The sequence below is a fragment of the Simochromis diagramma genome, unplaced genomic scaffold (genome assembly GCF_900408965.1).
Source record: "Simochromis diagramma unplaced genomic scaffold, fSimDia1.1 OVJJ01000361.1, whole genome shotgun sequence".
Taxonomy (NCBI): domain Eukaryota; kingdom Metazoa; phylum Chordata; class Actinopteri; order Cichliformes; family Cichlidae; genus Simochromis; species Simochromis diagramma.
The window spans coordinates 5439463-6473632 of record NW_024386860.1 but is presented as its reverse complement, the minus strand read 5'-3'; the positions used below and the strand labels follow the sequence as shown (position 1 = coordinate 6473632).

The window sequence follows — 1034170 nt, the reverse complement described above, 5'->3', positions numbered from 1 at the left end:
ATTGAAGCCTTATCAGTGGAAGGGCAGCTGTCAAGAAGACAATTTTAATGAAGGTAAACAGGGCAACAGGTCTTATAGAGTGATGAATCCAAACTGAAACTTTTGGTTCTAATTGAGAGACTGTAGACACTCTAAACAGAGTGTCTACAGCCATCTGTAAAACACAGTGGAGGCTGTGTCATGTTTCAGGACTGCATTTCAACTACTGGTGTTTGGGATCTGGGAAATTACGAATCCAGAAAAGTATAGCCATTCAATATCATCTAGAAAACATCTCAATTGACACTACTTTAATTTTTAGTATGACAGTGATTTCAAACATACTGCCAGTGCATTGAAAGCATAAGCAAAAAAACAAACAAACCAAAAAACGCACACAATGGAACGCTATCAGTCAGAGATTGGCCTCCCCAGAGCCCAGGCCTCAACATTATTGAAACAGTGTGGGATCATCTTGACAAAGAGTAGAATAAAAGGCAGGCAACATCCAAAGAAGAGATCTGAATGAACTTAAAGAAGAGGGAAACTAATCCAAAAAGGCTTCTCAATTACAGGGAGTTCTGGCTGTGCTGAAGAATAAAGGTGGTCATACCTTTTTACATGCATATTAATTATCAAGCTTATTAGAATTCTTGTTTCCAAATTTCCATTTATGTCTGCATGTTTTTACACAAAACATAGAGAAGTTAGGGATGGCTCACAACGTTTGCACAGTGCTCTAAAACTATTCTCTTCCTGACCATTAAAATCAAGTTGCATAGGTCCTTCAAACATTTGTGCCCATGACAAAATATTTTCCATCTGCAGGAGTGGAAACTTCGGCCCCATTGGGGAACTAAGTTGAGCCTCTTAAGTGCATATTTTTAAAGACCTGTTATGCAGACTTGGATCAACTTTCTGGTTGCAACTTATAAAAGTATGTAGTCACTGAAAGGAACAGTGTAGGGCAGAAAAACAAAATATGGGCTTACCTTGGCCCAGTCTCCCGTAGCCTGAACCTTTCTCTCTGGCCTACAAGGAGTAATCCAAATGTGAATTCTTGCAAATCAAATTTCCTCATATTGTTCCTCCTCATCTCTCTCTCTCTTTTTGCACTGGGGTTCTGCTGAACTCCCTTAGATATGTCTCCCTGCCATTTTCTGTGCCCGATGTCCCAAACTTGGGTTTGACATAGTATGCTCTCTTGTGTGTTTATTCCCTTGTTTTCTGCATGGTGGGAACTTCTCAAATTTTTCTAAATGTATAAATAAACACGAAGAGGAGACGCAAATCCCTGGGAGGATTGTGTTAGGGAGGGCATCCAGAGTAAAACCCATACCAAATCAAATATGTGCAGATTTCAAGCTTTTATAAATACACATTTAGAGAAAGAAAAGTTCCACATGAACAAATGCAAGCATCAGATGTTTTTTATTTCTTTTAGTATAAAGTATTAGACATATATTACTAGTAGTAGTTTTTTTCTATGTATTAAGCATTGTCTGTATTAGTATTGTAACACAATAGTTTGTGAAACTAGACCTGATTTATTAGGAATCGATCACAAAGCTCATGAAACATCCTTTTATATTCTAAATATCTAAATTTGCTAGCCAGCAATGCTTTACAGCTACTTTTATCCTCAGTCAAGAGTTACGTAGCATGCATGCGCGTCAAGACTCTGCATTTTATTAAATCTCCCTGTCCCCTCCACCTGCCGCATGCTGCGGTGCACTGAATTTTCTGCTCAACCTTAGTTCAGCACAGTCACTGGCCAGCACCCAGCACCATGAATTATAGATGAAGAACATTTTGCAGAGATGCTGCTTCAGTGCACGTAGCCCACAGCCAGACCCCTGAGTGTGTGTGGGGGAGTTGATGGGGTGTGGGTGAGGCAGAGATATAAAAAAAAGTTTGGATAAGTGGACAGGCTGGAGGGAGGTTTATTTATTTATTTGTTTTTTTAAGACAGAAAGTGAGAAGAAGCAGTGGGGCGCAGATAGTGTTTCTCCAAGGGCAGGGAAACGCTGACTGCACATTTCAAGATGCCACCCCTTGCAGTCGATATAGAACCCGGCAGGGCACCGATAGCGAAACAGCATCTTTTAATGCACCTTCCAGATCAGGCAGATATCAGAGAGCCACCTTGCAAAAATAAACACACACTGTCTCCCTTCCAGGCAAAACAACTGCCAATATGAAACACAATATCTCACTGACTTGCCGCCCCTCTCGTTGTTTCCAAAGACACTGGCAGACAGAAATAGACTCCTCTGTGTCTGCTGCCATAAATCGCTGCTGCCAACCACCCAGCCAGCCAGCCAGCAAGCCCTCCTGGCAGCTCCAGTCATCTGCCTCTCTCCCACCCCTCCATTTCTTCCCTTACTTTTAATGGAGCCATATTTTCTCGAGTCAGGCTGTGGCTGCTGATCTGTGCTTGTTAATACGTTTCCTCTTGTTAATTTTCTGCTTGGATGTACGTCCTCGTTGCTCTAATAGTCTGACTGTATCTCACTGTTGTTCTCGTTGTACTGGCATGTGTGTTTTCCCTCTCTCGCTCCTTTGCTCTCCCTCCCCATATTGATGTGTTTGTGCTGTATGTCATTAATTTTGTTTCTCTCCTTCTAACTCCATCTTTCGCTCTTATTTCAATTTCACAGAGGTCTTTTTGTTCCTGCTCTGTCCTATACACAGAAAACTGGAATGTACCAAAACCACACTAAAGACACCAACAACAACTGCCAAAAAAGCCTTCTCTGTGGTCAAAAGGTAAGCTTCGAGTTCTATGGTTTCCACCTGCTGCTGTGTTTGGAACAGTTGAGAGCAGATACATTACCTCTTGAACGTTCTTTATTTTTAGCTTCCTGTTTTTTTAAACTGTTTGCAGTAGGATTCCTGTTCTCTTTGTATTTTATCTGCAAGGTTATGTCTCCTTTGTGTGTGTGTGTGTTACAGGAAAAGCTCATCCAGGCTATTAAAAGAATCAAGCATGAGGTAGATGAGTGCAGAGAAGCAGAAAGAGAGACATACATAGAATCAGTGGAAGTAGAGGTACCATCCCCGCCTTATTCATTATCTTTTATCTCTTTTTACACACAATTATTTCAGTTTATTGCAGACTAATTGAGTGTGCTGAAGCCAGCATTGGTTAAACACAGAAACCCTTCAGTTTGACCTACACACTACATTTTTTTCTTTCCATTTCCCCTGATTTATCTTTCAGAACAGGTTTGATGACCTAGAAAGGGAAATCAGAGCAGAGTTTCAGAACCTCCACCGCTTCCTGGATGAGGAGGAGTGGAGGGACCTGGAGCGACTGAGGAGGGAGAGACAGAAGCAACTGAAACAGCTGAAGGAGAGAGAGAAGAAGATAGCGGGGCAAGGGCGAGACCTGGAAAAAGCCATCGCAGTGCTCAACAACAAGCTGACTGAGGAGGACAGTCCTAAGCTGATCAAAGTGAGGAAGAGTGTCACTGAATAAGAAGACACGACGTGTGATTGTTAATTAAACTTGGGCTTTTATGAACTTGACTCTAATTATACTCTGCAAAGCTGTGGTGTGTTGATAGGCAGGGTTTATGTGTGTGGTGAGGAGCAGCAGCAATACAGTGCTTTATCTAGAGCCACTGTTTTCCACCCTGCTCCTTTGACACACTCGCCTTAGAGTAAAAATAACTTTCTATAATTGTTCATCCTCTTTAAACACTTTCACAGTTAGAGCATGCTTGTTTACAAAGGGCCACCCTTACACAACACCACTTTACTGGCACTTATTTGATCAATAAGTATTACATTAGATTCGATTGATTTGATTAAAAAGCAGTTTCTCATTTAGAAAACAAAAGCCCAAACAGCAGACCCGTGTCCAAATGCAAAGCTTTCTATGAGAAAAGTGCTCTGTTATGTTGTTTTAACTAATCAAGGCTGAATTCTTTTCTTGTAGGAAATTCAAGATCTCATTAAAAGGTACGTTTTCTCAATAGCGTGACTTTAGTAAATAATCTGAATCTTGACATTGCCTCTTAACTCATTTATCCTGTGTGTATGGACGTTTAGGATCTGTGAGACTGTCTTAGAGATGGACCTCCTACCATTTAGTCCTTCCCTCTGTGTCCTAACAGATCTCAGGTCAGCTTTGTTCTCCCAGCGGAGGTGGACACAGAGGTTCGCTCTGGCCAGTTTGTCGGTCCCATCCAGTACAGAATATGGAAACACATGAAAAGCTGCCTCTACCCAAGTATTTCCATACAGCATCATTCATTCGATGCAATACACATGTGAATAAGCAGCATCAGTCACTGTCCTCAATCTGTTTCTGTTTCTAGATATTACATCAGTGACCTTTGACCCTGAAACAGCACACCCGAATCTGACTCTCTCCCAGTCCTGCACTTCAGTTTGGTTCTATGAGGATAAAGACACAAAAGACTTCCAGGCCAACCCGCGGCAGTTTCACTATTACTACTGCTTGCTGGGCCGTGAGGGCTTCACCACAGGGCGACACTACTGGGAGATCGAGGTTGGGAGCAAGACGGCGTGGAGGCTGGGTGTGGCAAGAGAAGACGTCCCAAGAGGGGAGATGTCTGCCACAGGCACCTCCAATGGCCTGTGGACCTTGGCACTGAAGAGCGGCTCTATCCTAGCCTGCACTGACCCAGACCCGATAAAGATCAAGGTGTCGCTCTGCCTCGTCCGCATTGGCGTGTTCTTGGACTGTGAAAAGGAGGAGGTGACTTTTTATAATGCCCTTACCATGGCACCAATCTACACCTTCTCCATGGGCACTGTGGAGGTTCCTCTGTTTCCCTTCTACAACCCATGTGACACAGATTATGGAAAGAATACGGCACCACTGAACATCTTTATCCCTTCCCTATAAGAAGCTGTTCAGCTGGAACCGAACATTAAGACATTTGCAGAATTAATTCCCAATGATTTCATCATGATTTTTCATTTTTAAAGCACCTCTCCAACTGGATTACTTAACATCTTACTCAAAAGTATAATAGCTAGATTAGTCAAAAATAAAATTAATAGTGTCTCTCATTTTAAGAAGAAGAAAGTCCCTCTCATTGATTATGCACTTATTTCCTGGTAAAAGAGGGTATAAATGGAAAAATTCAGTTTATGAAATAAACACAGGTCACTGCTTCTGTAACTTTCCTTCACTCTTTAAGGTTGTCATTTGCAGCCAACCTGGAGCTTCAGGATCCACAGCAGGTGTAAGCAGAGCTGTGATGTTCTTACCTTTGGCCTACATATAAATAGCTCTGTGTCCTGTGTCCTGGGGCAGCTATGGAAGCTCAAAACGCACCAGAGGGGATTAATGTGGTCAGAAAGTGACACGTGTTCCCCACAACAAATCACGGCTGGCATTGTGTGAGATCTCCGCTTGGTGGGATAGCCCTGAGACGGCACTGTCCTTCTGAAAGGTTGTTAATCGCAGAGAAAGAAAAACTAAGACAGCAAGGCAGCAGATGTCATAATCTTTTGTTTATTCTTAGTATTCCTTTAGACATGAAATAAAGATATTGTCTTTACAAAACATCTGTGTGAAGTGTTGTGCAAAAAGGGAGTACAGAGAGAGAGAGAGAGACCATGTGAGACATCACACCACAACCAGGCCAGGAGCAGGAATTAGAGAGGATCAGAGCTGAGACAACTCACATAGTGCAAGGAGTACCAGTGGTCTTAAAAGTGGTGGTGTTTTTTTTTCTTCTCTAATCAGAGGTGGGTATGAAACCACAATCCCTCTGGCACCAATTAGCTGTAATAACTCTTCCTTCCACTCACCGTCTGCCTCTCTCACACTCATAGTCACTCTAAGTGGCTTTCTATTGCAATCACTGACAGCACACAGTAGTGGCGTTGTGTGGAAATGCAGTTTTAGCCACCTCTCATTAACCACTCACAACAACATAACCCAAACCCACACAAAGCTTTGTCATTCATCTGCTGCTATCATGAACTCACTCACAAACTCCAAACTAACCCATAGACACTGTAAATGGAAACACGCTTTGCTTGTATGCTGCCTACAATTAAATCAGACTCTTTTCATCTCTTTTAGAGCCCAACCAACAAAAGAGTTTAAAGACCGGAAGCAATACTTGGTGATTTAAAAATGCTTTTTTCTTTCAGACATCAATCATAAACAGATTTCCCCAACATTTGTCCATTTGTCATGTGTGGCTATATATATATATATATATATATATATATATATATATATATATATATATATATATATATATATATCTTGAGTTGGATCAGCTTTTTTTGCGTTCTAAACGTTGATCCTTCAATGTGCTATTTACCAGAAGGCTACCAGATGCTGACAGCTGGTTGCAAAAAGGCATAAGGTCCTATAGAAGTCTATAGGAAAACAGCTTTCTGGGTTGACCTCTGTAAACACTTTCCTGCTGATTTTATGACTCAGTCACAGATTTTGAGTAATACTGAAGAAAAATCTTTCTGGTGATATGTCGGTCAGGCTCTAATCACTTTGATCACACACATTTCTTTCACATTAACACATCTTAGGTTAGCCGGCAATTTTTGCTTTGTTCATTCAGGTGTGCAAACTGCATATTCTGGATCAGTGAACATTCTCCTCACTAAAAAGGTGCCATTAGGATGCGGCTAACGACAGAGCACAGGCCAACTATCCAATATACATTTTAGGCACTAAAACAAAGACAAAGAGTCACTTGAATATCTCAGAGTTACAATACGTTTTTACAATATTCTTGTGGCTTCCATCACATTCACACTCATGATTTAAAACACTGCACTTTTTGTTTTTTTCTCTTCACACTGCAAGACGACTGAAGCAGGCACATGGATACTTTGCTCACAACAAATGGAGAAGCACACATAAGAGTTTCCTTTCTGTACAAACTCCCTGTGCATAGATTCAGCACACACTCGCTCATATATCACACGCACACTTATAGATACGTGCATCATAGGCATACGGACTTTAAAACGCACACAAAGATGGCGACATTAAAAACACCACTCCTGTATTCGCGCACACTGACACAACGTCTGGACGATAGAAGCGGAACGTGTCGTGGGCATGCTGCAGTCAATGCTGTAAATGACACTGGTTAAACATTATTAATATGTAAATAGTGTGAGAGATACGGTGTGCTGACAGCAGCGGATAATAACTGGTCTAAAATGGGCTAATACAGTCTCGATGGGAATTTACAATATTTGGAAGTTGATTTAGTTCAATACATTAGTGAATATTAGTATATATAGTATGTGTGTGTATATTTATATAATTATATATATATATATTTATATATTAGATTTAAGTTTGTAGAGAAATTTAAATGATTTTCTTTTTTAATATTAAGTATGACACATTAAAAACATTCAGCCTCATGGTGGGGAGGGGGTTACACTTGCATACACATGCAGTATTTACAAGGCTGGAGTCCATGTTTGCGTTTTACATGTGTGTGTTTGTATCTGTGTGTATTTATATGAAGAGCTTTGTTAGTACTGCCAAATAGCGTTGTGGTTCCCACACAGATCCAGGCTGGAGAGCAGGCGTATACGTCTTTGTACACATATTACATTAAAAGACCTTTGTCCATGTGTAATACATCTGACTTATTGACGCTGTTAACCCATCTAATGCTGAGGCACCTTGAGTTTATTTTTGTATTTTTGTATTTTGTATTTTTTGTAATTTTAGTTTATTTATTCTGTTGCTCTTGGTATCAAATCTGACATCTAAATCGAGCTCATTTTATGGCTTTTTCAGATGCTGACAAAACACCTCATATTCATTTACTCATAAGAAAACTCTTTTAGTAAGGAAAGCTATAAAGAAAGGCCAGCTGACTGTATACGGATCTACTTTTAGTTTCCCTACATTCCTCTGACCATTTGATCCAACATGCTTTTTTTGATGTACACACTGTCAGTGTGTACATCAAACACTGACAGTCACTGGTTTGCCACTGGTCAGTTAAAACATGAAGTAGGGACGTGCACATTAAAACGAACCTGCACACCTCCTCTTTACCATAAGTACCAAAAGAGTTTCAGCTGAAATTGCATTGACTGGACGTCCTGAATACCAGGTCAGCTCAACACAGACAGTGTCATGGATTTGGTGAAGGCTTCATACTGCTGGTTTTTGAAGCCAGTGAGGCATAAATATTTAGTTTCTGCCAAGTTTTACAGCATTTATGTAAGCGAGCAAAAACGAAAGCAAGCAAATGAAAGCAGAATGAGGGAGAAGAAGAAAGGGCCGTGAGGATAAAGAAAGGAAGGAGAAGTGAAAGACCTCCACTGAGGCTAAAATCCCCTCTACATAATGCATGATTACCTCCGAATTAGTCTCGCAGTTTTCATTTGTGACGACATGGGGTGAAATACAAAAAATGCTGAGGAATTTGTTTTTTCAAAAGTCCCTGGATCCAGATTTGGATGACATTCAATAACTGATCACTTCTACGACGGACCAAGCCCAGCTCTTTTAAAACTGTCACATGAATCCACTAATACCTTTTGTAAATTAATCAGTCAACCAAATCAGTCATATAGCCTCCTTGGTGGTCGTAGTAACAAAAAAAGAAGAATGAACAGGGGCAAAGAAGAAAAGAAGGTGGTGATAACGGCAGAAAAAGAGCAAAAGAATCATGCTCTAACTATGTGAACTTACCACACACTTTGATTTTATATTTCATACTGCAGGCACGGGGTGGTCCCTTTAAGCTGCTGGAAGTTTTAGCTGTTGTGAGTTTCCCATTAAATTGTAAGAGTGCTGGGATTTTTATGGAGCTATGGGGAAATCCAGATCAAAGACAATAAAGTGGATGATCCGGACTTGAGGGATCAGCCCGCAAAACACAATTTAATCGTCTGAAATTTCCACTGGGAGTGTGAATCTCAATCTCAAAGACTAGAAATAATGTGGTTAGTATTTTTAGTATAAGTGTGTGTGCGTGTGTGGTTAATGTGATAATGCACTGCGGATGTTTCTAGAGGACTGGCTCAAGTGAATGAAATCCAAAATTGAGCTATGTATAAAACTTCACCAGCAGTGTGATCTGATGGGCTTTTTAGTTCATTTAGATGATATCGGTGCCATCACATATTTTAGGAGGCTTAAGATGACACCAGCTGAAAGATTTTATCTGCTTCATCCATGTGCTGTTCATGTGCTGCTAGAGGAACAAGCGTCGAAATGGGAAATGATGGTTAGTTAGGGTCAAATAAGCTGTTGTAGTGAGTTGTTTCAATGAAATGTCGTAAACCTTGCAGGATACTTTAGAAAAAGACCTCATGTGGAGTAAACATTTTAGTTGTAAACTCTGCAAAGGATTGAACTTGCAGTTTGGCAGTTTAACTTTAAAAATGAACAGAAAAACAAGGCTGCGAGGCGTGTACAACTAAAATGTTTAACAATCAAAAGCCATGTTATGTGAATTGTTTCTGAGCCAGAAAGTCTCAGAGGTTTAAGTGTTAGTTACAGATAAGTGAGATTATCAAGGTAATACTGTGTTCAGGCATTAGACATGTTAAATCGAGGTCCTCGCCCCAGCTGCAGTGGTTTCCTCATCATTTGGTAAGGGGTGTTCGATTGTCTACAGTAGTGGTGAGCGGTGGACAAGATCTGTGGGGCTTCCTTTGTGTTTTTGCACTTCTCAGGTGGTAGTAGTTGAATCCTCAGCTACGGTGCCATCTTTGCCTGCCTCCAATATGGCACCACTAGCTTTCAGCTCCACTTCAGGGGTTTTAGGAGCGACTGCTTTTGGAGCTGAGCCTTTGATAATATCGGCGTGATCCGGGCTCAGTTTGGAATCCGGTCCAGGTTCGGGCGTGCCGTTGGTAATTGGTTCTGGTGTGGTTGGCTTGGGGTGCTCAGGGGTGGGAGTAAGGGCACTCTTACTATCAGGTGTTGGAGTGGTGGCTTTGGGAACAGCTGGTTTAGGCTCTGGGCTTGGGCTGGGCGCAGGTTTTTTATCGGCTTGGGGTTCTGGGCTTGGGGCTGGACTAGGTTTAACAGCTGCTCCTTTGGGCACATCCAACTTTTCCTCCGCAGGTTTATCAGGAGTTTTCTTGGTCTCCAGGGCTGGGGTCACTTTAGTTTCAGGTACAGGACTGGGCTTAATTTCCACAGCTGGTGGAGCACTTGGCTTGGATTCGGCAGCAGGCGGAGGACTTGGTTTGGTTTCAGGAGCAATAGAAATGCTTACAGCCTCAGAGTCAGGGATTTGATCAGGGGCCTCAGTGTCAGTGTCCAGGGGGAGAGCAGTGTTAAAGCCAACGCCGGAGTCACTGGTCTCTAGATTACCAACTCCAACTTCTTTAGAGGAAACCTCGAGACCCTGAGGGTAGGAAGACAAGGTCAAGCAAGTTTGTTTGTGTCTATTAACAACAAATTGATTCAAAGTTGCATTCGATATAAAAAGGGGACATAAAAAGGCACATATACAAAAGATTTAAAACCACAAAGTAAACTGGAAGATAATAATAAGCTAAAATCGAATAAAATAGGAGAGTACATGTCACAGCGAAGCTACAGTGCAATGCAAGGTTTTAACAAATGTAACTTAAGGTAAGGTGTAAAATGCAGTGGCAAAGAAATGTTTTCAGCCTTGATTTAAAAGAACAGAGTTTGGGCAGACCTCAGGTTTTCTGGGAGATAGTTCGAGAGATGTGGCGCATAAAAACAGCAAAGCTCAAAGATGCTTTGACATGTTTGGCTGTTTGTTTGCTTGACCTATCCCAAAAGACCTGAGGAGTCAGAACGACTCATGACACAGCAGCACATCAGAAAAGTATTTTGGCCCTGAATCATTCAAGCCTTTGAAAATCATAGTGATAGTGTAAAATCCATTCTTCGTCAGATAGGAAGCCACTGCAAAAATCGGAGACCTGGACTGACGTGATCCGCTTTCTCGATCTTAGTGGGGACTCTAGCAGTAGCGTTCTGAATAAGCTGCGACTCTCTGTAAACGCTTAGAACAGCATAAGAGTTGAGACATCATTAGAAACCTCAGTGACTCAGTTTTAAGTGGGAAATAACACATTTCCTTACTTTAATATCCACCTCAGTGCTCTGTGACTTCTCCGTGTTGTCAGCCTGGGAATGCTTGGATTCCTCACTCATTTTGGTGATGTTCTTGACCACCTTTGAAGACGTACACAGAGCAGAACTTGTCATTATATCCGAGCACACTCTATCCTTATGCTCTTCATCACATCGTCAGTAGTGTATTTTTTTCTCCAACCTGTCTGAAGGCCTCTCCTTCCTCCTCTTTTCCAGCGTTCTGGGCAATCTTCTCCAGGGCGGCAGCCCTCTTGGCCCTTTTCTTCACTTTGATCAGACAGGACAGCAGGCAGACCAGCAGAAGGAAAGCCAGCAGGCCCAGCAGGGCTATGATGGCCACATACAGTGTCTCCAGCTTATAGGCTACAAGGACACACGGCAGAAAAGAGATATTAATATTTCAACCGACTTCTCATTGATGTGTTGAAATTCTATTGCATACAGAAAACAAATTCCAGAAGTTTTCAGCCCTCATTACTTCACAGGTACAGGAGACGGCCACATGACATTTTAAGGGCTGAATTGCACATTTAATTTTAAAAAGCTTAAATGGCTTAAATTCACAATCTAAGCAAAAATGAGCAAAAATGTATTGCCTATGGTGTAGAATAGACTTATTGTTCTCCGATAATTCACTGGAGAAAAGTTTTAAAAGATTATATTTTGGGTAAACTTTAAAGGGTCATACCATCATGTGGAAGAGGTGGCTGGTCAAAACAGGGTAAGGCATATGAAATGTCTAATTTCTACATTTTTTAAGCATTTTTACTTTTATTAAACACTTGTAAAATTAAGATCACATCCACGGTTAACCATTTATGCTCCCTTTCACACCTATGGTCGACCTAGAATTACTAACTGACATAACAGTCATCCAAAGACAGTCTTCACAGTCTTCTAATTTAAAGTCATGTTAGAAATGTTATCATTGAGGGCTTTAAAATTCAGGAAAATAAGGCGAATCAAAAAACACCAAATTTGAATTTACACATTTTGAACTTGAATTTTGAAGCTAACATTTTGCATGACTTTAAACAAATCAGCTCCCTTTGTAGGGTTCAGCTAGGGGGATTTTTCAGATCCAGTGCATTTTAGATGGAATGACCTTTTACCAGCATAAACAGCAATGCAACCCAGTCTATTAGTGTTTTCCCCACTCCTTGCTTACGTTTCATTTCCAAGAAGACAGTAGACACAGTGAAATTCTGTAGGTCCTTAATCGTGAACAGGCCTTCATCTTTATCATTGACGTCATCCAGAATGACCAGTGAGCCCTCCAGAGACAGACGGTTCTCGAAACCCAGCTCTGTTTGGGCCTACCGTGAAAAAACAAACATTTTTACACTTGGCATCAAATACAGAAATCCTGATTAGAGCAATAAACATTAAACATGAATGACTGATGAGAAATGGAATACAAACCTATTCATACTGACTGATACAAGGATTTAGCTCTTAAGTAACATAAACAACACACACAGTCTGTTAGAAGCATTTATCAGCTATAAAACAGCCTGAACTTCAGCACAGGCACTTAGAAAAGCTGCAATTACTCAGCAGGTTGCAAATAATGAGAAGAAGAATATGGGCAAATGTCATAAACAACAAGGCACACATAATTACAATAGCAGTTATAAAATTTGCTTTTACAATATGTTTGAAAAATGAATGCTTTTTAATGCTTTTGTGCATAATAATATGTATATATTTTTATATTATACACCACAATATAGGGTATTTGTAAATGACTGCTAGTGTGTAGATACAATACCTGTGGATAAAAAATAATCAGCCGCAGCTTTTAATCTTTGAATTCAGGTGTATAAAATCAAGGACCGACTCGCGCAGTCTGCCTTTACATATAGAGTGAATATAAATCCCATTAATCATGTTGTATTAATACCTATGTATTAGCTCAGTTTTAATTATTAAAGTTAAAGCCAACCTGTTAACATTATTAAATTAAAGTGGATGTTTATGCTCATTTCATGCTCTGCTCCATATTTTTTGGTATGAATCTTACTTCAAAATAATCCTTATTTATCTGATACTCAAAGGGCAGCCACTTAGACTTAGACACTTAAAATCAGCATCCACATTTGTAACAGTATATGGCAGAAAACAAGGAACAGAAATGACGTACAAAAATGAAAGAGTCATAGCTGGACTATAGTGGAGGAAAAAGGCTCTAATTACAGGTGTAAATTCTCCTTTGTCCAGCAGCAGGCGCAGTGTGGAGTCACTCTTGGGGCTGTAGTAGAGGTACACCAAGGAGCTGTTGAGTATCAGGTTGATCTTCAGTTTGTTACCGCGTTGCAGTTTCACAAACTCTTTGTGCTCTGAGACACAAAGAGGCAGAAAAGAAGGAGGGACATTTGATAAATAAATCACAAGTCTGTTTACAGCTCCATGGATCATCTGAAATGCATCAGCCCGCAGGAGCCCATTAATGTTTCCGTCTTTAAAAAGCCATTATGGCAGCAGGGGAAGAGGGGGGGGTTAGAAGCTCATTTAAAGCAAGCCAAGTGTAGGAGAAGAACATAGGCATGAGGTGTCTTCATATGTGCTCTCACCTTTGACATTGAGACAGACTTTCCGTTCAATACCACCTTTGTCATCCCTGACAGTGTAGCTACCCTCATCTGCATCTGTAACACCGCTGAGGGTGACATAAGGACCACCGGTGCTGATGCGACCCTGATAGCGCTCCGGTGATGTCCCTGCAGCAGTCAGCACCACCAAACCTGGTCTGCAGGAGGGAAAGTCAAAGAGGAGGAGCTTTTTCTCAACCTTTCCTGTTACCTCTGTCTCACTGAATGTACATCAATGTTGCAAAATGTCATTACATATTCTCTTGGGTTAAAATATCACCTACCTAAATGTCTCCCTGGCCTCTGTAGCTCTGGGTCTGTATTCAAGGGTGATGGGAGGATTCACCCCCGACAAATGAATACTGAATTTGTCTCCATATTTGACCATCTGCTCAACGGAGCAATCTAGAAGATAAAAGCGGAGAAAAAAACACTTGATTAAGTGGACAGAAAACTGTCTGAAATTTTCACAGAGATGAGCAGAGACAGAGTGACAGTTTATTTGACAAGGGAGTAAAAAAGAACAGGAAGGATGATGTGACAGATGCTGCAAAAAGAGGACAAAGGATCCAAAAATATCAGAGTTACAGGAATGAAGGGGAAGTAATACAAACCAAATAAAGTGAAAGACAGTAAAGACGAGATAACGACAGGACACCAGCAGGCGGGGAAGGAGAGCGGAGTGGGTTGGTGGTAAAAGAGCTGCATAATTACTGCAGGGCAGCTTCACTCTCTACACACAAACACACACATACCTCTTCATCACTTGATTTCACATTTACTCTCAACATATGGTACACAGCGCTGCGCTACGGTCGCTTTTATCAATATTGGGTTTGAGCCCACCACTCCTGCTCCCAGCCCAAAATGCCTTCTTCACATTTGTGTGCAAGTCTAATCTCTACAGAGTCAACATTGCTGCAACTTGTAATTCTCACAGGACAAACAGGATGTGCTAACAGTAGGTTTATTAAGCTGCTGAAATTATTATTGAAAGCACAAGTAGTAGCAACAGCGAGATATACCTAGTATCAAAAATCTGTATTAAAGGTATTTAGTGGGGATAAGGAGGCGTGTCTGTCTGTGTTTTGGAAATATTAACAAATTGTATGTGACTAATCGCCTTTGACGATGTTCAGATGCTGTTTTAGAGCACTAGTAAAAACATGCAGTAATTGTTTTCTGCGTGACTTTATCGGTCTCTCACATCATCGTGGAGGAATTTGGCCCACTATTCTTTACAGTGTTGCTTCAGAGCATTGAGGTTTGTTGGCATTCATTTATGCACCGCAGTACTTTAATAACATTGAGGTCAGGACATTGACCGGGCCATTGCAACAGCTTGATTCTTTTCTTTTTCAGCCATTCTGTTGCAGATTTGCAGCTGTGCTTGGGATCGTCGACCTGTTGCTTGACCCAAGCTTCACCTAAGCTTTAGCTATCAAACAGATTGACTTTAGGGAACTTTGGTATACAGAGGAGTTCATGGTCAGCTCAATGACTGCAAGGTGCCCAGGTCCTCTACCAGCAACATAAACCCAAATCATCATCCCTCCACCACCGTGCTTGAAAGTTGGCACGAGGTGTGTTTTGATTAGATGCCACTGCAAACCAAAGCCATGCTGCCGTGTTCTTTGTAGAGATAAAAGGCTTTCCCCTGGCAACCCTTCCAAACAAGCCATAATTGTTCAGTCTCTTTCAATTGTACTTCATGAAGTTTAACATTTAACATGCTAACTAACCGAGGCCTGTACAATCTGAGATGTAGCTCTTGGGTTTTTTGGAGTGTCTCCGACCTTGGAGTGAACTTGTTGAAGCTTGCTCTCTTGAGAAAATTGGCAACTTTTAACTCCGGATCCGAGCTGGCCGAGTGAGATCTCGAGGGAGAACAAAGGGAAGCGGAGGCGGCCTAGAGGGAAGCGAGCCGGCGTCAGGAACAGGCTGAGAGCTCGTGCACACCGCACACCTCTGCCTAGCATCCTGCTCGCCAACGTCCAGTCACTGGAGAACAAGCTTGACGACCTCAGGGCCAGGATAAAGTTCCAGAGAGACATTCGGGACTGCAATCTCCTCTGCTTCACCGAGACATGGCTGAACCCAGCGGTGCCGGACCACGCCATCCAGCCGGCCGAGTTCTTCTCGGTTCACCGCATGGACAGGACACGGGACTCGGGGAAGTCAAGGGGAGGCGGCGTGTGTTTAATGGTGAACAACAACTGGTGCAACAGTGCGAACGTTGTTCCTCTCACACGCTCCTGCACACCAAATCTGGAACTACTGTCCATCATGTGTCGTCCTTTTTATCTACCTCGGGAATTTACATCGGTCATTGTAAGTGCCGTTTATATTCCACCACAAGCGGACACGGTCACCGCCTTATGCGAGCTGCATGAGGCACTCACACAGCACCAGACACAACACCGGGACGCTGCGCTTATTGTGACGGGGGACTTTAATAGCGCCAACCTCAAACGCGCAGCGCCGAACTTTTATCAACACATCACCTGCCCCACCAGAGGTGAAAGGACACTGGACCACTGCTACACTACGGTCAAGGACGGCTACAAGGCACAATCCCGCCCCCCGTTTGGCAAATCTGATCACGCCGCCATTTTCCTCATGCCAAAATACAAACAAAGGCTGAAACAGGAAGTTCCGGTTCAGAGGAAGGTCGCGCGCTGGACGGACCAATCGGTGGCCGCGTTACAGGACGCACTCGATGACGCAGACTGGGACATGTTCAGGAACAGCTCCGACGATGACGTCAACGTGTTTACGGAAGCGGTTGTGGGATTCATCGGGAAACTAGCGGATGATACCGTGGAGACAAAGACTATCACAACGTTTCCCAACCAGAAGCCGTGGGTGGATAAAACCATCCGCGACGCTCTGAGATCCCGCACCGCTGCCTACAACACGGGACTCATGACGGGGGACATGGACCCGTACAAAGCCGCGTCATATAACGTGCGGAGGGCGGTGAAAGAGGCGAAGCAGCGCTACGGGAGGAAACTAGAGTCACAACTCCAACAGAGTGACTCTAGGAGCCTGTGGCGGGGACTAAGGACAATAACGGACTATAAAGCACCAACAACCGGTATGACGAACGCGGCCGTGACTCTGGCAGACGAGCTGAACACTTTCTATGCTCGCTTCGAGGCTGCAGCTAAGGTCTCCAACAATGCTAGTGTTAGCGGCGCTAACGGCTGCAGACAGGAAGATACTGCCAGCACCGGAAACGTGCTCGTCATCTCCGAGCATGAAGTAAGGAGAGCCTTCAAGAGAGTGAACACCAGGAAAGCAGCAGGACCAGACGGCATCCCAGGTCGTATCCTAAGAGACTGCGCATACCAGCTAGCTCCTGTGTTCACTGAGATATTCAACATCTCTTTATCTCAGTCGGTGATCCCCACATGCTTCAAAGAGTCCATCATTGTTCCTGTCCCGAAGAAACCCCACCCTGCTTCTCTCAATGACTATCGCCCTGTAGCCCTCACCTCAGTAGTGATGAAGTGCTTTGAACGCCTGGTCAGAGACTTCATCATTTCTTCACTACCAGACACACTGGACCCACTACAGTTCGCTTACCGTCCAAATCGTTCCACAGACGATGCCATCTCTCATCTCCTCCACACATCACTCACTCACTTGGACACTAGAAGGGGGAATTATGTTAAAATGCTCTTCATAGACTACAGCTCTGCATTTAACACCATAATTCCCTCCACACTCACCACCAAGCTGGAGCATCTGGGACTCAGCTCATCTATGTGTCAGTGGATCTCCAACTTCCTAACTGGCAGACCACAGGCAGTAAGGATGGGCGGACATGTCTCAGCCTCCACCACTCTCAGCACTGGAGCACCCCAGGGGTGTGTTCTGAGCCCCCTGCTGTACTCTTTGTACACATATGACTGTGTGGCCACTACCAGCTCCACCACCATCATCAAGTTTGCTGACGACACCGTCGTGGTGGGCCTGATCTCTGATAACAACGAGACGGCCTACCTGAAGGAGATTAGGAATCTGGAGAACTGGTGCCAGAGGAACAACCTCCTTCTAAACGTCAGTAAGACAAAGGAGCTGATAGTGGACTTCAGCACTAAGCAGGAGAGGAACTACCAGACCCCCGTCATCAACGAGTGCCCAGTGGAGAGAGTGGACAGCTTCAAATACCTCGGAGTTCACATCACGCAGGACCTGTCATGGTCCTGTCACATCAACACCGTGGTGAAAAAGGCCCGACAGCGTCTCTACCACCTCAGACGCTTGAGAGACTTCCAACTGCCCTCCAAGGTGCTCAGGAACTTTTACTCGTGCACCATAGAGAGCATCCTGGCGGGAAACATCTTAACCTGGTTCGGGAACAGCACCATGCAGGACAGACGAGCTCTACAGAGGGTTGTGCGGTCAGCTGAGCGCACCATCCGTTCCGAGCTCCCTGACCTGCACTCAATCTACAGCAGGCGGTGCTGGACCAAGGCCAGGAAGATCGTGAAGGACCTCAGCCATCCCAACAACAGACTGTTCTCTCTGTTGAGGTCAGGAAAGCGATTCCGCTCCCTGAAGACCAACACAGAGAGACTGAGGAGGAGCTTCTTCCCGCAGGCGATACGGTCTCTCAATCACACCACCACACAGTACTGACCCACACATATGGTTCTTACACACACACTGGACTTTCTGGACTTTGTTTTTGCACAACACTGGTCACTATATTCTTCATTTCCGGTTAATACTTGTACAGCTGCTGTTATTGTGTATATATTTATTTATATTTAGATTTCTTCATACATTCTTATATAGTTCTATATTGTGTATTGTGTATTTTGTTGTACAGTTATTTTATTTTCAACTTTAATTTATATATTTTATCTTATTCTTCCCAGTTAAATTTACCCTTCATTCTAATTTGTGTTGTACAGTTATTTCATTTTTAACCTTAATTTATATTTTATTCCTTCCTAGTTAAATTTACCCTTTTTAATTTTTCTTTTTAATTTTTTCATATTTATTTCCTATCTTATTCATAGCCTTTCCTTTTTTTGTTTTCTTTGGGTCACGAGCAGTTGTCCAAGCATTTCACTGCATATCGTACTGTGTATGACTGTGTACGTGACAAATAAAATTTGAATTTGAATTTGAATTTGAACTGGCTTGACTTTTTTCCACTTGTGAATAATCTTTCTCACTAATAAACCTCAGAATGCTTGTCTGATGTCTTTCCTCCATGGCAGTGTGTTAATCACCTGGATGCTGCAGACCTGCAAACTTCTGCCTTCGTAGAAGCGTTCACACTTACTGATGATCAGTTAATCAAGTGCATGTGATTAGTAGCAGCTTGGTGTTACTCACCGTCTTAATTCCTAATCAAGTATCAATTATGTTATTATATCAATTGTGACAATCAATTATGTGATTATTACTGTATTTGTAAAAATACAGTAAAAAATAGTATTTAATTTAGGTGTGATTTTGTGGGTTTTTAGGAATTCTGTCACCATGTTTAATGTGTGTCTTTTTATTCTGTACCTCGGACTGTAAGCGACATGCGTTTGACATCGTCTGGCTTCTCTAGATTCTTCACGGTGTACACGCCCTCATCTCCCTCACCCACAGCTTCTATAAGGAGATGGGTGTTGCTGCGGTCGAGTTTAGGCCGACTGTGGACCACTTTGCCTTCCCTCATCAGGTGCACATCCTTTGACCGAGGAGCAGACTTGTTATGAAACGTGACCTCCACATTTTGGGAGGGTAGTAGGATGTGGAAATCCTCTCCGTGGAATAAGGTGTAAGATTCCTCATCAGCTGGTTTTTATGGTGGATAAAGCAAAGAAACAAACAAACATTAGAGTAAAAGCTCACAATATATATATGAGACAAATCAAAAAGTATCTCTCAGACACACGTTTTACCTTTTAAGGGGGCAGAAAGAGCTGCAAACAAAGACAAAAGAGCATTAGAGTTAAACTGATATGAATAATATTTTACAACCTTTTCATCAGTTAAACTTAAATAAAAACTTCTAATTCCTCTTATAGCATAAAATGTACTAATATAACATCTAATTGCATGTCTTGTCAAAACAAACCATGCTGACAATGGCCTTACCCGTGGTGACCAGAAGGCTAAGCACGATCACTCTGAATGTCCCCATGATAGTCGATTCTTTAGCGTCTGGAAAGAAAAGGGAAGATTAATTATCTTCAGATTAAATCACAATAAAAGCCAAAGGTACTTATTTTCCTTCATACTTGAACATAGTTTATATTTAAGTAGGAAAATTACTTGGATATCATGAAAACCCATTAAGTTCAGTGCCTCAAACAGGAAACATCTAAAAACAGAAAATCAACAAGACAATGATGATTTTTACGAGACCCTGTGGAGGTTTACAGCACTGCTCAGTTGATATTGATGGTTTGAATGGCTGGCTTTCATGCCGACACATCAGAAGCAACACAACAGGGGGCTGCAGCAAAAATAACCATCCTATGGTGTTTGAAAGCCCAGGAGGACCAGGAGGAAACACCTGCAGTGACCACAGCTTGACAGTGCAGCGTTTAGTAGCACACTAGCTATATACTTTAAAAAGATCATGATAAATTGAAATGTGTACATCTTTGACCTCATAATATATGTATGACCTTGTTTAATTATTTATGTAAAAGAACGTCTTTTGAACCTCTACGCAATACCTCTAAGGCTGAAAGTGCCTTTCCTCTCTTTTATCTTATTCTGTACAGGTAAAGACTTAAATTAGAAAAGATCTAACCGTCCAAAAAAACTGTCTGCGAAGAAGAGACTGTATGCAGGGGCTTTTGGAGTCCCTTCATTTTCTTGGTTCTAATTACAGGTTTTACACAAAATTGGTGCTTGAAATGCAACTTTTGCTGACAAAATAGGATATAATAGCACACAGTTCTGTATAAAAAAGTCTTGAGCCACCCTTTTTTTCAGATCTCAAGTTATTTCATTGGTTTTAGTTAGGCTACTTAACACGTATCCTATGACTCAACCCAAGGATAAAAAAGGCCTAACTCAAGGGATTAGCCAGTGTTGTGTCTCAACATTACAATGTAATAAAGATAATAATAAATGATAGCTATAATAAATAATTTGTTCCCATTTCTTTAATTTTAATCCATAAAACAGCTTATTGCAGCATGACAATGATCCCTAACTCACTGCCAATGCACTAAAAGTATACCTGGGTAGATATCAGTCATTGATTGGCCTCCCCAGAGCCTGGATCTCAATCTCACTGAAGCAATGTGAGGTCGCTGTGACGGAAAACAGCACAGAAGGCAGCCAACATCCAAAGAAAAGCTTTTAATGTCCTTCAATAATCTGGAGAACCCTTCCACAAGACTACTTAAAGAAATTATAAGAAAGTTTGCCTAAGAGAGTTCAGGCTGTATTATACACTGAATTTCACTTTCAAGCCTTTTGCAATTCTACTGAAGTACTAAATGACAATTTATGTTTCAATAAATTATTGCCCTTTTTTGTATTTTTGAAGCAAACCATAGAGCACTGAGGGGTTGTTCGAGATTTCTGCTCAGTACTGTACATAAGCTTTAAATCTGGGTTTTAGGTTTATGTTTTAAAGCTTTTCTTAAACCTGCAAAAAGAAAGACGCTGCACTGCAACTTCAAGAAAAACGCTGCACTGCAAAAAGAAAAACGCTGCAAAAAGAAAGACGCTGCACTGCAACTTCAAGAAAAACGCTGCACTGCAAAAAGAAAAACGCTGCAAAAGCACACAAAGCACAACGGAAATAGGAAAAAAGACAACGGAAATGTTCCTGGGGAGACAATAACCCGACGGACCAGTTGCACGAACCAAAACAAGCTGTCTTTTTTTTTTTTTTTTTTTACCAAAACAAGCTGTCTGTCACTACCCGATCCGTACCGGAAACCCGATCGGTCACCCGCATGCGCAGGGGTTTTCTTCTTCTTCTGTTCGTTTAATGGCAGTTTACTCCCCAGTGTACGAGGATACCGCCACCTGCTGACTGAGCTAGTGAACCCTATTGTAAACTGAATTAGCGTCATCACAAACGTGTGTTACATTTGATTTAGTGATAATCGAGTGTGTTTATGCTTGTCTGTGTGGAGAGGATTGTTGGAATAGTGATGATGATGTCCGCTATCACTGTCAATTGCCAGTAAACACTTCATCTGGCTGATGAACCTTCACGTGACATATTATAAAGTCTGTATTATTAACTCTGTCATTAGGCACCATTCTTCTTATTTGACGGTGCTGTTGTTCAATCGGGGAACGCTCTCTGTTGAGGAGAAAAGAAAAACTTTGTTGCGGTTACGGATTATCCATTGTTTAAATGTCCCGGTAGTCAAAAAGGCTGTTGAGAAATGCTAGGAGCTAAATGGGTGCTAACCGTGTCATTCAAATATATTGAATGTCGCAATGTTGGCAAAGAGAGGAAGTGACGTAAGATTTGCGCATGCGGGGTACCGTGCAACTGGTCCGTCGGGTTATTGTCTCCCCAGGAACATTTCCGTTGTCTTTTTTCCTATTTCCGTTGTGCTTTGTGTGCTTTTGCAGCGCTTTTCTTTTTGCAGCGTTTTTCTTTTTGCAGTGCAGCGTTTTTCTTGAAGTTGCAGTGCAGCGTCTTTCTTTTTGCAGCGTTTTCCTTTTTGCAGCATTTTTCTTTTTGCAAGTGTTTTCTGAAGTTGCAGTCCGTTTGGCCTCTCAGGGCCACCGTAGGTAGTCTGACCTGAAGAGAGGCTCTTTCTTGTTAGGAATATGTAAATATTTATGAGGCCCAGATGTCTTTGGGTCAGTTTCAAGAGCTGCTCATTAATAACATCCCCGAATGTCTGAATGTGACCACAGTATAAAGGTGATCTGGGTAACAGTTCGACTGGTTTTCCCATAGGAATTTAAAAAAAAAAAAAAGGTCTCTGTTGTGGAAGAATTCAGCTGAAACACTGAAGGGATTATTGTGATGTGAAGTGCCTTCTGCTACACAGAGGCAGCACATCAAGACAGTTTGTGCAAAAGAGATTTTTGCTGCAGTTTCATTTACAAAGCCCAGGAGGGGCCTGGGAGGGAACACCTGCAGTGCTCACAGTCACACTTAGCAGCAGATAATAAACATGCAGTAAGGATTAAAGTGTCGTTTTGTAACACTGCAGACATCACAAGACATCCCGTTCCTGCTGGAAGTGATGAAGCACGCAGCCATCTTCACACAGTCTATTAGGCTGATCGTGTATTTCCGGTATGCCGGCCATCTAACTGGCTTTGGAGAATATATTTCTTCAAAGCCAAATACTAAAAAGGCTCTCGTTGTTCCTTATTATTTAATTACAGTAATTAGCATTTCACAGTGTATTAATCTGACAACCAGAACTGCTGTTACCCAGAAGGCCTCATGCAACCCTCTGCAGTGTGTCTGCCACATTCTCACACAGCACTCTGGGCAGAAAGCCTAAAAGCCCACTGATTTTATTGTATCTGAAATAAAATATGGAACAGAGCTGCGTCACACAGAACACTGTCTCATGGCAAATGAATAAGTGGTGTCCATTCATCACTAAAACTCAAATTACACTGTAATTGTATAACAACAGTCCCCATCTTTGTTTTTTTCTGCTTGAACCCTTTGTTTGAAGCTGCTGCATCATGCACTGACTGTGACATCTAACTAAAAGAAACCAGACTGACCCTTGAAGAAGTCAGTATTTAATTAATCCAGCAATCCGAGACGTAGGATTGGTTGGCTGTGAAGAGAACGAAAGGGGAACCGTTTGTCCATCTGTTTGCCTCAGCAGTTGGTCTCAGGGAGTCGCAACGGACAATCAGGATATGTGAACCAAAAAAATAAAAAATCTTGTTGTTTTTTTTTAGCGTTTGAAGCGAAACATGAGAAGACGAGGCCTGCTTCACTGAGCATGAACATGCATGCACATGACAACACGGCCATTAAGCTATAATATAATCTTATTTATACACTGCCCTGTGGGATGCCAACATAGGCACAGACTAGCATGCCATCTGCCACCCTTGCCTGACTTTCTCTCTCCTTTCCCCAAGCTTCATTCAGTCTTCGTTCCACCTCACTGGCCTCTCCGCTCAGTCTCCTTCTGTTTTTTCTTCTGTTTTCTCACTTCTGTCACAATTTTCGCATCTACAGATATTACCTTCTACCACCGTGACCTTGTTCAACTCACCCTGTCCTCTTCAGCTGCCTTCTTTAACTTTCTGTGCTTCTGTTTGACAGCTTGGTGTCATTTCTCAGTGTCTCTCCGTTACATTTTGTGTTCTCACTATGACTTTTCTCAACCCGAATCCCATGCCTCCTGTCTCAGGGCAGCTGTTTCATTTGCCACTTTCTCTGAATTTTCTCTGGCTCTCTCTCACTCTCTCTCTTATCGTGTCTCTTTTATCCTCTCCTCCTCCTTATCTTATATAATCCAAGCCAATGCATCCCACTCTGAAATCAAAGCCCGTGCCTGTTCCTTCAAACGCCAAACTCCCCGCTTACGGAGACACAGTCAGATCTTTGTCCATGGCCTTTAAAGAGGCGGAAATGCCTTCAGTGACTGCAAATGTGGGGCAACTACAAAGCAAACTCTGTCTTTAACCTCCATCATTTCTCCTTCATTTTCACTTAACTCGTTTTTGTTGCACGGGGAACACGGGGTCACGTCCCCCTCGTGCTGAGTAGGCAAGCTAGCTTAAGCTCAAGTGAGCTCAAGCAGGTTTACACAGAAGTACGTACTGCACCATGCCTTCACAGAGCTTGGCATTTATAAATCATGAGGCATCAAAGAAAGAAAGAAAGAAAGAAGTATTGTTGCATCAAGAGACACGTGTGGGAGTGAATGAAAATGGTGCATTTGATTGCATCATACGTCAAAAACGAGCTTGGAGGTTTCCCCTTCACCAAAAGAAAGAATGGTGAAACATCACTGCAGATCTCCTCTTGTTGAAAAAGAAAACAAAACAAATTCAAAGATCTCGTCCAAGTGAAATCAGAGAGTATCATTTTTGTACCATTTAGTAGAGGAAGCCTGTAGCAGCTGACAACCTATTTTCTTACAAAGCTCGCTGCAGTGAACTAAAGGATGAGACAGGTTTCCACCATATTGCTTGCACCTGTCAGATTCATTAAAATCAATGGACATGAGGGAGGAGCGGGGAGGTGGAGGAGGAGGGAGCTGGTGGAGCTATGTGCAGCATTGACAAACATGGTAGGAGAGGTGATGAAAGAAAAGATGTGAGATATATTCATGCTTAAGATGAAATAATTGTGCAGTGATAGAAAAAAAATGACTGGTTGGATTTGTTGGGTGTTGATGCTGTGCAGCAATGGCCACAGTTTATGAGCAGGACTGCAGGCAGAGGCAAGGCAGAGACAGCCTGTAGGCCAAGGCTTCCTCTGAGAAATGAAGCTATAAACCAAGCTTTTAAGTCTTAACAGAACATTTACCCAATAGACCAAACAACTAGTACCATGAGACACTAAAATAAATATATCTATATAATTTCCATATAATGATTATATTACCAGCAATAATGAAATCAATCAAGTATGTATTTGTGTTAAACCTGCTTAGATGAGCCTGCGTGTTGTTAAAAACGAACATTTCCCATCCACAATTTACATTTCTGAAATTTTTTTGAATTTTAATTTAAACAAGATGAGTAATATATATATATATATATATATATATATATATATATATATATATATATATATATATATATATATATTGAAAACAATAAATATCCACAAAGCCCGAGCTCCACGCCGGGACCGTTTAACAGGTAACATATTTTCACACCTCTCCTCGTTCCCAGTAAAGCGTGCAGTTGGTGATAAACCCCGCAGCTCGGAGTCTTATCAGCCACCTCAGAGCCGGGACAGCGCATCAGGCAAAAAACTGCAGAATTTAACCCGTCACGTACCGGCCACGTTTAAGGCACACATCCGTACATGTATGTGAAGAAAAACGGCGCTCTGCAGCGCACTTACCTTTGAGTGGCCGGCTGGAGCTGTGGTGCATTCACGGAGCAGACTGTCGGGATGCTTTCAGAGGTGAAAATCTGTGCGGACGTCGCCTGATTTCTCCCTCGTCGTCTCCCTCCCTTGCAACCTCGCCCCCCTCAAGAGCAGCACTTCACGACTCGGGCTCAACATTTGGAAGATGTTCAGAATATGTCGGGCTCTGCTCCCTCTCGGAGCCACTCGACTCGTGTCGGGAAACACCGGACACCCTTCGTCCGCGAGATACCTATGGTCATCTGACAGCTAGGGGGGGTATTTAACGAGGTACCAGCCAGGTGATACACGAGGATACCGATAGAGCACAAAGCTGCTTATTGCACAGCATTGTCCACTACACATTCCTGTACATATACTTATCCACTTTAATGTCATTATTAATGTTTTTACTGCATTTAGTAAGCTTTTAAAAAAAAAAAAAAACCAATTATGGTTTTACTTTGTTATATATCGTTGATATGTTTATATGGACTTAATTTTTTAATAGGCTATATTAGCTTTAATTTGAGACATGCTTTTACCTTATTAAAGTATTTGTTGTTTACCTACTTTATCTACCTACTGTTTTTACCACATATTTTTTATAGAAACACAAAAAATTGTCCATCATTTCCTCAAACTATTGCTTTGTTTGCTTTTTTGCCAAGAAGATGCCAGAAAACGGAGAGCCACTTATGCCATTTGGGCATCTCCATCTCACCCTATTCCAGGTATCCTCTTCTTCCCCACCAAACCTCTGCATGTTCTCCTTACATCCACTCATCTCTTGGTGGTCTTCCTCTTATATTCCTGCCTGTTGGCAGCTCCGTCTTTAAAATCCTTTATCCACTTCACCTTTCCACCTCTCTCCGTTTCATGGTCATGTTTTGCTTCTACTGATTTCTGTACCTCTTCTTTCTGCAGCATACCTCCACTTCGCCGGGCTTTCCTCCACATCATCTCTCTGTAGTTAAAACCCTTCCACTCATCACCCTTGTTCTTTAAAATCAGTATCAGTACACATCTCCATTCCTCAGACATCCTCTCACTCTCCCAGGGCGTGTCAAAAATATGGTCAAAAAGTTGACTGCCCTCTCTCCTGAACATCTCCACTCCTGAACACCTCCACAGGTGGACCAACCACCTTTCCACTCTTCATAGCTGCCCTTACGTCTTCCTCACTAATCCTCTGCTCGTCCCAATTTATCTACCCCCTTCTTCATTTATGACGTCCTCAGTAGTCTAAAATTACAATCAAATCTACTGAAAAACAAAAAGGTTTAACTTGAAAGTCAATTTTTGGATTTAGAAGCTTCAGTCTGTGAAATTTTAAACTCGGCACAGTGTGGTTACAGCTGGAAAATATTTAATGTTTTTCATTTATAATGGAGACATTTCATTATTTGATACGAAGACAGACTTCAAGTTAAGGCATTAGCATGCTAACAGTTCTAAAAATGACAAGCTACCATCTTTAAAACACCAGTGACACAGCAGTGACAGTGGGTCAGTAATCAACCTTTGTACATTACACAAAAAAATACACATCCACATATAAAGCAAACAGACATCGATGGCGAGAACAAACACCACAAAGGCGTCGATGCAGAAGGTACATCCGCAGTCTGTCTTGTTCTCTCTGGAGGAACAGGATGGGATAAGGCCTTAATGGAGTAGATGGTGGTGGTTAATGGAGACAGAAAAAAACACCCAGAAAGACACGTGGGTAGCTTCGTCATTATCTCCATTTAAAAAGGCACTATGAACTTCTTATGTAGGCCGGAAACGAGCTTTTTTCCTCTGACTACAAGGCTGTTGGATACCATAACAGACACCATCTCCACATCTATTCTCCCATCCACCATGATTTACACAAACTCCCTCTTCAAGGTTGGTTACCTGCCAAACAGGCTGATTGAGCTGAAGCAGTTAGCACACATGGAGGGTACCAGCAGTTTAGCAGTGTTAATTTCCTGCTCTGCTTGTTTCTACATAAAAAAAGAAGGGTTTGAAGTAGAGGGGAGGTAGCTTTAACAGTTTCAATGTGTTTGTGTGTACAAGGCAAAAGAAAAAGACTGCACAAACAAGCTTAGAAAGAAAGTTTTCACCATTCTTCCAAAATGTCTTAAGTTAACTACTTTTCTGTTTGTTTCTCAGTTCATTCTCTTGGAAAGTTAAAAATTAGCTTTAAATATTTGATGATGGACAGTCAAATAATTCACATTCTTCCAGCACTGACGTCTGTAAATGACGCATTTACATCAGTGGACAATCGACAATACATTCAATACAGTCTTTCACAGTCCAATAGCTAACAGGTGTTTTACCGGTCTACAGTTTTAAAGTGTATCCAGAAATGACGGACAAACCTCACAGCTAAAGATTTCATACACAGACAGTCACTGTATTTTTGCTCCGGGAGTACTAAGTCTTCTTCCTGCCCCTTCCTCTGCCACCTGCAGGTTGTACATTTGCTGTGGAAGGCGAGAGTGTGTGGGACTGAAAATCGAGTTTCTGCTGCAGGATCCCTGTGAGGATGAACTCAGCGGTGACGACAGGGAGAGATGCAGACAGAGCCGGGCGACACAGAGACCAGTCCTCGTCGCAGGAAACCACTACAGTGTGAGGCTAAGAGCCAGAGAGGGAGACGGGGGTGACAGAAAATAGAAGAGGAATTAAAATGTAGGTAATAAACATCATAAGCAAAGACTTATTTCATGTAACGTTTTGGCCGGAGAAGGGCTCTCAGCTTAACTGGCACCTTATTAGAAGAGGGCATCTTTGGTAGAAAGGTAGCCCCACTGGAGGAAATGATGTCCTTCATGTGAACTGGCTCTGGCTTAACCGATCTAGTAACATGGACCTCGTATCCCTGAGAGACAGAAAGAAGGCAAAGCATTTTGCTCTACTTTTATTTGGAATACATCCAATGGTCTATTTGCTTTTTGTCCTAGGACAGCTGGGATAGGCTCCACCGCAACCCTGAATCCGATAAGCGGAAGAAAAGAGATGGATGAGTGAATCTATTTTTATTTAATCTCTTCAAGAAATTTAGTAAAAGCCTCCTGGGATTGAAATTTGATATTATATGTCTAATTTTAGCTGGTATTATGTTGTAACAAGGTATGCCTTTACAAGCTTCTATGAAATAGTGCAAGCTGAGAAACATAATACATGCAATATAATCAGTATATTTACAGCAAATATCAAATTACTTTCCCCTAAGCCATAGAATGATGATAAACAATCCACAGGCTGCTGTTTTGAAGATTTGAACATTGCTAACAATAAAGAGGCTCAAAACAATGCTCGAAGGGAAGTATTAAACCAGATTTAGACTGAGGATGACTCAAACGTTTATGGGCTCCCATCACGAAAACATCATGCACCACCCCCGTGCCGTCTGCTAGTGGAAATACTGTTAATGGCACACTGTCAACCTCTCACTCTAAGGAAAAATGAGTGAGTACCTTTAAGAGAGGCTGGCTGCTGGCAATCCTTAGAGACTCGTGCAAGGAGAAATTAAACTTCTTCTCTTGCTCAGGATCCTTAACAATAAAAGAGGAGGGAGACAGGAAGCTCCCAGCTTTGCCACTCTAAAACAGACAAGAAGGGTGACTATTATCATAATATACATCTGCAATAAATTAAGAGAGAACTTTCTGACTGCAGTTTTTCAAACATACCTTTTCCAGCCAGTCTGTAGTGACGATTGGAATGCCTTTGGCCAGTGCACAAAGGAATTTGACAGTCCTGCGCACTTTGTCAGTCACAAGGCAGTTCATGTCTCCCACACCTTTAGCCATGCTGCCGCCTAAGCGCGCCAACACTTTCTCCCCTGCTTCATCCATCACCCCCGTAAACAGAACCTGTGAAAGCAAAAGCCTCAAGTCAACTTAATCTGCCATGCAGGCAAAATAGAGGTGTGAAATTAGGCATTTCTCTCAAAGTAAAGCACTGTCATGCATTTTACAGTCATGCCCCAGAGTCTATTGAAATTTCAGAACAAGCTGCAGGAGGTAAGCGGAACAATGATTTCGTGAGCTCAAAACACCTGCTCTCATCTGCACGAACAAACCAAAAATAACTTTAACCCTGCACAAATTGATTACGCAGTTCTAAGTGTGAATGCAACGCTTAGTGAAATCCTTTTACTTTCAATGATTTGGATGAGTAGATACTGCTGTTATAATAGACCACTGTGCACAGAGGTTAGATGGAGGAGGCTTTGTGTTTAGTTTATTATAATGTGTCCAAATATCCAAAAGTTTTGAGCAGGAGCGGTGACTTCTGAAAGCTTCATCGATAATATGATGCTAACAAAACCACAACATGAATTTTACAATTCTATTAGGACACTGAGTAAAATGTTTATAAGGCTAAAGCCTGATGAATTGCCAAAAGATTAAAACACAATATTAAACTGTAATTGTAAACATACATGTGCACTCATTTTAAATGTAATGCCAGCAGCATGTTTCAGGAAAAACTGGGAAAAAACTGGAAGAGCATGTAATGCTAGCCCCACGTGGTGGACTTTCCATAAATAATACGTTTCACTGGCTACAGCTCAGTAATATGACTGAGAGCATTGTCGAGATGCTAAGATAGTTTAGAATAGTGTTTCTTAATATGATGTTTAGTATATAAGAATACAAATATAGGATTTGCCACTATGATTCCCATGTCTTAGGCTAGGTTTGATCAGCCTAGCTACCACCGTATGAGCGTCTCTTTCCTAAACACAAAATGCGTGTTTTGCTAACACAACCACAGAGACCTTGTATGCCTGGCCTTCAGTTTGTAGTCGACCACTTGCTGCTGGGGATGCAGAGGAGGAGCGAGGACTCTTTGCCACGGGAGAGAAATTTGCAGGAGCTTGCCGCTTCCGGGATGCGTTGCTGGTTGGAGTCTGGGGCTGTTATAGGGGAGAGGGTAGGTAAAGACAGGGAAAACAAAACAGGTTGAAGACAGCGAAGGGCAAAGTATGGAACATGCAAAGAAGATGGTACAACATCTTGCACCAGAAAGCAAACACCATAAAATGTAAGTGGAGGAAGTGACTGGATGACCACTAAACCACTTAATTCATTAGCAGTGATGCGGAGCAGGTTAGACTGCTCTAGAGAAAGTGGAGGAAACAGAGAGAGTAACTCATGTTGATGGTAGTTCATCAATATTGAAAAGGCTGACTCAGAGAGGAAAATGCACCATGGCCTTGAGCCAAGGTAAAAGCCTTCCTTCACAACAGAACTTCTCGACACTAATTATTTACTACTCAGCTTTCCATTTCATCTGATTTACCCTTCAATGTTAATGCATTTTTGTTTCAATCAAAACCGCATCTTTATGGTTTCCATTTGGCCGCGTATGTTTAAAAGTGAAGCAATAGTCACCTCTGATGCCTCCAAATTTGCATCTTGATTTGTGGCGGTTAAAGATGTCCCACTTTCTTCCAGCTCCTCTTTCTTCTTTCTCGAGACCGCTGATTGTCGACCTCTGACTTTTTTCTCCACAGTCTCACCCTCCATCTTTTCTCTCTCCTCCTCCTCCACCTCTGAGAGACACTCTTTTGCGCTCTTCTTTGCCTGAGCGGTGGATGCTCTACCTCTTTTCTTCCCTTGTAAACTAACAGGAATCTCATCGTTTGTTTTGCCTTTTCCTTCTTCCTCGTCTGTTTCTGCCGTTTTTGAAGATCTTTCTTTCCTTTTGCTGCAGCTGAGATCTGCTCCAATATTTGCCTCCAAGTCTCTCGTTGCTTTTCTTTTATCTTTAGCCTCATCATCATCACTGACCGCAGGAGCAACTGGTTTCTCCACAGTTTTACTCTTCACTGCTCTCTGACCTCTGCCCCTGACATTTCTTTTAGGTAGTGATTCCTCGCTGGTGCATGCTTCCTCTTGCTTCGACTGGTCTTCCTCATCTGTAGCTGCACTGGCTTGTTGTCGCCCTCTAGTGGTTGTAGCCGGCTGAGAGTCCTCTTTACCATTTTTATGGAGAGCCTCATTGGAGGACTCCTCAGCTTTCTTGCCCTTTCTTCCCCTGGCAGGGCTTAAATTCTGATCACTTTGACTCTGACTAACAGAAGGGATAGAGTCTGGATCATGTTCTGTTTTCCTCGCTCTTCCTCGCTGCCTGCCTCCTCTTCCTCTGTTATGAGAGCTCACGCTGCAGCTTGAAACCTCAGGTGCTAGTGAGTTGGACGAGTCAGGCTCGTGCTCTACGGCCCCTGCAGCCACAGTGGTCCTTCGATTGCTGCTTCTGGCGACGGGTTTCTGGGGTGTCTCACTGGTCTTCCTCGTCCCTCGCCCTCTCCCTCGGCCTCTGCCCTTGCTTTCCTGGGCGTGGACACTTGAAGCAGACCTCTCCGAGCTGACCGAGTTGGAGGAGTTTGAGCGTGATCTGGTTCTCCTTGCTGGGAAATCGTCATTGGTTGATACAGTTGAGTCTTGGTCTGGCTCTGCTGTGCTCTGTGAAGCAATAGTTCTTCTGGTTGTTCTTCGGCCTCTTGAAGGCGTTTTGGATTTGTCTTGTTCCTCTTTCTTTTCTTCCAGTTCTTTCAACTGTTTTTCTTGGGCTTCTTTTTCTTTCTCCACTTTCTCTCTCTCCTCCATTTCCCTTTCTTCTCTCTCGAGTTTTGCTTGCAGTTGTTGCTCCCGCTCAAGCCTCTCTTCTTGTTCTCTCTTTGCAGTTTCTTTTTCTTGTTCCTTTCGTTCCCTTTCTAATCTCTCTTTTTCTTCTCTTTCTAACCTCTCCCGTTCTTCTCTTTCAATCCTTTCAGACTCTATTTTCTGTTGTTCTTCCTTCTCCTTGATTTCTCTCTCTGCTCTCGCTGCATCTTCAGCCTGCAATCTTTCTTGTTCTTTATTTACTCTTCTTTCTGTTTCTAACTTCTCTTCCATGAGTTGCCTTTCTATCTCATCCTGATGCTTCTCTCTTTCATCAGTCGTCCTCCTTTCTTTATCATTTTCTTCTCTTTCTTGTCTAAGATCTGCACCATCTTCCTCCTCTCTAGATTTCCCATCTTGTTGCTTTATCAGGCTCTTATTCACAGCCTGCTTGTTTCTTTCTCTTACCGGTGTTTCATCCTCTTCCTCACCATCATGTTTCTGCTGCTTCGTTATCTTTCTCCCTCTAGCCCGTTTTACCATTTCCTTATTGTTGTCACCATCAGACAAAGGTTTTCCACTCCTTCCTCTAGTCTGCCTCTTGGATGGTCCAGGACACGCCACCTGATCTTCCTCTTCTCTCGGTTTTGCTCTTGTCACTCTTAAATTTGGAACACAAGCTCCACTGGTTCCAGCATCAGATTCTTCTGAAGACGATAATCCGGTTTTTGATGTCAAGGGTCGAGTTTCAACATGGGTCATTTTAGAATTATCGACTGGCTGTGTCTTTTCTTCAAGCTTTATCTGCTTTGCTTTTCTTTTCCGTGGACCTGGAATTGAGTCCTTATCATCACATTTACCTGTCACTACTGCCGGGGTTTCAACATCAGCACTAGTGAGGGGCTGCGTCTGCTCCTCTTCAAGCTGAAGTGGCTTTGCTTTTCTTTTCCGAGTGCATGCAATCACGTCCTCTTCATCACTTTGCTGGCCTTCATTTGTACTCAAGGGCTGAGTTTCCAGAGCAGAGACTTCAGAACTAGCAAGGGTTTGCGTCTCTTCTTCAGGCTGCAGCTGCTTTGCTTTTCTTTTTCGTGGGCCTGGCATTGAGTCTTCATCATCATCATCACATGTAGCCACGGGCTGGGTTTCAGCAGTGGAGAGCTCAGAGTCTGCGACAGGTTGCGTCTCCTCTTCTTCGAGATGAAGCTGCTTTGCTTTCCTTTTTCTCGGGCCTGGCATTGAGTCTTCATCATCATCTTCACATGTAGCCATGGGCTGGGTTTCAGAAACCGGCAACTCTGAACAAGTGAGATCTTGTGTCTGCGCTTCTTCAAGTGGCAGTGGCTTTGCTGTTCTGTTTCGCTGAGCTGGAAATGAGCCTTCATCATCACTTGCTTCACTGTCACTTGTACACACGGGCTGAGTTTCAGTTACAGACTGAGTGTTGCTGAGGCCCTTCTCCTGAGGCTGAGCTGCCTTTGCACCATCCTCCTTGAGGGATCTCAGCTGAATTTGTTGAACAGAGCAAACTGGATTTTCAGCTGCCAGATCCTCCTCTCCTGCAATAGGCAACATTGGTTGGGTTTCTGCTATGGCAAGAGTAGAAGAGGCAGTAAAGTCTGAAGGCTGTGTCTCACAAGCATCATCATCTGCATCATCCTCAGCGTGACTGTACGGCTCTGCCACATATGCCTGTGTTGCTTCTAAGGCCACATCTACTTGATATTGCTCAGGCTCTTTATCTTCTACATAGTCCTGTGTGGCCTCCAGGTTCGCGTCATTTTCTGCAGAGGATCTGTCTGCAGCTGACATGGCTGCATATGCTTGGGTATCTTCCAGGTTCACACCCCTCTCCACAGAAACAAAAGCTTGGGTGTTCTCCATAGCTAAAGCTTGGTCTGGACACTGCAGGTGGCTGCTGTCAGACAGTCCCAGTTGGAAAGACTCTTCTTTGGTAGATTGGTCTTTTTTTTTGTCACAAGAAGACTCAAACACAAAAGCTTGGGTTGGTTCCTCACTGCTCACACGGTCACGGCTCTGAAATGTAAAGGACTGCGTCTCAGCCACAGCAAAATCCTCCTCCTCCTGGATGTCTGAGCAGGACGACAATACTACAGGTCTTACTGCAGGCACTGCCGCTCCTGTTGGCCAAGAGAAAAAAAAATGAACTAATGTTTTTGAAACAGACTCGTTTGACATTATTAAAAGTCATTTACTCACGCCTTAATGAACCTGAAGAGGGACTGACGAAGGCTTGAGTTGCCATGTCTTCCACTTCTTCATCTGAAATCCAAAGTAAAAGTCAATTTAAATTTGATGCTTTCTCATCGCAACACAACAAACACTTTACACGATTGGATCGAAGAAGTTAACACAGAATCTCAAGTCCACTCACTTAAAAACAGATCGATTTCTTCATTTCAAACCTCTCTCTCCTGCAGGCGCCGTCTTTATTTTGAGCACCAACAATACACTTCACATATTTTGTATTATTTTCTTTTAGATTGTATTTTTTGCAATTACTGCATTACAAGTCATTGTGATATCCTGTAAAGAGACCACTGTAACATCACAGACTAGTTCTATCTTCAGAGTGAGCCTCACCTAAAACTGTGCCACTGATGTATGTCATATATAATCAGTTACTGAATTTTAGAAAGTATTTAGAAAGGTAATGCAATAAAACAAACGAGTAGATATTTGCAGTCTAAATGAATTCTGAAGATTGATCGATTACCTGACATCTGCACAGGAGTGGAGCAGTTCTGCAGAAGGGGAGCCAGCAACCCAAGTGTAGTTTCCCTGTGCAGCCCGGGCACCTGGTCCTCACCTTCTTCTCCAATATCTGACTTCTTATCTTCTGTATCGCTGTCGACTCTGACATCAGCTGGTTTAGCCTCATTCCCAGCAGGGGGCACGCTAGATTCATCCACATCTGTATCTGCATCAGAATCTGCCAGAGAAGCCTTTAAAGTTGGGCCAGGAGAAGCTGACAAGGTTGTGACACCAACAGGTATAGCCAGAAGAGATGCATCTTCCACATCTGTGTCGCTGTCAGAGAGAATCTCCAAATCAGCATCTGCAACTGCAGTGGGGCGTGAATCTGCAACAGCAGCGACCACTGAGGGTTTACTGGTGGCAGGGACAGGGAGAGCCTCGTCATCCGTGTCACTCTCTACCTGCAGGTTGTCAGGAGCCACAGGAGCAGATTTAAGAGCTGTAAGCTTTATATCTGATTTATTAGGCGTTTCATCTGTTGTATTTTTTGCTTCGTCCTCATCTACATCAGTGTCACTGTCTTCTGGCTGCACTGAAAAAGCAGAGTCTGCTGTTTGCGCACTCTGACATACTGTCGGTCCTGCTTTTGTGGCAGCGTCTGACACGACCGCATCATCGTCCACATCAGTGTCACTGTCCATGGTGACGCCTTCAGGTGGAATAACTGAAACAGCATGAGGAGTTTTGGCGTTCTCATCAGAAGAAGGCAGAGCTTTGGGAGCTTTACCTGAAGCATCATCATCCTCATCGATATCTGTGTCACTGTCCATGTGAAACTGGGCCGTCTTTGGAGGTTGATCAACTTGTTGGTTTGTATTCAAGGTCACAGGCCCCGCTGATGCCACTTCTTCGTCCTCTCCCTCCACATCAGTGTCACTGTCCATGTTAAATGCAGGGATTGCGTCTGTAGAGACTGCTGGTGTTGACAATTCACCGTCTCCTGTAAGACTGGCATTGCTTTCCTTTTCCACTGGCATATGCCAACCCCCTTTCAGAGACTTTGTCCCCGCTTGCACTGCTCTTTCTTCCTCCTCTTCACTGTCCTCCACAAGTGCGACCACTTTTTTTTTCTCCAACTGCTGTCGCGCCGCATCTACATCTGTCTCCTGTGTGGTGAAGCTGTCATGTCTGTTTGGTTTATTTTTAGAGGAAGACGAGACTGTCATGGGGCTTTCATTGTCACTGTAGAACAGGGAAAAACAAATTAACAGGTCTTACAATGAACAAGTCAAACATATGTATTAATGGGGTATGGCTAAGCCAGTAGTATAATCACAGTTACAAAAAGAATACCAATAAATAGCTTATTTTTATGGGTATACCTTTCAGGGACAACTTTGTTTGGGGGACTCAAGAATGACGAGCTGATGGGGGTGGATTTATGGGAGTCAGAATCAGACACTACAAAGAGAATAAAAGTGAACTTGTAAACACCAGGTCCAAAAAGCATAGCTTCAATAGTTATAAATATTTACATAATCTACAAACCTAGAGTCCTTCGTCTTCTTTCTCCTCTTACTCCTGTTTCGCTGTCTGAGTCTGAGTCAGATTCTGGGACCAAGGTCCCCTGTGGCTGATGGGGAGTTTGCTCAAAGGTCAGGCAGCTGGCTCTGACAGGAGTCTCTGTCCCTCCATTGACACATTTCTTGCTGTCTGCGCTTGTGTCATCTCCCTTTTCTCCCGAGGCATCTGGCAACTTGGTCTTTACCCCTGAATTTTGTCTCAGAGGAGAGCTTGCGTCCCCCTGAGAAGAGTCTACGCCACATATGACAAACTGACACGGGATGTCCGCCACCACCAAACTGTCACCTTCACTGAGGGCATAGCGTACATTAGGAGTCAGCTTTAAGCGGCCCTTGCGGGTCCCATTCATGCTCCCTAAGTCCCAAACCAAAGCTTCCATGTCCACTTCACTGCGACAGGCACGTCTCCGGTACACACAAAGGCAGATAGTAGCATGCTGTTTGGACACTGAGGATGCGGGCAAGGGCACAGTGCATGAGTTGGGGTCACGGCCAAGCACATTATCACCCAAAAAGAGGGGAAACTCTGTGTGAAAGAGAGCATCATCATTAACAATATACTTAGATATATAGTCAGAAAGGTGAAGTCATTTCTCTGGTTCAGATCTCTTTATTTATTCCTTCATTCCATTTTAGTGTCTTTATTCGAGTGTCAGTGTGTCACTGCAGCTTGTTTAAAATGCTGCAGCTCAGCTTTTTACTGGCAAATACTATTGAAACCGCATATTCCCAAACTGGCTTCCCTATTTGTTGCCTATTTGTGTAGTTTAATTTACTTTATTTGTTTATAAAACATCAATTTAATTGAGAGAGACAGAACATTAACCAAAATCTAGGAAAAAAAACATTACAAGTTTTGATTTGGATGTCATTGAGTGAAGTAAGTATTTGATCCTCTTGAATCCAACAAGAATTCTTGCACCTGCAGATTGGCTGTGTACAACATTACAATAAATCAGAAGAATGCATTTTTTACACTCCAACCGCTCCACCAACATGGGCAAGACCAAAGAGCTGTCAAAGAATGTCCTGGACAAGATTTTAGCAAAAAGCTTGGTGAGAAAGTGACAACTGCTGGGCCAAAACTACATGGGAGGAGGTTGTTAATGATCTGAAAGCAGCCAAGAACACCACTGATAACATACTACACTGTAATGGATTGAAATCTTGCCTTCCCTGTTCAAGAAGGCACATGTACAGGCTCGTCTTAAGTTTGCCCGTGAACAGCTAAATGATTCAGAGAAGGTGTGGGATAAAGTGCTGTGGTCAGATAAAACCAAAATTCAGCTCTTTGGCAGTGAAATTTGGAAGTGAAATGCAGAGTATGACCCAAAGAACACCATCTCCACAGTCAAGCATGGAGGTGGAAAAATTATGCTTTGGGGCTGTTTTAATGCTGAGGGTACCAGACAACTTTACCGAATTAATGGGTCAATGCACTGGACCATGTTGATCCTGGCAAAGGATCAACAAGAGTTTCATCACTAACTATTAAGGAGGATCAAATATTATGTAATGTGTTTATATTCTGTACCTCTTTATTAAAATGAAACTAGCATACTAATTAGAGACTGTTCATTTCATTGTAACTGAGCAAAGTTGCAAATTCTCCAAAGGATCAGATGTTTCCCCCTCTGTATGCAAGATTTACACATTTCCCACATGTGGGACTAATAAAGGCCATCTTATCTTAAGTAGTACCAGACTGTGCAGATCACGTGTAAAAACAACATCAGTTAGCCACTCACCTGCTTCAGGTATGTGTTTATTTTTCAAGATGCACAGTTTAGCCAACGGTCGTCCCCTCTTATTTTCGATCTCCTCTTCATTATCTTCCTCATCTGACTCCAAGATTGAGTCACTGATCATCTGAGTAGCATCCATTCCTGGCAAAGCGCAAGACAGGAAGAGTGCTGCACATAAACACGGGTAACATAATGCATAAACTGTAATGTTAACGCATAATTAAGGTAACATTAGTTTTAACAAGGCTTTAAAACAAAGATCGAATAGCCTAATTAGAAACCTGTGCAGCTAACGTTAGCCTGCATGGCTAATTGACTCCCGCCCACCATAGCGTTAAGTTAAAGTTCATCGGTACTTATTGACTCGCTAACTGTACCTGTGCCGTTGTATTCCTGCAAACACCCAATGTGTAGTGATCTAAACAGCGTTAAACAACGCGGAGACAACTTTTATCAAATGTGTATGGACAAGTCTCCTCTAAAATTGCATCCCTGTAATACCACTTCCGGTCAATATGAAGACAAAATCTGCTAACCGCTAGTTTGTGTGATTCAACCATCGACATCACAGATTTTATGTGTCTGCAACCCAGCTGTCAAATCGATTATTACTAGCAACGAGGCATATGTAAGAAAACCATTTTCTGCTCCTACTTTCAGGAGAATTATAATCGCAACTTTCGAGTTTAATTACTTTGAAATCTATGAAGGAAGTAATGTGATTTGTACGGGTGACTTGACTGAAAAATGTTTAACTGACGTCCGGTGTTAGCCTGCAGTGAAGGTGCATTAAGTTTAAACCTAAGAAAAAGATCGTACTCGGACACCCACCTTCGCACGCCATGCCTTGTCCCGTGTAGATAAACAAAAAATGTCATGAGCGTCCTGGAAGTGATTAACCACGCCCACAATAGGCGTTTAACGATGAAAACGATTGGCCAATATAAGTATCACTCAAGCTATAATATGTTGCCATTGGACACTAACTTCTCACTCAATGTCTGTGATTGGCCCACATGTCCTCTGGACTTCAGCGTTCATACATTAATTTTGGCGCCCTGCACCATTTTAACCACGCAGACTGGATGATACCATTATGGGCTAATGTGGGTTTAGTCCATACCAATATGGGCTAAACCAAGGGTGTCAAATATACCGCCGTGGTGCCGCACAGGGACCAATTTGCTTTACTGGATATCATTTAAAATGATGTAAACTCGTTAATTACTCAGTGTTTATAATAAAATAATATCAGGATCGTGTTAGTGATGCAATGCCAGTATTACTATTCAAAAGTAAATGTTTTTACATTAAAAATCTGAGCGATGAATATTGTTTATTTAGCAAAACTCCACGGGTAAAAGTTTTCTGCCTTTATGAATTGGAATATGTCCATGTAATGACAGCTGATCCACTGAATGCAAAAAACTAAGGGCGTGTATGGAGGCAGCATCTCTACCAGTTATACACATTTTGAGAGATGTCAAAATGTCAAGTGCTTGTATCCCATGTACTAACATAACATACCTTAATCATAACATACCTTCATACCGTGTACATTATAACATACCATAATAGACCAATTTCTGTAATATACTTACATATCTATATTATTGCTAATATATATTTGTAATATATCTATATCATGGCTAAAGCACTTCTGGATGGATGCAAACTGCATTTTGTTGCCTTGCACCTGTGACATGTGCAGTGACAATAAAGTTGAATTCTATTCTATTCTACTAAAATAAGTTTAACACCTCTGATCTAAACTGTCTCCATAAGATATATAATGATATAGAAATCACATATCCTTATAAAAATAATATAAGGTCTTTCCCTCTTCATGACACTAGTTTTGAATGTTTTGCAAAAGTTAAAATTTGCATGATACAAGAGTTAAAATAAGCATTTGGTGCTGCTTTATTGAGGCTTTGTCCCAAGTAGGGTCTAACTAAATTCAGTTATATAAGTTTTGTGCTTATGTTTTATATTCATAGAGAAATTATCACATCAAAACCCAGGTGCATGAGTAGGAGAATTAGTGGCCCAGCAGCACAGTTTTGCTTTGGGATCCAACTCTTGCTGCATGCCTTGGCCACGAAAATCCACTAAAGTGCTTATGTGACCTTAAGTCACAGAGCTGGATGATGTGCACTGTAGGGGTGGGGTATAATATTGATAGCAATAAACTGCATTCCTTCCTGTGTTGTAGATTTATTATATATTACTTATAGAAAAACAAATTATAAATAGAAGGATGGCTGGTGGCATTCTTATGGAAGGGAAACAGCGAGAAAAAGGTGATGTAATCAGTGACCAGTCTTACTGAGTGGTGTATCCAAATTTGAATTTTTTTTTAAGAAGGAAGTCAAGAGGTACAACAGTGAGTGTCTAAAGGCATCTTTAAAACACTGGAGGCTCTGCCCTGGTTTGAGGCTGCATTTTATCCAGTGGTGCCAATGCAGTAAAAACATACCTGGATAGAAAAACACACAATGTAGGTGTGGGATCATCTTCACAGAGAGCAGAATAAAAGGTAGCCAACATCCAAAGGCAAGCTTTGAATGTGCTTCGAGAAGCCTGAAAAATATTCCTGAAGATTTTTTAAAGCCTTCCTAAGACAGTTCAGGTTAGAACTGTAAAAACATTTTTTCCACAATTACTGTATTTCCTTGTGTGTTGTCATGTTCCAATAAATCACTCTACCCATTTCACATTTCCTTAGCATGATATAAAGAAATGGGTGTGGCTCAAGAAATTTACACATTATTGTACACCTCAATGCAATGAAGAAATCTGTAATTCCTGCTTTCTGTGTTTTAAATGTTTTTCCTTCAGTTACATCAATATCTTGATGTATTGTAATTGTATTTCCAGGGAAAAAAGAAGTCCTCTTGTCAAAACCTTTACTGTACTGTAGCAGCTCCTTTAGTCAGAGACTGAAACACCCTCGCTGCAGGAAGGAGCGCTTTCGCAGATCATTCATCCCAACAGCAGTTAGACTCTATAACTCCTCAATCACGATGTCATAAGTCACTGGACACTGTGAACATCCACGGTCACCACTTCATGCATAATGGACCTTCCATGACCTTCCAAGCTATATAGTTTATGTCTTCCATATTTCCAACTATATCCATAATCACATACTGTGTATGCTACCATTGTATATAGTGTATTATCTTACTTTTTTTCATTGATTGTACTTAATTGTATTTTTGTATTTCCTTCATATATCTGTACTTGAGCTGAGGTGACGCAAAAATTTCCCCGTTGTGGGATCAATAAAGTCTTATCTTATCTTAAATCCCCAAAATGAAATAGCTCTTATGAGTTCCCTACAAAATGTAAACATCTCAAATAACACATGTATATAATTAGTAGGTTACTCAACCAGCAAATGCCCTCCTACTTTCTCTGGTGTTATGTTATTGTCATCTAAAAACTGCCAGGGGTGCAATCTCTTCAACGCCAGATAGTTGTGGGAATGTGGGTTGGTGCAGAATGTTGCAAATGGATGTGGGCCCTTAGCCATCATAATGCTTATGGAGCAGAAATAAACCCTTTCATTACATCACATTAGATTTTCCAGTAACTCGCAGCTCTATCTAGCCTACTGTATACTGCACAGAGAGGGGCTGGATCTTACTTTCTGACTGGCTAAACTGATGAGAATCATGTATGTGCGAAGAGGAATGAGAGGCAAATGAGTTCTCAGTCGACAACTTTATTTGCACTCAATGACAAGGTAAAACTAACAGACACTAAAATTTTATTCTAGCAGTGATCTTGACACTATGTTGGTTTCTTGGTTACTTGTGGTTGTTCCGTTTTGATTATTTTCTGTTTTGGCGATGATTTCTTGACCTTCACATCTTGACCTTTAAGCATCCTCTTCAGCTTCCTCCTCAAATTCACCCTCTTCCTCCGCAGTGGCATCCTGGTACTGCTGGTACTCGGACACCAGGTCATTCATGTTGCTCTCCGCTTCAGTGAACTCCATCTCATCCATACCTTCCCCTGTGTACCAGTGCAAGAAGGCCTTACGGCGGAACATGGCTGTGAACTGCTCGGAGATGCGCTTGAACAGCTCCTGGATAGCAGTGCTGTTGCCGATGAAAGTGACGGCCATCTTGAGGCCACGGGGTGGAATATCGCAAACTGCGGTCTTGACATTGTTGGGGATCCATTCAACGAAGTAGCTGCTGTTCTTGTTCTGCACATTGAGCATCTGCTCATCGACCTCCTTCATGGACATACGGCCACGGAACACGGCGGCAACTGTCAGGTAGCGGCCGTGGCGTGGGTCGCACGCGGCCATCATATTCTTGGCATCAAACACCTGCTGGGTGAGCTCGGGAACTGTGAGGGCGCGGTACTGCTGGCTGCCCCTGCTGGTCAGAGGAGCGAAGCCAGGCATGAAGAAGTGCAAACGAGGGAAAGGCACCATGTTGACGGCCAGTTTGCGCAGATCTGCATTGAGCTGGCCAGGGAAGCGGAGGCAGGTGGTGACCCCGCTCATAGTGGCGGACACCAGATGGTTAAGGTCTCCGTAGGTGGGTGTGGTTAGTTTCAGGGTGCGGAAGCAAATGTCATACAGAGCCTCGTTATCGATGCAGTAGGTTTCATCTGTGTTCTCTACAAGCTGGTGGACCGACAGGGTGGCGTTGTAAGGCTCGACCACAGTGTCTGACACCTGAGAACACAGAACTTCTATTTAGTTTCAAGATCTTAGGAGAAACCTCGGGCCAAAGAAACTATAATTAAAACCAAAAATCTATCATGTGCTATCACAAGGAGATGTTACCTTGGGGGAAGGCACCACACTGAAGGTGTTCATAATACGGTCTGGGTACTCTTCGCGGATCTTGCTGATGAGCAGGGTTCCCATACCAGATCCAGTTCCTCCACCAAGTGAGTGGGTGAGCTGGAAACCCTGCAGGCAGTCACAGCTCTCTGATTCTTTGCGGACCACATCCAGGACTGAGTCCACCAGCTCAGCTCCCTCTGTGTAGTGACCCTTGGCCCAGTTGTTTCCAGCACCACTCTGACCTGAAGGAAAAGGAGTGGCATTCAAGTGAGTAACATTTTTCCTTAAATCAAAAAGGAGCATGAGATATGTCTTTAAGGCACCCACCGAACACGAAATTGTCAGGTCTGAAGATCTGACCAAAGGGTCCAGACCTCACAGAGTCCATGGTGCCAGGCTCCAAGTCCACCAGAATGGCCCGAGGCACGTATTTACCTCCTCCACACGAAAGAGAAGAAGAGGAGAGCAAGACAGAGAGAGAAGTAGAAAGAAAAGGGGGCAAAAAAACACCAGCTCAATAATACAGGAAGGACCTTTGGATATAGGTGAAAAGGTGTAGTAACAGTACAGTAGAGATGAGAATGCAAGAAGAGATGTAGTGTCATACTTTGGAATTAAATTGTCAAGTTAAAAATGAATCCATATATAATATACCCTCACTTATTAACATGAGTTAGGAAGACAGCTAACCTGTGGCCTCATTATAGTAAACACTGATCCTGTCCAGCTGCAGGTCACTGTCTCCATGGTAAGTTCCCGTGGGATCGATGCCATGCTCATCGCTGATCACTTCCCAGAACTGCAGACACAAAATGGAAGATATCACATGACAGTTACTTGCAACGAAAGTACACATCTACCCATTAGATGTGTGGTTCATGGGATCGGGGGGTGGGGGTGAAAATGAGGAAAACAGCAGTGGGTTTGCATTTTTGTTTTCTGATGGAAATGACAGGATTTTTCCATTTTTCAGCGAGTCATATCTGAACCCATTCCCAACAACGCTGCTTTTGAGATTTCCGTAAGTGTCGAGTGATGACTTAGCAGAATGCGGTTCTTTCATATGTAAAATGCAAAGGAGGGAGGAACAAAGGCGCTACAGATCCGTCTGCGGGCCAACCTGCAAATAAAATCCATTTGCAAGCAGTCAGACGACACTGAAGATACTGACTCCCTTCAGATCTGAATTCATGTCTTGTTCACTGTTTAAAGACTACATTCAGATCTTTTACAGTGTTTATGTATTAAATCTCGTCAGTGTGTACTACTCTACCATATTTACTGATATCGTCCAACTCAGACATTTCTTTTCAACACAGCCGGTGATTTCCTGCTAACAGCGCAATACGAGGATTTGGAATAATCTGGATAAGCTGGCTGTATAGCAGAGCACTGCTTAAGAGATTGGGAGTCAGCTGTGGACCAAGTATCATGACATCTAAATAAGGCCATGTAAGGCAAAAATGATTAAGTGACCTTAATATGGGGAAGATAAGATCAACACAGCAGAACAAAGAAACACAAAATCAAAAACAAGAATAAAGAAAAATAATGCTAGGACAGCTACAGTGACAGGAGAGTAGATAAAGACTGAAAATAACCACAGTGAAAGAATGAGGACAATAAGCAGAAAAGCAATGCCACACCCTGACCTAATTCACCACAGTGTAGCCCTTCAGCAGTTCTGTCAATCATACCCACTGGACATCTGAGTCAATGAGTCCTTGGGGGGTGGAATCCAGAATATCCTCACTTCCAGGCTACAAGCAGCTATCTTTACATCATATATCATTAACACAAAGGAAATAATGGAGCAGTGGGCTTAAATAAGGAGGTGCTTATAAATTGAATTTAGTAACTTAATTCTTTTTTTTTTTTTTTACTGCAACTGATTTTGGTGCAACTGCAATAAATACTAAATAGAATTACATATAATGGGCACAATTTGTATTTATTTCCTAAAATTAGTCTACCAAGACATTGCCAGCAACTGCACATTAAGTCAATTGAGAACCCAGTGACTTCACCCACTGTGCATCAGCTGTTTCCTCCATTCCTCCCCCACCCTTCTCCTAATTTGGTTAGGGGAGGAAAGACATTGATTGCAAAGAAGGCCCTGTTTTACAGAACATCTGTCAGCAGCGCATCATGACAGTAATGATGCATCCTGCAAAATATGGGCCATTGTTAGTGTAGTCTTTAAACTACAGTCCATCTAAATAGCAGGGCGAGATTACTGTTCTACTTAAACATATGCTGTCTGTGGCAAATGATCAGCTGTAGAACAAAAGGAGATAGTAAAACAGGGATAATAATGGGCCACTCATTATCTAACCTATTGTAGCTGACTGCAATTGTTACTATAAAAAAAATGGGTGGGTGATGAACTGAGCCTATGCAGACTTTGACTCCCTCCCCCTTTTTTGTTGGAATATAGAATTAAAATGCAGCAAAAACGTATAAAATTTGATTTTTAAAAAAGCAGTTACGTGAATCTTGATTATAAGTATTTAGATCGTGTCTTTGTTAATATGCAGCTTTTAAAAAAAATAAATAAAGGGAGAATTTTTTTTCTTGACCAATTATCCATGCCACACCCTTCCACAGCTCTTCTGCTTTCCAAGCACCCCAAACTGCAGTCTTCCTTTAAAGCTTGCCAAATCAATAATCTAATCAGTATGGACTATTGATCCATCAGTCTTTAGCGGGGGGCATAAGTAGGCCTCTCAAGCCCAGCTCCCCACTCATTGTCTGGAATACCAGTCATATCTGGCTGTGCAAGACAAAGAAACCCGAGTGCGGGGAGATCTGACAAGTAAAGAATAGACTGGTTTTTTCCCTCTCTCCCCTTTTCTGTCTCTTTTCCTGAGACAGTGTCTTGAGGTCAGCTGAATCTGAAGTGCCGGGGACGCAGACACGCCCGGCGTTGTGTGAACAAAAACCAGTCGAGACACAAGAGCCCCCCGTTATACCGTTACTTCAATACGAGCGGCTGCGCTCTGCTGCTCCACACCCACCCACCAGTTACCGCAGTGCACAATATTTAGTAAAAAAAAAAAATAGACGTACACAAAAGTGATCACTTGACATTTACAGTTATATTTATATGCTAAAAGATATATGGTGCATGAAAAGAAAAGGGTATCCTTTGTCTTCACTGAGAATTCTTTTCCAGACAAGCCGAATGATTAAACTATGTCCTGATTATTAAACGTGAATTATGACAAGAAAAACACAGAATTTATTTTAAGAACATAAATTCTTTGCATTTTATTTTCTTACCTTGGCACCAATCTGGTTACCGCACTGGCCGGCCTGGATGTGCACGATTTCCCTCATTATGGATGCAAAAGTTTTACAATGGGTAGCAAAAAAAGGCAGCTGTTTAGTGAGCACGAGGAGCCGACCGCAGACTGGTGTGAATGTGCCGGACAATGGATTTATATCGCTGGAGCGTTTCCAGAGCTAGGCTAGGGTTGGGCGTGGCCAGACACCGCTGCCGCAGACGGGGATTGGCTGAGCGGAGTAGCACGGAGGAGGAGGAGGAGGAGCCTCACAGCTGCAGATCTGGGAGTGGAAATTAGATATATGGATTGACCAGAATGTTACCAGCTGGTGTCTGGAAAAAAATGCCAGAAAGATACATTACAGTTGTTTTAGCTACCAGAGGATGACCACAACCCATTACTGTATCTGCTTCTGCAGAGGAAACAGATGAAGTGGGGACAAGATGGGGTCAGCCTGTTCATCAGGACTAGCTGCTGAAACAACAGCATGTTGAAGCCTTTCTCTAGCTTCATGTTCAAACGAGCTGCAATACCTTACATATAGTTTACATATGTGTGTATTGCTGTACTTATTAGCCACCACAAGACAATGTGAAAATGCAAGGGTAGGAATTATTGTGTAGGAGGGGTGTGTGCCAGGCCTCTGATCCAAGCTCTCAGCAGATGATCTCAGGAAAACAGGAGCAAATCTATATATGTTTGGCAATGGATCGCAGAAAATAAACTAAACACTGTTTCTAAAGAATGATAATGTGTATAGGCTATGAAATAGTCTTGACAGATCTTTAGAAAATGGCACACTTTATTGATATTTTTACTCCATTGCATTGGTTCTATTCTTTATTTTCTTCCTTGTTCAAGACAGAAAGGACACTTTCAGCACATATGGGTAAATGACTAAGCATAATTGTTACTAGCTGTGAATGCATCTGCAATCAAATTTAGCTTCACTTTAGATTAATAGTTACTTAGCCCTGCAATGAATCTGTAAAAATGCTAAAATATATGTTTTTACAGTGTAGGGTGTATCCTGCCTTTCACCCTGCAGCTGGGATATTCTACAGCCCCATGCATCCCTGACTTGCACAAGCAATTAAGAAAATAGATGTGTGATGGTCGTACCAACAACCACACACTTGAAAAAATGTGGTAATATTCATTCAGACTCCATGTGGAGATACTCCTGAGGTGGGAGTGTAAAACCTTATATCTTACATTCTAACATTTAAGTTAATTAAGCAGTCGTTAAAGTTGTAATACCAAAAGTGAGTTCGATTCATTTGCTTAATCTATTCTTATTACACATTATGACACTACACTGATTGCACTGAATACTGTACCAGTAACCATTATATACATAATAAATTGTATTATTTTTCTCTATTTTTTGAGTTACCTGCAGGCTGCTTTCATCCTTCTTTGTTTGAGTAAAAGAGGAGGCTGAGGGTGGAGCTGGATTAAATACAGAGACTAATCAAAGGGAGTGAACTGCCTGTTGTGACCGCATGGTTTCGTTATATTAAATGTAGTTATTGTGGCGTTTGCCTTTGAATGTAACCCTTGTGGTGTCCTTGGATCAAAAATGGTCCCTATAGGTGAATGGCAAACAAGCACATGGGAATCCCGGGGACACCACAAACTTTCGCTCCGTTGTTAAGCAGTAGCTTTGAGTAGACGTCTGTTTCATGGATGTACCTCTTTCTCAGAGTAACTTATTTTCTTTATTATGTGTTTTTGATATTATTTTTGTATTTTGGGGGTATATTAAAACACATATTTTGAAAATTATACCTGTGCCTGTACATCCTTTGACTGCTTGGACACTTACAGGAAAGATATTTCATGAAGATATTATAGGAAAAGTTTCACTGCACAAGAGCCTGAAAAATGTGTTTTTTAATTTAATATCTGTATCACAAAGTGATCAAACAAGTATTTAGGTCTCTTACTTGGCTAAAAGTAATAATTCTGCTTACATAATAGTACAAAACAATGACTAAAAGTACTCATGCACAATGCCCCCTTTCAGAATCATATACATTTTCTAATCAGATCATTCATCATTACTGATTTATTAATATGTAGATCACCATTATATTGTCACGAGGCGGGGTAGTTTGTCCATAATAATATGCCCCAATGGCAAAATATATATTTTAAAAGCTGCAAACTAATAAGTAACTAAAACTTTAACATAAATGTATGCAGTATAGTAGCATTTTATAATACAGCCTATGACTAAGAGCACAATTCTGCTGTAATTACATCAATTCTTATTATGTTTAATATGTAAATATATTTACCTACCAATACTTAAGGGTCGGCACACTAGAATAAGGGGGTAACAAATCAGGTTTTTACAGGAAACAAAAACAAAACAATAAATGTACATTCTGCATATGTAATTTTAAGTAGCACGCAATTTGACTGTAATATTAATATTTCCTGATCTCACATTTTAAATACGTTTTTGGGGTGTGAGCTATGGAGTAGTTTAACTTTGCCGTTTTACATCTTAACATCTCATTGTTTTACCTCTTTATTTAATATCCATTATGTACCTGACAGATCTTCTATTATTCAATTGCCCTTTTACTTTAGCAATAATAATCTGATGAGGACTAAAAATAAATAAATACCATCAAAGTTTGCAGGTTTATGTGACATTATAATGATGGAGCCACTCCATAATATGGCCTGCGGCCTGAAAAAGTACAGTGTACATAGAATATAAGACGGGGAAATATTTTTTGTGCTTCCACAAAATTACCAAGAAAGTAGTACTTAAAATTGTTTATGCGGTAGTCATTATTAATTACAGTATAATCTGTGTTTCATTTTCTGTAAAATACCCAGAATTTAGGCACTACTTACAATTACTTACAGACTACTTACATTTACCAACACATTACTTTAATTTACTTAGAGACTACTTATATTTAGTTACAGTGTCATTATTTCTTTGTTTGCTCTAAAACCTGACTCGTTAAGCCCTTCTTCTAGTGTGCCTACCTTTAAGGATTTGCAGGTAAATATAATTACATAAAATACATTGAATTTCCATTTAATTAGAGTACAATTAAGCCCTTAGTCAAAGGCCATATTATAAAGTGTTACCCTGTCTACAAAGTACAACATTTTTATCCAAACTATAACAGAGCAGAAGTAAAAAGCTTATATGCAGTAAAAGTACTTTAAAACTGTACTTCAGTAAAATCCATGAATAAAGTTAATAAGTTGGTCTAGTCACATTTATACTGTCATTCAATGGCTCTGGACACTTTGACACTAACAGTACTCTTGTCCAATCATATTTCAGGTATGACAGTGCCACCCATATATTCCTGCCTCTGGAAACACCTCTGAAGCCCACATTTTATAAAATGCATCAATATAGAGTCTACTTAACAGATGCCTTTGTTGGTATTTGAAAATTTAGGATTGGGTATTTTGTCACATCTTAATTCAAGCAATGGTAAACACTGCCCACTAGTGGAAGTAATGGGATTAACAGACACACAATTTATCAACAAGTGCAAATGTGCTTAGATAAACATTTACAGGGGCAACAGCTTGCACATGCCAGCTGCTCTTGTAGGAATAGTCTGAATTCAGAATACACAGTATTGCCTGTTACACAGATTACATGGCTAAGAATTCTTCATCTTCTTTTTAAACCATAGACTGTATGTTTATAAGTAGTGGCAAAAGTATTTGCCACTTTGATAGCCATGGAATATTCATGGTAGTTAATATTTGCATTTAAGAGACAAACTAAAGATTATGAACAAGTTATGGGTTTTTGCAGGTTATTCCTCACATGATGCTCTCCGTATATTATATTGTATACAAAAATGCACTTGCAATATTGCAAAAATTAAGGTGTATTTGGCAAATGAGCAAATGAGAAACACTAAATGTAGCTGGACTATTAACTTGTTTTAATTTTTATCATCTTTAAAATAGTTTCGATTTTGTTGCCCACCTTTGGATAAAAGAATCTCTATCAGTGTGGCTTTATTGTGCAAATTGTTACTCTCATATCTGAATACTGTACATAACACATACCAGTGTACAGTTATTCCAAGTTATTATTTTTTAATTAGCTGCAAATGAGTGAATGTCCCCGTGTTCCAAGTAAATATTTTGACCTGTCCAGGTATGTTGTTAATCAACTTAAGATAAAATATACTTTTTAAAAAATAAAAAATGTTAGAAAAATCATGTGTTACAGCAGCCAAAATGGTGAAAAACATAGACTAGATTAAGTACAGTACTGTGAAAAAGTCTTTAGCTACCCCTCATTTCTTTTCTTTTCTTTTTACCATCAACCTATCATTGAAGAATCAAAAAGGCTACTAACTCAAGGAATGAACCAGTGTTGTGTCGACACATACAGACAACCTTAGGCACTTTGTTACTAGCAGCCTGTTGCAAAAACATATCATTTGTTCACTTTTCTTCGGTCAAATCTATGAAATGTGCCAAAGATAACACAGTTTTATGGGCATAAAATAATATTTTTACACCAAAAACCCGAATCTCAAAAAGCTAATAGCTGAAATCTTGGCATATCTCGGCATGGTGTGCAGTGTGTTCTTTGAAAAAGTGACAGAACTGGTCAATTGGATGGCAAAAAAAAAAAAAAGAAGTAGTAGGCCTAAAAACAATACAGAACAGATGAACAATATTTTAAAATCATGTTCTTTAGAAATAGGAGAATTATATTGGCAGCCTAACATGGGACCAGACAGATCCAGACCTTCAGCCAATCGTTTACTCTTTGCTGACGTCTGGACAGAAATGGTCTCAGTGGAAGGATGGCTGTCAAGAACGGGAAATGGAGAAAAAAGGATGAGGTAAAAATGCCAAATTACACAAGAACTGGACTGGAAATCAGGGCAACGGGTCTTTTAGAATTTGAATCCAGATTTGAAACTTTGGTTCAGATTTTCGTTAGTGTGTGCAGAGTAGGTCAGGAAAGAGGTACAACAGAGAGTGTGAAACATGGTGGAGGCTCTGTCATGGTTTGGAGCTGCACTGCAGTCAGTGGTTTTGGAGATCCTGACAAAATTGATCGAATTATGAACAAAGAAAAGTACCATTGGATTTTGACCCACCATGCAATACACAGCTCAGACACTTCTGATTGGCAGCAGCTTCATTTTTTACCATAACAATGATCCCGAACTTGCTGCCAATGCAATAAACACATAGCTAGACAGAAAAACATTAACCATTTAATAAGATTAGTCATGGATGTGTCTCCCCAGAGCTCCGACCTCAATAATACTGAAGCAGTGGGAGATCATCCACAGCCAACATCCAAAGAAGAGCTTTGAAGCCTGGAGAACTATTCCTGAAGACTACTTAAAGAAATTACAAGATATTTGCATAAGAGAGTTCAAGCTGTGAAGAACAAAAGGTAATCATACCAAATTTTGACTTGAAACAGGTTAAATTTTACAATTACAATGTTTTCCCTGCAAACCTTATTGGCATGTATTTTTACACGTTTCAGTAAATCCTTGCACCTATTTTCTATTTCCCAAGCAAAACATGTAGAAACGTACCGTAGAATAACTCATCAAAGTAAAAAAAGAGCCATTCATCCCTTTTTATAACCACTGTTTCAGAGTGGTGTGGCCTATCCCTTTGAGAAAATAGGGATCACCTTGGAGTGGTTACCAGTCTATAACAGAGAGAGACAGAAAAATAGAATAGAAAATAGAAATAAATAAATAATACAATAAAACACAACGTAAAAAAAGCTTAATTTAATACCTTGACATAGTTATTAAAATTTTGGGTTTTCTCAATTGTACGTTTTTGGGTTTTTTTTTTTATTTCATTTTGATGTTTTGTTTCTATTTCAGTTTAGTTTCAGTCAGTTTCCACATAGGATTTTCCTGTTGTTGTTTTTTTGTTGTTGTTTTTTAAAACAATTGTTTGAAAATGTTGAATTTTAGTCTAGTTTTTATAAGTCTCAGTCTTGGTTTCAGTCTTTTTAATTATTATTATATGAAAGACATACACTACCAGTCAAAAGTTTGGACACACCTTCTCATTTAATACTTTTTCTTTATTTTTTCCTACTTTCTACATTGTACATGCATGCTGAAGACATCAAATATATGAAGCAAGATATATGGAATTATATCAAAGAAAAACTTGATAAATAACTCTAAATATGTTTTAGATTTTAAATTCCTCAAAGTAGCCATCCTTTGCTTTGTTGGCAGCGCTGAAAACCCTTGGTCTTCTCTCAGTGAGTTTCATGATGTAGTCACATGACACGGTTTCACTTCACAGGTGTGCCTTGTCATTTGTGGAATTTCTTGCCTTCTTAATGGGGTAGGGACCATCAGTTATGTTGTGCAGAAATCAAGTTGGTACACAGCTGACACAATTCATATTATGTAGGGAACCAATCAGCTCAGTAAAGAGAAACGACATCATTACATCATTACTTTAAGAAATGAAGGTCAGTCAGTCCAGAGAATTGCAAAAACTTTGAATGTGTCCCCAAGTGCAGTCACAAAAACCATCAAGCATCCGAGTCACCAGCCTCAGAAATCACAAGTTAGCAGCGCCTCAGATTAGAGCCTGGATGAATGCCACACAGAGTTCCAGTAGCAGACACATCTCTACATCCACTGTTCAGAGGAGACTGTGCAGATCAGGCCTTTATAGTCAAATAGCTGCTAAGAAATCACTACTAAGGAAAAGCAACAAGCAGAAGAGATTTGTTTGGGCCAAGAAACACAAGGAATGGACATTAGACCAGTGGAAATCTGTGCTTTGGACTGATCAGTCCAAATTTGAGATCTTTGGTTCCACCCACTGTGTCTTTGTGGGATGCAGAAAAGGTGAAATGATGGCCTCTACATGCATGGCTCCCACCATGAAGCATGTAGGAGGAGGTGTGATTGTTTGTGGGGGTGTAGCATCCTGTAGCAACATGACATCCCATTCGGTTTGCATTTAGTTAGACCATCATTTATTTTTCAACAGGAAAATGACCCTAAACACAGCTCCAGGCTGTGTAAGAGCTATTTGACCAAGAAGAAGAGTGATGGAGTCCTGCGCCAGATGGTCTGGCCTCTACAGTCACTAAAATCCACGTAAATCCATTCGAGATGGTTTGGGATGAAGTGAAGGCAAAAAGGCCGAAAAGTGCTCAGCATCTCTAGGAGTTCCTAGAGATGCTGTTGGAACTCCTAGAGGACTGTTGGAAAACCATTTCAGGTGACAACCTCATGAAACTCATCGAGAGAATGCCAAGAGTGTGCAAAGCAGCATTCAAAGCAAAGGGTGGCTATTTTGAAGATCTAAAATATAAAACATGTTTAGAGTTATTTCACACTTTTTGTTTACTACATAATTCCATATGTATTCATTCATAGTTTTGATGCATTCAGTGAAAATCTAGAATGTAAATAGTCCTGAAAATAAAGAGAAACTGGTCATCACAGGTATTACTGTGAAAAAACAACTTTTTAAAGGTGGGTGACTCACCAGCATGTAGACATCCAATGTCTGAATAAACATGTTCATCATTGCCTCATCAGGCAAGTTGTAATGTTTTTAACCAAAATTACAAATACTAAAACTAAGAATATTTATTCTGTTTTTAGATTTTTCAAAAGTTGTTTCTTTATTTCTAGTTTTAGTTTTTACTTTAAGTTAACTATTATAACCTTGTATCATGATATCATAAATTCTTTGCTAGATAGATAAATAGATATGGTGGAGGTGCAGTTGTCGCTCTAAGCCGCCAGATGACAACAGACACACTTACGTCACTGTCAGCGTGAGGATGGGCGTGGTCGCAGAGCACTTCCCACTCATCAGACATTTTTCTGATTGCAGTGTACGGGCAGCAACACTCTCACCGTCGCAACAGTAACAGTTTATTTTACTATTATCATTATTTTTATATAAAAAAGGTTTTCTTTTGATCTGACCGGATAACGGTAAGTTAACCGGAGTGCTCGTTTTAACGTGTTAAATCGCGGTGCTGTAGCGTAAACACTGGGCAGTTTTTTTTAACCCCCACGTTATCGACCCAGACTCGATTAAATAGCGAGATAGCGAATTTTAATACGCAGGTTAGGTCGCTTTCTTTAAAGTTTTTAATTTTACATCCAACACCCGTGTTTGGTTGCCATTATCGGTACTTTTTTGTGCTTTACGGTTGCTCCAGCTATTACATTTCACACGGAACTCGGACTTTCAGATTAGGGCTGTCGGGAGTGGGAGGAGCCCCGAGGGTCGCTGGGAAAACATGGAAACCTAATTAGGTTTAAATGGTTTAAACCGACATGAATAAAATATAGTTGGCAGCATAGGACTCATTGCCTTTAAATTAGCAATAAGACGCTGTAATAAAAATGATTTAATCTATATTTTGTGTGTTGTACTGGTGGATACATCCACCTGTCTCTTTATACATGTCATACATTTATTTTCTACTTTGAACATTTTTACAGGGAAAATCAAGTCCATTGGGTTTTTTTCTCACAAGTTTTTTGTGTGTCTCAAATTTAGGATTCAAGATGTTTTACACATGTGGACCCAATGAAGCAATGGTGGTGTCTGGTAATGGATTAATTATTGTTTCTGTGAACAACACATGAGAATATTCTCACCATAGCATCTGCAAGCTTTATTGTTGTTTAGAAACTTGCAGCTCAGAAGATCAGTGTAATAAACAAAAGACAGAGTAATCCTGGAATTGGATTGTTAGAGTGAAGTGTTGTGTACAAGTGTCACATGTGTCTTGTGATAAGGCCAAGACTTGCTGACAGTTTAGAGTAAGCTAGGAATTTTCCAATGGCGCAAGCTGTTGTGGATGAATTGCATGAGTCGCACTGTCATGAAAGGTTGCAAGTTCAGCTGTGCTCTCTTGAATCAGTTCCTGAATGAGTGACTCTTATTGGATGGATTTGTTAATGTTTGTTTTCCCCTCTTTTGTCAGGCTGCGGCCGTTCTCCACCTCTAATGATTGCTGGAGGAAGAGTGTTTGTCTTGCCGTGTATTCAACAAATCCAGAGGTCATTCCCATTTTAATTTTAATTTCCCTTGTGTAGTTTTTATAGCTACAACATTGCTGTGCAGTTCATCGTAGTGTGAAATAAAGACAGAGACCGCAAATAGGGAAGCTTGCCATTATCAGGGAAGCAATCTTAGTTTCTCCAATGTTACTGTTACCCTTGCTCTCAGTTTTTGAATCTCATCAGTTCCACCCTTCCTTTTGGTCTTTTTTTGTTTGTTTGTTTTTGGTCTAATCAGGATCACACTCAACACCCTGACTCTAAATGTGAAGAGTGACAAAGTCTACACCCGCCATGGTGTCCCTATCTCTGTCACCGGCATTGCGCAGGTATGCTTTGAGAACTTTTTTCAGAATTTGAAGTTACAACAGATTGGGAATAATTAGATGTCACATGGCACAAAACTGCCTTTAAAATCAACTCTCACAGTTTCAAGTGAATCTCATTATGATTAAAACAGAATTAATAAAGAAAGGTACAAGGCGAGGTACAGTTTAATTCACTTTTAGCAGTATATTAATAGTTATTTAAATCAACAGAGTAACTAGTTTAAGAACTTTTAGCTGATTGTGTGTGTGTGTGTGTGTGTGTGTGTGTGTGTGTGTGTGTGTCACTTATGGGGACAAAATGCCCGTCCCCACAAGTTTGGAAGGAAGTTTTTGAGGCTGAAAATGTGTTTTTTGTGTCAGGGTTACAATTAGGTCATGGTTAGGTTTAGGCTAGGGGTATGAGTTAGGCATTTATTTTTGATGGTTAGGGTAAGCAGCAAGGGAAAGCATTATGTCAATCAGATGTCCTCACTAAGATATAAAAGGTGTGTGTGTTTGTGTGCACGCGTGTGTGGTCAGACTCCAGAAAAGCTGCTATGTCCTCCTCCTGAGCTCTCAACTTCCTGCTCTAATATTTTTCCTTCCTCTGCCTCATGCTCTGAAAGCAAAAAGTCTGACTCCACTTCTACAATTCTGAGTAGAATCCTCTCTGCCACACTCAGCCCTCTGCTTCCTGAAGTATCAGCATGGGTTGAAAACACATTTTTAAGTCCCACTGATTAAAAGTTTATTTTGAAATGGTTGAAATTTTGAAATGGTTGAAATTACGGTACTTTTTTTTGAAATCCTGGTAAATTAAACTCAAGAATCTCATATTGAAGAAACAATTTCATCCTTAGCAATAGAAAAACAATATCTGCAAAACATGTATCACATCCTCACCTACTGCCATAAAATGTGGAAGCTGTAGAACAGGCCGTGTTGTCTATGACATCACTAGAAAGGATTTCGTTTTTACAGTACAGTAGGACTCATAAATTTGTAGGACTGCATAGTTTATGCTTGACATGTCACATGAACTCCACAGAAGACAAGAATGATTTGCTGGGTCTTAGGTTATAAAGGTTATAAACTGTTTTCTTCATGGTGAAATAAACATCTGTCTGTCTGTAGCACGGGCCACACAGGAAGCATTATGGAGGATTCATAGCAGTGTCTTAATGAGATCACATTAAACTGTGTTTTGTTTTTTTTGTTTTTTTCCCAGGTGAAGATCCAGGGCCAGAACAAGGAGATGTTGGCAGCTGCCTGTCAGATGTTCATGGGAAAGTCTGAGGCTGAGATCGCTCAGATTGCATTGGAGACACTAGAGGGACACCAGAGAGCCATCATTGCCCACCTCACTGTAGAGGTTGGTTCATTGAGGCCCTAAAATGCATTTTGCAGAACTTTTATGCACAAAATTATAATGTTTATTACTCAGTACTAGCACAGGGCATGCCTTTTTTTTCTTTTATTTATTTATTTATTTATTTATTTTTTACAGTATGTAATTTGACGTGTGCAAATCTTTATGTGTGTGTGCAGGAGATCTACCAGGATCGTAAGAAGTTTTCTGAGCAGGTCTTTAAAGTAGCCTCCTCTGACCTGGTCAACATGGGGATTGGTGTCGTCAGCTACACGCTGAAAGATGTTCATGATGATCAGGTATGCCAAGTCTGTTTGAGTACTTCTTCTTCCAACACTGGTGACAAGACTCTGACTGTAAAAACATTACAAAATACGCTGGAAGGGCATGGGGGATATGCTAAACCTTTCCAGCTGGCCATTGTCAGTTCCTCAGTGGGTGATTGAATGTGCATGTATAGGAAAAATAGGATTTTGTTTTAAATATGGCAAGCTGAAATAAAGCAAGCTTTGCGTGGAAAACCTGTAACGTGTGTTGGGGTCAACAGACAGCTTATCTACCATGAGATCTTGAATATTCTGTCAGAGCATTATATTTGGTGCAACAGGAAACGATGTATTGTTGAGTGATAATATGCGGGATCTGTGACAGACCACTAAAAATAAGCAAATTCATGCAAAAAATTGCCTCCCCAAAAAAGCCAAATGCTGATGGACTTGTGATAAATTCATTAGAAATATGTAGGTTTTCAAAGCGTTTAGTCTTTGATGATTTCCTCTGTTACTGTAATGCTCTTAAGTGATTGATATTGACTTACCCGACTCTCAGCCTGGAGCCATCCCAGTAGACATAAATGAGGCCTAAGTGCTTCTGTGGTAACGACATTACTCGTTTGTCTGATGTACTACTTTGCTTTTCAATGCCTGAATAAGGCTCTCTGGTAGTCGGTTGTCACTTTCTCTCCTTCTTTCTGTCTCTCCTACAGGACTACCTCCACTCGCTGGGTAAAGCCAGAACTGCTCAGGTGCAGAAGGATGCCAGGATTGGAGAGGCTCAATACAAACGAGATGCTGTCATTAAGGTAAATAATCGTCAATGTCATTCTGCCTGTTCAGTTCAGTTCATTTCAATTCAGTTTTATCTAGATTGGGCCACAACAACACAACAATAGTTGCCTCAAGGCACTTTATATTGTAAAGTGAAAACCCTACAATTCTACAAAGAAAACAGAGGAAACCCCAACAATCATATGACCCCCTATGAGCAAGCGCTTTGGTGACAGTGGGAAGGAAAAACTCCCTTTTAACAGGAAGAAGCCTCCAATAGAACTAAGCTCAGGGAGCGGCCATCTGCAAGGACCAGTTAGGGAGAGGGGAGAAAGACGGCACAATGACATGTACTGACAAGATGATGCTGATGAGCAGTACCAAATTTGTCTTTCTCTCCTGTACTGTTCATTTTCAGGAGGCACACGCAATGCAGGAGAAGGTGTCTGCTCAGTACAAGAATGAGATTGAAATGGCGAAAGCCCAGCGAGACTATGAGCTGAAGAAAGCAGCTTATGACATTGAGGTCAATGCCAAGAAGGCCGAGTCAGAAATGGCCTATCAGCTTCAGGTACGCTCATCATAATGCCTGGCCAAGTCCAAAATGTTGTGTTTTTATTGATGGTAAACTGGGAATTGTTGGAATTTCCATTTCAGGTGGCCAAGACCAAGCAGCGCATCGAAGAGGAGAAGATGCAGATTCAAGTGGTGGAGCGTACGCAGCAGATTACTCTGCAGGAGCAGGAGATCACACGCAAGGAGAAGGAGCTGGAGGCCAAGGTTAAGAAACCTGCAGAAGCTGAGAAATACCGACTGGAGAAGTTGGCAGAGGCCCAGCGGTGAGCACTAAATCATAATATTGCTTCTGTATAGTTTGAACTGAACAACAAAAAACTCATTCTTTTTTTTCCTTTCTACTGCAGTCTGCAGCTCATCATGGAAGCTGAGGCTGAGGCAGAGTCCATCAGAGTGAGAACCGCCCCTTTTCTGTCACAGTTTTTTTCCTACTGTTAATTTTCTCGTCACCTTACCTTCTGTGACTTTGCATCATATAATGTGGCATTATTTTCTCTCCTGCTTCATGTGACTACTGCCATCGTCACTCTTATCACAGTCTTTTCTGCTCTGTGTGTTGTCATGCAGATAAAGGGTGAGGCAGAAGCTTTTGCCGTGGAGGCTAAGGGCCGTGCTGAGGCCGAGCAGATGAACAAGAAGGCAGAGGCCTTCAAGCAGTACAAAGAAGGAGCCATGGTGGACATGCTGCTGGAGAAACTGCCTCTGGTCAGTTTGACTCTGATGGATGAAAATATCATGAATATTGTTTTTTATATTGGCCTTTCAACCCATTTTCATCAGCGCTAGTCCTTAATGTTGATTTTATTTTACTTCTCTTTGCATATAAAATTTGCAAAAAAAAATTTTCCCTTTTCTTTTTTTTTTTTACATTTTAAAATATTTTTTAACCAAATTTCAGTAATCACAACTCAACTGTTATTCATAAAAGGTATATTAATTATATACCTTTATATCCCAAAGCTTGATACATTGTTGCTTTAAACCTTTGAGATTTCTTTGAAATTGTGATTCTCTGCTCAGTTTTCAGAAGAATTAGCTGACTCGCATGCTTCTTAGCTCACGGATGGCACACTTTGAAGGTGCAAGCATATCACGCTCCTTCAGTGTACTAATTCTGATCCTTCTTGTTCTGCAGATGGCAGAGGAAATCAGCAAGCCACTGTCAGCGACACAGAAGATTACCATGGTGTCCAGCGGTGGCGCAGATGTAGGAGCCTCCAAACTTGCTGGAGAAGTGCTGGACATCATGACTAAGCTGCCGAATGCTGTAGAGAAACTCACTGGAGTCGACATCTCCCAGGTGCAGTTTGCATGAAAGGCAAACAGGCTTTGTAACAGACTTCAAAACAAGTACACATGTTATTTCATTCGTATTTGTGTTTTTGACCTCGCAGGCTGCAGGGAAAACCACCCGGGCGCATTGAGAAGAGTAATCAGGAGAGGTGTCAACAATATTTAGACAAAGAGCTCCACATCTCCTCGTACCTGTAACGACTGTACTGACTTGTAAACACTGTAAACCTTTCTCATTGTCTGTGTGAATGCATGCTTTTCACTCATGTCCTTTCCCCAGTCTAAACAAGGCTAGGTTTTTCTTCCCCTGTTGTGTGGTTTTTCTTTTCATGTCCCTGAGCTGTGCTGCTGTGCTTCATGCTGCAGGTCACATTGCAACCAGCCTCACGTGATACAGCGACTGCACAACTTCTGTCTTTGGCTGACAAAAGCCTCAGCTAATACGTAGAAGCCCAGTTTTTAGGGACTAGGTCAATGAACTATTATGTTTGTTTGTTTGTTTGTTTTTACTTTTTAATATGAAAATGTAGGAAAAGCTTATAGCCTTATTCTATTTTCTTTCTGTGCCTTTCAATTAATCAAATAATGCAAAACATACACTTTCAGGGAGCCCAACTGAGTATGCTGCTACACTTCTGCCACTGCTACACACCCCTTTATTAAATCTGATCATTCACCTGGAGGCTCTGAGCACGAGAGAAGGAGGTTCTGACAAAGTCAGACCCTAAAAAACAAACGTTAGCGCAATGTACATTCTACATTTAGACCACTGACTGAAATCTTGCTGAGAGCGTTTATCAAATCACCTCAGAGTTTTGTGTGTTGAAATGTTGTTAATATTTTTATGTACTAATCACAAAAGACTGAATGTCTCTTCTTTGTCTACTAGTTCATTGCAAAAAGACATAAGTGAGTCTCTTTGTAGTAATGGATTACATTGTTGGCAACAATGTTATCGGCTGGAACTGCAAGTGGGAGGAGTTTCTTTGTGTCTTGAAAGGAGGAGGGAGGAAGTGGGTGGTTGGAACAACTTATGGTTTGGTTAGGTTTCCTGTTAAAGCCAATGAAAGTATGTTGAACCTTTTGTTTTCTTCTTCACTGTAACTGCCTTTTTATACAGCTGTCATAAGTAAAGAAGGACCATCACGAAGTACTACTGCTTTGTTATGCGCGCTGCCTTGAGTTTAGTCGCCTTGTCTTTTCCTGCGTTAAAGTAGTGCAATTTTTTTTCCTAGTTTTTTTGTTTTTTGTTTTTTTAGAATCACTCCGCATTTTGCAACCAAGTGCCTGGTTAAACTCCTCAGGCATCAGTTTAAGACTAGTTAAACTCATCAGGGAACAGTTCCTCATATCAAACTGGTCTTAACCCAGTTTGTCACTTTTGAGGACGAAAGCCAGAATCCGCCTGTCTCCTTTGGTGCTTCCTAGTGACTAATACTTTCTTCTTTTTTTTTTTTTTAATGTTGCATTTTCAGCCTTTGTTGATATAGTGTGAAAGTTGGCTGCTTGTATCAAATATTAAACATCATCTATGTTAGACTTATAATAAAATATATTTCAATCGATGAAACTTTTGATTTTTTTTTGACAGATGGATTGGATTTATATAGCGCTTTTCAAGGCACCCAAAGCGCTTTACAATGCCACTATTCATTCACTCTCACATTCACACACTGGTGGAGGCAAGCTACGGTTGTAGCCACAGCTGCCCTGGGGCAGACTGACAGAAGCGAGGCTGCCATATCGCGCCATCGGCCCCTCTGGCCAACACCAGTAGGCGGTAGGGTAAAGTGTCTTGCCCAAGGACACAACGACCAGGACAGATGTAATTAATAACAAGCACACACTGATTTTGAAAAGATTAACTTTATTAAAACATCTACAAAAATAGACAACACAGTGAATTACAATAGCATCAACGTAGCAAGCGTTCTACACAAACACAGAAGACCCCCAGTTGGGACAGAGTTTATATATTAAATGAAATTGTAATTCTGTCCTTAAAATATGTACATACTGTGATTTTTCAGCTTCAGACAGAACGGGACAAAAATCAGACAACAAGGAGAGCCTAAGTACGTATAGTATATATAAAAAAATATGGGTTTAGTTAAACTACAGTGTATCAAAAAGGACTCGTATGGCACAACCATTCACCACCGGTGAATTTGTTACTTCATGATGTTGATCAGGACTGATTTACAGTGCTGCTCTGTCGGTTAGGTAGATGCACTGACTCTACCGCAGTCAGACTGGGTCATTCAATATAAAGTCAGCCAAATCTATATAGCTATATATATATATAAAAAGTTTCCACCTGACCCCTCTGAATCAATATATTTTTGGTACAATAATTCTATTTAACAAAGGCATGCAAAATATTACATTCATACCATAAATATTTTAAGAGTTGGTTAAAACTCAGTGCTTATTTTATTTGTTCTTTTTTTCTAATTTTTTTTAGCCACTTAAGTAAAAGAGACAGATGAAATGGGTGAAAAACATATTTTAGTTGTGATGTAAATATTAAATTGTTATTAATAAACCCCCACCGTCACAACCTGGAGCCAATACCTTGTATTTACTTAGCAAACTTTTTCTATAACTAATTTTAAGATGAACCTTGTGCAGAGTTTGCGTGTTCTCTCCCCTCTCTGGTTTTCTCCGGCAGTTCAAAGACGAGCGTGGGTTTGGGTAAGCCTGAATTGACAATAGGTGCGAATTTGAGCACGAATGGTTGTCTCTCTATTAGCCCTGCAACAGACTGGCAATCCGTCCAGGGTACATGAGTTGCCTGCTCAGTCAAGTTGACTATAGCGGCGCTGGATCAATCATAGCTCCAAAGCAAAACTACACTCATATAATCTGTATGCTATAGAGAAACAGAAATAATGACAAGCAGCCTGGATGCCTGGGTCTGATTTGCTCACAGGAGGAAAAAAAAAAAAAAAAAAAAAAAAAAAAAAAAAAAGTGCATTCTGGGTAATGTTTCAAGGCTCATATAAGCATGTGGATATAACAGATGAAAGTTTTCCTTTTTTCTTTGCTGTTGCTTCATTGTCTGTTCAGCTTGTGGCAGTTTTGTTTTGGCGCAGGACAACATGTTCCTTTCACTCGATCCAAGTTTTTTACCTCAGATTTTGACAGTTGGAATCAATTTTTTTCAGGTTTGACAGCGTTTTGTAACTATTCCCTGCACTTTTAACATTTCCACGTCTCGAAAATGCTAAAATGATAATTTAAATTAAAAAGTGTAACATCTGAACCCTCGCCTATGTACTTTGAGTTCCTATTATTTGGAAAATATTCATAGTATGAAGTATGTACAGTATAAGCATGCATGCCACATTTTTTGTACAAAAATATCTGCTGGTTCTGATGGGCTCAGGTGGGAGGCACTGATTACTTTCCATGGAATGACCCGCTTAATATCGGATAAGACACATAATATCCTTCTGAACAACGATTACAGTGATACATTTGGATGAATGGAAACAGATTACTGGACGACTAAACATGTCAGCACATTAAAAAAAAAAAAAAATGAACAGAAGGTTGTCACATATTTCAAATTGAAGTAACTGAGGATGCCATTCCATTTAAAAAATAAAATATTTTACATCTAATGGTTTGGCGACGCTGTGTTGGAGAGGATTTAAAAAAAAAAAGCATGTTTGACCTGCTTCTGTGATTCGCTTCGATCTCACTTTGGGGAAAGAAAAAAAAAAAAAAAAGCATTAGAATCCACATCAAAGAGGAATCATCACAGAGACGAGTTTCATCACAGCCGGGGATTCGTGAAGGGTTTAAAGTGCAGCTGGTTTTTGGAATTTAAAAAAAAAAAAAAAAAAAGTCTTTCCTTTTTGATGAGTCACAGCCAAAACACCCGAGCAGGCGCATCTGAAGTCCCGTCCACCGCCTGGCTGGTGTTCCATCTGCTTGGAAAAGCTGTTCCAGTTTGTGGGAGCAGCAAAGGTGTAGCAGAGTCTCCTCTTCTGCACCTTTTTCTCAGGTTTGAGAAGTTCATACAACCTGTTTTGTTTTTTCTTTTTAAACTGTGGCTCAAAGATGAAGTTCAAATATTTATTTTTGGGGTTTTTGACTACGACGTTGGTGTTGACTTGATCACATTGCAGAAATAGGGCTGCTGTTGTCTGGTCCACATCATTTCACATTAGTCCACTAAAACTGACAACTCTGGACGTGGGTCGCTACGTACGGATAAGGAGCTGAGATAAAAATGAAATCCATCACTGAGGTTCTAGCTCAGCCATGTCTATGTGCAGTAATTTATACATACTATAAGTACTGACACAATACCTGTCTGTGTGTGTGTGTTTCTTCTCTAGACATGAGGCATTTTCTTAAAACTTTGCGGGTCATGTGACCCACACCTGTCATCCTGTGTGGAGATGCTGAAAAAAAACACAATCATTAAACTTCATAACTGCTCCTGATTTCCTACGTTTACAGAGTGTTTCCTGTAACTGAGCTCCTTAACTCTACAGCACATAATCACCAGTCACAGAAACCCTCCATGAAGAAATTAGATCCTATGCAGACCGCACCCACCACCAGTACCACCACCACCCGCGAGAAATGTAGCTTAAACTATGTTAAGAGGAAGTTAGCTTTGTCTTTGGGGTCTGATGTGAAATTAAAACCGAACCAGCGGTCTCTCAGCCCCATCCACCCAAAAAGTACAAAATATAAAAGCGAGCAACCCGGTCTCCCTTTTCGTCTGCCCCATACGTGTAGCCACCACCACGTCTTCCCACTGTGGGAAGTATGCATGAACGCACAAGCCTTTTCTTCTTATTCTGCTCCTCTGCTTTACTTTACACCATGTTCATGGCGTCCTCCGTAAGAAAGGAGTGGATGTAAGCAAAAGATGGGCGGACCTTGCAGTCTCTGTTCCAGCAGCTCAACATGAGCTCGTAGAGACCCTGAGGACACACGGCCGGCCTGCTCAGATACACCTGTGGGAGAGAGGGAGAGGGAGAGGGAGAAAGGTGCAGGAAGAGATTAGAGATCAGAGGCATTGCGCTTTGTTATATAGTATATCGTTTCCACACGTGACAAAAATCCCCTGTTTTAAACATATGCAAAAGTTATGAGTTTTCTCTTATTTTGATTTAATCTGGAGTGCAATTTGTATTTTTAGCCTGTGAATTTTTTTTTTTACTTGTTTAGTAATTATGTGAATCATAAAAGTGTAGTCTAACTTCACCAGTGCATGCAGTTTTACCCTTTTAAACTCAAGGAAAAGATTTGGCCCAATGAATGACCACTAGGGGGCGCCAGATATCGGACGAGTTTATACTTTCAAATCACTTTATACAAAAATTAAATAAGCTAAAGTGGAAATATGTGGAAGAATTCAAGAAAAGAGACGGAACTGATAAAGTCTTGTATGATTAATCAAATATTGAAAAACATAATAGAACAACAAAAATCAGCACACAGCAGACTCACATCTTTATATTTTTCTAAATGTGCAGGCGGAGGCAGAACGGTTACTGGCGAAACTTTATATATTATAAAAAAATCCAACAAAAGCACAAAGTGAGCACTATTTAACCAATCCCCTCTCTTGGGTAACCCCTGTTCCTCTTTTCTGAACTGAGTGGTTTCTGTCACGTTTCAGAACAAAGTGACGGAAGTTAGTGAGGCGAAGAGGGTCATCAAAGCAAGTCTTTATGGGAGTTAAGGGAGTGAAGAACTGTATGAAGAACAAACAGGATATCTGATGAATATTCTCATACAACTATGATACTGAATCTTTTTTCGGTACTTCTGAAACAAATAAAAATAAACAAACAAACATCCCACCGTTATTTAATAAATCACTGGATCATAAAAGGATCCAAGCTGAATTTCAGTTCTGTAAAAGCCAGCACTGTAGCATCAGCAAACGCATGTTTTGTTTATTTAAAATCCTCCATCAATCCTTTCATTATCTTATCCACTTATCCAAAGTCAGGTTGTGATGGCAGTATCCTAAGCAGGGTATTCCAGGCAACCTTCTCCCCAGCCTCACTTTCCAGTTCCTCCTGGGAGATCTGAAGGCATCCACAGGTCAGGCAAGATATGTAATCTCTCCAGCAGGTTCTGGGTTTACCCCAAGGTCTCTTCCCAGTTGGGCATTCGTGAAAAACCTCTAAAGGGAGGCGCCCAGGAGGCTTCTTAACCAGATGCCTGAACCACCTCAAGTAGCTCCTTTTGACATGCAGAGCAGATCTACGCTGAGATCCCTCCAGATGTCTGAGCTCCTACCTCTGAGGCTTAGTCCAGCCAGCCCGTGCAGCTTCCTCTGCAGGGTGGCCGTGATTGCAACCTTACATGAAATCGGTCATTTGATGCAGTTTGTTTGTGGGTTTTTTTTGTTTTTTTTTTTTCCTTCTTTCTCTTCAGGTCTGCTCAAATCACGATTAAGTTCACAGTTCGAAAGTGATATTTCAGCATATACTAAACAGTAAAAACATGTTAAAGAGGTGGTTTCACCAGCTGGGATGGTGAATGGGACAAACAGTTAAGAAAATGGATGGATGCTGTTTTAGTTCGTTTTAGTGTGTTTGCGTTTGAGATGTACCTGTCTGCCCTGGTCTCTGAAGAACTCGCCAGCATTGTCGATGACTTGTTCATCCGTGAGGGTGGAATACGGCTGCTCCTGACAAACGCTCAGCATCTCCCACAGAGTGACTCCGAACGCCCACACGTCGCTCGCCGTGGTGAACTTACCCTGTGATCAGACACCAACACACACCGACGCAGTCACCTTCGTTATCATAAACTCCATTACTGTAAAAGTAATCACATTGTACCATCTATGCTCAGCTTGTGGATCTGTTCTTTAAAATTTACTGACGGGATATTTGAGACATTTCACAGTTGGCTGGGAATTTCCTGTTTCTATTTTGGCTAAACTTTATGCTCTGTTACTGGGGTTTCCCCAAGGTGGACAGCGAAGCACTGTTCTGCGTGTAAGGGAGGTGGACCTACACGCACATCTGTACGGCTACCTTTCTGTGATCATTCATTGCCTCGAAAAACCCGGCCTGTTATCATCATTAAGTTAATTTAACCCTAAAAAGCCAGAAAATTCGAATTTCTTGAATTTATATTGAACGCTCTGATGAATAAATTAAATATCAGTTTCCATATATGAGTTTTAATGTATCTCACTGTAGCACTGCATGTGTTTGATTGTATAAATTCAGGGGGAAAAAAACCCCATGTACACTGATGATGTCGAGGCCTCAAAAATTCCTGAATCTAATATGATTCACTTGCTGCCACACGACTACATGTGTATGATGCATATAGGAAACATTAGGAAACTGAAGCCCCATAACTGCAAGTCAAACTGTGAACCACTGCAGTCAAATGTGGTCTAAGAAACTGTATAAAAAGAACAGTCATCTCCACGTTTGTTAATTAATCCAATATAAAGACAACATTCCTGTGCTCTCACCATGAGTATGCACTCCCAGGCCATCCAGCGTATTGGCAGCACGGCCCTGCCCTGGATCCTGTAGTAGTCTCCAGCGTACAAGTTCCTGCTCATGCCGAAGTCTGCGATCTTGATGTGACGCTCTCCGCCTTGGTCCTCTCCGCTCTCGCCCCTCTCACCCCCAACCAGACAGTTACGTGTGGCCAGATCTCGGTGCACGAAGTTAAGCGAGGAGAGGAACTTCATTCCTGACGCAATCTGGCTGGCCATGGAAATGAGCGCTGGGTAACTGGAGGGAGGAAATTACAGATGGAAGAAAATAAAAACTGTTGCTTTGTGTGCGTCTGTGTGTGTTTTTAAGTATGTGTGTACATTTGTTCGCATGTCCTACCTGATGGTTGGCGTATTGTGTGAAGGCCCAGTTTTGTCCAGAAGCACTCGTTGGGACAAATACTGGTTCAAGTCTCCACACTCCATGTATTCGGTGACCATGCAGAGCGGATCACTGCTCACACACACTCCCAGCAGCCTGATTATGTTCGGGTCCTTCAAGCGAGACAGGATCTTCACCTCTTTCAGGAAGTCGTTCCTGTCGAGGTGAGAAGAAGAAGTTACATCAGAGATAAAAAAGAGAAACAATTCCTTCTCAGGCTTACTGTAAAAAACAAAAAAAGCATCCTAAAATATTTATCAAACAACATGTTTAATGTTAACTCTGGGTAAAGTGAGGAGGTTGCCGACCCCCCCGTGGTCAATAATCAACACCCCCAGCCTGCAGCTCCTTGTGGCTTTCCACACTTTTCACTTCATTGATTTGTTTTTGCTGCTCAATATGTTTGCGTAGCTCTGGCTCTCACTAACCTCAAATATAAATCTGTGGGAAGATGTTCCCTGAACATAAGCTCACACGTGCTGATTTAATCTGCTCAGAGCAAAACTCCGGGAGAGCCGGAGTAAAGAAGCAGCAGGTGAAGGGAGTCAAACACCTACAAGTCTATAGACACCCAGAAACCTCATCTAGTTTGTGCACATATGGCCAAAAAAAACCTACAATTAGTTCCAAGACAGAAACATGTCATTAGAGGTCACAGACAGGGAGAGATGTCTGCACAGTGATAGGCATCAAATAAGCAGTTGAATTCTCTTAATTAACTTTTGATCCACAGAGATCAGAGAGAGAAGCAGGCATTTATTGTAGAGGCAGTAATCAGCTCGCTGTCACCAGCGAGTGGCTTGTGAGTGATTTGTACATGAAAACAACAAGGTTTGCTTTACAAAAATGGCAACAAACTTCTACTAAAGGTTAGCACTTCAAATAAAACAGAGAACCTGAGAATATCCAATGATTTGTTTTCAAATGACCACTAAATACTCCTTGATAATTAAGAAACTTATTAGGTTCAAGGACCTCAGGAGGAAGCGTGAAAGACAAGTTAGGGTGGGATAACAGAAAGAACAATTGTGAATCACACTGAAGCCAGAGTCCAGGCTGAGGCACATATGATGCTACAGACCTGGCGTTCTTGGAGGCGTCTGGGCGCAGTATCTTCACAGCTACCAGAAGGGGGCGACCTTTTCTCACATTGAAGGGGAACTCCAGTGTAGGAAGGTCCTGAGGGCTCTCGATTTCACACAGGTGTACCTTTCACCCAAAAAATGAAAAAGGCAGACACTGTTAAAGCACACTCACCCTTCTACCCACTGGAGTTACTTTTCATCTCATTTCTCACCTCTCCAAACTGCCCCTCCCCGAGCTTCTCCTTGAAGATGAGACACTGGCGCGGCAGCTCTGGAAGCGGGGCGGCATCAGCCCCGGGGCTTGAAGAGGCCAAGGCCGGAACAGCGTAGGTGTTGTTGCCACTGACACCCTGCAAGCTCACGATGTCTGCCTCGGCATAGTGGGGGACGCTGGGGGGCATCGGGGGAGACACGGGTGGAGAGAGAGAAGGGTAAGGAGGGGACCCGGGGTAGGGAGGAGGCTCATCCTGTGCTGGGGGGAAACCTTTCTCCATGTCAAAGTCCAGACCACAAGCTGAAGAGAGGAGGAAGACGCAGAGAGGCTGGATGAGACTGAGAAACTACTGTGAGAGAAGAAATGTGTAATTAAATACATTTTAAAAACAGAGCTGTCTCTAAACAGTTTGGGAATTATTGTTGTGAAGGGATGGATTGGATCATTTGAGACTTGTTCAATAACGTTCTACATCTACTAGAAGAGTAAAACAGGCAAACTGAGTGAAATCACACACAAAAGGTGTTTTGACCTCACAAATTCAGCGTTGTAAATGAGCAAATGATAGGCCCGCACAGCTCTGCAGTCATTCATCTGCCTGGACGCCGAGCTAAAGGAAGAATAACTCAGAAACTGTCATCCAACAGAAATTCCAGCGCACACCGGGGATCTCTAGATCGTCTTAATTTATTAAGAGTCATCAGCAACCACAAATTTGTGAGCTCGTTTCTCACTGCGGTTGTGTCTGGTATGCTCATTCACACAATGCAGTGATGGCAGGGGAGACTTTTGCTTAAGCGGACACACTGAATCACCCCCATAAGAAATAAATCACGGAGGTCTGTGACGTGAAAGGCATGAAGGTGCTGTCAAAATCAGTGACACGCTCCTGACTGAAGGCTAAACTTTCTTACTTAAAAAAACCCCAAAACCCTTTCATGTATCTGCTTAGATTTAAACCTAATTAAAATGTGCTGCTGCGCTTACTAATAGAATTTAAACAGCTCTGAAATATTTAATTTAACAAGGGGTAACTTTACATTCAACACAAACTCCTCTCATGAGGTTTCAACAGTTCATAAAAGTCAAACACTTGCGGGGAGTGTGGCCTTTGAATACTAAGTTGTTATATATTTGTTAAAATAATAATGGGAACGATAAGAGACTTTTTAGTCCGCTTCAAGCTGAGCATCCATGGCCCCATGAATATTAATTATGTTTTAAACAACTGCTTAAATTCAGCAGTTTGGACTTTATAATAATTAATGACAATTAAGAAAAAATTAAAATAAGCCACGTTGCAGTTCTGTACGGCTGTGATTGATTGCAAACAGCAGCATGCTAACAGGCTCACAGCGGCAGGACTAACATGTTAATTTTAAACAGGTAGCAAAACACGACGTGCACACGAGACTGGTCAAGATTAGTTTTACCGATTTTTGGCCATGAACCAAATTATTAGACAAATTAAAATTGTGACCAGATGACGTGAAGTGAAGGCATCACCGCATTTAGCCGTCGGGGCTAGTTTTATTGCGGTCCGTCCAATAATTAATGATTCAATCAAACCCACAAATGTGGAAGTCAATGGTGGGAACTGTGCAAGAGTCCAGGAACTACTGCAGACGTGGCGCCAGGATTACGATCCAGGACTGAGCCTTGTAATTAATTATTAATTCAGTGTTTTTAATAATGCTGCTTCTATTTATTAAAAACAGATAGACGTACAAGTTAAGAAAACAATACTGTGGTTTTTATTCTGCTGTGGATTGTGAAGACCAATGTAGGCTGTCCATTTAATTAAGCACCAAGTAGAGAAACAGAAAGACAGAAACTAGTGGGTGAGCTCCAAGGTAGAAAAATGCACATTCAAACTTTGCTTTTGTGAACAGTGATTTCTAATTAAATTTAGAAATGTCATTTGAAATTTTGAAAATAATAATTCACATTTTCTCTAATTTTGTCTCTAATACCACTTAGTACACAGCAACAAAAATTGTGACCTTCTCAGAAGTAAGACGCTTAGAATTATTAGTCTGATAAAGTTTGTCACAATACTTCTTGTGATTTATGTCTTGTATACATTTGTCCTCTGATGTATTTTCTTTTTCTGTAAAATGAAGTTAAAAATGCAAGCTCACTAACAACAGTGAGCATAAATATTTGCAAACCAGCAAACAACACCGCTTGATCAATCACATGACGGTGACTCACTGCATTCAGCCATGCAGAGATGGTCAAGAGACCTGCTGAAGTTCAAACCGAGCATCATAATGAGGAAGAAATGTGATTTAACTGACGTTGAATGTGACACGGATGCTGGTGGCTGGTCTGAGTAATACAGAAGCTGCTGATCTGCTGGGATTTTCACACACAACCATTTCTGGTTTACAGAGAATGAGCTCGAAGAGAGAAAATATCCAGTGACTCCTTTTTGAAGTCAGAGGTAAGAGGAGACTGGCCAGACTGCTTCAAGCTGATAGGAAGGCAAGAATAACTCAAATAACCACTCGTTATAAGCGAGGAGCATCTCTGAATGAAGAATGAAGAGAGAAGAGCATCTCTGAATGCACAACATTTTAAACCTTGAAGCAGATGGGCTATAGCAAGAAGACCACACTGGGTGCCAGTAGGGCACTTCTGAAGGCATAAAAGGGTGCAAACCTAATAAATTGGTCAGTAACTTAATTTCTCTTCATAAATAAAAGCTTTGAGTTGCTCAGTCACTCAGTGAAAGGTACACACTACAGGGGGGGACCGTCCAGTTGATCATTACAGCCATGCTGCTTAGTGCATCTAGCAGCAGCATGACTGCTAGTGTGACAGCTATGCTTTCAGCTTGGCTCAGCTCGCTGCAAGCTATATTAAAAGAAAAAAAAAAAAAAGTCTGTTAGTCAGTGAACACTTTTAGAATTACTCAAGAGCCAAACCATCCCTTCAAACAAGCAATGAGTAATGTGAGTGGTGAGTGAATGAGAAATGAGTGGAGAGGTCAGACACATGCAAAATACACTAATTCTATGTAGGAAGAAATGTTTGTGTCTCGACTGCGACAGCACATCTGCCGTCTCGACTCAGGTAGTCACAGATGGATAGGTAGGTAATGAAGCAGGGGCCCCTCTTGACTGTTGGCCCAGTCTGAGGTCTCTTACCCTGGGGCACATTGAGGCTCTTTTCCCGAACCTGTGTGGAGCTGGGGACGACTAATGCTCTCGAGCCTTTTCTGTGATCTGGTAGGAGCAGGTAATGGGCTGGGTTGTTTAACAGCAAGGCTGGGAGTGCACACATATACACACACACACACACACACAAGAGGATGCACGGGGCAAGGTGGGGTATACACAGGCACCACAAAGTGGATCGTACAACGCACAGAAAGTGGCACAAAGTACAAACACAGCAAAACAAAATACCAATGATTAGCATGACAATGTTAGCATATCCATCATAATAAAAAAGGGATGAGGTGGGGTTGCGCTGGCACATGGAGCACAGAACAAAAGTGCATTGCAAAAACAGGCAAGTTAACGTAACTCAGGCAACAATCAAACATAACAAGAACCAGTGGATAAAATAATGTTTCTGTTACTCGTGTTATTTCAAATTCACACAGGCGCCTAGTAAAGATGGCATGCCGACCTCCTGCGGTACAATGCAAGCAAAGGAATGCCTTTTATTTCTTTACTCGTCTTTTCCCCCCCCTCCCTTGTTGCTTTTCTTCCCTTTTCCCAGAACAATAGCTCTTTTGTGCCCCCTCTGTGCTGTGCATCTTCATGGAGGCCCTCTCCCTGGCAGGGTGTTTAGTTTGATTTACTTTAGCATGGTGGAACGTGTTGTAAAACTATTGTTTTCTTGACATTCATGCCACATTTTTTCCCCCCCGTCTCCAAATGTGTTTGCTTTCTGATATGATCAACAAAGCAATCCGTATAAACCACATACATTATTGTAGAAATTTACACACTGTACACGTGGAAGAGTGCATCGTTTCCAAGCCAGCTGCAAGTGGCTGATCAATCTTTGTCACCACATGTTTAGCATCAATCAAAACTAAGAGTGATTTCTTTGGATTGAGCAGCTACAACAGAAATCTTTAACCCCTCAATGAATCAAACATTTCCATCCATATCCTACATAACTGAGTAGGTACCTGTGCTGTCTCTGTGATCTCGGGGCCGGAGCAGGGCGCTGGGCTCCTGATACTCCCCTTCTGCCTCTCTGTCATGGTCACGGTCATCCGGAAAAGTGTGGATGCGCTGGTAGCGACTCGAGTAGCTGTGGGTGTTGTTGATGACCACGTTGTCTGAGGGGACCGAAAGGTGAACCCGCAGCTCATCGCTGGACAGACTGCCTTGGGCCTGGGGAGGGCAGAGTATTCAGGCAATATAAATGCACCATCTGAGTCTCCGGAGCAGATGTGTGATCAAACCGTGAAAACGGGCACTGATCGTTACACAATTAGCAATAAATGTAAAATGATTCCCACTACACATCCAGATGGAAATGCAGAGTGTCTCTGCCAAAAGACTGGCAGTTGTTATCTAAGGATGCCATCAATCACTTAAAATTGGGTAAAAGGAACAGCTCAGGCTAATCACATTTCTCGCTTAGAGCCATTTATTCAGCAGAAAGTAGTTCCCCTTGAATCTGTTAACAGCAAAATTACAGTTTACCATTTTCAGTTCTCTAGAAAATTATCGTAATTTTTGAGGTTTAAGGCTTTCTGCAAAAGTAAACAAACATGTTTTAGCTGGAACGAGCGTGGGAAAAAACAAAAGTTTCAAAAGTTTGGCTAATAAAATCAGGACTATGTTTAAAAAGAAAAAGCCCACACTGCTCATTATGAGTATATAATGAGTTGGCTTTTCTGTAGAGCTGCTCATATGAAGTATTACTATACTCATGCACTAAAAGTATCCCACAGTGCACACATACTTTAAAATGGGCTGGATGTGGTGACCCTAAACCCTCCCTTACTTATACTGCAACACACCTGGGTTACTGGGGGCTTCCCATGATGCACTGAGTGTTTCCTTTTCACTTTCTGCACGTTTATACACCACTCTGCATTTAATCATTAGTCATTATTAACCTCTGTATCTCTTCCACGGTGTACCTTTGTCCTGTATCATCGTCATGTTGGAAAGTTTAACTGACTATACAGTAACCTACATAAAATTCCCAAAACAGGGAGTAGGGGAATTGTGAACGAATGACTGACTTTGGATACAACCCAAGATCGGATGAATATAAACCACTTGGGATAAATAAGAAAATGTTTCATGAGCTGATCCTCCATGAGCGCCAGTTTAAAAAGGAATGCCATGTGACCCGAGTCTGGACCCACCTTTCCCAGTAACTTTTTCCAGTACTGCCTCCAAAGAATGACAACTATCACAGCCAGGAGCAGAAGGATTATGCCCACCAGGCAGCCAATCAGAATGGCTGTATTGCTGCTGTCGTCTTTAGCCACGGGAAGCCCCGCCCTTGGAGTAACAGCAGAAAACGCCGGCCCTGGAGAAGGCAAATAGAGGATGAAATGTTAGCATGTTTCCTTGATTTCCTAAAAGTTGCATGCGGGTCTGACGTCATGTCTATCGATCACCATGCAACACCGGGGTCTTCGTGTGTGGGTGTTTGTGAGAGACCGCACGCTGGTCTGAGTTAATGCTCTGGTCAGACTGCGAGGATTTGCTCTTTCGGCACAGTCACGCTCTCACTGAGGTCACACGCCAACGCGGTTTCATCAGGCTTACAAAGCATCTGATAGGGATTGCCTGTGTGAGAATGCATTTAGTATGCCCGCTCATACCAGAGAGCTTCTCAGAGCCCGCTGCTGTGAGAACAGTATGTCAACACTGTTTGGCTTTATGCAGCGCTTTAAAGTCAACTATTAATCAGAATCAAGCAGCTATTTCTTCTCCTTTGAAGGTCAAATGTGGCGTGTAATTTGAAAGATGAATGAAAGAGTTTCCTCGGTACAGTTTAGTGTAAACTTTTGCCCATAAACAAACCCTTACAGGCAACAGAGAAACTCATGCAATATGGTGCATAATGCATTTCCGTGGATGTGCGCACATAAATGCGTATCATCAACAAACACACACCTGCGCCCACGCTAATGCGCGCATATTTACCACCAATTGATACATTACAATGTCAGAGCAGAAGACGGCCCCTTTCTGTCTGTCACTTCAACACCATGCGGGTAATAAATAAACCCAAACAAAGCCCTTCAACCGCAGCCAGTAACGAGGACAAAGCAGCATACACGCCACAGAAAACCATTTCCAGCTTTCTAAAAAGCCTGTTATTGTTTAGCTGTGGAGACTAGAGCCAGTTCCCGAAAAACATGCAGTTTGTGAGACCACAGGAAGCCCAGTTGTTATTCATACATAAATAAATTTTACTATAGCTCGGTTAGTGTTTTCTCCTCCAGCTGTATATCTTCAAACCCAGGGGACAGAGCCCGGTGCCAAAGACTGCCCCTGTAATCCTTCTCCCATTATACTTCATACTCTCTACCGAGCAATGGGACAGTTTTAAGATGTTGGAGGAGGGCCAGAGTGGATGGAGCTAGCTTCCCCACCCCTCTGATCATCCCCTCTCTTCTCTTTTTTTCCTCTCACCTGAAAGCGTCCAGTTACCAGTGGTGTCCATCATGACAGCGGTGGTGGTGGTGGTGAGGGGTTCTGGAGGAGCGAGGGATGGACAAAGGAGGAAGGCATGAGAAGAAAAGTGATGGAGACTCAGAAGAGAGTGATGAGCAGAGGAAAAAAAGTCCTGGAAAGCAGAATTCTGCCTTTTTTCTTTTACTCCGATACAGCAATCTTTAAAGTTATTAAAAAAAACCATAATGAAACATTTGACCTCTAATTTTAAGCCTGATTTCTCCTTTAAATACAACACACTGTGTTAGATAAGGATCGGGCACAGAGGTTCAGGCAAAGAAATTTCAGAGCTCGTGATGACGACAGAGGCTAGTCAAACACGTGCCTCCTTTGGCGCTGCATGCCTCTGGATCTGCTTCATACGCATGACACAGATGCACTGCCGACATGCTTACACTCATCGCAACTGGAAAATAAGAGATAGAGAGATCAGGGGAATTAGAGATGTGGTAGAGCGCAGCATGGACCACGGAGGGGTAAATGAAAGAGCACGGCAGGTGATAAAAGGAGACAACAGAGAAGGAATGGTAAGTGGAAAGAGTGAGAGGGGAGATAAATGTCGGGGTGATGAGCAGAGGGATAGAGGGGAAGCGCAGGACTCACCAGTAGGCCCGGTAGTGGAATTGAAGGCACCGCGGCTCGATGTGGGAGCAGAGGAGGTGACATTAACAGGAGGAGGAGGAGGAGATGATTTGGTGCCAGGAATCTTGGGAATATTTGGAGGAAATAAATCAGTGTCTGTGACATCCTCCTCAAACGGCTCTGAATAACCAAAAAGAGACAGAGGGGAGGGGGAGAAGTCAATTTAATGAAAATAAATCATGTTTTATGTGTTTAGAGGGTTTTATGTGACGCAGCACACCTTCTGGTAGCCCTCAGCTGTGAGGAAACAGTGACTGTGGTCACAGCTGGTTGTTATTCCAGAGAAAGCCAATTCATTTCATTGGATTTAATTACCTTGTTTTTGACTGGGAACTGATCCTTTCCTTATCGATTAGCATGACTGATTGTGTTAGCTCACTAACCCTCAGCAGGTAATCAAATAACATACTCTGTTTTGTTTGCACAACACAGCCAGCATCTCGGTCTTGTAGCTCACGTATGACTAAATGTTAATGCAGGAGTCGACCGGGGAGCTGGAAGGAGTTCGGTTTGTGAAAGTTGACAGCAGAGGAGCTCTGAGCATACTCTCAGCTGCTGAATGCAGAATGTTTATATGGACCCCCTAATGTGAGAGATAGACTGTAGACATACGTGATTAGAGGGTGTAAGGAACATCTGACTCTGAAATTACCTCTAAGCCAGCAATGCTAGCCCGGTGGATAGTTGAGTAACAGGTTATCAACCAGGCCGACAGCTTTGTGATGCCAGATGTGAGCCAGCTCTAACTAACACAGCATACAGCTGCATTTGACGGTAGTTTTGTGAATAAAGTCCGTTACAGACCTCGTGCGACCTTTCTGTGTGTGTCAGACGCTTGAACCAAACCTCATTCGGTCATTTATCACCAGTCTGGCTCGAGTCCAGCAGCAAGAAGTGTCAGGCCACTGCTGGGTCCACTGATCTGAGCCACCTGAGTTTGGTGAGATAACTCGGCTGATTCTTATCCTACTACACCTGACAGTGTTTTTAACTAGAAAAGACAGCTTAATTAGTCACAGTAATCTGAAGCTGAGAGCAGAGGAGTCCTCTATCCGACTTTGACTCAGATAGGCATGAAACTCATCTTTCTCTGTTCGCCTTCATGCTGCGCCTGATTGTTGGAACCTAGACACAGATAATGAAGACAACAGATGGAGGGAAAATAGTCACTTTTTTTAAAAATAGTGTTTTAGATCAGGTAGAAAAGAATGAACACTAATTATGTTCACAGATGGGCTGCTTTAGGTTTTTAAAATTCTGAATAGGAAAGTACTGATAATGTCTCAGAATAGCATGATTTTTCTGTTCATGTCCAAAAGAGGACTCTCAAATGCTGATCATGTTGATCAGTTAAAAGGCTGAAAGCTTCACTCTAAAAGCCACAGCAGCTCCACTTTACTTAAATTTTACACTGAACACCTGAGGAAAGCTGATTGCTGTAGCATGGATGAAAATCCAATCTCTCACAGGTCGGTATTTTTTGGCTTTTTGTTTTGGTGCCATCTATATTTAGCCTTTCCCTAGACAAAACCAAATCTCAGCTTGACTTCCACGATAGTGCAAGTTGCTAGGATATGTGTGACGTAAGCGCCTAGCGTCTATAGAAGCAATAATCGCCTGCCAGAGTGGCTAAACTACACATCTCACAGATGAAAAAAATGGACAAACTCAATTCTGTTTCCTACCAGAGAGGAAAGATATCTCGCTGATGAGCAGCCAACGGTCGGCAAAGTAGAATTTGCAGCGGAGGATCTGAGCCGGCCGGCCGCCCAGTGGGAGAGAGATGGGTCGTGACGAGGGGTCTTTTAGATCCTCGAGGGGCACAGGCAAGGTGAGGGCAGGAGAGGACCATGGCTGGAGGATGCCAGGCTTAAAAAGGCACTCCACTTTGCTGAAAACTCTCACACCCTGTGTGTGACGGTTATTACTGTGCACCTACAGGAAGGAGAAAATTGTGTGAGTGCAGAGAAGCAAAAAAAGAAAGAAAAAGTTGCAATCAGTTACAAAATCTTTTCACTACCTGTACATCGGAAATAGCTCATGGAAAGATCTGGAAAACCTTTAGACCTTTGTCATTCATTATCCGCGGAAAGGCAGGAAGAGATTAAATTAACACACAAAATTAATGACACATTCTCCTTCTGTTGAGGCATAATTGCTTTGGCACGACTTAGAGCAGAGCCGGGCTGCAAATTAACAAAATTAGAACACAGGAGGAGAGAAGAAGGGTAGAAGAAAAGAAAGTGTATGACAGAAGACAAGAGAATAGAGGATATATCTTCTCTGTTTTACAAGCAGGGAAAGGCCAAAGACGGAAGAATCCATAAAAGCTGAATTAATATACGAGGAGTCGTTGTGGCTGCAAGCGGAAAGAGGAGCTTGACAAGAAGAGACGAGGATGTGAGGGAAGATGGAGGTTGGTCAATTGAGGTCAAAAGTATAGATCTAAGAGACTGAAAATTAAGAACGAGATAGAAAAAAAAAAATCCCCTCTTAGAGAGCAGAGGCTGTTCTGACAGGTTAGCTGTAAACCTTACACACTGAAAGGCCAGCTGCTCTAACCTAATCCACGTGTTAAGTCTCTCTCACACACACACGGCGTGCAAGTGTTTCTGTTTGGAAAGGGGACAAAACGGGGTGTGTGGGTATGCACTGGAAGTTGGTGGTAGAGGTAGAGCTCTGATAAGTCAACAGAAATAAGGAAATTTACTACTCCTTCAGGGAATGCAGCTGCAAAGCTTAATGTAAGACACACGCTAAGAAATCAAGGGATATATTTGTCTACGTCCACATGCACGGGCAAAAATGTTGGACAAAAAGGCCCAAAGAACAGAACAGAAACTTTAGAAAATGTGTAAGAAGTGCAGGTTATGGCTGACAAAATGTCAAAGGGTAGATTTCTCTTATTAAACACAGTTTGAGGAACTGCGGTCTTCAGAGACGAGTCAAGCCAGAATCAGGTTCAGGTTCCCTCTCCTTGTTTATTTGACCTGTGTGTCTGACATATCCGCTCGGGCAGGCTAGTGTAACGCTGCGTGTCAGTTGAGGTTAGTGTATGAAAACCACTGGGGAAAAGGCAAGAAAAACAGGATAAGCGTAGGAAAAACACCACGAATACCGCTGGGAGAGATTTTTAAAAGGTAACGGAGGTAAACTGTGGAAAAACACGTGGAAAAAGAAAATAAAGATTCAAAAAAAATGTTCAGTCACTGTCAGGAGATTTCAGAGTAATTACTTGTGCCCTTTTTAAGGCATGCAGGCTGTTCAATCCACAGAGATGTATATGGTGCTTCTCACCCAAACCGACATTCCAGTCCGCGTCCAATGAGACAACACAGTTATAATTCAAACTGGGTTGCTTCACACCATTATCCCCATCATTGCTCCACAAACTAACCCCAAAAGCCGCACAGACGCACAAACAGACTGTGATGCAATTTGGTGGCTCCCAGAGAGACGAGCACTGATGCACTGTCCCATCATAAACAATGGCGCATTCAAACTAATTAAATAGCTGCAGAGCTATTCCAGTAAAAATGTTGCTTCCTGACGCTGCCGATAAAGGAACTTAGTGCTGTTTAAAAAGAGAGACACACAGACACATAACGGTGCTGATGGAGTTCGTTTTAGGGCCCGAGCTGCTTGGAGACAAAGGAATTTCTAAGCAGTTTCATCAGATGGAGAAATGGGACATGATTGTTTTGGGCTAATGAGATAATTAATCAACCAAAACAATGTATTAATTACAAATACTTCTTTGTCAAGTCAATGGCCTGTTCATAACACAGGAAGACAGGAAGACAGACACAGAGCAGTTAACAAAAGTTAACATTTTTGTGCCTTCGAGAAGCTGGACACATCGAGGTGCTTCAAACGTTCAGACTGTAGCCCATAAAAAAGAAAGTTTGATTCGACTGCTGTCTGGTTTTCTCAACTTAAGATGTTTTGGAGGGTTTTTTTGGCAGACAGTTAGAAAAAAAGATCTTCATTTTAAGCTGAAAAGGATGATATGCATCAAAGACGCCCCATTTACTGAGCTGTGCTTTGAAATGTATCACACAGACAAAGAGACTCCTGTTGGATGGAAACTGTGGAGGGTTTAACTGCCAAAAAAATAAATATTAACTACATAAATACATTTATATGATCTTAAATGCACCAATCAATTTAACTGTTATATATAGAGAGAAATCTCAGTTTTAATAAGCTCCTGTGTTCCTTTCCCTACTGGTACTGATTGCCCTGTTTATACATGTGTGATTTTTCCTTTGTATTTCCCTCATATTTATTCCCCAAAATGTATTTGTTTTTGTGTTCGTTCTTTATGCATTTCTGCTTATAAAGGGGGGATTATTCAAAGTGTAACTGCACCAGCCAGAACAAAGCTATTCGTTTTCTACCAGCGGGAATACACGCAAAAAAATAATAATACAGAAATAAATCCATAAATAAATGAGTATTTCTTAAATTAATATTAATACATGGACGTGTGAATAAACAGGGGAGAGCAGGAGGAAGTAAATGGAAACCATTTATGCCACATTTTCTTTAATAAGTCAAGGTCTATGTTCAATTTTAAAACTGTAAAAATGTAGATTTTAATGATATTTACCGACTCTTTCTTTCATTTACTATGGCAGTTTCACATCTCCATGAACAAAGTCCTGCCATGTCCTCTTAACCATTCACCCAAAACAAAAACACAGGAAATGCACTGAAATGTGACCTGATATGAGATTATCTAAACACATAAAAAACTGGTTTGCGATAAAATGAGTGACGATTTCTAAAGATGATCATTCTTACAAGGTGGATCTCCTCCAAGGCACAGACCATTGACTATCGCTTTTAGCCGCAACGGCATCTCTGATTTACACCATCTGCAGAGGTAACAACGCCCTGCACAGATTTATACACGCACTACTGCACACAGGCACAACTTCAAGTGCCTACCTGCATGTGGTGGAAGACTCGTGGTTTCTCAAAGTGGAACTCAATATCCACGCTGCCTTGCCCGAGGGATTCCCGGCTCCAGCCCAGGTAGTCATACCCAGGCCACACCCTCAACTCCTTAGTCTTTGTAAAGTCGTCTCCTCCCAGGACACCGTCACACAGCTGACCAAGCCCTCCAAACTGTATCCTGCACACAAACAAGCAACAGGTAGCTGTAGCTAAAGAGGTAGTGCAAAGTGTTGAAGTGTCCTCGGGCACTTATTGCATTGCTACTGAACCCCAAATTGGCTTTTGTGCGCACCAGAGGTTAAAAGAAAAAAAGAGAGAGAGAAAAAGGTGTATAAAGGCACAGAATAAAGCACCAATTGTGTGTCTGAGTGGCTTTTAGAGCTCAGTAAGAAAAGAAAGTGCTTTGTAAGGACCCGTACATTTACCATTTAAAGCAGAAATAAAGCTGTGTGCACGAGGATGCACACACACTAACACAAGTTCAAACACAAACCTCAACCCCACTTCATTTTCCCCTACAAACACACACCTCAGCAAACAGCAAACACTAAGCAACAGAACTGGATCCCCAAACAGTTCCCCCCACTGCCGACCATATGAGCCCTCGCCCGTGCGTTTTGCTACGGGAGCGTCTGGATTACATCAAAAGTGCTACATCACTGGCTAACAAAACATTTCAGCCCCATTAAGCGCACAGCCCACGCAAGGGTGGACACCACCCCCATTTCCCCCCCTCCATGGCTCCCTACCAAAAACCTCACGGCCAGGAAACATGCCTCAAATCCCCGAACAACTAAAGAAAATAATGTCATTCCCTTTCGATTAGGCCGACTGGATAAACCTCATGAGAGGATTTGGCTTCAGAGCTAGCAGATGTGATAAGCACAGTTTTTGTTACTCCATTGATGAAGCCACAAATATCATCATGATAGCGCTTCACCCCACATTCCTGGGTGTCACTAATGTGGTGTGAATTGTTGTCATGATCATATTTCACATTTGCCGCTGCAGTGCCGTGATTTATAAACGAGGCCATGCCTGCACATTTCCATTAAAGCGAAATCCAGGCGTTTATGGAAATCCAGCATACTCGTGCATAAAAATGAAAATGGAAAAGATGCTCGGAGCAGATGTACGTCTTACCCTTGTTCCGTGCTCCCATCATAGGTGGAGTCGTTGAGATACACAGACATGCCGGGCAGCTGCATGACATGACCCACTGGAGCTGTGTAAGCCTTCAACCCATCTGAAACACGGCAAGACGGGAAGAAATATTAGTCGAGAGGTCCTTGAAACAAGACGTTTAAAACATTTTTTTCCCCGTTTTCATTGTGAGTAGTTCAACATGTACAGAGCCAACAGAAATCCCAGCTGCAGGGAAGAACTGCTACAGCTGGATTTCAAGCAGTAAAACAAACTAAAAGGCCGGCTTCTCGGGCCTGCTTGGCCCAGTCACCATCCACCAGCGGAACTCGAGCCTCCTTGCCTCTAATGTACACCTAATCAGCCCACTCCCTGAGAACAGAGGTGACGTCAGTAACGCTGACTCCAGCCCGGTGCTTTGCTACCCAAAATAAACAATTCTTCACATAACATATGTGCAGCACGCCCTGATTGCACATAAACATGTGTCTTTAGATGTGAGTATTTGCAGGTACCGGTGTGCGAGTGCTTGAGAGCCAAGCAGGTCCAAAGTTAAAGCTAAGGAATAATAATGGGGTGACATTGTGCTGCCTCTCTAAAATCTGATATGGAATGAAATAAAAAGGTCAAATATGTGCAATTTGACCTTTTATTTCATTCCATATCAGACTTTAGAGAGGCAGCATCACATTGTGTAGATTCTGCATAATCTCCAGCCCGTAGGAAAAACGAAAAGGGAAAAGAGCCGAGAGCCACATTCAAGCATATTTCAGAGGGATGGTGTCCCTGAAGACACAGACCGGGAACTGGTCTTTTAGTGCCAGTGGCAGTTGTGATTTACCGACAACCCAGTGAGCGTCTGAGGGAGGTGGGTGGGGCAGGATAGGAGACATAAATACTCAGTGAGTCAGTGTTGTGCTTCAGCAAACATGGAGACCAACACCATTCATCAATATGGGGCTTCTTTTATTTGGCCAAATCCCACAAAGGCTGTAAATTTGAATGCCTCAATTCGATGTATGGAATGCATGGAAAAAAAACAACCCACACACTTGTGATCATTACCATCTGATACAGGATCAAATCTGGGACGACAGCCAGCTAAGCCATCTTCACCATATGAAATATTTTATCTAAACTGGAGGGCACGCATCGCCTAGCACAGACAAAACGAGTGTTCGTAAAATCAGGGGACGTTGTGCAACGTTGTCCATCAACTCCACGCTCAAACACACTCACCGTTCCAAAGGCAGCCATAGAGCTCCACCCGAAGACAAACGCTCATAACCCGGTCGGCGAGGGGGTAGAATCGCACCATGCGAGCCACAATGGGAGGTCCGAGGTCTTTCAGCACAACATCATAGGTGTTCTCATTACCAGACACCACCTAGGGGAGAGCAGTTCAAATATTCAATCACACAGCATGTTGTTCGCCTCTGCTAATAACTGTAAGGTTGAATAAATCCACACCTTAAGGCGCCCAGATTTTATTCAGAGTGCATTTTCTGAATTTGTTAATCCAAGAGGAGCTGAAATGAACCCACTGAACTTTTTCTTTAATACTTAAAGGTGCAAAGAATGATTGATTTGAGAGGTTAGAGCCACAGGCTGTTTTTAGATTAAACACATTAACGCAAAAAAATTACTTCGGTTTGCAGTTTCTCAATATTTGTTGTGTGTCAATATAAGGTCCAGAATAATAAATGCAAGTGAGAGCCAAACAGTGTAACCCTTCCTTAAACATTTTGTTGTCGGAGTTTGTAATTCCCAAGCTGCCATGTAAGAGTGGTACAAAACACAGAGTGCGATGTATCACCAAATCAAATATTCAACAGATGCAATAATAGAGGCTTTAAAATAATATAAACTCTGCACATGCATTCGTTGCATTGTTCAGCCGGAAGCTTGGCTTAGTTCCAAACTGCTCAACTTCACAATGAATAATAAGTAACTCAAATGCAAATGAATTATACAGATAGCTGTGATTAACACTTCATTTATACTCAACAGCCCCAGGATATTAAGTCGTATCCTATCAATAATGGAGTCGCCCTCAGCAGTATGTTTCTTGTGTTGACACCCCACTTGCTCATTTAATGACATTCAAACTGTTATTTCGCTCCATTTGTTTACCAGGCGTGACAGAAACAGAGAGATCCAGTTCATTTGTAATCAAGGCGAGGACGTGAGAAAAATCCCACTTACATCTTGGCCCCAGCGGTCCTTCCAGGTGATCCATTTCTCTCCATCTCGGGAATAGCGGAGCCGGTAACTGCGTGCAAACTCCTGACCGTGCCCATCAGCGTGGCGACCTTGAGTGCCGACCAGAGCCAGGAAGTGGAGTCTGCGCAGGTCAATCTACAGATGACAGATGATCATAACGTATGTCACTCAGAAAGCTGGAAATGCCAACAAGATTTAAAAGTACTGGGATGCTTCCAAACTCACCTACATTTACTCATATTGTTCAATTTCAATATATTTTAGGACTTATTTTCATATGCTTACGATAGTCTAAAAATTGTGTGCTCAGAATGCAAAGAGCTAATTTGGGAGGATATCGATGACCTTGATGTAGAGAAAAGATGATTAGCGCGGTCTAGACTGACAAATATGTGTTCTTGTAGGATTACAGTTAAGAGCTTCTTCACCACTGCAATTTCAATGATTTTTAAAGATAGAAAGGAGAACTCATGAAGAGCATAAAGAGATCTTATCTGTCTTTCAGTATCTACTAAAAGCTGGGAGTGACACACGCATGCATTAGGAGAAGAAAAAGGAAAACAGCGACCCTGCTTCTGCCCAGAGGTAACAAACATAACGACTGGTAAAATAAAATCCTATCTTTGTTGCACTTTTTGCACAACTGTAACAAACATCCATCCTCCCGATTTCTTAACCTTTGGAGTCTATCCTAGCTGTGATGGGTGAGATGCTGTGTACAGCCCGGACGGATCACCAGTCCATCACAGGGACTAACACAGAGAGAAAGGCAACCTTCGCATTCACATTCATTCATGTTTGTAGCTGTGGGAGGAAACCAGAGTTCCTGGAAGAAGAAAAAAAACGCACATGCACAAGGAGAAAACGCAGACTCCACATTTTTTAAATGTTTAAATAGTATATTTGCACTTTATTATTATGCCCAATGAAACCTTATAGCTTCTGCAAAACCACCTCAAAGTAAAAATCTGTCTGAATTATTGAACAGATTTTTATAATGGTTACAAATGCACTCACACCTTGTTAATCATTAAATATCAATCAATACCTTTCACGAAACCAGCAGCCGTACTGTGCACCTGCAAAATCAGAGCAGAAAAAGATGAGCATCCCACCTGAAGGTACTCTGATCCGCTGGGGAACACGGATCCTAATGGACACCACGCTCCGTCCCCCTCTCCAGTACTCAACCTGAGAAAGAGACGGAGATAGAGAGAGATGATAATGTCAGATAACAGTAAAGGAAAACAAACTGCAAGTTGTTTAAAGCGGAAACACAAATCGGAAGTTCACGGAATCCCAGTCCCACACGCAAACACTCGCACGCAGATACAAACATGACTACCGACAGACTGCATCAAAACCCCGAGTGCCGGCAGTGTGCAGAGGTACAAGTGAGAATTCAGCGCAAACAGTCCAGTCCTCCACCAGCACAAATTGGATTTTACAGCAGCCAAACATTCACATATAAATATGACAACACTCTCTGAAAAAGATGGAAAGATGCATAAAAACTGGAAATGGCTAAAGACAGAGAGACTGAGAAAACCTGCAGAGCCCTGTTATTACTGTATATTGATTTTTAGTTGATGTTGAATTTGTTTTTAATTTCACTTTAGGGTCCAGAGTGAATTTCCTGCTTTCAGTGTTTAAAAATGTTGGTTTCAGTTTTTCTATATAGTTTTTATATGCATATATATTTATGTATTTTGCATTAGAGTTTGTTTATTTGTCTAGAATGTGGTTTCAGTTTTCAAAAGTCTAGTTTTTATCTTGAAATGTTTTGTGCACTCTGTTTAGTTAACCAACCTCATGGAAAAAGCAGAGAACACAAGCGGCTCATGAAGAGAGGAAACGAGATGAAAGGAGCAGAGTGAAAATTACCGGCTCCTCCACATTCTTCAAACCTCACAACAAGATCTGTGCGGTGTCGAGCGTCAGGACCAATCTTTGCTCGCAGGCCTGCCACGACCACACACGCACCAAAGGTTTTCACTCAGCCCAAACCCTAACCCTGAGAAGAAAAGTTCATAGCAGCACCGCGGAGCAGCCGCACGACGACCACAAATTTGGCTGTGTGCGACTCCGACTCGTACCGAGGAGCTTTGGAACAGACGCCAGGCCACAACCGCGCTCTGACCACCGTGGGGCTTCTCTCAAAATGAAAGCTGCTGCTCAGACCACCAAAACAAATCACTGGATCAACTCGGTCGCACTGACAGCCATGCTTGGACTTTAATCACTCCCGTTCTCCCCTCAGCGGGTGAGATCATGCTGCTGGGAACCACAAGATGATATCAACACATTAGGGCTCCACCAAGTGTCCTCTAATGGAGAGAGGATGAGGAGGGAGAGCTAGCGTGCACCAGCCAGCATGGATAACATTACAGAACGGCGCTCTGCCAAGTAACTCATTTTTCTCCCGTCTCACTGTGTGTCTGTCTTTTGATTCCTCCCTAAATACCAGCCAACTCTTCATTCGTCTCCCATTGTTCACAGCTCACTCATTCCCTCCATCATTTCCTCTCTCACTCCAACCAATAAGCTGGTATTCCACTGGCCAAGAGTAATCACCTACCAGCTCTGCATCTCTCCCTCCACACACCACCCTCCCTCAAAAACCCTGCTTTCAGATTAATTTCCCCCCTACCTTTCAGCACGCCATCGCAGCGATCCACCTCACACTTATTTTATTTTTATTTATTTATTTTTTTTTAAACTTCATGTCCGCTGCTCTCTCTGTTTTCTCTCTTTTTGGATCTCCCTGATGTGCCTTAAAAAGAGGCTGCACTAATAATCATTTCCACATGGTTAGACGCTCTGCCAAGAGACCCAACCCAGCAAGCTGATGGAGGCAAGTGAACCCAAACACACACATGCACGATCCCACAGATTACATGTGGCGGTAACATGTTGCAGACCTTACAGCCAGACAGATAAGGTGGTGATCTAATTACCAAGTAGGTTTTAAGAAGACACACACAAACTATCATCTTCCACCTTAATCTAATAAACCTGCTAAAAATTACTTTAGCACGGTGCCAACAGACTGAAAATAAGACAGCACATCAGCCTGGCATGAGCACTGGAATATCTCATTCCTGTGGAAGAGAGATCGCTTCAATTTTGCTCAGCAAGTTTAAATACAACAGCAGCTCTTTTACAGAGTATGACAAGTGGCCAGCGTGACATCTTGACTCCTGAAAGAGATGATAACGCAGCCTGATAATTGGGCCCAATTACCATTTTGCTGCACTTAAAGACTGTATACGATTCGCTGAACAAATCAGAAATGTGGGCGGCAATTCAGACGGGCGCTACCAGGCTATTAAATCCGCCCTATCAAGTAGAAACCAGCTGAGATCCCAGTCGGTGCTGCTATTCAAAGAGGTGATTATGTTTTCTTTATAAGAAGCTTTCTCCCGTGGCTGGCTTGGAAAGAAAAAGCAGCCCAATTTTAGAAGCACCACACCTGTGGTTTTGCGTGCGTCAATCCATTACACCTCACATCAACCCTAATCATTCTGCTCTCAAACCATCCTTTAGCATTTTTTCCCTACTTCTCCAGGCGTCTAATTGTTCTTTTTGATCTCATTACGGTGTGAAAATCAAATCGCACGCTCTGAGAAGTTATTCGAGTTACGTAATCCGTCACAGCGAACATCAAGTCCGTATTCATTTTGTCACTGTTACACTTTCACTGCATGGTGACGTCTGCTGTCTGAGCTGTATTATCTCACCACATCAAAGCGGTGACAGCCAGGAATAATAGGAAAAGAACTTCTGAATTTAATTACTGTACAGCACACATCCAAAATAAGTCGAGTCGCTGCTGCAGTCCTAAAAAAAACCTTGTAAATCTGCCATTTTTTACTTTCTAATAGTAACAGAGTATAGCACTTGGACAAAAATCAAGCAATTTATCATCCCCTGAAACCTTCACTTAGTTGCTCTGATGCAGATGTGAACCCAACAGTGTGTGTGTGTTGGTGCACGGTGACATCACTGCTGTTGAAAACTGTTTTTCAGCCGTCGTAACCAGAAACCGCTCTTAACCCTGCGTTATAACTTTCCACGTAACCCGGCATGCACCTTTTTAGAGAAACTTAACTCCTCTTGGGTCGATGCAGCCCTCACTGAGTCTGACTGACATTGGAGGTTACGGCGTGGGGTTAGAGCGGTTTCCGGTTACATCATCAAGTCACGAAGTGGATTTCTTGCTGAAGCAGAATTCAAGCGTAACTCTTCAAAAACTCTTCTTTAAAAACGGGATGGCAACCTGCTTGCAACTTGGAAAAGTCTGTAGATGTCTGGTGACTGCAGGTGGTTGTGGCGACCAGCTTTCAATCACAAGGCAGTTGCATGGTGGGAGGCAACCTGTCTCCAAACAATTGCAGTCAGAACGTCAGAAAGACTGGCAAAGGTTTGAAAGTAACTTACATCTAATTCATAAATGCAAACATATTCAACACACTGTAATCAATCCAAGTCAGAAACTCATCTGCAACATGTCTCTTACTGTTACTCAGTGCAACTGGTTGTATACTGGTTACGATGCACATTTTGCATTTTCTTTGAGGTTCTGGCTCGACTCTGAATCTAAACAGGTATTGTGAATTTCTGTCTCTGTAGATTGTAACAGATTTGATCACCTTCAGCAGCACATTGAGTTCATCTTATTGCTGTTTTATTGCTCTCTTAGCTGACTGCGGCCATCTTCAGAGTAACCATTTAAAAAGGCAAAGAGATCACTTTTGTTGTGACTGTAGCATAAGCGGAAGAAGAACTACAGATTTTAGACAAAAGTTTGTGTTTGTGGAAATGTGCTTAGGTATTTGAGAGTAACCTTTGAACTCCAGGTACAACAGACACACAGACACACACTTCCCACCTTCCATGTTTGGCCTCTGTGGAGTCTGACCAGGCGCTGGAGGCAGTGATGTCAGAATCTGGGATGGTGCCATCCTCCATCCCCAGGGCGTAACGACACTGAGCTGTAAGGGAAGGGTTGAGGGAGATAGAGACAGAGAAGGAGAGGAAGACACAGGCCGGATAAAGATATGAGAAAAATTCTCCTCCGTGTGGAGCACATGTCCAGGGGAAACTTAATATTTCCATTAGAGCATGAGTGGTCATCATTGGTCACGGAGCATAATGTTGTTATGTCATTTCTGGGAAAACTTCCGGACTTTATGCTTCATAACTCACACAGACAGTGAGTGGAAGGGGAAAAATGTAACGCTCCTACCTTTGCTTTTATTTGCTTTAATGTCCGTTGGTACTGTTCATGCAATGCGTAATGTCACTGTCACTTATTCCGGTAATACGTCTCTGACTAGTCACAAGTGACTTCATTAGACGGACTGCCAGTAATACCCGTATGCACCTCCAAGTTTATGCTCACAGCTTATGAGGCCACCCGCTGTGAAATACTGTGACCTGTCATCTCTGAGAATACACCTTTCCCATTTCTTCAGTCCCTTTTGTCTTTCCATGCAGCTCTCCAGCTCGCACAAAGCCACCTCCTTAGGGCTCCAGTGATCCCGTTTCTGTTGGGCATTTGCAGAGAGAGAACTAAAGCGAGAAAGAAACTAAGGGCGATGGAATGAACACAGACAGGTCTCAGATATCTGCACCGGCTCTGCTCCAGCGGCAGCATTATCAACCGATCCAGATAGCGCGGTCCCAGGCAGGGATTACCCAACGATGGCGCTATCTGAGGACGAGGTGAGGGGGTGAGAGGCTGCGGGAGTGTTGGGCAGTGATAAAGTGGAAAGGGGTTACTGACAGCGATATGCAGGGTTGGCTGAGGGTGACATAAAGAGGCGGGGGTTGGGTGGGCGTCTAACTCAGTTTCTGTCATTGACTCAGTGAACAGGAATGTCGGGCCGCATGACAAACCCTAAAACCTCCCAACGGACGCAACACACACACACACACACACACACACACACACACACACACACACACACACACACACACACACACAATTCATCCAAACCCTGAGGACAGGTGCCCATTTCATTACATCATCATCATTATACCACATCGCCAGTCAACAGCCCGCCATCTGCAGTCTTTTCACCTCTCGCTCTCTCGTCTCTGCCCCGCTGTGTCCTCTGGCTTCACTTTCTCTGTCTGTCATCTTACATTAAACTTTAGCGCATGCACCAAACCTTGCTGCTCACACTGCCAAGCTTGATTTAATCATTTCAACAAGACAAAATGCGAGCGTCTCTATTGCACTACACAGCCTGTTAATTTATCTAGATTCACGGATATGATTAAGTAATAAATCAAACAGTCATTTAACAGGCGATTACTCCTCCCAAAACATTTTTTTTTAGTTGGAGCTGTAAATAATAACCTTTTCCCAATACCAGTCACTCCTCTTCAGTTTTTACTACATCATTTTTTTCTGTCAGTTAAATAATAAAAAGAGAAGCACAACCAGAACGAGCTTAATCTTATGTGTCAGAGACCATCAGAGAAGTCTTTCTTGAAAACTGTTTGGAAAAGAATCTTTACTTTCAGAGAACAATGTTTGCCCTGATCGTGGTCTATCGCCGTCTACCAGCAGCTAAACTTCAACGAGAGCTCAAGAAACGTAAGATCAAGAAGAAAAGGATATATTTATAAAAATATGTACATAAAAGATGGAAGAAACACTGGCAACAGGGGGACGGAGACTCCTCTGTTCATTGTAAAGCGCTTTGAGGGGTCCCGAAAAAGCGCTATATAAATGCAATCCATTATTATCATTATTATTATTATCATTATGAAAAAAGACTGTTAGTGAATATTTTCAGATGATCTTAATAGCTTGTTTTAAGTCTTTTGGTCTTAAATAAAACAATGTGTTTGTTTTGTGAGTTACACACCCACGAGGAGTAAATTGACCATATAAAGCATATGTCCGTCAGATATCACAAATCAGCGAGTAACGCCCTGGTGATTCAGGCCATCCTTTATATACAGTCTATGGGAAAAACAATCCATTGTCTAATGGGATTTGAAAGCTAAAAAGCAGTCAGTGTAGGAGATGCAGACACAAATGACTAAAATCAAATATTCAGTTTATCAAAAACACCATCAGGCCTTTCAAGGACTCACACTGGCTGTGTTACTGTTAGCCATTACCTGTTCAATTCTATTTTGGGTCTCTGGTACTCCACTGGTAAGATGTGCACTTTATTTCAAAGCCTGCACCAAAAAACTAAACGAAGCAATTGCCACAAACTTTACTCTCTTTACCCTTCTCTGTTTTAGTTGAAGTTGTTTGTTACAATTTCTTAATTTTTGAGGATGTTGGAGATATTCTCAGTTTTTCAGGTGTCTGGTAATCATGCAATTAAAGCATTGGACAAACAAAATCTGGGAACTCATTGGCTAGTCATCTCACCTGATTTTTACTTTCAGTGAAGACAGCAGATATCTGGGCCAAGATTTCCTTTCGCCTGCACCGGTTATTTTTTTATGAACACAGATACTTAACAAAAAAACTAAAAAACTATGTGGACTGTTTACCTGCATCCAATCAGGTCCACCACAGATTTAAATCTTCTGGCATCAAAAGACTGTCCAGGACAGAACAGCACAGCTAGAGTATGTTTTGCTATCCAGAGCAATGCTAATCAAGATACCGCCCATGCAAATATCATGTTTAATAATTCCGACTACTTGTTTCAGTTGTACTTTGGGTACACTTTAGGCAACTTCATGCAGAAACTCATAAATCTACTCAAATGTTTGCTGGGGTTTTTTGTTTTATATCATCTTAAATATTGCTTAAATGTCACATGCTGGCAGCAGGGAGATAATTTCAAGAATAATTAATGAATTAAACAAATACTAAATGTATAATTAAGACAGTAATGACAGTTACAGATTTGCTCTTATTCACAGACCAGCTGCTACGGTCCAAAGTTTGGCCGCCCTGCAGACACTCTCCTCTGGTTACACCTGGCTGGCACACATTCACTAACTCCTCATGCATTCCCTTCTCCGACATTTTGATTGACACTTTCACGAACTGCTTGTGCATTAGCGGTCTTGCGGTCTTGACAAGCTGGCGGTTGGGGTGGGGTGGGGCGGGGGGGTTGCCTAGCTATCTTATTCTCCCGTTTCAAACAACTGGCTGGCAGACAGGGAGAGGACACAGGATAGCCTGTTGATAGTGGATGGAGAATGAGGCTGACTGATCTGAGAATGTGAGGAGAATTTCAGAGCAGCGGGGAAGGCGTTTGCTGTGCCCAAGGAGAGGAAGAGGGTAACAGGTTTGAAAATGCAATCATGTCTGAGTTTGGGGGACAAAGTAGGACAAAGGAAAACAAATTCAAACTGAGGACACGATGTTTTCTGCTCTACACGTGTATAGATGACATCCCACCTGGATCAAAGTGCCACTCATGCTCCTCTGCAGACGACACCAGCACTGCCAGGATGGTGACCACAGCGACAGGGAACACTCGCAGGGTTGTCAAAGCCATGAGAGCAGCAACACACCTGGTTACCTGTCGGGAGTCAGACTGACGACCAAAGGCATACCTGTCGCAGAGAAAAAGGAATTTAGAACCACATCTCCTATAAAAACTTTTTTTAAAAAGCCCATTAAAAACACCAGGCAGCACCATCAGACCACAAATCATTTCACTTCATATACATACATATACATTCACATGCACACATACAGCCCTACCCCCAGACTGCAAAGCTCACAGACCCGCCTTCGCCACCGATAACTCAACCCTCGGTCAAATCCTCTTATTCCAAAGCACGTCGCGTGTCTCACAATCATTTGTTTCTCAACAATTTCAATGCCAAATGCAGAAATGAGCCAAAAGCCCCAGAGGAGCGAGCACAAAGCCGTATAACAAAGGCCACTTTCACAGGCTAATTTGTTTTTCTCTCTGGCACCAGAATGCCACGATACAATAATACTAAGCTGCCTGTATGAAGGCTACAAACGAAACAGCCTGGTATCCAAGGATGGTATAATTAGCCGTCAACCATCTACTCCAAGAGAATTTCATTCCTTCTGTATTTGAAATGCCATTCATATCTCCAAATTACTGGTTTCAAACCTACTTTACGAGATGGAGCACATTTGGAGCAGCCAGTTACAGACGCTTGTTTGTAATAAATAACAAACAGATGAAACTTTAAGGCTGAAGAAATGAGAGCCAACAAGAAAGGGAACAGGACAGATGTCAGTGTTTGGAGTTAATGAGGACACAAACCCAGCCTGTGATAGGTTAGTACTGAGTAAATTACTTGCTTATTACAGACGTTGTTTTATTCTACCGAGAGAGAGAAAGGCTCTAAAGATCATTAAACATTAAAACAGCTGCACTCAGTGGCCAGTTTATTAGGTACACCTCTCAAAATTTAAAAAGCAAAAAAACTCCAAAGCTGTAATCAATCTTTTCCTTATGAAAGTTAGCATGTTTATTTTTTGTCTAAACTGTTTTACAGAGGTGTGGATGTTACTTTATGGTCATTCTGGAGTCTTTAGTCCGTGGTGCTGAACTGCACTGTCATGTATGGAGCTTCCAAAACGGCAATAAAGTTCAATAAATACCTCCCTAGTTTCAGCAAAAGCAGTACATTATACCCGTCATCAAGGCAGGATTTACTGCAGGTCTCCTGTGTTAACAGTTGGGCTATATTTATACAGTTTTAGCTAGTGACTAATAAACTGGTACCAGAGCATATCATGCAAGTGTAGATTTTGGACGGAAATACAAGACACAGGAGACGGCAAAACAAACAGAATAGGAGCTTTTTATTTTGTAAATGGCTGATTGTAGAGTCCCAGAATTCCAGACGTTAAACAAAACAGGAAACCACAAAAGGAGCACAGGAAGCACGAGGAGTGAGAGGTAAGCAGACAGATGAAAGACAGTAACACTGTATATGCACAGAGGGCCAATATACAGGTGGGAACACATCTCAGTGAAACAAATACTAACAAGAGCAGGGCTGCTGACCACCAAGGAGGAAAAGAACAACCTGTTAAAAGGTAGTTTTTCCTTCCCACTTTTGCTGGCTCAAAGGGGATAGTGTGATTGTTGGAGTCTTTTTAATGTAACATTGTAGGCTCTGCCTTACAAAATAATGTGCCTTAAGGCAACAGTTATATATGTATATACATACATATACGGTCATTCTGGAGTCGTGTTCATCTTGTTCACCACCAAACAAAAGTGTTTGACTTCATGATCATTATGACTACATGCTCATTAGTAAACATGGCAAAAATAAAGCATGATCATGTCTGATCTGATGTCTAATGGTGATACAAAGGCTTAAACCTTCCTAACGTGGGAGTCGACCAGTAGGACCACTCCCTCACTCTTAATGACCAATAAGATAACGACACTGAGCAGGATATAAATGCTACGCACCACCCGTGGTAAAGTGATCTGAAGGTGCCAAATGGATCAACACAGAGAATCTGATGTTAAAGGCTTCACTAAGTGGTTTGAACTGAATATTGTTCAGTAAATGAAAAGTGAGAATTTGGTGAAATTGTGGGTGGTGTGCATGAAGGTTATGCTGTGAAAATGGAAAAGTGCACATAAAACAACAAATCCGACATTGACCTTCTGCAACGTTTCTGTGAAGCCCCATTAGGTGATCAGTGTGTGCGTGTTTGATTAAATCCCGACCAACACTGTAGGAGTAGGAGCGATCCTCGTGAAATTTGGATCCATGTTGAAGACCAGAAAAAACGAACCCTCAAAGCAACACAAAGCTAAGAATGACCAACAATAAACACCAAGACGAAGACAGAGGAACACCAAAGGCAGGAAAAACTAGAAGCCCAAAGAAACCAATCAAGCATGTGACTCTTACAGAAATTAAAAAAAAAACAAAAACAAAAACAAAAAAAAACGAAGAAAACTTCCGATGGGGAAGCAAGAAGGAAGAAAGAAGCCTGATAATTGGAAGTCTGAAGTGGGAGTGACAGCTGGGTGAAACAGAGGGGCCAGGCTGTCTTCCCTGCAGACCCTTTACATTTCAGCTTCATCTCTGAGTAGACTGGGACAGGCCAACAGCTGACACACAGCTGTAGTGACAGAGGATCAGAGGGAGGGGAAGAGAGAGGCAGGCAGAGGGAATGTATGGAAACAGAGGGAATAGTACAGTCTGCTCCAGCACAACGGGATGGAGGGGCAAGAGCAGCGATGACACGGTTACATGAATGTGAGTATTTGGGAGGTGGTGCAGAAATGGTGACTTATGGCCTCGTAGTGCGTGTACGTATGGGTGTGTGGGGACTGAGCCGGTGCAGCTGTCCTGAATGGCAGTCACAACGCAACCGATACACTGTGCACGTGTTCACGTCGAGGAGAGAAAATGAAAGAGTGCCATCTTTTCTCCCTCTTCATCTGAATGCACATATGACTGATGACACAATGCAGAAATATGGGGCTTACTGGACAAGGCTCAGCGTGCAAAAAACACTCAAGAGTTGAAACTGATGAGTGGGGCCACAAATCCAAGGCAATCACTATAACAACCACGGTGATATCAACAAACATCATCCTGAACAGCGTCTCATTACCGTTTTGGTCAGCAAGGCAACGAGCTCTCATCCAACACACCACCGAGAGACAAAGACATTAAAGAAAACCTGAAGAGCAACTGTTCCAGCGAGAAGGAACAAAAGTGGCCACAGCCATCTGAGAACATTGTTGTTAGGAAAAGTCAAGTGGTGTTGAACAGCTGTGGTTAGCGCTCAGAGAGAATGAGAAGGGCCCGCTGTGTTCTGGAGGAGGCAGCGCAGTGTGCAGTCCAATCTACGCTCACATTTTGTCTCTGCTAATCCACGAGCAGGACTGTGAATACTTATGAGCAGCTGCTGTTTCTGTCCCGCACAGCAAAAACCCCCCAAAAAAAACATGTATGAGACAGATGAGAGCAGGGACGAACACGCGGGAGAACTTTTTTAAAGTTAGCAGCCATTGCATCATTAAAGCTAGCGTGCCAGTCTCTATAATTAGATTGCTTCAGCGAAAGCTGGCGAGACTTCCTTGGCTCTGGATAGCGTCTTTTCTCCGGAACTCCTCGCCTTGGGCCCAAATTTTAGCCTTCATTATTCTTTCCAGTTGGCCAATAAAGCCCCCCCAAAAATAAATAAATAAATAAATAAATAAATCAGAAATTGATGTAAAAGTTTGCTTTGTTTTTTTCCTGCACATTATTTTTCATGTTTTAATACTTGAATTGCAAACTCTGCATGGTTCACATCACCGGCCGCTGACTATTATTAAAGTGTATCTTGACTTGTAGGCTCTTTTTTTGTTGCAGCCATTAGTATCAGTTTGTGTCAGTATAGTAGAAAAAATAAAGCTGCACAGGCTTGAAACCTAAGAGGTAATCAATCACAGTTGATACGTCATCCATTTTTCCTGTCAAGGGTTCTGCCGAACAGCAACCTTAGCAAATTTCATTTCATGCCTTTCATACTGGCCATGTTTGCTTACTATTTGCTTATCTTTCAAGTTTCTGGAGCAGAATGCATCAACTTATCAACTTGATGAATATGATCATTTACACTTGCCAAAACACTGCTGCTCAAAATGTTTGGGGTCGCTTAGAAATGTCTTTATTTTTGAAGCACACTTCCCCCCTTTTCTATTTTAACTGATGATAAATGTTCCAAATTACAATCAGTGATTGATGGCGCCATTAATTATGAGTCATTCGTTATTTTTATTGGAGTATATCCGTAGGTGTAAAGTCCCGTGTTCCACTGAAACAAATTTCAGTACCTACTGCAGCTTTCGGATGTTAAAAGGCCGATTCATCGTTTCACGAGTGTGTATGCACAGCTGAAAACTGTTCTGCTGATTACACAAGGAATACATTTGGCTACCTGAGTGTCTGGATCATTAGCCTTTATGGGTTCGATTATAGTTTTAAATTGACCTGAAAAAAGGAGCTTTCTTCTCAAATTTGTCAGAGTATTTTTGCTCTAAAAGAAAGGATACTTCTTTATTGAGAAAATTGTCACAAATAAAAGAAAAAAAATTAAGATTTTATATGATGGTGTGTACCACTCAGGCCATAGATGAGCACAAACTGGCCCTAACCAGAATAGAAAGAAGTAGGACGCCACAGTGCAATTCTGAGCAAAAGGACAAGTGCATTAGAGAAAAAGACACCTCACAGGTCCTTAATTGGCGGTTTTATGAAAGGTTACAGCAAAACAGCAGTTTTAACGTCAACAGTGGAGAGGCGACTCCAGGATGCTGCGCTTCCAGAAAAGATTTTGAAGAGAGAAAAAAAACAAAAAAAACAAAAAAACGCACACGTCTTCCACTGGCTGTTCTCCCTCCTCAGACTAATTTTCACCTTTTGTTGGCTGGTCTCAGATATGAGGCTTTTTCCCTTCTTTGTGAATCTTTCACAGAAGGCAAGCATCCTGGAGTCACCTTGCAGATACCATTTAAAGTGCCAGTTTGGAACCTGCGAGGCGTATGTTTCTCAGACTTCAGTCGCTGGTGTATTTTTTTTGTCTTGCTTAGTTATAATTAAAGCCAGACTGTGCTGTTCTATAGAGAGAATAATTCACTGCTGAATAAAATATGCAGCACACTTTTTATGTCTTTGAGCAATAACACGCTGATGAAATTCATAAGAAATATTTATTTTTTGCCATTTTGAGACTGTGATCGAATCTTTGAAGGCTCTGGACACTCAAATAGCTAAATTAGAATAAGCTCTGAGAATTTTAAAAACACAGACTTGCTTTAGGTAACACACGGGAGTGATGTTTCTAAAAAAGGTGCACTGAACGCCTGTGTAGATGTTCCTTGATTCATTTATGATCCGTGACTGATTAATAATTACAACATTTTCAATTAATTTAACAGTTGATGTGAGCGTTATTATTATTTTATGTTTCTTTACATTTCACATTTAATTAACATCAATAAAATGATCACAATGGTAGTGCGCTTTGCAGCAGTGGTATTCGTTACACACTCAGATACGTTGTTAGGGCAACCACTCACATGGCAGCAACCCAGGGCATTTAGACATGCAGGAATGGTCAAGATGACCTGCTGATGTTCAAACTGAGCATCAGAATGACGAAGAAAGGTGATTTGAATGTGGCATGGTTGCTGATGCAAGATGGGCTGCCTGAGTATTTCAGAAACTGCTTGATCTACTCTGATTTTCCTACATAACAATCTCTAGGGTTTACAGAGAACAGTCTGGAAGATAGAAAATGTTTAGTAAGCGATGGTTCTCTGGGTGAGAGGAGGAGAATGGTTAAACTGAATTGAGTTCACATCAAGGCGGCAGTAACCACTTGTTACAACCCAGGTAGGCAGAAAAGCATCTCTGAATTCACAACATGACCAACTTTGAAGCTTAGGGGCTCTGGCAGCAGAAGACCACACTCCATGCCACAGAAACAGATGTTACAATCCAAAATAAAGCTTGACTATATAAGACTGGAAAAAGCCTGGTCTGAAGATTCTTGATTTCTGATGGAAAAATTCAGAATTTGGTGTAAACAAGATGAAAACATGGGTTCATCCCATCTTGTCTCAACAGTTTAGGCTGCTGGGAGATATTTTTTTGGGCACATTTCGAGCCGTTTAACACTTTAGTAACAATTGAGCATCATTTAAACACCACGATCTACTTGAGTATTGTTGCAGACCATGAAAAGACAGTGTCTCCCCCCTCTGATGGCTGCTTCCAGGAAGATAAGACACCATATCCCAAGCTGCAATCATCTCAAACTGGTTTGTCTGTAAAATGGCCTTCACAGTCACCTGATCTCAATCCTGTAGAGCACCTTTGGGATGTGTTGGAATGGGAGGTTCACATCATGGACGTGCAGCCAGTAAATCAGGAGCAACTGTGTGAGGCTATCATTTCAATATAGACAAAAATCTCTGAGGAAGTACATTGTTGAATCTGTACCACAGAGAATTAAGGCAGTTCTGACCCCAGCGTTGCACATCGGACAGTTTATTTCTCACCGTCTTGTATTTTGTTCGTCTAAATCACCAAGAACTTGGCTTTGTAAGAATATGAACGTCAGTCAGTTGGTGAAACATTTTGGTCAAAATCAACCTCATAATGGTGGAAAGAGAAAATACAAAAGTTCTTCATCATCATCATCTCTGGGCACCGCTAAAGTCTGTTTAAAATATAACAATGATTTATCCATCTGATTTTGCTGAGTGTACAGGAGACAGAACAGAGGTAATGAACCAGGAGCTGCATCACCAGCATGGCTACTAACTCTTATTTTGACAAGCTTTGATAAAATGTCTAAAAGTGTGAGGTTTTTGGGGAAAGTTTAGCAATAATGTAGTGCAATGCATATAATTTGCAACATCAAAAAGGCTTCGAATGTCGCTTATTCAATGTCGTTCTTGTTCTATACACAGATCTCGACATGTGAAGTCTCCAGTCTCTGCCAGATAAAGTAACACTCTGCCAGTTAGACATGACTAATGGCCACTGGGGAGACACGGAGTAGTGAGCTCTTTGTTTTGGGTTTCTGTTCGTGTGTGCGTCCATGTGTGAGAGAGGAAGCTGGGTGTACGCACTGCTACGCTCAGAGTCCCGGAGAGAATGAAGCATGAATTTATCTTCAGTCTTCACAACACTTTAAAGGGTGATACTGTGGAGACTGTGCCAGTGACACAAACAAGGTCATCTGATGGCTTCCTTGAATACAGCCTTGCTTTTGTGTGACTCAGGACTGGTGTGAGTAAAGTGCTGATCCCTGTGGGGCCACCATTTTCTTATTTTCACTGAGGATTCACTCCAAGGGCAGGCTTGAGCTGCTTGGCTATAGCAATATGTCCATGGGGATCTGTTTTACTGAAAACATTACCTACAGCTTACTGTGTTAAATATTACAACTTTACTCAGCACAATATTTGCTCGAGTGGGTGAAACCACACAGCTTTTCACCCTTACTGAGGCTGCAAACTAATTTGATATTTAAACTGAGAAAACACAGCACAACTGTGACATTTGCCATCAAATATATGACTGGGAGCTTCAGGTGAAGAGTGGTATTATGCCCTGATCTTCATCATGGATTTGGGCCATGCACTAGGCATCCAGTTGAAAATCTGTGTGTCACAAAATTCACCCTTACAAGGAAGTGCCAGTCATGTCTGTGGAATCTGATTTTGCTGAGTGTACAGGAAGAAGCAAAAGGAAAGTGCGGATAACTCACTTGGAAACGGAAACGGCAAGACAGTGGAGTCAGAAAAACAAATTAAATCTGCATCAGTAAGAAACGGAGACCATAAACCATGTGAACAATTGCTGAGGAAGGTGGTGAGTCATGAAGATAGGGAATTGTTAAAGATGAAACCTGCTTCCAGAAACATTTGAATTGTGCATAACACCAGATGACTCATTACGACAGCTCAGCTTCCACCCCCTATAAAAAAAGAAGCCCAATTTAAAAAAAAAAAAAAAAAAAAAAATCTCCTTACTAAGACAGAAACGGGAGGCACAGGAGTCGAGGCTCAAGGATAGAGCAAAAACAAGCAAAAAAAAAAAAAAAGAAAAGAAAAAGAGAACATAATAAGGTTGGGTTCATTAGCATGCGACTACACAAAGCTGACATCAGTCATAGCAACAGAATGAAACCTCCACCGGCTCCCTTTTCAGGTCCACTTGGCTCATCGGTCCATAGCAGCTGCAGCATTGCTCATCCTCATGGTGGACAGAGACAAATGCTGACTGATTACCGCAGATTGCCTTCGTCAATAGCAGCCACACAAACCTAGCTGTAAGCGCAGGGGACAAAATGTCACAACAAAACAGTTTTTAACGCATGCACTGCAGCTCTAAACCTTCCTGAAAACAGCTGAATATGAGAACTCAAATGTCTCAAATCAAACTTTTACGTGGGTTTAATCTGCCAGCTGCCAAGTACAAAGTCAGTGTGATGTCCGATTGTGAGAACAGAGCAGGAAAATGTGTGGTGAATTTAAAGCAAGCTAGCGGGCATCATCCGTCCTGCCTACTACCTCTACCTAAGAGTTCCCTCACCCACACCAAAGGGAGTATTTTCAGTGTTAAGAATGCATCGAAGTGGACAGTTTCCTGCTGTGTGCTGCATCTGAGTGACCGCTTCAGTCAATGTCCCAGCTTTACTCTCCTGGCTTTGTCTCCTGAGTTTATTTGAGAAAATGTCTCAAGTTTAAAACCAGGAACACATTTTCTTCGGACTCTTGGTTTGTTGACACGTGACACATATTCCAGCCAAAAGATGCATATGTAAATAAGCTTGTACTGTGCAAAAGTCTCGAGACTCCTCATTTCTTTACATGTTACTAGGAAAACGGTTAATAGGCGCAACGATTTATCGAAACATGTGCAAACACAAACTTAAATACATAATAAAAGGCAAACTTTAAGTAGTTTTCAGGAATAGTTCTCCAGGCTTCTTGAAGGACACTCAAAGCTCTTCTTTGGATGTTGGCTGGAGTTTGTTCTTTTCTCTATCAAAATGCTTTGATGACTGCTTTGATAATGATGAGGTTGAAACTCTGGGGAGGCCAGTTCTTCATATAAGCTTTCACTGCATTGACAGGGTGTTTGGGATAATTTTCATAGTGAAAAATAAAGCTGTTGCCAATGAGATGCTTTCTAGATGGTACTGAATTGTGGATCAAACTCTGATCGTAGCTTTTTGCATTCCTAGATCTCCAACAAAGCTCATCAGTCACCAGAACCACCGGCTGAAATGCGGCCCAAAACCACGACAGAGCCTCGATTGTCTTTTACAGGCTGTAGGCACTCGCTGTTGTACCTCTCTCCTACCTCAGCTTTTTCTCCGCGTTTCTCTTAGTTAAGAGTAACTTCTTGACACCCATCCTTCTATTGATTCCATATCTGATGAGGCTTCAGTGAACAGTAGATGAACCAGCTGGAGGGCCAGATGAATCTCTCAGGTCCCATGTCTTTGCTGGATTTTGCCTTATGTCTTAAGGACATGACTTTCAAATACTGTTAATCTGCTGTAGATAATATTTTTAGACCTTCCATGTCCTCTTTTGTCCTCCACTTGTCCAGTTTCCAAGTTCTCGGCCAATAGTTCTCTGCGAATCACCTTTTTGGTGCAAAAATACTATTTTATGTCAAACTGTTATCTTTTTTTTAATATTTTTTGTGGATTCAACTAAAGAAATGGAGAAAAAAATAATATACAATTTTGCAACAGGCTGCTAGAAAAAAAGTGCCTAAAGACACACTTTAAAATTCTTTGCCAAGTTGTCTGTTATGCGTAGACACAACAGTGGTTCATCCCTTTAGTTCGGTGTGTTTATGAAGGAATGACTCATAGGTCAGCATTAAGTGGCTTAACTAAAAATATTCCTCTGAAAACAGTCAGGTACAAAGACTGCAGAAAGGCTGAATATGTCAAAGAAAATCTTTGAACAACTTTCAGAAATCCTGAAGTAGTACTGCTCAAGACCGCTTTAAACTTTACAAGAAAATCTGGCTCCTTGGAAACAAAATATAAAGCAATGAGGGGTAGCAAGACTTTTACACAGAAATGTATTTTACTTTAAATTGGGGGGGGAAAAAAAAAAAAAAAAAAAAAAAAAAAAAAAGTCGAGTCTTCTGGCTGTTTTTCCATGTTAATGGCTTCCGGTAGAGCTAGACCCTAACCCTATGTTTGTTTGTCAACCCACTACAAGAAACTGTAGCTCTTTGCTGTGCGTCTTCCGCTGCTCTTTCCTGCTGAACTGTCAGATAAAGGCAAAAAAGCACCCCTAGTACAAACAGAGATAACAAATCTTAAACATACATACATCAAAAACACTGTCAAACACAAAAATCCAGTACTTTTTCCAACACTGTTTCCTTGTCAGTCCTGCTTACTTGAGAAAAGACTCCAATTAACACACATTAATGAACAGATAACGCTCTTTTTCCAAGTTCCCTTTATTCTGAGCCCCTTCTGAAGTTTCAATGCTTTGAGGGCAATGCTTGCCTTTACATTATTTGCATTTTTCCTTGTACTTGTCTAGACTTTAATCCAAATGAAAGCTTGTGAAATATTGAAAAAAAAGGAACTTTGCAGGTTTGTCTTTTGTGAGTCGTCACAGAAATCAGTAATTGAAACAACATGCAGAGCAGGTAGTCCCAAGACTTGTCTTCATGACTACAGTCCTACAATAAAACCATAATATTTACCTTGGACCGTTCTTGTTATTTTTATTAAAGTTCCTATAATTGCACTCCAACATTATGGTATCTGCAAAGGCAATCAAAAGGAAATGAGCCTGATCAGATACAGCAACAACACACAGTAGAGAAGGAGGTAAACTGCCTGTTCGGTAAGCTCGACACAACAAGAGAGAGTCAAACCAAATCAGAAGATGTTCTCAAAGCTGAAATAAGACAAAGAACAGAGCATAACAAAGTCGCACACAAAAAGAAAATGAAGGTTTTGTTAACACCTCTGGCAGTCAACATGATCTACACGGAGTCGGCTGTTTATTATCGTGAGACTCAGAGCGAAGTCTTCTTTCTCAGTTTACAAAGGAAAAACATGTGTTCAGCTTTGTCTGCATTTCTTCTAGGAAAGTGGTTGTGACCGACAGAAACTGGAATACTATTATGCTTCTCGGGGCTCGAAGCCTCGTACTTGTCGGCACATGTAGTTAGACTGTCCTCAGCTCCTTTTCTGCTCTGTTTAATCCATCTGGAATGAGATGAGATCCACTTCACTTTCTAGTGCGTCTCACTTGAAAGCGAAGCAAGCTCATGTGCTGCCTGAAGATTAACCATCACTGCTACTCCGAGGGAAGATTAGTTCTGAGTTTGACCTTAGCTGAAGCATGGCTGTAAGACTCGTGAGGAGTATCCAGCAGGCATGAGGGACCATTAGCATGTTAATACGATGACCTCGCAGCTGAGTGCATGTGAACCTCTGGTTCTAGTTTGACACCGAAGGTCCTTTAGGGCTGCAGTGTGATGGAGAGCCACAGCCCAATTCTCTGAATTCAATTTGCACAGTCTCACTACCACCTGTCAGAGAACAAGTGAGAAGCAGAGGGGAGGACAGGGTGAAAGGAGAGGCATGTGACGGGACAGTGAGAAAAACAGCCGCAGACTGAAGCAGACAGACAGACAGAAGAACGCCATGAAGGAAAATTCCCACCAGTAATCGAACGAAGAGACTGGCAGAGCAAGCGTGGGACAAAAGCAACTCTTTGCCGCAGGAGGTTGAGAATTATTCATCCGCTGAGAAGCCATTGAAAAGGAGAGAGAGGGAACAAGAGAAGGGATGAAAGGAGTGAGGGAGAGGTGAACTCAAGAGTAGCAGAGAGAAAATGACAGAAAGGAAGAAAAAAAAAGATCAGGGCGAACGGGAATGAGCTCAGCTAGACTCAACATTTTGAGTCAATGTGAGAAAATTAACTGGCCTAACTGAGCAATGCGGCAGTCTTCAATTCCAGTGAATAAGAGCTGAGGACAACGTAGAGGTCTTCAGATGTTGCAGCACAAAATAAAAAAAAAAAAAAAATATGCACACAAAAACGCATTAGGATCCGAAAATATGGTGGCCTGGTTAATATAAAGCCTGGGCTTTTGCTCACACACGCACGCGCACGCACGCGCACGCACACGCACGCACACACACGCACACACACGCACACACACGCACACACACACGCACACACCTCTGTTAAAAGCCTCAGGCACAGGTTGATACCTCTATCAAACTCTCAGTCCTCCTCCTCCCTCTCAGCAGTGAAAAACAGCCTCAAAAGAACTAAATTACACATCACACAACAGTTTCCTGATGCTAATGCGCCCCTACAAACCCCTCGGCGGAAACGGCAGACACGTCCAACCCACTCAGCGTGGCTGTCATTGCAACTCAAATTCATCATACGCAAAGAAGACATATTGAAAAAGAAAGTAACCTTTGATGTTTAACACAATTTTCTTCCCATGTTCCAACAAGGTTTCAAAACACTTACTTTGCCATTAGTAATTATTAGTGGCGCTTTGTGCCACAAGAGGCACTGTGGGTGCTAAAAAACACCAACCGCAATATGACGATTTGAAAAGTGGGGAGAAAAAAAAAAAAAAAAAAAACTAAAAAGAAAGAAAGCAAGAGGCAGAGAAGGGAGCACACTGGCTTTTAAGTTGGTTTCCATCTTTTATGAGGTTCTTTTCCAGCAGCGATAACTTCAGCTTCCACAAGTTGGCAAAGTGTGTAGTTGTTTTTAAATCACAGGATTCACCATCGTCCACTTCTAATTAGACCATCCTAATCATCCAATTCACAAATGACCTTGGCTAATTTTGCAGATTAAACACAGTCTTAAGGTTTTTGGAGAGTATAAGGTTTACACAAAAGAAAAGTTGTATAAAATATAGTGCTGTGTGATCTGATACCAAGTAAATCCAGGGCCAGTATTGCCAGTACATATACTTTGAACTTATAGAGGCAGCTTATGCAGGGAAAGCAGTGTGTACTCATGATTAATCATCATCAGTTTGTAAATTCTTAATGACCTCAAGACACTGTGAGGAGGACAGCACCGTGCTGTCGCCTCACAGTAAGAAGGTCCTGGATTCAAATCCACCAGCCTGGGTCCTTCGGTGTTTGTCCCCAAGCCTGTGCATGGTCTCCCACAGTGCACGTTAAATTAACTGGTGATCCTAAATTGGGTGTGACTGTGAGTGTGAATGGTTCTCGGTCTCAGTGTGACCCCGAATTGGACGAGGTGAAGGAAACTGATAGACAGAGGTGTGGATTTAGGAAAAATGAGACATTTCTTCATGAGGTGACAACAGCTGCTGGTGGCAAAACTTATTCAGATCACCAGCTAGACTCTCAAGGGTTTAATTACATTGTAAATAGTGGCGATACCAGGCTGTGACTGACGATACACCTGAAACTGAAGCAAGGTTGAAAGGGCCTTAAATCTGTGTTCTTTCTGATGCCCAGCAGGGGGCGACTCCCCTGGTTGCAAAGCGACGTTGAGCTGAATAAAAGTAAATGGAAAAACCATCCTCGGCTCCCAGGATCTGTGACCTCAGTAAACACCCTCCTAATGCAGCTATGGCCTCAATAACTTAAGTTTTTAAAAAAAATAATAAATCATGTTAATTGCAGAAATATAGTCCCCACTAAATTCAAAAAGAAGGGAAAAGTAAGGTATACTTTACAGTGTGACTGCAGTGTCCCTTGCTTCCACTCATTGCATAAACACTGAGAAGGCATCCTCCAAAATATTTAGCTCCAGGTTATTTTTTTCCTTTAGTCCATTCAACTAAAAACAGCACACATTTGGGTATAAAAAGATTCCCTGCTGCTTAAATTGCACATCAAAATTTCACAATGTTATAGGAGTGCAATGGCTAATAAATGAAGCTCTCTTTTAATAAGAGTTTTTTATTATTTCATAAAGTCATAAAACATGTACTAGAGTTGAGAAATTATATATTAGGGAGATATGGCAGTACCTTCAAGCTTGTAGATTTCTGTACTTTACCACAGGCTGTCACACACTCGTACATTATCACCTTCAAAAATAGGCCACCTGTAATTTTGGAAGTCATGCAGAGGCATTTCTGCAGTTTTCCGAGCTTATATCAGGGACCAAGTAAATGTCTTAGATACTTTGATAAGATACCCTGTGAGATTCTTTGAAGAAAACTTAACCCAAGGGTACTTGCATCCAAGAAGCAACACCGCTATCTAACAAGGGCACCCTTCACTGAAAGAGCAAACAGATAAATAAGGAGACTCACAGGGACGATAGGAGAAGAGAGAGGCTGAGGGTAAGATGTATGAGCAGAGGAGGAAGATAAATAAAATGTCTAGTGCTGCTTCAAAGGGAATGGGGAGATACAGAAGATGAAGAAGAAAAATCTGTGTTCCATGTTACATGTAGGGAAAGAGACAGATTGCCAGAATGATCAATTAGAGGATCAAAAGTGTGCTCGATGCCAAACGAAGGATGGTGGGGAGGGACACTGGGAGGGGGAGGGCAGTCTGATCTGAGAAAAGGTAGGACTTCAGGGATGGAGATTCGCGAAGAGGAAACCAAATAGATTTGAAAACTCGCTGACAACTAAAGCCCACGAACAGCCCAGATCCCGCTTTGAAGTGTCACCACCCATTACACGATTAATTTGTTTGTCTGACAGTCTGGTTGAGCTCGCTCTGCATGTGACCATACATACACAGATGCAATTGAAAAGTCCAGCTGTCTAGACTTGAAGGGAAATTGGTTTGGGAAAACAGGCTGGACGCTGGAGTCCCGCGTTCAATCGGTTTCATTTCCCATTACAGGGGGGATTGTCGAGAGGGAAGGCAAGTAACCATGTCGTGTCTTTGGACTTAAATGAATTCTTCCACTTGCCTTCCTGTTCAGTCTGTCTGAGCCAATTATGACCAAAGACAGACTTTCTGTTTAATGCATGATCTCTGTGAGAGGTGTCACATAAAAGACAGTTCTTCATTGCCATTGTGCCCTTTCATGTTGTTAAGTAGCCCCTTTAGCAAGAGACAGACCAGGCAACTGTGCCAAACGTGCAGTTCAGTCACTGTTCAAGCTGCGACTCCTTTGAGGTTCAAATTTGTATCCACCTGCTTTTAACCCAAAACAATGACCCAGATAGAGGATAACAGACTGGAGTCAATGATCAACCAGACCATACATACCAGTGTTCCCATGGCAGAAACTACACCTTCTATGTTTGCAGAAAAGCCTGCACTGGCACGCAGCAGCGTGTTTTCAATCATAAAACAACACCACTGCAAAACCACTCTTCATTTTTTTTTTTTCTTGTCTTGCACATAAAAAAAAACCTTTCCCAGACTTTTGTTGCTGAGTCTTAGACACAAATCAAATAAGAGCCATTCCTTCGAACAATGTTAGACAAATTACTTTGCTGCGTGCATACTTCTCCACAAATCATATTATGCAATTAATGCTGCTTTGTCACGAGCCTGCCAAGAGGAAGACAAATCAATAAAAAGCTGTTCCAAGTCTGTGTGTGAACACTTATACTCACATAAGTGGGCCATCCAACTATTTCAAATATCTTGTGTCTTCTTTGCTCAACTGCACAGCTGATAAAAACGAACTACTCCAAGTCAATGGCTCTCTCGGGACATTGTGGAAGAATCAGCGGCCAGATGCCTACTAGACTGAAATCCAGCAAACATGTGCATCAACACTCAGGGATCCTCCTCACTTTATGCCCCTGCCTTAGAGGCAGAGAGGGAGGGACGGAGAAAGGGAAAATGGCATTTTATTGCATTTCTATCTCTATAGCACAAGCACCCCCACCCACTCCTCCCCACCCAGCAGTTTATAACAATGGTGCACCTCCTCTACGCTGGACTGCCTTCTCAGTCTGTTAGCCAACAAACTACCCACATCAGCCATTTTCATGCAGTCAGATAGGTGACTGCCCACTGCACTTCACACCCACTGAAGCCCATTGTTTGACTCCTCCAGTAGGTCACCGGCCCCCAGAAAGGCATGCACAAACACACAGGAGCAAGACAACACCACAAACACACGCAATCAAACCCACATTTTCCCTTCTCTTTGTTCTCTGTTATACAGAAATTAACAGAGACAAGATGCTGAAATATACATAATTCTGCACCATCCTGTTGTCAGACAATATGAGAATCACTCGTAACACCACATGACTGATCAGCTATCACCGCCCCCTTTCTTCTGCTTCATGCAAACACAAAATGTACATCCTGTTCAAAGTCCAAACTTTCCTGCAGCTCGTCCCCAGAGTCTGAAATGTTTCCTTTATCAACACAGATCCCAGTTCCAGGCAACTTTACACTGATTTCTGACTTGGTTCTGGTGACTGATTAGCTCCCCACTGGAGAACCAGAGACCAGGGGTGAGTGAAACCAGAGCTGCCGGTCCCACTAAGGGTCCCCATGTGTTGCTATAAGGTCACAGGGTCAACAGTCTGTGTGATGACCATCAGCTGGATGTCACTAGGTCCTTTTAAATGCTACACGTTTGACTCAGTGAGTCATTACGCCCGCTGCAGTCAGTTTTAAAGCTTCCACATGCCAGCTCAGATTACTTTTCTTTAACTTTTTATTTATTTATTTAAATGTTGTAAATGAGGTGGACTCTGAATAATGACACTCAAGGACTTTCAAAAGAGGAATGACTGTACAACTTAATCAAACCCGTGTAACTGTTTGAGAGTTAGTGGCAATGAGTCGGAGGTCGGAGAACGAGAAAAATCCACACTGAATATAAAAGGCGTGAAAGCAGTGAGGACTCTGAATAACGTTTTCTCCGGTGCCAAGCACCCACTTTTGAACACGATGTTGCAATAAGTCTAGACCATGATGTACGATGTCAGAATATCTCAGCTACGCAGTCGGCAGCATAAATACCACAATGTATCTGCCACACAAACGCGCAGAGTCCGGGGCGCAACGTTACACTTTATATGCGCTTCCAAAGAGTCCGTGGCCAGCGTCCAGAGCTGCAGCGCTCCCGGATCACAACGAGACATATAGACGCCAAGCCAGCGAGTGAGAGACGCACAGACACACACACGGACAGCTGGAAATACCCACAGCAATATTATTACAGCTTATTGTGGAGCTAAGCGCACGGAGAAGAAACGCGCAGAGCAGGTTGGGAGTACTTACCTAAAAGACAGGCAGAAGTGTGCTGTGACAGCGGTCCAAACTTTGGGATGAACTCTGTGGTGAATTGTGCTCAATACAACACGCGTCCACCGAATAATCCAAACTGACCTCCGAGAGCAGCAGCTGAGTTTAGTGAACGACCTCCACCAAAACTCAGAAAACAGCGCAATACTCCGTACGGGCTGCGCGCACCGGCTGATTTCACACCCCCAGGCTGACTTTCACTTGAGAGGAATATTTTTCAGCCTGTGGTTAATGGAGGGGGGATAATAAGATAAAGGAGGGAAAACACGCAAAGTGTCTCTGCTTCTCGGACCTTCTCTGATTCTGCGTCCTCTCTCAGCCGCTCCTCCACAGTCCGGGCTCAGCAGCCGGGCCAGCAGGCGCCACCAGGTGCTCATTTACATAACTGCACCGGCTGTGTCCAATCACAGCCGCGAGCAAGGTGTCTGATTAAATATTCCAGCAGGCAACTCGACCAATCAGCGCCTCCCGTGGGAGGGCGCTGTGGCCTCGACGACGCTGTAAAATGAAATCCAAAGTGAAGTCTTCGGGGCCAGTGGGAGTTTCAGCGTTACAGCAACACAGAGATCTGGGGGATATTAGCTTACCCACGATACAGCTGCACGCAAGACAGTTTCACCTTGTTAACCCTTTGCTTGTCAGAACAGGCTTTCCTGCTGCTATGAAACTGATTTTGTTTTAAAGAAAATAAACTTGTAAACTCTTTAAATAATCTGTTCTTCCTCTTCACAGATGGTCAGGCCCATTTAATGTAGACCCAGGACTCTGCCTCGGTATTTACCTCTCTATTACAGAGTATTGGTGGTGTAACTGTATACCATTACTGGCTCTGGGCTATAATGACTCAGAATGAAGGGTTTGCAGTAAAACACAGCACTGAACTTGAATCAGGACATTTGTTGATGTGGGACCTTGAGGCAAAGCAGGAGGGAAGAGTGAATTCATGTCTGAAAAAGGGCCACATGTGTGCCCATTTATGCTTAATAACATCAAAAAACTGAACAAGTCCGACTCAGAGAGGCTGAAACAAAGGTTGTAAAGCAGCTACAGTATGTGCTGGTACTTGCCCAAGAGTGAGAGCAGGGAAACTTTAGCTGGTGCTCAATCAGCAGGCACAGACAATAAAGGTCATTTAATAGACTCCAAGCTCCACCTTGGATAAACAGATAAAGGGAACATGGATTCTCTGCTGTCTAATGTTCCCTTGCACTTGTAGTTTAAACTTGCAAATGAGCTTTTAGTCTTGAAGAAGCTGTAAAGGCTGCGTAGATTCATACCATACAGTAAAAAAAAAAATTAACTCAAATACTCAAAACACAGAGAGAGAATATCTCTCCAAGCTAAAAATAATAATAATAATAAAAAATAAGCGTAAAACAGCAGTTCCTCAAACAGCCAGTTGAAGCTGGGTAAATATTGGACCCTTTTATATTGATCTGGTACCAAGTAAAGACATTACCGATACTTTTAACATATAAATGCAGCTTATATATTATGAGATGAATCATCATCGATTTGAAATTCTGAACACATTTTGAAGACAACTGTGATTTTTATTTTCCACAATAATTAGTTAACACAACAAAACACACCTCTCAGCTTTTTGTGTATTTTGAAACTTGGTTTATAGGAGAGCTGTAAATGTTAATGTGCCTGTCTCTAAAGCACTTTGGGTCAGCTTCTGTTGTTCAAAGTGTAGAGACTGTAGAGACTGCACAGTAAGTAGGAGAAAGTTTTTAAAAAATGTACAAAAAGTGCGGTATATTTGTGCTTAAAAAGGCTATATTTATAGGCTATCAATAAAATAGACCTGAGAGTCAACACAAAAAGGTTCAGACATTTGTCACAGAACACGTTTGAGGTATAGTTTTTCATAAAAAAATAAAATAAAATTATTGGGCTCCATTTTGAACTTACAGAATAGAAACCAAGTATTGAACTTTATGTGCTAGTATCGATCCGATGCCAATGCCAGTGTCGCTATCGATGCTATCAATATTTGGATTCATATGCATCTCTACTGTACATTAGTCGAATGCTGATTGGTTGACAAGTCTGGTGGAAGTGACAGCGGAGTTGACCAGGAATGGGAGAAGCGTGAAAAAATAAACATTAAACATCTTCTCTGGGAGCTATTAGCACATGTTTTTGATACTGCCCCCATCTGACAGTAGCCGCTCTCTGCAGGTAGAGGTCTGCCAGCGTGCTAGCATTGCTGAACCATAATTTCTCAGTCTTTAAATCTGACGTCATTAGCCGTTCCCAGGTCCAAACTCTGCTTTAGGTCCCAAAGTCAAACGAACACTGTGGCATCACTGAGAGTTACAAACTGTCTAAATTCTTTCAGCTGTTCAGCTCACAGCACGACAACACAACAGCAGAGATAGCACAGACGTTAAGGCGGCGAGGCGTGATTGCGGGTGGCGCTCAGGTGCGTCCGCCTCCCCTGCAGCGGCACTGCAGACCACACCCCTCCACGCACATTAACCAGGTAAAATACATATTTAGGCAGAATTTTGCAAATATCTATTTTTCTTTTTTAGCAGCATAGTGCTTTTTTCCAATTGTTTTTTAAAAGTCAGGTCAAGGCTCCAAAAGCCCAAAGGAGATACAAGGGTGGCAGCTCACAACAGTTTTTGTTTGCTACATGGATCATTTTAGTTCAGCTGGGTGTCTTTCCTTTTGTTATATTTCTTTAAGAGTTCAAAATGTGTTAATTACATAAATAAAATGTAATTTTCTCTGTAGCACTTCATGGATTTCATAAGCAACACACCTTAGTTGTTCACACAAAGCATAAAGGTAAAAAAAACAATATATACAGTGTTATCTTCATTTTAGATGTCAAAAAGTATTTGCAGCTCCCAGTGTTTTCTTTTGCATGGAAACCGGGTCCAAATGGCTCTTTGGGTGTTAAAGGTTGCTGGCCCCTGGGATAGACTCATGTTAAAATGGCGAATGCTACAGCCAGGATGAACATGTTTACAGCCCAGTACCAAAAGTTTTTTATTCTCTCTGGATAATCTCCCTTTAGTTTTATTTTATAAATCAACCACTTTGATGTTATTAAAGGTTCAGATCAGAGGTTTGGCAACTTTGGATTACTTTTTAATGCTAGCACAGTTAGCTGCATGTGGTAGCTTCTGCTAAGCTAAATCTTTGCTAATTTATAGTGGTGCTGCAATTATCTGACAAATAAAATGGCTTGCTGTGCAGTTAATTGTACCGACAGCCTGTAAAAGAAGTTCGTGCTTCTGTCTGGGTGAGGGGAAATTCTAGTATTTTATTATCCTGGTACTTAGTCATAATTAGCAGGTATAGTATGTGTGTCTGTACAGCTTGATAAACAAGCTCGTTAGTGTTAGCTTGTAATTTAACAGTCCACGCTTTTGTTCCAGTAATAATAGTAAGAAGAAGAAAAAGAAGTACCGTCATCATCCCTCCTGGCTTAAAAAACCACAATACTTACAGCCAATGTTACAAATGAGCAAACTGAACTCTTTCTAGCTCCATGATGTGAATCTCCTATTTCATCACATCCCAAAGGGTCTCTGTTGGACTGAGATCTAGTGATTGTAGATTGTGATGTTTAAATGAAATGAACCAAAGTGGAAGCCAAGAATGTTTTTCATTTTTTCTATGTTGTTCAATTTTGATGACCTTCTGCAACTTGCAGCCTCGGTTTCCTGTTTGTAGGTAGGTTACAGGAGTGGGACAGAGTGTGGTCTTCTTCTGCTGCTGTAGCCCTTCTGCTTCAAACTGTTGTGTATTGAGATATGTTCTTCTGCAATAGCTTGACTGTAACCAGCTGTTGCCTTCCTACAAGCTGCTTCCCTTTCTCCTCTGACCTTTAGCGTCAACAAGTCATTTTCGCCCACAGAATTGCTGCTCAATGGTTGTTTTCTCTTTTTCAGACAATTCTCTGTAAACTAGAGATGTTTGTGTGGGAAGATCCTGGTAGATCATCAGGTTCTGAAATACTACCAGCCTGTCTGGCCCCAAAAAACTATACCACATGTAAAGTCACTCAAATCGCCTTTCTTCCCCATTCTGTTGCTCGGTTTGAACTTTAGCGAGTCATCTTGACCACCTTTGCAGACTGATGGATTATTTGCACTAACAAGCAGGTGTACCTAATGAAGTGGTCAGTGAGTGTCTATATGATTAGATGCAGGGATTAAGATACAAATAAATGACATGAGCCTAACGTGTATGCTCACAGCCGTAAATACTTTCTAATTTCTCACTCGGTTTTCTGAACATTGCTTAATCTTGAACTTTCCTGTCTCTGCTTCATTCTTGCCACCTTTACCACCCCGTCTACCCCTCCATCCTTCCCCCTTCACCCTCACCTCCTCCCTCTCTGCTTCTGCCTCAGACTTTAGACCGGCTTTCATCTGGCCTCATTCTCTCTGCATATCATTAACATTCTCTCATCGCTTTTCAATTGAAAGCTAAAACCAAACTAAGACTCTCCTCTTTCTCTGTGTTTAACGTTGAAACTTTCCACTCGCAGTTCTGTAAAGACATATCGCTAATCTTCTAAGCAGTGGTTTCTGTTAGCACAGCCACTTTATAGACTTTGTTTTTCAGTAAAGTTAAGCAAATCAAAAGGCTTGTATACTTAATCTGAAATTAAAGGGACGACAGAGGGATCACTGCGTGTATTTCTGGGTTGTTTTGCTAACCGAGTTGTAGATATTACCCGGCTGAAGAGTGCAGCAACTTCCAGCTCGCTCCCCAGAGCTGTTCACATTTCTTTTCAACCCTTTCTGTTGTGCACATCGTCCAACTGCCTCTGCTTTGTTCGTCGTCCAGGCAACTGCAAATCCCCTGGCAGAAATTATGACCTTTTTCAGCATTATTTCCTTTCTGCCCCGTGCCGCCTCTCGTTGACTCTTTTCGTGTCTCACTTCTTCTTTCACTGCTCCTTTTTATATATTTTTTTCGTTCCCTCACTTATGCTCACTTCTTCCAAAGAGTTTTAGTTTGTTGTTACTAAAACGCCTCCCCCTTTCCCCCTTCCCCTCCCCCTTCGCTACTTGCTGTGAGTGAAAAGCAGTAGAGCATAAAAAGCAGGTCTGATCCTGTGAGGAATTCTCTTAGTAAGGGAGAGAGATGAACGAGGGAGGGGGGGGGAAGAAAGGGAACAGGAGTTTGAGCTGTATCACAGTTATGAGTCAGCAAGGACAAGAAAGCGCTTCGTGCTAAAGATAAAGAAAGTGGAAAAGAATGAGTTACCCAAAACAACAGTGGTCTGTCAAGCAGAAGAAAGGGTTTTCAGCTGAAAGAAAGCTGTGTTCAAAGTTAAAAGTCTTCACTTTTTTACGAAAGGTGATTGCATTCAGTAGAAAATTACCATTTTCACCCAAAGCTTCTATTCAGCAGCAGTGACAGATGATCTATTGCCCGTCATTGTAAATATGCAGCTTGAATTTATCACCTCTCTGACATCACTTTGGTCCAAAAAACACAAACATCTGAATTAGAAATGGAAGCATTCAATTCAGAGGCATTTCATGGGAGAACACACACACTAACTCACAAACACACTCACTCGGGCAGCCTGTCCACCCCCTGTTGTGGTCTGACAGCTGTGCAGTGCTGCAGGATTCAGACAACACAGATCAGTTGCAGAATGCGAAGCTTGCAGTATGTTGGGAACCAGCGCTGAACCACATACCAAACATTCTGCCCTCTCAAACATCTCCACCAGTGTGTTTTTCACTGGGAATATTCAAAACCGATAAATGTCTCCAATTTACAAGGGTCAACAAATCCTCCAGGAAGTTAATTTTACAACAGCATACCTCCTTTCTTCACATGCATACGTGACCTCGGGCCTTTGTTTGGCTTGAACACACGTGTGTGGATGTGTGAGAGTGTGCACGCACCCCTACTTTCCCTTGATGTCTGCTTAGTGTGTCTTATCTGTGCTCAGTCAGTATCGGTGTCGCAGGCCTGCGGCAGGTTGTGTTTGATTGGCCCCTGAAGAGGATCTGCGAGCGTTGGAGGTCACCGGGTTAGCATGCGCTCCAGGGGGAGGTTCCCGGGCGAAGGGTAAAGGTGGGCGTTGCATGTCCCGAAGGTCTCTTCTTAGGTGTCTGGTAATGGTGTAATGGAGGTTCCACAGAGATCTCATTTGTTCATTGTTGATTTCCTGCTTTCAGACTCAAGGTTGTTAATGTATTTTGTTAACGTGGCGACTTTACAGTCATGTTCTGAGCTCTGGGAGGGTGTAGCTAACACAGCGGTGCTTTTGGCTAAACGCACGTTAATATGCATTAGTTACAATTCCTAATTAGCGCAAAGCGGAGAGCTGAAGCTGAAGGGAAAATCATAATCTCACATGATTCGGGTCTCATTGTTATGGTGATAATTCATTCAAAATCACAAATGTCAACATAATGGTGGCACAGAAGGAAAGGTCAGGGGGTCACCAAAGTGAGTTAGGGGTCTTTAATGGCATTTCATGGCAATCCATCCAATTTTCAGGCTGGTCCTTAAACGCACGCTGCTAGAATGACTAAAACCGTATCATTACATCGTCAGATACACCTACAGCTTTTAATCCTTTCTTTCACGCTTGAATTTTCTGTCTTCCTTTTTGAAGAATTCGAGTCGTGCTTCTGAAAGGGAAACGCAGCTTACACATTTTTTAAAAGTGCTTTTCATAGGTTCATTTCATGGCTTGCAGCAGTTTCTCTCAAAGACATGCGAGAATCTGCCGGATAAATCCGACCCTGCCTGAGGTGTCCCTGTGATCACGCAGCTGGATGTGTGTGAAATGCGATGAACTCGGTGTTGTCGGGGGAATGAGGGGAGAGAGAGAGAGGTGAGGCAGGATTGGGTTTGGAGGAGTTGGCATTGTCAAGTGTCGGATCAGGCATGTTCCAGATGACCCCTCATGCGGTCAGAGCCTCTGGAGATCCTCTCAGCTGTAGCCGTGCACTTGTGCCTCCTCTTCCTCATATCTGGAGGCGGTAGAGGTGGAGGGAGGGGGTGCAGACGCTTTTTTGGTGTCATGTTTCCTCCTCTTTAGAAAGCCCCTGCTATTCATCTGTACACACATGCACATACATCTGACAGTGTGGAGGGCTGCAGCCTCTGCTATGGCATTTGGGAGGCTCTTCCACAACTGTTGCCCTCTGTTCAGAGTGCCACTACAGCTCCTGTATTATTTTACTTCCCTTTTCCTCCCTCCTCTCCTCACCTGTCTGGGCCAGCTGAGCCTGAATGCCTCCTTTTCTTCTCCAGTCTCTTTGTGCTGCTTTCAATAACATTTCGGGAGTTGTTTATCCATGTGAGAGTCGTCTTTGTCTGCCCTCCACCCTACTGTCATTACCAATTACATGTTTAGCCCATCCACACCCCTTGTCTGTTGCTCAGACAGCAGTTTAACTTGACTGATCACCGCCTCAAAATATCAGTGCCATGTTCTCAGAGCCTTTATGAAGAGACATATAATTACAGCTATCCTTTAATTATTTTAATCAATATTCAAATTGGCCAAAGCCCAAGGGAGAAACAAAGCTCAGCTAAATCACTGCAGTCATTCTGAACACTAAGTTTGATGATCTGCCTTCCCCGTCTCCACGCCTGGATCTCAAAATTTCCCGCCCTGTTTTAAATCAGGCAGGCTGTTGCTGGCTGCTTCCAGTGAGAGTGACTGTTGTGGCTGACTGGAAGGCCCCAGAGACGGGGATGACGGGGAGGAGGTGAGGGGGGAGGACTCAGAGGGGTGCGAATGAGTGACATTGCAATGCAGTGAGAGGTGGCGCTAAAAATACCTATTGACACATGGGCTCCGACTCACAAACAGGGTCAGAGACAAACATGCCAGCCAGTAACCAAAGAGGTGTCATTCATGCATCACCGGGCAGAAACACTCATACGTACACATTAAACCGCAAACTCACACACTGAATAATTAAACCGATAATGCTGCTGCCACTACTTACAGTAAAACTGGACTATTCCACAATGAATCACTCCGAGTTTGCACTGGCAGCGTTTTGTGTTTTGGAGCGCTCTGAATCAAACAGAGAGCAGCCTCTTTCCACACTCGAGCACAGGTCCTCAGAACAAACAAACCCAGCTGCCATATTGTGACCCTCTACAGGAGGAAGATGGGAAAGCTGCTCTGTACACAGCGTGTTGAAGGCTTGCTGTGGCAAATATTGTTTTTGCGTTTACCCCATGCTGACATGCTGCTGGGACAGTTTGCAGAGCGTTCATCACCTGAAGAAAAGAAACGCTTGCAGCTTGATTTCTTCTCTGTGTGCAGTTAACGGAGACCTTACTGTACAACATGTTTTATGTGGTGTGAGTTCCTCTACAGCAGTTGTGTAGATTTTTTGTGAGTTCATCCACAAGGACATAAGGGGAAATTGACAAATGGATGTCAGATAGTCAATTTTACACCTTTTCTGAGGCCTTGGTGTGTGTATCATTGGGGGAAGATGCACTCAGATCATTTTTTAACTTCATAAAAATCACCAGTAAAATAATCCTGTTATAAGGTTTTTATTTTTTTATAGAGTTTATTGGCAAGTACATTGTACTTAAATTATCAAAGTAAAAGTACTCATCCTGCAGACTAACAGCCCCTGTTGTTGTTACAGGGAGACTGATTTCACCCTCTTTCTATTCTGACGGTTAGTTTAGGAGAGAAAATCTGAGTTTGTGAGATGACTAATGGGAGCTGGAAAGACAAATTTGTAGTTATTTCTTGTATCATTTATTCATTTTTCATATCTAAGATTGTGCTTTTGATTGGATAATTTTACCTCTCTGGGCTCTGAGCAGCTACTCCAAATGCAGAGACGTTCAACCAAAGACTCTCTGCAAAGTCAACAAGAAGTCACTTTGAAATCCATTGTGTTGCAAGATGGTGCTTCATGTCTTACAGACTCGGTTAAAGTCAGAAAATGTGGGAAAGCACAAAGAATGATATTTTGTAGGATAAACTGGGCACATCTACATCAAAGATACTAAAATTGACCGTGCAGACAGCGCTGGAGTGTGTGTACTTCACACAGTTGTTGGTTATGGCAATAGGAGGCGATGATAGGGGAAGCGGCGGAGGACATCCAATCTTCAGTGTTAAGGTCTCGCCACCCCGCACAGCGCTGCTGCAGCACCAGGATGCCGACTGGGGGACAACTGCCAGAGCTGTAAATCAGTGTGTGTGATAGAAAATGAGAAAGCATATGTGTGTGTGTGTCACTACCAGTGTGGTTTCTGTATGTGAGAGAATAGTGTCGCTCTCTGATTTGTTACACAACTTCACTGAAAAGCGTAGGAAAAGGAAATTGCCTGTTGCAGGGAAAACACCAGGAAAAAGGTAGTTCTGATCTTTTCGCACTCTGATAACGCTCACAGACAGGAAATGTGTTTATAAAGGACATAACACCCACGTAATTGTGTCCTGACTTTTCTGAAGACTGAAGAAACTGAACACGGCTGGAATATCATATCGCCTGTAGACAGGCAGCTCGGTGCACCTGACTATTAACCGTAGCAAAAGGCTCTTGATGTTAATGCTGGCTTTGATAGCCCTCTAGTGACCGCAGAGGTGTACCTGCCAGCTGAGATAAAGAACTGTAATTCACCATAATGAGACTCTTTGCAGTTTGGTTGTTTCTACAGAGCCAAGTGGGGCATTTTTCCCCCCGTCTTCAACGCTAACACACTTGTGGTTCTTGTTGCTTTTTCATCATGCAAAGCTTTTTACAACTCCCCGTCCGCCCTCTATCTCACCTGTATGCGTGTATGTGTGTCTACACAGCCCAGGGGAGAGTATAAAACCAGACTAATGAATTTTTCTGCTCTGCTTATGCTCTAGCTCTCACGCGCAGCCATTTCATTATTCCCTGGTCTCGCCCAAATGTTAGCCTGGGTCACACGGGGAGCACGAGTGGGGCAAATAAGTTGAGCAGAGAGGGGGAGAAGAATCCCCACAACAACCTGATCACGTCATGAGAAAGCTTTCCAAACCAGAAAAAAAAAAAAAAACAGGAAGAAAGATCAAATTCAAACCACATGGGCATGATTGGCGTGACCGATGTTGGCAGCAAACACATTCAGCACAGCAGAATTTAATTAACACTTTTGAAATTTATGGCGACATGCACCAGTAAATCTGGGGTCTTTGTCTGGCTGTAATTACTGCCATACAGGTTTGAGGGCCACAACATAGTTAGAGCTCTGACTGGGGAAATTAAGGAGCTGCAAATCGGAAACAATTCCAGATGATTCCTCTACTTCCCCCCTCTGAGTTTATCTAGTCAGCAAATAGCTTCTCTTAGCACCATACAAGTTGGCACTGAATCCAAATTATGCTGAAATGAGGGGATTTCCACCCACTTCCAACCAGTAAATAATGATTATGGCGCTTCTCGGCGGTGATTATCATTGTACTGTCTCAGCTTGCTCGTGAATGGTGCCCATTGGGTCATGATAAACATAATGAGATAATAGCTGCAGCCAGATTTACTCCGTCAGGAGGATTGGATGGGCGTCGAGAGTGATTTTGATTTGACAAACACTGTCAGTCCCACAAGGATGGTGACGAACGGCGCTCGAGCAGAGCATAAATCTCAAGGAAAGGTTTGAGATTTTTATCAGATGACTATGGATATCATTTTATTAGGAGCTGGCACGGATGATAATCTGTTCCACATGCTTCACAGATAATAGAAGTTTTGCTGTGGTCAACGCGTGGAGCTGCAGCGTTTTTTTCCACGCAAACATATCCCGCTTTATTAAACGTTGTCATGTAAGACACACAGTGGAGTGAAATTGAAAAATGGATATACTTTGATAAACAAACAGCATTATGATGAAAGCAGACAACACGTTCCTCGGCAGCATCTTTTCACCACGCTGCTGATCCTCTTCCTCGCTCTCAAGGGACCAGACCATACTCATAAAAATACTCATACTTCTTTTTTTCTTTTTATAATGAAATGTGTGATTTATTCCAGCAAAGCAAATGGTTATACTTTGACGATAATAGCAAGCAGTGCAACTATCTATTTTCCCACCTCCTACGCAGGTTAATGCAACACTGGAGTCTATCCAATCATGCACAAACCAAAACACATCTCATCCTCACTGACCCTGGAGAACAAGTTATTACCAACTCGGGCTCTTCAGATTTGCAGAACTTTATTTAAAATTCTACTCTGGGCCAGAGAGTTCTCAAAAATCTAAAATGTGTATGGATAATATGGAAAATAATGCCAATACACACATTTTGCATTTTCCTGCAGAAGATATAAACGATATACACTCAACAGCCACTTCATTCGTCATTTGTAATTAATCGATATTTGGATTACATCATTAATGCAAATACCAAATCAACCAATCACATGGCAGTAACTCCATGCATTCAGGCATGTAGACATGGTCAAGACGAACTGCTCAAGTTCAGACTTGCCAACACAATCGGGAAGAAATGTGGTTTAAGGGACTTTGAATGCATCACGGTAGTTTATGACAGTTGAGCTGGTCAGAGTATTTCAGAAACTGCTCATATACCAGGATTTCCCCACAGAACCATCTCTATAGTTTACAAAGAACAGTATGAAAAAAGAAAAAAGACTTCAGAGGAGAAGGGCCAGACTGCTTTGAGCTGATAGGATGACAACAGTAACTCAAATTACTGACTTGTTTCACCCACGGTCTGCAGAAGAGCATCTCTGAACACACAACACACGAAATCTTGAAACGGATGGCCTGCAGCAGCAGAAGAACACACAGGGTCCCACCGAGGCAAAAATTCACACAAAATTTCCCATCTTCTGTTGTCAACAACACTGGACAACAGAAGAATGGAAGAATGTTGCCTTTTCCAATGAGTTTCCATTGTCTGCTGTAACATTTGGATAGTAGGATCTGCAGAATCTGCCATAAACAACATGAAAGCATGGGCCATTCAAACCTTGCATCAATAGTGCAGCCTGCTGCTGGTGTAATCCTGTGGGTAGGGTGACCAGATGACTCTCTTTATGTTGGGACTACACAGCATCTTTATTCTTTATTCCCACATCTTGAGAGAAAGTCCCACACTGTGACTGCTTCTGCAGGATGTGCACTTCTAAAGTCTGTTTTTTCCTCAATATCCATGCTGGAAAGTTTTGATTTCTTTATTTTTTGTAGTTCAAAGAAGCCTAATGCCACACTCATGGGGGGAAGTTACAAGTCACCAAAAAGTCACAAGCTTTGCTTGGTGAATATGACGGAAAACGCAGTAGACAATATATTCTCAGAAATACAGCTTTTAATTTTTCAAGTTTGCACAGGGGAAATTATGGTGCGAAGTATTTGTGTGTCATAATTAGATATGGATATGGACACATCCAAACTGTAATCAGACAGAAGAGCAGCTGAAATAACTGTGAAAGAAAAGAATAAGGGAGTATGTGAGGACTGTCACAAGGGACCATAAGATCAAACTTAAGCTTCCTTTTATCCTTACATGTAGTTAGCAGACACTTGAAATATGATATATCTGGCCCGGACATGCCAAATGATCATCTAGTAACATGAACAATTAAGTTTAATATGAAAATGTCAAAACCACCTCTCACCATTGTCCCACACTGCCCCCACCTCCCCACACACACTTCAGCACCAACTCACTTAGACATCACAGCACACCTGAGTATTGTTGCAGACCATGTCCATGCCTTCATAAGCACAGTGAACTCATATTCTGATGATTGCTTCCAGCAGGATAACATACTATCACAAAGTTCAAATCATCTCAGACTGGTTGAGTTTATCATCTCCACAGTCACCAGATCTCAATCCAACACAGCACGGCTGCTGAAACGGGATATTGGCATCATAAACGAGTAGCTGTAGTATCTGCACCAACTGTGTGATGCTGTCGTGTAAGTTTGGACCCTAATCTCCGAGGAATGGTTCCAGCAGCTCAGTAAATCTGTTCCTTGAAGAACTGAAGCAGTTCTGGAGTAAAAGGTGGATTCAACCTGATACTAGCAAGGTGTGCCTAATAAAGTGGCCAGTGAGCATATGTTATGCATACGATTATTTTAAAACCTCTTGTTGGACATGTGCAAATGCAGTGTGAACTAACACTAACCACCTATCATATTACAGTATGAAATAGATGGCTACAACTACAATTACTATGTTTAAGGTTTGATTAAAGCATCTCCACTGACATTCAGACATTTCACAGGGGTTCAACCTCAACAACAACTTTAATAACGCTGTAATGATTTTGTGGTTCGATAACTTTAACTTCATTTCACGGTATCTGCTTTAAATATTGGCCATCTGGAAATTTACCAATTAAGTAGTTTAGGAGGACTTTAATTAGATCTGTGCAACACGCAGCTGATCGTTATCGTCACGGAATCTCATCATCGTAATTATCTCCCTCGGGTACTCATAAAAGAAAGTCCCCCAACTAATTACGAGACAACTATAAAGCACCCAGATCGCCATGATAAGTCACATGTATCTATGTCTATTATGCATTCAGGAAGTATACCAACAGCAATTAGTCTGACAATGCTCAAGCATGTCTGAGCTGTCCACTTTGATCGCAAACCTCCTGGAAGATTGTGTCAAACCATTCAAAGGAAAAGCTTAATTATGTGCATCTGAAATTAGGAGGATGTGGTGGACGGGGGACTTCGTAGAAAGACTGTCCTTTACAGCTCTGGGTACAAGCAAATATCATAAACACATCATTAAACAATGCACTAAAAAAAAAAAAAGAAAGAGAGTTTCTGAAGGTTATCTTCTTTTATTGCAGACAGCAGTCCAGTCATCATCATTAGGCATACCAGCAATGAAATGAGGAATGCAGCAAATAGCCTGAACACACCTTGAGCCTTTACACTCACACTACACTCTCCAGACGCTGTCAGTTTCAATATTTCCATGGAAAAAAAAAACTCCCACATCAAAACAACTAAAACTCTGCTGTGTTTCTAACAGCATGGTAGTGTTTAGCATCTACTTTCATTGTACCAATAGTAGAAATGACAGCGTGTCATTGCTGCAGTGTGATGTATTACACAGTAACACAACACCGTGCCGTGGGATTCCCTCGGTGAACATATGAATGATGTACAACAGCACACGATAATACAGCACTCAGGATTGGAGCGGGGCCATCGCACATTACAGAGAAATGTCCACTTTAAAATTTTGGAGAAGAGAAGAAGCATAATGTTATATTTAATGGAGGACAGGTGGACGCTGTAATGGCCAGTATCTCCTTCTGTGTTTTAAAGGAATAGCTTTGATCATTTTTTATCGCTTGTTTTTTTTAATAACAGTGTTTTGAGTTTTCATATAAAGGTGTCAGCAGTGCACAGAGAGGGACCAGCCAGCGAGGAGACGTCAAAAGCTTAAAAAAATCAGACTTCCACTATCTTCAAAGGCCATTATATCTCAGTTTTTTCCATCGGAAAATATTTTAAAATAAAAGAGTTTATATTAATTTATCAAATAACGCCTCATGAGGACTACAGACTGGTCGGCAACCCCCCCGGGGATCTCAGGGCACTAAGAAAAATGCATAATCCTAACAGCTGGTTAGTATTTATTGCAGGTCGTGGCGATGATACACCACAAGCATCCGTGCGAGGTTGCTTTGGTTACTAGCAGATGGATCTTCGATCTGTAGTACAACTGTGAAAAGTGCAGTGCAAACCAGAAACCTGAACATTTGCTTTCAAAATAAACACAACTTTTAAACTTCGAGGCAAACTCTGTCTGGTACGCACTGGATTGTTTTTTTTCCATTATAGCTGAGTGACTTGTTTGCCAGTGTTCGCAGACAAGTTGGTGTCTTCCATGCAACCTGCTGGAAATCAAAGTGATCATAAGGAGGCTTTCAGTACAGCACCACATACTTCTTTGCAACCATTTTGATGCTAATAACTGCCAGCAGCGGTTGCTGAATACAAAATTTTCTCTAGGATCACTGGTGATCAGGGGGTCACTGATCAGTCTCTAGGCCTGCATCAACGGGGCTTTAAGAGTGACAGCCACCAAACATCTGCAACCACTTGCAGAATACACATTCTTCTGCAACTGAGGACTAAGGTATCATACACTCACTTTGTTAAATATATTCTAAGCCAAATAAAACACTTTTAATCTTGTTTCTTTTAGTTTTATAAAATACTGAAATGTAACAATTAATTGCAGTTTTAATAGGATTTTATTGATGAGGGAGAGTTTCTCTGCTCACAAAACCTCATGGTGGCAGGAATCCACTGCCCAAGAACAACCAAGAAAGAAAAAGAAGATTACAAATTGCAGCTTTTAGAACAGATTAAACAAACTTCTGGCCAATTATGGTCTGATTTTACAAGCATTCGACAGAGTCACGCTAGTCCCAGTCTTGCTAATCAGCCGCTAGCTGTAGCTTTATTTAACAAAGGGCTCAATCTTCAAACATACCTTTTGGCAAAAAAAGTAAAAATCAAAAAAATGTTAAACAATCCCTTCAATTATTGTTAAGCAGTCTCAGTTGGATAAAATTCACTGTGCTGGCATCAGCATATAAACATGCTGAATAAGCGCAGCCGAATCCTGGACGAAATACTGACAATCCCCATCAACATCTATGGAAAACAGTTGTAGTAGTTAAAACACTACAGGTTTAATTCCTGAAACAGCCTCATCCAGCAATACAGGAGTGTAAACACCCACCCCTACCCCCAAAAAACCCACATCACTCTCTGACGCAGAATAATGTAAATTCAGATCAGATAAATTATCTCTGACTCATAATAGCAGTAACTGTGCGTGAAATGTTTACTTTATTAGTTCTAGTTATACAGCCTAACATTTCCCACGTCCCCTCCCACACCCTCTACTCAAAGTTGAGACACGCTGTGGTCAATGAAGAAGATTTAGAGTTGTGTTCTTTAATCTCCAGCTGCTCTGAGAGCCAAATGGCTGCTTCAGTGAATGACATCATATCAACAGTGCATTTGATTTGTTTCATCATACTTTTCCAAACTTTGGCATCTCAGCTGTGAGGTCACTCATTTATGAAGAGATTGATCATTCCAGGCTGAGGGAAGTTACTTCTTTTTGTCTCTGAGAACTACATGCAATGTGTGAAGCTCAAGTCAAACCAAACCCATTCCTAAAAGCTCCACTTTAAAAAACAAAGGCTTCAAGGAAGAAGAAGCAGAGCAGAGCATGGAATATGCTTTATATGAATGGATTAGAATCGAGCATGTTAATGTACAGAGAAGGTAATGACACGAGGAGGCGGAGGTGCAACAAAAAAAACGAGGAGGAATGCAGGTCTATGGGAAACAAGGAACGAAGAGTGGACTGGGGCAGATGGGTAGAAGTCAGAGCAGAGGAACAGGTTATTTCTTCCTTGCGTCTCCTTCTGTTATCACTCGCACTCATTTTCCCGAAGGACGTTGTACATGTTGACCGTAAAACCAGATGGCTTATCGTCGCTTCGTCTCGGGTGCCCGAACCCCTCATCTTCATCGTCCCCATCTCCGTCCTCGTCATCGTCCGCATCCCTGTCTCTCTCTTCCTCTGGCTCGGTGCTGGACTCGCCATCCTCCTCATCGTCCCTCTCTGCGGTTCCTTCTTCCTCTGTTGCTCTTCCTTGAAGAGCCATAATCTCTGGCAAGTCTGGGTGATTTTCCCAGTGCTCTGCAGACCATAAATAATCCCCAAAATAAATTAATTCCACCCACCTGGCATTTTAACTTTTCGAATAGTCTCAGAGTTGAAATGAAGAGACACAGAGGGCCTTCTCTTACCTCTCAAGCAGCTGTACCCGGGCGGTCTGAGGCAGAGGCACAATCTGCCATCAATCGCCAACCTAAGGAGGCTATTGGCTGCACGGTACACGTCGTTGCGAGCTGCTTTCGCTGTCTTGTAGCCTCTTCTCTCCGCCCAAGCTGAAAGAAGAAAGCATTTGCATGACATAAATTGGTGACAGTCTATCAAATGAAGGTATAATTAAAAGAGCACAGTCTATATTTATTTTCCTACTGGTAATAATGTCTGTGTATCCAAAATATCACGTCTGCCTATTCCTGTGCACAACTGGGCTCTCTTGTTGTACTGATAATATTAGAAACACCACAAAACTGGCTGACTCGTTCTTTCATTATCTTGAATGAGGCTGTTGTAGTTTATTTTGAGTGCTTTACTAAAACACCACCCTGCTACTGTACATGGTTGTTAGAGCACCGAATCCACAGCTGAGAACAGCCCAACTAATACTGCCTGAGTGACATGGACATCTAGCTGTCTGAGTAAATAACAAAGCCCGTTTAAAGGCCAGAGTTTATATTTGTGATGTACATTTTTAGTCTAAACAATGTGCCTGGGGCTGAGTGCCACAGACAGCTAGGGCACGTCAGTATTTGTTTTCTAATTGTTTTATTGACTCATTTTTATTTTCGTGACGTTGAGCAGCACTTTAGTCAGCATTTGTTGTGATTAAATGTGCTACATAAAAAATTGACTTTGTTCAATTCGACTTGATAAATGGACCAGTGCATTGTTGGCGGATTTTTACTACAGGGCTGTGTTGACAAGAGAGAGCAAATAATGGCAGTGGCCCTGCAGCAGGGGATTGGCTCTCCTTTGAATTGTACTGATTTTGTTATTTTAGAATCAATAAAGATCTGTGACTTGCATTAAAGGAAGCTTGCCATTTATCCTCTCAATATTTTAGTGTATTGAAGTTTCCAAACTATCAACGACCACAACAACTCAGATGCTGTGACGCTAACTATCACCTTACCCTCGCACACATCCCAGGCGGTCCAGCTGGGCTCCTCAGACTCCTGGTTTCTTTCATTTTCCTGCAGACTGGGATGTTTGAGCTTCAGTATGGAAAGGAAGGGGGTCCTCTCACACAGATAACCCACTGAGCTGTAAGGTTCTTGTAGCTGAGACACTGGGTAGATGCCTGCCAGAATCTATAGAAAATTCATTTAAAGATAAAAACAAGAGGAAGAAATTCACGAACAAAATAAAGACAGGTCAGAAATTACCTTTGGTAACAGCAAGATAGCAACTAAGAGCTGTTTAAAAATTAAAGCGACAATCACACAAAATACTCCTGGAGAGCGTGCAACTCAATACAATTATGTTTCTACCGCATCTAATCGGGCAAGTAAAGTGAAAGTCACATCTACTCTGGAGTACACAACAGTGAACTTGTACCTGTAACTGTTTATTGACACGGGAGGGGAAGACCAGCCCGGGGCAGTCACAGAGCTTGACTGTCGGAGTGAGGTAGTAGGTCTGGAAGTATTTGGTGTGACCTGGGGTTCGAGACACGCTTACCACCTTCCTTCCCACCAGGCTGTTTATAACTGAAGATTTACCAACATTGGGAAAACCTGGAAAATGAAAGAGGTTACAAAGGCACTCATATGTAACAGTATTCAAGCTCTATAAATTCTTTTTAAGAGTCACTGTTTGTGAATTTATATTCAGATGTCAATAACTACATTCAGTCAGGAACACTAGATTCAAAAAAGGAAGTTTGTAAAAACTTCTTAATGTTTAATGAGAGTGAGCTGCATGTTTTAAGTGCATGACGCAATGTCTTTTATTAAAAGATAGAAACACCAACTGTGCGGTCACTTGGCACATCAACACCATAAGAAGCAGATCGAGCAGGTGTTTTTTGTTGTTGTTTTTTTTTTTTTTTTTCCAATTAACTTTGCGAAGAGACAAATTAGATAAGCTCCAATATGCACACTTTGATTTAACAATATACACACAAACACACACACACACACAAACACACACCCACATACAGAATCTGTTACAAGAAGCAGAGGAATAAAAACACTGTGCCTATAACAGGCAAATATGAACTCAAATGACCTGCTGGGCGCTCGGTTGAGCGCAATGAAATGCATCATGGGAGGTTGCTGCAGAGCCAATATTTTCCCTGACAACTTTTCTTGTTGTATTTTATTCTGAAGGCTGAACCCTCCCCCTCTTCTGCCACACTAGACACTGAAATTACCACCATCATTTCAGCCACAGTTTTGCAGTCGGCCAATATTTCTACCAACATTTCTCACTTTGCTGAGAGGAATTCACACAAGTAACTTCTTCTGCATGAGGGAGCACCTACAGCTATGACCTTGTGACGCTCACAAACACGTCCAAAGATCTAGATGGAGAATTCTAGTATGTTTAATTTAAGTTAATGTTACGAGCAAGACTGACCATTAACAATAACAACGTGAGAAGGTACTGTGGGGGAAATCATTATTTGACACCCTATTTTATGGATATTTGCTTAAAGAAAAGAAATAAACTGTCTAATTTTTCTAGTATTTTCATTTTGACGAAGATAAAAATATCAACCAAATCCAGTAAAAACAGATAACATAAAAGTTATAAATTGATTTGCACGTCACTGAGTGAAATACATATTTGATCCCCAAGCAAAACATTAGTTAGTACTTGGCTGGAACTCTTGTTGATAATCAGAGCCGTAAGACGTTTCTTGTAGTTGGTCACTGAGTTTAGACACATCTCAGGAGGAATAGTAGCCCACTGCTCTTTACAGAAAGTACAGTTTTCTTGGCTGCTGCTTGGAAAATGAAGCTTCAGCTTCCTCACAGATTTTCTACAGGACTGAGGTCTGGAGACAAACTAGGTCACTTTACAAGCTAAACTATTAGCCTAAGCCGGCTGCATATTGAGATTGGCCGATCTACTAATGGTACACTCGATTATAATCAAGATACACATAACAGACATACCATGACTTCCTTTATATGGCCTTCAGGCTAAACCTATTTGTCCTCTAGTTTTTAATCTGAAAATCGAACTATATTGTTGTGGACTGGTAAGACAATGTTCCTTCCTAATCAGATAAAAGTGAAATAATACTGTGAAATATTCTAATTTCTTACCAAAAAAGCAATATCTGGAGAAAATACTAAGATATACTTTCCAAGTTTCTTAACAAGAACCCGTTTTGCTATAATTAAAAAGAAAATGTTCATTGATTCTGGCCAAAGATTGTTGTTCTCTGAGAAAATGATTACCTATGCAGCCCAATGTAAGAACACCATCTTTGTAGAGCTCCTGTGATGGACTGCTCATCTCCAAAGCACTATCACTTTGATGCTCCACCAAGACAGACTCTGCTCCTTCATCTGTCCGTTCTCCGTCCAGCCGCTCAGAAACGGCATCTCTCTGAATCTTCTGCTCCCAGCTGGAGAGGTCAACTGACAAAACAACAAAGCAACAAAAAACAAAAAGATGATCAATAACATTTTGAATGAAAAGCTGATTAAATTCATCGTGTGTATAGCTTAATGTATTAATTATTATTATAAAAGAAGAACAGTGAAATGACTTTTTCTCCTACCTCTCCCTGATGTGATCTCCTGGCAAGACTTTAGGATATCTAAAGGACCTCCAGCCTGACTCCAGTCAGCCTTTCTCCTCATCCTCTTCTTCTGGAGGACTGTGAGTCAGAACAGAACAGAAAAGTACAACAGTTATTGCAGTCACTACAGGGGCTGGACAGACACACAGCAGGTTATTCTGATTACACTGTGCTGAAATAAGTTCAATAAGTGACAGGTTTGTCTGTCTGACTTTATTTTTCATGTATTTCTTCTCCCTCTAACCCCCTCCCCCCCATCGGCTCTCCCTCTCCTCACCTGTGCTGTATGGCTGGCCACGGTGTGAGGTGAAGCAAACTATTTCCAGGTGGGGGAACTGGGAGGCCATGTAGTGTTTCCAAGCGATTACCAGTGGTGGAGGACACAGGTCGGCTTTGTTCAATACCAGGACCACATGCTTCTGTAGCTCTCCAGTGATGTAGTGATACAAGTCTGGAGGGAACTGCAGCACCTGGGTGGTATACAGGTCAAGTCAAGAGCAATAGAAACATTCATAGGTAGTTTGACAAAACAATGATGGAGCTCACACTTAACCAAATCCAACAGAAAATAGGTACACCTTATGTACATCAAAAACCTTTGGTTCACCTTTGGTTTTTAGGCGAGAAGAGGGCACTGAGAGAAGTTGTTGGAACAATGACCTCACTGACCTGGAGGCAAAATACTGAGCTAAAGACCTGCAGTGTATCGCAGAGCTAATCCATGGAGGGCTTTGAAAACAAATAATTAATGAAAACCTTTACAGGTAGCTAGTGCCGCTGAGCTGAACCAGTGTGGATCTGCTCTGTTTTCTTTGTTGATAGTTAAAAGTAGCTGCATGCTGAACCATCTGCAAATGAGAGTGAGTGGAACCAGGTAATCCCATATACAGGGAGTTGCAGTAGTCCACTCAAGAGGTGATAAAGGCATTCCATAACAACTACTGCCTTTTGAAAAAATAACCCATTAGATTGAATCATTATAAATAGAAACAAGTATAAGTGTACCGTTTTTAAATTTGCATTAAAAGGGAAATGTAACCATGCCAGAAGCACGGAACTAGGTTTTATTTTTAATGTGAATTCAGATGTTTATAAAGTGTTTATAAACATTCTTAGAGTAACGCTAAAAAACTAGTTCATGTGTTTGTTACTTCTAGGCTGGATTGATCAAACCCCATCATACTACCTTGGCCCAATAAAGCACTATGATCTAATACCATTTTTTCCATTAGTACCAACTCAGGTCAGGTTGACTCGACTTGACATGTTTTTCAAGGTTTTCCATTAGATGATAGTACCTGGTACAGGGTACATTTTTAGTACTTTCTCCACTGGGGTTCCAAGCAATCTGAGGCAATCTGAAAATGTGACATCAACAGACTGCATGCATGACCCATGAGAGTTTCCTCCTTTCAAAAACTGCTGTTTTTGAAACCCAGCAACGAGAGAAACAGCTACATGGAAACAACACTGTGGTCCCTGAGTCTGACATAAAGCCACAGACCGAGCAGCAGGTATAACACCACCTTAACTTCCACCTTCATTGTAGCGTTTGTGTCGCATACAAATGACGTCACAGGACAGTCGGCTCCATTGCTATAACGGTCCCACACACATTAGGTGGTATTCAGTTGAAATGGAAAATGAGCCGAGTAGAGTCGTATTGCCTCAAGTCCCGTTGAGCTGATCTGAGTAGGTACTGATGCAAAAAGAGCTTAAGAGTGCAGGCTTACTTGTGATACCTTGAGTTTCTCACCCCTCTCCTGTGGAACCAGCTTCCAGTTTTGGTTTGGGAGTCAGACAAAACTCTACTTTTAAGATTTCTTCTTTGACAAAGCTCATAGTTAAGTTTGGATCAGGTGACCTTGAACAATCAGATCTGCTGCTATAAGCTCAGGCGTCCCGTGATGCACCTCACCTCTCCTCATTTATGGGCCACTACTGACGCCATTAACTTTTGTTTTCTATTTCCAGTAGATTTGTGTTTTATCTTCTCAGTGCTCCTTGTTCTGATGGAGATCTCTTCATTTTAAAAGGGAGTTCTTCATCCCTACTGCTACCAAGTTCTTGGTAGGAGATCATCTGATTAGTGAGATTTTCTCTCTCCAATATGGAAATATATTTTCCTTAAAATATAAAGCACCTTGGAAAGGACGTTGCTGTGAACTGGTGTTAAATAAATAAAACTGAATTGACTTGAATCTTCAGGAGCAGATCACACAGACACACACTGAACACAGCAGTAACTGAATTCAGCTCACTTCATCAGCAAGGTCACAGCATCTATACAATTTAATGAGATGCTGATAAAATGTTCCAGTGAAATTTCTGATAAACTGAAGAGACGAATGAAGGGTCAAATTTATTCACATATAAAATACGGTCATTTATTTTCTTCTCAAATAATCAGCAGACAGTTTTGGTGCAACTCATGAAACTCAATTTTACATCTAAAAAGTGGGTAAAATGACAATATGAGGTTGATGCCAAAGCAGCATGAGATAATTTTCTAATTTATATCTTTTCTTGTCGTCTGCCAGCGTGCACCTACAGGTAGTAATAGCTGTATAGAAATCTTGCTATCTACTCAGCGCCCTCTGTTCCCATTCGAGGCTCTCTCTAACAAAACCTGCTTTCAGGATAAAATGCATCAGGTAAACAAACAGATAAATAATAACTTTTGACTGTGTCTCCATCTAGTGGTTACCAACTCTACCTACCGGATGCCTGATGTCAACAATGAGAAGAATCACATCCGACATCTCCAAGACTCTCCAAAGCTGCCTCCACGTCTAAAAGAAAGAAAGCAAATGGGGGGAAAAAGAATGAGGTTTAATACTGTAAATAAAACAAATTCACTAGTTCCTTTTTTACTCAACTTGAGGATGTGTTAGAAACTACTCGAACATTTTCCAAGTGACTACACACAAATACAAAAACCCAAAGACAAAGTCAGAGTGGTTGCTTGTAACGGTGTACATAAAGAGAGTTATTTAACAAATAGAAAGCTCTGCTCTGACCTGCGCAGATGGATACCGAGTTTCAAGCTGATTAGCTGCTTGACCCACAACTGTTCAGCAGGTTCAGCTGCAGTGGGCAGCTGTTTTCAGAGAAAAAGCTCTAAATAACACAATGCACCAGACCTCCACAGCTGACAAACAGCAGACCAATGTAATAATTAACTAGCTGGTGAACATGGTGGAGCATTTAGCAGCTCAAGAGCCAGATGTTTAGTTAATTTGCAGAGACTTCATTTGGGAACCAAGAACAGGGACTGAATATTGGACCTAAATTTCCCAGGTGGCCTAAACATTCACTCTCCAATTGAATGATGCTTCACAACTGCCACATGTGTAAATGCAAAACTATTTTCTTAAAGTTCTTATCAACTTGTTTTACTGCTTTCAGAGAGCCAGAAGAGTACAAAAAAAACAAACAAGTTTCAGGTTTATTACCTGTCATTTTAACATGTCAGTGTTAGTGACCTGTATTTAACAGCATTTAATCTCTATCACAATAATGACAGAGGAGGGTGCATACTTATGAGAGGAAGGAGTATAAAAATAATCACCATGTGACACATGTGGTCATTGCACAGTCAAAACCACACAAAGCAGCTTTATGCTTTTCCCCTGAAATAAGAGTGAAGGGCAGTAAAACCAGCTACAGTGCTTAAAAAGGCAACATTAACTTAATCAACTTCCACTATGGAAACTGGAATAACCAACACCATTTAAACCAAAAAATGAGTCCCAGAGCTTAAAACTTAGATTTCAAATAGTGCTTCCTACACCGTCATATTCTTTACACTGCAGTACTGTATATTTTACAAACTGAGAAGCTGGTTTCACATGCAAACACCACACAGAAAGGCCTCAGGGAGGTTTGAACCTCTGAGGTGATTGCGCTAACCACTTTACCGTATACCGTCCAAAGACCACCCTCAGTGTTTATATTTGTCGAAATGACAGACAGCTTTCTGATGTTTCTATTAATATTAAAAAAATAAGTTGCAGGTTTAAGATAACATCATTTAAAATCTAATGTAATCAACCTATTCGGGAAAAACAACATGTTCAATCAGCGTTTTAATCTAAATTATATTTTTCTATTATCCTGACTTCCATTTAAAAAAACAAAACAAAAATAAACAGACAATTTCAGACTACTGAGGATCACCTATTACACCAGCCCTGCTTCTGCTGTGATATGGCTCCAGAACCCCCACTATGAAATTAAATGATCTGCAGGGCTTGTGGTTTTGAACAATATTGTTATCGGTTTCATACTTGGAGCAAAACTGAACAATAACACAGCATGCAAGGAAGATATGATGGTGCTTCTACCAGTGGGAAATATCAGACAATACAAAGCTATGTTCTATAACTCTTTGTAATCCCTACATCATCCTGAGCTAAGAAATGATATAATGAGTCTGTGGTAAGTCCTGGAGCCACATGCTGGATAACAGCTTGAACATTTATGCCTTTAAGACAAATATGGCACAGCAGGTCTGCTGGGTAATCATCAGCTTACCTAAAAATGTGTTAACAAGCAGCAATACTTCATACTTCATCTGTTCTCAAAGAGTCAGAAATGATTCAAGAACACAGACTTTTTTCAGAAGTGTTCTGCCCCCCAAAAAGCAGTTACCACATTACTAAAATGGCTCCATGACTGCAAAATGAAGACCGATATTGAGAAAAGACACGCATGAAAGCACAGTGGCACAGCAGAGAATTTCATTAAATTAGTCACTAGCCCTGGTTCAGTGTGAAAATGACGAGGTTTAACAACAGTGGTGTGGCGTGTGATGATTCATCTGAAAAAGTGGAGGGTGTTTTGACTTGTTGGATTCTGGACAAAGGTCGTTAGACTGAACACAAGCATTACATTTATATAAACTAAAGCCCCGTGAAGATAGAATCATAATTATTTAGGCTTAATATTATATTTAAGCTTATGTATATGTTCAATAAGACAGATCTGTGTTCACTCATCTGCCTGCAATCCTGTGTCACTGGGATACCAGCTATTCTTCTGCTTAGCGGTGCTGTCAAACTTAATTATGTTGTTATCACTCAGGTCCAACCATGTTCATGCCCACCTTCTACAAACCAGCCTCAGTTCTGTGTGCTTAAATCTCCTCTGTCATTCTGCCTTTTCAGATTCTGATTCATACTGTTTTGTAGCTTCGTCTGAGTCTAATGGCCAAATAATTTCTAATTCAAACTCAGTACTTTAATGAATTCAATTCATGTCTTTTGAAGGATCACTCCTTAATTAAATTAAATTAGTTAACCTCAATAGTCATTAACTTAATGACCATCATTTATTTAGCTTTAAGACTTATGAAAATTAATTAATAACTAAATTATGAAAATAAATTAATTAATTAAAATGTGATGGTGGTGTTGAACACAGATTCACGGGGAGGTGGGGCCTCACAAGGGCATCTGTTAGTCCCAAAAGCCATAATCCTTCCACAGTTTCACCTACAGAGATATTTACTTCTTTTAGATAGATCCTGGTAACTAAATTAATTAGCTCTCTTTTAATTGCCTTGGCTCCAGCTACAGTAAAAAGTGCATGAGTTTGAGCTTTTACGTAGGGGTGAAAGTGCACAAAGTTGTTTTCTATGCCCATTATTTTGCTTTCATAATCATCAGAAGCCATAATAATTGAGATTAACATCTGATTAAGTGCTCAGCGACAATAAAAGCAACTTCATAGTACAAAGGTTCTCCTAAAAATCAGCACTTCAGCCTGAGTTAGTTTAGGCAGCAAATGCACTCCTGGAACTTTTAAAACAGAATTTGACCTGCAAAACTCACCACAAATGCTGGTGAAAAAACCACCCATAACCATCAAAACTTTTTACAGTTCATTATTGTGCAGTGGCACTTCTACAGTAAAAACAAACTCCTTTACTTAGTTACCTCCAGATTGTGCTCAAAGTGGCTGAGAGAGCCAGGTGGGTTTCTGGAGTGCAAGTCATCCAGGTAGTCTCTGTACGATTTCTCCTCTTTCCTCAGCAGGCTCTCCCGTGTCATCTCATAATTCCAGGACGGCCGTCGTGGGAAACCAAGGCCTGGCAGTGAATAATCAAGTGTTAGTGTGTCAAGCAGTGACCCACTCCATTAGCCTACTCTGCTCATGTTTGGTTTATTTTAGGATGAAGAAAGAATTAACACCAAAATGAATCAGACCTTTCTCTGAGGGGTAGATGTCATTGATGTCAACCTCAAGTTCTTTGTCTGAGACTTGTTGCAGCACCTTTTCCCTGGCCAGCTTCTTCCTCTTCTCCACTTCCTCTTTACCCTCTTTCTCAAAGTGCAGTCGGAACCTAAAAAATGAGTAAACCCCCTGTTGAGCCTTTGTATGACTGTCTGCTGTTATGACAAATTAATGATGAAAGCCCGCATCCAGTGAAAAATGTGCCTTCTTCTTTTTCCTACATTTGAAAGGTTGAACCACATTATTTACAAATACGTTATATGAGCATTGATTTATACTGGGGAAAAAAAACAGGTCAACTATGTAACGTCCTACAGACCTAATTTATTTTAACCTAATTTAGGATTAGAAGATCACTCCCTACTTGTTTCCTTTTTCCCTTCTCTCTTGTGGTATCTTCACTTTCTAATTTGTTGTATATTTACTGTTGGATATTTATAATAATTTAAAAAATTAAACAAAGAAAAAGACTGTATAGACAAAAGTATTGGGCACACCTCTTAATTTTGAATTAAGGTGTTTTCAGTACAGGCAAATTGATCACCAAACCATGTAGTCCATCTTTACGAACATTTTTAAGAGAATATGTTGTTATAAAGGGCTCAACGAATTCGAGCATAGTACCATTAAAGGATCCCACCATTAAAACAAGTCAGTCTGGGAAATTTCTTCCCTCCTAGATATTCCACAATCAACTGTAGGTGGTATTATTGCAAAGTGAAAGGGTTTAGGAACCACGGCAACTAAGCCACAAAGTGGCAGACAAAGTAAAGTAACAGAATGGGCTCGCTTAGTGCTGAGTGCGTAAAAGTCACCGACGTTCTGCTGACCCATTAACTGCAGTGTTCAAAACCTCTGGCATAAATGTGTATGAGGGGCTTCGTGACATGGGCTTCCATGACTGAACAGCTTCTGCTGAGTGTCAGTGGCTTTTAAATACTTTTGATGTGTGTACGTAAAGGCAACAAATTCAACAATCTGAATTTTCTCTTTGTTTACTGACCATTTGACCTGGAAACCGATCCCGATTGAGTAATCAGCATAAAAAGGGGGTGTTAAAGCTTCAATTCTACAGTGAATATTAAGAATAGACTTGAAGCATGAGACAGTTTGTGTCCAGCAGTTAAAATTGTGAAATTAAAAACCCTTCTTATTGTTGTATTCTTCTAAGTGTTGTAGAATTTTTATTTTTATAACTGGAATGAGTTAATTACATTTTGACTGCAAATCATGTCCAACACAAATTACATTATTTTTGCAAAATTCAACACATGTGAATTTATCTTATTTTCTGCATGATCTTCTAAACCTCCAATAAGTTATCAAAATGTGCTTCTTACTTAAGCATCTTTTTTATGTGCGACTGCAAGCACAGGCTGTTGGATTTCGCTCAGTTTTACAGAACAAGAATCTGAAATCATTTACAGTGCTGTACTCTTACAACTCACCTGTTAGGGTCATATCGTCCTTCTCTGTTGAAGGGCTGCTGATTTATTCTTCTAATATCAGTGGTCTCGCTGTCTGAGGTATCTGACTGCCGCTCTCCTCCTCGCTCCACACTGGCATTGCGACTGCTTGGCCCAGAGCCTGTGTCACCTGGAAGATCACAAACCAATACCAAGAAATTTTCTTTTAACTTATCTGCTGCTTAAATACTGTGCTTATTAACAGGTTTCTTGGTTCATTTTGGTGGAAATGTTAAATGCTTCCAGGCATAAATTAATTTGAACATGATAATGTTTATGAAATTCACATCCAACTATCCTAACCTCTTGATTATTTAATGGAGGGTACAATAAATCCATAATGTCGTCCTGCACTGCAGAATTCATTGACTACCCTGTGTGGATGACCTGACCTTGGTAGAAAAGACTTTCAGTGCATGTCTTAAAGGGTTTATTGGTTACAGTAAGCACTTGAGTATAAACATTGCTATGAAAACAAATACTTTTCTTGTTAATCACGCTTTAAGTGGACTCAGCAACACCTAAAGGAAAGGCAGGATTTTTCAGAAAGTGCCTAGTTGGAACATGCCTAGTTTTGACAAGTTATGTCACATTTTATGGCGTCCTTGATGGAAACCAAATCACGTTACTTGTCACGCCGACTTATTATTACTTGAAACATAGACAGCACATGGAAAATCTTAAACCCAGCATGCTATTAGTGGTAATAAATTGACCTATTGATAGCACCACGGTCCAAGACCTCTGTTAAAGTGGCTCTGTCTCTAGTAGTTTCTATGGTTAAACAAAAAACACACGACTTTGCATTATTTAACACATTTAACGCAAGTCTGTGCGCTAATTTTCACGTACTTGCCCACTCCGAAGGGAAAGTTATACCACACTGCTCCTTATGACTGCTAGCTGAAACGAGCACTGGCTTCGGTTTACGGGCTAAATGAGTGATTTGATAATAAAACTTAAGAACCCCCGACAACATGCAGACACAAAGAGTCATTGCAGTTAAACTCAGCTATGGAGCACGGACCGTTAGCAAACTGCTAAGCCTAGCATGCTAACGGCAAAATACTGTTACCTCTCTTTCTCTCCCGTTTGACTTGTAGCTGTTTCTTCTTTTGTTTGTTGCTAAATGGCTTTTTCCGGGGCATAGTTTAAAAAAACAAACAAAACGATTAATATATTTATATATAAAGAAAGCTATGCAGTATGTTTTGCTGCGTAAAGCTTCTCACACAGCTTTCTTATTGGCGTTATTTACATGGATGAAGTTTCTCGACTCGTACACTTTTCAGTGACGCCATATCCACTGCAGACTGCGGAGAATGACGGAAGAAACCAATTTTAGGTGTTGGAAAACCGATCATTTTGTGCATTTGTGGGGCTTTATTTAAATCTCATTTTACGATTACACTTCAAACGATTAAACATCTTTACTTTGTGTATCATTACGTAGAAATATAATCTGAAAATATCCGAGAAATTGATCACGACACCCCTGTGCTCTATGGTACAGTCCACTTTTGTAAACACCTCGCAAATTTGCACATTCCAGCAAATATACCTGATCCACGGGCATGATTGTCATAAAATAAACAACATAAATGTGTTTATTTATTTTTAAGAAAAATAAAGACTATGTGAAAGGAATTGGGGGGAAAAGGATAAAAAGTTAAAGTTCCCCCATAAAGCAATTACAGCACATATGAAAATAATTAAAAAGGTAATAAAGTAGAAAAAAATTAAAAAGAAGTAATCACTTAGAGGGTTTTATTTTTATTATAAGCAGAAAAAAATCTCATGAGTCATTATGTCTATGAATAAGTGTTATAAATGTTGTTACTATGGAAGTATAATAGCAGAAGCACATTTGGATAACACTACTTTGAGGACATACATACAAAGCAGTACAACTGGATTACACGAACAGGCTCATCACTCTCTCTCAAAGGTTATGTGAAGGCCTGCAAATCGATTTAAATACATTATGTGTTTTACCATAACCTTTAAGCACACAATCATACTTTATAAACTGGTAGGATATAACTTTATATATGTGATTGCTATTTTTTTCTTTCCAGAAAAAAAGGATCACAAGCATCCGTTGTTATAACTTCGCAGAGTTAATAACGTTGATGTAAAAACTGAAATTTTCTGTATGAAAGTATAAAAAAATACTTTCATAGTCAACTACTAATTTCAATAAAAGGAAGTCAATAACTTGAGATGGCCACAGTTGTATCTGTAGGGAAGAGCAGGAGGTGTTAATAGTAAAGTGAAGTATCTCTTAGATGCTTCCTATTATAAAACCATCACTGTGATGGACTGAAACATACTTTATTGCAGCCTTCACATGCACGTCAGACTGGACAGCTAAGCAAACAAATCAAACAAGGCAAGAAAGAAAAAAAAAAAAGAGATAAAACTTAAAAAAATAAAACTAAAATTATAGTCTTCAGTTTATTGTGTCATGGTATCGTTTCTCCTGTCTGCCTCAAAAAAATCATTCAGGCACAGTCATTTGTTCCAAAGTTTCTGCATCATCTTAGTATTGCTTTAATTTTTCCACTCTTCATCCTCCATCTCTTGTTATTATGAATAAATTTTAGCTTGCCAACCTCCCACTCTCTCTCCTTTCATCTTCTCTAAGAGTTGAGATGCTCCACTTGGATGGTGGATGCTGACACAGTGAGACAGAGGTCCTTGTGGGTACTAATGTCCGCCACACTGACTGACTTGTACTGGATGTCGTTGGCAGACACCGTCTTGTATTGATGGAGGTCAAACGGACAGGAGATGGATTCTGTCTGAGGGTAGTTGCTCTGGCTCTGTCCTTGCTGGCCCCTGCCCGCCGCTCCACTCCCAGCTCCTCCAGGTCGGCTCGATGCTCCATCTGCACTCTCTACCCGGCTCTGAGCTCCAGCCTGGCCCTGGGCCTGGCTTTGGTTCTGTTGTGCCGGCTGTGCTGCCATGACTGCTGATGCAGTCAACTGCTCTGGGTTGTGTTTCTCCATGTGTTTCACCAGATACGTCTCCTGAGATGAAGGGAGGATAGGTAGAGGGGAAACAGTGGAGACATGACTACACGGTGTAAAGTAGCTGCCAGGTGTCTGATGCCAGTGAGGCGATTCATAGTGTTGCATGTAGTAATGCTCTTCAGAAATGGACATTTGTCTTACTGAAGTGTAAGTGCGGTTGCAGAGACCACACGAGTAGATCCGGGCATGTTTGACAGTGTGTGTGGACATGTGCACCTCCAGGCTCGCTGCATCTATGTATCCTTTATTGCAGTTCGGGCACTTGTAAGGCTTGTCTTTGTTGTGTTGACGCCGGTGAGACTAGGGGAAAAAAATGTTATTGGTGGGAAAAAAAGGCATAACAATACAGTGAAATGTTTTGAGAGTTAGTTAATACCCAAACACTCCATGCATAAGAACAGAACCAAACTCATTCACACCTGTAAATTTGAGAGTTGCGTGAAGGATTTCTCACAGCCTGGGTGACTGCACTTGTATGGCCGATCTCCGGTATGAATCCTGAATAAAACACAAAAACACACACATGTACAAACACAGGCGCCTATCACTTTCAGGGTGACCTAACCTGACCGCAAGGAGATGAGAAACCCTAGACCAGTGGGTGATTTACCTGCTGTGCTGCTGAAGGTGACTCAGCTGTCTGAAGGACTTTTCGCAGTAGGAACAGGTGTAGGGTTTCACTCCGGTGTGGATGCGGATATGTTGGGCCAGGTAACTAGAGTTGGCAAATGACTTGGTACAATGGGGACACTTGTGGGGCTTTGCATCTGTGTGGTTCCTGATGAGAGCAGATAAGATGGTAAAAGAGAGAAATGAAAACAGGACTGTAAGGATAAACTGAAGACAAAAAAAGCCTCATTTTAAGATAATCCTCTTAATTTATCATTTCAGGGAAAAACATCTCACACAAGGAAATTAAAGCTTGCGGCGATGAAGCACAGAGCAATGAAACATTTGGAAATTCTGAAGAAAACACCCCAACAAAATACGCCATACTGATTACGGCCAGCAGTAATTCCAAAATTCACACAAACATCCAACAACATTAACAATTTTATCTGTCTGGACCAACTCGATTAGATGCTTAAGATTTAAACATAATTTATATTAAAGGGGACCCATTATGTTATGTAATTTTTAGCTAATACTGAATTTAACATGAGTAGCTTTTCAAGCCTTACAGGTCTGATGCAGCCCCTTGATGCAGCCCCTCAGCTGTCTGAAACAAGTCGTTTTATCTCCTTCTCTCTCCCCTTCAGTCAATTTTCTCCATCAGACAGGAGGTCTGAACAGCAGGTGGGTGGGGAATCTATGCTCCTAGCCAGAGCTGTGTCCCTGAGGTGACCACTTTATGGATATTGACTCTCACTGATATCGTACAGAGCCAAGAGTTGAACAAAGTATCTACAACTAAGAGAACAGTCTAAAATGAAGTCTGTGTTTTTGCCTCATAGAAATTACCTTACACTCACTTGTTTAATATGAAAATCCAGCATTTTAATGGTACACATATGCCGGAAAATAAAAAAAGCACAACAGGTCCCCTTTAAAACAATAAAATAATAAATACACGTTTTATAAATGTATCAGTTTATCATGCTTCCCAAAATGATGGAAAATTGATACGAGCACAGCCCCCCAAAAAGGATAAAACAAACAGGATAACAGAGCATGAAAGCAAAGCATGGCAGAACATCACTATTGAGTGGAGAAGGTGAGAAAAGCACTGACAAAGATATGAACCATCAAATCAATAACACAAAGGGCTGTACAATGGTAAAGAGCAACAATACTGTCAACTTTATTTTTTAGAAGTTTACTTTGAAAGATTTGAAATAGGTATGTGTGTGTCTATGGAAGAAGCAGTGTCGGAAGACATGACAGCACATGCAGACAGAAGAACAGAAGGTGCAGTGCAAAAAGGAGCAAGACCTGCACAAACACAGCAAAGACAGAAACAAAGGCAGGGGGAAAAAAAACAAAAGAAAAAAATTTACGGCCAAAGGCCAGACTTCAAAGGTGTCATCTGAATTTTAATATGCTGAAAAGGTCACTGGATGGAACTGGCAACATGCGAGCCAACATCCACAAGGCAACGTAATATGGTCTGCACTTCACTGTCTTCACCAGGATGGAGAAGAACATAGGAGGGGTCTTAGCAGGACAAGTTAAGAGAACAGGGTATATGGTATGGGTGGGTAATGGGGTTGGGGGGTCTGTAGTACCGTGAGTGCTGCTGTAAGTGACTGAGCTGCCTGAAAGATTTCTGGCAGTAGGAGCAGGTGTAAGGCTTGGCCCCACTGTGGATGCGGATGTGCTGGGCCAGGTAGCTGGAGTTGGCGAATGACTTGGCGCAGTGAGGACACTTGTGAGGTTTGGCCTCTGTGTGCGACTTGGAGTGGATCTGCATGTCAGACTTACTGAAGAAGGTCGCCGCACACATCCGGCACCTACAGGCGTAGAGACAGAGAAATGGAAGGACGGGATGGAAGTACAAGGAGGAGGAAGAAGAGGGAGATGTACAAGAGGAGGAGAAAAAAAAGAGAGAAGATGGGACAGAAGAAGATTAGGAGACAGGGTAATGGAGCAATGACCCACAGAGAGAAATAAGATATCACAGAAAATGAAAAGAAAAAAAAAGAAAAAAAATCAATGAAGACAAAGGCGGGTTAAATCAAATAAAGACGACACAACCAGACAACACGGTGAAATGTCAAGGGAGAAATCAGTGAAAACTGAGGAGGAAAGGTACACAGGTACTATAAAAAAGAGGAAGAGAAGGACACAGAAGTGAGATCACAGCTCAAAGAGCATGCTATATAAGGACAAAGGGGAGAGTAGAAGACAGGTTTGTGTCCAGTGTGTGCAGACGGAGAGAGCATCTACAAAGCATGTATTTGTTTTCTCAAATACATTTTTAGTAAAGAATTAAGCATCCATCACAAAGCCGGTGTGTTCAGCCACAACATGCAGTGAAGAGTGTTTGTCTGAGGAGTCGGCGTGTCAGACGCTAATATCCAGCACTGCCAAGGTCATCTACAAAAGCTGAAAATCTCAATGCTAATTTCCAGAAGTGAACAGAGAAACAGATGTATGCATATTTCACAACCAGAGCAAGAACAAATGGAGATGAGCAGCATGTATTTAAAAACATTAAATAAATAAATAAATACCTGTATGTTTTCGTGCTATCTTTCGAGGCATGGTCTTCGTCTTCATTTGAGAGATCATATGGATCTCTAGCATGATGCTGCAAAGTTGTCACCTATTGATAATAAAATTAAAATTGATTTAATGAGAAGTTCGTTGCATCACGCTTCCTTTTTCACATCTGTAGCTGTTCTCTTACCTGGCCACCTGGCGTCAGATGAGCCAGTATTACAGTTTCATTTCCCGGCATGCCCAGAGGACCAACCCGAGACACTGTGGTCTTCTTCTTTCTCCCTCGTTTGGAGGGCGCTGGCATCACAACCACATGTGGATTCCCGTCCACTTCTTTTTTGTCTATGAGAAGATCGACAGTCACAGGTTAAGATGATGGAACAAGTTTGTAATAATTCCATCCCATATTTAAATACCATCTACATAATGGTCTGTAGGTGCATTGACATCAAACTGAAAACCAGAAGATGCTGAAGGAAGTCTAATGTGTTTCAGTATAATTGACATGTGAATACATTTGGACAGCATCAGACACATGATCAAAATTGATGTGCTTCTTTTATAAATATGGGCACTTTTCATACTGAAAATCTGTATTTATGTTTGTTTTCTAAAAGCAAAGACACCAATAATTTATTAACAGTTTCAAACAGCATCTATTGTACTGGAAGACATAAATTTACTTAAAAAGACAGAACCATAAGTCACTGACACAGGCTTGGTAATAAAATAATCTGGTTTTGTTACTCATCAGATCACTCTGTGCTTTGTGGACAAGGACACAGATGTGTTCATAGCTCAGAGATGTAATTAACGAACAGCCTGAACAAAGTCTAACTTAGCACTGCAAGAAAGACTCTCAGTCAGGTTTGATCATGTTCCAGGTAATCAAGTCATCATTAAATGCTTCAGACATTTTTGTCTCCTGAGTTTTTAGTGTAAGAATTTTCTTTTATAGTCTCAATAACTCCATAAGAAAACATATGAATGCCCCCCAAAAGCCCAAAATATTTCACAGATGAGGGATTCAGTCAGTGATTAGTCATATTAAACCTGGTTTATGCTCATTATAGTAGCCCTCATGAAAGTGCTAAAAGCACAAACCATGTTAAGTGTTGTTTCAGTTTGTCGTGCACCTGACAACTTTTGTAACCCAGTGTGCACAGCATTGCTGAGAAGCTATGAAGACACAAGAATAAGAATCCTTTATTGTCATTACGTGTTCACACAACGAAACTTCGTTTGGTAGCTCAGAAGAGAATGGGCCTTTAGCGCACCCATCGACATACATATATATACTGTACATACATATATACGACTGTGCTGGTCTCAATGATATATACTGAAGCTCAAACATTCTCAGATTACAAAGAAGGAGATGCAGCAACACCTTCAAAATGAGACTTTCTGGAGAAATCTCTATGAATTCTTAGCTTCTTCTTTCTAATTCTTCTACTCATGTACTAGCACTGATAAAGAGTTGCTGCACCTATTATCTAGGAGGGGACTTCAGCGAGTTCAGTGCGCACTGAAGCGCCAGTAAGTAACGGCCATGGCGCTGCACCGGCGTCACAGTCGGCACATACCAAAACCAATAAGGTGACCATAAACCAGGCTTTACACGATACCATGAGTTCTGAATCGTAGTAAATCTATAACACTGTTTGATCCACCCATATAAGTTTTAATCATTTACATAGTAACAATATTGTACTTCTAAGAAACAAGTTAGCCAGTGTGTGTGTATAATAACATGCTGTTCACCTGAAGAATGGAGCGCTGAAACAATCATGGTTGTTGCTGGATGGCCAGACACAAACGACTGAGAGGAGGTTGGAGAGACTAGAGTTCCCTGAGGAGTCGTGATCACCAGACCAGCTGCAGAGAAAGAGACAAGAGCAGAGATGAGAAATTGTCTAAGATGAGCAGTGTCACTGAGGTTGAGGAATTCAATTTACAGCTTCAAGAACATGTTGCCAAAGGCATTTTTTTTTAACTATAATCTACATCTCCAAGTGTAACAATAGCACTACAAAGCAGAATGTTTGTAATATAGCGCTAAAGTTGTCTCAGTTGAAGAAAACCTTGAATTAAAATTCTTAGTTGTTCATTTTACTCCCATTTTCTCTATTTACAAAGTTTGTTCCCATAACCTAAATAATTTAACACACTGCTGTTACATTATACTTCAAAAACTGAAGGTATGGGATCTAAATACAGCCTTAATATTTGGTGTTTCAGTGTTTTTAACTCAATCCCCAAATATGTCAACTCTTTCAACCTCAAAACTGAGAAAGAGACGCTTAAAGGTTTCTAAACACAGAAACAAGCCCACCTGCTGTCATGATGCCTGTGGAGGGGACAGGCAACACTGTGATGTTCTGGGTGCTGTGCGGAGGGTGGAGGTGCGCCGCACTACCAGCCTGGCCTCCTCCATCTGTCTTGGCCCCAGGCGTGGGGATGGTGAGAAGAGTCGTCTGGTAGTGAGATGCAGGGGAAGCAGAGAAGGAAGCGCTTTTTTCCTGTTGCTCTTTTACTTTGTTTAGGAACATGGCATTCTCAATCTGTCAGGAGAAAGGAGATTTTTCTTTGACGGAAACATTCTCTCCCCGTCATCAACTGATTGAACAGTAAATTATTTTGTAGCCTAACCTGTCCGGGCATAGTCGGGACTGGGGACCAGAAATATGATGAATTAAAATGAGAGTCTTCCATCATTTCTGCAACGACACAAAAGCAGCAAGATTTAAAAACTTTCCATCACAACTGGCCAACACTAGAATGTATTATTATTTATTAAAATGAGCTAAATGTATCTTATATAAAACATAAAGTCTAACTTTAGAGTTGATTTGGAAGCTGACGTTTGTAATAATGGTACATGCATTGTGCCATATTACATTTAGTCTAACCTCATTAAAACACTCAAAGTAGGAGGGAGGACCCATCGATAAAACCATTTTAACAGAAAATTAATTTTTTTAGCTTTACGATTCACTGGATAGCTTATTAATAAAAAAAAAAGCATTGGTTTGAGTTAGGTGTACCTAATGAAGTGGCAGTGGAGCCTGTTTCCCTCACAGCTGCTTGTGTACATTAGGACTAAAAAAAAAAAGAGAAGACATTTCTACTAGAGTAATTAAAAATTGTAGTGAAAATGCTCATGCAGTGTGTTTCTATGTCTAATGAGAAAGACCTTAATGAAATGTTTCCCACACCAAAGAGCATGTACTACATTATTCTCCTGCAGATCAATGACAAGACAAATACCAGATCAATGCATTACTGTTTTAAGGGCTCACCCACTACAAGGATTTCCTGTTAGGAGGCCTCTGGGCCTCCTAACAAAAAGTAGTAATGGTTTGTCAACCCTCTCAGTTCATTTGTGCACCTTATTCCTAAAATATGACATGGCTTCCTGAGTGCTGACTGCGCACTGCAGAGCACCAATTAATTTGAGAACATACACCTTGTTAGCAAAACCAAGAGAAATAATGAAAACCATAAATCTGAATCTTGACATTCTTCGAGATGGGGATCAGGTAATAAGGTTGGACCTAAAGAGCCTCGCCATATCAGTCGCTTCACCGTAGGGGCGGGTGTAAAGCAGACAAAGTGTGTTGACGCAGCACATGTTGTTGTGACATGTTTTAGAATAAAAAGCAAAGACTGTTTCACTTCTAACCTCAGTGTACCAACAAGCCAAACCAGGACATTGAAACTAAAGTAGAGAAATGAAATTCATGTAATTCTGGCTGCTAAAAGCAAAACAAAACAATCCTCCAAAAATCAATAGGAGGCGAAATTATTTTAAAGAAACTCACAGCAAATGACTGCAAAGAGTCTGAGGGGTTGTTTAACGGCACGATGCAGGTTATAACACTGTGGTGACATTTTTTGTTTGTTTGTTTGTTTTATTCTCACCTGTAACCAGGTTTGATTCACTTATCCTGTGTGAAGCACTGTGGTTACTTTAACTATGCTGATATGGCCCCAGGGTCAAAATCAGCCCTGAATGAGGCCAATGTGAAGTTTATAACTTACACTTCTGCTTTTTTTCCTTTGTGATACGAAATATTTAGACTGTAAGAAAACCTGGTTGACAGGGTGTTTTCCAGTTCAAGAAAAAAAAAAATACAGTTAAGAGCTTTGTATATTACTGAGTATAAATACATGCACTCCCACTGTTTGTTTTCTTTTGGCTCTGGCAAAAACTTTTGTGGGCACTAAATGAAAGACCCAGTTAATCAAATTACTAGACACTAACTCCCCAGTGTGAGGGTGGAGGTTTTTTTTAAAGGGTCCCTGAAGGTGTGGGTCTCTTGGGGAAGCACTAGGCTCATTCCTGTGACATGTTATTGCTACAGATACAGTTTAAAAAGGAAAAGTAGAAAGGGGGAGAAAGATTCTGTTTTGCTTAATTAATGAGATAATTATGTCGCAGAAGAAAATGTGCTGTTGCTCAGACTAAAAATCCCAAAAGAGTCTCTGTTGATTTAAAAGTTTCACTTCATAAGCATTAATGTTTAATTAAGCTTCATTTAATACAATTTTCTTTAGGTTCAGGTCTGAACCAGTGCGAGATACTGCTGTCTATGAGTAATATAGATGGTACTGTAATACACTGTTTATCAGCTTGATATTACATTGTTTCTCCAGGATCTTTAACATATAAGACAACCCATGAACATGTGGGTATCACCCAATTTTTCTAACTTAAAAGAAAACAAAATTGTACCGCATCACTGTTTTCATGAAGTTTAATATTACAGAGGCTATACTGGGGGGATTTTAAGAGATGTCAATAATTCAGAAAGTACTTTTTTTTGTCAGATTAATGTAATAGATTTTTGAGATAGTTGGTACATTTATATGATAAGAAAAGCAAAACTAGCATGTTGGTCTCATGGATGAGTCGTTAGAGATATTTCAATTAGATTTTACTTTTGTCTTAATTGTTTGTTGTCTTATTGTTCATTAATTTCCATTAAGTTTGCTGGTTACATTTTAGTTTCTTTTGTTGGAAAATGTTTAGTAATGTTTTGATCTTTTTATCTATTAGATTACAAGGGATGTTTGTACAAGGGAGATTTTAGAAGCTCGGATCAATAAAAACACTCGACTAAACGTGTGCACAGATATCCCCCATACTGAATGTGTTCACAATTAAAACGTATCAGAAAAGACTAAAAGTGAAGACTTGTAACTTATATTTCCTATTGCACTCAGATTATTAAGGAATATATGAAATACTGTTTAGTTTAGTTTTTCTTTTTTGTTTTGTTGAGAATTTGTGTTACTTTTTATTATTTCCGTGTAACTAACATGCATTGTCACACCCACTTTTAGTTTTTAGTTTGGTTGCCTATTACAGCCTTGTCTGGGTTCAAGTGTTTGGCTCCATACAGCTGTGATTCCATAACTGCAGCTCTGATTAAGCGTCCAGATGTGTTAAAAAGCACTATTAAATAATATGAGGTTAAACTTTCCTGCCCGCTTTCCTATATGTCAGTATTTAGCGGCATTAAAAGGGATCCACATCCAGCTACTTAGCTTTAAGTTTGCTATGCGGAATAAAGTAGACCTAAAAGAACTACAAAAACATGAACTTTCATAAAACGCCACATATCGGAACAATGTAAGGCGCATATCTACAGCAGGTCTCCATTTGGCCTCCGTGCATCCTGCAGTTATTCAGGCCCGACGTGCTGATTAACATACATTTAGCAGACACACAGTGTGAGCCTGTGCTGCCTTCCCGCTCGGGAAAAAATAAACGCAAAGCAATGAAAAAAACCAAAAGCATAAAAAAAACTGAAGCGAAGAAAAAAAAAATAGACCATCCTCACAGACTTCCGGCTGTGGGGACGGGTGGAGAGGCGGCAGCAGAGTCGACCGAATCTATCAAAATTTACTACCGACTGCGTGGAGAAGAGTGGCGTTTACCGGAGCTGACGACTCCGCTTTCCTCCGCGAAGCTCCAGCAGGCCGGGATAGTTTGGACACAGTTTCCAAATCTGTCCAAATTCCAGTGAATCAGTGAAGTTTCCCCCCCTCCTCCTCTTTTTTTTCTCTCGCTCTCTTTTTTTTTCGTTTTTTTTCCCTCCGGTGAGCCAGTCGCTTCGTCTGAGCTTCACTTCCTCCTGATAAGGTCGTCAGACAAAAGAAGCGTGTGCAGTGACGTCACTTCCGCTTTCTGTCAGGCAGTTAATTTAAAAAATCTAAAAAGTCCGCGATCAGCTGGTCGTGTTTTTTTGAGTTGTAGTAGTGGTAGCAGTAAAATAAACAAATAAATAATTATTTCACTGTATCGCATGCCAGCTTTTACTTACCAAGTGAATAAGTCCCCAGTGGTGCGTTTACTTGTGGTCAGAAATATAAATTAAGTCAGTACTGTCAGGGGTGTCCAACACTCGGCCCGCGGGCCAGAACCAGTCTGCCCAATTAATGTTTTTGGGGTTTTTTGTGAGGCACTAGACTCAAATGACTTTATTTCATTATTAAACAATATACACACATGATTACTTTACTTTGTCACTCTTCCTGGGGACCAGAACTGGTGTCGTGCAAAAAGGGATCTCCTGACAAAAAGTAATTTCTGGTATTTAAACTGTTGTAAATGAGTTGTTGGCCTATAATCTGTCAAACATATCTCTCATGAATGATATCAACTCCTTTTGAGCCATACGGAACATGAGAGATGACAAAGAGACATTCATTTATCCTTTGTGTATCCAGGTAAGAGTCGCTGACATAAAAAAAGGCAATTTTCAGGAGAGATCTGGCCAAGACAGCAGCAAACATTTAAATAGCTATATTATCACTGTCCATAACACCAAAAATTTTTGTTCCCAAAAGGTTATTTTTAAAGATAATATTCCCTAAAATTATTCTTCCAAATTATTACCTTTCTGAAATATTTATCAATAACATTGCTATAACATTGCTAGTGGCACTTTTCATTAATTTCTGTCTCTCTTTCAAAGTGTGTATTTTGTTCACTCCCAATCGATCGAGGCAGACGGGTGCACCTCCTTGAGCCTGGTCATGCTATAGATTTCTTCCTGTTAAAAGAGAGTTTTTCCTTCCCACTTTCACAAAGTGCGTGTTTAAAGGGCATCATCTGATTGTTGAGGTTTTCTCTGTATTATTTTAGGGTCTCTATCCAACAATATAAAGCCCCCTGAGATGACTGCTGATATGATTTGAAGATACATAAATAAAACGGAATTGAATTGAAATGTTACCAGAGGGATGTTTCATTAGTAAAATGTTTATAAACATGTTTTTAAAATGAACCAACTGAGTTTTTTTGGGAAGAGGTCTGGTACACCTGGATGCTCTCTCAGTATTAAGAGAGCTTTAAAGAAATCTGTGGTCATTCAAGCAATTGTGACAGCTCAGTTTTGATAAACGGTTATTGGAGGAATCTCATGGAAGCACTGATTTATCAGGGTTTTTTTTAAAATTATTTTTTAGATAATAACACAAATTTTCAACTGAGCTCTGAAACAAAAAGAAGAAGAAAAGAAAATACAGCAGTTGAAACAAGCTTCCATAAATCTCTTCAAGAGGGTGAACCGGCACTGTGTGTATTTACACTTTGATTCACTTTTTTAGATCATTTGTTCAGTTTTACCAGTGCATACAGCAACGTTTACAGTGACCCCTTTATGAGTTGTGTTAATTTCACGACACAGTCCAAAATACATTAATTCAAAAATAAAGAAAATATAGACCACATATATATCTTTTGATGATTCCTAGGTTTTTGAAGACAGAATTTTAACAGTAATAATAATAATTATTATTATTATTATAATTCTATATATACATATAAACTCAAAACTGTTACTCCCCAGTGGCACTGGTGAGAAACCCCACAAAGCTCCCTGAGGCTCCTGTACCTTTAAAAGTACAGACTGCCTGTGTATTGCAGGGCTAACAGAGATGGAAAGATGGTGATTCACTCTCCCATTCAAGGCCAATTTAGAATTACTAATTAACCTGGAGAGAACCCACATAGGTTACAGACTGATCATGCAAGCGCCAAGATCCCAGCAGACCAGCAGGTTTGAGCTTCTTGCCGTGAAGCAAGAAGCGCAAACCTATAACCATGTGCACTACTGTGTAGCTACTTTTGGCTACGCCTTTATCCACAAAGGATGTCCACAGCAGGTAGCTCCACGTGTTTTATTTGGCAGATTATTTTTTACACTGAATGCCTTTCCATACAAAAACTCAAAGATATTTGTGTCTCTGTGTCTCCTGGATTGAAACCAGGAATGTTTCACTCATTAGACGAATATGTAAGCAACGATACTATGGAGCTGTCTGTGTATATACAATATATATAATATCACAGGTCAGGGCTCATTAACTAAGGACCATGAATGCAATCACCAGATGAAATCTAACCAGCACTTTCCAAGAGTTTAAGACTGAACGGCTATAATCTGTTGTCCCAACGCATCCTTAAAATATCACGGGGAAATGTCTTCGGGAAATATACAAAATCTGTCACTTCAAGCCTCTGTAACATCCTGAAAACAGCTTAAAATATTGCATTGACATTTGATTTTTAAAATTTACTGTTACCATGCAACACTGGGTACACAGCAAAATCTCCAGTGTTAAATTAACACTAGAGAGTGTCTATATGGGTCCACACCTCTGAGTGTTAAATACAACACTGTTGAGTGTTAAATTAACACTTTTGACAGTGTTATATGTTTAAAAGTAACCTAGTCAGTTTTGAAGATTAACAATGGCTAACACTGAGCAGTGCTGATTTTCTAACACTGGAAAATAACTCAAAATGTTAGAAATATTCCAGTGTTAGGAAATCAGCACTGCTCAGTGTTAGCTATTGTTAATCTTCAAAACTGACTAGGTTACTTTTAAACATATAACACTGTCAAAAGTGTTAATTTAACACTCAACAGTGTTGTATTTAACACTCAGAGGTGTGGACCCATATAGACACTCTCTAGTGTTAATTTAACACTGGAGATTTTGCTGTGTAAGATTCCCTATAAATAAAATTATACCCCAGTTAGCAATGAACGATGCCAAATGTTCTTCTCTAAAACATTCCAACAGGCATAATTACAACCTGTAGCTGGAAAAATAGTCAGCAAAGTTCAAAGAGCATTTGGTTCAGTAGTAAATAATTGTGTAAGTAATTCTTAATCATGCAGACAGGAACATGTTATCTCAGAGAAAATTAGTATATTGCATACCGGTTTTATAATTTGATTAGTTAGGCTTATAAATAAATTCAAATGTTTAGCGGAGCTAAAATAACATTCATAAATGTCTTGTTTTGTCCAATTAATATTTCCATAAAATCTGACCGATACTGCTCTTTTTGGCAATTTTAATGATTAAACAGGCTTCACTGCGTTTCAGACAATAAATAGAGCAAGAAATAGAAACACTCACAGTATTTACTTGAAAAAAGCCTTATCCAGTCGTGGCCAAAAGTTTTGAGAATGACACAAATATTAGTTTTCACAAAGTTTGCTGCTTGAGTGTTTTTAGATCTCTGGCATGTTGTCAATCAACTTCTGGGCCAAATCCTAACAGATGGCAACCCATTCTTTCATAAGAATCAATGCTTGCATAATCAATGCTTGGAGTTTGTCAGAATTAGTGGGTTTTTGTTTGTCCACCTGCCTCTTGAGGATTGGCCACAAGTTCCCAATTGGACTGAGGTCTGGGGAATTCCCTGGCCATGGACCCAAGATGATTTGTTCCCCGAGCTACTTAGGTATCACTTTGGCCTTATGGCATGGTGATCCATCATGCTGGAAAAGGCATTGTTCTTCATCAAACTGTTCTTGGATGGTTGGAAGAAGTTGCTTTCAGAGGATGTTTGGCTGTTTTTTGGCAAAATTGTGAGTGAGCCCACTGCCTTGGATGAGAAGCAGCCCCACAAATGAATGGTCTCAGGATGCTTTACTGTTGGCATGAGGCAGGACTGATGGTAGTGCTCACCTTTTCTTCTCTGGACAGTCCTTTTTCCAGATGCCCCAAACAATCAGAAAAGGGCTTCATTAGAGAAAATGACTTTACCCCAGTCCTCAGCAGTCCACTCGCTGTACTTTTTGCAGAATATCAATTCGTCCCTGATGGCTTTTTCTGAGAAAAGTGGCTTCTTTGCTTCCCTTCTTGACACCAGGCCGTCTTCCAAAAGTCTTCGCCTCACTGTGCGTGCAGATGGACTCCTACTATTCCTGAGCAAGCTCTGCACTGGTGGCACTCTGATACCGCAGCTGAATCATCTTTAGGAGACCATCCTGGCGCTTGCTGGACTTTCTTGGGGGCCCTGAAGCCTTCTTCACAATAATTGAACCTCTTTCCTTGAAGTTCTTGATGATCTGATAAATGGTTGATTTAGGTGCAGTCTTAGTAGCAACAACATCCTTGCCTGTGAAGCCCTTTTTATGCAACGCAATGATGGCTACATGTGTTTCCTTGCAGGTAATTATGTTTAATAGGAAGAACAACGATTTCAAGCATCACCCTCCTTTTAATGCATCCAGTCTGCTATTCTAACTCAGTCAGCATAACATAATGATCTCCAGCCTTGTGCTCGTCAACATTCTCACCGGAGTTGATGAGAAATTTTTTGAAATGATCTCAGCAGGTCCTTTTATGGCATGAAATGCTGAATGATGAAATGCAGCGGAAATTGAATTTTTGAGATTAAGTTCATTTTCATGGCAAAGAAGGATTTTGCAGTTCATCTGATCACTCTTCATAACATTCTAGAGTATATGGAAATTGCTATTATAAAAACTGAAGCAGCAAACTTTGTGAAAACCAGTATTTGTGTCATTCTCAAAATCTATGGCAACGACTGTACTGTTAGACTTTGGTGAATATTAGAACTTTTAATGAGTATGTGTTAGCTGTTGCTCTCTAAAATAGAAATAAATAAAACTGTTTTTAGAAACAGCCTTTAATTTTTAGTTCAAATTATTTTTCATTAAAGTCCCAGCGTTATGGCTTTAAAAGTTAACTTCCAAACTAACTTGTTGTCTTTTTCTAAATACCCATTTGTTCACTTAATGTTTCCCCCTTAATTTAGGTCCATGCAGCAGGGGTCCAAATTGGACTAGACATACCATCTTACTTGGTCCAACTTGGACAGGCCCAGTGGCCCATAATGGTTATGGGCTACTGGGCCTCTGGATTACTAATTTGCCCCACTGGCCCCTATTTCTGTTTTAGGTCTGTGGGATTTGGAGGCAAAAAAGAACCAGGAAGACTATAATTTGCCAGCTTCTGCAGGCCAACCAATGCCACCTGTTATCATTGTGCTCATTAAGACATTGCAGCTCACTGTAATAATACGAGAACAGTAAAGATCCTGACAATGTTTCAAGAACTTCCATAGCTTTTGGATAAATGCATAAAAATCTTCAAAATTTAATGATTTTAAAAAAGTGAATATCTGGTAACATTTGCAAACAATATGATGCTCACTGAAAACATTTTTTACCTTCTTCCCTACCTTTATAGTCATCTTGTAAAATTGATATTGGATCACAAGGAGGACCACAAATGAAGGCTTTTTACACAACAGAATGAAAATGGAAAAGTGTTTTAACAAAGTGAACACCATAGAACAAAGGTGTCAAAGTCATTTTAGTGCGTGGGCCACATAAAGTTGCCATGGTTGTTTGAACTTAAGCAGGTTGAACCACTAAACCATTTTCAAAATAATCAGTTTTTCTTTGAATGTAAAAAAGTAAAAATGTTTTTCCTGTTTAGTATCTATAAAACTAATAAATTTGTGTATACACCAGCTGGAATTGTGATTGTGATATCTATCTATCTATCTATCTATATATATATATATATATATATATGCTCCATTCCGTAGTCTGTATCCGTAGCCAGTCTTGTTAATGACCTCACTGAGGGGGTTCAGGGGGCCTGAACCCCCTCAGTGAGACCAACTTGTGCACTGCCTGGATTGATTACAAGAAGGCCTATGACTCAATGCCCCACACCTGGATTCTGGAATGCCTAAAACTATACAAGTTCAACAAGACCCTAAGAGCCTTCATCAGGACCTCAATGGGGATGTGGCGTACAACACTAGAAGCCAACTTAAAGCCCATAGCACATGTCACCATCAAGTGCGGGATCTACCAAAGAGATGCTCTGTCCCCACTGCTGTTCTGCATAGGCCTGAACCCCCTCAGTGAGATCATTGAAAAGACTGGCTACAGATACCGACTACAGAATGGAGCAGTTGTCAGCCATGTCCTGTACATGGATGACATCAAACTGTATGTCAAGAATGAACGAGACATCGATTCACTGATCCACACCACCAGGATATACAGCAATGATATCGGAATGTCATTTGGACTGGGGAAATGTAGTCGGATAATAACAAAGAGAGGGAAGGTAGTCAGAACTGAGGGGATCAAACTACCAGAAGGCAACAATGCGGAACACTGAGGACAGCTACAAGTACCTGGGGATCCCGCAGGCAAATAGGAATCATGAAGAGGTCGCTAGAAGGAAGCTCCTGACCATGCATGGAGAGTTTCACCCCAAGTCCAGCACCCTGAGGCTGTATGCTAAGCGGAAGGAAGGAGGCCGGGGACTGGTGAGTGTCAGCACCACGGTCCAGGATGAGACAACAAACATCCACGAATACATCACGAAGATGGCCCCAACTGACCGAGTGCTCAGTGAATACCTTGGGCAGCAGAAACCCAAGAATGAGGAGGAAGAGGAGGCACCATCATGGAAGGACAGGCCCCTGCACGTTATGTACCAAAAGCAGATAGTGGAGGTGGCTGATATCTTGAAATCCTATCAGTGGCTGGACAAAGCTGGACTGAAAGACAGGACAGAGGCACTAATCATGGCAGCACAGGAACAATCTCTGAGCACAAGATCCATAGAGGCTGGGGTCTATCACACCAGGCAAGACCCCAGGTGCAGGCTGTGTAAAGATGCCCCTGAGACAATCCAGCACATAACAGCAGGGTGTAAGATGCTATATATATCTATATATCTATATAGATATATATATATCTATATATCTATATAGATATATATATAAAACACTTCACTGAGGGGGTTCAGGCCCCCTGAACCCCCTCAGTGAGATCATTAACAAGACTGGCTACGGATACAGACTACGGAATGGAGCAGTTGTCAGCCACCTCCTGTACATGGATGACATCAAGCTGTATGCCAAGAGTGAACGAGACATCGATTCACTGATCCACACTACCAGGCTATACAGCAATGACATTGGAATGTCGTTTGGACTGGAGAAGTGTAGTCGGATGGTAACAAAGAGAGGGAAGGTAGTCAGAACTGAGGGGATTGAACTACCAGAAGGCAACATTGCAGACATAGAGGACTGTTACGGCCCTAGCAGGGCCTCTCTCTCTCCTGAGGGTGTCTGTGTGGGCGTGTCCCACTACCTCCTACCTGAGATGCCACCTTTCCCTCCTGTACAGCTGACTCCCATCAGCAATTAAAGGTATTTAAGCCCAGAGAAGGGTGAGTTCTGGGCCAGAGTGCCATTTTGTGTGGGCCCAGCTAGTGAGCTGAGTGTCTTGTGGTGTTTCCAGCTAGTGAGCTGTGTTTGTGGTTTCCACCTGGTGAGCTGTGTATTCCTTTTGACTTTTTGCTTTATTTGACCAACGTCTGAGTTTTGTTTGTGTTTCTTTGTTTGTTCTTTGTTTCTTATTTAACTGTTTTGCCTCCCTGACTCCTTTTTCTGACCCGGTCACTTTTGTTGCTTCCCCCTTAACGCCTAGACCCCCCCAGGGGAACGTAACAAGGACAGTTACAAGTACCTGGGGATCCCGCAGGCAAATGGGAACCATGAAGAGGCCGCTAGAAAAGCTGCAACCACCAAGTACCTGCAGAGGGTCAGGCAAGTCCTGAGGAGTCAGCTGAATGGTAAGAACAAGATCCGGGCCATCAACACCTACGCCCTGCCCGTGATCAGGTACCGTGCTGGGGTAATAGGCTGGCCAAAGGAGGAGATAGAAGCCACTGACATAAAGACAAGAAAGCTCCTTACCATGCATGGAGGGTTTCACCCCAAGTCCAGCACCCTGAGGCTGTACGCTAAGCGGAAGGAAGGGGGCCGGGGACTGGTGAGTGTCAGCACCACAGTCCAGGATGAGACAACGAACATCCAAGAATACATTGGGAAGATGGCCCCAACTGACCGAGTGCTCAGTGAATACCTCAGGCAGCAGAAACCCAAGAAAGAGGAGGGAGACGAGGAACCATCATGGAAGGACAGGCCCCTACACGGTATGTACCACCGGCAGATAGAGGAGGTGGCTGATATCCAGAAATCCTACCAGTGGCTGGACAAAGCTGGACTGAAAGACAGCACAGAGGCACTAATCATGGCAGCACAAGAACAAGCTCTGAGTACAAGATCCATAGAGGCTGGGGTCTATCACACCAGGCAAGACCCCAGGTGCAGGCTGTGTAAAGATGCCCCAGAGACAATCCAGCACATAACAGCAGGGTGCAAGATGCTAGCAGGCAAGGCATACATGGAACGCCATAACCAAGTGGCCGGCATAGTGTACAGGAACATCTGTGCCGAGTATAACCTGGAAGTCCCGAGGTCAAAATGGGAGATGCCCCCAAGGGTGGTGGAGAATGACTGTCATGGAACGGACATATTATAGTTGTTTAAGAAGTGTTACTACCACCTAGTGGTAACTAAGCAGAATGTCTTTTTTGTAGAGGAAGTGGTATACAGGAAGTAGTGTGCTCTTTAGCTGCTGCAGTGACAGCATTTGTAATCTGATGGCAATCTCTGCAATCCTGGTGTTAAAGTCCACAATATCGGCTTCATCCGTAAGTTCCTATACATTTAATGTGTATTAGTGAGTTTTGACACTGTTTTGAGTTAAATCATATGGAGGCAGGTAGATGCTTGTATTTTGTCAGCAGATGTTTTATCTGTGGTCGTGTGTTTTTCACTAGAGCAATGTTATTCTCCCAGTGTAATGGAACATGTCTTCATTGTGTATTTTGTATTCCTTTTCTTTGTACAGTTTTACAAAAAAGAGAGAGAGAGAATTTATTTTCATCATTAAATCCTGCCAAACACAACAAGCGGCCTGTTTCTTGGAGGATGAAGTGCTGGGAATAAAGATTGTTAAGCTAGCTGTATAGCTGAAATTACGTTGCCTGCAACAAACTTTAGTGAGGACAGCATAGTAAAAGGATGACCACTCAACGTGGAAGTTAAGAAGAGTGAAGGATTGTCAGTCTGCATCACACTGCAATGGAGGCCACAAGCGCCTCAGCACAAGCTTTAAAGGAAGATAGAGCTGAAGGCTCACGAGATGAAGTTGAATCGGGGTCTATTTATTCACGCCACAGCTCAAAGAGGTCACGCTCTTCACGCTCATCAACAAGCTCCAGAGTAAGCTATGAAGCAGCCAGGGCGCGAGCCAAAGCAGAGGCGGCGAAAACCAGACTAGCATTCACGGAAAAGGAAGGCGAACTGAGAGTCGAAAAGGCCAGACTAGAAGCCAAGATAGATTATATTAGTCTACAGAAAGAAGCTGAGGCTGCCCAAGCTGAAGCCGAGGTGTTGGAGGCAGCTGCAGGAGACGTGAATGAATCCAACAACAAAGAATTTGACTTTCTGCCCTTGCCAGAGAGTGCATTGAAAAGGACTGATCACTATGTTACACAGCACACAAAAGATCAATTCCCACAAGAACCCAAAGTAGAGAATGATTCGACTTTACCGCCAACATCCACTCCATTTCCAAGCTACAATCAGAATGCACAGCCCCAGCTCATCGACAACAGAGCCAGCTTCCCTCAAAATAATGCTCAGCCACTCCATATGAACTTACCACAGCAAGAAGATGAGCGCTATCAGCACAGGGTACTGCCCGACAATCGACCACATCTAAACAGCTCCCACAATAATGACTCATCTACAGATCTTGCCAAGTTCCTTGCTAAATCCCAGCTGGTTTCTTCAGGCCTAACAAAGTTTGATGACTTACCCGAACACTATGAAGCCTGGAGAGAAACGTTCATCAACACAATCGAAAGTCTGAGTCTATCAGCAAGTGAAGAAATGGATCTGCTTATCAAATGGCTGGGTAAAGAATCTGGTGAGCATGCAATCAGAATACGGTCTGTGAATATCAGACAGCCTAATGTGGGACTTAGAATGATCTGGGAAAGACTAAATAAAAAATATGGTGCTCCAGAGGTGATAGAAAGAGCTCTCTTTTGTAAACTTGAGAGTTTTCCCAAGATCCACAACAGAGAGAGTCAAAAACTACAAGAACTGGCTGACTTGCTTACTGAACTTGATGTTGCTAAACGAGAGGGTTACCTGCCAGGTCTAGCCTATCTTGATACTTCAAGAGGTGTGCAGCCAATTGTGGAAAAGCTCCCTTTATATCTCCAAGACAAGTGGCTGTCACACGGGTGCAAATACAAAAGAGATCATCATGCTGCCTTTCCTCCTTTCTCCTACTTCAAAGAATTCATCTGCAGAGAGGCTGAAGAGAGAAATGATCCCAGTTTTAACTATCCAGATCTTTTCACTAATTCTTACAGAAAAGAAAAGTCAAATCAAGTGAGACCTGTCTCCGTGCACAAGACGAACATATTCATGGCTTCAGAGCCCAAAATAGGAAATCCAGAGAAGCTATGCCCCATGCACCACAAGCCTCATTCTCTTCAAAAATGCAGAGGTTTTCGAAAATTGCTCTTGGAAGAGAGGAAAAGGTTCTTAAAAGAAAACAATATATGTTTTCGCTGCTGCGCCTCTACGACTCATCAAGCCAAATCTTGTGAGGCCACCGTAAAATGCGAGGAATGTGACAGCGATAAACACATTTCCGCTCTGCACCCCGGACCAGCTTCACGCTCAGATGCAGTTCCTACTTCCTCGACAGAGAATGGCGGGGAGAGGTCGGACACAGAGGCACAGAGTGTCACATCCAGATGTACCCAGGTATGTGGGGATGGGTTTCAAGGGAAATCCTGCTCAAAGATCTGTCTGGTGAATGTGTATCCAAATGGCCACCAAGAGCAATGGCAGAAGATGTATGTCATTTTAGATGACCAAAGTAATGTTTCACTGGCCAGATCTGAGTTTTTTGACATGTTTGGTCTCAAGGGAGCAACCATGCCATACACACTGAAAACCTGTGCAGGCGTCATAGAAGCATCTGGGAGAAGAGCCCACAGTTTTATGATAGAATCGTTGGATGGGAAAGTTACCATGCCTTTACCTGCACTTATAGAGTGTAATGATATCCCAAACAACAGGTCAGAGATACCCACACCCGAAGCTGCATGTCACCACCATCATCTTAAAAGAGTGGCAGATAAGATTCCACCACTTGACCCAGATGCAGACATTCTTCTTCTTTTGGGAAGAGACATTATCAGAGCGCATAAGGTTCGAGACCAGTATAATGGTCCACTAAACGCCCCATATGCACAACGCTTAGACCTAGGGTGGGTCATAGTTGGAGAGGTGTGCATAGGAGGTGCACACAACACGACTACAGTGAGTGCTATGAAAACCTGCATCCTGGAAAATGGCAGACCAAGTCACTTTGCCACGTGTGAGAATAAGATAAAGGTGAAAGAAAATCCTAATGGCAAAGATGAGAAAAAGAGAACCCCACCCAATAGAGACATCCAAAATGCATTGACAGTGACTAATCTTGGGGAAACAGTCTTCAATGCCACAGAAGATGACAACCAGCTAGCACACTCCATTGAGGATTCAGTCTTCCTACAGATCATGGAAGAGGAATTCTTCCAGGATGAGACAAAAAGCTGGGTTGCCCCTCTTCCTTTTCGGCACCCGCGTAAGCGTCTGCCAAATAACAGATGTTACGCTCATCACCGTCTGATGTCACTGCGGAAGACTTTAGATAAGAAGCCCGAAATGAAAATGCATTTCACAGACTTCATGCAAAATATGTTAGACAAGGGACATGCTGAACTTGCACCACCACTCCAGGAGGGGGCAGAATGCTGGTATTTGCCCACGTTTGGTGTTTACCATCCCAAAAAACCAAGCAAGATTAGAGTGGTATTTGATTCCAGTGCTCAGTATGATGGAATCTCGCTAAACGAGGTGCTGCTGTCTGGACCAGATCTTAACAACACTCTCATCGGTGTCCTCCTCAGATTCAGGAAAGAGCCTGTAGCCATAACTGCAGATATTCAGCAGATGTTTTACTGTTTCGTTGTTCGTGAGGACTGCAGGGATTTCCTTAGGTTCCTGTGGTATCAGGATAACGATCTGAGTAAGGATGTGGTGGATTATCGCATGCGTGTTCATGTTTTCGGAAACAGTCCATCACCTGCAGTGGCAATCTTTGGCCTCAGGAAAGCAGCAGAGCACCAAGAAGTTGAATATGGCAGTGATGCGAGGCACTTCGTAGAAAGAGACTTCTATGTAGATGACTGCCTCCGGTCTTTTGCTACAACAGCAGAGGCCATTGATGTTCTGCGTCGAACACAGCAGATGTTGGCAGCATCTAACATCACTCTGCACAAAATAGCTTCAAATCGAGCAGAAGTATTGAACGCATTTCCTGCAGATCAAAGAGCAGACAATGTAAAAGACCTTAACCTCTTTGTGGATGACTTACCAGTCCAACGCAGTCTTGGAGTCAGCTGGAACATAATGACTGACACTTTTGGATTCAGTATTCCTGAGAATGAAAAGCCATTTACACGCCATGGTGTCCTGTCAACAGTAAATAGTCTGTTTGATCCTTTGGGGTTCATAGTTCCTGTTGCAGTGACAGGGAGACTGATTCTAAGAGAGCTAACAACTGAGAATGCAGACTGGGACGTAGAACTCCCTGAGGCTAAAAAAGAAAGTTGGAGAAGATGGAATGAATCATTGTCAGCACTAAAAAACCTGGATGTTCCACGAACATATGCCTCTTTCTCTGTTTCCAAAGCACAGCACGCTGAATTATTGGTCTTCTGTGATGCCTCTGTCAAAGCAATATCTGCAGTTGCTTATCTTAAGACAACGAATGAACAAGGTCTCCAAGAGGTGGGCTTTGTTTTCGGGAAATCCAAGCTCGCTCCCAACCCAGGCCTCACAATCCCAAGACTGGAGTTGTGTGCTGCTGTCATGGCCGTTGAGATAGCCGATCTAGTAATGAGGGAGCTTGATCTAGATCTCAAGACAGTGAAATTCTACACTGACAGCAGAGTTGTATTGGGATACATACACAACGAGACTAGGAGGTTCTATGTGTATGTGAACAATAGAGTGCAGCGCATCCGGCAGTCAACACGACCTGATCAGTGGAACTACATTCCTTCAGAACTAAATCCGGCTGATCATGGGTCACGTTCTGTTCCAGCCGCCGAGCTTGCCGACACCACGTGGCTAACAGGACCAGCATTCCTAATGAAACAACCAAAGGTAGCTGCCAGTGGCGATAAAGGATCAACATTTGACCTTGTGAACCCAGATGCTGATGCTGAGGTACGTCCTGAGGTAATCTCGCTCGCCACACAAGTTAGTAGAGACAAACTTGGCTCAAAACGCTTCCAGCGTTTTTCTACCTGGACCACACTCAGTAAGACTGTGGCACGTCTGTGTCATATTGCTCAGTGTTTCTCTCACTCCTCAAAGAATCAAAGGTGTGTTGGATGGCATATGTGCAAAAGTGGCCTGTCAGTCATTGACATTGTAAGAGCAGAACAGATCATCATAAAATGTGTGCAAGAAGAAATGTATTCAGAAGAACTGAAATGCATCAAAATGAAACATGACCTTCCGAAAACCAGCACTCTGTACAAACTCCGACCCATTCTCGACAGCGAAGGTATGTTAAGAATAGGTGGACGCATTGGTCGAGGACAACTTGAAAGTGGTGAAGTCCATCCGCTAATAATACCAAGCCGCAGCCATGTAGCAAGCTTGCTTGTTTGTCATCATCACCAGGCTGTAAAGCACCAGGGCAGGCATTTCACTGAAGGTGCAATTCGCAACAGTGGTCTGTGGATTGTTGGAGGGAAACGTCTCATCAGCAGTATTATTCACAAGTGTGTTACATGCAGGAAACTAAGAGGAAGAACCGAGCAGCAACAAATGTCAGACCTACCCACAGAGCGCCTTCAGGCTGACCCTCCATTTTCCTATGTTGGCCTTGATGTTTTTGGACCATGGGAAGTGGTGATACGCCGTACCAGAGGTGGTCAAGCTCACGACAAAAGGTGGGCTGTCCTTTTCACATGTATGTCCACTCGAGCCATACATATTGAGGTTATTGAAACAATGACGTCCTCAAGCTTTATAAATGCGCTCCGAAGGTTTTTCTCCATCAGGGGTCATGCCAAACAGCTTCGCTCGGACTGTGGGACCAATTTCACTGGAGCGTTCAAAGAGCTGAAGATGGATCCTGGCAATAAGAGCGTAGAGGATTACCTTCTTCAACAAAAATGCACTTGGGTTTTCAACCCACCTCACTCCTCTCATATGGGCGGCGCTTGGGAGCGCATGATTGGAGTGGCAAGAAGGATTTTAGATTCTATGCTTCTTCAGGTTGGACATGTAAAACTCACTCATGAGGTCTTAACCACTTTTATGGCTGAAGTGAGTGCCATTGTCAATGCAAGGCCGTTAATACCAGTTTCTACTGATCCTGAGGCGCCTTTCATTCTAACACCTTCCATATTGCTGACCCAGAAGGGGGGTGTTCCCTCTCCTACTGTAAGTGAGTTTTCAAGAGGGGATCTGCTCAAAAATCAGTGGAAAAGAGTTCGGGCCTTGGCAGATACCTTCTGGGCTAGGTGGCGCCGTGAATATTTGAGCACATTACAGAGTCGGCACAAATGGCAATCTCAGAAACCTAATCTCAAAGAAGGAGATATTGTTCTGCTCAAGGACGATCAAACCAAGAGGAATCAGTGGCCTATGGGAATTATTGTCAAGGTTGTTCCCAGCAGAGATGGACTTGTTAGGAAAGTTGAAGTTAAGGTGATACGGAACCAGGCAGCGAAGGTCTTCTCTAGACCAGTTTCTCAAGTAGTCTTGTTGTTTTCACCACAGGAAAATGACTCATCAGCAAGCTGGAGGATTGAGACTGTGGCATAAAGTGGCATATCTTTAATATGCCAGGCGGGGAGTGTCATGGAACGGACATATTATAGTTGTTTAAGAAGTGTTACTACCACCTAGTGGTAACTAAGCAGAATGTCTTTTTTGTAGAGGAAGTGGTATACAGGAAGTAGTGTGCTCTTTAGCTGCTGCAGTGACAGCATTTGTAATCTGATGGCAATCTCTGCAATCCTGGTGTTAAAGTCCACAATATCGGCTTCATCCGTAAGTTCCTATACATTTAATGTGTATTAGTGAGTTTTGACACTGTTTTGAGTTAAATCATATGGAGGCAGGTAGATGCTTGTATTTTGTCAGCAGATGTTTTATCTGTGGTCGTGTGTTTTTCACTAGAGCAATGTTATTCTCCCAGTGTAATGGAACATGTCTTCATTGTGTATTTTGTATTCCTTTTCTTTGTACAGTTTTACAAAAAAGAGAGAGAGAGAATTTATTTTCATCATTAAATCCTGCCAAACACAACAAGCGGCCTGTTTCTTGGAGGATGAAGTGCTGGGAATAAAGATTGTTAAGCTAGCTGTATAGCTGAAATTACGTTGCCTGCAACAAACTTTAGTGAGGACAGCATAGTAAAAGGATGACCACTCAACGTGGAAGTTAAGAAGAGTGAAGGATTGTCAGTCTGCATCACACTGCAATGGAGGCCACAAGCGCCTCAGCACAAGCTTTAAAGGAAGATAGAGCTGAAGGCTCACGAGATGAAGTTGAATCGGGGTCTATTTATTCACGCCACAGCTCAAAGAGGTCACGCTCTTCACGCTCATCAACAAGCTCCAGAGTAAGCTATGAAGCAGCCAGGGCGCGAGCCAAAGCAGAGGCGGCGAAAACCAGACTAGCATTCACGGAAAAGGAAGGCGAACTGAGAGTCGAAAAGGCCAGACTAGAAGCCAAGATAGATTATATTAGTCTACAGAAAGAAGCTGAGGCTGCCCAAGCTGAAGCCGAGGTGTTGGAGGCAGCTGCAGGAGACGTGAATGAATCCAACAACAAAGAATTTGACTTTCTGCCCTTGCCAGAGAGTGCATTGAAAAGGACTGATCACTATGTTACACAGCACACAAAAGATCAATTCCCACAAGAACCCAAAGTAGAGAATGATTCGACTTTACCGCCAACATCCACTCCATTTCCAAGCTACAATCAGAATGCACAGCCCCAGCTCATCGACAACAGAGCCAGCTTCCCTCAAAATAATGCTCAGCCACTCCATATGAACTTACCACAGCAAGAAGATGAGCGCTATCAGCACAGGGTACTGCCCGACAATCGACCACATCTAAACAGCTCCCACAATAATGACTCATCTACAGATCTTGCCAAGTTCCTTGCTAAATCCCAGCTGGTTTCTTCAGGCCTAACAAAGTTTGATGACTTACCCGAACACTATGAAGCCTGGAGAGAAACGTTCATCAACACAATCGAAAGTCTGAGTCTATCAGCAAGTGAAGAAATGGATCTGCTTATCAAATGGCTGGGTAAAGAATCTGGTGAGCATGCAATCAGAATACGGTCTGTGAATATCAGACAGCCTAATGTGGGACTTAGAATGATCTGGGAAAGACTAAATAAAAAATATGGTGCTCCAGAGGTGATAGAAAGAGCTCTCTTTTGTAAACTTGAGAGTTTTCCCAAGATCCACAACAGAGAGAGTCAAAAACTACAAGAACTGGCTGACTTGCTTACTGAACTTGATGTTGCTAAACGAGAGGGTTACCTGCCAGGTCTAGCCTATCTTGATACTTCAAGAGGTGTGCAGCCAATTGTGGAAAAGCTCCCTTTATATCTCCAAGACAAGTGGCTGTCACACGGGTGCAAATACAAAAGAGATCATCATGCTGCCTTTCCTCCTTTCTCCTACTTCAAAGAATTCATCTGCAGAGAGGCTGAAGAGAGAAATGATCCCAGTTTTAACTATCCAGATCTTTTCACTAATTCTTACAGAAAAGAAAAGTCAAATCAAGTGAGACCTGTCTCCGTGCACAAGACGAACATATTCATGGCTTCAGAGCCCAAAATAGGAAATCCAGAGAAGCTATGCCCCATGCACCACAAGCCTCATTCTCTTCAAAAATGCAGAGGTTTTCGAAAATTGCTCTTGGAAGAGAGGAAAAGGTTCTTAAAAGAAAACAATATATGTTTTCGCTGCTGCGCCTCTACGACTCATCAAGCCAAATCTTGTGAGGCCACCGTAAAATGCGAGGAATGTGACAGCGATAAACACATTTCCGCTCTGCACCCCGGACCAGCTTCACGCTCAGATGCAGTTCCTACTTCCTCGACAGAGAATGGCGGGGAGAGGTCGGACACAGAGGCACAGAGTGTCACATCCAGATGTACCCAGGTATGTGGGGATGGGTTTCAAGGGAAATCCTGCTCAAAGATCTGTCTGGTGAATGTGTATCCAAATGGCCACCAAGAGCAATGGCAGAAGATGTATGTCATTTTAGATGACCAAAGTAATGTTTCACTGGCCAGATCTGAGTTTTTTGACATGTTTGGTCTCAAGGGAGCAACCATGCCATACACACTGAAAACCTGTGCAGGCGTCATAGAAGCATCTGGGAGAAGAGCCCACAGTTTTATGATAGAATCGTTGGATGGGAAAGTTACCATGCCTTTACCTGCACTTATAGAGTGTAATGATATCCCAAACAACAGGTCAGAGATACCCACACCCGAAGCTGCATGTCACCACCATCATCTTAAAAGAGTGGCAGATAAGATTCCACCACTTGACCCAGATGCAGACATTCTTCTTCTTTTGGGAAGAGACATTATCAGAGCGCATAAGGTTCGAGACCAGTATAATGGTCCACTAAACGCCCCATATGCACAACGCTTAGACCTAGGGTGGGTCATAGTTGGAGAGGTGTGCATAGGAGGTGCACACAACACGACTACAGTGAGTGCTATGAAAACCTGCATCCTGGAAAATGGCAGACCAAGTCACTTTGCCACGTGTGAGAATAAGATAAAGGTGAAAGAAAATCCTAATGGCAAAGATGAGAAAAAGAGAACCCCACCCAATAGAGACATCCAAAATGCATTGACAGTGACTAATCTTGGGGAAACAGTCTTCAATGCCACAGAAGATGACAACCAGCTAGCACACTCCATTGAGGATTCAGTCTTCCTACAGATCATGGAAGAGGAATTCTTCCAGGATGAGACAAAAAGCTGGGTTGCCCCTCTTCCTTTTCGGCACCCGCGTAAGCGTCTGCCAAATAACAGATGTTACGCTCATCACCGTCTGATGTCACTGCGGAAGACTTTAGATAAGAAGCCCGAAATGAAAATGCATTTCACAGACTTCATGCAAAATATGTTAGACAAGGGACATGCTGAACTTGCACCACCACTCCAGGAGGGGGCAGAATGCTGGTATTTGCCCACGTTTGGTGTTTACCATCCCAAAAAACCAAGCAAGATTAGAGTGGTATTTGATTCCAGTGCTCAGTATGATGGAATCTCGCTAAACGAGGTGCTGCTGTCTGGACCAGATCTTAACAACACTCTCATCGGTGTCCTCCTCAGATTCAGGAAAGAGCCTGTAGCCATAACTGCAGATATTCAGCAGATGTTTTACTGTTTCGTTGTTCGTGAGGACTGCAGGGATTTCCTTAGGTTCCTGTGGTATCAGGATAACGATCTGAGTAAGGATGTGGTGGATTATCGCATGCGTGTTCATGTTTTCGGAAACAGTCCATCACCTGCAGTGGCAATCTTTGGCCTCAGGAAAGCAGCAGAGCACCAAGAAGTTGAATATGGCAGTGATGCGAGGCACTTCGTAGAAAGAGACTTCTATGTAGATGACTGCCTCCGGTCTTTTGCTACAACAGCAGAGGCCATTGATGTTCTGCGTCGAACACAGCAGATGTTGGCAGCATCTAACATCACTCTGCACAAAATAGCTTCAAATCGAGCAGAAGTATTGAACGCATTTCCTGCAGATCAAAGAGCAGACAATGTAAAAGACCTTAACCTCTTTGTGGATGACTTACCAGTCCAACGCAGTCTTGGAGTCAGCTGGAACATAATGACTGACACTTTTGGATTCAGTATTCCTGAGAATGAAAAGCCATTTACACGCCATGGTGTCCTGTCAACAGTAAATAGTCTGTTTGATCCTTTGGGGTTCATAGTTCCTGTTGCAGTGACAGGGAGACTGATTCTAAGAGAGCTAACAACTGAGAATGCAGACTGGGACGTAGAACTCCCTGAGGCTAAAAAAGAAAGTTGGAGAAGATGGAATGAATCATTGTCAGCACTAAAAAACCTGGATGTTCCACGAACATATGCCTCTTTCTCTGTTTCCAAAGCACAGCACGCTGAATTATTGGTCTTCTGTGATGCCTCTGTCAAAGCAATATCTGCAGTTGCTTATCTTAAGACAACGAATGAACAAGGTCTCCAAGAGGTGGGCTTTGTTTTCGGGAAATCCAAGCTCGCTCCCAACCCAGGCCTCACAATCCCAAGACTGGAGTTGTGTGCTGCTGTCATGGCCGTTGAGATAGCCGATCTAGTAATGAGGGAGCTTGATCTAGATCTCAAGACAGTGAAATTCTACACTGACAGCAGAGTTGTATTGGGATACATACACAACGAGACTAGGAGGTTCTATGTGTATGTGAACAATAGAGTGCAGCGCATCCGGCAGTCAACACGACCTGATCAGTGGAACTACATTCCTTCAGAACTAAATCCGGCTGATCATGGGTCACGTTCTGTTCCAGCCGCCGAGCTTGCCGACACCACGTGGCTAACAGGACCAGCATTCCTAATGAAACAACCAAAGGTAGCTGCCAGTGGCGATAAAGGATCAACATTTGACCTTGTGAACCCAGATGCTGATGCTGAGGTACGTCCTGAGGTAATCTCGCTCGCCACACAAGTTAGTAGAGACAAACTTGGCTCAAAACGCTTCCAGCGTTTTTCTACCTGGACCACACTCAGTAAGACTGTGGCACGTCTGTGTCATATTGCTCAGTGTTTCTCTCACTCCTCAAAGAATCAAAGGTGTGTTGGATGGCATATGTGCAAAAGTGGCCTGTCAGTCATTGACATTGTAAGAGCAGAACAGATCATCATAAAATGTGTGCAAGAAGAAATGTATTCAGAAGAACTGAAATGCATCAAAATGAAACATGACCTTCCGAAAACCAGCACTCTGTACAAACTCCGACCCATTCTCGACAGCGAAGGTATGTTAAGAATAGGTGGACGCATTGGTCGAGGACAACTTGAAAGTGGTGAAGTCCATCCGCTAATAATACCAAGCCGCAGCCATGTAGCAAGCTTGCTTGTTTGTCATCATCACCAGGCTGTAAAGCACCAGGGCAGGCATTTCACTGAAGGTGCAATTCGCAACAGTGGTCTGTGGATTGTTGGAGGGAAACGTCTCATCAGCAGTATTATTCACAAGTGTGTTACATGCAGGAAACTAAGAGGAAGAACCGAGCAGCAACAAATGTCAGACCTACCCACAGAGCGCCTTCAGGCTGACCCTCCATTTTCCTATGTTGGCCTTGATGTTTTTGGACCATGGGAAGTGGTGATACGCCGTACCAGAGGTGGTCAAGCTCACGACAAAAGGTGGGCTGTCCTTTTCACATGTATGTCCACTCGAGCCATACATATTGAGGTTATTGAAACAATGACGTCCTCAAGCTTTATAAATGCGCTCCGAAGGTTTTTCTCCATCAGGGGTCATGCCAAACAGCTTCGCTCGGACTGTGGGACCAATTTCACTGGAGCGTTCAAAGAGCTGAAGATGGATCCTGGCAATAAGAGCGTAGAGGATTACCTTCTTCAACAAAAATGCACTTGGGTTTTCAACCCACCTCACTCCTCTCATATGGGCGGCGCTTGGGAGCGCATGATTGGAGTGGCAAGAAGGATTTTAGATTCTATGCTTCTTCAGGTTGGACATGTAAAACTCACTCATGAGGTCTTAACCACTTTTATGGCTGAAGTGAGTGCCATTGTCAATGCAAGGCCGTTAATACCAGTTTCTACTGATCCTGAGGCGCCTTTCATTCTAACACCTTCCATATTGCTGACCCAGAAGGGGGGTGTTCCCTCTCCTACTGTAAGTGAGTTTTCAAGAGGGGATCTGCTCAAAAATCAGTGGAAAAGAGTTCGGGCCTTGGCAGATACCTTCTGGGCTAGGTGGCGCCGTGAATATTTGAGCACATTACAGAGTCGGCACAAATGGCAATCTCAGAAACCTAATCTCAAAGAAGGAGATATTGTTCTGCTCAAGGACGATCAAACCAAGAGGAATCAGTGGCCTATGGGAATTATTGTCAAGGTTGTTCCCAGCAGAGATGGACTTGTTAGGAAAGTTGAAGTTAAGGTGATACGGAACCAGGCAGCGAAGGTCTTCTCTAGACCAGTTTCTCAAGTAGTCTTGTTGTTTTCACCACAGGAAAATGACTCATCAGCAAGCTGGAGGATTGAGACTGTGGCATAAAGTGGCATATCTTTAATATGCCAGGCGGGGAGTGTCATGGAACGGACATATTATAGTTGTTTAAGAAGTGTTACTACCACCTAGTGGTAACTAAGCAGAATGTCTTTTTTGTAGAGGAAGTGGTATACAGGAAGTAGTGTGCTCTTTAGCTGCTGCAGTGACAGCATTTGTAATCTGATGGCAATCTCTGCAATCCTGGTGTTAAAGTCCACAATATCGGCTTCATCCGTAAGTTCCTATACATTTAATGTGTATTAGTGAGTTTTGACACTGTTTTGAGTTAAATCATATGGAGGCAGGTAGATGCTTGTATTTTGTCAGCAGATGTTTTATCTGTGGTCGTGTGTTTTTCACTAGAGCAATGTTATTCTCCCAGTGTAATGGAACATGTCTTCATTGTGTATTTTGTATTCCTTTTCTTTGTACAGTTTTACAAAAAAGAGAGAGAGAGAATTTATTTTCATCATTAAATCCTGCCAAACACAACAAGCGGCCTGTTTCTTGGAGGATGAAGTGCTGGGAATAAAGATTGTTAAGCTAGCTGTATAGCTGAAATTACGTTGCCTGCAACAAACTTTAGTGAGGACAGCATAATGACCAAGCTAAGATCCTGTGGGACTTCCAGATACAGACGGACAAAATGGTGGTGGCTAACCAACCGGACATAGTGGTGGTAGACAAACAGAAGAAGACGGCCGTAGTGATCGATGTAGCGGTTCCAAATGACAGCAACATCAGGAAGAAGGAACACGAGAAGCTGGAGAAATACCAAGGGCTCAGAGAAGAGCTCGAGAGGATGTGGAGGGTGAAGGTAATGGTGGTCCCCGTGGTAATTGGAGCACTAGGTGCGGTGACTCCCAAGCTAGGCGAGTGGCTCCAGCAGATCCCGGGAACAACATCGGAGATCTCTGTCCAGAAGAGCGCAGTCCTGGGAACAGCTAAGATACTGCGCAGGACCCTCAAGCTCCCAGGCCTCTGGTAGAGGACCCAAGCTTGAAGGATAAACCGCCCGCAGGGGCGTGCTGGGTGTTATATATATATATATATATATATATATATATATATATATATATATATATATAAGAAACAAATTAATTGCCCAGGATGAAACAGACAGACCTGCCAGTTCTCTGACAAATGCCAATGAAGATGCATGGTGCTGGTCTGTGAGCACAGGTGAAATATGCACATGAGTAGTCTGCTGGAGGTCATTCTGTAGGGCTCTGTAGGGCTCTCCTGTCCCTTCAATAAGGAGTCGTACAGACTTCGGTAATGCCACTCTTGATAGTCTACACTTGAGTATGAGGAGGTGGAGTACCTCTGCAACCTGAATGGCCTGCAGATAGTGTCTCATGCATTAATGACAAGCACACTAGGAAAAAGCAAATTAGAAAAAAAAGAAAGAAAAATAGTACACAAACTGAATGCAATGATCTATGGACACCACATGCAAAATGAGTCTGTCGTGAGCCGTGCTGTGCTGTGCTGTAGTGTGCTGGAGCAGCAGAATGTGGGAAGTGGATAACAACAGAGTGAATAAACTGATTCGCGAGGCCAATAATGTTGTGTGTGTGGAGCCTGATTCTCCGACAGAGGTGTCAGAAAGGAGGATACTGTCTAAGCTATTGTCAATATTGCACAATCCGTCACGCTGTCTTCATCTTGTGCTGGAGCGTGTTCAGGAAATACTCATTCAGCCACATGCACTACAGAATTCTACAGGACATCATTCCTACCTCTGGCCATCTTTACAACTTTCCTTATCATAAATGGACTATTTTCACTAGCAATGTCCTGTCTATACTCTGCATAGTATCATTTTAACTTTGGAATATTAAAATTAATATTGCACTTATTTTTACTTATTTTTTATAGAGAGTTAACTTTTTTAATCTTTCATATTTATATTTAAAGTGACCACCTGTAACAAAACAATTTCCCACTGGGATTAATAAAGCATTTGGATAAAATGCATACCCTTTTGGGGGGGAGTGCTGTTTGTTGTTGCCTCTCCACTATTCATGTTGTCACTTTCTTTGCACGAAAGCAGGTTAAATGATCCACAGTGGTTAGTGCTTCCTAAGTGGACACATTGTATCTCTGAATAATGAAGTTTAACCGACTTTGTGTTTCCTTAAATTTTTTATTTATTCATTTATTTTTTAACGAGTGTCTTTCACTCGTCGGACGCTCAGAAATACAAGCTATGGGGAGTACATTTGAATGCAGCACAGTTTTACAGCTCTGTCCTCCGGTTGTCATGGTGACCTTCAGGGCCTGGATTTTGAAGAAGAGCCTCACACAGTTATATCATTTCGTGTATGCGAAACCGTACATACGCATTACAGTGTTTTTAAGTAAGGACATGGTGTACTTTTATTATTTATTAACGGGATTTAGCGCCTCTTTCTGAACGGGCCACATGGTGGCGCTGTAAGGACAGTAATACACCTCTAACACATCGTCAACATCCGGCGACACGTCTCTGAGCCGCCCTGCTAAGCCTCTCGATGCATCTTTATTTATTTAAACCGCTTCAGACTCTTTATTTAAAGGAAATGCTGTTTGTTTGACGCTCTCTTCCAACTTGAAAGCCAGTTTTAAAGTGTAGCTAACCGGGTTAGACAACGCCAATGGGGGAGGTGAGGAAGCTGCAGAAGAAGTTGAGACAGATTGAAAATCTGGAAATAAAAATCAATCTCACCCCAGAGGAAAGATTCAAGGTACAGAAACACTTCATTCGCCTTTCCCTCTTCATTACATCTCCGTGTAGCCTGTGTGTAAATCCTGAATAAATTTCCCTCAGGTGAAGCACGAGGTTATACCTGCAAGAGCAGCACAGACACACATTTAGCCTAAATTAAAAACATCAGATAGATATCGACCTGCTAGACAGTCACTACAACAAAGCTGTCTATTCAATAGACCACACAGTCAATGTAAGCATTAGAGGTTTGCCACGCAGTACAAGTCAGCTGCAAAAAGGTGTGAAGTAAGGCTTCTTAAAACTAACAGTGTTGGCATCGTAAAGCCATGATTAACATGCATTAATAATAACCGTGCAATGAATAATTTGACAGTTTTCGCCCCAGGAACAGCAGAAGATCACAGGTTGAGCCGAATGCATCTGGAAAATATAATAATCAGAAACTTCAGGAGAACCTCTGCGTGTTAAAGACCAGAATGTGAATGCAATAAGAGAGTGGCCGAGCCCCACAGCAGTGATTTCCGTGTACTGAGCTGCCCCTGGTTCTGGCAGCAGGACTGTAAATGCATGCATGCATGGCGTGACACACATTTCCAGCTGAAAGGCATTTGGCAGCGTTTTTCCCAAACATTTTGTGCATAAACAATGCAAGCCAAAATTTCAATTTCAAGACACACCTGCATTCATAGTTGTGGAAAATAGCCTGCACATCATCTGAAATAGGGTCGTTTTTCTTTTAATTATATATTCTTAGATGAAGGCACTTTTAAAAGCACGTGTAAAGGATCTGGACGGAGCTTTAAACCTTAAGTTTAGCTGGTTCCGTCAGTTTGAGAACCTTCATTCAATGAAAAACAACCAGTGCTTCCCACCTGACCCCTCAGAGCCAGCTCATTTGATTTGTGCAATAACTTTAGTCTATTTAATGAATCCATGAAAGTTGTTATCTTCTTACTATATAAGCATTTTATGAGTTGCAGGGCCTCAGGTGGGCTGAAATTTGGAGCTTTTTCTCTCTCTCTCTCTATAACTGTATATATAATAACATATATAAAACTCCAGGTGTCAAAGTCTAAAGACAAACTTTGTACATCATAGTTTCAATTGCATGGCACCAGTTTAATCTCTGTGACATGGAGTAACACAAACAAGCAATGGCATCCTTCATGTTTGATTTGTTTTCTCATCATTCACTGGAGAAAACGTCAAACGTTGCATGCTGGGTAAACTTTCAAGGGTCATATCCACATTTGAGATAGATGGCCAGTCAAAGCACGTGAAAGCTGTAATATTTACCTGCGTTTAGATACCAGGTTCATCTCCATCATCTCGCTGTGATTCCCTCTGTGCCAAAGGCATTTTCTAATACAGTCACATTTCAGCACTTACGAATGCAGCGTTTGGCTGTGAAATGAAGAAGCAACATTGGTACTGACATGTTCTGTATAATCAGATTCTGTATAATTTCTTGGCTTAAACCTGACCTTTATGGTGTAACTATGCATATTTCCAGCTGTAGTTAGGGTAAAAAGTCTTTGTTACCTTACATAATAGAAGTTTATGCATACCTGTCCATTTAAGAAACAGAAATGGATGTTAAACTAAAATAAATGAGCCCCACTTATGTAAAATACTGGTTATAATATTGTGCTGCCAGAATTATGTATATGCAGTAAAACCCTCAGTTTGGAAAGATATCACAAAGAGGATCCTGAATATATCTATTCTGAAAATGAAGTAGGACCTGGATCACAGAGGATGATCTGAGATGAGCCAGCAGATTAGGACACTACAAGTATCACAGCAACTGGATGCTTCCCGCTGGAGTTTTTTGACATTTTTGTTTTTAATTCAATTTTGTTTCAAAGAGTGATTTAGCTTGTATCAGTTTAGTTCTTTTTTTAGTTTCACTGTTAGCATAATGACCTTGCTTCCCTCTAAAGTTTCATAAAGTGAGTGAAAGGGACACGCCATCTTATGCAAGAAGAAAAATGACACAAGATTAACAGGGATTGAGGCAACGAAATGCAGCAGGAACAACCACTGACATATTTGACGGTATCATTGAGCAAACCCAAATGATAAAGTCTAAAAAAATCAGCTGATTATGAGGAAGTCAGTCGGGAGCATTTACACTTTACGTCATAAAAAAACGAATCAAAACATAAAGGTAATATGAAACGGTGACAATAACAAACATATTGTGCAAATTAAATCAGTTCTTATTTACAAAAACAGATCGTCTCTCTATTGCAATGTGATGAAGCGACTGAAAAACATAAAAGAGTAGCAACATTTTCTTTGCAGTGTTGTTAAAATGCAGTTATATTCAGAGTTTTTAGTATTGCATCCTTTGCTTCACAATGTAGTGGTTTACACACTCGCCTAACAAGTGAAAGATCCTCAGTTTGATCCCAGGAGGAGAAACCAATCCCCTGAGGGTTACGTCAGCAAAAGCAGCCAGCATAAAAAAAACATCTGCAAAGCCACCTGCCGTGGCGACCCCTTGTGAATAAGGAAGCAGCTGAAAGTGGCTTTATTGTGTCCTTTACTTAATGTGATGAAAGTTTAGATTAAAAAAACCAATACAGGGAAGATGATATCGACTTTATGTGCAGGAAAAGATCAAAACGGGTACAATTTCAAATCAATTATAGTGCAAATTTAGGAGTAAATGCACCTGCTGCTTCTGCAGTCTTTTAAAAAATAGCTTAAAAATCCCCATACTAACCAGTTCAAACATCTCAGCTTGTTCCATAGGAGAAACCAGGAAGAGGAGCAGGTGCGTCTGACTTTATTTAGACTCTGCAAGCAAACATTCGTGGTTTAAACACATGTGTATTTAAACCAATCAGAGGAAGGAACCAGGCCAAGGAGAGATTCATTTATAACAGCCTGCTTTAGTCTTTGGACATATACAGCTGGCTTCTTATCACTTTAGAGAACAGTGTTATGTGCAGTTTTCACAGCTAGTAATAAAAGGTAAGGCACAATGGTTTAGAGTATCCAACGTAGTGGGATTCTTTCATAAAGAGCAGATCACAATAATCCAATAAAGGTGAAAAATGAAGTGTTACTTTGCCGTGTGGGAGAAGAAACTTAATTTTGATGTGCTTTCCTTCAGCATTACCATTTATTTCTCTACTTCGCTACATTTTAGAGCAGCGGTGTCAAACTCATTTAAGTTCATAGGCCACTAGGAACCGAGTTTGATCTCAGGTGGGTCCTACCGGTGAAAACACTTCATAGTAATCGTGTAATAAAAGCAGACTTTTAAATTCTCCTTTTTTCTTATACAATGTGAAGATCGACTTTCTGAATGTGTTTAACAAGCCTCCCATTCACAAAACAGATGAAGTGCAACCTGAGATGTTTTAGAAAAATAAGTGCAGTTTTTCCACGTTCTGTTATTACAAAGAAACTTGTAACTTTGTGATCATGGATCTTCATTCCAAAACCTACTTGCCACAGGGAATGTCTTTGTTTATATGAAGCCTGTAAAAATGAGAAGAATGGCTCATGTCATGATCTTAGAGGTCTGAATCATTAACCTCTTTCAAAACAATTTTTATCCAACAAAATACAATCTTTTTCTTTTTCTTCTTTTGGCTGTTCCCTTTAGGAGTTGCCACAGTCGATCATCTTCCTCCCACCTATCCTTAGTATCCGCTTCTCTCACATCAGCCCTCTGCATGTCCTCCTTCACTACACACAGCTCCACATTCAGCATCCTTTGTCCAGTATCTCCACTATCCCTCCCCTGCACAACTCCAAACCATCTCTGCCTTGATACTTATTTGAGCTGTCATTCTGATCTAATCCACTCCTAATGAAAATCTTCAGCTCTGCTACCTCTAGCCTGCCCTCCTGTCCATTCTAGGTATTTATATATATGTGCATGCCACAATAGGTGGTCCAGTTGTGGCCTGCAGAGGCTGCATGTTTGATACCCCTGTTTTAGAGTGAAACGTTGTGCCTTTTCTTTAAATAATTCATCTGACAGATCTATTTGCTGGTTCCATTTTTAATTAGAAAAGTAGACGGCAGTCTTAACTAGTCTTACCTAGATTAAAGTGGCTCTTCCACAGCTGATGATCAAATATTACGATTACACAGCAACACTTTATTGTTCTGTTTTAAGAATACATTTCCCACAATGCAATAGCGTGTTAGATGCACTGCGCCTTGGAGATTTTTAAATGCCTGAACCCGTGTCTTAAAAATCTGTATTCCGCAATCTCCTGCTGGTAAAAACCACGATGATTTCGAAGCTCCGCCGAGAGCCACGAAAGATACAAACACTGATTTTCACAGGCAGAGTAAAACGCTGACAAATAAATTGAGAAATAAAAACTAGGGGAGTGCTCCTTTAACCGAGGAACCAGCCACCTAATCTAAAATTGACACGCTTGATTCACTCATTCATGCATATTTCAAAGCTCACAATCTAACAGGAGTATGCTGTATGTTGCGGGCTGCAGTCTAATAAATCGAGACAGGCCGGGTATGTTGGTTGTGCATATAAACAACTTGTGGATTTAGCAGCTTGGTTTACAACCAATCTCGTGCCTCTTCCCTTCTCAGATCTCCAGGAAGGCGGAGCTTCGTTCCAGATTGGCTGAGCTTCAGCTGCAGCTTTCTGGCCCGCAGCAAACTCTTGGGATTGTGGGAGACGGAAAAAAGGAGAAGATGAAAAGACAAGTGTAAGGAAGTGAGGGAGAGGTACCAGCCACGGGTGGGGGGGCAGATGAAGAGAAACATAATTCTTCAAAAGCAACAACATTCACTTTGAAGCCTTTGATCTGTTTTGTATGTCTATCCAAACACATTGCAGGTCAAATACTGTCATGCTTTAGGAAATTTGGAACTTTCTCCTGCTCGTCATGTGTAAACATCATTCAGGGATGTCGTTGTCCTTATTGGAGCCCCTAAGGAGGGAAATCCGCATGTCTGTGGACATTAACATAAAACTGAATGAAGTACGCTGATTTTCTCCTGGCAGGCAGACTACAGACTACTACTCTTACAGGAGTATTATTTTAGTTTGTATGACACTTGGAGATCCTCCGCAGGTATCCTCACTGTCACCAAGCTGTGACTGTGTGCAGTTTGCATCTCGATTATATATTCAGCACCTGCTTTCTGCACTGGCACAGGGAGGATGTCCCTGAGGCCCTTCCATCACAGACGCCTCCAGCCTCCAAGATCCTTAAGGGAGAAGAGGAGTCCAGAGCTCAAGCAGCGCCAGCCCCGGCTGCCAGGCAGAGGAAGGCGGAGATGGGCAGAGAGCGGGAAAGGACAGCGGCGGCCGAGGTGTCAGATAACTGTCGGGACGTGTCAGGCGACTGCGCGGGCTCTGACGAGGAGCGGCTACTACGTCAGGAAGGTGGGATAATTAAGAAAAGTGGCTGGAGAGATTGCCGTTACGATTTGTCACTGGCAGTTAAAAGCACAAAGCGGTGCCCTAATTTGTGATTAACATCTAAAATCAGATTATTCTTCTTTGCCCCGAAGGAGTCCTAACAAGCTCACGAGGCTGCCAGTTTTAAAACCAACTGGCTGCATATGCTTCCCTGAAGACAGGGCCCACGTTTTGCATCCTTGGAGCTAATTTAGCCCCACGCTTTGCAGTGGCAGACTAATCCATATTGAAGAAGTGTGTAGATTAACGAGCCAGGGTGCTGATGAGTCAACACTGCTAATTGCACAAATCATTTCTTTTACAGAAGCTGAATTTACATCCCTCAAAGCGTCGTGGGAGAAGGCGAAGTTTCGCTTGAGGCTGTTGCAGGGTCACAGTGACATAGTCACCTGCGTGGTTGCTGTTGACAACCTGGTGGTTTCTGGGAGGTAAAGCAGGAAAAGAAGACTCGATTTGCATAATGGATATGCAAAGTGAACATTTCACCTAATTTATCACTTAATAGGCTCTTGCTCTCTCCCTCGCTGTCTGACATATATTTGGTTTTCTTCCTCCGCCTGATCACTCGGCGCAAATCTCTTGCGGTTTATGTGGAACGCCTTTTAACTTTGCTTGTTTTCTCCCCCCTCTCTCTTTCTTTCCTCCTGGGCCCTCCCTTTTTCTTCCCGTCCGTCATTCTCACTCTTAAGTCGAGATACGACAGTGAAGGTGTGGCACGTTCCCACTGCAACAGAGCACAAGAACTTAGGAGGTCACACCGGCGGGGTCACCTGTCTGGCAGCACCTCCCCCTGAGTATTGCAAGAGGCTGGGTGAGGAAACACACACGCACACACACATCCTAACATGTGGGCCGAGCAGAGCTGAGTAATGCCTCTGTCCTGCGGTTTGGTAATTATAGGAGCAGTTCATCAGATCAGCCCAGAGAGAGGTAACCACAGTGGACACTTTAGAGAGTTCACTGTCTGTCTGAAGCAGGCAGCCTTCCATCATTTGCACTCCAACACATCTCCGGCTCTCCTCCTACATCCCCTCCCCACCTGCTTCCCCAACTTAAAATACCAAGTCTAGAAGTGAACTGATGACGCAGCTCAGTCGAACCATAGTCTCTCTTACTAATTACATGGTTCCTTTTTAGTCATTTTCAGTCTTTGTCTTGCGGTCTCCTCTTTTTTAATTTGCGCATCATCACTTATTTACAGCTTTTTGCCAGCGTAATCTCTTTTCTCTTTCCGTCTCCCCTCCTCTGTCCCCATTCTGCTCTTTGTTTGGTCTGCGCGTACCCCCTCGACAGCCTGGTCCCTGTCTTTGTCCGACAAAGAGAGGTTTATCTTGAGTGGCTCAGTGGACTGCTATGTGAAGATCTGGGCCCTGAGTATTGGTAGGCTTAACCACACAAACACACACACACACACAGCGACATAGAGTGACATACATATATAGGTAGATGGAGCCTGAGGGTTGTGTGTGGGAAATGTGTGCATCGTAATCAATGTTTGCCTGTGTGACTGATGGCCTGCGCCCTGTCAGTTAAATTAGATTTTTACTGTTTCCTTCAGGGCAGTGTGTTAAGTCTATCTACACATTCAACGCTGTGACCGCGCTCTGCTTTGTGCCGGAGGAGGATGGCTACATCATCACTGGATCAGGTGTGTTTTCCTGAGGACAGTATGTGTTGGTGACATATCTATTTTTGTGCATGTATGTGCCCATTTTTTGTTGTTGTTGTTGTTTATGGGACTAATATGCATGCAGAGTCTGACAATGTGGCATCATCTGCCAGTGAGTTAGGGAGAGCAGCTCAGAGTTATCGAGCTGAATCACAGTGATGGAGGCACACAGTTTAGGCAGCCAGGCTCAGGTGGGTCAACCGTAACCCACAATAATGACTGCCAGTCGCCTGTCAGCGCGTATTAACCTCACACTCTGTCACCCCGCAGACGGGGGGAAAGTTCAAGCCTGGAGCTGGGACACTTTCCAAAACTGCCAGTCAGTCAATGCTCACCAGGAAGCCGTCACCTCCATCCAGGTGGGTGGGTCACTCACCTGCTGACCATCACGCTCTCTTCACACGGAGGATGCTCAAGCTGTTTTCATTTTCAGCCTATTTTTAACTTGAAGAGTTTTTTCGTTTCCCTTCTGTGGCTGTCTAACGTAGTTTTTCAAACTCTTGATTAGTAATTTGTGAAAAAGCCTCTTCCCCGGAAATCAAATGGCTATATTTCTTCACATCATCCTCACGCAAGCTTTCCTTGTTTATTGCTTTCAAATGGAAATCAAAGATATTTGTTAAGATGTAAGCTGTGGAGCTCGTCCAATTTTAGAGCATACTGTATATATTTTGAGCGAAAAAAGGCTTTTTTATGAATATTGAAACCCAGAGCTGGATATGCACATTTTTTTTTTTTCAATTTGCAATCATCATAATATGCCTGAAGCATTAAAGCGTAGCACATCATTGTCATCCTCTGTGTTGTTTATCATGCAAAACGCAAAATCCATTTATAACCAGCAGCAGAAGCACAGAGACATTTTAAAACTGTTCACACACTTCTCTTGCATTTGCACTAACATGCATACACTCACTCTAAGACACGTGTACACAGACACACACACAGGGTAAAGACTTAAATCACCATGACAACTGTGTCTCTTGTGCCCTCCGCAGTCTCAGGGTCCACTGGTGTTCAGCGGCTCGGCTGAGGGAGGGTTGTCTGTGTGGGAGAACCGGGGTTCGGATAGAGACCCCCTGAGGCTGCTTCACCACTGGAACAGCCAGGTGACAGGCTGCGGAGGGGAGGCGTGCGGGCGTCTAACCCTCAGCCCGCGGGGAGACAGAGTGTTCCTGGCTTATGGTCGAGCCTGGCTCAAAATCCTGCACTGGAGGACCGGTAGGCTGTGTGTGTGTCAGAGAGGAAGATCCAAAAAGGAAGGCAGATTTAGTGAAATCTGCATAATCCTTCCACCTAACATCTGTCCAATTATCACAGGAACGATGACCAGACTGACCAATCACAGCAGTATCACCGGAGTAACAGATTGTATTCACCAGACGGGAGGCCTCCTAATTGGATCCTGCTACGATCTGGCGAATGGAGAGAGCAGGCTAAATTGTGAGTCCCACATCTCTCTTTTTTTACCATTGCAGGTGCTGTTGCAAAGCCCGCACTGCTTTGGTATCATCAGAGAACCAGACCATTTTTTGGCACCTTTGAAAACCAATAATTATGCAGTGTTGCTAACAGAAGCTGGGATAATTACCGTGGGAAGGAGATCATTGTGGACAGAGTCTGGGGGCTGCATCCCGCAGCAATTCCAGCTTTGAGGCCAGCAGATTGGTGATGGTGTGTTTCTGCCAGCTATTTTTTAGGGGAGGCGAAATATGCGGAACTGGTTCTAGACTGGGGACCAGTGCTGAATTGCTGGAAAACGAGCAAACCAATTTAAATTTACCGAGAATGTAAAAACGCAGTTTTACACACTTTATGTTCCTCCGTTGACTTCCGGTCCTATCGTGTCTCTCTCCTCTCTCTAGTGTTCTCTCTGCCTCAGTGTCGGTACCTGGCCTCTCTGACCTGGCCTGACGCTCCCAGAATCATCTGCTTTGCAGCATGGACCACTGGGAGCGGAGACCACCGATGGGTCACCGGAGGTCAAGACCTCATCGTTTGGGAGCAGCTCCCGAGTTCCGGGAGGCAAAGGTGGGAGCGATACTTGTCAACACCACTGGCTTAAAAAGATTATAGATCCAAGCTGCTCAATTATCTTCCTTATTTGAATATTCATTGTTTGTTCTGAGGTCAGCTGCACTTTTAATTCTAAAGCTATAATTGGATTTAATGTGCTAATGGGTTTAATTGATTTTGACACACACATTTATCTTGATATCATGCTTTTGGTTCAGGGGGTGTTAAATCTAAGACGAACATAAGGGGCTAGAACCAGCCTGCCACAGGGCCCAATCTGGTCCACTGGACAGGTTTGCAAAGAAAAGTCATGAATGCTTCCAATTTTTTGACGAAATCTCGGTGCAGTGGTACCAGCTTGACTGTACCGGGAGTAAAAATCTGTGAAAAGTTGAAAGTATTTCCACGACACACCGAGTTTGAGGACTCATTAATCAGAACATACTTCGGTTGTTCAGTTGTGATTTACTCCACATATGAAGGTTTGGTGCCTTTGTAGATCAGCTGTGTAAATTATAATGCACATCTAATGAGAGTAGATTGAGTGAACATGCAAAATTGAGACGTATTTCTACAGCAGCACCTTTTTCCTCAGACATCTCAGGCTGTTTTTCATCTGTTTTCTAAATGCGAGTGTTGCCAGAGCGTGATCTATAGGTTGCTATGCAGTAGTTTTACTGTTTGGTCCACTTGAGATGAAATCGGGCTCTTCTGTGAACTATAACGAGTTCAAAGCGCCTGCTTTATTTAATTGCGGGTGTAAATGTTACAGGGGTGATGTCACGGCAAGGATAGACAGTCTAATGGATTCCTGTTTACTGGAGTCAGAGGGAGACACTGAAGATGATGAGGAGACTGATGGTACACACACACACGCTGCAATTTCACACACATTCACATCTTCATTTGCTGCCTCACACGTTTAATGAGCAACCGTGGAATTGCCGAAATGAATACGGTCGTGTTAATTTTAGGTGATGCTTGTCGTGAAAAATCGTTATGACCCCCTCGTCTAATTTAGATTACGAGGATAACGACGAAGGCGGCGATGAAGGAAAAGACAGCCGGTCCGCCGCCGCGGAGGAGGACGCAGGGTCCGGCTCGTGGCTCCGCTGCGCTCTCCAGTGAGCGCCGCTTTCTCGTGCCGAGAACACCACGGCCTGCAGCCATGAAGAGGAAATGAGAGGGTGGGAGCGAAGTGACAGTGAGGGAGGGTGCAGGGGTGTGAAGTGTGACAGACCGAGTATCAGTGTTGGAAGGAGAAAGTGAGCGAGTGTGCGTGTGAGCGCGATAAGCAGATTGTTTTCTGTGTAAATATTATTTTCACATACAATAAAGCTGTCACACTGTGACTCTCACCAACAAATTTGCATCTCTTTTTTGCTCTTTTTGTATTTCCGTCTGACCCCGTCTCCTCTGGAAACACCAGTTCTTTAGCCTCCTCTGCCAGCGTAAATGAATGTAAATTAAATTTTATTCCCGTCATTCCTTTCTCTCGCGCCTCTTCCTCTTTACTGTCTGTATTTCTGTCTCTTTTTTTCTCTCTGGGGTGTCCTTGCTGTCTTTGTAAACACAATTGGAGAGGTTTCTTCTTTTTTTTTTTAACCTCCGCCTCCAAAATGAGCTTATTAATGTCGTCCTCGGTATCATTTCTGTTTGGCTCGTCAAATTCATTTCTTTTTCCTCTGTGTCCGTTTAATTGAACCCATTTAAAAAAAAACACATAATTAGCATTTAAATCTCTTTCCTACAGTCTCTTGCCCTCCCCACGTCGCTCTCTCTCCCCTCTCTTACTCCACCAGACTCTGCATGTCTCAGTCGCTAAGGCAACCGATGCTTTTTTTTCCCCTCCCTCCCTCACTCTCTCTCTCTCCCTGTATCTCCCCCTTTCTCTCTGTCTCCCTCTCTCATTCCCTCTCTCCACAGCCAGAGGTAGGCATGATAACTGATATGTGTCGGAGCGCGTGTGTTCGTGTGTCTCTGAGTGACATTTCTGTGGCATTTATGCAGTAGTTGTTGATAGGAAGTTATCTCTCTCTGCTCAAAGTGACTTATAGAGTGCTCGCTCCATGCATGACGACTCTAATGATGATTAATGTGCCGTGCTCAGGTGTGTGTGCGCTGTGGATGTGTGTGACAGGGCAGAGCAGACGGCCGGTGTGTACTTCTGGATGTTTTTTTTTTTACCATGCAGATGTGTGTGAACATGTGGCGGACAGTTGAGCTTTAGATTGTGATGCCCCGGGGAGTCCGCGTGTGTGCTTCTTTCAAAATGTGACAGAGTTGGCTTTTTGCCAGCACTCTTGCTGCTGTCTGTGTTTACATGGATTTTATGTGGCAAAACACAAGAAGAAGAAGAAGAAAGGAGGCGACAAAAAGCAGGACCCTCCCCCCTTTCTGGCTTTTATTCCTCTCTTGCCCCTCTGTTTTATCTTACAGAGAGAGATGATCGGAGAAGAGGAGTCTCAGTGAACAGAGTGAAGCGATGGAGAGATGGTAAGATGGATAGTTTCTGAGGTGGAGAGATGTGTGGGACGCAGATGCATAAAATGTCATTCTGAGTGATGGCCGGCTTGAGAATCAATGTCTAAGCTGTTGAGGTCGTGCAGGGCGGCCGCGGACAATGCATTTTCTCAGAGAACTGTCCTGTCACTCCACCCTCTCTCATCCTTTCTCCTTCACCTTTCCTTCCAGCTCCATCTCTCCTGTCGCACGACTGACTGGCCTCATCTCTCTCCTCCTGGTTGCTTTGGTGACACAGCCCTCCACCTGTAACCGTGACGACAGAGAGGCCGAGGAGCAGGTGGACGCCCTGTCGGTCCAGCTGTCCGTCACCGCCCAAGTCACGCCCACCCCTCTGTGGGCGGTGGTCTGGGGTCCCACGCAGCAGCTGGAGGACGAGACCTACCACTTCCTCTCCAGCCAGGAAACCGATCACCTGTACCTGCACGGGAACCAGCAAGAGGCCAGCACCGCCACGCCTGAGAACTGGCTTTACCCTGACGAAAGCATGCAGCCACCACTGGAGCCCAAGAAGGGAGTGGAGGATGGTGGGACTGAGGCAGAGGAGACAGAGCCTGAGGAAGGTGGGCATCAAGAGATGAAGGATTTCTAAATAAAGGTGTCCATGAGTTGCAGTGAGCGAACACACTCACATGCCAGGAGTCCTCTAGGGAATTAGCTGTCATGAGGGTGAAGGCTGACACCCAGCTGTGTGCACCCGGCTGTGTCTGCGGCGGGGATTGCCTAATAAAGTTCTCATCACTCACAGGGAAGAATTAGCCGCTGTCATAACTGCAAAACACAGAGGAGACGTCATCGGATGGGTGTGATAGTTGGAGGCTAGAGTCTTGCACGTCCAATTTGATGTTTCAGCTGGCTACACTGTTTTCTTCTTTTGTTCTGGATACAGCTAAACAATCTGAGATGAATAACTTCGTGAGTGTGTGTGTAAATGTGTGTGTTACAGTGGACCCACAGTTCTATGTCACCGTGACCATCTCCTCGCTGCTCATCCTGACAGCAGTCATCATTACAGCCAAACTCTGGTAGGAACCAAAATTCTCTCCTCCACCGTGTCGTGTGTGTGTTTGTGTCCATGACCACATAAATATGAGGTGGGCATTGCTGAGTAAGGATGAGGCGACTTTCCTCGTGTAAGCCTGACACGCAGCAGGGTGGTGTTACTGGATTCTTCTGGTTAAAATACCTCAGGGCCTTTTTTTTTTTTTTATAATGGTAAGAAATAGAAACTGGGTATTTTCCAAAAACTGAAATTGCACGCTTCAGTGGAAGCATATGAATGTAGCAGCATCTTGGACACTTTAATGTTGAGAGAGGTGTATGAGCTGCTAATTATCATCTTGTTTTTGTTCTTTATTTTAAAATCATGGTTCTTTCCATTAAAGCAGGGATGTGTTGAGGCCAGCTGAATGTTTGATTAGAACAGTCCCAACATGGGGATTTGTAACCCCACCAAGGAGTTGAAAGAAAAACCTGAGGCGTAATGAGATGATTAAAAACAAAATATTCTGCTACAGAAAAAAAATTGTTTTCTGTCTTCAGACTTTTATCTCATTAATTACTAGATAATTGCACTTCATTAATATTTTAATAATTGTAAGTGGACTAATCTCGATTTGATGACCTGGTTGTTATCCAAAGACAGTGAGGAGAGGGTGCAGAAAGGCAAAATCGTAATCTTGGCTTAATCTTCACTGTAGGTTATACCTGACTCAGAAACTTGTCAGGACAGGTCATAAGTGTTAACAGAGTAAAGCATATGTAAAAGAAAACGAGGCCATAAACTGTGATGTCACCGGTGGGTTAACAAAGTCTTCACTTGTGCTGAGTCCTTGAGATGTCGCTCTCTTGTTTTTTTAACCAGTAAGCAAGTATGCGTGCTAATAGGTAACACTGTGTTAATCACATGCTAGCCATGGGCTGAATCACAGCCTGCTTTATTGATTATTTTACTCCGAATGGGAGCATGATTTGCTAAGTAAAATTCATAATCTTCTCTTAAATTAATAAGACCCAAAACAAACTCGTTAGGATAGACTTTACATAGGAAGTGGACATACCTTTGAAGCCATGATGTCACCCATTGTTTGGTGGAAGCTTCAAATTTAGCATTTTGGCTGCTGACCATGTTGGTTTGTGGAGCCTGTATTTGCTGTATTTGGGCAAGTGGACGGAGTAATTGGCTAAGGCTAACGAACTCGGGTTAGCAAGCTGAGCAAGTAGCATCCATAAACTGTATGTGAGCAACACAAAGACACAGACATCTGCTAATTAGTCTTAATTAACAGACTGATTAAAATACTGCTGTGAATTTCACTCATTAAAACTGAAGCACAGACTTGCACCGTCGCTGGAAGTTCCTGACGGTGCTCCACCAGAAACTTCCTTGTGATTACTTTGCCTGCTAGCATGTTACCACAGTCACCCACAGTTGACATGAATAACGCCGGCTTGTCTGCGGTCTCTGCATTTACTCTCTGAGCAGTAATTGCGAAAAAATGTGATGGAGTTCACAAACAGAAAACATTCACCTTCATTGTAAAAGTTATGCCTTACTGCTCCACCCAACACATTTTAAACAAACAACTTCTTCTCTAAAGGCAGAATATCATTATTTCTGGTTTGCATCATTTACAGGCAACCTGCTGTTTTCCATGCAGACTGAGGGTACCACAGTAACCTGCTAACAACCAAAGCAACTACAAGAAGTTTTTGGTGTAGCACTGTGTATCTCTATTTCAACCAGTTTTATGCTAGCGACTGCTAGCAACCTCCAGCTACTGCATAATACACATTTTTTCTTTCAGGGCCTGTGCTAACACACTGATATCTAGGCTTGTGTGACTCGAGCTTAAAGGCAGCTATTGACTGAAGCTACCTGTGTTGCCACAGCTTTTAAGCCTTAAAAACATCAAAACAATTGATTTATAAAACATGTCATTGCTGTACAGTTGTTATAAAGGTTAAATAATCCATAGATGCCAAAACTGTATTTAATACTAGGCTGCAAATATGCCTTTTAATGGTGTATGTTGGCCATTTAAACATAGAAGTCAGTGGGGACTGACTCACTTTTGTAGCCAGCCTCAAGTGGCCAGTAGAGGAACTGCAGTTTATGGACTGGTTTCATTTTCAGCTCTGAGGTGAGCATCATTACCACTTTATCTTAGACTCCTGTACAGCCAGGCTTCCTCTTGGACCCGGATGAGTCTCCCTCTGCTGGAAATAAATTAAAAATGCAGGTTTATGGCACCATCTATGGAACTTGTTTCCATCACTGAGTTTTCTTTCTTTCTCTTTTTTTGCCAGGCAGAGTTCATTTTGACTTAACTTTGGATTTTTAACTCAAACTTTTGAGTAAGTCAAAATTTTGACATATGGGTGTTTTTCATTGGCATAAACAAGCTTTAATAACCACCTAATTGTCTTTAATTTTGAGACCTATAAGTCAAATCCATCATAGAAAACCCAGATGCCTCATGTTTTATAGACAGTTTAGGAGAGTGCTGAATTTGCTTTTTTATGTAGTAGTATTTAGACTTTTGTTGTTGTTTTTTTAAATAAAGCGAGTAAGCAAGAGACACCATTTCCCCCCACATGTGTGTAATGGGACAGATGCATGGGGTTTAGATGAGTGGGGTTTTTTTTTGAAGAGGAGACTTTAATGGCTGCAGATGTGTTCGCCCGCACACGCTGGCCTGCCCGTCTTGTCTGTGCGCCTGTCGCCGATTATGTTACGGGCCTAAATGAGAGCTGAGTAATTGCTCACTAATGACTTTATTAACAGCACTTGTGTTCCCAAAAGTCACGATTGGCACAGATGTATCATTTAGAGCCATTAAAGTTGCAGTGATTAAGCATTAACTATAACCAGTGATCTCTTGTCTTATAGTTTTGGGTGTTCACGTGGCGTCCCTGAGCGTATAGACGCAGAGTGGGCGGTGTGTGTGTGCATGTGTTATGTTTTCAGGCCGGGGAGGCAGGTAGGAGGTGATCCGTACACACATGGCCATTATCTCTCCGCGATGTAGTGAAGCACTTCTTCGCCTTGCTGATCAAACCAATAACGGCTCATTTATTTGACCGCTGGGACCCCTCTCTTCCCACTCTCACACTCCCTCCCCCCCTTCTCGCACTCCTCCTCCTCTTCCTTACTGTAATCTCATCTGCACATCTTACCTGAATTTCTGTTGTATCACTTTTTTTTTTTCATTGCCTGCATCGGTATGATTTGTTCTCCCTCATATCCCCTTTTCACGCTCTCTCTTAATCTCAATTTTGCTCCCACACTCGTACATTATCTACCCCTCATTCCCCATCTACCCCTCCCCTCCTCGTTTCTCCTTCCCCTTCGGCTCCCACTGGATTTTTTTTCTCTTCCTTTCGTTGAATACCTGTCGTCCCCCCCCCCCCCCCCCCACACACACACACACACACACACACACTTCTTTTAGGTTCCTCGCTTTGTTCCAGTTATCGTCAGTGCCTTGCTCTAAAGCTGCCTGTCTCTGCACAGCCGGTACTTCTCTTATCTCCCCCACCAGTCTCCTATCTCTCCCAGCACCGCCAGTCCGGCTGCAGATCCACAGATAATCCTCCAGCTTGCCGTGAGCTGATACATGATAAGCCCCCCTTTCTCTCTGTTCCTGAGACTGGCCTTCGCTCTTGTTTCGATAACTTACTTCACCTGGCGCTGGCAAAAAAACAAAAAACAAAAAACCCCTACACTGCTTAGTGAATCCCAAGTGGTATTAGAATAGCGAGAACTGCAGGGATTCAGTCTGGAGACATGGCAGCAGCTCCTCTCTATAGACTGGCTCGTACTTCAGTGTCATAAATGTGTAAATAACACCATGTGTTAGAGGGAGAAAGTGCCGCGGAAGGAACGGGAAGGGGGTACAGATGGACCGAAATGATAGCCTATAGTGGAAATTGGCCACAGTCCAGTTCATTATGATTATAGAAGAGCGGCATATGTGCTCAGTGATTTTCCCAGCCCTAAAATCGTCAGTGTGGCTAATGTCATCAAGTGTGTGACGGTGTGTGTTTGTGTGTGCGCGTACAGTGAGAGAAGGAGTCAGCCAGGAAAGAACAGGTGTTACTGAGGGACGATGAGGGTGCACGAGGGCTTTTATGGCGGTGAGAACAGCTTTGTTGTGCATCTAAGTGTTCCAAAGAGCCCGAACCTGTGCCTCTCAACTGCGTCTTCACCAGAACTCCCCTCTCCTTACAGGAGTAATGGCACGACACCTCAGTCACGCGCCACTGCTCCGTCCGTTTCTTCGCCTTGTTGCATCCTTCCCACCTCCAACCTTCTGACTCCCTCCCTCTCTCCCACATCTCACAGTGAAGTCTCCTTCCCCATTTCTCGCTCTGCCTCCCCCCCCTCCCCTCCCCTCTCCCCTCTCCGACAGTGTTTTAATGAGTCCGATGAGTGCACTAATTCTCTCTCACAGTGGCAGGATAATGTGTTCGCTGATGCTAAATGGATCGGCTGTTCCTGATGTTCTCTGACTTTGTTTCTCCCTCTGTGTCTTTCATTCTGATCGCTCTCCTTATCGTTCCTCTCCGCGCCTCTCTTCATTTCAATCTCTCTGTCGTTTCCTCGTATCCGTCTCGCCCTCTCTAACCGTCTCTTACTGTAATATCTGTCTCAAACTCAAACTAACTTTATTGCATCTGTTTATGCCCCGTTTCTCTTCTCGTTTGTCTTATCTCTCTTCGTCCTCGCACTTGTGTCCCACTCCATGCCGACTGCTTGCCTCTTTAACTCTTCATCCCTTGCAAATCTTGTCCCCCTACTCCCCTCCTCTTCCTCCACCACCACCGCTTTCTTCCTCCATCTATCTATCTGACTATCCTTTCTCTCCCAGTTACGATCGCAGCTGTTCCCAGCATCCGCCCCCGCTTTCCCGTGGCGTAGCACCCCCCCTCTCCCTCGCTCTCCCTCGCTCCCTCGCTTCGGAGGACAGCCGGCAGACGCTGCACAGCACCTCCTCCTCCTTCACCGACAGGGAGAGGTAATGAGTCGCCTCACCAGCTCTACACGGCCCGAGTGTGTGCGCGTGCGTGCGTGTTTGTGTCAGTCTCTAAGCCGTATGTGCGTGTGCGAGTCTCCGTGCAACCCCTGGATTGAAGTTTTCTTCCGTGTCTGTGTGTGAAGCACCCGTATTACCTTTTCGCATGCACTGTAAGGACGTACCTGGAGTGTAATTGGACGGTGGTGCTATTCTCTGTGGAGTATTCAGGCCTGAAGTGTTGGCGCTGCTCTAAGATGTATCAGTGTTTAAACTCCCTCACCGGATGAGTCATCCTGGGCCTATCAAAAAAGGCGCCCAACCACCCTCCATGAAATGATGCTTATATTCGAGAGTATTTAAAGTTAATCTCAATCAGGATAATTATAGAGCTACACTCCAGTGCTCCCCCTCTCACTTCCTCCCCTCCCATCAGCTTCACCTCCACCTTCCTCTCCTCCTTCCTCGCTGCTCTTCCGTTTCTTCCTCCCCCCCGCCACCCTCTCCGTCCCCCTGCGACGCAGCGTTCCTTTTGCATGTACACAACTTTTCCAGCTTCAGGCTTTTGTGCTCCACTTCTCCTCTCTTCTTCTGCCTTTTCCTTCCATCGCCGGGCCTCCCCAGCTTCTTCCTTTCCTTCTATCCCTCTCACTCTTCTCCTCTGTGTCTCTTGCTGTGTCAGGATCCCTGTTGTGAACCTCTGAGGTGACTGTTTTTCCATATGGTAAACATTTCTACGGGGCCTGAGGAGGAGCATCAACAAGACCGGAGGGTGCGCCCGCAGCACCGTTTTTATTTTCTCTAAACTGTGAAATGAATTCAGGGATCCCAGGTATCCAGCCATCACAAAACACTCCTGCTTCCCTGAGGTCTAAAAAAACAAAAAACAAAAAAAAGGAACATCTGAACTCATCTCCCTCCTTTCCTCCGTCCGTCCGTCCTTCCTTCCTTCCTTCTGGCTTGGTGTAAATTTCTGTTAATGTGGATCTGCGTCACTGTGACATGTTCTCCGTTTTCCAGCCTTTATTTGGCCCCGAGCTCTGCTAAGCTTCGACCCGCCACGACTAATTCACAAACAAGCAGTTTAAACAACCATGAAGCATCCCATTATCCCCGAAATGCCCTACCTGTGCTTCCACAACTGTTCCCACCGATCCAGCCCCACATGTGAAGCTGTTTAGTATTAATGGCAATCCCGGCAGAGTCTTCTTTTTACATAACATGACACTCAAATTTGGCTCAGATTAACAGGCTTGTAGATGGTTAAAAAGCCATTCTGAGCACCTCCACACACTGAACGGGGCATTTCACAAAGCTGTTTGGCACGGCTGTAGCCAGCAGCCAATGTGTTTAACATGTCACGCTCCAAAAACTGCTGTTTATTCCCCGCTTTGGGCGCCCGAAATGCAAATAGTGTGGCTATATCCCTCTGCACTATGCAGAGGAGCCTGTTTTTGTTTCAGTTTTTCCTCATGATTTGTTCTCTTAATTATCTGGCCGACGTTCACCTTTTCTCGGCGAACCTTTTTTCTGCCGGACGCTGCACAGGTACTTCAAATATTCAGGACATGAATGGAAGCGAGGAACCGTTCCTGCTGAAAATCGATGTTTCCCAAAGGTTTGGATGGTACACTACAAAGACAGATTGATGTATCAGTGAACTGCACATGTGATCAAAGGACTGATGTTACCACAACAAGATGTTTTTCTTCTTTTTTTCCCCCCTCTTCTTTTCACCCGACAGCCAAGTATCTCAATCTGGAAAACAAAACCACCATCGTTCCCTCTCACATTATTATCATCATTTTTTTAGCTGTCTTGGGTAGAACACAAAGGAAAGTAGAACATCAAGGAGCATCGTTTCTGTATCTCCTGTGAATCTGCATGTATACACCTGTGAGTTGCTTTGAATCTATTATTTATAAAATGTCTATTTTACCTATCAGTGAGTGATGTCTTTTAGACCCTTTCAAAGCCAAATGTCACTTTGTGTCTGGCAACTTTTCTAAGCAGCTTTGAGGCATGACCCCCTCCTCCCCTCCCCCTACCAGTTACACACAAACACACACAGATTCCCACTACACACATAGTGCTGGTGGCATCATGCGTAGCTCGTGCAATCCTCCAGATATCCAGTCTTGTGATTTTTAGTAGCATTCCTGTAGAAATGTGGTCTTTCTGTACCATGGAAGTTCAATAAAGACTCAATACTGGCGTTTTAGCTCTGCCTATCTGTTTATTTCTGTGTATGTTGAATAAATTCCCCCTGGAGCAGTGCGATCGGCAATGCTTTACGGGAAGGATAAAGCTTACACCGTGCATTTTAATAGCTACCCCTGTATCCTAATCTTTTTCTCCCTGAAGTGAACATTTAGTCCACTGCCTTGCATTGATTTGAAACCACAAGCTTGGCATTGAAAAGTCTTGAATATGCCAGCCACGGTTGGCTGTTTTTACACCATTGAGGAGCAGATGAAAGGAGGTGAAGAATAAGGCGCTTGCTTTTGTCTGAAACTTCTTCCTTATCTCCTCACCTCATACGGATTTCTCGCGCTTTACAAAGATTAACGGGGTGCTAAGCAAGAATTTCCTCTGTGTAGTTTCTCAAACAAATGTCAATAAAATCAAGGCGGGCACAAGTAGAGAAATGCCACTGGAGTGTATTGAGATTCTGCGGCAGCATTGCCGCACAGCGTTTCCATCTCCTCTGGGCATTTTACTGATCAATCAAAGTAATTGATTGGCTCGGTTCCACGTGGAAGTTTTAATGGTGGTCTAGTTATGAGACGTACCGGCAGGCGTTGCGGCAATTTAGGAACCATGATGGGTAAACAACAAACATTAATGCATAAGTTAAAAAAAATAACAGGTGTGAACTCGTGCATGCGGTGTCTTGGTCACATGATCACACCTATAATAAAGCACGCAGCTGACACCGTCGACTCATCTTTCACTCGCAAACACCTCCAAAGGTGTGCAGCTGTTAGATTTCACAGATCCAATCTAGTAAAAAAATTGAACCGATGAAACTGAATCACACTGACTGAAATTAACACCACTATTTATAAAGGTGAGGAGAAAAGTGGCAGGAAGGAGGGAACGGAGAAAAACGGGAGGTTAAATGAAAAGGGCCTCACAATTTCCGCCTGCTGCCCTTTCTCCATTGCTGATGGTCAGCTAATTGCAACCATTACTGTCACACGGGACGACGAGCGGAGAATTTAGAGGAAACAGAATCAAAAGAGTGAGAGAAGGACAGAGCGGTGAAGATGAAGGCAATTTTGACTGCGTGATGGAGGTACAAGAAAGGGTGGCAGGCAATTTCAACAGGCAATTTTGACATTGAAATAGAAGCTCTGGGCAAAACATTCTCATATGAAATATGGATGCTCTTAGAGTTTCTGTGTGTGTGTGTGTCTGTGTAGCCATGCTGGTAGTGCACAGGGGAAGCCTCAGCTCTATAATACATTAGTCTCTTTGGGGACATGCCCTAATTAATGGCTTGACCTCCTAACGGGTAGCCCCCTTCTGCGAGTTAACATTTAGCAGCGCACCCTCCGGAGTTAGACTCTGAAGTGCATTTAATAAAAGAAGTGACAGTGACATTAATGAGACAGTCGAGACAAGTACAGGGCTTCGTTTTATTTTCCAACAATTTATATTCAGATTTCTTTTCCTTTTTTTTTTACACGTCTCACCTCAGAAGCGAGCGAGAGAGACAAATAATACAAAGCAACATAGAATTAAACTAAACCAAGAGAACAATTTAGACCAAAAAAAATGCACACACACAAACACACACACTCGCGCATGCACACACACACGCATACACAAACAAACAGGCGTCAAATACACTGATCCTGTTTCTGGTCAAAGGCAACTGACTCCTGCTGCAGACTGCTCTGTCTCCGTGTATTTACACAAACAGTCCGCCCGTTAACGACTGCAGGAGAGGATGTCACGCCTGCTTTATCCATCAGCTCCGTGTGTGGTTCTCAATCCGTCAGGGTGAGATTTGGTTAGAAGAAAAAGTTCCCGTGAAGCTCCCTGGTTGTTCTGTGGTAAATGAACTGTGATCACATTTTATTTATTTATTTAAATGTTTGTTTTTGTCAACACCGTGTGTGCCCGTTGATTAGTGAGTGTCCATCAGTGCCGCTGTCCCTTCGTCCTCAGTTGGACTTGGACCAGATCTTGCCGCTGCCTCGCAGCCTGGACAGAAAACAAATACAAAACTCAGCTGGTGTTTTTTTTTTTTTATTTAAATAATTTGATGACTTACATGTTTACTTTCTGCTTGCTCTACTGAAGCAACAAATTACTGATGCAACCTGGGTGCAAAAGTGTCTTTATGCTAAAATTCCCAACACCAGTATTTACAGTTTTGTTTTTTTCGCAGTGGCACTGATCACAGTGGATTTTCTTCTCCTGCATATTTCGGCAAAGAGCAGATTTCTAATAATAACAGCTGCAGTATCAGTCCCATCCTTTAAATAGCTTCATAAAGAAATGGTGTCAAAACTCGTTTTCATTTGAGGATTGAGGTTAAGCTATCATTAATTTGGATTTTAAAACACTGAGTGGATCTTCATTTGAATGATGTGTGGTGCTGAGTGATGGAAATTACAGGGCTCTATGCTTCGTCAAAATGTGACAGGCAGCCAGAAAATAATCACTGCTCTCTGTTTGACAAGAACAACATAAACAGCAGCCAAGCAAAGCATCTCGGCCGGTCACTGGAGGGGGGAAATGGTTCTTTCAGGAAGGAAACACGCGGGGCGTTTGTATATCCACTGACATTTTACAATCCAGGACAGATGTGAAATTAGCCACTGGTAATTAGGCCGGATGGAAGCAGAACAGAAAGAGAGTTCCTGATAGCGGGGTTATGGTACCGCTGCAAAACACTAATGTGCATCTGATAATAAAGCTACTTCATGCAGACACACGCTCAGGCACAGACAAGCCACTTACAGCAGCAGCTGGCTTTTTACTGTTTATTAGAAAAATGGAAACACGGTGGTTCTCGGCTGAATTAACTTTTGCTCTCTACAAGAAACCCGGACTAATGGCTTTAATTTAGTGTTTGAAGTAGTCTTTATAGTTTCATGCTTATAAGTAGGGATATACGTATTTATGAAGCACCTTTCAAAAATCACAGTTACAAAGTGCTTCAAAGAACAAAAGGAGGTGCAGCGATAAAACAAACCTAATGGAAAAAACCTCCATATGAAGCTTTTTGTTCCAATTTTGTGACTTGTAAAAATGAATTTCTTATTTGGATGGGGGAGGGAAGAACCTCAACAACAGAAACTTCATTTAAAAGCGTACCAACCAATTTGAATAAAATGCGTTCAATCTGTAAAATATTTAGCCATGAAAACAATAAATGCAATTTCTATGCAAACTCCTGGTGGGTGCTTTTGTATAACAAAATAAATAAATATGAAAGCAGCTCACTCAAAATACTCTGCTGCCCGCTACGTGCAACCACTACAAACACAGCGGGACGCCACTCACCCTTTCACCTTTGAGCTCTTTTTGCCTGGTTGTCTCGGTTCCTGAGAGGAAGCGGGGTCTCGTGGCTCGGCGGGTTGGTCTGCGTCCTGATTGGAGGCGGCTCCAGCTGGAGCGGGGCCTGACGACGGAGACGCGGTGCTGGCCTTTAACGTCTTCTGTAGATTTGAGACCTGGTGGAGAAGTGAAGAGAGAGGGTAAAAACGGAAAATTAAAGGGACGAGCGTGGGTGTCCTCTTGTGTTAGTGACACCAGGAGGCCGTGTCAAAAATATTTAGAACAACTGGTAACGTAAAACTCTTGTGTCTGGGCTGCTGTTGGTCCTTCAGCCTGCTGTGGAGAAGACAGCAGTCATAACAGACAAAGAACTTCTTTGTAGTGAAGTGAAACTGAGTTAAAAATGATTAAGACGGTCCACTGCGGCTGCTGTCTGTGTGTCTCGTGCTGATTGTTTGGTCTTTGATATTTTTCCCATCTTCTTTCCCATTGCGCTGAACTCTGCTGTCCTGTTCAAGCCAAACTTTCAACCAATCAGCATTCTACCTACATACAGCGTCACTGCTACATGTCTTTGTCGCCTGCACACCCAGAATGAAGAAAAGGATCTACACAAGTGGACAAGCACACGTCAGGGAGCAGATCTTGTTTTTTTTGTGCATGTAAAAAGTTACAAAAACCAAACTCCACTCTAATTATCCTTTTATGGTCGCGTGCTGAATTTTGTAGGCTGGTGTACTGGCCGTGTTGGACACCAGAGTGTATGAACGTTTCTTTCTTTAGCGCCATTTCAATGATATAACAGTACAGGAGCTCAGAGATGGTCTGATTACAGAGTAGGAGATGCTGCAACAGCTTGAAAGCTTGCTTCCTACTTTAACTTCTTCTATTCCCATAACAGCACCGATGCTGAGAACATGCAAGTGACGACTGCAGTGTGTCAGGTGCACCTGAACCAAGAAGTGTCAACGATCACAGGACTGTGGTGACATCACAGTTGACGCACAAAAAACAAATGCTTAATAACAGGTTTTTCTTCCTCAGAAAACGTGTCGCTGAAAAGTCGACACGTTTTCTACATCACTGTAGATAAGAATGAACAACTGCCTCGGTCCCACATTAGTCTAAAGGGCCATATACAAATGGATGTGATGGTGAGAGGCAATGGTCAGTGAGTTCTTAGGCCTGACCAGGAGGTATCCCACCCCTCTCCTACGACAACCTATGACAGGCTCCAGTTCCCCCGACTCTTCAAGTGGGACAGGTGGAGAGAACCAAATTCAGAGACTTGTAGAGATGACTGCCGAAATGACCGCGACACAAGATGCTCATTTATCCTGAACCAGAACCTGTAACATCCACTAGCAACCAGCTGTAAACAATAGGATTCAGAGCGATTCAGCTGATAAATCAATCACTTTAAATTCGGGGAGAGGTTATCTGTGTCTTCTAAGGTAATGAAGAGCCCGTGGATGACTTCTGGAGGGAACAGCCTGCATTTAGAAGCTTTAAAGTAGATTTTGTATCACAGGAAACTTATAAAAGCTTTTATGTTCCACTGATTGTAATAAGTTACCTTTAAATATCCACTCCTTGCCATCTTTTCACTTCTTCAAACATGCTTTGCTTTGTCGCCTCAAACCAGATTACTTATGCTTTCAGTAATTCAATCAGTTTTCTTCATCTCTTCTTTTAGTGGAGTGATTTATTGGATGATTTGTTTTCTATAAGGTTGCAATTTGTTTTCTTGTTTCTTCTTTTCTTTGTTGTGCTATTTTTATTATGTTTCTTCTTCTGCACTTAAATATAAAATGTTACATCTCGAGCAGTTTAACCGCATGTAATAATTGCCAGCACAGTGCACGGCAAATGTGGCTAACACTGCAGTGTTGTTTACTTCTTCTGTTACTCTCTCTGCTTCCATAAACTGTATTTTAAAAGAGCCGAGTTCCCAATAAAGCAGTTCTCATTTACATACCTCTATTTTTCTCTTGTCAGACAACAGGACAAGCATGAAATAGTGACACAAACACGTCCCATTATACTGATGTTAAGCAGCCTTAACTGACAAGCCATTATCCGAGCTGCTGCACTGCTAAATCCTGATTTTATAACGACAATGATGTAACAAAACCACAATTCAGAAAAGTTAACGGCAATGTATAAGCTGCGATATTGTCCATATTTACATGTTAATCTCTCAGAGGAATGCGTTTAGTTAATCTTATGAAAACGCTGTTAACTTAAGCAGTCCGAGTCCACTCATGTGAACTGCAGGTAGAAGCAAGTTAAATTTAGGATGTTTTAAGACCTTTTCAAGAGAAAAAAAGAGACCAAGCATGGAAAGAGAATACACATTCATTCATTTTTGGCACGTTATCCATGGTTGTCTGTCTCTATGTGTTGACCCTGTGACAGACATCCTGTGGCGACCTGTCCAGGTCGTTCCTCGCCTCTTGCCCCGTGACAGCTGGGATAGGCTCCAGCGCCCCCCGTAACCCTGATGGTGTCAACGGGAATAGAGATTATTCCCACATACAGGGTGTATGAGAAAGAATTATCGTGATTTATTTATCGTATTGACGCATGCTGTGAGTCCAGAGGGGCAACACATCGAACACTTGTGAGCATTGTTTATATTTTGTATGTAAAACTTTTATTAAACTAATTTTCCTATTGTTTCATGAACTGTTTTCTATAGATATAAGAACAGCCTCCTATAAAGTAGCCACATCTAAATATGCAGCAGTGGCAGAAACAGTGGTGTTGTCTTATCCATACTAAAGTCAACACTTTCAAAGGTCATCTTATAGTTAAAATACACTAAGAACACTTTCACTTTAAGAACACTTTGAGGGCTTGATGCAGCTTAACTCTTTGTGAGCAAACGAACGCTTGTAAAAGGGTACGTCTGTGCCAAGAGAGCGGCTCGCTGGCACGACGAAAGCGAGGAAATGTTGATTTGGTAAGTAATTCCTAATTGGGGAGACTGGCCAGGTTTCAGAGTATGGACAGATGTGAAAGGGGAGTGGCAAATGTCGCCCAGCGGGTCAACAGAAGGTCAAAAATTCAATCCCGGGCTCTTCCATTTCACCTGTTGAAGTGTCCTTGGACAAGACACTGAAGCCCAGACTGCCACATACAGTCAGATGATGTGTTTTATGATTAGAAAGCTCTCAAAGCCTCTGCTGCTTGAATGTAGTTTTAATGTAAAAGGGATTTGAGTGCTCAGATGGAGTAAAGAAGTACTATGTTACTTTTGGTCCATTTACATATGGCACACGTACAGTTTGTTTAGTGAACATGTAAAACTATTCTAGTTACCCCCAATGAGTCTGCAAATATCTGTAAGTCTACATTAAAACAACAGTGAGGTACCTACATGAATACAAAAACATGTTTGTGTAGCTGCATCTGTTCCTGTTCACACTGCCCATGAATGCCTTTGAAAGTCCCCTCTCACTTTTCCATGCAAATTTGCAGTGAAAAGTTTACGTGAGGCTTCGGCCCCTTTTCCACAGACAGGACTTTAACCTTGCTGAGCTGCTCTCTTGCACGGAGAGGGAGTTTTGTACTAAGACAGCTTTAACCTTGGAAGATGCCCACTTGATTTGTCAAGCTCGAGCTAGTTGGAGCAATCACACATCATCAGTGAATTTACTGTCTAAATCTGGCATGAATACTAATAATAGAGGGGTGTGTCAGTGCCTGTGTGACTGACAGCATCTAGCAGGCTGCCTGAGTGTTGATGAAGGGAACATGAGAAAAGTAAACAAACTTGCACCGTGGCTTCATGTCAGTCAATTTAATGCAAATCTCGAAAAAATGTAAAATAAAAATGCATTCATTATCTTTTCTATTTTTTAACCCCACCAAGCAATTCACAGAGCTGCGCTAACAGAGAATAAAAATGTTTAGTTTAACATCAGCTGGACATTTAAGGGACTGCAGGTTTTTACTGACACAAAGTGCATTAGAAAAGAAATCACTTTAAATGGCCGTTATGAAATTGTTAATCGCATTCCCACTGATTACAGACTGATTACAGAAACGAGGTTGCAAATAACGATGCAGTCAGGGTGAAACTAGAATACCACAAATGGCTGGCAGGGAAAAAAGGGGAGATAGTAGCCAAGCGGAAAAGAGACAGAACTGAAGACTGAAGGGAGGAAGGACTTACTTCTGTTTCCACTTGGACTTTGACCTTTAGCTGGCTCTCTCTGTATTGGTTTGCCCTCGAGACTTGCTCCTCAATACCACACAGAACTGCCTCACAACCTGCACACCTGAGAGAGAACAAAAGCACAGAGTAAGAAAAACAGATAATTGAGACATAAATCTAAAGTGTGTCCACAGACACTTAGAGGTGATACTGACCACTCCTGCAGCGTGTTGATTATGTTTGGCAGCTCATTAGGGCCGAGGTCGCGACCCACGCTGCAGTCTACCTCCACCTGCTGGTTCCTCTGATCCAGTTTCCCCTGGATGATGTCGCAGTAAACAGCTTCAATCAGCAGGTCCTCGAGTTCCCGCACGTTCTTCAAATCGAGCTGTTGCAGGAGCAGCGAGTATGGCAGGCACTGAGGGGAAAATAAAGAGAAGAGGAAAGTGTAGGTAAGCAGGCAGCTAATTTGATTTCACTTCAGTGCTCTGATGGAAAATGACTAAAAAAATGTTACAGTGAAAACGCTCATTTGTGTAAATGTCACTGCCAGAGGAAGATGAAAGGAGCTCAAAACTTTACAATCCTTCACTGGGCAATTAGTGAGTTCAAACCCACATGTAGGGAGAGCGGTGACACATTAAGGAGAAAAACAAGGGGGCAGGAGTGAAAAGAGGGATGTTAACGGACACAGAGATTAAGTTAGAGGAGGAAGAAAAAAAAAAAAGACAGCACTGGTGAGAATAATGAATCTATTATTTATCAGGAGCAGAGAAAAGAAAAGGGCACAAGGAGAGGTGCAGGACAGTGGAGAGATGCTGTAACAAACCACATAAGATGAATACTTTATCGTGGACATGGAGTGCTGGCACTGAAATTTCAAATGACACGAAGGGTACAAGTTGTGCTGGTAACTTTTCTTGAGAAATTAAGAAGCTCGTCTGTTGTTTTCCTCCAAATTTAGCTGATATATTTACAGCCACAAGCTTAGGATCACAGCCAACCTCACACGAGTGTTAAAAAGAAAAAGAGAAAAAAAAAATCTGATTATGAGCCCGAGGAAAATAGCAAAGCCATCTAAAGGCAGAATTGCCCACATATCATTTATATCAGGGCTTGCTTTATGACGCCTGCAGCAAATTTATTTTCTAAGATTGAGACAAAGAAAACAAAAATCAATACAACACCACAGCTCATCTGCACTTTTATGTAAAACCTGGACGAGAGAATAATGGACCTGTACCTTGAGGTTGGAAGCCAAGCTGATGATTGACAGATGACGGAGTTTGTTTCTCTGTGCCGGGGTCAGCTCGGGAAGTGAGGCTGCTCTCTCTACAGCAGCAGACGAGAATAATAATACACAAAAAAACAAATAGAAACACAATGGGAAACATTTACCAGAACAGTGTGTAAGTGTTACTTTACAGAAGGTCAAACAGCCACACATAACAGAGGCAAAACTTATTACTCTGAAGTGTAATGTTACACAGCGAGGTGCAGGTGAGTGTGGAGCTGTTTAAGCAGTCAGAGAACAGAGTCGGGAGGAAGTCCATTTCCTGCAACTGTGCCTCCTGCTGACTCGCTACCCTGGTGACAGGACTCACGCCCCCTGAGATAGCAGCTCTGACAGCTCCTCTAAGGGATCCACTACACAGCTCTATGAAAGTAAATGTGCTCCCTGACGGCAAGTCTCAAAAGGGAAAGAACAATAAAGTAGGCTACAATCTTTTTTTCCAGGCTATTGGTTGATCTTCAGTACATAATTAGTCATAATTAGGATTCCACTTCTACTTGAAGCTTCCTGGTGTGTTACGCAGAAAGCAATTTAAGTTGGAAAAGATTTGTTTACAGTCTGTTTGTGACACAGACAGTCATCAGTCTAAATAGGCTGAGGTACTCCACCAATTTTTATCCATGAACCACCTGCCTGCAGCATTTCAGGTGAGGGTGTTTAAAGCCTCTGTGTCAAGGTGCCTGCCTTGAAGCAAAGAAATACGGCTCATAATAAGAGTTGCAGGGCCACCCTATTACTTATTTACATTGTGCTGCCGCTGCAATACCTTTGTAGTCGCAGTAGGTTCCATAGGCAAAGAGGTTCAGGAGCTGGTACACCGGTGCATGAGGACCATTCTCCAGCTGTGGTTTGGAGAGAAGATGAAAGAGAAAATGATGTGGCAGAATATTGTAAGTAATGAGACTCTCTACATAAGAGCTATGCAATGGCATTTTATCCATGGACAGAGCAGAGGTGTTTCTGTGAGTCAGTAAAAAAGAAAGAAACACAACAAAAGACCTGACTGGTATACTCAAATGTGTTAGGACTATTCTGCATTCGTACCAGGCTCCAAAATCCATCTCTGGTGATCTGTGGGTCATTCCATCTCAGTTTATAATAAAAAAAAAAAAGAAGTTCCCACATGACAGTTTCACAGTTTTGCCTGAAAAGATTCCAGGTAAAGATGCACTATTTAGCAGGAATTATGCTGAATTTCAGCTCCCTATTGACATTAATTTTTGCAGAAAAAATACTTTAAGTTATGAAAGGTTTTAGATGTTTTATAGCATAATTTTTGAGTGGCAACTTTAAAATTCTAGAAAATTACTTGAGCTGTGTCCTTCAAATATTTCAGGGTAAATATCTGGTGCTGTCTCTCTGACTCTCAGGAGTGTAGCTCAGGTTAACAAAGAATGATGGATGTTTGAAGCATCATAAATATTTGGATGCCTAATCTCTTTCAATTTGGAGTCCTGAAGAAACTGCAAGTTAACGTAGGGATAAGTAAGGGCTTATATTTTCTTTATAGCTTCTCATATACAAGACATAAAATATTCTTTAAATCAGTCCAGATCAGCTGAATGGTTTCACTGATATTCAAGCTTGAATATGGAAAACAAAAACACATTTTCATTCAACTTCACTGTGATATTTCCCAGCTATGACCCAATGTACCAAATCTAAATTACCTTTTTTTGAAAGAGGACATTTCTGCTAATAACATATCAAAATTTGCGACAGTGTTTTCTCTCACTGTCCCAGTATGAATTTTGAAATACTCATATTTATGCATGGCAGTTGAGGATTATAATAAATTCAAATATTTCTAAAATTTACTGGATCTAAGACAAAGGGCCTAAATTTCACCCGCTGCCTTTCATTTTTAATAGCCGAGATAAAATTTGAGAGATTGTCCTTATCAGATTATTGGCTACAGAGATACTGGGGCTTCAAAAGTGCATTTTAACATTCTTATTTAAGTATTTCCAAGATATAATTTTCAATCACTTGATCATAAAGTCTCAGTAATTCAGCTAATGACATTTTTTTTTCAAAGAAATTATAAATACTACACCAACAGCATTTAATTCATTTGAAGAAATATAATATAACACCACATGCATTCACATGCATGAATTCTGTTACCTGTATAGCTTGCATCATCAGCGTTAATGAAACAAGTTATCTTCAATAGCAGAATGTAACTAAAAGTTGAATTCCTTCATGGAAGTCTCAGCCTTTTTATGTCATCCTCCTTAATTACATATCTGCATCCAGTGTACCAGGAACTCCTGCCTGTAATCATGTGCTTATGGTACTGAGCACACATCCTCTCTTCTTGGCTAGAAAAAAAAACTTCCTGCTGGGCCCTGAAGGTGCATAAATTAAATTAAAACATGTTGCTCGGCTTCTGAAACAATCTTTGGCTCCCGTACATAAATTTAAGAGTGTCAAAAAAAAAAAGAAAAGAAAACACCTCATACTGAGAAAATGAGACAGAACACCATCACAAATTTTGATATATTATTAAAAGAAACCTTCTCTTTCTAAAAAAGGTAATTTGGATTTTGGTAGATGGAGGCATACCTGGGGAATGTCACACTGAAGTTGGATGAAAATGTGTTTTTTTCCCCCTCCACCTATACTGAAGCTTGAACATCAGTGAAACCATTCACCCGATCTTTTAAAGAATATTATATGCCTTGTGTATGAGAAGTTATAAACAAATTATCAGCCCTCTACTCTCCCCTTCCAGAATTTGTAGTTTCTACAAGCCTTCAAATCTGCTGTCAGAGATTAGACATCCAAGTATTTATGACACTTCAAGCTGCCATCATTCTATGTTAATTTAAGCTACACCCCCGACAGTCCATATTAATATCGTCATGGTACCAGATATTTCCTCTGAAAAATCTAGCTCAAGTAATTTTCTAGATAAATGAACTTTAAAATATCCCCTCAAAAAAAGATGCCAGAAAAACGTCTGACAGCAGGGACCTGAAATTTAGCATAATTCCTATTAAGAGACTATCTTTGCCCTGGCAAATCTGAGATGGTCAGGTGGGAGGCATATGATGAACTGACACAGAATGACCCCCGTCTAATATTTCCTGGTCCTTAACATTTAAATAGTAATCACATCCATTTCCTCACCAGGGTTTTTTCTTGGCTCAGAGTTGGCCTTAGGCGGGTGACTACACACAGCATGATAAGGAAGATCGCCTGGTACAGTTACCTTATACCTTATGTGGCCATTTAATAAACAAACGTGTCAATTATATTTTAATTAATAAAAACCTGGCTAAAACATGCATGTTAAACAGTCGGGTACTAACATAGTGCTTTTCTACTAAATCTGATCACTCTTTGCTACTCCAAGCCTCATCCACCTGAAACACACACATTCATACAAGTGCTTTCATCGTTCACACACTTACACTCTGATGGATGAGGGCAACTCTGCAGTCAGTTTCTTGCCCAAGGATACTTTGACAGGCAGGTTAAGGGAGACAGGGATCGAACCACTAGCAATTAGCAGACAACCTGCTCTACCTCCTGATGCACAGCTTCCCCATGGTTTAAAAAAATTTTTTTTAATATAACTTTAAAAAAAAAAAAAAAAAAAAAAAAAGAAAGAGGGCAGGTGAAATTCTTCTTTGCTAATGTCCAGCTGCTCTATTGCAGAAATCCTATTCCATTTTAAACCATTTTCCCTGTCCTTATAAATAACTGGAGGCCATCTATTAAATTTAACAGAAATTATAGGGGGGAAAGGAATGACCGCAGTGGCCCTTCGTCTGACTTCTGTAATTGCCTACGTCGATTTGAGTGTTGTGCATGTCTGGAAAGTAGCTAAGAGGAAAGGAAAATATTCACTGCTGTTAAAAATACAAATATTGTCTGATGAAAAGAGAACACTTGTCTTTGTCCTGCCAGAGGAAAATCACAATAGAACTGAATAAACTCACACAGGATGTTTGGAATAGATTATTGTGTAAATAGATGCACAGTTAGAAAACAGTGAGGGAAAAAAACACAGAGGTAAATATTTGTGTAGGCTGTTGTATTGTTGCTCTTCTGTCTAAACTGACTCCAAACCGACATTTTTAATTTCCTGTGGTATTTATCACTTTGTCTGAACTGTTCAGAAATCTCAACTTTAGCTTTTTTCTCTTGTCTTTTTATTGCAATCTGTTAGTTAAAATGTCCTCTGCTATATTTCTTTAGGACTGCTTGTCTTTATTTTTTTTCACCTTGGTATGGTTCATTATTAAATAAGGACAAATGCAATTTATCTGTTTAGCTCCTAAAAAAGGGTGTCTCAAATCCTTAGCAAATATTCCCGCTGGTCTGGCTTTTTCTCCTTTTCACGGCTTAACTTAAGTAATGGATGAATGTTTCTGCTAAATCACACTCTCCTTTAAAAGCAGCATTTCGCTTCAAAAACAGGGTATTAGCTGTGTGTATGTAACGTGTTATCCTGCACTTTATGGTGCCTTCAGGAGCTCGATGCTTATTATGTGTTGTTGTGTTGATCGGAGGGTGAGTTCTGATTTCAGTCACTGGAACATAACTGTGGTGTTTTTCCACTTGCACGGATGGCAAATGTGATTCAGTTTGTAAACACTTGCAATCATACTACACACAAGCTGTGCAGCCACTGGTTTGGCTGATCAGCTTCTTCTTGTATTCATTAAAGGACATTTTTGTAATTTCCCTCTGCAGTTTTTAACTTAAAATTTCACCACCAGGGGGCAGCATTAAGACAGGAAGGTCTGCCATTTACCTGGCCAAAACTGTAAATAAGACTGTGCTTAATAATTTTTCTGGTTAAGTGATTAAGCTTAAAGGTTATAGTGACTTACTGCATAATCTTGTGGGACCAGCTTGGCTCTAGTTCATCTTCAGTTTATATATCTTCAGGAAATTGACTTGTTAAGTCTGACATCATTATCACTTCAGGATCCAAAAGCTCCTTCAGGTCCAAAAAGCAAACAAGCACTGAGGCACCACTGAGTTAAAAATGGTGCAAATTCTTTCAGCTCCAATAAAATTATCAGTGTGGTTGTTCTCTGTGGTGTTGTTGGTAGCTTTAGTTAGTTTTGGAAGAATTTATTGATGGTGTATTTAAACACAAGACTTAACTAATAATGATTTTCATTCATGCCAGGACTGACAATATCCCAAAGGGCAGAGTATGTGGATAAAGCGTGAGGAAAGAGCATTTACCTCTCTGACATTAGGCAGCTCCAAGATGTCAGAGAAAACATAGAGGCCTGGGGTCTCCAGCAGAGAGCTGACAGCCTGGGCCAGTGCTGAGCCTGACAGAGACAGGAGCTGCTCCACCTCCATCTGATGCCGGGAGGACACAGGTACCAGAAACACAGTTAGCAGGTTAGACGAGACAAGGATACTACAGAGACAAGGATGAGCTGCAGAGCAATCACGATAAGAATCAAATAGATATCCTCTCTTATTGCCTTAGCTCTGCCACTTTATTAAAGCCCTCTGGGGACATCATATCAAAATCTTTGAAAAACACAAGAACAAGAACCACAATGGTCTATTAATGAAGCCTCAGACCCCACAGCATCTGCGTGCAATGCCATGCCCTTGTCAAACCTTCCAGCCACTCATCACTTGTTGAAAATATATCTATATAAATGAACAATACTCACTCTAATTTAATGTCCAACAGCCAAGGGCTCTTGACCAAAGCACTTAACCCTCAAACTGCCTGGAGAGCTCCTCAGATACTGAAAGAGCAGCTTAACTGGGCAGTACCAAAGCAGGCAACAAGTGAAACGAATGTGAAGCAGGGCATGTATATTCATCAGCCCACTCCCTCAATAGAAATACGATGCAAATGCACTTTGGGCTGAAGGCAGCACCAGAATAATTACCTAAGTACTGACATGAATCTATCTGCGCCTCAAGCAGACACTTAAAATCTGGAAAGAAAACAAACAACCTAATAAACATCCAGGACCATACCCCGATCTAACCCGTCATATTTAATGTTTTCTTTACATTCTCTAGTTATAAAAATCTAAATGTATGCCAGTTTGATCCCACTTCCTCCTGATTCAAATGAGCCTCAACTGAGCAAATGATGGGATATTTTAAGATCTTAATCCCAGTAGACACATCCTGGGACACAAGGGAAGTTGGTATTACAGATGCATGATTAAATTATTGCAGTTGCATCATACTGGCATCATTACCTTAGGCCACTTCCTAAAATTTATGCAACAGTGTCTGGATACCCATTGTGGTGCTAATACTACTCTGCCTGCTTCTGCTGATGGCACCAATATAGTATCTTATCCCCATAAATTGGACACATTTAGATGCACATTTTCTGTATGTCGCCCCATCGCATCATCATTGAGGAGGTCCAAAGTGCACATTCCCAGATGAGCTGAAAAGGTGAGTGGACATGCGATTTAATCAAACAAGTTAACCTACACCGTGCTTTAGAAACACCGCCCCTCGTACTTTCAGGGCTTTCTAAAAGTCAAATCAAGCTCGAAGTGTGAGGTTGAACGGGATCCATCTGTATACCTCAACTGAATTTAAAAGATGGCCAAAACTGGCTGCATATCAGTGAGAGGTGGCATGAAGAATTTGTTGATCTGCTCAATATGAGAGATGCAGCTGTCCAGACACAAGATACTGTGATATAATAAACATGAATAAAACAGAAAAAACCCCACTGTCATTCATGAATAAATTTAAACGGACAGACAGCTGCAAATTAAGATACGTGGTTTTAACAAAGACCTTAGGTAATGCCTGTATTATTCTTTTTAACAACTTATCCTTAATTTTGCCTATTCATTTACTTTAATTGTGTATTAATGTTAATACAATGTCCCTGTCCTACCATATTCAGGCATTACAAGTCCTACTCAAAACATTCAGTTCTTTAGCTATTGTTATTGCTGAGAGGAGCTCTATATTTGGACAGCTAGAAAATCAAAGTGACTAAGACAGTTTATTAAATAATAAAAAGTCTATACTGCAAGCAGAAGAAATACAAAATTGAATTTTGGAGCTGCAAGCTTCCATTGTTTTCTAATACACCAAACTCACTAAACAGCTCCCTGTGCTATAGACTTTGCATCTCAACCAAGACACATGCTGAAGGTCACTGCAAACCACTGCTAAGGCTTGAGTTTTTGTTTTGACACTTCACATAGTCAGCTTCTTATTAAATGCTGAGGCAAACTGAGCCATAAAAACACAGAGGTTACAGCCTGTGCAAATACTATAAACCTAAAACAAAGAACAGAAACTTAAATCATTTTAAAGCTACTTAAAGGAAAATAACTGATGAGATGTTTGGTTCTAGATTAACTAAAACCATATGGACAGAGGGGTTTGTGTCCTCTTTACCTTTCTGCAGGCAACTTTGGGAGCTGCATATGTTTTATGTTTGACTGCTGTCTAGACCAGGGTCACTGCATATAAACACATTGATTTGTGTCATTTTAACAGCATTTTCGAGCCCTCATAATCTCTTAAGTACAGGAGGAGCTGTAGCATGAAATTTTCTGGGCTGAAAAACAAATTTAACATCGAGTGAAGAACTGCAACCAAATTAACTTTACACCCACTCCAAGTGTCACCATCTAAGGCTAAAATCAATTTTTTGTTAAGCACAGTTTTTTCTGTAACCAACTTTGAGGATCATCATGGGATATATCACTGTTCAAATAACTAAACTGCATCGATGTAATGTCTATCACATAGAATAACAGAAACAAACACTGGTACCCAGAAAGAAACTTCAGGAAGTGCATTTTGGATAAACTCAAGGGTTATACCACTGTGTAAGGTATCTGGCTGGTGAAAACAAGCTATGAAAGCTATATACCTACATTTTGGTACCAAATTTTCACCCACTGAGGGCTTGAAAAAAAAGACTTTTTCATAGTGTGAAGGTAAATTTAGCATATGTTCTTAGAATATTGAATGGTCATTAATAAAAAAGAATCTGTTTATTCGGAGAGGCTCAGGTGGGAGACACTCACTGAATTTATCGTTGAATGACCCACCAACCTGATTAGCATGTTTGCTGTTTCTCAATGCTAATGTTTTCTTTCTACCCTTTCCCCAACCAGTAAAGACAGATGGCAGCCCTCACTGAACCAGTCTGGTTCTCTCTGAGGTTTCTTCCTGCTAATAAGACCGGTTTTCCACCCCCTACTGTGCTTGCTCGAATGAAAATTGTTGTGCTTTACTTTAAACTACCATATTTTCCTCACTATAAGGCACACTTAAAATCCTTTAATTTTCTCAAAAATTGACAGTGCACCTTATGTATGAATTCTGGTTGTGCTTCCTGACCTTGAACTGATTTTATGTGGTACACAGCGCTCAAAAATCTGTCAAAAAATGTTTTAGTATGACTTAAGCTACGAAGCCGCACAGCTTGATGGATTGTTGGAGCATTATGGCTACCATAGTCAGGAGCCTCGCGGAGTAATCTGGGTACAAAACTCTGTCCGCATCAGGTCCCAAAGTCAGACGAACACGGAGTTAGAAGTTATCAGGAAGTTAGCTCGCTAGTTTCCACCTAAACAAGATATACCATGTTCTGACAGAGAGATTTCTGAAAAAATTAAAATGTACAGCTCTGCTATCACTTCCAACATAAGTGAAGACTGAAAACTAAACAGCAGTGACGTTTGTAGCATTACTGAAGTTGGGCTAGATGGTATATAATGATGTGCTAAATGATCGCTAGCGGCACAGCTATGCTAGCATAACATAAACAGTAAAGCTGGAGGATGAATGCTAACGCTTGTTTCGCTTAATGCGCCTTATAATCCGGTGCGCCTATGTAAGAAAACAGACCCGTTCATCGACAGTGCACCTTATAATCCAGTGCGTCTTATGGTCCGAAAAATATGGTAGTCACTATTCTGAAATCCCCTGAGATTACTTGTGTTATAATTTTGTAGCATTTTAAGTATCATCTACGTATCAAAACTGTGAGAGTTAAAACACTAGTAGACTATTTAGAAGTAAGGCCATAACTATTAGTCTGTCAATTGGCTTCATTTGTTCGGAATATGAAAATTAAAGATTAACCAACTGTGGAATTATGGGCCCATATTGGTGGTAATTATCATTATTATCTCATTTTGAATTTGATAGTAGCAACACATCTCAAAAAAGTTCTTCTTTTTCATAGTGTTCCAAATGTTTTCAGTCAGCAAAAGAGCTGGATTGCAGGCAGTCCAGTTCAGCACCCGGACCCGGAAGTAACGCTGTTTTCATAGCAGCGGTATGCAGTTTCACATTGTCTTACTGATTTATGGAAGGACTTTTTTGAAGAAAAAAAAAAAAAGCAGATAATCCCTCTCCTCTTTAGTCAAGAGGATACAGTGTCCACATTTTGCAAAAAGAATTTCAAATTTCAATTCATATGACCTCAGAACAGTTTTCTATTTGCCTCAGTCCCTTTTCAATGAGCTGTGACCCAGAGAAGATGAGGTTTCTGGATCATGTTCACATATGGATTATTATATGCATAATAGAGCTTTAATCTGCATTTGTGGATGTGATGTTGAAGTGTGTTAAAAGACAGTAATATCAACAAGTGTTCCTGAACCCCTGCAGTGATTTTCAGAATAACATAATCCTGTCTGTTTTTAATGCAGTGTTGCTTGAGGGGCTAAATTGCAATGCCATCCAATAGTGATTGTCGACATTGTCCCTTGGGCACTTTGAATCATTTAATATTGTTGTGGACTGCAGATGATGAGATACTCAAAGTCTTAACAACTTTATTATTGAGGTACATTACTCCAAAACTATGCTCCAATTTGTAGATGCAGTTTTTGTTTTTTGGCAACAGATCATGTTACTGACATTTTGCCAATTAATCCAATTAGTTACAAAATATTCCTCCATCTGTTTCTTCTTCATACCGCTTACTTTTTAAACCTTTAATTGCTCCCAAACCAAATTTATTGAAACATGTTTCTGACATGAAATTCAAAATGAGCGAATATTTTTCATAAAACAGTGTCTCCATGTGAATAAAATCTGGGTTTGTGAGATTTTAAAATCATTTCATTCTGTTTTTAGTCACATTTTACACAATGTTGGAATTGAGTTTGTGCTTGCCAACACACTGATATTCCCTTAATAAGGCTAATACTAGCGCTTACTAATATTCACTTCATGTTTATCAGTGTACCCTTGAGAAACTGTCGTTCACACTCTACCAGAGATAAGGGTGACACCTTCAAATAGCTTGTTTAGTCAAACGAGCAGTGTACCACACAAATTATATTTAAAGTGTTATAAATACCTCTGGGAACTAAACCATTTTTGTCATGTTTGTTTTATGGATATATTTAAATTGACTGTTCTGCATGAAAAAGGAGTACAAATACATTTTAGCACTAATTGACATTCATAAATAAGAGCCTTCTTTGCTGACAGTTTTCTTTCAAAGTCACAAATAAATCTGCAACTTTTCAGGTCATTAATACAATACTGTTTGAATCAACTTGTGTGCATAAAGTTTGCATTTAAATATGAAACTACTTCAAGCAAAGTTCCTTCACCACTTGGAAGCCACGTTGAAACCTATCCGTGCGTATATTTCCAAGCATTATCTATAATTATTTGTAATTATTTGTTTCCTTGCTTGAAGTTTTACTTCTATCACCATGTTAATTTTGTTACATTCTTTGTTAAAATTAAATTAATATCCGTCTTTCAAGTCTAAAGCAGCAAACAGAAACGTCTCTGTCATTCTGTACTGATTCAAGATCTCAATTTTAAACTTGTTAATATTAAATAACAATAACAACAACAACAACAATAATAATAATAATGATCTATTTATTCAAACAAAAATCAACCAAAACATAAAGTGGCGCTTACAGAGACTTAAAGGGTCATGTGTTGTCCTGAAGTAAGTAGTTAAATTTAGGGTGCACTGATATTAAGCTTATATGCTTACCCGGGGCGAAACATCAAATCAGCTGTCAGATAAAGTGCTAAAGATACACATTATAACTGTAGTTTTGGGTAGCTGCCCGACTTTAAGCTCACTGTTTACGTAAACATTACCTATTATTCAAGCTCAATGTGTCATGCTAGCTCGGCTGCTAGCGACTAACTAGCCGCCGACAGGCTTCATCTAACCGCTGACTTCAGGCCTCAGTCCATTTTAAGGCTTCATATTGACTTCAAACATGCCACCATCGTATTCAGATAGCCAATAAACTACATATGCATTGAAATATTAAAACAAAAATGGTAAAACGCGGATTAGCGTGTTAAAATTTACCTTGTTGTGTTGGTTTCTGGCAGACAGCTTTCCTTTCGAGCGCTCAGTTCCGCTACAACAAAGTGACGTAATCCGTGATTGGACAGCCGCTCAAAGCAGGCGGGACAAAGGCAGCTGTCAATCACGATTTGTTGCAGCGGATTAGAGAGGAGAGCACCACTTAGCGGCGACTGGGTATACTCCACGCAAATGTTAGCGGACTGTACCGAGTGTCAATGTTCTCATGAACAGCAGTCAGTGATGAAATGCTTCTTCCTGATAAACACAAAGCCAAATAAAACAGTTAGCATGCTTTCAACTTAGGAACATAAATATGAAAAAAAGGCCTCAACTGTTTATTATCTTCAATAACCTTTACTAATATTTATTTTCTCTTTAATATTACTCTACATCTCCCAAAGTCTATGTATGTATTTCAGAGGGAAACTCAAGACAAGCATGCTATCTTTATCTTCTTATTTTGGCTGCTCCCTTTAGGGATCGCTACAGTGGATCATCTGCTAGCTCCTAGCATCCTCCTCTGTTACACCAATCCTCTGAATAGAATAGAATAGAATAGAATAGAATAGAATAGAATTCAACTTTATTGTCATTGCACATGCACAGGTACAGGGCAACGAAATGCAGTTTGCATCCATCCAGAAGTGCTTTAGTGATATAGATATATTACAATAAATATTAGCAATAATATAGATATGTAAATATATTACAGAAATGGGTCTATTATGGAATGTTATAATGTATACGGTATGAAGTATGTTGTGAATATTCTATAACTATAGTTATGTACAGGCTGTAGTGAGTACAAGCTATGTACAGGCTATGAACAGGATATAAATATGAAAAACTATACAGAATATGAAATAAATAACTTTACAGAATCTGAGATATACAGCTATACAGAAATGGGAACTTAATGATGGTGTTGGAACCATCAGCAGGTCTGCAGTCGTGGGTGAAGAGGGAGTAGAGGAAAGGGCTCATCACACAGCCTTGTGGTACACCGGTGTTCATTGTGATTGTAGATGAACAGTGGTTATCCAGCCGGACATGTTGGGGGCGGTTGGTCAGGAAGTCCAGTAACCATTTGCAGATGAGGGAACTGTTGCCCAGGTCTGTCAGTTTCCTGATGAGTTGTGAGGGGTGGATTGTATTGAATGCTGAACTGAAGTCTATAAACAGCATTCTGGCGTATGTATTGTTGTTGTCCAGGTGTGAGAGGACAGAGTGCAGTGCGATGGAGACTGCATCCTCTGTGCTCCTGTTCTGGCGGTATGCGAATTGGTGGGGGTCCAGGGTGGGGGGGAGACAGGATTTGAAGTGTGCTAGGACCAGTCGCTCTAAGCACTTAGTGATGATGGGGGTGAGTGCTACTGGGCGGTAGTCATTGAGGCAAGATGGGTTGGAGTTTTTGGGTATCGGAACGATGTCCTCCTTAAACAACATCTGAACCTACGCTCTGGTTTGGTTCTTTCCTTTAACATATTTCCTTAGGAATTAATACAGTATTCTGATTCTGAATCCTCCTGCCTGGAAGCTTGATATTCAACATTTTCTCAGTGATATATCCACACTCCCTCCTCTGCAAATAAACCAAACCATCTCAGCTCTCTTATGTACCCTCTGTTGCTTTGAATGGTTGGCCACAGGTATTTAAATCTTTACTATCTCTACTCCTTTTATGATCCCTCACACACACGTATTCTGTCTTGCTTCTGCTGACTTACATTCCTCTTCTCTTCAGACTATGCCTCCATCACTTTACCTCCTACCTACTCTAAGTACAAGCCACAATGTTGTCTGCAAGGAGCATCCACCATAGAGACTGCCTGACCTCACCTGTGAACCTGTCCATAATCATTGGAAACAACAAAATGTTCCCCATACCCTTCACCACATGCCTTTAAATTACATAACTGATCAGTAGATATAACTGTATTTAAGTATTCATGGCCCCAAAAGGTTGATTCTGTTCATCTGGACGTAGCGTGACGAAACGTTTCTCCAATTGAAAACACTACGTCCAGATGAACAGAATCCACCATTTAGGATTTACTTACTCGTGCCTTTTTAAATTGCACAAGTTTTCCAGTATATGTTGTTAGGGCTTGTATCTATTTAAAAGTTATATTGTTTGTTTATTAAAAGGTGCTCTACTAGGGGGCTTGTATATGACATTCTTGCAACTCATAATACTCCAATTCTTGTGTAATAGTCGAAAAATGTATCAAAAATAAACAAAGAATGTAAAGTCTGTAAGAGATCCGCAAACTCATATCTACACGAAGGCATCAACATTTAACAAGAGGTCAGTAATTTAGCTTTAAACAATAAAAAAAAAGGTTTGTAAACTGTTATATCTTTTTTATTTGTTCATTTGTCTGTAAGCAGCATGGAATAGACAGAAAGCAAAAGGGTAGATGATAAAATATAGTTTATTGATTTACAAGTGTACATACATACAAATATAGAATACTCCAGACAAGCAACATGGTTCATACTAAGAAATTATACTGTAGCTGACAGCAGATATGAAGGGCCAGTTCAGCAGAGCAACACACACACACACACACACACACACACACACACACACACACACACACACACACACACACACACACACACACACACACACACACACACACCATATCCACCAGATGTTTCAGATGTAAGTCGAAACACTTGACCACGTTTACACAAAGAATTGCCGAGATATTATCTCATTTCCTGTTTTGCAGCCATTTTCGACTGAAATTCAATTGAAATCCTCAGTTTTAAAAAAACGCAACTTCTGTGTACGCACAAAACTCGATCAACAGAATCAAATCACCTCACTAACGTTTTTTTTTTTTCACAGGGTTTTACGGGCTGTCATGGGTTTTGTGTGATAAGGTAAGGTGGATTTCTAAGATAAGGTCAAAATAGGACATCCGCTGCTTGGCACCCAACAAACCCTACAGTGCTGTTTCTAAAGCATTTTGCAGCCCTCAACAGCAGACAGATTAAAAAAATGTGACACAGTGACAACATTCATGCTCATTTCCCAGCAGACCGTGCAACTCTGAAACTACACGAGTTCATTGTAAAGTCAAAAATTGCCACCTGATGTCATGGTCTCACATTTTAAAAAAAATATTCACGTCCTTGTGTAGAATCAGTGCACCGCTAAGCAAAGGATCTCTTTCAGCGAACAGCTTAATCTCCAACAAGCTTTCTCAACATAATGTGCAGCTTTTCAGCAACCGTGAGCTTACAAAAAAACAACCAAAAACAAAAAAGCAAAACTGTGCTTATTTTAGTGCCGACATCTATTTTCAGTAATCCCGAACATGCCCCCATTCATTTTCACGTCTTGCATATCCAGCCTTCGCAGGTCTGCATCATTTTTAGTGGTGTAGGGATTCAGTTGAGCTGAATGGCATCCATCTGGCAGATTCGTTTATGAATGTGATCACAAGGAACATCAAACCATGTCTTGGAGTGGCTGTCTAAGGTGGCACAGTCCTCTCCGTGTTCCCCTCCTGTGTGGTGGTTATCTGGCTCTGAGCTCGCTTGATCCCAGTATCTGTGACAGAGAGAGAGAGCAGAAAGTGTGATAGATTGGTGAGCTATAAATAACAACTAAACATGTCTGACAAATGATATAAACAAGTTCACCTTGGCCAGCAACCTGATTTATTGATGATGAAATGTTCGATATACCTGAGGCTTTGATATAAGTGTGGGCAGAGTTTGCCATTTGAATTTATATAGGTTGTTCCTGGACAGATTGATTGGTGTCATAATCGAAAATAAAAGTTTAAAAAAGAAAATAAATGCATGCATTAAATTTTGTTACTTGTGTTCGAGCGTCGTGTTGTCCACCCATTTCCACTCTCCTTCAGTCTCTATGTCAGACAGGCCGATCCAGTAGTGGTAATAAAATCCACCAATTCTCTTAGCTTCCTTTTCCAGAGCATCCTGGAGAAAATGAACACACATACATAACTCAGAGTCCTTTCTTACACCTAAAATCTAAACTCAACCTTAACCGTAACTTAGAAGCTGTGTTCCTTGAAAACTGTTGATGTAAAATTTATGTTGCAAAACGTACACCCGTCGAAAGCTCAAAATACATTCTCTTAATATTGCACTATTGGGGAATGATCTCCAGTTAATGCAGTAAACCAAACCCACATAGCTAGAAGCACAACAGCAAATCTAACAGCATATAAGACTAACAGTGTCTCTGTTGTGTCTGGCAAACCATCAGTCATGATGCAAGAATGCCAGGAAATGGAACCTGAAGGTGATAAATGGACTTTAGCCATCATAAATCTTATTATTTACATCCATGCCTTTCTTTTTTGTGACATGTCCCAGAGTCTTTCTTGACAAATTAACTCAGTTTACACTGTGATGTGGTGCAACAAAGCCAAAACGATAGTCGAACATGGTCTGTTCGGATCACCTGTGTATGTTTATTTTCTTAAATTAGCATTGTAACTAGGCGTTAACTTCTGGGGCTCCACTCAGCCAGTCGCCCCTTGAGGCTGACGCCCTAAAAAAGTCAAATCAGTGAACATCAGCAAAGAAATGAGCATTTTAAAAACCTGATATAAAAAGGTTTTTGGCCTATTTAACCAATTCCCCTTTCACAATAACTGGACAAGAGGAGATTTTTCTCTCTTCTTTTCTTTTTTTGTAACTTAGTCACTCAGCTAGTTGGCTAATGTGGTCTTATCTGGTTCCAAAAGACCAAGATGGTGGTCACATGAAATCACACACTAAGTAAATATTACTTACACTGTGGAGTTTAAACAATTGACTGCATTATTTGTGTGTAGCTTAGTTACTGTTTTTTAACAAATTATGTTGAATGTGGGCTGAGTTTTATTTTTTTGCTCCTATTGCAGCATCCTGGTATTGTGCATGACTCAGCTAAATGCCACACTGACCATGTTAACTGTGACACTTGAATAGAAGGAAGGCATCATTAATGTTATCACCGAAAAATCCAGTGGTCCTCTTAACTTCAGCAGATAAAATAACCTTGCCTCGCAAAGATATATGAGTGTCATCGCTCCTTCCACCCACATCCACTCCTTCGCCAACAGCATGCTGTAACCCACACAATTAGGGGAATGAGCAACACCTGTGCTGGTCAGCAGGGTTCAACACACTCACACACACAAGCACACGCACACAAAACGCATTAACTTGCATACATGCTGTTCTATGGTGTGCAGTATGGTGAGATGGCTGCCCATTTCTTCACAGCTGTCTCTGCTCTTCACCCAGTCCAGCCTGTCATTGCTGAAATAGTAACACTGATTCCCGATGTGAAGCCAACCTTCAGGACACTCCCTGCACTGCTTAACTGTTAATGAGAAAGAGCAAGATAAAGGGATGAGGGGAAAGGGAAATCAAAGACAGCAGGAAATGAAGACTGTGTTCATTTGTTTGAACGACTTCCTGCCACCTGTCTTTGAACAGCCCTGTCCCAGGGCAGTGTAGTCTTCACACAGCTGGATGTAACGCCTCTGCATCGATTTCAAACCCAGAGCTGAAGAGGTGGAAGACTCCAGTGGGGCTGTTGGCACCGGCCTACTAATCACTGAGAGAGATAGATAGATAGATAGATAGATAGATAGATAGATAGATAGATAGATAGATAGATAGATAGATAGATAGATAGATAGATAGATAGATAGATAGATAGATCCAGTTATTACATGTAATGAAAAAAGTCTCACCAAAGAAGAACAGGAATTTACGCTCACTGGCCACAATAGGTATACGTGTTCAGCTAATTGCTAATTTAAACATCGAATCAGCCAATCATGTGGCAGCAACTCACTCACTGCATTTAGGCAATGTGACATGGTCAAGAAAACTTGCTGAAGTTTAAACTGAAAATCAGAATGGGGAAGAAATATGTGCATGATTTAAATTACTGCAGTGACCTTTTGACTTTGGTTGTTAAGTCAAAAGATCATGGCGCCTTATCCCGCTTTCAGCAGCGCCATGTCACAAAGCTCAAATCATCACAAGCTGGTTTCTTAAACATAACAATGATTTTCCTGGACTCAAATGGCCTCTGTAGTGCTCCACACAGAGCACTGCTGAGATGTTGCACATCAATGTTGATGTGACGCTATCATGTCAATATGGGTCAAAATCTCTGATGAATGTTTCCAGCACATCCAGAGTTAGGGCAGCCGTGAAGACAAAAGGGTGTCCGACCCAGCAGTGGCAAGGTGTACCTAAATTTCTGATGAGTGTATGTACCAAATTTTATGGCAATTCATGTGATACTTGGTAAGATCAGTCTGGAAAAAAGTGATGGACCGATCAGCAAAGCAATCCACAGCAAATGTGATCGTTTGGTGGAGCATCCGCTGGCATGCTTTGCTAACAGCTATCAGAGTGCTCGCACACTAATGTTTGGAAATTAGCAGGTTGATAGGAACATTATGAGGAAAATCTAATTGTTGACTCAGTGATGATATTGATGAAAAGAACACGGATGCATGTGCAAAATTATATGAGACAGTGAAGACATTTCAATCAACACAGCCAATATCTCGGGGTCGATCACCCGATAAATCCATCCAGTATTCTCGTGTTGGACCCGCATAAGACTGAATATAAACAAATGCAGTTTTTATACTGTTGTGGTTTCTCATTTGCCAATAAACCGCTCCCTCTTGAAGCATATAAGCCTTCTCTTTACAGTCTGTGACTCTGTATGGTTTCATTGCTGCCCTGGCTGGAATGATCGTGTTTACATGAGATCCCTTGCGGCCAGAAGAAATTATCATTTGCAATCTGGTTTCATTGCCACATATTTTTCCATTTGTGTGTCTGCTCTCTTTTATGTTGCCACTTCCCATTTGAGTACTGAAACGTTTAAAAAATATATTCATCTAATGACATAAATAGAGATAATGGTTACTATAGTTACCTCACTGTCATTAAGAAGTACCATAAGAAGTGGTGACATCCTTCAGGCCCAATCAACATGTTACCCTGAAGAAGTGTCGCAACTGGTCATGTGTCAGGGAAGTGAAAGCCAAGGTGCTTGCAACAGCTGAACTGATTCAAAGTTATTTTCAGCATGTTTATCTTGATTTACTGTAAGCTGAACTGTGGTTAGTAAATCACATCAGAGTTAATATGTGCTAGAAAAACGAGTTGGACCTTTTAACACTAATGACAGGTGATCCTTTCCTGGAAAGCCCTCTCAAAACACAGGTGCAGGTGCTGCTGTGGTAAAATGTGGCTTGCATGACGTCACAAAAAACTTTTCTACAAATGCATATGCTGCAGATGTTTGTGAAATGAAATGTGTTAACTTTTCATACGGCAGTTGTGATTTAATCTGCAGCTACTGTATATACCATTACATTACATTTAATTTGTTTTACTTAGGCAGACTTGCTCTACAGAGTCATGAAGTGGAATTAAAGCACTCTCTCTTTCGAAAGTCTTAAAATATGTTAGAGATCCTGTTGTCATAGGAAGTATTTCTTTTTATTTCCTCCTCTTGCTGCAAGACATCCCAGTCATCATTTTCAGATCTGAAAATTGTACTCGATAGCTTGGGAGTGTGCGGCTGAACGAGTGTGTATGTGCATGCGTGGCAATAGATCAAGCACGTACGGCCCCAGTGGTGTTTGTTTTAAATGAAAGAGTGTCCTCACAAGCACATTATCAGGCTGAGCTGCCAGAGACTCTTGGCCCTGCAGGAGAAATATTTCACAATTATGGACTTTTGTGCTTTTTCTATTACATGACCCTCACTGGACTGGAGAGAGTGCTTTATCTTTTTTATTGCCAATTCTAGGTGTCCAAAAGCCCACTGAGCTGAAATAAAGAGAGAATAATCAGCGTGGGATAGAAACCCAAAGACACAGACATAGACAGGCAGATGTAGAGCACAGTGCAAAAGTTTTAGGCACTTCAAATGTTTTTTTCGGGGTCATTTTCTGTCAACCAATACCTGAGGGAGACATCAGGTTGGTACTAAATTCAGACTGCAGCACAAAAATGACTCCAAACATAGAGCCAGAGTCATAAATGACTATCTTTAATGACAGCAAGAGCAATGAGTTTCCCCCCTAAAGAGGCCTGATCCCAACATGGTGGAGTCAGTCTGGGATTTCATGAAGAGACAGAAGATACTGAAAATAAATCCTCTGATGAACTGAGGGATGAGCTCCAACATATACATCCTAAATACTTCGAAGCTGTGTACATATGCAGGGGAACTGATGGTAGTTGCTTGCAGCAAATATTGATTTTTTTTCCCTCTTTCCTACACTCTTTATGAAGAAAAACTGATAAATATGGACTTTTAGTTACTAAGCTTTTTATTTTAAGTACCAAAGTCTTTTGCACTGGACCCAAAGTACAGCACACACAGGAGGGGGCACGAGGTTCTGAGACAGTATTTATACTTACAGAGCACAGCGAGTACAATGTTGCCACAGATGGAGGCCAAAAAGCCAATAAGTATCAGGAGAGAAGTCTTACTCCTCAAACACTTGACGCCTTGCTTCAGTCCCTGGGAGCCTGATTAGACACAAAACAGTCCACAGCATGCAAGCTGTCAATTCACCACTTTAATTCCTCTGGTGTAGCAGCGAGAGCAGACTTTAAAGGAAATTGTGGGGCAGAACCGTTTGACCAGAGTTTAGCTTCATTATATTTTCAAATCCCCAAAGATAGCAAGCCAGTGGATACTCTCTGCCTCATGCTGTCACATATGTACACTAACACTAAAATACAGAGTTTCAGATACTTCACTCAAGTAACATGTAACAGTTGTGCATCAATTTCATCCTTAGAGATTACAGTCATGGCCACAAGTTTTGGCAGGGTGCTTTGACGACCCAGTTTTTATGGTGGTGGCTCTCAGCATTCCTGTATTATTATGATCAGAAGCAAATATGTTAATTACAAAGAGCTTCTGGATTTGTCCTGGCAGCTGATATTAAACACACTGCAGAAGATACAAAGAAGACAAATCAACATTCCCCATGAAATGTATGAAATGTGTTTGATTGTTTCTTTGCTAGATCATAAACACACGCACACACACACACACACACACACACACACACACACACACACACACACACACACACACACACACACACACACACACACACACACACACACACAACAGTTTAAATAAAGCTGAAGCAGCAGATTGTATGCAACAAGAAATTTGTACCACTGCCAACATTTTTGGCTGTGATTCTATAAGACAGTTGGACTTAAAGCATAATCTGCAGCCACTTCCTTTATGAGACAATCTGTTTGTAAAAAACATTCATCTGCAAAGTAGGATTGTAGACCAACTCTGTTTAATATAAAGAGGAAATTAAAGTTTAAATGAATTTAATGAGAGTAATTTGAGCTAAGATAAGAAGGAATAACCTAGCAACATGAGCTGAAGATGCACAATCCACACAGAAAGGCAGCACCAAGCTTTGAACCCTGGATCCTGCTGTTTGAAGCATGGAGTCCCTGAGCTGCCAGGAAAGCATAGACACGAGCATTCAAGTGAAATTTAGATAAGTTAAAACTGCAGCACTAAATTAAAGATAGTTCAAGTTCTTTCCAACATCACATGGACTTCTGCTCATGATAGCTGTGAAAGTAAGCTCGCCTAAAAAAACTGATTCCAACTGTGTTTCTTAATATTTCATTGTTTTTACTACTACATTCAAAGGATACGTGTTTAAATAGTCTTAACCTCCTGAGATCCTTCGACCTCATGTGGGGACATCACATTTATGGCTGTTCTGCACCTTAAATTTCAATGTGCTCAGTTTTTTCATGCTTTGTTAAGCAATGTTAAATTTATTGTCTTATGCTGCAAAATAAGAAAAAAATAAAATAAAATAAAATAAACTCACTATCCCCTTGTGAGAAAATACTATTTAAAAAAACAAGGCATAAGAAAACTTTGTAGCAAAGTAACAAGTTTATAATCTGGGGTAAAGCTCCATTATTAGACTAGACTATCAGGAGCAGCTAATCACACATAGCTCGGGCCTCAGGAGGTTAAAACAGCAAAATCTAAAATAAGGTAACACTAGCTACACAATAACTTTACCACACAGCAGCTGTAATGAGCAACTTATATGAATTCATTTATAACAAAAACTCTGCTATAATATATAAAAAAGCAGCATTAATAAAGTCAAGTGAAATACAGGCGGTAAGTACTTTGTATCCATATTTTATTCTGCATCCAGTATAAAACATGGGTACAAAATAGTAGTCTAGTGCCATGTAAATCATAGCTGAGTTTAGCAATTAAGTAAATGTACTCAAGTCCACCTCTGGCTCTCACGCATCTGTTTGTTCACACAAATTACCGTCGCTGTGTTGTGGGATGAGCCTGTTCGCTCCCGGTCTGGGCTCCTCTGTGAACTCGTGCAGGCTGCTGTAGTTTTCTCTCTGCTCCATGTCTGTAGTTTCCTTCTCAACCCTCTTCCCCACTTTGTCCTTCTATATGCTACCTCTTCAGGTCCCTAAAGGTTTTGGTATCTTTTGTCTGGAGAAACAATATTTCTCCTTAAAATCAAATTTGTCCCTGCTGGTTGAATTATTGAGGCACGTCCCCCTGAATCAAAGAACGTTGCAGTGTTAAATATATTTGCTCAGAGAACTGCACAACACTACTCTGTGCCCTCCACGAGATAACTCGAGCTTTTCTGTGTCATCTGTTTTGTAAAAAAGGAGAATTTGTTAAGCCAAACAGGGAGGCTCTTTCCTCACATTTTTGGCACCGTGTGCTTCTCATTGGTGGGACATCTTGCCATCAAGCCCCATCTTGCGCAATCCCAGAAGTTTCCTCGGCTCTGTTTGGATTGAGCCACCGATTCTGGAAATTCGTTACGGATGAGTCAGAATGGGGGAACGTGTTCTTTAACAGGATCCGAAAAAATACAGTGTGTACTTGAACTCCTCCTGACATTAATTAAAGCAACAAGAACTAGAACTGGAGCTGTGACAAGGTTGTGATGGGAAAGCAGGCGAGAACAGCGTGTTTTAAAAAAGAAGAGCCAAGCTGTGGCTCAGCGAGAAAAGTACAGGAAGTCAGAAGAGAAGAATTTCTGGTCATGTGCAACCACAAATTTCAGCACAGCAGTCACTGAATAAGACACAAACATGAAACACCCCTCCTCTCTGCTTTAATTAGTTTGGTTTGAATAACAAAAACCTCATGAAGCACAAGAGCTGACAATGTCTGTGGGAATAAGGTGCCAGGAAAAAAAATAACTTGGACATGTACCAGAAAAAATATTGACAGTGTGCTGGAAGAACAGAGTGGGCATCTGGTGTGTGTGTGGTGAAGAGGTGATATTGTTACAGCTGTTCTGCTTATGAAGAGAATTCAAATAACCTTAAGCACACACGCACATGTTTACCAGCACACACACACTTGCAGTGCTGGTAAATGCTGAGTCATAGTCAGTCCTCCATTTTTGCCAGTTTTAAAAAAGTTGGGGACAGAAAGAGAACTTTGCTCATGTTTTTGGTAAATAATACTGAACCTACATGCCAGCTCCCCATCATCAAATGTTTGTTTGTGCAATCCAACATGGCAGGTTATTACTAGTTTGGCTACAAGAGATTGCACCATCTGAGTTTACATGGTTTGATAGCCATGAAGAGTCCAATCTGTCTGGAAGATTTGTGCAATCTGTACTTTTCCCTTCTCTTTGATACACAAACTGCTATATAAAAGATCAAAAGGGCAAAGAGAGGACACCAAAGACTGCGATATCCTGCAAGCTGACAGCTGACATGCATCTTATCCAAAAGAAAGGTAAGAAGCCCCGATGCAGCTCCAGATATTCGTATGTCCGGATCTGTTTGCATGTGTGCTAATGCTGAGTCTGCTGTCTGTCATCAGCCACCCTGGGCATTAAAGGCCTCGCCATCCTCTGCGCTGTGCTCGGCCTGTTCGCTAATGCTGAATCTGCTCAGGATGCAAACAACACAGAGGGAGAGCTGACCTTTCTAAAGCTGAAACTAGAGTCTTTGAAGGACCGCTTCAGACACATGTGCAGCCAGTACTCCGACCTGGCACACAACTGTTCTGCTCCAGGTACCAAATGTTCAGCAAATGAATGATAATTCAGTGCTTGTTTCTTGTTCTGGACCTTTCTATAAAAGTTTAACTTGTATATTTGTCTGTCCCCGTGTCACCCTACAGCGATCAACTGCACAGAGTGTCCTGACAGGTGGGTTCACGTAGGGGATCACTGCTTTTTCCTCAGCAACGATAACGACGGTTGGCTTAACAGTACGCTCAAATGTAAGGATATTGGCGGACATCTCGCCATCTTGACCACCAAAGAAGAGCATGTGAGAGTTTCTTTGTACTTTAAATGTTTCAAATGTATTTTTTTGGAATTCACAAGTACTAAAGAATTTGACTGAACATATTTTTAGGACGCTCTTGAAAAAGAAGCCAGGACGATTGGGACATTTAACCCATTCTACTGGCTTGGGCTGAGTGACATTGAGAACGAAGGAGACTGGAAATGGGTGGACAACTCAACGCTTCAAGTTTCGTAAGTATGAATTGATTGATTCAAATTTCAATGGTCTTCTCAGGATGGTATCATCATACAAAAAGTGGGTGATCTAACAAAAAATAAATAAAGTAAAAAAATAAAGTAAAAAGCATTTCTGATGGTTGTTAACAGATGCAGTTTACAAATGATCATCAGTTAGACAAATAGTTCTTACTGTGGATTGTGTGATGTTGAAGCTTGTGGACATTTAAAAATATGTAAAAGCTATTAGTTTAAAAATGTCCATCTGATGCTTTGTTAAAACAGGTTAAATCAGCTGCTATAGCTTTCGTGTCAAAAACCCTAAACAGTTACGGGGTTTCACTTATGAGTTTTTCCTCACTGTAACTCGAGTGCGATGTCTGCACCTACTGTGAAGACCACACAGGCTTTGTCTCATGGATGCAGGAACTTGCATTCTCTCAAATGGCCAGCAGGGGGCACCTCATATAGATGCAGAAAGAAGTCAGACTGTATGGAAGTCAATAAAGAAATCACTCATGGACACTTTCCTGATGCCTTACTGTTTCAATTGATAGTTATTTTAACACAAAATTATGCATTTTGTAATATAACATCAGATTGTAGTCAAAAATTGAGGATTAAGCCTGTGTCAAACCAGAGTGTGGTTTAGCTCAGGCCTAGTTACTGATTGATACGCTGCTGCCTTAAGAGCTGCAGTGCTCCTTGGGTCGCTCATCGTCATTGCTAAACTCAAGGTTTCATGGCAGGACTTTGCAAACCAGTGGGTGACACCATGCTGGCTGTGTCCATTTTTTATATACAGTCTATGGCTGGTAGAGAAGCAGTTGGGAAACAGTAAAAAATAAAAAATTGCGTGATTGTTGTTTATGTCAGTTAAATGACTCCTTTGGCCACTTCTAGATAGATGCACAGATCACATTAGAGTCTGTTTGGTAGTGCAGATTGTGCAAAAAATGAAGATAAAACGATTGCTGAAAATATGAATTATTAATTTTCAGTTTATAAAACAAAATGAAAATGCTGATGCTAATTCTGACCATTTTGCTCTTTAATCATATTTACTTAGTTAAACAATTTTAAACAAATATTTATATTATTATGACAAATGACAAACACGACATTTCTCTACAATCCTAAAGCAAACATGTATAAATGAACACGCTAGTCTGAATAATCATCGAGTAACCTATCGTTGGTTTAACGACAAACATTGTTGCATGGAGCTGCAGCACCTGCCTGCCTACACACTGAATGCTTTAGAGACTTAAAATGAAGGCCTGGGTGTTTCTGTAACGTTGCCATCATCTTTTATTTAGGTTTCATATGCTGTAAAGGAAACATACAGTTTGACACCTACACAGAGTTTTGGTTCATGCATGTTCACTAAAGACTTAACAATAAATGTACTTCTTTTGAGAAAACGGTGATCGAGGCAGAGTTGAGGATCAGCTTCGATTAAAATCAACCCAGATGGGTTCACAGAGCTCGCCAAGACCTTAAAGAGCATTTTCAGCCTGTTAATCGGGCTTTTGTACACAGCAAAGAGTTCTTGGCACCAAGTACATAATTACTGGTTTAAGTAATGTGGGGTGTTTTTATTTTTATAGGTTACATATTACTAATAATGCTGAATAGGTTGCTAAAGTCTCTGGACTAGCCTATGGTGTATGTGAAATGAATTCCCTCCAACAGACGGTGTTTAGATTTATAGATGTTTTAATATAATTGCATGTCTCATTACGTCATGACATTTTTCCATGAGAAAACTGCTCGAAGAAGAAAACTACCACTGTTTTCATGAGAACATCACCATATTAGACATGATGAAAAGTACAAAGCACAAACATTTATTAAATAACCTTTACGGCAGTTCCCTGAAAACCTGATGGTTGCGCTGGAGGACAAGTCAATTTGATCTTTTTTTTTTTTTTTTTTAAGTTTTTTGCAAAACTTCACAGCAATTCATCAACTAGTATGTAGGTGTAGGCATGTTTTGCATCAGTTCCTCCATCCTTCAAACTAACTATAGTCACAACTAGAAATGTGCACAAGCACAAGGAACCATCCTGTAAATAAACAGGTCCTTTAGCTGGTGATGGCTCTTGAAGAATAAAGAATTACTTAAAAGTAATGCATCTTCCAAGACAACTGTTAAAACAGTGCACAAACTTAGCAGGTGAAATGCCACTTCAGCAGAATATTAATGAAAGTAATGTTAATCTTCTTCCATCTGCGTTGTAAAGATTTTGGAACACACTGAAGTCTGAGCCGGATAACAACGCGTCCGCTGGGGAAGCTGGAGAGGACTGTGCGGTGGTGGACACCCAGAATCAGAACTGGTACGACGTTCCCTGCTCCTTCCAGTATCGACGAATCTGTCAGATGGATGCCATCCCGCTAAATTAGCCCAAGAGGACCTCTACAGGAACATCACTCAGAAAGATTTTGATGCTTTATTGAAAACATCTACTAATGTTTTTACACATTACAGTTTTCATCTTTCCATTTTTAGCAATAAACTTTACACAAATAATATGCTGCACATGTAAATTTACAGAAGCACCTACACATCTGAAAGCATTACAGACCTCCTCAAAAAATATACATAAGGAAATTTAGTCTACAGATAGACTCAAAGTGTAAATGATTTAAAGTCACAGACGGTAATAATCATACACAAAATACATAAAATCAGTCCAGATTGCCTGATATGTTTGATCCTCAATCCAACAAAACTCTTTTGTACTTTCCAGTATGGCAAAATGAGAGATGTAAATCCAGGTAATCAGGTAAATCAGAACATATCAGATCAGAAATTCAGCGTGTTCCCATTTCTTCTTAAAGATCCGGTCTGTGAGCTTTCACGTTCTGTAAAATCCTTTTGGTTTGGGGCTGAAAAAGAAAAAGTCCCAGGTTTCTGTTTGAGTTATGGAAACTGACGCAGAACTACAAAAGCCAAATCATAAATGCTTATTTAAGTAATGTTCGTACTTCAAAAAATATCTCATGGCTCAAAGTGTCATTCAGATTTTAGTGCTGATAAGTGTGCATGCTTATAAATGTGGCTTTGGAGCCATTTTACCAGTTCAGGAAATGGTTAGTACGTACTTTTTGCACTGGCAGAGTTGATGCCTGAGGAGTCTCGTTTTCTGCTAATGTGAGTGACAAAGAGGCAGACACAGAGGGGTAACTCTTAAAGCTGAACTAATAACTCAGTGTGATTGAAAAGAAAGGAATATGAATGGCTGAACTGTACTTTTCTGCGTCGGTAGTGGATGAAAGCGAGCACGAGGAGGAGGAGAAGGATGACTGCTGCGCTGCAAATGATCACCAGCATCCACACACTCAGTCTGGGTTCTGTACACAACAGAGACAGACAGTCATCAAACAGTATACAGTATAGAAAGAACACATCATGTAAAAGAAGTTTCTGTCTTAAAATTTTGTGGTCACAAGGTCAGGCCCATGTCACACTTCCTGCTCGTCTCACTTCCCGTGCTCACCGATCTTAAGCAGTATCTCATCTGACGTCAGCTTGTTGCCGCCCTGCCACAGCTCACACCCCCACTTTCCGTTATCTTCTTTGCCCACTTCCGAGACAGTAATATGGGTGGGGTAAGAGGCGTAAAATGACGATGTTTTAGGTGAAGTCCAATTTAACTTCATATCATTGGGCAGCTGGTCACCAGTGCTGCAGGACAGATTGACCTGCTGACCGTAGATTAGCTCTGCTTTTGGGTGGGCGATGACTGGAGACGAAGCAGAAGAGAAAGAACAAAGAAATAAAATGAAAAACATGCATTTTATAAAATAAATTGCTTCAAAGAAGTTGTCTGTAACGGCATTTTCCTGAAATCAGACTAAAACTTTGGCCACGAAAGCAGCGATGATGTCTAAACAAGACATTTTGATTTCTTTCCCAAATAAAAGCTTGTAAAAAACAAAAGGTTTGGCTTCAAACCTCCACATGTGAATGCTGTAGAAATTCAACATCTCACATCAATATTTAAATATAGCTTTTATCATTTGAATATAATGTGAGTTGTGGGTTTGCTTGAGAACAGTCCAGAGAAATTGTGTTATAGGAGCAATTTCCTGTGAGTAAATACATCAGATCTGTATTTGTTTCTGGTTCTACTTTAAAAAACATTCAGCCGCAACTGAGAAATCATAGTTTACTTCATAAATTCTCATAACACACGGTCCAATTAAGATTCACTGTGTTAGCACGCTGTTCTGGCAGAGGGGATGCTTAATACAGCCAATTAAAACAAGAGGAGCTTGTGAATTAGAAACATGTCACACTGTGGACACTTGCAAATAAATTCAGTAGCAGAGAAATGAAAATACTGGCCGAGCAGGAAGGCAGCAAGAGCGGTCACAAAGAAAAAATAACCCTAAATATAACGGAGGTGAGTGCAACACAGAGCTGGTCTTGTCAAAAAAATGTGACTTACTTTCCAACACCACTACGTCTACTGTGGTCTCCAGAGTCTTGCCATTTTTAAATTTCATTGAGCACGTGTAGCGTCCTCTTTCTTCTACTGTTGCCTTTGATTTGGTCAAAGACAGATTTCCGTTTTTAATGTTATATACAGGAGACAGTCCTTTGTCTTTACCCTTCTTCCAGGTAAGTTTTTCCAGATCGAGGGAGAAGAGCTGCTCTGGATTGTCAGAAAGGTTGCCTGAGGAGAGTTTAGGAGCAAAGTGCCACTGAACTTCCTCAATCTCCTTTTTTTTCACTTGTTCCCAGCTAACAGGAGAAGTTAAAGAACAAGGGATGGTGAGAGGCGAGTCTGTGGATGTATACTGATGTGAAGGCACAGGGGCGAGGTCTAAAAAGGAGGAGAAACTGTTAGAAACCTGATCTTAAAGATGAGGATACACAACTGCGAAACAAATGCAAACACACAGAAACTCACCCACAACTGTAACAGAAACTGGGAACTTCTTTTCATTGGCATTTCTTTTCACTACGCAGTCCCACTGGCCGTTGTGTTCACTTCTGGCTTCAATGTTGACTGCTCCTTTGTTTCCTTCTCTGTTTCCCTGGGGACTGAGCCAGTAAATCTCAGCTGTATTTTGAGGAACACTTCCCAGACTGCAGGTCAGACTCAGATACTCGCCAGACAACAGAGGAGAGGCTGATTTCTCAATCACTAGCACAGAAAACAAGCAGAATAAAGGAAACAGAATAGAAGTGATATATTTTACATTTTAAAATAAACTTTTTTCACATACGTAGTTTAAAAAAACAGATTGTCATGTCCAATGAATTCATAAAGGCCATGTTAAGAAGTTAATAAGTTAAACTGTTCTTACATCAAACATCTCAGGACACAAATTAAAAACATGCGCTATATTTGAACAACTTGTGTAAGACTGTTGAATATGATGCAGATATGTAAATACAGTGGTTTAAACTTTAATAACCATTAATTAAACTTACACACTAATCATGTGACCTTATCTTTGCTCTTACCCTTGACTTGAATGACTTTAAATACAGTGATCGAGTCACTGATTTTACAGACAAAAGTCCCAAAGAGGTCTTCCTGCAAAGCCTTTATGACCAGCGAGGCACCAGTTAAGGACAACCTGTTTTTCCACTTCTCATCTACAAGGCAGAAAGTTATTGTTAAAAATATTTTTTTATTTACCTGTATTTCCCTGCTCAGTAACAATAAATAAATAATATATACATAAATATATGGTTTACCATTACTGAATCCCTTTCCGCCTAAGGGGTTAAGCCAGGCAAGTTGATGACCATCCTGTTTTTCAAAATACCAGTACACATAAGAGTTTGCTGGATAGGATGTTGGCTCCAAGGTAATATCCTGTCCCTCCTTAGCATAAATCTCTTTCTGAGCACCTACAAGGATGAGAAGGATGTTATGTGTTAATACGGAATATCAAACAGTCCAGTTTCCAAATGAAAATAAATGAGTCTACAGTCAGGGCGTCTTACCGGTAGTTGACACAATCACAGCGATAAGAAGAAGGGACTGAATGAAGTTCTTCATCCTTGTTATATGTCTGAAAAATATAATAAAAATACAGTTTATAGATTTTTATAGTAACTATAAGCTTTATTTTTATAGCTTCTTTCAAATGTTAACTTTTTTGATTAAGACTTCAAGCCTGATTATTTGCTACTTTCTTAAAAGAGCAGAACAATATTCAAGAAATGTATTACTTTCTTTACATCAGAAAGCCCGAGGTATAATTGTTATATATTATATGATCACAAATGTATGTAGTTCTTTGAAACAGATACAACACAGAAGAAAACCATAAAGAAAATCTCCATGGAATTAAATTCCACATCAGCCTGCTTCTTAAGTTTATATGGCAAATCCAATTTACTGTTCAATTGTCTGAGATTTGCTGCCTGAACTCAATATGATCCTTTAAAAAAATGCATTGACCGATTGATTTGAGGGTGTTTAGTAGTGATGTTGTACTTCACTGCATACGAATCAATAAATAAATAACTCTCTATGTAACCTGTAAATGAAACTTGAAGGTCTTTCAGAGCTGTTGAACAGGTCCGCAATACATCGTAAATATGTCGTACTATATTTAATCATTTAGTGACAAACAAGAAGAAAAGTAGATGTTGAAAAATAAGCATTTCAGTAAAAATGAGTCTTTAGTTTAGTTGTAGCGTCCTGTGTATATTGAAGTCTGCTGCAAAGTGAAATCATTCAACAGGAAGCAAAGGGGGGTTTGTGGTGGTCTCAGATTTTGAGAGATTTGAGAAGATAAAAGACAAGTAGTTCAGAGAGCTGAGAGTAGGCGGCCTGTGGTGGGCTTTGGATGAAAAGAAGCAGACAAATGTTGGAGGGAAGAGGCTCAGAGCGTAAGCTGGCTTGTGGTGGGACTTGATTTAGTGAAGGGTGCAGATTCTTATCCCAGTCCTCCCTTCTTCTGCCTCTCACACCCCCTCTCTTCCTCCTGTGTTCCACGAAAGACGGATCTCTCCACGCTTAAAAAGACCACAGCACCGGCAGCACACCTAGACTGTGGTTTAAGGTAGATGTTTCTCTCCTTTTTTTTTCTGTTTCACCCCTTATCTCTGTTTTTCTTCTCTTTGCCTGTACGCTGTGTTATGGTTGTGCACAGAAACTCTAAAGGTATGTTTGTGTAAAAAGATAAATAAATTAATATTGAAAAAATGTTAAAAGAGGGCATTTATGTGCCCTCCCAACAAACACACTCTTGAAGGGGAAGCAGCTTTAAAGTAAGATTATGAATATTTCTTTAATGTATAAGCCGATGTTCATTAAAGACTTTTTATTTTGAATGAGCAGATTGAGCGAATCAGATTTATTTGTGCAACACTACACAACTTCCAGAGATCTTAGGAACTATTTGACTTTTAAATGATAAGACTTGAGTTCTGTATCAGATTTTTCCTTTTTGGATTAAACACTTTAGATCAAAACATAAATCGATCAAAAATAATAAATTATTTTGATTGAAGAAAAATGGCAATGCTGTGATGACACGATTCTCTATGAGACGTGGATAAAGCTGTGGGCTCTTTATTCGTGAAACAGACGAAGATCAGAGAATTGTTCATCAAAATATTCTTCAATAGTGAGGTAAAACAGAACTTTACGCCTAAATACATGTTTTTTTTTTATCGGCGACCGAATGTGTTTTAAATCTAAATTTAATGCGCTATTATATATAATATGTGGAGACACACAATAACTGCTTGTGTCCAGTTATTTTGAGTTATTGTTTAAGGTTTAACTGCTAATAGATATTTAAACTCACGGTAAAATTAAAGGTTTGCGGAGTCTCTAGTTTGGGCCAGCCCAGGCGCCGGCTCTACATGTCTCTGTGCAGTAAAGTGCCCCCAAATACCTTTAATAATATTACAGGTTTTCACTAGTTTCACCATTGGAGGGAAAATCAGCTCCACGTATGATGCACAATGTCCTTATGGGCTAAATGTGCATAAATGTGTTGGGATAAATATAAAAGTCACCAAGTCCTCCTTTATCCTACTAATAGCCTCATTATTCACATGAAAATAATAAAAAATAAATAATTCTCGTAACAGCTTTAGAGTGCAATCATCTCTCTAGGGGCCTCACTCTTAAAATCTTGAATTAAAAAAGCTAATTGTTAGCGCTCATAGATGAGCCAGCTACCAGAAGAAGAAAATCAACAGGAAATATTAAAATCTGGGGTGTTTTTGTTGTTGAGGAAGAATGTCTCAGAGAATTTATGCCCCAATATAATCTATTTCACTCGACTGAAACTGCATAGTGTTTAATATGAATTGTATCAGAGTTTGTAAGAAAAAATAATGAGGGAAGATCGGTGATGGAGTGAAACTGATGACAAACTGACGTTCAAAGTCATCGCACCTGTGGAAGTATAACCCAGAAACCAGCATGATCATATCTGCAGTCAGGAGGGTGCTACAACAACAAACACAGAGACGGGGGGAGGGGAGGATGAGGGTCAGACACAGCAGAGAGATGAAGGAGGGGAGCTGAATGAACAGAGAAACCAGATTAACAGCAGCATTTCATTTAATTTCATTCATCTCATTTTTTTTTATCTTCATTTGTCTTATTTATTCTTTTTTTTTTGGCCAGACTTTAAATTAATTTGACAAAAAGTTTCCTTTATTTTTTTCACCATCACCTCAAACATATTTTATTTATGAAGCTTAAGAAAAAATTAAAGTGTTAGATTGTTTGTTTTTCAGAAAAATCAGGAATAGTTGTGTGTCATAAAGCGTGAATTTGTGAGTAACTTAAAAAATAACTGTGGTACACAACTATCGCTAATGCTACGTCAACATATTTAGTTCAAGCTAAAATAATCCACCGGTGTAAATGTTTATATCCTATTTTATTGTAAATGTATAATTTGAAAATTACACATACATCTTTTGCTCAGCGGTCATCTGTTTTGTACGGGTCAGTTGCTCAGCGCTTAAACGATTATATGTTTTAGTTAAATGTAAGAAAAAAGAAATACAAGAAACTGGATTAGCATTTTAACATTTTTAATAATACGATCTGAAATTACATTTTCAGGCAACGTTTAATGTGTGTGTTTTTAAAATCCTCCAAAAAGTTTATTATTTAGTTTTTTCTTTCAGTTTTTTCATATCTGGAGAGGATCGTCACTGCACTGTCGATTTATAAAACTTACCTTGGAGCTCTAATTGCATAAAACTCAGCGTGATATTCTGGCTCCACTGGGCCTGTTGAGGCTTTACATGTTTATATTTCAAACTTATTATTTAAAAAAAATGTGATACTGATAATTCTAGTATAAATTAACTTTACAACGTGTGCCGTGGTTCTGAATTATGTGTGTATTAGGTTAAAACCTGAAAAATTACACAATACTTACAGCGGCTGCTCAGTGCAGAGTGTCCCTCTGTGCTCAGTGATCCGGAGTCAGTCGGAAGTGTTGTATATTTATCAAACGAGCCCTCTTTTTAAATGCCGTTGCACCTCCCTCAGCACTGATTGGCCTGGAAGACACACACACAGATGCTGATCAGACCCAAAGTCAGAAAAATGACCTTTGATTGGTTGTTAAACTCTACTCAAGATCAGTTTTCGAAACTTTTCTACCCCCTTAAACTGTTTACCGTTGGGTACTGTTTAGAGTAAACAAAATATCTAAGATTCATATACACAAAACACTGAAACGCATCGCTTTGGCAGTGTAATCATGTCGTCATTTAATCAGTAAAATTAAATGTTTTTTTGAGTCTCTGTTTTTACTTTTAATCTGTCCAGTGGCTATAATAACAAATAGAGAACAAATCTTAATGGGGTAAAATGTCTTAGCTCATTAAGTATGAGATGCTGTTTATGTCATAAACTCTGTGAAGGGTCTCTCCGGACTCATTATCTATCCTTAGCACGTTCTAAGCGGCACATGAGCCGCTTACAGACTAATTTATTGTAATTTTCCACTGGTCTTATAATTGTACCAATTTAGATACATAATTAGTGTATCAGAATTCAAGCATGAACTGCTGAACCAATCTTCACAAAAACAGTTGACTGATGCAAATTAAAAATGCGACATTTCCTGGAGAGAAAGTCGGATAAAGTGCAGAACGGGATGAGAAAAGCAAAAAGTTTAGGGATGTTTTTTTTCCTGGGAGAGCGGCATATATGAGATTAATTTATATATGACGGAATAACAGACTTCATGGACTTAAAACCTTCAAGTCTATCGACGACGGTGCAGTGCAGCGTCTCTTCTGTAAGGTCTCGCTCTCACTTCCATGACCAGTGCTTTTCAGAACCTCTTCGCACTTTAAAATTGCCCTTATCGTTCATTTTTTTCCATCTTTGACATGTTTAGATTTCTTCCAGAAAGCAAACAAATATTGCTGTCTGAACACGGCGAGCGAATCATCAATCAACCAATAATCACGGCCTAAGTTTTAAAGTTCAGAACAAGATGAATGGATGTTAAAGTAGAATAAAGTCAACAAACACAATTACTTTGTGAAATTTATAAGTCCACCCAGCCGCGCGTGTAAAGGTGCTGAAATCACAATCGTACAAACATACCCGCCAGAATAAATGTTCACAATATGTCTTCTTCAGTTGTTGCTGAGTAGCTTAAATGTTACTCATTTTTCGATGTATATAATCTGTTTGTGCTTGTTACGGAGCTCCGCCGAAGCTACAGCATCGAGGAAAACATTCATCAAAATAAAAACCACTGTGTCATGTTATTTGGCGGTAACTAGCAGTAAATTGAAATTTCCTTTCAATCTAAGATTCGATGAACTAATTTTAATAAAACAAACTGTACTGAAATGTAAAGATTTGTCGAGTAAAGAAAATCTTCCCTTTGTGCGTTTGACAAGAAAAGACCCGCCAAACGGTCAGCGCGGGTGAAAGCGATCAATAGTTTTTTATTGAATGTTTCTGTCTTACATAATTCCCGTTTCTTTATGTCTTACCAGCAAATTTGTATTAAACAGAAAAACTGATCGAACTTCATCAGAACAATACTGGGTTTGCGAGTTTTAACTTCAAATGACCGCGTGGACTCATTTATGACGTTAGCGGTGTAGAAATATTTGTCTTTAATCTTTAATCATGAAAACATTTCCTACCATGAATTCATCGGTCTACTTCACTCATATTTTTTCATAGATTACAGGAATTGGAACAATGGTGTGTCAGGGATAATGGAAAGTTGTGTGGGGTCATGTATGATGATGGAAATGTTTCTGGTTTGTTTTATTTAAATGTTTTTACTTGGAATCGCTGCATTACAATGTTTTACAGTGAGCTCAGCTAACAGACTCAGAGAACCAAATCTGCAAAAGTCGAGCACATACTCGGTGCCCGATGACGATGAAATATAGCTAAAGCGTTTGAGTTGGGTAACTTCGGCATCAAAATGATTTAAAACCGTTACTGATTACATTAGAATAAACACAAATAGAGCCATGTAAATTAGGTTTTGTTGTATAAAGTATAAAGGGGTCACTTTAGTTGCTAAAATATCTGGGACCCTTTGTTAACAGACAAACACGTGAATAAAAGGTTGACCAGACTGAGGTCTATGACGGCCAACATTAGTCTGTAAATGTAACTGTGCTAAATGTAATTATCAGCAAACTACTTTGTTCATTTAAAAAAAGGCACGCAGCATCAATCCAGTTCATTTTAGCAGAGTGTGATCAAATTCATGGTAGAGGCGATATTCTTCTTTTCTTTGACATGAAGGCAATCGGTCGTCATCAGTCAATCTGCCATGCCACTAAAATTCATTTATACGTATAGCTTGCAGAGTTCGGGCAGTCCGGGAGAAATATAACAACACCTTTCCCTCAATCTCCCTTCTTGACCTGAAAAGTGATATAAAGAGTCCCACAGATGACTCTTGTTGGGGATCGGTATCATAATTTTGAGCTTAAGATTTCAGATTCTCTGCACATTTCACTTTTCTCTCTGTATGGCACTCTGATTACTCATTGCTTTATTACTTAATAATAGTAACTGTCCACCTGTGAGGGAGCTGATCATCTGCTTGTTCTTATTTGCACTCCTAAAATGCAGCCGAGTCACATCTGCGCTCGACTCAACAACATCTGTAGATTTCTGTGTTTTCTCACTGTTGTCAGCTTCTCAGAAGTTGTACACACGAGCTGTATGGGTGAGTACAGTATTGCCTTACAGCTACGGCAGCTGTGCTGATGTGCTAGATAAAACATTAAACTGCAAACTAATTACAAAAATCTGAGCATCTTTGATGTCCTCAGAAAACATGAGAGATCCTGTGACTGGAAGATTACATTAAATTGAATCAAAACTGCTTAAAATTTGGGCACAATACCAGTGAAGTAGTACACTTTGAAGGGCAGACCTGAGAGGCTCAGCAGCATGTTTGACACAGATGCACTGACTCTGTAAAGGGTTATCGTTTGGCTGTTTATTCTGCTGAAATAGAAGCTAATCGCTTATTTTTCATTCAAGAAATCAGATGATCTCTTCCATCACGGCTAATGAAGGCTACGGGGATCAGACTGGTGCTGCAGAAACACGCTGCTGAGGTGGTTTAGATACAGGAACCACAACAAGGACAAAACAAACATCTCACACACGTCTCATGTGTCTCTCTGAGGTTTCTCTGCCTGCCTCTGTACTGCCTTCATGAAGGGCTCACACCTGCTTCTGTTCCTTCTGAGCTCGAAATGAAACAAGCTTTTGTTCACTCGTAAAACAAAACCTTCACGTCTGTGCTGCCTCAGCCAAACGTTTGCTTACAGGCCTAAATGAAATGAGCTTTTAAACGGAGCTCCTTTCAGATTACTCGGATATAAAAGCGGCTGCAAAGCCCGCGATCAGCGCGACACCCCTTTCTTTCCTCGGTGGATGCATATTTGTTTATGAGCTGTGATTTTGATGGAAAACACCTTGAAAGTGAGGACTCCCTCATTAGTCACACACACCTAACGAGGGGGTGTGCACCACACTGTGTCATTACTGAAAAAGAAAAAGACAAAGTGTGGGCCACAAGCAAGAAAGATGGGTGATTCACTTTTTTCATATGCCTCTCATGCTTCCTCAGCCTCCAATCTCTCCTACAGAGGGTTTCCCTCGGCAATCGATCTCTATTTCCTGTCTCTGACTTGCGCTGGTTTTATTGTATTTGATAAAATTACAGGTTAGACTTATGGCGTGCGATTTAGCCAAAGACGGGAGGATGTGCTGAAGGTGCTGGGTGTGTGCTGGAAGTTTAAGAGTCTGTGGCTGTTTTTGTGTTTCATAAATAAACAAAATGTCAGTGGAAAAGATGTTAAGAATCAGAAACAAGTGACATTCTCCCTCAGTGCCTGAAAACATTTAGTCTGTTTCATCATGAGGGGAACTTCATTCAAGCTTCTTTGAAACCTCAAACTTGTGAAACAGTCGCAAAGACAGAAAAGTTTACTGTCTCTCCCACTCATCGCTAAAACCTCCATCATCAGTATCTGTAAGTTATTTTTGGTTTGTGGGCCACTGGATGATCGTTTTTATCAAAAGGAAAATGTAGATTTTGCCACAGTTCATGTAGATTTTCTAATTCATATGGACTGCACACGACTGCTACTATAAATCTGTGATTAAGATGATGAGGTTAATGATGACGTTTGTTTGCAGTGGAAACACTGCTGTATATTTCCACAGCGCCTACAGACGTGTGTGCAGCATATGCGCTGAGCGTAGCTGAAGCACGTTACTGCATTCCTGTAAGTAATCGAGATAATATGATTATTCGCTTATTGTAATAAATGAATAAACAAAATGGAAACAAAAAACATTTGATGTCAGTTTTAGAGCATTTCTCAAAACAATGACACAGACAAAATTCAGTTTTCAGTCAGTAATGTTTTTCTGTACATCCTACAGTTTATATCCGGAAATTATGGAAATGTTTTGCAATTTTTTTTTCCATCAACATGCATTCAAATAAGAACTAAATGTCTACTCCTGCATTTTAATTGCATAAACGTTAGGCACAAAAACACTATTCCACTACTCACATGTTGCCACTCATTGTACAGACGGCCACATTCAAAGTGTCAGGAAGAGTTCAGTGATGTTCCTTTGCTACATCTGCCCAATAGCTAAAAAACACACTAAGCTGCCATTAGATTAAATAATCAAATCATTTTAAAAATGCATTTGTGCAGTTTTTTTGTTCGCTGCAGGCTCGGCCCCGCGGCGTTGATTTTGAGGAGCCTGCTTCCTAATGCCGCTTCAGAGGCAACAGGAGAGGCAGATTTTTTAATGGGCAAAAATCATCTTCAAAGTTAAAGGTAAACTAAAAGAAATAGAAATAGAAAAAGTGTTTATATTGCCTTTGATAATGATGATCATGACCTGCGGTACGAGTCCAAAGTTTGCAGACTGATGTTTCAAAAGTATCTGTGACAAATTTAATAAAACATCTGATGCGCAAATACACACAATAAAACACAGCCAATATGAAGCCAGTGTGGCTTTTGGAAGATGTGAATGTAAACATCATTAATTCAGAAGTGAGAAATGTAAAGATGCATTTGTCGTTAAGTTTTCCACTCGCTGGGCTGCTGCTGATTTTTCGCAAACAGTTATTTAGTAGCAAACTACAAGCAAAACACACACATACTTGGTAAAAGACACAGTTTCCCGGTTCTATAAGGTAAAAGAGGCTTAACTTACTCAGCTGATGTCGTTCTGTACAAAGTCTTGTTACAAAATGTGGAGAAATAAAGAGATAATTCACTGTGACCGAGTGGGTCATCTCTCATATTATTATCTACTAATTTCTACCTCACAAAACAATGTTTACTCAGTTCACTCTAAATATCTTACGACTGTATAAGGAAAACGTCAAAGAGTCAATCTCCTGAACATGAAACATAAACATTTCGCTCTAAGCACTTTCTATTTCTTTTCCATGTGGGTAGTCAAATTAAGTGACACTCTTTTTAGCACGAAATCCCCCCCCCTTCATGTCTGCTGCACTCATTAAATGTTAGAAAACACTGACAGAGAAACACAAAAAGGGAAAGACTTAATGGTACCTGCGTTATTTGTCACACACTTTAGGACGTCTTTTAAGAATGAAGACAATCTCTTACATTAGAGCTGTATTAGACAGCCAGTACAGGTGTACAGTGAAAGAGTTTCTATTAATGTGAACCTACTGAAACAGGAAAACCAGAAAACATTTGTTACACAAACAGAGCTGAAGAGCATTTAAAAAGCCGGCCATAATTTAACCATAATGCTTCATTTCCTGATTCACTGCATGTTACCCTTTGCCTACTAACAACACTTTCACTTCTTTAGTTTTAAAAGCCAACAACACACAGCAAGACGAAGAGGAGCAGCTGAGACGCCACCTATGAGAGGACAACTTTAACAAACAAGAAAACAAATGATTTTAGCCTGCGACCGGTCACTGACCGATCAACCTCTGCAGGTTGCTTTAACAGCGATTCCAGTCATGAAAAGCTGCTCTGACACTAAAACCTGCGTGGAAGTGAAACACGAGGGGAGTTTACTGCAGGGAAATCACCCAGCACACGATCATTTCAAAAATAATCAGGAAATTCAGTTTTTAAAAAAGGAGTGCACCTGCAGTGGGGTTACAGCTGGCTGCTGTGTGCTGCCTCTCCCTGCTCTGAAAGCTCACACATCATCCTGCTTACTATTGCAACTGTTTTGTTTTGGGTTTTTTTTGGTGTTTTTTGCAACAATCTGCTGCTGTTTGGCATTTAACAAATATGTAATGATGGTGGCTACATTGCCACTTGTGTCAGGGTCATTACGTATGCACGTACGTTTGCAAAAAAACCCTCTCCGAATACTTCAATCTAACAAACTGGAATTGAAAATAAGGACAGTTTACAGAGTTTTGCGCTGTAGTTTGTGCCAATTCCTTTGTACAAAAAATATTAACAGGAAGCTACTGTAAACTGTAAAAAGTACGTTATATATAATTCCTTTTTCTTTGGTGTTCAGAGTATTAATTCAGAAATGTTATGGTGGTTATTTTAAGCTATTACGTGTTGAGGCTTTACCACCATCAACGGGACTCCTGTAGGGTTCAGTTGTGCTCACTTTCGGGGTAGATGCTCTGAAGTTAAATACCAAAGCATTCCCCTAACCATGTTGTGGAAGAAAAAGGGGAACTTCTACAGAGCCGATATCTTGTCATAGTATGACAAAACCAAGAAACTAAACTCGGGGTGCCCGAGCGAGGAGATGCTGCCACAGTCATGTGGAAAAGATAAAAACACCCTCTTTGATCTCTAAAGTTTTAATGTATCACACATAATAAGAGAGATCTGGTTCTTAGCAGTACTTAACATTATTTAAATACAACCTCCAATGAACAGCAACATGTGACATGACATATTGTGTCATTATTTATTTAGTAAACGTTAAAAGTTAAGAAGAAGTTTATGAATAATTAAACACATCCGTTTCTTATATAGCACTTTTCTACTCAAGGACTCAAAGCGCTTATACATTTTGCCCCATTCACCCATTCACAGACAAGCGCTTGTTTCTACTTCTACAAGCCTGTTAACTTACTGGCATACAAATTGGAGCAGGGAGGGAATCAAAAGGGATCCAACTTCCAAAAAGTAGATGACCTGCTCTATCTCCTGAGCTACAGCCAACATAGCAAAATTGGTATGGCTCGGATCTGGACCACACAATGTGCTTGCACATGGCTCACATACCGCAAAGAATGACGGCCTGTGCTGCCCCAGAACAGTTTCAGCTCTGGCCCCAGATGTCAGCCTAATGTGTACCTTAATCAAGCCGTGTAATAACAACATGTGCCGGAACATAATAGTGCAAAAGTAACATGAGGAAACTCTGTTCAGACAGTGAATGGACTGATTCTTATATAGCGCTCCTCTACTCTCCCAGATTACTCAACGTGCTCTATACAACATGACACATTCACCCAATCACACACTTTCTCTTAACTGAGTGCTTCCTAACTACATTCATACACATTCACACTCTTGATATGCAGACTGGAGGAAACAGGGATCGAACCACTAACCTTCTGATCTACCTCCTGAGCTACAGCCACCCTGTGATAAACATGAGTAAACCGTCACTAGGTTTTGGATAAAGTGTACACTCACAAACCTGGCAAACCTGCATTTGAAACGTTGGCTACCATAGCAGTATAGTATTGCAACATGGCATTTGGGTCTTCTAACTAAAATAGGAAAACAGGAACATAAATTATGTCATCATTGGCAGACCTGGCCCACATCTGGTTGACATACACCCTGCCATGACACCAGTCAGTCAGAAGTGCCAGCTTGATGCCGGATCCGGGCCAGACCTCTTTTCTATGATCCTGGGCCACATAACCAAAAACATAATCGAGCCAGATGTGGCATGCCATCACATAGTCAGTGCCATCTACGCCAAGCCTGACCCATATATGGATGACATACCACTTACCATGCCAGAAGTCAGCCAGCAGTGACGGCTTGATACCAGATCCGGGCCAGACCTGCTTGCTATGTGGGAGCCACCACTTAATTCCTTCATCATAGGAATTAAGTGGTAAGTAGCAGCCTGGTGCTGATAATCAAATGCACTTCATCAATTAATCATGTTAACTGTTTTAACAGGTTACAGGTCTGGAGCATTCAGGTTTGTGTTAACAACAAGAAAGATATCAACGGTCTGGTAATCTAACTAACTGCTATATGTAAATGCTATAAATGCTTTAAGGCCATTTCCTAACATTGTGAAGTTTATTATTCTACACCGAGAAAGATTGTTCATCAGTGGAAAACATTTAAGACAGCTGCTAATCTTCAGTGGACGTCCCAGCAAATTCACACCAAGGTCAGACTGAGCAATGCTCAGAGAAAGTGCCGAAAACCCAAGAGCTACATCTCAGACTCTACAGGCCTCAGTTTATTAGATGTAAAAGTTCATAACAATACATTCAGAAAAAGACTGAACAAGTACATCCTGTTCGGAAGAGTTGCCAGAAGAAACACTGTCTAAAAAGAACATGGCAGCATGGCTTTGCATCTGAACAAACCACACGACTGCTTTTAGACAGATCGAGCTAAAATGGAGAAGTTTGGCCATAACGCTCAGAAAAATGAACCACAGCTTATCAGCACAAACACCTCAACTGTCAAGCACAGTCAGGAGTAATGATTTATGTTTGTTCTGCTGTCACTGTCCTGAGCTGACAGTTAACATTATACGAAACACTTTTAGAAATGTGAAGCAATCTGTCTGACGGCTAAGTCACGCAACAGAACAACGATCGCAAGCGCAGCAGCAAATCAAAAGTCAAAAATCGAGATGTTGCAATGGCCCAGGAAAAATCCAGCTCTCAACCGGACTGAAATGATGTGTTGGGAACTGAAGAGAGTTGTGCACAAATGAATGCCTACAAACCTCAATGAACTAAAGTAAAAATGCAAAGAAAAGTGGGCCAACATGATGTGAGACACTGATAAAGTCATACAGAAAATGATTATTGTTAAAGGTTGTTCTGCAAGCTCCTGAATCTTCTATTTCACACGGTTTCTGCTTTTTCATCTAGTTTTTGTTAACTAAACAATGAAAGAGTTTAATCACATGTTCTTGTTTTTTTAATCTTTAAGGGTCGTGCGACCCAGTGTCGCACGACATCACATATTTGTGATCGCTTATAGCATCCCAAATATGTGATGCTATAAGCGACCTTATAGCATCACATATTTGTGTTTTATAGTTTACTGCAGAGAAGTTTTGGAAGTAGACTGTTACTCTGATACTAACAGATGCAACACTACCTTACAACAACCTCACAGGTATGCGGCCATACAGCTGCTGTTATGGTATGCACATTTCTTTAACTCTACTGGCCTGATAGGAGGACAGGATGTGGTTGCCGTGTTGCCTGCAGATCCCTGCTGAGGATCAGATGATATTTTATTATGTCCTGATACATAAAAGTTCAGAATGGGAAAACGGTCCACTTCCTTTTTTCACATAAGCGTAATTTTACAGTAATATGCTGTTTATGGAGGTTACACAAACAATAAATACATGTATCGCAACAATGTCCTTTAACAGTGACATTTCTAACCTGCTGATATCAAGAAGTAAAAAATTTGATTTGCTGACCTGAATTTGGCTCCTGATGGTTTGTAGCGATGGAATGACAAGACAAATGGAAATAGCAGAAGGAGGGACACACCCTGGTTCAGAAATTGCAGTTTCACTTTGTATGACTGCATGTTTGTGTCTATGAGTGTGCACATTTGGGTAATACAGTGAAAAAGAGAACTGACTAATGCAGTCCCATGAAAAGGGAATCCTAATGTCTCATATGAGAACACCTCCAGTGTAGACAGGTTATATTTTCATAACAGGGTAAGGGAAACACATCTCAGTAATCGCCTACAGAGAACATCAAAATACATACAGTGTGTGCCTCTAGGAGACTTTTTGCTCACTGCTAAAGTCCAAGAAGAAGAAACAAGTACATTTAATGACTCTTCACGATGATATGCAACAAAAAGAGTAAATCAGCAGCACTTTAGTTAGTCAGTAATAAACAATAAATGGCTTTGAACTGCTCTGAACAGCTTTATGGGTGTTCCTGGATAAACAGAGATAAACAATTCAGTCCTTTGAATTGTAGGAATAGCATCCGGAGCATGAAGCTGAAACAACCAAGAACCCGGGGACATGTGATCGACATTTACAGGCCAAATCAGCCAACCAACCTCAATCCTACTGAGCAAACTGAAAACAGACTACCCTCGAAACGAGAAAGGCAAGAAGACAGTTCAGCAAGTAAGAAGTGCCTGCTGACACCTGTGAGGTGCAGCATTCAGCTGTACGTTAACATTTTGGTGTAAAAAAACAAAACAAACAGTCAACACTTTAAGCTCAAGGTAGCGCTTCTGTTTCAGACTGTGCTGCAGCGCTGTGCTGGTTGGCCACTGATGGACTTTATCCGACATGTATGTTACCAAATTTCATTTGTGTCACAAAACATTTAGTTTTAGAGCAAACTGGAACATAAAATGTGCACACGCAGCAGAAGTAACATCATAAAGATATGTGAAAACCAGCAAGTGTCTTAGTTAGAAGTTGGGCCGCAACGTGCCGCCTGAACAGCTTGGGTGCACTTTTCTACAATATTTGCGTTAAATCTTTGAGACTCTGCTGGGGGGGATGCTCGCCACTCTTTTCCAAGATATTCTCTCATTTGATGGCGAGAGCAGTTCAGTACATCAGCCTAAAATCATTCATACCGGGTTAAAATCTCGTGTCTCGGGAGGCCGTAGCACATCGTTTTATATTCAAACCGTTCAGTGACCCCTCGCGCCCTCTGGACGGGGGCATTTCCATCCTGGAACAGACCGCTCCCTTCAGGATAGAAGTGCTCCATGAAAGGATAAAGTGCAAATCAACTTTTTGGTTGCTTGATTTCTAGTGACGCTTTGCTCTCGAGGGACAAGCCCCTCAAAGTAAAAAGGGGCCACTGCATCGCATTGCTTCGCTGGCAGGGTCGGGGGTTTTCAGGATTTTCCTTTAATTTGTTACCACTTTGTAATATCATTTTTAAAATTGTGAGTTATATGACTCCTTTTAAGCTCTGGCAGTAGATAAAACATGGAGAAGCTGAAAGGAGGCGATCTATTAAAGCGCTCGCGCAGAAGGAGCCAGGTTTATTTATTTTTTAGTATTTTACGCCAGATCTTTGTGCGTCTGCAGCCACTTTGCCATGTTTGCTAGATCTAATTTTAATGGTGCTTATCATGAGTAAAATTTAAAACACTATGAGCCACGGATTAGTGAAATCTAGACTGTTATCCTGATATAATGCTCAGAGATAAGAAAACAAGCACTATCTAATCTCAAGTGAGATATCTCCAACACTAAATTATTGCCCATTTTTGTAATATTAATCAAAAAGTTTGAGCCAGTTTAATCCTACACTTATTATATTTTATATTCGAGTGAGAGTACAGCGCTTGGTAAATTTCATTTCATTCATCTATTTATTTTTTCATTTATTTTATATTGGCAGTTTTCATAGGAAGCATTTTCAGTTTCAGGGTCCTCCTAAAACAAAACCAGCAGGACCCCGAGGCCACGCAAGCTCACTGCTTCACGACTCTTTGGGACCATTCAATAAAACAAGGCCGTCATTGATGCAACCATCGTACGCGCCACCTGTCTTTAACGAGAGGTCAAAACTTTTATTTTCTGAAGGTAACCTAGTTTGGATACCTGTGTAATGCCTCTGAGTTTAGAGTTTAAAGCAAATATGAGATTTTACCACTTAGTGTGATCTAAAGTTTAATTTCCTCAGTATAACAGCTGAACTATGCTCAGTGTTACAGTTTACAAGGAGATTTGCGTTAAACAAGCAAATTTTTCATTATATTACAATCATTTGTTGCCCACCACACGTAGCATTTGAACTAACCCTGCTATAAGTAAATTTTTTGGCATCGTCTGGCGTATTTCTGAAGATAGTACGCACGCTGGAAGCTTCTCAGAGTTACTTGTTTGTTAAAGAAAACTCAGCAGATGAGGTGCGATCCACACTCAGCTGTAAATGGCCTTTACGAGGGAACGCTACAGGTCTTATTTACCTGAACTAAATAAAAGCAGTACATTACTGTCGACACTATCAGTGCCAAAAATATAAAAATAAGATAAGCTGTGAGATTTTTTTCGACTTTTTAAGGCTGTTTTAAGGCAGAAGTTTTAACTTGTGAAAACATTTTTAATGTTATATACATAACATAAGAGAAATACTTTGCTACAGTGTGTTTTAGTAATTTATAAATGCCGTAAAAGAAACACTTTACCAAATGTGTTAAAAATATTTGAAGGTATTTGAAGCTTTTTGATTAACGTTGCTATTTACCTACAAAATTAAGCGTTCTGCATGGCACAAGGCCCTCAGCAAAGCTAGCACTATCATATTTTAGAGGAACAACACACACACTAAACTTAACATTCAAGCAAACCTGCCTGATTTTAAACTGTTAAGGATATTGTAACTTTCTTTACATTTTTTCAAAAAAATTAAAATTAGTTTATGTCCTGATTGCGTAAGATCAGGACAAATTTAGCATCTTATTGCAAAATCAACAACGTGTTGCTGGCGCTGCTGTTATTGCATAAATTTTGATCTTTACGTTTAAAGAGATTGCAGAGCAGAAAATTCTATTTTAGGCATTTCTGATGTGACATTTTGAAATCCTCCTCAGGGTTGTCATTAGGTTTAAGCACATCAGAGAGACTAATGAAGGCTGAAAGACGTCCCATAGAGGGTAAAATCTACAGATCAGGTCCGGCTCATTTGAGAATTGCTTAAGTCTGATGATAAAACAACCATAAATCTTTCAGTGTTGACGAATTTAATTCAATTCATGTGTTGACAGTCAGACACACTGAACGCTGGCTACGAACTGTGGATCGTCACTTTCTTCTAATGATATAAATATATATGAAATATGGAAATATGTGCCAGTTTTTCAGGCAACAAACACAAACACGAGCAGATCAAATTCAAGACAAATCAGTCAAAAAACCTTTAAAAGCGGCCTCTGTTGGGACCACATTTGAATCTTGACCCTACGTGCCCCTTTACGTCTATCAGAGTGGATCTTTCGCAGCGTCTCTGACATTTGTCAGCATGTAGTTATGATTCGAGCCCTTGACATGTTGTTATCCTGATTAAAGTATCATCTCCCTTGAAGAAAAGCTTTTAAAACCTGCTACTATCACGTAAAACACTAAAGTATACATACAAAGTATTACAGAGTACTTACATGGGATCTTCTCAGTACAGCTATGAGTTCAGCTTTGACACTTGGTAGGCTGTGTGCACTGCAGGTGCCTCTTTCAAACACACACACACACACAGGAAGTCAGCGTTCACTATGATCTCATCCCCTCTGTTATGCACTTAATACATTTTACAGACTAGATTACAAATTCAGGCACAAGCCTGGAGGACACTTTTAGAGGTTTGATAAGCTCAACTTAGTGCACAAAACGGGCTTTTCTTAACTTATATAAAAGATTGAAAATACTTCACTTGTGCATATTTATGAGCATGTATGTATGTATGCCACGGGTGGTCGTGTTATTGAGGTAAACAGGTGTTTTCTGTTTATTCCATATCATGAAGTGCTGCTCTGGTGTCAACAGCTGCATGGTATTGCACCAGTTTTAGGGAATTCGTGAGCTTTGAAACCAGTGTAGGCATGGTCTAAAGCAGAGAAGTGCAAAAGAACAAGGGTGTAAAATTCTTAAACTATAGTATTTTAATTATTTTGTTACTTAACACTGAGGATTTGCAGCGAACTGCGTATGTGCAGTCTGACGGTGTTATGTGACCCTGTGATTGTGACATGCAGATAGAAATAAATGAGCAAATGTTGTCGTCAAGTAAAAGTTTATTGAATGGAAAAAATAAACATTTGATTTTAAAGCAATACAAGAAGAAAAGAAATATCTTACATATGAGCAGAAAAACACAAGAAAGACATTCTCTTTAATCAGCTCGATAAATGCGTTACATTTAAAATGACGTATAAATGTTGAGGCAAAACGAGTGCAGATCTTTAGTTACAATTGTGCTTAAAAGGCAGACAGGCCAAAAAAACAAAAAAGCCAACACACAAAAAAATAAAATAAAAAAGAAGCAACAACGCTTGGAGGAAGATTGACAATCTGACAAAGAAAACAGCCGAGGATGTCACGGCTCACTGACTGGAGACATGCAGGTGAGCGCGGGGAGTCAGGTGACAGGATTTGGGAGGAGAGTCCAAGGACATCCGGTGGGTGGATGGAGAGGGGTGGAGGTGGGGTGGAGGGGTGAAATGTTTAGGACAAACAGTGTTCAGACGGGAATTATACTTGCAGAAAGAACGCCTACACAAAAAGTTCCTACATCATTACATTGAATTTTTATTTGCATTAAAAGCCTAATTTACATTCACGCCGTGTCCGCACTGGGGTTCTCCATCACTCACTCCTTATCTCCATCTATTCCTCCTTGCCCCTCCTCTCTTTCACTCTTTATTCTCCTGCATCTCCCCTCCTTTCAATCTGCCTTTCATGTCACTCCATTAGGCGGGGTGCAGAGGGAGGGCTGATGGCTTCTCTCTCCGGCGTCCTTGCTTCGGTTTTGCTGCAGCTGTTGGGCTGTGATAAAGAGAGCAAAGAGGAGAAGTTTTCACACTAATTACAACATAATAATGGAGCACTCGGTAAAAGCCACTGTGAAAATGAAGGTCAAACAGTCATTCGTATAAAGTGAATAGAGTCTATTAGAAAGCATCTGTAAAGTGAAGAGAGATCGCTGAAGTGGGGGTAAAAGGGGATTTTTTTTATGAGACTGGAGTAAAATAAGAACATTTACTGGTCACACTGGCAGTATTTCTTATGCCTGGGTCGTTGTTGGCCCTTCATCTTCAGAAATCTCTTCTATAAAAAACAAGAGAAGAAAAAAAAATGCATTTTTTGTTTGCTACAGAGAGCCATTCTTCTTTGTTTCATCTGCAGTCATCACAGCACCACATAAAGATGTGATGAATGGATCTCCTCACTTACCTTCCTTCTTTTGACTCTCACGCACAAGACTATGACACAAACCATCAGGAGAATCGCAACCAGGCAGCCAACACCAATGGCAACCCACACCCACCAGGCGAGCCCCAACAGCCTCGGTGAAGCATCATCGTTACCGCCTGAAAGCCAAACAGATTATTGAAGCATTAAAAGTGTCAGATACACATTCAGTGAAGGATCTCTGTGAGCAGAAGTCGTGATAAACTGTACACACAGTTTGGGTTGCAGGTTTTCTCACTCTTGCCATTCGGTTTGGGTGGCGACTTTGTTGTAGTTGGAGGCTCTGAAGAACAAAAACACACATCTTTATGTTTCTTTGACCACATATGCACACAAAGGTCTTCATTCCTAGTGCCTGTGTATTACCTTGTACTGTGATGGTCAGACTCTGACTAAACTGTATTGCTGCCACAGGTGACGATACACTCCCAGGCCCCGTTATGTGAGCTTGTTACAGGTTTCAGTTGAACTGGTGATGAATCTGTGGGTGACTTTGTATTTGGACTCTGCCACTTCACTTCACAACTTTGGGGCTGACCTTTCACCTCACACTGAAGCGTTGCCTCATCGTTCAGCTTGAGAACAGCAGAGGGATGAACAGAGACGGAAACTGAGAAGGAGAACAGACGGACAACAACAGATACAGTGAGAATCACAAAGAGAAAAGGAGACCATGCTGAACAAAGTGCTTCATCCAAACTCGCTACACACGTGACAAAGCTTTATAACATGAGAGGAAAAACAATGACAGTTTTTAACAAGTATTAAAGGAAATGTGATAACGCTTTCACACATTGAAACATTTTTAGTGAAATTAAAATATCATAGATAACCATTTAACTGTAGAGGGATTGTAATAAGTAGTGACCCAGCTGGTGACTGTTTATTACATCACAAGCTGATGTTTGTGTCTTTTTCCTTTACTAGAAATTAGTTTGTGTAATTGTATTTGTTTTTTGTCACCAACTGTTGTAATTTGCTTACACAGGCATCACTGTGATATAGAAACACAGCATAAGCTTTTTTGTTTAAGCAGCAATCTAGCTAAAGTGAATTTTTAAGTAAATTATGTTTACAGGGTTAATAAGATAACTATATTGTAATAGTTAGTTATGGATGTAATTCTAGAGCCCTGAGTATGTGTGTATGTGTGTTCCAATGCTTCCCACTCATCTGACGGACTGGGCCACACTTAAACTGTGGTGGTCCTGCCCACCCCGTGGCTCATCTCCTGTTCAGAAAGTTTCAGTGGTTGTCCCACGTTGGGATTAGAGAACATCACACAGGGAAAGCTGCCTGTACAACAGAGTTTGTTAAAGATGCTGAAGGCTGACTGGGAGAGGATTAAGTTATATTAAGGGAAATGTAGTACTCTGAGCTTGATTTTTCAATAGTATAATCTGGATTTTGGTCTCTGCTGCTCTGACTTGTCTAATGTGAGTGCAAAACATAGTGTGTAAGAAATACATTGTATATATTTGTTGTATATCCTTTTACCTGTTATAGTAACAGAACCATCAATCACATTAAACAAATTTCCCCTCATTTCACAGCAGTGATGTTTTCATTAATCTGATTATCAGTGTAACGTGGAAAGATCCTGAAAATGAAACCATAACTGTCCTAATATGTTAAACCCATCATTGTTTCAGTATATGTGAACATTTATTTGTAAATGTGTATTTTCCAGGGTCTGCTGTTTACCTGACAACACAGAAAGGGAATGTTTGTGATCTGTCCCATCTGCCAAACATGTGAACTGTCCAGCATCTGTTTCTTTCAGACTGGAGATTTCCAGATTGTTCTGTCTCACGATTGACCTGTGCACAACATCAGCAGGTCCTAACATAGAAAATAAAAATATGTCCTTATATAATTTAATCATCATATACTGATGTTAACTATTAAGTATTCTGAGATAATCAAGTACCTTTGCGAGACAAGCCTCTCTGATCAACAGTAAACACAACGTCAGTTCCATGAAGCCACTTCAGAGACTGTCTGTAGCTGCTGACCCCACACTTCAATGTGACCTTCCCCCCGACTTTTGCAAAGAAATCTTCACCTGCAGCAGAGAGTGCACCCAGCACTGAAAAGACGATGATCACAGTTAACAAATACCCATCTTTTAGTAATGCTTATTCAAAAGAGGATGCAAGAAACGTCTCTGCATGGAGATAAAATCATTCATATTCTCTTTATGTCGTCGTAAACTTGTACACTGACATTAAAGAACCTGAGATGAGTAAAACACCACTTCAACCAAATTTATACATGATTTTTCAATTGGATTAAACATGTCACACACAGTATTTTAAAGTATTATTTACAATATTGTCTTCACAAGTATATTCACTCACCAAACACAAACAACACAATCACCTTCATTCTGAAAGTCGACCTGAGGATTTAAAATAAAACACAAATGAACATTACTGTTAACACGACATCATAACAAGAAAACTAATTAAAAGTGAACACTTTCATTTCACACACAGCCACAGAGAGATTCTTCTTCACATGAACACTTTACAGAGAAACCACCAAGCCCTCGCTCTGTTTCCGTCCTCTCTCTGTGTCGTATGTTAAAAATGATAAAACTCAGTGTTGGACTTAAAAAGTGAAAAAGAGTCTCACTGAGAAAGTCAAACATTTCTTGTGGCTCTTTAATTTAATCTAACCAACAGCTCATGTGAAGGTGTTTCCTGTAAATCTGCTGTAACTTTATCTGACTGCTCATCAGAAATGAGAAGTTTTTAAGAAGAAAAATATAAATTTGTCTCCACTGAACTGACGTATATATTAATGTATATATTAATTCTCCTATAAAAAAGATCAACTGAGATCATTATGTGTCCAATTAACTAGCCTCAAAATGAATTTTAACACTTGCTGCCTCCACATAAGGTGCTTTAATCACGCCAAAAATAAAAAAGTTAAAGCTCAGTTTTAAACTTAACTCTGTGAGCCTCATTTGAAAAATTAAATCTCAGTGACTGAACCACAGAATTAAACTCACAGGTTAACGAATCTTTAAGCCTATTAAATTAACATGATCGTACACATCAAAGGCTCAGAAACAAACTTCAGCACATTTTTTCTTCAGGTTTGTTTAAAAGACTTTAACTTCGACTCCGTACGTAAAACAATTTCTGAAACATTTGAAACATTTAATCTATATTTGCTCTTAAACTGGTGCCTCTGCAGTAACTTTGAACTCCATTACGGAGCAAACAGAAAGTTTCCGGGATAGTCGAGTTAACTCCTTTGTATTTATTCTGAAACATAAAACCCAACTTTAAAATGTGAGTTGAGCTCTTACCTTAATTTTGAGCAGATTTTGTGTCTTTTAGTTCAGTTATTGAAGGCAAAAATTCTCTCTTCATCCTCTCCGTGCTTCACTTCACTGAAAACAAGAGCTCAAGGATGCAAAAGTGTAGAAGGCGGAAGACATCTGAAGAGAGAGCTGCACTCTGGAAAGTTGTAGGCCACTGCAAACCCCAGATCTTTGTGGGTTTGCTACTCATGTCTGCGCTTTCCTGCAATCTAGGCCTGGCATTTTCTACTCAGTGCAGTTCTTATAAAAAGCTGAAGAAAGTTCTGCACAGTGACTTAAAAAAAGCTCAGCTGAACACGCTCAGTCAGATTATACTCATCGATCCACAATGATTCCTGTAACAGAGAAGTGAAAATAACTTGGAAATAAACAGAGAAGTCATAATAGGAAGAATAGAAAGAACACAGAGTTTGAAAAAACAACCAATATTTATTCATCACAGCAGAAGTAACAAAGTATTTGTTTTCAAAATAAAAGAAACTGAAGGTAAACGAGCTGATTTACTGTTTTTTTTTCTCTTTTTTGACAGACATTAGTTCTTTTTCATTAAATGACATTTTCTCTCATTGTGGATGTTAAAGTCTTTCTTTGTCTTATTTCCTCACACTAACAGGCAGAGGAGGAGGTGGCGTCAGACTGAAGTGATGACACCAAACTCCAATCGTCCAATAAAAGCAGAGAGGACCCGAAGCAGCCATGGGTCTTGTTGGTTTTCTGAAAATATTTGTGAGTTAAACTTGAACAGATGTCTGACAAAATCTCAGGTGGTTCTCAGTTTTACTCAGCAAGGCCCAGGAAACAAACTGAACCTGCTCTCTGAACAGACCTGAGGTTTGTAATCAGAGGATTTAAAGACAAATATCACCTCATTCAGCCTGCAGTAGAGGGAGAGCTATCATAGGTCTCTGTGGTGCACACCTTCACCTGATTGTTGACGATCACCCATCTGTGAGACACAGTGAGAAAACACACAAAGGCCTGTTTAACAGCACCTGCTGCCTCCAAATGTACAGCTCAGGTACAGATGTCATAATAAAAGTTAAAGCAGGACTCATTAGTAGAAACTGGTCCATTTTCTTCCATTTAGACACGACACAAACATTTTTCCTCCAGGTATGTTGGTGATAGATGGATATAAATCCTTCAAACCTTCACTTCTCTGACAAATTAACACGTCAGACTGTGCACATCAGCAGCCGTGAAATGAGTTTTGTCAGAGCAGATGTGGAGTATGGTGCCCCCTGCTGAAGAAGCTCAAAGGTTACCTCATTTTATTTTAATGCAATTCTTTCCTGATATTTGAGCAAGCACATATATAAAAAGCAGTTTGGACGTCTGTAAGGAAGTCATCTATTTTTTTTCCTGTAGGAGAAAATGTTTTTGTTTTCTTTTGCAATGATTTCACTAAAGTTGCTTTTAAATTTTCAGTAAAACTATGCAATGTCCCTTCAACCAGGGCTGATTTGTTAATAACAAATATGAACATGGAAAAATGGCTGATCCCCTGTTTTTCTGTCAGGTGCTCCTTTCAGGGTATTTACAGCAGATCATCTCCATCTCCAAGGATTTTTTTTTTAAACCGAATAAATGTTCACAACCTCATGTCTTTGTAATCACTATACTGATATTGTTTCTCCTATGACCTCCAAAGACGATTTGTAGATTTTATCAAATTGCTCCAAGTTTCCACATTCGTCTTTTTCACCAGTGAACAATTGCTCGTTATTTTACATAATGTAAAAAATGATTTTAATGTAAATCCTGTACTTTTAAACTTGCTGTGTTTCCCATAAAAGCAGACACTGTGTCTGATATTTGCAATAACGTTGCTGTCACTAGCTCCACTGCAAATATTCAAGGAGTTAGGAACTCACATAAAATGGCACACAGAGGGCAGTAGTCAGGCACCTAAAATGCTCAAAATATACAAGTTATTAATGATATTTGTCTCTACACCAGAATAAAAATAAATACAAGGCAAGGCAAGGCAAGGCAAATTTATTTGTATAGCACAATTCAACAACAAGGTGATTCAAAGTGCTTTACAGAGACATTAGAAACAAAAACAAATAAAAAGTATGATTTAAAATTGATTAAAACAAGCAAACAAACAAACTAACTAAACACACACATTTCACACCTGTTCGCGCGATCTGAACCCTTATCGTAAGGGGAGCTACCAGTCCTTCTGTGGACGAGCTACTTTCTATTTTAAATTCCCTGAATTTAAAATACTCTCTAGACCCAGTCTAGACCCAGCTGGGGAGCTACCCAGAGCTCTAACCCACTTAACAAACAAACAAAACAAAACAGTATGTAAAATCAAAACAGATAAAATCAGAACAGTAGATAAAAATCAGTAGTTAATGTAAGTTTTGAAATTTAAGCTTAACTAATTAACAAACAAACAAAACAAACAAAAATACAGGATGTAAAGAATGAAAATCCAGTTAAAATTTTAGCACTGCAATAAACACTCGTTCTCCACCATCCCTGGGGCGTCTCCCATTTTGACCTTGAGACTTCCTGGCTGTATTCGGCACAGATGTTTCTCTATACTATGCCGTCCTCTTGGTTATGGCGTTCCATGTATGCACTTCCTTCTAGCATCTTGCACGCTGCTGTTATGTGCTGGATTGTCTCAGGGACATCTTTACGCATCCTGCACCTGGGGTCTTGCCTGGTGTGATAGACCCCAGCCTCTATGGATGTTGTGCTCAGAGCTTGTTCCTGTGATGCCATGATTAGTGCCTCGGTCCTGTCCTTCAGTCCAGCTTTGTCCAGCCACTGGTAGGATTTCTGGATATCAGGCACCTCCTCTATCTGCTGGTGGTACATGCCGTGAAGGGCCTGTCCTTCCATGATGGTTCCTCCTCTTCTTTGGGGCCATCCTCCTGATGTATTCATGGATGTTCGTTGCCTCATCCTGGATTGTGGTGCAGACACTTACTAGTCCACGGCCTCCTTCCTTCCGTTTAGCGTACAGCCTCAGGGTGCTAGACTTGGGGTGAAACCCTCCATGCATTGTCAGGAGCTTCCTTGTCTTCCTTGTCAGTGCTCCTGAGGAGGACTTGCCTGACCCTCTGCAGGTATAGTGGTTGTGCCCCTCTCCTCCCTGTGCAGCAAGCAGCAGCAGGGCGCCCTTACTCCCTGCAAATGGGCTATGGAAAACCAATCGGTGCCTATGATACTCCCAAAATGTGCTGGCATGATGTCAGGGCAGCATGTGTGTGAGCAACTTTTTTTGCCAATGCCCATGATGTGACCCCACCACAATGCTGCCCTGGGCAACAGCAGCCCATGTCACCCATAACAAAAACTGCCACTGGTTAACACATAGTATTAATAAAAAGATCAGGCCTTGATTCACAAATTTTTGGCATGTGTCAACAATGCTTCATCTGGTGGCAGAGTGTTGCCAACATTTTGGACAATTAATTATAAATTTTAACTACTAAATTGAACAGGAAGTAAATCTGGGACTGACTAGTGACAACATCGATGATTAGTCCCACACATCCTGAGTTCCAAGTAATAAACAAATAAAACACTCGAATTTCACTCACCTGAACTGAAGCACAGACTTTTGGGTTGGTTACCAGTTATGAGAATATTAGTCACACAGTCCATTAAAACTTCCCCAAAAGGCACCAGCTGGTCATATCAATTGACAGGTGAGCCTTATTTATCTGATTTTCATCTAATATTCAGCCCTACCCTCCATGAGAAAACCTTCTGATTGGCTGCCGCTGACAAATACAAGAGAAGAAAGGCAAAAGGGTGGGGCTTATGAGCTCAAAGATAAAGATATATAGCTGAGAAATTAACAACACCATTAACATTATCCACTCTTTTTGACATCATATAGGAAAAAAGTAGAAAAAAATATCAGAAACAAAAATTGAAAAAGCACACAGCCTGACAGAAAAACATTTATTTATCACAGCAGAAGTAACAAAGCGTTTATTTTTGAAATAAAAAACAAGACAAAACAAGAATCTTCAAATCTCACCAAACCAAAGAAAAACAAGTTGTGTTGGTGCTTTTTTGTTGTAACACACTTTTGTTGTTATTCTGTTGTTGTTTTTTTGTTTGTTTGGATATTTTGCTATTTCCTCAGACTAGCAGGTGCAGGAGGAGGCTGATTGCTGAAATGGTGACACCAAGCTGTAATCGTCCAATAAAAGAAGAGGAAGCAGTGACAAATTATGGCAGTGGAAATAAACAGACAGGATGTGAGGAGGCTCAGAAATGTTGCTCTTGTTTGGGACTTAATATTATACTCAAAGTATTCACTCAAGCATCCAAATCATTAAATTCAGATGTTTTGGTCACTTCCATTTCTAAATTTCCACATTACTAAAAATTCCACGGTCAGCTGTTAGTGGCATTATACCAAAGTGGAATAACAGAACCCCAGCCATGAAGATGTAGGACACATAAAATCACAGAGCAGAGTCAATCACTACAGACCTCCAACCTTCATGTGACCTTCAGATCAGCATAAAGCACACTATGACTGGACTCTAGAGCAGTGGAGACATGTTCTCTGGAGTGACGAATCAAGATTCCCCATCTGGACAATGCAATGGACGGTTGCCGGGGGAACGCTACTTGTCTGATTGCTTTGTGCTAAGTGTAAAGTTTGGTGGAGGGGGGATTATTGTGTGAGGCTTTTGTTCAGGGGTTGGGCTCAGTTGGTTAGTTCTAATAAAATGAAGTCTTAATGCTTCAGCATACCAAGACATTTTGGACAATTTCATTCTTCCAACTTTGTGTGAACAGTTTGGGGATGGTCTCTTCCTGTTCCTGTTGGAACAACGTGACTGGCCTGCACAGAGTCGCGACCTCAACCTGCCAGAACGCCTTTGGGATGAATTAGAGCAGAGACTGTGAGCCAGGACTTCTAGTCCAACATCAGTGTCTGACCTCACAAATGTGCTTCTGGAAGAACGGTCAAAAAATTCCTATAAACACTCCTAAACCTTTGGAAAGCCTTCCCATAAGAGTTTAAGCTGCCACGGTTGGACCTACATCATATTAAACCTCAAGGATTGAGAATGAGATGCCACTCAAGTTCATATGTGTATGAAGTTAGACGAGTGAACACTTTTGGCAATAAAGTGTCATTTGCAAGTAAAGTGTGAACAGATGTTTCACAGATTTTAGGTACTTTTCAGTTTTGCTCAGCGAGGTCCAGGAAACAAACCGAACATTTCATCTGTACATCTGCACCAATTTACTGAAGAGTGTAATACTCAATCTGAGACAGTCATTTAGACTTAAGCCATTTTTTGTTTCATCGTCAACGATCAACTCTACACATAAATATTTGATAAACGCCTTTCCTCACATGCCCTCCTTCTTCTCATACACTTACACAAGACAATGACACAAACTATCAGGAAGATCCCAAACTGACAGCAGACTCCGATTGCAATCCACATCCAACAGGAGAGTCCCAGTGGGCAATCGTTGGCAGTACCTGAATGAAACACAGATCATTGGACAAAGTGAGAATGACAAGAATGAGTTACACATTCAGCAAAGGATCACTTTGATCCAATTTGCAGACACTTTGCAAAAGCTGGACGCACATGTTGTACATGTTGTCTTCTGAACAGTCGTTACAAATAATGTGATGTTCTTACGGGTGGTTGGTGGAGTTGTTGTAGTTGGAGGCTCTGAAGAACAAAAACACACATCTTTATGTTTCTTTGCACCACATATGCACACAAAGGTCTTCATTCCTAGTACCTGTGTATTACCTTCAACTGTGATGGTCAGACTCTGACTAAACTTATTGCTGCCACAGGTGACGATACACTGCCAGGCCCCGTTATGTGAGCTTGTTACAGGTTTCAGTTGAACTGTTGATGGATTTGTGGGAGAATCTGTATTTGGACTCTGCCACTTCACTTCACAACCATGGTGCTGACCTTTCACCTCACACTGGAGCGTTGCCTCATCGTTCAGCTTAAGAACAGCAGAGGGTTTGACAGAGACCAAAACTGAGAAGGAGAAAAGATGGACAATAACAGATACAGTGAGAATCACAAAGAGAAAGGGAGACCATGCTGAACAAAGTGCTTCATCCAAACTCGCTACACACATGACAAAGCTTTATAACATGAGAGGAAAAGAATGAGAGCATATTACACTAAGTATTAAAGGAAAAGTGGTAACTCTTTCACACATTGGAACATTTTTGGTGATATGTAAATATCATAGACAGTGTTGGGACTAACGCGTTATTAAGTAACGCGTTACAGTAACTACGTTATTATTGTGGTAACGAGCACAGTAACTAGTTATTATGCCAAAATCAGGAACGCGTTAGTCGTTACTGGGATTTAGATAGGGTCGTTACTCGTTACTTTGTCTGGTGGCTATCGCGGAGCTTCCACAGATTCAGTAACATTAGCAAGTGGTGGAGGCCAGCAGGTGGATGAAGGAAAGGGGACGCAGAAGGAAAAGAGACCCGAGGCGGCTGCCGGTCCAAGTGTGAACTGAACTTCAGGTAAGAAGTTATGACCTGCAGTCTCTCTGGGTCAGCTATAAACCAAGTTTAGGTGGAGTTTATTTTCGTTATTTTGACTTTTTCCGTACTGCGTGCTAGCTAGCATGACAGAGTTTCTATACAGCTGGGTGGGTGCTATGAAGTTAATGATGTTGAAACTTTATTTTGTTCATAAGTTATTAGAGTTGCCAACCATCCCGTCTGGTATTCAGAGAAAATATTACGCGTTTCTTATTGAGGTGAAAAGGAACAGTTTGTCCCCGACTTCAGCTACAATGAAAAAGGCACAAAGCTGGAGTTATTCTGTGTCTTTGCTGCACACCTGCCTCTTCTTCTTTCATTCTCCCCCCTCCCTCTCCCGTTTCTACTTCAATCATGAAACTGATCAATGATCAGCTGATCGGCTTTTCTCTCGTGTTTGTTTATCGCCCACTTTGCGCCAGAAAGAGGAAACCAGCGGATGTCGCGCTAAACAACAGCAGCACGTTTATGCTTGGTCAGCTGTTGTTAGAATTTATTTAATATTAATTTCTAGTATCAGCTGATGTTTGCTGGAGCCACAGCTGCAAATAAGCTGCTGGTCATGATATCGTTTGGTTATCTGGTGAGAGGGAAACATGAAGATGATACCAGGAGATGTCCTTACTGAATCATCAGAGCTGAACAGGTGATAGAGAAACAGGTTTACCTTTTAGGTGACATGAATGAGTTGAAGGGAAGTTATGAACTGTTTCTGAGAGACAAATAACACCAGGATCCTTTTTTAGGTAGCTGACAGCTGGTAACTGTGCAGGTGCGGATCTAGCAAAGTTTTGCCAGGGGGGCCAGGTAGGGCATTAACAGGGAAAAGGGGGCACAAAGAAATACTTTTCTTTCTTATTCTCATTTAAAATGTCTAGCTTTTAAAAAATAATTATCTGAATCTTACAACAAACGATTGATAGATTGATGCATATATACCATCAAAACAGTGTACATCACTGTCACAACAGCGTTTGTTTTCATTCAAAGGCTTTATGATTTTTCCTATAATGGTGGAAAAATGCCCGGGCTGATTTTTTGTCCCAGTCCAGCCCTGTATGCAGCTCATCTGCAGTCTGGTGTTACCTACATCTTCCTATTCAGAAGGCAGAATTTCAGAGTTCTGAGTACAATCAAAGCACCACGACTGCAGTTTTTGTGTTGGATGTAAAAGGCGCACGTGATGCTGTGACGTAGGCTAGAATCATGGCAGCAGTCAATGACGGTCCAGGCGTGGGATTTCTCTCGTGGAAATATGCACATTATCTTTTCCTTTCTATTGGTAGGTGGCACAGTGCACTTGTGGCAAGTAAGCAAGCTAGAAGACTGGCAAAGTTATGGAAGCAACACATTAACAAGAGAATTCTGAGTAAAACCAAAGTTACTTTCCCTAGTAACTAGTTACTTTGAAAGTAACGAGTAACTTGAAGTAACTGAGTTACTTTTGATAGAAGTAACTAGTAATGTAACTAAGTTACTATTTTAAAGTAACTTACCCAACACTGATCATAGATAACCATTTAACTGTAGAGGGATTTTAATAAGTAGTGACCCAGCTAGTGACAGAAAAGATCCGGCCTGGACTGTTTATTACGTCACAAGCTGATGTTTGTGTCTTTTTCCTTTACTACAAATTAGTGTAGACCAAATTGTATTTTTTTTTTGTCCCTAACTGTCATAATTTGCTTACACAGGCATCAGTGTGATATAGAAACACAGCATAAGCTTTTTTGTTTAAGCAGCCGTTCACTAAAAAAAAACAAAACAAAAAGAACTTAAGACTGTGGTGGTCCTGCCCACCCCGTGTCTCCTCTCCTGTTCAGAAAGTTTTAGTGGTGTCCCACGTTGGGATTAGAGACATCAAACAGGGAAAGCTGCCTGTACAACAGAGTTTGTTAAAGATGCTGAAGGCTGACTGGGAGAGGATCAAGTTGAATTAATGGAAATGTAGTACTCTGAGCTTGACTTTTCAATAGTATAATCTGGATTTTGGTCTCTGCTGCTTTGAATTGTCTAATTTGAGTGCAAAACATAGTGTGTAAGAAATACATTGTATATCTTTGTTGTATATCCTTTTACCTGTTATAGTAACAGAACCATCAGTCACATTAAACAAATTTCCCCTCATTTCACAGCAGTGTCATTTTTATTAACCTGATTATCAGTGTAACATGAAAGGATCCAGAAAACAAAACCATAACTGTCCTAATATGTTAAACCCATCACTGTTCCAATAAATATGAGCATTTATTTGTAAATGTATATTTTCCAGGGTCTGCTGTTTACCTGAGAACACAGAAAGTGAATGTTCATGACGTGTCCCATCTGCCAAACATGTGAACCGTCCAGCATCTGTTTCTCTCACACTGGAGATTTCCAGATTCGTCTGTCTCACGACTGACCTCTGTGCAAGATCAGCAGCGCCTAACACAGAAAATAAAAATATGTTCTAATATAATGTAATCATCATATACTGATGTTTACTGTTAAGCATTCTGAGATCCTAAAGTACCTTTGCGAGTGAAGCCTATATGATAAACAGTAAAAAGAAGGTCAGCTCCATGATGCCACTGCAGAGAGCGTGTGTAGCTGCTGACCCCACACTTCAATGTGACTTTCTCCCCGACTTTTGCAATGAGATCTTCACCTGCAGCAGAGAGTGCACCCAGCACTGAAAAGAAGACAATCACAGTAATTATATACACATCTTGTATTAATGTGTATTTAAAGGAGGATATAAGAAACGTCTCTACATGGAGACAAAACCAGTCATATTCTCTTTATGTCGTCGTAAACTTGTGCAGTGACATTAAATAACCTGAGATGATTAAAACACCACTACAGCCATATTTATAGATGATTTTTCAGTTTGATTAAACATGAGGTCACACACCATCCACAACATGTGCAGTATTTTAAAGGATTATTCACAATATTGTCTTCACAAGTATATTCACTCACCAAACACAAACAACACAATCACCTTCATTCTGAAAGTCGACCTGAGGATTTAAAATAAAACACAAATGAACATTACTGTTAACACGACATCATAACAAGAAAACTAATTAAAAGTGAACACTTTCATTTCACACACAGCCACAGAGAGATTCTTCTTCACATGAACACTTTACAGAGAAACCACCAAGCCCTCGCTCTGTTTCCGTCCTCTCTCTGTGTCGTATGTTAAAAATGATCAAACCAGGTGTTGGACTTAAAAAGTGAAAAAGAGTCTCACTGAGAAAGTCAAACATTTCTTGTGGCTCTTTAATTTAATCTAACCAACAGCTCATGTGAAGGTGTTTCCTGTAAATCTGCTGTAACTTTATCTGACTGCTCATCAGACATTAGAAGTTTTTAAGAAGAAAAATAGAAATTTCTTTCCACTGAACTGACTTATTAATAAATTCTCCTAAAAAACAGCTTAACTGAGATCATTATACTTCCAATTAAATTGCATCAAAATTAATATTAAACAAGAATTTGCTGTCTCCACATAAGGTGCTTCGCTGATGGCAAAAAGAAAAATGTTAAAGCTCAGTTTCAAACTTATCATTTAAAAAACTTCAATCTCAGTGACTGAACCACAGAACTAAACTCACAGCTTAAAGCATCTTTAAGCCTATTAAATTAACATGATCATACACATCAAAGGCTCAGAAACAAACTTCAGCACATTTTTCTTCGGTTTTGTTTAAAAGCTTTTAACTTCGACTCCGTACAAACAACAATTTCTGAAACACTTAAAACATTTAATCTATATTTGCTCTTAAACTGGTGCCTCTGCAGTAACTTTGAACTCCATTACGGAGCAAACAGAAAGTTTCAGGGATAAATGAGTTAAATTATATGAATTTATTTTGAAGTATAAAAGCCAATTTTAAAATGTGAGTTGAGCTCTTACCTTAATTTTGAGCAGATTTTGTGTCTTTTAGTTCAGTTATTGAAGGCAAAAGTCCTTCTTCATCCTCTCCGTGCTTCACTTCACTGAAAACAAGAGCTCAAGGATGCAAAAGTGTAGAAGGCGGAAGACATCTGAAGAGAGAGCTGCACTCTGGAAAGTTGTAGGCCACTGCAAACCCCAGATCTTTGTGGGTTTGCTACTCATGTCTGCGCTTTCCTGCAATCTAGGCCTGGCATTTTCTACTCAGTGCAGTTCTTATAAAAAGCTGAAGAAAGTTCTGCACAGTGACTTAAAAAAAGCTCAGCTGAACACGCTCAGTCAGATTATACTCATGGATCCACAATGATTCCTGTAACAGAGAAGTGAAAATAACTTGGAACTAAACAGAGAAGTCATAATAGGAAGAATAGAAAGAACACAGAGTTTGAAAAAACAACCAATATTTATTCATCACAGCAGAAGTAACAAAGTATTTGTTTTCAAAATAAAAGAAACTGAAGGTAAACGAGCTGATTTGCTGTTTTTTTTCTCTTTTTTGACAGACATTAGTTCTTTTTCATTAAATGACATTTTCTCTCATTGTGGATGTTAAAGTCTTTCTTTGTCTTATTTCCTCACACTAACAGGCAGAGGAGGAGGTGGCGTCAGACTGAAGTGATGACACCAAACTCCAATCGTCCAATAAAAGCAGAGAGGACCTGAAGCAGCCGTGGGTCTTGTTGGTTTTCTGAAAATATTTGTGAGTTAAACTTGAACAGATGTCTGATCGATCTCAGGTGGTTCTCAGTTTTACTCAGCAAGGCGCAGGAAACAAACTGAACCTGCTCTCTGACCAGACCTGAGGTTTGTAATCAGAGGATTTAAAGACAAATATCACCTCATTCAGAGGTAGAGCTATCATAGGTCTCTGTGGTGCACACCTTCACCTGATTGTTGAAGATCACCCATCTGTGAGACACAAAGATAAAACACACAAAGGCCTGTTTAACAGCACCTGCTGCCTCCAAATGTACAGCTCAGGTACAGATGTCATAATAAAAGTTAAAGCAGGACTCATTAGTAGAAACTGGTCCATTTTCTTCTATTTAGACACAACACAAACATTTTTCCTCCAGGTATGTTGGTGATAGATGGATATAAATCCTTCAAACCTTCACTTCTTTGACAGATTAACACGTCAGACTGTGCACATCAGCAGCCATGAAATGAGTTTTGTCAGAGCAGATGTGGAGTATGGTGCCCCCTGCTGAAGAAGCTCAAAGGTTACCTCATTTTATTTTAATGCAATTCTTTCCCGATATTTGCCCTGAACTACTAAATAACTTAAAAACTGTCCGTTTGGACGTTTGTAAGGAATTCATCTATTTTGTTTGTTTCTGCTGGAAGAAATGTTTTTACTTTTGCTATTATTTGACTAAACTTGCTTCCAAAAATTTTATTAAAAACTATGAAATATCCCTTCAACCAGGGCTGATTTGTCAATAATAAATATGAACATTGAAAAATAGCCGGTCCCTTCTTTTTCTGTCAGCTGCTCCCTTCAGGGGTCTTTACAGCAGATCATCTCCATCCTCCAAGGAGGTTTTTAACAGAAGAAATGTTTAAGACTTCATGCCTTTGTAATCACTATACTGATTTGGTCTCTCCTTTGACTTCTTTGAGCACAGATTTGATCACATGGCTCCACCCAGTTTCCACATTCCTCTTTTTGACCAGGGAACAGGTGCTTGTTATTTTTGTCATTATGTAAGAACTGATTTAAATATAAATCCTGCACTTTCAAACGTGGCCTGTTTCCCATAAAAGCAGACATTGTGTCTGATATTTGCGATAATGTTGCGGTCACTAGCTCCATTGCAGAGTTTTAAGGACTTAAGAACTCACATAAAATGGCACATAGAGGGCAGTAGTGGGCCACCTAAAATAATCCAAACGTACAAGTTATTAAAGCTGGCATGACACTTGTCTCCACATCAGAATACATTTTTTACGTTAGACTCCAGGAAATAAAAAATTATGATTTTGACTAAATGCTGCTATTGTAAACTTGATTTGTTACTGCATCAATTCAGATTCTGTCTTAATACAAATGTAGTTTCATCTTTAAATGGTTTAAGACATTTAAATGTTAGAGTTGTTACCTTCAAGTAGGGGCCAGGTCTTCTATCGGTAGGCCTGAGTGATTGTTTGCCAAAAAGTAATTGTTTGTATTATATCTGCTTTAGATAACTTGTTGGCCTATAATATGTGAAACATATGTCAACTGTGTCCCTGATTAATTATATCAAGTCATCTTGAGCCACAAACGACATTCCTATCACAAGGTAGAAGCTGCAATCAGTGTTTTTGCAGTGGCTTATATATAAGGTAAAAAATCTTGTTGACATTAAAAATGTCTTTTTAAAAAAAGTAATCTGGCCAAGTGGACAGCAGGAATTGCAACAAATATAACAATAGTCCTGTAAACATATTTTAAGTTGCCAAAAAGGACATAGATACAATAACATGGAGCCATAAAGATACTTGAAAAACAGTAATTATTCAATTTTACATATAATGTTTGTAAATCCTGTTCACTAACGTTTGGGGCGATCGTGGTTCAGAGGGTTGGAAAGCTCATCTTGTAACCAGAAGGTTGCCCGTTTGATCCCCAGCTCTGTCTGTCTTGGTCGTTGTGTCCTTGGGCAAGACACTTCATCTACCGCCTACTGGTGATGGCCAGAGGGGCCGATGGTGCGATATGGCTGCCTTGCTTCTGTCAGTCTGCCCCAAGACAGCTGTGGCTACAACTGTAGCTGCCTCCACCAGTGTGTGAACGTGACAGTGAATGGATAGTGGAAATGTAATGTAAAGCGCTTTGAGGGTCTCGAAAAGCGCTATATAAATGCAATCTATTATTATTATAAAGTGTATTTACCAATATAAGTAAAGACATTACACATAAGAAACACGTGAAAACAAATCAGTTTTGGACAGAGGATCACTTTTTGGCACAACACTGAACACCCAGGGGGCGACAGCCTTAGCGGTCTCCTTTCGATGTGGAGGAGCAGCGGCTCTAATCTGAACCATAATCACTGAACTCCTCATCCTATCGCCAAGGGAGAGCCCATCCACCTTTCAGAGAAAGCTTATTTCCTGTCGTTAACACAGGGCTTGATTCACAGATTTTTGGCATTTCTTAACAATGCGCCATCTAGTGGCAGAGTGTTGCCAACATTTAGGACAAAGTAAGTTACTGGCAATGGGCATCATTTTTAAATGTTAACAGTCCCACATTTACGACTAGTGACAATGACGATGATTAGTCCCACACATCCCAAGTTCCAAGTAATAAACAAATAAAAGACTTGATTTCACTCACCTGAGATGAAGCACAGATCTCAGGGCTGATTATTAGTTATCAGAATATTAGTCACATAATCCATTAAAACTTCCCCAAAAGGCACCAGCTGACCACTTAGATTGACAAGTGAGGCTTATTTAGCTTTCATCTAATTTTTCATCTAATATTCAGCCCTACCCTCTGTGAGAAAACCCTTATCTGATTGGTTGCCCCTCACAAATACAAGATAAGAAAGGCAGGAGGGTGGGGCTTATGTCCTCAAAGCTAAAGCTATATACCTGAAAAATTAACAACATTAACATTATCCACGTCCTTTGACATCATGTAGAAGAAGAAGTAGAAAAAAAAATATCAGAAACAAAAATTTTAAAAGCACATAACTTGACAGAAAAACATTTATTTATCACAGCAGAAGTAACAAAGCTTTTCTTTATGCAATAAAAAACAAGACAAAACAAGAATCATCAAATTATCACAATGTCAAGCTGTAATTGTCCAATAAAAGAAGAGGAAGCAGTGATAAATGATGGCAGCGGAAATCAACAGTCAGGGTTAAGAAAGAGTGAAGAGACTTGGGGAAGTTGCTCTAATGTTTGGGACTTGGCATTATACTAACAATATTCACTCAAGCATCCAAATCAGTAAATCAGGTGTTCTGGTCACTTCCATTTCTGAAGTTTCCTCGCTAAATATTCCACGGTCAGCTGTTAGTGGTATGACACCAAAGTGGTATAACAGCAGCACACCCATGATGATGTAGGACACATAAAATCACAGAGCAGAGTCAATCGCTACAGACCTCCAACCTTCATGTGACCTTCAGATCAGCATAAAGCACACTACGACTGGACTCTAGAGCAGTGGAGACATGTTCTCTGGAGTGACGAATCAAGATTCTCCATCTGGACAATGCAATGGACGGTTGCCAGGGGAACGCTTCTTGTCTGATTGCGCTGTGCTAAGTGTAAAGTTTGGTGGAGGGGGATTATTGTGAGGGATTGTTCTCCATTAGTTGGGCTCAGCTGGTTAGTTCCAGTAAAAGGAACTCTTAATGCTTCAGCATACCAAGACATTTTGGACAATTTCATTCTTCTTTGGGGATGGTCTCTTCCCGTTCCTGTTGGAACAACATGACTGGCCTGCACAGAGTCCCGACCTCCACCCGACAGAACAACTTTGGGATGAATTAGAGCAGAGACTGTGAGCCAGGCCTTCTAGTGCAACATCATTGTCTGACCTCACAAATGTGCTTCTAGACAGGTGTCCAGGTGTACAGAAGCACCAAAAACACCTATAAACACTCCTAAACCTTTGGAAAGCCTTCCTGTAAGAGTTTCAGCTGCCACAGTTGGTCGTACATCATATTAATCCCTATGGATTAAAAATGGGATGTCACTCAAGTTCATATGCGTGTCAAGGTAGACGAGTGAATACTTCTGGCAATAAAGTGTAATCTGTGTGTAAAGCCAGAACTGATGTCTGAGAGATCTTAGTTGGTTCTTAGTTTCACCCAGGAAGGCCCAGAAAACAAACCGACACCTCATCTGTACATCTGCACCAATTTACTGAAGAGTGTAATACTCAATCTGAGACAGTCATTTAGAATTTTGCGAGCTGTGAAGTGTGCCAGAACTTTTGTAAGAACTTGGTGGAGTGAAATCAGGACTCTGATCACTTACACAATCAATGAAGAACTTTAAGAAGAAGTTCACCATAATCTGTAAACACAGTGGTGCAGGAGGCGTTTAACCCATTTTCTTTTGGTTTCTTTTATCGTAAGCTATCAACTCTACACATAAATATTTGATGAACGCCTTTCCTCACATACCCTCCTTCTTCTCATACACTTACACAAGACAATGACACAAACTATCAGGAGCATCCCAAACTGGCAGCACAGCCCAATCACAAACCACATCCAACAGGAGAGTCCCAGTGGGCAATCGTTGGCAACACCTGAATGCAACACAGATCATTGGAGAAAGTGAGAACGACAAGAATGAGTTACACATTCAACAAAGGATCACTTTGATCAAATTTGCAGACATTTAGCAAAAGCTGGACGCACATGTTGTACATGTTGTACCCTGAACACTCGTTACAAACAATGTGACGTTCTTCAGGGTGGATGGTGGAGTTGTAGTTGGAGGCTCTGAAGAACAAAAACACACACCTTTATGTTTCTATTGACTACATATGTGGACATGGGTCTTCATTCCTAGTAACTGTGTATTACCTTGTACTGTGATGGCCAGACGCTCACTAAATGTATTCCTGCCACAGGTGATGATACACAGCCAGGGCCCGTTATGTGAGGTTTTTACAGGTTTGAGTTGAACTGTTGATGTATTTGTGAGTGAATATGTATTTGGACTTCTCCACTTCACTTCACAACCATGGTGCTGACCTTTCACCTCACACCTGAGCGTTGCCTCATCGTTTAGCTCGAGAACATCAGAGGGTTTGACGGAGACCAAAACTGAGAAGGAAACAGACAGATAACAACAGATACAGTGAGAATCACAAAGAGAAAGGGAGACCAACAAGGTGCTTCATCCAAACTCATTACACACATGACAAAGCTTTATAACATGAGATGAAATACAATGAGAGCATATTACACTAAGAATTAAAGTAAAAGTGGTAACTCTTTCACACATGGAACATTTTTGGTGAAATGAAACACAAATAAACATTTAACTGTAGAGGGATGGTAATAAGTAGTGACCCAGCTGGTGAGAGAAACGAGCAGTCCTGGACTGTTTGGTTTGGTTTGGTTTTTTTGGTCACTGTTATAATTTGCTTACACGGCATGACTGTCATATAGAAACACAAAGAAAGCTTTTTATTCAATTATCTGACAAAAAGAAATAAAAAACGAAGGAATAAAGCTAAAGTAGTTTTTTAAAGAAAATTCTGTTTATATAGTTAATAGTATAAAAAATATAGAATTATTAATTAATAGTTGTGTCTTATGTAATATTTAATAGCTATGGATGTAATTCTAGAGCCCAGCATATGTCCGTGGCCCCTCCGATGCTTCCCCTTCTCCTGATGGACTCCAGTAATGGCAGGGTGGCCACACTTGACACTGTGGTGGTCCTGCCCACCACCAGGTTGACTAGGAGGGGATTAAGTTGGATTTTGGGAAATGTAGTCTCCAAATTTCAAAACATATACAAGACATGCTGTGCAAGAAATTCATTTTGTATATTTGCTGTATATCCTTTACCTGTTATAGTAAAAGAACCATCAGCCACATAAAATAATTTCCCCTCATTTTTCAGCAGTGATGTTTTTATTAATCTGATTATCAACGTAATGTGCAGGGAAAATTAAAACAAAACCATATTTGTCCTAATATGTTAAACGCTGCACTGTTCGGTTATATTTGAACATTTATTTGTAAATGTATATTTTTCAGGGTCTGCTGTTTACCTGAGAACATAGAAAGTGAATGGTTATGACGTGTCCAATCTGCCGAACATGTGAACCGTCCAGCATCTGTTTCTGTCACACTGGAGATTTCCAGATTTGTCAGTCTCACGACTGACCTCTGTGCAAGTTCAGCAGTGCCTAACACAGAAAATAAAAATATGTTCTATTATAATGTTACCATCAAATACTTTACTGTTAAGTGTTCTGAGATAATCAAGTACCTTTGCGAGTGAAGCCTCTCTGATCAACACTATGAAGAAGGTCATTTCCATGATACCACCGCAGAGAGCGTATGTAGCTGCTGACCCCACAGTTCAATGTGACTTTACCCCCGACTTTTGCAAAGAAATCTTCACCTGCTGCAGAGAGTGCACCCAGCACTGAGAAGAAGACAATCACAGTAAATAAATACTTGTCTTTTAACAATGCTTATTTAAAGGAGGATATAAGAAACGTCTCTACATGGAGACAAACAAGTCATATTTTCTTCATTTTGTTGTAAACTTGTAGAGTGACATTAAACCACCTGGGATCAGTAAAACACCACAACAACCATACTTTTCAAGTATGACTTTTCAAGTAGATTAAACATGAGGTCACACACCATCTACAACATGTATGTGCAGTATTTTAAAGGATTATTCACAATATTGTCTTCACAAGTATATTCACTCACCAAACACAAACAACACAATCACCTTCATTCTGAAAGTCGACCTGAGGGTTTAAAATAAAACACAAATGATCATTACTGTTAACACTAAATCATAAAAAGAAAACTAATTAAAAGTGAACACTTTCTTTTTATACACAGCCACAGAGAGATAAACAGTTTACAGAGAAACCACCAAGCCCTCGCTCGATTTCCATCCTCTCTCTGTGTCGTATGTTAAAAATAAGAAATCCTTCTGAAACATAAAACCCAATTTTAAAATGTAAGTTGAGCTCTTACCTTAATTTTGAGCAGATTCTGTGTCTTTTAGTTCATTTAGTGACGGCAAAAATCTTTCTTCATCCTCTCCGTGCTTCACTTCACTGAAAACAAGAGCTCAAGAATGCAAAAAGTGTAGAAAGCGGAAGACATCTGAAGACAGAGCTGCAAAGTTGTTAGCCACTGCAAACCCCAGATCTTTGTGGGTTTGCTACTGATGTCTGCATTTTCCTGCAATCTAGGCCTGGCATTTTCTACTTAGTGCTGTTCTTACAAAAAGCTGAAGAAAGTTCTGCAGAGTGTCTTAAAACAGGCTCAACTGCACACACTCAGTTAGACTACTCTCATGGATCAATTGTCACAATGATTTCTGCAAAAGAGAAGTGAAAATAACTTGGAAATAAACAAGGAAGTCATAATAGAAAGAAAAGAAAGAACACAGAGTTTGAAAAAAGACTAATATTTATTCATCACAGCAGAAATAAGAAAGTATTTGTTTTCAAAATAAAAGAAACGGAAGGTAAACGAGCTGATTTGGTGTTTTTTCTGTTTTTTCCCCGACAGTCATTAGTTGCAATTTTTTTTATTTAATGACATTTTCTCTTATTGTGGATGCTAAATTCTTTCTTTGTCTTATTTCCTCACACTAGAGGAGGTGTCGTCAGACTGAAGTGATGACACCAAACTCCAATCGTCCAATAAAGGCAGAGAGGACCCGAAGCAGCCGTGGGTCTTGTTGGTTTTCTGAAATAATTTGTGAGTTAAACTTGAACAGATGTCTGATCGATCTCAGGTGGTTCTCAGTTTTACTCAGCAAGGCCCAGGAAAACAAACCGAACCTGCTCTCTGAACAGACCTGAGGTTCGTAATCATGCCCTGAACTAATAAATAACTCAAACAATGACCAGAGAGCAGCAAGCACATATATAATAAGCAGTTTGTAAGTTTGTAAGCAAATCATCTATTTTGTTTTCTGTAGGATAAAATGCTTTTATTTTTCTTTTGCTATTGTTTGAATAAAGTTCTATCCAAAATTTGATTAAAACTATGAAATATCCCTTAAGAATGAAAATCCAGGTAAATGTTTAGCACTGAAACAAAGAACATGTTGCATTTACTTAATTTAATAGTGGACATTGGTTGTACATAGACGTTCTAACAATTGAGGTAAATTGATGACGTTATTCATATTCAATAAACTGGTGCATTTTGTGCTGATAAAATGTCATTGTAATGTGTTTTATTGTGGCGGGGCATGGTTGCTAGTGCGGCTGTCACACCTGGGCCACATCAGCTGGTCACGCCTCCCCTGCACATTATAGGGAACTGGGTCCTGAACATGGGTTGTTTTTGGTGATGTGTTCGGCTGCGAGCTGAGAAGCTGCTGCTGTGGTATAAAGTTACAGCAACCATAAAGATAAATGAAAAACAGGTAATTTTCTGAGTTTATCCTTTGTAAATCCTGTTTACTAAAGTCTGTTTACTAAAATAAGTAATGCCATTACACATAAAAAACAAATGGAAATAAATCAGTTTTGGGCAGACGATCCCTTTTGGCACAACACCAAACACTTCACGCGGGAGGCGAAAGCCTTAGCGGTCTCCTTTCGATGTGAAGGAGTAGAGGCTCTACTCTGAACCCATCCATAATCACTGAACTCCTCACCCTGTCGCTAAGAGAGGGCCCATCCACCTTTCATAGAAAGCTCATTTCCTGCAGTTAACAAAAAGATCAGGCCTTCATTCACAAATTTTTGGCATTTCTCAACAATGCGTCATTTGGTTGCAGACTGTTGCCAACATTTTGGACAATTAATAATACATTTTAACAATTAAATTAAATGACAAGTAAATCTGGGACTGATTAGTGACAACATCGATGATTAGTTGCACACATCCCGAGTTCCAAATAATAAACAAATTTCACTCACCTGAACTGAAGCACAAACCTAATATTTATCAGAATATTAGTTACACAATCCATTAAAACGTCCACAAAAGTCATTAGCTGACCACTTTAATTGACAAGTGAACATTATTTATCTTATTTTCATCTGAAGCCCTACCCTCCGTAAGAAAATCCTTTTCTACAGTGGCCATGAGAGGCCAAATGGATTGCAACTTTAAAAAAAACCCCACCAGCAATAAGAAAAACACTGCAAAAACACACAAAACACAACTGAAATAGGAAAAAAGAAAACAGAAATTAGAAAAAACAAAAACAGAAATAGGAAAAAACAAATTTCCAAAAGCACAAGGGAAGTGTCTCTGGGGAGAAAATAACCCTACAGACTAGTTGCAGGAACCAAAATATGCTAAGAAGTGCGCTGGGAGACACTTAAAAGAAATGCATATCTATCTATCAGTTTTGTGAGGAAAGAAAAGATGAGAGGTACAGTGGGGCAAAAAAGTATTTAGTCAGCCACCGATTGTGCAAGTTCCCCCACTTAAAATGATGACAGAGGTCAGTAATTTGCACCAGAGGTACACTTCAACTGTGAGAGACAGAATGTGGAAAAAAAATCCATGAATCCACATGGTAGGATTTGTAAAGAATTTATTCGTAAATTAGGGTGGAAAATAAGTATTTGGTCACCTCAAACAAGGAAAATCTCTGGCTCTCACAGACCTGTAACGTCTTCTGTAAGAAGCTTTTCTGTCCCCCACTCGTTACCTGTATGAATGGCACCTGTTTGAACTCATCATCTGTATAAAAGACACCTGTCCACAGCCTCAAACAGTCAGACTCCAAACTCCGCCATGGCCAAGACCAAAGAGCTTTCGAAGGACACCAGGAAAAGTATTGTAGACCTGCACCAGACTGGGAAGAGTGAATCTACAATAGGCAAGCAGCTTGGTGTGAAAAAATCAACTGTGGGAGCAATCATCAGAAAATGGAAGACATACAAGACCACTGATAATCTCCCTCGATCTGGGGCTCCACGCAAGATCTCATCCCGTGGGGTCAAAATGATCATGAGAACGGTGAGCAAAGATCCCAGAACCACACGGGGGGACCTGGTGAATGACCTGCAGAGAGCTGGGACCAAAGTAACAAAGGTCACCATCAGTAACACACTACAACGGCAGGGAATCAAATCCCGCAGTGCCAGACGTGTTCCGCTGCTGAAGCCAGTGCATGTCCAGGCCCGTCTGAAGTTTGCCAGAGAGCACATGGATGATACAGCAGAGGATTGGGAGAATGTCATGTGGTCAGATGAAACCAAAGTAGAACTTTTTGGTATAAACTCAACTCGTCGTGTTTGGAGGAAGAAGAATACTGAGTTGCATCCCAAGAACACCATACCTACTGTGAAGCATGGGGGTGGAAACATCATGCTATGGGGCTGTTTTTCTGCCAAGGGGACAGGACGACTGATCCGTGTTAAGGACAGAATGAATGGGGCCATGTATCGTGAGATTTTGAGCCAAAACCTCCTTCCATCAGTGAGAACTTTGAAGATGAAACGAGGCTGGGTCTTCCAACATGACAATGATCCAAAACACACCGCCCGGGCAACAAAGGAGTGGCTCCGTAAGAAGCATTTGAAAGTCCTGGAGTGGCCTAGCCAGTCTCCAGACCTCAACCCCATAGAAAATCTGTGGCGGGAGTTGAAAGTCCGTGTTGCTCGGCGACAGCCCCAAAACATCACTGCTCCCGAGAAGATCTGCATGGAGGAATGGGCCAAAATACCAGCTACTGTGTGTGCAAACCTGGTAAAGACCTATAGTAAACGTTTGACCTCTGTTATTGCCAACAAAGGTTATGTTACAAAGTATTGAGTTGTATTTTTGTTATTGACCAAATACTTATTTTCCACCCTGATTTACGAATAAATTCTTTACAAATCCTACCATGTGGATTCATGGATTTTTTTTTTTTTTTCACATTCTGTCTCTCACAGTTGAAGTGTACCTCTGGTGCAAATTACTGACCTCTGTCATCATTTTAAGTGGGGGAACTTGCACAATCGGTGGCTGACTAAATACTTTTTTGCCCCACTGTAAGTGTGTTAGCCTAACTATTAGCCTAAAAATCTGTCATCAGTATTATATGAATCATGAGACTAAAACACACTTACATAGCATATTTTGGTTCCTGCAACTGGTCCGTAGGGTTATTGTCTCCCCAGAAACACTTCCCTTGTGCTTGGGAAATCAGTTTTTTCATATTTCTGTTTTCGTTTTTTCTATTTTTGTTTTCTTTTTTCCTATTTCCATTTTCCATCCATCCATCTTCTTCCGCTTTATCCGGGGCCGGGTCGCGGGGGAAGCAGCCTAAGCAGAGAAGCCCAGACCTCCCTCTCCCCAGCCACCTCCTCCAGCTTATCCGGGGGAACACCAAAGCGTTCCCAGGCCAGCCGAGAGATATAATCTCTCCAGCGTGTCCTGGGTCTGCCCCGGGGCCTCCTCCCGGTGGGACATGCCTGAAACACCTCACCCAGGAGGCGCCCAGGAGGCATCCTTGTCAGATGCCCGAACCACCTCAGCTGGCTCCTTTTGATGTGGAGGAGCAGCAGCTCTACTCTGAGCCCCTCCCGGATGGCTGAACTTCTCACCCTATCTGTAAGGGAGAGGCCAGCCACCCTTCGGAGGAAGCCCATTTCCGCCGCTTGTATCCGCGATCTCGTTCTTTCGGTCACTACCCACAGCTCATGGCCATGGGTGAGGGTAAGGACATAGATTGACCGGTAAATTGAGAGCTTTGCTTTTACACTCAGCTCCCTCTTCACCACAACGGACCGGTGCAGCGTCCGCACCACTGTGGCTGCAGCACCAATCCGTCTGTCGATCTCCGGCTCCCTTCTCCCATCACTCGCGAACAAGACCCCAAGATACTTGAACTCCTCCACTTGGAGCAGGAACTCATCCCCAACCTGGAGTGGGCACTCCACCCTTTTCCAGCTGAGAACCATGGACTCAGATTTGGAGGTGCTGATCCTCATTCCCACTGCTTCACACTCAGCTGTGAACCGTTCCAGTGCGAGCTGGAGGCCCTCACCCGATGAAGCCAACAGAACCACATCATCCGCGAAAAGCAGAGACAAGATTCTGAGGCCATCGAAGTAAAAGCCCTCCGCCACTTGGCTGCACCTAGAAATCCTGTCCATAAAAATGATGAACAGAATCCCATCACCCACCGGGAACGAGTCCGACTTATTGCCGGCAATGCGAACCAAGCTCTTGCAACGCTTGTATAGGGATCGAATGGCCCATAACAATGGGCCAGACATTCCATTTCCATTTTTGTTTTTCCTATTTCTGTTGTGTTTTGTGTGCTTTTGCAGCATTTTTCTTATTGCTGATGTTTTCTTATGTTGCAGTCCGTTTGGCCTCTCGGGGCCACAGTACTTTCTGATTGGCTGCCCCTCACAAATACAAGATTTGAAAGGCAGGAGGGCAGGGCTTATGTGCTCAAAACTAAAGATATATACCTGAGAAATTAACAACATGATCAACGTTATCCACTCCCTTTGACATCATATAGAAGAAAAAGTGGGAAAAAAATCTGAAACAAAAAGCTAAAAAAGCACACAGCCTGACAGAAAAACATTTATTTATCAAGTAACAAAGCTTTTCTTTTTGAAATAAAAAACAAGACATAGACAGAATCATTAATCACCAAGGCTGAAGTGAACCAAGCTGTAATCATCCAATAAAAGAAGAGAAACCAGTGACAAATGATGGCAACGGAAATCAACAGTCAGAGTTAACAAAGAGTGAGAAGATTCAGGAAAGTTACTCTAATGTTTGGGACTTGTTATTATACTAAAAATATTCACTCAAGCATCCAAATCGTTAAATTCAGATGTTTTGGTCACTTCTATCTCTAAATTTCCACATGACTAAATATTCCACAGTCAGCTGTTAGTGTTATGGTACCAAAGTGGAATGACAGCACCACACCCATGAAGTGGAAGCCCACATAAAATCACAGAGCAGAGTCAATTACCACAGACCTCCAACCTTCATGTGACCTTCAGATCAGCATAAAGCACACGACGACTGGACTCTAGAGCAGTGGAGACATGTTCTCTGGAGTGACAAATCAAGATTCTCCATCTGGACTATCCAATTGACAGTTGCCAGGGGAACGCTACTTGTCCGCCTGCGTTGTGCCAAATGTAAAGTTTGGTGGAGGATTATTGTGAGGGGCTGTTGTTCAGGAGTTGGGGTTTAACGGCTTATTTCCAGTAAAATGAAGTCTTAATGCTTCAGCATACCAAGACATTTTGGACAATTTCATTCTTCCAACTTTGTGGGAACAGTTTGGCGATGGTCTCTTCCTGTTCCTGTTGGAACAACGTGACTGGCCTGCACAGAGTCGCAGCCTCAACCTGACAGAACACCTTTGAGATGAATTAGAGTGGAGACTGCAAGCAAGGTCCAACATCAGTGTCTGACCTCACAAATGTGCTTCTGGGAGAATGGTCAACTCCTATAAACACTCCCAAACCTATGGAAAGCCTTCCCATAAGAGTTTAAGATGCCACAGTTGGTCCTACATCATATTAAACCCTAAGGATTAAGAATGAGATGCCACTCAAGTTTATATGTGTATGAAGGTAGACTAGTGAGTCATTTGCAAGTAAAGCCTGACCAGATGTCTGACTTCAGGTAGATTTCAGGTAGTTCTTAGTTTTACTCAGCGAGGTCCAGGAAATAAACCAAATATTTCATCTGTACATCTGCACCAATTTTCTGAAGAGTGTAATACTCAAACTGAGACAGTCATTTAGACTTAACTCATTTTTTGTTTCATCATCAACGATCAACTCTACACATAAATATTTGATGAACGCCTTTCCTCACATACCCTCCTTCTTCTCATACACTTAAACAAGACAATGACACAAACTATCAGGAGAACAAACTGACAGCACACCCCCATTGCAATCCACATCCAACAGGAGAGTCCCAGTGGGCAATCGTTGGCAACACCTGAATGCAACACAGATCATTGGAGAAAGTGAGAACGACAAGAATGAGTTACACATTCAACAAAGGATCACTTTGATCCAATTTTCAGACATTTTTCAAAATCTGGACGCACATGTTGTACATGTTGTCTTCTAAACACTCGTTACAAATGTGACGTTCTTCGGGGTGGATGGTGGAGTTGTTGTAGTTGGAGGCTCTGAAGAACAAAAACACGCATCTTTATGCTTCGTTGACCACATATGTAAACATGGGTCTTCATTTCTAGTAACTGTGTATTACCTTGTACTTTGATGGCCAGACGCTCAATAAACGTATTCCTGCCACAGGTGACGAAACACAGCCAGGGACCATTATGTGAGGTTTTTACAGGTTTGAGTTGAACTGTTGATGTATTTGAGGGTAAATATGTATTTAGACGCCTCCACTCTACTTCACAACCATGGTGCTGACCTATAACCTCACACTGGAGCGTTGCCTCACCGTTCAGCTTGAGAACAGCAGAGGGTTTGACGGAGACCAAAACTGGGAAGGAGAACAGATGGACAACAACAGATACAGTGAGAATCACAAAGAGAAAGGGAGACCAACAAGGTGCTTCATCCAAACTCATTACACACGTGACAAAGCTTTATAACATGAGAGGAAAAACAGTGAGAGCATCTTACACTAAGTATTAAAGGGAAAGTGGTAACTCTTTCACACATGGGAACATTTTTGGTGATATGAAAATATCATAAATAAACATTTTACTGTAGAGCAATTGTAATAAGTAGTTATTCAGCTGGTAAGACAAAAGAGCAGGCCTTGATTACTTTGTATTATTTGTTTGATGTCGCAGTTTGGAATCAGAGAGGACAAAGTTTTAGCAGGAAGGATGTCTGTAGCACAGAGTTTGTTAAAGCATCACAGCAGTGATGTTTTTATTAATCTGATTATCAGTGTAACGTGGAAGGATCCTTAAAACAAAAACATAACAGGCCTAATATGTTAAACCCATCACTGATCCATTAAATGTGAACATTTATTTGTAAAGAAAATTTGCAATTTTCCAGGGTCTGCTTTTTACCTGAGAACAGAGAAAGTGAATGTTCATGACGTGTCCCATCTGCCAAACATTTGAACTCTCCGGCATCTGTTTCTCTCACACTGGAGATTTCCAGATTGTTCTGTCTCACGACTGACCTCCGTGCAAGTTCAACAAGTCCTAACACAGAAAATAGAAATAGGCTCTAATATAATTAGTCATCATATACTGATGTTTACTGTTAAGTATTCTGAGATTCTCAAGTACCTTTGCGAGTGAAGCCTCTCTGATCAACATTAAACACAACGTCAGTTCCATGATGCCACTGCAGAGTGTGTCTGTAGCTGCTGACCCCACAGTTCAATGTGACCTTCCCCCCGACTTTTGCAAAGAAATCTTCACCTGCAGCAGAGAGTGCACCCAGCACTGAAAAGAAGACAATCACAGTTAATAAATACTCTGCTTTTATTAATGTGTATTTAAAGGAGGATACAAGAAATGTCTCTGCATGGAGACAAAACAAGTCATATTCTCTTTATGTTAGAGAACCTGAGTAAAACACCACTACAACCATATTTATACATGATTTTTCAATTAGATCAAACATGAGATCACACACCATCTACAACATGTCATGGTCCTGGGTCGGTGACCCAGCGCTTTAAGTTTATTATTATCATTTTCTAGTTTATTATTATGGTGATTATTTTTGTTTGAGTTCTCTTCGGTCTGCCTCTGAGTCTGCGTCTGTATCTCTGTCTGTCTATGGTGTCACCCCGTCTGTTTGTGAATCTGTCTGTTCAGTTCAGCGTCTTGTCTGGTTCCCTGTGTCTGAGTTTCCTGTTTTATTGTGAAGGTCTGTGTCTTATGTGAGTGTGCTCAGGTTACATTTCCCCTGTCTCGTCAGCTGTGATTTCTCCCAGGTGTGTTCCCCTCCTGTCTCTCATCCCTTGATTACTACCGTCTGTGTATTTAAGCCCTGTGTTTCTCTGTGTCAGTGTTGCGTTGTACCCTCAACTAGCTGTGTGTTCTGCTTCTATGTGCCTAGTGTTTAGTCTCCTGCTCCAGTTTTCTTTTCCAGTGTTTCAGTCCTTGGTTCCTCTGTTCAGACTTTTGTTTGTCTTTTGGTGAGTTTAGTTTGTACGAGGTTTTTCCCAGCAATAAAGCTGCGCTTTAAGTTTCACTTCCGTGTCTGAGTTCTGCATTTTGGGTCCACCACTCCTGCTTGCCTGCCTGCCACACAACGATTCATGACACAACATGTGTGTGCAGTATTTTAAAGGATTATTCACAATATTGTCTTCACAAGTATATTCACTCACCAAACACAAACAACACAATCACCTTCATTCTGAAAGTCGACCTGAGGATTTAAAATAAAACACAAATGAACATTACTTTTAACACGACATCATAACACCAATTAAACGTGAACACTTTCATTTCACACACAGCCACAGAGAGATTCTTCTTCACATGAACACTTTACAGAGAAACCACCAAGCCCTCGCTCTGTTTCCGTCCTCTCTCTGTGTCGTATGTTAAAAACAATAAAACTCAGTGTTGGACTTAAAAAGTGAAAAAGAGTGTAACTGAGAAAGTCAAACATTTCTTGTGGCTCTTTAATTTAATCTCACCAACAGCTCATGTGAAGGTGTTTCCTGTAAATCTGCTGTAACTTTACCTGACTGCTCATCAGAAATGAGAAGTTTTAATTAGAAAAATAAAAATTTATTTCCTCTGGACCGACTTAAATAAATTCTCCTAAAAAAACAGCTCAACTGAGATCATTATATGTCCAATTAAATAGCGTTAAAATGAATATTAACACTTATTAAGAATTTGCTGCCACCAAAAAGGTGCTTTTATTGGAGTTTCAAACTTAAATCTGTGAGTCCCAATTGACAAATTAAATCAGTTTTAACTTCGACTCCGTACAAACAACAATTTCTGAAACACTTAAAACATTTTCATCTGTATTTGCTCTTAAACTGGTCCCTCTGCAGTAACTTTGAACTCCATTACGGAGCAAACAGAAAGTTTCTAGGATGGTCATGTTAAATCCTTTGTATTTATTTTGAAATATAAAACCAAATTTTAAAATGTAGGTTGAGCTCTTACCTTAATTTTGAACAGATTCTGTGTCTTTTAGTTCAGTTATTGAAGCTAAAATCTTTTTTCTTCCTCTGTGCTTCACTTCACTGAAAATAAGATCTAAAGGATGCAAAAGTGTAGAAGGTGGAAGACATCTGAAGACAGAGTTGCACTCTGCAAAGTTGTAGGCCACTGCAAACCCCAGATCTTTGTAGGTTTGCTACTCAGGTCTGCATTTTCCTGCAATCTAGGCCTGGCATTTTCTACTCAGTGCAGTTCTTACAAAAAGCTGAAGAAAGTTCTGCACAGTGACTTAAAAAAGGCTCAGCTGCACACACTCAGTAGGATTACGCTCATGGATCACAATGTCACAATGTGATCAAAATGATTCCTGTAACAGAGAAGTGAAAATAACTTGGAACTAAACAGGGAAGTCATAATAGGAAGAACAGAAAGAACACAGAGTTTTATGTAACTTTATCTGACTGCTCATCAGAAATGAGAAGTCTTTAAGAAGAAAAATAGAAATTTGTCTCTACTGAACTGACTCCATCATGGAAATTTGTTTATACACAGTTTCACTAATTTTCCTTAATTGAGATGTGAGTAGCAAACCCCAGATCTTTGTGGGTTTGCTACTCATGTCTGTAAGTCATAACAGGAAAAATAGAAAGAATGGTAAATGGTAAATGGACTGGTTCTTATATAGCGCTATTCTACTCTGTCTGAGCACTCAAAGCGCTTTATACGACTAAGAACATAAGAGTTTGAAAAAAGACCAATATTTATTCATCACAGCAGAAGTAAGAAAGTAATAGTTTTCAATATAAAAGAAAATGAAGGTAAATGAGCTGATTTAAAGAGTTAAACTCAGTTTTATTCTTTTGTGTTGTGTTTGTGTTCAAATATTGTGTTCAGCATTTCGTCACTGATCTTCCCCTCTTGTCTTACCAGGTTTAGGAGAGTGGAGCGACTGTGAAATCAAGTGTTGCAGTTGTTTGTCTGTCACAGGAACACAAGCATGGAGCAGGACTCGGGAACCACGTTATTGAAACTGTTGCACATTGCTCACTAATTGCCACTATAAATAAACACACTGTCTCGGACTGGAAGGTCCTGCGTTTGGGTCCCGTTCTTGCCATGCACCCTGACAAACTCAGTTACAGATGTCATAATAAAAGTTAAAGCGGGAATCATTAGTAGAAACTCATCAATTTTCTTATTCAAACATGAAACAAACCTTTTTCTTTCAGCTATGTTGGTGATAGACGGATATAAATCCTTCAAACTTTCACTTTTTTGACAGATTTACACATCAGCAGCTATGATATTGATCTCTGTTCAGAGCAGATGTGGAGTATGGTGCCCCCTGCTGAAGCACCTCAGAAGTTACCTCATTTTATTTTAATGCATTTATCATCTGTCCTACATTATAAGTAAAGGAAGGAGGAAGCATGTATAATAAACTTGTAGGTTTCTTATTAACTAATCTATTTTGTTTTATACCATGCATTAAATAAATATATTATGTAAAAGTTTTTGAGTAAAGACTACTACTGTAAACCTGATTTCACCTCAGCATCAATTAAGGTTATGTATTTCTAATTTAATCTTTCATAAAAATGTAAATGGTTTAGGGCCGTGCGATTTACTAGTAAAATTGCCTCGTATGCTGCATTTTGGTCCTCATCCCTCTCTTGCACTGCATTTCTCTTGGATGGATGTCGCCACGATAACTTAATGGTTGTGAAATCCATCTTCTGAAGCCTCATTAGCCTCCCCCAGGTGTTGACAAAGGCAAACATCATCATTTTTAGACCACATTCAGGGTGGTCAGTTGGTTCTCTGCTTACTTGGTTAAAAAGCTGCATCCAAAAACCTGTACAGTATGACGCACATAAGACACATACTTACTGATATGTTTGAGCTCTATATGCTCAAAGTAATAACTAATTACTTAATTAGTTATTAAAGAACTTACTTAAAGAAGTCCAGACGCTTTTCTTTGCAAGCTCCTTTGACAACTAATAAAACACTTGAATTTCACTCACCTGAACTGAAGCACGAACCTCTGGGATGGTTATTAGATATCAGAATATTACTCACACAATCCATTAAAACGTCTCCAAAACGCACCAACTGACCACTTAGATTGACAGGTGAGCCTTATTTGTGTAATACTATCTAATATTTAGTTAATATTTATCTACTAGATAGCTTTACCCACCTTGAGAAAACTTTCTTCTGATTGGCTGCCCCTCACAAATACAAGATTAGAATGGCAGGAGAGTGGGGCTTATGTGCTCAACCCTAAAAGCTATTTAGCTGACCAATTAACATGAAGATTATCCACTGTTTTTGACAACATATAGAGCAAAAACTAGAAAAAAAATATCAGAAACAAAAATTGAAAGAGCACACAGCTTGACAGAAAGACATTTATTTATCACAACAGAAGTAACAAAGTTTTTTTTTTAAGTAAAATAAAAAAAACATGAATCATTGAAAAATCACAATCTCCAAACCAAAGGAAAACAAGTTGTTTTGGTGCTTTCTTTTCTTTCTGTAAAACACATTAGTTGTTATCTCCTCACTCTAACAGGTCGAGGAGGGGACTGAAGGTGACTACTGATGGCAGTGGAAACCAACAGTCAGAGTTAGCACAAAGAGTGAAGCTACAACAAAGTCGTTCTAATGTTTGACATCAGTAGAACAAGGTGTTCTAATGACTTCTCTGGCCACAGGTGTATAAAATAAGCCACGTAGGCATTCAGACCTCTTCTACAAACTTTTGTTAAACAACGAGTCGCTTTCAGGAGCTCATTGAATTCCAGTGTGGTGCCATGATAGGATGCCATCTTGCAACAAATCCAGTTGTGAAATGTTGTTGTTACTAAATATTCCACAATCAGCTGTTAGTGGCATTATAACAAAGTGGAAGCGATCGGGAATGACAGCAATGCAGCTATAAAGTGATAGGTTGTGTAAAATCACAGGGTAGGGTCAGCGGATGCCGAGCTTCATAGTGTGCAGAGTCTCCAACTTTCTGCAGTCAATCGCAACAGACCTCCAAACTTCAGGTCTTACGATTAGCTCAAGAACAGTGCACAGGGAGCTTCATGGGATGGGTTTTACACAACCAAGCAGCTGCATCGAAGCCTCACATCAACAAAGACAATGCAAAACATCACATGCAGTGGTTTAAAGCATGCCACCGCTGGACTCTTGAGCAGTGGATAGATGATTTGTTGAGTGACAAATCATACTTCTCCATCTGGCAATCCAGTGGATGAGTCTGGTTTAAAGGTTGCCAGGGAAACGGTACTTGTCTGACTGCATTGGACTTACTGTAAAGTTTGGTGTAGAGGGGATTATTGTGTGGGATTGTTGTTCTGGAGTAGAGCTTGGTCGCTCCAGTAAGAGGAATTGTTACTGCTTCAGCATACCAAGACATTTTGGAGAACTCCATGCTGCCAACTTTGTGTGAACAGTTTGAGGATGGCCTCTTCCTGTTCCTCTACAAGACAGCACAAAGCAAGGTCTATAAAGACATGGATGAGTGACTGTGGTGAGGAAGAACTTTTGAACAGAACATCTTTAGGATGAATTAGAGCAGAGACTGCAAACCAGGCCTTCTCATCTCAGTGTTTGATCTCACAACTGTGCTTCTGGAAGAACAGTCAAGAATTCCCATAAACACACTCCAAAACTTTGTGGAAAGCCTTCCTAGAAGAATTATAGCTGTTATAACTGAAAAAGTTGAGCCTACATTATATTAAATCCTGTGGATTAAAAATGGGGTGTCACTCAAGTTCATGTGCGTTTGGAGGCAGACGAATAAATACTTTTGGCAATAAAGTGTAATTTGGGAGAAAAGCCTGAACAGATGTCTGAGAGATTTCAGGTGGTTCTCGGTTTTACTCAGCAAAGCCCAGGAAACAAAACAAATACTTCATCTGTACATCTACTGATTTACTGAAGAGTGTAATAGATAATCCGAGACACTCAGACTTTTGCCAGTTGTGAAATGTCCAGGACTTTGTAAGAGCTTGGTGTAGTGAAACTATGAATCTGATCAGTTACACATTCAGCGAAGAGGTTAGACCAACATAATCTGTAACCACAGCTATCAACACTACACATAAATACTTGATGAACGCCTTTCCTCACATACCATCCTTCTACTCATGCACTTACACAAGACTGTGACACAAACTATCAGGAACATCCCAAACTGGCAGCACACCCCCATTGCAATCCACATCCAACAGGAGAGTCCCAGTGGGCAATCGTCGGCAGTACCTGAATGCAACACAGAGAAAGAGAACGTGAGAATGACAAGAATGAGTTACACATTCAGCAAAGGATCACTTTGATCAAATTTGCAGACATTTTCAAAAGCTGGACGCACATGTTGTACATGTTGTACATGTTGTACATGTTGTCTTCTGAACACTCGTTACAAATAATGTGATGTTCTTTCGGGTGGATGGCGGAGTTGTTGAAGTTGGAGGCTCTGAAGAACAAAAACACAAATCTTTATGTTTCTTTTGACCACATATGTACACATGGGCCTTCATTCCATGCACCCGTGTATTACCCTTTATGGTAATACTCTTACTCAGTTGTTTGCCATCACAGGTGATGATACACTCCCAGGTCCCATTATGTGAGCTTGTTACAGATTTGAGTTGAACTGTTGATGGCCATTCAGGTGAATCAGCATTTGGGCTCTTCCACTTCACTTCACAACCTTTTAGCAGATGTTTCACCTCACAGTGGAGCGTTGCCTCATCACACAGTTTGAGAACAGCAGAGGGAGTCACAGAGACCGAAACTGAGAAGGACGGAGGTGAGGATACAGTGAGAATCAGAAAGAGAAAGGGGAGTCATTAGACACATGGCACAGCTTTATAACATGAGAGAAAGAGTTAAGAAAAAACAAAACGGCATATTACACTGCATGTTAATAGACAAGTAACCATTTCACACACTTGTCAGAATGTTATGGATATAAAACCACCAAAAATTTAACAGTGGCAGGATCACAGGAAGTAGTTGGTGAAGATAGGATCAGGCTTGGACTATTCATTACATCAGAAACTGATTCTTATTTTTGCATTTCAAACAATTGAAGGCCAGACTGTAAAGTTTGTTGCTTATACAGACAAGACTGCCACATAGAAACACACTATAGGTTTTTCTCTAAGCAGCAGTTTACTGAAAACAAATACAAGAGAAAATAAGGACACTTTTATGTTAAAGCTCATACATTATAGTTACAGAACCATTAGTCACATTGAAAAAATTCCCCTCATTTCACAGGAGTGATGTTTTTATTAAACCCATCACTGCTCCATTAAATGTGAACATTTATTTGTAAATGTATATTTTCCAGGGTCTGCTGTTTACCTGAGAACACAACAAGTGAATGGTATCGAGGTGTCCAATCTGCCGAACATTCGAACTCTCCAGCATCTGTTTCTCTCACACTGGAGATTTCCAGATTCGTCTGTCTCACAACTGACCTCTGTGCAAGTTCAGCAGTGCCTAACACAGAAAATAAAAATATGTTCTTATATAATGTAATCGTCATATACTGATGTTAACTATTTCAAGATAATCAAGTACCTTTGCGAGGGAAGCCTCTCTGATCAACACTATGAAGAAAGTCATATCTATTATACCACTTCAGAGAGCGTATGTAGCTGTTGACTCCACAGTTCAATGTGACTTTATCCCCAACATTTGCAAAGAAAACTTCCCCTGCTGCAGAGAGTGCACCCAGCACTGAGAAGAAGGCAAATAAATTAAATAAATACTCATCTTGTATTAATGAGTATTTAAAGGAGGATATAACAAATGTCTTTACATGGAGACAAAACCAGTAATATTCTCTGTATGTCGTCATAAACTTGTAGTGACATTAAAGAACCTGAGATCAGATTATAAATTATTTTTTAATTAGATTAAACATGAGGTCACACCATCTACAACATGTGTGTGCAGTATTTTAAAGTATTATTCACAATATTGTCTTCACAAGTATATTCACTCACCAAACACAAACAACACAATCACCTTCATTCTGAAAGTCGACCTGAGGGTTTAAAATAAAACACAAATGAACATTACTGTTAACACGACATCATAACAAGAACACCAATTAAACGTGAACACTTTCATTTCACACACAGCCACAGAGAGATTCTTCTTCACATGAACACTTTACAGAGAAACCACCAAGCCCTCGCTCTGTTTCCGTCCTCTCTCTGTGTCGTATGTTAAAAACAATAAAACTCAGCGTTGGACTTAAAAAGTGAAAAACAGTCAAACATTTCTTGTGGCTCTTTAATTTAATCTAACCAACAGCTCATGTGAAGGTGTTTCCTGTAAATCTGCTGTAACTTTACCTGACTGCTCATCAGAAATGAGACGTTTTTAATTAGAAAAATAAAAATTTATTTCCTCTGGACCGACTTAAATAAATTCTCCTAAAAAAACAGCTCAACTGAGATCATTATACGTCCAATTAAATAGCGTCAAAATGAATATTAACACTTATTAAGAATTTGCTGCCACCAAAAAAAGGTGCTTTTATTGGAGTTTCAAACTTAAATCTGTGAGTCCCAATTGACAAATTAAATCAGTTTTAACTTCGACTCCGTACAAACAACAATTTCTGAAACACTTAAAACATTTAATCTGTATTTGCTCTTAAACTGGTCCCTCTGCACTAACTTTGAACTCCATTACGGAGCAAACAGAAAGTTTCTAGGATGGTCATGTTAAATCCTTTGTATTTATTTTGAAATATAAAACCAAATTTTAAAATGTAGGTTGAGCTCTTACCTTAAATTTGAACAGATTCTGTGTCTTTTAGTTCAGTTTTTGAAGCTAAAATCTTTTTTCTTCCTCTCTGTGCTTCACTTCACTGAAAATAAGATCTCAAGGATGCAAAAGTGTAGAAGGCGGAAGACCACTGCAAACCCCAGATCTTTGTAGGTTTGCTACTCAGGTCTGGATTTTCCTGCAATCTAGGCCTGGCATTTTCTACTCAGTGCAGTTCTTACAAAAAGCTGAAGAAAGTTCTGTCTTAAAACAGGCTCAACTGCACACACTCAGTTAGACTACTCTCATGGATCAATTGTCACAATGTGATCACAATGTGATCACAATGATTCCTGTTACAAAGAAGTGAAAATAACTTGGAACTAAACAGGGAAGTCATAATAGGAAGAACAGAAAGAACACAGAGTTTTATGTAACTTTATCTGGCTGCTCATCAGAAATGAGAAGTCTTCAAGAAGAAAAATAGAAATTTGTCTCCACTGAACTGACTCCATCATGGAAATTTCTTTAAACACAGTTTTACAAATTTTCCTTAATTGAGTTTTTTTTTTTTATCCAATTAATTTGTGTCATATTGAACACTTAACATTTAAGTTTGGTTTTTTTTTTGCTTAAAACTAAGTTAATCAATTACTCCAAACAACACACTGAGACCAAAACCTAAATTATTGATTCTCAGTTCTGTCATTAATATTGTTGTATTTAATCTCAATAAATACATTCACATCTCAAAATGAGTGAATTTATGTCTTTAACATCATAAATTAATGTTATTCTACACATCAAGCCTTGGAAACAGAGTTTGACATATTTTTTTCTTATTATTTGTTTAAATGGTTTTAACTTGGACTCTTTTATGCAGCTCGTTCTGAAACACTACTCATCTGTATTTGCTCTTAAACTGGTGCCTCTGCCAGTAAGCTTGAAAAGAAAGGATAGCCACATTAAATCCATTTTACAAGATAAAACAAAAAGAAACAAATGAAACTAAATTTGAAAATGAAGCTTGAGCTCTTACCTTAATTTTGAGCAGATTTTGTGTCTTTTAGTTCAGCAAAAATCTTTCTTCATCCTCTCGTGCTTCACTTCAACAAAAACAAAGATCTCAAGGATGCAAAAGTGCAGAACCCAGAAGGCCTTTGAAGAGAGAGCTGCACTCTGGAAATTTGCAGGTTGACGCAAACCATAGATCTTTGTGGGTTTGCTACTCACGCCTGCACTTTCTGCAATTGAAGCATTGCATTTTCAAAACAGTGCAGCTCTTTAAAAAAACTGAATGAAGTTCTGAACAGTCACGTTAAAGCTTATTTACAAAACGCTCAACTGGAGACGTGCGCTCAGATTATTCTCACAGAAAAGTGATGCCAATTTATCACAATTATTTTTATAACCAGGACAGTAAAATTAGATGGAGAAAAACATGTCAAGAAAAACACAAAACACTGGTTTACAGAAAGACATTTTTTTTATTTATCACAACAGAAGTAACAAAGTATTTCTTTTTTTGTTTTCAAGATAAAAATCTTCAGAAAACACAAAAAACAAGCTGACTTTTTGCTCTATTTTCTTTTTGTAACACATTTATTTTTATTATTTTAAAATTCCCTCCATCTATTAGATTCTAAAACCTATTTATAAAAATGTGTAAAGTGAAATGTGAGAGACTCATTTCCTTTCTCTCTGAACTTTGTATAACAGAAGAAATAAGAAAAAGAAAAAGAAAAAAGTACACTTCAGGGAAAATATACAACAATTAAACCTATGTACAATAGTATGAAAGCACGAGGAGCATTAAAGTGAAAGTGAAAGTAAGAAGACCTCAGCAGGAGTTAATTTTAAGTGTTTTTATCAGTTTGGCTGAATAGCTTCACACTGCAGTAATAAAAAAAATATTCACCTCTTCTGCCATCTGTACACAGTTTTTCTCACTTTGCTGAAAGGTTTTGCTATTTATTGTGTGAAATGGGTAATGTAATGTTTGTCTTGCATATACGTGTAATACTGCAAGTGCTAATTTTAGAACAAGAAAAAAACACTCTTCTCTGAAACAAGAAAAATAAAAAGGTTTTCCCTGCACTTATTTTATATTTTATTTAGTTTTTAAATTTGAATATTGAATATGACACATGAAGCCAAAAGATGAATTGTTTGGGAAAAATAAAACTGTTGCCAGTCAGAAGTTTTATTTGAAAACCTAATGGCACTTTTGTGTGTTAATAATTCCATCAATCTTGACAAGATCTCCAACATCTCTGTTTAAAAACTGCCAGGTACTAAAACCGCAAAAAATAGAATATGTCCAAATAAAAACTTTGAAAGATATACTTTTATTTCAACAGGCACTGATTGTATTCCTGCTCTATTTATACCTGTAAACACTTTCACAAATAAGTTCAAAAAATCTGGAAGTGCTATCATTTAGATTTATATTCAGGGTGATGACCTGAGCTTTGCTCCAAATGCTAAACTTTTGTCATTTTGTGTGGAACACAAAGGGCTGTTAGAGCAACACTAAAAAACAAAAAAATATTTAAGACAAGAAATTAAAAAGACCTCAACAGAAGTGAAAAAGCCAGATTAGAAAGACTGGTATATGTAACAACCCCAGCACTGCAAAATGTCACCAGCTTACGTAATAAATGTTTTTAGCACCTACAAGCTGGCAGACATCACAGCTAACACTATGACTCATGTTCCAGCCACAAATGTTTTTGAGTGTGGTTCTTATCACTTGTTTCTCATGACTTTTTAAATACTATAAATACAGTTGATTTTAAATCACTGAATCAAGAAAACATCAAACAACATTACAAACAGAACAAAAAAGGCCAGAAGTGTAAGACTGTAAAACTGAACATGAAAAGATTACAGCTTAGATGTATTTCCCTCAGATGTTGCGTTTACCTGTCTCAGATACACATCATTGAAAAGTGAAATTAAAAAAAAAACCTCAGGAAATGCTCACAATATTCTTTTTTCTTATCTGACTTCATTTACACTTACATATGTCCACATCAAACAGGTGGCTTCATCACCATCTAACCAATCCACTGACAGCAGAATTCACATTCAAACTGTAATATTCAAAAAATATGAAGAGTTTCAAAACACAAAACAAGCTGAAAGAAACACAGCTTCAACACCCAAAGGAGCAGTGTGTGTGTGTGTGTGTGTGTGTGTGTGTGTGTAGGAAAGGTACTCTATAAACCCGGTCATATGATAACACTGTTCAGGGCCATGACATATAAACACAGCTGTGTACACCATTACATTATTATGATGCTTGATTTTATACACCTGTGGCCGCGGAAGTGATTAGAACACCTGACTTCAATTATTTGCAACATGCTTCCTGTCCTCTCCTCTTTTATAGGACAGCCACAGCTTAGTGTAACTAGAGCCGTTCACTAAGTTATCTCAGTGACTTCACCTTGACCTGTTATGTTAAAGTGAAAAAATAGAAGGAAAACAAATGATAGATTAACAAATGTGTATTACCAAATAAACAAACAAACAAAAACACCCAAAACTGAAGAACTAAAACGACTTGTTTTCTTTTGTTCTGGTGAGGGGGGTATCTGGGTGTTTTATTTTTGAACAGAAGTACTTTGTTTGCTGTGGCAAATAAATAAATGTCTGTCAATTTCAAATAAATAAAGCGTGATCTGTCCTTTTGGTCCCTCTAACTTCTCTTTTTATTTTCACTTCCTGATTACAGGAATAATTGTGGTGAATTGGCAGTTTGCAGCTGACAATAATCTGAGAAAACATTTACAGTTTAGCTTTTTGGGCGTGTTTACAGTGGCCTATAACTTACCAAAGAACGGGTTTCTCTTCAGACGTTCTCCGCCTTCTTAAAATTGAACATTAAAAGCTTTAATGTGATGATCCTGGAAAAAACTTCCGCCTTTGTCATTCAAATTTTCTGACAGAGGCACTGATTTCAGAGAAAATATATATTTGAATAGCTGAAGTATTTCCGAAATAGTCACGTTATCATCTGTGATTTGAAAACGATCACAGTGATTGCAGTAAGTTTCAGGCACAAATGTCTTCCTTTGTTGTAACTGTAGCTTGTTTCTCTTCTTGCAGGACCTGTTACGGGACAACACTTACATTTAAGCCACTACCATCCCATTACTGTATCTGTGAATATAACACTAGAGGTCAAGGGTCAGTATTTTCACGGAGGCTTAAAACTATGAGACTACGGACTATTAACCAGTAAAGCTGTCTCGTATCATATATGCATGTCCCATGTCACATGCACACACAGTTATCTACGTCATGTGGCAGCTACGTTTACTGAGTTTTCTTCATAACCTAAATCAAAATATGTGAGATCCTTATTGACGCACTAAATCAGCTTACAATCTCATTCTAAAGCATCTCTACTGCAGAGACAACCTATGCAAAGGAAATGAATATGGGTCAATTTGTAGTCCTATGAAGTTGTGGCGTACGCTACGTGTAAACTTTGAGAATTTTAAAACTATTTATTCACATCCAGGCTTTCAGCAAAAATACAAAGTGTTTCAGTAATTTTACAGATTCAGTTGTCAGACAGCTTGTACCGACAAAATAAATCAACATTGTCAAGTAATTGTTTTGTGTTACGCTGGCAGAGAGAGGCCTGCTCACGTGTGACTAGAGTCTCTAAACTTTGTCAGATACCCGAAGTGGAATTTTAAAACTAAAACAAAGTAGAACATGAGAAGAGACGCTAACAAATAATTGGCTCACAATAGTCTCCACAGTGTGTGTGTGTGTGTGTGTGTGTGTGTGTGTATACCTATCAGTGGGTGGGGTGAAGTATATAAACCACATTTCTGTGATCTGTTCTGCTTCACTCTGAAGCTAAACTTCAGCGTCACATCACTGAATCACTAAACAAGCTGAGCAGGAAGTCGTCCTGAAGCCAGTAAGGTTGATGTTTACACTTATCCATATTATCTTTAGTTGAGAAGTTGAGTAGTTGGAGAGGCCAAGTCAAAATCTTAAGATCTAGAAGCTTTTTCTGTCGTTATCCTTTGTGCTTGCACAGTTTCTACATTAACAGCACAAAAGCTGCTCAAATGGAAACTCGATGGAAATGCGGTTACTAGTGACGTGTAACTTGATCTCATACTCATTCCCTTTTTTTTTTTACTACAGAGATGTTTTTTGCTACTAAACATCTAAACTATACAATTATAGCTATAATTACACAAGAGGGTTTAATTTAATGTGCTGTTGATTAAATATTTATGGATCAATCGAGTGTGATCTGGTTGGAGTAGAATCACTCTGGCGTTATTTTTTCATTTTTAAAAAATACAGAATTATTCACGTAGGTTTGTCTCCATAAACAACTTGTGAAGGAAAATTCTGTCTTGGCTGGAGAAATCAAGTTTTTGCTTTAGAGTTTAATTTGTTTCCTCAGTATCTCCTGCCTGATGCGCTTGTGTCGACTCCCCTGTGTTAAGTTCATTTACGTGTCTACATTTTCACATTTGATTAAGATTCTCACTTCCTGTTTTATTTTGGTAGTTGGTAGTTAGTGTCTTGTGTTTACTTTTATTTCCCCACCTGGGTCTTTGTCTGGTCTGTCTGTACCTGTGTCCTGTTTCCCCCCCGGCCATGTCCATTTCCCCAGATTGCGTTTCTGCTTGTATGTTGTTCTGTCTTCAACTCAGTCTTTTGTCTCAGTTTCTTTTATAATTTCCTGTGTGTCTGAGCTGGTCAGGTTTGGATTTGGGCTATTCTTGCAGTGTTTTTCTTGGCTTTATCCAGTGTTTTCGAACTTGGGTCCAGAACTCTGCATGCATGACAAATTCAGCTGTTTTCTTTTTTGTTTTTAGTTAAACAGATTTGGCTTATTCTCTTTTAATTTCTTATGAATATCATTTGGTTAATATTCCACAGTCTCACTGTTGCACAACCTGCTATTCCACACAACAGGTTCTTTCCTGAAAAGGAATGAAGGATCTTTCACAGCAGTTCCACACAGAAAGTCAGCAAGCGATGAATTTTTCCGATTTTATCATATGGACTAACTTCATGTTCTGCCTTCCTTTGACCTTACTGGTCATCTGTTGGTTGTGTTGCTTGGTACGTAAACAGTCACACTTACTACTTTCTTTTTCTTTCTCACACTTGTTAAAACACTCAGTTCTGCATTGATTATTAATTATATTGTACACTTTTGTAACACTCAGTTTTTCATCTTTTAAAAAATGTTTTTATAAGTCTAAATTATTTTTTGTAAATACTTGCTTGATGCTTAATACAATAACAGCAGAGAAAGCAAAATCAAATCAACCTCCTTGTTCATGCATCATCTGATGTAAACATTTCTATGTTTAATTCTGCAATTTGTGTTTATTACTGCAGTAATTTGACTTTAACGAATCTCTCCTGCAGGTACAAAAGGAGCATGTGATCTATTTCACTAACCTGCTCATTGCCAATCTCGTCCACATCAGCATAATGTTCAACTGGCAGTTGAAGCAAGGATCTGTAATTGAACAAGCTGACATTATTTTCATAGCTGGTTTGACGGCTAGTTGGTATTTCAAGACATACATTGCTATTGAAAGGTGAATGTCTGTCTCTGTGTGTTCTTCCCTGACATTGTATTCTCTATCCTCATACAGAATAACATACTATTGTGATATCTCTCTTGTGTTGCAGGTGTTTTGTTATCACCTGCCCAAAGTTGAAGTGCAGCAGACAAACTAAGGGGTCCATGCTGGTTTCTCTCTTGATTTGGATCCTTTGTATTGCAACTGTAGTTCCTACTGTAGTCTTCAAGAAGTTTCTTATCCTCTATATTTTTGCCCTCCTTCCAGCTCTCCTGTTCATCCTGTTTTTAGTATGGACCTTTCACGCCTTGGCTGCTGACACCTTAGTGACCACTGATGAAAAACAAAGAATTGTACGAATTTTCCTTTTGTTCTTCTTTAATTATTTTCTGATGATCCTTCCCGGTGTCATCTGTTCTCTTGGAGTATTTTTGAATAACGACTGCTTTAAAGTTATCGCTGATAAACTTTTGACTTTGTTGCTTCTCGGCCCGTTTCTGGATTTGATTCTGGTTTGTTTCATGCGTATAAGATGCAGATTCGACAGCACTGCAGCAGACGTAGCTGAACATCGGCAGCCAGGTTGGGTGATGTCGCAAATACTAAGGGACAGAGAAAATAGGATACAAACTGTGTGAAAGATGTGGATAAAATATGCAAACAAAAACATTTACAAATATTGCTGTAAAGGAGACAACTGACAGGGAGTTTTACTTGATGTATATAAGAAGTGTGTTCTCAGCTAACGTTTCTTTGGTTGTCGACCACCTGAAACCCAGTTACTAGAAGTTACTCTTCACAGGAAGCATCTTAATGATGATTTATGAAGGAATTTTTAAAAATTAAAAATTAAAAATTAAAAAAAAATTGCATTTCTTGTCTGATGGAGTGATGCATAACAATGTAAAGCTAAAACCATGAACCACTGTTTGACTTATTGTGCTGTATTTTTTCTACACAGACTGTTGTTCAGATCATAACTTTATGCATGACAGCTTTTACTGTCATAGACTGTGGATTTTTTCAGTTCATTTTTGAGCCGTTAATATTTGGTATTGTTGAGTTTTGATTACTATTTGACTGGGTTTCCTTATTTTATTTTAAGATTATTCTAGCATTCTGAGTTCTGTTTTAGAGTTATAATTTTGAAATATGTAGCCTTATAATTTGGTATTTGAGTCTTTGTTTTACTTGACTTTAGTAAAAAACTTCTGTGTTTCTCTGTTTTTCTGATTCTTTTTTGTTTGTTTAGTTACTTCATGTTTTATTTTGTGAGTTCTTTGTCTCTTGTGCCTTGTCTTTAGTTTGACTTCCCTGTGACTTGTTCTCTAGATTGAGTTCAGCTATGTCTTGGTACATTTATGTTTCCATTCTCCCTGACTGTCTTTTTCGTGTATTTAAAGTTAAAGTGTTCTCCTGCTTTGGGTTTATTATCATCTTCACATAATCTTTTCCTGTTTAATCTGGTCATCTGGGTGACAAGGCCCGCTGGAGATTGTAAAAAGAAAGGAAAAAAACTGCAAAACCCCCCAACAAACAAAGTATCTTATTTTTTCTGAAAAACTCGTAACTCTGTCAAGGGGAAACCTGCGATTAGATAAGATTAGAACATGATTTTGTGTCATTTAAATGCTCCATAAGGATATTGTACTAGGTTATTCAGTTTAGTGCACGTTAAACTGGTTGGTTTCCAGTGTTGTTGTGCAGTTTACAGAGCCGTCTGTGGTGTTCATGGTAAAACGCAGATCAAGGGCAGATCCAACTATTTTGATGTTTGTGAAGTTTTGCCACAAGAGTCAGGGGTGTTGTAACTGTAGTTTTGAGAAAAGAAAATCTGTCTTCTCTGAAAAACTGTATTTGAGTGTTAGCCACTTGACTTTGAATTACTGTGTGCTGCATTTTTAGATTTTGAATGTCAACTTCTTTCTATATTTCCTCTGTCTGAGTCTGTCATATGTGTTACTTTCAGTGAAACCTTTTATCTTCTCCTCCATTTTTGTCTTCTGATTTCAAATCTACAGAAGAACAATGTTGAAATGGATTTGCCACCAGCTGCTTTACCAACACACAGATTCTTTACTGAAGAAAGTAGTGAACTATTAAATAAATGCATCAGACAGAAAGCTGACTTGATGATTTATTAATTATGAGCAAAATTTATATGTGCCTCACTTGTTACAGTTACACAGCTAGCTTAAACATTATATTTTACAGGACTGCATCCTCCAAGGAACAGACAGACTGTGGTGTTTTACATAATTGTATTTTTTTTTTAAATACCTTTCCGTGCAGAATTTGAAATTTCAGTGTGCTTGTGTGTGTTTCCTCAGCTGTTTCGGTTTCATCCCACAGTCCAAGTTTACTTAAATTGAACACAAAATAATGTTATGCACGATAATCTTTTAAGACTTTTCCATGCTAAATGATTTTTATATCATATATTCATGAAGTCTTTCGCACACAAAAATGTAACATTTATATAAAATAAATAAATAAATCAAATTTGTGTCAGCTTGTGTGCACTTGCATGGAAAGTCAAGGGAAAACAGCAATGCTGGTGGTTCATGTGGTGAATGAAGCCAGAATGAAGCCTACACCACCACCCTCACACATCTCCATCCACAAGTTACTCATAGACTCACTTTATTATGACACTTGTTTCAGTGATAAGCCACAAAACTATAAGTTTTGTATAACTATAAGATTCAAGTTCCAATTCAATTTTCAAAATTCATTTTTCTCAGTAACCATTTCTCCATCACATTTGCTCAAGCTGATTTATCATCAGTGGTTTATTGTGTTTTACTTTCTATAAAACTGCAAACACTAAAAATTCACTAAAGCACATTTTCCACAGTGACACACCCGTGATGCACAATGCTAACCGCAATAGGCAGCGGTGAATGTAATTGTGGTGGTTAACCATTATCAGTTCCAACCACACTGTTCTGATTGACAGTTAAATAGAATATGATGTATAAACGGAAATGGAACAATCCAGTCTCCTTGTAATAGAGTGATGCACTGAAACATCTGTATACAGTAAAGATTCAAGATTATGATGGCCGAAGAGGAGCTGCTGAGATTGGATTGTTCATTTTGTTGTACAGCCCGCAGCACATGATTTACTCCCATCTCACCCTCAGCATCCTCCCCTGTCCCAACAACTGTGTCTTGAAACCACTGGATCTGAGCTGCCCCTCTGATGTATTTATTGATAATCTTCTCCATTCTGGTCACTCCCAATAAAAATCTTAACAACTTAGGCTCCGCCTTTCCTTCCCTTACACTCTTGCTGCTGTCTTTCTGTCACAAATTATCCCTCACTCTTGCCTTCAGCTGCTCCACCCTGCCCTTACTCTCTTCTTCACCTCTTTTGTCCATTGTTCATTACTTTGGATGGTTGAGCCGAAGTTTTTAAATTAATCTAACATATGTGTAAATTTAGCCTAGTCTGGAAATTAATCATCACACTCATTGATTAAACTGCATAACTTCAGTCATAATCAAAATGTTTTCCAAATTCCTTATAAAAACTTTAATAAATAAATCCTTTTAACAGAAGTTTAGTTTACAAATGATATCCTAGGGTTATTTATTGCATCGTTTATTGCTTATCATCTGGGAAAACTATAGATCAGAGTGTTTGATGCGAATATAATGATGCTACCAAATTTCCCACATAAACGCTGATGGTGTCCTGTGCAGTGACTGTTTGTGGCTTCTAGAGAGTGAGCTTTCAGACTGATCAGTATTATTTCTCCCTAAAGTATTTTATTTGATGTAAAGTTTCCATGTAGATTTGTTACATAGGTACACTGTAAAATATTAAGTTTATTGAAATCTGGTGAAATGAAAATTTACTGGATTTTTTAATAAATGTTTTTATACATTCATACAATGACCCTAAACAATGTTTTATAAACTAAAACCCCAGAGCCTGTTTAATCCAAAATACAGATACAATATTAAATGTTAGTTTCCCATGCATGATTTATGTTTTCTGTTATGCATTAAGTAAACCAACTTCCTGCCCCTCACCTCACCACATAAAGCTCCTGAGATGCAGATGCATGTTCTTCAAAGTGCAAAGTAAATGAATGTATGCAGTTGTGCAGAAACACTTTCTTGCTTCACATTTAGGCTGTTGTCTCAACGGTGTCTATTTATTACTTTATAAATTATCTGCAGTCAGGCAGCAGATTGATTTATTTCTGCACCAGAAATAAATCAATCAAGTTTAGGGAACATTTTCCAGAGAAATGAACTGGAACTATTTTATTTAAAACTAGACCTAAGGAGAACCATACTGGGCCATACCCTCCATAGTGTGTGCGTGCCACTGTGTATATAAAGGGCCACAATTTCGAGGTTCATAGTATACTAGCTGGGCCAGTCTCCCAGGTAAGGTAGATGTTTATACTTATCCAGCTTCACTTGAGGAGTAGAATAGCTTTAACAAAACTGAAGGCAGAATTACAGCAAACACAATAATTAAGAAGTTCTTATTTTTTCCTTGTGTACTTGTGATGGAAATACTTATATTAGTGATGCATTAACTGTGCCTGATCTCATCCTCAGATTGTCTGACAGATGTTTCTTCTTGTTTAAAAGCTTCTAGCTTAAGACTCCTTACATGGATCTATTCATGAAAGACGTTAAATATTCAGTCTGTTCTGAAACTGGTGGCTCGGCCAGTAATTTGGACTGTTTTAGAACAGAAATAAAGTGTTTTCAGGATAGTCACATTAAATTTAATATTACCTCTATTAAAATGTAGGTTGTGCCCTTAATTTTGAGTAGATTTTGCCTCAAACTTAATATAGTTACGTAGAATAAGAAAAAAACTTAGGAAATTCATAATGAACACATAAGAACACAGTTTGACATAAAAACAATTATTTATTAATCACAGCAGGAAGTAAGAAAGCAAAACTGAGCACACAATGGCAAAGGTGGTCTTTAGGGCTATCCTTCGAGCTGCACAGTGAAGCTGTTGTTGTTGATGTTGTAGGAGGCGGCTCTGGAAAGGAAAACACACGTTTGTTTTTCTTTTGATCACAGTGGAATACAGGAGTCTTCATTTCCAGTATTTGTGTATTACCTTGGACTTTGATGGTCAGATGCTCACTAAGCTGATTGCTGCCACAGGTGATGATACACTGCCAGGTCCCATTATGTGAGCTTGTTACAGGTTTGAGTTGAGCTGTTGGTGACCACTCGGGTGAATCTACATTTGGGCTCCTCCACTTCACTTCACAACCTTCAATGACACCTTTCACGTCACACTGGAGCGTTGCCTCGCTGCCCAGCAGGAGATCAGCAGAGGGAGTGACAGAGACCGACACTGTCAGCAGGAGGTGAGGACACAGTGAGAAGCATAAAGAGAGAGAGGAGGCAATGATGAACAAGGGACTTGATCCAAATTCATTATACACATGAAAAACCTTCATAACATCAGAAAAAGACGATAGTTTACTACAACCAAGTGGAAAAATGGTAACCTTTATTTCTGCACTGTATAACACTGTAGGCCAGATTGTACAAGCTTTTTAAACTAAGTTAATTTAAACATCTGCCATCCCCATCCCTGCCCACCTCGAGTCCCTGAACAGAGGTGATGATGTTCGTATGGAGTACAAACATTTAACAGGAAATTATGTGTTTGTGATGGATGTTGGATTATGGGAAATGTAGGACTCTATGGTTTCAAGACTTGAACTTTCAGTACTGTAAACTGGATTTTGCTCTCTGCTACTTTGAATTTTCCCCTAAAATTTATGGTAAAATTGCTAGAATGTTCCTGTGTGTGTGTGTGTGTGTGTGTGTGTGTGTGTGTGTGTGTGTGTGTGTGTGTGTATACACTTGTAAAAAGTAGATTTTAAATTGATGTATATTATTTTCCATTATAACTGACCTACAAGAGTAAATCGCACAACTGTTTACCTGAGAACACAACAAGTGAATGTTCATGACGTGTCCAATCTGCCGAACATGTGAACCGTCCAGCATCTGTTTCTCTCACACTGGAGATTTCCAGATTCGTCTGTCTCACGACTGACCTCTGCACAAGTTCAGCAACGCCTAACACAGAAAATAAAAATATGTTCTAATATAATGTAATCATCATATACTGATGTTTACTGTTAAGCATTCCAAGATACTCAAAGACTTTTGCGAGGGAAGCCTCTCTGATCAACACTATGAAGAAGGTCATTTCCACGATGCCACTGCAGAGAGCGTGTGTAGCTTCTGACCCCACACTTCAATGTGACCTTTCCCCCCGACTTTTGCAACAAAAACTTCACCTGCAGCAGAGAGTGCACCCAGCACTGAAAAGAAGACAAATGGAGTCAACAAACACTCTGCTTAGTTACATCAAAAATGCTCAAAAAATTAAGGGAACACTTGACAATCCCAGTATAACGAAGTCAGTTAAACTTTAATCTGTCCCGTTTGAAAGCAAAAACCATTTTGAAGCCATTTCACCAGCTTTGGTCCAAATCAAAACGACATGAGAAACACCAGAAAGGCAACAAGGCAACTTCCAAAACAGGAACGATTTAAAAGGTGATGGCCACCGAAGTGACCACTGCCCTCTTCTTTCCCATTGTGACTCATTATTCTGTAGCTTCAATTTTCCTTCACGCCCTTCTCACTGCTGAGACATCACTTTCAGTCTGTTCAGGCCTTCACAGTATTTTTCCAGAAGTATCTTTACTCACCAAACACAAACCACACCGGCATCTTCATTCTGAGGGTTTAAAAAATGTTTTACTGTTGAGATTAAACTATGAAACAAATTAAACATGAACATGTCACTTCATACATGGCCACAGAGTTTCTACCAAGAAACCACCACACCCTCTGATCTACTTCCATCCTGTGTCACTTATTAAAAATATTAATCTTGTAAAAAAAAAAAACCTCTTTGTGGCTTTTAGTTTGTCTGAAACAATATTTAAACTGTTTCCTATAAAACTGCTTCAACTTCGTACGTTCAGCAGAAAGGAGCAGCTTTTAAAAGAAAGTTAAAATTGAGTAAAGTGAGAGTCAAATTCTCATAAAATAAAATCGCATTTACATCAAAGAAAGCCAAAACTCATCTAGAGCTATACATGAAACTAGTTTGGGTCATTTGAAGATATTTTGTGTTTACTCCCCATAACTGACAAAAACATAGATTTACAACTTAAGTCTTTTACCCTCAAATATTAAACCATCTATATGCACCAGGGTCGAAAATGAGAGTTAATTGGGGTTAATTAAATAAAAGGTTGAGCACTTACCTTAATTCTGAGCACGTTCTGTGTCTTTTAGCAGTTAATGAATCCTCTCTGTGCTTCACTTCAACAACATGAGCACAAAGACAAATACTAAAGAGGTTTGAGAGCATCTGAAGAGAAACCCATTCTTTGGTAGTGGTGGGTGCAGTTTAAGTCACTCTAAACCCAAGTTATAAATGCTTAAACTGCACATTTGTCACCACAAAACAGCAGTTCATCATACTTTTGTCTGTAATCAGGATGTGAAAATAAAAAAGAAGCTGCATAATGCAAAAGGACAGACCACACTTTATTTGACAGAAAGACAATTATTTATTTGCCACAGCAGAAGTAACAAAGCATTTCTGTTCAAAAATAAAAACAAAATAAAACAAGAATCACCCAGATATCACCCTCACCAAACTGAAGGAAAACAAGCTGATTTGGTGCTTTTCCTTTTTGTAACACACATTTGTTTTTATTCTTTTTTTATTCACTGACATTTTCTCTTATTGTGGGTGTTTAACTCTTTTGTCCTCACTAACAGGTAGAGGAGTGATGACACCAAGCTGCAATCATCCAATGAAAGAAGAGGGGACCGGAGGCGGCAGTGACTACTGATGGCAGTGGAAATCAATAGTCGGGGTTAACAAAACAAGTGAAGGGACTCAAAGTCGCTAATGTTTGGGACTTGTTCCCTGAAGCAGGTTTTCTGAAATCATTTGCGAGTTAAACTTGAACAGATGGCTGACCGATCATCAAGGCCCAGGAAACAAACCAAACCTGCTCTCTGAACAGACCTGTGGTTTGTAATCAGAGGATTTCAAGAAAAATATCAGCCCAACATCTCATCTGTACATCTGCACCAATTAATTGAGTGTGTAATACGCAATCTGAGAGACTTATTTACACTTTTGTCAGTTGTGAAGCGTGCCAGGACTTTTGCAAGAGCTTGGTGGAGTGCAACTATGAATTTTGTCATGGGTGTTTGTTAGCGTTCACGTATCTTCTCGTTCCCCTAAAGTGTAACGCTGCTCTGCTTCATTCAGCCACCCTGCGGTAGAAGTAGAGATATCCCAGGTCTTTGGGAGGCTTCTCTGAAGCGCACACCTTCTGATCATTGAAGATCACCCATCTGTGAGACACAAAGAGAAAATGCAGTTTACAAAGGCCTGTTTAACAGCACCTGCTGCCTCCAAATGAACAACTCAGGTACAGATGTCATAATAACACATTAAAGCAGGACTCAGTAGAAATTGATCCATTTTCATTATTCAGACATGAAACAAACATTTTCCCTTTAGTTATGTTGGTGACAGATGGATATAAATCCTTCAAACCTTCACTTCTTTGACAGATTAACACATCACACTGTGCACATCAGCAGCCATGAAATGAGTTTCGTCAGAGTAGATGTGGAGTATGGTGCCCCCTGCTGAAGCTACTTTATCATTTCAATGCAATTCTTTACAGATGTTTAGCCTGCACTAGAAAATAAATTAAATTCAGGGACCAGGAAGCACATTTAATAAAAAGTTTTTCAGGAATTTCTTTGTGCAAGTGGGGACATGAATGCAGTAAATCACAGTTATTTTGTTGCGGTATTTTTATTGTTATGACAGGTGATTTTAAATTTCCAACCAAAACTGTGAAATATTCCTTAAACAACAAGAAGTCTTGTAAAAGCCAATAAGAACATGAAAGACTGGCTAAGCTAATCTGAAAAAGTATGAAATTACATTTTAAGGAACTGGAACTGGTCGTGTTTGAGCAAAAGTTCTGAATACGCAGCAGAAAGAGACTCATGAGAAATGTTAGGAACCACGGTCTCGAACCTCAATGTGTCTAAAATACTTACTGCTGGTCCTTCTTGATGTGGGCAACGTAATGGCCACACATGGTGCTCGTCCCCATGTGACTGATGAATGCAAACAACTCATATTCTGGACAAACAAGAGAAAAAGAGATTGACGGTAACACATTAAAGCACTTTATTAACATAGTCTAAACTAACGTGAGCAGACGATCTGATTATAAAGATTATTTCTCCTCTTTCCGTCTCCTCCTATGGACTTACTTCCTGGTCCGTCTCTGACGCGGGGTCCAGGTGGAGGATCCCTGCCACCCTCGCTCTCTGCAGCTGAGCGCCCTCCTTCAGACACATCCATGGACTCCAGGTCATCCAGGTGAGAGAAGATCCAGTCTACTGCCCGGTCCAGGACGTTACTCTGTGTGACAAACACCAGTCAAGAGTCAAATACTTTCTAAGCTTAAAGCTGAGTCTCTGTTGATCACAAATACTTCCAAGAGTCTAACTGTTAGAGAGCAAAGACAGCTGATGAAAGACCATTAGAGGACAGGAGCAGCACAAAGATTTCTTAACACGCTGTTCGTATTTGCTCTGGGGAGAAGTAGCTGCTGTGTTTGGCTGCACTCCGAGTCATCAACCATCTCCTGAAGCTCAAATGTGTGCCAAACACCTTTAGGTAGGCTAAGCTATATCAGGTAATGTCAGAACTACGTCACCATTTACAAGAATCTTTCAGGAGTCCCTGAAGAGGGAGGAAGATCGATCCAACCAAGTGCTCACAATCAAGGTGTGTCAGTGAACTTCAAACAATACCCTATGTCCCACCCCAAGACAGATGGATCATGTAATGTCAAGCTACAGCTTTCATGCTGCATGTAGGCAGCTTTGGTCTGGTGTTTTTATATACTACAGATGTTACTTACTACTGCACTTGTTGCAGCCCTGAGTTCATCCTCCCTCTCTCTGTAATCTAACTTTCTTCTCATTGATTAAAAAGGAGTCAGCAGAAACTGTGTGCCTGAGATGCTATTAAGAAAATCCCCTCTTTTAAGGCTCAAGCCCTTTAAGAGAGAAAAAAAAAAAAAAAACTCTGACCGTTGCTCGAAGTGCTTTGGTTGCCTGGTCTCGGCTGAAGCCCATAGAGACGATGGTCGCCAGGTGCTCCTCAGACAGGCTCTCTGTGGGTGTGGTTCCAGGTCCAGAGCTGCAGCCAGGCAACACCAAGGGGGCAGAAAAGTCTGCAGCCAATCAGAAGTAAAAGAAGATGTGAAAAGCAACAGTCATGGTGAGATGGTTTGATTTTTGGCAAATCACTGTTGGTCTACACACCTGGATCATCCATGTGGCTCATGATCCAGTTCATGGCAGCATCAATTCCAGTGTTCCCCGTGTAATACACCGCTTTCCTGCAGGCCTCTAGTGGGAATCCCATTTCACATAACTGGGACACAGTGGAGTCATCGAGGACTGGAGCTAAGAGAGAGTTGAAAACAGCTGAATTACTTGGATGTCGTTTTTGTACAACGGCACAAGATTTACAAAAGGAAAAAAAAAAAATATGAAAATGAAATGTTGTAACTTATATTAATGTAAACTTAAACTGATGCTCAGAAAGAAACAGAACCAAAACCTTGTTTTGAACCAAAAAAATGTTTTTTTAAAAAGGCAACTGAAGGACACGTGAGAACAGAAAAGGCAGGAAAAAAAAAAAGAACAGAAGGAAACAAAGGTGGGCGAATGAGAGTGAGAGGGAGGAGGGAAAGAGCAGAAATGACAGACTGACACAGCAGTGGGGAGTAGAGCGAGTCGTCCTCCTCGTTGCCATGGGAACCCAGGATACCTTTAACCTCCACATCTGGTGTCATGAGTGGGGGCGGGGCCACCTCTGGCAGAAGCTCCTCCCCTGGCTGCTGGCCAGTTGCACGTAGCCCGCTCAGGTCCAGAGTATCAGGAACATCGATGCTCACGTCTGCATTAGAGAAAAGTCACACTATTACAAACCACCTGAAGTGACTCATCATCAAGTACAATTCAAAAAGTCAACTTCCTGTCAATGGCTAATAATGTGTGGGTTTTTTTTTTTTTAAACAATATATTTTGATTTTATTGCAGTTTGCAATGTTGTGGTGGTTGTTCCCTAGTGAGAAATCTCAGTTTCAGTAATCAAAATATTTTAAGCATTTTTTTGCAAAATTTTAAATGTTACACATCTACAATTTTTAAATATTTTGTTTTACACAGAAGCATGGAAGCAGCAAGTATTTGAAAAAAATAACAAACAGACAACCACTCCCCCACAAAAAAACAAACAAAAAAACAAAACAAACAACACTGCACTCCCTCATCCTCAGAGTGGCGATAGAGTTCCCATTCACAAGTGATGAGGGGTCAGTAGTAATGTAGGCACTGTCTCGTACTACTGTTATGAGTTATGGGTTTTGTGTAAAGATCAAATGATGAGTTTTGTCTGCAGGGTTAGGAGCTCAGACATCCAGAAGGATCTCCTTCGTGTTTAAAGGAACCAGCTGAGTTAGTTTCACGTCGAGCTGGGAGGAGACCCCGTAGTAGACCAAGAGCTAACTGGAAGCATTATATATCATATGGCCTACGAACACTTCCAGATCACTAAAGAAGAACTGGAAAGTGTTGCTGGGAAGAAGGACATCTGGAATACCCTGGTTAGCCTGCCACTACTATAACATGACTTCACATAGGAGGGATGAACAGATGTATGGACGGCCTTTGAAATCTCAACAATGTAGCATTGCTCTCTTGTTTTATTTTGCAGCACCAGCGTAGGCTTATTACATTTAATGTTGTTTTTTTTTTAAATAAACAGCCTATTTTTGTAGGATCTCCATCACCTATTTTTCTAATAATGCCTGACTGAAGCAGGTGACACTCAGTTAGGCTAAAAAAATAAAAATAAAAAAAGGTAAAATACTTTTCAAACACCTACTTTCACAAAGAGTTCATACCCCTAATCCCTTACTTGAGTTTTATGCTTTGTTAAGCCAATTAACTCAAAGACAGCCTGGATACGACAAACTTGATTCATAGTAAACCCCTCTGGCGTGCATTTTTGTACACAGAAATTTATAAAGAAGAAAAAAACAAAAAAAACAAACCAAAACATGTTTTCAAAACAAAAAATGTAACCATATCTTTGCTCACCCAGTTTTTTAGGCACCCAGTCAAGACCAAAAGTGAATTTCTTAATCTGGATAACCAGGTGGTCGGGGAAAGAGGCAAAGCGGGTCGTTCTGATAAATGAGAGAAAGGCTGTCATTACTAAAGATCTTTTAAAATCTGTTCCAGTTCACTACTTCCATTATGAGGGCGTCTCTCTTCATACTTGGTAGCAGTAGTTTTTGCTTGAACAGCCGAGCTCCAGAAGTCCGTGAGGATCTCTGGTTCGCTGAGAGCCGCCATGCACGCTGTGAAGGGGATTTGTGCACGCACTGTCGGAGCTGATGAGTCCCCCTCCTCACGGCGGCGCTCAGCCTCCTGAAGCTCTTCTGTTATTTAAAAAATAAAATAAAATAAAATAATAATAATAATAATAACGGGTTTCTCTTTAATGAAATGCTCAAGTCTAAATACCTGGAAAGAACTAAATGTTAACGTTGCAGAGATTGTCCTCATCCGCTGCTCACCTGTGTTGGTAGCCTGGTCCATGGGCACGGGCAGCTGGACGATGTAATCCACCCGCTGTGTGTATTTGGCCTTCTGTGTCTGCTGACACACAATCCGCTCCTCCACCAGAAACCTGAAGGCTTCAGACGGGTTGGACCCAGAGCGGCAGTTTCTCTGTAGGATGAAGAAAATGGACATTTAAAACAAAATAATAAGGAAAAAATGTAAAAGTAAAAGACTTTAGCTCAGTGCTTTGAGCGGGCGACCACATGCCACACGGCTGAGAGCGGCCGGCCTGTGTTCGAGTTCGACCCGCGGCCCTTCGCCACATGTCTTCCCCCTTCTCTTTGCCCCCACTTTCCTGTCCTCTCTTCATTGTGTCTATCCAATAATGTTGAAAAAGGCCAAAAAGCAAACAAACAAATAAGAAAATACAATGAGAGTCATACTTTACCTCCACCATGTTTATGAAGTGCAATAAAAACTCCTGAGCATCCTGTTGTCGATTGGTGGAGAACTCCGGGTGGCCCCGCCCGACAAGTGCTTTGAACATTTGCGGTGCTATTCCGATTTGGTCTCCCTGAAAGCAAAGCCGGAGAAGAAGGATTTCTCAGTTGTGGGAGTCATCATTGGTTGTACTATAGTCTCACTCACTTCTGAGCGATAATCCCAGCATAAGGGACGGATATTTTTTTTTAAACCTAGTTTTTTGGATCCAGTATGACTGATTCCTTCTGCTTACCCTGGGTTCAGCTGCACCATTTTCCTCTCCTGGGTCTGGTACTGGTTTGGAATAGTCTCCTGACAGCAGACCATATCCAAGCTTGGCTCTGTAATAAACAAACAAAGCTGACAAGATGCACATCCAACGGGATGCCAGAGCCTCATGCAGAAGGTGGATTTAAATATAGACCAAGATGTATTTTTTACATTTTTATTTCAAATAACAATCTGGAAAATCTAATCATGGAGCTGATATTATTATCTGTGTTGAAAGGTCGCTGCGCAGCTACTGAAAAGCAGAGATTGTTTACAATAAAATAGATATGAGTTTAATGAAAACAAGAAAATTAGGTAGCAAGTAGACTTAATCTTATTATATCAAACTGTTGATAAAGAGTCAAGTTACATGAGCTGCGTCGACCTTCTGTTTTCACAATAATGGATTTTTCTTTTTTTTCTGAAGCGAGGCTCTTTAGTTGATTTTCTGCTGTGCTATCGAAATAACAGCAAACAGGTGTCGATGCAAGTCTGTCTAAAAATAGCGCCTTTCAAAAGAGAAAGGCAGTATTTACACGTTAAAAGACAATTATCACACTTGAAAATGCAGCTGCCAGAAAAGCACACAATAATTGGGTTCGTGGCTGACAGCTGGCACACTGTAAATGTGCCTGTGTATATTTATGCAGATGGCTTATTTGATTCTACTGTGTGTGACACCAATATCAGAAAGCCATATGTGTGTATGTAAATACATGTGCATGAAAACTAAGGTAGCACGAAAACATGTCTAACATTTTAAAAAGAGTCGCTTTCCCTCTCCTGCAGTACAAATGAGGACATTTAATAATTACACAAAAGCTTGTAGTTTAAAATGAGGAAACTCACACTTGGGTTTTGAAGTCCTGGGTTGGGTCGCTCGGTGCTTCATCAATTATCTTGTCGATATTAGACACGTACCTGCGAGGCACGGACAGAAAAGCTTGAAGGAAATTCTTTGGATTCATCTTAAATGTTAATGCAAAGTATCAGACAAATTTTCACCTTTTAGGTGAATATTGACTAAGAAGCAATATTTTTATTTCAGTTTGCTATAAGAAATAACATGCTGGACACAGCTGGATGGTGACTGTTTCAAAAAAAAAAAAAAAAAAAAAAAAAAAAAAAAAGGAGGTTACTGACTTGCTCTGGAAGTCTGGGATGGTGAAGAGCACTTGCATGACAGAATTGAGGTAGCAGCTGTTTCCCAGGTTCTTCATGCCAGTCAGGCCGGGGCCAAACAAGGGGCGCAGGGTGGTCCCCGACTCCTGGATCACCTCCCACTCTCCCACACGCTGATTCACAGCAATCTCCAGCTCTGTCATTGTCCTCTCAGTCTGAAAGCAGAAAAGTCAATGCAGTAAGTATGGTGGCTGCAATCACACTACCTGGACTGGACTGTATCTGGCTTCCGGACTTTTCAGGACAGAGCTCAGTTAATCTGAGTGGTTTAGAAAAGTGTAGGGACTGCACTGTTTGTGAATGAAACATCGGTTTACACCATGTGGAGAAACGCTTCTGTGGCCTAAATACTGAACTGTTAGCTGAGGAATACATTCATATTACTTGCCAAGGCCAGCAGCACCTGCTGTTGCTGTATGAATTCAGTTTGAATCACTACACCGACTGCTCCATCAGTTAACACAGAGGCCATCCAAACGACTATGAATTTCATTTCATTATTTATTTAAAAAGGGACAATGCAATTTAAGTTAGTTCTAATGCGAAGCAAGAAACTGATGTGCTACACAGAGTTTAGAGCTGTTGCTAATTTTCACTCAAATTAAAAATTTTAAATACAAGACTCTATGCAGTCCAATTAAGAACTAAGCATACCCTTACTGCTTCCATAGTAATTAAGAGGGTTTAATCGATTAACTGATTACCAGTAACAGTAACAGATTCTCATTGACCACCTCTATAAAATTAGAGGATTTGACAATTTGTAGGCAGTCACCTCAAGGTCAGGCCACATAATGCTCAGAGACCCCAAAAACTCAAATGCTACATCTCAGATTGTACAGACCTCAGTGTGTTAAACATTAAATTTCATTAAATTTCATTGATTTCATGATTAGAAAATCTATGGCTTGTTTTTAAAGGTTTCCAGGAGAAAACAAAAAAAATCTTGCTTAAAAAACACAGCACCGTGGCTTAGGTTTGCAAAGTTGCATCTGAACTAGTCACAAGAGTTCTGAAACAATTTCCTTTGGATAGATCAGACCAAAGAGGACATGCTTGACTGTAATACGCAGCACCACATACTGAGAAAACCAAACAGCACAAACATCTCGTTCCAACTGTCAAGCTCAGTAAAGGGTTGATGATTTGTATTTGTTTAGCAGCCATACAACCCGGGCCCCTCACAATCATCAAGTCAACCATGACCTTCTCTGTTACCGAAGTATTCTAGCCAGATATGAGGCAATCTGACCAACAAGTCAAGTTTGGCTGAAATTGGGTATTGCAACAGAACAATGACACAGTTCAATATTGTTTGGTTTATGATGCAGAACTTTAACCTAAGATGGTTTCTTCATAAGAAAGACAATTGTGTAATCCAAACTTATATTTAGATATTTATTCATTGATGCTCCCCAAAATTTAATTTTGATTGTTTGCATGTTTATTTTTTGCCTCATTGAGCCAGTTTATCTTATTCCACTTTAAGCATGTTATAGCATATCTTTAATATTTGTGCTGCCATAACTTCTCAACTTAAGATAAACAAAGTATCTTATCTTACAAGTAAAGGGAAGATATGCTGCGTAAGAAAGCAAAATGCTTTGCAAGAACCTTAATATAAAAGCTTAAAGAAAAGTTTTTATATTAAGAAAACTGATAAACGAGATTAGGCAGTATGACTCATTAATGACACCAGGCAGGCAGACAAGACACTATAATATACAACTAACTGCTGTATTCTGTCTTCTGCTTTACTATCCCACAATTCTTTCACCTCCTCGGCTGTGCAGCATCATTAGGTGTGTACAGAAAAACATCAGTGAGAAAAGAAATAACATTAGAGTACACAGTGAGAGGTACAGACATCTTAGACAAGACAGCTGTGTAGACTGCACTCTGCATAAGAGGGGAAGCAGGTGGCCAAGAAATAAAAGACAGCAGGGATTCAAAGAGGAAACAGGTGTTGCAGGGAAAAAAAGGGAAGCAGATCGATATGATAAGCAGTAATAATTATATTAAAGCACTATTATATTAAGAACAACATAATATGTAGTTAACGAAAAACAAAAGCAGTAATAAATGAAAACCAGATCAGAAGGGGGTGAGATATTCAATAAGAGAAGTATCTTTTTTAAGTATTTTCAGCTCAGTAGCAGTGCGACTTTTTTAGACCTTAATTTTTGCAACACCATACAATCAATGGCTATCTAACAGACAAAAGTAGACACCACCATTATTTGGATGTCTGCAAACAGAAAGGGGGAAAAAAAAAAAAAAGTCCCATATCCCTGTCTAAATTTACAACACTCCAATCATAAAGCAGCAGACTGATCAATACTTCTATCTACACGACCTTGATCTAATGCATAACATTAAAAACCAGGAAGAAATATGACAGCTCTCAACTTGCATTGGTCGATAAGTGAACAAATCCAAAATAAAATCAGCAGAAAAATAAAACTTACTTTCTCCATGGTCATCATGTCAATACCAAAGTGAGCCAGGTGCTCTGGTAACTTGGAATCGAGCACCATGTCGTCCTCATCATAGGAATACACATCTGGAAAAACAAAACAGCACAGGGACAGAGCTTCAGACACATGCATAAGCTCTGTAAAAAAAAATTTTAATTAACACAAACCAATTACTATCAAATAGTTTTTTCGCTTACCAGCGCCATCAGGAGTGATGGTACCGAGTTTGACAGCAAGTGGGTAACCGGTCTCCTGGTAGTGGAGCAGAGCATGGTTGTTGCCTCCTGAGCCATCAAAGTACCTGCGGCCACACAGAACTTTGCCATCCGTCAGGTTCATCCAAATGTTCTCCTGGAGGTCACACACCTCACACCGCCAGCCACTACGACAGACAGAAGAGAAAGCCTCCAATAAACACACTTTCTGATATAAAGATAACAGGCCTTTATAGAGCTTAAATGACAACATTCTCTCTTTTACGATGTATTACTGAAAAGGGAACAGGATCAATACTGAATCAGTGGATTCTAAATGTAGAAAGGCAGTATCTAAAATGGATACACCTGTGGCAACTCCATAAGATTTGTACATATAGACAGCCAGTAGGGGAGGGCGGTAAAAATGCTATGAATTTGGCCAACGGTAGCAATTTTGACTATACCGCTCTACTGCGATAGCGCATGTTGATAATGTCATCAAGCTGCGCCTGTTTTGGTCAAAAGCATCGCAGCGGCTGCAAGCATGGAGCTTAAAGGTGGGGAGGAGGAGGAGGTGATCATAAAGGGGACTGGTGTGACGTCGGTCATATGGACCGTGTTTGGGTTTAAGCAGCCGGATGTTAAGCAGAAAAATATCATCTGCAAATTATGCCGGGTACAGTAACAGCGAAGAACATTTTGGAATATGAGGAAAGCCAAAAACTGCGCTCTCCACAAACGCCCAGTCAGTCAAGTGGAAAGACAAAAGACGGCCCTACACACCAACAGACTGATCTTTTCCAAAGGCACATTTGCAATTTATCTTAAACAACTATAATTTTAGAATTTAGTGTTTTACTGATATTTTACTTGTATTTTTTTATTCAAAGATTTTTTTCACATTTACCTTCATTTTTATTTGTCATTTAAGATTTTTGTGTTACATTGTTTGGAAAAGGATCGGTTATATCTTAAAAATTATTTGAAATTTTTTGTAATTAATAAGAAAACAAAAAAACTTTTGCACAATAAATGTTCTTAAAATGACATTCTATACTGTTCAGTCATTTGGACATATCAATATTAAACAGATGAAAAGAATATCGCAATATATAATTACCGCACAGGATTCAAATTATACCACAATATGGATTTTAGGCCATATCGCCCAGTCCCTAACAGCCAGCACATCTTTTATCAAATTTGAAGAGAATATGTGAGCTGCTGCACGGCAAGTTTATTAAATAATAGAACTTTGGCCTCACCTGGGAGGGATTTTGACTCCATTGTCTAGCTGTTTAAGGTCAGCGGCATGCTTCGACTCCTGTCTCACCTCTCCATCCCACTGCTGAACTTGTAAGGTATGAGACACCGAGTCAGCTGCCATGATACCCGCCATAGACAGGGACACCTAGGTGGACAGCAGGGGGACAAATTTCAAGAAAATCTAATTTGAAGTCCACTTGCTCTTAAGCACAGAAATTTTTCTTTAAAGAAAAAGAAAATCCCAAACAGACTGGAAGGAGGCAAAAGGTTAGATGATGATAAAGAGATGATATAGCAGCACTATGCATCCTCTGCATACAAACAAACAGGCAAGTATCATGAAACAACACCAGAAATTATTCCACCATGGTAACAAATACAGCTCAAAACAATAAACCAAACATTACTCAAAGAATACACATCTTACCACCTACAATCTAAGTGATTTGATAAAACTTCAAATACTTGATAACTGACAATAGAAAAAGCATGAACTCTGGAAAATGTTGGCAGTCAGGTCTGGACATTGTCTGAAGTGAGGCAGGCAACTTGAGATAATCCACTCTGGTCGTGTTCTCACTACTGGAAATACTCTTGTGAGGTTTAGGCGAGACAGCTGCCTAGGCAGAGCATGTGGAGGGCAGGACACATCATGCCCACTGTCACTGTGAATTCTCTGGACAATTATTTGCACTATTTACACATAGGAGCATCCAGAGATCTCACACTTTGCACTAGGGGGCTGGCGTGTTCAAAAACTGCTTATCATTAAATCTGACTGTGTCACAGTTGAGTGCTCACATCCAACTCAATTGGGAAACAAGAGAAAATGCCTCGTTTTTCAACCATAAATCATAATCTACACCTATATGCATGTCACCCAAGTTCTAGTATTAAAGGACTGCTGAAAAGGTTCACTTGTTTGCCAAGATAATGTAAGGCTGTGTGATTATGGTAAAAATCATAATGATTATTTTGGTCAAAATCTTGGTGCAGTATTATTTAACAAAATTATAGCAACATTTTTAAAAGATTATGGATTTATTCAACTTTCAAAAACAAATCAGTGGATTTCCTTTCATTTTAACTATAATTTGATGAGGAAAAAAATACATGTGAACATAAATAACAAAGAAAGGGGATGGGTTTCCTATTTCATGCCACACTGTGAAACAGGATGTGGCATTATAATTATTTTGCATCAGGTATCTTGTTTGATAACTGAGCATATAGTAAGGAGATTTTCAACATTTGAAATTAATAAAGCACATCTTATCTTACCATTTACTGCCATACAGACAACCTGGGGAAAACCTGAACAGACTAGAAAACAAACAAGACCTCTCACCCGCTCTCTTACGACATCAGGCATGGTGGCCAGGTCCTCGGATGTCACCTCCTGCCTGTCTGGCAAAATCACCACTTTTACGTCCTCCTCATATTGCTCCTGCTCTACATCAAACCCTCCTTCAATACCTGAAAAGAACAAAAACAACAAGGGTGGAAGCATGTCTCTAGGGAAAAAGTGATACCCATACAGTTAGCCTTTTTTCTTTAAATACATGCATGCTTATGCACTCACCTATAGCCAGTCTGGTGGGCTTTTTCTTAGGTGGGTGTCCAGAGCCAGAGTTACCATCATCTTCCTTCTGTTGGCATTGAGAGTAGGTGAGTGGACATGTAAAAGGATGGTGCTGATAGAGACAAATGTAATTTAGATCACCGTATTTTAACCATAAAGTGCCCCACCTTGGCCTTACGAGTCCGGGTGATGTGCAAATAAGCCTTCTGACCAGTACGAGCATGGTGCCTCTCAACATACTGACTCCCCAAACCCAGGAAACTATTCATGCACACATACAGGCCTCCTTCACTCTCCTGTAAAGGAAGCACAGACAGTGTTTAATGCTTACTGTCCTCTCTGTTTATCTCGCACCACTTGCAGTAGACTTGCAAATTAAAATTGGATGCGATCTATAAGTCTTAAGCATGTCACAGCATCAGTTGCTACAGTGAAAGTAACTAGCACTCCTGTCAATTTGCTAGCCTTTGCTGTTAAGCAATGCTCGTTTATTTTAAAGTCCACAGAAAAATAGTGTCTGTTAAGTGTGACACACTCTGAGCAAAGTTAAATTTACATAATCAATGGTCCTGCAACAGTTGTGACTGACTTAGTTTGACAGCTTACTCAGTTAAACCCACACAGCTAGCTAACAAGCTATAGCCGCTAAGTTTCCATTACATTGCATTATTAGCTTAGCTTGAGGCTAACCTGCTAGTTAGTTGAAATGGGGAAAACGTAGAAAAACAGAGCATTAAAGTGAGACAGCACTGGCAAAACGTTACGTTAGTGTGAATCACGAAAGAGGAAGGGAATACAACACAGCAACACTGTCTATAGGCTGAAGTTTTGATTTACAAAAGGAAAAATGGCTCACCGGTGAGGAAAATGACAAGGCGCATTCGTCTTTGTGGACGCGGTCCCCGGGTTTCGGGACCCGAATTGTGGACAAAACCGACATCAAAAGCTCACCAACGTCCGCCATGACGAAGCTCGCTAGTTCCACCTTACAGTGGGACACCTGCTCTGAGTTTGGACACCCAGCCTCTTGATACCCTGGCTCGGAAGAGCGTCTGTTGTCTGGCCCGTGTTGTGCTGCCTGTGTTTGCCTGAATGAATCATGAGACGCTGCCTTGTGTTGAGGGAAGGCCGTAAAGAAGTCCCGCACACAGAGTGGCTGCTGCTCATTACCGTAATCCACAGGATATAGGTACGCGTTCTCATTTTTGTAATGCAAAAACGACTATTTTATACTTGGTATTTCCACTGCCGAGTCGCCTTATGAAAATGTGAATGTGCGTTAGTGCTCTATTAATTATAAGAAATGATTACTTTCTTCAAAATATAACCAACAACTATTAGTTTCACTTCAAACTACCAAAGTTGTTTTACATCTGTATTTACGGTAACGTCGGTTGCGTACTTCGGGTTCCTCTCGGGTGAGGTACAAATACTGTAGCTTCAGACATAACAAGTTCAATCAAGTCAAAACTCATCAATACCGCAAATCCAATTTGACAAACTCAAGCAAACCCAACGGGAGTCGTTAATAAACGCGCAGTGTTGTATTATATGTATTAAATTCATTAAAAAGTACATCAAAATTCAAAAAAAGCCCCCACTTTCTTAACAGGGAGGAAACTTTGTGGGTAGCTCTCCCCTTGGAGTCCCTCCTCTGCTCCCACCTTCGCCTCCTCTGCTGGGATTGCCTGTCGGACCATGGCGCTTCAATCGGGACGTTTGGCTGTATACGTGGCGTTTAATTGTGTTATTCTCGCACTGTTTAGTTTTACCTCAACGGCTTGGGCAGGAGGCAGCCCCAATGTTATGTCACTTCTGCAGCCGTATGATTTTCTGTATTACAGCGGGGTCCGCGCATATTTTAGTGGGGAGTGGGGCAAAGCTGCAGAGCTGCTGGAGAAATCCATCGTGACCAGGGAATCACTGTTCAGGGTCCGCAGGCAGTGTTATGATGACTGTATGGCAGCAGGGACAGAGGCTCTGAAGAAACTGGGTAAGCTGGGCGGTAATATAAATTATATCAGATCAGTTACTGGTAATATGATGATCTGTCTGAACAATGCTCCTGAATGGTGCTGTAGAAGCTCATTAACAGTCAGTAACATGCTAATTACATTAAACTGCATTAATAAATTAGCTATATAACACTGGTGTAGACCAGTTTTGTCCCTGCTGACTAATATTGGCATATCAGCAAAAAAATTGGCCAATAAAGATAATCTGTGACACAGTTTTGGGCGACTTGGATGTTTCAAAACTGTGTAATGAAGAGTTAAAGCTAGTTTGCTTCAATGGAACAAAAAACACAGACTAAGTGTCGGTGTCTGAATCAGCTGTCAGCCAGTCTTTTAATTTTATACCCTGGTATTAATGTCATCAGTGCATCATGCAACATATTAGAACAGATTTTGTGAAATTCAATTATTCTTTTAGCTTCTCACAACTGACATAATTACACTTGCTAGATCACAAACACACCCTCAGGGATGAACCTGAAGGGCTATGTCAGGAGGGGCATCTGCTGTGAGAAATAAGGGAGCAGTCACTAGTACCTTCTTCCATACAACCTGCTGAATGTTTTCAAACCTGCCAACTTTAAGGAAAGGCCTGAAACGACTGACCTACTCAGTGAATACGTAAAGTAGAGCATTCATGGATTCATGCAGACGAAATAGTGATGTGTACCTATGCTCTGAAGAGAAGAGGAGTAGAGGTAGTAAAGGTAGATGAGTTTAAATACCTGGGGTATCCAAAGCGACAAACAGTACACAAGGGAGAGGTGAAGAAGGGAATGCAGGCAGGGTGGAGTGGGTGGAGACGAGTTAGAGAGGCATGGTTGAGATGGTTTGGACATACGCACAGGCGACATAGTGGCTATATATATTGGCGGCAGCTGCAAGGTAAGAAAAAAAGAGGAAGGCCACAGCAGAGGTTCATTGTGGTGAAGGAGGCCATGCAGATGGTGGATAATAGGGAAAGAGTGAGGTGGAGGTAGGGGATTCATTGTGGTCAGCCCTAAAGGGAACGGCCAAAAGAAGAAAAAGATTGGACCTATCATGTAGCCAGACAGATAGCTTTGAGTCTGTGTTAATTACTAGTTGGAAACTAGATTTTATGAAGTTACTGGCAGCTTCACTCTCACTTCTCGGTGTCTAAATGCGTAGCTAAAGAACAATGTGACCTCAAGAGCTCAAAGAATGTGTAAGATAAGCTTTTTTGTGTTTTGTTGTGGATTGTTTGCAGTTCTAGAACTCAAAATTTATAAAATATAGGCCACAGGCTGGGACCTTATCATTTTTTCAATGGTGTGTGTGTTGTTAGACTCTGAACACGGGACTATGTGGGACCTCTGGGCCCTGGACTGGGTGCAGCAAAAAGCTGAGTGTTTGAGGTTCTGCATTGGACGCTCTGTCACACATGTTGGACAGCTTCCTGTTTCTGCTGATATAGAATACGAGTTTGGCACTCGCAACCCTTATAACTTTCTGCAAGTCACCTACTACAAGGTAAGCCATTCTTTACACAGCCGTAAGGAGCTGCTGCATAATAAAGCTCCTAAATTGTCATTACTTCTACCAGTACTGTGTTCCAAATTGTCATTTAGAGGAAAGCACCTGTCAGTATTGTCTGCAGCCATAATTATAGTTCAGCTCACAGCTGCATAAATAATCACAGCAACACCCTTATTGGTCTGTAACAAACTTCATTCAGTCTCTCATTTTCCTCCACATCAGCTGGAAAAGTTGCAGAGGGCGGCATCGGCAGCTCATACCTACTTCGTGGCCAACCCCTCTCACCTGGAGATGAGAAACAACATCGAGAAGTACAGACGGATGGAAGGCGTGACCGAGGAAGATTTTCAGGACAGAGAGAGTCACAATGAGAAACACTGGGTGAGGAGGGAAGAGTAATAGGGGCATACAGTGTAAGTGGGAAGAAACTGGGTTGCACTGCTTAGAAAAAATCAGTCAAATCTGAATAAATTTACTGTCTTACCCATTCAGAATCAGCTGATCCTTCAGCATTTTGGAGCCCTCATACCTTCATAAGCACAGAGGAGAGACACATGACATTTCTATGTCTTAAAAAGACATTTAAAAAAACTGAAGGCTGTCTTACATCCACTCTAAATGTTGCAATTTAAAGCAAAAATGTTGTGATTACCTTAAAAAATTATCTTAATTCAACAGAAATTCTAAAAAGCTGCTTCATTGTCATAAAATCTGTAGGCGAAGATAAAGAACACTTATCTAAAGAGGCTTAATGGTTAGGTTAACAGTGTTTGTCAGCACTAGTCAAACATATTGCCTTACCTGCAACCTTCTTTCACAGCCGCTAGTGTTGCTATTGTCCAACTTTAAGCAGATAGCACGAAAGACCAAACTACTTATCTTTTTGAAGCACTTTAAGTCCTCTGGAATGAACCAATAGTTCTCAGTTTTAGTTTCTAAAAAGCATAAAAGCTTTGATTCACTAGTTAAGCAGTGGAAGAGTTTTTGCCCTTGCTAACTAGTTAATGATAGCCGATATGCAGACAGGTTTAAAGGCTTTGAACAAACATATCAGACTTTTCTTTAACTGATTGATCCTAACTAAGCCATAGCTAGTCCTCTAATAGTCCCCACTCTGATGTAAGTTCACAACTCAACTGCTAATGAAGTGCGTTCAAACAGAATGATTTTAGAGACGTCACTGTGGAGAGTCAGACGTGGCCTGAGGGACTGAATTTCTCTGTCTCACTCTCACCTTCACTTGTCTGTTTTCTAGCCGTGCAATCCAGATGTGAGGTGTCTGCCTCTCATTTTCACTATTCAGCCACACGTGTTATATCACGATTAGGCATAAATGCTGCCTGTAATGACACATATCTCAAAAGTAAAAATGTACTTCATCATCAAACGCTAGCCTTTAGCTTTGGGTAACACTTAACAATAAGGATTGTAATAATCAGTGTGTAAACCACCTATAATTCAATAGCATCTCATCGTTATTGGTTAGTGTGTGTTTTATAAACGGTTAATCTTTTTCTCCTCCAGTAAATGTTTGTTAATGCTGCTGTAAGGATTACTTAGAGGAGCACTGAGAGTACTTTTGCACAGCAATTTTAAAATAGTAATATTTAAAAGTGTTATATTTCTTAAACACTATGATACAAAACAATACACAACTCATTAGGTTTTGTTTTTTTTTAATTAGCAAGCAAATGGTAACTGTGTTATTTCACTGTGTTAATCTCTGTCTCTGTGTCACTGACTTCAGGTCCTGTATGATGCTGCACTGCAGCTCGAGGCTAACTCTGAATGGAAGCAAGCAGCAGAGAAATGGAAAGCTTGTGTGAATGAAACCCTGCGGCAGACAGAGGAGTGCAGGGTGCAGTGTGAAGTCGCTTCCCAACGGCTGCCTGAGGACAGGGGAGTTGACAGCGTTGACGGCGTGTTTGAAAAGGCAGCAGGTAAGAAGCAGGCAGAAGTTTTGAGCCAGACAGAAAGAGAACAGAAAGAGCCAAATGTCACCAGTTTTTGTTTTCTGTCCAGCCCTGTCCCTCTCCCTGCTCTCATGCCGACAGTCATGCGTGACTCAAGTGGCCACACGACCTGGAAGGATTTCTGCTCAGGAGGACTTCCTGCCAACACAGCTTGAGCATCTGCACATCGCACAGTTTAAAGGTCTGATTTTTTAGGTCAATGTGAAGGTCACACACGTGATTTTATTATTCATCTTAAGACTGATGCACTACTTTGCATTACTTTGCATCCTCGATTCCCGGCAGCTGGTGACATAAGCGGGGCGTTGCAGATGCTTCGCTCTCTCCTGCTGTTTTACCCCTCTGACAAGGACTCCTTAGACAACCTGCAGCTCTACCATGAGACACTAGGGGGAGACACAGAGTCACAGAGCACACAGCCTGCTCAGGTACCATTCAAACCACTCAAGGTTCATTATATTAAAATGACCACAGTGGTGTAAAAACGTAAAAAGTCATAAATCCAATAAAGTAATCCAAGTAATTTAAATGAGAAATAAATTTTTTCTCTTCTCTTGTTCAGTTATTTCAAGCATTAAGTTTCAAATTCATCTTTAAAGTCATGTTTAAGCACAGGTTTGTGTGTTTTTTGTCACACAGGAGATTGTCAGATACATCAACCACTCCTTGCAGGAGAAGAAGCTGTTGTATTTTGGTATGGAGAACCTCGACTTCACTTTCACAGATCCAGTAAGTACTGATGCCAAATGTGCAGTGCAGTGACAAGAGAGCCAGCTATAAAGCATTTCTTTGCTGAGATTCTTCATCACCCTCTGTGCAGGATCTTTGGACTCCAGAAGAAGTTGTACCTGAATCATTGAGGGAGATCTGGAGGTAAAAAAGAAATCAAAGGTGAATCTGTCACTAGTGGAAACTAATGAAACAGAAAACTCCATCTGTATCTTTTGTGTTTTACTGTTAGAGCTGAAAAAGAGAAAATGAATGAGAAAATGAAAGTGGGCGAGCAGCAAGAGGAAGTGGATGACAGTGGGTTTTTTGCAGGTGAGAGACTGTATTTTCCCTATGCTATGTGTCTTCAGCCTTTTCTACCTAGGGCATCATGGGAGGAGCTCCTCGTCACCTTAATTGAACTTCAGCTAGCTTAAAACAAGGAAACACGAGTGTATCCATGACAGATATGCCTGTTTATCTGGCATGTAACCATTAACATCCATCTATCCATTAACAAGTGAAATAATGAACAACATCCACACGTACCTACAGGCTTTGTAGGGTTGTGAGTAAGGATCAACAGATTATAACAGCTCACACATCTTATGTATGTGAAAATAGAGGATCATTTAAATGTAGTGTGTCACTGTTTCTTGGCATCTCTGTTAAAGATGACACACTAGAAGACATTCTACTCTTTATATTACACTGCTTAGACTTTTCTAAAATATAAAACAGGGAAGGAGTCACTTATAGTCAAGTGGAGATTAACCTGTCTGCTGCTATGGCCATCAGGGAAAGTCACCAAAAAGTCACAAGCTTTGTGGGTTTTGTTCAATATTGTGGAAACTATTACAAAGAAATTGAAGCGGCAGTTTATACCGAGAAACAGAGTTTTGTCTTATTTGCTTGAATAATTTATCAATTTCACACAGAGGAAAACGAGGCGTGAAGTGACACAGTTTCTATGGATCTACTGAAACCTGAAGACCAAACAGACCAGCGCCTGAAATAAAAGTAAAATCAAAAAGAATACATTCAGTTTGTTGGGATCTGGTCGCCCCATTACACACTGTTGTTATAGAAGCAAAGATTTTCCATTTGGCAGCTTCTGCGACTTCATATCACCAAAAACACAGTCGTATCACCATCTTCTGCTTAAAATAAGAAGTGACCCACTTACTGTCTTATACTTTCTTATTTGTCCTCTCTGCAGGAGGTCCGGTGCCTCGGGTCGGCGTGACTATCACAATGGACGACGAGATGCTGAATGGCACCAATCGAGTCGTCCTGGATGGAGTCATGACGGAGAAGGAGTGTGACAGGATACTGCAGTTAGCATCAGTAAGTTCAATCAGTTTTTTTAACGCATGCATGTGAAAACCCCTAACTTACACATTTACATGGTCTCTCATAGGTGGCAGGATCTCTTGGAGATGGTTATCGAGGACGGCGGTCTCCACACACTCCTCATGAGACGTTTGAAGGTCTGACTGTCCTCAGGGCGGTGAAGGTGGGTGGAAATGATGTAACTGAAGCAGGTCTACGAGATGCTCTCAGCAGCATCTCGTGACCCTCACTGCTGCTTCTTCCTCAGTTGGCTCAGGAAGGCCTGGTGAACCAATCAGATGCCAAGCTGTTACATGAGCTGGGTGAGAGAGTGCGAACCGTGCTGCACTCCTACTTCAGGAGCCCCTCAGGACTTTTCATCACTTTCACACACCTGGTCTGTCGCACTGCTGTCACAGGTAAAACCAACAGTACTCAATACTAGGATAATTGGAACAGGTTCTCTAATGTGTAACCAAATCATCCACTCTATTCTTACTTCATTACTTAAAGTTAAATGTGTTATTTTGTTCTTGTTCTGTTTTTTCTTTTTAAATCAGAGGATCAGAAGGGCAGGCTGGACCTCTCTCACCCCGTCCACGTTGACAACTGTCTCCTCGAGCCGGAAACCAAGCAGTGTTGGAAGGAACCACCAGCTTTCACACACAGAGACCTCAGGTACTGAAAAAACATCTCTACGTGGATTAATAATAAATTTGGGCTCACACTTTCTCCATAAATAATTTTAGAAGATGTTCTCAAGCCATTTTATTCCAGCAAATATCCACGAACAGAATGCTTTAATACGCCTTTACTGGTAAAATGTCACTTAGATATCATCAGCTTATAACAGTGAGAGAATGGTACATGTCATCGTTGCCAGAAGAAAGCTGTCACAAACTGAACAAAGATCTCTGTGATCCAGAGACTTGTGTCTGCTCAGAATAGTTTTCTGAGAAACACCTTTAGCTGCTTGAGGAATGTGACATTTTCAAACCATTATATAGAAGATGTGAACATCGACGTTGTTTCTCCATTTCACAGCCATAAGCTACATTTGGGAGTGTTACAATATGACTGTATTAGAAAATGAAGTCAACTTTTTGAAGCTTTCCTTAGCAAATAATCAAAGGAAAGCTAAAACATAGCATGCTTGTATCTGCAACTAATTTTGCTGTTTAAACAATGATGTATCCCGAGATACTGGTGCTCAAAAACTGATTACAGAAAAATATCTTGCTGTGTCTGAAGAGGACAGGTGGGAACATTTCTTAGATGTTGCTGATTTTATAGGGAATTACCTAAAAAGCATTAGTTTGCACTGCAAGTCTTAAACAGTGTTTCAGGGGAACAATTGTGGCAAATATCAAAACAACCAGAGCACCTGTCGTCACTGATAAATAGATTTGTTCTGTTGTTATGGGGAAATAATGACACCTTGGAGCTACATGAACCGATGGAGGTGGAGGGAGAGCAGAGAAAACACTGCTCTACAACACAATTACTCCATAAATAAATGCAACTGAAAACTGAACGTGACACTTAAAGTTGGTGTTTTTAGTTTTTATTATATGCCAACAGGTCAGTCTAAGGAAAAAAACGTTAATAATTGGAGACTGAAATGGCTTAGTTACATTTTGAGCTGAATTCTTGGCAAAAAAAAAGGCCCAAATGGTTGTAGGTGGTAGTGTTTCAATGTTTCTGCTTTGACCAAAGGAAGGAAATATGTAATTGTTGCAAGTTCTGTCTGTCTGTCTGTTTGTTTGTTAGCACTTTAGTGTCCACAGTTTTCAAGATATCATTTTCAGATTTTATGAGATGGTTATGAGGTGGATGGAGGTGGGCTGTCTGAGTGCTCCTGTTATGAAATGTAACTGTCAGTTTTAACATTTTGTGACATTATTGAATTGAATTTTAGTCAGTGGCAAATCACAACAACCGTCACCTCAAGATGCTTTATATTGAAAGTTAAAGATCCTACAACAAAACAGAGAAACCCCAACAAGATGACCCCCTAGGAGCAAGCACTTGGTGACAGTAGGAAGGAAAAACTCCCTTTTAACAGGAAGAAACCTTCAGAAGAACCAGCCTGTTACAGATTAATTGTTTCTATTTCACATTTTAAAACTTTAACCCTGGATTTGACCTTCCTTGTGGCAGGAAATCTGCAGTGCTGCAAAGTAAAGTTACATTTCTTTTTATTTCAGGGGTAATGAATTTATTTTATTTTTTTGGACAATTTTCTTATCTAAATGTTATATTATTTTTGCATGATTGATTAAACTGACATTTCTCCATGGCACAGAATCTCACCTAGACGCAACATCTTCACCTGCCTGTTTCTTCATCGTATAGTAAACGATGAAGAAATATAAAGTGGCCAATAAATGGATGAAGACATGAGAAGTTTTAGTGAGAAATTAAAACGGTCCACATAGGTGTGAAATTTAAAAATAAATAAATGGGATTAAAATGTAAAGTTTAAATGGAATTAGCAGGACTACATAACAGTGTAATAACAAACTGTAATAATCAAATGACTGTGTGTGGATTTATGCTCAGATTTCAGCCTAATTCTTACACGGCAGGTTACTTTTACGACTGAATGACAAACATCTCTCTGTCTCACAGCGCCATCCTCTACCTGAATGACAACTTTGATGGCGGAGAGTTGTTCTTCACTAACAGAGATGCCAAGACAGTAACGGTAAGTCATTCTAATCTTTTTAAGTCTTTAATTAATATATTTGTTGGAGCTGGTAAACTTGTCTTCTGTGCCTTCAGGCTCGAGTGAAACCCAGCTGTGGTCGACTGGTGGGCTTCTCCTCGGGTCCGGTAAATCCTCACGGTGTTACCGCGGTGACCAGAGGCCGGCGGTGCGCCCTGGCCCTCTGGTTCACAAAGGAGAAGCTCTACAGGGACAGGGTGAGCTTTATGACAGCACAGAGCTGCCATGACCTCCTTCTCCTCCTCCTCAGGTCTGGCCGGTCACCTGCAGGCGTGTGGTTGATGATGTCATGATACCGGTGTTGGATAACATGAGCAGCTGGGGCACAATGCAAATCTTGTGGCTGTTTGCATGTTTTCCTATTTACTGTGCCTGGTCTGTGGTGATGCCATGACATTGTCTTTTAGGTTTATCATAAATGCAATCATTTTTCATGCCCCAGACAATTTATAAACCAAAACATGTTTAGTTCTTTTAATAAGCTGTGATTTTCTGCAGCGAGGGAGTGCATCCTCATCAGTGATAATAACAGAGATGTAAGGAGCTGCGCTGAAGAGCTGCTGTCGAGCCAAAGAGACTATCGAAACGACTCAGTTTACATAACTTTTAGCATCACGTAGATAAAAGAAAATCTAAATTTACATGTAGAAACACACTTTGCTTAGATGAACAGGGGGTTTTCAGCTCCAGCCTTACATTTTCTGCTTGGCTACATTTTCATTAAAGTTTTGGTTATGCAAGCAAAGTTTCATTAACTTAGTTTATCCCGCATTGGTCATTGTTTGCCCTGTGGGCTCGTGTCGAGCAAATGAAGCTCACTCTAACAGAGGAGAATCTCTTTTACAGAAAAATTGTCCCGAAAGTGCAAGAAGAGAAGTTGAAATTATTCCAACAAAGATGAATGTTCCTCCCAAACTTTAGTTTTATGTCACTGTGACTGCAGGAAGTCAATATTTGAGCTGTATTTTGGATCTCTCCCTCAGGAGCGAGAGGAGGCAGAGGCCGTGTGGGCTGCAGATGGACACAGTGTGGTGAAAACGGACGAAGGAGAAGGAGGGAGGTGCCACCTCTAGCCGTAACGCTCGGAGCCAAGTGACAAAGGAGAAGAAGCGAGAGAGAGGCAGGGTGACGGGGGGCAAGGATGAGCTGTGAGGGCCAGAATGAGCCCACACTCCATCATTTACCCACACGTTCACCCTCTTCATGTTGCTGCCTGGTGGTGTACAGTTCGCATCTGTGTATATACTGTATTTATACTGTATATGATGAGGGTATATGAGAGAAATAATGTCCTGTCGTCCCTCTAATGTCAATCACTGCCCTAAAAACCAAAGAGAATAAAAAAAGTCGTAAATGTGACTCTGTACAGGTGTATCGTGGGTATTGTATGCCAAATGCATGCAAGTGCTGAACAGAGAGCGCATTAGATGATGTGAAAACAGGTCTGTGTAATCTATTAGGTGATTACTGCACACCCTCTTTAACACCCTGCTGATAAAAACAATTAAAAATAAACAAAAAGAAGGTTAAAGTTTATTTAGTCTGTTAGACAAAGATAGGATGATAAGATAGGAACCACACAACAGCAGGAACCTGTGAACACAGTGACGCTGTCCAGAAACTATCGTTTGAGGCAGTAAAAGAGGGAGAAAAGGACCAGAGACAGACAGCGAGAGGTGTGGAGGGAGGGGAAAAAAAGATAGAAATAGAGAGATTACCGTTAATCCCTCATAAATGAGTGCATTTGTTTATGAAGCTTAAAAACATCTCCCATTTAGAATATGGAATAGTAATCCGGGAGAGATGATTTAATCATTCACATCCAGCGCAGTGACACTCGACCACCTTCTCCCATCTTATCCTCCCCATTACAACCAGAGCCTCCACTCAGCCCCCCTCCTCTGCTTTCATCTTGTGCATTAGGTGCCGACTTAAGTACCATTCATGGCCCATATTAACACTCTTACTCCCCCCTGTGTTATAATCCCCTGCTGCTGGAATTGGGTCGGTGGGCCCTTTTTAATGCAGCCTTGGGTTTAACCTCTTCCCTCCCTCTCACATTGAGACCACGTAGCGCCCAAAACACCTCCGCATTAATCTTCACTTAAGTAGTAGTTAGTCACTAAAAAGCATTTTATGCATAATGCATTTTAATGCTTTTTAAAGGCACATTAAAGATCACAGCTGTCTAATGATACCTGCGTATACAAACGAGAAATTTACACATCAAATTTCTATGTTTTTAAATGAGCAGCAGAAATTATGTAAGGCTCAGCCGCATAGTTATAAAACTGGTGTTATTATAATTAAGTGCTGTGTGTAGTGAGTAGCTGACAGGATACTCATCTCCTATATCACATTTCCTACTATTTGTGATTATGACCCTAACCTCCTATTGGTTGCCTGATGATGATGTCTGGCCTTGGTGCCTTACGTAATTTTGAAGAGTAGAGTAAACAGGAATAATAAGATTCCAGTTTTTATTTTACATTCCTGTTTATAGGGGTAGCCTGTATCAAAAGTTAAAAGAACAGCAGCAGAGATGCAACATTTCAACACACCAACTGCTTACATACAGTTAGAACAAGAAACTGTACTCTGTTTACAGCAGCTTACTGTTACTGTTGAACCCTTCAGGGTAGGTGCACCATCAGCCACAGTCTAAGGTGAAAAGTCTTCGCAGTCATTTGAGTTTGCTTGGAAAGTGGAAGGAGATTTTTTCTCCTCGACTCCCCTGCAGACGGCTCAGAAAATCAACTTTGAGTTGAACCCAGAACCTTGTTGCTGTGAGACGACCTCGTCTGCTAATCTCTGCATCAAAACACTGCCAGTTTACACATGAATACTGAAAGAAACTTGTCAGAAAAACGAATGCTCGTCATTTTAATGTAAACAGTAAAACCTTGAAATATCAGTCAAATTATACCCACACCTGATTGACAGATTTTTTTGTCTAAGCACAAAGCGCCTGCTGAGAGTGCACAGATATTGCTTGGGAACATATGCAAGGTGAATATACACCCACTCACTTGCTATTTCATTTTCAAGTTCATCTTGCTAGTATCGGGTTGGATCCTCTTTCACCTTTAGAGCCGTCTTAATTCTTCACGGCACAGATTCAACAAGATGCTGAAAACATTCCTCAGATATTTTTCACCATATTCACATAATAGCATCACACGATTGCTACAGATTTGTTAGCTGCAAATCCATGATGCAAATCTCCTGTTCCACCACATCCCAAAGGTGCTCTATGGGACTGAGATCTGGTGATTGTGGAGGCTATTTGAGTACAAGTGAACTCATTGTCAAGAAACCAGTTTGTGATGATTTGAGCAAAATGGCACATTATAAAGGGAAGGATATGGTCAGGAACAGTTCACAGGTTGGCTGTGGTGTTTCAGTGATCCACACCTGGTAATAAAGTCCCCCCCCCACACACACACACTGTTACACCACCAGCAGCCTGAGCAGCTGTTACAAGGCAGAATGAAACAATGCTTTCGTGTTGTGTCAAATTTTGACCCCACCACTCAAACACCACAGCAGAAATTGGGACTCATCAAACCAAGCAATGCTTTTTTAATTTCCCGTTGTCTAATTTTGGTGATCCTATGTGAATTGTAGTCTCGGTTTTCTGTTCTTAGCCAGCAGAAGTGACTGATGATCTACTTTGTAGCACCAACAACTTATGCCGTGCTCAAAGTCATTTAAATCAGCTTTCTGCTCCATTTTGATACTGGGTTTGAACTTCAGTAAGGGTCGTCTAGACCATAATGAGTTATAAAAACATCAGCAGTCTAACAACATGTTTGTGTCTGACACATTTGTCATTTAATCCACTCACTCCTCCCACAGATCAAATGTTCAGAGATCTCTTTCAGCGTGTGCAAAGTAAACAAAACAAACTCTCCTCTTCTTGTTTTTATTGTGCTGTGCAGGGACCGAGTGCAGAATGACATATATTTAAATTTTCATCTCACTCGGGGAGGGATGCTCACCTTTTCTGCTTTCAGTTCAGTCGGTTTAACATCAGTAGTAAATGTAATAAAATCATAGAAGATTATAAGACTTTACAAACCACTTTGAGAGTTTTCCTTGTAGTAGAGCGCGGCATTGTTAGTCTTTAAACAGTAACCCATAATCGGACACTCCTTCTGTCTTTATCCCGCCCTGTTTCTGTGCCTCTGCTAACAAATCCCTTGTTTTGCTCTTTGTTTTTTCTCTCTGTTTCACTCGCCGTTTCACAGCCTGTGCTTCCCTGACTCCTTTTCTCCAAATCAAGGGTCAGCACCACTGCCGTTACCACAATCCAGCGAGCAAAGGTCAACGCTTTTCAACTGCAGAGCTCAATTTAGCCACGCTGAATCACAGAATGAAGCCAGGAAGCACACAGCAAAGGCTTTTCTGCTCCAAACACAGATATGTTCACAAATGTGCAAACAAGGGATTCGTATTGTCTGATGGCGTTCAACTGTCCGAATCCGTGTCAACAAGGGTTTGCCTGGAAAGTAGTAATGTGATATCTGGGCTACTTGTTCCATATTGGAACAAGTAGGATTTAATTTCTTCATGGGCAGGATTTTATGTTATATTTTCTAATTATTCTTTGCAACTAAGTGAAGTGTGTTTTAGAGAAAGAGCATTAAACAAGGTCTTAGACGGGGATGTTTTGCATATTGTCACTGTGTACTTGTAAACACCCCTAAGCAAATTTGTTTTAGGACTAGTTTAGGATTTGAATGTGTTCTTCTTGTTCAGAGGACACTCGGTATTTGACACAAATTTCAAGGAGAAGTTACAGACACTGCAGTACAATAGCTCTGCCATACATTTTTCATGAACATACTTCAGCTACAGAAAGTAACTCTCAATAAAGTGACTCTCCTGATCCATGCGAAAACCTCAGTGGGAGAAAGGAATGGGAGCTCCCTTTAATAATGCAGTTGGGATTCAGCACCTGATTCGGTGACTTTCTCCCAGGCCTTTTGGGTCAAATGCAGTCTGTTCTCGTCGATCCGGCTCTCTGCCTAACAATGCAATGTCATGATCATGAGTGCAAGCTGCGTTGTTTCGTAACTAACACAGGTGATTTACTCTGTTAGATAATGTGCAAAAGCTGTGGAGTGGCACATCAACAGACGAGTGACAACAGAAACCTCTAAATTTAGATGTGTGGGCAGAACTCGAGCAAACCGAAGGGATATTGTGGCTCTTTATCTCTACCTTTAGATGACAAAGAACATAGGAGACAGCTATAGTGGCGCACGCTCTACACACTGTCAGGAAATGCCCATGGTTGTTGGTCTGCTTGTGTGTAAGAATCATCCATTCCCCTTAATCCTGCAGTTATTCTTGCTTTATCATTGTAGCCAGTCTGATCCCTACACTGCCAATCTCCCCCTCTGCCCATACACTTTCTAATATTAGCTTCACCTCAGGTTTACAAAACACAAACCCTCCTGTCAGTCATAGATCTTTTGAAAACTATCTCAGCACCATAAAAAGCCATGTTCCCAGGTCCTCTATTTATCCTCTTCTCCCTCCCCTCCACGATTTCCATCTCTTAGTCTTTTGACTTGGATTCACCCCGGCTCATGTCTTGTGACCCTACAGACATGCTCTGCACCTTGTTTGGTTTCACCCACTGTTTCTTCTCCCTTTCTGTCTATTTCACCATCACCCCCCCCTCCCCCTTACTCTTCCATCCCAGGGTTTATCCCCTCATTGCTGATCTCCCTTCATCCCTCCAATCCTCATTTGTTCCTCATAGGAGCAGTGAGGCAAGTGAGGAATACCGCACTGTCCGCGATACCAAAAGCGAATGAGTGGAGGAAAGAGTAGGAACAGACAGGCTGAACTTATGACAGCAACCTGAGGGAGGCCGCCGCAGGAAGAGGGATTGAAGATCTACCAGAACACCTCGATAGCAGTCTCCGATTGGTAAGTGGATGGTCATGTGTTCCTTTCAGCAGACATTGATGTTTTCAGTTTTGTGGATATGCTGCGGTGTCATGCTTCATGGGCATCAAGGGTCATACAAAACGGACCTGAACACATTTCCGGCTGATATCTTTTAAAAATGTGTCCATATTTCTGACGTTTTTAAATGTGGTTGTTTTGAGTGTTGTGATTCCTACACTTCAGAAAAGAAGTGTAAGAGTTCTTCTCAAGCTGGAAACCTGCTGATTTTCAAAACAGTCTGATTAAATATCGAGTATGGAGATGTCACATTTATACTGATACACACCCGATGTCTTTAGCTGCGTTTCATCTTTTGCTTACAGCACATGCAGATGAGGGATTTGCACGGGATCAGCATACAATAGTGATTTAATTGTATGCTCTGATAATCTGAATAAAAAACAAACTCCTTTCGTGGTCTGACTCTTAATGCAATCGGACATAATCTGCATGACAGAGCTGCGTAAAGTTATTCCAGTTATTATTTTCCGTGTAAACTTAAGAATCAAAGCATCGGCTGTTTGAAGTTTTAAGAGTTGAAGAAGTGGTCGATGGCATTTATGCAACGTGAAAAAAATGATCTGTTACAGTGTGCCTTTTAAAAGAAGTCATATACACTGTTGGTGGAGAAGGGAGAGGTGCTTTGGCTGAAGTCAGGAAGACATTTTCACTGTGATGCGAACTGAGTGTTATGGTTTAATTAAAGCCAATGAAAAACATCTTAATAGTGACATAAATGTTATTTCACATAAACTAATAATTCGCTGCCATTTAACAACTTCTTAACATCCCCTTCAAGAATATAAGAGGGAAACTGTTTGAGGAGCTCTCTGATTCAAAGTCGAATCACTGGCCATACTGATGGGCCCTGCCCCACCTTTCACCAGCTCTCCCTCTGCCCACCTCCTCCATCTGCCCCCTACCTCATTCTCATGCCCCTATCTGCCGCCCCATCCCTTTCTCCATCTCTTATCCAGATGCAAAGAGCAGTCAGTAATCGGATGAGAGCAGATTTGATTCAAAAGGCATCCCTTAAAATCTCAGCCAGTAGGATTTAAAACTCACTCTCCTGCCTCACCTCTTACCCTTCACCCCCCCCCCCCCCCCCCCTTATTTCAACCCCCTGCCTCCCCTCCCTCTGCCTCCACTTCTCCCTCTGTTTGTGTTAATGCACTCCACCATCCCACCACCCTAGCAGTCATTTAATCACATGGAACAATGGCAGGGTCCCAGGAACACAATGGCAAAAGGGTAATAGCACGACTAAAACACTCAAGCGTCATTAAAACGCTCATTACTGGAGCAATTTCCACATCTGGAGCAAAGGCTTTAAAATCCCCCTTGGTTCAGAAACTTCAGGGACGACGTATCAGTAAGCAGTTTAAGAAAGCTACACCCAAAGTGTAGCTGCTGCGGCTGGTGTGTGTTTTTGGAGGCCATCATCCATTTACTTTAGCTTTACACATAAAGCCCAGTGGCAAACAATTAAATCAAATCTCTTTCTTTTACAGAGTCACTCCCTCCTTTCCCTTCCTCTCCTTTTCACTTCAAACAAATTAGAGGCAAATCCACTTGGTCATGTGTTTTGACAGGGACACTCATTCAAATAGTAGAGGGGAGAGAAAGCGAGAGATTGCTGCAGGGACGCAAACGGTAAAATCAGCGCAAGTATTCCCTCCTGTCACTTTTTAAGGTAAGATAAAGGAAATGGCATCATGAAAACTGACTGCTTTAGAAAGAAAAAGAAGTAACTTTTAATATTTGTACAAGAAACTGAAAAGGGTGTGTTTTCTTTTTAAAGTTTGCTTATATTGTGGTGCTTCACCTGAGAAATTAACGCCGTGCTTTTCCATCTGAACTTCTCTGTGTCACTTTCTGACTTTCTGGCTGCCTCTTCAGTTGTGCGTTGATTACATTTGTCACACTTTATGAGTCTGACCATTAGGCGATTGGTTGTACCGCTAAACATTGCTCATTTAATCATCACATTAGCAAATTTAATAGCCATCAGCAGCAGATGAGAGCTCAGCTGGAGTGTTAAATGGCACAAATTCCTCTACAAGTGTTGTGAATTTGCCGTGAAGCTGAGAGGCAGCGAGTGAGAGCTGATACGCATCATTACAGGACATACTGGTTTGTGTGTACATTGAGGGTGAGGATCTTTGCTCTCACATCGTCTGAAGAGCAAACTTTAACCGGGTGAATATTCATACGGTTTGCCTGTGCCTGCGTGTCTGAGTGTAGGTGTGTCTTGTGGGTTTCTCTGTATGTTCCTGCGAAGTTAGAAAAAGTTTGCAAAGCAGATGGGGGTGGTTTGACTTGCAAAGCAGCACTTACCTGGAGACCTGCAGTAGGGAGGTTAACAGGTAAATGCAGGTAAAATTCTGGGATGGAGGGATAGTGCGGGTGACTTGGCAAAGATTTTGTGATTTCTTGGTGACTGAGTTTTGTTCATGCTGCTTCCCCGGAACTCTCCTTCTTATTCCCAGGACTACGGCCTCTTCTAACATCTTCTCTACAGCCCACTATTGATTGATCACCATGGGTGAAATGGAGCAACTTCGAAAGGAGGCAGATAGTCTCAAAGACCAGATTACCGTAAGTTGGCCACAATATATCATCTGCGGTAGATCCAGCATAATACACATACTGTTCTGTCTGACGTGTGTTCACATATTATTCCTGACGGCACTTTGTGTGTGTGTGTGTGTGTGTGTGTGTGTGTGTGTGTGTGTGTGCTCTGCAGGCAGCTCGCAAGGCGGTGCAGGATACCACACTGCAGGAGGCAGTAGCTGGGATCACAGTGATGGGGCGTGTCCAGATGAAGACCAGGAAAACACTAAGGGGTCATCTTGCCAAGATCTATGCAATGCACTGGTCCACTGATTCAAAGTAATTACCCAACATGCTGCACAAATTGAAAGAACACCTGCTTTTTTGTTTGTGTTGCAGCCAAGATCTGATAGTTTTCTAATAATTTTCTAAATAATTGTGAGGAAAGTGAGCAAAGTCCAGATATGCAGAAGGGAGATGGTAAATTAGATTTGCTTTAAACTGAGTAAATTGATAGGGGGGAGCATATTCTTAATGTTACAGCCTCTGCTTCACATGTTTTGGGGTTTTTTTGCTGATTTTAATCCACATTTCTGCCCCAGGCTGTGTGTCAGTGCCTCGCAGGATGGAAAACTCATAGTGTGGGACACCATCACGACCAACAAGGTAGGAGAGGCCAAAGGGCAGGTCTATTACAATTCCAGTAATAGGAATTTTTGTTTCCAGCTATACCTAAACCCAAAGTAAACGTGGTTGTAAACCTTGCAGGGTGTATTCACTCTCAAACACACCAAAATACACAATGTACTTCTCACTGTGCCTTGAGCATCTCTCGCTCAAACATTAAGACTTAAGTACATACCTTTAAAAGTTACAGGATCTAAATTTCCATCATGAGACAACTAAATACACGACAGTAAATTCAGAGGCTGAAAACAAGCTCTCCTGTCCTCTGTGTACACCCAGGTGAATGCCATCCCCCTCAAGTCATCGTGGGTGATGACCTGTGCCTATGCACCTTCTGGAAACCTTGTGGCGTGTGGCGGTCTGGACAACATGTGCTCCATCTACAACCTGAAAGGCAAGGATGGGAATGTCAAGGTCATGAGAGAGCTGGCAGCGCACACAGGTAGGAAGGTGACAAGAAACAGAAATTAAACGCTCCTTTGTGATGAGTCCTGCGGTGCCCCATGTGGTATTTCTGTGGTTGTACAGGTTACCTGTCCTGCTGTCGTTTCCTCAGCGACACTGAGATCATCACCAGCTCAGGCGACTGCACTTGGTAAGAATATAGTTCGATTTATAGCTGAACAAAAGAAAGCTTGAATTGATTCTTTTGCACTTTAAATTGAATTAAACTTGCCTTTCTAGCGTACTATGGGACATTGAGACGGGGACCCAGAAGACTGTGTTTGCCGGACACCAGGGAGACTGCATGTCCCTCGGCGTGTCCCCAGACTTCAAGTTTTTCATCTCAGGGGCTTGTGACTTCACAGCTAAGCTGTGGGACATCAGGGAGGGCACCTGCAGACAGACCTTTGGAGGTCACGAGAGTGACATCAACGCCATTGGGGTGAGAACAAAGGAGAAAAAAAAAGATTTCCTTTTCCATTGTGTGCAAAGCTCTCAGCGCGTCCTGTCCAAGGAGGCACGCTTTCTAACCACTTCTATTTCCTCCAGTTCTTCCCCAACGGTAATGCAGTGATAACAGGATCAGATGACGCCACCTGCAAGATGTACGACATGCGAGCTGACCAGGAGCTCATCACCTACCAGGACAGCAGCATCATGTGCGGGGTGACCTCTCTGGCCCCCTCCCTGTCTGGACGCCTGATACTCGCTGGCTACGACGACTTCAACGTCAACATCTGGGACTCGCTCAAAGCCGAGAGAGTCGGTGAGGAACCGAGTTATTCGACTTTTTTTTCTCCATCTTTTTTCTGCTATATTCCTTTCACTTAGTTTCCAGAGTGAGTTTGCTCTCTTCTTTCTGTCATTGTGGTTTCAATACAGTAATATAATGCAACACAAACATATACATATACACCCCAGGGACAATAAATATTTGCACCAACTCCTCTTAATGCTGCTGGACAAATCTGACCAAACAAGAAAGACTAAAACTACATTTTCCGTCTATTATTAGTTTTACAAGCACACAATATTCTTTTAGTTAAATTTCCTTGTAAAGTTTAGTTTTGCACATAAGTGAACTAAAAGAAAAAACAGGGAGATAAATCTGAATTGGAAGTTTATTTCAAAATGTTTGACCCTTTGTCTCATTTATTTCCCTGCTTGCTGCTGTTCAGGTGTGCTGGCTGGTCACGACAACAGAGTGAGCTGCATCGGAGTATCCACGGATGGCATGGCGTGCTGCACGGGATCCTGGGACAGCTTCCTCAAGATCTGGAATTGAGGCTGTTCATTGCAAAGAGAGCACTTAGTGAAGTGAAGAAAATATAAAGAAATTGAGGTCTGTGGGAGGGGATGAGGAGTCACATGGGGTGAGAAGAGGGTATGTCAAATTGTGCCAAGTCCTATCTAACGGTGGAGCGGGGTTGTAATGTGAAGATTTTCTCTCCTCTCCATCACGTTGCACTCCAAACTTTCTTCTCACGTTATGGGGGAATTCTGGGTTCGGGGGTCTGAGCAAATGTCATTCCCATCAGTAGTTAATTGTACTGTGGTTCACATGGATGCACATTAATTACAGCAATTTGAGAACAGTTGCCAAATGGAAACGGTAGCACACAGGATGAGATAGAATTGAATACGTCCAGCTGAAGCATATGTTGTGTTGGGTAACTTACTAACATGCTGTGATTTCTATCATAGCATAAGTTAAATCATATAAATAATATGAGCTTTATTGTTTCAGACTGTTGTTTGTTGTTAGTTTTGGTAGATTCTCTAGATGCTTACATTTACTTCCTGTTCATTTTCTTAACTTTAGTTAAAATGGAGTTCTAGCTTGCAGAGATGTCTGCATTAGCGTGTGTTTTTGTATGTGATCGATGGACAATATTTACCAGGATTTCGGGTCTCATCACTCGGCCTAACCCCTCGGTAGCTAGACCTGAAAAGTCCTTTGGGTAAACTGCTGAACTGACAGATGGGATAATAAAATGATTTTCATGCTTCGCTAAGCACTTACATAAAAAGATGACCCATTTGTCTCAGGACAGGACTCTTTGTATGAGTGGTACATGGATGGTAATGGCTGCTGTGCTTATGAGTAGTACATCTGAATGTGTATATAAGTGCTTACTTTTCCTCTGCATGCAAACCTTTAAACTTGAAGGACAGGTTGTGTATATAAAAATGAAAAAAAACCCAATCTAACTCTAATTTAAACGGGCTCTTTTCCAGAGTGGATACACACTGTACAAAGTGAAGCAGCACTATCTAATAAACATCTGCATTACACAAGTCTAAATGTTTATTTCTGGCATTCAAATCCTTCTAGATACGAGTGAAGCATGTGAAATGTCAGCCACACTTCTGTTTTCTTTGATTTCACTGTAGAGAAAATGTGAGCATTTATTTGTAGCGTGACTTGAGTTGTCTAGACAAAAGCATAAGAATGTAGTTTCTCTTAAGGATAAACAGGCTCTTTGTGCATTTAACAAGCTCAGATGTGAAGCCTTGCAGGCTTTTTACACACAGCTGCATGCTAAACAAACCCTGATTGATTTTATAAATGAGCAGATCTTTAAAAATCTGCTCTTCATCTATCTCACATATTGCGTCCAGCTAATTTAAAAACACCAACTAACCTAACATATATGTCTTTGGACTGTGGGAGGAAGCCAGGAGAACCCAGAGGAAGCACACACAGACGCAGGAAGAGCAAGCAACCCCCACATAGAGATGCACCAGTTGGAGCTCAAACCAGGGACCCTCTTACTGTGAGGTGAAAGTGCAAACTGCTTCAATCAGCCTCACTCCCATCCACACTGTAAAACCTTCACCTTGACCAACCTCTTTTATCCCCATATTATCAATTAAAATTAATCATAAAAAAATGAGGATGATATAGCCTCAGGTAAAAATGCTAGAATAAAGATCACCTGTCAGACAGATGCAGGGTTGTTGCCTCAGCTCACCCCTTTTTGGAATATTCACAGAGGCCTTGACTCATAGGAACTAATAGCTAAGGAGAACCATATAATGGCATTACTCACAGATGATCTTATCATCCAGATTTAACTCCGCCCATACTCATGTACATGTGAATATCTCCAAAACACAAGTTCTCTATCAAGTTATAATACATTAATTATAATACAGAGATTCAAAAGGGAATTTCACCAGAAGATGATGGAGTGATTGAAGGTACACATCATACAAATATACCCCTGGACAAACTGTGTAGAAGTGTGCAGTCACAGCAGTTCATGTACAAAACTACGAGCATACCAATGGACTTTAATAATGTTGACACTAAACACTTTAGAGGACATATTTGGTTGTGATATTTTCAAGGATCCCAGTGACGCTTTTGGGACTGATACCTAGTGGAACGATTCAATATGGCGATATTCCTCCCTTTTGAATATTGCATGTAAAAAGACCATAAATAGGAGCTGCTCCTCCAAGAACAGATCATCGGCTGGCCACATGATCTGCCTGCAAGTCAAACATTTAGAGTATAGAAAGACTGTTTACTACTGTGCCGTTTATTTATTTTCTGTTACTCTTTCCACACCCTTCTCTCTTCTGTGGTGTCCTTGTGACAAAAAAATAAAAATGAATAAAATGAATAAATGTAAACTTAAAAAAAAAAAAAAAAAAAAAAAAAGGCTACATCTAATTAATGCTAAAATGTCTGTTTTTCCTAAGATTTTATTAGGTACACCTGCTATAGTGCTCGCTAGTGCAAATGTCAAACAGCCAATCACATGACAGCAACTCAGCAGACATCAAGGTAACCTGCTGAATGAACTGGTAGCTACATAGTGCTTTTTCTTCACTCAAAGCATGCCTTGGGTATAGAAAAGACACTTTACACTCACACTCTGATAGGCGAGGGCAATGAAGTGTTCACCATTGCCCAAGGACGCTTTGTCAGTTCAATGAGATGTGAGTTATGCAATCTTTGCAAACTGGAGAAATATTCAATTTCAAGTGTTATTTCTGAATATAATTTAGGTGTTGACGAAGATTAAATGCGCACAAAAACGAACAAGAAAACTCTCCAAATAACAGATAAGAGTTAATCAGTAAAAATTTAAAGCTCTAGTAGGTTTGCAAATTTTATTTACACAACAACAAGCAGTTAAATATATACAGGACAACAAATAGTTTGTGGAAGCTATACACATAAAAGCACATTTTAAAAAACAGTGCGTGCAGTGCCTCATCGGTTCTCCTTATCCAGACACACAGCCAGCACTCGGCGGTCCATCTGTCCAGCCCTCTGCTTGTCAGGAGTGGACGTCTTCAGCTTCATCTGGGAAGAAATCAAAATGTGAATTTCCTGTGTTTTTTGAACAAGTAAAAACACAGATGTTGCTTTCATGAGCCCATATGTGGGTAAATTACAGCTACAAATACCTGAGCGCGCTGGTCTCTGGGCGAGTTGGTCTTCTTGAGGATCTGCAGCGGAGAGCGGCCTTCAGTACCTGAAGAAAAAGAAAGTTTAAAAAAAAAAAGGAAAAGCAGAACAGTCTCACCATAAACAATCAAAAGGTGACAAACTTCCTACACACCTTTCTGCTTCAGTTTTCCAGACTGTCCTTTGTTTTCGTTGGCTACGTTCTTAACGGCCACACGGACGGCGAGAGGAGACGAGCCTCCTTTTCCACCGAGCCCCTGCACTCCTCTTGCTCTGAGCCCAGACGGACGAAAGCCATTTCCCAGCCACTGCGGTTTGAAAACAGTCTGGCTGGGGCTCTTTGAGTCAAAGGTGGGGCAGCGGATGCCGGTGCAAGCCTGTGGCTGCTCAGGACCACGAACACATGGTGGACCGGATGGAAGCAAATTAGCTTCTTTACCGAGCTCTTTAGTTTCTTCCTTCTCTGGCTGTGCAAGGGAATCATCAGCATCAGTGTTGGAGGGGGCAGGTTCAACAGGAGAGTCTGCTTCAATGGTAGCAGAAGGAAGGGCGTAAGCGTGATCCACACCATCCCCAAGTGGCTCCACCTCTGTGCCAGGTTCTGGGGGTGAAATATTTTCATGATGGACCTCTGCAAAGGCTCGGGGGGAGGGAGCACCCTCGTGGCAGGTTATCAGGCTCATGCTCAGTCTCTTGTGAAGAGGAGACTCTCTTGCTTCCTCAGCCTCCTCCAGGCTAATATCTGCTTCAGTTTCTATCTCCACCTCCACCTCCACCTGAGGCTCTTCAGGAAGCACAAAAGGACTCAATTTCTCTACGCTCTGGAGAGGGGGCTGGACAAGTGGCACCAGTAAGTTAGCACGCTCATTAAGGTTGCTGGACGGCTGTGGGCTCAGGAGGGGCTCAGTCGATGCCAGCTCTTCACTTATAAAGTCCTCCTCTTTCTTTGATGCGCCACTGAAGCCTTTCTGATGGCCTTCAGGGAGTTTCCCTTCAACCTCACTGTGGAAAATCATACCCAGGCGACGAGCAAAGGACCCGACTGTTGCTGGAAAGATGAATGAAAGGAAGTCATTTTTTTAGATTTTTTTAAATTTATTTATTTATTTTTAAATAAAGTGAGAAAAGTCTAGCTGAAAGTTATTACGTTTATATATTACTTACCTCTCATAACTTCTCTCACAGGGGTGCGGGTAATGCCAATGGTAGGTGAACGTGGATCACCGAACACCACAGGGCACTCGCTTTTCATCTCAGCAGACGTTTTGGACACAAGCTGCCCAACCTTGCAAAAATATTCAATTATTTTATGTTTGATTGCCCCACAGTTTACAAAAGTAGTGTAGAGAATAAAGCAGGGTCAATAATTATCAGTGCCTCCCACCTATTCCCCATCAGAGGGTAATTTTTTTTCTGATGTTGTGACATGCAGGTTTAGCAGCTAAACTGCACCAGCTTTGTGTTTATTACACAAAGGATCAACGACAAGCAATGATATCTTGGATCTATTTTCTGATACTTTACTGGAGAAAACTTCAAAATGTGGATTTTGGGTGAACTTTCTAGACTCATCCACACCTTCTGGGAAAGATGGAGTATAAGCACATGTGAAAAGTCTCATTTGTTCTCCTCACACCTTCTATAGTTTGGACATATCACACTGATCAAACAAGAAGCTTTTCAAAGTCTTTGAAATGTGAGTACAGAAGAGAGTTTGGATCAGAGGGCCTCAAGATCAAAGTAAAAATGTCCATGCCTTCATTAATAAAAAAAGAATGACTGCACATTTTCTGGAGTTCAGACAGTACATTTTTTTCAGACTTTGTGTTTTTTTTTTAATATATGAATGGATCCACCAGGTAACCCACCTGAATAGGTGTTCGTTCTATGCCAGCTGAGGGGGAGCGAGGATCGATGAGGTGACTGATGTGAGTCTTTTTGAAGGCTGGCTCTGGTTTTATGGCTGCAGATGCAGTCATCTTACTCTCACTTGATCCCATGATCCTTTTTTTTAATGTTACCTGCCATTCAGGTAAACAGAGTTCTATTCATTTATTTATTCATAACATAAAAACACAGCAAAAATACAAAACACAGATGTACACATATTTAGATAAAATACAATAAAACTATGTATTATTCTCATTCATCAATACATTGAAAGGCTCGTTTCTTGGTGTATTCTTCATTCTTACAATCACACAACGGTAAAAACTAATGCTTGACAAGGCATAAATAACCTGTTGTTAAACATTGCATTTTAGCTTATTAGCTGATGGATTAGTGCTCGTGACTTAAAGTTAACGTTAGTTTTTAAATACAAAAAAAAAAAAATCGTAGCTCATCTTAAACACGACTTTACTACTATATCTGTCACTATGGACAATTTGTATGACATTTACAGAGCTGGAAACCATATTCACATCTACGTATGTTAGCTAAATGTTGCAGTTTCACGTGACTGCACCGTTAACCGTTTAAAGTAGAGCAAAAGAAAAAAAAAAACACAAACTCGGTCTACATCATTCGGACGTGTCATTTATTTCACTACTCACCTGAAAACACGACAGATACCGTGGACCAAGCGTATAGTTTATCCGCCTTTCTCCTATTCCACGCTTCAGATCAACAGGAGGAACACACGACTTTTAAAACATTTAAATGGCGTGGTTGCGCTTATGTTATTTTTAAATGAACCAATCAACTTTCTCTTGCACTTCGCCTTCTCGACTCTGATTGGCCTAGAGGAATGCGAAGTTTAAAAGAGGGCGGGGTGGGCTGCTGATAACTTAAGGAAACGTTTTGTTTTTCACTTGTGGGAGAAAATGAATTATTGCGTTGGGAAAGCTCCGGAAACACGAGTTACGAGTTTTCTTTTGAATATGACTTGTTAAAGTAAGTATGGAGGCCGGAGTGTGCCAAGAATAAATAAAACATTGAACATAAATAGCGAGTTCGCATTTAGTGAAAATGAATAAAATCTGCGCATATATAATAATGATAGTCAAAGGTAAAAACAATGCTTGCTATAACCCTTCAGATTTCCAGATAGATTTAGCACAAATTTTTTAAAGCATTTAAATTTAGATTTTTTACTTTGAGTACCTGTATGTTAGGGGAGTGGATTAAAACAAACAAACAAACAAACATAGGAACTGAATTAAATGTAATGCAAGTAATCATGAAATCAGGTTACTTTTTCCTGACAACCTCAACAAAAGCCTAAATGAATGAGCCAACATCATTGGTATGAGCTCTGAAGATTTCAGGCTGTACTATATCACTGGTCATATTAAAGTCTGCAAGTGTACCTAATCAAGTGGTTGTTAAGTGTATGCACTAAAAAAAAAAACCCCAAAAAACCAAACCACTACAAAAATTATAGAATTACGACCCCCCCCCCAAAAAAATAAATAAATAAATAAATAAATATAAAAAAAAAATCACTTTTTGGTAAATTAACCGTTCTTTATTAAGTGCTGAGCACTCAAAGCACTTTATTACAAGGCTCATTCACCAATTCATGCAAACTGTTTCTATGCATAAGCACTTTTAAACTAACATTAGCACACACTCCAGTGTGCATCAGGCCCACTCAGTGATCAGTATCTTGCATGAAGATCCTTAAACTTGTAGACCAGATGACCTGCACTACCTCCCAAGCCACAGCATTTTGTATTTCACAAGTTTTAATAATTTTGCATTACTCACAAAAAACAAAAAACGTGTTAAACAAATTAAAATCCTTATTATTAACTCTGAGGAAACTTTAAATGCAATGCCCTGCTGATTTGGCAAGTCTTCCCACTTCTTAGAGCTGACATTTTGATAAAACCATCTTGCTCTATAATATGAAAATCTAATTTAGTCTAAACATTTAAATTGCAAATTAGTCGATAGGTCCATGAAACAACCCATATACCAACAAGAGGGGGTCCAAATTGAAATAAAAGGATAATAACAGATGTCTGGAATCAAAGCTTTTATTGCTGAATATTATATTAAACATTGCTGTCAGGATATAAGTAGCCTGAAAACAATTATAGTGCATCAATTATGTTACAATACACAGTATGGCATAGAGCATTATTTTACAATGAAGCAAGTAGTTTTACAGGAGCAATATGAAAAAGAGCACAGGAACCCAGAAAAGCCACTCTCATTGACATAATGTCTCTCACCCGACCCACACACACACGCACAGAGACACACACACACACCTTATCATTTGAGTAACAGTCCCGCTGGTTATCAGTTCATTATCCTGGCATGATAATGATTACTAAAAAATTAAATAAAGTATAACAAAAAGAGCTGTAGCACTTATGACTTGTATTTCTACTTTACAATGGCATAATCTGTAATCCTTCCGCCTGCTGAGCACCTTGGATCATAAGCAGCACTCTTTAATGTCAGAGGTCTTGTACCTTGATTATACATAACCGCAGAGAGTACACACATCTGATAATTGCTGTGTTGTTCCTCCATCAGGACCATCACTGATCAATCACACCGTTGCAATCAGGGATGGTTGCAGCTCTGGAGGTAGAGCGGGTCGTCTGCGAATTGGAAGGCCTGGTTAGACCCCTGGCTCATCCAGTCCTTTGTATGAAGAGGCATGTGAATTGATAAAACAGGGTTTGTAGTGTACAAAACACTAGCTTAGCTTTGCACCTGAGGGGGGAGGAAAAAAAAAGATGCTTGCCTTCACTAAGTTCTAATATGATCATTTTATACACCTAACCAAAGTGACTGAAGTAAATACTTTTCAAAATGAAAAGCAGTCAATTAAGTCTCAAATGAACAAGGACTACAAGCCTCAGTCTCCTGGGTGAAAGTCTTATGTTTCACCCATTCATGAACCACAGCGTTGTCCCTACCAGACTCTTGTGTACATCTTGTTCCCAAGTTGTAAAGCGAATACAACAATGTGATTGTCCGGTTGCAATGGTGGTCCTGAAGCAAAGTTAACGAGATGCTGTAGGAACAACATCAACACAGTAATAATAAACTCAGAGGCCACCAAACTGTGAATAAAGACAGGGAGAGGACTGAGTGTCTTAACACAAACTAACATTGCTGGATGGTGAACAGATTAGTGATTAAACCATGTTTATTCTTGTTTCTCTTCTTCTCTGAGAAAGATTTTCAAGTTAAAATCATTCAGTCTGGTTCTCTTGATCAACAAAGGAGGAAATCCAGTGACTGCTGAACGTGTGAAACAGTTCGTGACTGGATTACTGCTGCCTGCTTCTCTACAGGTGAAGCCTGATACTGCAACACTTTTAAACACACATGTACACATGATGATGATGACGATGATGATGAGCACTTTGATCACTTCACAGTGTGTTCCTCGATCATCTTCTTTTAACCGTTAGCTGTACCATGTCCCCTTCATTCCTCCATTCAATCAGCTTCATTCAGTCACTCATACATTTACCTCCCAGCAAAAAACATTCACACTCAATGAGCCCTCTCCTGGCAGGTTTTCATTCAGTCCCACCATCCACCTCTCTCTGGCAGAAATGAGCCATCAAGGTGTCCAAGTCTCGCCTGTCGGCCGCGGCGTACAGAGAGCTCTCTCCCATCATGCTGAGAGCCATGCGCAGGGTGGACCAGATATTGTCGGACATCATAGTGGCCGCAGCTCCTCCGGGACCCCTTGGAGCTCTCGCTCCATCCTCTATAGCCTGGCGCTGGAGAGATAAAGCTTCAAGGAAATGCTCCACTGCCTCTCTGTGGAGTTAAAAAAGAGAACAGGATGGATTTATGTTCAATCTGCAACGTGCTGATATCAACCTGAACAGGCAACAGTAATAAAAAACTTGTGTAAACTAAGTTCACTTTTGCAATTTAAGGTCCATTTCTCACTGGTGTACACTCTGGTGACCACTTTATTAAGTACACCTGGTTAAGCGCTGTATAAGGCAAATATCTAATCAGCCAAATGGCAGCAACATTTAGCTTTTTAGACATGGCGAAGATGACCTGCTGACGAGAGATCAGAGATCACAATCCAATACAGCACCTCTGGGATGTCAGGGAATCATTTCAAAACAGACGAAAATGTCTGAGGAATGTTTCCAGCACCTCGCTGAAGGTATACCTTATAAACTGAATGTCAATCATCATCAACACAAACCTTTGTGAGATTTATTAGATTTCTTGCACGTCTGGTCTAGTGTAGCATCTTTTGTGTGTGGTCTAACTGTATCACATAAGCCCTTTTTGCATTAGTAGCTACTCTGATCTACTTGCCACAGATCGCTACGACTCGGATCGACTGGTTTTCCATTACAACCCAGTGTGCGCGCTTGTTGCCATAGCAATGCGTCTGGGCATCCTGCAACGTAATTAATATGCAACACGAACGCTACAACAAAGGTGGACATTGAGCCAAGAATATACCTACTTCTCGGTCTGTGGCTTTTTGTCAAACTCGGGGAACACTGCGGTTTTTTTGTAGCCATTTCCCTCGTTGCTGGTTTCAAAAATGGCAGTTTTAATTTTCGTGAACGAGATGCACTTATGACTCATTGAGTGATGCTACTGACGAGCCAATCGGTGGCATGCAGCGTGACGACGTAACTTCTAATACCTGCTTCAATCGCTTGAAACCCTGGCTGAGCAGGTACTAATAAAGTACCTGGTACCAGTTTCTATGGCCTCATGGAAAACCCTGAATAGCATGGTGAACCGTGCTGAGTTGATCGGAGTAGGTACTAATGGAAAAGAGGCAGATTTAACTATAAACTGCCCCCTAGTGGAAGGTAAAAACATCTGGGAAGCAGCATAAAATTGCTAAAGTTCAAAAGTAGCAATCTGACAGAATTTGAATGTGTATGTAAGCAGCAGAATGTCAGTGTGTTTAAGACAATTTGAAAAGGGTATATCAAATGCTGATTTCACATAACATGTTTTTTTAAACGTTTATCTAAATGTAAACTGCTGGACTAATTCCACATCTATCAGAAAACTGTTCTGTTAAGAGAGCCACACTCAGGTCATCAGTGGTAAGGTTGTGAACCACAAAATGAGTAAACCTTGACACTCCCCTATCATAAAAACCAGCTTCAGGAGGATTATGCATTTAATCTAAAGATTTTACTTCTTTACATGCCAAGACTCTCTAGCAAAATACACATCAAAACAGCACTGTTGTCTCACCTATGTGCCCCTAAGTTTACACAGCTGATTCCCAAGTTATAGCGACTGCGTATGAAGCCAGGCTGCAGTTCCAGTGCTCTCCTGTAGGCAGCCACAGCCTCTTCTGAGCGGCTTCCGTTGGCTAGAGTGGCACCCAGCTTATTCCACAGCAGATAGTCCTTATGGGGACAGAAAAACAAAGAAAGAGCTCAGAAACTGAGCACATGACATGAAGCCATTGGAATTTCTACAAAGGCTTCTTCACCAACCTGTGGAGTGACGGAGAGAGCAGCGCTGAAACAGTCCACCGCCTTGTCATACTCTCCACTGAGGTTGAAGAGGACGCCGAGACCACACTGAAGCTGAGGGTCCACCTGGGTAGGGTCAACATTGGCTGCTTGCAGGTACATGGACTGGACGTCGGTAAACAAAGACCTGCACAAGGGAAAAGCAATAAGGAAAGGGCAAAGAGAAAGAGGTATTTTTGTATTTGTATTCTCCTAAACGTGCGTGATGCTCACTCTGGCAGCAATGACCCGAACCTCTCTCTGTCCTTCTCCCTTTCTTTGGAGCTGTCTTTGGAGCGTTCGCGCTCACTCTGCTCCCAAACAGAGTGGTATTTTGGATTGTGCTTTAGCCAGTCACGTAGAGTCTCACAGGCCTGCCTGTGCAGTGACTCATTGGTGAAACTGACAGCCAGCGCCATGAGGGCAGTCAGGTTGTCATTCTTCAGCTCTATACACCTATGGGAAGAATGGTGGTAATAAAAAGAAGTAGTCAGACAGAAAAAACACGACTATTCATTTGGCAAAGAAACTCTTATTTGCAACGACAAGTGTTAAAATATGGAGGTGCTTTCCTGGTTGAAAACATTTCTTTTGAGGTGACACTCACATTAGTATGCATTTAAAAAGGTCTTAACAAAAATCTATCCTCACTTTAACAGTCTCTGTGGTGGAAAAACACATTTTTTTTTTATATGCAAAATGTGTTTTATATGCTTACAGATACAAAAACTATAGACAAGAGACAACACCCAGATCTAGAGTAATAATAATAATAATAATAATAATAATAATAATAACTACATGTTTTACTACATGTTTTAGTCAACTTTGACTTCTGACCTGCGGAGGGCGCTGATGGCGGCAAATTCTTGCTCATTCTCTGCCTGACAGGTTCCCAGATATTGCCAAGCCTGCAATTTAATGGGGGAAAAAAAAGACACATGGTATTATTTCAAGGGCCTTCTGTTGGAAGCAGGAGAAAAACATGGCTAAAATTAGAAGTAGGGAGACCTTTTGGCCCACAATGTTATATTAACTAATAACAGGATGTTCTAAGAATTTAAAAAAAAAAAAAAAAAAAAAAGTGTAATGCAAATGAGAACACAGCCTTTCAGAGTCTTACCAGCTGGTTGTCTGGTTCCTTCTGCACAGCACTTTCAAAGAACCGGACGGCACCAGGGATGTCCCCTGCCTCCATCCTCTTCAATCCCTCTGACAAAGGGTCCGGGTGTGATAAGTAGGGGTTCTCCTCTTCAAACTGATAGCCCTGCAAATGAAAACAAGGAAAACATCAAAACTGCTCAGAGAACTTGTGTGTGTATATGATTTTAATTAGTACTTAATAGGGTATATGAAACACAGGAGCACATTAGACATTGTGCATGACAGCTGTATGCGCAAAAATGCTGAAATCTTGCAACACAAAACAGATAGCAGCAGACGCCTGCTCTGAGCAGGCTGACGGATACCTTGTCGTAAGAAGTGCTGAGTAGCTGATCGAAGTCAGACAGCCAGGGATGACTCTCTGCATCTCTCTTCGCCATCTCCTCCCACTCCTGCTGCAGCTTCTCCCAGAAATCCACATCACTCTGACAAAATGACAGACACGCATCATTACTTCACAGCGTATTGGAGATAACTTTGACCTTTTTCAACTGGAAGACGCTGCTGCATCGATGATGCCTTATAGAATGGCCCTATATTTTTTTCGTTCCTTAAACAGGATTAAGTTTGTGGGTGTTTAAAAAAAAAAAAAAAAAAAAAAATCAAGGGCACCTTCATGCCAATCATTCAGGAAAGTTTCCATTTTCAAACCTCAACTCCGATGACACTCAGTGCTTTAACCTCTACAATACTACTTATTATACTTGGCTTTGGGTTGAAGGTTTTTATTGTCACAGACTCTTGCCTCACCTCCACTGCGGCTTTCGCTTGTTGAAAATCAGGTCCTGATGTAGCGAACTCATCTACCCAGGCTTCAGCCGACTCCTCTGACACCTGAATAACAATGAAGAGCAATGGCAGTGGTTGATAGGAATCTGTATGCGCTGGCTGAGAAAACTGTTATTAGAAGGGGAGAACCGGGGCATTCAGAGAGGAAAAATATAGAGGGGAGTGAATGTGAAGGAGTAAAGAAATGAAAGCTGGAAGAACACAGAAGAAACCATTTTTCTCGTACTGCTTCCTTTAGCTCCTTCCTAATTAACTCCCAGTTTTCTCCTAAGACAGTAAAAGCACTAAACAGCAACTAGATGCAGGAAATCTGAGACTATCTGAATGGATGGGTAAGATCGAAATTGTTAACACTGGTAGCAAAACATACAAATAAGTAACTACAACTGCAGCTTAAAATAAAACATGGATAGCTGCCGTGACCACAGAGGTCGTACCTGCCTGACGACTCTGGCCCACTGCTCTGCTTGTTTAGCTTTTACTTTGTCAATCTTCTGATTCACCTCTGGGGGTTCCAGGGGAAGACTCCCTCCCCCCGTCTTCATCAGGAACTACGGAGGGAGGGGTGGCAGTAGGGAACGGGACAATGTTTCGAGGAAGAGGAGGAGTTGGTGTGGAGGATTTTTACAAATTTTTTGGAGGGGTGGGCAAAAAAGGAGTAATTTGAAGTATCAAGAGGAGCAGATGAATAACAGGTGTTAATGGAGGTAATGGTAAGCCAAGAATTCAAAGGCAGGTTAAAAAAATAAAAATAACAAAATAAAAAAAAGTAGGAAAAGCACAATTCAGTTAGAGGGCGATGGCATAGATGTAATCATAATGTAGCATGAATATGGCTGACAGCTAGACATGCACAACATAATGTGGAAGCCATTTAGGCCAGGAAAAGAGCACGAAACAGATGTAAAGCAGAAAAAAAGCAAACTGAGATATCAGGTCAAATTTTGGACTTACAAAAGATTAAATTAAAGTACAGATTATAGCTTAATTTATACTTCTGCGTTGAATCTATTTAGAGCCTACGGTGCAGCTCCTGCTGCCAGCATGTGCATCTATCCCTGGTGTTCCTGCAATGTTCTGCAATTTCCTTATCCAAACACTAGCTGGGGGAACACAGATCACAAAGTCAACGTTCAAGCGTCTTACACCTGCATTCTATCTGGAGGCCACCAGATGGCGATAGCAGTAGTTGCAAAACTACTTAAAAAAAACCCAATCTTCCTGTCTTGACCTGTGTAAACACTCTCCTGATGAGTTCATGGGCCCATTCACTTATTTTGGGTCATACTGAATTTAAACAAATGATGATGATAGTGATGCTATCTTTTAAAATAGAGGATTATCATTGGTATGAACCTGCACACTCACTGGCTAACCACCTGTCAAACAAGCAGTTTCACAGTCAGACTTTGTCACAGGAACCTTCTTGAGGTAATTGTTTTTGGTTTGTTTTTTGCAACCAAGATCCCCTCTCTTACAGTCGATTTGAAAAAATGGCAACAGAAGAAGTAGCCAGAGAAGCTTAAGCCCAAACGGCGCCAGTAAACGAGACTGTGTTGATGATGCATTTATGGAGATACATGGTTACAGCATAGAGCTTCATAAGGGTTTGCAGTAAAAACATCATAGATTCAAGGCAGAAGTATAAACACCCAATTTCTCCAAATTCTGACTAGATTAGTAAAAATTAGTAAATAAAAAAAATAGTTACTAACAAATCAATCTCTAGATCCAACTTAGGAGGTACAAAAAATAAAATAAAATAACCCAAACCTTCTTATTTATACTCTTTTAATCAGAATAATTTAAAAATCCCTAAGGAAATTATGTAAATCGCTAAAATTGAGTAATTTGCTGCTTTGCAGAGTATTTTTAACTTTCAAATCACATGATTCATTTATGCCCTCGGTGGTATATTTCTTTGTGCTGTAAAATGTTTTATACTATGAATTTTTAAATAGACTTCTTCTAGAACTTTTGTTTCAGGAATTAGCCCATTAATATAGCAGGAATAACATATAACTGAATATATGTGCATTTTAAATATTATATGTGTTGATTTTGTTGTAGTTTTCCCTTCTAATCTCTACATTACACACTTGTAATGTTCTGCAGCAAACTATGGATCACAAACCTAAAATGGCAAGACTTACTGCTGCAGAAGTCTTGAGGCTAAACCTAACCTTTTCAGGATACAGAATGACTGAATAAAACAACATCACAGCAGTTCAGAATTTCTGACATAAACACAAACATAACAATATATATATATTTTTTTAAAGAACCTATTTGGTCATTTTAGTCACTTGTGGGTTAAAGATATTTAACTCTGATCTATATTTTTGGGGGGTTGTGTGTATTTTTGAATGCAGTCAGAAATGTTATGCATTTACTTGACTAATTATTTTGTTTTTCTGGATCAAAGATACAGCTTAAAAACCAACTGTTCAGAGTATACCTCACCTTTCCCCCATGATAGCTAAGTTAGCAGTTAAACATTGTTGTGACGGACCTTAAAATCCCAAAAGAGCCTCTATTAATTTGAAACCTTGATTTCATAAGCAGTAATGCCCCGTGCTTTGTTAATACAGTTTTCTCTTGGTTTATGCTGGAAACATTGGGAGGTACTGGAATCTTTGTCTCTTGAGTCACCACTTAGCCAGTCTGAATGCATTTTAGATGCATCGTCTTACATCCTGAAGCCATATTGGTTCAACTGATCTAAGAGAAACATGAAATATCCAGCAGACAAACAGTCTGCAGCAGTATTATAGCTCAAGAAATCAAGCTTTCAAATCAATAAGGCTCCTTTGGGATTATAAAATCTCTCATTAATTCAGTCAAGTGAAAGGATTGCGCCTCCGTACTTTTGTATCTGTCGTCTTGTAGAGAAATACATTTAGAGAGAAACTCGATCTGGCATCAGCCTTTTACTGCCTGAACTGGTCGAATACAAAGCAATGAAGTTGCACCTTCTGTGAAATCCAGAACGAAAGGAAAATCACGTCAAGATGGGAAAACCCCAAATCTTGGTCGTGCACATTAAAATCTAAATGCTCAAGAGGAGAAGCTGACAGTTATGAGAGCCCTTTCTCTGCAAAAACAAATTCCATCTGCAACACTGCAGCCTGGAGACTCATATTACAAGCAGACTGGTGGCTGCTTCTGGTTACATTTGTGGAAAATTTTACACTGCATCAGATACTGGGGTGATGAGTCACAAGGCTTAGCCTATACTGGGCAACAGTGAACCAGTGTTCTACCCCAACATACAGCGTTCACAGTTGTAACCATCCTTTCCTCAGTGGGCTGCGACTCGTACCTGGTTGAGGTTGGAGGCCCAGTTCTGAGCATTCTCGGCCTGAGCTTTATCTGTGAGCTGTTTGTCTGTCTTGCTCTCCACTGTCACAGTGCCCTCGCCAATTTGCCTAATGAATCGCAGGAACTACACAACAACAAAAAACAAATTACAACAAAAAAAAGGCATTTACTATTACTAATTCATCAGTTTTACACCAGTAATGCTAGTTTCTTCCCAAACCAGCAACTTTCTTCCCATACTGAGACAAAAGCCATTAAAAACCACAAAAATCATCTGTGCACCACATGCTACAATCTCAAGGACCTACACTACAAAAGAGTTAAAGAAAAAAGTGAAAGAACATGGTGATAGACATGTAAAAGGAAATGATGTGTATTACGGTGTCACAATGACACACTGCTCACCTCTGTGTTTTGTAACTTTGGGTCATCAACCTTTGAGACAAGCTCATTGGCTGTCTGCCTCAGCTCGTCTTCTGCTTGATACTCCTTAGTCCTGTCAGATTAACAATAAAAAAACAAAAACAAAACAAACATAAATTTGATGCTATAAAACTAGAAGAAGGTCTTGAGCAAGACTTTCCCATGATTTTTTAAAGTGGTCTAGAACAATAGTTCTCAGGGTTTTTGAAGGTCTTTCAAAGCCTTTCTTTGATCATTTGCTGTTTTTTCACTCATTTCGACATAAAATAGTTTTATTTTTGTACCAATAAGGTGATTCCCAAAGAGCTATTAACTGGAAACTTAGCATAAGGCCTAGGCATAAAAAAAGCAGCAAATGAACAGTATGTGGAAGTCGTGTCCTTAAAAAAAAGATGAAAAAAAATCCAGAAAAGACCTGACACTGGACCTCAGAAAAGCATCTGGACCTTCTACTGTTCACTGAAGCCTCATCAGAAATGTTCTCAGAGGAAAGGTAGCCATCAAGAAGCCAATAAGGAAAGCAAAGAGGGAGAAAAGCAAACAGGGTGACACAAAAAAGTGTCACCATTTGGAAAACTTCTGATTGGCAACAGCTTCATTTTCAGAACAGCCACAAACAGTCTGCCAATGCAGTAAAAGCACAGCTGGATAGAAAACCGTACAATGGAAGACAATCAGTCATGGATTGGTCTCCCCAGAGCCCAGATTTCAACATTACTGAAGCAGTGTTGGATCATTTCGACAGAACAAAACAAAAGGCAGACAACATCCAAAGAAGAGCTTTGAATGTCCTTCATGAAGCCTGGAGAAGTATTCATGAAGAGTACTTAAAGAAGTTATAAGAAAGCTTGCCTAAGAGAGTTCAGGCTGTGTTGAAGAATGAAGTTAGTCATAGCAAATACTGCTTTTCAAGCATATTAGAATTGTACACACGATTTTCAACTTATATTCTGTATTTCAATGTATATTTACAGATGTTTCAATGACACCCATTTCCAATATTTCATAGAATATAAAATATAAAGCAATGATGATGGCTGGCTCAAGACTTTTGCACAGTACTGTAGGTTGGAACAAATCACTTCAAATATAAACTGCATTTTACACTCTCGTATTTAGAGCCCAGTGCACAACGATGATTATACAAGGATTCTTTAAATCAGCTTTCACTTCATGTTCAGCTGCTTCACTGGCTTCTACCAGAGCTTTAATGGATTAACTCAACACTGTCAGACGAGAGAATATCAGGTTAAATGTTTAGCAATTAAATAGAAAATTCACTCACCAAGAAGAGAACATTATCACAGTTTTTCAAGTGCTTTAAGTTCTGCCAACAGCACTCTTGTCCTTCTTGATTCTCCCTCACATGTCTACCCTACATTTTCTACATGTAATGCAGTGCTTATAACTCCCTTCCACCCCCCGGCTCCATCCCCTGCTCACCATTCATTTGCCTTGTCTCCAAGATCCCCCAGCCATAACTTCTCCTCAGACTGCTCCAGATACTCTTCTGCCCAGCGGCCAGGATCTAAAAATGAGAGAAATTGAAAAATTAAAAACACAGCAAACATGTAATAATGACATAAGCCATTTTCACCCATGCAGCGCGTCTAAAAAAAAAAACCTTTGTAGACGCCTAACAGAGCTGCATGTGAGAACTCAAACGTCTGATTCTGCTGGATCGGACATTAAATGGTTTATAACTGTCAGCTCCCTTTTAAACACCCTGTGCCTGAACGCGTGTGAGAACAGTGCAGGTAATCATTCGGTGGACTCTCAGCACTCTCAACAAACAGGTTATTTTTAGCAGTGAGTAAATTTTAAAGTAGATCATCTCTTGCTTTGTGCTACATGTGTGAAAGGACAACCTTGGAAGAAGCTTGGATGCAATTCTGCTGACACTGTCCAGAGTTCATGTGTCAGAACAGCTACACTATGAAGACTTTGTCCTAAAGATATTCACTCTGATTTGAGCAAAAAAACGTGATGATATGAGACAGAGTGATGATAACGGCAGAAAGATGATTTGCTCATTAAGCAAAAAATGCAGAAGGCCAAGAAAAGCAATGAAAACAAAACATACCTGCTGCCTCGGCAATAAATTCTTTCGTCCAATCAGCATCTGCGGCATCGCCAAGCGCGATGAGCCCCGGGGCGGAGGCAGAATCAGAGCCTTGGAGGAACTCCTCCACCCAGTCACCAGAGAGGGCCAGCGCTGCCACATCAGGAGCTATGACAAGGAAATACAAAGAAGTTCAAATTTACTGGAAAAAAGGTTTAGAAAAATCTTTTAAACTTCATCAAATAATGATGAAGAGCACCTCTCTGTGGAGCTTGTCTGTAGCTCTGCTGGTCAATCTGCTGCATTTCCTCCAGCAGCTGACCCATGTCAAAGGTCTGTGGAGGGCGTGGAGGTTCCTGAAGGAACTCATTAACGAGCTAGAACAAAAACATTCATTTTATATAAAATCTAATGGTAACTCTTAATGATTAGAGTACATGCTGAGGAAACCTAAATATTTTGGCTTTAGGGTATAAACTTGAAGTATATACTGTACAGTCTTAGAGCAAATCATTAAAATTGAAAGAAAAGCACTTACATCTTCCTCAGTTGCAATTTCAATGGGAGTGGGATGAATCTGCAAAAAATAATAATAATAAAGTATGGTATCTATTAGCAAAATGTTTTGCACAAAAATGTTAAATCAAGCAGCTCCAGAGATAAAGGTCACAGGGAGCTTGAAAATATATAAAGAAAAGTTATTGCAAAAGCAACACTAGTGCTTTTGCTGTAGCCTGGTGCCAACTGCACATAAAATTCTGGAACTTAATATTAATATTTTTTAAAGGCCAATTAGCTCTTAAACTGCTATATAACAAGGGTGACAGAGAACAGTGTTAGATTTTCTAATTAAAAGGGAAAGATATACTCTTAAATTTACAGCCCTACAACAGATTGTGTTAAATCTTGTATTCTTGTAGCAGAGGCACTCTTATACATTTACTGTATGCTTTGATACAGTTTCTGCATTTTAAGTTAAAAGCATGGATCCAGGAAATATTGTTCAGATCCTGACTCAAAAAGCTCGATCAGTTACTCATAAGAAGGAGCATTTCTATAAGCATCTCGATGCAAAGTGGGGGGGTTCTGTTTTGCTGATGAAGAACTTGCCTTCTGTCTTTGACAATGGCGACCACCTCAATTTTCTCAATAGGATAAGAATCTGGGCTCTCCTCTGGAGCAGATCATAATACCTGTCAGTATCTGCATAAATGTTCCTTTTCTGTGGCTGCTTCTTAGTTCAGGTTCTTTTCCTTGTCTCTTGTCTACGGTGTGCCACAGGGTTCTGTTTTGGGGCCTTGCTCTAGCTTCAGTCCATTTTGAGCACTTTTAAGGACATCTGCTCTCATGTCCACGCAGATGGAGAGTTGCACGCGCAATCGGAAATTGTTATTGTTATTATTAAGATTCTGGTTTTGACTTTCAGAGTTCCACATGGACAAACACCTGAGTACTCATATTTTCGTCTTTTGTTTTTATGTTCTAGCATTTTTTTGTGAGGTACTTTGTGATTTTTATCTTGAAAGATCCAATATTAGTAAAATTTTACTTACTTGAATTCAGTTCTATGTTGTTCTGTAATTACTTTGCTGTGCGTCATGCAAACAAGGGCCCCTCATTAGCAGGAGTAACAGAACATGGACGAACCCAAGAGCAAAGCTACAGCTGTTAATGGTATTTCACACCTGCTACACCAACTACTTTTAATTATGTTTGTTACTTAAGCAGAATCTCCTGTCAGGACTGAAAAGCTCCCACGAGATGAGGCAGGTTCTCTCTCATTTGTTTGTTTGGTAACAGAGATGTTATGTAAAAAGAAGCAGAAGGAATTGCTGGAAAGCTTTATTACTTTTAAAGTAACAAAGTTTTGTCAGGAAGTTGATTAGTATTATTTGATAACAGTATCCCCATTTTTTTGTCATCTCCACACAGAAAAAAAAAAAAAAAACCTAGCTTGGCTATGAATGAAACATCCGAACAACTCTGAGATAAAATGAAACAAATGCAAATAAATTTTGTTGTCAGGTATTATTTCACTAATGCATACCACTGAGCAAATTGAAACTCTTGAAATGTAACAAATAATTACATTTTATTTTATGAAGTTACAAAGGGAAAGCTTAAGTATAGTCTATCGTTGCCTTAAATAATTAAAAAAAAAAAAAAAAGAATCTCAGGCTCTTCCTCACAGATAAAAATGAGTGTTTATTAATTTAATGTTGAAACTCAAAGCCAAAGTTTGCTAAAAATCAATAAAGAGACTGAAAAATAACAGGGACATTTCTAAGTGACCCCAAACTTCTAAGCATATCGTGTAGACTACAGAGCTCAGGGCCTGATGTCTTACAAAATACTCACTGGAGGTGCTGTGGCGTTCCGCCATGGCCCCCCTTCCTTGGTCATGTGACTGGTCAGCTTCATGAGGGGATTGGCTCCCCCGCATTCTGCCTCCACCAACTCACGCATCGCCATGGCAACACAAGGATGAGGCAAACCCAATCAGACCACCTGCAAACTGAGAAGAAGAGCCATAAATGAACCACTCATATTCAGTCTGTGTTCAAGAAAAGTATTGCTATGAGAAGAGACTTATTACAGTTTTATTTTGTCTTCAGCTTAGCTTCACTAAGTTTCCTCGAATGGGTTGGCTTGTTTTACTTTAGTTTTGACTGTTTACTTTTTTTTTTTTCCATGTAAAGTTTTCAGTTTAGGTTTTATTAGTTTCACTGTTTTTGTTCCTTTTGTTGGTGGCAGATCAGAACAGATATAATACAAATACTTGTCTTACAAACATTAAGAAATTCCAGTCCCACTAAACATCTACACTAAATGCTCCTCAGTGAGAAACCCTAAAACAAAATACATTTTCTATACATTTAATTTTTAGTTGGTTTTATTTATTGTATGTAGGGCTGGGCTATATCATACCGTTCACGATAATACCGGTGTAATTTTGGGCAACGATAGGAAAATGAAATGTCGCAATAGAATATGGGTAAAACGCGCATGCGCAGTGCCTATGTTTACATATGCACATGGCGGCGACGCAGAATGAGAAGAGCGAAAGTGGATCGTTGAATGAAACGGATGAACCAGAATTGGTTTGTAAAAATGCTGCAACTTCAGTGGTGTGGAACTGGTTTAGCTTTCGTCCATCAGATACACAACAAAGCACTATTTTTTGGTAGAGCATGCTAGCAGGCCGTCGTTATTACCGTGTTTTTTGGAAAATACGGCACACTTAAAATCAATCCTTTGATTTTTCTGAAAATCGACAGTGCCCCTTATAATCCCGTGTGCCTTATGTATGAATTCTGGTTGTGTTTACTGACCTCGAAACGATTTTATGTCGTACGCGGCGCTCGAAAATCTGTCAAATGTTTTAGTACGGCTATCGTAGGCAGGCGCCTCGCGGAGTGATAAGTACTGTGCTTCAACATAATATTACCGTATTGTGTGTGTATAACCTCTTTTTAAGTTTTCTGGATATTATACATGGTTATGCTGAGGATATGTCGGCCAGTTTCCACTGGAAATGCCTTTTGGTTAAACGGTCAGCAAGGAATTTGCATTTGCACTGTTAAATTTTTATATAACTTTAATGCACTTAAAAACAGCTGCTTGTTTAAGTGAAAATACATTGATGGGGTTTTTTGCACTAATAAAGTTGCGGAGTTGTAAAGTATTTTGTCTGGTGTCAATTATATCGTCAGTTATATCGTTATCGCAAATTTTCAAATGTATATCGTGATAAATATTTTTGGTCATATTGCCCTGCTCTAATTGTATGAGTGTAAAATATTTTTGTAGCTAGTCTTTCTTTTTCCCTAATGTGCATTTATTTACTTATTATTAGCCCAGTGATGGACTGGCTTTTTTGTTTCCCGCTCGGCATCAGCTGGAAAAGGCTCTACGCCCACTCTATGACCCTGTATTGGGTAAGCCATCCAGCCATCCACATTCTTCCTCTCTCACAGAGCTAACACAGAAACAGATAACCCTTCACGCTAATTTAAAATCACCAGTTAAGCCAACATGTGCGTCTTTGGAATGGGGTGCTTCCAGGAGACCTGGATCCAGGACCTTGTTGCTGTGAGGCAACAGCGGCTAACCACAGCACCAATGTGTCGCCTCTGTCAGTGCGCCCCAGGGCGGCTGTGGCTACAATGTAGCTTGCCATCACCAGTGTGTGAATGTGTGTGTATGGGTAAATGACTGAATGTAGTGTAAAGCGCTTTGGAGTCCTTAGGGACTAAGTAAAGCGCTATACAAATGCAGGCCATTTACCATTTACCATGAAGAACATGCAAACTCCACACAGAAAGGTTCCAGTTAGCAGGTGGATTCAAGGCCACTTTGCTTAAAGATGGCACCACTGACCACTGCACCACCACGCCATCCAATTATCATTTTATCTATTACCATTTATTTTCTTTTTTCATATTTAGTTTTACTGTGATAGTCATGCAATGGACTATGTAGAGTGAAGCACCTCAATGGAACAATTAAAAGACGCAGATCCTAAAGCATCCAGTATGAGGTCCAATTTCTAATTAGACACTTAAATATTAGAGAAACTAAACAGTTATGCACCAATAACTGAAAAACCATCCCCCCAAAATATAAAATGTTTTAATTTTTAACACTCAACATATTCAACTCTGAAAGATTTTTATTATTATTATTATTATTATTATTATTCGGCACCAGAGAGTAATTTTAAGTTCAGTTAGTCCTTCACATTGTTTGGTGTCCCTTCCATCACATCTAAAAATAATTATTCAATTTCCTGACCCCTTTAACAGCTGACAGGCCGAGCGAAATCTTCAGGCTGCTCAAATAGCCTCATGAAACGCGCACAAATTCAAGCTCCATCTGCTGTTTTTCATTTCATCTTCTGGCTCTTAGTGAACCATTAATAATGAGAATATGATGGCTCAGCAGGCACAGGCATCCACAGCATGTTTCACTTAACTCATCTGGTACGTTCAGGAGATTTTTGCTTTTAAGAGCGTTTACGAAGATAAAGAACATCAGCATCACTATACTAACACACTGACTACATGTAATACTATTTTATTTAAGCAAATCTTCTAATCAGTTGAGAAATGCTTATTTTGATAAATGCTACCACAAATACTCTGGATTTGTGTAATGAGCTTTAAAGTTAATATTTGGAACTTTGTTATGCAAGCTTTCTTATAATTTTATTAAGTAGTCTTCAGGATAAGTTCTCCTCTTTGGACGTTGGCTGCCTTTTGTTCTGTTCTCTGTCAAGACGATCCCAAACTGCTTCAATCATTTTGAGGTAGATGCTCTGGGGAGGACAATCCAAGACAATCCATGACTGATAAGTGTTTTGCTATCCAGGCAGTGAATTAAGCTGCTGTCAATCAGATGCTTTCCAAATGGCAAAATCTGATGGATATTCTGTGTTTAAAATTCCATCAATTCTAACAAGATCCCAGCACCACTGCCTGAAAGGGAGGAAAAAGGTTCATACTCACCGTTGTACCACACTGACGACAGTTTGAATCAAAAATTTCAATTTGGATTCATCATTCTAAGATTTGGTGCCACTGATTTTCAATCAAGTTCTTGCATAATTTGGCATACTGCAGCCTTTTCCACTGACACCAGGTTCTTCGTGGATTTTTTCCTGATTCTTCCAGCTGCTTGTACTATAGTTGACACAAGACTGTTACATTGCTTGTGTTAAGTGCCTTTTATATGCTTGAATGATGGATAGTGGGTCAGTGTTAAGAGACTAAAATAAAAAAATTGGTCAGGTACAATTACTGAGCTAAAAATGAATGAGAAAAGAAACAAAACAACCAATATCTAAATAAAAATACCTTCAGAAAGCCTTGAGAACTTGAGAAGTGTTCAAGACCACTTTAATATATTACAAGAATGTTTGGCTCCTCTGAAGCAAAATATAACGAAATGAAGAGCAGCATGTTTGCACAACACTCCATATCAGGTCTAAAATAACAGCTATATAAACTGCAAACGTTTCAACTGATCCTGCTCCATCTGATGATTACTCACCTAAACATTTAAAAGCAAAATAATAAACAATACCGTGACACTGTTTCACTCTGAAATGTAGTCCCAGATGTAATAAACTCTGCTGCTGTACTTCAATGACCCCTATCAATTACACATGCTGACCTTCCTGGAGAGGAGGAACATAAAAATTAATTCCCTTCCTAATCTCGCATGAGCGTCTTCCTAAAACCTCTTCAGTGACTATTACACAACACCTTACAGGTGGACTGTTGTTCTTGCTGTCTAGGCTGAAGATTTAAAGGCTACTTTAGTCCCACCGCTTCAAATGGCTGCTGTATTATGATTAGGGTCAAAGTAAGAGGATCAGACAGAGATATTAATACACACATTACCAAAGACGGGCCATTATGACACCTGTTTATTGACTACAAATCCACGGAGACGATAGGAATAGGCGAAGGTTGCCTTTGTCACACATAGTCCACTAGTTATAGATATCAACTAAACACACCTGCCTGCATTGTTACCTTTCTGGGAGCACTGTGTAATAAAATAGAGCTGCTCGGAGCTAACTGCAGCTTCAGCTACAAACAGCAACATTAGCTCGATAAGCGATACTCTGTGTTATTTATGTAACCAGCGTGCTGTTCATGAAACCTAAAGGGAAACCGAGGACGCTCACGACCGTCCGGAACTCAAAAAATATCAGCTGTGGCTAGCTGGCTAGCTGCAGTAGGGCCAGTGCAGAGATCACTCCCGTAGTGTGCACCCAGCGAAGAAGCATGAATAGACGGGAAGCATACTGTTCACCTCACCGCCGACAGCTGCTGCTGTATCCGAGCGACAGTCCCTCACTCCGGCGGTATGTCCCCTCTTGTCCCGCTCTCACACCTCCGTCCGAACAAATTTTCCAGTAACCGTCCGAAACCAGTCGCTGAGTGCTATTAGCTCCCCGCTTTTATTTACCTTCCTCCCCCATGACCCACAAAACCCTTCACCGCTAGCCTGGCTCGTGAACGTTACGCCAGTTACGTATTCTTCAACTGGTTTTACGCATGCGTAAGGAAGCGTCAGCGCCTGGGGAAAAAAGGCGTAAAGAGCCTAACGTTAAAATGTAACATGCCTGAGAACAAAGTCCGCTTCCCGGATGAAACATGTATTTGTTAAAAAAAAAAAAAAAAAAAAAAAAAAAACGAAAGTAACGCGCAGTGCTGTGCAGAAGTCTTCAGCCAACCATCATTTCTTTATATTTTACTTCCAAAGAACCTGATTTCTGTCTTTGATAGTAGTTTTGAGAAATAGTTCTCCACGCTTTTAGAGATTTTCACTTTTTCTCTTTAAAAAAAAGTCATTTTCAGCCCTGTTCTTATACCAAACCCTTTCAGAGGAACGTTTCTACGTTTTAGCCACTAAACACTGACATATGAATAATGTAAGCATAAAAACGACACCTAACAAGGTTGTGTCTGCATATAAAAGACAATTTAGCCAAAAAAAACCCAAAGGTGTTTTATCTTTATGTAGTTTGTTACTAGCAGTTTATCATAAAACCACATCATTTATTCTTATTTCTTTACTTGAATCTGAATAATGCCAAAGATAACACAATCTGACAGACATAAATCTGTATTTTTACAGAATCAAAAAAGTGCTTTTAACAGCATTTGCGAGGATAAAGAACATCAGCATCACTATACTAACACACTGACTACATATAATACTTTTTTTTTTAAGCAAATCTTCTAATCAGTTGAGAAATGCTTATTTTGATAAATGCTAGCACAAATACTCTGGATTTGTGTATGCATTACTGTGAAAATGCACTGGGAGTCGAAACCTGGTATATCTCAGCATGGTGTGCAGTGTGTCCTTAAAAAACAAATAAAAAAAAGTACAGTTCAGTAGATGAAGAGTATCTGAAATTAATGTCCTTACAAATTAGGGAAAAAATCCAGCAAAGGGCTGCATTAGGGCTGCGTTTTAGCCAGTGGTGTTGGGGATCTTGTCCAAATTTATGGAATTATGAACATAGAAAGGCATAGAGTACCATCTGGAAAACATGAATTGCAATATGTTCATTTTTCAGCACTGATCCCAAACACGTCGCCAATAGTGTAAAAGCATACTTGGATAGAAAAACACACAATGTAATGCCTAGTTATATAAATCTTTGAGCTATAGATTGTGTGTCACACTTTAAGTACATGTTAGTTTTACATGATCAGATAATTTTGAATTGTAGGACATTTAATGTAAATTTAGTGTTGCTGAACTGATCATTTTGCTTAAAAAAGGATCGGAATGCTTTCTCTTTCATTTTACTGTCATTTATTTAAGTAGAAGCAGCCACAGAGGACAGAAATCTGCTGCCGTACTGTAACAAAGGTTGATATGTAACTGATGCTTGTGCCAAGCTAATAAGGAAAATAATCCTCACATCACGCTGTGGCAGGTTTACCACATGGTACTAACACAAACAGCCAAGTTCAGGTCTTCCACATGTTTCAAAGTGAAAAATTTTTCATTTGGGTTTAGAATAATTATGATAATCCTTGGCTTATCATGCTTATTACAGTTCCTGAATTCTTTTATTTTTTATTTAACACATGTTAAGCTAAAAAGAAGAAGCAATGTGTGAAAAAATAAGCACACCCACTGAGTACATGGTAATTAAGAGGGTAAGTAGCAGCCAGGAGCAGCCAATTATTCAGTTTGATGTCTGCTGATGATCAATTAATCAAACAAAAGGCCCAAAAGGACCTCTATAAAAGTTATGGCAGTGTGCTGGTCTGTGTGCGTTAACACGGTGTCAAGAAGGAAAGATTTTAGCAGTGATCTTAGAGAAGCAGTTGTTGTTGCCCATCGAATGATTATTTACAAGTGGAAAACTCAGAAAATGCTCAGATAAACTGCAAAGTGCCCAAAATCTACACCTCAGACTCTGCAGGCCTCTTTTAGCATGTTGAATGTTAAAGTTCATGACAGTACAATTAGAAAAAGACAGAACAAGTATGGTTTGTTCAGAAGGGTTGCCAGGAGAACATTTATTTTCTCTAAAAAGAATATGGCAGCATGGCTATTGTTTGCAAAGCCACATCTGAACAAACCACAAAGCTTTTGGAACATTGTGCTTTGGAGAGACAACACCAAAGTGGAGAACAAATACAGCATTATCAGCACAAACACCGCATATCAACTACCAAACACAGCAGTGAAGCGGTGATGATTGGGGCTTGTTTTGCAGGCACAGGACTGGGGCACCTTTAAGTCTTTGAGCTGACCATGAACTCTTTTTGATATAAAAGAGAATCCAATGTGAGGTCATGTTCTTGACAGCTAGAGCTTTTTATAAACTGAGTCACGTAACAGGACAATTGTCCAAAGAACAGCAGGGAATCTACAACACTGTGGCTTAAAAAAAGCAAAGAGTCACTGTGTTGCAATGGTCCAGTCAAAGTCCAGAGCTCAACCTGATTGAAATACTGTGCTGAGACCTTAAGAGAGCTGTGCATAAATGAATGCCTACAAGCCTCAACTGTTTAGTTTTTGTTAAATAATGACACGTGGCGGGTTTTTATTCATCTGAGTTTGTTTTTACCTCGTTTTAAGGACTACATTATTTTTTATGTTCTGATATAAAGCCTTAGAACTGAAAGAGGGTGTTCTTTCTTTTAACCATAACCAATGTTTTGAAATATCCAAAACGTGCTCAGATTTTTCGATTTTTTGACTATTTTATCATGTATTTGAATTTTTCATGTAAACCTTTAACTAAACTTCCAAAATTGTTATTTCTCTGAGTAGCTCTCTACTCTAGTTACCTTTTTAAAGTATGTCTATTTATTTGTTAGCTGTTGTCTAGAATTGCTGCATGAATGATTTTCTATATTTTTCCAGCACTAAAATCTTTTGTTATTCCACTGATGAAACTTTCTACTGACCTTCCTGTTTCATTTTGGTTCTTTTTTGTAATCGGTAAATTATTGCGTGAGCTACTTTTGCTGTTGTTTGTTTGTTTTATGGTTATAGCTTTTGCTTTCTTCTTCAAACATCTGGATACTTCATAAGATATTCTAGTATTGACTGTTTGGTCCTTTGTTATGACTTAATGGTTTTTCTGGTGTTGACTGTCAGATTTGTAGTCTTGTCTTTATTATTAGTAATATTAGTTCTAGTTCCCCAGTGTTTCTCTGCCAGGGGCGTAATTTCCAGGGGGGTTAGAATAGAATAGAATTCAACTTTATTGTCATTGCACATGTCACAGGTACAAGGCAACAAAATGCAGTTTGCATCCATCCAGAAGTGCTTTAGTGATATAGATATATTACAATATATATTAGCAATAATATAGATATGTGAGTATATTACAGAAATGGGTCTATTATGGTATGTTATAATGTACATGGTATCGAGGTATGTTATGAATATGCTATAACTATAAGTATGTACAGGCTGTAGTGAGTACAAGCTATGTACAGGATATAAATATGAAAAACTATACAGAAATATGAGATATACAGTTATACAGAAATGTGAACTATGCAGGTTATAAACAGCTGTAGAATTAAAAATTATCGTATTGTACAGAATGATTATTTACACAGAGCTATACAGTAGTGCAGTTAAGATAAGTGAGATATGTGGATAATTTCTACAGAGGCTATATAAAGTGCTAGTGGTTGTGAGTGGTGGTTCAGTCCATGTTATTATTGTGTGTTTGAGGGTACAGTTGTCCATTGTGTGTGTGTGTAGGTGGTTGTGGGTGTGTGTATGTCCAGTCCATGTGTTTAATGTGGGTCAGATGTCAGGAGGCAGAGTTCAGGAGTCTGACAGCTGTGGGGAAGAAGCTGTTCCGGTACCTGGTGGTCTTAGTCCGGAGGCTCCTGTAGCGCCTCCCAGAGGGCAGGAGGGTGAAGAGTCCATGTGATGGGTGACTGGGGTCTTTGATGATTTTCCCAGCCCTTTTCAGACACCGCTTCCTGTAGATGTCCTTTATGGCAGGAAGTGGTGCTCCGGCGATGCGCTGGGCAGTTTTCACGACCCTCTGCAACGCCTTCCGGTCCGAGGCAGAGCAGTTCCCGTACCAGACTGTTATACAGTTGGTCAGGATGCTCTCAATGGTGCAGCGATAGAAGTTCACCAGGATGTCTGGGGACAGGTGGTTCTTCCTCAGAGTCCTCAAGAAGAAGAGGCGCTGGTGAGCCTTCTTGACCAGCTTGGAGCAGTTGGTCGTCCAGATGAGATCCTCGGAGATGTGGACTCCCAGGAACTTGAAGCTGCTCACACGCTCCACAGCCGTCCCCTAAAGGTAGATGGGTGGATGTGGGTCAGCATTCCTCCTGTAGTCCACGATGAGCTCCTTGGTCTTCTCAGTGTTAAGCAGCAGGTTATTTGTGTTGTACCACTCAGCCAGACGATCCACCTCCTCCCTGTAAGCGGCCTCATCGTTGTCACTGATGAGGCCAATCACCGTGGTGTCATCTGCAAACTTAATGATGGTGTTAGAACCATTGGCAGGTCTGCAGTCATGGGTGAAGAGGGAGTAGAGGAAAGGGCTCATCACACAGCCTTGTGGTTATCCAGCCGGACATGTTGGGGGCGGTTGGGTTAGGGGGGTTATGACCCCCCCGATAATCAGACCCAACCAAAAAAAACCCCAATAAAATGATAAATGATCTTATATAAATAGGCTGTTGATTTTCTTTACTCAATTCAGTTAATACCAGCAAAATAGTTGCATGTTTAATCATATGGGAATTTGCCCAGATTTATTTATTTATTTAGACAGAGATCTTGATCCCCCCCAATTTTCAGCACAAAGTTATGCTGATGTTCTACAATAGATTTTATAATCATATCATAATCTGTAATATAAGTTTCAATCTTCAGGGTTAAATTTCATGTGCAAAGTCATACTTACAATATTGTTATTTCCAAGAAAACCCTCTCATGGAGACGTCATATAGTGTTTTTATTATGAATTTCGCAATGTTTTCCGACAGTTCTCAATAACAATTAGTCAGCATAATCCATGTTGTCATTGTATCAATAATTACAGGTAATGTTTGAATAGTAACATAGTAATAATATAATTTCTTAATCAATGCAATGTTTATTCCTTCTTAACATCACACTCAAAAACAACAGGCTTTTATTTACTGACAGCGTTAGCACTGCACATTGATAGGCTACACAGACGGACAGCAAGAGACACAGAGGGACAGTGAGGGAGAGGTGAAGGGAAAAGGCGGTGGGGTAGGGAAAGGTGAGGAGTAGCACACGGTTGTACATTCATTAAACCGAAAATACCGGATGTGGTGGAAATCAAATTCAAAAAGAAATAATAAAGAAATATTTTGAAATGTGAAAAATAATCGGCAAGAAGTGCGCGAGATGAAATGAGTGAGACGCTTCTTGGTATCACAACAATGTGCCCTCCTTTTTCTGTGATATCGACAAGTTCTTAAATTACAACAATATTACACACAAATTAAGAGACACTCATCAAGCCAGGGATTATCATCCTTATCACTACTACTATTATTATTATTATTATTATACTGTTTTTCGATGCTGTTAAGGTGATTACTCAAATGGGGAAAAGTAAATGATGATCAGCTTTCTCTCCAAATGTGCAGATAAAGAGAAGAGTGGCTGCAATAATAATAGTAATAACAATAATATCATAATAGTCATCATCGTATGTACAGAAAATTCATTACAATCAATACAATCAAAACTGCCCAAGCTGAGCGGACATTCTGGAAACAGCACGGGTAGCGTTATGGAGTGTGTCTGCGTGTTTCTGTTTGTGTGTGCATGTGGCGTCTTGCAGTTACTGTAAGAGCAGTGTGCAGTGAGTCAAACAGTGCAGTCAGAGTCATTTAGAGGCATTGCAGCGGTCACTGTGTATGTGTGGGAGGGGGGGCTCAGAGGTCAGGTTACACCAGCTTTATTGTACGAGGTGATGTTTTGTCATTTTGTGTCACGAGCTGAAACTTTGCGAAGACTCGATTTTGAAGTAGAAACCACACCGAGCGGCCCTCAGTCTGCCTTCTTGGAGCGCTGCAGAAGTGCCAGCTTGGGTTAAGGATGAAGTGGACGCTAAATAAGTTCCTAATAAAACATAAAGTGCTCTCACAGAAACAAAAGCAAAACACCTGCAAGCTTATCATGAATACGTGACCCCGTGATGTCTGACCCCACTGTCTTTACTCTGTGTTTGGACTTGGCCGAGGAATGCGTCAGGAGAGGATGCAAAGAGCGAGAAAAGAGCTTGTGCAGACTTCTCGGGTTAGGCTAATGAACAGATGTGTCAGGATCGAGGCTTGTGTCTACAGATCTACTCGAGGCCTACATGTTGCAACAAATTGTCCCTGTTTCCATTTTGTAAAGATCTCATTCTGTGTTCGAAGACAAAAGATAGAATACAATCTTATTATTACTTTTTTTTTTTTTTTTTTAACAAAACAGTCTTATTCAACCAGTATTACACTATACAGACACATGACCATTTTGTGATTTAGCACTGGTGCACCACATACAAATTTGGTGGGGTTTAATCAGGTGGTTAAATTACATTAGCTGTATACATTGTGCCACTGAACATTTAGGTGGAGGCAGCCTGTTGTCGGCTGTAGGTCACATATGGCGTTGGGTGTCAGGAGTATTACGGTGACTGCATTGTGCGTCGTGTTTGTAAGCTTACATTCCTTATACTAGTCGTTCGTTGATATTAAAAGTGTTGGAGTGTGTGACTGGTGAGCTGGGTTGTGGTTTCCATGAGAACGGGTGCAGAGATACATGTGGCTCAGTAGCGACGGGCGTTGCCGTCTCTGCCCTCCTTCTTGATGATGATTCGCTGGTCATCGCTCGCGTCGTCAGGCGACTCTGCTACCTCCTCATCCTCCTCCCCCTCGCCCTCCGTGTCGGCAGAGATGCCCATACGAGACTCGTAGGACTGGGGGAAAAAAGAAGTGGATGAAGAAGTGTGATCACATCAATAATTATTGTTTTTTTGGAGGGAATACTCTGAAAAGTTCACGCGTGTGAAGGCAGACGAGCAAACACTTTTGGCAACATAAGACAAAGAATGAAAATCAAACATCTTTATTACCTCCATTGGGTTTACGATGATGGTGAGCGCAGAGTCGTCCCATTGACTGCTGCCCTCCTTAGCCCCGCCTCTGGCTCCTTCACCACGGCGATGGATTGAGCGGATTCGGAAAACTCCCAGGATCACCATCACAACCAGGAAACCTACGCACACCATTATGATGACGGTGGCTGCTCCTGGGACCACTGGAATAAAATAGAGCAATCAGATTAAAGAATCACACCACAATTTTCCAATTATCACCCTATGAAACAACAAAGTCCCACAGCAATTAACTGATCACAACTACCTGGGCACCCAATGCCTCGTGTGGCTGTTGTTCTTCAGAATTATTAAAACATGCGATGGATGGGGTACATGGGGAGCACTGTAGTTCAATTCTGAGTCATCTGTATGTGTGCTGTCCTCCTGCCTTAAATGCTCACTTCCATATGTACAATCTAATTTTGTTCATAGTCATAAAATTAAGTTTGTTTGCTAAACGTTAAAACTATACAGGTGCCGTACAGTCATTTTAGATTATGGTTCAAACACAGGCTAATTTGATCTCAAGAGGGCTGGAGCAGTAAAACCATTACATAACACCCTACAATGAAACATTCATTTACAAAATAGATGACGAATAGCCCGAGGTGTTTTAAAAAAAAAGAAAAAGTCAAAGATGTCTCAATTTTTTTCACATTCAGTCAGTCTGCTGTCATTGTAGAAAGAAATCCTGCTGTGGCAAATCACATAAAAGCCTTTGTGTCAGTAAGACGTCTACAAAAGCCATGATGATTCAGACCTTTGAATGGATAAAACAGCACTTTAACCCACTCTCATGACTTGCTCAATCCTTAACAACTTGGAACAAAATGCTCCTGGTGCAAAATACGTGAAAGGGTGCCAAATTTGCACCCAGGCCAGATGTTTGACACCGGATTAGGTTACACATTATATCTGTAACCAAATCCAAAGGCTCTTTCATCATATAGATTAAATCCTGGTGATTACATTCAGAGGTCTGCGTGTTTGGACAGACTTTCAAAAACTACTGCAGTATTTTATCACCAGTGTGATTTAGTGTCTGTGACTTTAATTAAGGTAGGAAGTGTTTTTGCCATTGTTTTTTATTAAATTGTAACATCTTTGTAGATCTTAGTCACCTTTAAAAGAAATATTGGAAAAAGTACCCACTGGGCTGTTTTTAAGTCCAATTTATATTTACTTTAGTTTTAATTACTTATATGTTTTGGTATTCAACATTATTTTATCTTTCATGCTGAAAGACTTTAAGACATCTGAAAAAGGTGCTATTAAAAAAAACCGGAAATGTCACCTGAGTTGCGATGTGGATTAGGTAGGGTGTGTCCACTCAACTCTCCAGCATGGTGGGACGGATGGAGGAACTGCTGCTGGGAAGCGAGCAGGTGGGATGGGTGGTACAGACTGTCCAAAGAGTGGAGGAAGTTCACCTACAGGGAATTAAAAACAGAGAAGAAGAAAGAATGACTTCACTGGCTGTGTGGTTAAACTGCGTTGCTCCCTCACAACATCTCCAATTGCAGTTATCATTGGAACATACACTCGGGTGTTGTTAGCTACACCTGATAAACTGCTTGTTAAATAAAATATATATTCAGCCAATCACGTGGCAGCAACTCATTTGGGTACGCAAACATGCTCAAGACGACCTGCTGAAGTTCAAACCGAGCATCAAAATGGGGAAGAAAGATGAAGTGATTTTGAATTTGTCATGGATGTTGGTGCCCAACAGACGAGTATTACAAAAACTGTTGATCTGCTGGAGTTTTCCTACACAACCATAAGTGTCAGTTCTCTGGGAGAAAATGCCTTGTTGATACTAGAAGTCAGTGGAGAATGGTCAGCAGTAACTCCTTATCCACAGTTTTCATTTGATATCACTGGGACACGTCCACCCGGAAGGCAAAAACAGTAATGTTGTCCTTTGCCATCCAGCCATCTGGCACCAAATTGTGAGCACACGTCTCCTAATGCTGCCTTACAGGCAAAATCATGCAAGTCCCTGCTTCTCCACAGCAAATATGGCTGTTGGTGGTGGCTCGTTTAAACTGTAAGAATGTAGGTCTAACCTGAATTACAACAGTGTGTGCATGTAATGATACAGACAAGCTTTTTATGTCATTTCAGATTTTACGTGACCATCAGTCTTTGGCGTTGTCATCTCTGACAGCGACAAAGACTAATGTAACTGGCTGATGGTTATCTTCACCTCCAGAGTCAGCTCGTTGCTGGTGTATCTGCCATTCATCTCAGAACAGGACAGGCGGAATCGTCTCTCAAAGCGAGCTGAGCCTTTAGCCAGTCGGTAGCGGACAGAGCGAAGGACGTCCTCATACACAGAGATAGATTCGGCACCTGTGGAGGTGCAAAACACAAACAAAGGAAAAAGGACAGCACAGAAATAAAGACAAGAAGTCAATGCAGAGACAAAGGAGAAATAACAGGAGGAGATTAAAAAGGAGTGACTGATTAGTCGCTCTCTCTTATCAGATGGTTAGCTTTTGTTTTAAACTTCATGGCAACCTAATATATTAATTATAATGAGGGTTTTTTATTATAAGGATTGGCACCAATCAAGACTTAGCAATATTTGAATCACAATGCTATGACGTGTTTTCCTTTCCTGTGACATAAACCAAGTTATACCAATAAGAAGGTTAAGTTTGAACTGTGAAATGCTAATATGAGGAACATTAAAACAGAGACATGGGAACAACTAAATTCAAATTATCTAATAAATTATGGTTTTATGGCCCTAAGTCTGCCTAACTTTTCATACCTAAACAAAGCAGGTCTGGTTAAAAACAGAGGTGTATGCACAGCTGTACCTGTGATGGCAATATAAGCAGTAGTATTGATGATTTCTAGTCCTCTCTCTCGCACAACATCCATGTCTACCAGAAGCTCCTCTCTCTCTGGATTTAGCTCCTCCCCCAGTGGTTGGACCTCACAGCCATCCAAAGTGTGAGCAACAGCATCGGACATCAGAGCTAGCAGACAATGTTGGAGGTCAAACTCAAATAATGACACAATTAACGCTTTTCAGACAGAAATGTGTGCAGACTACAGAATCTGCTGTTAAATCTCCTTAAATCAGACTAGAGACGACAGGTGACTCACCTCCACCTTCCATCCCTTGTGCAGCTGTGTTGACAGCATGAGACAGGGAACAGACGATCCGGAGTTCAGGGAAGAGAGGGACGCCGCGGGGACCTTCGAACTCAGGAGCTGGACGGGCCAGATGCGGCCCAACCCCAGACAGAGAGATCTGAGGAGCGTCAGGCTGAAGAACCACCAAGTATCCTTCGAGCTGCTTCAGGGACAGGCAGCTCTCCTCGTTGAAACATCTGTCAGGAAGTCAGAAGGGTAAGAGGGAGGTAATGTCGTTGGTGTATGCTAAATAAACTTCCACTGCTTTGGTCCAGACTCAAATATCTCTGCAGGTAGTGGCCTGGTTTACAGAGGATGAATCTTAAGTTTTATGATATCTTCTCACATTTTGTGTCACCATGTGGCAGATATTTTGTATTTCAGTGAGATTTGATTCACACATTCCTGCCCATCATCCTCACAGGTCACTGGTTTTGGAGTACTCCCTGGATAACACTGTCAGACTGACAATCAACACTTTTTAAAAAAATATCTAAACAGATGCATCAGATCCAGATATATTTTTGTTTTTTTATTCCACAATTTCTTTCAGCGCTACATAACACAATGCCTACATTACCCACAAGGCACCTTGACTGCCAATAGTTCAGGTGGAGAGTCAAGGTTCCTTTACTGACATTAAACCTCCATCAGTTATTAAGTGTGCCTCGTTTTTTTCTAGAAGTCTTCAGGCTGTTGAGCATTCAGTGAAGAGGCTGTGATTCAAATTTGTATGTAACATGACTTTGCTTCTTTTTAGTTAAATTAAATCATGCAGAGATGCAGCTGAGAATTTTCAGTCCACTAACATCAGTAATTACAAAGGTCTCAGTCACAAAGGCTGAGAGGCCGGTTGGCAACCCCTCGAAACCACCATTCGCAGGGGAAAAATGTGCACTGATGGCACAACAACTTTTACTTTGAAGCTGAACATGCTCTGTTCTTGGTTTGTGTCACACTGTCAAGTTTCAGTGGTGCTTGTGAGTTTTTACAGACAAGTTGGCATTGTTCACACGATTGTGACTATCTGCTAGTGACCAAAGACATCAAAAGGAGGTTTTTAGCTCATCACCCTCTTTGAAGTAGAAACAACCATAAACCAGCTGGGAAATACAGACTTTTGCCTATGATCTATGGTTGCCAGAGGGTAAACGACCATCCCTCTAGACCTGTGCGACTGAGGCCTACCTCATGTCAAAATGATGTAGTTTATTCCCTAATGTTGCAGTCACTGTAGGAGAAACAGTGACTGGAGACTGCAGCATGGCCAAAACTATTGTGAATGTGTACATCGAACTCTCGCTGGCACTGAGATAGTTTCTTTGAAGATGGGGAACAGATCTGTGACCACGTGCAGTCAGTTGCTGTATTCAAAGAAACTTTGGCTTGTCCAAATTGCAACAAACCAGCAATAAGACAGAGTGAGTCTGCCATGAATTCTCAACTGGATGTGATCTGAAATGTAATCTTTTTGTAATATAATATTTATATCTTGCCAAATCATAACAGTTGCCTCAAGATAAAGGCCTTACAGTAATACACAGAAAACACCAACAATGAGGAAGCACTTGGTGACAGGGGGAAGGACAAACTCTCTTTTAATAGGAAATCTGCAATTGAAATACACAGAAACTCAAAGTAACGCCTTTTATTCAGAGTCCAGCAGGAACCTCAGATTTGAAACAAAAAGTCAGAAATTTCTCCTTATTTTTAGACGAATGTTATTAGAATACAACCAGTTCAATCGAATCCTCTGTTGAAAAGAAAAGTGTCATTAACAAGTTTTGCTCATCTGCTTTTATAAATTAGACTGCAAACCTTCGGACTCAGGTTGCCTCCATGAAGGCAACCTGTACCATTTCCCTCTGACTAAAGGAGGCTGCATGTTCACTCTATGGGCAACCAGTTGGTTTCTAGCAAAAACATTCAATGCAGTAAGAAACTACTAACGTTTCCTAGTTGCAACTGAGCCGTGCGACTGAGCCATTCAGTACAGTTTAATGGGGCAGAAGTAAAAAGTCTGAGTTTTGCTGTAATTTTTAAATATGTCACTGTGTCCTGTTTTTTTTTTTTTTTTCAGGCCATAGTTGTTTCTTTTGACCATACAGTTGTGGACTTCTTACTGATCAGGGGATGTTTTTTTAAAAGTGAAATTCACAAAAAATAGCCGAGGGCCTAAGGGTTTGGGACACTACTGATGCAGACTCTAGTAGCAGGAGTTAAGACAATTTATCAGACATTGTACAGAGTATTCTTTCACTTCACTCATGCAGTAGTTCTCTCACACACCTCTAGAGAAATAAACAACAAGCTCTTTGCGCCCTGCGATAATTGTGGCTAAGAATTAGCTTCATAATTACACAAATTTAACTAAAATAAGTATTTTTTTTTCCTTTGCATAAAGTGTCACTATAACACCAAGATCTATTTTTTTACTGTTTCAACTTTGCAACATTTCCATGTGCACGGTGTGAACTGATGTCTTGGGTGAACATTGGGCTTGGGCTTTCCTCGACATCAATAAAGAGTGAAGCACCATGGGAATAAAATAAAACAGACTGTGCCACACTTTTTTCCTACTCTTAGATCTACTGTTAGTGATCACCACCTTTCTACAACCCTTGGTGTGCTCTGCTGCTGCACGACTGAATTTGTTCTCTTGTCCTGACATTTTGATCGCCTGGTGTTGAGTCACAATGATCGTGTCAAAAACATCTAAATCTACAGCTATCTCCTTTTGCTATTTCCACCACAGCCGTGTTAACTTCTGTCTGTTTGTGACACTAAAAAAAGAGCAAATGTCAAACTTCAGCGGTTCCACTCTTACAAATTTAATTTTCCTGCCAGAAAAGAAGAGCAAATCAGATGGATGGCAGACTGATAACACATATTTATTCATCTGCACTAAAATTCGGCATCGTATTTGAAAGGGAATTAAGCTGCACGTGTAAGTGTGTGTGTGTGTGTCTGTGTGTTATATTTCCGCTATCAGAGGGAGCAGCTGCTTCTATCAGCCTCTCCAGAAGGGCCTGCTGTTCAGCCATCTGGGTAACTCCTGGCCTCAAATCAGTCTAATCTTCACACACGCAATAAAACATGCTCAAGTAAAGAAAAAATATAAACAACTCCAGCACACTAAAGCAGAAACTAAGAGGGAAAAAAAAATCTGTGCATGACCTTGAATCCTTGGGAACTTAAAAGCAGTTAGTTGGGGAAAATAATCTCCAGTGTGACTCTTGGTCTGATAACGATGATAATCTTATAAACAAGTGTCTAAAACAGCAGCCGATAAAGACGGCAACAGGGATATCTGCACTAGAGTTTGATCAGATGGGATTTGTCGGGAAGGACGCTATTTTGAGTATAAATTCACAATATACCACGAAGTATATGTGCCGCTCTGCCTGACTGAATTAAATTTTCATCAGCTAAAAGTGGCTGCTAAAGCCTGGGAGCTGGTTCACAGTTGTTAAGCACAGCGGAGCACTGACCCGGAAACAGAGTTTGTGTGCTTTTCATCTCCAAGCCAGGTGACTCAGTATGATTAACACTGAACCGATGTGGGTTATTTTTCAGGCGGACTATGCAGGAGCTGAGCAGCGGTGTGTTGTGCATATCAACGACAACATCTACAGCAAATAGTAAAGATAACGTTTCCATTTGGGTAATTATTTAATGGCTGCTTTACAATAAAGAACAACGATTAAAAACCCTCCAAAGATTTCGTTTACCAAAGCAGTTACTGGGTGGCTGAATGGATAAGAGAGATAAGATATTCCCTGTTATCGCTTGTTTTGAGACACCTTGTTCACTACGTAATCGCCTCTTTAATCACACGTCAGTCCTTATCACGGCCGAGGCGTGCTCCACGTTTGATGAGTTCAATGTCAGAGGAGAAGGCAGCAGTGAGTGACACTTCATCTGACAAGTTCAGCTGCTCAAACTCAATTTCTGCTGTTGGGAGATTTCCAGTGTGCTGATTTACATTCCTCTCTGCCTTTGTCATCTTTCACTGCCCCTCTTTGTTTCCTGCTTTTCTCCAATTCTGTTTAAATAGCACGAATGTTTTGTTTCCACTCAAAGGACAATCTGAATGTAGTCAGATAGCAAATTTGTCTTGCAAGAGGTTCCTGATTGCATCCTTGCATTTAAATTACATTCTGGCCCAGGAGTGTGAAACCAGCACGTCTTTATAACTCAGTCTTACATGTAATATTACTGAGGTTCATGCACACTCATCTTTGTGTTTTTGTACCTGAGGGAGGTGGTAAGCTTGAGTGGACGAACGCCAGGGGTGGCGAAGCGTAGAGAGTTTCTGTACGTGACCTGCTGCACTGCACGGTTAAAGCTCTCGATGTCGTCTCCTTCCAGCACTAACACAGACTGGCTGGGGTTCACGTGAACCTGGAGGGTCAAAAGAGAAGGACGCTCATATTAATTTACATCAAAGCTCCCGGCAGGTATGGACCGTTCATGTTAACCCTTAAACAACAAGTCTATTTTACTCACTAGAACGACAGAGCGGGCACATTTATGACCATTATCCGACCATTGATTTGATAAAAGAACACTTTTTCATCATAATGTCATTAATTGTTTTTAGCAGTTTTCATACAAAAAGGAGTGAGCCCGACTCGTGTCCAGCAGTTGAGCTGTTTTCGTCATCATTTTGGGCATTAAGTATCTGCCTCAGTGCTTTTGCAGCAGTAAATATTCACTGTAAAACAATGTAGGGATGTCAAGTGGAAAATTACAATGAAGTCAAAATGTATAATGTAACAAAAAACAAAAGAAAAGCATTTTCAGGGGTCAGAAATGGTACTACACTTTCCATTATCCTTGCAATATCAGTGGTCAGGTTCCTGTAAATAATATGAAAGGTTGCAGGAGAAATAGAAAAATTCATGGTTGGAATTAATATGATGAAAAAAAAAAGTCACAATGGCACGCAGAGAGTCATGTCCATAAGTATCTGGAGCCTCCTTCACTTGCATCAGCATCCCTTTAGACTTTAGACAATAATGGCTATAATTCCTAAATGAATGCAGTTCTTTTGTCAAACCACTTGATTTAAAACTGAAAGTCTGCACTTCAATCACATGCTGATTGTTTGATTTAAACACAATGTAGTGGTGTGCAGAGGCAAAATTACAAAGGAAAAGTGTCATTGTCCAATTACTTATGCAACTAAGTGCAAATATATTGTAGATCAGCGGTCCCCAACCCCCGGGCCTCGGACCGGTACCGGTCCGTGAGTCGTTTGGTACCGGGCCACGAGAGTAGAGGCTCAGGTGTGAAATGTATGGTTTTGAGGGTTTTTATCGGTTTTCAGCGTTATTTTGTTATCGTTTTTATCGTTAACTCTGTTTTCCTGGGTCTTTTCACGTGTGTTATGAATAAATCTTCTTTTTTTCGGTACCAGTACTAGTTTTATTTTGTTGTATTTATCCGCGACACCTTAAAGGCCGGTCCGTGAAAATATTGTCGAGCATAAACCGGCCCGTGGCGCAAAAAAAGTTGGGGACCGCTGTTGTAGAGGACAAAAATCACACTCAGATCTTTGCTTAGGTGTCTGCAAGCTCTGATTTCAGCATCAAAGCAAACAACATGCACATGTGTGTGGTTGAGCAGTGGCTTGTTTGTAGAGTTAAGTAGCTACTGTTCCTATGGTTGACATACTACACAAATATCAATGGACCTGGTGCAAAGTATGTTTTTTTTTCCACATCTTTCAGCTGCTCCCTTCGGTGTCGCCACAGCACATCATCTACCTCCATCTTACCTTATCCCTAGCATCCTCCTAATTATTTAAAGCACATGTTGCTGCTTTTTAGTCTTAAAAGCTACAGAATAGAGGAGAAAATGACTGAATTACCAATTCTGCTTTAAAAGCAAAGACCATAGCATTTAAGGTGGATTTTTTCTTCATAATATTCATAGTTTCTCACGTGGCCTCTTAGGGAAATTATTTGCCCACCCCTACTTTAGGTCAAAATCATAACTTTGGGCAGTTATTGAACATTTATCTGCTCGCGCATTACAAATGTTTGGTGGTGAATTGAGCTACTAAAGCTTAAAAATCAATATGGATTATCCAACCAGCAAATACATGGTTTCAATTCTTATTATTTTGTTTCATTTTGTCTTTAAACAGCAAAAAAGTTTAGGAGCATTGCTCAGGTGAGCTGTGAAGATGCTACACCTGTGTCTTCAACCAAGCAAAAAAAAAAAAAGACTTAAGTGTGTGCACATTAAGTGTGGGATGACCTCGTTTGCAACCTTTTTTTCTGCACCGAAGATGCAACCTGCTTAACAAACTAAACACACAAGTGTGAATTATAAAACATGACGTAACACGCTTGAATTTATACAGTATTTTTCTGGACTTACTGAGCACTTAAAGCACAGCCTAAACATATATTCATTTAGAATCACTAATTAACATGTCTTTGGACTGTGGGAGAAGGTTGGACAAAACCAAGTGTCAAACAGTGAGGCTCCAACTGAGGGTTGAACCAGAAACCTTCTCACGATGAGGCGACATTGCTAACCACTCCAATGCCACGCTGTCCCAAACACAGGGAATGTTGTAAAGATGGATAAACTGATGTGATTTTTTCTGTAAATGGTCGATATCCAGATGTTTTCCTCAATAAGTGAACATTTGGGATTTTTATATGAGACACTTTTGTGTTTGCAAGGATTTTGGGACTTCAGAAGCCGAAAAAGAGCTGAAATATACTGTATCGTTATTTTGATTTTATTTAAATGCAGGTCTAAAAACTTACAAGAAAGATGCAGTATTTGTCTTTTATAGAAAAATTAAGATTCATCTTCCACATTTAAGGAATATTTTTTTTACAGTTTACTGTACTGTTATACGATTTGTACTTTCAAGGATAATGTTGTTTATTTCCATGCAGTGTCTCTGTCATATCCCAGCTGCACTGCATATAAAGTAACCATGAACCACAAACAACTTCAGCCATCAAGGCATCAGACAAAAAAGATTTGGAGAATAAAGCGCGGCATGCTGTAGAAGAGATGTGTTTGAAATGTGGATATTAAGTGACTTTCCCAGATGGGAATAACTGGAGGTGTGTGATCTGGCAGCCTAGAGCTCCCTTAGCTGTTACCTTCATGCCAGAGCCCAAAGTCTCCAGGTCGCCAAAGTCCAGCCCCTCCCTGCATGCGTACAGGCACTCGACCACGCTGTGAGGCTCCACGCTGCCAGGACGCACCGTCACCCCAGACAACAGGCCATGGTAACTGCCAACATACTTCACTAAGGTGTGAAAACACATAACATCATCCCATGAAACTTCAACTACACCAGCAATGACACAGCAAAATGGCAGACCGCACACCATCACGCTGACAACAGTGTGAAACAAGAAGGTCACCTGAGTCTTTACCCTCTGGGATGGTGTTGTTTAGTATCTCCTTCTGCTTCTCCTCAGGCTCTGCAGGGAAAGCGGCGCAGCGGGGAGAGAGAGGGGGAAGAGAAAAACAGAAAACAATGAGGCGCTCCAAGAAATACTTTTCAGTCGAGAGGGGCTTGAAGAGCAAGCGAGAGGAAATCTGAGGGTACCAAAGATTGACAGGGAGAATAAAAAACACAGGCAGCAAGAAAACTGTTGACAATCTTCAAAAATTGCAGCATCTCCTCATTATCCGGCAGCAGCTGCTGCCACGCAGGAAACGGAGTGACTGTGTGTGTGTTTTTCACTGCTAATTGGCAGCCAGAGCTTCCCATCTTAACCAGCGGCTCGGGTGTAAGTGGCTGATGGCTGTCTGGCCTTCGTGTTGTTCTGCTGCCCTGAATAATTGATAAGTCAGTTATATTATTAGCCCTCAAAGACAAGATGCATCAAGTGAATTATAACTGAGTGAAATGAAGGGGAGAAACGGCGCGGTGTGAAACGTCTCAGAGGCCTGTCTCGAGATGCCTCACGAGGACTCGTAACTTGCCAGAAATTGCATCCTGCTATCTCTGCTGATGTTGGGTTTAAACGACATTTCAGGGACGGAGAAACGGAAACGAGGATTCAAACTGCTGCTCGCAGCTTTCAGACAGGAAGCAAAGCTTTTCTTTGAGCTGAGATGAAACGCGCAGCATGTTAGTCTCACCCCAGCAGGCACCGATGAACATGCGCTGACGCGGGGCGGGGTTCGGGATGGCTCCGTTGTCGTGGATGAGGGCGGGGTCAAAGGTCACTCCATCCACGTAAAGGGTCACTGATGGGAACTGGACGCTGAGTGAAAGATGATGCCACTCGCTGTCACACACCTGTTGGAGGGAGATAACATGGAGTCAGCATGAGTGCATTATCTGGGTGGAATGATTACTCAGACTCTATATTTAAGTAAAAGTACCACTACAGCCATGGAAAAATACTGTGGAGCCCTACAACCCTGCAGAGTTTGCATGACTTCTCCTCTCATCAAACAGCTTGGCTCAGGTATTAGCATTAAAATGTATGTGAAACAACACTCTGAAGACGAAAATGTCTCCTATTATTGTTGTAGCTGGTTCAGGAAACAGTTTTAACTAATAAAAATAAAGTAATGCTAGTAATTTGTAAAGTTTAGCTCAGTGGTTCTGAACAAAAAGCTTGGAATCGTTCAAAGGGTCACAAAATGGGGAAAGAACCGGAGTTATTATAGTTTTTTATGTTCTAATTCATTTTTACTTTTATTTCTTTTGGACAGTTTAAATTAGTTTAGTTTCATTTAGTTTCCAGAGTGTGTTTGCTTATTTCAGTTTAGCTTAGATTTAGATTTTTTATTAGTTTCTGCGTTGGCTTTAGTCTTTATTATTTATGATGTTATTTTAAAGAAATGCCAGAGGTAAGATTTAGGAAAATCAGTACAGATCCCAAAAATCCCTAATCCCAAAACTAAGGACATTTGTTCTATACTTTTAGTTTAGTTTAGTTTTCCAAGTTTGCTTTTTTTAAATTTTTAAATTTTATTTTAATTTTAGTTAACCTAAATGTTTTGTCCACATCCAGCTTTACCTGTAATATCCTTGGTAGGAACATAGACTGTATAAAAAGACGGGTACACCCCGCTATGACATCACAAACTGGTTTGAGAGACCCTTTCTAAAACGTTAGTGCTGGTGTTGTGTTGGTTTTCTTGGATAAGAAGGAACCACATTTGGATGAGACGGTGGAGTGGTAAGTTTGAACCAGATCCATAGACTGTATGGGTTTAATACACAGACAGTTATATACCTGCTATTTAGCACTAAATAACAGACTAATAAAACCTCACTGACTAAAACCAGGATGGACATCTTGAATTGTCTGTTATTATAAATAATTACACAACAAGACGTAATACTTGTCAGATAAATCTATTAAATAATGCTTCAAAAGACACCAACAACTCAAAAACAGCAGAGAGGTCCAGTTCAGGGTGAGGCTTAGCAGCTACCAGCTACAGCTGCAGCAACCTCGACCCTCATTTTAAGTCATGATTCAGTACAAAAGTTATAAAGAAATTCACCCCTGTACATGTTATGAAGGAAAAGCTGTAAGGTGAAGTTGGGCATGCTAACATGTGTGTGTGGTGTGACTCGTGTTTCGTGCAGTTTCTTCTGGGGGGGGGTTTGGGTTGGTTTTCCTATATTTTTAAGCCTTGAAGGTTGTCACGTTGGTAGGAAATGAGATAAACGAAATCCGACTATGCAAATTTTCTTTGCCTTTGTGGCTGTTTTTGCCACTTATTGAATACTTGTTAAAATTCAAATCAAAGTTTTGAGGTGAAATTTGCTTTTGGAACTTCTGAAAGTCCAATCAAGTGACAAGTTCCCCTGACAAGACATTTCCTTTTGTAAGCTGCAAGTCAAAATTATAATCCAAATGATTCTACTACTTGAGTATTTATATATATTTATAAATATACGTTCCACCACGGGTGAATTCCTGCAGACATTTGCTGTGATAAACTTTCTTTATCAGTGATGTGAAACCTGAAGGAATACAGCACACAAATGACAGGGGAATTACAAAGGCAGAGGGAGTAGGAAAGAAAGACAGGGTAATAAGATATTGAGGTCCAGACAGGGGGATTTAACAAATCTTCTCTGTATCAGCTCAGCATCCTTTAATCCATGTGACTTCAATCTGTCTGAGACTGGTGGCTTCCGTCAAAACAAACCCCGATCACCCTCCACCACGTACACCAAACCACAGCCTCACATGCATCCAGGTATACAGGTGTGCCGAAAGACCTCGCTACTTGTATTCATGTATTCTGATGCATGCTGGACTTTTAACCTCACAGGTAGCTTTATGATGAAAGATATAGATTTAGAGCCGAGAAGTATGTTGTGATACATAAAAGGTTCGTGCAGCGACACAAACATCTTCATGTACTCGGCTGAGACTGCGCGTTTCACCACGGTGCTGAAGATGCGGTGTGATCAGAACAGAAAATGAGTTCCATTTTGTTCCATTTCCTTTTTACTGGGAACGGACTGCACAAAATAGTCCGAACAGAAATTGATTTTGTAAATACGGATGACGCACAGATCCTCTTCATGCATGAAACATTTAATGATCTCGTTAGAGAAAGCCCGGGAGATGAAAGAAAAAGCCTTTTATCTAGATAAACAATAGGGTTGTCATTTCACTCGCTCTGCATATATTCTCATTTGTAAAATAGCTAAATTTCCAACGAGGGACGGTTCTGTTGTTTGACATGGCACAGACATAAAAAGTAACGACTGAATTTTCTTCAATTTCAGCTTAATTTCGAGCTTGAGATACAGAAGAAACTGTGCAACCGACAGCATCGAAGCTGAGCGTTGCACTTCCCTTCAGTTACCTGCTCCAATTTCCACAAGAACTTGACGGGGCGAGCGGCTGAGACGTCGGGCCAGTAGAAGAGGGAGAGGCGGCAGCCGTGGACGGAGAGGGAGTAATGGGAGAAGGAGTCATCTGTGGAGCAGGAGAGCAGAAAAACAGAAGATAATTGGCGCAGGCCTGTCAGAACTTCTTAAAATCATCCAGCGTTTCTTTGGGAGAATAAAGAAGAAATGGGAAGAATTACTGGTTTGCTGTGGTGTGGATTCACCAGCCAGTGGAGTGGCCAGTGATTCTGACAGTAGACGGTGCTTCATAATATGGATGTGGTGGCAAATAAGCTGTATTCTAATACATGGAATCTGTATGCACATCCTCAACATGGTAGCACAGAAGATTTACAGTTGGGGCAATCATTTGTTGGTCAAATACCCAGTTTCTGTAGTTTTCCCTCTGCACAGTGGATTATAAATCAATCAAGATGTGATTAAAGTGCAGACTTCCAGCTTTAATTAAAGGGATTTTGCAAGAATTTGCATTAAGTGTTGTTGGATGAAAATCCTTTGCAGTCTAGAACCCATGGACATCACCAAATGCTGCATTTCCTCCCTTGAGATGTTCGGCCAGATTTGGTTGTTGCTGTTTGTGGGTCTTTCGGCCTTTTGCCTTCAGTTGTTACAGTCTCTGGGTCTAAGAATCAAACTTTTGAGTTTTGTGTCTTTTTTTTAGATCATTTCCTGATTTGTTTCTCCGTATTTATGTTCCCAGGTTTAGGTTTCGCATTTAATTCTGTTCTTGGTTTCAGTTTGTTTTCTTGCCTCCCTTATGTTTCTGTGTCTGGTCTAATCCAGCCTCTGTGTTTTGTCTTGTATCCCTTTGTGTCGAGTTAGTTATAATTCCTCAGTGTTTATCCCTTTGTTCTTGGTTTCTGTTCTGATTTAAAGTTTGTTGTTTTCTGTCCTATCTTGTTTTATCGGCCTCGTCTTTGTTCCCTGTGCTTTGTCGAGTTTTCCTCTGCGATTCAGTGTGTAGTATTTTCCCGTTTTATTTTGTTAGTCCTTGGTCTCCTGTGCCCTGTGTCTAGCTTTACTTCCCGTGTCTCGTTATCCCTGATTTGTTCCTGTGGTGTCTCCCACCTGTTTACCCCTCACCTAAATGCCTTGTGTTTAAATTGTCCGTGTCTTCCTCCTGGTCCTTTGTCACATCCTTTGTGATATCCCATTTTGTGATTCTGAAAAGCATTTAGAGTTCACGTTTGCCTCTCGAGTCCTTTATACTGGGTCCAAAACCTGCCTCCTGCACAGTATTAGGTGACATCAGCAAATCAAAAACATACTCTGATGACAAATATCAACTCATTGATATTCTTCAATGAATTGGTCATTGATGAATATAACATTTCTTTGCTTTGAGAAACTCTTTATTTGCTTTGACTCATTATCCATTTGCACTGTGAAGTGCTGTCTGATTAGTTTTGCAGTCTGAATCTAAACGTGTACACTTGATAATTCATCCTGCTACTTCTATCTGTGGCCACATCATCAATAAACACTAGCTGCACGATTCCACTAGCTGCCATGCATGCCCAGGCCGTAACATCGCCTCCACCATGTTTAACGGATGATGCTTCTGTTTTACCGTCATTCTACTACAAGTTCATCTTGGTGTAATCTGGCCAAATTTTCTTTTCAGGCTCTTTTACATGTTTTCTGGGAAAGTCTCACCTGGCCTTCGCGTTCTTTTACCAGTGGTTTGCAGCTTGTATTTACATTAATGAAGGTTTCTCTTGGTTGTGGACCTTGACAGTGATACAGATACCTCTTTGAGAGTTTTCATGGCTTGGTTGTTCTTCTTAACCATGAAAAAAAAAATACTGTCATCATCCACTTTCATTGGCTTCTGTGGTGTTTCATAACGTGTCAAATTGTCGATTTAAACACTCCTACGGCTTATTTAATCTCTCTGATTTATTTTGGCTTTTCAGCCCAGTGATGGCCTCCCTCGTACTGATATGTCTTTGGGTCTCATATTTAAAAAAAATACAGTAAAAAGCCACAAAATACAAGGTAAATACTTTGAATCAACTTCAGATATTATGTCTGCTTCATTTATTATGAAATAACAGGCAAACAGGCCTCACCTAGCCGTGAAAAAGCTCATCGGTCAATTATCCATTGATTTTGGAGCCTCTGAAAACAGGGCACTGTGTGTAAACATGGCTGTAAAGAGTTAATGGAATACTTTTGTTAAACCCCTTGAATTTAAGCTGAAAGTCTTCGCTTTATTTGTCATATATGTACATAGAGTCTTTGTCCAACCTATTATGGCTCTAACTGTATGCAATAATTAGCATATTAATTCTTGAGTAAAACACAAACACATTTATTGAACTTGTTTAAGAACAGACAAAAAAATGTATAATTTCATCTTTGAGTCAAAGTGAATCATTGTGCCAAATTCCCTCAAACACTGCTAAGACATCACGCTCACGAGAATGGGACACACGGACAGGCGGACGAGGTAAAAAGAAAAAGGACCAGCCAGCCTCTGCTGCTGGTGCAGAGGCACGACGTGAGTTTACATTCAATCTGAAACTCCACCATGTTTTTCTCACCTGTGAATTTTATCAAAAAGGAAAGCTTGCTGAAAACTGCACCCATACAAAGTCACACAGCTGAAAATATTCACATTACCCATAATATTGTTCCTGGCACAATTACAGTATTTTACTCTTCTTCTGTTTTCCACTTGGCTGCACAAGCAGAGCAGCTGGAGGTTAAGTGCCTCTCTCAAGAGCACCTTGATAGTAGCTTTAAACTGTTTTTTTTCAGGGCATGATTTTCCCCGACGCTCACGTGATAAAATGGTGCCCTCTAAGGGTTTAGATGACTGAGGAGTGGATAGAAAAGTGAAGAAGCAAAACCATTTATAACCACAACATCACTCGCAGTCCCAAAGGCTAAATTAATGTGCGAGGGACAGCGCTTACCATTCCTGACGGTGCTGCAGACAATAGTCTCCTCCTCCTTGCGATTTCCTCTGGTTTGCGTGGTCGCAGGCTGGATGTTGGCACCACCTCTGCGCATCCACAGCTGGAGGGTGAAGTGGTCGCCGGATAGTGCGGACACAACCGAATCGGGCACGACAGCGACGTGGTTGGAGCCGTTGAAGGAGAAGATCAGAGATGAGTCGGAAGACGGGAGAGTGGGCAGCGCTGAAGTCCAGTTAGCGGCAGGAGATGGAGGTGGGAGCAGGTCGACTTCGCCCCTGACAGCACCTGATACAAAAAAGAGAGGTGATAGAAATAACGGATCTGATGTCAAAAGGTTAACATGTTTTCAGTCATAAGCCTGAACCCACCACACAGACGTCGCACAGATCTGTCGGAGTAGCTGTCTCTGTCACAGCCTTTCCCGATGTGGCCGGTCTGGAGCTCTACGGTGGCCTGGATGTTCCACACGGTCTCTTCACAGGTCTCCAAATGCAGGCTGGGGAACAGAGGGATGCTGCCTGACCCAGGGGTGTACTCTACACGCTTGGTCCATCCTGAAAAAAAAGTATCAATACCCGCTTCACCTTTAACATCTGAGCCCTTCTGACCTTTTCTGCACTCCTTTAACATCAAACGCAGACGACTCGGACATTAAATGTCTCGAACCATCGACTTCCCCTAGCACAAGGTATGCCTGGTGTCTGATTGCGGCCATGTGAGAATTACCACGGGTAATTTGTGGAGTGATTTCCCAGCGAGGGAGTGGGCGTCATGTCTCGGCTAAACCACGATAGTGAGAATAAATATGACGCAAACATTCCCCTGCTGTGTGATACATGTGAGAGAAGGCAACCTCAGACAATATCCCAACTTGATTCTCCAGTTTTTCCCAGAGTTCATGTCTGAAAACTGCTTTGGAGTCAACTACCCTTATCTTTAAAAAATGTCAAAGCCGACTGACTCCAGCATGCTAAAAAGGGGAAAGTGTGTTAAATTTATACAGCCCATCTATCCCTAACGTCCTCCTTCACTACATCCATGAACCTCCTCTGTGGACTTCCCCTTTTAAACAGGAAATCTACTGTCTGAAAAAGCACGTAACATTGCTGTAGTCGTATGTGTGATCTAAAAATATACTGTCACAGTTTAACTATGCAGTTACCTTCCCTTGATATTACTAAGATTCAACACCGCCTCTTTAAAACACAGTTCTTTTGATCTAAACATGCAAAGGTGATTCATCCAAGTGGCAGCCCACACACTTTCTAAATCAAAGTGAAAGTTTCATCCCCCCCATCACCACAAAAAAAGGAAAAGATTAAACAACTAAAGCGCACGTATGTGTAAAGTCTCATCGGCCTTGTTCTGGGATCAGAAAAAGAGAAGTGCGTGTGAAAAATTACCGATCCAGCCGGGTTTGCAGGACGGCTTGACCGTGACAACAACCTGAGCGTCAGCCTGAGCGCGGTTCTTTCCACAGTCGAAGGCTGTCACCCAGAAGGTGTGAACGCGCTGCCGCTTTGAATCCAACGGCTCTGTGTTCTTAATGTTTCCTAGGAGACACAGAAAAATAATGAAACAAAAAATAAACCGGGGAAAAAAATAGAACATTAGTCACCCAACCACAAGGTTTTTGCATAACTGAAGCTCGGGTCAAATAAAGACCCATTGATAAAACCGGCACATTCCCAACAGCAGAGCCACTGTCCTGTTAAACGCGTCATGCTCGGTGATATGAAAGCGAGGACAGATTGCACACAACAGGATAAAAAACTGAAGGGTTTTCCTGTTTTTAGAGATAAAGATGAATAAACAGCGAGTATCTGTGATAGGCTGACAGCACTCAGCATGCCAGCTGACAAACAATGCTAAGGAAAGAAGATGGTGTGACATGGTGAGAGGGAAAAACAGAGGGATGAAAGAGACAGAGGTAGAAACAGGAGCAGAATAGACAAATTGAAACAGAAAATAGACAATAAACAGCCCACAGCGTTTGAGCAAAGCTGGAACAAAAGGTTGCTGTGCTGTTGTATCAGTCTGACCCCTAAAGAAAGGAACCGCTCATCCTCGGCAAAGCCCTCCAAGTCTGGGACATTTCTGCACAGTCATACCAAAACAGGGTCCTTCTCAGTTGCTGTGACACTCTGTTAAACAGCTGCAGTTGATCCCAAACCAACCAGTCAAAGGATTCAGCCTAAAGCTCCAATATTCATTCATTTTCAAGGTTTTCATTGTTGTTCTAAACAGATTGTTTGGAGCTTTAAATCAAACAGAGACGAGAGACAGCACACAGCACGCATTCGACCGCAGGGCAGAAGATATAGATGTGAAGGAGAACGTGCTCTTTGTGGGATCATTTCACATGTAAATGTGACCAAAATCACAAGACAGCTGTTGTTTTCATCTTATTTTTTTAAATTTATGTGTATAGTGATTTTATCGGAGGACCTCATGGTTATAAAATCAAGATTTTAGCAGTGCAGAGTGGCAACATATGGCTTGTTAACAATGTAGTCTTAATAGGCCACATTTGTGTCACTTTTCACAGTCTTTTCACAAACTAACAGCAGAAACAGGAAAAGTATGTGGATGAGATCAGCTTAATGTGAATTAATCTGTATTAAAACACACTATATGTGAGCACAGAAGAAACAAACAGATGTGACCGATGGCAATGAAGCACAACAACCCAAACCCAGCTCTCGCTTTTTGGTCAAATCTGTGCTAAAGTTTGCACGCCTTCTCACGTCATCCCTCCGCATTACAGCTTGGACATAGCGATGGAGCATAATTAGGTCCCACGCCTGAGGAGGAAAAACATCTAATGGCTCTCTTAGGTTTGTTTTGCGTGAAGGTGCCTCCTCGTCGATTCTGTCTGCTGGCAAAAACTGATAAATGTGTAAATGCTTCTGTGCAGAGGGACGGTCTACCAACAAGATAAAAAATATATTTTTAATAAGCTGTCAAACCAAAAACACGAGCCTTGCTCTGTGGAGACCAAAGTTCATAACGCTGGCAATAATACATGGGGCATCAACACCAAGAATGAGAAAGCTTTGGGACTCTGTTACTCAAAATGCCTACACCAGCAACAACACAGCAGCTTTTTAACATATAAATAACCTTCACAGGGTAGTCAAATAATCCTAATATAACTATAATTTCCAGCTACAGAAAGGCACTTTGTCAGGATTCAAACCTCCAGTTAGTGAGTATGGTTTGTGCTCTGCGTTCTTATGAATCAAAGCTAAAGGTAACATCAGCCATATTTACTGCACAGCCTACCAAGGAAAACAAATCAGTGCCTCCAACCCAACTCCCTAAAAATCAGCTCATTCTTTTTTGTATAAGACTTTTAGTTTATTTAATAAAGGCATCTGAAATTTGACCTTTATATTCTGATTACTTTTTAACTTTCAGGCTCTCAGAGCACATATGACAGGGTTGAAATTGTTATTGTTTCCAGCTTTATTTACTTAAAAACGTGCAGGAGGTGGTCACATGACATCCTTGGAGCCTTTAAGCTTCACTAAACCAAATCAGTTTTACACCCAGTTCAAGAAGACAAAAACTTGTTTTTGTTCAGCCATCTTTAGGCATCAGTTTCATGTCATAGTTCGAAAAGCAAAACTCCAATTTAACACCAATTTAATGTCTATGACAGAGACCAATAAGCACTGGTACCCTCCATGTTTTTGAAGTGAATTCTGGTCAAAACCAGGACTCATTTTAATCTGCAGTTTGAAAACAGCCTCATGTTCTAGCAGTGATTTATTTGAGTTTATGGATAATTAGCGCAACATCAAATATCCACAGGTCAAATTGATCAAATTATTAAATATTCAGTTTAAGCGATGATCAGTTTTGTACGGCAGCAAATTTCTTTTTAATTAATCCAAAAGGTCCATGGGTTTTATTATTTATTTTACAGAACATGTGCCCGCTGTGCCACAATTTGCTTGTTTTTGGTGCTGTCTGGTTTACTAACTATCAAGTTTTACTATTCAAATTAACATTAGGATACACGTCTGTTTATTAGTTTCATCATATTTTTAAGACAATAATTAAAACATGAGAAAGGTATTTTAAAACTCACTGACAAACCCTCATTATACAGCAGCAGTTTGCCCCAAAGTGGCACAACAGCCAAACAAATGATGGCGGAGGGAATTTAAATGCTTCTTCTCCTCTACAGTATTGTTGTCTGTATAGAGACGGTTAATTGCTTGTATTGTGTATTTGCTTAAGATGTTATTTTAACAAAAATGCAGAGAAAGTTTATTTAAACAGCTCCTGAGATGACATGTTAGCACTTAGCACTTAGCACAGGGGCCTAAAATGAAAGAAATGGCCAAGGTTTTCCATTTGAGATCGTATCAGGATTTGGGCCCACCATCATAGCTTATGCTTTTACTGAGTGTTTCTGATTTTTATAAAATCATTAAATATGAGTTCTTTTTATTAGCGATGCAATTATACAGAAATTACATGTGAAATATAAAAAAAGTGCAATTATATAGTAAACATTACTTTTAGAACAGATTAATATAACTGATCTGAACACTGTTATTGTCTGAGTACAGGATATGGTACACCGAGTAAATAAGCTGGACTCAGTATCATTTTCAGCAATACTCAGGTCAACAAAGCAATGATTTCATGATACTTGATATAATTCAGTGGTTTGAAAGGTAAAGTAAGGTTGGAAAACTGCAAACTGCTCCTTTAAATCATTGTGATCACACTGCAGTGTTGCATAAACTATTAAACAAAGTGTTTTATGTTTCAGGGAGATGAAGTTATCTTCATATTTATAGAAACACAGAAAGGAAAATAAAATGTCTTCTATCTGAAATAAGGGTTTCTCTCTTTCTCCTAATGCGTCCTGTTAAATGTGTTACTTTGTCAGCTGTGTAATGTGTGCTTTCTGTGTCATAAATCTTTTAAATGCTGGCTGAACGACAATAAAAATGTTGGGGTACATTTCTAGGGAGGAAAATCTTACAATCTTACATCTGTTGAATAGCTGTAAATTCAGTGTAATGTGGATTTATGTTGAAAACATATGTATCCCTGATGGTATCATGCACAGGAAATCCACTATAAAACTCAAACTTCACATTTTCAAATCAGTTTAACAGAAAACCTCCAAACTCCCAGGTGACAGATTTGAGAACATTCAAACTCAGTTGTTTTTTAAATCTATCGCATAAAATAATGATCTCAATGTTTATTTCCATTTAAATATTTCCCAAATCATTAGCGCTTAAGCTAATGAATGGATGTTGTGGAAACAACTCGATAATTAGGCAAAAATAGTTTATATAAAGAGTACCTGTAATTACTGAATCGCTCTTGTATGGGATCACCTCTGAGGATTTTGTCATCAAAACATATGTAATCCACTGGGACGCTGAGTCCTCAGGTGTCTGGAGTACATTACACGTTGGAGTTAGGAAAAGTTGCTTGAGCGAGGGAATAATAGTTGCACTTATTCATAATTTAAGGGGAAAGGTCTTTTGACTGCTGAGGACTGTGCTTATCTCTTTTTGACATCAAACAGGGCAGTAAATTTTGAGGCTCAGTTCCTGATCTCTGCAGAAAGAAAAGAAGCAAGCAAGCGGTCTTTCTTCACAGTTTTGGGGTTATACAAACCCAAATATACTCAAAAATACAATTAAATAAATAGGTGGATTTTGCACAATAAGCCCCCTTTAAGCCGAACAGCTGTTGCGATGTTGATGCAGAGACAGAACAATCGTCCGCCCACACAAAGTCTATTTTAACATCTTTCGGTTTCTACCTGAGAGGAGAAGAATCATAAGTGCCTGCAAATCTTTTCACTCTGTCGCTATGCAGCAGCGTCTGGTGTGTATGTTCTTCATGTATTGAGGACATCCGGAGTTTAGCAGCTGAATACTGATCCGAATATTGAATTTTGTTATTCTATTTGAAACCACGGCCACCCAAGAAAGAGAGAAAATAAGGAAATAATGTGGTGACTGGCGGGCATATTGTATTTTTCTTGGAATCAAAGGGGAAATATGGATTAGTCTATGAGGCTCTAATTTGCAAAATGAGATTCATCTCACCATCGTTGTCAATAGCAAAGGGCACATTGGGAGTGATGATGTCATAGAAGCAAATCTGGCTGTACTGCGGGGAGCAGTCGGCATCCAGAGCCTCCACGCGTACGATTCGGTCAAACAGACGCCCTTCTGGGACAGAGGCCTCGTAGCGGCGCTCAACAAACACGGGGGAGAACTCGTTGACGTCGTTTACGCGAACGTGCACGGTGGCCCTGAGGAAAGCAGGAGCGGGAAGACAAACAAGTAGGGAGATTACTAGAACAACAGAAAGCAGTACTGGATGCACAGTTTTTACAATGCATAGCTAGAAGAGCCTCAAACACTGACTTTGATTATTGCTGAAAGGATTAAAAATCTGTCTAAATTAGGGGGGGTGGGGGTCTAACTTGTGGGATTTCTTGCTGTTGACTCCATCAGGTCCCTCTCCGCAGTCGTAGGCCTGGATGGTGAAGCTGTGCTCCCGCTGGCTTTCACAGTCCAGCGGCTCCTTGGACCGAACCAGACCCTCACCGGTGGAGCGGTCTAGGACCACAGCTTCAAACTGGACCGAACCGGATCCCGAGGGGCCATTATGGACCCGGAAGCCACAAATTTCACCTGGGTGAGGGAAAGGGGGGCGGTGACAGATAGTAGAATCAATGAAATTATACTGCAGTCTTTATTATAAAGAAAAAAGCATTGTCTGAATTGGGAACTCTACACTAATGCGAGGTTACATAACTAAACAGAGCGGCTTTGCATTGGCTTAGCTTTGATTGATGAGCATTGATTGGTTAAGCTTTACTCGTTATCTTTAAAGCACTCCACGCTGTGACTCCATCATACGTTTCTAAGTGTTTGTGAACTATATTCCTCCACAGTACACCTGGTCCGGTCTAGACTAAAAATGAAGGCGATCGTGGCGTCTCTGTTCTCTGAAAAAAAGCTTCACCGTTCAAATGTATCTTCCCAGCTTTGAATCTCTGCTAAAAACTGTGCACATCTCCTTCAATCAAACAGTTATTTTAATGTTTTCAGCAGCAAAAATTCAATTTAATCAACCCACTGTCAAGTTTAAATAAGTTATACTGTATAAATTAGGACAAACAGATCACACGTGATCCACAGTGGGAAGGGAAATGTCCCACAGTGCTACATTATTGAACCAACTGTGACAATTTATTGTAATATTCAGCAGATTGTAGGTCACATCATCCATCCTTACACCAGAAATGTGCCGATAACTATCTAGATATTGCTTTAAGTGGCACTTTATCTCACGCTGGGAGTCATGATCAGAATAGAATGAAACAGATTGCAGCTGCGACTGAAAATGAAGCGGATCTTCCCTGGCTGACATAAGTCGAAGGTTCGTACGCAAACAGCTAATTTCCTCTTCATTCTTGACATGGGTCCAATAAATTTCAGGGAGCCCCTGAGTAATTTAAGTTGATCTTTTATAATTTGACTGAACATAGTTATTTCCAGGTCTGCAAGTGCAAACACGATAACCTCATTTCATCAGGCTGCAGAGCGCCGCTGACTGCTCCTGCAACGAAGGGTTGAATTACACTATGATGGTCTAAAAATAGTGGACTCTGTGACTGAATGCATTGCTTTTAATATAGGGACCGTCTGTTGGGAAATATGGCTGGAAATGGCAGCAGTCTGACATCTCGAAGTGAAAAATGAGCACTCGTGTTTACTAGTAAAAGTTCAAGTACGTAAACTGACATAAATAAACCTCAAACTGGCCTCAGAGCTGCAGCATCAATCTGTTCATAAAATTAAAGTCACATCATTTCCAATTTGACCCAGTGAGATGATTTCGGTCCGGCTACTCGAGCAGATGATTTGACCTATTTTACCGCAGGCTTCACATCAAAAATGTTCGCATCAACTTTATGCTCTTCCATGCTTCTTATTGCAGTTGGTGTTACCAGCGTAGTGAAGTGGAGCATCTTTGTCGAGGGCAAAGAGAGGGGGATTGAGCAGCACGGTGTTGTCGTTCTCCATGACAATCCCCTGGTACTCTGTCTCGATCCATGGCTTGTGCTTATTGGCTAAACGGCACAGAGAGGAGGCTTTGGGTTAAATGGAGCAATTAGAAGGAACCAATGCATCTATTTTTAACTCTTCATTATGGGTGAGGACACGGTGAGAGTGTGCACGAGTGGGAAAAATACACGATGGATGTGAGACAGTCTGAGCACGTTCACAATCTCACAGTTCGCCCCCCAACCCCCTTTTTTCTTCTCCATCATGGACCACCTGCCCTTGTTCATGTCAAGCACCACTCTGCACACCTTCCTGTCTGACAGTGTAATTAAAGCCAGTCAGATTTCTCCCTATCACACACACACAGAAATATACTTCTCATATCAATCACCTAAACTGACCTGCCACAGGCGCCTCACAAAAAAAAAAAAAAACAGAGTCAGAATCAAATGCCTCAGGTTTACTCTGAATTTAACCTTTAATTGCAAATTAATTATTCATCCTGGTGCTGAATGTTCTGTGCTGAGTGATCAAAGGGCAAGTTAATGAGCCAGAAGGATGATGATTTTACACTCCAGCAAAGAGCAAAAACAAAAGCCGGAGTGCCCTCCCTCTGTTGTCCTCAATCTCTTAACACAGAGTCTGAAATCAGACACAGGCAGACTTTTGTTTGGCAATCACTTTGTTGTCTTCACAGTGAGTTTTCTCCGTAAAGTCTGACTGGAACTAATTTTGCTGTCTCGTCTGAGAGAGGAAAGGGAACAGAGGAAAAATGCTCCTGGTTCTGAATCTGATCGCACCGCTCTCCCTTCAGAGACGGCGCTGGGGTGTCATGCGAAAGTTTTCTGATTCTAATGTCAGTTTTAGCACAAACACAAGACGCTTTTTATTGTCGAACTAGCTTAAGAACATTGGAGGAGGTATTTCCATTTTACTTGCTATTACACTTTTTAAAAAAGCACGCCGTAATGTATTTTTCATTTAAGCCTGTCACGCTCCGTCGCTGTATCTGAAAATGAGCTCGGACTCACCAGCTATAATGGGCTTTCTGTTAAAACTGAATTTGCTTATGAGGTTTTGTTGTGCTTTAATGAAACTGCATGCAAAGACGTGACTAAAAACAGACTATTTTTAAAAAGATATGCCCGTTTCTGTCAAACCCCTTCATCTTCGGGTGTGACATTATGCTGCTTTGTCTTGAATGTTTTTGCAGTTAAGTGGTTAATAATTTTACCACATATCAAGAAATTAATCAAGAAATTAGGCAGATTATGTGACAATGAAAGTATTATTAATTGCAGCGATAGCTACATATACTTTAATAGAAGGTTTTTTTTATTTATTTATTTTTACATTTTCACAAATGTCCAAATTATATATGCATGCTTTCATTATTTAATATGACATAAAAGAAAAATTACTGAGCAAAAAAGAAGTAAGGAGCACAAATGTGAGCGTGCCAGACAGTTTGTAACACCAACTGGTTCAAACCAATTTTAGCTGGCACCAAACACATACTGAGGTTTAATACCCAGCCCTAATCAAAGACATTCATCCTCTCCTCCTCCTCTGTTTCCATGGTCCTCTGGTGTGTGTCTCTTTTTTGGTCATTTATCTCCTGCCCTCTGTCCCCTCTGCTGATCCCCCCTCCCTCCCTCCCCTGCCCTGCCCTGCTCTGCCCTGCTCTGCCCTGCTATAGCATTAATCTGAGCATCAGGCCTGTGGATTACATCCCGGATTACAGATTGAGAGGCAGCTCACTCCATCTCTCTTCCTTCTCTGTGTCCCCTGGCACTCCTCCCCTCTCTGTCACTCTATCGCTCCACAACATTTACCCACCCCTCCTCACCCACACACAGAAATAGCCCAGTATCTCACACTTTTCCTCTTTTCCCTCGTGTCACCTGATCTCACGTACCACCTCTCTACACCCCCCACCCCCGCTTATCAGCATGGATCTTTTCGGCACGTCCTCTCCTGTCACAGCTCCTTCTCCTCTTTCTCTCCTAACACCCCCCCCCTCCCACCCCCCACCCCACCTCCCCATCTCTCTGACACTCCATCTCCTTCAATCTCCTCATCTTCCCTGCGTCTCCGCTCCTCTACCTTCTTCTCCTCTGACATTCTCCCTCCACGCCGCCCGTTTCATCCGCCTTTCCTTCAACACGATAATCACAGGAACAATGATGCTGAAGCAGAGTCATGCTTCTCCAGAATGATAAATCTGCTATAGGCGGGGGAACAGATTTATAATTTTCTCAGAGTCACACCACAGGCGACACAGACACACCGGGTCATGAACATGTATGAGGGCTCAGACGTGCTGCTGAACGAGCGAGGCGTCGAAGCTGTAAATAAAGGAACAGTTCGGGCCAAAACAGCCACGGTCCTGCCTCAAAACCATCATCTCAATACTTCACAATTAACAGTCAAAAGGATGAGGAACTGACCTTTGTTGCCAATGGCAACCGAAGTCAAGCAAAGGAGGAGGAAGGAGAGAAAATTCATTCTGTCCATCTGAGGGAGCAAAGGAAAAAAAAGGAGGGGGGAGAGGGGCAACAGGGTGGGGGTGAGGAGAGAGGGGGAGGAATACAGTACATGCATCAACAACTGATCAGCAGTGAGAGGAGACAGGAACAGTAACAAGACAGAGAGACAGATCAGGCCTATCAGCTGGTGCTGCCTGTGTGTGCGCAAAAACATCACTGTGCAAGAGTCACGTATGTAAGACCTACACAGCAAAAAAAAAAAAAAAAAAAAAGAGGCTACACAAGGAGGAACATGAACGATCGAGAAGCTGTTCACCATCACGAGAGTGGCGTGGTTTCAGCTCGAGAGCCCAGGATAGCCTGTGGATCACATGCATACCTGGTCAGGAGTGTGTGTCAGGAGAAAAGGTGGCATGTGTGTGTGTGTGTGGCAGTGTGGGTGTTTTCCCAGGTTTTCATTGTGGATTGTTGGAGCTGAAAACCCCTCAAGGACTCATTCTTCAGATGTGGCTGCAGCTGCATTTTCCCCCCTAACCTAACCTGATATAAGAAACCTCTATTATGTTTTCACCTTCACTGCTGCAGTCCTCGAAAAGCTACAGGACAGCACAGATTAAACCAAAAGAAAAAAGAAAAAAAGAAGGAGGAGGAAATATATCACAGAAGAGTCCTTCTGGTCACAGGTTGTTCAAGGCTAGACACACAAACACACACATTCAGGGGCAGAAACATGCGACTATGCGACAATTTGCAGCCGATTTATATCACAGCCTGCCTGCACTGACACACATTACCACACAGCTCCGGGTACATGGCTGCCGATAGCCGTGTTCAGACATCGCATCGGGAGCCCGAGCAGGCTGAATGTCGCAGAAATGAAGGTCTGCTTGAGCAGAAACTTGCAGGTCTGACATTACCGTGCTGAGTGCGGTGATGCTCCTGGTTGGTACCCTGCCTCTACGCTCGCAGCATCCGCCTCTCACGCCCCTGCCGCTCGGCACAGCACGGCAATCCCCCCGCAGGCTGCAAACGACCCAGTCCTCCAGGTGGAGACGCACACAGGCGGATGTTCTCAACAACCCAAGACCCGGACAGGAGGGTTTATCTCCCAGGCTGTGTGATGAGATGCGAGGAGGATGAAGACACCGATGGATGCCCTTGTTTTTTTTTTCTTTTTTCGGCTCTACGGAGGAGGAACGGGACCAAAAAAAGACGGTAGGAATATTACGCTGACGTCCCCTCCCTCTCGGCGTTTCTTAACCCGCCCACACTGCGTCCTTCTCCCTCTCCATCTCTCTCTCTCCGGCCCCCACCAGCTCCGTACCAGACTGCTGCTCTGGCTGTTTTTTGCTGTTGAACGCACATTGAGAGTGACTCAGACCTCAACACAGCAATCCATCTCATCACGTTTATCCCCCCCTCCAACAAATAAAAATAAACTCCAGCAGTAGCATCATGGTTAGATGAGTAACACACGAGCTGCCCCATAGGTTTTTTTTTTTCTGTTAAGATTTATTTTCGGATCATTAGTTTTGCCACACAAACCTCCCATGTCCACACTGCAAAATGACGTCATGTCACCCCCCTTTTGCCCCTGTAAGGCACATGAAAGCACAAACATATGAACTACAGCCAGAGGTTGAAAGCAGCATTTTATTTAACATTACAAAAAAAATAATAATAATAATTACCCTCCCCATCTCCTTTGCCACATACATTTTTTTTGTTCCTTTCTACATCTTTTAGGAGTAAGGCATGAAGAAGAAGTCTCTTGGAATAGCAGTTCACATCAATTAATAATCACTGTGTCATGTATAAATATTACCAAAAATCTGGGCTGTCGTTACAGCGAGGTTCGTCCTCTCCATGGGTGTGCGTGTGTGTGTGCACCGGCCTCAGAGGCAGAGGCCTTTCTCCAGCAATGCATGGATCAGACATAACAGCCCCCCCCACCCCTCAGAATAAAGGAGGCTTAGTAGCCAGGACTGTCCCCTCCCCGCCCCCCCAAACACCATTTTATTTGTTTGCTTCCAGTTCAAAAAAAGAAAATTACACCCCCCTCTTAAAAAAAAAAAAAAAAAAAAAAAAAGCCTGTTTCTCCCCATTTTCATATAAAATCAGAACACCAAAAGAACCAAAAGAATTAACTGTAGTGACTGTAGGGCTGTTCACTTTCACAACTGTGCATTTTCAGAGTCGAGGGGCTTGAATCGAGGCAGACAGAAAGACAGATTGGTGTAAACAGAACAGAGGGAGAAGAGGAGATGTGGCGAGAAGAAAACCATCACTGAGGAAAGGCTGGAGAACAATGCAAATCGTTTCATTAAATCTTATCCAAAGCTACAAAAAAGTTCATTTTCAGAAAACATGTTAACTTTATAAAATTCAATTTTTTACCCCCGCCCCCAATAACAAATCAAATTAAATCCAGAACAAATGTACTGTAAAAACATTCATTAATACAAGGCCATTTAGAGTTGGGTGTTAGTGTACAGTGTGTGATTTAGAGTGCTTGTATAACCACTGGCAGCCATTTAGGAAGAAGAAGCCCTGATGATGATGATTACCATCCATCTTCTTATACATGTCGTAGCACAACATCAGAAAGTGCCACATGTGTGCTCACACTTCCTGCTCAATGTGGACGTGAAATAAAGAACAACACATTTATAAAAATAAAAAAAAAAGGAGCCAAAAACAGACTCTGAACCCATGACTTATTTGCTGTCGACACAGAACTGCACACGCTCACGAGTCCCACGTGGTGAAATTTTAAAAAGAAAAGACAAAAAACAGGAAATTGCTCCTGACTGGCTCACAATTAAACCCCTGTGGCACAATGGTAATTTCCTGTAAACATCTCTCCAAATGTTTATAAAAACACCCTCCCCGCCTGAAACACAAAAATATATAGAAATTTATTTTTTTTTTTTCTTTTCAAACATGGACATATATTACTAAAAGGCCTTAAAATATTTTCCGTTCTGCTCCTTGGAAGTCGCAGTTCCCTTAAGTGAGTATTCAGTCTCAACGATGGATGGACCTGAAGGAAACAGACATGTTAAAAACCAATCCACGCACAACTGAAATGTCTTTATTTGCTTAGCAAAGCTGTTCAAGTTTGCTTACCACGCCAAGTTTTAGTATCAAGTCTTATTCCTGCTTCTTCTCTCTCCCCTCGTTTTTAGGCACCAGCGCCTTACGGAGGTATGGCATTATTAAATATGCTACTAGGAAGAATAGGTGACCACAGAAATAAACAGAAGAATACACCTGAGGGGGGAAAGAGAAAGAAGACGGAACAGTCAAATCACAACCTGCACGTGCAACTCTCAGTTTCTCTCTGCTGAAACCTGCCTGGCTGCTTTCCAGCTCTCAGACCATCTGTGTAACCCACTTAGCCACTCCATTTCCTAAATAAATGCTTTTTTTGTGCTTTGTTGCTGACTGTTCCTTATAAAGCTCCTTTAAGGCAGTACAGAAAAGAAAGACAAAAATTCAATCCCATCAGTCTTTTCAGTGGCTTTTCTTTTCATCGACGCAGCGGGAGTTCTGACACGGAGGCCTCTTGGAGGGGGGGGACAAAGAAACAAAAACAAAAAACCCCAAAAAAAACAACACACACCAAACACCCACCACCACACACACACACGGTTGTCTGGCAAGGATAATAACTTTTGAAACTTTTTGCTGTAACACAATGTGACAACACACTGAAAAAGCGCCAATCGTTGCATCATGAATAGCTGCAGTTTTTTAGCACCCGATAAGCCTTCAAGTTTAAACTTAAAACGCCTCCGGTTCTCCTCTAGTCTGAGGTGCTTTGTATGTTGCACAACAAAAGATGCGAAATGGCACAAACAAAAATTGTGTTTGTGTTCCTCACAAATGACCTTCCCGGGGTCGAGTTCACAAAAGAGCTTTCAGTGCAGTACTTAAGGTTTTGTTATTGGCTGCTGCTGAAACGCTGCAGAAAAATTAAACAGACACAGACGTGGTCAGGTTTTCCGCCATCGGGGCAGCACAGCGGTATGTCACAAACAGCAACTTTGTAAACACAGCAACTAGTTAATATCATAAATCCAAAGATCACTGCACACTAAAAAAAAAAAAAAGCAGCCTTTGTGGCTCAAAGTGTGTATTAAGCATTTAAGATTAAGATAATATTGCACATGTTCATACACGGCATGCTTTAAGGGACTGATGTGGTTGAACTTTAGTCCTACACAGAACTTTGAATACCCGCATCTAAATGTTGTAGCTGTGTACCGTCACCAGGGGGCAGTGTCAAACACACATGGACTGTGTTGAGACTACTGTCCTCTGATCAGGAGCTAAGCTAAGGAACCCACAACAGCACAAACACAGTGAAGTGAAACAGTGTTTCAGATAATGAACACCGCTCCCTGCAGCTGCTCATCCTGCTTTTCTGATCTTTGATCATTTTTGCCACTCCCTTTCCTTTGTGGACAACTATGCTCTCTAAATCAGCATTCTACCATCGAGGGTTTTTTGTTTGTTATTTTTTTGAGGACAGCATGTGAGCACATCTGTTTGTGATAGCTTGACTTTGCATAGCCAAATACAAACACCCGTAGCACAGCCACCACAGGTGGGACGCAGAATCGCTGCAGGTGGGGTGTGGACAAATATGAAAAATAATGAGTGGAACTAATTTGAATAAATGATTTTTTGTGCCTAAGGGAAAGGAAACAAAAGTTCACTCGTGCTATTATGATCATTATACTCATATGCTATTATTTTTTATTGATAGGATTCATAAAACTGTGGTTCTGTCATAAATATCTGTGGGTGTGAATGGAGAATATTCTTGTCTTAACTGAGGGCTTGATAAAAAGAGTTTGAGAATCACTGATCCACGGACACAAATGTGGCACCACAAATCCACTGAAGTAGGATTGAAAGACCGAAGGTAGGGTTGGGTTCACATCTACACCTTTACAGGGAATTTTCACCTATTGAGCACAGTTAAATTCCAAATTGTATTTAAAGAGAATTGACTTGAAAAATAACATGTTATAGTTGAAACTTCCTGTTCAGCGTGCGGCTAAAATGCATGAAATGCTGCCCTAAGTGAATGGTCAGGGGTTCCTTTCAAAGAGAAGTGAAAGAAGGAACCAAGAGAACTGACTTCTGGATTTACCTTGAGCCATTTGTCATAACTGAAGATGGAGAATGCCACTAGAGGATACCCCATGAAGAGCCAGTGGATAAACTGCTGGACTACATAGATGAGTGGGTAGAGTGCACTGTTGGCCAGCTTTGTCAGCACAGGACTGTCCCTTACTAGTGCCTGGGCCTGTCACACAAACACACACAGGTTACATCAAGATAGAAGAATGAATCTATAACCTTAAGTCACAATTATTCTCATTAGTAATGTGCAGTAGTAGTAGCAGACTATTGTAGATTCAATAAGAGCATCACCACTCCGTTTATAACAGAGCTAATGCCACAGTTGTAATCAATAGACATTAAATGCAACACTCTTAGTTTATACAGAGCACAATCACTACTTTCTGAGTAAAACGTGCAGCTCGAGTTACCCAGTCCCAGCTCTGCACCCTGTAACTGACCTGTCGCTCCACGGTGATGATGAAGAACTCCATGGAGAAGCACAGGATGTACCCGGAGTGAAGGCCGTGCCAAATCGATAGAAAGAAGAGCGTGGCCACATGAGATAAAGTCTTATTGCCCAGGAACTTCAACCGCTTGAACACATGTCTTTGTAAAGAAGAAGGAAGAGGAAAAAATAATAATAATAAAATGAGCTGGCTGTATCCACAACCACAAATTAAACAACAATTTGTGAATATTCATCCACGTTCCACAAATTGGACACACAGGTTCATGGTTTCTACCACATTACCAACTACTTCGCTCACTTTAGTTAATTCATTTCGACTCATTTTATGACACAGCACTTTATTTTCAAAAGATGACAGACACACACACACACTCTCTCTCTTAATTACTTTTTTCTGTCTTTGAGTTACATATCTGCTGCTCCAGTCATTCCCCGTTAGACGAAAGAGGAGTCTGAGGGTGTGCTGGTTAAAATAGATCTATACAGGTGGATAAAACCACCTGCTGATCTACTGGGATTTTACCACAAAAATCCTCTATGATGGCAGTTCCCAAACTCTGGGCCACAGAGTGGTACCGGTTCTGCAGCAACTATGATGCTAACATGTCAAAATGGACCAAAAATCTCTGAGAAATGTTTCCAGCACCCTCTTGAATCTATACCAAAGTCTAAAAGGGGATGACACCATGGTAGTAGAGTAGAGGTGTACCTAATAATGACTGCTGGTTGAGCTCTCCCTTTTTTCTTTAAAATTCAAGTTCCTGTTTTAATAACAAAACATCATTTTTAAGTGGTGTTTTCTTTGATTGACCTCTTTAGGGGACAACCCATTTCTTATAATAGTGTCCGGGGTGTATCCCCACCTATCACAGCTGAGATGGGCTCCACCACCCAGGCACCTGGAATAAGAAGTGTGAAAAGAAACTGATGGAGCTTAGTTTGATCCTTCTGAGATTTTTAGATTTAGTCAGTGTGACATTTTCAGGTTAAATAAACCTTTAACTGTGCGCGTCTTTCATTTAGTCTCTTATAAAGAAGTTAGAGTTATAGATTATCTCTTTAACCGGAAATCCAGGCTGCCAAACATGCTTAATGCATCAGCTATCACACTGGCGAGCACTCATTCACCTTGAATTTGTTGTTGCATAGCAACTGAGTTATATTAAAACCCAACAACTTTATGTCCTGTACTAAAAGGACTAACTGTGACCCAAACTGGAACATTATAACAACTTAAAAATCAAACCTCAAACCAGAGTTTCTTCTTCTATACTGCATACAGGTGAGAAGCTGCAGTGTTAGCTGAATGGAAAAGGACCAGACCAGGGGGTACATGAGGTGGTGCCGTGTAAAAGCTGATAATAATCAGATAATTAACAGCATCCATCCTCCCCACTGTCAATCACACAAACACGAACTGAGTGATCGTGAATACCAGGACACAATACTGTTTGGATCCAATAGTAACTGAATATTCAAAGCTTTGGCTAGCTGGAGGGACACAGGTGTCTGATTTTATACTAAGGACCCTATCTAATGTTAAAATAAGGGCCATGCTGTGATTTTGAATAGACTGACATTTCCAAAGGTCACTCAGAGAAAGCTAGAAGTGGTAAAAATGATGGTTGGGAGGTTGACAGTGATGTGCCACTCAGTGAAATAAGCAAGAACTTGCATGACAGCCAGTAATGTCTATAGACTGTAGATGCACAGAGAAACAAGAAATCAGAACATCAGTGATGCAGCAGCCCATCCAGTTCACAATCATTCACAGTTCAGTTTATTGTAAATGCAACCTTGACCACAATATGGGTGAAGACTTAAATCAGGGTTGGAAAATTAATTTCCCCAAGGGGCCACACGAGAAACTGGGACTGTTGTGGAGGGCCACACAAATAAGCTTATAGGAGAGTTTGGTTTATTGGTGAAGACCTCGACAACAGTCCCAGTTTCCAAAAGTTAATTGTTTAAATTCTGACCAGTGCTGTAGAGGAGCAGTAACTGTGGACAAACGACTGACTGACAGACTGACCGACCGACAACGGACATCTTGCCATGGCATATGCTGGTCCTTCAGCCTGCCGAACTAAGAAGTATCTAAAAAGTCTTTGAAACTTTACTAAAGCTAACTAGGTTAGCAACAATGATGTTAACTGAAGGAACGATGGTCACAACTGGGAGTGACAAAAATGATACCAAAGCTGAAAACTCAACACTTCCTTAATGAACAAAAATCCAAACACATGAAGGTTCGGTGACAACAGTCAATTCTTTTGCTACTTCTTCCTTTGTGACACCCGTACAGAGGGTGAAACAGTCTTAAAAGAGTAGTTACACAAGCACAAGTCCTGACACAAGCAGGTGTACAGTGGGGCAAAAAAAGTATTTAGTCAGCCACCGATTGTGCAAGTTCCCCCACTTAAAATGATGACAGAGGTCAGTAATTTGCACCAGAGGTACACTTCAACTGTGAGAGACAGAATGTGAAAAAAAAAAAAAAAAAAAAAAAAAATCCATGAATCCACATGGTAGGATTTGTAAAGAATTTATTCGTAAATTAGGGTGGAAAATAAGTATTTGGTCACCTCAAACAAGGAAAATCTCTGGCTCTCACAGACCTGTAACGTCTTCTGTAAGAAGCTTTTTTGTCCCCCACTCGTTACCTGTATGAATGGCACCTGTTTGAACTCATCATCTGTATAAAAGACACCTGTCCACAGCCTCAAACAGTCAGACTCCAAACTCCGCCATGGCCAAGACCAAAGAGCTTTTGAAGGACACCAGGAAAAGTATTGTAGACCTGCACCAGACTGGGAAGAGTGAATCTACAATAGGCAAGCAGCTTGGTGTGAAAAAAATCAACTGTGGGAGCAATCATCAGAAAATGGAAGACATACAAGACCACTGATAATCTCCCTCGATCTGGGGCTCCACGCAAGATCTCATCCCGTGGGGTCAAAATGATCATGAGAACGGTGAGCAAAGATCCCAGAACCACGCGGGGGGACCTGGTGAATGACCTGCAGAGAGCTGGGACCAAAGTAACAAAGGTCACCATCAGTAACACACTACAACGGCAGGGAATCAAATCCCGCAGTGCCAGACGTGTTCCGCTGCTGAAGCCAGTGCATGTCCAGGCCCGTCTGAAGTTTGCCAGAGAGCACATGGATGATACAGCAGAGGATTGGGAGAATGTCATGTGGTCAGATGAAACCAAAGTAGAACTTTTTGGTATAAACTCAACTCGTCGTGTTTGGAGGAAGAAGAATACTGAGTTCATGGATTTTTTTTTTCACATTCTGTCTCTCACAGTTGAAGTGTACCTCTGGTGCAAATTACTGACCTCTGTCATCATTTTAAGTGGGGGAACTTGCACAATCGGTGGCTGACTAAATACTTTTTTGCCCCACTGTAGCTGTTAGCCGTCTGCTAACAGCTAACAACAGGCTTTCCTGTGTGTTCTTAAAAACACACACAACCCCCCCCCAAAGAAACGCAACACTTTCCAAGAAGTCTGTGCTTCAGTTAAGTCACTGAAATTACATTTTACTAGCTTACTATTAGTCTGTGTCAGACACTCATAAAGTTTACTAGCTAAACCTGCTACTGTTGGCTAAGACAGGAATCCACCATGTGATCCAGATACAGTCACCTCTGGCAGCAGAACATTAAAGATAGCAAAGGGCAAATTGTTATCTTTAAGACTTGAACTTGTGAACCACAAACCAAAAGGTGATGTCACAGTGGCTATGTACATCTCACATATAGGGTCTATGGGACAGATATACACTTGTAGCAATTGGGAGAAAAAAAAAAGGAAAAAAAAGAAAAACAAACAACACCACAAAGACTAAACCCCAGACCTGTGTGGCGCAATGAAGACACCAATGATTGTAGTATAATGCACGGTGTTTTTTCAAATCATTTCAGGTCAGACTGGCTTCATTTCATAAGCACATGACCTTGCTGCATGTGTATATATTCAAACCACAGTAGTGGACTGAAACTCCAATTAGCATTTTATTTTGAGGATTTTTCTGGAGGTTTTTTTTTTTTTCTTTATTTGGTAAATGGCCTGTATTTGTATAGCGCTTTCACTAGTCCCGCCTAGGGACCCCAAAGCGCTTTACACACCCATTCACACACTAGTGGAGGCAAGCTACAGTTGTAGCCACAGCTGCCCTGGGGCAGACTGACAGAAGCGAGGCTGCCATATTGCGCCATCGGCCCTTCTGGCCAACACCAGTAGGCGGTAGGTGAAGAGACTGTCCGAGCCGGGGCTTGAACCGGTAACCTTCCGATTACAAGGCGAACTCCCAACTCTTGAGCCACGGTCGCCCACTATTTGTTCTAAATTAAAACCTAAAGCCTGACATTTTCTGCCTAGCAGTGTGGCACTTCTGAATCTGAACACTTAACATATGTTCAGACGACCCTTCTGTATAAATATTTTATACGCGTATGAGAACGCTGAACCTTTCGCCTTCGTTTCCCTAAGGTTTGTGACTTCTTGCATCTTTCATGAATTTAATTGCACACCCCTCAAAAAGATCAGCATAACACAGCCTCACATTAACCAGTGCATCTGAAGCCTTTCATTATTAAAACTTCTCGTGTGCGCCAGGAGTAACTCAGAAGTGGTGGATTTTAGGCTAAAAATACGACTTCCTTTATAGGTTACACAATGAGCCCAGCAAATGTCAAGCCTGTGATACATCTACCAAATGCCTGAAAACGCTCCATCAACTAGTTCCAATATAATACCCCCTTAAGTCCTAATTGACTTTATAGGTTGCATTTCTACATCCCAGCCACTTTAATTTCCATTTGAGCCAGTTTCTACTGCCACTCTACATCTGAAGGAGTGTCGTGGAGTAGAAAGAGAAAGTAAGCGTGGGTTGGTTAATGTTGTTAAAACAGAGCATGAAATAAACTGTATGTTCAGTAAATTGCTTTGCGCACTGCGGCGGTTGTCGTAAAACTGACACGCTTTCAAAGAATTTCACGCATGAATCTTCAGCACGAAAACTGTCAATAATGGTCTTTAATTGCAAAGTTTTAAAATCCTCCCAGCATGCCTTCACCCACCTGTGTGAGGATTCTTTTATTGTTAAACAGCAGAAAGGCAGAGGCTTTGGTAATTTATTTATTCATTTACTGACAGACTGGCAAGTATGCATATTGGATTGGGCTGTTATTCCTCCCTCTTCCCATTATCATCCAAGCAAATATTTAACTTTTATAGCATGGCTTTGCATACCAGCTAGAGAACGTCTCAGATTTCAGACTGCACACTGACCTGGCAGCCCAGGCGTTTGTGTTGATGTTGAAAGAAGAAATGGTTCCTCCAAAGAGTGGCGTCGTCTCAAAGAGCCACACCTTCATATTGGCGCACGCGTTCCACTGGTGCTTACCATCCACTACTCCATTGTATCCCAATCCAGTTAATATGCATACACCTTCCTGTAACACATAAAGCGTGCACTTTACTGGCTCATGTAAGATCACACCATGAAGCACACAAACCTGAGTAACTGGGACTTCACGCTAAATGAGGTGTGCCTTAAAGAAATGTATGAATGCATGCAAAACTGGCGATACTGCTGACACCTTCTGCAGTTTCACATTATTGAAGCTTTATTAGCTTTTAGTTGTTTGCAATGAGGTACTTGCTCAAGATCAAGAGTCTACTTACCGCTATAACCCAACAGCTGACATATTTATACAAAATGATTTTGCCCCACAGGAGAATGAACACACAGCGATACCAGAATGGCTGCGCCTGTGGAAAGCAAATCGTTTTGCAATTAAGACATTAAAAAAAAAAATAAATAAAAATAAATCTTTTCTTTGTTTATATCGTGATTATTGGGAATGCCATTGCTGTTCTCACCTCATACTCATCTGTTAAATAGTAGCTGTCTGGATAATGAGGACTAAATATCGCATATATCACCAGGCAGAGGAAACCAAGAGCAAACCTCTTCATAGCTGGTACAACACTGAGAGAAATAAGGAGAGATAAAGAGACTTTAATAATGTTAACTGAAGGGCTTTGATACTGGGAAGTTGCTTTCCCCCCTTTAAAAGAGATCTAATAAAGGATTATTGTTCAGTTCATTTTTCTTTAACCTGTTGGGAACTTTTCCAGGGCAGTCGGTGAGCTCCCTCGCCACAAGTCTTTGGTAGCTGCGCAGTGTAAACTGGGGACCCACAAGGAAACCGCCATAGAAGTAGGAGAAGCCACACACCTCAAGCAGCGAGGGCACGGACCGCAGAGCTGACTCCTTCTGCTCTGCACTCAGCTTGGACTGGAATTTAAAGATGTGGCAAGTAAGCAAGAGGGAAAAACAAAATGGACATTAAAAGGCTCAGAATAAAGGCAGGTTAGCGAACATTAAATTGAATAAAAGACAAACAGGGCTTCACTAAATACTCATTAACTGACATTCAGCTGACGGCTGTAAACAGTGTACTTGTGTATGACCCTTAGCATTCAGCTGCAGTACTGAGTAATGACATCGATGCAGATAAGAGATAAAAACTGAGTTAAAAGCAAAAATCCTCAGATTAGAAAGAGAGAGCAGTGTGGGTAATTAACAGCCATCACAGATGTGCCAACAGCAAAAGAGAGAATTCAAACTAAGCGAAGGAATGAGGAAACAGTAACACCTATTGTTGTAACGTGATTATTAATGGACTGTTAGGTGAAGTCAGGGAAATGGGGAGACGCATTAATGAGTCTGGAGTAACATGAAGAAAACCACTGTAGTGATAGCACTACAGTGCCTATCACAGTACAGAGCTAACAGAGAGCCTGAGCTAAGTGAGACATAAAGCAGAGAAGGCTGAGAAGAAGATCAGCGCAGATCCTCCCCACTATAAAGATTTCTTATTATGTCGCTTTGAGCTGCTGGTAGACCTGCTTTCAGTCCTTTAGTTTCACGTCGTTTTAGTAGTGTAACAGGAATATCTGCTTCCAACTGCCCAATGCTTTGCAGCGCCTGAGGCAGTCCTACTACTATATACCAACTTCTTACAATTGCAACAATTGTTTGTTTTGCAATTAGTCCTCATGTCGCTGAGGACACTGGGCGCTTGGTACCCATTATGCCTCAAGTCCCACTGGATTAAGCCTAAAGCACATGAGCGCACTGTAGTGTAGTGTCATAAAAATGGCATGGAGAGGCATGCAGCTCCGCCTCTGATCATAAACTCTATATCCCTCGTGGAAACTGTAACACTGGCGTATTGTTTGCTGTCTACTTCGGTTACTTCCCTACACATCTGTATGAAACCTGTAGGCACCAAAAGGCATTTCTGATTACTTCCTATTTTACTATAATTATTTAACTGATTAAAAAAAAAAAAAAAAAAATAGTCATGTGAAAAAACTAAGTACACCCTTACGTGTAAGTGAATTAAGAGGGCAAGTAGCTGCCACGTGGTGATAATCAAATGTACTTTATTTAACAGACCATCAGTAAGTGAGACTTTGGGTAGGCTGGTATTCTGGAGAACATAATCTTCCCAGAGGGGGACAGCTCACTAAATTCACCCCAAAGTCAGACTGCGAGATGCTCAGGGAAACTTAAACGTAAAGACCGTATCACTACGGTTATGAAGAGACTGAACAAGTATGGCTTATCTGGAAAGAGAAAGCCAGGAGAAAGCCTCTTCTCTCTAAAAAGAACATGATGGCACAGGTTAGGCTTGCAAAGTCAGAGCTGAACAAACCACAAGACGCACAGGTAAAACAAGCAGAATGTCAGCCTCATGCCAACTACTAAACACAGTAATGGAGGTGTAACGATTTGGGCTTTTTTGCAGCCACGTGACGTGGGCACTTTTAAGTCCCTGAGTCGGCCATGAACTCGTCTGTGTTTTTCAGATATTTTTTTTTTTTTTTTTTTTTTTTTTTTAAAGAGTCAAATGTGAGGCCATGTGTCTGACAGCTAAAGCTTGGCTGAAGCCCAAGGACGATGTTTCCAGGCAAAGCAAATCTACACTGAAAAAGAAAAGAATCGAGGTGTTGCAATGGCCCAAAGTCCAGACCTCAACCGCGTGCTAGGGTGGTGATGGTGGAATGCTGTGGTGGGACTTTACAGAAGCATAAACAAATGCATGCAAACCTCAATGAACTATAATAATGTTGCAAAAAGAGAGCGCAGCAAAAAGCTCCTCCACAGCGATGTGAGAGTCTGATAAAGTTACACAGAAAACAATCATTTCAAATTATTTTTGATCGCTGCTACAAGCTGCTGAATCACGGGGTGAACTTTTTCCACAGGACTGCACAGCATACAATGAAAAGTATTTTTCACATGACTCTAAATATTTTCTATAATTAACTTTTTACGCAAACAGCCCTGCTCGTGTAAACAAAACAAAAAAAAAAAAAACGAACTTAGAGACGTGACTCTGCTGATGCAGAGATTAAACCCTCCCCCACAAAAAACCCAATACAGAAATGACTGTTACATGGTGTAACAAAGATAAATGTTAAGAAAGCCTCTAAGCTAAAGCAAGACAGAGCAATAACTCACTGGTTCCTTCCCGCCATCATAGTAATCAAACGCCAAACCTGCAATCAGAAAAACACAAATTTGTCTATGAGACTATGGTAAAGGCACCATTACTGTCAGGAGCACTTGATTAAAAACAGCTTAAAGCATGTAAAGGCCCCGCGTGCAGCCTTTCAGGAGGTTGTCATGACATCAGCAGGAAAAAAGGAAAACGATTACTGAGCTACATCAACTCACCGATAAGTTTAAGTGTGAGGACACAGTGTGGCATAGTCCACTTGATGTCATACTCCTCTGTGGCTGTGTAATAATACCCCGCTAGTAGGTATAACTGTAGGAAGATGGCATTCAGGTATCAGATATAGGGTGAGCAGCTGTTTTATTTTTTTAGATTTACAGAAAACCTGAGGAAAGCTGCTTAAAGTTTGAAAATACAGAGTTGGCACATTTCTTTTTATGAACGTACTCGTAGTTTGTCAGACTATGGGCATCATAAAGCATGTAAAAAGTGCCACTTCCTTACAGGAAGCGTGTGAATGTGTTGTAAGATTACAGACCTACTTCAATAAACGGAACAAACAGTAGTTAGACATCAACAAGACAAAGAGTAGACCAGAAAATGCAGATAAAGAAATCAGATTTTAAACTTGTGGAACAAACTGCATTAAAAGCGTCCTGTGGATAAAGGAGGGGGCTGCTGCTACAAAGTAAGCCTGAATCACAATTTAGTACCTACGAGAAAACTAGCAGTGCAGAGATAAACCCAATAAAACCTCACCATTTGAAAGGTAAAGCTGCACAGGATGGCTGTTACCGTCCTTCCCATGAGCCTCAGCATCAGAAATTGGACAAGGACGCATACTACGGAGTGATAGAGCTGAGAGCCTGGAAAAAGAAAAAGAGACGGACACGGTGAGTGGGGGAAAATGGAGAGTGTAGTCAAGTGTGACATGACAACAGTGTTCTTCTTCTACAGTTGAGAATTGGCAGAGACAGAGAGAGGACAACAAGACGATGACATGACAACATCTGACTTGAAACGAACTCGAGGAGAAAGGTAAAGCAACAGACCTGCTGTAAAATCCAAGTGCAGCAACAACAAAATAAAGAAAAGAGAAAGAAATCAATGTTGGCAGTTTGTTTACTACTCCAGCAGACCACTCTCCCAACAGCAAGCACAAGCCACTCAGTTTCTTGGTCTACCAGCAACAGACCTCAAACTGAGGGGCAGGCCCCACTGGTGGTACAAACAGCCTACTGTGGTGGACAGGAGGGGGTGCAGAAGACCTTGCTGCTGCCACAGGAAATTACAGCCTGGATTATTTCTTAGTATTAATGATTTATAAATACTGTGGTAGTTGAGGTATAAACTTTATGCTTTTTAAAGTGGATGTGCCAAAAAAAACTGGTCTACAAAAGGTACACTGAGTGTTATGAGTTTGACATTTGTCCCGATGAGCTTTCTGTTTGCCTGAAATAACGTGTTGTTTATTAGTTATCAGACTGAATATGAGCTGGTTTTCTTTTAATAATAATGTAATGGCTGCAACTAATGATTATTTTCAGTTTTGTATTTTTTATTTTTGAAAAACACAAACAAGAAAATGTAACCCTTTCTAAAAGAAAGAAATGCAGAATAAAAAGTAGTATATTATGTGACAGCCTAAAAAAAAATAATATTTTTTGTTTTATTCCAAAAATATTGAAATATTAAAAAATGTTAACTCAGTTTACTATTTTATGAAGGCAAAGAAGAACATCAAATAACTGCGTCGAGCATTTGAGATGCTTTGGCATTTTTACTTGTCCAATAATTGGTGGATCACCTTGGGCTCTGAGAAGCTTTTTATTGCTACTGATTGGAGCAAGAAAACAACTGCCAGGTATGTTTTAATAATAAGTGGCAGCTCGCTGCATCATATGCTACACACGGGTAACAAAGCTGGTTACATACAGGAAATCAATCTACTGTCATAGCTGAAGGGGGGGACGTTTTACTTCCCCGTGACTTGACAAAATTTGATGACTAATCCATAAAAGCTTCAGTGTGGTTTTAAAAGAGGCATTCAAACCGCACTGCATTTAAAAGAAAATGAGGCAAAAGTGCTTTCTGTTCAAGTCCAGCTTCTCCTTTTTTTTTTCCTTTTTTTTTTTTTTTTTTTTTTTAAGTCAAAGTGTCTCCGTTCTTAGTCATAAATTTGGACAGCTGCAATTTTAAGGCGTACTTCAACATGTCCACACCTCCGATTTTTTCCTCAGTGTGAAATAATAAATGTGTTCAATTTCAGAGTAAACCTGACAGCTGCAAATTATGATTTGCAAGTAATGGAGAAAATGATAATACCATCAAAATAATCATAAGTAAATGTAACAACTCTAATACCGGTAAAATGAATTAAAAAGGGTAGCATCACTCCAAACATTCAATTTCGAATTTAGAAACATTTTTTAATGTTATAATATTCCTACTCAATTCACATTCAGATTGCTCTGCAACTACTTTTATAATTTGCTCATTGTTTTATCCCCCGCCAGTCCCGTCCCAGGCACAGTGCCAAACTTTTTCTAGTGTTAGATGATAGAAAACTGAAAACTGAATAATTTCGCCCTTTTTCTTGTTGGAAAAATTTAAAAAAAAGCAACTTAACAGATAAAACAACTTGACTCTGAACATCCTGAAAACGTGTTGAGAGCCTTAACCTTAGAAATTCTGACTCGATTCATCCTCAGACTGCTATTTGTTACGATTACACAAAAAAGAAACACAGAAGAGCTTAACCAAAATAAAGGAACAAGATCACTGTCAGCGATTTAACAGGAATGTTAACAATACAGAATTCAAAATCAGGTTAAAAACAAATCTCTAAAAAGAGCACAATTAACAGACTGTTAGATGTAAGAGACACAGATACCACGTTTTGGTTAATAACAGCAAATGTATAGATCCTTTTATGCATTTAAAAGATAAATCAGGTCTTTGGAGACATGCCACTTCATCTCACCAAAGTTGAATGCTGCTAGAGCCAATCCAGAGAACGTGTGGAATAAATGGATAACTGTGGGAGTCTGGTTGAACAAGAACGACCGGTACACCACAGCAAAGGGATACCCTGCAGAACACACAAGGAGAAACAGGAAAATATGTTAATGGGAATTAGAGTGTGGTTCTTCATATCAGCCGAGTGGGCTACTTTTAATCTCTCCTGGTGCTAGCACCGACCTTCTAGGTTAAACACATGACGTGAGGTAGCGCATAACTAACACTGGTGGGTTTGTGTGCCACGTTGTGAGAAGTCAGGCATCTCAAGGAGAAAGATTACCTCCACGGCGAAAGACCAATTCTTTTATATAGCGTGAACCATTTTGAGGTGAGGTAACAAAAACGCAAAGATATTTATATGATATAAATCTGAAATGTAAAAGGCTACAAACTGAAAAATTTCTGCATGTTAACTTTTTCTCTGCATTTGAAGGATAATGAATAACAGCAAACCACCATCTGTGTCAGCTGTAATCTGTGAGACGCAAAGATCAAGTCCATCCATCCACTTTCATAGCAAAAAAAATAAAGAAAAGAAAATAAAACCCACAAAAACAAATAAACTCAAAGTTCTTATTCAGACCGAGTCAGGATATCCACGTATTCATTTCACTAATTACTAGTCTAATTCTGGGTCGTGGAACCTATCCCACCTGTCACAGGGAATATCCCGGACAGGTCACCAGACGACCTGACGGCTCTTCTTGCTTCTTATTTGTACTCGATACACAGTTTTTGTTAACGTGGTTTGTTGTGTCAGTGTCTGTGGTGGGGACCAATTTTCTGCAGAAGTTGCAGCAACTCAAGTACGGTTTTCTGCTCTGTGTCTGACTTTTCATAATCGAACCATGTCTAAGCTACAGAGGAAGCCCCTCGTTTAGGAACAAGGTCATCTGTTTGTTTTGGCTGGTCCTTCTGTGGTGCTGTAGCAGCTATTGCAAAATGTAATCTCAAGCAATTAAAAAAAATATTCCAGTAAACAGTGTGGTCTTAGTCTGAAGAGTGAAGCCAAGGCAAAAGTGCCTTAAATTGGCTACCAAGGGGCGACTGCTGGCTGCAAGAAGCGGTCCGACTGTAGAACTCTGGGGTAAAATTAACCTCAGATTCTTTTTAAAGCATCATTTGTATCCATCTATTTGCTCAGGCTAATTTAGGGCTGTGGGAGCTGGAACCTATCCCAGGTGTTAACGGCCAAAAAGGTGAGATGCACATGAAACCAATCACTTGCCCATCACAAAGCTAACAAAGAGACAGACAACCACACATTCTCAGAAACACACGTATGGTCAACATGATCAATTTAGAGTCACCTATGAGAAACCAGAGTACCCCGAGGAAAAAGCACACACGTACAAGGAGAACTTGCAAACCTTGTTCCTGTTCTGCCCTACAACACGGCATTCACTTTGTGTTTATGGTGCTTATTAAAGGCAAACATTGAGGACAAACAGGGTATGTTTTAGGACCCGGCTAGCTCAGCTCAAAGCTTCAGGAATTTAACGTAGCAGTGACAATGTTGCTCTTTTATATCTAGCCTACATTCTGGTTATACTTTTATTAAGCCGAACACGCAACATCTTGCTGCCATACACGTTTACTACCATCTGATAACAGCAGCAGTTTAATACTAAGCTGTACTTTATACACCTCTGTGAGAGAAACATTGGCTTCCAGTGTCTGGTGGCTTAAGAGTTTAAAAATTAAACTGCACACCACTGATCTGTTTAATCCAAAGACTCCAGGAGGACCAAAAAGAACTTTGGGCCGAGTGCCACAGATGGGGTAAGGAAGTCAGAAAGCACTGAAAGACAGATTAACACATTGTTTTTTCCAGGGGTATTTGTAGAAAAGTATGTAATAGCGCCAGCTTTATCCTTTTAAACTTTTGCAATCTGAAGAATCGGGTGAAAAGCCGCTGAATCCCTTGAATGCAAAATCCTACATGCTTCAAGTAGAAACCAAAAGCCCCATTAAGGAAAAGTTTTAACTTTTGTGATGTCCTACACAGCAGTTTATTATAAGTTACTTGACCTACACACAAAAGGATGCACAAGAATGGAACAGATGAGGGAACTTTCGTTGTAGTGTGCAGCTGTTACTACTGAACTACACTACTATGCAACGCACATGAAGCAACTTCAGGACCGGGGATCGTGCAACAGGTTAGGTGACAAGTTTCCAAACAAAGACTCATCTGAATAGCCCCTTTCTTTCAGTCTATAGCAGGGCTGGAGTCAGGCGAGGGAAAACAGACGTGTCCATGTGTTGGAGCAAAGTTCAGCAAGGACAGTGTGGAGCACCCTCCCCCACACCATTCACACACCCACATAGGGCTTATTTTGGTGAGGACCCACACGTTCCCCTGCACAGCTTCAGCAACATAGTCTTAAGTTTGAACCCAAAACAGGTAAAAGGTTGGAAAAAAGAAGACCAGCTAAAATGTCCTTACAATTCCAAGGTTTGCAACTGGTCCTCACAAAGACAACTACACGTGAACGCGCGCACACAAACACACACACACCTCTGACAGCTCTAAAGTAGTGCTATGTGTTAATCCCAAAGCACTAAACCAACAAATGTAAAGTTAGACTTGTCAAATGAAATTCAGCACTTGTTCCAGTGTTCAGCTCCCTCCTCAGAGTGTGTCTCCTCTCTGCACAGCTTTGTGTGGAAAAAGGGGAGTAAGGGGGCATATTTTGGCAGCCTGTGCTTCTCCCTCCCAACAACACTACAGCTATTATTGTCGACCTCGGTGCCCCCAAAACCCCAATCCCATACAACAACGAGCAGGCCACACATAGCTCCAAAAAAAGGGCAGAAGGATGCATTTTGCTGCACAATCCTAGCTTCCCGTTAGGCAGTCCCAACAGGTAGAAAATGAATGTAGTTCAGCTGAAAGCCACATGTTAGCCGTTTGTGGTGAGGCTGTGCAGGAAACTATTCTGAGGGTGTGTGCTTCCTGGAAATAAAGCTACTGTTTGAGGGGCAGCCTGAGATTTAAATATAAAGCTAATGTTTTCGCTACCAACACCAGCAGCCCGACAGATAACTGGATAGTGTCACAGCTGAGTGAGCGTTATGTTAGCTGAAACTATTTAACAGTTACACCACCATAGGAGCCGCTCACACCTAACGTACAGGTTGGTGTGATGACCTCTGACCGCGACAACAACCTGTAAGTGAATCGTGGGTAGAAACTCACCGATTAAAATAGATAAAATGAGTCGAATCGCTGGTTCCGGGGAACCTAAAGACTCCGACAGTTGCTCCAGCAAGGGGGCCGCCATCTTTCTTGTGGGCGGAAACGTCTTTTCGCCACAGTTCGGAGAGCTGTGTGGACGCAAAACTCAACTTTTTAAAGGATCCCTCAACGCCTCCTCTCTTCACCTCCCCTTTATGATGTCAACTTTTTTTTTCGGTTGCTTTCTGAGTTTGTTAAATGAAGATATACTTAATTTATCAAAAAAGGTGGGCATTTGCGAAAAATAAGAAAATAAAGCTAAAATATCAGACGAAAAATATAGTAAAGTAAGATAAATATACATTTAAATAAAACGTTAAGTGATTATATAATAAAACCAAATATTATTAGCAAAGCAAAACCATTACGGCTCACAATCCTCTCCACTCGCGATTTTTTAAAACTGAATTTAACACAAAGCTTAATTATCCTTCTTTTACTTAAGGAATAATCAGCATAGTTTTTAAAAATGCCATAAACGTTATTTAATTATGTTTTTGTTTATGTTTTTTAAGATTTCCATATGTTATTAGCTTTATTACTGCAAGGATTTGTTTTAGTTTAATGTATATAGTGTGGATGTACAGTGGGGCAAAAAAGTATTTAGTCAGCCACCGATTGTGCAAGTTCCCCCACCTAAAATGATGACAGAGGTCAGTAATTTGCACCAGAGGTACACTTCAACTGTGAGAGACAGAATGTGAAAAAAAAATCCATGAATCCACATGGTAGGATTTGTAAAGAATTTATTCGTAAATCAGGGTGGAAAATAAGTATTTGGTCAATAACAAAAATACAACTCAATACTTTGTAACGTAACCTTTGTTGGCAATAACAGAGGTCAAACGTTTACTATAGGTCTTTACCAGGTTTGCACACACAGTAGCTGGTATTTTGGCCCATTCCTCCATGCAGATCTTCTCGAGAGCAGTGATGTTTTGGGGCTGTCGCCGAGCAACACGGACTTTCAACTCCCGCCACAGATTTTCTATGGGGTTGAGGTCTGGAGACTGGCTAGGCCACTCCAGGACTTTCAAATGCTTCTTACGGAGCCACTCCTTTGTTGCCCGGGCGGTGTGTTTTGGATCATTGTCATGTTGGAAGACCCAGCCTCGTTTCATCTTCAAAGTTCTCACTGATGGAAGGAGGTTTTGGCTCAAAATCTCACGATACATGGCCCCATTCATTCTGTCCTTAACACGGATCAGTCGTCCTGTCCCCTTGGCAGAAAAACAGCCCCATAGCATGATGTTTCCACCCCCATGCTTCACAGTAGGTATGGTGTTCTTGGGATGCAACTCAGTATTCTTCTTCCTCCACACACAACGAGTTGAGTTTATACCAAAAAGTTCTACTTTGGTTTCATCTGACCACATGACATTCTCCCAATCCTCTGCTGTATCATCCATGTGCTCTCTGGCAAACTTCAGACGGGCCTGGACATGCACTGGCTTCAGCAGCGGAACACGTCTGGCACTGCGGGATTTGATTCCCTGCCGTTGTAGTGTGTTACTGATGGTGACCTTTGTTACTTTGGTCCCAGCTCTCTGCAGGTCATTCACCAGCTCCCCCCGTGTGGTTCTGGGATCTTTGCTCACCGTTCTCATGATCATTTTGACCCCACGGGATGAGATCTTGCGTGGAGCCCCAGATCGAGGGAGATTATCAGTGGTCTTGTATGTCTTCCATTTTCTGATGATTGCTCCCACAGTTGATTTTTTCACACCAAGCTGCTTGCCTATTGTAGATTCACTCTTCCCAGTCTGGTGCAGGTCTACAATACTTTTCCTGGTGTCCTTCGAAAGCTCTTTGGTCTTGGCCATGGCGGAGTTTGGAGTCTGACTGTTTGAGGCTGTGGACAGGTGTCTTTTATACAGATGATGAGTTCAAACAGGTGCCATTCATACAGGTAACGAGTGGGGGACAGAAAAGCTTCTTACAGAAGACGTTACAGGTCTGTGAGAGCCAGAGATTTTCCTTGTTTGAGGTGACCAAATACTTATTTTCCACCCTAATTTACGAATAAATTCTTTACAAATCCTACCATGTGGATTCATGGATTTTTTTTTTCACATTCTGTCTCTCACAGTTGAAGTGTACCTCTGGTGCAAATTACTGACCTCTGTCATCATTTTAAGTGGGGGAACTTGCACAATCGGTGGCTGACTAAATACTTTTTTGCCCCACTGCATAAACAAAATATAAACAAAAAGAACAACTGCACAAACATTTATGATAATAGAATAGAATAGAATAGAATAGAATGCCTTTATTGTCACTATACAGTTGTACAATGAGATACAGAGCATCTCCTACTCAGTGTAAACATGCTGGGGGGAGGGGGGGGGGTACAGTTCTGCAGCGCTATGTACATATGGACAGTATTAACATAGGGAAAAACATATATATATATATATATATATAAAATGTACAATATACAAGACGTAAGTAATATGTAATAAATAGTGTTATGTATATACAGTTGAGTTATTGCACATAGAATTGGTATTGCACAGTGGTGGTCCATAGAGGAAGTGGGAAGTGGGGGGCTGTGTTATCTGTGCATGTGTGAGTTCAGGGTGGTTATCGCTTTGGGGAAGAAACTGTTTTTGAGTCTGTGGGTTTTTGTGTTGATGCACCTGTAGCGCTTCCCTGAGGGAAGCAGGCTGAACATGTTGAAGCCAGGGTGGGAGCTACCTTGATAATGTTTGCTGCTCTGGTGAGGCAGCGGGAGGAATAAATGTCCATCAGGGAGGGGAGAGGGCAGCCGATGATCTTTTGTGCTGTCTTGACCACACTCTGAAGCCTCACTCTATCTGCTTTGGTGCAGCTGCCGTACCATACCGTGATGCAGTGGGTTAGCAGGCTCTCAATGGACGAGCGGTAGAAGGTCAGCAGCAGGTTGGAGTTCAGCTTGTACTTCCTGAGGACTCTCAGGAAGTGCAGCCGCTGTTGGGCCTTCTTGATGACCGCTGAGATGTTTCCTGTCCAGGAGATGTCAGCAGAGATGAGGACACCAAGGAACCGGAAAGTGTGGACCCTCTCCACACACTCCCCGTTGATGTAGAGGGGGGCCAAGTCGGTGCTGTGTCTCCTGAAGTCAACAATGAGCTCTTTGGTTTTCTTAGTGTTCAGTGCCAGGTTGTTTTCTGAACACCATGCTGCCAGCTTCAGGACTTCCTCTCTGTACTCTGCCTCTGTACTCTAATGTTATATTGTTATATGTATGTATATGTATATGTTATATGTTATATTTTTATTATTAAAACAGAATTTATTTAACTTCTTTCTTTTTTTTAACATGTTACGTTTGGTGACAACTTGGTAGGTCAGTATCAGCCCCATTTTTTAAATCTCTGTGGGTAAAAGCCCTGACTGTAGAAAACAGATGATACACGGTGGTGTAAGTGTGCCCCCATGTGGCGAAATAAAGAAACAACATTTAGAGATGCTCCCTGAACAAGAACATCAAAAAGTCATTTTAACTAGCCTTATAATTTATATTGGAGTTTACTTAGTTAAACATTAAAAATGCCCCTTTTTGTTTATTTCAACAGTCTCAAGTGCAGACAAGTGTTACGGAAATCTGAAATAAATCAATCTACACAAACAAGCTGTCTTTCTGAGATTTTAAGTCAAACAACTATACCGAGTGCAGGAGATGTCCACGTGGCATTTGACAAAAAGTAATAACAAGCATGGAATAATTTATAGGAATACGTTATCTCCCCACCACGGTCACAGAATACAATCAGGACATAACATGCAAAAGATAACTTGTAAAGATGAGTGTATCTTGTAATAGAGAATTATATTTAGACAAAAACATGATACCACGGAGCCTTTCATTCAGCTATATCAACACAGAGATGAATGTCAGGAGTGATTTGTAACAGCAGCAAGATTGAAAGGGAAAGTTTACGTGTTGGTGGTGAGACCTGCTATGGTGTGTGTTTTTTGTATAGTACCACTAACAAAAAAATACAGGAGGCAGAAGTGGATGTGACCAACTGAAAGAACAATATAATGTTGTATTGTATTTTCTTTACTTTGCTCCTTTATTTTAAACTACTTTGACTATTTACTGAGCTCATTCTTTCAATTCTTATTTTGTGTTTTTTTTTTCTTTTTGGGGGGAACATTTTATTTTGCTGGCTCGAGCTTCATATTTATTCTGCTTATTGGAGCACAGCTTAAACTACGGCTTTTGTAACAACTTGTCATACTAATGACGATCAGCAAATTTTGCTAATGTAAGTTTTTTTTAGTACACTGCATTTTCAACAAACAACAACGTGAACAAAAGAAATTTTCATTTGGTAATTAAATATTGTGGGTATATGTCATTTAAAAAACAACAACAACGACAACAACATTAAAATGTACTCCATAAATAACATTAGAAATCCTTGAAAAATAAACTATGTAAGTATAATGCAAATGAGTTTGAAGGGGACTTGACTACCCACCAATCACAACGCTTCTATACTAAGCCGTTATTAGGAGGTGGGGCTTGGCAGATCGGCTATTCATCCAGAAAATGTGATATTTTCTGTTTTACCTTTGCCTGTAACGCAAATTGAAAGCAGTACTCTAGAATCTAAATTTGTAATATCAGCTTTAAAGCCCCTGTTTTACTCCAGTTATTGGGGGTTTCTCTTTATGAGACACCTTCTAGAAAATGTCTAAGCGCAAAGATTCCTGACATGAACCCGGACCCCATCGGTACTAGCACACTAGGCACAGGCACTGTTGTCATGGTGTCATCCTGTAACTTTCAAAACCGATGTCAGAATAATAAACATAGCCTACATGTAAAATATACAGCAGTATAATATGTCTTCATATACATCCAGAGATATTCACACAAATCTCTTAAAGCCATCCGTTGGGGCTGTAATCAGTAGATTAAAGCTCCTAAGACAACCAGAACCTCATTTGTCTGTACGCATGCCTATAGAGGGAACAAATTCAGGTAGAAAAACATGAATAAACAACCGATTTCTGCACTCAAATCTGTGCAGAATCCCCCGATATACGCTGAGCAGAATTATTTAAATCATTATTAATTAAAATTAATTCTCTACCAACATAATTAGTTAATTAATTATGTTGGTGAAGGAAACTGGATTACCCAGAGAAAACCCACGCAAGCATGGGAGGAACACAGAAACTCGTCAGGGACCTGGGAGCGACAGAGAGAGGATGGATGCTTTTCACTAGTATTTTATGGTGGCTCAAAATCTGACTGTATTTGTGTGTGTGTGTGTGTGTGTGTAATTCCATAAATTTTGAGTCCCAAACCATGACACAGCCCCTACTTTGTTCTACCGATGGCTTACTGTTGCACCTCTCTCCTTACATGCTCCATAAATATTGACAATAATTTGAACAAAATTATCATGAAAAACATAAACAAAGTAAATATGCTAACAAGTCACATGTTAAAAGTTAAGGCCAACATGTGACCCACCTGCCAAACTTTAATACAAAAGCAGTAAATTTAGTTGAGCTTAATGAGTAATATCACAAGCTAACCACCTCCTATTATAGTTTTAAGTCTCTTTTTATATAACTTAATACATTTTCTTAGATATGTAGCTGTACATAATTGTGAGTAATTTCAAACTGAATTTCTGTTATTACTGGGGCCCACCTGCAGTCCCACTATGGACCACGAGGGGGCTTCAGCCAACACTGGACTAGAGTGCTGTTAACACCAGTGAATGAGAGGACAAATAGGACCATTTGCTCAGATTTTACGCACTGCCACGTCATTTATTTTCCATTTATTGCATTGTTGCTCAAGCAAGTTTCAGCATTAACAAAATATATACGCATCGATAAATCAATCATTACAGCCAAATAAGTGAGTAAGACTGAACCTTTTGTTCCAGGCCAGTTTGAAATCCATGTTTTATTTATATAAGCCTGGAAAAAATGAAGGCTGGATTTTTTGTTTCCGAGCCAGACAGAGTGTGTTTCATGTTGACGAGCCTGCGATGAAGTCAGAGACTGTGTTTCATGTTGCCAAGTTGGCCCAAATGAATTTGAATTTTGTGTTTTGCTGATTCAGACACTGATCCTTGTTTTTAACTTATGAAATCAGAGTTGTTTTGTTGCTCCTTTAACATAAAGTGAGGCTTATTTAGTGCCTCACTCTGAACCTGCTCATAGTGTACCACAGTCTCAACTTCTTCACAATGTGAATCTGAATCTGCTCCTTATGTGCCTCAAAGTGAAACTCCTCATTATGTGCCTCAAAGTGAAATGGCTCACTGTGTCCCTCAGAGTGAAACTCCTTCCGAAATAGCTGTGCTAGAGACTGGTTAGCTTCCCTAAACTAACCTCTTCAAAGACCGCTCGAAGCAACAGTCTGGAGGCTGTTCCTTTGCAGTTGACCAGTTTGATCTTCTAGCTCCCTCCATGGCCCAAGTTGGTAATAGTGGAGATGGCAAAGCACGCTGCATCCGTCCCAGTAGGGTGAAGGTGGCCAGGGCCCAGCTTATCCATAGTTTTCACGTGACATCTAAGCTACTGGGACACGCCTTCTCGGAGGTCAAAAACAGTACTGCAGTCCTTTGCCATCCAGCCATCATTTCAACATCTTCGAGTTATACTTAACCAAAATACCAGATAGTTGCCGTTCTATTGGATGCACGAATCTACGTTTATTTACAACTGCCAGAAAATGTGTAGAGTATGGCACCAACATGTGAGCACACCTCTCCTAACCCTGCCTTACAAACCAGTTGTTACCAATCCCTGCTTCTCCATAGCAACCCATGCTGTCAGTGGTGGCTCATTTAAACTGTAGGAATGATTTACTCTGTCAGCTACTACTATGACACAACAATAATGTGACAAATTAACAGTACAGGAACTTTTCTGGGCCTACGCTGTAAACTTACAGGTTGAGAAAACAGAAGATTTGTTTACACTTGCTATGTTGCACTTATCTTTTCTCTAATGACGAACCTCCCACATGGTGGTATTATTGTCCATACTGTCCATACTTTTAAAGGTTTCATCCTGGCAGCAGTATACGTTGAGGGATTCTCTAGAGGACACATGTAGATATGCCACTGAACAGGAGCTCTGGGAAAGACGTAATCACTTTCAGGGATTTAAATAAAGCTGCCGGGATCACAAGACCCCAAAATTCGTACTTTCTCTTTATATCTCCATTTTTCCTCCATGGATGATCTTGGCTCAAGACAGGTGAAACAAACAACACTCATCCTGCAGTACTACCGAGTGTCCACTGTTGGCCTTTATGTCTCAGTCCCTAAAAGTGTATTTCTTCCTACTTAGCCTTTTTTTTAGTGAATTACTAGTGAATTACTTGAAATTGTTAAACAGACATTAAAGCTACTTTCATTGCACTTCTGCATCCTGAGTTCTGCATTTGGGTCAGCAACCTGACCGTCACACAGCACTACATGATATTAACTGGAAATCATTGCAAAACAATGTCACAAGAACACATGGAACAAAAAATCATTTCCACCATGCAATTACCGAAAGATCTTTTGTCTTTTATATAAGAGATATATTATTTCATGACCTGCCAAGGGACTACAGATGCAAATTAGCTTAAGCCAACTCTGGTACAATGCATTGAATGGCTACATTTATGTTAATATCGTACACGGTCCCTTTTCACATAAAATATAATATCCATCCATCCATACCTTCGCTTCCGCTTATCCTTATCTTAGAGTAGTAGGTAATATTCATGTATAATTTTGTTAATTACAGGCAAGAGTAAAAAAGAGTTCCATATTATAGCATCAGGAGTTTGTTCATTACTTTTATATTTAACTGGCTTCATTGCTGGCGTGTGTGTTTTCGTATTGTCATCAAAGAGAAAGAAGTTGAATGCAAATGGTTTCAGTAAGCAAAGGGAATACCAGCAATCTGTTTCAACACTTGGAGTATAATAATCACCGAAGGATGGCTAGTATCAGCAGATTTCTTCCCACAAGCTGCAGATGTTTGATTTGAGTTTTAAACCGGATGCTTTTCCTAACCTAAACCTAAAGAATGAAGTTGGGTTTTTTTTTTGTTGATTTGAGAATAAAGTCTAAATTAATTTTTGGATGTTGAGTCCAAATAACATCAACCAGGATCCAATATGTTGAGAAAAATTGGAAATGTTAAGATTAAAGTTGTTGTTTCAAGTTAGATTACTGCCAATTAGTACACAGCTGCCCCACCCTCCACAAAATATTTGTATAGATGAGTCAGTGTCATGGGACTTCAGAATTGGTTTTGGTGGCGAGGGATTTTTTTTTCTCTTCCTGCACATAAAAATAGTATATATGTATGAGAACTTCTGTCTGTTCAGGAGGTCAAAAAAAACCCCAACAAACTGGGAAGAAAAGGCCACAGTTGTGCAAAGTTGGCAATGAACAGATGCAATGTCAATTATTACACATGTGCACATTACAGTGGAGGTATGCTGTATCAGAAAAATCAGGTTACAGGTTTCTAAAGGAAGCAGCTGAAACAAGATGAAGAAAACAATGAGAAATAAATTTTTAGCTCACGTTCATGCATGTGCAGCAGGTAAGGCTTCACAATACAGACTTCAAGCACAGACAATGATGCAAAACACACAAAGCAACTCAGTGATTTCTGAAGGGCAGAGGATTATTCTGCAGCAATCAAATGAATCACCTGAACTTAACTCAGCAGAGAATGCTGAAGACAAAACTGGATCCACAAAAAACAGCCTGGCAGAGCATCTTAAAGGAGGAAACCCAACTTTGCTTTTTGCTGATGATAGCGATAATTTGTCCGATTACATGTGAGCCTTTTAAAATTTTTGTTAAATGCCTTGAATTAAAGCTGAACCACTTTCAGCACATAAACATGGTGGGTGATAAATATGAGGACTTTGAAATGATTGTGTCTGCTCAGAAGAAAGAAAAAATTAAGAACACACACAAACTTGGACAATTTACCATAATTGTGCAAGGTGACAGATGCAATATCACTGGTTGCACATTTGTGCAAAAAGGAAGGTGTGTTGTTTCAGAAGAACAGGTTGCAACTGATGATATTTCACAAGAAAACACAAGAATGCATACTGAGAGACGCCCTTGAACTAATGAAGTTGATCTTTTCAACATTTCTGACTTTTTTCCCCAAAAGATCGGACTTTGAGGTCAAGGTCACTGGCATCAGATTTGTTTGAGGTTTTTAGTAAATGTACCTACGGTATGAATTTGAAGTTCCACATCTCTCAAGTTATCATGTTCAAGAGATTTTCAGAAAACCTGATCTCTTACCTTGATCTTGAGGTTTAGGTGACTGAGATTCAAATTCTTCCAGTACTTTTAGTAAATGCACTTATGATATGAATTAGAAAATCCTAGCTGAAATCTTTGTATTCACAAAATTTTCTGACCTTGAGGTCAAGGTCAGGGGTCAAACTCATCCGAGATTTGGTGTCAGTTTGAAAATCACCTCATTCTCAAGTTATTGAAGTCACGAACTTTGGTGTCCATGCTGTCTGCCCGCCTGCCTGGCAGGGTAACAACAATGCCTCGTTAGCCTTTAACGGCTGAGTGATAAAAATTGTTTTTTATTTCTCATTTTGACTATAAAGTTGAAATAACTACTGCCAATTAGTGCACGACTGGCTGCACCCTCTACAAAATACCTTGTGTAGATGAGTCTGAGACATTTTGCTTCAGAATCGTTTTTAGTACCAAGGGATTCATTTTTCTCTTTCTGTACATAAACTGCTGTGTGAGAAATATGAGGCCTATTAAGATCTATTAAGAAAGAAAGAAAAAACACACTCAATCCCAGAAGAGTTGGCTGCAATGGTGCAACGTGAAATTGCCGGCAGTGAATGGATGCAATGTTGATGGTTACATTACTGTGTAGTAAAAATGGAGGTGTGTTGTATAAAAAAATGAGGTTGCAGCTAATGGTATTTTACAAGAATGTACAGAGAAACACATACCGAGAAACCCCCGAGGACTGAGACAGTTCACCCTTATCTCAGCACTTTATTCTCAAAATGAATAAAACACTTCAGTGTTTCTTTTTTAACATGGTCCTAATACTCTAAAACCAGGGTAAGAAGGGCAAGAAAAAAAAACAAACATTAATAACGATCAAGTTAAAATGTTCAACTAATCATCAAAGTGATCTGAGGTCATGTCGCCCAGCTCTACCAAATGCACAGATTCACTCATTTCATGACAAACCACTGATATAATCTATGTAACTTTTAAAGAAAAGTCAGAGCATTATGTCATGTAGATGTGTTTGTATGGTTTTCAGTGGCACTGAAACATATTAATAAGACAAAAGCTGCTGGATGACAATCTTATTGGACACTGGAGGCTGAACTGCTGTGCAGGAGAAAAAGAATAAGACCACAGAGAAGATCCATGGAAATAGTGAAGGAGGGTTGGTCAGGCAGAAGAGGATGATGGAGGCAGATGATTCACTTTGGTGACCCCTAAAAAAAGCAGCTGAAAGAAAACAAAGAGGATTATCATCAAAAAAGACGAAGAAAACAATGAAAAAGAATTTGTATGTGTAGGTTCTCAGTCATCCAGGTCGTGGTAATCTAAGGAGCTTGGAAAGAAAACCGAGTGGACTTCTTTAAGTGTCTTGAAGATGTTTCACCTAGCATTCGAGAAGCTTCTTCAATTCTAAAACCAAATGCTGGAGATTCCCAGGTATTTAAACTCAAGTTCCCAAAAAGTTTATTCTGTTCATCTAAACGTAGCGTTTTCAGCGAGGTTGACTAACAATGACCTCTCGGCCCAATATTAGTCATGTTGGTTTTAGTCGTTATGCAAATGTTATGTTATGAAAACACTAAATCCAGGTGAACAGAATCAGCTCTTTGGGATTTCCTTACCTGGATGATTCAGCATGCATCAAGACCTAGAGGGAGTTGTCCCTTCAGACGGTTGTTGACCAATTATTGAACATGTGCCAGTCCACAGAGACTCCTGCCTGACCTCATGTGTCATTAACATTGCGAACAAGAAGGGGCTCAGAGCAAGGTCAGTGATGTAAGCCCACCCTCACCTTGAAGTCATCTGTCACTCTTGCCTCACCGATTTGTCATTTTCCTCATACAAACTCTTCAACTCTCCTGACTTCCTCAAAGAGTGCCACACATCCTCTCATGGTACCCATTCGTATGCCGTCTCACAATGAAACTCTGAATTTATTAGAAATAAAAGTGAAAATAAATGGAAAATGCTCTCTCATTTGCTATAAAAGACCATTTACCACACGACACATGAGCACATCATAACACAACTCATCTCTTCCTCTAAATAAGGTACAACTACATTTATGGGCATGCCAGGATGAACCAATGGCACTGAGAAAGAGGAGGGGTTAAATCTCTCGCGTTAATAAATATCCCGAGCTGCTCTCTTACCCTAGAAGAGAAGGACCCCGGTTGGCTTTGTAGTGTTTTAATCCTCAGAAAAAAATCCACAAAGATCTGCAAACATGACCAGAAAATTCTTTGTTTGTGGAAACTGGAAGATGAACGGCAGCAAGAAAAGCATCGGGGAGCTCATCCAGACCCTGAACACTGCAAAGCTGGACCCCAATGTCGGTATGTGTCTTCTGATATTATTTCTCCATTTGAAGGTTCACCATTTAGACACTTGTTGCACTATTTTCAGTTAATTTAAGCTTTTCTCCTTGTATTCATGTCACAACTCCATGGTCAAAATTACTCTTTAATTCAAGGGGGAAAAAAATCACAGACACATTTAATGCCAGAAGCATCTGCAAAAGTTCAGGAGTACTTTGAGGTCATTTTAAACCTCATTAAAAATGTGAGGAAAGATGAGGAAAGCTCTGGAGAATTTTTCATCAGTCCAGCCAGCAGCTGTCTGCTGAGGAAACGCAAAGTACACTGAAGTCAGGCTGGTTGTTAAGGTGTTGCTCTTTCATGAGCAGACCACAAGTTTTTAAACAACATTGAATGAATCAGTTATTGAAACCAACAACTGATTCATTCGTTTTGCTCTTCAGAGTTCACTAAAAGTTTTTGTGCTATAAATATACTCACCTTTTAAAACTGGGTTATTTTTTCAAAGAAAAGTGTGTACTATCTTATCATTAACACAATACAAGGAAACAAAGATAAACTACTTATGGTTATTTATCAGATATTTGAAACAACTGATATCAAAGGCTACAACGCTTTACGTGGAAATGATTTATTAAGCGTTAGTCCATGGGCGTTTCTCACTATGCATTCTTGTGAAATATCATTAGCTGCAACTTGAGTCAATGGCACAACACACCTCCACAAACATGTAACGGTCAATATTTCATCAATCCATTGTCAGCTGTTTCACCTTGCACAATTGTGGCCAGCTCTTCCCAGTGAGTGTATATTCAGAAGTTTTCAATCTGTACATACAGTTTTCTGCAGCATCTTGTAGGAAAACTTCCTTTAAGAAAAGCCGCTGAGAGGCTAAGTTGGGCTTTTACTGTGACTCATTCAACAAAGTGGATTCTTCCTTAGATGGATGATGATTTTATTCAAACAAACAGGAAAGAAACCAAACTTTTCATTCCAATCAGTCAGTGATGCATGAGTGATGAGAATAGGATCAACAGAAAATATCTGAGGACTACTCATCCTCTCTCTTTCCATGCCACCTGAGGCGTGACCAGGCAATTAAGGTGAAGCCACACCCATTGTAACAATTACTGTTTGTTGAAGTTGCCCATAGTGACAAATTTGAGTCAAAACAATAATCAGAAATACATATTTTAGCTGCTACATACCTATAACAAGCTGTGTTTATGTGCTAAAAATAAGAAAAAATCCCTGTTTATTAAAACCAGTTCTGTGGTACGATGTCACTAAGTCATCTACACGAGACATTTTGTGTAGACTGAATTTAAAACCTTCGCTTTAAATGAAAAAGTGTTTGTGTAAAAGCAGAAAAGGAAAAGCACTCACTTTTAATATTGTCGTGTGAAAAGCCGAAGACCAGAAATGAACTTTTTAAATAATACCACATCAAAGGTGGAAACTAATAACAATTTATAATGATAATGATGGAACAGCAAACTTCTAAACAAACATCTAAAAGCAAAGACTCCAGTATGAAACCAGCCGCTGACAGTTTTGTGATGGTGTTATCACGTAACATCTAAAATAACATATCTGATTTTTTTTCTATGTGAGATTGAAACCTGTCTGTGATCATCGTCAGTGTTTAGTTGCTCCAATGAAATGCAAATGGGATCCCTGTATCACAGCCTTTACTGAAACTTCTCACACTCACAAACTCATTTAAATTTGACTATTAACTGACTTGAATGAAATCTAAGATATTACAGTAGCGCGTGAAAAAAATCTTCCCAGACATTATCATCCATATTCATTATTCATGTCCTTGTTGACAGGTTTATGATCAAGGTCAACCATAGGGTCAGAAATAATGGCTATTATGCCAGTGTTGCAGTAAGAAGCAATTACTTGACATATATGACATAAAAACATGTTACACTGCCAAAATAAAACTTAACCTGTATACATAGGTCAACACAAATGGGTCTATAGGTCAAACGCTTAACATAACAATTCCCACTTTACTTATAAAAGCACTTTCATTATATTCCAATGTTATAAGCCATAAAAAAAACAAAACAATACACCCCAAAGCAAATGCACAGGCTTCAGTCCCTCTTCACTGTGTACAAGCCTATACTAATGGAGGGAAACTGATAAGAAGAGAAGTCAAGGTCTGGTATGGAGAAGGCACTTCCATGTCACAGGGATGCATGGTATATACTGACTGGTCAGTATTTAAAGACTTAAATGATTTAACTGAAGCAGTATACCCATGTTAAAAAATACTCCAATAAAAGTTGAAGTACAGAAGCAACTTTTTTAGTCAAGTAAAAGTGAAAAAGTACAGGCTCTGAAATGTACTCAAGTAGATTCAGTAGATTTTCTTAGTATGCACGCAGTGATCAGCTGACCTACAGGTCTTTGTGGATTTACACAACTGAATTCAACAAGATGTAAGCATACAAACTACCCAGCATTTTCACACAACATTTGAATAACAGAGTGAGCATAGCTTAGTTTGTTTTGCAGGAATATCAACTATGTGATTAAAATTACAACATCGCATGAAAGCTTTAATTCTGCACTTTATCAAGTGCAACTGAACAATCCTTACCTTCTCCCTCTCCTATCCATCTGTCTTCCTAAATCTTTCTCCATCTCTGAGTGAAGTTAGCTCTCTCTCTTTTCTCTCCCTGTGAAATACAGCAGCTGGTCGTTTAGCCTGCAACACTGTGGGACAAACTGCACACAAACAGTTATTGCAGACCAACGTCAAGAGTGACGTAGTTTAGTTTAGTTTTTCTTCGGCTGCCTTTTCCTAATCAGATGTCAAGAGATGCAGCTTTATGTTGAGCCATCACAACCACATTACTAATGACCACTGTTTCTCTGAAGAACCAAAAGGAAGTGTCAAACTCCAGCTAGTTCACGGTCGTAAATATTGTAATATTTAGTTTTAATATTTACTGTGTTTGTGCCCTGATAAATAAATGAACTACATATCTGTAACCCAAGTATTGTGTTTTCTCTCTCTCTCTTTAAATAGAGGTGGTGTGTGCTGCTCCAGCCATCTATCTGGAACTAACAAGGTCCAAACTGGATCCCAAGTTCAGCGTGGCTGCTCAGAACTGCTACATAGTTCCCAGTGGTGGCTTCACTGGAGAGATCAGGTACACAGTGCACTTTATTCTGCTTAAGATAGAATAAACTCAGTTATTTGGTGCTAGCTATGGGTGCTAAAAGTCTGTATCCAAATTCTGGATCTCAGGAAAAGCAGAGCATCACAGCATGATGTTTCCTTTTATACATTTTAGCTCCATTTACACAAATATAATAACGGTAAATAAACTGGTTCTTATATAGTGCTCTTCTACGCTACCTGAGCACTAAAAGCACTTTATTCACCCACTCATGCAGCACTTTTTCTATGTGAGTGCTTTCTATCGAACATTCACACACATTCTGATTCATCAGAGAGAAACTTGGGGTTAATATCAAGGGTATTAGCAGATTGAAACACCAACCTTTCAATTAGTAGATGACCTGCTCTACCTACAGCCAACCAAGGTATGGGTTAGGACTTAAATACCTTGTGACTCACAATTCAACACTGTATGCATTTATACATGACCACGATGGTGACGGCTAACATGTTCAAATTGAGGCTTCCAAGTGGGACTTTATCATGTTTTGCTCAATCTCTTATCCTTGAAATTCAACCTTGTGAAAATCACTATCCTCACACAGTTAGGACAACCATCCATCACAGTCGAATACAACTAATGACTGGGTCATAATACTGTTTATCAATGAAAAAAAGAAGATAATCAGTTTGTCTTCATGGGAATGCTTCTGGTCTTCCAGCCCTGCAATGATCAAGGACTGTGGTATGGACTGGGTGGTCCTGGGACACTCTACAAGGCGCCACATCTTTGGAGAGAGTAATGAGGTAACTACAGATAATTTTATCCTGTTCATTTAGTTTTTCACCTGCAAATGTAAAGAACTGAATTCCTCAAAACAAGTAAAACACACAAAACATGTTTCATTGCCTCCTGTGCTGTTAGTTCATTGGCCAGAAGGTAGCTCACGCTCAGGAGAACGATCTCGGTGTGATCGTCTGCATCGGAGAGACGCGGGAAGAGAAGGAGAAAGGCATCACAGATCAGGTCATCTTTGCTCAGATGAAAGCCATCGCAGGTATGCAGCTCCTCACGCTGTCACTGGTTTTTTATGTGCACATGAGAGCTGGAATGTTGAATTGTTATAGGCAAGTTTTATCAATTTGGTTCACAATAAAATTCAAAATAAAATGTATTTTTATTGCCACCAAATCACAACAACGGTTGCCTCAAGGCACTTTATACTGTAATGTCAAGACCCTACAATAACATAAAGATCGCATGTCTCTTTAACAGACAACGTAAAGGACTGGAACAAGGTCGTGCTGGCCTATGAGGCTGGGTGGGCCATTGGCACTGGGAACGCTGCCTCTCCTCAACACGTAAATATTACAAATCACTGAATATTTAACATATTGTGTTTACCGTTTCTAACATAATGTCTCCTGTGTGATACATCAGGTGCAGCAGATTCATGCCAAAGTGAGGGAGTGGCTGAAGAACAACGTGTCTGAGGCGGTAGCCAACTCTGTAAGGATCATCTACGGAGGTCAGTGCTGTGCTGGTAGCTGTTTTGCTTTGAGTCCCACGTTGATCTCTTCTCACACATCGCTTCTTCTTCTCAGGTTCAGTGAGAGGTGATACCTGCAGAGAACTTGCCGCCCAGAAGGACATTGATGGTTTCATTGTGGGCAAAGGCTCCCTGAAGCCAGAGTTCATTGACATCATCAACGCCAAGGCATAAAATGTGGACAACTGCAGTGTGATTGGATTAGAGTCCAACTCCATTCAGACGGTTCAGTTCTGCATCCCTCTCTCTCAGCACTTAGTCCTCTTTCCCTTTTTCATTTAAAGTATTTGTGATGATGACATTCCCTCCTTTTCCTTTATTATTTAAAAACATTTTTATTTGATTATATATTTTGTCACAAAGACATGGGATAGGGGTGGAAAGCTGTAAGGAAACATAATAAATATAAATGATTTAAATACTATTTCAGTGTCTTGTCTCATTTTTATATCCTTTCATAACAGTATTCATTTTAGTCTCAGACTGGTTCAGACTAGTTGCCTTGTACCTGACCATTTTCAGAGGAATGCTTTTTTTATTTTTGAAGTTGAAGCTCAGATATAAAAACAGCAGCTAAGTCAAGGAAGGAACCAGTGTTACTGCTAATTTTATCAGCAGTCACATTGTCAATAAACACTACAAATATACATATATTTCTTGGGGGAGTCCTGAGAGCACAGCTAATAATGAGCGACTCATTTTATGAGCTTTGGGTGGGTTTCAAATATAAATGTGAAACATCTAGGGTTGCATAATATACAGTATTATCAATTGTACCTCATATATATACTCATATATATCTCCTTAGGTGTTTATCATATAATCCAATGACTTGTACATGTGAAATGCAACAAAAGGAATAAGGCTAATCATAGTTTATCAGCACTCATGAGTGTTAGATAAGGTAAACATGCAGATTAGATGTTATATGGGAACTATAGCACAGTTTGCAAAGATTTTACAGTGTACAAAACATGTAGGTGTGGAAGGAAATGAGTGCAGTTTATCGGTGAACAGGAAATCAGACTATGCATGCACTGCAGTGAACCTGAATATGCAAAATGTATTGCTACAGTGTCAGGCTTGTTGCACTTTGGAATACAGACCTCGCTCAAACCGTGTTGGTTAACAGAAATATTAATAAAATAACACTTTTTATAAGTAAATGTGGATTCATCGGTAGGAAAGGGAATTATTAAGGAACTGAAGATTGCTTTTACTTTGGAAGGTCTTCTTGGAGACACGGTGTTCCAAACATATGGCCATATGGCACTCCAGTGCAGTAAGTGGTGGTGGTGCACATAAACCAAGAGGGAGAAGAAGAAGAAGAAGAAGAAGAAGGGAGCAGTTAAAGGTTAGGATGCCAACACTATCCTGACACAGTGACAAAATCATATTATTGTGTAACAGTTTTCCTGTTTCTTGATTTGATTTTCTTGATATAAGTTGAATTAAGATTTTAAAGCTGCCAAGCAGCCAGAAAAGAAAAAGACCACAAAGAAGATTCACAGATGTAAAGAAGGAGGACATACAGGAACATGTGAACAAGAAAAGAAACAACTTTGCTTTACACAGAGATGGGGGGGGCTTCTCTTTATGAGAAACCTTCTAGATAACTTTCTAAGAGCTAAGAATCCTGTTCTCAACCTACCCATTGTAATCACTACAACACCAGGCACAGACACTGTTGTTATGGTGGTATAAAGCGCCACTGACTTCCACCAATCATGAAGTAGTCACGCAGGGGGTGGGACTTGTATCACTATGGCCAATCAAACGACAGGCACAGATCACTTGTACACAGAAGTGATTTTCAACTTGCTGGCCAGAAGGACATTGATGGTTTCATTGTGGGCAAAGCCTCCCCGAAGCCAGTATTTATCAGCATAATCAACGCCGAGGCCAATGCGAGCAGTTTAGAGTTCGAGTCCATTCAGATGGTCCAGTTCTTCATCCCCAGCTCTCAACACTTAGTCCTCTTCCCCTTTTTTATTCAAAATATTTGTGTGAAGATGTCATTCCCTTCTTTTCCTTTATTATTATTATTTATTTATTTTTTTTACTTGGTTATATTTTGTCCCAAAGAAAAGGGACAGGAGTGGAAAGCTGTAAGGAAACAAAATAAATTTAAAATGGTTTAGAGACTATTTCTGTGTCTTGTCTCATTTTTATAACCTTTTATAAGAGTTGTAATTTCATTACTACTGTAATTTTAGTCTCACACTAAAATGTAACTAGAATAGTTGCTTCAGGACCTTGGACCTGATCATTTTCAGGTTTTTGAAGCCTCTTTAACACTGGCCTACAACATTAAACAGTGACATTAAACAGATCACGTAGTTTTACGAGAGCAGTCAGATAAGAGTTAGGCTCACATTATAGATTTTATTCCTGCAGGGCTACTGAAGAATACGCATGTTCACTTTAAGCTTTCAGTGAAGTGTGTTATTTTATCGATATTTTTTGCAGCGTTGTCCAGCAAAAAATAAGTGTAATCCAAAATGAAATTAAAGTGTAAGAGGAACTAGTTATAGGACTCGGCAATAACTCTACAGGTACCTTTAAACTGTTATTTATGAAAGAACAGACGCCAAATCAGTTTTCTTTAAACACGTAAGAGGGCTTCTCTTTATGAGAAACCTGCTAGACAAATATCAAAGAGCAAAGATTCCTGTCGCTAAGTTGAAATCTATTGGTACTAGGACGTCAGGCACAGACACTGTTGTTATGGTGGTATAAAGCGCCAGTGACTTTCACCAATCACGAAGTCGTCTCGAAGTGGGTGGGACTTGTATCACTATGGCCAATCAAAAGGCGGGTGGTTTCTACTCACAGGCACAGATCACTCGTACACAAAGGGGATTTTAAACAGTGACATTAAACAGTCTTAAAAATCACGTAGTTTTACGAGAGCAGTCAGATAAGAGTTCAAGAGCTAAGAGGCTCACAATATAGATTTTATTCCACCAGAGCTACCGAAGAACGCATATGTTTACCTTGTTTTGCATATTTTTGTGTGTTATTTTATTAATACTATTTGTTGGACAACGATGTTTGAGCTCGTCTGTATTTTATAAGTGTAACACAAATTGAAATTGGAGTGTAAGAGTAAAATAGGCCCTGGACGCTGTAAGAACTCATCTACTTACCTATGAATGGACTAACAAAGCTTATTTTAAACACATGAGTGGGGGCTTCTCTTTATGAGAAACCTACTAGACAAATATCTAAGAGCAAAGATTCCTAACACGAAACTGAGCCCTATCGGTACTAGAACACCAGGCACCGACACTGTTGTTACGGTGTGATTCTGTAGGTGCAAATACGATGTCAGAAATAATGGAAATATTTAAAAACATTCATTTATAATATATTTAAATACATGTACAGCCAATGTATCAACTGAAACCCTTTGAAAGTTATACTTTAAAAGTATAATAAGGGCATTCTTAGCGCAGTGCATGCCGGATATGCAAATACTTTAAAACTGGCCCGAGTGTTCACCAATCACAACGTTTTTTGAACAAGCCGTCAATGAGTGGGTGGGCGGGATTGGTGTCGTCACAGCCAATCAAATGGTTGACCGTCATGACTGAGTAACAGAAGCGAGATACTTATGATTGAAAAAAATAAGGTACCGTAGGTCTGATCATTTAGAGGATTCAGGTGAAATAAAGGCTAATACTATTCATATCAATGCTGAAATTTGATCGAAACAAGACTACTTAAATGTAATAACTGCCTCTTTCGGATGCTCCCTTTAGATGTCGCTAAAGCGTACCATCTGCATTCATCTCACCGTATTTCGACCACCCTACATCACACTAACCTTGTGCATGTCCTCATTCACTACATCCATGAACTCCCTCTGTTGTTAACGAGTATCTTAAACGAGTAGATAAACAGAAAATCCTTACATGTTTTTTTTGCAACTGTTTATTTATATTTTTGTTAGCTGTAGTTGTGTTACATATAGGTAAGGTGCATCGTTTCCCGATATTCCTGCACAGCCCTAAATACATATACTTGAGAAAAGCTAACATTAAAACTATTTAAGGAATAAAAACGAACACACTCTGGAAACTAACTCAGAAAAACATGAAAAAAAAATAAGAAAAAATAACATATTTTCTTTAATTAGAAGGAGTGAAAATAACACAAGACTGTCGATTGCTTCACTTCATATCTGTTGTCCTCACTAACGGGTTCATCCAGGGAAAAGGTACTTTTCCCGCACGGCACTTGAACGCAGCATGACATTCTCCTCTTCCTCTTCCTCAAAATGAGGCAGAAACGCGTTTTACGGGCGTACCAGCGTGAACCAATGGCGCTGAGGGAGAGGAGGGGTTAGACCTTCACGTTAATAAATACCCCGAGCTGCTCATTAACGTCCGCTCTCTTACCCCAGACTAGAAGGACCCCCAGTGGACTTTCAGTACCGTTTCACTCCTTTGGCTAACGTCCCCCCAAAATCGCAAACATGACCAGAAAATTCTTCGTTGGTGGAAACTGGAAGATGAACGGCGACAAGAAAAGCCTCGGGGAGCTCATCCAGACCATGAACGGAGGCAAGGTGGACCCAAATGTCGGTATGTGGCTTCTTCTGACACCATCACCCTTCTTGAATGGGGTTCAGTATTTTTGGCCACTTGTCTCCATATTTTCAGTTATTTTAAGCCTATCTCTGCGTATTCGTGTCACAGCAGAATGATCCTCCGCGGTCAAAATGTCAGTTTCATTCAAAATATTAAAAAAAAATCAATGACAGCGTTGGCGCCGGAGCTTCTGTCTGTTTCAGGCCGTGTTTAATAAAGTCGGGATTAGCGTGAGGTCGTTTTAAACCGAGCTAAATCGTGACCAGCGGCTGGCAGACGTGCCGGAGCTCAGGCGAGGGAAGCTCGGATGGCTTTTTCCATTCATGTCGTGGTGGGTGTGCGTTTGCAGCGGCACGTAGACCATCAGAGCAGATCTGCCTCTGCTGTGGCTGTGCGGGGTGCATTCAAGTCAGGCTGGTCGTTAATGGGGTTGCTCTTTCGTCAGCATATTGAGCCGAGTTATTCAGCAGCTTAAGCTTTAAACAGCGCAAAAGTCAAAAACAAGTAAAAAAACGGATGCACTCATTTTATTTCAGCTCTTCACTCGTGTGAGTGTGTAGTCAGTTTTTTCCCAACTTGCCCTGAATGCAGCAGAAGACATTGCCCTGTTGCTGTCTGCTTCCTGCAGATGAACCAGACAGAGGCAGCAGCTGCTGTTTCATTAAGACACTGAGCTCTGCTTATATTTCCCTTATTTAAGTGTATGACACTCTGAAGACAGCCTGTGTCTGGTGTCACAGGCCCGTTTATCTCCTCCTGTGTGTTTGTTATGCAACTGCAATGCTGTGTGCACTCACAGGCCTGAGTGCTCAGGACTGAAGTCTGCTCACACTATCCTTGGACCTTGCTCCCTTTAATGAATCCACCCCATTTTTAGAGCTGAAGTGAAAATGAAGACGAGCTTTTTTCCCCGTGCTTTCGCCTCTAAAGTCAGAGTTCACCTGTTTCATCCTCAGACCGACCTGTTGGATATTTAAACTCTGGATCTTCTGTTTGACCCTTTGAACTCGGGTGCATGGATTGTCTCTGACCTCTGCTGAATGCAGCCGTGGCAGGTGACCTTTTGGAGGCTGAACTCAGACCTTTACTGCAGGGAGACCTGACTGACCTTTGCCAAACTAATAATAACGGGCAGTGTTTAATATAGACTCCATAACCCCAAAGATATAGTTACAATGTGAATGTCAGTGTCTTAACTTTACTGTACTCTTCTTGACCGCTGCAGACTGTACCTCATATTGAACCAGTGCTTCCTGTGGTTTTTATTTTATAATTTTTTTTTTTTAGTTCCCAGTCATTCACTTTGAATTTTGCTCACTGGCCCATTAAGCTCTCAAATTATTGATTTTTAAAGATGGATTCAGTTCAGCCTCTTAGTTGCAGTAGTGCTGTGTGGGGAAAAAATGTGTTCTTGTGTTTGACATGGCTCAGATTAGCTGAACTGTAGACGCACATATATAAAAACACGTCAAACTAATCACTGAGGATGCTTTGATAGTCTAATTACTACTGTTGCTTTTTTCTGTGCCTTTTCCTAATCACAAAAGGCACATTAATAGCCACTGCCTCTCTGAGGTACCACAAGGAGGTTTCAAACTCTGCTTGATGGATGTCAGGTGGTCATAAATATTCTAATATTTGGTTTTAAGAGTAACTGGATTAACTAGCTGTAACCAAAGTGTTTTTCTTTTTCCTCCTCTAACAGAGGTGGTGTGCGGCGCTCCATCGATCTACCTGGACTTTGTCAGGTCCAAACTGGACTCCAAGTTCGGTGTCGCCGCTCAGAACTGCTACAAAGTTCCCAAGGGTGCCTTCACTGGGGAGATCAGGTATTTAATTCAGGTTATTTTTTTCTAATTCCTGATTTTACACTCTCAAAATACAGTTAGGAATCTTACAAGGAGTTCTAGTGTCCCTACCTTAAAATTTAAAGCAATTTAAGCCAACTGTTGCTGTGAATTGTTGCTATATAAATAAATTAATCCAAGGGTGATTTTAGGGGAAAACCAGCATGTTGTCAAAGTGACCCCCCCCCATATTTGTCCATTCATCAAAACTAACTTTACATCTTGCCCCTATCAGTAGTTTTATATTTAACAAGTACATGGGGGCTTCTCTTTATGAGAAACCTATGAGAGAAATTTCTAAGAGCAAAGAGTCCTGCCTGATGACACAAGCCTTTCAGCACTAGGACACCGGGCACAGACACTGTTGTAACGGTGTGCTCCTGTAGTTCCAAACATGACGTCAGAAATAAACAAAACATATAAAAATAAAATGTTTATGTGTATGAGTGTATACATATATATGTGTATATACTTATACAGTCAAAATGCCAACTAAAAGCACTTGATGATTATACTTTGGTAAAACTGCACTTATTAAACCAATCACAATGTTTCTTTACAAGGAGTGGGTGGGGCCTAGACTGTTAAAGCCAAACAAGACAGATTGCAGTTTTTCTAATGGGCAGCAGAGGGCGACTCTTCCTGAAGTCTGAGAAAGTGATGCTTCTTCTTGCTTCCTTTGGGACCTCAAACATTTTCCTAATGAATTATTGGTCTTGTTCACTAATTTTAAGTCTTATCTCACTTTTGTAAATTATAGCCACATTGACATGGAATTGGATGATGAAACAGGGTGCAGTTTAGGACGGGCCTACTTTGAAATTGACAAGTGACTACAATAGGAGCGTGTGGCGTCTCCCTGATTTCAGAACCACAAAGTCCAAGATGGCTACAGCCAAAAATGCTAAAGTTGAGTCTTCTGAATGTGACATCAAGGTGGCTGTTTCCATCTCTTGTATATACAAACTGTGTCACACTCAGGCAGGGAGGGAGAAAACGTCCATTACAATGGAATTTGTGGAATTCTGATTTATGTTCACTGTGTGATAATCTCGTCTTCCAGCCCTGCGATGATCAAGGACTGCGGTGTGAACTGGGTGATCTTGGGACACTCCGAGAGGCGCCACGTCTTTGGAGAGAGTGATGAGGTAACATGGATAGATTTTTTTTTTTTTTTTTTTTTTTATTTTTTTTTTAAATTATTATTTCTTTTTAATGGCAGTCGTTTAGATTTTTAAAAAACGTTAAATATTCATCATTGTCTCCTTTGTTGTTAGCTGATTGGTCAGAAGACTGCTCATGCTCTGGAGAACGGCCTTGGCGTGATCGCCTGCATCGGCGAGAAGCTGGATGAGAGGGAGGGAGGCATCACTGAGAAGGTCGTCTTTGCTCAGACCAAGGTCATCGCAGGTAAGCAGCTCACAGGTTTTATGCCAACATGAGTTGAAATGTTGTAACAGACATTCTTGTACATGCTTGTGCAAGCAAGAGTGTGGTGGATATCCGAACTCTTGTGAAATATAAATCTTATCACACGTCTCTTTCACAGACAATGTAAAGGACTGGAGCAAGGTCGTGCTGGCCTACGAGCCTGTGTGGGCCATTGGCACTGGGAAAACCGCCTCCCCACAGCAGGTAAATATTAGAAATCACTGAATATTTAACTTGCTGTGCTTACAGCCTGCAACACAATGTCTCCTGTGTAATATCTCAGGCACAGGAAGTTCATGAGAAACTGAGGGAGTGGCTGAAGACCAACGTCTCTGAGGCCGTTGCCAACTCTGTGAGGATCATCTACGGAGGTCAGTGCTGTGCTGGGTAGCTGTTTTCCTTTGAGTCCCACATCGATCTCTTCTCAAGCGTCATTTCTTCTCCTCAGGTTCTGTCACCGGTGCTACCTGCAAAGAACTTGCCTCCCAGAAGGATGTTGATGGTTTCCTCGTAGGTGGAGCCTCCCTGAAGCCAGAGTTCATCGACATCATCAACGCTAAGGCATAAAATGCGGGCAGTTGCAATGCGACTGGATTAGAGTCCAACTCCAGACGGTCCAGTTCTTCATCCCTCATTCTCAGCACTTAGTCCTTTTCCCCTTTTTCCATTCAAAGCATTTGTGATGATGTCATTCCCTCATTTTCCTTTTTTTTTTGTGGGGGGGGGGGGGGTTGTATTTTGTCACAAAGAAAAGGGACAGGCTGACACACACTGTACTGCACTGATAACAGTCAAATCCACTGAGAATAGTCTGTGCAAACTAGAAGCAACTCAGAGTGCTCAAGCTGTAAAGGCTGACGATTACACCTTGAGGTGGACGGGCAGTCCACACTTTAAGTAAAAGTTCATGAACTTTTTTTCTGTGTAAAACTGTGTGACAGCTCATGTCGATCAAATCTGTCTTTTTACTGGCGTCTCTTTTGTGTAATTATGATTGGTGTTTGGTTTTTTTTTTTTTTTTTGTTTTGTTTTTTTACTGTGGCTTTTACCTCCCTCTAGTTGTGCGTGATCCATTCTCTCATTTGTTGTCCTGCCAAAAGTAAAGTGTCAGTTATGTTCATCACATTGTGTGTCACAGCTGATGGGAATAAGGGTAGGAAAGCTGTAAGGAAACATAATAAATGCTTTAGAGACTCTTCCAGTGCCTCGTCTCTTTCATCACATGCACTTGAGGCTGCTGTGTGTCCATATACACAGTGGTAATCCCAGTGGTATTTTCAAAATGGAGAGGGAGTATCATGTTACAGGAGTGAGGTCCTGTTAGCACAATGCCATGCAGAGAAGAAGTGCAGTGCTATTTTTAATCCCAGCGCTGAGCTAAAACAGACATGGCAGTGAAAGGTTTATGAATCGGGGAAATTAAAGCCAGTTACAAGTTTGTGTAGAGAAATTATTGTTTTTAGACTGTTTACAATTAATAAAAGCAAAAGCACATGGACCACTTCAGTCATGACAACTTGTTTACTGTAAGAAGGCTTCAATAAAACCACTAATCACTCTCAGGAGGCCTTCATGAGGTCATTTTTGGTCCCAGTTTTTATGCTACTCTAAAATACTCAACACTTATACTCTGTGCAAGACTCATATGTGGCCAGGGCAGATCTCCCCTGAGACATACAGAAGTCCTGTTGTAAATGGTCAGTTAGGTCTATAAATTTCTGAACATTTTTTTTTATTTATATACACACACACACACACACACACACACACACACACACACACACACACACACACACACACACACACACACACAGTGGGGCAAAAAAGTATTTAGTCAGCCACCGATTGTGCAAGTTCCCCCACCTAAAATGATGACAGAGGTCAGTAATTTGCACCAGAGGTACACTTCAACTGTGAGAGACAGAATGTGAAAAAATAATCCATGAATTCACATGGTAGGATTTGTAAAGAATTTATTTGTAAATTAGGGTGGAAAATAAGTATTTGGTCACCTCAAACAAGGAAAATCTCTGGCTCTCACAGACCTGTAACGTCTTCTGTAAGAAGCTTTTCTGTCCCCCACTCGTTACCTGTATGAATGGCACCTGTTTGAACTCATCATCTGTATAAAAGACACCTGTCCACAGCCTCAAACAGTCAGACTCCAAACTCCGCCATGGCCAAGACCAAAGAGCTTTCGAAGGACACCAGGAAAAGTATTGTAGACCTGCACCAGACTGGGAAGAGTGAATCTACAATAGGCAAGCAGCTTGGTGTGAAAAAATCAACTGTGGGAGCAATCATCAGAAAATGAAAGACATACAAGACCACTGATAATCTCCCTCGATCTGGGGCTCCACGCAAGATCTCATCCCGTGGGGTCAAAATGATCATGAGAACGGTGAGCAAAGATCCCAGAACCACACGGGGGGACCTGGTGAATGACCTGCAGAGAGCTGGGACCAAAGTAACAAAGGTCACCATCAGTAACACACTACAACGGCAGGGAATCAAATCCCGCAGTGCCAGACGTGTTCCGCTGCTGAAGCCAGTGCATGTCCAGGCCCGTCTGAAGTTTGCCAGAGAGCACATGGATGATACAGCAGAGGATTGGGAGAATGTCATGTGGTCAGATGAAACCAAAGTAGAACTTTTTGGTATAAACTCAACTTGTTGTGTTTGGAGGAAGAAGAATACTGAGTTGCATCCCAAGAACACCATACCTACTGTGAAGCATGGGGGTGGAAACATCATGCTATGGGGCTGTTTTTCTGCCAAGGGGACAGGACGACTGATCCGTGTTAAGGACAGAATGAATGGGGCCAGGTATCGTGAGATTTTGAGCCAAAACCTCCTTCCATCAGTGAGAACTTTGAAGATGAAACGAGGCTGGGTCTTCCAACATGACAATGATCCAAAACACACCGCCCGGGCAACAAAGGAGTGGCTCCGTAAGAAGCATTTGAAAGTCCTGGAGTGGCCTAGCCAGTCTCCAGACCTCAACCCCATAGAAAATCTGTGGCGGGAGTTGAAAGTCCGTGTTGCTCGGCGACAGCCCCAAAACATCACTGCTCTCGAGAAGATCTGCATGGAGGAATGGGCCAAAATACCAGCTACTGTGTGTGCAACCTGGTAAAGACCTATAGTAAACGTTTGACCTCTGTTATTGCCAACAAAGGTTATGTTACAAAGCATTGAGTTGTATTTTTGTTATTGACCAAATACTTATTTTCCACCCTGATTTACGAATAATTCTTTACAAATCCTACCATGTGGATTCATGGATTTTTTTTTTTTCACATTCTGTCTCTCACAGTTGAAGTGTACCTCTGGTGCAAATTACTGACCTCTGTCATCATTTTAAGTGGGGGAACTTGCACAATCGGTGGATGACTAAATACTTTTTGCCCCACTGTGTGTTGTGTGTGGTGTGTGTGTGTGTGTGGTGTGTGTGTGTGTGTGTGTATATATATATATATATACACACACACAGAATGGTGTGTGTGTGTGTGTGTGTGTGTATATATATATATATATACACACACACACACACACACACACACACACACACACACACACACACACACACACACACACAGTACTTCTGTCTCTGTACACCACCCTTTTATAATCAATCAACATGTGATTACTTTCAACACAATCATAGGTCCCTTATCCTATTCAGTAAGAACAAAACCTACGCCCTCCCCATGATCAGGTACCCTGCTGGGATAATAAGTTGGCCAAAGGAGGAGATAGAAGCCACTGACATCAAGACCAGGAAGACCACCTTACCATGCATGGAGGGTTTCACCCCAAGTCCAGCATTCTGAGGCTGTATGCTAAGCGGAAGAAAGGCGGCTGGGGAAGTGTCAGTACCACAGTCCAGGATGAGACAAAAAACATCCATGAATACATCAGGAAGATGGCCCCAACCGACCACGTGCTCAGTGAATGCCTCAGGCAGCAGAAACCCAAAAAAGAGGAGGAACCATCATGGAAGGATAAGTAAGCTCCTGCACGGTATGTACCACCGGCAGATAGAGGAAGTGGCTGACATCCAGGTCCTACCAGTGGTTGGACAAAGTACATGTGTGATTGTCAACAATCAAGAGATGCCCTCATGAAAGGAAATGCAAAAGGTTTACAAGAAGGTGAAAAACACTTGTTACACTCAAGAACAAGAAGGTCAGATTGGACTTTAAAAGGGCCTGCACAAGCCTGAAAAATGCATAGATGAAACCAGCTTTTGGCAGAATGATGTGAAGAAAAAAGTATGGATAAAGCAAAGAAATAGGTCATCAAGCATACCGAAAGGAAATGTGGCATGCATGGCTGCCAGTGGAACCAGGCCACTGATTTTTATTGATGATTTCTTAGGGCGAGAGGCAGGGTGCACCCTGGACAGGCCACTAGTCTGTCGCAGGGCTAAAACATAGACTATTCACACCTATGGGCAATTTAGTGTATCCAGTTAACCGAACCCCACTAACTGCATGTCTTTGGACTGTGGGAGGAAGCTGGAGTACCTGCAGAGAACCTACACAGACACGGGCAGAACACACAGAAAGACCCTGGCCTCATGGTGCAATTGAAGTCAGGACATTCTTGCTGTGAGGCAACAGTGCTAACCACTGTGCCACCATGCTGCCCTTATAATAACTATAATTTCCACAATTTCTCCTTTAATCCTGGGACTCCTTTCCCTCCTGCCTCCTCTCTTTGTTGTGGTTGCTGTTTTGTTGACATGTATGTACCCAAGCTCTTTACACTTCTTCCCTCACAAGCTTTTCCCAGAGTTGGGGCAATGAGTTCAGGGGTTTGTTGACATATGGGTCCTTATATGGAGGAAATGATTGTTATTTCCTAACTGAAAACTTCAAAAACTGAGTTGAAAAAGTTGCTGGAATGAACAGGAGAAATCAACTGAACAGGCTTACAGCTGATATCCTGCTGTGAGCAATATCGGGGCCAGGCCTGAACAGGAAGGGCTTTGAAGCTGGGATGATGAAGTGAATGTGTGTGAGAGTGTGTGTGTGTTTTGTCAGCAGACAAGAATAAACAGCCAAGAAAAAACCCCATGCAGGATCATATACAATATTTTAAATAGAACTTGTCTGAAAAAATGAAGTAGGCTAAAAATACATAAATCTAAAAAGCTACATGGCATACCCTGATATAACAGCTGAGAAACAAACTCACTGATATCTGTCAGTCTCTAAAGGGTTATAAAACCTTTTATAAGACTTATCTACAAATTAAGAAAACCTGGAACAGCAGTGAAGCTTCCCAGGAGTGATCAATCTATCAAAATTACTCCAAGAGTACATCAATGACTCATCCAGGAGGTCACAAAAGAACCCAGAACATCTAAAGAACTGCAGGCTTCACTTGCCTCACTCAGAGGATCAGAGTTCATGATTTAACAACAAGAAAGAGGCTGGGCAAAAATGGCGCACATGGGAGAGTGCTAACCAAAAAGATCACAAAGACTCACATTTGCCAATAAAACATCTTGATGATCTCCAAGACTTTTGGGAAACTGTTCTGTGGACTGATGAGACAAAAGCTGAGCTTTGTAGAGGGTTTGAGTCCTGTTACATCTGACATAAAATTAAAACACCATTTCATAAAAAGAACATCACACCGACACTCAAACATGATGGTTTTAGTGGGGCTGCTTTGCTGCTTCGGGACCTGGATGATTTGCTATAATTGAGGGAACCGTGAATTCTGCTCTCTACCAGAATATCAGGCTTTCTTTTCTGTGCTGAAGTTCAAGCACACTGGTGTTCTGAAGAAGGACACATTTTATTAGCATTGATATTAAAAAATGTAAGTGTCACAAATATTCAAAAAAGGGGAAAATTCTTTTTAACAGCACTGTTTATAATATTTAAATAGAACAGAAATCATAGTAAAGGATATTTTTTTATTTTATCATCAAGGCGTAACGTTTATTCTTGTCCTCCACGCCAGAAGGTGGCGCTGTTGTCTCGTGTTGCACATTTCTCACCTCACTAGTTTCATGTCCGTGTTTACAATCCAAGCGTGACGTTCACGGACCCGCACAAATACGTGTTCAGGAGCCACCGAGAGCTGGCAGCCTCCCGTCTACATGTCCAGAATGCATTCACTGAAAGCTTTTCTGAGCGAGAGGCTGATGGTGGCCGCGGAGGAGATATTTGGAGCGGTTGAAAAGACAATAGCCGAATACAAAGAGGAGCTCTGTCGTTCAAAAGATCTGGAAATCAGCCGTCTCAGATTGGAGCTGAAGCTTCTCAAGGCAGGTAGGTTTGAATTAAACCCGCTTTATAGCCAAACCCGTGCAGCTTTTCCTTATAATGTCTGTATTTTGAGTTAAAAATGAATAACTCCGGCGTCTCGCGTTTTTTGTCTTTTGCTCAGAGCCTCCATCAGACAAATGTCTTGCAGCCCAGCTGCTGCAGCAAACCTATCACCGCCACCGTCCTTCTCCTCCTCCTCCTCTTCAGTCAGACCCTGCAGTGGATGCTTCTGAGCCTGAGGCCGAGCCTGAGCAGTGCGAGGAAGAGGAGGAGGATGGAGGCAGCAGCCTGGGGCAGATGGATGAGGAGCATCCAGAGACTTCCGAGGTCAAAAAGGAGGAGCAGCAGAGGAGCCACAGGGACTTCTGGATGGGTCACGATGCTGACCAGCTCGAAGCCCTCGAGTCAGACATCAAAGACTTCATCTCCTCTCCTTCCAGTCTGAAAGCCAGTCTGCAGGACCAAGCCTTACATTTCCACCATTACCACCATCACCACCACCTCCACGGCAACGAGGAGGGCAAAGACAAACCCTACAGCTGCTCCGTCTGTGAAAAACGCTTCAGTAACTGCTCCCACCTGGCAGCTCACATCAGGACTCACACGGGAGAGAGGCCGTACAGGTGTGAAATATGCAGCAAGACCTTCATCACCACGAGCGCTCTGAACAGACACCAGACGATCCACACCGAGGGGAAACGCTTTGTGTGTAACTGCTGTGGCAAATCCTTCAAATGGATGGAGTCTCTCGGCAGACACGTTAGAAGTGTGCACAAGAGGGAGAATGTGGTTCAGGATCCATGAATGTGTAAAATTATAATCACGTAGTATTTACCTCTAAAGAAAAACACACGATGAGCTCGAACAGGGAATGTAAAGTGTGAAATGTTAGTTGTGGATTATGTTGGCAAATGTGCATGGATTTCATTATGCCTTGTGTGCATAAACTGTAGCAGCAGTAGGTGATGTGAAAATAAACTTTTATAAACTGCTTATAACCTTAGATCGATCCTTTCAGAATAAAATATTGATTAAAAACCTGTTTTGTTTTTATGTCTTGTGTTCTCTGCTTTCCACGGTCAGTTCACATGAAGGTCTGGCTCAAAACAGGACTTTGGGGGACAATTAGTCCACATGTGTGTTACCTTAACTAAAATAATTTTTACTTTAAAATGCTTAAAATATTTTTACCACAGTTCTTCTGAAACTCCTAAAGGGGAAATGCCCAAAACCTGTTTTCTATATGGGAAAAATCCTGACTTATTTTTCCTTTTAGCTGAATGGGATGTGTGAGTCTTTTTGCTGCAGGAATATAAAAAGCAGAAGGAAAAAAGTTACACTGCACTCCACTAGGTGGAGCTTTTCCTTCATAGTTTCCCATCAATCTTAAGTATTTGGCAGGGTTCATATCGCCTCCTGTCCAATATACTCCATGTGGATTTATTTTCTGTGAGCTGGTGAACTCGCATATTAAAAATATGAAGGTAGTCTAGTCACCACATAATATAGGCCTCCGCACCATAAATGCATGCACAAGAAGCAGTGGTGAAGGAACTCTTCTGATTTTTAAACTACAAATACCAAAAGTATTTGTTGTAAAGAATGAGCCATAATTATACATTATTGAATTCATGTATTCACTGAGTTATTTTAGGGACCAAGAGGGATTATCTATGAGCCCATTATGGTTTAAACAGGGATGTTTATGGTTTCTTTAATGTTTCTCTTTGTGTTTATCATCAATAACAGATATTTTATGTGATTTAATGTATTTCATTTATATGTTTGAATCATTTTGATGCAAAAACAAGTTAATCCCACTCATCTCCATCATCACTTTGGGATTCAGTGTTTCCACAGCAGTAAATCTTGCTACTCCAGACGTGTTAGCCATTGTTCACTGTAACATCAACATAGTTGTAGTTTCTCTGAATATTGCACGGCGTAACTTGGGGTGAATTTGAAGTGTCTAGTCCTGGGACGACTGCGGCATTGTCTTAACACACAACTGAATACTCCAGACAAGCAAACTGGTCTAAAACTGCTTTTGAGGAGCAGCACCTGGCTTTTGCATACCCTCTAAATTCCCATGGAAACATTAATAGCACACTTTACTCTTCACTTGACTGCATATATGAAACAATCTGCTAAAAAGAATCAGATTAAATTCTACTGAAAGCAGTATTAAGGTCACATTATTTATTCTTCATGGAGGCTTGATTTATGCCTCACAAATAACTGAATTAGGCCTGTTTCTTGTCATACATGTGATGCTAGTTAAGCTGAAGACAGCCCAGTAAGTCATGACAGTACTGTGACTTGTACATTTACACCCTCCTTCTGTCTGGAGGACAACTTTGTGTCATTTGTACTTCGTGTACTTGGCTCCTGGTGAGAGACTAAAATGAGAAGTGGTATGAACTAATTAAAACTTGGCTGCTGGGAGGTGGGTTGGTAGCACACTGTCCTGGCTGATGGTGTGTGTAGTAATCTCCAAACTCATGGGCAGACTTGGCAGATATGCCTCTGACTGTAAAATGATATGTTTTCTCCTGCTGACTAAAAGTTTGTAGATCTTGACTGTATTTTGCACCTCATGCTCAAAGTTATACAACTCTGAGCTCCTACCAGGTTTTAAAAAGAGATTATGGCTCATGTTGACTTTATCGCTTTGGTTTAAAGGCACATTTGGACATTCAAGCACTCAAAGTTATACCAAATTATTGTCGTCCTATCATCCATCCATCCATCCATCCATCCATCCATCCATAGTCACTTTCTTAGGTCTGGGTCTGAATAGTGGGGGCAGCCAACTCAATTCTTCCAAGGAGACAACAAGGCTTCCCAAGCCTGCTGAAGGATCTAATCTCTCTGATGTATTCTGGTTTTTCCCCAAGGTCTTCTCCCAGTAGGAAAGGCCTGAAAAACCTCACCTGGGAGGCACCCAGTAGGCATCCTAGTCAGATGGATAACTAGGATCCAGAAATCCCTCCACCTTGTCATGATGAAGGGGTCTGTGCGCCTGTGTGATGCCAGGAGATATATTGTGAGGGCCAATTTACCCCTGGAAGGGTCTCCCAAGCAAAACTGCTTCTGAGTGAGGGGTCAGACAAGAGCTATTCAGAAAGCCCCTATAAAGGGAAGAACAAGGGATCTGTTAATCCTCCCCAGGGTAGAGTTGCCTTGGTCCCACCCTGTAGCCAGAAAGAGTAACATGCACCCAGCCCCTCATAAGCCCACCACGTACAGGAGGGGCAGTCTGATCCCCAGTCACCAAAACTTGTTATAGGGACACTGAACACTGTCACCTCTTTGGTGGGGGCATGTATACAAGTAGTTTCTGTGAGCCAGAAGCTCAAGCATCAGACTGATTTAAGTCACTGATTGATCTGCGTGATGCCAAAGAGAGGATACCTTTAACTCCTTAACTCATAGTGTATCATATTTGATACATTGAAAAACGGGAATAAATATCTCACCACATTTTTAGGCAATAAATTGCAAAAGAAAAAGAAATAAAAGGCCAGATGTAACAAATATGTAACAAATTCATTTATATGTTAATCTATATATCTTTTTTTAAAGTCAGGAGGTTTAATAAATGTTGAATTAAAAAAAAAAGAATTATTTGATAGTTCAGGCTTTAAACAGTTAATATGGCAAAAATGTAGCTCAGTGAAAAGCATCACCTGTGATTTTTTTAAAAACATAATAAACTAAAATATAAGCTGCATAAAAAGGACAGCTACAACAAATTTAAATTTCTGAGAAACTGGAACAACACGCTTTGAATTTTTACTCAAAATAAGGGAAACGGTTTCCTCAGTGTGGCGTGCAGGCACAGAGCGCAGCGCACAGGGTGTTCAACTTTAATTAGTATTTCAGGGTCTGGACAGGGGTGTAACATTTAGGAGACCACAGAACTTTTTGTTATGTTTGAACTTTAAAAAAATAGTTTGAAATAACGGTTTGATTCACCAGGAAACACAAAGACGTTTTTCACCAGCTCCTCACTCCATTTTTTGGCATCATGTGGCCATTATCTATACTCAGGGGTTACTTTGGGACTTGTTATTGCGAGCAGCTGTGACGCAGCATTTTCGCCTCCTAAAAAGTTTTCAGTGGGAGATACATTTTGTCACTTCTTCAGTCGTTTCTTGCACTGGAAATGTTACGTCCTGGATGACTGAGCATGCATCAAGACAGCATCTTGGCCTGTTTGTCAGCGTACACATGCAGCAGCAGCAGGGTCGAGTATTTTGTGTTATGTGAAGCTGATATACGTGTTAATCAGCCCATTTCACGGTGTAGGTAATAAAGCTAAGTTCAGGTGTGCAGCAGTAACTGCCCTGTGACCTCTAAACATGAAACATGCAGTGCTTGCAAGCGAGCTGTGTTTGAAGATGTGTTTGTGTTTAGTTTATTTTTATTTCTTGCCTCTCATCCAGACCTGGTTTGGACCCAGCAAGTGCAAAGCCAGACCAGGCCTTTTTGGACTCCTTTTATGGTCAAGTTCCTGGAGGAATGTGCCAAGTTTGGTTTGGTAGATGTGTTAATTGTAAGCAGTTTGAGGTCAGGATTGGTTTCTTAATATGACTTGATTTGTCTTCCTAATTTTAACTTACTGCAGTTGCCTTGGAATAAGAGCTCTGCTATAAGTAAATTACTGTCAGGGGCTTACTTTAACCGAGATATAGCCCTCAGAGTTTAATCTTTAAATCAGACATTTCCACCAAGTTACTTTGGGAGTTTTTCATGTAATTGGTTTTGTTAGTATGTTTGTCCGTTTGTTTGTTTGTTAGCAGTCTAGTGTCCACAGTCTCAAGTATATCGTTTGAAATTTTGTGTGATTGTAGGTACCAATGACAGCTCGAGCTGATTTAACATGAGTGGAAATTGGGTCAACGTCATATCAAATGTGAAAATCAGTGAAAATTTTATATTACCCCCAATTTTTTAGGTGAAATAAAAAGAAACTTCAATTCTAGACCAGTTTAGAAGTTCCAGCCTCAGTTTCCAGAGTCAGTAAGTCAGTCTCTCCAGTGGAGTTCTTCACTGGGTTAGTTTTGGACTAGGCTCTATTCAAGTCTGGGAATTTGGCTGACAGACTTCGATATATAGACAGGTTTAATAAGTCAGTAAATTAATCTAAATGCTGCGTTTCTAAGTTCAGATTTAGGTTGATTTAAAATGCTTCCAGATTGTAAATGTGGAAAAAGCTCAGCAGGCACACTTCACGTCTCATAATAATGTCGAACAACATTATTTTATCGTACACTCACTTATTGGAGAGAGACCCGCTGAGAGCTCTCATGCACACGCAGGTGCTCCTTTCAGTAAACCACTTACAACAACTGTGCCGAGGAGACAATTAAAATAATGACACAATAACTACTTCAAAGCTGAACATCCAGATTATAACAGAGATGGATTGCGTTCTGGAGTTTCTACTACAAATCATTTTTATAAAGGACTTGGATTTAGGGAAAGATGCTATGGGACAATTTTCATGAAGTGTGAATACAAAAATGTCTCAACAGCGCAGATGACCTTGTTTTGTGACATCGCACCTCTGGTGTTTGGTAGAACCTCTCAGAAAGTACTTACCTTAAACTCTGTGCTCATATTAAATGTTTCAGGTACAGTCGTGAAAAAGAAAGTACTCCCAATTTCAATTTTTAAATGTTATGCGTTAAGATGTAATTGAAAATAATAATCACCTTTAGCAGCAATAACGTGAAGTTAAAGCTTTCTTTATGAATTTATCAGTCTCTCACGTCGCTGTGGGGAAATTTTGGCTCAGTCTTCAGTTCAGTGTGGGTTCATTTGTTTATTCACAGCATTTCAGTCGCCTCTATTCTTTTCTTTTTCAGTCATTGTGTTGTACATTTGCTGCTTTTGCATGGGATCATCATCCTGTTGCACAACCCAATTTCAACCAAGCTTTAGCTGTCGAACACAGATATATTTGACTCAAGAACACTTTGGTATACAGAGGAGCTCATGGTCGACTTAACGACTGCAAGGTACCCCCAGGTCCTGTGGCTGCGAAACAAACCCAAATCCCCCTGTATGTGTATCACACATATTCATTTGAAAACTATCCAACCACTATTTGACAAAAGAAAAGATGGCTTTTATGTGTGCTTTGTTTTATAATTTCACTTGACAGATCTCTGCTGAACATCATTACTTTCTTTCTTCAGATGTTTTTCCTGCATTCCTTTTTGTTTTTTGAGTGTGACCACTGCAGTCCTTCAGCCGCTCCTGAAACCTACAAACATGAACGAACGTGTGCTCATTTGGACCCACTGTGAAATAATTTATCACCATCAAAAGCTTTCTGTCCACTTCTTGCTCTGTGCTGGCATCTTATTCATCTACAAATGCATTTGGTAAACCCGTGCTTTTAAAACGTGTTGAATTTCATAAATATTTCAAATCAGACTACTCTGTCTTTAATAACAATGTGCCCTTCACATCATGTTCAAACCCAGCGCTGCATTTGCTCCAACACACGCACTACCACATGCTGATCCTCACAGTGACTGAGTTTTTTTTTATCCCTTTCTGCGCCTTTGACTCACCAACGCACCACTGCTTCCATTTCTATTCGAATAGGCACTCTAAAACTCAGCTCTCTCATTTGTCCAGTCACCTTTGCCATTCTTTTTATTTGTTTTAAACCTGACTTTAAAAGACTCGCATGGCGGTGAAGGCACCCAGACATATGTAGTCACCCCTGCCTTCTTGAGCTGGTTGCTATGGTTTGTGTTCAGCTATGGCTAGTAGTAAAATAAAAGGTGTAATAAATGTTCAATCCCCCTGATTTGGATGATCTGTCCTCAAAGAATCATTGCAGACCATATGTACACATTCTTGCAAGTTTCACACATGTCTGCATTGCTGGCTTGGAGATAACATAATGCAGCGTGTGTAAATATTCAATGAAATACAATCTGAGTTTCAAGTAATCATGCTGCTTTTTCAAATGAGAAATCGGTGCCCCTTCCTTTTTTTTTTCTTTTTCTTTTGCTGTTTCTCTTCACATCCTTTGCGTGCAGCCGCACCCAATCCTACATTTCAGCCAGACATCTCACATTTGAAATGACTTATAACACCAGCCAATTACAGTCTGTGTTTTGGGGTCTGGCTCATCACTCCCTGCAAATATGATACACATAGAAATGTTGGAGCGATGAGCTAAACATCCCTTTGAAGGACACAGGTGGATGTCGGGGTGGTGGAATGGTTGAAACAGCAGGCAGTGATGCAGGGAAATTCTGCAGCTTAAATAGAATGACAAACTGAGAGGGTGTTTTTCAGCTTGGACTGCTTGCCTAAGCTAGCTCGTAGGTTTGCCATCATTTGTGTCAGTGCACATGTCGACGTCAGAAAGCGAGGTGGCACGGAGGATGGTTGTTATACTGTGGAAGCATTTGCAGTTTATTATTTGTGCCATACTTGTCTGTTATCTGTTTCACATTCTAAAGAAGCACCTGCACTGGTGCCCCAGCTATCAAAGGGAGAGAGGTGACGTACACCCAGGACTGTTGCCCTTACCAGGGTTCAGGGAAATCTAATGAAAATCTTCTTCACTGGATCAGAATCTGATAACATCATTGCTTGTCCAGCTGTAGTTCCCTGTGTCTGATGTAGAAGTTTTTAATCGAACTGGATTGCAAATCTCATTTGGAAGTGTGTCCCATATCCAGCTATTAACATTAACTTTTCATGGATATTTTGACCGCAGGAGAAACCTAAGCTCTCAGAGAAATCTTGCACAACATCGGAAAACTATGCAAACTGAAAACACAGAAGAGCCTCACCCGAGTACAACTCCAAGAGGCAAAATATGTGGCTAGGATCACTAAAGCAATAAGTTTTATCAACCCTCTTCATAAAATGCTAGTTTAACTTTTACTGAAGAAAATCATATTTCTGTTTCGATGCTGAAATGGTGAAGATGTTGTCAAACCGATGTGCAGTGGAAGGAGGCAGAGGCCTCTCTGGTCCAATTCTCACTCTGATCACCCGCCTGTTGTCTACAACTGCTTAAAGATGCTCAGCAACGCCTCAAGATCATCCACTGGGATCATCTTCTCTGGGCTGCAGTGAGCAAGAGGTCAGGGGAGATTGATTGTCTGGGTGAGAGAAGGTGAAAAAGCCACAGACTCAGTTCTCCGCCAGCAATTGTGCCACTTTGCAGTTTGCCTGTCATTGCCGCAGGCTGGGACGACACTCCAATAGATGAATGACATGTTGGGGGATTTGTTCAAGTAGAAGTTTCACTGACCAGGGTGAGTGTCTCTCCCAGTAGATTTCAGAATCACTATGAGAGTGTTGAGGCTTCAGGGCTATGAAAGGTACGACTAACAGAGGAGCCACAGTACGAGACTGAAACAGTAAAAGTGGACAATGAAAGGGAGAGTTAGCAGGTGTGATCATGTGATCAGCAGCGGGGAAAAACACGACAGCTCCAAAGGGACAAGAAAGATGACTGTGGTGCAGATATTTTAGAGGAAGAAGCAAAGCGTGTTATAAAACTCTCTCTTAGGCAAAACAGCTGAATGAAAACGGAACATGTGGAGAAGAAGATATTTTCGCTGGAGGAAAATTTGGAACAGGAACTAAACCAAATTAGTCACTGCGAGTTCAAACCCAAACATATGACACTGAAACTTCACATAGTCTGTGGCACCATTTGAACATTAGTGCTTCATATTTGGCTGTTCGTCTGTTCCAGGTCTCGCTTCTCAGATTCTTGAATACTGATGAAGAGCTTATATTTTAAAACATGTGTTTCTACTATTATGAACTTTATTTTGAATAAATCTGAAATAACTTATATGCAACAACCCTGACATTGTGCCCATCCACTTAAATACATGGAAAGAGCTTCCAAGGGCTCATAAATGATTATAGCACGTAGAACATGCATAAACTTCTTTGAGTGTTAAATCTGGCCCTGTTATTTTTGTGTGTTAAGTGTGTTGATCTGTGACCTTATACAGTAATTTACTGTAAACAAAATTAAAGCAAATTAGTATCATGTCATGTATTGCTGTAATTATGCAATTACAGCAAGATGTGAGATGATATAGAGAGCTAAAAATTATTAAACTGATAGCCAAACGAAATGGATAAATCGGTGAAACTGGTCATTAAACATAATGAAATGAATGGCAGTTACATTGAGTAGAGTGTAACTGCAAGGTTATGAATGGTTGAAACACTAATCTAATAAAGACGGTTTAACAAATGGTGACCTGAAAGTTCTCCGGGTTAACTGGATTTATTTAAGCAGGAAAGGTACTGGTTTCTGAGTCCATCTGCTGAGGCTGGAAAACATGACAGTCACCTGAGGCAAACTCCTGGGAATTCTTTCCTACTTCTGAGATGAAAGTAGCAAAAACCAAAATTATTTTTGGGGCAACTTTTGGCTGGCTACAGATGGGAATCAATCCCTACTGACTCCTTTGTTAAAATGTCCAACTTTATAGTATTAAAAAGCATCTTTACAGCCTGGTACAAAAAAGGTTTTGTGTTCATGGGTAGTTTCTCTATGGAAGCTTCCACCACTTAAAGGCAAAAATTAATCAATACATAAATTGCCATCTATAAGTCAAATTTTCTAGTTAGGTATCTCTAAATTTCTACTTACTAACTCAAACATCTGAGAAAAGAACTAAAAATGTAAAAAAATAACTAGAAATCTTGAGTTATTAAGCCACAATTTGAGATAACTTTACATTTTAGTTTAGATTTTTCAGTCAGGAAGCTCCAAGAATGTTTTATTTTTAGTGGTGAGAATAAACTTCCATTTTCCCTTTTCTTAAAAAAATCTATGAGTGGGGAAATTTTTTCATAACTCATTCACCTGGATCCAGGGGCGTGACCGTTTTGATTGACAGGTGTTCCCATCTGAGCCTGTTAGACCTCACGCATGAGTTTGAGTCAATACACTGGACTTTTTCATAATGTGTGAACTGTTGAATCTTTATTGGATTATCTTACTGACATTATGTCTTGTTGTGTGATGCAGATCACCTGAGAGGTTTGCGGGTCAGTTTTGGTGAGTGAAATTCTAGCATTTTAGCTAACTGTTTCTTAGCACCCATTCACTTTATGAACATAGCTTGCTAACCAAGCTAAATAGGGTTAGGTGAATAACTTAGCACGTCTCCCTTTCATCTGTCACTTCTGGATTCAAAGTCACTACATAGATGTAGTCACGGTGACTACATCTATGTTTTATACTGTCTAAGGACATTACCCATTGGTTTGAAACATCAACCTTAGCCATTTAGCTGACGCCATGTTGCTTCTTGGGGGCCAGTATGTGGACAAAACGTTTGAGTGCTAAGCTGTCAGTTGTTTATCAAACTGTATCAGATGCAGATACCTGCTAATTACTTATTAGCAGGTATCTAAATACACTAAGAAAACTTTACTCACCTGACTTCTTGCCAGCGGTCTGGCTGCCCTCCTCTGACCTCTGGCATCAACAGGGCATTTTCACCCAAAGAGCGGCTACAATTTTCTCATTGTGTTGGAAAATCTCAATAGATTTGCATTTTCTGAAATTCTCATGCACCAGCAGCCACACCACGCACAAAGTCATTGAAATCACCTTTCTTCCTCATTCTGATGCTCAGTTTGAACTTCAGCAGGTTGTCTTGACCATGTTTAGAAGCCCAAATCCTCTGAGCTGCTGCCACATGATCGGCTGATTAGATATTTGCAGTAACAAGCAGTAAAATAATATTTCTTTGTTTTCTGTCCACTTACCGGTATAAAAAGAGGCAAATGCCAGCCACATAGAATCCCTCAAACAACCTCATATGTCTTTCATCTATACCTTTCCCTACGTCCTCATCCATCTTGGGAAAGGACTGATGAAGTGCTAATAATAACCCCCAGATGCGATGTCACCAGGGGGGAAATCAGGTTTGTCCTGCTAGAAATCACTTTACATTACACTGACACACTTATTCAAGGTGACTTTAAATGGCCCACAACCTACATACCAACTCAACAGAATGGCCTGTACAATATATATATTTCATCATAAGGCCATCAGTCAGTGCCACAACAGTACGAGGAGCTTTTATTGCACAAAAGGGATGCAGATTTGAGGCCTCTGAGGATCCACGTTAGACAGAGCACATCAGTAAAAATATTAAAGGCTGCGATAACGTGAAGTTTGTTTGAGCAGCTCCGTGAGCCAGCAGAGACTCTGCCTGACGTAAAAAGGACGTATTCACTGATCCGTATCCGTTTTGAAGGAGATTCCTCTGGCAGGACGCGGTGAGAACACACACAGCCCCCAGCCTTCAGCAGTGTCCGTAAATCACACTCTCACAGCTCCTCCTTTCTTTTCATTTCTGTCTTTATATCTTTTTTTTTCCTCCCCACTCTTCATTTTTACAGTGCAGTAAGGAATGCTCACTCTACAGGGTGGCTGGTGTTCACTGGAGCGACTCAACTCCCATGTCTCACACTCATCCCATGTGTCTCCTATTAGCCACACTCACCAAGAGAGGGAGGGAGTGAGCGATGAAGAGAAAGAAGGGGAGCAAGAAAGAGAGAGGGGGGGGGGGGGGGGGGGGAGAGAAGAATTTGATATGCTTTGTGCATGAGTGACTTGTATAAAACAAAGACAGGGGAAATACTCTGAATGTAAGAGCTGGAGCAGAGGTGGGGTTTGGGGGGGGGGGGCACAGTGCACACACACACACGAGCACTCGAGAAACTAGCAAAAAAAAAAGATTATAATTTATTTCCAGATTTTTTTGCCTTCCTTTGCATCTTGTTTCACAAGTTAAATTGAACGTAAAAAATAAAAACTGACTGCCATACCATGAAAATGTAAAAAAATAATACAAATAATATGTGCTGTATATATAATTATATCATTATCAACAAACGGACAACATTAATCATTATAACAATGCTATTGATCGTAAACATAACAGAACACTAAAATGCTGGTCTCATGCATATTGAACGCCCCTCAGATACAAAGGAGGGGGTAATTACTAAAAATAGAACCAAAAGTTCCACCAGTTCAGAATAAGCGCCTATAGCTACATGCAATGACATAAAAGGGACTCATGTACACATTCCTTCTGGCATCAAGTATTTTACATATACTGTACTTCACTATTGCTGCCCCCATCTAATATACTGTACAGAGCACAATACAAAACAACATTATGCAGGAAAGCGCTGGAGTCTGGTGCCGTTCGCGGGGACTCTGTGCAAGGTTTTCACGCCCTCCTCCCTCTTTTGTTAATCCTTCAAAATCTTCTCGTTTCCTTCTGCGATTTCCCTGTCCACGAGTCCGACCTCTGTTCGGAGTCTTCAGTGCTTTTTTTGTTTCGCTGTATGTGTTCTCTTCTTGCGCACACTCTCCCTTGGTTTTTCTCCATGCTGCTGTTTGTTGGTGCCCCTCCCTCACAGGGTCTTGTCGCTCTCTTTCTTCAGGTGACTAAAAAGTGAGAGGAGGAATCGAATGAGTGCATTAACCTAAGGTGTTGGACGGAGGTTTGATTTCATCTCGGCACAAGTGTGTCGGAAAACGCTTCAAAGACTCGTCCCCGTGATTAAAACTTCCCTTCGGTCTTCATCTACAAAAATAACATCAGTGATGTTTGTAGAGTCAGCCTGATCAAGTCTTGTTTAGAGGCAGATCAAAATGTAGCATGCAGATTTCTGCTACTGAACACATCCAAACAACGTGTGAGGCCAAACGTCAGATTTAGGGACATTTTTACTGATTTTGGTCTTCCTATGCCCCAACACACAACCAACTACAGTCATGATCAAAAGAAAGTACACCCTCTTTAACTTCTAAGATTTTACATATCAGGACATTATTAAATTTGAGTAGGAAAACAACATGGCATATTAGGCCATATATTGTTCCAGAAATCTTGCGGTTTATCCAGGTGCAGCTTTGCAGCCAACTCTTCCAACCAAGCCATACTTGTTCTTTTTCTAATTGTGCTGTCATGAACTTTAACATTTAACTTGCTCACTTTGGCCTATAGAGTCTGAGATGTAGCGCTTGGTTTTTTTTTAAGTTTCTCTGACTCTGGGGTGAATTTGTTGCACTTCAAATTGGCCTTATAACCCTTCCCAGACTAACAGACTAAGATCACTGCTCATTCTTTCCTTCTTGGCTTTGTGTTAACACAAACCTGAATGCTTCAAACCAGCAATCTGCTAAAACTTCTGCTTTTATTGACAGCCACACTCATTGATCGTCAATTAATCAAGTGATTTTGATTAGCAGTTCCTAGCTGCTACTTAACCGCTTTTGCTATGGAAGCCATAAGAAAGCTTCTGGTGAATTTTATTACATCTTGATGTATCCTTTAAATTGAGGATGCAGTTTCTTTTTACCAGGACTGTGTATTAATGAATGCGACCAGGGAACAACAGATAAAAAACTAAATATAAATATACAGAGAGAAATGCTAGTATATTCAGGAAGATTGCTTCCTGCATTCAGATTTTATTTGTTTAAGGTGATAAAATGCAAGACAGTCTCTTAAAAAATGAAGGATAAAAGAAACAGCTTTATTTTTATTCCAAACTGACATATGGAGCCAATTCTAATTGTTTTCCACCCATAGGAGTCTTCAAAGCTTGAACAGTACTTTGACAAAGCCTAGTCGTAGATTCAAAGATTCCTACCAGTGGAACAGACTAATAAGGGCTGGTGGCTCCACAGAAAATTATCAGCATTGTAACAGTTTTTAACCAGGTTTGTGTTAGGTGAATCAGAAATACCAAGAAAACCTGTAAAATTCAAATAAGGTAACACAGACTTTGCAGCATTTTGTTACCACCCAAAGGTCCTTTCTAAATCCAAAAAAAAAAATGTAAAGGAATTTTAATTATTTCTTAAAAGATAGTACTCTGTAGTATTTTTTTTCTGTTAATTTTAAATATACAGAAGATAAAGCTTAAAGGCTCAGCAATGCGTTCAGATGAATTAGTCTGTAAAACAGTGCCTCAGTAACAGTAGTGGTCATTATATCAGAACATATTTATCAGAGCATATTTGGATGAATAAAAAGCTTCTGGCTTCCTATATGTTCAAAGATTCGGTTTCCATTTGTCTTACATGACAGCCACCCAGCTGTGTTCAGGGTCTCACGGTTGGTCAAGCAAAAAAAGGATACCACCACCCAAGGCAGTGCTGGGTGTCACACAGCACTGTAATTAAATTATATTTACCCGCAGTGAAGAAAAGTAGCACATTATTGTATTAAAGTCAGTAATCACACTTTCCCTAATCAACCCGATACTCATCGAACAATTATGTTCCATCTGTTTTTCAATTTTCTGCATCATTTTTTCCGATTTAAAAAAAGTTAATCAACATTTGCTTTTCCTGCTCAGTTGTGCTACACAGTTCGTGTGGAAGGAGAAAACAGTATGTGGTCTATGAGGACTGGAGATAATGAGCTACTTTAATTTTACTTAAAGAACATGAACATGACGGTAAAGTGCAAAATGCACCCGGGCCAGGAACAACTATAAACTCCAGCTAGCACAACATCACTTCACCAGCATCTATCAAAGAGACCAGGCTACAAAAAGCTAGCAGCCAAGAACTCAAAACCCACAATGTTGTTAAAATAGAGTGTATGCTGACCCCAAACTAAGCAGCCTGACCTTCATGAGGAAATGAAAACAGAGATGGGCAGCCAGGCCTGTAGCATTGCTGTCGTACCTGATTCTACAGCTGAATCACTGTGACCTCAACATTTTCCTGTGAAGTGCATTTAAGGATGGTTTGTATTAATATTTGTCGTAATTAGGATAGAGCCTAAAGTTTATACTGTTAAGTGGTTATTGTGTTACAAATCATCTGAAAAAATTGAATAGCTAGAGTCAAACACTGGCAGCTGCAGTGGACGCACAGCCTCTGTACCTGTAATACTCATCCTGGGTGAGGGAGTGGTGGTGATGATGATGGATCCACTGCTGTTCCAGGGCCAGTCTCTGGATCTGCAGCTCTGCGCTCTGGGCCTGCTGCATGGCCTGGAGCTGATGGGCTGCAGACATAGGGCCGGTGAGGGAGGAAGGCTGGGGCAAGTCACGGAAAGGAGCACCTGTCACCAAAACAGAGAGGAAAGAGCAGCCGCAGCAGCAAGTGGGAAAGGGAGAAAGAAAAAGAGGGATCATTCATCGCCGCCAGTGTCAAAATGTTTCTTCTTTAGCTTTCAACACGGTGTTTTTAGAGAAGAAAACTGAACTAGTACATGGACGAGGAGCCTTCTCCTCACCGAACAGCTGTTGGCGGAGCACCTCGCTGTCAGTGAGGGGGTGTGCCAGGATAGGGGTGCCTAGTGTGGCTCCTGGGTAAGGGAGGCGTGCCAATGGAGACCCCGATGCCAACGGGTCCATCAGGGGGTGAACCCCGCCCGCCGCTGGATGCCAGTGATGTAATAGGAAATACAGGAGATTATTGTTGCTGCATTATAGCGCTGTTTGTTAACACTTAAAAGCTTTAGATTAAGTCAGAGCAGCTGTCACTACTGATACTGTGACATTAGGCTCATTTATTCAATAAAGGGGTAAAAACGTGAACTTAAGAGCCTTACAAACATTGACAAGTACAAATAAAGTTTGATTTTCTTTAGAGTTTGTACTTTAGTAATAATATAATCTGTCGTATGACATTCTGGCACCGCCCATAAAGACTCATTAATATTGATTTAAATCCCCCCTTTAAGGTCATCTATATTCAAAAGCACTACCCCATGTGTCTGTGATAGGCTCTGGATCTCTTTTTATAGAATTGGGCAAGTTCACAAGGAGCCAAATCTGGCTAGATCTGGTGGTGGGCTGGTGGTGTTGTTGCCAAGAAAACAATATGTTTTCATTAAGCTGTGTACCTGCATACGATGTTACGCATAATCGAGGCTGTTTCAGCCAAATGTTTTCCCTCAGATGCCTCAGGATGTTACAACAGAATTCACCCAGAGTAATTAATTCAAATGATCAGCATGCTCCTGGTTGCGCACCTTTGAGCTTCGACATAGCAGGTTTTCCCACTGAAAACAGCTGCTAGGTCTTCACGTTTTAGCCACAAACTCGGCTTTTAATCACTAGGGGCGATCCTCGACATGAAAGTCGGGTCGGTTTGACACAAAAGTAGATGTTTGCTCCTTGCAAAGGTTCGAGTTCACAGAGCACACAGTGCAAACGGTCAAATCGAGACTTCCTAGGAGCTTTCCAACTATAGAAGCAGTGCTAGAGGCAGTTCACACAGAGACGACCTTAAAGAGGAGAACAGCCAAACTTGGTTATATATTTCGATTTCTTTTTATGAGAAAAGTCCTGAAACTTCATGATCACAGCCAGATATAAACTTGTCAGTGTGCATTCCAAATGTCAATATGTACAATTTGGATTTAAAGATGGGTGAGCTGCTCCTTGTTGTTCCCAAACAGAGATCTGAGTGCACAATCATCTCTTTACTTCTCTTGATAAAACAAATGTCTTTGAATAACAATGGTCAGATGTTTCAGAGAAAACTATGCAATCACAGAAAAGCTGTGTTCAGCGCTGAGCTAAACTAATACAAAAAGTAATTATACTGGAGTTAAAGGATAAGGCTGGCACTGTTTTTTGTTTTTCCAATGAGCAGAACCATCAGTGTGTTCGGTCAACACTTTTCAGCGCCGTGCCCATTTTAGATGTACTCGTACAATAAAGAGGGAAATCTTTTAAAATAGGTCACAAATATAATTTTTAGTTTTTCTTAAAAACGTGCATTTGTTCTGGGCTAGACACATTTACTACAAGGGAAAAAAACCCAAAAAACTACCACCGGAAAACCTCTGGCTTTCTTCTTTATTGGTGTCTGTGCTTTACAGAACATCACCAGCTTTATCCTTTCCTGTAACAAGTTCTGTAAGATAAACTTTTGACTCCAGGAATTTTCTGAGCTACACGTCTGTGAAATCTGAAGATTGATGAGTTGGTATAGACAATTGCATAGTTAGTAGCAGTGGGTACCTGTGTCTTGCTGGTGCAGGTGAAGATGTGAGTGGATGTGTGAATGCTGGTGATGATGAGGCGTCACATTTAGCATCTGAAGACGCCCCAGATTCTCTCCTCCACCTCCTCCACCTGTACTGGCTCCACTTCCCCCTCCCCCTCCCCCTCCTCCGCTTCCTCCTCCTCCGCCTCCAACACTTCCTCCCCTTTCTCTCTCCCTCTCTCTTTCTCGCTCTCTGTCCCCAAAGGCCGGCAGAGCTGCTCTGTCCCTCTCCCTCTCCCGCTCTCTTTCTCCACTCCGTTCTCGCTCGTAAGAGGCAGGAGAGCGAGTGGGAGTGGGGTAGGTCTCAGGGGCAGCGGCCGGGGCAGGGGCTGGTGGCTGATGAGAGGACAGGGAGCCGAGAAAGGAAGAATGGGGGACAGGGTGGTGAAGTGAGGTAGCGTTGGAGGTCGGTGGGGCAGGTTGAGGAGGAGCCGGGGGAGGAGCGGCAGAGGCAGCTGGGGGAGCCGGGGGAGCAGATGAAGGGTGAGAGGGGAGTGTGGGTGGGAGCAGAGATGAAGGGGGTGGATTCGACAGGGACTGCGGAGCAGGAGGGTTGGGAGGTCGAGTTACAGGGGCCAGAGTTGGGTTCTGGAGGTGAGGTGGGCCAAGTGGAGCTGGTGGAGGCGGAGTGCCATAGATTGATACCTCATTACTGCCCACTGCACTGCCTCCAAGGAGCAGAGAGTGTGCATGCGCATGGGCACTGGCGTGAGCATGTGAATGTGAATGAGCAAGGACTGCAGGATCAGGTATAGACCCTGGTGGGTAAACCCGCTCATCACTCTTAAACTCAAATCCTGGCTTTATCCGATCTCGGTGTGCAGCCATTGCATGAGGAAAGCCGACACCTCCCAATCCTGCACCCCCAATCCCTCCAGGTACTGGGCCCCCTGCCATTCCCGGGTGACCACCAACACCTGGACCACCTTCCAGGCTGCCACCATACAAAAATCCCAAGATGGCTGCTGCAGTAGCTGCATCAGTGGGCAAGTGGTGTGGGTGAGCTAAAGCATGATTCTGAAACTGAGGAAGAAAGAATGAGGGGTGGACGTGGGGATGACCATGATGAACTTGTGGGTGGTGTGCCGGGGCACGACTTGCCACCCCAAGTGGAGACATAGCGTGGGGGCGAGCATATTCACTCAGAGTTCTCAGCGCTGGGGTGTCAGGGCCTAAATATGGTCCTCCTAAACCTATTCCCAGGGCCCCCTGAGGGCCGCCAACCACTGCTGGTGACCCACCCATGGATGGTAAGAGGAGGGAGTGGGGGATAGAGTGGGAGAGAGTAGGGTGGAGATGGTGTGTCGGAGGAAGGTGAGCATGAGGATGTGAGTGATGATGTTGTGGATGAGGAGGAGGATGGGAGACGGGGTTGCCCGAGGAACAAGCGGAAGAAGACGAAGGGTCGAGGATGATCGAGGATGAGGAAGGAAAGAAGAGTGAGGAGCCCTGGCGACCTCCTCCAGCAGCGCTGGCATCCTTTTGCTGCTGAAGAGGAAATAGGAGAAGACAGTAAATCACATGTGCTTTGGTCTGCTTTACTCCCCTCCCATTAAACTGACCAATTTAAACGACATCAAATCCATTACATCTGACATGATTATCACCCTGAAATGTGCACACCTGTAGATGCCGATCGAGCTCCCTTTCACGCTCGCGCTCCCTCTCTCGTTCCCTTTCTTTCTCTCGCAGGTCTCGGGCTCTCTGCTCCACCTCCCTGCGGGCCCTTTCAATCATCTCATTCCTCTTCTTCCACAGTTTGGAGCCATCCAGGGGGACAAAGAGGACATCGCTGCGGGCGCAGGAGTTCCCACTGCCGCGGTCGAGGACCTTGTGAAACCTAGAGTCACGAGAGACACCGATGTAGTACATCATTATTACAATCATCAGGAGTCAGCAGCACCATCGTAACAATTATCGCTGCTGTTAATTACAGGGAGTGTACACATTTACAATCTCAATTAGGCTGACTTTACCGTGCTGACTGGCTGGCGTGGATAGGAATGTCTACAGGTTTTGGTTCAGGCGAGGGGCTTCTCATCACAGGTTGTGGGCTTTCACTTTCTTCCCTGTCTTCTATTGGTTCTTCCTTAATGACCGGTGTAGGAGGCGGGCCTGAATCCGAATGTCCGTCTCCACCAGGGAGCGAAGAACTGGAGGCAGGTGTGGAGATGCCATTGTTGTTGCTGCTGGCGGAGTTACTAAGGGGTGGAGGTCCCTTTGAGACATTCTGAGGCGAGAGTGACTGTGGATTGGTATTGCTGCTGTTGGGTGCGCTACTGTTGCTGCTGCTGCTGCTGTTGGCCATAGTACTGCTGTTGTTTCCGTTAGAGTGGTAAGATCCACTGAAAGGAGGGTGGTTGTTCAAAGTGCTATGATAAGAGGAAGGGCGGCATCCAGGCGAACAGCTAGATGACACACCTGTTGCTGGAAGCGGCATGCTGGCTGCAGAGGAGGAGCCAGGGGGAAAAGATGAGAAAGCTCCCATCTGATTGGTAGATGGGCTGGGTAAAGGAGAAAGGGGTGTCGGAGGAGTCTGGGCAGAAGACTGGTAGTGTGGAGGACGTACATTAGGTGCCATTCCTGAGGGGGGTTGTTGGGTGTGGGAGGCTTGAGGTGGGGGTAGAGGGGGCTGAGGGGGTGGAGGGGGATAAGGAGCATTCAAAGGGTGTCCGTGATGGCTAGAAGAGGAGGAAGGAGAGAGTGCAGGGGGTTGATTTGGGCCTCCACGGTTTTGGTATAGAGAAGTGTCTCGCAGATTTGAGTCTCTCTCTCTGTCTCTGGGCCCAGATTGGTAGTGGGGATGAGGTGGGTGGGGGTGCTGCGTTCCCCCAGGCCCTGAATACTCTCGTCCCAGGTTAGGAGTTACTCCAGGGGAGTTTAGGTACTCCCGATTTGTACCAGTGGAAGGAGGCGCACCAGCAGGGAAGTCTTTTCCTCCGGTGGGTGGATACTCCCTGTGAAAGTGATCCGCCCCAGAGGAGGGCGTTTGTGCCTGGTCGATGGGAGGAGGTAAGTCCCGGTTCGATGAGTTTGGGGGATGTGGGTGGGGGTGTTGCGGCAGGGAAGGATGAGTAGTGTGACTGGGATTGTTTTGGGGAGATGCAGGTGGGTCACGGTTCAGCATGGGGGTGACAGGTAGCCCGCTGGTTGAACTTGGGGGGTTTCCCTGTGGGATGGAGTTGTTGTTAGGGTTACTGCTCCCCACAACGTCTCTCGTCTGGCCCCCAAACTCACCCCATCTGCTCCCATCTTTGTCTCTGGGATGCCCCCCACTGGCTCCACTGGGGCCAAAGTCTCTACTCTGGTTTTGGTTTGGCAGATTAAACTCCCTTCCTCCTTCACGCTCCCTTTCACGCTCCCTGTCTCTGAAAGCCGGAGCAAAGTCTCTTCTTTCTGGCCCCAAGTTAGGTCCATCTCTCCCAGAACCTTGGAATTCCCGGTTCTGACTGACTGACAGCGCTCCAAAGTCTCTGCCTTGGATGCTATTGGGCCCACCCATCCCACCACAAGGACTGTTACTATTTGCCCCGCTGCTATTGTTACTACTGTTGCCAATCGGAGCGGAGAACTCCCGGTTGATCTCCCTCCCCCCACACTCCCCCCTCACTCCCCTCTCCCTCTCTCCTGCACCCCCCCTCTCTCTGTCTCCTCCCCCTCCAGCATACCTGGGAAGGTACTCCCTGTGAGGGTGGGGGTGAGGATGGGGGAGGTAAGAGGGGTGGGAAGAGGAGTGGCGAGAGGATGGAGGGTTGTAAACGGAGGGAAGTTGCTGCTGCTGAACTGGGGGCTGGTGCTGTGGTTGGTGTGGGTGGTGGTTGCCAGGGTAACGGGTGTAGCCCCAGCTAGCCTGGCAACCAGTTGCCGTGCCACCCTGCCAGCTGGTGGAACTGTAGTGGTGAGGGTGGGAGGAGGGTTGGGTCTGAGGCTGAGACTGGGACTGAGGCTGGGGACCAGTCTGTGGCAACAGAGAAGGTGGAGTGGACTGAGACTTGTCCAGAAGTTTGTCTCCTTTTTCCATTTTGTCTCTTTCTGCCTTAACCTCAGTAGGCATGTTTTGTGCCCCAAGCTCCAAAGGCTTCAGGGCAGGTGGAGGAGGAAGTGGAGGGGGCAGGGAATGGGGAATGTTGGGGCTGTTATGGGAATAATCTCCTCCGGAGATAGTTGTCTTGGTCACGCACTGTGTGCTGGCTTTGCAAGTCATTCTGCTGCTTAGCGCAGCATCAACGCTGGTCGGTCCGCTGTACTCAACTTTACACATCAGCTTAGAGTCCAGGGAGAAATATGACTTTCTCCCACTATTGCTGTCATTTGATGAATCTCCTGCTCCACGGAGAGAGGGAGTCAGTCCAGAGGAAGAGCAGGGAGTGGAGGGGGGCTTAAGAGATGGACAGTCCTCAATTCTTGCATCCACATCTCGCTTTTCTCCATCTCCACAGGGCTCCTCACCCCTCCCCTCCCGCAGCACTCTCCTATCCTCTCCTGTCACCTTCCCCGCGCCCCCCTCTTTACCTTTCTCCCGGTCTCCTTGCTTTGGTGAATCGGGGCCATCAGAGTCAGAGTCCAGGCTCCCCAAAGGGGAAGCGGAAAGACTTGGGGATGAGGAACGATTGTCCTGGTCTATATCTCTCCCGCTGCTCAGACTGCTACTGCTATTGGCCAGGCTCCCTACAACTGAACTCCTGCTGCCCTGAGATTGGCCATCTTCATTGTCACTCTCACGGGATTGGCTGGCAACTGAGGTTGGAGGTGGGACAGTGGAAGGAGCTGAGCTGTCAGTCGAGTGTGTTGATGTTGGAGGAATTGGAGTAGGGGCTGAATCCTAACAAGAAAAGATGATTTGAGGGTGAGGTAAAAAGTTAAACTGTAATATCTGCTATCTACATGATGGCAGAAAATAATAATATATATCTATTTGAGGCGTCCCCTTTTAGGTGATTCATTTAAATCAAAGCTTTGTATTAGGTCTTTATATAACAAGTTGATGAAATGTAACACAAACCTGAACTTTCTGCCTCTTTGGAGGAGACACAAGTTCCTCCCCCTCACTCTCTGATGAATCATGCCCTTGTGATCTGCGACTGAAGCGATTTCCAGCCAATTCCTCACCAGCACCTCTTTGCTAAAACAACACAAGACTTTTAATTCTGTAGTGACGCTTTTGAATCCCTAATAGGCCTAGGTCTGTTTTTAGAACAAAGCTTCGCTTGCATGCACTCACGCTCTCTCACACACACACACATACACATACACACCAGTGTCAAACATGAAACATCAAAGATTTCAAAGTGCTACGGTGTAAAACACATACTCTAACAATTCTGACACTGCAAGGGGTACATCTATGGCAATCACAGGGATGACTCATTCACTGACAACACATTCACACACAAAAATTCAAGAAACACAGGAAGGCCTTTATTGTTCATTATGTACACGTACACGTTAATATATGGCCCAAACAGTGACAGGAGAAAGGAGATAATAAGATAGGCGGGGTCTAACCGTCTGTCTGTCGTTGCGTTCAGGGCGAGAGGGGCTGGGGTGCGGGCGTCTGCCCCTTCTTTCCTCACTTGCCCCCCGCCGTCGCCCACTGCGCATGGGCATCTGCGAAGCAAAGTGCAGCGAAAGAAGGAAACGTGGCATGTGGGGAAAGTGTTAAAACTGGACAATTATACAGGAACATCGCAGTATGCATGGAGAAATAAAGAAGTGATTGTAGCAAACACAGAGTTAAATCAGGCTGAAGGGAAGTCAACCTCATTCAATCCAAGGTGGAATTTAACAAGGACGACAAGATGTAGTGAATAAAAGAGGAGGAAATAGAGAGGAGGAACAGGAGGATACAGGGAAGAAGGGAGGGAGGTAAAAGAAATCAAATTTACATGTGGAATCTGTTTTTTAGACGGCCTTTCGCAACCAAATAAATAATTTATATCTCAGTTACTCTGGCCATTTTGAAATTTGATCACATATTGAACTAATTATAATGTGGAAGCAGTAATCAAGAGTTAGGCAGGTACACAATCGCTGACATCATCATGGAAAGCAGACATAGGCCTTATGCATACCGATTCTTTGTGTGTCCTTGTTTTCATTATTTCTTCTTTACAACGTCCATTTTACAACACAAGCCATTGCAGGGACTGAACTGGTTCCAGCTGCTTACTGACTGGGCTGTACTACACGACGAGAGCTACCAAAACCTGTGAAGAAGCATAAACAAAAACATGGAAAACCTAATGAGAACACAAGGCTTTGAGTAAACATGAGTTCATGAAATGATGGCAAGATTTGGTATCATCATTGAGCGCAGGGTTCAGGAATTTGTGACATTGTTGAAAACATCTGAGTTTACAACTGCAAAAGCCCAGTTACCACATTTAAATTCCCAGCATGCTTCACACTGTATCAGCACAACTGCTTTCCACTGGACTCAAAACAGCCTCTGCACCCTTGTTTTCACCACAGCAGCCCAAAACCTTAACAGCACAATAGGTTAACCCACCCTGACTGATAATACATGCAGAGCAGAAAAGGTGCTGATTGGTAGACTTCACTTCGGATCGCAGTCTGCAGAAGAACTCCAGCAAAACATCTTGGGAATATGCGGCCACACCCCCCCTCCTCCCTCCTTCCACCTTCACAACAACAGCCCGAACCCACAGCCACTTGTGGTTAACCCACATGACCTGGTTATGGCCAGCAGAATCACATGCTTATTTATCCAGCCAAGCCAACCATTAGGGAAAACACACACTATCAAGATCTTTTATCCATTTGATCGACAACATAGCCAGACTACTTCGCAGGGGCTCGACTAATCCATCCATTCATGTACCACTATGATGAAAAAATGGCTCATGTATATTGAATGAGGATATAAATAGTGCACACCGCTGGATGAAAAGAAAGAAAAAAAAGAGTAGTTAGCAGAGCTGTGGCGTGGAGTCTGTAAATACGCTTGTATGTGTGTTTATTTAAAGCAAGTAAAGCCCGTAGCAGCCTCACTACACATGGCTATGCATTAATTAGTGCATGCTGCAGTGACTGATTCAGTTTTATGAGTAAAATCTTCATCACTGTACACACTCTCCACACATATTTAGAGGCGATGCAGTGCGTGCTGTGTGCATGTACAGTCCCCTTATTCACACACACACAACGAAGTTCATGACACTGAAGTAGAAGCATTCAGAGCCTGCCTGGTGGGTTTCTGTACACACACACACACACACACACACACACACACAATGCATCTCAGTTACAGGTGGCAGCTACTGGCCTGTCTGTGGTCCACCGGCAAGTCCTCAGCTGTGGTCGGAAAACAACTGCATTTACACCACAAGTTCCCCTCCTAACGCACATGCATGCACACAGCACGTATATTATCAACAAATTGGCCACTGCATGTGATGCAAAGCAGCAGCATGCAGTTGCTCTGCTTACATCACCAGCGAGCGGGGCACCGCAACGACTCTTTCTTCTTTCTTGCTGCTAATGTTATTGATACACATGCAGAGGAGACCGGCCAAAGCTGCTCTATGGTCTGCCTTCACAGACCATCCACGACGGGGGGAAGAGACGTGTTCAGCAGCACATACATGTTCCCCAGTCAGAATGGATGCCTGTGCAGTGCTGTTTCCAGACGCTCCACATATCTTCCTTTTTTTAAAAAAAAAAAAAAAAAAAAAAAGGAAAGATGATATGGAATGGCGAATCATGGCATTTCGCACCGGCTCTCCCTTTTCCTCGCTGGAATGTGGGTGCGCGTCGTGCGCTCAGTTCACATTAATTCACCGGGACATAATTTAGCCATAACGCAGGATGATCATTAATGCACAAAGAAGGGGAGAAAAAATGGGAGGGAGAGCACAAGCGTGGCCAGCAGGAATAGCTCCAAACACACAAGTATAAGCATCCATTTTCCTTCTCCTTACCTATAATATCCAGCGATGCGTGCTCCCACTCCTCTCACTCTCTCTTTTCCTTTCTCTCCCTGTTTTGTCGTTTTATGTTGCACGCTGACACGTACACCTCAGAGCCCGGTCGTCTGTCAACAGAGACTCGTGCTGGCTCATATTGCAACGGGCTCCGATCATAACAATAATGCAGAGGAAATCTCTTGCTATTCGTTGTAGGAAAAATACAGGGGTGCCAACTGAAGACTGTACAAATTGATGCGTACCCTCGCCTCTTCCCCACCCCCTTTCGCCCCCTTTTCTCTTTTGCCCCCCACCCCTCTCCCACCCTACCTACTCCCCCCTCTTCCTCTAAGACGACTTGCACTTTTTTTTTAATGCCCCTCTCTTCTGTTCTTACAGTCACAAATTTTTTCAGCGGAGGGGTGAGCCAGAGAGAGGGATGCACGTTGGGTGAGAGAAAGGGAGAGAGGAGAGGGCGTGATTTGCATAAGGAGAGAGAGAGAGAGAGAGAGAGAGAGAGAAGAGGGGAGGGGGAGGCTGGCGAAGGAGAAGGAGGAGGGAGAAGGAGGGAGTAGTGAGGCAGGGAGAAAGAGGAAGAGAGGCGCAGAGAGAGGGCCAAAACTCTGAAGAGGGAGGGGATCAAGAGGGAGGGTCTCTATGTCTCTGTTGCCTAGTCCCTCCAGAGTCACCTTTACTGTATGGAAAGGCTCGCAGTGAATAACTATGGTTTTATCTGGCAGTGAAACAGAAAGAGGAGGAGAAGAAAAACAACGAGAACAAATACTGTTTGTTCTCAGAGGTTCTGCTGAAGGTGGACTAAAGAGAAAACAGGAAACTGGGCATTTTAATGTCAGTGTGTGCGAGTTAACAAAGAAGGCTCGTGCGATAAAATTAGGCAATTAATAAACGATCAATTACATCTCTGTCGTGTTGTGTGTCCGCCAGGCTGTCCAGCAGCTCCTGTCTGTCTGGGGAAAGCTTGCAGCGGTGTGTCCAGTCAAGCGGCTCTGCAGACCTCCTCCTCCTCTTCCCCTCTCCGCTCCCGTCCCTCTCTCTCCCCTTCACTCAGCCCCCTGTCCCGTCTCCTATTGTGTGGTAACTATGGAAACCCGGCCGGAGACTGTGCGCGGTGCGCCTGCGCAGCTCCAGCGTTCCTTCATCATCATCACTAGCAACCGGGGCGAGACAGGAACCGAGCCCCGCTCGCGCTCCCTCTGCTGCCCGGCGCGTGCAGCTGATACCTGACCTGCAGTCACACCTGTGCAGCTGTCAGAGCCAGGTGTGAAGCTATGTAACCAATTTAAACTAATTTAATAATTACATGTTCTGTATTTCAATTTATTTTTGTTCCTTATAGAAGACCCACATTGACTTAGATAAAGTGAAGGTGCACACACTCAAACTGCATGAATGTGGCAGATTATTTTACAATATTCTGCTTTATTTTTGCTATTTTACTTTGTAAAGCCACTTTACTGCATTATATTCCGCTTTTAAGACAAGACATGCTTTATTTCTCCCTAACCTGCAACAAAACTGAAATAGGCAGGCTAAATTTATAAAGCAATGTATAAATTGATAAATCAATAAAAAAAATACAAAACGACAAAACACGGTAAAAACTAAAAGGAGTAGACAAGTTTAATTGTAATACAGTTCCAATTGTAATAATTTAAAATCCAAATAAAATCCAACAAAAATTAAAATAGTACAATGTAAACAAGTGTTACATAGTAATACTACAATTATTGTTATTAAATAAAAGCTGAGTATATAACAATAAAATGGCTTCATTCAGTGAAATATCTCAAATTCAGTAAACAAACTAAAGCATAATTAAAATAGCTTACATGATGTTTTATTGTATTTCATTTACATTTTATCCTGTTGAACTCAAGATTCCACACACTTCATTATTAACCTCATTTATTTATTTCTAATGTATATCTTAGGGTATTACGGGCCCGTGTGTTGGAGGGGTTGTTTAGTTTTCCTATTACGATGTTTTTTTCTATGTGGTCTGCACATTTATTATACCTTTATCAAAAGATTGGTATATTAATAGACTACTTTACATAATTTACACGTTTATTAGCCCACGCTTCAACTGTCTCCACTCCTACATCCACTTTACACTAATCTATCCACTATATGTATAGCTGTCTTTGCTTTGTGTGTGTACTGTCTCTTCTCCTAATATAAACTTCTTTGTATTAGATTATATAAAGTCATCACCTTCTGTGATACTTGCTGCAATAACATTGTTTAAAACAGTTTCTAAAGACTATTTTTTATGCAGTATAAAAGATTAATAATTAAAAAAAAAAAAAAAAAAGCTGCTGCACTGCTGCCTGTGGATGTGACATTTGAGCCACTTTTCACTCGGCAACAGGTCTTTTTAAATATTCCCAATAATACCTGTGCTTTTCCTGTAGTATCAAAATGATCTGCTATGACACAGACTGTTGACGACAACACAGCAGGTGTTTGCCTCTGACAGCTGGTTATATTTAACGATGCGATTCTAATGAATTTCTGTGCATCACAGAAGTCTGTTTAAGTCACAATGTGTAAAGAAGTCAAGACAGCTACACAACTTTAACATTTTTTGTTGTTGTGCATGAACTGTGAAACCAAACTGTCAAGCTGGAGAGACTCTTTGACCCAAACACACACAGATTAAATTAAAGTAATTAAAGTTGCTTTAACTTAAAAGACAAACGCTGCGCAATGACGGCAGGATAGAGCATGAAAAAAAGAGACTAACAAGATAAGTCTTAAAACACACAGGGTCACTAAAAGGAAACATTACAGCAACTATGACCTGACAAAGGCACAGGGCTTTTCTCATTACTACTTTGTGCCTCCTTGTCTTCTGTGTCCTCCTGACTGTGACCCAGAAATCCATTCCCAAATTGCATCTATAGGACAGAGGAGGCAGCAGGAGGTGCCTAAAATCGAGGATGCACAGGTGTTTCCCTGCAAAAGTGTTTTTACCTGCATGAAAGAGGCACGGAACAGGCTTGAAATATTCAAACCATTATAGGAAGTCTTTAAGTATGAACAACTCATTCTTCTTATCCAGAAGTTGTTTCAGTCACAAAGACCACGAAACAAACAAACAAACCCCTATAGAAAAAAACATTTGTGCTAAAAGATTCCCTTATTGCACCACAGGTTTGAAATTATAATCATAAACCCTGTAAGATAATATTTCAGAGCTACATGGGTTTCTAGTTTTGCTCCATAACCGATTATATTTACCTCTCAAATTATGAAAAGAAGCACAGTGAGGCTTCTCTTCAAAACAAACACACCCAGATCTTTGGTTAGAGTTAACATATATCCATCTCTTTATTAAGCTTCACTTTGAACAGACAAAGTAGCAGACACAACTTTGCAGCAAGCTGTTAAACAGGAGGAGGAGGAAGAGGAGGGGGAAGAGGAGGAAACAACAGGGCACAAAAAAGATCAAAACACTTCTGCAGCAAGTGAAAAGGAGAGAGTCAGGGGGCTCAGGAAAATGAGAGAAACTAACAAGCCCGTGAAGGGGAGTGTAACTCAGTAGTTCAGTAGATTTTTTTTTCCTCCTCCAGGCTTTGTTAGGATTCGTGGAGGCTGGCTGTAGGCAATCATCTCTATCACTCACTGAAGTGTTAGATCGATATATTGTAGCTATAATGTGAAAACTAATTCGTTTTGATGCTTTTAAGTTCATCTTTGTGTGTTTAGTGCTTTGCTGATACACATAAACTTCTCACCACATAGAACTAATCAGGGAAATATGACACTATTTATATGTATGCGTGGGGTTTTTTGTTCTCTCTCATTTTGTCTGCTAAGAACACCGGCACCCCACTCCCTAAATGGCGCTGGGGTTGCGGAAGTTGTGTCCAGCAAAGCGAGCCTGATCGCCCAGCTCTTCCTCAATCCTGAGAGGAAGAGGAGGTGAAATGCAGAGCAGGAAGGTGAATGTGAAAGAAGATGACAACAGATAAAAGAATGAAGACAAGAGGAGAAATATCAAAATAGTGCAAGCGCTATACAGGAATCCATTTGCATACCATGTACATACGTTTATGCAATGTAAGCTACAGATACCCACCTCATGAGCTGATTGTATTTGGCCAGGCGTTCAGATCGACAGGGAGCTCCAGTTTTGATCTGAATGAAGAAAAAAAACACTAACAGCTACAGACGTGGCTGAACTTTTATCATTAATTCAACAAATCTCCACATGTCTGATCGCCTGTCGACGTTTATCTGATCTCTTCCTACTTGGGAGGTGGACTGCTGGAGTCTCCAGTAAGTGCAGTGCTGAGGATAAAGTTGTTTCGATCTGCAGTCCTCACAATTTGATTATTACTTGTTTTCAGCTTTAGACTGCCTGCATATGAAGCATTTAGGGAACAACGTAACCGGGTTACACTCCCCTCAAGCAGGTTCTGCACATTTAGAACTAATACTCTGTACCGAGGCAATAACTAACTGGCATTTTGATATTTAATACATATATTATTCTGTGTATAATGTTACAAATTCTGACTACTATTCTTAAAATTATATTTTTAGACAAAAGTGTTGAGAAAAACAAGCTGCAAATTATTAGTATTATGAAGATCTTATGACCAAATGTTTTGTATGTTTCTCTCCTAAAGTTTGCGTTTCGTCCCGTCTCTGCTCTCTTCTTTTCCCTCTCACACCCAACTGGGAACGGTGGTTGGCTGCCTCTACCCTGAGCCTGGTTCTGCCAGGGAGTTCTTTCTTCCCACTGTTGCCAAGTGGGCTGGCTGACTGTTAAGGTTTCTTTCTAACAATTTAGGGTCTTTACCTTCCAATATAAAGCACCTTGAACTAAACTGAATTGACTGTATTGATATTTCACTGTTGTTATCAATGCACTGATTAGTTAACTTATTAATTTCAGGACTTCAGTTGTTTTTAGAAGTACAGTAAAAAGTTAATGAATATTGAGCTGCTTCATTTCCACATCTGTTTATTACCTCATGCTCTTATTTGCACTGCTTTATCATGTATAATACATATTATTATACATAATTACAATAATCATACATAATTTCCTTAGGGATTAATAAAGTATGCTGATTCTGATTCTGATTATTGCTGCTTTGTATGGTCCCAAAGTGTGATGCTGCACTGTTATGTTGCTGTTATGTTGCTTATGCACCGGGACCCAAGGAAAACTTAGAGCATGAAACGTGATCAGTAATAAGCAGTTAAGCTAGCAGAGGGATATGAGCTGTCAGACTGTTGCATGTGTTACCTGTCCAGTGCAGAGACCAACCACCAGGTCAGCTATAAAAGTGTCCTCTGTCTCTCCTGAGCGGTGGCTCACCATCACGCCCCAGCCGTTCTCCTGTGCCAGCTTGCACCTGGAAAACCAGAGGGGAAATTAGTATAACTGCAATCCGTGTGTGTGCCCACAGATTTTGGCTTGAAACACATAAAGTCAACTCACGCTTTGATGGCCTCTGTAACAGACCCAATCTGGTTGACTTTGAGGAGCAGACAGTTGCAGGCTTTTTCCTCCACAGCTCGTTGTATTCTTCGTGGGTTGGTGACTGTCAGGTCATCTCCAACAACCTGCACAACGAGTGAAGTGAAGGGCACGGGGATTAGTATCACGTGTACTTATTCAGGGGACATTAACCTTTGTTGTATCCCTAAGTGTGTAAATGAAGTTCTGGTCCACATAGAATAAATAAGACAGCAGTATTGGAGGGGAGAGGAGGGGTACGTGCTTTAATGTGTATGGATATTGATAGAAACTTGCTTTTTACGACTTGGCTCATTCTGCTAAATAAAAACAGGATGACTTTACTTCTGCACCATTAATTTTGACTGTTCTTTGTTTAATGGAAGGAGGAGGAATACGAGATTACCTGTTGAAGAAGAGCTGCGCTGATCTACTTCCACATAATAATGGCATAATTTGTAATATCTTACCTGGATACCCACTGAGGCTGTGAACTGAGACCAAGCGGGCCAGTCATCCTGGTCAAAAGGATCTTCAATAGACACCACTAGAGGGAAAGACACATGGGTAAGATCATTTTCCTCCATGACTCAAATATTACAACACTGTAGGAGAAACACAAGGCTAGCTGAAATCACTAGTAGCTGTTCTAATGCCTTTAGATCTACTGATATTAATTACAGATGCAAACATGCACACAGCCCACAAATAGTATGCACACCATTTACAGGGTAAAGACCCACATCAGAGCAGTACCCCGCTTGCCAAATTTGCAATGTAGCACATAATTAAATCTTCCTTAACAGCTTCATGTGTCGGGAGGCGAGACCAGGCTCTTTCTGCCGCCCCTTTTCTCTTTTTCTTTGACTATTTCTTTCTAAAATGTGACAAAAGAAATATGGTGGGAGGAAAAAAACATATGGAGTCGACTGCGATAGCCCTGATGCTTTGATTCAAGCTGACTGAGGCTTAGAGAAATCAATAACACCCCCCCCCCCCCTTTTTTTTTTTTAATGACTAAGAGGTGGCCACATTGTGCTCTCTGGAGAACATGTGTACTCACACACCACATTACACACCTGGGTAGTTATTAATGAACCCCTGGTAGATGGCGGCCAGCTCATCAGCGGTGATGTTGCGGGCAGCATTTGGTGGAGACTTAAAGTCCAGGTCATATTTGCCCTCGCTGAAGAACTCTGAAGCAGCAACATCCATTCCTATCACCACCTTATCTGTGAAGCCCGCCTTCTCTATGGCTGTCTTTATCAGCTCCAGAGCTGACAGGAAGAAACAGGAGCGATATGTTAGATTAGGCTGAAGGAAATTGTTTTCAGGTGGTCGCCGTGCTTACCTTCACTGTTCTCTTGTATGTTAGGGGCAAACCCCCCTTCATCACCCACATTTGTAGCATCCTGACCATATTTCTCCTTTATGACACTTCTCAGTGTCTGGTAGAGCTCCGCCCCCACACGCAGAGCATCACGGAAAGACTCGGCACCCACTGGAAGAACCATGAATTCCTGCATGGCCAGCCTGTTCCCAGCGTGAGAGCCTCCATTGATCACATTAAAAGCCTAAAAGAATGTCAGATGGATGTGGGTTTTTTTTTTATGGTTGGTCATTTATGTTTGGAGAAAAATTAATTTTTTTTACCAACTATAAAACTCACAGGAACAGGGAGGACCAGCTCTCTGTTTCCTGCCAGGTCAGCAATGTGACGGTACAGGGGGACACCTTTCTCTGCTGCGCCAGCTTTGCATATGGCCAGCGATACTCCCAGAATAGAGTTGGCACCAAACTTAGCTGGAGGCGAAATAGAGGCAGTCACAAACATAACGCACACATGCAGTCGGTACTCACTGATGCGGAAACATGTCAGTACACATATATACCATCACCCCACACGAGATGTGAGCGAGGCTTACATTTGTTGTCAGTGCCGTCCATTTCAATCATCACATTGTCCAGCTTCTCCTGCTCCAGCACACTGATTCCCTGGAAGAAAAACACAATATTCCTCATACAGTAAACAGATTTTTTCATTTCAGTCCCGCTCGGCTGCTCATCAGGTTCTGCAGCATAAACTGAATATTCTTTTGTTTATCCCATCACTTTGCTGGATGAATCCCCATCATGTACTATTTTAATAGAGCATTTTGCTCTCACAATACAGGCTTACTTGTGGTTCCTCCAGATTTAAAAGGGGGGCAGTGCTTCAGCTATCGCGCCCATCTCTCCTGGTTTGGGTTCAAGCTCTCCCTTTTTTTTGATACATCTTATAGTTAGTATTGGATTAGATGACCCTGAGGTATCCCTTAGTTCAGGGGTGGCCAACTCCAGGCCTTGAGAGCCAGTGTCCTGCAGGTTTTAGATGTGTCCTTGATCCATCACAGCTGATTTAAATGGCTAAATTATCTCCTCAACATTTCTTGAAGTTCTCCAGAGGCCTAGTAATGAACTAATCATTTGAATCAGGCTTGTTGATCCAGGGTGATATCTAAAACCTGCAGGACACCAGCTCTCGAAGCCTGGAGTTGGCCACCCCCTGCCTTAGTTACACTGATGTAGCCTTAAGCTGATGCACTGATCACTTCTTCTCCACTCCCATCGTCTTCTCTTCCTATGCATTTTTATGTCACTATTGCACTACATTAACTGTGTATCTTCTCCCTTTGTTTTTGCCCATTGTTTCTCTTTACCCTCAGAATTAACTGGCTGCAACAGATGGCTGCCCCTCCCTGAGCCAAATGCTGCTGAAGATTTCTTCTGAGCAAAACGAAGCCAATGCCAAAATGCTAAATCTGCAGCTCCTTGTATGGCGACTTGGGGTTCTGTCCAACAGTGACTCACAAGTTTAAAGTCAAAACCTTAGCCTGGTAAATAACATATTTACACGGGACTGTAGTCTCTATGGCTAATTAACATTACAGGAGTGTGGACACTCTGACCTGCATATATTCCAACACAACGAGCTGGAGCCAGTTGTTGTTTGCTAGGCCTCAAGCACTAAACTCCACTTAATGAACAGGACCTCTGCCTTTTGGCACCAACAGTACTAATAATATGACTTGCAATGAAGCATGGCCCATCCAAAAGGATGAGTAAACCTCTCGTATTTTAAGCAGTATGTCACTTAGCACTAATTAGCAGGTGTGCCTGTATAACAAAAACAAAATAAATACAGCTAGGCTTCATAATGTGGAGCCAACCTAGAAATCAATGTCATGCTGGCTTCACCCATCTTCTATATACAGTCTATGGAGTCTTCTTCTCCCACACTGTTTGGTGATAGAGGCGCATGTGATGTTTTTGGTTCTCTCTGTAATACTATAACATTTCACTTACAACAGAAAGCACCTTGAGGTTACTGTTGGTTGTGAACTCGTGCTATGTACAGTAAACAAAACTGAACTGAGCCAAAGTGAAGTACTCACAGACTGGATGAGGGCGGGTCCAAGGGTGTCATTAATGTGAGCAACAGCCTTTGTCACACCTTTAGTGCAAAACATGTGGAGCCAGTTAGTCCCCATTTTGTTACAATAAGGAAAAGAACCATCATGCAAAATCAGATACAGGCAGAAAAACAAGAGCGCTTAGTGCAGGGGAGACATCTTTGTAAGTGTTCAAACCTTTGCCCTTGTAGCGAGTCTTGTCGCCATCTCGGAGCTCCAGAGCCTCGTAGATGCCTGTGGAGGCACCACTGGGAACAGCAGCCCTGAAAAGACCTGGAATCGAAGCATATGATTGGTGGGTGGATAGAGGAGGCAGACGTAATGGGGTGAAAGGTTGAGGGAGAGGAAAGAGGATGGAGAAGGATGTAGTTAACCTTAATGAAATAATCTAAACATTAATTTGAGACATTACACAAGAGATTTTATTTTTTCTAAACCTTTGTCTGTATGCAGATCTACTTCCACAGTGGGGTTTCCCCTGGAGTCCAAGATCTCCCTGGCAACAATATTCACTATAGACATCCTGTTAAAATAAATAAATAAATAAAAACAAGGGAACATTGGCCTCATTTCAAATGCAGATTTCATCCAGTGCTCATACACTCAGTCTATGTTATTTTAATTAGAGAAGGAAACACATGAGCAAGCAAAGCTGCGCGTGAAGATGAAGCTCGGTATGAAAATAGCCTGTGAAATACCAAAAGCACTCATATGAAAAACAAGGACTTCACACTCTCTTCCTCTTTTCCACTTGAACACACACTGTGATGATAGTGACGCAGCCTTGAGGATGGAAAGCTGTGGAAAAAGAGGCTCTCAAGGAAGATGCTCACACTCACACAGAGAAAGACATGAATCAGAAACCAGTGATGCGCACCTACTTAAAAATCTGTCAAACTGTTCCAGACCACAAACCAGCTCAATTTCTCGCCCGTTTCAGTCAGTGACAGAGAGCACGGACCAACAGAGATGAGACGCAAAAGACAGCGCAGGTAGCGACGAGGAGATGGGGGAGGGGAGCGGGATGAGAGGGATGGAGGGACTGAAGAAACAGATCAATCTTTTTAAACGTTACCTGCAGCTTGTTTGAAGCCTGGTGGAGAAAGTGAGCGAATGTGGGCGAATGAGGAGCAATAGCGGGAAGGGGAGGCGGGAGGAGAAGGGGTGAAAACGTATGACACACGGGGGGAGGGTGAGCATGTGAGTCATTGGAAGATGCAGAGGAGGGGAGGGAACAAAGCAAGGAGAGAGGAAAAAGAGATAGGAAGGAGGAATTGAGTAGAAGAGCTGAAGCAATGTGGATTTGTGTATTAATAGGGGTGCAGGAAACAATGTAACCATCTGAGCATTTAACATACACCGCTACTTTACACCCACGCAGTCCTGTCATACGTGCTGCGTACACATCTGCTCACTGCTGATAACTACAGAGGCACTCGTGACATGAAAATATTGTCCCAGCAAACTGATACATGAAACGTTCATTTGCGCTTCCTGTCAGGTCCAAGCAGCGCTGCGATACAGCTGAAGTAAGTGCATGTGGATGACAGGCAGGAGATGTGACAACAAAGCAACCACAAGGAGGATGCATCTTAGCAAAGACAGCAGAAAAGAAGGCGCCTTGTTGGGGAACGTTAGATATCTAATGATAGGGATTAAAGGAAACAAGAAGACAGGTAGACGGGAGCAGCCGCTGCCGGAGGGAGGATGTGCATTTAAAAATAGTCTTAGATGTAATTAAAGATACAGCCAGCACGAGCAAAATGCAGACGGGAAGCTATGGGGCGTTTGGAGAAAAGGAAAGTTTTTCATTGGCTGCCCCGCTTGAACGTGCCATCTGGACATCACATGACCTGCAGACACGGTGGCACAGGGAAGATGAAGAGGGCGCACACCTATGAATGCGTGCATGCATGTGTATGTAGACTTGCATTGACACAAATGAACACGTTATTTAGCTGTCAATACATTTTATGAATAAGCAAGGGTTTAAAAAACAAAAGGAAAAATACAGAATCGGAAAACTCTTTAAACAACACTCCATAATTTAAGACATGCAACCCCAAAACATCAAAACAGAGGCACACTTTGCAATTATCTAACAATGTTTAATGAACTTTTTATTTATTACATTAATTAGTTATCAGTATACAATTCAATTCACCGACACACGAGTGTCTTCACAAACATAAAATGGATTGTACAGCAGATGTACTGTATACTGTAGCACTTTAGTGCAGTGGGCAAAGACACATGTCAAGTTTAGAGAATGAGTGTTTATATATATTTATACATTAAGTGAGTGTAGTTATACCCATGTTTACACAGGGGCGTTTGTAAGTGTGTCTGTGTGTGTAAGAGTAAAGAATTTAAACTCTAACCATTGTGTGTGTGTGTGCGTGTGTATGTGTGTGTGTATAATATGTTGTTCATGTAAAGACAGTCCAGTCATATCAAACATTTATGGCGGGCATCAACTTCCCGTCCTCATCGTGGTTCACAGCATCGGGGAAATCCTCAACTCCTTCAATCTGGTCGCATTGTTATACGGAACACCTGGAGGGACAAACACACAATGCCAAAAAAGTGCATTAGATAAACTAAACTGAGTGATTGGTAGCTATATTGTGGGCCATAGATCACTGAGGCGTGATCTATGGCCCACAACTACTAATAGGCTTGCTCACACCTTTGCACAGCACTGAGACCCCAACACAGTGCTGGGATTTTGTGGCTGCTGTGCATTAGCCTAAAGGACTTAAAATTCCTAGAAGAAAATGATCAGGCTACGGTGGCGGTGCAAACAGTAAACAGAGAAGAAAACAACCTTATTTTTAAATTATTTTTTAACGGTAAGAAGGTTTATTTGGGTATTGCTGAAATTAAGTCGATGAAATTATGAGACATGATCAGATAGATTGGACAGGCCATGTGCTGTTATAAGGTTTCAGAAGCTCTTCTACATATACAGGAGCCTGGCCATATAAGGTTTTATATGTTATAATTAATATTTCAAAATTAACTTCACTGGAAGCCAGTGAGGCCCGCCGCTCTCTGCGATGCGGCATATGGTCGCCTGCTCATCCCAGTGAGCTAAACTGGTGCCCCTGCCATTTTAATGATATATGAATACAGAAGCTCCGAGATTCAAAGGTTATACAGAGGGAGACTTTCTGGAAAAATAAAAAAAAGACTTTGGAAAAAAACCTCTAACTTCTTCACTTCCTATACTAAGAGTATTGTGGAGGTTTTCTCTGAGTAATGGCACCTATTGTTCAGGAGGATACTGCAGCAGGTACTCATGTGTGAAGAGCAGTCTCAGAAAAGTGTTAAAACAAGGGCAGTAAACCATTCTGTAGAACTATGTAGGGAAAATAGCTGGCATTGTTTAATCTCCTAGCATTCAAGGTGCAAATGAACAAAAGCAAATCAAAAAGCAGTGACAACGTTTAGCATTTATAATTTCTTACTGTGCAAACCAATATACTGCGAAAAAGTATTTATAAGAGTAAAATATGGCCATTTAACTTTATGTCTGATAACATTCAGAAATTAATAAGCTCACAACAGATTACAGCAATTATAATAATAGTGGCACAATGATCTCTGACATCTCTCTTACCTTCTCACCAGTCGTAACGTGGGCGGGTTTGGGGCTGACGGTGTCTGGGGGACTCGTGCCGATGACCTGGTGGGGACGTTGAACTGGGAGGAGCGGTAAGAGCGAGCTGCTGGCCGCCTCCTCGCCGATCGCGGCCGTAGTCCAACCCACGAGCATTCGGGGGAGCGTATCTTCCTGCTTCTCTTCTCCACTCCTCGTCAAATGCTGGAGCCTCACCTAGCAGGAACAAACACCGGGTTAAGAGCCAAAAAGAAAAAAAAAGAAATCACACGTGTGTGAAGCGAGACCATCAAAGTCACAACTCCTCATTCATCTCCTTTGCCCCCTTTTTAAATTCAATTCCAATTAGCTTGAATAGTAGGTGAAGCCTGAGCTAAGATTAGTGTTGTAATCAGGGTCGACTCACTCTCATCCAGGTTAATGTAGTCTTGCCGTTCTTCACAGTCTCCAGTGCGGCGATTTCGTGAACGCGCCATTATGTGTGCACGGTCTCCAATGTGGTGGCCAATGGCAAGACCCTCCAGGCCGCTCTCGCTGTCCCTCACCGACTGCCGCGTCTCACGGATCTGGGGGAAGAAAAAACAAAAAAAACAAACAAATCAAAAAATACCTCAGATTACAAAATCAGGCAGGAAGGAATGAACTTAAGTTCATCTCTGATATTTATACTGTACATAATCTATTTACAGTCACTACACTTACTGGTGTTAATGAGGCCAGCAGACTAATTAGGCCCCAGCCACTGAGCAGGTCTACTTACATGGCTCTGACCACAACTTCGTATATATTTGAACTAATATGAGTTATTCCTACCCCCCCTGGGCCTGTCCTTGTTTCACTGGTCTGCTGATAAACTTTAGGAGCCCCTGGGTCTGTTGACGAATATGAGATCACTGTTGAGGAGGAAAACGTCTGACAGTTTGGTGAACCAGACATTCTGTCCTGGAAGAAGAAAAATAATGGAAAGTAAATAGAAATGATGGAGAACTAGTGAGACACACATTTAATTTACGACAGTAATTCCTTTCTGTTTATTTGGAAAGAAAAGCAACTCACCACGTTTCCCATCATTTCTCCCATCATGCCAAACATATCCATGAACCCTCCACCCTGCAAGCAATAAGAGGATCTTTACATTTCTCATTTGAGCATTCCCCAACCACAGGCAGAAAAGCAGCATACATTGTGTGTTGAGTGCACAGTTGTCAATAACCACTTTTCCAGTGCAGGAGCTCGTGGCAGCCATGAGGTGCTGCACAGCGCCATAAACAGCCCTTTCAGCCTCTCTGTTTTCCACTGTGGTCTAGAACCCTTTGACAATATAACAACAGTGGACACTGTTGCGTCCACCAATACTGGAGAATTTCACAGTGTTGATAGCTACTCTTCTTCCTGTTTCTGACTGGTAGACAGTTGTTTTGTTTTGTTTTCAAGATTAACCAATTAAAATGGTAAATGGCCTGCATTTGTATAGCGCTTTTCTAGTCCTTAAGGACCCCAAAGCGCTTTACACTACATTCAGTCATTCACCCATTCACACACACATTCACACACTGGTGATGGCAAGCTACATTGTAGCCACAGCTGCCCTGGGGTGCACTGACAGAGGCGAGGCTGCCGGACACTGGCGCCACCGGGCCCTCTGACCACCACCAGTAGGTAAACATGGGGTTAGTATCTTGCCCAAGGATATTTGGCATGCAGCCAGGAGGCAGCCTGGGATCAAACCACCGACCTTCTGATTAGTGGCTGACCTGCTCTGCCACCTGAATTAACTGGGCCACTCAGATATCTAACCTAGAGTATGCACTTCTATCCTAAAAACAGACTGAAAGATGTTCTATGACGGCAGTTCCCGTTGTTGGAAAACGCCCAAAAGTGTTACGTTTTGTAGGAGAAAACATTCTTTGAGCAATCCCCTTAAATTTTTTAACCCTTTATTTAATCCAGGATCCCAGATGACATCAGGGAGGAGATGAAATACACCCTGCACAGGCCAAACAAAGATAAACAAATAACTGACACGAATGTCTGTAGACTGTGTGAAGAAGCTGGGGCACCCAGGCTAAGGAGAACATGCAAACTCAACACAGAAAGATGGCCAGCAGGATTAAACTTGGTGGCTTATTGCTATATGGCAGCAGCGATAACTGCTGAACCACCATAATCATAAAATCCATATAATAAATGACAAAACTTATTTTATTATTTTAAATCAGCAGTCATTCTTTTAAGATTTAAGATTCGTTTAAGGTAATAACAGATCTGGGTAATGTGCCTTTATTTATTTTGTTGCATTTTTATTCAGGTTTACTTTTTTACTTTTCTATATTTAACCGAGCTCCTTCCTTGCATATTTTTTTACTTTATTGAGAGATTTTGCTTTGCCATATTGTATTGAGCTGGTTTCACACTGACACTCTGTAAAAAGTCAGAAAAAGCAAGTTCAGACACAGCAGGAGATGACTTGCGGTGGGTTCTCTCTAGAGAGAACATACTTGGCGAAGGAGCTGCCTGATGAGAAGGTACAGGAAGCAGGACACTCGATGCCAACTCATTAGCTATTATTAACTATTATTACTGCTGCTATTTTTTCTTATCTGAGCAAATCAATAAACTTAAACTTTGCACCACCTACGTTGTGTAATACCTTGAAATGTTCAGGGCTACAGAGTTTTGGGGATGTAAACCTCAATCTAACCTATTAAGAAGTCTAATATAATTACACTGGAGCCTATCAATCATCAGTCAGAATATCATCATGAGGCTGGTGACAGAATTAAGAGTTCTGTAATTCCTTTAATGAAAATTAAGTCACCATGCACCGTGTTTGCAGTTGTTAAAAGAGGTCATAGAAGGTGTTACTAACCATTCCCATCATGCCAAAAGGAGCCAGAGGGCCAGCCTAAAAGACAAATATACACCTTAAAATTTAAAAAAAGGCAGTAAACAAAAAGCCAATCTGGACATACAAAACTCATACAAAGTATCTATCAGCACAGAGTCTGTTACCTGTCTGCGTGATGCACGATGTGGCTGCATCTGAGGAGCAAGAGGGAAAGGCTCCATCCCAAATGGTCCAAACAGACTCCTCATCTGCTGCCTGTGAGCTGCAAACGGATCCCTGGAAGAAATCAAAAGCATTTATCAGACTTTTGTGTTCGATTTCGCATGTATGAATCAACTGAGTGTAGCTGTGTGAACTGTACTCACATAGGTGAAGGTAAACTGAAAACGACACAAGGAGGAAAACTGTAAACTTTCAAGTACAAAGCAAATACTCCAGCAAAGTGTTTCAAGTTCCACTGGGTTTGTGAGCCCAGTTTAGCCAACCATTATTTTGCTTTATTATTTTCTTCAGTATGGGGGTTTAATACAAGAAAAGCCAGTAATGTAAGAAAATCTATTATAGTGTATTTTGTATACATATAAAAAAATTAATAAATTCACACAGCGAACTCTTCTCTCATGCACCCTGCTTTATTAACCAGGCTATCAGCCACCTTTGTTTTCATTATTTTCATAATCTGAATATTGTTTCAACAAGCAAGTCAATCAACTGACACATCGTTTTGTAGCTAAAGTGATTTTCCAACCAGTGACCAGTGAATATCAATGAAATTTTGCTACTGTTTTTTCTTTTTCTTTCATTATTTTTTAAAAATGAAACTTTTTTCTTCGAGCAACAACTTTGGCAGCATAAAGTGGGAAGACACAAACTTTTCTCAACTTTCAGGTGAGCGATTTGAGAGACTTCCAATGAGAGCACAGGATATCAATGATTGATATTATCGCAGGTTAGTAAATACTTTAGTGGGTTACCTCGACAACCAGAGCCTGGAATACCCACTAGCAACCAGCTTTAAAGTGAGGACACACCTTGATGTTTGGTTGTTAACGAATAGTTGTCGAAAATTAGTCCCCACTTCATGTTGTCCGTTCTTGCTTTAAGCCCCTCAATTTAGTTATTTTTCTATGACTCTGGCTGCATTGTTGCTGAAAATTGGTGTCTGTCTGGTTGCTCCTTTAAAGTGTGTTTGCCAATTTAAAATGTAATAGACCAAATGATTAAAAAAAGAAGAAAAAAGATATTAAAGGACAAAAACAACTGCCAATGAATTAGTTTAATAAACATCCAGTAAGCCTGGAGGCACACCAAACATGGACTTGTATAACATCAAGACCCAAATCAAATACTGAAATTTGCATTTTGTGCATCTGTGTCGTTAGATTGTGCTGTGGTTGTAACAGAAAGCTGATGTTTATCTGTTAAATGGAAAATAAGTGTGATGAAGAGCTGAGATGCAATCATTGCATCTTTATTAATAAAAGGCCTATTGGAAATGAGTCAAAACAGAAAGTTTATTTCCACCTACAAAGGTGTTTTTGTTTTTTGTTTTTAATTTCCATTATAAAAATGCTTTTACACTGCATTTATTAAAATAGCAAAATATTATGCATTTTCCATTTCCATCCATTTGCCTGAGGGAAAAATGCACTAATGTAAAGAATGCAAGACTGGCAAGACAGTAGGTCTTGAGAATGATATGAATGCAAAGAGAATATGCATACATATTTATTCAAAAATGATTTCTTGGCTATAATTAGAGTACCATCTGGAAAATCTAGAATTATGTACTATTTGGGTTAGACTATACTGATACTTTTGTTTTTGTGGTACACCTTCATTTTGATAAAACCTGTATGAAAAGTTAGATGAAAAAAATAGCTATTTTTCATTTGCAAATAATATTTTGATTTATTTTGCATTATTGTAAAGTACAAATATATGCCATTCAGAAATTTTCACTAGTAGTCTTTTGCATTGTGATGTTTTTTTAAGTTTATTTATGTGTGTTTAAATATCAGAATAAAATCGCGGTTATATTCCATAATTGATCAAGCAGTGCGCCTTTTCTGAAAATAAATCGTTTGTTTGTGAGACATGAGCCGAAATAGAAGATTTACTTGCACCTGTTATTTCGATTTTTTTGTCTGAAATAAAAAACCAAAAATGCATATATGCTGTATTTACTGAGGGCTGCGAGATTACGGATTTTTTTCATCCATTTGCCAGCGGGAAATGCGCTAATGTAAACCTGCCAGACTACAAAAGTGAGCACTTTTAAACCTAAAAAACAAGAGGTTTAAAGAAACAGTGGAAATCCAATGAGAGCAATTGACTGCTAAATGTAGTGACCGGCTGGTTATAACTAAATACTGTTGAACGCTAACACCTTTTTGTTATTGTCTATCCAATATGGTGGACCAGTGTAGGCCCCCACAGCTGGCAGGAGTAACGGAGGGTACCTGCTACAAGGGACAGTGGAAATTTTTTAAACTTAGCAATCCACAATATAGCTACCAATCACTTATAGAACACAAAGACACCAGTGTCAAAAGAAAAAAGTGTGAAATGTCAGTACTTACATCATATAGGGATCTTCATCAACGTCACTCAAGAACCGAAACATGCTAGGTGATTTCTCAGCTGGCTGATTCGAGCCAGCTAGCAAGGTAAACAGTTTTTAAAGGCTGATAGAAAATGAACTCAAACTCGATTTAAGCTGAAGTGGGGGATCTTTTACCAGCTCCCTCTCGAAAACCACGCACAATTACTACTGCTTAACAAGGAGGCAGAAATCGTAGCGTCTCAATAAACAGCGATTTCCAGAAACCTGGAGAAAACACAAAAACGGAAGTCAGTCCTCTGACAAAGGGAAGCAACGCTGCTATCAAGTTAGCATCAAAGCTAACAAAGCTAACTTCCGGTTAGCATATTTTCACAATAACACATTTCCGGAGAGGCTTCTAGGACAATTTTTGGCACTTTTTCTGCAGATTAGGGGTGTTTACAGGTAACTGATACACATGCATTTAAATATATTATTATTTTATTTTAGTTTTATACTTTATTTTTGTTGTTTTATATTTTATTGAGCTGTACCATAGTACTTACTTAGACTACTTGTTATACGTTTATTGTGTTTAACTTACAATTTAAAGGAATTTTCCAACTCTGAGATAAATAAAGTCTTATCTTATCTTTTTAGCTTTCCAGTCTTTCTGAAGTTTTTCTTTAAACATCGGTTTCCTACTAATTCGCAGTCGATTTCTTGTACCTAAACATTTATCAACTAACTCCAGGAAGGAACAACACACAACTTAGCAAAGAACCATTTTAAAATTGTATGTTTAGGTACTTTGTTACTAGCCCCATGTTAGAAAAACATATGGTTTGCTCGCATTTCTTTAGCTGAATCTACAATCAATCTATCAGTCTTTACTGACAGACTTTATGTCCTTAGTTAAAACTTAATAGATCTTGGCACAAACTGAAAAAATCTGAAAATCATCTCCTTAAAAAATAGGTAGGTGTGTGTGTGTGTGTGGGGGGGGGGATCCAGCTGAAGGGATGCATCTGTTGTTTCATCTACTGTTCACTGAAGCCTCATCAGAAATGGCCTCAGTGGAAGGATGGCTGTCAACAAGCTGTTGTTAAGGAAGAGAAACAAAGATCCAAAACAAAAGGCAGTCAACATCTGAAGAAGAGCTTCGACTGACCTTCAAAAAGCCTGAAGAGCTATTTCTGAAGACTATTTAAAGATCTTACAAGAAAGCTTCAATAGACAGTTCAGGCTTTGTTGGATAATAAAGATGGTCATACAAAATATTCACTGTCAAGCTCATGTGATTTGTATAAACACTGTTTATGCCTTATGTGCTGTTTTGCCATGTGAAAAAAAACAGAAATGTGTTGCAGTTTGGGCAGCAGGCGACGCTCTTTCTTTTGTATCGATTCTACAATCGGGACTGGGTCCCGGTTTGCTATGCGCCTGCGCACAAAGTAATTCGACCCTCAAACCCGGATGTAACCAACGCCTAACCTGTGGGAAGAAAAACGGTGAGTAGAGTTACAAAAACTGCTTAAAACTACTATTTGTAGCTAATTAGAGTAGGCGACACATGCAGGAGAGTCCCTCTAACAATGTTCAGTCTAACAGAAATGAAACATTTGTTTCTAGATGTTTTAAATCTGCGGGGTGGTTAAAGTTTTCTACCGATCAGGGTTAATTCAGAGCGGACAAACATTTCTTTAATGAAGCTGTCATGATTGTTTGTCAGCTTTGGTAGTGTGATTACTTTCATTTTGATCGATTTAGATCCCGCTGTACATTGTAATTAAATAAGAAATCTACCAGTGACAGTATTTTCACGCTGCTTGTCCACTGTTCACAAATCTGATTTAATTTATTCAGTCAGACTCAGTCTTAAATGATTATTTTTTTTATATGTTGGCTAAAACATCTCATTTGCAGGTGTTAAACTTTCAGATAACAGATTAACAGATGGAGCTCTTATTTAGCGGAAGTGTTTGCAGTATCCGCTTCTAAATGTCATTTTGCTAATAGGCGGCATTTTCCTTTAACATCCTCGCTATGCAGCTTATGCGGAAGCTATTCACTGTCATTAATTTTTCGCTTGCACATGTAATAACAAGCCAAATAGGAGTACCTCCAAACGGTATGCACGCTGCTTGAACTCACACCTATCTATATACAGCCGTATCCTTCATGTTTTTGTTTCATTTAGACTAATTTTGCATTAATTTTTATTTCAAAGTAGTTTTTAACTTTGCAAAATCGTTTGTCATTTGTTTATTCTACTTATTTATTTAGGCTGTTTTGATTGTGCCAAACAATTTTCTCAGTTTTGGGGATAAATAGTTTATCTTGTCTCATCTGATCAGAGACTATTTGATGGAATACATTTTTTTCTGTATTTTTTTTTTTAGCATTGTTCATCATACTGCAAATGTTTCTGTTTGTTTTTACAAGTAAGACTAGGGCCCAACTGATATAGGATTTTAAAGATCGACACTGATATTTGGCAATTTTAGAATCCAATATATCAACCAAATTTGACCAACATTTCTTATGTGTAGTTATTTAGTTTAGTTACATGCGTAGAGTTCTTATTAACATAATAGAAGTGCAATTTAAAAAAAGAGGGAAGTTGGAGAGGGCCCGATGGTGGACAAACTGTGCAGCGTCAACACTGATAAAACCACTGAACGATGTTTTTGCTGTCTCTTCTTTACTGTTTTTTCTTTTATTGTGGAAGATGCAACAGGATGTGGAGTGTGGTAACAAAGCACTGACAGAAACAAGAAAGAAAACAATTGTAAAAGAGAAACAATCCATCCATATTTGTACATATGTTGTGTGGTTATGTGCATTATGTGGATAGGTGAAGCTCTATTCAGTCTCATTTATCAGCTGTTATAAATGCCAGTAATGACAGATGTGGACCAATAGATGAGTGGCATATATCACTGATAAAGCTGTCGGGCTCTGACTAATGCTCTCTCTGTATGCTTTTATGCCTAATAACTTAATTGGTTTGTTCTCCGAATAAAAGTCGTATTACTAGAGGTCTAAGTCACATAAAAACGCCTTGGTATAATTCAGCAGCACCACAAAAGTTTAATTCATTTGTCTCAAACTGATTCGACTTTTACTGAATATTATAATTGTCATGAAGGGCGGATCGGGTTGCAGTCGTTTTAGGTGCTGCACATTAAAGTAGCAACAGAAATGTTTAGTAAATTTGACTTTTAAATAAGTGGGATGAATTTAATAGTTAACATGTACTGTAGGAAGGTGTGGCACCAAGAAATCTATGAGCAGGCACTGTTTAAATATGCAAATAGTTTATTTGAGCTAAAAAAAAAAAAAAGTTAATACTAAGTATTACCTTCACATGGGATTCAAACTTTGTTCCCTTTGATGTGAACGTTTTATGTTTAATCCATTGCAACACTACAGCTTAGTACCTGTGTGGACTTTTTCACCCTTTATGCTACTTTATATGACTCACCCCAGCCTGTCCAAATAGACCTATGATTGGATTTTCAAAAGCCCGAACACAAAACCCAGCATCGGCGCAAGGGTCTAGTTCTGGCTCAGGCCATTTGAATTAAGATGCTGAAATTCTATAATGGATACTTTTTTTGTCCACTAGTCCTAAAAAGACATACCCTGCCCCAACTGTAATGTTATCGCTTATCTTAGGACAAAATATGTTAGCAGTGTGAGCTTAATGGATCAAAACTATGAAAATGGCCATTGAAATGCTGCTGTTGCAATATGTAATGTGTAAGCATTTTACTGTCAGAGTTACAGAGGTTGAGCTATTTAAAACTTTCAGTTTTTATTTGGTAAAGTAGTACTTTAACACTTAATACATAATACTTAATACTTTATTTTCGAGTATTTGCATGTTTGATGTCTAAAATCCTGTGATGCTGCATACAGATAATTACTTCATATATAAAGTTATGTAATCTTTATATGCAGTCCATTCCCACATCTACACTATAAATCATTGCAGTTACAAGATTAGAGACAAATCCATGAATGATCAGACTTTCCATGTATTATTTTTTTATTTTCAACCACTGCCTGACATGTCTTTCGTCTCAGAAAGGCATGTCGGGCGTTTGCTGGTTTCAGTTTTGCACCCCCACCCAAGGTGGAGGAAGGGTTTGTGATTGCTGCATTCTGCTTTTCTGTCAGACAGCAAGAGGGTGCAAATTCCACCAGGCCAAATTCCAGGAAAATATTGGCAGAAAAACATAAAGGTTTAATCGTTTTCTTTAAAATTGCAAAGTAGGCCATTGGCCTCCGCTGAGGATGCAGTCTGTAAGTTTATAATTGTTTGACTTTTCATATTGTACTCACCAATAATTGATTAATCTTCAAAAGAATGTGCAGATTATTCAGTAGTGAATGTAAATATTAATTCCAGGCTTAGATGTGCTGGTTAGATGCATCACATGTCTCTGTGAGTCTGTCACAGTTAGTGCTTGTGTGTTTGTTTCCATGTTGTTTCACTGCCTGTATGTGAACCCATGCATGATTCTAGAGACAGTACTAAGAGTGCTTGTGTATTACTTCCTCTCTAAGAGTCTGGCTAGCTGTCTGGTGTGCTGTTTCTGGCAAACATCTTATCATGTTTCCTACTTTCTGTTTTTCTTTGTAGATGCAGACGATAAAATGTGTAGTAGTAGGAGATGGGGCTGTAGGAAAGACGTGCTTACTGATCTCCTATACAACCAACAAGTTCCCCTCAGAATATGTGCCTACGGTAGGAGGAGGAATTAAGAAAGACCGAGCCATATTGTTGTAAACATGCTCACCTATAAAATTTCTGTTTTCTTATATTATTCATGGTTATAATGCTGCACTACCATTAACCGCCCTTTTTTGCTTACTTCTTTTTTGTGTTTTCAAAGGTTTTTGACAATTACGCCGTGACAGTGATGATCGGCGGAGAGCCGTATACGCTCGGCCTTTTTGACACAGCTGGTAAGCTGGTCCTCGAAAGTCTCTCAGTTTCACTTTTTCTCTCTCATTTCTGTCAGTCTAAAACCTTTGGAAAAAAAAATGTCCTTGTTCTGCTTCTCTTTTGATTGCTGCTCTCAGGTCAGGAGGATTATGACAGGCTGCGTCCTCTCAGTTATCCACAGACAGATGTGTTCCTTGTATGTTTCTCTGTTGTCTCGCCCTCGTCATATGAAAATGTCAAAGAGAAGGTCAGTTTTGAAATCTCTTTTTCACTGTTTTGGGAACAGAGATGTTGACTATTTTTTGTTAAATGTGTTGGCAGACTTACACTGGCCACTTTGTTTTATTCATAATCTATAATCAGTTGCAGCTGTTGCAGCAACTTAGTACCTTTAGGCATTTAGACATGGTCAAGATAACTGGCTGAAGTTGAAACTGAGCATCAGACTTGGGGGGGGGGAAAGGTTAAGGATTTAAATGGCATCAAACATGGTCTGAGCATTTCAGAAACTGACGATCTACTGAGATTTTCCACACACAGCCATCTATAGAGTTTATAGAGAATGGACTGAAAAAGAGAAAATATTCAGTTGGCAGCAGTTCTCTGGGGGGAAATGCCGTGTTGATGCGAGAGGTCACAGGAGAATGACCACACTGACAGGAAGGCAACGGGAACGCAAATAACCTCTTGTTGCAACAAAGGTATACAGAAGAGCATCTCTGAATGCACAACATGTTGAACCTTGAAGCAGATGGGCTGCAGCAGCAGCAGAAAACCACACCGGGTGCTACCCCTGTCAGCTAAGAACAGGAAACCGAGGTTACAGATTGCATCTGCTCACCAAAATTGGACAACAGAAGGTTGGAAAAACGTCGCCTGGTTGGACAAGTTTCAATTTCTGCAACAACATTCGTTAAACACCACAGTCTCCATCCCTTTATATAAGCAGTGTCCCCATCTTCTGATGGCTGCTCCACCAGGATAACGTGCTGTGTCACAAAGCTGTAATCATCTCAAACTGGTTTCTTGAACACTAGAGTGAGTAGACTGTACTCAAATGGGCTCCACAGTCACTAGGTCTCAAATAGAGCACCTATGGGATGAGGTGGAATGGGAGATTCACATCATGGATGTGCAGCCATTAAAACTGCAGCAACTCTGTGATGCTGTCATATCAATATGAACTAAAATCTCTGAGGAATGTTTGATGCATGTGGAGTTGAGGCAGTTCCAAATGCAAAAGGGGGTCCAACCAGGTACTAGCAAGGTGAATCTGATAAAGTGGCCAGTAAGCATATAGATCTAAAAATAATGATTCTTTTTAAAGATCTCCTGTTCATTTTCTCTAGCTAGCCTAATGCTTATATTTAAATAATTTTGTCTGTAATAGAGTGAAGAAAGTGCTGTAGTTTTCTAAGTTTGACACACGTTCAAGAGCCACTTGCTCAAAATAGTGAAGTTTTCACTGTCCCGATGTCCTTTCTGCTTGGACTGCTTGGAATTTTAATTGTTTTAATTGTCATCCTTATTCTCTTATAAGCCTCCTGCTACCTCAGTTTCTCTACAATCTCACCGTTTTACATGCCAGACATTTTATTACACATTATTTTCTATGAAATGAAAAGTATGAATCAGAAACTATCTGAAAAACTATTTGGATTAAAGGAAAAGCATACCAGCTTTTGATAGTCGCAAATTTCATTGGGTATCTAAGATAAACTTTGTCTTTTTGTCTGTATCCAGTGGGTCCCTGAGATTTCACACCACTGCCCAAGCACCCCTTTCCTGTTAGTGGGGACACAGGTAGACTTGCGGGAAGACAGCAACACGGTGGAGAAGCTGGCAAAGAACAAACAGCGCCCTTTATTACCCGAGAGCGGCGAGAAGCTGTCTCGTGAGCTCAAGGCTGTTAAATACGTGGAGTGCTCTGCCCTCACACAGGTATGTAAAATCTCACTACACTTTTAAAACGTATTTAAAAAGTGACAGATTTGTTTGAAATAGAAAGTTATGCTTCCTTCTGTTATGCTTCCGTCATCTTTTCCTCTTCTTCTTCTTTAACCAGCGAGGACTTAAAAACGTGTTTGACGAGGCCATACTGGCAGCTTTGGAGCCCCCCGAGACCAAAACAAAGAAGAGGTGTGCTCTGCTATAGAACAGTGCTGACCGCGAGATGCGAAACGGTGCAAAAAGAAAAAATAGGTGGGATGATTGAAAACATCATAAAGATTAGTGGCCATTTTGACAAAAAAAACCCCCAAAAAACAAAGGACAAAACCAAAGGGGAAGGGACGGTACCGTGGCATCGAAATGTATTTCGGTACACACGTACACTGATTGTGCCTTCAAAATAAAAGCTGAAACAGGCTGAGGATTCAAAGTATCAGATGTGCAGTGAATGCAGTTTAAGCACCACCTGTGTCCTTCTCTGAAACCTTTAGAAATCGCAGTGTTCGCTCTATAAATATTCAGGTGGGGCAGGCCCCCCCTTGCCTGTCACTGTTTTTTTTTTTTTTTCTTTTCTTTTCTTTTTTTCCCCCAAAGAAATGTTCATTTATAAACTTGACATTGGCCTCTTCCTGTTTTACTTACTGTGGCCTACTGGGTCCTTTAAACTCAGTATAGGGAAGTATAAAAGGGGAAATACTTCAGTTACATTTAACATTAGTACGTTTAAGGGGGCAACTTGATGTTAAGTGGTACTCTACTTGCTTTCTTTTCCGACCTTCCTCAGTTGAATAATGTCAAAAAACTAAACATTTGCTGTCACTCCAAACAAAAGCAGTTGTCTGTAACGGTTACTTTCTTCTAACTAGTGGTGACTTGCAGGGATGAAAAGTGTTTTCACCAAGTTCCCTTATCCAGGTTACTTATGAGTTTCTGTTTTCTTTCTTGTGTATATTGTAATTTCACAATGCTGTTTTGGGAAAATTTTAGCATTTTTTTTAATTATTTTTTTTTCCCATTTTGAAACTTGAGTTGTTGTTTTTTGTTTGTTTTTTTTTAATTGCAAGACCTCCAACATTTGAGCGAATGATGAGAAGATTCAAGTTGTAATATTTTTAATGGCTCTTGAGAAGATGAACTTTTTCTAGTCAATTTCTGGGTGTTTGTAATCACAGGATATTTTTAATAAAATGGTTGAGCTCAAATGAAATGTAATCGTTGTTTTGTGTGTTTGAAGGCAAAAGACTGAATTCGAAAGTATTACAGAGTTTAAGGGTGTGATCACACAAGTCACACTTGCCTCTGCACTTAATGATCTGGGCCTGAGTATGCTTCTCTCACATGCTCCCCCTGTCTCTGTTGTACACACACACTTGCTCTACCAGAGCATAATGAGCTTCGTAATTTTATGCATTTTGTTGTTTATTTTTAGATCTTCTTAAAAGCTGCAGCATGATCAGTTGAGGAAGCGTAAGGTATCCAGTGAAGTGAAAAAAAAGATCCCTCCAAACCTACCTGGTCTTATTTGAAAAAAGTAACTGCCCCCTAAACCTAGTAACTGGTTGTGTCACCCTCGGCAGCTAGAATTGCAATCAAGCGTTTTTGATATATGGCAATCAGTCTTTCACATTGATGAGGAGGAATATTGTCCCACTCTTCACAGCAGAATTGTTTGAATTCAGCCACATTGGAGGATTTTCGAGTATGAACGGCCTGTTTCAGGTCGAAATGACAAAGCATCTTAAATGGATTTGGAGGACTTGAGCCATGCAGCCAATCCAGATAAGGATTAAAGGATTGTTAACATGACGCCAGGTAGGTGGTGATTTCTCTGACTGCAAAAAGAAGTTCAGTTGTTTACAAGTCAATAGGAAAACAGCGCCCTTGATCTATGACGTCAATAACCACTTTCCTGATGAGTTTATGAGCTCGGTCGCTGGTTTCAAGTCTTACAGAAAACAACATGATACTTATTGTGTAAATTATGGCTCCTATTAGATTAAAAACATGATTAAGCTGCGCATTTTTTAGGGCGAGGCTTTGTGATTGAAAAGTTGCTTTAAGTGGGCAGGGTTTGAGAGTCACATGATGTAAGAGGACTCCACAAATCAATGAGTGAGATCTCTTTTTTTTTATATAAAGTCTACTAGCAATGACAGTCTGACAGTTATTGAGTTTCACTGTAGGTTTTAAATAATAAATCAATCAATGGTATAGTCATGCAAAACTAAACATGTACAGGGACCTGCAACTACAACTTCTGTTCCAAACAGTCTCACAGGGTACCATTCAATAAAGAAACACTTTGGTATTTTTTTTTTAATAAACTACTCTATTTATTAGAAACCCAAAAAGACCTAAACGCACTGATTGTGCAGGAAACAGAACAGTTTCATACAAGGACGAGGGACAAAAACACAAGACATGGAAGTAAGTGCAGCAAAGACTCTGATATACAAATAAATAAACCAGAATCAAAAAGAAGACATAAATACAGTACAAGTCCAAAGACGTGCTAGCCTATAACAGAATACAAGATAAAAGAAATCTTCAGTGTTTGAGAGTTAGTTCGGGTTAAGCTCTGCTTTAAAAGCTTTGTCAGTTCAGCGTGTGATTAACTGCTGTGTTTGTGTGTGTTCATGCCTACACCTGTATGCATGTCTGTGCCTGTCAGTTTGTCTGTCTTAATATTTTGAGCAGTTTAAAAGCTGAGCAGACTTTTTTTTTTTTTTGTACTTCCCGATGGAGCTTTGTCTTTACATTAGTTCTAATTTTGCAGCTTTTACAAGAAAACAATCAAACCAAACTGCAGTTTCACTTCTCTAAGGGAAAACGTGGACAAAGAAAGGCTGCTTTGGACAATAATTACGATAATTTGGTGTCAAAGTTAACCCGCGCTGTGTCCAGCGGTGTCTGTCTGGTGGTTGGTTAGGATCTGGGCTCATTTGGTCAGGCCTTGTTAGGACTTCTTACACTCTACAGGTATGAATGGTGACCGTATTCTTGCACTGCTGGCAACGCACCGAGCAGCACCAGGAAAACTTGCAGGAGCAGCGCTGCACCACCTCAGCCCGGCCTGCTTTGTAGCCTGGCCCGCAACACACCAGCTCGCAACCATCTGGTGCCAGCCGAGACGTTCCTGGGGGGAGGGGGGTTGGTTCAAAACATTGCAACATCACTTTCTAAATTGATATGAGTGGTAAGTTGGATTATGCGAATTATTTTCCTGTGACGTGGTCCTGGTGATCTTACCGTTACATCTTCTACCTGCAGTCCCAGGAATACCATTTTCAGGGTCGAGACGGCAGAAATCTGGGGAGGGTGCAAGATACACAAGATCTCTGGCAGCAGGGGGTTTGACCTGTGAGTCTCGGGGGAGCAAGGCTGTCCTGGAGCCTATACGTGTCAGGCGGACCTGGGAGGATTGTGACATTAAAACACAGTAATGTATACTGTAATAATACTGACTACTAAACACGGTCAACGTTTTTAAAATATGTGGTCAGCTTATGCAGAAGTGATCCAAAAGCTCACAGCTTATTTTAGACTGTTTTCCTTCTCTTGGCTACTTCTGATGTCAAAGATAATATCCTTAACCCTTTAAAGCCTGAACCATGAAATAATTGCCAGGAAATTAATTTTTCTAAAAATGGAGTGCTTATTGAACATTCTGACAAATTTTAAAAAATGACTCATATTTGATACATTGGCATTATTTTTATTTTTTTTGCAATTTACTACATAAAAATGTATTGTGCCCGAATTATTTAGTTTTCGTGGGGACAAAAATCACACTGATGATCGACAGATCTCTAAAACTCAAAAATTTGAGGCACTTGGTGTTACAAGGTTAATATGGTAATCCCGAGCACACAGCTCTGGCTTTCAGGAAAGTAGCCCCACAACTTGATGTTTAAACCTTCTGTTTGCAAGGAGCAGCCAATCAGAAAAAAAACTGATTTAAGAGGAGGGAAGTTAAATTGCTTTTAACCCCCATATTTCATGAGATGATGAGCTGAGGGCTTGCAACAATCAACAAGATAAATAAAGATTTATTTTGAGATGTGAATCATATAAAACTACTGTAGCAAGGTCCAAAAATACAAACATGGAGCTGAAAAAGCATAACATGTTCATTTCGAGATGTTTCAGCGGAAATTGTAGTTTTTTTTCTGATAAATAATTTACTTCAGCTCTTGTGACGTCTGCTCACCCATTAAGCTATGGAAGATAAAACAAGCAGAAGGTATCATCTGTTACCTCTGTGGCTCCATCAAAACGTTCCTTGAGCACAACGCCCACACGCCTGAATGGGGGCATGACCTTCCAGCAGGTCCTCAGCTCACAGGACCCAGACACACCGTGACATTTACACTCAACCTGCATGTTATGAAGGATGGCCTGAGGAGGAGATAATCATAAAGGACAAAAAAATTCTGTAAATTGACACAGGGATTTGGAAATCTGTAAGGACATTGGTGATGTTGCTAACCTTTCGACCCGCCTCGTTGTTGTGGAGGTTCATGAGCGGCCGGCCTGCTGACAGCCCCTTGGCTCGCTCCGGTTCATCCACAAATGTCTGAGAGAAAGCCACACCATAGGACAGGTTGTCACTGCACCCTGACCACTGGAAACCTGTGGTGGAACGAGGCTTAGATTAAGATGATCTGTGTTACTGCGATTTTGTAAGGTCAAAGATGGTTAGATGTTAAATGGAAAATCCCATCTGGGTCATGTGAGGCAGGGGGCAGCTGCTACAGTCTCACAGCACAGGTGTGTTACATGTGACAGCTGATGGGAAACTACCAGCTGACATTACTGCTGCATACTTTAGACCCACAATCAGCACTGTAGCAGCCTTTCTATGCTCTGTGTGAGTCAGAGTCGATTTACTCACTATATTTTCATGGAATAGAGTTAAAGCTCACCCTCCGGGCTGACCCCCCTGACCTTCCTGTCACAGCCACACCTCTCCAGCTCCCCACGGGTGCAGGCTCGGGTCACCGCAACCGCCACAGCTGCTGAGGACAGAGCGTGCACAAAGGCTGCCTCACGAGTGCCTGAAACCACAGCAGAGACATGACACAACTTTATTTTTAGAGAATATTTATAAATGTTGCTCAGTGAATCGAGGTTTCTTCAGAAAATTCACTAACTTCATGCCAGTAATGGGTCTACCTTGGTTCATCACTCTGCCAAATACATTGATCCCACGTGGGGTGATGGAACAATTCCAGCGGCGATTCCTGAACTGGTGCTGGCACTGAATTGGACAGCGAGTTACACACCAGGAATGTAAAAGTTTCCATCTCTGCCACACATAATGGTGCTTGTTATTTAAATCACTCAGAAGTTATGCTTCATACCTCTTCTATGACCATCTCTGCTGCCTTGCGTACAGACTCCATGACCTCCCCCCGTGCTCTGCACACCCCCACCTGGCCTGGGGTCAGCCCCCTCAGCCGTGCACATGGGGCAGCACCAGACACAGGCCGGGAACGGGGCAGCCTCGCCAGGGAGCTGGGACATAAAAATGGAAGGTGGAGGAGTGATTCACAGCAAGTACGTGGGGGAAGATGCATATTTAAGTACAAGGTTGGGGCCTTTAAAAGAGTGACAGAAAGATGAAAAGGTAACAAATAGAGAGGATGAAAACAAGGAGACAAACAGGCAAAGAAGACACGGAGGGCACAGTGAAGGCAGGGAGAGAGAGAAAAGAGAAAAGGTCACCAGGAGCGAGACAAAGAAAGAGAGGGGAGCGACTGAAAGAGATTTAGTGACATGTCACCACCTTTTAAAAGTTATAGCATGACAAACAAACTCCCTCTTTCTCATCCTCCTTCACACACTAGACTTACAGCCAATTGGTTGCCATGGTGGGGTGAGTTGCCCATAGCAACAGGAGGAGGAGTGGTGCCGTGAGATTGACAGTGGAGACAGTTGGCATCAGACTGTCTGTCTGTCTGTCCGTCTCCGTGCGTCAGGCTGGGTCTTTGGGTCCACAGCTGAAGTGATCGCTCCGTCCGTCTGTGTGTTCGTTGCCGTTTAAGTTTAAAGTCCAGAGTCTGGGGATGATCCCCACATATCTGTTGAAATCACAAGTTAGCAGGTTGATGATGAATGCAGAGATGCTCTGCATGGTATTTTGGTCAAGTAAACAATAACTTCCTTATTAGTTTTCTAATGATAAGGTTTATGCAAGTTACTGGTGTTCGAAGTTAAGTCTGTATATGCAGTTTATCATTTTGTAGCAAATAAAACCACAAATTACTGCCTTATACTCGTGAAATTTCCTTCAGGTTGCAAGAGTTTTAAAATTGATTCTTACCAGTTGATATTTTTGTGATAGCCAGTTATTCTTCTTTTTGTTACTGAGTGGACAGAACGGGTTGGAATTTCAAAATGAATCACAATTTTATTCACCAAAGCTGCTCTTCAGCTTCTCTCTATTGTTGCCAATAAAAGCATACTTACATGACTGTTTCACAAACTCATCCTTGATGCACAAAAAGACGTCCATATGTCCGATTTCAGTCCCAGATTAACTGAATTCACCGCAAAAAACAAGAACCTAAAATCCAGAAACACTAATAAAAGTCACTTTTTATTAGTCAGGCAAACAGTAGCACGGTGTCATCTTATGGTTAGTTCTTTCCCGGGAAAACAAATGTGTCCATTGCGAGTTGAAAAAGCAAGAATGAGTGAGGGCAGTGAGCTGGGAGTGATGGGTTATAAAGGAGGTAGAGAGTGAGGGTGGGAGAGAGAGGACATCCAGGGTGTGGAGTGATGCTGACAGAGGGAGGAGGGTTTGGAAAAGGGTCATTGTTTTACTACGCAAGCATTACAAGCGTAAGTATGCCCTCTATTGTGTTAATCTGGCATGAAAACTAAAGTCTGAGCCTGGGCTGGTACCTGGACTGAAATCACAAATGTGGTTGTGTGCATACATGCCTGAACACATGTATGAACATATATATATGATTTATATCAGAGAAACTTATGAGAACTCCAACTCCAACCTGTTTGTTTCAATAAACTTTTCTGCAAAATCCTCTTGTCAGTGACTGAAACGCAGCACTTCCAGTTCCACATATATGTACACGCATGTGAGAAAGTGTCTTACCTAATGTGTAATTTTCCCAAACTTTGTTGCTCATTTTACGAGTCCAGCTCTCCCCCCCTACTTTTCCTCTATGTCCCCCACATTTGCCCTCTCGTTCTCCTTCTCTCTCACTCCCTATATTGTCTTAGAAGAAGGGGTGACATTTAGACAAGGGGAAGAAAACAGACTGCCGACAAATATTGGAACTAAGGCAAATAAATCACAAGAAGGGAGGGCACGAGGACAGAGCGGATCGGTGTCACACGGGGGATTGGGAAAAGCAATAAAGAATAATAAACCAGGTTGGTGGTATATGAACTGAAGACCAAATTCTCAATCAAATTATCCACGTGAACATAGATTTTCTGGAGAATTTGAAATACCCTAAAAATATTTTATTGATTACTGCATGTTGGCTGTTTAGCACAGAAAAACAAGAGCATGAGATAAACTGTACAGCATTTTTTTTAAAGAATATTTATCGCTGCATATATTTTCATTTTTTATTTTGTAGTATTCCCTCCCTTTCTCTCCTTCAAACCAGTCATAGCAATACTGGAAGAAATCCAGATGTACCTTCAGTGTTTTAAAAATTTGTGTTTCCTTTAGATTTAAGCTACTTTTGGGACCTATTCCAGTCTTATAACACACTGAAACAACCAGAAGAAGCATGTAAATTATGACTATTTCATTCCCCATATTTATGGTTTTTACTGAATAATGTAAGGTCTTTAAGGCCTACTAAGTCAAACTGTAAAAGATATAAGAAAATAAAGTTTTATTGACCTATATTTTTTCCTCAGTTGCCAGCTTCCCTCGGGAAAAGAAAAATCAGGTTGTCACAAGATCAGTAAAATGTCAGTAAATGTGCTGTTTCAGCTTTCTTGAGCATCAGAACTCGTAAATTAATATAGCTCATAAATGTATTAAACGATCAGTATATGATTATGATATGAATAAAACATGACCTTTAAATGCAGCTTAATTGCACATAATCACACAAATTCCACTTCAACCAGAATCCTAAACCAGAAATCTGGTTCTGTTGTTCTGCTAATCTGGGCTAGTTAGCATAGAAAGTAGTTTTGCATTACAGTTTCCTCTGTTATGATGAGATTCAGCTGATGTCCAACAAACTAAGTGAGAAGCATCAAAGTGACTTTTAAAGGTAAATTAGCTACACGGTGAAACTTGCAGCTACGTCACCAGCTAACTATAACCAGATGGTGGTAAATGCAGTTTTGCTTTCTTATCCATTTTTTTAAAATTCAGACTTTAAATGTTTAATTTAGGTCCTGATTTCCACATATTCTGCCATCACTGATGTCTGATGGTAATTTTTGTTGATTTTAAAGTTGAACTTTAACTTCAAAGACTATAAATTAACATATGTGCCGCAGTCTTGTGACACCTAATGAAACCCCATTTGATCATCTTAGAGGCTCATGTGTTGAATCAGTCAGTGCGTCACTGAAGCCAAACATTTGCAGACTCAAATGTTGGGAGTCCTCGTCTAAGATCTGGTGGCCCATCTACCTGACACCCAGAGTAAATGGTCACCCATCTCTCTTGCACACTTTCCTCTGTGTGTATCAGCAAAGACAGGTCTCTTCGAGGCTCCCTTCCCTCCTTTTTTAGTCTTCCACATGTCGTATTACTCCTTTGTGTCCCCTGTTTCTCCAAGTGACGTCTTCTGCTGTCTCCCACAGCAACACCATGGAGATGAGCTGGCCACTGTCATGTCCGGCGCCTCTGTTATGCTCGTCCCTTCACCCCTCTCTCGTAAATAACCTGCCCTCTTTTTTTTTATCTTTATCTTTCCCCCATTTTGTGGACATTTTATCATTCCGAAATGGTCCCACACTGATTGACTGTAGCCAGGTTGCAAAGCCTAAAGAGATGCTTGTTAAAGCTTCAGCATGACATATATGTGGAGATGAGTTGCTTTCCCTCTGTTAAAGTGGGAGACAGCAGCAGACTTTGAGAGACAACTCTTAACTGATCTCACTTTGTCCACTGATTCTTACCATTGGGATGGATGATTGGCCTCATTCGGACAGGGCTGCCTCAGGGTGAGTCTAGACTTCACGAACATGTCCCCCCCCCCATACCACTCCCAAGGTCATTAAGAGACAGAAATGTAACCCATCACCTTTTTCTCACTCCTTGATCTGCTTTGTTACTTCCCTGCAGTTGAGGGCTACCTGCCTCAGCAGTCTGAATGCAGATATCAGGCAGGAACATGACTGTTGTGCATGAGCAGGCTCACATTGCTCAGGCATCTCTGCCAACAAAGAGCACTGCACGCACTGCTGTGTATGAATGTGTGTGGAGCGTGTGCATGAATATTATGGGATGGCGGGCGGTGGTGTTGTCAGGCAGGGAAGAGGGGGTGGCAGAGTGGGCGGCGAGCTGTGTGCACATGGGGGGAGGGGGCAGAGGGAATGGACGACCCATGGATGTTATGGAAATATGGCGGTGAGTGTACGTGTGTGTGTGCGCGTGTGTTTGGGGGGGGGGGGGGTGTAGCAGCCTGCTTTAGGTGGAAGGACAGCTGTGCATATAGGATAGAGGGAGCAAGATGAAGCGTTGAAGATGACGGAGTTGCACTTGAGTGCATGTGCACCCGCACATGCATGTGTAAGGGGCATTCAAGCAAAAGTAACGGACAATGACCAGACGTAGGCCTTTGTTGCTATGCGATCTGCATGTCCTGTACAGTGGGGAATACTGCAAAGTGGCCTCTGGAGTGTAGAGAAAGGCCTCACATCTTTGCAGCTCCTGCCCATTGAGATCTGAATCTGATACCATAGGAATCTTTCTTTTATGAATCAAAGCAACATAGGTATCAATAATCAAGACCCACAAATAAAAAGCAGAAGAAAATATTAATCACATGCCTATTTAGCAGTGAAAAAAATAATAGTGTTAATGTAAACTATGTAATTTTTTTCCCGCAATGAAATGAAGCACATAGATCTCTGTGAAAAGTAAAGAAATACAGTAAGTTAATGGGCAGGAAATCCAATTAAAATGCAATGCATAATTACAGTTTAGTTATCCATGGCTGACAGTCTAAATAGTAACATGTCTTATGCCATAATGAGCAGAGCAGCAGCCTGCAAAGTGAGCTAGTCATAACAAGCCAAATGCTGCCAAAATTGACATAAAATGTCTGTCAGATATCAAACACACTGAGGTGAACGTTGCACAAAACACCTGACTGAATGCTAAACTGCTGCAGCTAGTAGGCAAAGTATGTGTGTGTGTGCAAGCATATGTCTGTGTGTGACAGAGGAATATGATGCTTAAACTGTACGCAAATCTGATTCAGTGTGATTACAAAGTGCTCTTCAGAGTAGTAGAAATGAGCATTTCTCATGGTGAATGAGTAAATCTTTGGAGCCTGATTAGACGCCATGTGGCCTTCGATTGCTCCTTCTAAACTCGTTTATGAGTTCAAACTTTTGAAATTGGACTTAACATTAAAGGGATTTTACTTTGGGAAGCCACTCAGAAACGAAGAGACCCCACTGAGCAGCTAAAAGCAGCCATTTTCATTTATTTCTTTTTTAAAATAATAAGTTTTAGAAATCAATCAGTGAAGCCACAACAGGGAGCTGAATTTAGCAGAGGAATGTGCTGCTGAAGCAGGCACATTTTAGTTAACTTATTTGGTACTTTTGCTTTTGTATTACATATTATCTTTGGTACCTGCAGCTTACATATATATAAAATCTATCATGATTATTGCTGCGATGGTTTTGGATGTGCTGAAGCTCTGGTTGTATTTACTCCAGACAGAACCTGAAGGCAGCAGCAGTGTGCATGTGTTTTATGAATCAATTTTAAGATAAGATAAGATAAGATAAGATAAGATAAGATAAGATAAGATAGGACTTTATTGATCCCACAACGGGGAATTTTTTGCGTCATTTTAGCACTTCCTTTCGACTGACACTTTACTACACAAGATACAAGATATGTGTGTACTTGCAAATCTGTTGGCTCTTGAAAGTAGATGACCAGATGTGAGACAGATGTGTTGCAGTCGAGTTGTAATGAACCCACTAATAACAGTCTAATTTAGGAACTCTACGTATGATAATGGCCATCATTTGTGTACATAATCAAAACTGAATCACTGTGATTGAAATGCTGAGTGTCGCTCTCTTGTAGTGTATCAATAAATCTGTACTCGATCAAACTCACATGTGGCTCATCCTGAGCTCTTATTTGCACATTCAGGTAATTTTACTTCAGAATTACTGAACCAAGCAAACCCAGCTGGGAGAAGGTTTTAGTCAGGCCTGATTTTATTTTTCGATCCATCTGTTTTCTTCTTCTTATCCAATTCAGGGCTGTGGGATGAGGGTTGGGGTACACCAGATGGGTCAGTCTATCACAAGGCCAACACAAAGACAGAAAGAAAGAGAAGCACTGGAAACAATTTAGTCAACATGCATATTTTTGGACTGTGGGACAGAGGAAACCCACACAGGCCAGACAGGAAGAACATGCATGCGCCGCACAGAAGGCCCCAGCCAACCAATGGATTCAAGCTCAGGACCCAGGACAGTAATATCCATTGCATCACTGTGCACCCCTGATTTTACTTTTCTTTTAAGTTATTGTTTTTTTGTGGTGGAAATGTGCTGTTAGCTTTTTATTTGTTTCAACACCCAGGCCCTTTTCTAACAATTCAAGTCAATCCAGTTTTATTTATATACTGCCAAATCACTAAAACAGTTGCTGCAAGGTGCTTTATATTACAAGGTAAAGATGCTACAATAATACAGAGAAATTGGAGAAAAACCCAACAATCATATGACCCCAATGAGCAAGCGCTTTGGCAGCAGTGGGAAGGAAAAACTCCCTTTTAACAGGAAGAAACCTCTAGCAGGACCAGGTTCAGGGACCTGCCACGACCGGAAGAGAGCCAGAGATGAGTAATAACTAAAAATTGTATGCAGTGAGATGTATAAACACAGATATAAAGAACCAAAAATGTGAGTGTAAAAAGTGACTGAAGAAGAATCACTCAGTGCATCATGGGAATCAGGGTCACCTGATCCAACCCTAACTATACGCTTTATCACAAATGAAAGTTTTAAACCTAATCTTAAAAGCAAAGAGGGTGAATCCGAGCTGGAAGCTGGCTCCACAGAACAGGGGCCTGAATGCTGAAAGCTCTGCCTCCCATTGTACTCCAGGAACCACAGGTAAGCCTGCGGGCTGAGAGCGAAGTGCTCTAATGGGGTGATATGGTACTATCAGGTCATTAATATAAGATGGGGACTGATTATTTAAGACCTTGTATGTGAGGAGCAAGATTTTAAATTCAATTCTGGATTCAACAGGGAGCCAATGAAGGGAAGCCAGTAAACAAATATGCTCTCTCTTTCTGGTCCCTGTCAGTACTCTCACTGCAGCATTTTGAATCAACCGAAGGCTTTCTATGGAGTTTTTAGGCCATCCTGATAATAAAGAATTACAGTAGTCCAGCCTAGAAGTCATAAATGCATGAAAAAGTTTTTTAGTGTCACTCTGAGACAGGATGTTTTATTTATTAATACGTGCTTTGAAGGACATATCCTGGTCACAAATGACACGAAGATTTCTTACAGTGTTATTGGAAGCCAAGGTAATACCATCCAGAGTAAGCATCTGGTAAAATACCACATATCTAAGATTTTTAGGCCCGACTACAATAACATCAGTTTCATCAGAATTTAGAAGCTGAAAAATTGAGGTCATCCAGGTCTTTATGTCTTTAAGACATTCCCGCAGTTTAACTAATTGGTGTGTGTTATCTGGCTTCATAGATGGACAAGTTGGGTGTCATCTGCATAGCAGTGAAAACGTGTGCTATGCCTTCTAATGATATTGCCTAAGGGAAGCATGTGTAATGCAAATGGGACTGGTTCTAGCACAGAACCCTGTGGAACGCCATAATTAACCTAAATGTGTGAAGAGGACTCTCTATTTACATGAACAAATTTAAGTCTATTAGATAGATAGATAACTCAAACCACTGCAGCGCAGTACCTTTAATACCTACAGCATGCTGTACTTGCTGTAATGGTCACTGCAATTGAACATTGCACTGAGGTCAAGCAGGACAAGCACAGAGATAAGTCCACTGTCAGAGGCTATAAGAAGATCATTTGTAACGTTCACTAAAGCTGTTTCTGTGCTGTAATGAGCTCTGAAACTTGACCGAAACTATTCAAATAAACCATTCCTCTGCAGATTATCAGTTAGCTGTTTTACAACTAGTCTTTCAATATTGTGTATTTTGTATAATTTTTCCAGTGACAGGTCATTCGTCTCATCATGCATAATATTTGCCATGACGTGTCATGGGTGAGGTGTTTTGAGTCTTTCCAATTTATAATCTTTGAGAAAACCCAGGCCTCACTGAAGAGATTATGTTTGTCAGCTGACTTGGGAATGCCATGGTGACTGCTCCCACAGCTAGTAGATGTGTTCTAGGAGGAGAGGGAGGTCTCCATGGTTGGATGGATGAATAATGTGTAACATTTGATATTTAAAGGTTTCCTTTTTTTCCCTAAAGCAATGCTGATGTTTAAATAATGGAGGTCTATGGGTGTTTTTAAGTCATTTTTCTGGATACAAACCAAGTAGAAACAACTTTTAGTAGAAACAACTTTTAAATGATCTCTGCATGTGTCTTTCTGAGCTCGTCACAAAATATATTAATCCTCCTGTAAAGTCACACACAGTGAAGTAATGTTATTTTGGACTCTGTACATTTAAAACATATGTCTGTTATATTTATAGTACAGTCATTTACTTTAGGGGTAGTTACACAAGTTGCATTTAGCAACATATGTAACTAGCACTATTAACACTATAATCCACTCTCTAAACACAAACAGATTACAAAACTTGGATATCATGGCTTTCATTATTTCTGCAAATATTCAGAGGGTGGAGGTGAGGATCTAGTGGGTGGGTGTTGATACACTTTAACAAAACTTCTCAAAAAGTTTTGTAAAAGTCACAAATTCAACTTAAGGAGGGAATATTTGTTTGGTTTTTTTAAATGAAGGAATTACTTTATAACCACTGCTGTGCTGGTACATACCTGCTGGTTTGTGATGCGGGTGGAGGAGATAATCCTGGAGGAACTGATGGCAGTCTTCTCTGTCACTGGGGTGGCCCTGGGTACTCTCCACCTGTGCTGATACCACAGGAACAGGGGGCCCAGAGATCTGCAGCACTTCCTGCTCAGCAGGCCTGTTTGACCCGAACACAGTGGCATGCTGCCTACCTGTATGAATCCAAAGGAAAGAGTGAAGGCTAAATGACTTCTTGTTGTAGTCCTGCTCACTACCAGGTGGATGCTCTGTGAGTATTATGGTCTGTCACCAGTGGACTTGCGCTCCCCTGGAGACCCAGCTCACTAGTGTTTTTTTGTTCTCTTTCTTGTCTTTTTAGGAGTTGTATATTATGGGATGTATACTGCTACTGCTTGAGTATTATGGTCTGTCAGGGAGTGGGGGGGGGGGTGTCACCATGACAACGGGGTTGCTAAGGGGGCTGGGACTGCCAGTGGAGAGGGGAAGGAGTGTGAGTGCATGCAGTGAGCATGGTGCGTGTGGAAGTGTGCGTGCGGGCGCGCGCGTGGTGGTGGAGGGGTGGGGAGGTGGGGACAGGCTTGAGTATTATGGTCTGTCCGTTGCGAGGTAACTATGCAGAGTCCTGTGTGAGTGTGGGAGGGGGGGGAGATTATTATGGGATGTCTGCCCCCTTTGTGTGTTTGTGAGGATGTTAGCTAAGCGCTGCCTGTAAGGGCTGGGGAGAGAGCGAAGAGGGGGACGGAGCAGCGTGTTTTGGGGTCGTTGACGGCTCGTTTTTTGAATTTCCCTCATCACCCGTTTAGTCGGGCTTAATGAATGAACCTTGCCACACAAACAGGCTGATTTGTGGCAATTCTCGCACCGACAGAGAGAGAGAGGAAGAGGGGAGGGGGGGGAGAGCACACCTCGAGCCGGGACTACAAGCACACTACTGTAAGTTTCTAATGTTAGGAGATTGGCTTCGTAATGCTTCAACTTTGCTCTCATACAACGCTTTAACTCAACAGTCCGATTTCACGGTGTGCATTTGAAGTAACCACGGATGCCACGCTGAAGTTCATTGTAAAAATATACCTGGAAATCAACAGCCGATAAATGTCACAGATAATGAAGTTATCCAACTTGTTTGAGCAGGCAGGTGGACAATTAGATGCTGTGTAAATAATAGGAAACGGGCAAGGCTTAGCTACCCTCCGATGCCATTTATTGCTATTATTATTACATATATTTTTCTCTCCAGCACCCACCACCACCACTACTACCCCCTCCCTTCCTGGACACCCCCGGTTCATTCTCCACCAGTCCCACGTCATTTTCCCTCCTCCCTCGCCGACCGAGGAGCAAGGTTTAGGAGGGATTAATTCGACCAGCAAGAAATAAAATTAAAGCGCAGGGGAAAATGTCGTGCAGCGAGGATGAGAGGGAAGACTTTGGGACCGCGGACGAGCACTCACTAATTCACGGTAAGCTCTCCTGTTATTTATTTATTTTTTTTAGCCTCCGAAGAAGAAGGTCCATCTCCGTAACTTGAGCTCGCCTTCAACGCGATGCTAATGCTAGCTTCAGCTAGCCGTGAGTAGTCTGCCCGGGCCGTCCGTCACTCGCCATGATAGATTAGTTAGCTAACTTGGCAAGCAAGTGTTTAGAGTTTCTCCTTTTCCTCTTCGGCCCCTTTCTTCTTTCGCGGGTCCCTCTGCGAGCGTGGGCGTGAGCTGTCAAAGTTTCAAACACAGAAAACAGACAAGTTTCAACCTGCGCTTTTGTGGCTTTCGCCTTGTGTGTGTCTGCGTGCGTGCACGGACGTGTGCCAGTCGTGCCAGTGCGCGGTCTCCTGTTTTCTCCCTTCGGCCTGCAGCGGTGGTGCTCCTGTCCGTGTGTGTGTGTGTGTGTGTGCGTGTGCATGCACTGTGTCTCTAATGAAAGCGTGTCGCCGGCAGATGAGGACGAGCCGGAGGATGCTGTGTCTGACGTAGAAGAGGTACCAAAATCCAAGAAGAAGAAGAAAGCCAAGAAGAGCAGCCGAGAGAATAGGAGCAGCAAGCGGCAGAGACCGATCCGAGAGGTGAGTTGCACAAAGTTTAAGCCTGTGACTGAGGGAATCCTCTTTTCTTTTCATTTTTTTTTAAAGATTGTGACAGATTTGTCTCTGTAAACATTTCTGTCAACTGTCAGCACAACAGATGCGGTTCTGCTCTTGATTTTACTGCACATGCTTAAAACAACCAAAAGTAATTCTTTCTGCGAAGTTGTGAAAAAACCTGCATGGATGTAGGGTGTATTTAATACAAAATAGTGTAGATTTTATTTGGAAAAAGTTGACAAGATTCAATAGGAAAGTGCAGCCTAGGTTTAAATAAAGTAGTAAAGTATAATCACTTGGTAAAATGAAATATGGAAAACAAAGTAGCTAAATAAGGCACTCAAAGAAAGGATTTAAGTTTAATAGGAAAATTAATTAACATACAGGAGCTGAACAAGTAAAAGTCTAAACAAAATCGACTTAACTATAGGTGGTTGTGTTGAAAACAGTGATTTCATGAGATGGGAAACCAAGACCCAAATACCCTGAAATAAGGGTGTAGCACTTTTATTATAAATTTAAGCAGTTGTGGACACCGAGTCAGAGAGGCAAGGCTGAAATGGTTAGGACAAGTGCAGAGGAGGGATAGTGGATGTATTGGGAAAAGGATGTTAAAGATGGAGATGGCAGGCAGGAGAAAAAGAGTAAGACCTCAGAGAAGATTCATGGATGCAGTAAAGGAGGGTTTGTTGTGACAGAGGAGGGTAATAGGGAGGGATAGGGTGAGATGGAGGCAGGTGATCCACTGTAGTGTAAAGAGAGCAGCTGAACGAGAAGAGGTAAAACCAATTAATGTATAATGAACCAATTACTAGCAAATGTATAATTTTCCATAGGCCAGGCCAGTGCATTTAAAACACATTGTCTACAATATATATTTAATTACCACTCACATAAAACGGGGAAAACAAACATTAAAATCAGGAAATATTTAGCATTTTTGCTGAAAAATAAATAAAAAGACCCGTTCTGTGTCAACTGAACAATAGATGAAGCGACTGACTGTTTTTGCTTCTTCTGAAATTAGTGATGAGTCATATGTTGACCATAGCAGCGCTGTGAATGACAGCCCAGTGTCTTTTCATTCCCCAAGCCTAATAGAGTGCCAGGACCTTTACAAGAAACAAGACAAAGAAAGATGTCATTTTAGCGTCTAATTTCTGTGTTATACATAAAACCCAGCAGTGTGGTTCTTTATCTTACAGGAGTTGCCAGTCAGCTCCCCAGAGCACCTGCTTGGAGTGGAGGCAGCAGAGAGGGATGCTGATGAGGGAGGTATGCGGTCAGAGAGTGAAGGAAGTGATTATGCACCAGGGAGGAAAAAGAAGAAACGGTCCAGCTCCGCCAAAGACAAGAAGAAGGGAGGTGCGGCGGCAGAGAAAGGAGGCTCGTCCAGCTCAAAGAGCAAACGTAAAGACCCAGAGCCAGAAGATGATGAGGACGATGACGATGATTGCCAGGTAGAGTTTAATTCAGGCCCTTATGCAGACTTTGTTTACTTACTGCAGGGCTGACGTGTGACATTAACCTTCCTCGTTGTCCTTTTCGACTCTCTCCTCCCACCTCAGCCGAAAAGCTCCACCCAGCTGCTGGAAGCCTGGGGTATGAAAGACATTGACCACGTCTTTACTCAGGAAGACTACAGCTCCCTCACCAACTACAAGGCCTTCAGTCAGTTTGTCAGGTGAAGACACCATCATTATTAGGCTTTGACAGTAAAGTCTGCATCTACTCTGTTACTACAGATTTGTGCATAAATATTTATGTAACAGTATAAAAATGTTGCCCACTTTGTGTTTTTAGGCCATTAATTGCAGCTAAGAACCCCAAAATTGCTGTGTCCAAGATGATGACTTTAATGATGGCTAAGTGGCGTGAATTCAGTACAAACAACCCTCTGAAGGTATTAAATATTGAGGTCTTTTGTTCTTCTGTAATACTATACACTTCTAGAGAGCAGAGGTTCTCACTGTGTGCTTTTGTGTCCCCGCAGGGTTGTGCCACTGCTAATGCAGCCCTGGCAGCTGCCAATGTGGCGACAGCTGTGGAGAACATGGTGGTGGCAGGGACAGAGAGCGGGGCAGATACCGCTCCTGCTACATTGACTCCACCTGTTTCAACTCCTGCTGCTGCTCCAGCGCCTACTGCACCCCCAGCAGCCCCAGCACCTCCTCTCCGCAAGGCCAAGACCAAAGAGGGCAAAGGTAAAATAGGACAGAGTTTATGACTTTATGAAGTGTATACAGAATTAAGATTTTGGCTGTTTTAAATAAATTTATATCTTCTCTTCTCTTGAGGTCCCAATGCTCGTAGGAGGTCGAAGCCCACATCTAAGCCTCCACCGAAACCAAAACCTAAGAAGGTGGCTCCACTCAAAATTAAACTTGGAGGCCTCAACAGCAAGAGGAAGCGCTCCTCTGTGAGTTATTAAAATTGGCACACAGTGACTTTATTTCTGCATATTTAATCACTGGGATCCAAATACTGATGACGTGCTGAAATGAAACAAGGTACTCATATCAATCTTTTCCCTTCGCTTGTTGACTTCATTAGAGCGATGAGGACGAACCTGATGTTGACAGCGACTTTGATGATGGGAGCTTCTCAGTGTCAGATGGCTCCAGCCGCAGCAGTCGTCCTAAGAAGAAGCCCAAAAGTGCAAAGAAAAAGAAAAAAGGTTGGAAACATACTGAAATAAAAGTGTGATATTATATCAGCATTTCCAGGAAGAAAAGAAATGTGTGTAATGTAGGTGGCTTGTTTAACAAGAGCAAAGTCAAGGCTGATACCTATTTTTTCCTGCTACTTTTCTGTCTTTTCTCAGTGGAGACAGAAGATGGTGACGGCTATGAGACAGACCACCAGGATTACTGTGAGGTGTGTCAGCAGGGAGGAGAGATCATTTTGTGTGACACCTGTCCGAGGGCTTATCACATGGTCTGTCTGGACCCTGACATGGAGAAGGCACCTGAGGGCAAGTGGAGCTGCCCGCACTGTGTGAGTACTGGAACCCTGAATCCTCTGAGAGATGTGCACGGCAGACTGTTAGAGCAAATGCGCCTGATTTTCAAAGTTTGAATCAGGAGGGCAAAAATTGCATGAAACATGGATGTTAAAATATTTTGTGTGGAAGTTGCACTGGCAGCAGGGTTGACTGTAGTGTTCTCCATTTCTCTTTGTCCCTTTCTCCCCCCACCCCAACAACCATTTTGCTCATGTTCCCGTCAATCCTCTCCTGCTCCCCACCACACATCTCACCCATCCTCCATTTCCTCTTCTCGGCCCTCCCCTGCCTGCCTCCCTCCCTTCCTCTGACTGCTCCACACGCACGCAATGCACACCACCCTCCCTCCCCACCCCTCGGCGCTCTTCAATCCCCCCCACGCATACACACACCCCTCCCTTTTTTTCTTTCACTTCGTTCCGCATACCTTCCCTGCCTGTCTGCCCTCACCCCCCCCCCCCCCAACCCCCCTTCCTCTTCCCCCGCGTGCACACCTCCTCCTTCTGTCTGTAATTCTGCCACCAGGAGAAGGAGGGAATCCAGTGGGAAGCCAGGGATGATCTGTCCGAGGCCGAAGGTGAGGACGATGACGACAGGAGGGATGAAGGGATGGAGGAGGAAGACGACCACCACATTGAGTTCTGCCGTGTGTGTAAGGACGGGGGAGAGCTGCTTTGCTGTGACACTTGCCCCTCCTCCTACCACATCCACTGCCTCAACCCTCCTCTCCCCGAGATCCCCAATGGAGAATGGATCTGCCCCCGCTGCAAGGTGAGCACTGAGCACTGGTGCATACGAGACTGCGCGTGCTCACGTGGGCGTGCATGTGGATTGCAAATTCCAAGTTGCACTGGAGATAAAGAGCCTTTTCTCTTGATGTGCATAAGTTTACCTGCAGCATTTTAGAGGGAAAAATGTCAGATATACAGTTTTTATTTGAAGAATTTTTGTGTGTTTTACAATTAAGCACTCATATAATTTTTCAGGACAGGTTTTCTTCTCAGTTTCACAACGCTTTTGTTGATTAGTTCTTCCTTTTTATAACTATTTCCTCTGCCATCCACACTTTCTCACAGTGTCCACCGATGAAGGGAAAAGTGCAGAAGGTTTTAACATGGCGCTGGGGAGAAGCACCAGCCCCTATGCCTGTACCCCGGCCTGCTGATCTGCCTGCTGATGCTCCTGACCCACCACCTCTGGCAGGCCGTAGAGAGAGGGAGTTCTTTGTCAAGTGGTGCAACATGTCGTACTGGCACTGCTCCTGGGTGCAGGAGCTACAGGTACTACCATTGCATCCACCTGTAGATGAGAATGAGGTTTTATTTTTTCCTTTTTGTAACATACTCAGCACATGACACCCCCTTGTTTACTCTCGCCCAGTTGGAGCTGAACTGCCAAGTGATGTTCCGCAACTACCAAAGGAAGACTGACATGGATGAACCGCCGCCTGCTGACTTTGGAGGCGAGGGTGACGATGACAAAAGCACGAAGAGGAAGAACAAAGATCCACTCTTTGTCCACATGGAGGAGGAGTTTAGCCGCTATGGAGTTAAGATGGAGTGGCTGATGATCCACCGTGTCCTTAACCACAGGTAGGATACAAATGAAACAAGAACACTAAGCAGGTTTCGAAGCAAGAAACAATAAAAGTAAGTTAACAAAGTAAATACAGTTTGCTGAGTGGAGACCTCAAACTGAATTAGCACTGCAGCATTGCTGTTTTAATACATGCATATCATTTGTATTCTGTATGCTTTGTGTGTGTGGAGTGTCAGGAAGGAGTTCAGTTCAAAGTAAAACATTAATGTTTAATGAACATTATTCTATAAATACAGCATCACTGTGCACATAAGGTGAAGACGACAGCCGCTCTCGTGCTATATGTGCATGCATAACATGCACTCAGAGTAGAACACAATGCCTTTCTCATTTGTTTTTCTCATGCTGTGTACGGCCTTTGTCTACTTGTGATAACAAACCACAATGACAACACAGTGCACAGTGTCGATTCACAGTGCACAGTTGCTTATGCTTGTGCAGGAGTAATGCTGAATGTTTGTCACTAGGTGTTTGGTTGTTTCTTTGTGGTTATTTTGTCAATAAAGGGTTAGGGTGACAAAGTATCCAAGTTTGGAGTAGTAAGAGGAAATATAAGAGGAAGAGTGAATGAGAGGGATCGATTCCACATATTGAAGTATCTTGAAGCCAGTGTCTTATAATGTCACCATGTAAAAGAAAAACTTTAACAGAAGCATTTAGGTATACCATTTTATCACAACAGAATATCTTCTGTCTGTTTTATCCTGATAGTGTTGATAAAAAGAATAATGTGCATTACCTGATCAAGTGGAGAGATCTGCCATATGATCAGTCCACCTGGGAGAGTGAAGACATGGACATTCCAGAGTATGACCCCTACAAACAGACTTACTGGAATCACAGGTATGCAGTAGTGTACTAAGTGTCAGAAGCTGTTTGCTCAGGTTGTGCAAGGACTGTTGATATCTTAAAGTAGGGTAAGATCAAATAATTGTAAAATTAATTCTACTCCTTTTCTAGGACGTAAATTAGGTGCCATATAGAGATATTTGTGGCAGTTTGATGTCTTTTTTTTCTGTTTACATTAAAAAACAGTGAATAAATTAGTCAGTCTTACCTTTTTTTCCTACTATGTGTATCAGAGAGTTGATGATGGGTGAGGAAGGCAGACCTGGCAAGAAGCTGAAAAAGACAGTCAAAGTGAAGAAGGCAGAGCGACCGCCTGCTAATCCAGTTGTAGATGTACGTGCACCAAAATACAACCTTTTTCTTAAATTGCTTTATTCTGATGGATTATTGATGACCGTGTAAAAGCTCGCTCCTCAAATCGGGTCAGCAATTTTATTTTTTCTTTCCAGCCCACCATCAAGTTTGACCGTCAGCCTGACTATCTGGACAGCACAGGAGGAACTCTGCATCCCTACCAGCTGGAAGGTTTGAACTGGCTCAGGTTTTCTTGGGCTCAAGCCACTGACACAATCCTGGCTGACGAGATGGGTTTGGGCAAGACCGTTCAGACAGCTGTCTTCCTCTACTCATTGTACAAGGAGGTAAGGGGCTGTTTATTTCATAAATATGAATGCATTAAGCTTGTTTTAACAGTTAAAAGTACAACACAGTACCTGATAATGTTTGATTTATAAGGCTAATGCTGTATTGTTTTATCTTTAGTAAGACTTGTATATGCTAACTGACGCTGTTTTGTCCAGTCTGCCCTCCCCTGTCAGTCAGTGTTAGTGGTTGGGGTTGCAGACATGTGACACACAGTAACTCTGCCCATTAAAGGGGATGAATTCCAAGTAAGGAGCTCGATCCTAAAGGCAGGGCAAGACAAATGCAGTTGTGCAATTTATCTGATATTAAATTATGAATCATCTTTGCATGTTAATTTTTTAAATATGTATTCTAACTCTGTTCTCCATTGGTACAGGGTCACTCCAAAGGCCCCTTCCTTGTCAGCGCTCCTCTGTCCACCATCATTAACTGGGAGAGGGAGTTTGAGATGTGGGCTCCTGACATGTATGTGGTCACCTATATAGGGGACAAAGACAGCAGGGCTGTTATTAGAGAGAATGAGTTCTCCTTTGAGGGAAACGCCATCAGAGGAGGAAAAAAGGCGTCCAAGATGAAGGTAAGTAAAAAAAACAAACTGCTTTTTCAGAGTGTAGTGGCTTTGAAGTACAGTGGAACCCCGACTTATGAAATTAATTCGTTCCCGAGGGTCTTTCGTAAGTCGAAAATTTTCGTAAGTCGAAGCACCCATCACGCCTTTTGAGTGAACGATAGGCTAATTGCTAACTGCAACAACAATACATTGTTCAAGTGGAACAGCGAAGTGCAAGTACGAAAGCCAAGGGGGTTGTCACATGATTCGGAAGGCATTGTGGGCATTGTAGGCATTCTGGGATCAGCCAGTCAGAGCCAGCTTTAGTTGCAGCACTTGCAGCTGTAATATTTGTAATCGTTTCCACTTATTTCCCAGTTTTGCAGCTTAACTAAAAATCACTTTTTTCTGCATATTACAGAAAGACTCACCAGTCAAGTTCCATGTTCTGCTGACATCCTATGAATTGATCACCATTGATCAGGCTGTGTTGGGCTCCATTGAATGGGCATGTCTGGTTGTAGATGAGGCACACAGACTGAAGAACAACCAGTCCAAGGTAACAACAAAGCCTTTTTTTCTTTTCTTTTTCTTTTACAAAAACCAAAGTTTGTTGGTGACCCTTCATCACTGGACACACAATGCTGGACATAACAGTTTAGTGCTGTACTTTTCTTGGCTCCAGTGCCCAGGTTTGTACTGTATGTTTTCTGTCTTTCTCTCAGTTCTTCAGAGTGTTGAACAACTACCCGCTGCAACACAAGCTGCTGCTTACAGGCACTCCACTTCAGAACAACCTGGAGGAGCTCTTCCATTTGCTGAACTTTTTAACCCCAGAGAGATTCAAGTCAGTACCTGCACACAGCGCAGGGCTACAGCAGATGTAGCTGTACTGCAGATACAGTGATGACATCCACTGTGATTCATGTGGCTTTTTAATTTTTTTTTTTCATGCAGTAATCTCGAAGGGTTTCTGGAAGAGTTTGCGGACATCGCCAAAGAGGACCAGATCAAGAAGCTCCATGACATGCTGGGACCACACATGCTCAGGAGGCTGAAGGCTGATGTATTTAAACACATGCCTTCAAAGACCGAGCTCATTGTTCGAGTGGAGCTGAGCTCCATGCAAAAGTGAACAATAAAAAACTTTGCAGTAGCTGCAAATATATGTTTGGAAAAATGAAAAAAGGAAGTTTTTCTTTCCCACTGTCGCCAAGTGCTTGCTCATAAAGGCTCATTGATTGTTGGAGTTTTCTCTGTATTGTTGTAGGGTCTTTACCTTACAATATAAAGCACCTTGAGGTGACAGTTGTTAATTTGGCAGTATATAAATAAAATTAAAATTAATTGAATTAAACATGCCATAGTTTCAAATAATGTGCCCAGAGTATGGCAGAGTTATACCTGTGAGCCTGAAGCTCAGACTTCAAACAGCTCAGACAGTTTTTCTGCTGTCGATAGTGAAAGGGGATATTCCTAATGTTGTGGTCAAAGAAAAGACAAAGCAAAGTTTCCCCTTGTGCTGGTCACAGATTCTGTCTGATGGTTTTGGAAACCCACAAATATTTGCTATGAGTTGGAGGAGAAGGAGTAAATGTAATAAATACTACTGATAGCTGCAATTAGATTGACAGTAACATGTATTCAGGACTTACCAGGAGGTCCTATGATTCCGTCTTTTCTTCAAGGCCTCTCTGGCGTTCCCCTGTCTCTACAGAAAAGTCAGCTTGAATCATACAGCTGAACCTGCCCACAAATGACTGAAACACGCTTGTCTTCTATTTTTGGTTCTTTGGTTATTTTTGCGATGTCATTGGACAGGTTATCGCACTCCAGCTTAAAGCGAATTCTTTGCAACGTGGAAACAATCCATAGTCTTTGCATAAAACCTTGTATGGAATTGTGCAACAGGCTTAATTTTTGATTTGAATACATCATAAGATGGTCTCCTCTTAGACACTAAGCTCAACTCGACATTCATAACTGTCTTCTGTTTGCAAGCGGCAGTCAGTCAGAAGGTGGTTGGGAGGGAAGCTTAAACTGTTTGTTTCATGTAGAGGTTAAAATGAGGGCTTGCAGCAATGCCCAGTATAAGATAGATGAATATTATTTTCAACTGTGAATAATACAAACTTCATATAGAACCATTTGCAGCAACATGAGCATAACATGTCACCCTTGAAGCTTTAATCCTGCTCATGTTTTCCTTTGTTTTATCTTTGCAGTCTATTTTTTCACGCTTCTTTTACTTCTCTTTTTGCACTTCAGGAAATACTACAAGTTCATTTTAACACGTAACTTTGAGGCCCTGAACACTCGTGGAGGAGGAAATCAAGTATCTCTGCTCAATGTTGTGATGGACCTCAAAAAGTGCTGTAACCACCCCTACCTCTTTCCAGCAGCTGCCAATGTATGTTTTTTATACATTTAGTTTAATTTAGTTTTTTCGTGTTTCTTTTAAACTTGTTTAAGACATCACTTGCTTAATTTCAGGAAGCGCCAAAACTTCCAAATGGCATGTATGAAGGCACTGCCCTGACCAAGTCTTCAGGGAAACTGATGCTGCTCCAGAAGATGATGAGACGGCTGAAAGAAGGAGGCCACAGGGTTTTGGTTTTCTCCCAGATGACTAAAATGCTCGACTTGCTAGAGGACTTCCTGGAGAACGAGGGTTACAAATATGAGAGGATTGATGGAGGAGTCACTGGCAACTTGAGACAGGAGGCCATTGATCGCTTTAATGGTGAGGCGTGTTTAGCTATTTGTCAGTTTTGCCTCTCAGGACAGCAGAGTTGATGTCTGTTTTTCTAATTTTAATTTTGCTCCTCTTTCCAACAGCTCCTGGTGCTCAGCAGTTTGCCTTCCTCCTCTCTACCAGAGCTGGTGGTTTGGGCATTAACCTCGCTTCTGCTGATACTGTTATTATCTATGACTCCGACTGGAATCCCCACAATGACATCCAGGTATGCAAACCACATGACTAACCTCACATCTGCGCCAGTGTGAGCGTTTATTTTGAGGGGTGATAATGCTGTGTTTCATGTGTGCTTCACAGGCCTTCAGCAGAGCTCATCGTATTGGCCAGAACAGGAAAGTGATGATTTATCGCTTTGTTACCAAAGCGTCTGTGGAGGAGAGGATCACACAGGTCTGTGAAAATTAACACCACTTTAGCAAATGTATTGAATTGCAATGATCACATATTGACTAATAGCTTGACCTCCACCTTCTTGCTTCCACCAGGTGGCAAAGAAGAAGATGATGCTCACCCACCTGGTGGTGCGACCCGGCCTCGGATCTAAGATGGGCTCCATGTCCAAGCAGGAGCTTGATGACATCCTCAAGTTTGGAACTGAAGAACTGTTTAAAGATGAAGTTGGAGATGGTGAGTCAGTGTTGAGCCTCTGACAGATGGCTGGCACACACACACACACACACACACACACACACACACACACACACACACACACACACACACACACACACACACACACAATGTCCGCTTAGTTAGCCTCTGACAGATGGCACACACACACACACACACACACACACACACACACACACACACACACACACACACACACACACACACACACACAATGTCCGCTTAGTTTGGTGAGTGGGGCTGATATTAATTTTAGCACTGGGAGCCTCTTTCTCTGTATGTCTGGTTAATCTATCCTATAGTTATGTTGTATCTGCAAAGCCATCTGAAAGCCTACAGAGTCACCTGATGTGATGTACCTGTTCAGTACTCCTGTGCATCTACAGCTATGTTTTCACTGCAGCTTTGAAATTGATCAGTGAGAGAATAACAATGAGCCCCTCAATAGGAATAATAATCATAGGATCGATAAAAGGACTAACAAATGTCAGCAAATTCCTGGAGGATTGCTGAAACTATCCGATTAGACGTAATGGGAATGTGCAAAGAAGTGGAAAAAGTTAAATATGTTTGCCCTTGAAAAAAAACCAGACACAACACAGAGCAAGGACTGAGGAGGGGAAAAAGTCACAGCATTTTATTTAGTTCTGCCGGCTGGCACCGCATATAAGAAGCCGAGACATGACCACAGGTAACTGTCACATAATGCCCCACACACAAGCATATATACCAGCATCAATATTGGCCACTTGCGTAGGTTAAGTCATAGAATCTACAGAGATTCACCACAGAAATCTAAATTAGGCCATAGCGTCCACACTGCAGAATGTGGTTTATGCATTGCTCCAGTTGAGTGGTTATATGTCAGTTTACTCTTCAGCTCACAGCTGTTTCATTTTCTAGATCAAGATAGTGCAGAACTTTGCTGGTTTGCAGGTCTCTTATCTGTGTTATTTTCCACAGTACTTGTTTAAAACTTCCTGTCAGAGATGGGGGTGGGGAGTGGGGTTGACTGGTTTATGCAAAAAAATATGAATGGCTAGTTTAAACAACTATCCCTGGTGCAGAGTAGTGAAAGCAGCAAAGTTTTATTGGTTAATTATCCAGTCGACTGGTTCTGCGCATCACTAGTTGCATTGTGTGTAAAAGCAAAGAGAAAGAGGTGGAATTATGACTTCTCCACTGGGATGCCAGAGATGTTTTGAGCATTAAATTCAAATTTCTCTTCCTCCTATCCTTCCTTCTTTTTCCACTTATTCTACTTTCAGGGGACAACAAGGAGGATGACAGCAGTGTGATCCACTACGATGATCAGGCAATTGACCGTTTGCTTGACAGGAACCAGGATGCCACAGACGACACTGAGCTCCAGAGCATGAACGAATACCTCAGCTCCTTCAAAGTGGCACAGTATGTGGTGAAAGATGAAGATGATGAGGTACAGTATTAGCATGGCTACAATGTGCGTATATGAGTATATCACTTTACCTATCGGGCTTTAGTTTTTTGACATTTTAGAGCATCTTTAGGAGTCAAACTCAAAGTCTAAGCACGAACAAACAGTCTTTATGTGCACTGTATTAAAAAAATGTTTTAAAGGAGGAGGAGGTGGAAAGGGAGGTGATCAAGCAGGAGGAAAGTGTTGATCCAGACTACTGGGAGAAGCTGCTTCGGCACCACTACGAGCAACAGCAGGAGGATCTCGCCCGCAATTTGGGCAAAGGCAAAAGAACTCGAAAGCCAGTCAACTACAATGATGGCTCCCAGGAGGACCGAGGTATAAGACAGGGTACAGAACAATATATAATGCAACCTCTTCTTGTGCGTGTGTGGAGTGCAGTACCAGTGGTGGATTTGTGTTTGTGTGGTGTTGATGTGGTGGTAATATAGTAGCAGCGACAGTGAGATTATGGCATGAAGTTTTGTTTTAGTTTGTGCTCGGGTGTAGAAATGTGGTAGTTGATGTTATTTTTAAATGTTTAGACCAGTTTAAAATCGATTTTTTCAGAAGGATAAGGCCTCTCACTAAGCCAGAAATGTGTCGCCTTCCTTTAGGAGATACGTTCACACAAAATAGGCGGATAGACGGACTCACATTGTAGGTAGTTAAGGCCCCTTTTCTAGATGTAATTTGCTCGGACTAGAAAATGGCACAAAGGGAATATTATTGCAGTACAGCCGTTGGCTTAGCATTAAAACAGTAGGGGGCAGCAGCAGATTGGGCTGGATGCACAGGCAGAGCGTGTGATAGGGCACAGCAAACAACACAACAGCCATTTTCACTCATGTGCTGATAAACATTTTTTAGACGTCACTCAGCTGAGCTGTGTGTGATCGCCCATTAAGTGGAGATTAACCTGCCAGCTCCTGAGTGTAGTCTGTATGATGTCTGATTGCACAGACATGAGAAAATGCATCTGTCACGGACTGTTTGCTTTTTATTCTCCTCATCCATCCGACCAATTTAACCGCAGGGTCCTGGGAGTTGGACTGGAGCCTGTCCCAGCTCTCATAAGAAGAGAGATGGAGTGCAGTCTATCGAAGGGAGATTCTGCTCATAGGGTCAACTTTTTTCTGCAACCTTTATCATTAATTTCCTGTGTGGGGAAAAACAGGCCTCCACTGGTTTTGAACTGACCTCTTTTCTTTTTTTCTGAGTGTAAACCCAGTGTAGACATAGAGGGGGAAGGGGAGATCATGCACATGACTCAGGTCTGCAAAATCTTGATGTTATAGTTTTACATCTTGAAACTTGCAGAAAAACATGCAAACATTAATAAAAGGAGGAAATCAATTATCAGTTGCCTGTATTCCATTCATTCAGTGCTTATTTGCTCTCACACATTATTCCATTCAGTGAACTCCATTGTCAGAGATCATGTATGACAGACAGGGACATTATTAGCTGGAAACAACAAGCCATGGCAATTGTAATAAGTGCAGCTTTCAACAAGGTTTTGTTCAAATATGTTAAGTTTTAATATTAATTATATATATAAAAAAAAGTCCATACTATTTATGTAGATTTTGGAGGTCCAGGAAAAGCAATAACATGAACGTGTATTAGGATTTGTTGATAAAATCACCAAAGCTACAGTCCTCTCCCTAACCCTTCTGCTTCACATTTTAAGACCTTATTTTGGGAGAGTGACAATTCTGAAGAAACAAACCTCAAACTGCAAAACACAGAAGCAGTTGAACTAGTTTTGTTTTAATGATCTGTTTTTTTTTTCCTGTCTCAGCCCCCAAATAAACCAAAAACCAAAGCTGTTAGAGCCACAGTAGGCTTTTCACTTGCATATAGCTGTGTAAACATTAACAATATCAGTGAAGGATCTTTTCTTTTTGTTTATTGCAGCAGTCAAAGCTAATCAGTGGCAGTAATCTAGTAGTTCAAATGCAGTTTTAACACGGTAACTCCCCCTACTGGTTGAACTCTTACTAACCTGTGATTAAACCTCTGCAAGGAGTTACTTTTATTGTGTACTCGTATGTGTACTTTTATCTCGTTGTTGATCAGTTAGATTCAGACCTGGTGGGGAAGAGTTTTGTCCTTTTTGGTATTTTCTCCTCGCTCATCTCATCATTTCTCTGTGGTCTCTTTAGACTGGCAGGAGGATCAGTCTGATAACCAGTCCGATTACTCGGTGGCCTCAGAGGAGGGCGATGAGGACTTTGATGAACGGACTGAAGGTAAGTTGGGTACAACCGTTGGAGATCTTTCACACTGGGACGTCTGTGCTCTGAGGAGTTTGGCATTAGTCATAAAGATGGAGTTGAGTGAAGTTATTGATCATAACAAGCTGACATGGAGGCGGAAGTTCCTGTTCAGATTATTAACAGAAGTCTTTCCACATCTGAGATACATAATTCACTAACATCCTTCCAACACCCCCGCAGATGTTTATTCAGATTCAGACGAGAGCTATGATATCCTCCTCGACAACCTCAACAACAACTGCCAAAAAAGGAAATGTGACTGCATCATCTGCATTGAGCGTAGAGAGGCAAAGCAAGGCAGAAAGAAAAAGGAAAGGAAAAAGCATAAGAGAAGGAAACGGGGAAAGAAAATTAAGATCAATGGTTTCCCAGTCCTTTGAGCCGCCCGCTTTGCAGATTAAATTGTTTGTGTTTATATTAATTGTTTATATAACTGTTCACTTGTATTTATTAAATTTGTATCCGTTAATAAACATGTTGTATAAAATTTATTTTCCAATTAAAAGGTGCTATAAGTTGTGCATTTATATACCAGTTGTATTTTTCTTACTGTAACTGGAGTTTTATTAAATGATGTGTACTGCCAGATTGCTTTCAGTAGTAAATTTTCTGAAAGCGTTGCGCTTCAAGAAACGTTTATTGTAAAGTGTGGAGAGAGGGCCAGCTTCAGCAGGATCAGAGTGAGCCAATGAGCCGTAAGTGGAAAGTTTAGGACGATAAGTGCACACACGATCATGCATCATGCAAAATTTACTGTTCAACTTTTCGTCCTCATGGCTTCGGTGGAGTTGGCGCTGACTTTCAGGCCTTCAGACAGACTAACTAACCGTGCTTCTTTGCTCATAGCCAATGCCCGCAGACCAAACCGCAAAGGGCTGAGGAACGACCGGGACAAGCCTCTACCCCCACTGTTGGCCAGGGTTGGTGGGAACATCGAGGTGACTTTTTGGTTCCTTCCATGAGACAAGAGTGAATGTGCAAGGAAAAAAATTAACTGCACAGTGGTGGAGGAGTCACATCTTTCTGTTGTCTTTCTATTAAGCTTTTCTTTTGCATTTTGACCTCTTACCTGTCAGGTGCTGGGATTCAACGCACGGCAGAGGAAGGCTTTCTTAAATGCAGTGATGCGTTATGGGATGCCTCCCCAAGATGCCTTTACTAACCAGTGGCTGGTCAGAGACCTACGAGGAAAGTCAGAGAAAGAATTCAAGTGAGTCTGATGGGTGTTTTTTATCATTTTCCTACTGTTATGGGTGCAGTCTAATATCAAGGTAAAGTGCTTTTTTTTTTTGTTATGAACCAAAACTTTGTTGAAAACTTTTGTTTGCTAAATTTTAGTATCAATCATCTGCTCAAATTTGTAAATTTGTCTACACAGTTGAAGGTTTAAGCTGTTCCGTTAATGACAGTTTTATAAATTGGCCAACTGTCTAAAGTAATTATTGTTAAAACTGGTAACTGAGCCATTAGAACGTGAAGTCTCTTAGTACTAAATACTAGCAGGATAGTTACATTCAGCTTAATTAGCATGTTGTCTCTCTGCATGTCTAATATAAAATACACCTGGCTCAAATTTATTCAGTATGTCATGCTTTCTTTGCAGGGCCTATGTGTCTCTGTTCATGCGTCACCTTTGTGAGCCGGGGGCCGACGGAGCCGAGACGTTTGCTGACGGCGTCCCTCGGGAGGGTCTGTCAAGACAGCACGTGCTCACTCGCATCGGTGTGATGTCACTCATACGGAAAAAGGTACGGTTCAACAGCTCCAGTAGAAATGGTAAAAATAGTGTCGCCCTGCTTGAGAATGTGGTCTAAATTATCCAAACTCTTAATCATTGAGTCACATGTTGTTTAACAGGTGCAGGAGTTTGAACATGTGAATGGTCAGTGGTCGATGCCCTGGATGGCCGAGTTGGAGGAAAACAAAAGAGCCGCAGCTTTGGCTGCAGGAGAAGACCCAAAGACTCCTTCCACAGGGACCCCTGCAGACACACAGCCCAACACTCCTGTGCCGGGTAAACACACACACTATTTGCACTCACTACTGAGCTTTTTAAACAAATGTTAACATTTTTTTAGACTCAGTACACGATGCATGCATTATAATTAGACTCGGTTTCTGACACTCTGACTACATGTTGTAAGAAGGGGACACTCGTGACGATGAAACACATTGTCATTTCCTCTGAGCTGTAACCTCATCACCACATACTTCACCTTAGTTTTGAACCAGATGTAATGTGAATTCTATGTTTAAGACTCAACTAACCCTGAAATAACTGTTTGATATGTGAGAGATATTTTCGTGTTTTGCCCTCAGAAGTAATTATTCAATCCGGTTTGTTTTGACCCCCAGAGATTTTCCAGATTTGCTCCCTCTTGTGGATGCATTTGGAAAGACTACAATGAATAAGTTATAGGCCAAGAAACACACACTTGTTAAGATTAAATGTTAAATAGGAATCCTAATTAGTTGTATACATAACAGATTAAAGCACTCCCCCCATATCTGTAATATCATGTGCTTTCTGTTTTCAGAGGATTTGTCTAAGTCAGAGGACAAGGAAGACACGAAGAAGGAGGGAGAGGATGGAAAAGCTGCTAAGAAGGCAGATGATCCAGAGGTAAATTCTGCTTTCAACTTCTGCTTTCACTTCAGCTATTGCACAGTTTGAAGATATATCTCCTTTTATTTTGTCCATCTCTTGCCTAGATTATTGAAATCCCAGATGACTCTGAAAAACCCCCCGTTCTGGACAAGAAAGAGGAAGCAGACTCTGCTGCAGAGAAGGAGGACAGAGAGAAGGAGACAGATGGAGTTGAAGGGAAAGAGAAAGAAGCTGAAGACCTGAGCAAAGAGAAAGAGGAGAAGTCTGTGGAGAAGGACGCTTCTGCCGACATCAAGGGTGAAGGTTCAGAGAGCAAGACTGATTTAGTGGAGGGCAGGTCTAGAGGTGAGGCACACGATGATTGTAACATCTGTTTTTAACAGTACAAAAAGCTTTTAAGGCCTTTTAGTCTGCAAAATATCCATTTTTATTTTGGTTTTCTCTTGAAAGTCCTGCTTACTCACATTTAAAGGCACAGTACAGGACCATTGGAGGTCACTTTTAAACTTTGTCTCAGTTGTGGTCCATTGTCATAGTCTCACTCCACTTAAATAACGTTACAAAATGAAAAAGATTTGATCCATGTTTTGCAGAATTGACATTTTGTCTCAGTACCTTGTTGTTTACTATTAAACAGGTTGCTCTTGAAAATGAGAGCTCGTGAGATTTACCTGTATAAATAAAGGTAAAATAAAAATTGGACATCCAGAATGTTCACATGTTCATGGGTGTATACAGACTGCACTTAGATGTCAGGTGAATCTGAAACATAACAATTGCCTTAATGAACAACTTCAATAAAAAATAAGCCGAGCAGAATGTGCACTTTTATGGGGCAAAGGGAAAAATCCCACCTTACTTCTCCATGTGACCGTCTCTTGATAGAAAACATGGATGGTGATGTTCATGTGATCAATAATGGGAATGGACTAACAGCATGAATGCCATTTAAAGGAAAGAGCAGGATGTGTCTGCTGCAGATACGTAGGTCTTTGGAAGTGCAGGGGGAGCTCCTTAAGACCTTTTATGACACTGTGATGGCATTGGGCTGGGGCAGCAGTATCTCTGCTGGTAACAAAAAGAAACTGAACAAGCAGATTGAGACCCCCAGCTCTGTTCTGTGATGTCCTCTTAAAGCAGTGGAGGTAGTGAGCCACAGGAGAATGGTGGCTAAGCTGTCGTCCCTGTTAGAGATCACCTCCCACCCCATGCAGACCACCCTGAAAGCACTGAGCAGCTCCGTCAGTGACAGGCTGGCCACACCTACAAAGTAGGAAGGGGAGATTTAGGAGGTTGTTCCTTCGACAGTGAACAACAGCAGCAGACCACATTTAAAAATACACATGTGTATGCATATATCCACACGCTGGGTTCTATTATATCGTAATCTGCAATAGTTACAATGAAACTGCACAATGCTTTCTTTACTCTCTGTCCTGATATCAACGTTCAACGACTACACCACGCAAGATCCCATTTTGCTGCTGAAAAAATATATATGTATATGTGGGTACAACCATATACACACATATATTGTTGTATAGTGCTATTGTTAAAGGTAATGCTGAATCTAACTTTTCCTGCTCTCTTGATTTTGCAGCTGTAATAATGTGAATTTCCCCATCTTATATCATCTTATCTTGTCTTAAACCACGTACAGTATTCTCTGGTTTCTTTCTCACCTTCTCAGTCTTTAACTTTATTTCTCTTCTTTTAGCTGACGAAGGCAAAGATGAGAAAATGGAAGCTGCAGAGGAGAAAAAAGGTTAGCTCTGAGTCAAACACCTACACTCTGTCTTACATTTGAAGCACAGATGACAGCACTGGAACAAACCTTCTCTGCTATTTTTGACCTTTTAAGATTGAGCTGCGCATTAAAATGTATATTTTACAAGATTTCAACTCCTCAGCTGATGAATTCTGGGCCCTTTATTACACCTGGATTTTGTTCACACAGCTTTAAAATGTTTAATTTGAATTTTTTTCTTTTTTAGAACAAAAAGAGGAGAAGGACAGTGTGAAACCAGACGAGTCTGGCAAACTGCAGAATGGAGAGAACGCCAAAGACGGAGGAACAGCTGCACCTGTGGTTAATGTCAGTGAAGAGAAGAAGAAAGCCACCAAGCAGAGGTTCATGTTCAACATCGCTGACGGAGGATTCACAGGTGGACACACATGCAGCCGTTCACACTTCTTTCTCTTCTCTTTTCTTCTGTTTCGTTTCTGCCTGTTTTGACCTTCCTGTCTTGCTTTCCAGAGCTTCACTCTCTGTGGCAGAATGAGGAGAGAGCAGCTACCGTCACCAAGAAGACCTTTGAGATTTGGCACCGCCGCCATGACTACTGGCTGCTTGCTGGCATCATACAGTATCCTTTCAGACGGACAATATCTTTAACACACTGTTCTTCAGTCTTCATAGGTGCATAAAGTTGTTGCAGGTTTATAAACAGGTTTCGTGACACCAGGGTGACCAAATATCATTTCACATTTACAGACTGTAAATTTCACACTCATATTAAGTGAACTGATCACATTAGAGCACAGCTGTCATTAAGGAGCAGGCCGTTTCAGGCTGACCACAGAATTGAATAAAAAGAGGATTTAGCTAATATTGATCCATTAAGATGTGCCTGGATTTATCTCGATATCAATTCTATGAAGTGGTTTGAGTGGTTTCGACCAGTAGCAGCCTCTAGAGCTGAAAAATCAATACACAAGTGCCAAAAATTGGTCAGTGTCTTTAGAGCTACATAGTTGCAGCCTGCTACAGAAACACACAATGCTTTCTTTTGGTTTAAATGTAGGAGTGTTACGTTCCCCTGAGGGGTCTAGGCGGTGAGGGGGAAGTAACAAAAAGTGTCCGGGTCAGAAAAAGGAGTCAAGGAGGCAGAAGGGTTAAATTAAATAGTTTTATTAAAATAGCTCAACTAAAAGAGACGGACAAGCCGCTATCACCATTTAAAGAAACAAACAAAACTCAAACGTTAGCCAATAAAGTACAAAGTAAGTCAAAAAGAGTGCAGCTCACTAGCTGAAAACCCAACAAACACGCAGCGCACAAGCTGTAACCACACTAATGTCACTCTGGCCCAGAGCTCACCTTTCTTTGGGCTTAAATACTTTTAATTACTGATGTGAGTCAGCTGTGTAACAGGGAAAGGTGGCACCTCAGGCAGAAGAGGTGGTGGGACACGCCCACACAGGCACCTTCAGGAGGAGGCCCTGCTAGGGCCGTAACAAGGAGCTTAGCTGCTTAAAATGACAGGTGTGCCGGTGTAGACTCTGTAGCTGATAGCTAACTTTAACTGAACTGGACTTCTCCATGTTTGTGCTGTTAATGCCTTTTGGAGCATTTTAGTTAAATTATCTGACAAATAAAATGACTTACCTGTGCTACTATTCTATTTGATCATACAGTCAGCATAGATTTCTTTCACTGGATTGTCCAACTATAGTCACTTATGTCTAAAAAAAAAAAAAAAAAAAAAAAAAGCTTACATGGTGATGTCCAGAAACCAGTGTGTGATTTGAGGCGTTCATCTTCTGGAAATAGCTCTGCTATTAATTGAATGAAGGACAGTGATGCATGTTTAAAGTCTTTCCACCCAAATTGTTACCCTGTTCTAAATGGCATTGACCATCCAGACACACCCGTGTTGTTATTCTTGACTTTGGCGTCTCTCAGACACGGCTACGCTCGGTGGCAGGATGTGCAGAACGACGTGAGGTTTGCCATCCTCAATGAGCCCTTCAAAGGGGAGATGAGCAGAGGCAACTTCCTAGAGATAAAGAACAAGTTTCTGGCCCGCAGGTTCAAGGTGAAACGAGTACACGGTTATCCTTTGAGTTCTCTGTGTGAATGTGTGTCTGCGTGTCATATCTCACTGAGCACGTCTGGTCCACCTGCGTTTCCTGTACAGTTACTCGAGCAGGCGCTCGTGATCGAAGAGCAGCTGCGCAGGGCGGCCTACCTGAACATGACAGAGGACCCGGCTCACCCCTCCATGGCCCTAAACACACGTTTCAGTGAGGTGGAGTGTCTCGCCGAGTCCCACCAGCATCTCAGCAAAGAGTCAATGTCTGGAAACAAGCCTGCCAATGCAGTGCTGCATAAAGGTGAGACACGTTACAAATCAGAAAAGTAAAGCGAAAGTTCTCACTGACTTAAAATCTATATCTGCAACACTGAGAAGTCTCGTGATTAAAACAGTGGGACTGTCAAGGGACATTATTCTGCACATGGTTTCCTTTTACCAAGTAACTGCAGAGTCAGCTGCTTGCAGGTGCTTCTTCACCAAAATGACAGTATATGCACATAATGATATACGTAATTGCAGCTGCCTAGACAACAGTGAACTCACAGTAATTATCCTTCTAATGAAAAGTGTCTCAGTTATAGCAGCAGTAGTTTTCTCCCACTGTGCCGGCGTTGGGCCAGGGGCTGTTTAACACTAAGACTACTTTTATTAAATGGCATGAAACAATAATGTGACATATTTTATATTTATTAAAAAAAAGACCTTGTGGAGCTGATAAAGCATGTGAGTTTAGTGAAAACAGTAATGTTTAAAGGTCATTCGAATAGTGAATGAATGATGAAGAATTTATTTTTTTTCACAATCCAGTGGTGATGAAATGGTGAAAGTAATGTTTTTTTTCTTGTGTTTTGCTTTTGGTGCTTTCTCTATATTTTTCAATTCTCTGACTATGTTATTTTGAAAAACTGCAGTACAACGATTAGAATAATTGCCTTTACATGTCAGGGTCATGGTGTTTTGAGTTGTTTGACAGTAGACAACTTCAGCTACACACGCTGTTTAAAAACAAAGGAGTGAGCATTGGAAATTTTTGAAGGCAGACATATTGGATATTCTTCAATGCTTTAAAAGTTCTGCTTCAGTTGCTTCAGTTACCACAGTACGTTTTCTGAATGAGAAAAGGGCTGTTGTAGGTAATGCATTTCAATCTTTAGTAAATATTTGTCCAAAAACTCCATTATGTTCCATCATATTTTAACTCATCACCAGTATTCTGTTTCACTTTACATAAACAGACATTTCCGCCATAAACAAAAATTAGCACTGTACATTAACACTGTTTAAAGGTGTCTAGAGGTAAACTGTCTCAAATTCAGGAGAAAGAGCCTTTTAAACTCACAACTATGGATTCAATGCATCTTTAATGGGCCTGGAACGAGATGAGACGCTTTTGCCTCCAAGCTTGATTTCACACAGAGCTCAATCTGGGAAATGTGTAAGGTTTATATTTGTCATTATTTTATGAGTGTTGGTGAAATGTTACAAATGGTACTGAAGGAGAGATACTGTGTAACTCTTGTGCTCCATATTTAATTCAGTTCAATTCCATTTTATTTACACAGCGCCAATTCACAACAGTAGTCGCCTCAAGGCGCTTTATATTGTAAGGTAGACCCTACAATAATACATACGGAGAAAAACCCAACAATCATACGGCCCCCTATGATCAAGCACTTTGGTGAGAGTGGGAAAGGAAAACTCCCTTTTAACAAGAAGATTCCTGTTAAAGTTTTACAAACCCATCCTTACTGTTTTCTGTCCTCTGCTGTTTTTTGGGATGCCACACTGTTAATTTTAACCAAAAACCAAAATTTGGCTGCTCACCCCTGTTATGCCGATTTCTGTGCTGCATTTCTAGTTCTCAAACAGCTCGAGGAACTGCTGAGCGACATGAAGGCCGACGTCACCCGTCTCCCAGCTACCATTGCCAGGATACCCCCCGTGGCCGTGCGGCTACAAATGTCTGAGAGGAATATCCTCAGCCGATTGGCCAGCCGGGGCCCCGAGGTCACCGCTCAGAACCAATCACAGACCGCACAGCAGATGCAGGTGCCGCGCTGACCAATCCCCTCGCACATTTCACACTCCCCTAACGAGGCCAGTCGCACACACCTCACCGCCATGTAGCAGAATTCCTCCCCCTCAGCCACCATGTACAGCACAGTCAGGTTAGTACTTCTTCCTCTGCACCCACAACCCATCTCCGGACTCAGAAGAGCATCAGCTGTGCTGCTGGACTTTATTTTGAAAAGACTGGGACTGTAGATGTAGGGCGGGAGCAAATGTAAGAATCGGTTCTCTTTCTTTGCGGCAGACTAGATACAGACGTCTTTCTTCTCCACTGGGAATCAGATTGAACCCCTCTGTCCTGAACACTGAACTGACCTGTCCTTCCAGCAGGATCTAACATGTGTGTGTAACTATATGTATAATGAAGCAGAAGAAGCTTAGACCGGAGGGAAAGCAGCATGTTTGGAGTATACTGGTGCTTTGTGGTAACTTTTGGATTATTCCAGACTTCAAGGGATTTTATTGTGCTTGTTTTCACCTTTAGGAAATTGTGAAATTTTTGTTTGTATGTTTTTTTAGAAGTCATTTAACTCTGTCCTCATCTGTATGTGTGTGAAGAGTGAAGGTGTGTGTGTTTTCTTGTATGTATGTGTGTGTTAAACAGGGCATAGTGGCGTGCATCTCTACTGCAGAATGCCTCGACACTGAGAGGGTGTTCCTGTCATTTTTGTATCAGTCAGTCAGATCTGTTACCTCTTCTTCCGTCCTTCTCAAACTCTTGCCTGGTCCGACTGGTGACCCAGTCGGGGATCAACTCTTTGTGCTCACAAACCCAAACAGCACCTTGACATTCCTAACTGCACCACAGATTTGCTTCATGGGAAGTCTCCTGTAATACAAACTCGCAATAGCTCCCCAGCTTTTTAGGTACATGGGATGGTGTTGAGGTTGATGGCAATCTTAAGTTAATTTAATTTCTTACTGTCTATTGTTATGTTGTTTTCCATTATTGAATATTATTATTATGGTTACCACCCTGTTGTTTTTATCATTGCTGTTTGTTTTTATGGACTACAATAAAAAAAAAAACTCAACAGTTTCTTGTTGTTACCACGTTTTATTTTTAAACTGATTATATAGGTTTGGTTCTCCTTTTTCTTTTCTTGAGCACTGCATTCTTCTGCTTCTGTTTCTAACCATACCAGCGGTGATACTAAAGGGATGGCAAGTTCTATCAGAGAGTGACAACGCCAGACTCTGCATGGTTTACTGTTAAAATTTATTTAGACACTAGACGTTATTCATAGGTTCATTTTTTTGACACATTGTTGCCTCTGCACCTCTGTATCCTATTCGCATTGTTTACGCTTCCTAACAGGACAGATTGATTTCCCTGTAGTTTAACTGACTCCGTGTTGTACTGGGATGATCGAGTGCTTCCTTAATTTTTTGAGCAGTGCCTCAGAAGACGCATCTGCATGGATGATGAATGAGGCTGTCATAGAAAATGTAAACATAGATATTTCAATTAAACCGTCAGCTAGACACAAACAAAGGTCTTTAACTCACGGCAAGGGATAAAACGAGTGATTTACTTAAACCTCGGTGAAATAAATAAAGTAACAGTTAATTTATTTCCCATTTAAAGAGACAGGTAACACTGAAAATGACCTTAAATTACTTTCTTCAGCCATGTGTTCTTTCTAGGGGGGAAAGGGGGCGTGTCCTGTTTGCCAACGTGCAAGTTGCGTGTATGCACTTATTTTGTCCGCTAAGTAAGAATGTTTATGCACATATTGGCGAATGAGACTAGGAGATACCCTCCTGGCTTTTTCCTCTAAGGTCACGACGAGGTTTGTGTCTTTAGTAAAACTAGTTATAAGACAGAAACTAAAGGGACCGTCCTTTTAAAGGAAGTTGGCCATAAATGTTCAGCTGCACTGACACAAAGTGGCTCAGATGATCATAGATTATTATTTTCCTATTTTTTGTTTTTTTTTGTAAAGGGGCGTTAAAAACTTCCATTAAGGCAGGTTTTCCTTTAATTTCTCACGCTTGCATGCACAAAAAAAGTACACGTTCAGAACAGCCTGATACTGTTCTCGCACACAAAGCATGCCATAATTTGCATGCAAACCTGGAAAGACAAATTGGAATTTACATGGAAGCAAATGCAGCGAGGTGGAAAAACCTGAGAGAATTTGTATATGGAAGAGTTTGTTAGAGGAAGAGCAAAGAAGAAGCGGGACAGGAACAGGCACATTTTCTCCCACAGATAGAATCCTAATTAAGAAAATTGGAGTAAATTACAGGGCGGGAGGGTTACTGGGCCGGTAATGAAGCCTGATATCTTATCATGAAAGAGAGTGAGCCAGAGAGGAAGGCTAAACTTGAGCCTGACTGGGTGTAAGGAAAAGGGGATTTAACTTGCGCTCAAAATTCATGAGCAGAATGTTAAAGTAACCTGATGCTTTCTGTGAGTTTTACTCTGATCCGAGACGGAGGAATATTGACATCGGGATTTACCCCACCATCACTTCCTCGTACAGACTAATCTAGGCTTAGTGCAAAGAGGAGAGTCCACATAATGTCTTGTGGGTAAGTTTCTTGTGCATATGTGACAAATATTTCTTTTTCTGCTGCTGCTTTGCAATACTCTTTTTTGTCATTGAGCTTCGTTGTTGCCTGTTTCTACTGCTGCTACTTTACTTTTTATGCTTTGTCTGTTCTTTTGTCTCTTTGAAGACTTTGGAGGATATGTTTAACCCTCAAACGACCAAGCAGAGTTAACAGATAAAATTACTGACTTTAAAAAAAAAAAAAATTTTTTATACAAGAATGCTTTTTTAATGGCTTTATTTGTGGTTATTATAGCTATACGGGTCCCCTAATCCATGACAGATATTCTGAGCTGTCCTAATGTAATTAATTATAGCTTTTCATCATTTTTATGAGTATTTGCGGAAACAGTACATAAATTGCGTAAACAGTATTTGCGTAAACAGACTTGCTAGTTCACAGCAGAATAGTAAAATGTGATAATTATAAGTGAAAAGTTACAGTAAAGTCAGAGATTACAATGTTAAAAAAATTGCCACATTGGTCGATAGATAGATTAGCTCTTTACTATTATTGTACATGTACAACGAAATTATAGGTGCTCCACGCCAACTCGCGGGTGCAAAAAACAAATAGTAAAAAAAAAATTAGGAATAAATGGCAAACAGAATATATATATATATATATATACACACACACACACACACACACACACAATGGCACACAATAGAAAGCAAAGTGCTTGGAAGCAGTGCAAAGCGGCATGGTCCTATAAAAACTACAAAAAGCTGTCGGAGAAGTCGACAAATTAATGGCAGGTGGCATATTTATGATTAAAAATATCACAGTGGCACTCCATAAGTTGATTCTGTTCATCTCACGTAGCGTTTTTCAGTGGGAGAAACGTTTTGTCACTCATCCAAGTGACTTCTTCAGTCTCAGCTGACTGCATTTTATAAACAGTTCATTTGCATAATGACTGAAACCAGCCCAGTGAAGGAACAATGGGCTGGGTGGTCAGTTCCTTCATCGTAATTATGCAAATTCTCGTGACCATTGATCAACAACCGCTGATTAGACCACTGAGGTTGTTTGGTTTCCCCGATGTATAAATCCTGCAATCCTCCTGGCACTTAACAGCGTACACTATGTTACTCTGTTTGATCCTTGGGGTGGACCAGTTTTTGGCGCAGCGTGTTTTGAGGTTTAAAAGCCACAGAGACAGAGTCTCAATTGATCCGATACTCCTGACACATACGGGATCACTGCAGGTTTTTGCTTAGGCGGCGGTTGTCCTTCTCTCCTGAATCGGCTGGAGCTTTCTTTAGGCGCCTTCCCAGCTTTGACAAATGTCCAGATGGGATAACCACATTTACTCAGGGCCTCCTTGATGTGATGTTCTTCTGCTTCCCTGGCCGCTACGTCTGTGGGGATGGTGTTCGCTCTGTGTTGTAGCGTCCTGATGGCACTCAGTTTATGCTCCATTGGATGATGAGAGTCAAACCTTAATTCACGGATCACATTAACTCGGTGGACCGACATCAAATTCACCAGGGAGGATATGAAAAGTGGCAGGTTAGCCTTCTTATTACTGAGATTTCCATCAGTAATGGGGGACATCTAAAAGCTGATGTGTACCGCATACAGATCAGTATTTAAGGTTTGACTCTTTGACTGTAAACACGCAGATATGACAGCAGGAAATTATGAGCAGGAGGAACAAAAAAAAAAAAACAGGTAATAAAGCTCCAGGATCCCCGAGGAGAGTGAAAGTCTGTAGTTTTAGGACAGTTTGGATTTCCTTCAGTCTTTGTGGTGCATTGTACCTGAAAGCAGATCTGCAAAGGTTAGAGTATATGAGAAATATCTTGAGTATTTAACGGGTCTTGAATTGTAGTTGCAAGATTTAAATGTTGTGTGGTAGCTTTATAACTGAACTCAGGCTTCTGGACTTGGCTGAAGAGAATGTGGGTCATAATTCAGTGTAGTTCTGAATGCAGATCAAATGTATTCAAGCATTTGCTCACTTTAGTCCATTACCTGTCACTTGTGCTTTCATTATTTCTGTATGGAGTTTGCATTTTCTACCATAGTCGTGCAGGTTTTCTCTACTTTACATTGAAAAACCTGCCTTAACCTGCCTGTATGGATGCATAACACTCTCACAAAAGAGATTCTTTATTTCAAGAGTATCACTTCCTGGTTAGATAAAGGGTAATAAATACCTATGGAAAATAAACATTGGTTCATAAATCTTGGAAAATATCCGAAGATGTCCAAATTGGATTTGCCTATTTTCTTTTCCTTTTTTTTAAGTACTTTTTTTTTTAGTAAATCAGGTAACACGCATATGGAAATTAAAAGGTCTACGTATACACTCACCAGACACTTTCTTAACCTGTCTAATTAATTCTTAATGCAGCGGCTTAGTTTATTAGGTATATATGTAGATGTGGTGAAGATGACCTGCTAAAGTTCAAACTGAGCGTCAGAACGAGGAAGAAAGATGATTTAATTGACTTTGAACATGGTTTGGTTATTGGTATCAGGAGGGCTGGTCTGAGTGTTTTAGAAACTGCGATTTTCCCACACAACCGTCTCTGTGGAGCCTTGTTAATGTCAGAGTTCAGAAGAGAATGGACAGACTGCTTTGAGCTCACAGAAAAGAAACAGTAGCTCAAATAACCACTCATTACAGCCACAGAACAGCATCTCTGAATGCACAACATGCTGAAGCAGATAGGCTACAGCAGCAGAAGGCCACACCCAGTTCCCACTCCTGTCAACTAAGAACAGGACACTGAGGCTATGATTTACATGGGGTCACAAAAACCAGACAATGAAATATTAGAAAAATGTCGCCTCATGCGATGAGTCTGCTGCAAAATTTGGTGTAAACAGCACAATAGCATGGATCCATCGTGCTTTGTATCAACATTTAAAGTGGCTGTTGTGGTGTAAAGATGTGAGGGATGATTCTTGGCACACTTTGGACCCTTCCCATATGGAAAAGATATATATAAATCTTATAAAGTTTTTATCTGTCTTGTATGAAACTTGTATGAAAAGCATACAGGAGTGAAAACACATATAAGATCCCTTGAAAAATTATATAATGAAAGTTGTATGTTTTATATATTTACTAAAAAAAAAAAATGAAAGTAATGAGAAAGTGGCCACTTTCATGAGTAAATCATATATGTTTTTACTATTTCTTTTCCATATGGGTTAATACCAAGTGAGCATGAACAGCATAGCTTACCTGAGTGTTGTTGCTGACCTTTATGACCAGTGTGCCCGTCTTCTGATGTTGGCTTCCAGCAGGATAATGTGCCATGTCACAAAGCTCACAACTGGTTTCTTGAGCATGGCAATGAGTTTTCTGTACTCAAATGGCCTCCACAGTCACCATGTCTCAATCCAATAGAGCACCTTTGGGATGTGTTGGAATGAGAGGTTCACATCATGGGTGAGCAGCTGACAAAGCTGCAGCAACTGTGTGATGCTGTCAGATCAATATGGACCAAAATCTCTGAGGAATTTTTCCAGAACCTTGTTGAGTCTATGCCACTAAGAATTAAAGCAGCACTAAAGGCAAAAGCTCAAAGCAATAATTGGTAGGAAATGCAGCCTAAATGCTGCCTGACTGTTCCCCAATCAAAGCGGTGGCATTTAGTTTGAAACATACAAAAACAAAGAGGAACAACTCTTCACATTTAGAAACAAAGAAGTTGTGATTGTGAGGCTAAAATAACAATTTCTGTCACCAATCACTAATATTATCTTCGCTCTTCAGGCCTTTAATGAGCAGAGCAGAAGTGCGTGTACTGTAAATTCCTCTAAACAGAAACAGTTTGATGCGTTGCAACATACCGATGCATTGCAACACTCAGCAGACTGACCAAATCTGGGAAACATCCTTGTTGTCACTCTGAGGCGGTACAAAGACAAAGTGTGTGTGCACATTTCTGCCTGTGTCCCCCAGCCTGAGAACTGAAGCTTTGTGATGTTAGATGGGGAAGCCAGCTTCAACTGTTAAACACGAGAACCTCAGCGCAGAATAATGCAAACTGCAATAGCTTGTGTTAACCACGACCAGCAGCACCTGCAGGGCTCTGTGTGTGTGTGTGTGTGTGTGTGTAAGAGAGAGAGAGTGTGTGTGTATGTGTCTATAGGGGGGGTGAGGTGAACTATATGTTGCAGTTTCTTCCACTTTGTCTTAACTTTTTTTTTTTTTCACCCAGAGTTTAAGCACAGCTTCACTGTCAGCTTTGCAAATTTATCTGTAACGATCTTAAATTAAGACCGTTAGAATTGATTTCACACTTCAGCATGGCCCATGGGTATATATTGTTGGGAAAAGGAATTAAATATTTTACATGAATTCAAATTTGCCTTCTCAAGCCTGTTATAGGTAAATATGACATGCAAGTTAGATTCAGATTATCTGTGGTTCTTTAACATTTTTTTTTCATGTGTTTGCAGAGTAGCCAGACATTTCTTATGTGTGTCTGTGTTGCATTGCAAGAAACCTGGCCTCTCCTTGAAAATTATGGAGCAAAGATAAACATGTGGCATTAAATTATTTGCCTAATGCCAGTTTTCAGCTTCGGGTTTGGTGCTTCTGCCTCTGTAGTCTGATAATGAAAGGCGCTCACGCTTGCAGCTGAAAGCAGCACATGTGCGCACACACACACACAGTTATATATAAACATTTCTGCACACCGAGGGGGGAAGGTTGAACTGTGAATGAGGAAGCGATCTGTGACTCTGACCTTTGTGTGTTATATACACACCTGGAAGTAAAGTACAAACAGTCAACAGTGGTTGCAGACAGGTGGGCAGGCAGAGGGGAAAAGCTTTGCAAATGCTTAGTGAGAGACAAAGTGCGGGCTTGTTCACGCTGGCACGAGAAGCTCAAACTGCCTATTTGGTGGATGTTTTATTCCTGTAACTGAGCTGGAATTACTGGTGTGTCGCTCTGGCTTGTGATTCGCTGCCGAATGGAACCGTTTGAATCTCGCCTGCTGCCGTTTTTGTCGAGGTCTGCACAGAAAACTAAGCGATGGAGCGCCAGAGGGCACATGTTCATAGCTTAAAACGACACCGTTGTCAAATGTAACAAGTTTTTTTTTTTGGTTGCTGTTGTGGTTGTCGTCTAAAAAAGTCTCTATCTGGTGGAGGAATTCCGGCCTGTCAGCTATTTTGGTTCCTGTCTTGCTTTCACTATTTTGTGAAAGGAGACGTAAAAAGGAAGGAAGAGGAGCGCGAGAGAGATCGACAGAGAGGAGGAGAGGCAGACGTATACAGTCTGTACGTCTTGTTGGGTGTCACTTGTTTGCCGAGGAAGCCGAGGAGAGTAAGTGTTTACCTGTTTTCCTACTGAGACTGAGGGGAGTAGGATGTAGGAAGAGGGTGGAGGGAAGAGTAGATGGAGGAGAATGGCATGGGCTGATGGTTGTTTTGTGAATGTGGCCTTATGCAGAGGTTAACATTAGATGGGAAATGTCGGTGTCTGAAGTCGAGTAAGTAAGTTAAAGAGTAAACGCACACGAATGAACCAGACTTAATTTCAGTTTAAGCGACCGTGAAGTGAGGAAGGCTGGTTTTTGTCTTAGATTAGTGATTTGAAAAAAAAGAAGAAACGTATACTTCTGAGTTTACACATGTGACACAGGTACAAGCGGCTCCTGCTCACCAATCGCTCTTCTTCTTCTCTTTGGTCCCAGAAACGTTGAAGAGACAACATGGTTCGGTGAGTCACTCCCCCGCTGGACACTGTAGTACTCTGTTAGCCAGCTCTGGTCGTGTTCTTTGTGTTTTGTGCAAGCCGTAAAGACAACTTCTCTCTTTCCATTCTTCCTCCTGTGTCGTTCTCCAGCTGCCGACTCGTCCTGCTCTCTTCCCCTATCATGTGGTTGCCTTGTCTTGTCTGTTTGTTCTAAAAAAAATGTGTCATAGATGATGTTTAAGTTCAGAGCTTTGAGTAAAACACCTGTTAGCCTCAACACTTGTCTTCTTTAGTGGTTCTGTATCACGTTCCCTTTGCATGAGCTGCCACTAGTGTGTATTGGTAACAGTATTACAGATGTTCTCCTTTTCAAACCATTCCCATATAAAGATCACTTTTGGCATCCCAAAGTTAAAGATTTCCTTGATTAAAATGGAAAATGTAATAATTTAAAACAGGTTTTTTTTAAATTTTTTATCTGTGAGCGTAGTTTCATGAACCTTGACTACACCCTACCCTTTTGAACAGTGATGTATTCAAACTTGACTAATTCTAGTTCACCGTATTTGTCGAGAAAAACCCAAAGTTAGGATTCTCCAACATTTCTGGGGCCCGTTTTTGTGCCATGCTCTTGCAGTGAGCTGGTGAGGTGACTTTTCCTGATGCAGCGACATTCAAAATGTTCTTGCTGTTTTTTAAAAAAAAGCATTTTTAATCTAATGTGCATAAAATCTTTAAAAAGCAACGTTAGGTCTGTTGAATTTTTTTTGTGGTTAGCCACAGAGTGTTAGCCAACGTGTGTCACACCTTTAAAGCGAACAAATGACAAACACCGTTCTGGTCCGGAGAGTTTGTGGATTTGTGGGTTATATTTGTACAGATGTGCTGCATAGTATCAATATTTCTGCTGCTGTTTTATTCCATTCTGAAATGCCTTTATTGAAACGTTTAAACAGATGTCATTATGTCCTGTTTAATAGTAAATGATAAGGAGAATGAGCGGAAAAAGTAATTTTGCATTTTCTGATCAAGATTAAAGTCTGTAAACGTGATTAATATGCATGCGCAGCAAAAACTGCCGTTTTGACTGTGAACCATAACATATTAACTGTAAAATTGGCATAATCTAAAAATATCTAAAATTAGTAACAGAAGTTTGCAGCAATTAGATCAGAGATGTGCTGAAATTGGTGTTCGAAAGGCTGAACTAAGTTTTTCTTTTTCTTTTTGTAGACCGGTGAGATCAGCCTCAAAGTCTCTGTGAGGATGTGCAGCTATTTTGCGTTTTTTTTTGTGTGTTTTTTAATCAGTTTACCTTATACTCGCGGCGATCCTGTGCACAGTTACTTGCGTGTTAATATGCATACGACATTAATCTCGTAAAGTCTTTTGTGGCGGCTTCGCATTGAGTGTATTTCTATGTTTTACACACTATATTTATGTCTATGCAGATGGTTCCACAGAGATATCACAGGCCTGCAGGCCGAGGAGATACTCAAGACTCGAGGCATTCATGGCAGCTTTTTGGCTCGGCCCAGCAAGAAAAATGTTGGCGATTTCTCCCTGTCTGTAAGGTAATAGAGCACCCAAAATCTTTGTTTGATTTTGTGAATTTTAAAGCTCGTGCTTGATGTGCCTGATTCATCTCAAGATACCCCCGGCGCAAAAATTGGATTCCTGCATTCCCAGCTTCTTTAAATCCCTAAATTCCTACAATATAAAGTATTTCTCTATTTCTTGTCTTTTTCTTTTTAAATACAAAAAGAGAAGCTGAATATTTGAGGACTCCATGTACTGCAGGTGTAAATGAAAGCACCCGCCACACTTTGTGATCGTGACAAAGTCAAACTGTGAATTGTAAATTACTATTTTATTCCTGTTAAAATAGTACAGATAAATTATGATATGGTTGCTATTAACGATGTCAACAAATAAAGAAGCCTTTGGAAATAATGAACGTGATTTAGCCACAGATAAGATATCTGATAACTGAAATAATCGTCCTGAGTAGCAAAACCTTGTTTCACAGTGTTGGCTTATGTTGTGACTGTGCAGTAGAAGTGTGGTACACTCACACTTGTGAAGGTCACATGTCAGAACTTTTTCCAAAGACAGTATTTCTGTAGATGCTTTTGCAGTGTGTCAGTGGTCATTTCCTATAAGCAGGTCTTAAAGTCAAGCTACCATGTAGGTCAGTTTCATAATCCTGAAAGCTGAAATGACATAAAACATCTGTTCACTGATGATCCGAGGGGTAAAATCTGTTGTTTAAGAGACAAAAAGATGGAATACATTGTAGCTTTTTTATATTTCAGAAACCATCGTCCAGTTTTTACACATTAAAAAAACCCCCACTTTTGGTGCTTTTGTCTTTTTTGGGTTGAAGGTTGGTGATCAAAACCACAGCTCCTCTCATTTACCAAGTCAAAGTACCGCTGTATAAAACATTAAACCCATTAACCACCATCTGAAGTTATTTTAAAAACACATTTTAATTACACAGGTTTCTTTTTCCATCTTAGACACGTCTTGCAGATTGGAGCCTTTAAACTGAATAAACACGAAACGGTAACATCCAGTTGCTCCAGTGCCAAGATAACAGTTTAAAATTTTGTCCCAAGCCTAAATATATTCAGTCGATGTTAAAGGGTATTTATTTCTTGAAGCTAAAGTCTTGTTAAATGCAAAAAGAAAAAGACTTTGGCAAGATTCCTGGTCCAAAGTGATAACAGGAAGCACAATATATCTAGAAAAGTCTTTACTACTCAGGCAACCAGAGAACACAAAATATATACACCATGTGTTAAAATGAAGTCACAGCCCAGCCTGACTGAGCATGCACTGACACACACACACAGGTACTATATAAGCACTGTTGGCTGCAGAATCTGTGAAATGCTCTGTGAGATTGTGGTTGAGTAATTTGTGGGCCGAGCGCCCTTGATCTTTTTTTTTTTGGCAGATAAAAACGACATAAAATTTGTTGTGCAGGTCAATTTTTATTACACACTGTCAACAGGAAGTTTTATGTCAGGAAAACACTGACGGTTAGTTGGTGTGGCCTTATCTTCTCAGGGTGGGTGAGCTGGTGACCCACATCCGCATCCAAAATACAGGAGACTACTATGACTTATATGGCGGTGAGAAGTTTGCCACGCTGTCAGAGCTGGTGGATTACTACACGGCGGAGAACGGCATCCTGCAGGACAAGGACGGCACCGTTATCGAGCTCAAATATCCCCTCAACTGCTCCGACCCCACCACAGAGAGGTGTGTGCATCATTACGTCTCAGCTCTGTGTTCACTGTTCAAGCCCCAGCCGGTTAATGTGGCCCACAGTCACCGGCCTCTCTGCGCTGGCTCCACCTACACTTTCGGGTTAAGTTAAAACAGTGGTTAGTTAGGCGGTTGAGTCAAATATAGTCAACTGTGACCAGGTATATTTCCTCTGTAGTTGGGATAACAGGCATCATTTGTTGTTTCAATATTTCTTTCGGCTTTAATCTTTTCCTCTGTGGGAAACACTTTTGATCTGAGGCCAATTTAAAAAAATGTATATGTAATAGCAACTTTTCTTTTACCGTATGAGTCAGTAAAAACAAGTGCCCACGCTGTCGAGCTGTCGAGCTGTCGAGCTGTCGAGACTTTATTCCTACGCCAGTCTCCCCTGCCGCAGCTTGTGGATTACATACGAGCAGCATGTATTCTTTTCCAGGTGGAAACTTTAGTTGCAATTCAAGTATTTCTTCAGAGAAACCCCCGCAGGTTACATATAAAAAAATGTAGCTCCCTGGAAACAATCGGATATGGCTTTGGGCCCCAAAAAACTAAGAAGACTCAAAAAATTTTACCTCATCCTTCCTCCCCGATTATTCATAATCCATAATCCTGACATATGATCAAATATTCTGCGTGTTTTGGTTTAAATGCTGCGTGACACTGTTTTAAGTGGGGTATTCACCCATGATCGACTCCAAAAACATCATCTCCTAGAGCTTCTCTTGAGCTCAGATTTTTAGTTCGGCTTAACATTTTATTTCCTCCAGAAGTATTTAAAAACACTTTTAACCCAGCTCCGGACACGCATCACTTTGCACAGTGATGATCAAACATTCAGTTGGTGTGTTTGTTGCATATAAATAGATTATTGCAACACTGGTTTCATTTTTTCCTCTTAATAGAAATAGATCAAAGTCAACCAGAATTCCCTCTAAAATTACTTCTATTTTTAATCAGAGGTGCCAAAAAAAAAGAAAAAAAAGAAGGGAAATCAATATCTGGCATGAATTTAAATATGCAGTGATATCAGACTTTGACTCTTCTGATAGTGTAGATTTATTTTTAACCTTTGCACCCATATATCCGAGAGATTCTGCCAGTACTTTACGCAGCAGTGCCGGAAGCATTGTTTATCTTTGTTCCCAGAACAGAGCAGTTTAAGTAAGTGAACGTGGAATAAATAACCAGCAATTATCGTCCACGAATCCATTTTTTGAGAGAAATATTAACGAATAATTTGAAACAGTTTATGTAAATAAATATTTTTATTTTTATTTAGGATGGAATGAACTCATAGAGGATATCATTTCGAACCGTTTGAGAGAATCTTGTTACGAGAAGCTGCATAAGGAAGAGCCTGCCTTTTAACGCTTGAGTTTTGAGTGGTTTGGTAGTCAAATCAGCATTGCAGTCATTGCTGTAACAGGAGTAGTTCTTCACGAAAACGACCGCTTTTAAATTTAACCTAAAAATGCTTTTTCAAATGCAGGAATTTTAGTCGCACAGCAGAGTTTGTAGCAGTTATCATGCTGCTTCCTAAAACACTTTTTTCCGTTATTTCATTCTTGCTGATGTCTGACGTGTCTGCTAAATATAGCCACAGATGATACAGATTTTCTAACGTCTTTGTCTGCGTTCACATCAAAGGACAATCTGCCCTTCTGCTATACACATACAAATCTTAATCTATGTATTGTGTGGCAAAAACAACATCAGAAAGCTTGCATATATATATTCTTAGAGCTTATATGCGCAGGCTTTTGAACGCTATGACATTGCTGCTAGAGGTGGCGGCTAATTGACGGTATATTCCTCCAAGCTGGAAACATTGTGCGACTCTAGGCTGCTTAAAGTGGGTTAATGTCCAACTTGTAGTGGTAAAGTTGTACACTTTGACTCCTTTTATGACTCAAGGAGGACACTGCTTTCTGTATGTGTGTATTATGGTGTGTTTCACCCAAACTAGATGCTCTACCCTGTGCCCCCCCTCCCTCCCCGTCCTTCTCTCTCTGTCGGTTGTCTAACTTCCCTTTTGTTGCTGCGGTTGGAAACTTTAAGTTTTGACACTTTTGAAAGCAATGGCCAGACCCTGCTTTGCCTTCCTCTATTGCACACTCCATCATGTTCTTGCTCACTCACTTGCTATCTTCCTCATCTAACCCGAACTCTCTCTCGGCTCTTTGCAGAGCACAGTTACCTCACCAGGTTGCATTGTGATGCAGTCCTCTTTATATGAGAGTTCCTATTTACCTAGAAGCTTAACGCTTCCTAGAAAAAGGACAAAAGTGCTCTGAGGACAATTATCATGTTCAACCTCACACAACACATGCATATTTAAACTGTGCTAAAAAAAAAATTTGACCACTCACACGCACAGCTGCTGTTTTCTGCTGCACAGCGCCTGTAAAACGGAGCCAAAACGACCTCTTTTTTCCTGTTTTTGCTGTTTTTCTTGCACACTGCCTTAAATAAAAATCACCAGGTGCAGTCTCTATTTATTTTTCTTTGTAAAAGCATGCTGTGTGATTTGGCAAAGAAGTAAATCTTGAAAAGAAAGAAAGAAGGGAATTATTAAAAGCATGCAAAAACTACTTGCAACACACAAAAAAAGAAGAAAAAAAAACAAAGCGTACTTATCTGTGGATGATAAACCGGGGGGAGTCTATAAATACTTTGTCCTCTTCAGCCACGAAATCTGTCATCAGAAATTTTCCGACCGCAATGCAGGAAGTTTAGACGAAGAAATCGAGAACTGTGCCTAAAATTAAGTCACAGCCCAGCCTGACTGAGCATGCACTGACACACACACACACACACACACACACACACACACACACACACACACACACACACACACACACACACACACACACACACGAAGTAAGTGTTGGACATAAAAATACACTTGACCTGCTCTATAACGGCAACATCTGTGTATTTTCTCTCGCTGTTTATAACTCCTCTAATTCTCCCGATTCTGTTGTGGCTTTCTATTTCTATTTTACTGTACGGTACGCATAACAGCCCAGTGAACCACATCAGTGTCTCTCTGACAACCGCTCAGGCTTGAATGCCTTTAATGCAGCACCCATGGCGCTACCGGTTCTTAGCTCACGTGTAGAAAGCAGTAAGAAGGAGGGGTTTTTTTTGTTTGTTTTTTTATTTTTGTGTGTTTCTGTGTCTAAAATGTCAAAGTTATCTTGCAGTGCTCACAAGCCAAAAATCTGCAGGAGACACAAGTTGCCATTTTAATATTAAACAAGTGTGCATGTGTCTCAGGTGGTACCATGGTCACCTGTCAGGGCCCAACGCCGAGAAGCTGCTCTCTGTGAAAGACGAGCCAGGGACCTTCCTGGTCAGGGAGTCGCTGTCCAAACCTGGAGACTTTGTCCTCTCTGTTCTGACGGACGAGATCAGCAAAAGCGGAGGAAAGAGGGTCTCGCACATAAAGATAATGTGCCAGGTGGGTGCCATGCATGTTTCAGTGGCAAATACGGATGCATGAAACCAGGGTATTGTTTTTCTTTATCACTGTGTTAGTGTAAACGTACAGAAACAAGAGACCTTGAAACTGCGTCCCATCACAAAAATACTGAGGGACATTCCCGTATATGTGCAACTCACGTTGAAAAAAGGTTTTAGGTCTCATTTCCCCTTCTTATGTAATAAAAGACTTTTTTCTCATACTTCAGCTACTGATGAAACAAAAAAAAAAAAAAAAGCAGTGTCATGTTTTAGTGGAAATAGAAAAACAGATGAAACCCAACCTTATCCTGATATTAGTCTTTGTTTACACAGCCACAGCAAACAACTGCCAATGATACTCACAAAAACGTCTCACACGGCCGACTCATTTTCATAGATTGTGTCTTTCCGCCATTGGTCACTATCAGGGCCTTTGCATGTTATTTTTAACCACGGCACACCTCACAGAAAACACTCTTCGGCCTGCATTTAAATTGGTTACATGTTTTGTGTACTGCTGGGGTTAACAAGATTAATATAAGATTAGTGGTGGGGTCACAAAGAGGCTTTTCACAAGCACGTGGCAGAGATCAGGCGAGTTTGCCGGCCACACTGCTCTGAATCGTCGGCTGCTGCAGAAGGTTGCTCGCTGCCTGAGGAAATCGGCTTTGTAGCAACTGTAAAACTGAGAATTTTGGGCAGTCCAGTATTGACGCATTTTTGTAGACATGCTTTGAATATTGTTTGCATGTGCATGTCACAGAGGGATGCTCTCTGACAGCTCTTTTGTACCCAAACCTTTCTTATTTACTTTGGATTGAATCGTGTATGCAGTCTCAGCTCCTTAATACACACCTACTCTACACTCTTATACCGTCTTGTACCATACAGGCCATCTCAATTTGGTGACCTATTCACAGAATTTCTGCAGAATTTCCCATGTCTCCCTTTGACATGTCAAACACTGCCCCAGGATCCACCTGCAGGTTTCGGGGCAATATCTACTCATCACTTCCCAATTTATGTGTTATATTTATGACACATAACTTTATGTGTCATATTTGAAATATGAAAGAGTTTAGAGCCTAGATGTTAAACTCTAAACATTTTAAGCTCAGGTTGTCTGACTGAACTCCAATTTTGCTTTGTCTTTAATCGTAGGTTTTCACTTGGCCGTCTTTGAAACTTTTTTGTTGTTGTTGTTGTTGTCGTTGACATGATTGGTGTGTGCAGAGTGACAGGTATACCATCGGAGGCTCAGACATGTTTGACACGCTGACAGACTTGGTGGAGCACTACAAACGCAAAGGCATCGAGGAGATCTCTGGAAACTGGGTTTACCTCAAACAGGTGAGATAAGCTATAGACAAATTATGTCAATAGACCAGAAACAATAAAAGTGTGAGTGATGTCTGAGGTAAATGTCACATGAAACCATGTTTGAATCTTATAAAACGAGGGCAGGATGTCTTCTTTGTAAATTATTTTAAAAGACGAGCAGCACAGCCCACAGATAGGAAACATTACTCACTTGTTTGCGTTTGTCTTAATTATGACGATGTGTAACGCGCTCATTGGTTTCTTATTTCCTTTAATCTCTAATATAAAATTTTCCTTCCCTCCCTCAGCCGTATTACTCCACTAGAGTGAACGCAGCAGATATTGACAGCAGAGTGAAACAGCTGGACCAGACCACACAGAAGCAGCAGGATGGCGAGGGAGAGAAGAGCAAGGCGGGCTTCTGGGAGGAATTCGACGTAAGATTTAATCCAAACTTATTGTTGTTTCACACCAAGCATTAGCATAAAATAGACCACACATCAGCATTTTATAAACCAACAGAAATTTCCATCAGGCTTTGGTATTTTACTTCCTTGTGGGGCCTAAACAACTGTACAGGCAGTATGCTACCATCTTGTGGTTGGAGAATACACTAAATATGGGGCATTCAAAGCTTCATTTACAGCTCTGATCACCACACAAGCAGAACATTTAAGTGTTTCTTTTCTTTTCATCGATTCATTTTGAACTTCTGTTGATTTACTTGTTAAACCAGGTAAAGAATATTAGTAAATTTAAACCCTTTATTTCATTATTTCATTAAAATGTAAATACTTAATGGAAAGATTGTAAACTAATTTCCAAAACCAGAGTCAGAAATTCTTTTACAAAAGAACATTTTAATCGAAAAATCCGTTCAAAGGATTTTCTGGAGAACTAAACTTATCCTTCAAGTTTCTCCTATAATGGTGAAATCATCGTTGACCACACACAGCCCACTTTGATCCATGAGGTATTTTAACATTGCAGTTTCAGCAGTATATTTAATTTTTTGAACATGATAAAATGAATGTGTAAAAGCGGTAGCTCATGTCCAGACTGTCCCTGTAGTTATAAAACAGAACTTTTTTGTTAATTCACAGAAAATGTTCTATTTTCGTTTTTTTAATTGTGAATTCACTAGAAACCCAAAACTTTTTATGTTAGATAGTGAAAAAACAGAAACCTTTGTCAGTTAATTGTTTAACCACGACTTAATTACATTGGTGTAGTATGAAAAACCATGGGAGAGGAATTTATCAATAGGGGAAAAGCTGTAAAATTTATGAAAACACAATTAAAAGTCCCAAATTTTTTGCCCTCCTGCATATTTTCCAAAGTTATATTTAAAAATTTCACGTCTTATAAGAATCAAAAATACAAGTCAACTGAACTTTTTTTTAAAGTATTTGCTGTAAATGACCTCGCATGGCTCATCTGCAGTGTCTGCATGGTGACTGGGTTTCTGCAGCACACACTTTGGAAATCACTGCTCTCGAACGACCCAGCAGAGCTCCATGTGAAGTCAGCAATACGCTGATTGGAAAATCAAACAGTCTTTAGTACCACGTCTGTGTGCTTCCTTAGTCATTTTTAAATGACTAAGAATGTAATAAACATGCAAGAGCCCAGTGACAAAGTACGCATGGGAAACTAAAGGAAAAGAAAAGAAAACTATTCCCATTCCAAGTAATCCTTTTCTGTCTGTGCAAGGAAAAAGACATTTGTTTGTAGCATGCTGTCACTCTAGTAAGCAGCCCATGTCAGTCATGTGACTGATGGTGCATAAAGATCACCATACGTAGATGGATTTGTGTCTTTTGGGGAGGAAGGGTCATCCAAAAAAAATGTAAAAATGGACAAACATTAATTCCTGTAGATACATTTATGAACTCATGTCCAGGACTGCAGTACAGGACATGAGTTAATGGGTTATTATTGACAAAGTGGGTGTAGCCTAGGCTAGATTAACATGTCCTTTTGTATGCTACATGTGAGAAAGGACATGTTCAGGCCTTCTGCTGACCTCATTTTTCTGTGAAAACAGCTGTTGTTATCATTTCCTGTTAGTATAAAACTGTAACATATGTTGGTTTGTATATGGAGCATACTGCACAGGTCACAGCAGGCATAACGCTGTCATCCTCTCTCCTGCCAGGCTCTTCAAAAGTTGGAGGCAAAGGTGAAAAAGAGCAGAGATGAGGGCCAAAGACCTGAAAACAAGAGCAAAAACAGATACAAGAACATACTTCCATGTGAGCGCATTTTTATTTTATCATTATTATTCTCTGAATTAAAGAAATCAACACAGAGCTAACTTTCCCACTGTTTCTCAATTAACTTCTTTCCACTTTTTTCCTCTCACAAGTCAATGACACCAGGGTCATCTTGGAGGACAGTGATCCCAATGTTGTGGGTTCAGATTACATCAACGGCAACTATGTGAAAGTAAGAATCCAAAGCCACTGAGCTCATAGAAACACAGCGTGACAAAGACACAGAAGAAAACTGTGATATTTGTTGCTTTGAAGTCTTTCTTGGTTCCGAGTGTGCGTTGATTCGCTCTGTGTTTGCAGAACAAACTGCAGGAATCCGAAGATCAGAAAGTTTACATTGCCACTCAGGGGTGTCTAGCAACAACAGTTAATGATTTCTGGCAGATGGTATGGCAAGAGAGGACCAGCGTGATCGTGATGACAACAAGAGAGGTCGAGAAAGGACGGGTCAGTATAGCAACATCAATGCATCCTTTTTTTCCACTTATCCAATACAGGGTCACAGTTGGGCTGGAGCAAGAGGCAGGGTACACCCTGGACATGATACCAATCTATCGAAAAATATCAGAATAATTAATATAATAAAATAAAAGCAGATTAGGAACTTTTACATTTTTGTTTTGAGGGGTTTTTTTGTGAATGAATTTGTGAGCTGATCAGGACATCTTTAAACAATCCGCTTAATTTGAGCATCGGGTTGGACCTCCTTTTGCCTTCAAAATGGCCTTAAGTCTTCATTTCATAGATTGGTGCTAGATCCTCAGACATTTTGATCCACATTGGCATGATAGCATCACACAGTTGCTGCAGATTTGTCTGCATTATGTGAATCTCCTGTCCCACTGTATCCCAAATGTGCTCTACGCGGAGCACTGTGGAGGCCATTGGAGTACCGTGAGCTTACTGTCATCTTACGAAACTAGTTTGAGATGACTGCACTCTGGTCAAGGGATGGACATGTTCAGTAGCAATACTCAGGTAGCTTGTGCTGAATGCTGAATTGGTACTAAGGGGGCGAAAGTGTGACAAGAAAATGTCCCCCACACAGTTATACCACCAATCAGTCTGAATTGATGATGAAAATGCAGGGATGGATCCATGGATTCATGCTTTTTTACATCAAATTCTGACCCTACAATCCAAATGATGCAGCAGAAAATTAAGACTCATCAGACCAAACAAAGTTTTTCCAGCCTTCCAGTCTAATCTTGGTGAGCGTGTGTGAATCATAGCCTCAATTTCCTGATCTTAGCTGACAGAAGCAACACTCAGTGTGGTCTTCTGCTGCTGTAGCCCATCTGTTTCAAAGTTCAACATGTTGCAGATTCAGAGATGCCCTTCTTCATGCCTGCGTTGTAATGAGGTTTTTATGAGGTTTATCTGTTGCCTTCCTATCAGGTCAAAGCATTTGGGGTTACAGGTGTTTGAACAGATATGCCTAATAAAGTGACTGGTAGACATTTAATTATACTCTAATACATTTATTTCAGTTTTTTATAGTGTGCTGATTCTTGTTTGTGTTTCACACCTGTTGCGTGTTGTTGGCTAGAACCTGTAAAACTGATGATCTATAGTAGAGGTGTCAAACATAAGGCCCAAGAGCCGGAAATGAGCGGCCGGACAGTTCAGTGTGATTGTAATGTGAAAATTATAAAGAAGGAGAAATTTTGGGCTTTTATCTGTGCCTATCATGTCCCAAAGTAATTAGCTAAAACAAACAATTATTTACAAGTAATTAATTATTGTGTATCATTAAGCTGAAAGAAAAGAGACAAATTTGGAGGGTATTTTTAATAGTATGAGGTAATAGTTTCATTGGTCTGTGCCACTTAACATTATGTGTATGTGGCTTTTGATGTAAAATACACTGATTATCCAGCATGTTAGGTGCTAGACAACTGACTGACAACTTAAATCCAACATTTGTAAGTGGTTTTCACACTTTCCATGCTGCCCTGATCTTAAGCCTTTAACCTACTGAGTGAATTCACAGTGTGATTGGTCGCCATGTTTTATCCCTTACCCCCCCCCCCAAAAAAAAAAATCTTGGGCGTGAGAAAGTGGCTGAAGCCAACAATTTCCTGTTGTGTGCTATGTGTGAGAAAAGCCACCTTCATACATCACCCTGACCTGCCTCTCCCGACACGGTCCATTTATGCTCATGTGTGAAAACACTTCAAAAGCATGTGTCATCTGACTACTTCCCTCTTAAAGTAACCCTCGTTTGTCCTTCGAGAGAAGACTGGTAAACAATGATCAGAGCGAAACTACTTTAAATAGTTGTCTGCATGGCTTTTAAGTTAAAAGTGGAAGCACAGAAAAAAAAATTACTATAATTGGAAAGACAACCATGATTTTTAAAAAGCCTGAGATGTTATTTGATTTTGAAGTGACGCTTAAGGTGAAGTTATTTTTCATTTTTGTGCAGAATAAATGCGTTCCATACTGGCCTGAGCTCCACTCAACTAAGGAGGTGGGCCGCTACGTGGTGAGCTGCGAGCTAGAGAGGGAAGCTGGTGATTATAAAATCCGAGTCCTGGAGATTGCACCCCTGGACCAGGTGACCTACAAACACCAAACTCTCACCTCACTGTGGTTCCTCATCTCTGCACACCTAATGATTTCTCCAGGTTTTGACCTTTCTTGTCCCCCCCCCCATTCTTAGCCAAAACATGTTCGCAAAGTGTGGCACTACCAGTACCTCAGCTGGCCAGATCACGGCGTCCCTCAGGAATCAAGCGGTGTCCTCGGCTTCCTCACTCAAGTGAACTCTAAACAGGCTGAATTTCCTAACGCCGGTCCCATGATCGTCCACTGCAGGTACCCAACAGCTGCAACCCACACTCTTCACTGAATATTTCACTTCTCAAATCCTTTCTACTTTAAACAAGGGATGTGGAAAACATCTGCATTTTAAATGCAGTAGACATATCAAAGCAACACTGTTTCTTTTCTTCTTTTTTTTGCAAAGTGCTGGGTTTCATAATCCTTAATTAGGTGATAATACTTAGAGGTTTAAGATTAAAACAAGCACATTTTCTGGATTAAGATTAGTAGTAACTAAACAAAAGGCTTCAAGTTTACTGACAGTTTATCCTACTGGAATTTTCCCAGTGTGATTTAAAAGATGCTGAGGCTGCTTGTGCTTCCTTAAAGAGATTTTGGATGTCGGTCAAGTGATTATGTGATCCCCGTGTTAGCATTTTTGAACGATACAGACATGTTTAAAAAATGAAGTATGAAGATTTTAATACTTTACCCAACACAGGACTCTGCATGCAGCAGGATGATGTTTCCTTCACTTAGATTTTTGCCTGATAATGTATAAATATAGAATATTTTCAAATGAAAACAAGTAAAGACTTTAAATTAATTTTTTAAAATCTCTCCTACTCTCAGATTGGTTATTTGGGAGTGCCTATCTCATCAGCTAATAATATAGCATCAAGTCCACATTTCTGACATTTCCTAGACAAACCTATTGATTTAGAAAATATTCTTCTGATTAATAATTAATAACAAATGATTTTAATACTTGATTTTAATTTTGTTTTAAAGCTTCATCCTGGCCTTTCTTCTTTTTTTTTTGAAACAACTTTTTTTTTTTTTTTTTTGTAGTTTTACGTATTTCAAACTAGTAAAAGTGTAAGTTTAGTTGTAAAATCCTGTGCACTTTCCCCTGCACAGGGCTGTGGATGAGTCACAAATGAGCCATTTGTTCAGATCACTGGATATAGTAATCCAGTAACAGGATCAAAATTGTCTGATTCTCATGAGGCTCTGCAAAAACATAATGGCTTAAAAAATATTCACAAATGGTTGCATGTGTATTTTTTCTTTAGAGAGAAATAAATATAGATTTGTGACTAGTGATTCAGAAACAACATAATAATAATGTATACTTTATTGATCCCTGTGGGGACAAATTTCTCTCTGCATTTAATCCATTCACTCAGTGAAGCAGCAGGCTGCCACCAATCTAGCACCCAGGGAGCAATGTGTAGGGACGGCGCCTTGCTCAGGGGTACCTCAGGGTAGCTGTTCAGTGAATTCAAGCCCCTGACCTTCCCATCATGGAGCGACCACTCTACCTACTTAGCTATCTGTGCCCTGTTTTTGTCGGGAAGTTTATAATTGGCATTAATGGTGCTGTGACAAGATGAGTTTTTCTCTTGCAGCACCATGAAGCTGACATTTGTGGTTCTTGGAGAAACGTCTCAATAACTACTGAATGGATTTGCATTGATTTTAGTCCTCTTATGCCAGTCCCTTCCCAGCGTTCACTACTATTATGGTGTGCATTACTTTGATTTATGACCAATTTTAGCTTTGCATTGGGTTTTGCTGTATGTAAGCCAGATATTAGATGATAAATGCTGCACGTGTTGCACATGGTAAGCACCAGTATTGATTGAGTAATGCGAGCCTGTTGGCATCTCACTGAGCTATGAGTGTAACTGCCTCTAGGTCAGTGCTGCCTGTGTGAAAACGTAATCGGAGAAATATTCAGTGGACAGACTGAGACAAAAGCTGAATCCTGTTACAAACTTACACAGCAACTAATATAAAGAACATCATATCAGCAGTCAAACATGGTACTGATAGTGTGATGGACCTGCATGACTTGCTGCAATTGATGGAACCATGAATTCTGCTCTCTACCAGAAAATCCTGAAGCAGAGTGTGTCCGGCCATCAGTTTGTGTCCTAAAGCTCAGTCGCTGTCAGGTTATGCAGCACTACAAATATTGGAAACACACCAACAAGTCCACCTCTCACTGTCTCAAAAACAAAAGAAAGCAAGAAAGGAACAATAGTTTTGGAGTGGCCTTGTTAAAATCTGAACTTAAATCGGATTAAGACGCTTTGGCATAACCTAAACAGCTGTTTCATGCTCAAACCTCTTCCACTGTGGCTGAATTAAAACAATTCTCTAGAGAAGAGTGGGGCAAAATTCCTCCACAGCGATCTGAAATAATCATTGACAGTTATTGCAAATGCTTGATTGCAGTTTTTGCTGCCAAAGGTGGCAAAACTAGTTTTTCACAAAGGGGCTGGTGGTTTGGATCTCTTTTTTCCACTTAATAAAACAGCATTTTGTGTTTACTTGGGTTGTCTTTGTCTAATAATAAAATTTGTTTGATGATCTGAAACATGAAAGTGACAGACTAAGAAATTGGGAAGCTGGTAAGTACTTCTCAAAGCACATTGTTATTGATGTTTGTATTGCACTTAGAAGAGATCTTACTGTTGCACATGTTGGTTCAGTATCGCCGCTTACTAGAACACTTAATGGACTTTGCATCATTAATCCATTTGTGCTTTCTTTTCTGGTCCAAATTTCTGACCTGTTTGTCTCCGTGGGTGAGATTAACTTTGCTTCTTTTGTGATTTTTGCAGTGCTGGTATTGGTCGAACGGGCACAATCGTGGTAATTGACATGATCATCGAGACCATTGATACTTTAGGTAACAATACAGTAAAGAAATATGTTCTTGATAAATCAGTCAAGTAAAAATGAAACCATTCGACGTGTTTTACTCTTTGTTGCTGTGCCTCCGTTCACCGCCTTCCTTTTTTTCACTTCCCTTTCATTGCAGGTCTGGACATTGATATTGACATTGCGAAATACATTCAGATGGTGCGAGAGCAGCGCTCCGGTATGGTGCAGACTGAGGCCCAGTACAAATTCATCTACCTGGCTGTGGCTGAGTACATACAGATCGCCAAGGCCAAAGACTCCGCCTCAATGGTGAGAGGAGCAGAGAATCTAGTCACTGTGGCTCAAATATAGTTTAAAATTGGGAAACATAGAAAAGAGGCTGTGAATGAGTGTTGGCTCATTTCATCATTGATTTAAACACTACAGCGGAGCAGTTCAATGCCAGCAGAATGATAAGTTATCAGAGTCCCTCATGAAAGATGAACGTTGACCCAAATACGCGAAAACAGTCGACCACGAAGGCTGATCCAGCAACTGTGACCTCACTCCCTGTTTGACTAATTCTTTCTCAGTCACTTGTGAAACGTCTTTGCCTCTCTCTTCCTCAGGAAACCGAGACCGAGTACGGAAATCTCCAAATCAAACACCAACCAGCGGGCAGAGTGGTGTCAAAGTGAGTGACTCTGTGTGTGTGATTGTGAATCGAGTGTCCCGAATGCACTCACGTTGTTCCTCTAAATCTCACACTGCCACCCTATTTTTGTTTAAAAACATGATCCGTTGGGTTCATGTCTGCAGTTTCTGGAGGAAGAACTGATTTACAGTCTTGTTTCATTAACGTGGGGAGCTATCAGCGAGTAGTTCGTATTCTAGTTTGAACCAGCTGACAATTAAAATCTGATTTATGTGTTTAAATATTCTTAGAAAAACAGATTGATTCATTTTAATTTAATAAAGGGACATCAGTACAAGAGGAAATTAGAAAGAATTTTACTTTTGAAAGATTTTTTGTGGCAATTTTGGCCTTTTTTTTATTATGTTAGAAAAGATACAGAGAGGAAATCGAGAAATAGGCAGGGCTCGACCCAAATATTTCATTATTTAAATATTGTGTAGTTCCCTGTGTAGGTAGTGCAAAAAAGGGCAGGTGCTAACCTCATGGAGATAAAATCTCTGCAATGTAAAAATACTAATGAGAGAAACACTTGTTTAGTTTCCAGTCGACATCAGTAGACCTTTGACCTTTTTATTTGTTGGGGTTTTTTTCAGGCCTGTTGTGTTCAGACCCAGTTGACAGTAAATCTCAGAGGTTTCAGAGCTCTCTCTGGAGCCATAAAAGACTTTCCACAATCTTGTTTTTTCGTAGATGATTCATAGATGTAGTAGCGCGCCTCAATACCTGTAAAGAGAAAATAAAAGAAGTAGAATTCAGCTGATTTGGTCTTTAGCGTTAAGTCCAAAGACAAGTTTAAGAAGGAATGATTAAAGATCAAAGCAGCTGATCTGACTATTAGTCAAACAAAGGTTGTGTATAAAAGATGGACACAGACACTCTTCTGAAGCCTCACATTGAGCTTTTTGCCCCTCATAACACTTTAGAAACCAGCCCCAAGTGGCTGTTTGAGAAAGTGCAGTTTTTTGCCTCTACTGCACTGGCCACTTGGTCAAACTCCAAAAACACTGGATCCTACATTTGCTACATCCTGCTTTATGAGCTTGAAGCACAAGTATCCTGCTAAAAGCTGCTTTCAGCCATCGTGATGACTTAATGCAAAGAGGACTTTTAATGGATGTAGGTGTAAAAAAGTGTAAAAAATGTTGTGTTTTTTTTTACATTTTGCGCTGTGTGAATGAATGAAGTCATATTGTTTACCTGTTGTCTGTTGTGACCTCTGGACTATGAGATGCTCATACTGGACGAGGCTTTTAATGAACTTAATTATTAGGAGAAAGCAGACACACATTGGCCGGTTCACTGTAACGCTGTAAACTTTGACCCACTTGGAGAGCCGAATAGATGGCCTGCAGCTTTGAGTGATGGATTGTTTAAACGTTTCTCATGCAGCGTGACCTTCATTAATCTCTCCACTATCTCTGATGCGTTTCTCACAGATCTGTGTTTAATCAGTCTTGGCGGCTAGGATGAAATCACTAATCAGCTTTCTCTTCGACTCTTTCCAGAAACAAAGAGGACGTTTACGAGAATCTGTCAAAAGGAAAGAAAGACGCGAAAAAGTCAAAGTCGGACAAGAAGAGTGGCTCCGTGAAAAAGAGATAGAAGACTGGGAGGTTTTATCAAAGTATGTCATGTTATATTTATGCAGACACCCTTGTTAATGCAATCTTTTTGTTGAAGCCTTACGCAAAATAAAAGGAAGGTTTAGAAAAACAGCATAACTTGATGACATCGTCTATGCTACATGATTGCTTGGTTGATGTTTGTTCAAAATAAAGGCGGGCTGTGTGTACACTTTCTGTGCTGCATCTTTATTTATGTCTGTTCTCCAAGATGAAACATCAGAAGCTATAAGGCATGCAACACCGATGGGAGCTTCTCCCTGTTTGCAGTTCAAGCAGGAGGGATTCAGCACTGGTTTTCATTCAGGAGGGAAAAACATTTTTAATTTCGCTTTACTTCTGTTTGCATAAAGAAAACTGGTGTCAGGTTTTAATTTTAGTGAAACATGAGCAGTAGTAGTATGAATCTCACACAGTTTTAGCAAAACTATACGAAACCATAAAAATTCTCTTTTGTTTTTATTTATTTTTTTATTTTATTTTGCATTTATTCAATTTCTAAAGCTTCTCTGGGTTGGACCATTTATAAACTCATCAAATTCATTTTCAGTTAGAAGCATTAAGCAGACTTTTTCTGCCTCTCTGGAAGTTTCGCCCACAGCAGGTGTTATTAAATTTGTATTTTTTACTCTAGTTTTTATTTTTGTTTTGTTTTTAATTTTTGTTTTGAATTCAGTTTAATGTCAGAGTGGCTTTGCTTGTTTCAGTTTCCTTCTTATTGTTTGAAAATGTTTCGTTTTAAATGAGTTTTTATTCATTTCAGTGTTACTTTTAGTCTTTTGAAGTATTATCAAGGAAAATCCCCACAGCCACTGCAACAAATCACATAACTTACTGAAAGCATTTGACTCACAGTCATGCAGTCATGATAGAAAATCTTACTAAATTAGCACATCCTAAAACTAAGGATATTTTCTCTAAAATTATTTATTTGAGTTCAAAAAATTGTTTTAGTTTCTATTTTCATTTTTTCTTACATTTACCCAGTTTCTGTTTGCAGAAACCAACAGACTGCTCAGACCTCCTTTAAATCTCAAATTGATACTGATTATGTAGCTAATTTTGGTATTGATCTGATACCAAGTAAATACAGGCCCAGCATTGGCGATACCAGCACCGATACTTTTAACTTATAAAGGCAGTTGTAGAGGAGAGTAGTGTGTCATGACATATAAGATAAATCACTGTTATGAGGTAGATTCTGAACAAACTGTAGCAACCACTGAATCAGAATCAATAATGACTTAATAAAACAAATCACACCTTTCAGCTTTTCATGTATTTTGAGTTTGACCTGGAATTTAAAAGTGATCTGGGTCAACTTCAGTTGTTTAAATGTGCTATAGGCCAGCGGTCCCCAACCTTTTTTGCGCCACGGACCGGTTTATGCCCGACAATATTTTCACGGACCGGCCTTTAAGGTGTCGCGGATAAATACAACAAAATAAAACTAGAACCAGTATCGAAAAAAATAAGATTTATTCATAACACACGTGAAAAGACCCAGGAAAACCGAGTTAACGATAAAAACGATAACAAAATAACGCTGAAAACCGATAAAAACCCTGAAGTGGCTCAGGTGTGAAATGTTTGGTTTTCATGGTTTTTATCGGGCCGCGTGAGTCGCGGCCCGGTACCAAACGACTCACGGACCGGTACCGGTCCGAGGCCCGGGGGTTGGGGACCGCTGCTATAGGCTGTAAATAAAATAGACACAAAAACATTCAGACATTTTATAGCGCATGTTTCAAGTATATGAACTAGTTCAATCCACTGTTGGTGCTGATACTATAGGTATTTGGATTGAGCTGCCCACCTCTACTGGGAACTCTTTTGGATGGAACACCCTTGGGAGAAAGCAGAAGAAGGCACACAGGTAAGAGACACAATCTGGCCCTTTAAAATGTTTCATTGGTTAACTATGAACTTGTTTTCCTGCCTCTCACCTGTTGGCGTAACAAAACTTGCTATACTATATATACTAAACTTCATCAGTACCAGTTGGGAGGCTACCAACAAGGAAACACCTACAAAACCATCAATCAGTAAAACATGAAAAACCTCTGTGAGTTTTCTTTTGTATAAATAGGGTCAGAGTTAGCCATGTGTACTGAAGAGGACTTTCATTAAAACCAACCAATCAGAGGAAAGCTGGCTTAAACGGCGAAAACAGCCTTTTTGAGAGGAATGATTAAATGAGGTCTGTACATCAAAGTAAATAAGGACCATTTGGAACATGCAAAACTTCTTTAGTATGGTCAAAGAATAAAAGATGGCGCTGGAAATGAGCATATCAGGTTATCCTTGATGTCTCTTTGTTCCTCGCTTTGACTTTGTGCTGCTCAGCTGCTAGTGCACGAGCATACCCGTTTACTTAGTGCATCAACCAACCTTCTGCATGTCTGGGATCCGAAGCGCCGCCTCTTCTTGCAACTGATCCCTCTGAGAAAAGCATTAGTAAAGATGAATGAACCTCCCCCTGCATGAGGTCCTGCAGAAAAGGCCCCGCTCCCTCCCTGGAAACGATTGCATATACTGAGCGTGAGTCACCACCAGAGCTGCATATTTGGAGCAGCTTGCAGCATAACCGAGCACCAAACTCCAGCAACAATCTGCAACAGGCAGCACTCATTCCACGCGCATTCCCGTCAAATCCGGGTCCATTGTCCAAAACGTTGCGCAACTGAAAGTGATATCACAGGAACCGGCAGCTTGTCTGTGAGATCCACACGGGACTGGAGGAAAAGCAAGAACGAGGAAAAACGGGGATTTCTGGAGTTTCGGAAAGAACAAAGAAGAAGAAAAAAATGGCAAAACCTAATTACAGCGGCACTTATCATATGGTGGAACAGGAGAATATGGATTCCTACCTCGGAGCTTTGGGTACAAATCTTTATACAGTATTTTAAATACTTTTGTAATCTTCAAGTGCGTTGCTTTTTGTAACAGATGTGCAGTTAAAACCCTCCAATGTAACAATAATCTTTCATGTCTTTTATTTTTTTAAGTATTCATATGTTCACTGACTCGTTGCCATTAGGTTACTTTAAAAGGTAACCTTAAGTGTCTGATTTAATGGTGAGGACCATCTTTATTTGCTGAAGCACATTAGTGTAATGAAATCACCACCTTGTCCTCTGTGTGACCCCGGACCCATTCACTCCCTCACACTGTGCGTCCTCTCTGCTTGCAGTGTGTGTGAGAGACAAAAAAATCTGCTTTACTGAAGTAACAGACTGTGGCTCATGCTACAACACCTCTCTCTCTCTCTCTTTCTTCTCTTAGATGTTAATTTTGCTCTGAGGAAGATCGTCTGTCTGTTGAAGCCCACTAAAGAGGTCACCCATGACCCGGCCACAGGAGCCATGAAAATCCGCACACTCACCACCTTCAAGAACTTCAACATGGATTTCACTATTGGAAAAGAATTTACTGAGGACCTTGGGCCAGTGGATGGCCGTGTGTGTCAGGTACGTGTTTTGGTTTTTCCAAATGTGCGCATCGGCATGTTTGTACATGCACGCAGTTTTAACATTACATTGATTTTATTAAGTCATTACTTGTTATACAAGTTTGATTTGCATGCTTAGTGTTCAAACAAAGTCAACACACCTGCTGAGTTTTTTTTTTCCATAGCTGCTACTTGCTGCTTAGAGGAGGGCCTAAGAATTGCAGTAACGTACATTAACTCCACAATGATTTTGAAAAGGTCCAAGATAGGAGGAGACCTTGTGCTTGAAAGTTTGAACTTTTTTCTAAATAAATATGTTTGTCACATAAGCATTTAAAGCAGATCTGCTGTGGAAAAATATGTAATGTATTTTCACTTGCCAAGGTGAAACTGGGTGAGGTTTCATTGCTTTGCATGATGATCAGGTGTGAGTGGGACGGGAATCGAAGGTCAGATGTTCAAAACACGAACGTGCATCACAGCCCGAATAGATGCGGCTCCTCAGAAAAGGATTTGCTGATGCTCCTCAGGCTGTGAAGGCTAAAACCACCCCTAAAGAGTTTGGTCTACACCAAAACACAGTCAGACAAATGATGGAAATCATAGGTTGTTGTTGCCCTCCCCAGGTGTAGTCAACCAACAAATATCACTCCAGGAGCAACATCTAAAAACTTAAAGGCCTCTCTAACATTGACAATCTTCAGCTTACTGAGTCTAACATCAGCAGAACTTTAAACAGCAATGGGGTGTGGAGTAGGGCTACCAGAAGAAAGCTGCTGATCTCCATTTGCAGCTTGCAAAAGATCTAATTGAAAAACCAGGACACTGAACTATAATTCAGGTAAAGATGATATTGAAGCAGAGCTTTTTGGTATAAAATGAGAAACCAGTTTAAATGAATGAAATGTTGATGGTGGCCTGTTTTGCTGTTCTTAGTTGTCTTTTTCTCATTAATGAAGCAATGAATTCTGAATGATACCAGCAAACTCTCAGGGAGGTGACAGGATGCCTGTCCGTGGACTAAATCCCACGAGAATGTGGGTTATACAACAAGATAATGGCATCAAACTCACAAGTTCCCCCATCAAAGTGAGGCAAAGGAGAATGAAGATGTAAAATGTATTTTTTGTAGTCATTGCTGTCTACATGATACAAAAAAAATGCAAAGGTTCATTAATTTTTTCCACTCAGAGATCATTTTTCTCAGCAAACAAACCAGAGTTAGACTTAAATAATCTAATACATATACATCTTAAACTTAAATCCACTTGTATAAAAATCTGATGTTTTTTGTCACATGGTTGAACAAATGAAGTATATTTTAAAGGGTTCGTGACCTTTCACGGATCACTGTATTAGTCTCCCCTCTTTGCGCTGCACAAAGCTTCTTGTCTCTGTGTGGCTAAGCGTTGTGTGAGCTACTGTACATGCTAATGTCTCACACTAACGGCATCTCTGTGGTTACACAGACTACAGTAGATTGGGACGGAGACAAGCTGGTTTGTGTACAGCGAGGCGAGAAAGAGGGACGAGGCTGGACGCACTGGCTGGAGGGCGACAAGCTGCATTTGGTAAGGACGTACGAGGGGAAGAAGAGGCCAGTGCAGAGAGAAAGCAAGGAAGAGGGAAGAAGGAAAATGAAAGCTTAAAGGGAAGTGATGGAGAAATTGATATGCTAAATGAGGGAGGGTATTCAAATAAGGCAGGTTTTAGAAGTTATTCATTGGCTAATTCTGTTACCATCTTTGTGTGACGAGGTTTTTATTAAGAGGTCAGTGGAGTTTGTACATGCCTAAGGCCAAACTACGACCTGACAAAGGAGTACACACAAAGGAGGCAGAGGAGCCCTGAATGCACGTCTTTATGGAGTGAAGCTCAGAGGCACTTTTGAGCTCAAACAGTTCAAGCTCATAGCTTATCTTTCATTACTGGTTACGTTTTCAAACAATCTACATTGTTCTGCTAAAAAGCTCTCACGAGGTTTTTTTTTAATACCTTTGTTGCAATCGGGAGAAAACAATGTGTTGTTGATGCTAAACTCAAGAGAGAATTGGGAAAGAAATGCCAGCTAGGATCAAGACTTATAATGGTGGGTTTTAGAGGTTACACAAAGCAGGGGAAGGGAACAGTGAAGGACTAATATAGAGGCGGAGGAGGAAAGTAGAGAGCGGGCTGAAAAGACCTGATGAATAGATGGTGAGAGAGTAGAAGACAGATTACGAGGTCAAAGGATGAGAAGGAGAGAGGTGGGGTGGAAATGGTGTCCTGGACACAATCCCAGTTTTGTGCTCGTCTTTAATGTGCCAAATGTTCTCGTTGTTTCTCACCATTCATTTACACCCTCTCACTTCGTGGTTTGTTTGTTTTTTTTCTCGTCTTTTCCATTTCCTCTCTGCAGGAGATGAGAGTTCAAGGAATCAAAGCCAAGCAAGTCTTCAAGAAGGCAAACTGAAGTCACAGGAAATGTTTTACAGCGAATAATCCTATTAAAACAAAGTAGCCGGTACAAGAGTCACGTTTATAGCATTTTTATTATAATCAGCAGTACTGAATATTGAAAACAGAATATGAACTGAATATGTCTGATGGGTTTAACAAAGAGAAGAGAGCAGTTTAGCAGAATGACTGCGTCCTTCCCCATATTGCACAATGTTATAAAGAAGTCATAATTCATGCATCTGTCGTGTTTCTATTCCGTGTTTTAAATTATACAAAATGTGTATGTGTGTTTGTCTGTGCGTGTTGCTGCTTCATATCTAAAGTCATTTTCACTCATGAACTGCAGCCCTGAACTTTTACAGAAAGTACCAAAGTAAAAAAAATGCAAAAACAACAACAAAACAACAAAACTGTCTGACAGAGTCAGCTCAGACATTAGCCTTTAACCTCCTGTTCCCTGGTTCAAAGTCTATGTGAAGCCGACTATTTACTGATGTGTGCTGCATGGCAGAAAGGAAAACTTGAATCAGTGTGTTCATGCGCATTATAATGATTTACATATACAATACATTCAAATCTGAATTACTGACTTAAGTGGGAACAATATAAGTTAAACAACTCAATATATACAGATTCCATTAAACGGTCAGGCTAGCAGTAGATTTCCCACTATCAACAAATCCAAGGAAAAGCTACAAAGATTCATGTATTTTCTGATTTCACTATCTTATCAGCAATAAAACGATTTGTTCCTATAAAGAAAGCAAATCTTTTAAAAGCAAAGAAAAAGCCTTTGGTCATCGGGATACCTAAAAATGTTTTTGAAATGGGTGGAAATGATGCTATTTTTGAAGGATTTATTCCCGCTGCTCAAAAATACTCATAGCAGCAGCAGGATGTGGGATGATGAAGGATGATGTCACGCACTGCGTCACTTTGGCTCACTTAAAATGTAAACTATATTAGGCTCTGTTTGTTACTATCACCGCTTAATTTGTTTTGGTCATTTCGTGAGAATTGTTGTCGTAACAAAACTAAACAAAAACAAAACATGTCAGATTATTCCTGAGAACAGGACACCACTGTGCATCACCAGTGTTTTTTCAGCTGTGTGGTCAGGACAGCACAGAAATGTCACTTCATTTGAGAGGAAATTCTCATGAGTGTCCTGCAGGTGGCATCAGTCAACCTTCAAGGGACCTGAAAGAGAGCCCAGTCTCTCTCTTTTGGTATTAAAAGGGTTTAAAGGTCTTGAAAAGAACTGCATTGTCTCCGATCCAGTGAGGGTCTGAGGTTGGGTAAGTATGCCGTTACACTGGATTATGTCCCACAGTACTCGTCCTCCTGTGGCTCAGATTGCGACCTGAAGAAGTTGTTGCAGTAACTCGCGTTTCCATTCGTGTTACTGGATTCGACAAAGGAAACGGAAGCTTTCAGTGGAGTTATGGGATGGCTGGTGTTCAAGGTGTCCTCTGTGCAGGAAATGACCAAAGGATCATCTGAGGAGAACGATAAAATCATTAAGTGTGACCATTCCTCACTGGAAATGCAGTTTTGCACTTTATGAGCTGCAATGTTTGTAAGATTAATGTAAATGAGTTCCTGAGAAACCGCAGAAATGACCAACATATAGCATCCAGCTTTAGTGTTGTGTCACATAGATCAAGGGTGTCAAACATAAGGCCCCAGGGTCCAGAATTGGCCTAGGAAAGACCCCAATCTGGCCCACTTGATGGCTTTGGAAGCTTTTAGACCATTTCTACCCATAAAACCCTCCCTCATCGCCATTCACAATACACCAAGATCATTGATTTCTAGAGTTGTGTAATTTTATGCGCGTTCTCACGATCCAAGCGCAAAAACTCACGGTGACACCAGAGCAGCACTCCTTTATCATGTAGAAAAACTGAGTCATACTGTTGAAATTGTGGTTCTTTGTCCTATTTTAAGTTATCTCATTGATTAAATGTGTAGTTCAACTTTTCACACTGACAGAAATTGTAGTTTCACCCATCTGGCCCACATAAGATCAAAGTCGGCTGTATGTGGCCTGCGATATAAAAAGAGTTTCACATCCCCAGCATAGATGAAGCAGGCTTGTCCTACATGAATTAAGGCCGTGTTTTGACGATTTTAGGGGGAAAATGCTGTTTTGATTATCAACCAAGGCTGCCACAGTCTCACCTAGGTGTTGAATTAAGCTGAGATCATTGGAGATTTATTATTTACATACATTGTTCTTGTATTTCTGCAATCACTAATTCCAATGTCAAACACTAAGTGTGTGTGGAGAGATAACTGAGTTGTTTTAGGCATTATGGGGCTGTGCTTAGAGTAGATACAGTGTTGAAAAACAATCATTATAGTGAAATTAATAACAATAATGTGCAACAAGCCAAGCATGTGAGCAAGGTTTTATAATGGCACTAAATACGGGTGAAAATGTTTTACAGAAAATGATTTTCGAGCCTAAACAAGTGGACTGCTGCACCAACACAAAAGTCTTGGGGCACTTTTGTTGCACGCAGTGACTTTGTTTCAAACTTAAATCCTGCTGTTTGAGAACAAGTCGGTAACATTATGTGTAAATGATGTAAAAGAGTCGATGTGATTCTTCACCTTCGTTAAAAATTGGTAACTTGCAGTCGGGCATGATGCAGGTTTCTTGGCAGTAAGAAGGCTGCTCTCGAAGCATTACATCTGGAATGGGAACCACTGCTACCGGAGTAACACAAATACTGGATCGAGCTGTCACACAGACATCACAAATCACAAGGAAAAAAAAGGCATTTTAGTTTTATGCTCACAAACATGCACAAAACATACAAATAATTCCACCAGTTGGACTTTAGATGGCACTAAAGCCTCCCCAAAACCCCCAAAATCCAAGGGGTTGAGTTTGACCAAAGCACCTCCATGTAAAAAAAACCACCAGCCACTGGTCATTAGAGTCGCGACATTGAGTCCCTTCACTGTCTTTTGACCATCTGTGTGAACTTTGTTCTGAGTCAGCTCCGAACAGCTCTGAGAACAGCTCTGAGATACAGACAAGCAAACCAAGGTTGTTAGAGTTCAAGAGTTGGGAGTTCGCCTTGTAATTGGAAGGTTACAAGGCGGCTCGGACAGTCTCGGTCGTTGTGTCCTTGGGCAAGACACTTCACCTACCGCCTACTGGTGTTGGCCAGAAGGGCCGATGGCGCGATAACCCTAACCCTCGCTTCTGTCAGTCTGCCCCAGGGCAGCTGTGGCTACAACTGTAGCTGCCTCCACCAGTGTGTGAATGGGTGGATGACTGGGTGTGTAAAGCGCTTTGGGGTCCCTAGTGGGGACTAGTAAAAGCGCTATACAAATATACAAAGGCCATTTACCATTACTGATTTTTTTTTTAATCCACTTTTAGTCTTTGTCAACTTTGTTCAGTTTGTCAACACAACTAGCTCGAGAAGGCGTGTTAATTACGCTTGTTTACTGAGACTGGGGTTTCTACATGACTGTGAGATAATTGCGCATGTTGCAATAACTGCTGTAAACTAACCCCTGACTAATACTGACCATTTCACAACGAAAGAAAGGAAAACTAATACTAAAACTAAACAGTTTTAAACAACATACACGCCAATAAAAATAACCAGTCTGTAACGAGACTCAGGAAACGACTGACTAAATAAAAACCCACAGAATTAAAATAAATTCAAAACTATAATTACTCTGAAGTGTTTCTAAAACGAGACTCAAACAAGTGGCATTAAGAAAAAAACTTTCTGAGCAAAGAGAAACTTCCAATTTATATCACATACTGAAAAAAACATAGCAATAAATTATTACTAGAAAACAAAACTTTGAGCTGCACAAACCAGCATATACAGTATATTCATACCATCTACTGTACTGAGCTGGCAGTAAAAATCCTAAAGATAAGTATCTCCAAACCTCAGAAGATAAAACTGAAACTGTTTGCATGGCAGGATATTATGAGGCTATGAAAAAGGAAACTTGCATTTTGGTAATTTCTCTAGTAATAAGCCTTTGATATATCCACGTGCAGATATGTGGAAAATACAGGTATTATGTCATGAAATCAAAGGATCTTATTGGCTCAGAATCGCTGTCTCAAAGTGAACCTTATCACTCTTAAACTTTTCCCACATGACTGTACAAAGAGTAACAACTGGTGCTTTTAAAAGTAACACACACCCCTTCCTGTAATATTAGCAAAACAGCACACACGCTCTCTAAGACAATAATTATATTCTGTGAGTTCATCAGTGATTTCCAGTACTAGCACATTGTTTCTGTGGAAATAAAAGAAATGTCAGTGAAATAGAAGGGTAGCCAAAATAATAAGTTGTGTGACTGTGCCACATACGTAGGAATTGTTTCTCAGTATGAGCTGTCTGCCCGTGAAGAGTGCGTCACATTACACCAAATAACTGTGTCAGCCTGAATATGTACAGGATGTGGTTTCCTCATTGAGACAGTCATGTTCGCTAAAGCTCCTCGAGCATCAGACTCGGCTGCTGCTTTCTTAATCTGTCAGAGAGTTCAACTACATCATATCCTTTTCAAGCGAAAAGAAAAGGAGAAATTCAACTTACTTTACATGAAAGATCACATTTTAATATTCAAAAAATCCAGTCTGCAAATGTAATATTAGGTTTCCCTGAGGTTTTGTTATTAATACACTGCAAGGAAACAGTGGGAGGCCATGTTTGAGAGAGATAAGCAGTGACCTTCAACTGTAAGACTTCAAAGCCAGTACCCTCTCACTGTTGTGGCTTAAAGCATGAGTAGTTACTGCCAGTGGGTGGGCTTACACGTACATCATTTTGCCGCCTCTTCAGGAAGACAATTATGAGAACAAGTGTGAGAAAAAGTGGCAAACACGCCCATCCGAGTGACGTGTCGTACACACCTGCATTGTACGTTTTGCATTTCTTTCTCCAGAGGATGAAAATCAACGCGATGACGATTGCGGTCAACACGAGCCCTGACCACAAACCTGCTGGCAACATCCAGTAACAATCTGGAAAACAACGAGAAGAAAATGTTCTTAGGGCCATGCCGAGTACATCTACAGTGGGTTATTCACCTGATTGCACAATAAATTTTCACAAGCGTAATATAACTTCTGGGAAACTTAAAGTGGGAGGGAGTGATTACTGATTACAACTCATGTTTCTTCATTAATAAGGTAGTGAGTGAAATGACTGTGACGAGGAGAAACTTGATTTTTTTCTGACTTTATCAAAGAAATAAAAAGACTGATTATTGTTAGTGAAAGATTATATGCATTTCTTTTTGAATTTGCAGGTGGTGACTCATGATCCGTGGAAGCTCACTTAAAGAAAACTCTTTCTGGTGAAGTGCCAACATGTCTAAGCAGCATTAATACTTAATAAATGGCCGCAATCCACTCCAGAACAGTCCAATCATTTGTAACATACAGCTTTACGTACTGTGTTCATAAAGCAATGATATCTACAACAAAATATCATAAGGTCTAAATGTGCTGTATAAATATGACTCGCATATTTGTTAATCACATTGCTGATTATATGTTGAATACATGTTTAAAATAATAGTTTGAAAGATATAAATTATATGTATTCAATTTAAATCAGTTTTATTTAAGGGAGGGAGCCAAGGCAAAAGACGTCAGTTCAATATATTTTCAAGCATTCACTTACTGACTGTACAGCAGGTTTTGCCGCTTCATCATTCAATTCAGTTCAATTTTATATGTATAGTGCCAAATAAGGTAATAGAACAATCAGATGACTTCCCCATCCATGAGCAAGCAATTAGTGACAGCGGGAAGGAAAAACTCCCTTTTAACAGGAGGAAACCTGGCTCAGGGCAGCCATCTGCCACGGCAGGCAGAAACAGGACAAAAGACACGCTTGGAAGAGAGCCAGAGATGAATGAAAACTAATCATTAAACACAAAGTGGTGTATAAACACTGAGAGTAAAAAGAGGGGAGTGAAGAAGAAACACTTGGGAAGCCCTCCTCAGCCTGTAGGAGCTTTATGGTAATGCAGCAATGCATTATAGAGTTATACACTATTATACTTTAAAATATATTGGATTAAATAATAATTTATGGTGTTTTTTCTACCTAAGAAGATGAAAAAGGTAAATCGGACTCTAATTTAAACCTTTTAAGGTTAAATTTAGACTTCAACATTAGACTTATGTGTGAGTTTCACTACTGATTTGACTCAATTTAATGGAAATAAGTATTTAAGGGGCAAAATATGCATTTTATGAAACCTGAAAGTAGGCTTTAAAGCTCGCATAACATGACTATATTTAAAATGTGATAAACACTGGAAATCTTCACCGTCTTCAACATCTCCACCCCCCTCTCAGTATCACCCCAGCAAATATCACAGTAGTTAAAGGAAGTCATCTAATGCGATATTTGGACTTGATTCAGTGTCTGGAGTATATTTAGACATTTCAGTATGTCTGTATTCTTTGTGTGCTTCTTCTGCCCCCTCTTTTTTTTTAGCTGCTCAAAATTCAATGCGTCTCACAAAAACACTTCCTGTTAAACAATGCATGTGGCTTCATGCTTTCCCAGAAGTGACTTTGATAGGTGAATTTGTTTTTAGTACTGAAGCAAAAGAATGTCTTCCTTTGGTTTCATTAAAAAGAAATACCACTGAAAAATAAGGCTCGGCGGGGTCGTATGCAAAATCATTTTAACCACATAAGCTTCGCGGTAATGTGGATGTTCACACGAGGTATTTTAAAAACTTTGATGGTTTTTAAAGTTTTCTGCTGACACCACCATCAAACTGATTTTTAATCCAAAAAACTTTAGCCAAAAGAAAAATGACTATTTCCATATGCCATTACTTATATTTGGTGGTGTGGCTCTGCTTTAGGACTTCTCTGCATTTCCATGCTCAGATGGGGAAAGCCTACGGTGAAAAGAGCAGCAGCAGGACCCCCTCACAGAACAAAACTAACGTCGATTACGACAAACATCACATGAATTGAGTAAGACGTAGTGTGAAAAGAGGGAGCTGGGGTTGCAAAATAGCTCACACTGCAGCTATAAACAGGCTAAAGCAGTCTAAATAGGACACCCTACTTAAGATTTGTCAGTTTGAAGCACAGAAGAGTGTCAGCTGACATGTGCTGATATTAAGATCAGCCGTTATCAGCTGATCTACTGGGACTGTGGGCTGAGCTCAGCTTAGTAGCCTTCCTGAAGTAATGCTAGGCTCAGTTTGTGGTTTAGATGTTTCTGAAAGAAAGTTAAGCACCTCTTAACCTTCTAAAATTAAAATCTAAGGTGGTGAGCTAGTTAAGCAATATACGTTCTTAACATCAGGGTGTTAACAGGTCAAAAATTAATACCTAAATACAGCCTTACAGGGTTACTGATGTAGCCATACACCACAGCACTCTGCTACCTAACAAGTACTACTCTCTTCTTGTCAGTGCCTTGAAAGTATCTGCCCTAAACCCATGTTTCTTCAGAGAACTACACCAACTCATGGTACAAAGACCAAACTGAGGCTTCAATATCTTGCTCAAGAACAACATCTTGCTTCAACAAACTGACTGGAGAAGTTTGTGAGTGTACCACTCACCTTTCGACTTTTCTTTTTTAAGCTTGAGGATCAAAATTTCAGATTAGTTAAATGGACCACACAAATACTCTTTGTCTCGCATTTAGTTGTTGGAATTTTACGCTGGCTGACTGTGAGGCTGTTTGAGTGGCACATTAATTTAGTGTTATTTGCCGCTCACAGCCTCTGACTAGATATGATGTTTGGTTTTTAAGGCAAGCTATAGATGTAGTGAGCGTGAACTAGAGCAATATTGAGGTCCAGTGGGCTAAACTATAGCTACTACTTTAATTTTACATGAAAAATGTATATATTAGTAATTTTGCATCAATACATCTTCAACTTCCTTTCTTAATTATAGGTCCTGTTACAGGAAGATAACGTCAACAGGAACTCAGTGAATCACTCGGCATAAGAGCATCCGCTGACAACTCCATCTCTCTCTTTTTTTTAAACAAGATCTCAAACACTGATAAAGCCAGAAACTTACCAGATTTGAAGTTTCCACAAACTGCATCGCTTTTATCATCTCCTGGAATTTTCAGCACTCCTCCGTAGTCCTCACATCTAAAAAAAATACCACCAACAACAGGTGAACACAATAAATATGAATAATAATAAAATAATAAAAGTCGCAATTTATAGTTGTTGTTTTTTTTTAAAAAAAAACTGGACAAGCTTTTGCTACAAAATCTGTGTTAAAGGGATGTAAAGAAAAAGGCCTCCTACAAGCATGGGAAACTGTTTCAGCACAATTTTTACAGTCTGGATGAAATATTTACAGTAGGTAGGATGTGGGATGTTGTACGTTTCGAGTTTGTAGACTGAGGGCACCAACCGAAACCAAGAGACTAATTTCTGCTCTGTGTCAATGGATGACTAATTCACTCACAGTCTACATAAAACACACAGTTCTTCAGATTTAATAATAACATAATAATAATAACAATGATAATAGTTGTAATGCAGTCTTGCCTGGTGTGAGGTTTACAGGGTGACACATAATCTGTTACGTTGCTGAAGGTCCCCTTTCCACATGGAGCACAGATTACGTTACTCGTGCCGTCGCCTATAATGAGGAGTGAAATTTATTCACCTGACTTTGTGGCACTTTAGCTAAGAATGTGAAACATCACTGGAGAAAATTATCATCCATTATGATTTTTATAGTTCAAGGTTACCTGGAGTCTTGACCCCTTCACCCACTTGGCAGCGGGTTACAGGCAAGCAGTGTTCACATTCAGTATCGTTGCAGTAGAAACCTGACACACACTTGCACACTGTGTTTGCTCCAGCTTTGCATTCACTGAGTGTTTGCTGTTTGATACCTGAAAGAGCAAGAGAGAGACGTTTTTTTTCTTTGCGTTTAAGTGTATGTGTGTGTGTGTGTGTGTGTGTGTGTGTGTGTGTGTGTGTGTGTGTGTGTGTGTGTAGATGGGGGTCGTTGATCTCCAGTTCAAAGTGTCAAAGTGGCTTGAACATAAAGAACAGTGAAAACCCACCTCACAGTTTCTGCGCTATGAAACATTTTGAAAGTGTTGAACTTGAAAATGTAAGTTCCTTTATTGTCTTAAAATCGTCTCTTAACACAATTATCTTAACATAAATCTGAGCTAAGCTCTGTGGGACTTACAGTAAGTTCAAAATGGAAATTTAGTTTAATTCAATTTTCCCTTGAACTTTAATAGTGCCAAATGACAACAACAGTTGCCACAAAACACTTTTGGACGCTGCAAAAACACAAAAATACAAAGAAACCTCAACAGTCAAACGACCCCTTGTGAGAAATAAAGAAGATGTTAAAGAAGTGGATCTGTGAGCATGTGGTGCTGACTTGGACAAACAACAGCAAAGCAGTTATTATTACTCCATAAGTATAGATATCAAAAGCCATCAGCTTTCACAATCTGCAACATCATTATTGCGCAGTTTCCTGCTGTCAAACAGTATATTTCTTTCTTTCTTTTGCTGTGAAAGCAGCACTCCTAGCTTTTTTGTATTTTGCATAGTAGAGTTCAAATACGGTCTTTCTAGTTCTATATCGTTGTATTTCTATTAGAAATAGCCTGAATTGTGGTTCTGTGTTTCTTTGACTGAGCTTCTAAGACTAATGCTGCGTGTATGCCTGTGTAACTTACTGAGAAGGCATTGCTTGCAGAGATGGCATTTTTCCACATGATTTTGAGAGTCTGTGTAGAACCCATATTGACATGTGGCACACTCGGTCTCTTTTGTGCCATCGCATGCTGTCTTCATGTACTCTCCTGACAAGGTGAAACAAACAGACTTGTATATTAGATGTTGGTTAATGAAAATATGGTTTTTGAAGAATGCTGTGCAGCCTGTAAAGAAAGTTTGTTAACCGAGGAGAAACGTGAGGAACTGAAGCATTGTCGTATTCACTGACCTGCATTACAGCGTTGACAGCATCTCCCACCATACTCAAACTGATCGTCTTTGCACATTTTGTATCCTATTCGTCAACAGCCCTCCACCTGCGTGTAAACTCTCTAAACTGTAAAAGCCTGCGTCTTTTCAAGCTGTTTCTATACCTGAAAATTGGCTAAATCGGTATGGTAGCTCAGAAGATAAAATCCAGAAGTGAACTCTGTCGATCGCCTTGGCTTTTCTGATGATCACGCAGTTGCTGCTCAGGTTCATCTGCCTCCACTCTATTTCTGACGTACTGTCTCTGATTTGTTCCCCCTCCTCACTCGGTCTTACCTACTTCTCATGTCTTTTCTAGTCCTACACAGTGGAAAGCCCCAGTGACCCTCATCTGCTGTTTCTCCCCCTTCGCTTCTCTGTATCTCTGTGTCGTTCCTCATTTCCTTCCTGTACTAGCCTTCTCATGTTAACTGTAAATGTGTTTCCGTACTGTAGCTACAGGACTAAATGCTGATTTTGGCACTCGAAGTGCACAAAGGAATATTTCCTTCATCCACTACACCCTTTCCTTTCATCCTGTCACCATTGTTTCAATACAATATTTGTCCCGCTGACAAAGGATCGGTGTTGAGTTGAAAAGTGCAAAGCTGCTGAAAAGCTTTTGGCTCGGTTTGTCTTCCTGTTGCTCCACAGTCACCCTCCTGTTGCCGTAGATGCATAAAGAAATGATCTAGAAATAGATTTATAAATGCTTACGGGTGCAAAACATAAGCAAGAGAGGAAGGGGGCAGCAGGAAGAGGGTGAAATAGAAATTAATATGAAAAGAGGAAGGAGACATGTTCAAATGCTTTATTTGAGAAGAGATTTGATCAGGACAAGATGTTAAGATCAAGGTGGGTTTGAATTTGTTTAATTACCACAATAGATGTGCAAAGAGTGATTACAGAGTGTCTGTCTCTGACATCCAACTACTTAATTTCTGTTTCTGTTTAACGCTACTTTTAAAAAAAAAAAAATTCTTTACCCTTATATTTATTTTTTGCTTTACACCATTTTCTTCAGTCTCCTGCTTCTCCCGCTCTTCCACTCCACGTACTGCATGCTGCTGGGATGGGTGGAGTCTCCAGGTTATCCCAATGGGTACTTGCCTCATGCTAGTCTAAATTGGAGCAGGTGCGCCCCCAAAGGTCACAGCCTCTCCATAAGGTTCATCCACCTGGACCTGGAGGACAGTATCGACTGTGAAAATGATGCAGTGAAGGTAAGAGGATATCTTACCATATCAAGAATATTAAATGATGTTAATACCTGCCACATACTATTTTCTCATTATGCCTCTCATCTTTTTTTCCCCCCTCAGATCTTTTCAAATGGAAACTTAATTTCCGTTTTGTGTGGCACAAAGGAATTTGAGGAGCTTCAGTCCACTGTAAATCCTGCACTTTTCTCGCCCCCGGGTGGCTGCCTCGCCCTTTCGTTCCACTCGGACTACTCAAACATAAAGAGGCACACCGGCTTTAGAGGCTTTTATACAACCCAAGGTGAGAATCAGAGTAGAAATCTGCAGAAGGAGCTCAGCTTGTGGAAATATACTTATACTTTTGTAATCATATTTCAAGGAAGTCATTTTTAGAGAATAAATCACAGTGTAAAAAGCTTTTTGTTTAATAAAGAAAACATAAGATTAAAAAACATTTGTGTGCAAGATTCTGTCTTTCTTGCACTGCAAAAAAAAAAGTGCTGACGACACTAACGTGACTGATGTCTCACCTAAACCTCGTCTAGTATCAGTAGACTCTTGTTCCTCTACTGAAGACTTTTGCCACACATGTTACCTAGAATACAAACCAGGAGAACTGATGCGAAACTGTGGTTTTCTCTGATTTTTTTTAATGCAAGAGATGCAAAATGTCAAGGATTTTTGTTGTCACTCTGTCGAGATGAACAAACATTTGCTGTTTGATCACTTGTTGAGTTATGACTTCTGTTAAAATGTTACAAGTCATTCCAAGGAATTGTTTTTTTTTTTTTTAATGCTTTTCTGCGTTTAACCGTTAGCTCATTCCCTCTGTTAGACTATGACGAATGCAAGGATAACGAAATCAACCAATGCACCCAGTTCTGTCACAACTTCATCGGAGGGTACCACTGCTCCTGTCGCCACGGCTACCACCTGGATGTGGACAACCACACTTGCACTGGTACAAATAATCAAATTTGCTTCCAAACATTCAACAGAATCAGGATTTAACACGTCTGAAGGAGACAAAAATACACAAAGAGAAGTGAAAATGGGAAAATAGAGGAAGCAGAAGTATTGTGGGGAGATTTTTGGGAAGGTACTGATTGTGTAAAACTTATGCTTTTGTTAAAATGAAGGTAATGGCAATGATCTCTCATGTTCACAGTGAACTGCAATAAGGACCTGTCAGGAAAGAGCAAAGGTATCATATCCAGTCCTTCCTGGCCCAACTCGTATGCAGAGAACGCAAACTGCCAGTACACGCTGCTCGTGGACTCCCAGTCTCAGGTGGAGCTCGAATTCTCGGACGTTTTTGATGTGGAACAAGGCCCCAATGGTCAATGCATAGATGCACTGAGAGTAAGTGATGACTCAGAATATGCAAATACCTCTCGAAGCTGTGTGTGTGTTCCCCCCAGAAACTTTAACTTTACATATCAATAAACAAAGAGGAAGTTCAGAAAAAAAAGTGTTGTAACCATGGATTTGACAACAGACAGTCATCCTATTTTTGACGTTTTATGGTCTCTCTGTGTTACACATTTGGGTTTTTTCTTTGTGTACCATTCCTGTGTACATTGATCTCATCTTGTTTAGTTTCAATTTGACATATAACCTAATTATAATTTTGTTGTTGTACTGTTGTTGTTTCTTGTTTCAGAGCCACAGAAAAAGAGTCTCTAATGACATTTGAGATAAATTTTCTCCCAAATAATAAAATAATAAATGGATAAGTGCTAGAAATATAAGTTAGGGTAGTTCTTTGTCAGTGTTAGACATCACGTCTTTTGTCATTTTCATGGTGTGGACTTAGTCATCTACACAGGAACTTTAAGGCTGATATTTTTAAGGTCATATCAGGCCTCAGTTCTTACATTCAGAGCCCATGTCGTTCACCAAGTAACAGCAGTTTTTTAGCCCTTAACCAGGAAGTGAAACTATTCGAGATTCAGAATCTCTTTTGTGAGATACCTGAGACAAGCGCTAACCAAAAGGGGGAGGGAGGGTGAGTACAGCTGGTACCAAGACAAACCAGAGCTCCAGAAGAAAACCCCCAAAGCGGTGGGAAAAATGTGCAAACTCCAGAGAGAGAAGGGCCCTGCTGGGGCTTGAAGCCCAGGCCCCTCTTTCTTTGAGGAAATGGTGCTAACAACGTCACCAACCTGCTGTAAGCACATTCAGCGGAAATGGTGCTAACAACGTCACCACCCTGCTGTATGCACCTTCAGAATTTCCTCCAGGATTTCTCTGTAATTGACTTCAATCATTTTTATCTGAAAGCCTCCTGTATGCATTTTCTGGCAACATGTTACTTAAATGTTGTGACTTTTTTTTTAAGTCTGTCGCCTTCTAAAATTGACGATCTTGTTGGCTGCTGCTGTGTAGTCTCAGTTACAATAAGGACAGGAGGCTGTGGAGGTTTGTGGTCAAAGATCCCTCATAGAGCCTGGAGGTGTGTTTTAGGTCATTAGGTCTTTTTCAGAAATGAATAATCATCCCACTGAGCACAAACCACTGCAGGATACTGTGGTAGTCATGCTGGTTAACAGACTATCACACCTTAGACTTGTATCAGTAACCACATAAGCAGATGCAAACCATAAATCCAGTTTTTAAGTGCAACCTTATGTCTGGAAAGCATTGAGGTGGGTTATAATATGTGATTTCTAAGGCTGGTCTTCCTCTGTAGCTGGGAGGACAACACACTGTTGTGGGCCTAATGATTTCTTTTTTTTTTTTTTATAAGGGTTTTCTTTTTTTAAACGTCCATGTCAGAATGCTATAAACGGATAGTCTCGCACATCGATTGAGCAGTTGTGTTCAAATTCTTGACAGGTGCTGCACGTCTGCATCTTAAAGAAAGTCTATAAACTTGAACTTGGTGACAGTGCCTGTGTTGTTTTGTTTGCAGATTGAGACTCCCTCTGGGACTCTGGGACCGTTCTGTGGCAACACGCCTCCCGAATCGCCATTTCTCACTCACACAAACAAGCTCACGATCCGTTTCACCACTGACGACTTTGGCACCAACAAAGGATTCCACCTCAGCTTCAGGACCAGAGGTACTGCAGCCTCCTCATCTCAGACACAGCTGGTAAAGAGCATCTGTTTGAATGTTTGTTGGAAAGGACTGTGACTCTTCTTCTCACATCTTAATTGCAGATAAGGTCTGTCCAGCAGTGGTGACCTCACACTCCACCGTGACTCCCAAGAAAGCAGAATATAATCGTGGTGAAGAAGTGAAGGTCACTTGTGAAGAGGGCTATGTTGTAAATGATGTGAGTGCAGAAAGAAATCTGAAGTGTATCCTTGACATTTGATGTAAATATTTAATTTATTAAATAAATTGAATTCTAAATTAAATTACATTCTCATTTTATTAAGGATAAAGGCATCCATGATGTGAAATCAGAGTTCAATGCAATGTGCCATAGCACAGGCGTATGGACTCCCAGCTACACCTGTGGATGTGAGTCTGACTACAATTAATTTTAGATTTTTCTGTTTGTGTCTACTTGTTTTTTTCACACTCAGTATCATTTTTTCTCATATATAGTGGTCAATTGTGGACTTCCTGATATACCGGAAGATGGTATTCTTCAGTTGGTGGGTTCAGATGACCCACAAACTCAATATAAAGACCAGATCCAGTTTAGCTGCAGCTCAAAGTACTACACGCTGGAAGGAGATGGTGATTACAGGACGTTTTTGCTCATACCTTTTCTAGTATCTAGATCTCTTATTCCTTTAGCAAATTTCTCCTTGACTCTTTTCAGACACATTCATTTGCGGGGCCAGTGGCGAATGGATATCAACTAACGGAAATGCAGAGTTTCCAAAATGTCTTCCAGGTACGGATGTATTCCTTCTGTTTTTCAATGTCACTATTTGTTTGGAGCTCTGGGTTTAATGATGACTTCTATTTGTTTCAGTGTGTGGGCAGCCTGAAACACTGATAGCAGGTACAGGAAGAATTTTGGGAGGTCAGGATGCAAAACTGGGAGAAATACCATGGCAGCTATTCATAAAAGAGCCCAGCAGAGGAGGAGCATCCCTGATAAATGATCAGTGGGCTGTGACAGCGGCTCATGTTGTGGATGGGCATGAGAACAGCCCTTTGAGAGTCTTTGGCGGACTGATAGATAGAAGGACAACAAATGCCCCAAGCGCACCTTCCTTGATCACTAACAGGATCATAATTCATCCTGGCTACAGAAAGGGGATCACTGGAAGTGCACGCACTGATTTTAACAATGATATTGCTCTTATAAGATTCACCTCCAGAATCACATTAGGCCCAAACCTGCTTCCCATTTGTCTGCCAGAAGAAAACAGTGGTGTGCTGGAAAATGAACAAGGTACAGTGTCAGGCTGGGGGAAGACAGAGAACAGACAGGCCATCAGTTTTTTTAAAATATGCTCATGTTTCAGCCTACTCACGCAGAGAGTGTGAGAATACACCTGTCACTTCACGTGGGAACTCCATGAGTTTCAGTAATAACATGTTCTGTGCTGGAGACAGCGGGAAGGACAGTTGTCAGGGAGACAGTGGAGGTCCTTTTGTTTTGCCCATGTTGTCTTCTAGCAGTGGGCCTTACTATCTGACTGGGGTTGTGTCATGGGGAGCTCGCTGTCGGATTCCCCAACGAGACTCAACTAAAATAGTGAACAAGGGTTATTATACCAAGGTAGGGAATTATGTGAAGTGGATTAAGCAGACAATAGAGAGAGTAGAGGCAGAAGAATCAGAGAGAAAGTAAAATAAATAATGAAGAATACACTCTGTTATATACGATAATAAAATCATTTTCAGGGCTGATTCACATTTTAAAAAATTACTTTGCTTATAAAATAAAGACCGCAACCTTATAATCAAATGTACCAAAATAAATAACACAATCAGAACAGCTTGTTATTTCTACATTGTTTCCTATTAAAGAGAAATGTTTGCAAATCATCTGCAGACAATCTGTGTGTGTGTGCGTGTTTTCAATTATTTAATCCCTATTAGTTAAGAGACACACAAAGCTGCATTTTTAAAAACTCTTGTATAATCAGTATATTTTCCCTATGAGTGACAGCAGGCTATGATCTTCTTTTCCTTTCCGGTGCTTCTTTTAGGGGTTGCCACAGCAGATCATCTGCCTCCATATCACCCTGTCTCTATAGTCTATAGCATCTTCTTCTGTCACACAAACCCTCTGCGTGTCCTTCCTTCACTACATCCACCTTCCTCTTTTTCTTCCTGCCCGGCAGCTCCATCTTCAGTATCCTTTGTCCAATACATATCCACTACGCCTCCTCTGCACATGTCCAAACCATCTCGACATCGTCCCTCTTTATTTTCAAATCGCTTAACCTGAGCTGTCCTTCCGATGTACTCATTTCTAATGTAGTTAGAACCATAAATTAGAGGATCATAACAGTGCTTTACAGACAAACAAGCTTTCTCACATTAAAAAACTAACACCAGTAGCTCCAGATGTTGCTCTCAGTATTGAATTAATTAACCAATTTGCCTATTATTTTTTTTAAACAATTTATTTTTTCAAAATAATTCTTCAGTTATTTGTTATTTTTGTGGCAGAGGTCTGGCTATGATATCTACTGTTATAACATACAGACACACTCTATAAGAAGTGGTGTATTGTTCCGATATTGCATGACAGTGTCTGCATAATAGTGCATGACAACTGAAAACAAGGCCCTCAAACCAACAGCCTGACAGAGCCACACAGGAGAAGTGCACTTATTTTTAGACAGCCACAAACCATCGGCCTAATCCCTGACACTGCAGTGTTTAACATCAGTATGAGAAGCATGTTCTAGCGTCACAGCAGTGCAATCTTCATAAAAGTTGTTCTGATTAATACTGCAGCCAATATGCTCTTTAAAAAAAACTAAACTATAATTAAAAACAACCCTCAGCTCATTACGAAAACAAATCATGGCTCCAGTCTCACTTCCTCATTAGGGGTAGTGATGCTCTACTGCCGCTTAGTGGTGACACATATTACTTACTGTAAATCCATCCATCCAAAACAAAACTGAACTTATTAACTGCCCGTTATATGTTTTTTTCCCCATACATTCACCTGTATTTCTTTTCCGAATACAAAAATGATCAATGCATGAATGTGCATACTTTAACACATGATCAAACTGCGAGGCCGTCTCGCCAATCGGATGATTGCAAGACCCAAAGAAACTGAGTTAAATGGTGTGAGAGAGAGATGCTTGTGTTTAAAAAACAAACAGAATTCAGTTGCTTTGCTTTGGCCTTCAACAGCAACAGATGTTGGCAGCTGTAGACGGTGCACATGGGGTAAGTTTGAATTTTTGGTTATCTCTCGCACAGGTTGCTGAGCTGTCCTAGATTCAGCCGAGTGGTTTCACTTCCTAAACCGAACTACACTGTGACAGAAAACTTAAGATGATATAAAGGAGAATCAAACATCCAGCTAAACGCCCACAAGTCAAACTAGCCAGCTGCATGTGAGACCACAGACTGTGAGAGTCAGAGCTCATGAAGGCAATAAATATACTTTAAAACACACAGACCTAAAAATAAATAAATACATGATAGATTTGGCCTTATTTCAATGTCCTGCTCATTTTTCTCATAGTGAAGTCTATGAAAGCTTATGTAAATCACAGGAACCAGTTAATATTTAGAAATGACACAAATGAAATTATTGTATGGGGTTGGTTGGCATGCACTGAAAACAATATAGTTACAAAGAATGACGCGATAAATGTAAATAGTGTGAGCATTTAATTCAAGTCAAGTCAAATTTATTTGTATACCACATTAAAAAAAACCCAGCTGCTGACCAAAGTGCTGAACGGCTGAAAAAAAAAACCCCACAGTGCAACATCTGCTTTCATCTAAACCTAACCTCCTCTACCACACCAGCTCTCTGCATGTTCTCCTTCAGCTCATCCATGAAGTTTCTCTCTGGTCTTCCTCTTTTCCTCCTGTCTGACATCCTCTGTCCAATACGTCCACCATCCCTTCTCCGCAGATGTCAAAACCAACTCAGCCTGAGCTGGTCCTCAAATTTCTAACCCTGTTCTTCTCGGTCACTCCCAGTGAAAGTCTTCAAACCTTCAGCTCTGCCTCCTGTCTTTTTGCTACCATCTCCAAACTGTACATCATAACAGCTCTCACTACTAAAAGCCACCTCGACAGTACAAGACTCCGCTATACAGTTACAACTAAAGTATAAAGGTCCCTCTTTCAAGGAATGAGTTCACATTTTGGACCGAGAAAACAGATGATTTAAAACTGTAAATGACCATCACTGAACAGAGGGGGTGGCTCACACGCTCTCAGTCTTTAGATGCCTTCCCAGACACTTCAACCCCGACTCACATCTTACACCAGGTGACCTCAATAGATCATGTGATAAGGTAGTTCAAGGTGTCACGATGGTGTCATCTACACCTCTGACCCATTCCCCTTATTTTAAGGTCATTTGCAAACAGGATTCCATTTAAAAGCACAGGTACACACTGCAGACGTTGCACGCCATATACCTTTATATATTAGAGATATTTGTATCATTGGAGCTACTGAGCAATATTTTGTAATGTCATGTATTATTTAATATAGTACTTTAACTCATTTGTTACTATTTTTACTGTCTTGGACCAACTGGGACCACAGAATTTTCTCTGGGTTTAATAAAATATTCTGATTAGGAGTTTGCCTTGGTTCATGAGATGACGCACATGATTGAAAGTAGGTCAAGGGTTTAAATATTTGGGAGCTCTACACGCTTTGGTCTTAGAACTGGACAAGCCTCTTGGATGACAGGAGACATTTTTTTTCAATTAAAAAAGACAAGAAAGGAACGCCCAGTTGCTCTCTTTTCAAGCACGTAAGTCTCATTATTATCTTGGAAATCTTCCATTTTCCTCACTATGTCATCTGCAAGCATCATACAATCACAGGCCCGGAGACTCTGCTTGACCTCATCTGTCAACCTGTCCAGTGGATCAGAGCTGACCCCTGATATCATCCCACCCCAATCTTAAACCAGTCTGTCACTCATATCACACCCCTCACCACTGCCTTGTTGTCCTCATACATGTCCTGCACCACCCTCACTTTCACCCTCACTCTGCCACTCTTCCTCATGCAGAACCACACTTCCTTTCTTTGAACTCTATCTTATGCTTTCTCAAGATAATCAACAACACAGTGCAATTCCTCCTGACCTTTTCTAGACTTCTCCATCAAAACTCTCAGAGCAAAAATAGCATCTGTAGTTCGCTTTCTTGCTCAGTGACCATCACCTGTCAGCCTAGCTTCACCAACTCTTTCCCATAGGTTTATCCCTTTGTAGTTTTTACTACTACTACTACTAATAATAATAATGAATGAATCCCGATTATCCTTTGTACTACTTTTTAATAAAAAACATTAAGAAATAGTCATTATTTTTATTAAAATGTGTATTAAATGTATCTGTATTAAAATGTGTTAGCCAGTTAGCATCATTGTAACAGACTTTCTAATTTTGTATCAAATTATAGCTGACTCCTGTCTCTGTCAACTTAAAATAACAGATTTTCTATGCCTCGATCAGTTAAAGTTTTAGGATGCTTTTGCTGGGAGGAGCTAAATTAAATAAAATTGAGAAATATACATGGTTGTTGCGACCAGATAAAGAATGTAAACCTTTCAATAGTAATTTTTGTTGGTGGCCCCCTCTAGTGGTCTGTAAAATAACAGCGTGGCGGCCTCCTCTACACTCAGATCAGTCCGTTTTGGCAACTAACAATGTTAAACAAACACAAGAACACAAGACTAAAGAGCGTCAGACTTATGGGAACTAATGCAAAACATTCTAAGGTAAAGCAGAGAGGAACAGGTTGTTTCAGTTCGCCTTCAGAAACTGAAACACTGATGCTATTTTGAGGGCAGAAATAAACCACATGCTGATATAAATAATGACAGGCAACAAACACATCCACATACTTGATGAATCTGATTCCTCATTCTGGAAATCAGTTGCTTCACCTGCTATTTTAACATCCAGACGTTTCGGCATGTCTGCTTGGCCTCAAGTTAAACTCTGAAAACACTTGCGGTGATCAAGGATGCCTAAAAAACTGTTAATGCCGCCCTCTAGTGGTAGGATGAGGATTTAGCGTGGATTAGACAGTGAAATAAACCATGCTCAGTTCATTATTCTCATATGATAATTGTGCTCAAAAATCGCATGAGTTTATGTTAAATTGTTAGATGTAGAATTTGAAAGTCTGTCTCGTTCTCTAGTTTAGAACAAATATTTTCCTGTTTATCTGCAATTTAGAGTTGCTTGATTTTGCCAAGATAAACAATTCCTGGCATTAACGTAGAGAGTTGCTAAACACTGGAAACGACAGACTTTGTGACATTAATGTTTTACTTGAATGTGAGACATTTGCTCTCGCAGCAGCCGACCAGTTCACTCATGGATACGGTTAATTGGAAAATGCGCTGGGCCTCTTGTATCATCTGGTAAGTGGATTAGACATTTTCAAGTTGTCAAATATCTCCTAAAATCCCTTTTTTGGTCATAAATTTCCACTTTTGAGCAGAAATTTTAAAATCATGTAGCTGCAAATAGTGGAGAATTACTTGTGTTTTTATACTGATAATCTGCAAGAATTCACTTTAGATGAACAGTGTTTTATATTTTTATTCATCAGTCAGTATGCCATATATATGCAGTCTTGACAATATTATATTAGTTGCACAGTGGTGTCGATTGTGCCACTGTGTTTGTTCTTCTCTGTTTGTATCAACTTTGGACTGGCAGATCAGATGACTGCAGACTGATAAACAGATCAAACTCTTTCCTTTTTTGTACCTTTCTAGGTTTCTGTATGTGTCCCTGTGTGAGTGCTCACCTCTGCCAGAACCAGAGCCTCAAATGTACGGGAAGGTCCAATCCCCTCTGTACCCTCAGCCTTACCCTCCCAACCTGCAGGAGCAGTGGGACCTCGTTGTCCCTGAGGGCTACCAGATTCGACTCACCTTCACACATTTGGATATTGAAGCTTCTGCGAACTGCTACTACGACTCACTTACAGTCAGACCCATATTTCAATACATATACAGAATTACCCTAAAAATCATAATATTAATAAATAGCTTAAGGTGAAAACCCAAATATGATTCAAGAGTAACGCTTGACAACCTGATTTGAGTTTACCACTTACATATGTTTTCATGTTTCTGTCAAGGTAATTAACAAGGTTATTATAGTTAAAACTAGATGTAAAAGTTTTGAAAAACTTTTGAATAAAATTAAAACTAACTGAAATTATTTTTTAAAGTTGGGAAATTAAAATAAAATATAATTGCAGAGTCACAAAATTTTATCGACACTTGTCTGATGAGATGTTGCCAAACATGTTTAATGAGACTTTGGATATCTAAAGGACTGTCAGTCAACTGCTTTCAAAAATGCGTGTTTTTATTGTAGTACTTGATTTTTCTGAATCTTGCCTCTGAAATATACATCCATACAATAATACTTAAAAAAGACTAAACTGAAACTATGATAACCCTGGTAATCACCGTGATCATCTTGTTGATTGTGATAATTGTAAGTTAAAATTTTACAACAGTGTATAACCACTGGAGACAACAGCAACAGATAGCTGTAGCTTATCAGCAGATTGTATCGCTGCTGCTATGACAGAAAGTTTCAGAGTCAGTCTTTACTGTGACGTTGCACAGAATTTAAGATGGTAGAGGGACACATAACTGAACAGATTTTTCTCTCTGCATTACTATATCCAGTTTGATGTTGACTTAACTAAACTTAGCATTAGTTCTGGCGGGTCATTGGATTATGTTTGGCCTTTCTGGCACTTTTAACCATCTTAGACATTTAAATGAAGAACCCATGAACTGAACATAAATTTTCATCTTCTGGATTTTGCCTTATTTTCATGTAGGATTTTATTCTTTGATCCTTTAGGTTTTCTACAAAGAGAAGGCCCTCTGGAAATTTTGTGGCAGTGAGAATTCTGCTGATGGGCATCACCCAGGCAACGAGCCCATCTTGTCTCCAGGAAACAGTCTCACCCTCATCTTTCAATCAGACAGCAACAACCCGGAGGCCCACCAGAATCTGGGCTTCTCTGCCCAGTACCATGCAATAGGTAGCTCCTCCACCTCTGCTTCTTGCACTTCCTTCTTTTACTGCTGCGCCAACTCACACTAACGTAATGACTTCTCATTATTAGACATAGATGAATGTTCTGCACCAGAGCCGGGAGATGGCTCAGGGCCACTCTGCTCTCAGATCTGCCTCAACACTCTTGGCTCATATCTCTGCTCCTGTCATCATGGCTATGAACTTCGCTCTGATCAGCGCACCTGTGTGTGTGAGTACCATGAAGATGCTTCCAACGAATGTGCGCTCAGACCATCAAACTGGAGTCTGCTGGGAGAACTTAGCTCCACTTCACAAACACATTCAAACATGTAGGATCTCAAGATTACCAAAAGCACTATAAAAAAGAGGAGAGGATGGGGAGTCTGGGTTTAATGTTGGAGGCAGTTGGGTCATCAAACAGCACTAATTATTATCACTTTTTTGATTCTGGACTTAAAACATTGTGTAAGGACTCCCCAAATTATCCTCAAACACTTCAGTCAATTCATTAAGAGGGTAAACTTTCTCAGTTTCTTCCCTCTCTCTCATGCCCAGTATCCTGTGGCGGTGGTATATTTGATGAACCAGAGGGGCATCTGTTCAGTCCGGGATACCCTAATCACCCACCTCATGCTGTGTCCTGTCAGTATGTCATTTCTGTACAAGAGGGCTTCACTATTACTCTAAACTTTACTGACAACTTCCACATTGAGAGCATGGACAGCCCAGAGGGCCCGCAATGTCTCCATCACTGGTTGGAGGTAATGGCGAGCGATTTCAGCACACCTAGATTCATCAAAATCACAGGAAATAAAAATGTCTCTATATGTCATACAATTAATAAACTGTGCACTACTCTCTCCTAAAAAGTTGACTGTCAGAGACGAACAGCCCACAAAGCTATGTGGCAGAACGAGCCCAGGACCGATAGTCACAAACTCAAACATGGTCAAGCTGGAATACCACATTGATGATGAAGGACAGAGCAATGGCTGGAGCCTCGACTACAGCACACACAGTAACATGTCATCAAGCAACTGCAGTTCTCCTGGTTGTCCTTCTGGGTTTAAATCTCAGTGTAAAATATATGTTTGATTGTTTTTGCTGTTTCCAGGGATGAAGTGTCCATCACCTGGAAGTGTAGCTAAAGGCAGGGTCACTCCTAATTTGAGTGAATATCTCTTCAGAGATTACATCTATGTACGCTGCGATCAAGGATACAAGCTGATGATGGTTAGTTGAAATTGTGTTTTTTAACAGTGAAAAACAAAATAATTGTTTCCTGGTTACTGTCTATAATGTAAAACATGGTTTTTATACCCTTCTTTAAAGAATGGTCGGGAGATGGAGAGTTTCTCTTCCATTTGCCAAAGCAATGGGCAGTGGCACCTTCCTCTGCCAGAATGCCACAGTAGGTCGTCTCTAAGCATATATACACAAAGTCTTCTCCATCCATACTAGTGTTCACAGACAAAAAGCATTTTGTTGTATTTTCTTGTTTTGTTCCTGTGCAGTAATTGATTGCGGAGAACCTGACCCCTTGCTGAACGGAGGCGTGGCCTTCCTTTCTGGGTTTCAGAATCAGTATCTTTCTGTTATTCAGTATCGCTGCAATGAACCATTTTACTCTCTCCTTGGGGATGCAAACGGTGAGATGTTAATAGTGTAATCTGTTTTGGATTCCTACTGTTCATTACTTTCCTTTTGCACAGTTCTGAAACTTTACTATTAGCAGGCTCCATTAACCATAATGTGCGATTCTCATTCAGTCAAACTATCATGACATACTGATATGATGATACATGATATATACTACCATAAAACAACAAAACTTAAATAAGATTTAAATGCTAACATGATTTAACTGGAAATATATACCCTTTACATTTCTTCCACAAGGGGGAGAACTGAAACTCTTGAGGATCAGCAAAAAAAAATGTAAAAGTCACATTGTTTCTTCTTCTGCTCCTCAGTTAACTTCACATGTGATGCAGACAGGAAATGGAGATCAACCCATGAAGTTATTGACAGTCCACTTTGTTTACCAGGTATACATTTCCATCCTGCAAAACTTGATGAAGATCAAATGGTTAATTTAATGGGAAATTGATGTGTGAGATTTATATGTAAGTTTGTATCCAATTCAGTCTGTGGTCAGCCAACAAATCACATCAATGTGTATCAGAGGATCTTTGGAGGCCAGGATGCTCCAGATAATACAATCCCCTGGCAAGTGCTACTGAGTGTAAGTGGAGACAGGGCAGGAGGCATGGTGATTGGAGATCGGTGGATTATGACAGCAGCTCATTATGTAGTAAATAAGGGAGCGGTGGTATCAAATGAAACTCTACGGGTAAGTAGTTGACTGTGAGGATTACTTTGCATGATCTTTGTCTGATTGGGATTCCCTTGGTAAATGTTTCCTTTTATGATATTGACTTGCAGATTTTCATGGGACTTAATGAGGTAAAAGCCCTCGAGAAATCTCCTCTGTCAGCTGCCTCAATCCATGTTCACCCTGAGTACAACAACCCCAACTATGTAGACTACAACAATGACATTGCCCTGATCAAACTGAATGTCACACTCACATTCGACTCATCTGTAATGCCAGTGTGTTTGCCAGAACCAGGAGCCACATATGATACTGGTGTGATGGGGTAAACAAACTGCTATTGTGTCATAATGATTTTGAAGTCTCTTTAATGTCATCTACACTGTATAAAATTTGATGTTACTTTTAAGTGCCCTCGTTGTTTTTTTAACCAGTTTAAGTTAACAAGCTATTATCTTTTAGGTTCTGGATCAGTAAAAAATTTACTGAGCCCACAATGAATGTGTTTTGTATTCTTTCAGGCTGGTGTCTGGCTTTGGTGTTACAAACGAGAATAATCGTCGCATTCTAACAAATCAACTGAAGTATGTTTATCTCCCAGTGGTGGACCAGCAGACATGCAGGGATTCAGTCACTTCGGCAAGGAGAAGAAATAACAACATACCAGACTTAACAAATAACATGTTTTGCGCTGGACTCCCTGAAGGTGGGAAGGACTCATGCCAGGGTGACTCTGGGGGCCCCTTCACTCTGACTAAAGATGGGCGACAATGGGCTGCTGGGATTGTCAGCTGGGGGGTTGAGTGTGGAAGAAAGGGCACATATGGAGTCTATACCAGAGTCGCTAATTACCTGAACTGGATCCAGAAGACCATGCAGGAGAACTAAAGTTACAGTAATTCAGAACAACAAGGTGTAAATACACGATGAGAAAAAAAATTGCACAATAGGCTGATGTATTAATCTCTGACTCTCTGTGGAGTTTGATTTGAGAATTTTTAATCCATATTTCATTTAAAAACTCTATAAATTCAGTTATAGATTTACTGTCTGTAAGTCAATGCATTGTCTTTAAATCCCTACAAAGCCTGTCTTTTACCACGTTTGAATAAAGACAGTTAATGCAGATCTGCATGTGGGGGTTTTTCTTGTGTCTAAGATTAATCAAATCCTCCCACTTTAAAAACAATAACCACATCAATAGTCATTTCATCCCACTCTAACATTACTAAGCAATACTTTTATATGCAAAGAAGGCCCGCTCTCTTTCCACGTGCTTTTCCTTCGGCTCATTCTCTACAGGTTTGTACTTGATACGAACTTAAATTCTTTTGGTTTTTATGTGCAACCATGTTCGAGGCATTATTGGCATTTTTTCTCCCATACAGATCATGTTTCTACTTGGTTTTGCCAAAGCAAACAAAGAAAAAAAAGCTTGAAGACAAAAAGTCCAGTTCAAATTCCAGTGCTAAATACAGCTAATCATCTTCTGTGTGACAGTCATGGTTCATTCCAGTCTGAGACATCTCTTCTGGAAGTACAATCGACACCAGAGCTTTACAAACATGGGCTGGACCCACTGCATCATTTGGTGAGTGTGATGAAGATTTTTTAATTTGTTTGTTGTATTAAAGAATCTTTTATTTCGGTGAATTTCTCATTAAGCTCATGGAGCCTATCAGAATTGCAGAGCTTTTTGTTATATGATGTTTTTTTAATCATTATGCTTCATCTACAACCAATGTTCTAGACATATAGCTGTTAAAGTTGAAGACGTTGAACAAATTGTTAGTAATGTAGAAGAAATCAGCTTGGTGATTGAAGAAAGTTGATGTTAAAATTAAAATAAAAATCAGCGATTGTGTCACTTTATTTGCTCTTGTTCTGTTTGCATCAACTTTGGACGACTGACTCAGCTCCAGCTCTCTGTTTATTCACTTTTCCAGGTGTCTGTGGTTTTCAGTGAGCGAGTGCCAGCAGCTGTCCAATACTGAGCCTGAAATGCAAGGACAACTTCAGTCTCCCCAATATCCTCGACCATATCCTCCCTTCCTGCAAAAGCAATGGGACCTCTGGGTTCCCAGGGGTTACCAGATCCAGCTGTCTTTAACACATCTGGATATTAAAGCTTCTGCAGACTGCAGTCAAGACTCTCTCACAGTCAGAGCTTTGATTAGATCTGAATTTAAAAAATATTTCAAACAAGACACAAAACTTTTTATATTGCAGTTTTCAATTTTAGTGTATTCATTCATTCAGTTTGATTGGAAGTTAATTTGAATTAAGACGTTGGTTTAGAATTTTTTTTTTTTTTTTTACAAAAGCAGTTTGTTAACATGAGTTTTGACTTAATTTTCCAGTTTTTCTACGATGAAAAGGTTTTGGGAAAGTTTTGTGGCCAGGGAAACTCTACTGATCACCATGGTGACGAGACGATCCTTTCTCCAGGCAACAAACTGACTCTCGTATTCCAAACAAGTGACTCTACACCAGAGCATCAACAACATACTGGTTTTTCTGCCACGTATAAGGCAATAGGTACAGTTTTCCTGAAATTTTCCAACTCCCATTAATGTACTATTTCATCAACAGCTTCAGGAAAAGTTTAACACAGTAAATATTCTTTTAATAGACATAGACGAGTGTTCCAAAACAGACCCAGGACTGGATTCAGGTCCACTTTGCTCTCAAATCTGTATCAACACTGCTGGGTCCTACCACTGCTCCTGCCACAGTGGTTACAAGCTTCATTTAGACCAGCGCACATGTCTGTGTAAGTGTCGAATACAAGAAATTAGGCCTTTTTGTACATTAATACTTGTCATATGAAGCTCAGTCGCTAGAATATGGTTGAGGTGGTATGCTGATTACTGATTCTCTTACTGTTATTATTATACTGACCTTTGGTTCTTGCCCAGTGTCCTGTGGTGGGTGTGTTTTTGACAAGCATGAAGGACATCTGTCCAGTCCAGGGTATCCTAAACCCTCACCCCCTTTTCTCTCCTGCAAGTACATCATCTCTGTGGAGCCCAGATTCATCGTGACGCTCAACTTCAGAGACAATTTTCACATTGATAATAAAGATAATCAGCATGGTTCAAGCTGCCAAGGTCACTTTTTACAGGTAACGACTCGCGGTACCCACAGGGATTAAAAGTTACAAACCATGCTCCTCTGGTCTGTATGTAGCCTTCCACTATCTCTCCCCTCATAGGTGACCATTCCAGGCAGATTAGCTATGAAACTTTGTGGAACAAAGAGTCCTGGTCTGATAGTTACGAACTCAAGTACAGTCAGGCTGGACTACCACACTGAGGAGGAAGGTCTGAGCAACGGCTGGAGCCTGCAATATAGCACACATGGTGAGGAGGAGAGGTGGCATTTCCACGTTAGCAGTTTAAAACTATTTTTCTCATGCTGTTCATTCATGTTTGGTTGCTGCGTTCTTTACAGAGGTGAAATGTCCACACCCAGGGAGTGTGACAAAAGGCAGGATCACTCCTGATTTAAATGAATACTTTAGTGGAGACTCGATCCATGTCACTTGTGACCAAGAATACAAGTTGATGATGGTAATATGACATTTCATTGTTTACTACAGTGTGCATCAGTGAACTTTATTAACAGCCTCTTTTCCCTCACAGGATATTTATAGAGTTTTTTTTGCTATCTGCATGTGTCTGTGTTTGAGCAACAGAAGCAGATCTTTCTTCATTTTTCTTTAGGTTTTTTCTTCGGTGAATTTGTCAATTAGAAAATGTGTGTAACAGTCATATATTTTCAGGGACAACAAGAGATTAAGACATTCTCAGCCATGTGTCAAAGCGACGGGCAGTGGCAACTCCCTCTCCCAACCTGCATAGCAGGTACTGATGTGCTGTCAAAATAAAATACTCTAATAACAAATTTAGGACTTCAAAATGAAAGCATGAAGCCTTTGCTTGCATGCACCTGAGTTCTGTTCATCTTATCCAGTTTGTGGTCAGCCAACAAATCACATCAATGTGTATCAGAGGATCTTTGGAGGCCAGGATGCTCCAGATAATACAATCCCCTGGCAAGTGCTACTGAGTGTAAGTGGAGACAGGGCAGGAGGCATGGTGATTGGAGACCGGTGGGTTATGACAGCAGCAACTAATGTAGTAAAGAGGGGAGTGGCAGTATCAAATGAATCTGTACGGGTAAGTAGTTGACTGTGAGGATTACTTTGCATGATCTCTGTCTGATTGGGATTCCCTTGGTAAATCTTTCCTTTTATGATATTGACTTGCAGATTTTCATGGGACTTAATGAGGTAAAAGCCCTCGAGAAATCTCCTCTGTCTGCTGCCTCAATCCATGTTCACCCTGAGTACAACAACCCCAACAATGTAGACTTCAACAATGACATTGCCCTGATCAAACTGGAAGACACACTCACATTCAACTCATCTGTAATGCCAGTGTGTTTGCCAGAACCAGGAGCCACATATGATACTGGCGTGATGGGGTAAACAAACTATTATTGTGTCATAATGATTTTGAAGTCTCTTTAATGTCATCTACCCTGTATAAAATTTGATGTTACTTTTAAGTGCTCTCGTTGTTTGTTAACCACTTTATTTTGACAAGCTATTATCTTTTAGGTTCTGGATTAGTAAAAAATTTACTGAGCCCACAATGAATGTGTTTTGTATTCTTTCAGGCTGGTGTCTGGCTTTGGTGTTACAAACGAGAATAATCGTCGCATTCTAACAAATCAACTGAAGTATGTTTATCTCCCAGTGGTGGACCAGCAGACATGCAGGGATTCAATCAGTTTAGCAAGGAGAAGAAGGAACAACATACCAGACTTAACAAATAACATGTTTTGCGCTGGACTCCCTGAAGGTGGGAAGGACTCATGCCAGGGTGACAGTGGAAGCCCCTTCACTCTGACTAAAGATGGGCGACACTGGGCTGCTGGGATTGTCAGCTGGGGGGTTGAGTGTGGAAGAAAGGGCACATATGGAGTCTATACCAGAGTCGCTAATTACCTGAACTGGATCCAGAAGACCATGCAGGAGAACTAAAGTTACAGTAATTCAATACAACAAGGTGTAAATATAAGATGAGACAAAACATTTGGACAATAAATATTATACTATTTTCACTCTGTTGTGGAGTTTGATTTGAGAATTTATAATCTAGATTTCATTAAAAACTATAAATTCAGTTTCTGATTTTTCTGCTTTCTGGAAACAACGAAAAAATACTGTCTGTAAGTCAATGCATTGTCTTTAAATCCCTGTAAGGCCTGTCTTTTACTGTGTTTGAATAAAGACAGTTAATGCAGATCTGCATGTGTTTTTTTTCTTGTGTCTAAGATTAATAAAATCCTCCCATTTTGAAAATGATAAACACATCATCAGTCATTTCATCCCACTCTAACAAAGAAGGCCCGCTCTCTTTCCACGTGCTTTTCTTCGCTCAATTCTCTACGGGTTTGTAATTGAGACGAACTTTTAATTTCTTTTGGTGTGTTTTAGGTGCCAACATTCGAGTGCATATTTTTCATTATTTTTCTCCCATACAGATCATGTTTCTACTTGGTTGGCCAAAGCAACAAGAAAGAAAAAGGGAGAAGCTTTCAGACAAAAAGTCCGTTTCAATTCCATGTAAATAACGAGCTATCATCTTCCGTGTGACATTTCATGAGTTCAGTCCAGTCTGAGACCTCTTCTTCCTGGCAGTAAAATCTACACCAGCAGCTTTAGCAACATGGGCTGGACCCACTGCATCATTTGGTGAGTGTGATGAAGATTTTTTAATTTGTTTTTTGCATTAAAGATTTTTCTTTTTCTTTTGTGAATTTCCAATTTAGCTCACAAAACCTATCAAGATTTTAGAGCTTTTTGTTATATGGTGTTTTTTTTAATCATTATGCTCCGTCTACAACCAATGTTCTAGACATGAAGCTGTTAAAATTAAACAAGGTGAGCAAATTGTTAGTAATATAGAAGAAACCAGTTTGGTGTTAAAAGAAAGTTGATGTTAAAATGAAAATAAAAATCAGCGATTGCATCACTTTATTTGCTCTTGTGTCTGTGAAGGTTCTCAGTCATCCAGGTCATTGTAGTCAAAGGAGCTTGCAAAGAAAAACGTCTGGACTTCTTTAAGTTGCTTGAAGACGTTTCACCTCTCATCCGAGAAGCTTCTTCAGTTCTAAGGTCAAATGGTGGGGAGTCCCAGATTTAAACAACATAGAAGAGCCACCTCCACAGGACAAGACTCAGCAGTCCATCTGCATCTTAAGGATAAAGGACACTCTTTCGAGGATGCCAATGTTCACATTTTGGACAGAGAGGACAGATGGTTTGAAAGAGGAGTGAAAGAAGCCATCTATGTCCATTGTGAGCGACCATCTTTGAACAGAGGCGGTGGTTTACGACACCAACTGTCTGCCATCTATAATCCAGTTTTGAGATCCCTTCCCAGACGCCTTAACGCCCACTCACATCCTGGGCCATCTGACCTCAGGAAATCACATGATAAGGTGGGGCCAGGTTTCACAATGAACTCACTCGAAACCCTGGCTGATTGGGACCCACACCCAGTTTCACACCTTGCTCAGGTGATTAGAGGATCATCAGGGGTCCTTTTGTCCCTCTGTGGGGGGATACTCCCACTAGGTTTAAATCTGGGACTCTCCACCATTTGACCTTAGAACTGAAGAAGCTTCTCGGATGAGAGGTGAAACGTCTTCAAGCAACTTAAAGAAGTCCAGACACTTTTCTTTGCAAGCTCCTTTGACTTTATTTACTCTTGTTCTGTTTGCATCAACTTTGGACGACTGACTCAGCTCCAGCGCTCTGATTTTTTCACTTTTCCAGGTGTCTGTGGTTTTCAGTGAGTGAGTGCCGGCAGCTGTCCACCACTGAGCCTGTCATGCACGGACAAATCCAGTCTCCCCAATATTCTCAACCTTATCCTCTCATCCTGCTGGTTTCAGATTTTTATGTAACTTAATGATATCAGAACATTTCAGCGCTCTCTTCAGTAAGCAGCTCAGTCTATTTTCACCCTGAGTACAACAACTCCAGCAGTACAGACTACAGCAATGGTACTGACTTGATCAAAGTTCAAAAGTAGAGCTCATAATCTCATGTGTAATTCCCATATGTTTGCCAGAGGAGGGTGCTACATACCTAACTGAAATTAGAGGTAAATAAATACATTTGATTATTTTTAAAGTGTCATATTTATCTAATAGGAGTAAACATTTTTCCTCATAAATTTTTGAATTTGTTCTGCTCCCCTAAGTAACAACATGTATAAATTTCACTAATTTTGTGGAAAAGATTTACAGGAAGTCACTGCTGTATTTTTGTTTTTAGGCTGGTTTCTGGTTTTGGTCTTTCAAACATGAGCATGTGTATTACCAGATGGTGGACCAGGAGACACATCAAATACCAGAATTAACAAATAACATGTCCTATGCTGAACTCCCTGAAGGTGGGAAGGACTCATGCCAGGGTGACAGAGACACTGGGCTGCTGGGATTGTCAGCTGGTGGGTTGAGTGCATACCAGGTAACAATCTGTTGTTAGCATAAAGGCATTTAATCACACATGAGTATAAATGGAGCCAAGAGAGCAAGCATCATTGCAAGACCAGGCAATTATGACTTCAACTAGTTATGTAGTAAATAATGGGCAACCTGTATCAAATTTAACAGGTAAATATTCAATTGTATGTGTTATTTGATATTTGCTTATTGAATACTTCCCCCCCTCCTCTTATGGTGCTGATTTGCAGATTTTCATGTGATCTAATAATATCAGAACCCTCCAGGTCTCCCCTATGTTTCTGGTCACACTACAGCAATGCCATTGCCTTGATCAAACCTCTACACTTGATCATATTCACCTCATTCATTACCATTATGCCCATATGCTTGTCAGCAGAATGGATTCTGATTCTTGTGAACACATTCGCCAATTTATGCTTTTCTCCACTCAAGTGCCAACCTACAGATCTCACTCGGCTTCATCATGAAATACTTGTAGATGTTTTGAATTTTCCATAAGTCTCAGTTATACAGTGGGATGCAAAAGTTTGGGCAACCTTGTTAATAGTCGTTATTTTCCTGTATAAATTGTTGGTTGTTACAATAAAAAATGTCAGTTAAATATATCATATAGGAGACACACACCGTGATATTTGAGAAGTGAAATGAAGTTTATTGGATTTACAGAAAGTGTGCAATAATTGTTTAAACAAAATCAGGCAGGTGCATAAATTTGAGCACCACAAAAAAAGAAATGAAATCAATATGAAGTAGATCCGCCTTTTGAAGAAATTACAGCCTCTAAAGGCTTCCTGTAGGTTCCAATGAGAGTCTGGATTGTGGTTGAAGGTATTTTGGACCATTCCTCTTTACAAAACATCTCTAGTTCATTCAGGTTTGATGGCTTCTGAGCATGGACAGCGCTCTTTAACACACACCACAGATTTTCAATAATATTCAGGTCTGGGCTGAGATGGCCGTTCCAGAACGTTGTACTTTTTCCTCTGCATGAATGCCTTAGTGGATTTTGAGCAGTGTTTTGGGTCGTTGTCTTGATGACCACATATTTTACTGTAGGCAGCAGGTGTTTTTCTTGGAATGCTGTGTTCTTTTTCCTCCATGCATAACACCCCTTCTTATGCCCAAATAACTCAATTTTAGTTTCATCAGTCCACAGCACCTTATTCCAGAATGAAGCTGGCTTGTCCAAATGTGCTTTAGCAAACCTCAAGCGGCTCTGTTTGTGCTGTGGGCAGAGAAAAGGCTTCACTCTTGCATACAACATCTCCTTGTGTAAAGTGCGCCAAATGGTTGAACGATGCACAGTGACTCCATCTGCTGCAAGATGATGTTGTAGGTCTTTGGTGCTGGTCTGTGGGTTGACTCTGACTGTTCTCACCATTCGTCACTTCTGTCTATCCGAGATTTTTCTTGGTCTGCCACTTCAAGCCTTAACTTGAACTGAGCCTGTGGTCTTCCATTTTCTCAATATGTTCCTAACTGTGGAAACAGACAACTTAAATCTTTGAGACAGCTTTCTGTATCCTTCCCCCAAACCATGATGGTGAACAGTCTTTGTCTTCAGGTCATTTGAGAGTTGTTTTGAGACCCCCATGTTCCTACTCTTCAGAGAAAATTAAAAGAGGAGGGAACCTTACAATTGACCCTCTTAAATACTCTTTCTCATTATTGGATTCACCTGTGTATGTAGGTCAGGGGTCACTGAGCTTACCAAGCCAATCTGAGTTCCAATAATTAGTTCTAAAGGTTTTGGAATCACTAAAATGACAACAGTGCCCAAATTTGTGCACCTGCATGATTTTGCTTAAACAATTATTGCACACTTTCTGTAAATCCAATAAACTTCTTTTCATTTCTCAAATATCACGGTGTGTGTCTCCTATATGATATATTTAACTGACATTTTTTTTTATTGTAACAACCAACAATTTATACAAGAAAATAATGACTATTAACAAGGTTGCCCAAACTTTTGCATCCCACTGTACTTTTGTTTCAGGCTTTGGTGTCTGGCTTTTGCGTTGTAAACATGGGTAACAGGAAGATTCAAACAAGCAAACTGAAGTATGTGCATTTCTCAGTGGTGAAGCAGTAGACATGCAGGAATTTAATCATGTTTCTTAGGAGCAAAACATAGGGGGCATATTGTGTCTATAACTATCTGAACTTGAGCAACACTGGAGCCTATCCAAACTGCAGTACCATAGGGTTAGAGGCAGGGTGCACCCTGGACAGGTCACCAGGCTGTCGCAGGGCCAACACAGAGCCCAGGATAAAATCCTGTAACAATTTATTCTTGGAGAAATTCAGCAAACAAAACAGACCAATACATTTAAAATCTAAGTCTTCATTAGGGTCTATACGAAATGAGACACATCAGAGGGACACAGTAGAGACACCTCTGGTTGAACGGTTTGGAGACATGTTTGTGTGGACTGGACAAAGCATGGATGTCCAGTCCCTGTCCCTATCCACGATCCACTGTGGGAACCCTAAAATCAAACAGACAAAAGAAGATTTATTCATTTAATTATTCATTCATTCATCCATCTATCTTATTTATGTCGTTGATTTACGTTAAAATGAGCGTGTGTGCTTGTTTCCGCAGTGACGGACCTGCCTCTGTTCTGTCATTGGGCGACGCTACCTGCTCGCTTTCACTTTCATTCTCCCACTGCTGCAGTGCGCATGCTCCTGACAAAGAAACCGCTCCACAGACTCTTGAACTACCTTTATTGTTTACTTTTAGATTGCGTTAAATTTAAAGTCCAGCACGTATGATGATCGGCATCGATGGAGCGAAGAACGGATATAAACAACTCTAGGCAGTAAACTCCTGAATAATGCGGTGGTAGTTGTTGAAATCAAAAGTGAAAGTGCTGTGGTGCACTCAGCAGTTATTTGATATCCTTCTAATTTTTATTTACAAAAAATCTTGCACACTTGCACTATGGTGGCGATGATGATGGTTATTAAAGTCATTTTAACTGGATACTTCATGACGTGCGTTTATGGTAAGAGCATAAATCTCATTGATTAAGCACTGGCTGTAGAGACGTGACTGTGAGCTCGACATTAAAGCTTTTAACAGAAGTATTTGCTGATAACCGAAGAGCTCTGGGAAAAGTGGGTATTTTCTGAACCTCTAATTAACAGTGTTTAGGTTAAAATGGCAGCAGAATAATAGAAGGGCTCAATATACCGAAACACCTGAGCTCTCTGATCTTTTCTCTCTATTAGCCCAGACAGTGGTTCTATCTTAAATGCTGGTGCACTAAGATTTTTAAGAACTGTTCTTCTTGTTTCTTCAGCTGATGGAGTTGCAGATGTGGTACTCACCTGCACTCTGGTGGAGGAGGGAGCTGGACTTGGTGGAATGGGAGGCGGTCACTTCACTCGGACTCCAGCCACTCTTATTTTACGAGATGTTGCTGTGGGCCCCGACGAATCACTCGAAGAACTCACTCCGTTTGTTCCTCCCTCCATCCCTGATCCAGACCTCCTCTTGTTTGAGGCCAAAGGTTTTTCCCTTGCCACCTCTTTGTGCAAAGTTTCCTTTTAATGTAAGCACAACTCTGTGATGAACTTCTTCTCTTATTCTTTGTAACAGTATCATCTCCTGAGATCCCCAATGCAAACGTGCTGCTCCATGCAGACTGCAATGAGCAGGAAGTGATGTGCGAATTAAGTAGTTACTCTCCTCGGGGATTTGAGGAAAACTCAGATCGGGTCTTTTTCATGGTGTCCCTCAGTGTGGATGAGGTTGACTTCAGCACTGCGCTGATTCTGGAGACCTTGAAGGTGGAGAAAGACGAGTCAACCCTGATGCAAAGCAAGCTGGCTCTTCCTCTCAGCCAGTCAGGAACTCTGCTTACCGACTGTGAGATCCATAGTTTAATATCACATTTTATACGAAGGAGCTTTATATGGTTTTATTAGATTATACATCATCCTCAAATGTTTTCTACCCCTCAGTGATATTTGTGGTGTTTACCCACATAAAGTCTGTGTCTGCCCCTCTGAGAAGTGATGTTCTCCTCAACTGTGGCTTCAAGCAGCAGGACATGCCATTAGCACAGGAAGTGGGCATTGAGTGGCGTCTGCAGCACAGAGGTAAAGGCAGGAAGGTGCTTGAAATGAAGAGGGCGCTGGATGATACAGAAGGCAGCACGATAGGTGAGCATTGTAGGTGTTAGCAGGTGTATCTGCATGTGTAATGCAGGGTTTGGCAATGAGAACCTACACTGTTTATTTTAATGGCTTTAAGACTGATGCTACTCAGGATGGTGATAGTTCAATAGTGGCATCCCACTTTACAAATATATGTTAAAAAAAAGGGCTTTGAATGATTGTTTCTAGTGAACTTAGGAGGATCATTTTAGTGACAGTCTTCTGAATGTTTTCAGTGAGTTTCTAGCCATGGGTTTCTTTATGTATGTAAGTTTTGAACCAAATGTCTGATTTTTATTAATTGTTTAGATAATGGTATTGAGACAAGTGGAAAGGAGACTATAATGTCAATTTTTGACTTTTATTTCAGGCCTGTTGTCACCAAAGATGACCTTTAGCATCTTAGCATTTTTACTATCTTTGTGTATAGTTGTCACAAAAAGTTATCAGAAAGTTAACGCAAAAGTTATTTGAGATTTTAAAAAATATTCATCCGTGGAGAAGCTAGCAAACAGGAAGTGAGGTCATATGAAAAGATTTTTATGGTATTGGAACCTAACTTTATGGATGTATTTAAAGATTACAAGCAAACAAACAAAAAACAAAACAAAACAAAAAACCCACTGAAAAAACAAAATGCATCTGTCTTACTACTATTGCCACCTGTAAAATGAAGATAATTTCACCTTCACACTTTTTGTACCCCACATTGCTGCTTGTAGTTGTATTTGAATAAATAGATTTTAAATAGGTGTACAAGTTTGTTATTTTATAAATAATTCAGGACCTCAGAAGAACTGTTAAAACATATGAAATCACAGTGACAGGGTGATCTCAGTCCTGCACCAGCTCCAGTGTCAGTGTACATATAACTAGATTTGGATTTTAATTACATAAAGTTTTTACATGCCTTTTACATGCCTCATTTAAAAATACATTTATCTTATAGTTTTAAAGGAGGTCATTTAGGAATTAAATATTTTCATCCTTTACCCACAATTCACCTCTGTGTATTCATGAAATTCTGCTCAGTAGTTTAGTCTTGCTGAATTACTGACAGACAGGCAGATGCCATTAAAGCACACATGTGGAGATGATGTGAAGAGCACGAACTGAAGAAACATCAAACAATTATTATTCTGTCTGTTTAGTGGACGGTGAGAGGGCCGGCTCGAGCATAAATGCTGCCCAGGTTGTTGGTGAGGGTAACGCGTCTTTGACTCTGACCACGCTGAAGGTTGGAGATGAGGGGACCTACATCTGTACAGTCAGTCTTGGTCCTTTCCACTCCCAGCAGGTCGTTCAACTTCGCATTATTCGTAAGTTTCACTCTGATCTTAATCTTCAGCCGCTGTTTTCTTTGATATTCTGTTAATTCTCCTCTCTTACTTTTCCCCCATAGAACCTCCAGATGTTTCCCTCTCAGTGGAGAAGTTGGTTTTAAAGTCAAGTTCGTCCCAGAAATTAAGTTGTCACAGCAGTAAATACTACCCACTGGATTCTCATGTCAGTAACTGTGTTTTGAGATGTAACTGTTACCCATTACTGTTTTGTAACACCATCCTTTTAAACACCAATCTTATTAGTAACTTTAATATATTATCAAGTTTATGAAAGGAGATTTTTTTCTCAATCAGAATGAAATAGAGGAATTTAATAGAGCAGTTATTGCAGGCCTTAAACCAGCCTCTCTCTCAAAGTCTCTCTAAGGACGCCTGAAAGTGTAGATATTTTTAAACGTACCAATGCTCTTCATCTTGTTAATCAAAAGTGTCTTTATTTGCTGTTTTAATAATAAGTTATCTTCCATATTTATTCATTTGTGTCCTTTTGAATTGCACTAGCTCCTAAGGCTACATTTAATTGAATGACAGGTCATAATTCTCTGCTCTTTTCTGTTTTTTAGATTGAGTGGTTTTCCCTCTCTCCTACGGACACAGAGCCACAGCTCTTTATAGATCAGGGCTCCCTGTCCAGTCATCGGCAGCACGGTGATGGAACGTTCACCCTGTCCTCTCACATAGCTGTGCCTCCCACCACCGTCCCAGGAACCAAAATCATCTGCAAGGTCTCCCACACAGCTCTAGAAGAACCGCTCTTTGTTAGTGTGGTGGTGGAACCTCCTGAGCCTAGTATGTATATCTATTTAACACTTTTTTTTAAAATATATTTTTTTACCATTATCAAAGGGTTTTCATTATCTTGCTGAGAGTGGAATATAAATAGATGACAAGTCTGACATTGCTATTTTTATATTTTTCTATAGAAAACAACTCTGGTTCGGTCCTGAGCTAACAAAATCCTACAGCGGAAGTTTTGGTTCAATCATATAGAAACTGGCAGTTGTAGTTAAACCAGGTGTTTTCCACATTTTCAGTTGGCATTTGGGGCCTTGACGTGTTACAAATGTAACAATTTACAGATCACTTTTAGCACCCTTGATGCACAACACTTTGGTTGACTTTGTGGATGAATTCAACATGACAATTTATTTCAGAAACAGTGTAAACATTTTTTTTCTATTATGAGGGTGATTGTATTTATGTCTGATGTTAACCTTATCCACAAAACCTTTGTGTGTCTCCGCAGATTCCTATTGGTGGATACTGGGCTTCCTGATCATCACTGTACTTTTCTTCTATCAGGTCATGGGATAAATTTCACTTACATCATCGTGACTGGAGACTAGAAAGTTTCTTTGTGTCATGTTAGTGTTTAAGTTATTTTTTTAGGTATTCCACTGGTTTGTTCAACTCTTCCAGCTTTCTAGAAACTGAAAAACAAAAGTATAGAATAAAATTAGTCTCAGGTTTACAAATGTGTACTATGTGATCAACAGGTGTATACTAAAATTTATAAATGTGTACAATGATTTGTAAGTTTTGAAGACTCACATGCTCTACTCCACACACAAATACAGAGGAATTGGAACACATGGAAAACTAATTTACAAATGGATATATCAAACCTGAATAAACAGTCAGGATTTTTACACAAATTTTACAGTTCGACTTTATAAATTTGATCATTTGTACTTTTAGAAAGTTTCCTGTAACATTCTTTATATTCTCACGTACAGATCATTAAATATGCATGCATGAATCCTCTGATATGCACAGTGAGGGTTTGAGACTTCACATTGTGATGCTCACATAGTTCCACAAATGTAAGCTGTGTTCAAGTGCTAGAGAAAACAACTGGTACATCTGGGGTTCCAGTGGATTCATATGTGTGCTTGTTTTAGTTACTATGGATTATGTAGGGTGGAGAGACATCTCTATGGCTCGTCCTCTGAAGTGAATATATGCTGACAATTTCTTGTATATTTTGATTATATATGCTTAAGTTGATATGGATAACAGTCTAGGTTACTATATGGCATCTATGTATGTTTCCTAGTCCAGTGTAATGAGCTGTTCTGTTTATTTATGTGTGGATCGAGCACCCAAGTACTGAAAAATTTAATCATTGTGCACATTTTTAGATCTTAATTTACGTTTAATTTATATATCATTTGTAAACATTTGGGAAAAATTTTGCTCCGTACAATAAACTTTTTGGGGGGTGAAAGCTATGCATATGGTAACCGATCTATTTATGACATAGCTGTGAAATTTCTATACATGATACATTTTTTTGTTTATTATTTTTAATACCAACCTATTTTTGCACTATGCAAGTTTGAAGCTTGCAATATGCTAAATTGCATTAAAACCCACAGATCACATCCCAAACTATGTTATTCACCAACAGTACAAATTTTATTCATATACGATAACACTGCAATTATACAGTAGCAAACTCCCTTACATGGAATTATTCCCTTCACAGCTTTCAGTATGTTTGTTGTCAGGGGGCCTGTTGTTTGCAGGTAGAAAATAATGGTGTGTAGGGGCAGTAGGCGTTTTCATCTTCTGCAGACATGAAAGGTCCACACGATTTGTATTTGAAAGCAGCTAATAGCGCAATTGCACTATGAGTATTTATTACCTGAGACATGGTCTCTGTAATATTTTTGTAAACTATTTACTTTATGTTTTTTCCCAGGAGCCCACAAAGGCCCAGAAATTATTTTTTTAAAAGAGCAACAATATTGAAAGCACCTTAAATGAACATAAAGTTGTTTTTCCTTGAATGTAAAATTATGCTTTGAGTATTTGGGGCTTATTTAGACTTTTTTTTTTGATCAATATAAAGTGGGAAAGGGTTTTTTTTTTCTGTGTCTCTACTGAAAAATTGGTATGACTATTTAAACAATCACAGCCTCTTAAATCCCACTTACCTGCTGAATTTACTGTACATTCAATAATTTAGAAGCCTGGCAGAACTTTGTTTTATATTCTAGTGGAGATCCTGATGCTCCCTGTGACATTTAAGGAGGATGGAGTGATGCTGCCATACAAGCCTTAGTTTGAATGTGTGACTTGGTGTGTAACTTCAGTGAAAGATGGTACATAGACCCAATAAATGTAGATTATTATACTTAAAGTGGGAATTTGAGAAGGTTTTTGTTATACTTCTTATTTTTGGTACTATATATATATTTGTTTTATCCTCCCTTCAGTTTTTGTATGATTTTATTTTATTTTATTGTACCTGTAATATAGAAGGATTATGTGATACTGTGACAATGGTTAAGGAATTTCCACTGATCAATCTTTGTACATTGTGGAATTGATTGAAGTCATTAAAAAAATACAACATCATGAAAAGCTTCATGCTTTTCATGATGTAATTCAAAATGCTAAACACTCATATCCTTTACCACGAATGACTGCATTGATGTGGACGTGGCTTGTCTGTATATTTGGCTCAGGTGTTTATCTTCAACTTAACAATACTCCATAGATTTTCGGTGGGGTTCAGGTCAGGCAGGTTGGTCAACAAACCATTTTGTAGTAGTTTTGGTACTGCGAGCAGTTGCAAAGTCCAATTGGAAAAGAGAAAAGGCATGTCTATAAAGCCTCAGTGCAATTACATTTTATTTCTATAGCACCAAATTACAACAAAAGTCTCAAGGTGCTTTATCTTGTAAGGTAAACCCATCCATTCTCTTCTGTTCATCCTTGTCAGAATCCCGGGGAGGCTGGAGCCTATTCAGCTACCATAGTTGTTGGGTACAGCCTGGACAGGGCTAGCACTGAAAGACAGGCAGCCATTTACATTCACACCTGGACAATTTAGACTCACCAAATTAACCTAACCCCAATAATTACATGTCTTTGGACTGTGGGAGGAAGCCACGTGGGAGAATCCTCATAAACAGAGAGAGAACATGCAAACTCCACGCAGAAGATCCCTGGTCAGACAGTGGACTCGAACCCAGATCCTGTGAGGCAAGTGTTAAAGAACTGGAAAATTGACTTTCATCTGACAAGAGGACTTCGGAGCAACAGTCCATTTCTTCTCTTTTTACCAGAAGACCAACAAGACACTTTTGACATTGGAACTCATTTCCTAAAGACATCTGTGTGGTGACAGAGACCTCCATCCACTCCTTGTGAAGCTCTTGCAGGTTTTTGAACCAACCTTTCTTAACAATCCTCTCAAACCTGGAGTCACCTCTGTCGCTTTTGCCACAATTTTCCCTTGCAGTCAATTTTCTATAAAGATGCTTCTTTACAGCACTGTGTGAACAGCCAGCCTTTTCAGCAGTGACATCTTGTGGCTTGCCCTCCGTATAGAGGCTGCTCATGATCATCATCTGGACAACAATCACGCCAGCAATCTTCCCCATGATTGTGGTTGTGTGTATTGGACTAGAACAAAAGATGCATATTATTTACAGTATACTGTGTGACTAATAATTTACTCAAACTCTAAATGAAATATTCTAATAATTTGTGAAACTGGATTTCTGATTTTTGAGACCTAAACATCAAAAGTAAAACGATAAAGGCTTAGAATATTACAATTAATGTCAAATATATAAAGAAATTAAATTATGAAAATTTTGATTTTGTTGAGGAAAAAACTTTTCATTATATTCTTTTAGTTTTTTAGATGCTATAACACGACCAAAGGATATAATCAAAGTCAGTATGTAGTCAGTTCATGATTTCTTTATTGGCATCAGCAAAAAGTGGTAAACATGCATTTGTTCTCCTAAATCCAGTTGCATCTCTTCCAGTAGTTCCAAGTAAATCACAAAACATCTTCTCATGAACCATGTTAACTATCTAATAATATTACTGCACAGTATCATTAGATAATTTTGGCTAACCGCTACAATTATGCATAAATGCCCTTTGCGTTTTATCAACCCTGAATATCAGTCCAAAGTAAGGAAAATAAACTTCATATCCTACAGCCCCTCAAAAAACTTGAAAGAATTTATAAACCTGTTTTCAGGAGCGTAAACTGACAGATGTGTACTATAGTTCTACTCATACAACACGAATAATACTAAGTTTTCATTTTTCACTACAGTAGCAGTTTGTTTGCAGTCTCTGGATATTATTTTACTGTCCAACACAAGTGATCTTAACAAAATGTTGGCAAACTCTTGAGCATTGTTGCATTGCATAAGCAATAATTATCAGATCATAAAGACATTGTACATAGGTCCTTTAAACCACTAAGAAAAAAAATGTACAGTCGGCAGTAAGGTTCAGAAATGGCAGATACACAGGTTACACAAAAAGGCAAAACTACGGACACCGTTTGCCATGCAGGTTAGAAACAAAAGCTTCACACTGGCCGTTATCATACTGTCGATGACAGATGGGTGCTTTTATGTGAGTCAGCAGTGACGGTGGGACGACCAGGTGGCTCAGGGTTTCCAAAATCATATCCTCTTTCCTCTTTTCCTGTTTTCTGGACAACTTAAACAACAATTAAACACTTTGACAGCACAACTCTCAAAATAACTGTGTGTCTCTACCTGTTTGAAATGTGGCGCTACACATTCATCTGTCTATGGCTGGGACTCTCTGCAAATCAGAATTAAGAGGCCTTCCTCTGGACTGAAGCAGTTAGTTCATGTATTCGTTAGATTGTCTGTAAGTGCCTGCTCGTGTGACTTAATTGCTGTGCATATTATTACTAAAATGCCACCTCTATGCCTGTGGTATAAACATTCTGCTTTTTCAGTCCGGATTTAAATTTTTACCTATTTATGCAGTAGAAATGTGTTGCAGTACTCCTACTACCTTTCCCTGAATCACTTCCTCCTTTCCTAAACTCTCACACAGTCTCTTTCCCTATTTTGCATTTCTCTTTTCTTGTTATCACTGGAGGTTGCAGAAAAAAAAAGACTTAAGTGAGTGAAAGTTAGACAGGAAAGGGAAAAAAATACCAATCAAAGCCTACCAGGTAAAAGTGGAAGAAAGCTTTTAGCTACAATGCTTTGGATCACAGATACACACAAGCACAAACAACAGAAACTAGCATAATCTTAATCTAACATGACCTTGTGTTAGTAAGTAGCAACTGTGGAAGCAGCAGACAGAAGATGTGTGTTAGTTATGCATGTCAGTATCAATTTACAAATGTTGAACTCTCAAAAAAACGTCATATGAATAAGCTTTGGTGTACTCGGTGTAGAAAGACTCTTCTGTACACCCCCCACCAGCGTGCTTAGCCCCACGTGTTCTCCCTCTACCTTCTTTCCTTTTCTTCCTTCCTTCCTCTTTTGACTCTGCCTGCTGTGTCCTTCAATAATACATGAGGTGCAGAGGCAGCGGAGAGTGAGCAAGAGTTCAAGTCAAAACAGTGGAAGAAAGCAGCAAGGAAAGGGAGGGAAAGAGGACGAAGAGAGCAGAGACATCTATAAACACTAATGTAATGTTTAAGTGCAAGATGGTTTGATGGAAGACTGTGTGAAGAGAGGAAGGAGAGGACTGACAAAATTGAGGAGCAGCGCTTGGGTTTCTTTTTTTGCCTCTCCCCTCTCATATTATCCTCAAGTCCATATTCATCTGTACTGATGAGCTGAGCTCAGTGGAAGAAGTATACTGTGGATTAAAGGGAGAGGGAAAGAAGTAATTAGTTTAATGGGTCTGGCAACACATCATTAAAACTAAACAGGCAGAGGACACACTGACCTCTCCTTATGCAGGAATGTGGGGTTGTTAAAGCCGAAATAATATTATGCTGGTGTTGTCTTATATGTATAATATTGATGGGTTTTGTTTTTTTTTACATTAATAAAAAACCCCATCAGTATCAGTTCTAACACTGATGTATTAGTGATTTCTAAATTTCTCACGTGTGCAAGTGGAAATAGCCATGCTGAGTGGGAAGTCGGCGCATGATGATTATCTACATTTTGAAAGTAATCAGTTAATTGTGGAAATTTTTGCATCGGTGTCAGAATGAAACTACTTACAGAATATGATTCCAACCACAATAACTCCAATGATACCCATCATGATCATCATCTGAAAAAAAGAGATGAAAATTTTAGACTTCATCCTTTTACAGAAGAATACACGAAGCTGTGTTTTTAGGGTTTCACTATGTTCAAACAGAATAGAAACCAATCTGAACCACAAAACAAAACAATTATGACACTTAAAAGGCTCTTTGTGTTTGTTGTGGCTTAGTTATACAATCCCCTCAGTGTTTAGAGTGAAAACTCCACAATAGCAGATGCCTTTCTCCCATTTTCCCTGAGGTATCACTTCAGTGCTCTACAGCAGCTCATTAACAAATTCCTATGTTGTCCTCTATTCTCTCTGCATGCCAGAACACATACTAATAGGAATTTGTTCATTCTAAGTCAGATGATTCCATAGGTTTCTCTCTGTTTTACCAATCTGTGTAAAGGAGCCACAGTAATGCGCCCACCTTGCAGTTCTTCCACCAGTACTTGTTTTTTAGCTTGGCTGCGCAGCTTTCAAACTGGGAGGCTCCAGCTTGGAGAGCGTCCGCTCTGTCATCCAGCTCTGAAAGCTTCTGGTCCCTTTCCAAAACCTTGTCCACATTCACCCGCATGATATCCACCACCTAGACCAATCCAGCAAGGATGAGAGAGCATTTTTTTTTGGGGGGGGGGGTAGTAAAGGAGGAAAATAGATGGGAATGTCGTTTTCGTAAGTGGTAATTCTTCTGCAGTTTGTAGCTCATGCATATTTTACATCAGTGACTTTCTACACAGAATGCATTCTGACCCAGAAGCTCAGAACAGCTCACCTCTTCCACTTGGGCCTGAGTCTGTTGTAGCCTGCGGTTGCTGCTGGTATTGGGAGGGCCAGGAGGTGCGCCAGCTGGGGCTCCATCTGCGCCAGGGGCACCTGGAGCTCCAGGAGCTCCAGCTGGTGGGGCAGCATCTGGGGCAGACCTGACCAAGCACAACAATGAGAGTTTTGTGAGAGAAAGAATTGGATGAAGTCAGAACATTTCACATTCAACAATGGATAGGTTTTTATAAAAATCTGAAAAGAAACTTGAAATGTGCTGAGAAGGAAAAATGCCCTGTCTAAAGGCTTGTAAGAGTCAAGAGTGTAATTTGCAGGAAGGGAACCTGCAAATAGCAAACGTAGGCAGATATGTTAGCAAGAAATGATGAACTAATGGGTCAGTGAGAAAGGGGTGCATAAGAGAGAGTGGGGGAGAGGTTTTAAAAAAAGCTATGTAGGCCACAGGATGGCGGTGGATGAGTAAAGAGAGAGAACATTTTGGGGAGGAAGAAAAAGAGAAGGCAGATGTTGCTCATGATGGATTACAGAGAGATGGGTGGAAGTGAAAAGAAAAGGTGAGGCAGAACTGAGGAAACGGTTAATCCAGCAGGAGGGGAGAGGAAGGAGAATTAAACCTGAGCAAAAAACCTCTGCAGAGGCAGCTGCCAGTTTAATATATGATAAACTAACTCCTGCAGGATGACAATTTACAATATTTTTAAGAGAAATTCTGCATTAAGGAAGCTACTGATAACCCAGTTTCCTTTAAAAATTCACGTTTTACAGCATTAAACAGATGATGACCCCCAAGTCCCACAAAAACCTTCTAACTCATCCAGCACCACAAAACACGCTGCTTTCTATTAAATCTGACACAAAAACATCCAAAACAACTCATTCAGCCCCGTCTCGGGCTTTGTATGAGACAGAAGTCAACCTCTGAATACATAATTCAGCGAAGCAGTGATGGAATATTTTCGCTTGCGTCAGCAAAAACCCTTCAAGCTGAAAGTAAATCATCTCACTTCGGACCGCCAGTGGAAGAAAATAAAGAAATGAACACGTTTCAATGTGGGTTCTTCCGCCACCACATATTAGATATCTGATTTTGTTGTGTTTTTTTTTTTTCTTTTCATTTTTTTAAGAGCGCAATGGAAAAGCCGCATTAATACTCACATCTTCTATGCAGCTGTTTGAACTGACTCACGGGCAGCGGAGGAGGGGTGACTGGCTGTGAGGCAGGAGGGTCTGAAGTACAAAGCGAGAGAGAAAAAAACCCCAAAAAGACAGAAGAGACGAAAAAGCGGAGGCACGTGTGCAAAGGAAAGTCCAGATGCTTAATTAGTAAACAGACTGAAGTGGCGCACTGACAGTAAACTGAGGCGGAGGCTCTTGGCGCAGTGGAGCCGATCTTCTAGCGATGCTTTTATACTGCAAGCCGTCACCAAAAGTACTGCAATACTGAGACACGTATACGGGTCGGGTGATAATTCACTGTGTGACCAGATTAGTGGGCAGGGAATGAAAAGGGAGCGATGCCAGCTCAGGAAGGAAGTACTTCCAAATTATAATCCATGCAAAAGAAATCCACGGATGTTTGTATTCTTGCAGAGCTGCATCCGGCTCCTCCAAGTGATGCTCCCCTCCTGGATCCTGAGACGCAGCACTGATTGGCTGGTTGTTGAGTTGCCTCTTCTGAAAGCTACTGACAGAATACCTGCGATTGAAATAAAATAATAATAATAATAATAACAATAAAGGGGGGAAAGTGCAGTCACAGGGAATCTGTTGTCTCTGATTGCCTCCTTCACTCTCTCTCTCACTGCGCGCTGTATGCGAGGTACGCGAGTTTTGTCCGTGCAAAGTGGCTCTGTGGGCAACTGCAATAATGCGTCTCTGCTCCTGCCTTCACCACTTGGACTCGTAACGACAGTGCGGCACCCCCTCCCCTCCCTCCCTCCCTCTCTCTCCCCTCACACTTTGCAGTACTGCAGCTCTGTGTCGGATAGGGCGGCGGGACGACACTGCGGTACCGTGAATGCCTACAGAGTGTTGACTCGACTGTTTCCTCCCTGGCCTGGGATTCTCCCAGCTCCCTCCTCTTTCTGATCCTGTATCCCATTTTTCTTTGCAACGGCTTTCGTTTGAAAACTAATGGAGTCCTACATCTGAGCCTACCTCTACTATGCTTATATTTTGAATCAAATCTTATGCATATTAAAGTGAGCGGAGTTAGAAAAAGCCTCAAGGGAAATAAAAAAAAAAAGGTCAGTAGAGCAATGAAGTGAAACATACTAGAATGTGACGCTCTTCAGATGTTAAAAAGAAAATTACAGTTAAGCAGCATGTCCAAAAGGTCTTGTTTAGGATGTCACATTTAGTCTCACTGAGGAATTTTCCCTTTTCAAGGTTCCTTACAATAGCTTGCATTTGTCTGAGCTGCAAGAACAGCTTTGAAGAGTTTATTCAAAATTTGATGACGTATATGGAGAAAAATTAAGAAGTAATCTGTTTTGCAAATACATTTGCTTTTTGTCCCATGACACTATGGAGACAGATGTTTTTTGCACACTGGGGAAGTGCTTTCCCTGTTTTAACACAAGTGCCCGTATGAGGAACTTCACCTGCACTGAGCCTCCACCTCCACCCTATCAAACACCCTGGGAGTGAACTGGAGTGTGGGAAAAAGCCTTCTTATGGTTGAACACCAATGAGCGAGCTCAGCAGTGCTCTGGAGTAGGAGAAAATTGCTGCATGCAGAGTCCACTGTCTCACTGAAAATCTTCTCAGACAATGGAGTCCCATTAGCCTTGAAATGGTAGATCATGTGCATTATGTTTAGGCATTTCCATTGTTTCAGACATAACATTAAAACCATCTGCCTAATATTTTGATCCAAAAAACAAACAAACAAAAAAACCCACCAACCCCACAGAAACTCTGAGGCTGTCCTTTGGCTTCTGTGAAACCTGTATTGGATTAGCTTGGGGGAGTTTGGGGAGCAAGTTTGCAGGGCACACTAACACTTCTATTGTAGAGGACCTTGGCTACAAGCTTGGTTTGTAACAATGTAATACCTTCGGTGGCACATGCCAAAGTAACATCATAGTACAATCAGGACCCAAACTTACCCATCAGCTTACTGCGATAACAAGATGATCAACAGGCGAGGCAAATGTATTCACACAGCACCTTACAAAGATTACAGTCATTCAAGGTCCTTTACAAGGTGAAACTATTACTCACTTCACTTGATAAAAGTTAAAGCTCTGAAAGTTTCTCAGACCTCAAACTAACTCAAGAAACCCTCCAAATGATTTTTGTATTAAACGTCTGAATTCATCAGTTACTTCAACAGGTCATTTCATCCTAAGCTTTTTCTGACTTTTGCATTAGAGCCTATTTTCACGAAGTAATCCCATGATATCATTTTTAATTACAGACTGACTAGTTCAGCTTTATCTGAATGTTCGTTGGGTCTCGAGGAATAAAAAGCCACAAATTCCAGTCCATTTATAATTTATTTTCAGGTTTTAGTAGCATTTATTTTGAATCAGTTACTGATAAGAAATGAATAATGCACATTCAGTCTGAAACACACAATAACCTAGAAAAATGGAAACAGAGCACAGTGACAGCATGAAATCACACCAACAGACTGACACAGTCATTCTTGGCTGCTCTGCACTTTGTTCAGCATTAGCGATGTTTGCCAGTGCGGTTGAAGCGTCTATAGAGGAAGCGTATCCTCTTTTCCAAGTTGTGCCTGTCCTGAGTCATCATTCTGTCTCCCACCATCTTCTTTTTTCTAATTGCCCGCTGCAGTTCATTACCTTTGAAAGCTTTCAGCCAGCAGGGGGCAACAATTAGGTCTTTAGGATGAGCTTTAAAGTCCCCTGTAGAAAGAGCACGGAGAGAGAGAGAGACAGTTTATGTGAAAGAAAGAAAAAAGTGTGCTGTGGGAGAGGCAAAACTGGTCAAATGAACAGCAAAGCAAGGCACCATATCAGATTAAATGTCTGATCATCATAGATTTGTTCACCTACGCTCATACCCAGCTTATCTTTTCACACCATCTCGGCCAATTTACTGTGCGGATGTTGAGAATACTGTAAGACTTTATGCGCGCACACACACACAGTCAGCCCTTAAGACAAGTTAAGTTACTCATTATGACTTAGAAACAGCAAACTAACCATCCAACAGTTGTACAGTACATCCTCTTAATTTTCTTGGATGCTGAGGATACTCACCCAAGATTCCTATGTTATCATAAACTCCATACATGCTCCTCTTCTCAGTCCATCTGTCCACCTTTTTCGGCTGAGGAATGGCGTGCATCCTGATCTGACAGCATGTACCTGAAAACAGCACACAATAGCACAAAGTGCTTGTTCACATTTGGGGAAAATAGTCTATTTTGTTCTCTAAACAATTTGCAGATTACTCGATGTGCTCATTCACATTAAATGATTCAAATCAAAAGGTATCAAATACAAAAGCTAATGTACACTTTATGCACTATGTTGTTCAATGAATCAGCATATATATGGCTCCATACATACAGTACAAATAAACACATAACATTTCTTCTACTCCCAGACAATTAAATTATTTGAAAATATTTAACATCCAGGTTACTAGAAATTTATAAGAATAACTTTACCAGGTAGCCATATTGGAACAGATGTTTACTAATGACTCAATAGATACCAGAGAAGCTTTTTAAACACACTCGTGGGAAAAGTGTGATTCATGCACCGCAGGTCCCGGGTGGTTTGAGTTTGTTCTGTTTCTTGTTGAGGAAAATATAACCGTTGTTCTTGACAGCAGAGGTCGCTCACGACTTCAATTTCTATGTGAACCTAATTTTTTGTCTTGTTTATTTGGTAACGTGTAATTGCTTAGAGCTTTAAAAAGGTCGTGTTCATATCGTGCTGGTCTGACTTGTGGACGACATTTAAATGATTCGAACATGCGTGACTTTATTTGAACAAATAAAATGAGGCAGTGCAAAGAGTAAGCAGGTCGTCTTTTTGGAGTCCACATAAATGTTTCTACACAAAATATCAGATGTGACAAATGCTCATATAAAAACATGTTGGAATGTGGAATGTTCAGTGAAGCAGGCAGATAGAGCAGATACTCCTTTTACTATCTCATCTTTAAGTTATCTTAATTATATCCTACAAGTGTCCAACTGTTCCCGGTGAACATTTCATCATGATATTGAATGGAATATGCTAACACACCATGTGTTTGTCGGGCAGTGTAGGCCCATTTCTACTGAGCTGAGAGCGACTAAAAAGTGAGAATGGAGGGAATGATTCATGAATATCCATCACAGCAAGCATCAGCATCATAGCTTCAATGTCCTCTTTCTCACAACTGATGATGATGTTGATGATCATGAGAGGTAGTGCCGTTAACTAGAGGTTGTAAACACAACTAACTGGCAGTGACGGAGAGATGACAGGGTGGCTTGGGGTTGCAGTTTTGCCGCCTCAGCTTCAAAGAAACAACTCAGGCTTCTGTAAATGACACTGATGATATTTCTGAACAACAAGCACTCTGTGTGGAGAAAATGTTTTAACTAAAATGTTTTAATTATATATTTATATATATATATATATATATATATATATATATATATATATATATATATATCGACAGATAGATATAGATAGATAGTAGGGCTGCACGATTTTGCATAAAATGAGAATCACGATTTTTTGGCTTAGAATTGAGATCACGATTCTCTCACGATTTTCTTTTCCAGTATAAATATTTATTGCACTTATTAACTGCACATCAACTTCGTAACAGTTGAAACTGAACATAAAAACAATAAATAAACATAAAAACAACAAATGTCTCACGTTTTGTTGTTGCCGCAAAATGTTGTACTGCTTGAAATTCCGTCTCCACCCTTGCTCGACACTGCGTGTATAGAGCAGGTAGTGCAACAATAGAAAAATAGTTGCAGGACGGCACTGTGTAGCGTTTGTCTAGGGTGTTGATCATTTTCCTAAATCCCTCGTTTTGCACAGTGTTGATGGGAGCCATATCTTTGGTCAGGTGATAAATAATAGCCTCCGTAATTTCTTTGTGCCTGCGGGAGTTCGACGTGTATAGGGAAGCGCTGTATAAGGTTCCCGTTATTGATGTTTGGGTGGTTGACCGGGACGGATTTTTTCCTGTCACTTTCTCGTCATCCCTGACATGCTCTCCGTTGTTTTTTCCCTGCTAATTTTAGCATCACACTGCACAGCTTCTGTATCACGTGGTATAAGGCTCCGTCCGCCCTTGTCATTTGTTGAGCAGGAAGAGTGAGCGCTTGTTTTCATGCAGATTACGTCCCGGATCAAAATGCGGTACAATCGTCGTCGTCGTTTTTTTTTTTTTTTTTTTTTTTTTTTTAATCGTTGTCATTTGGAAATGAGATCGCACATAAGTATGAATCGAGATCGCAATTTTCTAACGATTAATCGTGCAGCCCTAATAGATAGCATGTCTATCTATATATAGATGGATATGCAGTTTTGGACTACTGGACAATTTCTGGTCTTTTTAAATTTTATGCTAACTGTGCATAATACGTTTTACCTTACAGTGGAACATATTACACTAACAGTGTAAAGAGTGACATATAAAATCCACAGTCTGTGCACTACTCTCAAAAACAGTGCTTAAATGAGGCCAGCCTACATTAAAACTACCCTGCATTTGGAGAAAAATATATAAAGAAAAATCTGTCAAACTTATAACTCTTAAAATGCCTTAAAATAAAAATAAAATAAATACAAAAAAAGTTCAATTCATGTTACCATAATTTAACCCAAACAACAGAAATGCCTCCCCCTTTTAACCCCAACTCCCATTTTTTTTGGGTGAAATTACAGTGAAATTCCCACTCAAATCAAATTTAGAGAGGTTATGCACTGACTGGACCAAAATCCCCTTTTTCTGAATTATCAAGCTATCTTAACTCTTTCCCCCACACCTGTATGTGTTTTGAATCCCATATATACGCACATAAAATAAAAGATTAAGTTTAACAACCATTAAAATGTGTTCCAGGTTTTTCTAATGAATAGCCCTAGTAATACCACGTAGGAAGAGATTAACCCCACTAACTTCTGATGGACATTAGTCATTTTGTTCAGGAAGCAGGCCTGATATATGACAGAAACCGCTCGGGTCAGAAAAGAGAAACAGGGCTAATAGGGGTCCAAGGAGGAAAGAGTTAAAATCCCTATACAACTTTGAAAGCTTGATTTCATGAGATCACTAAGATAGTTTGAGTCTCATTTGTTTTTTGTTACTGAAATCAAGAAAATGCATGCAGGCACATGCAGAATGTCACATTCACACCGACATTCGTACAAACATGTTTTAATCTGCGCCAAGTGCATTCTGTCTTATTTCCAAGGATACTTTGGCCGAAGCAATCAGGGGTCAAACCAGAAATCTTCCGAGTAATAGACGACTTGCTTTACTTCCTGAGTTCAGGTTACCAGTTGCTACTGGAACCAGTGAGACAACTCACCTGTAGAAATGGTCCTGACAGTGTGCAGCAGCGTCCCAGCAGACTGACAGTAGGACGCCCCAGCTCTCAGCAGACCTCCCAGCAGAGACATGTCCACAGTTTTCTGCCAGAAGTTGTTAACAGATCATTTAGATGAAACTTGAAGTCAACGCTCATAAAATTCAGAGTATTTTTTAAAGTTTACTGTTCCTTCTTTAAACACGGCATCAGTTTCTTTAACCATCTTTACGGTGACCCTTAGCTTTAGCTTCAGCTAGCACATTACATCGAAGTCAGTATTTCGACCATTACCCGTTTCCACGCGTGTTCAGAATCTTATGCCACTCGAGTCCTTTGTTTATATCGCAGCTAAGGATCACTTACGAACATGTAACGCTTTAAAATGTTTGTTATTGACGCTTCGACATGCTCTGTGTGGCGGCTTCCATCTTTACTCTGTGTCCCATAATTCAACGCGGCAGTACCGTGTTGTCTGTAGAGAAGCGCAAAGGAAGAGTTTTATTATTGTCTTTGCAACTTTTTACTACGAATTTTACCCAGTAGGGGGAGATAGGCCTGTCGATACCCGAGTAAATAGGTAAGTTAAGTTTATTTAAAGCGCTTTATACAGAAAACCGGGAATAATCACAATAAAAAAGAACATTAAAACTGTTAAAAGTAATAGAGAATTAAAAAAAAAACAGTTATACAAATAATAACAAAAGAACATCAATAGAAGGCCTGGCTAAGCCTAGTTCTTAAAGGAGTCCACAGAGCATTACATGTTTTAATATATCTAAAAGTAATTTTCAATTGAAAGTTAAATGCCAGGTGAGGAGAAATCAGACGTTGGAGAGAATGGCACTCACTAGGATTTAGTTATGTGAAATGTGTTTAACATCTGTTGTATCTACTTTTTGAACAAAACAGAATAAAACTGAATGCCTTTATTTGTGTTTCTACAGATAACGAGTGTCTTCCTGAGCCGTGCACAAGTGAGACACATTAAGCAGAAAAACTTCAAGCAACTTCTAAAAAAGCCTTGCTTTAACAAAATTAAAAAATATATAAACAAATCTAGGGATAGAAATTAGAAAAATAGGACAGGTATAAGTTAAAATCCACACACACCATACACATTTATGAATTCATGAACATACACACAAATATCACCTGTGAAGTCCCTGGCGATATTGCACAAGGATGCTGTGCGTGGCGGCAGTGTGCAGTTTAATGCAGGCCTTTATTGATCTCTAGCACCATCCAAGTGACAACAGAAAGAAAAGGTGGTTGCCAGGATGAGAAGAGTCCTTGTTGTTGTTTGTGGCACGACTTGTAGCTGTGCTTCTAGCTGAGTGACAGTGGTTTTCTTTTCTGATGTTTTGTTTCTGTCAACAGCCTTTTTGTCATCTCCAGTGAAGATTTCACACCAAAATGCCATAGTGGAGTAGAATAACACCAGCAGCTGTTTGGTCAGCTTGTTTCTCCTCACTGTGCTTAAGATACAGCTCTGCACGGTTTTCTTAAAGGCCTGTTTGTGCTGAGGAATTTAAAGTTGGAACATTTTCCACATTGTCTCCACCTTTGTTCAATGGAGCAGGATTCTCTTTCTGTCTGCTGAAGCTGATGATCATCTGTTTTGTTTTGGAGGTGTTAAACGCCAGGTTATTGATGGAACAACATCAGTCGCTTTGCAAATCATGCCTGTAAACAGTCTCATAACAATTACGTGCAACCCTGTGGTGTCATCTGCAAGCTGAGTGCAGTGGGTTGGTGTGAAATCGTGGGTGCACAAGGAGTAGAGAAGTGTGTTTAGCTTTCAGCCCCGAGGGGCTTCTGTGCTGGGAAACTGTTGCTGTTTTGTTATGAAACATCTGCATGTGAAGTCTATGCGCAACATAATTATATATGTGTCCTGATGTTCACATTCAGCCGCCCTCCTATAAGTTCGTACAACACTGGACTTTACGGTAAAAAGGGACTGAAAAGCAGAAAATAAGACAGGTGAATTCTTGCACTGAAAAAAATCTGGGGGGAAAAAGAATACATTTTATTGCAAACCTCATAAGTGCTATTGCAAATCAGACAATCCATGCAGGCTAAGTAGCCCATTGCAAATTTCAATATCATTTAGTTTTTCTCATTTATGTAAATGAAAACGAAAAAACCCCAATATAACACAACAAATGTCATCAGCAACACAATCTACAGTCTGGTTAAAAACTAACAAACATACTGCAGGAATTCTGCATTTGTGGTATTTGGTTGGTGTGCCTAAAAAACTGGCAAAAACCACAAATTGATTGATGAGATTTGGTGCTGAGCCTGCAGCTGCAAACATTCAGGTTGTTTTTGCCTATTTTGCCTTTTTCTCTCTCTCATTCACACACGCATACGCACTCAGATGACATCAGTGACAGATGCTGATACTTTCAGTCTTACTGTTGCAAAGAGCTGAATGGAATAATTTGTCTTTTTCAAAGAAATAAGACCAGCACAGTTGATCTTTGTCTGTATTTCATTATTGGTAATGCGGCAGACACTATGTGGAAATTTAGCCCAAACAAAACATCATCAAACATTAGATTCCATTCACATTTAGCATAACCACAGAGCAATACTGTGTGCAGAGAAGGCTTACTGCTTTACTGTAAACATGCAACCTTAATTTAACTTTGACTTCAATTTAGATTAAATGTGCAAAAAAACAAAACAAAACCCAAAAACAATTTTTAAAAAAGTGTCAAAAAGTGCAGCTTTGTTTGTGTATATATGTTGAGGTAATGCTTAAAAAACATGAATCAGATATTTTTCAGCAAGCCCGAAGTGTAATTTTGGAAAAATATTTTGCCACGCACTCGGTTTTTGCATCGCAGTACAGCGTTAAGTTCCCTTACACTGTTGCTCTGAATGCCGGCGCAAATAAAATGCTGACATAAGAAAATGTAAAGAATTTCTCAGCAGAGCCGCATGTTTTATCTGCACTCTGCTTCCTGCCAGTAAACCCAGTGCAAAGATATTTCAGCATAAGCAAATACAGAATATGTGACCCTGCTATAATTCAGTCAGTTACTGAAATTAAACCGCAGAACTATCGACAATAACAGAAAACATTCATTCTCTACTAAAGGTTGTGAAATGCTGCTGTGAGTTTAGAAAATGGACAACGAGGAGAGATAATGCAGTAAAATCTTGACGCGGGAACAAACTACTCATCTGCCGTACTTGTACAGAAGGAGTCTGATTTGACTATTTTCCAAAGTAATCTCTATTAGCATATTCGTCTGCATCCCTTCAAGCTCAAAGAGCAGTAGTTTCCATGTGAGGGGTGTTTTCCTTCAGGGTAACTTCATCACATATTCAGATACGGTGGAGATGAATAAACGGCAGCTGAGGGAAAGACCACCTCACAGCACTGAGTAACACGCTGAGAGGTGCCCCCTGCTCTCTCAGGGTGTTTTTCAAACCAAAGCCTCAAGATCAAATAAACAAAACAGTGATTTCAATTTGAAGGCCGACAAAGGAAGTTCAGTGTGGATGAGATGAAAGGATTACAATATCAGTCACACAAAAGTCACATGGCTCTCACCAAGGAAAATGTCTTACCAAGATGAAGAAAAACAGCCCTGAGGTTTCACCCACATGTTCTCAGGTATATCTGGGTAACTGTCTTAGTTTCTCTTTCTTTCTATGCATGCACGCATCTATCTATCTATCTATCTATCTATCTATCTATCTATCTATCTATCTATCTATCTATCTATCTATCTATCTATCTATCTATCTATCTATCTATCTATCTATCTATCTATCTATCTATCTACCTACCTACCTACCTACCTACCTACCTATCTATCTATCTATCTATCTAGCCTGTACTTTAATACAGTGTATTTGATGTTAATAAAAGGAGATTCAGGTAGCTTCACACACAGGTGGATTGATGCCTGGTGATATTTTCTTTGTTTAATGTGAGCCTAGCCTGTATTCTGTATTGTCTGTTGTCATGTACTGACGTGGTGAATAATGAATAATTAAACAGAAAATGTGTAATTATTTAACTATACAGCAGAGTGAAAAACAACACATAGAAATAGTTCTAAAGGTAAAACGAACAGATAGTATATATTTATTATACTGACATTTTACTGACACCACACCCGCGGCAGCAATTCTTTGTGTGGTACATCTAAATGTATTTACACACGATATCAAACAGAACAAAAATATAAACCACACTTTGTCAAAGCAAGCCCTGTTTAGCAGCATCACTTGTCAGGTGGCTGAAGTATTCAGTGAGGCAGGCAGACATTCCCTTTACCGTCTCACCTCTACGTTATCTTAATGATCTCCTACAAGTGTCTAACTCCTCTGACAAGATTCAGGGGAAGAGCTGTAATCGGTGTATTTCCTCTAACCTGACAGTATTCCCTGTGAGCATTTCATCTTGATATTGAATGGAATATGCTAAAACGGTACGTGTTTGTCTGGCAGTGTAGGCCCGTTTCTACTGAGCTGAGAGCGACTAAAAAATGAGAATGGAGGGAATGATTCACTTTCATGAATATCCTTCACAAGAAGATACCATAAATGTCCTCATTCTCAAACTGGAGATGATGATGATCATGATGATGATCATGAGTAGTGGAGCTAACTAGTGGTTGTAAACAAAACTAACTGGCAGTGACGAGATCATGACAAGTAGTTTGGTGTTGCAGTTTTGCCATCTCGGTTTCAAAACAGCAACTCGAGCTTCCGTGAATGATGCTGAAGATATTCTAAACACTTGCTGTGGAGTAAATGTTGTATATACACATTATTGTTTATTTGTCCCCAAACTTTGTGTAACATAAGTGACTTTTAGAGGTATAAATACAGAATATCTTACTGTCCATGGTTTCATACTGTATGTTTTCTTGTGTATTCGTTGGTTTAGAAATTCAATAATCGAACATACTTTTACAGAGTGATTGACGCAAAAGAAACAGGAAATACATTAGAGAGAATCCGTGGGAGGAAGTGGGGCTCCCTGTTTACATCTCTGTCTTATAGTTTCCAGGCTGACAAAGAAAGACCGCAAGAACGCTTGGCGTGTAGCTGAAGTCACATGATCAGCAGAGGAACTACCAGACGCCCTGCCTTCGGTACCTTCCCACGGGCTGATATATAAACCTCTTCAACCCACATCGCAAAAACATACCAGAAAAGGCAGCGCTTGAAGAGAAAGGCAGAGTTTAAGAGTTTGTGGATACAAAACCAAAATGAACAAAACAAACTTGTTGGATTTTTTTATCTTTGGGATGGTTTCCATTCTTATAACAGGTAACTGTGTGATCAACTCAAAAGCAAATCTGCGCTAAAATGCAATTTTTAAAAAATTTGAAGTTAATTTCATGTTTTTCTTCACACAGGCTCCAGATGTGAGGCGATATACAGTGAAGTATTTGCTGCAGAAGGCTCGGATGTTGTACTACCCTGTAAATACCCTGCAATACTGATCAGCAGTCCACCTGCGATTGTCTGGAGTCATAAGGAGAAAGGGTAAGATGAAACTTCTCCTTTTTTTTTTACATTTTTGCTATTCTCTTTCACTTTTCATATGCAGATTAATCAGCTTTAACCCCTTAAACAACAACAAACTCCTTCCTCATTCACTAATAAAAGACTTGTATCTATTTGTTGATGACTCTGGATTGTTGTGATTCCCTTTCATGTACAGCACTATTTGGAGGAAGGAACGGAGCGGTCTGGAATACCGCGGCTCTCGATGGTCCCAACGTGTGCAGTGCCCCCACCTCCAGCTTGATAGTGGCACATTCAGCATTCAGATAAACAACGTGACAGAGGACGATGTTGGACTTTATTCCTGTAAAGTGGACCTTAAAAACCAAGTGATTGAAAAGCAGGTCATGCTCAGACTTATTAAAGGTAAGAAGCACTAATTGAGCACACCTACACTCACTAATTACAAAAGACCACAGAGCTTTTAACCATATAAAAAAGTAATATTTATTTGTGATATAAAAGTGTAACCAATAAAATAAATATTAAACATCTGTAGTATGTAGTATTTACTGTAAATTGACAGAAATCTCACTCTCTTCATTTACAGTGTCCTTTTCTCCACCGGCTCCCGTCTCTGGGAGCAACACTCAACTGTCTTGTGCTTTGAAACCTTGGCGTCATGGCGTCTCTGTGGAGTGGATGTTAAACAACAATCCATATTTCCCTCAGGCTAAAACCGGCTTGCACGGCGACAAAGTTTCAAAGGTTTTAAGAGTCACCGAGAAAGAGAGCGGAACCTGGACCTGCGTCGTGACGTACAAAGGAGAAAAGGGCCAAGCTTCAGCAGCTCTGGATGTGAAAGGTGAAATATTAAGCTGGACAACTGATTTATGAAGCTGTTGGATAAAGTATTTTGTGCTCTTAACAATTTTCTTTCTTTCTTTCCTGCACAGGAATCATCCAACCACCCAAAGATAACGCCAAGGTTTACGCTACTGTGGGGTCTCCGGTCACTCTCCCCTGTGTGTTTTCCTCTGGTTTAAGAACTTTGAGCGCAGGCTGGGAGAAAATCAATCCTGTGTCTCCATCCACCCGCGATCTCCAACTGCTTTCTTTGGCTTCGTCCTCACCTGATCGGCTCCGCTGGGATAGGTCTATCCGTATTAATGAGGTCACATATGAGGACGAAGGAAAGTACAGATGTAGTGGGAATGTGGGACAGCAAAGGCTGACTCGGACTTTGCAGCTCGTTGTTGCTAAAAGTAAGTTTCTGATCTTTCAGTTTGAGGGAAAATTCAATGCACTTGTATTTTTGATATAAAATCATTTCTCTTGTTTCTTTTCTCAGTCGTCCGCTTAAAGCAAAAATACTCAACGACGCTGACCTGCCAGCTGAGCGATGCAAGCGAGGTCACCGAATACGAGTGGGCTCATGTGACCTACGATGAAAATGGCACCGCGATTGTTGGGTCCATCCAGAAGGGGAAGGATATAATCATTACCGACGGGTCAGAGGAGAGCTGGGGCGAATGGACATGTAGTTTCTATGGGCAAGATGGCCTTTTGGGGAATGTGACATACAATACTCATCTGATGAGTAAGTTCTCGTTTTTGGTGTTTTTCTACTTCTGCTGTGCTAAAAAAATAAATATTAACTATAAAGAACATTAAAACCTTTTTTTAAATGTTTATTTTATATTTTTGCAGGTGGTCTGAGCGGACAGAAATCCTCAAGCGCATCAAATAACACCGCCACAGTGGTCGGCCTCAGCTTTCTCCTCATTGTTCTGCTCCTCATTGTGGCTCAGATGTACAAGAACCGCCAAAGGGTAAAAATAACAAAATTTGTAATTTGAAAAATCGCATAGAATAAATATGAAAGCGTTTACAGATTATATCTGTAGGGATTACCTCAAATAACGCTGTACATCTCTTCCCCACAGAGGAAAAGGATCTTTCAGTATCCCGCCCTGGAGACCATTGTTCATACCATCTCCAACGAGCGGGAGGAGAGAGAAAGGAACCGGGAGAAAATCTAAGGACACATAAAATTCGAGGCTTCGCTGGAAGAATTTCAGAGCACTAAATTGAAGCAAAATCTCTTGCCGCCTGCAATATGTTGAGAGACTCTTGTTTACACAGATTTTGTAAATATTTTCAGAGCAGATACTGTAGCAATGCTGTTTCATTCGAACAAAAATGAAATGCACTATATCCTGTGTTTCAGCTGTGCATGTTTTAAACTGTTGTATGTGTGACGATTTACATTTGCTTTTAAATGACAAACTGAGAACAAACTGCTTGACAAATAAAGAGCATTTAACAGAAATACATCGATTTTTGTTTATTACACGTATGCACAGTCGAATTATTGTTGGTCAGTGGCAGAGAACTATTGGTGCTCATATAAATAAAATACACAGCAACTTAGAAAACAAGTTTCAGTATTTACATCAAACACTAGCTCTATAAACCAAACACTGACTACATTTATCGCTATTTTACATTCACTTCAGAATAATTAATGGTCCAAAATTCAGACAGTGAGGACCGATGTGCTACAAATAAAATATTTGTGCAAAGAAGTATCTTTTGTAAATCTCCTTTCCCTCCTTAGGTTGCTTCAACTTTTTATAAAAAGTCTACCATCCTTGTCAATTCATCGCTCTGAAATTAAGATTCACAGACTATATTTTTAGCCAACCCACTGCGACTGACCTCAGCTAGCTGGCTGGCAGTTTAGTGCTGAAACCACTCTGTGGCTACAGCTGCAATGCCGCTTCCGCGCTACACCTGGCTGCACTCGCCATCTTCTTGCTCCGACAGTTCGCTGATACCACACAAGGCCAAAGATTGGTTGATTTCCTCCAGAAAACCATTTGTCGCAGGTCGTAAATGATCATTAACTTCTTCGTCATCAAAGCACCAGCCGGGCCAATCCACATTTACACCTTCTGCAAACACACTGAAAGGGGGAAACAGAAGGTCAAAGGTCATCATTCTTTCAACATTTACCGGGTCACAATCAGGTGACCTCTTAAAGAGCTTTTAGTCTACCTCAAGTTGGATGATGCATTTTTAATAAGCACATATATATAAAGCAATGTGCTTTCAGTGACAACATTAAAGATAAACATGCAGAATGTCCAGGTTTACCATGATGTTGCTTTTAGTACAACATATTTATTGATGCATTAAGGTGCACATCGCTCCGAGTGTAAAGCTGTGTAAACACAGGCTTAAAGTGTTAACTGAGTCTATAAAAAGATTAAAATTACATTTTATATTACTAATTTGACTCTGAAGAGTTGCAACTAATGTTACTAAACTGATGTAGAGGAGGCTATTTTAATTAACGGCGTAGTGAAGAAGAAGTTCAAAATAGTAAAAACAAAAACACAGTAAAAGTAACTCTATACTTCAGTACTCATATCTCTGTTTTCTATAGCATTTAGAATGATATATTAATACATATTATATAGATATTATATGTTACATAATACCTGTTATAATGTATAATGCATAAGCATTATGTATAATGTTATGTATAAAGATCCACAGTTTTCAATATTGTAAGAACACTAAATTAGAATAAATGTTCCAACAGTAATTGAGGAATTATACATACTTTTTACTAACCAGAAGAACAATATTTAAATTTAGAAAAAAGTAAATAAAAAATATTTTAGGAGTGCTGCTGACTCCGGCATAAAAAACGAACTTTAAAACAAGAAAAATGTTTTTTTTCTCAGTGTTTTGTGAGAAAGAAATTTGCTTCATTATTATTCATTATGTTAATCAAAAGCTAAGCGTGCTTATAGCACATTGAGGTTAGAGACAGTAAAATTTCCACTGTAACAGAACGGTCTATTTGATTCCAATCTACACCTCACTGAAAACTCATTTAAAGATTAGAAGCTTTATGGGCTTAAAGATATATTTAAAAGTGATGCGTGCTAACTCTGTCCACTATTTTAAGTCAGTGAGTTTTTTTAGTTAAATGTCTGATCTGCACTACAGCGTAAACTATTTGCTTCAACTCAGTCTGTCAGTATGTGGGGCACATGAGAGAAAGCAACCCACCCGACCCCACTGTGGTCTTTACTGTGGTAAGTGCAGTATGCAGCAGAAATCAGCAGCAATGCAAAGCATTATGAAGGTACAAATACTGTAATACCACAAGTGACTTCAAATGTCAATGGAAATTTTAATGTAACAAATCTTCTTTGAACATTATGGAAAACTGTGGCTTTTAAGGCTCAACTTGCTCTGTTTCATCTTGATAACTTAGCTATTCTGAGGAAAGCTTTTATACCCATAACGATCTAAAGATAAAATATGTAATATGTAAATCTTTTGAGTTGATATGATAGGTGCATGTTTTCTCTGATTGTTGTCTGTGTGTGACAGTAAATGTTCAGGGCTGTTGTTTTACATGTATTCCTTATGTCTTTATTCTTAGAGGATGAAAATCACTTGCCTGGCAGTAATCACTTGTTTTTAAATGTTAAGTAGTCCTGGTAGTGCTCGTTTACAGCTCTGTGTTTATTCTCGGACTCTACTAGAGTAGCTTTGCATGATTCACAGTTCAAAATAGGCCTTATTTATCTTGTAACGGGCTTTGTTCCAGCCTCAGGCTGAAATAAGCCAGCTTTCTTCTCATTAACGCCTCTAAAAAATAAAAGTTTTCTGAACAGCAGGTGGGTGGGGTGCACGCTCTTACAGTCAGTGCAGTGTGCCTGAGAAGACCATATTAGGGATATGGCCCCTCTTTGACGTCATTCGTAGGTTGAAACGAACATTTAGAGCAAAACAAAAGCCTGAGCTTTTCATTTGCGGGGATTAGATAAATGACAGAAAATGGAGGAGGATAAAAGGTCCCTTTTAAATAAAATGTGAATAAGGATGAAAACAAAGGGAACTTATCACTGCCATATACTGACCTGTTCCCCTGCTCATCTTCATCTCCATCTACCAGCTGCTCCTTCCATCCTTGACTCACGCTGAGGGCCTTGGGTCTTGCTACTTCCACTTCCTCCAAGTCTGTGTCTCTGTCTCCATCACTGCGTGACGGCGAAGATGTGGCAGAAAATGAGGGAGAAGGAGAAGGGTATCTTGACCTCAGAGTTGTTGTTTTTAAATTTCTGTCTTTTTTAAATCCTCCTCTCCCCCTGTCTCTGTCTTTCGCTCTTTCTAAAAGGCCCTCCAGTCGTGAGGAATGTTCATCGTCTGTTTGGGGTGGCGTGTGTAAGCTACTGGGGTGAAGTCTGGCTTTTCCTTTTGGTTTCATGTTGGAAACAGAAGAACTTCTGTGGGTTTTTATTTTGGGCTTTTTGTTTTCCAACTTCCTGTCAGGCAGCTCAGATTCAGAGAAGGCTTGGGGATCAGAAAAGACTCTATCATTCCAAAACGTGTCTGGGTTTGACTTCAGGGTCCCCAGTTTGAGTGTCTGCTGTGGATTAGATTGGCAGGGCATGTAGGTAGGAAGAGAGTTTCTTTTCAGCTTTGGGTTGTAGTCTGAGCCAAAATTAGAGGAAGAGTAGTTGTTTGAAGCAGCCCCAGTTTGTTCCAAACTCTGAAAAAACTCCTTAGATGTGCGAAAAGTGGCTGGATTTGTGCTGACTGGTCTCCTCCGTTGTATCCCAGGTGACTTTATATTTCTGGAGACCCACGCCTGTTGAGGTGTCTTAGTGTCTGCAAACAGACTGCCACTGGAATTTCTCCCTGCGTCCTGGTTCACGGAGAGGGAATCTGAGTCTTTTCTTGTTAATATTTCTTGTTGAGTCTGCTGTCTTAAAAACTCAGGTCCCTTCATTATTATCGGTTGATAATTAGATTGTAAAGTGTCATCTTCATTTGTTGGGTAGTCAACATCTGGGAGTTCACCTGGTAAAAAACTGTATTTTCTTACGGTGTTGTGTTTAAATGGCAGTGCAGCACTTGTGAAAGAATCCAGAGGAGGGAAAGACTGTCTCAAAGTCATGCTCTGCTCCTCTGTCATCTGAGATTCAACAATTCTGTCTTCATCCTCCCCCTGGGTTCCACTTTGATCATGTCTCACTCCCAATTCTATCCATTCATGTCCCCTGAAAGCCGGTGAACGCCTCTTGCGCCCGATTTTGTCCTCAGTGTTATTGGGCTCTGTGCACCAAAAAGGTAACTCACTTATATTAGTGGTCATCTCATCTGGAGATTGATACGGTTCTGGCTCTGCCAATCCATTTATCAAGTTAGAGATAAAAGTATCATCAGTGGATTCATCCATCGAGGTCTCCATTCCTGGCTGTGCAACAGGTTGTTCTTCTGTCTCCACATCGTCAGTCATTGCTTCTTTAACAGGGTTTTCATTTTGCTGGTTTGTCTCTGTCTCCTGTCTGTGGTGCTCTGCCTCTCTCAACTGCCTCAGTGTTTCCTAATAAACCATCCAAAGAAAAACAGTGACTCAACTGGTTCACACATAAAAACACCCATTTACCACCTACTGGTTCCACACATTTCCACCAAAAAGTTGAAAGTACTGCCGTCACGCTCTAACGAAGGAGCTACGACATGAAATTAATAAATGGCTTGCAAATGCAGCCCACAGATTCTATCTGCCATTCATTTTTACATGAAGTACCCCAAGTTCTACTAGCAATACTATGTCAATACTATGTTTTAGATGTTTTATGAAACTGGATTGAATTGTGGGCGGGTACTGAAAAGGCACCTTTGAAGATAAAAGCCTATTTTAAATTCTTAATTTCTTTTACTCGACTTTCTCAAGATAAAATTTAACCAGGATCTGCAGTTTGGGACAAATCTCCCCGTTTGGGGCAGTACAAAAAAATCAGGCAGTCTTGTAAAGTCTTTCGCAGGACTTAAAATAAATTTTTTTTTATCAAAAAACAAATGCTAGATAGACCAAATATGACAAGTTGTGCAACAAAAATGAAAATATCCGTGGATATATCAGTGAAAATATCACATCAACACAAGCCAAATTCAGGAGGTTCAGGATCGGACTCTAATCATAACTGAAAAAAAAATAATTTTGTTATATATATGCATATTTTTAATTTTTGGAGCCAACTTTGCAGATAGTCTGATAACTCAGATTTAGTTCAAAATATATTGGAAGGCATTAAAAACACAACAATGTGCTGCACAGTCACTTCACATGCCGGCCTCTTTCCACTGCTCTACATACCACTGACATAGACTGGCTATCAACAAGAACATCCGCTTAAGCTGAGACAAAACATAACTCAAGTGCACAATGATACATTTCCACTGAGAAGATGGAAAATTATGCAAAGCAGGACAGTAAAAAGTAGGCATGCATTCTTGCAGCTTTCTGTTCTAACAGGTGACGACAAAGTAACTTTTATCCAACCTTCCATTTATCCTCAGTGTACAGCAGCTGAGCTGTTCTGGTCCCCTCCCCAATTGGACCAGTAGTGACATGTTTAGTTTTCCTTAAACAGCTGGCTGCCTGAGTAGTGTCCAAAAATGATATGGGTTTCTCTGCTAACAAGGCCAGGGATGGAGTTGCTCTCACTTCTGGAAATCTGGCAGAATTAAATATTTTTCTGGAGGAATTTAAAAAAAGATTCCAAAACATGACTAGCCAGAGTCATGACTGAAAATAGGTCACTGAGCTTGTGTCTTATTTATATCAGTGTTAAAATAGCAACACTGTAACACTGAATGACTGCAATAAGAAGATGCTTTTAAAGTTCTGTCAACTATGTGGGGTCTGAACCAAAACCTGACACTGTCATTCTCATAGCAAAGGGTATGGTGCTCTTACAGATAAAGTTTAAGCCAGACTACAAAGATTTCAAAATTTCTAATATTTTATTTTATTTTCTGTTACCTTCGCTTGGTGGATGGTGGACACCCATATGGAGCAATTCTCTGAGGTGCTGGCGACAAGTATGACGACATTCATAGCGCTCTGAAGCTCACCTACCTCCACAAGGAGAAATGAATCTGAGAGAAGCAGACAGACAGTTAGATTGTTCTTTTTATAATAATTAAGCTACATCCAAGTGTCTCGACTCTAGTCTAAAAGAAAGTGCTACACACAGCCATCTTTCAGTGGTATGCAGTACATCCTGTCGAGGGCCAGAGGAGGTCGAACCACCTTCAGCCGCTCTGTTTTCTTCTGGACTTTGGTGAGTAGAAGCACATCTGAGAAAAGCAGAGCCACCAACTCCAGCTACATCATACCAAGAAAAGGGGAAAAAATTAATAAATACAAAGTAATTTGTAGTAGTTTTGAGGAACGCAAATTAAAATCATAATAATTAAGTGCACAGTTTTTGCTCACTTTACTGTCTTTCCTGCCTCGAACCTTCAAGCTCTCCTCACGCAGCAGCTTGCGTACAACTTCAGAACCTACACCTTTGATGGGGCACGTTAGGTCAAACTTGCAGACTTCTCGGACATGCTGTCAATGAAATCAACCTCATGTAAATATCAGAAGCATTTCAAAAGAATAGAGGTAATATCTTTTTGAGTTTCCTGTTCACTACATTACACGCACTAGTGATTATAAACTCAACACTGACCTGCTGCATCTCACCAATATGTAACCCACTCTTGTGTGAATCCCACCATTTAGAAAACCACAACAATAAACTCAGTGCCCACAGAACTTAGTCATTACAGCACTTTGTAATGTGCTTTACATCCACAAAACAAAGTAAACACAGATGTGACATCTAAGCTCTCACATCTTTGAATTAAACTTTTTCTCTTCTCCAGATTTCAAGCCACACAAACATCAATGCACTTTTTATGTATAATGCACTGTGTAGACTTTATTGCAGTAAAACAAAAGTACACTTTCAACACAGAATGTCCTCTGGGCTTAAGAATGAAGTAAGTCTGTTTATTTTTTGTTGAAAGGTCAATCCATAAGCTACAAAATAACTCCAAAGAACAGAAAAAAGTGACAAAATGATGACAAAGATGTGTTTTACCCTGTCGATTTCCTCATTTAGTCCATCCACCTCATACCCATCCAACCTCTGAGCAGAGATGTTGAGTGCGTGTTGCTCATCTTTTAGTCGCAGGTAGTCATTGATACCTTCCAAAAAATTATTTACACTGAACAACTGTACAGGGGAACAGACAAAGGAGGCCAGTGTGATGCAATGACTCACATATTGCATCTATAAAGGGAAAAACATTCTGTGGTGAATTTAAAAGGATTTTATTTAAAGGTATCTAATCCTCACCATGCCTCTGAGTGTGTACTCCACATGAGGGTCCTGAGTGCGTTTGAGCACAGCTTTGAGCAGCAGGGGATACTTTGTGATCCTCTGATGGGGTTTGGCCTGCATGTCTCCAAGACGCATCCGATCGCCCTGAGGATGATTCTCTACCCACTGGAGAGGACAAAAAAACACAAGAATATAAACTCAACTTGATGCTTTCAAACTAAAACTGATAGCCTGACAACCAAGTTTCTTAAAACTATCCAGATAAGTTCAAGACTCATTGGAATAATGCACAATTTGTGTAGTTTTGCCTCTGTACAGCACAACAGCGGATGTTACGTGACTAAACAGCAGGCATTCAACTTCAATTCAATGGGTTCAAGAAAAAAATTTAATTATTCAGCAATTTAGAAAAACTTTCTTTACGCATCTAGACAAAGTGACAAACAGTTTCATGGTCTGTTGTTATTTCTTGACAATGAAGCAGTCATAATATCTGCAAGTGATTCAAAGTTCCCAGTAATTTTGAATACGAGGCCCAAAGAGATGTCAGGGAAAGTGAAATAGATGTCACACAAGACATTGTGACAGAATTATTTCCACGTTTAAGACAAACAAGACCAACAACAACACAGCAACTAATCAGGTCATAAACATTGTCAAGGAGGTGGGTGCATCATTATCAACATCTACAATCAACAGACGCCTCCATGAGTGCAAATATAGCACGTTTACAACAATGCGCAAACCACTGGGTATGCTCAAGAGCAGGAAGGACAAATTAGATTTTTCCATAAAACTACATATGCTACATATATCAGACTTATCCGAATGCTACAAAACCGATCGGGCAGGGCTTCACAGTGCAAATGGATAGTGACCTGAAGCAAACTGGAAAAGCAGTCCAAGAGTTTCTCAAGGCAAAGACACGACACGTTCTGCAATGGTCAAGTCAGTCACATCAAACAGAGCAGCTTTTCAGTTACTGAAGATAAAACGGAAGGCGGAAAAAAGAAAACCACAAACAGCAGCAACTGAATTTTGCTTCACCGAAGGCCTGGCAGAGCATCTCAGGGAAACAGCATTTAATGATGTCCATGGCTTCTACACTTTGTTAAACCCTTTGAATTACAGCAAGTCCTGCTGTACCACCACGAGTAACCGATGGAAGGAGCAGATTCAAAGAAAGTCAATTCAATCACATATTGATCGTTTGATTAAAAACCCACTGTGGTGATGTGGAGAGACAGAATTGGAAAAAAAAACCTGTCTTTATCTAACGAATGCACTAATTATATATTTGAACGCAGCTAAAATCATCGACTTCACAGTGATTAAACAAGAAGGTGAAGACAATTCACAGAAGTCTCTGATTTCTCTATAATTTTATTAATGAACTGCCAGAAGACTCTGTGACTGATATCAGAACCACCTCTAAAACCTTCTGAATGAAACTATAACTGGAAAAAGAAAAAAAACCTTAAATGAGTTATTTTTGTTTTAACAGCCACACCCTCATTGCCCAGTAAGCGCCAGTTCTTGGTAAAGGAAGGCTTTAACTGTTAAACACAAGGTAGCACTAGCTGACTCTGCTGGAAATATCTACAAATATAGAACTGGTTTTAGTTTAAATATGATTATGTTCATCTAAAGGTACTTTCTGACTCGTCACAGCGATGTTTGTGATGATTCTGAGTTTTTCGACACCAGACGTGACCATCCCCACAAGGATTTCGCTTCTTCTCTCAGGGACAAAGTGAGGATCGTTTGCCTGTTAGCCAAATATGTAAGAGGTGTTGTAGGTCACACTCTTCTTGCAGCCTCTTTTCCCATAAATCTTCTGCACAAATCTTTGTGAACTAGATATCTTTCACACCGCTGTTAAGGCTGAATCATTTGGAGAAGACGTTGGTGCCCGTCAGGAAGCAGCTCTAAGAAGTCGCCCACAAGCTTATGAAAACATTAGAAACCACAAAACACAACCAATAGCAACTGAACTTTTAGTCAGTCATTAAAATGAATTACATTGAAATAATAACTGGGTTAGTGTGGGAGAGCAATTCTTTGATCTTCAGATGTATAGAATGCATGCACAGGCTGTATATGGATGTTACTGCTGCTTCACTGTACCTGGACGTAAGTGGAGAAATGTAGGTTGTTCTCCATCTGCCTGCGCGAGAATTCAAGATTGTCTTCCTCCTTCAGGCAGTATTCATGATAGGAAGAGAAGCGTTTATGAAACTGGGGAAAAAAAGAAAAGGATAAGTCCCCATAAAGTCACATCAGTATGTTTATCATTATTATTAACGATGCAGAGGTTAGCGCTAGCTTTAACGCCGCCATCTAGTTAAATATGCCTTTTTAACCCTTGGATACTTCACTTTGCTCCATTATGACGCACATGAAGAGCTTCAAATTTCCCTGTTGCAGGAACAGTTACGCCCATAGTTTGTTGGACAAAGACACCATTTCTTTGCAGTTTTGCCTCTGTACACCACCGCAGTGAATTATTACTCAAATAATAAACATGTGATTGAAGTGCAGACTTGGATACTTGGTTTAGTTTTATCTACAGTAACTGTAAAAGCTGCTGTTTCAGGTTGAGACCTGGTGACTGACTTGACCATTTCAGAATATCCCATTTCTTTGCATTGATAAACCCTCGGGTTGCTTTTTTTTAGTCCTCATCCTTTTGCAGTCTGATCAGTTTTACAACACATGGATGAATGCTGAGTACTGTTTAATCTGGCTACCTTGTTCTTCAGCATACCCAGCGGTTTGCACCTTGCTGTAAACCCTCTTCATTTAAATTCATCAAGGCGTCACTTGATTGTAGACGGTGACACGGAGTACACCTACCTCCCCACAAGTGTTATTGACTCGGTTAGATGTTGTGAAGTTGTTTTTTCTTAACCATGGAAGTAATTCACTAATAATAATTACAGTAATAATATAAAAATGAGCATTATAAGATAATAACCTTGTCATCATCACTTTAGTTATCTTCCTCGGTCTTTCTTTTGGTTGAGCTGAGCTGGTTCACATAGTCTTTATTTTTAAGACTGTACCTTCTTTACTTATTGGTTTATTTATCTGTCTTGGTTTTCTTTTCTTTTTCAGTCCAGTGATGACCTCCCTCACTTGCATCGACACCTCTTTGACTTTCGATGCTTTCTGGAGCAGTCTAATTTGTCCTTCCTGTTCTTGCGCATAACCAGCGGTTTGCATCTGGTTATAAATCTGTTTATTGTTCAAGAAGGCGTAGATCTTTATAATGATATCCCCCCTCACCCACTTCACTTACCCCCCCACCCACTTCACAAACTCCCCACCCTCATACTATGTTCTTGACTCGGTTAGTTGTTGTCTTAACTGTGGAAATAATTCTGTCATCATGCACTTTGCCATTTTCTTCTGTGGTCTTTCCGGTCTACTGTTTGTACTGTCTCTCTGATAAGTTTGTGTGGAGTTTTCAGCCGAATGACAGCCTCCCTCACTTGCACTGTCAACTTTGGGCCTTATATTTAAAATTACTTTGAAAAGCTTTAAAACAAAAACCCAGCACTTCAAAAATTGTGTCTGGTTCATTTGCCATGAAAGAACAAGCCAACAGGTATCAGCTGGCCATAAAACTGTCCATCAGTCAGGTGTGCATTTTTACAAGTTTGTAAAAATGGAGGACTTTGTATACAAATGTCTGTAATGCCCCAAAGAGTTTATGCAAGGTTTTTGCAAAACCCATAAATTAAAGCTCAGAGTCTGCTCTTCAATTGCATCTTAACTGCTTCATTTAAAATCCACTGTGATGGTGTACAGAGGCAAAACCACAAAAACTGTGTCTTTGTCCTAAAACAATATGCACATAAATTTACACAAGTAGGCCTAGAAAAATGGCAGAATATATAAACATATCCCAAGTGTTTCCACCTGCAGGACTACTTTTATGTATTACTTCATTGTACGTGAGTAAATGTACTCATATGTCATACATCTGGTGGATGTTTTGTTCCAAAACAACGTGCAGAAAAGCAAACTCATGTGGAAACAAAACCTATACCCACATAGAGGTGAAGCATGATGTAAGAGGTGCAAATGAAGGGGGGGGGACTCTATAACTGACCGGTAATATAAACTGTCTGCACGTACAGTATCATTCAGACTGGGGGGGGGGAACTTACCTGGAGGCATCCAGGGTCTAACCTCATGGGGTCAAAGGGCTTGCCTGTTTTTCGCGCTTCCTGTAACATCGGATAAACCACCTCCTGCCAGAACTGCTGATGTTCTTCGAGGATGGAGGGGAGGTTGGAGAAAAGCTGCTCGGGGGTCACCTTTTAAAACAGGAAGTGCGACAAAAATAAAAACATGTGTTTGACTCCCCTGCTTTGCTATATTTTCCGACTTCTCAGTGGAAATGTGTTGTTGTGCTACATGTTCCACTTGCACTCGAGTTGTATTTTGCCTCATCTTAAGCGGATGTTCTCGTTGTTAATCAATCTATGTCAGTGGTAAGCAGAACAGCGGAAAAAAGGTCCTGCAGGTGAAGTGACTGTGCAGCAAACTGTTGTGTTTTTAGTATTTAAATGATAATGCATGCTTTGCACACTGACCTCCTGGAGAAATCCTTTTTGGTGCAATTGGACAAGAGCCGCAATAACCAACTGTGGGAGGCAGACACAGCTTTGTTATACATCCTGTTGAAACTCCCTTTCTCCGCTCTGAAACTTTAATGTAACTGACTGTAAGCAGCTAGAGAGTGACATCTTACGTCTTTTATAATAAGCAGCTTGTTGATGAAGGTGAGTTCAGTATAGACAAACTCCCACAGCGCCTCCTGCTGGTGTCTCTGCATTTTTGACATTGTCTGAAAAGAGGAAGCAGAAGAAAAGTCAGGGTCATCAGAAAGAATGTCAAATGTGCATATTGTGTAATGATTATTGCCATCAACGAGTCCCACAGCCAGAATAAGGCCAACAGAGTATCAGTTCCTCTATTACTGTTTGCCACCCCCACAGCCAACAGTTCACACGGGACACAAGCTCAATTGTTCCTGCCAGAAAAATGTGCTTTTATTTCCTAAAAAGGCAGTGCATAAGAAGCATGTACAATGGCATGGTTTACTGAAATAAACAATTTGTGGACCTCATTTAGACCACATGAGAATAAACTACAGAATGTCAGGCCTTGGCCAATGAATTGATCTGTTTTGTTCTTTTAATTTGATTTGTTGGCAGTAAGAAAAAGAAATATATATATAACGATAGGGCCCGTACTGAATGAGACTGCACTATATCTGTCCAGCTCGTCTCCAGCGTGGTTCCCTGACTTTCCTCGTTCCATCTCCACCTGAGATCCTCTGACAGAGAGAAGGCCTCCAGGACTTGCTTCAACCCATCCAGTTGACTTCGCTCCTGGGAAGTTGTCATAAACCATGAGAATAAATAAATAACAAAGAAGAAGAAAATAATCAGGCAGGGAAATGAGGGGAAAATATGACGCTCTACTGAATCAGTCCTTCCTTAATAGAAATAGATGTTAGTTTTGGCCACAGGTTACATCTAAAAGTATGACAGTGGAACAGAATGAACTGCACTGCTGCTGTGAATTTGGGCATTTGAGTGGGTGTTTGAGTGGGCGGTTGCCTTTACAGCAAGTCTGTATCTGTTCCTTAGAAAACCAGCATGTAGTTTTATGAGCACAGCACAATACCTCAGACGCTTTGTCAGACACTCCCTGGCTGAACAGGACTTGTTTGAGTGCAGTTCTGGGTTTGGCTCCTGCAGAAGTTCCTTTACTCAGAGTTCCAAAGTCATTCACGACCTTTTGCTTCGTTCGCCTCTGGAAGCACAAAAATGCAGCGGGACATGTGAGCATGTATGCACAAGAGAGGATTGCAATGAAAATAAATGAACTGAAACAGTGTAACACACCTAGAACTGAATCTAAACTTAATGCACGGTACTTCGGTACAGAAGAAGTATTTTACAAGTCAAGGTTTTTAACATCTTAGTGAAAGTACAGGGATTTTTATCAATAAAACATTTAAATAGTCAAAGTAAGAGTGCTTCAAGTGCCAATTTATAATTTTCATAATGACATATTTTTAATATTTAAGTTGCATAAAGTGTTGATCTCTATAAAAATCAGTATAATGTATGAAAAATACTTCAACTAGTTTTAAATACTAAGTTGTCCAGAATAAGTCAATAAGCTGCAAAACAAAAAAGGAATAATGGGTTTCAGCCTATAAACATATACAAGAAAATTACCTTAATTAAAGTACTCAATTAAATCTACTTAATTTAACCCCCACTGGTGCCAGAACAGTAGGCTTGCCCCATCCTTACAATTCTGTCCCACTCCACTTGCCTGATAGCCGATTGTGCTGTACTTGTATTTGTCTGCTGCCCTCTTGTGGTGGATGTTTAGGTCTGCAGCTTTCCCGTCAACGACATCAGGCTCTCTGGTTTCCGTCTCCCTCTGCCTCTCTCCATCCACAGTCTGCAGCACCGTTTCTTCCATTGGTGATTCACTCCCCCCTCCGTTGTTTACATGCTGTGCGTTTGGGATAAGGCTAAAGAGGAGCACACAGAGTTACTCAGTGCCATTATAAAGTGTGTGATGACTTCTTCAAAAAAGAAAACAGTCCTTTCACAGGACTTTTATTAGGACTTTTTTTTAAATCCAATGAGTAAATGCACATCAGACTCACAACCTAGATATAATGATAAACTGAATTATCATTAAACTCAGTGGCAAGCTCCAGATCATTCATGGCAAATCCCACTTTAAAAATACTTTTCAGGATTCCCACCAGTGACACAGTTTGAGTGTAAGCAATCAGTCCAAATGAACAGCTAACAGTCCAACATATAAATGCACAGCAAAAGGTACGCCATTTAGAGCCTTGTTTCATTTTAAATAGTCTTAAAAAAAATACGTAAAATTAAGAAAACTCAATACATGTCAGAACTTATAATTGTGTTCATTTATTTAAAGATTTGATTTAACTTAAACAATTTAAGTTGATTTAAGTGTCGTTCTGGTCTGCTACTCGCCGCCCTCGCAGGAACCCTGATCGGGCTGTCAACCATCAATCTCTAGCCCACCTGCCCAGGGCGCCCACCGCGATTAGCAAAAAAGAAAATACTCCACTCAACTTCGGTCTTCTAAACATTCGTTCATTGACAAGTAAGGGACCTCTCATCCAAGACCTCCTATCTGACCGTAAGTCTGACTTTTTCTGCTTAACTGAAACCTGGCAACAACCTGATGACTTTTCTCAGCTAAACGAATCTACTCCTCTGGGGTTTGTTTACTTTTCTAAACCCCGCTGCTCAGGTCGTGGGGGTGGTCTCGCGATCTTTTTTCACCAGCACTTGAAAGTCCTGCCAGTTAATGTTGATACCTTTAGTTCTCTAGAGGTCCTTGCATGTGAGCTGACTGGACCCATTCCCACCATCATAGCTACTGTATACCTCCCCCCCCCCAAACCTAACCCTGTCTTCCTCAGGGACTTTGCTAATCTACTAACCCATCTTTCATCTCTCTTCCCAAATGTGATCTTGGTGGGAGATTTCAACGTTCACGTGGACAATAATGACCTTCTGGTCACTAGAGACTTTTCCTCCTGTCTCGAAGGCTCTGAATTTAAACAATTTATCAACTTTCCCACTCACTCTAAAGGACACACCCTGGACTTGGTCTGCTGTTCTGGTCTTACTCCCTCGAATCTTTCTGCTACTGAAATCCCCATAACTGACCACTTCCTCCTTTCATTTAACCTCACTCTCTGCTGCTCTTCTACCAAGCCAACCCGTCTCATCTCGTTCCGCAACATCAAGAACATTGATATGGACATTCTCACTACCAGTTTGGACAATGTTCAGATTCCGGCCTTCTATTCTACTCCTGATGATTTGTTGTTATATTATAATAATTGTCTACGCACTGTCCTTGATTCTCTGGCTCCTGTAAAAACCCACTCTGTTTCCTTCGCTCGCTCTGCTCCCTGGTTTACCTCTGACCTCCGAGCTCTGAAGGCCAAAGCTCGGCAGCTAGAGCGTAAATATAAGAAATCTGGTTTAACTGTTGATTCAGAAATCTATAAATATCACGTACTTCAGTATAAAGACTCCATCAGCAAGGCCAAACGAAACTTCTACTCTGGTATTATCAGTTCTTATGAGGGTAATGCAAGGACTCTGTTTTCAGTTCTCAACAAACTAATTCAACCCCCCAACGCTTTACCACCGCACTTCTATTCCTCTGAAACCTGCAACTCCTTGATGCTGTTCTGGACTACGAAAATCAATAACATCCACCAGCAACTCAGATCAAATGTTGTGTCTACGCCCTCTCCAGAACCTTTTCTCCTTTTTGAGCCATTTTCCACTTTTCATCTTCCTGATTTATCTGATATTTCCGAGTTCATATGTAAATCAAAGCCTGCCACATGTCACCTTGACCCCATGCCCACGGGGCTTGTGAAATCCTGCCTCTCTTCTTTACTCCCACTCATCTCTGCTATCATTCACTCTTCTCTCACCACCGGTATCGTTCCCTCCTTATTCAAGACTGCTCCAGTCACTCCTATACTGAAAAAACCTTCTTTAGATCCTAACAACTTTAACAACCTCCATCCGATTTCCAATCTACCCTTCATTTCTAAGATACTCGAAAAAGTGGTTGCAGCTCAACTTCATTTACACCTGGTTAATAATAATATCTATGAGAGATTTCAATCTGGTTTTCGCTCATGTCACAGTACAGAAACTGCTTTACTTAAAGTCACTAACGATCCTCTAATCGGAGCTGACTCTGGTCTTCTCACCATTCTCATCCTTTTAGATCTGAGCTCAGCCTTCGACACCATTTCTCACTCTGTACTTCTAAGCAGACTCTCCTCTCTTGGCATCTCTGACACACCCCTCGCCTGGTTTCAATCATATCTCCTCAACCGTTCCCAGTTTATTCAACTAAGATCATCCCGCTCTCGTCTATTCCCCGTCACCTCTGGTGTACCTCAAGGCTCAGTTTTAGGCCCTCTTCTCTTCATAATATACATCCTCCCTCTAGGTACCATTTTCCGCAAATTTGATCTTCAGTTTCACTGTTTTGCTGATGACACCCAGCTATTTCTCTCTTGCAAACCTGATTCCTCCCTCCCACCTTCCTCCCTTTCAGAATGTCTATCCGAGTTAAAATCCTGGTTTGCCTCTAATTTTCTAAAGCTCAATGAGGATAAAACTGAGATCCTCCTTATTGGCACCAAATCCAACCTTTTGAAGGCAAACCATTTCTCACTCACCATCGATAACTCCACAGTTTTCCCTTCTCCTCAGGTTAAGAGCCTTGGTGTCATCCTAGACAGTTCACTTTCCTATAAATCTCACATCAATAATCTCACCCGTTCTGCCTACTTCCATCTACGTAACATTAACAGATTGCTTCCTTCTCTTTCCACCCAGTCTACGTCCATTCTTGTACATAGTCTTGTTACCTCCCGTATTGACTACTGCAATTCTCTTCTGCATGATCTCCCCCAAAAATCCCTCCATAAGCTTCAACTGGTTCAGAACTCTGCTGCTCGCATTACTACCAGAACCCCCTCCTACCAGCACATCACCCCTGTTCTTCAGGAACTTCACTGGCTGCCTGTGAAATTCCGGATAATATTCAAACTTCTTCTGCTCACCTTCAAGGCCATTCATAACCTCGCTCCTCCTTACCTTTCTGACCTGTTAACCACTACCTGTTCTGCCCGTTCACTTCGATCTTCTTCTTCTATCCAGCTTGCTGTACCTACCATGGGAAGCAGAGCTTTCAGCTGCTCTGCTCCCAGGCTGTGGAACTCTCTGCCCCCAGAAATAAGAAATATTGGTTCTCTCCCCCAGTTTAAATCCCAACTCAAAACTCATCTGTTCAAATCTGCATATTCACTGTGAATCCACTGTTTATTAATTTTATCTTGTGCTTTTGTTTTATTGTTCTTATTCTACCATTGTTTTACTAAGTGTTTTATCCTATTGTAAAGTGTCCTTGGGTGACTTGAAAGGCGCTCATAAATAAAAATGTATTATTATTATTATTAAGAGACATGGCAGATTTAATGACAAACGTATTTACTTCCAATAAAAAAGATTAAATAAGCAGGACAGTCACAAAAAGACCAGATGACAAAACCAGGCAAATACACGTGAGCTCCTGTCTGAATTGAGTGATGCTCTAATACTGACCCACATTCTGACTTTAAAGGACCAGAGTGACACGGCGAATACCAGCAGTGAGCCGTCTGAACAGACTGCTGATCGCACTGATTAAAACAGGACACCAGCAGTTTTTAATGACTCCAGGTCTCGTTACACAGCTGTGCAGGTCAGGGTGTCACACCTGGACTTATCTGTCATTATTTCTACCTTGTAACATTTCCTGCAGTAGCTTAAGCCCCCCCACTCCCCACTGCACCATTTACATCTGTAGCCTGCGGTGTCATTGTTACACTGGCAGGATTAAAGCTTCAGGTGTGTTTTACATTAACACTTTTACCAGGATTCCTACTCTCATTTGGACAGTCTGAGAAAGTATCGTAAAAGCAAAGATTCTCACACGAGCAAACAGATTCGGTACACCGCACGCATCTGCTGTCACTCTACTGTCAAACATCAGCGCACTGACTCAGGTGCTTTCATCACCATGTCATACTTGTTTACAATCACTGCCTATATCCTACTGTAACTCAGTGATTAGTGAATTATAATTATATCGGAATTACAGCACTGGATCTTCTTTAAAACATGATGATTAGTCAATAAAGACAAGCCTGTTGGTAATTTTATAACTTCAGCAAGCCAACAAATCAAATCAGAGTCCATGAATCTACACATGAGCTCTGACGTGTCAGGGCCTTGCTGTGGTCAACACATAAAACAAACTGTTCCTTCAAAGCAGTGTCTACCCTTTAACCAACAGCTGTTTTAACAGATAAAATCATAAAGTTTACCTGAACTTGGCTGAATCCATTTTGTTTCACAGAGTCATCTTTGGTTTCTGTTAGCTTTCTCCACCTCCTTTCTTTCTAGCTTGCTTGTCCCTCCCTCCCTACTCTTTTCATCTGCACCCCTTCCTTCTGCAACTGGCCTGACAGGAACGACTGGATTCTGCAGTCAACAAATCAGCGCTGAGGGTTGGTTAATGTGTCGTAGTTAAGGTGCTTAGTGAAGCGGAGGTGGTGCCTTGCTTCTTTGAAGGTGATCTGTTTTGTCGTTTCTTGTCAATGAGGATTATTGATCACCCCGAACAACCAGGAAAGTTTAAAAACAGCAGCAGAGTGTGTGTGTGTTCGTTCAGCTATTCATTATATGAGAAACCAATAAGGGATACAGAGACGAGATTCAGTGTTTTATATCGCATGCACATGGAGTTATGGGGAAGAAGTCTACGCAAATGAAAGTAGCTAAGGAAATAGAATTTTTATAAAACTATCAGGTTAGGTTAAAGCAAAACGTCCTTCCATTTAAAGCCACAGAAAGAAAGATAACATTTCGTGTTAATGATTAAAGCCCCGTTGGAATGCAGACTGGCAGCGTGCCTGCAGTGAAATATGCACAATTACATTTTTCACACATGTAACTCAGACACACAGAGAAAGAGACATGACACATTTATTAAAACTTGGGTTTTACATTTGATTGATGCGCAACATTGATTGACAATCATCATCCAGTCGGTAAATATTTTTGTTTTAAGTATAAAACCATTTGAAAATACACTTTTCAATTCAAGTGTTACTGATTGCTATGTGAATCTGCACAGTGAAACAACTGTATTATAAAAGTCGCTCAGCTGAGAGACACTGGGAACAGGTGTGTCCTCTTTTCTATAGCAGTATGAATAATGCTTGCATGATAGGGTTTCATTGAAAGCTTATCATTGAATGTGGCAGCGGTCAGCCCTACTGTAAGTAGGAACCACAAAGTTTCCAATACAATTTCAGTGGTCCTCAACTGCAGGGTGGGCCTCGCTGTGTGGGTGCAGCACCAGAGGAAGAACATGCACAATCAAGGGGTAAAAAGCTTGTCAGTATTACTGTGCTGACCTTCATATGACTGAAATTCAACTAGAATCTCTGTCCCTCTCTTTTTAAGTTCCTTCCTCATCGATGTTAATGAGTGATAGAAACCGTGCACGAGCTCTTGCAAGGGGAAGGAGGTGGGGGGGGGGGGGGGTGGATAAATTGATTTTTAAGTTGAAGCATGCCACAGAATGTTTGTGAACCACTGTCCTATTAAAACATTACCTGTTAACTCAACGGTACCGGGATTAAATACACCACTTCCCTCTAGAAAGAAATACATGTTTTGCAATAATAAGTTTAACTTGTAACTATTTTTTAATTGCAACTATTTACAATAAAAAAAATGGGTAGCTTAAGTTAAACACACTAGTAAAGTAGATACATTTGACTCCCCTAAAAGTTAATAAAACTACATAGAAATGCATACGGTACAAAATGCATCAACCATTTTAAGAGACTTGTCATAGTGATAATAAAGAAATAACACATTGGTTAAGGTGCATTCAGACTGCAAGATTTCAGCAGGAAAAAGCTTTAGCAGGATATTAAGTTTGAGGTATGCCGATCGCACAGTGATAACACCTCCTGAATCCTACGCTACAACGAATGAGTGCAATTTCTCCACCACTCTTCCATCGTACGTGCCAACATTTACCTGGCATGACTCAACTAGACCTTCTTTTGGAATCTCAAACATTTCTTTTTGCATGTTTTACCTCAAAATCTATTTGTCTGCTTTGGCATTTCTACAATTGCACCATCACATTGTCTCATGCTACACTTACATTGCTCATTTTGGGTTTGTTTTTTTTTTAAGTTGTCAGATTTGTTCCTGAGGCTACTTTTGGTCACAAAACTGTCTCAACGCCCAACTTGGGACTTCTCTACTGGTGCAGCGTAGGACTGTCATTCTAGAGCCAGAGGAACAACTAGCCTTTAACACTGGTCATGTTAATGAATGTCTGCGTCTTTGGGAAATATAGTTTGCTTTGGGGAGTATAGCTTGGCTTGGTTTAAAGGTACAAAATAGCTGTAGGATTATATATAATGTGAAGAGAGTAGCATCAGTCTTCTCAGATATTGCTCAGCAATAAAGAAATAATCCTGGTTTTCAAAATGTAAAAAACTACTCATTGTAAAAAGCTCTTTGAAAATGATCTGAATGCAAACGTTTTCTGCGACGCTTTCAGCCGTTTGTTCATTTGCTCTTAGTTGTTTCTTCCCGTCATCTCGCTGTGTGATTGTCAAAGAAGGACCCAAAGTCTTCAGTCTCATATGTGTACTGTGAAATAAAGCTGCTGCTTTTGTTGTAGCACCAGGCCAGTTTGGCATCCACGATTGAGTCCTTAAAGCCAGCAATACTTGGGCTCATAAGCATTTTGTTCCTCTTGGCATGTTTTACAGAGTTACTGAATGCCATATTTTGTCTCCAGTTCCTCAGCTGCTTTCCCCAGGTGCATATTTCTTAGTTTTTCTAATAATTCATTGAACAGTGGCCTGTGCAGCATTCCACCTCGTCCTCCTCCACCTGAATGTAAGGCCCACACCCGCAGCATCTGGTAGTGAGCCTCCCGGCAGGATCGGTGATCCATCTCTGCTTGTTCAATCTCTGTATCAGTCACACCAAGACAACGCACCAGCTGCTTCACCTGCACCACAGGTACCAGATCCAGGACGGCATAGATCAGCTCAGAGACTGTTGGGGGGAGAAATGAATAGGGGTATTGAGCAAAAGCGATACAACTGAGCAACTTTTTGTTGAAGCTTGCACACTGGACCTCTGATGAGGAGCTATACACTCACAATTGATTTCCAGCGGGACACAGTCAGGCAGTTTGGACGTCTCCACTTGGGCCACAGAAGTCTGAGGAACCTCTGTCACAATGGTCTCCAAATGTTCCTCACTCTTCACCAAGACCTGCTATAAAACAAGAGCAGATCCTATTTATTGTCTGCAGATTGTAGACCGAACTGAGAAAAGTAACGACCGGCAGTTAAATCAACGTACCTCACAAGATTCCTGGGAAGTATCAGATCGCTGGGAGGACCGTAGTAGCCTTTTTTTGGTTTGTCGTTTCGTGATCACGTACGTCATTAAAACCACCGACACCATCAACACTAATATTCCAGCTCCAGCTCCAGCAATTATACTGACAAAAGAGTCCGATTCATTGGGCGTATTTTCTTTTGAAGTAGCTAGAAAGTTACAGAAAAAAAATAGATCCATATTAAAACATAAGAAAAGAAAATGTACAGAAAATGTAAAGTTTTACTGGAGTTGAGAATTGAAAAAACATACATTATGTCTTAGTCAACAAAATTATTAATAATATTTTAATATGCTTAAGTACATCTATGATTATTCTATTTGCTCACTCTTTTGTGAGAAAAGAGGGCCTGGTTGGTGCTCACCTATTGTGGGTTTTGAACACAAGTGGTTGCACTGAGGAGAGCAACTGTGGAGAAGAGAGAACACATTTCATAACACGGACGAGGAAGTAGCACATCTTAAAGAGGAAACGATTCACATGACAGCCAAGATGCCTTTTTTACATCATCATATGAATTCAAGCAATTTCATTTTCACACTTTCAGTACTGTTTCAAAGTTACCACTAAGCAAGTAATTAGTGTTGAATTAACACTTATTCAGCTGTCACAATCACTACTAATTGCTACATTTATTTGTTAGAAAGAATGTAGCTCGGGATTGTTGAAAGTACGGGCAGTAAGTTCCCCTGGGCTCTCAGGTTTTTTCCCATGATAAATACCACTGTACCTATCCACATGCTAAATTATTAACTAACACAAAATGTGGGTTGCCATGATTTTTACATTCATAATTCTATTTTTTTAAGTATAAGACATCCACATAAGACATCTGTCTACATCGGCTTGACTCGAGTGTTTCTAAGACTTATAAACATTTACTTCCTCCCTGAGTGGGACAGACAGACTGTGTGTTTAACAAATGAGAACTTGTTCAGTGACTGTTCACATCTCAGGTTTTCATGTGTCATAACTTCTCTGTTGCCAACAAATGGAAAGACTGAGAAATGTGCTGAGAGTTTCAATTCTACAAACACACTTCCCCGTTAACATTTAAACAAACAATCCCAAACAGTGAAATAGGAACAATGCGCACACACACAAAGCTCACATACAACAGTCGTATGCTCACCTCTCGCACAGTTTGCACTTGCCGTTGTCTTTGTAGTAATTGTCTTTACATCTGCACACAGTGTTATTATCTGGTGTACCTGTGAACAGCAAGATTGTTTCTATTTAGACTCACATGAAGAAATGCATTATGGGCCATGACTGGGTGGGTACTGGAATAAGTTAAGGCTTACATTTCTGCATTTCCACTTCATCGGCTTTGCACGTTTTACATCTGCGACAATCAAAGGTTTCGCTGTCAATTCTAATCTTGTAATATCCATCTTTACATCGACACTTAGTGTTCTGGTTTCCTAAACATGGCGACACCTGGATTTCATTCTTTAAAGCTGCAGAAAAGAACGCACACACACACAAAAGAAAATCGAGTAAGGCAAACCTGAAGCTGAAGATATACTTCTAAATCTAACATGTTAGACTGAGTCAGGAAAGGATAAAGTTGCTCTACCTTTGCAGGTTCTGCAAGGTAGGCAGTTGGGGGAGTAGTTCATAAATTCTAAGTACTGTCCTCCCGGACACTGTGTGCAGGTTGATCTCTCTTTGGGACCATGACATTTTTCTTGAAGCTTAAAACCTGAAAACAGGAAAATTACGTGTAAAAACAAAAAGTTAGCTTGATGATGTCTCAGATTATTTGCTTGTCACTGTGGATATATATGACATACAGTGGCTCATACAGTACCTGGACTGCATTTGTTGCAACATATTCCATCTTCAGTGTGAAACTCGTCAGGTTTACAGTTCTTATTAACTTCCTGTGACTCTGGTAACGCTGCCAAAGTGGTGATGAACATGCACTAAAACAAAGAATTTACAATGAATATCCAAAGAGAAGTTCCCAACAAGGGAATTTCTCATTTCTTCATGCAGTGACCTTTAAGGTGTTCTCACCATCAGGCAAAGTAAGGTGCCAAAAGAGGCTTTTTTACTCCTCTGTCCTCTGTGCCGAAGGGCCTCCATAATCAAAATGACCCAAAGTCCACTAATTTGAGGAAGTGTAGTTGCATAGCATAGCTGCTGCACTCCATCAGCCCCCGATCCTCGCACTGGCCCCTTGGCTGCTGTGTAGGATTGCGGTCTGTTCTCTGGTCAGCTGAATGGTAATTAACAAAAAGGATTTTAGGAATAGGCACAGTACAAAAATCATAAAGCAGGATTTTGGCAGAGAGCAGAATGCATTTTAAAGCTCTAATCGTGTCAGCCGTTACCATGTTTGCTTGTGCACTTTAGAACTACTCATATGCTACAGTATTGTGTCATAACATTAAGACATACTGTGCTTTTATCAGGTGTTATGGTTGCATAAATGCGAAAAATGTGCTATTTAATCCAGTTGGTAGGTGAATGCTAGGCAACAAAATGACATCATAACATCTGATGATAGATAAGAACCCCGAGACCTGCCAAGTTTGGTTGCTCAACTCCTGATAACATAGAAGGAGTTTTCATAGAGATGTGGAGCATTATTAAAAATTATTTTTTACATTTAAATTAGCAGAAGTGAAACAAAGTGAACCCCGGGTTCACATTGTGTCCATAGACTTGTATTGGACAGAAATTTTAAATAGATTAGATGAAATGATATGTGTTGTAGAGGCTGAATTATCAGAAGTGGTTTTCCCAGCATGGTGAGGAGATTAAACGAAACTGTCTACAAGCCGCTGCACAGGTAATAATTTACCTCATTTATCTCACAAATGTAACGCCACAGGTATACGGATATGTAACGCGTGCGGGGGCTGAGGCTGCAAATGTTTTCGCCTGGATTTTTTATTAAAGCTGACTATTAGCAGAGCGGTGCTTTATACAATCCTACACATAATACTGCACATTATGCATCTTCTCCCGTTAACAAGCCCTTAATTGAATGAATTTAAACACCTTAAAGAGGACGAGTTTGGGTGTGACTACTGTGAAGACAGTGTGATCCCTAAAGAAATAATTCACAGAGAGACTGTGCTCAGTAAACGAAGGTCGCATATCTGCGCCACTTGTTTGGGCAGCTTCCCTCTTCGCTTCCCTGTCGCGGTCAAAGGCTGAGATTAGAAACTTTTTCGAGTGTTTTTAAGCGCACAAAAACTCGACGTGTCTTATTTTTACGTATTTACAGATAACACTGACGTGTTTGAGAACTTAATCTGCACTTTTCATTTAACTTTTTTCTTGTCACTGGTTTCGATTTAACTACCCACCACACAAACGCCCACCACAGTCTGATATGAATCGCTCCTTCCCACAGACACACTGCTTAGATATTTAACCGTCACTTACCTGGACAACCACCGTCACTCCGAGGAATATTTCTTAACCTCAGCTCCTTGCGTGGAAATCGGCATTTAAGTTACTGAAGTACACATATATATTTTAGAGAAAGCAGCGCGACAGAACTGCTGCTGCCCAGTCTCTGAAGGGGAGAGGCGGTCTCAAACGGGAAATGCTGTGACGCGCACGTTTCACAGGAATTAGTTTCACAGGCAAACTGGCAAAACTGCACCTGAGGTTCAAAAACACAACAAACCTGTAGGAAAGCCGTTAAACCAGCAGACAAGTCAACTTCAGTTCAATAAGGACAATAACAAGAATCATAAAACACTTGGGATGTGGAGCTATCTGTAAATAAAAGCACACTACGATCATTTGCAGCTTTTTAAAAAAAAATGAATTGGAAGTTTCTACATTAAAAAAAGATATTAAATTAAATTTTAGACTATATATACACAGATATCTAAGGGAACAATCCACAACCTAAAACATAGAGTTAAACATCGATAGGCCAGTAGCTTGACCGGATAAAAAGAGTATCTCGGAGAGAGGGTGATTTAGTCTTTCCCAAATACAGGGAGGGGTTCACCTCGGTGCGAAAGACTGCGTGGGCTAGTAGTTCATACTAGCATTGCATTGTAGGTTTTCATATTCAGAAAACCTCTGTATACAAGTGGCAAGGACTGCAAGCCGCTGCACGTCCACGCACCAGTGTGAGTGCTAAAATCTGGCATCCATCCATCAGTCCTCCATCGTAGTGGCAGCAGACTAAGCAGGATATTCCAGACAGTCTTCTCTCCAGCAACGATTCCCACTTCGTCATTGCGGGGGAGGGCATCGTATATATCAAAATATTGAACAACACCCCTTAATCTTTTAGCGCCATTAAGGAATCACAGAAATTATCTATGAAGTCGAGACCAAGTGAAGTTACAGAGTGCTGAGCCACACTGTGCAGAAAAGTCGCCAACGCTCCGCTGACTCAATAACTGCAGAGTTAATGGCGTGGCCAAACAGCTGTAATAATAACGTGTAGGTGTAGGTGGCTCAGTATTTATGTATGTCTCAAACGGGTTCTGGGTCTTTCTGTGCGTCTGCTCACAGCTGGGCAAGCCCGTAAACCTCCCAAAGGACGGACCCAGATAAAAAACATAACCAAAGACGATCCAGAAGCGTTTTGGGGCCTGAGCTGTGATCTAATGAATGAAAAGGTAAAAGATTGCCTCCCAGGGGATAAAGAGGAATTTAAAAGCCAGCACAGTGATGAAAGGGGGGGGGGGGGGGGGGACATTACTACACATCATGTATGTAGCTTTCACATTTGTGTCACAAGTACCATCATTGCAGGCAGGTGCTGCCATCTGCTATGGATGCTTAACTGACCTCTCTGCAGGCCATGTTGTTTACATTATTAAGGTGTGCCAGCTGCTTTTTGTAAACGGGGTTGCTTATTAACTACTCTTTGATTTAAGACAACGTTAAAACGTTCTGAGTTGTGGACCTTTTTATATTTTGTGTGTGTGTTCACTGTTATTTTTTTTCCATGTGTGTATGTATAGGGAGGTGTGTGTGTGGTTGTGGCTGTAACCAGGAGGCCGGGCTGCAGGCACCGTCCGGCCTGAAGATTGCTGGCCACGCCCGAGGAGGATGCCACACACCGTCAGCGGATCAGCATCGGCGGAGGGAGCTACTTAATAGTGTGGTGAAGCCTCCACTGACCCGGGATGATTCTGTCACGGTTTGCCAGAGCAAGCCGTGGGGATGTGGAGGAAAATAGGACCCAAAACGCAAACGGTGCGTTTATTTACAGTGCGATAAATGATAATACATCCCCGTGCTCTCCCTTTACTCCCGTGTTGTGTCTTCTTCCCAGCTTCTGTCAGGGACCTGGTCTGGACACGTCTTTCACTTTCTTTCCACACTTGCAGTCTATGACATTCGTCTTGCTCTCTTCTGCTTGAATGTGCCAAAGATCTGAAAATGTCCTATAAAGGGATGAACCTTTAATACCTTTGTATAATTTTACTCCTAAACGAATCACCAAATGAGTGGACGCTGAGTGGTTAAGCCATTACTTTGAAATCATTAGTTATTCTGGAAAGGACCTGATAAAAACGTCTTTGCACACTGTGAAATTGACTACAGAGATTAAGCATAGGCTGTAAGGCAAGTATCACTTAACTATATTTATAGGCACCATAATTTTTAAAAGAGCATCCTGTAGTAGACCAGTCCTTTATTAAAGAGGCCAGCAGAGCGTTACCTCACGCGACTTTGCTATTACAGTATACTAAAGAGCTCATTCAGCAGAGCAAGACAAGTGCTTCCTCAGAAAAACCACATCCTTCCTTTATAGTTAGCAACAAAAAAAGCATCTTCATCTCTTCACTCTTCCTCCTCCCTCTCACCCAGTCTTCCTCTGTGTCACACATAAAGTGTCACTTACACTAACCCGTTTGGCATACATAGGTCTTTGCAGAAATGCACATGCAAATAGACTGTTGATTCCCCCACACAGTCTTCTAGTCCAGCTGTGAGGACTGACTGGCTCATCTCTGACTCAGCATGCAGATTTTGTTAACTAAAAAGTGGCGTTGTTTATCTGTTTACTTCATAACAAAAGAGTCAACATGTTCCTGGCACAAGAACTTTTGAAGTTCTGTTTAGACGTATCAACTCTTACGGTCAAGCATCAATACTGATACTGAAACCTCAAGATAAGCATGACCAGTTTTGCTGTAACCAGTTCATGATCAGCCATGGTCTTGTTGCACAGTCATCTCTCATCCAGTCATCTCTGTATTCTGTTTGAGTGTTGCTACTCAGCTATAGTCACACTTGTCACTTGAGGCTGCCCCTATTTCCTTAAACCTAGTCCCCGTTTCACTGTTGAAAGGAGGTCACGTGCTGTGGCTTGGTTTCTGTGAAAACTGAGGTCAAGTATAGTAATTATCGCTGGCTGGCAGCTATCTACACACTAATGGCATTTTGTCAGTTTTTGCTGATTAATGTTCTCACACCTATGCTACCAGTTACACCAATAATAAAGCAATTAACTAGAAACATATCATTCTTATCATTTACAGCACGGTTTTATCCCTGTCTGGAAAATATACCTTTTGTTTTAATTCAGAAAAAATACACTCAACCTTCAGATAACAAACTGAAGTGTGCATGAAACTAACAGAAGACAGTCTAAGACTTCATACAAGGATAACAATGAGGTCCACACCATGAACAAATGAGCTGCTGGATCCAGATGAATGTCTGGATCCGGATCGTTTTTTTAATATTGTGATTATATTGAGAGTCTATCTTAAACATGATGCCTCACTTTTTTTTTGTTATCCCACTTCAGAAGTGTGTGTGAAGCTGTGATGTGAAATGCCCAATTTTGTCCTATATCAAAATGTCAGCCTTTAAAAAAACTCAGCTAGTTTGCCCAGTGTGTAAGGTTTTTTTTGACTTTCTATTAGGTTTGTTTAATGTTTTATATCATTTCTTGTTTTTTTTACTCTTAGTAAATTTAGCCCCATTCTTGGTTCCTAGTTGCCTTAGTTGTAATCCTTCCTGTGTTCCCTTTCTGCCATGTCAAGTCTTGTGCATTAAATTCATTCACGTGTATGTCTTCCCTATTTAATTATCACATTTCCCCTTTTACTTTGAGAGTTAGAATTCCTTGTGCGTTGCCTTTATTTTTGCTTCTTGTACCTTGTTTCTGTCTGATTTAGTTCACCTGTGTCTTATCTCCACTTTCCCTATTTACCCTTCTGTGTATATTGTCTGTGTATGTTTCTGTTCTCTTTCCCAGTGGTCCCGACCTCTGGTGTTTCTGGTGTTTGAAGGCCTTACTGTGCTTTCAAGTCTTAGGTTTCAGTAGTTATAGTTTTCAGTTTCCTTTGTCCCTCATGATTCACATTTGTACAACCTTGACATCAGTCTGCAGTAAACAGCTCGCTTTTTGTTTGCCTCGGTCTGCCTGTCATTTGGGTCCTCACACTCAAGCCCCTGTGACAGTCCTGGCTCTAAATCTGACTCCAAAACTTAAAATTGTAAGTTCACCCATGCTCCACTTTTGGTAACATTTTTATATTAATCAGTCCTTACCTTCTGAGTAATCCAACTGACAACACACACACACACACACACACACACACACACACACACACACACACACACACACACACACACACACACACACACGCACACACACAGCCAATAATCTCCTTGGTAGAGGTAATAATGCCAGTAGATATAAAACAATAAATTCATGCCTTAGCATGTTACACGTCACACCATTTAAAGAAACGCGCATATTATCCTTTAATTGCTCCAATGTGTAGTATGAGTTGATAAAGAATAACATAACTGTTTCTTAACTTGCACGTTATTCTACAGAAACATTTTGGTTTTTTGTCAATGTTTATATTTGAAATGATAAAAATTTTTTTGTAATGAGCAATTTGGGACCTATGCATGCAATTGGCATTGCAATGTTTTCAATCCTCATAACATTACACGCCTTCTCATTATCACAAAGTAATTTCTTGGAATGACATTTTTCTCATTAACACCTTTCTATAAGAGTAAAAAGATACCTATGAGGTAAACGATGCCTTACATTAAACCACTTCATCATCCTGTGCTAAGAAGAGGCGAGAGAGAGCGAGAGTGGCAGAGGTGAAAGAGAAAACGAGAGAATAAAAAGCATCAGAGTGCTCGCAGCAAAAGCAGATTTTGGAGGAAATGAGAGAGATAGAATGATGGAAAAATGTGGAGGCTGACAGGGGGTATGTTGCTGTGCACAGCCAAGGTGGTCTCCAAAAAGACAGGAGAGAGAGAGAGTGGGACAAGGATGTTGACTGTTAATATGTCAGGTTTTCAGGATGAGTCATCTCTGACATTTTATGAATAGTCCCTTGACACACTTCTCGTCCCCTGCTCAGTCTCAGGCTCAGAGGGTCCCAAGTGACATCTTGCTAAAACCTCTCCTCCACAGTAAGTAAAGATTTTCACAGCATGTATTTTCAGCTATAACTTTATCATTTTGAATGTTTTAGTAGAGCCTTGTAACCTGTTTGCATTAGGATGTAAAGCTGGTCTCTCTTAGTGTTGTATTTTGTATGTGTTTTATCATCAGTGTGTTACAGGCTTTTTTAGAGTTTAAAATGTGTGTCCTAACATATTTAGGCAGCCTGACTACCGAATTCTTTTTCTCAGAATGGAAGATGTTATGATATTTATCATCTTTAATCTTTAGTGTGTTTCACTGAGTGTCTGCTGGGATTGTTATGTGAATACATCTGACAGAATCATGATAGTAATACTTTTCCTCCTGTCTCTGCTTACTCCCCTCCTTTTCCTCCTCCTCCTCCTCCTCTTCTTTTCTTGTATGTTTCTTCCCAGATGCGGCCACTCTGTTTTATTTTACCATTACTGTGCTTCCTACCTTTGCTATCTTCTAACCCTGTAAAGCCCACTTGCAGTCCAACACAGTACAGCTGGCCATATATATCACCTACGTTTTGCTGTGAAAAGTGCCCTGCAGGTACAGTAACTTCCTCACATCCCATTAAAGCTCATGGCTGTGATGTCAACAGTAGTGCTTTAACTGCAAACTGATGTTTCATATATTCCAGGTGAGTTTATGGCCAGACGCTCACAGAAAAACTGTGACCATAAATGTGAACCCTGTGAAGTTGGGAAATACACAGCCGGCTACAACACGGCGATGAACTGTGAATTTTGTAACAGCTGCAGCAAACGTGAGTAACTTCACATCTTTAGCCTTGGGCGTGGAGGCGCTACAGTACATGTGAGGATTTGAAATGTGTGAAAACTTTAAGGCAATTTTTAGACTGACAGCACAAAGAGCTTTAGTGGCAGGAATGATGACGTAGTGGGTTTTACGACTTACACGTTTTTCTACAGACACGTTGATTTGAGCTCTTGTACACAGATATTCCCGCTAGAGCGTACCTGTTATCTTTTAAGCAGATAGAAGAATGACAAAGCATTACAGTAAAAATACTACTCAGGACCCCCCCTCCCCTTGTTATAGTGAAACATGTGGTTGCTTATACATTTTGTGTTAGTGTGTGAGCTCTATCATGCTCTCTCTTGATGTGAGATGTGTGAGTGAGTCATTAACTCTCTGTCGACCTGACCACTGCATTTGACCAATGACTCCACAGAATCTTGACAAAGTCAGACTGCTAGCTGTTTCTCAACTCACGATTTCAGAGAAGTTTGCATATACAAAACTTACGCAAGGGGATTTCCCATTTCATGTATCAACGGGGGGATACAGTCAGAAGGAGATGAAAGACAGAAGGGGAAGAGAAGGGGGTCTGTGAAACCAACTGTGAGCCAGCACTGGGGTTTAATATGATGAGATTCTGCAGCAGAAGTTTGTGTTTACACAGTAATCTCGACATGGTCTGCGGCACAGCCCACCGAGACAGGAGGAGGCTGAAAAAGCAGACCATCTTCATGTCAGTGGAAAAAAGAGCAAAATACCAAAAAAGCAGCAAACAGCGGAAAGAGCAGAAATGTCATGTCCTATGTTATTATTACTCAGGGCTTTGTGCTGGTACAGGTGAACAAAACAGCATGTCGTGCCTTTTTTAAATGTCACTGTGGAAAACAGACAAGAGAAAACACAGAACTGAGACAAATTTGAGTTTCTCGGTCTCAATTTTGGCTACATGTGCATTTTAGCTGAATTTGACTTTTTTGTGTGTCAACCAAGAAGCCTTTTTTACACATATCATAACCAAAGGGCTCACATACCTTTTTCCAAATTACAAACCAGATACATATAGACATTTAACATCGACCAAACATCTACTTATTGTTTATACACCTGCACATTAGAAAAACTGTTTACATTTCTTCAGCAGAGGAAGGTGGGCGTTCAAAGCACAAGAAGGGGCTTTATACCAATTAACGGCTATGGAAATAATTCAGCCCACTCAAAAACTTTGCATAGCAGAGCAGTGATATAAAAAGTGCTTCTGTGTTGTTGGTGCCAATGATTTGTTGGTGATGATGATAAGAGTTTGGATGTGTGGACCTCAGAGGGCTTCATGGAACAAAATGCTTGGTTACCTGTTCTCTTCTGTTTACTACTCTGTATGTTTATGCTGCTTACTGCTCTCACTGCATTTTAATTCATTATTATAAGACAGCAGAGTAAAACAGTGCTGAGCACACATGTAAGAGTCGCTGCCAGCTTTAAAATGTCCACAGTCCTCATGTTGTGACCTCAGCTGCTCATTTTATAGTAATCTGTCTGGAAAAAGTGAAAATATTTTTATTCTGCTTGTGGACCGCTGTTGGCTGGTGAGCTTTTAAGACTCTGCATGTTGTGCTACGTCCCTCTGTGACCCTAAATGCCACAAAATGATTTCTGTTTACGATTTTCACTTTGTGTGTTTGGTTTTGGGATGACTGTGACTCTTTGGAAGTCATATAAGTAGTTCGCTGATTGCTAATATGTAACATCAGATTGAGGTGTGCACACTAAAGCATCATTTAAGATAGACCGTGTTTCATCAAACTGAAATTCTCTAAAGAAGAAGCACCAGACGTGATAATATAACGGTCTTATGACTTCAAACCAGAATCTTTACCTGTCGTGCCCAGTTTTGTGACTCATTTCACATTTTCAGTTTTATCACAAAGACATCCTTTGCATACACTTTCAACTTTATCTGTCTTTAAATCACTTTTAACAATGACCGTGTTTTTCCACAGCAAACATGGAGGTCAAGACAGAATGCAGCGCGACTCATAACACTGTGTGCACATGTAAGGCTGGCTACAAGTGCAAAGACCAAGATTGTAACGAGTGTGTATCCACAGTCAAACCCACCGTCCCTCCATCTGCTACTGGTAAGTGAGCCCTTCTCGGCACAGTCAACTAAATGTGAAACAATTGTTGACACAGTGGTTATCATTTATTCATTGCAGTGTTTTGTTTTGAATAGTTTCAACCATAACACACTTGAGGGCCACGTGCAGCATCACATTCTCGTTAAGGAGCTTTGTCGTTTTGCATTCTTTAATTAACAATTTGCTACAGATTATCAGTGTAAAAGCACAAAAAATAACATTGTAGATGCGTTGCCCAAAGACATATGATCGGAGACTAATTTAACACTACCATGAAAAGCAATAACATAACAAACAGATATACTCATCTTTTACACCAAAATGATTTTGGCGTCAAACTTGTCTGAGTGTACAGGCTGAACCACAAAAGGGCAGCAAATGCTCATTTTTCATGAGAAGTTACTCATTTAACTACATCTGGAAATATAACTTCTTTTTATTTAAAAATACTCCTGAGAACCCATGAGTTCAAATGCCTTATTTTATGAAAACAAGACTGAAAGTAGCTCAGTGTAATACGTTTGTTAAAAGAAACTGTTTATTTACATGTATGCACAAGAGCATTTACTAGCGTGTTTGTCTGGATCCAGTGGGGTACCTACAAACAAGGAAACATTCACACTCAAAAAATATTCATGCCCAAAGTGGTGACGTTAAGTAATCTGATTACATGAAAACATTCAGTTACGTAAGTACAATGTAAAATGTTCAAATTAATGGAATCTGGCCAAATGAAACTTACATTGAGCTCCCTAAAAAAATAAATCACAATTAATGAATTAAATGAATAAACCTTTGATTTGATATACTTCAGTTTCATTTTGTGTTTATGAGGGCAAAGACAAATTTTTTGAGTGCATATTTTAACCCAAAGAAAAGAAGATATCAACACAAAAGTACCGCCAGGATATTGTAAAGCAGCACTAACGTCAGGACTTGCTTAGAGAAACCCAATCATAGATAGTCATCACCCACAACCCTACAGAGGTCAGTCAGCTCTATGTGGCCTTTTAGCATCTTTCAGCTCGTTGTTTCTAGTTTTTAAAGTCTGCCAGTAATGAGTTTAGATGCACTTAACGCTGATGTCATCCACCTTAAACCCACTGTGTCTGCGAGGGACAAGTATGCACTCTGAGGTGATAACATCAGTGTTTAAAAAGTGTTTAAAATTCTCTAAAGAAGAAGCACCAGACGTGATAATATAACGGTCTTATGACTTCAAACCAGAATCTTTACCTGTCGTGCCTAGCTTTGTGAGTCATTTCACATTTTCAGTTTTATCACAAAGACATCCTTTGCATACACTTTCAACTTTATCCGTCTTTAAATCACTTTTAACAATGACCGTGTTTTTCCACAGCAAAAGTGGAGGTCAAGACAGACTGCAACCCGACTCATAACACTGTGTGCACATGTAAGGCTGGCTACAAGTGCAAAGACCAAGACTGTAAAGAGTGTGTATTGATACCAGCCACAGTCAAACCCACCGTCCCTCCATCTACTACTGGTAAGTGAGCCCTTCTCGGCACAATCAACTAAATGTGAAACAATTGTTGACACAGTGGTTATCATTTATTCATTGCAGTGTTTTGTTTTGAATAGTTTCAACCATAACACACTTGAGGGCCACGTGCAGCATCACATTCTCGTTAAGGAGCTTTGTCGTTTTGCATTCTTTAATTAACAATTTGCTACAGATTATCAGTGTAAAAGCACAAAAAATAACATTGTAGATGCGTTGCCCAAAGACATATGATCGGAGACTAATTTAACATTACCATGAAAAGCAATAACATAACAGATATACTCATCTTTTACACCAAAATGATTTTGGCATCAAACTTGTCTGAGTGTACAGGCTGAACCACAAAAGGGCAGCAAATGCTCATTTTTCATGAGAAGTTACTCATTTAACTACATCTGGAAATATAACTTCTTTTTATTTAAAAATACTCCTGAGAACCCATGAGTTCAAATGCCTTATTTTATGAAAACAAGACTGAAAGTAGCTCAGTGTAATAAGTTTGTTAAAAGAAACTGTTTATTTACATGTATGCACAAGAGCATTTACTAGCGTGTTTGTCTGGATCCAGTGGGGTACCTACAAACAAGGAAACATTCACACTCAAAAAATATTCATGCCCAAAGTGGTGACGTTAAGTAATCTGATTACATGAAAACATTCAGTTACGTAAGTACAACGTAAAATGTTCAAATTAATGGAATCTGGCCAAATGAAACTTACACTGAGCTCCCTAAAAAAAATCACGATTAATGAATTAAATGAATAAACCTTTGATTTGATATACTTCAGTTTCATTTTGTGTTTATGAGGGCAAAGACTAATTTTTTGAGTGCATATTTTAACCCAAAGAAAAGAAGATATCAACACAAAAGTACCATCAGGATATTGTAAAGCAGCACTAACGTCAGGACTTGCTTAGAGAAACCCAATCATAGATAGTCATCACCCACAACCCTACTGAGGTCAGTCAGCTCTATGTGGCCTTTTAGCATCTTTCAGTCTGCCAGTAATGAGTTTAGATGCCTTAAACGCTGATGTCATCCACCTTAAACCCAGTGTGTCTGCGAGGGAGAAGCATGCACTCTGAGGTGATAACATCAGTGTTTAAAAAGTGTTTAAAACAACAACAAATTAAAAAATAAAATATTTGTTATCGGATCGCATTTTTCATGAAACACAATGAAGAAATGTTGTTTACAACTTACAGCATAAACAGATTTTTTTTTATTATGGTTACGTTTTGGCACCATCAGCACTTCACAAAGGTTAGGGAATTTACTAACTTCATGTGAAGTGCTTGAGTTGCCTAAACCTAACCACAGAGGAGAGCACAGACACAGGTGAGAATGTGAGAATTGTGCACTTCTCTTGTCTACCTCAACAGCCTCCTGGCAAAGCTCTGCGCAGTGCTTAAAAAAAATTTCCTTTCATGCCTCCATCCCCCCTACAACATAACTCAGTAACAGTGTAGCAATCCATGTTAACAAGTTCTAGAAGACAGGCAGATTTAGGGGTGTAGTACATGAATCTGTTAACTGATTCAAAGTCTTAATGTCGTGTCCTGTGTTATTATCACTCGGGGCTCTGTACGAGGGCAGGTGAGCAAAATAGTCTGTTGTGTCTCTTTTTTTAAATGTCACTGTAGAGGCCCTAGTTGTAGCATGTGTTTTCCTGTACTGTAATCCTGCCTACATACAGTAATGTGGACAGGTCATAGTCAGAATCCCTAAAATGTTTCTGATTCAGCTGAAACTGTTACATGACTAAAAATAATCCAAACAAATGAGCTGGTAATGATGCTTGGAAGCTATTTGCATGTTCTTGTAACTGTTTGCCTCTTCTGCAGTAACCGTGGAGAAAGGACACACACATTCAAACACACACACACACAAACACATGATGAAATAAGTTAAACATTAGGGACAAAAGAGTGAGCTCACTGACAAATCCAAGCCACAATAGTGTCATCTTGTCATTGAACTAATAATGCCTGCAGTGAGCTTATAAGGTTCTCTTTTTTTTATGTTTCCCTCTAGTGGCGACACCTGATGTTTCCACCACCAGGCTCGCCCCTAAACCGATTGCAGGTAAAGTAGCCAAATTGTGTTGCCTGTGAAATTATTGAACTGATGTAAATTATGGAAACTAACTCTCTCATGTGTTATTATAGATACGGTGTGGTTCCTGGTGATAATTGCCCTCCTGTGTACAGGAATTGCACTGGTTGTTGTGACAAAAATCAAGCCATTTTTAGTCTGGATTAGGTTCACTCACGGTTAGTAGATTTTTTTTAAATCACTTAATATTTTTCTTAGAACTTTTGTGTTATAAATACCCCCAAATGTTTGAATTCTTATTAAAACCATCCCATCATTTCTTGCTGCTCAGGGTACTTCTTGGCTGAAAAACCTGCCACACAACCTGCATGTGATGAAGAAGTGTCCAAGCCCGTTCAGGAAGTGTGCGGGAAATGTGACCAACCTATGTGTTAAAGACCAGATCTGGAATTTGGAGGAGCGAGAACCTGACAAGACACTCGGTGGCACATCCCAGATGGAAAACATTTGTCACTGCTTTTGGACATTTAAATGGAGCTAAAAGGCACTCCGCGCCGTGCTGATCAGTGAAATGCCAGAAGGTGGAAAGTTTGAGACTGTTGCTGTTTCCTGAGAGGACAGATGATCATTTTGGCATCTGTGACTTTGAAGTGTATAAAATTGTGGTGGGTAAAAATCTTGGAACTGATAAGACAGAGGGGACATTGTGGCAGTGAAAGGAAAGTATGTACTATAGTACATAAAGTTAAACATATTTCATGTATATCTACATATATGTGCAGACATAATTAGCTGCTTTTGTAGCCAGCTTTTCAATATCACATGTGGATGTTCTGTGTACATTTTTTCTTCTATTTCTTTTTCATTTAAAATAAACTTAATAAATTTGACTAAAACTACCTAATAACTACCTAACAAAGCTTTCTACACCTTGGATGGCATTCTTTGCACTGAGCCAAAGAAGCTTATTAAAAGTATATACAAGAGTTTGTAAATCATAACTTACAAAGAAGACCACTTTGCAGCTGTTCTTCCGAGATTTAATACATTTCTGAGGTGAGTGTTTTCCAGAAGCTGCAGAAACAAAGTCAGTGCATCCGCAGCTTGCTGAGGAAAGACGAATATGATCCATACTCATCTGTGGTTTCAAAGTTTGTTGTATCCAAGTCTTCTGAATTTTTTGAGATGCATCATAGGATCTCCTCTTTCGACATGTGGGAGTCTTTCCCCTGCTCCTGGGAAGGGAAGAAAATGGTGTCATTCTCTCCGCTCCTCTCCTCCTCAGAGAGATGAATGCTGGGAGAAGATGCAGGATGAAACACTGGACAGTTTCTCTCATCCTCTTCCTCTCTCCTCGCTCTCTCAGCTGTCTTCCCGCATTCGGTCGTTGGCCCGACTTGACCCGTAAATTGACTGAGCAAGCTAAAGATGACTGTGCCTGGATTGTGCACATGGACCGGACCTACAGGGAGAAAACAAGAGCAGAGAATGCATCAAAGGATGTTTTTAGCAACCTACAGAGATACATTAACCTATAATCTACAGAACAGGACAGCTAAGTGCAACTCGGACTCATAACGGTATCACAGCTGCATCTTTTTGTTTCTAGCATATTTTTTCTCGAGTGAGTCAAGCATTTCACATAAGAAGTCTTCATTTTACTCAGCTGTACCAAGATTGGCTGCTGAAGGTGTTGAGGGCTGCTGCTTTGTACTGAATGAGTCTCTGGGGAACTGATGAGTTGGCTCCCTTGACTTGTGAGAAGCACCTCGCCCTTCCTACAGGAGAACACAACCATGAATTTGGCGCAAACAAAGGAAAAAGGATGTAATCTATGTAAACACATGAGAGTTCATTAGACTTGTACCTCATTCCAGAGCTTTGCAATAGCTGAAAAAAACAGTAGATTGAATAATGAGTAATAGGAAACTGGTGTGTTTTCACATTTCATGAGTGGTGACTCAACATGACTTAGCAAAAGCAGTGAAGAGCATATCAGCAAAGGGCATGATAACCCTAAATTCACAGTAATTTCCACACTGATCTTGTTAAACGTTTATTGTTTCTCAGAACTGATTCAATCACAGAGTTTGACAGAGGCGACAGAAAATGAGCACTTCCTGGACGTAAACATCTTACTTTGCCTTATATATGTCTCATCTCTTGGACGACAGACACAGAACAAGGTGATAAGGATCAAAGCTGCAAGGAGACCCACTGGAATGAAAATAGCTGCCAGGTAATGGTTGGCATGACCTATAGGAGAAATAAAAGGATGATTAGTGCTGTGCCTGAAATCTCTCTTTTGCAGTGTAACACATAAAAGCGTTAGCAGCTTTATACATAAAAATCCAGAGAGAGTTTTTCATTCTATATTTAACAGAAGCAAAATGTTGCTTTTGATTGCTTATCTTTCTCCCAGCTGAGAGTTCAGTCCAGTTCTTTCCATAGATGATTAATTAGATTAACACTGTTGGCTGCATGAACATGACACTTATGTGCAGTGTCAAAAAGCTGTATTTAATTTCCTAAAACATACTCTTTCAATATTTAAAACTCATTTTATAAAATCCAGCCAGGATTATTGGGATTTTCCCTGTTTTCTTTTTGAAACCTGGGCTCCTCGACCGTGGAGTTCAGGATCAAAGTGCTTTGTCTGTACCCATAAGTAGATTCAGTGTGCAGCAGGGAAGTCATCCATCCTCACATGCACACTTTCAAAATGGACGATAGATAAGAAAAATAATAATAAATTCCCGATTAGCACTTTTGCCTCACGACAAAAGGTTCTGGGTTTGAATCTACCGTCTGGCCGGGGCCTTTCTGTGTAGAGTTTGCTCCGTGTCTTTGTGGGTTCACTCCGGCTTCCTCCCACAGTCCAAAAAACATGCACACACTGAGGGTGGAGGTGTTTCTAAATTGGCTATAGGTGTGAATCTGAGTGTGAATGCTTTTTTTTGTCCCTCTCTGCATTAGCCTTGCAACAAATTGGCAACCTGTGCTTGGTGTATACCGTCTCACATGCTACAGTAGTTGGCATGGTCTACAGCGATTGCTGGATGGATAAATGTAGAATAACAAAGCTGCTTGTTCATCTGAGTGATGGCTGCTGGAACAAAGCTGCTTTTAAGGACTGTTGTTCTGTAATTTGGGACCAGAGGCCTTTATCTACATGGAAACTGAAAGTCAAAATACAAAAAGTGCATGTCGTCAAAACAAAAAATAAAACCTGTCAATCGCTATACAGTAACTGTCTTGTAGCCAACAGGGATCCTGGGTTCATTTGTGGCTAACGAATCAGAGTGAGTTTTTGTTCTTCACAGATGTCTGTGAAGGTTCTCAGTTATCCAGGTCATCGTAGTCAAAGGAGCTTGCAAAGAAAAGTGTCTGGACTTCTTTAAGTTACTTGAAGACGTTTCACCTCTCATCCGAGAAGCTTCTTCAGTTCTAAGGTCAAATGGTGGAGAGTCCCAGATATAAACCTAGTGGGAGTAACCCCCCACAGAGGGACAAAAGGACCCCCTGATGATCCTCTAATCGCCTGAGCCAAGGTGTGAAACTGGGTGTGGGTCCCAATCAGCCAGAGTTTCGGGTGAGTTCATTGTGAAACCTGGCCCCACCTTATCATGCGAATTCCTGAGATCAGATGGCCCAGGATGTGAGTGGGCGTTAAGGCGTCTGGGAAGGGATCTCAAAACTGGATTATAGATGGCAGAGAGTTGGTGTCGTAAACCACCGCCTCTGTTCAAAGATGGTCGCTCACAGTGGACATAGATGCTTCTTTCACTCCTCTTTCAAACCATCTGTCCTCGCTGCCCAAAATGTGAACATTGGCATCCTCGAAAGAGTGTCCTTTATCCTTAAGATGCAGATGGACTGCTGAGTCTTGTCCTGTGGAGGTGGCTCTTCTGTGTTGTGCCAAGCGCTTGTGAAGTGGCTGTTTGGTCTCTCCAATGTAGAGGTCTGGGCATTCCTCGCTGCACTGTACAGCATACACCACATTGTTAAGTCTGTGTTTTGGCGTTTTGTCTTTCGGGTGAACCAGTTTTTGTCTGAGCGTGTTGCTGGGTCTGAAATGCACCGGGATGTCATGCTTGGAGAAAACTCTCCTGAGTTTTTCTGATACACCGGCTACATAGGGGATGACAATGTTGTTGCGTCTGTCTTTCTTATCCTCCCTCGCTGGTGTCTGATCTTCTTTTCTGTGCCTCTTTGCTGACTTTAAGAACGCCCATTTAGGATAGCCGCACGTTTTGAGTGCTTCCTTTACATGTGTGTGTTCCTTCTTTTTTCCTTCAGGCTTAGAGGGAACATGTTCTGCCCGGTGGTGTAGGGTCCTAATTACTCCAAGTTTGTGTTCCAGAGGGTGATGGGAGTCAAAGAGGAGGTACTGGTCCGTGTGTGTGGGCTTCCGGTAAACTTCGATGTTGAGGTTGCCGTTCTCTTCAATGTGCACAGCGCAGTCCAGGAAAGGCAAACAGTTGTCCTTTGTGTCTTCCCTGGTAAACTTGATGTTTTTATCCACAGCGTTAATGTGCGCAGTGAAGGATTCCACTTCTTGTGTCTTGATTTTGACCCATGTGTCGTCTACATATCTGTACCAGTGGCTGGGTACTCTTCCTTTGAAAGAGCCAAGAGCCTTCCTTTCCACTTCCTCCATGTAAAGGTTGGCTACAATAGGTGACACGGGGGAGCCCATGGCACAGCCATGTTTTTGTCTGTAAAAGCCTTCGTTGTATTTGAAATATGTAGTGGTGAGGCAGAGGTCTAACAGTGTGCAAATCTGATCGGGTGTGAAGTTGGTCCTGTCCTCCAAGGAGCTGTCTTCTTGTAGTCGTTTTCTGACCGTCTCCACAGCCTCCGTGGTGGGTATGCAAGTGAAGAGAGAGACTACATCAAAGGACACCATGGTTTCATCTGGATCCAGGGTAAGTTTCTGGACCTTGTCGGTGAAGTCGGTGGAGTTCTTGATGTGGTGTGGGGTGTTCCCCACAAGAGGAGCAAGGATGGTAGCAAGGTGTTTAGCAATGTTATAAGTGGCTGAGTTTATGCTACTGACTATGGGTCTGAGTGGGACAGCTTCCTTGTGGATTTTAGGAAGTCCGTAAATGCAGGGTATGGCATCCCCTGGGTAAAGGCGGTGATATGTAAGGCGGTCAATAATTTTGTCCTTTTCAAATTCTTGAAGGCAAGCTATAACTTTCTTTTTGTAGCTGCTTGTGGGGTCTCGCTTTAAGGCTTCGTAGGTATTGTTGTCACTGAGGAGAGTAGTGATCTTTGTATGGTAATCTGTAGTGTTTAGGACCACGGTGCATCTTCCCTTATCAGCTGGTAAAACAGTGATGTTGTGGTCTTTGCTCAGGGAAGCGACGGCCTTCTTTTCCTGTATTGTGAGGTTGGATGGAGGGACTTTGGCACTGGAGAGCGTGACTGAGACTTTCATCCTGATTTGCTCTGCTTCTGTCTGTGATAATTTATTAATGGCAGTGAAGTCCAATGGCAGATTCTGTGGCTGTGATGAGGTCCACTATGGGCAACTGTTGTGGAGAAATGGCAAAATTGAGTCCTTTGGCTAATACTCTCTTTTCAGGTTCAGTGAGAATCCTGTCTGAAAAGTTCTTAACCCATTTCTCCTGACTGACTTCAGGTGTGTTTCCTTCTCTGGGTTGTGTAGGTTCAGGATGAGGAGTGTGTGTTTTTGAAAGCAAGGTGTGAAATTTCCTGCGTTGTCTTTCTTCACAGATAAATATCCAAACCATGACAGTAACCAAGAGGACAAAACAGACTCAGTAAATCCCATCCATCCATTTATTTCTGGTTATCTGATTCAGGGTGGGGGTGAACCCAGCTGTCACAGGGTAAGAGACCACGTACACCCTGGACAGGTTGACAGTGTCTTGCAAGGCTAACACAGAGAGAGGACAACCACTCACACTCACATTCACACCTACAATGAATTTAGAAAAGACATTAACCTGAGCTCATGCATCTCTTTGCAATGAGGGTGGAGGCCAGAATAGCTGGAGAGAACCCACACAGGCAGGGGGTGGACATGCAAACTCCACACACAAAGTTCAGTTTGAGGTCAACAGATGTCCCAAGATATTTATAAAACTGAACGCATTCAATATGACCGCTTGTGCATTAGAGCATTTTATAAAATTAGTGATCATCTTTTGTCTTAACCCTTTAGCTTTCTGCTCAACCAATTGGTACAGCACATTTTCGGGCCCTATATCTAACTTTCACTGAAATTGACCGACCTTGTTGAGTCTTTTCTACCAATTGGTTTACATCTGTAATGCCAAAAAATCCACCAGAAGACACTGTGAATGGAAACTGTTGGCTCTTCTTATACCTCTCCCAACCAGGAAGTCAGAAACAAAAAACCATCCAACATATTTTGAGTGTTTTTGATTCAACTAAGATATAATTTTTTGATATATGATAGTGTTAGAGGACTTACTAAACAGATGTAGGTCACTTGACAGCATTAAAAATGTGAAATTAAATGTTTAATTTTTTTTTTTTTTTTAAGTGGTCAACCAAACGGTTGATTCGGCCCTTTATGGTGCGAATGCTAACATAACCTAAATGTTATTAAAATTGATTATTTGCCATAGAATCAGACCACTAGATCCATTTTGTTTATTCATTGCTATTGATAAATCACAGTAAGTGTTAGCACAGCAAGAATATGGTGAAATAATTTCCTCAGTAAATCATTTTTGTAACTTTCTGAGTTAATATTAGTAAAATTGTAAAAATCAAGAATAACACTTGGAAATCACACATATCACAACTGATTACCTTTTAACCAAATTAGAGTAGCTGGTAAATTAATATTACTAAGTTGTCAAAATTATAATTTCATGTTGAACAATTAGGCTACTATATGGACGCTAAACAATTATATGGCTAAAAATCACATGGTCCTGTGGCACGATACTCATGATACCATCCACCTTCAACCACAGTGTGTTTGAGGTCATGGTTTCATATGAAGCCAACAGGGCTGGCACTCTCCACCAGTATATTGCCAACAAACCAGATGAGTGGGGCTTTAAATTGTTCTGCCAAGCAAGTTCATCTGGCATCATCCACAACTTGCTGCTGTATCAAAGGGGCTCTACATTCTTCAATGCTCCCCTCAGTGAAAAGGAGCAGAAGCTCCCTCTAAGGGCCAGGGTTGTAAAAAAAAAAAAAAAAACACTATGCAAACCCATAAAAGAACCTCAGCTCTTCACGAGTTTCACCTTGGTCCAGAACTTGCACACCTCCTTGGGTGTCAGGTGCATTGGTACTGTATGACCAAACTGCACCGGTGGAGCTCCCCTGATGGCAGACAAAGACCTGATGAAGAAGGGCCATGGAGCCTGTTATTACAGGTCTGATGAAGGTCTGATTGCAATAAAATGGTTTGACAAGAAATGTGTCAACCTTCTAAATGCCTGTGGGTTCATGCCTTTTTCATCGGTGGAGCAAAGAGTCCAATGCAAAGATCACCATTCCATGCCCATCACTCATCCCTGTATATAATTAGCATATGGGAGGAATTAAGCTTTCTGATAATAATAATAATAATAATAATAATAATAATAATAATAATAATAATAATAATAATAATGGATTGCATTTATATAGCACTTTTCGAGACCCTCAAAGCACTTTACAATTCCACTATTCATTCACTCTCACATTCACACACTGGTGGAGGCAAGCTACAGTTGTAGCCACAGCTGCCCTGGGGCAGACTGACAGAAGCGAGGCTGCCATATCGCACCATTGGCCCCTCTGGTCAACACCAGCAGGGGGTAGGTGTCTTGCCCAAGGACACAACAACCGAGACTGTCCAAGCTGGGGCTCGAACCGGCAACCTTCTGATTACAAGACGAACTGCCAACTCTTGAGGCACGATCGCCCTGATATGCTATGACACCTGTATAAGACAAGTTATAAGTTACAAGTTATGGTGATGGCATAGTCCACTGTTCGGATACATCCTTGACTTGAATACCTGGTCTACAAGAGGGACTGTGCCCTACTGGACCAGAAACCGATGGCTCTCAAAAGGTTTCCACCTGGCTGTGTCTGAACCAAGTTAACAAGCCAGCATCTAGAGTTGGACAACCATGATTCAGCTCTCCCAGACCACAGAATCAATGCTACACCCTAAGACCCTAACGACCGAAACCACAAGCAGATGTGCTTGATTTGCACTGTTTTTATTTTTTAAAAACAAAAATGATTTTGCACACTAGTATTCAATCAGGAGTGGCCTGAATGTGAGTATTTTGTGCTGTAGTACATTACTCCCATTTGCAGATTAAAAAACTATGTATTTTGTTGTTTGATATAATACTTTCCTTTGATGGAATGAAAACAGCAATGTTCACTGGCATGCTACTAGAAATAAACTGTATCCAATGCCCTGGATAGTTTTGTTATTAATTTAATCATAATTCGGCCCTTTATTTGATTTTTTCAACTGTATTATCTAATGTACTTGTATTTGCATGACATTTCATACTTTTACCATTAAGTGACATCTCAACCATTTGGTGGAGATCAATATTTTAAAAACTACAGGGTCTATTGAAAAAAAAATTGATTGTGGTTATTACTCACCCAAATCAATAAGAAATGCAAACAAAAACAATTTCCATTGCTTTTTTCTTAGTGTGGACCTCAAAGGGTTAATTCAGTGGAGCACTGGGTAGTCCCGTTATCCTGTAGCTTACTCACAATAAGTTAATTTGCATACTTTGAGACAGTCCTGTTTTCTTACCCGCTCTGACACATTTGTGTATGGTATAACAATAATATTGAAGAGAGTGCGAATCCCCGTAGGGTGGCAGTCAAGGAGCAGATCTGATCTCCACAGTGGGGATAAGGTTCATTTACCCAAATTCAAAAAGTCAAGAATTCACCCTACAATATATTTTTAAATCAAATTGTTCTAAACGCCTCCTGATTAAAATATGAAACTGACTTATGTTGAATAGTAAAGAAAAACTAGCAAACTTTAATAGAGCATGAGACACTTTTTGAGTTGTTGAGAATTAGGTTCAGCAAGTTTACTCTGGCATTTCCAGGCCCGAGATTAACCCAACTTAAAGTGCCAAAAACTGCAGTTCGAATTGTTCATAACTGGCAATAGACAACTTAGACACCATTTCTGCCCCCACCCTCGTCTGGACCACTTCCCATTTTAAAACAGCCCATTGTTTTGTTTTCAGAGCTGATTTCCGGAGCTCTCCAGTAAGTGAATGTTGTTCGTTCCTGTGTTTCCGTCTAACCTTCACTTTCTATCAGTCTCCCTCGGACCTTTTGCCCTTTATCAGACAATAGGACACAGTTATCTCTTCCCTGTTAGAGTAACACCTATTGTTTCAAAGATATGTTGCTAGTAGCTACCAGAGAAAACAAGAGCGCTATCATCCTTCTGTTTGGTTGTACGAGGAAGCTTTCCCAGGAGAGTTTGTATCCAGTGATGCACAGAACTGCATAAAAAAGCCTTATAGACAACTGACAGTACACCAGTAGTGTTATTATTCTATTGCTGCCACATTCTGCAATAAAAATGTATTTTATAAATGTACAACTAATGAAACAGACTTGTCTGTTGCCTCTTTGTTTCAGACCCTGTGTTGGTAATGTGAGTTTCTCCAAAGGGTCCTTGGACTTGGGGAAAGATCCTGCAGTGCAAATGTGGCTTTTACAGTTTCAGTCACTAGCGGTTTGGTGAGGCTGCACTTTGGTAGAGTCAGGCTTTAGCTAAATGCTAAAATACTCATGACACTGCAGCTCTTATTATGGTATCGGTTCAGTAGATATTTGATGATAAAGGTATTTTGACTAAGTAGCAGTTTCACCTGATGATCACACTAGAGCGTTGGTTCTCAAACTGTGGGGTAGTCCCTGCTGACAAGCCACAGTGACACTGCAGCTGGAACATGGACAACCAGGTGAAAATATTTTTAAATAAACGTCAATGTGGGGGTCTGAGTCATCCATGTTTTAAGCACTGAAGTTGAAGGAAACTGGGCTTGTTTTTAGGTTTATGAAGGACTTTGACCTCTATACGTCTGAATAAACCTCTCAGATGAGAGCTGAAACATCTACAAGAACCTTAAAAGAAGTTTAGCTGCCTTCAGCTCAACAATCAAAGACCATAAAACGAGTTTATTTACTACACATTTTACTAAACTTCACCTTTTTATTCTTAACGCTTAATTACGGTTCATTCTGTATGGCATGAACTTTTTCCAACATTTGAACTAAGCACATTAGAAAAAGCTGGAGAACCAATGTGATAATGAAAAATACAGTTTATCTCAAGGGCACCGTGAACATCCTCGCTGAATTATGTAGGACCTAATAGGTCCTGCGAAGGGCTCTGGTGGCATTTTGGTACTCAACAAAGTCCTCGGAGGAGCATGAATTAAAATAATGTGGTGGACCAGCTCTAACTGACATAACCTCCCATAACTTTTCAGTTTCCGCTCAAATGAAAACAGTAAATACTCTCCAAACACTCCCTTTCATCCACATACACAGTCATAAAGTCTCACCTGGCGTGGGATTCGGCTCTTTCGTTGGGTGACACCTGTGTGAAGGAATAAAATGTTAAGTATTTCAAATATGTGACCCCCCCCCCCCCTCCCCTCCCCATGTGATGAGGGTAGTCTACAATACTTGTATCAAAATCTGTGACAGCTTCATGTAACACAGAGATTCAGTGAAGTATTCAGTATTTACTGTATCAAAGGAAATTTGAGGCTTACCCTGGAGATTGGCAGGGTTTGGGAGAAGTGCTGGTATGTCCGGAGGAAACTGAGAAAGGCGTGTGTTTATCTCTGACTGAGATCTCTGTAGCTGCTGCTTCTAGAGAATAAACCATCACAGGTTTGGTTTCAGACTTCAGAGGAAGAAAAAAACTCAAACACAGTCTCACAGACCTGCCTGAGTTACTTTACAATGTGGATAAGTACATTTTTCCACTTCATATTAAACAAGGGTAAAAGGCGACCCCTGGGCTGTCCTGCTGGCACAGGGGTGAAGGCGCTGGTCATGAACTGTATTGTCCTAGGTTGAATTTGTTGCATACAGTTCCAGTTTTTCACTCTCCCTATTTCCTGTCATTGTTTTACCTTTATCATTAAGAACGTGAAATCCCCCCACCAACACCACCACACCATACACAGACAGACAGACACAGACAGACACAAACACATACATGCACGCACACACACACACACACACACACACACACTGACAAACAAAAACTGTTCCTCAGAACTTGATAACCTGGGTGCACTGGGAAAAAAAATTCATTTTAGTTTAACCCCGTTTGTTTATTACTTGTAGGGGAGTCGCCCCCTGCTGGCTGTTACAAAGAATCCACATTTAAGCCACTTCTACACTGGCTTCATTTTTCAGATCCATCCTCTTTTACACAGTTAGGCTGATATTTTGTTGGACTGTGAAACAGTTTTTGCAGTTTTGTATCTGTACACCACAACAGTGGATTTTAAATCAAACATGACGTGACTGAAGGGCAGCCTTTCAGGTTTTTTTCCCCCTGGGGTTTTAAAAAAATACAGACATTTTCAGTCCCCCTGTTCAGAGTTTCAAAATTAACCGAACAAACTAAAGAACTAACATTAAATATAAGAACTGTTTTTAATACTTGGATGAAAAATGACTAAGTCTAGAACTCATGGACATCACCAAATCCTGTGTTTCCTCCTTTAAGATGCTCGGGTAAGCCTTTACTGCAGCCTCCTTCAGCTCCTACTTGTTTGTGGGTTTGCTGCATTCAGTTTTGTGTTTAATAAGTGAAAAGCACGTTCTTCTAGGCTGACATCAGGTGACTGACCTGACAATTAAGTGAAACTGTGCTGTGCAGTGAAGTCCAATCAGTTTTGCAGCATTTGACTGAATCTGAGCAGACAGTATAGCACTGTATACTTCATCACATGATTAATAAATACCAGCCCTAGCTTGACCGGCAAACATAGACGCTCATGCCAAACACTGAACCCATCGTGTTTGACAGATCATATCATATGCTTCAGATCATGAGCTGCTTTTCTTTTTTCAAGATTCTAGTACGGATTCATTTTGGTTTCATTGGTCCAAAGATTTTTTTCACAGCTGTGCAAAGTCTAATTTGACTTTCTTGTTCTTGAGGGAAGGCGTGTCTCGATTGTAGCCGCTGATAATGACATGCCCGCCTTCTTAAGAGTGTTCTTGACTTGGTTAGATGTTTTGAAGGGCTTTTCTTAATCAGGGAAATAATACATCATGTACTTCAGTTGTGTTCTGTGGTCTTTCAGGCATTTTGGTGTTGGTGGTGAACTGGACTGGATATCATGTTTGTTTTCATTTGTCATGAAATAACGGCGAAGCAGACTTGGCCTGTCAATTGTTCTGTTACTTGGATAACAGGCTGTAAACTCTAAACACACACACACACACAATTTTTGAAACCTCTTTGAAGTAAAACTGAAATTCTACAATTTTGATTTAAAATGTGCTGCATCTTTGACCATTAAATTTACTCTGTACAGTGTGCAGTGTGACACCGTGCTCTGCAGTGGTGGGTGTGCCAGAAATACTACTTGGTCAGAAGTGACATGTTTAAAAATATGTCACTATTTATTTTTAATAACTCACTTGCATTTTGTCGGGGCCAAACACAGCCCTGCTGTTTGGCACTCTGCAAGAATGATCAAGTATTATACAGCTAGTTAGGGTTTTGGGTTGTTTTTTTTTTTTTAGAAGACAAGGCTATGGAAGCAATTTGAATAAATCAAGAAGCAGGCAAAACTATGATCTACCAATCTGTGCAGAGCGTTGGAGTGCTGCAGATTAGAATGATTATTTTCTGCTGGTTCTTCATAAAATATACTTAGAACATAGAAAAGTGTCCTTTGTGACACTTTCATGTCAGCTTGATGGCATTGCATTTTTTAGAGAGCATAAAGATTTCCAGGAATATTTTCAAACCTGTTCATATTAGACAAGTTTTGCATATTCATGGCAACTTGAGAGGAACCTGTTCTCAGAATGATCTGATAATAACGGGAGCCAGAGCTAAGTTTACAGATCCTGTCACCTATTTTTTTTCTTTTGTTTTTTAATGGCTGCGGTAAAGTTGTTTGCTTTGACACTGGTCATTTTCTCAGCTTTAGAAGTTGTTTTGTTTGCCATAAGGCCCACTGTTGGTTTGAGCTTATCTGACATGAGAATTCAAAGTGTTCTTCTCGGTACTTACTGGTTGGGGTTGGGTCTGGCATCTTCTCACAAGACAAGCAGTTCTTTTTGTCATGGGCCCACCTGATGCATCTAAAACCATCCTCGCAGTCACATTTCATATCAGACGTACTGGTGCAGTTCTGAACCACTTTAAGATGAAACTCTGAGAAAGAGTGAAATAGAGATTATTTTAGAGACTATTCATCACAGTACATGTGGAGTTACTATTAATGGTTTATCAGCTCTTTATAGAAAACCAGAGATCACGGGTATAGCACGATCCTGATGAAATCATTAAAGGTAGAAATGACTCATAGTTTCTTTACTAGGGTTGCAGTCTCCAAAGCAGCGATGGCATTCATCTTCATAGTTCCAGTCAGTTGTGTAACTTCCAGCAGGACAGTGTTCACATGTTGTACAATCAGTCTGATACATACCTGTAAGAACAGAAAGAAACCAATGCAAACAACTTGACGACAAGCAGTGTGAGCAGACAGCCTGCACACTCAGAATGCATATTAATGAAGGATGTGGTCATACTGCACAAGCTCAGTCTGCGTCATTTTTCATCAATGCAGAAAAAAAAACAATGCATAGACAGAAAAAAACATACTTCACACCACTGTACAAAATAGAGATTCATTTTTAATAATAATTCTGAGTAAGTGTAAACTGACAAGCAGACAGCAGAATTTTAAAAATATTAATAGAAGCTCACGTAAGGTTATCACACATTTCCTACCTGCAGGACAATAGTTACACTCTCTCCCACCAATGTTGTAGGTGTTCTTTGGCTGTCAACACAGATAGATATTAATCACTAAAATGAAAAAGTCCTCATTAACTCATCATCCATGCCACATTCACTCATGTCAACTATTTGTCTTATTTGATAAAAGTGTATGCAGTAATTAAGGCGAATAGGTTACAAAGTCTTACTGTGGGAAAGCTGAGCACCAACTGTGTGGATAACATCAGGAGGGCCACAGAGTATTGCACCAATCCCATTCTGTGGACAGATGTAAAGCTGCCAATCGTCTACAAACACCACTGCGAAAAGGCCAAGGATCAAAATCTATAAAAGCTAACGCAACTACCAAGTTAGTATCACAAATAAAGACTATTACAATAAAACGATAATTGTAAAAAAAAAAGAAAGAAAGAAAGAAAGAAAGAAAACAATTATTTTTACCTTCAGTATGATGTGCCTTTTGTTCTACTTCTGTTGTTTTGCTAACTTCCTCAAGATGTGCCTCACTCTTTCTACTCTCTCTCTCTCTCTGTGTGTGTGTGTGTGTGTGTCGTTTTACTCACGCTACTGATTCTGTGTCATTGTTTCCTTACCTGGTTATATCTTCCTGTCTTCCTGTTTCCCCCACACTCTGTTCTCTAGCAGGCAGCTAAAACTGACTAACATTTACACGTCAAAGCCTTAAAGCCTAATCATTTTCCATATAAATTGCGACACCTCATGAGGAATAAATAGCCAGAGTAACTATTCTAACTCTTTATTTGAAAAAACAGACGAGCAGATCGTTTGTTTGAAAGTGACGCTTTACCTTTCATTTTAGATTTGAATGCCTCCTTCTTTTTTTATCATATTTAAGCACATTTTATTTCTTTTATTCTGTTTAAACTCAGCTTTAGACCAGGTAATGGATGAGTTTGCTAACTATTGATATGTTCACACTTACCTTTTTCAAGTGGGTTCTTGTAGTCTTTAAGTAGTTTAGTTGAACGTAACAGGACTTCTTTCAAAACCCAGTTACCTTCATGTCCTGTCCCCACTTAAGTTGTATGAGAAAGAGCATCTGAAATAAAATCTTAGCCAATTCAAACCTGCGAAAATATCAAGAGTAAGGACGTGCAGAGTGTTGGTGTGACAGAGAAGGAAGAAGCTAAGAACAGAGCAAGTTTGAGACGGATGCTATGCTGTGGTGACCCCTAAAGGGACAAGCAAAAAGAAGAGGGGAAAAAAAAGAAGCACATTTAAGTTTAATACTAAGGTGGACAGAAAATGCTTTTCTTTCTCACTTTCATTCCCCTCAGTTGGAGTTTTGTTTTCCTCTATGCTGTCTTTAAATGTTTGGACATGAGGAATCAGTTGGATCGTTCAATTTCTATCAACTGCTTTCTATAAACTATTGTTAGTATCTCTGGCTCTCGTCCACAGCGTGTCTTTTGTCCTGTCTTCCTCCTCTCACAACACCTGGGCGCGGCAGATGGCCCCGCCCCTCCCTAAACCTGGTTCTGCCGGAGGTTTCTTCCTGTTAAAAGGGAGTTTTTCCTTCCCACTGTTGCTAAAGTGCTTGCTTTGCTTTGGTCATATGATTGTTGGGTTTTTCTCTGTATGCATTATTGTAGGGTCTACCTTACAATATAAAGCACCTTGAGGCGACTGTTGTTGTGATTTGGCACTGTGGGGAATGCTATAAAGCCCATTTATTGTCACTCTGACTGGTCATCCTTACCCATTGCACCTGTACAAAGGAGTGTAGATTTGGAGTGCACTGCAAAGGCGGTTTGGAATGCCATGTCAGCAGGATACCAGTCTATGTTGGAAGATCTGAAGTTTTCACAGGAATGTACTACCCTACCTATGTCAAAACATGGGAATACCCAGATGGGCAACGCGTGGTTACTACACACTTGGCTGGTGGCCAAGTAACATATGAAACACAGTATCTCTGCAATGACGCTTTTTTAGCCCAAATTGATTTATCTTGACGTACCTAAACACTTTTGTCGTTGTTGTTCATCAATAAAAAAAATTTAAAAGGGTTGTAAAGCTTTTCCAACTTAATTCTTGGAGGAATTCAGCAAGCAAAACAGTTCAACACATATTGCCTATATATATACAATTTAACACATATTATACATGATTGTTTAAGAGATGAAATAAAGGCCGTGTGCCCTGTGCTATTGATGTTTGCCTGGTAACAGATGATGTAGAGGGGAGGTCATGCGCTAAGGTTAACAACACAGACACATAGTCTTCCTGAGTAAACTGACTGCAAATGCTGTGAACCTGCATACGTGACAGTTTAGTTCTGATAAGTCCAGAAGAGTCTAATAACAGGATGCATCTGGTAGGCGGTGGACGAACATAGAAAGGAACTGTTCTTTTTTAGAATATCTCCTGAGATAGAATTACTGGAACATGCATGTTGTTTTTCATCTGGGGCGACGTATATTGTTGGTCATCATATGAATAAATGATCAACCCCAACTATTGTTCGGGGAAGATCGATGCTGTTTGAGTGATCGTGCTCGACTTCCCCCCATATGTGTTTCAATAAAATCCTTGTTTTGACGCACCTTACTGGGACTTTGCAGTCGTTTGTCTCTCACCTCAAATACGAATCAGGTAACACAACTCAAAGTCTTTAGCAGGGTTTTTTTTTGCTTGTTTTTTTTGTCCTTACGACATCATTTCCACTGGATATCCAAATAGAGCAAATGTCTCACTTTGTCTTAATCAGTGTCTTTTTTTAGTTTCTTTCCAGTATGTAACTGGAGAATCTTGATTTATCTCTAGATTTGAAAGAAAAGTATATATTCAAGACTATATTTAATTTACATATGTAATATCAAAGCCATCATACAGTCATTTCACCAAAGCATTTGCATTTCAGTTGTCGATCTTCCTGAAGTGAAAATTTTAAATAGACTTTTCTAAGCACACACTCATAAAGAAAGAGTACTACTGGAAAAATATCTGACTCAATTTTACTGGTGGTCTCCATCAAAAAGCAGCTCATTCCATTTGTCATTTTAGGCAACTGCTTTAGACTGTTAGTGAGTTTCATTCTTCTCCTGTGCATCTGAACTAGTAAAAGTCTTCTTAAATTGCTTAGTTATGCTAGAGCCCCCCCCCCAAAAAAATAGGACAGATGCACTGAAAAGGTTTAAGATAAAAGATGTGTTTTCTAAAAACTGATAAATATGGTTACAAATTGATACAAATATTATATAGAGATATTTCCAACTTTTTTCTTACTGCTATTATTTGACATTAGTGACATCACATAGGCATAATGGAAATGATATACGGGGACTGTAAATATAACGTTACTTTGGACCTCTGACCTCTTCTTCAAAAGTGAAATGAGGTCAAACTGTGATAAAATGCCTTTAACCTTCAAAACCTTTTTTTTGTATTGCCAACATTTAGTAAACTATGGTCCTGGTATACGGGAATTCCGAATATCGCATTATAGTTTGCGTCAAAATATCATGTCACATTTGACCTCTGACCTCACATGTACATTCCACATCTGCCTTTATTTCAAGTTGACCCCAAAATGCATTATATCTTGAAGGAGAGCATGAGCTGCCTAGTTCCACAGCAACATATATTAGTGTAATATTAAATGACAAGCCCAATTATGCATGTCCAATTGCCTACAGGCAGAATGAATATATAGAAAATACAATACTGTTCCCCTTACAGGCCTTTTTACTTTTATTATTAACACTGTGCCACTTTCTACGCACATTCACATTAATGTTTATATTTTATGCTGTTGGGATTATCTGTAGATTCTGATCGTAGCTCTTTGATGGTTGAGCTTCATTTTGTTGTTTTTTGTATATATTTCTGCTGACACCACACAGTTTTTCTTTTTCTGCTAATGTTTCTATTCTTATTGCAATGAGTCCCTCGAGATTAATAAAGTTTTTGCCTTGTATAATAATAGAGGTGTGATGGAGGTGGTGTCCACATGACAGCTGTCTGCTGTATGTCTTCCTGTGTAGAAACATGCATGAGTTTAAAGGTGCTCAAAAATGAGGTATGTGACGTGTTCACCGGCAACACTTTTTTCATAAGGAAAGGAAATCTAGATAGAACAAATGTAATAGTCCATTTGGAGTAGGTCAGCATATTTTGTTTTATAGGTTATACTGCTGATTGTTTCTTATGGTACAGTTTTGCTTTGCTCTTCTTTTCCATGTGCAAAACGTAGGTTCAATTCTATACATCAAGCACCTTGGTGAAATAGCTTCAGCATCTATATTTAGTTTTTTAAGCGATTTCCTGTTGATTCACAATCTACTTTAAATTTAAAACAGAAAAAAGAAAAAAACGTACTTCCTTCGTTTTCATCACCTTCTCGGAGGTCCTCAAAACTACAAACCTCAAACACACTCCAGTGTTCGTGGTATTTCAGATGTGTTTCATGTGAAATGTTCTAGGTGACACTGTTGGTGCCCCAACCTTTCTAAAATTTTCTACAGTATGGAGAAATCCATTTTCTATATTTCTCACTGATAAGCTGACATATACATATATATGTATATATTCTCTGAACAGCACCGCTGTACAGAAAGTGGTATGATGTTAGTCTGACACATAATATTTGGAGTTTTCTGCTTTTCTTTTATCTTATGCTTAGTAAATTGATTAGTTGTGAGTTAAGATTGCTTTGTATGTAATTAATTTATTTCAAATACAGAGAGGAGGTGAACTATAAATGCAGATGCAAGGCAGTAAAAAAAGGTTTGTGTATAATGAATGAGTCACGCAATGCTTTCCTGTAAGCACATTTAGTCAGTTGAGGGTCTTCAACTTTAGTCATTTGTATCAGCCGTATAAAGAAGTTATAAATGAAAATACATGGGAAAAAGATAAAATTATATAAAAATATGTTTTCACAAAAGTTAAACTCTTTAATAAATCTTCTTCATTAAAAATGCATACACCTGTTGTACACTGTAATGTTCTATTACCCATTTAAGAAATGTTTCTTTATTTAAATAAATTATAAATTACATATTTAATGTAACTACCAGTGTTACCAAAGAAAAGTGGATAGATGAACAAATAAAGAATAATGTCAAGCCAGTGTGTGCGCGCCTGTCTCTGCTCTGCGTGATGAGTCTCCATCTGAACATCCGGGCCTCTCTTCATCGAGCACATCTCCATGTACTTGTTCAGGGGTGGATTCATGTCCCTTTTAGCTGTGGCCACTTCCAGCTAGAGTCAGTAAACACAATTAGATTTGTTCCAAATTAAACAAATTCGTGGAACAAATACCTGCTTAACACATTATTCCACTAGCGTTCATTTATTAAGTCCTGCCCCCTGCACTCCAAAAGTGAAATTGGGTAGTCATCACATTTACAAGAGTCTGACTTGTAATTTGAACAGAAATTATTTTATGTTTCTGTGGTGAATGTAATTAAAACATATGCAATCTCCATTAAATTCAACAACTTAACACTCGTTAAACGTATTCTTGTTGAGATGAAGCGATAAGTGCTAGCAAGAGTGGTTAGTTGCCTGGACTCGCGATATCACAAGATCACACGGGATTTTAAACAACAGGCAAATCACTGCGGTTATGAAACCAACTAGTATTTATTGTGGTTTAACCTGTCAGAGATATAAAATATAATGAAAATTCTGTATGAAGCTTTGCAATCATAGTTTTCCTATTTTTTAAGCATGGAGTGTATGATGATGTAGTGGTTAGCACTGTTGCCTCACAACAGGAAAGTCCTGAGTTTGAATCCACCGACTGGCACCTTTCTGCGTGGAGTTTGCACAATTTTGTTGGCTTTGGCTTCCGTTAGGTCAGACCTTCCCAAAGTGTGGGGCGGGGCGGGCCCCACAAAATGCTTGGACAAACAAAATGCTTGGACACCGCTAGCACGGGGCGCCCACAAACGCAAAGCAGGAAATGAAGCATCGCTGAATATGTTTCCAAACCAACTTCATTCTAAGCCAAAGACTAGAAAATATGGTGAAGGATATCTTCCCTTTGGTTTCACCTGCACAAGTGCTGAGGTAGGTCTCCCCTGCAGAATTGGTTTTCCCTTCATGGGAGCAGCGCTGGGCTCTCATGTTAATCAGGACAAACAGTATCCCACAGTTGTTTATGTTTTTAAACCCATTTTGCACAGAGAGGCATTTTTTGAAAAATGTATTGATAGCAATTGTGGTATCGCAAGAAATAAGTGGTTATATAAATATATGAGTATACATAATAGTTATTATTCATAGATACCTACATCCTAAGTTCCTGTTATTCTTCTGAAAGAAACAGAATGAGTGTGTCGTTACAATGGTAATGCCAGGAGAGGCAGTATTAGTTCTGTGTTACATTAATGTGTAAGGAAGTGGAAGAAGAGTGTGTCCTGTAGGAGGCAGTAGGAAAATGGATGCTCATGTTCTGTACATGCCCTGAAAGAAAGGTTCAGTAAACCAGTGCAACGATACTCCGGTGTAAGGCTCAGTTATTGTATTTTTATTTTTTAAAGATGCAACATCTTTTTGGCGACGAGGACGTTTAGGGGGAAGGAGTTTGGGCGATCGGACTGAAAGGAAAGAGAAGAAAATAAAGTGATGGAATCGGCTACAGGTTTGGCTAGCTTTTCAAAGAATGCAAAAGTTTTCGGCTGGAAATAGAAGGCAGTGACCTCGAAGCGGAAATGGCTACAATTGGCACGCTAGTAGCGTTTGATCCAAAGAATCAGACTTGGGATGAGTATACGGAAATACTCGAGCAGTTTTTCGCAGCTAACGGGATCGACGATGCAGAGAAACAAAGAGCGATATTAATAAGTGTCGTCGGAGCAGCGACGTACAGCTTGATGCGAAACCTTCTCAGCCCGGCCAAGCCCAAAGACAAAACCTTCCAAGAGCTGGTGCTTCTGATGAAAAATCACTTCGATCCGAAGCCCAGTGAAATTGTGCAAAGGTATAAGTTCGACTCTCGCTCCCGCAAGCCGAATGAAACCGTCATGGAATATGTAGCGGAGCTGCGTCGCCTGGCACAGGATTGTAACTATGGCAACACGTTACAACAGATGTTGAGAGATAGGATCGTCTGCGGAATTAAGGATGACCGAATTCAGAGACGTCTCTTGTCAGAAATAGATCTCACTTTTGACAAAGCTCTGTCAATTGCAGTAGCCATGGAGACTGCAAATAAAAATGCACAGGATCTGCAGACCTCAGGGGCGTCAGCAAAATGTTTCAGTCTCGCTAGAGGACAACAGGAGAGTCGTACCTTTAAAGCAGAAAATAAAGAGTGTTATCGTTGCAAAGGAACCAAGCACACAGCAGCAGACTGTAAGTACAAACAAGAAAAATGTCATGCTTGTGGTAAAATGGGACACATAGCTAGAGCTTGTAAAAGCAAGACTAAACTGAACCAGAAAAAGTATGGATCGACATATGTAAAGAAAGAAAAAAAGCAGAGTTCACACTACAGTACTCACAATGTGGGCGAGAAAGCAGATAGCAACAAAACTGATAGCTCTGAAGATGACTCTTTCATGTTGAACTGTGTCAAGTGCAGTCAAGGGCACAAAAGAAAACTGTTCAAGTTAGGGCGTGGCAGCGCGGTACACTTAAGAGGAGTAGACCCCTACACTGTGGATATGCAAATTGATGGGAAAAAGGTGAACTTTGAAATAGACACTGGATGTTGCCTAACAGTTATGAACGAAGCAACATTCAGAGAAACAGGGAAAGACAGCAAGCCCCCCAGCCTGCAGCCCATCAAAATCAAGCTCGAAACTTATACAGGGGATCCTGTTAAGGTGATTGGTGCAACACGAGTCAGCGTCAAATACAAGCAGCAGAAAAAACATCTGCCCCTGGTGGTGGTTGAAGGCGACGGCCCCAGCTTGCTAGGTCGAGCTTGGCTCGAGGAAATTAAATTGGACTGGGGTGAAGTGAAAAACAGTCCTAACAACAGAAAGCTGCACCAAGTCAAAACAACAGAAAAAACACTTCAGCAAGTGTTAAGTAAACATGAGAATGTGTTCAAAGAGGAGTTGGGCACCCTGAAAGGAATGAAAGCTGCTATTCATGTGAAAAGTGATGCCACCCCACGCTTCTTCCGTCCGCGTTCTGTCCCCTTTGCTATGCGAGCAAAAGTCGACGAGGAAATAGACCGACTGTTGAAAGAAGGCATCATCTCGCCAGTGAAATATGCTGAATGGGCGGCACCAGTAGTGCCACTCCTGAAGCCCACAGGGACAATAAGACTGTGTGGGGATTACAAGCTTACTGTAAATACCGTGGCTTCACTGGAGCAGTACCCCATACCCAGAATGGAGGACTTGTTTGCCACACTGTCCGGGGGTAAGCAGTTCTCAAAATTAGACATGAGCCACGCTTACCAGCAAATCCTCTTGGATGACAAATCGAAAAAGTACGTGACAGTAAACACATCTCGGGGGCTGTTCACGTATAACAGATTGCCTTTTGGAGTGGCCTCTGCTCCAGCAATATTCCAGAGGACCATGGAAAGTCTTTTGAAGGGGATACCTCATGTAGCGGTGTATTTAGATGACATCTTAGTGACTGGAGTGGATGAACTAAGCCATCTACAGAACCTGGAGGAGGTGTTGACCCGGTTGGAGGAAGCTGGGTTGAGGTTAAAGAGGTGCAAGTGTGCCTTCATGCAAGAGAAAGTGGAGTACTTGGGGCACATAGTGGACGCCCAGGGGCTCCACCCAGTGGAAAAGAAAGTTAAAGCAATCATGGACGCACCTACCCCCACAAATGTCACTGAACTGAAAGCATACTTAGGTTTGCTAAATTACTACAACAAATTCCTTCCAAACCTGGCAACCCTGTTGGCACCCTTACATGAACTTTTGAGACACGAGGTACGGTGGACATGGCAAAAGAGACAAGAGGAAGCATTCCAGAAATCTAAGAACCTGTTGAACTCAGCAGAGGTGTTAGTTCATTATTCTGCTGACCGTGAGTTGGTTCTCTCATGTGATGCATCCCCATATGGCGTAGGCGCCGTATTGTCACATCAGATGGAGGATGGAAGCGAGAGACCTTTGGGGTTCATGTCACGCACACTCTCTCCTGCTGAGAGAAAGTATTCTCAGCTTGACAAAGAAGGTCTAGCTGTGATATTTGGCATCAAGAAATTTCACAAATACTTGTATGGCCGAGTTTTCACGATTTACACAGATCATAAACCCCTAATCTCACTGTTCAATGAAAAGAAGCCTATACCTCAGATGGGCTCACCAAGAGTACAAAGATGGGCCGTGACATTGAGTGCTTACGAGTACAACATCAGGTACAAGCCAGGAAAACATCATGAAAACGCGGATGCACTCAGCCGGTTGCCGGTCCCAGACTCAGCACCTGAGCAAGAGATGGCTGAGCAGGTTTTGATGATGGATGTACTAGATGACACATTAGTGGACACTGCACAGATCAAACGATGGACAGCTAAGGATGTCTTGTTGTCGCAAGTCCACGAGTACACCTTAAAAGGCTGGCCAACTGAGACCGACACCTGTTTAAAGCCGTATCGACAGAGAAAGCTGGAACTGAGTGTGAGGGATGGTTGCGTGCTCTGGGGAGCCCGAGTAATTATTCCCACCAAAGGCCGAGACAAAATATTGAAACTCCTGCACCAGACTCATACAGGCATGTCGAAGATGAAAGGCTTGGCAAGGTCGTATGTATGGTGGCCAGGGATGGATGAGAACATTGAAAGAGAAGTGCAGGCATGTGAGGAGTGTCAGAAACACTCCAAGTCACCACCTACTGCACCATTACACCCTTGGGAGTGGCCGGAGTCACCATGGTCCAGAATCCATGTGGACTATGCAGGGCCTTTCCTCGGGGAGATGTTTCTAATCATTGTGGATGCTCATTCCAAGTGGATGGACATTTACCCTGTGAAATCCTCTACATCACAGGTAACTATAGAGAAACTGCGCCAGAGTTTCAGTGTGTTTGGACTACCTAAAATGTTAGTTTCAGACAACGGAACATGTTTCACAAGTGCTGAATTTGAGTCATTCATGAAGCAGAATGGAATTGACCATGTAAGATCAGCACCTTTCCACCCTTCTTCAAATGGGCTGGCTGAGAGGGCGGTCCAGACCTTTAAGGAGGGGATGAAGAAAGTCAAAGGTGATACCTTACAAACCAGACTGTCCCGATTTCTGTTCAGTTATCGCATCACACCGCATGCCACTACTGGTTTATCACCTGCAGAGTTGATGATGTCACGGAGACTCAGATCAGTTTTGGACTTGCTCATGCCTGATGTGAAAACAAAAGTGCAACGATACTCCGGTGTAAGGCTCAGTTATTGTATTTTTATTTTTTAAAGATGCAACAGCAATGTTGAATATTATTACACATGAAAAAAAAATAAAAACTACACATAAAATAATCACACCCTAACGCCTCTGCCTTTCTAAATGGAGGGACAGTAACTGCGTGTGTATATGTAAGCGTGTAAAACCTGAAGATAGTCAGATTAACAGTATTTTGTCTCGATCTGCCATTCTGCAATTCATCTCATGTAAAAAATAACGTGCGCACAGCGTGACGTGAAAAAGGCACATACCTTTGACATTGCGACCAACTCTGTATTCCTTGTCCACACATAAAGGCAAAAAAGGAGTTTAAAAAAATCTCCGTTTTCGGTGATTCGAAACGCCGTTTACGTGTGGACGAAACAGCTGCGTTTTCAAAAATACCCGTGTAGGTGCGACGCAGCGTAAAAGAGTTAGTAGTTTATTTTATTACTACCTGTAATTTATTGCAGATTACTTGTATTTGCTTAATTGTTTACTAAATGTTTGAGGTGTGAAATAAACGGCAGTGGAGCAAAATACGGGCGTGTGTGGTGGGAGGATGTGTTAGTGCGTGCGCGCGTGCACGCGTGAGAAGGGGGGGGGCGCGAACATTTTTCTTGTAAAACAAGGGGGGCCCAGCAAAAAAAGTTTGGGAACCACTGCGTCAGGTGAATTGATGATGGTGAATCTTGATTACCTGTGCTGGTTGTTTGTCTCGCTGTGTGAGACTGGCGAAATGCTCACCACACCAAAGTATAAGTCTTTAAATGAACTTAAAACAATCATGGAACGGATTTCCACATGGGTGATGGGTTTTCTTCAACAAACTGAACGAACTTCATTTCTTCATTTCTTTCGTCTTCATTTCCTCATTCATAGATTCAGTATAAAAAAAATATAGGAGTGCGGTAATATGCAGAAGTTTGCATTATTACCCTGTTAGATGAGTGTTCATAATTAGTCATCACAGATAAATCACTTGACAGTCTGCATCTATTTAAAACTTTGGACGGTAAGAAAGGTTATGAAATAAATACAATAGATTATTGTCACGATAACTATTTAAATAAAACGTATCTGTATGAAGTTTTAGACTGATTGATAAACAGCATTTGTCGTGCAGTGATCAGTCACTCTGATAGAAAATTGCCTGGCATCTTTACACTGTCGTCTAAAATTTGTATTAAGGGTAATCTGTAAAAGTGTCAACACAGTGTGAACACTCCTTTGTGCATATTATTTCTCTGTGGAATGTTTCTGCCTGCCACGTGCCCTGTTCATGACACTTTGTGTTGAAGGTAGACAGAAAAAATTGAACTGTTGTCATGTCTCTATGTCGTCTTTCTTTTCTCTCTCCTTTTTCCTCACCTCTCTTACTCTGAGCCTGTTTCTGCTACAGACCTTTGTCCTATTTCAAAGGGTGTTTTCTTCTTCTAAATATTGTTAAAATCATCAAAAGGATGACTGTGTATTTGGCTTTCTATTTATAATATTGTAAGGTGTTTACTTTGAATTAAAGTGCTTCCAGATGACTGTTGTTGGTGTTTGACCATATTTAAAACTCATCTGATTGTAATACAGGGAAATGTTGGTTTTTACAAATAATAACTGGGCGTGTTGTTTTTGCTCATTTGCATCTTTTATTCATTCAGCTTTCTTGACATATTGCATGCAGCCGCTCTGCAGTGACGCTTTTTGGCCACAACTACTTTTTCCTAATGTTTAAAGCTGTGAAGTCAAACATTTGGAGTTGTACACGATTGTCATCAGATTGTGTGGTGAAATTTTCTAAACTAAAAATATTTTGAAGTAGGGCTTCATGATGTGGGAAGACAGAAATCAAAAACACTTTTGCCTTTTCTCTGCCATCATTTCCCCTAAAAAGCTAAATAAAGCAAACAGATTTCTGTGCCTTAATAAAAGTTTTTGCTTTTTCTTTTTAGTGTGTAACTGTGGACAGACTTCATTGAGCTCTTTAAACACACTTTCATGCTTACAACATTGCAGGAATCATACACTGATTTCACTAAAGCATTTGTGTTTTAGTTGTTTGGCATCTTCTCACGAGACACTCAGTTTCCCTCTTGGGTCCACCTGATGCATCTAAAACCATCCTCGCAGTCACATTTCATATCAGACGTACTGGTGCAGTTCTGAACCACTTTAAGATGAAACTCTGAGAAAGAGTGAAATAGAGATTATTATAAAGAGTACTCTAGAACATAGAAAAGCATTTCCTTTGTGACACTTTCATGTCAGCTTGATGGCATTGCATTTTTTAGAGAGCATAAAGATTTCCAGGAATATTTTCAAACCTGTTCATATTAGACAAGTTTTGCATATTCATGGCAACTTGAGAGGAACCTGTTCTCAGAATGATCTGATAATAACAGGATCCAGAGCTAAGTTTACAGATCCTGTCACCTATTTTTTTTCTTTTGTTTTTTAATGGCTGCGGTAAAGTTGTTTGCTTTGACACTGGTCATTTTGCCCACTGTTGGTTTGAGCTTATCTGACATGAGAATTCAAAGTGTTCTTCTCGGTACTTACTGGTTGGGGTTGGGTCTGGCATCTTCTCACAAGACAAGCAGTTCTTTTTGTCATGGGTCCACCTGATGCATCTAAAACCATCCTCGCAGTCACATTTCATATCAGACGTACTGGTGCAGTTCTGAACCACTTTAAGATGCAACTCTGAGAAAGAGTGAAATAGAGATTATTATATGGAGTAGTCATCACAGTACATGTGGAGTTACTATTAATGGTTTATCAGCTTTTTATAGAAAACCAGAGATCACGGGTATATCAAAATCCTGATGAAATCATTAAAGGTGGAAATGAAAACTTTCTTTACTAGGGTTGCAGTATCCAAAGCAGAGATGGCATTCATCTTCATAGTTCCAGTCAGTTGTGTAACTTCCAGCAGGACAGTGTTCACATGTTGTACAATCACTCTGATACATACCTGTGAGAACAGAAAAAACAAGAGGAAAGACTTGCTGACTCGGAGGGAGTATCGGTGAAGGATGTGGTCATACTGCACGAACTCAGCCTGCGTCATTTTTCATCAATGCAGAAAATCAAAACAACACACAGACAAGAAAGAACCATACTTCACACCACGGTACTCATATTTCTGAGTAAATGTAAACTGATGAACAGAATTTTAAAAATATTAATAGAAGCTCACATCAAGTTATCACACATTTCCTACCTGCAGGGCAATAGTTACACTCTCTCCCACCAATGTTGTAGGTGTTCTTTGGCTGTCAACACAGATAGATATAAATCACTAAAATGAAAAAGTCCTCATTAACTCATCATCCATGCCACATTCACTCATGTCAACTATTTGTCTTATTTGATAAAAGTGTATGCAGTAATTAAGGCGAATGGGTTAAAGAAAAAAAGTCTTACTGTGGGAAAGCTGAGCACCAACTGTGTGGATAACATCAGGAGGGCCACAGAGTATTGCACCAATCCCATTCTGTGGACAGATGTAAACACCACTGCGAAAAGGCCAAGGATCAAAATCTATAAAAGCTAACGCAACTACCAAGTTAATATCACAAATAAAGGTTATTACAATAAAACAATAAATGTCAAAATTAAAAGAAAAAGGAAATCTTTTCCTTCAGTATCATGTTCCTGTTGTTCAACTTCTGTTGTTTTGCTAACTTCCTCAAAGTGTGCCCCACCCTTTTGTCTTTTTGTATCTTTCTCTGTCATCTTGCTGAACATCTGTGTTATTCTTTCTTTACCTGGTTACATATTGCTGCTTCCCACACTCTGACCCCTACCAGCTTGCTAAAACTGACTAACATTTATGCATCAAAGCTCTAAAGCCTCATCATTTCCCATATAAACTGACAGCTCATGAGGAATAAATACCCAGAGTGAACCACTCTAATGTGCTTATTTGACAAAATAGAAGAGCATTTTGTTTAATCCTATCTAAGGAGTCTGGAAACCTTCACAAACATATTTAAGTACATTTATTTTCTTTTACTGTTTAATTTAGCTGTAAGCCAACTGTTGAGTTGATTATATATTAATATGGCAACATTTTCCATGTTAAATATTTGTAGGTTTTAAAGTGTTTTAAGCGCTTTATATTTCCAAATTGAAGTCCTGGAAAAATCCCTGTTTTGCCATGTAAAATGTAAAATTTGAAATAAGGATAATCAAGTATAAAGGATAAAGGTGTTAACAGAGGAACACTTCTTTTAGGTTTTGAGTTTAATGTTAAGATGGATAGGAAGAGTAAAGAGAAAGAGTTTGTCTTTCTCCAAAATTTCATGAAGTGGTTACTTAACGAGATTTGGATGATTCTCTCTTTCATTTTTTTTTTATCTGTAATGCTTCAGGGTCTTTATCTTGGTATAAAGTGCCTTCAGATAACTGTTAGAAAAAAACTGTTGAACTTAATACAGGGAAAAAACTGCACGCCTTGTTGCTCAGTTGCATCTTTTATTCATTCATCCAGCGTCTCTCAACATATTACATACAGCAGCTCTGCAGTGAAGCCTTTTCCAGCCAAAGTTACTTTTTCTTGATGTTTAAAGCTGCAAAGTCACACATTTGGATTTTAGATCAATAGGTCTGACTCTGTGGAATAATTTTCTTTAAAAAATTTGGTAAATAAGTTTTTCTGTTGTGTGAAGACAGAAAACAAAAACTCTTTTGCTCTCATCTGCCATCATTTCCACCGTGGAGTCTTCATTCAGCTCTGTTCTTTAAACACGAGTATATATTCAAAGCTATATTTCTGTTATGCATATAATATCAAAGCCATCATTTCACAAAAGCATTTGCATTTCCGTTCATCTTCCTGAACTGAGATATTTTTACACTGACTTTACTTGGCATACACTCATAAAGAAACAGCGTAACTGGGAAAGAAAACCTAGATGATCATCAGATTCTGAATTTTTCACGTGGTCACCATGAAAACACAAAAGTCATTTTGTTGGCGTTGAACTGCTTGAGACAATATGAGATTTTACAGTTTGATCCTTCTTAATGTTGTGCATCTACCCCGGTAAGAGTCTTCTTAAAAACACTCGCTGGTCAGACAGAAGGCCCATAAACATACACACTGGCACATGAATACATATAAATTCACTCAGTGCGTTAAAGTGTAACGGTACAAAGAGAGACTGTGTTTTATGCCTTTAACAATGCACCCGACGCCTGATCTTTTCAGAATGGCGCTCAGCTGATTACAACTGCAACACATGCATGAGCTAAACTGCACCCTCCTGCTGAAACAAGTTATTTCACCTGGTTCATCTACACAGAAGAAACAACACCATTTAAAACAGTGTCTGATAATAGAGTTGTGATGGAGGGGGCGTCCACCTGACAGCTGTGCGCTGTATGTGTTTTCCTACGAAGGAACATGTGGGTTAAATATGCCAATAGACATAACTAAAGTAAAAATGAGGTATGTGATGCGTTCACCAACGACATTTTTTTTCATAAGGAAAGGAAAACTAAATAGAACAAATCGTCCGTTTTCAGCAGGTCAGCATATTTTGTTTTTCAGGTTAGACTACTGATTGTTTCTTATGGTACCGTTTTGCTTTGCTCTTCTTTTCTATGTGCAAAACGTAGGTTCACTTCTATACATCAAGCACCTTGGTGAAATAGCTTCAGCAGCTATGTTTAGTCTTTTTTTTAAGCAATTTCCTGTTGATTCACAATCTAAATATTATTTTGGCACTCGGTGACTAACTTACATTATTACATGACAGCCTTTTTGTTTTTCCACTATCCTCAAAGTGATTCTGCTCAACCATGCAGCTTTACTCAAAGATACAGCCTTCACTCTAATCTATAATAATAAGCATTACTGCTAAAAAAATAAAGATTATTAACAACACTTACATGACCCTTGAGTGACTCTATCATCCAGTACTTTAGTCGGTCTTTGAAGTGCAACAGACAGAGACTACGGTTACGTTCAAAACTAAAAAACAACCTCCCAACACTGTGGTCATTGCTCCCTCACCTTTCCCGAAAACTACAAAGTTCAAAGCAGACTACGGTGTTTGTGGGATTTCAGATGTGACTCATATGAAATGATTGGAGCTCCAACATCGTCAAGATGATCAATGTGTGAACTCTCTGTGAACAGCAGGGTGGTTTGGTCTGCCTAAGGCTGACACCAAAACGATGGTGATATAGACATGCGACTTACTACCGTGACTATGTTGTATTATTGTTAAAAGTTTCTGCACCTGCACAGGAAATATAAGCTAATTCGGCCGTTTATTTACAGATTTAGGGTAAACGAATGTGTCCAAATGAATCAAGGAACAAATCAGCCTCTGCTGTGTCACAGATGTAGCTCGCAGGTTACGGAGGCCAAAATCTTGATTTCATTGTTTGGATTGTTTGCTTTTGCCATGTTATCCTTGACTAAATTCTGTATAATTGTTCTTTGTCAATGCATATCTTCTCCCACATCATTATAGAAACAGTCTTCTTGCACCAAATCGACCAGCTCAGTGGTCAGACGACTACTACAAATTTTTACGTTTTTTCAAAATATTTAAGAATTTGTCATAAAAATCCTGATGAAAAATCTGCCAGGAGGCCCACAGTTTTTAACTTATAGCCAACATATTACTGCCATTTTTCAAACAATGTGGTCCTCAAAGCGAACACATGTACACTTTCTGAACTGGAGGCATCCGAGTGAGAGGAGTGACATTCAACTTTCCCAATTAACTCCTGTTATATTTGATCAAGGGCTTCAGGAGAAGAATAGAAAGAAACTCTTATATCATCTGGTTTAAGGCTTAGGAACACAAAACACCACAGATCTGAAGAGCAACTTCTCAGGATTTTAGTTATTTTTTCAAATCACTTTGAAATGACTTGAAGTTTTAAGGTTTTTACATACATTTCCCTTGTTATCCAGAAAACACCTCACTTTATTGGAAGGAGGCCTGTTGGTAGTCAAAGACTCAACTCTGTTGCTCCAGTAAAAATGCACATAATGTTTGCGTTTTTCTGATTTTCTTCTGTATCTTTAACTTTTCATTTATTGCCTCAGGTTTGCTTTGCCTGTGATTCTATTATCGTTTATACAAGAGATATGGTGAACAGTTAATGCAGCTGCAAGCCAGTAAAATGCTCTCTCGCGGCTTTTTATTAAACCTACATGTGTGGATAAAGATTCAAATTCAAAAATTCAGTGTTATATTATTTTAAGACTGAAGCTTCATTGTTTCCTGGAAATATTCCTGTAAATGTGACTTTAACTTTTAGAGCTTCAGTGACCATAAAAGCAGATCAGAGAGGAGTTTATGACGCTTACATTATCCTTGTTTTAGCTCGTGTCCGTTTGTGTAGAATGAATAAGTCATGCTATGTCTTCCTGTAACCACACTTACAGTCAGCTGACCCTAGGTCCTTCAACCTACTGAATCATCACAAAATGAAGCACAATGACAGACTTCCTCGCTCAGTCAGTTCCATCTCGCTTTCCAAAGTGTCCAGAAAAAGAAATGACTCGTCAAACAAGGACGTAAACATGGTGTTGCCGTAGTCACGTAGTCAGCACCCATTGTATCGGTGTGGTCATGGATGCACTTGAGATCGTGTGACCACAGCCGCTGTTAACGCTGGAGTGAGCATGTGTCATGTTCTCCCATTGCTCGAGGAAGAAGGTGGAGATACCGACGGCTTGTCGTTTTCTCTCGCTTCACTCTCCTCAGCGGGTGGAGGCACAGCAGACGGACTGAGAGGGGCAGAAAGAGAAATGCATCATTTTTTCCAGTAAAAACTAAACTCGCTCTACCTGTGGGTTCGGTGGTTCGCTATAATTTTCATTAAAGGTTTTGATATAAAGTGCAATATTTTCAGATGGATAAATATTACGGCTTTTAGGTAAATGGAGACAGTTGGCATAGATTTTCAGGTAATAAAGTCCAGCCAGTTAAGCATAAAGCTTATTTATATTTAAAGCTAAATAAACATATAGTAAATAGTGTAGTCATAACTAAGTAATAACCATGTCTATCATGTGTATCAGGTGTATAAACAGGTAACAAATCAAAATAAAGAAAGTTGAAATAATATAATGCATTTTGACAAAAGTGGATTATAATAATAACTTTACTAGATACACATAATTAAAGCTGAATACACCTATACTGTAATGTTTTATAACCCATTTAATAAATGTTTATTTTAAATACAATATAAATTAGATATGCTGTATACACTGAAACTGCTCGAATAGTTTTTTTTTAAAGGAAGCTAAATAGATCAATAAAATCAACATCAAGTGTGTGTTTATGTGCGTGTGTACCTGTCTTCGCTCTGTGTGATGAGTCTCCTGCAGGTCTCCATCTGAACATCCAGGCCTCTCTTCATCGAGCACATCTCCATGTACTCGTGCAGGTGTCGGTTCATGTCGCTCTTAGCTGTGGCCAATTCCAGCTACAGTCAGAAAACTGAGAGTTAGACTAAATCACTCCAAGAATACATACCCATGCAATCAACAGCAATCTAACAGAGTCTCGGTCTCACTTCCTCACCCATGCAGTCAATATCAAAACAAATGTGAAAAAGCGCATGCCTTTGCAAACAGACTCCCGTTAAGTGAACGTTTGCTATTTCTTTTGTTTAACATGAGCACTTGTATAATCGCTCATTCAAAAATCAGTCACTGGTTATTGTGAAAATCTTCAGGCTACAACTGAACTGAAGTTGTAGCCTGCAGTTTAAAGTGAGTTTTCAAACTCAGACCGCAGACATTCTGAATGTGTTCTGGCACCAATTCATGTTTAAATATTTTCACACACTCAACTCCTTAAAGTTACTGATGGTGTTTAGAGCCTTGTGGATAGCTTGTTTGGTTTAGTCGCTGATTTCGGTGCGATAGTCAAAAAGGCAAAGTTTGACGGATGTAGTTTCTGTCAAGTTATAGCTGGAATTTAATAATCAAATGTAAAAAATTGGAAGGATCACAGCTTTATTACATAGTAAGTCACATTTAAGCTGGGTGAATGATGACTAGGGGGTAAAATAAAGACACTTAGGTTAAAAAAAATCTCAGTCTAAACATACTCTGACCAGCGTTTCCTCTCTCACAGTAAACAAACCCATGGCTGGTTTATAAGACAAGGACAGAGCTTAGTTAGTCCTCGACTACAACCTGTTTTCACTGAAGCCCTTCATTTAATTTTTCTTTTCTAGCCTGGAAGTAGGCTTAGTCAATGTCTGAGAAACTATCTGTCAAAGTTTAGAGTTAGACTCTAGACTTTGTTAAACCTGCTTTCTTGAACAACCCCCTGACTATGTGCAGCCAAACTGCTCAGGTTTACATAAACTCATTTAAAATGTATGAAAGATGTAAAGAAAGTCCTTTAAAGTACTTTACAGTTTAGTAAAGATTAAATTCAGCAAGGCAGGCTACTGCCCCTTTAAAACAAAGCATAGTAATAGTATTTCACTTAATGTCATTATTTAGACATCATATTGTCTTGTGAATGCAAGACACAAAAAACAGTGCAGGAGACATAATGCATGCAGCAAAAATGAAAGAACAAACTGCCAGCATGTAGGATGAAGGAAGTTATTTAACATGTAAAAGTACAGAGCAAGCGTCTGACCTCAATTTGGTCAATGGTCTCTTGGTATTCCTTCTCTCGAGATTTGAAAAGACATTCGGTGTCATTAATCACCTTTTCCAGACAGTCCTCCTGCTGAAGACAAACACGGACATGGAAATTTACGTGCGATGAAAGGTAGTTATAATCAGTTTAACGTGTGCATCATCAGACATCACCGCAGACATAGAACCATCAAAGCACAGCTGTTGCAGTGCTCCCATCAGCTCACATTTCACTGACTTATTTCCCACGGGAGAAAGAGCAGGCTTTTCAAAGCGCACACAGCTGGTGAATGAAAACAAATACCTACATGCATTTCTTGGAAACAAACACCATGTACGCTAAATACAGGCTGGATTTGTGCGAGTGTTGTTTTGTTGCCTGAATTGGCCCGGCCACAGCAGAGCACCGAAGGGCAGCAGACTGAGCTTTGAAGGACTCCACTCTGCCTACTGTTCTGGATAAAGTCCACTTATAACCACACAAACAAAAGCTTCTTTGAAATCTGAAGCAATAATATCAAACCATGTGCACTTAGAAATTACAGTGCGCTTCCTCTACTTTATAAAACTCCTTTATGCAGTGACTTAAACAGTGTTTAAGCTGAAATGCTGAAACGGTTTTTTAAAGTAACAATAGATGTCAGATGTCTCTTTATAACTGCATTCATTCAGGATGAACATCTGAGACATGGCTGAGAGAATTTAGTAATTAGCCATGCTCTCTGTTTTTGCGACAATGACAAAAATAGAGAAGCACACATGTGCCAATTAAAGAAACAGTTTATTTTTAAACTAAAGTACCAAAGAAAGAACTTAAACTAGCCATGGGATGTGTAGTCAGTATTGCCAGCAGTGTGAGAGAGTGCGTGAGTGAGGAAACGGCATATGCAATGTTGTCTCGTGCCATGCAACCAACCAAGATATACCCAAAATCTCAGAAGTGTCTCTGGAGAGGAAAGCCACGCTGGCAGCTGAGCTCTGAGGGCGTTTGTAGAGCACACTGGGCCCAGGTGCTGCCAATCGTGCTAATTAGTCGGCACCTGCAGTACACGGGTGCTACACAGGCGGACTGAAATGCAGGTGGGGTGAGTGGGTTGTCTTGTGATGTTATCTGTGTTTCATTTTTTTTTGTTTTCCCTGCACCTTTTGCAGATGCACGACAATTCAGAAACTCAATTTGACTGAAACCTGAAAGGATGATGAGATGCCATCATATGGTAATGAAAATTCTTCCGTCTTTCAGAAAGATCGACATTTACGGTCACGTGAAAAACAAAAAGAAAGAACTGCACAGCCCTGTGAAAAACAAAGTACCTCGTGTGAATGAGCAGACTGGATGACCACATTTAGCACAAATAACCTTAAGTAATTGTTTTCTATATGACATTCTGTCGCTCACGTCCCTTTGGGGGAATTTTAGCCCACTCTTCTTCAAAGTGTTGCTTCAGTTTATTGAGGTTTGAGGGCACTTGTTTATGCACAAGTGTCTAACATCCCAGACTTGAGTCTGGTTGAGGTCTGGACTTTGATTGCGCCACCTTTAGACTTTGATTTTACAGATTTGCTGCTGTACATGTCTTGCTGGATGACCCAGTTTGGGCCAAGCTTCAGCTGTCAGACAGACGGCCGGATTTGACTCTAGAATACGTTGGTATGCAGAGGAGCTTATGGTCGACTCAGTAACTGCAAGGTGCCCAGCTCCTATAGCTGCAAAACAAGTTCATGTCACCCCCCACCCCACTGTTCCAGAAGTCTTGTGGTTTGTTCAGATTCAACTTTGCAAAACCAAGCTGTGCTACAATGGTTAAAGAAAATAGGCTTTCTCCTGGTAACCCTTACAAACAAGCCATACTTGCTGAGTCTTTTTTTTAATGGTACTGTCATGAACTTGAACATTTAATATGCTAAATGTGGCCTGTCGAGTCTGAAAAGTAGTTGCAATCTGTCAGAGCACTGCACAGTCAGCACTTGGGGTGAATTTGCTCTGAGCTTCTGGGAACACTGCGGCAGTGTACTTAGTTTTTCACAGAAATGAATAGAGCCTTGTGAAAAAGTGCTTTCTCTCATGACTGCATGTGTCAGCTTACTAAGTGAGGTCTATAACTGGTGACCACAGATATCTGTCGATTTCAGTAAAACACAGGCTTGTTTATGCTGTGTGAATGTTTTGCAGAAAACAGTGATGGTGGGGTAACTTCTGACAGTCATAATCCCTTGCAATTAGTATTTTTAATATGCCACAAAGATGGCTAAAGGTAAATCTTTCAATTTTTCAGCTTTTTTGAAGCCTCTATATATATGTTCATAAATTAGCTCCTCTCTGGTAGCCACAGCTATATTTCTAACAACTTAGAGCTTTAAATCTTCACAGAGAGTTCTCTCAGTCTTAAACTTGAGTGTCTGCTGCCTACCTCTCCCGGTGGGTGGGTGGGATCTGGAGGCAAAGTGCATCCTGGGAAATCCTCCCAAAGCAGCAGCGTCTCTTCAGTCTCCTCCCACGCTAGACTGTCACAGTCATCCTCAAACTCACATTCACGCCTGAAATTTTTTTTAAAAAAGTATCAATGCACACACACAAATGCACATGGCCTGAAAAGACGACTCAGATTACAGTAATTACATTTTCAGACCACTCACAGCTGGTTTAGCATCCTCTGCATCTCCTCATTGATCTGATTAGCAGCAGATCCACAGTGCTCCTCATCTTTAACCACTGCTCCGTCACTTTCGGAGGTGCTGACGGGCTCGTCACACTCACTCCCATTAAAGGACAGAGGGGTTTGTTTACGGCGGCAGTTTAGCGATGGTTGGTTATTAGGAACCTGCAGAAAAGTTTGGGTTTAGAGGATCAGACTAACAAGTAGACACTTGCTAAAAGCAGATAAAAAAAGAACCAGAGATGATGAGATTAAACAGTTTTACCTGATACATTTGGATGACATCTTCACAGTTCCTCTGCTGGGCCACATCGCACAAGCGAGCAGTGATGTCGATCCTGCGGCAGATGTCCATGTCCACCTTCATCGCTTTCTCCTGGATTTTGCTGTCCAAATCTGACAAATTCTACAGAGAGGATGGAGATAGGAACTGTTCAGCATCACTGGAAAACTATACCAATAAGACTGATTATGACATAATAGTAGCACCATTTTCTTATACAGCACCCTAAAGATAGAAAATAAGACCCCTGAAAACTCAGGGGTCACCAATCCTCAGTCGTTTGGTACCAGACCATGAGAGTTGAGGCTCAGTTGTGAAATTTATGGTTTTCGGGGGGGTTTTATCGTTAACTCGGTTTCCCTGGGTCTTTTCCTGCGTTGTAGTTGTGTGTCTTATTTTGAAAGAAATATTTATGCGTTACCATAACGACCGGAGAGCATTAAGGGGCAGAGAAGAGGATGTTACTCTCAATGTTGTTGGCGCATTTCAGTAGGACGCTGTTAATAAAGTTACAGAATTACAAGGTTGGGCACCGCTGCTGTAACTAAAGCAAGCTGTTTCACACATGGACTTGGAGAATCCTTCCTCGGGAAATCTCCTGATTGGTTTACGTGGAGGTACTGCAGAGTGTGCGGGATGCAGAAACCATGACGACTACTCGCTAGCTATGAATTCACTGGACTATAACCTGCAGTACTCTCACGTCAGCACAAATTGTTGCATTTGGACAGCAGACTTTGCACTATGGAGTTGGCCGGTTAAAGAGTTGGGTTGGATGTTTGCGTTCTCACAGCCACGTTTATCCAGGTGATGTCTAAAAAAAAGTTCAGGGCTTCAGTGTGAAAGCAGCTTATAAGGACAAACTACCAAGTGAATGCAGAGGGACATCTGATTACTGTAAAGAGCTAAAACTGTTTGTGATTATTATATGAATGTATGAGCTTACATTGCTCAGGAGCCCTTTGAAGACAACCAGCTCCGTATTCAGATGCTGGACCCTGCGAACCAGCTCGTCCTGGCAGCCTTCGCTCTCCTGCAGGTCCTGCACACGCAAAAGAAGTCATAATGAACAAATGCACTTAACCACAACTCTCTTTACTGTAGTTTTTGGGTCACATTGTGCAAAAAGATTTTATCTGCAAAGAGCACATTCAAATCCTAAATGCATAATCACTTCTGGGAAGCTCTAAATGAGTCTGACATCATGGTAACCCTCAAAGTCTCTCCGCTGATTTATTCACACGTGCTGCAGTTACAATACTCGAGAAGCATTTTTTTTTTTACCCTTTTGTGGGCTTAAAGTGCGGTGGTATTTCCTGTCAAATTGGGTCAGGTAAAGATTCCTCGCAATGGGGCACATGCTCAAAAACACATATACCGGAAACCACTGGGCTTAGAATGAGACCTTTGCCATGAAGTCAACATTTGGGGGGTAGGAGGCATTCATTTTGGGGGCTTTATCTGTCATCTCAGTGGTATTCATATTCTCGCTCTTAACTGTTACTGCACAAAAAAAGATGAATGTCACGGCTACTCTTCATCACGTGTCTACATGTAGACTAAAAGCAGACTTCAATCAAACACTAATGCTAATCAAGCCAGAACTGTTAGACAGCATACCGAGTATTCATTTAATTTTTCAGCGTTTCACTTTGGCTATATTTAAACTAAATTATGCCATAATGAATGGTTTCATTGTGGGGAAATGTGTTTATAAGGACACAAGTGCAAGAAATACAGTAATTGCAATTTGATGGTTGGCGACAGGCAGATATAAGTACAACTTTCATGTCCTTAAATCCATTTTGGCACTGTTAGCAGTGGATGGTTAAGGGGTTTCAGGAAAAAAGCAAATCAATTAAAAGAGAGTGCACTAGCATTGGATGACTCATTGATAGCAGCTAAAGAAGCTAATAATCATTGCCAGCAAAGAGAAAGAGGTATGTGCTTGGCAAGATCAACAAACAGCTGCAGCACAATCTATATTAAACCAAACTAATCCGCCCTACTTCTCTCACTTTCATGAAACTATTTAACCTTTAACATTATTGTAAAGACGCCAGCGCAGCCTTAGCTAAAGCGTCTCATGCAGCATAGAATTAAAAATTTAAAGCGAACGGATATGTATTAACAAACATTCACACACACACACGTCTATAATTCTGTCACTTCAGAGAACTCACGTCAGTTTTCTGAGGACTGCCTGACAGCAACTATTGCGGGTACTTGCCAAAATCTAACCTCTGCCTTCATAATAACATATAATCATTTATAATATCGAGACTTTCAGTCCCCACAGTGGGACTATATAAACAGATTTATGTTCCCACATCTTGAGAAATACAAGAACAGACAAAAAAAAGGGTACATAATGTTACCTCCTGTAAGTCTGCAATCTTCTGTTGCAGATCCATCCTCATAGTGTATTCCTCTTCCCATCTAGGAGACACAGAGATAAGTTTAAGAAAGACATTAATAATCTTCTAGTTCATGTCTTCTCGGATACAGAGATCAGAGACAAAGAACAAAACATAAATTAGGTCTTCATCAGCTTTGCACCTCTTGACATTTATAAAAGCAGGCAATGCTCCTGTGAATCAATTAATTCAGGTAGTTGAAAGGCTAAAGGGGCTAAAAGTCCATTTAAAATACACCTCTAACTGCAACAATCACATTCTTGATGATTCATTACATCAAGTAATTCAGCAATCAAGGATCAACCAAACAAAACACACTGGAGATGGATAACAAGTTGCTTAGCAGCAGCAATTTACTCTGCTACTCTAAAAGTGGAATTAAATCTGTGCTGTAACACTTTAACAGGCGCTGGTGTAGATAAAAGGCTGAGAAGGCAACCACATGCTGCAGGGTTAAATGCTTCAGCTCTGACCTGAGGCCCTTTGCTCAGTCTTCCCAGTTTCCAGGCAAAATGCCTAAAATAACTAGCATATGTGTGACCAGACATGTAGTAAAAGTAAGTAAAGCTGTATTAGCATCTCCAGTTTGTTTGGAGTCTCCAATTTGTTTCAAACTAAATGTGAAACATGGTCATCGTCTTGGTTTTGGTGTTGATTAATGGCCAGAAAAGTGTTTTTGCAGAGTATTACATTGTTACAGTGAAGCTGACCTTTGACCCTTTGGATTCATCAATTTCACCAATTTAATTACTGTATGAAATATTGTTATTTTATAATAAGTGAATGGGATGGTTGTCCTGATACAGACAACCTGAAAATATTTTCTATCTCCACTGGAATCCGTCCCATAAACAAATTTTTAATTTCTAAATCATCAAAATTTACATTACATCTTTTTTTCTTTTCTTTTTTTTTTAAAGGTGGACATGGTCCAGGAAGGTCAGTAAATTGATCCTCAGCTCTTCCTGTCCATGTCTTGAAGTATCCTTGGGTAAGATACTGAACCCCAAGTTAGTGTGGGTGTAAATATTTGATAAAAATGCTTAGGCACAGATAAAAGTACTGTGTGAATGAGACTTGGAGCGCTCAAATTAAGTAGATAGGCTGTCATTTATCTGCACAAAAAAGCACAACTAGATTTCAGTCTAAGTGTTTGAGTCTCACACTAAAATCAGTTTACTGCAGTTATATTATAGATAATAAAAAAGGTGTTCGACTGAGTGAATCACCGATCCCTCACAGGCCAACTCGCTGATGCATCTCAGACCATTGTGCCCGTGAATCTGATCTTTAACACATTTAAAAGCCTGAGCAGAGACTACTGCGTATGTGATCACAATTTCTGTGATTTCATACCACAAGGGGAATTTCACTCACTGCAGTCTGCAGCCTCTTATAAAAAAGCTGTTTAAAATGCAGAATGCTGCAGTACAAGAATCCCTACAGGGAATACTAAATCTGAAATAAACTGAGTCATGAAACAGGGGTTGTTGTTGTCATAGCAGGTGCTTGTTAGATTGGTAAGGAGAGCGCGCACAGAAAACTGAGAGGCACTTCCTTCTGCAAGCCAAGCCCCCCTCCACCAGTTACATCTTGCAGTGCATGCTGCATTGCAGATACAGTATGGAGTATAGAGAGGACGACGGTGCGCAGTGGAAGGAAGAGAGTGTGAGAAAGGAAGAAAAGGTGCGACTGTGTCGGTTTTAAAAGAGAAAGAAAATATGAGCTAGAGCGTGTGGTTGGCAGAGAGAGGGTTTTTTTTGGCAGTGACAGAAGGAGGGTAACGGGGGGAGAGACAGTTGTCCTTGAAAAAAATAAAAGAACAGTGCAGAGAGCTAGAGGAGGGTAAGTCTGAAAATTAAAATACACCACAAGCTGCTTTAGGTTGCAGTAAAGGTTCTAAAACAGATATAATAAAAATAAGATAACAAGCATTACATTATAAAATGGTATTAATATTTTAAAAGCTATGTAATAGCCTGAATCTGAGAGAATAAGTCTCGCATGAAGAAACATTTTGTGACGTCCTCATTTGTCCTGACTGAAGGGGGCTGCAGAGACCCCTCAAAACAACTCATTAGGGGAGGAAAAGACTGAGAGGGACAAAGTGTGTGAAACCCCTCAATTCACAAATAAAATGTATATATGTCTGGACAGCAGGCTGGGAAATGACGCACACTAGTGTCTCTACAGACAGAGAAAGCAAGCGTCTCATCTGTCTCACACTCTCTGGATTGTTAAAGTCGTCAATGTGCTTCATACACAAAGAGCCCACTATACTGTGCTCAGGATCTCCGCTGTGAAGAATGCATGGCTGCTCAATTGGATATAATCTGAGGGAATTTAATGATGAATGCGCAAAGGACCTTTTGGAGTTAACAAATAATTACAAATAATACACAATCCACCAAAGCTGTTGGAGAAACTTCAAATTTACAACAGGATTTATGCAGTTTTAGATGTTATTGCTAAGCTTTCTGGAGAAAAGACCAATCACATTGTTCCATATTAGCGATTAAGTGATTGGCCACATACACAGACAGCTGTCTTTCTAAAATGGAGATCAAAGCATCCATATTTGAACTGGTGATGTCATCAGATAAAGTCGCATGAGCTCACAGCAGCAACTGTGGATTACACGATCTCATATTCTCAGCAACGGTTAATCCGCTTCTACTCACCCATCTCACTTTCACAGAATAAGAGTTGATGCTTGTTGTTCTGCATCAAAACCCTCAGATATTTAGTTGATTGTTGATAAGCTACAACCAGTAAATGTTCAACATAAAAGATTGGTTCTTACTTGAAATGGGGCTCATAGCCAAATCTCCCATAAATAATTAGTTCACTTAAATGTTGGTAAATGAGGCTGTAAGTAATAAGTCTCGACATAATATCCAAAAATACAATCCTGAATTCTATTTTCACATTTCCTCTCTGAACTTCTCTCTAGATAAAATCATTACTGCCTTTCAGCATAAAACATGATGGCTCTCCATATGAGTGACCACATGTTAATAAAATCCAAATAATATACTAACCTGCTAATATTTTCTTGCAGAACATAATGTGACAAAAAAAAACAAAGATGGGGCCATTTTTTTTCTTTAGAAAATGGTGTCATCGCACAGTTTGTCCAGCTCAGACTCCACAGTTTAAAAACACTCAGATAAATGTCTGCAGCACTTGTGTAAGGACATCTACAACAACACATTCTTGGAAAGATAATAAACAATGAGACATTATCTTCTCTTTTAACATAAAAGAATGGGTGTTTATGTGTATTATTTAAATAATATTTGCTAATATGTAACTCTAAAAGCTGATACTGATGTTGGCATCTGACCCATAAAATGTGTACAAACTGAGCTAAATGTTTGGCTGCACAGAGGACGACCACTAAGCTTTGACCTTGATTCTACTTCATGTTTGTCCCCTGAGGTGTTAATATTTTTTAGTGTATTTGTAGCAGCAGCACCTGCCTCTGTGGTTAGTCATGTGATGAATGCAGTTCCAGGCTTGAAGTGATCGATGTAGAGTTTTTGTGCTGACTCTGTGGTGTAGCAGGAGACAGCTGGTCTGCAGCTGTTCTGCTCACTTCTCCAAAGTAGAGCATTACATACACTCAATAAAGCTACAGAGCAATCACAAGATTTATTTATTTTTTAAATGGCCCTGAAGGAACTGCAATAAAAGGTTTGGTCCATTTACCTGCGTTTATACTCATCTCTCTCCCTCTTCACTTTAGCCAGGACATTGTACAGGGCTCTTATCTCGGGGGTGATGGTGTCAATCTGGACACCAACTCCATCCGGGTGCACCCAGGATACTCCTGGGCTGGTCAGACGCTCAGCACCGGGGCCGAACTTGCGGGTGTGGTTGTAAGACCAGATTGTGCCCGGAAGGAACCGTGGAGGAGGGTTGGTGGAGGCTCCCGGACCTGTGCTGTTGTTAGTTCCCGTTTTAGAGCCAGATCCCGGGGAGTCCACACGGGGGGAGGATAGGCTGATGGTGATGGCTGGGTTGCAAGCGGCATTTGTTTGTGTTGCACTCGAGTTTTCAGAGGCTGCAGGTGGCAGGGCTGGCGCGAGAGGCGTTGTGAACAGTGTCGTAGGCCTCCTGGCCGAGTTGTTGGTGTTGTGGAAGGGCAGGGAGCCGGGCCTAAGCTGTATCGTTCCGACAAATCCCGTCTGCACGCTTACCTCCTGGGTGTGCGCTTGGTTCTCACAGCATCCACCTTTGCAGCCCTTGTTGGCGTCCAGCGCCTGCTGGAGCTGCTTCTCCAGAATCTTATTTCTGCGCTCTAATTCGTGCACTTTAGCCAAAAAGCATCTGAAGCGCAGGTTGAGAGTTTTGAGGACGCTGATGTTGGAGCCCAGGTCGTTTCTGAGAGCCATCGCAGCAGGGGGATGCGGCACAGGGCGGTGCTGATAGTGGCTGCTGTGATGGAGATAAGGTGAAGACTGCGAGGGTGCGGTGAAGTCAGGCCCCGAGCCGGGCTGCTCACCCAGCAGAAGGGAAGCCGGGTCCGGTGCACCGAAAACAGCGTCGGGAAGGAGACCTGAGGGAGAGTCCGGGTGTCCGGGCGCCTGGTTCTGCTGCGGATGCTGTTGGAGATGCGCGTTGGCCCCCAACAAAGGATTCATGCTATGGTATGGAAAACTGAATCGCTGCAGATCTGGCATGAACACGGACAGGAACTGGCTTGCTACAACAGAATATTGTTATAATATAGATAATAAGAAGTCTGACATCCAGGAACGGCGTGTGCGTAAAACGCCTATGGCCCCGTTCACTTGGTTATATAACTGTTTATAAATAAGAATCTTATCCTTAAAGCCCAAAGGTCTTAACGTCGGCAGATGGATCAGTGCTCTCTGACGATCCACAGAAAAAAAAAACAGCCTAAATCAGGACAGATGGATTTGGAAGAAGACTACAGAACACCGGACGTGCGCCTCAGCGTGATGCTTTGCAAAATAAATGTAAAATAAATGAAGAAAAAGCCGCAGAGCATGAGTGAATAAGAAAGAAATCCAGCGTCTCCGCGTTACTGAAGTTCTGGCAACAAGCTGTGACCGCAGGCAGGAGAGAGCGCTGCGGGATTGGAAGATCCGTCTGCCGTAAATACGCGAATAGAGGAGCCTTAATTAACTGTTTGCTTTCTTCTTCACATTTGAAATCATTAGCCACAGCTCCAAACAAAAAACATTAGAGGATTTAGTGAAACTGGACTGAACCGTGACGTCAGACCTGGAAATCACGCTTTCACTGTTTTGCGGTCATTTAAATTTAAGTTAGAATTAGTCCAGTTTTTTATTTATTTATTTTTTTAGAGTAATTCAGCATGTTTGTTTATTCTTATTAAATCTGATGGAGAGTTAAACAAGAAGACTGCTATCCAATTCGCCAGTTACATGCCTAAAATTACTGGTGTTTATGTTACCTTATCACACTATAGTAGCAAAAAATAAATAAAAACACCTCCTCTGTGTAACCCACTATCTTTCAATGTGACCATAAAGCTAAATCACCTGAGTGGAGCACTGTGTGGGGTTAATAAGTCCCATTACCTCAGGCATCCCTGAGGGGAGGATGGCCCTTTAGGACAGATGGGAGGTGCAAAGGAGACAAAAGACACAAACTTACTGACATGCAGGGGTGCTTTATGCTTCAGGGGAGACACCAGGGAAGAGGGAAAAAACATAAAAGCTTTGTATTTTTAAATAAATATATATATATATATATATTTTTTTTTTTATTTTTACAACAGAAACAGGAGTTCGGTGGATCAGTTACATGGTGCTTCTTCCAGACAACCAGTGAGACTGAGAATTTATGACAACAGAACAACTTAAAAGATCCTTTAACATCATTTATCACACTGTAACTCTAACATCTTAAAGTATAAATTTTAAAGTCATCCAAATCACAGGGCAACACAGAGGTTTTCAGATATTTGTGCATGAGAGCAGACAGGGTCAGGCAGGGCTAACTTTGCATTGTATTTTCGTACCACTTGTCCATCGCTTTTATTAAAATAAATTTGCAGTTCGCAATCAAACACTTTATTATTACATACAGAAAGTACAGTGATTTCTCCTGACATACTGAGTTGTGATCTGTAGACAAACTTTGGTTTTAAAAAAAGAGAATCATGAATTTTGTTCCCCATCATAGATGGGTTTAGTTTGAGGTTAGGAGAAGGTGTCACCGACCTGCTGAGACAGATTTCAGGAAAGAGCTTCATAATCTTAGCTGAATGATGTGTTAGTATAGCTATATTGTGCATTGTTTGGCTCGGGTTCTCCTCACATTCCTCAGTTTTGTGAAAGACTGACAAACAAGAGGTCTGAAAAAAAAAAGGCAATCCAGAGCTATTAATGCCACTGTAATAGGATCAGGTCTATGTCAGAGGTGCACAGGTGGAGTCTGGGTGTCCACATCCTCGATGATTTATCCTGGATCCAAAAGGCATCACAGCAGCTGCTTTCTGAGGCCTTACCATCCTCCAGGATGGCACCAGAGGAGCCAGACTTCCAGCAGAACAACTATTTAATTATTTAAATAAATCAATCCACGCTTCATATGAGTGCTTTCAAGTCATTTTGTCATACTGAAACAAAATTCATTCAAGGAGTAGTGATGGTGCACATGTTTCTCTTCAGAATACAGATGCTTTAGCAAGTGTAAAAGAATGAATAAGGTTACACTATGTCCTCTACAGTCACCAGATCTCACCTCAACTCCTAGATAGGATTTTTGGTGATCCTCTCCACTTCTGCACCTGCTTGTGTGTCCCATCATATTCACTGACCTCACCATTTGAGGTACATTAAGTACCAGTCCTAACATTGGCCTCATCTTTTATTTCAAACATTTTGCACAGTTTTTTTTAACCCATCAGATATCCTCTCAGGGCTGCGCAGCAGCTCCTCCGTGTTCCAGAGTTTGATTTCAGTAATGGACAAAAAAAAAAAAAAAAAAAAAAAAAAAAAAAAAAAACCCACAACTTTGTTTAAAACTAAAGATTCTGTTATTATGAAACTGAATTCACCTTTATATACTTAAATGTTAATGTCTTGTCAGAAATCAGGAACAGCACTTAAGCTCATTTTCCTTTCAGTAAATAACTAATCTACTCCTCCAGATCAGCCTTCATACATTTCTGTTCAGATATAAAGGAGGAACAGGAGACTGAATCTCACAAACGAAGGACTTTATTCCACCACTGCAGTACTTCAGTACTACAGACAAGCAAATACATTCACACCTTTTCTCCAAACCCAAGAACAGAACAGGGAATTTGAAAAATAGAAAAGAAAAAAAAAAAAGAAAAGCATTGGTCTCCAATTTAAATCTTCTTTTGCTCTATGTGGACCTTTCCTCAGGCGTATTATGGGGGATGGCTACATGACGAAACCAGAGTCACAGAGAATACAATGCCTTTTTGTACATTTGTAACTCAGGACTAAGAAGAATGTGGGCTATGCGACAGTTCAGCGACAGCCAAGTTTACTCCTTGCTAGCCATGTGGGCCATCAGGTCGCAGACACGGTTGCTGTATCCAAACTCATTGTCATACCTGGCAAAGAGGGGAGAGGTTAGCAGGAAACACTGGCAATAAATAGAAAGACATTGAAAGTAACCAGTGTTGAAGGCGTACCATGTGACCAGCTTGACAAAGTGGTCGTTGAGGGCGATGCCAGCGCCGGCATCAAAGATGGATGAACGACAGTCGCCGTTGAAGTCTGTGGACACGACCTTTAGGACGGGGAGAAGAGTGTGGCACATCAGCAACGAGATCCACAGACAAAATGTAGCCATGAAGTGACAAAGTTTAGGGCGTACCTGGTGCTCTGTGTATCCCAGAATGCCCTTCATGGGTCCATCAGCGGCAGCCTTCACAACCTTCTTGATGTCATCGTATTTGGCCTGAAAAAGCAAAGCAGTTATATTTTCATTTTTAAAGAAATTAAAAAAAAAAAAAAAAAAAAAAACACAAGGAGGTGAACCACATTTGTAAATCTGAATTTAAAATCAAAGTCATCCACCCATTTTAAAAACTGAAATTTCTAGATCAATATTTTGTAAATTGCACGTGTGATACTCACTGGTTTCTCCAGACGGACTGTCAGGTCAACCACTGACACGTTGGGGGTGGGCACACGGAAGGCCATGCCAGTCAGCTTGCTGGGGGAAAATAAATAAAATGTTTCACTTGAGTACTGGAGCATTACAAAGCAAAATATTGTTTTAAATTGTACATTAGAGTAGTGTTTTATTTGCACTCACCCATTGAGCTCAGGGATGACTTTGCCGACAGCTTTGGCAGCACCAGTAGAAGCGGGGATGATGTTCTGGCTGGCGCCACGGCCATCCCTCCACAGCTTGCCAGAGGGACCATCCACAGTCTTCTGGGTGGCAGTGATGGCGTGAACTGTGCTCTAATAGACAAACAGAAAAATAAAAATAGGAGGACAATTAAAAATGTAACTTAAACATAATTTCTTCAAAACTGCTTAAGTGCTGTGTATGAATTCCTACCATCAGGCCCTCAATGATGCCAAAGTTGTCATTGATGACCTTGGCCAGAGGTGCCAGGCAGTTGGTTGTGCAGGAAGCATTGCTACAGAGAACGAACATCAGTCAAGTTTTAATTTTAAAATTAAATGTTTTAAATGAATGAAATTAATTATAAATGCAAGATCAGTAAAGACTGTCACAGCTTTCATTAGAACAGATGTGTAGTTGTTATTCATTGTGTTCAAAATATATTCCTAAATCTGTGATTTTGGCAGCAAAAACTCATTCATCTCCAAATATACCAAAAAGATTCTTACCTGACAACATTGAGGGACTTGTCATACTTCTCGTGGTTGACACCCATGACAAACATGGGAGCGTCAGCACTGGGTGCAGAGATGATGACTCTCTTGGCACCACCCTTCAAGTGAGACTGCAGGATCGCATTGAAATCATTCAGTTTTCTTTTTGCACATCACATATAGCATACTACCTTTTTCTGCATTCACATTTTACATGATTTAGTACTTACAGAGGCCTTCTCAATTGTGGTAAACACACCAGTGGACTCCACCACATACTCTGCACCAGCCTCACCCCATTTAATATTGGCGGGGTCCCTCCTGAGGAAAGAAAATAGGAGTTATCTCTGAAACCATTACACAAATTAATAGCTTATACAAATATGACAGGCGAACTCAACTTACTCGTGGAAAACTGTGATTTTGTGTCCATCGATGACCAGCTTGTCTCCCTCAACCTTCACCTCGCCTTTGTAGCGGCCATGGGTGGAGTCATACTGGAACATGTAGACCTAGAGAGGGGATAAGGAGAACTTTTTAGACAGGCTTCACAAAAACTGGGGGGGAGAATAAGTGAAGTGTGTGTTCCTGGCTCCAAAAGCCCTCATTTTATATTTAATTTACCCAGTTTGCTAAAATGATGAAATTCATACTTACTGGAAATGGAAGAAAAAAAAAAAATCCAACAAGTATTTGACAAATAATTTTACTAGAATTATGTTATTCTAACATTCAGTCATACAAAGCTTGTGGTGAGTTCGAGCTAACGCCTTATATTCCTTTCATTTCCTCCTTGACTGACCATGTACTCCAGGTCGATGAAGGGGTCATTGATAGCGACAATCTCCACCTTCTTGGAGTGGAAACCAGCACGGGTCACCAGACGACCGATGCGGCCGAATCTGAAAAATGAACAAGAGGCGTTTCTCATTCTGGCCAGTAGGTGGAGACATCACACCACATTAAAACTGACTACAGTCACGTCTTTGAGTTTCGGTGAAATGAAGGCGCTTGTTAAGATTATAAATACGAAAATAGATTTAAAAATAATAATAAATCAGAGCAGAGTTTGATATTTAGTCAGAGGCTTCCCTGTAACAGTTCAGATTTTTCTTTTGTGTGGGGCGAAATCTCCCCAGAAGACCTGACACCACAGTAGAAAGGCCAGGGTTCAAGAGGAGGGGCTGAGGGGGGTGTGTGCTTTTCTCTCTGAGAGGCTAAAGTCGAAATTAACCTCCAATGTGGTAATCCTGGTTACGCAGTGCACTGTTTGAACAACAGCAGGGTTACTTTTTAACCACAGGTCCAAAACTCCGGGCGCATAGATACTCTGTCCTGAGAGACCAGGAAGAGAGGCGGGTGGATGACAATTTATTGAAAACAAATGCGTAGATCCGCGTCAGAACACGTGCGCTCATTGACATTTAGGTTACATAGGTCGCCTTTCACTCGCTGATGACCCCGAGGTCAAAGGCACTGGCTATTTAAGATCAACAAGAACATGAGAACAGCCGGCTGTCACCATTTAAATAACACAGCAGGTTGTAGAAGAGAAAAAACCCTTTTTGAAGGCTAATTTTAGAAATAGCCCCTACAGTAAAGTGACAGGACAGAAGACCAGCCTGAGACAAGTTTTATGTAGCTGTTCCCCAATACTGAATGATGTGAAATGTTATGCATTAATCCTTAAAGTGCACTGAACTGCAGACTTGCAGTGTACTGGACTGGGCCCTCGTTTAAATAATCACACATCATCCCATACACTTGGATAGCATCTTGCACAATACCTGCATTCTTTAATACAGGAGTTCGTAAAACAAACTTTAACAAGCGTGGAAACCTGAGCCAAGACAGCGGCGTGGAAATCATTCCCCACTGATGAGAGGGATGTGGTGGTGGGAGTTGCAAAGAAAAGTCCAAAGCTCAACCTCAGTGTGTGTTGCTCATTTGGTTTAATTAGAAAGATTTAGAGGAAGTGAAGGGGATGATCATTCTTACCCATTGATACCGACTTTCACCATTTTGCCTGGGTTGGTCTAGTCCTCTGGAAGGAAAAATGAGAGGGGGAAAAAGGTAGCATTGCGAAATTTATGAGGTACTTTATTAGCATTAAGTTGATGATAGCTGCTTGGACTGCAGGTTAAGATAAGTGAAGACAACTTCAAGAATAACATGTGAAAAGTATTCTACTGATAAGCTATCTGTGATCACAGTCCAAGTAAAAAGCTAATCTGCATCGAGGAAAAAAAAAACTTCAGACTTTGCAAAACTAAAAGCATAAATGACTTAATAAACATGTTAAATCTCTTGTCCTGCTAAACTTCAAACGTAACGATGATGTAAAGTGAGTCTCTTTTGACTTTATGACCACGTGTGCTTTAAAATTGGGCACAATTAAGCTCGTGCAGATTTTTCCAGGTGATCTAAATCAGCGCGTTGAGTCATGCAGCCTGAAGCCAATAAATTATTTGAAGGCATTTACCGTTTGTGAAGGGGCTCTGCCTGTCTTGGGACTCCGGATGTGAGTGGGGAAGAGCAAAGTTAAGCTGCGTGTTTTATGATTGACCGAGGTGTGCAGCCACGCCCCCATCAATGGTGACCACTCCTCGCCCCGCCCCGTCTGAATGTCAAGGTCGTCAGATGCACAGAGACATGCAGAGTGGCCGCTGCAACTTTATTTTAAAAAGCTCTGGTCTTATGACCTAAGCTCTGCTGCGCATTAAAGGCCTGAATCTGGGAAATGTTTAACTCATTTTTCATTATTCCAGCAGCCTGTGCCATCAGGCCTGCTTTGTGTTTCCACTTTTAAAAGCACCAGATATAGATACCCACATATTAGAGTCCTCAGATAGTGGACTGAAAAAAGAGAGGGGTCTCTCTCTGACCTTCTCAGTAAATACAGACACACAGAGAGAGCAAACGAGGGATCAAATCTCTCCTTCATGGCTGTGACATTTACTGTCCAAAGACCATGACCCTTTGCTCTGTTGCTACTCTGCTTTTGCTGCTGCTCCATCCCTTCAGCAGAAGTCAAAAGTTGAACTTTGGCTACCTAACGTGAGCACATGATCACAGCGCGCATGTGCACAGGGGTAGATTTACTCAGCTGAATTTTGGCCTTATCAGGTTATTTGGTAACCGATGAAACGCGTCATTGGGAGGCAGGTTATTTTGTCGGTGCTTAACTGTTTTCACTGTTGTTATCTGTTTTTTTTTTAAGTACGTTTTTGTCTTTTTATGGCAACAGTGTCGACACAGAAAAGAAAGAAGGTCAAGATATATTAAAAATAAATCCAAATAATGAGGGTGTCACTTTAAACCATAAGGCCAGTCAGTCCCAATCTCTCACTAATACCCCCTGCCACTATACTGGGCCTTAGCAGCCAGCACTCCTGATAGTGAATCCAAACCTGGCATGGCATCTTGTCACCAGAGAAGCATTTGAACTTGCAACACTTTGCAGGTCTAACTGAATAAAATTGTAATACTTAGTAACTTTTATTTTCCAACTCAGCTGCCCACAGGGTCAGCAGCAGACCTGCAGACGTGTCGTTCTGCACCACAGCTGGACAGTGATGGTTTGTTTTATGACTTCTGTCCAACAGTTCAGGCATAGCTGAACTACCACCACCCCGAGTGCATGCATGCCAGTCTTGGCCTCTGCTTTGCAGCTTAAGGTCAAAGAGGGGAAGTAAAGGTCAGGCTAAGATTAGACACAAGCTGCCTAGTCAACACTTGGGCCATGTCTGTACTGTAAATGCTGCCTCACTCAGATCACATGTTCTTTTCATATTACAACAGTTAAACTCGACCCACTGTAGACAGGCAGCAGCCACACAGCCACGGAGTAAAACAAGTGTGGAAAGGACTGTTTTACTTAAGAGAAACGTGAGTTATTACTCAGCTAGAACTGAGAAATGTGTTTGAACAGGAACTTTAAACTAGAGTATCTACTGTAAACAGGCTCTTTTTTTGTTCAAGTTTATTTTATCAGCAGCGGGAAACAAACTGTATCAACTGCACATCAGTGATCAGCATGCAGGCACGTCTGCAGGGAGGAGAGGCCTTCAGCTACGTTTGTACAATTTGTCTCCTTAAAGCACAGTGCAAAGTCCAAAGAGCAGCTGTGTGTGGCAACGAGCAGAGGAACAAGAGGAAATTCATACTGCCATCTTGTGTTGTGGTTCAAGCAGCCACCAGGTCAAGCTCAGATGAAAAAGAAAAGGGACAGTCTTAAAATTATTTCATTAAACCCTCCAAAGAAACCAAATTTCTACAAGAGGATTCAGGCAAGACTTACGTCTCCATACAGACTGTAAGATTCCACGTATAAGGCTGATGAACAGTGAACATACAACAAAAACATAACTTTTTTTTTAGCAAAGGTTAGAGTTTGGGGTATGCTAGCAGGGTTCTGAAATGAGGAGACTTATGGGACCAGTTTGTACTCATAAATCAGGAGCATGCCGTAGAAAAAAAGCCATTTATAATTAGAACAACACGATCCTAACAGTCAAGCACAGACATGGCTCTGCCCTGTTGTCCAGGTGCTTTGCTGCTGTTGGGAGTGGTAAATCTGTGTTGCTGCCATAGTTTATGCTTTATATATCAGGCGAGTTACAAGAAGAGACATTCTCTCAGGGAGTAATTTTAACGCCTGTTAATTATTGGAATTTCCAGTAAGACAATGGCCTCAAACGTGAGTATAAGTCAACTAAAGCTTTCTCCAAGCATCCTCCCTGAATGAAAACCTTTGGCAAAACACCATGTTATGAAAAAATCATCCACCCATACATCCAGTTTCTTAAAAACAATGGGACTTGGAGCTTATCCAGTTGTCATAGGTCAAAAGGTGTGGTACGCCTTGGACAGAGTTCCGGTCTATCTCAGGGCTAACGACGAGATACAGACATTCACACCCACAATTTTGAGTTACCAGTTAACCTAAAATGCATGTCTTTTAAACTGTGGGAGGAAGCCAGAGTATCCAGAGAACCCATGCAGCCACAAGAAGGACATGCAAACGCCACACAAAAAGGCCCCAGACCCAGTGTTAACCACCACACCGCCGTGTCACTTCATGCTTAATCTACCATTCACCAAAGTCATAGCTGGTGTGTTTTACTTTATTATAATCAATAGAATCATTTATAGTAATGGAGATTTTGTTGTTGGGAGTGACTGAGATGAACAGGATTAGAAATGAATGCTTCAGAGGGACAGCTCAGGTCGAGCAGTTTGGAGACAAAGTTAGAGAAGCAAGGCTGAGACGGTTCGGACATGTGCAGAGGAGGGACAGTGGATGTATTGGACAAAGGATGTTGAGGAGGGGGCTGCCAGGCAGGAGGAAAAGAGGGAGACCTCAGAGGTGGTTTAGGGATGACAGAAGGTTGGTGTGAGAGAGGAAGATGCTGTGGGATAGGGTGCGATGGAGGCAGATGAACGGCAGCCAAAAGAAGAAAATATACCCATTAGAATCACTTGTAGGTTTTCTGGGTAAGTGAAAGGCTGTGGCAGGCAGAATATGTTTATAGAGATCTACATTTATTTAAATGTTAGGAAATTGTGAAAAAATATAAAAAGGTCATAACAATTTCTCTCAGTTTTTGAGAGCCTTGATCAACATCTTCAAATTGACTTTTGAAGATTCAAACATTTGTAGTCCCTCAATGTGTGAAAAACAGAAAACAGGTGGAACCAGAGAAATGCTGGCCATTAATTTTCAGTCAGCTGTTTAGGCTCTGATGATTTTCTAGATGTTAGTAAGCAGTGATGTGCCATTATAAAACATTTTCAAGTTTCTCTAAATCTGCAGCTGGTTTGGAGGACCTTGAATTTTAGGACACAGTGAAAACCTAACATGTTTTTATTGCGTACTACATGAGCTCCTCACAAATTTGTGCATTACCAGCAAATTACGTCATAGTGTCGACTGTTAGATTTGATATACTTAACAATGAACATCCTTACTGTATGTTAGTCCCTAAAATATGTCGATTTTTACAACTCTGTTACTACACAGATTATTTTATGCATTCACGCCATCTAATTCTGTAAGCATGTTAAATCTAATTCTATTTAAGCTTATAGGGAAAAAAATTAGCATTTGTTTTTCTTCCCTGGGAACTTTGTTGTAATGCCAGAATAAAAACAGTTTTGGACGCTGCAGCCGATCTTCAAATGTTGACCGCTTTTGCCAGAACGACGAGGGAAGAAATGAACTTCCTCCAACAGTCATGAGAAAAAATAATTTAGAAGAGTTATTATATCTGTCATGAGAATTTGATGCTCTGTTTTGAAGGACAAATTGAGATGACGTGTGTGAATACAGAATGAACCATGTGGGCTTTTTAATGCAAGGAAGGAACTGGATTTTATGCGGGGTTGAAGTAAAAAAAAACAAAAAAAACCCAGAACGCCACAAATGTCAAATCCATTTATTCATGCAAATCATAAGTAAACAAAAATAAATTGCAGAAATTTCTGATGCCATCATTTTTTGACTATCCACATCTATTACGGCTGCTTTTAAACAAAATCACCTGTCCACAAAAGGTCTAAACATTTACAGAGTTGCAGACAAAGCTAGAAATACGGAAAATGCTAAATTACTTGAAAAATAAGCCCAGAAATTGATGGTGATCATTTGATGTAAACACAGCACACATGTTCTAATATTCAGGTTAACATTTAGATATGGAATAAACTGTGAAGCATCTGATCTACACTGGATGAAACCACATTAGCAGCACTGTAAGTTTACACCATACTACACGCATGTAAACATCCTTCTCTGCAGGTGAATGCCTATGCATGTGTGTTTCCTAATAATCTAAGAAGGATGTAAGCAGTCTTTAGTTTCCTCCTCTGTCTCCACTAACAGCCCAGTCCACTCATAGACCCGATCCGATCCAATTTCAGGCCAAAGCATCCCCGGTTCCACCCCCTCCGTGACCGGTCCGGTTCTGCTCGCTTTTGGTTGGCCAGGGTGCCCTTCAGCAGACGGAGCCAGGGGGTCTCGGGCTGAGTTTGTGCATCAGCCCATTTGGGGTATTCAGCAGCTTTGGACCCGGAGGAGAGGGTGGACTGCTCCTCTGCTTGGCTGTTGAGCATGTTCTCCAGGTCGTCAAGGGTCAGAAGGTCATTGTAGCGTTCCAGAAATTGCTCCACAAACTGCACAGTGGAAAAAAAGAAGTAGAAGATGATGAAATTTAATTGTCGGGGAGTATACAAGGGACAATAATTCAATCAGTGATACATTTCATTACTCTCTCTCTGCTTATTCTTTCCTGTTCTGCCTCCCATCCTTTGTGGACTCTCCTTGATTCACTCTGAATTCTCCTCAATCTATTTTTTTTTTTTTTTTAAATCCAGCCCTTCACATCCACTCCAATCTCCTCCTGTACCTGCACAGCATCAGGAGAAGGATGCAAAGCACGAGCCTCTGTGATCTCCAGGGGAGTCAGGAGGAGCAGAGCGGCACAAAGCAGCACAGGGCACAGCATGGCAGCAGATGAGGATGAGGAGCAGGAATAACTGGAATCACACCGGCTCAGAAGATTCAAACACTGACGAAATCCTGGAAAAAAAATTTACATTATTTAATGTAAATATTTTGATATAAATACTGAATCTCCACTAATACTCCACAGATTGTTTATTTGACAATTTAGTGTCTAAAACACATCTTTTATTGTGTGTTCACAGATAAACATTGCTGCGCAGTAACAAGTGACGCAAGTAAAATATGCACAGCAAATATAATGTATGCACGGGGCATCTAACTGAAGGCAACTGGTAGTAAATCGAGGTCAAAAAGAACTCAAATTCATGAATCTTAGGAAATAAAATTGACATTTGTAATTGTTATTTGAAGAGAAAAAACATTTCATTTTTGCAGCATCTTAAATTTTAAAAATAAATTAATAAAAATAAATAAATTGAAATATTAGAATTATGAATAAAGAGCTTCTGAAATGTTAATTCTCTCTATTTTTACAGATATCAAAAAACACTGTCTGGAGTTACTGTGTAGCGATTTTTCTTTTATGTAATGCAAGATTTTATTTTACATTCTTTAGGATATGCTAATTCTAACGTAACTATGAAAGAGGAAATTTAAGAGCACTCACCTGTTGTTTGGTTGTTTCTCAAAGCTCTTGGTGTCTTCTGCTATTACAGACTCTTCTCCATCTCCTTCGGTCGCTCAGCTACCTCTCACTTGTTGGCACCTGCTGGGAGCATCACTATCTCACTCGACTGGCTCCTCCTATTCTTCGCCTTCGCTCACTGATGGAATTGGAGGGATGATTTTCTTCCTCTTGCGTCTGTCCCTTTGGCAGTGGCTGAATGCTGGGGCATCAGCTGGGATGCTGCAGAGGTTTTGTAGAGCCAGAGACACCCTCCGCCCCCAAGCACCACCACCCCCACATCATCTTCCTCCTCATTTTTTTCTTTGGAGTGATGTCATAGCCTTGTAGAGTCATTGTCATTGCCAAGGTGACTGTGTAGTTTGGACCATGTTAACCAACTGGCCTCAGCCTAAGCTGAGGTCAGAGGGCTGCATTCAGCTGATGCCTTGTCAAAAGTGACCAGTGGCTATAAAGCTTCGCATATTTCAGTCACGACTTAATCTGAATTATACCTTTCCCATGTGGTGACAACACTCTTTGTGCATATTAGCCACCCTCTCTCTCCTTTGTCTCCGTGGTCTTTCCCAGCATGCACTGACCTCCCCTCTCTGTTGGGTTAGTTACAGTCTGTCAGTGCCATCTGCTGTCGGACCCCCTGCCGACAAATTACAACACCATCAGGAGCTGCGCAATCCAATGCATTGACCTTAAAGGTCAGCAGCCTGTGATTATTTCAAGTAAATAAACCCCCTCAGAGATCAGATATCAGTTGTTTCAGTCTTAATCTTTCACAAACAAGACAAATTCATCTGTGCACAGTACTAACTAAAGTTTAAAAACTAAACATTTACTTCTATTTGCACACTTAGCACCCACTGAATACATTTAAACCATAATTTGTCCTCGGATAAAAACTGAGCCGCTTTTGCAATCACATTGTTATCATCCTGCTGCTGGTAAGTGTCTTTACATAACGTATCAAATCGCACATACAGAAAAACGCACCCCTCTCATGTTTTCGGAGAGGACAATGTGTGGGAGAGGGAGTAGGCGAAAAGGAGAGATTAGTGATGAGGCAGGGGGGAGGAGGAGGGGAGGGGGGTTAAACTACTGTGTGTGATGTCAGTGGAGAGAGGAGCGCTGGAAGAAAAGTAGGCAGGGGAGAGTAGGAGGAAGAGAAAGGGATGGAGAAAAGCACCAGGCAGAGAGCAGAGGGAGACCTACAAAAGAGATTGATTACAGGAGAACAGAGGCGGCCAACTAGGCAACAGCAAATGTGTCAGACAGAACAAGAGAAAAAAATAAAATGCAATTGTAACTAAAAAACAAAACATGCTTACTGGCGAGGAATGTGGTCATCAGAGAAAGTCTGAAACCTGAAATTGTTGAAAACAACATATGAAAGGAAAAGAGAGCTGAGGAAGGTGAAGTAGGGAACCATGTGGGGTAGTAATACTGTCTGGGCAAGCTGTGGCAGCCCATTAAACACCGCTGTCCAAACATGATACAAGCAGACATTCAAAGCTGTTTGTAATGATGCCATAAATTTACTCGACATAACCCGGCGGACTCGCAAGCCTTCACACATTTGAGCAGAGGAATAAAACTGAGACAGGGAGGTTTCTTTCTCTCTTTTTTAATGAAAAACAGAACCAGGTTTATTAAAAGCCTACTTGATTTTGTGTCTTTACACATCATCATGCCTAGTTTAGATTGGTGCCAAGTACCAATATTAAAAGAATAAAAATAAAATAAAAACCAACAAGTAAAATATTTCATTACAGATAAAAGTATTTCCAAAGATACACAGAAATAAGATTTAAAAAACAAAACGAGAACACTCAGAGTCAGTTTCTGAGGCGAGCTCGTCGGGACGTGCGTGCGATGGGTGTTGTCACTTTAGGGGTCTCGCTCTCTGCCATCACAGCATCTGATGGAGGTGGAAAAAAAGAAAAAAGGAAATTGAAACATAATGAAGTGGGACGAGTAATGACGATGTCTGGGAACAGCCATGCACTATAAGAACAGCTGAAAAACCCGCAAAAGAAATATTCAGGAATAGATTCAAGTCTAATTATTTTAAAATATATTTTTGTAACTCAGAAGTGTTTCAGTAACTCAAGTCTAATCAAAGGCTTAAAAAATAATCTTACCTGAAACACTTTGTCTAATTAATCACGGAAATCATAAGATAACTGGAGATGATAACAGTTCTCTGGAAATGGTGGTTAGTTTTTCATGTCGTGTAGTTTTTTAAAAAATTAAATCCTTCAAAGATATCCACAGATCTTGGATTAGTGCTGCAACAATGCACATCTCACTTTTTAGACCGAAGGAGGTCCCACAGTCTTAAATCGTCTCAGCTGCTGCTCCACAATCTCAGTCTAGTGGTCTAAGCACTCTGAACTCTGGTGTATTGATCCAAAGAATGTTATTGATTTGTAACACTTGATTTATAGCACTATGTCAACTTTACAGTGCAGCTTATCCCACTGCACATTGTAGCAACACACACCTCACCTAACCACAACACCTGGCATAGGTCTGACTGGTGCTTTTTTCTCTGTACATAACTTTATCAAACAGCTATTAAATCTTTGTTTATTAACTTCTAATTCAACATGAAGCAGCTCGGAGCAGAGCAGACACACCAGAGGACAAATATAATAATGATGGCATCGCCCACGACGCATAGATTCAATGCAGTACTATAAATCATGTTTTACAAGCTAATGAGACAAATTGAATACACTGCAGTGACAAACAGAGCATACTAAACACTTTACTAAAATCCAGCGAACTGGACGACAAAGTTTCTGCTTAAATAACAGACGACTGTTATTTGCTATTATCTGACATGTTACAATTCAATGGATTTAATAAGGGGAAAAAAATGAATTGCCTTAAAAATATGTATTTAGATGACAAAATAAATCAGCAGATGTATATTAAAAGGGGGCTGAGTGTGCTCCAGATTCTGATTCTTGGAGAGGGAGAGTAGCTTTGCATGACGCAGGTCAAAACTATCCTTACTGGTCTTCTACCGAGCCCCTCACATCATCCTTTTAAATAAGGCATTTTAGCTTATTTAATAGGATGCGTAAGTTAACTTTGTTATTTGCTGCTCCTTGCAAACATAAGGTGAGTATCCAACACACACGATTGAAAGAAGAAAAAAAAAAAAAAAAAACCAATTAAGAGGGGAAAAGCTCTACACGTCCCCTTTAAGGATAATAATTTTTGATTCCAAACAACTGACCCTCTGCAAAAAGTAATTTCTTACAAAACCCATTAAAACTGTTTGCAAATTAAGTGTAATAGTGACTTAATGAAGTGGCTTCACTCACCCTCTTCATCCTCCTCCTCATCACTGCTGAAGGTGATTGCAGGCTTCTTAGACTTGCGAGATTTGTGAGGCGTGACAAAACTGTCATCACATCTTGAAACTGGAGGCTTTCCTTGACCTGCAATAAAAATAAACATAAAATTTATCGTGTAACTAAAATGAGAAACAGACTATTTCTGCAACAAGGTTCTTCAAAGCAGGCTGACTCCTGACCTTGCTTTGACTTCAGCCGGCCTCTGGTGGGCGCAGGTGTTCGCGTGACTGTCTTCTCGGCAGACACTCCTGCTTTCTGGTTTTCCTCATCCATCTCTGGGCTTTCCACATTCTCCAGCCCCCGTGTGTGAACTGCAGTCAGACGCTGTTCAAACTCATCTACCTGAGCCTGGAAAACAAAGTTAACATTAGCATGGGATGGAATGAACTGGCATTTTATCTTTCACTGACCACTTAAACGTTCAGCACACCAGAGTCTTCTCCAGACATTTACAGACAACAGAAGCTTTTGATAATAGACAAAGTATCCATCGTTCAACTTTAAGTCTCACGTCTGTGTGGATCACACAGATGGCTAATAAGCATTCCCGTCATAGCTCTGTGAAGTTGGTCCAAAGGGTGCATAGACAGGTGCAGTGGACTGGTAAAATGGTAAATGGACTGGTTCTTATATAGCGCTTTTCTACTCTGAGCACTCAAAGCGCTTTATACAACTAATTCATTCACCCAATCACACCTATTCACAGAAGCACTTTTTCTAAGCTGTTAGTGCCTATCTAACATTCACATCTGATGGATGCATCGGAGAGCAACATGGGGTTAGTATCTTGCCCAAGGATATTTGGCATGCAGACTGGGATCGAACCACCAACCCTCCGGTTAGTAGCTGGCCTGCTCTACCACCTGAGCTACACATGACCACGTGGTCACTGCAGAACTGACTTAAACAGGGAATAATATACCTTAAACTGTGGTTTAGCCCCACGACGGAGCTTGGCGGTGATGGAGAGCAGAGGCTGGTAGACACCCGGTTCAGTCAGCTTGTCACTGTAACACTCCCAGCATTCCTGCAGCCTCTTGAAACCGCGCTCACACATGGAGAGCAGAGACAGAGACACGGCCAAGTCACACCACTGACGCTCTGTCCTGAGGAGAGAAAGAAAATCTGAAGATGAGAAATTGTGGGGGAAACCTGACTTAAGAAAACAAAGTGCACAGAAATTCTAAAACTCAATAAAAAAAAAAAAAAAAGCTCATTCCTCATGAACACTGCATTGCCCTGACATTTAGACCAAATCTCATTTTCCCAGAACCTTCTTATATCCAAATTCATTTTGCCAACGTATAATATAAAATGCCCTTCATTTGAGCTCTGATAATGGACGGAGTATGAGTCAGAAGCTCAAGCATGGCCAGGCCAATTGTTCTGTCTACAGTCCCCAACTATACAGGAAGACAGTTTCCATGACAAAATCGGTGAATAAGAAGATGCCGGTGTAGGTGACAGGTGAAGTGAACTGTGAATTTGCATTAATTGTCAAACGCTCTCAGTGAAAACGCCCACTAATTACCCACACATCCACCCCCGCTTCACACACAATTAAATAAAGCAGGACAAACGAGAAAGTATAAAGGAAATGGTAAAGAAAAAAAAAAACAAAGGATCCAGGTTAGAGGTGAGGATGGGAAATAAATGGAGGAAGAGAACTCACTTTGCAGTTCTAAAGCGCTGACACAGTTTCTCTACTAGAGACTCTGTCTGCCTTTCTTTAGTGATGTAGGAGAACAGCTGTCTGCAAACAAACACACACAATATAACATTTATTAAAAAAAAGAAAGAACATTCAGTTGTTGAATTTCTCCTAAAAAAAAATTCTTAAAGTCAAGTGAGAGTGGTGTATACTGTAGGTGCCACTGAAGTTTTATTTTTAATATTGTAAAAATGTTTGAATTTGCTAAACTACCTCTTCTTCCAAAAGGTATATAGGTATTACATCTTGTTCTGACTTTTCAGATATATCAGAAAACTAAATATTTTGCTTAAAAACTAGCTAAATAAATTAATATTGTTTTCACAACTTGTGTTTTTGTTTCTTATCCAGTCATTAAAAATATTTTTAAAAAAAACTACCGTAATACTAATTACATTAGAACATTTGCAGAATATTTGTCATAGATGGTACCAGACTAAGGAACAGTGTAGTAAGTATTCTTGTGTGTAAGATAATGGGGTCTTAATGACAGTAGTCATTTCAGTTGCCAAAATAGCTTGATTGCTTGGGGGTTAAACAAGGCGTCATTTGCATCATTTGCCCCAAGTCTGTGGTCTGCTTCACAGTTGATGCAGTAAGAAAACGAAAACACGACATGGTACACAGCTGTGCATCTCACTTCATAATAGTGTTGAAGTCCTCTGAGCTCATGCCTCTCTCTGGGTCGGACAGGCGGCTGATGATGTCTGGGAGCAGGTTGTATATCGCATTGTCCTGATGGGTAACACAAAGAAAACGGTTAAAAACACTCCCCGTCACTCAGATTCCATGAAGCCTTCTGGATGTGGTCTACCTTTGTAGCAAGCTCATTGAAAAAGTTCAGGGCCAGGCTGTTAATGTGCGAGTCAGGGTCAATTAGCAATACAGCCACTTCGCTGACTTGACCTTTGACCTTGAGGACATCCTTAAGCACCAGCTGAGTGAGAACAGTCACAGCTGTCTGCCTTACTGAAGGAACCTCGTCACTCAGCCTGAAAGATGGAGGAAAAAAATAATGATAATTATACATAGTATTTCCTTCGTTACGCATCATCTGATCTTCTAATGATCGTCGATTTTCCATTAATGGGAGAAATGTGTATTTTCAAAGCCCAATTCAATGATATCTTTTAAATTTCATTTTCTGATGTGGATATTTACTGTAAATTATTTCCTACAGCCCACTCTTTGGTAATCCCCTTTTGAAAAAAGTTGCACTCTACAAACCATGATAGCTTATTTTCAAAGCTGCATTTTGCCATAGTTGTCCTCTTAGTTAAACACAAACAACATGCTGGCGTACACACAAACAAAAATCATTCTGATATTTAGCAGGTAAGAAAACCAAGATACTTTTCCATCATAATTAAATATGCCACCTTTGATCGCTAGCAGTTAACACAATACAGTTAGCGCTGAGGGAACTCTCAGGTTTCAACACTGGCAATAGGTTAAGAAACAGAAGAATCAGTCAAACTGTTCTGGGATAATGTTCTTTTAATTTTAGAGGACACAACAGGTTGTGACATCCCTAAGGACCCCAGAGCGGTGTTTCTGGGTCTCGTACCTTGTGGCAGGATTAGAAGCACAGTTACCTACTGCTTCAAATTTTGACTATTGCATGTAAAACAAAAGAAACTAAGGACTAAAGCATGGACGATAGAAAACTATACAACTTAAAACACTGGTCAAAGGGTTAGACTATAGCAAGTGCTCCCGTTGATACCAACTATGTCAGATTATTGTGCTGTAACCATTTTACTTTCTGACCAGGTTTTAGGCACTCTAGTAGATGATAGAGTGCCTAAAAAAAATCTGGCATGTTTAAATTTACTACATTTATTCCAGGACTTTAGGTCTAATGACTTCCGAAGTATAGGAATAGACACATGAATCGTTCAGAGTTGAAAAACACTACACCTGAATTAATTTTACCACCACCGTTAATGTCAATAGGACAAAATATCATTTTCAGCATGATGATGGACAATTTGTTCAGCATAAACTGTCTAACATCTGGGGAGAATGAATGTGTGTACAAAATGACAAATTTCAAAAAGTTGGCATTGAGATACTGTACTGGTTAACTGAAGAATCTGTTGGAGGTGCTAGAGGAGAAAAAGCCTGGATTCATCTTCGGACAATGTGAATGAAAAAGTAATGGCAAGTCACTGAGTAACTGTGTGTAGCCACATTGCTTGTTTTGCAGAAACATAGAGGCGAAAATGTCTGGCCACCTTTGAATTTGTCATCTCTCCTGTCATACCAACTTATAATTAGCCATAACTTTACTGAAACCAAACAACATTGGTTTCAGTAAAGTTTAATATAATGGGACTGGACAGGCTGTGGCATGGCAATCTGATACCACTCTGAAACCAATTTAGATTTACTCTCACCCAAAACCACAGCGCAAAAGAAACTCATTAGCCATTTCTCATTTATGGCAGAGAGCAGCACTCCTGGCAGACGATCAGAAACATGTGCATGGTACTTCCACATGCCAATGCAGAGGCTTACAACAGCAATGAACAGGGTAATTAATTCTTAATGCGCTTATCAGGAGGCGCCAGCAGGGCAGCAGCCTCGAGAACAGTGGAGGTGTTGGTGTGAGGCAGACAATTAGGGAATACTATGAAATGCTTATCAGGTACAAAACACTAGGAGGGCAATGACGCATTATAAAAAGAACAGAATGTTTTACATGTCCAAACCACCTAAATGTGAGCATTATCAGGCATTACAATTAAAACCCCACTTCATCAAACAGAGGAACTTCAGCTTCTAAGTTGGCTACAGAAAAAAACAACAGTGCAACTTTGTGCAGGAGAAATAGACTGCCAATGATTTTTTAAAATGAAAGCATACCTACAAGTTGAAGAACATTTGACTTTTCTCAAAATTATTCCCTTCTGCTCACACAGCCACTCTGTATAATTACAACACACTACTCACTGGCTCCAGCCACAAACCATGACATACTAGTAATTAAGCTGTTCCTTGTCTAAAGGGGCCGTTGTCAGAGGTGGTCCGAGGTTCCATCCCAGTTCACGAGTGGGGGTGGGTTTTATATAAGCCACGAGGCAATTTTTGGTTCCTATGGCAACCGTAAGGGTCAGAATACAAGGCACACATGAGAGTTTGCTAACATAGATCATCTGAAAGTTTGTTCCCCCCGACCATTAAAAAGTCGTGATGGAAAGAGTAAACTTTTCCCATCATGTGGCTCAGTGGAGCATTGTGACAGTGGCAACACTTCAGTGGCTGAGAGTCGCCGCACACCAAGATGTCGTGTTGGTGGGATCTGGATGAAGATGGCTCGAGACTACAAGCAAAGGAAATAAGGGGTGGAGGGGGGTGTTGTATGCCATGAAATGATGAAACGTCATTTACAGTACTCCCACTCAGCTGAGCCATCAAGCGTAGGCTGTCACTTATAATCTTGGGTGGGAAACAAATCTACAGATATTATGATAATGTAGTCCTAACTGGAAGAGAGTTTATTAGTATGGGGGGAGCGATAAGAATGAGCTGCTACTGTGACAAATTTGTTTCACATTACTGGGATGATCAAGCTGAACATGTAATTACATACCTGGCATAGAGATTCTGTGTCCAGGGCTCCAAAATATTTGGGAAACGGACAGTGAGGTCCCCCAGGGCTATTATGGCATTAGCCCTAACCACAGGGAGAGTAGAGCGCTCCAGAACAGTAAACATGAGACGGATGTTTTCTTCACACACTGATGGGCTTTGTAAGAAATACAGGAAAAAAAGAAGAAAGAAATGCATTTAAAGTCTCAATGTTTAAGTTAGCAATAAAATTGCTAACTGCTTGGGCCACTAAGAAGTAATAAATCTTTCTTTAAATCTTTAAAAAAAAAAAAATTCCCCTCAACACATAGAATTACAGCATTTCTCCAACCATCAGCATAAAAACCTAATTAATCACCAAACAGCATTACCACTACATAAATGTAGTGAAAAGTGAAATGTGTTTACCTAATCATCATGTACTGAGAGAGTGCCAGACAGGCAGCAGTGGTGAGCTGCGGGTGGGAATAACGTCCTGGGGAGCCACAGACTCTCACCAGCAGGGGAAGGAATGCACTCAGCAGGTTCTCCTCTAGAGAGCAGAGGGGGGGGGGGGGTATTTATAAAAAGACTGTAGTATGAATTGAGGGGTTAATGTTGTTTAGTGTGACTGCAGACAAACAAAAGAAAAAAGGTTGGGTTCTTTACCAGCCAGTAATTCTGTCTCACAGATGTTTCTGATGAGTTCAGCCTCGGTATCTTCAGCAGAGGCACCAATCAACCCAAGCTCCTCCTCCATAGTGCTCTCATTGGCTGTTTGCTGTTAGGAAGTCATTACATATTAAAATAGATTACGGTTTATGCAGAATAATATAAAAATGCAACCACTACAGAGGGGTGTACTACAGAGGAAGTCCACCAGACTTTCTTTGCCTTAGCTAGCTTGACAAACTCATGGGCATCATGACTGTGGTTGTGAACTTGCTGAACCAAATTTTCCTGCTTCATGTTCTGTGCATGATCACATAAAATGGGGTGTTTCACACCTCATATGATTCTCACAAAAATGATCTCTACCCACATTATTAGATGATTATGATAAAAATTGTAGTAAAAAAAAAAAAAATCTATAAACATAAAAATAACAGTAAAATGCAACACTGTCGCGAAAAAGACTAGATTAATGCAGCTAAAAAAAAAAGAAAAAAAATCCCAACAATTTAACAACAGGTTATACCACAGAACGCTAAAATCATCATTTTAACTTGAGCTAATTATTTTAATCCTGACCACACTCAGCATAAATTACCATGTTGATCTAACCAGGTTAAAAAAAAGTCACTAAAATTTCTGACTAGAAGCTGAACAGAACTCTGTCACCTATTACTCTTGTTTCGTTGTACACCCCTCTAGAGACAAAATAAGGTCACGTTAGCATGTTGCAAATACATGTCTGATAATCTGGTTATGATCTGGTAATGAATAAGATATGCCAGTATCTCACACTATTACAGAAGTGTTTTTTGACTCCTAAATGTGGCACCTAAAAATGTATATTTGCGATGTGTGTTAGTAAGCACAGAGACAGAAGTACAGCCATGAGCACCCTGCATAGCCTAGACTATCATGAATTCCTGTCAAGGTTTAAAACAGGTGACAGTAACATTTTGGGTTTGACTCAATTGTGCCTTGTGTCTCTCTGCCATATTTTCCCTCCATGGCTATCTAAAAGACACAAATAAAAACTAAAAACAACAGAAAAGAAAAAAAAACAAAAAAACATTGGAAACTTCTAATGCTAATTGAGGAAGCATTTATCTTCCTGTTCCCTGATGGGCTGAACAATTATGAACCATCACTCATCTGATTCCATCGGTAAAATAAATCTCATCAAGCCATCCTGCTGAGGCTTGGTCTGATTATCAAAAAGCTTTTTCCCCACACAGGGGGTTATGGATTCATGTGTAATTTTTATGTCACACGAAAGTACATAAAAAAAACCCTGACATTTAAACATGTCTGCTTTTGTCAAGCGAAACATTTGTGCAAAGATGTCTGATTACACTTTACAGTAAAAGATGGCCACTAAACTTAATTGGTTGTTAGTAATTGTACTCATGACTTATATCTTGCTTATGTCATAAAATACTGAATATTCCCTCTCACACTGAATGGGCTGGCAACATAATATGTTATCTTTTCTTTCTCAGTAAACCCACCAATTAGCTCAAATAGCACAGTGACAACAGTAGTAATAAATGGCAGTTAGCATAAACCTATAGAAGTCCAATTCTGTAATAGTTGATATTCACATTATTTTTGGAACTGCCAAAATTAAATTCTTCACTGCCACACATGGCAGCAAAAATGCTTTTAAAAGTCTGATAAAGTTAGATCTTTGAATGTTTTATCTAATTTTGCCGAACTTCAAATGGATTTTATTATACTGTCTATATTATAGACAGTATAATAAAATTGTATGTATGTATGCTGTATGGATGTTATAGACTCTATAACATCCATACAGCACATCATCATTACCTTAGCTTTTCCGGCTGGGCCTTTTTCCTTCTCCTCTCTCTCCTCTGTCTCTCCTCTCCTCCTCCGCAGCTCAGCACTCACGCTGCGCTCAAGGTGAGACACCTGCCAGAAAGCCACGCAGCCACACGCAGCCAACAGCTGGGCCAGACACACACAGTTCACTGCAGGAGGGAAAGACATGTTGTTGTGTGAGTATAAAGCACCGTGTGTGTCACATAGTGTCCTTTCAGACATCAAAATCTACAAAGGCTTAGTCCTGCTTCAGAACACAAAAGTGCTCAAAGAGCAATGATGGGACTCACCTTGTTCACATTGCTCATTAGACTCTTGAGAGCCATCTTGCATTTGGCCAGCATCCTTGTTGACTTCGCCACCTTCTGCAATTTGATCTAGTAAGAGGCGGGCACTTCGCTGGAGCAGCCTGGAGCACAGCTGGTCAGGCGATTCAGCCAGGAAGTAGATGAGACGGACAGCCTGTTCCATGAAGCTCTGCCAGTAAGGGTCTTCCATCACCACACCTGAAGCAAACACAGACAGAGGCAGTCAGAGGAAGAAACCATGAGCAGGGAAAGAAAAGAATGAAAAACAGAAAAATTGTCAAGAATGGGGCACATTTTTCTGAATTTACCTTCAGCAACGGCCTGTGTGAGACAGGTGAACAGCTGATGGTCCTGAGGCAGTCTGAATGGAGCACCCTTTGACTGCTATTGGAAACAGTGCAGTACAAGATGGTAATATTGTGCTGGACCCCCCAAACTGGGCATTTTATAAATTCAGTAATTTGTAAATATTAAATTAACAAAGTTGTATCTATAGATAGGTAGCAGTTTAATTTCCTGACTCTCATAGCCATAATCAAGAAATCCTTTAAAAGGTATGCTTTATATAATCTTACCCTGACATGATCAGTGATGTTGCAGATGGTAATAACTGCATCTCTGGCCAGAAGGAAGTCTTCAGTCACTTTTTCACCCAGGGCCACTGAACAAAGAGTGTCCAGATTACTGAGCACCACCTCTCTCTCTGCCCTGGTACACACACACACACACACACTTTTACAAAGAGAACTAAGTACAGATTTTATAGTTCTAACTGATCATGTGATTATGCAAAGAGAAGTAAGAACATCTCTGCCCTACATTACCCTGAATGCTCCATGCTGGCCTTACCAGCGCTAGGCTACAGACCAGATAACACTTGTAGGAGGATGGGTGAGGAGAAGCACATAAGGTTTAATAGGTTATGAATGCTAGTGATGCTGGATGAAGAGAGGCAGCAGTGTGGGTGGACTGCAGATAGACTCTTTACTCTTCCTCTCTGTCACTGCTTTTTTTTTCTTTTCTTTTTTTAATATATATATATATATATATATATATATATATATATATAAATAAAATGCACTGGCAAGGGGCCCAGTTATATGGTCGTGACTTCGATTACAATGAAGAGGAGCCGAGGCAGGGCTTGTATTCTGACTAATGGGAGGATTTACTGAATGTCAAGTAGCTGATGCAGGACCAAAACGTAAAAGGATGTGATGTGCAGTCATTTGTGTGGTGAGGAAGAGCACAGACTTAACGCACTTTTAAACGGTTTAGTCAACTTAACTGTAACTAAACAATAAAACTAGGAAGCTGGTCTATTTAATTACAAATAAAAAATTATTATTTTTTGCTTCCATGTGACTTAACATATATAGCTTATAGATAGTAAATATTATGTTTATTCCAGTACCTTTGTATCGTGTTTTGTAATTCAAACAGTTTTAATCAGAAACAGTCCTGTTCCCTTAACACGCAATGTATTTTTACACATTTATCGTCAGTACAAAATATAATGGGGACATAATGAGATTGTAGCTTAGCTGCTGTCAGCCACATGTGAAAAAAAAAAAATTATAAAGAGCTAGCTTAGCAGGAACACCATGACTCAGTACAAAATTTGCCACGCTCCTCCACAGAGAGCCAGCGGAATTCAAAATGCCCTTCCCTCATCTACATTAAACAAGTTATAAGCAGGCAACCAACACACATTTTTATAGGTATACAAAACACATTTTGCCTCCTTCATGCCTTCTCTTTTATAACTCCTCTACAGAAGGTGATTTTCTTTTTTTCTTCTTTTTTTTTTTTTTTTTAAAAACTCAAGGTCCAGATGAACAGATTCAACATGAACTTTTTGGGATAAAACACCAGTATAGTTTAGTTAGGAGTGTGGCCTCTTTGACCGACAAGTGTTATGATAGAGAACGCTAGTGTTGAGCTGCCAGGACTAAAGCTTTGGCAGCTTTAGCAATCCACCCTGTCATCCAAATATGGTATGGAATGCTAGCTAAATGCCATCTACGATATTACAAGCTAGAAGATATTCAACATGTGAAAAAGGGGAAACAGCTAAATAAAAAGCAACACACAGTAAACAGTATGGAGGAGCACAAGATGATTATCTTGAAGACAAAAATGAGGTAAAGTCTAATTAAGTAAGGCTTTTGAAGCTTCTTACAAGCTGTAAAGCACCATGGGTAATTATTGTACACGTCACAATAACCATTTTGGGTGACATCCCATGTACTCTGTTGCACAGAGTACTATATACAAAAAAAGGGTCAGATTATAAGATAGACAGAATGAAAAAGTAAGTAAAAACAAGGACTGATCACAATTCCACAGGTGATAACTACACTTTATAGGCTTAACAACAAAAACTATATATGTGGTATATATACATAACTGCTGGACTACAGAGACTCTAGTCACTTTGGGCTCATTTAGAGTAGAGCAGTGGAACTCTCACCTTGCAGCCATGCCCAGCAGTAAGACTGCAGCTCGCTTGTATAAGCTAGAAGTTTCTCGTTTACCAGTAAATCTCTCCCACAAGACCTGAACTACAGTGGACTGGAGACTGCTGCCACTGCTGAAGAACTCCTGTACCTATAGAGACATGATTGAATAGTTACAGTAAAAACAACAACAACAACAACAACAACAACTTGTATATACTCGTAAATACCTCAACATGGAGACACTAATGTTTCAGGATTAGAGGATGCGTTTTTACAGCCGAGCATCACACACAGAAATATCCATGAGAGTAATAACAGAGTCACTTACAATTTCCTCAAGACACTGGATTGTTCCCAGAGATGCATCCACCATCAGCTCAGAGAGACTATCAACAAGAGTCTGGGCTTTCGTCCTAAAAAAAGGATTAGACAGATGCTTGTTTTTAAGGTTTTGCTTTAATCACAATATTGTATTTACCATTAATTTTGGCCCAGGCCTTAAAAAATGTAATACAATTTGATTAAAAAAAAGGTCCAAACAATATAAGCCAGACAAGTCATTTTATTTATTTATATTTATTAAATGCTATACGAGTCGTGCTTTAGTCAGTGACATTAAACCAGCAATAGCCTAATGCTACTGTAATTGTTAATGAAAAGATTACAGCAAATGACATAATCAGAGGGACAACAGTACTTTGTTTTGATTAAAATAAATATGCAAACAGAAAAGTCCCACAACCATGAACTGGATAAAAAAGAAAAGAGAATTCAAGGAGGGAAGAAGAAGTCTTTCTAGAAGCAATACTTTCTATTCTTAACCATCTTAGAGAAGCGTCCAGCATTTATTTTGTGTTAGCTTAGTTATTTTTAACGTCATAATGCCAGTACACTTAGGACATGAAAGAATGGGTAACTTATTCATAACTCAAATATGTGTGAGGTCTTACAAACCTGATGGTGTCTCCCTGGGGGTTCAGATACAGACGCCTGTAAGCGTGAATGACTGCATCTTTAATTGCAGCATCAGTTGACCAAACCAGAGGCAACATTTTCCTCACTCCACTGATAGAGTTAGCGACACTGAACTCGCACACCGTCACACAAAACTGCACAGCCTCCTGGACCACTAAAAAAAAAACAAAAAAAAAAAAACAACAAAAAAAAAAAAACAGCTGAAGATTCTGTTAGATTAAAAAAAACTTTACTGAAATCTACAAGATTACATTAGTTTACTGTGTAATGGATACAGCCGTCTACCTGAAGTTGTTTTCCAGTACAGCATGGTGTTTATGACAGAGATTGCTCTCTCTACTTGTAAAGCGAAGGTTTCTGTATCTTTCAGGTACTGCACCAACATCTCTTGCTTCTTCAGCTCACCATCCTCACCCTCTTTCTCTGGTTCTTTCTGTGGCGTCGGTGGCAAATTCTGGTTGAGCTCGGAAGTGTCATCATCAGAGCCTGAGGAAAATGTCAAGTATTGTACACTTAAGATCAAATGGGAGTTCAATCAACCAAGTTTAAAACGTTGTTTGACTGCAGCTCAACTGTTTATGAAACTGTATGAGATTAAAAAAAAAAACGTTCTATATTAAAACATAAAACTGAACTGCCTACCACTTTCCAAGTCCTTTTTAAAAATAATAATAATAATTTGGATGGGTTCAAGACGAGGCGTGTGAAGTCTGGGCACATATTGTATTGTCTGGCACAGGGCCACCGATAGCAAACCCTCTCACCTTTAATTACATAATAATAATAAAAAATGTTGGGTTTTTTTTTTTTCCAGTTGCAGCAGATGGAGTTACAAGAATGCTGCAAATGAAGACATTTGGTGTCATGGTCTACATGCTGGGTTCTTTTTCATGTTCTTTACGCAGTTTCTGAGCCAATGATGTGTGAACAGGTGGGAGTATTTCCCAAAGTAATGTATGCTAGGAACCAGCAAAATATTGCATTGTAAAAAGAAAGCTGATGTTATTCACTTAAGTGGTTTTAATGTCATGGCTGAATGGTGCACATTACAAATGAGACAGCTGTAAAAACACCCCCCAGGGACAAAACAAAAACATTAAAAAACATGTTTATGTTCTCAATACAACTTCTATTAAATGTCACCAGGAAGAGCAATTTTCAGCCACACTGAGTACAACTTTTACCTTTGAAAATCAGAGCCAGTGTGTCCATCATATTCTCAGGTGTGAGAGTGGACAGAGAAGTAAACATCTCAGATTCTGGGAAGCAGCTGTGAGCTCTTATACTGAGCTGCACAGCATCCCTGTAGAATGCAACACAAAAGAAAAGCCCCATTAAAAAAAATAAATAAAAAATGAAAATTGTAGGCTACCTTGCTGTCACAGCAAGGGAAAAAAAAAAAATCCTCCAGTTAGTGACACTACACAGGCCTCCACTGGTGATTATCATCACCTGTACTTGTTGACACGGAGGTACTGAGCTATCTTCACCGCGGTTGCTCTGTCGTCTTCTGCCTCCTTTTCCTCCTCCACCTCCCCGCCTTCCTCGTCCTCCTGCTGCTCCTTCTCTTCTTCGCTTGTGGGCTCCAGTTCTTTCCTGACAGTGACGAGGAGCTCAGGCACCATAGCAGCCCACAGCTCAGATGCTTTAATCACTGCCACTGCCGGGAGGGAAAGAGAAAAAAATAAAATAAATTCAATGGTGATGACTCAGCTTAGACCTACAAAGAGAAAGAGAGAAAAAAAGAAAATGAAAAAAGTAAAAGTACAACAATGTGCCAACAGAGATTAAAAACAGAATAATTTAGCAGCAGGACAAAATGGTAAGATGATTGTTGTTTAGGCCAAGAATTTAGTAAGGAATGGTGGGCTCCAGAGTCCTCATATTTAAACTTGTCATTCTTCTAAAGCTAATAAAAAATTTAAATGTTCTGATTTCTGGCAATGTAATAAACTAGTTAATATTTTTCCCCATTGTGAAAAACAGATTAAACAAACAGGAACAGATTTCTTCAAAAGTTTAAAACAAACAACTTATCTAAAAATAAATATTATAGTTCATCATTTATGCTGTATTGCTATTCATCAAACCAATTACAATACTGATTTCTGTTTTCAGCATGAATATGGTTACATCAGATGAAAGACATCTTTGAAAAAAAACATTTTGTTTAATAACTGGATCTCACACTTAACAGATGTTTAAATTCTGAGACAATGGTTTGTTTTCTGTTTGCTTGTGATGACATACATGGCATGCTGAATTTAAGCGAATTTCTGAACTTGGCCCTCAGATTACCAAAGAAACAGCTCATGGCTGACTGAACAGCAGTGAGAGCTGGGTGAACTTCTTGCCCCTTACACACAAACACACACACTGTGAGCTTCATCCTCGTGGTTACTCCGCTATAACTTTAAGGGAATAATTCGAGTCGAGCCAAGTCACTGTAGGCAGGCCCTTACAGCAGAGCAGGAATCCTCCTCTGCACTGCCAAGATTACCTGCCAGTCAAGGCAAGAGGAACCCAGCTCTCATTCAGCAAGCTCATATTCGCCTTGGTCTCATCACAGGGCAAAATGTGAATTAGTCTTAAATAGTAAAATAAAACATCAGGGGAGATTCATAGCAATACTTTTGAATAATCACTCAGGTTCTATTTACCAGGTGCTGTCCCCTCCAGTTTCTCTTTCAATTCTCTGAGTTTAGAATTCTCCTTCTCCAGTGGTTTCTTCAGATCTGCGCTGCTCAGCTGAAAGACAAGATAAATATTCTATTATATCAGGAAACCTGAAGAACACCTGTTATTTAGAGTTTGACGCATAGTTATTTACCTTGCAGCTATAAGGATTGTGTGCTATGAAGGCAGCCAGCAGTTGGATGGAACTCTTAACCACATTTATAGATTTGTCCATCAGCCGTCCAACAGCAAGCTCCATCACCTCGCTATACCGACACAGGGGCAGCGCCTAAACACAGATGACTTATGTTACCAGGAGCAACAGCATTCTTTTACAAACACAATAGCTGATGAGCAAACCTACTTTGCTATTGACGATGCGTGTGTAGACCTGCAGTACACGTGTTCTGACATGAGAGTGCGAGTCATGCAGATGCTCCTGCAGTGTGTCAAAGAAACGGTCACGGTCAGCTCTACCGGACTCATCTAGCCCATCACCGCACAGGACCCTCACAAGGATCTCTCCCAGCACCTCACAGACAGCAACACGCATTGTGTGACTCTGGGAAAAAGAAATGAAAAGGGGTGGAAATTAAGAATTTCAGTGAAACAATCTGTTAAATCCTACAAAAACAGAAAAACCTCACTAAGAACTCAGCCCTCAGATTACCAAAGACAAAACTCATGGCTCACTGAACAGTAAAGAAAGCTGGGTGAACTTCTTGCCTTTTTTAACACACACACTCAGCACACAAACACACACACAGACATAAGACACACGCTGTCAGCGACAACCCAGAAATTACTCCACTGTGACTGCAGAGGAATAATTTGGGTCGAGCCAAGTCACTGTAGGCAGGCCCTTACAGCAGAGCAGGAATCCTCCTCTGCACTGCCAAGATTACCTGCCAGTCAAGGCAAGAGAAACCCAACTCTCATTCAGTAAGCTCGTATTCGCCTTGGTCTCATCACAGGGCAGAATACTCTGTTCTGTTTTTTAACGATAATGTACTTTGATTGAAATAAAAAATGCCCTTGAATTTGCAGTTTTAGGACACAATCATTAGATAGCTTAGAAATAACTGAGAAACAGTATTTTGCTGAAAAGTTGGAAACAGTAAAAACAGACGTGAAGTATGCAATGGCAGATTTAGACTATATGATAAAGACATGACTATGACCAAATGTGAATGAAAAAGGGAGTCTTCAAGGGTCAAAATGGGTGTAACACATGCTCTGTGCTCTCACATAATGCACTATAATGGATGAAAACTGACATTACACCTGCGATGCCTTGTGGGTTTCTTTCAACTGCACAGCTGGGTACAAATCATGACAAAAACAAAGGACTGACATTGCCAATGTATCTAGGTATGAAGTGACAGAAGACAGCCAGTATCATGCAGAGGTCTATTTAGATTCTTTTCCTGTAAATCCCTAGCAAGCAACCTTCCAACAATATCTTGTACACTGTGAAAGACACGAAGCATGACTGAAAGAGAATTAATGTGCAGTCTGTCATGGCTCTCAGTCACAAAAAGGCAAGATTCCTGACTTTGTAATTGCCGAATCTGACACAGTGACCATTGCAACAGAGAAAAATAGTGTAAATATCTGAGCCAATCATTACCTGTTACTCTGAGTAATGTAAGCACTATATAAAATTTTACTAGAGCTGTAAAGGCCCTTCCTTGTCTTGTCTTAAAAAAAAATGTATTGTGCCCAGTGGTGTGTTACCCAACCAAATACAAGAAACAGTGTCTCCTGGCTATAGCAGAGAATAATAAAGTGAATGCTGCTTGCTCATCCCACACTGTTATATTCCTTTTTAATCTTGTGTTTACATTACTTCAAAAACCAATGACAACCCACTTCTAAGACAGGATCTTGACAACTGTAAAAGAATTGTAGATGTCAACGTCAATTTTATTTCTATAGCACATTTAAAAGCAACAAACTTGACCAAAGTGTAATGGATCCTTTCCCAGGCTGTCCTAGACCAACAAAACTACATAAAACTCAACACAGGACATTAAAAAAAGCACTTAAGAAGCACAAGGAGCAGAGGTTTGTGATGATTTAAAACTGCCCACTCCTTGTGGGCTCACACAGGGACAGTTCCTTTAATGAGCAACCCTGTTGCTCACACATCAAGGCTGTCACTGTGATGAGTCATTAATATTAATTGGTGCTGTTTTACATGATCACATAGACCTCTAATTAGCAATTGTTTATACCCAATCAATATGGCAGGCAGCCTCTACTTATGTAAGGACAATAATTTTCTTATTCATGAGCTGCAATCAATTACTCACTGTTCGGTGCTCATACCTCTCCTTCCAGGTGTGTGATGAGAACACTGATGTTGGGAATCATCAATTCAGGCACCAAAGCACTGACTTCTGAGAGGAAGGAGGCAAAGGCTTTGACTCCTGACCCCTCTCTGGCCAACTCCTCACTTGACTTCTGACCAATCTCCCTGAGATAAAAAAAAAAACAAAAAAACAAAAACAAACAAAGACAGGAATTTGTAACACAAAATAAGACTTCACAAACAGATTCACGAAATCAAGCTGCATACTGGATACTGTATACACACAAAAATTGTACAGACCGTATGACTTCTCCTATGATAGCTCTGACTCCATACTCTGTGCTCCACACAGACACAGCCTGAGCAAACACTGATGACAACTGCTCAAAATGTTGAAGCATCTGGATCACTTTTACACCAGCACCTGTGACAGTTTAGAGGACAAATTAAAAAAAAAAAAAAAACAACTTACAAGTCAGTTATGTCTCCCGAAAAGCTGAACACCTTATAGTGGCCCCCACCACCACCATTTACAGACAATATTCTCAAAAGTGACAGGATTAATTTGTTTCCTTGGTAATAGGACTGCATTTGTCTGACCAACTCACCCAGGAGGTGATTATATTTCTTAATCAGCAACCCCAGGAGGTGGATTACACAGTCTCTGGTGGGTTTACTCTTGACATGGCTGATGGTTGGGTTCTCAAGGAGCTTGTAGCAGCAGCAGGTCACACAGCTAAGAAGAGATAAATGTGTGTTTTTTTATATATTAGATTATGGTAATACCTGGATGAAAAGTTACCAAAAATCCACAATGAGTAGTAGACAAGGTTTTGAATTCATCAGAAGCATCAGATACACACAGTGCATGTTAAAAGCTGAGGTAAGTGCTGCTAGGAGTGTTGTGAGTGTTAAACTACCACATAAATGTCTTCTGACAAACAATTTACTGAATATCCTTACTGAGAACCATAAAACAAGTGGAAAGTGAGGAAATGTGCATAACGAAACCATTACATTGGGCAATTTACCACAGTCCAAATTTCTTCTAACCTTATTAGATATTGTAGATTATTAATGAAGAGTCACGCATCATTGTCATAAGAGTTCCAATTAAGGCTACAGAGTTCCGAATGCTCGGAAGTGATATGGATAAGTTGTAAATGACACCAACTAACTGAATTAAACCAGCAAAACGTGATACTGTATTCTCTGCCAGAGCTCTCCTGACAGCAGAGTACCTGATGAACTCTTCCTCCACCAAGGAGAGGCTCCACAGTGAACGGATGTCCAATTGGAAGAGCTGCACAAGTGCCTGTAGCACCTGCTCTCTTTCTGAGTCCCACTGCACAAGTCCTTCTCCACATGCTTTGCCTTTTTTACCACCCTGTACAACATAAAAAGAGCAGTTAAGCTTCATAGATGTTGGACTATAAAATCTTTAATATAGTATTGAGATCAAGTAAATCACAATACATGTCCTCAGATTACCAAAGAAAACAATTCACACCAGCCAAACCAACTATACAGAGACTGATAGCCTCTTGCTAGCTGATCATTATGCACACAATGGCAAACATCCACACATTGTTTGACAGCTCCTGCTTATACTACCCAATTTCTCTTGAAGTGGCACAGCATAGAAAGTGTCAATTTCACTCTGGGTGGGCCCTTACAGCAGTGCAATAACACTCTACCACACAACCAAGACTACCCACATAACAACAGGCTAGAGACTCAATCTCTTAGTTTGACTGAATCATAAAGCTAGTCAAAGCTCATCAGTGGACATTTATGATAACAGGCATATGCAAAGAACCCTTTAGCTAAGTAAGCAATGAGCATACCTTCCCAGGTGCTGTGACAATATTCTGCCTATAGGAATCACTCTCCAGGTTCTCTGTGAGTTTGCAAAGCAGGAAGACGCTCATTTTAACTGCGTTAAGTTTTTCCTTGCGCTCTGCAGCTGACAGGGAGGTGGAGACAAGGATGCTCGGCAGTGAAACAGACAGCCCACTAACCACTGAAAGGCAAGGGTTATTTTAAAAAAAAAAAAAAAAATCAAGTTATGTGAGCACATCAACAAATCAAAGTTATCAATTTAAACATCAAGAAAATATTTCTTTAAAAAAAAAAAAGCAACCTTGTACTAGTAATTCCAGAGTATCTTCTTTAACAGCCAGATCTACCGCCTTACAGTGCCTAAAGAAACAAAGACAGTTGTTTTGTACAGTAATAGTCACAATAAATAAAAGTGGGCAATACATGAAAACACTTACTGCAGCACACTGTAGCCAGTGTCGAAGTGCTCCAGTATACACAAAGGCCCCTGACTCCTTAATGCTGCCTTGAATTCTGTGTGAAACAGAATTTAAAAAAAACAAATAAATAAACTAGCACAATCATCCCCAAGTATTCGAACAGTGACAACATTTTGTCATTTTGGGTAAAAAAAATCAAAACAAAAAAATGCAAGTACATAGGTATTTTAATTAACCTTACTTGGGGGTGTGGTACATGAGCAGGAATCTTGGGAAAGATTTATATAATTGTGTCTGAGACTTAAGTGGTGGCTCGACCCATCACTGAAGTCGAGACTGTTTGTTTTAGGGGATGGTGATATACACATAAGAAGCTGGGTGCAATCCAGTACTATAATTATTTTTTAATTTTAGCTAATTTCCATCTGCAGACCCTCTGGCAGGTTGGTGTTACACACAAGTTAGTAAAAAGATTCTTAGCGCGGGACAATTCTTGGATGGTAATGACTTGTTGGAGGTGTTTGAAGAAAATGCGATGCCTTCTGTGCAGATGTTCTACATTTTGTTTAAAAAAAATAAAATAAAAAAACCCAAAGAACAAAAAAACCCCCAAAAACTATCAGTGACCTGCCTACATGTTGACAACTTACTGTTGAGACAGGACGGGAGCTGTTTTGCGGAGACCACATCCTGAACGACGTACTGGTTGATCCCCCCAGTCTTCACAAGGTCCCCCACGCACACAGGTACAAAGAAGTCCCACGACATCCCTGAATCATTAAGACAGCCTTTATTTGTATGTTTAACTAACTTAGCTCCTTTTGGGAAAGAATTTGATATTACTTGATATCTACTGTTTTACAAAGCGAGATAGTCGAATATTCGACTAAACACATTTAAAATTTAACTCGTTCTTGACCCTACCTAAGGAGCTAAAGTGCAGCATAACACTCTCTAAGACACTCCAGCCCATGTGAAGAATTACTTCTATTTACCAAAGACTAACATTTATTTTTGTGGGTTTAGCTAACCAAAGCAAAACAGCTACTGCTAACACAGTTAGCGGGCTAACTAGCAGGGCTAGCTCAGTACCTTGTACGCAGTTACATTATTGAAAAACGGAAATGGCTTCAACAACAAACTACCAACTTCTTATAGTTTATAAACATAAAGCTCACCCGTAACAAATGTACTCCTGTTAGCCAAACTCTGGACCTCTGTAGAAACACGCGTAGCCTGTTAGTATTCACCGTCTCTAAACGGTCTAAATCCAGTAAGTTTTCAAATTTGTCCGAACATCGCGCCAAAGCGGCGACACTCTGACGTCACTTGCCCCCGCCCACGTTGACATGCTGCTGTTTGACCGAACATTGCCACCTGCCGGACGCTCGGGCACACTACAGCACAAAGTCAGAAACTTTACAAACCACAATTACAAACGCAGAGACACACAAAGGACAGAGAAAAGGTTTTTGAGGTAGTAGCTGTATTCAAATGATTGAAACACAATCACCCCCTCTCCCCGGTACCAATATTTCAGCTACAGAAATGACAATACTTTAAAAAAAAATTCTTACTTCCTATGCAGCACTCAGTCAAATGTTAAAATGAAATGGTTCAATTCACTACCACAGGTGACTAATACTGTCAAGGTGCAGCATTTTTTTTTTTTGTAATTTGCCCTCTTCTTATATCGAAAAATTAAACTAGTGTTCCAAGGCTAAGCACAAGAAACTAACCATATGACAAAGCATCAAATCATCCATGGTCTTTTTTTTTTTTTTGGAAGAAAATATAATTTTGTAGTTGTACATGTGAATACGGTATAGAGTATCGTGGAAAATTCAAATGTCATACCATTATGGGCAGTTATAGTGTTTATTAATCACTCAGAAAATAAAATGTAAAAAAAAAAAAAAAAAAAGTCACAAAAAGAGCACCAAAGGTAACAACAAAAACTCAAAATTAGTGTTAACCATTAAAAAAAACAAAAAAAAACCAAAAAAAAAACCAAAAAAAAATTTAAATACATTTGTAACACTTGGCTCCTTCAAACACTCTGCATCAGACCAAGGCAAGTACGTAAACCAAAATTTAAAAAGCACCAAATGTTAAGGAAGATGAGAAACAAAAAGTTCTAGTAACTAATGAAGAAATATTCTTCTCATTTTCCATCTGATCAGAGTCCGTGTTTCGTTCCAGGACAACCATTTGTTCTCACTTCCTCTTTCTGTCCTGAGAGCACCGTGGACAGTACCTGCATAGCATAAATGAAGAGTGGTGAGGGTGCACACTTTCAACACTCTTATTGAACACATTTGTGAAATTAGATCACAGTCTCAATTTCTTTTAGTTTTGTTTACCATTTGCCTCTCGGTTTGGTTGTCAGCCCCACACATGCGAAATGGAACCACTCAATGGAGCACTGGAAAAAAACAAAAACAGACAAAATACTGGTAAGTGTTGTGCAAATGAAGCAGTTGGGACAGACAAAAATCAAATTTTTCTAGAACACATGATGGAGAACAATCTGTTCAAAAAGAGCCATCACATGTAATATTCACAGTGTGGCTTCTGCTAATAAATCAGTCACACTGCCATCTGTGACCTTATCCACACAGCGAGGCACGGGGCTGCAGCACCTTAATTTATGGTTAGCATCTTGGAAATGTATGTAAGAGAGAGCCTGTACATGCACTTTATAAAGTATAACAGACACATAATACCATTTCAGCTTCTATTTTTTATTATTAATCTGATTTAATGCTCGCAGAGTCAGCTCTGTATGATACAATTATACTGTCGTGACCTTTTTTGATATGTGGATGGTATTTATTGATATTAAAATAAATAATATCATTCCTTCATTAAAGGGACCAGTGAAGGTACCACATTTTGTGTGCTTTATTAAATGTCACAAAGGGACAAACTGTCATTTACTCACTTCCAAATGCAACCTCTCTTCCTTTGTTAAGATGTACAGATGGCTCTTTAAATCTGATAATAGCAGGGCTCCATCCACTTAAAACGCCATTATAAGCAAATAAGTAACAGGAAATTAGAACTAGAAGGTGATTTACTACATATTAAACCACTTTCCACAATCCTCTGGCTTTGCCTTTATTGCATAAATGTGCACTCACCAGACACTTTAATAGGTACGCCTTGCTAGTACCAAGTTAGACCTCTTTTTGCCGTCAGAGCTGCTTAGTTCTTTGTGGCACAAAGACAAGGTATTGATTACGTTCTCAGAGATTTTGGTCCGAAATGACATGATAGCGTCACACAGTTGCTGCAGATTTGTCAGCTGCATATCCATGAAGCTCCACGATGGTGATGATGTCACATTCCAAATCACTTAATTCAACTTTCTTCCACATTCTGATGCTCAGATGGAACTTCAGCAGGTCCTTGACCATATTCAATTCAATTCAATTTTATTTATATAGCGCCAAATCACAACATAAGTCGCCTCAAGGCGCTTCATAGATACAGAGAAAAACCCAACAATCATATGACCCCCTATGAGCAAGCACTTTTAGCTACATGCATTGAGTTGCTGTCATTGGCTGGGTATAAACTACTAAAGCAGCTGCTGTATTTTTTTAATGCAGCCTCATTTTCTTCTCTTTTCTATGCTCCTTTCCTTGATGTGTCTGATTATGAACATTCTTCCCCTGTAGAATAAGCTAAAAACTGACAAGACCAGACATCTTGGAAAAAAAAAAAGCTTTCCACATACCAGGGTTCATACGCCTTTTTCAGGGTCAAATTCAAGCACTTTTTAAGCACTTTCAAGGTCCCTTTTCAAGCTTTTCAGATAACATAGTTCAATTCAACATATAAGACTTTAAGAATGCACAAGCATCTACTTAAAATCTATTGAATTTATCATCTGTGATATTATTATGTACAATTCCAATGTATTTTGTTCATCTCCCTTAAATAAACAGGCAGCCTTAAAGTATGAAATATTCATATATAGGGATGGGTACCGGTATCCGGTGCCATTTGACATAAACGGTAGTAACCAGACCGAAAAGCAGCGCACATTTCAGTGCTTTATTTCGGTGCTTTTTTTTTCCTGAGCTGTGATACACTTCTAGCCAATCATTTTACGTTTCCGAGGATAGTAGGCGGGTCCCGGTACGTACCTTCTTTTAGAGCAGAGCTACAGATTAAAAATGCCCAAGGCGAAGCGGTCAAAAGTCTGGCTGTACTTCACAGCAAAATATGCAAACTCAGCAGCCTGCAACAAGTGCTTTAAGCTGATACTGTGATACTGTCAAAGGAGGTAACACCTCAAATCCGATGAAAAACCTGGCGACGCATAGCGTTTTTTTTAAAAGCCGAGAAATGCGCCGTACTTGATAGCTTGCTGTGAGACCTCACACCGAGCACATCTACTGCGGGTGTGGTGCCTGTTATCGGACCCGGAGTTAGCAACATCCCCAAAAACGCGAAGAGGAGAGTCCTGGCCCCTAGCCCTACCAGAGTTGCAGAAATGATGAGGATGATGATGGCAGCAGCAGCCATTCTTCTCTGCGTGAGTAGCTTAATGTTGTTCGTGTGTAATTTACGTTGAGTAGGCTAACCACGTTATTACATTAATGCAGGTAAAGTGAACTAGCAAACATCATCATAGCTACGTGCGGCTGTCTTCTTGTTTGATGGCAGATACTCCCTTCACCCTGGCCAAAAAGGCTAAAATGACCAAAGAAAAAGAGGGAAACGGCTAAACATGAGAGGTTTTTGGATAAAGTTTGTGTTTTTTCCATTGTTTAAGCACTGCTTCCAGCCAAGAGTGATACCATATATGCCCCATAGCTGCAGAAAAGGCTAACATTGTTATCTTTTTACAAAAAAAACCAGCTGAACATGAGAGGTTTTTGGACAAATTTTGTGTTCTCCATTCTTTAAGCACCAGTTTGAGCACCGTTTGAGCACCGGCACCGTTTCAAAAGTACCGATTTGGCACCGGTATCGGATAAAACCTAAACGATACCCATCCCTATTCATATACAAATACACATATAAATGTGTGTACTGTCTCAGTGGCTGATTGTGCCCCACAGGTCTCGGTGTGAGCTTGAAGACATGTATGAGTTTTAAGTAGTTTAATGTGCAGGTGCTGAAGATAAACACATTTTGAATGAAAGCCGGGGAACTTTGATGGCACAGAAACAAGTGGCTATTCTTTGTGACCATATGGATATTACCATTTTTTCCAAATACTCCAAAAAGCTGGGGTCCAGGGTATAATTGGCCGTTTTTGACTACTTTTGATTTGGCCTCTATATTTCAACTTTAAAAACTGTTTATCTTGCCAATCTGTTATTTTCTCATTTTGACAAACTGTATCAGCACAATTTATCTAAATTCAGACAAAATTTAAAATACGAGTAGAAAGTGATATTTTTGACTGCAAAAACCACAGGCATGTTTAACGAATCATTTTCATAACTTGAAATGCAAATAGAAATTGAACATTTTTAAAAATATGCACAGGTTTTGCAAACAACAAAGTTATATGGTACTATTTACCTAAAAATGCAGCCAAGGCTGAGATGTTTTTTATATAACCATTTCAAACTATTTACAGAACAATCAGGTGTTCTGCATCAAATAAGAAGGCACAAAAATTATTTATGCAACTCCAAAAAATAGTTTGTGTCCACTATAACACAGATGAGAACAGCACAGGGATAAACCTGCAGGTCTGACAGCAGGTGTGTCACACAGCGTTTACACTGCAATCTGCCTTTGGTGGCTTTTTTGCAGCTACTGTCACATTCACTAGTAGAACTGACACACAAAACAAAACAACGACTACACTACACACTAACTACACAAGACAACACACTAACATGAGACTCCAAACACGGTAAACCTCACAAATTTCTCATGTATCAAAACTGTCTCTCTCTCTCTTTCGCTCACTCCTAAAACTTCCCTCTCTTCCCAAACAACCAAATGCCACATGTTGCCATATCATTTTTTTTGATTGGTCGACGTGGTACATTTTTCCACCAATAGGGAAGGAGTGTTTTTTCTTTTTTCACCAATGACTGTTGTTTTTCACTCACAATCAAAGCGTGTTTGCTAGCGCTCTCCTTAGAAAAGGCCGTTTTTACAGTTTCTTCCCGGAGTAAACGCCACTGTTTTATTAAAAACAAAAAACATCGGTTTTACGTGGCCTATCAACACAATTTAAACACTGGTATATAGTTTGAAGTCCGCACGTTCGACCCAAGTTGAAATGGAGACTCTGGGTCTGTCGACCCCAGAGGGTTAACCAGAAAGCCAAGTTAGCTAGTTATGTATCAGGCTAATGTTTAAAGCTTTCACTTGAGTAAATTAACTCATATGACTGCTAAGTAATGTTAGCTAAGTTCACAGCATATTCCATAATAGCGCTGCCATACTGCATCACACTCAGTGCGTTTCAATCATTTCTCCAGCGAGTTTGATAGCTAGCAAAATAATAATCATAATTTTTTAAAAATAGCATGTGTAACGTACACGTACTGGAAAATTATTTACTAGGACTCACCTATTATGCGACTGGAGAGCGCAAACTCCGCCATTGTTGTTTTCCATCAAACACTCATTAAAACAACGACCAACAGGTATGTTAGCGCACACATCCCCGACTGTCCGAGGGAGGGGCGGGGTCACATATTGAAACAGACACAAGGCAGCCAGGCGGGGAAATTTTGCGACTCATTTTATTTCTCTATCTGATAAGAAAACTGTTCAATCAGATAGTTATTTGTGGTGAATGAAATACAGTTACACTTTCAAGCACTTTTAAGCACCACATCTGAAATTCAAGCACTTTTCGAACCTTGAAAAGACAACATTAAAATTCAAGCATTTTCAAGGATTTCAAGCACCCGTACGAACCCTGACATACTGTAACTGGTTAAAACAAACACATGTAACTGCCGGCAACTTAAAAATATACCGACCATAAGTACTAAATGAAAAAAAAAACTGTTTCCCTGTGTTTGGTGGTTCCGAGGACATCAGAGGGATGTGTGTGAGTATTTCACTATAACCAAACCTCTTTTAATTTGGTTCGTATTGAAACAGCAGAACAAAACTCAAATAAAAGTGGGCAATCATTAATATATTTAATTTTGTTATTGCCAAACAAAATGGGATCAGTGGATATGTGGATAAGGACAGCACATTGAACCCAAACAACCGGACATCTCCCTCTCAAGTTCAGTAAAGACAATAAAAAGGGACATTTCATCTTATGCCAAAAGACAACTGTCACAAGCTAAATGAAGCAACTGCAAAGAAAGCATCCCAAGACTCTCTGTGGTCCAGCCTCCTTTGTGTGTTTACACAGAAATGCTCTTTTCTCCAGTGAAAAGAGCCAGAAAACACCAGAAAATATATAAAGCGTTCAGAACACCAGTTCTTGTTTCTGTTACTCTGTATGATTTGCCTTTATATTATGACACTTGAAGTGGGTTATAAAATTGATTTGGTTGTGCTCTGCGACCAGACCTTATCGTTTGGTCTAACTCCCAAAAACTTGCGTACGTCATTGAGCTGACGGTACCATAGGAGGAAGCAATCGAGGAAGCATTTGAGCGTAAGAAGCTGCAGTATGCCAACTTGGCAGCTGAAGCAGAGGACAGAAGTTGGAAGATCAAGGTGCGCCCGGTGGAATTGGGGTGCAGGGGCTTTGTTGCCAGTACAACAGCAAAACTGCTTAGAGAGATTGGGATCAGACAGGCACAACGACAGGCTATAAGAGAATTAGCTAACACTGCTGAGAGGACCAGTTAAAAAGGGCTGACTTCACTTGGGCAGCTAAGGCAGTCCAGCTAACCGTGAGAGAAAAGAAAATATTCCGCTCTTCTTCCCTTTTCTAGGAGGCAGTAGGGAGGAAGAGCGTACAGCCCGATCCGGCAGGGAGGTGTGGGAAGCCAGATCGTGCGCCCCCCTTCCGGCTCTCCTCTCTGCTCTCTCCTATCTTGTCCCTTTTCTCTTACTTCTCTCTATCACCTTTTCTATCCCTTTGAAGAAGTGAGGCTCCATAAATGCTAAAGAGGTAAGTATTATTTCTCAGTTGCAGTGAATAGATAGGAGAAAATAAACTGTAGAAAACTAAACAGAAGAAAGAAGAAGAGAAATAACAATTTAACATAAACTAGTGACACACTCCGTGGCCTGAGCAACCCTGGTAGGCCCTCATTGGACGAGGGTGTCTAGTGATAATGGGCGAAACACCTGATGAATCCAAGGTCCACTACTGACGATGTGTCCCAAATCTTAATATGATAATCTAGATCAGATCTCTAATCTACCAAAAAATTGCAGATTTGCTTGGGTAAAAGACCGAAAGTTGTTTTTTTTTCTGTATATGTCTGAAATAAAGATACAATACAATACAAAAAAGTTGAGGCACACAACGATATGTGTTGCTGGTAAAGTTCCTGGGCTGCCTTTCCTCAAGATTCTCTCCATTCAAAGAAATGCATTATCAGGGACTATAACATCTAGTCCTTTTACTGAATCATTACTTGTGCTCTGAACCATGTACCCTTTCAAATTTTATAATTTTCTAAGCAGGTTCACTGTACAAACGACAACACACATTCATCAACATTAAATGTAAATGTCCATACCAATCTCATGTGTCCTCTGATTGAGTGTAAGAGGGCATTTTAATACAAAACTCACATCAGTGTTGTCACAGCCGATCATCTCGCCATAGGAGACCTGATGACATAGGCAGTAGGTGGGCTCGTTGGGGTCCACTGGCATATCCAGCACATCGGATGGGTGCACGTTCCCAAAGTTGGAAGAAGGGCTGTTGAATTCTCCTCTGATGATTAAAAAATGTTGTATGTGAGAAAAAGAGTATGACACTAACTTAAAAGGAAAAAAAACAACAATGACGAGACCATCAAAAGCAAAACAATGTACAACGTACGGCTGAAGGAGTTTCACTTTCTTCTGTGCACTCTTAGGACTGCTGTCTTCATCTGAACTCTTCACTTTAGACCTCGTTTTAGCTGCCTTCTTCTCCTTTTGCCTGGAATCTCCTGGGATTACAAAAGCATGCAAGACACGCATTATATTGAGTTTGGATTTACTTAACTGAGCACATAACTGTGGGCAAATACAGTGTTAACCCACCTTTCTTCCCCTTACTAGAGGTGGAATCATAGTCTGTGCTCTCGATTTGCTTTTCCTTCAGGTCAGCCTCAAACCGAGCCAGATCCGTGTCCAGACGTCTGATGTGTTTATCCACCTACACAAAATTCAGGCCATGCTTACTTAAATACATGCTTACTTAAATACAGGGCAGTGTATTTTTCAAGTTATTTTCTCCCAATAAACATGTGTCTAAAATATGTTTATTTTCTAAGATACCAACCATTTCATAGGTCTGCATGGCCAGCTGCACCTTGTCATCTCCAAACTCCTTGCATTTACTGTATGACTGCTGGATCTGCCTCAGTATGGACAGCTTTTGCTCAGAGGAGAGAGTCCGGGCATTGGCAGTGTATTCTTTAGCCAGAGAGTCTATCTGACCTTTAAGATCTAAACAAAAATAAAAAAGATAATTAAAAAAAAAAAGATGAGAAGAACTTCTAAACAATGCTGTCTGTAATTACAAAGATAATTTTAATACCTCACACAAATAAGTCAAAATGTTTTTGAAAATAACACAATTGGATATTCAGTTTTCTTATTTAACAAGCATAAAACCAGCAACCTAAAACAGTAAATTATGATCTTAAGGCTTCAAAAATGTTAATAAACTTTTGGGTTCTATACATTCATCTTCTTCTCCTTATCCGTTTCTGGTTGCTGGGGTGGCTTGAGCCTATCCCAGCTGCCAAAAGCAGGATACACCCAGCACAGCTCGCCCTTCTATTTGCACAGCTAACACTGACAGACGGACAACAAATTTAGAATCACCAATTAATCTAACTCCATGCATGTCTTTGAACTGTGGGAAGACGTCAAAGCACCCGGAGAGAACCCATACAAGTACGAGGAGAACATGTAAACTTCAGGCAGAAGGACTTCAACTGGATTTAAACCCAGGACCTACTTGCTGTAAGTAGACAGCACTAACCACAACCAAACCTTTAAAAATGTTTTTGCTTAGCACATATAAATACATAATAACACACCTAATTGTTTTCACTCTGTATAATTATTATTGTTATTATTATTAATATTATTTTTATTTATTTTATTTTGATCATTTATTTGTTTTGGGGTTTAAAAATAATATTTAAATAAAGATGACTTAAAAATGTTATTATGTGACTCCTCATCACACATTAAGATAGGGTTCGAGCTGTGTCAATGTAAGAGCACTAAATAAAAATACATCCAAGTGTTAAGAAGAACAAGACAAATAATAATAATAATAATAATTAGGGGCTTTTTTTTTTAAGAACAAGGCTTTTTTTTCGTTAGTAATCTAATGATTCCTCGGACTTTCGTTGGGGTCCCTGTGTGGGGGTAACCCATTTACCTCCATTTAAGGACCGTGTTTTGTGGGTTAATGAAGATCCGTGTTCACTGAGCTTACCCTCTGTGCGTTGATCTAGATCCCTCATCAAATTAAAGTTCCTCTGCAACTCGAAGGGCAGGTTTTCTATGCCTGGTGTGGCAGGAAGGCAGGAGAACAAAGATTTTTAAGACATCAACACGAAACAATGAAATAACAACACTGGCTAGCTCAATCTAATGTCTGAAGTGATGCTTTTTCGGTTAAGCTTTAAAATTCTCAAGCACCCCATTAAACAACAAGTGGCACAAATACAGCTGACTATGAATGCTAACTGCATTTAACTTGTGCCAGTAGTGGCAATACAGGATGCTTGCGAGCCTTTCTTTGCTCCCTTGCGACGCGCTATTCCAGCAAATAGACTGAGCCTAAACCGCTAACCGTTAGAAAACCGTTAGAACACTCCCTTCCGCGCTGAAGCTGATCAGGAGATACACTACACAAAGAAATTAAACTATAAAACGACTAAGAATGTTTTTCAATGCGTCAGAAACACATGCAAATTCACGTACTGTCCAAATAATGCTCCAAATACATTCCCGCCGCCATCTTGGAAAATGTAAACAACACAGCTTCCGGACCGAGATAGAGCTGATCTGATTGGTTATCTCCAGAGCGCACCCAACACCGAAGGAAGAATCAACTGCCATCCAAAGTACGGCCAATTACAGGTGTAATACTCAAATTATCATATAGGTAATAAACAATAACAGGTATGCAAGAGCGTCCAAGATGTACTCCGTTTAGAGATGGTCTTTTGTATTTTTATCAAGGTTATTATAGTTAATCTCAACTAAAGAATAAAAAAATAAACGTCTTTAGGTGACTGAATGAAAATAAATAAATGAAACAACCTTGTGAAATTACAACACATATTACAGGAAATTTCTTTATATTTTCTGAAAATGTGAAATAGATGCAGCAATTTACTGGAACACATGTAAACATAAGTGGTGATGATCTGAACCAAAAATTTCAAATTTGGATTTGTGAGTCTGTAAGACCGGTTTCCACTGATTTTCAGTCCAGTTCTTGTCTAATTTGGCATACCTCAGCTTTTTCCCCATTTCCCTTCTTTAGACAATGGAACGGTGGCCGTCGAGAACTGCTGAGACTTCTGATGCCCCTTCAGCAAACAGATGGATTCAGAAGGACCTCTCAGGTCCCAAGTCAAGTCTTTGCTGGATTTGTTAGTTTTTTAAGAAAATTACTTTTAAACACTGTTCATCTGCTGTAGATTTTTTTTTATACCCACCACTCCTCCATTTGTCCAATTTCCTCAAATTTTTTTTAAGGACACACTGCACATTGCGCTAAAATAAGTTTTTAACTACAAGCTTTTTGAGAATAATCTGATATGTTTGGACACAACACTGTTTCATCCTTTGAGTTAGGTGCCTCTTTTGTGTGTGAATGATTCATAGGTCAGTATTAAATGTTCTTAAAAGATTTATTTCTCACAGGATTATGGAAAGCATTGAATCTGTATACAGAAATAAAAAAAAAAGAAAGCTCCAGCTTTAGTAGGAGCATTGTTTGTGAGTCCAATCATCAGCACGCAGCCATGTTACAATCACGTTTGACACAATTGCTGCACAAACAGAGCAGCTTCATCAGACAGAGGTGGATCCAGGTGTGTAACAAAGCTTTAATATAATCCAAACATGCATTTAACACACTGTCACTTTTTTTATTGTTTTTGCAACATGTGCTTCAACTTGTTGAATTTATTCTTCCCCATTCTGTTCTTGGCCTTCATGGGTGTTTTCCTCTTTGTGGCCTGCTTTTTCTCAAACCTGCTTCCGTCCTTTGTGTCAGCTTTTGATGCTTTACCACCATCTGTTGCCTTCTTGGCTTCTGTGCCCTTCACAGTTTCTCCATCCATCTTGGCGACTTTTGCCTTTTTTGGTCCAGTATGCAACTCCTTTTTGCCTTGTGAGTTGATGATTGCCTTTTTCGTGACTGCTGCTGTTCCATTGGCTTTGTTTTCTTGCTTCAGGCCGCCTGCCTTGTTGAGGACAGTCTTCTTTGTCTTGTCGCTCTTGGACCTTTTCTCTTCAGGAGCTTCTGTGGCCGCTGTCGTCTCAGGAGCCTCTGCCTTCTCATCTTCTACAACAACAACAAAGACAGATGTTTAGTTAGTGATGAAAGGGAAAATATCATGATAAACGTAGGCATGAAGCTATGACAAAAACTCTTACCATTCCCTGGTGGTGCAGTTGGAATAATGTTGGAGAACTTCTTCAGCTTGGCCACAAAGAATCCATCCATGTTGTGGGAGTGAGGGTAAAATCGTCGCGTGAGTCGCAGAGTTGGATGGAACCTGAACTTTTTGAAACTAAAAGAAGGAAAATATTCATGTTTTATTCAATTTCTTACTTGCTCCTAAAATAATAACACTGGTTATCCAACTTACTTGGTGAAGCCTTCCTTGCCAAAGTCGAGTCCTGTGGGAACTAATTTGACGTTTCTTTTCTTTAAAGCGTAGTCCACCACCCATTCATTCTCCTCCACCTAGTTGAAAAAAATGCAATCACTTACCAAGCTCGTCTGATATTTACTATGTTTGTACATAAATTTGGTAGAAATTCAGAGTTTCCACATACAGTTATTGAACACGTGCAGTAGACCAGATATCCTCCCGATGGGGAATCAGCATTGACCGAGTCGATGGCAGACAGAATCAATTCTTTCTGCAAGTGAGCACAACGATTGATATCCACCTCATCCTGTCAGTGAACAGAAGGGCAAAAAGAAACAAGTATTAACACACTACTTAAAGCAAACAGACGTGTGTGTATATAAAGACAGAAAAAGTTTCTTTCTTGGTTTTTACCTTGCTCGTCTTCACAGCTGGATCTTTAGCAATGACTCCTGTGCCTGAGCAGGGTGCATCAAGCAGCACTCTATCAAAGCCACCCATGACCTTAAAGCAGAATTCCAACAGGTCAAAACATTGGAACCGTAATAAGGCTTAACCCCACAGATATTGGTGATCTACACATTTAGACAGGATACCTTTGGGAACTCTCTGCCGTCATAGTTGCAGACCACAGTGTTGGTGACCCCCAGACGGTGGATGTTTCCCACCACACTCTTCAGTCTTTCAGCATTGGCATCATTAGCCACTATTACCCCTGTGTTTCTCATCAGCTGAGCTAAGGGTGAGAACATCTGCATAAGGACTCCACTATTTTTAAGGGTGAAATGACAACATAATTTGCAATAAAGGCAATACATCTTACCGATATAGGTAGTCTTTCCTCCTGGAGCTGAGCTCATGTCCAATACCAACTCTCCCTCCTGTGGAGACAGCGCCATGACTGGCAGAAAGCTGGAGGCTCCTTGGAGCATGTAATGACCGGCCAGATACTCCGGAGTTGCACCTAGTTAACATGTAAAGAAGCTGCAGTCACACTCAGATAGCATCCTTAATTGCTCAAGTTGGTCACTTACATAACTTTTGAAACCTACCTATAGGTACTGAGGAGTCATAGATAACTAAACCCACTTTAGACCATTTCCCCAGTGGATCAAGGTTCACTCCTCTGTTGATTAAAGCCTAAACAAGGAAAAGCACAAACAAGTGAATTCAATATGTAAAGACTTGAGTTTCCTCCTGTCATTTAAGTAGTTTTTCCTTTTATGACAACTTGGTGAGTGTTTGAGAAGTTGGCCCCTCCCACAATAAGGGTGACCACAGCCCTCAATAGGAGGCCTATGGCACCGCTCCCTCTGTGCAACAGATTTTAACCTAGCAACCAACATCCAGCAACCAAGTATCAACCAGGCAGGGGATGCACATTTCTCCCTGATCACATTGGCAGATGTCAATGACTGCTTTTTAGGCTTGTGAGACTTTGCTTCTTAACTCCATAATCAACAGTAAATCCATTAATAGATATAATATATATGTAATATTCTATAGATCTTCTTCTGAAAATGCCAACCTAAGTACAGAATTCTTCATCCTGGCTGCCAAATTTTTGTTCAACAAAAACAATTCTATATCACAACAGATACAATCTTTAAAGCAATAAACTACCAAATAGCTAACAGTCATGACACACATTATGTATTTTAACTTGTTAAAACATTCTAAATGCCAATTTTGTCCATGTCTCTTAAGATCAGGCACCTACCTGTGCAAGGTCCCGCCTCCTTGTTTTCAGTGTATTGGTTCGAATAGTGACAGGTCTATGAATTTCATTGGCCTCGAGGAAATCAACCAGCTGTAAGGCAGAAGGAAAATATAATGTTTGAAGTCAAATAGATATTCTCAGCTAGACCTTGCATGTTTAAATCAATGCATCCATGAATTCTTTTAAATCAGGATTTAATGAAAAAACATACAAACAAACCCAAAAAAACAAACCAAAACCATGCACGGAAGAAAACACACCTCTGAAAGAGGGAATAGCTCCATAAATTTTTCAATGAGGAACTCGTTGTAGCTGTAATAGGTGCAGAGATCTTTTTTCAGAAGTGAGATGTAGTCTGCTCGGTCTTTCCCCTCCTCTCTTTTTGTTGAGAAATTGCACAGGAGGTCAATGTTGTCCTTTATCCGCTGATAGATTGCCTTCAGGTCTAGAGGCAGAAGTCCTAGAAAATGTGGACCAAAAAAATAAGTTTTGATTGTAGAAAATCAGAGAATTTCTTTTTGCACATTTGCTGCTTTAAAAGACAAAAACTTCACAGAAACTCACCCTCCTCTGGTTTAGGAAGCCTGAATTTATCTTCTTCGTCAATGTTTGTTTTTAGTTCATCTTCTTCATCCATGTCAGCATCAGATTCCTGTTCCTGTTCCTCCTCCTCCTCGTCATCATCCTCATCCTCTTCATCCTCTTCATCATCGTCATCTTCATCACTATCAGGAGCCTTGGACTTTTTCTGCTTTTTTTCTTTCTTGGCTGCGCGTTCAATGGGAAGAAGCTGGAGGTAGAAAAAAAAACAAAAAAACAGCTCTAAGTTAACCAGCCTCTGCTACAATGTTCTCTTAAAAATGTAACTGTAATAAGGCCTAGTGCCACTGAAAACAGAATACTCTCCCGATTTTGTAGCTCATAAGTGAAAATTTTCTAATAAAATGAGGCTTCAAACTTCACATTTCCAGGCTGGAAGAATATTTCGTTTCAGCTTCTGAATAAAACTAAAAAAAAAAATAATTAAAAAGGGTAAAAAAGGTTAGAAAGAGCACATACATCCTCTCCATCACTGTCATCTTCTGCTGCTTCATCGCTGTCATCCTGAACACCATAGTCATCAACCATGTCATCATCATCATCATCATCATCATCGCCTTCATCATCATCATCATCGCCTTCATCATCATCATCATCGCCTTCATCCTCATCATCATTGTCGTCGTCGTCATCATCGTTGGCCTCCTCTTTTTTCACTCTTTTTACACCCTTCTTCTGCTGGTCTTTGCCTCCCTTCTTTTCTACAACCTTTTCTTCCTCTTCCTCCTCCTCATCATCATCTTCTTCTTCCCAGTGTTCATCACTGTCATCCTCACTTTCTTGTTCATCAATCTTGCGCTTCCTCTTTGACGGTTTCAACCATTTGCTGTTCTCATCTGTGAACCCTTTAGGGAGAAAGAAAGAAAGAAAAAACTGTAAATATATGTGTATTTATTCATTTATTTCCTTGACATTTAAGGGTCTTAAATGTCACGAGCTGAAATCATGACACATACAAGATGCATTAATAATCAATATCCATCCATCCCTCCCTCCATTCCCTTTCGGTTTTCCTATCAGGATTGTGAGTGGACTGACAACTGGACCAAGCTGTTAGCAAGCCAGCCGAGAGATGCAAGCTCAAAAGCCTCTGGATAGCTCCAGGACCTCTTCCCAGTGGAACGGGCTTGAAACAACTCACTTAGGAGGTGCCAAAGAGTCTTTCTGGTGAGATGCCCTAACCACTTCAACTAGCTTTTTTCCATGTGCAGGAATAATGGCTCCACTCAAAACCCCTCCTGAATGACCAACCTCCTCACCGTGAACTTTAAGGATGAGTCCAGACAGCCTTCAAAAGGAGTTCATTTCTGCTGGTTATATCACCAATCTTATTCTTTCAGTCACTACCCAAAGCTCACACAACAGTAAACCAGTACAGGAGCTGCATAACTGCTAACGCACCAATACTTCTGCTAGTCTCATGCTCCTGTCTCCCTTCACTCATGAACAAAATTCTGAGGTTAACAAACCAGTTTCAGTAACTTGGGATTAGACTAACAAGGCCACCTCCTGATCTACATAGCACTGAACCCCTTGGACCCCTCCTTCAGGTGGTGAGACCCAAGAGGACGAACAGCAGATGCTGCCAACGAGCCGCGGAAACCCCAATCCAGGTGAAGTAAAATGTTTCAATCCTTGTTTTTCCATAGAAGGCTTATGAATCACATTTAGTCTGGCTGTTCACCTTGGACCATTATCCCTTGCCGATATTCCCATAATTGCCTTTGATAATCAATAATAAACAACTGCTTACATAGCTGTAATGATACTGGAGAAGGATGGTCCATCAAAACAACAATCTCATGCTTGCATCTGGGCAAATATTTAAATCATGCGTTGACCAGACTGAGCAAAAGTTAATTGTTTACCTTTCTTAGGCTTTTCCTCAGCAACATCTTTGGGCTTTTTCAAACTCTGGATTCTCTTTGCAGCTCTGAAACATTTTAACATAAATTAGGAGCTTGTAAACACATTTGTTTTATGTCATGTTACATCCTCAGTCCACCTCTTACCTTTTTCTGGCTCTACTTGAGAGACGTTTTGATCCAGTGTCCTCTGCAAAGGTTAAATATAAAAAATAACACAATGTTGACAGCGTGTTTTACTAAACCTCCAAAACAGAAACTTTTGACTTGGAAAGGGATAGTTACCATCAGTTATAAACTTGGCCAACTCTGTCTCTGCTCCCTGCTGCTTCCGGGTTTTTTTACCCGGACCTTTCTTCAACTTCTTGGAGGGATCCAACTTCCGACCCATGATTTCCTTCTACACAGACAGTCTGAAAAAGAAAACACAGCAAGAGTGTTTTAAAACCCTAAGACAAAACAAAAAATACAGTATATGTGAAAGAGAGGAGCGTCATTGAAGAAAAAAAGTAAAACTGTTTTGGATGGAGATCTGCGGGAAAGAAAACCGTCCAACATCAGTACAATAAATTCAGCTTCAACACAACCAATGCTCTTTATAATTATAAGCAGTGATTAAATTATGTAGTGTTACAGAGAGGGTCTCTTTACTGTTGAAACAGTAATAAATATGTTTGGTTATAACAAATGATAAATCGTTTATTACAAATTCTCCCACTTCATCTGCTGGGGATTAAACTGTTTAAATATTAATGTATGATCAGACTGTTATCAAATAGTCTCGTTAAAAACTTGTGACCAGTTTCACAGCCATTACCTGACCGCACAGTTTTAAAAACTATACCCTTACAACTCAAAGCTTATCGCCACTGAACCGCTCTTTAGCTGCAGCGCGAATCGCAGCATCGATTCTTCAAATACTCACCAATAAACCGGATACTTTAAGGTCCGCAGACACTAATTATAGTGTGATTGTGGAGCGATGCAGGACGAAAATTCCTACACGTGAAATTTTCTTCAACACGTTGTAGCGTGACATCCGGCGCACAATAGTGACGAAAGGGTGGCGCGCGCAGAACGAGGGCGCTGAGGAAACACGTTTTATTTTATTAACATAAAACTGTCTGATTTTTTTACCACATACTTACATATTCAAAATCTAGCTACCTTCATAAAAACCCCACAAATGACATTTTTATGTGCAATACACTCACCTGTGAACGCGCACCTCTGCAGTGACGTGAACTTCCTGCGACAGTCCAGAGGAAGGCATCATGGCGGCGGGTAATGGGAAGAAGCGTGGTCTTGAACATTTGGACGAATATGAACCTAAACCAGCCAAATATCTCCGCAGCCTGCACGACCGCATGGCGGAGAGGAGGCTGGTGGTTATTCTGGAGGGAGCGTCGTTAGAGACGGTGAAGGTAAGGCGCTAAGGAGCTAAGGAGCTGTCTTTGCGCGTTGTTGTGATGCAACCCCTACCCGTTTTTAGTGGAAGTGACACCAACAACGATGCTTAATAATAACTTCACTTAAGGCGAGTTAATACATGCTTTTGGCTTGTTTTTCATATTTCAGGTCGGGAAAACATTTGAGCTGTTAAATTGCGACCAACACAAAAATATGATCATCAAAAGTGGAAGAGATCCCGGAAAAATAAGACCAGATATCACACATCAGGTAAACACTCATTCCTCAATAATAATGTACAGCCTTATTCGTCACTTGTGTTTGTCAGTCTGTCACAGTTAACCAGAGTGGAGTTTCATTGCGTTTAAGTCAATTATATTATTGATTTTATGATTAGAAGTCCATTTTAGGTGTCAGGAGAATCAACTCACAATTCAGAAATATCACAATAGGTTGCTGGGATTAACAAAAGTATCATGATACTGATAATAAAGAAGATGCAAAGAATAGAGGGAGTGAAGGTGGATGAGTTGAAATACCTTGGGTCAACCAAAACAACAGGCAGCAGCACACCAGAGAGGTGAAGAAGAGTGTGCAGACACAGTGGGGTGGGTGGAGATGAGCGTGAGGGGTTATTTGTGACAGAAGGATAGCAATGAGAATAAAAGGGAAGGTTTACAAATCCGTAGCGGAGAACAGATAGTGGATACATTAGACAAAGGATGTTGAATATGTGATGCAGAGGGTTGGTGTGACACGGGGGCTGCTGGGATGGGATGAGATGGAAGATGATCTGCTGTGATGGCACCTGAAGAGAGAAGCGATTATGTGCCAACAGCACACCAAAGGCCAAGCAAAATAATTTCAAGCTACGGCTGTATTCATATTTTCAAAAAATCCCATGGAACACATCTGAAAAAAGCCTTTTAATTATGTCTTATCAGTTAAAAGCATGTTTGATAGCACAGTACTGAGCATCAAGCCTGTCATTTAGTTTTAGTGTATTCTGCATTTAAAAAGTAATCTGGGGAGCAATCCTCCCCCAGTATGAATCAAAGCACTAAAAGAGCATATTCATATCTTTTTCTCTCTTTCTTTTTTTTGCGTAGCATGGTTTCTGGGATCTAACGCTTTCCAAAAGTCCCCTTTAGAAATAAATAGATCCTTATGATTACTTTTTAGTGCTCCTTACTCTGGTACTTATTGTATGCACAATATTGTGGTCTTAATTCATATTAATTTGTCTTAGTCTGTGATATTTATAATCTGTGACATATTAGTTTTTTTTAATAGTTACAGAAATACAGTATCATTGACTCAACATCCCTAACATCTGGACCTGCTCAAATCCTACTACTTAGGAACTATTACAGTGTAACTGAGGGACAAAAACAAAACCAGCATGTTTCATTAGCTGACTTTTCACATTACTGCATCAGTAATATTTCACTAATCTGAATAGTGCACATATATAACAGTATAGTATGAATAAAAAGTACTAAGTAGTGTAAGAATAATATGAAGTAGTGTAAGAAGTACTTTAGGAACAAAACAACCAAAAAAACTATCAAAAATAAAAGTAGGACAACAGACATGAGCCGCTTTTGTGCGCATTTTATTGAGACAGGGATATGTACATGATTGTGAGTCAGTTGCCTTTTGTTTGTATTGTAATACCTACCTACCTGAACTTTTTATATCTTGGCCTAACACTTAATAAGGAAACTGAAAAATGAAACAAAATACTTTGCAGGCAATCTGAAACTAAATTGTAAAATTAAATTGAAATAAAAATCAATACATCAAGTCTGAAATTTAACTAGAGTGTTTTTTATTATTTATCCTTTATGTCTGTGTTTTCTTATATAAAGCGTAGTGGCATGTTTGTGATGAAGGGCTGTATGAATGGTTTTAACTTTGAACTGTGTATTTCCAGTGTTTGCTCATGCTGATGGACAGTCCGTTGAACAGGGCGGGGCTGTTGCAGGTTTACATCCACACAGAGAAAAACGCTTTAATCGAGATCAACCCGCAGACCCGCATCCCAAGAACATTCACACGTTTCTGTGGCCTTATGGGTAAACTATAACTGTTATTTTTTCTGCATGGATAATACACATACTGATCATGCTGTAGGCATTGTACTTAATAGTCTTATTCCCATGTGTTCTGGCTTTAAGTGAGCCTTCACTCCATTACTGTTCTCCTAATTCTTCTTTCTTCTCTCTACTTTCTTAGTTCAGCTGCTGCACAAGCTGAGTGTCAGGGCTGCTGATGGTCCTCAGAAGCTCCTGAGGATGATTAAAAATCCAGTGTCTGATCACCTACCTCCCGGCTGCCCTCGTATCAGCACCTCCTTCTCTTCAGGAGAGGCCGTGTGCCCACGGACTTTGGTACCAGAGGGACCAGCTGCAGTGGTGATTGGAGCATTCGCACATGGAGCGGTGAGAAATATATTGAGGCATTCTCTTTTACAGACTCTTTTAGTCTGTTACAGTTATGTCAAATACTCCTTGTGTGTTACTGATGTCTCTGTCCTTATTAGGTTAACGTGGACTACACAGAGAAGACAGTGTCCATCAGTAACTACCCCCTGTCTGCAGCACTGACCTGTGCCAAGATGTGCTCTGCCTTTGAGGAGGTGTGGGGCATCCTGTGACGGATAGAAAAGTGCTGATGCTGACTGGAAAGAGACAGTTGACTATATGGACTTTATTTCAGTGCACTAGAAATACTGGACTGAGTGTCCACTGATGCCCAATGTTCTATCCTGCTATACACTGTCCTGTATATGTATTCGATGGCATGTGAGCACCATGTGGAAGATAGATTGGTTCCTTTTCCACGCAGGAGCATGGCAGTTATTTTTATACCAGTATCAATTGCAGTTTTGATTATGGATTGTTGTAGTTACATTAAAATGTGTGACTAAATAACGACTGCTCTTGATTTGTGCAAAGTTTGAAGAGTTCACACATAGACAACCATAAACTACAAGATGGACATCGCTACTGTGATGTCACCCACTGATTTATAAAGTCCTGCTTCGAAGCATCAAGATAATGTAATGAGAGACAGAATTGACTGTGAAACCACGATACCAGAAAAATACTCCCTTCTGAAATGATCACAGTTTGACAAACGGACATAACATTTTATTCAACATGACCCAAGCCTCATGACTCAGCCCATAAACTCATCAAGATAGTATTCAGAGGTCAAGTCCAAGAGCTGTTTTGCAATTGTCTCCTAGTGAGGTTTTTCAAGTGACGTCATGTGCACAATGCTTTGAGAGTCCATATTGGGTGTCATACAATCACCGGTTGCTAGGGACATGTATTCTCCAACTGGCTGACAGTGGTTTCTCGAGGTTGCCGGCTCTCCCAGGATAAAATCAGTTGCAAAGAAGGTGCTGCATTAAAAGCACTTTGGTCTGATTACTAGCAGATTGCCATGGTTGCATGCAGTTTTAGTTTATCTGCCTGCATTTGCCAACTACTAGTCTAGCGGTAGTAAAACTTGAAAAAAAATGCAACACGAAATGGCGAATGTTTGCCCTCAGAATAAAGTTCAGCCTCAGTGCTGCAGCCAATATATTTCAAAGGGTGCAAGTTTTAGTTTGAAGGTAATAAGTTCATCACTTCCATTCAAACTGCAAAAATGTGCTGCTGATCAAAGCATTCACAAGGAGGTTTATGCTGGAAATATACCCTTTTTCCCTAACAACAGGTGATTGTCAGGGAGATCACTGACAGCCTGTAGGCCTGTGTGTCGGGGACTTTAGCAATCAATGTCCCAGAGACTGCCATCAACCTCCAACAACCTCTCATAATAGGCCAGGGAATACTCATTTTTCAATCACAACTGGTGGTTGCCAGGTAGACACAGACTGTCTCTAGGCTCGTGTGACTGAAGCCTTATTCACTTGATTCTACATTATCACCCATTTAAAATGGCAATCACATGGTTAATGATCACATGTCTGTCTGACCTCAATACACGATATGTTTGCAACCACAGGTATCGCATCCAAGTAGCATTTAAAAGAAAGACAAGTTTCCACTGAAGCTTCACTTTTCAGAACTTGTATCTGAAAACTGTCCATGTTTTATGCGATCTATGGTCTGCACAGTGAAGTGAAGAAAAAATGATATGGGAACACAAACACAACATAGAACTACGTGTATTTCAGGATGCTAAAAGGGGTTCTGTTTATTACTGTTTACCATGAAGACTCAGCCTAGCAGTAGTAGTAAGTGCCTTTCCTCGATCTCAACTTTGATTTTGGAAGCCTTCGTCTTGCTTGCTTTTTATGTCGATTTTGAACTTGGTTTGGTCGGCGTCTCCGAGTCTTTTGAGCCTTCCTCGGTACCTTTCGAACTCGTGCGCCCCTGTTTGTTGCAGGTCTGCGTTTCTTGCCAGCAGGTTTTGGTGATTTTCTTCCTTTGGTTGTCTTCCTTCTTTGTTTGTGTGATTTGGCTGCCGCTTTGCGAGTTTTGCGTGTTAGTTTGTGCGCTGTGACCGCCATTCTGCGAGGCTTGCGTTTTAGTTTGGGTGATCTAACTTTTCGAGGTGTTGCCCTTGTTTGGTGTGATTTGCTCTTTGGTTTGGTTTGGTTTGGCTTTAATACTCGTCTCTTTTGGTTCTCTGCTCCTTTGGGGGATTTGCTTGTTGCTGTTTTCGGAGTCAGCTTCAGCTCTGCTTTTGGCTTTGGAGTCTTCACTGGGATCGTCCTCACTTGAATTGTGTCTGTCATCTTCTATTTTTTGGGGGGTAAAAGTTAATGTGACATGAAATTGTTTTGAGAATCTCACTGTAATACTGCAACACACGGGCAAGAAAATCACTTTTTAGCCACAATGCCAATAAGCTACATGCATAACTTACACGCAGCAGTGGTGCATTTAGTTGAACTAATACCAGTTACCAAAGATTAAAGGTGCATTACCTTATGGTTGAGTCTGAATGATGCATTTCTTGTAGTTCGTACAAGTGTCTCGTTGTTAACCAGCCTCTTGGTCTCTATGTTCACTCGCCTGTTGTTCTTGGCCACATCATAGCCTCCAGCTGCCAGCATCTGTTTGAGTTCTGCCATGGAGATGCCGCCTCTGTGTTTGCACTGGGAAACCACACTGAGGATGAGCTGGGAGATGTGAGGCGAGGTTGGCTTTGCGGAATTTGTCTTGGGTGCATTTCCAGCCTCTGTTTGAATCTGATGCTTGAAAAGCCGGACGGGAGTCTCTGAAAAATCAATGAAGAAAATAACATTCAAATCACAGATCAGTGCAAACCAGTTATAGTATAGTACAAATGTCTCCATCCATTCTCACTGTTGTATTTTGTTATGAACCAGCTAAATGTTCAGCATCCTTTGTCCAGTATATCCTCTATCCTTCCTCTGCACATGTCCAGACCTTCTCAGCCTTGCCTCTAAAACTTTGTCTCCAAACTGAGCTGACCCTTTTATGTACTCTAAATCTTAACATCTTCATCAACAGCTGCTAAAATGCCCCCCCACCCATTTTGAACTAGGAAAGACCCTGTAAATAAATTCTGTGTCATAGTATTATTTTTTATTGTTTGAAATCTAAAGCAGATTTAAAAATAATTAAAATCAAAGACACATAAACTCTTAATTTGGATTAATTTAGCTAGCCTCAGCAGTTGGCTGATTAGCTTAGCTTTAGCTGAACCGTCAGGGACTCACTGGGAAGAGAAGCGTTCGCCTTTCCTGTCGCCTCATCCTGGTTAGGGATAGCTCGTTTCAGTAGTCGGCCCAAACGTTTGGCTCCTGCTTTTCCGAGGCCTTTCCCAGCTGGAGTTTTAGAAGGTCTTTCTATCTGTTTTATCACCTTCAAATGTGTGTTTACTCCTGACTTCTCGCTCGCACCATTTCCCAGTGCACTCAGCTGCCTGGAGTTTGTAACAGTGGCTTTCCTCCGCATTTTTTGAAGTTTACACACTATTTCATAATTAAGGAAGAAATCTGAAATAATGGAAACTCCTCTACTGAGTTTCACTGACAGGTATTGGTCAGAGTTTAAAATAGGAATGCTGGTTTTGTGACATTTTGAAAAATAACAGTTCTTCAGTTGCTGGTCCAGAGCCTTAACTGAGTCAGGAAGTTATTCAAAATAATTGATGAGTCCACTCAAGTATCAATAAGTAGGTTTTTTTGACTACTTTATTTTGAGTGCATGCATTTGATGAAAATAGACATTACATGACATGTACCTATAGGCGATAAAGACAAATAAATGATAGCAACAGAAATGTTGGTGCCTCAGTTTCCTCCCACAGTGCAAAGACATCCCTGTCAGTTTAACTAGTCATTCTGAATTGAGTGTAACTATATTAGCCCTACGATGGACTGGAAGACTGTGAAGGGTATATGCTGCCTCTCATCTCATAAGAGTTGGAATTGCCTCCAGCACCCCCACCATCCTATCCTTGGATAAGCAGTTGGATGGAAAAGTACAATAAACACAAACACTGATTATCAGCAACATTGTTACTATGAACCAGATATTTTAGTCACTGCATTTCAGGGCTCAAAAACACATGTTTGCTCACCTAAATGAAGCCAAATGAATTTTAAACCCACTTCCAAGTGTAACATTCTGAAGCCAAAGTCTAACTTTTGTTCAATATATTTTGTGTGCGTGTGTGTGTGTGTAAGCAACTTTGAGCATCATGGGATAAATCCTAGTTTAAAAAGTGAAATTGCACTAGTTTAATGTCTGTGATGTAGAGCAGGGATGTCAAATGATTTTATATAAGAAAAAGGAAAAGAAGTGCAATTTTAAAAGTACACCTCACTTTTTCCACATAATAAAGAAATGCTGCTGTAGTAAATGAAAGAAATCTCTCTAGATGATTCTTTGGGCCTAAATGGTAAGAAATAAAGGTGTAAAATACATAAATTTATAACGTAATCATTTTGGTGTAGTGTGAATTGCCATGGGAGAAGAAAAGCTCTAAAATACAGTTAAAAATCTCACATTTTCCAAAGCCATTTAATGGGCTGGATTAGAGTCTTTGTCGGGCTGATTCTGGCCCCCAGGCCTTATGTTTGACACCCCTGAAGAGAAACAAGCATTGCTATCCTGATGTTTTATGTGTTTTCTAATAATAACTAGAGGAAATTTTGGGTCATCTTTCTCAGGTCATATTACCATGTGGGACAGATGGGTGCATATGGCATATGAAGGGCTTCTACTAACTACATTTTGATAGGTTCATCTTCTAGCTTTGATTCCTTATGTATACAATTATGTACTTCAATTTGCAGAACTGTATTACATTTTAAAGTTAGTGTACAGAAATCAGAAGATACGCTGCGGGTCAGGTGGGGATATTTTTCAGAATTCATGGATTTTTTTTACATGTTTATGTTATTTATATGAAGTTTGAGCAAAGATACATTTTCCCACTCATCTCGGATGATTTTATTTTAAAATAACAGGCCATTTTTGAATTTAACTTTTACTTTTTCCACTCAAGATGGTTAAAGTTAAATGAACAAAATCATCTTTAAGTAGGAGAACTTTGTTGTTCAATCCAATGTCCCTTTTCTGGCAACTTTCATCACTGAAAGCAAAGCTGGAAACAAGGTTTCAACAGTTTTCAAAAAATGAAAACAAACAAAACTAAACCGCTCGCGCAATTATACAACATGCAGACACAACCTAACAATTACAACAAAAGCAAATACATAAGTGTGCTTTGGGTTGTAGCCTACTTATGGTAGGTACACCTTTTATGTCAAATCAGAGGAGACTGGTCAGCATGCTTGTAATGAATTCTGCTTGGTTTGAATGGAGCACTGCGGGCTTGTAGGACACAGGTTATATTTGGCACAAATGACTGTGATCAAGAAGGAGGGTTTAAAAGGCATGGAGTCACGGTATGGATCAGCTTCACAGTTAATCTGCAAATAAATCACATTACAGGGAATTACACTCGAGTGTAGCTGGGAGGAAAGCAGAAAAAGAAAAGACAGTAATGAAAGTACATCACCTGAGAAAAGGATCTAAAGAACAAGCGAGTATATGAGATTCCTGAGAGAGACGTGTCATTAGGCTGTTGCATTAGATTCTGATGATAAGCCTAAGAAAAAAAAGGCAGATAACACGAAGACATGTAAACTTGATCTCATCCTTAAAAACAGACACTAAAGCCTGACAATGGATCCTCACCTGCAGCGCTACCTGCAGTGCAGTATACTGCACCCACACCTCCTGTTGCTGTGCTGCTGACAGCGGAAACCCTCCACCTCTGCCTGCCTTTTCTGACACTGTGAGGTAGTGAGTCCACACACATTCACCCACAGCATTCACGGTCTTACTTTGAGACGAAACTGCAGAGATAAATATACATAATATTACTAACAAAAGCAAAATGTATTTTTTGTGTAGTAAATGAAGAAGAGGAAAGTGAATCTCTCTTACTGTCAGGCAGAAGCAGGTGGAGGATATCTTTAGCAACAAGGAAACCAGCTGCACCATAATTAATGGCTCTGTTTACAGAAAAAGTCCAATGCTGGAATTATTTGAAAAATACAATGGGAGGCATTTAATAGTTATTGAGTGAGTGTATGTGTTACCTAGGATAGGTTGGATGGAAAAGTGGAGGTACAAACATTCCCAAGGGAAAGAGGAGCTTTTTACCAAAGAGAAATGGTGTGACGGACAGTCTAAAAGAAAAGTGAAAAGATTAATGCACACTCCAGATTATTGGCAGCTATCAGCTTTAAGCTGACACTTACATATCAATATCCTCAGGCTCGGTGATCAGGAGTTCAATGCGTTTCTTCTGCCACAGGGATAGAAGCTGGACATAGTTGGAGAAGAAGTTTTGGTTGCTGACTATCATCTGAAATTATAGATATTTGAAGGTCAGTGGTTTGGCTTTATTTCTACACTTTTTAATCCTTATTTTCCAAAACCAGTGATGTCAACATAGTATTTAAAAGTTGAGATTCGTGGTAACAGTTTTACCATTAGTTTAATGTCATTATTGCGGCATTAACAGATTTTCTATATGATAAATAAACATTCAATTAAATTTAGTTTTATTTATATAGCAGCAAATCACAACAACAGTTGCCTCAAGGCGCTTTATATTGTAAGGTAAATACCTTACAATAATACAAAGAAAACAAAGAAAATGCACCTCCACACTGAGGCCTCTATAAGGCTTAACCCCAAATTTAGCATTAAAAAGGCTCCATTTCTTTGGAGACTTGGGTTCAGAGAGGAATTCTTGTTCTTGGAGATCTATGTGACGGGGGACACAGTTTCAGCTGCCACAGAGACAGTTTTTGAAATATTTGCAGCTATTCTAAGTCTACATCTACTCCTCATGATCTTTGGATCTCCCTCCACACCTGCTTTAACTATAGGCTATCTCACCTATGTTGGGAAAGTCTTTGAGGGAAATTGTGAGGTCCCTAAATATTATTCAGTGCTTGTAAAACACATGGATAAAGGGCTCACCACCCTGCAATGAGCCTGTGAAACTGACCTTAGTGTAGCGCTTACTGATCAGGAATCTACAGAATATTAAAAAGATGTCCAGGGAACTTAGAACAAGACTAACTTAATTCAAACTACTACACCGAATTTAGTGGTCACCACACAGATTATGCAGGGCGAACCTCATACAGACCCCCGAATGCTGGAAATGTCCGACTGGGGTGGGCACATTGACCCACATGATTTGCAGCTGTCCTAAATCACCAAATTTTTGGACAGAGATTCACAAATTTGTTTAATCCCTTTTTGCCAACACTATTAAATCTAGGGAATCCATCACCCTTCAAAAATCTTCCACCTAATGTTGCCGAACAGGTGCAGACTGCATTGATGTTGGGGCGTAAGCTCATTATTTTCCAGTGGAGGGCCCTTTCCACACCACCTGTCACTCTGTGGTATAATAAAACTAAAAACTAATAAAACTAGGGAGGCTGGCTCGACTCTCATACAGGCTACTGAATTAAGTGGCGAATTTTCACCTGAAGTGAGATCCAAACAGATCAAATTAAAACTTAGATGGACATTGGGATCCTAAAGAGTTCTATCTGACAGCACTGAGTGAGATATAGTTTAAGTCCCACATAGATAAATGCCATCAAGACATTAAACCAAGAGGTTTTTGATGTACCTCCGAAAAAAGCAGGTCAAGCTTGGCTTCACTAGAGGGCTCCTTTGTAGTCCATAGTTTTGGAATTGCAGAATCAACCTGCAGAATCGTTTAACAAATATCAAACTTAAAAATTGTTCGTTTCTGAAGAAATTAAAAAAAGAAAAGAAATTCTTCACTCGTTACCTTTTCCATGACAAGCTGACGAGATGTCTGATCTGTCCACTCAAACTCATTTAGTTTGGACTTGAAGGAGTGAAAAACACTTTGAATAATCTTCTCTGCCTATTGGAGAGTTAAATGACAGATTATCAGACAGAACCTTTTCTCTCTATTGAATTCATTAGGTCTCAAGATGTCTCCTCACCTCCTTCTGTGCTGTCACTTCACTGAGAAGATGTGTGAGAACTGAGTCAAATCCTCTCTCAGTTTCCAGCACACAGTGTTTCCAGCGAGGAGCTTCCTGTTGGAAAGCCAAAATATAAAGATATTACAGTAACCAATCAATTCACAGATCCAGTTTTTCTTTCCTCTGTAGCATATTCGGCTAACCTCTTCAGTGTTACCCAAAGCCATAGAAAAGTTCTTTGCTGTTTCAAAAAATCTGGAGTCCATGGCAGGCATCAGGGTGTGCAGAAGATTGAGGACCATAAAAGTATGAAGGGGAGCGCTGAGTGGAAACAAATGACCCAGCAACAAAGATAAGCATAAAAAAGAGAAAGGATGTGCTTGTCATTTTTATGTCACTTTACAGTACCTGTTTCTCAGTTCGGGCTTGTTCTGCCATTTGATGATGGTGTTGGACATCTGCACGATGTAGGGTAAGTTATGCAGAAGGACATCGTCATCTGCGCTGAGGGACAGGGGATGGAAAGCAGCCTGGAGGCAGCCCAACCAATCAATAGCAGGGGCTTGTCTCTGTAGGGACATTTCCATATAAAAAATACTGTTATCACATGTATCCAGACAACAGGTACTCAAAGTGTTGTTGTTGTTTTTTAAATTAAATGTATTTATTGTTTAATTTCAGTTTAAGTGTGAGTGTGAGCATGATGATTCTCTGCCTCTATGTGCTCGCTAAGTGATGGACTGGTGACCTCTGCAGGGTATTAAGGTGTTTAGAACATACAAAAACTTGACTCAAGTTAATGTGGACCAAATATCACTAAACACATGCACTATAGCATCCTTACTGTACAGTCCTATTTATGTATTTGCATTTTTTCTAAAATATAGGTGTCATTGTTTTTCTAGTTAATTTGTAGCTACGTTTTACTGACTAATAGTACGTACAGTATAATGGTATCATCTGTCCTTGATTTAGGTAAAACTTCTGTCTCTGCAGTATGCACAGACATTGCTTCTATCAGAAGAGCAGCACAGCACAAAGAAACGTAAATTGTTTACCTGTAGCTCTTTGATGGTCATGCGCTGGTAGAGCTGTCCTTTGGACAGGCGAGAGTCCAGGGGTGAAGATGCCACAGCAAGCTGAGAGGACAGAGAGACGAAAGAGCCCACATGGATCAAGCTGCTGCTCTTCGGGGCACCCAGCAGGTTGAGGTATTGCTGACACGAGGCCAAGAAAGGACGTAGAGTCTAGATAAAAGAGACAGGACAAAAAGAAAGGCCTTAGTTGGATGGATAAATGTTTTTGTATTCATTTAAAGACATTTCCTGAATCAACAAGGATACTCAACCTCAGTTTTAGCTCTAGACTTCTCTGTCTTGCTGTTCCATTCAATTGGGATCAACAAATCAGGTTGATCAATCTGTTGGCAAAGAGGAGACTTGATTTAAAGCAAAAACACAAAGCTTACATTGCTCTGGCAGCTCTCAGAGCAGCAAAACCTAAATCATCTTAATTCATACTAGCCTGTATGTATTTTTTGTTAATCCCACGTGCTGCTTCATAAGGCTCTTTGCCCACATAGATGTTGAAGAATGGAAAGGTATTGTAGTCTCTCATTAGCAATCCCAAGGTGGTGTTGAAATCAGTCTGATTCCACTGCCCCGATACGGCCCAGCCTCCCAGCTGCGTACGGAGAAGATACAGTGAAAAAAAGATTAGTAGATGAAATTGGGGGAAAAAATGTAACCAAACAGTTTGGAGTCTCCTGAACCCAAAGGGGATGTTTTTAAACTGATTGATTCTTCTGGGCAGCAGATATTGAGTGTTAAACAAGCAATCGCTGTCATTTTAGAAGGTGGACTTTGCAAAATTTGGTCAAATTACAAATTGACTAATCATTTTAGATCTTGTAGAACTACAAAGGAGACAATTCGGCTAAACTGTTTGTTTTTCTTTTTGACCTCAACTAAGTTTATGACAGTGGTTCATGTAGTTACAGCACCTCCTGTAGGCCAACAGGCATCATTAAAAAACTGGTGATGGTTTCTGTTTGTTTTTTAAAATTTAATGGGATACGTTCATAATGGTAATTTAAGTAATTAAGTCTTATGAGCACATATGATAACCGATGTAAGCTTAAGTGTGATTTGAAGAGCTTGCTATGTTTGGAATATGAGTATCATACTTTCTTTATGAGTGAGAGGAAGGGGTCTGCGCCAGCAGTTTCTATAGATTTTGTATCCAGACAGGAATTGTAGAATCCTTTAGTCTTCTGCACTGCTGAACTATTCATCCCGCTGTCTGTTTCTGACATACAGATCCGGAAAAAAAGGAAACTATTTAGATCATTTGTTAAGGTAGCATGAAATGAGGAGTCACACACAAGAGAGGACATTAAAAAAAAATTCCCACTGAATACAGACTCATACCTAAAATCTTCTTGAGATACTGCAGCAACACAGCTTTTCTGCTCAGTGTTTTATCCTCTGTTAGTCCTCCATCTTCCTGCTTTGACTGCACAGACTTTCTTTGGTTTTCTGCATGTAAAGTAAAACCATGACTTCTTTGTTGCCTTTCACTGTCCAGCAAAAGTCTGTCTGATCCACATGTGAACAGAAAGTAATCACAGGGTTGCGTGAAGGGATCAGCAGATGTGGAGAGACGGGCTGAAGCCCACTGACAGGCAGGAGAGAGACACGGAGTAACTGCAGGAAAGAGTGAGACAAAAGTCAGACAAAATGGCAGAATTGTGAATTCATTGTCTCGTATTGGTGTGTTTTTCTGAACTCCTACCAGTGTGGAAACGGTGAGACAGATGCTTGATTAGTCCCATCATGCCAGCAAGTAAGATGCAGCTTAAGAGGAAAAGTAGACATTTTCGATGTTTCATCCACGCTGGTTTTACTCGGTGCTCGATGTTAGAGTATGACATATGCAGTCGCTGTCGGTCAGACTCGAGTTGTTGCAGGATCTGGTGGGGATAATGAGTGAGTAGTTGCAGTAGAGGGGAAGGCTGAACCCTTCCAGGTTCTGGATGCAGCTAAATAGACAGATGTATCTCTCAGGTGCTGTGTCAGATCTTTACTGCCCCCTCCCTCTATTTCTTAAAGACAAGACTTTTAGATATTGTTTATTTTCTTTTGTAACCTGCTTGTCCAGTTTTAGAAAGTCTTTTAGGATACCCTGGACACCATGCCAATATATATCAAGTCTTTGCCTAATAGCCCTCCTGCAATCATCTTGTTAATAGAAAAATTACTGCTTTATCCCTGTGAATTCTCTGACATTTGTTGTGGCTTTAACTATAGAAATGGGAACATACTTTGGGGTTTTTTTCAGCAGGCTATTAAGGAAATGGGCTATTTGCTAGGTTGCCTCTTTTATGCTTGAGTGATTTCTCGGCCAATGTTAAGTGACTTAAATAAAAGAAAAAGAAACATTGCTCTGAAAATGACAGGTACAAGGACTGGAATGAAAAAAAAAAAAGAGCAGCCAATGGCCAAAGACAGACCTTCAGAAAGCCTGGATAACTATTGCTCAAGACCACTATAAATAATTAAAAGGAAGTTTTTCTCCTTGGAAACAAAATATAAAACAAGGAAGAGTGACTCATTTTCGCTAATGTGTGCTAAATTTTAAGTGGTTTTAAAATAACTTTAAAAATACTTGCTTATATACGCGTAGACATTCAATAGCGCAGCTGAAGTGATTTTTATTTTTCTACGTAAAAACTACTTTTAACAGTAACAATGCGTGATCAAGAGCTACACATGACATGAAATTCATTAGGTGGGCATGTATGTCAACTTAATGAGTTTCATGTAATTTATTTAAGCACAATCTTTTGCACAGAGCAGTTTAAGTCTAATTTGCAGAGACTGCAGACTTCACCCTTTCAAAGTCACATTCTTTAAATATTATATTTCTTAGGCACAGTGACTCGGCCTTGTTTCCAGCAGTTACAACATACACATTAGCCTAAAACAGCTTGGTAACAACATAACCAACTTTGTTATTGAGATCTTACCTCAAGCTCTGTTTCACTCAGTCTTGACTTGTGTTTTCCCTGCGTGTTACATCCTCTTTTACATGTCTACCGCCTCCTGTCCCCCCCCCCGTCAAATAGCTGTCATCTCAGCTATCTCTTTTCATCAGTCACTTCTCTCCTCATCTGACACTGATAAAAACCACTCTGCAGGCTGCGACTCACTCTTCTCATCAAGCAAATGCTGCGGTTCTTCTAAGCAGACAGGATGTTTTGGGATTTGTGAACTACAGTGACACCATGAATAACTCCTGTGTGTAGTGGTAAAAGCTTTAGAACAAGGCAGGTAGTGGTAAGTTGAGTCTAGTACCTTGCTTATGCTTATTCGTTGCTGCATCGGATTGGAACAGGGTGAATAGTTCTTCCTGGAAAGTACGCTTAAATGCATACGCACACAGGTCTGCTGTCGTCATTATCAGCGCAACATATGGCTGTTTACAACTGATAGAGCAGTCAAACTCTAGCAGTGAACCACATTGAGGGTCTGAGAGAAAACATGCTTCACGGGTATCAGTTGGGTGCAGTGTACCCAGCGATGTGGGTGTATACATTATATTAGCACATAACTGAAATTGAAAGACTGGGACATGGATTTAACATTTCTCTTTATTTTTTGATACAGCCAAAAAGGATGGATAGGACTAGAATAATGTAAGACATTCACACATATCAAATGTATAAAAAGTTATATGAAAGGACAAGGCATCCACATGTAATACAATAGGATGTAACACAATGCAATGCCTGATGAACGCAGCCATGAAGGCATTATGATAGAGTTTATATCACATGGTGATGACAAAGGCAGGGCCACAAAGGTGGAGTAGTCGGTGGAAACACAGGACATAATACTAGAGGAAATTCCACCACTGCTTCCACAGATAGCATGCAATGCTGAATCACTATTGCCATGTTTTGTTAGTCATTCTGGTGATTTACTGCACCAGGCTCAATTGCAAGCACAAGCAGCAATTTTCTTACCGAGGAATTCATTTCTGTGGCTGCAAACCAGGCTCAATTCAGAAGGAACAATAGGATACAATAATGGAGAAGGCACAGCGCCAGGTTAAAATGAAACCAAATAAATGTAAGCTTTAATTAGCAAAATACAGAACAGCAAGAAAAGAATAAAATAGTATATAACCGACACGAACAGACTAAACGTACAAAAGTTAAGTAATGGCAAGAATAGTGGTAATCATGGCAACGGGAGAAACGGACCAGAAACTTAGGTCAAACAAACAAACAAAAACCACGCTTGAATGTTACAACATCAAATCCCATGTAACCGTTTTATTGATCTTAAGCTCTAAACAGAAAGATTTGGTCTGTGTTTTTAAACATTGCTACCTAGAACTGAAATGCCTCTACATTTCTATCGCCCTGCTGTCAGGACAGGTTATTTTAGTACTGCTGCATATGCAACCTTATTAATACTTAGGAAAAACAGGACCATGATTTATATCATACAAAGCTTATAAGCTAAGAGATAATAAATGCACATCAAACACTGGTGTTTTGTTTCTATTTGCTTACAATGACCTTGTGCAGGGGCAATTTTATTTACACATGTGTAAAATGCTCTCAGTATGACTTTGAATAAAATGGCCCCTGCACAGTGAAATTACTTGATAGGTCCCGTTTTCAGCCATACAGCTGATCGTTAAAAGTAACTCGGTTTTTGATTGTGAGATCCCCAGGATGGAGTCTGTGCTCGGGAAATCTGTGCTCGTTTGTTTGTACGAAATCTCGCCGTCCACAAAGCATGCATCTAAAAATACTTAGCATGGTTCAATCAGCTCTAAACTATTTTGTAGGAGAAAAAAAAAAAAAGCTGATTTGTTCTCATCTTGCCCTTATACAATATCATCGAGTAGCGAGAGCAACAAGAGTTAATTCAATGCATGTCTGTAAAGCATTAAATTCACATCACAAAAACTCAAAGCAATATTCACCATTTTTCTTTTTGCTGTTGCCTTAAAGCCCTACGCGACTTTAAAATGCTATTAGGAGTAGACTAGCTGATATGAAGAACTTTCTAGGCAGGAAAGCGTCATTAATCATGCCTGGCTGTGTAACAACTACCGAAATCTAAAAGATGTACTCTACTCTCAGGCAACAAGGATGGTGACATCTGCATGACTGTCAATTTGGAGGTTTCTTACACTCCTCGGTCTCAGGCACAAAAAGCATAGTTAAAATGCTCAAAGAGAAAGAATACAGCCAGTGGAACCAGTTTATGATGCTACTACCAACATCTAGGCAAGAAACAGAGAAAGGCAACTTTATATTTATCAGACTGTTCTTTTGACCCAACTGTTCTTGTGCAAGTTCTGCTGGTAATTTTTAGCGTAAACATACAATTGGCACCAAAAAAAAAAAAAAAAAAAAAAAAAAGGCTCTAGTAACAAAGAAGGCGAGATGGGCGATTGGAGAATAGGAGATGTGGAATAAAACCAATTTCGGTGCAGTACATTACCTCTGCACTGAATAAAGTGAACAAAGACGAAGGAAATACTACACTTTATCTGCATGCAAACATACATATTCACGCTGAACATTCACCCACACACCTGCGCACATATACTGAACAAAGCCCTGTCGCAAAGGCAAAAAATCTGCAGCTGGGTGAATCCTGTGCTTTTGGATTTGGTTCATTGTTACACTGAGTGATGCTGCTTTAGCCAATCAGTGCGCGGCCTGCTTGGCTCGTTGGGTGTGGCACTTCATACACAGGATCTTGCCATCCAGCGGATAGCAGCCATTTTCATCTGCTTCTATGGAGAGAGGGCGAGCACAGTCCTGCAGAGTAATTGAAATATTGATTATCAGAAGCTGAAACACCCTGTGACACACATAAAAAACAACAACAAAAACAACTATGTATAGGTCTTACCTCACAGCGGTAACACTTGAGGTGGAAGTTCTTGTCAAGAGCTACCACTCTGACCGTCTCCTCGCTGCCCGGGGCTGGAATAATGGGTTCATTACAGCTCACACACATAGGGGAGAAACGCCTACGAGAAGGGAGGTGGATTTGAGTTAATTACCTCAGTTGAACTCTTATGCATTCACACCCCTAGCTGAGGAAACACTGAAACAATCAGTGATATTCCACTGAGATGTAATAAAGTGTGTTGCTTCTGGGCCTGGCAACAAGTTGCAGCAAAGTTTAGTTGGCTTTGTCAAACACATTTTGAGTGAGCTCAGTGAGCTCTAAACAAAGTTTTAAGCGATCTGATCAAAATGAGAAAGAGGTTTTAAAGTGTTCTTTCCTCTAGTATAAACTATCTCACTGATCATTTAGATGGGTACAAATACTGGAATCCAAAATTAACTGTTGGTTTTAACCACACATCCTTGTTCTGACAATGTTTGCAAGAAGAACTGCACCACATGATCACTTCTCATAAGGAATTAACAGAAATATATATATTTTTTTTTTATGTGGAAATCCATAGTGACCTGTGGTAATCCTGGACACAGTAGGGGTTGTTGTTGTCATCAGTGATAAAGGGTGCCCCCTCAAGTACACAAGAGCAGGTGCTGCAGCGGAAACAGTGGGCATGGAAACACTGTCCAACTGCCTTCAACACACGGTCTGTGATCTTCTCCCCACATCGAGAACACACAGCCAGGGAGCTCTGAGGAGCAACAGCATGAATGTGAGGAGAATGGAGGTGAAAAACTAGTTAAACGTGCACCTTATATACTCAATTCAGCAAGAATACAAGAAGAATAAATGTCTGCATCTCCTCACCACGTAGCAGTCCTCACACTGTGGTGAACCATCCCTGTCATAGAACTGCATGCCCTGCAGGGGGCGGTGACAGGTCATGCAACAGAAGCAGGTGGAGTGGAAGAGTTTATCCATGGCCCTCACTGCTGGCTGAGTACGGGAGAGAGCCTCACCACATTTTCCACAAACCTCTGAAGAAAAGAGAAAGATACACAAACAACTTTATGAACAAGCAAATTCTCCGTCTCTTTACTCAGCTCTGGTACAACAGTGTAATAAACACAGATGGGAAACTTGTAGTTTTATGCATTTGTTTGCTTTGTGTAAACTGTTCTGCACAGTCAATATGTTATCCCAAAGATGCAGCTTATTTTTTAGGGTCATAGATGTAACACTGGAGAGACAAAAACTGACCACATTTAAATTGTAGATCACAAAGGATAAACTGTGAATATATTTTGATGTCCATAAAAATCTGCATTTTGCAACCAGTCAGCAAACTGAAAGGTGAATAATTTCTTATGTCTGCTGAATATTTGCAGTTTGGGACATTAATATTTCATTGGTAATATTTTTTCCTGCATTCATTTCACTAAGATTATCAACAATCAAAAAGTTAAACCATTACTTTTGTTAACGCCTCTCCCATGCCACCAACTCAAGTTTTTCCAAACGAGCAGCTACTTAATGACTGTAATTAACAACAATGAGATTCAAAATTCAGCCACATCAGTGCACTCTCTGGAGATAATTATAATAAATTATTTTCTAATTAAATCAGAAAGATGCAAAATACGAGTGAAATAAAAGTGTGTTTTGATTTGAAGTTTCGTGTCTGCACCTGTAGGAGGGGAGGTGATGAGAGGTGGGTTCGCGTCCATGTTTCTAATGAAGTCCTTGGTCATCCTCTCCAGCTCCTCCACTTCTTTCATGTTCAGAGGAACACCTCCACCTGCACTAGGAACTGGGCCCGGGGGTGAGGGCTGCCACAGAAGAGGAAGAAGCCATAAGTGCATATGTATAATTTTTTTAAGGCATGTTATAGTTTCATACGCGTCTTATAGAGGATTTTGTTATTTATAACTGTACCTTTGAAAACACTGTGCATGTCCAGCATTCCTATCTACTGACAATCAATTATCTGTACTTCCTGTGACTTTCCACAGTACATGCAAAGCAAAAAGCAGGAACATACCGTCGATGCAGGGGTAGTTTTCATTGGCTGGTTAAAGGAGGAGGGCGGAGATGCCATCGTTTTGGGTTGAGGAGGTGGCACAGCAGAAGGAGTGTTTTGGTTTGCGTTCATCTGACTGGCAAAGGGAGAACTCTTTACGTGATTAGCAGCCGGTGCAGTGGCCATGTTATTTGGTGGAGCAGGAGGTGCAGGCGGAGCCGCAGGAGGTGGAGGGAAAGAGCAAGTAGCTATGGGAGGGGAAGGCTTAGGTGCACTGCTGGCAGCGGTGGGTGTCTGGTTCAGGTTCTGGTTGATTTTTTGCGCCAGAGAAGCTGATGATGTCGTCGTTCTTCCTCCGAATCCAGACTTGGGAGCCACGGCCGGCGCTTTAGCGAAAGACTGAGCGGCAGAGTTTGGCGCAGCGTTGTGATTGCCCTGTCGGTTCGTTCTGGCTTTGAGTTCTTCCGCCCAGGGCGCAGGAGGAGGGCGATCGCCCATCTCGGGAGGTGGGAGGAAGGAAAGGGCTGGTTTGGGAGCGGTTGGAGGTGCTGAGACCTTGGGTGCTGGTGCTGATGAATACTGGCTTGGTATCTGTGGGTGAAATAGCATTAAACAAAAGATTATCATGATGGAAAAGCAAAGAAAAGAAAAAAAACAACAACGCTAATTTCACGTAAGAATGGAGTTTTTCTGATTTACCATGAACTATAATTGAATTGAGGGAAGTTAATATTCCCTGCATGGTGAAATGCTACAAGCAGACACTATCATAATACTGAATGAGGTACTTTGATTAAAGTAAATACTGGAGGCGCTCCAAAGTTTGAGCTTATCAGAAGTGCTTCGTCTTTCTGACATTTATTTTGCAGGTTTTGAGCCAGCATTATTCTGCCTTGATCCAGTACCTCCCTGTTGGATTAAAAACACTCTCCATTTATGGCCCTCTCACTGGGTCCCTGGCAGCACACTCTGGTTTCATCACACTCTCATGCTCTCCACTCGCTTCTGCGTGCATCACTCTGCCTCTCTGCAAGTGTCTCTTCTCTCAGTGTGAATCACCGACTATCTCACTTTTTGTTTTCTCTTTCAGTCTGGTGCGCTGTGCGAACAGTTCACTACTAAATGACTTCTTTCCACCTGAACAGACGAAAGGAGACTAATGAAACTGACCTGGTATGTCCCCAAACTATTTCTCCTGACCCATGTAGCATTACCTTTTTCTCTTCTCCACAGGAGTCAGTTTGTTTTTCTACAGCTGGCTTCCTCTGAGTCTTGTCATTTTGCTACTCATCTGGTCGTTTGCTCTGTAGGCAACCTCTGTTTACGCTTGCCTTTTAAATCCCTTTCAGGGATCTAAACACAAGTAAACAACCAAGACGTATTGCCATTTCCACCCGTTAGTACTTTGTTAATGTCAACATCTCGCTCAGAGGGTAAAATAGATCAGCACACACTATATAAGGGTGAAGACAAGCTACAACACCACCATGTCCCCCATTATAGTTCTTGTTTCTCTTACGTCTGTCGGGGACACATCTATATTTACACTACAAAAGAAATGTGGTCAAATGTGTCCCAGTGCACCTGACCAAGGAGTTTCATGGCAGTTGTTTACACTTGTATTCACTGCTATCCACTAAATGCATTTTGAAAACCAAAATGTTTAAACTGTAGTCTTTATTTTCCTGTGCATTATACCTTGGGGTTGAAGGGTCCCTTGGTCTCCATCTCAGACAACATGCCAGTCAGAGAGTTGAGCTGTTTATCAAAACTTGTCTGCTTCTCCGTGAATCTCTGGTGGCGGAAGAATGGAGATCACAGAAATAAAGTTAATATACACAATTTGGGGAATCACGATGAAGCAAAAAGGATGGATGGATGAGTGAGGAGCAGAAATGTAGCTGAAGAGGTTACTTTGTTACAGACTATAAATACACAGCAAAAACATTAAATATGGATACTTAAAAAAAACTAATGTGACCAAAGTGGGTACAATATGCAGCGCTTGAACAATTACTGATGTGACAAAACACAAAAATGAAAGAACGATGACAAACAAGCTTAAAAAAGGTGATTATAATGATGATAAATGCTTGCTATGTTAATATTTCTGGTTAGATGAACAAGAATATTTTATTTTCAGTTACTTATCTGGCTGTTTGTTGATTATCATTTAGCACAGGCTCAATGCTGATACAAACATGAGGTTTAAATCATATTTATATTATTTTACAGCCATTTTTTAGCACTTCCAAAAAGAATAATAAAAATAATTCATCTTTATGTTGCTCTTGTAGTCCAACAATCAAACTGGAACTAATGAAAGCCTACAATACACATCTCCACAATAAACCTCAAAACACATTGCATGCCTAAGAAGTATTTTAGTGACGTAAATTGAAAATAATCCTGTTAGACGAATGAAAGTGGGTGATTTACCCTGGACTAATGCTAATATAATTTGTGGGAAAAATCTCAAAAGACAGCATTTCCTGCCAACAGTCAGTCCACAGACTCAATATGGTCACACAAAAATGTCCTAAATAATTATCCAATTATATTTAAATGCAGTTAGGAAGGAAGCAGTGTGCAGGAGGATGAAGACACCACTGTGACTCACCTGTGGGGTCCCCGAAGAACTGAAAGCATTGGTACTGGAGGCAGGGAGAGGTGGAGGAGGGGGGGGAGGAGGGGGAGAGGGACAGGTGGGTGGACAGCGGCTCTCCTCCGGGGGAGCTGGGAGGGGCAGGTCATCTGCCACTGGAGGTGGAGCGGGGAACGCGGGAGGGGGAGCATCAGAGGCAGTGGGAATGGTGGAGCATTCAGGGGGAGGGGCTGGCAAATCATCATCCAGTGGAGGAGGAGGGGGTGGGAAGTCTGACAAAAACGAGGAGGGATGATTGGTTAAAAGCATTCACAAAAATAACGTCCAAGTATTACCACTTCAATTTAACACAAAACAGGACAACAAAGCATCAAAACTGTCTGGAATATTTGGCCACTGAGATCTGCTGGTTGGCTGTTGCACTGATGCCTGGTAGGTATCCTGTTATGTACTTTTATGCATTAAAAGGCGCCCTGTGGAGGTTTTTTTGATAAAACATGTTTAGATTAGCAAAAGACTCTTGGTTCAATCGCAGGAGGAGACAATCTCTTTGGGTGTGTGTCAGGAAGGGTATTCGACATAAATAAATAAAACATTTGGAGATACTTGTGTGGTGACCTCTTGTGAATAAAGATGCAGCCGAAAGTGGCTTTAAATGCGTTTTTGGCATCTTGACACAACCAAATGCATTTCCTACCTTGTAGGAAATACATTGCATTTACATCCTTACAACCTTTAATTTGAACTGTCTGATTGTTTGCATTTATAGAAGTGTAATTGTGCACAGCTCTAAAAGTAAAAACGAAATTTCCCAACAAAAGCAAGATCGCCCAGACTATCTGCATATTTCAGAAGAACCCTTAAAAGGCAGGCGTTAAGAGCACAGTAATGTAATGTGCTGGAGAGACAGACAGCACCACAGCCATCCTGTACTCAACTGTGAAGCTCTGCATGCTCTAGCATAAGAAGCAGCAGTGGACGGGATAGGGAATGGGGGCTTTTTTCAGTGGATACAACTTAATACAGACAAAATAAATGTAAATACCATAACAGAGTGAAGGGGGCGGTGGAGGCAGGTCTCCAACTCGGCCAATAACACCTGTGCCTACTGGTGTTGGTGATGGAGCTGAGGGAGGTGTCTGACTTTTGGGTCGCGGGGGGGCCACAGAAGCAAACTTCTTTGGCTGGTTGTAGAAGGAAGGGGTGGTGACTTTGAAGTTCAGAGAGGATGTCACCATGAATGGCTTGTTGCTGTTGGAGTCCTCCATTTTCTGTATTTATCTGAGGATGACAACAGGGAACACAATGAGGGGGTACCGTACAGGAAATGTAATTTTTTTGTTTTAAACAGAGAAACATGAAACAAGCTGCAGTGACGATCAAAGAGCTACAGCCTCAGAATTCCTACTGTTACAATCCACATGATAAAAGCAACGTTAATCAGCTGACTGAACTCAAAGGGCTTGCATTCCTTGGCAGCAGATGCACGTCCTGCATTTTTGCATTAGTGGTGATGACACATCAGTGAAACGCTTGGCCTGACACAGTTGCAAATCAAAGCCCAATTATAATCCGCTTTAGACATTGTAATTACTCAACACTGATTTTTTTAATTTTATTTTTTTTTACAAAAATATGCTTAATTGTTGTCACCTCTGTTTCAATTAAAACTGAAGCTGGTCTGAGCTTTACAAGTTAAAACACGTTGTGGATGGTGGTGGGGCAGTTGCAAAAACAAGCGGGGGCGGCATCTAGGCGCAGAGATCAACAACAATGGTTATCACAATTGAAGTGTGTGTTATCACATAGTGAAAATATTCCACAACTTTGCCCTTTTTTTACAGACATTGTTGTGTCAGTGTGTTAGCCTTTTCATACAGGATTTCTCCAGATTCTGTGACACTTTGAATGAATGAAATTCCCAAATTCTTTAAATTTTTGTTTTACATTATTTCAAACCTCATCTGTTTTCCAACTAGTAATACTTTAATTTTAACATTTGATGTTTCCTTTGTAAATTTTGGAATTAAATATAACTTAAAATGTGTTTTTTTCCCCCTAGAACACCAAAGATGAACCATACTTTTTACACATTTTAATTACATGACCAGAAATAGCAATAACATGCACTGAATTCTAGTAGTAATTCTTAGTAAGGTTCTTTGCCTTTACAATATGCTGACCAATCTTGCTTACTTATATTTTCAACACAGGGTCCCATTGGGAGCCAGAAAAAAAGCCTGAATTATATATGCAAATTAATTAATTTAGGTTACATTTTTCCACAGCACTTTTTTTTTTTTAATGAAATAGGATGCATGACAAGTATTTTGCATTAACGGAAAATCAGCACACTCTTAAATGAGCATCTACTGGGTACCATCTCTATCCCTGAAGTCCAAGTAAAAATAACTGACCTTTATTGTGGCATCTCAAAAAATTTAGTTGGACCATTTCTGGTTTTAGTGAAATAGCAGTGAAGAAGAAAATAACCCATAAGCATTCTGCAAAACCAACAGTACTCTTTAAACAAAAAGGCTTTGGCAAATAGTCTACAGTGGAATGAGAAAGCACGAGAGAGCCAAGTGTGTGAAAATGTCCTGAGGCCATGCATACAGAGCTGACAGACACAGCGGCACTCCCCGATGTCAGAGATAATTTACAATAAGCAACACATGGTTGTTTACAGTGGTATAAAACGCAGCAAGTGTATGTTTTTCAGAGTGCGGCCACTTTGCTCAAAGTGCGATGGCAGCTATCGTAACATTTTTATGTAACGCTGAGCTCAAATATTTACTTCACATATGCTGGTGGATAAACAAACATTGACGTAAGTCCTGTGTCTCCACCGAGATTCCTCGCCAAGTCTGCAAATATTTCCCTGAAGGCCACCGGCCCCAGACATGACCTTTAGTCAAAAGCATGGTTGTTCCAACATAATCGTCCACACACACAAATCCAACCCTGCATCCGATCTGTCTTAACTCACACACTGTTGCCATTTAACAGTTTTATTCTGAAGCTTTAAAATACATAACAAGAATGATCCGAACTGTGGCAAAAGTTGAACAACCCAGTCCTTGGACGACTACTCCAGATATGGTATCGCCTTAAAGCCATGAAGTCATAACATTTGACAGAGTGAGTTGCACATGGAAACAATTAGATAAAGTGAAGGCAACGAGCAATATGTAATTTGCTGTGTCATTTAATCTTACTTGGCACTTTTTGGGTTCATAAATGTCACGGAAGCGATGTGTCCTACATATTTAGATTATATTTGAGGAGGGTGGACAGGCACGTGTCTTCAACTGCAATCCGAGAAGGTGGAGTTGGAGTTCAAACATGGAAATACACAAACAATATAAAAGATTGATCAAGCTTCCAGGTCTGATGGAAGTCCCTTAAACCTGTCTTCTTTTTAAAGGCCAGCAGGGGGCAACTCCTCTGGGTACAAGCAGAGCACAGCTGTCTTGCTCTGTGACCTCAGTAATACTTTCCTTATGGGTTTATGGGCTCAACTGCTTGTTTCAGGTCACACTGAATAAAACATGTCATCCAGTCCACTGTAGGAGTGAGAAAGGGGGGTTTGAGGGTATGCGGGGCAATTCATGTTCACCAAGCTCTCCTTTCAAAATAGCAAAGTATCTAAAGGTTTCAGAGAGGACTTCATTAACCGATGAGTGATGTCATAATGACTACGTCCATTTACACAGTCTATGTTAGAAAATTAGGGGAATTATGCCACAGCAGCAATGCTCAGTATGGAAACACAGGAAAGAACTGCTAAGATAGGTTGCCAAATATTCTTGGGTGGTCATTAATAAGCCTGTGGGGCTCAGAGAAGTAAAGTTTATGTGTGGGGAAACACTGAGAGGAGTGCAAAACCGTTTTCTCAGTCGCTTGCAGTTTAATAACAATCCAGTAAATGTGCATCAATTATAAGCTTGCTGTACTGAAGGCAGTTCCTACAAAAGTTATGTTTTTACAACTGATCCGACAAAGCAAAGCAGTGTGTACTGATACAGCTTTCTTTGGTTCAACATTTCTATTACTGCAGAGGAGCTGCTGTGCATAGTTTTTCCTTAAAAAGGAAATAAATTCCTAGTATGTTAATAATGTTGCCAAGGTTCTTTTGATAGAGATGATGACAGGCTGCCATGGAAATATTAACGAAAATATTTTGCTATCATAGCACTGAAATGGACTCCTTAAAGCAGAGACGTACTTTTAGAGGCAAAGATGCAGTAACTTTTACATAAAACATCAAGAAAATACTTTGCATTTTGGTTAAAATGTAGACTATTAGTTGTTGTTATGGAAAAAAAAAACAAGAGTTATCATATATGCTTTCCAAAAAACAAGAGATGGGGTTTGATACAGGCTTTTAAACTTTTATGTCGACAGATCCGAAAGGATGGTAAAAACTAAACCAAACAGGAATAACAGTGAGCATTTCATCCTCATTCCTTTTTGTTGGGACACAGACAACGCTTCATGTTCTGACAAGACACGAAAACCCTCACAGCTCCTCCTGGTGCTCATGATTTACTAGCTTCTCTGATGAGACGACAGTACTTCTGCTTTCAGGGTCAGCTTCCTCCAGCGCAAGATTTATTGATGGTAAACAATTCTAACCATATATGTCCAAACCAACGGTGTTAAAACTTTCACACAAGTGTCAGCTGCTCCACTGCGTCATGACGTAGTCTAAGGCATCCTTTTTTGAATCATAGATTGATGTGAAAGTACCACATTAACCGCACAGGGTCATGATTCATGCTTTGAGCATATTTTCCGTGCATTATTGAATACCAGTAAAAAGTTGTGAGCAACAGATTTCCTTTTTACAAGACAAAGTTTCATGAGATGAATAATCGCTGCAGCAGAGATCCTGCTTGATGCATCTAGCTTTTACCATTTCGGTCATTACATTTTTTTTTGTAACTTAAGCCCCCTTTTCACTTAAAATTTGATACACGATGATGATTCATGTGTCAAAGGTATTTTCTAAAGGAAAATCTGAATAGCCACCCATCCTACATATTGATATGACCCTTAAACATTTATGTAAAATGGACGCTCTGTTACTTGTCGTTTTTAACAAACAATTGAGACAGCAGTCTGTAGAGTTCATTGGAATAACCAGTAATTGACAACTGTTCATGTACCACATTAAAATCAAATAAATAAACAAACATCTATGATGAGTTTGCAGTTTCGATCCCTCGACATTTCAACCCTCATTGCTCAACAGCCTGTACTGTGTATCACATCTCTTTGCTCATTATCTGTTACACAGACTGGCACATACGCGACTGATAAATAGCCTCTTAAGCTGTTTATAGCCAGATACCTTTTATCAAACTCTTTGGTGTTAAGGGACAAGAGATCAGAGGTCACCATAACTGTAAATGATTGTGTTATCCTGATAAATGTAAAAGATTAACCGAGTGTCTGATATTACACGGGTACTGTAACGCTGAAGTTACAGTAACTAATACCAATACAGTAATACGCATTACAATAAATTATGTTTACTAAATGAGATACTATACCAGCCAGTCTTCCAGATACTTAATAATTTAGTGGTGCATGTGTTTGCATGAGTGTGCAAAGGTTTGATTAGAACTTGCAAAAGCAAAAGAAATAAAAAATGCATCTATCCCCATATAAATAAGTACCTGCACCCATGTTTGTTTGTTTTTTTAAATTAAGAAGCCATGTCATTGCGGCATTTGAAAATTCAATTTCCTCAGAATGTCTTAGATAGCTCACTGCCCACCAGTTAAAAATCAGCTGGCCCAACATATGATAAAGCTTAATAGTGCAGCAGAAATTTAGCATTACAGGGAAATTCTCTGTAGGTGGATTCAAGTACCCAAACTGCTATAGTTACCCTTTTATGATGACTTCTTTGGTAAACCCCATTAGCCAAGATGGTGGCTTTCTTCAAAGTGGCTGTCAACAAAGTCTTTTTTTGGATAAGGGAAATTAAACTTGGCTTTTTGAATCATCTTCATGTCAAATCATACACATCACAATATCTGCTTCAGCCACACTCCTGGATGAAGCCCTTACACTACTCACTGGTTACCCAGTTCTCATCTGTGCCTCCCAAAGAGTCTTGTTCATGGTGACTCAGGATTTAGAGCAGGCTGTCTACTATTCAAAACTTCAGTGGTTTGATTCTCGGCTCCTTCGTCTGTATGTTGGAGAGTCCTTGTGCAAGATACTGCACCCTAAAATTAAGGCTCATGCGTTTCATAATGTTAACTTGTGCTAGGTAATTATGACAGTGTCACTCTGGTTTTAACAGCTCAACACTTCTGTACCTTTCAGCTCTGCTCAACTTTATATTGAAAGAAATGTATTAACAGCCGATTTCCCTCGGTTTGCCTTTTCTCCTTTACCTTCCTCTCGCTTCTTCTTTGCTTATAGTGCACACTAGAGTCACCTAGACAGAATAAATTAGTTTAACTGTAAAGTAGAATCTGAGCATGATGTGGTGTAAACCATTTTGTTTTATTTGTAAAGAGGTGAAAGTGGCATCAGAGAGGCTCCACTACTGCCTGCAGGAATGGGAGAATAAGACTACTCAAAGAAAGAGTGTTCAGCCTTTTGGAAAAATAGCTGGCTACTTATTAACCTACTATCAAGACCTACTTCATGTTGAAAGTAGTGGCCACAACAAACTCTAAACAGAACACTTAGCTCCATGTGGCTTTCTAAAATGAGTGCCTTCTTAAAATGGGAGGCTATGAGTTCGCCCTTTAGTTACAGTTTCTAAATCAACAATAGTCCTCTTAATTATTCAAACAGTGATGATAAGCTAGCGTTAGGTTTCATATGTTCCTCGATGCAGTCTTGGGGGATTCAAGGCAGTGAGATCACCACACACTCAGGTCCAGATGCCCTGCTGCAAATCTTGAAACCTGATCCTTGAGATGAGAGAGACCCTCAGCTGAGGAACATTTCTGGCACACCAACTCAATGACATCACCCCCCCCCCCTCCCCTTTCCCCCCATTTTCTGCTTTCCCCTAATCACCATTTCCTTCTATGCATCTTTGCAGTGTTTTTTTTCTCTTTTAACAAGACATGGATGTCTTTGCTTGCCCTCATAATCCAATGTATGTATTAATCTTCTGTAAAGGAGCACAGCTATAGATTTTTCTATCTCATATTCTTTTCTGAGAATCATAGTAGAAGTGGTGGGTGAGAAACCCCAGTTGCGGTTTCTTACCAGCCACTTGAACTGAATGACATCACTTGAGGACGCACTTCGTTATTTCTACATTACAGCTGTGATGAAGGATGGCATCATGCAGGCCGAGCATAGATCACACATGGTGCTCTTTAGCTTTTGAACTTTGTATAAACGCCACATGGCTGGACAGCTTTAACAGAGTAGAAAACCGGCACAGTTGGTTTTGATTCCTTCATACCAGGAACTCATTTTCACCAAAAAAGAAAAAAACTGAGGTTAAGTGTAAACAGCCTAACTACCTGAAGGATATAGAAACCAGTAGGGTTATTGCACTCATCAGCTTGGCTGCAGGCTCACTGCCTTAGAAAACTGGGATACTTCTTCAAGACTATAAAATAAAGACCTTAGGCACAGCATGAAATAATATTTAAAACTGTAAAACCAGGGCATTTTGTGGCATGCCTTCAGTTATCGCTGCTTTTTGTCCTGGACAAAGTTTAACACAAACAAGCTGTCTCTAAAAGCAGCAACTATGTGGCTTTTAAGGAAAACTTTATTCCACTTTTGACGAGGAAGGCTTTGAACTTAGCAGTGGCCTGTTGGTTTATGGTTATAGAGGAACTAAATTTAGTTAATATACTGTGCTCTAGCTTTGTAAAAGGAAGCACTGAAACACGATGCCTCATTAAACAAGTCTATGTCCTAATGCTACTGAAAGAAAACAAAAACACCCACAGTATGTGGATACTGTTTTCTTACAAGTGACATAACCACCATGCCCACATGGGATGAGTAAAAACAACACAAAACAAAAAAAACAAAACTGCTGTAGTCTCATTTTTTAAGCCAAAACAACACTAGGAATATTAAAGAACAGCTATCCCAAAGAAAACCTAACAGTACTTCCAGTATTTCCTCCCTGGTTAGACACATTATCTGTGACTACTGTGTTGTCCATGAAACTCTCTATTGTTCTGATGTTAATAGCACACCCGGTTTCTGGGAAAGCGTGTCTGGGCCACGGATCACTAATGCGGGGGACAAACAACCCTTTTGAGTCCAGTCTTACAGGTCACTGGACGTGCATTGAGCAACAGTGCTGTGTTCTGACGCAGCTGGATGAGTGATGGAAACAGGAAACATTTCAAAACTGGTCACATCATCATCCACTGGATTATCACATCAGACACTCACACCACCAAAAACTCTTTCTTAATGCATTTACATACAGTCTAGTGTTGGTCAAAGAGGAGTCACAAGGAAGTGAGAGACAAAAAAAGTGATTTGAGGCAAAGTGTTCCTCTACAATAACTCGTGCCTTTTGATTCACAGCTCCTACAACTAAGGAGGATTGCTCTTTGCTCGATTTAGTCCTTGTTCTCATATCTTTTAGTTGCCTCACCAACTTACAGAGGCGTCAGAGATCATAATATTCCCAGTCTTTGCAACAGCACCACACAAACCTCAGACCAGAGTGTTCGTACTTTAAGTTGTTCTTAAACACAGCTTAGTTACTGTGGCCTTGGGTTAAAGCTCCTTGAGTCCTCCTAGTCAGAGGAATTTAACATTCTCAGGGTTGCAGAAATCTATGCTAAAAATGGTATATCCATACAAGCCCCAATTTCCTTTAATCCGCTGAGCACTAATCGCATGTTAGTATGCAAAGCTGTACATTTGTCTCCACCACTGCCTGCTGTTATAATTTGCCTGTTAGTGACTGATACTTTCCCTCCATATACCCTACACATTCCTGATATTTTACACCACCGTTGGACACTTGCATTTGTAAAAGCACAATCCAGTGTACAGTCTTATTCCTTTCTAATAGGCAGCTTAGTTGAGCTTAGCTCAACTGATACTAGTGCAGTCCAGCTCTACCGTACTTTGATGAAGCGCAGACATTTTCAGTTTTTGTTGACAGTGTCAGAAAGGTGATGTCTTCTGCTTTATTTTGGGTGTGGTTTTGACAAGAATAGTCAGAAGTGTTCTAAATATTTCATTCACCTCATTATGGCACACAACAATAAAGGAAAGGTGTCAAACATTTGGCCTGGGGGACAAGAAATGGCCCTCTAGACGGCACTGAAGGTGAAAAAAGTGCAACGTGATCATTATAAATTCAATTCTTTCAATAAAATGTTAACATGCCCTGGTGTGAAGACTTCAGGATTATTATGTAAAGCTGAAGCTCTTTCTCCATCTTGGTTGAGTCAAAAATACTATTTATGTTTAGTTCCAACACTCATACAAAGACTTTGTGCCTTTTAAAACCCACTTTAGTTCCCATCTATTGACAGTAGACTGGCTTAATTATGTAAGAATCCCATTTATTCTTCTTAGGTCACCCCAAACAGTTTTGTCCAGCAGGCCACACACAACTCAGTTTGTATTGATCACTTAGAATTTAAAAAAAAAAAAAAAAAAAAAAAAAAAAAAGAGAGAGAGATCCAACTTAAATTATTATGAAGAAAGATCAGCAAAAAAGAAGGTGCTGTGGTAAAATGTGACTTCTGGTATCTGCTCAAAAATGATTTTCTATATTTAAACTGTTGCAAATGAGTCGTTTCAATATGACTTGGTAACATTAATGATACCAAACCATTTTGAGCCAAGAAGAACATTTTATCACAAGGCAGAAGCTTTAACCAGCTTATGGCAAAGTGACTTACATATTACATTTATTTATCTGGGTAAAAACGGTCATTATTATTTTGTCATAGCTCTTTTGACAGCAGATAACAACAATAAAAAAAAATATAACATTACAGTTCTATAAAGATATTTAAAGTGGCCACAAAGGACTGGACTGATTACAACGTAGAACAAAAAGTGAGTACAATAACCCAGCGTCTTAAAGATGCTTACAAAACAAGCATTTTTTTTTTAATTTTATGCACAACTGCTTCGAAAATTGTGTTGACTACATTATATCACCAATATAACCAAAGGTACTGCACAGAGAAACATCCGAAGTCACTATCTAGCAGATGATCACTTTTTGGCACAGCACTGGGCCCCACCTGCAGGGCCTGAATGCCTTGCAGGAGGGGGAAAACCTGATGTAATGGTTTTACTGGTCCGGCCCACTTCAGATTAAAGTAGGCTAGCTGTGCACCAAGAACTAAAATAAGTGTGACACCCCTGCGCTGAAGAGTTGAAACAGCCATGCTTACAGCCCTAATCAATGGAGTTATAACAGCGAAGTCAAGTTCCACCTACTGGCACAATCAATAGGTTTAACATACTCTATGTACAGTAGTTTGCTGCTCAGTTAGGTTTACATCTGTTGGTCATTACTTTGACAGCTGACAGGCTTGGGTGAGCGGCAGCTAGGGTACTTGAACCAACCCTTCATTAGGGCGAAATTAAGGATAACAAATGAAGGTTTTACGCTAAAGCTTGCTAGCGTAGCTAACGACGAGTCCCAATCAGGTTAATATTAACATACACAACGCCATGACAACGTTAGCCCATCCAGTTTAGCTTTAACACACGTTAACCCCAAAATTAAACCAACTAAAACATCTTTTTACCGATACTCACCTGCACCGTAGGTCAGCTGTGTGATAACCTGCGTGGCTTAGCATCAGTCACACTAATGGTACTATTAGCTCCGCACACGCCCCTACACTCCCAGGCGACTCATGCTTTGGTCAGTAGGTTTCGTCCCGGTGAAACGCAAACACCACTGCCCTTTTTTTGTAACGTTACCACATATGGAAACCAGTTTGTCCCAGTAGCACTGTCATCAAATGTAATAATTGTGCTACCCTGTGAAATAAATAAAAGCATACAGCTGCATGGCTAGCTGCCTAGCTTAAACAACTTTTTTTCTTTTTTTTTTTTTTTAGAAAAGCTGGACTTCCTGCCGGAGCTTCCGCATAGCCATGCCTTATCATCAGTATCATCAGCTGGAGAGTGGATTTGTTCACGTTCAACGCTAAACTGCTGGTCTGACAGAGACACCAGGGAAGCCCCGCACACCACGAGGTGTCTTTCTGCACCATTGTTTTTTTTAACGGTAAAAACCAAACCTTATGACAAATTCACACTGCTTGTCACGCCAACAAAGCTGACATTCCTTCAACACCTCCTTCCGAGTAACGAAAATCTGCCCTAGCATGCTGCTGCAAAAGGACTTTACCTTATTAGGTAACCTGTAAAAATTTGCTCACGTAACTAAAGCATGCCACCACCTCCTTCCATCCTGATCTCAGTCACAAGAGAGACATTTACTTACCCTGTTAGCACAGCTGCACTGTGGATCTCCCTTTTACTTCCCCCCTTTTCCTTTTGTTCTTCTTCCTCCTCTCTGGCTCCTGGGCTGAGTAAGAGTTGTCAGTAATGGCAACTTCTCTTTCTCTCTTCCCCTCTCCAGCTATTAGACCCTCCCCCTTTGCTTTTCAGCCTGGAGAAAGAATGACACCATCCTTCCAAACAAGTTCTTTCTCGTTTGAGTCTGGCTTAGGACTTGTGCATTACTATGTAAACAAAATCTCTCTCTCTCTCTCTCTCTCTCTCTTCCCCCCCCCCTCTCTCTCTCTCTCTGTGTGTGTGTGTGTGTGTGTGTGTGTGTGTGTGTGTGTGTGTGTTCATAAACTGTCCAGTCAGACCCCCTCTTCGTCCTCCTCCTCCTCCTCCTGCTCTCTTTTCTCTCTGGATTCTTGCAGCATTCTTCATTCAATGACATCAACCCTGTTGCCTCTCCTTGTAAGGTCAGAGTGGGGGAACGAGGGAGCAAATGGGAGGGAGAGATAATGGGGCTAGAAGCTTGATTAGATGCAGGCACTGAAAGCAGTCAGCGGGTTTAAAGCGCTGTGAGGCACAGTGGCTGTAAAAAGTTGACCGCTTCTGCTTTTAAACAAGCTTATGAAAATATACAAAGCTGCATTTAGTGCCGCTCTTCTTACCTGCCTAGACTAGCACAGCTCAAGATCAGATTGTAAAGGCATTATTTGTATTGGTTGCCAAGTGGGCTGCCACATCATTGTTTGCTTTGCAGCAAGACCGTAAACGTGGAAAGTCTCTGTGCGCATGATTAGTAAACTCGATTATAGATAGCAACTGCATTTTATCTGTCCCTGTAATCAGGATGTGCAACCTGGTGTTAAAGTGACACCTCCCATCCTGTAGCTCAGCCACGTCAATGACATAATGCTCTTTTGTTTCTCACCAACATCCAACTCACATTGTTCACACAGCCTACCTGGTGTGAGTCATATATCACCTCTTCACGTGTAGTCATTTTTCTGTTTTATTAAGTCAGTCTTTTTTAATGTTTCATTTCAGTTAGATGGAGACACTAAAAATAACAGAGCATGCTCTCAGTTCTCACAGCAGTCACACTTTGTTCTTGTTTAGGGCTAAAAACATAAGTTTTTAGGGCTAAAAACATTTAGGGCTAAAAACATTTAGGGCTAAAAACATTGAATGAACTGATTAACAACTGGTTATTTTAAGAACTTGATGGTCATGTTTTAGCTTCTAGTACTGGCAACTTGCTTATTTTATTTGGTCATACAAAACCAGAAATTCCATGATTTTACTTGTTTCATTTTTTAAAATGATTTCCTTACACGTTAGAGGGCAAACATAACTGAGCGATCAAGTCTTCTGAAGACATGGTAGTGTGTAAACATTAGTCTTCACAATTAAAAGTCAAATGAAAAGTCCCATCCTGTGTTTTTCAACATATAAACAAGGGGAAAAGCTGCAAACAGAATGTTTATTTTGTGCTTTTAGCATGATTAATGTTGGAGCCTGAATGTTGGATTAACCTTTTAAAAAGCAAATGTGTATCACATGAAAACCATGTGAGTCATCTTTATTTGTACACACATATATTAATCGTCTCATTGCACATTCTCATCGCTGCTGCCAACTCACAGATCGTCATATGATGTTCAGGTTGAGACAGGGCAGAGTTGCACTTCAGTCTGATTGTGAAACCGTAAGCAGAGCTCTCTGCTCAGTTCCGTTACCTCTGTAACCTGTTGCTGCCTGATTCATGTCTGTGAACTACAGGGTGTGGTCTGTGGGGTCTTTGATAGCCTATTGTCCGGCGAGGAATGTTTCCAGTCTCTCCACATTTCCAGTAGGGACAAAAATATGTTGAATTTCCACCCAGAGGTTTCCACAGAGAATGAATATGCACCCCATCCAGGGTGGGGGCTTTTAGGCAGATGAAAAATGTTTGTGTGTTGTTCCAAATTTCCTCCACTCTCTTGTGACTGTTTTTGACGGGTGAAGGGTTTAAGCTAAATGACACATGTTTAATGCTCTTCTCCTCCTTTGTTTTTTTTAAACCAGGTGGTGCCTTGGTGACTGAAGTTTGGATCAGGCAGTGAGAAGGCAGCTCCAGGGTCCAATGAGTGTGAAGGTAAGGCAAAAAACAGGAGGCTGTTGGAATCAGAGCCAGACAGACTGGAATGTGGCCAAGCCTTGGAATGAACAGTTCCTCCACCCCTCCCTCCCTAAAGTGCCATACCCCCCCCCCCCCCCTCTCTATAATGCTGCATTTTTTTCACCACTTTTCTTCTCCAATTGCTTCATTTCTCAGTCTGTCCTCCTTACGCTGCAATTTTCTTTCCTTTCTTTCTTTTTTTAAATTTTACTTCTCTCTGTCCACCACATACTGTGCGTGAATCAGTACTTAGTACGTAATACCTCAGTGCTTATGATTAAAATCCTAATAATTTCCTGTCCATACAGAGGCATGGTCGCTCTCTCGCTCTCTCTCTCTCTCTCTTAATAATTTCTTGAGAACGTGGGAAACCATTCGTATGCAAGGCGATTGAAATGTTTTTAACTTTGAACTGCTCATCCAGAATAAATTAAATGATCCATAATAACTTATCTTGTACATAAATGCATCTTTAGCTTTTTAATTTTGTGCCCTTGCTTTTTTAACATTAATAAGGTAATTAGGTAACATTTAATCCAACTCAGGTTATCCAGTGACCCCTTTAAAGAACTTTATGTAAGAAATAAGGCTAACTTCCACTTTTAAATTCAGCAAACAGTGGTTTCAGCTGCTTTTCATGGCTACTGCACCACATTAAGAATCGGTAAGCCCTGTATCCTCACAGCAAGAAGGTCCTGGGTTTGAATCCAGGCTGCATTTTTCTCTGTGGAGTTTGCATGTTTTCCTGTTATCTCTGGGTACTCCGGTTTCCTCCCACAGTCCAAAGACATGCATGTTAGGTTAAGTGGTGATTGTAAATTGACTGTGTTTGTGAATGCAAAACTCAATGGTTGTCTGTCTTTCTGTGTTATTGCTGCAAGCGACTGACGTCCTGTCAAGGCTGTACCCCACGTCTCTATGGTCTCTATGGTCTCTATGATATGGCCTGCAGCACCTCCACGACCCTGAATTGGATAAGTGGAAGAAAGTGAATGGTTCTGTTATAACTAAGATAAGATAAGGCACAAGTTACCCAGTATACTCACTATCAGCTTCAGCATTAGAGTAATGCACGCATTCTTCACCTTCTATACAATCAGTTGCCAGTTTATTGAACAGATAGCTAAACACTAATACAGACCAAGATAATTATCCTGCAAATAAATGTCAGCAAAGGTTATACAGATGTTGTCTTTACTTTGTTTATCAGGTTGCCAGCCTGAAAGCAGGCTAAATAAATTTAGACTGGAGTGTGAGAAAAAGCCGATGAAGAATCTTTCATGTGAAAATCCAGTATAAACACAAAGTGTAGCCTGCAATAGATATGCAAAGCAAACGGCATGCACATAAATCTGCAAAGCATAAATTCCAGGTGCACATCAGCCAAGATGAGAACCTGCATATTTGTGGCAAAACATGTCCTCGTCACTCAGCACTGAGAGGAAAAGTCTCTTCGCTGCCAAACTGGCTTCCAATCAAAGCCAGGGTTAGACTGCAGTGTTCTAATCCCCCCAGCAGGTGTCAGACTGATATTCATTACTGTGCTGCACACAGCCCAGAATCAAATGGCTTGAGGTTAGAAGATTCCCCCACCTTCTCTGACAGAAGGCAAATCGGCTCAAGCTAGAGATGTGTAAAAGACAGAGGTGTGTAAGGTGGAAACCCGCAAATTCAGACGTGACTCTTAGAGATGCTGAGAAACTGAAGGAAACGAGCTGAACGCAGAAACGTATCTAAGGACGAACATGCTGCATGGTGGTGGTGGTCTAGATGAGGAGGGCTGGAGCGAGAGAGAATGTAGGGTAATTGCGGGAGAAGAGGAAAGAGAATTGTAAATAATAGAGGAGAGTTGGGAACTCCTCGTACGCAAGGTTTTGCCTGGTGTAACGGCTGCATAAACACATATACGCACAAGTCATGCACAGAGAGACTCTATACCACCCACACACACAAATATAAAACAGCCCAAAAATATGTGTGCTGAAGAATCCAAGCTAGAAACTGTGGCTCAGTGCACCAGCTAATAATACACATAAACTCTATTCTCCCACTGGCTAAAACAAAGCTAATGACATAAACTCGGTCATTAGAGAATGTCTTATCAGAGACTGCCTCTTCTCATAACAACATTTATATTGCTCCCTTGTTCCCACCCACCTCCTACACCCCTTGCCTCCTCAAAAACAAACAATTTAGTAATTCCCTCCCTTTTTTTTTCTCATTCCCCCTTCATCTTCTTTTCTCTCCTTGTCTTTCGCATCAGTTCTCTTTCGCCAGTTTCAGCCAGATGCCACCCCTCCTCTCATCCCCTTTCTCCTTATGGCTAACTTAGCGAAGGCAAGTGTGTAACATGTGGTTCCAATTAACACATATAATGACACACTCTAGCAGTTTGATTCATCACAAAAAAGCCAGACAAAACAGTAGACAGTCACCGACTAAAGGTGGCAGAGGGTGGAGAAAAAAGGGCCTTTCTCAAAGGAGTTTAACCAGTCTGAGCTAGTTTTTAATACTACCTTTAGAAAGACTGGAGCAGGCATTCCTGTGCATCAGCCAGAACGCCTTTAGATTGTCTGAACAAGACAGTATTGAAGCTGGTATTCATTATCCTTGAGGTGTAACCTACATAGCAGCCAGGAGCTGATAGACAGATAGTGACAGGTACATGAAAATCATTGATTACAGAAATTATCTGGGTGTGAGTCCCCAAGGCAACATTAAACAGGAGCCACTGCATCTAAATTCAATGCAGCATCATCACCCGAGATAAGAAAACAAGAGATGCGGTGACAGGAACATGATAGAAGTCGTCTGTGTCATGTGTTGCGAGGCCGTTTTACGTCACGGTATCTGCTTCTTTTTTTTGTAGTCTCCGCGTGTGAGAGAATAAGTAATGAGACGGCGACGACGATGAGAGGCAGTCACATTTGTGAGTGGCCTATGCATCATGCGTGAGATTAGTGTCAGGAATTTCCTCCATCTATGGCTGACCTTGTCTCACATTGCTAGGCGGTATCATAGATCACCATGTTGTCACAGACTGCCTGAAAAGGCTGCTGCTAAAATTATTTTCCATTATTGATTAATGTGAAAATATTATCCTCGGTTAATCTTTGCTCTACAAACAAAAAGAAAAAGAAAGCAGTGAGAAATGTGTTATGATATCTTCTTTTGTTCAGCTGAAAACAACAACAGGAATAATTTGTTATGTGAGAGATTTAAAAGCGGCGTCTCATGAACTGGGATTGTGGGTACTACGTCTCTTTAACGGTTAATCGATTTTCAAAATAGTCAATCAATTAACCCTTATAGAAGCACAATGTACAAAGTGTTGTAGGAGAAAAGGAGTATAAAACAGGAATCCTATTGACAGGGAAATGCAGGTAAAGCAGGATAGATACGCCTAGATTAGCTGAGGATTTTAGAGACTTCCACTGACTGACATGCAGTGATGGGCAGATGGAGTGAGAACTGAGACAGAGATTTAAAACAACAGCGTCAGCCAGTCAGCTGCAAACAGGGTTAGAGGGTTCAGGTTCATGTTATAGAAGTGAAGCTGACCCCTGCAGAAACCCCTGTGGGAGTTGCAGAGGATTATGTATGATTTCTAATGTCTGGCAACCCCCCCCCCCTTTTTTTTTTTTTGCAGCATCACAACCATGACTGTATATTTCCAAGTGACCGTCATTTTCTTTCATCCATTCTGGAGTGCTAATTTTTATTTCACACAGCATCCTCTCCACACCTCTCCCGCACATGACTCCACTGTTCTCTGCCTGCCTTGCTTCTCATCTCTCCCTCCATCTGCGCCTTTTTTCCTTCTTTCTGTTCTTCCTTCCATCCATCTGCCCAGCTCTTTTCCCTCTCTCACTCTCTCTCTCTGCTCTTTACCCAGAGAGTTCAAAGTCAACAAAAAAAAATGACCACAAATAAACCTGTCTCCTCCGCCCTTTTTCCACACACACACAGCTTCTTGCTGTCCAGACTGCTTAGAAACAGCACACATCAAAGTAAAAATAAATGCACGATTTCATAGAAAACCGATGAGAGGAAAGGTTTTGGTATGATGGCGTTATAGATATAGTAGACGGAGGGTGCAGAAGTCATAATGATAATTGTTTTGGTTGATAACGAGGTCTTCTTTGAGCGCTAAGTTTAGTTTAGGGAGGAGTGATGTAGGGCTTTTAGGGAAGGGCCAAAAGGCACATGCTGTGAAGAAACTGTGAAACAGGTTGTGTCACAATAACCATTTTATCTCGATTATCTTCTTTTCACCCTCTTTAGAAAGCAAAACTGTGGCTGAACGTAAAACATGATTAATTACACAGACTTAATGGAAAGAGGCACAGGTCTAATGAGAGACGCAGAAAGAGCTGTAGATTAAGGAGACAGGTTTTTGTTTTTGCTTTTTTTTTACCAGAATAGAGAAGAGTGTAGCAGGCAAGGTGAAAAGGGGATAAAAAAAAAAGGGAAAAAAGGGGGGAGTGTAATCCTTAGTGAACAGAAGAAATAGGCGCAGAGATGACTGTGGGCGGATCAATAGTGAGGGATGACAGAGGGAGGAGGTGGAGACTCAGCAGCAGTTTGACTGTGAAGGAAAACCCTCTGCTGCTTTTTTCCTCTCTCCTCAGGATTGTTTCATGTTGGTGTATGAGAATGTTTTTTGAGCGATGAGTGTTGGGGAGGTTGGGGAGAGGGGGGTGCAAAGAGGGAGGAGGTGTTGGGTGATTGAGAGGGAGATGGCGAGGGGAGGAGAGGAGCGAGGAAACCGCTGCAGTGCATTGTTAGGCTGAACGCACACGGGAGAGGGAGACAGAGAGAGAATCCCCCATTTTAGCTCAACAATATTACAGCAGTGCAGTGATATCTACAACAATGGCAGACCGACACTCTCAGCACAGCTATTGATCTTAGTGATGGCACGTCACTGCACACATACTCAGTCCAATTGTTGTTTGACCGGTCTTTAAATGACTGCATGTGGTGGATATTCAGATATTTTGTCATCGTCACACTCTATAGGTTAAATTATTTGCGTGAAAAGTCAGAACTCCTGCCACTTAAATTAAACATTAAAAATCAAATGTTACAGGTAATAAAATATGTTGATATCCTTATTATTGATAACTATAATAAAAAATATATGATACATGTTTTGAAATAATTACAGTAATGCATCACATCTTTATTTAGTCCTAATCTTTTCCCCTCAGGCATACTGACTTACTAACCGGATCTCTTCTAAGACACTGCACTGGAGAGAGAGCAGCAGGGAGAGAGAGAGGGAGAGAGAGGGGGTGAGGGAGAGAGAGTGATCGAGCAAGCGCAGGAGGGAGAGAGAAAAAGAGACGGCAGCGGAGAAGCGAGAGAAAAGAAGCCAGAGCTGAGAGAAAGAGAGAGTCGCAGGAGGAAGGAGAAGGAGAATGCGCCGTGTCTGGGTAACACTTTTACGCTTGTGTCCAGGGCCTTTGTGAATACACCATGGGATGCATCGGCTCCAGGAGACTGAGTAAGCTCCACTTCTCTTACTGCGGGCTAGAGGGAGGTTGGGGTGAGGGGTGCAGGGGTGCAGCGGAGATGCTGGAGGATGCGGGTCCATACAGGAGCAAAGGGTTTGTGTAGACTAGGAGCAGTCTTTGTATGTGTTTGTGCACAGGAGCTGCTTGCCTCTGTTTCTGTGCAGTCTCAAGGCAAGCTCTGGACGTGTGGTCACAGAGGCAGTATGCACAGTATACCGCCTAGATGTCAAAAGCAATATGTGTTAAAATGTGCTACTGTGTGTGTGGCTGCATCCCCCACCTCCCTGCTCCCCTTCTTCCCTCCTCCCATCCCATGATTTATGATGCTGTTTGGCAGTATGTATATGTGTGAGTAGGAGGCAGAGGGATGGAGAGAAGAGAGAGAGAGAGAGAGAGAGAGAGAGGCGGGAGAGGGAAGCGCGGTGAGACTGCTTATTTATAGGGAGACATAGCTTGGAGAAAGAGAGAAGGGATAATGCCATTGTTTGGGACATTTGTACAGTTTATTGTTATTTGCATGAATAATAGGCATAGAGTGGAAGGGGATAACGAGAGAGCAGGAAGAATTTCAGTGCAGGCGGGGAGGAGAAGAGATGGGCGGATGGCGAGGGGGAGAGAGGGGGAGAGGGAGGGGCAAATGCATAGGCGAGGGTGTGTGGCAGTGATGGGAGTTTTCAGGTGAGGATAGTCCTGGATAAACCCGTAGCTGTCGTGTTGACAGCGTCGGCACTGAGACTGAGAGGTGCTGGGGGAAGAAAACCAAAAAGCTCGGGTAAACAATCACTTGTTTGCTTAAATGTATTCGGGTATGTTGCAGTGCACGCTTACGTGTCCTAGTGTGTAGCATCAATCACGTGCCGAGGTAAAAATAAACACAGACTTTCTTTGCTGTTAAATATTCATGTCTCACTTAGCACATCCAGCTCTTAAACATATTTATGGCACAGCATGGGTCTGGACACGGTGGTCACTCACTCTTCTAAAACACTCAAGCACAGCCTTTACAGGGCTACCAGAACCCTGTTGCAAACAGGGTCCATGCTGCACCTTTCCCAGGCCCCCCCTTTTTTAAAACGAAATGTAAATTCTTCTTAAAAATATCTAGAATATGCAAAAAAGAGTACAAGATGACACAGTTAGGAAGGCAGGTGTGAACTGAATACAGCAGAAACAGCAAATCCAGCAGCTCTGGCTGTTTTTTCTTGACACAGTGTGTAGCAGGAGAAGAGACTGGGATCCTATTTCAACACTCACATCAAGACAGAAGACCCTACAAGCCTCCAGATGTTGGAAATAATATGACTGAAATAGGCAGAAAGCTTTGAAAAGGTGCCCCATTAATCTAATGGTGAGTCACCTGAATACTGATGCTCGTTTTTATACATGCGATCATGGAAGCTTAGGAATTTAATAAGGGAGCTCTAGTAATTGCAATTATGTTTTCAAGTCAGGGATAAGCAATAAAGATAAGGGAGAATATGTTTTTAGACCAGCAGCCCAGAGCAGTAGAGATTGTAGATCCACTAAAAGGAATATTTCCCTTCAGTTTGCAAGTGTTATCTTAAGCTGTGTGCACTATAATCTAACACAAATGCGTAAACAAACAGTAGTTAAGAGAAGGAAGGCTGGGCATTTTCAAGCAGCTTGTGTGACTCGGTCTGATTTCCTTGTAAGTAACAGAATCAGCAGCAGTGTTGCCTGTCCAAAGGCGGGGTTGTGTTTATCCTGGGTGAGAATGGCTTCAGTGTGTGCTATTGATCGACCAGCTCAACTGCAGTGCACGCTGCCAAACAGAGATCAACAGGAGGAGCAGCAGGCAAAAGGAGTGGATCTGTCTCTGCACGGGAGTAGCCCTGATGTATCTGTCTCCCTTCTATCTCTCCCAGCTCCATCATATCTGGGAGTGCACTCTGTGGCCAGGCTCTGATATCAGTTTGTACTATTGTTCGATTCTTCTCACAAACGATACGGCTGTGCCCAGCCTTTGATATAGTATACTGCATAGTATCCCTCAGGAAATAGTTCTATATTGATTCTGCATTTTTTTATATTAGAAATGTGAACCAAAAGCTTTATTTGCCCCTTATTTTACTCTAAAGGTGTCGGGTGTCAGGTTAAACGGAAAGATCTCATCCGAAAGACTCAGTAACTGATACACGTAGGCAAAAATGAACTACAAATGTGCAAATATTTTATTTGTTTGCTTGTTATTTTGCCAGGCAAAGGTTTGGCTTATAGCCTTATCGACCTAATTGCATACAAGTACAGTAGGCTCGCTACAGTATATGATAGTGGTTGTTTTGTGTTACTGATTGTTACCGAGTCAAGCGAAGACAGACGTACAGACAGCAGATAAACTGTCTGCATCCATCCATCACCACTTCAGAGGGTAAAAGGCCTTGAGATGCAGCAGATGGGAGATGCGCATTCTTCTTAACCTCGTCAGTGACAAAAGGCACTACATTCTATGACAAAATTAGAGTTTAATTGCATCTTTAAGAGCAACTTCCCGCAGAAAAGCCAGTGTCAGTGTAAAACTGTCACAGCCCCACGATGCCGATCATATTTCTCAATGTAATGCAGATAATCTAATCAGTAATAACTGTGGCAAAAGCTACACTTGAGCTAATTTTCCTGTGTACACTTACCAGGCAGCACTATACCTGCAACTCCTTGAAGCATTAATCACTATAATTTAGGGCATTGTGTGCTTTGTGACTGTAACTGCTGTAGTTCAGGCTGCTGTGGTGAAATTATAGATATGAATGTGGGACATTGTGATGACTTTCACCTGTTTGTGCAGCCCTTTATCTAGACTCGTCACTACCAGTTAGCTGACACACTATTTGCTGATTCAATAAGCAGTAAGAGCCAGTTCTAGTATGAGTGTGAGTGAGTGTTTGTGGTTGTTTACTTGCTTAAGGCTGGGCATCGATTCACAACGCTTTTCTGGGCCTGAGGTGACTGAAATGCGCTTGTAAGAAAGAGTATTGCATGTGTAAAAGGATGTTTTGTTTATGATTTGTTCTTTCATTTTATTTTTTTTTATCAACATCCTATTAAATAAAACTAATTAATTGTAGAAAATCATGTTTACATTTAGTAACATATTATTAAAAAAGTAGAATGTTGGCATTCAGCCCATTCAGTTTTCAGAAGTTTTGGTGTCTTTGTGCCTCCATGGTACTGCATGTGTTTGTGTATGGACCCCCAGTTTACCTGCGTCTTGTGGTGTAGCGGTCTTACTGAATTTTTTATGTTTTGTGTGGGTGTGAAAGCGCCATGTGCACCAATGTTACTTCAGCGCTTTCTTCCATTGCTCTGTTTCTGCTGCGTTACAGCGAGGGATTCCCTGCCATTAAATTTAAAACCGAACACCCCCGCTACACCATGCCTTTACACACACACACACACACACACACACACACACACACACACACACACACACACACACACACACACACACACACACACACACACACACAACAACTGACACCATGTCCAGGATTTGCCAGTTAGCAGTCTGCCTGTAAACTAACAAATCTGGCAGAGGTAGAGTCTGATTGATTGGCTTCTGTTCAGGATAGAAAAGCCTTGTGCTCAGGAGCATATTCAAGGTGAATGACTCAGTGATGTAGTACTCAGAGACACCTGGTGAGACCCGATGACCATTGTGTGTGTGCAATGGTATGTGTGCTCAAAGAGTATTCTTACGTTCAAGGATTCTAATGTAACAGATATAACACAGGGTCTTAACCTGAAGGTGTATGTGTGTGTGTGTGTGAGCGCCTCTTTGTCACTTCTCTGATGTGCGCTATTATAATTTTCCTTGTTACCAATACCAGGTTACAAACCTGGATGATTATAGGTATAACATTGTATATTGTATATGTGCATGCAAATGTGAGCTTGTGTGTATGTGGCAGATCAGAAATAAGAGGCCTGTGTGTGGGCACATGATGGCAGGCGATTCTATAAACAATGTGACTCAGCCGCAGAGTGAGTTATGAAATTGAAATATAATGCTGTGAAGGAGAAAATTCATCTCTACAGTTTGATCTCTGAGTGTGTGTGTGCTGTGTGTGAGAAAGAATGAATATATGTGCGTTTGTGGATGCGCTCGGCATTAGTGTGCGACCAGCACAGATTGTCTCTGTGTTATCTGCAGCTACTAACCACTTCAGTGCTGATAAAAAAGGCCATGTTCTCACAGATGGGAAGTCTCCTTTGAATATCAAAGAGCAAGGAAAACAAAGATTTCCTGCATACAAAGTACACGAGCTGCCTCATACTTTAATGATTTCTTCTCTTTCTACAGGTTTCCATCCATTTATCTAAACAGAACTGGATAACAGCATTTCCTCCTTTTCAGGTCTAATTGTTCATTATATATTTAACAGGCTATTAGGGTGTTTATTAGAGTCACAATGATGGGCTTCAGATACATCTGCCAAAGGCTTTTAGTTACCACACTGCACAGGTGACTGCTGGAAGTTATTCACCCCGTATCAGTGATGGAGACCTGCTCGGGATAGCAGCCACATTCGTGCAGAGACAGATTAATGAAGCGTGTCAGGAAGAGGGCACAAACCTTAGAAATGCCATTTCACCAGGTTAATGGTCGTCTCGTGCTGTGTTATAGTGTCAGTATGTGTATGTCAGGGTGTCTGCATGTGACTGGATCATGTCCTGAGACACCGTTAGCTCAGTTTTCTGCCATCTCTCCCAGCCATCTGGGTTCTGGTCCTCAGCTGTGTTCTTGCTGAACTCTGACGCTCAATAACCCAGCATCTGCACATATCGCTGCAAGAGGGCTGCCATCCAAGCCGGTACCCCATGGTGGCAACCAGCCTTACTGCAGCTGTCACGGTAAACAAGCACCAAACCCCCTGGATCCTCGCTGTTATTGCTGCAGGGCACTGGGGGTAAAAAAGACAGATGACGCTCAAACGATTCCCACTTCAGCAGGAGCCGTCAACCCACTACAGCCAGAGCTGGAGTTGACAGTGCGGCCGCTGCAGATCTTTAGTTGTTCGTTACGCGCAGTCGCGTTACTCCCTTTTTATTCCCTCCCTCTTCAGTCTCTCTGCCCTTCCTCCCTTACAGCTACTTGCTCCTTTTCCTCGGCTGAGCTAAGCTGGGGGTATCCAGAGCGCTGCACTGCTGTGTGTGCGGTGGAGGAGGGTGAGTGCCAGGGGAAGAAAAGCTGGCTCAGAGCTCTGGTCATGTGCTCTGTTGTTGTTGCTGTTTCCTCAAGGAGGGATCCGTCCTGCAGAATAACACATTCGCTCACTGTGCTGCTGAGAGCCCAACAGCATCACCTACTCGAGTGCGGAGATACAGTGTATGCCATGATAAAAAGAAACTACTGAGATGCTGGATAATGACTACTGACCCATCATATAAAGAGATTTTCTGTGAACTACGAATAACTGACTAAAAATGGCACGATTTAGACACAAACTCTCATGCCTCACTTCACAAAATCTTCTTTGATGTAATCGCAAAGTAAATATACTGTGCATACGACTATAGCTGTATACACAGTTAATGTAATGTTTCTGGTCCATTGCTGTGTAAAGGCTGGAGGTCTTCTCAGTGGTAGGTTGTACCTACTCTTTTGCCATATTGTGATTCATGCGTGGGGAGAGTGACTGCTAATCTGCTAATTGGCCAAATGAGGCTGAGGGATGCAAGGGAGAGAGACTGTAAAAGCTAAAGTGAGGGAGAGTGGGAGTGGCATGGTGTGAGTCACTGTGCAGTGTACTATACACTAGGTTGCTGGAGGCTAGACTCAAGTGAATGTGCATGTATGTTTATGTAGTTTGTGTTTGCTGGGCAGATTTTTAACCCAGATGGGGAAGAAATCTGGGACACTCTCTCCCACCCAGGCAGAAAATGAGACATCTCCCCAGCTACCTGATATCAGCCAATAAATAACCCCATCACACCTCAAACCTCAGTGCTAACAATCACACATGCATGATTAATCCTTCCGAGGTCACACAGAGTTCATTTCTAATCGTTAATTTATCACTTGAATATTAATGCGTCCGTCCACTCATTGGATACAAAGTGGTCTCTTTATTTCTGCAGTTTGTGGCGGAACCATCAGCTAATCTACGATAGTGTTTCTGCCGTATTCCACGAGTCATATGAAAGAAAAATGTGCATTATTATGTATGCTGTTAGTTCCATTTAAACATAATCAGACGATTTAGATACTGTGCTCATCAGTGGAAATGTTTTATGTGGCTCACATGTGTCACTAGGAAAGGGTTCATCCCTGTGTCTGACATTCATCCACAGTTTAAGTCATATTAGCTCATCAGTTCTAGTCATTATGCCAGAATTCAACTTCCTGTCTTTGGAGCCGAGTGACCAAACTGAAATTTTACACAAAGTATTATCAAAGTAAAATTATAGTCAGATCCATAACTGTATGTTTACGATCGCACAGTGAAGACAGCAGAAAAATAAATAGCCTGTTTAGTATTTGCATATGTACAATCATGTAGCGTTTACAGAGTCTGTAGTTTGGTCAATAGCAAACACGCTGCATGATAATCATGTTTGAGCACGCTTTTCTTGCATGCAGGTAAACAGTCAGTGTGGAGAACAAAAAAGAAATCGCACTTGCCAAAATGTATTCTCTGTGTTTTTCTGCACTTGTAAACACTGACAGGCAGGAGGAAATCAAAATCGTGGTGTGGATCACCACTGGTTACACATCAAGCCAGCAGTCTAACTTATGAGTTGCCATATTGGTATTTGTTTGACTCTTCATTTAAACATTGTTAAGTTTAAAAAAATGTTTATTTAATCACCATGTCCAGGCTGAGATACAACTGTTAACAAACTCCTTGTAATTTTACCTTCAGACCTAAACTACAGGCATCACTTTCAATGTCCCTTAGGTGAATTTAATCCAGTAATATCTATCCAAGCAGCTATTTATACATACAGTAACGTCACACATCTCCTGTGCAGATGTCCTGAGGTATTAAGAGAAACAAAAGCAAAAAAAACTTTGGATGGTTGAGGAAAACTGGGTCGAAGAAAACAGGATGATAAAACACAGTCTCTCCTGGAAGAAACACTTTAAATATATTAAAACCTACAGACTTATGATATATGCCAATATTTTACCCAAAATTCCCACTGAAATGAGTGTGATTCCTGTGTCCAAAGAAATACGCACATCCCTTCCTGCTGAGCAAAGAGGGCCAATTTCTGGAATGAAGCCTGTCCCTTGTCCACTGCCCTTGCAGTGATTTGATGTGACTGGATGGAGTTCAGAGGGAAGGGTAATATCTGAGAGCCCAACAGAGACAGACCAGAGCTGATGTTTCTGAATCACTGGGTCAGTGGGTCACAGACATCACTGGACATCTAGAGAGCCAACAACTCTCTGTGTTTTTTTTTTTTCAGAGCTCCCGAGGAATCGCTCATGATTGCCAAATGCAGCTGTTGAGAACCGCGACTGGCTCAGCAACACACAAACACGCAAACTCAGACACATACGCAGACTCACAGTGTGCTGATACAGGAGTAAGCCCCTCTGAGAGTTGTACACACAGAGCACAGACCCTCTGATACAGAGGAGCACCTAGAGACTGAGGCCGTGTTTAAACTCCATTACCGCCAACGACTCTCTAATTAAACCAATGTTTTAATTAGGATTTGGACAGCCAGGAACGAGGAGGGATAATAACGTTCATTTATCCAACAGAGAGGGTGTATTTCACACAAGTTACACCTACAATATGCAGGGTGGACAGCTTTGTATTTGATCTGCCATTTTAAGCAGTACATTGCTAAGTGTGACGCAGGCGTCAATATTTATTGGTTTTATAGGAACACAATAGAAGCAAAGTAGACTATTAGAAGTCTGCGATATGAAATCTTACTTATGTAAATGTTCAAAAGTTTACTTAACAAGATGCAGTTAAAGTATGTTAGAAACTGCATGACCACAAATAGATTAATCAGCTTTCAAATGTCATTTTTCAGTACAGTTAACTACAAGTTAAGATTGCAGATTGATGCAGTGGTGTTGTTTCCTCTCTAGTATACTTCAGAATTTGACCAAAATACAATCACTGATTAAATTTCCTCTGTTGCTCTCCAGCACTGGTCTGCATTCTAGTGATTTGAGAGTAAAACCTGCAGGGGGCTGATAGAAGCTCTCAGCTAAACAAGGAGGTAATGGTCTTGACTGAGGCATAGTAGACTGACCAGGTCTGAAATGCAGAATAACAAAATTTTAATGACAGCTTAACGGGTTCAGCCAAGAGTCAAACTTGGGAGAAAAATCTTTTATCTACTCCAGTCTGCTTCACCATGAACACTTAAAGGCTTTAAAAAAAGGAGGAATATGTTGGTTTGTTGAATGTGTTGCCATGAATGCCGAATGAAGGTAATTACATTTTAAGGTCGTTGTGTAGTAGCTCTTGTTGTGGCCACTAAGTGAGCTGCAGTCAGCATCCTGTTGCTTGCACTAATGCTAGCTATGTAGGCCTGGGCTAACATACTAGGCAAAGCAGTGGTAATGCATAACAATGAACAGAACCGACTGAAGTCATGTTGATAAGTTACTAAAGGTACATTGTTACTGTAGTCCGACTGTATATGTAAGACAAGAAGCACTCAGCTGGAAAACTTCACCATTGCAGCTCACTCTCTCGGCAGTATTTACTTTTAAAGGAATTGTAACGTGTTTTTTATATATTAATTTTGTTTTCTTTATCTTTTTAAACATACTTTAAGAAGTTTGTAGTGCAATAAAAATCACATGAGGATTGCATGACAGATATTTACTTTTATAACGCAAACATTATGCAGGAGTAGTGGATGGGTAATAGCAGTAGAAGTAGGCAGCTCTTTCTCCTGATGATCTCTTTAAAGATGTAACACATTCTGGGGTCAGCTTGAAAGAAAGGCAGCTGTGAAATGTAAAAGTGAGGTCACAGGTCAAATATGACATGATATTTACATGCAAACTATAAAGTTATATTTAGAATCCACATGTACCTGTATCACTTCCTAAATGCTGTCAATACTAACAAAGGCGGTAGAATTTTAAACATAGTTTTAAAAATGTTTGACCTTATTTGACCTTGAAGAAGAGGTCAGAGGTCCAAAGCAAGTGACGTGACTACATGCCAGTAAGAAACACTTTTAAATAACTCTATAGAGCATTGTTATCACTTTGACCTTCAGCGCAATCTATTGACCTTGAAGGAGAGGTCAGAGGTTAAATGTGATATGATAGTTTAAATCTTTATAAGGTACTTTCTATATGTTTGCAACACACACCACACTTTTAAGAACCATGGTTTCTCAGTTATGACGCTTTTTGTTTATTTATGACCAACAAATCATTAAGTTGAACTTGAACACCTCAATGGATGTAAACCAAATTTTAATGGATTGTTAACATGACCTCTCTCTGCACCCCTACAAAGTTTAATCAGGATGAGTTCAAAGCTTTTTGAGATATCGTGTTTACAGCCTTAATGACACAGAGGTAAGTATATGCTGTGGCTGAGCAGTATTTTTCTCAGCCATACTAACTTCCGGTAATAAAGGTGAAGAGCCACCTTCACCTTTATTGTACAGGCTTGGGTACAAAAATCAAGAACTTTCTGTTTCTCTTCGTATCATTAATGGGGCTAATATTTACTATATATATTTCCTTTTTTAGTGCACTATTTGTCTTATGCGTGAATATCCATGTGGATTGAAAATGTTACTAACCGTGATTCACCCCAATGAGAACAGCTGGCTTGGTCACATCTCTTTGCAAGATTTCAATGTTATGGTGTCCGACACAGCACAGAGATGTCCAAGGCGTCCTTCATTAAGGGCTAACGCCTTAATGAGGTTAGTTAGCCTACATAAGTGGAGCGCGCCCTGTTAGATTCAAGTGAAATGGCAGCACAGACTCAGAGATATGCTGTTATTCTCCTTGATATTTATTAATATCCGTCCTTTAATTAATTAATACATCACCAAACATAAAGAAAGTACAGAATATGTAAAAAAAATATATACGTATTTATAAATATATTCCTAAAACAATTGTCAATTCAATTTCTTGGTTACAAACAGCCATTAAACCCTCTGTTTATATCACTTTTTTATATATAAATTATTGACTCTCCTCACTGGTGTAATTAAAGATTATTTAGACTGCCACTCATCAGTGCTGCATCACTAACATCGTATAGTTATGTCTGACTGTGAGAGGCGATTGGTTGACTAACATAAATGGTTTTATAAAACTGTTATACATATGTTATAAAACATTGCCATCTGTTTGTCTTTGTAAAAGTGGAATCACAAGATTTTGTGTGTTTGTTTTTTGTGTGGTGTGTATTGGAATCCGCTGTGCAGTGAGCCTCTATTTGTTGACATTAGCAGATTGTATTTCTAAGGTGATTCTCACCAGTTTTACGCACTGCTGGTGCTGAGGAGCAGAAAAGGATGAGACTTAAAGGTGATTGGATTTTCCTGGAAAATCTATCCAGATTCATTGAGATTGAAAAGGCTGAGAGGAATTCAGGGAAATGTCCAGATTTTTATGTGACATTAAAATCTGTTCACACATTTGCCAATAAGTGCTTAGTGGATAAAGATTGCTGTGTATTTTTAGGTACAAAACCTTTATTTGATTTATAAAGTATACATGCATTTTTTAAATTGGGGCATTGGGGTGATGCCGAAAATAGTAAACGTATTCATTTATTTATTTTAGGCAATAATTCAGAACTGACAGCCTTTCCCAATAGCACTCAACCTTTCTAAGAATACTGATAATGGATGCTGATAAATGGGTTGTATCGAGTCCCTCATGATGACACACGTCATGGGTGTTTACTGTTTTTCTTATATATATTTGCTGTATGTATTTATTATAATTCAGGTGTGACACTTGTGGTTTCATCTGAGTTATTGGTTTTCTTTTGGAGGTGGGTCTTACTACTATTTTTATAAATAAAGTGTAAAAATGATTTGTTAATGTAGGCACACAAGAGAAAAATATCTCCCTTATTAGTTTTTAACCATGTCTTCATGAACATTTTGTGGAAGCAGTTTTGTCACTGAATGTAATTAAGAATAAATCTTAATGTTTCTTTCTCTTCTCCCCCCTCTTCCCTCTCTCTGTGTGCCTCTCTGTCTCTCTTGTTCAACACGTTCTCAGCGTCAGATGGCGTGCCAGTCCAAAAGGATGGGGAACAAGTAAGTCTTCAGTGATTCCTCCTGCTCATCCGTGTTGTTGACTTCCTCTGACAGTGAACTGTTTTCCACTCCACCTGAGGAACCAACATGGCCACACGATGAGCTGTAACACCAGTGCTTATGCTAGTAGATTAGCGAAGTAGATCACGCCATGGCAATGTCAGTCGCTCCCGCTACACTTCCCTCGCCAAGATGGGGTGGTGTGGCTGGATGACTGAATAATCGCTGGTTTGGTTGGCTTATTGCTGTTGCTAGGATGTCTGAAGCTTGTTATAGCTGTCTGACAGAGTCACTCCTCAGTGCTGGTTCAAAGCAGAATGGCAGAGGCATAACTCCTCTCTTTCTCCAACTTCCTACACATCATTATCTCTGTACATTTTCCTCTCCTCTCCTCTCCCGCTGCATTACTGATCTCGTGCTCTAAAACTGATGCCTCTGAGAAAGGACACAGGAGCAGGATCCATTTTGGACTAAAGTGTAGAGACCTTCACTTTTCCACCAAATGCACTGTGGACTGATTGCATCATTTATTTATGCGTCGTGCCCCAGAATGCCCCCGTGGTTCTGCAGAGAGGGGAAAAAAGACACACACACACACAAACACTTTCTATACATATATATCAGTGTTGTCAGGGCTATTGGAAAAGAACATAGGGAAAGCTGCTCCAGGCAGCCCAGCTCTCTCCTCACACCCACTCCTGTGAATGGAGAGCGAGACAGGGACGACCAGAGAGCGAGTGATGGAGGAAGTGGGAGCAAAGAATAGAATTACATGAGGGAAGGAAGAGGCAGACATTGATTAACATAAAGCATCTAGATGTAGCTGAAGGAGATTATAAACACTCCCCTCTCATCACACTCTCATTATTATATTATCTTAACCTAGAATTGAATTACATAATCTTTACATTTTACTCTATTGACCACTGAAGATAATTAACAAAGTTTTGCAGTTTTTCGATAAAGTGCTTGACGTGTAGAGAATAAAGCACTAGGACATGACTAGCAGAGCAGTCAGTAAGACTAACAAAGAACTGTGTTTACCTTGAACTTTAATTCATTTCTATAATTATTTAACATTACACTGTTATTTTTAATGTAGCTAAAAATTCTAATTCTAATTTATTTACTTCGAGTTGAGCATATTTTACGTTGTATTATTACTTTTTTTAAAATTTGATGTGTTGCAGTATGTGAAAATAGATGCTGAGAATACAATGAGGAGACATTAATCTATAGTATAGTGTTTTCTCTGGGACCTATACCTGCAATTACAAAAACATGCAGAAATGTACTAAATTTCCATGAAAGTCACTTTAATTTTTTTTTATTACTGAAAGGATAACAAGCATATTATGTTTGGAAGTGCATGGAGTTTTTTTCACATCACAAAACTGGTGCTGCACCTTTACCTCATGTAATTAGTAAGCCTGCATGGGTGCAGACTCAGTATTGAGGGAACTCTTTATTCTACTTTTACTTAAGGATAGTTGGTTTGGAACAGGACTAAATGTGGCAGATCCTTCGCATGAACTTGCAAACAGCATGACGGTATAAGGGCCGGACTGGAATGACTTTACCGAGTTTTAATTCCTGATTAAATGGAGGTTTAAAAGAAACACAAAGCTACAGGCAGCAGGTAGTTAACTAAAAACAAGTAGTCTAAAACTGAAAATTCCACCTATCAGCACCATATGTTGTTTGTTTAATCTGCATAAATGTGCAAAAAAAAAAAAGGGCCACAGCTGTTTTTCTAATTACAGGCTATTTCTTCTCAGGTGACACTCTGTTGAGTCTGCAGATTGACCAGAAAAAATAAGCTAATGACACAAATCTAGGAAAAGAGGGATTTGAAGACTAATTAAGCATTTAAATGTTAATTAGTGAGTTTAAGAGGTGCTTTTAGGGAGACTTTGTGCCAGGCTACATGTTCCCAGGTTTATGCAAACTAGCTGATGTATGTAAAAGCATCACTGACATGATGTCAGTGATGCCTTTACTGAAGTGAAGGATCTTCAGACTTGTGCCACCAGTGCAGCTTGCATTGCATTTATCCAGAAGAAAGTAGACCTGGAGCTTTCTGACAGTCTTGACTGTCTGTCTGCTGCTTGTGTACATCAACAGTAAAGGGGACAAAATATCAGCTCAGCCAGTAGCACACCAGTGTTCCCAGTGCAGTTAGTATCAGTCCAGCTGATAGAGAGAGTGCTTATCTGCTTTGTTCTCAGCGTCTGCCTTCACCACACGCACACATAAACACATAATGTCCCCTTCCTCCTGAAAGCCTCGGTCCCCTGTCTGTGTGCAGGATCAGATACAGTTCAACACACTATTGATATCTCGCTCTCGCAAACACACACAGTTTTCTGCTGGCTTTCAATGTTTCTGGCAGCACATGTAACCGAAGAGGAAATTCATTCATCCGTAGCGTATTCAGTTTGCTTTACACAACTAAGCAAATATAAACTGATCCCTGTTTAATCCCCTCCCTTCTCCCTGTCATTCTGGCTCTTCACTTTCCTTGTTCCTGGAAAATCCTGTGTGTCTGCCTCTTATTTTCCTCTCCCTTCTCCTAATTTCTTCCTCCGCATGCTTGATGTGCAATCAACCCCTCTGTCCTCCCCCCACTCCCCCACTCCCCCACCCCCGATGCATGTCAATGTCCTCTCTGTCCTGTCACTCTCTTACTCTTTCCTGCTCCTCCTTTCCCCATCCCTCTCTCCTCCTATTTCTCTTCCTCAGCATGGACGTTCAGAATTTTCATGGGAAGGAATCAATGTAAGTGTTGTGGCATCATTCCTTCATCTACTACTTTTCTCTCCCTATCTATTTGTTGCTTTTGCGCGTTTTGATTTATGACACCCCCACCTCCTGAGCCGTATAGTCCGTCTTGCGGTTTATTATACTGGTGTGAGCACAATCAGAAACCCTAGATTTACATGATATTTATTTTGTAGAATATCTCTTGAATCAAGATTTGGGAAATGCAAATTCTGTCTCTTGTATTAACCCAACACCTCCATCACTTGTCCTCTCCACTCACCCCTCTGACACACACACTGTCATGTCACACTGTCTATGTGTGGCCTCTCACACCATCCATGCTGTCCTTTTCTCCACACTTTCCTCCTCCATTCCTCTCTCTTCTCTCCTTCTAGCTGTCTATGGAAGACACCACATCAATCCTGCCCCGGCTCAAGAGGAACTCAAACGCCTATGGCATCGGGGCTCTGGCTAAGTCTTCTCTGTCAGGTGTGTCAGGTGTGTGTCTGTGCTGTAACTGGTAAACGACCCCATGCTGGCTCTGTCCTCAGATGGGCCCTGGAGTCAGCATGGTACCCTAAATGGGTTCCCCTGTATCACTTCCTCTCCACGCTGTGATATCAGTCGTCAATGACTCCTCGTGAGTCATTGACGGAAAAAATTCAGCTTCAAAAACAACACACACATACACACACTCACAAACACAGCTTGTTGCTCTAAGGAAAGCTGAGTGGGAAGTGTAGTTTTTTATGTTAAGTGGTTGTGAAATTGTGGTGTTCTGAGCAAGTATTAGTATGGATGTTTTGACTGTGCAAAGTGCCGTGTCGAACAGAGTTAGTGTAGTGAAGTGCTTTCTTTTAGTGCAGCGTTTTTTGGTTTCATCCAGCTGTTTTGTGTAGTGCAGTTTATTTGAGTGCAGTGAATTGTACTGCAGTACAGTGTAATGAAGTCCAGCTGCTATACCGTGTGCTGTGGTACTGATTTGTCCTATAATTTATTCATGAATCCCATCTTCATGTGCTACCATCAGAGAGAATCAGGCAGCCAGGGATTTACACTACGTGTCATCATATGTTAGTCGCGTGGAAATATGGAGCAGAGCTGTTAAACAGATATGAGTTTGTAGTGGCATGGCACCAGGAAATTAAATGTATGTTCAGCAGCTTTGAGTTTTCCGAAACGCAATAAAGAGAAAGAGTTTTTTGTTTACCCGGCGCAGCTTAGCAGAGGTGTGAAGAAGCTATCATGTCAACAAGCCAACCTCTCATTATTCATGCCACACAGCCGCCTCACCCCAATTAACCTGCTCCATCCCATGATGCACCTTTGTCAGACAAGACACGTCTCCTGCCGTCTCCCCTCCATGTGATGTTAACAGTCTCATTAAACACGCGAATGTCACCTCCACAACCCTTTTTCATTTCTCTGAGCTTATAATGGGTGCTCATGAAAACCCTCTTTTAACTACAGACTTTTGAATAGTTGGATTTGGCTGATAATGTTTTCCTTACGAACAGTTATTAATTTAAGATATTCAATATTTTAATAAAATGAGCAGTCTCAAACATCCCAGAGGCGTTTGGGTATTTTGTTTACTTCTTAAAGGCAGGCCTATTGTGGTTATCCTTGTTTATTTCTCTAAAGATAAATGTATAGATTGATATTCACTAGCAAGGACTAAAGCCCCAGATGCGAATGAAAATGTTTGTTAATAACGAAGCAACGAGCTATGCCACAGGCTCGCTGAGGCGGTGGCTCCCCTGATACTTTTGAGAGAGGCTTACAAGCAGAGAAAAAGTGATGATGGGCCAAATAGGCACTTATAGAAATACGGCTGGAAAAGGAACTGTTGTGGGTGTGGTCCTGCTCCTGAACTTTAGATAAATAATCTTGAATAGGCTTATACACTGGTACAGTTCTGGCTGCTAATATTAAATATGGTTAAAGTTTTAAATAATGAGGTCAGCGTGTGTGAAAGTAATCCCAGCAGGCCAAAAGCTCAGGCTTCACATTGCTCTAATCGCTCACTTTCAGACCACTTCAGACATGTCAGTGAATGCGGATATCCTTAATGTGGTTATCTCAGGCACACAGCTCTGGCTGTGAGCACATGAGCTCCACCACCTGCTGTTCAAACCTTTTGTTTGCAAAGGGCAGCCAATCAAAAGAAAGCTGGCTCACAGGTAAGGTGGATTTCAGGGGAGACAAAGTAAAACTGTATGTGATGAACAGAGAGGCTAAACCAAGGCACAGTGTAAGATGAGAGAGTTTTATTTTGATCCCGAGTCATTTAAAGCCACTCCAGTGAAGTCCAGGAATTAAAACGTGAGTTAATAATGAGCCTAATAGGTCAGCTCCAACACTGAAAGGTTTATTATTTATATGACAGTTGCTTAATCAATTTATCAGTCGAACCGTGCCGGATATCCATATTTCCATGAGCCATCACATCATAGCGTCATACCCTCCTCCACCCAAAACCAGTGCACACTTGATAATAACGAATCTATCTTATGTCTCTTCCTTCCTCTTCTTTTGTTTTTTCCCCCATTTGTTCCCCATCTGCCGGTTCATTCTCTACTCCTTCCCTCAACTCGTCTAATCACCTCTCTCTAAACCTCTGATCTTTTAATTTCTCCTCTTACTTCCACACATTTTGTTTAAATTGGCCACCCTCCCTCCTCCTTCTGCTCCTTCCTTGTCTGGGTCTTTCTCCTAAAACAGGTGTCACACGCACAATGAAGGAAAGAGTGACCAAGCCCACAGCCATGGCCCAGGGTCGCGTCGCTCACATGATTGAATGGCAAAACTGGGGCATGACGACGGTGGGTTCGGGGAGCGTCCTCCAGTCCCGCATCACTACCCAGGAGCGAGAAAAGGAGCGGCGGCTGGAGAACGACGCCTACAGTGACCTCAGTGATGGGGAGAAAGAGGCTCGCTTTGCAGCAGGTCGGTTGAGGACAAGAGTTTCACACCCTATTAACTGTCATCAGCCACTTGAGTGGTACTGCAGGTCTTAGTAACAATTATCCTGACTTGCCCTCTGAATTCTCACCTCAGGCATCCTGCAGCAGTTTGCAATCTCAGAGGCAACGCTCCTGGCGTGGTCGTCAATGGATGGTGAGACTCCGCAGTCAGGATCAAACCAGGGAAGCGTGGCTCACCTCAGTGAGGTCAACCAGGAGAGCATCACCAGTCGAGGTAAAGGACTACAAATATGTCTGAGACTTAAAGTCCAGGAAACAGCTGTTGGTGAAACACAGCCACATCATTTATGAGTAAGAAAATGGAAGAGGTTGGAAAGTGGCAAATCAATTTTAAACAGAGTAGTTAGAGTATTGTGTTACAGCGTCTCGTCTCTCTAGACCAGAGATGTCAAACTCACTTTAGATTGTGGCCAACAGACAGCCCGCTCTGATCGTAAGTTGCCTGGACAAGTGAAACTCCTCTTTCTGTAAGCGTAAGCAAGTTTAATAAAACAAACAATGCACTGCTTTCTTTACATGACAAGAAAGTGCTGCTTTGGCCATAAACTGCAAGAAATAATTTGGTAAATTTAGAGAAAATGTTCTGTTAGCTCGTTGCGCAGACTGTCCTATAATTATAAAACAGAAAAGTTTTGTTAATTGACTGAATGTCCTCTTTTTGTTTTCTTGGGCTTTTTTTTTATTTTTATTTTTTATAATGAACCCACTGTAAAAGTCATACATTTCTATAGTAGATGGCGTAAAAACAGGAACTTTCCTATTTACTTATTACTTATTTACTTGTATATTTCAAACCAGTAGGAAAAGCTGTAAAACTTATGAAAATACAGAAGTCTGGAATTTATGCCAGTCTTCCATTTTCCAGAACTGTCCAGTGGGCCAGATTGGAGACTTAAGCAGGCCACATCTGGCCCCCAGACCTTATTCTAAGGAGCTTGAAAAGAAAAGTGTCTGAACTTTAGATGAGGATGGACCATTAGCAGTCTATCTGAATCTAAAGGACAAAGGTCACTTCTTTGAGGATGCCAGTGTTCACATTTTGGACAGAGAAGACAATTTGGTTTGAAAGAGGAGTGAAAGAAGCCATCTATGTCCACTGTGAACGGCCATCTTTGAACAGAGGCGGTGGTTTACTACACCAACTGTTTGCCATCTATAATCCAGTTTTGAGATCCCTTCCCAGATGCCTTAACGCCCACTCACATCCTGGGCCTTCTGACCTCAGGAAATTGCATGATAGGGTGGGGCTAAGTTTCGCAATGAGTTCACCCGATTGTGACCTACACCCGTTTTCACACCTTGGCTCGTGTGATTAGGTAGAGGATCATTAGGGGGTCAATTGTCCCTCTTAGGGGGACACTCCAACGGGGCTTAAATCTGGGACTCTCCACCATTTGACCTTAGATGATCCGAAGAAGCTTCTCGGATCAGAGGCGAAACGACTTCAAGCAACTTAAAGAAGTCCAGATGCTCTTCTTTCCAAGCTCCTTAGACCACGATGACCTGGATGACTGAGAACCTTCACAGACCCCAGACTAGACTTGTAGTCAAGACCGCCTAAACCAAGACCAAGACAATACCAAGACCAAGACAGACTGAGTCAAGACCAAGGCAAAGTTGAGACGAGACCGAGACAAAAAAGTCTTTAAACTGCAGCCAGATGCTGCTTCGTTTACGGGTGTCAGGCATATTTATGTGTTTTTGCGATGCACTCGCAGAGCCCTCCTCACCGCTGTCTACTGTCTCACTCACTCACTGAGAGGACAGGCACACGCTCCACTTCACTGTCGCGTCTCTCACCCTCTCTGTTTTTCACATAATGATATTATCCTATATCCTCGCATGTGATTGGCCACAATATGGAGGGATTGGAGCATAGCTGAGCCACTGTGTGAGAGCTGAGCAGCTAAAGGAAATTAAGTGAGGAGCCGGCTCTCGCTCAATGGGAGTCGACTCTTCTGATTCACTACAAAGCACTCTCTAACTCTCTAAGCACGGCTCTTAGAGCTGATGCTTTTGCGCATGACACATTATCGAACATTACGTTGTGTGTCATGGATACTGTTGAGTCCAAATCTCCTGACCTCTATGCCAATCTGAGACAGCAAGACCGAGACAGCGAGACCAAGACAAGACCGAGGGATCAGGACCAAGACAAGACCAAGACCAAGACCAAAGTCTGTCGAGACCAAGACAAGACCCAGACCACGTAAAAGTAGTCTCAAGACAGGTCTCGAGACGGGTCTCGAGACATCCAACTCTACCTCAGACCTTATGTTTGACACCTCTGCTCTAGACTTTAGGCCATTTCAGTTTCCAGCATGAACTTTTGGAAGGTAAACCCAGACACTGTATCGATATAAACAGTGATTTTGGATATTTGCAATTTACTGCAATGTTGCCTTAGCACTGCAGAAAATTAGAGTAAGTGCTTTGCTGATTTAAAATAGACTTTCTTAACTGCACCCTGAATGCATTAGTCTTAACTGATCCCATCGTTTTTAAGTCAGACACTTAGCAAAATATGTGGCTGTGAGCCCACTTTATAGCCCTCCAACTTTGAGTAAGAAACACTGGAGGCAATCAAAGCTCTGTCTGCACTATACAGTTTGACAAAATGATGACTCAACAGTGCGAGGTGTGCCAGTGTTCAACTCTGTTCGGTTCATACTGGAGAGTTTCTGTCATAACATTTTCACTCAGTGTGGAAAGATTTCAGCTGAGTTTTTTTCAGAGTAGTTAACAGCCAGATCTAATTTTATCTCAACAGCTATTAGCTTTAACTGTTGGTCATTAAAAGTCGTAATTTCAAGATTTTAAGAAATTGCTCATTCTTTTTCCAATTCCAGCAAATTTGAAAAGTGGGATTTTTGTAAAAATCATAAAACACAGTGTTCCTGCGTCCATCTGCTGCCCCCATTTTGAAGAGTGCTAACAGCTGCCACATTTTTTTATTTCCTGCAGATCAGATATTGCACCACTCCTCAGCGGAGGTGTGGCCTCACACATACGTCTCCCAGGGCCACTACTGCCTCTCCTCTTCTGACGCTTGGGAGCCCATCAACAACGATCCCTCCGTTGTGGCGTCTCCCCCTGCTGGCTCCTACGTTATGGGTACGGAGGGCTACGATGGGCAGGCCGCAGCTCACTTCCTGTCTCAGCAACAGCAGCAGCAGTTCACTCTCCAGCAGAGTCAACTACAACAGCTGCAGCAGATCCAACAGTTTCAGCACTACCACCAACAGCAGCTTCTGCAGTATCAGCAACAGCAGGTGATTGATTGAGAGTGCCGCCGTCTGGGTTTTAATCCAAATGTAAATTGTTGCTGCTAATGCGTAAGGCTTGAGTATCAGATATGGTTTTTATAAAATACTGTCTGGTAAAATAAATTTATTAACACATTATTTTATTTATTTGTTCACTTTTGTATAGGCACAAGTACAGCACATGAACAAACCCACACATCACAGCATTTATAGACTAAAAAAGCTGGGCTTTTATTCAGAACATGTTCTCAGAAACTCTTACCTCCTGGGTTTCATGCTCAGTCTGAAATTCGCTCTTGACTGTGGAAATAGAAATTCAACAAAATAATCTTAACTCGAGATTTTTCTATCTAATCATCTCCTTTTATTCGTTTTTGTTTTTGCATTACTTCATAAAAAAGATTTTAGCCTAAGCAATGACTCAACCGCATCTGATGTGAACGCTGACACACCTCACACTGTTGAGTCATCACTCTTGTCAAGAATCCTTCATTAAATGCTCAGCTGAACCTGCAAAAATATGACATTCTTCCAAAGGGACGCATCCAAATCATTTTTTAAACAAAAATAAAAATAATTCCATGCATGAGGATGGAATTTCTTATAATGTACAAAAAGATCTGCATATCACCTCTGTTGCCCAAGGGAAAACAAAGTCAGCTTACTGCATACTGACATGGGGAGCATGTCATGAAACATTCAAGCTGGCAAACAGGTCGCAAACGACTGACAGATCTTATGTCTTTCAGTCACTGCTCATTCCTCACATTTTACTGATTAGTCTTTTCTGTGTGTTTCAAGTCTCTGGAGCACAGGCTACACAGTGCCAACCACTCTTTGCAAGCAACACCCAACAGCACCATCCACAGTCTGGTTCATCAAATTCACCCTCCGCTGGTTGATCTGTGGAACACGGGGCAGATGGAAACCTATCAGGCAGAAGCCGGCGGGTACATGGGTGTGGCGGCGACAGTGGAGCCAAGCCTGTGCGTTCCCACTGGTGAAGAGATAGTAGGAACGGAACACTCCCCGCTACTGGAACAGCAGGAGGAGGAGGAGGTCAAGGTGAGTTGAACAAGGGGTTGCATTACATAAAATTATCTCTTCAGTGATTAATATTTGATTTTGTAGCTTTCTAAGCGAGTTCTCAGAGGCACCAGACTGGAGGTTTAGTTCTGCTTACTGCAACCTGTGTGTCATTTCTTTTTAAATCTGCAGACTGTACTTAAAGTTTTATCTCGAATCATTTAATCATAAGATTGGTTTGATTTTATGCACATGTAGCAATCTAAGATCAATTTGTCAATAGAGGGGATACTGATTGACATTTTTTGAAAAGAATTGTCTGCCAGTACTTTAATTCAGTTCAGTTTTCTTTGTACGCATAGCACCAAATCACAACAACATTCACCTGAAGTTACTTTATATTATAAGCTAAAAAACCTGCAATAACAGAAGAAACCCCAACCATTAGATGACCCCCTTTGAGCAATCACTTGGCAACATTGGAAAGGAAAAACTCCCTTTTGACAGGAAGAAACCTCTGAGTGAACCATGGTCAGGAACGGGCAGTCATCTGCTGTGGATGGTTGGGGGAAATGGCAAAAAGAGGAAAGTGAGGATTTCTAGCTTTTCCTTGGGTACATTTAAAAGTTTTATTACACTAGCCGGGCAGCTGTGTTCTTGGCTAAGATACTGAACCCACTTTTCCCCTGAGACATCGATCAGGGTGCGAGTATGTGCATGATTGTTAGAAGGGTTAACACCATCACATCCAGAAGGTCCTGGATTAGGATTTGCTTTCCCATGTGGAATTTGCATGTTCTCCCTGCACCTGTGTGGGCTCTATATGGGTACTCTGGCCACAGTGCACAGACGTCCATATTAAGTTAATTGGTGAAATAGGTGTGAATGCTTATCTGTCTCTCTGTGTTAGCCGTGCGACAAAATTGGCAACCTGAGCAGTTGTACCCTACCTTGGTATCGGCTCCAGCCTCCTGACCCTTGAATTAGATAAGCGGAATAAACTGAATGGATGGATTTTTTAACTTTTGACCTGCCGAAGACATATACTTTTACATTTCCATCATTTTGACTGAATTGATGACAACATTAACTGATGATAAAAATATTAGATTTGTGGCTTCAATAAGATAAAGTTGGGAATGGAAAAATTTGAATAGATTAGATAGCAGAAATGTCAGGAAACAAGAGGGAGAGTTGAAAACCACAGTTGCGGCAGGCCTCCAAACTTCAGTTATTTTGGGGATAAATTATGTAAAAGGTGTGAAGCAAAAGGGACTGCTATGAAAGTTTTCATGAAAATTGCAGGGAGCAACCTTATTAATGCACAAAACAATCAGTCACCTATATATCTAATTCATGAAGTCCTCATCTTCAGGTTGATTTTGCTGTGCAGCTCAAGAAGGCAACACTTTTTAGCAGCTGAGCTCTTGTTGGCAATCCATCACTGAATAAGCAGTGGTATAGGATTGGCTGCTCTTCCTTATGACAAAAACCGTAATCACAATTATTTTGGTCCATATAAATGGACTGAATGCTGAATGGTACTTATGTAGCACTTATCTGTTCTAACTGAGCACTCAAAGCATTTTATACTACGAACCTCATTCACCCAATCACATACACATTCATACAAATCAACACCTAAGCGGTTTTATCTAACATTGAACACACGCCAAACTCTGATGGATGCGTCGTGACTGATCTTCTGATTGGTCGACATCTTGCTCTACATCCTCAGCTACAGCTGCCCCTATAAAACACAATCATATAACACAATAATTGTTTTATCCCAATTGGATATATTGAATATAATTTTTGACTTTGACAACCTACAGTGGTATCATGGTAGCACAAAAAGCTTTAGGAAAAGATTCATTGGCTTTTCCACCCATGTCAACAAACATGCTAACATTTCTACCTGTTAGAGAGTAGTAAGCTTGTTCCTGCTTGTTTATGTCACAATTTAACTGCAATTTTACTGAGAGAAATGGGGGGAAAGGGGGAAAAATGGTAACAGCCACTAAAAACTGACTATTATGTATCCCAATAGTGTTTTATTATAGTGCAGAGAGGCTGATAGGTTGGTCATTCGATTTCTGACTACATTTAAGAGTCTTTGAGCAAAACACTGAACCCCAAGTCACTTCAGAATGTCTGTGTGAATGACTGCAAAGAGCTCTGCAGACACAGCTAAAGTTAAAAGGCATGCTAAGTGCAGACCATTTACCATTAAAAATTAATTATTTGGACTTTGGAAACCTTGACTTTAAACCAGCATTGACTTGAGGTCTGCAGAGAAAGATTATGTATTGCAAGCTTCAAAACAGTTTGACAGTTGGCCTTGAGTTGAGACTGTCTTGACAAAGTGTACTTTGATGCGTCACGGTGCTCTTCATATTTGCCAATCAGTCTGTTAGCTGATACAGTAGGAGAAATCTGAGGATGGATTTTGGCCCACTCCTCTTTACAGAAACTTTAATTTCTTCAGATTTCTTGACTGCCCATTGGCAACTTGAAGCTTCAGCTCCTTCCACAGATTTTCTACAGGACTGAGGTCTGGAAACTGGCTTTGGCTCAGTGTTTCTCTTCTCCAAAAACAGCAGGTTGAGTTGATACCAAAGGTTTTGGTTTCATCTGACCACACTGTTCACTGTTCAGTAGAAAACCTAAGACCGATCTTCACATGTTGCTTCTTGAGCAGGGGGGACCCTATGGCGTGTGTTATCAGTGGTTTTCTCGGGGACTGTAGTCCCAACTGCCTTCAGATCAGTAATAAACTCCACCTGTGTAGTTTTAGGCTGATCCACCACCTTTCTCATGATCATCCTCAAAACATGAGGCAAGATCTTACGAGTGAAGCTCCAGGAAAAGCGCAATTGATGATCATTTTATATTTCTTTCATTAGCAAATAGTTGGACCAAGAGTTGTCACCTTTTCACCAGGCTTCTTGCTGATGGTCTAGTAGTATATCCCAGCCTTTTGCAGGTCTATAATCTTATCCACGATATCTTTTGACAACTCCTTGGTCTTTTCATAGTGGCGGAGAGGCTGGAAAGAAAGAAACTGACTCTGTGGACAAGTGTGCTTTATACACATAATTGAGATCAAGTGCCTCTATTATTGGTTGCTTGGTTGACTGGTTGATTGATTGGTTGAATGATTATACGTATCATACTTACTTCACTCAATGCTATGCAAATCAATTTATAACTTTTATATAATGTGTTTCCTGGATTTTGGGGTGATATTCCATTAAAATGAAAATATCATAAAAACCCGAGACTGTTCATTTCTTTGTAAGTAACCAAACTTACAAATTCAGCAGGGGATCAAATATTTGTTTTCACTACTGAAGAGCACAATAGGTAAAAATCTATCCACATACATAAGTTAGTCATCTAGTTGACCTTGTGTGTTTCACTCTTTCTGCCCTGATCAGGAAGAAGATGTGGCACTGTGCATGGAGCAAGAGTCGGCCACATTGACTCCACCCACACAACAAGGGGATGCTTCTGGTGGCAGTAGTCCGGGGCAGCTGCCAGCAGAGCCAATCACAGAGCGGAAGTTGTCTGATGTCACTTCTGGTCTCATTCAGACACTAGAGGAGAAGGAAGAGCCAGAAGAGGGGCCTCCTGCTTCTGTGGCAGCCAACTGAGTTTGTGGCAGACAAGAGACAAATGAAGAACTGACTGGGGAGTCAGCAAGAAATGAGCATAATAACACAATATATCTCTATTACTCTGTTCCTTTTCAGGTATCAAAACCACAACTTTTTTGGTTGCAAGGTCATTTCTTCAAAATGGTGAGAAATAGATTTGGTGGACTCCCAATAACAGTAGAGCTGATGCAACAATGGACACCTGTTTCTTTGCAAGCCTTACATCCCAAAGGTAACTGAAGAAAAGACAGATGAAGGCGGAAGAGAAGCACCAACCGAGTGAATTATATCCACCGGGAAACTGCACTGAGACAAAAAAGAGGGGAATGGAAACATGCATGCTTTTTATGAGACAAGCAACTCAACCCTGTCATCATCTAATAATGATAATAGAAATCTAAAGTAATAAAAAAATAACAATAATTTTGTAATAAAAGAAACAAAAAAAAGAACAACAATCTATGTATAAGTGTATGATAAGATATGAGATTTCCAGTGGGAGAACTACTCTGTTTACAGCTGTTATTCAACACATAAGATAGAGTTTAGTCAAATTTATTTCCCCATTGCATCAAACACATGCACTATACTTTACATCTGGCAACCCAAGCACTTTCACAGATGATTGAAGTAGGCCCAGAAAATCTCAGCATTTCAGTGAAATGCAGTTTTCCCCGAGGCACAATCCAGGGACAGGCTCGCCCTGCTGACTGGACACCCAAAAACCCTGCACAGATAAGGATTGTACTGTATACCGTGCTTCCTACTCTGTCTCTCTGTATGCATGTTTCTTCAGAGTACTATGGAGTACCTGTACTATACAGCACTGTATAGACTTTGCACTGAACCATAGTATCCCAGGTGTGGCCACAGTGGCCCTGCAGTGGGCCTGCGGTGGGTTTGAGCGGTGGCTTTCATGACTGAGAAATAAACACAGAGCTGCATATGTGAATCTCTTTTGCACTGATGCAATCCCAACAGATCAGAGGTTCCCTTTGGACTGTTGAGGTTACCCAGTTTCCGCTCTGAAAGCTTTCACCGACAACCAAAACCGAGCCACTTGACAACGCGAACCCTCAGCTGCTTTTTTTTTTCCATAGACGTAATCGCGATGAATAAAGGATGATAACCACTATTTTGAATGTACTGGAAGACAGGCGGCAGTACACGAGTGCTGCTTTGATGCCTCCTCCGTGGTCCACAAGAGAGAGAAGGGAGCGCTGTTCTGTTTTGTGAAACAAAAACAAGTGGGGGAGTCTTTCAACCATGTTGGAAAGTGGATTCACTGCTGGCTCACCAAGACCACAACAACACACACACACACACACACACACAGATATGAATATCTAAATTGTAACCAGCAATAGGCAGGCGAGACACTGGCTTCCCAGATCAGTGTCAGCTCTGTCACAAATATGTAAATATTCTGAGTAAATAAAGAAATTGCCTCTCGCTCACAATCACAACTGTTCTATTACAGTATGATTTCTTTATTTTTGTACACCTCTTGGGTCCCACCTTATTTTGGGGATTGCTCTCAAACTCACAGCTTAGCCTAGCACAGTTTAGTTTTTTCTTCTTCTGTGTGCAACAACACAAAGACAAAATCGGAGGAAATGGGAGGGATGTTGTGTTTTAAGTTGGGTGATCGAATCAAACTGAGGGGCATTCAACTTGCTGAGACCATCGGCGGTGGAAAAAGTTTGGCGACGGCGACAGGAGTTGCCACTCAGTCAGCCAATCAGGGAATAGAGCGGACGATAAGGACTGAACACTGGACCTGAAAAGATCGGTGTCTTCCTGCTCATCGTTCTTACTGTGAAGCAGCTGCCTGGATTTTTTGTGGGTTTTTGTTTTTCTTTCACCGGAGGAAGGACAGTGTTTGCTTGCGAGACGTGGAGTTAAACAGCGGCGGTGAACAAAGTGGACTTTCCGTGCATGGCTCACTGACAAAACTTTACGACACTACAAAACCACTGTTTTCTCTGTTGGAGGAGCACCTTCTCTCACTTTGATGATTGTGTGAGAAACTTTTAAGATGATAAGATATATGGTTTATTGACTTGAATGAATTTATTTATTGATTGCTTCTTTATGCAATGTTGGGGACAATGTTTATTTTTCTACTGACCTGCTGAATTCTGAGTTAGAGTAGGTGTCACGGCTGTAAAGCACTCTCGTTTTGTCTGGTTTTGAGCACTTTAAACCAAGAAGAGATGGAGCAGTTTGGCAGCTCACTGTTTTTAAAAACTTCAAGAATTTCAGTAGTGCCAGGTGACAAAAACAACTTGAAGACTGCTCAAAACTGCAAACAGAATGTCTTTACGCAATGGCAAATATTAATTTATTTATTGGAAAATTACTTGGTGGGGAGGAAAAATAAGACATCTTGTACAGAGTATAATTTCACGTGGGTACCAACCCTTCTGGGAGCAGTATCTTTTTTTTTAATGAGTCAGATGACATAATGTGGTGGAAAGACCAATGCTTTATATATATTTCTTTGACCATCGCAGCTTATTTGGGCTTGACTGTTTGCTAATAAGCTACATCACAAGGAAACATGCATGAACTCCGTTATAGACACTGCTTCGCTTTGGGTTATTTTTATTTATTTATTTTCTTTTTATTTATTTTGTGTTGTTGCTTTTTTTCTTTTTTAAATTAAATCTCAATGAATGAATAAACAAATAATAAGAAGCCAAAAATATTTCTGTGGATGTTAAGGTTTACTGATCACATCTTTGTTAACCTGCTGGTTTGCAGTTGAGTCACTCTTTTTGTATTTCTACTGCCATCTTCCAGTTACAGTTACAACTTGTCTGCAGGCATGATGCTCAAAACCTGCTTCTGGTCCTCTGCCTTGCTCCTTCTCTTCCTTTCCGTCTATCTCTTTGTATCTGCTCTGTATATTTGTGTCTGTCTGTATGTCTGTCTGTGTACAGTAAGATGTCCACTGTCTTGTTGGAAAAATCACTGCCAAAAAAAGAGAGAAAAAAAAAACAGAAAAATAACTTGACGTTTTCACATCAGTCATAGGGAATCTGATAATTATAATCTGGAAGTGTCTGGCAAAAAAAGTAACTGCTGTATAAAACGCTGTATAAAATTGGATGGCTTCTGTAAAAGTCTGCATAAAATTGGATTTGTTTGAAATGAGGCAGTGTGACTGGTGATACCAGTGAACACTTATAACAGTCCCACCTATGCATGCTTGTTGGATGGCTGTCACAGGATGGTTCTTCCGTGCTCCCCCCCCTCTCTCTCTCTTCTGTCAACTCTCTGTTTCTTCCCGTTTCTCTTCCTTTCCCCTCTTTTTCCTGCACGACCTCCTATTCACCTTCCGGCTCCTTTTACCTGTCTCCTCTCCTTTTCCTCTGGTGGAGAAAGAGCAAATAAACAAAACCAACAAATGGCATTTCTTGTGCACACGTGTGGTTATGTTTTCATGTTTTCACAGGTTGGAAATAATTAGATTCTCACATGTTCACCTCCTTTCTCTCAAGAGCTTAGTGATATGCTTTTGGGGGGGTTCTTTTTCTTTTTTGGACTGACAGTGGGTGTCTGCGACCATGTGCTTGACAGACAAAAACAGCAGTCACAAGGAGCTGGCAGCAGAGTAATCCAGCCTGTCATGCTTTTCCAAAAACATCCCTCTCCAGTCCTTATCAGGGACTTTTATGCCAGGAGAATATTAACACAGCCAGGCCTCCTCCATAGGGACTAACTGCTGATTTGTTCAAGCTCACATAGGAATCAGAGGCTGAAACACACTGCTGACTTTCACAGCACAGAAATGTTTATATGCATGCAGATGTTCTCTTTTTAGACTTTTTTTCATCACCCTCACTCCTTTTCTTGACGTAGTATATCCCAACAATTACAAAACTAATTTGTACAAACATTAATGCGCCTCAGTGGATAAATAATTGTGTTCCACTTAAGCTTTACTTTTACTGAATGTGGAGTATTTAAAAAATATGAACTACGCTTATATCATGTATAGATGTAATATATACTCTATAGATACATGTTGTAATTTTCAACAACTTATTATACTTTGAGTTGTTTAATCTGTGATCTATACACCTTGCAGTAATTGTTAAGTTGATAACTACATTATGGAACCCAGAAACTCCAAACCAAAGCTCAACACTAAAAACTGTGAGCGCCTTAAGAAGTTGCTTTGCAGATCTTTTTCTGTTACTAAACATGAAGTCATGGGAGTGACATACAACAAGACAGTTTTTAATTGAAATTTAACCTTTATTTAACCAGGAAAATCCCATTGAGATTAAAAACCTCTTTTTCAAGGGAGACCTGGCCAAGATAGGCAGCAGCAAGTTACAGATTTTTTCCAAAAATTGCCAAAATGTCAATAAGATGGCCAACCTTTTCTCAGATCCTGCAGATTAAAAAGTCTGTCAAATTTTAGAAAAATGTCAGTGGTGATAAAATTGTGCGTTTAAAAAAAATTGTGGGTTCAGCAGCAGGTTAGAGAGAAACGCTCCCCCACGCACACTAAATTTGTCCACTCCGGCTCTGAAGTTTCTGTCTATTTACCTTATAATTATGATAATTATTAATACTATCCCTCTTTGGCTTTTTTGTGACAAAAAAATTGCATTGCTTTACAATAACTGTGTCAAACAACAGATCAGTGCTATGAGATAATATAGAAATAGAGTACTAAAGGTGAGTACAACCGTGCTAAAGAACACTACTTCAGTAACAGCACACTGTTGCTCTCTGCTGCTGACATTTTCCTAATGTTTGCATGCTAACAGACTAAACTAAAGCTAGCTCAGGCTAAACTTGAAGGTGATAATGTTACTAAAACCATCTGAGTACAGTCTCTTCAAATAAACCTGATAAATATAGAAGATTTCTCTTTATAATTAAAAATGGATTTGCAGTTAGCTGGATAAAGTTTTATTTGTTTTATCTTCTCCTGGGTACGCTGATACAGGATTAAGTAAACTGGGGGTGCTGCAAAATTGCTGTTTCAGACCATAAAGTCAAATCAATCATTCTCCAAACTTTTGTTTTCCATCTGCTAATCTCAACCTTCTATAAAAACATTTCCTTTTTAATATGTTAAATATTTCTTCAGTGACAAAGAGTGACAAAACCCACATTTTCAGCATTGCGTCTCAATCCAGAAACAAATGAAAATATATTTATTTTAGCATTTAGCTGGAAGCACTGCTGCATCCAGCCTCACTGAGAAAGATATTTAACAGCAGTAAAGAACTCAAATAAGTTAGTGGACAAATATAGTATTTATTATTTTTTAAAAATTACAAACCAGTAATAATGATTTAGATTCACAATACAGAAAATACATAATAAACATGTTATAACAAGTTATAATTTTAAATTAACCTCAATCAGTAAACTTTAAATGTGTGATCTCTTTGACCCATCAGTCAAATTAATTAAGTCTTAATCACTATATTATTTCATTATAATACAATTCTTTACTGTCAGCTACCCTACAGGTACTTAAAGGTATAATATGCAGGATTTTCCTAAAACAGTAAAATTTCTCAGTTTTCCTTTACTGTTGTATTTATCTGCACAGACTGATTTAATATATTCTGTTTTTCCTGTTTTCTGTACATTCCTGGGTTGCAAGCATTGGGCAATGATTGTGTAGCCCCCAGCTAATAACAACAGGAGGGCGGGATTACATCACTGCCTCTATTTCTTTCCTCATAAATATTATAAAAGAGCTGTTGTGATGTTAGTTTTCATTGCATGTTTTCATTACACCAATATCCAAAATAAGAAAGAAATTTTAATAATTAGACTGGAATAACTACTACTGACTGGCACTCATGTTTTTATGGTTTCCAGTGTCACACACTGGGCAGTAGCTACTTAAAAACTACAGAACGTATTAATGCAATGTTATCTGGTAATGTTATCATACGTGTTATAGTCATTGTCAACACCAGTTTATAGCCTAGAGCCACACCTAATTCACACTAAATTAAGAAATGCAGCACCTTCCCTGCTGACTTGTGTGATTTCTGCTTCAGAACTCAATCATTGTAAAACAATTAGAAAATTATGCTTCATTGCTTTTTTCTTGCTAAAGCTGTTCCCTCCATCCTCATTCTCAAGGCCAAGTTTACAATAACTGACCATTGCTGCATATTATACCTTTAATGACATTAAAAGATCTTAATACATGTGAAAATCAGCTGTTTTCGGCATTTCAGAGATACGCTTGGAAGATTGAACTTCAGTGAAACGGTTGTCAGCAGTTCAGAAGACACAGGAAAGCACCTGAGATTTTAAAGAGTGGAAAAGTGAAACTATCATAAGAATAGAAAAAAATATCCTGTACTAAAAGTTTCTTGAGCTTTGTGTGCACCAGTTCCTCCTGCCCACCGAGAGCTGAATGTCTGTGACAGCCGCGGGTCGCTTTGACTCCTCCATCTAAACTGCAGCTTTGTCTTTTCGGAAAAGGAGTGACATTAAAAGAAGGTAAAAGTTTTTCTTCTTGAAAGCCACTTCTCCTAAATGGGCTCATCAGAGTCCTCGCTCTCCCTCTCCTCCTGCAGGGAGGACAGTGTGAGGACAGGGCTGGTGGCTGACATGGGAGAGGCAGGGGCTGACGGCGAGGTAGAGGAGGAGGTGGAGGGGGATGCTGCCTCCTGAGCTGGGCCTTCGGCCCCTCTTGTGGAGGTGGAGCTACTATTGCTCTCCATGGTGCTGGGGGAAGAGGAAGCAACGTCACACCCAGGAGCTCCTCTTGAAGGCTTCCCTCGGGAATCGTCTTTGGACTCCCTCCTCACCAGCTCCCCTTCCCTTCTGCTACCCTCCCCCCACAGGTCTCTGTCCTGTGTTGGCGAGGAAGTGGTGGATGAGGGAGGCTGGTGCTTCTTGGCTTTCCTACTGGTGTCTCTGAAACTGGCCAGAGGAGGACGAAGCCTCACCCCGCTCCGAGTTGAGCCCTCTATGGCTTTCTGCAACTGTTACAAGAGTGAACGAGGTTTAAACATCCACAGAAGCAAAAAAACCAAAAACAAACATACCACAAAGCAGAGCAACAACATAAGATCATTAAAGTGAACATCCAGCGAGATGAGTTGTGAGGGCGGTTAGTGGAATAACTGCATGAATCAGAGCGTAAAGAATGATGCACGCGGTGACAGAACAGCTCACAGCTCGTCATGCCACATTACCGGATCAAATCCAGAGAGGTGACAAAAAACAAGCCGATAAATTAAAACAAAATGAAAAGCAAAAAGTGACTTTACCTCTTTCAGTGCCACAACACCCACCAGCTTACCAATGCTGGTGACATAGGCGTGACTGAGACCCAGCAAGGAGAACAGAGTGTGGGTCTGAGTAATGAGAGAGGAGAGAGAGGACACGATCCAGTCAGTGTTAGATGTGCTGTACTGTGACAGTGTTCTGCTTGCATGACTGCACTGTTTCTCATAAGCAATTTTTCTGCAACAAAAGAGGAAATGCATGGCTTTGCTACATAGATGCATAATAAAAAAAAAAATCAAGTTTCAAAGTTTTATCATATGGACAAAGAACAAACAGGGCGTTCTGTTTGTTCAGACTCTTAGGCCAAGCTGAAATAAGTCTAATGTTTCATCACAGCTTTCAGAAAGCTCCTTTAGAGCTACAGTTGGCAGACAGGTGGACTTGGTATACACTTAAAAAACTGAAAACTGAAGCTGGGACAGATGAATCAAAAACTCACAAAGTCACACACAACAAAGCTGGCTCAAAGGGAGCATAGTATTTATGGGAGAGAGGCTAAACAGTTTGTTTCAGACAGAAGATGAACTTGGATATCGTTTCAGTATAGTTTAGTTATGAAGAGTTTATTCCTCCCGTTTCCAGTCTGTGAGCAGAGATCATGACATGAAAATAAGTCATAGTTGTAAGTGTACAGAACCAGTATGTGTACATGATTTTTGATGATCACCTTATGCAGAGACGTTCTTTCCACCAGCTGAAATGGAGAAGGGTCTATGCGTATCTGCTCCATATCAATTGGTTTGTTCAGCTCTGCCTCTTCCCAGGCTTTGATCTGCAGCCAATCACAAAGCAGAGAGATGAAGGCGCAAACTAGGTTGTAATTATCAATTAGAGTGGTTTGTTGGTCCATCGTTGAGTATGAGGCTGCGCAATCAATAGTGTAAAGTACCTCCTCTGGAGACATGGTGTCAGTCAGCTGAAGGGTTGTGGTCTCCTGAGAAAGGTGGAGGAAGAAAGAGATGATAGACCAAATGATGAAAAGAAAGATAGATGCCCCCTGCTGGTTTTAAAGTATTACCTACTGCAAAAGTTATCACTAGGTCAGCTTCAGGTTATGCCCCCACCCCCCTCATCACATTATTGAGGCTGGCTTAGACTGCCATGCTGGACTGATATCCCTGTCTTAGCTGTCACTGCCAACTCAGTAGCAGATCACTGATGCACTGCTTCTTTGAGTGTTTAGCCTCAAAGCAATGGATACATAAGGTTGATCCCAGTACCTGAGTATCTGTCTGGCCTGACAAAGACGTGGAGGAGAAGAGTCTTTGAAGGGTCCTCCTGACAGATGGCAGCTTGCGCTTGTCTGGGGATGTGGTATGGCAACGCATGTCAGAGTAGAGACAAGTGACATGGATGAGCGAACCTGTCCTTGTATGTAGTGGAAATAACTTGTTACCTGAGTCTGTGTGGTTGGCGGAGGGCTCCTGAGGGTTGGGGGCAGGAACGGGTCCATTACATTCTTCCTGCACAGGAGTGGTGGTCTGATGGACACAACGCTGTCAGTAAGGGGGTTGCAGACACAAACAAACAACACCTGATGGTCAGGAATAGGTCACATTTTTCCACCTTGTCGGGGCTTTCCTCTCCTCCCTCCTCATCTACAAAGGTGAATGACTCCCAGCTGATTTTGGAGGCTTGACCCGGTGAACTTTGACCTCTTTCAAAGACTCGTCTTTGAGGTGAAAGCCACCAGTCCAAGAGGGCTTGAAGCTCTGTCCTCTCAATTGAACCTAGCAGAATCATAGATTCTGCAAAAAAGGAAGTTTCACAGGGAAAAAGTTTGGCATTCAGGGGGAAACTGTTGATACTTACATGAGATCAGCTTAGCACCAAGTCAGAAAAAATAACTTTAAGGTAAAAAACTAATTTAATGGTCCTTATTTTCTGTCATAAATATATATATATATATATTGTTACAATGGATAATGTTGACAGTGGCCAAGGTTCCAAAAAAGAGGTGAGAGTAATCCCTGTTAGACAAAAGCTCAGGCTTCAGACAGTAAAAGCTGTTTTCTTAAAATTTTCTCTACTCTTGGCTCCATATGATATCATTAGGAGCTGATATCTCCCCAATATGATCATCTCATGGACACAGCTCTGCCTCTGCGCACAGAAGCTCCACCCACATGTGATTAAACCCTTCTGTTTACGAGGGTGGCCAATCAGAAGCTTGTTTCAGACAGATAGTCAACTGAAGATCTGCACCAAGGCTACGAGGAATTATTTTGAACTGTTAATCATGGAAAGCTACTTATAGACCTGGTGTATCCCATTAGTACTAAGCCTTTTAAAAGCAAAATAAAGTATTATTGTTATGGTCCTGGGTCGGTGACCCAGTGTTTTTGGTTTTTGTACTTTTACTTTTGATTTCATCATGGTTTGTGACTGTTTGTGTTTTGGGTTTCTATCCTAGTGTTTCTAGCTCCCTAGTTTTGTGGTACTTCCTGAGTTCTGATTTTTAGGTTTTGTTATTTGACCTCCCAGTGTCAATTCCGTGCTCCCTCTGTTCTGTGTCATCCCTACCTGTGTATTCCCTCTAGTGTAGTCTCTGTGTAAAGCCCGCGTCTCTGAGTCTGTGCCTTCGTGCGTGTTTTGAGTTTCCTGTTTTATTGTGAAAGTCTGTGTCTTATGCCAGTGTGTTCAGGTTGCGTTTCCCCTGTCTCGTCTTGTTGATCATAATCAGCTGTGCCTCCCTCCTGTGTGTCGTTTCCTTGTTCCCTTCTGTGTATTTATAGTATGTGTGTTCACTCAGGTTAGTTGCTAGTCCGTCTGTGTTTCTCGCAGTCGTGTTTCTCCCAGTCGTCCATTCAGGTTTGTTTTGTTAGTCATTCCCAGTTTAGGTCACCTTGAGGTTTTGCTTTGCTCGCTCTGTTTGTGCCACCTGTGTTAAATAAAGCTCGCTCACTTCCAAGCCAGTGCCTGCGTCTGGATCCTGTCTCACACTCATCACACGTCTTCCCCCGCAGCCGTGACAATTATGGCTCACAGAGATGGCAAAGATGTTGGTCATCCTACCTTTGGAGTCGACGATGGGGATGGTTTTCAGGGTCGTGGTGTCAAGCAGATGGTTTAATTCCCGAAAGGTGGCTTGAGAAGACAGAAATCTCACTTTGCGCACCATAATGTCCTCCACAAAGATGTTATACTTGCTGGGAATGACGGGATACAACAATAAGCACAGGTTGTCTTTCATGACAGCGGTATGAAAACAAAATAAGGACTTTTAGGTATTTTAACTTTACCTTATGTGCCCAAGGGCCAGCTCAGGCAGGTAGGGTAGCTTCTTCACCTGGATGATGGAGTCGTAGAGAGACGGCTGTAGACCCTGCGCCACCATATTAGCTAAGATGACGGCCACCATCATGGGTAGGATGTGGGAGATTTGACCAGTGAGCTCAAAGCAAATTACTGCTGTGGAAACTGTATGTGTGACGGCCCCCGTCATCGCTGCTGCACCTGTGATGGGGGGTGTGATATAATTCCTCCTGATTATTGTACATCATCATTTTCAGAGGAATGGTTTTGTTTGTTAGTCCACTTAAAACTGACCCATGAGTCAAGCATAAAAAAGACACCAAATAAACCTGTTTCTATCTACAACTTAGCAAAGAGTCCATTTTAAATTGTATCTTTAGACACTTTGTTACTAGCAACCTTGAGTTCAATCTGCAAAAAAATGCCCCAAATAACCCAGACATGAAGTCTATCTCAAAGTCATTCCTTTAATAAAGAGAAAAATATTCAGTAACGATCTGACACAGGACCTGATAAATGTCCTTCATGCCCTTCAGCTGATCATCTTCTGTTCACCGAAGCAAAAATGGACACAGAGGAAGGATGGCTGTCAAGAAGCCATTATTAAGGAAGGGAAAAGGGGGGAAAAGGCTGAGATATATGAAACTGATGAATCCAAATTGAAATTTTTGGGTCAAATCATCATCTGTACAGTCAACTTAAATGTACTTTTATTCAACCAGCAAGTTTTTTGTTTTGTTTTGTTTTTTTATTTTATTTTTTTCCCAGAAGGATGCCTCTTCATCGTCTTATCATCTTTTGGGAGACGCCTGTGTCATTTCTGGTCAAAAAAACCCAAATACTTGCCTGTTGAATAAAAGTAACTTTAACTCAAAATTTACCAGGGGTATGAATAATTATGGGCTTGACTGTATATACAGAAAAGGTCAGGAGAGAGGTACAACAGCGAGTGTCTACAGCCGTCTGTAAAACACTGACAAGGCTCTGTCATAGTTCAGGGCTGTGTTTCATTCACTGGTGTTGGGGATTTTACAGTGAAAAGTACAGTGAGATTTTGATCCACCATGTAACACCATCTGGAAAGTGTCTGATTGGCACTAACTTCATTTTTCAGCATGAAAGTGATCCCAAATGCACCACCAATGCAGTAACAGCATATCTGGATAGAAAATAGAAGAGCCTGGACCTCATCATTATTGAACCAGTGTGAGATCATCTTAACAGAGAATGGGACAAAAGGCAGGGGAACCAGGGGAAGATTACTTAAAGAAATTATAAGAAAGTTTGAAAGAGTTCAGACTGTTGAAACTTTTACTTTTAAGCTTGTTAGAATTGTACAAACTCTGTTTTCTGTGTATTTCAGTGTGGTTGAAAGTTTCAGTAAATCACTACACCTATTTCAGCTAAATAAAACAAACCATCAATTAGCTTTGAAAGCATTATACTATTTATGACACAGTAAATCAGAAACCTTTAGGAGCGTCAAGAGTTTAGCGGTCTTGAGAGGCAGATAAAGTACATCTAGTTTTAAAAAACACTCAGTTGTTATCAAATGTAATATTTTGTAATGACTTTTTAAATTATAAGTTGTTTATTTTAGCACACAAACTGATCATTTGGCATGTTGGGGGTGATTTCTGCTGCTAAATCTGCAGCTTGAACAAGAGAATATAAAACACCAAAAAAGGAAAGAACTTTTCTTAAACTTTTCTTAAATCTACAACTCTTCAAATAGCCTTTGGGGACCTGGGGGAAGGTTAACAGACTGACCAATGACAGCGTAACCTCCTGGCAGGATGCGGTAGACTATCCCATCAAACAGGATTCCATTTGGGAACAGAGTGGCCATGATCTCCCCGACAAGGCGACCGAAAGCAGCTCCTTGAGGAGAGAGATAAGGCACTCTGGTAAAGACAAATTGAACTGAAGATCAGCAGGAGACTCGCATTACAAAATCCTCTTACCTAATATGAACACCGGCATAAAGGCACCTGAGGGGATGGGCATAGTGGTGGAAACTGCTGACATCCAGAACTGCAACACAAAAACAGGATCAAAGTAGGATCGAGACCGATCCCAGAGGTTTTTCACACTATCGCACACAGTGCTTTTCAAGGCAACACCCACTCCATACACAATGTGAGGAGGAGGCAAGGAGGAAGAGATACCTTCATGATGAAGAAGAGGAGAAGGATGATAAAGACACTGACACGAGGATGAAGCCACGCGGCAGAGCGACCCAGGCCGGGAGGAGCAGGGTATTCTGAGATTTTGGTCCAGGTGAAATTATCAAAGAGTGAGTTGATACACTCTCTAGGCATCAGCTGCAAGAGGAAACACAAACACACAGAAAAAAATTGTCCTAAACAAGGTTTACATAAACACAAAATCATCACATCCTGATGACGCTACATGTTCATAATAAAAAAACCTAAAATGTGACATGTAGTATAAAAAATATTCAGGAAGAATAGAAATGATATATGTTCCAGTCCATTTACATTAAAAGAACAATCCTATTAATTTACAATCATGCGACAGACAGCCACACTTTCACAGGTAAGGTTTTAGTGTTTGCGGACTTAGTGAAAAGTCACCTGATTCATATCAGGTTTTAAAAAATACCACCAGAAATGAACATGAAAAAAGTCAGAGAATTAACAAGATTGATGAATTCTGACCTCTCCAGCCATAAACTGTCCAAATCCAGGAGGAAACGTGATGGTGGCGATGATCAATGTCACTGCACCTGGATAGATCAAACGACTGGGACAACACACAGACGGAGACACACACGAGTTCATTAAAAGCAGCAGTGTATCCCCAGAGGACTACAGTTGTCTTGTCATAGAAATAACCAGTGTGTGTGAACCAGCGCTGATTGTAGAGCTCTCTTGATGCTGCTACTCTCTTTTCTCTAATGGTGAAGACTAATGTTCCCTGACTGTTGAGTCTCAGAGGGTAAGTGAATCTCCCCATTGAGTGAATAACTGGCTGAAAGGTTGTTAAGGCTTTGCTGCTGTCCTGACCAGTGTTGTGAGACTGATGAGTTTGGAGAGTGGAGCTGAGAAACATTAAGAGGAATTGGATTTAAATGCACAAATGGTTTCAGTTCCAAGAAACAGTTTCTGCTACCAGAGTCACAGCAGTTTAAGGGCTGAGCGCCACATTAATCCACAGCAGCGGGGAGGTCTCTGTTATGTTTCTGCGTCTGTGTGGGGATCTTACTGTTTGGTTAGAAAGCGTGTAAGAGCCGTAGGCCTTCTCATGAAGAGAACCACCTGTCTGTTCAGGTAAACGAAGAACGCTCCCAAAAAGCCGCACGAGATCCTGAAAGACGAAAGAAAGCTGGGTTAAGGAGCAAGGATGCAGCTTTTACGTGACTATCGCAGATTAAAGGAACCTTGCTGACTCATATTATTTCAACACAAACACATGCAGGCATGCAAGTGCTCACAAAGTCTCCTCACCCTATTATTGCAAATGCAGGCAGCTCTTGAAGGTCAAAGGGAAAATCCATCCGAAAGTTTGTTTTGAAGAGGGCTGTGATTGTGACTGAGAGGAAGAGAGAAATAACTGTTTCACACCAAGTGAACATGTGGTCTCAGTCTGTCATTCCTATGCTAATACTTTGACAACAGGGACAACAAGATAAATTAAACAAAGTATAACAATAAAAAAACAAATACTCCAGTCCACCTGATGAGTCTGAGCCTGATATTTAAGCTCCCTTAGCTGTTTTTATGTCTCCATCAACTCCTGAAGGAAACAAATGATTCTTTATGTGGCTCGTTTCAGTCCACAATGTGCTGCTATGTAATATGCAGTGGGTTCCCTTACTTTTAAAAACAACTCTCTCTCTCTGCCAGTTTATTAGGTACACCTGTTCAACTGCTTGTTAATGCAAATATTGGCTCATCCAATCACGTGGCAGCAACTCAGTGCATTTGGGCATATAGACACGGCCAAGACAGTCTGCTGAAGTTCAAACTGAGCGTAAGAATGAGGAAGAAAAGGGATTTAAGTAATTTTGAACATGGTATGGTTGTTGGTGCTGTACAAGCTGGTCTGAGATCTGGAATTTTCCCATCCAACCACCTGCAGGGTTTGCAGAGATTGGCTGCTTGATACCAGAGATCAGAGGAGAAAGATTACACTGCTTTGAGCTGATTGGAAGGCAGCAGGAACTCAAATAACCAGTGATTATTTGAGCAGAAGAGAATCTCTGAATGCACTTTATGTAGATGGGCTACAGGAGTACAAGGCCACACTGCGTTTCACTCCTGTCAAATAAAAACAGGGACCTGAGGCCTCACCAACATTGAACAATGGAAGATTGAAAAAACCTTGTCTGGCATAATAACATTCAGACATTAGGGTCAGAATTTAGTGCAACCAACACGATTGCATGGATCAGTCCTGCCTTGTATCATCGTTTAGGCTAATGGTGCTGGTGTTTTAATGTCTGGGGGATATTTTCTTGGCACACGAGTAACAACTGAGCATCATTTAATCACCGCAACTTACGTGAGTATTGTTACATGCCATGTCTATCCATTCATGACCACACTGTACCCATCTTCTAATGGCAGCTTCCAGGTAAGTAATGTGCTATGTTACAAAGCTCAGATCCTCTCAAACTTGTTTCTCGAACATGCCTCCACAGTCAACATTACTCAATCCAATCCAGCACTTTTGGTATTTGGTGGAACGGGAGATTCACATCATGAATCTGCAGCAGCTGTGTGACGCTATCATAATAATACAGGCCAAAATTGGTGAATCTATGCCGTGAAAAATGAAAAAAAAAAAGAATGAATACTTTCTGAAGGTAAAAACAGCCCAACCCTACCAAGGTGTGCCTAATAAAATGTCCATTAGTTGTATATTAAAAGAGCAGTAAACAGTAAAGTTGCAGGCCTGAAAACCAAAACAATGAAAACAGAGCTTACAGATACTTAAATACTTTGAGGTACTTAAATACTTTGAAGTATTATACTTAAATAATGTAAATGCTGATTAACGGAGCTTCAGTGAAGAAGATTCATGAACAGTGTATTCTGAAAAATCGAACCTAATCTAACTGGTTATGTTTGCAATAGAGAAAAAAATTCACCCTGGCACATTTCTGTAATATTTTAACATAAATTCCATGAAACTGAGGTTTCAGACTTTAAAAGATGAAGATTTCCCAAAATCTGTTTGGGTAAGAGTGGCTATGTAATGATCACCCCTTTCTGAGTTATATATTATTTATAAAATTACACTGGAAATGTGAAAATATCTAGTATTGTAATAAAGAGATAGGGTCACCTGAATGCAGCTTGTAGGGATTTTAGGCTACAGGGCTGCTGGGCTGCTTTAAGACTGCGATGATGTATTGAAACATTTCAGGTTTATGTAAAGAAGCAAGTATTACTCAGCTGTCATATTCAGCTACTTTTAATAAAACAGCAAGCTCAGCTGTCTTTTTTTCAGTAGTTTGTGTGTATCTGTTGAATATGCATTTCCTCTGCTTCTCACCAGCATCCTTGTTCCAAACAGACAGCACCCGGAATATGAAGGCACTGAATGTGGCGGCAAAGTATCCCCGCCAGTAATTCCTCACCGCAAAGTAGGTAGACGTGACCTCAATACTAAACAGCACCCCTGGTGACGGTGGATCGACAGAAAAAAAGGGGAGGAAGGACAGAGGGAGAGGAGGGATTACAGAGAGGAAGAGCAATGAGGATGGGCAGTGAGAAAAAATGAGGGGGAGGAAGAGGAGAGGAAGAGAAGGGAGAGAGAGAGAGGACGGTATTATGAGTTAAAGCAACAAAATGAATTCAAAAACACTTGAAGCTGAGGGTGTAATTATGCACACCAGGAGAACCACGGGGAGTTAACACACATTCAAACGCAGCTAAACACACACTTACATGTAGTCTCGCTCTCTGACACACAAACAGAGACATAATCAGCATGTGAAGCTATAAAACAATAATCAAAGCTGTGTGAAGCTTCTAAAAAAAGATTTCAAAAACATATTTTGGGACCAACATTATGTCAGCAGTAAATACATTCTAGTTTGTTTTGTATACATCTAGTGACTTAAGTATAGTGCTGTGCAAAAATTGTAGGCATTTCAGAAGTTTAGATTCTTATCTGTCACACACCCATCCGCCCTCGGGGAGAGTTTAATCGTCCCAAAATTATTCTGCAGCGTGACAACAGGGCCAAACAATAAGCCGCTGTCATTAAAAGAGCCACATTCGACAGTAAGAGCGGGCCTTGCAGAAGACGGTCTGTCCTTAATCCCCTCAGCTCAGCATTACAGGAAGAGACAAGAGACACTGAGACAGACTAATTACCCAACAAGCACCTTGAAAAGCTGAGAAGTGGTCAAAGTTAACTAAATACTATTCACGGCATTATCTTTCAAACTTTCCATTATTTTTTTTTTAATGCCTAAAACGTTTGCACAGCATTCGATGTTTTGTTGACTTTTGTACTTTGGTTGGTACTTCAGCTCATGATTGTTCGCACTGATAATTAATAAACAGATTATTAACCTATTCTATAAATGATCTATCAAAAAAATGGGATCTTTACAAAGCTTTTGATTAGAAGAGTTTAATTATTGGCTTACTAACTTCAGCTGATTGGACCGTTGAACTGTTTAACCTGTTACTAAGGGGGATTTATTGATTTTTAATATGAACCAGTATTGAGTCTTTGAATTACTCATACTCTTTATAACTTTCAAGTAACACTTTATAAAAAATGGAAATTCAATATATTTTATTTGAATTTACAGTGTAATACTACAAATACTTAAGGGCATGTACACTGCAATAAGGGGGTAAAAAGTCAGGTTTTTACAGGAAACAGAGATAATTTTACTGTAAGTAAATTGAAGCACTAAGTACTAAGTTTAGTCTTGCTAGGCAAGATCAATCCGCTCCATAATTTGGCCTAAAAAGTGTATTTACAATGTGAAATGGGGAAATATTACCATGAAATTACGCAGAACGTTTATCATTGTGGTCACAGTCACTGGTTTGGAGGAGAGTACATTGTAAGAGGACATATTGCTTCCACTGAAGGTGTGGCTGACCTGTTTGAGCTATTTGATTGCTCACATGTGTATCTCTTAAAATGGCAACTAAGTGCATATTTGTCACTGGTCTTCAGTGACTGTAATAGTAATGCTCACTTTCAATAATTCACAAATCAGACATATTATATATGTAAAGAAATAAAGACAAGCATAATGTGTCCCCTTTAAGAATCTGATCCAGTACAGGAGGACGGTTGGTGCAGAGGTTGTGGCTGAGAGGCAGTGTGGAAGATGTACAGTACCTCCTAGTGGAGTGCCAAAACAGCATCCCACCCCCACGGCACAGCCAACAGTCAGTATATCTGTGTAACCATAAGGGTTCTACTGACACAGAAAACAGAGAGGGAGGGTGGGGTGGGGTGGAGGGGTGAGTCACAGAGTGAGGGATGAAAGGCAAGAGATGATGAGGGGTGGTGGTGGTGTTGGGGGGGGAGGACAATAACAAGAAACATGAGTGTTGACAGAAAGACAGCAGAGTGAGTCGGAAAGAGGGGGAGAGAAAAAAAGATCAAGGTGGTGAGGACAAGAGGAGGACACAGAGGGAGAAATGACAGAAAAGAAAATTGGAATAAAGTGAATAAATAATGTTCACTAGAGTGTGATTAGAAAAGTTATAAAGGAGGGGAAATTACACCACGAGGATATGAAGCAGAGGAGGCGCATGCCAGTGTGAGTATACAGACTTTGAGGAAGCAATTAAGCAATCAGGAAGCAAACCAAGTGGTCACATTGTCCTTGGAGACAGATCCCTGCAACTGATTGCAGACTGAAAATTGAAGGTAGCACACATGAAATACTTCCACTGATTATTCATGACCTTGAATGATGAGCTGCTGTTTAACTTTTTAGACTATTTAACTTTTTAGGATAGTTTTAAAGGAATAATCTGCAATTCTTGTCTTTCTGCTGAGAGTTAACGTGCAGTGAAAAGTATTAGCCCCCTTCCTGATTTCTTACCTTATTTTTTTTGCCCATTTGTCACCCTTATGTGTTTTAGCTCATCAAACTAATTTTAATATTATACAAAGATAACCCAGGTAAATTAAAAATCCTGTTTATAAATGATGATTTCATATTTCAAGGGGAAAAAAGCTATCCAAGCACACCTTGCAATTGTCCCCCTTGTTAAATAATGAATTAACTGTGATTACCCACATTTATGTTTTAAAAGCTGAGTTCAGAATGATATCATCATTTAAAAACTGCATTTTGTATGTACTCAAGTTATCTTCATATTCAAGTTTGTTTCATTTGCATGATCTGAAACGTCTATGCATGATAAAAATATAAAAGAAAGATAAATACTTTTCGCAGCACTGTAGATGGAAAAATTGATGCCATATTTATATATGTATGCTAAACATAAAGCTTAAGCCAGCAGGCAGTTGAATTAGCCTAGGATGACTGGAAACAAACTCTCCGTTTTCAGTCTTAATGTACCTTCTAGCAAATACAGCTAATTCACAAGTTCTCATTAAATTTGTCTGAACCATATAAACGACTGACTGTGGGCTATTGTGCAGTAATTCAATTCAATTCAGTTTTATTTATTTAGCGCCAAATCACAACAAATGGGGCCTCAGGGCACTTTATATTATGAGGTAAAGATTCTCCAATAATACACAGATAAATGCGTAACAACATCAACATCGGGGATTCAAATTCAGTTATCCCAACTACATTTACAAAATCCAATATTCACCTGACATTGGTCACTTTTGTGGTGTTTAATGGAGCCTATTATCGCTCCATATTTTTATTATTGTACTCTGCCAGAGGGGTGCCACAGTTTTGTAGCACTGTCACCTCACAGCAAACAGAAATACTAGGGGTTCGAAGCAGCTGCAACCAGCAACAACTGGGATGGGCTCCAGCTTCCCTGCAACCCTTAATTGGATAAGTGGGAAAAAAAAATGGATGGATGAATGAAGTCTACTAGAGCAGATCTTCATGACTGAGAGAGCAAACCAATCCTTATTTATCTTATTTAGCTGGCCCCTCAGCTCCTAAACACACCTCATTAGCTCCAATCCCCCTCCCTTTAAAGCAGCTATTTTTCTGATTTGCTACCATGTACAAACAAAAGGTTTGAGGAACATCATACTGTCATATTTTCATGACAGACAAGACAGAACAGTAAGTGCCCCCTTTAAAAGCCACCTCATGATTTAAGGAGGCATCCATACAAAACATCCATACAGGGCAATTTGATTATCTGCACAGTTGTCAGCAAAAACAAAGTGGATCTGCACTCCATATTTGTTTTATTCTACATCCTCGGCCCTGACTGTTAATTTGTATTTCTTATCCTGACCTTTGCATCACGTCCAGTCAGAAAGAAAAGAAAAGCAGCTCTTCCGTGATTTTGCTTTCATATTTTCTAGAGTTTAAATGTGGATTGTGTCAGACTATAACCTTGTGAAAACACACTATGTTTCAGTAGCACAAAATGTATGCAAATGAAGAGCCAGCACCTTTAAAATATCTGTTGCAGGTGTAGCATTGATACTGATTCTAAATATAAATGTTTGAATAGTGGTTTGGTTCACTTTCAAGTAGTGCAGCACACTGATGTGAGGCCAGTTTTAACCTCCAAATTAATTGTAACTGATGTTTCTTGATGAGGTCAAAGCCGACCGTAGACCTGAGGCCGAGCGAGCAGAGCGGGACTTGCCTCCGATCGGGGCACCGAAACAAGTTGCTACTCCTACAGCACACGCACACACCAGCAGGTCCTGGTTATGGGAGCCATTCTGGGTTAAAGGTCAAGGGTGAATGCAGAGATGAATGAGAAAGCCAAGGGGAGGGAAGGGGGGGGGAGGGAAAGAGGGAGACAGGGAGGTCACTGTTAATACACATGCCAGACATAACGGTCACACTATTAATACAGTGAGACAAACACAGACGAGGCGTGAGGGGGCGAACCAAAACAAAGACACGGGAGAAACGGGGAGGGGCTGGCGTGAGCTGGATGGCAGAGACAGAACACAGCCACGGGGTTCCCACTTTTTCATTAGTGTTAAAGTTCTTTCAGCAAATTTCAGGGACTCAAAAGTGGCTTCATTTAAAATTCTATAATTAAGGGTTCAAGTTCAAGGACCCTGATATGAATGCTCAACACTGACCTGTTGATATTACAGTTACAGCGTTCTGCTCTCCCAATCATCGTCTACCATGGTGCTATGGTAACATTTAAGAAACAAAGCAAGGTTCTCAGGGATGTTGAGATAAATGGCACTAAATTTAAAATGAGATAATTGTAAATATCTAGAAATACCTGAACTTTTTCTGTTTTTCAGATTTTAAAAAATAATGAGAATAATAGTGAGAAAAATAGTGGGAACCCTGTAATTACAACAAAGATGTCAGCAACACCATAAGTTATTACAAAAAAACTGCATTCTTCATTTAAATCAGCATGTTGACTGTGGTCAGTAAAGAGATGGGGGGTTGTGGGTAATGTAGTCGGCTTTGGTCAGGGGCTCAGCTTACCTCGTAGACTCCAGAGAAGATGGACATGAATCGACTCAACACTGCGGCGCAGATGCTGGCAATGTGGACAAAGGGACCCTGGGGGTGATGGGAGGACATTACTGACACAGATATGAGTGACGTGTAATGTTATCTACAGAGACACAGAGTGCTGTCTGTAAAAACAGAGAGTCTAAACTGGGACATATTTTATCAGAACTGATAAATCACTGTGTAATTACTGGATGTGACACTTTCCATGCTACTGTAATAAGGAAAACGAATGTGGTTCTTTGCTGAGGACTGGAGTAATTTGCCTCAGTCCCGTGAGAAGAGGGCGAGAGGAACAACATGACAGAAGATGATTTATTACCCCCTCCCAGTTGGAGAGTGAGACAGAAAAAGGACTGAAGATGTGGAACAAGATGCTGAATGAGTGGGGATAGACACAGAAGCACAAGTAGTAAGGAGGTGAAAATATGTGTTTGCTTCAGTGCTGGATTTAATGCAATGCAAAGCAATGGGCTAGAGTACTCAGATTACTCTGTAGTAACACAACCTGTTAGCTTTGCAAACAATCGCTTATTAAGCTGTTTTTTAAATATGTGTTATTATTAACATATTACCACATTTTCCTTCTCCTTTGCAGTGAGGAAAGAATAATATTTTCTACATCCCTGTGAATCCTTGGCATGCATAGTGGAATGTATCTAATCCTACAGTTGTGTTAGTGCTGTAGACTGATGCAGCTCCTGGGTCTGCAAAATGAAGCCAGTGCACAAGTTTCTTAAAAGTTCCCTGTTGTATAAAAGTCTGTGATAAACGGCCCTTTTTGCTCCTTAACCTCAGTAAACACCCATGGTTCCTATTAGTAGATAAATCAGGTTTATGCCTTACACACTATTATCCAGCAGAACCTGTGGTGAGTGCAAATATTAAGATCAGCTTTTGCGACGACAGACAGGGTGGATGTTACATTGCTGAGGTATTTGAATTATTATCATTGAGTGTATTTGAGCTGCCAAGGAGCTCTATGTCATATTTTTAAAAAACATCTGTAAGCTAAAACACTGGTAGTGAAGCAAACTGAGCAGATGAATGATGCTGGTGCTAAACCTGTCACTCTGAGGGAAATGAATAAGCTTGTTCCTGTTTTATGGTGGAGGAAATGCTGCCAGTACCAACTTGCTTTGAAATGAGTCAAAGTTAACATAGTCAGAAGTAGAGCGGTAGAGGCTGATCTACTCTAAAGAGTTTCCTCAGTCGGAAACACTGTAACACAACTGATCTTGTAATGTAACACGATAGTTTTTAAAGTAATGTTGCCTAACACGGGGGTTTACCTCTTTGCCCACAGGCATCCCACTGCCCAGGCCAGCGGTTAGGCCGATAACTTTAGCTATGAAGGCTTTAAGGGTCAGATATTCTTTTAAGACTACACCTCTCAGGATGGTTTTCAGCTCAGGGATACCAGAACCTGTATTTAAAAAAGAGAGAGTGAAGTTATAATGTCAGTACTTTACAATAGACAAAATGAGAAAAAAGAAGCAAATACAGGAGGAAATATAATGAGAGAGGATAATAGAGGCTGACAGGTGATGGAGGGCTTACCGATGGCCTGCGGGGAAACCAGGTGACAGAAGAGCGAGGCGAACATGACAAGGATCATGGGATACGTAACCCAGGCGAGGTACTGGAGCGGTACATTGCCCTTAAGCTCCCCATGCACCCATTTATAGGCTGCAACACAGAATAACAGTAGAAACAGAAAGAAACAAGAACAGCAAAAAAAGGCACATTAAACAAAGGAGCAGTGCAGAGAAAAACTGAAGATTTGAAATGGCAATAATCTCCATGACAGCTCTACCTTGCAGGCTCTTGGCACTAGCATAGTCCATACTCCAGCTAACTAGAGCCATAGTCAGTCCCAGAAGAACCAGGAAAATCCAGTCCTCTCCCATTTTTGTCACTATGTAGCGCCGCACACGAGCCAAACAATCTGGGACAGAGAGATAAAATCAAAGAGTCAGGGAGTCACTTAGTGAGATCATGGATGAAACAGATGCAGTAAATAAAGTAAATGTAGACTGATAAGTACAGATGAACTCAGTCAAATAGTCAACAAATGCATGGACTACAACATGAAAGATCACAAAGTCAAAACAGTGTAATTATTTACACAGATAGAGGTGACACTCCTATAATATAAGAATCTCAATATTCCCTGCACTAACTCCCGCTTGATACAAACTGCATATTTATTTTCCTTCTTAAAATCATTGGAATTGGCTGAAACAATGACGATGAGGATCCTGATTTGAGGGGCCCTCTAGGTCAGTTTAAAACAACTCGGCTGCAGTCACTCAAAATGTATTAAAGTCAAAATAGACATTACAGCAAAACCTAAAACAGCAGCAAGAAGGTCAGAGAGGAGACTCAACCTCCCTGACACCATGTCAACATAAATACACACCAACAGTTCAACTCTGTGCACATGTTCACAATACTGAGCACAACTCCTTCAAGTGCTTACTCTAAAGTCCCTCTTATGTCATAATCATCTGCATTTATAGCCTCCAAAAACAAAAAAGTCAAAATTCAAAATTAGAGCTACAAAATATCTTCTATACCTTAAGATTTGGGTAAATGTTTTGAGTCTTGCACCTTTAGAGATTTTCTTTTTATAACTCTGGGTAGGTTACATTTAGATACCCCTTCGCAGTAGCCCTTAAGTTCAAGTGGTATTAAGTCTAAGTGCCTCGTGTAGCCTGATTAAACTACCGTGCTACCTCATATTTTATGAGCTCATCATGTTGCATGTAAAATCATAATGTGCAAAGTAACCAGAAATTGAAACCATTAGACAAATGCAAAGCTTCACTCTTTGAAAAGTCATGTAATAAAACAACAAAGTGTGTGGAAGTGGCAAAGCAGCCAAATGTTTCCATTTCCATTTTCATAACCACATGCTGGTCACCTTGGCATTTGGAGTAGGGACGAGGCTTCTTGGTGGAGGAGGCATGGCTGTGATGCGACTCCAGGGTCACAGGGTGCTGATGATGATGCCGCCGGCCGTGGCCTTTGCGGCCTGCGGCTGCGGTATTGTCCCCTGCCTGTCTTCTCCATTGTCTCTCTGTCAGTAAACGGGCAGCCTCCCGTCGGGCGAAGTTTCCCAGCTGCTCCCTGTACTCTCCGTAGAGCTGTAACCAAGGGGACACACTGGCAATCACTATGAAACGAAAAGCACCCAGTCGAGAAATCATGTGTTTCTTGGGCTGCACAGAAGAGAAACAACACGCTAGAATGGAGAGGAGGGAGAGAACGAAAAACAGGCGAAATACCTCTGACAACTGAGACTTGGAAGAAGGATAAAACTGGATCTAGTGTGAAGAGTCTTGAGATAACGAGAAAGAGATGGGGAATGTGTGGCGTGTATGTAAGGGATACACACCAACCTGAATAGCCTGACAGACAGAAATAGACAAAATGGGCATAGAGATTGGAAAATCCCCGCCCTGAGCAAAGGAAGGGTCTGGAAAAAAGCCAGAGGAAGATATTCGGAAAGAGAGGACATTCCACACGTTCCACTTCCGACTGCGTGTGCACTTTACACCTATGACTACACAGACACCTACACACATGCTGTCAAACACACACACACATACATTCGGTCAGCTTGCACCGGACTCGTTAAAACTGTAGAAGCTGTAAAATACTGCAGATCCGGATGCAGCTATGGTGTGTGCAACGGAAACCTACAGATCACATGCATCCCACCACACAGCAAAGCAAGAAACTGAATCATACAGAGAGCTGGCTGCCACACATTTCTGTCTCATGTTCACACAGGAAAGGAGAGCGGCCACATCCAACCATGAGGCCCAACTAGGACGAAAGCTCGGCTAACTGCACATAATTATGTGCTGGTGAAATGAAAGAAAGGTGAGACAAAAATCCACAATCTCATCTTCTCTAAAAGTCTTTACGTCTACAGAGCGCAAGTTCATTTTTCTCCAGTTCAAGTGCACACAAAAAACAGCCTCACATAACCAGTCCACTGCAATACATGACTCACTACAACCACATGACAACGTGACTGATATAGAAGTTTATAATTAATACATGAATATACCACATAGCAGGTGGCCAAGCAGTTACTGCTGGAGGCTTTTGAAAACCTTTGATGCCTCTAAATCGTCTAGGAGGTTATTTTAAATCTCACTAAACACCACAAACCACAAACTGTTATTCAGAACAATGCTGCATCACTAACAGCTTAATACTCCTGTCCTTCAGCCCCGTAAAACCTGAGCTAACAGCAGGAGAAACAAAGTATTGTCAGTTATTTGTTAATATGCAAAGAGCTGGTTGAATATTACCTCCTCAAATCGGGTTGCAAGAGTTTGCATCACGCGGGAAAACTTATATTTAAAGTAAGTTACATACAAGTTTTTCTGTGTGATGTGAAGATGGAAACTGATGAAAGTTTTTGCAACGGAAAACTTCTCCTGAGTTCTGCTGCGATTATTTCTTCCAAAGGTTATGTTTTTTGACAGCAACTGAAGGTACCGTCTTGTTTCTATCTGCATACACCCACTGGACACTTTATTAGACACACCTGTTCAGCGGCACGGGCAATGTATTATTTATATAATACATTTAATTCATTATATGTAAACTCAGTAGCACAAAAGATAAAAATACAAAACTCCATTTAGGTTTACAGTGCCTCAAGACAATGAAAACAGCAAAATAAAACATTAAAAAACACAGGTGTAGACCTGTGTGAACAAAAGGGTCTTGAGTCTGTTTTTTGAATGTTGGCACAGATGTAACTGATCTCAGGTCAGCAGAAAGCTTGGAACAGGACTACAGGAACTGAAAGCACTCTCAGCTAAAGAAGCAAAACAGAGAGGTGGAGTGTGCAGAGGAGCTTTGTGAACACATGAGATTACCATTTAAGATCAAACAGACTGTTAGTCTCTGACTTTTTGGACCAACAACAATATTTCTGTCTTGTCTCTGTTCAGTTCTAAAAAGTTTCAAGACAACCAGCAGTTGATGTCATTAATGCAGCTCATTAGCTAATAAACAGAGGTCAGATCTTCAGAGGAAACTGATAGGTACAACTGTATATCATCTGCATAAGAGTGGTAGGATATATTATGATTCGTTATGACAGTACCAACTGGGAGAATGTAAATTTTAAAGTCTGTGAAGGTTCTCAGTCATCCAGGTCATCGTAGTCAAAGGAGCTTTCAAAGAAAAGCGTCTGGACTTCTTTAAGTTGCTTGAAGACGTTTCACCTCTCATCTGAGAAGCTTCTTCAGTTCTGGCTGATTGGGACCCAAACCCAATTTCACACCTTGGCTCAGGCAATTAGAGGATCATCAGGGGGTCCTTTTGTCCCTCTGTGGGGGGAAACTCCCACTAGGTTTAAATCTGGGACTCTCCACCATTTGACCTTAGAACTGAAGAAGCTTCTTGGATGAGAGGTGAAATGTCTTCAAGCAACTTCAAGCAACTTAAAGAAGTCCAGACGCTTAAATTTTAAAGAGTAATGGACTGAGGACAGACTCTTAAGGAAACATAAAACTCTCTATCCTTCAGGTATGATCAAGAATCTGAACTGTTAGACCATCTGAGTCATGAAGCCTTTGAATCAAAATGTGTCACTGCTGTCAGAACAAAAAAAGGAGGCTACAGTACGGGTTCATCATAACTGGACAACAGAGGAAACACTTTGGCGATGAGATTTCTAATGCAACAGTCAGATGGTGGGGTCAGAATTTGGTCAGAATTTTCAACACCTTCAGGTGCTGGTGATGGTGTAATGGTCTGGGGGATCCTTTCTTGGCACATTTTGGCTTCTTTAACAATTTAAATGTTCTAGCCTACCTGAATGTCTTCTAATGGCTGCTTCTAGCAAAACAAAGCACAAAGCTAAAATCATCTCAAACTGATTTCTTGAGCCTGACGTTGAGTTCACTGTAGTCCACAGTGAACTCAAAGGCTTCCACAGTCACCAGAACTCAGTCCAATAGAGCAACTTAGGGATGTGGTGGAATTAGAGATTCACATCATGGATGTGCAGCCAATAAATCTGCAGCTAGTGTGTTGCTCTCATGTCAAGGAAGGAATGTTTCCAACACTTGAATCTGTGTCTGAAATGAATAATTAAAGCGTTTCTGAAGGCAAAAAGGTTTCCAACCAGTACTAGCAAGGTGTATCTAATGAAGTGGCCAGCGAGTCTATGTGTAAGCACATAGGAAGATCTTTTCCTATCACTTTTTTAAATACAGAATTTAATTTAATTTCACACAAATGTCTGTCCAAGTTGTGAACAATGGATTAACATAGTGAGGGAGATCTTTATAACAGAGAGGATGATTTTGTTGCTGAAATCTAAAGGAGGCACCTTTTTACATGAAAGTGTGGGAGAAATGCAGGACTGAAGAGGACTCAGATGGTTATGCACTAAGATAATATATTATGAAATGTTAGATTATTGTTTATAAATTTGTTCAAATTTACTGAATAAATAATTAACAAAGAAAAAAACCCTCCATGTTTGTTGTTAGAGTTTTGTTATTCTGACGATGGAAACAACCTAGGTAAGGGGATTAAGTAAAAGAAATAAAACATATGACAAGAAAATAGAGCTGTGCTAAAAAGATATCGTACTGAAGAATTTTCTGCTGCAAGTAAAGATAAAACGGTCTCCACTCATGACACTGACATATCTTATTTTCCTTTCTTTGTCTACAACCTTAAAAATGAGGAATGAATCCGTCAGTGAGCTGTTTGTGATTGTTTTTTGTCTGCAATACAAACGAATAAAAATGTTCTAATGTGAAAAAACATGTTTTGATTTCGGGGCAAACCAGTTTACCTTCACATTTTGCTGCTTTAAAGGCAACAAGGACTCACATACTTTTACAGTTCTTCAGTCTAGCAAAAGATCACAGAGGTCACTGCTGATTACTTTCTAATTTCACCGCCTGCAAATGTATCACACAAATAACAGTGACCTCTGTCATCTTCCGCTGTATGGAAGAACAGGGCAGGTAAACAAGCCGTATTTTCATACGCTTATTAAAAAAACAGCAAATATTTAACAATATGGTTTTACAATACAGGTTTCTTGATTTTATATGTCAAAGTACACAAATCAGTAAAATGATCAATCGGTAAAATGTTGGAAAAGAGAAGTACGAAAAGAAATAGAGATTCAAATTCAGTGCATGCATATGATCCAAAGTGAATTTTGAAGATTAGAGAAAGACAGCAGAGGGCTGTGTAATTAAGTCATGGCAGAGAAAACAGAAAAAAGAATCAACCTCTGACGAGCTACAGCCTTCGGTCCTCATGTCTTTACCTGGTTCTCATCACCTGTCTGTTGCATGATGCTGCAGCAGCTCTGTCTCTGTTCTGTCTCTGTGTCCTGCACTGCACGCAAGTTCACCACTGCACTACACATTAGCACCAAAGCCCTAATCCATCAACATCATCAAACAGCCGCTGGCACCAGACACCATCAAAACCAGGGACAGAAACAACAGGAACCTGTGCACTGTTCACAGAGAGAGGGGGAAAAATGTGACCTCTCATGCCCTGCCTCAAGGAAAAGAGAAAAATAACTGCAGCACAGTTGATGATGTCTTTCAAGCTTCTTCTTCTTCCTAGTGTCTATCCTTGTTGAATAGGTGTGTTGCGTATGAACACAGCTGACAGATCACGACCATTGTTTAAAAGGTAATACCCAACCCACTCCCAGATTGAGCCTGGGACCCATTTAACATGGTTAGACATTTTTTTATTCTACACTTTCCCTCAGTTCAAATGAGATTCAGGTTGCCTTGAAGCTGCTGATGGAGCCTCAAAATGAGTCGAGTGACCTTCAGATGTCTGATAAGATTTTTTTTTTTTCACTACCACACTGTGAACCTCAAACGAATTACAAATCTCATGTTGTGTCAATATAATCTTTAAAAGTAAATATCTTAACATATTCCTCCTGTTTTAAAGTAATTATTTTTAATTAACTGGAATTATTACTCAGCCAAATCCCACTTAAGTATAATTTTACTGGTCTTATCACTTTCACTAAAGAGGTTGTGTTTCTGGCAACGTTTGTATGTGTGTGTGTGTCATTCTGCCTGTAAACACGAGAGCTCGAAAAGAGTTTAATGAATTCTGATAAAACTTTGTAGGGGTGCAGAGGGGATCCATTAACATTTGGCTTACATTCACCAAAGTCTTCAAGGTCAACTTGATGATTTATTGGTCAAAATTCTTAAAAGTGTGGTGTTTATTGTCAACATATAGAAAGTACTGTGTAAGGATTTAAAATATCATGTCACATTTGACCTCTGACCTCTCATTCAAGATCAACAGATTGATCAAAGGGATAAATCAGTGATTGCTGCTATTAATTATTTAATTAATTAATTAAGTTTTATATCATCCACATAGTGCAGTGGATGCACCTCCTTCTTCTGCTGAGTTTTACTTGTTTGCTCAAAATCTCAAAAAGTCTAAAATCTTTGTTGTTTCAATCTCTTTATCTTTGTGTTTTATCTTAGTTTGGGGTTTTTGCATTTGTCTTCATGTCACAATCAAAAACAAATTCAACAAGTGTGAAATGTTTATTCAAAGATGTCATATTTGGGCATTTTTGGACTATTAAGAAAGAGAAATTCACGATGTCACTTTGGGCTTTTAATATTTCTGTCACAAACTGAGCCGCAGCTCCTGCATTGTCAGAAAGTCACCTGACTGTGAAATGGTGAGACATAAAGACAAATAAAAGGTGAGAGCAAGCACGTCTCAGCAAGACAACAATGTCGACTGACAGCGTGAGAAAGACACTGAAAGCCGCGATTTATTAATGTCAGGTGACTTTGCTGTTTTCATCCCTCAGCCTTATGTTTACACTGTTTCGCGTAACCTTGCATGTTCATTACACACCGAATCTCACAATCAATCATCATCAGTAACCACAGTTTGTCCAACTTTCACATACTTTTTGCACATTTTCTGTTGCCATTGTTTGGCTCCCAAACGTGGAATGACCTTCCCACTCCAAGTCAAGAACACAAGGACATATCCCCACCTCTCCAAACTCCTCTTCCTCCTTTTCCCACACTTGTTTACTCTCCATGAGATTCCTGCGTAGCTCTCCTTGTGTTTTTTCACGTTAATCTCCGCGGACACACGGACGTAGCCAGGCGTTACTGTACGGTCCTGACACATCTCGTTATTAATTTCTGGCAAGAACCCGAGCTTCTACTGTTGTTCTTACTGCAAGTCTCACGGGATGAAGGAAATCGGAAAAATGTAAAACATCACTCCCTCGGGTTTGTTAAGACTAAAAGCCTGTATTCAAATTACGCCGATGAGCAGTCACGAGCTTTTAATTTGTTCATGGATCTGTTCTGTACGAGTTGGCTCGAACAAGATATTAAATATTGTAAAATAAAAGAAGCTTCAAGTGTAAACAAAACAAACAGGTTTGCAGAGAGAAAGAGAGAGAGAGAGAGACATGGAGAGAGAGAGGTTCAGTCACAGTGAGAGCTGCTGATAGATGCAGAGGTTGAAGGGCAGTGTGACATTGAGAGTTAATTAAAAAATACAAGCATATTCCTGTGTCCCTTGTGAGGGAGCACTGCATATTCATAAATATCTGTGTGTGTTTGTGCAGGTTTCTCAGCGCACAGAGTCTGTGTTTGTGTCTTAAATGAACATTATGTGTGTTTATTAAGTTATTTGTGTGTGTGTGTGTGTGTGTGTGTGTGTGTGTGTGTGTGTGTGTGTGTGTGTGTGTGTGTGTGTGTGTGTGTGTGTGTGTGTGTGTGGTGAAGCCTTACAACAATATAGCCCTGTCCTGTAGCACAAGGTTAATGATAAAACCTGACCTGCTCACTGATGGACAGATCAGCAGATTACCCCCCTTACACACACACACACACACACACACACACACACACACACACGCACACGCACACGCACACACACACACACACACACACACACACACACACACAAATCCCAGCTATCACACACGCTTCCACCAGTGTCTCCATATGCATACACTAATTAGCCAGCACAATAACAATTCCATGCCTCATCCAAACACTGTTCAAGCTGTCATTTTCTAATTAAGGCAAATCGAGGCAGCCAAAAAACTGTGTCTTACATGCGAGACCACACTTCATGTTACCACCAAGAAATTCAGAAAAATAAAACCAGTGAGGCCATTAAATCCTATCTAAACCTGGATCATGTTCAATAATTAAAGGCACAACATGAAATTTAAAGTCGGCGAAAAGAAAACGGAAGCTAGAATTCAATTACTTTTGCATACATGCATTTCATCTTGCAAAAGCAGTTCATTATTTAGGGAGGAAATAGTAAGCCTTACCAGAAACTGATCGATATTCAGACCTGTCTGAAAAGTATTGATGCGCTCCCTCATCTTCTCAGCTCTTCCTCCTGCTCACTGTCTTGCTTGTGTCCAACACTCAGTAATGCCTTCTCTGAATATCTGTCTTACAACTGTCCTTCCCTGTCTTTGCCAGTGTGAGGGACACCGTACCTGCTACCTGCTTCCATACAGTGAAAGAGTGTAGTGACTCTTAGGTGAGTGTGCGCGCACACACACACTAAAAAGGGAAAGCAGCAGAGGTTAATACAGACACTTGAAGCTTGACAATAAATTGTCAGCAGCTCTTAATTCAGCAGGGTAGATTCCCAGTCATGCAGCCAATCTGGCAGATTCCAGCAGCAAGATCATAAATGATACCCAGCAGGCAGGATGCAAGCTCAAGGCATGAAAATAATACCTGCTGACTGAGAGAGGACCATAAATATATTAACATTGTGTATGGATAATGCTGCACTGCTCTTCAAGTGCCTTCAGCATGAATGGCATGCTTCACTAAAGCCTGGCTGAGCTCCAGTACAATGTGCCATATCATGTTTTTATTCCTCTGTTTCTGTACACAGAAGCCTTTTTTGGTGCCATTAATTAATGCTTAAGTTACATAAAAACATGATGTGAGACTTTACACACAGTAAACCTTACTGTAAAAGCACAAATTAGCTTCCTTTAATTATAAAATACAGCCTATAAAACATTTTAATCTTCTATAAAATGTTCATTACAAACTCAAAGCGATTTCTTTGGTTTAAGTTGATGACCTCAGCTTCTGTTTTCCCAACTCTGGTACTTAAAATGGGTCAGTCTGGTGTTCTGTTCTGACCCAGAAATTCTCACGTGGTTTATGTGCCATTTGGGGAAGAGGCAGTCTGATTTTGGATTTTTGAGGTTGACATGTCGATTTTATGGATTTATAAACTCTATAATTGTTATTCTGGATTAGTTTGTGTTTATGTGTTTGCTCCAGCAATGCACTTCACAGATTAGTTAATAGCTTACTGTGAAGACACCTCTTGACTTTGTTGCATATGTGCTGCTGTGATGCATGTTCTGCCACATGTGCTGTAGAAGGTGCTGATAGTATCGTAAACAATGCCTTTGGAAACACACTATCTAAATTACCCCAAGTTATGGTTTTCTTTTCTCTTCTGTTTGGAGAAGCATAAGCGTTTTTGTACACATATTGCACAGATATGAACTGTGATGCCAGTATAGCCGCGATAAGCCATGGATATCAGTCGGCTTCTATTTTGGGGAGCTGATGATTTATGATCCCAGCAGGAAGCAGTTTGTAATGTTCTTGAGATCTGGCAAAAACAAGAAATGTCAGTCCGTTTGGAGGGCTGTCGGGTTGTATGTAACTTGAACTGTGGTAGTATAGGATCCCCTATCATCACCAGCAACTACAGTTAGCCCTGCACTTTTATTAGTAGTTATTATTTTACCTGTTTGTAAGAAATATTTCACTTCATGTGTACTAGAAGACAGAATCCAACCACTCTTCTTTGCACAAGCATGTCCCAAAAAAAGACAGATGAAAGCAGATTTTTAATAGAGAACTAATGCACATCAGTCTGAAAAAATGTTAAGCCGCTGTGAGTGTAATGGATGGCCTTCTTTTTCCTGAGGTAAATATTTCAGGTATCACTCAGTATTTTGGGTATTTTATTCCTTATTAGAGAGGAAATTAGTGGAAAGAAGAGACGTGGTGGACTGACACTTTGACATAGTCTGACTGTGGCTTAAATCCTTAATCCCGCCCCCTTTGATATCAGTTTGATTCATTGTTTAACATTTATTATTTGTTTACATTTGTTCTCTTCTGGGCAGTCTAACAAATCTACATTTGTGATTTTTAAAGGGGACCTGTAATGAGGTTTTTTTTGCAGATGTTCATATATGGCTGAAGTTTCCTGTTGTCAGATCAACATATGTCCAAGCAATCACTGTGAACCAAAGGGTCAGAGTTCAAAATATTCAAAAAGCTTGGTTTCGGGGGTTATTTTCTACTCTTGGCTATGAAGTAGAGTGGATTTCCATAAAATCCCTTAAACAGAGGAGTAAAAGGGGCTAAAACAGCTTATTTCAGACAATAGTTGAACACTGGAGCGACATCAAAGTCCGGTATGAGTTAATCAAGGCTTATTGTGACTGAATTATGCAAAGCTACCCTGAATCTGAAATTAAAAATACAAAGTTGGAAAAAAGTACAATGGGTTTCTTTTAAAACTGATATATTAATAGAAATGTATTCATTTATTAGACAGAAAGCGTTTAAGTACCAAATTCCCACAAGTCCATTTTATGGAAGTTTGTTTTTGGGTTTATCTGAAAAGCTCAAGTTATGCATCTTGAAATTCAGAGTAATTAACTCAAAGTTGTAGTAAAATTTCAACATTAAAAAAAAAAAATTTAAACAATCCAGTGGTGGCAACAAGCTTTCATATTTTTCAGTCACCAGCAGTATTAAATGTTCTATTTCTTGTGATTTTGGCTCCACTCTCCATAAGCAACACAATGTTTTATGATTTTCCACTTTCACACATCCGTAAAGGTACCGTTACAGATCAGAAATCTGCGTTTATGAATTTCAGAGACACAAAAAGTTACTTTTTTGTCTATTTTTCCAAGCGGTCTCTCCTGCATCTGGACTCTTTGGAGACCTTTCACCTTTCTGCTTCACTCTTCACCCTCAAACTTTCCCGTTCACCAACCCTTGTCCACGTCCATCCAACCCCCCCACCCCTGAGGTGAAACCTTACTCGTCGATAAATTTAGCAGCAGTGTGATCCAACGTTCACTGACACACTTCTCCCCAGTTCTCCCTCTGCCTCTCTCTCTGACGCTGTTTGCCTCTCTTTCGGGCCATCTCTCCCAGGAGGCTTGTTGAACAGACAGATGGAAGGCTTTAACCTTTACACAAAACAATAACAAGCTATTGACACTATTTAGCAATGTGACATTTCACCTTTATGCTATGGAAGTAACATCCAACTGTTTAATTATTACATTAGAACTACCCCTGTAATTGAAAAAACGTGTCCGCATTATCGTATGAAATTTAATGGCTTAATCGTCTACATTGCAGTCATTCCAGCCCACGGGACATTTGGCAGGTGAACGTTATCCCTTTTAGTAGCCTGTAACATTTGAGACTTATGGGATCTATTTCACTGCTGTTGACATTCTCACAGATTGAGACTCGTCTCCTCACACAACCTCGCTTTTAACCTCATCCATCACATCAACTGTTACACACAACCAGATGTAAAAAGCAGGCACAAATATACACTGTGTTTTTTTTTTTGTGTGTGTGTGTGTGTGTGTGTGTGTGTGTGTGTGTGTGTGTGTGTGTGTGTGTGTGTGTGTGTGTGTGTGTGTGTGTACATCTTCACAAGCAGCGATTTGCTCTCGTCACTGTGGAAACGTCTGTCAGTGTGACGAGAGTCTACAGAGGGAGCTTCCTCTTTGGGAAAGTGAAGAGTCACCAACAGTTGTGTGATTTTAAATTAATAAACACTACTCTGCAAGGCCAGTGAGCATTAATCTTTGTGGGTGGATAATTTAAAGATCTATCTCTTAAATGTCATTAAATATCACAGAAAACCAGATAAACAAAAAAGAAACAAAATTAATTCAAATCTTTTATTAGCTTTTGTCTAAAGTTGAACTTTTCTAATTATTATATTGGTATTTTTAAACTTCTCCATATTCTCTACCCTCATTGGACTGACAGTGCAAGTCTTTTGGTGTTGCCTGGGCTAAACTGTTGACTACACCTGATGAGGTGTGGATAAAGACATGCCCGAGGCCAAATTGAAGGGTGGACAGCATTTCTTTCCAGACATCCTCATGATCTCTTCACTGCCTTTTTAAAAAAAAATTTTTTATCTTGATGCTAACTGTATTGGCGAATCATTGCGAATAAGGAAGCAGCTTAAAATTGCTTTTATTCCTAAAAGCTCTGGTCAGTCCGCACACTTTTGTGCCAGGAACCTCCAGAAACCACTGCCAACCAGTTGGGGAAAACACATTTTTCCAGGACAACCAGTGTTTGGTCCAATATGGCACATAGCTCGAGAGTAATCTGCGCATGAGGTCACATGAGAAACATCAACAGATATTCTTCCTAGAATTAAAGCAGAAAACTTTTGCTTGTTATGAAAATGTGTAAATCAGTCGACTGGTGCCACTAAAATCTTTCGTCACCTAGTTTGTGTAATTTGTGAAGAACCAAATCATGTAAGTGAATGGAAACCAAACATTAACCTTCTGAGGGCAAAGTTACTTTTTTTTGTAATACGGCTTCATTCATCGCACAATCCTCTAAAGCAAAAACTGACCCTCGAGTGCTGTTTGAACATCATTGAAAGGCTTGTTGTGAATTAAGAAATAACAGTTATATGTGATCTAAAAGCAAATCTCAGGCGTAACATCAACACTTACTGCAAGCACTAAAAACAGACAGTCATCTTCAATTTAAGGCACCGGTGTGAATCTGTGAAGCAGCCAAACTAACCACAGGAGAGTTCTCCTGATCAATAAACAAATTATATCAGGACGATCTATTAACAGCTCTGCACATAAAATCCTCTGATCCTTCAAGGCTCTAATTTCCTCTCACACAGACACAGCTTTCACACCTGAGAGATGTGTGACTTCACAGAGACATTAAGCTTGTAAACAGCGTGATTTAATTAATTGTCTTATTTATATCTGACTTGTGCAGCACCAAGGGACTGAAGGAGGACCAGGGATTCGGGATTTGCTCTGGACAATCGTCCATCTTCTCAAAGGCGAAGAGGAAGACGAGCAGAAGGACGGACTGACACACTGCTGTTGCTCCTCCGCACTTGATCAGTTACATGAATATACACAGCCCAGCTGCTCCAGCCTCAATTGCTCATTGTCTTGTCTCAAACTCACAATCAGCTCTGCAGAAAAGAGCATGCTGAAGCTGTTAGTAATCTATGACCACAGCAGAGAAGAGAATAAAAATGCTAAAAAAAAAAGAGTCAATAGTGGCTAAATGTCACCAGACATCTCGAGATGCTCCTGGGAGGAATGACTATCATTCTGGATAAGCATTTAAACAGATGAACTGGAGGATAAAGTGACATGACTTCATCTCACCACGTACATCTAACCTGTCTGCTCGGGTTTCCTGTATATAGGTATTTATATCCACCGCCACATGTAAACAGCAATGACTTTACAAGGCATCAGAAAGAAGATGCACATGAGTCGCAAAAGAAATGTAAACGATCGAGGGTTTTTTCCATTTTCCCAGGGATGACTTTCCATTTATCGCCTTCACTCAGCTGGTTGAGGCGTGGGCGGTGAGAAATTGTACAGACTGTTCGTGTCTATCCGAGCTGCAGAAATAAAGTTGACATGAAGTTGCATAAATCTTGTTCGAGAAGAAAAGACAGAGTTGGGGTGGGTGGGGGGAGGACGAGAGCAGAGATGAAGATTATTGATTTAGTAGGAGAGCATGAGGAGGACTTTGTATGATGGAGCAGAGAAGCATGATGGGTAGAAAAGGTAGGCGTAGGAGGGAAGTAATGAAGGCTAGACCAAAAAAAAAAAAAAATCATTAAGAATGAAGAACGGTTAAAAAAAAAGGTTTGAAGAGAGGAAGTGACAGGTGAATTGATGGAAAGATGAGAGAGAAGCAGGTGTGATGGCAGAACAAGAGAAACGAGGGGAAACCTTTGGAAGTTAAAGATAGGACAGCATACAGGCAGGCAAGTAAAGGAAGATTGGGAAAGACCTACCAGGGTCTGTTGGTAGCTCAGAGCCTTCCTTTGCGATGCATCTGCAGCCATTGACACGCTGTCACTGATCCAAAAATAATCTCGCTGGACACCCCAGCATTTCTAATGGCGTGGGCAACAGCAATGTCACACACACATACACAAACACAAACACAAACACACACACACGCTGCCTTATTGTATACCCACTTCACACCAGGTCAAAAACACCACAAAAACATCTAAAGTTTCTCAGTCTCAAACACACTCATTGCATAGAGATAGTCCGTAAGTACAAGTGAGGTCCATCCCGAAAGCGCCTTTCTCCAGATGACCCACAGTCTAAGAGCCATCCAGCTCCACCGCAACACCGACAGACACATAGACAGAAATCAGAAAGGCAGACAAAGCAGAGCAAAGCCATCTGATGAGGCAGTGAAGGACACACTGCTTTCCTTTATTAGAACTGCAGACACCTAATAACACACACACACACACACACACACACACACGCAACTTGTTGCCCTAAGCAGCACCCTCCCTGCCAGACGGCCATTAGGTGTGTGTGTTTGGATGGCTTGTTCTTGTTTGGACAGGAGTGTTGAGAGGGGTGGTAGTTGGAAGGGTCCCCCCCCCCCCCGCCCCAACATAGGGCTGCCCCTGCAACGTGAGCAGGAAGGTGCACATGACACCCCTATGACAGCCCGCACCTATTCAGCCAATGCCGCAAGGCAATCCCCGTAACACTCACATGCTATGGCAGTCCTCTCTTAGAAGGAGGGGGAAAGAAAAAAAAAAAGACCCCTAGACACACCCCCAATAGCAAGAGCTCAGCTCATACTGATCAGCTCTGCACAGGATCCAGGTACCAAGAGGATAGGCGAGGAGGTGAATTTGTGCTTTACATCGGGCCTTTGGTGTGCTCAGCCAACATCCTATTCAAGCAACTTTAAATTAAACATCTCTAGTTCACTGGCGGGTTTCTCCTCTGGTTCCTCCTCCTAACCCGTTGACACCGGCAGCTATTATGACAACCACAAAGGCACAGGCAGATCCCCTCCTAACCCAGCCCTGCTTTGTGGCCCACACGCTAATGCATAACAGCCTGATCGCACAGCTATACCGGAGGCCAGGGAGAAATGTGTTACACAGACCACCGGCGTGTGCGTGTATGTCAAACGAGAATGATTGTGGACAGCTGGCCCAGGGGGCTCTATCTGATACACTAAGAACATTATCAGTGGGTGGCGGGCAGTGTGAGAGATGCGTACGTTGTCCCGGTCGCAGCACGACCTGAGCGCAGCGGAATAGTGGGGAGCCAGTTATACTATACCTGAGAACGGAGGGGGACAGGCTGAACGCCGGGAACAACACACACAAACACAGCAACAAGGAGGATCAAATGGAGCGGAGCATGCACAGGAGCGGCAACAGTGTACATTTGAGCAGAGGGCCTTGACTTTACGGATGCAACGTGATCTAAACCTGTGCATAAAAGCTGTCGTTGCAGAAAATGCAATTACAAACACAGCTTTAAGAACAAACACAGACATTTTTTATTGTTTAAAACCCACAGCCTTTTATTATACTCAACATTTGGCAGTAATTAATATTGAAGTCTCTCCTGCCCCCTCCCCACCTTACATCACATCACCCTACAAAGCACTTCAGCAGAGTTTGGCAGCAAAACGTCTCATTCTACAGGAAAACTATCCTCTTATAACAGTCCAATCTTTTCCTCTCTTAAGTTATGTTTCTTAATTATTAAAACTAAAACATAAGTGGAGTGAGCACGCTTCAGACCAGGGTAAACTCTGCTAAGACCGCCTCATACACAGGATCTTTAAAATCATCCCTTTACTGATAGTTAACAATCAATACTGTTTCAACCACTGTGCCCCTCACTGCAACACTGCTGTAACTAAAACATACTTTGCCTGGTCAGTTTTCTTTTCTTTCTGGGAACCATAAATTCTGGAGCAGCTTTCAGAAATACTTTGTTTGGAGGCGTGCCAGAGACTTATAATATGCTATGAAAGCAGCACCATGGTCATAAACTTATCCAACACATCATCCTCAGCTGGCACAGGCTTTTTTTTTAAATGGAAGACACTTTTTTATGTGTTGTGCATTGATTATAGTAAAATACAATGGCGAGACTGACTAAATATGCAGCTCCTATGCAGGAACAAACACTACAAGTAAAATGTGTAAAGGTCAGAGTTCATACTGTCTGTAAGTGACCCTACATGTAGCACCAGACTGCACTCCACCACCCTGACAGAGAAATTTACTAAATATCAGTAAATGTCAATTTAAAGTGAGAAGATAAACTTCATACTGAAGCTGCCCTGTAGGTGTTGTTCTTTTCGTAAGGCAAACTATGTGAGGAAAAAAAATCATATATTCTAATTTAATAGTTCAAAAACTCTATTGTTTAATTTTAAACATAGCTGTCTGTAACCATGGCTGCCATGACAATAAAGCTCTTCTTCAACTGAAGGAGATGTTAATATTGATGAAATCGAGATGCTGAAATGCATTTTGCTGCCCTGCCCCCTGCCTGTCACTATGTTAATAACAAGAAATGTTCATAACATTTAACATACATTATGTACAAATATAAGAATGGGCCTTACAATCCTTATAAAAAGAATTCCATACAAAATAAAGCCACAAAAATAGATCTGTGTACAAAATACATTTTAAAAAGAGGCTTGTGAAAGCTCAAAGTAGCTGTGCAGTTTGACTGCAAAGGATTAACATCTAAACCCTCTAACTGGCATAGACACAGACACACAAATATATACATGAGCACATTGTATGCCAATAGGTTGCCCATTTCCATGTACATGTAGATTAACAGAAGCTCGCTCCTTTTTTCTTTCCAGGATTTGTGTATATGTGTGTGTGCTTGTGAATGTCTAGTGGTTTGAATGGATAAATTAAACCACTAGACATTTGGATGTCAAGTTGTAACAGGGGGGAATGTGTGAGTGTGTGGTGTGCAATAAACAGCTGTGATGCCCTTACTCCAGGCTTCAATACAAGGAATGATCTGTGTGTGTTAATGTGCATATTAATACTGGGGCTGGTGCTTGGGGAAAAAGTAGAGGTCTTTGCACAATGAGCTGGTGAACTCTGACATTTCTTTGCAGCGGTGGTGGGCAGTACCTGGGGCGTAGCCCTCCCTCTCCTTAATACGACTGTTCACCTGGGAGAAAAAGAAAAAAAAAGACATGTTGGTTTCAAAAATGTACTATATATCAAAATAGCAGTTTGTAATCTGCAACTGCAGTCTGAAAAAACATGTTTACCTGCACCAATATGTCCGCAAGGTGGGTGTCTCTGGCGTGGAGGCGGAGTGCTGAGTTGAGTTCCTGGATAAACCAGGATCCTCTCTTAGTGTTTCGCATGGCTGCTGTGCCTTGAGGAGGAAAAGATCAAACAGCAGAAGTGTAATACATCAAGATGAGACACAGAAACACAGAGCGAAGGTGTTGTCTGGTAGAGCTTTACATAATAAAGCTTTACATAATAAGAATCAATTTCAGATCCACTTTTGATTCGCTTGTGCACAAAAAAACCTCTCAAGCAGACATTTTAATTGCACTGCACAAAAAGCAGAAATAATGATTAGGGCCAAAGATAATTTAAAAAGAAGAATTACAAAACCATTACTGCTGATCCCGATGGCCTCATTAGTTTTCCTCTTACACCAATGTTTCAGTTAATGAATAAAATATCATAAATAAACCCACCCCAGAATAACAAATTAGATAAACTTACAAATTCTCTGACCTTTGAGAGACGCAAAGCCACAGATCATGTCCGACCGCTGGGGAAGTTTAATCCTGGGTCTTCCTGTGTCCCCCCTCTGTCTGGAGTCTGCATCCCCCTGTCCCTCCCTGCCAGCATCCCGCTGTTCACAGCTTGGTGAGCACGTCCTCTTTGGCCCGTCTATCTGCTCCACGCCACAGTCCATCTCCTCTGGAAGACAAGTAAGTTTCAATTAGGCCCAAAAAGAAATAGCAGCGATATTAGTGCAATAACTGGGTTGGATTACTGCAGGTTTTAGTCATTTGTCTCAAATATTCTTTAATAATGAATGCAACTGTCCACCAAAGGGGCAAAGCATTTTATTGACACTATAGGCCAGTGAAAACAAACCAAAGCAGAAGAGATTAAAACTGAAAGATTAAAAAAATGCATGTGTGATTCAACGCTGCACTGTAACACCACCTGAGCAGACATAGATGGAGCAATGAAGCTGTGCCTGCTCAGTTAGCATGCTTCTCAAGCTGTTGCCCCAGCCTTAAAAAAGCTAAACAGCTTGAACTCAATGGGTTTCCTGCAGCTCTTTGATAAACTCAAGTATTATTCCAAATGAATTCTGGAAAAAGTCTGAAAGCGAAGCTATCACTGGCATTTAGCATGAGCCCTGGTTGAAATGTTTTTTCTAAACTTCTGAATGGCAAAAAACGAAGAAATCTTGCACTGAAATTTACATAGCACTTTTCTAGTCCTACTGACTGCCCCCAAAGCACTCTACACCACAAGCCACATTCACACAGCACTACGCCGCAGGCACTTTGAAGCCTTTAGCTATCCATCCATCCATTTCTTTAACCGTTTAAAGGACTCAGGGTCACAGGAGAGCTAAATCCTATCCCGGCTAACATTGAGTGAGGAGTGGCATACACCCTGGACAGGTCTCCAGGCTATCACAGAGACATTCACACCGGCGACCAACTGAGAATCACAAATTCCACTAACGTGCATGCCCTAGACTGGTGGAGGATCCTGGGTTACTTGGAGGGAAAACCATGCAGGCACACAGATAACATGTATATTCCACAAAACAAGGACCCTCTTGCGGTGACCTCACAGTGTTAACCACTGTGTTGCAAACAACACTTACAGGTACTTATTTTTCTTACTTATTAAGAAAAACTGGCAGTATACCAATGTATCCATGAACACTCTAAATAAGCAATATCTGAATTTCACTGAAGCTATTTCCAGAGCTGCTAAGCACATCTAATAGCCTTTCAGCAGCACACCTGTGTTGGGCTCTGTGTGCAGCGAGGGAGTGTGGGAAGTAATTAGGTTTGCTCCTGAGGGGTCTAAGGATCTGTCATGAGCATCACTGGGTGTGCAGCCAGGCCATAACCTCCGTCACAGAGACAGAACAACTGACTTGGAGCTTGTTAAGCCACAGATTCATTTTATTTTTATTGTGCTGAATTTGTTTGAATTTTCATCAAAATATTATAAAGAAGATGAAAACTGACACAAAACTGAGATTTTGGCACAATCCACAGCTGGAACTGTAGAGTAAATGGGCGATTCTGAAACTGCCACCCACTGTGATTCTCTCAGTGGGCATGACAATGACAGCAGACAACATCTGGCCATGTGAAGGGGAAGATTGGTACCACTATTTCATAATGCTGCACGGCTCTAAGAGATTTCAGGGCTCGCAAAATCGCTAGCCCGACGTCCCGGGGCTAGCGATTTTTCCAGTCGGGCTACCAAAATCTATCTCTTCCCTGCCCGTCGGGCTATCATAGGAAGGAAAAATATATGTCAATGCTTTTGCATTCTTTCGGAAATGTAGCTGGGTAATTATGTCATTGGCATCGGTGAGCCACTGTCAATATGTGACATATTGAAATTGCGTTTGAATTTGCGCTTGTTTTTTGCTTTCACTTTGCAATCGCGCGAACTGTGTATAGAGAGCGACAGCACTGATTGGTGAGTGATGATAATTTGCGCACCAATTCCTCTGACATCGTCTTATCAATCGTTAGCTTACTATGCAAACATGACAAGTGAAATCTCCTGCAGCAAGCTTAAACATATGAGAGGTTGATCGCGCAGAGAATCGCTGACCGTTATGTGTGTGTGTGTGTGTGTGTGTGTGTGTGTGTGTGTGTGTGTGTGTGTGTGTGTGTGTGTGTGTGTGTGTGTGTGTGTAAAAGCAGCAGGATATATATTTTAGTTCTGCTGAGCCAAATAAGACAGGTCAGGGTGAAGAAGTGACAGCCAAAGAAAAGGTTACCACAAAATGGAAAAGTTAGGACAAATCAGACTATAAGGCAAAAAAGTGCAGCTTTATGGTTTCATGGACAAAAGAATTTCTGTGGCTGCAATATGACGAGCTATATAAGGGCTGCACATAAGTGGTCCGCAGGTGCGCATTCGCTGTCAAAATAAAATAAAAAACGCGCACAAGATATGAAGTTGCAACGCGTGTTTGCATACATAAGATTTTCTGGAGGAGGACAGACATTTGTTTAGAACTCTTAAAGATGTCGAAGAAGCTCCTTTAAGCAATTACTTTGGTGTTCCTCTACCTCCAAACAAATGTCAGAAGGAGTCCGAACCACAAAAGAAGCGCGTATTCTCGGAAAAGTGGTTGCAGGAGGTGAGCTGGCTTCAAACAAATGATGAACGCACAGAGATGTGGTGCAGAATGTGCCGTGAAAATCCCACTCTAGCGGACAAAAACAGTGCTTTTTATATGGATGCAAACACGCGTTGCAACTTCTTATCTGGTGCGCGTCTTTTATTTTGACAGCGAATGCGCACCTGCGGACCACTTATGTGCACCCGTGTAAATAACATAATGTTCTGCCGGGTGTGTTGTTGGTTTTCTCTCGATTTCTGAGTCCACAAGCGCCTTTGTTACTGGGACCAGTCATTTTAAGAAAGGCCCCCATTAGAACCCATGAGAAATGCAAGAAATGCATTATTGCTCAGTCTGCAATATCTTTCCCAGAACAAACACCAATTGCAAATAACATACTAAAAATAAACCTGAAAAATCTGCTTAGAACAGCGTACTATGTTGCAAAGAGTGAACTACCACTGGCAAAATTTAGCAGTCTTTGCAAACTTCAAAAAGCAAATGGCCTAGATCTTGGTTCCACTTGTCTCTTACCCGTGACTTCAGTGGAAATTTCAAATTCAGGATCTGACACAGACTGATTCATGTCCTACACAGTTCTTACAAGTTCATAGAAATTTCTGTTCAATTAGAACCAAGTATTTGAGTTGATGATTGTAATTTTTATACAATGTTGTAATTTGTTTTTCAACAATTTTTTGATTAATGTTTTGTTTCCTTTACAATATTATACTTTAATGTATAATATTGTAAAGGAAACAAAACAGGAAACAAAACATCAATCAAAAAATTGCTCTCTTTTTTATTCGGGCTACTTACATTTATTTTGGGCTACCAAAAACTGAGGAGTCCCTGCCCGAAGGGCTACCAGGGATTTTGAAATTTTGAGAGCCCTGGATTTTACCCAGGTAGTTTCTCAGAACTGTGGACAGTGCAGTCCCCAGAACATGTTTACCGTATAATTCTTTTTTATTGCTGTGCTGCACAATCTCATTCATCTTACCTCCTCTGCAGGCCTGGATGAAAAACATCTTTGGTTTGTTTTGTAGAAGTGGACAGTGTGCATTGTCAAAGGCCTCAAACACCCAGTCCAACTGAAATTGACCAAGTTAAACACAATTAGCATTAAATGTCAGAAAAAAGCAGTTGAATCTTTGTTATTGAATGACATACCATACATCTACACAGTAAAGTGTCAGACAAACTGACCTGGAGGAGTTTGCCATCTGTACCGTACACTGCCCCTTCCACTCCGTGGGAGAGCAGACACACCACACAGCTGTCCACTGTCCGGTGCTCTGGCCGTCTGGAAAAGTTCTCAATGCAGGTCCTCATACCCTACACAAGAATACGAACAAGAACAAGCATCAGCATCTGTGGTCAAAGTCAGCGTTAACACAAACGCAACAATCTTTCAGTCCAAATTTCACAGAAGCTGTATTCAAACATTTTCATTCTCACTAATGGAAACACTCAACTTAGGGTCTGACTTAAAGTGTGCAGGATGACACCCCCTCACTAGCAATGGATTCATTAGACCATGATGTGCAGTAAACAATCAGGTTCAAGGCAGGATATGTGCATCTGGACTTAAATTAATTAAACGTGAAGTGTGTTTACTTTGTGACAAACCTCCCACCTTCCTCAGACAGCAGTGAAAGTGGGCTAACCAGAAGAAATCCTACATTAAAAAAACCTGTCTACACCATATCCCCAGTATTTCTTAACTTAAACATTTCAACAAGTGACTTTCTCCAAACTGTGTCAGGTGAAGAGGTTGCTGAGGTGCTTATCTAACATCTTCTTTTGTTTGGCCCAAACATCCTTTCTTTAGGTTTATCAATAAATAAGATAAAAGTGTCACATTTCAAACATCCTGCAAAATCCATCATTTTACCTGAGCAGTGAGGTCTCTGTGCACAGCAACAACGTAATCCAGCTCTGTAAAAACCTTCCTGAGGACCTCATCATCCACCTCGCCGCCTTTTCTAGGGTCAAGGTCAGGGGCAGCACAAGGGTCAAAGGTCACATTACTGATCACCAAGCCAAAACCACGAGGCGATGAACTCAACCTGTAAGACTGAATAAGAATGGAATGACCTATATAAGAAAATTCATACACAATAAGGTTTTTTGTTTTAATCTGTTTAAAACAAAAAACCTTAACAAAGTGACAAAACCCAAAGATTAAATTTGCAATTTTTATGCTTGTTACATAAACATAGCTAAATGCTGAAGACATGCATTTTTAGGCGGTCGCAGTGAATCCAAACAAAACTGAGCACCTTCGCATGGGCTCAACTGACCCGCTGATGGGAAAACAAAATCGTACCTGCTGGCAGCGGGAGAGGTAAAAGTCAGGCGTGCAGGGTAGGACCGGACTGTTGATGGGACTGTCAGCATCCAGACTAAACTCCATGGATTCTGCAGCACATACACACAAACAATCACAAACTAATACAAACTGAACTATTCTTAGTCCTCATCACTGAATGGAGTTGTCTAACAGCAGAGTATCATGTTGTCAATGAGTCATTCTTGGGGTGTGGTGCCTGCAGGTAGAGACAGTAGGTACCTGCTAGAAAAACAACATTTCTACACTTTTCTCTATGATGTGTGTTTATAACAGTTCAAATAATCAACAGAATAACAGGAGACTAAAGGCCTAAAGTAGTCAGTGGCTACAGAATGGTGTTTTTGTGTGACATATATATTAAATTGTCTTAAAAATGAACAACACATAAAGCCTTTTGTTGAGAAACAACTTCATGTCTCCAGGGAAACAAGACTGACAACAACATTACACACACTGAAACCCATTTTGAAATGAACGCATAGACGCTCTGCAGCACCGCTCACCATGTGTCCTTGCTCTCTTGGCTGCAATTTCCTCCTGAGTTGGAAGTGGAAGAGAAGAGTCCGTAGACCTCTGAAATTTAAAATGATACACAAATTATTAAAGACAGACTGTACAAAAAAGATAATGAAGGATTTTGTTCTATACAGTGGAAGCAGCTGTTGTTTTTGTGGGAATATGACATCTGCAGTCCTAGATTGAATATTTGGGAAACTCCTGCCTGCCTTTCTACTTCAGGTGGGCCATCTGGATATATATAATGAGATGGATGCATTTTGTGATTCTCACATCTGTCTGCATATCTGCTCCTCGTTTCTTTGTCCTCAGTCTCTGTTTGTTCCTGTCCTCAGCCCTGACTGGGGGTAAGTCTCTGACTGATGACTCTGAGCCAGGCCAGCTATCTGATGCCTGGACTGGGAATGATGAGGTGCTGCTCACCTCATACATTTCCTCTCTGTCTTCTGAAGATGCCTGCCAAACGTCATGTTACTGAAGCTTACAATTCCCAAAATATTACTCTATATAATCTTAGCATTTATAATTAAAGAAAAATCTATTAAAGAGGCATGAAAGGCATTCAATGATGCAATGATGTCTTCTACTTCAAAAATGCCAAGAGTGACATTGCCTTCGATAATCATAGGCAAGCTCACCTCTCTCTTCTTTTTTGTTCTTTCCATAACCAGCTGCCCTGCCTTCTCCTGTGGCTCCTCCTCAGGCTGAAAACTCTGTGAGCAGAAAGCAGTCTAAGAACTGCACTAAATCTGCTGTGTATACTGCTGCTGTGCGACATGTGTATGGTTGATGTCAAGTACACACTCACATCTGTGTGTGTCTCTATGCCATCTTTCTCTGGTGATTTTATGAGCAGGTCGTAGAGGTGTTTCTGTTCAGTATCTTGAAGAGCTGAGCAGAAACTGCTGAAGGCTCTGGGTCCACGTTTTGGTAAGAGTAGAAGCAAACGCCAGCTGCGTTTCTGAGACGTTTGCTCTGCCTGGAGTAGAAGAGATCACATCGGAAACATAAAATTTACTAACAATGAATTAATTAAAAAGTACATTTGGTTTTACTTTTTTTTCACCTTCTCAACATTATAACATTTGATTGTGAATTCATCCAGACACCTTAAACTTTAGATGTTTAAAGGTGGTCCTCAGACAGGACAGTCGGAAGTAAAGATTTCAACCTTGAGGGATTAAATCAAAACTTTCACAAATGCCTTTTCCACCAAATATAAGCCTGTTCTATGTTGATGCCTTTTGAGAAACAGCCGACAATTTGAAAGGTTACTATGCTGTAATTATTAGAAGTTGCAGTAAAATCATGGCAGACACAAACTATTTATTACGGCATCTCCTCTGACATTAGCCTGGCAATTTGTGGTGCTGTGCCAGTGCCAGCTTTCTGGCATTAGTTCTAGATTGGTAACCAGCATTGTGTCGGTGGAAAAGGGATATTAATGTCTCTGAAGGACGTTGCCCTGTGGTTCCCAGCTGGTTTTCTCTGGTAAACCTCTAAAATAGTAAGATCCCTAAGTCTTTGGATAGTGAGACACTAGACTCTCCAGTCTAGACTTTCAGTTTAAATGCATAAGGTTTAGCAAAAGTATTTTGTTAATAATTTAGGAAAGCAGACATTTCTTGCATTGTTACACATCTTTCACATGCTTGAAGTATTTAGAACAGGTGTGGCATGTTCCCTAATTATTTCAATTACCAAATCAAAATAATAAAAAGCATGTAGAGATTTTAAGTGCTGACTTTGCAGTTAGTCTATATATGCATCCAATGATAAATAAATATGAAGGGTTTTATTAGGCTGTAAAAACATTACATAGCTATTAAAAAAGCTTGCAGAATGACAGAATTAAAATGTGTTCAATTTTCATAATTATATTTTCCATTTCTGTGACTCTGCTCAGGTCTGAATGAAGTAAATTTTGTCATCAGATGGGGAGCGTGAGTGGCCACGTGGACAGCCACGTGCCCGCCTGCATTTTGTGACTATGCAGAATCATCTGAGGAGAATTTACATTACAGTGAACCAACTATGTAAATACCTGAGGTGACGGACTTTAAAGAAGAATATGAGTATACAGTTAGATTATACTTAACTAGAAAACCCAAAACGTCTCTGGGACAGATAAACCTAATTAAAGTGTACCTAAATCACAGCACAGAAGATGAAGGCCTCATTCAAAGCACAACTACTCATCACTGAATAGGCAGTGTTGATAATTTGCTGTGATAATAGATGTAGAAGGATCCATCAATCACATCATGAATGCTTTATTTCTAATAAAAAGCATTAGCATGCTGAAAGAAAAATATTATACTATACTATAAACTATATCACTGTCGAACTTTATAGATTTGACTGTGAGAGATCTTTTTAATTGTAGAATTAATCATCTACTTTATTAACTACCTATCTAACTCATGTTTTCTCTGCCACTGGAGCCTATACTGGCTGCCAGAGTGCAGAAATGGTGGTAGTTCCTGTAAAACTGCAGGAAACATTTCTGTAGTCACCTTTTACTTAACAGCTATTTCATGGGAGGATTAGAGGTTCTGACTCCCACATACATTTAAACCACAAGCTAAAAACTGACCATAACCTTCAGCAAAGTTGCTGACAGCCAACTAAAATTCAGTTAACTTCAATTTAAGCAAACTGGAGGTAACTCAAAGTCACATAACTGTTAAGAATCAGCTGTCTCACTGTTAATATAGTAGTTATTATCCACATACCATAATGCTCTCTGCCATGCTCTCCGTGAGGATGTCGTCTGCCTGCAGTGACTGAATGAGCAGCTCATCCACCACCAGCTGTCTGCACAGGATAGCTGAGTTTCTTCGGAGAGCCTGCCTGTCCCGCTCCATCATGCCACACTCCAACATTTTCCCCTCAAAAACTGTATCCAGAGCAGGTAACAAGGTACACGAACATTGTGAACAATACAAGCATATGGACGTTTTTGTCCAACACTGGGAACAGTCACTTTATTAGCTTGGCTCCTCAGTTACACCCTTATAACAAAATACAACACAAGCGATAACGTTACCATGAGGCACTCTTTGAGCCAGCAATAATAAACCAGTAACAACAGAAGCTGAACAATACAATGGTAAACTCAGTAAAGTATCTACCACATAATAAGATAAAGAGGAAAAATAATGGAAGTATAATATTAGCTATGTAAGTTTACTATGCTGAGTTACAATAAAAGAGAAGTTACGCTAATCTAAATGGTGTTGGCTGATGGTGATAAACGCTAGCTAACTAGCTAGCTAACTTCGACTTTCTCTGCACTGAAGTGGGTTTAATATGACTCCCCGCATCCCCACTACTTACCTCTCTTCTGTTCCTGCAACAGACTATCAACACACCCTAAAAATGAGCAAAATGTCTCCGTAAGTCCCTTTACTAAACGCAATAAACTAAGACATGAGAGCGTGTCGTCTGACCAAGGTTTTTTCCACAGACGAAAACCCGCAATGGGTTAAACAGGTACAAACTCCAAAACACATTTCTAGCGTTAACTGAACTTCCAAAACAGAGCTACCTACAGTAGCGGTTTTTGATACGGGCGACACAGGCGGTTGCCTGGGGCGGCATTGTGGTGGGGGGCGGCATCACGGGCATTGGCAAAAAAAAATAAAAATAAAAATTGCTCGTACTCATGCTGCCCCGACATCAGCCAGCGCATATTGGGAATGGCATAAGCACCGATCGGTTTTCTATCGCCCATTTGCTGGGAGTAAGAGCGCCCTCCGTTTGCCAGGTGCGCCTGCTGCTTGCGGCACAGGGAGGAGAGGGCGGGGCGACGGGGGATTCACTGACTGGCTGGAGCAGCATCTAATAACCAACTCGCAAAATAAAACAAAATAAAAACAAAACAACAAACACGAAAACACCAGACGTTATGATACAGACTTATAATTTGCATCGATGTTTTTTCGAAATTCTACACGCGAAAAATGAGCGCGAGAGCCCTCGGTGCGCCTTCTTGCTGCTGAAGTCAAAGTAAACTTTATTGTCATCTCCGCTACATACAGTCCAGCATATAGAGAGACGAGACGACGAGGCTCCAGTTACAGCAGTGCAAGTAAACAAACAATAGAGTAAGAAAATAAATATACACTTTAGGACTCGGGGTAAAGGGATCAATAACAATTTACAATTTATAATTTACAGTTTGATGATTTAAAGTCTCACACACAGCCCATCGCCAAACAGGCTAGGACTGCCACTGGTTACCTAGATCACTTAAATTACACAATTGAAAGCATATGTGTATTGTTTGTGCACTCCTATATATATATTCAAATAATTTAAAACAATGTTCATTTACCTGTTATTACCACACACCAAATCCGGTTGTTGGTACTTGCTGGCTTGTGTAGCCACTAGGTAACAAAAGCTCAACACTGCGCCCAGCATCCTGGAGCACTTCTGTTGTGTTTTGTACGTGTTTTGAGTGTTTACGTGTTTTGGAGTTTTTACGTGTTTTGAAGTTTTTACATGCTTTGTCTGTAGGGGCCACCGTAAATATACTTTTATTTATTCACGCCACATAAAATATAATAAATAAATCATATAATACAAAAATCAACTATTCACATTTCAACTTTTAACTATTTAAATTTTCAGCTTTTTCCTTTTACAAATTTAAAGTGAAAACAACACAAAACACTGCAAACCACAACACAATTAAATGTAAATTATAATATGAAAACAAAAAGAAGATGCATATTCTCTGTCATATGGGCCTGCATGAATAAACTTTCTGAATCCTTTATCATCTGCAACTGAAAATAGTTGTGGATGATTACTATACCTTTCTAATGTGACCTTGTTGTCCCTGGCTGTCTTTCTGTGTCTGTTCCTGTGCCACTGAGTGTGTAACTACCGCCCCTCCCCCCTCTTCCCAGCGCAAAGCACAAGGCTCATGCGGAGTGAAGCGGGAAAAAAGTGGGAGAGAGAGGGCGAGAGAAAGAAAAAAAGAACCCAGGGCTTGTGATAAGAGCCGGCTCGCGATAAGGAGCCGGCTCGCGTCGTTCACATCAAAGACCCGGCTCTAAGAGCCATTTCGTTCGCGACCGACACATCACTACATCAGACTCTTCGAGTTGGATTCTGACCAATGAGAGCGGTGTACAGTTTGAGTGGCGTTTCAGTGAACCAATCGTTTCTTCTTTTCTGTGTGAACAACAGAAATAAGGGTATTTTGAATTTGAATCTCATTTCAGTTAATAAGTAACCAATTGATAAGAAGGCAGGCACAAAGGCCTCTCGAATAGAGAGCTATTTAAAAAGGAGGAGTGTAAAGACACTTAAAGGTCACATATTTGCAGCAGGGTTGCTGCACACTCTCTATATGCTCATGTAAAGCTGAGGAGCACGAGCCAAAGAATTTCATTATGGATAAATGTGGCTACACTGTTTATCTGTACATGACAATAAAACTTGAAACTTGGGTTTAAAATTTGAGTTTGTAAATGAGCAATGGCAGGATAAGTTGTAATGTAAGGTCCTGCCTCCAGTTACAATCTGATATTCAAAACAACCTGATGTCAGTTTTTTAGTATAAAAGGGAAAAACAAGCTCCATTGATATTTAACAAATGTTAAAATACCAATTAAGATAAGAAATAATGAATTTATCCCAGATTTGGGAAATTATTTTGTTATAACAGTTCTGTTATTACAGTTCTGTACTTTTTCAAACAAACAAACAAAAATACAAAACTTGCTTCTAGCCACAACAAGAGGAACAGGAAATTTTGAAATATGATAAGGAAATTGAGACACACGTTTGCAGTGAGGGGGAACAAAATAAGTGTGGGACACACTAATGATAAAAGGTAGAGTGGACTTTAATCATACAGGGTGACAGAATGTGGTATGAAATTATCAGTCCGTAAGAGGAGGTGATTTGCTGCCTGTCCAGGAAGTGGTGCAGAAGGTGGTCATGATTGATAACAGTTTGCTCAGTGACTTCCACCACAGCTTCAGAAATGTCCAGTTCAGTGGAGGTGCATCTTTTTCTGTCAGTCATATCCCTTATACTTGAGTACTCTATCCTTTTCACTCCACCATGATTACTTGATAGCTAAACCTATCTGTTTAGCTGTTTAAATATATGAAATTGACATTTTAAACAGAGCATTCTTGTATACATTGCAAAGTTTGTGTGTGAAAGGAAGCCACCTGTTTTCCTTTTTAAAGTATTCTTTAATGTTTGCCATTGCAGTTCCTTCAAAGAGATATTTCATTTAAATGTCATAGCTTTATTTGAGCTGGTGATTGAAATTTAGAAAGTTAGTCCATCTGCTCATGAAAAAGCAATACTCAGAATAAAGTTTACAATTTTGAATCCAAATTGTTGTACCAGAGGTTTCTTTTCTTCTTTCCCAGTTCAGTAATAATCTTACAAGCTCCAACGTTGAGAACCATGAACTAAAATAACTGTAAATACGAAAATAATTAGTGCAATAAAACCATACTAAATAAATCATTTTAATGAATAAAATATGACAAATCACATAAAACCAATGGAGGAACATTTCTGGCACAATTTATTCTTACTGGGTGTATTTTACAATAAGGTATCAGAGTTACACACACATTATGACAAACACAGAGACAGACAGCAACCATTAATGCATTAGAACCAACAGGTGAGTGCTTTGCATTGCATGTATTCCTGCCTTTCTGTTTTTCTCGCGTTCTTACTTCCTTTTCCATCCCTCTCTCTCTGTCACTCCCTCCTTCACCCTCCCCTGCTGTCTATCTCCTCACCCTCACTGTGTGACCTGTCAATAATTGATGATTCTCACTGACTCAAAGGGTAGCAGGTCCGGGAGAAAATGTCTCACTCATTTCTTTATTTATTTACACGCCTATCTTTAAGCTCAGCCGGTCTGTGAAACCACCACAAGCGTTCACTCGGGATCGATAGCGCGAAGCAGCGTGGAGCACCTGACCGTGTCCATCTTACAGTTAGCGGCGGCGGCTGCACCTGTGACCACGAGCGGGTTAATGCTGCCTGTCTGGCTGACAGCAGGACAGAGGCAGGAAAGGGAAGCTTAAATGAGTGAATGGCAGGGGGCAGAGGAGGAGGAAGAGGAGTGACAGAATGATAGAGTGAATTAATTCAACCTTAGCCAGCCCTGATTGACTCAGCACCAAACTGGCATGTACAAACATTCACAGTGACACCAAAGGCATGGAGAGAGAAAAGAGGAATGATATGTCCTACTCTAGAAAGAGAAGTTTCACTTTTGGGGCATATGGCAGGTAAGTAAAGACACTGTTAGTCTTAAATTAGGACTGGCATTGTCCTTGGAGCAGCGGCACAACCTGAACAAACGGCACTTTTTTTTTAGATTTAAGTCATCTTGTCTGTTTATGCAGAAGTTTCTGAAAAGCTCTTACTTCCTTGTTTACAGTGTGGATAGATTCACATGTGGGGATGAGACGGGGTGAGGCTTTATTTTCCTTTCTACTGCAGCTTTTTTGAGTTAACATGTTAACCTTTCCTGTATAATGTAAGGAGTTACTAACTGTGCTGTCTTGCTGTGTAAACCAACCTGTTGCTGCAGACCTGAATTCGTGCAGGACAAAAGTCTGGACACCCTGGATTCTCCTACCAGTGAGCGCAAGCCTTTCCGTTCTTCCAGCAGCAACCAGAAGGTGACATCCTTATCATTTTTAGTGTGCACTTTCTCGCTTTAATTTTAATTCACTCTAAGGGATGAATATCCATGTTCTACATTTCTAGAAGTCCGTTTAGAGAAAGACTGAAATATGAGTCATGTTCCTCTTCCTCACCCGTGCTTCTGCTTTCCTTTCTCTCAACTTGAATTTCACTTTTTTATATATATATATTAGGAATCAGAGCTGTTTGAAATCATTGAGAAGCTGCAGGTGAGTTACAGTGTCAATCATTTTGTGCAGTGTGTGCATCCATCAATGCCTGAGCAGCAGATGTTTGTAATCACTAAAGCTCTTGTCCATCAGGGCAGCAGGATCGATGAGCAACGATGTGAATTCCCCCTTCCTCTCAAGGTTTCTCTACTTGATAGTAATAATAAAAAAGTGACACAGGCTCTGTACTGATGATAACAGGTGTTTCCCCAAACAAACATCAGCCCAATCAGATTCTTCTTTTTTGTGTCTGTCAGTCTCCACTTTCTACAACTGGGAGAGAGCTGCCGCTTATCCTTCCTTCGAAACTGGGAGGCTATTGGATAGACCCCCCTCTGGACAGACTGGTAGATGTGAGTCCCACCTCTTCCCATTATGCCGTTGACCCAGAGAGCTATGACATCATGGAGAGAGACGGTGAGGCCAAAATCTATCACGAGTTCTTCCGCTCACGAGTAAGTAGACTTTATCTGTAAAATCTATAGGAATATTCTTTCTGCACTGATATTAATGTTTTTGACCCTTTTGCCACGCAGTACCATCACTCTTTCACAGCAGTGGATCCAACTTTGGGCTCGCTGGTTCTCTCTGTGTGTTTGGAGGAAGAGGAGAATAGGCTCAGGGTGATTCTAAGGTGATCTTTGGCTATTTTGGCTTACTGTGAGACATTTTTTATTCTAAGCTACAATGCAGCCAAAAATGTTTAACAGAAAATTGTGCTTCTCCTTAAATGCCCCCTCAGCTCCGAAATCTCTTTCTCCTAGGGTTATTGTGTAAACTTTCAGATTCATATGCTGAAAGAGGAATGTTTATCTGACTTAAATCTGATGTGAAGGTGTCATGGGACAAGCAGAATTTCATTTTAGAAGTCAATCCTGGTTTAATATGCAACTTTTACAAGCATAACAAGGTCATTTAAAACTTCCCGTGTGCATGCTGTGCATCACAAAAGATCTTAAAGTATCTCTGAAAGGAATCTTTAAGGTTTCTTTGCTATAGTTTATATATATATATATATCGTGGGCGATCGTGGCTCAAGAGTTAGGAGTTCGCCTTGTAATCGGAAGGTTGCCGGTTCGAGCCCCGGCTTGGACAGTCTCGGTCGTTGTGTCCTTGGGCAAGACACTTCACCCGTTGCCTACTGGTGGTGGTCAGAGGGCCCGGTGGCGCCAGTGTCTGGCAGCCTCGCCTCTGTCAGTGCGCCCCAGGGTGGCTGTGGCTACAATGTAGCTTGCCATCACCAGTGTGTGAATGTGTGTGTGGATGACTGGATATGTAAAGCGCTTTGGGGTCCTTAGGGACTAGTAAAGCGCTATATAAATACAGGCCATTTACCATATGTTTAATGTAGAGCGTGGTTGATCAATTATTACAAGAAACTGCATCACAGAAAAGGAGGCATGATGATTGTGCTTTATGTCTCACAGGATGAAGGAGTGTTCTCTGCATGGAGTCTTCTCTGTGTCTCTTTTCCCCACCCTGCCATCTGCAGTTGAATTAGCAAAGGTATCAAACTTCTTACTGTATCATACCTATATTTCTATTTGGCAAAATAGTAACCACAAATGAAAAACTATTATTTCAAGTAAAAGCATTAATTGTGCACATTCTGTGTATTTAAAGTACTTAAAAGCTTACATATGTGTTTTATTATTTTTATGGATGCACTGACATCATAATAGCTAAACGATGAGCGGCTAAGGCTAACTACTTTATAGACTGTTTATTGCCTTACATTCTACACTTATGTGAAAAATAGAGTTTTTACTGGACTCTATGTTGTTCTGTGAAAAATTAAGCACACCCTTAATGCTTCCATAGGAATTAAGACAGTAAGTAGCAGGTAGATGCTAAAACAATCATCCGCAAGTCTGACTTCCTCCATAAAACCATAACTTCTGGCAGTTTTTAGGTGTGTGTGTTAACACAATGACACACTGTTCCAGTAATGGACATGCCAGCAAATTCACCCCAAGGTCAGATTGTGCAATGCTCGTAGAAAAAAAACCCAAGAGTTATATCTCAAACTCTGCAGCCCTCAGCTAGCACATCAACTGTTAAAGTTCATGACAGCACAATTAGATAATGACTGAACAAGTATGGTTCATTTGAAGCATTGCCAGGAGAAAGCCTCTTCTCTCTAAAATGAACATGACAGCATGACTTAGGTTTGCAAAGCTACGGCTGTGTAAATCACAAGATTTGTGGAACAATATCTTCTGGACCGATGAGACTAAAATGAAGATATTTGATCACAGTGTACAGTCCAATGTTTGGCAAAATCCAAACACAGCATATTACCTAAAACACCTCATGCACACCGTTAAGCACAGTGGCGGTGGGGTAATAGTTTTGCTTGTTTTGCAGCTTCATGCAGTGATTAAGTTGACAATGAACCCCTCTGTATGTAAAGGAGAATCAAACAGGCGGCCATCTGTCTGGTTGGCCAGTTAAAGCTACTGCAGGGCCATGCAACAAGACAATCATTTCAAACTCAGCAGCAAACCTGCGACAGAAAAAAAAGAATAAAGGTGTTTCAGTGGCCCAGTCCAAAGTCTAGATTTCAAACTATGAAATGCTGTGGTGGGAGTTAAAGAGAGCTGTGCGTAAAGGAATGTCTCCAAGCATCCAAGAACTGAAGCAATGAAGTGAGAGTCTGATAAAGTCACACAGAAACTTCAAATCACATCAAGTTGCTGCTGCTAGTGTGGTTCTACGAGCTACTGAGCAGACAGCACTTTTTGCAGTACTGCAGATGGTGACTGTAGCACTTTTTAATCTTGCAGTTTTTCTAAAAGAGTAATATATATGTAAAAAAATGCAGCAGAGTAAAAAGTATTGTTTCACTCTGAGAGGCAGTAGAAAACGGAGAAATAAACCAAAAGAAATGCTCAAGATACCCCAAAATCAAACCTCAGTACATGAATAAATGTTCTCACTTTCAAGCACTGAATACGTGACAAGCACTTATAATTATTCCTCACATTCTTTCTAGATGCTTTGTGACCGAGTGACTGCCTCAAAGTTTGACGTGGTCTGCTACCTGAAGGTAATATGCTCTGAAATGACTTGAAAAATTGACACATATTTCACATACGTCACAGGAGGAATGCCACAGGTGTCACCAAAAACAATAAGAATGGCTCAGTTAAACACAAACGGGTGTCCCAAACAGTGTGACAGTGAGCAGAAAGGTAATACAAAGAACCTGATGTGGTTTTTCTCCCTGTGCCTTTCCTACTGTGACATGTCAGCATGTTTTCTGTGAAGCTCTTCGCTCTTCAACTCTCTCTTCTTCCTCTCTCAGGCTCCAGAACTTATAACCACATTTGATGAACACAGAGTTTCTCCTAATTTCAAGTTTGGTGTTTTGTGCCAAAAGGACAGGCAGGTAAGAACTGATGCTTTACTTCAAAATGCCATGCATTTTTATAAAAATGGCTAAAATATGGCAGCATATCATAACCAATCCCTCTCAGAGAAATCCATTTCTCTGTAGCTCACTGAGGAAGACATACTGGGTAACAATGAGGAAAGTGAGGAGTTTAAAGAGTTCCTGTCTATTCTGGGAGAGACGGTTCAGCTGCAAGGATTCACGGGGTAAAGTATGCTGACAATGTGAAGAAGTGACACAAGAAATGTGGAAAATCACATGGTTTCTTCTCTCCTCGCTCTTTTTCTCAGCTTTAGAGGAGGACTGGATGTGTGTCATGGTCAGACAGGAAGTGAAGCAGTCTACACTTCCTTTCGTGGGAGAGAAATCATGTTTCATGTCGCAACTAAACTGCCTTACACAGAGGGTGACCCACAGCAGGTCATTAATCACATCATCCTCAGTCTGTTTGTGCTGATGATTCACAGGAGAGTCTCTCTGAGGATATTATGTGTAGTTAAGTTTATGTGGGGAGGGACGAATCAACTTGTTTTTAGACACTAACCAACATTTTTCTCATCACCCTGCACAGCTACAAAGAAAAAGGCACATCGGTAATGACATCGTAGCTTTGGTCTGCCAGGAGGGCCAAACCCCCTTTCTGTCTGATGTTATCAAGTCTCACTTCCTTCACTGTTTTATTGTCGTCCGGAGGATTCAGAGGCAAGAGGAAACAGGTGGAGCAGCATATCAAGTAAGTGGGCAAAATACATCCCCATCAATGCAAATTGAATAAATTCACCATATTTGTAAAGGAATATAGCAGCTGGGTGGCCCGGTGATGTAGTGGTTGTGTGGTAGTGCTGGTGTCTTACAGCATTAACACTGACATTTTTGCAAAGCCATTGTTGTTACTTATATGCTGCCATATAGATACAAATATCCATTCATCCATCCATTCATCCATCCACCCTAACCAGAGAATTCCAGACCTCCCTCTCATCCAGAGGTACACTGAAGGGAGGTATCCAAATTAGATGCCTGGACCACCTCAGTGCGGAAGAACGGCAGCGCTGCTTTCAATCCGTCCTGAACGACTGAACGACTGGGCTATATTTGTTAGGAGCTTTTGACCCTGACTGGGTCTTTCTAGGGAAATTTCTTCTTGTTGGGGAACCAGACAAAGAGCATTTTACACAACCCCGATGAAGAAAAAATCATCAGGTACCAGAATACTATGTACCTTGGGAGGAAGCTCAAAGGAGCTAGCCTGATGACCAGGCTTTATCACACGGGGCCCACTCCGACACTCAGACACAGCCTGAACAGGCAACACGGGCTGGCTGACCACCTGCAGGAGGCACTGTAGAGTACAGGTTTAATGACTGCTGGGTGGCAGTCAGGGGCGAATGCCCTGGCAGTTTGAAAACCAGCTGATGAGACTAGCGGTTGATTCAAATATATCTGTGATAAACTGACATCATGCAACAATCTCTGCTAATCTCTGCCATTTTTGTCTTCTGCAGGTGTCTGTCACGGCAAGAGAAGATGTTCCTCCCTTTGGTCCAGTGCTTCCAGATCCCCCTGTCTTTACAGATGTAAGAAAAAACAGAGCTTCTGTCTCAGTATACTTTGTTTATGTGTTTATTTATTCTTTAATGCAACAGCTGCAGCCAATTCATATATTTTTTAGGTATATTGTACTTTATTTGCTTTGTCAGTAATATCCATTTGATGTCCACTGCGATTTTCTCCCAGAAATATGAGTGGACGTCAAATGTTTAATAGCTTTTGTAGCCCTACAGAGATGGTGTGGTTGCTTCATCTCCGGATGGCAGAGCTTGCTACAGAAATGAAATCTTCCTAATTTTTTTCCTACTTGCTTGGTACTGAGGGGCCCATTGCATGCTATGAAAAGATTTACATAATAATTTGAGGTCTCACAAGATATTTAGAAATAGGAGTCATGCTACGTAAGTTGAGAGTAAGTAGCCAAAAGATCTACAACAATTTGAGACGCGTGAAAAAGTTAAGAAGAGTTCATCTTGTGTCAACAATTCAGGCTGATTGAGCTGATAGGAAAGCAGCAGTAACTCAAATAACCACTAGTTCAAAACATGGAGGTCCAACCTGGCAGTGGCAAAGTGGCCCTAAAGTGTATACTTGCTCTCCAGACTAGGGCTCTAGTGGACAAACCTTCTTCAGTGGAGACATGTCAGTTCGACTCGTCACAGTGAGCACAGGTGTAAATAGTAAAATGATGGCTGAAAGTGGTTTCAGAATTCTGGTATTTTGTGGTTCATTGCCACACTGCCATGGCTTATTGAGACACTAAAACAGAGCTTGTGTTACTAGTAACTCCTGCACCTTCCTTACAGGTCTAAATATGTGCTCTAAAAAGACACAGCTTAACATGTCGGTCTAACCTTTGTCTTGCCTTGCTTTGCTCCTTTGGACGTCATTGACCATTCAGACTGCTTGAATGCGAACACACCTTGATTTAATTAGTGAAAGGTTGCTTCTGCTCCACCTGCTCTCTGTGTCAGTCCTTTATTTAAGGGAGCTCAGTACAGTATTTACCAGTATAATCAGTGTGTGAAATATCTCACAAGGTTTGTCTTCCTTTGTCCTTCCTTTAGCTTTCAAAGTTCAGAGAGTTTCTGCTGGCTAAACTCATTAACGCTGAGATATCCTGCTATAAGGCTGAGCAGTTCAGCAGACTGGAGGTAGATGGAGGAACACTTTTCCCTAATGCGCTTCATTATTGAATATCTGTGTTTTTTATTCTTCTGACTTTGACCTCTGCCCTTTGCATTTTCCCCTCCTTCACTCTTACAAAGCTCCGCACTCGTTCATCACTCCTGGAGAATTTGCAGGCTGAACTCTTCACCCGTTCCCAGTGCATGATGGGGGATCAATCACTGATTGCTGTCCCCACTTCAGAGGGCCTGCGGGGGCCATCTGAAGGAAGTGGGGGATTTATTGAAAACTTTAAGGTGAATGTTTGTATTTCTCTGAAATACTTGCATGTTTGAATTTACAATTTTAACTAAGTGTTCTTACCTCTGTCTCCTGTACCAGAGAGCCATCAGAGTGCGGAGCCATTCTTTTGAGAATCTGGGGGTCCCCAGGAAGAATGCTAGCAGCACATCACAGAAGGCTAAGGTAATAAAAAAAAGAAAGAAAGAAAAAGCTTGCTGTGCAATGGAAACTGTTTGAATAAAGTCATAAGATTATTCATACTAAATGCACTGATGTTCTCCTCTACCTTCCTTGACAGACAGAGAAAGATGGAGATAGGTGAGACTCATAAAAATATTCTAAAAAATTCAAATGTTCAGTTGTGTATGAGCTGAGGAAGTAAAACAAATCACTTTTTGTTCTTTTTAGTGACAAATCTTCAGGACCTCTGCCTGCTCCCACTGACAGTTTGGGGGCAGCTGAACTCAAAGATCAAACAAGTCCTCAAGAGGAGATATAAAAGCAAAAACGTACTTGTAGATTTTAGACATGAATATAGACATTGCTGGCCTGTATGGTTAGACTTTAAAATCCTGGTGGATGACCTGTATGTAAATAGACTGTAAAAGTAAATAGTTCTGAATGCATAAAATATAATTATATGACTGTTATAGGAGTGATATTCTAGATTCATGAGAATCGTTAAATTTAAATGTTTTGACTTAAAACAGATGACAAGAGTTTAAATGATAAGACAATATCAGGTTTATGCCAGAGACTGAATTTGCAGGAAGGCAACACGATATAATGAATTAAATTAAAACTGAATATAAAATGTAGAAAATAAATGGTTTGTTTTAAAGACCAATAAAATGTAATTTGAAAAATCAGTTACTATTGTCAGGTGTTGGCTGTGTGCAGGTCTGGAGGACCCACAGTGCAGACTCCGGAGACAAAACGTGAACTCAAAAACAGCTTTATTGCTCAACAGAAAAACCATACAAAACCTAAACTGGGCAAAATCCTTGGTTATTTTTGATGTCTTAAATATACAAATCAACCAACATAAAGCACAAATACAGCATCTGGATAGAACCAACCTTTTAAATATTGTAAAAAACTGATAAATTGATAAATTGACCGCTCACACCAAATCGTCACTTGAGTGTGGTGGTTGTGGATAAAAGCAACACATGCACAAAAAAGGGTTTCTAAACTGATTTTAACAAAGTGTGGCAAGAACACTGGAATAACAATGAAATGAAGCAACAAAATAAAGGGACGTGCTGTTCTGTCCTGGAGTGATGATGCAGGTAAGGAGGCAGAAGGAGGTGAACTGTTACTGCATAATATATAAGATTGTTTGATTCGAATAAGATATGCAAGAGTCCGTCAAATAAAACTGCACTAAATAGGTCATCACTTAGTGTATGCACGCGCTGTACTTAGCCAGAAAGAAGAATATGTGATGAGAAGCAAGATTAGCAGTACAGGAAGTATTCAGATCTCTTACATATGCAGAAAATACTCATTTTTATGCATAAGTTAAAAAAAAAAGTATTTCAGCTATAGTGCACTATATGGCATAACTATTACATGCTTATGCTTTAATTCAGTGATGTCAAACTCATTTTATATTCTGGGCCACATACAGCCCACTTTGATCTTGAGTGAGCTGGACCTGTGAAATTCCCCTTGCTGTCAGTGTAAAGAAGTTTAACTATATATTCAATCCATTATAAATCAGAATATAAGTAAAAAGTGCGTTTTCAACACTAAACCTCACTTCTTCTAAATAGTAAAGAAATGCTGCTGCAGTAAATGAACTGTCATCATGACTTTTCTGGCTTAAACTGCCAGTCTGTAAAGTTCTGTAATTAGATGTTTTTTTAATTATAAAAGACAAAGTTTATTCATAGCAAAAAAAACAAAACAAAAAAACCGGACATTTTTATAGTAGATATATATTAGATAGTGGAAAACTGGCACTTTTCTGTCATTTATTAAATATCTATTACTTTATTCCTTTGTTGTCGCATGAATAGCTATGGAAGAGGTGTTTATCAGTAGGAAAAGGTGTAAAACTTGTGAAAATACAATAAAAAGTCAAAAATGTATGTCCTTCTTCAGATTTTCTAAAGCAGTACAATGGGCCGGTTTGGAGTATTTGCCAGAACCCCGAGCCTTATGTTTCACACCCGTGCTTTGGCGCGTAAGTTTGTAATCGTCATGGTTGTCTTCAGGGTTATCAGAGAGTGAACTACTGCTCGAAATCGGTAGGTGGCAGTAATGCACATGTAGGCTGTCTTGCCTGCTGGCATTCAAGAAGAAGAAGCCCGTGCGGAAGGCTTTTGGCTGTTCTGTACCACCTGATTTGTAGCTTTTAGAGCAGGTAGGCGAAATCATTTCGGTCCCCCTTGTGGTCAGACACTGCTACTGAGCTTTTTCGTTATTTATCTAGCTCAGGCTAACTCCTGCTATCGTTTTTTAACTCCGTCTTTAACACCATTTAATATAGCATCGGTTGTAGCTAACTGTTAAAAACAACGAGTGGTTTCTGCTCGCGGTCTTTGCTGCAATTAGTTTTATTTCTGCTAAGCCCGAGCCTACGGTGGCCCTGAGAGGCCAAACGGACTGCAACTTCAGAAAACACTTGCAAAAAGAAAAACGCTGCAAAAAGAAAAACGCTGCAAAAAGAAAGACGCTGCACTGCAACTTCAAGAAAAACGCTGCACTGCAAAAAGAAAAACGCTGCAAAAAGAAAGACGCTGCACTGCAACTTCAAGAAAAACGCTGCACTGCAAAAAGAAAAACGCTGCAAAAAGAAAAGCGCTGCAAAAGCACACAAAGCACAACGGAAATAGGAAAAAAGACAACGGAAATGTTCCTGGTGAGACAATAACCCGACGGACCAGTTGCACGAACCAAAACAAGCTGTCTTTTTTTTTTTTTTTTTTTTAACCAAAACAAGCTGTCTGTCACTACCCGATCCGTACCGGAAACCCGATCGGTCACCCGCATGCGCAGGGGTTTTCTTCTTCTTCTGTTCGTTTAATGGCAGTTTACTCCCCAGTGTACGAGGATACCGCCACCTGCTGACTGAGCTAGTGAACCCTATTGTAAACTGAATTAGCGTCATCACAAACGTGTGTTACATTTGATTTAGTGATAATCGAGTGTGTTTATGCTTGTCTGTGTGGAGAGGATTGTTGGAATAGTGATGATGATGTCCTCTATCACTGTCAATTGCCAGTAAACACTTCATCTGGCTGATGAACCTTCACGTGACATATTATAAAGTCTGTATTATTAACTCTGTCATTAGGCACCATTCTTCTTATTTGACGGTGCTGTTGTTCAATAGGGGAACGCTCTCTGTTGAGGAGAAAAGAAAAACTTTGTTGCGGTTACGGATTATCCATTGTTTAAATGTCCCGGTAGTCAAAAAGGCTGAGAAATGCTAGGAGCTAACTGGGTGCTAACCGTGTCATTCAAATATATTGAATGTCGCAATGTTGGCAAAGAGAGGAAGTGACGTAAGATTTGCGCGTGCGGGGTACCGTGCAACTGGTCCGTCGGGTTATTGTCTCCCCAGGAACATTTCCGTTGTCTTTTTTCCTATTTCCGTTGTGCTTTGTGTGCTTTTGCAGCGCTTTTCTTTTTGCAGCGTTTTTCTTTTTGCAGTGCAGCGTTTTTCTTGAAGTTGCAGTGCAGCATCTTTCTTTTTGTAGCATTTTTCTTTTTGAAGTGCAGTGTTTTTCTTGAAGTTGCAGTGCAGCGTCTTTCTTTTTGTAGCATTTTTCTTTTTGAAGTGCAGTGTTTTTCTTGAAGTTGCAGTGCAGCATCTTTCTTTTTGCAGCGTTTTCCTTTTTGCAGCATTTTTCTTTTTGCAAGTGTTTTCTGAAGTTGCAGTCCGTTTGGCCTCTCAGGGCCACCGTACCGAGCAGCTCTGCTTCAGGTTAGTTGAACTTTGACACAGTGAACATTGCTCAGAGGCTGCCCCCAAAAACTAAACACTCCTTGTGAATTATTCGCACGCTGCCGTTAAGGTTTTTGTTGCTCTTCATTTAAAGCTCTTGCTAACAACTCAAAGAGCGGCTGCTGACCCCAGGATGACCTCCAGAAAAGTTGTGGAGTTGTTCTACGATGTAGTTTCTCCGTATTCATGGCTTGGTTTCGAGGTTTGTGCCGTCTTGATGTGCACCACAGCATCAGATCGGTTTGTTTAGGAGATGCGCAAATATCTCATGTGTTTGCAGGTCATGTGCCGCTACAGAAACGTTTGGAACATCGACCTCAAACTGCGCCCTGCGTTTCTGGGTGGCATCATGCACGGAGCGGGTCAGTAAAGATCAGTCAGGCACCTGTAAACCTGCTGCAGGACACGCTGCACGGTCAAATCCGGGTGCGCACTGACTCTGTTTGCTCTCACATTTCTCTTTCTTGACAGGCAACAAGCCTCCTGGTTTGGTTCCTAACAAGTTCGCGTACATGGCAAAAGATCTCAACCGCTTGGCAGAATACTTCAGTGTCCCCTTGCAGTCGCCTGCTGACCCCTTTGAGGTCATGTTCCAGAAAGGTACAAGCAGAATCAGTTCTATAATGTCTATTGATTAGACTATTAGACCCCCAAGCTATTTGACCCTATTAGACCTTATTTGACCCCTAAAGACATTTTAACTGAAGCAATGACGCTTGATTTTGACAGAAGTTCCACATTTAAAGAAAAACATAAGTGTCTACTACTTTTTGTTGTTTTTTTAAGGGGGGGGGGAACATGCAACTAAAACAGATTATCTTCAGATATGGGAAACTGTACTCTACTATTCTTAACTCTCAAAAGTTTGGGTAAGTGATAATGTCGTAGTCATGACTTGTGACATGGTGTTAAAGCAACACAAAGCAAATTTAATTTAATACTTTAAAACACTTGGCTGTGGCAAAACAAGCTGTAAGCACAACACAATATACACTTGACACTTTATTAGGTACATCTCACCAGTACCAGATAGGACCCGCGTTTGCTTTGAGAACTGCCTTAATTCATAAGAATTCCTCAAAGATTTTGGTCCATGTTGATCACACAGCTGCTGCACATCCATGACGTGAGTCTCCAGTTACGCAACATCTTAAAGGTGCTCTATTGGATGACGTCTGATGACATTTCAAGAAACCAGACAAAACCAGCTCTGGTAACAAGAAGATATTTTCCCCCAGAGAACTACCGCTGTCATATTTTCTTTTTTTTTGGACCATTCTCTGTAAATCCCAGAAGATCAGCAGTTTGTGAAATACTCAGACCAGTCTGGGACCAAAAACCATGCCACGTTTTAAGTCACTTAAATCACCTTATTTCCCTATTCAAATGCTCAGTGTGAACTTCAGCAAGTTGTCTTAATCATGTCCACGTGTCTAAATGCATTGAATTTCTGTCATGTGATTGGCTGAATCAATATTTGCAATGAATGTGTGTACCTAAGAAAGTTTACTTCCCTTTTTATAGAGAGCCAACAATTCCAGATACTGTTGTATGGTTCATAAGAAACCCTCCTTCAAAATTTTTAATGATTTTCACCAAAGATCGAATAAAGAACTGCAGATTAAGAGATTTACTGAAATATTAGGCTTGAGATGTGACATCTCATGATTTTGTCAATAGTGGTTCAGGTAACAGATGCATGTTAGTGCCCTTTTTTTTTTCTTCTTCTTCTAGGCAGCTTGGCTGCAATGCGATTTGTGGCAGCAGTGCAAGAAAAAGAAAAGGATGGAGAGAAGGTGGTGAATGTGTCCCGTGAGCTGTGGAGAAGAATCTGGAGTGAAGACAAAGACATCACTGAACCTGCGTCGCTGTCTGAGGTGCAGACTCTTTAACATCCTGGCTGCATTTAAAACAAAATTAAGAAGCACAATTTAATTTTGAGACTTTTTGTGTTTTTGCAGGCAGCAGTGAAAGCTGGATTGTCTGAAAGTGAGATAAAAGAACTGTTGGCCATGTCCACCTCAACGCAGGTCAAAGAGAAGCTTAAAAGCACAACACAGGCTGCACTTGATTATGGGGTCAGTTGTCCTTCAGCTCCTCTTGTAGATCTAGCAAAGTGAAAAACAAACAAACCATCAGCTATAACCCAAATCTCTCCTCCTAAATCCTTGTCAGGCTTTTGGTTTCCCCATGATTGTGTGTCATGTTGATGGAAAGCCAGAGATGTTCTTTGGATCTGACAGATTTGAGCTCATGGCCCACTGCATCGGTGAGAATACGATTCTACCATCTCTACAAATTTACTATCAAACTGGCTCAAGTAAATGGAATAAAATGACACCTTAACTTGTAGTCAGTGAAAGACTTTGCATACTTTTGGCTCTTTTAGTAATTCTTTTTAGCTGAATATTGAATCGATATTAAGGAATCAATTGTCACTTATTTTTTGAACTTGTTGCTCTCTAACAATTAAAGTTATTCTAGTTTTGTTTTTATTGTAAATCCCCTATGATTTCAAAATTACAAAAACAAACAAAAAAGTGTTTGGCACTCTGGAGAAAGACACACATCTCTCCAGGCAGTGGCACTACTTTTCCTTCTTATTGTTGGCAGTTTCTTATTCAGTCACATTTTGTTCTCTGTTTCAGGAGAGAAATGGCTGGGACCTCAACCCAGCAAATCAGCTGCCAAGCTGTAAAATGAAACCTGTTTTCATCTAAAGACGATTTGCTCACAGTTTTGATTTGTCATTAAGTTCCATCTTTCATTTTTCTGGAATTAAAATCCCAGTTTTCCAAGTTGTGAAAGGCTCTGTCAGTGGCAGTAACAAGTTTCCAAACTGGTACTGTTGAAATATGCGTATACATATGACTTTTTTTTTAATGTTAGTCATAAAAAACCCTAATAACAACAACAATAACGAATGTGGGTGTAGATTTGGTCACATGATGTGTGTCTACCAGGATCAACCAGTGTTCACAGACCTCAGTGCTCATATTTTGACATATCATGTAATCTACTGCTAGTATTGTGATTAATGCATCATACAATTGTGCTGCTATTTATGTGCCTAATAAAAGCCTTTGAAATACAAGAAAAGTATTTTTGGCAGCTTGTACTAAACCTTAGTATTATTATTATAATTATTATTATTATTATTATTATTGTTACAGTAATATTCATGGTCCCAGCTGATACTTTTTTTTCTCTGCCAGTGCTGACATTTGTGATTTTTAAATGTCTTCTAACTGCCAGCTGGTCAGTTGGCCCATTATTTCCATTCATGACTGAAATATTGACCCGTTTTCTTCCACTTCACCAATTCAGAGTTGCAGTGGGGCCGGTACACCCTGGACCAATATATCATCCTCAGGATGATATCTAAAATATATATCATCCTGAGTGTTAATATATTGTTAAGTGCTAATTTGGTTAAACCAGGAGGAGTCATAGTTTATGAGGCCGTACATCTTAGTTTAATCTCCAAGTGGGCTGAAGCAGTAAAACTATGGTAATGATAACCTAAAAAACATCCCTCTAAAATGTTCATAGTTAACATATTTAAAAAAAAACAATATTAATGAGTCATTATTCATTAAATGTACATTACAATTTACATTTAAGAGTGAATCTTTCAAGGCACCAAAACCTTCATATGTAAAGTTTTTGTAACAGAGCAAAAGTGTTTTCTGCCTTTATGATCTCGTCTAAATATAAAAATACTTCTCATATATTTTCTTTCCTGTTTAGTAGTCCTGGCATCAAATTACAACACCATAAAAAGGCTTTTCATTTAAATTATTAACAACTAATGACTTTGCAGTAATTTGAACTGGAATATCTGATGGGCCGTTTCTGGCCCTTGTGCCACAGGTTTGAAACACCTTTCCTGACGGAAAGTTCAGACGTTCTTAGAAAGACGAGATGAGATTTTTGTCACCTCGCTGAGAACTACTACGTCATTATTAATTAATCCATCGCTCCCTTTGTAACCCATCATTCACAGCAAGCAGGTTTTGAATTTCAACCCTTTCACAGGCAGGCAAGCAGAGGCCTTTATATCCTCCTTCAGCTGAACTGCATTCAGGTATTAATGTTAGAGAGGATGTGGCTTTTTGTTTGTTTTAGATTTGTGTGAGGTTAATGACCTGTTGTGGGCGTAAATATCCTCTCTTTTCCTGGTCTGGGTAAGAACGGGATGTGGAAATGGATAAATGCATTAAATGTTTGTTATGTCACAAATGTATGATGCCACAACATAAAGTGGAAAGAAAGACGCTACAGTATACTGAAATACTTTGCACACTTGCTGTTGTGCAAATAGCTGAAATCACTTCGACAGCACTGGCGCAGTGTCTACAGTGCCGTGCCCCTCTGATTGTATGCCTCGCCTCAAACGGCAGGGCAGCTCGGCTGTTAAACTCCTGAATAAAATCAAATGATTCATGCATAAAGTTCAGTTCAATTCATTTTTAATTATATAACACCAAATCACAACAACAGTTGCCTCAAAGTGCTTTATATCATAAGGTAGAGACCCTATAATAACGCAGAGAAAACCCCCAACAATCAAGCGACTCCCCTACAGATGAGCACTTGGCAACAGTTGGAAGGAAAAACTCCCCTTTAATAGGAAGAAACCTCCGGCAGAAGCAGGCAGCCATCTGCTGTGATCAGTTGGGAGTTTAAGTGCTGAAGACGGGACAAAAGACACACTGAGTGGAGAGCCAGCGATTAATGTGTGGTGTGTGAGCACATAGTGTATCGTAAAGTAACACAAGTCTGTGTGTGTTCAGCATTTCTAATGTTTAGCTTGAACTACGTGTTTTCTTGACAATAACTGTAATATTGCAAACATCAAGTATTGCTGTCATATGAATAATTACTTGTAAATATACTGTAAGTAACCGTGTCTTTGTACAGTGAAGGTTACAGACTCTCCTTCTACCCCCTACTTTAAAATTTTAGGTGTAAATATTTTGCACTAAACACAAAACAGAATCTGTTATGTGGTTGCTGTGAATTCTTTGGACCAAGATAATCTTTTCACTAAATACTCCAGAGATGGCAGAGCTTGTTATACCAGTTCTGAGCAAAAGACTACCAAACACGTTTAACAAAGGGCCAGCGACTGAAACAAAATTACAAGGAGCAGCAGTACCAGTTTCCTTACACAAAGACGAGGAAGGCAAGGGTCACGAGTCGCTGCTGTACTTCAGGGAAAAGCACATTACAGAATGTGGTAGAGCTCATCAGCAGACTCTGAGGAGGAGGGAGGTGGAAAGGAGGAAGAAGGAAGGAGTAAATAGGAGAAGGATATGGTGAAGCAGGTGAGGGTGGAGTTAAGAAAACACAGAAGGCTGAACGAAGAGTAGCAGAGAGCACATTGATCCCCTGAGCCTGACAAATCACCTGAGAACAACAAGACAATGAAGCTCTGAACAGCCCAGCTGAGCCCGGACTCTTCAGCAGGGAAGATGTATGAAAAGTGCCTGACCGCAGTAACAGGATTTCACTTTTGATTATTTCTCGTTTGGCTGTTAAGAGTAAACTGCAGGTGGTGAGGTAAGGCTTTGACCCCTATTTTTCTTCTGTCTGCTTGTAACACATGACCTGTCCTTGTGGCAGCATGTAGGAAGAGTGAGCTGATTAATGCACGCTATGTTGACTTTATGAAAGCGGCTGTAGTGTGGTTGGAGCCTTTTAGTGATTTTTACGACATAATGTATTATTTTTAGTCTGGGTGAATGAGCCGGTGCTGTTTTGCCAATCATGTTTGGCCTTTGGGCGTGTAGTGCATCACTGGAACTAATGTGATGAAAAAATGCAGGTAAACAGGTTTGGAGCTCTTGGCTGTGACGTAAAAGCGTGCTCATGAAGATGAGCTTCTATGAATTTAGACATAGATCATTAGGACTGCTTTGTTAGGCTTTTTCTGATATACATCTTTGATTAAAGTAGTCCAAAAGCCTCCGTGACAAAAATAAAGGTGTTAGACTTTAACTCTGACGGGCTGTTTATGTTTATGACTAGTTTGTAGCAGGAGGGAAATGCTCCGTATACCTCACAGATAGCAATACGACATTTGACGTTTCTGGTCTCAGTTACCTGTTTGCTCAGATGCCTCCTCGTACTGATTACCTGTAAGAGTCACATTACTATTAACAGATTCTGTTCCAGGAACAACAGGCCTGTCAGGCAACACATTTTAATTTGACTACTTCATCCATAACAAAGAAATCAATGGTTTTCCTACTGAGAAAATATCTGGACAACTTTTAAGTGTATGAAAGCACTAAAAACCTCCTCAGTATGAAGTCTGGTTGTGTGAGCTTCTTGCATCTCTTCATCTCTTTTTATTTTCTTTTAAATATGTGACAGGATGTCTTCAGTATCAGCTGCAGACTCTCAGTGCAAGACTGGAGACGCTATCTGTGGTAAGTTTTGTGGCTACTTCTGCTCACTAAACAGGTCTGACCATTTATGGGGCTTGACGAGCCTAACCCTTGTTAGAGAGACGTCTTCTGTCTTCGCCTGAAGATAGAAGATAAACTCTGCACGTCAGCTGAGCAAAAATATTAGCATAGACTGCATAACCACATCTGCCACTTTAAGTACTTTGAATCTAAAGACGGACGTTTCCTTGTGTACATTCCCTGTTTGCAGAGATCCGAGTGTACGAACAGGAGGTGATCGTTGTGCCCGTCTTCCTGCTGGCCAGCTTTCTGATAACTCTGGTCTTCATTTTACTGCTGCGCTTCTGTCCAGAGAAGGTCGATCGTATCCGTCCAAAGTCAAAGGTCACTACCAGGAGGATACTGCATGGCATTGATGGTAAGAACACAAAAAAGAATGAAGTCGACTGTTGTTGTGATTTGGGGCTGCATAAATAAAATTGAATTGATTGAATGTTTTTTGTGATATTGGTAGTTTAAGTCAAATTTGTGGCCTGTATTTACTTGTTCATGAAACAGCATTATATAAAATTTAATCTAAATGAACAAAAATAATACAATAATAATATTTTGAGCTTTTGTGTCCTTTTAATTTTGCTCACTGCTGTGAGATGTGCAAATTTTAATTGTTTTTCTGGAACTGTTTAATTTATTTAACTCATATAAGCAAACACGAACATTTAATAAATGGTTTGTAACACATTGTAATGTTGTGTTAGGCAGATGTAACTTCAGGTGAAGGAGTTTACAAATACTGTGCATTAATAAGTACTGAAAAAAATCCTTATATAAGCAACTACTACAATTTTATGTGTTCAAAACCACATGCATGTTTCTGCTTCTCAACTTTTTTATAAATGTTAAATAACATGACTTGAAATAGCGTCTAGGTTATGGTCTCATTTACTCCCTGTGTTTTCATACAAGCCTCTATTCTCTCTGCAGCTCCATCAGGTATCAATGTTCTGGAGCATGAAAGCATTGCTTTGGACATGCCCAATTCCTACTCCACCTTCCAGTCCCCGCACACCTACCTCAATAAAGCATTTTCCAATTCTGTGGAGACACTCCCTCAACATCCCAGCCCACCGCCACAGGAGATTTTCAAGCCCACTTTCACTCTCCCGCCGCAGCCCAGAGAGCTGCCCCGCCAGAGGCTCCCCGAGTCCTTCAACCTGGTCACGCCTCTCTCTGGCACCTTCTCCCTGCGCACAGACTCCTCCGTGTCCATCTACAGGGCCCGTATGGAAAACAGGAATGTGGTACTGCGAGTGCTAAATGGTGAGATTTTCACCAAGGTTTTATCTGTGAGTTTTGCAGATCTCATTTGGTTTTCAGTGCAAGATTCAGCATTTACTTTTTCTCTCGTTGGCAGACTCGGCTAATGCCACAGAAAGGCACAACTTCCTGGGCTTTGCTTCCTTCCTGGCCCAGCTCGGACCACATCCCTTCCTGCCTGAGCTCCTAGGTGTGGTGTCACTGCGAGCTCCCCTGGTTACAGTTGTGGAAGAACTGGAAAACAGAGACCTGCTCAGCTTCTTGTGGAGATGCAGAGAGGTAGGGAGATACATTTTTAATGAGCTTCAAAGATGCAGCGTGTGCTACATTGATTCTCCTTCAAGTATGATCAAATCTAAATGTAAATCTCCAAATCGAGATGTAAAAGAAGAATTATTTAGACGTTTTTGTGACTGCCTTTCCAGGACAATGGGGATCCGTCATGTGAAATGACAGAGAGACGAATATTTACCATGGCAAACCAGGTGGCCAGTGCACTGGTTAGTATACAAATATACTGTATTTTCATTGGCTCTTTTTTAATGCTTGAGGGCAGTCTTTTAATATTTATAGGAACTGCACATGCTCATCTGGTTAATCTTGACTTCGCTGTCATGTTGCCCGATCAGGCGTTCCTTCACAGCAAAGATCTTCTCCATGGAAACATCCGTGCCCGTAGTGTACTGATCAGTAAGATGTTCACAGCCAAGCTTTGGGGCCTGCATGGAGTCTATACACGAAAGAACCAAGGAGCCACGCAGAGGGAGGATCCGAGCATGAAGAAATGGCAGGCACCAGAGGTGCTAGCCAAGAGGCCTGCCAGTGAGAAAAGCGACGTGTGAGTTCTTGTTAGATCTCATTTGAGCCCAATTTTATGTGTCACGTCTATAAAAGATGTCTTGGTGCTTTGTTTACCTTAATATCCTCTGATAGAGATGTTGCTACATGAAATGTGTAGTCTACAAGCTTGTTATTAAACTCCTGGAAGAAAGACTGTAACATCAGTTGCTTTTGTCTGTCCCTTTTTAGCTGGTCCTTTGGTATCTTATTGTATGAAATGACAACTTTGGGTAAGTTCAATTCTTACTTTTTAGAACATACTCGTAACTTTAAAAAGTATTAATGAATACATCTTTCAAGAGTTGAATAATAGAACAATTTGAATTAGTTGTTAGACATGTCTCTGTACTTTTTACTCACTTTACTCTGGGTTCCTGTGTGCAGATGGACTCAGTGTTTTAAAAACAATACATGTGTGTGACAGTAATTTTGGATTTTAAAAGGATTTTTGTGCCAGTGTTGATCCTTAAGCTGTAAATTATTTAATTCGATAGAGTTACCTAAGAAAGTCATGCAAACCTTTATAATTTACTGTATTTTAACATTGCAAAGTAACACTTGTGTACTTATTTCTATGCAGTCACATGAAACTTTGCTCAGTTCAGATTAATTTATCCACTGCTCTTCTAAAGTCTTACCACAGCATTTCAGTCAGATTGAGGTCATTTGAGCAATTCTGTTGTTTTAGCTATCAGATTGATGGCCTCATATTTGACTCTAGAATACTTTGGTATACAGAGGACTTCACGGTTAACTCAGTGTTTGATTTGACCAAACATCTCCACTTTAGTCTCTTTGCTCCAGAAGTCTTGTGGTTTCTTCAAATGCAGCTTTGCAAATCTAAGTCATGCTGCCGTGTTCTTTTCAGAGAGAAGAGGTTCTCTCCTGGCAAGCCTTCCAAACAAGTCGTACTTGTTCAGTCTTTTTCTAATTGTACTGTCATTAACTTCACAAGCTTCTCTGAGCATTGCACAGTCCGGCCTCATTGACTCCTGGCAGCTGTCTTGAATGTTTTCCATGTGAATCTTTCTCGCTGTAACATCACAGACTTCAAATTGTTTGGAAATAGCCTTTCAATTCCTCCAAGATTGATGGACAGCACCAGTTTCTTCTTTTAGATCATTACTAGTATCTTTTCCCAGACTGCTACTTACCATCTTAATTCCTATGGAAAGAGTAAGGGTGGACTTGGTTTTTTTCACAGGATTGCATCAAAGAGTTTTCACATTTATACGCTATAATGTATCTACTAATTTCTCTTGCGTTTGTCCAGGTGAAGCTCCGTTTGCAGAGATCCCGGCTAATGAGCTTCTGCAGTTTCATCAGCGAGGAAAAAATCTTAAAAAACCATCTAACTGCTCCAACGCACTGTGAGTGTCCACTGCATACTCCAGAAACGCCAAACATGAAGCGCTACACTTACTCTCGTTAATCACCGCAAAAGTCAGATAAATTTCTTCATCTCTTCTTCGCACAGGTACACGATCATTAAAGGTTGCTGCCAGTGGAAGGATCAAGAAAGACCCACTCTGGCAGAAGTGAGCAAGAAGCTGGCTTCAGGAGAGAAGGCGGCCTCTGACAAGGTCATCAAGGCATCTGGGACAGTTAACATTGAGCAATACCTTCAAGAAGCTGGATACGGCGAAGCCAACAGCTACACTGTTTTCTGATTGCAGCTATCCTCAGCAAAAGCACTTTTTACGAAACAAAACAATGACGTTCAGATGCAATACAATAGCTCAAAACTCTGGGTATGATCACTCTGGGAATTGAAATTGCTCATTTTTCCTTCTTTCAACAGTTAACTTTGGGAAACATTAGGTTGTTTTTTTTCTTTTTTTTTCCAAATTTCATTCATGTGTCTTGCCTTTCCCAATGTCTCTAATGTTCAGTTGGAGAAATAAAACCTCCGACTCGACATTTGGACCCGTAAAACCTGACCGACGTACAGCTTCAACCTGAACCTGTGCTAAATACTGTCCATACATGATGGTTTGCTAATTTTGTTTGAAGATGCCAATGTATGTTACAATATATATATTTGCCACATTTTTTCATGATTTCGTATCAGACATAAGTGTGGAAATGAAGGACCCATCAATGTAATTTTGCCATTATTTCCATTGTAAATTATGTTTACTGATCAAGTTCAGTTTATGTGAACATGAAAATCTGTTTACATGAACTCAAATGTGAATAAAATAAAGATGACCTTATTTTTCATGCGGCTTTCATTGAGTGGAGGAGATAAAAACAAAAACACACAAAGCTCCAGTAACAGGTACTTTTTATTGGTAGTACTGCATACACGCACAGAGAGCGCTTCCAGTCGTTGAAAGAGCAAACCATGAGGAAAACCTATTTTCAGGTAGTTAGGTTGATTAAAGCCACTAAAACTACAGTATCCATGAAAAAATAATTTTGTTTGTAGTATAAAATGGAAAAGATACAAAACTAAACTTTCAATAACTGTTTTAATAACCTAATTAAAAAAGCCCAGGCTTTCTGTGTCTTTTCCGTGATATGATTGGAGCCTGGATGGAACATCTATGGCAAACTATAAGCTTAACTACAAAAAGAACGGAAATATCAATGTAATGGACTGTTGCTAATCACGTCGCTAAAGTTAAAGCACCGATTGAAATACAACAAGAAGGCAAGGTTCTTTTTTTTTTTTTTTTGCACCCAAGTGGTGAACTGTCCTAGCACCGATGTCGCTATGCTGTCTGATTTGCAGTTTCTCCTTCCACGTGTAAAAACGCCTCTACTCACAGTGACAGAAAAAAACAAAAGAAAAACACTACTGACATGTATACTGGACTTCTCACGAACCACTCACACATATGCATTCATGTCTTCTGCACATTCAGTGTCCTGAAAGTAAACTCTCCATCTTCTTGTCTCTACAAGACCGATGGAGCATCTTCATTAATCCCAAAGTTCTCAGTCTTTTTTTTTTTTTTTTTTTTTTTTTTAAAGAGTCCAAGTGTTGATTTCAGTGAGAAGTTGGCTATGAGAACACAATCCTGGAGTCCTTCTGGCAGCATTACTCACGCAGGCTGTTGATGGAGGCACAGATCTTGAGAGCGGGACCCAGCTTGATGTTCATGGTGGAGATGAGATGGTCCTCACGCAAAAGCAGCAGCGCCTGCCCGTCTATTTCCTGAGACTGAAACTGGGCAGCCAGCTCCTCACAACCTGATCGACCAAGAGACTCAGTTAATGCAGGAGACAATAAAGAGAAACAACATGTGACGAGTGAACTGTAATCAGATGGACCACCAACCTTGAAGTGAGGAGATAAACCTGTAGACTTCATCCACACTCCACTGTGAAGGAGTCGAAGACAGGAAGCCAGCCCCCTCTAGTGGAAGACTTCCAGGAGCTGAGCTGTCAGACTGAAGAGCGCTGTGCTCGGCTCTTGAGCAGGAGCGGGAAGAACTCGGAGACAGTGAAGGAGAATCGTCTTCTTCGCCATCGCTGGATACTTCATCTGAACGACTGGACTCGGAGTTAAACTGCACCCAAAACAGCAGACATTGAACTACAATCAGCAGCATTTTTATACTATTATGATGTTGCAGGACAAAAAAGAAAAAAGGATTTCCAAAAACAGCTGTGAATGTTAGTTTTCAAACATAATGTCCTTGATTTTTGTTTTGTTTTTAAGACTATTAACAACAGAAAACACACGAGACATCCTTTAAAACCTACAGGTGTTACCTTGACAGGTAGATGCTTGGTTGATATTTTATTAGAGGTGATATTAGAACTGCTCCTGCGAGTGGAGCCCCTACGCCTAGCAATGCTCTCTGTGGGTGCTGGATTTGGTGCCAGCCCTGCAGCTGTTCTCCCTCTGCTGGATTTGTAGTGCTGGCTGCAGCTTACATTATACCTGCGAATGAAAAGCAAAGTCAGCACTGAGAGAGACATTCTTGTTTGTTTGCCTCCCCTGAGTAAATTTCCAGTGTTACTATTGTCTAAAGAGGGGGTCAAACTTAGTTTCACATTTAACGAAACGGGTAAAATAAAAATCACATTAAGGATCAGATGTCTTCAGCACACATATCTTGCTTAGTGTTCTCAAATAAAGCCAATTAACAGCAAATCGATAAACATATTGTTTAGCCATCTTTCTGTCAAGAAAAATGTTTTCAGATAAGAGTAGGCCACTGTGGCGCCAACTCACAACAGCCTGAGTATGAAAGCTACTGCCTGAATTAAAAAAAGAAAAAAGCTTCCTGATGTTAAAGCAGAATATTTTTGTTCTTGCACAGCATTTCTCACAAGCCCGAACATGAAACAGCTTTATCTGTGCCATAGTGGCAAATTGGAAACTGCATTCAAAGCCCCATCAATTTGAGATTTAGCTGAAAAAACATTTCAAAGATGTACATCACTTTCTACTACACTAACTTTCTCAAGCTTTTGTTCTCTGGCTCTGTGGCTCTGCAGCTGTGTAGATTCAAAATTACAATGCTAATTACAGGATTTTTAAAATGGCAGAGACTGTCTCTGACAAAGGGCTACGTGAGCCCCAGATAAAGAAGTACTTCCACCTCCTTTGAATCTGTCTACTTTCATCATTTGCTTTAATCGGTCGTGCCACCCTGTTAGTTAGTGTGTTAGCTTCAAACTTCAGTGTAAGTGGGTAAATTTGCTTATTTTAGCCCTTAGACAAGACCTGCAGATCGCAGCTTCAACTAGACAGGCCAGAACATAGTAAGAAACTTGCTCTCTTTTTAAAGCATTTTTAAAGCAAATAAATGCAACAAATACCCTCCAAATAATTCAAACTCACTGTAAGCACATCGTTTCTTTGCTTTGAATTTCACTCTTCAGAGCTTGCATGTTCTAACCCAGTGCTAGACCCCCCTTTGTTTTACAAGAAACATCTTCGATACATTTTTCAAAAAATGCCCGTCTGTGCAAAATGAGTTTAAAAACATAAACAACTGTGGGATACTGTTTGTCCGTGATTTGGACGGGGGGAACAAATTATGGCAGGATCAGCCTGATATTATTTGTATCCCACTGTAACTTTACTGTATAAAGAGCTCCAAAATGTCAGGAGTAGTTAGTTATTATAAGAAGTGTGTGTGAACTTAAAATCAAGAATGTGGGATACTGTTTGTCCGTGACTTGGAGAGCCCAGCGCGTGCTCCGGACGCAGGGAAAATCAATTCTGCAGGGGAGACCTACCTTGGAACTTGTGCAGGTGAAGCCAAAGGGAAGATATGTTTCACCATATTTTCTAGTCTTTGGCTTGGAAGGAAGTTGGTTTGGAAACATATTTGGCGATGCTTCATCTCCTGCTTTGCGTTTGTGTGGGAGCCCCGTCAAAAACCTCTCCATTATGCTACCAGTGTCCAAGCAGTCTTTTTTTTCTCATATCGTGCCGCCCCCTGCAATGGCTCTGCGCCCCCCCCCCCAGGGGGCGCGCCCCACACTTTGGGAACCTCTGTTCTAACCAAATACTGCAGTCAGTGGCTTAAACTGCAAAGGCTTTAGCTGTTTTCCTAATAAGATATGAATGTCCTTTGAACGTATGAGCTTTTATTGCTAATTAAGAAGGAACAAAACAACACATAATGTGTATGTAAGCTGAAACAGAAACAAAACTGTACCTTTTGGCGCAAGTATTAGTACAGAACCTCTTTGATCCTCTGAACTGGCTGGCTGGAGCAAGGTTCCCACAGTATTCACACTTCAACACTGAGTAGGGAAAGAAAGACTTCACACTACTGACCATAAACACAGCTTAAAGCTACCATACTTAATGAATAATAAACCACCACTTACATGGAGGTCCATTTTCTGTGCAGCCAACCAGGGCAAAATCTCCGTCTTTGGGAAGCCGAGCAACCTGTCACATCAAGCTAGTAAGACACTTTTTTTTTTCTCATGGTAACCTTAACATTCATTATCTGACTCTGTGCATGTATTATCACACTTACAGGGAAGGGCTCAGCTCCCTCCTGAATCACAAAGCCCTCGATAACATGAGTGAGAACTTGTGGTTTGACGACAGCCTGGGGAACAGGTGCTCTGTCTTTGTCCCCGTGCCCTACTCTTGACAATGGGAGAGGCAAAGAAAGCGTGGGAGGAGATGAGAAGGCAGCTTCTGAAGGAGGAGCTGGTGAATCATGAAAAAGAAAAAATAATGAGCTTACAGTGAGAATTTTGAAGACGTTCTACAAACGTTTTATGCATGAATTGGAGAAGACAAGCTGACGTACCTGAGTCCTTTGTAGGTGCAGGAGATAAAGGAGGAGCCGAGTCTTTCATTGGTGCTGAGTCTGAAGATTCTGTCATCTCATTCAGGCCATCACAGTCATATTTCCTCTTGAGAGAGCCAAGAGGAGCTTTTGTCTAACAGCATGTGAGGGGGAAAAAAATGCCCTGTTACAATCCCTTGTACAAAGACGTCTCTCCCTACACCTAACCCAAGCAGTAAATCCTTTGATCTTACCATAGTACTGTTGCTGGAGGCCGTGCCAACATTCCCACCAGGTGGACTTTCCTGGGCTGTGCTATTTCGTGCCTGTGCCAGGGCCACAGCTTGCATATTTCCTGCTACGCCCTGCCTGGCTCCCACAAGCTGGACAGGGATGTGAGGAGGGTTGTGACCTGCAGCAGTGGACTGATTATTGCTAGGTGGAGCTGGGAGAATGGGCGGTGGGTGTCGAGGGGGCAGCTGCAACGGTAAACGGTGTCCCTGAACTGTCTTGGGCTGTATTGGAACAGGACCTTTGTCTACATTAGTGCTGGACTGTTGCAGGGGTTGCACCACCAGAGTTTGAGTGTTAACATTTGCCTTTGGTGCTACTGAGCCAATAGGGTAGCCCTGGGTGGAGGTAGGAACATTTGACGTGGGTACTAGGATCACCGGTGCAGCAGAGGGGGTCAGGAGGAGTTGGGAGAGAGGGAGTCCTGGAGAGGAAGTGGATGAAGAAGCTACAGAAGAAGCAGGAGTTACAGTCATGGCAGCCTGATTTCCAGTCTTTACAGTCAGTGGATTTGTGGCAGACTGTTGTGTAAAGCTGCTCTTGGCAATTTGTTGTTGCTGTTGTGGTTGCACTTGTTGCTGCTGAACCGTCTGTGGGAAACTCTGTTGCTGTTGCTGACCAAGAGGAAAGCCAGAAGCATCTTTCCTTTCTGGAAGCTCAGATTTAACAGCAACTGCTTTGGTTGTGGAAGCACAGTGTAAGGCAAGGTTCTGCACCTGAGAGATGAAGAAAGGAGCAGGGTGTGATCAATTTTAAATAGTTCTTCCTTCACAACCATTTCTTCAAGATTACATGGCTAGAGCGTTTGGTAAAAGCACACAAACCTGATCATTGTCAGACTGGGTGCTAGCACCGGTAGAAGCAACTTCGTGCTGTTGCTGCTGCTGCTGCTGGGGCTGAGTTTGAGCAACTGCTGCAACAGTAGCAGTTGCTGGGCCACCAGGCATGAAGATGAGCTGAGAACGGTTGACCTATGTGGGAAACAGCAGAGATGGTCAACCTTTATTTCTCTTAATGACTGCAAGAAAGATTTAATGATTTCCCTGCATTTTCTCTGGATTGTCTGTCAGTGTGAATTTTACACAAAGGTTTCCAACCGTTCTTACTATATCATAACAATATGTTACATAAATTAATTCAAAGTATATGCATTTAATAGATTTTGTGGATAATCAGTTTTAACCCACTCTAAGATACATCTGTCCCGGTCCTGCTGAGTTTCCACCCAGCAGCACTGACTGGTTGATAGCAGTTTTGGTTGCAGAGGTGGCCGGACCATGAGGACGAGGACTGGACATAGTCCCTCCCGCAGAGGTGGTGCTTAGATTGACCTGGAAGGCACACACATATTTATATTTTAACTCAAACTTTAAGAGAGCCAAGGCTGAGGTGTTTTGAACATGTACAGAGGATTGATAGTGGATATATTGGACAAAGAATACTGAATATAGAGCTGGTAGGTAAGAAGAATAGAGGAAAATCAGAGAGAAGGTTCGTGGATGTAGTGAAGGAGGACATGCAGATTGTTGGTGTTACAAAAGAGGAAGCAAGGGATAAACTGTGATGAACATAAATGATCCGTTGTGGCAACCCCTAAAGGGTGCAGCTGAAAGAAGATTCAAATTTTTCTAATTATCTGTAAGATATAATTAAATAATAATTTACAAAAACTTACAGTGGTGGGCACTTGGGAGATGCTGTTACTTGGAGTATTGGACTGGCGACTAGCAGCAAGTGTGGCCTGTTTTAAAGAGACATGAAAAGGTTTGATTGGGACATGTCTGTTTGTTTTTATTTTAGTCTTTTTCTTGTTGTTGTGCATGTATATTCTTGTCATACCTGTTGCACAGCAGCTAAGTTGTGGAACTGAGCACTATTTGCGATCTGCTGCTGCAGCATGAGCTGCTGGAAGTACTGAGCAGCATTAGGCTGTCTTTGCAGAGCTTGCAGAGCCTAAAAAAAACATACATACATACTTATTTGGCTAATACCAATTCAAAAGTTTGTTTTTCATTTTTTTATTTAAATGGTACTGTTATTGTGACATGTAAAGCATTCATTTTGTTAACATTTGGACACAATCACTCACCTGTACAGCCTGTCTCTCATACAGAGACATGCGGGCTATCTGTGGTGCATGAGAATTGCCACTTGTCTGAGAATTTCCATTGTTGGTGCCTGTATTTTGGTCTTCACCTGCATCCATGTTTACTGCTCAAAACGAAAAGGCCAATCATCAGAAGTAGCTGTGCCAACAGTTTTAACTATAAACGATCTATATGGTGTATTTGCTATTTCTCACTGTGGGCACAGAGAAAAATAAAGAAAAAAATAATTAATAGGCGACAAATGAAATGATTAGTCATTAAATATAAACAAAGGCGGATTATTAAACGTCCTTTGTTGGACTGCACCCTCAAAGTTTCCAATTGATTGTTTATGTTTTTAAAGTGCAGCAGATTATTCTCTCTTGTGGGCATATCACGAGTTTTTACTATCGTGGCAAGCAGGAGCATTGTGGTATTTTCTACAGCAGGCCTGTTGTCAAGATGATAGATGGGTAGGAAAGAAAGACCAACATGGAGGAAAAGTTGAAAATAGCAAAGGAAGCTAGCTATCCAGCGATGGCTAACTACAAAGGATTACACAGGTTTAACGATCTCTCGACACTAGTACAGTATACCATAGTTAAAAAAATGCATTCCCGTGTGCAGCAAAACTCCGAATGCATATATAGAAAAATGAAAGTAGATGAGTCGTTTGTTTGACGCAAACATCTAACTAAAAAACATAAACAGAGGCTAACTAATTAGCAATGCTATCTGTTTTCTGCAGAGAGAAAGCAAGCAGCTAGCTGACTATTACTGCTGCTACATGTCAGAGCTTAATGCCTTTCGGTGTCCGTTTGTGTCTACCTCTTCTTGGCTTTCCGTCCTTTTCACAGTTAAATTGAGTTCTTTTTCGGATATTGGTTGTAGCTGCCAACAACGACAGGGATTTCTAGGTTTTTTGCCTCCAACAAAACCCCGCCCCTCACAAAGCAGTTCTTTTCCCCTCCTTCTTCTTCTTTTTTGGATACTCTGGAAGACTGTAAACCATTGTTAACAGACGGACGGAGCCACCTACTGTTTCAGTGTGTAAACTGCATCGAAATCTATTTGTGTACTTTGGCAAACAAACTGGGATTTATGCAATTAGTTTTTATATGTTTTTTAAAAACTTACAGCGAGCTAACCTTTGTAATGAATAGAAGTACTTTTGATAACTACAGTTATCAACAGCAAAAGACACTCCTCGTTTCTTTATATTTTCTAGGAGTCATACACTAACCTTTTAGTGATTCAAGCATAAAAAGACGCCTAGCCTAAATCTTCACAATGTTCCCAGAAACACTGTCAGTACAGTGAAAACATACCTCCCCATGGCCTGGACCTCAATTTTACTGAAGGAGTGCGGGATCATTTTGACAACGGAGCAAAAATTACCCAACACCTAAAGAAGAGTTTTGAATGTCTTCAAGAAGCCTGGAGGACTATTCCTGAAGGCTACTTAAAAATTACAAGAAAGCTGCTAAAAGATGTGTGCTCAAGAATAAACATTGGTCATGTCTGAGCCTCTTTCTCCATGTTAGTTAACAACAGTTTATCACTATAAGCGCTTAATTGCACCAAATTTAATACGAGGTTTATGACTATTCTAGTTTATGAATGCATTTGTTTATATAATCCATTATTTCTAATATAACCTAATTTATTCCATCAAATCCTAAAAGATGAGTGCACATAGGTTTATGGAGTTATCACAGCATAAACTAGTTTTATCATTTCTTTTTAATAGAATCAGAAAAAAACCCAAAGATTTGTGACTTGTGTCAATTTTTAGCCAAACATAACATTAATCATATGAAACCTCAGACCAGTGAACTAAGCAAAGAAAATTCAGTGTTAACACAAAAGCGAAAAAGACCAAATATCAGTGCTCACAGTGAATACAAGTAGCATAACTCAATGATAATTAATAGAAAAATAACATTCACGTCCTGTTCAAAAAAAAAAGCCTGGTTCAGTCCTTAGCAGCACTGATGTTTAGGTTTATGTAAAAATATTATAAATCCCATTAATGTCAAGTTTAAAAGTGTAACATTTTTACAACTAGAGTACTGAAAATGAAGTACCCTCATTGCTGCCGTATGCATCTCCTACTGCAGCCTGAACATGAGTCTATAGTAGTAAGGTGGGTACATGTAGCACTGTGTCTGCGCTTTGGGTCAATTTCACCACATCAAGAAGCAGGTCAGCGTTTAAGCACTATAATGTTCATTATTAAACTGTTTTGTGATTATTAAAATGTAAATATTCCTTTATGTTTGATTATTTCATGAAAAAGCACAGAAGACAATTTCTGAATAAGTATAAATAGCAGAATTCAGATATAATTGCCTTCAAATTCTCATCACTACAGGCAACATTTAAATGACAAAAGATACATTAAGTGAATTTAATTTTGAATTTTAGTTGGATGCTTTGCTCCTCACCACAAATTTCGTTGGTATTGCGTCAGCACCACTGACCTCTGACAAAAATTAAACCGTGGAGCTCAGATTTCAGTCAAGCAGCCGACCTTCTGACTGGGATCTTAGCGCTGAGCTTCTCTGCAACATGTGAGAAAGGACGACGCCCAGCTAAAAATCAAATTCAGTTCAACTTTGGTTTGTTTGCACTGATTTCTAAATGTGTGGTAAGGCTGTAAGTACAGTCCCTGTACTTAAACATTTACATTCACATGTTACAAACCTGACTTTTTAACCTAAACAATAACTGTTTAAACTGCACACACATTTATTTGTATGCCTGTGAACATTAAGCAAGCTCAACCCAAATAAACACAGAGGGGTGTACTATGAAGCCAGATTAATGGGTTAGCAAGGTATGTTGGGCTTTCATTCACTCTCTTTTCAGCATCTTAACTACTGTCATACATGTAGCCTGGTCCTGCGCAGCCTTTCGGTTTGCAATCGAACTGAAGAGCCACATTTTCACTGATTCGCTTATTTACAGTAAGCTTTAGCTGCAATACAGATTCTCTGCTGTAGGAATGTCATTTATCCAGAATATAAAACCTGTTGAGACACTTCTAAAACAGCACTGCAGATTCTAACTGGAATATTCAATTTTTCTTTTATAAATGTCTTTATTTTTGGTCCTAATCCGCTAGAATTCCACCTACTGGAACAAAGTTTAGAACTGTTACACCAAGAATTCTGAATGAATAAAAGTAATTTATCTTACAAGTGACGACAAACTGAAGTGATGCTTTCTTTAGGCTGTGGGAGTGTGTTAAAGTTTAAGAGCTGTAATTTGTCACATTAGAAATCAACAGCAGAGGTGAAATAAATATATTATGAGGTAAACTATTTAATTTACTGATAAGTGTGCGTGTAATGATCGTGACTTCACAAGATTAAAGATTTTCGGCAGCATTACTCTCGTTTCCTTTGCAGCTGCAGTGTTGCATGTTATTTATAGATCTGTATCACCTGATTAGACGGAGCTCAAATGATCGATTTTGTAAAGTCAAAGAGTTAAATGACGCATCTAAAACTGCACAGAGCATGAAGCAGAAAGCCTGAGTTAATGAAGAAAACTGATAACCACCATTGTAACCCTTATCTCTTATCTGGGCTTCTAGGCTTTTATCAAGCCAGCTAACACAACCCCACCAATTATATTGAATTTGCTTTTCAGTACACCCCTCTGCTCGTGACAAACCAACAACATCTGAGAAAAAAAATAAAGCATTCGTTTAGCAGAAAAGAACTGTACACAATGTGGCATTTAGCTGACACAAGATAGAAATATGATTCTTCAAATTCTCCCTTTTCTGCCAGATTTTCACAGAAGAGTCTTTATTGTGAAATAGCTTTCTTGGAGGAATCACTCATTTGTCTGACATCAAACAACTGTTTGAAACGTACGGTGTAAAAAGTGTGGACAGGATCATCAGCCCTATGAGTAACATGCCCTCCTGTGTGACAGGGAGATGAAAGATTTTTTTGCCCTAGGCACAAGTCTGGAATAAACACAGAATTAGCAGGTACTGACGTAATTCACTCACAACCCCCCCACAAGAAAACAGACTTGTGTCTACAAGCAGCCTGATAAGCTGTAACCGATTAAACTGCATCACACGGTGAAGATTTTAGTCCCAACATACTAAGGTCACATAGGCAGCAACTGGTCATCTGTCTCCTCTGGCTCTTCCTGTAAATTGTCTGCAGCCTCTCCCCTGTAAGCTGGCGATTCCTCTCGCTTGCGCGACCGGCACACAAAGTCACAGCCATCCTGTAAGCACAGCGAAGAAAAAAAACAAAAACAATTGTCCTTATTTATTTATTTATTTATTTTTATTTCATCAGACTCTGACCTTTCACTGACGGTGTTCATCAATTAGATTTAGCTTACCGCTGCCAGGTTTCCAAACTCCACCCAAAAAGCATAATTGGGGAATTGCTCCACCCCTTTAGCTCCAACGATCACCCGCTGGTAGAGGAAACCTCCAACAAGGTAAACAGCCAGAAGAGAGAAACCACTGAAATGTGAGAGGTTATGATTATTGATCATCTGTAATATCACAAGCTCTCACATTCATTAAATTAACAGATGACTTTACATACATGATGAGAATAATGGAGCCAGTGCTGATAATGGAGCCAGTGCTGAGCTTGGACTCAATTACAGGACACACTGAACTGGTGTCCAACTCAAACAGATAGAAACAGTCTTCCTCCTTTTCCCTCTCCTCCAGACCCACCTCCAGCTTACTCTGGGAGAGAGAGTGAAACACAGGTGTATACAAAGTGTCTTTGTGCAACTTTCTAAACATGCAACATGTGTATAACATGTTTTTATTTCAATAACTCTACTGTTTAATACAAATAGGCTCATTCTGTGTTCCACTGTATTAAACGTCTTCGTCACTCTACTGTAAATATCCTTGCTTGGTTTCAGGTGTCTGGAAAGCCTTGAGCTTCACGGAAACATTATTCAGAGCGTCCTCATGGATCAAATTTCATTTTCACAGACCTGATGCAACATGCCGCCACGGCTGCAGCTGACTGCTTTTTGTTTCTGTTTTTTTCCTCAAACTCAAATCTGCTCGGCTAGAAGCTTTGCACATTTCATTTACCACTTTTACATTCCTGTCGCAAGAGATCATAATGATGGCTTTCCTTTCTTCCTTATTGCAGTGTGCATCGTATTTTTCACCATTTGTGTAGATCAGCATCACCCAGTCACCTGAAAGGACACGTTTGATAAGATTTAGATTTATACTCCTCAGAGTTGGCCTCAGGCTATGATGCAATTATGAATTATTTATCAGTTTCCAATACAGTTAAGATTCACGCACATGCCCTTACGGTCATGTCTGAACTAATAAGAGAATGTTTTTCGGATTTTGCATAGTCTTACTTCCTCCAATGGCCTGTGTATGCGTGTATTTGCCAATCACTGTTGTCTTCTGTAATTTCTTGTCCACTTGAATAACCCCAGCATTGGGAGCACCCCCTGCATCCCCACATAACTGGAACACATATGTGTAGCTCTCGTTCGAAGCCTTGTCCTCAGCTGTAAAGCTGTCAAAAAAAGAACAAATCCCAGAGAAAATTTAAATAAACATGGCCCATATAGATTCTTCCTTTAACATAAAATTATATTATTAAACACAACAGGGATTCCAAAAACATCTCATCTCCTACCAAGCACTGAATACGCTGGTACACAAGTGACTCATTCCTTACTTCTTTCCTACGAGCGGCTCTAGTCGCTCCAGAACTTTCTGCTGTAATGGACTGTGAGATAACAGTTTGCAGTCTTTGGTGCTCTTCACACTATACACCCCACTCACAGAGAGGACCAGATGAAATGCCATGATCCACATGAGGAACGAGATTCCTCTGCAGCTACTGAACACCTGGAACAGATGTTAGATGATAAAGAAAAAACAATCAAAACGGGCAATTCTCAATTGTGATTGCTTGCTATTTGTTTCATGTTAGTAGGATTACGTTTATTGTGAGACCATACAAACTGTCTAATGCAAGACTGTTTCATACCATTTACATTACAGTAATATAAACGGTGGCATTATTGAAATACTTGCGGTCAACCATACAAAGGCAGTGGAGATGAGCATCAGGGGTAATTTGTAACTGAAGGATAGCAGCAAGATTGAACGGGAAGGCTTACATGATTATAGTGAGATGGTAAAGGAGACAGTGGGTCTAAAATAGCAGGCACACAGGAGGTAGCAGAGCTGAAGATGCTAAGATCTTCAGTCAGAGTGATCAGAAGGGACAGGATTAGAAATGAGTACATCCGAGGGACGGCGGACGTAGAGCGGTCTAGAAAGAAAGTTTGAGAGACAAGGTTGTGATGTGCAGAGGAGGGATTTTAGATTCATATGGAGCTGCCAGCCAGGAGAAAAGAGGAAAATCACAGGGTCGATTCATGCATGTCGTGGAGGAGGACATGCATGTGACAGAAGATAAAGGTAGCTTAAGCTGAAAGCAGATGTGCCGTGGCGACCCCTAAAGGGAGCAACCAAATAAGAAGCAGAAACAACTGCAGTGTGGTAGCTATCCCTTTAAGAGCTGAAACAGTTATTGGGTAATGTCATAGTCATATGACAGAAAACTAGAAAAAAATATATATTTAAAAAATTTAAAAACAAATATTTACTCATTTAATTTGAATATTCATCATCTGTTATATTCAGCTGAATTCTTTTGGGTTTTAAGACTGCTATCTAGAAAAAAAATCTAAATATTTAGCAGCACTTTTTTTGATAATCGTCTGACACTTCAAAACACAATGAACCTGTTATGTTAGTTTAATGTGTACATTAAAATGAATCCGTGGCAGTTCTCATGCTTTTGACACCTTGTTACAGGTTGCAGGTTTTTGCATTAACACAAAATACCTCAGTTATCAGGTACTTACATTTAATGCATTATTCCACAAACCGTTTGCGTTTTTTAACACCACAGTTCATAAAAATAGGTAAAACAAGGGAATACTCAAAGCTTCAGTGGTTAAACTTTGAATATGAAGCACCTTTCACATGCTTCCTGAACAAAGAGAGGGGAGTAAAGAGACGCCCACTTTCCTATTCATTTAAAATGGGGGGGGGGGGGGGATTTAAAGACATAAAACATAGCACTAAACTAAAAGACAATAACGATATAGGAAATTCAGTTGTGAAAGGCGATGTTTGCAAGTCTTTCCTGAAAAGAAAGTATGCATCCAAAATGTCTGCTTCTATTTGCACGAGGCAATAAGTTTTACTGATGAGAAAACAGTCCGTTTATAATTTCTCTGACAAAGATGCTGCTTTGGCTGGATTGCACACCTACCTTCATGACTTCCGTCACTGCGAATCAGCGGGGAAATCTTCTTTGTGAGAAATCTAACAGTTTATCATACAAGCTGACAGTTTAAACAGTTGCTCTGAGCTTCCTCACGCTAACGTCGCTTCCTGGTTGACTCAATTAGCAACTAGCCGACTCTTTAGATATGCGCATAAAACAAACTGCGCGGAGTCTGTTTTATATTATTATTTTTAATCAACGTTTTCCCCCCTTTTAATTCTGCCCTGAAGAGATAACACGCTTTCCCTTCAACTGTGCCCAAGAGGCTAACAGGCTGGAGATAGCGGCGAAGGAGTGCGGAAGTGAAACCAAACAGAGCAACACGCGCATGTGACAGTCCAAATGAAACTCAGCCAACGAAAGGCGGCTGAGGCCACGCACACCCGCGTCAGCTGACAGGGGAGCAAGCGTCACAGAAAGGTTTACTAGTCACAGCGTCACCATTCATGGTATTTCTATGTCAGGCAAAAAAACATTAATACATACAATAATAAATAAAATAAATACGTAAGTAAATAAACAAGATAAACAAAAAATGAATAATAAATACATAATACATATAAATACAATAAAATAAATGCATAACTAATACATAAAATAAAACTAAAATAAATCAAATAAAGCAAGCAAATGAATAAACACGCTTGATTGTATAATGTGGAATTTTGTGTGCGCTGCTAAACAGAATCAAACAACTATTATTCAAACAAATGTATCTAACTAAAACCTGTAAATTTAATTGATCACTGATATAAATAACAAATATTATCTTTATAACTACATTGTGGAAATTCTTGTTTGTTCAAACAATGTCACATGTGACATTTTTTGGAGTTATTTCCATGATTTAGATCCAAAAAACATATTTTGGTAAAGAAATCATAATTAAAGAAAATTACTTATTATTAATAATAATAAGTCATAATACACAATACTGTCTTGTGCTTCATTTACCTGACAATCTAATAAGATGAATTTATATAAATACATGTTTTTCAAATTTGCTAAATGTAGTAAAAATTACATTAAAATCAACATTGCTTTAATTTAAAATGAGCTAAAAAAAATTTTTTGACTAAGTATAAAAAATAATTTCAGTTTCAGTATTTAGTCAGGTGGTGAAGCTTTTCACTGTGACTCAGACTCTACATGATTTCCAGTCAGCTGCCGACAATAAGTATTTTAATTTGTATGGTATTACTTCCCTATCATGATCATTAAAAAGACTAAAACACTGAAATGAATCAAAATTAAGAAAACATTTCCGAACAATAAAAATTAGACTTAAAAGCAAATCTGCTCTGGAAATAAACTGAAATGAGCTGAAACAGAAAGGCAAAATGAAAGAGAAAATAAAACCTATTGAGAGAATTACTGTAAGACTGTAAAATATGTGTGTCACACCTATTTGGACAAGTAGAAGAAAGATTGCTTCACTGGTGCTGATGTATACAAGTGCCAGCTATCTTTTCAAAAATACACATTTCACCTTCTTGACTGGAAAACAAAACTACTTTCTGGGGAGTGAGCATGCATAAATGGAATTAAAACAGCTTTGTCTATCTAAAAAGGGTGTTATGGGCTTGGCACATGGTATCATACCTGATGAATATTGCAATGAAGTTGGATGAAAATATCAGTTCCTCGCCTGCAAAATTTTGGTTACTATAGACATCTGCTGCTGGAAATCAGACATCCAAATATTTATAGTTCAAGCAAGCCATCATTCTGTGTTAGCCTGAGCTACATTCCTGAGAATTCATATTCAGAGACATGAATATGTCAGATATTTACCCCAAAAGTTTTTAAGGACCTAGCTCAAGACATTTATCCCAGATGCCTTGATTCTGATGTTTTAGACATTCTTTCAGCTCTGTTTGAAAAAGAGATCAATAAAATGATTGAACATCAAGAAAATTCATCAGAAAACTTGTATCTGGTATCTCATTGTTTTAATTACCCAGGGATTGTGACTATAGGTGCACCTCCCAAGAAAAGTAACTACATGTCAGATTAGCACAGTCTACAGATGTTGTCATTGGCCTGTTCGGCACGTTCCTCCTGTCGATTTCCCAGTAATGAACATGGCTGCATTGTAACACTGAACAAACCCAAAAACCTATGCAACAGTGTGTACTAGAAGTTTGAGGCCACTCTGGTAAAAAAAAACAATCATAAAACCTCACACCACCTGTCAACCTCAGTGGTTGAGCGATGATGATTTGGGTTTATTTTGCAGCCATAGAACCTGAGCACCTTGCAGTCACTGAGTCGACGAGGAACTCCTTTGTATACCAAAGCATTCTTGAGCCAAGTACAAGGGCAGCTGTTCAAAAGCTTAATCTTGGCCAGAACTGGGTCATACAACAGGGCAATGATCCCAGTTCTGAAAAAGAAATGAATCAAGGTGTTGCAATGGTCCAGTCAATAGATCTGTCTGACCTTAACAGAGCTGTGCATAAAGAAATGCCTGCAAACCTCAATGAACCGAAGCACCATTGTAAAGTTGTGGCAAAATTTCTGTGCAACTAAATGATAGACTCATAAAGTCATACAGAAAAGAATTATTTTAAGTTATTGACACTAAAGGTGATTCTACAAGCGACTGAATCATGGGGTGTAGTTTCTCACAAGCTGCTTTTGCATTTTGTTAAATAAGGATGGGGGAATATGTCATATGTTGCTGTTAATGTCAGGTTGTATTTAGAGAATTTGAGAACATGCTAACGAACAAGTAATTTTTAATATGTTGTGATAAGTAAAACCTTAGAGCTGAAAGAGAGTGTACTTTCACTTTCACATGTCAGAATGTTTACTTGTGGATGACTGGTAGACCAACAACACAGATTTCCATTTCAAGATGGCATAACTGAGGTTACTGAAATATGATCATTACTCAGTGTTTTGAAAGGCAGATTAACCCCCACACTACTCTAGCGTAAACTAAACAATAGCCTCTAAAATTACCATGAACTTGGGTCAACCCTTTTTTGAAACACTCTATAACCACAACATAATATTTATCGCAAGAGTATGACTTATTAGAGAGCTGGTTTGTCAACATGGCACGGCATTAGTTCAAGTTCATTTAGTAACAGTGGTCAAGTATGGACTTGCTCAGTTTTCGTACAATGTGATATATATATACACACACACACACACACACACACACACACACACACACACACACACACACCTTGATCACTGTTTCACTTCCCTCAGTATTTTTAGATTGATCTCTGACTGTGTGTTTGAGAATCTATGGCCCTCAGTGTCTGTTGCATTCTGCTGGATTTCACTAAAAAGGTAATAAGCTGCACTCGCTATGCTTGAGACCAGTAAGTGTGCTATAAGAGCTCTTTCATTCCTGCATGCTCTGATTAGCTCAGCTACATCAGGCTCTTTGACTTCATTTACATTGTACGTACCGTCTTTTTTATACCATTTTCAGAAATATCAGAAAGTTGACTCTGTTCATCTGGATGTAGCATTTTCAGATCAACAGAATCAACTTTCTGGGATTTCCTTACCTGGATGATTGAGCATTTATCGAGATCCTTTTTTAAAATGTCATTTTTAGCTCATCTGGTTGAAACACTTGTTGAGATGTTCGCGAGGCGGCCCTTCACAGTTGCTACTCTTCCTGCAGTATTGGTAAGATTTTAGTTAACCTTTCACACAATATATCACCTAATGGACTTGCATCTAAATTAAGGTCAAGAGCGTATCAGTTGTTTTATGAATACGTTTCCACTTTCATAAAAATCACTACTTCTCTTAGATTATTGGTCAGATTTTAGTGACATGAGATTAATGCATCTCGGATATGACTGTTTTTGAGGGTCTTTGAGTTTTCAGTGGATTTTAATCCTCATTAGCTTGTGCAATGCAGCCAATCCCCGACAAGGAATCCTATAATTTGCTTTCTGTACTTCTCACATTATAGCAACCTTTGAATAGTGATGGACCATGAGCTGGATGGACTAGTCTTTCCATTCAGGTTTTTTGCTTTAAAGAACTCTGTCTTACTATTTGGTTTGTTCATTCTCTGTTGTATCAGCCACCCTGAACTACTGATAGAAGGCAGGATGAATCCATGCCTTCATGTTGTTTACAGCATGTTGAATGTCACAGTAGAAATTGAGAGTCGTCAGACTAGAAAACATTTCTCCAAGCTTATGTTGTCCCAACGGGAATTTACCCGTTCTTAGCTGACAGGAGTGGCACTCGGTGTGGTCTTCAGCTATTTTAGTCCATCTCTTTATCATTATAAGTGGTTATTTGAGTTACTGTCGTCCCTAGCTGTCTGACCATTCTCCTCTGACACCAATATTTTCACCCAGAGAAGTGTCGCTCTGTGGATTTTTTCTCTTTCTGAGACCATTCTCTGTAAACTCTAAAGATGTTGGTGTGCGAAAATCCCAGTAGACCAGCAGCTTCTGAAATATTCAGACCAGCTTGTCTGGTCCTAACAACCATCCAACATTCAAAGTCACTTAAATCACCCATCTTCCTCATTCTGATGCTCAGTTTGAACTTCAGGTTGTCAGCATTTCTACATGCCTAAATGCAATGAAATCCTGTAGTTCACTGGTGAGACGCTGAGTAGGCATGCCTAATATAATAGGTAGTGCACAAATCTGTTTATAAGATTGGGGAAAGCTGCAATCAGCTGAGACTGAAGAAGTCACTTGGATAAGTGACAAAACGTTTCTCCCACTGAAAATGCTACGTCCAGATGAACAGAATCTACTTTTGGACACAAATCGGACAGTGATAAAATCTTCTCAAACGACAGAGTGCTGAACAAGTCATTTAAACAAGGTGTGGCCATGTATATAAAATCATCTGACAGATTTTAAAGTAAACGGATTTCCTTGTTATAAAGTAAATGGGAAAGGCAAAGTGTAAGAAACACCTTTCAGCTTTAAGTAAAATGCAGTAAAGTTGACTCATGGGGTGTAGTTACTTCTTGGAAGTTGGATCTGTTGCAGTTAGCCAGGTGTGTGTGTGTGTCAGACAGTATTTTTGCAAATTATTTTTTAAAAAACGTGGTGTTGTGCAAATTCGGTTAGCAAGTGGGTAAAATCTGAGCGCAGCTGAAAGTGCAACAAAGTTGTGAAACAGGGCAGTGTGACAGCAATCATGTGGGTTTCTATTTAACAATGCTAATGAGAGTGAGTCACAGCATTTCAGAGCTTTCATGTTAGGCTTTCTCAGTAGTTAATAACCATAGTAAAGTTGTCATTGTTATACAAATCACTCACATATCACCCCTCCCTTAGTTTCTCCCTCTGTGATTGCTTCATCTCTCTCTCTCTTTTTAAATCATAAGGAACAGTTGGTGTTTCTCCCTGCCTCCCTCCCTGCCTCCCTCTGTACAGCCTCTCCAGGGAACGCAGGCAAGTTTTACTAGGCCTCTGTTTGCTTTGCTCCAAAAAAGTTAGTATTTTCAAACCTACTTTCTTCCTCCCCTCCCCCACTCTCCTTCAGCGCCCTTACCTGGCTGTGTGTGTCCGTGTGTGTGTGTAGCGCAGACACACCCGACTACCGAATATCAACCAATCACTGATCCAAGAGAGGCGCTCCAAGGAGGTGTGCTTCCTGTACTTCGTGTGAGACAGGAATGGTGCAGGAGTGCGTAGAGAGTTGTGTATTGTGTGATTTGTTTTGCTTTTTTTTTTTCGGGGGGTCCACAGAGGCGATCTCATCGGCGGAACAGGGGAGTGAAGCCGTGGACGCACTCGGTTCGAGTTTTGCTTGATTTATGAGAGGTCTCCCTGTTCAGCGACTGCGAGGACAAGACTGGGAGAAAAAGGAGGGCAAAGATAAGTGTCAATCTGTTGAGACTTGTTTGGGAATTTGAGCGAAGACGGGAGGTGGGGGAGAGGCAGCAAAGACATTTTAGGCGTAAACATTAACTTCTCACCAGAGGAAAAGCCAGAGGAGATTTAAAGCTGAATGTATTAATTCTTTAAAAAAGGAGAACTTTTTCTTGGGTCAATCTGATAATGTGAACGCAAGGAGGGAATTTTCTGTGTTGTGCAATCCCATGTTTTTGAGCTGAGCTGGCTGGGGAGGAGGAGGAGACCAGATCTTCACCGGATACAACATTCAGGTGAGTTGTTTATTATTATTATTATTATTATTATTTTAGATGGATTAAAAACACCACGCTGTAAATTGCTTCTGCTTTGAAGACAGATTTAGATCTGGTTAAGCTGCGAGATGTGGTTTGCATGCTACATGCCGTGCCTATGTGTCACTGGTCCTTGCTTTCTCGAAGGCTGCTTTCGGTATGCTGTTCTTTGCAGGTCTCTAATGCATTCTTAAATACTGTAAAAGGGTGTCCCTTTCTTCCACTGACTTGCTTCTTGATTTCCTGTTGTTAAAAAAAGATCTTGTCATTGATTTTTGTTGAAAGTGCAAAACTTGTTAAAAATGCAGACAGAAAACGCACAGATTATTGTCCAAGTTATAACATTTTAGAGGCTGTGGCTCTCCAGATGATTGATATGTCACTAATATTCATTCAAATTTTTATTAAGCTTTATACTTTACTTAATTTGGTCAATATTGTAGTCATTTATCTGACATATTGGTTTGAATCTTAATGCAATGCAATTTCGAGACTGACACTGACTGCTCTTTTCTAGGTTCTCCAATAACAATGGTACTATGGGGACCAAAAGGCCCAGTTGGACCCTCTTTGACACTTTAACAAAAACAAGCAGGTCTGACCACAAGCTTCAGCCAGGTGGAAAAATCCCCCTGGATTCAAGTCCCAGACCAGCAATGACTGGTTGGTTTAAGCGAGAGCTAGAACGCACGGCAAAGAAAGGTGACACATTTCCCAGAATGAAAAAAGGTCTTACAAGTCCTGATAGAAGATTGTGCACTGAGATGGATGAAGAAAGAGGGGAAAGGAGGTGGAATGACAGGCCCCCCAAAAAAGCAGAGACTGATGTCTGGGGCCAAGAAAGAGAGAGGACATTCCAGGTTGAGAAGGAAAGATATGAGGGTAGACGCAGAGAAAAGGATGAGGGGAAACCCACTGGAAGAGGATACATAGAAGATGAGAAGTTACGCCAGAGGGGACGATATCAGGAGTTGTCTGATATTAGGTTTCAAGACGGCAGAAGAGAGGTGGATGAATCTTGGGATAGAAGAATGGTAAGAATGGGTTCCCCGCACAGAAGAAAGGAGAGAGAGAACTATGCAGACAGAAAGGAGAATGAGAATGCAAGAAGAAGAGAGAAAAGGAGAGACATCAGGAGTGAAGGTGATGATGATGAGAGAAGGCAGAGGAGGGAAAGAGGGAGGGACAGAGAGAGGGAGGAGCTGATACTTCAATACAGCAGAAGTGAGGGGGACTACATGGGCAAAATGGCAAATGACAGAGATCGAGAAATGCAGCGATATAGAGACAGAAACCGAGACAAAGAAAGAAGGAAAGAAACTGACAGGCAGGACAAGGAAGGTGGGAGAGACTTAAAGGAAGATAGAAGAGACAGAAGAGAGTACGAGCCTGAGAGAGACAGGAAAAAGAGGGGAAAAGAAGCTGGTACTAGAATAGTTGATGCAACAGGCAGAAGCAGTCGATCACCGAAGGAGTGGGCTCCCGGTCCGCCAGCACGAGCTCACAGCAGTGGAGAGTGGAGCAGTGATCCTGACAATGAGAAGAGACACAGAATATACAGGGACAGGTATGAAGAACGGGAATCAAGGAGAGACAGCAGTTTTGAAAAGAAAAGAGAGAGAGAAACATGGAGGGATCAAGACAGAACTGCTGATAAAAGTCAAAGGCAAATAAGAAATGAGAGACAAGAGAGCGATAAAGGAGAAAAGACTGGCAATATGCCAGAGCAGAGAAGGATGTGGTTAGAGCCACAGAGGGGCAAGAATAGCACAGACAAATTTGTAGACAGCAAGAGGCACACAGAGCGGAAAGAGCTACGGGGAGAAGGAGAGATGAGTATGTACTCCCAGACGGAGAGAGGAAGAGATGGGCGACCAGTAAAAGAGGAACCAGATTGTGAAAGAAGGCAGGGGGGGAGAAGTGAGTACAGGGAAGACGCACAGAGGGAACAGGAGGGAGTCGGTGCAGATCAGGAGGGTGTGGGGGAAATCAGGAGAGGGAAGGAACATATGTCTGACAATGATGCAGGGGTTGAGGAAAGCTGGCAAAGGGATGAACAAGGAGACAACGTCGTAGACGACAGAGAGGATGAGAATGGGAGCAATAACTGGCCACCCTCTGAGAGTGAAGGAGGAAGTGAGGCAGGGTGGAAGAAAGAGAGAAATGAAATGCCATCCACACAGGATGGCTTCGTGACCGTGTCAAGTGGAGGAGAGGACAGTGAAGAAGGGTTTAGGGACTGTCAGGAATTCCAGGAAGGTGGAACCCAGGCACCTGCTGGCTTCCAGGGGTTTGTGGGAGATCAGAAGAGGGAGGAAGGACGGACAGTGGGGGAGGTGGAAACAGCTGACGGGGAGGATCAGGGGGAGGAGAAGCAGCCAAAGTACGTCTTCTGTGTGGTTGGGCAAACTCTTCCCCGATCAAAACCCAGCAATATTTTACCATTGCAGGTTGATCAGATTGGGGGAGTGGAAAGAAGCGACACGAATTTAGAAACTCACCATGAGTTGGTTGATGACATCACTCAGCAGCCTCAGAAAGACTTGCTTCAGAGATCATGTAGAAATGATGAGCACCCAATGATAAACAACTGGGACACAGGAAGTGAGCATAAAGTTCAGAGGGAGGAGAGGCTCTCCACAGAAGAAGCAACTGAAAGCAAAATCCACTCCAGAGCGCCTTCAGCGGTTCATAATTTAAAATATAGAAAGGAAATGAGACGTAAAGTGAAACAGTCATATTCTGAAATGGGAAGAAAGGACTCAAAAACTGAGAGACTTCTCCAGGAATGGAGAGAGAAAACTAAAGAGCCAACAGACAAAAAAGAGATGCAAACTCCAATTTCTCAATCAGCGATAGATCAACTGCAGCCCATCTTGGATCAGATAAACACTACAGGAATGAGTCCAGAGGAGGTGGAAGCTATTCGGATCAGACTGAGTGGGACATGGAGCGTGTCTGAGGAGCCCAAGCGGCATTCCCAAGCCCCCCACCTTAAATGGGCTAAAAATGTGGTCCGTGAGATCCTGGGACATTCAGAGGAAGAACCAAGCACAGAGGCCCAGGAAGATCAACCAGCTGCCAACCAGACTGAGACCAGCAATGCCAAGCCACAAGAGGAAGTTGCAGAAGAAACAAGGGAGGTACCTGCGATTAAGCTGAGTATGGAAGAAGATGACTTAGAGCCAGAGCTGGAAGAGCTGTTCGATGCGAGAGGTATGGGGCAGAGCCAAGCCCACATGCATGCTGACCAGTTCACGGCTATGCATGTTGTAACGCATACACACACTCATGCTGACACGGCGCTAGAATCAGAAAGGAAGGAAGATTGCAGCATGGACAAAACAACTTTAGAGCCTTCTGGTGAAGTTCAGTTAGGAAAGTCAGACATAAAGGTGACAGTCAGTGAAACTGAAGACGATGAGGTTAATTTGAAAGAAAGCGAAAAAGAAGAACTCAGAGAGAAGGAAGCGGAGATGTATTTAAGTGCGAACAACACCCTTTACAAGCCTAACAGCTGCCCTATTCTTTATCATGACTGCGAGTCTGAGCTCCTGTGCCCCTCTAGTGAGGGTGAGAGCCAGGGGGTGGACTATGGAAGGGATGAAAGTGAAGAAGAAAGACAAGGAAGGGAGCCTGAAGATAGGGTTAATGCAGTGGACGTGATAGTACCAGAACTGACTGAGGTGAATTGCGTAGAGGCAGAAGGGCAAGTAGGGAATCTGGAGAGCTCCTACAGTTCTCAGAAACTGGGTTCCAAAGTGCCGTCTCGAAGAAAGGGAGTCCATAAAACAACTCAAAGAAGAAATGTAGACGTGGAAGAAGATGAAGGTGTTGGAAGGGATCGCAGAACCAGAGTATTTTATGCAACAGGTAAAGAAAGAAGGTTGAGGATGGAAACATTGTGGCTGTCTTCTCAGTTCAGTCCTAATGTTTCCAGGAAAGCTGCATAGTTACCTCACCTCCCTCCTTTCTACTCATTTTTTTTTTAAACAAAAAAAACGTCTTTCCTCTTTCAAATCAAATGGCAACGCATGAAATTTTAATCATTTAATCAATGACATTTCAAGATAGACTGACCTCAGAGGAAACTAGATTTAAACGTCTCAGGATTTACTCATGCACCAAATGATGCTATTGGTTTATTTATTTTTTTTAATGAATTTTACTTAACAGTCATCTTGTCATTTCCACTTACTTGAAGCCTTTACTTTTATTTTTGCTCCTTTTTTTTTTTTTAAATAATTATTATAATTTAATTTAATTTATTTTGAATCAGTCACGGGGACCTCAGATCATAGGCAGACTTCAGTGAACATTATCATTACCCCAATCTGAGCACAAAACGCTACCTTCATTGGAAACTGCGTCAGCGTTGAGTATACAGGTAGTGGGAGGAGATAAGAGTAGGTGGAGATGGACAAACTCCTGCCCCGGGAAAACCCAGAACAGGAGTTAAAAAGTCACAGTTGAGCCACAAGAAAGACACAAGAAATAAGCTTTGGACACACTAATCTCTTCAGTTATTTATCAAGCTTACTAAATTAACCAGCTTATTTATTTAAATTATTGCCTATTTAAATGCAACTATGTTGCTGTACAATGTGTCAACAAATGGATACTTTTATATTGCAGATGATGAGGATGATCGGAGCAAAAGCTTGAGCGAACTGGGGCTGAGGTGAGAATAACTGTCACATATACTGTGTGTGTGTGTGTGTGTGTGTGTGTGTGTGTGTGTGTGTGTGTGTGTGTGTGTGTGTATAGATGCACATATATATGCTCTTTTTTTTTTTTTTAAACATTTGATGTACCTGATATTAAGAACAGTCTTGTCTTAACTGTGTTGTTTGAGTTTGGGAGTGCTTAACAAATTTATTAGACAGCTTGTGTTTAAAACTAAAAAGGGTATATTGTTATTTATTAGGGCAAATAACAAATTTGAACTGGCACTCTGCAGTTCTCTGAAAATTCAGAATAGCTATCAATTAATTCATATCAATTAAGTAATCAAGCATATATAATCATTTTTCTGTTAATGAATGTAATTAAATGACTAATTTGGCATCTCAAAGAATAATAATATGCTTTACTGTGCTGTTTTTTTTTTCTGCTTTTGTGTAAAACAGTAAATTTGAACATTGGTGGAAAGCCACAATAATTCGTTTTAGTATTAAAAATATAATTTTGATTAAAAGGTTTGGATATTACAGAAGCATTAAAAAAGGATTTGGGCAAATGCTGTTAGGGCGGCTGTGGTGGTCTAATAAATTTGTTAAGTACTGTACATATTTCAGTGAAAGGTCACTCGTAATGTAAATTAATAAAAGAGAAATGGCTATAATTTACTCATTAATGCAAATAGGTCATGTCACATTTCTTATATTTAATTTCCTTCCTGTCGCTGTAGGAATCTTTTGGGCACAATCGAAAGACAGAAAAGTAATTCAAGGTTCTACAGTGAGTATCTCTGCTCTACCTGTCTTTTTTGCTTCTTTACCTTTTTAAAGTAGCCCATTATATATACTTTACATACAAGCCGAGCACATCAACTCAGTTCTTACGATGATTCATTGGAAGAAGGCAACAATATGTCGGTAACAAAGTGACAGGTTGTACTCTGCTCTAATTACAGTCGGGAAAAGTGTGATGCAACTTGAGTATTTCTCTCGAATGTGTGTGATTCATTGGCTTATAACTGTAAAGGCCATAAACTTCGAGTGCTGTATACTAGTGCCTTGTCACGTTTATAAATGATGACTTAAAAGATCTAAAATGGCAGTGGTCCTTTTGCCTAATGATATTATGAAATGGATATTGGGAGAAATGGGGCAGTAATGTGTCTTTGGCTGCACTGTATATACCGGTGTATTTGAAAGTCACAGGCGTGTTTCTGCAAGCGTTCATATTTTCTAACATGTTGAGAGGAAACACAGCTGCTTCTACAACTTTGCCTCCACACACCTACTTGTTGGAATGCAAAGACAAATGCAAACAGCTCCTTATGGGTAGTGGGGTAGTGCTGTTCCTGTCTGGCCTGTTTTCCTTTGCTCCTTTTAATTAAAAAATGTCTACCTTATTTTTCTCTCGTGCACTCTTTATTTATTCGTCTCTCTTCCTGCCTCTCACCCAGATGCTGCACAACTCTATCAGCAATACAGTGAGGCAGCCCAGAACTCTGAGATCCTGCGTCAGGCTCGCTCTGAATTCCTCTCTGTGAGTGAGGACCAAACTTCGTCTCCTCTTCCCTCACCTCCTCCTGCCCGCAGAGCTCTTCCTCCCATTCCACCACAACCACAACCACATCCCAAGTCCTTCTCCCACACAGGCTCTTTCCCTATCCAAAGCTTGCATCTCCCTGAATGCCCCAGGGGTGAACGTAGAGCTTCTTCCCCACGTCTGTCAATCTCACAGTCGTCCTCGCTGTGGCGAGATCTGCCGGGGGTCAGGAACAGTGCTGAGCTAGATGAGCTCACAGAGGACCAGAGGCGGCTACAAGAGGTAACTTTGACTTAATCCACATATGAAAGGGTCGGCATTTGATTGCATAAAAATCATCACAAATCATGTATTTTCCTTTAGACTTCACTGGAGCAGGAGTATTATGCAAGTAACTTTCCATCAGATGATCAATAGCAGTAATATTATTAGTCATTTTTTCATAGATGGGCTGTCTTAATAGCAGCTGTTTGCATCACAGTTATCTGTGACTTTCCTTACAGACTTCCTCTTAAGCTTCTGAGCTTGATTTAATTGTAAATTTTATATTTATGTGTAAATGTTAAGGATCAGTGTAACAGTCTGTATTTGCATTTCTGGGAAAAAACTGGCAAAACATTTTTGCGTAGTGGAAATTCAGACTCCTCCAGATACTTAAATGCCGTTTTTAACATTTCTAGACTTACTCATTGTTTCTTTTGAGTTTTTCTTAAGATTGTAGTGATTCGGCTCCTTTTGCTCAATGTTTCATTCAAGTGCTCAGATTGCATTTTACGTTGTCAGCTTTTTAAAAACTGTTTATAGGAAGTCACGTGACTTACGTGAATCAGCTTTTCATTATCATTGCATCACACTTATGCCCACTCAAATTGTCTAAATTATTCCTTGTAACATTCCACACTAACCCTCCGGGTTTTCTACGTTTTACTGGCAGATGTGCATCTCTTGCGAGAATATTCAGTTGCATAAACATGTGCATTTTTCCTTGTAAACTCCCAAAGACTTGTTGTGAAATTGTGCTCCTTGGAAATTTCCCAGCCTCTAGCAGACTGACAGCAGTGTGGTTATTAGCTGCAGTTTTTGGGCAGTTGACACATTCTTAACGTTCGCACTTTTGATTTTGGTTTCAAGGTGAGGTTTGAAGTTATTACCTCAGAAGCTTCCTACTGCCGGAGTTTGGAAATTGTCGTTGACCACTTTGTCAAGTCTAAACAGCTGGGGGCGCAGCTGACCACTCAGGACAAGAACTGGCTCTTCTCAAGGCTGGTTGATGTTCGTGCCATTAGCCACAGGTCAGAACTATAACTCTGCTATACATTTGCATTTACTTGAAATAGTTGTCTTTACATTTAGATACAGCTATGAGACTAAAGCCTGTCATTTACTGCTTTTTGTTAGATTTAAGATTAAAGCTGTCTGGATCAAATTCATTATTAAAATATGCATTTGCTCAAAAACCTCTTCTTATCAGTTACATGATTGTAGTTACTCATCATAATAAAGGTGTACTAATATATAGTAATAGTTTTGGCATGCATCGATATTCTTGTGCCCATTGTGCTTTGCAGGCACAAAGTTTGAAGTCGTTGGTTTTTAAAAAAAAATGCTGCTTTGTGATTTTTAGTTTTCTGTCAAAACTGGAGGAGCGGGTGGAATCAGATGTCATGCACTTCACCGTCTGCGACATCATTTATCGGCAGTGTCCGCTCTTCAGAAAAGCCTATGTGCCCTACCTCACCAACCAGTCCTATCAGGATGCAACTTATCAGAGACTCATGTAAGCCACTGAATCATGCTGTGTTTCCTCTGTTTGGTTCTAAAATCTTGTATCGATTTATTTTATTTTATTTTTATTTATTCATTTGTGGTGTGTTGGCTCTCTCTAGTGGTATGCCTAGAGTGGTACGGCCTGTCTACCCTTATTTGGATTACCATACTGACGGTATGCGCGCCGCTGCTTTCAGGAACCATTGGAATTCTTTAGATTGCGCGAACTATTCATTAGTTAAGGTAATGGAAAGGGTGTATGCTTGGTGGAAAACTCCATATCCCACAATTCATAGTACGCCTCTGCCGAGTCAAACAATGGCGGCCACTACTTTGTTTTTATATTGCTCTTATTACTGTTTCTAGGTCACAAAATAAACTTTTAAGACATTTTCAGGCGAGAATGTTGCTGTGTAAACTTCAAATATCTGCTCGTTTTATCAATACGTCCCATATTAGCAACAGTGTTCAGATGTCGTTGGTGCCGCCTGACCGCTAACTCCCTGGCTAGCTAGTGCGGTTTGGCTGACAAGCGACAGCCCGGCCTGGATGACAGCAAGGGCGGCTCACTCTCTCGTTTCACCCTTTCGTGATGAGTCTGGGTCACAGCTGGACTTATTTTTTGTTTATATGGGCCGTTGATTTATTTATTCAGTGAAAGGTGGTGGATCTGCCAGATGTAAACTTCAAATATCTGCTCGTTTTATCAAGACATCCCATATTAGCAAAAGTGCTCTGACGTTTTGCAAAGAGCTAGACAGCTAGCTAGCTAGCCCGGGCTGTCTGACAACGATCCTGGCTAATTAAAGCCAGCGAGAAAACCTCACTCTCTGGATGTCGTTTTCTCTCTCACACACACACAAACATCGGTCTTTCTCGTTGACTCTGTGTCATAGATGGACTTATTTTTCGTTTTTATGGGCCGATGATTTATGTATTCATTTTAATAACGATATAACAGTGGAAGGTGGTAAATTGTCCAGATGCTGGTCAATGTGAAAAAATAACTCAGTTTTTTGGTGGTGGCTAACGCGGAGCTCCAGCAGAGGCCAGCCGTTTTATGAAACAAAGGTCAAGCAGAGACCCGAGGGCCACCGGTCCGAGTGTCAGGTGAACTTAACTTCAGGTGAGAAGTTTTGACCTGGAGTCTTTCTGGGTCTGATATAAACCAAGTTTAGGTGTAGTTTAGTTTCGTTGTGCTGACTTTTTACAATCAGTTACAATAACTCGTACTGCGTGCTAGCTAGCATGACAGAGTTTCTATACAGCTGTGTGCGTGCTATGTTACTGATGTTGAACTTTATTTTATTCATAAGGTTAGTTAGTAGAGTTGCCAACCATCCCGTACAAACGGAATCATCCCACATTCAGAGAAAATATTACGTGTTTCGTATTGAGCTGAAAAGGAACACAGTTTGGCCCGTACTTCAGCTAGAATGGGGGGGGAAGACACAAAGCTGGATTTATTCTGTCATTACGCTGCACAGCTGCCTCTTGTGCTGTCATTCTATCCCTCCCTCGCCTGTTGTAACTTCAGTCATGAAACTGATCAATGATCAGCTGACCGGCTTTTCTCTCGTGTTTGTTTATCGCCCACTTTGCGCCAGAAAGAGGAAACCAACGGATATCGTGCTAAACAACAGCAGCGCGTTTAAGCTTGATCAGCTTTTGTTAGAATTTATTTGATATTAATTTCTAGTATCAGCTGATGTTTGCTGGAGCCACAGCTGTAAAAGCTGCTGGTCATTATGTCGGTTTGGATATCCTAGTGAGAGGGGAAACATGAAGATGAAACCAGGAGATGTCCTTACTGAATCATCAGAGCTGAACAGGTGATGGAGAAACAGGTTTACCTTTTAGGTGACATGAATGAGTTGAAGGGAAGTTATGAACGGTTTCTGAGAGACAAATAACACCAGGATCCTTTTCTACAGCTGACAGCTGGTAACTGTGCAGGGGCGGGTCTGGCAAAGTTTTTGCTAGGGGGGCCAGATAGGGCATTAAAAAGGAAAGGGGGGCACAACGAAATACTTTTCTTTCTTATTCTCATTTAAAATATCTAGCTTTTATTAAATAATTATCTGAATCTTACAACCAAAGTTTGTATAATAATGCAAAAGATTGGCTGTAGACCATTGTCAATCAATCAGAATGCTGTGTAAAAACAACAAAAACCAAAATAGTGAATGCAAAATTGTGATGTACTTGCAGCCTCGTCCTCTTCTCTCTGTATGCTGCGCTGTATATAGGAGAGATCAAAATACAGTTTACTTTGATTTGCGCCTTGACCTGAATTTTAAAAATATTTGGGAAAAAGCACTATGCTGCAAAAAATGAAAAATAAATATTTGCAAAATATCTGGATAAATATTTATTTTACGTGTTTGATGTGTGTGGCGGGGTGTGGTCTGCAGTGTCGCTGCAGGGGAGGTGGACCCACCCGAGCAGCATCTGCAATCGCGCCTCTCCGGGTTAAAGTCGGACATAAAGTCCGGCATAGGCACACTTAAAATTTCTTCTGAAATTTTCGCTGTCTAGTTATGGTTAAAATTTCTCTTTTCCTTCCAGGAATGAGAATCCAAGGTTTAAAATGATCGTGGAGAAAATGGAGAAGAGTGCTGTTTGTCAGAGACTTCCTCTTCGCTCCTTCCTTGTGCTTCCCTTCCAAAGGATTACAAGACTTAAGTTGCTGGTCCAGGTGTGTATGAAAGCTCTCTGCAGCAGTTTTAGTTGACGTTTGGTCCTTTTTGCTATTTTGTCACCTGAACACATTCATGCTGTTTCTGTCCAGAATATTGTCAAGAGAACAACACGCGGCACGGCGGAGGCAACGCAGGCCATCAAAGCTCTAAAACAACTGGAGAAGGTACAGCGACACACTTTTTTTAAAATTCACTGAATATTTACAAATAATAGCAAAATTACAGTTACTAAAAATAAGCGGAATATCTCAAGACTACTTGTTGTGAAATCAGTGTTTTATTTGTCGCTCTTCTAGATTATTCAACAAGGTAATGACAGCATCTCTCAAATGAAAAGCATCGAGTCTCTGGTTTCTCTCAGTGCTAAGGTGGACTTTGAGTGCAAGGTGGGTAATTAACGACTGTCCAAATGTGTCCAGTATGCTTCTCAACAATCAAAACTACCAAATCTCTGGAGTTAATTTTTCCCCATTTAAATAGTTTGGCATTAACAGTCATTAACAGTTAATATCTGCTTTATCTTCCTTTTTTTTTCTTTGTGTATTTTTTCTATTGCAGACTCTTCCTTTGATTAGCCAGTCTCGGAGGATGGTTCGAGAAGGTCCTGTCACTCAGCTGATGGATTTCTCTCTTAAGGAGACAGAGAAAAATGCTTATTTGCACCTCTTCAATGACTACTTGCTGCTTTCACTACCAAAGGAGTAAGAACAATCACGTTGTTTTGTGAATGCACAGTAATCCATCACCAGGCATTAAGCATCTCTCTCATTATCATTTGGTTCATCCTGTTACCCTCATATCTACTGTCTTATGTCGTCACCTCTTCAGTAATCAGTATTTCCTTCCGCTGTCTCATTTCTTCTGTGATTTTTTTTTTTTTTTTTTTTTTTTTCTTTTCTTTTTCTTGCTGTTTGCAGAGGGGGAAGATTTACGGTAATTGATCACTGTCCAGTATCAGAGCTGCGTGTTGAGAACTGTCGTGTCAAACTTCACTCCCTACAGAAGAATCTGTTCCGGTTGTATATGGCACAAAAATCCCTGCTCCTCAGGACTGATGCACCGTAAGAGATTGGATAGTAGCAGTAGTGTCTGCAGTGTTTACCGCATAATAAAAATTTGTATAAGATGCATCTTATTTGTATTTTTCCAGGAGTGATAAGCTTCGTTGGATATCCGCCCTCTCCAGGCCCCATACTGAAGTAGATTTTTCTAGTGCACAAGGTAAAGTTTTCACCTTGGGTTAGATGTTGCAATTTGTTTAGTTCATGGTTAAATGTGAGTGAAACCCTTGAATTCCCTTTATAGCAGTCAATAAACCCAACAGTGTGTTAAAGATTCTTCTCCGGTTTATATCATCAATAACAATATGAATTTGTACATGACAGTAAATTAAACATCCGGCTAAAGCAAAGCATTTGATGTTTACCAAAAATAGGAACAGAAATTTTTTTTAAATCAGATTTTTCTTTCACAGCAGTGCTGAGATTTGGAGAGTCTAGCATTCAAAACAGAGGCCTTTAGATGCAACATTGTAGACAATCTTGTATGGGCAAGTGACCTCAGTCTTAAAGGGAGACAAGACTCTTGTCTGTTGTCTGTAATGTGACGTTCCTGCACCTAATGCATTTTTTCTGGGTGCTCTGCTTTCCTCCCATAATCCAAAAGCACGCTTGTTGGGTTAATTGGTGACTAACTAATGCTGAGGGTGTAACTACCTATTGCCCAATGTCAGCCCATGCATAGTTGGATGGACTACTGCAAAGGAAAACATTAAATTTGGCCCAAAATTTTGATTCATACAACTGTAGCATGATGATTTGTCTAAACACACATCAGTCCATTCAGTACTGGAGACAGCATCCCACAGTCTCCTGCAAATAACCTAAATATGTAAACAGTGGGAAACTTTAAGACAATAGTGTGTTAACTTCCTTTAACTTTTATCCTTTCCATTTTCCCTCTTGCAGATTTCGAACAGATGCAATGCATCCGAGCTTTTTTTGCTCAACAGCCAGATGAGTTGTCCTTAGAAAAAGCTGATGTCATTCTGGTGCACCAGGAAAGCAGTGATAGTAAGATCATCTCATTACTTTCATTGTCATTCCCAACTAGAAATGCCTACAAGTATTTGAAGAAATCACTTATGTTGGATTCTATCCTTTTTTCCAGACTGGGTAGAAGGGACGAAGCTCTCTGATCGGCAACGTGGATGGGTGCCCAAATCCCATCTGGAAACCATAGCCAGCTCCAGAGTCAAGAGTCATAACCTGTCAGATGCTCTCAAACTGACAGCGGCCACAGCCACAGCCTGACCCGAGAGTGGACACTATAAAGGATCAAACTCAGTTATCTGATTCAGGAACTGTTGGATTAAAGATGATGGACATTCAGTGACATTTCTAGAGGACAATGCAGCAGCTCAAAATGCTATAAGATTGCATCTCTGTGTAGCAGTGGCTCTCGTTTGTTTCATGTGTTGAAACAATGTATTCACTTTACTGCATGAAGCAGCAAAGTGAACTACTGAAGACTGCCAGAAAGGGGGTGTGGGTATTATGGTTTTTATCTGCTATGCACAGTACATTACAAATATTGTGTGTACATCAGTAGATTTGTGTTTTAAAAAAATATTTTCTTATGGAAATGACTTTTTCCCAAGAAATATTATTCTTGGAATCTGTATTATTTTTTTTGTTGTAATATACGGTTTTTGAAAAATGGGCCCCTGCGTGCAGGAGAGAAATCATGAGATGTATCATAAGAGATCTGCCAGACAATTCCAAGACGTACAACGAGGTTCATAGGTTACATGGGACACATTTCAGTAAACGCAGACTTATGAAATAAAAACATATTTGAACATTGTGTGTGACTTGACAATGAATTGAGGCTGATTTCAAGCTGAACTTTTAAATTTTAAGCTGAACTACATCAGCAGACGGACACAATGCCAGGATTCTGATTTTTAGGTGGGCCACAGTACTTCAGGTTGGGCCTTGTAATTACATAAGTAAATGGTTTTAATGCTACATTCATAAATTATTACAAGCAGGCACACCTGGGTTTACAAATTAAGGAAACAATACTCAATCTATCACTCATGTCTTTGTTGTAGACCAATAATTTTCCTGTTGACTTAAAATCTGAGATCCTTATTGCAATAATTCTGTCACATTCAAATGATTATAGCTGATAGACTGGGTGAGCTACATTGAGCAATATCACAGTGGAGAGAGAGCTCAACATACCACAGATTCATAAATGAATGTCAATAGAAACTGCACGTTCTAAATGTTGTCCTACTTTTAATAGAAAATGTAGTTGCTACATTGAGTGACTTCATCCTTACTCTAACACAAATCCAGTTAACACCTGAATTATGCTTATGTGCTTTACCAGTTACCATACGTTGCAGCCACAAACTGAAAGAATTTTCCTACTGCAAAAAATGTGAAGGCCTGAATAAAAATGCAAGAAAAAAACATATCAGTTAGTCAGAGGTGATCTGTGATCAAAAGCACAGCTGAAATTGAATAAAACACAAAGGAAGTGGTTCTCTTTTTTTCATACACTCAACAAAAATATAAACGCAACACCTTTGTTACTGCTCCCATTCCCCATGGGATGGACGTAGAGACCTAAAATTCATTCCAGATACACAATATAACCATCCCTCCCAAACAGTGGTCACAAATCAGTCCAAATGTGTGGTAGTGGGCACATCTGCTATATTGAGATAATCCATCCCACCTCACAGGTGTGCCACATCAGGATGCTGATCTGACATCATGAGTAGTGCACAGGTGTACCTCAGACTGCCCACAACAAAAGGCCACCCTGGAATGTGCAGTTTTGTCTCACAGCAAAATGCCACAGATGCCACAAGCAATGAGGGAGCGTGCAATTGGCATGCTGACAGCAGGAATGTCAACCAGATCTGTCGCCCGTGCATTGAATGTTCATTTCTCAACCATAAGCCGTCTCCACAGGCGTTTCAGAGAATATGGCAGCACATCCAACCGGCCTCACAACCGCAGACCTCGTGTAACCACACCAGCCCAGGACCTCCACATCCAGCAGGTTCACCTCCAAGATTGTCTGAGACCAGCCATCCAGACAGCTGCTGGAACAATTGGTTTGCACAACCAAACAATTTCTGCACAAACTGTCAGAAACCGTCTCAGGGACGCTCAACTGCATGCCCGTCGTCCTCATCGGAGTCTTGACCTGACTCCAGCTCGTCGCCGTAACAGACTTGTGTGGGCAAATGCTCACATTCGATGGCGTCTGGCACGTTGGAGAGGTGTGCGCTTCACGGATGAATCATGGTTCACATTGTTCAGGGCAGATGGCAGCTGAGAATGTCCCAGTTCTTGCATGGCCAGCATACTCACCGGACATGTCACCCATTGAGCATGTTCGGGATGTGCTTGACCGGCGTATACGACAGCGTGTACCAGTTCCCATGAATATCCAACAACCTCGCACAGCCATTGAAGTGGAGTGGACCAACATTCCACAGGCCACAATTGACAATCTGATAGACTCCATGCGATGATGTGTTGCACTGCATGAGGCAAATGGTGGTCACACCAGATGCTGACCGGTTCTGGGTCCCCAGACCCCCAATAGCGCAAAAAACTGCACATTCCAGGGTGGCCTTTTGTTGTGGGCAGTCTGAGGTACACCTGTGCACTACTCATGATGTCAGATCAGCATCCTGATGTGGCACACCTGTGAGGTGGGATGGATTATCTCAATATAGCAGATGTGCCCACTACCACACATTTGGACTGATTTGTGACCACTGTTTGGGAGGGATGGTTATATTGTGTATCTGGAATGAATTTTAGGTCTCTACGTCCATCCCATGGGGAATGGGAGCAGTAACAAAGGTGTTGCGTTTATATTTTTGTTGAGTGTAGTTAAAAACTTAATATTCTAACATTTTTCACCATGTTTGTGTAAAGTATAATGTAGTGTTTAGACTCAATGTAAGCCTTTGTCAGCTGATTCCAATTTATTATTCCTCTCGAACACAAAACATCAGGGAAAAAAACAGCTTTTTTGAGGAAAGACACAAACCCAAGTGTGTTTGTGTGACACGTAGAGGTCCACAAATTTGGAGTGAGGGTCAAAGCACTACCAGCAAAGGCTACGAGCATGTTAATGTCTTCAAACAAACTTTAATGCAACAGTTGCTGCTTAAATATGTTTGATTTTGAAACAAGTCAACTTTGATGAAGTGGCACTGTCTCACAATTCAACTGCATAGTCATAAAAATCTAAATTCAGTAAACCTTCTCATGATAGGTCACTATTACATTTACAACAACACTGAACAGTCAGAGTTCACATTCTCTGACTTGGTCATTTAAAGCTTGTCTCATGTCGTGTTTTGGAGGATAGTGCTGCAGTGTTCTTGTTGGTTCCCAATAATGGGAGAAAACTCAAGCTAATGCTGCTGTTATTTGTGGGTTAAGACTAGTTTGTGGTGCTGCACCTAAACAAAGACAATTTTGGGAATGTGGCCGACAGGGAAGCTATTGAGACACCGTTATGTCCACTAAAGATTCAGTCTTCTCTATAGAGAGGTTAAAGCCAACAGCTCAAGCATAAACAAGAGTATAGCCCAATTTCCAGTTGAACCACATATTTTTTTTTAAACTGCAGACAAGTTTCAACAAAAATCTACTCTATCTAGACTTGCCTGTAAACGTTTGCCCTGCACCAGTGCAGGCATAATGGTGGAGCCTTGAATTACTTCACTTTATGTGCTTAAATTGCTGATCAGTTTTAACATGTTAACTGTTGATGGTGTTTTGGAGACATAGCAAGTGGCTGCACCTCTCTTTCTCTCCACGACAGGAAATTGTAAACTAAAATTAGGATTCTAATAGGAATCTGAATATTTGTCCTCCGACAACAAATATTACGCAATTGTGTGCTCCCAGGAATAGACTCCTACTTTAGAGTCCCGCATTTCCATAAAAACAGCCTTTTTAAAAATATAGAAATATGTTTGTGTTATTACAAGTGACGCAGTAATAGAGGAAATTAAATCGTCTAGATGACGTTGAGTTCACCTGCAGTTTAATTATAAAACTATGAATTTGCAATGAGAAAGTACAGTGAGCAGAGACATGCAGCTGGTCCCCTCTGAGTCCTCATGTCAGCAGCATGTTGTCCATTGTCCTTGATATTGCAGACAGTTGTCTTTTTGTTACGACATGGTGTAAACTCCACAACACTTATTTGTTGGTAGATTTAAAACATGCTTTGGTAAAGAAATTGTGCTTAGAGAACATCGCTTATTTATTATTTGTCTCCGATCCCAGTTAAACGATGTGCCATTAATTTGTTGATTGTTTTAAGCCAACTTTTATTTTGGCATTTAAACAAACTGATCTCAGCTTATAATTTAAATCACTGTGACAAATGAAATTCATTAAGCCAACTGACCTATGGGGAAAAAAAACAACAATAAATTAAATTTAAAAAAAATCGAATCTATGTCTAAACCCAACGATACAAAGCACACAGGCACACACACAAAACAACAACAACAACAAAAACGCCGATCCTAAGTCTCTTGTTTTCTCACACTGTATTTCACTTCCTCATCATCTCCTGTTTTCTCCCAAGTCCATTTTCACCTCTTCCAGTACGCTCACAGCTCAGCTTACAGAGTCCCACACCTTCAGCTTCCACTCAGGGTCTCAGGGTACAGACTCCAGCATCCCTGGGTGTCTGCAACGTGAGCAAGTAGTCAGTCGGTGGGAATATCGCGCATGCTCTCTGTGGACTATCTATGTAAGCTGGCTCTGAGATCCACTGCTTTTTCTTTTCTTTTTTTAATTTTAATTTTCAAAGTTGCCAAAGGGAATACTAATTACAGTAGGGGAGACCGGGGATAGTTGTAACATTTTTGACATTTCTGTCTGTAAATTGGAGCTCTTTTAAGGTAGTGGATTCAAAATGTAATGCAAAGTATTTACATGTCTCTGCTATTAAATAGTGCAGCTATTTTCTCTGCAGCACAATTACCCATTGCATGGTATGGTCTCAAACACAAAGAGTGAAATGTTACAATTAACCCCATAGTCTGGGTTAGTTGTAACATATCCTGGGGTGAAATGTAACACAATGAAATAAGGGTACTAACAAAACATTAACATGTAATCTTTGTTTATTCAACTCATGAATGCACTTACATCCATTTATGTAGCTGTGTGTGTGAGTGACAGAATGCAGAAATCTAACTTTTGAACATATTCCAACCCCCCAAAAAAGACAAATTATGGAATTTTCTGCAACTGAATATTTCATTCATTTTGGTTGGTCTTCCTTGAGTTTGGTCTCATTGGATCAGTGGGCATCATAACCTACAACTCTTGCACCAATTTTGAACATAACAATGAAGCTGAAAAAATGTAGTTGTTCACCAGCATCGCAATTCCATTACTTTTTATCATGGCTTACCTTGGCGTGGTTTGCAAAGTGCTTCAGAAAGATGAGGAAATCTGTTTCTTGCACCCATCCTGATTTATTTCCACTACCAGTACTTCCTACTGGTCCATCTCTGACACAGAGGTCTGCATAATGTATGTGTGGGAACACAAACAGTGGAGGAATTGTGTTGCCAATGGCATTAACCGCATATACAAATGCGACCAGTGAACCTCTCTCTGCTGATGTCGTTGCCCCAACTTGTTTAATATAAGTTAAAGTAATAGTGTGGTAAGTTGTAACATCTGCATTATTGTTACAACTTACCCAGACTGTTGCTGTTACAACTGACCCAGACTCCTATAGCCATGAACTAGCCAACATTACAGCCAACGGCTAAAACATTAGCACTAAAGACCTACACAGAATATATCCCCATAGACATACAAATAACATAATTTAAGTTTGATGAGTTTAACTGCAAAGCAGATAATGCTATTAGAAATTGAAATAAAGTAGAAAAACTTACTTTTTGGCATACAAATTACTTTTTTTCATGTTAAATTGTCTGTGTTTGACGAAATGTGCTGATTTTTCACATGTGATAGCAGAACTGAGTTGGGCATGCACAGGATGAGTCACATCATTTGAAACTTAGCCCTGATTGGAGAAATTGGAAGTCTTACAACTGACCCACGTTACAACTATCCCCGGTCTCCCCTATTTAATATAAATGTAGTGATACATGTACATGTACTGTATCTGTACAGATAAAAATAAAGGGCAGGGTGCGACATTAAATTAAAAGCCACATATACAAGGAGGGCGGGAAACACAGGTAAGATATATTTTATCTCATACCTCCAATTCATTGGGGAAAATAAATGCACTATAACTTAATAATACTGTAGATGCATGTTTGCTATTAGACATTTAATATTAGCTTGAAACTATCAATGTCAGCCATCTAATAGACTGAATTGGCTGTTAAATATCCATCCAATCACAAGGCTACCAGCTAGCAAGAGCAGGAGTGAAAAGAGAGTTCTTGTTGGACTGTAATACTGATTTATGAATCTAAGTTAGCAAGGTGTGTGTGTGCACATGTGTGTGCAGGGAATCTGATCAGACTTACATTCTCCTTACTGTAAATCATTACAGAAATATCTGAAATATCTCACAAACAACAGGAGGGTTAGTGTTAAAAAAACAAAATCATGCCCAAGATATGCATTCACAGGAGTATCAGGAGCACCAACGAAGCTTGCTCCCCCTTACTAAATAAACAAATAAATAACCAGCTAACACTAAGTAGACATTTTTCGAGGCAGTATCTCAAAATTTCGACATATCTCTTTCAAGTAAATAAAGTTTTATGGCTTTTGGATAGTTAAAAAAGCAAAAAACAAAAAAGCTTCCTTATTAATGAGCGCTTTTTATCCGTGCAGTCACGTGCCAAATGGGTGTGCTACAAGTGTAGATCAGAACGCATCCAATGGATTCTGCATTTTTAACCTTCAGTTAGTGTCCTTTAGTGCAGGGCTAAACTTTCCACTGCACATTTTATGGTGACGCACCCACAGAGTAAGGAAATCGGCTACTGATTAGATCTTTGCTATTTCCTGAATTACAAAGCTCAACAAAAAAACTCGACAAATCTAACAATTGTCTGAGCTGATAAAAAATGAAGGAAAGTTGCTTATTGTGAACAGAATAATGACTGTATGTGTCAAGCTGTGATGCTCACTTATTAAAATAGGTCATAAGTGTTATACAGCTCACAGAGTGAACAGCAGGCAAATTCAATTATCAATCAAGGAATCAATGGTGTCACAGGGTTAACATCCACTTGTGATTGTTGGCACAGAGGCACAGTGGTACGCCCCTGTCATCCTGTCTCACATTATTGTCTGAAGGTGATGTTGACATGGATTTGGCACAAGCTTTTCATGGAATTTGTTTTTTCCTGCAATGTCTTTAATCTCATAAATTTTATGACGTAATTTGTTGCTGTTAGTGGGAAATGATGAATCTGTGTACAGAAATAACTGGAACACAGGAAGTATGTAAACACAAAAGAGGATCCCCAGTTAAACTGGGCCCTATACTACGAAACAAGTTCAAACTATCTAAGATATCTTTCCATTCTCTGATTCACTTCACCTAAATTGGGATAAACAGCCACACATCAGCATGCTAAGTCATCCCAGGGTTTCCCCGGTCCGTTCATGCACAAGGAGTGGTTTCGGCAGCATCTGGTCAATCTAAGAGGGACGTTTCACGGGTCATATGACTTCACAGGAAAATGTCTTGGTGGTAGGTAGTAGGTGTCATATTTTAGGATTGTATATTAATGCTTATAGAACAATATAGAAAATTGTTGTAAAATTGTTTGCTGCTAAAAGAAGAAAATTAAGAAAAAAAATTGGTAGAGGAATGTATATTTTAAAATTGTGCTGATTCTTATTTCATACACTGTTATCACGATAAACCTTTGCATATTTCATCTTTCCTGTTTTCTGTTATCTGACCTGAACATGTGCATGCTGTTTCGGACCAGAATATTGTCAAGAAAACAACACGCAGCATTGCAGAGGCAACAATTAAAACTAAAACTTCTTGAGAAGGTAAAGAAAGGGGCTCCTTCAGATTTTTCCAAAGGTGTGGCCATATGGGGGCCACTAAAAGGATTCGGGTGGCACGCTAAAAGCGGAATTACAAGTTTTATTATGAAAAATACGACAAAAAAGAGAGAAAGAAAAGCAAATTGTGCCCCCCCCCCCCCGCGGTCCCCCACTTGGAGGCACCCCTGGGTACAGCAATGCTCTCTTTTCACAAAAAATACCAAGATTAAAGTTAAATAGAAAGTAGTCTGAATATCTTCAACGTCTTGTTGATAAATCTCTTTTTCTTTCATTTTCTTCTCTTCTGAATTACTCGAGTAATGAAATCATCTGCTAAAGTATTGAGTCTCTGGTCTCGTTTAAGGGTGGACTTTGAATGCAGATTAGATGCAAGGGTGGCCCAAATCTCTGCAGAATGCCTCCCACAGAATATCAGAAGCACTGGATCTGCATCACAAGGAAATCTCTCATTACCAGTTGCTTCATCCTGTTAGACAGTTTTGTGTCGTCATCTTTTCAGTCTTATCACAGTTTCCCTTCCGTTATCTCATTTATCTTGTATTTTTGCTTTTTGCAGACAGTGGAGATTTACAGCAACTGGTTACTTGTCTGGTATGAGAGCTGCCTACAGATGATGATGTTCCAGTTGAATGACACAAAACTCCTTGCTTTTATGGGCTGATTCACCATAAGAGACTTAGACAAGAGCAGTTGTGTCTGTCATCTCATTATAAAAGCTTGCATAAAATGCAGCTTTCTTTTATTTTCCCAGGAGTGATAAGCTTCTTAAAATATATATGTCGCCCAAGGTAAAGTTTTCATGCTGGGTTAATGTTGAATTGTGTTTACTTTATGGTTAAATGTGAGTAGAGCCATTCATTCCCTTCACAGCAGTCAATAAACATTTAAAACTTCTTTAGTTTGCATTATCAGTAACAATGTATAACTTATGATAGCAATTTACACAACTAGCTAAAGCCAGACATTGAGTTGCGTGATTTTTAACAAAACAAAAATGTTAATGTTTCAACTTTAATACACTTAAAAAGGCAGAATGTGCCACACGGAAAACATAAATAGAGAAGGCGAGCAGCAGAAAATGTTAACCTCACCTCCCTAGTTGTAATTATGAGAATAATTGCATGGTTTATAAACATGCCTAAACTGAACTGCCTGAAGCTTCATTCTGTGGATTTGTATTGGGAAATGCAACTGGCTAGAGCTATTAAAAAAATCCACAATCCAGCAAACAAAGTTTCCATACCTGATACACTGCATTAAGTAATCGATCTTGCAATCTTAATCTTTATGTGGTGTATTTTTTGTGCATTGTATGTTTTTGAAATTGGGCCCTGCATGCAGGAGAGTGGACTCATATAATGCAATATCTACAGGACATATCCAAGATGTACATACAGCAGCATAAAACATAACAAAACAATGTACAACACGTATTTGAACATTGTGCACGCTTGTAGTTCTTTCAATCAATGTTGTTTTTTGTAAACAAAAACTTCACCACTGGCGGTAATTTTGCACGTACACAGTAAGAGTTCGCTTGCATTAAACTGCTGGCATGCGTCTGCAGGAGCTGTTTCTAGAACAAAATGAACAGTTCAGATAAAGAAAAAAAAAACACGCTGTGCACGTAGCCAGACTGTGTGCGATCATGGGTGTGGGGCCTGGCTCAAGTGCAATCTCACATACAGCCACATATTGGTTATGTCTGCCGTCACTCAAGGAATATGAGGCGGTGACAACTGGTCACGGATCGAGAAATCCACCCAATAGATTCCGTGCTTTCCGCTGTCAATCTACTTGCTCGTCCCCGATTGGCTAAGTTTACAGAGGGCGGGGTTTAAAGTGTTTGTTGTTGTTTTCGTTGAGCAGAATAAGTAGAGCGGTCGACATCTTTGACAGCGATAGCCGTCTCATACGTGATCGTGCGTTTTTATTAGCATTTAAAAAGAATTCTGGTTATTATTTTGGGGGGGAATTTGAAAGCCCAGAGCATCACTGGAGTATATCTTTTTTTCTGACCTGTTTTAACTAAAACTTGTTTTAAAGGTATGTGAGCAGTCAGTCTTGATACGTTAGCTGCCGTTACTAGCATTACATAGCATCGTAAACATCGGATTTCTCTCACTGTAATTACGATCGGCCTTTACATGCTAGACTTGGAGGCACTTGGACTTGAATGATTTTAAGGGTTTGGTTGTTTTATGGTTGCTTAACATACGGGAAGCGAGCTTAGTCCGGTGCTGTTGTGAGAAATGACGTGGCCTAACTTCATAATGACCCCAACCTACGTGAACCCACAAACGGGTGTAACCATGATCACAACGGTACATCTGTACAATCTGCACAATCTCTACACTGATAAAAATCAGTCAAGGAAATGTCATACATTATTTTTGTCCATCAGGAGCAACCTGACTGAACCTAAAATGCGTTTTAAGTCTAATTGTCATGGTCGTGCCCTGTTTTAGTAGAGTTAATGAACATGTAAACATTGTTTTGTTTCCTAAAAATAAATCTAATCAAAATAAAATAAAAAATTAGCCCATCATAACTTTGCAGAGCTGACTGTGAGGTCTGCAAAGTTTGACAAAAATAAAAATACATTTCCCGTTCCAAAAACGGCAATGGGTATTGTGCTGTTGACAGATAGATTTAAGGTACAATTTTGTGTTGTTTTTATTTTAATGGAAAACTCTAACCCTGCTTACAAAAATGTGCAATGTACACAATGTCCACAACTCCTAATACGACCTTTGCAAAACTCTTGACCTAAAGATGGATTGATATTAAACAATGATGCACTCTTCCAGCTGTCATCATCACTTGTTAACTGAATGCACTGGGCACTGAAGTCAGTCCACCAGTGTGCTTTCTCCTTTGTCTACTGCATAAATATAGCTATTGTGAGAAACTTCATGTTTCCCTGTGTATGGTTTCAGATGGGCAGTCAGTACCAGCGCTCAGTACCACTAGAAGTGAGGAGAGCAGAGGGAGAGAGAGTTCGGGCCAAGCATCCCGACAAGATACCGGTGAGTACAACAACAGTGACTTTTTCCCAGTAGACTTGATTAATTTTTATAAATTTATACACTGACAACAAAGTGCCTTAACAAGTTTAGCAATTTACTCTTGAAAATTATGCACAGCTAATTTAAGGTGGACTTTCTATGGTCATTTTAAGCATTTTTTTTTTTAATTCTTGGGCTCTATTAGAGTATCTTCGGTTAAAACAAGATCTTTGTTTGTCTTCTACTGGACCTCAGTTCATCATCTCTCCAAAGCAACTGTTGTAGCTACTCTCCCTTTAAGACAACTTTCATCTGATTGGCTGGCACTTTAAAGTGGCACTTTTGCCTCTCAGGGATTATTTGGACATCTGCTGACCTCAATATTTGGAACTTTGGCTATGTTTAATGTGAGCACCCACCATTGTAACAGTATATATGTGACAGAAAGCAAATAAAAGTGTAATAGATCTACTTCATAGGTTTGTAATAAAAAAAAAATGACAACAACATTATTATTCTTTAAGACTCATTTTAATTGGTGGTATGTAGACTGCTGTTTTCTATATATATATATATAAATGATAAATGATTTTTTTCTTGTTTATATTCAGGTACTTGTTCTCTGTGCCTTTGTTTGTTAATGATTGCTTTTTGTTTCGGGGTGTGTTTTTGCAGATCATTGTTGAGAGGTCCCCGAGGTCACGAGCTCCTGAACTGGACAAGAAAAAATACTTAGTACCCTCCGATTTAACAGGTGAAACGACATTACAGATATTTTGAAACCAAAGGAAAAATTAAAAAGTGAATGATTGAAGAGTATTTGTAAGCAGGACGTGTTATATTTTAACAGGGGCTGACAAACTATGCAATGTCAAAGCTGTTTTCAAATTACTTTAAGCCAGTGTCAACTTTGCTCTTCTGGTTTTGGTGATCAACCAACACAGGACTAAACAGCAAATATCTGCTCTATCCACACAAGCCAACCGTATCTCCTATGATGTACTTTCCAAAGCTTTTGGACCAGACAGGATGTCCCTAATAAGTTAAAAGCTTTTGCGGGCATCTTTTTAAACATATTTAGAGATTTTCAAGTGTCAGTGAAGGAGCAGCACAGCAGGAGGCCATTCACTTTGATTAAAACAAAACTAACCACCTCCCATTACCAGTTTTAATGCATTTTTATGTAAATCAAAAGTGAATAAAAAGTACTATTTACATATATATGTAACTGTACATACTCATAATTTCAAACGAAATTCTGCTATTACTGCAACCCTCCTGCAGTACCTTCCCTGTCAACCAGGGGGCACCAGCCACACTTTGGGAATCATAGGTCTGTTTGATAATAACTCGATAAAATTACAGAGAGCTCTCCAGTTCTCCTTTGTTGGTCTCTTTAATCTATTGGTAGTTCTCTTAGCTTTACAGAAGTTTTGTTTTACGGTAACTTGTTGAGTCACAGACTGATCTGTGACTTGTCATGATCAGTTTTTTCCCCCTTTCTCATCTTACATGAAGTGAAACTCCTGTGTCTGCTATACACTGACCATCCACTCCTTTATCTCCTTCCCCTTTTTTTAGTCGGCCAGTTGTGCTTCCTAATCCGTCAGCGTGTGTCTTTGAGACCAGAGGAAGCGCTCTTCTTCTTTGTCAACAACTCTCTTCCCCCATCCAGCTCCCCTCTTTCTGCAGTATATGAGGTAAACATTTCAGTGCACGCACGCACAGACTCACAACAACAGTTATCCACATTTAGAGATTGCTTTCCTTTTCCAAAACAAAAAAATGCAAAAAAACACTGTGGAATAGTCTTGAGTAGCCCCTCATTTCTTTATATTTTTCTAGGAAAATGGAAAATAGGTGCAGAAATGTATTGAAACAGGCACAAACTGGGAATGTTTTTAATAGATCTAACTAAAGAAATTAAAATTGGTTCTCTGCTAATTTGTCTGGTATGTATAGACACAACACTGGTTCATCCCTTGAGTTCGGTGCCTTTTTAATGCTTGAATAATTTGAAGGTCCATGTTAAGTGGCTTAAAAAGTAGGAAAAAGCTTTAAAAAGTTGCTGCTCTGGGCATAACATACTGAATTTGTCTTCACATTCTGAAACTCTTTTGGCAGATCTGCTTAGGCAGCAGTGTTACTTCGCTTTTTCTAATCCTATTAATACGCGCCTAACAGAAAGTAAACAGAAGTAAGGATGAGCTAAGTGATATTTTATCATCCGAAAAGTGATGCCAAAATCAGAATATATAGAAAAGAGAAGTGAACATCTTGATACAGTTGAGGGTTTGATTAGCTCTAAAGGTAACATGTAAATGAAGACACATTTTTTTCCCCATTCTTTTTACACTTCATCAGAGAAGGAAGTTAGATAAATTGCTGACTTGTTTTATTTCACATCCAAAATAAACTTCTGTTTTTCATTGTTGTGTATCTCCAAGTTCACAAACTTTTCATGCTCATTTGTGGATTATTCCCTGCTATTTTAATGTGTTCAGGAGCACCATGAAGAGGACCTGTTTCTCTACATGACCTACAGTAATGAGAGCGTGTACGGTGCATGAGGACGAACGAAAGACTCAAGCAAGAGAGCAAATGAGAAGAGTGATATGGGCTGAAGAAAGAATTGGGGCTGTTTCGAAATGCTTCACATCCACCTTTTATTCTCTATAATAGTAGCTTTGATAAGTAACTACCGTGCATGGTGGAAGAAAAGCTTTGTATAAAACAATGTGGTGCTGGCATGGTTTTAACTTTCAACAGTATTTTAAGGGGAGAAGGATGGGTAAGTCATGTTGATTTCCTTACTCAGTAAACAAAAACACAGGAAGGTTTGAAAGCACGAATTCTTTGTAAGAAGTGGAACTTATTGCAATTATGTTGAGAGAGCTCTTTTTTTCCTCACTTACCTGTATTTAATGCAAATAGTACTTTTGTTTTTGTAAATTATCATAAACTTTTGTGGAAAAAAAAAAAAGCCATCCATTGTGTGCATTCTTTTCTTATTTGTTTGCCACTGAACGGCTAACGTGAAGTACCCCTGAGCAAGGTACCGTCCCTACACATTGCTCCCCAGGCGCCTGATTGGTGGCTGCCCACTGCTTCACTAAGTGAATGGGTTAAATGCAGAGAGAGTAATCCCCACGGGGATCAATAAAGTGAATATTATTAGTATTTATAATAATAATAATATATATGTGTGTGTGTGTGTGTGTGTGTGTGTATATATATATATAACAGCAGTCTACATACCACCAGACGCTAATGTTAGATCAGTGCTTGTCTACCTGCATGAGTTGATCTCCGAACAGCAACGGGCGTGTCCAGAGGAGTACACATTGTTGCGGGGACATCAACAAAGCATGCTTAAGAACTGTGCTGCCTAAATTTGTTCAACATGTGAAATGCCCTACGAGAGGGAACAAAACTTTGGACCATGTTTACTCAATTATTAACCAAGCCTACAGATCTGTTCCCCTCCCCCACCTAAGCATGTATTACCACTTCTCTCTGCTCATTGTCCCAGCATACACACCACTCATGAAAAGGACAAAGGGCACCAACTGAACTATCAACACCTTTTTTAGGAAGTTCTGGCTCAGCTGCAGGACTGTTTTGCCTTCACAGAGTGGAGTGTCTTCGAACATGTCGACCTAGAGACTCACACTGCTGCAGTGCTAGGTTACATCAAGCACTGCATGACACTGTCACCATGTAAAAGCGGGTACGGGTAGACCACAGCCATAAACCCTGGATGACAAGTAAGGTTCAGGCATCATTAAAGGCACGCAACTCTGCATACCAATCTGGGGACCAGGATATGTAGAGCAGAGAAAGAGCAGACCTTAAAAAAGGCATCAGAGCAGCAAAACTTGACTATTCAAATAAACTATCGGATCGCTTCTCAGATAACAACTCTAAGAAGGTATGGGAGTGCCTGAAACACATCACAAACTACAAAGGCAATGGGGCAAATACAGATAAAATAGACATCTCATTAGCAGAGGAACTTAACCACTTCTTAGCCTGCTTTGAGAGAACTGTAAACACCCCTACCATTCACACCACCCTGCCCATAGCCGCCTTTGAGCACAGCCCACACACATTTACTCCCCAAGAACACCAGGTTTACAATGTGTTCAGAGCAGTTAATCAGAGAAAAGCCGCTGGCCCTCACAGAATACCTGGGAGTATCTTCAAAGTCTGCGCTGACCAGCTGGCTCCTGTGTTCACCAGACTATTCAGCCTCTCCCTGTTACATGCCACTGTCCCTCACTGCCTGAAATCAGCAACAATAGTACCAGTCCCCAAGTCCACCATCATCAGTGGCCTCAATGACTACAGACCCATCACGCTAACACCAGTGGTTGCAAAGTGTTTTGAGAAGCTGGTCCTAAAGCACATAAAGGACTGCCGCCCACTCAGCTTTGGCCCTCACAGTTCCACAGAGGATGCTGTTTCCACTGCCCTAAACTCTGCTTAGAATCTTGGGACTTCAGTAAGGAAGTCTCTTCATTGATTTCAGCTCGGCTTTCAATACCATCATCCCAGACATCCTTATAGCCAAGCTGGTAAACTTAGATTCCTCCCCCCGCTACATGTTCATGGATCAAAAACTTTATCACAATCTGTCATCAGATCGTCCTCCCTGTCACTCAGCACTGGCTCACCACAGGGATGTGTGCTGAGTCTTCTCCCATACACCATCTACACCAGTGACTGCACCCCCCGCAACCCTGCAACATCATCATCAAATTTGCAGATGACACCACCCTGATGGGAATCATCACCAACGTTGACAACACAGACAGAGGTCCAGGGTCTGACAGAATGGTGTGACCACAATAACCTTACCCTAAACACAGGAAAACCACCTGTCCCCTCTCCATAAAAGGTGACTACATGGAGAGGTTGTCCTCCTTCAAGTTCCTCGGTACCCACATTTCTGAGGACCTGTCCTGGACTACAAATACATCAGCCTGAATGAAGAAAGCTCAGCAGCTCCTCCATTTCTTGAGGGTTCTGAGATGCAACAGGCTGCAGACTGACCTCCTAGTGTCATCCAGACCCTCTCTCCTTATTGGTCATCAAAACTGCAGAGAAGGTGTCCACACTCCACCCTGGACTCCATTACCAGCTCTAGATGTCTCTCCATTTAATGTAAAATGTCTTTTTTGTGCAATATTTTGGCAGATGTGCAGTTTCCATCCACCCTTTTTTATTATTTGTTATATTCTAGTGTACATAGTGTTCCTATATATTTTTTCTTCTTCTATATTGTCTTTTACTTTTAAACCTTGTGGCCTTGTTACGTAATTCCATTGTGCAAGCAACTGTACAATGACAATAAAAGTCCAAGTCCAATAAAAGTCCAATAAAAGTCCAAGTTCAAGTCTAAGTCACTTAGTGTCTGTGCAACTGCATGACAAGTTACATAAGCTCATTGTCAGTTGACTAGGCAGGTCTGAAAAGCTCCAGCAAAATCGAAACTGTGAGAAAACAAGAAGAGGGAAGCCATGGAGATGCAAGAGATCCCCAAAGAGACAGAAAAAGCCAAAGAAGGGGATGAAGGACCGAGCGAACCGATGCTGGAGGTGAAAAAAGAAGGTAAAAAAAAAAAGAAGCTGTTTACATTGTACCAAAGTCTAACTGAAAATTATGTATGCAAGTCATGCAAATGTTATGTAAAGTAAGTAAACTGTGCAAAAGATTCAAAACTTGTTTAATAAAAAGAAAATCCTAAAAGTTTTGAGATTTTTAAAAAAGTTTACTTTAGAAAATCCAGATTATTTGAAAGCCGACCACAGTTGGTTCATTTCTCTTGCTAAAATGTGTCCATCTGTATTTTTATCTTTAGAGGAAGCAGAACAAGACCACTACGCCAAACTGGAAATTTCATCTGAGGATGTCTATTCAGAAGCTTTCTCTGCGACTGGTTCAAGAAAACAAATACTGGGTACAGTTTTACACAAAATATTTTGTGTCTTCAGCTGGTTGGTTGCCCAGTTTGGGCTCGTTCTTTCTTTTTTCAGTACGTGCTTTAGGTAAAACACAGGATTTAGTATCATTATTATACATAATAATAATAAATGTGTTTTTTGTCTTTATAATCTACCATCTGGGAGATAAATTAAAGCAGTAAATATTTTGGTTTCTCACAAAAACCGATTCAGTCAAAGAGAAAAGAAAAAAAAAAGCAGAAGTGGGTTTTTTTGGTAATCTTCAAACCACATCGCCAGTTACAGTAAAATCTGTATAATAGTAACCATTGCAGTGAAATTGCGCATGTTTAAATCTTTGTAGAATTTACTGTAGAGTCTGTATAATACTATTTTTTAATGTTTTTGTAGGATTATCAAATAAATATAGTACTGAATATTTGATATATGGTATTAAATGTTTCAGTTTGTAGTATTTAGGGCTGTGACCGTCTTTTTATTTTTAGTGATTTATTGTTGATGTTTTCTTGTTTTACACTAAAACTTACAATGTAGAGGCAGATTTCTTGTCTTTATTAAGACAATGATCTTTGACGTGATACATTATTTGTTGCTTTTCAAAACAAATGAATTTATTGACCATTTTGTCCTAAGTAAATTGTTTCGGCATAAAAAGCTCCCTCAGTTTTTCCCATGCATTTATAATGCTAATGATATGCATCAAGAAAATGTGTTTTTACTAATGTCTGGAGATATTGCAATATATATAAAAAAGAATTTGTGTTAAAAAGTAGAAAAATGAAAATCACTGCGGAGTAACAATGTAAGTTTACCTGAAATATAAGGTACTCTGAAATATTGCTGTCTTATAATTAGAAGCAGTATTAATACAGCTGCCGCTGCTAATAAAACTGTTACTTAACATAATCAATAATCTCACCATTAAAGAGTAATATACAGGAAAATAGAACTAGATATATTGGTGGCGCTTCATGATTTCACAACTTATGGTGTTATTGTCATGCGCTTTCGGTTTAATTCGTCTAAATCACATGGAAATTATGCAATTTTTAGTATCTAAAAATGCTTTTAAGCAGGCTCAGCAGAACATGGGATTCAGGATTTTCTGTTTTAATGGAGAGAAGAAGGGTGAAAAAAATGTTTTTCATTTAGTGTGTACTTTGGGATACTTTAGAGAAAAACTTATTGTGCCCTCTTCTTGTTTAGTTTTTTAATTGTATAATCATTTATGTTATCATATAATCAATTAATTACAAAAATATTTTCTTTATTAATGATTTGTTTAGCATTAATTTTCATGTCTCTTATAGAGTAAAATGTGATATAGAATATTTTACTAATAATTACCTTCTATCTACACGTTAGTATCAAAGGTACTGGCTGTATCGTAAAGGGTCTGAACCTCCCTTACTACATTATAAATATATATTATTTTTTTGCTATTTGAATACTGTAAAAAAATAAAATAAAATAAAATAATAGTTTCCCTTTACTCTTCTCTTTGTAGGTATATACTGGAAACTGTCCAGAATACCTATAGTAATTAAATTTCACGTATGTCAACTGTAAATGCTAAGTATCACTAAAAGTAAGTATGTTTAGTTAATCAAATTACATCCTAAGTCCAGAAGAATTACTTACGTAATTGTGTAAAATTACTCTGTAAGATCTGGGCTTTGTTATGAAATGCTACTGCTATAATTTATGTTGGTTAATTAAGCTTAGTTCATGAGTTTTTCCTTCATCTGTTACATCATTTTAATCCAATTTGCGTGCAACCATTATGATAAGACCGCATGTAGTTTGAGGTTGCTGTGCTGTTAATGTAACCCAGTGCGAATAAAAATTCGCCCACAGCCTGAAGGCAAAACGGTCTGACAGGAAGTCTGTCTGTTGTGTGTCTTTACAAAGAACAATTTTAACTAAACTTCCCTCTAACCACATTACTCACAACCTGTTGTAGTTTGGCCTTTGTGTTGAACTTCCATCGTTCTTTATTGTTGTAGTGAGTCAGTTTAGTCGTTAAGACAACAACAACAGCTGCATAAATAAATAAATAAGTACATAAGGCGGCATGACAACATGGCACAGCAATGTGTCTAACTTTTTTATGATCACTAACCCGCAAAAAGGCAACAAAGCCAATTAAAGCTATCGCAGCATGAGTCATGTTCTTTTTTGCAATTTGGTGAAATCAAATAATGGTTTTGTTTACAAGAATATTTTGTTAATTAGATTAATGGAAGATATTTTTATTACATTGCTGAGGTACAAACAAACAAGTCTTGCTCTCTTGTGCTTCATTAAGTCTTCACCCACGTCCTCTTTCTTTGCAAAACCTTGTACTATAACATGATATTTACAGACTAATGTTTGAAATCTGCATCAGTGACGTGTGCATCCTCCGTATCTCCAAAGCATTAGACATAAATACTGATCTGAAATTAGTTATCTGCTGTTTTGAAGGAGAAAGTCTGCTGTGTCTGTGTTTTTCTCAGAACTTTGTCACACACACAGACTAATGTTTAAAATGAGAGAGACAGGAAGAGAGTTTAAAGTTTGGGTCATTCAAGGACAAGCCAGGCACTGTGCTCCATGAATAACTTAGGAATCTATGAAGGTCAAGTTGCTATGGTGATGAGACAAAGGGGGCGTCCTATAACTGCACTGTTGCAGCCAGTCTTGAGTCAGCAGAGAAGACGGAGCACAACAGAGCAAACAAGCTTTCTCTCAAATACCAGGACGTTTTTCTCCATGTATATTAAATTCTGCCGCAGTTACGGTGAGGATAAGAAAGATGAGGCTGATGAAAACTTGCAACCCAAATTATCGGTTGAACTGGAGGGGAAGAAAGGTAGGAAGCTGCAGCTTTTGCAGGCTTCATGGCGGTCTTTGTTGTGCTCATTAACATTTATCTGATGTCATCTTCCTCAGGCAAAGAACCGACTGGAGGAAATGTGCGTCTGTACCGTGCAGTGTGCTTATTCCTCACCTTAATGTGCATCGTCCTTCTGGTGGTTGTCATTATCCTCAGCCTGAAACGTGAGTAGCTGCAGCCATGGATCTGAATTCATGTCAGCGCTGTGATAACAAACCCTTCCTGGCACCACCATGTTTATAACACCAAAGCAGATTATATAAGACTGAAGGTCCTGGCAGAGCAGGATCAAAATGGTGCACAGTTGTTTTCAGCTATGGATTTTTACAATTCTATTTATCATAACAGTGCATAACAAAGGAGTAAAACTATTGCTTATTGCTTTGCTGCAGCCTCAGGGCATTATTCCTTCTCTCAAATCTCCTCCCATTGTGCTCTGATTTCTAGTGCAAACTGGACCCACAGTCTGCCCGGTGGTAGAGGAAAGTGCAACAGCTAAAGACGGAGTACCTGCGTTTGCTCCAGGATGCTCCTTCGAGAACTGCCAGGCCCAGTTCCCAGCTATTCACATTAAACGTGAGCAGGCACAAAAAGTGGGGGGATTCTTTCTCAATCACCTTGTTTTTAGCTATAGTTCTGCTTTCATAATGATTCAAATTAGTTTTTAAACAAGTCTCGACTCAAGTTCATGTTCTTCTTTGGCTTCTTTTTTTTTGTTTATAAAACAGGAAAAATTGAGACTTTTAGATTTCTGTGCAACTGAAAAAATACATGCATAAAGATGAAAATATGAGGAAAATTAAATCACAAGCAAAACCCTTGAATATGCAAAGGAAAAAAAAGAGTGTGGGAAGCTTCAGGTCTGATTAACAGCTTTTTACTTTTTCATTAACCTGTTTTTTAAATAAGCTTTTCCTGTTCTCTCTGCTTCCAGATCATGGCTGCCGGCAGTGTGGTGACGGGTGGATGACCTTTGGCCGATCGTGCTTTTTCCTGTCGACTTTTAGACTGAAGTGGCACCAGAGCGAGCAGAACTGCACCTCCAGAGGGGGATCTCTGGCTGTTATTACAAGCAAAGAAGTTCAGGTGAATCTGATAACTTCCGCTCTCTTCCTTCCTTGAGTTATTAACTATATGCTTATATATTACAAGCAAGCAGTTTATGAAGTGGTAATAATTGCTAATAGTTACGCATCAATGGTGTTTTTTCTTTTAGGACTTTCTGACACAGAAAGGGAATCTCCAATACTGGATCGGCACCATTAAAAAAGGCACTGAATGGACCTGGGTTGACAGCACAAAGATGCAAGAGAGGTCTTTATTCTATAAATGATTCTATAAATAGTTATTAAAACAGACAATTGACTAATAGGGTAGTTTAGACATAGTTGTTTGTGGTTTAGATCAGGGTTGTGTGGGATTTGCCACTATTGCACTGTGCATATTGGTGTTTGGTAATTTTTGGTCACAGATCCATCATAATAACAAATTATGTGTAAATATACATGTGTTAATAAGCTTATAAAGTAAAACATTTATTGTACAGCTGTCAAATTGAATTACAAGTGTACCTAATAAAGTGGACACTTTGTTCAAACAAAGAAAAAATCCAGATATAGATTGCAGAATAATAGTTAATGACTCTTTCTTTTGTTTTGCAGCTATTGGGCAGAAGATCCAAGAACTGGGGATTGTGGGATCATAGACAGCACAGGCCCATCTGCCAGAAACTGGATTAGAGCTTCCTGCAACGTCGCCACTTACTTCATCTGTCAGCTGCAGCTCTTGTAAAAGAACCGCGAGCAAATCTGTTCCGCCAGCAAGCATCAAATTCAACAATAACATGCCAAGACATCTCTTTCCAGTATCCAGCAAAGAAATATAAACAAGCTTTTTAGATAACAGTTGCTAAGTCTGACACTTAGCAGTTTATTTACAGTAGATTTTCTTGCAGCTTAGTGTGGAATAATTTCTGCTCTAATATTTGATTGTAAAGCTTTGTAAGTGCCTTGCTCCTTTGTTTTGTATGATTTTATCTGCTGTCTGCTTTACAAATGAAGTGACAGTGAAACTGTTTTAAGAAAGTTTTATTCTCATATAAAATTACTCATTACCTACATGATAAGATGAATCTCTATGTGTTTTTTTTTAGCATATATTCCTGCTAGACATCTTTCATATTTCTATAAAAATCACAGTCTGTTCTATGGCATAATACTGCGGAAATAATTGCACTGTTTACTATATTGAAAAATCAAGATAGTGTGGTTCTTTCACCCCAAGGTCACTGAAATTCAGCAATTCTTTACATCTACTTAATATGTATATGACTCAAAGTTGATGATAGGAAGGAACTTCTTGGTTAGATGGCGTCTCTCTCTAAACATATTTAATGCTCTGTTCCTCCTCTGGCTCATCCTGCTCCATCTCCAAACCTAAAGCGCTGTGTCGAACCAGCTCCCACCATCCTCCTTTGTTTTTAAGTCTCAGCTTCAAGGTTCCCTTGAAGTCAGAATTTTCATCTCCCTCCGTTTCCTTTTCATCCTCTTTGGAGAAGACGTTTACGTAACGCCGCATCTTTTGCATCATGGAGTCATTTCTTTCCTCAACCCTGCAAAGAAGATGAATAAAGAAAAAGTCACACATGTTTCAAAATTAATTATGTTACACTCTTCTTTTTAGTTTCCGTTTTTTTTTGGGCCCCACCTGCAAAACAAAAAGCTTATTCACTTACAGAAGGAAAACAGTTTGCATACTGACACTAAATGAAAGCCTTTGATGGACTTCACCCATGAGTAATGCTGTGCCTGCAGTGAGAAGCACCATTCTTATCGTATTACTAATACTATATTTTTCCCCCTACTTATACATATATAACCTACTATTACACTTAAAAGGGTGTATTATGCACATTTTCCCTGTCTACACTAGCTTTCCATAACTTGCAGTTCAAAATGATCCTTATTAGTCTTATACTGGCTTGGAGCAACTCATATTTGTCCAATTCACTTTAAACTACCTGTCTTCTGATTGGTTGGCCCTCACAAACAGGAGCTTGTGCTCAAACAAGTGCTTGCATTCAAAGGTGTATGTCAAGAGTAGAAAGAACTTATAAAACTGAGTTACAGCACTTCGAAGTTCAAGCTTTTGGCTTTTGTTTCATGTTTTCTTTCATATGAGTATTCACCAGTTGAGATAAAATAAGAAAAAACACAACCAAAGGAATATTTGATGTGTTGAGAAATAGACTGAATTGATTTGTACTGAAAGGCAGCTTTTGTTAGCCAGGCTGAATGTTTTTCCTCTTTAACCTTGATGAGACGGACGCAAAAATGAAAAGAATCGACTAAGAAAAACATGCAGTGTAGCCTTAGGAGGTGTGAAAGTAATATAAGAACTACAATAAAAAAAAAAAGAATTGAGCATTTTATAGCGTGACATGAGCTGTGGCTGTAGTTTCTGTACAAACTTCCTGTTTGACTTTATTTTTAAAGATAACGTCCCTTTCTGCTGTGTTAGGTGATTTCTGTGGGTTTTCGTCTGTTCCTGACACAAGGTTGCATTTTACCTGAGATACCAGCACTCTTTCAGGCCATAGTTCAGCCCACAGACCCCAAGTCGAGGCCAGAGACAGCGAGGAAGCCTCCTCTCCAGCATGAGCGTCGTGGCCACCACCTGAATAACAACATTACAGCTGTAAACATGACACAGCAATGCTTAACGCACGCTGAAGAGGTGATTACGCATGTGTGTGTAATAACCCTGTTACCTGAGTCCTCCAGAGCTCATCTCTCTCCTGGCCCACCCTCCATTGTGTGTCACTCATCATGGCGGTGAGCAGATTTAGCAGAAGGATGTGGGAAACCAGAGAGGAGGTGCAGTGCAACACATGGACAATCGCAGGTATAGGGATGGTGTGGTCCACAGGCAGATCGATGAGGCCAACGCTGAGCTCAAATTGGGAGAAGAGGCTGACGGGATATGAGCGATACGAAGGAAGGGAATCTACCTCCTGAGTCATGTAGACTATCCAGAGGGCTGAGAAGAAAAAAATGTTTGTAAGAGAGCAGGAAGGTCTCCTTTAAAGAATGTTTTGTAAAATTTGTGTTTATTTTTATTGCTAACAATATACTCACAGGTGGAAAAGGCAAAGAGCACAATGGAAATCAGCCACATAAACTTTGTCAGGTCTCCAAATATAATCTAGGGGGAAACGAGACACAAGCGAGCTCAGTCTGAAAATGTAAAACCTCAAAAACCAAAACAACAAATGAAAACATGTGTGAGCAGGTGTGTGAGCAGAGCAAACTCATGTTTTTGTTACTCATGGAGCTCGTGTAGAAACCCATCCGCACCTTCTGTATCGTGATGACGTAAGGGCCAAGCATTTCAAAGCCACGGGCGAAGAACATGACATTACACCAGCCGAGGACCAAACACACCGCCATCACCTCGGCCTCCCTCTGCACCTCACAGGCTCTGAACACGCACAGCAGCACCACCAAGCAGGCATAGCTGATACTGGTCAAAAACAAGAGCGGCAGCAAGGTTAGGCAGTGTTCCCAAACATTATGCTTTGCTTGGGTTCTCAGAGGGTGTGTGTGCTTACAGGATAACATGGAAAGGGCCTCCCAGTGCCGTCTGGCCAAAGTAGCGCTTTGCTCCAACTCTCAGAATGTCTGGGATCTGTTAGGAGCACAGGGGATGCATGAGGTCAGAACAGTTCACAGTAATGTACTGTTGAATATTTTTAAACAAAAAGCATATTTTAAATGTCCACCTCCAGCACAAGGATGACAAAAGCTCCAATGACGCTGATAATCTCTCCTGCCAGCCGCACATTATCCCCATGTGTTGTATAACTCTCCTGAGGTGGACAAAGAGGAAATGATGCTGTTATAAATATTAAAATCTCATTATTGTCTGACAGTGTAACTGTAGGTGTACAGTTTGGCATTTACACATGCATTTAGTGGATCATATGTATTTGAATTTTTACGTAAGTTATGGCTGAAGTAATTTGGGGCAAAAAAAACTCTGGTGGTGCAGTAGTTGAGGAAGTACTAACTACCAAAGTAGAAGTGACATGCTATAAAAGTGTTGCCTTCCTAAAATGTGTAGCAGGCCCCAGTGCAGGTGGGGACTGGGAAACTAGGGGGTAATAATGGATTCAATTAGAGGAATCTGAATTTTTTAGTGGGGACTGACCTAAACATCTACACCTAAAACGTCAACTCCATAAAACTCATGTAATAGAAGTACAAACTGAAAAAATTAAACAAAGAGAAAAGGGTAGAAAACTAAATCAAAGTACTCATTATGCAGATTCGGTCGACTATTTGGATCATAATAATTTGTACTAACACGTGAGAGCTGGTTTAATGTTACTTCTAGGCAGTCAGTTTTATAAATGTTCATATTTTATTTCCAAAAGGTTAATCTGAAATATGACTCTTTAAAATAAACGTGCTGTAATAAAAATCTAATTATATTTTTGGGATAGTTCAAAAACAGTCAGCACATTGAACATAAAAATTTCACTTTAGGTGTCTCATTCAAACAGTATAGTGAGTAAAATGTTGAGATCTGTTTAAGGTTTTCTAATGTCTATGATAATTCATAATTCTGGCCCACCTTGAGCGTCTTCTGAACCCAGACAGTTTTGTCTGCATCTGACGTTGTGTAGTTCTCTGGAGCGTTCTTTAGGGGGCGAAACATACAGCACATTGTGAAAGTCCCGATGTACAAGAGATACAGAAACAGCAGAAACCTGACAACAAAAAGGGAGGAAGAAACCCAGTGTGTTAAACAGCAATAGACATGTGTACAATTCAAGTATTTTAGTTCAGATTTAACAAAACTAACAAAATCTTACCTGAAGTAATGTTTCCCATACAGGTTCCACTTCAGACTAACCAGCTGCCTCACAGGAGTGACCTCCAGGATCTTCCTTGCCTGGAGAGCAAAAATAGAAGAGAAAAAAAAATCTCAGAGTCAGAACTAACTTCCTGATAACAATTAGCATTTTCTCCTGAATGCTACCTACATATTCTTCTGTACCTCTTTCTGCTGGCTGGCCACAATGACCTCCAGCACTGACATGCTATCGGCCCACGAGTCGATCTCGGACAGGTCATACAGGTGAGAGGTCAAAGGGCCCAGACTCCACTGGACTACACGCCTTTTGTTAACTAGGTGCTGGAATACCTTTAAGAGACAGGGGGTTAGGATGAGATTAGGAACAATCTGTTCCACCTTTCATGTTTGGGTCACCATGTGAATCTTCCAAGGTTCTACTCACCACTGTGTTTCCCTCTTTTGCAGCCAGCTTAAAAGGTGTAAGGCCTCGGGAGTTGGGAACCATATCAAGGGGCACTTGCTGGTCAAGCTCTGCATCGCGTGCCATAATCAAGTCAATGACCTGGCAGGCAATGTTCTTGTTGGGCTGCAAGACCAAAATGTGAAGCACTGTGTTGCCTGGATGGAGAGTGTGTACGCAGGAGGCACAAGAAGACAGGAGAAAGCTATTAATTGTTAATAAGACGCTCATATTCAGATATGCACAGCTGGGTTAACCTCCTGAAGGTCCCCATAAACCAGAAATCAGTCATTACTCTGAAACATTTAGCTATGTGAGCAAAAACTGGCAACAATTAGTTTAGCATTTAAAAATGTTTTTTTAATTTTTAACCTATACTCTCGAGGGTCTTCAATGATCTTCTTTTAATTACTGACTCTGGGCGCCCCGCGGCCTTAGTTTTGTTGGACCTGTCCTCTGCTTTTGAGCTGTTGGACCATAACATTCTCTTAATAAGGCTTGAACATCTGGTTGCATTACAGGTATGGCCCTTGGTTGGTTTAATTCCTACTTATCGGAGAGGTCCTTCTCTGTCACGATGGGTACCTACTCCTCTTCCATTGCCCCTGTTACCTGTGGTGTCCCTCAGGGGTCTGTGCTGGGTCCTATGCTGTTTTCTCTATATATGTCACCCCTTGGTCATATTATTGAAAAGTACAAACTCTCTTATCATTGCTACACGGATGACATTCAAATTTATTTTGAATTGACTGAGGGTGATACTTCATCAATGCTTCACTTCTTCGATTGTATAAGTGAAGTTACCCACATAGCAAGCAGTTCTGGCCCGGATCTGGTATCAAGCCGGCACTGCTGGCTGACTTCTGGCATGTAAAAACATATGTCATCCAGATATGGGCCAGGCCTGTCTATGTGATGGCATGCCATATCTGGCTCAATTGTGGTTTGGTTTATGTGGCCCGGGCCCATAGAAAACAGGTCTGGCCCAGATCTGGCATCAAGGTGGCACATCTGACTGACCGGTGTCATGGCAGGGTGTATGTCAACCAGATGTGGGCCAGGTCTGGCAATGGTGGCACTATTTATGTTCCTATTTTCCTATTTTAGTTAAAAGACCCAAATGCCATGTTGCAATACGATACTGCTATGGTAGCCAAGATTTCAAATGCAGGTTTGACAGGTTTGTGAGTGTACACTTTATCCAAAACCTAGTGACGGTTTACTCATCTTCACCAGTGGGTGGCTGTAGCTCAGGCGGTAGAGCAGTTTACCTACTGATCGGAAGGTTAGTGGTTCCATCCCTGGCTTATCCAGTCTGCATGTTAAGAGTGTGAATGTGTATGAATGCAGTTAGGTAGCACTCAGTTAAGAGAAAGTATGTGTGATTGGGTGAATGTGGCATGTTGTATAGAGCACTTTGAGTAATCCGGGAGACTAGAAAAGCGCCATATAAGAATCAGTCCATTCACTGTCTGAACAGAGTTTTCTCATGTTATTTACTATTATGTTCCGGCACATGTTGTTATTACATGCCTTGATAAAGGTACACATTAGGCTGACATCTGGGGCCAGAGCTAAAACTGTTCTGGGGCAGCACAGGGCCAGCACTGTGTCTACAACTGGCCCGTGGTTGCACACAACTTACACATGGCTCACATACCGCAAAGAATGACGGCCCTTCGGTGGCCCAGATCAGGTTTGCTAGACGTAGTCCACACATGGGCCAGCACAGGACCACCAGTGTGTCTGCAACTGGCCTTGTGCTGGCCCATGTGTGGGCCACATCTGGCAAACCTGATCTGGGCCACCAGAGGGCCGTCGTTCTTTGCGGTATGTGGGCCATGTGTAAGCACATTGTGTGGGCCAGATCTGGGTCATACCAATTTTGCTATGTGGGTAAAGACTGGCTGCTGAGCAATTCCCTTATCCTTAATGACAAGAAAACAGAAATTGTAATCTTTGACAGTCACACCCCTGGAGCCCATCTAACTGGTGTCCTTGGGCCCTTCGCTAGTTATCTTTCCGATTCTGCAAGTAATTTGGGTGTTTACCAGGACGGCTCCTTTAAACTTGACAAGCATGTGTCCTCTGTTGTTAAATCTTGTTTCTATCAACTTCGTTTAATTTCTAAGGCCAAGCCATATTTACCATGTGAGGATCTAGAAAAGCTTATCCATGCCTTTGTCACATCCAGGTTAGACTCCCTATACACTGGGATTCATTCTGCCCTTCTTCATAGATTGCAACTCGTCCATAACGCTGCGGCTCGCCTTCTAACTGGTACTCGTAGGCTTGAGTCTATCACCTCAATTCTCACTGGCCTCCACTGGCTTCCAATTAAACATCACATTGATTTCAAAGTCCTACTGCTTACTTGTAAAATCATAAATAATATTGCACCTAGCTACCTTATTGATCTCCTTAGCGTGAATACTCCCAGTAGAACACTGAGATCGTCTTACTTTTGGTGCAACCTAGGTCACGGCTGCAAACCAGAGGTGACCGCACCTAACCTCTGGAATAACCTCCCTCATACTATTCACGTGTCTCACTCGATCCAGACCTTCAAGTCTTGATTGAAAACAAACCTTTTTAGCTTAGCCTTCCCGGCCTCCTAGAGCATGCCTTTTAATTGTACTTTCTTGCCCTCCCCTTTCCTCTCTTTTACTCTTTTACTTACATTGTTTTATTGTTTTTATCGTTAAGTCTTGCTTCCTTATCTGCGTACTTGTGTACTTGTATGCTTGTTTAAACAATGCCGCCCACCTGCTAGCTTATCCGCCTTTGTACTTTACTACTGTTTTATTGGATTACGTGAAGCACTTTGGCAACCTCTGGTTTTTAATGTGCTATACAAATAATGTTTTATTGTATTGTATTGTATTGTATAATGCCTCAGTAGTGTCTTTGATATGAACAGTCTCCTCAATATAATTTAGCTTTGACAAAAAAGAAGCCTGAAACTTTTACCTTTTCCGGCTGATGTCAATTTTTCTTTTTGCATTTTCAGCTGTTGGTTAGATAAGAAAATTGCTAGTTTGAGCCTGACAGTAATTCTTGAGGTTCTTTGAGTTTAAATTACAAGACCAGCGCCAGAAAGCTGCAATTAGTGGCAAACCCATCGGGGTTGATTTTGTCCTTTAGTGGTGAGAATTTTAGACAATGCTGTGATAAATCAAATTAAAAATAAGACCCTAATAACACATGGGATGCAGAATATTTTGTGGCTTAAGCAGTCACACAGTCAAATTTCCTAGCAGTGTAAAATAATACTTGATCTTCTCTCACTCAAGGGCTTATACCTTTGTAATCCTGGATCCTGGTGCTGGCGCCTGCATCGATTACCATGGAGATGATATCCATATTCCCAGCACAAGCAGCAAAAGACAGGATGTGCTCGCCTGATGAAAAGCCACGCGTTTTGTTATTTTGCACAAAATCTCTCTCTGCCTTGTTTTTATCACATATGTTGGGACCAGTTTGGGGTTTTATTGTCCTGCCACTGGCCTTGTAATTAATGGTTGAAACATTTCTTTACGTAAGTTCACTCATGCTGGCTTACCACAGTACATAAGTCCACCTATCCTCTTCCTGAAATACAGACCAGTGACTCTAGGTGTGGACACGTCACCACCGCGACTAATCAGATGACGAACCAGGTCGATGTTCTGATTCACCACAGCAATGTGGAGAGGAGTAATCCCTGAGGCGGAGCACAGAGAGAAAGTGTACATCAGTTCACTGCCAACACACTGGTTTTCGTTTCACCAGCTTTGGTAAAACCTACACTTAATGCTTTTGCTTTATCCACCACTGTAACCCTGACAGGGTTTGCTCTCCAAAAGCAGCAGATGAGGCCTCATAATTGGAATTTGTTGCCCTTTATTGATTTATTGTTAGATGAATAAAATAATGAAGTAAAAAAAAACAAAACCTCAGTGATATGATTTGACTAATTAAAATATTTTCTAAAAGGTTGAGGTTCTCTGTCATCCACCTCATGGTGGTTTAGGGAGCTTAGAAAGAAAGTGACTAAGACTTCTTTAAGTTTCTTTAAGTTTCTTCAGTTCGCTTACTTTCTAAGGTCCTTAGATTTTTTAAAAACCTGCTTAAATTGTTGTGTTAGGCTTTTACATGCCCTTGTATCCACTGTATCAAAAATCTCACAGATTTTGCTAATAAGCTGAATTATTTGAATTGCAGACCAAAAAGCTGACAACTTGACATCTATATAGTTACACACAGCACTCAGCCTGCATGATGTGCATTGGTGTTTTGCAGTTATGAATTTCTGCATGTCAACCTTGGAAAAGTTCAGAGGTCATGGGCTCGTTAATGAGGTCAGGAGCTCCATCCATCAGAGCCACAGCAGCATCCAGGTTATCGTTCATAACAGCAACGTGAAGGGCCGTCTCTCCCAGGGAGCCTGAACAAGAAGATACACCTTCTAAAATCACGGAAAACACACCAAAAAGGCAGCAATGTAAGGTTTAAACTCCTTGTTCAGTCGTACCTCTCTCAAAGATATTCGTGGATGCACAACCTAGCAGTTTCTTGATGCAACCAGCACTGTTGTTTTTAGCCGCATAGAAGAGAGGAATGTCATTCACACTGAGGGACAGAAGGACACAAACAAGACCAATTTATGGTAAAACTTTAAACAAAACTGAATGTACTGGAAAGTGGCGTCAGGCAGGAGTTTACCCTTTTGTGTAGAGCAGAAATGTCTCATCCAGCATTTCATTCCATCCTTTTTTGTTCTGAAGGCGAAACTTCAGCTGGCTCCACCAATGGTTGAGCTCGCTCGGAGCAGATCTGGCTAAAGACGGTGACATTGGCACCTGAGGTTTGACTAGAATTGTGAAACGGAAAGTTAGGAATGTTTTTTAAGAAACTCAAGAAAGACAAAAGTAGAGTGGGTGAAAAATAAATGCTATGGAGTCTAAATCCACAGGTGGAAAAAAAAATTGTTGATTTTGGTAGTTTTTTCTATTAATAAATTAAAGTAAATCTTTTCAGTCTTACCTCACCCTTAAGCAATGAAACTGCTGCTCCTCAATCTCTGGTGACACTGAGAGAAACACTCAAAAGTGGACACACCACCTTTAAAAATGTCCCCGAGGAGAGATGAAATCCCTGTGGCATCACCAATATATATATATGTCCCAGCCAAGAGGGAGGAGATATGAGAGCAAATGGGTGGAGAAGGAGGATGCGTGGAAAGCTGACAGGTAAGAATAAGACAGTGACGCAGTAATGAGCAAGGAGACTTTCACTGGTCAGAAGTGCCACAGAGAAAGCTGTGCTTCAACTCCCTGTTGACAAGGAATTCCTTTGTCATGCTGATCTAAAATTATTGGCTTGATCTCCTTAAAAGCAAAGTGACAATGGTCCAGTCCCCAGTTCGCGGATATCTATGCAATCACCAGGCCTCTCAGCATTCCTCTGACTACCACCGAAACCTGCATGGCCACTATGAAAATTCAGCAAGATCATGACAGTCAACACACCACTTGTAGTGAACTGTTAAGAAAACCTGTTTGGAAATTGCAAGCATGCTGTTCTATACCTCGCTTTATGGCATTGCGTTTTAGTTTGGATCTTTTTTTTAATGAATGAGCAAAATCCTCAGAGTGAAACTGGAATTATTTGGGAAATATGGAGATTATAAAGGATTTTCCACCATGCTGCTTCTTGGACACACAAACACTAAACATCTAGCTTCATTCACAGTGATATAACATGTTGAGCACCATTCATGTGTCAACAGGAATGATCCCAGATGCAGTAATTACTGCACTACAAAGACTATAATGATCATCTAGAGGCTGGCAGCAGCATCATGTTCAATGAGAGAATGTCACTTTTCTCTGAATGTGGAAAACAAAGCTAATGGCGCGTGTTGTTTTGTGAAACTGCAATTAGTTTCAGAGTTGACACATTCAGCTGATAAAAAGCCACAAATTTCATTTACACAGATCTGATTTATTTACAAACTATTGAATCAGCGAACATTTAAATTTCTGGTCACCTCGGCTGTAGTGGACACATATTTTTCTGCACCATTTTTAGGTCATGACTAAAAAGCTGGTTAACCACTGGATAAACAGGGTTTAGGAAGACTATAGGAGGCCCTGATAATGGCTGCCGATGTGGCCATCATTTAGTATTGTGGAGATAATAGCTGTTTACCAGACAGAGAGCACCATCTTTAAGCAGTGTCATAAAGACCAGTAGTTTCAAAACTGCTAAGGTCTTTATAAGAAAACAATAACACTGTAAAAAAAAACATGATTTTGTGGCTTTGGTGTTCACTGTTTCTGGACATATGTAACAACACTAAGTTAATTTGAGGTGAGACACCACAGAAAACAATTATTACAGAAATCTTATGACAGCTGACTCCTGAGTCCAGAGTGACTTAATAGTACTTGATGACCGTTATTTAAGAGCCAAACCAAAACGAAAGTTAAACTAGCCGTAAAATCCCACAAACTGTTTAGTGATAGAAATGCAATTAAAATGAAAGAAATCTTCAGGAAATATCTTTCGTAGTTTTTGTGAACTTGGTCAAATCTGTCAGGACAACAAGGATCAAGAGGAAGATATTAACTGAGACTGATTCCTTATAGCTGTGAGTCTATAAATGTGTAAGGATTACATAATCCTGAATATCTATAAAAAAAAAAGAAATATCCTAGAATGATAAAAAGAAAAATAGACCAGCGCAAAACCTTTTTTGACCCTTCCAACATATTTAACATTGCATACCCCAAAACATTTTTATTTTTAAAAAGCATTAATCAAAGCATTAAAATAGAAAATGATACAACATAAAGGACAACATGATTAACAAAGTGAATTGTAGAGGAAGCACTTGTGAGATATTACAACAAATGTACACCTCTGGGGTCTGCAGGATAAACACACTCAGTCTCTTAGGGTCACAGGTGAGTTAGAGGCTAGTGGCAGGGTACACCCTCGACGGGTCAGCCAACAATCTCACTGATAACCTGACATGCATGTCTTTGGACACAGGGACACCCACAGAGTCACAGACAGGACGTCTCTAGAGCGACTCTACAAAAGTCCCCCGACTGGCCAGAGATTTGAACCTACAACTTTCCACACATGGGCCATTAATCAAAGTAATTTGAAAAACTCTTTGAAAAACTGTAAGAATGAAATAAAATAAAAAAACTTCCCCCCACATGCTTCTTAATATCCAAACTTTAATTATTCCTAATGGACTGCATTAAATGATATTGCAAGTAAGATGTATTATAATATGTATTTTAAATCATGATTAAATTGGATTATGTAAAACCATCACCCTCTGCTATCTGGAAAATTCCAGGTCACATGAATCATTCTCATATTACTCTTTAGTTCATCATCAGATTTTTTCAGTGTTAAAAAATATTTTGAGTCTTTCTTTGACCCCGTAATGCCAAATGTGTCATATTTTATACACACGTTTTGAGACGTCAGTGTGATTTTTTTTTACCCCTTAAAAACCAGATGTGTAAAGTTAACACATAAAGTGTGAGGAAAAAATATTAAAACTCATATATGTAAATTAATATTTAATTTCTTGTTTAAACAAAATTGTCACAAGCTTCAATAAACACATAAAAAGGCAGTTATTTCATGGTTCAGGCTTCAGATGGTTACGATAATAATTCAGTAGGACGAAGTAAATGTTCACTCAGTACTTTGCAGAAAATATTTTAATTTCATTTGCAAGGTTATACTGCAAATGAAATCAAATATACAAAACATAATTTTTAACAACTGTTCAGCCTACATGAGTGCAATGTCGTTGTAAAATGAAAAAAAAGGTCTGTTACAAAAATAATGCTATTTTCAAATTTTGTGAATTACTGTTTCCTTAAAGTTTTTAGAGAGGGTAATTAAAATTAACGTTTTAGATTAAAGCGGGTTGTCTGTCTTTATGTGATCAGAATTGAAATTAAAGCATATTTTTATTTAAATCTTAAACGAATTGCACCTTTTTAACATTCTTCATCTTCATCAACAGTCTGACATGCACAGTGTTTATTTGAGCCTTTGTGTTTAACTTAATGTCAGTGGAAGATAGTTTATATGAGTTAAATTTAACATAGCACCAAGTAAATAAGTAAAATGTATTTATGTAGAACCATTGTAGACAAGGATCACAAAGTTATTCACAACAATAATCAAATAAAAAATATAGACATTAAAACACAACAATAATATTCATAATTTAAAAGCAAGCCTGTACAAGTAAGTCTTGAGCTACTTTTTAACCGTTTCATTGCAGCCCACAGAAACGAAATCTGAACTGTAGTGGTGGTGCATACCATAGTTAAGAAGCCACAACCTCAAACAGACAGTCTCTTTTAATGTCCAGAAAGATGAACCACCAACAGGTTTTGGTCCAAAGATCTCAATGACCTGCATGTTTTATATGACCGCAGTTCACTATGTAAGTAGGCATTCAACCATGCATAGCTCTGGAAATAATCACAAAGATACATAATGCAAAGACAGCAAAGTAGGTGTCAAGTGAGATCACTAGAGAGCCTAATAAGTAGCTGCACTTTGCAGTGAGTGATTTGTAAGTGATCCAAAAAGGACTTCCTGAGGCCAACGTACAGTGAATTACAACTTTGAGGAAACAAAAGCATGAATTATCATTTCTAATTCTGACTTGGACACCATTCGACTGAGGCGGGCAGCATTTCACAGATAAAATGCAGGATCCCACAAGGCTATTGATATGTGTATTAAAACTAAGAGCCTGATCAAATCTGACACCTACATTTTTGACATTTGATTGAAACAATGATGAAGACCCAAGACTAATAATCAGAGTGCAAACAAAGCTGTCAGTAGCACAAACAAAAACTTTTCTCTGTGTTAACTGAAAATAATTAGCAGCCATCCAGTTCTGTATGGCATCAATACAGTCTTAAAGGATGGATATTTTTACAACATTCTTTGGAGTAAAAGAAATGTACAGTTGGATATCATCTGCATAACAATGATATGAGACACATTCAAAGGTGTTGAAGTGATAGCAAATACATATTGATGCATTCTCAATCACCCAGGAAAGTAAATCTCCAAAAAGTTGATTCTGTTCATCTGGACGTAGTGTTTTGTGGGAGAAATGTTTCGTCGCTCATCCAAATGACTTCTTCAGTCTCAGCTGGCTGCAGGTTTCCCCAATCTTATAAACAGGAGAGAAGGTTTACGCTACAGGTTTTCGCTTGGGCAGCGGTTGCCCAAGCGAAAACCTGTAGTGATCCCATGTGATCCCCTTTTTTCTAAACACCGGGTCTTTGTGGCTTTTAAACCCCAAAACACGCTGCGCCAAAAATTGGTCCACCCCAAGGATCGGGTCCCCCGACACAAACAGAGTAACATAGTGTACGCTGTTAAGTGCCAGGAGGATTGCCAGGATTTATACATCGGGGAAACCAAACAACCTCTGGCGAAGCGGATGGCACAACACAGAGGAGCTACCTCGTCATGCCAGGACTCTGCAGTCTATTTACACCAACAGGCCAGTGGACACTCTTTCAATGATGAGGATGTACACATCCTGGACAGGGAGGAACGCTGGTTTGAGCGCGGAGTCAAGGAGACCATTTACTTGAAAAGGGAAAGACCATCTCTGAGTCGAGGAGGGGGCCTAAGGGTACATCTGTCACCATCTTACAATGCTGTGATTGCAGCCATTCCCCAACTCTCTGTGAATGGTACTCATGGCCATTGATCAGTGGGTTTTGGTCAGTGGTTGTTGATCAGTGGTCATGAGAATTTGCATAATTAAGATTAAGGAACTGACCTCCCAGCCCATTGTTCCTTCAGTGGGCTGGTTTCAGTCATTATGCAAATGTACTGTTTATAAGATTTGGGGAAACCTGCAGTCAGCTGAGACTGAAGAAGTCACTTGGATGAGCGACGAAACGTTTCTCCCACAAAACGCTACGTCCAGATGAACAGAATCAACTTTTTGGAGATAGCAAATACAGTGCAAACAGAACGGGTCCCAAAACAGAACCATGGGACACACCATAGCACAAAGTTGCAAATGAGGACGCCAAGCTGTCAGCAGCAACTAAGTAAGTTCTGTCTGGGAATAAGAATTAAAAACATTTTAAGTCTGATCCAGAGATGCCCAGCCATGTTGCTAACCTGTCAATCGAAATACCATGATCAATTGTGTCAAATGTAGCTGAACAACGTTTTCATCTGCATCTCTCTTCACTAAAATGCCACGAGAAACTCTAAGAACAGCAGTTTCATTAGGGTGATAGATCCTAAAGTCAATAGTTCAAATTATTTGCAATTGAAAAGGGAAAAAAAAAATCTGAATTCATTGGAGGGTCTGTAAATGGTTTTGTTGTGTATCTTTCGCTGATGTTGCTTTTGTGCTTTAATTTAAGAACAGTTTCAGTAAAGACTTAATTTTGTACCATTGTAAAATTTTTAACGTAAAATCCTAGTCTGCAAAATAACAGCTGTTAATAGTTACCACATAGATGTGTAATTTTACTCTGCAATGTAAAAGAATAGAAAATGCATGAAGTTGAAAAGATCTTAAAGCTGTCTATGGATGATAATTCCTAAAGTAAAGTTTTGTTGGTGTAAATATTGTTATAATTATCCCACAGTTTGACATTGGGATGCAATGCTCTGCAGTATGAAAAATATATATACAGTAAAATACAGCAAGGCGCCAGCCAGATTACTCTGGCAGCCATGAAATGGAGGTTTGTGTAGTCTTTATATCAGTCCAGATCTGCTCTGATATCAGCACCACTGGGACATGTGGGAGACCTGTTTCTGTTCTTGGATTACTGCTGATCCCAGCAGATCTCTAAGTCTGATTTTACACAAACCTGCTGATGTGTGGAACGTGAAGTGCGAGGAGTCCGAGAAGTTCACTTTTGGACACTGTGAAGGTGATATTAGCGGAACAAGGTGAGCCTTGTTCAAACCAGGGGAAATGTTTACATATTTTTTCAAGCGAAATGTGACCATAAATATGTAAATCTGTGACCATGTTAGTCATTCTGTTGTTTTGTCCATGACCGTGACATGCCACTTGTGTTTATCTTTTGTTACACAATCTTCCGACACTATTGTTTGACCATGACAGATAGATAACTTGTTTCTATAAACTATTCTTGGTCAAAAAACATGCAGACTGCTGTCATGCTGTATGTACTGTTTGGCTCCTTTGAGAAGGTAAATAAAGCTACCACAACCATAATGTATAATACAGTATTAGTTTTATATTTGAAAAAGTAAAGTTTGAAAATAAATGTCATAATGTAACATATCTGAGAAAAACTTAAAGGTGCCAATCCATGAACTCACGAGTAATTTGCACCTTTCTTTCATTATCCTTCCCCGTGGCTGCAACCTGATTTTCTTCCTCTGTCTCACATCTTTTGCACCAAACATGATGTTAAACAAGAAAAATCTATCATGTATTCTTTCTTCTTGGTTATATGGGCAATTTGTGTTGCTCATTCTTTATTACTGCCATCATGTCAAATTCACATCAGTCAAAATTAAACAAGAATTACTATTGTTAAGCAAAACAGTCCCAGAGCACGATGCTTCACAGTTTCTTCTCCAAACATGGCTCTTGTCATTGCGGCCAGCTCAATCTTTGTCTTGTCTGACCATAAAACCTTTCTCCAGCTGCAAGTTTCAGTCAATTTTTAAGGTGCTGATTTTAGAAACAGGTTTCTTTCTTAGTCGGCACCCTCTGCGTTCACGGCATCGCTGTCCACTGTGACACCGGTGTTCCAGCTGTCCCTGGTTCATGGCATGCTTGAGGCTCGGTGGCTCGTGGGTTAATCCTGAGCATACCAACTAATTTCCTTTCATCTGAGGTTGACACTTTATGTCTCCTTCCAGACCTTGGCAAATTGTTGACACAGCTGAATAATTTGTACTAACGTATAGGTTTTTTTGACGATCTTGTAATCTGCGGTTGTTTAGAAATAACTCTAAACTTTCACAGCTCTCCTTAGATCTTCATAGAGTTCCTCGGATCTTCCAATGAGAATTCGATTTAAGTAAATAATAATAATAATAATAATGGATTGGATTTATATAGCGCTTTTCAAGGCACCCAAAGCGCTTTACAATACCACTATTCATTCACTCTCACATTCATACACTGGTGTATGTATATATTTGAACCTATATGTATCCTTTTGACCCAGGGTTTATTAAAGATTACGATGACTAAATTACATGACATTAATGCCCATGATGAGCATATGTAAACTTACGACTTGCCAAAGTGTATATTAACAATGGTTTAGTCTCAGGATTCAAAACATATGCTTTGTGGTGTTTGCATGTGTGGGTGGTGTCATGCTTGCGTCTTCTGAACTGAAGCACTCATTTGCCTCCTGAAAATGACTATATTCATTATTTTCTTTTTGCAAGTCATATTTAATATCACAACTGTTTCCAGATAATTATTATTTTTATATAAGAGCAGAACGGATGAGAAAGAAAATGCAGGAGACTCCTTCTTTAAATAAAATCATATTTATTTTACAAATTTGCACAATTACGGAACAGTGGTGAACATTCATACAAGTAAACACCTATAAATGTGTGTAGCCTGACACACTTGTCTCACACGCGCGCGCACACACACATGCACACACAGACACACTCACTCACACACATCATGTACAGCATGTATGCAATAACAGAGTTTCATATACAGCACACAGACATACGGGCAGCTACCTACAAAGCATTTTGCTTCCTTCCTTCAAGTGTAAATCAGATCAGATTTTGTCCATCTTGCTCATTTCACACATTCACAATGCTCCAATGACTCAGTGTCGTTACTCTAGCAATCAAACAAAAGAGGTGAAGTGTGAAATGCAGACATACTGTAAAGGTGGGTGCTGTTAGCTTCTGTTTCCATCGCAGGCAGAAGCTCGTGTTTGCAGCTGAGGTGACGTTTGTTAAGTGTTTTAGAGTAAGTGAGCTCTGCTGTCACTGAGAGGCTCTACAGTGAGTTGCACAAACAGAGCAGCTCTCAGACCTTGGATATGTCTTCTAAAGGCAGATTAAAAAAAACAAAACAAAACATGGCTTACATTTATTAAAAGCCTTTTCGTGTTTAGGTTTGATTTTCCCAATATTATGGCAGTGATTGCTATATAACTTTAAGGATCTGCAGTACCGACTTTGGACTGGTGGTTCATAGTATTTGCTGTAACACTGAACAACCTATACATTTTTCTGACAGCTAACGGTAACACCTCATTAGGTGATTCATTAGCTGCTAGGTAACACTGTTTGTTTAGCATTTGGCATTTAAAGTGGAGAGGAAGTGATACAACTTTACAAATAACTCAAAAAAAAAAAATAGAAAAAGGCTTTGATTGTCTTCACGCAATTCTTTGTGAGGAGAGATCTCCCTAGATACTTTAACAAAAAATACTTTTGTGGTTTTATTGAGCACAGAGGAAACAGAAGCATTTCAGGCAAGGTGAGTAGAGGAGGAGGAAGGGAGAGATTGGACTGCAGAGGGGGGAGGAGAGGAGAAGGCAGACAACAATAAAGTGAAATCTAGTGGAAAAACATAGAGGAATCTTTAAAGTCCTCCTTGTCAGCAACTTTCTAGCCTCACTTTGAGTTGGGCCGCAGCTCCTGTAGTGTATCTCTCTTCTGTTAGTCGTCTCGAATGACTGGCTGAGAAAGTCTTTTCTCACTGCTTCTGGTTGCAGTGTCAGGTATATCAGAATAGACAGAGTGGCACTGTTAGCTGATTATCTCTCTCTCTTTTTTTTTTTTACAGTTAAAATGTGCACCATCCAAATAAAATGTTGCGGAAACTGGACGCAACAAGCAAAGGAATGTGAAGCCCATAAATCCACAGCACAGGGTGTATTGCTGGTAGGTTTCAGACCTCCACCTGCCCCTGTGTCAGGTGAGCCCTGAGCTGCTGGGCTGCACTGACGATCTTCCTCTGGTGTCCCAGCAGGTTCACGCCGAGATCCTGGACGTCTCTGAAAGAGAGTTCAGACAACAATATTCAAATCTTGACAAAATCAATATGTAAGAGCAACATAAAATTACCAAGGTAATTTTCTAACAGTTTGGATTATCCCAGAAAGTTGAGTCGGTTCACCTGGACGTTGCATTTTCTCCCACTGAAAACACAACTTTCTGGAATTTCCTTACCAGGATGATTGAGCATGCATCAATACAGTTGGATTTTGACACAGAAAATCTAACAACCCCTTTGTGCTATTTTCTAATGTGAAAAAGAACAACCCAAAAAAACCGTAGGCAATTGGATGTCTTTAAGTTTACGAACCTCAGAATTGAAGAAAACCTCCTAGATGAGACGTGAAACAACTACACAAACTACACAGTTTCCTTCTTGTTTTCAAGCTCTTCAGACTACCATGAGCCGAATGACTGAAAACCTTCACAAGGAGGTAGTACCAGAAGTTTGAGCTTTATTTTTACACCTTGTTGCTTCTGCTTGGTTAGCATTAGATGCTGAAACCGCATGATTAGATTGAATACTGTCACGGCGGGGTGCGCCGATGTGTGTGGAAACAGGACCCAAAAGCAGATGATGACGAGTAGTTGAAAGTTTGAGCAGAAAAGTGATCCTTTATTAGATGACGGCAGAAATAAACCAGGAAACCAAAGTAAACTGACAAAACACTAAACGGTACTGAGACCAAAACCTAAACTATGACTGTGATGGAAAATAACCAGCAAATACTATGACTAAGACTAATGATGAATAACAGAAGAAAACCATAACTAAGACCGAGGTCAAAATAAACAGAACCAGGCTAGAACTAGGGCAGAATAAACAGACGACCCGACAATGGCATGCAGAAAACAAAGGGCTTAAATACAGACATGAGGTGAATCAGGGGAAGTGGAAACATATGGGGAAACAGCTGACAGCCATAAACCTAATGACAGGACCAGGAGAGAAAAGCTAAATACAATTAACAGAGAACACATGACATTGTCAGAATAAAACAGGAAATACTAAAACTAAACATGACAACACAACTTAACAGACCTAATACGTGATGAATAAATACCAAACCCCAAAACATAGAAAACCCAGGAACAATAACCAATAACTGCCTAAACTAAAGGCAAAATAGGAAATAACACAAAAACTAATAACATATCAAAAAATACAAAGAAAAACTCAGAGTGCTGGGTCGGGGACCCAGCCTGTGACAGAATACAATCAATCTGGCTCCACATTAATTGCAAAAACAATATTGCAGTTCACATTGGCTTGTCTTCCTCCCCTCACCCAACTGGCACATAGCTGCCCTTCCCTGACCCTAAATCCGCTGGAGGTTACTTCCTGTTAAAAGGGAATTTTCCCATCCTACTGTTGCCAAAGTGCTTGCTCAAAGGGGATCATATGATTGTTGAGGTTTTCTCTGTTTTGTAGGGTCTTTACCTTACAACATAAAGTGCCTTGAGCCAACTGTTGTTGTGATTTGGCATTATATAAATAAAACTGAACTGAATTGAATATTTTGTTTTGAAACTCCTTTTTGATGTGCAGAAATCGTTTTAAATATGTTTTATAAAGAAAATTAGATTAGAATCAGGAAGAAAAACTTTTGAGATCAACAAAAAACCTGTGCGAAGCACACAGGTGTAATCTACAAAGTTTTATGATGATGGTTCAAATCGGAGCTCAAGCATGGGTTCTTCATGCATTCGTTCCTCTTGGACCTTCTTGGACCCTCGTGCTAACTACTGGCCCACCATTCTGTCCCTATTCTATTCTAAGATTGTTTAAAGAATTAAATCTGCAGGTTGCAGAAGTTTCTCCTTTCCTTATCTTATGGTGACTTGTTTTGGTTATCAGATACCTACAAAAACTGCAAAATCCTCCCGGCTATTTGTCCCTCATCAGTTGCACCATCAGAGCACCTTTATCTTATGGTGTCTGTTTCATAACACTAAAGGAGTGCTCAGTGAGTTGCAATGAGACACCTACAGGTCCTGACCAAGCACCAGTATGCAGGGCTGCTCTGAAATGTTTTTGTGCACCGAAATGCACAAAAAAAAATCGGCCTTGGCACTTTTGTTGCAGTCGGTCTATCGCGTCTCTCTCTCTCTCTCCCTTCATCTATTTTCTTATTATTCTAATTTCATTTCCCTCTGTCTGTCTCTCACTCTGTTTTTTGGACTGGTGTCCCTCCGCCTGCACAGCTTCTCCACAGCTAGTGCTACAGCTGCCTCCTGTGTCTATGAAGGCTCATTACTGCTTGTTGCTGGTACATTACTACTGTTGACAGCGCAGCAGCAATTGCCCTGACAGCTAACATGTTGCTCAATTTGACATTTCCTGTATCTATTTCTAGCTTCTCTTTCTTTGTCTCTCTTAGCTTTCAGCGCCACCTTTTCAGCTCTTCTTTCACACTAAACTCTGTTCAATAAGGTGTGTAAGAGCACAGCAAAGATTGGGGAGGGTCCAGTTGCATAAAGAGATTTGATAGGGCAATACAGTAATGAAAATGAACAAAAAGGCTGCCAGTGCTTCTGGCACTGTCTAAAAGTGCGTCGGCCCACTGGGCTCTTTACCACTATGCGACAACTTGACTTGAGGATTCAGTGGATACCAGGTGGCTGGTGTGCTTGATAATACTCATGACATAGCTAAAATTAAATTAATGACTGATCTAATTAAATCTTAAGTCAAGAAGCCAGCTTTAAAAATGTTTGATATATTTTTCTGTATTTTTACGTTTGTAACTATCCATGCATACTCACTCCATCGTAAGCTTGCTGACTCTGTCTAATGTGTCCAGGTGCGCTCGATCAAACTCATCCTGATACCTCTCCATCCTCAGCGCTTTCAGCCAATCACTGACCGTCACCACTGACGATAAGTCTGTGGGAGTGGGGCTGAGCAGCGGCTGGGAGCAGCTTCTGTAAATGTCAAAAATGAGAGCACGAGAATCCATAACTGCAGCAGATTGTGCATCACCTGCTGCCTCGGATATGCTTTGCAGGTGCGTTTGCCAGGAGCTGGCGTCTCACCGAGTTGGCTCAGCTTTGAGGGACGCGGGGTGCCTGATGAGTCGATCCAGAGAAGACAGGACTGAGTCGAAACCTGGTCGGTCTGCCCGCTCGGCCTGCCAGCACTGAAGCATTAGAGAGTGGAGGGCAGGGGGGCAGTTGTGGGGGGCCGGGAGACGGTACTGATCTGCTACTGCCTTCATCACCTGCAGACACAAAGAGGAAGGCATCAGACAGAAGTAGGGCAGATGGAGTCTTGTGCAATTAGCCTCCATGAAAGGTCACAGATCTCTCAGAGCTTTCAAGAATGACTAAGAGAAAATTATGCAAATTTCATCAGTTTGGCATTTTGTCACCGTTTAAATATGCCTGTTGTGTAACAGGAGGAGGGGGAGGGAAGTACATTTAAGTACTGGAGGGCCACATTTGTGTAATAATACGTTTATTCCTCTAGATTACTGAAATATTCTACATAATGAAGGCTGTTTTAACAGATTAAGCATTTAAAATATGATTTACACAGCACAAATTAATCTTTATTTTGCAGATACGGTATTTTCTGCATCTGTCAGCATCGGTAGTGATTTGATTTTATTGGTACTTTATTGCTACATGATGCACTGAATGCAAAATTTAGGAGATTTTTTGTTAAAAACTTCACATTGGCTGAGAAAGACAGATAATAATGCCTAATCCATGAGCTTGGTGAAACGTTAATTTGGGCTAAAGAAGGACTTCATTAGATCACTGTGATCCCATTTATTGACTTCATGAGCACCTCATTCTTATGAATGATATGAATGCTATAGCTCAGGAACAGCTGGAAGGAATATTTATGGTGCAAATATCCATTTGTACTCGAAGATGAAGTTCAAGATCACTTTGATGTCATGTTTTTGGATGTATCTTAAGAACTTATATGCAAAATATGAAAAAAAATCCCAAAGGTCAAAAGTCAGCTTCACTTTGACATCATAATGTTAAATACACTTTTCTGTCTAATATTTAAAACATGAGCAGAGGGCACCCTTTAGTCCAATACTGAATTGCTTTTGTTGATATGTAATTTCTTGAACACTTTATTAAATTATGTATTATAAGACTTTTAAAAAACTCAGATGTAAATTGCCACCTGACAAGTTAGTGTTACAAGTTACAAGTTACAGCAAAGCAGTAATTCTAGTTAACTGTATATTGTTACACCATAATAAAGATAAGTGCACTATACCAAGGGTTTTGCACATTTGCTTCTTTAACAATTCAGGAAACATTTTTCTTCATACTCACCTCTTGATTGCTCATGTCCCAGTACGGACGCTCTCCGTAGGACATAACTTCCCACATCAGTATTCCAAAGCTCCAGACATCACTAGCTGAGCTGAACTTGCGATGCTGAAATGCTTCAGGTGCCGTCCATCTCACAGGAATCTTACTGCCCTGATAGATTGAAAAGAGAGCAAAAACATATACAGTCACTCAGTGATGATGGAAACCAAGCTAAAAGGCGCTCCTTCCCTTCTAACCTACCAGTGAGGCAGTGTAAGTTGGTATGTTGTGGTCCAAGCCCCTCATAAGCCTGGAGAGGCCAAAATCAGATACTTTACAGACCAGGTTGGAGTTGACCAACACGTTCCTGGCCGCCAGGTCTCGGTGAACAAAGTTTCTCTCAGAGAGGTAACGCATCCCTGCTCCAACTCCCCTGAGCATCCCGACAAGCTGGAGGACACTGAACTGACCTTCGTTCTCCTGAAGAAATTAAGAGACATGATGGAGAAAAAAAGTCTCCAGTGTGGTGTAACATGTGCAGGAATTCCTGACAGCGCGTTGTTTTTCTCACCCTGAGGAAGGCATCCAGGGGCCCGTTCTCCATGAACTCAGTGATGATCCTCTCTGGAGGGGTACGAGTGATAACACCCTCTAGTTTCAGCACATTGGGGTGGTCAAACTGTCCCAGGACTCCTGCTTCACTGAGGAACATCCCCTTCTCTCTGTCTGATGCCCCCCAGCGCAGAGTCTTCACTGCTACCAGCACTTCCCTGCGACCCAGCGGATGGTAACGACCACGAGAAACCTCGCCAAATTGGGCTGTAATGGAATAAACACGGAGGATATTACACTGTGCTGCTGCCAGCACGTAACAACAGCAAGATTTAAAAGAAAGGAGACCATGAAACGTACCTGCACCAATCACCTCCTCGATCTTGAGGTGAGTTGGGTCGATCTCACGGGCAAATTCTTTGACGGCCTCGCTAGGGTCCTCATAAGTGGATGGGTCAACGTAATACTTAACTCCACCTGGGAACAAGAAATCTACTTTTGAAAAACTGATTCAGAACTTTTAGTCCTTTACTTTAGACATGTAATCCCAAAAACAAGGTAAAAATGATCTTTTATAATGCAAAGCTGATGAGCTTTACTTTACACACAGATAGCATTTCTTTGTATTATTCATTTAATAATAAACATATAGAGCATCTTTATTTTTTTCCTATAAAAAAACAATGAATCCCAAAATAAATAATTCATTTTATTATATTTCACTCACCTCTGTTACTGATGTACCTCTGGAGTCGGTCACTGTATGGACTCTCCCTCCTCTTACTGCCATGTAAAAGCAGTCAAAAACTGTAATACCAGATTAAAACATACATGCATTCATCTGTTACGGCATTTATACCACAACCAACCTGCGAAACACCACCACAACCACAATGGCTGCCACGACAAGGAGAAACGCGGCCCCACCCATGACTGAGCCCACCAGCAGAGGAAGCCGGGTCTGGATTTGCTGTGAATGCTCCTCTGCGGGAGAGAAAATGAAACACCTTCAGCTATCAAGTTCAGATGTGCTTTTATTGGATATACAGACCACTTTATCTTTAGTTACAGCGATATATTTTCTATTTGAAAGTTTGATATTGATGTTAATACTGAGGCAGAGATGTTTTCTTAGTATTAAAAATGACAAAATAACTACAGAGAGATGTTTGCTGTGTTCATACCGAGGTGTTTAACCTCTTAATTTTTGAATTCAGGTGTTTTCAATCCTATTCCCACAGGTGTAGCCATGCAGCCTGTTTTTAGAAACATCTGTAAAAGCAAAGGTCATTCTAAATGCCCCACTGAGGTCGAGCGTGGGACTGTAGCAGAACGCAACCGTTGTAAGAACACGCTCAGGAACCACAGCAGCTCGGGCAGGAAGTGGCAGACCATGTTAAGTTATAGCACAAGGTCACTGAGACGCACCTTTCTGCTGATTCAATAACTGCTGAGTTTCAAACCTCTGACGTTAACATCAACACAGAAACTGGTTCACGGTGTGGGTTTCCATGGCCAAGCAGCTGCTGCAGGTGAAATCTGTAGGTGGCCCAGGACATGTATCCATATAGTGTAACTTTGGCCCTTCTAGTGTCACCATCCCGGTTCTGATTGTGGGTTTTTGAGGTTGAATTCTTTCTTTTTCAGGTGTTCAGAGTTTTGTTATGTCTTTTTTGTTTTTGAGGATTTTTGGAGCCTTTAGTTCTTGTTTTAATTTAGTCAGTTTTAGAGTTTAGAAGTGTTCCTTCAATAGTTCCTGTCTCAACGTCCTGTGTCTGCTCACTCTTTAGCTCCGGTTTCTAACTTACTCTTTTATTTTGGCAGTCATTTCTCTCCTGCGCTTCGATTCTTTCCTCTCCTGTCTCGTTGTCTTTGATTATTATCACCTTTAATTTTGCTACCCTGGTGTGTCCACTTTTTCTAATTATATCACATCTAGTCGCTGATAGCTGGTTTTGTGCTTCTGGTTTGCAACACAGTCTTCTCATTTCTACATGATTAAGTTTACATTGCGCAAAATAAAGTGCACTGAAAATGATTCACAGTTTATTCTTTGTTCCCTAGTTTCTCTAATTGCTATCCTGAATTTATCATGCTATCCTGACATCTTCCTCTGGTCTTACTCTTACTATTTTTTATGTTAATGGTAAGGCCTTATATTAACCACTAAGCTTTGTATTACATATAGTAATGCAACTTCACTGAGATGAATGTAACTGCAGTTACAGTAATTGAAAGCTGCCCCAGCTTTTGTCTGTTTGTCCTTTGTAAATGCTTGTTTTTGTACTAAGTACAGTCGTGCACACCCACACTCAAACAACAGCATGTGCATTTATTTTAATGCTTATGCCAATATGATCTTTTGACAGTTTTCTATAATCATTTCAAATCAGTTCAATTCAGTTGTATTTATATAGCATCAAATCACAACAACAGTTGCCTCAACATGCTTTCTATTGTAAGGGACAGACCCTACAATAACAGAATATATACTTTTTTCTTAAACTATAAAAAAATAAATGACTGTGTGCATTACCTAGAGGCAGCGTCGTGAAGTAGATGGTGTTGCTGTAGGGCCCGTAGCCTCGCTCATTTCGAGCTCTGATCTGGAAGGCGTAGATGGAGCCGGGAATCAGAGACTTGACGGTCACTGTGTTAGTCTCACTGTACACAGTCAATGCGCTGTCCACGTCTGAACCCTGACGAACAGAGAGGAAGGGTCTGTTGTTTGGGCTCAGTTTGTTTTGTGTACAATCACAGCCAGTATGCTCAGTAAAGGATGCCTTTGTGTGTATTTACCCAGCGAACACTTAAACGACTGTTGTTTTGTTGTTTGAATGCCATACTGCGTTATGGTGGAGAAAATGGTTCCATTATAAAACATCTTGTTGCCTGATCAGGCTGGCCATTGTGAACATGAGTTAATGTTTTTCCTGTAGTTTCTAGCACATTTTTGTACATTATAATTTTGTCAGTTAAACAAAGAAATCTAAATAATTCTGGTAATGCTGGAAGAATAAGACAGGCTGCAGTCAAAACAGCAAGATCATGCTCACTGCTGTGAAAACAGGCCAGCTCACTAATAAAGAATACACCACACGTCGGGTAGGTAGCGAGATGCTTGTAGTCACGGTGAAAGTCAAGAGGCCCATAAAAGCTCACCATCCAGTACAAGATGGTCTTCTGCTACAGATTTGATGTGTATTCAGAGATGCTCTCTGCATACCAAGGCTGCAACAGGTGGTTATTTGGGATGATGTTACTTTCCAATCAGCATCAAGGAGTTTGACTATTCTCCTTTGACTTCTGGGATCAGCAAGACATTTTCACCCAGAAAACCTGATATTTTCTCTTTTTTGAACCACTCTCTTTAATTTCTAAAAACCATGCCACGTTCAAAGTCACTGAATTCACCTTTCTTCCTCATCCTGATGCTCAGTTTGAATTTCAGCTGGTTATCTTGACCACGTCTACATACCTAAACGTGCTGAGCTTCACGCAATTGGCTGATTAGATATTTGTGTTAAAAACATGTTTATGGCAAAACCAGTCCATAGAGTTGATACTGCATCTGTCTCATCACAACCATTTCGTAACCAAATAACTTGGTTTTGTAAGAGAGGTTGTGACGTCCCGTCACGACCAGCTGCTATCAAACTGAAAAACTAATGCTGAAACCTTCTGCCGGTATGTGTGACTTCACTGAACATACCTTGTCATAGTATCTGAGCTGATACTCCAGGATGTCTCCATTAGGCCTGTCTGGCTGAGGCCACGACAGAGTGATGGAGTCCGGGGCCCGGCTCAGCTGGTGCATCATAGGAACGGTACTGGGAACTGTGGGTGACAAGAGACGATACTTGAGCACGTTAAAACAGGAGAGCTGTTAGTTCACAAGTGACAGTGCCCACATGAGGGCAGTGTTACAAAACATGTAGACAGAATTCAGTTGAGCGTAAAAGTGAAGTAGGAGTTTTTATGGTGCACCAGTCAGGATCTAGTTTCACTCAGTGAGCTGGGAGCAGTTAAAGGGAACTTTCTGGCATTCCATTCATTTGATCAATAAGCTCTGAGAGCACTCACAGGAAGATTTTAGATAATGTGAGCTCATTGAACCTCCGAGCCAGTCTTGATCGGTTTCATGGAAAATTGTATAATGGTGTACTTGGTGTGCACAATGCCCCATTCTCCTCTCCTTTGCCCACTCATCTGCTTTCATCTTTCTTTCTCTCCGTCTCTTTGTCTTCCCATCTCTCATTTGTCCCTTTCTTCCTCCACAGTGACCATAATGGGATCTGACAGGATTTTGTAACCTCGAGCAACCTCCCGTTCAGAGAGCAGGAGCAGAAAACATGGAGCAAAGAGACCGAAAGAGAGGGGAGGAGGAGGGGGAGAGAAAACTCTCACACACACACACACACACACACACACACACACACACACACACACACACACACACACACACACACACACAATCTACGCAAACGTCATCATCAGAGCGTCTCTTCCTCTTTCATCTCATCTTTTTCATCGTCTCCGTCCTGTTCTCACCTGACTGGCTCGTAGTGAAATTGATGCTTGAGTATCGAACTGGGAAAGGACTCAAAGCTGACACTTCATTCATGGCTTGCACCTGTCAATACCAAGAACACACAGATGTGAATTTCAAAGCCTTTTTTTCCCCATTTATATTTATGACACGCTTCAACGTTTGAGAAACAAAGACAGACACGTGCAGCGTCCACTATGACAGGTCAACAAACGCCAGGAAATGGGGAAATATCTGTCCGTTATGAATAAGGAATAAGCGATGCTTTAGTCAAGGTATGCCGAACTAAATATTAAATGTTGGTGTGTATTTACTGATGCGGCACTTATAATAAAATAATAGAGCACAGTGGATTCATCTCATCTGTGGGTCCAGGAAGTGCTTCAAACTTTGAGTGAGATAAGACAAGGAAGAATCTTCCGTTTTTCCACAGCACCTGTATGAGATACGTGACCCTGGTCAGCAGGTTGTTGAGGGTGACCTTGGTTTGTTTCAGGTTAGGTCTGGGAGGGGCTGAAGGTGACGCCCTCCCCACACCAAGAGCACAAAGCCGAGTTGGTGAAGGTCGGTGACGGACAGATGCGACACACCACCCCGTACCACACCTCACTTCGGCCTCCCATGTCCACCGGAGGGCGCCACCTCAAGGAAACCCCACCATCGCCGCTCTCATACTCCCAGGTCAGAGAGACAGGAGCAGACGGAGGAGCTGCGGAGAAAGCAGAGATGGGGAGAATGGGAGGAGTTTGACATACATAATGCAAGCGGTGGACTCTAAGATGGAAGCATCTGGTAAAATGTTTAAGATATGAAAGAACCTGCAGGCTGGCAAAGACATTTATGCAATGAAAAGTAATGGAAAGAACTTTATAAAATAGTTTGATGGTGAGGCAATTTCGTATGAACGAGCGTAGGAAAGTTTCATGCTTAACAGGTTTTTCTGTTGGTGCAATTTAAAGATTAAAAAAGTCTTTAAAAAGGGATTTTATTCCACTGACTGTGTATCTCGGTTCTCACAGTCTGAGCAAATGACAAATGACTCCAATGAGGCCCCTTGAACGCCTCGCAGAGGAGCCAGGCGTAAACAAACAAACAGACAAAGCTCACTTGTGCAGGCAGAAGAGTTGGCATCGCTGGCGGCCCGGTAAAAGCCGCTGCGACATTCACACACACTCGATCCCTCATGGCTGGTTCGGCTGTTGGATGGGCACACAGTGCAGGGAATAGAGCCTGAAATAGACTTAAAGTAGCCCACAGGACAGGCTGTAAGGAGACATGAAGACAGAAGAGGGGTTGTGTTTTATTAACAGCTTGCGGTTATATAAATAAAGTGATCACTGCTCCATTAGCGGTGTTCACTGCTATGAGTTTGCAGGTTTAAACTATGAAATGCTGCAGCTGCTGTTAAAGAAACAAGCTTAAATTTGGGCTCAGATGCACATACCACTATTTTTTTTTTATATGGTCAGAAAATAACACACTGATAACATTCAAGCCAGTTCAGAATAGCCAGCACTTGGATTTGTCGCTGAAATACATTAATAAAAGTGCTAAAATCAGTTCAGCTGACCAAATATCTTTTGCGCTCAGACTAGCCTCTTTCTGGACCTTTCAGTGATATCACACCGTCTTCCTCAAAGCTCAGTTGTCAGTGCACTGTTGAAGTAGATAATGGAAAGTAATCTGCATGACATTCAAAGTGCAAACTTGGGAAGACCTCAGCAAGCGGACCTTCAGTTAAGATTGCTTTGTCAACTCTGATTGCAAGGTGCAGCTAATACTCACAGGTTCACTGAAAGTGCACGTGTACATCATGTGCGACGTAGTTTAAATTGAACATCTGGCATTATTCAGACAATTCAGCCCAGATTTTGTTTTATGTAAGGTCTTTGCGATCTGTATTATGTGCAGCTCAGAAGTCACGAATATCAAAAAAACAAACAAAAAAACCCTCTTACTTAATTCCTTTTTATTGTTCCGCTCATTTTGTCCAGAACAAAATCAAACTGCAGTAACTGGTTTGGGGTTAAGCATCAATTTCAGCTTGGCTTGTGGTTCCCGTTGGTTCAAAAGTTCATCTGAAAGGCAGCGGTCTCTTGTTTGTTGTTGGCTTAACCCGGAACTATCATTAACTTTTGTTTATAGAGGAAGTGGCCAGCAAACCGACAGTCACACACACACACACACACAAAGACACACACGAAAGGTCATAGTGAGCGTTTTGAAGGTGGAGGTTGACTTATTTACTTCATCTGCACCACTCTCCTCCTGGACAATAAGCAATACGAGGATATTACTTACAGAAGCGTTAGTTTACTTCAGCATAAAGACTGTAAACAGGAGGAGACGGTTTAGCCACAGTCTCATGTGGTAAAAGCAATTAATGATAAATATTTATACACACCATAATTAGGAGTTCGAGTGTGTTGATTTGTGAGCTGTAGGGCTGCTGTAGGGCAGATTTGTCTCACTTTGGACAGAATTAGATCTTTTTATTCTCCTTTTGCAGTATTTATGCTAACCTGGCCTAACCGACTGCTTATATGATTTGTATTTATCGTACAAAGAGCAGCAGAGAGAGTGGTGTCAGCCCTTCTAGCAAGTAAGAGTAGAAAATATTTTCCCCAAGTGTTAAAACACTCCTTTAAAGTTTTTAACTTGTCTAACTTGTCTGAGTTAATATCGCAACTCAAGCGTGGAAGATCGTTCTTGACCTACCTAACAATAATCTCTGTAATCCCTTCATGGCAGCAGTTTTTGTCTGACGACGGTGGTCTCTTTCAGCAGAGTAATGCACCCAGTATTTGAGGAATATGTAAAGGAGTTCAAGGTGCTGTGTAGCCTGTATCAGTGTGACAGATTCACTTTCATCCTACAGAACTTCAAGGATCTGATGCTAACGTCTGGTGCCTGACACCACACGACACCTTCAGAAGTCTCGTGAAGCCCACGCCTCGATGGATCAGAGCTATTTCAGCAGCACGAGGGAGGCCAACACAATATTAGGATTGTGATTCTAAAGTTGTGGCAGAACTGTGTAAAGATATTTATTAAGTACTAAACAATCCTTCTACAGTACTGTGCCTTATATAAGCCTTGAGCCACTCCTAATTTCTTTATATTTTCTTAAAAACGAGCCAGATTTTCCTGTAATTTCTGTAAAGTTATCTTGAGCATTAGTTCTCTTTCAAGGTTTTTCTTTGCACGCTGGTTGTTTTTTTTCACTCCAGTCCTTGTACATACCAAGCCATTTTTAGAGGAATATTTTTTAGTCGTGGATTGGCCTCTACATTGACCTTAACATTATTGAAGCACTGTGAGATCATCTTGACAGAGAACAGAACAAAAAGGCAGCCAACATCCAAAGAAGAGCTTTGAGTGTCCTTCATGAAGCCCGGAGAACGATTCCTGAAGACTAAAAGAAATTACAAGAAAACTTTCCTAAGAGAGTTTAGGCTGTGTGGTCATACCAATTATTAACTTTCAATGCTTACTTGTTAGAACTGTACAAGCGCTCTTGTTCCCTTATATAACAAATTTCCGTGTATGTTTGGACACATTTCAATAAATCGCTGCACGCATTTCTCATTCTCCAAGCAAAAAATAAAGAAACAAGGGTTTTCTCAAGACTTTAGCACATTACCGTAACAGGACCACTGCATTCCTACGCAAATATTTCCCTATTAAAACATTTTATTGGCCTTTTTTAATAAAAAGGCCTACTGTCCTCATATGTATCCAGGAATCATGTGCTGGAATTCATAATCCATTGGAACTGTCAAATCAAGTCACATTCAAGCATAAATTGATTATTTCTCTCGCTCTTTCTCTCTCATACGCACACTAACACGCACGCACGCACACAAACAAATACCATTTGAACCTGCAGGCTGTGTTATATGACAGAAAAATCTGTGAAATCTGCCAGTTGTTAATGTCAACTGACCGCTGAGGTCAAGGTGACTGACACATGACTTCATGCTGCTGCCAGCCTGAGCCTCGAGTGCTCGTACTTATGAGGATTTTGAGTCCACAGCCTCCAGGTTGGTCTGCTGCCATTTTTACACTGCGAGTGTGTGTGGGCATGTGAGTGCCATTAAAGGAGTGTCGGCTAAAGGTTGCATCGTTCAAAATGTGCTCCCTTTGTCTGAAAGCTAAATGTAGAGTATGTGCGTATCCTCAGACAGACAACCTCTTGTATTGTTGAGTGCAAATGGCACACTAAAAACAAAAAAACATGACCCAGCAGTTTCATATGTTTTTGGAGCCTTGCAGTACCCTCGGAGTTGGAGAATGAGAGCGAGGGCATCAGTGGGAGCAAACCCCTGACCTCGTTTATATAACCTTGTCAAGAATGCGTAGCATGTCTTAAACTTGACGTGCTAAAAGAGCGCATGGATGCATTTATGCATGCTTGGCGCGGGTGCAGCAGTGTGGGAGGGGAAGATAAGAAGGCACAAAGTGGGAAAAAAAGTGGAGAATAAACAGATAAAAGGCTTCCTGTGTTCTCACTTGTCTCTGAGAGCGCACCTTGCTTTCAAACAGGTGTGAAGTGAGAAAAAGGAAGGGGGACTAAAATAATGCGAAGACAACAAAGAGAGACACCAAACTGGGGAAGAAGTGAACATGGAGACGGATGGACTGAGACAGCTGTAGGATGAACAGCAGGATTATGTATATAAGCCTGAGATGATGGGTGACAATGAGGAAATTGAAAGTGGAAAGCAGCAGGAGGGCGACAACAGAGGAATAGAGAGGAATATAACTTCCTCCATCTTTTATGTCCCAGATGCACATTAGCAGACGTGTTCTCCTACAGCTCTGACATGAAACATGACTTTGCTACAAAGCCTCTCATCACCAGCGTTATGAGCTCCCTCAACCCCCTCCTCCTCCTCCTTTCCCTCCCCCTCCTCTCCCGCATCCGCCCGATTTGAGCAGCCAATGAACGTGCAGAGCCCTCTGCCCTCTTGCTTGATCTGCATCCCTCTCTCAGTCACCCACCCAGCAATAAAACAGAAAGCGTACCACCATTATAAGCTCAGTCACAGATGCCTTTACATTACACGTGTGCAAAAGTGCACACAGCAAAGTCCCAGCGAGCCCTGTCAACAAAACAAACGAGCGTCTCTGGCAATGACAGATATAAATATCGCTCGTTTGTTGAGGTGACTCAAATGCAAACTGAAAAGATTACACGATTAAGCGTCAGAAAATTAATCTCCGACTACACACACTTTGATAATTTATTTGTTTTTCATCTTTTCGAACCAAAGGTAAGGATTTTCTGCTTAAGTACAGCTAAAACTTTGTGCTTTTGATAGATGGAAATAAGCAATTAGTATTTTGAAAATGGACCGTTCGCAAACAAACGATAGATGAGCTGAAAATGTGAATACCGATGTGCTTACAGCTTCACCCTAACTTTACACAAAGAAAAAACTGAGAGGTCTTGTTTTTAAATATATAATACCTTTAAGTCTTGCTTCAAAAATCCCTGCCATGTTTTTATCATAATCCAGTGGATTACTAAATGAAGGGCAATGAAATGAAAAGGAGTGATGGGAAGAGGGCAGTGTGTGAAGGTACTGCATATAAACAGGAGCCAACTTTCATCCGTCATGTTTTTCTTAATTTGCGGGTCATTTTAAAACAGCAAACCGCTCTGAAAGCAGTCAGGGATGAGATTAAGGTCATAAGGTCAGTTTGTGGCATCATTTATGAAACTAACTCACAACAAACATGACTGGGTGTGTTATTCATGTGCTACTGCCACAGTGCATTGATGTTTACATGCATGCGTGAATGTATTTACTGATAGACGGATGGGCGGGCATATGGGGATAGGGATTAATTTGACAAAGGCTGCATGGAAAGAGAACGAGATTAGGCAAGAAGGATGACTGAAAACTGCATTTTTTTTCTACAGAGATAAAGAGATAAACACAAGCAGAAATAAGAAAGCCACGAGCTGAGTAATTTGATGTTAACATTGTACGTTGGTATGTAGATCACTGACCCAATTTCTGTCTTTTTTTCCTCTTCCTCTCCCTCTTTCATGCACTCATTCCCTCTTTTGGCTCCCAGCATAATCTCTCTCTGTTTCTCTCTCTCTCTCTCGCTCAGACACACAACAAACACACGCACACAAACACACAACAGTCACAGATGCGACCACACAACAGACTACATTCGGTAATTTAGTGGATCCTGAAAACAAGACACACACTGAATCGTGTGCTCTAATATTGTCTCTCTTCCTCGTAAGCTCCAGCAGCACTCTACCACACGTGAAAGCAAAATAATCCTTTGTTGGATTTTCACCGCTGATGCAGCGACAAAGAAAATGATTTGAAGACTCCCTCTTACATATCTTGACAAATTACTGCATTAGGCAAATCCTACATGTTCACAGAAATCTTGGAAGGATTCAGGATTCACCGTCGCTCCCACGGTGAACATCGTGCAGTTTAACGAGGCAACCTTTTGACCTGCACACTCTTTGTCGAGTTGATGTAAACTGATTCAAAAGACAACAGTGTGCACTAAAAATGGATGTTACATAATGCAAATGACCCTAATTGTAGGTGGAGCTGTTGGAGCTGCTGGAGCTGTGATATTTACCTAAGACCTTCACACATTAAATTTTCAGCGTGCTGACGTCTTGTTTCCTCTTCCCTGGGCCTGCATCTGCCCCTGTAAGATTTGAGCTCTCAGCCTAATAATCACGACAGCTCAGCACCGTTTCTGACTTAACAGGGATCATTTTATTTCTTTCAAAACATTTTTTTTAGTTATTACTATCCACATTTAGCAATTTGCAGTCATGTTTCTGTCTCTTCTGCTCTGTTTTTGCTGGTTTTTTTTAACTATTTCCCAGGAGGCCTTTTCTGGGCTTTTTAGCTGCTAAATGCTCCAATAGGTTTGCCAGACTGCCCCTAAGTGTGTCTACATGCCTGTTTGGTGCCAAGCAGAAAGTGTACAGTGGCTTTTTTACTGAAAAAGGAGAAGTGGCAATGAACTGAACTCTGAAATTTGCTGTGATAACGTTTCATAAAGCTGGAGGATGTGCGGATTCACGTGACAGTTTTTGAGAGCCCAGCATCCCCATTTCACATGAATGTTTAAAAAAATGATTGTAATTTCTCCACCGAACTGCCCTGTGAAATATAATGAACACCATCATAAAGAGTTTTGACTCATGTAGCGATTGATTTGATATGATGTATATGTGATCAAGCTGATTTATCACCGCTGCATGTCAACACCCTACAGCCCAGTCGATACAGTACGTCATTGATCATTTCACTCAACTGTGTTTCTCTCAGTACTTGACCTTTACTAATAGACTGGAAAATCAATTGAATTCCAGCGCTGCTGATGAGTAGGCTTACTGACGGCTTGATGAAGAAGGGGACACAACTGCAACTGGGAAAATGTAGTCGGTATATTCTATGAGACGATTATCTACTTTGTTATTTGGTGAAGAGTGTCTGTTTGGGACTAAAGCAGACTCAAAATAATGTCACACTTGCACTTGTACGTCCTCCCCTGGCCAAATGTTCTTGTTTCCCACCACAACCTGCCTCGGGGTAGTTGGTGGATGTGTCTGTGCTGAGAGTAAGGGCTCTGGGCAAAAAATCAGGACAAACTGACATGTTGAATATTTCAGGACGTAGTCTCACGCCACATAAAATATCAACATGGCTTCAAGTAAGCTCAAAGCTCCATCTGAGCATCCGCCACAATAATCTTTGTCCTAAACCATCAACAGTCGCTTAAGGGGACTCAAGCAGAAGGCGTCTATCTGAGGATGATGCACATCCAGCAGGGACCAACTCAAGCTGCCTCAAACTACAGAACTGTTTCATGTTTGGCTGAACAGGTGTAACTGTGGCTTATGCTCGGTCATGTTTCTGCCTGTCCTCTCTACGTCTCTGTCTCCCTTGTGGGATGCAAATGTCAAAGGAGAAAAACGTCCTGATGCTGCCTGGCAGAAAAATAAAATAACAGCAGGCAGCTGCTGCGTGACGTCTGCCTCTGTTCTTATCGTTTTATAAAAGACTCCAGAAGAGTTTTTATCCCGAACTGACTTCTGAATATTTTAGTGATCATATAGAACTTGGGTGTTCTTGTAGACTTACTTGTGATAAACAAGCTCATAAATAATCAAGGGATGATCTTTTAATGTTTGTCTGCCAAAGGGTCGGCTGTGTTTTTTTAAGTGTCTGATTTTTCAGTTGGATTCTCAATTTATCATCGGTCCAAATGTCGGAGTGTTGTTTTGGTGAGCCTGAAAAAACAGAATAATCAAGCATCATGCCCGCAGTAAATCGACTGAACTATGATGCCTGTGGTGAGTGTCTCTCACCAGGGATTTATTTTAAACCCATGGCAATGACAAATGGTTTCACAATAGATCTGACTTTGGGAGAACATCACAAGATGCAGCTCTTATTAATAACAAATAAACCTACTTTTTCAGTCAGTTTCTCACTAAGAGATGTGATTAAAAATGTATGTAACTGGCTCTATAACAAAGAGAAAACCATATGCGACTAAAAGTTATGGTTGCCATCTCCTTCAAAGTCTCCTTCTGACCACTTAAACATATGCATCTGTGACTCTGCCACAGATCTCAATCTGCACCATCAACTTCACAGTCAAACTGACCTGACCTTCTTTTGAAGGATCATCACCAGGAATGAGAGATCCAGTTATAAACAGAGACTTTTAGAAAAAGCTGCAGTCTGCAGCGCAAAGAAAGCACATCAGGACTGAAATCAACCAAGACCATTACTCATCATCTGCCCTATTCAAAGGCTGTGGCTCCCTACAACCTCTTCCCCTTTTTCCACAATGAAATTTGACTTGAAGTGCTTTTTTTGACACAGTGGTCGAGATCCAGTGTGTGCTGCGATTGCACACCTGCAAGTGGCCAGAACAGGTCTTCCAATCAAAACATATTTTGCTGCACAAGATTACGACCTTGAAGCAGATAGCAGGCATATTTTTTTTATAGTTTCTGCCTACAGGCCCAGCCTCTAACCTTTTTGATTGCACCTCATATGAGTGACTAGTGGCACTGCACAAAACTATATCTGTACCAAAAAAAAAAACTTTTAAAGGAGTTTTAAAAACTATTCTTTCGTTTTCTTTTGTCCTCTCATTTGAAAAAAATACCCACTATTTAGTCAGGTGTGCACAAATTTTTTAGCAATCCATTTAATAGTGTTATCAAATCTTTCAAAAAATGAACATCCATGAAGCCATGCACTTCAAATGCATATGGACCACACTTAAGAAACTTACATCCTTGCCATATTAATCTGGTTTTGCAAATAAAGGAATGCATGATCTTGCCTTGGATCTAAAAATAAAAAGCTATTAGTGCTGCATGTAGTTAAAGGCAATCATTTAACACCGATCGTAATTTTCCCATGAGACTGAGAGGTGGGATCTGATAATCTCCTACGTGCCCCTAAAAACGATGTCTTGCTTGAGGCGACAAGCCTCAGTGTGTGGTTGTCACGTGGATTTCCAACAGCATTCATTTACATTGTAGGAGTTTAAATAGCAAGTGTAATGCAAATTTTTGTGAAAATTAAAATGAAATGCATTTAATGAAATGCATGGGCATATTAGTTAAGACTGGACACTTGAAGGCAGTGGAAATTAGTGTCAGTCAACTTCTTAAAGTGCTTTTTCCCTGTATTTAAAGTGCCAGCAGCATAAAAAAAACATACAGCTTCAAACCAATAATTCAGCGCAGCACAGCTGATAATTTGCTCACTTTGCGTTACTATTAAACAGCCTTGATGTTTAATTTAAACAAGAACAAAATGTACAAGTTGTTAGAGTTAAGGAAGTTCATGCTCCAGTTTCCAAAGAGCACAAGGATCGGCTACTGTTAATAATCGTTGACGGCTGCGTTGGCAGTTAACCATCTGCCTCTTTTCTCGACGTTCCCAGGGAGGCAGAGAGGACAACAATGCAATGATGCCAATGCACATCATTAGTCAGTGAAGTGACCAACAAAACATAATCATTAAAAAAAAGAAAGGAAAGAAAGAAAGCTGCAACGTGTTTGATCATTCAGAGACAGTCACTGGAAAAGTCTTCGCTCCGGCAGCCGAGCAGCTTCGAGGAGTGATTTGTCAGTAGATATCAATCAAACAGAGACAAACGCAAGTGGCAGGTCGGGTGCAGATGTAAAGCAAAAAGAGCATGAACACATTTCACAGCTGACTTGGCAGGATTGGAGGATTAATTGCGCTGCCATTAGTTAGACTTGAGGAATTACAGTCGTTGAAATTCCTGTGAGAATACAGTTTTTTGACTGTAATCCTCAGACGTATGTGGACGGGGTGAGCATCGGCGTCCCGGCGAGATACGCTTGTGTGTACTCACACATTCGCACAAAGACAGTCGCACAGCCCTGCCGTCACGCCCTCGGTACTTTTTTGCCTGCTCAGTTCTTTAAAGTCATTAACTTGCATCCTCCTATCTTTCATTCTCCTTCCACGTCTCCCTATTTTCCCTCCACTCTCTCTCTCCCCCTGCGGTTTCTGTCACTTGTTCACAGACGAGTGGCCATTACATCGCTATGACCTAAATGTGTCACAGCCCTCTCTCTATGACTCTCTCCCGCTCTCCCTCTCTCCCTGCATCTCTTCGTGTCCGTCTGGACATCTATCAAATTTTTCCCCACTTCTTGCCCCTACTATTTACACCCACTTTTAAAAGCGCAACACTTTTTGACCAGTTTTGCAAATGCTGACCTCAGTATTATCGGCCTGCCTCTCCTTTGTCTCTCTGCCTCTCCACTGAAAGTCACTGGAACAGTAAACAGTCAATATAGCACCTCTGATTTAACAGTTTCTCTGTATTTGTCCTTAAAAGTCCTGATGCAGTTGTTAAATCCCTCCAGATGCATTGCTTGGATTGTCTCGTCCTTCTTCGTCTCATCTTATCCTGACCTGACCTGTCTGCCCTCATCTCCTTCTGGTCTCTACATCAAGCACAGCAGAGTATCGGGGTGACAGCAGCTCCATTCAGTATTGATCCAGATGCTTATCTCAACAAATACCACAAAAAAAGACAGAAAAAGAAAGGAGAGCTGGCAGGAAATCAAGCCTGGAGCTTAAGTTTTATACGGCGACAATTTTTGCTCTTTGCATCTATCATTACCTCTAAAACTCACAAATTAATGCTCAGGTTGTTTAGAACCAAAGCATTGCAACAGCAGTTTGTGGGTTTATCAGATGTTTCGAGCAAGATTTTTTCTTCACCAGCCACAGTGACCTCCTGGAGTCCTGCCAGGCAGCCAGCTTTGAATAAGCGCATTACCCGAAACACCACACGATTACTTTAATAGATCATGTTTGTCCCATTCAAGCAACTAAGAGAATATATGAAAAAATAAAAGAATATCTGCGATTTTGACCTTTTTTAAAATCTGTCTCTCACAGCTCTGTGACATTTATAAAAGCATATGTCTAAGCTTTGCATCAAAGAAGCATTGATTCCTTTAGTGTCCGTCAACCTGAACAGTGTCCACCGGACTCACCCAGACAGGCAGATCCATTGAGGTTCGGCTCATAACCTTCATCACAGACGCATCCACCGACGGGCACCATCCACTCTCCTTCAGCATTGCAGTGCATGCGAGGGGGCGTGTCTCCTTGTGCCTTACTGTGAGGGACACACGTCCCAGTCACAGGCACTAAAGCAGTTGGCTCGGCACCCGAGGGAGTCGGTGGATACGAAGCTAGGTAGAGGCTCGTGGCTGGACAGCGGCGGTAGAAGATAGACACCCCCATGAGGGAAACGCAAGCTCCGCTGTCGACGATGGCCAAGACAAATCTAAGAAGAAGAGGGTCAGAGAGTATTCATAAGGTTTAGTGATGCTTTAAAATTGTGAGAAACAAAGTGTCGTACAGAAATGATTACCCTTTGCGTGTGAGGGGGGCAAAGCTGCGTGTCTTAATGTTGATACGGCTGTATCTGTTGGGCTGATACTGGTGAGGTGAGCTGGGCTCCACCTTGGAAAAACTCTTATCGGCTGCGATGGTGTCGATCTTTACCCAGCCCTCCCTGGTCTCTCTCTCCCCGCTCGATGGCTGGAGAAAACACAAATTAGACAGGAGACCAAGAAAAAAAGGATAATTATTGGTCAGGAGGAAACAAAATAGCTTAAAGCGAATGTGGCTGACATCAAGTAAACAAGGGGGAAATTATGGAGGCACTGGTTTACATATAAATATGGTCTGGAAACACATGGTAAGATTAAAGATAAGCTCAGATCGTGCTTTTTTAGTCGCAGGCATATGCATACTATGAAGTAGTTTAGTATGCAGTGTAATCACTGACTTAAGATCTGTGCAGGTCCCAGTGGGGATTCGTGCTGAAGTCCCTGCAAAGACTTTCATCTCTGCACTGCTTCCTGCTCTTCTAAAGCCCTCCTCTGATTCCTCATCAGGCTTTGATTTGCATTTTTAAAAAGCATTTGACTTCCCCAAGGAGAAACGCATTCATCTATACAAACAGAGAATCCCTCCCACTGATGTCTCCCGATGTAGTTCAGGCAATTCACAGACTCAGTAGCTCGAAAAGCAGCAGAGGAAAAGCACTAAATTAAACAACACCAACAACGCTAAGTGCTTAAATAAATAAATAAATCATATGGGAAGTGTCAGTCTTCACTGACAACACGTGGGGTTCAGAGATTTTTCCGCACTCCGTAGAAAACGGTCATTATATGTGTTAAGGATGTAATTAGTGGGGCTGAAATGACATTTATGGAGACCACAGTGACACTAGATTGTGCTTCGCACCAGTGTAGTCTGAGGATGGTGTCACTTTTTCTTCACCAATCAGTGATTATACAATTGCTCAGTACCATGGGACATGATAGGATTCACTGTTTTGATGGAGCATTAGGGGAATAACAATCAATCACCAACACAGCTCGAGTTTAATGACTCCATCTGCAGGTGGCCTTGCAGCAAGCGGTGACAGAAAGTCAGGATTTAACACTTGTTCAAATCAACTGTGGCCATATGAGCCTCAATTAGAGATTAGTTACTCAACTTTTTATATTTCCAGTTGATGTGTTTGTGTAGTTCTTGGAGGATGCTGAGCAGCAAAACAAAACCAAAACAAACAACAGGATATCTCAGTGCAGTCTGCAGCCCAGCATGTTAGGATTAGTGCACGCAAACTGTGACGTGACTGCCTTGCAACAAGCTTTGTAAACCCACTATTACATTTGTATAAAACTGCTAAGTGCTAGAGTAAAAACTAGATAAAGTGGTGAAAGAGTTTCAAGTGGGAAATCTGTGATTAGGAAGACTTAACAGGCTGTTTATCGTCCTAATCTGTCATTGTTAGTCTATTATATGTGGTTTACTTATTTAGAGATACAGTATGTTTGTTGAATGTAACGTAAAAGTCTTGATAGTTTCTATCTAATGTATCAACGTATATTTCATCTGGATGAAATATGCAAAAGAATAAAGTTAGAATAAACAACACTGATGGAGTCAGTGAAAAACATCCATCTATCCATCCATTCGCTTCCACGGGGGGCGCTGGAGCCTATCCCAGCTGTCATAGGGCGAGAGGCGGGGTACACCCTGGACAGGTCACCAGTCTGTCGCAGGGCTAACACACAGAGGCAGACAACCATTCGTGCTCACATTCACTCCCGCATTCACACCTAAACAGTGCTAACCACTGTGCCACCGTGCTAACAGGTAACTGTTTTCTGTCTCGCTCATGATTGTGGAGGAATTTTGCCCCATTATTCTTTACAACATTACTTCAGTTTATTAAGATTTGCAGGCAGCTCTGTTCAGGTCCCTCCACAGCATTTCAGACCTGGACTTTGACTTGGCCATTACGACACTTTGATTCTTTTCACTTTCAGCCATTCTGTTGTAGATTTGCTGCTGTGCTTGAGATCTCTGTTCTGCTGCATAACACAGTTTGGGCTAAGCTACAGCTGTCTTACATTTGATTCTCAAACTATTTGCTATACAAAGAAATTAATGTTCAACTTAATGACCGCAAGGTACCCAGGCCTTTTGGCCATAAAACAAGCCCAAATCATCACCCCTCCTCTACCATGCTTGACAGCTGCCCTATTCAAAGGATGTGACAAGACAGAAGTCTTGATGATAGAGTTTATTCACATGTAACTTTGCAGACCTGAGCCGAGCTTAGACAAGAGCCTTTTCTCCTGGCAATCCTTCTAAACAAGCCAGTATTCTGTCTTTTTCTTGATCAAATGTCATGAACTTTAACTAACTGAGGCCTGTAGATTCAGAGATGTAGTTCTTGGGTTTTTGCCATTTCTCTGAGCATTGCATGGTCTGACCTCGAACTTGCTGGAACATCCACCCCTGAGAAGATTGCGAAGTTATCTTAGCACACACCTGAATGCTCTAGAGCAGTAAACTGCCAAAACATCTGTTTTTATTGAGCTGCTCGCACTTGTTGTTGAGCAATTAATCAAATACATTTGACTTGCAGCCTTGCTGCAACTCTTACGTCTTCTGGGTACACTGTTTCTACAGGACTACACAGAGTCACGTGAAAACTTTCTTTTTCATGTGACCATCAAACCCCAACCTGAAATCTTTAATTACCAGTCATAAAACACAAAAGCCTCAATAAATACTCACTGTTGTTACAGTTGCCACATTTAGTCTGTTTAATACTACATATGTAATTTATTTAACACTATAATTTGGCTTTTTTTTTTAAACATTACTTACAGATGGATTATTTTCAATCGAAGATTAGTTTTATTAAAAATGTCTAGGTTAGAGTCCACCGCTTGGGTTGCTGCTAGTTTCTTTTTTTTTTCCAAGATCAGATGAGTTTGTTTATATCCAGATGTTAGAAGAGTGTTTCTAGAAATACTGCCAGAACTGGGTGAGTGTTTGCTGCCAAATTAATTGTTGGGCTTGTGAGGATGTTAAGCCCTGTGACCTGAATTTAGGCTAATGCACGAGTGGCACAAGCTTAGGCAACAAAATTTCAAAACATGCCCGTCAGAGGAGAAACCTTTCTTCATCTTTTTGTCATTTTTGAGCCGCGTGCAGTAGAGACAGACAGGAAACACACCAGGAGGCAGCCGTGACATGACATTCAGTCCTACCAGCTAGCTAGAAGTCAAACATGTGCTGCTAAGGACATTTTAGCCCATGTGGTGCACATGCTTTGAATTTAGCCATCAGATTAGCTTTTCTTTTAGAACTTTTCTTTTGCTAAGTTCTGGTGCTAACCACAAACACTTTAAGGGCCATTTTCCAACTCCAGATTATTATTCTTGGACTCTGTTAATGTAGCTTTGCATTGTTCACATTTCAAAATAATGATATTTATCATATCCTGGATCTTAGTGCAGCCTATCGAGTCCATCCTCTGTCTGAAACAATCAGTTTAAGCCAACTTTCTTCTGATTGGCTAGCCCTCACAATTAAACTAAGACCAGCACTGCCAATACAAATAGCAGTAAGGACACTTTTAAGCTAAAAAAAAAAAAAGCAGGATATTTAGGGAAGAGGAGTGTCTCATTATTTATGAAATGAAACATCATCAATTTGCAAGTTCTGAATATTTTAAAGACCACTGTGATTTTCAAAGAGTTAACACAAGAAAATGCACCTTTGAGTTTTTCATGTATTTTGAAACTCAGTTTTTTTGAAGACCTGAAATGAAAATGTGCCCATCTCTAAAGCGCCTCGGGTGAATTTCTGTTGTTTAAATGTGCTATAGGCTATAAATAAAATAAATGTGACAGTCAACACAAAAAAATGTTCATACTTTTTTCATAGTGCATGTATAAATAAATAATTTATTTAACACAACACACAGTGTGCTACATACTGAACTCATGGGAAAGAAACGAAGTACCGATGCTTTCACGCGAGTATCAATCCAGGGACATTTGGCTCGATCTGCCAACTTCTAGTAAAAACTTCCTGAAGCTAAACACTCAGAGCAGCCTGAAGCTGAGCTTTTGGCTCCCATATGACTGAAGCTGCCCATGTTTAATATGAGTAGCCACCACTGTAAAACTATTTGACAGAAAATTAACAACAGTATAATACATCATCTTTAAAATTAAATGCATTATCGCAGCTCATCCAGTGTGTCACCTTACCTCAGCTACCCAAGTCCTCTCCAGCTCCCTCTGGGAGTCGGCCTGCTTGTAGTATAGAGTGAGTGTCTCCCTGCAGGCGGGCGACGGTGAACGCAGGCTCGCGCAGTCTCGCACAGAAAAACGCAACGTGACGAACACCCGTGGAGCCGAGTGGCGGTACAGGAAAGGAGTAGCCAACCAGTTGTCCTGCTGACGGGGATTTTGGTTGACATTGCAGACTTCAAAGGTTCGTATGAGCTTCCCTCGGTCATCCAGGACGCTGACCTCATCCCACTGGAAGACAGAAACAATATTATGAGCTTGTGTAAACTGAGCTCAGCAAAACAGAAATAAAACTATAAGCACAGGGCTCCAGAATAGGCCTGTATAAACTGTTAAAACGCCGGTATGTTTATGACTTTTCCACAGCCATGAATCTTACTCATGACTTAGAAGGCGGTTTACATTTTACAAGGTAAATATTGAAGATATTGCTGCTGTTGCTGACATCAGCCTTGTCCTTCACTGGGTGTTCTCTATGGAGGCTACTTGAGATAAGTCTGATAGAGCAGTTGTTTTTTTTGGTTTTTTTTTGCTGTAATATCACAGGAAAAGCTTTTGTTCCCTGTCCTCACTGATCTAGGTCGTCTCTATAGTGCTGCAGAGTAGGCTCTCTAATTACTTAATCAATGATTAAAAGAACAGTAATTTAATTAAACAGCTCCAGCCTTTCATTTAGAGCAACATGTTTCAGGTGTTGAAGACAAAACTGTGTTAACAGGGACGGTTCAGCTCTCACTGTGGTAAAGCCTTTGAGGCTTTAGTGTTTTGGTGATTTTTGCCTGTTTGTGGTGCTTAAAAGTGACATTTAACAAGACTGATGCACAGCAGCACTTTTACCTAAATGCTTACATTTGCATACTAGCTAGCTATTATTTGGTACTTATTCTAGCATGGTAGCATGATGACATTACACAGAAAAGCTATCATTAACTGACATATTCAACTGCACCGTCTTTGTAATGTGTTTTTGTTTGGTTTTTTGCATTTTTAATGTCTCTACACTGAAGTATTTTTGGAAATTGTGCTGTATGCATGGTTTTAAATGTTGCAGAACCTGATTGTGACCTGACAACGAGGGATCTACATAGTTATTATTGATGAAAATTGCATTACGGATTCTTGCAACAAATTTAAATGTTATAGTCTTGTCCTCATGAGTGAAAACTAAACATGCTTAAAGTTGCTGAAATAAACATAATATATACAAGAACTGGGATTGTATGTGACGATCAGATTGGTCCACCTATTGAGGATAGATGCAGACATATATATGCTCATTATATATGATCATTATAGTAAGGTTTATCAAATGTGATAATAATTAATGCATGTAATGAACCTGTCTCCAAACACTCATGGTCAGGACTTGGACTGACTACATTCACTCTCAGATCGGCGAAGGTTTGGAAGTAGTTACAACCTAATTTATAAATGCAGACAGATTCCCAACATGTTGCATTCAGTCCGGGTTAGACTGCACCAGTTGTATTCTGGTTATATTCCTATATCAAAGCAAGTGTGCAAAGCGTGATTTTGCAGTTTTGCAGCATCTGCGTCTCTGTTTGTGGAGGAATTTCTAAATTTCTGTTTCAGATCTGTGAGCTTCTGACTCGACTTGTGTATGTAGACAAGACAAGTCACAGTTCATCGATGTCATATCACAAACAAACTGCATGTAACTGCCAACTTCACTCCATTCTGTTGCAAACTGATAGCAGACCTTTTTTAATCACCTTCTTGACACACCAAAGTCACTCTGAAGATGACCTGGTCCCCATCTTCAAAGCAACCAAAGGTATCCATCCATCCATCCATCCATCCATTCACTTCCGCTTATCCTTTTCAGGGTCGCGGGGGGCGCTGGAGCCTATCCCAGCTGTCATAGGGCGAGAGGCAGGGTACACCCTGGACAGGTCGCCAGTCTGTCGCAAGGCTAACACACAGGGACAAACAACCATTCGCACTCACATTCATTTGCACATTCACACCTAGTGACAATTTGGGTTATCCAATTAACCTATCCCCACAAGCTGCATGTCTTTGGACGGTGGGAGGAAGCCGGAGTACCCGGAGAGAACCCACACAAACACGGGGAGAACATGCAAACTCCACACAGAAAGACCCCGGCCTGGTGTTGGAATTGAACTCAGGACCTTCTTGCTGTGCGGCAACAGTGCTAACCACCGTGCCACAACCAAAGGTATTAAGGTCATAATTTTATCGTCACAGTTGTAGTACTTCTGGTCTTCAGCCACTGTTTTCCCTGGTGTGACTGCAGCATTAACCAGTCATTTCAGCTGTGAAGTTTTGGGGAGTATGGATTTCTGTACTTTCATTCACCCAAACTTTGTTGAGATATTGGACTGAAGCGATGACCGTCATCCTTCATGTTAAAAAAAAGGATAATCAATGTATGGTTTCAAAAAGTCTGCACTGATTATATTTGTTAATCAACAGAAGATAATGTCAGTGGACCATTTCCTTAGTACAAAGTACGAAATACAGAGCAACAAGGACGCCTGTGAAAAGACATATTGATGCTAGAATTTCTTCGACGCTCAGATGAAAAATAAATTCTATTTGCAGCTGTTGCTCTGAGGTGGAGGCCGAATTATCAGAGACACATCTGAAAGAGATAAACTTTTTTTTCATGCCTTGACATATCTAAAGGAAAGAAAGAAAGAAGTTCACGGGCGATGCTGGCACTTTGCAATTTTAATATGTTACAGTAGTATAATGCAGTATTATAATAACAATTAATGCGTATTATACAATGACATGTGCTTGTTTTTTTTTCTCTTGCACTAGTTTTGGCATTTGCATGTGCGCCATTGTTCACATGTGACAGGTGGCAGACACTTGTGTGCCTGACTTAGGGCAGCTGTTGTGCAATAAAATCAGCAGATTTTGTTGCATTTTTCGGGAAGATGAATCCACGGTAGATGCGCAAATGGATGTGAGTAAAAGAGAGTCGCACATGGAGAAAATGGAGCAGCCCGGAGACAAGGCTCTGGATGAGACTTTGTAAGATGAGACAAAATGTTAATGTAGCCGCAGGGTTTAGTTTCACCAATTATACAGTGCGTTGCGTTGAAGGATGAAAAGGATCTGCTTTAAGCCTGTGTAGCCCTGAGTGACAAGCAGGGCCTTTTCTGTTGTAACACAGAGGAATTATGTATTAGGCCTCATCATCATTATTCTCCCTATGACAATGGCAAGAGGACAAAAGGTCCTGACACCCTATCAGGGTGTATTTAGAGTGTGTGAATCACTGTTTGTGCATGTTAGTGTATCTCTGCATGCTTGTGTCTCTTTCTCTGTGTGGCTCTGACAGCCAGTGTGAACAGAAATCTACTGAGCATCGCACCATGAGAGAGTGCATTCATATTTGGTCCAGCTGAAATAATGATAAGATCAGTGAGCAGATAGAAAGAGCCGGAGTCGCTGTCAGTCTAATGGAGTGAAAGGGCAGTTTTCTCTCTCTCAGGCTTTGGTTCACTCTGTCAGACCAGTGTATGAGGGAAAACGGACGAAAGAGGGGGACCACACCGAGCTCATGGTGGGATGCAGGGATGCGGATGGTGGAGGGAGAAATGTGGGAAAAATAGCAAACAGAAAGAGTGTATGAGCATTTTTTTGTGACACGCGGCGGTGGGTGCGGTAAAAGCTATGCTGAGTATGTGGCCAGGCAGGGACTTTCAGGTGGAAAGAGAAGCCGCCGTTGTTCGTGTGTGGCATCGCGTGCAGCTCGCTTCTGTACCTTTGTGAAAAAAACACAGCTTTCATTTGTTTTCTGACCCTACACCCCCACCTCACTCCCCCTTTGTCTCCTGCCCCCCTTCCCTATTTTTCCACATCTTGTTTTCTTCCTCTCTTATAAAGGAAGAAAGAAAAAGAGGAGGAAAAAAACGGGCCAGATTGGGGAGGAGGGGGCGGATGAATCGTTATAGGGACGACTCATCTTTGTGATTTAATTTGAACCGAAATGCCAGAGAGCCACACAACCTCTGCAGTGACAGAGGACAGGGAGGGGCAGGGCCTCGGACACAACCATGGACACACAGACACAGATACACGCAAGCAGAGAAAGGCACATGTGCATATTTATACACAAAAACGAAGAGCAGGGAGTGAAAATAACAGGAGGGTGGAAAAAAATAAAAAGGAAAGTCTGCAGTGAGACTGGAAGTCTCTGCTGGTTTGACACTGAAGAAAAATAAGGGCCAGAGTGGAGACTGACTTGGGGGATAAAAAGAAAAAAAATGAGGCAAAGACCCAGTGGCTCTGTGGCTGTGAAGGGCAAAGGGAGAAAAAATTAAAAGAGGGAGGAAAAACAGGCAGAGATGAAGATGCTTGTCAGTACATTGTAAAAATGGGAAAGAAAGAAAGAAAGCGCAGGAAGAGAGAAAACACATTAAAGAATATCCACAGACCCTAAAGCAAAAGAAGAGATGGGGTGTGTGGAAGGGGTTAAAAAAGAAAACACACACACACACACAAAGACACACACACAACCTCTCTCGCTCTATCCCCCTTTCTTGGTCTGTCTTTCTACTTCTCTCAGCTTGATGCCCCGGGTCAAATAACCATATCTCCATCTCAGAAGCACTTCTCATCCAGGGACTATAAAGGAAAAAAAACCTCATGCAAATGCTTGACTTGCTCATGCACACACACACGCACACTCAAACACAATTGGATGCTCTCCTATTAGCAGCTGCCATCATGGTTCACAAGTTCCTAACACACATGAGGCCCTAATTATTCAAACATCATGTACAATTATGCTCTGACACTGGAGGCCAGACGAGGGTGGTAATGTATTCCTGCCAGATGTTGGTTAGTAGCTATTAGACTCCATCCTGACAATAGCTGGTCACAAGAGTCAACTCAGTTTTGTTTTGTTTGTTTTTTTTGCCAAAAGTAACAAATAAATGTTTCAGCCTGTTGTGGTTGAACAGGTGATGTCCATTTCAAATGGAGTCTAATAGATGCATCAATGTAGTGTTTCAGTAGGAAGGGTGTAACTACGAGCCGTATTAGAACTGAGATGCAATCACAAAGAAATGAATGAATTTAACAATCGGATTGGCCCCCAGGAGTTGACCCTCGCACAGTCATGCAAGTGACCTCCTCCTTCCTCCCCCAAACCTCCATACACACACACACACACACACACATATATTTACACAGCTCAAGGCAAAGCAACAACCTTGAATACAAATCAACTCAAAAGGGAGATGGGAGATCTACGGCTCAATCTGAGAAGTTTAATTATTAGTGACGACACACACACACACACACACACACACACACACACACACACACACACACACACACACACACACACACACAGTGGAGTAGAACAACAGATAAAAAGAATTGGGGGAGCATTTAGACCTTCAAGGTTATCTTAAAGGAAAGGTGAGTTCCTGCCCCGTCTAAGACTGTGTTCAGCGCACTTGAGGTATTACCAGTGACATATGCCAGCCATTCAGGAAGATAATAATCCTTACCTCAAGCCATAACTAAACATAAAGCATTTATAACCTAATTCTTAATAATCTTTGATCTGCGACTTCTGTAAACTCCAAGTGCTGTTGTGGAGGCCTGCTGCACATCTCAGTCACTCTAATCTCTCCACTATTCAAAAAGTCCCAGAAAGCCCCATCCATGCTTGATTTTTATGTGTGAAAGTGAAAGGATGGTGGGGAGTGGATTACATTCATCAACAGATGTTGATAACCAAACAAACTGATCATTCACGAAGGCAGTCGTCTGCATATGTTTGTTGTTCTGGTCTTAAAGTGTTTTATTAACTGAATGTACAGTAGCTCAAACCTAATAGACTGAATAATAAGGCACAGGTGATAGAAGGACACAGGTGGAAACAATCCACGGTGGATGCATGGTGAGGTTGGGGAATAAAAGCCCAAAGGCATGAACGGAACAGGAAGTAAAACTAGAGCAAGACTCTGGAGAAAACTCACCTTCGAGGCACAACAGAAAGAAATGAACGATAAGTGGCTAACACTGAGACATGAAAGGTAATATTAATATGTGATGACAGAGACCAGAGAAACTGGAAGAACCACAAAACCAGCCAGCGTAACAAACCAAAACACAACACAGACAAAACAAAACCACGACATGTCTACAGATCTGACATTTCCAATATCTTCAATCTGTTCAACCTCACCCAAAAGACTTTTATCTGAGTTTAGTGACTGGCATCTAATGAATTTTGAAAATCAATCAAGATTTTCTTGTTGTTCAATGAACATCCTTGGCTTTCCATTATTTTCTAACCCGCATGTGCCGAGCAATAAATCCAGAGTGTAAACAGCAAATCGATCAGTATTAAAACGAATATCAGTTGCAGTCCTGTACCATTTATCACCATTATCGATTTAATGTCTAAACTTTACCACCAGCTGCCTGACAGAATGATGAAAAACGTTATTATTTCATAGCATCCTGTTTTAAGCCCTCATTAGCATTACAGCACAAGGCCCGACTAACAATGCGATTATAACCCGACACTTCAAACATCAGCATGTGCGACACGTGTATAACACATTCTACAGATGGCTTTAATGCTGCAACAGCTGGAAAACGCATTGACACTCAGCTCCCTGCTTACCCCCGTATCTGGATAGGTGATCCAGCCCAGCTCTGAGGTAGACTCTGTTGTGTCCAGCAGCATCACTGTGGGACGAAGAAGCAGAGACATTGAAAAGGTTAGAAAAAACAGACAGGAAACAGTTGCGTATGCTTTCATTTTAACGCAAAGAAAACAGACAGACGTGTGCGCGAGCTTTCAGTTTAAACTTTGATTTCAGCTCAAGAATTTAACTGAGAAACGGAGTCGGTGCTATAAAAGCAAAGTGACTGTTAAACAGAATTTGTAATCATGAGATATTCTCTGAAGGACTGAAAACCAAATAGTGTGTGAGGCTGTGAGGCCATAAAAACATATAAAACATGGATTTGCTCCAGTGAAACTGAAGCAGAAAAGCACTTTGCAGAGTATCCCTTTTGAAGGCGGTTGTATAATTAATCCTTTTTTTTCCTTTTGTAAAATACCACAAGTTGTTGGAACCATTAGTCCCATTTTCTTTGATTTTTCTCCCACCACATCCAATAAAATCCAGGAGAGCTCCAGCTGTGTGCATCTGTCAAATTTAATGACTGCTATAAAGTGATGATGCACTCTGGCACACTATTCTGGTGTTTGAAAAATTAAACTGATTGACCTGATGGGGCACTGTGATTAAAGGTCAAATTTCCCAACTTTAAAAGGCCATAACAGTTACTGTCACGATTTGTTGAAACTTGCCGTGCTGATGCTTTTCATAGCTTGTCCCAAAGGGAACCTTCGTCATGTTTCAGGGGGGTTAATATGTTCTGTGTTCCTCTTTTGTTGCAGGTTTTGCTCATTAACCCTGATCAAGAGCGAAAGCACAAGAATAGCATATGAGTTTTATGCTGGAGTGTGTTTTCCCATAATTTGCTTTAAGTGCTTCAAAAAGCAAGCTGGCAAAGAAATTACACACACAGACACACACATGCAAAGTGACTTTAATGCTGAGTGTTGCGTGCTGACACATGGCAGCTTCCCACACAAAAACTGAAGCCCTTGAATTTTCCATTAGCATTCCAAAACCGTGGTGGCTGCCGCTCCTTCAGTCTGGCACAGTCTGCGCTCGGTGCTGTTCAAGAGCCACCGACTGAACGCGGGCCAAAGTTTGTCGTGTACGCAGAGGTACCAAAAACATCAGACTTCAGATTTGGATGCTTGCACAGATGGAGGTAATGGAGGAAAACGCTCAGTGCCTGATTGCATCAAGCACAACGCTAATCAACTAAAGGGCTGTAGACACGTATACACACAAGACATTGTGGGAGGCCGGCGGCATTCGCCTCTGTTTACAAATAAATAATTCTTCTCATTGTCGTTATACAATTTTTATGTTTTTGCTTCCATTGCGTGTCACACAATAATTCACCAGAGAAAAGGGGCCTCTCTTTTTTTCCTGCCTCTCTCGCTGACAACCAGACAAAGGGTGGCGGAAAAATATTATCTACATAATCAGCACTCGCACACGGGCATTTGAAAAGGTTCCCCGGTCCACCAAAACACCAATAGATACATTGTGTCTCTCTCCTTCTGCCTGTCAAACACAGAAGTACCCAGTGGCACCGTGAGCACACTCAATCCTGCCGCATGCCCCAATAAATAAAACAAATAATAAGAAAACTATATTATTTGTGGCTCATGACATGAATCGACCCCACCCCTACTGTTCTCTGACTGCTCTGTAAACAGATTTTTTCGGATTATAGTCACAGATGGACACCCCGCAAATCTGTTCTTCAAGCCTTCCTTTCCCTCCTCTCTTTTTTCCCCCCTTTCCAAACCCCTCAGCCTGTCTATCCGTTTTCACCCACTGGCTGGTCTTTATGTCACTCTTAGTAAATTCACACATTTTTCCATGGAAGTGCTCCAGGATTTGGAGTGATATGAATTGTATCAAGAAGAGAATACAAATAGACTGTGACAGCTAAGGATTATATGCAGCCACAGGCATCAGAATAAACAGTTTTTAGTGCCACGCACGTCTGGGAAGCTTGGCTAGTGGAATTTTGGAGGCAATCGGGATAAAATCAGCTAAAGGAAGAAAGCTAAACTCACCAAGCCAGGGATGCTTAAACCTCCGAATTTTGACAGTATCCATCAGTGAGACACCTTTCATGCTTTGTTTGACTCCAGCTGGAAACGGTGTACAATTCCAGCTGTGCGTGATGGCATGCAAACTCATTATTGATTAGTTTCTTGGCCCTGTGAAAAATAATCTTCAGTTTGTCAGATTGTCTAACATGTTATATGTGACCTCATTAAGCACCATTTGATTTATATCAGATAAGCAACAGACACAAATGCTGCAAAAGTGTCATTCCAAATTCAATTAACCTTCTGCTTCAGGGCACAGTCATGCATAAATAACACGGAGCAAACTATTTTTGACATTAATATTTATGCCTCTACTATTTAGTTTCTTGTCGCTGGGCCTTGGGGACAGAGGTCCTTACATCGCCTCCGCTTTTTCTTCCCGGGATAAACCTGTACATGAAGATTACATGGAGGAGCGTTCAAAGTGCTTCATGCATGTCTCATTGCGTGACATTAGCATGTTGAATAATTCACCATGACATCCTAAGATTAGCATTGAAGTGGTGTGTTATGCACACCTTTCAAAGATTAGTTGGAGCTTGGGCACCGTGGCTCTGGTGCGCGTCTGTTTGTGTGTGCGTGAGACAACCATGAACAAAAGAGAGGGACATTTACTGGCAGGTCCACTTGGCAGTAAAAGCCCCTTTATTTAACTCTCAGACAGCCCACTCCATGTGCGCAGAGCACTACAGCATCTCCGTTATTGGTCCATCCGATGGCTGAGATGCTCGAAGTTTGTCCCTGACAGTTTGACGAAGTGCTGAGTCTGCAATCTGAGCCTGAGTGCTGCGTTAATGCACGCTGGCCTCTTACGTCCTCCTGTTCCACTCTGATTTTTTTTACTCGCTCTGCTCGATAACTCTACCTCCATTTTGTCCCTTGTCCCTTGTATCCTCCTCCTCTTTGCATGTGTGTATTATTCATCCAAAATGTGACAGTAGGGTCTGTCAGATAAAGAGAAACACTCTTCTCCGTTACTGATGGCAGCTCTGCTGTTTGTGTGGAAAGTGGTTTGATACTCAGAGAGAGAAAAGGGGGAGACAATATAGTAGACAAAGCGTCATTATGGAAGGAGAGGCTGGCGGGATTGTGTTTGCGCATATGAATGTGTTTCTTTTGCTCTTTCCCCCTCTCTTTCTGTCCACGGTGTGGGTGTAAATGCTCTTCTGCCTCGTTATAGAGGTGACCTGCATTAGTTCATGAATGTCCCCTCCGCCACTGGAGTGCTCACTTCAGCTGAGTGACCCTCTCTGCTCTCTCCATCCATTTCTCTGAGTCCAACACTTTTCCTCTCTGTGCAGCCATGCATACACCGACACTCTCCAGTGCTAAGTGTAGTGCCGTTGTTCATGTCACGCCTCTTTGACAGCAGATGTATGCTACTTTAACGCCAAATTTTGCAAGGCAGTGGAGCCCCTCCTGACTCACTCTGAAAAGAAATTTGCTGTAAATATTAATGCCTACTAGAGGGATCAGAGTGTAAATTATGCCTTAACACCAAAGTGAATGCACCAGCAGAGAAGACATAGTCAGCGAGCTCACAGGTAACAACACGTTACAGAAACACACTCATGCACACACACACACAAAAAATTTCCCACAGTGCCTGCAAGCGTTTTGAGCAGCGGTCAGCTTGTGTTTTGTCTTTTGTCCACTCATCCACCCATCTCCACCCTTTCTTGATACACTCCAGATGCTCCCTCCCACAGACAGTCAGTCAAGGACAAGGCCCTTACCAAACCCTCATTACAAACAACCACAGTGAGAGAGTGATACGCCAAGTCAGAAAGAGAGCAGGAGGAGGTTGGACGAAAGGAAGGAAGGGGATTAACATGTCTCCAGAAATAAGCATGCACATGTCAAAGGGAGTTATCCCAAAAAAAACTGAATGAAAGCGCAGCTGCACCAAAGAGCACAAACAACCAGGTTAGATGATCAATCCCTACGTGCAGGCAGCAACAGGCACAGGTAGGAGGACACATCAAAACAACTGATTCTCTGTCTTGATTACAGCATGTTTGCTAAAGTAAAACTGGCAGGCCTGAAGATTTTAAAATTATAGTTTGACTTCTTGAGAGAAACAGTTATTTGCTTTCTGTCAATCTTGTTGGAATAAAAACCTGTTTTAGTTGTTCAGGCAAGCTCGCAGGCAGATTGAAATAACAGGCATTAGTGGGATGGTGGCAAGCAGCAACCACTGCAGTTAAAAAAATGAAGCCAGCACAAAGTGCCAAAAAGTGCAGCTCAAATGGCTGACTCCAAACGTGACTGAATCCTCACAGACGCCATGTTAAAATGTCCAAATAAACATGTTACAGGATGGTGCAAAACACAACAGCTGGATGGATTTTTTTTTTTCAAAGTTTTCCAGTTTAAAATGTTTTTGCTTTTATTTTCTAGCAGTTATGCAGCCAATGTGTCACCTCAGCTAACTAAATTGGACTTTTGTTGTGTTTGTGCTGTTAGGGCCTTTTACATGTTTTTAGAACAATTATCTGACAGTTAAGAAGAAGTCTGTGCTCCAGTTTTGATGAGTGAAATCCTAATGTTTTATTTATTTATTAGCTTGTACTAATCAGGTATCTTTAAGGTATCCATACAGTCTATGGATGCACATTGCTAAGCTAGCTAGCTAGCGGTACTTGATAACTTAGCACTCTAAATATAGTCAGTTCTAGCTCCAAAAACCAAGATGGTGACGTTAATGGGTCTCTCAACATTCCTGGAAGGGATTCATAGTGTTTCACTTTGTTCTTCACACTGAAAGTGCCACAAAGAGCTGTAACAAATGAAAAAAGTAAGCTTGGGAAAGAAGTTCAAACCCAGCTTACTTTCACACTTCTTCATAGCTGGCCAATCACAGTGTGAAGTGGGTGAGAATATTGTATTGTCAGTTTCAGAAAGTCACAGAAATGGTCCGACAAAGGCCTCCAAATCTGAAGGTGGTAAGGAATATATGACTAAATAAATTGTAGGTAAGCTAAATTTAAATGTGGAGACTGACTCGTATGTCTGGTGTTAAATAGGAGACACAAACTGCCACTTAGCTTAGCTTAGCAATGAAGGTGGAAGGTGGGTAAAATCTGCGTGCCAGTTCTCAAAACCTCATAACAAAGGATTTGTTAGATCTTTCAGGGTTGATATACTGTGGGTCTGGCATGTTGTATTTCAAGGCCAGGGTAGCAGTTTCCTGTGTGTCTGTGTGGCACTAAGGCAAGCATCTGCAGGTTCTGATTTAATGTCTGCAGTGCAGACATGAGGGTGGCATCAATTTTCTAACCTCAGTATTGTGACAAGAGCAGATAAAGGTATATCCTACTAAGTTAAAAGTATTTACTTTTTCTTTATGTCTGTATCTAATAATAATTTTATATTTTTTGTGTTTAATCTACGTTCACATTCACACCTGAGGTTGCCCATGGTAACCCCATGCAGCTCTTTGTGTTGTGGAGGAAGCTGGGGAGAATGTGAAAACTCCACGCAGCAAGCCTCCAATCTTGATTCAAACCCAGGACCTTGTTGCTGTGAGCTGACAGTGCTAACCACCACACCGCCATGCCACCCTGCATCTCACCCTGTAACAGCAGGGAAAGGCTCCAGCAGCCCTGAATTAGGTAAGCAGAAGGAAATGAATGGATGGATCTGTGCCATAGATATGTCATAATTGCAAAAAGTATTTGACATGCAGAAATATGACTAAACGTCATCCTCAACCAGCACACGATTAAACATGTTGGCAACTCCACGACCGAGGTATAACTCAGGTGTAACTTTCTCCTCTTCTTTGATCAAAGGACTTGATTTTAAAGTCAGGAGCAGATCAGAAATATTTCACTTGTTCATTTTTGTCTGAGAAGTTCAACGTTTTGGAAAGACAAAAACAATCGTGATACAAGTTTTTACTCATCCACCAGGTCAACAGTGACGAATGCTAGGGGTATGGTTAGAGTTGAGCTTTGTTAAATAGGCAAATGTCACCTTTCAAATAAAGTTTCATATAATTATTTTGGCATAACAGCTTCAATTTTAAATAGTTTTCACTTAATCCAAATAAGTAAAAGTACTATAAAAAGTGGGGGACATTAACCCAACCTAAACCCTACCCTTCACCCGAACGCTAAATGTTTTGCTAGTGGCATGCTGATTGTTAAGAGGTTAATAATTCACTCGAGTGGAGTAATGTGTACAAAGACAAAAGCGTAAAAGTTTCTTCTAAACAGGCTTGACTCCTCCATTAATAGATATCCAGTTACTACCAAAAACAGAAGCCGCAAACATCATCTCCTCCACCCTCAACCCTCACCGCTGCCAGATGAAGGAATGCAAGAGATCAGTTTAATTCAAACCCACTGTGTCATTTCTCATTAGTGAAGCCTTCAACAGCCTAACTCAGCTCTCTGTCCGTTCGGTTGGTGCCAGCACCCAAACTGCCAGGCAGCTGCTTTAATGTGAAATTCAAAACTAAAAACTGCATTCCAGTGTTACAGCGGCCCATGCCACGTGTTCATCTTTTAGTATTTTTTATTTTTTTTGGCTCTAACTCGTTGCCTGTCCACACAGGCGTATTATCTGTGACGCTATCTACCACGACATTGCCTGGCTCAAAGCGGAGAGTCTTGGCTGAACCTCTTATATCACAAATGGCAGATGTGTCATTCATTTTAATAAAAGTGGCCTAATGTCATTACAAAGCTCTCAGCATGCTGGAACTAAAAATAAAGCTGGGTCACAGTTAAGTGTTGTAGTGTCAATGATGGGTTGAGTTGAGTCCTCCACTTCCCACCAGCGTGTGATTTCTTGGTTACTGCAGCCCCGTGCACATGCAGGACGGAAGGACGGGCGCAAGAAGCTGCTGAGGGCTTTTAGCGACATCCGTTCTGCAGCACTCCCACTGTGACAAGCATGCCATTTATTTTCTTATCGCACTTTCTCTAGTTAATCATGTCCTGAAAGAGTGGCTTATTACGCCTGGGATAGGGAGGGCACTCTGCCTAATTAATACCCAGTTAAAACCAGAGACAGCAGGAAAGATGGCCCAGATGACCTTAGAGTGAGAATGTCAACATGGCTTTAAATTTATGCAGTCTGGTGTTTCAAGAAGGATTCATGTCCTTTATTTAATTTAAAGCAGCAGTAAAGTAGTGTGTATAGAGTGGCTAGCTAAAAAAGATCTTACTTGCAGAAAAATTGCCTCTTACATCATTACATCCATAATACTGATGCATCAGTCTGTAAGCAGCATTGTAATGATGTAGCTGTCACAGTATTTGAAAGCAGGACCAAAATGCAGGACCCAGGCAGACACCAAATGACAAAAATGGACCTTTATTTAGCTGGCAGTCCAACTCCCAAAAAATAAAAGTCCAAAATGAAAACAAACCAATATCCAAAAGGCCATCATAGGGAGCCAGGCAAAACAGAGAGCACAAGAGAGGAGATTGACAGATGCTATGACAATGCTTCACAGTGTAATAAGGGAAGTGGAAATCAGAAATAGGTGCAGATAATAATGACAGTCACAGGAACGAGGCAAAAGTCAAAGTCAAACAAAGGTGACAACAACTTCCAACGTTAAACAGGTAAAAGCAAAAGAACCCAACAAAGTAAAGAGAGGCAAGAAAGCAGAATAACATAAAGAAATCAAAACAGTGGCTGCCGGTGGAAACTGCACTACTGTTGGCTGAAGGTAGAGAGGGATGAGAAGATGAAGTCAGAGAGGCAAGCCTGCGATGGTTCGGACATGTGCAGAGGAGAGATAGTGGATATACTGGACAAAGACAGAAGGAAAAGGACGATGGCTGTAGTGAAAGAGGACATGCAGAGGGTTGGTGTGACAGAGGAGGATGCTAGGGATAGGGTGGGATGAAAGGAGATGATCCACTGTGCCAACCCCTAAAGGGAGCAGCCGAAGAAAGAAAAAGAAGAAGGAGAAGGATAGCTAACTCAAAACGTAACCAACAGGGAGACAGTAGGTTTTTATACTTTTATAGTGCTGGTGTAGGTTAGTGGTAGATTCACAGCACATTTGAAGGGTGATGAAACAAAGTCTTTCTGTACAAATTAGTTTTTTGACATTGAACTGTTTCAAACGTGATATTTAAATGGTGCTATTTGGTAAAGTGGTAACAGCTGGCTGCTTTTTTTGTAAAAAGTTATGCAAAAATTTAGGGAGATATTTTATAACATCATAAGGGTTTTTTTTGTAAAATCTTTATGTGAAGACCTGCGATAGACTGACAACCCGTCCACTCGCCCTATGATGGTTGGGATAGGCTCCGCCCATCCTCACTCCCAACCGATGGCAGATTATGGCTGCCCCTCCCTGAGCCTACTTCGGTTTCCGAGTTTTTCCTTCTCAGTGTTGGGAAGTGCTTGCTCATAGGGCGTAGTCTGATTGCTGGTGTTTTCTCTGTAATATCTTCCTCTACCTCTTTACCTTACAATACGTATTAGATTTGGAGCTATAGAAATAAAATGGAATTGAATGGAATTAAGTGTAGGGAGTAAAAAAAATTGCATTTTTTTCAGAAATGTAATTAAGTAGAATTATAGAAGAAACGTTTTATTTTACGTTGAGAGAAATGCATGAATTCATTAATCAATGTTGTCGTTAAAATAAAAAATCTATACATTTTTTGAGCAGCCTGTTGCCATCTGGTGATATTCAGAAGAGATTACCTTTTCAAGGCATGAAACAAGTTTAACTAACAGTGCAAGGTTAATTCCTGGAACCACATGGTTCAGTGAGCATCGCTGCAACTCCGCTCGGCTATGACAGAAAGGGCCGGAGGGGCATCAGGTGTGTCTCCCGTTCAGGCCCTTCCTTGGGTGTGAGGTGTTAATCCAAAGTAAACACGCAATCCTCAACACAGATTCGTAAGGTTCAGAGGCTCCACATCAACAATGCATGTGGGCGAATGGAGCAACACTTACACATGGCTGCATTTGAGAGATGCAAATCAGTTGTCGCTCACTTGTGATTTGTCTTCATGAGAAGCGGCAAAGATTTAGGTTTTTTTTAACCTAGAGGAAACTATTGAAAAAAATGACACTTCCTCATATCTTGTGATATAAAAATAGACAATAATTCGGATTTTTGATGCAGATATAGTGTACTTGAAAAGCAGATGGCTCACATTTCACAATAGAAAGAACGACTTTAAAAATAGTTAACGTGCAGCTATATCCAGCCGGTCCAGACGTCATTTGCTGCGACGAAAGCCGAGGCAGATGCCAAACCGTCCATTCACGATGTAACTGGATGTTTCACTTCATGTGGATTTATAGGGATGCCCATGCTATTGGGTTAATACTGTATTATGTCGAGCTCTGTTTCAATTACACAGAGTCAGTATGGGCTCGTTACACTGCCCGGCCTCTCTCCTCGCAGTCATTCTGTCTCATCTTAGTCCAAGCCATCTGTTACAAGCGCGGCTCGAATCCACGGCGTGAGGCTGACATATAAGTTACCACTGTAACAGACTATTACTGACACACACCTCGCAGTAAACTAAAGCCAAAGAAGAAGATGAGCGCGAACAGGTGCAGCTCTTTGCAACATAGAGACATATCCTTTGAAAGTAATTGCGTGCTGACTGCTGACACCCTCTCTAGTGCTGGGGACAGGGTGTAGGAGCGGGAGCTATGTATAGGCCGAATCTAAAGGCATGTATGCACCTATAGCCAAACACATATGGAGACACACACACACACACACACACACACACACACACACACACACACACACACACACACACATATATATATATATATATATATGTACACACACGAAGCCAGTTTGAGTCATCATGTTTTTGCAGGTTTCTCAAGTCAGCCCACTCTGATCTGACAGAACACTTCATAGATGGAGTCTCACTTAATTATCCATCTTTTTCAGACTGTCTGTCACTCGCTCTCTTTCTATTTCTCTCTCTCTCACACACACAAACAGTCACTCAGTCTTGCACTTTTTAAGGCATACATTCTTTCCATTTATGTAAGCAAAGCATTAAAAGTTACCAGGAGAGAACTGGAGAAACAGGAGAAACAGGAGACACGCTTTAAGGACACCAGTGCAGAAGAAATAAAAAGGGGGGGCCAATGATAAGAATAAGAGGGGGCCTGCGGCTGTCACATCCATGAGATCATGTGTGACACGGGAGGGGGGTGGTAGGTCACCGAGTGCATAGCAAAGAGAAGGGGTTATGCGGCTTAATATTCATTTGTCTTCTGCCTTATTTCCATATCCTTTTGTTGCCGGATCTTGATAGGTCCTGGCACGCACCTGGCCCTTCCGTGCCAACAAACTACTATCTGATGTGCTTCTACAGTGGTGCACACAAGCATCTGCATGCATATTCACGTGCACTGTTGCTTTGAGACACAATACAGAGCCCAGAAAACTAAGGGCTGTCTAAGCAGGGGTAAAGCTGGTAATTATTCCGGGGGTCCCAAGGTGCAGGTGGAGGACTCATAATCCAGGGTGGCTTGACTCGTAGCGTGGCAGACTAATGTGCCACAGTTTCACACATTGTCAAAGTCCCATTAATTCCCACAGAAGCTTGTTCTTAGAGAGCTATAACAGTTGCATACTAAGTGCCCATCCTTCACTTGTGGACTTGTTTCAGGAACGTGATGAGAGCGCTGTACAAACACGCCATCAAGCTTTATGACCACACACACACACACACACATACACATACACGCGCGTGCGGTCACAGGTTTGACGTCAATAAATGCAATCAAAAGTTTGGTTCTTACCTTCCTCAGCTGAGTTAGGCTGGAAAAACAGACAGAGAGACAGAAAGACACTCCACATCTCCACTACAGAATGACACTGACAGGGAGAGAGGGAGGGAGAGAGTATGAAAGAGAAAGAGGGAGATAGAGTGAGTGTGTGTGACAGAGCAAGAGGTGGGGGGGTGGAGAGGGGGTGGAGTCTGTTTGCTCCCTTTATCTAAGAAAAAGAGAGAGAGAGGATGGGGGGTGGATGGATGAATGGATGAGGGAAGCAGAAAAATATTTACAGAGCAGCAGATACAATAAGTACGCTGCCAAGTGAGGAAGTAAACAAAACACCGTTGTCACAGAGACAGGAGGAGAGAACGAGTGAGAGGAGGAAAGTGGGAGAGAGGGTTTATTTTCTTATTTGGGAGAAACAAAGACAGAGAGGAGAGCCGACAAGAGAGTGACAGAGAGCGAAGGGAGAGAATTAATAAACAAGTTTTTCTGGTCTTTAAAACAGCCGTCTAGACACGACTAACGGCGTCCATTGCAATGCTGGCTGGCAGGCTGTGGCATCCCTCTCATGTCTGGACACTGTGCTAACCCGCATTTTTTCAAGCTGTGGCATGTGAGAGTGACCAACTTTTCATTTTTTTGCTGTTTTTCTTGATCTCACTCAGCTCAGCCTTTATGGAAAATGAATATAATTTAGACATGTTTTTTGGGACGGTCGCCATCCTTCATGTGGCTTCATGCTCTAACACCCCTCCACCACAACCACCACCCTACTCTCTCAGACACACTCCTCGCCTCATAGGACAGCTCATCCAGACAGTATGTAGACTCACACTCAAGCACACACACACACACATCTGAGCAGCCCTTCTGGTCTTTGCACGCCACTAGCTGGCCAGCCTGCAGTACTGCAGCTTGTTGATGGGCTTTCATGCTCCAGTTCACTGCTGTGAGTAACTGCTGTGGACTCTTGCAGGGAGATGTGCTGTGTGGGTTTGACACAGTTAGATGGCCCCATTCCCAGCCAGCCAGGGGGCCCCTTACCAAAGGCTGTGTGCTTCTTCGATGGGCTGAGGTACACAAGGTAAAGCCAAACAGGAAATGGAAGATTATATTGTATAGCTAAAGCGACCAATCAGACTGAAGCTTATCTTGTCCATCGTCAGAAAATTTTTGATATAAGCAAAAAAGGTAATTTCAGCTTTCACTCAGAGCAGGTAGCTTTACATCTTGGATTTAGCAGATTTTTATGCCAGATGGCCCTCTGACACAACAGCCAAGGGATTTGTGTGTCCTCATGGAATCAAACTGGGCACCTTTGTGCTTGTCAGACAAATATGTAAACATCTACAATTGACTTGTGTGCCCCACTAGGGGAGAAATTTCAATCTCAGTCTGGTTGTCCACATAGGTGCTTAGAAATGAGATCACCCTTTTGGAGCACAGGTATGGGGTTTAGTCTGCCACACAGACCCGATTCAGTGTGACTCCGATCATTGTGAATAAATGATTAATCTGCTTAGAAATCATGGAAAACTGGAGTCGCTAACAGCTTTTAATGAATTCAGTGTGATGCAGGCACGTAAACAAATAGTGGGATGTAAAATATCTGTAGCCCACAGGTACTCAGCAGATTCTTCATCTGTCAAAGCATTATGGAAATTTGAGCCATGATCGCAGCTTAAACTGAAGACGGATAATGTATTACAAGACTAATGACAAAAACCTTTAATATCAACTTTCGCCTCAGTTTTGTCTGCGAGCAAATTCTTAATGAAGCATCGTAATCAGTGTCTTTTTGCTATTCTGAAAAGCGAGTCCCTTTGGATGTGACCTCACAAACACGAGATCAGTGATTTAAAAACAGATCACAGGAAGTTCCCTCTGCGTCTTCTGATTTGATTTTTGAGCTCGTAACAAAAATGTCAACACAACACCCAAATGTATTATTTAAACCCGATTCATCAACAGCGGCGCTCGTGGCTTGTGTTGTAATACCGCGCCTCACAGCTCACTGAGGTTTTTCCACAGCGAAACGAGAAGGAAACGCTGCAGTGGAGAAGTGGTTGCCCGATGGATTACCACAGAGCGACAGTTAACATTAAACATTCATGATAACTAACTGGCTTTGACTTGTGGCCTTATAAACTCACAAAACTTATGATGTTCACGCTCATTAGTCAGGCGGCGCTTTTCCCTTGAAACATGTAAAACTTTTTCTTCTTGGTTTCTCTAAGCCAAGTGTCTCGCACGAAATGCAGAGCAGCAAAGGTCATCTCTAACTCTGACACACGCTCAACTTGGCTAATTGCTTCTGTTTATTTACACAAACAAAAAAGAGATAACAAAAGAGCAAAATATACATATTAAAAATGTGAAAACTGCAAAGCAACACAACTGCATCTGATACAGTGACACTAGGAGTGCAGAGTGCAAGAAAAATCAAGGTGGAAGTAACAGGTTTCACAGGACAAGTGAAAACCGCACACCTCTCGAGCACATGCGACACATTTACACTTAACAGGCGCAAACAGTATGCGCAATCATTATTCAGTAGTCTGACTGCCAAAGTGCTAACATAACCCTGTTAAGCTCATCAGTTTGTGCACACCCAGAAGAAGATGCTGCTCTGCAAACACCGACACATCATGTGCTGCAGCAGCTGATCAGTGTGCAGTAACTGGAGCCTTTACAATATATTCACATCATTTCAAACAGTTAGAAACAAATGCAAACAACGGCTGTTCGGTTCTAAAATAAATACAATTCACGTAGTGTTTTTTTTTTTTTTTAATTCAACATCGTCAAGCGTGTGTAATGACCTGTTTTGACTGAGATGTGTGTTTAGTTATCAGTAGACCGCAATGTGCTTCTACACATCCCTCAAATGAGGTAACAGTTTCACACTAGCAAATACTTTAAAACACTGCTTTAAAACTGTATTTTATTTTACGACCTACTTTGCAATAGCTGCTTCTCTCAAATGCTCTACAGATGTGGAAAGAGTTTCAAGTACAGTGGTGGATAAATATCCTTTCTGTGCTGTAACAGTTGGGAGCTATAAACATACACAGTTGGCCACCTGAGTTTCTAAAATCCAATCTGAGCTGTAAACACCAGCATTTTTTTTTTCTCGTTCTACTTTGTACCCTGCAGTGAAATCTGCAAACTAAAGAGGTAAGCTTTTGTTTTTTTGAGAAGCCTTAAAGAGGCTTTGTTCAGGCTTGGCGGTGCTGGACTACGTCTCTCTCGTCCTCATACAAATATTACATTTGATGCAGACGGCTCCGGCTTACAGAACTCGCCTTGTTTTGTTTCTTTCTCGGCACAAACGCTGTCGCATCCAAACAGCGGACAAGCAGAGACATCCTCTGCTGTCAGGGTATGTGGTGCTACTGCTGGATGAAAGGAAGTCTTTGTTTTCTACATGCATAAATATATTTATTCAAAATCTATATGGACCTGAAGTGGAGAGGAACTGCTGCTAAACCCCCCTCAGTGCTTTTTTTCTGCCTCAAAGCAGGCAACAAGGCATTTCAGAGAGGACAGCAAGTCAATCTTTTCTTTTTTGGGGGTCAAACAACCGAACTCCAAATCCGTCTTTTCAAGCTTGACCTCAATACATAAACCCCCAAATCCTGCAACCTTTTAACACTGTTGGTAGCTGAAGACCTCACACAGAACATATGCTGATCCTCTTATAAGGTAAAAAAGGATGGGAGCTGGCACCGGAAATGTCAACAAACCTTAAATACTGGTAATTCATTTAAGTGTAGACCGTGTTTAAAGCAGGATTAAAGAGGAATTCAGTCCATTAATTAAGCATTTCTAGCTGGGAGGGATCTTTAAAAACACTCTTTCATTTTTTTAAAAAGGCACTTTAAAAGCACAGATATAAAATACTAAAACTTTTTTTTTTGCATTAGTACACTGAAATGGCTTCTTCCAAACACACACCTTTCATTATTTCTGACTTATGCAATATAACTTAATATATAAATATAAAATAGTATATATAATAATAGAACTTTTACACTAGCTATGTGCAAGGCCCATGTTTGTCTGCTTTGTTTTGCGCCAAATCTTCCTTCGTATCTTCTACAGTTTTTCATTTTGCTTCTGAAGGAAGATTCACCATGGGAACTTTTTCTGTGGGGGACATCGGTGCAGGCTCTTTGTTTTCAACCACAACTGCCTCAGGCACCGGGGAATGGGAGGGTTTTTCCACCCTGGCGGCGAATCCCTGTGCAATGTCGTCAAAGGTCCTCCCTTTTGTCTCAGGAACTCGTAGGTAGGTGAAGATGAAGAACAGGATGAGGAGGACCATGAAGATGATGAAGACGTAAGGGCCACAAATTTCCTGGGAAAATCAGAGGGATGTTTGTTATGAGACAAACTGGAAGACGACTATTATTTGTACATGTGTGTGCATGTGAACATTTTCTGCAGGGATGATAAATGTGAAAAATACCTCCAGTCTAGGGAAACCCAGCCCCACCAGGAAGTTGGCAGTCCAGTTTGAGAAACCAGAGACGGCCATGGCTGCAGGTCGGGGCCCCTGGGAGAAGAGCTCAGCCACGATGAACCAGGGGATGGGACCTGGACCCATCTCAAAACTGGCAACAAAGCCAAACACAGCCACAATTGCCAGATAACTTAGAGATGGGGTGGTCTTCTGCTCAGAGAAAGAAACAGAGAGCATGAGGAAAAGATGTAATGCAGCAGCAATAGGCTGGCTTCTCATATTTATTTTACAATGACGAACTCACCACTAAGGACAGGGAGATGGTCATGATCAGGGCGCAGATGGCCATTCCAGCCAGTCCAATCAGGTGCAACGTCCTGCGTCCCGCCCGTTCAACCAGGAAGAGCTGGAGTTCAAAGAAACACAATTATCAACTGACATTCAACGTAATATTTAACCTGTACTAAATTAACTAAACCACCTGCGCACTCAGACACTTACAGAGACAACAGTAAACACTGTGTTGACGACTCCAGCGCCGATGGTGGCGTAGATGGGCTCAGATACACCAGCGTTACTAAAGATGCCTGTGGAGTAGTAAAAGACCTGAAAGAGGAAAGAAGGAAAAGTCAGTTAATATTGATTCTGATTAATAAAAAGTGCTCAGAACACGATTTGACTGCACATGCATCAGTTTGTGTTAGATTTTTGGCAGATCAAAAAAAAAAAACAGTTGAAGTTGATGCTGCAGATTTGGAGCAAGACTTAGATTTGAGTCTAGCAACATGAAAAGAAGTGAAACAATGTGAACACTTAATTAATACTATCATATTTAGGGTATTTTTCTTTTCCATCACAACAAGACTAACAGAAAGTTTTGTCATTTTTTTTTTATCATATTGTAAGTTTTTGTAATTATGTGTTTATTTACTCATACATTTCTGTTTATTTTCTATTACACAGTTTTTTCCTCTCTCTCTCTCTTTTTCGCCTCATCACTAACCCCTGATATATTATCTGATTCTCTTGTAACAAAATTCTCCTTTATGCTCAGCAGCTACAGTAGTCACACAGTGGCTTTAATAGTTTCTTTCTTCCTGCTGAGGCTGGAAACAAGGTTGCTGAGAGCAGTGAAAGTGCAAGGATACAGTGCAGAGTTGAGTGGAAATTCTCCACGTGTAGTCATTTGACTATAAAAAATCTGATAAATATACGTTTTGGAACGGTTGCACAAAAAACAATACACGTAGCAGCGTGTAAAACTGCACCAGCGTCTTTCTGGTGAGTGATATGGGTTATGTTGCAGCCTTTAGCTCCAGGCTCCTTCACAGTGATTGTCAGGTCAGACACAGCAGCTGCTAATGAATTTAGTCAGCCCGGTTACATGACCTTATTAACAAAATAGCTATTAAATACCACTGTGCTTATCTTCTTCCAATCAGCCTCAAATTATTCAACTCAATCTAACATTGCCTGAAGCCAAGAAGCACATCTTCTTACGTGCTTGTCAAAAACATTTGTGCAATTTCAATGAATGCTCCTTTAAGCATTCGTGGCTAACGTTAAACATTGCTTTTCTCACATTACACTTTCTCCCAGTTTGACATGTGCTAATTATATCCCTATCACGTCGCTGTATTATAGGATGTGACGTCTACTCACAGCGTTGATGCCAGACAGCTGCTGGGAGAGCTGCAGGATAATAGCGATAATGATTGGCTGGCGATAGTTTGGCGAGCGGAACAGTTCTAAGATGGTCACTTTCTTTTCCATGGCCATCTTCATCCCTTCTTCCTTCATCTCTTGAATGTCATCATCCACGTCTTCAGTGCCACGCAGACGCACCAGAGCTATAAAAAGTAAAACAGATCAAAGAAATAGGAGGAGGTAAGTATAAGAAAGAAAAAAGCAGCTCGGAGCGTTATATAACAAAGTAAAGTTTCCCACACATCATTAAAAATCAGTCAGAGTCGGTCTCACTAACCCGACGTTGTCAACTTGGTTTGTAAGTATGCAAACTGACTTAAGACTGACCTTTTCTAGCCTCCTCCTCTTGTTTGAGAACAATGAAGAGGTAGCGAGGGCTTTCAGGGCAAAAGGGCAGCATGATTGTCTGCAGTACGGCAGGCAGGATAGTCAGAGCGAGCAGGAGAGGCCACAGAGTGTCTGAGCCCAGCAAAAACTCCAGACCAAAGATCTGAGGAACACACAGCAAAAATAATGAGGGAACGAGGTGCATAAAATTGACCCATTTGAGCCAATTTACTCCTTGTATATGAAATTCTTCTCTTTCAGCTATGAGTACACAGACACACACACACACACACACACACACACAGGTACGTGCAGAAAAGTGTGAGCTCTCCAGTGTTTTTAGCTACACTGCCTTTTATCAGAGCAGTGTCTGTTTCCTCTTTCATTATACACACCGTTACACACGGCTTATAAAACAGGATGTGTTTCGTTTATTTATGCTCATATATATTTCGGTACCTGTTGAGAGTAAATGTGACCTTCTATAAAAAGGAAAAGATTATTATGTCGGTTTGCATGTTTAGTGTTGAGCGTGTTTGTGTACCTGTGCCACCAGGATGCCAATAACTACACCCAGCTGGTGCAGCGTGCCGAAGGCTCCGCGGACAGCGGTGGGAGAGATCTCACCCACGTACATGGGCGTCAGACCCGTGCATAGACCGCAGAACACGCCGATGATGAACCGGCCAATTATGACCATCTCAAAAGATTGACTCAGAGTCGCCAGTCCCATCATACCGCCACCCAGTAGAGCCAGGATGTTGTTCATCAGCATGGACTTTCGCCTGGTAGTAAGACACAAAAACAGAAGTGAAATCAGAGTCTGTATCGCATTCTCAGTAGTAGATCGTTTGGTCGCACCACCACAGTGTTTATCTTTGATTTTCTCACCTGCCAAATTTGTTAACCACTGCTCCAACAGAGAAGGACCCGATCATGCCTCCCACGCTAAAGATGGCCACAGCAAAACTCCAGACCAGAGTAACTGTCTGTGACTGAAAAGGCTCCCCGTATCGGCTCTGAGACACATTAGAGAAAAATGTCCGCAGTTTCTGAAAAAACAAACAAAAAAAGGTTGGAGTGTTAAGATTATTATTGTTTCATGAAACATCAGTAAAGTCTACCAGATGTAGTGGCACTTAGGGGGTGTTTTTAACTCTTCCACATGGGGGCAGTATAACTTTTACCATCCTCATGAGAGCATACAAATGAGAGCAGACATGTAGGTCAGGGGCATCCAACTCCAGGCCTCAAGGGCCGGTGTCCTGCAGGTTTTAGATATCACCCTGGGTCGACACGCCTTAATTAAATGATAATCGTGTAACTAACGATACGATAACTAATCGTAAGGCTGGTGCTCCAGTCTGCATGCCAAGGTATTCTTGGGCAATCCCTAGTTGCTCACAATTTTTAACAAGAGTGTGAAAGTAGAAAGCACTTAGAAAAAAAGTGCTTGTATGAATGTGTGTGAATGGATGAATGTGACATGTTACATAAGGCACTACATAAGAACCAGTCCCGTTATCATTTTTGAAAACGTAGGAAAAACTGTGCATGAACTCAATCAATCACACACCTGCTCGGGTGCATTGATGACGCCGGTGTTGTAGCCAAATTGTAGGGAGCCGATGACTGCTGTTGAAACGCAGTAGAGAAGGTAAGGCGTCAACTTCTTCTTGGGCTGTTGAAAGAGGAGAAAACAGAGAGTTATTATCTATCGCCACAATAAATTGCAGATGAAGCCTCTCTCCAATCAGTCCCTCAGTTTGAATGTCCTCTTCTGGGCTCTACAAAGCTTTCGTTGTTTACAGTCACACTGGTAATTACAAACAATGAGCCTTTCTCCATCTGTTCTCGCTTCTTGTTTTCGCATCGCTGCATTAGTAACTGTAGGCCCGCTGCAATGCAACAAAGCACCATGATTTGTGGCTCTGAGGTATTTCCCTGATAAGTAGCTAAAGACACCCTGAGAGACTAAGTCTGAATCCTATTGTGAGTGTTTCCTCCTGCTTGTTTCAGAATTAAAATGGGCTTAGCACATACTAATAAGCTAATACACCTCACATTAATCCCTTACACTGGCACGGTTTGCTTGAGGAGTGACATTTCCATTATGTAAAGTCATTCTGCTAAGGAGAACTGAGGTTTAAATGACACCAAACTTCAGTCATGCTGCGTGTGGGCAGCATAAAGAGAAAATGTGACTCTCGATCCAAGTTTTGGTTTGACTTTAAAACTAACCTAATGATTACATCCTTACAGATTGTTACATAACAATCTCTAAGAACTGTTGCAAAAGCTTTCCTTCATGTCTCCGATCTAATGAGCAAATGCTAATGTCCAAACAGGCTCATTAATGAAAGGAAATCCATGTTAATCAAGTTTAATCCATCTAGTTTTGAAATCTGCTGCTTATGCAACATTAACTCGACTAAGCAGCATCCGTGAAACATTCATCAGATGGATTAGGAGCCTGTTTTGTACAGTTTGTCAAGTCAAAAACAGACACTTTTAGAAACAGTCCTGCCAAGATAAGCACACAGACTTGTCCATTTATCATACATGATATTACTGTCTGGACAGATTAAACATCTTGAAAGTTTTTGAGAACAGAGTGCCTCAATATTAGCAACATTGACTTCTAAACAGCTGCTCACAGACTGCCTCAAACAAGCTGCCCGTTTTTGCATGTGGTTAAGCCTTTTTTCAAATGCTACATTTTTACAGGAAACCAAATGCCCGTACTGTCACCAAAACAGGAAAATGCTGGTGCAATGTAGTTATCTTAAACTGCCACATGACAGTACTTTATAGCACTCATATTCAGTGTGCTGTAGTTATCAAAAATATCACATGGCTCAGAATGAAACATGCATGCAAGAGGAACTGATGAACCAAATAAAGACAGAGGGCTGATAAGTGACAATATTTCACTGAGACTGAGGCTGCACGCTGCTCTGCTTCTCACTGAGATATCACCGCTGAGGACATACGTTGGTGAACTAAAGACAATTTTACAATTCATGTTAGTTCTAATTCAAACTGAGACTTTTAGATGCGAGGGAAGAAAAGGTAAAAATGTTGGAAGTGACCTCATTTTTGAGAATAACAGTGACATTAGCACTGCGTGATCTGAAGAGCAAATGAGTAATGTGTGTCCGATTGTGGAGGAGATGGAGGCTGAGTGTAGCGGGTGCTCCTGGGTGCATGTGTAAACGTGTGTGTTACCTAAGATGTGACTTTAAAATCACCCTTAAAAAAAATCCCCTCTTACTGGGGCGTGTCCAGCTGAGCGCGGAGCATTACAAATCTTACAACCATAACGCATCTGACTCTAGGTTGTATCGACTTGTCCCGAGGCATGCGGTTGTACAGTCATGCATTCACATGTTTGTTTATGCATGTGCCATTTGTAGGTTACTAGTAACATCAGCAGCCAAGCCCACAGTGTTGCTCAGTATCTATTTTTCTTTAATGACTTTGGAGTAGAATTTGCATACTAGTCCAACTTTGGTTTGCAACTAAGGATTCAGCTAAAAGAAAAAAAGAAAGCATCAGTCTGCAGCTGCTTGAACTTCGCCTTCTGAACTCGACTCTCTTAAATTCTTGTCTTACTGCTGACTGATTTTTCCTCTCACATTAATCTTTTAGTAATAAAATATTAATAAGTGCATGCAGTTAGACTAGATTGAAGCCTGTCTTAAAATAATAATAAAAATCGGAAAGCAGAATTCAGCTTCCACATTCATACTATCTTGCAATTGTCTGCCCTGTCCAAGATTATGTAAAGAAAAAAGTTAGGAAATAACCATGAAAATGAAGTAACTGCAAGAAAACGTCTTACAAAAGAGAAACCGCAGCAATGTTTTGCAAAATGCTAAGTTCAGAGGTAGCAGGGAAGCAGGTGCATTAAGCTCATTTATATGAGCAATAACACTAACTCCTCTGTGCTGCACGCATCAAAACATTGTGCCATTGTTATAAGAAGGTTTGCAGTCGAACTGCTATGCCCTCATCCCACCTCTCTCCAAGTCAGAACGCAATAAAAACAAGGAACTATGACATGCTCAAGTTCAGACTTGCCAGCCAACAGTCTCGACTCCCAATCACACTCTCTTACTCATGTCCTGAAGTGCTCAACTCTCATCCGCCACGCCTGCTTTTGCCAACATGGAAAAATACAGAAAACCAGCAGGTCTATTGTATAAGGCTCACTCTGACTTGCCTCACATAAACTCATCCTTTGGTGGTTTTTGGCAGTGAAACTCAGCATCCGTTCCAGCGTAACACATGTGGCTCATTGTCAAAAAGGTTCAAATTGATTTCTGATAATGAAAATGAATGCCAATGAAAACAATACCAGCGACACTTATACGAGAGCATAAACGAAAGACTATGATGTTCACCTTGTCATCATCCAGATGCTGCATCCTGATCTCTTCTGTTTGATGTTCACAGAAAGGACAGCGGGAGTCTTAATTCTTTATGCGCACACCTGTGTGCAAGCAGTCAGCAGGAAAACCTGAAAAACAATAAGCAAAGCAAACACACACATTAACATATTTTGATCAAAATCCAGAATCAGACAATCTTTATGGATCTTGAGGTTTACAAAGAAAAGAAGCCTCTTATATATATTAAGAGCTATAAAGTACGTACCCCTAATGGATTCTGTTAAGGGAGAGTCTATGCGCAGGCAGTTGAGACACTTCTCGGCACTGTGTGAATCTGTCAGTTGTGATGGAGAATGTGTTAGAGCAATGACAGTAAGCCCCTCCCTCTATTTCACTCTGTTCACCCTCCACATGTTCGCTCCCCAGTTTTAAAGTTATAAAGAGTGAAAAAAGTGATATAACCTCATCTTTCCCAATTAAATTACTGCCCTGCCTTATTTCCTATCCATATAAAGCACAAAATAACGCATCAGTGACGTCTACAGAGAGCATTATAATAACCCATGTGATGCGATGGAGCCGAAGATGATGCTGAACTGATGCCCGGATTAAAGTTTAAAAATGTTTTACACTCAACAGGCTATTTTAACACTTTTATACGAGCAGTATCACTAAAGAATATAACAATTAAGTCCAAGCAAAGTAACTAAATGGCATAAATAAATCAGCAAAGCAAGTTTAAAAAATTAAAGTTTTACCGCTTTGTTGGGTTTGTGCCAGCCTCTGTGTATCCAGTTTATAATAAACCTCGTGTCTACACCTCTTATGTATCTTCAAAATTAAGTCCGCCTTCCTATCGGGGTGTGTTTTAAAGAAACCTAGACGCGCTTGGCGGCACGTTGCCCTGTCTTACTCATTGTTGACGAAAGCACATGATGCGTAGTTTCCGATCCGGGCCGATCACTTGTTAGGAAATCGCACAGCCGAGCTTCCGCTCAGCTGCAGAGAGAGAGAAAGGGGTGGATGGGGTGGATGTGCTCCTGGCCGCGTGCTGAGCGGAGTGATGGGCGAACAAACGGTGAAAAGAGGCTCTGTGCTGGTTCGGTCGGCCGCCCACCGAAAACAAAAGGCAGTGTGCCCAGAACTCAGATACAAAGCCCGGTCATGCAGAAATCATGAGACCGGCTCAGTGGGTGGTTAACAACCCCCCCCCCCCATCCACCCGTAATTCTTCATCAGCTTTAATCTTGACAGTCCATCAAATCTCAGTCTGGAATTTAGCAAATTCTCTAGAAAACGTGAGAGCGAAAACGCATCCTGGTTTCTTTTGTTTTGATAATTTAGATTTGGTGTGTCTTAATTACATCACCAAGTGCTTCCAGTGCCCCTGGTATTGATTGGTTATTTAGGATCAAAATACTTTAATGTACCTAAATTAAAAGGAACTGAATGATCACATCTAACTATCTGATCTTAACTAATTACATTACTTTAATATTTTTTTCCCCTGGAGTCTGTCACAAGGTAAACAGAGAGACACAGACAATTACTCTCACATTCACACCTATGATCAATTTAGAATCACC

The 1034170-nt window shown here is 40.8% G+C and overlaps 72 protein-coding genes, 5 long non-coding RNA genes and 6 other non-coding genes across 162 annotated transcripts; 32 read left to right on the top strand and 51 right to left on the bottom strand.

Moving 5' to 3' along the window:
* The first annotated feature begins 2228 nt into the window (after positions 1 to 2228).
* On the top strand, positions 2229 to 6117 carry si:ch73-54f23.4 (zinc-binding protein A33). 2 transcript variants are annotated; one of them, XM_040030158.1, is made up of 7 exons: positions 2231 to 2455; positions 2640 to 2748; positions 2935 to 3030; positions 3203 to 3436; positions 3923 to 3945; positions 4101 to 4216; positions 4305 to 6117. In XM_040030158.1, the coding sequence occupies exons 2-7, from the start codon at positions 2683 to 2685 to the stop codon at positions 4856 to 4858; spliced, it is 1089 nt and encodes a 362-aa protein (XP_039886092.1). In that variant the 5' UTR covers positions 2231 to 2455; positions 2640 to 2682; the 3' UTR covers positions 4859 to 6117. The 2 variants fall into 2 exon arrangements, with proteins under 2 accessions (XP_039886093.1, XP_039886092.1); XM_040030159.1 differs by having other exon boundaries at positions 2229 to 2748.
* si:dkeyp-77h1.4 lies at positions 5696 to 25933 on the bottom strand. Of its 3 annotated transcripts, none has more exons than XM_040030151.1 (11): positions 25661 to 25933; positions 19762 to 19827; positions 19566 to 19586; positions 19183 to 19458; positions 13935 to 14055; positions 13633 to 13808; positions 13256 to 13398; positions 12228 to 12375; positions 11241 to 11422; positions 11048 to 11140; positions 5696 to 10334 (listed from the first exon to the last, which is right to left on the bottom strand). In XM_040030151.1, exons 1-11 carry the CDS (start codon positions 25689 to 25691, stop codon positions 9651 to 9653), a joined length of 1941 nt encoding a protein of 646 aa, XP_039886085.1. In that variant the 5' UTR covers positions 25692 to 25933; the 3' UTR covers positions 5696 to 9650. The 3 variants fall into 3 exon arrangements, with proteins under 3 accessions (XP_039886085.1, XP_039886088.1, XP_039886087.1); XM_040030154.1 differs by lacking the exon at positions 25661 to 25933 and adding an exon at positions 23853 to 25123; XM_040030153.1 differs by lacking the exon at positions 25661 to 25933 and adding an exon at positions 19939 to 21267.
* Positions 25934 to 27018: 1085 nt separating this feature from the next.
* Positions 27019 to 39267, bottom strand: mdc1 (mediator of DNA damage checkpoint 1). 5 transcript variants are annotated; one of them, XM_040030147.1, is made up of 12 exons: positions 39155 to 39267; positions 38327 to 38464; positions 36544 to 37104; positions 36378 to 36456; positions 35015 to 36237; positions 34498 to 34560; positions 31066 to 34418; positions 30450 to 30587; positions 29356 to 29538; positions 29140 to 29265; positions 28431 to 28541; positions 27019 to 28297 (listed from the first exon to the last, which is right to left on the bottom strand). In XM_040030147.1, the coding sequence occupies exons 1-12, from the start codon at positions 39165 to 39167 to the stop codon at positions 28094 to 28096; spliced, it is 6192 nt and encodes a 2063-aa protein (XP_039886081.1). In that variant the 5' UTR covers positions 39168 to 39267; the 3' UTR covers positions 27019 to 28093. The 5 variants fall into 5 exon arrangements, with proteins under 5 accessions (XP_039886081.1, XP_039886080.1, XP_039886084.1 ...); XM_040030146.1 differs by having other exon boundaries at positions 38327 to 38491; positions 39155 to 39205; XM_040030150.1 differs by lacking the exon at positions 39155 to 39267 and adding an exon at positions 39018 to 39139.
* Positions 39268 to 42033: 2766 nt separating this feature from the next.
* tubb5 (tubulin, beta 5) lies at positions 42034 to 46578 on the bottom strand. Of its 2 annotated transcripts, none has more exons than XM_040030156.1 (5): positions 46419 to 46578; positions 43827 to 43935; positions 43464 to 43571; positions 43134 to 43378; positions 42034 to 43022 (listed from the first exon to the last, which is right to left on the bottom strand). In XM_040030156.1, exons 1-5 carry the CDS (start codon positions 46473 to 46475, stop codon positions 42210 to 42212), a joined length of 1332 nt encoding a protein of 443 aa, XP_039886090.1. In that variant the 5' UTR covers positions 46476 to 46578; the 3' UTR covers positions 42034 to 42209. The 2 variants fall into 2 exon arrangements, with proteins under 2 accessions (XP_039886090.1, XP_039886089.1); XM_040030155.1 differs by having other exon boundaries at positions 43464 to 43574; positions 46419 to 46577.
* A 7677-nt stretch (positions 46579 to 54255) lies between these two features.
* On the top strand, positions 54256 to 61636 carry flot1b (flotillin 1b). Of its 2 annotated transcripts, none has more exons than XM_040030145.1 (13): positions 54256 to 54328; positions 54974 to 55024; positions 55404 to 55479; positions 55718 to 55808; positions 57016 to 57159; positions 57336 to 57455; positions 58142 to 58237; positions 58621 to 58773; positions 58860 to 59041; positions 59126 to 59171; positions 59346 to 59483; positions 59914 to 60078; positions 60173 to 61636. In XM_040030145.1, exons 2-13 carry the CDS (start codon positions 54982 to 54984, stop codon positions 60200 to 60202), a joined length of 1284 nt encoding a protein of 427 aa, XP_039886079.1. In that variant the 5' UTR covers positions 54256 to 54328; positions 54974 to 54981; the 3' UTR covers positions 60203 to 61636. The 2 variants fall into 2 exon arrangements, with proteins under 2 accessions (XP_039886079.1, XP_039886078.1); XM_040030144.1 differs by having other exon boundaries at positions 54264 to 54399.
* A 282-nt stretch (positions 61637 to 61918) lies between these two features.
* On the bottom strand, positions 61919 to 111007 carry ddr1 (discoidin domain receptor tyrosine kinase 1). 5 transcript variants are annotated; one of them, XM_040030140.1, is made up of 20 exons: positions 110585 to 111007; positions 93287 to 93444; positions 89789 to 89891; positions 86013 to 86088; positions 84880 to 85032; positions 83914 to 84061; positions 82675 to 82777; positions 81523 to 81709; positions 78255 to 78504; positions 76531 to 76689; positions 75886 to 75948; positions 74604 to 74770; positions 73407 to 73614; positions 72409 to 72528; positions 69255 to 69556; positions 69039 to 69166; positions 67916 to 68113; positions 67546 to 67813; positions 66664 to 66813; positions 61919 to 65050 (listed from the first exon to the last, which is right to left on the bottom strand). In XM_040030140.1, exons 2-20 carry the CDS (start codon positions 93384 to 93386, stop codon positions 64910 to 64912), a joined length of 3024 nt encoding a protein of 1007 aa, XP_039886074.1. In that variant the 5' UTR covers positions 93387 to 93444; positions 110585 to 111007; the 3' UTR covers positions 61919 to 64909. The 5 variants fall into 5 exon arrangements, with proteins under 5 accessions (XP_039886074.1, XP_039886073.1, XP_039886072.1 ...); XM_040030139.1 differs by lacking the exon at positions 110585 to 111007 and adding an exon at positions 108952 to 109160 and having other exon boundaries at positions 72409 to 72486; XM_040030138.1 differs by lacking the exon at positions 110585 to 111007 and adding an exon at positions 108952 to 109158.
* On the bottom strand, positions 70383 to 72402 carry LOC120732492. Its single transcript, XR_005695587.1, has 2 exons — positions 72002 to 72402; positions 70383 to 71920 (listed from the first exon to the last, which is right to left on the bottom strand). It is a non-coding gene; the product is annotated as an uncharacterized LOC120732492 (long non-coding RNA).
* Positions 111008 to 124381: 13374 nt separating the features above from the next.
* On the bottom strand, positions 124382 to 140364 carry gnl1 (guanine nucleotide binding protein-like 1). Of its 2 annotated transcripts, none has more exons than XM_040030133.1 (12): positions 139803 to 140364; positions 138710 to 138857; positions 137234 to 137370; positions 136964 to 137115; positions 133745 to 133816; positions 131302 to 131494; positions 131004 to 131102; positions 130678 to 130860; positions 128825 to 129003; positions 128400 to 128577; positions 127405 to 127545; positions 124382 to 127294 (listed from the first exon to the last, which is right to left on the bottom strand). In XM_040030133.1, exons 1-12 carry the CDS (start codon positions 139873 to 139875, stop codon positions 127023 to 127025), a joined length of 1827 nt encoding a protein of 608 aa, XP_039886067.1. In that variant the 5' UTR covers positions 139876 to 140364; the 3' UTR covers positions 124382 to 127022. The 2 variants fall into 2 exon arrangements, with proteins under 2 accessions (XP_039886067.1, XP_039886066.1); XM_040030132.1 differs by lacking the exon at positions 139803 to 140364 and adding an exon at positions 139580 to 139784.
* Positions 140365 to 140479: 115 nt separating this feature from the next.
* znf384b (zinc finger protein 384 b) lies at positions 140480 to 151089 on the bottom strand. Of its 4 annotated transcripts, XM_040030135.1 has the most exons (12): positions 150871 to 151089; positions 147972 to 148026; positions 147577 to 147644; positions 147260 to 147488; positions 146689 to 146802; positions 145112 to 145266; positions 144936 to 145027; positions 143988 to 144212; positions 142373 to 142540; positions 142182 to 142260; positions 141904 to 142062; positions 140480 to 141759 (listed from the first exon to the last, which is right to left on the bottom strand). In XM_040030135.1, exons 3-12 carry the CDS (start codon positions 147640 to 147642, stop codon positions 141370 to 141372), a joined length of 1677 nt encoding a protein of 558 aa, XP_039886069.1. In that variant the 5' UTR covers positions 147643 to 147644; positions 147972 to 148026; positions 150871 to 151089; the 3' UTR covers positions 140480 to 141369. The 4 variants fall into 4 exon arrangements, with proteins under 4 accessions (XP_039886069.1, XP_039886070.1, XP_039886068.1 ...); XM_040030136.1 differs by lacking the exon at positions 147972 to 148026 and having other exon boundaries at positions 150843 to 151089; XM_040030134.1 differs by lacking the exon at positions 147972 to 148026 and having other exon boundaries at positions 150871 to 151088.
* An 8510-nt stretch (positions 151090 to 159599) lies between these two features.
* On the top strand, positions 159600 to 166085 carry LOC120732487. The gene is made up of 2 exons (XM_040030131.1): positions 159600 to 159795; positions 159996 to 166085. The coding sequence occupies exon 2, from the start codon at positions 160229 to 160231 to the stop codon at positions 166061 to 166063; it is 5835 nt and encodes a 1944-aa protein (XP_039886065.1). The 5' UTR covers positions 159600 to 159795; positions 159996 to 160228; the 3' UTR covers positions 166064 to 166085.
* A 612-nt stretch (positions 166086 to 166697) lies between these two features.
* On the top strand, positions 166698 to 173157 carry LOC120732486. The gene is made up of 2 exons (XM_040030129.1): positions 166698 to 172787; positions 172988 to 173157. Exon 1 carries the CDS (start codon positions 166725 to 166727, stop codon positions 172557 to 172559), a length of 5835 nt encoding a protein of 1944 aa, XP_039886063.1. The 5' UTR covers positions 166698 to 166724; the 3' UTR covers positions 172560 to 172787; positions 172988 to 173157.
* A 1733-nt stretch (positions 173158 to 174890) lies between these two features.
* On the top strand, positions 174891 to 185739 carry si:ch211-154o6.3 (uncharacterized protein LOC563854 homolog). Its single transcript, XM_040030123.1, has 13 exons — positions 174891 to 175282; positions 179851 to 179969; positions 180423 to 180652; positions 180993 to 181116; positions 181378 to 181499; positions 181982 to 182068; positions 182247 to 182336; positions 182628 to 182716; positions 183356 to 183578; positions 183678 to 183800; positions 184223 to 184388; positions 185146 to 185234; positions 185395 to 185739. Exons 1-13 carry the CDS (start codon positions 175193 to 175195, stop codon positions 185499 to 185501), a joined length of 1659 nt encoding a protein of 552 aa, XP_039886057.1. The 5' UTR covers positions 174891 to 175192; the 3' UTR covers positions 185502 to 185739.
* A 119-nt stretch (positions 185740 to 185858) lies between these two features.
* LOC120732485 (PILR alpha associated neural protein) lies at positions 185859 to 195134 on the top strand. Of its 3 annotated transcripts, XM_040030127.1 has the most exons (6): positions 185859 to 186305; positions 186813 to 186869; positions 187068 to 187459; positions 187843 to 187921; positions 192770 to 192916; positions 193596 to 195134. In XM_040030127.1, exons 2-6 carry the CDS (start codon positions 186859 to 186861, stop codon positions 193615 to 193617), a joined length of 651 nt encoding a protein of 216 aa, XP_039886061.1. In that variant the 5' UTR covers positions 185859 to 186305; positions 186813 to 186858; the 3' UTR covers positions 193618 to 195134. The 3 variants fall into 3 exon arrangements, with proteins under 3 accessions (XP_039886061.1, XP_039886060.1, XP_039886062.1); XM_040030126.1 differs by lacking the exons at positions 185859 to 186305; positions 186813 to 186869 and having other exon boundaries at positions 186887 to 187459; XM_040030128.1 differs by lacking the exons at positions 185859 to 186305; positions 186813 to 186869; positions 192770 to 192916 and having other exon boundaries at positions 186887 to 187459.
* A 1406-nt stretch (positions 195135 to 196540) lies between these two features.
* On the bottom strand, positions 196541 to 215305 carry cops7a (COP9 constitutive photomorphogenic homolog subunit 7A). 2 transcript variants are annotated; one of them, XM_040030124.1, is made up of 8 exons: positions 215183 to 215305; positions 209095 to 209217; positions 204650 to 204725; positions 203833 to 203921; positions 202805 to 203007; positions 202608 to 202713; positions 198442 to 198603; positions 196541 to 197125 (listed from the first exon to the last, which is right to left on the bottom strand). In XM_040030124.1, exons 2-8 carry the CDS (start codon positions 209215 to 209217, stop codon positions 197063 to 197065), a joined length of 822 nt encoding a protein of 273 aa, XP_039886058.1. In that variant the 5' UTR covers positions 215183 to 215305; the 3' UTR covers positions 196541 to 197062. The 2 variants fall into 2 exon arrangements, with proteins under 2 accessions (XP_039886058.1, XP_039886059.1); XM_040030125.1 differs by having other exon boundaries at positions 198434 to 198603; positions 215183 to 215304.
* Positions 215306 to 217599: 2294 nt separating this feature from the next.
* On the bottom strand, positions 217600 to 225927 carry LOC120732478 (C-type lectin domain family 4 member E-like). Its single transcript, XM_040030118.1, has 6 exons — positions 225556 to 225927; positions 223628 to 223738; positions 220644 to 220778; positions 220390 to 220541; positions 219021 to 219142; positions 217600 to 218747 (listed from the first exon to the last, which is right to left on the bottom strand). The coding sequence occupies exons 1-6, from the start codon at positions 225644 to 225646 to the stop codon at positions 218585 to 218587; spliced, it is 774 nt and encodes a 257-aa protein (XP_039886052.1). The 5' UTR covers positions 225647 to 225927; the 3' UTR covers positions 217600 to 218584.
* A 942-nt stretch (positions 225928 to 226869) lies between these two features.
* LOC120732479 (perlucin-like protein) lies at positions 226870 to 230284 on the top strand. Its single transcript, XM_040030119.1, has 5 exons — positions 226870 to 227012; positions 227100 to 227294; positions 227403 to 227554; positions 227642 to 227763; positions 229995 to 230284. Exons 1-5 carry the CDS (start codon positions 226991 to 226993, stop codon positions 230155 to 230157), a joined length of 654 nt encoding a protein of 217 aa, XP_039886053.1. The 5' UTR covers positions 226870 to 226990; the 3' UTR covers positions 230158 to 230284.
* cd4-1 (CD4-1 molecule) lies at positions 229629 to 250692 on the bottom strand. Of its 3 annotated transcripts, none has more exons than XM_040030099.1 (11): positions 250595 to 250692; positions 237142 to 237265; positions 233723 to 233790; positions 233471 to 233626; positions 233234 to 233368; positions 232674 to 232910; positions 232209 to 232586; positions 231255 to 231500; positions 231008 to 231108; positions 230860 to 230903; positions 229629 to 230643 (listed from the first exon to the last, which is right to left on the bottom strand). In XM_040030099.1, exons 3-11 carry the CDS (start codon positions 233775 to 233777, stop codon positions 230613 to 230615), a joined length of 1383 nt encoding a protein of 460 aa, XP_039886033.1. In that variant the 5' UTR covers positions 233778 to 233790; positions 237142 to 237265; positions 250595 to 250692; the 3' UTR covers positions 229629 to 230612. The 3 variants fall into 3 exon arrangements, with proteins under 3 accessions (XP_039886033.1, XP_039886036.1, XP_039886035.1); XM_040030102.1 differs by having other exon boundaries at positions 230860 to 230900; XM_040030101.1 differs by lacking the exon at positions 250595 to 250692 and adding an exon at positions 246918 to 249833.
* Positions 250693 to 251206: 514 nt separating this feature from the next.
* LOC120732473 (roundabout homolog 1-like) lies at positions 251207 to 266599 on the bottom strand. Of its 3 annotated transcripts, XM_040030108.1 has the most exons (9): positions 266184 to 266560; positions 265241 to 265281; positions 264792 to 264950; positions 264566 to 264703; positions 261507 to 261749; positions 252616 to 252684; positions 252384 to 252520; positions 252193 to 252257; positions 251207 to 251975 (listed from the first exon to the last, which is right to left on the bottom strand). In XM_040030108.1, exons 2-9 carry the CDS (start codon positions 265266 to 265268, stop codon positions 251900 to 251902), a joined length of 915 nt encoding a protein of 304 aa, XP_039886042.1. In that variant the 5' UTR covers positions 265269 to 265281; positions 266184 to 266560; the 3' UTR covers positions 251207 to 251899. The 3 variants fall into 3 exon arrangements, with proteins under 3 accessions (XP_039886042.1, XP_039886043.1, XP_039886044.1); XM_040030109.1 differs by lacking the exons at positions 251207 to 251975; positions 252193 to 252257; positions 252384 to 252520; positions 252616 to 252684 and adding exons at positions 259655 to 261223; positions 261336 to 261422 and having other exon boundaries at positions 266184 to 266599; XM_040030110.1 differs by lacking the exons at positions 251207 to 251975; positions 252193 to 252257; positions 252384 to 252520; positions 252616 to 252684 and adding exons at positions 259655 to 261223; positions 261390 to 261422 and having other exon boundaries at positions 266184 to 266595.
* Positions 255728 to 259392, bottom strand: LOC120732482. Its single transcript, XR_005695586.1, has 3 exons — positions 259305 to 259392; positions 256604 to 256684; positions 255728 to 256073 (listed from the first exon to the last, which is right to left on the bottom strand). It is a non-coding gene; the product is annotated as an uncharacterized LOC120732482 (long non-coding RNA).
* A 3307-nt stretch (positions 266600 to 269906) lies between the features above and the next one.
* Positions 269907 to 284355, bottom strand: LOC120732475. 4 transcript variants are annotated; one of them, XM_040030115.1, is made up of 8 exons: positions 283986 to 284350; positions 283187 to 283227; positions 282132 to 282290; positions 281907 to 282044; positions 281321 to 281362; positions 281120 to 281221; positions 280953 to 281036; positions 279439 to 280840 (listed from the first exon to the last, which is right to left on the bottom strand). In XM_040030115.1, the coding sequence occupies exons 2-7, from the start codon at positions 283212 to 283214 to the stop codon at positions 280972 to 280974; spliced, it is 534 nt and encodes a 177-aa protein (XP_039886049.1). In that variant the 5' UTR covers positions 283215 to 283227; positions 283986 to 284350; the 3' UTR covers positions 279439 to 280840; positions 280953 to 280971. The 4 variants fall into 4 exon arrangements, with proteins under 4 accessions (XP_039886045.1, XP_039886049.1, XP_039886047.1 ...); XM_040030111.1 differs by lacking the exons at positions 279439 to 280840; positions 280953 to 281036; positions 281120 to 281221; positions 281321 to 281362 and adding exons at positions 269907 to 271485; positions 271598 to 271681; positions 271766 to 272008 and having other exon boundaries at positions 283986 to 284355; XM_040030113.1 differs by having other exon boundaries at positions 280931 to 281036; positions 281120 to 281362; positions 283986 to 284349.
* Positions 284356 to 286382: 2027 nt separating this feature from the next.
* Positions 286383 to 291821, bottom strand: cd4-2.2 (CD4-2 molecule, tandem duplicate 2). Of its 2 annotated transcripts, none has more exons than XM_040030116.1 (7): positions 290811 to 291821; positions 290018 to 290058; positions 289590 to 289748; positions 289371 to 289508; positions 288580 to 288795; positions 288370 to 288474; positions 286383 to 288260 (listed from the first exon to the last, which is right to left on the bottom strand). In XM_040030116.1, the coding sequence occupies exons 2-7, from the start codon at positions 290043 to 290045 to the stop codon at positions 288094 to 288096; spliced, it is 813 nt and encodes a 270-aa protein (XP_039886050.1). In that variant the 5' UTR covers positions 290046 to 290058; positions 290811 to 291821; the 3' UTR covers positions 286383 to 288093. The 2 variants fall into 2 exon arrangements, with proteins under 2 accessions (XP_039886050.1, XP_039886051.1); XM_040030117.1 differs by having other exon boundaries at positions 288379 to 288474.
* A 3791-nt stretch (positions 291822 to 295612) lies between these two features.
* LOC120732481 lies at positions 295613 to 299879 on the top strand. Of its 2 annotated transcripts, none has more exons than XR_005695585.1 (4): positions 295613 to 295736; positions 296751 to 296900; positions 297213 to 297388; positions 297483 to 299879. It is a non-coding gene; the product is annotated as an uncharacterized LOC120732481 (long non-coding RNA). The 2 variants fall into 2 exon arrangements; XR_005695584.1 differs by having other exon boundaries at positions 295642 to 295731.
* Positions 299880 to 302255: 2376 nt separating this feature from the next.
* LOC120732480 (T-cell surface glycoprotein CD4-like) lies at positions 302256 to 304881 on the bottom strand. 2 transcript variants are annotated; one of them, XM_040030120.1, is made up of 5 exons: positions 304663 to 304881; positions 304099 to 304127; positions 303320 to 303457; positions 302478 to 302720; positions 302256 to 302396 (listed from the first exon to the last, which is right to left on the bottom strand). In XM_040030120.1, exons 1-5 carry the CDS (start codon positions 304767 to 304769, stop codon positions 302272 to 302274), a joined length of 642 nt encoding a protein of 213 aa, XP_039886054.1. In that variant the 5' UTR covers positions 304770 to 304881; the 3' UTR covers positions 302256 to 302271. The 2 variants fall into 2 exon arrangements, with proteins under 2 accessions (XP_039886054.1, XP_039886055.1); XM_040030121.1 differs by lacking the exon at positions 303320 to 303457.
* Positions 304882 to 305122: 241 nt separating this feature from the next.
* On the bottom strand, positions 305123 to 318690 carry usp5 (ubiquitin specific peptidase 5 (isopeptidase T)). 4 transcript variants are annotated; one of them, XM_040030095.1, is made up of 20 exons: positions 318404 to 318690; positions 317715 to 317843; positions 317548 to 317611; positions 317314 to 317441; positions 315965 to 316110; positions 314700 to 314884; positions 314494 to 314588; positions 311987 to 312180; positions 311693 to 311764; positions 310827 to 310914; positions 310539 to 310664; positions 310105 to 310258; positions 309804 to 309966; positions 309623 to 309711; positions 308232 to 308417; positions 307778 to 307921; positions 307544 to 307686; positions 306716 to 306866; positions 306497 to 306581; positions 305123 to 305773 (listed from the first exon to the last, which is right to left on the bottom strand). In XM_040030095.1, the coding sequence occupies exons 1-20, from the start codon at positions 318509 to 318511 to the stop codon at positions 305680 to 305682; spliced, it is 2544 nt and encodes an 847-aa protein (XP_039886029.1). In that variant the 5' UTR covers positions 318512 to 318690; the 3' UTR covers positions 305123 to 305679. The 4 variants fall into 4 exon arrangements, with proteins under 4 accessions (XP_039886029.1, XP_039886028.1, XP_039886031.1 ...); XM_040030094.1 differs by having other exon boundaries at positions 317548 to 317614; positions 318404 to 318689; XM_040030097.1 differs by having other exon boundaries at positions 308289 to 308417; positions 318404 to 318689.
* Positions 318691 to 319118: 428 nt separating this feature from the next.
* Positions 319119 to 329166, top strand: p3h3 (prolyl 3-hydroxylase 3). Its single transcript, XM_040030098.1, is given in 17 exon segments — positions 319119 to 319540; positions 320869 to 321053; positions 321282 to 321440; positions 322807 to 322999; positions 323082 to 323213; positions 323318 to 323460; positions 323672 to 323761; positions 323853 to 323905; positions 323994 to 324073; positions 324960 to 325087; positions 325161 to 325256; positions 325341 to 325491; positions 325633 to 325750; positions 327704 to 327779; positions 327857 to 327997; positions 328784 to 328860; positions 328862 to 329166. Coding segments are annotated over 17 exon segments (2208 nt in total). The 5' UTR covers positions 319119 to 319245; the 3' UTR covers positions 328953 to 329166.
* A 6161-nt stretch (positions 329167 to 335327) lies between these two features.
* Positions 335328 to 339747, top strand: gnb3a (guanine nucleotide binding protein (G protein), beta polypeptide 3a). Of its 4 annotated transcripts, none has more exons than XM_040030104.1 (9): positions 335328 to 335457; positions 336254 to 336362; positions 336511 to 336656; positions 336920 to 336983; positions 337284 to 337446; positions 337533 to 337599; positions 337689 to 337890; positions 337998 to 338214; positions 338627 to 339747. In XM_040030104.1, exons 2-9 carry the CDS (start codon positions 336306 to 336308, stop codon positions 338731 to 338733), a joined length of 1023 nt encoding a protein of 340 aa, XP_039886038.1. In that variant the 5' UTR covers positions 335328 to 335457; positions 336254 to 336305; the 3' UTR covers positions 338734 to 339747. The 4 variants fall into 4 exon arrangements, with proteins under 4 accessions (XP_039886038.1, XP_039886041.1, XP_039886040.1 ...); XM_040030107.1 differs by lacking the exon at positions 335328 to 335457 and adding an exon at positions 335581 to 336140; XM_040030106.1 differs by lacking the exon at positions 335328 to 335457 and adding an exon at positions 335582 to 336130.
* A 1812-nt stretch (positions 339748 to 341559) lies between these two features.
* Positions 341560 to 344555, bottom strand: cdca3 (cell division cycle associated 3). Its single transcript, XM_040030103.1, has 6 exons — positions 344430 to 344555; positions 343743 to 343895; positions 343039 to 343159; positions 342029 to 342922; positions 341874 to 341941; positions 341560 to 341769 (listed from the first exon to the last, which is right to left on the bottom strand). Exons 2-6 carry the CDS (start codon positions 343872 to 343874, stop codon positions 341677 to 341679), a joined length of 1308 nt encoding a protein of 435 aa, XP_039886037.1. The 5' UTR covers positions 343875 to 343895; positions 344430 to 344555; the 3' UTR covers positions 341560 to 341676.
* A 1286-nt stretch (positions 344556 to 345841) lies between these two features.
* On the bottom strand, positions 345842 to 364113 carry pex5 (peroxisomal biogenesis factor 5). 5 transcript variants are annotated; one of them, XM_040030092.1, is made up of 16 exons: positions 363897 to 364113; positions 359428 to 359584; positions 357608 to 357646; positions 357329 to 357446; positions 357091 to 357237; positions 356451 to 356535; positions 354990 to 355080; positions 354586 to 354708; positions 351225 to 351308; positions 350780 to 350899; positions 350434 to 350577; positions 350151 to 350221; positions 349566 to 349766; positions 349293 to 349458; positions 349045 to 349202; positions 345842 to 347613 (listed from the first exon to the last, which is right to left on the bottom strand). In XM_040030092.1, the coding sequence occupies exons 2-16, from the start codon at positions 359539 to 359541 to the stop codon at positions 347367 to 347369; spliced, it is 1908 nt and encodes a 635-aa protein (XP_039886026.1). In that variant the 5' UTR covers positions 359542 to 359584; positions 363897 to 364113; the 3' UTR covers positions 345842 to 347366. The 5 variants fall into 5 exon arrangements, with proteins under 5 accessions (XP_039886026.1, XP_039886023.1, XP_039886022.1 ...); XM_040030089.1 differs by having other exon boundaries at positions 349545 to 349766; positions 363892 to 364111; XM_040030088.1 differs by having other exon boundaries at positions 349545 to 349766; positions 363897 to 364111.
* A 4920-nt stretch (positions 364114 to 369033) lies between these two features.
* On the bottom strand, positions 369034 to 400027 carry clstn3 (calsyntenin 3). Of its 2 annotated transcripts, none has more exons than XM_040030085.1 (19): positions 399650 to 400027; positions 398694 to 398760; positions 396186 to 396308; positions 394653 to 394863; positions 394270 to 394478; positions 389581 to 389730; positions 388546 to 388731; positions 388175 to 388462; positions 385208 to 385320; positions 382502 to 382661; positions 381775 to 381834; positions 381508 to 381656; positions 378627 to 378775; positions 374342 to 374568; positions 374050 to 374211; positions 373431 to 373576; positions 372516 to 372651; positions 371198 to 371382; positions 369034 to 371041 (listed from the first exon to the last, which is right to left on the bottom strand). In XM_040030085.1, the coding sequence occupies exons 2-19, from the start codon at positions 398758 to 398760 to the stop codon at positions 370892 to 370894; spliced, it is 2871 nt and encodes a 956-aa protein (XP_039886019.1). In that variant the 5' UTR covers positions 399650 to 400027; the 3' UTR covers positions 369034 to 370891. The 2 variants fall into 2 exon arrangements, with proteins under 2 accessions (XP_039886019.1, XP_039886020.1); XM_040030086.1 differs by having other exon boundaries at positions 381787 to 381834.
* An 814-nt stretch (positions 400028 to 400841) lies between these two features.
* lpcat3 (lysophosphatidylcholine acyltransferase 3) lies at positions 400842 to 419235 on the bottom strand. Its single transcript, XM_040030087.1, has 13 exons — positions 419108 to 419235; positions 415868 to 415975; positions 413644 to 413750; positions 413103 to 413196; positions 412887 to 412924; positions 410473 to 410651; positions 410234 to 410342; positions 410036 to 410122; positions 409640 to 409803; positions 404330 to 404477; positions 403897 to 404052; positions 401862 to 402005; positions 400842 to 401775 (listed from the first exon to the last, which is right to left on the bottom strand). Exons 1-12 carry the CDS (start codon positions 419190 to 419192, stop codon positions 401886 to 401888), a joined length of 1395 nt encoding a protein of 464 aa, XP_039886021.1. The 5' UTR covers positions 419193 to 419235; the 3' UTR covers positions 400842 to 401775; positions 401862 to 401885.
* An 11331-nt stretch (positions 419236 to 430566) lies between these two features.
* LOC120732464 (triosephosphate isomerase B-like) lies at positions 430567 to 435855 on the top strand. The gene is made up of 7 exons (XM_040030084.1): positions 430567 to 430754; positions 433786 to 433909; positions 434604 to 434688; positions 434807 to 434939; positions 435158 to 435243; positions 435323 to 435410; positions 435487 to 435855. The coding sequence occupies exons 1-7, from the start codon at positions 430646 to 430648 to the stop codon at positions 435603 to 435605; spliced, it is 744 nt and encodes a 247-aa protein (XP_039886018.1). The 5' UTR covers positions 430567 to 430645; the 3' UTR covers positions 435606 to 435855.
* Positions 435856 to 437013: 1158 nt separating this feature from the next.
* LOC120733191 lies at positions 437014 to 437069 on the bottom strand. Its single transcript, XR_005695760.1, has one exon. It is a non-coding gene; the product is annotated as a U7 small nuclear RNA (small nuclear RNA).
* A 979-nt stretch (positions 437070 to 438048) lies between these two features.
* LOC120733184 lies at positions 438049 to 438104 on the bottom strand. The gene has a single exon (XR_005695754.1). It is a non-coding gene; the product is annotated as a U7 small nuclear RNA (small nuclear RNA).
* Positions 438105 to 438620: 516 nt separating this feature from the next.
* LOC120733190 lies at positions 438621 to 438676 on the bottom strand. The gene has a single exon (XR_005695759.1). It is a non-coding gene; the product is annotated as a U7 small nuclear RNA (small nuclear RNA).
* A 1127-nt stretch (positions 438677 to 439803) lies between these two features.
* Positions 439804 to 444502, top strand: LOC120732463 (triosephosphate isomerase B). Its single transcript, XM_040030083.1, has 7 exons — positions 439804 to 440020; positions 441732 to 441855; positions 442937 to 443021; positions 443151 to 443283; positions 443423 to 443508; positions 443588 to 443675; positions 443753 to 444502. Exons 1-7 carry the CDS (start codon positions 439912 to 439914, stop codon positions 443869 to 443871), a joined length of 744 nt encoding a protein of 247 aa, XP_039886017.1. The 5' UTR covers positions 439804 to 439911; the 3' UTR covers positions 443872 to 444502.
* LOC120733192 lies at positions 442133 to 442188 on the bottom strand. The gene has a single exon (XR_005695761.1). It is a non-coding gene; the product is annotated as a U7 small nuclear RNA (small nuclear RNA).
* Positions 444503 to 449336: 4834 nt separating the features above from the next.
* On the top strand, positions 449337 to 450629 carry LOC120732462 (zinc finger protein 391-like). Its single transcript, XM_040030081.1, has 2 exons — positions 449337 to 449594; positions 449713 to 450629. The coding sequence occupies exons 1-2, from the start codon at positions 449423 to 449425 to the stop codon at positions 450393 to 450395; spliced, it is 855 nt and encodes a 284-aa protein (XP_039886015.1). The 5' UTR covers positions 449337 to 449422; the 3' UTR covers positions 450396 to 450629.
* Positions 450630 to 461354: 10725 nt separating this feature from the next.
* atn1 (atrophin 1) lies at positions 461355 to 474872 on the bottom strand. The gene is made up of 10 exons (XM_040030080.1): positions 474600 to 474872; positions 472731 to 472865; positions 472165 to 472266; positions 471662 to 471781; positions 468636 to 471481; positions 468283 to 468499; positions 466635 to 468147; positions 464897 to 465040; positions 464542 to 464722; positions 461355 to 462084 (listed from the first exon to the last, which is right to left on the bottom strand). Exons 2-10 carry the CDS (start codon positions 472755 to 472757, stop codon positions 462051 to 462053), a joined length of 5184 nt encoding a protein of 1727 aa, XP_039886014.1. The 5' UTR covers positions 472758 to 472865; positions 474600 to 474872; the 3' UTR covers positions 461355 to 462050.
* Positions 474873 to 477913: 3041 nt separating this feature from the next.
* On the bottom strand, positions 477914 to 484757 carry LOC120732459 (gamma-enolase-like). Of its 3 annotated transcripts, none has more exons than XM_040030076.1 (13): positions 484609 to 484757; positions 483971 to 484056; positions 483711 to 483806; positions 483516 to 483574; positions 482007 to 482076; positions 481751 to 481884; positions 481433 to 481655; positions 481161 to 481358; positions 480552 to 480628; positions 480064 to 480188; positions 479869 to 479977; positions 478690 to 478748; positions 477914 to 478516 (listed from the first exon to the last, which is right to left on the bottom strand). In XM_040030076.1, the coding sequence occupies exons 1-13, from the start codon at positions 484740 to 484742 to the stop codon at positions 478447 to 478449; spliced, it is 1440 nt and encodes a 479-aa protein (XP_039886010.1). In that variant the 5' UTR covers positions 484743 to 484757; the 3' UTR covers positions 477914 to 478446. The 3 variants fall into 3 exon arrangements, with proteins under 3 accessions (XP_039886010.1, XP_039886011.1, XP_039886012.1); XM_040030077.1 differs by lacking the exon at positions 484609 to 484757 and adding an exon at positions 484411 to 484574; XM_040030078.1 differs by lacking the exon at positions 484609 to 484757 and adding an exon at positions 484415 to 484574.
* A 729-nt stretch (positions 484758 to 485486) lies between these two features.
* On the bottom strand, positions 485487 to 492899 carry mlf2 (myeloid leukemia factor 2). Its single transcript, XM_040030079.1, has 9 exons — positions 492586 to 492899; positions 490369 to 490383; positions 490168 to 490279; positions 490025 to 490060; positions 488212 to 488265; positions 487969 to 488097; positions 487562 to 487721; positions 487156 to 487371; positions 485487 to 486089 (listed from the first exon to the last, which is right to left on the bottom strand). Exons 1-8 carry the CDS (start codon positions 492627 to 492629, stop codon positions 487160 to 487162), a joined length of 762 nt encoding a protein of 253 aa, XP_039886013.1. The 5' UTR covers positions 492630 to 492899; the 3' UTR covers positions 485487 to 486089; positions 487156 to 487159.
* A 1035-nt stretch (positions 492900 to 493934) lies between these two features.
* cdc42l (cell division cycle 42, like) lies at positions 493935 to 500662 on the top strand. The gene is made up of 6 exons (XM_040030074.1): positions 493935 to 494059; positions 497200 to 497304; positions 497453 to 497525; positions 497643 to 497752; positions 499249 to 499446; positions 499571 to 500662. Exons 2-6 carry the CDS (start codon positions 497200 to 497202, stop codon positions 499658 to 499660), a joined length of 576 nt encoding a protein of 191 aa, XP_039886008.1. The 5' UTR covers positions 493935 to 494059; the 3' UTR covers positions 499661 to 500662.
* Positions 500663 to 501668: 1006 nt separating this feature from the next.
* On the bottom strand, positions 501669 to 506902 carry wnt4b (wingless-type MMTV integration site family, member 4b). The gene is made up of 10 exons (XM_040030072.1): positions 505927 to 506902; positions 505781 to 505823; positions 505311 to 505538; positions 504819 to 504972; positions 504631 to 504715; positions 504381 to 504512; positions 503945 to 504087; positions 503713 to 503853; positions 502705 to 502867; positions 501669 to 502591 (listed from the first exon to the last, which is right to left on the bottom strand). Exons 3-10 carry the CDS (start codon positions 505397 to 505399, stop codon positions 502422 to 502424), a joined length of 1077 nt encoding a protein of 358 aa, XP_039886006.1. The 5' UTR covers positions 505400 to 505538; positions 505781 to 505823; positions 505927 to 506902; the 3' UTR covers positions 501669 to 502421.
* A 3005-nt stretch (positions 506903 to 509907) lies between these two features.
* chd4b (chromodomain helicase DNA binding protein 4b) lies at positions 509908 to 539028 on the top strand. 5 transcript variants are annotated; one of them, XM_040030062.1, is made up of 40 exons: positions 514329 to 514593; positions 514901 to 515123; positions 515598 to 515722; positions 516946 to 517200; positions 517309 to 517424; positions 517544 to 517643; positions 517734 to 517944; positions 518038 to 518159; positions 518294 to 518417; positions 518565 to 518737; positions 519270 to 519515; positions 519821 to 520024; positions 520125 to 520336; positions 521055 to 521186; positions 521426 to 521525; positions 521642 to 521833; positions 522214 to 522414; positions 522809 to 522946; positions 523113 to 523234; positions 523345 to 523518; positions 524656 to 524797; positions 524881 to 525130; positions 525226 to 525350; positions 525443 to 525535; positions 525631 to 525772; positions 527041 to 527210; positions 527372 to 527549; positions 529379 to 529465; positions 530339 to 530430; positions 530569 to 530702; positions 531096 to 531240; positions 531350 to 531506; positions 532030 to 532115; positions 532205 to 532445; positions 533818 to 533865; positions 534095 to 534265; positions 534358 to 534466; positions 535786 to 535918; positions 536021 to 536216; positions 537777 to 539028. In XM_040030062.1, the coding sequence occupies exons 2-40, from the start codon at positions 515060 to 515062 to the stop codon at positions 537977 to 537979; spliced, it is 5913 nt and encodes a 1970-aa protein (XP_039885996.1). In that variant the 5' UTR covers positions 514329 to 514593; positions 514901 to 515059; the 3' UTR covers positions 537980 to 539028. The 5 variants fall into 5 exon arrangements, 4 of the variants coding, with proteins under 4 accessions (XP_039885997.1, XP_039885996.1, XP_039885994.1 ...); XM_040030060.1 differs by having other exon boundaries at positions 527372 to 527561; XM_040030064.1 differs by having other exon boundaries at positions 527372 to 527561; positions 537763 to 537863.
* An 805-nt stretch (positions 539029 to 539833) lies between these two features.
* ptpn6 (protein tyrosine phosphatase non-receptor type 6) lies at positions 539834 to 564475 on the top strand. 5 transcript variants are annotated; one of them, XM_040030071.1, is made up of 16 exons: positions 542240 to 542253; positions 546217 to 546242; positions 547670 to 547792; positions 549294 to 549488; positions 552777 to 552960; positions 554196 to 554312; positions 554591 to 554719; positions 556441 to 556537; positions 556651 to 556730; positions 556859 to 557005; positions 558987 to 559118; positions 559224 to 559378; positions 561958 to 562025; positions 562158 to 562309; positions 562609 to 562673; positions 564182 to 564475. In XM_040030071.1, the coding sequence occupies exons 2-16, from the start codon at positions 546235 to 546237 to the stop codon at positions 564276 to 564278; spliced, it is 1749 nt and encodes a 582-aa protein (XP_039886005.1). In that variant the 5' UTR covers positions 542240 to 542253; positions 546217 to 546234; the 3' UTR covers positions 564279 to 564475. The 5 variants fall into 5 exon arrangements, with proteins under 5 accessions (XP_039886000.1, XP_039886005.1, XP_039886003.1 ...); XM_040030069.1 differs by lacking the exon at positions 542240 to 542253 and adding an exon at positions 545279 to 545846; XM_040030067.1 differs by lacking the exon at positions 542240 to 542253 and adding an exon at positions 545280 to 545846 and having other exon boundaries at positions 546165 to 546242.
* Positions 564476 to 566848: 2373 nt separating this feature from the next.
* On the top strand, positions 566849 to 570260 carry rbp5 (retinol binding protein 1a, cellular). The gene is made up of 4 exons (XM_040030075.1): positions 566849 to 567181; positions 567584 to 567768; positions 569219 to 569320; positions 570148 to 570260. Exons 1-4 carry the CDS (start codon positions 567106 to 567108, stop codon positions 570199 to 570201), a joined length of 417 nt encoding a protein of 138 aa, XP_039886009.1. The 5' UTR covers positions 566849 to 567105; the 3' UTR covers positions 570202 to 570260.
* A 1-nt stretch (position 570261) lies between these two features.
* On the bottom strand, positions 570262 to 580832 carry LOC120732456 (tumor necrosis factor receptor superfamily member 5). Its single transcript, XM_040030073.1, has 8 exons — positions 580180 to 580832; positions 579911 to 580036; positions 578954 to 579100; positions 578748 to 578841; positions 578263 to 578339; positions 575101 to 575211; positions 572808 to 572936; positions 570262 to 571687 (listed from the first exon to the last, which is right to left on the bottom strand). The coding sequence occupies exons 1-8, from the start codon at positions 580235 to 580237 to the stop codon at positions 571509 to 571511; spliced, it is 921 nt and encodes a 306-aa protein (XP_039886007.1). The 5' UTR covers positions 580238 to 580832; the 3' UTR covers positions 570262 to 571508.
* Positions 580833 to 580930: 98 nt separating this feature from the next.
* On the top strand, positions 580931 to 595896 carry LOC120733041. Its single transcript, XM_040031037.1, is given in 25 exon segments — positions 580931 to 581054; positions 581224 to 581422; positions 581522 to 581702; positions 582237 to 582362; positions 582570 to 582763; positions 584316 to 584466; positions 584567 to 584682; positions 584789 to 584873; positions 584961 to 585095; positions 585181 to 585255; positions 585337 to 585808; positions 585810 to 586161; positions 590785 to 590915; positions 591276 to 591489; positions 592387 to 592570; positions 592655 to 592795; positions 593122 to 593327; positions 593437 to 593584; positions 593681 to 593799; positions 593899 to 593977; positions 594081 to 594215; positions 594540 to 594614; positions 594714 to 594919; positions 595012 to 595226; positions 595423 to 595896. Coding segments are annotated over 25 exon segments (4320 nt in total). The 5' UTR covers positions 580931 to 581040; the 3' UTR covers positions 595790 to 595896.
* A 462-nt stretch (positions 595897 to 596358) lies between these two features.
* On the top strand, positions 596359 to 600219 carry LOC120732453 (complement C1r subcomponent-like). The gene is made up of 11 exons (XM_040030065.1): positions 596359 to 596492; positions 596848 to 597061; positions 597262 to 597439; positions 597534 to 597674; positions 597820 to 598025; positions 598116 to 598263; positions 598355 to 598473; positions 598686 to 598767; positions 598877 to 599082; positions 599175 to 599389; positions 599585 to 600219. The coding sequence occupies exons 1-11, from the start codon at positions 596404 to 596406 to the stop codon at positions 599949 to 599951; spliced, it is 1965 nt and encodes a 654-aa protein (XP_039885999.1). The 5' UTR covers positions 596359 to 596403; the 3' UTR covers positions 599952 to 600219.
* A 4840-nt stretch (positions 600220 to 605059) lies between these two features.
* Positions 605060 to 613873, top strand: tapbpl (TAP binding protein like). The gene is made up of 8 exons (XM_040030057.1): positions 605060 to 605463; positions 605761 to 605970; positions 606060 to 606329; positions 606425 to 606625; positions 607771 to 607938; positions 608022 to 608125; positions 608526 to 608751; positions 609209 to 613873. Exons 1-8 carry the CDS (start codon positions 605400 to 605402, stop codon positions 609274 to 609276), a joined length of 1311 nt encoding a protein of 436 aa, XP_039885991.1. The 5' UTR covers positions 605060 to 605399; the 3' UTR covers positions 609277 to 613873.
* On the bottom strand, positions 613429 to 617671 carry LOC120732451 (synaptobrevin-like). Its single transcript, XM_040030059.1, has 5 exons — positions 616918 to 617671; positions 615755 to 615902; positions 615410 to 615568; positions 614949 to 615000; positions 613429 to 614574 (listed from the first exon to the last, which is right to left on the bottom strand). Coding segments are annotated over exons 1-5 (378 nt in total). The 5' UTR covers positions 616920 to 617671; the 3' UTR covers positions 613429 to 614557.
* Positions 617672 to 619243: 1572 nt separating this feature from the next.
* mrpl51 (mitochondrial ribosomal protein L51) lies at positions 619244 to 623762 on the bottom strand. The gene is made up of 4 exons (XM_040030058.1): positions 623582 to 623762; positions 623291 to 623393; positions 619995 to 620102; positions 619244 to 619637 (listed from the first exon to the last, which is right to left on the bottom strand). Exons 2-4 carry the CDS (start codon positions 623379 to 623381, stop codon positions 619441 to 619443), a joined length of 396 nt encoding a protein of 131 aa, XP_039885992.1. The 5' UTR covers positions 623382 to 623393; positions 623582 to 623762; the 3' UTR covers positions 619244 to 619440.
* Positions 623763 to 628366: 4604 nt separating this feature from the next.
* Positions 628367 to 631089, top strand: LOC120732438 (lymphocyte activation gene 3 protein-like). Its single transcript, XM_040030034.1, has 8 exons — positions 628367 to 628591; positions 628681 to 628810; positions 628989 to 629197; positions 629382 to 629636; positions 629728 to 630036; positions 630123 to 630371; positions 630482 to 630603; positions 630718 to 631089. Exons 1-8 carry the CDS (start codon positions 628531 to 628533, stop codon positions 630811 to 630813), a joined length of 1431 nt encoding a protein of 476 aa, XP_039885968.1. The 5' UTR covers positions 628367 to 628530; the 3' UTR covers positions 630814 to 631089.
* Positions 631090 to 631103: 14 nt separating this feature from the next.
* On the bottom strand, positions 631104 to 649509 carry plekhg6 (pleckstrin homology domain containing, family G (with RhoGef domain) member 6). Its single transcript, XM_040030021.1, has 15 exons — positions 648983 to 649509; positions 644350 to 644554; positions 643690 to 643818; positions 643254 to 643391; positions 642749 to 642844; positions 642591 to 642641; positions 642162 to 642311; positions 640114 to 640224; positions 638002 to 638151; positions 637744 to 637878; positions 637089 to 637208; positions 636845 to 636977; positions 636633 to 636748; positions 633718 to 635186; positions 631104 to 631739 (listed from the first exon to the last, which is right to left on the bottom strand). The coding sequence occupies exons 1-15, from the start codon at positions 649000 to 649002 to the stop codon at positions 631562 to 631564; spliced, it is 3201 nt and encodes a 1066-aa protein (XP_039885955.1). The 5' UTR covers positions 649003 to 649509; the 3' UTR covers positions 631104 to 631561.
* Positions 649510 to 649626: 117 nt separating this feature from the next.
* Positions 649627 to 655779, bottom strand: tnfrsf1a (tumor necrosis factor receptor superfamily, member 1a). Of its 2 annotated transcripts, none has more exons than XM_040030043.1 (10): positions 655507 to 655779; positions 654127 to 654328; positions 653918 to 654032; positions 653684 to 653809; positions 653409 to 653564; positions 653237 to 653315; positions 652469 to 652512; positions 652065 to 652252; positions 651860 to 651974; positions 649627 to 651752 (listed from the first exon to the last, which is right to left on the bottom strand). In XM_040030043.1, exons 2-10 carry the CDS (start codon positions 654193 to 654195, stop codon positions 651463 to 651465), a joined length of 1182 nt encoding a protein of 393 aa, XP_039885977.1. In that variant the 5' UTR covers positions 654196 to 654328; positions 655507 to 655779; the 3' UTR covers positions 649627 to 651462. The 2 variants fall into 2 exon arrangements, with proteins under 2 accessions (XP_039885977.1, XP_039885976.1); XM_040030042.1 differs by having other exon boundaries at positions 651860 to 651977; positions 655507 to 655765.
* On the top strand, positions 654643 to 667874 carry cd27 (CD27 molecule). Of its 2 annotated transcripts, XM_040030051.1 has the most exons (10): positions 654643 to 654904; positions 657057 to 657291; positions 660444 to 660495; positions 660904 to 661045; positions 661137 to 661262; positions 663256 to 663393; positions 664754 to 664900; positions 666955 to 667005; positions 667089 to 667193; positions 667307 to 667874. In XM_040030051.1, exons 4-10 carry the CDS (start codon positions 660904 to 660906, stop codon positions 667408 to 667410), a joined length of 813 nt encoding a protein of 270 aa, XP_039885985.1. In that variant the 5' UTR covers positions 654643 to 654904; positions 657057 to 657291; positions 660444 to 660495; the 3' UTR covers positions 667411 to 667874. The 2 variants fall into 2 exon arrangements, with proteins under 2 accessions (XP_039885985.1, XP_039885986.1); XM_040030052.1 differs by having other exon boundaries at positions 657057 to 660495.
* si:dkey-260g12.1 (tumor necrosis factor receptor superfamily member 5) lies at positions 663440 to 697307 on the bottom strand. 5 transcript variants are annotated; one of them, XM_040030048.1, is made up of 11 exons: positions 681431 to 681616; positions 681178 to 681247; positions 680981 to 681032; positions 680565 to 680675; positions 680258 to 680401; positions 677763 to 677862; positions 677550 to 677584; positions 669115 to 669231; positions 668843 to 668865; positions 668648 to 668753; positions 663440 to 668437 (listed from the first exon to the last, which is right to left on the bottom strand). In XM_040030048.1, exons 2-11 carry the CDS (start codon positions 681244 to 681246, stop codon positions 668166 to 668168), a joined length of 1029 nt encoding a protein of 342 aa, XP_039885982.1. In that variant the 5' UTR covers position 681247; positions 681431 to 681616; the 3' UTR covers positions 663440 to 668165. The 5 variants fall into 5 exon arrangements, with proteins under 5 accessions (XP_039885982.1, XP_039885980.1, XP_039885981.1 ...); XM_040030046.1 differs by having other exon boundaries at positions 681178 to 681322; positions 681431 to 681615; XM_040030047.1 differs by having other exon boundaries at positions 681178 to 681288; positions 681431 to 681615.
* On the bottom strand, positions 695771 to 711438 carry iffo1b (intermediate filament family orphan 1b). 2 transcript variants are annotated; one of them, XM_040030031.1, is made up of 9 exons: positions 710017 to 711438; positions 706267 to 706327; positions 704835 to 704930; positions 703871 to 704011; positions 703586 to 703770; positions 703360 to 703486; positions 700947 to 701036; positions 699641 to 699771; positions 695771 to 699067 (listed from the first exon to the last, which is right to left on the bottom strand). In XM_040030031.1, exons 1-9 carry the CDS (start codon positions 710988 to 710990, stop codon positions 698968 to 698970), a joined length of 1905 nt encoding a protein of 634 aa, XP_039885965.1. In that variant the 5' UTR covers positions 710991 to 711438; the 3' UTR covers positions 695771 to 698967. The 2 variants fall into 2 exon arrangements, with proteins under 2 accessions (XP_039885965.1, XP_039885964.1); XM_040030030.1 differs by having other exon boundaries at positions 700947 to 701039; positions 710017 to 711436.
* Positions 711439 to 713507: 2069 nt separating this feature from the next.
* On the bottom strand, positions 713508 to 717677 carry gapdh (glyceraldehyde-3-phosphate dehydrogenase). The gene is made up of 12 exons (XM_040030050.1): positions 717616 to 717677; positions 717132 to 717177; positions 715936 to 716035; positions 715539 to 715645; positions 715364 to 715454; positions 715149 to 715264; positions 714853 to 714934; positions 714601 to 714752; positions 714420 to 714498; positions 714157 to 714240; positions 713972 to 714069; positions 713508 to 713890 (listed from the first exon to the last, which is right to left on the bottom strand). Exons 2-12 carry the CDS (start codon positions 717152 to 717154, stop codon positions 713821 to 713823), a joined length of 1002 nt encoding a protein of 333 aa, XP_039885984.1. The 5' UTR covers positions 717155 to 717177; positions 717616 to 717677; the 3' UTR covers positions 713508 to 713820.
* Positions 717678 to 721635: 3958 nt separating this feature from the next.
* Positions 721636 to 723491, bottom strand: wu:fj39g12 (uncharacterized protein LOC563937 homolog). The gene is made up of 3 exons (XM_040030056.1): positions 723266 to 723491; positions 722540 to 722712; positions 721636 to 722306 (listed from the first exon to the last, which is right to left on the bottom strand). Exons 2-3 carry the CDS (start codon positions 722636 to 722638, stop codon positions 722010 to 722012), a joined length of 396 nt encoding a protein of 131 aa, XP_039885990.1. The 5' UTR covers positions 722639 to 722712; positions 723266 to 723491; the 3' UTR covers positions 721636 to 722009.
* A 1394-nt stretch (positions 723492 to 724885) lies between these two features.
* On the bottom strand, positions 724886 to 746790 carry ncapd2 (non-SMC condensin I complex, subunit D2). 2 transcript variants are annotated; one of them, XM_040030020.1, is made up of 32 exons: positions 746618 to 746790; positions 746090 to 746209; positions 745458 to 745533; positions 745322 to 745380; positions 745026 to 745201; positions 744420 to 744565; positions 743787 to 743914; positions 743479 to 743602; positions 743196 to 743343; positions 741229 to 741426; positions 741019 to 741153; positions 740849 to 740936; positions 739641 to 739848; positions 739373 to 739491; positions 738474 to 738674; positions 738168 to 738342; positions 737542 to 737626; positions 737225 to 737361; positions 735327 to 735459; positions 735060 to 735135; positions 734734 to 734949; positions 734432 to 734592; positions 732599 to 732710; positions 732359 to 732482; positions 731952 to 732107; positions 729171 to 729348; positions 728997 to 729091; positions 728318 to 728398; positions 727568 to 727751; positions 726825 to 726993; positions 726613 to 726729; positions 724886 to 725195 (listed from the first exon to the last, which is right to left on the bottom strand). In XM_040030020.1, the coding sequence occupies exons 2-32, from the start codon at positions 746205 to 746207 to the stop codon at positions 725113 to 725115; spliced, it is 4206 nt and encodes a 1401-aa protein (XP_039885954.1). In that variant the 5' UTR covers positions 746208 to 746209; positions 746618 to 746790; the 3' UTR covers positions 724886 to 725112. The 2 variants fall into 2 exon arrangements, with proteins under 2 accessions (XP_039885954.1, XP_039885953.1); XM_040030019.1 differs by lacking the exon at positions 746618 to 746790 and adding an exon at positions 746364 to 746579.
* LOC120733188 lies at positions 740473 to 740760 on the bottom strand. The gene has a single exon (XR_005695757.1). It is a non-coding gene; the product is annotated as a small nucleolar RNA U85 (small nucleolar RNA).
* Positions 741521 to 741841, bottom strand: LOC120733189. The gene has a single exon (XR_005695758.1). It is a non-coding gene; the product is annotated as a small nucleolar RNA U85 (small nucleolar RNA).
* Positions 746791 to 747058: 268 nt separating the features above from the next.
* On the bottom strand, positions 747059 to 756636 carry ing4 (inhibitor of growth family, member 4). Its single transcript, XM_040030053.1, has 8 exons — positions 756507 to 756636; positions 756016 to 756087; positions 754843 to 755009; positions 754602 to 754716; positions 754396 to 754507; positions 754143 to 754287; positions 747803 to 747864; positions 747059 to 747696 (listed from the first exon to the last, which is right to left on the bottom strand). Exons 1-8 carry the CDS (start codon positions 756541 to 756543, stop codon positions 747657 to 747659), a joined length of 750 nt encoding a protein of 249 aa, XP_039885987.1. The 5' UTR covers positions 756544 to 756636; the 3' UTR covers positions 747059 to 747656.
* LOC120732448 lies at positions 751644 to 752352 on the top strand. The gene is made up of 2 exons (XR_005695581.1): positions 751644 to 751759; positions 752069 to 752352. It is a non-coding gene; the product is annotated as an uncharacterized LOC120732448 (long non-coding RNA).
* Positions 755335 to 757491, top strand: LOC120732447. Its single transcript, XR_005695580.1, has 2 exons — positions 755335 to 755531; positions 757075 to 757491. It is a non-coding gene; the product is annotated as an uncharacterized LOC120732447 (long non-coding RNA).
* Positions 757431 to 763659, bottom strand: nop2 (NOP2 nucleolar protein homolog (yeast)). 3 transcript variants are annotated; one of them, XM_040030026.1, is made up of 17 exons: positions 763527 to 763659; positions 762887 to 763014; positions 762749 to 762791; positions 762605 to 762669; positions 761343 to 761581; positions 761196 to 761309; positions 760701 to 760926; positions 760397 to 760596; positions 760137 to 760226; positions 759469 to 759556; positions 759240 to 759380; positions 759013 to 759152; positions 758831 to 758920; positions 758601 to 758723; positions 758411 to 758508; positions 758196 to 758332; positions 757431 to 758103 (listed from the first exon to the last, which is right to left on the bottom strand). In XM_040030026.1, the coding sequence occupies exons 2-17, from the start codon at positions 762990 to 762992 to the stop codon at positions 757685 to 757687; spliced, it is 2319 nt and encodes a 772-aa protein (XP_039885960.1). In that variant the 5' UTR covers positions 762993 to 763014; positions 763527 to 763659; the 3' UTR covers positions 757431 to 757684. The 3 variants fall into 3 exon arrangements, with proteins under 3 accessions (XP_039885960.1, XP_039885958.1, XP_039885959.1); XM_040030024.1 differs by having other exon boundaries at positions 761196 to 761581; XM_040030025.1 differs by lacking the exon at positions 763527 to 763659 and having other exon boundaries at positions 761196 to 761581; positions 762887 to 763187.
* A 163-nt stretch (positions 763660 to 763822) lies between these two features.
* Positions 763823 to 766947, top strand: emg1 (EMG1 N1-specific pseudouridine methyltransferase). The gene is made up of 5 exons (XM_040030055.1): positions 763823 to 764025; positions 764180 to 764281; positions 765948 to 766089; positions 766250 to 766455; positions 766557 to 766947. The coding sequence occupies exons 1-5, from the start codon at positions 763876 to 763878 to the stop codon at positions 766668 to 766670; spliced, it is 714 nt and encodes a 237-aa protein (XP_039885989.1). The 5' UTR covers positions 763823 to 763875; the 3' UTR covers positions 766671 to 766947.
* Positions 766948 to 767144: 197 nt separating this feature from the next.
* Positions 767145 to 777457, bottom strand: kel (Kell metallo-endopeptidase (Kell blood group)). 2 transcript variants are annotated; one of them, XM_040030028.1, is made up of 18 exons: positions 777297 to 777457; positions 776933 to 777208; positions 776689 to 776810; positions 776028 to 776186; positions 775852 to 775923; positions 775562 to 775750; positions 774912 to 775072; positions 774707 to 774824; positions 774522 to 774617; positions 774341 to 774439; positions 774176 to 774253; positions 772779 to 772885; positions 772617 to 772706; positions 772462 to 772529; positions 772210 to 772370; positions 772031 to 772120; positions 768960 to 769252; positions 767151 to 768770 (listed from the first exon to the last, which is right to left on the bottom strand). In XM_040030028.1, the coding sequence occupies exons 1-17, from the start codon at positions 777433 to 777435 to the stop codon at positions 769040 to 769042; spliced, it is 2238 nt and encodes a 745-aa protein (XP_039885962.1). In that variant the 5' UTR covers positions 777436 to 777457; the 3' UTR covers positions 767151 to 768770; positions 768960 to 769039. The 2 variants fall into 2 exon arrangements, with proteins under 2 accessions (XP_039885963.1, XP_039885962.1); XM_040030029.1 differs by lacking the exons at positions 776689 to 776810; positions 777297 to 777457 and having other exon boundaries at positions 767145 to 768770; positions 776933 to 777047.
* Positions 777384 to 797775, bottom strand: zyx (zyxin). 2 transcript variants are annotated; one of them, XM_040030032.1, is made up of 11 exons: positions 797516 to 797775; positions 787112 to 787347; positions 786082 to 786338; positions 785160 to 785255; positions 783483 to 784052; positions 783129 to 783270; positions 782309 to 782478; positions 782014 to 782192; positions 781445 to 781565; positions 778531 to 781350; positions 777384 to 777474 (listed from the first exon to the last, which is right to left on the bottom strand). In XM_040030032.1, exons 2-10 carry the CDS (start codon positions 787332 to 787334, stop codon positions 781237 to 781239), a joined length of 1872 nt encoding a protein of 623 aa, XP_039885966.1. In that variant the 5' UTR covers positions 787335 to 787347; positions 797516 to 797775; the 3' UTR covers positions 777384 to 777474; positions 778531 to 781236. The 2 variants fall into 2 exon arrangements, with proteins under 2 accessions (XP_039885966.1, XP_039885967.1); XM_040030033.1 differs by lacking the exon at positions 797516 to 797775 and adding an exon at positions 796819 to 797132.
* A 107-nt stretch (positions 797776 to 797882) lies between these two features.
* fam131bb (family with sequence similarity 131 member Bb) lies at positions 797883 to 833560 on the top strand. 6 transcript variants are annotated; one of them, XM_040030041.1, is made up of 10 exons: positions 797883 to 797990; positions 799585 to 799654; positions 816404 to 816441; positions 819184 to 819219; positions 819600 to 819702; positions 821929 to 822153; positions 822265 to 822405; positions 825156 to 825463; positions 826259 to 826522; positions 829924 to 833560. In XM_040030041.1, the coding sequence occupies exons 5-10, from the start codon at positions 819606 to 819608 to the stop codon at positions 830137 to 830139; spliced, it is 1251 nt and encodes a 416-aa protein (XP_039885975.1). In that variant the 5' UTR covers positions 797883 to 797990; positions 799585 to 799654; positions 816404 to 816441; positions 819184 to 819219; positions 819600 to 819605; the 3' UTR covers positions 830140 to 833560. The 6 variants fall into 6 exon arrangements, with proteins under 6 accessions (XP_039885975.1, XP_039885974.1, XP_039885971.1 ...); XM_040030037.1 differs by lacking the exons at positions 797883 to 797990; positions 799585 to 799654 and adding an exon at positions 805014 to 805187 and having other exon boundaries at positions 819600 to 819693; XM_040030036.1 differs by lacking the exons at positions 797883 to 797990; positions 799585 to 799654 and adding an exon at positions 805015 to 805187.
* A 1845-nt stretch (positions 833561 to 835405) lies between these two features.
* clcn1b (chloride channel, voltage-sensitive 1b) lies at positions 835406 to 868045 on the bottom strand. Its single transcript, XM_040030023.1, has 23 exons — positions 867476 to 868045; positions 854235 to 854457; positions 853125 to 853256; positions 852869 to 852997; positions 852601 to 852734; positions 851279 to 851356; positions 848029 to 848107; positions 846211 to 846336; positions 844158 to 844242; positions 843916 to 844017; positions 843369 to 843453; positions 842856 to 843011; positions 842652 to 842721; positions 842458 to 842568; positions 840675 to 840888; positions 840448 to 840581; positions 838999 to 839180; positions 838829 to 838913; positions 838653 to 838735; positions 838322 to 838366; positions 838100 to 838204; positions 837414 to 837500; positions 835406 to 837125 (listed from the first exon to the last, which is right to left on the bottom strand). Exons 1-23 carry the CDS (start codon positions 867524 to 867526, stop codon positions 836670 to 836672), a joined length of 2952 nt encoding a protein of 983 aa, XP_039885957.1. The 5' UTR covers positions 867527 to 868045; the 3' UTR covers positions 835406 to 836669.
* A 941-nt stretch (positions 868046 to 868986) lies between these two features.
* casp2 (caspase 2, apoptosis-related cysteine peptidase) lies at positions 868987 to 880214 on the bottom strand. 6 transcript variants are annotated; one of them, XM_040030013.1, is made up of 13 exons: positions 880078 to 880214; positions 879474 to 879637; positions 877547 to 877717; positions 877377 to 877451; positions 877012 to 877194; positions 876726 to 876795; positions 876199 to 876290; positions 875764 to 875946; positions 875076 to 875204; positions 874870 to 874960; positions 871244 to 871444; positions 870772 to 870881; positions 868987 to 870668 (listed from the first exon to the last, which is right to left on the bottom strand). In XM_040030013.1, exons 2-13 carry the CDS (start codon positions 879621 to 879623, stop codon positions 870534 to 870536), a joined length of 1590 nt encoding a protein of 529 aa, XP_039885947.1. In that variant the 5' UTR covers positions 879624 to 879637; positions 880078 to 880214; the 3' UTR covers positions 868987 to 870533. The 6 variants fall into 6 exon arrangements, with proteins under 6 accessions (XP_039885947.1, XP_039885949.1, XP_039885948.1 ...); XM_040030015.1 differs by having other exon boundaries at positions 871256 to 871444; XM_040030014.1 differs by having other exon boundaries at positions 879474 to 880214.
* Positions 880215 to 883299: 3085 nt separating this feature from the next.
* si:ch1073-90m23.1 (rap1 GTPase-activating protein 2) lies at positions 883300 to 892427 on the top strand. The gene is made up of 19 exons (XM_040030006.1): positions 883300 to 884024; positions 884177 to 884209; positions 884330 to 884420; positions 884619 to 884654; positions 884748 to 884795; positions 884912 to 885109; positions 885191 to 885288; positions 886082 to 886160; positions 887650 to 887703; positions 887962 to 888045; positions 888154 to 888254; positions 888339 to 888468; positions 888620 to 888781; positions 889554 to 889625; positions 890667 to 890753; positions 890868 to 891023; positions 891109 to 891192; positions 891308 to 891327; positions 891418 to 892427. The coding sequence occupies exons 1-19, from the start codon at positions 883954 to 883956 to the stop codon at positions 891506 to 891508; spliced, it is 1695 nt and encodes a 564-aa protein (XP_039885940.1). The 5' UTR covers positions 883300 to 883953; the 3' UTR covers positions 891509 to 892427.
* An 845-nt stretch (positions 892428 to 893272) lies between these two features.
* On the top strand, positions 893273 to 898066 carry LOC120732427 (glutathione S-transferase kappa 1-like). Of its 2 annotated transcripts, XM_040030011.1 has the most exons (9): positions 893387 to 893588; positions 894928 to 894946; positions 895062 to 895169; positions 895248 to 895329; positions 895439 to 895567; positions 896702 to 896844; positions 896929 to 897045; positions 897143 to 897236; positions 897616 to 898066. In XM_040030011.1, exons 3-9 carry the CDS (start codon positions 895101 to 895103, stop codon positions 897663 to 897665), a joined length of 684 nt encoding a protein of 227 aa, XP_039885945.1. In that variant the 5' UTR covers positions 893387 to 893588; positions 894928 to 894946; positions 895062 to 895100; the 3' UTR covers positions 897666 to 898066. The 2 variants fall into 2 exon arrangements, with proteins under 2 accessions (XP_039885946.1, XP_039885945.1); XM_040030012.1 differs by lacking the exons at positions 893387 to 893588; positions 894928 to 894946 and adding an exon at positions 893273 to 893380.
* A 2076-nt stretch (positions 898067 to 900142) lies between these two features.
* On the top strand, positions 900143 to 905756 carry styk1b (serine/threonine/tyrosine kinase 1b). Its single transcript, XM_040030007.1, has 10 exons — positions 900143 to 900532; positions 901349 to 901404; positions 901634 to 901801; positions 902368 to 902703; positions 902798 to 902979; positions 903126 to 903200; positions 903330 to 903538; positions 903730 to 903770; positions 904814 to 904910; positions 905018 to 905756. Exons 2-10 carry the CDS (start codon positions 901350 to 901352, stop codon positions 905208 to 905210), a joined length of 1356 nt encoding a protein of 451 aa, XP_039885941.1. The 5' UTR covers positions 900143 to 900532; position 901349; the 3' UTR covers positions 905211 to 905756.
* A 425-nt stretch (positions 905757 to 906181) lies between these two features.
* On the bottom strand, positions 906182 to 913762 carry phc1 (polyhomeotic homolog 1). Its single transcript, XM_040030005.1, has 14 exons — positions 912965 to 913762; positions 912139 to 912260; positions 911889 to 912002; positions 911725 to 911790; positions 911237 to 911380; positions 910874 to 911020; positions 910013 to 910765; positions 909780 to 909912; positions 909498 to 909676; positions 909343 to 909406; positions 909168 to 909255; positions 907264 to 907435; positions 906827 to 907058; positions 906182 to 906738 (listed from the first exon to the last, which is right to left on the bottom strand). The coding sequence occupies exons 2-14, from the start codon at positions 912253 to 912255 to the stop codon at positions 906587 to 906589; spliced, it is 2361 nt and encodes a 786-aa protein (XP_039885939.1). The 5' UTR covers positions 912256 to 912260; positions 912965 to 913762; the 3' UTR covers positions 906182 to 906586.
* Positions 913763 to 914162: 400 nt separating this feature from the next.
* On the bottom strand, positions 914163 to 925090 carry m6pr (mannose-6-phosphate receptor (cation dependent)). Of its 2 annotated transcripts, none has more exons than XM_040030009.1 (7): positions 919462 to 919825; positions 917848 to 918020; positions 917519 to 917682; positions 917235 to 917344; positions 916723 to 916871; positions 916511 to 916637; positions 914163 to 916390 (listed from the first exon to the last, which is right to left on the bottom strand). In XM_040030009.1, the coding sequence occupies exons 1-7, from the start codon at positions 919465 to 919467 to the stop codon at positions 916268 to 916270; spliced, it is 852 nt and encodes a 283-aa protein (XP_039885943.1). In that variant the 5' UTR covers positions 919468 to 919825; the 3' UTR covers positions 914163 to 916267. The 2 variants fall into 2 exon arrangements, with proteins under 2 accessions (XP_039885943.1, XP_039885944.1); XM_040030010.1 differs by lacking the exon at positions 919462 to 919825 and adding an exon at positions 924979 to 925090 and having other exon boundaries at positions 914688 to 916390.
* A 64-nt stretch (positions 925091 to 925154) lies between these two features.
* Positions 925155 to 939168, top strand: arhgef5 (Rho guanine nucleotide exchange factor (GEF) 5). 3 transcript variants are annotated; one of them, XM_040030004.1, is made up of 16 exons: positions 925161 to 925594; positions 926133 to 926649; positions 928066 to 929488; positions 930251 to 930296; positions 931026 to 931075; positions 931749 to 932116; positions 932966 to 933126; positions 933459 to 933611; positions 936170 to 936299; positions 936393 to 936467; positions 936600 to 936689; positions 936862 to 937004; positions 937221 to 937364; positions 937454 to 937524; positions 938271 to 938375; positions 938473 to 939168. In XM_040030004.1, the coding sequence occupies exons 2-16, from the start codon at positions 926155 to 926157 to the stop codon at positions 938613 to 938615; spliced, it is 3597 nt and encodes a 1198-aa protein (XP_039885938.1). In that variant the 5' UTR covers positions 925161 to 925594; positions 926133 to 926154; the 3' UTR covers positions 938616 to 939168. The 3 variants fall into 3 exon arrangements, with proteins under 3 accessions (XP_039885936.1, XP_039885937.1, XP_039885938.1); XM_040030002.1 differs by having other exon boundaries at positions 925155 to 925594; positions 926133 to 929488; XM_040030003.1 differs by having other exon boundaries at positions 925159 to 925594; positions 926133 to 928831.
* A 9086-nt stretch (positions 939169 to 948254) lies between these two features.
* On the top strand, positions 948255 to 952388 carry zgc:92606 (uncharacterized protein LOC100000242 homolog). Its single transcript, XM_040030001.1, has 5 exons — positions 948255 to 948443; positions 949337 to 949426; positions 950081 to 950159; positions 950987 to 951105; positions 951910 to 952388. Exons 2-5 carry the CDS (start codon positions 949337 to 949339, stop codon positions 951973 to 951975), a joined length of 354 nt encoding a protein of 117 aa, XP_039885935.1. The 5' UTR covers positions 948255 to 948443; the 3' UTR covers positions 951976 to 952388.
* Positions 952389 to 954850: 2462 nt separating this feature from the next.
* si:dkey-26c10.5 (uncharacterized protein LOC563797 homolog) lies at positions 954851 to 960371 on the top strand. 2 transcript variants are annotated; one of them, XM_040030000.1, is made up of 7 exons: positions 954851 to 955018; positions 955269 to 955367; positions 958306 to 958413; positions 958697 to 958825; positions 959184 to 959335; positions 959466 to 959563; positions 959911 to 960371. In XM_040030000.1, exons 1-7 carry the CDS (start codon positions 954928 to 954930, stop codon positions 960038 to 960040), a joined length of 807 nt encoding a protein of 268 aa, XP_039885934.1. In that variant the 5' UTR covers positions 954851 to 954927; the 3' UTR covers positions 960041 to 960371. The 2 variants fall into 2 exon arrangements, with proteins under 2 accessions (XP_039885934.1, XP_039885933.1); XM_040029999.1 differs by lacking the exons at positions 954851 to 955018; positions 955269 to 955367 and adding an exon at positions 958030 to 958225.
* Positions 960243 to 969713, bottom strand: trpv6 (transient receptor potential cation channel, subfamily V, member 6). 2 transcript variants are annotated; one of them, XM_040029998.1, is made up of 17 exons: positions 969599 to 969713; positions 969273 to 969420; positions 969082 to 969179; positions 968872 to 968994; positions 968131 to 968271; positions 967871 to 967969; positions 964551 to 964726; positions 964310 to 964456; positions 964125 to 964204; positions 963884 to 964019; positions 963030 to 963116; positions 962859 to 962935; positions 962605 to 962770; positions 962386 to 962452; positions 962019 to 962287; positions 961818 to 961924; positions 960243 to 960860 (listed from the first exon to the last, which is right to left on the bottom strand). In XM_040029998.1, exons 2-17 carry the CDS (start codon positions 969401 to 969403, stop codon positions 960629 to 960631), a joined length of 2136 nt encoding a protein of 711 aa, XP_039885932.1. In that variant the 5' UTR covers positions 969404 to 969420; positions 969599 to 969713; the 3' UTR covers positions 960243 to 960628. The 2 variants fall into 2 exon arrangements, with proteins under 2 accessions (XP_039885932.1, XP_039885931.1); XM_040029997.1 differs by having other exon boundaries at positions 969594 to 969712.
* A 7406-nt stretch (positions 969714 to 977119) lies between these two features.
* ephb6 (eph receptor B6) lies at positions 977120 to 1021845 on the bottom strand. Its single transcript, XM_040029994.1, is given in 20 exon segments — positions 977120 to 978619; positions 981387 to 981545; positions 981657 to 981841; positions 982923 to 983072; positions 983163 to 983381; positions 983473 to 983720; positions 983814 to 983930; positions 984181 to 984236; positions 984323 to 984437; positions 985990 to 986152; positions 987166 to 987290; positions 988005 to 988086; positions 988439 to 988501; positions 988503 to 988711; positions 989110 to 989265; positions 999572 to 999867; positions 999955 to 1000124; positions 1004177 to 1004449; positions 1010862 to 1010926; positions 1021713 to 1021845. Coding segments are annotated over 20 exon segments (3015 nt in total). The 5' UTR covers positions 1021771 to 1021845; the 3' UTR covers positions 977120 to 978513.
* A 2141-nt stretch (positions 1021846 to 1023986) lies between these two features.
* slc2a3b (solute carrier family 2 member 3b) lies at positions 1023987 to 1033513 on the bottom strand. The gene is made up of 12 exons (XM_040029995.1): positions 1033343 to 1033513; positions 1032850 to 1032918; positions 1032597 to 1032712; positions 1029767 to 1029871; positions 1029082 to 1029242; positions 1028735 to 1028975; positions 1028191 to 1028353; positions 1027819 to 1028006; positions 1026658 to 1026762; positions 1026461 to 1026562; positions 1026163 to 1026366; positions 1023987 to 1026051 (listed from the first exon to the last, which is right to left on the bottom strand). The coding sequence occupies exons 3-12, from the start codon at positions 1032618 to 1032620 to the stop codon at positions 1025800 to 1025802; spliced, it is 1545 nt and encodes a 514-aa protein (XP_039885929.1). The 5' UTR covers positions 1032621 to 1032712; positions 1032850 to 1032918; positions 1033343 to 1033513; the 3' UTR covers positions 1023987 to 1025799.
* Between the last annotated feature and the right edge of the window lie 657 nt (positions 1033514 to 1034170).

What these genes read in the sequence shown, in the direction of transcription:
- si:ch73-54f23.4 (XM_040030159.1), top strand. Translation starts at nt 2,683, where the DNA reads ATGTACCAAAACCACACTAAAGACACCAACAACAACTGCCAAAAAAGC. An exon ending in GCCTTCTCTGTGGTCAAAAG is followed by an intron (nt 2,749 to 2,934) that starts GTAAGCTTCGAG and finishes TGTGTGTTACAG; the next exon opens with GAAAAGCTCATCCAGGCTAT. An exon ending in ACAGTCCTAAGCTGATCAAA is followed by an intron (nt 3,437 to 3,922) that starts GTGAGGAAGAGT and finishes CTTTTCTTGTAG; the next exon opens with GAAATTCAAGATCTCATTAA.
- si:dkeyp-77h1.4 (XM_040030151.1), bottom strand. Translation starts at nt 25,691, where the DNA reads ATGCACCACAGCTCCAGCCGGCCACTCAAAG. An exon ending in CATGTCGCTTACAGTCCGAG is followed by an intron (nt 14,056 to 19,182) that starts GTACAGAATAAA and finishes TTTATCTTCTAG; the next exon opens with ATTGCTCCGTTGAGCAGATG. An exon ending in AAGGAGAGGCCTTCAGACAG is followed by an intron (nt 11,141 to 11,240) that starts GTTGGAGAAAAA and finishes ACGTCTTCAAAG; the next exon opens with GTGGTCAAGAACATCACCAA.
- mdc1 (XM_040030146.1), bottom strand. An exon ending in AACAAAGTTGTCCCTGAAAG is followed by an intron (nt 36,238 to 36,377) that starts GTATACCCATAA and finishes CCTGTTCTACAG; the next exon opens with TGACAATGAAAGCCCCATGA. An exon ending in CTCTTCAGGTTCATTAAGGC is followed by an intron (nt 34,419 to 34,497) that starts GTGAGTAAATGA and finishes CTTGGCCAACAG; the next exon opens with GAGCGGCAGTGCCTGCAGTA.
- tubb5 (XM_040030155.1), bottom strand. Translation starts at nt 46,475, where the DNA reads ATGAGGGAAATCGTGCACATCCAGGCCGGCCAGTGCGGTAACCAGATT. An exon ending in GTAACCAGATTGGTGCCAAG is followed by an intron (nt 43,936 to 46,418) that starts GTAAGAAAATAA and finishes TTGTGTCTGCAG; the next exon opens with TTCTGGGAAGTGATCAGCGA. An exon ending in TTACTATAATGAGGCCACAG is followed by an intron (nt 43,575 to 43,826) that starts GTTAGCTGTCTT and finishes TTTCGTGTGGAG; the next exon opens with GAGGTAAATACGTGCCTCGG.
- flot1b (XM_040030145.1), top strand. Translation starts at nt 54,982, where the DNA reads ATGTTTTACACATGTGGACCCAATGAAGCAATGGTGGTGTCTG. An exon ending in TGTATTCAACAAATCCAGAG is followed by an intron (nt 55,480 to 55,717) that starts GTCATTCCCATT and finishes TGGTCTAATCAG; the next exon opens with GATCACACTCAACACCCTGA. An exon ending in TTGCCCACCTCACTGTAGAG is followed by an intron (nt 57,160 to 57,335) that starts GTTGGTTCATTG and finishes GTGTGTGTGCAG; the next exon opens with GAGATCTACCAGGATCGTAA.
- ddr1 (XM_040030138.1), bottom strand. An exon ending in GGAAAAAGTTACTGGGAAAG is followed by an intron (nt 73,615 to 74,603) that starts GTGGGTCCAGAC and finishes TGCCCTCCCCAG; the next exon opens with GCCCAAGGCAGTCTGTCCAG. An exon ending in CCTGGGAGTGCATACTCATG is followed by an intron (nt 66,814 to 67,545) that starts GTGAGAGCACAG and finishes GTCTGATCACAG; the next exon opens with GGTAAGTTCACCACGGCGAG.
- gnl1 (XM_040030132.1), bottom strand. Translation starts at nt 139,724, where the DNA reads ATGACTCTTTGTGTCTGCATGTTGTCGGGGGTTCTTAAGTTTTATTAT. An exon ending in GGACGATATGACCCTAACAG is followed by an intron (nt 137,371 to 138,709) that starts GTGAGTTGTAAG and finishes CTCATTTTTTAG; the next exon opens with GTTCCGACTGCACTTTGAGA. An exon ending in CGCCTGGGATGTGTGCGAGG is followed by an intron (nt 127,546 to 128,399) that starts GTAAGGTGATAG and finishes TTCTTCTTTCAG; the next exon opens with CTTGGGCGGAGAGAAGAGGC.
- znf384b (XM_040030136.1), bottom strand. Translation starts at nt 147,642, where the DNA reads ATGATGGAAGACTCTCATTTTAATTCATCATATTTCTGGTCCCCAGTC. An exon ending in CACAGGCATCATGACAGCAG is followed by an intron (nt 146,803 to 147,259) that starts GTGGGCTTGTTT and finishes CTTTCTCTGCAG; the next exon opens with CTGGTCTGGTGATCACGACT. An exon ending in ATCTGACGCCAGGTGGCCAG is followed by an intron (nt 145,028 to 145,111) that starts GTAAGAGAACAG and finishes TATTATCAATAG; the next exon opens with GTGACAACTTTGCAGCATCA.
- LOC120732487 (XM_040030131.1), top strand. Translation starts at nt 160,229, where the DNA reads ATGGAGGCCACAAGCGCCTCAGCACAAGCTTTAAAGGAAGATAGAGCT.
- LOC120732486 (XM_040030129.1), top strand. Translation starts at nt 166,725, where the DNA reads ATGGAGGCCACAAGCGCCTCAGCACAAGCTTTAAAGGAAGATAGAGCT.
- si:ch211-154o6.3 (XM_040030123.1), top strand. Translation starts at nt 175,193, where the DNA reads ATGGGGGAGGTGAGGAAGCTGCAGAAGAAGTTGAGACAGATTGAAAAT. An exon ending in CTACATCATCACTGGATCAG is followed by an intron (nt 182,337 to 182,627) that starts GTGTGTTTTCCT and finishes GTCACCCCGCAG; the next exon opens with ACGGGGGGAAAGTTCAAGCC. An exon ending in AATCCTGCACTGGAGGACCG is followed by an intron (nt 183,579 to 183,677) that starts GTAGGCTGTGTG and finishes CAATTATCACAG; the next exon opens with GAACGATGACCAGACTGACC.
- LOC120732485 (XM_040030126.1), top strand. Translation starts at nt 186,997, where the DNA reads ATGCATTTTCTCAGAGAACTGTCCTGTCACTCCACCCTCTCTCATCCT. An exon ending in GGAGACAGAGCCTGAGGAAG is followed by an intron (nt 187,460 to 187,842) that starts GTGGGCATCAAG and finishes TGTGTGTTACAG; the next exon opens with TGGACCCACAGTTCTATGTC. An exon ending in ATCATTACAGCCAAACTCTG is followed by an intron (nt 187,922 to 192,769) that starts GTAGGAACCAAA and finishes TTTCTCTCCCAG; the next exon opens with TTACGATCGCAGCTGTTCCC.
- cops7a (XM_040030124.1), bottom strand. Translation starts at nt 209,217, where the DNA reads ATGGAGGTGGAGCAGCTCCTGTCTCTGTCAGGCTCAGCACTGGCCCAG. An exon ending in GCTTGGCTTCCAACCTCAAG is followed by an intron (nt 203,008 to 203,832) that starts GTACAGGTCCAT and finishes TTTTCCCCTCAG; the next exon opens with TGCCTGCCATACTCGCTGCT. An exon ending in ATCAACACGCTGCAGGAGTG is followed by an intron (nt 202,714 to 202,804) that starts GTCAGTATCACC and finishes GTTCTCTCTCAG; the next exon opens with GTGTGCAGGTTGTGAGGCAG.
- LOC120732478 (XM_040030118.1), bottom strand. Translation starts at nt 225,646, where the DNA reads ATGGAGCAGAGAGAAAACTACAGCAGCCTGCACGAGTTCACAGAGGAG. An exon ending in CATTGTACTCGCTGTGCTCT is followed by an intron (nt 220,779 to 223,627) that starts GTAAGTATAAAT and finishes TATCTCTCTCAG; the next exon opens with TGATTAGTAGGCCGGTGCCA. An exon ending in AACACGACGCTCGAACACAA is followed by an intron (nt 218,748 to 219,020) that starts GTAACAAAATTT and finishes TCTCTGTCACAG; the next exon opens with ATACTGGGATCAAGCGAGCT.
- LOC120732479 (XM_040030119.1), top strand. Translation starts at nt 226,991, where the DNA reads ATGCATCTTATCCAAAAGAAAG. An exon ending in GCATCTTATCCAAAAGAAAG is followed by an intron (nt 227,013 to 227,099) that starts GTAAGAAGCCCC and finishes GTCTGTCATCAG; the next exon opens with CCACCCTGGGCATTAAAGGC. An exon ending in AACTCAACGCTTCAAGTTTC is followed by an intron (nt 227,764 to 229,994) that starts GTAAGTATGAAT and finishes TGCGTTGTAAAG; the next exon opens with ATTTTGGAACACACTGAAGT.
- cd4-1 (XM_040030099.1), bottom strand. Translation starts at nt 233,777, where the DNA reads ATGAAGAACTTCATTCAGTCCCTTCTTCTTATCGCTGTGATTGTGTCA. An exon ending in TGTGATTGTGTCAACTACCG is followed by an intron (nt 233,627 to 233,722) that starts GTAAGACGCCCT and finishes TCATCCTTGTAG; the next exon opens with GTGCTCAGAAAGAGATTTAT. An exon ending in CGGAAAGGGATTCAGTAATG is followed by an intron (nt 233,369 to 233,470) that starts GTAAACCATATA and finishes TCTGCCTTGTAG; the next exon opens with ATGAGAAGTGGAAAAACAGG.
- LOC120732473 (XM_040030108.1), bottom strand. Translation starts at nt 265,268, where the DNA reads ATGAAGGTGATTGTGTTGTTTGTGTTTG. An exon ending in TCTGACCATCACAGTTGAAG is followed by an intron (nt 252,685 to 261,506) that starts GTAATACACAGG and finishes TTTGTTCTTCAG; the next exon opens with AGCCTCCAACTACAACAAAG. An exon ending in AAATACTGCCAGTGTGACCA is followed by an intron (nt 251,976 to 252,192) that starts GTAAATGTTCTT and finishes TCTTTATCACAG; the next exon opens with CCCAACAGCTGCAGCAAAAC.
- LOC120732475 (XM_040030111.1), bottom strand. Translation starts at nt 283,214, where the DNA reads ATGAAGGTGATTGTGTTGTTTGTGTTTG. An exon ending in GAGAGGCTTCACTCGCAAAG is followed by an intron (nt 282,045 to 282,131) that starts GTACTTGAGAAT and finishes TTTCTGTGTTAG; the next exon opens with GACTTGTTGAACTTGCACGG. An exon ending in TCTGGCCATCACAGTACAAG is followed by an intron (nt 271,682 to 271,765) that starts GTAATACACAGT and finishes TTTGTTCTTCAG; the next exon opens with AGCCTCCAACTACAACTCCA.
- cd4-2.2 (XM_040030116.1), bottom strand. Translation starts at nt 290,045, where the DNA reads ATGAAGGTGATTGTGTTGTTTGTGTTTG. An exon ending in GAGAGGCTTCCCTCGCAAAG is followed by an intron (nt 289,509 to 289,589) that starts GTACTTGATTAT and finishes TTTCTGTGTTAG; the next exon opens with GCACTGCTGAACTTGCACAG. An exon ending in ATGTACAACATGTACAACAT is followed by an intron (nt 288,261 to 288,369) that starts GTGCGTCCAGCT and finishes TGTTGCATTCAG; the next exon opens with GTACTGCCGACGATTGCCCA.
- LOC120732480 (XM_040030120.1), bottom strand. Translation starts at nt 304,769, where the DNA reads ATGCTCTCAAACCTCTTTAGTATTTGTCTTTGTGCTCATGTTGTTGAA. An exon ending in AGAACGTGCTCAGAATTAAG is followed by an intron (nt 304,128 to 304,662) that starts GTAAGTGCTCAA and finishes TTAAACCCTCAG; the next exon opens with AATGAAGATGCCGGTGTGGT. An exon ending in TTCACTTGTTGTGTTCTCAG is followed by an intron (nt 302,721 to 303,319) that starts GTAAACAGTTGT and finishes TCCTGCTGACAG; the next exon opens with TGTCGGTCTCTGTCACTCCC.
- usp5 (XM_040030094.1), bottom strand. Translation starts at nt 318,511, where the DNA reads ATGGCGGACGTTGGTGAGCTTTTGATGTCGGTTTTGTCCACAATTCGG. An exon ending in CCCGGACTCGTAAGGCCAAG is followed by an intron (nt 317,615 to 317,714) that starts GTGGGGCACTTT and finishes CAATGCCAACAG; the next exon opens with AAGGAAGATGATGGTAACTC. An exon ending in CAGGACTTCAAAACCCAAGT is followed by an intron (nt 310,915 to 311,692) that starts GTGAGTTTCCTC and finishes TGTTTATTACAG; the next exon opens with AGCCAAGCTTGGATATGGTC.
- gnb3a (XM_040030104.1), top strand. Translation starts at nt 336,306, where the DNA reads ATGGGTGAAATGGAGCAACTTCGAAAGGAGGCAGATAGTCTCAAAGAC. An exon ending in GTCTCAAAGACCAGATTACC is followed by an intron (nt 336,363 to 336,510) that starts GTAAGTTGGCCA and finishes TGTGCTCTGCAG; the next exon opens with GCAGCTCGCAAGGCGGTGCA. An exon ending in AGAGCTGGCAGCGCACACAG is followed by an intron (nt 337,447 to 337,532) that starts GTAGGAAGGTGA and finishes GTGGTTGTACAG; the next exon opens with GTTACCTGTCCTGCTGTCGT.
- cdca3 (XM_040030103.1), bottom strand. Translation starts at nt 343,874, where the DNA reads ATGGGATCAAGTGAGAGTAAGATGACTGCATCTGCAGCCATAAAACCA. An exon ending in TAGAACGAACACCTATTCAG is followed by an intron (nt 343,160 to 343,742) that starts GTGGGTTACCTG and finishes TATTTTTGCAAG; the next exon opens with GTTGGGCAGCTTGTGTCCAA. An exon ending in TGTGAGAGAAGTTATGAGAG is followed by an intron (nt 342,923 to 343,038) that starts GTAAGTAATATA and finishes TCATCTTTCCAG; the next exon opens with CAACAGTCGGGTCCTTTGCT.
- pex5 (XM_040030089.1), bottom strand. Translation starts at nt 359,541, where the DNA reads ATGGCGATGCGTGAGTTGGTGGAGGCAGAATGCGGGGGAGCCAATCCC. An exon ending in CAGACAAGCTCCACAGAGAG is followed by an intron (nt 357,238 to 357,328) that starts GTGCTCTTCATC and finishes TCCTTGTCATAG; the next exon opens with CTCCTGATGTGGCAGCGCTG. An exon ending in TTCGGGTCATTGCTGCCAGA is followed by an intron (nt 349,459 to 349,544) that starts GTGAGCATCACG and finishes TCCCTTGTGCAG; the next exon opens with GTCTTTGTTTACCGACGTCC.
- clstn3 (XM_040030085.1), bottom strand. Translation starts at nt 398,760, where the DNA reads ATGGACAGAATGAATTTTCTCTCCTTCCTCCTCCTTTGCTTGACTTCG. An exon ending in CTTTGCTATTGACAACGATG is followed by an intron (nt 389,731 to 394,269) that starts GTGAGATGAATC and finishes TGTGTCTCCTAG; the next exon opens with GAAACATTAAGAACACAGAG. An exon ending in CTTTGGGCTCTGGCATGAAG is followed by an intron (nt 378,776 to 381,507) that starts GTAACAGCTAAG and finishes TTGACCCTCCAG; the next exon opens with GTTCACGTGAACCCCAGCCA.
- lpcat3 (XM_040030087.1), bottom strand. Translation starts at nt 419,192, where the DNA reads ATGGCGGCCCCCTTGCTGGAGCAACTGTCGGAGTCTTTAGGTTCCCCG. An exon ending in TCTAGCAGCATTCAACTTTG is followed by an intron (nt 413,751 to 415,867) that starts GTGAGATGAAGT and finishes TTCTTTTTCCAG; the next exon opens with GCTCTCAGCTCTATCACTCC. An exon ending in CCTCACACTTAAACTTATCG is followed by an intron (nt 412,925 to 413,102) that starts GTGAGTTGATGT and finishes TTCTGATTGCAG; the next exon opens with GTTTGGCGTTTGATTACTAT.
- LOC120732464 (XM_040030084.1), top strand. Translation starts at nt 430,646, where the DNA reads ATGACCAGAAAATTCTTTGTTTGTGGAAACTGGAAGATGAACGGCAGC. An exon ending in GGCTTCACTGGAGAGATCAG is followed by an intron (nt 433,910 to 434,603) that starts GTACACAGTGCA and finishes CTGGTCTTCCAG; the next exon opens with CCCTGCAATGATCAAGGACT. An exon ending in TCAGATGAAAGCCATCGCAG is followed by an intron (nt 434,940 to 435,157) that starts GTATGCAGCTCC and finishes TCTCTTTAACAG; the next exon opens with ACAACGTAAAGGACTGGAAC.
- LOC120732463 (XM_040030083.1), top strand. Translation starts at nt 439,912, where the DNA reads ATGACCAGAAAATTCTTCGTTGGTGGAAACTGGAAGATGAACGGCGAC. An exon ending in CAAGGTGGACCCAAATGTCG is followed by an intron (nt 440,021 to 441,731) that starts GTATGTGGCTTC and finishes CTCCTCTAACAG; the next exon opens with AGGTGGTGTGCGGCGCTCCA. An exon ending in AAACCGCCTCCCCACAGCAG is followed by an intron (nt 443,509 to 443,587) that starts GTAAATATTAGA and finishes GTAATATCTCAG; the next exon opens with GCACAGGAAGTTCATGAGAA.
- LOC120732462 (XM_040030081.1), top strand. Translation starts at nt 449,423, where the DNA reads ATGTCCAGAATGCATTCACTGAAAGCTTTTCTGAGCGAGAGGCTGATG. An exon ending in GCTGAAGCTTCTCAAGGCAG is followed by an intron (nt 449,595 to 449,712) that starts GTAGGTTTGAAT and finishes TCTTTTGCTCAG; the next exon opens with AGCCTCCATCAGACAAATGT.
- atn1 (XM_040030080.1), bottom strand. Translation starts at nt 472,757, where the DNA reads ATGAAAACAAGGACACACAAAGAATCG. An exon ending in AACGCAACGACAGACAGACG is followed by an intron (nt 471,782 to 472,164) that starts GTTAGACCCCGC and finishes GTGTTGTTTTAG; the next exon opens with CAAAGAGGTGCTGGTGAGGA. An exon ending in ACCCAGGATGAGTATTACAG is followed by an intron (nt 462,085 to 464,541) that starts GTACAGAGGCTG and finishes CTCACTTTTTAG; the next exon opens with TCACCTGAAGAAAGAGAGCG.
- LOC120732459 (XM_040030076.1), bottom strand. Translation starts at nt 484,742, where the DNA reads ATGACTCACATGCTCACCCTCCCCCCGTGTGTCATACGTTTTCACCCC. An exon ending in AGGCTTCAAACAAGCTGCAG is followed by an intron (nt 484,057 to 484,608) that starts GTAACGTTTAAA and finishes TTATTTTAACAG; the next exon opens with GATGTCTATAGTGAATATTG. An exon ending in AAATACAATCAGCTCATGAG is followed by an intron (nt 478,517 to 478,689) that starts GTGGGTATCTGT and finishes TCTTCCTCTCAG; the next exon opens with GATTGAGGAAGAGCTGGGCG.
- mlf2 (XM_040030079.1), bottom strand. Translation starts at nt 492,629, where the DNA reads ATGTTTCGGTTCTTGAGTGACGTTGATGAAGATCCCTATATGAT. An exon ending in CTTTTGGCATGATGGGAATG is followed by an intron (nt 488,266 to 490,024) that starts GTTAGTAACACC and finishes TATTGCTTGCAG; the next exon opens with GGTGGAGGGTTCATGGATAT. An exon ending in CTACATTAACCTGGATGAGA is followed by an intron (nt 487,372 to 487,561) that starts GTGAGTCGACCC and finishes TGTTCCTGCTAG; the next exon opens with GTGAGGCTCCAGCATTTGAC.
- cdc42l (XM_040030074.1), top strand. Translation starts at nt 497,200, where the DNA reads ATGCAGACGATAAAATGTGTAGTAGTAGGAGATGGGGCTGTAGGAAAG. An exon ending in CCTCAGAATATGTGCCTACG is followed by an intron (nt 497,305 to 497,452) that starts GTAGGAGGAGGA and finishes GTGTTTTCAAAG; the next exon opens with GTTTTTGACAATTACGCCGT. An exon ending in CGGCCTTTTTGACACAGCTG is followed by an intron (nt 497,526 to 497,642) that starts GTAAGCTGGTCC and finishes TGCTGCTCTCAG; the next exon opens with GTCAGGAGGATTATGACAGG.
- wnt4b (XM_040030072.1), bottom strand. Translation starts at nt 505,399, where the DNA reads ATGCCAACTGTCTCCACTGTCAATCTCACGGCACCACTCCTCCTCCTG. An exon ending in CAGAGATGGTCATAGAAGAG is followed by an intron (nt 504,716 to 504,818) that starts GTATGAAGCATA and finishes TGTCCAATTCAG; the next exon opens with TGCCAGCACCAGTTCAGGAA. An exon ending in ACAACGAGGCGGGTCGAAAG is followed by an intron (nt 503,854 to 503,944) that starts GTTAGCAACATC and finishes TCTCCTCCTCAG; the next exon opens with GCCATCCTTCATAACATGCA.
- chd4b (XM_040030060.1), top strand. Translation starts at nt 515,060, where the DNA reads ATGTCGTGCAGCGAGGATGAGAGGGAAGACTTTGGGACCGCGGACGAG. An exon ending in GGCAGAGACCGATCCGAGAG is followed by an intron (nt 515,723 to 516,945) that starts GTGAGTTGCACA and finishes TTTATCTTACAG; the next exon opens with GAGTTGCCAGTCAGCTCCCC. An exon ending in GGCCATTGATCGCTTTAATG is followed by an intron (nt 525,131 to 525,225) that starts GTGAGGCGTGTT and finishes TCTTTCCAACAG; the next exon opens with CTCCTGGTGCTCAGCAGTTT.
- ptpn6 (XM_040030066.1), top strand. An exon ending in GATTTCTCCCTGTCTGTAAG is followed by an intron (nt 547,793 to 549,293) that starts GTAATAGAGCAC and finishes TTATCTTCTCAG; the next exon opens with GGTGGGTGAGCTGGTGACCC. An exon ending in ATACAAGAACATACTTCCAT is followed by an intron (nt 556,538 to 556,650) that starts GTGAGCGCATTT and finishes TCCTCTCACAAG; the next exon opens with TCAATGACACCAGGGTCATC.
- rbp5 (XM_040030075.1), top strand. Translation starts at nt 567,106, where the DNA reads ATGGCAAAACCTAATTACAGCGGCACTTATCATATGGTGGAACAGGAG. An exon ending in TGGATGGCCGTGTGTGTCAG is followed by an intron (nt 567,769 to 569,218) that starts GTACGTGTTTTG and finishes GTGGTTACACAG; the next exon opens with ACTACAGTAGATTGGGACGG. An exon ending in AGGGCGACAAGCTGCATTTG is followed by an intron (nt 569,321 to 570,147) that starts GTAAGGACGTAC and finishes TCCTCTCTGCAG; the next exon opens with GAGATGAGAGTTCAAGGAAT.
- LOC120732456 (XM_040030073.1), bottom strand. Translation starts at nt 580,237, where the DNA reads ATGTGCAAAGACGATCAGTTTGAGTATGGTGGGAGATGCTGTCAACGC. An exon ending in TTGTGGAAACTTCAAATCTG is followed by an intron (nt 575,212 to 578,262) that starts GTAAGTTTCTGG and finishes GTTGTTTTCCAG; the next exon opens with ATTGTTACTGGATGTTGCCA. An exon ending in GTTACCAATTTTTAACGAAG is followed by an intron (nt 571,688 to 572,807) that starts GTGAAGAATCAC and finishes CGTTCTCCTCAG; the next exon opens with ATGATCCTTTGGTCATTTCC.
- LOC120732453 (XM_040030065.1), top strand. Translation starts at nt 596,404, where the DNA reads ATGGTTCATTCCAGTCTGAGACATCTCTTCTGGAAGTACAATCGACAC. An exon ending in TCTCCCAACCTGCATAGCAG is followed by an intron (nt 598,768 to 598,876) that starts GTACTGATGTGC and finishes CATCTTATCCAG; the next exon opens with TTTGTGGTCAGCCAACAAAT. An exon ending in TATCAAATGAATCTGTACGG is followed by an intron (nt 599,083 to 599,174) that starts GTAAGTAGTTGA and finishes ATTGACTTGCAG; the next exon opens with ATTTTCATGGGACTTAATGA.
- tapbpl (XM_040030057.1), top strand. Translation starts at nt 605,400, where the DNA reads ATGGTGGCGATGATGATGGTTATTAAAGTCATTTTAACTGGATACTTC. An exon ending in CTTCATGACGTGCGTTTATG is followed by an intron (nt 605,464 to 605,760) that starts GTAAGAGCATAA and finishes TTGTTTCTTCAG; the next exon opens with CTGATGGAGTTGCAGATGTG. An exon ending in TACAGAAGGCAGCACGATAG is followed by an intron (nt 606,626 to 607,770) that starts GTGAGCATTGTA and finishes CTGTCTGTTTAG; the next exon opens with TGGACGGTGAGAGGGCCGGC.
- LOC120732451 (XM_040030059.1), bottom strand. An exon ending in CTCAGGCCCAAGTGGAAGAG is followed by an intron (nt 615,569 to 615,754) that starts GTGAGCTGTTCT and finishes GGATTGGTCTAG; the next exon opens with GTGGTGGATATCATGCGGGT. An exon ending in ACTGGTGGAAGAACTGCAAG is followed by an intron (nt 615,001 to 615,409) that starts GTGGGCGCATTA and finishes TCTTTTTTTCAG; the next exon opens with ATGATGATCATGATGGGTAT.
- mrpl51 (XM_040030058.1), bottom strand. Translation starts at nt 623,381, where the DNA reads ATGTCTCTGCTGGGAGGTCTGCTGAGAGCTGGGGCGTCCTACTGTCAG. An exon ending in TGTCAGGACCATTTCTACAG is followed by an intron (nt 620,103 to 623,290) that starts GTGAGTTGTCTC and finishes TGCTGTTTTCAG; the next exon opens with GTACATGCTGTCAGATCAGG. An exon ending in TGATAACATAGGAATCTTGG is followed by an intron (nt 619,638 to 619,994) that starts GTGAGTATCCTC and finishes CTCTTTCTACAG; the next exon opens with GGGACTTTAAAGCTCATCCT.
- LOC120732438 (XM_040030034.1), top strand. Translation starts at nt 628,531, where the DNA reads ATGAACAAAACAAACTTGTTGGATTTTTTTATCTTTGGGATGGTTTCC. An exon ending in TGGAGTCATAAGGAGAAAGG is followed by an intron (nt 628,811 to 628,988) that starts GTAAGATGAAAC and finishes TTTCATGTACAG; the next exon opens with CACTATTTGGAGGAAGGAAC. An exon ending in TGTACAAGAACCGCCAAAGG is followed by an intron (nt 630,604 to 630,717) that starts GTAAAAATAACA and finishes TCTTCCCCACAG; the next exon opens with AGGAAAAGGATCTTTCAGTA.
- plekhg6 (XM_040030021.1), bottom strand. Translation starts at nt 649,002, where the DNA reads ATGGATTCAGCCAAGTTCAG. An exon ending in ACAGCACAATCGGCTATCAG is followed by an intron (nt 643,819 to 644,349) that starts GCAAGTGGAGTG and finishes TTGTGCTTCCAG; the next exon opens with AGGCGAACGAAGCAAAAGGT. An exon ending in ATTTCTCCACTTACGTCCAG is followed by an intron (nt 638,152 to 640,113) that starts GTACAGTGAAGC and finishes TGTCCTCTCCAG; the next exon opens with TGGGTAGAGAATCATCCTCA.
- tnfrsf1a (XM_040030042.1), bottom strand. Translation starts at nt 654,195, where the DNA reads ATGGAGGCCCTTCGGCACAGAGGACAGAGGAGTAAAAAAGCCTCTTTT. An exon ending in GCACCTTACTTTGCCTGATG is followed by an intron (nt 654,033 to 654,126) that starts GTGAGAACACCT and finishes TCTTTGTTTTAG; the next exon opens with TGCATGTTCATCACCACTTT. An exon ending in CTTCCCAGGAATCTTGTGAG is followed by an intron (nt 651,978 to 652,064) that starts GTACGTTGATTT and finishes CTTGTTTTATAG; the next exon opens with CAGGTCTTGGTGAAGAGTGA.
- cd27 (XM_040030051.1), top strand. Translation starts at nt 660,904, where the DNA reads ATGCGGCCACTCTGTTTTATTTTACCATTACTGTGCTTCCTACCTTTG. An exon ending in TTGTAACAGCTGCAGCAAAC is followed by an intron (nt 661,263 to 663,255) that starts GTGAGTAACTTC and finishes GTTTTTCCACAG; the next exon opens with CAAACATGGAGGTCAAGACA. An exon ending in CGCCCCTAAACCGATTGCAG is followed by an intron (nt 667,006 to 667,088) that starts GTAAAGTAGCCA and finishes GTGTTATTATAG; the next exon opens with ATACGGTGTGGTTCCTGGTG.
- si:dkey-260g12.1 (XM_040030044.1), bottom strand. Translation starts at nt 694,803, where the DNA reads ATGGGATTGGTGCAATACTCTGTGGCCCTCCTGATGTTATCCACACAG. An exon ending in TGGTGCTCAGCTTTCCCACA is followed by an intron (nt 694,584 to 694,734) that starts GTAAGACTTTTT and finishes CTGTGTTGACAG; the next exon opens with CCAAAGAACACCTACAACAT. An exon ending in CTTTGGATACTGCAACCCTA is followed by an intron (nt 694,012 to 694,171) that starts GTAAAGAAAGTT and finishes ACTCTTTCTCAG; the next exon opens with AGTTGCATCTTAAAGTGGTT.
- iffo1b (XM_040030030.1), bottom strand. Translation starts at nt 710,990, where the DNA reads ATGCCAGATCTGCAGCGATTCAGTTTTCCATACCATAGCATGAATCCT. An exon ending in TCAAAGGGCTCCTGAGCAAT is followed by an intron (nt 704,012 to 704,834) that starts GTAAGCTCATAC and finishes TCCTCTCTGTAG; the next exon opens with AATTTGTCAGATTTGGACAG. An exon ending in ATGTCATCCAAATGTATCAG is followed by an intron (nt 703,771 to 703,870) that starts GTAAAACTGTTT and finishes ACTTTTCTGCAG; the next exon opens with GTTCCTAATAACCAACCATC.
- gapdh (XM_040030050.1), bottom strand. Translation starts at nt 717,154, where the DNA reads ATGGTGAAAGTCGGTATCAATGG. An exon ending in TCATCGACCTGGAGTACATG is followed by an intron (nt 715,646 to 715,935) that starts GTCAGTCAAGGA and finishes TCCCCTCTCTAG; the next exon opens with GTCTACATGTTCCAGTATGA. An exon ending in CAGTCCGTCTGGAGAAACCA is followed by an intron (nt 714,241 to 714,419) that starts GTGAGTATCACA and finishes TTGCTTTTTCAG; the next exon opens with GCCAAATACGATGACATCAA.
- wu:fj39g12 (XM_040030056.1), bottom strand. Translation starts at nt 722,638, where the DNA reads ATGCTGTGCCCTGTGCTGCTTTGTGCCGCTCTGCTCCTCCTGACTCCC. An exon ending in CTTCTCCTGATGCTGTGCAG is followed by an intron (nt 722,307 to 722,539) that starts GTACAGGAGGAG and finishes TCCACTGTGCAG; the next exon opens with TTTGTGGAGCAATTTCTGGA.
- ncapd2 (XM_040030019.1), bottom strand. Translation starts at nt 746,412, where the DNA reads ATGGGCTGGAGTGTCTTAGAGAGTGTTATGCTGCACTTTAGCTCCTTA. An exon ending in ACAATCCTTATAGCTGCAAG is followed by an intron (nt 740,937 to 741,018) that starts GTAAATAACTAT and finishes CTTGTCTTTCAG; the next exon opens with CTGAGCAGCGCAGATCTGAA. An exon ending in TGAGACAGAATTACTGGCTG is followed by an intron (nt 732,483 to 732,598) that starts GTAAAGAACCCA and finishes TCTGCTCTCTAG; the next exon opens with AGGAGAACCTGCTGAGTGCA.
- ing4 (XM_040030053.1), bottom strand. Translation starts at nt 756,543, where the DNA reads ATGGCGGCGGGAATGTATTTGGAGCATTATTTGGACA. An exon ending in AAAGTGAAACTCCTTCAGCC is followed by an intron (nt 754,288 to 754,395) that starts GTACGTTGTACA and finishes TTTAATCATCAG; the next exon opens with AGGAGAATTCAACAGCCCTT. An exon ending in ACCAAACCGAGAGGCAAATG is followed by an intron (nt 747,697 to 747,802) that starts GTAAACAAAACT and finishes TATGCTATGCAG; the next exon opens with GTACTGTCCACGGTGCTCTC.
- nop2 (XM_040030024.1), bottom strand. Translation starts at nt 762,992, where the DNA reads ATGGGTCGGAAGTTGGATCCCTCCAAGAAGTTGAAGAAAGGTCCGGGT. An exon ending in GCTTCCTAAACCAGAGGAGG is followed by an intron (nt 760,597 to 760,700) that starts GTGAGTTTCTGT and finishes CACATTTTCTAG; the next exon opens with GACTTCTGCCTCTAGACCTG. An exon ending in TGACTCCTCAGTACCTATAG is followed by an intron (nt 759,381 to 759,468) that starts GTAGGTTTCAAA and finishes CATGTTAACTAG; the next exon opens with GTGCAACTCCGGAGTATCTG.
- emg1 (XM_040030055.1), top strand. Translation starts at nt 763,876, where the DNA reads ATGGCGGCGGGTAATGGGAAGAAGCGTGGTCTTGAACATTTGGACGAA. An exon ending in CGTCGTTAGAGACGGTGAAG is followed by an intron (nt 764,026 to 764,179) that starts GTAAGGCGCTAA and finishes TTCATATTTCAG; the next exon opens with GTCGGGAAAACATTTGAGCT. An exon ending in GAGCATTCGCACATGGAGCG is followed by an intron (nt 766,456 to 766,556) that starts GTGAGAAATATA and finishes TGTCCTTATTAG; the next exon opens with GTTAACGTGGACTACACAGA.
- kel (XM_040030028.1), bottom strand. Translation starts at nt 777,435, where the DNA reads ATGTCATACTCTAACATCGAGCACCGAGTAAAACCAGCGTGGATGAAA. An exon ending in GTCTCACCGTTTCCACACTG is followed by an intron (nt 777,209 to 777,296) that starts GTAGGAGTTCAG and finishes TCTTTCCTGCAG; the next exon opens with TTACTCCGTGTCTCTCTCCT. An exon ending in GTATCTCAAGAAGATTTTAG is followed by an intron (nt 776,811 to 776,932) that starts GTATGAGTCTGT and finishes TCTGTATGTCAG; the next exon opens with AAACAGACAGCGGGATGAAT.
- zyx (XM_040030032.1), bottom strand. Translation starts at nt 787,334, where the DNA reads ATGGAGGACTCCAACAGCAACAAGCCATTCATGGTGACATCCTCTCTG. An exon ending in GTTCTTCGGGGACCCCACAG is followed by an intron (nt 785,256 to 786,081) that starts GTGAGTCACAGT and finishes TTCCGCCACCAG; the next exon opens with AGATTCACGGAGAAGCAGAC. An exon ending in AGGGACCCTTCAACCCCAAG is followed by an intron (nt 784,053 to 785,159) that starts GTATAATGCACA and finishes TTTCACCCACAG; the next exon opens with ATACCAAGCCAGTATTCATC.
- fam131bb (XM_040030036.1), top strand. Translation starts at nt 805,160, where the DNA reads ATGGGATGCATCGGCTCCAGGAGACTGA. An exon ending in CATCGGCTCCAGGAGACTGA is followed by an intron (nt 805,188 to 816,403) that starts GTAAGCTCCACT and finishes ACACGTTCTCAG; the next exon opens with CGTCAGATGGCGTGCCAGTC. An exon ending in TTTCATGGGAAGGAATCAAT is followed by an intron (nt 819,220 to 819,599) that starts GTAAGTGTTGTG and finishes CTCTCCTTCTAG; the next exon opens with CTGTCTATGGAAGACACCAC.
- clcn1b (XM_040030023.1), bottom strand. Translation starts at nt 867,526, where the DNA reads ATGGCTGCAGATGCATCGCAAAGGAAGGCTCTGAGCTACCAACAGACC. An exon ending in TGTTTGGAACAAGGATGCTG is followed by an intron (nt 844,243 to 846,210) that starts GTGAGAAGCAGA and finishes TCTTCCTCTCAG; the next exon opens with TCACAATCACAGCCCTCTTC. An exon ending in TCCTCTTCTTCATCATGAAG is followed by an intron (nt 842,722 to 842,855) that starts GTATCTCTTCCT and finishes TTTGTGTTGCAG; the next exon opens with TTCTGGATGTCAGCAGTTTC.
- casp2 (XM_040030014.1), bottom strand. Translation starts at nt 879,623, where the DNA reads ATGTTGGAGTGTGGCATGATGGAGCGGGACAGGCAGGCTCTCCGAAGA. An exon ending in GCATGGCAGAGAGCATTATG is followed by an intron (nt 877,718 to 879,473) that starts GTATGTGGATAA and finishes CTTCTACTCCAG; the next exon opens with GCAGAGCAAACGTCTCAGAA. An exon ending in GCATAGAGACACACACAGAT is followed by an intron (nt 877,452 to 877,546) that starts GTGAGTGTGTAC and finishes TTCTGCTCACAG; the next exon opens with AGTTTTCAGCCTGAGGAGGA.
- si:ch1073-90m23.1 (XM_040030006.1), top strand. Translation starts at nt 883,954, where the DNA reads ATGGAGAGAGAAAAGAGGAATGATATGTCCTACTCTAGAAAGAGAAGT. An exon ending in AATTCCCCCTTCCTCTCAAG is followed by an intron (nt 884,796 to 884,911) that starts GTTTCTCTACTT and finishes TGTGTCTGTCAG; the next exon opens with TCTCCACTTTCTACAACTGG. An exon ending in CAGAGGGTGACCCACAGCAG is followed by an intron (nt 888,469 to 888,619) that starts GTCATTAATCAC and finishes CACCCTGCACAG; the next exon opens with CTACAAAGAAAAAGGCACAT.
- LOC120732427 (XM_040030012.1), top strand. Translation starts at nt 895,101, where the DNA reads ATGACCTCCAGAAAAGTTGTGGAGTTGTTCTACGATGTAGTTTCTCCG. An exon ending in AACCTGCGTCGCTGTCTGAG is followed by an intron (nt 896,845 to 896,928) that starts GTGCAGACTCTT and finishes GTGTTTTTGCAG; the next exon opens with GCAGCAGTGAAAGCTGGATT. An exon ending in GCTCATGGCCCACTGCATCG is followed by an intron (nt 897,237 to 897,615) that starts GTGAGAATACGA and finishes TCTCTGTTTCAG; the next exon opens with GAGAGAAATGGCTGGGACCT.
- styk1b (XM_040030007.1), top strand. Translation starts at nt 901,350, where the DNA reads ATGTCTTCAGTATCAGCTGCAGACTCTCAGTGCAAGACTGGAGACGCT. An exon ending in GGTACTGCGAGTGCTAAATG is followed by an intron (nt 902,704 to 902,797) that starts GTGAGATTTTCA and finishes TCTCGTTGGCAG; the next exon opens with ACTCGGCTAATGCCACAGAA. An exon ending in GTATGAAATGACAACTTTGG is followed by an intron (nt 903,771 to 904,813) that starts GTAAGTTCAATT and finishes GCGTTTGTCCAG; the next exon opens with GTGAAGCTCCGTTTGCAGAG.
- phc1 (XM_040030005.1), bottom strand. Translation starts at nt 912,255, where the DNA reads ATGGATGCAGGTGAAGACCAAAATACAGGCACCAACAATGGAAATTCT. An exon ending in TGCACCTACAAAGGACTCAG is followed by an intron (nt 909,677 to 909,779) that starts GTACGTCAGCTT and finishes ATGATTCACCAG; the next exon opens with CTCCTCCTTCAGAAGCTGCC. An exon ending in GTTTATCTCCTCACTTCAAG is followed by an intron (nt 906,739 to 906,826) that starts GTTGGTGGTCCA and finishes TTGGTCGATCAG; the next exon opens with GTTGTGAGGAGCTGGCTGCC.
- m6pr (XM_040030009.1), bottom strand. An exon ending in TACACAGGCCATTGGAGGAA is followed by an intron (nt 917,345 to 917,518) that starts GTAAGACTATGC and finishes GTGTCCTTTCAG; the next exon opens with GTGACTGGGTGATGCTGATC. An exon ending in AGTTTGGAAACCTGGCAGCG is followed by an intron (nt 916,391 to 916,510) that starts GTAAGCTAAATC and finishes CTGTGCTTACAG; the next exon opens with GATGGCTGTGACTTTGTGTG.
- arhgef5 (XM_040030002.1), top strand. Translation starts at nt 926,155, where the DNA reads ATGGGGACCAAAAGGCCCAGTTGGACCCTCTTTGACACTTTAACAAAA. An exon ending in CTGCTTTCACTACCAAAGGA is followed by an intron (nt 937,005 to 937,220) that starts GTAAGAACAATC and finishes TGCTGTTTGCAG; the next exon opens with AGGGGGAAGATTTACGGTAA. An exon ending in AGATTTTTCTAGTGCACAAG is followed by an intron (nt 937,525 to 938,270) that starts GTAAAGTTTTCA and finishes TCCCTCTTGCAG; the next exon opens with ATTTCGAACAGATGCAATGC.
- zgc:92606 (XM_040030001.1), top strand. Translation starts at nt 949,337, where the DNA reads ATGGGCAGTCAGTACCAGCGCTCAGTACCACTAGAAGTGAGGAGAGCA. An exon ending in AGCATCCCGACAAGATACCG is followed by an intron (nt 949,427 to 950,080) that starts GTGAGTACAACA and finishes GTGTTTTTGCAG; the next exon opens with ATCATTGTTGAGAGGTCCCC. An exon ending in CTCTTTCTGCAGTATATGAG is followed by an intron (nt 951,106 to 951,909) that starts GTAAACATTTCA and finishes TAATGTGTTCAG; the next exon opens with GAGCACCATGAAGAGGACCT.
- si:dkey-26c10.5 (XM_040030000.1), top strand. Translation starts at nt 954,928, where the DNA reads ATGGAGATGCAAGAGATCCCCAAAGAGACAGAAAAAGCCAAAGAAGGG. An exon ending in CATTATCCTCAGCCTGAAAC is followed by an intron (nt 958,414 to 958,696) that starts GTGAGTAGCTGC and finishes TCTGATTTCTAG; the next exon opens with TGCAAACTGGACCCACAGTC. An exon ending in TTACAAGCAAAGAAGTTCAG is followed by an intron (nt 959,336 to 959,465) that starts GTGAATCTGATA and finishes TTTTTCTTTTAG; the next exon opens with GACTTTCTGACACAGAAAGG.
- trpv6 (XM_040029998.1), bottom strand. Translation starts at nt 969,403, where the DNA reads ATGTCACCGTCTTTAGCCAGATCTGCTCCGAGCGAGCTCAACCATTGG. An exon ending in AGGTGGACTTATGTACTGTG is followed by an intron (nt 967,970 to 968,130) that starts GTAAGCCAGCAT and finishes GCTTTTCATCAG; the next exon opens with GCGAGCACATCCTGTCTTTT. An exon ending in GGCCCTTTCCATGTTATCCT is followed by an intron (nt 962,771 to 962,858) that starts GTAAGCACACAC and finishes GTTTTTGACCAG; the next exon opens with TATCAGCTATGCCTGCTTGG.
- slc2a3b (XM_040029995.1), bottom strand. Translation starts at nt 1,032,620, where the DNA reads ATGCAGCATCTGGATGATGACAAG. An exon ending in GTGGTTAACAAATTTGGCAG is followed by an intron (nt 1,028,976 to 1,029,081) that starts GTGAGAAAATCA and finishes TCTTACTACCAG; the next exon opens with GCGAAAGTCCATGCTGATGA. An exon ending in TGGGTTTCCCTAGACTGGAG is followed by an intron (nt 1,026,052 to 1,026,162) that starts GTATTTTTCACA and finishes TGATTTTCCCAG; the next exon opens with GAAATTTGTGGCCCTTACGT.